We start from the raw sequence: 1,153,433 nt of genomic DNA on the forward strand, positions 1-1,153,433 counted from the left end.
AGATGGGTACAGGTAACCAGCAAGTTGGGCAAAGCTATAATCAGACAAACAGATATCAGGTAACAAGAGGTGTGCCTCCACATTGTTCAGAACACAGGGACTGGGGGTGGGGAGAGGGGTGGAAGACGTCACTTCACCGACAAAGGTCTGTATAGTCAAATTGTCTTTCCAGTGACACCAAAGAATCGATGCTTTCCAACTGTGGTGCTGGGGGAGATTCTCGAGAGTCCCTTGGACTGCAAGGAGATCAAATCAGTCAATCTTAAAGGAAATTAACCCTGAATATTCATTGGAAGGACTGATGCTGAGGCTCCAATACTTTGGCCACCTGATTTAAAGAGCTGACTCATTGCAAAAGACCCTGATGCTGGGAAAGGAGGAGAAGGGAGCGACAGAGGATGGGATGGTTGGATGGCGTCACGGACTCAATGGACATGAGTTTGAAGAAACTCCGGGAGATGGTGAAGAACAGGGAAACCTGGTGTGCTGCAGTCCATGGGGTCACAAAGAGTTGGACATGACTTAGTGACTGAACAACAATAGTGTGTGTGTGTGTGTATGTATATATATATATATATATATATATATTCTGATTGTTTCTGGTACTGGTGCTGATCTTCTAACTGCAGAGAGGTTTCGGCCTTTCTGCTCTAAGTTTAGACTTTAAAATGTATATAGATCTCTGCTTCAACCACATGAAGCTGATCAACTGCTTTCTCTTCCTATTTGCCTTAGCAAAAGTTTTAGTGGCCCAAGAGAATAATGTATGTTATGACCAATTAAGTTTTCTTTGTTTTATTCATTTGTCCTTTAAGTATTTGTTGAAAGACTACTACGTGCTGCCATATTTTTAAAAATTGAAGTGTAGTTAATTTACAGGCTTCTCTGGTGGCTCAGTGGTAGAGAATCTGCCTGTCATTCAGGAGACTCGGGTTCGATCCCTGGTTCAGGAAGATCCCCTGGAGGAGGGCATGGCTACCCACTCTAGTATTCTTGCCTGGAGAATCCTATGGACAGAGGAGCCTGGAGGGCTACAGTCCACAGGGTCACAGAGAGTCGGACTCGACCGAGCAGCAGCAGCAGCATAGTTAGTTTACAATGTTGTGTTAGTTTCAAGTGTACGGCAAAGTGACTCAGTTACACACACATATATTCTTTGTCAGATTCCTCTACCATATAGGTTATTATGAAATATTGATTATACTTTCTTGTACTATACAGTAGGTCATTGTTGTTTACTGTTTGCAATGACTTTAAGGTTTTCTCCCATCATGGGTTCTTCTTGTTTGAAACACTGGAGCACTGAGGTCTTTGGGTTCTTGAAAGAGTCCCTGCCTCTGCCCCAACTTAATAATAAAGGAGATTACAGATTTTTAAAAAGCCTCATATCTCTGGCTCTCCAGAAAGTTAAAGAATATGTGTTTTAGCTAAATCTGAGTTAAAACTTTAAGCTCTAAAATTTTCCACTGGAGCCATTTTGGAAGGAAATCATTCCAAATACTAACATATTTTTTGCTTTCTTGGGACTTAAAGAACCTACTCTATGAATATGATTATATACTAGGGGTTATTATGACTATATTGTACTAAAAAAGTTATTTCATTGAAGGAGTGGAGGGTATTGACATATATAAGAAGAGGCTCCAAAATGTATGTTTGGAGCTTTTGTCATACATAGTTTTACCCCTTTTTCCTGGTGAGTAGATATTGGAGAAGGAAACGCAACCCACTCTAGTACTCTTGTCTGGAAAATCTCATGGACGGAGGAGCCTGGTAGGCTACAGTCCATGGGGTCACTAAGAGTTGGACAAGACTGAGCGACTTCACTTTCACTTTTCACTTTCATGTGTTGGAGGAGGAAATGGCAACCCACTCCAGTACTCTTGCCTGGAGAATTCCAGGGACAGAGGAGACTGGTGGGCTGCCGTCTATGGGGTCGCACAGAGTCGGATACGACTGACTGACTTAGCAGCAGCAGCACCAGATATTCTATAGGTGCCTTTTCTTATAGCTTTGTGTTTGCCTGTCATTGTTCTCTTTTGGATTTGATGAAGGCTCAGCTTTCAGACAGGTCTTCCCAGTGGCTCAGATGGTAAAGAATTCACCTGCAACACAGGAGACTCAGGTTTGATCTCTGGGTCAGGAAGATCCCCTGGAGAAGGGAATGGCTACCCACTCCGGTATTCTTGCCTGGAGAATTACATGGACAGAGGAGTCTGGTGGGCTACTGGGGTCGCAAAGAATCAGACACGACTGTGTGACTAACACTTTCACTTTCAGCATTCAGACAACAAGGATTGCTGGAATTTTGTTGTTGTTGTTTAGTCCGTAAGTTGTGTCCAACTCTTTGTGTCCCATGGACTAAGCCTGCCAGGCTCCTCTGTGCTTGGGATTTTCCAGGCAAGAATACTGGAATGGGTTCCCATTTCCTTCTCTAGGGGGTCTTCTCTACCCAGGGATCAAACTTGTGTCTCCTGCATTGGGAGGCAGGTTCATTACCACTGAGCCACCAGGGAGGAATTATATATTAATATACGGTAAAAGTAAATACCTGCTGGGCATGACACGAGGGACTCTCCCATGAGGAAAGTGCACAGACTTGGTCATATTTGCTTTATATCTTTGACTTGGAAATCTGTTGTTCTTGGATCTCAGCTGCCTCATTCCTCATTGGAAGAAGAGAATTCCCATGCTGACAGTTCATCAGAAAGACAGGTTGGAAAGTGAAGAATGCCCTGCATCTGTGTAGCCAATGTAGGCTACATGGAGAAAGTCATTTGACCAGATTATGCCAGGTAGGTTATAGGTGTGGCCACTGCTAGGACCAAAGTTATGTTTGGCGGGGACAGAAAGCAGAAAGGAAAGGAAGGTAAATAGTTACATTTCTGACACATTGGATAATTCTGTGGTCTTGATTTTATATATGCTTCATGATATTATTGTAATTGAATATTGTAGCTCTATAGTCTCTTTTCTTTGGAAACATCATGGAAATTCCCTTACAGAGAACAGTGTCTTTGTATCCTCATCTCCCTGTTGTCCCAGAGTTGGGGGAGGGGCAGATGTTTGCTATGCAGGCCAAGTGCACAGGGAAGGTTCTAAAGTTGTTAAGTGCAAGCTGCAAGATTCTAAGATTAATTGTGCTTCACTCTCCAGTGAGATTAGTGTATTATAAATCATAGAGGCATATCCCATCAATCTGGTGCCTGGATGCGGGGAACATGATAACCCCTAACTCAGCAGAAATGTACCTTCCATCCATTACGGCATCTCTCCTGGAATGAACCATGCAGTCTTCAGATAGGGCCAGGGCAACAGACAGCATTTTAAAAACATCTTTGTGATCACTTCCTTCTTTTATAACACAGAAAGCATTTCTATGGCTCCTTGGTTTTATTCTACAATAACTTAAAAGGAGACAGATTTAAAGAAGTATTTTCTGGATACTTAGTTTTGTTCAGCCCTTGGGCATTTTCTCTGAGGTTTTAAAATAAAAATATAAAGTAATCTCTACTCTCAATGAGCCTACTATTTAGTTGGGGAGAAAAGCCATTTTAATTATAATTATGTGATATTGATGCTAATTGCTATCATTTATTTAGCACTTACTATGTGCATAGTGGGGCTTCCCTGGTGTCTCAGATGGTAAAGAATCTGCCTGCAATGCAGGAGACTCAGTTCGATCCCTGGGTGGAGAAGATCCCGTGGGGAAGGAAATGGCTACCCACTTCAGTATTTTTGCCAGGAGAATTCCATAGACAGAGAATCCTGGTGGGCTATAGTCCGTGGGATCGCAAAGAGCTGGACGTGACTGAGAGACTAAGCAACAACAGTGTGCATACCAATAGAATATACTAAGAAATGATTCATAGAACATATTTCAAAATAAATGCTGACAAGAGCAGAAAAAGGAGGAATATGGATTGACTAGATTAGTCGTGAAGGTCTGTGCTTAGAGAAGGTAGGTCTGTGCTGGGTCTTGTTCACAGGAAGGCTTTCGTGAGATGAGACAGGCTGTATTTCTCAGTGTGAGGGTGTAGATTGCAAGAGAGAAGGTTATTTGGAAGTGATGAGTAACAGAAGAGGCTTGCAGGTGGCCAGTAGAACCACAGAATTTGCAGGTGTCTCTTACTCTGCACCTCCTTGCCTTTCCAGGTTCCTTCTGTTATATGAGTCACTTCCATTCTTCTTTGGAGCACCCTAGAGGAAGAAAATGCCCATGGGAACACCTTATCAAAATAGCAGATGAAGAGCTGAAGGCACTACAGCTAGATAGACAGGTAGGCTACATGAAGATCATTTGATCAGATTATGCCAGTTAGGTTAAGTGTGTAGACACTGGTGGGGCCCAAATTAGTGTGATGATGTTTGGCAGGGAGATTAAATAAGCTTTCCTCCCTTCTGCCCTTTCCTCTTCCTCCTTCCTATCCTCCATTCTTTTTTCTTTTTAAAATATTTTTTTTGATGTGGACCATTTTTTAAGTCTTTATTGAGTCTGATACAATATTGCTTCTGTTTATGCTTTGGTTTTTTGGCCACGAGGAATGTGGGATCTTCATTCCCCAACCAGGGATCAAACCTGCATCCCCTGTATTGGATGGCAAAGTCTTAACCACTGGACCACCAGGAAAGTCCCTATCCTCCTTTCTTATTGTGAATATTTCAAGCTTATCATTCTGTCCCTGCTCATTTTAATCCCTCCTCTTCCTTCATGCTCAGCTCGGTTCTTTTAGCTACAATGTCATGGTCACACAATGCTCATTCTACTTTATTTATATACTCACTCAGCAAGTGCTTACTGAGGATTCCATAGCATTTTTCAGAAAATAGACAACTTTACCAGAAGACAAGTAAGATGTAATTACAATATATTGTGACAAATACCTTGAAATGAGAAGCTGATAGCAAGAGGACTTAATTTTATTAAGGGGAGGAGAGTGTCAGAAGAGAAATGGCATAAAATTGAGAACTAAAAGTGTGAGTGGTGTTCTAAATCCTTCCTAAAGCTGTTGAGGGGGACCCCTGTCTGATCTGGGGTGCTGCTAGACACTTAAGCTTCTTGGTTGTCCTTGGCTGCCACCACCATTACACACAGAAAATTAACACATATCAACACATATTATTCAATCAATACATATTTCTTGAGCAGTTCTGTGATTTAAACAGTGATCTGGGCTCTGTAAACCAAACAGCTATAAACAGAACAAGGAAAGCACCTGATTTCACAGAGCTTACATTCTGGTAAGGATGAGCAGACAGTGAATAAATAAGCACACATATGTAATATTCTGGATGTTATGGGGAAAAAATGAAACAGTAAGATGAGAGAATGTACGTTCTTGCATGTGTGTATGTGAGTATGTACTATTTTAAATAGGGTGGTCTGGGCTTCTCTGTTAAGGGATATTTGAGCAAGAACTGATGAACTGAAGGAGTGAGTCACATGACTATCTGGGTGGTGGGGTGTGGGGTGGGGAGGGGACAGCATTCTAGGCAGAGGGAACAACCAGGACAAAGGCTCTCTGGAGGATGTGTGCTAGGAGTGTTCAGGAAACTTTAGAAAGGCCAGGTGGCTAGAGCTCTGAGAAGACCATAGAGATGAATGATGTTGCAGAGGTCCCTGCAGGCCTGATAGAGTCTCATCCCATGCAAGATTTACATTTAAGAGGATCCTTTGGCTATAGTGTGGAGATCTGACAATAGAGGGATAAGAGTGGAAACAAGGTCAAGTAGGAACTTATTGCAAAAATCCAGGCAGGAGATGCTGGTAGCTTACAGGGTGGAAGAGGGAGAGGTGGCTGGATCCTCAAAGGTAGAATGGACAGGTTTGCTGATGATTTGGTGGCAGAATGAGAGAAGAAACAGCTTAATGATGACTCCAAGGATTTTGGCAGACTGGATTTGCCACTGACTGAGATGGGAAAGAGCATAGTAAAAACAGGTTTGGGGGAGCAAAGACATGTTAAGTTTATTATACCTGGCAATCATCCTAGTGGAGATCTTATACAGGCAGGTCATTCCACAAGTTCAAGGGAGAGTTGGGAAGTTGTCATTTAAAGCCATAAGAGAAGTTGAGATCATCAAGTGGGTGAACCCAGAGAGAGAAGAAATGAGGTCTGAGAGCTGAACCTTGCGTGGAGGACTCTATCTATGGTTTATGGGTTGGGGAGTTTAAAGGTCTAACAAGAGATGAAAAGGAAGCAGCCAATGAGATAGGAAAGTCAAGGAGTGTGTGTTACCCTAGAAGCCAAGTAAAGAAAAGGTATTTCAAAGAGGATGGAATGACCACCTCTGTCTGACACTGCTGAGAGGTCAATGGAGATGAGGTCACTGGGGACCACAGCAGGTGTGATGGAGTGGTGGGGCCTATGCCTGATAGAGTGGGCTCAAAAGAGGAATAAAGGGGAGATAGTACTAGAATCACCTCTTCCTTGGAATTTTGCTGCAAAAGTGAGGCAGAGAAATGAGGCTGTACCTGGTGGGGGAGGTGGAGCCAAGAGAGGAGTATTTCCAAGTGGGAAAAAAGCATTGTGTTTGTAGGAACGACCCAGTAGAGAGGAAAAGTGATGATTCAGGAGACAGTGACAACCTCTGGAGCAATGTCCAGCAGGTGAGAGGATGTGGGATGCAGTGACCAGGTCAGAAGGAGAAGCAGTAGCTCATTCCTGTAACAGGAGGGCAGAAGGTGGGGGCTTGGGGTGGGTGGCATATGAGTTCTCTTCTGTGGCTTCTACTTTCTTGGTGAAATGAGATGTTGGGTTCTCTCCTCTGCGTGAGGTTGGGGAGGAGATGTCAGAGGTGTGAGAAGAGAGGAAAAGGGAAAGTGGCTATCTAGGAGGGTGGGAGGGCATGAGACATTCCTGGGGGCAACAGCAAGAGTCCCTTTTAGGGAAGTGCTCATGAATTAAAAAATGGTCTAGGAAGACTGGGTCAGGACCGTGTGTAACTGGGTAAACCAGATCTTAGCTGAGAGAAGACAAGACACAAAAGGCAAAGGAGAAAAGGAAAGATATACCCATCTGAATGCAGGTTTCCAAAGAATAGCAAGGAGAGATAAGAAAGCCTTCCTCAGTGATCAGTGCAAATAAACAGAGGAAAACAATAGAAGGGGAAAGACTAGAGATCTCTTCAAGAAAATTAGAGATACCAAGGGAACATTTCATGCAAAGATGGGCACAATTAAGGACAGAAATGGTAGGGACCTAACAGAAGCAGAAGTTATTAAGAACAGGTGGCAAGAATACACAGAGGAACTATACAAAAAAGATCTTCACGATGCAGATAACCATGATGGTGTGATCACTCACCTAGAGCCAGACATCCTGGAATGTGAACTCAAGTGGGCCTTAGGAAGCATCACTATGGACAAAATTAGTGAAGGTGATGGAATTCCAGTTGAGATATTTCAAATCCTAAAAGATGCTGTAAAAGTGCTTCACTCAATATGCCAGCAAATTTGGAAAACTCAGCAGTGGCCACAGGACTGGAAAAGGTCAGTTTTCATTCCAATTCCAAAGAAAGACAATGACAAAGAATATTCAAACTACTGCACAATTGCCCTCATCTCACATGCTAGCAAAGTAATGCTCAAAATTCTCCAAGCCAGGCTTCAACAATATGTGAACCACGAACTTCCAAATGTTCAAGCTGGATTTAGAAAAGGCAGAGGAACCAGAGATCAAATTGTCAACATCCATTGGATCATAGAAAAAGCAAGAGAGTTTTAGAAAAACATCTACTTCTGCTTTACTAACTACGCCAAAGCCTTTGACTGTGTGGAACACAACAAACTGTGGAAAATTCTTCAAGACATGGGAATACCAGACCACCTTACCTGCCTCCTGAGAAATCTGTGTGCAGTTCAAGAAATAAAAAACTGGTTCCAAATAGGGAAAGGAGTATGTCAAGGCTGTATATTGTCACTGTGCTTATTTAACTTATATGCAGACTACATCATGAGAAATGTTGGGCTGGATGAAGCACAAACTGGAATCAAGATTGCTGGGAGAAATATCAATAACCTCAGATATGCAGATGACACCACCCTCATAGCAGAAAACGAAGAAGAACAAAAGAGCATCATGATGAAAGTGAAAGAGGAGAGTGAAAAACTTGTCTTAAAAGTCAACATTGAGAAAGCTAAGATCATGGTCCCATCACTTCATGGCAAATAGATGGGGAAACAATGGAAACAGTGACAGACTTTATTTTTGAGCTCCCAAATCACTGCAGATGGTGACTGCAGCCGTGAAATTAAAAGATGCTTGCTCCTTGGAAGAAAAGTTATGACCAACCTAGACAACATATTAAAAAGCAGAGATATTACTTTGCCAACAAATGTCCATCTAGTCAAGGCTATGGTTTTTCCAGTAGTCATGTATGGATGTGAGAGTTGGACTGTAAAGAAAGCTGAGCACCGAAGAATTGATGCTTTTGAATTGTAGTGTTGGAGAAGACTCTTGAGCATCCCTTAGAGTGCAAGGAGATTCACCCAGTCCATCCTAAAGGAGATCAGTCCTGAATATTCATTGGAAGGACTGATGTTGAAGCTGAAACTCCAATACTTTGGCCACCTGATGCGAAGAGCCGACTGATTTGAAAAGACCCTGATGCTGGGAAAGATTGAAGGGAGGAGGAGAAGGGGATGACAGAGGATGAGATGGTTGGATGGCATCACTGACTCAATGGACATGAGTTTTACAAGCCCTGGGAGTTGGTGATGGACAGGGAGGCCTGGCGTGCTGCAGTCCATTGGGTTGCAAATAGTCAGACACAACTGAGCAACTGAACTGAAACGCTTGCAGTGAATGTTTTTAAAGGATTCTCCAGACAGTATTGAACATCACTATCATGTCAGGAGTGCGGGGCTATATTCTCAACAAGTGTGTGTGTGTTTGTGTGTGCATTTACTTGCACTCAGTCTTGTCTGACTCTTTGCAATCCGTGACCCACCATGTACCTCTGTCCATGAGATTTTTCCAGGCAAGAATACTGGAGTGGGTTCCCATTCCCTTTTCCAGGGGATCTTCCCGACCCAGGGATCGAACCTGTGTCTCTTGTGAATCTTGCATTGGCAAGAGGAATCCTTACCACTAGCACCACCTGGGAATGCTCTCCATCTCTCAGGGTCATGGGGGTTGTAGAACTCCAGGGGGTTCCATTAATATTTATGTTTCCCTCCTGAGTCTGCTCAACTTCTATCTCTTCCACGTTAGTTCCTTCTTTGGCTCCAAGCTGCACTCACTTTCCTTTCCGTGAATTCCTAACCTATAGGGCAGAGTTGCCAGATTTAGCTAACAAAAAAACAGGATGTCATTTAAATATTACATGGGACATATTTGTACTAAAAAGTTATCATTTATCTGAAATTCAAGTTTAACTAGGCATCTTGCATTTTATCTAGCAACCCAATGAGATTGGGAAACATACAGTCAAGGCTTTCATTCAGCAAACCTTCGTGTAGAGGGAACATGCCCTCTCCTGGACACTAAAGTAGAAGCATCAGGCCTGGACCCTGGGCTCTGGCCTGGGAGCACCAAACATGTATTTAGGTCACCAGCCAAATAGGGTCTCAGAAAAACACTGCCAAAGGTTCAGCTTGAATAACTCCTCCAGAATTTAATGACCATAATATCTAAAGTAAAACTATTTTAATTTCAATATATATGAAAATTTGTGACATTTTTAGAGTACTATGTATGTGTGTGTATATATACATATATATATATATATATATTTTTTTTTTTTTTTTTTTTTTTTGGCTGTACTACACATCATGTAGGATCTTAGTTCCCCAATCAGGGATCAAACCCACATGGCCTGCATTGGAAACATGGAGTCTTAACCACTGGAGTGCCAGGGAAGTTCCTGTAATTTTTATTTTTAATGACATCTGGGAATGGAAGCATAGATATCTTTTCAATGCTTTGGATATCAAAGTCTCCATTATGATTCATCTGTCTAGGAAGAGTTTGTCATACCATCGTCGGCTTTGGCGTTGATCACAAGTGGCCGTTGCTGGGCAGAGGCAGGATGAAGATGGCGTGGCATCCCTGCTGTGCCATCTACTAGCTGTGAGGTCTTTGGGAGCCACTTGATTTCTCTGGGCCACCGTGTCCCCATCTGTACAATGACATTTAATCCTAAAGTCGACCTCAGAGGGTTGGTGAGAGGATTAAAGGGTTAAAACTTGTGACGTGCTCCGAACCATGCACTAATGCATGGTAAGTACTAGATAAGTGTTGATGAATATAATCTGAACATCATTCAAAAAGCTACGCTGTATTTGATATATGTCCTGGTACTATGGGAGCTCAGAGCAGGGAGTGCAGAGTATTTCTGAATCGTGAAATGACTATCTGCATTGGTCTTTCATTTTCCCTTAAGCCTTCTTGAAGGTGCAGATCATGCTGCCCTCAGCTTGGTGTCCATCTGTCCCCTCCTCTCAGCTGCACCTATACTGGTGTGGTAGGGACTCTGGAAATATTTGTTGGTGGGTATATTAATGCTATTGGCAGCCTCAAGAAATGTTGATGACATTCATGGGTGATGTTTCTCCAAGGTCACTGAGTTCCAAAATACTCTAAGTACCTATAATTTCAGTATTCCTGATTTATTTGTAAAGACTAAGGCAAATGTACTTAATTTATGAGACCCAAGGTGAGCTTTATAGATACCCTAGGAATGAGAGCAAATTGAGAACTCATTTACCATTCACAGCTAAGTATACATTAGTATGCCAAGTAAAAGTAAGTTCCAACTGATGGAGCATTTAATAAATGACCAATTTTTTTTATCACTTAACATACATTATCTAACTGAATTTCACAAACCTCTCTGAAAGTTAGATATTATTAACCTCACATTACATACAAGGGAGTGGAGGTGTGGAGCAGATAAGGAATTGCCTAAAGTCACCTAAATAGTAATTAGTTGACCCTGGGTTCAAGTTCTGGATTGTCAGATTTCAAAACCCATGTTCAAAATGAATAAGCATATTTCTCAACATAAAAAGCTGAAGAACAGAGAAGAGGTCTGAGACCATTCATTCATTCAAATATTTACTGAAGTGTGGAGCCTGGAGAGGTGTGAAGAACAAGGCCCTGCCCTCAAGAAGGTCACAGTTATATAGAATTGAGTATAGTGAGTATGGTGAGTGTTCTAGCAGAGGCAAGGTAACAAAAAGTGCTAGGATAACACAGAAGAGGCAGAGCTAAAGTTATCTGGGAATAGGGTGATGGCCAGCGAAGGCATCAGAGAGCAGAAGCCATTTTGCTGTACCAACTAAGAGAAAAGTGCTTATTTAGGTCTCATTCAGCATTTAATGGACCTGTGTGCCACTTTACCCACATCACATATGAAGGAAACATATTTTTGAAAGTCTGCTTGGTACAAAGTGCTATGCTAGGCACTTTTCAAGGACAGAGGTTAACTTCTTGACAAGCAATCTCCATTATACAGATAAAGATACTGAGGCTCAGAGTGGTTGAGATTTTCCTAAAGTGGGAAGTTATTACTTATTTACCAAATTCAGGTATTTATTTATTCACTTAGGGAACACTGGTTGAACACCTACAACGTGGTTGGTGCTGACTAACAATGGAGGGCCAAGGAGAGCTAGATCTCCCCCTGAGGCAGGAGATAGACGGGCTCCAGTCTAGATATTTACAACCAGCCTCTGGTTTGCACTTCAAAATAGAAGTAACAACAAAAACAAGGTCAATAGACAAACTTTGTCTCCTGGCAGCTCTTCAAGATAGCAGTCATGGCAGGAGCAGAGAGGGGCTAAACCGTCCTCTAGCAAAAGATCAAGAAGTCATGTATTTCCCATCCTTGGGGCAAGGGAGACACGGCACATGTGCAGAAAGGCTGCTTGGGGGTCAAAAAGAAGGGGCACCACTCCAAGCCTTCCCCATAGGCATCGGGGCTGGAATCCATCTTGGAAAAATTATGCACGTATGTTGTGGAGGGTCCTAGGGCAGGTTAGGTGTGGTAAAGAAATCAGACAATTGGTCAAAGGTAAGCAAAGACCCAGAAGAACTACCCTATATGAAAGATTTAACTGCCTCTTTACCATGCTCTGCCTTGTTAGGGAGGAACCCACACCCTTTGTCTCCCGTTATGCATCTCTGCCTTCATTTTAATGAAACAGTTTCTCAGTATGCTCTCCCACTTATTGTTCTGTGTCTCTAATAATAAACTTTTTAACCTACATTTGCAGTTTTTACCTCCTTGAGAAATGCATTTTTCTGTGGGGGCAAGAGCCAGGGAAAATTTTCTTCTAGCCTCTAGCCCTTGCTGGTCTCATGGCTAGGATTCCTGGTTTTCATCCAGGCTACCCAGATTAAATTCCTGGGCATGAAACTAAGATCTCACTTGAAGCCACCACTCACTGCTGCTGTCTTTTCTAGATCACTCACAGACTACCATCCTGTGGAAAGATGAACATTATCTATCAGGTGGTGCTAGTTGTCAAGTATTTGCCTGCCAATGCAAGAGACACAGAGGTGTAGTTTCGACTCCTGGGTCGGGACCATCCACTGAAGTAGAAATGGCAACCCACTCCAGTGTTCTTGCCTGGAAAATCCCATGAACAGAGGCACCTGGTGGGCTACAGTCCATGGGGTCGCAGAGTCGGAAACAACTGAACGTGCGCGCGCGCACACACATATGGAACACATACATCTTTTGAGAAGTTTCAAGTGAGAGTGACTGGAAAAACCTATGGATCTATAATTGGGATTGTCCTCTATTCTCTTCCCATGCAGGTTTGTGCCCAGGTTACAGGGCGAAGGTACCTTCAGTCAAAACCTCCAGTACAGCTCCACTGAGCATACAGGACTGCCGTGCCCCGAGTCTGTAGGGAGCTTGGCGGAGACCCAGAGGAGAGGGGAGCAACATGGTGGACTCTAAAGAGTAATGGAAGAGACCGTTCACAAGCATAAGTGAGACACCCTTGGCAGTGTACCACAGAGTGGTATAATTCTGGAGGGGAAAAAATCTGAGCTGAGAAATCCACTTTTGTGCTCTAATTCATTTTTAAAAACTTTATTGAGTTGCCATATTAAAAAAAAATTAATTAATTAGTTTATTTGTTTGACTGTACCAGGTCTTAGTTGTGTCAGAATCTTTAGCCTCAGCATACTAACTCTTAGTTATGACATGTGGGATCTAGTTCCCTGACCAGGGATTGAACCCAGGCCCCCTGTATAGAGAACTCAGAGTCTTAGCCAGTGGACCACCAGAGAAGTACCTGTGCTCTAATTCTGATACTAATTTTACTTTTTTTTTTAAACAAAGGTCAGTGTTAGGGAGAGCAGACTCTCAAGAAGGTGAAGAGCAGGGCTGCCATGTTGTTTTAGACCTTGGTACCCAGAGTGTGAAGAACCGGTCCTTGTGACCACACGCTGACTTTGGGTGGGTGTGGTGCAGAATGGGCTCTGTGCTAGGGAGAGACTGGATGGAAGCACTGGGCATCAGGAAGCCACAAAGACAAGTTCAGTATTCCCTAAGACCAATTGTTCCCCCTTATCACTTTGATCCTGGGAGAACCTGTGTACATAGTGAGGACTTCTCTGTTCATTTAAGGCTTTGGTCACAAGCAACAGAAACAGATCTTGTCTAATGTAATCGACTGGTTGAGAAATCTCAATTCATTGGAGTCAAATGAAATATTGTATTTCATTCAACTCTACCTGTGATTCTCAAAGTTTAATGTGCTTATGGATCACCTGGGGATCATGTTAAATGCAGATTTTGGTTCAGGCTAAAGGCAGAAATTCTGCTTGTCTAACAAGCCAACACTGCCAGTCTGTGGGCCACACTGGAGTAACAGGAAAATCTACTTTATGCAATGTCCCTTGCCCCCTTGTGGTTCCGTAAACAGTCTTGGTCCTACTTTAACACTTTGCAACAGTTGCAGGTTCTACTTTTTATGGAAGTCAAAGCTTATTCATCCTGTTCCTTATTTTAAAAAATTTAAAATAATGGTTTCAAGAATTTATTAGCCTCAAACTTTTGGGACAAATTCTCCTTTCTCCAGTGAAGGCTAGAATTATGGTCCTACCTTCTTAGATTGAGGAGGAGGTGTGAGGTCTGGTCCTGAAGTTACCCCTGCTCCCTGAAAGAGCATCTCATCAGGGGTCTTGGAGTCAGACAGGGAGCAGAGATGGGGAGGGGACGTCTCTCTCTTTTGGCTCCTCCATGACGGCCATGGGAAGTGTTGCAGATACCACTGTGCTTCAGGCAGCTCCAGCAATCACCAGGGCCCTGTGCTGGTTTCTCCTGACGGGGCTGTGTGGGGTTTTGGGACAGTGCTCACCATGGCTCCTCCATCTCTTGGGAACAGACCAGAGGGGCAGGGTCCCCTCTCTTTGGCTCCTGGAGGTATACCCTTTTGTCAGGCTTGACATCCTGTCATGTGGCCTTGAACCAACTATTCCTGTGGAGCCAGCCTCTATGTCTGGTGCTGGGTCCTGGCTCTGGGGCTAGTCGAGGGGAGCGGCCATCCTGGGTTCTCCCTCTTACGGATACAATGCTTGGGACCAGTGTCAGGCCACTGAGCATCCCACAGCAGGCTTCCAGGCTTTGGTGGGAAGTGGACCAAGGCTCCTCATAAGACTCTTTCCACGTCACACTCCATGCCCAGAAACCAGTTTCTCCCCGTCTGGTTCCAGGAACCACCACCATGGGAACTCATTCAACACCCCTGACTTGAGATGTGTGCTTCTCTGTGGAAGATTTTCCTCCCAGGTGAAGCGATCTCAGGGAAAAGACGGGAAGGCAGAGGTGAGTCTCAAACATCCTCACCTTGTTGGTGCTGATGGCTTCCATCTTACAAATGTCCTATCCCTTTTTGGCCCACAGCGGGCTGGATGTCTGGATGTAAATCTCTCCTTTGTTGTTGTTGTTCAGTTGCTAAGTCATGTCCAAATCTTTGCGACCCCATGGACTGTAGCCCGCAAGGCTCCTCTGTCCATGGGATTTCCCAGGCAAGAATACTGAAGTGGGTTGCCACTTCCTCCTCCAGGAGATCTTTCTGACCCAAAGTTCAAACTGGTTCTCCTGCATTGACAGGCAGTTTCTTTACCACTGGGCCACCAGGGAAGCCCGATAAATCTCTTCTTAGTCTATGCCATTGCATAGCACTGAGTAGCAATGCTCCCCCTAGTCCCTGTGGACAGAGCCCTGGTTGCTGGGCGGAGCAGCTCCACGGTGAAGACATGCTTGGCAGCCCCAGGTGTCTGAGGCTGTCAGCTCTGCTCCTGCTACAGGGTCTGGCCTCATGCTTGTTGTCATCATCCCTCACATTCACCTGGAGAGACTGAAAACCTGAGCCATTACAAAGCAGACAGATCTTCGTATTTGTGAAAGGTCCCAATTAATATTTCATGGAGAAAAGATTAATAAAACATCATGCAATTAGCTGCTTCCCTTCAGCCATCACATCTCATTAAGGGTGGCAGAGGCAGTCCCCAGGACTTCTGAGCCAGCGGCTGGCCTGGGCCCTGGCTTGCGCAGGAGCCCTGCTGGTTTAGGGGAGCCACGGCCCCAGTTCTGCCTTGTCTGGGGAAGAATCTTCTCCCGTAAGTGGTGTGATAAATGGGGTTGGCTTTCACCAGGATGGCTTTCAGCAGTCACACTTTGACCTATGTCCCAGAACTTTCCCATCACTTACTCATTTATAGTCTTCTGTGTACTTGGTGCTGGGCTAAGTACTGGGGAAGGAGCAGTGGTCGTAGCTCCACTTCTGAAGCCGCTGCCGGATGGATCCCAGCAAAGGCTCTGCTTATCCCTTGAGTCCTTTCCTGTCTGATGCTGCCCACCCCCCATTCCTCCTGCCCACTCAGCTCTCATCTTCTACCCCGTGACGACCCTGAAGAGTTCATCCCACACTTTTGTGCCTTCACTTTCTTCTGTAGGAGGCCTCCTCCCAGGCTTTCTTCTCTGGACCCCAAAGTTATACAAGGAGACCCCATCTCCGCCCCCACTTCATGAAGAATGGCACAGAAAAGGCAATGCTGGGGGCCATGAAAACTCTGTCTCAACACCTCCTTCTTACCTGGGCCAAGATCAAGCAGGTGAGCCCAGTTTCTCATCTGAAACTTTCTCTTCTCTCCTCAGTTTTTGTTTCTCTGGAGTAGAATGGTTAAGAGAGGAAAATAGGTTTGAACATGTGTCTGAAGTCCTAGGAGGGTAGCAGGTAGCCTTGGGCAGGTGACTGCATCTCTCCAAGCCTCAGGGTCATGCCTTGTGGAAGGGGAGGGCAGTTCTGACTGTATGGCGTGGGGAAAGGCTTCACGACCTACACTTTCCAGAGGGAAGCTGCGATAGTTACTTGAGATGGTTAATTTGGGTACCTGCTGGGTGGGCATCTGACCCAGAGGTGCTGGGCTGAGTGGCTGGCTCTGCTGGCCCCCAGGGGACAGGTCCATCCCTGTGAAGCAGAGCACTAGCACTTTTTTACACCTTGTTGATGCAGATATTGTTAAATGGTGACACTGTCCCTGCTTTCATCTTGGCGTCTCTGTGCGAGGTTGTGGCCTTGGTCTGGGATCAACATGTTGATGTGGTCCCAAAGCCCCAGAGACAGGAGCTGACAGCACCTTCTGACTCCCATCAGACTGCATCAGCTCGCGTCCTCCTAGAAGGCTGTGATCACAATGAAGCCCAATTAGATGTGTGGGATCGAGAGCATTGGGCCGGAATGTCACACTTGGCAGCCTGTCTGTTCGTGTGTCAGGCCACCTTCTCTGAGCCCTTTGAGGCTGGAGGCAAGAAAACTGGTCATCAGTGAAGCGTCTTCAGAGCCAAAGGGATAGAGAAGGGCATTCATTCATAGCTTTGTTTGATCTACCCATGCAGGCAGTTGGCATTGCTGTAAAATGAACAGATTAGGAAATGCAGTTATCTGGATGATTGCTTCAGCTTGCTAGCCAACTTCACCTGCTAGCCAACATCCACTTCACCTGTGGATAAGAGTGAGGAGAAGGAGGAGGAGAGGTAGATGAAGATGGGGAGGGAGAGGAAGGGAAAAGTGGGGAGAGACAGAGAGTGAAGAGAATGAACTAGGGAGGAATTTGATTTGGACTAGGTTGTGGAGAGTTTGGGCTGTGTGTCTCCACCCCAGTCCAGTGCAGCTGGAATCATCTAATAGTCTTTTTTTTTTTTTTTTTCTTTCAGTCTTTATTGAATTCGTTACAATGTTGCTTCTGTTTATGTTTTGTTCTTTTGGCCATAAGGCATGTGGAATCCTAGTTCCCTGACCAGGGATTGAACCTGCACCCCCTGCATTGGAAGGCCAAGTCTTAACCACTGGACCACCAGGGAAGTCCTTCATCTGATAGTTTTCGTCAGAGACATGATAAAAACAGACCAGTTTGTTGGGGAGGTCATCGAAGGTCACTGTAGTGAATGCTGTTGGTGTCAAGCCTTAATCTCTTTTTTTATATTGGTACCATCTCCTAGCTACTGTTTGCTGCTAATAGCTCACAGCTGTCCCCTTTTTCTAAAGTGTTGCCTTTGGCCAAAGTGAGCCACTCTACCTGAAAAATAGCATGCCCTTTCCCTTGCCCCTTAGGTCAATGCCTGACACAGGAGGCAATGAATCCAGTTTGATTTGGTGTGGGACCAGTTCTGGTATAGCTAGTGTCATTTTTGAAGAAGCTGCTAAACTGGCAGAAGCATTACAGTTAGAGAATACAAATTTGATATCCAAAATAGGTACCTAGTCTAGTGAAACATGTTGCCACCCACCCATTGATGAAAGAGATGCAACGTAATCAACTTGCAACTGGGTGACTGGCTAGTCCCCTCAGGGAATTGTGCCACACTAGGGGCTTGGGGCTGTGCTGTGCTTATTGGTAAGTTAGACCTTTGGTAGTAGCAGTAACTAAGTCAGCCTTAGTGAGGGGACGTCCATGTTGTTGAATTTGTGTAGAGCTACCATTCCTGCTAACATCCCATTTCGTACATCATCTGTAGGGCTAACATCCACAAGGCATTCCATCTTGTCCATGTTATGAGGAGTCTCCTCTGTGGTAGATATTCTTTGGTGAGTATTCACATAGTGTTATGCCCGATGTCCGAATCCCCGAGCGGGAAGAGAGAAGGCTTCCAAGACAATGCAACTCGCAAAAAAGGGAAGTTTATTACTGACTCGAGCCAGGGCCTTCTGCCCCACCCATCACAGTGGTACAGGGTCAGAAAAGCCCTGAGCCCAAGCTGTTACGCAAATTTATAAGATATGCATAAGCAATTAGTAGCTGGCTTAAGCAGATTGGTTACATGTTTGCAAAGCAATTCTATTGGTACAGACTTTCGCGGGCTTTTTCAAACCTGGGCGTTCGTGGGCTTTTCAGCTCTCCCTTTGTTTCTTACTGGGCGCATATTGATTGGCTGGCTCCAGGTTACCTGATGGGGGTAGGGAATCTTACCATTTCGGAGGAAGCTAAAACTTAGGTCCAGGCTGCCTGTCATGGTATTAACCCTGGCAGCCTCACACATAGAACATAAATACCTTTCCATCCTGTGCCCATTCATAGAAAAAGACTCATTTCCCATATCCTTCACAAAATTTAGTAAGTCTGTGGTCACTTAAAATTTTTTTTTTTCTGTACTAGATTCTTTCTGCTCTAATTCTGGCCCTCCAGTGTCACAAAAGATAGACCTTCTGATATTTTCCCCATAGATTCTTGAGGCTACATTCATTTTTCAAATCTTTTATTTTCTTTGTTGTTTAGACCAGTTAATTTCTATGATATAATTTTGCTTTCTCTTTTCTCCATAATCTCCATCAGTTTTTGAGCTCATTCAGTGACTATTAAATTTCACATATCCATATTCTTTTTAAAGCTTTGTGGCATAGTTGAAAATCAGAGAGTATGATACTTTCAGCTTTTCTCTTCTTTCTCAAAGTTGCTTTGGCTATTCAGGGTCTTTTTTGATTCCATACAAATTTTTTAGGATTATTTTTGCTACTTCTGTGAAATATGCCTTTGGTATTTTGACAGGGGTTACATTGAATCTGTAAATTGCTTTGTGTAGCATGGATATTTTACCAAGATAAATTCTTCTAACCCATGAGCATGGTATATCTTTTCACTTATTTGTGTTATTTTCAATTTCTTTTGTCATTGTCTTACAGTTTTCACAGCACAGGTCTTTCACCTCCTGATCAAATTTATTCCTAGTTATTTTATTCTTTTTGATAAAATTGTAAATGGGATTGCTTTCTTAATTTCTCATTCTGATGGATTATTATTAGTGTATAGAAATGTTACAGATTTCTGTATATTACTTTTGTATCCTGCAACTTTACTGATTTCACTTATTAGTTCTGACAGTTTTTTGGTGGAGGCTATAGGGTTTTCCATATATAGTATCATGTCATCTGCAAACAGTGATAATTTTATACAAGTGACCTTCTTCATCACTTGTATGCAGATTTTTTTTTTTTTTTTTAACATACTATGCATGTCATTTGCTACCAGAGTCTTTGGAAATATGAGATTTTTGCTTAAATCATGATGTCTGCTGAGGTGCAAATGGCAGTTGGTGCCTGCAAAGGATGTCATTAGTATTACAGTCCCTAGGTGGGTCCTGAAACTCCTAGTGTGGCGATATATAATCTTCTCTTCTTAAAAGAACAAACGGTAATAATAATTTTAGGCTCTTGTCCTTATGTAAGGAAGGCCAAAACCATTGCATCCCAGCTCGGAAAGTTTCTTGCACATCCACACTAGGGAGGGAGAACATTATTCTCATTCTCCTGTTTAAAGCTCCTTTGTTTAGCAATCCTGTTTATTTAATATTTTGACATATGTATACTTTTAATAAAAAAGAATTTATATTTGGCCTTTACCACTCAGTGAAGCAAACAAAAATGTTAAAGGGAAATGTGATCCTTTGACTCCTAAATAAACCAAAGTGTTAGTCTGTCAGTCGTGGCTGACTCCCTGCGACCCCATGGACTGTAGCCCACCAGGCTCCTCTGTCCGCAGGATTCTCCAGACCAGAGTACTGGAGTGGGTAGCCATTCCCTTCTCCAGAGGATCTTCCTGACCCAGGGATTGAACCAGGGTCTCCTGCATTGTAGGCAGATTGTTTAACATCTGAGCCACCGGGCAATGGCTACCCACTCCAGTATTCTTGCCTGGAGAATTACATGGACAGAAAAGCATGGATGGTGTGTAGGCACACCAGCTCTCTGAGAGGAAAAAGTAAAGCAAAGGGAAATTTTAGTTGGAGTTTGCCTTGAACTCACAATTTTTGCCCAGCAAAATTAATACAAAGGGTCATAACATTCAAGTCTGCCTTTTTCTGAGACAGTTTGCTTGGGCCTGTGGGGATTCAGATGTAAATTTCAGGCAACCTTTTTGTCACTGGCTTTGGTCAGTGAGGGAGAAAGGTCAGAAGTGGGGTCAAGGACTTTAGATAAGGAGACATTCTGCTAGTTAGGGAAACAGTTGGGTAGAATGCAGATTATAGCAAGGTGTTGCTTGGGTTTTGTGTTTGACAGGTCTAAAAGGCGTGTGAGACCTTGACCAGTCTGTCACCTAGGGCTTTGAAACCTTGCATTTTATCCTAATTGAAAATAATTGAAGTACCATTTAGTCCACGAAGAGGGACAGCCCCAGGGTGGATGGACTTGTCTAAGCCTTCCAAACTTTCCTTTCTTTCCCTAGGGTCCCTCCTGAGGCAACATTCTTATGGTAATCCTAACTGAGGGCTCAGGTGTAAAGAAGCACCATAATGAGTGTTTGAAGGAGGAAGTTAAGAAAAATTGCCTTTTTTCTGACCAAGTCCCTTACTAATTAGAGTCCCCAGCCAGCATGCTTCAAGTCATCTGGCACAAGGTTACCTTTGGATTAAAATGTCCCCACCTCACGCCCCCAAACAAAAGACAGAGTGCCAACGAGAGGGACAGTACTGGGAGGCTTCTTATAGTGGTCTGGGGTAGAGAGAACCAAAGACCAGTGTTTTGAGTCAAAGTCAATATCAACACCAAGACCATGGCACAGGGGGAGGATTATAAAAGATGGCTTGAGTGGACATTGAAGTATCAGGCTGGGGGTGGAAGAAATGAAAGTGTTTCTAGAACAAAGTGAGGTGGTCCTAGGTGGTTGTTGGCTGCCACTGGTGTGGGTGAAGTTTAGCTTTGTTTGTTGGAGTAGAGTTGGGGACTGGGGTAGATAGGCTTGTTGCTGCTGCTGCTGCTAAGTCACTTCAGTCATGTCCGACTCTGTGCGACCCCACCCCTGGGATTCTCCAGGCAAGAACACTGGAGTGGGTTGCCATTTCCTTCTCTAATGCATAAAAGTGAAAAGTGAAAGTGAAGTCGCTCAGTCATGTCCGACTCTTCGCGACCCCATGGACTGCAGCCCACCAGGCTCCTCCATCCATGGGATTTTCCAGGCAAGAGTACTGGAGTGGGGAGATAGGCTTGTTAGGTGGTCCTAAAGGTAGAGGACCCAGTCAGACAATATTGAGGTGGACTCTCAGGGTTTATTTCCCTCTTTCTTTGTCATGGTTGTGGCTATGGTGCGTGTGGTCAGTCACTTCAGTTGTGTTTGACTCTTTGTGACCACATGGAGTGTAGCCCATCAGACTCATCTTCCATGGGATTCTCCAGGCAAGAATACTGGAGTGGGTTATCATTCCCCCCTCTGGGGGATCTTCCACACCCAGGGATCAAACATGCCTCTCCTGCATTGTAGGCAGGTTTTTTTTTTTACTGCTGGGCCACTGGGGAAGCCCTATGGCTATAGAATCTGTTGTAAATAAACAACATTTTCAACTTGTACATTTTCCCACTTATAGCTATAAGTATTGCTTTAACATATTATTTCATAAAAATAAAATGTGCTGAATGGTTTCAAAAAAAGCATAACAACTTCAAAAGCACAAAAGAGAATTAAGAAGAAAATAAACAGGAATAAGGCCACCCAGAGATAACTGGCATTGGTATTTTGGATGCAAAGGAACAATTGTTGAACATATATTTTCAACCAGGTGAGCTGACCAGGTGAGCCATGCTGGGTAGGTATGAACCAGATCAGCCAGGTAAGCTACCATCCAGAGCAGATCTCCAGCTGGACTGTTGAATGGAGAAATCTTCAGATACATTGCCTCTCAGTAGATGTACCTTGTTAGGACTTCCCTGGTAGCTCAGCTGTTAAAGAATCTGCCTGTAATTCAGGAGACCCTGGTTCAATTCCTGGGTCAGGAAGAGCCGCTGGAGAAGGAAAAGGCTACCCGCTCCAGTATTCTGGCCTGGAGAATTCCATGGACTGTTATAGTCATGGGGTCACAAAGGGTCGGACACGACTGAGCGACTTTCACTTAGTTAGTGGTCTGACATCATTTTGTCAATATCCCTGGTGTGTTTCATCCTATGGAGCATCTGATACCATTTGGAGATGAGACCTGGGAAAGTAAAGCCCAAAATGATCCAGTTAATGAAATAGCTCAGCTTTGTGTACAAGTCTAAGGAGGGCTATTTTCAAGTCAATGTCATTACAGTCACTCAGTGGGGGAACATAATTTTCCAAGCATCTTTTGCAATGAAGACCTTATTACAATGATGTAAAGAAATATCCATGAGACGTGCACATCAGAGGATAGTGAGAACCCCAAACCATGACGTGTCCAATGAACTGTTTAATTGGAAAGGATTTTACCGGAGATGGCAGCCGCCCTCCTGACTCTCCAACTATGATGGGAAGTTATGGAGTGTCGATCATCATCAACGCTGCCCACAAAATGGCAGGATGAAATCATATAAATGCAAATTATGCTGTAATTAAAGAGGAAAGAGGCAAGAAGCAAAAACATTTAGCTGAGCATGGCCTTTGGAGTCCTCTGTTGCCTTTGAGAGTTCAGGAAGGCTCTGAGGGTTTGCTTTGAAATCATCCCCTTAAGCTGTTGACGGGGGCAGGAGGTTAATGAAGAGAGCTGGTGTGACATTTCAAACTGACAGTCACTAGGGGTGTCAGATTGATGGGACTCTGACCCCTCCCTGCAAGAAGAAGAGCAGGCTCCCTGTTATTTACTGAGTCTCCCCACCACTGTTAATCTTCCAGGGACCCAGCACTGGAGCTGATGGAAAAGGAAGAAACAAACAGTATTCTTCATATGGGGAGGCGGTGCTAAGACTGTTTTCATGGGCTATAATGACATCTATTTTTAAAAATTAATTAATTAATTTTTGGTTGTGATGGGTCTTTGTGGCTTTATGTAGGCTTTCTCTAGTTGCAGAGAGCGGGGGCTACTCTCTAGTTTCTCTCTAGTTGTGGTACGCCGGCTTCTCATTGCAGCGGCTTCTTTCTTGTGGAGCACAGCCTCTAGGTCATGGGTTTCAGTAGCTGTAGCACTCAGGCTCAGTAGTTGCGGCCTGTGGGCCCTAGAGTATGGGCTCAGCAGTTGTGGAGCACAGTCTTAGGTGCTCTGTGGCATGTGGGGTCTTCCTGGACTAGGAATCAAACCTGTGTCCCTTGCATTGACAGGCAGATTCCCACCCACTGTACCACCAGGGAAGTCCCATGACATCTGTTTTTAATTTAATTTTTTCAGTAGTTCTGACATTCAAGTCAAAAATAAAGCAAAATAAAATATAAACAAGGGAAACTTCCCTTTCCACTTTAGTCCCTGCCCGGTCCCCCATCCTCCAACCACAAGAGCCATTGTTAGTTAGATTTCTGGGTACCTTCCAGAGTGTCCTTGTACTTACATATGCAGACATTGATATATATATATATATATATATTCTAATTTCCCACCACTTTTATTTCTAATTAAAAAAAATTTATTTATTTTTGGCTACACTGGATCTTTGTTGCTGTACATGGGCTTTCTCCAGTTGTGGTGCATGGGCTTCTCATTGCAGTGGCTTCTCCTGTGGCAGAGCACAGACTCTATGGCGATTGGGCTTCAGTAGTTGGTAGCTCATGGGCCTCTTTGCCTCGCAGCATGTGGAATCTTCCTGGACCAGGGATCAAATCCATGTCACCTGCACTGGCAGGTGGGTTCTCAACCACTGTGCCACCAGGGAAGCCCTCCCTCCATTTTTATGTGGAAGGGAACATGTTATATTTTATACCTTGCTCTTTTAATTTAATATCTCATGGAGTCCTATCCATACCAGTGCATAGCAAGCATCCTTATTCTTTTCTACAGCTGCATTTTACTCCATGGATGTATCATACTTACTAATCTTCATTCATGGACATTTAGTTTATTTCCAATTTGGCTCCTACAAGCAAGTGTTTCTGTTTGAGAGGTCTGCTCGTCCCTGGATTCCGAACTCCATGGGGACTATGTCCTGGGCCTTATTCATAACACATAATATAATTTCCAATACCTAATGGATGCTCATAAATGTAAATAGTGAAATTCAGTTAAATTGAACATATATCCATACAAGGCAGTCATGTGAACACAGCTGTAGCCTGCCCACTGGGGTGATTTCAGTAGGCTTAATAAGAACCTTTCTTCCCTCTCCCACTCAACACCAAATGTTTTCAGATTTTTCTGGATCATAGCTGGAATCCCTCTATTCCTTTCATCTCTTTAGCTCCCTGTTCCCACTAGTTAAAAGGCAAAAGCTTTACCCTGGTGTCTGCCAGTCATGCACTCCTCAGTGGGGGTCTTCAGACTTCTCTTTTCCTGGCTACATCATACCTTCTGACCATTTAGGAGACAGAGGGACAGACACTGACAACTGAGTCAAGTCATAATTGGCTCTCATTCATGCTACCAGGTAGTCAGTTGCTTGATTGGTCCAGGACTTAGAACAGAGGCTCTTGGCTTAAATCTTGGCTCAGACACTTCCTAGTGTGTGGCATTAGGCAGGTCACTTAATCTCTGTGTCTCCCTTTATTTGGTGTGTAAAATAGAGATCCTTACATTTATACCAACCTCATAGGGTTGCTAATGGGATCAATGAACTAAAGTATTGAATACTTATGACAGTGCCTGGCACACAGTAAGTGCTGTGTAAGGATTTACTGTCATTGTAATTGGCCCTCAGGGAGGGCAGGAAAGTGAGTCTCTGCTGCTCTCTGGTCCTGTTCTCTGCTCCCGAGTCTCTGCCACCACTTCTGGGCAACCTCTTCGAAGCTGTGCGGGGTTGGCACCCTCCTTCCTGCTTTCCTGGTGCAGAAATTTTGGGTCATGTCCTTTGACACCAGACCAAGGAGGGCTTGCATGAACTTCACTAACATTACATGCTCCTTCCCTATGTTCCATTTGCCTTGTGTCTCCTGGGAATGAGTACACAGATTTTTGATGAATTTTGCTTAAGAGTAATAGAAAGTAGTCACAGCCTATTAATTCCATCGATTTCCAAGTTAGACGGAAATACTATGTCTTGATAGCACAGGGTTCCGTAGATAGATTTGATTGAGGTTTCCCTGTATTAGTGGTTTTTTCAGATAGGAAAGGGAGTGAGAGGTAGGGCTTGGCTTGTATTATTGCAAGGTTTCTACATTTTTACATAAAATCATACAATCTAACTTTAAGTAGACTGAAAAATTTAAGGATGTATATCATAATCCCTACAACAGCTACTAAAAATATAATTGAAAGAGACATAGTTAAAAAGCCAAAGAAGAATTCTAAAAATTATTAAATTATTTCAAAAGAAAGCAGGAAAGGAGGAGAAAAGGAACAAAAACAAGAGAACACAAACAAATCACATAAAAATGCTTGATGGCTTAGTTGCTAAGTTATGTCCAACTCTTGTGACCCCATGGACTGTAGCTCACCAGACTCCCATGGGATTTTCCCAGGGAAGAATACTGGTGTGTGTTACCATTTCCTTTCCCATGGGATCTTCCCCACCCAGGGATTGAACCTGGGTCTCCTGCATTGCAGAAAAATTCTTTACCAAATGAGCCACCAGGGAAGCCCCATATATGTTTATATTGGTAATCACTACTCAAAAATAAAATAAATGAATCATTGATACATGGAACAATATGGATGGATCTCTAAATTTGTCTAGAATAAGCATGAAAAAGAATGCATACTGTCAATATTTATTTTCTATATCTATATCTATCTATCCATCCATCTAGCTAGCTAGCTATCAAATTCCACTTATATGAAGTACTGAAGTTCTAAATTGAGTCTATGGTGGAAAAAATCAGCAACTTACTTTATTGGGAAGGGGACAGGGATTTAACTAGAAGGGCATAAGGGGATTTTCTTGGGTGATATTTATGTTACTTATCTTCAAAGAGATTTGGGTTGAATGTATACATGCATGTCAGATTCATCAAATGATACACTTAAGATTTGTGAGTTTCATTATATATAGGTTTACCTAGACAGAAAAAAGTCAATTAATATTAACTTTAATTTAAGTTCACATGCTAAAGTATTTAGGGTGAAGTTTACTGATTTCTGCAATTTATTTGCATAAAAAATAAGGTAAATGATGGATAGAAAGATGGATAGATGGTAGATTTGTAATAAAACAATTATAATTAAATGTGAGTGGTAGAATTTAGGTAGTGAATATGTAGTATGCATTTTTTCAACTTTCTTGTGTATTTGAAAGCTTTTATAATGAAAAATTGTTTTTTAAAAAGGTGAAACAAAAAAGGTAAAACCCAAGAAAATTTGTTGTCAGCACACCTACACAGCAATAAATGCTGAGAAATTTCAAGTGGAAGGGAAATGATATCAGATGAAAATGTGAATCTATAAGGAAGAAGAACTCTGAAAATGCTAAGTAGCACATACTGTTTTTCCTTTATTTTTTATGTTCCTTAAAAGCAACTGACTGTTTAAAGTAAAAATTGTGACAAGTGTATTGTGGCATTTAAAATATATGTAGGAGTGAAATATACAACAACAAGAGTACAAAGGCAGGAGGGGGTGTAAGAAGAAATACACTTTGTTTCTTTGTTGTAAAGGAGTGATGTAATATTGATTCCAGACAGAATGTGATAAGGATATGTGTTTTAATTATGAGAGCAATCATAAACATAAAGAGTCATAATTTAAAAACCAATCAATGGAATATAGAACTGAAAAATGCTTGAATAACCCCTAATGAAAGGTGAAAAAGAAGAAGAAAAAACAGTCTAGATAAGTAAACAATGAGAATTACATTAACTGTAAATGGACTAAATATGTTGTTTAAAAGGCAAAGATTCTCAGACCAAATAGAAAGCAAGACCTAAGTCTATGATGTTTAAAAGTTATACACTTGAAATACAAAGACACAAGGAGGTTAAAATAAAATGAAAGAAAATATATGACATGTAAATACTAAGCACAAGAAAGCTGGTGTGGCTATATTTCTACCCCAGTAGGAGGATTACCAGAAATAAAGTGGGTCATTTCATAGTGAGGGACTGATTTTGGTTTAAACATCTCTAATAAGGATTCTAAATTTCAATCAAAATTGGTGCCTAAATCAACTGTTTTTGTTTGCATTCTGCATTTTTATTTCTCTTCCTCTCACATCTCATCTGATTTCTTCTTCTGTAATATTATTAATTTGTTATAAAGTTCTTTTCTCATTTTTATTTCTTGAAAAACTAATTAGCAACAATGAAATAATATTTAAATATTTGCTCATAGTTTCCCCTTTGTAACAATACATCTGCCTTTTAAAAATTTTGTTCCTTTGTGATCCTGGTGCATATTCATAAACAACTTTGTAGCTGAAATTGTGACATGGATATAATTTTGCATTCTGGTCTTTCTCTTGTATCAGTGAAACACCCTGTTTATGTTGCATGTATTATGGCAAGTTTTCTCAACCTTGACACTATTGATGTTTTGCACCAGACTTATTTGTAGGGAGCTCTCCTGTGAATTGTAGGTGGCTTAGCAGCACCCCTAACCTCTAATTACTTGGTTCCAGTAGTCTCCAACCCCCTAGCCGTGACTATCAAAAATGTTTCCTGACTTTGTCATAAGTTCCTTGAGAGGTAAAATCATCCTTGGTTGAGGACCACCGATTTCTGTGAATCATTTTTATTCACTTCCTAACATTATATACATTTAGTTAAAGACTCATATGTTGCCAAACTATTTCCTGTTACTGGACATCTATATTATTTATAACATTTTACATTTTAAATTGCACTACATGCACTATGGCATGCTCATAGCCATTTCTTTCTTCTAGGCTATTCATTTTTCATAGAGTAAATTCCCAGGAGTCGGGTGTGGGAGTTCAAGGGCATTTGATCATCCTCTTTTGAGTACTTTGAGGAGAAGGGGGCTCCTCAGAGTGAGCGAAAGGTGGGGCTTTCTGTGGTTTCATGCTCTGAATTAGTCCCTTGCTAATATAAATCACCTGAATCATTCAGGACCCATCTGTGTCACAGAAAAGAGCGCTAGGTGACTTATACATTTTGGTGCTGGGTCGACAAATTAGTTATCTGGGCTATAAATTGCTGCGATGATCCATAAATCAGATCTCTATTGTATAAATCAAAGACACAGATGTATGATGGGAATTTAAGAATACTAATTTATAAAACTCATTATGATAGCTTGAACCACACTGCAAGGGAAAACTATGGCACATCCATCAGACCTCCTCACCCAAGGAGATATGAGATTCCCAGACTGGCACCGAGACAGCTAGGAAGTAAAGTCGATAGACTCTGCATGGGAAGGGGAGTTTGGGGAAATCTTAGTGGCTCCTGCAAAACAGATTTCTGATGTTTATTTTAACTTTTAAGAAACCCCTAAAGTGAAGTTTTCCTTTTTTGTAGTTTTTTCCTCCAGAGTATCTGGTTCCACTGGGTTTAGGGGTGGTTTAGAAAGAAGCCAGGGCTTCCCTGGTGGCTCAGATGGTAACGAATCTGGCTGCAATGCAGGAGAACCAGGTTCGATCTCTGGGTGAGGACAATCTCCTGGAGAAGGGAATGGTAACCCACTCCAGTATTCTTGCCTGGAGAATCCCATGGACAGAGGAGCCTGAAGGGCTATCCATGAAATTGCAGGGAGACATAAACAACTGAGAAACTAACATTTTCACTTTCAGAAAGAAGCTGAGTTTTTTCTTGTCTCTGTGCATACTGCTTCTCCAGCCTGAAATTCCCTCCAGCTCTCTCTTTTCTTCACTTATATTCATCCTCTCAGTTCTCAGTTTGAATGTCCTTTCTTCAGGGAGCCCTCTCCCACAGTCCCAAATAGATCAGGTCATCCTGTCAATGGCTTCTGTAGCTTCCACTTCCTCATCTCGAATGTCTCCATTCCCATCCATTAGTCATGCCATGATTGGGCTCGTGAATGAAAGCATAAGCTCCAGAAGAAAAATGGTAGCGTCTGCTTTGTCCTCTGCTGTATCTGTAACACCTAGTACATTTCTACAGACTACATATGCTAGTGTTTCTGCAGTAAATGAATGATAGGAGACAGGAAGGTCCTACATCTAGGGTCTGGGGGCTGTGAGTTATCATTTCTAGCAGATGCTGGGTCAATGATACATAAGGTATTAATAGTATTTTCTAAATTTTCTCAGCTGCTTTATAAGAACTTATTAAAGATTCTAACAAAAGGAGAGTTCGTGTGTAGGTAAGTTTGAATAAGTTACATATTTCATCCCCACTAGGAGACCTAAGATGCACATCACCATAGGAAAGGCTCCTCTAGTTAAAAATGTTAAATACTTTTTCACTGAGGTCAGGGTATCCAAACAGAGGGAGGTTATCTGGGTGGTGACTTTTGCCGAATCCAATCACCAGCCCCTGATCAACACAGATTTCTTAGGCATTTCATGGTCTCCCCATGCTGGACCAGCTGATGCCAGAGGCACAGGCCGTAATCCTTTCCCACTAAGATCTTTTCTTGTTGGGGATACACATACTTACCTGTAACTGAAATCCCGGCTGAAATCTCAGGGCTACAAAGCAAAAATTTATTTTTTTCTAACCACAGCCTTCAAACCTGCTCTGTTGTATTTCCCTTCCCCACTTCATGACAACAGTTCCCACAGACCCTGTGATTTAATGGTCCCTTTAACTGTAGAAATGGTTACCCTGACAGTTGAGACACATTCAGGCAGCAGCAAGTCCTCTGATCGTATCCCCACTTGAGCCTCCCTCCCATGCAAAGCCACTCCTGCCCCAGGCTCAGGTGTGGTCTGAGACAGGTCTTCTTTTATTCTCTCTTCATCTTCATCTGCAGCTTTTCTGGAGTGCGCAAGCAAAGGGGAATTAAGACAAGGGCCAAAACCTTTGTGCTTACTGGGGCCTGCCCCTGTGGTCCCCTTTCTCTCCCAGGACTGGGTGTGGATGGTCTCCAGGGACAGGCAGGGACATGCTGGCTGTCTTGCAGGTAAATGCGTGGGCTTTCCTGAAGCCCCTCAGGAGGCGGTTCCTCATTGTCCAGGTCCCTGACCTCTCATGACATTCTTGCCCACCCTCCTAGTCTCTTTCTGGTGGAGCCCAGTGCCCTGGTAGCCTGTCCCTGGGCTGGTGCTTCCCACTTCCTCCCATGGCAACGGTTAGGACCATGGGAGGGGCACCCTTGTCCCTCCAAACTCTGTGCCTCTCTCACCTCATGAGGCTGTCCTGGGCTGTTTTGCTCAGCTTCCCACCTTCAGAATTCTCCAGGTGACACTCAGGAAACTGTGGCCCCTCCCTCCCAAAGTATAGGCAATGCTTGGCCAAGCCTCCCAAGAACAGTCTCCCCATATTCTGCACTAGGGCAGCCTCAGAGTTGGAGTCCAGCTTTATGGAGGGGTGGACAGGCTCCCTTTCGGCAGCACCCTCCACCCTTCCGAGTGGTGCCCCTAAAGTCCTCCTCACCTGGCTCTGCTAGATCAGGATACCCACATCCCTCTTCAAGGCCATTTCCTCCAAGGGCCCCATCAGTGACCTTCTTTGACCTTCTGGGCTGCATATATGCACACATGAGAGGGTGCAGTGGTGGGGTCAGTCTTACAGGACCTCTAGCTTGTTTCTTAATAAGCACCTCGGGACTTTCTCCATATTAGGGGCAGTTAACACTAAAGACACTCAGCCACGGGACTGTGATTCTGAACTAAGCAGGAAAATCTCACTTATCTTTCTGTTCATGCACAGATGAATGGGCAGCATCAAATCACCCAAGACAGTGGACTTGGCTAGAGGTCTTTGCAATGCTCAAGGGATGTTCAGAGATAGACCGGGACAATAGATCTGCGAGTCTGGGGAGGTTTCCCATGGGAGTTGGGACCTAATATGTGCCTCAGAGGACTTTTTTTCCTTAAAAAAATTATATTATAAAAGTTATATATGTCTCTTATAAAAAACAACCACATAATAAAATAAAACTCCCATCCCTCCAGACTCACTTTCAGGGTAACCTCTCATAACAGTTTGCCCTATATTGCCCCCCAGATCTTTTTAAATGTATATATAAACACACATCTGAACCACAAATAAAGCACAAAGTTTTTTTTGTTTTTTTTTTTTAAAGATTATCCCATGTGTACTGGCTTGAAGGATTTTGAACAGTCTTTCACCAAATACTTGCATATGGCTGTGGGTTGGGGTGAGACTGGCTAGTCCCTGAGGGCAGGGAGACAAGGAAAGCTGACTACATGTGGAGAACGGGGCGGCTGGACATGGCTGTGCAGGTTGTTCTCTGTCTAAGAACATCTGTCCAGGTCCTGTTACCCAAGCAAGAGCCATGATTGCGTGTATCCTGTCAAGATGCCCTGGATGGAGGGATACTTTTTCATAATTACAACAAAGGCATTGACTCCCTGAGAAAGGTTCAACTCATTGGTGGAGCTAGGGAAGGGAACAGACCACCCTAATGGTGGAGCAAGGCTGGAGGGTGACCCAAGGCCATGTGCGCAGGGAGATGGGAGATCTCCATACAAAGGGAGTGTGAGCTGTGAGGTTCGGGACCACTGGGGACTCAGAGGAACACCTGGCTCCTGCCCCTGGGAGCTGACACTGGACCTGGGATGGAACTCACACCCCTGAGATAAATGTCAATGAACTGAACAAACGGGCCATGGTGTTGTGCTGAAGTGAGAGAGGCAGCTGGTATTCTAGACATCAGCTTCTTCTGTGTGGGGTGTGGGGGACGTGCTCGTCAGGTTTTCTGATGGTCAGTGTCCCTTCTCTGCTCAAAACCCTTCATTGGTCTGTCTCCCATTGCCTTCAGGGGAAAGAAAACCTAAACTTGGCAGGGCACCTAAGGATGGCCCTCTGAAATCTGACTGCCCCCCATCACTCCCTCCCCATTTCCTGACTCTTGGGTGTTCTGGGACCTTCCACTCACACGGAGACTTTCAGAGTCCCTGAGAAGCGCCTGGCCTCTGTGCTCTGCAGTTTCTCGGCCTTGTCGATGTGCTGCTCTCAGTCTGGGGGCCCATTACATGCTCCTTACACTGCCCCTCCCTCTGTCTGGCTAACTCTTGTGTGCATGTGTGCTCAGCCACTGAGTCCTGTCCAACTCTTTGCGACCCCATGGACTGTAGCCCACCAGGCTCCTCGTGCATGGGATTTCCCAGTCAAGAATATGCTGGAGTGGGTTGCCATTTCCTGCACCAGGGGATCTTCCTGACCCAGGGATAGAACCTGCATCTCCTGCAATGACAGGTGTGTTCTTTACCACTGAACCACCAAGGAAGCCCCTAGCAAATTCTTACTTAGTTCCTAACTGTGGCAATTCCTGGGGGGTTTGGGAATTTGCCCCTAGGATCCACCTTTAATCTTTCTTTTAATTTTTCTTTAAAGTCTTTATTGAATTTGTTACAATACTGCTTCTGTTTTGTGTTTTAGTCTTTTGGCTAGAGCCACCTTTATGGCAGAAAGTGAAGAGGAACTAAAAAGTCTCTTGATGAAAGTGAAAGAAGAGAGTGAAAAAGTTGGCTTAAAGCTCAACATTCAGAAAACTAAGATCATGGCATCTGGTCCCATCACTTCATGGGAAATAGATGGGGAAACAGTGGAAACAGTGGCTGACTTTATTTTTGGGGTCTCCACAATCACTGCAGATGGTGACTGCAGTCATGAAATTAAAAGACGCTTACTCCTTGGAAGGAAAGTTATGACCAACCTAGATAGCATATTAAGGGGCAGAGACATTACTTTGCCAACAAAAGCTTAGTCTAGTCAAGGCTATGGTTTTTCCAGTGGTCATGTATGGATGTGAGAGTTGGACTGTGAAGAAAGCTGAGCGCCGCAAAATTGATGCTTTTGAAGTGTGGTGTTGGAGAAGACTCTTGAGAGTCCCTTGGACTGCAAGGAGATCCAACCAGTCCATCCTAAAGGAGATCAGTCCTGGGTGCTGATTGGAAGAACTGATGTTAAAGATGAAACTCCAATACTTTGGCCACCTGATAAGAAGAGTTGACTCATTGGAAAAGACCCTGATGCTGGGAAGGATTGGGGGCAGGAAGAGAAGGGGACAACAGAGGATGAGATGGCTGGATGGCATCACTGAGTCGATGGGCATGAGTTTGAGTAAACTCCAGGAGTTGGTGATGTACAGGGAGGTCTGGCGTGCTGCGATTCATGGAGTTGCAAAGAATTGGACATGGCTGAGCAACTGAACTGAACTGAACTGAAGTGCATGTGTGATCTTAGCTCCCCAACCAAGCATTGAACACACACCCCCTGCATTGAAAGGTGAAGTCTTAACCACTGGACCTCTGAGGAAGTCCCTTTCTTTTAGTTTAAGTGGAGTTGGAAGCAGCCCTGTTGGTGACCTCCAGTCTCCTATTCTGTCATCTGTTCCTTAAACTTCATGGCAGACAGAAAGGAGAAAGGAGGTCCAGATAACCCAGTGTGGGTCTCAGAGAGGGAGGCCTGCATGAAGAGACATTGGGCCTTTGTACAAATTAAACTTTTACGTGAAGTGGCAAACCATTACATGCTCTGCTGAGGTAGAAAATGGCATTTTTCTTTAAGCTCCGTTATGTTTGAAAGTTATTTGAATAAAAGTATACTTGTACAGCCAAATCAATTCCTTGTTAGAATGAGTCTATGCTTCTGAAACATTGTCTTTGAGGACACATGTATTTAATCTCGGTGGAATGTCATTCTGTTTGCTAACGCCATTCAGCCTCAGTGTTCACTTGTAGCTAGAATGAACATGAAGGAAATCCTAATTGTGTTTTGAGAATTAAAGCCTAACAACAACCACAAAAAAGTAAAACTTTACCTCAAAAAGAAAAAGACTTCTTATATATGGTGCCTTCTGGGTACTCTGGAAAGCCTGAGATTGTTTTCAATCATCCAAGCAGGTTAGGCTATTTGTGCCGGTGTTGGCTACGAGTGATGGATGTGTCCTTCCTGGGCACAGAGGAAGGTGGGTGATGAAAAATGGTGACCTGACTGCCTGCACGGGATCCTTCCATCTGCCCCCTTGCTCCCATCTCCTGCTTTGTGAAATTCATCAAGTGAGCACTGTTCTAATGGCTGCTCCAACCAAAACAGTAAAAGCCTATCAGAGAGCTACCTATTTGTATCCAATTGTGTTAACTTCCTACTAACGTGCTTTTCTTCTGCTTTTTCTTTTCTTCTGCTCTTAACTTCCTATGATGAATGATATAAGAAACATAGATGGGTAAAACCCTCTATGGTATTTATTGTAGCTGGTTGGTGAGGATATTGTCCACTAAATCAGGGGACCTTGTTTGAAGAGCCATATGAAAAATTTAAAGCTTGAGCACAAGAAAGACATTGTTTCATCTGGAGAACTACTATGCTTTAGTTTTCATGGACAGGTTCAATTTTGTAATTGATTGTCTTGCTTTGGCTGCCAGGAAACTCAGAGCCCTATTTGCAGTCCATTTTTCCTGTTCTAGTGTATGACCCTGTGAACCTATATTTATGTATGCTGTCCCCTTGATCATTTTTCTATTTTATTTGCACTTCTTTTCTGAAAGATTTTTATTTAATGTATACCTGACAGGCTACAGTCCGTGGAGTTGCAAAATAGTTTGACATGACTTAGAAACTAACCACCAACCACAAAATATTTGTATTCATATCTCCAGCTCTAGGTACTTCTATCAAGCACACATAATGAGTAGAACCCAACAGGGTGCTAGCAGGAGATAAGTATTTATATGTATTTTTTTCCCCACCACGTTCCCATCAGACCTGATCTGTGTCTTGGACTTCCTTGTGCCTTGGATGAAATCCCTGTGAAGTTCAATAACTTTACTTGACACTCTTAGGGGAAAACATTTTTTGTTCACTTTCCATCACCAGAAGTCTCATTTTAATAGCTACAATGTTCACTCCAGAGCAGTAACCAAAATTCAGAACTTTTTTCCAGGTTAAACTTCTCCAGCTTTGAGTTCACTCCTGGATGGGAACCTTGGTGGGGAATTGTGGATTGGAGGTGCAGTCAGCATCTCTTTTGCCTTGAATTGTGCTTCTAGCCACCTCCCACCCTTTTTCCCAGCTTGCCCCTTGCTTTTCCTGAGTTGGATGGAAGATAAGGGGTAGGAAATCTCCTACCTGGCTGAGGCTGCTTTGTCCTAGGATATAAAGAGTCTTGGTCTTTGCAATATGGACCTCAGCTTCCATAATGAAATCTAGAGGGCAAGACACAACACACATCTCTGCCCCACTGTTGGTCAAAGGCATTTACTCCTGGGCCACCTCAAGCCAAATCTCTCATACACTTGTTTAGACTAAGGTGTTACACCTGTCTCTGTACCTGTTACACAATGAGAGCACAAAGTCAATTTCCCAAATGATTCTTATGATGCCCTTTTTGCATCTTGTTGACATCACTATTTGGCTGTGGACATTCAGAGAGCAACTTAGGAGGGATTATGGATAGAGGTGGGGCAAAGTAAGAACAAAATAAAGTGAGGCTCCTAGATACCAGCATTGTGCCCTGAAGTGGTACGGGAGGGAATGGTGAACTTGTGAAAGACAGGCTGCTGGACCGATGCAGTGGCTATGGGGAACCATCCATAGCCAGGTAGTGATATGTTATGGGTTGAATTGCATCCTCTCAAAAACATATGCTGAGGCACTAATCCCCAGTATTCTGAATGTGACCTTAACTGGAAACAGTGTCTTTACTGATGTAATCAAGTTAAGATGAGGTCTCTAGGATGGGTGCTAATCCAGTAAGACTGGTGTCCTTATAAGAAGAGAAGACAGAGACACAGATGTAGACTGAGAAAGGGTAATGAAGGTGAAGTTGGAGGCAGAAATTGGAGTGATGTGTCTTTAAGCCAAGGAGCACCAAGGATTGTTGACAACCATCAGAATCTAGTGGAGGAGCACTGAACTCCCTTGAGTCTCCAGGGGGAGCCAACCCTGCTGGCATCTGTTTTTTTTTTAACGACTTAAAGTACCAACAAGCTTGATTGCATTCTTTTTTTATTAATTAATTAATCTTTGTCTGTGCTGGGTCTTTACTGTTGTGTGCAGCTTTCTTTAATTGCGGTGAACCGGGGCCACTCTTCCTTGTGGTGTGCGTGTTTCTCATTGCAGTGGCTTCTCTTGCTGCAGAGCACAATCCCTAGGGCATGTGCACTTCAGCAGCTGCATCACACGGGCCTGGTAGTGGCGGCTCCTGCGCTCTAGAGCATGGGCTCAGTAATTGTGGCTCATGGGATTAGTTGTTTTCCAGACCAAGGAATGAACCTGTGTCCCCAGCATTAGCAGGCTGATTCCTACCCACTGTGCCACCAAGGAAGTCCCCTCCCATCAACATCTTGATTTTAGACATCCTTTCTCCATAACTGTGACAGATACATTAAAATTTTTTAAATTAGTTTTCATTTTTATTTTTTAAAAATTTGAAATTTATTTGTCTATTCCTTGGCTGCACTTGGTCTTTGTTGTGGTACACGAGCTTCTCTGGTTGAGAAGCACAGGCTCTAGAGTGTGTCGACTTAGCCCCGCAGCATGTGGGATCTTAGTTCCTCAACCAGGGATCAAACCTGCATCCCCTGCATTGGAGGTGAATTCTTAACCACTGGACCACCAGGGAAGTCCCCATTTTGTTGTTTTAAGCCATCCAAGTCTCTGGCAATTCGCTGTGGCAACCCAGGGAACTAACACAGAATGGGTGAAGAAATTCCATAGCTCTGTTCTCCTGCCCCCTTCTCTCATGACGGTGCTTGGCACTGGACAGACACCCCCATGCCCGGAAGCCAGAGAACAAAGGAACAGCTGGGCAGTCACCTCAAGGTCAGCCTCTGGGCATAGGGCAGGGTGGGGAGTGGAGGGAGGGTGGTTGCAAGTGGAGAATAAGCCCAACCAGCTCTGCTTCTGGCTTCCATCTTCTTCAAGGTCAGAATCAGGGGTGGCAGGGGGTCCATCCCAAAGGCACTGGAGAAACTGCTGCCTCAACCCCTCTTTTTTGCCCTTTGAACTTGGTTCTTTCATGAGCATGAAAGACTTGGAGCACAGCTGGCTCTTCAAAACTGTGTCTCAGATCAGAAGTTGGCTTTCCCAGGAGAATGAAGTTATAACCAGGCGCGGAGTGGTATGTGCATGCTGAAGAAAGTGATGATGTACATGCTAAAAGCATGGGGAACCATAAACTTGAAATGCTGGTCAAACTCATTTGTAAGCAGGCAAACGGAAGTCAATATGCACGGAGATGAATCGCTTGTCACCCTTCAGGTCAGCAGGCTCCCAGGGCTGCCTACTGCTCCTTTCAGGGCTGGCTGTGCATTCCATCAGGTGCAGAGACTCAGAACAGCACTGGCATATGGTAGGTGCTCAACGAATGTGATTTCCTCTCGCTTCCTGGCTCAGCCTTTTCCCCATCTCCCCTAACTGGCATTGTGAATAATGTGACAGTGAGCACTCAAGGCACAGTATCAGGGTAGCAATGCTGTGCAGAGTTCACCTGTACTGATGGGAACCCAGGCTGATGTCCCACTGAGCGCTCTCAGCAGTACATCCTCCAGAGGCCGAGCAAGCACGCTCATGCGAGAACTGACTGAATCCAATCACGTGGGTCTCCAGGGAAGTGGAAGGGCAGGGTGGTGGCTGAGAGTTAAGAACAACACCTGCACCTTCTGACAATTGCTTCAGAATCGTAATCCCATTGAGAGAGCCCATGAAAGTTGAATGAGTGCAGCTCTAGTGGGTGCTCTGCTCCTATGTTCTCAGATGTTTTAAGCATTTCCACCTTTCCCAGTCCAACACCCAGGAGTCAGCCCCTGCATCTTTGTTGGGGTTGCCCTTGGGCTACTGGGACCCTATATGTCTCTGTGCATGCTGGGCTGGAAGTGCCATTGAATTAACATCCTCTTGGGGTCAGCCATTAACCACTGGCTGGTGGATGTTCAGGTAGAAGTCTCCTAGCCCCCTAGAGCTCTGGCTAGGATGTGTGTGTTAGTCGTTGAGTCATGTCCGACTCTTTGTAACCCCATATACTGTAGCCCTCCGGGCTCCTCTGTCCATGGGATTTTCCAGGCAAGAATGCTGGAGCTGGTTGCCATTTCCTTCTCCAGGGAATCTTCCTGACCCAGGGATTGAAACTGTATCTCCTGCTTTGGCAGATGGATTCCTTATGATACCCTTAATAGCATGGTACCTGCTCTGTTTGGAGGAGGGCATGGAAATCCACTCTAGTATTCTTGCCTGGAGAATCCCATGGACAGAGGAGTCTGGTGGACTACAGTCCACAGGGTCACAAAGAGTTGGACATGACTGAAGCAACTTAGCATGAACCATGCATGCACCTGCTCTATTATTTTGTATCACGTGTATTTGCCATGATTCTTATTTTTATGTAAGTGGATATAAAAATAAGCATAAAAGTTCATGGGGATGCAGATGGCCAAGTGCAGGGGAGTCTAACTGGGCATAGATTTCTAAAGTCCCCATTCCTTTTCAACCAAGAAATTCCATCCTCATATACAATGTATGTAAATTCTCCATAGGATGTCTCTGGTATGGGGCTGTTCGGGAACCACCAACATGGTAAGAGATGACTAGATTTGCATTTTAAGATCAAGTGGACTGAAGGGCTGAGGTGAATTTTGGGGGCGGGGGTGTTGGGAGTAGGAGGATCAGTGAGAGGCCTCTGGAAGAGTAGGGGACTGTGGTAACATGTAATAGGGACCAGGAGACATGCAGAGAAAGAGAGGCTGATGGATTTAAGGCCTATTTTGGAATTAACATCAATGGGAAGTCCTGCTGTCATTCTTGGGAACACTGAGACCCTCAGGGATAGTCCATTCTATACTTGGCTTTTTCAAGTCTTGCTCTCTGGACTTTAAGAAACCTTCATCTCCTCTCCATTTCAGCCATCTATTCCAGTGATCACCCCACAGTCCATACCCTCATATCACATGGATCTCCTATATTTTGATTTCCCAAATTGTGGTTATACTCTGACCATCCCTCCCAATCTTTCTATCACTCTCACTAGGCTTCTCCCACAACACCTGCTCTTTTTCCATATTGAGATTTCACCCCCTTGATCATTCTAACTTCTTTCTATTTTCACCCTTAATGTAGTCACTTCCATTCTACCTTAGAGTCTATCACTCAATCTCTCTCTTGCCAAGATTTTCCCTCCCTTTCATGCTTCTCCTTCACTACCATCCAGGCAAGAGAACATGCTCTACATCAGATGGCTCACTCTGGCTGTCTACTGTCTTCAAGTGTGACTGGGCACAATTACACAATTTGGCTGGGCCACTAGAAACTCATGACTTATGACCTGAGTTAGGTGCTCAGCTTTTCATGGAAAGATTGCATTTCCCTGACAGTGCTCCCTTGTATTCCTCTGAGAAGCTTATTCATACTTTCTCCTTTCTCATCAAATCCTCTACGCAAATACCTTTCCATTCACCCTTGGGGGTTGACTTGATCTCTCACTGAGCCGAGAAAATAGTTGTTCAGAAGGGCATCCTTCCAAAACTTGCTCTATCTCCGAAACTCCTTACACCTCCACTCACTTTGTCTTCTTCCTACTGGTCTCACAGGAGAAAGCTTTCTTTTCTGGTGTAAGACCACTTGCTCCAGTTGGGTCCCAATTTTTCCTCCTTCTGCACATTCTGTTTAAATTCTGACCATCACATTTTTCTCATCTTGGAAGGGTCCTTTGATCATCCTCAGCCCCTGCTTTTCTCAGCTGGACAAGATCCCTTCCTAGTTGCCCCATTTTTAAGGTCCCCAATGCCTGTGTTGATGCTTTTGAACTGTGGTGCTGGAGAAGACTCTTGAGAGTCCCTTGGACTGCAAGGAGATCCAGTCAGTCCATCCTAAAGGAAATCAACCCTGAATATGCATTGGAAGGACTGACGCTGGAGCTGAAGTTCCAATACTTCAGTCACCTGATGTGGAGAGCCAACTCATTGGAAAAGAACCTGATGCTGGGAAAGATTGAAGGTAGAAGGAGAAGGAGATGACAGAGGATGAGGTGGTTGGATGGCATCACCAACTCAACGGGTATGAGTCTGAGCCTAGTGTGCTATAGTCCATGGGGTTGCAAAGATTCAAACTTAGTGACTGAAAAATAATAACCCCTGTGTTACAGGACTTCAGAGCTCAAGCCCTGAGGCCAATGGGGGCCAGGGTTGGATAAGAACCCCAGACCCCTGTTTCAGTCGTGGACCAGGTTGGCCCTGGCCATGTTACTACCAAGTATGTCTTAGAAAACCCAGACATCTGAGGAGAGATTGAGTTTTCTGAATTGTCATCAACATTGACCTTAAAAAAGAAGCCTGGTAAGAAGAAAAGAGGATTTATCTCTCAATTTCAACCCTGTGAACTTCAGCTGGAGAATTGTGTTTAGGGAGTTTATTCTTCATAAGCCTATTACAAAAATAATACAGCTACATAATTGCAGGGGGAAAATTTTATTCTCTTTCTGTGATGGCCTGGAGGAAAAATAGAAGCACAGAGAAAAAATTCTACTTAGGAAAAATAACCAGAACTTCCCCAAAATGCTATGTAATTTGGTCGTGAGGTGCTTTGGAAAAAAAAAAAGTCTATTTATCTTAAGCCCCTAAAGGAATATCCTCATGGAGAGATTATTTCATTGAAATTTATTTTAAGGAATTATTTAAAGAGCGTTGGTCTTTACTACCCACTAATCAGATTTCATTTGATCTTACTTTGGTTTCTTTTTAGTTATGGGTAATTATTTTAAGACTGCTGATTGCCTGCTATAAAGGATTGGATTTTTATGTTATAAAAACACTTCGAATGATCTATGGGCCTGAACACTGTGGGGGAGACTGGGAAAGTTCTGGGAGGCGAATTGCTTTAAAGTCGATTGGGTTTTGTCTGGGCTGTGACAGTTCAGAAGCATGAAAATGGAGCCGCTCTGGAGCTTTGCTTCGGAGGCAGAAAGTTCCTCAAATGTGGCAGAGGTCTTAAAGGTGGTAGCAGATTGGCCAGAATCTCTGGAGATGGGGTGTGAGTCAAGCCCACTTCTGGGGAGGCCTGAACCTACTGCTGAATGAAGAAGACACTGTACCTCTCGCAACATGGGTTTCTTGGGGCCCCAGAAAGAGCTTGGGTGGAAGGATGAGTCCCTGCACACTCCCAGTGCTTTCCTCTGGTGGGACTCTTCCTCTCATTTCCCAAAGTCCATCATCAAGTACAAGCAGACAGGCGGGCAGGGACATATATGTGGAGAACCCATGTGGTGTAGACAGTCATATGCCTACAGTCAGCATGAACTGATGGAATGGTGGAACCTTGAACAAGTGACTCAAATGCTCCAAGTCTCAGTTTTCTGACCTGCACAATGGGAGAAATAAGGCTGTTGTAAGGAATTAGTGAGATGATGCACATAAAGCATTCAGCCTGGGGCATGGGCCATAGTAGATAATACATGTCATTCTTGTGGGGCTTCCCAGGTGGTGCAGTTGATTAAGAGCCCTCCTGCCAATGCAGGAGATACAAGAGATGGGGGTTCAATCCCTGAGTTGGGAAGATCCCCTGGAATAGGAAATGGCAACCCACTCCTGCCTGAAAATATTCTTGCCTGGAAGATTCTTTGGACAGAGGAGCCTGGTAGGCTACAGTCCATGGGGTTGCAAAGTGTCAGATGTGACTGAGCACAACATTCTTGTTAGTATTTGGTAAATGGATTCATAAATGCCATCTTGGGAACCATTATGATAATTAGATAAGGTAAGTTAGGTGAAGGACTTAACACAGCGTAGGGCCCACAGCAAACACTCAGTACAGGGTAGTCATTAGTGGAAGTATCAGTAATATGTCTGAGTAGCTATTTGCCCACCTTTTCGAGCTCTCCCCCACCCTACCTCCCCTTCCCTCATGGCCCTCTAGCTGTGCTGGCCTCCTGTTCCCCCACGTGCCCAAACCCAGTCCCTCTTTACCTGCCTCCTGTATCTGCACTCAGGGCTCCTCCTCATCACTCAGGCCTCACGTCGAAAGCTGCCTCTGCAGAGAGAACCCCAGGCTCGAAAGTCTCCCCACCCCGCCCCTGCCCCACCCCTTCCACCATCTGTCCTGTGTGGGGCAGCATAAGCCAGTAGTTACTCAGTGCTCTCCAGCCGCTGTCCCAGGAGACCGTCACAACCTCCTGGAGGGACCGATGCCCTCGGGACTTTGGGTGAGACAAGCCGGAATCAGTGGGGTGAATGAACATCCCTTTGGAGTGGATTGTGCCAAGACCCACATCCCCCAGCACTTCACGGAACCAGCTCCTCAGGGATTCTGGAGTTATCTGTGTTTGATTTATAAAACTTTCCCACGAAGGATTGCTTTGGGCTAGCAGTGGATGGCTGGTGCTGGATTATCTTAATGTCTTCCTGGAGAAACTTTGTGCAGGTTATTCTTCTTGCTAATAAGTATCATATCTATTTATCTATCTGCCCAGGAATAACAATTCAACACTGCCACAGCTGTCCTTGTTGGAGAAAACCCTGTCTTTCCTGAGACGTATGTGTGTGCAATCCAGATGACTTATCACGAGTCTTCCTGGACCCTGGCTGCGTGCATTTCTGGTGTTCTGTCTGGATTAGAGACTAAATGGGGCAGCCCCTGCATGTTTGCAGTGACTCTCTGCAGGGGACTCAGAGGTCTCCATAGCTTAGGGCAATGCAATTGCCCTCTTTCTACCCACAGCATCTTGGCTCGCTATTTTCTAAGGCTTTCAGACAAAGTAGTTCTACCAGCATATGTGCATATGTTAGAAGATAGAGCATAGTGGGGAAAAACAAAACAAAATGATAAACATGGATTCCAAGGCTGAGATCAAAATTTGGATCCTGGAATTATGTGGCCTGCTAGCTGTGTGGTATTACCCACTGTGGTAGACAGAATAATTGCCCTCTGAAGAATCCATGCCCTAATCCCTGGAACCTTTGAATGTGTTACCCCGCTTCGCAGAAGACACTTTGCAGATGGGATCAAGGCAAGAATCTTGAGAAGGGGAGATTATCTTGGATTCTCTAGGTGGGCCCAGTGTCACCACAGGCATCCGTGTAAAAGGGATGTAGAGTCAGAAGAGATGTGATGATGGAGTGAAGGGTGAGAGAGAGGGGTGAAGGATAGAGGGAGAGACAGGACACAAAGAGAAAGAGAGAGAGCTACGTTAGAAGGTGTTATACTGCTGCCTTTGAAGATGGACAGGGGGCCATGAGCCAAGGAATGCAGGTGGCAGTTAGAAGCTGGAAAAAGTGAGGGAAAGAAGACCCCTAGAGCCTCTGAGGGAATATGGCCGTGCTGACACCTTGATTTTAGCCAAGTGAGGCCCATTTAGATTGTCTGACCTCCAAACCATATGACAATACAGCGTGTAGTTTAAGCCACTGTCTGTGGTACTTTGTTGCAGCAGCGATAGGAGTCTGACACCAGCCTGCTTTCCCTCTGTTAGCTTCTGTTAGCTCATTTCTAATCAGAGAAGGAAAGGCAGGCCAGGAACTGCTTTTCTGTAAGGCTGCTGGGCGGGTGAATGAAGTAGTGAGTTGGCAGAGGTCTGCTAAGTGGGGAAGAGGAAGAAGGAAGCAGGGAAACGTTCTGGGCATCAGGTACTCTGGACCAGGGAGTCCCCGACCCCCAGGTGGTTCCCCATTGCTGGCATTACCACCTGAATCACCACCCCTCTCCTTTTTAATAAATTTCAATCCACTGTGGAGCAATACTTTTATAAAATACAATAAAAATGAATCATTAGAAAAAATGAAATGAGAGATGTACATAATCCAAGCCCCAGTCTTTTAAAAAAATTTTTATTATTATTATTATTATTTTAATTTATTTTTTTCCCATTTATTTTTATTCGTTGAAGGCTAATTACTTTACAATATTGTAGTGGTTTTTGCCATACATTGACATGAATCAGCCATGGATTTACATGTGTTCCCCATCCCGATCCCCCCTCCCGCCTCCCTCTCCATCCCATCCCTCTGGGTCTTCCCAGTGCACCAGCCCTGAGCAGCCGTCTCATGCATCCAACCTGCAAGCCCCACTCTTTTATTGTTGATTCAGTAGTCATCAAATTGCTCTTAAAATTTCTCGACACGGACTCTCATATTTTGTCCTCATGTCATTCTCTGTGGGTCGGGAACAGACAGCTTGGTCCCGGGTGCCCGCCCACTCTCTGAGCCAATTGCTACCTAGAGGTGAGTGTAAGTTGCGGCCAAGGTCTGGGGTGGTCAGACTGCCTTGAAGATGAGGTGATAGCCAGGCTGAATTCTGAGGCATCCAAAGGTGTTTACCAGAAAGAAATGAGCAAAAACAGAACAGAGGAAATAGCATGCTGAAAGGCATGGAGGCAGACAGAAAAGGACAAATATTATATGATACTTGCTTACATGAGGAATCTAAAAGAAGATACAAATGAACTTATTCACAAAACAAAAATAGACCCACAGACATAGAAAACTATGGTTACCAAAGGGGAAAGGGACCACAATTTAGGAGGTTGGGATTAACAGATGCACACTACTGTATGTAAAACAGATAACCAACAAGGACCTGCTGTTTAGTGCAGGGAGCTACACACAGTATTTTGCAATAACCTATAAGGGAAAAGAATCTGAAAAAGAATATATACACACACATCTATATATTCACACATACACACACAAACACCTGAATCACTATGGTGTAAACCTGAAACTAACACAAACTTGCAAATCAACTATACTTCAATTTTAAAAAATCTTAGAAATAGAAAGGCACACAGGTAAGGAATACCTGTAAATTCAAATATGTAATTCAAATTAAATTCAAATATGAATTTACCTCCTGGGATTCACACAGGTTGAAATTTGACCTGTCCTTGAATCTCGATAAAAAGGAGACTACAGCATGGAGTTAATGAAGAGGACATGACCTCTCACCTTAAAATCTTTTAGAAGCTGCCCCCTGCCTGTGGGGTCAAGTAACGGCTCTCACTGGAGCCCTGGCGCTGCTCCTTGATCCAGCCTCACCTGCCCAGCCCCTGTGCTCCAGGCCAAGGGGAATCCCCACCCCTTCATTGAGACACATCCTTCCCTAGGACCCAGCATGCTGTTCCTCTGATGGGCATGCTCTTTTGCCTTCTCCTTGCCTGGTGAATTCTACCTGTCCTTCAGGTCTCAGCTTGAGCAATATTTCCTTGAAGACCATCTCTTCCCTCCCAGTTTTTGTCTCGGTATAGATTTCGGTTAGTACCTAAGGCAGGAGCTTCTCTGGTGGCTCAGTGGTAAAAAAAATTTGCCTGTAATACGGGAGGTGTAGGTTTGATCCCTGGGTCAGGAAGATCCCCTGGAGAAGGGCATCGTATCTCACGTCAGTATTCTTGCCAGGAAAATCCAATGGACAGAGAAGCCTGGCAGGCTACAGTCCATGGGGTTGCAAAGAGTCAGACAAACTGAAGTGACTGTGCATGCATGCACAAGGCAGGGTTTTGCCCGCTTCAGTGCTCAGTGAGTATCTAGTGGTCGAATGAATAGACATGCTGTATTTCTCTCTCCCTAGCAGGCACCACAGTTCCAAAGAAAACTTTTATGTACTTACCTGTTTAATGTTAATATTCTCACCAAACTATGACTGTATGGGGTCAGAGATCATGTCTGTTTTGCATTCCACAGTGTCTTGCACACAGTAGGTACTCAAATACACACTGAATAAATATTTGAGTGATTGACTGAGCAACTGAATGATGGGAGTCGGGTGGGCTTGATGGGGCAAACCCTGTGGGAAGAATTTGATTATCTTCCTTGAAGTTGCTTGAGAGTGGGGGCAACCATAGCTGACATTCAGAGGGCTCCCCCAACCCTCAAACCTCCTGCTGTGATCAATGGTGAGACCCAACGATCAAATGAAGGAACTTTTCAGATCGCAAGAGGAATTAGTGAGGTAAAGTTTACATTTTCTACAGAAACAAAGTCTTATCTTTTCCAGTGCAAGCAACTTCTTCATGCACAAAGACTTGAATTTATTTAGTTTTAGGAAGGTCTTGAATATTTTCTTCAGATAGAATGGCCACATTTGATAACAGCCAGCAAGCAAAGAAAACCCACAATAAAAACAACAATAACAGCAACAAAACAACCAAATGACCCAACTCTATGAGCAATTAATCAACCAGGAAACATCAGCTACTCCTGGGACACATGTAATCCAGAGGAGCTGGTTCTCGCATGTATTAAGTGCTCTATATATGTTAGCAGATGTGACTATGTGACTTTTGTTTTCTTAGATGCAGATGGCATTACGTGGTCTTCCTGACTTGGCAGAATCTGTGGCTTCCTGGAGCAGACATAACAGCTATTGAGTCCTTGGGAAGATGGGGCTGACTTGGAATTGCAATTGCTTTGTGCCTGGCTTGATGCAATGTGCCTTGATGACTATGAGGTCTGAGGAGGGCCACCTGACCACCTCCCAGGTGCCCCTCTGATGCTGTCAGTGCTGGCTCTCCAGATGGGGGTAGGTTTCCAGCCAAGGGTGCATAGTCAGAGCGTTTTCCTCTGTTGGGCAGCAAGCATGACTTCCCTGGGGTGTGAATTCCTCAGGCTCAGTGGACAGGCTTCTCTTGAGCCTTGATGATCTCTAAGGCAAGGCCAGCACTCAGCTGTGCTTGTTAAAGACTCACTGACAAGCTATTCCATAGACACCAGGTCATAACCCCAGAGAGGAAAAATGATCGGGTGGAAAGAAGCCAACAGGAGGGGAATTTGGAGAGCTGGGACCAAGTCCTAGATCTGTGATCACTCAGTTGCAGGTCTGAACTGAAAAAAGGATGAGGAGGAAGAATTCTTCCTGGCTAAATTTGAGTGAGAAGTTGTTTTCTTCCTGCCTTTGGACTTGAACTGAAACATCAACTCTTTCTAGATATTGAGCCTGATGGCTTTTTTTTTAAAAGATGGTGGATTAATAGTCTATTTTTAAAAGTTTTATTGGAATATTGTTGAGCTACAATGTTGTGATAGTTTCCAGTGTATAGCATAGTGATTCAGTTATACATATACATACATTCATTCTTTTTTAGATTCTTTTACCCTGTAGGTTATCACAGAATATTGAGTAGAGTTCCCTGTGCTATATAGTAGATCCTTGCTGGTTATCTATTTTATATCCAGTAGTGTGGCCCAGGAGAAGGCAATGACACCCCACTCCAGTACTCTTGCTTGGAAAATCCCATGGATGGAGGAGCCTGGTAGGCTGCAGTCCATGGGGTCGCGAAGAGTCGGACATGACTAAGCGACTTCACTTTCACTTTTCACTTTTATGCATTGGAGAAGGAAATGGTAACCCACTCCAGTGTTCTTGCCTGGAGAATCCCAGGGATGGGGTCGCACAGAGTCGGACACGACTGAAGTGACTTAGCAGTGTGTCCCAAGTTCCTGATTTATCCCTCCCCGTCCCAAAGCCTCATGGCTTTTGGCTTTTGGCTTTGGGACTGGAACTTCCCCATTAGCTCCTCTGGTTCTCAGCCTTTCGGACTCAGACCAGAGCTACACCACTGGCTGTCCTGGGTCTCAGCCACATATGCACACACACACACACTCTCAGCCACACACACACACACACACACACACTCTCAGACATACACACACACACTCAGCCACACACACACACACACACACACACACACACACAGAGTTGATTCTGCTTCTTTGGTGAACCTAACATAGCACAGTCATAAAGTAGAGTGATCAGCGTGGTGATGAAGGTCTGAGTGCTTCGTCACAAAGATTCTACCAAGATAGGAAACTGGGCCTTTGATCCCACTGTTGGGGAGTCCTTGTGGCACATGAACCCTCCCTAGCACCAGGGCAGACCCCAGAATGGCAGCCTGCCCTGCCCTCGCAAATTCCCAAGACCATGGCTTCCATTGGGTCCAAAGCTTTAAGGGGGTATCAGCAGATGCAGAGGATCATTCATTTAGCAAATGTACATCAAGATTCCTTTATGGGATGGGCCTCATTATGAGAATACACTCATGAATAATGCAGATGTGCAAGTCTCCTCTCTTACTGGGCCTTTGGCACAGCAGGGATGGGAGAGCAGGCAATGAAGAGCAGTAATGTTGTGTGAAGACCGTTAGGCATCATATTGGCTTCTTGAGGCAGTGACATTAGGTAAGAAGCACATTCCAATCAGAGCAGAAAAAGAAGTAAAAGGAATCCAGATAGGAAAAGAAGAAGTGAAACTCTCGCTGTTTGCAGATGACATGATCCTCTACATAGCAAACCCTAAAGACTCTTCCAGAAAATTACTAGAGCTAATCAATGAATATAGTAAAGTTGCAGGATATAAAATTAACACACAGAAATCCCTTGCATTTCTATACACTAACAATGAGAAAACAGAAAGAGAAATTAAGGAAACAATACCATTCACCATTGCAACAAAAAGAATAAAATACTTAGGAGTATATCTACCTAAAGAAACAAAAGACCTGTACATAGAAAACTATAAAACACTGATGAAAGAAATCAAAGAGGACACAAACAGATGGAGAAACATACCGTGTTCATGGATTGGAAGAATCAATATTGTCAAAATGGCTATTCTACCCAAAGCAATCTATAGATTCAATGCAATCCCTATCAAGCTACCAACGGTATTTTTCACAGAACTAGAACAAATAATGTCACAATTTGTATGGAAATACAGAAAACCACGAATAGCCAAAGTAATCTTGAGAAAGAAGAATGGAACTGGAGGAATCACCCTCCCTGACTTCAGACTCTACTACAAAGCCACAGTCATCAAGACAATATGGTACTGGCACAAAGACAGAAATATAGATCAATGGAACAGAATAGAAAGCCCAGAGATAAATCCACGAACCTATGGACACCTTATCTTTGACAAAGGAGGCAAGGATATACAATGGAAAAAAGACAACCTCTTTAACAAGTGGTGCTGGGAAAACTGGTCAACCACTTGTAAAAGAATGAAACTAGAACACTTTCTAACACCATACACAAAAATAAACTCAAAATGGATTAAAGATCTAAATGTAAGACCAGAAACTATAAAACTCCTAGAGGAGAACATAGGCAAAACACTCTCTGACATAAATCTCAGCAGGATCCTCTATGACCCACCTCCCAGAATATTGGAAATAAAAGCAAAACTAAACAAATGGGACCTAATGAAACTTAAAAGCTTTTGCACTACAAAGGAAACTATAAGTAAGGTGAAAAGACAGCCCTCAGATTGGGAGAAAATAATAGCAAATGAAGAAACAGACAAAGGATTAATCTCAAAAATATACAAGCAACTCCTGAAGCTCAATTCCAGAAAAATAAATGACCCAATCAAAAAATGGGCCAAAGAACTAAACAGACATTTCTCCAAAGAAGACATACAGATGGCTAACAAACACACGAAAAGATGCTCAACATCACTCATTATTAGAGAAATGCAAATCAAAACCACAATGAGATACCATTACACGCCAGTCAGGATGGCTGCTATCCAAAAGTCTACAAGCAATAAATGCTGGAGAGGGTGTGGAGAAAAGGGAACCCTCTTACACTGTTGGTGGGAATGCAAACTAGTACAGCCACTATGGAAAACAGTGTGGAGATTTCTTAAAAAACTGGAAATAGAACTGCCATATGACCCAGCAATACCACTTCTGGGCATACACACCGAGGAAACCAGATCTGAAAGAGACACGTGCACCCCAATGTTCATCGCAGCACTGTTTATAATAGCCAGGACATGGAAGCAGCCTAGATGCCCATCCGCAGATGAATGGATAAGGAAGCTGTGGTACATATACACCATGGAATATTACTCAGCCGTTAAAAAGAATTCATTTGAATCAGTTCTATTGAGATGGACGAAACTGGAGCCCATTATACAGAGTGAAGTAAGCCAGAAAGATAAAGAACATTACAGCATACTAACACATATATACGGAATTTAGAAAGAGGATAACAATAACCCTATATGCAAAACAGAAAAAGAAACACAGAAGTACAGAACAGACTTTTGAACTCTGTGGGAGAAGGTGAGGGTGGGATGTTTCAAAAGAACAGCATGTATATTATCTATGGTGAATCAGATCACTAGCCCAGGTGGGATGCATGAGACGAGTGCTCGGGCCTGGTGCACTGGGAGGACCCAGAGGAGTCGGGTGGAGAGGGAGGTGGGAGGGGGGATCGGGATGGGGAATACGTGTAACTCAATGGCTGATTCGTGTCAATGTATGACAAAACCCACTGAAATGTTGTGAAGTAATTGGCCTCCAACTAACAAAATAAAATTAAAAAAAAAAAAAAAAAAAAAAAAAAAAAGAAGCACATTCCAAGCAGAAGCCAAGCCAGGGTGGAGGAGGGTGCGGAAAGAGGGTGACGGGGCTGGGCCTGGGAGCATGACAGGGTGATCTTTGGTGAGGCTGGAGGGCTGGGCTGGGCCGCCAACAGATAGGACAGATAGACCATGGAAAAGACCTTAGACTTACCCAAGTGGTGAGAACATTCTCTGGAGGGTCTTGAGTAGGGAATACTGTGATCAGATTCATAATGCAACACAACATCCCTCTGTCATTGTTGTCCAGGTGAGAGCTGGGGGTGGCCTGGACTGAGGTGGGTGCAGCGAGGAGGGACAGGCTCAGTAGGTGGGGTGTATTTTGGAGGCAGTGGGGCTGTTGCTGATGAATTTGGGGGGAGGGGTACAAAAGAAGAGACAGATTCAAGAGAGAAACCTGATTTTCTAGGAAGTGGTGATCTGGCCGTCTCTGAGTTCAGCAGATGCCCTGAATGGGGTCAGTGATGGCATCCACCACAGAGAGGTCAAGGCCAGCAAGTTTTGAGCAGAGGCCATCCTGGCCAGTCCCTTCATCTCACCTGAGCACTGGGGTAATGTCCTCTGACCTCCTCCTAGTTGCCCTAACAGCCACTTCTGGAAGCAGGTTGCTAAGGTCACCTCTGCAGGTCATTAAGGAAACTCAGGGCTACTATCTACTTCTTTCGTTTCAGGCCCACCTGCCATTCAGGACAGCTCTGCCTTCTAGGGTGGAAAGGCTCCTCAGTTCCTGGGTATCTTCTGTGTGGGGCAAAGGGCATCATAAGCTTTGGGATGAGCTTGGGTGGGTGAATGCTTCCCACAGGACATGGTCTTCTCCCGGCATGCCAGACTCTCACCTGGGACCTGTTCATACCTGGAAGACCTTAGCCCTCTTCTGGGTTCTAATCCTGCTCATCCTCAAAGCTTTTTCTGCCAGCCCTTCCCACCCCAGGCCTCCAGTCTAAGTGCCCACACCCTCTACATTAAAGTGAACTGTTTCTCTACTTGAGAGTCGTCCTTTCTGAGCTGGAGAATTCCTCGAGGGCAGGGACCGTGTCTCCTTTCTATTCCCAGCTCCCATCTGGGGGGACTTTTCCCTGTTTGGAGTGAAGCCGACAGTGCACCCACCACTGGCCACAGCAGCAGTGGGCTGGGGAGGTTTTCAGCTTCCTTTTCTAGCGCTATTCAGTTTCCTTTTCACACCCAGCAGGACAAGGACAACAGACCCCAGTTCTATCTTCTGTTTCCTGATTAGGAAGACCTAGTTCTGAGTTCAGGTTGTAAATGAGATGCCACGATTGTGTTTTGAATAAAAGAGCCCAATTTGCTTGAATTTAGGCGATAAGTATGCTACTTCTTGGACCTGTTTGGCATTAGGTTCAAAGCAGACTGCATCAGACATTCTATGATACAGGCTTGGTGTTGGGCTAAAATTCAAATGTAGTCATACTAATGGGAAAAAATCTGGAGGCTTTAATCAGAGCTTGTGATTCAGCCTGACTGACAGTGTTTCCATTTTTTTTTTTTAAAACATGCCCATTTTTCATGTGGAGTGAGTAACTCCTTTTTCATTTTGCTCCTGTAATAGGAAATGTTCTAATTGTGGAGTTAAAACTCTGCAAGCAGCCCATCGGGTAGTAAAATGTAACTGTCTCGCCTGCCTGGAATGATCATCCGTGGGAAGTGTCAGTCCCCCTGGGGGTCCATCTTGAAGGAGGTTTGCCCAAATTGCCAAGCTTGGAGGTAATTTGTTCATCACTTGGGGAGACATGCACTCAACATCAATGTCTTTCCTCTCCCCCAAATGAAACCTTAGTCTGGACATCAGCTCTGGGAGCTCCACTCCATCTACTTCAAGTGAAAAAGGACTTGGTTAGAAGCATCTTGGGAGTGTTGCTGAGTCCAGCTTCAGAGATCAAGCTGGGCAGCAGGACCAGAGCTGGTCTGAGTGTGGTCCCAGCCCAGGAGTTTCTGCTCCTCGTTCATCTCCAGTTTCTTCTCTTTGACTTTCTGTCTTGCTGTCACCCAGCCTTCCTCTGTTCCCCAGTTCTCATGGTGGGGCCTGGTCACCACTTCCAGCTCCCAAATTTGCAAACTACACACCAGCCGCCAGTGCTCAATGCAGAGCTCTCTCCCTGGACCATCCACGGTAAGCAGAGGGTGGGGTGCGTTAGCATGTAGAGCTTCTTCTACAACATCCTGGATGGAGTGGGGAACGGTCAATTCCTAGATAAGTCATAGTAGAAGGTAATCCAAGGGTGTCCGTTACGTTGGTAGCAAGAGCCTAGAGTCACCCCACAAATGGATAAGAAGCTCAGGGACTCCTGCCATGTTAGGATTCAAGTTCTGACAGGGAAACCCATAAATATCTGCTTATGAAGAAAGGGTTGTGTTTCCATGTGAAGCTGTGACTAGACCTAGTGAAGTGAAGTGAAGTGAAAGTCTCTCACTCGTGTTCGATTTTTTGCAACCCCAGGGACTATGCAGTCCAGGGAATTCTCCAGGCCAGAATACTGGAGTAGGTAGCCTTTACCTTCTCCAAGGGATCTTCCTAACCCAGGGATCAAACCCAGGTCTCCTGCATTGCAGGCAGATTCTTTACCAGCTGAGCCACAAGGGAAGCCCAAGAGTACTGGAATGGGTAGCCTATCCCTTCTCCAGTGGATCTTCCCGACCCAGGAATCGAACTGGGATCTCCTGCATTGCAGGCAGATTCTTTACCAACTGAATTATCAGGGAAGCCCTAAGTCCCTGACATTTGCCACCTCATTCTGAGAGCTTGTGCCACTGATGTAGTCTTGAGGGGTCAACCCTCCCCACACACGTGGTTCCCTTTCCCTCCTCAGAGTGGCTGCTCCTTAAGTGATATCCACAACAAACCAGGAGCTCCCGGCCACCTGATGCTGTCCCTCAGAAGCATTGCTTCTGCACATGATCTCTCTGCCAGACAGCAGCCCATCTTACAGATGCAGAGCTGAGGCTCTAGGTTGGGGAACTTGTGAAGGTCACATAGACAGGACAAAGGGGGACTGGGACAAGCATTCACATGTTTCTGGTTTTAAAGCCTTTATTTCTTTTGTTTTAATTTAATTTTTATTTTATATTGGCATACAGTTGACTTCTAATGTTGTGTTAGTTTCAAGTGTCCAGCAAAGTGATTCAGTTCCTTATATTCTTTTTCAGATTCTTTTCCATTATTGAGTATTAACAAAATATTGAGTTCCCTATGCTATACAGTAGGTCCTTGTTGATTATCTGTTTTATTTATTTACGATTTATTTATGTGTTTTATTTTTGGCTGTGCTGGCTCTTCATTGCTGTGCATGGGCTTTCTCTAGTTGTGGCAAGCAGGGGCTACTCTTTGTTTCCTTGTGAAGGCTTTTCATTGTGGTGGTGTCTCTTGCTGCCCAGCACAGGCTCGAGGGCTCTGGGACTTCAGTAGTTGTGGCACTTGGGCTTAGTTGTTCTGTGGCATGTGGGATCTTCATGGACCAGGGATCAAACCCATCCACTGGCAGGTGGATTCTTAACCACTAGACCACAAGGAAGCCCAATTATCTATTTTGTTAAAGCCTTTACTTCATAACACACACAATGTTGTATACAGCATCATATCTGGAGACCAGGTTGTTAGCAAGGAGAAAACAAAAATGATGGAGAGGAAAGTGGGCTCATAATGAGACAGGATGCAGAAATGCTTGTGTGGACCAGATAGGATTTCTGGCCACTAGGACCTCAGATGGGTTTATAACCTATTCCATGCCTTGTGGATAGTCATGGTCCTCCCCCTGGATGTTGTGAATTTCCAGGTCCCCTCGTCACCCAGGTTCTTGGGCCTGTGGGTGCTTTCTCCTTGTGACCTAGCCTCGAACCAGCCTTGGAAACACATTTCTTTTCTTAGATAATGCCCTGAGCCCAAGTAAAACCTATTCACACAAAGTGAACGTGGGAATGTAATCTTTCCTTGAACACTGGGAGGTGGGTAGGAGATGGTTTCCAGCTGGCCATTCAGATAGTCTGAGTCTCTCCCACTCATATATGTATGGTGAACACACCCAGGGATATTTCCATGCCCTCCTCACCCCATAGAGTCTCCTTGCCCCTCACCATCTGCAGACCTCCCCCTCCCCTTTCCTACCTTCTCTTGAATTTCAGACAAAAACCACGTAGTTCTCCATTTTATTTCGCCTAGCAGCTCACGGATGCACTTTCTGCCTCTTTCATAGTCCTTGTGTGGAGCTGTGGCTTCTCTCTTACAAAGCCCCGCTCCCCTGTGCGCCCCTGGGGCTGCTGTCTCGGCTCTCCCAGGTCCAGCCGTGTCTGTCCACCTGGACCTGTGGCTACCCTTTTGCAGCCACTCCCACAAGTTTCTGCTGTTTAAAGTCATTTTCCTCCGACAGCGCAGCACTAGCTCAGCTGTCCTGCCTGGAACCTCCAGAAACAGCCATCCTTGAGGGGAGAGGGAAGGCATTCCTTTCCTGCAGTTGGAGCAGACAAGGAAGAAGGCGGTGGCAGGAGGAGCCTGGGGAGCCAGGAGCAGTGGGGAGAGGGGCAGAAGGAGCCTTGGGTTGGGGCAATGAGGGAAGCCGATGAAGGGCTCGGCCTGCCAGGGAGGGGGCGCCACAGTCTGTGCAGGGAGCAAAGACGACAACAAACTTGTCTTTGTCTTTTGGCCATGCACGGTGTTTAGGGGCTGGTTCTTAAATATTTCCCTGCCTCAGCCCTAAGCACAGCTCATAGAGGCAAATGGTGAACGCGTGCTGATGAAAGTAAGTGCAGGAATGGGTTTTGTCAACTGTGAAAGGGATTTAAGGTGCTAGGGAGTGGGTGGGTCCTGAAATCCCGCTCCGCTTCAAGGTGGGCTCCGGGGTTCGGCAAAGCAGTCCCCGGGGACCATAGTCCATGGACCAGTGAGGCCCACCAGCGCCTTGAGGGAGGAGTTAGCCTGCCTTAGTATTCGTGCTTCTGCCCCCATCACACACAACACGTGCCCCGGAGGGAACGCTTCCCAGTAGAGATCCTAGTCTCCGCAAGGTGGCGCCACTGTTCCGGCCAAAGCCTGCAGAGCCTGCGGGCAGGAGCACACGGCTTGCAACTTGGAGTTGACTCCAAACTCCTCCAACCTGTCGGGCTCTAATCTCAACGCAGTGATATATTCTAATCCCGTAACAAGGGGATTAACAGCACCACTGTAGCTAATTTGAACTGAGAAAATCTGTTTCAGAGAGCGAATTCCAAGACGCTTCGTTCCCTCAGCTGGAGGAGAAGGCGGGAGCAGTTTGTGCGGAGTCACGAATCTGCGTGCAGGCTGGGCTGTGCACACCTCGCGGACCCGCCGCGCTCACTGCCTCCAGCCCCGTGCGCCGTCGGGTGGGTGTCACACAGGCGGCAGGCGATAAATGGAGGGAGGGCCCCCACCCGGAGGGCCCCCACCCTAAGTTCCCAGCCCTCCTTCCCTTGGCTTCGGACGCCCCTCTGCTCTTCTTCACGTGTTCACATAGCATACTTTCTTCAAGGTCCAGTTCCCAGAGAGGCTCCTTGTGCACCTCCTACGCAGGGACTAAGACCTTCTCTGAATTCTGGAAGCTCTTCTGGCTGGATGACCGCTGACAACTAGGACAGGGACCCACCATGCTGTACCTTTTGTCTCTGGACTCTGCCTCGGGCTGGTTATTCGCCTGAGACCACACCCCTGCACTTGGAAGTTGTTTCCTGCACACAGCGAGCACGGGGTCGATATTTGTGGACCTGGAAGAGTGAAGTAAGATGTTACTTCCATAGTCAAGGATCTGGGAGATGTTCAATAGCAAAACATAAAAGGGGAGTTCTGTGGGTCATTACTCTTATTCTCAGATAGCTATAGATTATGGTTTTAGATTGTAATCTATAAACTAGCAGCGTGACTTTGTATTAATATTGTTATAAATAACATTAAGAACAGGTGCGTTTATTGAGTTCCTGATATACAGTGGTCCCTGTGCTATGCCTTTTACAAACCTACTTCATTCTAGGAGGCATTATTTCCAATTTCCACAGGAGAAAAAGTAAGGTTTAGGAAGATTAAATTACCTGCTCAAGTTTCTAAGTTGCTGCTGGCCAAGCTCTGTGGGGTTGAATGTGGAACTGGATAATTTGAGTCACTTTCACAGGGACTCATGTGCTGGGGCCATGTGTGTCTACACTTCATCAGACCTGACTCTTGAAGGGCCCTGGAGCATGGGGAGCTTTGCAGTAGGAGGACTAGACTGGTAAAGGCCACAGTGGTGCATCTTGAGGACCTTGATTGAAGTGAAACCCTCAAATTGTCCTTCAGTAAGAACCAGACAAAGCCCAGACTAGAATGTATTTGCCCAGTAAAATTTGTGCAAAGAAAGTGTATCATTGCCCATTTGGTATGATTTTATAGTCACCAGGGGGACTTCCCTGTCCCCAAATATCTCCCTTTTTGGCCTGTTATGCTGCCCCATAACACCATTAGTTCTCATTTCCTTTGAGTCTGAAATGTTGTGCAGTCTGTCAACACTTTCTGTGACAGGACTTCCCTAGTGGTCCAGTGGTTAAGAAACCACCTTCAGTGCAGGAAGGTGGGTTCAATCCCTGGTTGGGGAACTAAGATCCCACATGCCACAACTAAGACCCATTGCAGCTAAATAATTAACTAATTAAACTAATTCTTTATGATTTATCACACCTGGCAATGGATGGCTGTGAGACGTTTGGGAGGAGGGTGAGTGCCTGGAAGTGGCAGGGGGCTGGGGGCAGCTTTAGTTCCCTTCTGCTTCATGGCCAGGGATGAGGCCAACAGGAGGCAGAAGGGGACCCTGGGAGGCAGGGAGAATCCTGCCTTTGGATTTGGACCAGAGTTCTCAGTACCTTACTTTTCACCTGTTCTTGGCACCCTGATCCCCTGAGGCTGCCACTCTTGCAGCTGGAGTTCCAGACACAGTGGTTTGTTAAACAGGCAGAGCAGGTGCTGCTAGTGATTCGAGTTGGAGGAGGGAAGACAGGTCTTCAGTAGAATCTTCAATTGGCTGAAGATCCTGCAATGGAAATGCATTTTCTAGGGGAGAGATGTCTCTGGCTGAAAACTGAGTATTTCCTTGTTGGGGAAAAAAAGAGCTAAAAGGTTCTCACTGGCTGGCTGCATGAACATCAGGAAGCCCCCAGTTGACTTCTGATTCTGGAAATTCCTTCTGCAGAGGATAAAGCCTTTTATCCTACTATTAAAAGCTAAGCTCAGGCTGCATACCCTCGGCAGAGTGAATTCCTGATACTGCTTTTCCCTACAAGTCCATTGTTATGGAGGACAGACCTGAGCAACTGGGGAGCGCGGGCAGGTGGGGCCAGGCAGGCAGGTTATCAGAGATGTCCTTGCACTTGCTGGTTTCACGGTGCACTGTAGGTTGGCCTCCTTGTGTGCGTGCTCAGACAGTCGTGTCTGGTTCTTTGCAACCCCCTGTATTGTAGCCCGCCAGGCTCCTCTGTCCATGGGATTTCCCAGGCAAGAATACTTGAATGCGTTGCCATTTCCTTCTCCAGGGGAATCATCTTGACCCAAGGATGGAAGCTGCGTCTCCTACATTGGTAGGCAGATTCTTTACCGCGGAGTCACCGGGGGAGCCCATGGTCTCCTTACATAGGTCAAAAGTGTATGCATATGACTGATGAGGCTGTAGCCTTGACTATTTAGTAGTTTTCTGAGTTACTTTTATAGCATGCCTCCAAACTTGGTTGACTTTGTTGACTTCAGAAAGTCCTCAAAGAGATTCAGCCCTGAGGACTTCCCTAGTGGTTAAGACTCTGTGCTTCTACTCCAGGGGACACGGGTTTAATCCTTGGTCAGGGGACTATGATCCTGCATGCCATGCTGCACAGCCAAAACATTAGTAATTAAAAAAGAAGATATCCAGCCCTAATCCCTGAAATCTGTGAATGTCACCTTAAATGGCAAAGGGTTCTGCAGTTATGATTCTGTTTAGGATCTTAAGATGGGGAGATGATCCTGGATTATTCATGTGGCCCCTATATGTAATCACAAGTTTCCTTAGAAGGCAAAAGGAGGGGGAGACTTGGCTATAGACAAAGAGGAAAAGGCCATGTGACAGAAGCAGAGGGAAGCATGTCAGAGTGTCAGAGGGAAGGTACTGGCTTTGAAGATGGAGGGGCCACGAGCCAAGGAATGCAGCTGTAGAGGCTGGAAAAGACAAGACCAAATCCTCTCTCGAGTCTCATGGCCCTGCCAACACCTGGATTTTGGTTAGTGGAATGGTTTTGGATTTCTCACCTGCAGAGCTATAAGCAAATACATATATGTGGCTTTAAGCCACCACTTTTGTGGCATTTTGTTACAGTGTCACAGGAAACTAATACATGGGCTGAGGTGGGAATTTCATCCTTGGGGTCCTGGCCCTTCAGGGGCTTCCACTTTAGGAGGTGAGATGAAACCCCCGGGGATCTTTGGATACTAACTGTGCACCACACTGTTTCCCACGACCCTTAGCAGTGGAGTGGAGTGGGCTGAGGCTTGGGGGCAAAGAGTTTAGGCTCAGAGATGCCAGTTCAAGGCTGGTGCTGCCATCTGTCATCTGATCGACTTTGAGAGTGTTAAGTGAACTCTTGAAGCCCGGCAGCAGAAAATGGAGCTAAGAGTACAGGCTCTGTGAACATGAAATGAACTAAGTGCTGCGATGGAGTCATGGTGAGCTCAGTGCCTGGTCCGTTTATTGTAAATCCCTCATCCCTCTCTCCACAGACACACAAAGTATTGATGTTCTGAGTAACTGGGGAGGTGACTGTGAATTAGTCAAAAAAATCTGAATTCTAGACTTTCGGTTAAAAAAAAAAAAAAAGAAACCCATTATTTTACAGATGGGGAAACAGGCTCAGAAAAATTTCTGACTGTATCTCCAGCCCTACTAGTCAAGTGATAGTAAGATCTGTAAGTAAGGTATGATCAAATGTTCCTTCCTACCTTGTCAATCACCAAATCCAGCACTATTCTTTGACTTTTAGTCTCCTCCCTTCCACAGGCACAGATTGAGAAGGAAAAAAGGGTTGTTCTTAAATGAACATTGCATGGGATCTGCTGACATTGAAGTGGACTTGGATTTTTAGTGATGTAAGCTACTGTAGTATAAGAAATAATGGCATTTAAAATCAGGCCCTGACGAGGCTGAGAAAGACAAATGCTTCATTTTTCTTGACTACAGTTGAGTTCCTCTATGCATATAATATCCCTGAAGGATCTAAAAGTGTGTGAAGTGTACATGTGCACACATGATCAAGGGAGGTCCAGGTGAGAATGGGTGTGCTGCATCTGAGTGAGCTGGTGTGAGTACCACATCCTCTGTTAGCTTGGACTGGAAGCCTCAGAAAGCAAGGCAAGGTTTGCAGGTAGCTGATTTTGGCAGGTGATTCCAGGGAGCAGGAGCGGGGAACTCAGAGAAGTGAAACAGAGAAGGTGGGAAAGCCAGTCCAACAGTATGTTATCGAGCTGGTCAATACTGTGGGAAGTGGCCTCAAGGGGCCCTGGGTGGATGTGCCTGGGGCTGGTCCCTGTGGGGGGTGGGAGAGAGGATCGTTGGTGACAATGTCAATAGCCTTCACCCATCTCACCTGGTTCATGCTACCAAGGGCCTGGCTGCTTGGCCACAGGCAGGTTCACAGGCAGGGACAGGACATCTGGGGGCAGGAGATGCATAGCTGGGGAGGCAGGTGTTTACAGCTGGTGGCTGCAGTAATGGGGGTAGAAAAGGCAGACAAAACATATGTGAGACAGGGCTTAAGATGTGTGCACCACTTTCTCCTACCAGAAGGACTTTTGTGTTGGTGTTGAAACCTCACTTCTGTCTTGTTATTAAAAGCATCTTCCAAGTATTGGAGTCTGCAAGTATAGATGTGATGGGTTTTGTGCAAGCTCAGTAAACTATTTAGAATCTTTCTGTGCTAATTGACATAGCAAGGGAATGACATTGGGCAAGGATCTGGGATGCGTCATGCCCTGTGCTGGAAGAAAGGATGAGGAGATGAATACAACATGAGTTTCTGTCCTTAAGGAGGTACCACAGCTAAGGGGGTGGTGCTGGTTCCTGACAGTCGATGGGAGTGAAAATCTCAGCTCCTTAACCATTAGCTGTGGACTTGGGAAGCCCACACCACTTTTCTGAGCCTCAGTTTCCACACTGATGGAAATAATAATAATGTCTTTAGAGGTAGGATATCAAAATGAAATGATGCAATGAAGGTAAACTGCTTAGCTCAGTCCCTGGCACGTTACACAGTGGTGCTGATAAGAAGCTTGCTTGCAAGTGCGAAGATGCTGGTACAGGGTAATTCCTGTTCATGTGGCGAGTGTTGTCTACATTTGAGGGAAGCAGAATGAGGAATTAATGAAGGCTAGAGTGAAGTGAAGTGAAATTTGCTCAGTCATGTCCAACTCTTTGCGACCCCATGGACCGTAGCCCGCCAGGCTCCTCTGTCCATGGAATTCTCCAGGCAAGAATACTGGAGTGGGTTGCCATTTCCTTCTCCAGGGGACCTTTTGACCCAGGGACTGAGTCAGGCGATCTGAGCCACCAGGGAAGCCCTAATGAAGGCTATGTAAAGACAAAGATTGTTGATACAATCATACAAGAAAAGATGACATCACATGGTGATTTTCATGTAAAATTCAGTCAAAGCAATCGAGAAACCATTAGGACCAGTAGCAGGTTCAGAAGTCTGGGTGATTAGATTAGAAAACAAGAGGTTATATAAGAGAAGTTTAGAGAAAACAGACAGAATAAATGTTACTAGATGGGAGGAGATGATATTTTAAAGATGGCAGTTCTTCTCAAATTATTGTATAGACTCAATAAATCACGTTCATTGTTAGTATGAGACTTGTTGCTACTTCATGATTGGAAACAAATGTGTCATATTTACCCTATTGTGCCTTTGACCCAACAATTCTGTTTTTAGGAGTCTTGCTGCTGTTCAGTTGCTCAGTTGTGTCCGACTCTTTGCAACCTCAAGGACTGCAGCATTCCCGTCTTTCTTGTTCTTCATCAACTCCTGGAGCTTGCTCAGACTCATGTCCATCAAATTGGTGATGACATCCAACCATCTCATCCTGTGCCTTCCCCTTCTCCTCCTGCCTTCAATCTTTCCCAGCATCAGGATCTTTTCTAAGGAGTCAGTTCTTTGCATCAGGTGGCCAAAGTACTGCAGTTTCAGCCTCAGCATCAGTCCTTCCAACGAATATTCAGGACTGATCTTCTTTAGGACTGACTGGTTTAATCTCATTGCAGTCCAAAGGACTCTCAAGAGTCTTCTCTGAGAGTAAGTGTTTTCGGCCATTCATACGCCCGACCTCGGCTGTTGGTGGTCGGATTTTGTGTACTATCAGGCCAAAAGGGTGACGGCGCCGATGGGATGAAGCTCGTGAGATTTTTGATGAAATTGAGTCACGAAACTGTAACCTTTGAATTAAAGAATGGAACACAGGTCCATGGAACAATCACAGGTGTAGATGTCAGTATGAAAACACATCTTAACGCAGTGAAAATGACCCTGAAGAACAGAGAAACTGTACAGCTGGAAACACTGAGTATTCGAGGAAATAACATTCGGTATTTTATTCTGCCAGACAGCTTACCTCTGGATACACTACTCGTGGATGTGGAACCAAAGGTAAAGTCTAAGAAAAGGGAAGCTGTTGCAGGAAGAGGCCGAGGCCGAGGCCGAGGAAGAGGACGTGGCCGAGGAAGAGGATGTGGCCGAGGCCGAGGAAGAGGACGTGGCCGAGGCTGAGGTCGAGGAAGAGGGGGTCCTAGGCGATAATGTCTCTCAAGACTACTATTTCAAAGTAGTTTTGTTTATGGCAGGTGGGGAAGGAAGACTAATCCATGACAGAGGAAGACTATGAGGCCAAGGCAGAGGAATTTGAAGTCCTAAGCAATAATGTTCCTGGAGCTTACTGTTTCACAGGGGTGGATGTTCAAGTTTTTTGTACAGGCTTTGTTTGTTTGTAGCAGTTTTTAGTAAACATAAATGTAACAACAACGACAACAAAAAGCGTCTTCTCCAACACCATAGCTCAAAAGCATCAGTTCTTCATTGCTCGGCCTTCTTTATGGTCCAACTCTCACATCCATACATGGCTGCTGGATAAACTATAGCTTTGACTAGATGGACATTTGTTGGCAAAGTGATGTCTCTGCTTTTTAAAATGCTGTCTAGCTTTGTTATAGCTTCTTTTTTTAGGAGTCTAGCCTCTAGCCATACTTAAGCATGAACTCGTCCAAGTTTCATTGCAATAGTTTGTGTTAGTAGAAAATTGGAAACCATCTAACATTCTTCAATGGGGCTTCCCTAGTAGCTCAGCTGGTAAAGAATCCACCTGCAATGCAGGAGACCACAGTCCGATTCCTGGGTCAGGAAGATCCGCTGGAGAAGGGATAGGCTACCTATGCCAGTATTCTTGGGCTTCCCTTGTGGCTCAGCTGGTAAAGAATCTGCCTGCAATGTGGGAGACCTGGATTCCATCCCTGGGTTGGGAAGATCCCCTGGAGAAGGGAAAGGCTACCCACTCCAGTATTCTGGTCTGGAGAATTCCATGATTCTCTGATGTTATGGAGTGCAATGTAATGGCAAATAAAGTCAGCGTGTATCGACAGGGAAGTTTTCTAAGACACCAATTCATAGGATAATGTGTACAGTATGCTTCCAATTGTGTGTGAATGAAAATATTGGCCCAGGTCATCACTAATTTAGCCGGAAACTGGAACAAGTTTAAGAGAGATTTAATTTTTTCAAATGAAGTGATATTGTGTTTGTTAGTGTAAAAAAAAGGTGAAAAGGAGTAACATATATTTTCCTTATAGAATAGCCCCAGTACATTTTTGGTTATAGTTGTTCCAAAATTTGACCCTTAATTGACACTCCTAATTTAATGAAAATAGCCTAGTCATCAAGTAAGAGCCTAAATGAGAGTGTTCATTTCTGTTTTTCTTGACTTATGATTCAGTATTTAAAATATAGCTTTTCATCATAATCACTGAATATTGACTTTTCTATTTTCTTATACTTCTAGATTAATTTCCCTATTCATATAAAAGTCAGTGGGTAACTTATTAAAGTTTTACATTCTTTTTCATTCCTTGATCTTCCATAATTTTTTCCTTTTTACATAAATCATACATGAATACACTCTTGAGTTTTGTGTTTCACCTTGCAGCTCACTGTGTTGGTTGAATTTGTTACGTCTTAGGTAGGCCATGGAGTTTTCTGGTGGCTCAGTGGTACAGAATCTGCCTACAATGTGGGAGATCCAAGTTCAATCCCTGGGTAGGGAAGATCCCCTGGAGAAGGGAATGGCAATCCATTCCAGTATTTTTGCCTGGGAAATCCTGTGGACAGAGGAGCCTGGTGGGCTACAGTCTATGGGATCACAAAGAGTCAAACACGACTGAGCGGCTAACACTTTCACTTTCAGCAGGCCATGGTGTCTGGAAGTCTTCGCTGATGAAGCCTGCACCTAGATTTTGGGACTTGGATGCAAACTGTTCTCACAGGTTCCCTGATGGTCTCACAGGTGAGTTATGGTGGGTGCTCAGGGACTCCTTGGGCTTAGTCTCCCGTTTTATGTATTATCTGACTATCTTGGGTCTGAGCTGCAGCATGCAGGGTTTTCATTAGGTCTTGTGGGGTCTTTTGCTGCAGTGTGAGCTCAGTCACTGTGGTGCTCAGGCTTAGTTGCCCTGCAGCATGTAGGGTCTGAGTTCCCCAACCAGGGATTGAACCTGTATCCCCTGCATTGTAAGGCAGATTCTTAACCACTGGGCCACCAGGGAAGCTTCAGTCTTCCCTTTCTTTTTGCTGTCTCCTTTAGGGTCACACCCTCCTGGACGTCCTGCCGGAGAACTTGGAGTCTTGTGTACCCAGGTGGGGAACTTCGAATTTCCAGACTCTTCCAGGGAGCCCCACAAGACAAGTGAGTCCATCTCTTTTCCTAGGAGCAATAGCATTTCCCAGCTGTCATGATATTAATGTCTTCTCCAGGAATGGGGGTAGCTGAAAAAAAAGAAGGCCAAGAAAGGAAAGCAGACCTATTTCTTCTTGCCACAGCAGATGAGGATTTAAAGTGAAAAGGAGCAGGACTGTGTGGTCCAGGCAAAGATGATCAGAGCAAAGGAACACATTGGGGAGGCGTGAACTCGCCAGACACCCCTTCTCACTCCACCTCCACCTGCTTCAGCAAATGCCTGTCGGGGACCTTGTCAAAGGTTGTAGATCCTGACATCACAGAGTTTTTCTCTTTGCCACAGTCCCTTCATCTATAAAACAAGACCAATACTGGTGTATTGTGAGGATTTAATGAGTGAACATTTGTAAAGTGTTTAAAACAGGGCCTGGTGAGCCATGAGGGCCATGTAAGTATAGGTATTAATATTGTGATGAACCATCTGTGGCCTTTAATTGTTTTTCTTTACAGATGAGCTGCCTGTTTTAAAATTTTCCTTAGAATATCTTTTTTTCTGTTCAGGGAGAGAAAAGAAACTGCCAGTTTTGTACATTTAAACAACAAAGTGGTTTTATTTCAGAAACAGTCCCTATCATCCAGTCCTGGCCAAAACTTTTTTGGCATTTGCTTCTCTTTTTCCTTTCTTCTTCTTCTTTTTTTTTTTTGCCGTACCGCGAGGCTTGTGGGATCTTAGTTCCCCAACCAGGGATTGAACCTGGGCTGTGGCAGTGAAAGTGCTGAGCTCTAACCACCGGACCCCTAGAGAATTCCCATCATTTGCTTTCCAGTTGGGTTTACCTGATCTGAGAAAAAGTTGGCTGGCCTCTGGGTACATGTTCTTTTGTGTTGGTTTTTCCTGTCGTTGGAGAATCAGTGATGGCCCCATGGGAGCTGCTGGGAAAGCTCTGTATAGTTTGGAGAGAAGCTATGCCTTAGGTCCAAAGTTCCCCACAGTGTCCAGCCACGTGCCTGGGTTCTGGGTGGGGTCTGGGTAAGCAGCTTGATGAAGTGTAGCCTGCCAGCAGGGTAAGCAGATGAACAGGTCCCAGGATGGGAGCTTTGATGTGGAGCATTACCAATTGCTATAGTGTAAACAGTCCTACCATGGCCGATTTCAGCTAGCCAGCATGAGGTCCCTGAATGTGGAGCTGTGAGGAGATGTTGCTGGTCGGCAGGAATTGGCCTGCAAGCTGGTATGAGCCAGCTGGGGCTACCACCATCTGCTCAGGAAGAACATAGATGGAGCAGAAGAACACTTACTCCCATAGCAAAGGGGCTGTGGCTGGTAAGGTCGGGAATGTTCCTGTGGGGATTTCTTTCCGATCAGGGAGTATTGGCTGAACCGGAATGGATTAACATTGGCTGAGCATCTCCAGAGCACTTTCTGAGCTTAATGCTTTGCAGACATGATCTCATTTGATCTTTGTGATGACATTGCAAGCTGGCTAATGTCAACCCTATTTTCATAGGAGGAGACAGAGCCTCAGAGCTTTAAGTAACTTGCCCAAGGTGATGCAGAAGTAGAACAGGGATTTAAACAATACCAGTGAAAGCATAATGACTCCTGGGATGGAAAGCAGCAGAGAATAATGCTAATGAAGAAATTATAGGTAATTCTCTATGGGTGAATCCATCTTCACTTCACTCTATCACTCTGACATAAAAACCATGGATTTAAGACTTGAAAGGAGGCTTTATTGAGCTTAACCCCTTATCAAACAGATAACGAAATTGGACGAGAGCCACTGAAATAGAGATAGTATGAGCCCATGTGCAGCAATAGTTAGGAAGGTAGTCTGTACTCTTGGGAGACAGAGGGAAGAACTGATTTTACTTCCCCAGGCCCCTCCATCCCATTCCAGGGCAAGGGGCAAGGGCATTCTGTGCCCTAATTTGGGGAAAACAGAGTGATTCCTTGGACCAGAATTGTAAATAAGCCCACGGGAGGATGTGCATCCTTCCTTCCGTGAGGGGCCTTCCCATGGGCACTGGGGCCGTGGATTCCAGCCCAAGGAGCGGGACACTGCTCAGGATGCTGGTGGCTGCACACCCGCAGGCGACCAGCTGGCAGGGCACACGTGCCGCGGCCTCCGTTTGAGGAGGAGGGCTGCCTTTGAGAGCAGCACCGCGGGACTTCCTGGTTTGGCTGTCACTTCCGTGCAGAGGGACTGGAGAAAGTTCTGGCCCTCACCTTGTATCTCAGCTTTTGTTTATTAGGGAGGAGCTAAGCTGGCACATTTAAAACCTGCTGCTCACTCTGCACTGACTTGCCCTGTGAATCTATTGACAGCCTCTGGGTCCGATGGGGTCACCACAGGGGCGGGGTCACCATGCCTTCGGCCTGCAGGCAGGCTTTCCCATCATGTCCCGTCTCCATGGACACTGGGCTTCCTCTCTCTCTGGCCCCTGGGCAGAGTGTGGTCAGCTTTGGGTCACACCATCTTTTTTCCACTCCATAAGATCGTTCTGTGGTGGAGGCATAAAACAGATGCTTGCTTGAGGTGAATAGATTTTTTTTTCCTACCATATTGCCTTTTGGGGTGTTGCCTATATGCCTATAAAACCTGCTGTGGTGCTAACCATAGTTTATTCACTCATTCATTCTTTTTAATTTTTTCTTTTTTATAAAATTTATTTTTAATTGGAGGATAATTGCCTTACAATATTGTGTCAATTCCTGTCATACGTCAACATGAATTAGTCATAAGTATGCATATGTCCCTTCCTTCTTGAACTCCCCTTCCACCTTCCCCTCCTCGAGGTTGTCACAGAGTTCCCTGAGTCATACATCAGATTCCCACTGGCTATCTATTTCACGTATGGTAGTGTGTATGTTTCCGAGCTGCTCTATTTGTCCTGTGCCCTCCTTCCTGCTGTGTGTCCATGAGTCTGTTCTCCATGTCTACACCTCCACTGCTGCCCTGAAAATAGGTTTATCAGTACCATCTTTCTAGATTCCATATATATGTGTTAATATACAATATTTGTTTTTCTCTTTCTGACTTACTTCACTTTCTGTAATAGGCTCTAGGTTTGTCCACCTCGTTAGAACTGACTCAATTGTATTTCTTTTTATAGCCGAGTCATATTCCATTGTGTATATGTACCACAACTTCTTTATCCATTCATCTGTCTTTTTAAAAAATTTTCATTGGAGCATAGTTGATTTAAAATGTTGTGTTAGTTTCTGCTCTACAGCAAAATGAATCAGTTATATATGTACATATACCCACTCCTTTTTAGATTCTTTTCCCATATAGGTCATTACAAAGTGTTGGTAGTGGCTTAGGTGGGTGGTTCTTGTTCTAGGTCTTTTATGAGTTTGCAGATAAGACACCAGATGGGCCATATGAAGGCTCAACTAGGGCTGAAATGTCCACTCACATGGCTGTGGGCAAGGACCGTCACTTCCTCTCTGGCTGTTGGCAGGAGACCTGGGTTCCTCACCACATGGATCTTTCTTTAGGGCTGCCTGAGTGTCCTCTGACAGGGTAGCTGGCTTCTCCCAGAGCAAGAGATCCAAAAGAAAGCAAGATAAAAGCCATCTACTCTCAAGTCTCACCCTGTAATTTCCACCACATTCTTTATATTAGAAGCAACTCCTCAAATCCAGCCCACCACACAATTCCCTGATTTAGCTCCACTTGTTGAAGGGAGGAGTGCCAAATAATTTGTAGACATGTTTTAAGTTTATCACACCAAGTTTGACTGGATTCAAGGATGAAAATATGGTCTTTCTCTCTCCCTCTCAGTCTTTCTCTCCTGCTTCCATTTCACCAAAACACATGTTAGAAATTCCTTGGCTACTCTTGTTAAAGCCTTCCCCTCTGTTCCTCATTTACTCAATCTGTGCTTATAAGGCACTCACACAAGGCAATGATTAAGCCAAAGGAATGAATTTCTAATGATAGAATATCAGGCATCATAGCAGGTTGATAGAGGGGATATTTTGGAGGTGAGAAAGATAATTATGTCCTTGTCCCAAGCATAAAACTCTACATCTCATAATAATTAAAAGCGAGGGACCACTGCTTTTCATATATTTTGTTTTCATTTCATCCTCATAGCTCTTACTGGCTATGCCCTGTACCAAGCACCAAGGACTGGCTATATGAGTGTGGTCATCAATGCACAGAGTTCAACACCAGTTACAGGCTTGCAAAGCTGGGCCAGAAAACAACACCACCAACAGCAAGGATAGCAATTTTAAAAGTTCCAGGCTCTCTCTTCTAAGTATTCTACACATATTTATCTCATGTGATTCTCACTACAGTTCCGAAAGGTGAAGTACTGGTACTATTGTCATTTTGCAACTGAGAAAACAGGTTCAAAGAGGTTGTGTACTCGGTTGCGTCCAACTTTTTGCAACTTCCTGGACTATAGCCCAGCAGGCTCTTCTGTCCATGGAATTTTTCAGGCAAGAATACTGGTGTGGGTTGCCATTTCCTTCTCTGGGGGATTATCATGACCCGGGAATCGAACCTGTGTCTCTTGCACCTCTTGCATTGGCAGGCGGATTCTTTACCACTAGCACCACCTCAAAGAGGTTGAGGTTGAGTCAATTTTTTCACAGTCACATGCTAAAAAGTGATGGTTTTGAATCAAGGTAATGTGATTCCATAAGTGTGGTGTCATCTGCATATCTGAGGTTATTGATATTTCTCCCAGCAATCTTGATTCCAGCTTGTGCAGAATGTGAAGAGGAACTAAAAAGCCTCTTGATGAAAGTGAAAGAGGAGAGTGAAAAAGTTGGCTTAAAGCTCAACATTCAGAAAACTAAGATCATGGCATCTGGTCCCATCACTTCATGGGAAATAGATGGGGAGACAGTGGAAACAGTGTCATACTTTATTTTGGGGGGGCTCCAAAATCACTGCAGATGGTGATTGCAGCCATGAAATTAAAAGACGCTTACTCCTTGGAAGGAAAGTTATAACCAACCTAGATAGAATATTAAAAAGCAGAGACATTACTTTGCCAACAAAGGTCCGTCTAGTTAAGGCTATGGTTTTTCCAGTGGTCATGTATGGATGTGAGAGTTGGACTGTGAAGAAAGCTGAACACTGAAGAATTGATGCTTTTGAAGTGTGGTGTTGGAGAAGACTCTTGAGAGTCCCTTGGACTGCAAGGAGATCCAACCAGTCCACCCTAAAGGAGATCAGTCCTGGGTGTTCATTGGAAGGACTGATGCTGAAGCTGAAACTCCAATACTTTGGCCACCTGATGCTAAGAGTTGACTCATTGGAAAAGACCCTGATGCTAGGAGGAATTGGGGACAGGAGGAGAAGGGGACAACAGAGGATGAGATGGCTGGATGGCATTACCAACTCGATGGGCATGAGTCTGGGTGAACTCCGGGAGTTGGTGATGAACAGGGAGGCCTTGTGTGCTGCAATTCATGGGGTTGCAAAGAGTCGGACACGACTGCGCGGCTGAACTGAACTGAACTGAATGTGATTCCAACTGTACACTCTGCAAGCTGACTTTGGTTAACATGCTACAGTCTAAGTCAACGACATGACTCTCTGGGTGGAGACTTACTTGTATGGGTGGCATGTGGCATCTCTATGTGCTCTATGGAGCTGGCTTCCAGCTTCCTTCTTCCCCCACCCCCACTAGGGAATATTTTGATCTCTGTGAATCTCCAGGCAAGACTAGGATTTCAACTACTGTCACTCCTCTGGGAAATATCTTACAAGAAATAGCAAAAAAAAGCCTATCCAAGAAAAAAAAAAGCAGCATATCAGAACAGGAGAATGTAGCATAACAGAATGCATTTTCTCTCTGCCTGTTCATACAGGTACACTGCATTGAGAAGGGGCTCTGAAAGCACCCTTGAACTAAATTCTAGGAAAGGCCAATCCCAGTGTGGTCATTAGGAATGTGGTCCTCTGATTTTCTTCCATCTGGGGCATGACAAAGTCAAAGCTGCACATACCTGCCCCTTTGAGGTCAGGTGTGGCCATGGGGCTTTTGTTGGCTGGTGGAATGTGAGCAGAGGTGACATGTCTCACTTCTGGATGGAAGCCGTGCTCCACCCCTTTGCCTTGGGGCTGGCCAGGCTGCAGATGGTGCATTCTGTCAGCTTGGGTCTCAGAGTGGCAGAGCCCAGCCAATCTGTGATACACATGCAGTGAGAGATAGCTATACTTAGGCCGTTGATTTTGGAATTCTTGTTATAGGATCACGATGTCATGACTGATTAGTCATGACGGATGCATCAAGTCTCTCTGTCTCCCTGATGAAGGAGTTATCTTATGTCTCTAACTGAACCTGATCAAGAAGACAGGTCATGCTTAGGAGACTGAAGTAGTTGGATTTGGGATGGACCTATTGCTTACCTCAAAGTCACCCAAACCAAAGTAGATTAAAAATGGGAAATTGAGGGGCTTCCCCGGTGGCTCAGTGGTGGAGAATCTGCCTGCAAATGCAGGAGACACAGGTTCGATCCCTGGTCTGGGAAGATCCTACATGTCACGGAGCAACTAAGCCTGTGCACCACAGCTGTTGAGCCTCAGCTCTGAAGCCTGGGAGCCGCAACTACTGAAGCCTGAGTGCCCTAGAGCCTTTGCTCCAACAAGAGAAGCCGCTGTGACGAGAGGGCCAGCATTGCAACTAGAGAGTAGCCCCACTCGCCACAACTGAAGAAAGGCCTGAGCAGCAAGAAAGACCTAGCACAGCCAATAATAAATAAACAAGTAAATGATGTTTTTTTTTTTTTTAAATGGAAAATTGAACTGAGGATCATAATGGAACTTGGTAGATACATGGGAATTTAATTTTCCAGACAAAAGTTATATGAGACAGATTCTACTTTTCTGTATCTAATATTCCATTTGCTCTTTTGCAATGTGATCTTGCCCTTCCCCCAACAAGAGATGAGGTTGATTTCTCAGCTCTTGATTCCAGGCTGGACTTTGAGTACTCTAACCAAGAGAATTAATCGAGTGGAATTTGTGCTTTGCCAGTTCTGAAAGTAACTCTTAATTGACTGCATTTTGCCTGCTGTGTTCAGGTTCTGAGATACCATGTGGAGAGAGAGCCTAAGAAGTATTACTGTACCAGATAAGTGAGTGATAGAAGCATCATGGAACTGGGTTCTCCAGCCCCAGAGGCCCTGATTGATCCCACACAGGGCTAAGGTGAACCATCCAGCTGGGTCTTTCCCCAGATCCATGACCCATATAATCATGAGCAAAATAGATGGTTGTTTTTAGCCACTGTGTCTCATGGTAGTGTTAGGTAATACTAGATAACTACACATGAAAACAACAGTAACACCTGGAGGTAGCTAAAGCATGACTTATTTTATTATTTTAAAGATAAATAAACTGATGCTCAATGACACTAACTCTTTTGCTCGGGATCACAGTGCTCCTTGGTGCCACCAAAAGGGCTGAACACACGTCTGATTATCAGCCTTGCTCGGAGGTTTTTCTACAACAAAAGACATCGGGGCACATAGGATGCTTGTGGCATATACTGCAAGTGGATCTACATGAGAAGAAAATGAAGCCCAGGGAGACTGGGGGCCTAGCTCAAGGTCACCTGGGGAGTCTGGGCCACTGAACAGACAATAATCCCCATCTTTTAACTCCAGGTCCAGTTCTCTGCCCTACAGGCTTCTGATTTCTCTATTATCTGAAAGAAAAAGAGCCAAATTGCTTGAACAATTAAAATGTGTTTTGTTGCCTTTGTTTCTTGGTAATACCCTGTAAAAGCAAATGATCATTCTCAGGGGGATGTTAAATAAAAAGCTATAAAAGTATCTCATTGCCACAGGCTGAACATTTGAAGGGAGATTTGCTGAGTGTGAGCCAAGTTGTTAGAGCTAAGGGAACTGCAGCCAAGGGAGAGACGGCAGCAGTCTGTTCCCACAGCCAGAGACCCCTCTCGCAGACACCCTGCCCAGACCCACGTCTGGCTGCTGGTTTTCTCAAGATAGAAATAAAAATATAAATCTCAAGTGACATGCTTAATAGACGCTATTTAATAGTTATATATTATAACATAAATTACATAGTTTATAGATGGTTTAAAGCCCCATCATTGTCTTCCAAATTGTTCTGTCTCATCTCTTTCTCCCTCCCTAACATTACCTCTAGGAGATTCTACAGCTTGCTAGTCAATTCTTGGTTACAACAACCCTGTTTTCAGGTGTTTGAAGGTCTAGTCAAATCTAAATAAAGACCCTAATTTCACATCTCCTTCCAGGTTAGAATGAGCCAAGCTGAGGGCTCTATGATGGGAAAGGAGGGCATGGTGACCTTGTCACATTTCTTTACTGTTCATTCATATCCTTGCCACTGGTTCCTACTTCCACTGCTTTTTCCTCCAAAGGTACACCCACAGCCTCTGACTCACCCGGCAGACACTGCTTTTGAATGAGATTCCATCAGGCTGCCTCAACCCTTCTAACTTGCTTCCACTGGGGTTGTATGGGAATGTATGGAAATCTCAGTTGTCCTTGCCCCAACAAATGGTGGCAGTGCCGCCGCCAGCTGTGTCCCGTCTCTCCTTGTCCTGGCATTATAGGTAGCTTTTGCTGGGGGCCACCCTCACAATTCTCCAGGCATGAATCTCTAGGCTCATGTATCAAACCACAGAGTAAATTATCAAGGTGTCTGAAGAACACTCACCATTGTATCAGTCAGCTAGATGTACAATAAGTCTGTGTAACAACTCACCTCCAAACGGAGCAACATGTAGATTACTACCTTTATTAAGCATTTATTTTCACAGTCACAGGACTTCTGTTCAACTATTGAGGTATGAGGTAAATCAAATCCCTTATGACTATACAGTGGAAGTGAGAAATAGATTTAAGGGACTAGATCTGATAGACAGAGAGCCTGATGAACTATGGATGGAGGTTCGTGACATTGTACAGGAGACAGGGATCAAGACCATCTCCATGGAAAAGAAACACAAAAAAGCAAAATGGTTGTCTGAGGAGGGCTTACAAATAGCTGTGAAAAGAAGAGAAGTGAAAAGCAAAGGAGAAAAGGAAAGATATTTCCATTTGAATGCAGAGTTCCAAAGAACAGCCAGGAGAGGTAAGAAAGCCTTCCTCAGCGATCAATGCAAAGAAATAGAGGAAAACAACAGAATGGGAATGACTAGAGATCTCTTCAAGAAAATTAGAGATACCAAGGGAACATTTCATGCAAAGATGGGTTCGATAAAGGACAGAAATGGTATGGACCTAACAGAGGCAGAAGATATTAAGAAGAGGTGGCAAGAATACACAGAACTATACAAAAAAGATCTTCATGACCCAGATAATCACAATGGTGTGATCACTCACCTAGAGCCAGACATCCTGGAATGTGAAGTCAGGTGGGCCTTAGGAAGCATCACTATGAACAAAGCCGGTGGAGGTGATGGAATTCCAGTTGAGCTATTTCAAATCCTGAAAGATGATGCTGTGAAAGTGCTGCACTCAATATGCCAGCAAATTTGGAAAACTCAGCAGTGGCCACAGGACTGGAAAAGGTCAGTTTTCATTCCAATCCCTAAGAAAGACAATCCCAAAGAATGCTCAAACTACTGCACAATTGCACTCATCTCACATACTAGTAAAGTAACGCTCAAAATTCTCCAAGCCAGGCTTCAGCAATATGTGAACCAAGAACTTCCAGATGTTCAAACCGGTTTTAGAAAAGGCAGAGGAACTAGAGATCAAATTGCCAATATCCGCTGGATCATCGAAAAAGCAAGAGAGTCCCAGAAAAACATCTATTTCTGCTTTATTGACTATGCCAAAGCCTTTGACTGTGTGGATCACAATAAACTGTGGAAAATTCTGAAAGAGATAGGAATACCAGACCACCTGACCTGCTTCTTGAGAAACCTGTATTCAGGTCAGGATGCAACAGTTAGAACTGGACATGGACCAACAGACTGGTTCCAAATAGGAAAAGGAGTACGTCAAGGCTGTATAATGTCACCCTGCTTATTTAACTTATATGCAGACTACATCATGAGAAACGTTGGGCTGGAAGAAGCGCAAGCTGGACTCAAGATTGCCGGGAGAAATATCAACAACCTCAGATATGGAGATGACACCACCCTTATGGCAGAAAGTGAAGAGGAACTAAAAAGCCTCTTGATGAAAGTGAAAGAGGAGAGTGAAAAAGTTGGCTTAAAGCTTAACATTCTCGGGGCTGTTGCACTGGGAAGACCCAGAGGGATCGGGTGGAGAGGGAGGTGGGAGGGGGGATCGCGATGGGGAATACATGTAAATCCATGGCTGATTCATGTCAATGTATGGCAAAAACCACTACAATATTGTAAAGTAATTAGCCTCCAACTAATAAAAATAAATGGAAAGAAAAAAAAAGCTTAACATTCAGAAAACTAAGATCATGGCATCTGGTCCCATCACTTCATGGCAAATAGATGGGGAGGCAGTGGAAACAGTGTCAGACTTTAATTTTTTGGGCTCCAAAATCACTGCAGATGGTGACTGCAGCCATGAAATTAAAAGACGCTTACTCCTTGAAAGGAAAGGTATGACCAAACTAGATAACATATTAAAAAGCAGAGACATTATTTGGCCAGCAAATATCCGTCTGCTCAAGGCCATGGTTTTTCCAGTGGTCATGTATGGATGTGAGAGTTGGACTGTGAAGAAAGCCGAGCGCCAAAAAATTGATGCTTTTGAACTATGGTGTTGGAGAAGACTCTTGAGAGTCCTTTGGACTGCAAGGAGATCCAACCAGTCCATCCTAAAGGAGATCAGTCCTGGGTGTTCATTGGAAAGACTGATGCTGAAACTGAAACTCCAGTACTTTGGCCACCTCATGCGAAGTGCTGATTCATGGAAAAGACCCTGATGCTGGGAGGGATTGGGGGCAGGAGGAGAAGGGGATGACAGAGGATGAGATGACTGGATGGCATCACCGACTTGATGGATATGAGTTTGGTTAAACTCTGGGAGTTGGTGATGGACAGGGAGGCCTGGCGTGCTGTGATTCATGGGGTTACAAAGAGTCGGACACGACTGAGCGACTGAAATGAACTGAACTGAACTGAGTCAAGTTTGGCTTGTCTGTCAGCTCAGCTTCAAGTGATGGTTCTAGGTCGTCTTGGCTCCTTGCTGCTGGTTGGGCTCAGGTTTGTTTCATGTGTGTTCCTTCAAGGCCAAAACTAAAGGGGGAGCAGATTCCCTGGGAAGTTAAGCCCAAGAAATGGCAGAAGTACAAGAGAAAAAAATCAAATCATGCCTACACATTCAAGTATCTGCTAAATATGATGTCTGCTAATATCTCATTGATCAGAACAAGCCCCATGACTGAGTGAAAATCCAGAGATAAGGAGGTAGGCATACTCTGCTCACTATGGGGGGTCAAAACAAGTCACGTGCCCAAGTTCAAACTCCATGCGGTGGGAAAGAACACTCCCATGGGGATGGCTGATTGGAGGGAATATTTGCTCAATAAAAATCTAGTTTACCACAGTCGCTAAGATAGGATTTTGTTTCTGGAACTCAGCTTCTAGTTGGAGAGAAAACTGCCAGCTCTGTTTCAGTCTCTCCAGGAAGTTCTCCTCCTCCCGCCCTGAGGCTGCACACACATTCCGCTCCAGGGCAGAGGAAGGGAGGAGACCAGTTCTCCAATTCTACTTTACATTCAATGAGCTCTCTTTGATTAACTCATCTTCTAATTTATAATTTGGATGGTGTAGTGGTCACTGAATGGGTGTCTTTGTCTTTTAGCAAGACCTACATGAATGTATCTAGAGATTCTCTTTAAAATGGGTGAATACATATCATCTTTGGTTCTCAGCTTTGGAGCTTCAGCCAACCAGACGAAAAGTCCAGTTAACCAGTCTCTTTCAAAATGATTATGCTATAATTCCCCTCAGATTATCTGTTTCTCCCCTACCTCCCTTAACACCCGTCAATGGACACTTTCCGTGCCAACATTCCTTATAACGATTTTAAAGTATTTGAAAGTATGGAGATGTCATTGTTTAAATACTCAAGCTCTTAAATGGTAGGCATTTAGCTTGTCTTTATTGTTTTGTTATTTAGAACCACTTTGCAATATGTATTCCTGACATGCATCTTTACACTTATTTGTTTCCATAGAATATATTTCTAATGTGGGATTGCTGAGTTTGCAATAAATTCCAATTTTTTTTTTGTTTTTTTTTTTCATGGAGAAATTAAAACCTAACATAATATTTCCATACAACATTTCTTTACAACAATTATTGCTAGAGGCATCACTCTTTTACATTTTGGTAGACTGACTAATTCTGATGTGAAAGTAGAAAGTCCCAAAGGGAAATCTGATTTAGAGTTGAGAAGATACAGGAAAGAAAAACACTTCAGTTGCTCCTTTTCTTTTCTCTAAATTTGTTCTACATGTGCTGACCAATAGTGCCAGACTGAAAGATGTCTTACGATCAAAGGAGAGACCAGACACTGGAGTTTCTGTTTCCTTCAGCGTCTGCAGATTCTTTGCAGCAGCAGCATTTGGCATCTTCTGAGCCAGACTAACATGCTGAATGCAGGAGTGACAAGGATGACTGTTCAAATAATAAATGGCCTCTTAATGGGACAGGCAAGATATATATCATGATTGCATCCAGATTCCAAGAATTCATCATGTACACCATGGAACATAAACTCTTATATTGAATGGTAATAAAAGGTAATATCCCAGCAACTATTCTTCTGTGTTTGTTCTTTGAGTAATATTATTACATTGTAATAACTTTAAAATATTTTCAATTTATTTCTTTTCTGGTTATTAAAGAAACATATTTTCTTTTGAAAGTAGAAGAAATGCATAAAGATGCAGGAAAAGATTTATCCCCATAATCTCACCACTTACAAGTTTATAGAATAAATGTTGGTATTTTGGCCCTGAGTTATACTAATATTATTGTTGAGTCTGCAAAAATGGGGTATCACCCTCTGGTGGAAGCTTCCTGAATTGCAGGTAATGCAGATGACCAATCATTTACTAAGAGATAAACAAGGGAAGAAGCTTATCAGCTAGGAAGCAGTTCCGGAATGAAAATGATGCCCCTTTCCCTCGGCAACATAATTCTCCTAAAAGAAAAAGGGAGAATGAGAGGGTAACAGGTAGGAAGGCTAGGGGTCTCCAAATGGAGGAAATAGGCTGCAAATGTCAGACATTTTTTCTCTCTCTCTTAAGCAGCAGGAGGAAACAAACTACAAGTGTCAGATTTTTGGCTTCCCTGATAACTCAGTTGGTAAAGAATCCCCCTGCAATGCAGGAGACCCCAGTTTGATTTCTGGTTGGGAAGATCCCCTGGAGAAGTGATAGGCTATCCACCCCAGTATTCTTGGACTTCCCTTATGGCTCAGCTGGCAAAGAATCCACCCACAATGCGGTAGACCTAGGTTTGATCTCTTAATTGGGAAGATTCCCTGGAGAAGGGAAAGGCTACCCACCCCCCAGTATTCTGGCCTGGAGAATTCCATGGGCTGTATAGTCCATGGAGTCATAGAGAGTTGGACATGACTGAGCAACTTTAAATGTAAATGTTAAAAAGGAAAAGGAAGTAATAGATCTCTGTTCACCTTTCAGTTCAGTTCAGTTCAGTCACTCAGTCGTGTCCTACTCTTTGCAACCCCATGGACTGCAGCACGCCAGGCTTCCCTGTCCATCACCAGCTCCCGAAGCTTGCTCAAACTCATGTCCATTGATTTGGTGATGCCATCCAACCATCTCATCCTCTGTCATCCCCTTCTCCTCCTGCCTTCAATCTTCCCCAGCATCAGGGTCTTTTCCAATGAGTCAGTTCTTTGCATCAGGTGGCCAAAGTATTGGAGTTTCAGCTTCAGCATCAGTCCTTCCAATGAATACTCAGGACTGATTTCCTTTAGGATGGACTGGTTTGATCTCCTTGCAGTCCAAGGGACTCTCAAGAGTCTTCTCCAACACCACAGTTCAAAAGCATCAATTCTTCAGTGCTCAGCTTTCTTTATAGTCCAAATCTCACATCCATACATGACCCCTGGAAAAACCATAGTCTTGGCTAGAGAGACATTTGTTGGCAAAGTAATGTCTCTGCTTTTTGATATGCTGTCTAGGTTGGCCATAGCTTTTCTTCCAAGGAGTAAGTGTCTTTTAATTTCATGACTGCAGTCACCATCTGCAGTGATTTTAGAGTCCAAAAAAAATAAAATCTGTCACTGTTTTCATTGTTTCTCCATCTATTTGCCATGAAGTGATGAGACAGGATGCCATGATCTTAGTTTTCTGAATGTTGAGTTTTAAGCTAACTTTTTCACTCTCCTCTTTCACTTTCATCAAGAGGCTCTTTAGTTATTCACTTTCTGTCTTAAGGGTGGTGTCATCTGTGTATCTGAAGTTATTGATTTCTTCTGGCAATCCTGATTCCAGCCTGGCATTTTGCATGATGTACTCTGTGTATAAGTTAAATAAGCAGGGTGACAATACACAATCTTAACATACACTTTTCCCTATTTGGAACCAGTCCGTTGTTCCATGTCCAGTTCTAACTGTTGCTTCTTGACATGCATACAGATTTCTCAGGAAGCAGGTCAGGTGGTCTGGTATTCCCATCTCTTTAAGAATTTTCCATAGTTTTTTGTGATCTACACAGTCAACCAAGATAGCATATTAAAAAGCAGAGACATTACTTTGCCAACAAAGGTCCGTCTAGTCAAGGCTATGGTTTCTCCAGTGGTCATGTATGAGAGTTGAACTGTGAAGAAAGCTGAGCGCTGAAAAATTGATGCTTTTGCACTGTGGTGTTGGAGAAGACTCTTGAGAGTCCCTTGGACTGCAAGGAGATCCAACCAGTCCAACCTAAAGGAGATAAGCCCTGGGTGTTCATTGGAAGGACTGATGTTGAAGCTGAAACTCCAATACTTTGGCCACCTGATGTGAAGAGTTGACTCATTGGAAAAGACCCTGATGCTGGGAGGGATTGGGGGCAGGAGGAGAAGGGGACGTCAGAGGATGAGATGGCTGGATGGCATCACCGACTCGATGGACATGAGTTTGAGTGAATTCTGGGAGTTGGTGATAGACAGGGAGGCCTGGCGTGCTGTGATTCATGGGGTGGCAAAGAGTCGGACACAACTGAGCAACTGAACTGAACTGAACACAGTTAAAGGCTTCGATGTAGTCAATAAAGCAGGTGTTTTTCTGGAATGCTCTTTCTTTTTTTTATGATCCAACGGATGTCGGCAATTTGGTCTCTGGTTCCTCTGACTTTTCTAAATTTAGTTTGTATATCTGAAAGTTCTCAGTTCATGGACTGTTGAAGTTTGGCTTGGAGAATTTTGAGCATTACTTTGCTAGCATGTGAGATGAGTGCAATTTTGCATAAGTTTGAACGTTCTTTGACATTGCCTTTGTTTGGGATTGGAATAAAAACTGACCTTTTCTAGTCCTGTGGCCACTGATGAGTTTTCCAAATTTGTTGGCATATTGAGTGTAGCGCTTTAACAGCATCATCTTTTAGGATTTGAAATTGCTCAACTGGAATTCTATCAGCCCTACTAACTTTGTTCTTAGTGATGCTTCCTAAGGCCCGCTTGACTTCACATTCCAGAATGTCTGACTCTAGGTGAGTGATTATACCATCGTGGTTATCTGCGTCGTGAAGATCTTTTTTGTACAGTTCTTCTGTGTATTCTTGTCACTTCTTAAAATCTTCTGCTTCTGTTAGGTCCATACCATTTCTGTCTTCTATTGTGCCCATCTTTGCATGAAATATTCCCTTGGTATCTCTAATTTTCTTGAAGAGATCTCTAGTCTTTCGCAGTCTATTGTTTTCCTCTATCTCTTTGCATTGATCACCGAAGAAGGCTTTCTTATCTCTGCTTGCTGTTCTTCGGAACTCTGCATTCAAAAGGTATATATCTCCTTTTCTCCTTTGCCTTTAGCTTCTCTTCTTTTTTCAGCTATTTGTAAGGCCTCCTCAGACTACCATTTTGCTTCTTGGGGGATGATATGGATCATTGCCTCTTGTATGTATCATGAACCTCCATCCACAGTTCTTCAGGGACTCTGTCTATCAGATTTAATCTCTTGAATCTATTTGTCACTTCTACTGTATAATCATAAGGGATTTGATTTAGGTCAGGTCCAGTGGACCAGGTTTTGTTCACCTTTGCCCCAAGACTTTTTTCTTCAACTTTGCTTGGAAGATTCAGTAAGAGCTGGGGAGAGGGATTGGAAGAAGCACAGGTGTGGAATCAGAGGAGGAACACAAAGGTGATGGAGAGGGCTTTAGAAAAAAGCTTCATTTATTCAACTCTCTTGCCCTAAGGCATCTTTGCTTTTTATTATTATTAAAGTTCTCCCTATTTTCATTGGCTACAGTATAGTAAGTTGGAGACAGTGTAAACCTGCTCGTTTGATTGAGTAGTTCTTTGGAAGAAAATTGAATCCTAGGCTTTCCACATTTGAAAATCAGGCAAAACTATTTAATCATTCTAACTTTAGTTTCTGTGACTTTAAGAGAGCAAGATGAAAGAAAAAGAAACAAAAACAAACCAACCCCACCACAACCTTCTTGTTTGTGTATGAGAGTCTAGTTATGGGGAACTGGCTAAGTGGCTATGAGGAGAATCCATGACCAGGGGATCCTGGAAATGGGATTTATTTGCAGGGCCTAAATAAAGGGGCATGATTTTCTTCCATTTAAACCATGCTCTAAAAGATTTCTACTTTAATTAGGTTAGTGGCCACAGGAGGCCCAATACTCAGGCATTGCTAGGCAACCCTCTGTCACGGATGCTGATGCTGGGCTGGGGGCCGGCGGAAGGGCAACTGGACTGTAGCAGGGATTTCTGACCTTGTCAAGTTTGTGGTTTTCCCTAAATGTCAGGCCGTTTCTGGTACCTGCACAGGCTGTTGCTTGTGGTTTCAGAAGCTCTTTGTATCTTGCATTTGTTCATTGCCATAGCAGCTTCAAGTTCGAAAAATGCAAGCTTGCCTGTGGAACAGGCACTGCTATTTTTTCAGGCTGCACTCACTGCTTGGTGAGCATGCTGATTCCCAAGGCTCTTTGGTTGCTCTGTGGCCCAATATTGAACTTCCTGGCAGCGATGGTGATGGGCCTCCTAAAACTGCCCTGGGAAAAAAGTGCCAAGAGGTGCCCTTACCCTCATCTCAGGGCAAAATGAAGGAGCTCAGAGATAGGCAAATTCTCCTGAATGCAGAGCCTTTGAACTTGGAGCCCCAGACTCCCACAGGGCACAAAGGTGGGATTATGGGCTTCTGAACTGTATTGACATCCTGTTCCAAATTGTGTGGGTATGTGCTTTATGCAAAGGTCTGTCATTTCTCCATATTCTCAAAGTCGTTGCTATTGCTCAGTTGCTAAGTTGTGTCTAAGTCTAGGAATTGTGAAAAAATTCAGAACTGCTCTGCCTTAAAAGAGGCAGTTCTCATCCAGACATGGTTGAATGGAATGATGGCAATTGTGTGGATTATTATCGCAATTGTAGCAACACATCCCGGTTACTGGGCATCCATCACAGGTCAGCACTTCACTTGAGGTTGTGGGGACATATTCTCCTTACACTCCATGGTCTTCCTGAGAGTCATATCCAGTGTTACTCTCCCCTCTAACGGTGAACTCCTGAGGATCAGAGAATGTCATCACCCTGACAGGGTCCTGCAGACACAGAGTGGCTGAGACAGCACAGGGGCCCAGCTCTGGTGTCTCCTAGGCTGTGCCTCTCCGGGGAATCACCCAGGGAAGGTGACAGTTGTTCAGATGAGGACACCTCATCTGAATCCTGGGAATCTCTGCATATGTGTGAAGGACCTTCCCTTCCTGTCCCAGCTCTTCCTGGAGAGCTAGGAGGGCGATTATGTTTTTGGAGTTGGGATCAATCCCCTGAGACAATCTACACATCACAGGCGAGGTCCAATCAGCAGGTGGGTTCTCACCTTTAAACCCACAGAGCACTGGGCTGGTCCCAAGAGACCATTTCTCGACAGCTTAGCCCTTCAATTTTGCCCACATAAGACCTCAGCTGCTTTTAAATCGGAAAACACACACTTGAGCTCGGGGCCCTAATGTGTAACAATGGACCTCGATGGCCCTTCTTTCAGTGTCCCTTGTGGGGGACCATGCCCAAAGCCTCTGCTGAGATGAGACGAGAATGAAGAGGAAGAGCCCATCTGAACATGGTCGCGAGATCTTAGTGGGTGTCGCGGGGTCCAGGCCAGGACCTGGGCCCCTCTCCCAATGTCTCTGTTCCCCCAGAGCCACCTGGCAGACTCCACTCACCCCCCTCACCTGCCTCCTCTGAGGACCTTTCCCTACTCCCAGGGCATCTGGGACCTGCTTAGATCATGACCCGCTCAGGCTTGCACCTGAAGAGCCCCAATCTGAAACAGTAGACAATGAGGTGAAAGTTTATGTGAGTGGCAGGACCCCTACTCCAACCAGAGGGTTTAAGAGGGTAGTGTGGATCCTGATCAGACCCAGAAGCATCCCCAGGCACCCGTCTACCTCTCACTTTTCAGCTTCGTTTTCAGAATGACTGTGCATGAGACAGGGGACAGGGTGAAGGCAGGGCAGACCCCTCACCCATCACAGTCTCCAGGGCCAGGCTGCACCCTGTCTCATCCTCTCTGTGCCACTTATAAGCTGTGTCACCTTGGGCAAGTTATTGAACCTCTCTGTGGATCCTCACCAGTGAAGTGGCGATAATAATAGTGCCCGCTGTGCTAAGCCGCTTCAGTCGTGTCTGACTCTTTGTGGCCCCAGGGACTGTAATCCACCAGGCTTCTCTGTCCATGGGATTTCCCAGGAAAGAATACTGGAGTGGTTTGCCATTTCCTTCTCTAGGTCATCTTCCTGACCCAGGGATTGAACCTGCATCTCTTATGTCTCTTCTGTTTGGCAGGTGGGTTCTTTACCACTAGTGCCAGCTGGAAAGCCCTAATATTAATAATAGGGCCTACTTCACAGAATTTTGTGAAAATTTAATGATCCCATACCTGTAAAATGCTAGCTACAGTGCCTGGAAAGAGTCATAAGTGTCAACTCTTTTGGCTATAATTACTACTATTATTTATTTCCAGCTAAACAACCTCATCATCCATAGGATAAACTTGAAATTTGTTTTTCACTGACCTCTCTTCAGTTCAGTTCAGTTCAGTCACTCAGTCATGTCTGACTCTTTGCGACCCCGTGAATTGCAGCACACCAGGCCTCCCTGTCCATCACAAACTCCCGGAGTTTACTCAAACTCGTATCCATCGAGTCGGTGATGACATCCAGCCATCTCATCCTCTGTCGTCCCCTTCACCTCCTGCCCCCAATCCCTCCCAGCATCAGGGTCTTTTCCAATGAGTCAACTCTTCACATGACCTCTCTTATCTGGCCACAAATGCCCCATCTAGGCTTATCCCTTCTTGGAGAGGAAAAACACATTCCTGTCTATTTTTTCCTTCTGTGTGAGTGTTTCCCAACACCAAGTAATTCTCTATGACATCAGCTGGGTGTCCTCTGCTGCTACTGAGTCGCTTCAGTCGTGTCTGACTCTGTGTGACCCCACAGACGGAATCCCACCAGGCTCCACCGTCCCTGGGATTCTCCAGGCAAGAACACTGGAGTGGGTTGCCACTTATTCACCTCAAATCTGACCCTGTCTACCTTCAGATCCCAGCAGCGAGGGGCTCAATCCCACCAGGCTGCCTCTGCAGTTCTCAGGTGGTCACCTGCGTTTTTGGGCCACTGGCCAACGATCAGGGTTCCCACAACTCCTCCTTGGGCTTGATCATTTGCTAAAACAGCTCACAGAACTCAGGGAAGCAATCCCCTATGTTACTAGTTTAGTATAGGATAAAGGATGTCGTAAAGGATACAGATGAACAACCAGATTGAGATACAGTAGAGCGGTCTGGGAGGATCCTGAGTTTAGGTGCTTCTGTCCTTGTAGAGTTGGGGTGCATCACCCTCCAAGTACATGATGTATTCACTAGCTTGCAAGCTCCTAGAACATGTACTATTGGGATTTTTATGGGGCATCATCATGAAAGCATGTTTGCTTGTTCCATTTCCAGACCCTCTCCCCACTCTGGAGGATGGGGAGAGGTCGGGCTGAAAAATTCCCAGCTTCAAAAACATGGTTTGGTCTTTCTGGTGATCAACCCCTATTGGGAGCCACCCAGGAGCCCACCCAGAGTTGTCTCAATAGAACAAAAGATGCTCTTATCACTTAGGAAATTACCAGGATTTTAGGACCTGTGCATCAGAAACTGGGGTCAAAGGTTAAATGTCAGAATAAAAGATCCTCCCAGCACTCCTATTTACAAGAGTTTTAGACACTCTGCGTCAGGAAACGAGGGCAGAGACCAATGTATGTATTTCTTTGTTTTACTCTCATGCGCTTGATATGCTAATCTAACTTCTACCTCTTTCTCTGTGCTGTTCCCCAATCTGCTCTGCCTACCGCTTGTTTCTCTGCTCCTTTAAGTTCCTTCAGCTTTCATGCCCCTGGGGATGTTCCATGCCTTCAACCAAACCTGGTCTGGACACAGAGCCCAAAGCGGGTGGCTTGGACTTTCTCCTATTGCTTCTGGTGTGGAAACCCATGGAGGGTAGAGCTTCCTCTATCAGCTCCTCTATTTGGCGGGTACAGTTTTAATTTTTTCAGTAATTATTTAGTTTCATTTTTGGCTCTTCTGAGTCTTGGTTGCTGTGCAGGAGCTTTCCCTAGTTGTGACTAGTGGGGTCTACTCTCTAGTTCTCATTGTGATGACTTCTCTTGTTGCAGCACACGGGCTCTAGGCTCTCGGGCTTTCGCAGCTGCAGCATGCAGGCTCGGTAGCTGTGGCTCTTGGGCTCTGGAGCAGCTGCTCAGCAGTTCTGGGGCAGAGGTTTAGTTGCTCTGCAGCGTGTGGAATCCTCCTGGAGCAGGGGTCAAACCCATGTCCCTTGCATTGGCAGGCAGACTCTTCACCACTGACCACCAGGAAAGGCCTTGATCAGTTTCTATGGAGTGACTTTGTTGTCTACTTTGGGGCTTGGGAAAAAACTTGCTATTGCTGGCTTTATTAAGATGAAAGACTCCCTTTATCTTGATTTTCTTGGAAGGCAAAAAAAAAAAAAAAAAAAAAAAAATCAAAGAAATAAACCTTGAAACATCTACAGTTTTATATAGAAAGCATTATTTCTGAGCTAAATGATTTTTTTTTTTCCTGAAGGAAAATTTAGAAATTGTAGCTCCTGGTGGAATTAAAGGAATGAAAATGAAGTCATGCATAGATTCATAGCAGCTGAAGAACTCTGTTCAGGACTCTATTTTGCTAACTTCCACAATTTGCTGTAAAAAATTCAAGCTTCTGGGCCCAGTTCAGTTTTGCAGTAACCCGTGTCCCTTGGGCTTCTCCCTAAATTGCATTTTTCCCCTAGATTCAGTCAATTATTTGCCTTGGAGCATATTGGCTTTTCTGAGAGCTTCTACACAACCTGACTTCTGGTTGTTTTTCTGGCAAAGAAATCATTTGATTTAAAGCCAAAATGTCTTTGTGAATCCTTTGGAAAACAGGGTGACCGGGAAAGGTCTCCCATCATCTTTCCATCTTGTCAGACCTTCCCTTCCTCCCTGTCCCCTTCCCATTGCAGACTTGGAGTTACATTGGAGTATAATTGATTTGGGCTTCTCTGGTGTCTCAGTGGTAAAGAATCTACCTGCTAATGCAGAAGATGCATTGATTGAACCCTGAACCCAGGGTTCAATCCCTAGGTCAGGACAATCCCCTGCAGAAGAAAATGGCAACTCACTCCTGTATTCTTGTCTGGAGGATCCCAGGGCAAAGCAGCCTGGCAGGCTGCAATCCATGGGATCGCACCAGTGTTGAATACAACTTAGCGACTAAACAACAACAACAAATAGCTGATTTACGATGCTGGGTTAGTTTCAGCTGTACAGCACAGTGGTTCAGTCATATATACATTTTCAGATTCTTTTCCTTGTAAGTTACTACGAGATACTGAAGATACTTCCCTACGCCATACAGTGGATCCTTATTTATCTATTTTATATAGTGTGTATCTATTAATCCCAAACTCCTAATTATCCCCCGTCTTCTCCTTTGGCAACCACATGTCTATTCTCTGTGTCTGTAAGTCTATTTCTGTTTCATACATAAGTTCATTTGTGTCATATTTTAGATTCTACATATAAGGGTTATTATACACTTGTCTTTCTCTGTCTGCTTTACTTCACTCAGTACGATAATCTCTAGGTCTATCCATGTTTCTGCAAATGGCAATGTGTCGCTTTTTTTGTGGCACACATTCCATTGTATGTGTGTACCACATTTTCTGTATCCATTAATCTGTTGATGGACATTTAAGAACCATGCCTCTTTGATCTTCTAATCCTTCAAATCTAAGTGAAAGTGAAAAGTGAATGTGGTAGTTGCTCAGTCATGTCTGACTCTGCAACCCCATGGACTGTAGCCCACCAGGTTCCTCTGTCCGTGGGATTCTCCAGGCAAGAATATTGGAGTGGGTAGCCATTCCCTTCTCTAGAGCATCTTTCCTACCCAGGGATTGAACCCAGATCTCCTGTATTGCAGGCGGATTCTTTACCACCTGAGCGACTAAGACAAGTTCCTATTGGTTTAAGTTTTTTGGGAGAGATGATATGGTTCAAAGGCAGTGAATCTGGAGTGCATGTGTGCATATATGTTATTTGTGTGCACATAATATTCATTCATATAAGTGTATGTGTATATACGTGTATACGTGTGTGTGTGTGTGTGTGTGTGTGTGTGAGAGAGAGAGAGAGAGAGAGAGAGAGCTGAGTGTGTGTGGCTGGGTGCTGCTGATGGCTTTTACCAGGAAGACTTGTCAGCGGGCAGAAATAGGGGCACTTGTGTATAATATTGGTCCTGCCATTTTTGGTTCATATTATCTCTTTTTTCCCCTGCATATACCCCTTTATTTATTTTGGAGCAAAGCAACTGTTGAAATGATATCAACATTTCCCCACATACCCTGTTTTTCATTATCTCTCAGAGCAAAATGAGAGATAAAGATAAATAGCAAAGGGTAAATTCAGACTTTAACAACTCAAATCAATGAACATTTTCTGAGGATTTTTTGTGCTCAGATTCCATTAATTCCTGCTGCTATGCCCTTCTGCAAGCCATCTTCATGGTGGCCTCTCCTCTGGCCTGTGCCTTATCATTCCTGCCCATCCCTCGAAGGCTGACTCTGGTCCTCCTGCAGCCTGGAACCATCTTCCAGCAACTCAGCAGATCTAGTGGGTCCCACATGCTTGCTGGTCTGGGAAAGGGCCATTCCTCACAATCACTCAGAGGCTTTTAGAAAACACCAAAACCAAGGTCTCTGGGCCCTATAATCTGATCACTGGCTCTGGGGTGGACCCTGGGCATCTTTATTTTTAAAAAGCTCCATAGGTGATTCAAATGCTTACTTGGGATGGGGCCCCATAGCTCCAGAGGCCACACAACAGATTCAACACCCATGTTCTTTCCGGTGACCTGGCGGTTAGTAAGCAACCTGAAGACAGGAACTAGCTTCTTGTCTCTCTGGTCTCTCCTGCAGAGCCTATTTGAGTTGGAGACAATTGATGCCATTAGTATTCTAGCAAATCACTGAATCACATCCACTGATGGCTCAAGTCTGTGTCCCCAGTCCAGCCTATAATTTGGGTCCTAGTCTCACATAATTGTGCCAATTATTAAGCTAATGTCTCTCAGCCTCTACCACACCTTTCTGGACTTGGTCTCTGATGCTGAGGTTGTGGCTCTGCAGATAGCATATTTTTTTTTTTTTTTTTTTTTTTTTGCCAGCTTACTCCACGATGCTCTGCTACTAGAGGACACCAGAGGAAGACTGGGCTCCTGGGAGGGGGTGTAGGAAAAAGTTTCTTCCTGTCTTGCTCCCTCTTCTGGGTAGCATCATTTCCCAGGCTGTGGCAGTTCCGCTGTTACTGACAGTTTCCAGCTTTTCTCCGCACGCCTGAGAACTGGCCTCCCAGAACTCCCCCAGAGACACCAGCACCAGCCTGGTAGTGACCCTTGCTCAGAGATCTGAGTCCCAGCTCAGCAGGGCTCCTCCTCACAGCCTCTGGTTCTGGTAACCACACCTTCTTCCCTCCATTTCCCTGGCCATGGGGTGACAGTGGCACCTAGGGATGATAGTTGCCACCCCTGTGTTATCCCAGTGCCTCTTTCCTGTCCTGAGTCTTCCAACATCTGTTGACCAATTCCTGTATTCAGTTCACTCTGTTAAAAGGGCTGATGTGGTTTCTGTTTTCCAGACTTAATCAGACTGACACAACACCCAGATGCCGCTGATTCCATTCACTAATCCTTCAAGCATCCTCTTTCACCCAAGGCAGAACTCTAATGTTTCCCTGAAACTGAAACTTGTCTCTTCCCTTTCTGAATCTGTCATCCACCCAATGCTTAATCTGGAATCTTTGACACAATCCTTGGTTACTTTCGCCCGCTCACCCATATACACCATTGGTCAGAAAACTCTCTAGAGTCCACCTTGAGTCTGTCCCTTCAGCCCAGGTAACCATGCTGGTGCTAACAGTCCTCCTGTCTTTTCTCTTGGCTCCTTGCAACTCATTGTCCACACAGAACCAGAAGTAACACTATGAAAATATAAATAGGGTTGTGATATTTCCTGAGTTACAGCTTCTTTACATGCACACCCTCTGTGATGGCCTTTAAGTTCTGCCAAGGCCATTTACCACCCTTCTTTTCTCCTAATTTCGTGCAATCAAGCCTCTAGGAATGCTGTGTTCCTGTTTTTTTCCTGCCTCAGGGCCTTAGCACTGCTGCCACTCTATCTGGGATGTTTTTCTCTTCTGCTTGTCACATGGCTGGTTTCTTCCCATTCTTAAGGAGATAGCTTTAAATTCACTTCTTGGGGAACCCTTTATTAAGAAAGCATTATAGACTGGGTGTCTTATAATAACAGAAATTTACTTCTCACAGTTCTAGAGGCTGGAAGTCCAAGATTGGGGCAGCAGCATAATCAGGTTCTGGTGAGGACCCTTCTTCTGTAGGTGTGGATGGTTGCCTTCTTGTTGTGTCCTCAAGCGATAGAAAGACAGTGAGTTAGTTCTCTAGTTTCATCTTATAAAGGCACTAATCCCATTCTTGAGGGTCCCACCCTCATGACCTAATTACCTCCCAAGGCTCCACCGTCAAACACCATCACATTGGGATAGGGTTTAAACAGATGAATTTTGGAGAATGCAGCATTCAGGCCATTTCACCCTCTTTTGAATTCATACCTCCCAGCTCCATGCTCCTTTCCTCCCTAGCACTTTTCATCATTTCTAGTCATCAGCATACTTATATCTTTGTCTTCCTCACTAGACTGTAAAATATGTGTGGCAGGACCATGCCTGTTTAATTCCCCACTGTGTTCCTTGTACCCAGGTCTCATTACACATGTGTTAAATGAATGAATGAATTTAGAGTGAAAAGGAAAAAAAAAAGTAAGAAGAGGAGAAGTGCTAGAAAACTACCATTTTCTTAGCTAGCAACTATAGCAATATACTACGAAGTCTTTTCAAGTAGACATAGCTACTAATTATCTGTTCCTGTACTCAAACACTGTTCTCTAAAGAAAGACTGACAGGGATGTTGAAATATGCAGATATACAGTGAGATTATTGCTCAACATTGAAGTAATGTGAAGTGAAGTCACTCAATCATGTCCGACTCTTTGCGACCCCATGGACTGTAGCCTACCAGGATCCTCTGTCCATGGGATTTTCCAGGCAAGAATACTGGAGTGGGTTGCCATTTCCTTCTCCAGTTGCTCAACATAGTGGTGTATATTTATGAAAATCTTGGTTATGTTAGTAGTAGACACATATATGTACTACTATGCACATGCAGAATTATAAATCACTGTATTTTATGGCTGTAACTTATGAAATACGGTACATCAAATATACTTCAATTAAAAAAAAACTTCCTCTTTAGAACAGACTTGGAGACACAGTGGGGGATGGAAAGGGTGGGACTTGAGAGAGTAGCATTGAAACATACATTACTGTATGTAAAATAGATAGCTAGTGGGAAGTTGCTATAGAACACAGGGAGCTCAACCCAGTGCTCTGTGACAACCTACAAGAGTGGGTTGGGTTTGGGGGGGTGGGAGGGAAGTTCAAGAGGGCAGGGACATATGTGTACTTACGGTTGATTTACGTTGCTGTAAGGCAGAAACCAACACAACATTATAAAGCAATCATTCTCCAATTTTAAAAAGAAACAAACAAAAACTTCCTTTTTAATAGTATTTTCTACTTTGTTACATGCTTTCATGTTTATTACTCATTTGAATTTGACAACAGTCCTAAGAAGCGGGAAAAGGAACATTATTCTTATTTTATAAAAGATTAGCTGTAAAATATCTAAACGAACCACATCATCATATAGACAATAAAGCTGACATCCTGCTTTATGAGATGAGAGGGACTCAGGCGAGGTGAAAGAGGAGCTCACTCAAGGGTACACGGCAGATTAGGGGAGTGCTGGTTTTACACCAGATCCTTGCCTCCCTTTTTATACCACAGGAAGAGTCCTGAGAGGGTGCACTCTGTGTAAACCATATCCCAGGGACCCAATGATGTGCAAGGATTTCTGCACCACTAAGGAACTCCATCTTGCATTTGGGAGAACAGTTCAGTTACCAGTGAAGTGGGCTTCTCGGAGAATCCCACTGACTGTCTTGGTTGCTGAATGCAAGTTTACATGTTCTCTAGAGAGGCAAGATGGGGTGCTGAGGCATATCTGATTCTGGTCATTCTTCTCGGCTCTGAGTAGGTGTGATCATTGTAATGCAAAATTGGTATCATTCTATTTTTTTTTTCATCTAATTTCATTTTAGTTTATCAGTAGTAAAATCCCTGCTGGCATGTCATTTAATTTGCTCCCTGTGCTAATGATGATTGTGAAGCCTTTTACAGAAATGATTATATGGTAATACCAGATCTGATGGTGGATTCAAGCCATCATTTATAGTAATAGGATCATGACGAAGCTTCCTGTGGTACCGCTCCTTCTAATACTGTTGTGGGGGCAGGGCAGGAATCAGCTGAGCTTCATCTCACATTATTAGATCATCACCAGGGACTTCTCACAGGGAAAGGCCCTTTTCTGGCTCTGATGCTGAGCCTCTGGGCAAAATTATGGGTTGCAAATGCCATGGTCCTATGGGTGAAGCTAAGTTGGCTGGCCACATATGCCCATGGGACAGCTCATGAAAAGGATGGGGTTAGAGAAAGGGGAGACTACTGACCACCTGTCTGTTTCCATGCCCTCTCCCACTTCTGTGCCTAGATCCTCATGGTGCAATTTGACGTGTTGGGGGTGGGGTTCACAGGAGGGTCATTCTGTGCAGCTGTCTTCCAACACTAGTTCCTCTGTCCCTGGTACTAATGTGCAATGTGAGCTTCACTAAATCAGCCAATGGAACAGAATAAATGAGATACTGTCCCTGCCCTAGAGACTAGGGACCAATGAGTGCTTCTGAGCATCATGGACTGGAATAGATGACTCTGTGGGGGATGGGGTGGGGAAGAAGTGCTCTGTGTTTAGTGAGAACCCAGGGAAAAAAAGGAGGTATCATCCCAAATTAGACCACCTGGAGAATCAGCAAAGACTTCCTGAAGGAAGTGGTTGAGTTGGGGCCTGTAAGACTGGTGGCGTCTTCTAACCAGCAACGGGGTGGAGTTCAGGAGTGGGTCATTCCAGGCATGGATCCTTGTCAGGTAAGAAGCTCTGGAGCCTTCATGTTGTCTGACCGGCCTCAGGTTCAGCGAGGTTGGAGCTGACACACAACTCTGCCATTCTTTACTGCCTTACTTCAAAGAACTGCAGGGAGGCCTCCTACCAGGCATTCTACTGCTCCTCCTTTGCTCTGAGGACCAGAAGGAGTGAAGAGAAGAGGGAGCACTCTCATTCTTTTGGTTCTGAGGCATGCCTCAGACCATAGGGTTAAAGTTATGGGAAGGCAAGTTCAGGCTCAATAATTAGGAAGTGCCTTCTAACAATATTGGCTTTTTCATATTAAAACAGACTGAACAGGAAGGGAGTGATAGGCATATGTTCACATGTGCCGTGTGCTTAGTCATGTCTGACTCTTTGTGACCCCATAGACTGTAGCCTGCCAGGCTCCTCTGTCCATGAGATTTTCCAGGCAAGAATACTGGAGTGGGTCGCCACTTCCTATTCCAGGGAATCTTCCCTACCCAGAGATCAAACCTGTGTCTCCTACGTCTTCTGCCTCTCCATCCATCAGTGATTTGCCCAAACATTAGTTCTAGTAACTAGAACTACTTAGGCCAGGATTAGAATGCACACCCAGGGACCTGACTTCAAAGAGAGTGACTTTTTGTGTGTGTGTGAAAATATTCCCTTAAGGTTTATGTAAATGTTAGTCTCCATTTCTCATTTTATTTTTTATTTTTTTTCCGTTTATTTTTATTAGTTGGAGGCTAATTACTTTACAATAATGTAGTGGTTTTTGCCATACATTGACATGAATCAGCCATGGATACACATGTGTTCCCCATCCTGAGCCCCCCCTCCCACCTCCCTCCCCATCCCATCCCTCTGGGTCTTCCCAGTGCACCAGCCCCGAGCACTTGTCTCATGCATCCAACCTGGACTGGTGATCTGTTTCACACTTGATAATATACATGTTTCAATGCTGTTCTCTCAGATCATCCCACTCTTGCCTTCTCCCATAGAGACCAACAGAAACAGACTTTTTTTTAAAGCCAATGCTGCCTCTTACAAAACACTACAGAATTCTGAGCCTAGGGTTAGACCTGAGATAACAAAACATACTGACTTGCTGACTGTTTTGTATCTTAGTTTCAATTTAATGAGCAAAAAAACAGCAAGCCAAGACATCAGGCATTTCCTTTTATTAGCTTTTAGTAGACTCCTGCTGAAATGGTTCAGAGGTCCAGGAAATATCATCTACAACCTCACTGAAGAATGTGGTGAGAAAAATACTTTTACATATGTGTGTGTCTCTATGTGTCTACTTTGTGCTGCATCTCTGAGGTTGCTGCCTGCTCTGTAGGGGTGCTCAGAAGCGTTTCTGGAGGGCAGTCTGGATATTCTTCAGCAGGCCCCACTTAGCTCGGTTCTTTCCACGCCCATCTGGTGTTGACACCTGCAATCAGAAGCAGAGAGCCCTGGTACCAACCACAAGGGACACAGCAGCTCCCAGAGCCTGGCCTCTGCAGCGGGCCAGACACTGCACACGTTATCTGATTAGCTCCTCATGTCGACAGTCACATGGGGCAGGTGCCATCGATCCCATTTCAAAGACAAAAAAAGGAAAAACAACTGAGGCTCAGAATAACCAGGTAGATTTCCTAAAGTCTCAGAGCTAGTATGTGGTGGGTTTGGGATTTCACAGAGAAGGTCCCACTTCTTTAAGGCAGCTCATGGGACTGAGTGCTAATTATTGTGTTGGGCTTCACCAGAGAGTAGCCCCAGGGTGCTCCCCACCCAACCCCTGGAAACTGTATTGGTCACAGCTCATCATTTGTACATTTCATCAAGTGTGTTTCATTTTCTTACCAGAGTGTGAGCACCTTGATTGGGATGTGGAGGCAATGACGGTCTTTCATCTCTGTATTGCCAACATTGGATATGGTGCAAAGAAGTGTCTTAGAAAATTGAATGAAAGGTGAATAGAACTACAATTTGTACATCTGCCAACTGTTTCTCTTTTATGCTTCATACTATCCCTGACCACAGTGCATAGTCAGTGCTCCCTAGAAAAGGCAGCTTGCATTGGGTAGCAGGACTTTCCTAGAAGTCTCACCGACTCAGGTTAGATGTGGAGCTCCATGCCTTACCTTGAGGGTGATGGACTTACCCAGATCTTGCTCTGGTGGCATTTCTGTTCCTTCCTAATACACATTTACCAACAAGGCATTTAGGGAGTGAGGTCAAAATCCGGGTGTGATAGACAGCACACAGGATCAATGAGCTCAGTCTCGATGGATCAGGACTCATGGGGGAGGTGGAGTGGGGGTGCAGTTTGGATTGTGAAGAGCAATGTTTATACAAAGCACAAAGTCTGTCTATATAAGATTTTTATGTTTGTATTCAAAGGGAAAGGATAAAAAATAGACACTGTTACCATTATGCTCTCTAGTTTTGCAAAATTTATTTTTAGTTTTAGAGAAAACAGGGCTTCATGCAAGATAAAGATTATATGTATGGTGTTAGATTACCCATACCTAGATAAAAATGGAAATAATATGTGGAGATAACCCTGATAAGGGTTATATAAATGTGTAAGATACACACACAGAGCTACTGGGGGCAGTGAGAAAGAAATAACAGTGCTGTGACAGGTTGGGAACTGACTCATAAAAATAGAGGATTCAAATTCTGTCTTAAAGGACAGGATCTTCAGAGATAAAGAGTGAGTGTGACCTGTGAATGGGGCAGTGGGGACTGAGGTGTATCTGTGAACAAGAGGATCAGATGAAACAGGACGGAAGAAACAGAAGAGAACTTGAGATACCAAAGACACTGAGATGACAGCTGATAGACCCTCCCCAGCCCCAAACCTCAGATGGCTTTCCAAATCAATTCTGTCAAACTTTTGGAAAAGAGTAGTTTTAGAAAATAGAAAAAGAGCAATAGTTTCCTAGCTCATTTTATCAAGCTGGTAAAATATTGGTTCCAGAAGCAGATAAAACCACGTAAGCAAAACAATATTGGTCCGGTTCATATATGATCATAGATGCAATACTCCAAAGCAAAATACGAGCTAACTAAAGCCAAGTATATTATAAAAATAATGCATCATGATCATAGAGGGGTTTATGCCATGAATTAAAGTAGAGTTCAACATCAGAAAAAAAAATGTGATTTATTTCATTAATGCCTAGAGGAGAAAAATCACATGATTATCTGAAATGATATAAAAAATTATAAAAGCTTATTGTATAAGCTCTCAAAAATTTAAAAGTAGAAAGAACTTTCCTTAACTTAATAAAGATTATACATCACAAAGACTAAATAAAAAAACCATCAGGGTTCAATGCAAAAACATTAAGATTAGAAATAAGAATGAGAATAACACAAGGACATCAGCCCTTTCAGCTACCACTTCTACAGGACCACTCGCTCTGGCCAAAGGTACAAGGAAAGAAAAAGAAACAAGTGTTCAAGAATTATAAAGAAAGAGATAAAACTATCATTATAGCTGGTATGATCTTATGCTTGGGAAAAAAAGCAAAATCAACAGATAGACTCTCAGAATAATCTCAGAGAGATTATTGAGATTGCTGGAATCATGATTAACCTATTAACACAGCAGTTTTTTTTCCTAAGCCAGCAATACATTGTAAAATATAATTAAATAAAAATAACATTAATAATATACACTAAGTCTGTAAAATATATAATTTAACCAGAAACATGTAGTATCTCTACAAGAAGAATTTTAAAACCTTAATAAAACACACAGGAGGTGATTTGAACAAAAATCAGAAATATTACAAAAATATTAATTGTTTCAAAGTTAGAGACTCAGTGCCTCCCCAATTGAATTCTGCTTGTTTTATCTTTCCTTGTTTTTCTTTAGGAATTCAATTTACTTACTCCAAAATGGAGTTGGCCTTCAATAAATGAGACCTTTAAAAAGCATTAGTTTTCATGGTTCATGTAAAGGAACACATTTCTATGATTAACGAAACAGACCTTAAAAAAGAAAGAAGGACAATAGGGAGACATACCTTAGCAGTTCATTAAGACATAGCACAAAACTGAAATCAACAATAAAGTAATGTGGTACTGACATAAGAGCAAACAGACCAATGGAATACAACAGAGAGCTCAGAGAAATGCCTCTAAATATATGGCAATTTAATACAAGATCATATGGCATCTTTTTTGTATTCTAATGGAGAGGATATTGCTAGGTAGATGATATTGGGAAAACTGGCCCATTCAATGTCCAAAAAAAGGAGAACATACATACCTAGCACTACACACAAAGGTGAACTCTGGATGGATTAAAGTCCTAAATTTGAAAGGTGAAACTAAAGTTAATAAAAGAATATGTGGAAGATTACCTTTGTGATCTAAGCCTTCTTAAGGACTTTTTAAACAAAACTTCAAAAGGTCAAACCATGAAAAAAATAATTGGTGACACTGATCACATCAAAATGGAAGATTTCTGCTGTTTCATGAAGTACTCAATGAACAAAGTTAGTAGACAAATGTCAGAACTGAGAAGATATTAGCAGTATCTAAAATCATGATCTAGAATATATAAGGTCATACTACAAATCATCTAGAAAAAGAAAAATGCAATGGAAGAATGAGTACATGATATTTAGCAGGCTATCTGCAGAAGAAGGAATCCTGAAAACAAGCATATGAAATGAAATTTTAAATAATAAGGAGACAGCACTTTATACATATCAGGCTAGCAAAATGGTAATGGGCTAGGTGGGGTCTAGGGTATAGGGACCCTCATTCACTCCTTATGGAATGTACATGCATCCAGTCAGATCAAGTACACACACACTTTATCCCCAGCAATTTCACTCATGGTATATGTCTGATAAGGGCTGAATTGTGTCCTTTGAAAATTTTTATGCTTAAGTCCTATTCCCAGTATTTCAGAATGTGATGTGTTTAGAGACAAGACTTTCAAAGAGTTGATTAAGTTAAAATGAGGTCATTATGGAGGGTCTTAACAAACCTAGACAGTGTATTAAAAAGCAAAGACATCACTTTGCTGACAAAGGTCCATATAGTCAAAGCTATTGTTTTCCCAGTAATCATGTACAGATGTGAGAGTTGGACCATAAAGAAGGTTGAATGCCAAATAATGGATGTTTTTGAATTGTGGTGCTGGAGAAGACTCTTGAGAGTTCCTTGGACAGCAAGGAGATCAAACCAGTCAATCCTGAGGGAAATCAACTCTGAATACTCATTGGAAGTATTGATGCTGAAGCTGAAGCTCCAATACTTTGGGTACCCGATGTGAAAAGCTGACTCACTGGAAAAGACCCTGATGCTGGCAAATATTGAAGTCAGGAGGAGAAGGGGGTGGAGAGGAGAAGGGCAGAGGATAGATGGTTACATAGCATCACTGACTCAACAGATGTGAGTTTGAGCAAATTCCAGGAGATAGTGAAGGACAGGGAAGCCTGGTGTGCCGCAGTCCTTGCGGTCACAGAGAGTCAGACTTGGCTTGGTGATTGGACAACAACAAATCCAGTGTGATTGTCTTTATAAGAAGAGAAAATCTGGGCACACAGACACACCCAAGGTGCCCTTGAATGATAACAGATGTTGTGAGTCTTTTCTCACAGGGAGAAGGTGGGGACAAAGTAGATATCTGTAAACCTTGGGGAAGGGTTTCAGAAGAAACCAGACCCTCCAATACCTTGATCTTGGACTCCTGGCTTCCAGAGCAGTGAGACAATTCATTTCTGTTGTTTAAGTCAACTAGTCAGTAACTTTTATGTGACAACCCTAGTAAACTAATATGTCCCAGAGAACATCCCCATCCCACCCACGAAATATGAATAAGGCTGTTCACCGAGCATTATTGGAGGTCACCTGAGTGTCTATTCCGCTGAGTAAACAGGTAAAGCCTGGTGAACACCAGCTCATTGTAAAGGATGGGGCAGTGTTAAGAGTTAGGGACTAAATGTGCCCGACAACATGGGTGGTTCATAAAAACAGTGTTCAGAGTAAAAAGGTAAGACACAGTAGGTTATGTAACACCACGCTGTTTGTGCAAATTAATAACACATTCAAAACAATACACACCATGTAACAACACATAAAAGCAACAAGATGCACAGAAAACATACTGGAATAGATATTTAGGGAGGAATAGTCACAAAAGGAATTAAATACATAAATAAGAAAGGGCTTGAAGTCCTAAGATTTTTTGCCCAATAAAACATAGCTCTCAAGAACAAAAGCACCCCCTAATACAAAAAAATCAAACAAACTAAAAGAAAAGGGCCTTACATAGACCCATGTTGGTAATGGACCATGGATTTAGGTATCTGACTAATTCCACCTTCTATGTGTGAGGTTAAAAAATGATAGATCAGGTTTGAGTCTAAATTATACTCATTCCAGGGTTCTAACTTATTGGCAGGAAAATAGGAAGGGAACCAATAGGGTTCTATTTACATGAACCATCAAGGGGCCCTTTGGAAAATAATGAATTCTAAGGAGACAGAACATATAAACCACTTCAACTTCATTTCAGGGCATGGAGTCACTGTGAGTACGTGGGTGAGTGAGCGCGTAGCTTCAGGGTAGTTATTTCAAATGTGTACTAGTGTCGGTCACTCAAATTATCCTCTAACCCCAGCCCCTGAAGGTGTGTGTGTGACCTTTAGGCAGGGTGTCTGCAGTAGGGACAGAAGGAAAACCAGAAGGAGGCTTTTGTGAAACCGAACATGTCCAAGAAGGCCAGGTAGCCCTGCTCTGCGGCTGGACTTCCAGCCTAAGTGCAGCCTGAGCAGGAAGGGAGCAGCCCTGTGGATACGCAGCCTAGCTGGCAGGACCACTTCCTGAGCGCACATGAGGCACAGTTGAGGGGTGGGAGCCAGTATAGACTGAGAAGGAATTTGAGAGGATGGGTGGGGACAGGGATTGGTGCATTTCCTTAAGAACTGTAGGGAATGACACAGAACAGTATCAGTTTGTGATTATTCTGGGGCCTGAATATCTATCCCCAGACCTGATGTAATCTAGGACATCTGGTCTATGTCAGATGTGGTAGGCAGAATAAATTCCCCCGCAAAGATGCCCATGTCCAAATTCCAGGAGCCTGTGAACGTCATGTTACATGGCTGTGGTATGGATGCCGAGTCGCTCAGTCATGTCCGACTCTTTGTGACCCCTTGGACTATAGCCTGCCAGGCTCCTCTGTCCATGGGATTCTCCAGGCAAATACACTGGAGTGGGTTGCCATGCCCTCCTCCAGGGGATATTCCCAACCCAGGGATCTAACCCAGGTCTCCCACAATCCAAGCAGATTCTTTACCGTCTGAGCCACTAGGGAAGCCCTGTTACATGGCAAAGGGGGATTAAGGTTTTAGTCAGCTGGTTTTAAGATAGGGAGACTAAGGGCTTCCTGGTGGTCCAGTGGCTAAGACTCCACGCTGTCAATGCAGGGGCCTGGGTTCGATCCCTGGCCAGGGAACGAGATCCCACATGCTGTAACTAAAGATCCTGTGTACTGCAACAAAGACCCAGTGCAGCCAAATAAGTAAATATTAAAAAAAAAGAGAGAGAGGTAGAGGGATTATACTGAATCATCAAGTGGATCCAATGTGACCACAAGAGTCCTTCAAAGTTGAAGAGGGAGAGGCAGAAGGGAACCAGAGAGATGATGATGTGAAGACTCAGCCTAAAGTTGCTGGCGTCGAAAACAGAGGAAGAGGCCGTGAGCCGAGGAATGTGGCAGCTGCTTGAAGTCCGAAAAGGCAAGGAAATGAATTTGCCCCTGGAGCCTCTAGAGATCACATAGCCCTGCTCACACCTTAGATCTCTGATCCCCAGAATTGTGAGTTAATAGGGAAATTTGTATTGTTTAAGCTACCAATTTGTTATGGCAGCAATAAGGCACAGGGGAAAAGTTAGATTTGTCATGGAAAGACTTCCCTGGAGATTTGAAGTCAGAAGGAGACAATGGGGTGAGAACGGGGGCAGTGGTTGTTAGGTGCCCTGAGGTCTAGAGGAAGAGCAGGAGGAAGGACGGAGGTCACAGAGTACATGATTGATCCAAAACCACGTCTCCATTCCTTCTCAAACATCACTGAAGCTCTTGGATGTTAGAAACTCTCACCTGTGAACTAGGGGCCAAGAGGGATGAGCAAGGACAGCATGATGTCTCTCCTCACTGCTCAAGTCCAGTACCCTTTCCAATGTATGATTTTGCTTTGTAAAAAAAAGTCCCACTCACTGCTGTTGTTTGGATAGCATCCTTCCAGAGTGTGAGGCCAGGTCCCCGAGGCTGAGCCCACCCTGCCCAGACTTCACTGCATCTTGTTATCTGATGATGGTGCATGGAACGAAGAACTTTCCTGCCTTGGATGAGACCTAGGTTCCCACTCAACTCCAGGTTACATAAGGCCAGTCAATTTCCCTCTCTGAGCCTCAGTTTCCTCTTCTGTAAACTGGAGGCAGTAACTCCCTGCCTTCGAGTGGTTGGGATGATCACTGATAATGAATATACAGTGTTGGACACAGAGTCAGCCTGCAATGAATGAGACCTTTAAAAAGTGTTAAAGTTAATTTTCATGCTTCGTGTATTAGACTGCAAATAAAATCCCTAAAAAATAAAATCAACAAGCCGCAGACTATGAAAATCAAATATAAAAGATGTTATTTCACTTCCTTAACAAAAGGATGGGAATATTGTATTTTGGATAAGAAATGATTCTGCTGCCTCGTTACAGCATTTTAAATGAAGCCTTTCAGGAATACCTGCATAGCACTGATGCCGAAGGAAAAAATATTTCGATTTTATAGGAAAGAGCTGAAGTCATTACTTTTATGAAGCTTTATAAATGTCATTCAAACACACCATCTTATTTTCATTTGCTATTGAAGCCTTTACTTATGCAAATCATGACAAATGTTAAGGAAAGCTGAGTTTCCCCTGGAATGCTAATATAATCACAAAGGAGGAAGAATTACTTCTGTAGGAAAAATCTATATTGCAGCTCTGTGAGTCAGATAAAAATGAAGCTTCCAGAAAAACTTATTAATTAGTGCTCTACTTATTTAGAAATTGTGTTAAAAAGAAAAGAAACTGGAATGAGTTTTCTTTCCTTATAGGGAGTGCAAATGCTTGACATAAACACTTTCAGGGGGCTGTTGCTTCTCGATTGATTGTAAAATAGCACAAGACAACTTTAAGGCCTCTTACAGTATTTTGCAATTATTAATTTTATGTATCAGTTTCTTTCTTCACTCTTTTATGTAGACATTTTTTCATATATTTATTTGTTTGGTCACATTTTCACCTGTGTATTCATTCAATAACCATTAAGAATCTGCTCTATGCATAGTGCTTTGGTAAGCATTGTGGGAGAAAGAAAGATGAATTAAATGTGAATTTTGTTTTCAAGCAGTTCAGAGTGTAAGAGGGATGACAAAATATCTACCTAAGGAAGGCTGACACTCTTTGGTCTCTCCACCCACATCTTTGTCCCTTGCATCTAAAAATGACTTAAGATACATGTTAAAAAAAATGAGTAACATTACTGAGTGTCCTTCATGGCAAGACATTTCAGAGGAATTTCTAAAAAATGAGTAGGCAGATGGAATCAGATTGAAGGAAAAATCCATAGTCAAAAGGACATGCTGTCAAATGTGGCAGCAGCAGAGGGTGTTCTTTGCTCTGGAGAGAAGGGTACCAGCAAGAACTGGGCTGTGGGGCAACTGAGCGGCAGGGGACCTGGGTGGGGTCTAACGGGGAAGTGGCCAGGCGAATTTCTCATCACTCACTCTGCCTTCCCATGTGAGTGTCTGACCTCCATGGAGGGGGAGGGGATGCACAGGGGTGCTGTGCTCCAGAAACAGCGCATCAGGGTGGAGTAGAGGGCCCCTGATTCCCCGGGAGACTTGCTTCTAGTGTAAGGAGCAACAGCACAATCCTGCCCCACCCTTCCTCCCACTTCCGTTTATTAGCAGAGAGGTAGCAACCAGTCAGATTCTCTTCTGCAAACATTTAACCGGAGTCCAAGGGCATGGAGCTAGCCAGACTGTGTTGGTCACACACAGATTGCACCACAAACCTCCAAAACCATATGCAAGCTGAATTTAGGGGGGGAGAAATGATGGGCTAGCTAGTAGAGGTGGAGATTTGGACAGAAGCAGAGACGGAAGTAGGGTGTGGGTGGGAGGGAGTAGAATGAGAGATATTGATGGAGAGGCTGAGAAAAAGTGATGGCTTGCCAGTTTTCTTGTGTATCAGGTGTGTGTCCCGCCTGCAAGTGGTCTCACGAGAGTCCTCTCTCTCTGTACTATAAATTTCTGTTTTCAAAAGTCAGAAGGAATGGATTTATTCTCTTTACTTCTAAAGGATCTCTGATTAAGATATAATTTACTCTGGTTCCTAAGAGCACCATCATGGTTGTACAGTAAGATAGTTCTAGGCAGTCTTGGCATTTTTTTCCCCTTTCTCCTTTGAATATCAATAAAATTATGCCCATGAATGTATTTCCCCTGGAGATACAAGGACGAACCAGCCTTGCATCACAAAAAAAGATAGGAATAATCTTATCCCTTCCTTTTTTGGAGTCCTTCCTGGCTTGCTCACTGGCAACTACTTGACTTTCAGATACACAACAAATACATTTTTTAGTATAATTATATCCTAAATATGGCATGGGACACACTAACACTAAAAAATTTATTCATTGCATGTGTCCTGTATTTATATTGGTTAAATCTGATACACTGTCTTTGCTTGAGTCACCACTGGGGCTAATGAGTCATTTTTTTTTTTTTTTGTCCATCTTACACCAAGATTATTTGTTTTCTAGACCTTGAGCTCCTTGAAGGCAAGAATTATGTCTTATTTTCCTTGGAAACTCTACATCCTAATCTGATACCTGGCATGAATGTTTTCTGAATCAGACTGAAGTGACGATTCTCAGGCCTCATTGGCAAAGTGGGTTGAGGCCAGGGGCCCTCTCTGTGTCCTTGAGAAGCAAGTTTTCTAGGAGTAGAGGGGCCTGTCACAGGGTGAGTTCCATGATCTCACAATCATCCTGACAGCTGCATCCAGAGTGGACCAAGAACATCTGTCTGAGAAATAACGCGCACAGTACCTTGCAAATGTCACTCCATTGCCCAGGACCGTTATCATTGATGGCTCTCACTTTAAACAGATACTCAGTGTTGGGGGTCAGGTTGTGTAGCTCCAGATTCTGCTGCATTATGTCCCGAATTTGTCCACAGAGCTCTGTGCGCACATTGTTAGGAGGGGAAGTAATGAGTTCGTAGAATTCCATCTCAAAAGAGTCCACGTCTTCTGTTGGGCATGTCCAGTAAACCTAGGAAGAAATGGATGTGTTAGTGGGGTATTAGCACACGCCATGCAGTTTTCTTTTCCTTGAAGATCTGTGTTGTAGACCCCATGGGGTAAGTTTAAAATGACTTAGCCCCTCTAGCTGCCGAAGACCTTGTGCAACAGTCTTGAAAGGCTGGGTGATGAGTCCTGACGTGATGCTTACCAAGCGTTTTAAGAGCAGACAGATGCTCCTCTGGCTTCAGTTCCTATCAGTCTACGTGCAGGCGATCTTGCCCTCTGAACACCACTAACTAAAGGGGTCTACCATATACTGAACACCTGTTATGCATCAGATTCTGTGTCAGATATTGCCTGACTCATGTGGTCCTCACAACTCCCTCGGAGGGAGATTTTATTATCCCGTTTTATAGTAGGGGCTTCCCAGGTGGTGTCGTGGTAAAAAGCCTGCCTGCCAATGCAGGAGACCCAAGAGATGCGCATCCAATCCCTGGGTCAGGAAGAACCCTGGGAGTAGGAAATGGCAACCCACTCCAGTATTCTTGCCTGGAAAATTCCATGGACAGAGGAGCCTGGTGGGCTGTAGCTCATGGGGTTGCAGAGTCGGACATGACTGAGTGGCTGAGCATGTATGCAGGCATTTTACAGTGGAGGCTCAGAAAGGTTACATTTAGCAATTTCAACTAGAAGTTGAAAAGTGTATATATTTCAACCCTTCATTTATACACAAAAGAGTCGCAAAGAGGTGAAATGATTCATTCGTGTAGTGGAGAATGTATTTTCACACTCAAAGCATAAAATGTCAATTCTTGGGAAGAGAAATATTAACAGATGTTAATTAGTAGATTGTGCCTGACATATAAATATTTTATAATAACTATATTTAAATAAACATTGCATATTTTATTTACGTTTTCATAAAATTAAGTGTTATTATACTGTACGGGGAGCTCAGCCCAGTTGCTCTGTGGTGACCTAGAGGGATAGGATGGAGGGTGGGGTGGGAGGTAGGTACAAGAGGCAGGAGATGTATGTATACTTGTGGCTGATTCACGCTGCTGTGTGGCAGAAATCAACCAACATTGTAAAGCAAACATCCACCAGTTAAAAATTTAAAAATGCTGTTGTGTATAAAATAAATTTATAACTACTCTTATAAGTATACACATTTTAAAGTTTCTATGAATTTGTATGATTAATTTATAATTATTTTGTATATATTTACACTTTTAGAAGTGTAAAAAGCTTGACTTATTTATAAGTCATGTAAATGTATAAAGTTTTTGAACATTTTTTGACTATCAAAATGTACTCATTTTAAATACAAACTTGGAAAACACATAAAAAGTATAAGAAAGAAATAAAATAAATATCTCTTATAATCTCACAGTTCAGTTAATAATTCATTATTATTTCTTTCCAATTTTAGAATACAAACACAAAAATTTATATAATTTGGATTATATTGCTTTGATTCCTGCTTTTTTTCACTTTTACATTTTATATATGTCCCTATATCATTAAAAATTCAGTAAAGCACCATTTTAATAATTGCCCCATAAATGATTTAGTCCTTCTATAGTTGAACATTTAGGTTGTTTCTAATTTTATACTCTAATAATGATGCATTGAACACTTTGGGGCATGGATCTTCATCACATTTTTAATCATTTCCTCAGGAGGGATTTCTAGAAATAAAATGGAGTTTTTATAAAAAACTCTTTAAGATTTTTAAGATACATAGTGACAACTCATAAGGCTAACTTAAAGAGTACTTCCTGTGCCAAAAGGAGACAATGAATTTAAGGTTACCAAAGGAGAAATGTGTAGGGGTGGAGGTATAAATTAGGAGCTTGGGATTAACGCACACACACTACTGTATATAACATAGATAACCAATAAGGACCTACTATATAGCACAAGGAACTGTATTCGATATTCTGTAATGACCTATATGAAAAAGAATCTGACAGAGAATGAATATATGTATATTTGTAACTGAATCACTCTGCTGTAACCTGAAACTAAAAAATCATTGTAAATCAACTATACTCCAATTAAATTCAAAAAAATTAAAACAAATATCCCCAAACAAAAGAGAACTGTCAGTCAATCATCACTTGAGAGAGATGCCAACACTGATTTCAGCTTCTGGATCACTGAGCACTGTGATTCCTGTGTGAACTATATCCCATCATCCTGAAATAGGTGTATTTCACCTATTCAGGTGACAATATATAAAAAATGATATTTTTATATCAAATACCGCTCTCTGGCAGTAGGTTTAGGCCCAATTTCGAGAGTCAGTGACTTCACTGAGTTTTCCTATGTACGTTCCTTTCTTGAATTCATCAAGGGACCATTTACAGGTGGCATATGGAGACTGTTCTCCAAGTCCAAGTATAGAGCAGATATCACCAGTCGTTCCCATCCAGAGCTAGATCTTGCCAACCTCTCAAGTGGTCTGAGTTGCCTGGAGACCAGACCTAATGCAATCCCTGATACAATGTCACATATATTGCAGATTTTGCTGATCTAGTATCATTTGGAAGTGTAGGTTCATCTACTTAGTTGTGGGAACCTGTTATGTGAAGGGCAGAGATACATTTGCTTGTGTCTGACAGCCCATGGGAGGATATGTTCTGTATGTTCTACCTTGCAACATAAGGTCATTCTTGGAGTTAACTATGAATGCCAAAACATAGATTATGATGTTTCAGGAGAACAAAAAAGTAAGGCTTGGTCAGTTCTCCCTTTAATTTTCTTGTTTCTAGATCCTTTGATACTGAAGTGTGGTCTGCTAATTGGCAGCAATGGCAACATCTGGAAGTCTGTTAGAAGTGCAGAATCTCAGGCCCCACTGAGACCCACTGAAGCAGACTCTGCAAATAACAAGATTCCCAGGTGCACGTTAATGTTTGAGAACCACTAGTTTAGGCTTCAAGGATGTTAAGTGTCTTTGTGAGTGTTCTCAGATCATGAGGACAGAAGGTGGATTCTGCTACATGGAAGCAGGCCATGGGTTGACTTAGGAATTGTCCCTCTAGTGACCCCAAGAGGAGGCAAGATATGTCTCATAGAATACATTTTTTCCTCCATGGATGCTAATAGAACATTATATGAACTATTCAATTTAGATTCATCCAGCTAGATTTGAAAGGAATGTTAAAAGATGGGCTATTTGTTCAGGTTAGGCCAAGGAGGTCGAGGAAGAGTCACATCCCTTGATGCTGAATGATGGCAGTTGTAGAGGTCTGTGAGAGATACATACCCCTCCCTCACTAAAAGCGGAATCTCAGGAGATAAGAACTGGAATTCCAACAGGGATTATCCTTCTAATCTTTCCAAATCATGAAAAGTCTAGATATTTTCTTTAGAAAAAGTAGCAATTTAGAGGAATCACAGCTGATAGAACATGGAACCTGCTTTTCTAATTCCTATTTCTGTTCTCTTTCTACTGTTACAGGCTTTCCTTTGGGAAATATTACCCTCTTCAAGCAGTCTCTTCAAGTTACTTTTGTTCCCAAATTGCAGTCTCTTTCAATAGAGAAGCTGCCTTTGAAGTGGAATTGGGGCTTTCAGATGCATTTCTGGCTATGAGTTAAATATATTGTTTGGTTTAAGCCAATCTCAAGCTCTAAAGATTTCAGGAACTTATCCCTTTTGAATGGACTGACCACACAGAGTCCAGAGGAACAGATCTGAATGACCAGATCCTAGTGGTCAATGAGCTAAGTGCAAACTTTCCTGACTACCCACCTCCATGCCATAGCTTACACCCTCCCATCTTTCCTACAGGGCCCAGAGCCTTTCTTACCTTGGCAGCTCTTGGATACACCAGAGTCTGGTAGATAACAATTGGGCCTGGAGTCTGCACAGAGCTATCGTTGAATGAGTACCAGTTGTGGAAGCTATTGCTATTCTGCACGGGCTGGTTTTCTACCCCTGCGCTCCAGTAGGTGTAGAGGCCGTCTGTGGGCTTGGCAGGTGCAGCTGACTGGGCTCGCCCATAGGCCTCCAGACCTATCTTGATCTTCTCACAGGCAGGGGCATTGAAGGACAATAAGGAGGAGCTTCGCTGGTATATCTGCTGGTTGTTGAAGCTGTGGGTGCTGAAAGTGACCTTCCTGGCGATCATCATTTCTGAGTGCAGGGGGTAGGGGGATGGCAGGGAGTCCCCGGAAGAACATACCTTCTTGGGTCCTGTGGGGAAGAGCTCGTGAATGGCGCTAGAGAGCTCAACGAAGTCCAAGGGCATGCAGTTCAAGGAGTGTAGCCGGAGGTGTGGGTCGGGCCTATAAGTGCTCTGGATGCCATCCTCTATCTGGTCCACCAGGATCTTGGCTGACTGCAGGAATGCCACTTGGCCTGTCTCCTTCAGCGCCTCCTTGGAGTAGGCAATCAGGCCATCCATTTCGTTCACCTTCATGGTAGTGACATACACATACTTTTCAATCTCCTTCTGCCTGGACACCTCCAGATTCTCTATCTGCTCCATGATGGTTTTCTCTTTCTCCTGGAGAATGCTGCGCAGCTTGAGAAATCCATATCTGATCTCTTTTCGCTTTACCTCCTTGTCAGCTTTAAAGCTGTTTTTTAAAATATTGAATTCCATGAGGTCATTGTCAATTTCATAGCGGACTGCAAAACAACCAAGTTAGTTACTTCAGTTAAATTTTTCATTTCCCCAGATATCAAAGTCAATGGCAAACTGGAGCATACTAACTTGGGCTCCAAAGAAGTGGGTGGAAAGGGAGGGAAACCACTTGTTGCTGGGCTGAAAGATGCTAGCACAGGTTTATAAAGTGACTCTGGCCTCTCTCCAAACACCCTTCTCTTCCTCCTTGTCTAATATTTCCCTTGGGTATGATAGCCAGCCTTCCCTGGCATACTTCTATCTAGTAATTTTTACAGCCTTGAGTCTAAAGGTGAAAGTTCAAGGCCACCCTTGATATTAGTTTTCACTCAACTTCACCTGTCAGCAAGCTGGGCTTGAGAAGAGGTGATGTCACAAAGTGATGGATTTGCCCCATGTGAAAGCCTAAGCTTTTGCAGGGGTGGGAGAAGAAATAAATTTCTGATGACTACTTCTAAATATTGCTTCGCCTCATTCACCAAAACCCAGCCCTAGACAATAGTGGCAAATCAGCAAAGTTCCTCTTTGCTGTGGCTTCTCCTTGACATGTCCTTTTTCTCTGCTGGGGGCTTTGACTCCCTTGGGTTCAGCTGGACTCCCTGTCTTACCTACCCCACCTCCCACTTCCTTTCCAGGAAGGGTCTGCTGTTACAAGTTAGGGAAAACCAAGTTCATCCTGCAGGCTTGACATGGCATTTGGGCTTTAAGTCTACTCAACCTTTCAACAACCATTTGTGGGACACCTGTTCCACATCATCTACTTTTCTAAGCTCTAGGGATACAGATATGAGTATGAGGCCACTGATGCTCCAGGAATGCACAAACCCAATGATACCGCAGTGCAGAGAATGCCAGGGCAGGGTGAGCATGTGGCCCACCTCTGTCTGTGAAATGGCAACTTCATTGGTTTTACAGTGTTTTAGGCATTAGACAGCAAATTGAATACAGGTCAGCCTTCTGTGGCCGATTCTAGAGGTAAGGTCCTCTCCAGGAAAGGCTGACCCTGCAGTGAATTGATGGGCTATAATCCTTTCTAGATTTTACTCAGCCATGGGGGTGACCAAATCTTGGTTGGTAATGTGGTCCTGGGTCACGGTAAGTTGGATCTCTGTGGGTGGTGGCCTTTGTGACAATGATGTGCATTCACCCTAGTGTTCTGGCCAGCTGTGAAAAGAGGACGATGACTGTCTTGGTTATCACCGTGACGAGGACGTGTAGAGGCGCTGGAACGGTGCTTGTCGAGTGTGAGCCTTTCTGCCGTGTTCTCTAACGCCTTTAGGGTGAATGTCAGAAGTGTTGCTTTCTGATCTACTTTCTGAAACCCTCGTTTCCTCTGCCCACCTCCTTCCTCACACTGGCCCAGAGGGTGGATGGAGTAGCAACACAGACGGGGGCTGGATAGGGGGCTATCAGGATAGCATTGCAGTGGTGCTGAGAAATGCTCCCTGCCCTCCCCACATGAAAGCCCTGCTTGTGACTTAGGGCCCCAGAAATTCCACTTCATGATGCACTGATTCCTTTGACTCTTCAGCAGTTACTCACTGTTAAAGATATTTGAATAGGAAATTCCTTGCTTTATTAGGGATTAGTTAGGTATCTGTAGAGCAGAGTACAGAGAGACAAGATAAAAATGTCTTGATGAAGGGGAAGGGGGGGTCCCAGGAGAGGAGAAAAGAGAGGAGAGACCAGAAGTACTACCCACCCTCCCCCCCTCACCCCCACCAAATGCAACTTTGCCAGAGCTCTTCTTAGAACAAATTCAGAGCCAGGTCTCTTTCAGGCACTGTATTTAAAATTAGCTACTATTTATTAATCATTTATTATAGATCCAATCCATACATCATTGTGTGTCATACCTTGAATCATATCTGTATATTATTATGCATTGTATATAACTTCCTATGAGGAAGACATCATTTCCATTTATAGATGACACTAAGGCTGGTAGCTCAGATGGTAAAGTGTCTGCCTACAATGTGGGAGACCTGGGTTCTATCCCTGGGTCGGGAAGATCCCCTGGAGAAGGAAATGGCAACCCACTCCAGTATTCTTGCCTGGAAAATTCCATGGACTGAGGATCCTGGTAGGCTACAGTCCATGGGGTTGCAAAGAGTCGGACATGACTGAGTGACTTCACTTCTTCACTTCAAGGCTCAGAGAGGTAAAATGACTGTCCAGGGAAGTAGAAACCAGGGCCTGTCCCTAATTCTATTTGCCTAACTCCAGAGCCTTATGTTTTTAATTGCCCCAGTTGCCCTTCTCTGCCCTCTGTGAGTACCAGAATCACCTGGGAAACTTAAAAATAAAAGGAAGAAACCTATTAACTTTACCTGCTCAGTGAATCAGGCTGAGCTGAGGCTTGGGAAACCAGGTGGGACTGTCTGCAGCTAGATTTAGAATCTAATCCAGGGAACCTTCAGTGGGTCTTGTTAAAAATGCAGATTCTGATGGAGTGGGACCTGAGGCTCTGCATTTCTAACAGGATCCCAAGTGATTCCCATGCTGCTGGACTTGGACCACACTTTGAGTGGCAAGGCACTAAATTTCTGAGCTCCCTTTAAGCCAGTGGTTCTCAACATTGGTGTCACATTAGAATTACATGAGAGTTTTGAAAAATCCTCATTGCTTAGCCTATACCTCTATGGGGACAGGATACATATATCAGTTGTTAGTAAAGCTTCCCACTGGTCCCAGTAAGCAGCCAGACACTGCACAGCATCAACCCAAACTGAACCTTCTCTTCAGAGCTAGAGTTTCTCAAAGTGTGTTCTCAGATCACCTGATTTTAAATTATGTGGAGATCTGTTAACAATGCAGATTTACAGCACCTCCCTGAAAATGAATTGAGTCCTTAAGAACAAGTTTGAGCCCTGGTTAAAAAAAAATTTTTTTTTTTAAAACAAGGATGAACAGGCTCAATTCTTCCTCTATATCTGAATGGATATGCCACAAAGGTGGCCCTTTCCCAATGGCTGGGCTCATTGGAATTTGTAGCGATGTCCCGTCATTGTCTTGTTTTTCAGGTGTCCTGGACTTTGAGAAGATGATCCCAGCATGACTTTGTTAAAGACCCAGGCTTTCTATGATTGCGTGAGGCCCATAGCAGGCTACATGCAGCATCCCCCTCCCTAAACCAAGCTCTGGAGAATCCAGTCAAGCTCAGGCCATGGGTCCACCTTAAGAAAACCCTGTAGGAACAAGAGGGGCTTCCACTGACCTGGCAACACGGCTCCTGTATAATATAAGGGCTTCCCTGGTGCTGTTCCCAAACTTAATAAATGTCCACTGACAAACCATATTTCTAGGCATGGAGCAATTGAGAAATCAAGGTGTTCCTGAAATAAGATGGTGAGAGGTCCTGAGAGGCATAATTAGCAAGGTCTGTCTCTGACCCACCTCTCTGTCCAATGGAACCTTTCTGTGCAGTTCATGGGAAAGCTGCCCCCTTGTCATCTGTTCAGACATGCTTCTGTGGACACTGAAATATCTGACAGGGGAGGAGCTGGGCTGATCTGGGGCATCCTGGTCACTTGACTCTAGGCCACCTCTTAGAGGGACAGGCCGCAGGTGGTGGTGGTGTTCGCTGTTGTTTGTCAGTCTCTCTGTCTCTAGATTCTGGCCACTGTTTAGCAGAGTAGGTTGTCAAATGAATGCTGTGGAATTAACACAGGCTTTGGACTCAGAGAGACTAGGTCACCATTTACTAGGGGTCTTGTGCCAATTACTTCTTGGAATCCCAGTTGTCTTATCCATGGAGGGAATTTTAATGCTGTACTATAAGATTATTGAAAAGATTAGACAGTTCTGAAAGGCTTGGGTAAAGTAGGCCTCTGTTCAACGAAGATATTCCCACTAATAAAAGAGCCTACAAGAATCAATGAGATCCTCATGTCTACCCTGGTGGATATACACACAGAAATTACTGGACTCTTTGCTGATATCTGTAAAATATCATTGTACTGGGTTCCATCATGAGAACTTGAGTCAGTTTCCCTTATAGAAACTACAACTATGGTATATATAGTATTTACATATACCATGAGCAGGTATGCAGAGGAATAGCAAGCTGTGGACTATAACATTATTAGTTATTTCTGGGTATTTGCTACCAGTTCATTTACTTTACTGTTTGCAACCTTGGGGGGAATTTAAAATCGAGGTAACTCTCAGCATCAGTTAATTCTTTCCCCCTTCAAATTGGGAAAATACTGCAAGAAATCCATCCCTAAGGACAAAACATCTTAGACAGGCTCACAGAACTTCAGATCAAGCTCCTTCATTCTCCAAGGAGCAATATGAGGCCCAAGGTCACGAAAATTATAACCAAGAATATAGAATCTTTATACACAAACTATGTGTGAGATCTGTTTTTGTATGTTTCAGAGAGAGTAACTTGTTTAATCCTCACAAGCATCTAGTGAGGGAGTTATTACTGTTGTAACAGGGAAGAACAAATCTGACTCCATATTATATCTGTTCCTTTCGTTTTAACCTTTGTGTTTTGTTAACCTGTGCTTAGTCCTGCTGACTCTGCACATTTTGTAAAAGAATATTGCCTGTAGCCTGAAATATACATGCTAGCCTATTCTCAAGACTCCGATCTTCAAGAGTCCATTCATATAGAGATTAAAAGTTGCAGAACAGAGAATGACATTTGTCTTGTTGCAGCTTTGCAAGAACATGGTGACCTGATCTAGGTGGACAGCTGCGAGAACAAAGGATATAGACACCAAGAAGTTTGCAGCACCCAACCTTGCCCCTCCCTTACTCTGCCTTTAGAAAAGTGCTTTGCTGAAACCCTTTGGAGAATTCGGGAGTTGGGTGGGACAGGAGTCGCCTGTCTCCTTGCATGACCCTGCAATAAATCTTTCTCTGTTTCAAACTCCAACATTTCGATGGTTTGTTTGGCCTCACTGTGTGCTGGGCACATGAACTTGCATTGGGTAACACTATTATCCCCATTTTTCAGCTGAGAAATCCAGGGCACAGGGAGTTAAATGGCTGGCAGTAGTTGCCAGATGTGAATACCAGGCCACTGACTTGCAGACTGGCTCAGTGTCCCCCGGGGCTTGGACCCCTCCACCAGGTGGAGCTAAGGCTCTCTGTTAAACTGCTGCTACTGCTGCTAAGTCGCCTCAGTCGTGTCCGACTCTGTGCGACCCCATAGACGGCAGCCCACCAGGCTCCCCCATCCCTGGGATTCTCCAGGCAAGAACACTGGAGTGGGTTGCCATTTCCTTCTCCAATGATGCATGCATGCTAAGTAGCTTCAGTCTTGTCCGACTCTTCACGACCCCATGGACTGCAGCCTACCAGGCTCCTCCATCCATGGGATTTTCCAGGCAAGAGAACTGGAGTGGGGTGCCATTGCCTACTCCGAAACAGATCCTCCCAAATCACCTCCCGGATCAGTTCCTGAACTAGGAGTAGTGGAGGGAGAACAAGGGGTCAGGACCTGCTTTGAACTTGGCGATGGCGCTGAAGAGCGCGGCAGCCCTCTCTGAGCAGGCGTCGACGAGGCTGACGGTGTCGTGGCCGTTGTGGAGGGAGGTCTTACAGAAGCCGCAGAGCAGCTCGTTGTCGTTGCGGCAGTACTCTATGATGCGGCTGGACGGGTGGTGGATGCAGATCTTCTCGTCCTGGTCCTCCGTGCTGGTGTCCACGAACACGTGGTCCTGCATGGCCACGTCCGAGTGGAAAGTCTTGAGGCACTCGTTGCAGAGGTTGAGGCGGCAGGTGAGGCAGCGCTTGTAGGCGACGCGCTGGCCGCGGCAGACCTGGCAGACGATGGGCCCGCTGGAGCGGTCGAAGCGCCACTTGAGGTAGCCGTGCTGCTGCATGTAGCGCTTGGTGAGGCGGCCGCGCAGGTAGTTCTCGGGCAGCTGCATCTTGTGGCTGTAGGGCATGCAGTGCGAGCGGTCGCACACGGGGCAGACGAGGATGAAGAAGTTCTCGGTGACCTCGGCGTGCTTCTGCAGCCGCCGCAGGCACTTCTCACACAGGCTGTGGTGGCAGGGCAGCATGAAGGAGTGCAGGCGCAGGCGGCCACAGATGGGGCACGACAGGTGACTCACCAGGTTGCTGTTGGCCGTCGGCACCTTCACCTCCTCCAGCTGCGTGTCGCTGCTGCCGATGTGCAGCGCCGTCTTGGAGCTGCAGGGAGAAGAAAACGTGCGCACTCAGGACGCGGCCTCCGTTTCTCCCTCTCGGAAGGAACAGGTGCATCGCTGAGTCGCAGCGCGGTGTGATGGGGAGGAGCATGGGATGTCCGACAAACCTGGTTCTAAACCCGCCTCCACCATCCTTTAGGCGGGCTCACGCATCTAAGTTAACCTCTGCCTGCCTGTCTCCTCATTATAGAATCACTTGATGGGGCTTCTTGAGAAAATGAAAATGGAACTGAGTACCTCGATGGCCTTTGAGCAGTCCTTGGAATGCTGTACCTGATATGCAACTGCTTGTTGTTATTTCTGAGCAAGAGAAAAACAGCCCAGAGGGGCAGGCACTTTCAGCTGGGTATTGGGATTCTGTTGGCAATGGATAATATCACAGAACACCCACAGCAGACAAGGCCATTCTGGGACTGTGGTGAAGCAAAGCAGAAACAAATCACTTCCTCATGTTTGAACTCAGAAGCAAGAACATTGTCCAAACCACAAAAATCACCAAACATCCCCTGTCCTGATTAAAAGCAGTGACTGCTGCTTTCTTTCTTAACCAATAGCAGGCTCAACCCTGTTATTTCCTTCTTCTATGCAAGATTTATTAAGACACCCAATAGGAGATTTACCCCTGTGTCCTTCCCTACCATGAGCATAAATCCTGTAATAACTTAGTGATGCTTTCTTACTGAGACATCTCACACTTGCTCATGGTGTATTTCTCTCTTGTTTCAGTGGGACAGTAAATCCAAAGTCCTCCAGCTACAGGTGTGTTCTTCGTGGGTTTTACCTAGAGGGCACTGACATCATTATTATTGGTATGTGTGAGAGGGAACACAGGGGTGGGCAAAGTGTTCTTCCCAGGACACCAAGAGGTCAGTCTCCCAGCCAAGCCCAGAACTTGAGTGTTCTAATGATCAGACCACAACTGTGGCTTATGGGGGTAGAAGTCCCATTAAGGTTGCACATGATGGAATGCACTGCTTTAGAGTTGCACCATTGAGATGTGTCATCACCTCTCTCATCCTCAGTTTCCTCCTTTATAAATCAAATCTGACAATACTAATTCCTTCATGAGGATTTTAAAGTCTCCATGGGATAATCCATGATAAGTGCTTAACTGCCTGGACATAGTAAGCATTCAATAAATGTGCTCTGTAATGACTTCATTCTGCTCCTAGCTAGCCCATGTCCACAGCAGAGAAAAACAATGGTCAAGTCTGTGAGAAGTGTATGCTTCTACTGTATGTGTCTGTTGAACATTTATCTAATATCTGAAACTGATATCATATATTGTAAGAACCGTGGATGAAGTAAGTGCATACTTGTAAAATTCAAGTGCATATTCTAAGAAACTACAATCAGGGCAGAAGCAGTTTGTGAAAATAAGTGAATTAGATGGAAGTATGATAAGATACTTAATTTGTGACTATTCTTATCTCTCTTATCCTCTGTACAAGTGATGTCTGGGGGTTGAATTTGACATTGTGCCTGTGTTTTTTTGTCTTTTTTTACTTTTTCCTTCTTGCAGTCCCTATATGTCCCTGGCTTTTTCCCCATTCCCTTAGCCAGGGACCTAGGTCTCAGAGCCCAGACAATCAAGTGTGATTTCCCAAAATAAGGTGCCCAAACATAGTGAAATGGTGCCTTTTGGTGACAGTGCCTCTATGGAGACTTGGGCACCTGGGAAGCTCTCTCTTGGAGATTTGGATGCTGGTATCCAAACATGCTAGCCTCAATATTTTCAGTCTCATTCCTCCTCTGCTTTCCCAGCCTCTGATTTTTCCTGCCCAGGTCCTGAAGGGGTCACCTGGAGAAGCAGGTTAGTTTTACATATGGCAGCTGGATTGACTACTCCAGTTTGATAAGGTGGGACCCTGAGAATCAGGGTGTAATATAAAGAGAGATAGCAAGAGAATTCAGTAAGAGAGAGGGAGAGACAAGGGTGTTGGGGGAAGAGGAAAAGAGAATGCAGTGAGGAGACAGGTGTTAATGGCCCAGGGAGCTAGCAGGGAGGTGAAAATGGAAGTGGGAAAAGGAGATGAGTAAGGCAAGAGGGATGAATGAGCTCAGAGTGAGGTGGGATGAGGAAGATGCTGAGCAGGAAGCAGTGATGAAGAACAGGGTAGGCAGGGATCAGACACCAAACGAGAGGCCAGGTGGAAGGAATATCTCAACGTACCTAGCACAAGCCGCCTGACACTTGTAGCATCTCTGACCACCATCAGAAAGCCTCAGGCCTGGACTCAGGCATTCAGTGACCATCATTCCAGGCCAAAACAGTTGCCAAGCCAAGCAGCCTGGTCTTCTTGTTGAGATAATGGCCTCTGCTCCTCTGTACAATGACTGCCTGCTCTCAGATTTAGGCCTGTTCCTTTTACTTGGGTTCCCATCATATCACCTGCAAGTCTCCTGGCTTCCTTTCTTGTTCCCTCCAGGCCATTCTGCACTGTAGCATCACCTGGAGTTGGGGGAGGCTTTTCAAATCCTGATGTCCAGGTCCTACCCCAAGCCACTGAAATCAGAATGTCTGGGGGTGGGGGCCAGGTATCAGTAGTTTGTAAAGATCCCCGCGTGACTCTCATACAAAACAAAGTTTGGGAGTTCCTGGTCTAAGCATCCCTCAAAAAACCAATGTTATCCCCCTCTTGTTGGAATGGCTCCAAGATGCTCCATTGCTGGTTTGCAGGAAATGGGACAGTTGAGAGGAGAGAGGGGTGTGGAAGCTACTTTCTGCTCCTTAGACCTTTGGGACTTGCATTGGGAACCCCTGGGTTCTCTATTCATGCAAAGATCGCAAGAGGTCTATGAGTTGAGAGTAACCTTTACTAAGCATCTACTAAGTGCTGACCTGTGAGAGAGAGCATATCCTTCCCTGAATTCACTGAATCTTTGCTCACAGGATTGTTCTTCTAGCCTTGAAAGGTTTCCAGCCTGCCCCCATTTTTCTGCCTTTTCAAATGCTGTCATCCTAGAGGGCTGAGTTTTGGTCTTTCCCCTGTAAGAAGTGTGCCTCTGCCACCTCAAACAAAGTGACACAGACTGCTGTGGTCAGAGCAGGAAGAGGATGTTCAGTGCCTGACACAGTGGGTTAATGCCTAAGTGAGTAGTTGAGACTCTCAATGCAATGACGTCTGGCTAGGAACAAAGAGAAGGCTGGCAGGAATTCATGGCCATCTGGGGTATTTATTCAGGCCACAGGGCCAAAAGCAGCCCATGGAAGCTATTGCTTTTCTAAGAAGTGTTGCAGATATGAAGGGTTCAGAGGAGGAAGAGGAAGAGCAATTTATATTTTTATATCACATAACAGATTTCAAAGCGATGTTAATTCTCATACCCCCTGAATCACTGCAGGTACCATACTCTGCATTTTGAAAGACAGCATTTCAATTTAATTTTAATTTAAGCACACAAACTCTGGGTTCAAATTCTGAGCACATCTTACTAGTGGTGTGATCTTGGGTCATTCAACCTCTTAAGTGCTCAGTTTCCTCATGGGTGTGGTGGCCATGGGACAGGGATTACCTGGGGTCATGCACATGGGTCATGGCAAGTTGTTTTTGCACTAAGCATCAGGTATTATTATTTTGTAAAGGTGAGTGAGGTGGGGTTTAGGAGAGCTCAGCACTCATACGGGGTGGGGCTTGGTTTGGAACTCAGGTCTATACTGGTATAGTGGCTGTTTAGGACACCTACACTTCAGTGTTACAAAATTCTTTTTTTGAAGTGGAAGTAATTTTTATTGCTACATTTTGAAATGCAAACAAAAATATTTAAAATAATCATATCATTCAATATATATTTTTATTGTTACATTAAGTACAAAACAAATTATTTGTAGTATTTTTTAGCTCTTCTTTCCCTTTCTATTTTATTGAGATGTAGTTGACATTTAACAATGTATAAGTTTAAGATGTAGAACATAATTTGATTTACAAACATCAGGAAGTGATTATCACAGTAAATTTAGTGACCATCCATCTTCTCCAACAGATAAAAATGAAAGAAATGGAAAAAAATTTAAAAATTTTTCTTGTGCTAAGAGCTCTTAGGAGTTATTCTCCTAACAACTTTCATATGTAACTGACAGAAGCATCAATGATGTTTATCCTCTTGTATATGATACCCCTAGTACCTAACTTTTTAAAATTTTTATTTTATTTTAATTGGAGGATAGTCACTTTACAGTATTGTGATGGCCTCTGCCATACATCAACATGCATCAGCCATAGGCATAGATGTGTCCCCTCCCTCCTGAACCCCCCTTCCACTTCTCTTCCCACCCCATCCCTCCGGGTTGTCACAGAGCACTGGCTTTGGGTTCCATGCATCATACGCCAAATTCCCACTGGTGATGTATTTTACATATGGTACCTATCTGTCTTATAACTGAAAGTTTGTATCTTTTGACCTTCACATCCAATGCCACATCCCCACCTTCTGCCTCTGATAACCACACATCTACTCTTTTCCTGTATTTGTTTCTTTTTGAAGTGTAACTGACCCACAGCACTATGTTAGATCCTGTTACACAACATGGTGATTTGATATTTCTGTACATTTCCAAATGATCACCACCGATGTCTAGCTACCATCTGTCACCATACAAAGACCATGTGATATATTTGTACCATGACAAAGTGTAACTAGGGAATTCCCTGGTGGCTAGATGGTAAAGAATCCACCTGCCGATGCAGAGACATGGGTTGGATCCCTAGGTGGAAAAGACCCCCTAGAAATGGCAACCCACTCCAGTTTTCTTGCCTGGGAAATCCCAAGGACAGAGGAGCCCGGGACTACCGTGCATGGGGTTTCAAAGAGTCGGACATGACTGAGCAGCTAAAGAAAAAGAAATGTAACTAGAATTAATTGCCAGCAAGCTCTTGGCCTCCCCTTTTCGGATAAGGAGGCGGACTCGGGGCGGGAGCGCTGGCCCGCGCCGTCCCCACGGCTGGCGGGGCCCCCCGGGTTTCCGGAGTCGCGCGGCCGTGGGGCGGCGCAGCACTCACGAGGTGCGGATGCTGCGGAGGCGGCCCTTGCGGAAGGTGACGGTGGCGTTGCGGCAGCAGCGGCTCTCGTAGTAGTAGCACTGGAGGTTGCTGCTGGCGGTGCAGCAGCACTTGCAGTTGGGGTCGTTGGCCCAGGAGCAGCAGCACCAGTGGCAGTTGGGGTTCTCGGAGCAAGTGCAGTGGCAGCACTGGCAGTTGCGCTCATCTTTGTAGGGGCAGGGGAAGCAGGTGCAGTTCCGCTCCGAGGTGAAGAGGAACTTGCAGCACAGGCAGGAGCACAGCCGCGGACAACACCTCTGCCATGTACAACATGGAGAGCAAACGCACATGGCGGTATCCATGGCGTCTACATGGTGGGCGCCCGCTCCTTGGACGCTTCAAGGCCCTTTCCACCGGAATCCTGCGTTCAGTTCTCCCCTGGAGGGGTTCCCTCCTCTCCCGATGAGCCCCGTCTGCTTGGAGGTTGCAAGAGGTTGGCGGTTAGAGGCCTTCACAGGTGGCGTACCTGCTGGGAAGCCCGTGGGCTGACATTTACATAGATCAGCCCCCGGCCACCTGCTTATGTCACAGTCGCTGTCTCCCCACCATGTCTCATCACAAAGGGCAGGAGGGAGGGTGGGATGGGGGGGTAGTGGCAGGCAGGCTGATGGACACTCCCTGCTTCCAGAGGACCAGCTCCAGAAGAGTGTCAATGCAGAGAGCATCCTGGAGGTTTGGCTGTCACTTGGCACCTTTGGGGTTATGAGTTGGATTTCAGGAGCTATTTCTCTTTCCTTGGAACTTGGGCAAGTTGAGGCAGGGGTATGTCTTCATGGGCCGAAAGGCCTGGGTATGGTGCACTGGAAAAGTAGACATGATAGTCCTCTCCTTGGACTGTTTTTGCATTGCTGGAACTCTTTATTTGATGAACAAAGTGCAGTGCTTACAAATAATAGTGCCATATATAAAGGAACTTACCATTTGTAGAAAGAATTAAAGGAAAAAAAAGATGTAGGTTCTTTAAGGCACTTCTTTCTGTAGTCACCGAGTTTGTTAGTCAGTGCATAGTCACTGCTGATTTTCATGAGGCTTCAGGCATAAGTCACTCTGAATACTTCTTGGCATTTTTTTTTTTTGCAGGCTCATGGAGTTTGGCTGAGACTCAGGCTCTGTTTCCTATGTCCCTGCCCTTCTCCCCAGTCCCATCCTGCTGTATCCCTTTTATCAGGAGGCTGGAATTCTACACAAGACTCTTTGTCTCTGCTTTTATCATTAATATATGCTCAGTATCTCTAGAAATGACCTTCTATTTTAGGGGAGAATTTTGCTTTCCACTCTATGCAGCTTGCAAAGATTAAAAGAGCAGAAATTTCATGATCATACCATATATATGGTATGAACACTGTCTTAGTTTTTGTCCAAAAAGAAACAGAAGCGAGAGCCAATTTGGCTGCAGGAATTTATTGCATAATATATTATCTCTCCCTATGATTATCACCTTTATAATAAGAAAGAACATTCACTGAGTGCTAGCTGTTCCATCCACACTTTGATTTTAGGTTCCTACAGATGAAAATTTTGGATCCTCTACATCCTTATCAAAGCATGTTATTTTTTTTTTTCAAAAATTATTATTATAGCCATCATGGTGGGTTAAGAAGTGGGCTTTTGTTGTGGTTAGACTTGAAGTTTCCTTATGACTAATGATGTTGATTTGTATATCTTCTTTGGGCTTCACTGGTGGCTCAGATGGTAAAGAATCTGCTTGCAGTGTTGGAGACCCGGGTTCAATCCCAGGGTTGGGAAGATCCCCTGGGGAAGGAAATGGCAACTCACTCCAGTATTCTTGCTGGAGAATTCCATGGACAGAGGAACGTGGCAGGCTACACTCTATGGTGTTGCAAAGAATAAGACAGGACTGAGCAGCTAACACAACCCTTTGGAGAAATGTCTATTTAAATCCTTTGCCCAATTAAAAATTGAGCTATTTGTCTTTTTTATTGTTGAGTTGTAGGAGTTCTGTGAATAATATAGAGACTACACAATTACCACATACAAGATTTGTAAATATTTTTTCCATTCTGTTTTTAGGTTAAAAAATTTTTTTTTCACAGTTTCCTTTGAAGCACAAAAGTTTTAATTTTGATGAAGTCTAATTTATTTATATTTTTGTTATTATTTCTTGCCCTTTTTTGTGTCATTTAAGAAACTTTTGCCTAAGACTTACACCTACATTTTCTCCTAATACTTTATAGTTTGAACTATCACACTTAGGTCTTTGATTCATTTTGAATTAACTTTTAAATTTTATTTGAGAAGATCAATTAACCATAGATGGTTTACTACTGGACTCTATTCTGTTCCTTTGTTCTATGTGTCTATCTTTATATCAACCACACTGTTTTGACACTGTGGCTTTGTAGAAAGTTTTAAAATGGGGAAATGTGAGCTCTCCATATTTTTTTTTCCTTGTAGAACTTATTTAGGGTATTCTAAGCTTGGTATATTTCAATATAAATTTTAGGATCAGCTTTCTTATTTTTTTGCAAAAGGCTACTAGAATCTTGATAGGGATTGCATTTAATCTGTAAATCATTTGCAGAAGTATTTTCATATTAAAATTAAAATTTCCAATCCATGAACACAAGATACTTTTCCATTTATTTAGGTCTTCAAAGATTTCTGTTAACAATGTTTTTTAGTTTTCAGTGTACAAATCTGACACTTATATGGTTAAGTTTATTCCTAAGCATATTTTTTGGATACTACTATAAATAAAGTTTTTTCTTAATTTTACTTTTGGATTGTTCATTGTTAGGGTATAGAAATGTAGCAGATCTTTATATACTGGTCCTGTGTCCTGCAACTTTGATGAATTCATTATTAGCTCTAATATTTTTTAATTAAAAGTTTTTTAAACTTCATGTCATCTGTGAATAGATATACTTTTACATGATTTTTTTTGGGTATGACAACAGAAGGATAGGCAACAAAAGCAAAAATCAACATGTGGGACTATGTCAAACTAAAAAGGCTCTGCACAGCAAAGGAAACAATCAGTAGAGTGAAGAGACAATCAATGAAATGATTCGAGAAAGTGAAAAAAAAAAGAAATGGGAGAAAGTATTTTTAAACCATATATTTGATAAGGAGTAAATTTCTAAAATAAATGAAAGACTCATACAACTCAAGAGCAAAAAAAAAAAAAAAAAAAAAAAACACAACCAGAAAGAAACCCCAGGTAATCCAACTAAAAATGGGCAGAAGACTTGAATAAATATATTTTTTTTTTCCGAAGAAGACATGCAAATGGTCAACTGGTACATAAAAAGTGCTCAACATCACTAATCATTAGGAAAATGCAAGTTAAATTCACAGTGAGATATCACCTCACATCAGTTGGGGTGGCTATTGCTGAAAAGACAAGAAATAATAAGTGTTGTTGAGGATATGGAGAAAAGGGAACCCTAGTACTCTGTTGGTGGGGATGTAAAACGATATAACTACTATAGAAGCAGTATGGAGGTTTCTTAAAAAATTACAAAGAGAACTAATGTAAGAAATCCCAGAAATCCCACTTCTGGTTGGGATAACTGAAGGAAAAGAAGTCAGTATCTTGAAGAGATGTCTGTACTCCTGTATTCATTGCAGCATTATTTACAATAGTCAACATATGGAAACAGATTAAGTGTTCATCAGTAAATGAATGGAGAGAGAAAATGGGATACACATACATACTCACACGGGAATATTCAGTCATAGAAAAGGAAATCCTGCATTTGTGTGACAACATGGATGAGCCTGCAGGATGTTCTGCTGCATGAAATAAGTCAGATGGAGAAAGACAGCTATCGTATGATCTGGGGAAAAAAATCAGACTCAGAAACAGAGAGTGGAATGATGGTTTCCAGGAGTTGGGGGTAGGGATATGGGCAGATGTGGATTAGGGAGTACAACCTCCATATATAAGATGCATAAGTTCTGGAGATCTAATGTACAGCATGGTGACTATAGTTAATATTATGTACTTGAAATATGCTAAGACAGTAGATCTTAAGTATTCTTATCACACTAAAGACTATGGATATATTGATTAATGCGATTGTAGAAATCATTTTACAGCTTATATGTGTATCAAGTCATCATGTTGTATCCTTTATATACATACAATTTTGCCACCCAATCATTCCTCAATAAAGCAAGGGGAGAAACAAAATTAACATGCAAAAATCAATGACCTTCATATATACAAACAAAAACCAGAAGACATAAAAGGAAGGACTACCCATTTACGTTCACAAACAAAAGCAAAAAACAAAGAAGTAAATAGGTATAAACTTGACCAGAAAGTTAAAAATCTATATTGGGTAAGTTCTAAAAGACCCTTGAAAGAGTTAAATATGGGCCTGAACCAATGGAAATATGTACCATATTTATGGATAGCAAAACTCAACATCCTAAAGATGTTGCTCCCTAAATTAGCACATCCAATGTAATTCTAATAAGAATAGAATTTTTTTCTGAGGCTAGAGATGTTGCTAATAATGTTTACTTAAAGAACAAATAAGCAAGAATAGCCAGGAAAACTCTGAAGGAGAATAGAAAGAAAGGGGTGTACTTGTGATTCCCTAGTGGCTCAGACGGTAAAGAATCTGCCTGCAATGCAGGAGACCTGGGTTTGATCCCTGGGATCCCCTGGGGAAGCGTCCAGGGGACAGCAGTATACTTGCAGAGAGGATCCCATGGGCAGACGAGTCTGGTGGGCTACAGTCACTGGGGTTGCAAACAGTCAGACACGACTGGACAACTAACACTTTCAGTTTTCACTTGTACTAAATATTTAAAAATTTTTATGCCTCTATAATTAAACAGTATTGGTGTTGGTGAAGAAATAGACTGACCCTAAAAGAGAAATAGAAAAATCCTAATAGACAAAATTGGATATGGAAATTTAATATGTATATAAAGGTATCATCTAAGGTCAATGGAGGAAAAGATAAAGTATTTCAAGTATATGGTTAGGACGACTGGATAGTCTTCTGTAAAAAAATAAAATTGAATACATTCTTTACACCAAGATAATTGCTGGCTGGATCAAAAGTTTTACATGTGTTAAAAAATGAAATTATGCAAAAAAAAAAAAAGGAAACATGGACTAATTGCTTTGTAACTTGGGAGTGGGGTAAACCTTCCTAATTATGACAAAAATGCAAACACAATTAAGAAAAAAGATTGATAAATTTGATTACATAAATAAAAATATTTTAAAGGGTTGAAACAGAACATAAACAAAAAAGTGAAGCAACCCCCCCCCCCCCACAAAACTACCAAACCCACTCACATCAACAAAGCAGAAAGATGATGAAAAATTGAAAACAATGTGTAGCCTATGGGCAAAGATTTGATATCTTTAATATCTAAGGAGCTTCTAAAAATTTTATATGAAAAAGATCAAGTTTCCTTCAGAAAAATGAGCTAAAAATATAAAGTTGATAGAAAAAATGTTATTAGCCTTGGCATGCTCATGCTCAGTCGCTTCAGCCACATTCAATCTTTGTGAACCTATGAACTGTAGCCACCAAGTTCCTCTAGCCATAGGATTCTCCATGCAAGAATACTAGAGTGGGTTGCATGCCCTTCTCCAGAGGATCTTCCTGACTCAGGGACTGAACCCAAGTCTCCTGCATTCCAGACAGATTCTTCACTGACTGAACCACGAGAGAAACCCTTGAAAGTGAAAGTGAAAGTTGCTCAGTCGTGTCTAACTCTTTGTGACCCCATGTCCATGGAATTCTCCAGGCCAGAATATTGGAGTAGGTAGCCTTTTCCTTCTCCAGGGGATCTTCCCAACCCAGGGATTGAACCCAGGTCTCCCACATTGCAGGCAGATTCTTTACCAGCTAAGTCACAAGCGAAGCCCAAGAATACTAGAGTGGGTAGCCTATATCCCTTCTCCAGCAGATCTTCCCGACCCAGGAATCAAACTGGAGTCTCCTGCATTGCAGGCAGATTCTTTACCAACTGAGCTATCAGGGAAGCCCAGAGAAGCCCTTACTAGCCTTTAATGATAAATAAAGTTTCTTACCTTTGCTCATCATAAGTGAAATGCGAAATAAATCAACACTGAAAAATCAACATTTTCTACCCATTAGATTACCAAAATTTAAAAAAAAAAGAAAGAAAATTGAGAACATATTCTCTTGGCAAAGCTCTAGATGAACAAAAGTTCTCAAGTATATGGGAATGTTACACCAGGGAGGAGAGTTTGACATAACTCTCAAAATCTCATCTACCTGTTGACTCAGCTCTTTCAGTTCTAAGAATTTCTCCCAAGCATACACTGACAAAATTACAAACAAGATTTATTCATGGTGTTATTTATTACAGCACTATTTGTAATAGCACAAAACTGGAAACAATTCATATGTCCATCATCAGAGAACTGATAAAATAAGCTAAAACACACAATGGTGCTTAATGCTTTACATAAAAGAATGAGAAAGACCTCCGGTGACTGTTTTAAAATGATTCTAAAATATGTTACTGAGTGTAAAAAGGTGAGGCAATCTGTATACAATGTGCGGCCATTCATCTCAGAAAAGGTTTTAAGTTGTTGGTTTAACTTGACACAAGAGATAGAAAGATAAAGCAAAAATTTAGATTTATAAGGGAGTGGAAGAATAAGGTGGAGGGGAATATATCTTTAGAAACCACTTAAATATTTTGAATAACAAAATTAAGCTAAAAGAGCAATCCTAAAACAAAGCAAAATGAAAAAAAAATGAGCCTGTGACTTGAGTTGGTGGTACAATCATACCAAGAGGAATTATTTTCAGCTAGTTTAAAACACAGTAATTTGATTTTACCTAGTGGGATTGATCCCTAAGTACAGGCAAAAGAAAGCAAGGAGAAAGCTTATGTTCTTTCACTAATCATGCTGTTAATGCTAGTGTTAGTATTGTTCATCTGAAAGGGTTGTGTGTGTATTTTTCAATAAATGAGGAATTTTGTTGATGTCAATGAGTATCACAATCTAAGGCATGGGAGAAAGAACATACAGAGAGATGACTGCTGAAGTTAAGAACATTGGGTAATCCTGATATGAATTAAAAATATCAATATCAACTCATGATATATTTTACCTGAAGAAAATTTCTTAATTCTGGCCTCTGAAAAGGCCTTGAAACCATGACTCAGTTCAGTCAGTTCAGTCACTTGGTTGTGTCTGACTCTTTGAGACTCTATGGACTGCAGCACGCCAGGCTTCCCTGTCCATCACCAACTCCCGGAGCTTACTCAAACTCATGTCCATCGAGTCAGTGATGCCATTCAACCATCTCATCCTCTGTCGGACCCTTCTCCCCCACCTTCAGTCTTTCCCAGCATCAGGGTCTTCTCCAATGAGTCAGTTCTTTGCATCAGGTTGCCAAAGTATTGGAGTTTCAGCTTCAGCATCAGTCCTTCCAATGACTATTCAGGACTGATCTCCTTTAGAGCTGACTGGTTGAATTTCCTTGAAGTCCAAGGGACTCTCAAGAGTCTTCTCCAACACCACACTTCAAAAGCATCAATTCTTTGGTGCTCACCTTTTTTTATAGTCCACCTCTCACATGCATACATGATTACTGGAAAAACCATAGCTTTGACTTGATGGACATTTATTGGTAAAGTAATGTCTTTGCTTTTTAATATACTGTCTAGGTTGGTCATAGCTTTTCTTCAAAGGAGCAAGCATCTTTTAATTTCATGGCTGCAGTCACCATCGGCAGTGGTTTTGGAGCCCAAGAAAACAAAGTCTCTCACTGCTTCCATTGTTTCTCCATCTGTTTCCCATGAAGTGGTGGGACCAGATGCCATGATCTTAGTTTTCTGAATGCTGAGTTTTAAGTCAACATTTTCACTGTCCCCTCTTACTTTCATTAAGAGGCTCTTTGCCATTTTAGTTTTTTAGTTTTTCGCTTTCTGCCATTAGGGTGATGTCATCTGCATATCTGAGGGTATTGATATTTCTCCTGGCAGTCTTGATTCCAGCTTGTGCTTCATCCAGCCTGGCATTTCGCATGATATGCTCTGCATATAAATTAAATAAACAGGGTCACAGTATACAGTCTTGAGGTACTCTTTTACCAATTTGGAACCAGTCTGTTGTTCCATGTCCAGTTCTAACTGATGTTGTTATATCTGCATACAGATTTCTCAGGAAGCAGGTAAGGTGGTCTGGTATTCCCACCTCTTGAAGAATTTTCCACAGTTTGTTGTGATCCACACAGTCAAAGGCTTTGGTGTAGGCAATGAAGAAAGTAGATGTTTTTCTGAAATTCTCTTCCTTTTTCTATGATTCAATGGATATTAGCAATTTGATCTCTGGTTTCTCTGCCTTTTCTAGCTTGAACATCTGGAAGTTCTCTGTTCATGCACTGTTGAAGCCTAGGTTGGAGAATTTTGAGCATTACTTTACTAGCGTGTGAGGTGAGTCCAATTGTGTGGTATTTGAACATTCTTTGACATTGCCTTTCTTTGGGATTGGAATCAAAACTGACCTTTTCCAGTCCTGTGGCCACTGCTGAGTTTTCCAAGTTTGCTGGCATATTGAATGCAGCACTTTCACAGCATCATCTTTTAGGATTTGAAATAGCTCAACTGGAATTCCATCACCTCCACTAGCTTTGTTCATAGTGATGCTTTCTAAGGTCCACCTGACTTCACATTCAAGGATGTCTGGTTCTAGGTGAGTGATCACACCATCATGGTTATCTGGGTCATGAAGATATTTTTTGTATAGTTCTTCTATGTATTCTTGCCACTTCTTCTTAATATCTTCTGCTTCTGTTAGGTCCATACCATTTCTGTTTTTTATTGTGCCCATGTTTGCATGAAATGTTCCCTTGGTAGCTCTAATTTTCTTGAGAGTTCTAGTCTTTTCAATTCTATTGTTTTCCTCTATTTCTTTGCACTGATCACTGAGGAAGTCTTTATTGTCTCTCCTTGCTGTTCTTTGGAACTCAAATGGGTATATCTTTCCTTTTCTCCTTTGCCTTTAGCATCTCTTATTTTCTCAGCTATTTGTAAGGCCTCCTCAGACAACCATTTTGCCTTTTTGCATTTCTTTTTCTTGGAAATGGTCTTGATGATTGCTTCCTGTACAATGTCATGAACCTCCATCCATAGTTCTTCAGTTCTGTCAGATCTAGTCCCTTGAATCTGTTTGTCACTTCCACTGTATTTAGGTCATAACTGAATGGTCTAGTGGTTTTCTCTGCTTTCTTCAATTTAAGTCTGAGTTTGGCAATAAGGAGTTCATGGTCCGAGCCACAGTCAGCTCCCTGTCTTGTTTTTGCTGACTGTATAGAGCTTCTCCATCTTTGGCTGCAAAGAATAGAATCAATCTGGCGATGTTCACGTGTAGAGTCTTTCCTTATGTTGTTGGAAGAGGGTGTTTGCTATGACCTGTGCATTCTCTTGGCAAAACTCTATTAGCTTTTGCCCTGCTTCATTCTGTATTCCAAGGTCAAATTTGCCTGTTACTCCAGATATCTCTTGACTTGCTACTTTTGTATTCCAGTCCCCTATAATGAAAAGGACATCTTTTTTGGGTGTTAGTTCTAGGCGGTCTTGTAGGTCTTCATAGAACTGTTCAGCTTCAGCTTCTTCAGCATTACTGGCTGGGGCATAGACTTGAATTACCGTGATATTGAATGGTTTGCCTTGGAAATGAACAGAGATCATTCTGTTGTTTTTGAGACTGCACCAAGTACTGCATTTCAGACTCTTTTGTTGACTATGAGGGCTACTCCATTTCTTCTAAGGGATTCCTGCCCGCAGTAGTAGGTATAATGGTCATCTGAGTTAAATTCACCCATTCCTGTCTGTTTCAGTTCACTGATTCCTAAAATGTAGACTTTCACTCTTGCCATCTCTTGTTTGATCACTTCCAGTTTACCTTGATTCATGTACCTAACTTCCAGGTTAATGAACCCTCTTGTCTCCTAGATTATGATCTCTGAATTTCAGCAAAATGAACCAGGGTGTTTTGGACAAATGATGGTCCCAGGCCTAGGGCAGGAAATGCATAAAACAAATGTGGATTTGGATATACGTTTTACAAAAGTCAACAAGTCCCCTTTTGGCACTAGCTCATTTAGCCTTGCTAGAGGATACAGGGCAAGAAGAATAGCGTGCCAGGGGCAGAGGCAGGTATGACAGCTCACGTACAAAGGAATGAGACCAAATGAGTGGGTACAATGATGCTGTAATGCACTATCCAGGTATCTTTGTTAAGACTGAGATACTCACTCCTCTTGTTGGCTGCTTGCAGTCCACGCCTGAATCTTTCTCTGGGAATTGCTTTCAGTGGAGGAGAGCTGCCTTGTCCAAGATTAAGCTCCAGTTCAGGGAGCAGTCCTGCCTAAATTGACGCCACCCCAGTTACTGAGGCCTCCCTGATAGCTCAGTTGGTAAAGAATCAGCCTGCAGTGCAGGAGACCCCGGTTTGATTCCCAGGTCAGGAAGATCTGCTGGAGAAGGGATGGGCTACCCACTCAAGCATTCTCGGGCTTCCCTTGTGGCTCAGCTGGTAAAGAATTCACCTGCAATGTGGGAGACCTGGGTTCCATCCCTGGGTTGGGAAGATCCCCTGGAGAAGGGAAAGGCTACCACTCCAGTATGCTGGCCTGGAGAATCCATGGACTATATAGTCCATGGGGTCACAAAGAGTTGGACGCGACTGAATGACTTTCACTCACCAGCTACTGAGGAAGTCCAATTGGATTGGCCGAGGTTTCCAGTTTCAACTATGTTACAGTTTAACAAGTCCCGCTGCACAATCCTGTTCCCCTCACTCCCCAGGAGCCCTCTCCAGTACACCTCTAGTGCATAAATTTCCATCTCATAGTCTGTTTCTTGGGAAACCAGGCCCAGCTGATGGATATGGGAGCCATTCCAGCTGATGAGCTCCATTTTCCTTATGAATCAATATGTTTTACTTCCTCCTGCGGGAATAGTTTCCAGGGGTCCTAGCAAGAGACATGCAGTTACAAGAATACACTGCATTCAGAGAAGCTCAAACTATGAATCCCGTTTAGATATTTATAGTTAATTCACACTGCTCCCAGGCCAGGTGTAGTTTACTAATTAGAAGTCATTTTATAAGTATCCTCCAAGGCCAGGTGTAGTTTACTAATTAGAAGTCATTTTATAAGCAGTGTTGCCTGGTAACATAGACAACTTCCACCTTTATTATGTTTCCAGGGGAACAGAGCTAGGAAGTTAACTCAAGGTCATTTTTCTGGAGAGAAAGAGAGTGAGTTTGTTAACCATTCACATTTAAAGATAATCACAAAGATAACTGAAACAAAAGAAAAAACCCCAACAACCCTCACTTGGATGATACTCGGAAACTAATTTATTTTGAGGCCTGGTAAATAAAGAGAGAGAATAATTTATCTAGATTTTGTTATATGAACTGTATAAGGGGAATTTTCTCTTCACAGAAGTATCCTGACTTCTGTGAGGATCGAAGAGGGATTGAATTGTGATATCATCTATTGCAACTCCTACTGAAAAGGTGAGTCTAGACAGGGGTCCCCAACTTCTATGTTCTAACACCTGATGATCAGAGGTAGAGCTGATGTAATGATAGTAGAGATAAAGTGCACAATAAACGTAATGCCCTTGAATCATCCCCAAACCATTCCCCACTCTTCTGGTCTATGGAAAAATTGTCTTCCATGAAACTGGTCCCTGGTGTCAAAAAATTTGGGGGCTACTGATCTAGACAGTATCACCAGCGATAGCTAATAGTGCCAAAGACCACCAGACATTGTGCGCCCCCTGATGGAAGTACACAGCACTACCTATAAGGTATTGCAAGAAGTATTTAATTTGACCAACTTCCCGGTAGCTTAGACGGTAAAACGTGTGCCGACAATGCGGGAGACCAGGGTTTTATCCCTTGGTCGGGAAGATACCCTGGAGAAGGAAATGGCAACTCACTCCAGTACTCTTGCCTGGAAAATCCTATGGACTGAGGTTCCTGGTAGGCTACAGTCCATGGGGTCGCAAAATGCAGATTGTGGAAAACACAATGACCTAGTTTTTTCAACAGAGCCTTTGCAAGGGAGACACACACACACACAGATATAAAGGCGAAAATTTCTGATTTAGAAGTGACCCAAGACACAAGAGACATGTAAACCAATTGGAATTCTTGAGTCTAAGGTCCTGATTTGAACAAGCTGTAAAACTATTCATCATTCATGCTTCAAAGGAGGGATTTGAATACTGCTGGAAGATTGGATGATAGAAAAAATGATTATTACTTTTTCAGATTTGATAATGGTATTGTGGTTATGTTATTTAGGAGAGTCCTTAACTTTTACATGTAAAGACAGATACATTTATAGATTAAGTGATAAAATATCTGTTCCCCTTCCCCCAAATAATCTAGACTGTAGTGAAGTGGATAAGAGATTACATGAAAGAGATGAAAGTGAGTGGGAGATTACAGACTGGCCATGACTGGATAACTGCTGAAGCTTATCATTAGGTTTATGGGGGTGCTTTATACTATTTCCATGACTTTTATATGTTTGAAATTTTTAATTATAACAAGTGGAAGCATATACACATTTACTTTTTAATATAATCATTTCACTCTTGGAAATCTTCCATAGGTCTAAGGATTATTAATGTAGCAACACTAACAAAAAGAAAAGAAACCCTGGAAATAAAATGAATACCCAACAATGACATATGGTTGAATTAATTGTGATAGTGCATTGTCATTAAAAAGAATAATTTAGAGCCAATTCAGTTCACCTGGAGGAGTTTGGGGGAATAATGTTGAAGGAGAAAAGCAAGATGCACACAGGAGTATATAAGATCTCATTTTTTGAAAGAAAAAAAAGACATGTGCCTTTTTGTCTACTATGTGTAGTGTATATTAGAGGGTGTCCAGAGGGGTATTATCATGGTTTCCTTGGGGTTGGGGAGTGAGAAAGTATGAGCCCCGGTTGTGGGGTCAGACTGTGTTCTGGTCTAACTTTGTCACCAGTGGTGTCACTACGGAGAGTTCAGCAGTGTTCATGGAGCACTTCCTGTATGCCCGGCTGGCCTAGCAGCTGATGATACAGCAATATAGATGCTATTCCTGTGACTTCCCTGGAGGTCTAGTGGTTAAGAATCCACCATCCAGGGGAGGAAGGTGGAAGGGGGGTTCAGGATGGGGAACACATGTAAATCCATGGCTGATTCATGTCAATGTATGGCAAAAACCACTACAATATTGTAAAGTAAGTAGCCTTCAACTAATAAAAATAAATGGGAAAAAAAAAAAAAAAGAATCCACCATCCAATGCAGGGGACGCAGATTCCAACCCTGGTCAGGGAACTAAGATCCAACATGCCTTGGAGCAACTAAGCCCATGTTGAAAATAACCAAGCCTGCATGCCTCCATGAAGATCCAACTTAGCCGGAAAAAAAAGATAAAATGTTGTTCCTATCTCTGGGAAGCTGCCATGATGAGGAGGGAAGGTTGAAAATTGCAGAGCACTGTGGGCATACTGCTTAACTTTTATGAACCTTAGTTTTCTTATTTGTGAAATGGAATTATGACATATGCTTCATAGGGCAATTTTGAGGTTTAAACATGTGCAACATGAATTTAATTGCACTGTCTTGGGCCACAGTCTTCTCATTGTAAGGCCCTAGCAGTTGCTGGTAAGGCCCTCATTGCTGGTATTGTCCCCAGGGGCAGAGAGATGGACCCTCAGAGCCCATAACGTGAGGGAGGGTGTTGGTCATGGAGTCAGTCTGAGAGCTAAAACAGAAGAGTGAGGTAGAATTGTATGATGATTTCTTGAGAACATAGGAGAAAGGAGGCAAATGTGTGCATTTATCCTTCATTTGAAAGCATTCACTTAATCTGTGTGTGTGGGCTTAACCAGTGATGCAGATGGTAAAGAGTCTGCCTGCAATATGAGAGATCCAGGTTCAATCCTTCGGTTGGGAAGATCCCCTGGAGAAGGAAATGGCAACCCACTCCAGTATTTTTGCCTGGAGAATCCCATGGACAGAGAGCCTGGCATGGGGTCGCAAGTAGTCGGACACGACTAAGGGACTAACACTCAATAACTGAATGTGTGTGTGGTAGTCACTCAGTCGTGACCAACTCCTTGTGACCCTGTGGACTGTAGCTCGCCAGGCTCCTCCGTTCATTGGATTCTCCAGGCAAGAATACTGGAATGGGTTAAAATTCGCTTCTCCAGGGGATTTTCCTGACCCAGGGATTGAACCCAGGTCTCCTGCACTGCAGACAGATTGTTTACCATCTGAGCCACCAGGGAGGCCCATTCACTAATTCTTTATATTAATACTTTATACACAAGTGAACAAAGTAGATGAAGACCTGTGCCCCTTCAGAAGTGATAGTCCAAAAAGGGGAGACAGACACTAGACATTAAAAGGAATAAATGAGTAAATCTGATGATTCATTAAAGTTTCATGGGAAAGAGGAAAAGCAAAGCAGAGGAAGTGTATTAGTTAGCTAAGGTCGCTGTAACAAAGTGTTACAGACATAAACAACAGAAATGTGTTGTCTCACTGGTCCAGAGCCTGGAGGTCTGGGATCAAGACCATGCTTCCTCTGCCAAATCTAGAGAAGGATCTATTCCAGGGAACTCTCCTAGCTTCTGGTAGTTCCCTGGCTTGTGGCAGCTTAACTGCAATCCTCATCTGGCATTCTTCCTCTATGCATGTGTGTCTCAGCGTCCAAATTTTATCTTTTTCTAAGGACATCAGTCAGATTAGGGGCCACTCTACTGCAGTGTGACCTCATCTTAACTAATTACTTTGACAGTGACCTTATTTCCATATAAGGTCCCATTTGGAGTTATTGGGGGTTCAGACTTCAGCAGAAGAATTTACAGAACAGGAAGGGATGTGAACATGCCCATTATAGTGGCAGTCTGCAGTAATAAACTGGGAAACTTGGTGAGAAGGGGACATTGGAGAGAAGGTTTGAGGAAGGTAGGGAGTGGGCCATGTGGCTATCTGGGGAGCTGAAGACTATCCCAGGTAGAGAGGACAACCACTGCAAAGACACTTTGGCAGGCATGTGCTTGAGATTTTCTAGGAGCAGCAGGAAGGCACTGTGGCTGCAGCAGAGATGGAGTGAACCAGAAGAAGTCAGATGGGATCAGGCCCTAAGCATGTGGCCCTTGGACACATGTGAAGGACTTTGGCTTTTACTTGGAGCATAATGATCGGTGATTCTGGGCAGAGTGGCTATGTTGACAGACACAGTCGATGGGTGGGGAAGCAGTTAGGAAGCCATGTCTGTGATCCATGAGGGAAATGACTGAATTAGGAGAGAGGGGAGAATTGCTGGAGCAACCTCCTGAGTAGAGAAGGGGAATCGGTCCACTGCAGAAGTAGAAGGATAGGTACGGGTACTGGGCCTTGGTGAATATATTTAAATACTTTCCCCTTATTGCATATTTAAAGAATCTAGCAAAGTATGTGGTGGACAGAAGATTCTCAGTACAGGTTAGTTTTTCTTTCCTCTCCCTTCCATCCCAGAATCTGGTCTCCTGAGCACCCACCCATCATTCTCCATTCCCATCACTCAACTTGCTCTCTACTAATTCTTTAATCCTTAAAGGATGTGAGCTGGTAGTGGCTTATAGAAATGTTTTGAATGGTTGCTCAATGAATCCTAGGTTTTAGAGCAGTACCTGGGGCCGTGTGAGAGTTCAAGAACCCTAAATGGAGGCGCTCCCAGGGATTCCTGCCCATTCCTGTGCCCACTCCATCTTTCACTTTATCCAGAAAATCCAGTATCTATGGTTTCTAGGAAAGTGTTAGTTGCTCAGTTGTATCCAATTCTTTGCGACCCCATGGACTCTATCTCGCCAGGCTCCTCTGTCCATGAAATTCTCCAGGCAAAAATATTGGAATGGGTAGTCATTCTTTTCTCCAGGGTATCTTCCTGACCCGGGGATCGAAACTGGATCTCATGCATTGCAGCCATATTCTTTACATCCATCAAGGAAACCCCATGGTTTGTATTGAGGGGCACATTCAAGAATTTCATTTAAAAGCAAGAAGATTTCTGCTTCTTAAAAGTAACCCATTGCCTCAGAGCATTTCTTTTGTCTGAGCTATTTTAAAACCCTCTAATTCAAAAGAAATTAATCTCTAATGGTAGAATTTTAGATCATGGTTCTACTTGTTTTGTGGCAAACAGATTTTTTTTTCTGACTTCACACAATAATGATGATGATGACAGTGATAACTAATATTAATTCAGGGTTAAACTTGCCCTTGTTTAGGATCCTGCCAAGGAATTATAAAGAACGAAGCTATTCATAGCCAAAGCATAGATTTGTGAAGCCATTATGTTAGAGCTTGGAGAGTTCTTAACAATACTCTAACTTCAACCCTTTCATTTTATTAACAAATAACTGAGAGAAATGTTGACTTGGTCAAGTTCATCTAAGCATGACTGGGTCTAGAATTCAAGCAACCTATGTCCCAGGTCCCCAATTTTCTCATTATATCCTGCTAGAAGGCAGGTGTCCTCAGATTAGGATAAGGAGTGCCATATCACAGCTGTTAAAACAAAGGGTAGACATGAAATGAATACTGAAGACATTTGATGTGACATTTACCGTTCCTGGGAGTTCAGGTTTATAAGCTCCACCACATTTAAGAGCCTTTTAAAGTCTCTAATTGCTCATTTATCTGATGTTGCAAAAACAGTCTCCACAGATACAAACTGGCAGGTAAATAGGTTGTTGAGAATTTATTTAAAGTGATAAACTAGCATAATGCATCTTCCCTTGAGAGAATTATCAAAAGCACAGGATTATACCACCATTTGTAGTCATATTTCTTTTGGAGTCATTATTGGCTGTGGCTTCCTAATTTTCTTGGGGGAATATTTCATTTCTTACTCCACGAACGACTGCACTGTAAATAAACCTGCCAGCTCCCATGGGGACACGTGAATCAGAGCAACCTGGTGAAGGGTAAAGAAGACAATTTGGGGGTTGGTCAGATGTGGCTGTGGGTTCTACCTTTGCCTCCTAGATCTCTCTTACTTGGGGTAAGTGCTTTAGTTCTGGATACCTTAATTTTCTCTTTGGTAAAATGGGAATTATAATATCTGCCTCGTAGGATGGTTGTGGGGATTAAGGGAATGAAGGCTGTAGGGCATCTTATGCCATGGCTGGCTATAGAGGTGGTTCAGTTGCTAACTTGTGTCTGACTTTTGCAATCCCATGGACTGTAGCCCACTATGCTCCTCTGTCCATGGGATTTCCCAGGCAAGAATATTGGAGTGGGTTGCCATTCTCTTCTGCAGGGGATCTTCCCAACCCAGGGATCGAATCCAAGTCTCCTTCGTTGCAGGCAGTCTCCTACATTGCAGACACATTCTTTACTGACTGAGCCACAAGGAAAGCCATGGCTGGGTATGGCAGGTGATAAATAGTGAACCGCTCTGTTGGGAGGCAGAATAGAGATGTGACTTACAGGTCAAGTATAGCCCCTGGACCAGCAGTTCCAATTTGGGGGCTTTGGCATCAGTCTGGTTGGATTCAAGCTTCAGAGTGGTTAGTAATTAGCTATGTAGCTTTGGGTAAAATCACTTTTTTAAAGTTGATGTTTGTTCACCTATGAAATGGGAAGGATGACCAGAGGAGTACCTATTTTGTGGGTCATTTTTACATACTAATGAGATGTTGCAGAGTTTCTCACCCTGGCTGGCATTTGAGGAATCACTATTAGAATTTTCTAGAGCCTGATGTCCAGAAGCAGTAAGCCTGTGGTAAATAAAACTAATGTGACAGTTTGGGAAAAGGAAAACTATTTCCATGTTCCTGTTTCAAGTCAAAGTATTAGATGAATCTTTGGTTTCCAAACCACAGCCTACCACATTTGTCTTAGCATAAAGTCTTAATAGTGATCAGTGCACTTCTGGGGCAATTGGAGAGGAGGTAAGTTGGGGAGAGGGCTGGCAGTTGGCTCAAGCTTATAATAAGAGGCTTGTACCAGCAGAACTGGAATAGATCTCAATGGTCATCTGCTCCAGGCCCTGTTGATACGGGAACACTCCCCGAGCATCCCCAACTCATGAACCCTCAGTTTCTCCTTGTACTCCTCTGGTGTTGGGGAGCTTCTTCCTTCTGCCAAAAAAAGTCCATTTTTGTTCAATTTGTGAGGTCTCTGGTTGGGAAGCTCTTTTAAGTTAAGATGTTCAGTTCAGTTCAGTTGCTCAGTCATGTTCAACTCTTTGCAACCCCATGGACTGCAGCATGCCAGGCTTTTCTGTCCATCACCAACTCCCAGAGCTTGCTCAAACTCATGTCCATCAAGTCAGTGATGCCATCCAACCATCTCATCATCTATCATCCCCTTCTCCTCCTGCCTTCAATTTTTCCCAGTTAAGACGTAGTAAGTTATGATGTGGTAAGGCTCAAAGAAACATGGAGTCAATTTGGAACTGCTGTAGACTGACTGTGTTCCCAACAGAATTCACACATTAAAACCTAAACTCCTGTGGGATGGTATTTGGAGATAGGGTCTTGAGAGGTGCTTAGGTCATGAGCGTGGAGAGTTCACAAGTGGGATTAGTGCCCTTAAAAAGAGAACAAACCACTCCTTGCTCCTTCTGCCATGTTGAGGACACAGCAAAGACTGCTGTCCTCAACATGGCAGGAATGGGTCCTCACCAGATCCCGCATCTGTGCCTTGATCTTGGACTTCCCAGCCTCCAGAACTGTGGGAGATAAATGTTTTTATTTAAGCCACTCCGTCTATGGTATTTTTGGTTATAGAAGTGTGAATGGACTAAGACAGGGACTATGTCTCAGGGTTGGGGACCAGGTTTTCCAATGTGATGTTTCCTTCTTATGAAATCATTCCAGTGTAATTTTTATTCATTAACCAATTTGGGGGGACATTTGTACTCTCAAAAGGTGAGCCACATTTTTTATGACACATGCATATATTTAATTTGCAAGGAAAGGTTTTGAATTCCACAGGAAAATAAGTACTTTCTTGATTGAATTAAGTAAGCAAACAATTTACTTTGTATTAGCTCCAAGCTACTCTCAAAACCTCAAATTTCTCTTGTGTTAATTATATGAAAGGGAACATTAGCCTTATTATTCAGAGTCCTCACTTTATGACAGCCCTGAGTTAGCTTAACAGTAACTGGTCAATGTCATTTACTGGAACAATCTGAATCCTTGCCAGTACTGCAAATCCTGTCTTTACTGGGTAGAAAAGGTTTAGTACTTAGGTTCCAGGAATTGACACTCCTGTGGCAACCAAATTTCTCCTCAATAGATAGGATTAATCATTCCAGACAGAATTGTGATCCACTTCTTTGCCTGTTGGATCACTGGCATGCAGAGTCCAACCCAACCAGATCTCCATCTTGACTTCTAAGTCAAAGGAAGTGTTGTGTCATCTAGCAGCAAGATTTCCCTCTTGAATCTAAGACTGTTTAAGCTAGGAGAACCCAAAGGTGTAAGGATAGCAAGTAAAAGTTCTCTAAGTGGATTATCAGGTATACTAATGAGAAGGACCACTCCTATTTCACCTTGTGATTCTCAGATGCAGGTATACTACCTATGGGGGAAAACTACCATCTACTGGATGTTTACCCTCCTAAAACATCCTTTAGGAAGGTACCCCAATCTTGTAAGGTATTCTTTCCCACCTGGCTCTGTGGTGAGTCTACAGCAAGCTGTTCCATGATTCTATGAGTCCAGTTGCTTTTAGGTGATGGGGTAGATGTTAGGATGTGTTGGAATTCTGTGAGCATGAGCCAACTGTTGTACTTCTTTGGCTATGAAAATGAGTTGGTCGGAAACAATGTGATGATGATTAATGAGACAGTGAATGAGCATTAAGTTCACAGACGGCTGTGTGCTCAGTAGGGCTGATCTGGATTCAGTAGAAGGGCCTGTTTCAGTGAGGTCACATTGTTGCCTCTCTAGGATGGAAGGGCAGCATGGCAATCCCTGCACCACCGGGTGACTGGATGCCTCTGCAGGGAACGGTGCCATGTTGGGGTTTCAGCACTGATCTCTGCTGTTGGCCAGTCACTCTCACTCTCAGCAGTAGTTTAGGTGGGTTAGGATCAGTAGGGAAGGTTCATTTGGAGCTTCCATATAGCCTCCCTCCTTGTCACTATATTCAGGAGCCCATTGAGCAAGCACTGAAGTGGCTGGGGAAAGAGGTTGACAATCAACAGATTCTGTTGGGTTGGCTAAAAATTCATGTAGAGCTTTCTGTAACATCTTCCTGAAAAGCCTGAATGAATATTTTGGCCAACTCAATATTTTGTCCACTTGATTATAACAACCGCCTTTGAATGATCAATCACATAGGACAGAAACATCGAGATTTTATACCCATTTTGAGAGGGCCATCCATATACTTTCCCCACAGACCTCCTGGTCACCAATTCTTTTCTTTCCCAACACTGACCTTATAGCCAGACTTATAGTCACTGCTTCTGAATCAATGTAGGCTCTAACTTTCTGTAATGGGATTGATTCATCAGGCTTGTTTTTGCTTGAACTAGAATATTTATAGCTATGTAGATAACATTTATTCCTCAGTAGGTTGTCAAACTCTTTCATTCCAAGGAATGCTGTGATCAGTTATCCATTGTCAAAAGTCCCATGGAGTCAAAACACTGGTAGTCCCTTTATCTCTGTTTCTCCTCATAGTGATTACACCAACTTTGTTTCTGGTGATTAATTTCTACTACCTGGCCTCTCTGCCTCTTCCAGATACCATTATTTCAATTAAAAAAAAATCATTAAAATGGCAGTGGTATTCCACATTTTACATTAAATATATTCTTAAAGGAATAAGTTTGTTGACTGCATTGTAATAGAAAATTTTAATTTCATTTTCCAGTTGTTTTCTGCTGAGCCTAATTTTAGCATGTTGAATTTGTTTCCTATGAATTCACTAAACTCACTTATTAACCCTAATAAATTTCATTGTAGATTTCTTAAGATTTTCTATGCTATCATGTCATCTGTACATAAATATTTTACTTTTTCCATCTCATTTTTTCCCTTCTTATTGCACTGACTGGAACTTCCAGTACTATGCTGAACAGAGGTGGTAATAGTGGACATGCTTCCCTTGTTCCCAATCTTAGGGAGAAAATATTCCATCTTCTGGGCTTCCCTGGTGGCTCAGAGGTTAAAGTGTCTGCCTGCAATGTGGGAGACCTGGGTTCGATCCTTGGGTCAGGAAGATCCCCTGGAGAAGGAAATGGCTTGAGAGTGATGCTCACTGTAGTTTTGTTGATATTGACTGAAGTTTTAAAATTATACTACTTTTATAAGTTTCTTCTATCCCAAGTTTTAAAGTTGTTAATGGATGTTATTTTATCAAATAATTTTCTGCTTTTATTGAGACAATAAATAGTATTAAAAATCTTTTAAACTCACGAATGAGACAATCTGTCCTTCACTATAGGAACTTTTTTTGTTTTTACTATAAATTCAATGTCTCTAATAGTTATAGGGCTATTCATATTATATATTAAATTTTGTCAGTTTTTGTAGGTTGTGGTTATAAAGGAACTAATCTATATTTTCTAACTTGAATGTATTGACATAGTGTACATAAAAAATCACTGCAGATAGTGATTGCAGCCAGAAAATTAAAAGATGTTTACTCCTTGGAAGGAAAGTTATGACCAACCTAGATGGCATATTAAAAAGCAGAGACATTACTTTGTCAACAAAGGTCCATGTAGTCAAGGCTATGGTTTTTCCAGTGGTCATGTATGGATGTGAGAGTTGGACTGTGAAGAAAGCTGAGCACCGAAAAATTAATGCTTTTGAAGTGTGGTGTTGGAGAAGACTCTTGAGAGTCCCTTGGACTGCAAGGAGATCCAACCAGTCCATCCTAAAGGAGACCCATCCTGGGTATTCATTGGAAGGACTGATGGTGAAACTGAAGCTCCAATACTTTGGCCACCTGATGCGAACAATTGACTCATTGGAAAAGACCCTGATTCTGGGAGGGATTGGGGGCAGGAGGAGAAGGGGACGACAGAGGATGAGATGGCTGGATAGCATCACCAACTCGATGGACATGAGTTTAAGTAAGCTCTGGGAGTTGGTGATGGACAGGGAGGCCTGGCGTGCTGTGATTCACGGGGCTGCAAAGAGTCGGACATGACTGAATGACTGAATTGAACTGATAGTTGATTAACAATGTTTTAATAGCTTCAGATAGACAGCAAAGTAATTCAGTTTTCATGTACATGTATCCTTTCTTTTTCAACTTCTTTTCCCATTTAGACTGTTACATAATATTGAGCAGATTTCTATTTAATTTTTTATTAAATATAAACATTATATTTATATTTAATGCAGTTATTGATGTTGGATTAACTATACTATCTTCCCTGTGTTGTTTGTTGTATTTTATTTTGTTGTTGTTGTTGTTGTTCAGTCACTAGGTCATGTCTGACTCTTTGCAGCCCCACTGACTGCAGCTTGCCAGGCTCCTCTGTCCTCCACTATCTCCCTGAGTTTGCTCAAAATCAGGACCATTGAGTCAGTGATGCTATCTAATCATCTCATCCTCTGTCACCCTCTTCTCCTTTTGCCTTTCAATCTTTCCCAGCATCAGGGTCTTTTCCAATGAGTTGGCTCTTCACATCAGGTGGCCAAAGTTTTGGAACTTCAGCCTCAGCATCAGTTCTCCCAATAAATATTCAGGAATGATTTCCTTTAGGATGGACTGGTTGGATCTCCTTGCAGTCCAAGGGACTCTCAAGAGTCTCCTCCAGCACTACAATTCGAAGGCATCAAATTTTCACATTCAGCCTTCTTTACGGTCCAACTTTCATGTCTGTACGTTACTACTGGAAAAACCACAGCTTTAACTATACAGACATTTGTCAGCAAAGTGATGTCTCTGCTCTTTAATGCATATTTTCTTATTTTACTAGTCCATTTCTATTTAATTTTTTATTAAATATAAACATTATATTTATATTTAATGCAGTTATTGATGTTGGATTTAACTATACTATCTTATTGTTTTTATTTATCTCAGCTATTGTTTTTCTTTCTCTCATTCTTGTCTTTTTTGGGTTGATCAAATATTTTTTAGTATTATACTTAAGTTCCTTAGTAAGATTCTTATAACAGTTTGGTGCTTTTTCACCAAAGTCCTTTGTGCTATTCTTTTAACACATATTGTATTTACATATGTTAAAAGCCTGCAAAGCAGTGTTATAATTTTTGTTTTAAATAGTCATATGTCTTTTAGAGGAATTAAGATTTGTATAATATCTTGTATTTACACACATCCTTACTTCAGTTCTTTTCAGTATTTTTGTGTGGATTTGAATTTCTATCTGGTATCAGTTCCTTTTCATCTGAAGCACTTCATTTAGCATTTCTTGAAGTATTATTCTCATGACAACAAATGTTCTCAATCTTAGGTTATCTAAAAAAAATCTTTATTTATTTTTATTTTTTGAGGAATATTTTCCACAGGATATAGAACTATGAATTTTTTCTTTCAGCACTCTACAGATGTCACTTCTTACTACTTTGATCTTGGTTGTTTTTAAAGAGAACTGGCCATTATTCATATATTTTTTCCCTTTATCTAGTGTGCTATTTTCTGTGGCTGCTTTTGAGAATTTCCACTTATCTTTGGATTAAGCAGTTTGACCATGGCATGCCTAGCTCTGCTTTTCTTAATATTTTTTTTTTGTTTTGGTTTCTCTGAGCTTCATAAATCTACGCATGCTAAGTCGCTTCAGTCGTGTCTGACTGTGCAACCCCATGGACTGTAGCCCATCAGGCTCCTCTGTCCATGGGATTCTCCAGGCAAGAATACTGGAGTGGGTTGCCATGCGCTTCTCCAGGTGATCTTCCCGACCCAGGGATCGAACCCTTCTCTCTTATGTCTCCTGCCTTGGCAGGTGGGTTCTTTACCACTAGTGCCACCCGGGAAGGCCTCATGAATCTACAAGTTAATGTTAACAAAATTTGAAAAAATTTCAGCCATTATATTTTCAGATGTTCCTTTCTTCCCATGTTGTCCATCTCTTCTTCTAGGAGCAGTTGCTTGTTATTGTCTCATAGGAAGAGGACACTCTAACCCTTTCATTAAAAAGAAAAAAATTCTTTCTTCTCTCTGCTCTTCACTTTGGAAAACTGATACTGATCTCTTTCAAGTTCAAAGATTCTTTCTTCTGCTATTCTCAATTTTCTGTTAAGCCTATCCAGAAAATTTTTATGTCAGAGATTATACTTTTTTAGTTTTTAATTTTTTATTTGGTTCTTTTACATAGTTTCCATTTCTCTGAAGAGGAGCCTGTTCTGACCATCTATTTTTATATTTACCTTTAAGAGTTTGAAAACATAACAGCGACTTTAAAATCCTTACCTGGTAATTCCAATATCATCTCAGAGTCAGTTGATATCAATTGATTTTTTTTTCTTAGTTATGGCTCACATTTTCCTGTTTCCTCATATTGTCTGCTAGTAAGATATAATTGTAGGAACTTCCCTGGTGGTCTAGAGGTTAGGAATCTGCCTTCCAATTCAGGGAACATGGATTCAATCCCTAGTTGGGGAACTAAAATCCCACATTTTGCAGCACTACTAAGCCCATGTACCACAATGATACATTTAAATAAATAAATAAATATTTAAAAAGATTGTTTTCTGAACATTAGGATGAGACATGATTGAAACTGTAGATTTTCTCGTTTTCCTCCAAAGATTAGTGGTTTTAATTTTAGGAAGCAGTTTTCTTATTTGAACTCAAATTCCAAAGTCTATCTCTTCTATGATTGGCGATGGCTGAAATATACATTTAGTTCTTTCTGCCTTTTGACTGTTAAGTGAAGTAAAATTTGCTCCAACTCTTTGCAACCCCTTGGCCTATATAGTCCATGGAACTCTCCAGGCCAGAATACTGGAGTGGTAGCCTTTCCCTTCTCCAGGGAATCTTCCCAACCCAGGGATTAAACCCAGGTTTCCCGCATTGCAGGCAGATTCTTTACCAGCTGAGCCACAAGGGAAACCCTGCCAGACCTCCAGGTATTTTCTCCAACGTGTGGGCGATTCATGGGTCAACTGTGGATTTGAGTAGGCTTTACATGTGGATTGTAGGCTTTAATCTTTGTTGTCTTCTTACCTTTCCAGGCACCCTGGCAGCCGTGAACTCCATCCTATGAGTCAGTAAGGCCGCATGGCTGTGGATGTTTGCTAGATTTCCAGCCCCACTTTGTATGGACTGGGGAAAGCCTGAAGGTGAAAATATGCACAAGCCATTAACCAGTGCTGTCCTCTTGTAACAAGCTCCTCCAGTATCTGCCTGTTTTGATCACTTTTTAATGCTTTCAGGTAGATTAGATTTTCCTCAAGGTTGTCCAGAGTTTATAATTGATATCTGTGAGAGAGTTTGTCTGATAGTAGCTACTTTTATTACAGAAGGAAAATTCCGGCATCTTAAACTTTAAATTTAAATTTTACTATAAACTATATACTTGCACACAAATTCACCAAGTTTTTCAGTGAAGCCATGGCATTTTCTTCAAGTATGTTTCTTTTTTGAGTATGTATGTCCACAGCTTCCAATTTGGATTTCCTCAGGAGTAAAACAAGAACTTAAAGACACTTGTGAAGGACAAAGCCTTTCTTTGTGGTCTTAGGCTCAAACTAACATTTGTACTCATTTGATTTCAACAGGCACAGCTGGCTTTAGCTTCAGCTAGAAGGACTGTTGTTGCTTAGTTGCTCAGTTGTGTCTGACTCTTTGCGACTCCATGGACTGTAGCCCTCTGGGCTCCTCTGCCCATGGAATTCTCCAGGCGAGAATCCTGGAGCATGTAGCCATTCCCTTCTCCAAAGGGTCTTCCCAACTCAGGGATTGAATTTGCGTCTCCTGCATTCACAGATGGATTCCTTACCACTGAGCTACCTGGAAAGTCCTCGACTAGAAGAATGTAGGACAGTAAATACAGCAGGACAGCATCAGGTTTGCTTTTGTTCATGGTGTTCTCACACTAGTCAAAAGTCTATTTCTTAGAGTTTTGAAGGACAGTTCAGGTACTGCAAAGGAGATCAGAACTGTGGTATGAAAGTGAGACATATTTACCGGTTATGGACAGGAGAATATCTCTCATCTTATATGCTCTTCTTAAGATGTGAACCTGTGACTTCTGTTAACTAGTGGTAGAGAATTTGTTCCCTTACTTTGGACCTACTTTAGAACAATTTTGAAAAAAAAAAAAAAAGTGAGAGAATTATCTACCCCTCAAATATTTGCTAGAATTCATTAGTAAAATCACCTGGCTATAGTATTCTGGGCAGACGTGAGATCTTGACAGGGTAACTCTTTGACATATTCCTTAGTTTCTACCATGATTTTCTCCTTAATTTGGAAGTTTTGGTAATTTATATTTTCTTAAAAAATCATATTTTCCATTCATATTTTCAAAGTTACTAATTCAGTTTTGGGAAAAATATACCATTGAATTTTTCTCCACATTTGTGTTTTCTTCTTTATTCATTTCTAATTTTTATATTTTTGCACTTTCTTTCTTTCCTGATGAGGCTATGCAATAATGTATTGTGAAAGTGAAAGCCTCTCAGCTGTGTCTGACTCTTTGTGACCCCATGGACCATAGCCTGCCAAGCTCCTCTGTCCATGGAATTCTCCAGGTGAGAGTACTGGAGTGGCTAGCCATAATTGTGTTGATCTTTTTTCTCTAAAGGACCTGATCTTAAAAAATCTTTAATTCTACTCTTTGTTGATCATAAATTAATTGTTTTTCTTTGAACTTCTTTTTTCTTTCTTTTTAAACTTTTTATGTTTCATGCTAATTTAATTTATATTCATTCTTGTTTATTGTCGTAATATGTGTTTAAAGTTATGAATTTCCTTGTTGGTATAGTTTGAATGTCTTCCAGTTCTAATTTGTGATGCTATTATTTTATTTTTAAGATATTTGACAATTGTAATTTATCTATTATCTTTGACCCAGTGGTTAATTAAGAGAGACGTTTCCCCCTTAATTTTCAAGTGTTTGGCATTTCTTCGTTTCTGTTTGCTACTTATTATTGTTTTATTGTATTACATTCTTAGAATGTAGTTTGCATTATAACAACTTCTTGGAATTTATGTCTAAAAGATGGTAATTTTTATAAATGTACCATAGCTTCCTGAAAAAAACATAAATTTAATCATATAGTTCATACAGTTTATATCCTCATTTGCATCTACTTGATCTATCACAGATCTAAAGAGGTATATAAAAATCTATTAGTTTTATATTTTTGTCAGTTTCTGTTTGTATTTCCTGCAGTTTTATTTTACAAATGTTGATGCTTTGTTATTTGATTCCCAATGGTTCATGACAGTATTATCCATACTGTGGATTGCAGCCATCATCATTATGAAGTGACTGCTTCTGCCCTCACACAATGCTTTTGACCTTGAATTCAACTTTATCTAACAGCAGAGTCACAGCTCCTGCCTTGAGTCCATTTAGGCTTTAGCTCCAGGTTAAGAAGCTGGTTTGGGAACAGAAGTGGTGTGGCTGCCCACCTGTCTCCCTCTGCCCTGCCTACATTGCTTCTCTGTGTGCTGGAAGGACAACATCCCACAGAGGGCCCTGCTTTTCCCCTGGCCCATTAAACCCCAATGTCCCCGTCTCTCCTGGGTGAGGGCTCTTCAGGTCCCCTTCCCTGATCTCAAGTTTACCATGCACTGGGTATTCGCTGGTGAATAAGACACAGACCCTGGGGACATTCAGAGGGAGAAGTCACACTGCTGCTGCCGCTGCTGCCAAGTCGCTTCAGTCGTGTCCGACTCTGTGCGACCCCATAGACGGCAGCCCACCAGGCTTCCCATCCCTGGCATTCTCCAGGCAAGAACACTGGAGTGGGTTGCCATTTCCTTTTCCAATGAAAGAAAAAATGAAAGGGAAGTCGCTCAGTCGTCTGACTCTCAACGACTCCATGGACTGCAGCCTATCAGGCTCCTCCGTCCATGGGATTTTCCAGGCAAGAGTACTGGAGTGGGGTGCCATTGCCTTCTCCGGAAGTCACACTAGAGAATAGCAAGAGTTACCTCTGATGCAGCCTCTGTTCTGTGTGGGTGGGTGCTGTAGGACGCAGGGCGCCTCCCCAGTTCAGGCTTCCTGAGGAGGTGACACAGGTGACATATAGCCTACACAGAAGATAGTCAGGCAAAGGGCAAGGAATATGTGGACATTCAAGACAGAGAGGGTATAATGATCAAAGGCAAGGAGATAGGTATTTATATACTGTGTCACAAAGAAGGTAGTTGAATTTCAAAGGAATGAAATAATTAGCCCAAGGTAATCACAGTTAGTAAGTTATAGAATCAAGATTTGAATCCAGGTCTTTCTGACTTGTAAGTCTGCCCACTTTATTGTGCCACTTGCCCAAATGCCATTTCCCCCTCAACATTTCCTTATCCTCTTCATGTATTTATGTTTCTAGTTACCACACTTTCTTCTCTAGTAACAAAGCTTTCACAAAGGAGAGCAAATGATTGACAACAGTTTAAAGTCTGAGTTATTTTCTCTCCAAGGAGATCTGGATTTTAATGAGATTAAAATCAGAGGCTAAAAGAATGCAACTCTAGTGGTGGAATTCTGTTCCTTGTTTAGAGATGGGAGTCTTTCAGTGCTTGAGAAGTTTCACCTCTGGAGCTGAACTGAAGGCTGGCCTCCCTCTCATCATCTCTGTTTTTCTTTGGTTTTCTATTCCTGTTGTTCCTTCGTTCACATAAATCCCTAGCTCCTTTGTGCCAAGGACTCCTAACCCATCTCTTGTGATTGAATCCACACTGGAACCCTGGACCTCTGGGAGGAAGGTGCTGAGAGGAGGACGCAGGTTTCGGTGAGTGAGAGCCAAACTTTGCTCAGTTTACAGTTTTCTAAAGCTGTTCCTGCTTATGTACAGGTTCTTCCTTCATTATAGGTCTTGTGAAGACTCCCTTCTCTTGGAGTCCAGGGCCTTCCAGCTCTGCAAGATGTTTTGAATTGCCAGGAATACTCACCTGACCTGTGTCAGGAGGAAGCCAGCTTCTTCCTGCCATGGACCTCTGGCTCTGAATGAGTTTCTTCCATAAATTCATGCTGCCTCCTTCACCCCGCGTTTCCGCATCCCTTTGAGGTGGGAGGCATTCTAAGGTCCTGAATCTGATTGCTCCCTGCTCCAGAGGCCCATCTGCAATGGAGAAGTGCAAGTGATACCTATCAGGACTCTTGGTCCTCCCCCAGTCAACAGAGATTGATGAGATGCCAGACAAGACATTCAGGCAGTCCTTTACTGGGACTCCTGCAGCAGGAAGGAGTGAGAACAAGTAACAGATTCCTTTGCTTGCTCCCTGAGTAGGGTGTTAGTTGGTTCCTTATGTAGGGTTAGGGTAGGGGTGTGTCCAGGGGGTCAGGTTGGAGGGTGGCTTAGGTGGTTTGCCCACCCTTTGGTGGTGTTGAGTGCAGGGGACATGCACATTACCCTATTTTTGCTCCTGGCTCTTCATAAGCAGTAGTTGGGTTGTGGGGGGGGGGGGGGATTTTTGTATCTTGTCCAGAATTCACTCCAACTGCACATGTATGCAGTTATTTTTAGTCCCTTGTAGTTTCTTTGTATTTTGTTGCCCAAGGAGATATTTGTCCAGGTACAAGCACTGCAACAGAGAGTCCCAGGTCCCAGCCTGTGCTGAGAGGGAAGACTTCCCTTAGGTTTTGCTCTTCTCTCTTTGGCCTTGTCAAGAGTCTGGCCAGTGAGAGCATAGGAAGTACAGAAATGCAAACCTTTTGTTACTCAGTTTACACTTTTACCATCACTGAATATAGTTTTCAAACTTAAAATCAGTGAACATGATGGGGCACTCAGAATTTTTTGTTTGGTTTGAAGTAAAATAATACCCAGTCAAAGCCTGCTTAAACAAAAAATTTAAAAAAAAGGAAATTTTGACTCACTTAACTGAACCACCCAGATGGTTTCAGACATCTATAGATGGATTTATTTCAGAGTCTTAGATGGATTTAAAGATTCAAACAGTGTTATATCAGACTCAGTTTCTCTCCACATCTCAGCTCTGTGTTTCAGCTCTGACTTGGCAGCGAGTCTCAGGTTCCATATGGTAACATGATGGTGGCAACAAGTCGCAAACTCTTTCCTCCTTACAGTTTAAATCCAGAAATGAAGACACTCGTCTCTCTCCTAGAAGACGTGCGTGCTTGTGTATGCTAAGTTGTTTCAGTCCTGTCTGACTCTTTGCAGCCCCATCCATGAACTATAGCCCACCGGGTTCCTCTGTCTATGGGCACTTCTCCAGGCAAGAATACTGGAGTGGGTGCCATACCCTCTTCCAGGGGATCTTCCCAACTCAGGGACCAAACCTGCTTCTCTTATGTCTCCTTCATTGGCAGGCAGGTTCTTTACCTCTAGCGACACCTGGCAAGCCCTAGCAGCATCTCATTGGCTCAGGCTGGGTCATGTGACCATTCCTAAGCCAACTGCTGTGGCCAGAGGAATGCACTGTGCTGACAGACTTAGACCCAACTCCCAACTCACACATTCACTCCTGAAGCTGGGCATGGGTTGAACCTGCCAAGAGCACGTGGACTGAGTGTGGGAGGGGGTGGATCCCCAGAGAAACACAGGGATGGGGTGGGGTTACCAGTGCCATCCCAGATATACGGTAAGGAGCAAAAGTACAGATACTTACCACACCTGAACTGACCAAGAATTTTGAACTTCCAGGCTTAAAACCAGATTGAGAGAAGTAATATGATGCCAGTGAATTGTCATTTCTGGAACATATTTTTCGTTCAGTGACAAGCCTGTCACCGAGTATCAGTGATTTATGGTCACTGAACTGTTCCCTCAGTCCCTATGGTCTTTATAATTATTTGGTAATATCTCCCAGGGGAAACCAACGGAGAAAAAACTGAATCTCACCCAGTCTAGATAATGTTGGAAATTTTAAGAGAGGTTGTTTTGAAAACCTATTTATTTCATGGGCTGAGAGCTTATAAATTGCTCTCAGTGTTCTCCAGAGAAGGGCGAAGTGCCCTAAAGGCTGCCAACAAAATGTGAAGTCAGCCAGAGAAAGGTAGAGAAGCCTTTGGAAGAGGTGTTACTGTTTCCCATTAGCTTTCATTCCATCTGAGTCTGAGCAACTGACCTGAGGAAGGGAAGAGGAGAGAAGAAAGGCATGGAATGCTGAATGAGCCCTTTGCCAATAGTTTCAAAGGGAGAGATGCCACCTTCATCATTATAATTCTAAGGGAAGCACTCATGGTTCAAAGACACTGGGGTGTCTCTGCTTGCAGAACAGAACTTTACAGTGTGAAAAAGAGATCTCAGCACAAATTTCGGGTTGGGGGAACATCTTTGATGAGTAAACTCAAGCCAACCAAGTGATTTCCTCCAAAGCTCATCAGATTTCTAAGAAGGCGAGCAAAATTATTAATCATGGCACATATTTTATAGTGAACACAGAAGAGTGAATTTGTTCCATAGTGATCTGATAGTGTTGGGTACAGAGAACCAGCCTGCAGAGATCAGAAAGCGGGTTAGCAGAGGAATGGATACAGGTGAGTGGAAGCCATTTAATTCAGGAGTCTCCCTGAGAAACTTCCATTCCACTAGAGGAAGGGTCTCCCTGCTGCCAAGGGGAAGTGTTTGGGCAAATTCATTAAAGACAAAACCTGGGTAGTTCCTAGAGAATCATAGGCCCATAAGCTTTGAAGGGACTTATCTCTTGGGGCCTTGGGTGGCAAAAACACTGGGCTGAGTGGTTTTTGTTTATCAAAAGTAAATTAACATGATGTATTACTTTTTGGAAAGGTTTTATGTCAAAAGGCCAAAGGTCATTCCTATGTTCCTGAGGTCTTCTACAGGACAAGTTTAGGGACTTAGGTGGCCAAGGAAAAAATTAAAGCAGAAGATGCTAGTGGCCTTATCTGATCTAGAGGTATAAGTCCTAAAGAACTAGTCAAGTTTTATCTCTCCTTTCCCACTTCTCTCATGTCCCTACATATAAAGGTCAGGGCACCTTCTGCCTGGAAAGGGCCTCACCTAGAAAAGGCCTGGGTGGTGACCTGAGAAGGGCAGTTCTACTCTCCATGTTAGAAATTTCTTTCCAGCTATTTTTGGGGTGGCTTCTTTTGAGAATACCTTTCCTCCCCTTTGGAGAGATGTAAGACCCTAAAAGGAAGCATCTCATATGGTTTTAGTTACAACTGCGTCTTTCTCAGGTAACAGAAGTCCTCTGCATGGTTCAGCCTAGTTTACTGAGTGGAATTTGGGGCCATAGTCTCATGATTATGCATAATGTGTCTCTGTAGGAGGTCAGTCCTGGAAATATGACCCCAGGGATATATGTAGGAAGGAGGGGAAACTGAGATAGATGAATATGCAGAAATGGATCCTGAATATTTTGTACTCTAATTCAGACACATTCAGCCTCTTTCTATCATTCATAATTATCCTAAGTTGAATTTAAACCCAAGTCAGTCTGATGTCAAACTCATGTCCTTTCCCTTTGCTACTCTGGAATAAGGCCTTGAAGTACATGCAGAATTTAGAAAAGCAGAGGGATAGGGAAAGAAGATCCAGCAGAAGTCAGAGGAGTAAGAACAAGCAGAAGGATGAGAAGGCCCTGGGTGTACTAAGAGTGAAAAGTGGAAGGCTGATTGAGGAGGATTGATGTTGGGACCGGAGGCCCATGGAGCAGTGGAAATGAAAAAACATGGTGGAGAAAAGGCGACCAGGATGGGACTCTATCTTTAGGAAGCAGATGGATAGTCTGGGAGCTTTGAACAGATGGGGGATGTGATGGTAACAGAATGTCAGGGGCAGTGTGGTGGATGCCTTTACAGACAAGAAGCCTATCCACGGGGCTCCGTTTCCATTATTGCCTCAGAGAAGACTGCTGTTGACTCTTTCTGCTTCCTTGGGGACCTGTGGGCCCATGCCTGAGGAGGTGCAGCTCCCAGCCTTCCCTCAGCACTGTCAGAGGAAGCTGAGAGTCCCAGGGCTCTTGGTGAATGGTCCAGAGTCCCCACAGTCAAGTTATGGCTAGATTTAGTCAAATCTTAAGTGTGGAAGAGATCGTGGAAATAGAAGAAAGGGTTTAGAAAGAAAAAGAAAATGGCTCTTTATGAGCTAGTCTACTGCAAATGTGCAAAGACAGCTCCTGGAGGTAAGGTGGCATTCTGGATAAACAAATGGGGAAGATGGCTTCCAAGACATAAACTGCCTCCACCCCACTTCCTACTTATTTTTAGCACTTTGGAACTAGTGTGGCAAAGATGCATTTGGTTTCAAAGTAATGTGGAAAAAAAAAGACTAGCTTTAACAAATAGTGACTTGAATGACTGAGATGTCTCGAGGTAGAAAATTCCATTTTCAGGCTCAGTCTGACCAGGGTGCTGGCTCTATTTCTCCAGCATTTCTTCTGCTCTGCTGTGAATCAACTGCATTCCCAGACTGGCTTGCTTGAGTTCAGGCTGGCTGCAACAGTTGTAGGCTTCATATCCATATACTACTCCATCCAGAGCAAAAGAGCTGTTCTTTTCCAAACCATCCAAAGTCCTGAGTTGTATCTTAATTGGATCAGTTACCATGGTGAAAAGGAGGGAGTTATTCTGATAGATTTAGGACATCTGGGGCTGATATCAGAAATGAGGGTCTTCCCAGGTGACTCTAGGTGGCCTGCTAATGCAGGAGATATAAGAGACCCAGGTTGGATCCCTGGGTTGGGAAGATCCCCTGGAGGGCACAGCAACCCACTCCAATATTCTTGCTTGAAGAATCCCATGGAGAGAGGAGCCTGACAGACTATGGTCTGCTGGGTTGCAAAGAGTTGGACCCGACTGATGTGACTTAGTGCACACACATACACACACACCAGGAATGAGAGTGGTAGGTCAACCTTAGTCAGACCCTATGCCTACTAATACAATGGGATGGTGAGCGATAGATATTGTGGATGGAGGGGGCAACTAACAATGTCCTCTGCAAGGCTGGTCACTTTCTCATTAGGGCAGAGGACAAATACATCCATTCTGTGGTGAATGTGTGGAAGAGATTAAAAAAAATACCCCATGTTTATACCAATATAGATCCAGGGCCACAGGTGGAATGGGTATGCATTGCAGTGGAAATGCCATACAGTTCACAATGCCATCATTCTCTTTTGAAATTAATGAATTGCCTTATAAACATAGTGAAAGTAAAAGTGTTAGTCCCTCAGTCATGTCCAGCTCTTTGCAGCCCCGTAGACTGCAGCCCGCCAGGCTCCTCTGTCCCTGGAATTCTCCAGACAAGAATACTGGAGTGGGTAGCCATTCTGTTCTCCAGGGGATCTTTCTGACCCAAGGATCGGATCCAGGTCTCCTGCATTGCAGGCAGATTCTTTACCATCTGAGCCAGCAGAATTCATATTAAATAGTTGGTCTAGATGTGCCACTTACAGATGAGCTGTTTGCTCAACGTAAGTTATTACTTGAGTATATAATGGTATTTGCCAAGTCATTGCCAAATCACTTAAAGTGAGTAACAAAAATTTACTATGAAAATGAAGTGTCTAAATAAATAATATTTTCTTTTTTTCCCACAAAAATATACCATTTGCAGCAAAAGCAATGATACAGAATTATCTGCTCTATGACACTCCCATACCCTTGTTACAGAGATAGATAAATTGATGGATAAGGTGAATTATCTCCTTTTACCATGTTTTTCCTAAAGATCCTGACAGACATAGGCTTCTGGTTGCTTCCCTTTTGATGAGACACAGAAAAGTTGATGACAGCTGTTCACCCACTCAAGCTAAAGCACAGCGTCTCTATGTAAAATTAACTTGAAAACTAGTATGTTTTCCTGGGGGCTTCCCTCATAGCTTAGTTGGTAAAGAATCCGCCTGTGATGCAGGAGACCCCGGTTTGATTCCTGAGTTGGGAGAATCTGCTGGAGAAGGGAAACTTTACCCACTCCAGTATTCTGGCCTGGAGAATTCCATGGAATATGCAGTCCATGGGGCTGCAAAGAGTCAGACACAACTGAGTGACTTTCACTTCACTTCACTTCATGTTTTCCTTGGGCTTCCCAGGTGGTGCTAGTGGTAAAGAACCCATGTGCCAATTCAGGAGACAAAAGAGATGCAGGTTCAATCCAAGGTCGGGAAGATCCCCTGGAGGAGGGCATGGCAACCCACTCCAGTATTCTTGCCTAGAGAATCCCATGGACAGAGGAGCCTGGTGGGCTACATTCCATGGGGTCAAAAAGAGTTGAACACAACTGAAGTGACTTAGCATGCACGTACATATGTTTTCCTTGCTCTCTCTGTCTTTAAGGTGATTTGATACAGGTAGGGGAAGTCATTGCAATAGGCCCAGCAGGTGCAACAGAAGACCCACAGGTCCCTCACTTCTTCAGGGGATGAAGAAACTCAAGATGGGTCTTTTCTGTTTTAGGTGTGGAGAGGCTTCCTTTACGTGTTCAAGGAAACCAAAATGAGAGGAGTTTGCGATGGTGTTGGATTTTTAAGCTCTTTTGGAATGTGCTGTTCCATAATGTTGGGATATAATCATCAACATCAGCAAAATAGCACCTCTGAAGAGACGGGACTGAGCTGTGTGCTAGGGACAGAACAGTGCAACAAATCACCTAGATGATAGAGTTTGACAGTTTGTAGCTTTAGGTCTTGTCAAGGACATGGCTTTTTTCTTTCTCATCTGTGGAACAGCTCCATAGAGCACCTGAGATCCCAAATCTGTCCCCTACTAGTCTGTCACAGGAGCTGAAATTTCATTTAAAATAACTTTTTTTTGTCCTTGAGACCCATGTACTCAGACTTTGTTGATTATACCCTTCAGCTCAAGGCACATTATCATCCCCTGTTTGGTGCAAACTCTCTTTCATTTATTTTATCTCCATTTTCCCCTTTTATCCCACAAGCCCACTTCATTTCCCTTATTCTGTAGGAGCCCATTCTAGAATATTTTATGTCCATCCATTCAATCCACCTTCCATGTGTTTATTCAGATAAGTCTGTTCTTAAAGATCTATAATGCAGTTTCTTTTTATTTATGTGATTGGTTCTGTGCTGTAGATCTCCTTTTGTTGCTTACTTTTTCCACTCAATATGTTGTTTATACTTATCCATGTTGCTATGTTAAAATGAAATCTATTTTCTCCTCCTTTAGAGCATTCTATCATAAGCAAATTCCACAATTATTTATCCAGAGGGACAACTGGGTTGCTTTCTCCTCTTTGTTATCATAAACAATATAGTGATAAAGATTTTTGCATGTTTCTCCTTATACTTGGATTTATGTAAGAGTTTCTCCCAGATAAGCATCAAGATATGGGGTACTTCTTGTCATTCAGACCTTCAAGATTGTCCTCAAACACAACACCAGTTACTCTTCCCAGCCAGGCACTAGTAGTGGTTTAATTTGTGTCAATAATCGGATGTTTTATCACAGCAAGAACTCTTTTGTCCCACTGAGAGAGAAGCAACCAGAAGCTTGTGGCTATTGAGCTCATTGGATAAAACATGGTGCTTTCTTTCTTTTTCTTTTCTTTCTTTATTTTTTCATTTGGCTGAGAGGGTACTTCACTGCAGCATGCATGGGCTTCTCTTGTCTTGGTGAGTGGGCTTTTCTAGGTATGGAGCATGGGCTTTAGAACGTGTGTGCAAGCTCAGTAGTTGTGGTAGGTGAGATTCTCTAGTTGTAGTGTGTGGGCTTAGCTGCCCTGTGGCTTGTGGGATCTTAGTTCCCTGACCAGAAATTGAACCTGCGTGCCTGCACTGGAAAGTGGATTACCAGGAAAATCCAGTGTTTAACCACTGGACCACCAGAGCAGTCTAATGTTTTCTTATTTTAATGTGCAATTCTCTGATTACCAGTGAGGTTGATAATTTCTTCATATACTCATCAGCAATTTGTGGCTCCCTTCTTGTGGTTTTCCCACACCATTTGTCTATATTTGTTCTTAGGTTTCTTACCTTTTTATCACTGATATGGTAGCGAAAATAAGGTAGAAGGGTATGTGCAAACTACCGTGTGTTTAACCATTATCCTATTGACATGTGGTCATTTCCAGCTTGGGATACAGCAGCAAGTTGGTTTATTTAAAAAATTTCAGCGTAATTCACGTATTAGTAACAGACTAGCATGGAAAAAAATATTTCTCTTAATAGACACAGAAAAAATATTTGACAAAATTACAACACATGATGAAAACACTCAGAAAATTAGGAATAAGGGACTTCCCTGGTGTTCCAGTGGGTAAGAATCTGCCTTCCAATGCAGGGTATGTAGGTTTGATCCGTTGTTGGGGAACTAATATCCCACATGCCACAGGGCAGCTAAGCCAGCACACTGCAACTAAAGAAGCCCACATGCTACAAATAAGAGCCAGCACAGCCAAAATACAAAGAAAAAAGAAAATTAGGAATAAATGGAATTTCCTAAACCTGATAGAGCACTTACAAAAAACCCACAGTTAACATCATACTTAGTGGTGAAAGACTGAATGATTTCCCCTAAATTTGGGAAGCAAGGGAAGCATGACCCCTCTCACATCTCTTTAACATTGTACTGGAAGTCATGGCCAGTGCAATAAGGCAGGAAAGAGAAATAAGAAGCATGTAAATTGGGAAAGAAGTAAAATTGTTTTTATTCAAGGATAACATTATAGTCTCCATAGAAAATCTTAATAAAACTATTAAAAAGCTATTAAACTAAAAAAATTTATAGGCTTGCAGGACAGAATGTCAATGCACAAAAATAAATTGTATTTCTACATACTAGCTTTCCTAGTGGCTCAGACGGTAAAGAATCTACCTGTAATGCAAGAGACCTGGGTTTGATCCCTGGGTTGGGAAGATCCCCTGGAGAAGGGAATGGCAAACCCACTCCAGCATTCTTGCCTGGAAGAATTCCATAGACAGAGGAGCCTTGTAGGCAATAGTCCATAGGGTCACAAAGAGTCAGACACGACTAAGAAACTAACACTTATACTAGCAACGAACACATCAGAATTAAACTTAAAAATATTATTTAAGATAGTATTGAAAACACAAAATTATTTAGGGAAAATATAGAACACTGGGGGAAAATTTTAAAATATACACAAAATCTGTATATCTGACCATATATTTAGTATACTGGAAAATTATTGCTGGGAAAAAAATTTAGAAGACTTCCAAGACTTCTAGTTTCTGGTTCTGCATGTAAGGAGCTTAGACATAATCATTCCAGGGTTTCCCTGGTGACTCAGTAGTAAAGACTCCATCTGCCAATTCAGAAGACATGAGTTCCAGCCCTGGTCTGAGAAGACTGCCCATGCACCCCAACTGCTGAGCCTGTGCTCTAGAGCCCAGGAACTGCAACTAACTAACGCTACTGAAGCCCGCGTGCCCTAGAGCCTATGCTCCACAGGAAAAGCCACTGCAATGAGAAGCCTGCACACCACAACTAGAGAGTAGCCCCTGCTTGCTGCAACTAGATAAAAGCCCTTGAAGCAATGAAGGCCTAGCACAGCCAAAAATAAAATAAATAAATAAAATTATAAAAATAAGTCATCGCTCTGTCTTAGCAACAGGTAAAAAACTGACCAGGCTGAAAAATCAACTCTTCTTGAACCTGTGAGAGAGGAGAGGAGACAAGGGAAACTGCTGCCCCCAAGACTGAAGAGACACAGGAATGCATAGGGTCATGGCTCACTGCAGCAGAGACTCGCTAATGGAAATTGCCACGGGAACCAGTGCTTGAGAGTAGGAAAATCTGAACTGTAATTGTTTAATTGCCAGAGGCTTCCTGTGGACAAATCTGAAAGTTAAAATCTCTAAAAGGACACAGTCATAGGGTAATGTGAGATTTACCTCCAGGAGCTTAACCAGCTTCCCACAGTAAGGAGAGAAAATTCCCTTGCGGTTCCCAGAGAAGCAGGGGAAAGGAGTCATTTTGAAATCTGCAGGTCACTTTGTTCTTCCTAACAAAGCTTGCATTCATGGGAAACTAGGTAATAAGAGCTTAACCTGCTGGGGTGTTTTCAGAGCCCAACTGACTTAGGGAAAGAAAAATAAACAAATCAGGCTAGCTCTAGCCTATCCTGTCCCACCTAATGGAGGAGAAAAAAATGGAGAAACTCTTATGAAGTCCACAGACCAGGAACATTGTACAGTTGAACACTTCCCCTCCCTGACATGTTCCCACTACATCTCTAAGGGCCTATCCTGTAAATCATGTGCAGCTGTCAGGGAAAAAATCACAAAGCATACTTTTTGCATGCCTTTGCCTTTTTGGCAAAAAACACAATTTGAAGAGACAGAGCAAGCAGCAGAACCAGGCATGGTAGTGATGTTGGAATTATCAGACCAAGAATTTAAAACAAATATGATCAATAATGTAAGGGTCCTATGGATAAAGTAGACAGAATTAAAGAACAATGGGCAATGTATGCAGAGAAATGGAAATCTTTTTCTTTTGGCCACGTGGCAAGCGAGATCTTCCCTGACCAGGGATTGAACCCATGCTCCTGTATTCACTGGGAGCACAGAATCTTCACCACTGGACCACCAGGGAAGTCCAGAGAGATGGAAATCGTAAGTTAGAACCAAAAATAAATGCTAGAGATAAAACCCCCTGTAACAGAAATGAAGAATGACTTTGATGGGCTTATTAGTAGCTGGACATGATTGAGGGAAGAATCTTTGAGCTAGAGGATGTAACAATAGAAGCTTTGAGAACTGAAAGGCAAAGAGAATAAAGACTGGAAAAAAACAGAACAGAATATCCAAGGACTGTGGGACAACTACAGAAGGATGAGCATCTATGAAATGGGAATACATGAAGGAGAAAAAAGGAGGGAACCAAAGAGATATCTGAAATGATAATGACTAGACTTGCCCCAAATTAATGTCAGACACCAAACCACAGATCCAGGAAGCTCAGAGAACAAAATTATACATAGGCATATCATTTTCAAACTACAGAAAAGTAAGAGAGAATAAATAAAATCCTGAAAGAAGCCAGAGGGGGGGAAATGTTATCTATAGAGGAACAAAGACAAGAAATTACCTCTAACTTCTCAGAAACAATGGAAAAAATAAGAGTGGAGAGAAATATTTAAAGTACTGGAAGAAAAACCCATCAAACTAGAATTTTATACTCTGTGGAATTAACCTTCACAAATAAAGGAGAAATTAAGAGAAACAAAAATTCATTTCTCAGACAAATAAAAATTAAGAGAAATTGTGACCAGTAGTAGTCTTATTTGCAAGAAGTTCTTTGGAGAAAAGGAACAACAGAAGTCAGTAACTTGGGTCTACATAAAGTAAGGAAGCATACTGAAGAAGAAATACATGAAGATGAAATAAAAGCTTAAGTTTTTCTTATTCTTAACTGATTGAATATATGACAGTTATATTCGAAGTAACACCCACAATGTATTTGATTATTTGTGTATATATATGTGTATTTGCTTATGTATATATTAACTTATTTGTATATATATGCTTATGTATACTTTAAAAAGACATAAGAAATGGAATAATATACCATATCAATTTGAAGACTCGATATTAAGAGGTCAGTTCTCCAGAAATTGATCTATAGATTCAAAGCAATTCCAACTGAAATCCTAGAAGGTTCTTTATAGCTTCTTTAAGAAGCAGATTCTATGATTTTTATAGAAATGCAAGGAACTTAGAATAGCCAAAGCCACTTTTATAGAGTAGAATAACAAGGAAGAACACAGAGTACTTACTTTCCAGATTTATTACATAAAGCTACAATAATCAGCATAGCTTGGATTTGGCATAAGGATAGACATGTAACTCAATGAAATAGCATGAAAAGTCCAGAAATGGACCAATGTGTATATGGTCAATTGATTTTCAACAAAGGTGTGATGATAATTCAATGAAGGAAAGCTAGTCTTTTCAACAAATGAAGTGGAACCAATTAGATCGTCATATGGAGAAACAAATGAACCTTGATCCTACTTTCATACTATCTGTAAAAATTAAACTCTAACAGAACATATTATAATCTAAAAGCTAAAACCATATCTTTTCCAGAAGTAAATATAGGGGAAAATGTTTATGACCATGGCTGAGATAAAGATTTCCTAGATAAAACACAAAAAACAGGAACGATGAAAGAAAAAATCTGATCAGTTGGACTTCATGAAAATTAAGGATTTGCCCTTTGGCAGCCCTGTTAAGAAAAAAAAAAAAAAAATTAAGTCTTAGGCTGGGAGAAAAACTTTGTCAGCCATGTATTGGGTAAAGGACTTGCATCCAGAATATATAAAGAACTCTTAAAACTTAGTTTTGAGAGTTCAAAGAACTCATTTTTTAAAAAAAATGAACAAAAATTTGATGACCCTTTACCAAAGAAGATAAGGAAATGGCAAATAAGCATATAAAAGGGTACTTAATATCATTTGTCAGAAAATAAATTCAAATTAAAACCTCAACAAAATATCACTACACACAATTTAGCATAGCTGGATTGAAAAACTGATATTAATAATACCAACTGTTAGAGAGGATGTAGAACTGGAACACAGAAATTATGGGAGAGGAAAATGGCATAGCCACTATGGAAAATAGTTCGGCGCTTTTGTACAAAGTTAAATATATGTGTACCATAGACTCAGTCATTCCAATTCTAGATTTTTATCCTAGAGGAATTAAAGTATATTCCACATAAATATTTGTACATAAAGTTCATAGCAACTTTATTCAAAATTGACAAAAACCAAGAACAATGTAAATGTCCCTCAACAGGTGAATGGATAAATGGTGATATGTGCGTGCAATGGAATTCTACTCAGTAGGAAATAGAAACAGTCTGATGATAGATGCAATAACATAGTTGAATCTTTTAAAATATTTATTTATCAATATTTTATTTATTTGACAGTGCCAGATCTTAGTTGCAACATGTGGGATCTTCCATCTTTGTGTGGCAGGCAGAATCCTTAGTTGTGGCACGTGAACTCTTAGTTGCAGCATGTGGGGTCTAGTCCCCTGATCAAATCTGGGCCCCCTGCATTAGGAATGTGGAGTCTTAGTCTCTGGACCACCAGGGAAGGCCCTGAATCTTAAACGCACTGTGTTAAATGAAAGAAGACTCCAAAGAACACAGACCCTATTCTCCCATTTCATGACATTCTGGAAAGAGCTAAACTGTAGTGACAGGATGCAGATTGTGGTGGCCTGAAGCCAGGAACTGTGGGGGGCGCCACAGGGAACTTTTGGGGATGACGAGAATGCTTTATATCTTCACTGTGGTGGTTGTTACAAGATAGTACGCTTCTGTCGAAACTTCTTACACCGTGCACTTAGAACAGGTGACATGATCAAAGTTAGACTTTAACAAATCTGATTTTCCAAACTGCTGTAGTGTTTGCTGCGTTGTAGTGTTCCATATTGTTGGATCCAGCATCAGAATGCTGGAGGGTTTGGGATAGGGTAAGGGGGAGTATTTTGAAGAAAGGCAAGCAGTTTGGGCTGGGAAGGTGTCCACAGCTTTAGGGAAGCCTCTGACATCAGGCCCATCATTACCAAATGCAGTATGGCTTCTGTCTGAATAAACTCATCATAGTAACAACTATCAGGCCTCCCAGGTGGTGCTAGTGGTAAAAAAACCACATGCCAATGCAGGAGACACAAAAGACAGAGGTTCGATCCTTGGGTCAGGAAGATTCCCTGGAGTGGGAAATGGCAACCCACTCCAATATTCTCTCCTGGAGAATCCCATGGACAAAGGAGCCTGGTGGGCTATGGTCCATAGGGTCACAAAAAGTTGGACACGACTGAAGTGATTTAACACACATGCATGCTGTGCAAATATTATACAATTTAATCCTCATATACGTCATGTGGGATCTGTACCGTTAGCCTCATTTTTCTCGGGAAATAAATGAAGCTCCTGATAGTTATAGACCCGTCAAGTCACCTGGTCAGTGAGCTCTGACTGGAGCGAAGGATGGTTAGGAAAGCAGGACACCCTCTCTTTTTTTCTCTTAGTCTTATCCTGGCTTTGTTATTGTTATCAAGAACAGCAAACCCAAATGCCTTTAGGAGCCAGGTAGGTAGGTCATGTAGAAGAGGGGGAGGCCTGGGTGTCAGACTGCTTAAAGGGTGGAGTTGTGAGGAACATGCCCCATCTTCAGAGCCAGCATCTTGTCAGCTGCAGCCAAGTTCTGCCAAGCAGGGGTGCCAGCTCCATGTGGCCAGCTCTTGTTTTCCAGGAGAAGCACAAATCTGAATTTAAAAGTAATCTTTAAAGTGAAAGATCCCAAGTTCTAATTTATAGCTTGAAAATTAAGAACAATTTTGTGTGGACCAAGCTACACACATTGTGGATTAGATTAGGACCCAAATTTCGCAAGATCTGTCCAATATAATCTTCTTTTAATCTAAGATTAAGAACCAAAAAAAGGAATTTTTTTTTGCCATATGCTATATTAAAAAATCTGGAAGAGTATATTGAATTTTTGGATGACATGCTACTTTAAACCATCTTGGCAGTTGCATTAGTCAGAATTTTCCAGAGAAACAGAACCAACATATATGAGAGATATATATTTATTTTAAGGAATTAGTTCATGTGATTATGAAGACCCAGGGAAGAGCCAAAGTTGCAGTTCAAGTCTGACAAATTCCTGCAGAATTCCTGCTGCAGAATTCCTTCTTGTTCAGGGGAGATCAGTCTTTTGTTCCATTTAGGCCTTCAACTGATCATATGAGGCCCACCACTCTATGGAGGACACTGTGCTTCACTCTAGGTTTACTGATTTAAGTGTTAATCTCATCGAAAAAAGAAAGAAAGAGAGAAAGAAACCCTTACAGAAATATCCAGAATAATGTTTGGCCAAATATCTGGGTGCTGTGGCCCTGCCAAGTTGACACATAAAATTAACCATCCCTGTTGGTAATATGCATAATGGAGGGGCAGTTTTGACAGGTAGGGCTGGGCTTTCTTGAAGACCTGGAGCAGGGATTGATCTGGGCTGTGATCAGCAGTCTTACATTTGGGATTGTGTTCCATACCAGCTGTCTCTAGAATGTAACCAGAAACACATCTAGGACACTAGAAAATGGGGACAACAGCCTGTTACCCAGACTTGGCAGCCTTAATATAATAACTTTCAAGGAAAAGGTTGACGTCAGAAGTTTGTTGCTGCTTGGACCAACTTTGTTAATCAGTACAGACCTCAGGGCCAAAAGCCAGGAGGCTGGAGATTGAAGTCTAGCACTTGTGAGTCAGTGAGTGAAGATTTTACCTGCCTGCAGGTCTGTTGATCATACTTGGCCAATGGACAGAATACCTTGGTTTGCATATATTTTATAAGCCAAAGAATCATTTATTTGTTAATTTAGGCTTCAAATGGAAAAAACACCTGCCTGAAGAGGCGGAGTGGAAGAGCCAAATTGGGCCCAACCACTAGTGGTCAGAGTATGAGCTGTGTCCGCACGTACAGTGTACAAACTGTGCTCGGCAAGGTTGGGGCAAGGGCCTGTGCTCGAGGGCTGGAGGTCCAGCTTCCGGCTCTGGTCAGTTAAGAAACAGATCCACTCCCAAGAGGGTGTGGGTGGAGAACATGAAGCAACCACCCTGACCCTTGGCATCTCATCTCCTAAATAAGAACATTTCCTGAGCTTGTGTTGGTACATTTTTGGCTATACACTCTTTGATGGTCTTTTTACGCGTTAACAATTTTGTAACATTGCTTACAGACTATTGCTTAACAAATCAAATTGATACGCCCTTAGAGGAATTGAGTAAAGCAGTGGTCTCCAACCTTTCTGGCACCAGGGACCAGTTTCACGGAAGTTAGTTTTTCCATGGACCGGGGCGGGACGATGGTTTCACAATGATTCAAGCTTATTATGTTTATTGTGCACTTTATTTCTTTTATTATTACATCAACTCCACCTCAGATCATCAGGCATTAGATCTTGGAGGTTGGGGACTCCTGGACTAAAGCATCCTTGAAATGCTTGACACTAGGCAAAAGAGAAAAAACAATGAGAATTTAAAAATGCTTTAAAGGAGCCACACAGACTTCATTGGGCTTACTACGTGAGGTGGCGCTGGTGGTAAAGAATCCACCTGCCCATGCAGGAGACACGAGAGACACGAGTTCTATCCCTGGGTCAAGAAGATCCCCTGGAGTAGGAAATGGCAACCCACTCTAGTATTCTTGATTGGGAAATCCCATGGACAGAGGAGCCTGGTGGGCTAGTCTATGGGGTCACAAAAGAGCAGGACACGAGTTAGCGACTAAACAACAATGATTTTAGCAGTTTTCTTTTTTTTTTTTTTTTTAATATTATTTTATTAGTTGGAGGCCAATCACTTTACAACATTTCAGTGGGTTTTGTCATACATTGACATGAATCAGCCATATAGTTACATGTATTCCCCATCCCGATCCCCCCTCCCACCTAGCAGTTTCTTTTATATCTCACCTGTTATTCTGTGCTCAGATCAGACGAAAGAAACAGGGCTTCAAATTATGTACTTACAATGCTACATTGACCCAACTCTCACTCTCTTTTCTGTTTTAAATTACGGGATGTGAACACACGGTGGGTCAATGATCAAACTCACACAACTACTGAAAATAAAGTTTACTTGGCTTGAAGGATGTGGACTGGAGGGGAATGGTAGGGAGAGGACCAGCTTGTGCAACCCTTGTGCATGTGTGAGGCACAGTGAAGCTCAGAATAAGACAAACACCCCGCACAAGACACATCCTGCCTGGAAAGGACACACCTGTTAATTCAGCTTACTAACTCTTAAGGGCAGAGTTTAAGCCCAGATATACTTTCCATGTGAACCTGAGCTCCAGAGTCAACCGCCAAAGCCAGAAGTTTTATTACTGAAACCCTGAATTAGTTATGCTATGGTGGTTGTGGAGACTATCAATATTTCACATTATTTAATTTTTACTTTAATTACCTGGAATGTGACTTACTATTTGGAAATGACTCTTGAGAATACCTTGGACAGCAAGGAGATCAAACCAGTCAATCCTAAAGGAAATCAACCCTGAATATTTACTGGAAGGACTGATGCTGAAGCTGATGCCCTGATATTTTGGCCACCTGATGTGAAGAGTCAATTCATTAGAAAAGACTCTAATGCTGGGAGAGATTGAAGGCAGGAGGAGAAGGGATTGACAGAGGATGAAATAGTTGGATGGCATCAATGACTCAAATGGCAAGGATTTGGGCAAACTCTAAGAGGTAGTGAAGGACAGGGAAGCCTGGCATGCTGCAGTCCATGGGATTGCAAAGAGTCAAACATCACTGAGTGACTAAACAGCAACAAGGGGTAGGATATCAACCTTTTGACCCATAAATTCTTTTTTTCCCTGCCCAGTAGTTGTTTATGTCTACTCCACAAGGCCTGGGATGGGGATGGGGTTTTTAGGTGGAGGGCATTGGAGGGCTTTTTCTGTAACTTTCCTGTGGGATGACACTTTTAAAAAATTAATTTTATTGACGTGCAGTTGACTTGCAGTTTTGTGTTCATTTCTGGTGCACAGCAAAGTGATTCAGTTATGCATATATACATTATTTTTCATATCCTATGCTATAATGGTTTATCACAGGATATTGAATATAGTTCCCTGTGCTATATAGTAGGACTTTGTTGTTTATCGCTTCTTTGTTTTATTTTTGTCTGTGCCACGTAGCATGAAATATCTTAGTTTCCCCACCAGTGATTTGAACCTGTGCCTCCTGCAAGGGTAGCACAGAGTCCTAATCCCTGGACTGCCAGGGAATTCCCTCTCCACTCTACATATACTAGTTTGCATCTGTTAATCCCAAACTCCCAATTCATACCTCCCCTCCACCCCCATCACCAGAGGACATCTTTTGCAGATTAAGTTATAAGACAGCAAGCAAAAAACACTTTTAGTTTCCTGTGCACTTATTTGTTTATAACTGGCTTTTCTAGACTGGCTGGACCAGTTTTGGAGCAGAGGTGGGGTTATTTCAAAGACTTTCTTTCAAAGCTTTGTTTTTAGAACTCATTTTCTCCTCTTACTCTCAAAGGGGGTGGGGGGAATGGTAGCTTGGTATAGTTTATTTACTAGCAGCTTTTCCAAGGGAATTGAAGTTCGGCATTTCAAAGGCTTTGTTTTCAGGACTTTTTTTCTTTCCAGTTTTTTTCCCTTAGAGATAAAACTTAGATCTATACAGTTTACAAAAGAAGTTCTTCTATAGGGATTTGTGGGCTGGTTCTTTCAGGGTTGCCAGAAGTATTCACTGTCAAATTTCCCCCAATTCCTAGTCTGCTGGGTTCAAGCAGAAAGGGGCTTCAGCCTGTGACTTTGGGGTGGGGGGCTGTAGCTACCATCTTATTACTCCTCCTCAGAGTCTGGTGTCCAGTTTTAGAGCTGCTCAGCTACTGGCTGCTACCCAGGCCCCAACTCAGCCTCTGACAACACCTACCTTCATGTTTACGTCCATCCTGGCCTCTAGCCTGGTTTGGGATTGGCCAAGGACGACCTCAACCCCACAGCTCCTTCATGAGCTCTACAGCCCCAGCTTCTCATTTCATCAGCTGAGACTGCATCTTTGAAGTCATCTCTGTGGTAGAAGTGAAAGGCAAAGGGAGAAATAGAAAGATACACCCATCTGAATGTAGAGTTCCAGAGAATAGCAAGGAGAGATAAGAAAGCCTTCTCAAGTGAACAATGCAAAGAAATAAAGGAAAGCAATAGAATGGGAAAGACTAACAATCTCTTCAAGAAAATTAGAGATACCAAGGGAACATTTTATGTAAAGATGGGTACGGTAAAAGACAGAAATGGGAAGGATGTAACAAAAGCAGAGGAGATTAAGAAAAGGTGACAAGAATACACAGAAGAACTATATAGAAAAGGTCTTAATGATCTGGCTAACCACAATGGTGTGGTCATTCACCTAGAACCAAACATCCTGGAGTGTGAAATTAACTGGGCCTTAGGAAGTGTTACTACAAACAAAGCTAGTGGAGGTGATAGAATTCCAGTTGGGCTATTTCAAATTCTAAAAGATTATGCTGTTAAAGTGCTGCAGTCAATATGCCAGCAAATTTAGAAAACTCAGCAGTGGCCATAGGATTGGAAAAGGTCAGTTTTCATTCTAATCACAAAGAAGGGCAATGCCAAAGAGTGTTCAAACTACTGCACAATTGCACTCGTTTCACATGCTAGGAAGGTAATGCTCAAAATCTTTCGAGCTAAGCTTCAACAGTCCATGAACTGAGACTTCCAGATGTACAAGGTGGATTTAGGAAAGGCAGAGGAACCAGAGATCAAATTGCCAACATCTGCTGGATCATGGAAAAAGCAAGGAAATTCCAGAAAAACATCTACTTCTGCTTCATTGACTACGCTAAAGCCTTTGTGTGGATCACAACAAACTGAGGAAAATTCTTCAAGAGATGGGAATACCAGACCACCTTACCTGTCTCCTGAGAAACCTGTATGCAAGTCAATAAGCCACAGTTAGAAATGGACATGGAACAAAAAACTGGTTCAAAACTGGGAAAGGGGTATATCAAGGCTGCATATTGTTACTCTGCTTATTTAACTTCTATGTAGAGTACATCAGGTGAAATGCTGGGCTGGATGAAGCACAAGCTGGAATCAAGATTACCAAGAGAACTATCAACAGCCTCAGATATGTAGATGATACCACTCTAATGACCGAAAGTGAAGAGCCTCTTTTTTTTTTTTTAATTTTACTTTATTAGTTGGAGGCCAATTACTTCACAACATTTCAGTGGGTTTTGTCATACATTGACACGTATCAGCCATAGAGTTACACGTATTCCCCATCCCGATCCCCCCTCCCACCTCCCTCTCCACCCGACTCCTCTGGGTCCTCCCAGTGCACCAGGCCTGAGCACTCGTCTCATGCATCTCACCTGGGCTAGTGATCTGTTTCACCATAGATAATATACATGCTGTTCTTTTGAAACATCCCACCCTCACCTTCTCCCACAGAGTTCAAAAGTCTGTTCTGTACTTCTGTGTCTCTTTTTCTGTTTTGCATATAGGATTATCATTACCATCTTTCTAAATTCCATATATATGTGTTAGTATGCTGTAATGTTCTTTATCTTTCTGGCTTACTTCACTCTGTATAATGGGCTCCAGTTTCGTCCATCTCATTAGAACTGATTCAAATGCATTCTTTTTAACAGCTGAGTAATATTCCATGGTGTATATGTACCACAGCTTCCTTATCCACTCATCTGCTGATGGGCATCTGGGCTGCTTCCATGTCCTGGCAATTATAAACAGTGCTGCGATGAACATTGGGGTGCACGTGTCTCTTTCAGATCTGGTTTCCTCGGTGTGTATGCCCAGAAGTGGTATTGCTGGGTCATATGGCAGTTCTATTTCCAGTTTTTAAAGGAATCTCCACACTGTTTTCCATAGTGGCTGTACTAGTTTGCATTCCCACCAACAGTGTAAGAGGGTTCCCTTTTCTCCACACCCTCTCCAGCATTTATTGCTTGTAGACTTTTAGATAGCAGCCATCCTGACTGGCATGTAATGGTACCTCATTGTGGTTTTGATTTGCATTTCTCTAATAATGAGTGATGTTGAGCATCTTTTCATGTGTTTGTTAGCCATCTGTATGTCTTCTTTGGAGAAATGTCTGTTTAGTTCTTTGGCCCATTTTTTGATTGGGTCATTTATTTTTCTGGAATTGAGCTTCAGGAGTTGCTTGTATATTTTTGAGATGAATCCTTTTTCTGTTTCCTCATTTGCTATTATTTTCTCCCAATCTGAGGGCTGTCTTTTCACCTTACTTATAGTTTCCTTTGTAGTGCAGAAGCTTTTAAGTTTCATTAGGTCCCATTTGTTTAGTTTTGCTTTTATTTCCAATATTCTGGGAGGTGGGTCATAGAGGACCCTGCTGAGATTTATGTCGGAGAGTGTTTTGCCTATGTTCTCCTCTAGGAGGTTTATAGTTTCTGGTCTTACATTTAGATCTTTAATCCATTTTGAGTTTATTTTTGTGTATGGTGTTAGAAAGTGATCTAGTTTCATTCTTTTACAAGTGGTTGACCAGTTTTCCCAGCACCACTTGTTAAAGAGGTTCTCTTTTTTCCATTGTATATCCTTGCCTCCTTTGTCAAAGATAAGGTGTCCATAGGTTCGTGGATTTATCTCTGGGCTTTCTATTCTGTTCCATTGATCTATATTTCTGTCTTTGTGCCAGTACCATACTGTCTTGTTGACTGTGGCTTTGTAGTAGAGTCTGAAGTCAGGCAGGTTGATTCCTCCAGTTCCATTCTTCTTTCTCAAGATTACTTTGGCTATTCGAGGTTTTTTGTTTTTCCATACAAATTGTGAAATTATTTGTTCTAGTTCTGTGAAAAATACCGTTGGTAGCTTGATAGGGATTGCATTGAATCTATAGATTGCTTTGGGTAGAATAGCCATTTTGACAATATTGATTCTTCCAATCCATGAACACGGTATGTTTCTCCATCTGTTTGTGTCCTCTTTGATTTCTTTCATCAGTGTTTTATAGTTTTCTATATATAGGTGTTTTGTTTCTTTAGGTAGATATACTCCTAAGTATTTTATTCTTTTTGTTGCAATGGTGAATGGTATTGTTTCCTTAATTTCTCTTTCTGTTTTTTCATTGTTAGTATATAGGAATGCAAGGGATTTCTGTGTGTTAATTTTATATCCTGCAACTTTACTATATTCATTGATTAGCTCTAGTAACTTTCTGGAAGAGTCTTTAGGGTTTTCTATGTAGAGGATCATGTCATCTGCAAACAGTGAGAGTTTCACTTCTTCTTTTCCTATCTGGATTGCTTTTACTTCTTTTTCTGCTCTGATTGCTGTGGCCAAAACTTCCAAGACTATGTTGAATAGTAGTGGTGAGAGTGGGCACCCTTGTCTTGTTCCTGATTTCAGGGGAAATGCTTTCAATTTTTCACCATTAAGGGTGATGCTTGCTGTGGGTTTGTCATATATAGCTTTTATTATGTTGAGGTATGTTCCCTCTATTCCTGCTTTCTGGAGAGTTTTAATCATAAATGAGTGCTGAATTTTGTCAAAGGCTTTCTCTGCATCTATTGAGATAATCATATGGTTTTTATCTTTCAATTTTTTAATGTGGTGTATTACATTGATTGATTTGCAGATATTAAAGAATCCTTGCATTCCTGGGATAAAGCCCACTTGGTCATGGTGTATGATTTTTTTAATATGTTGTTGGATTCTGTTTGCTAGAATTTTGTTAAGGATTTTTGCATCTATGTTCATCAGTGATATTGGCCTGTAGTTTTCTTTTTTTGTGGCATCTTTGTCTGGTTTTGGAATTAGGGTGATGGTGGCCTCATTGGAAGTTTACTTTCTTCTGCAATTTTCTGGAAGAATTTGAGTAAGATAGGTGTTAGCTCGTCTCTAAATTTTTGGTATAATTCAGCTGTGAAGCCATCTGGTCCTGGGCTTTTGTTTCCTGGAAGATTTTTGATTACAGTTTCGATTTCCTTGCTTATGATGGTTCTGTTAAGATCTTCTATTTCTTCCTGGTTCAGTTTTGGAAAGTTATACTTTTCTAAGAATTTGTCCATTTCATCCAAGTTGTCCATTTTATTGGCATAGAGCTGCTGGTAGTAGTCTCTTACGATCCTTTGTATTTCAGTGTTGTCTGTTGTGATCTCACCCTTTTCATTTCTTATTTTGTTAATTTGGTTCTTCTCTCTTTGTTTCTTAATGAGTCCTGCTAGTGGTTTGTCAATTTTGTTTATTTTTTCATAAACCAGCTTTTAGCTTTGTTGATTTTTGCTATAGTCTCTTTAGTTTCTTTTGCATTTATTTCTGCCCTAATTTTTAAGATTTCTTTTCTTCTGCTAACCCTGGGGTTCTTCATTTCTTCCTTCTCTAGTTGCTTTAGGTGTAGAGTTAGGTTATTTATTTGGATTTTTTCTTGTTTCTTGATGTAAGCCTGTAATGCTATGAACCTTCCCCTCAGCACTGCTTTTACAGTGTCCCATAGGTTTTGGGTTGTTGTATTTTCATTTTCATTCATTTCTATACATATTTTGATTTCTTTTTTGATTTCTTCTATGATTTGTTGGTTATTCAGAAGCGTGTTATTTAGCCTCCATATGTTTGAATTTTTAACAATTTTTTTCCTGTAACTGAGATGTAATCTTACTGCACTGTGGTCAGAAAAGATGACTGGAATGATGTCAATTTTTCTGAATTTTCCAAGACCAGATTTATGGCCCAGGATGTGATCTATTCTGGAGAAGGTTCCGTGTGCACTTGAGAAAAAGATGAAATTGATTGTTTTGGGGTGAAATGTCCTATAGATATCAATTAGGTCTAGCTGGTCCATTGTATCATTTAAGGTTTGTGTTTCCTTGTTGATTTTCTGTTTAGTTGATCTATCCATAGTTGTGAGTGGGGTATTAAAGTCTCCCACTATTATTGTGTTACTATTAATTTCCTCTTTCATACTCATTAGCGTTTGCCGTACATATTGCGGTGCTCCTATGTTGGGTGCATATATATTTATAATTGTTATATCTTCTTCTTGGATTGACCCTTTGATCATTATGTAGTGTCCTTCTTTGTCTCTTTTCACATCCTTTATTTGAAAGTCGATTTTATCTGATATGAGTATTGCGACTCCTGCTTTCTTTTGGTCTCCATTTGCGTGAAATATTTTTTCCAGCCCTTCATTTTTAGTCTGTATGTGTCTCTGGTTTTGAGGTGGGTCTCTTGTAGACAGCATATATAGGGGTCTTGTTTTTGTATCCATTCAGCCAATCTTTGTCTTATGGTTGGGGCATTCAACCCATTTACATTTAAGGTAATTATTGATAGGTGTGGTCCCGTTGCCATTTACTTTGTTGTTTTGGGTTCACGTTTATACAACCTTTCTGCATTTCCTGTCTAGAGAAGATCCTTTAGCATTTGTTGAAGAGCTGGTTTGGTGGTGCTGAATTCTCTCAGCTTTTGCTTGTCTGTAAAGCTTTTGAATTCTCCTTCATATCTGAATGAGATCCTTGCTGGGTACAGTAATCTAGGTTGTAGATTATTCTCTTTCATTACTTTCATTATGTCCTGCCATTCCCTTCTGGCCTGGAGAGTTTCTATTGATAGATCAGCTGTTATCCTTATGGGAATCCCTTTGTGTGTTATTTGTTGTTTCTCCCTTGCTGCTTTTAGTATTTGTTCTTTGTGTTTGATCTTTGTTAATTTGATTAATATGTGTCTTGGAGTGTTTCGCCTTGGGTTTATCCTGTTTGGGACTCTATGGGTTTCTTGAACTTGGGTGGCTATTTCCTTCCCCATTTTAGGGAAGTTTTCAGCTATTATCTCCTCGAGTATTTTCTCATGGCCTTTATTTTTGTCTTCTTCTTCTGGGACTCCTATGATTCGAATGTTGGGGCATTTCACATTGTCCCAGAGGTCCCTGAGGTTGTCCTCATTTCTTTTGATCCTTTTTTCTTTTTTCCTCTCTGCTTCATTTATTTCCACCATTCTATCTTCTACCTCACTTATCCTATCTTCTGTCTCCGTTATTCTACTCTTGGTTCCCTCCAAAGTGTTTTTGATCTCATTCATTGCATTATTCACTTTTAATTGACTCTCTTTTATTTCTTCTAGGTCTTTATTAAACATTTCTTGCATCTTCTCAATCTTTGCCTCCAGGCTATTTATCTGTAACTCCATTTTGTTTTCAAGATTTTGGATCATTTTTATTATCATTATTCTAAATTCTTTTTCAGATAGATTCCCTATCTCCTCCTCTTTTGTTTGACTTGGTGGGCACTTGTCATGTTCCTTTACCTGTTGGGTATTTCTCTGCCTTTTCATCTTGTTTAGATTGCTGTGTCTGGAATGGGCTTTCTGTATTCTGGAGGTCTGTGGTTCCTTTTTATTGTGGAGTTTTTACCCGGTGGGTGGGGTTGGACGGTTGGCTTGTCAAGGTTTCCTGGTTAGGGAAGCTTGTGTCAGTGTTCTGGAGCGTGGAACTTGATTTCTTCTCTTTGAAGAGCAATGGAGTGCCCAGTAATGAGTCTTGAGATGGGTCTATGTGTTAGGTGTGACTTTAGGCAGTCTGTATGTTGACTTTCAGGGCTATGTTCCTGCGTTGCTGGGGAATTTGCGTGGTATGTCTTGCTCTAAATCTTGTTGGCTCTTGGGTGGTGGTTGGTTTCAGTGTAGGTATGGAGGCTTTTGGACGGTCTCTTATTACTTAAAGTTCCATGTAGTCAGGAGTTTTCTGGTGTTCTCAGGTTTTTGGCTTAAATCTCCTGCCTCTGGATTTCAGTTTTATTCTTCCTGTAGTCTCAGGACTTCTCCAACTATACAGCACTGATAATAAAACTTCTAGGTTAATGGTGAAAAGATTCTCCCCCGTTAGGGCCTCCCAGAGATGTTCACAGAGTTACATGAAGAAGAGGACAGGGAGGAGGGAAATAGAGATGAGCAGGAGGAGAAAAAGGTAGACTCAAGAGGAGAGAGACAGATCTACGCAGTCATCTGTTCCTAGAGTGTTCTCCGTAGCCCAGACACCCACAAAGATTCACAGAATTGGATTGGGAAGAGAAGGGGAAAGGAGGAAATAGAGGTGTGAGGTAGAAAACAGAGAGTCAAGATTGGGGGAGAATAATCAACACACTCCTGAATAAAAATGGAAACTGAATATTGGATTCTTAAATGTTCACAGTTTATATCATATACTGAAGAACAAAAATTAAAAATCTAGAGTAGAGGTTAGACTCTTTTTTTTTTTTTAATTTTTTTAATTTTTTTATTTTTCAGTGGGTTTTGTCATACATTGATGTGAATCAGCCATAGAGTTACACGAATTCCCCATCCCGGTCTCCCATCCCACCTCCCTCTCCACCCGATTCCTCTGGATCTTCCCAGCCCAACAGGCCCGAGCACTTGACTCGTGCCTCCCACCTGGGCTGGTGGTCTGTTTCACCACAGATAATATACATGCTGTTCTTTCGAAACATCCCACCCTCCCCTTCTCCCACAGAGTTCAAAAGTCTGTTCTGTACTTCTGCGTCTCTTCTTCTGCCCTGCATATAGGGCCATTGTTACCATCTTTCTAAATTCCGTATATATGTGTTAGTATACTGTAGTGTTCTTTATCTTTCTGGCTCACCTCACTCTGTATAATGGGCTCCAGTTTCATCCATCTCATTAGAACTGATTGAAATGAATTCTTTTTAACGGCTGAGTAATATTCCATGGTGTATATGTACCACAGCTTCCTTATCCATTCATCTGCTGATGGGCATCTAGGTTGCTTCCATGTCCTGGCTATTATAAACAATGCTGCGATGAACATTGGGGTGCACGTGTCTCTTTCAGATCTGGATTCCTCAGTGTGTATGCCCAGAAGTGGTATTGCTGGGTCATATGGTAGTTCTATTTCCAGTTTTTTAAGAAATCTCCACACTGTTTTCCATAGTGGCTGTACTAGTTTGCATTCCCAGCAACAGTGTAAGAGGGTTGGAAGTTTTGGCCACAGCAATCAGAGCAGAAAAAGACGTAAAAGGAATCCAGATAGGAAAAGAAGAAGTGAAACTCTCGCTGTTTGCAGATGACATGATCCTCTACATAGAAAATCCTAAAGACTCTTCCAGAAAATTACTAGAGCTAATCAATGAATATAGTAAAGTTGCAGGATATAAAATTAACACACAGAAATCCCTTGCATTCCTATATACTAACAATGAAAAAACAGAAAGAGAAATTATGGAAACAATACCATTCACCATTGCAACAAAAAGAATAAAATACTTAGGAGTATATCTACCTAAAGAAACAAAAGACCTATACACAGAAAACTATAAAACACTGATGAAAGAAATCAAAGAGGACACAAACAGATGGAGAAACATACCGTGTTCATGGATTGGAAGAATCAATATTGTCAAAATGGCTATTCTACCCAAAGCAATCTATAGATTCAATGCAATCCCTATCAAGCTACCAACGGTATTTTTCACAGAACTAGAACAAATAATTTCACAATTTGTATGGAAATACAAAAAACCTCGAATAGCCAAAGTAATCTTGAGAAAGAAGAATGGAACTGGAGGAATCAACCTGCCTGACTTCAGACTCTACGACAAAGCCACAGTCATCAAGACAGTATGGTACTGGCACAAAGACAGAAATATAGATCAATGGAACAGAATAGAAAGCCCAGAGATAAATCCACGAACCTATGGACACCTTATCTTTGACAAAGGAGGCAAGGATATACAATGGAAAATAGACTCTTAAAAATACTATATTAAAAACAAAAACAAAAACACCCCCCCAAAATTTTAGAAATATATATGAGGTTCGGTTTAAAAATAGGGCTTCTCTTCTTTTTTTTCCTTTCCTCTTTGTAAGGTTATAGTGTATTGAAAATGAATAATTAAGGAGTAGTAGAGGAGTACTAGAGGACTTTAAAAGAAATAAGAGAAAAAGAAAAATAGAAAATAGAAGAGAAGAAGGGGGGAAAAAAAAGAAAAAAAAACAAAAAAAAAAAAGAGGAAAAAAAGAGGAAAAAAAAAGTTTTTTTCCCCTAAATAAAAAAATCATAAGAATTTATGAAAATGAAAGTTAAGGAGTAATGGGGGAGTAATAGGGAATTTTAAAGGAAAATAAAAGAGAAAAAAAAATAAAAAGTAAAAAATAAAATAAAAAAAAATTTTTTTTTTCTTACTTAAAAAAAAAAAGTAAAAATATATCTAGGAATTTCTCTGGAGCTGTTGCGGTCAGTGTGGGTTCGGCTCGGTTTCAGATAGCTCCTCGTTCCAGCTTACACTTCTCGATATCTACAGGCCCCTTGCAGTGTGATCAGTGTTTCCTACAGGGATTTTAATCTGTTGCACCAGTTCCTACTGAAGCGGTTCCCTTTGTTTATTTGGCTTCTGTTTGCCGGTCTCTTCAGGGCCTCATTTCCGCCCTGACGTAGGCGGGCGGAGGTGGACTCTTATTCAGGTAGCTAGTTCCGTCGCGCTGCAGGGCGGAGCTGGAACTTCAGGGCAGGGCCGGCGCTGCTCAGGTTCCGTCTGCTCTTTATGGAGTGCACCTGGCGCTGCGCGCGGTTCCAGCCCTCGGGTGTTCCGCCAAAGGTCGGAACAGAAGGCTGCGCCTGCTCTCTGTGCCTTCCCCGTCAGAGCGGTCCAGGCAGCCAGAGGCTTGACGCTTGATGGGCGCACTCTCCCCGGGTGCGCGCGCCCACTCCCTTCCGCGGTCCCAGTCTCAGATTCCGCCAGCGCCACTCCAGTGCGTGCGCCTTCTGCCCTCCGCGTGCCCAGCCCCAGTCCCCGCCCGCGCTGGTCGGGTGCCTGCGCCCTGTGTCTCGCCGCGACCCTCCCGGCAGATGTCGACCATCCAGAATCTCGGTCTGCGAACAGCCGGCAGCGTGTTCGGGCTGGTCAATCCTCTCTCTCTCTTGCTCTCCCACAGTTCAAGCTGGGAACTCACAAAAGCTCCCTCCGATTGTTCTCGGGGCTCTCAGGCCCGGACCCTGCCCCAAGCAATGCCGCCCGCTCCTCTCCGTTCCGCCCCCACTTGCTGGTGGCGGATGCGGGCGTCTGGGGCACTTTTCCGCTGGGAGTTGCTTCTAGGCTCGTAATCTGTGGGTTTTATTTATTGTTTCTCTCCCAGTCAGGTTGCCCTCTGAGATTCAAACACTTCCCCCAGGCCCGCCAGGTCGAGGGTTCCCCGGTGTCTGGAAACGTCCCTTATTAAGACTCCATTCCCGGGACGGATCTCCATCCTTAGCTCTTTTGTCTCACTTTTTATCTTTTATATTTTGTCCTACCTCCCTTCGAAGACAATGGGCTGCTCTTCTGGGTGCCTGGTGACCTCAGCTAGCGATCAGAAGTTGTCTTGTGAAGTTTGCTCTGCGTTCAGTTATTCTTGTGATGAATTTCTAGGAGAGAAAGTGGTCTCCCCGTCCTACTCCTCCGCCATCTTGGCTCCTCCCCCCAGTGAAGAGCCTCTTGATGAGGGTAAAAGAGGAGAGTGAAAAAGCTGGCTAAAAACTCAAAAAAACTTAAAATTCAAAAAACTAAGATAATGGTGTCTAGTCCTATCACTTCATGACAAATAGAAGGGGAAAAAGTAGAAGCAGGGATAAATTTTATTTTCTTGGGCTCCCAAATCACTGCAAATGGTGATGATAGCAATTAAATTAAAAGACACCTGCTCCTTGGAAGAAAAGCCATGAAAACCTAGATGGTGTATTAAAAAGCAGAGACATCACTTTGCCAACAAAGGTCTGTGTATTCAAAGCTATGATTTTTCCAAAAGTCATGTACAGATGGGAGAGTTGTATCATAAAGGCTAAGCATTGAAGAATTCATGCTTTTGAATTGTGGGGTTGGGGAAGACTCTTGAGAGTCCTTTGAACTGCAAGGAGATCAAACCAGTCAATCCTAAAGGAAATCAACCCTGAATATTCATTAGAAGGACTGATGGCTGAAGCTGAAGCTCCAATATTTTGGCCACCTGATGTGAACAGCCAACTCATTGGAAAAGACCCTGATGCTGGGAAAGATTGAAGACAGGAGGAGAAGGGGACAATAGAGGATGAGATGGTTGCATGGCATCATCAACTCAATGGACTTGAGTTTGAGCAAACTCCAGGAGTTAGTGAAGGACAGGGAAGCCTGGTGTGCTGCTGTCCATGGGATCACAAAAAGTTGGATACCACTGAGTGACTGAACAACAATCACCACAAATTGGGTATCTGATGCTTTCTGATGAACTGACCTATAACTAGAAGCCCTAAGGCTCTATCTCCTGCAGCTACACACTGTCTCCCAGCCTTCACATTCCCTTCCCCCACTTTTAAGGGGCTATTTTTGTGTGCAGCACCTTAGCTGCTGCCTGCGGGAGGAATGGTTGTGCTCGTAGTGTGTAAATGATGACCCTCATTCAGGTGTTGGGAAAAGCAAATCAACAGTTTACTTCGCTTTGAGATTGTAGGTACAGTGTGTAGGAAGTGGCCTGTCAGGGCCCATGCAAACATGGGAGGGTTTTTTCATAACAGGAAACCTGCTATGATCTAGAGCAAAGGTTGAGGAAATATAGATCACAGGCCTAATTCAGCTTGCCACCACTTCTTGTACCTGACTGGATGACAGCCACAGGTGTTTGTTTACATATTCTGTCGCTACTTTCATGTCAAAGTCAGGGAGTTGTAACAGAGATCACAAGACACACAGATTCCAAAGTATTTACTATCTGATCTTTCCATCAAAAGTCTGCCAATCCCTGGTCTTCAGTCTGTTGAGGAGAGAAACTTGAGGCTTCCAGCAAGACCCGGAGAGATTCAGGAAGGCTTCCTGATGGCTGTTCAGCATCCTTTAAAGTATCTGTTCTGGGTGTGTGAGATATGAGTGATGCTTAGCCATGTACTAAAGTAAGCCTAAGTGCATGTGACTTTCCTGCACATGACAGCCTGAGGGAGGCTCCTAGTTGGCTTGTGCCCATTGTTCCCCTCCAAGGGATGCTATGCTCACAGGAAAGGACAGAACCAAAGATAATATTGTAATAATATTAGAAACAAAAAACGTTATGATTATTTGCATCTTTGTGAAGGTTTCAGGGTGTTATTTGCTTGGTGACACCTCATGAGACATAATGAGGCCATAAACTCTTTGACCACCCATCCCAACCCATTGGTAGGAGTTCAAACCCCCTTGGCCCCAAGGTCAAGGAGCACAGCAGAGTTGTGGGCTGCCACAGATGCTTTCCTTGTTGGGTTTCTGCCCATTCATCCCTGCCCCTGGGTAGAACAGCTGAGGCCACAGGGTGCACAAAACATGTGATTTATTTATACTGATTTTACCTGTAGGAGCATCACCAGGTGTGCTGCACCTGAGAAATTCTCAAGTACTCAGATTCAGGACATGGTTTTATCTTTACAACCCAAGATTATTCTCCATGACTGTGGTGTATTCTTCAAACAACAGTAAAGAAAATTTACTTGAAGCTTAAAAATAAGGCAAAGATGTAAGATGTCCTTTCAGTGGCTAACAGGCTCAACCAAAGAGTACTTAATTATTTATGAGAATGTTCCTGTATTTGGCTTTGCTATTTGTTATTTATTAGAGTTGAGACATTGTGAAATTACACGTTGACTTATAATTCTGTTTGATAATCACTGCTGCACACTGCCTCCCTTCAAATTGTGATTCAATTGCTCTGTAAGACAGTAACTAGTTTTATATCTGGCACAGCAATTGTCTTTTAATTTCCACCCCCCTTTTCCCCCAGCAATTTCATTTGAGCACTCTTTTTTAGAAAGCCTTTTGCTGAGAACAATACAAACCCTGCTCCCACATATTCTTGGAAGCAGCTGTACCATTTTACTGGCATGTAGTTATGATGAAAGTTATGCCCCAGCTTGTAATTTCAAGCCCCTCCTTCCTTAATGGACTCTCACATCCCATTGGCCAAAGAAAATCTCCTCAATTGCTAGGGCAAAGAAGTGGGAATGAATAGTAGCTCAATAAGTATCTAACCAATTGTCATGGTTAGTTTCAGGTGTCAACTTAATTGGGCCTTGGTGTGCTCAGAGAGCTGGTTAAACAGTATTTCTGGATGTGTCCCCTGCGGGTGTTTTTGGATGAGATTAGCAATTGAGTTGGAGGCATGAGTAAAGTAGATGTCCCTCCCCCATGTGGGTAAGCACTGTGCAATCTACTGAGGGTCTGAATGGAACAAAAAGGCAGACAAGGGAGGATACCCTCTGCCTGACTGTGGAACTCGACAGCGGTCTTTGCCCTCAGCACTCCTGGTTCTCAGACTCAACTGCAATCTACGCCATTGGCGCTCATGCTCATGGGCCTTTGAACTATACTACTGGTCTTCCTGGCTTCTCCAGCTTGCTGATGGCAGACTGTGGGACTTCTCAGCCTCCAGTATCCTATGAGCCAGTATCATCTATCTATCTATCCCAGCATTTATATCTATACCTGTATTGTATCTTTCTCTCTGTATTTCTGTAGCTCTTCATTAGTTCTGTTTCTCTGGAGAACTCTGACTCCTACATCAGCCACAGTGGATCAACTGGGGCATTTCATCAGCAGGTCTCACTGCAGTGCACTCAGTCAGATTCCTAGGGCAAATAAAAATGATCATGTATTATATAAAATATAGAAGCGTGCAAAATGACTTCTCAGCAAAAGTGCTGATTACAAATTGCACCCCTATGAATGTATATCACAGACTGTGATACAAGGCAGAGCCAGTTGGAGATAATAAGTAAATTTAACCAATTCAAATGTTGCAATGCCATAATCCTACACTGGTATCAGGTACAGATATTTGTTGTTGTTGTTTTTTTTAAAAGAATTTCACTTGTCACAACTTTGTAGGTAAATAGATAGAGCCAATGTAAGCATGCTCATAAAAGATTAACGTTACACCCATTCAAAAAACATCTAAGATGAGGCAGAAAATTTGAATTAGAGGTGAGAAACTCTACAGACTTGGGGACTAAATCTTGCCCATCTTGTGTTTTGTAAATAAAGCTTTATTGAAACCCTGTTATGCACATCCTTTACGTGTGGTGTTATGGCTGCTTTGGTGCTACCAGGGCACAGCTGAACGTTTGCAACAGAGCCACAGGGCTCACAGAATCTGAAATAGGTACTCTTTGGCCCTTTACAGGAAGCATTTGCTGACCCCTGATGTAAAATAATCCAGGTCTGATTTTTGTCTATTCTTAAACTGCCTCTGGATACACCATAAACTGCAACGTGACCTGGAAGGCAACAGGGTGAGCCTTGCTAATCCCGCAATCTCAGAGAACCAGAGCCTCCTCGGAGCTGTGGAAACAGGAGTCTGCTAGGACCTGTTGAGAGCTTCTCCTTCCCTTCTTCTTTTCAGGCATTCTAGAGAAGTTTTTCTAAAGGGAAAAATGTCTGGATGTTACCATCTCTCAAAGATTGGAAACATTTTCCTCCCTCCTACACCTTGAGCTGAAAACAAAAGATATTTCTTTGAAATGTGAAAAACTCCATTTGCAGCAGAAGAGACAGGCACATGCGGTGTCAGGCTGCTGGCTCCCTGCTGACATTGCCAGGATTAAAAATAGCCGTTCTGTTTGTCCTTCAGCTCTGCATTGAACTGGAGCCTCTGAGCCGAGTTCTCCTTAGCTTCACGCTTAATGAAGCATAATTTGTATTAATAGCAGCTATTAAATCTAGAGTGCTTAATATGAATTTACAGAGGAGGCCCTGAGTCACCGAGCACCTCAGACATGGTCCCCAGAGAGCTGAGCTAAGGCCTGGATGGTAGCAGTGATGAATCTTGGGCCTGGTGAGGTGAGGCAGCTGTGGCTGAGCAGGGGAGAAGCAGGCCTCAAACCTTCCACCAGCCTTGGGCTTTCTCAGGTCCCAGGTCCTACTCATGCTCCCTGCATCAGGTAGTGGCTGCATTCCAGAAAAGGCAGTGTTGGGTGCTGGGCAACAAGTGGACTTGATCAATTTACTTGCATTTAGATTTGGATTCTGCTGTGTCAACTTGCCCTGTTCTCTTAACATCTCTGAACCTTCGTTTTGTTTTTTTTTTTTTAAACCTGAGAAATAGGGATAATTAAATAGGAATAATATAGTATGATACAATGGGAATTTCTGTGAAGAATAACAAGGAAAGACAGAAATGAGCATTTGATGCTGGTTCTGTAACTGTTTTCTCATCCTTCTTTAAAACTATCACCATTTAAAATGTCATATGGAAGGATTTCTGTAGAAAATGATTGCAAGAAGCAAAAGAGCTCCTTTTCAGTTGTGCATTACCAAACATTTCCTTACTAGACCAGGCTTCCTGCCATTAGCACATGCTGTGTTTGTATTTCCACTATTGTAAATCCCCTACTTGAAGGTCTGTCCCTGTCCCCGTCCCCACACCCACCCTATGAACTCCTTAAAGGCAGTGGGAGAAGAAAATGGTCCTTCTCATCATGAACTCTCCACTGTCTTAGCACAGAATCCTAAGTAGGTGTGCGATTGTATGGTTGCTATCAACAATCTAACTGTGCAATTAAGAAAACAGTGTTAAGCACTGGGTCCAATTTTCCTTTATAATATTTCCAGCTGCTTGCCCTTGGGCAAATCACTTAGTCCATTTGGGCCTCAATTTCCACATCTGCAAAATGGGGCTAATAAGAATACAGCTTCATAGATTGTTGAGACGATTAACTATAAATATATGCACTTAGATTGGGCTTGTGCCCTCTAGTGGTTATTTTTACTATCGGAGAAGAAAAGACTGATGAGCCTTCAGTGAGTAGCCAGTAGAGTTTTCTGACAGTTGCATGCTCAGTGTGAATGTCCCTTTCTGCCCTGGGCCATGGAATTGGTCTCCATGGTGGAGGCCTGGCTTCAAGCAAAGCTTCTGCTCAGCACTTGGGGAGAGGGGAGAAAGCAACAGAACGCAAAACTTCAAAGAAACAATCAAGCTTGCAATCTCCCTTTGGAAAGTACTGTTTGAGGTAAGTCATGGCAACCATGCCCCAGGGCCATTTAAACATGCCCGGGAGAGAATGCCTTTAAAAATCTGTTAAAGCCCTGAAGCAGGAGCATTCATAACAGCTGTAGTCTGGGACTCAGGCAGCCAACAGGAAAACAGACTGTGAAGACCTGGCAATATGGGAACCTGAGCAACTTCACAGAACCACCCTTTCCAAAGAGCCAGCATTAGGAGAGGAGGAGACTGCTCACTGTTTTATTTGGTCAGCACGAATGCTCTTAGTTTCATGAGCAAGCTCATGAACCTATATCTTTACTCCCACATGCACCAGGGGAGTCTATTTCAGGGGATTATTCATTTCCATGATGTTGGCTTAGCCAACACAGAGGTAGGGCTCTTTGATGGACTGTGTACATGCAGACAAGTATTCCCAGGACATTTGCCCATCTGTGAAAGGCAGGAGGCATCTGCAGGTTGATGACCTGGCAGGAGCTGAGGCGGATCCCCCAGCTCCAGGTAACGTAGCCTTTGGGACAAGAAAGGACTCGGTGTTTGCAGAGGAATAAACTGTGAGGTGACTTAGGGAGTCACAGCGACAGGGCAATGAGAATCTAGTTGGCTCCCAAACTTGCTCCTTTTTCCTTTAGTGAGCAAGTGCTGAGGTGTCCACACAAGCTGAGACAGTGCAAATGAGACCGACTGGGACCTGGGACCTAAGACCCTTTACTGCAGTGCTTATACCTGGACAAATATCTCTTGGAGCAACAGAACACAAAGAAACTACAAAGAACTGCAAATAACTTTATGTATGCTGCAGCATGAGTCCCAGTAAAGACTTAACCTGAATTCCTCATCTGGCCTCTTATCAATTTCTATTGATTAAAGAGTCCAAGGACCCAGGTCAGTAACATAGAAACTTGGAAACAGCAAGTTCTCCCATCAGGGAGTGGATCCAGCATTTGCTTGGTTTTTACTGATTATGATTACAAAATTAGATAAAAATGGATATTTATTTAGAATAAGACAGACATTACATCAAATTTCATATATTTAAAAGCTGACAAAATCAGAAAAATAGCATTGAGCTTAAATCAATAATCAGACCCAGTTCTATGGTGCTTTTCACAAACATATTTTGATAGTATATACTTTGATCATCTCTTCATATGGGAACAATTTTATAATGTTATTTTCTAAGGAAGAAAGAGATGATTCAGTCATTCCTTTTGCCTAGTTTGTCAAAAATTGCTTTATATTATTGGTAGTTGAGGAAAGTTTCTTTCATCCTCATGTATCATCACAGTAATGGCATGTAAATGGGAGGATTGTAAATTAAGAGAAAACTATCTCCAGTGTAAGGATTATATATTCTATTTCTCTTGCTGTTTTTTTTCTTGTTCAGTAATGTTCTGATTCTCGTCATCTCTTTTATCTCTTCTACTGTTTTTTAATCTATACACTTTAAATATCATAACTCCTTCCTTATCTTCCTCTGGACCATCAGTGTTATAGCCTAGAGTGATATAAGAGGTTTTGACATTTTGAAGCCTGTCTTTCAGTTAATATTTTTGACTTCCCCTAGGACAGTTTCCTTCTGTCATATTTTTGTTTTAGAGTGATCAATTAATTTTGAAAATTATATAAAATTGATCTGTAATTAAGAATTACACAAAGGACATTGAAATCCACTTCTGTGATGCCAGTTACTGTTGTTCAGGCCCTCAGTCCTGCCTGACTCTTTGTGACCCCAAGAGCTGCAGCACACCGGATTCCCCTGTCCTCCACTATCTCCTGGAGTTTGTTCAAATTCATGTCCATTGAATCAGTGATGCCATTTAACCATTTTATCCTCTGCCACCCGCTTCTCCTTCTGTCTTCAATCTTTCCCAGGGTCAAGGTCTTTTCCAATGAGTTGGCTGTTCATATCACATGGCCAAAATATTGGAGCTTCAGCTTTAGCATCAGTCACTCCAATAAATATTCAGCACTGATCTCCTTTAGGATGGACTGGTTTGATCTCCTTGCAGTCCAAGGGACTCTCGAGAGTCTTCTCCAACACCACAGTTCAAAAGCATCAATTCTTCAGTGTATCATCCAACTCTCCCATCTGTACATGACTACTGGAAAAACCATAGTTTTGATTATACTGACCTTTGTCAGCAAAGTAATGTCTCTGCTTTTTAATATGTTGTCTAGGTTTGCCATAGATTTCCTTCCAAGGAGCAAGGTTCTCTTAATTTCATGGCTGCAGTCACTGTCAGCAGTGATTTCAAAACTCAAGAAAATAAAATCTGTCAATGTGTCCATTTTCCCCCCCACATATTTGCCATGAAGTGATGAGACCAGATGCCACGATCTTAGTTTTTTGAATGTTGAGTTTTAAGGCAGCTTTTTCACTCTCCTCTTTCACCCTCATCAAGAGGCTCTAAAGTTCCTCTTCTTTTGCCATTAGGGTGATATCACCTGCCTATCTGAGGCTATTGATACTTCTCCCAGCAATCTTGATTCTAACTTGTGATTCATCCAGGCTGGCATTTCACATGATGTACTCTGCATCTAAGTTAAATAAACAGGGTGACAATATACAGCCTGGACATGGTCCTTCTCCAGTTTTGAACCAGTCTACTTTTCCATGTCCAGTTCCAACTGTTACTTTTTGAATTGCATACAGGTTTCTCAGCAGACACATGAGTAGTCTGGTATTCTCATCTTTTTAAGAATTTTCCAGTTTGTTGTGATCAATACAGTCAAAGGCTTTAGCATAGTCAATAAAGCAGAAGTGGATGTTTTTCTGGAATTCCCTTGCTTTTTCCATGATCCTGCAGATGTTGACAATTTGATCTCTGGTTCCTCAGCCTTTCCTATATCCAGCTTGTACATCTGGAACTTCTTGGTTCACATACTGTTGAAGCCTAGTTTGAAGGATTTTGAGCATTATCTTCCTAGCATGTGAAATGAGTGCAGTTGTACAGTAGTTTGAATGGCAGTGTTGCAGGAAGGGGGACCCCTTCCAGGGCCCGAAACTGGGCTCTTGTCTAACACTCGGAAATGAATTGTCCGAGGAGACACATGTTGACAAAGCAAGAGATTTTATTGGGAAAGGGCACCCGGGTGGAGAGCAGGAGGGTAAGGGAACCCAGGAGAACTGCTCTGCCGCGTGGCTCGCAGTCTTGGGTTTTATGGTGATGGGATTCATTTCCGGGTGGTCTTTGGCCAATCATTCTAATTCAGAGTCTTTCCTGGTGGCGCACGCATCGCTCAACCAAGGTGGATGCTAGCAAGAGGGATTCTGGGAAGTGGACGGACAGGTAGTGTCTCCTTTCAATCTTTCCTGAACTCTTTCGGCTGGTGGTGGCTTTTTAGTTCCGTATTCCTTATCAGGATCTCCTGTCATAAAACAACTCATGCAAATGGTTACTATGGTGCCTGGCCAGGGTGGGCGGTTTCAGTCAGTGTGCTTCCCCTAACAACTCCCCCCTGAGAGACTTCACACTCAAGATGCTTCTTGGGAATTGGGGCGGAGGTCTCTTTCTTCTGTAACTTCTTCCTGCTGTGCCTGGGCGTAGGCCTGCCTAGCAGAGTAGAAGTCTCTCTCTACCTGATCTAAGTTGGGGTGTTTTATATCTGAAACCAGCTTTCACTCTTGTAATAACAGCGACTTAGTTTGAAACTGTCAGTGCCTCTCAGAGGTAAAATAGACAGGGGCCAAACAGGAGACCTAACAGGATGGTCATCACTGGTCCCCAGAAACAGGAGGCACCGCTGGGATGATTGGCGGGTGGTCAAGCAAGAGAGCTGTGTTCTAAGAATCTTATGTTTAGTCTGAAGTTACCATCTTTCACCTGGGTGGGGGCTCTAGTTCTGTAGAAGAACGCAAAAGACATTGTTATGCATATATATTTTTTGAGTTGGAACCAGGACCCGTCTCAAGGCTGTACCACCGTTTGATTGTTTCCCCTCTGTTTCTGTATTTTTTTCTTCTCTGATTGGTAGTTGTTTGAATCTACCCTTTGGAACTCAGGGAAGGTCAAGGAGGCTGAATAAAGCCTATATTTTACAGTACAGTAGATCTATACTCCAGAGTCGCCACCCCGCGGAGTCCCGTTTAGTTTTATTTAGGGAACAGGGCAACTATGACTGTGATAACTTTTTGTCAAAATGGGGCACAGGACCGCCTCAGCTTGGAGAAGAGACACTGAATTGGAAGTATTCCTGAGTTCCAAGTCCTAGATTTGAGCCTTGTATGATTAAAATCTCAATCCCTTGTTCTGCCATTTTGTTGTAACATACCCAGTTAGTAGTAGCTGGAGAAGGGATAACTGGAGTTTTAATAGACAAAGTAAATCTCTTTCTTTTAGAAGAATAGGCCTGAAATCCAGTCTGGACCTGGCACTTCAGGGAGACTTGTAGCCAGGTGGCCAGTTGCCTAGTTTTATAAAAAGTAAGGTAGAAGTTACTAGCTTCCAGCAGACACTTTTGAGAATGGTAGCATCTAAGCCTGACACGACTCAGAAAACTCAAGTGTTTAGCAATACAATGTCTAATCTGAAATTACACCCATAGTAACACCTGGTTATTTCCCAGGATGTCTGAACCATAGCTGAGTACTCTATTTTGACTTTTAATTGTAAAATTTTTCTTTAATAGCCAAAGCAGATGGCACCATTAATGATGTCAGTGTTTCTCTAGGTATGAGAAGATGCAAGAATTGGGACTCATAAAATCTCTTGAAAAGATCTAACTATCTGAAGGCCTGTTCTGCCAGTTTTTCCCAGAGCACGGAGAGCCTCATTCCTGATCTTCACCCTGAACTCCTTTCAGGGCCGTTGAAAGTCAGCAGTTGCAGTGGCCATGATATAATCACTGTAGATGTAGATGGCAAGTATCAATCTTCAGTTGGCAAAGCCCCTTTTTGCTCACAAACTTGACAATGACTTTGAGGGGGGCATTTCATGACCATTTTATCCCATGGTGCTGAGAATGTCCATTCTCAGGTTTGGCAAAGATTTTGTCGACCAGCCTCTCAATGTGCTGTTACTGGATTAGGCCATAAAACAGTATCTAAAATTCTCTGGACCACCTGTCTTACTAGCCTCTGGTCCAGGAAAACATTCCCTCTTGTTGCTTTTTCTCATATCTAGAGTTACACTGTCATCATCATCGATTTCATAAGGAACTATATATTATTTTATCAGAGGCCTCAGTCACACATTTGGCAGTGTAAGAAACAGCAATTTTGTAAAATAGGTGAAATACAAAGAACATAGCCAGCAGTATTAGTAAAGTCACGAGTAAGACTTAAGAGCTTCCATTAGATGTAGCCCAGTATATCCCAGGTCATCTGACTTAGTCTACTCTGTACGAATCTTTATCTTTCAGGGAAATTATACATTGGCACCACCATCTATAAGGCACACAGCCCAATTTTCTAGTGTTACTAGACTGGTTATCTTTAGTATGATTTAATTGTTTTTAACACAGAGACTTTAAACCTAAATTACCATAGCTTAGTGTTATCTATATAAATCTATCTCATAATTGTGGGAGACGTTTTTCTCCTTTGCTAAAACTTTTTTTGTTGCTCTGATTGAGCTTGAGGAATAGAAAAAGACTCAAATTTATGGCCAGAGTCAGAGTAGGCATTATTAATTGGCCCAGTGAGGGGATCTCGTCTGGTAGTATCACAGTGACCCGAATATGACTATAATTTTCTTTTTTTAAGTAAATTTCTTCAGGGCCAACCAGTTAGAGTCTTGTAGTAGAGAAATTTACCAAGGTAACCCAGAACTAGATACAGGTAATTGGCCACAAACCCAACAATTGGATTGATTTTTAAAACTAGCATAGTATCAGGCCTGTGATAGAAAAGCATTTGATTTATATGCAAAAGTCTAAGAAGTCAAGAAAACATTATAAATAATCATATGAATCAGGTCCAGCATCTTGGACAAGCTGTCTACCTCTGATGTTGTTGTCTTCTCATCCTGGTGTACTGTAGTTTTTCTTGTTTGAGCATCATTTTAAGGTGAGATCAGGTCAGCTGTCTTCTCTATAGATTAATCCAGTGTAGGGGCCTTTGGAAGTGGGAATTAATCTAAGAGTTAATTTTCTTCAGTTTCATTGTGCAAGAGTTAGTTAAGAGTACCTGATAAAAAGTCCTTCCATCCACGTTGGAGACAGTCCCTTAAATTATGTCTTTTTCCAGTCCTGGTTGCAGGTCATGAGGCATCCAATTTTCATCCAAAGATAGATTATTGAGGTAAGCTTCAGAAACAAACTTAGGGTGTTCTTTAAGAATTCAATTAAATTTGCATTAATATCACATAACAGCAAAGAACTGTCCAAGAAATGAGTCTTACTACATGCAGACCTCCATGAACAAACTGGGATTTAACATTTTTTTAAAATATCTTTTTTCCCAAAGTTACCCTCATTTTTATCAAATATAACCAAATTAAGGCTATTTTGTTTGCAAAATAGGTCTGTTCTCACTAATTTTGGTCTGATGATTTATATAACCATAATTGATTATAGACTTTTTATTTTGCTGAAACACCTATAGAATCTCAGACTGAACTTTTAATATAAAACAGAGCTGGGAAACTCACACCAAAGGCTTATCACAGATTTTGAATAACAAATCTAGGTGAACTCTTCTCTTTTTAAGGTCTCAAAAATTCCTTGAGATTTTTGTACCTGTTAGTGAGATAACCTTTTTAGCTCATTTGATAAACTTACTGGAAACTTAAGAGTTTCAAATTTCTGGAGGAGTCAGATAGAGAGAAAATATAATTGTTTTGTTTATAATGTAATTTTACCAAATTATTTTCATAATTAGTTTGAGAGGAATGTTTTCCTTACTCCCGGAAAACACAAGATTTAAACCTGTAATTTTTCAGATAGAAACCATAAAAATTATAAGCATATTCGCTGGTTCATTTAGTTCTTTGTTAACTTTTGTGAAGTCATTAGGTTTCTCATTAGAACACCAAGACATATCAAAATGTTAAGAACTCCATATAATTTTTAGGATATCTGTATTAGTAATTTTACCATACATTATAACATGAGCAGATTTTTTTGCTCATTTGATAATCTTTTTCATGTAATTTAACCAACCAAATAAACACAGTTTAATATCTCTCTTTGGGATGTTTCAGGGGCCCTCTGAAGCACCCCAAAGTTAGCTAGAAGTCAAAGGAACTTTAAAAGAATTTGATTTAGGAATTTTTATCGAAAAGATCAATTAAAAGCGTTTAGAACATTTGGTCAGATTTAGTCAATGTTGATGGCTGTATCATTTAACTTGTTGATATGTCACAATGGGCGTAAATACCAAGGCTCAAGGTCTAGTGAAAGTCAGCTCCGCCATCTTGGACCTAATTGGCTCTAAGCAGTTTTCTTACACCCATGTCATTCCTAACAAAATCCACTTATCTAACTAATTGTAATCCAATTTTAGAAAATCCTGATTATGCATAACTCTTTTTAGTATTTTTTCATACGTTTTTACTGAAATCACTCTTCCTGCTTTCCTTTAGCAACCAAGAGCTAACTTTTATATTAGCATTTTATAGATTGGTGAACATAAATACCAGTGATAAATTCTAAAACCCTTGCTTTCTTAAAACATTTTAGGAGGGCATCAAACATTATTCATTTATGGTCCCAAATCTCTTTAGTTTTTCTGTAAAAGGAAGTCAGTGTTTAGTAGTAAATGTTTTAAAATCTTATTTCATTTGGAAATGACCTAATTATTTAATAGACTTCTAATACTTAGTTTAGCACAACCCTTAGAAATTTAAGTTACGCCAATCTGGGGAGACTATTGTAGACAGATATTCTTAAAGAATACAAACTCATATCTCATTTACATTTTTTAGAAGTTTCTTCACTCGAGGTAATTTCCTTGTTGACAAACTTGTAACAGATATAATATTTAACTTATATTAAACCTAGGTTTAATCTTCTTCTTGATGTTAATTACTCTAAGACATGTCTATATTAGATAGGTCAACAAACAAACATTAATATCAGATATTTAATACTGAATATTTCCCAGTTCACCTGAACCTGGAATTTATTGTTTAATTTAGAATTATTTGATTTGTAAGCGCTTACCTTTTTTTTTTTTTTAAGCCAATTAAATAGAGCTCATTTACAAATTAACCTAAAAAATATTACCCAGAGACAAAAACATACCAAGACATATTTAGACAGACACACTGCAAGATCTAGCTTCATTTTCTAAGTTTGGTCATGAATTAGATATTACAATATAAAATTTAAATAACATTTTAAAAGGCTTTTTTCCTTTTTCTCTCAGTCTCAGGAGTTAAAGATGGTCTAGATAAGTGTTCCTGAGAGCCCTGGTCTCAAGGCACAGGGAAAGAAAATCAAGTTTTAACAAAATGGCGGCAGGTCTAAATGGTGGCCAGACAAAGAAAACGGCCGTCACAAATCACAACACAGAACAGAGTTAAAACACACACATATAAACCTGGCAGTCCTCATCAGACACTCCCTTAAATACAAGAATGCAGTCTCTCAGAAAACCTTCTATAGAGACACAGAACTTGAGATGTCTTCAAAGATTTCAAAAGGAGGAAAGGAAGCCAGGTTGAAAGAAGGAGGAGGAGGAGGCGGGAAAGGGGGGCAAAAGGGGTGGCCTTACAGACGTCTCCTGCCACCTGCAGACACCCAGGCGTTACGGGACTTTTCCCTGGGCTTCCAGAGAAGGGAGGACTGGAACTCGGCCCTACCAGAAACAAGACCAGAATTCGAGTTCTCTGCCAAGAGGAGGTGATCAGTCTCCAATCCACAGCTCAGGCTGAGGCCCTTCGACCAGATTCCTGCGTCCAGGACCGGGGGACTAGAAAAACGGGAAGGATAGGAAGGGCTAAGGAGAGGAAAGAGAGAGGGAAGGGGAGGGAGGTCAATAAAATCTCTTGTTCCTTACCGGTCGGGGCACTCTGGCCAGTTGTCCGCGTCAGGAGGAGACCAGGGACAAAAGGGTCCCAGTCGCGGCCGCTGGGTCTGGTCCATTGGCAGGCAAGCTGGCCCCTGAGTACCCCGAGTGGTCAGGATGTCAGTCTCAGCGAAGAAGATGTCCCTTCGTGGTCGCCATTTGTTGCAGGAAGGGGGACCCCTTCCAGGGCCCGAAACTGGGCTCTTGTCTAACACTCGGAAATGAATTGTCCGAGGAGACACATGTTGACAAAGCAAGAGATTTTATTGGGAAAGGGCACCCGGGTGGAGAGCAGGAGGGTAAGGGAACCCAGGAGAACTGCTCTGCCGCGTGGCTCGCAGTCTTGGGTTTTATGGTGATGGGATTCATTTCCGGGTGGTCTTTGGCCAATCATTCTAATTCAGAGTCTTTCCTGGTGGCGCACGCATCGCTCAACCAAGGTGGATGCTAGCAAGAGGGATTCTGGGAAGTGGACGGACAGGTAGTGTCTCCTTTCAATCTTTCCTGAACTCTTTCGGCTGGTGGTGGCTTTTTAGTTCCGTATTCCTTATCAGGATCTCCTGTCATAAAACAACTCATGCAAATGGTTACTATGGTGCCTGGCCAGGGTGGGCGGTTTCAGTCAGTGTGCTTCCCCTAACAGCAGTACTTTGTGTTTAACTGCATAATTTTGAAATAAACTTACTTTTATACTCCGTACACTGACTATGTAGGAGTTTGGCCAGACAAGTTTCTTCAGGTTGTTTTTTTGTGTCAATGCTAATTTTGTATGCAGTTTTATCTGTAGCTTCCAGACTTTTTGAAGGACAAATTGCGTCAGCTATACTAAGCTGTATCTGATGTATGGGGAGGTTTAAGACATGGTATTTCCCACATAGACATGTTCTCTGTTTGCCTTATTGCTACAGGTTTGTGCCCTGTAACACAAGAATCAAGATAAAATTTACCGTTACATTCCATAAAAAGGAATTTTAAAATGTGTGCCAAGTTGATAATTGTATATACAACATTATTAATTATAACCCTGAGAAGAGGGACATTTTTATCTGGGTGTGGATGAGCTCCAAAGCCTTTGCTTACAACTGTTTCTTCCTATGATGATAAGAGTATTACATATTTGGCTCTGGCTCCATGCATTCTTTTTTTTTTTTTTTTTTTTTTTTGGCTGTGCTGGGTCTTTATCGCAGTGTGTGGGGGCTTCTCTAGTTCCAGCCTGGGAGCTTAGTTGCCCCGTGGCATGTGGGATCTTAGTTCCCCAACCAGGGATTGAGTCCATATCCTGTGCCATTAGAAGGGACATTCTTAACCACTAGACAACCAGGGAAGTCCCTGGCTCCATGTATTTTAATTTTTCTTGTTGTGGTTCACCTGCAGATGCAGTGGAACATGTTTATACTGTCACCCCATCTCTGGAAATTTGTCCCTGACTCTGGAGGAGTTGGCACACATAGGTGAAAGCGTATCCCATAGAAGAAACTGTAGCACTTTTGTAAAATGTCCCACTCAATCCAAACTGAATCTATCCCACAGCCGCTTCAGTGCCGCCTGCGTGAAAGGAAGTGACACGGGGAAGTCAGATGGAGAAAGGTGGCAGTATGAACCCACTGTATCTTACTTATCTTATGTCAGAAATATCTTATTTTTGACAAATAGCATGACCATGAGGATACCAGAGCCTTGGGAAGGAACACTGGGCAAGTGAGGAGACCTGAGGCTAGAGCATCTTCAGCTTCATGGAGAATCCACCTCTGTCCATCCATAGAGAGGGAAGGAGGAAGAGAGAGAGGCTAGTAGACAGACATGGCAGGATAATCTGATCCTTCTGTGTCCAGGGAAAGCACACGGCAGTGGGGAATCAGAGAGGAGGGGACCTAAGTCAATGTGGGTGGCAGGGAAGGTATTCTTGGGGAGAGAGAGTCCAAGCTGGAACCTGAATGATGGCCAGCACTTAGCTAGACAAACCAGTTGAGAGAGATGTTTCAGCTGGAGGGCACAGCATGAGCAAGGGTCCAGAGGTGTGGATGTCCACAGAGTCCAGGGATGCACAAACAGCTTGTGCTGTAACTCAGAGTGTCAAGAGAGAAGGGGGCAGAAAAGAAGCTCAATAAAAAAGCAGGAGTGAAGCCACAAAGGGCCTGGAAGACCATGCTCAGGGCATTCTACCTGATCATGGGGGGATATTTTGAAAAAGGTGGATGGGATTTGCATTTAGAAAGCTCACTTAGAGCAATGTTGAATTGCATAGAAGTGGGGTAATTAAAACCAGGGCCGGTGCAGTAGTATGGATGAGAGTAGCTTTGTGTGGGAAGAAAAGGTCCAAATGTTAGGGGAAAAATAAGAAAAAAATGAGAAAAAAGACTTTGTATGTGTGAAGATTTCGAAGGATAGTGATCTAAGTGTGTAAATTGATGTGATGTTGAGAGTGGGCAGAGGAGGAGAGTAGCTTTGTTGGGGAGGTTGGATGAGTCGCTTGATATTCTTACAGGGCGTCTCTGTGAAGATGAACCAGTTGCATCTGCAGTGCTGGGGAGGCACTTGCAGTGACTCCTGGAAGTTAGTGAAGCTACAAGCAAGCGTGAACTCTTCCAAGGAGAGTCTGTGGCATGGTAAGAGTTGAGGACATAGCACCAAACCCTGAAACAGTAACAGTGAAGGCAAAGAAGTGGAGGGATATGCATTGGAGATTGTGAAGAAATGGTCAAAATGTAGGAGGAAGATCAGTCTCCAGGGAAGTTTTCTTGGATTTGGGTGTGATCCTAGGACAGGTTAGAATCAGACAGAGCTTCCAAGGAACCAGTGATGGTTGGGAAGTGTTAGTTGCTCAATTGTGTCTGACTCTTTCATGATCCCATGAACTGTAGCCTGCCAGGCTCCTCTGTCCATGGGGATTTTCCAGGCAAGAATACTGGAGTGGGTTTTCATGCCCTTTTCCAGATCTTCCCAACCCAGGGATAGAACCCAGGTCTCAGGCATTGGAAGGCAGATTCTTTAACCGTCTTAGCTACCAGGGAAGCCCACTGATGGTTGGGGAAGTCCCCCAAATGGCAAGCATGATTTCCATTTTAGAATTCCAGGTTAATTTTCCATGTTGGCATCATCTGGTTTATTGTGCCACCAATTTAAAAGAGAAAACAATTTCCATTTTATTTATGTTTTTCTTCAGGGGGACTCAAGAATTAATACAAAACAAGAGGACTCTCAATATATGAGGTAGACATCCATGCAATCAATAGAGAACATAGACACATACAAGATAATTATAGTTTTATATTGCATGCTATTTAGGTGAATACAGTTATCCACTCTTCTATTTAAATTAGCCAGAATAATGCTATATAGCTTAAAACAATGAAGGTTTATTTCCCACGCATAGTTCATATCTACCATGGTCAGTGATCTCAGCCCCACATGGTTACTCAGGATCCAGGCTGGCAGAAAGTCTACCATCTTGAAGCTACACCATATGAAACATTTGACTTCTGTAGTCGCTTTACTAGGGAAGAAGAGAAGTCCTGGCTTTGTCATGTCCTGTCTCTAACTTGCTTTGTCCCAGAAGGGGTATGAAACCCTTTAAGTCATAGTCCTCTGGCCATGTAACTGCTCATATAACTGCATGGAGCTGGGAAATGTGGAGGAGTATATGGTGACCAGTACATGTCTCTGCCATGCTCCATATTGTAAAAATCCAAAGTCCCCAAAGCCAATTTACATCATAAAATATATACAAAAACCAATAATAAAATACCTTACAATTAATATTAGAAAGTATTAGTAAAATGCTTTTATTGAAAATCTAAACAAACATAAATGGAAGTGCATCTATGTCTGGTTTCATCAGAAGCAATTTGCTTCTTTAAAACCCTAGTTATTTAGATGCTGACATGTTATCTGTAACACTACCACATTGTCATTACATTTATATATTTTCCAAGCTTCTAATCACAACTTGTTCTTTCTGGTGATTGGCCTTCATCCAGCAGCGCACCAAGAGTCACCTCATTAGAACAACAGACACTTCTATCACCCAGGGAGTACTAAGCATTTTAAAAGCCCTGTTTAGGAACCAGGGGCAAGGACTAATATATGTATTTTCTACTATTTCATACCTTGAGGAAATTTTCATGCTATTTTATATTTATCTAAAGCTCATATTACTATGGCACAGAATAATTTTGGAATGTTACCAGTTTCTATAGCATATGGAAAGGAGAAAGCAAGGGAATTATTGCTTATTATTATGCTTATTTCTTATTGAAAGGAGGAAACAAGGGAATTCCAGAAAAACATCTATTTCTGCTTCATTGACTGTGCTAAACCCTTTGGCTGCGTGGATGACAACACACTGTGGAAAATTCATCAAGAGATAGGAATACCAGACCACCTTACCTGCCTCCTGAGGAACCTGTGTGCATGTCAAGAAGTAACAGTTAGAACTGGACATGGCACAATGGACTGATTCCAAATTGGGAAAGGACTATGTCAAGGCTGTATATTGGCACCCAGCTTATTTAACTTTTATGCAGAGTACATCATGTAAAATGCCAGACTGGAAGGTCCACAAGCTGGAACCAAGATTGCTACAGGAAATATCAGCAACCTCAGATATGTAGATGATACTACTTAATGGCAGAAAGCAAGGAGAACTAAAGAGCTTCTTGATGAGGGTGAAAGAGGAGAGGGAAAAATCTGGCTTAAAACTCAACATTCAAAAAGCTAAGATCATGGCATCCAGTCCCATCACTTCATGGCAAATAGATGGGGAAAAAGTGGAAGCAGTGACAGATTTTATTTTCTTATTTCAGATTTCTTATTTCAGATTTTATTTCCCAAATCACTGCAGATGGTGACTGCAGCCATGATATTAAAAGACGTTTGCTCCTTGAAAGGAAAGCTATGACAAACTTAGACAGCATATCAAAAAGCAGAGACATCACCTTGTTGACAAAGGTCATATAACCAAAGCTATGGTTTTTTTCAGTAGTCATGTACAGATATGAGAGTTGGACCATAAAGAAGGCTGAGCACTGAAGAACTGATGCTTTTGAATTGTGGTGCCAGAGAAGACTCTTGAGAAACTCTTGGACTGCAAGGAGATCAAACCAGTCAATCCTAAAGGATAGCTCAGTACAGTTTCGTCACTCAGTTGTGTCTGACTCTTTGTGACCCCATGAACTGCAGCCCCCTGTCCATCAACAACTCCCAAAGTCTACCCAAACCCATGTCCATTGAGTTGGTGATGCCATCCAACCATCTCATCCTCTGTCATCTCCTTCTTCCCCTGCCCTCAATCTTTCCCAACATCAGGGTCTTTTCAAATGAGTCATGAGTCAGCTCTTCACATCAGGTGGCCAAAGTATTGGAGTTTCAGCTTTAATATCAGTCCTACCAATGAACACCCAGGACTGATCTCCTTTAGAATGGACTGGTTGGATCCCCTTGCAGTCCAAGGGACTCTCAAGAGTCTTCTCCAACATCAGAGTTTAGAAGCATCAATTCTTCAGTGCTCAGGTTTCTTTATAGTCCAACTCTCACATCCATTCATGACCACTGGAAAAACCATAGCCTTGAGTAGACGGAGCTTTTCCATGGTTTATTGTGATCCACACAGTCAGAAGGAAATCAGCCCTAAATATTCATTGGAAGGACTGATGCTATAGCTGAAGCTCCAATACTTTCACCACCTGATGCGAGGAGCCGACTCACTAGAAAATTACCCTGATGCTGGGAAAGATGGAGAGCAGGAGGAGAAGGGGATGACAGAGGATGAGATGGTTGGATGGCATCATTGACTCAATGGATATGAGTTTGAGCAAACTCCGGGAGACAGTAGAGGACAGGCGAGCCTGGCATGCTGCAGTCCATGGGATCATAGAGTTGGACACAACTTAATGACTGAATAACAATGACATACTTTAAAATTAGTAACTAAAATGAGCTTAATTACAATAGCATCTTATTTTTTTATTTTGAATTCATCTTGAAATTTCTGAAAGCTGTGATTTGCAGCTCTTTAAATGTACTTGCATATAAGCCATTTTTCCCCTGGTCAAAACATATTTATTTCTCAAGAATGCTGTTTTGAAAGAAGTTTTTAAAAAACAGTTTTACAAATGGGTTTTAGACATTCAATTACTGTTTTTATATTGGATATTTAAGAGATACCTTTACTTATCAAAGGGCATTCCAAGTACTTAGTGGTAAAGAATCTACATGCCAAGGTAGGAGACACAAGAGATGGAGATTTAATCTCAGTCCAGAAGATACCCTGGAGGAGGAAATGGCAACCTGCTTTGGTATTCTTGCCTGCTGCCCCTTCCAGTTCTCTCATCTCTGTTCCAGGTAGGAGGAAGAGAGAAAGGTGAAGTTGAAGGCTACCTCAGCCTTGCCTTTTAATTCAGGCAAGAACATCTTTCTCAGGGTCTTCCAGCTATATCTAATTGCCCAAACTGAGTGATGTGACCATGCTTAGCTGCAGGGATACAGGGTGGTTGTATAATTTTAACTGTTCTGTTCACAAGCACGGAAGTGAGAGTATTAACCATATAGGCAATTAGTAACATTTGCTGAACCTACCCGAGTTAAAGTAAAGCTACTTATGTAACTAAAAAATTAAGAAGTACCTATTTATTTGACCAGTGGGTAACATTCAGTGTTATTTATAATTGGCCTTCCTGTAGAGAACCATCTTGGAGCATTTCTAAACTCCAGTCTCATATCTTTCTATATCTGACATCTGGGTATTTACCCCCTTTTAAATAAAATGATCTTTGGTTATTTTTAAAATCGAGTGAGGAGGACACTTTCAGTTAACCTATGAGATAACCAGGCAGATATAAACAGATCTAAATAAGGAAATGCTAGAAACCTTAATGGGGCTTCCCAGGTGGCTCAGTGGTAATGTGGCAAAGAATCTTCCTGCCAACAAAGGAGATGCAGGAGCTGTGGGTTCCATCCCTGGGTCAGGAAGATCTCCTGGAGAAGGAAATGGCAACCCACTCCAGTATTCTTGCCTGAAAGGTCCCATGGACAGAGGAACCTGGCAGGCTACAGTTTATGGGTTTGCAAAAGAGTCAGACATGACTTAAGTGACTAAACAACAATAATAGAAGTCTCAACACAGATACAAGTGTATCGAATGATTACCAGAGTCTGAAATGTTATATTTCCCAGCTTTGTTCAATAATATGCTTTAATTTCTTTTGAACTTGCTCATGTCAAGTTCAAAGCAAGAGTTCCTCATCAGTGGTCAGCTCTGCCTCAAGTGGTCCATCTCCTGTTTCTACCATTGTCAACCATTCCTTCCAAGGATGCATGTCAATCTGCACCCGCTGGTAGAAGGGAAAGAACCTGCAGAACTGACTGTTCATAGCCAGTTTCTAACAGTGGCTGGCTTCCTGTCCATGCACATGCCACTGGTTAGAACTTCATCTTGGGACCCACTAAGAGCCCTGTCGCAAGGATGGGGCACTGTGAACTGTTTGCCAGGAAGAAGAGCAAAGGGGTTCAGAAAGACAGCTGGGCTCTGTCACATAACTGATTTGCCTGGTCAACAATTACCTTTTGGCAAACACTAGTTGAGTCTGGCAAGGTTGGTGGGGCTATATTTCTCTCCTCCACAATTTTGCTGCAGAAGAACCACAGAAACATGTTTTAAACTCAATTCTGATCAATGTACAAGAAGTCACAAAACAGTCACATGAGCTCTGCTTGTTAAAAAGGAAGTCCTCATTCTCTATCCTTAATAACTGCTATGAATACTTTGAGTGAAAGGTTCACTCCTGGGCAGACCCTCAAATATTTAAAATATTCTGATGGCAGGAGCAGCCAGCCATTAAGCTGGGGGGCTGGATGAAGTGCTCTGTAAAGTGGGTGCTCCCAGGACCAGGGAACTCTAGACCTTAGTGCTGGTCTGAAGGAAGCGGGCTGCCATGCTTGTTTTCTTACTGTTTTGGTTTTTTTTTAAAATAATTTTATTTAATTATTTAGTTATGTTTTTGGTTGTGCTGGGTCTTTGTTGCTGTGCTCGGGTTTTCTCTAGTTGAGGTGAGTGGGGGCTACTCCTCATTGCGATGGTTTCTCTTGTTTTGGAGCATGGACTTTAGACATGCGGGCTTCACTAGTTGTGGTGCATGAGCTTAGCTGCCTTACAGCATGTGGAATCTTTCTGGACCAGGGATGAAACCCATGTCCTCTGCATTGGCAGGTGGATTCTTAACCACTGGACAACCAGGGAAGTCCTTTTACTGATTTTAATACAAGGGCCATGGAGATGCAAACTCTCTCTGTAGGCAGCCATATATCCAGAACCAACCCTCATTTCATCTATTCATGTTCCTTTATTGTTATGAGTATTAGCAGCAGTAATACTAATTTGGACCTCAGGTGCAAAAGGGCTGACCCAGTGCACCCTTCAGCTCCTGTCGGACTGTCATTATTGTTCTCTGTTCAAAGTCCCGTTCCTCTCCTGTTCTCTTCTCCGTTGCATAGGTAATCCATGTAACGTTCTTTTATCTGTATGTGTTCTTGAAAGCATGTGTAGTTTTGTATGCCTTTTTAAAAATTTTATATTTACTGTATTGGGTTAGAGACCTCATTCTACTATCACTTTTTTTCTGCCCTTATCACTGTTCTTACATGATATGTTCTTACATGTTGCTATGCATGTTGGGTTGGATTTCCCAGAAAACAGACCATGAGATAGAGATTAGCCTGAAAGAAGTTTACTTGGAATGTTCTGTGCTTCAGGGTCAAGCCCTGGGAGAGTGGGGAGGAGGGAGGAGGGAAGAGAAGCAGGACTAGGCAGGGGGTGGACCTGACCTGTGACCCAGATGATGGGGACCTCAGGGGGAGCTCTGGAGCTGGGACATTCCAGCAGAGTTGCCCTGACTTAAGGCAATGGGTCCATCCTCAAGGCATCAACCAGTTATTGGACCTGGGCTGCCCTGGTAGCGTGACTGGGAGAGGGGTTGACAGCAGTTGTCAGAGAGGACTGTGGGTAAGGGTATCAGTGGCCAACAGTTCCTGGGCCTGGAGGGACTGTTCAGTTCTGAATGCTTCTGTTCTGACACAGGGCGCAGAACACACTCTACTATCTGCCATGCTACACGCTAAGTCCAGGCTGTTCTTTCTAAGTCATGCTTCATATCCCACCATGTTTACTTGCATGGCTTCAGATGGCCTGGACTCCCTGGTACCAGAAATGATGTTGCAACAAACATCCCTACTTATCAGGTGGATCCAAGATGTTTCCCTGGGGATTGTCAAATGGAGTTTGATAGTGTTGGGTGCCTATATTCCCACCCGTGGTGCACAAGGGTATTTGGGCTTCATCAACTTGAAGTTATATAACTCTCTAATTTTTGCCATTCCGATGGGTCTGTGATGTTTGAATTTGGTTTAAATTTGCATTTCTATCATTTTTAATGGGTTTGAGAATATTGTTATACACCTTTTAGCCCCCTGAATTTCCTCCTTTTTGAATTGTCTGTTCACATTCTTTGTCCATTTTCTCTTGGGTTCTTAAAAATATTTCTGATCTCTCCTTAGCTGGTAAACAAACCTCCTGTATAGATTTTAATAATGATATCTAAAGAATTTAAGCAACCCTCCCTGGAGTGTGGATTCCTGTTCAGAATATTTCAATATTAACTAACCATTTTCTCTCTCTCTCTTTCTCTCTCTCTCACACACAATGCTGTTTGTGGTGAAGTATTTTTGAAGAAATTCTCACTTTGATTATATAACAACTGTCTAGTTAATTTTAGCTGAGAATTTCTTTGGAGTGGTTGACAGTGTATGTGTGTGTGTTTAACTCTCACTGTTTTCTCTGTGCCTATTATTAATCCTTTTACATCTAAATCTACAAAACTTATAAGATTTCCAACATTTTGGGGTTAGAACTTCTCAACTTATATTCAACTGAATCTATAAAGGAGCTGAAGGAGGTAGAAAGACTGGTTTTTCTTCTCTCTCTCTTGCAGTCTCCCCTGCTCGCCTCTTTTCTGTCTCTCTCTGGTATATTGGTCAAAATAAGGCCTTGGAATCCCTGAATTCTATCATTTTGGGAATGTTTTTAAGGTACATTATTTTATCTAAAACAGAATATCCTATAGCTGAGGGACATGTTTTTCATCCCAGAAAATGTAAAGCCTTTCCAGACATGTGATGTGCGCACAAGCTGGGCCACGATCCCAAACAGATTCATCTTCAGACTCCCCTTTCACAGCTCAAATGGCAACCCACCCCAGTATTCTTGCCTGGAGAATCCCATGGACAGAGGATCCTGGTGGGCTACAGTCCATGGGCTTGCAAAGAGTTGGACAGGACACGGCTGAGCGACTAACACTTTCACTTCACTTTCATAGCTCACCGCCCACACGGGGGAGAAACACCCTCAGGGTGGTCTGCCTCAGCTTTCCCCAGGGGAAGTTTATGTCGGGGGATGAATCTATTCACACCCATCTGCTTTGGGTTAAAATTTTCACTGAATACAGACCAAATCCTCCTGCAGTCTTTCCTGCAGAAGCCTGGGTTGTCTTTAAGATGGGCTGACAGTAACTAGGAAATAATAGGAAAAATTCAGAGTAACTATTCTGAAAATTCAGAGTAACAAAGAGTCTGAAATGTTATATTTCCCAGCTTTGTTCAATAATGTGTTTTAATTTCTTTTGAACTTGCTCATGTCACACCCAGGAAAATTCAGAGTAACTATTCCAGCTAGAGCACAATATTTTAAAAATTCTTTCCCCCCTTATTTTTGGGCCAAGCCGCAGGGCATGTGGGATCTTAGTTCCCTAACCAGGAATTGAACACATGCAGTGAAAGCACAGTGTCTTTAACCACCGGACCTCCAGGGGAGTCCCTAGTGCACAGTTCTGAAACTGGTATCTTAAATTCATTTCTAAGCTGGAAGTGGCTTCTATTTACCTCATTGATACCACCTTTATTGTTGAGTCTAGATACCATATTTCCTCTTGGATGAAGGAACTTGGAAAGTCTGGCAGCACAACTGGCAGGGATGGTGGACATGCACCCAGGTTGCCCATCTCAGAAAGCGCTCATTAGAGCCTCCTGGTAGTGAGCAGTCTGCCCCACTGTCCCTCTGTCAAACTTAGCCAGAGGTACCTTCTAGTGAAAGAAGCATGCTTCTAGTTGTGTTTGGATCAAAATCTGCTAGCACCAGGCTCTCATGCTACCTTTTGGCTACTGTTGAGAAGCAGAAAGTGTGCACCAAAGGGTTTTTTTTAAATCAAAGTGTGCTCCCGCCAAGTGACAGAGTTGACATATTTTTGTCAAGTGAAAAGTTACCCCTCTTATCATTCATTAGCAGGAGGAAAATGCACAATGTAGTTTTTCAATTTTTTAAACATGTCATGTCTGAGAAGGCTCATGGCTGCCCATCATCGGCATTACAGGTAAATAGCTACATTTCTCAGAAAATAGCCTCTTTCTTGAGATCACTTCAGGCTCCCCCCCGCCCCTCACCTTACACCATATTAGTTAAGTCTGATGGGCACACGCATGAGCTCTGGACTGCAGGATTCCCCGCAAGAAGGAGTGGAGGATGTGTGCCTGTTACAAGTAGGTGGTGGCCAGCTTATTAACCGTATTATAAGCCTTGCAGGGGGTCACCCTTTATCTTGCAGTTATGGCAGTCTCTTGGTGGATTTCGAGCAAGGAAGTAGCATAATCTTAATTGACAAAATCTGAGTCCATTTGGATTAGAGTAGTCCCAAGCTTAGTCTACATACCCACTGACTCTCTATCAGTGGGCTCATCCAGGCTGAGACACGGCATTTCAGGAGGTAGAGTCACAGGAAGTTTGGAGTGAAAGTCTTAGAGGAAGAATGGAGAGAGGAAAGTGAGATAGAAATTCTTCCAGATCTGCAGCCCATATCTGAACTCCGGCCTCGGTTCATTTGTGCTGGAGAAGGCACTGCTGGATGGTGTTTCTGGAAGCTCAGTTTCTCTTGCCATCCCAATCATTCTGTTCAGGAATATCTGCTGGCTTCCACTAGCTGATGGTGACTTTCTCGTTTGCAAATAGAAACCTTGACCAATTCACTTCTCTTTTCTCCCTCTTCTCAACTTAATCCTGGGAACTTTGGCTTTCTGATGAAGGTAATCTACCCTGGCATAGATGCCTGTAGCTTCAGAGGTGCCTCTTTTGCAGTGTTCATAAGTACAATTATACTGTACTTATGAGTTATTTAATAATTGCTTCTGTCCTCCACTCGGCTGGTCATCCAGTGAAGGTGGGGAGCTGGTGTTGCTGGTATTCTGGTACCTAGCATGGTGGATGGTTCACAAGAGGCATTGTTAGGATCATGGAACAGCTTTGGGCAACTAACAGACAAATGAATGAATGAAGACTCCATGTTGTTCTCAGCATTGTCATAGATTCCAGGATTCAGAGGTCAACAGAGACTTTGAGGACACTTAGCTGGTATTACTGCTCTGGGAAAGGAGACCCATTTGCCCTTGTTTCTGAGTATGTATTTTCATATAGTTTGTTTTCCTGTTGGTTTTTAGACTTCCTCTGGTTTACATACTTTTAGCATTTCTATTATTTTTGGAACTCTAGTTGGCTAATCAGGGCTTTTCAGTTCCTATATGCTGTGTGCCTTGGGAATGGTGGTAGCCCAAGGCACTAAAAAGGAAAAGAGCATTCTTCTCTGGGCTCTGGCACCTGCCATTGACTTTCTCAAAGGCAATATTTTACTCTTCAAGGCTGGTTTTTTACTCTTCAAGGCTGGTTACTTCTTAGCTGCATGGGCAGACACTTGGTTCAGCAGCCCAAACACATTCTGAAAACCACATCTGTGTGGGAATCTGGATTCTGCCATTCACCAACTGTGTAACCTTAACAGGAGACTTCCTCTCCTAGTTCCTTCATGTATAGGATGAGGGTGGAGGTTCTTTCCACATGGGGCTGTTGGAAGGATTCAGTTAGAAAATACCAATGAAGTGCCTGATCCACAGCAATACCTTCTCTTTCCGAAAACCTCCACATCAAGGAGATAGTGGAGATACTTATTGAGAGTGTTGTTCAGGGCAGACCCCAGGGCCACTGAATGAATAGATGAGAGAATAGACAAAGGATGGACTGAATGAGTGAGGGTGTGACCCACACTATCTCTGACTAAGGGAGACTGGAGATCAGAACCATGATGTAAATACTCAGTGAATGCCTGTAGAGCTGGACATTGTGGGAGACTTGTTTTTTATTGGAGTATAATTGCTTTTTAATGTTGTACAAATTTCTGCTGTACAATGAAGTGAGTCAATCATATGTATGCATATATCCCCTTTTTGGACCTACCTTCTACCTCCCTAATACCACCCATCTAGGTCATCACAGAGCACTGAGCTGAGCTCCCTGTGACTTACAGAAGGTTCCACTAACTATCTATTTTACACACATGGTAGTGTATCTATGTCAGTTCCAATCTTCTAATTCATCCAACCCTCTTTCCCCACACCCTGTGTCCCCATGTCTATTCTCTACGTCTGAAAACAGGTTCATCTGTATTATCCTTCTAGATTCCACATATGTGCACTAATATGTGATATTTTCTCTTTCTGACTTATTTCATTCTGTTTAATAGACTCTACGTCCATCCTTATCTCTACAAATGACCCGCTTTCATTCCTTTTTATGGCTGAGTAATATTATATTGTGTATATGTCATCTTCTTTATCCATTCATCTGTAGATGGACATCTAGGTTGCTGCCATGTCCTGATTATTGTAAATAGTGCTCCAATGATATTGGGGTGCATGTGTCTTTTTGTTTTGCAGATTCTTAATGGAAATTACCTCATTTAATTATCACGAGTCTTTTAAGAAAGGTATCATTATCACCATTTTGTAAATGAGGAAATGAAAGCTCATGGAGAAGATAACATAACAGTGGTACCATGACTAGTAGGTGGTTTTATTAAGGAATCATGTAAATGGAAGGCCCTAGATATATACATGTGTGCATAGGGGTATTTGCAGGTATATATATGTGCCTATGGTGTTTAACTTCATCCCAAGAAAACGGTAGGCCCTGATTACATGCTTGTGCAATGATTAGATGACTATAAATGGTGGTGTTAATTAGAAGGGACAAGGCAGATGAAGGGAAGGGTAGAAGAGGAATAATGGTTTTGACAATGTGGCCTTGAGGAAGGGAACTCAAGGTCAATTCATGGAGCACTTCCGGGGCTGCCTTCTTATATTTTAGGGAGGAGAAAACTGGACTGAAGGTCCTGAGCAAGGTCAGAGGGGTGTGCCTGAGGATTCCAGGAGCCATGGCTGGGGGTCTTGCGTCCAGCGAGGGTCCTGGTGAGATTCATGGGCACATGAGGAAGTCTCTTCAATATGATCAGTGTATACGAGCACTCAGATCTTTTCCTTTTAAAGGTTTTTGAGTAGCTCCATAAATATGGAGTTCATAGACTATAGGCATCTGCTTTTGGACTGATTTGTTATTTCTGTTTAGTCACTAAGTTGTGTCCAGCTCTTTTACGACCCCACCAGACTCATCTGCCCATGGGATTTTCCAGGCAAGGATACTGGAGTGGGTTCCCACTTCCTTCTCCAGAGGATCTTCCTGAACCAGGGATTGAACCTGGGTCTCCTGCATTGGCAGGCAGACTCTTTACCAATGAGCCACCTGGGAGAGTTAAAAACACCAGTTTGAGCCTGAGTGACCCTGAGCTTTATCATCATGTAGCCTCAGATTATGCACTTGGCCTCTCTGTACTTTGTAAATGGAGATATAAATCTAATAAAATTTTTCTGAGGTTAAAATAAAATAATACATATAAAGTACCGCACAGTTCCAAGTACCTAGTTAGTGCTTAATAAAATACATATATTAATAATGATTCCCATGACAACATTTGTTAGAATGGAAAGCACTTCTAAGCCATAGTCCATTCGGTTTTATTTTAAGATCATTACAGGGGCTTCGCTGGTGGTCTAGTGGTTAAGAATCTGCCTTGCAATGCAGGGACATGGGTTCAATCCCTGGTCAGGGAACCAGGATCCCACATGCTGTGGGGCAACAGAGCCCGTGCTCCACAGCTAAGAACTGACACAGTCACGGAAATAAATATTTTTTTTTAAAGAAGATCATTACAAAAACACGGAGAGGCTCTGTGGAGGCCTGTCCCTTGGTTTGCTTTGCTAACATGCTCTGGTCTCAGTTGGGTGGGACTGACCCAGAATTTCAAGCTGGGTGTTATCATGGTGACCAACCAGTGGCAAGGAAGGGAGTCCCTGCAGATGCTGTGGCCACCCGTGGTACCCGGTCTTGAAGCTCAGTGAACCCTTTATCTTCTCCATTTTCCTCTGGCGGCCCAGCATCGCAGTGTGCAGGACACCAGCCAGCTCCAGCCTGTAGGTGTCACCCTTCTTCTGCAGGCCAGGCAGCACTGCTGACCTCACACCCCAACACTGGCGCCATCAGCAGCAATCCGTACATGCTTGGGTTCCACAACTTTTCTTGGCCGATTGAACCTGAGATATTGCCTTCATGTGCAAGATCAAGAGCATAGAAACTGAAGGGACTTCCCTGGTGGTCCCTTAAGACTCTGCGTCTCCAATGCAGTGGGTATGAATTTGACCCTCAATCAGGGAACGAAGATCCCACACACCACATGGCCAAGAAAAGAAAAAACAATGACCAAAAAAGAGGATTCACACTGGAAATTAAGGTGTGATACTGAGTGGGCTGTTGGAGCAGATAGGTATTGAGGGAAGTGGAGCTGGGACTCAGAGGTGTCATGCTTGGCATGAAATTAACTGCTTGGTTCTGGATGATTCCCTTAGATGAGGCACTAACAAAGGGAAGAACTATGGGTCTGGGCTCCAGGTCCTTATCTCAGGCTAAAGGCAACATTTCCCAGAGTGAATGCTGGTCAGAAGGATCTTTAGGAGGGCAAGCACTCCATAGTCCAATCAGTTTGAGAAACTCTCTTTCCTACATTTTCTTCCAGATTCCCAATGCATGTTCTGAAAATTTCTGGCCTTAGGTCATGGGCACAGGTGCTCCGGGAGTCCTCTTGATACCTGAACTGTAAATAGTGGTGTGTGAAAGTGGCCTTGAAAAAGCTCACCATTAGGATCTCTTTCTAACCCTGACTTTAGTGGTATCACGTTGGTGGCTTCAGATCAGCCAAAGAGGGAGTAGCTATGTCATGGGAGTCAGCAAATGCTACAAATTTGAACTCTTTCCCCCAGAACTGCTTGATAGACATCGTCCAGTACACCATGGCCCAGAGACCTGCTCGCCTTGGTCATGTCTTTGAGTACCCACATAGCTGACCATGAACCATAGGACCAAATAATATGAATCAAGGGTGGTGTGATGATTCTTTGTTTCTGATGAATTGTACTCACCTGATCCACACTAATATGGTCTAGAATAGAGGTCACAGAATGGTCAACTGAGTCCTGAAGTCAGCCTGCTAATCCATTTTGGCGGGGGGTGGCGGGGGGAGTCCATACAGCATTTGTTAAAACCCAGGAATTAGTGGCCAAAACTTAAAATCTGCTCTATTCCACGTGAAAACCCAGGCTTCTGACTGTCTCGAAAGAGAAAATCAGAAGCTCTGGCAATCATGAGCAATACCCTTGCACCGAGACAGAGGCTGGGGCTGAGAGTCAGTTACCACCGTGGACATGTGCATGTTTGTCTTTACACTGAAGGCCTCATCCAGGTAACCGTGCTCCCTTTGGCTACCTTTACCTGTGCAGGCACGTGAGTTTGACTTATAACAAAAAGTCAGTTCCACGCTCTGTTCCTCCCACAGTTGGCTTGAGGTGCTTTACAGTAAGGAAGGCCATGCTCCAGGGTGCAGAGGTGGGTAGGATCATCTTCCACTGGGGAAATCAAAGTGGCATTACTGATCTAATGCCCTGAAGCTCAGGGGGGAACTTTCTATCAGAGATCAGACTTCCATGATCTTGGGTATAGGAGGATGGATGGCATTCCAGGTAGTAGGACCAGCAGGAGCAAAAGTATGGAGATAGGAATGTTCACGTGTGCTTTGGGAATTCCAAGACCTAGGATTCCTGCTAGGCAATTGGGTGATATAAGGGTGAAAGCGTAGACTGGGCCAGGTCACAGAGCCCCTTGGATTGGAGGTTTAATTCAGTTTAGCTTCATAAATGCTCTCGGAGCCCTTTCTAGCCCAGGTTCTCCACTAGAGCATGAACACAGGTCTGATTGAGATTAAAACCTCTGTCCAGGACTTTTATCCATAGTGTAGTCATTTATAAGTTGGTTTTTGTTGGTGTGTGTGTTTGCCATGGACCCTCATCAGGTTTACCTAACATAAAGCCCTTTATTCAAACTTGATAAACCAGAAAAATTTCAGTTTAAAAAAAATCTATCTTGTTTGACCTAATGGACAAGGAAAGCCCTGGAGTTCCAGGGGATTTCCATATGAAGGGTAAGTTCCTAGAAGTCTCTGTAGCCTGTCTGCCTGGGAGGGCACCGCCCAGCGGAGCTTCACTCTCACGTGGACACAGAGTCAGAGGGAGGCCAGGAGCAGGCCGTTGTGGAGGCTGAGGGGTGAGGGGATGCTTTTGGAAGAGATGAGACGGGATAGGCAGGAAAGATAATGAAGGGTCCGTTTATCAGACAGCAAGACCATGGGCCCAGTTGTTTCAAGAACAAAGGAATGATGACCTCTCTAATTGGGCTCCAGAGATGCCCAAGGATAGGGGTGTGTGTGTGTGTGTGTGTGTGTGCGCTTGTGTATAGGTGTATTTGTGTGTGTGTTATCCAAGTGAAGATGGAAGGAACCCCAAACAGACAAAATCTTCTCAGGCTTCTTGCTGACTCTCTGAGACATAATACAAAAAATACAGTTCATTGTGATAAACGTGCTGTCTTCACATAGAACAGAAGAGCTCCTCTCAGGGTGTGAACAGCCTGTATTTGGGGGATCGTCATAGATGGGGAGATGTAAGCAGGGGAGGGAAAGGAAAGGGTGGCAAGGGTAGGGAGATCGCATATGACTGGAGGAGGGTAGCCCGAGGTGCTTTAAAAAAAAGGGTCTATTGGTGATGTTTGCTGTGTTGCATGCAATGCGAATCCCCTCCATGACCTCAAACCTTCCAAGAAAACTGACTTTTCCTTCCTTCTCTCTGGAAGCAAAAGGTAAGACTTAACCCCTGGGTGGGCCCAATATAAATTAGGAGGGAGAGGCAGCTGTACCCGAGACTCACATAAAAGTCCTCTGGATGTCCACTGGGTTTGGATGGGACGACAGCCCATCTTCAGGTTTCAAGAACAAGGTGGCCCTGACTGGCACCTGGGTATAAGGGAAAGTCAGCGGGAATGGAAGAGCAGGAAGCAATAGGCTGGGGAGAGAGAGAGGGGGAGAGTGCTGGGCTCAGCCCCACCTGCCCTCTTCAATGCCCCCAGCTCTCTTGGGTCTCATCTTCATCTTAATTAAGATCATACACATAGAGTTCCAGCGCTTTGTAGGTACTCAGTAAATACCTTAGTACTGCCTTTGGATTGGTCTCCAGTAACAGTGCAGCCCAATTCCGCTCTGTGGGTAACAGGGTGCCCTGACGGAGCCCAGAGAGGGGCCAGTTTGCCATGTCACCATCCCTCAAGTCGTCCCACGTCCCTCTCTCCCCCAGGCATGGATTTAGGACAGAGCCCCAGAGACTACTGACCCAATCAAAGCTGTTCTTAGCATCTCACCTCATCAGACAGTCTCGAGAACAAAAGTTCTCCGAGGTCACCTTTACTGTGAAATTTGAAAATCATATTTATTCACCAATTCACAGAAAGTGTCATAATGACCACCAACATGAATCAGTTTGTAGGCATTTACAAGCCAAGGCTGAAAATAAATATCTGTGTTGAATAGGCATTTAACAAATTACTTGGAAACAGCAAGAATCTGAATTGTTAGAAATTCAAAGTTTGTGATTCACACACGGGTAAGATCACAGTCATGGGAAGGAGCCCAACAGATTCCTATGATGGTTCTTATTTCTTCTTATATCTTTATATACATACAGCTTCTCGATGCGCCTCACTGCGTGTCAGCCTGGAGTGGATCCGACAACTCAATTAGGCAGGGGAGGGGAGCTGAGAGAGGGTGGGTGGAGGCAAAAGGGCATTTTCCTCTGTGACTGGGCAATCTTGCTCAATGAGCAAGATGACAGCATGATCTCCTGAAAGTAGATTCAGTATAAATGCATCCTTCTAATGAGATAGTCCAGAGTTTGCCTTTTATCACACTCATACACACACAATAGTATATTTAGTAAATAAGCCCATTTTCTAAATTGAAGGAATTCACTCTGAGGCAGCTAGAAGATCTCAGAAGTCTGACATGTGTCAGGTACACACTGGCCCAGCCATGGAGCTGCAGATGGCCATGGCGAGAGGCACTCTGGCCTCACTGGCAGAAACTGTCTAGACAGTGATGATGATCAAAGGTGATTCTATAGAATGATGCTGCTGGCCCTTCCTCTGTCTATAGTGTCAACACCACAGAGGTTCTGAGGAGAGAAAGCTCACAGGACCTTTCCCCCACCCACTGTGGTCAGGCAGATTGGAATAAACAGTCATCCAAGGCTTCTAAATGCTGGTGGTAGCTCTGGATAAGGGAGAAGAAATCTCTAGACCTTTCAGATCAGCTGAGCCCAGAACCTTTTCATTTAGCTCCAGAACTGAAGTTGGCAAAATTCAACAGCATTTAATTGAGTATCTAGGAAATGGCAGAGAAATTCAACAGCATTTAATTGAGTATCTAGGAAATGGCAAGAGAGCCCCTAGCCCTGTTCCTTGTAGAAATATCTTGCTGGGAGTTATGCAGATGTGGCTTTAGTGGTACTGACTCACTCACTGTAACATTCTGTCAGTGATCACTACCAGAGAGCCTGACCCAAGACCTGCAGCTGGCCGACAGGATGCTGAATCTGTGAATCCACAAAAGCTTCTCATCCAGCTGTGATGATCTACAAGGGGGATGTGGCTGACCTGCTTCTCTGCAACTCATTTAACTTGGGGTGTGTTGATTCTAGGGCTTCCCAGGTGACTGAGTGGTAAAGAATCTGCCTGCCAAGAAGGAGATGCAGGTTCCATCCCTGGGTTGGGAAGATCCCCTGGAGAAGGAAATGGCAACTCACTCCAGTGTTCCTGTCTGAGAAACCCCATGGACAGAAGAGCCCAGCAGGCTACAGTCCATGGGGTCGCAAAGAGTCATACATGACTTACTGACTAAATAGCAGCAGCAGGGTGATACTACCATCTACTAAGTGGCAACAAGTTGGACCTTCAATTTCTAAGCATTTACCAAACTCTTAGTATGTGCCAGTGTTTTGAGAGCAAGAATAACAGTAAGAAAAAGCATAACATCCAAACCAGGGCTTCTAAGGAATTTAAAATGTGAACCATTGACATCTTCATTCTACACCTCACTTATTTCTTCATTTTATATATGTGTGTGTGTATATATATATGACACATATTTAGCTGTCCTTAGCTACTTGTCTGAAAATTTATATTTAATATATTAATTTTCCAAACATATGTCCCAAATCATTCTGACTCTTACCTTACTGACATTATAACATCCATACCAATATAACATATCCACTCTACTACCTACAGATGTCTTTGAAAACAACTGATTTCTGCATGCAGTTTCTTTTCTAAACTCATCAACTGTTTTTCTTCCATCTCCTATCAAGTCTGTCTAGTAGAGACCACCAACAACCCCTTTTGGAAGCCACTGAAGCCAGGCTGGAAGCAGTCAAGTGGATTGATCCATAATAACTAGTTCATCCAGAACTGAAATCAGCTTCAAACGACTCAGAGTTTGGAAGCGATTGATTTGCTTGCCTCAGCAGTCACATGACCAGACTCACCCATACTTGGCTGAACCTTGGATACTACAGCTCTCAATCTAGAGCAATCCTCTGGCTTCCCCAAGGAGCCATGTCCCTCTTGCTGTCACTCTTACTCAGCCTCACCTGTTCCCTCTCCCAACTCTGAGTCACCTTTCCCCTCAATCTCCTCTCTTGTTTTTTGAGTAGTCAGTCCTGGGTAGCAAGTCTGGTTTCCTGATCTCCTAAATGCTTCTGCTTTATTTCCAGCATTTGAAATTAGTGAAAATGGGCATGACCTCTCCCGAATCCCACATGACAGAGCCTCCTCTGCAGCCATGTAAGGGAGTTGGGGTTGGGGGTGGGGCTCCTGATCCTTCCTTCCAGACCCACCAGGATGGATGTACTTTTGTCTCAGAGGTGGACATTCATCATTATATTCACATCTGTGACCCTGCCTCCTCCCTCAGGCACAGGCGGAGCCCCGCATCAGAGAGCTATTAACCCTTTCCCAGGGTTGATGCCTCCTCCTTTTCATTCCCTTTTCTGTAAGGGGGCTGGAGCCTGTAGCTGAGACTCATGGTTGGTTCTCTGCTTTCTGCAAATACACACAACCTGTGGGCTCATTTCTCTGAGAGTTCTTCCCATTGGGGAAAAAGAACCCTCCAATTTGTGTGTGTGTGCATATGCATGCATGTGTGTGTCCCATTTCTGTTCTGAAATGCTCAGGAAAAAAGGTCTTGGCAGCCAAGATGCATTTTTGTTTCAAGATAAAAGCAAACAGACATTAGAGCTGACATGTTTCTCTTGCCTGTGATTAATACACACCGTCTGCCTTTCAGCTCTTCTCATGTCTGTTGCCCTCTTTTCATTAGTCTGTTGGGAACTGAGCTTCATCTTGATGAATCTCCTCTGCAGTGAATCTGATAAAAGGGCCTGAAGAGCAGCACAGGCATTAACAGAGTATGACTTTCTCTCCTCCGTCAGGATGCTGCCCATGACCTTTGGGGCAAAGCCAGTCGGCTCATCAAGGCCCACCTACCCCGGTTCCTTGCCTAGGGGCTCCTGTTACTGGTTACAGCTGGGAGAGGGTCCCTCTCCAAAAAACCCCACTCTCTTCTTTCTCCACTGGGGCAGCAGGAGTGCTCCCCTTTCTCTACTGCACTTCTGTCCTCCTCCACCTGAATTTATAAAGGACCTGGACTTGTATATGGAGAGAAAAGATGGAGCCATGCTCCCTCATTGTAGCATCTTAATTTTTCAAACCCCAGATTCATGGAGGTTAAGTGATCTCTGCTATTCCATTTACTTCAGCATGTATGGAGCACACGCTGTGGCCGAGGTGCCTTGCTAGACACCCAGGGTGTTGCGACAGATACGTTTCTCTTCTCGCTTTGAGGAGGGGCCTGGGGCAGCCGAGGAGGCCCCAGCCAGGGAGCCATACTAGCCTTACACAAGCACATTTTCTAGTGTTCTAGTCACCCCGTCTGCTGCCTGGAAAATGAGGGCGGTGGTTCCTTTTCACCCAATGGAAAGTTTTCATGGAGTGGGCCCTGATTCTGGACATGTGGCACCTCAGCGTCCAGAGGTACCAGCTCCCCGCTGCTCCTCAAGATGGGAGGAACTGCTGGTATTGGGACATGATTTTCTCTGGTGTTTCTGGCTAATGTAAATGGCTGTTATGTCCTGCCCAGTGCCACACTGCGTGTGTCCCACCTGTATCTAGGACTTCAATGAACACTCCCCCTTATTCACTCACTCTACCTGATGTCATGGCTGGATCTGAGTCCTCACCCTCAGTTCACGGTGTGTCCCTGTCCTGCCTGCCAATAAGAACAAAAGCCACCTGCTCCTGGAACTACTGAAGGCCTCTCCATCCTCTTTCTGCCACCCCCATGGGAGCTTTTGTCCCACGGGAGCCTTTGTAATAAGTGACTAACCTCAGGGAAACATAAAACGTTGCCTTAAGGTCATGGGCGACAAATGTTTCATGAGAGAACTCACAAAGAGGCCAGCTTGTGAACAGAGGCTCTCCTGGATCTAAGTGACATGAAGGAATGCTTTACCTTCCCCTCTTCGGTCTGGCTGATTCTCCCCTTTCTCTCCCCCCAGCACACAACTGGCCAGCCCCATTTGCCCTTGTCAGTATATTCTAATCTATGAGAGATGAGTTAATCCCGATAGGATCTCTGTGGTCTTAGGACACTGGACATTTAATTAGAAGATCTTTTCCAAGCTGGATTGGAGAAACAGAGGTGTCCTGGGGAGAGGGGGTGGCATTTGGGAGGTATCAGCAAGGAGATGGCTGAGAGGACCAGGAATGAGTCTGATCAGGAGGGGATGGGGGTTCGTAGGAGTTAAACAGTAGATGCTGGATCTCTGAGGTCATGTATCTGGGCTCCTTCCCAGCCCGTTTCTCTCTGTGCTTCCACCCCAAGGCCCAGCACCCCATTCTCTGATTCCCAAAAATCCACACATGAAGACAGATTCAGTATCCCAGAGCTAGGTGTAAATGACTAATAGGGCACCAACTAGTTCCTTCCAAAGGTTTGTGGACCTTCACAGTTTAAACCTAATCTAGAAACTAAATCAATAAAAGGTGGACCTCAGGGATCCAGTTGATGGGGGAAAAGGGCATTGGTGGAGCCTGGCACCTTTGTAGGTCTTAGAAATTTGAGGGCCAAGACATTATTTGTAGGGAAGGCTGTACATTTGTTTTGGGGTTTTGTTTTCTACTTTCAGTAGCATCCAGAGTGAGTTACTGCCCTTCCAAGAGAAGCCATTCATTCCTCATCCGATTTAGTGGCTGCATGTGACACCGCATGGCCCTGTCTCATTACAAATGGAGCCATGCTACAATCACTCGGCTGTGTCCTTAACTGACCTGGCTCCACTCCTGCCAGGCCCTGGGCCACTCCACCAGTGTACTGCAGTTTAATTGTTTCCCCTTAAAATACAGACGTGGAGGAGGCCACTCAGCTTATAGCACCCTGGAAGGTGGCCTCCCTATGGCCGGGTGGCCTCGCTGCAGCTTCTCCTGGGCTGTCTTTCTCCAGGGTGAGTGGGGCCAGACCAGCAGGGAGTGGTTCATGCCCTAGGGGAGGAGCGGAATTGGGACTAGGACCAGGGTTCCCTGAAACCACTGACTCAGAGAGAGTGGATTAGAGCCTGGAGGGCCCAGGAGAGAGGTGGGGCAGTCTGTTTCAGCATTCTCAACAGTACACAATTTAAAAAAAAATCTTGTTAATAGTCATCGGCTCCCAATGGCAGCTTTAATCTTTCTTCTCATTCTCTGGATCAGTGGTCCTGAAACCTTAGCATGCATCAGAATCAGAGAGCTCCTTAACACACAGGTGCCAGACACCACCCCAGTTTCTGGTTCAGCGGGTCTTGGGTGGGGCCCAGGAATTTGTATTTCTCATTTGATCCCAGGTGATGCTACTGCCTTGGCCTAAGGACACCTTGAGAGCCTGGATTCCATAGCATGGGGTGTGACCTGCAGTAGGTCCTCACAACTCAGCCATTTTTCCTTCTTCAGCTCTAACTTGGGACCTCCGAACCCCAGGCTGTTCCATCTAGGCTGTAGATCTAGGCTCATGCTGGCTCCTGGACCTGGGTTGCCCTTCCTAACTTCCAATGTCTGGCTGCCTGCTGTTTCTACACATGAACTTCCTTTGGCTGGTTTCACTGAATCTCAGCCCTTGCCATGCTATTTCTGCCTTGTAGGCAGGGTGACTGGCTTCCATCTACAGGCGAGTTGAATCAGCCTGGAATGGAATTAAGAAAAGCCACTACAATATTGTAAAGTAATTAGCCTCTAACTAATATAAATAAATGAAAAAAAAAAAAAAAAAAAGAAACATGTAGGATAAGACTGCCTACATCCCTAGAAAGTTCTCCACTTGGCCTCAGCAACGTGTGGCAGGGTTCCCACCTACCTTCTGACATAATTGGAGAACTGCCAAAGCAAGCTATGCCCCTCTCCCAATCCCAACTTCTGTCCCCACCATCCAGACTGCTTGTGGACAGCCTCCAACAGGGCAGAGGAAACATCCCAGCAGCTTGGAGGATCCTCACAGGTAAGACCACCACTCATCCATCCTCCCTTCCCCATTCCTGGCACAGGGCCTGGCACGCCACAGGGGCTGAGCAAGGCTTTTCTGAATTACATTGAACAGAGCGGCAAACACAGAATCCCATCTGTTCGCTCATGGCATACAGGGGGTGTCTGATTGCTTTCTGGGGTGCTCATGAAGGTAACATCTTCTATCTCTTTTCGTCTCCCTGGAAGAGTCAAGTTTGGCTTCTAACCCACTTGTTACCAAGCCAACTCTTCTTTCTGGTTGGCGCCCCAAGGAAAACCAGAACAAGATCTATAAAGCAGGTACAGAATGAATTTATAAAGTAAAGCAAATAAGGGCAGGGAAATGAAGGTGTTGGAGTAGATTTCAAAACTTTCATTATTCATTGCCTTTGCCCACAGCTGGACAACAGAAAGTGGTTACATGAAAATTAATTGCGCCCAGGGCTTTGGCTTCTCAGCCTCGATAAGTGTCTGATGCCAATGGAGAATGCTGTAGCATCCTGAGCCTGCCAGGGTGCATCACAGGAGGCTTGGGGGGTCCCCCAAAGACCTCAGGATGGTCTTCCCTGAAAAGCATCTACATTGCACTGGTACATTTTTTTTCAAAGCTCTCTCTCTCTCTCTTTTTTTTTTTTTTAGTAAAACTGATCTGGTTAATTCAAATAAGGGGATGGTTAAGAAGAAAGTTCTCCTGTTTTTCTTTTCTTCCTTTGGCTAATGTTGACTCATACAGCCGAGAAGACTGCTAATTTTGAAGTGTGCCCGGATAGGCTTTCAACTGATTATGCTGTATTGATTTAAACAGTCACAAGTTTTTTAGATCATTTTTATAGCAATGGCATGAGCAGGGCTGAATGGAAATCAGTCTGAGATAATGAACATTCCTGCTTAGAAATCATTACGGGCTGAGTTGTTGGGGGAAGGCCCTGCACCTGGGAGTCAGCACTTAGCTCAGTGGGCTTCATGCTCAGTGGTCAGTGGGTTCCTGGATCCCAGGCTTTTGGCTCTTGACGAGTGCTTGCCTGAGCTTGAGTCAATTCAACTAGTAACAAGTTATTTTTTGGTTTTGGTTTTTGTTTTCCTTCTGGAACATGGATTTTAAAAACAGTTTAGTTAAGGACTATGCATTGTTTACTGTTCATTTTGGAGGCAATGACCCCTGAGTAGTTAATGGGAGGGCCTAAGATACCTGCTTTCTCTTGGCAAATGAAAGGCTGGAAGGCTGCTTTCCACACACACGGTTGAGGTGTGCAAATTGTGGCCCCAGGGCTGAATCTGGCCAGCTGCTAGTTTCTGTAAGGTCCATGGACTCAGAAAGTTATTTCTGTTTTTAAATACTGCAAAATAAAAGTCAAACAAGTAATAAATTTTTGTGACATCTGACAATAATATGAATTCAAATTGCCTGATTTTTTAGTGTTCATAAATAAATTTTTTTTTTTAATATAGCCATATTCATCCATTTAAGTGTATTGTCTGTAGCTGGTCCATGCTACCATGGCAGGGTAGAATACTTGCGACAGAGACGTAATGGCCTGAAAAATCCAAAATATCACCAACTTGCTCCTTCCAGGTGAAGTCTGCAACCCTGCCATATGTATAAGAACAGGGTACATTACTTCCCTTCCAGGAGTCCATCTCCCTGCAGGGTCCAGATCTGCCAGGTCACAGCCCTTACTACAAGCAGAGCTGTGTGGGCTAAGCCCTGCTTGATAGAATGACTGTATATATTTAAGACAGAGGTGGTGAAAGCAGAACCCACTGAAATCACACTTTTGGTAACTAGATGAACTGAGGCCTCGGTCAGGTTTATAGCACTTGATTAAACTTACTAGAGTGTACTTAGTATTATTTAACGCAGATGGCCAACTAGTTGATTGCTTTACTCCACTAGGACAACTCATTCTGTACTAGCCTTTTCCATCAACCTCCTCTTTCTCTTCTTCCTTGTCACCTGAGGTTTCAGCCTATGCGTTTCCAACCTCCAGAGAGCAGGATCTGGGCATCTGCTTGGCAAGACAAGCAATGGTCTGTCCTGTGGACAAACTGGTCAGCTGTTCCTCCCTGTCCAGATGGACATCTGCTGCCGCTGCCGTCTGGGTGAGAGGCCGCAGGGTATCCGGCATCTGGGAGTTTGGGTTCCTACACGCCAGCAGATGGAGACTGGAAAAAGCTGGACTGATGAATGGCATTTTCCACCTGTGGTTAGAATCCTTGGGAGATAGCAATTTATGTTACTCACCGCTTCCTGGACACTCCCTGGAGTTTCTGCTACTTTTACATAGTTGCCCCTTCTTGTTCTCATCTGTGGGGCTGAGTTCGGTGCTGGGAACACCATAAACACCCACAGACCCAGCAGTATCTCAGGTGCCTCATCCTCAGGGCTGGCAATACAGGCTGACCTCCCACAGCGGGAGCAGACAGAAAGGGCTCTGACCTGACCCCACTGTTTCTCTGCATATGAGTCCTGTCACAAGTGAATCGACTGCGCTGCCCTGGCCAAGTGCTACTTTCACCTGCTCCCTTCCCTCCAAAAGTCCCCAAACGTATAACGGTTTTTTGTGCCCCAAACAGCTCACTCGGCCGTAAATAAGTGATGTAGCCATTGGAGGAAGCAGAAGGCGTGGGGACCACCTTCCCCACCCCAACCAAACCGAAAGACCTAGCAGAAGAAAGCACTCTCCTGAACACCAGACTTAAATATTTTAAACAAAAATCCAATTCCAAAAGAATTGGCTTTAAACATATCCATACAGTATTCATTTTACTGTTATAATTTTGCAAGAATTCTGTTAGCTCCTGAAGGCCCAACTAAAGGATCTCTGTTTAACTAAGGGGATTGTAAGGAGTAAAAACTCGAGATTTTCTTCTAGTAGATGCATAGATCCAGCCTGACAGAAAAGGGTTATTGGGGAAATTCACAGAGGCGTCTATTCCCATTCAATGAATAGAAAACCACAAAGTTCTGCCAGTGCTTCTTCTAAGAAGGGAAAAATGAGAGCATGGGTTGAGTTTGTGAATGAGTCCCTCTTCTTCCTGCAACTTCTCCCTCTCCCTCTGCATTTCTCTCTTACATGATTTCTATGCCTATTTCTCCTCTGCAGATATCAAGTCTTTTAAAGGTAGGAAGAGTTTATTGTCTGCTTTCTTCCTTTCCCACAGCTGCTGGTAGAGTGCTTAGCACACAGCAGATTCCTAGCAATGCCTCTTAGTTCATGAACACAAATAAGTAGAATCAGAGTGGCAGGCCCTAGGCAAGGAGTGGATGGTGGGGAGTCCCATCTAGTTGATGCATCAGAAAAACTCTGGGCAAGATGCTGAATCTCTGAAGCTCAGTTTACTCAATATGAAAATGGGTCTAATAATAGATGTCCCCACTACCTCATAGGATTATTGGAGGCTCGAAGGAGAGAACAGATGCAAAAAACACTCTATGCGATGGAAAAAACTGCCTAAGGTGGTTTCCTCAAATCAGAAGGTTTCCTTGAATCAGAAAGACCTGCCATGGATCCTCCCTGGGTGGAGGTCAGACTAAAGGACACTGACGGTGGTCCCCCTTCATAAGTTCTGAGTTGATAACACAGCAAGTAGAGTGAATAGATTCTGACCTTTCTTTCGAACCTGAATGCCCTGTGCCTATGGACCAGCTCTATTACTGTGCCAAGCCAATAAGAGATGGTTGGGGAATGGGTGTGGGGAGAGTTCGGGGACAGACCATACATACTAAGGACAAAAAAGCCCAAGACATTTGAAACAAAGACATTCGCAGAGCCTCGTGGAAGTTCTATAACAGCTCTAGTTCTTGCCTGCTATCTTCTTGGCCACAAAAGATCACAGACCAGTTACTATAGCAACAACTCTCCTCCAAAAGTGTCCACATTAAGATGGAGATGGAAAAGATTTTCTTATTTAAAAAAAGAAGAAAGAATGAAACTAGGTTTTTGGATATATCTGCCGTCCACCTAAGGCATTGCTCCTTTTCTGAGAAGAAAAAAGAAGCTGTTATTATGGCAAACATGCTTCTAATTCCTAGCAGTTTAATCTCCAAACTCTTATTTTAGATTCGACGCAGCCCATGCTTGTTCCAATACATTCAAGAGGAATGTATCTTCTCAAGAGGCAGAACTGTGAACTAGGGGATGAGGGACCCTAAGACTAGATGGTGAGAGCCTTGTCCACTTCGGGGCCACCTTCTGGCCTGGGAGGGCCCAGGCACCCTCATCACCCAGCTGTGTCCACCATGCAGCCCAGCCTTACTTCTCCTCAGCCCTTCCTTCTGCTCCCCAGTTGTAGGTCTGTCTCAGTTGCTGCTGGGGGCAGTAGCTGTGTGGAATGCTTTCTGGCCTCCATGGTGTCCTGTGGTGGGAGCTGCCAGCAGGGCAGCCCTGCAGGTCTCAGTGGCCGCCAGCAAGGCAGATTTTCAGAGCACTTTGGCAGGAACCAGACCCTGCTGTGGCCAAGGGCCTATTCTTGGTTTTGGACTTTTCATATAAGCTTCTATGGCCTCAAGAAGAACAAAGGAAAAGGCTCTCCAAAATGAGAGAGGGGATGTGTGTGTGGGGTGAGGGGAGCCCAAGCAAACCTGTCCTGCAAACTTAATTCCACCTGGGTAAGGATGTTCCTTTGACATGCAGAGGACTTAGACCTCCGGGGTGTGGAGTCTGACTACCCTGCCTGTAGGAAGCAGCCTAGAGAGTCAGGTGAGGAGAATCTGCCAGACTGTTTGGAGAGAACATGGAGTCCGCACTCGCACAGTGGGTTGGAACTTAAGCGCCCTGGGGACGCGGAGCCCCCAAGTTGGGGAGCAACATAAAGGCTGATCTTCTCCCCTACTGGGAAGAGCAAACAGAGACAGGACCCACAGATCTGGTTAACAGAATGCTGGGTGAGCCCAGGGCCAGAGAAGTGGGTGTCACAGGAAAACGTTCACCCTGAAGTCCCCACTGAGGATGACGCTGGGCTTCTGGAAACTGCCCCAGGACTGGGACAAGAGCAGAGTCCAGGGCGTAAAACGTGGGTTCCAGAATGCTGGGAAAGGCCTGCATGGACCATCATGGAAATCAGAGGTGACATGTGATAGGCTGCGGCGTACATCGGGGCGGGGCTTACAAAACGGACAGGCGGGTGGGCGTGGCCCCGGGCACTAGTAGGGGAGGGTGGAGTCGTCCCACTCCAGCTGGGCTTTCTTGGCTCCACTCTGACCGTGTCTGCCCCTGCCCGACCCTTCCTCCTCCTCCTCGTCACTGCCCTCCGACTCGCTGCTGCTGGAGCTAAGGTCTTCCTCCACTTCTTCCTCCTCCTCCTCTTCCTCGGTCTCCTCTTCCCCACGCCCTGGGGCTCCGTGTTTCTGGATGTCAGGAGAGAGAAGGGAAACGCTCATCATGGATCAGACAGAAGCCATGTTGGCGCTTATGTCTCTCTCTCCATTAAGGAGATAATTAGGGCCCCTTGGAACTCCTTCGCTTAATGCTAAACCCTTGGGCCAGGAGATGGACTTTGGAAGGGAAGTCCTCTGGAGAAAGACCAGTTGGAGGACTAAGGAAAAGACAAGAAATGGCGAATTCCAAGACCCAAACTCAAGGTAAATTGTTGTTTTAGGTACTGCACATTTAAGTTGATCCCATCTATCATCCAGTGAACCTTTTGGGTTAAGGCTTTGTTGTTGTTGTTGTTGTTTTGTTTTAAATTTTTAGTGAGACTTCTCTGGTGGCTCAGATGGTAAAGAATCTGCCTACAATGTGGGAGACCTGGGTTTGATCCCTAGGCCAGGAAGATCCCCTGGAGAAGGGAACCCACTCTGGTATTCTTGTCTGGAGAATTCCACGGACAGAGGAGCCTGGTAGGCTACAGTCCGTGGGGTCACAAAGAGTCAGACACAACTGAGTGACGAATACTAACACACTTACATTTTTGGCAGCACCCCACAGCATGTGGGGCCTTGCTTCCTTGAGCAGGGATCAAATCTGCACCCCCTGCTTGGAAGGTGGAGTCTTAACCACTGGACCACCAGAGAAGTCCTGGGTTAAGGTGTGTTTTCTGGCATTTCTGGAACCTATCTACATGGAATTTTCCAAGTCTTTAGTGACTTGCTTCTCAATGAGAGAATGCCATTTAAGTTTGTACCCCTTTTCCAGGTAGGAAAATAATGTCTCTGGGAGCAGGTGGTCTTCTAAGTCAAGACTCAGGTGGGCTGCCCCTCAAGAATACTCCTTCCAGAAGAACATAGTTCATGGTCCTCATTTTCCCTGCCTGCCCTTCATACCTGACTTGTGTTCTAAACTCCACCCTACTCTTTTCCAATCTTATCCCCTCCCCCGAGCTTTTTGGTGATTGCAGTAAAATCTGATATCTGGATTTATGCTTTGAGTTGATGACTAGCCATAAAAAACACGCACTCATGCCTGTCTTTATCCCTTCTCTGTAGTGTTTTCTCTTCTGCCTTTACCTCCCCCTAAATCCTATCCATTCTTCAAGGTCTCTCTTAGGTTCCAAGGAGTATTCCCTGGACACTCCAGCCCCAAAGGTTTGCCCTACTCTTGCTTCACTGACTGCCAGGTTAGCCCTTGGCAAGCACACTCTGGTCAGGTAGTCAGACTGCTTCAGGCATAATGATCTTGCATCCCACACCCAAGGCTCAGTTCTTTGAGGGTGGAAATTATGGGGTTCCACAGTAATGCACTTAGTACTACACCTCAGCACATGATGGAAGCTGCCTCAGTGTGTTGGCTCTGAAACTGAAGCATGAAGCCAGGTGAGGGGGAAACTGGGGACAGGCTAGGACACTTCATTCTTCAGGGGCGCCTCGATGGCCAGTGGCTACCTTGCTTTCCTGCTCCAGCCTTTCCCTCCACCCAGCACCCATGGGCAGACCAAAGGGCACAATGGAAGTGGCTTTTGTTGGTATTCATATGCCCAGATCAGGAGCACTGGACACTCATGGGTGGACTTGGGGAGCTGATGGCCAATTGGGACAATAAGAATTTTAGAATCAGGCAGTGGTGAGTTTGAATACTGGTGCTGACATTACCAGTTATGGGAGTCTGAACACTTTACTTTGCCTCCCTGAGTTGGTCCCACATTGGTAAATGAGGATGGGAACTCCTATGTCACAGGTTGCTGGGAAGATTAAATGAGGTGATGTGTACTGAGGACCCAGTGCAGTTCTGGCATGATGGGGGCTCAATAAATGGCAGGTGTTAGCATTGTGCTTTTGTATTTACCTACTCTGAGCCTCTAAGTGAGCTTTGCAGGCAGATGGAGCATAGCCACCTAATTTATACTGGTAGCTAATCAAAAATTCAATCCTGAGTCCCTGAGTATGAGTCAGCTCTGAGTTAAAGACTATGGGGGAGGCCAAGGACAGACACCATTTGCTGCTTGGTTTAAGAAATGTCTGGTTCTGTTTGTTGACTGAGAGCAGTTCACAGGTTTTTGAGCAGTGCATGCAGTGGGTAGGAAAGTGTGGACTGTTCAAGTTGCGAGGGCTGGAGGAGCCCAGAGAAGGGAAGGATGAGTGGGATTAGGCTAGCTGGGCAGGGCTTCCAGCACAGAATGGATGGAACCCAGTGGAGGAGAGACATCCCACTTCAAGCTCCCAGTCCCTGCCTGAGGATCACCTCCATGGGGTTGACTGTGATAGTGAGCGCAGAATCATCCCAGTCCATCTCTGCTTCCTTGGCAGCCTCAGTCTCCTGGATGAAGTGCTGGTGGGCGATCCGGACCCGGTACACGCCCATGGCCACGACAAACACTAGCATGCACACGGAGATGATGATGACCACTGTGGCAATGCTCGGGACCACTGGAACAAGGAAGGAATTCGCATGACACAGTGAGCAAAGGACTAGCTTACTCTTGGGATGGAACATGATTGAAACATTCACGTGTAGCTTAAAATCTGCCTACACCTACCTCAGCTGGAGAACTCTGGGTCAGCACCTTAGTCTCTTTGGGCTTCACTTTTGTCATCTATCGATAATATAGTAGACTTAATCTTATGTTTATTGTCTGCATCTATGTCTCTATTTCTGCTTTGTAAATAAGATCATCTATACCAATTTTTTCAGATTCCACATATTTGCTTTAATATACCATATTTGTTTTTCTCTTTCTGACTTACTTCATTCTGGATGACATCTCTAGGTCCATCCACATCTCTACAAATGACCTGATTTTGCTCCTCTTTATGGCTGAGTAATACTCCATTGCATATATGTTTGCCACATTCCTCTGTTGATGGAAGTTAGATGGTTTCATGTCCTGATTATTGTAAACAGTGCTGTGATTTGATACTATGTATAAAGTAGATGACTGATGAGAACCAACTGTGTAGCACAGGGAACTGCTCAATGTTCTATGGTGATCTAAATGGGAAGGAAATCCAGAAAAAGGGGATATCTGTCTATGTCTAGGTGATTCACTTTTCTGTAGAGTAGAAACTAACACAACAGTGTAAAGCAACTATAATCCTATATATATATATAGACTTAATCGTTCCTACCCCATGAGTAGTTGTGAGAAGTAAATGAAATCATTCATGTGAATTTTCACAGAGGCACACAGTAGGTGCTTAATAAATGCACACTCTCTTTTATCTCTTGCTTTTTCCATCAAAGTGTAGGGCAGCTGTCCTGAGAGCCAGGAACTGTGGAGTTAAGTCAGGACAGAGAGAAGTGCTACCAGACAGGAAGACGATATGCTAAGTGCTGGAACAGAAGGAAGGGTAGGAGCCTTTCCAATATGTTGCACGTGTGTGTGTGAGCATATATGAGTTGTTCAGGGAAAGTGCCACGCAGTGCATAGCTTTGAATTAGGCTTAGAAAGATGCTAACCTATACTCCAGCCCTGTGTACGAACATCTTTTATCATACACTGCCTGTAACTTCTTGTGTACTTGACCAGCTCCCTCCCAAGGCTGTGAGCACCTCAGAGGAAGGCTCATAGCTTCTCCATAGCCGGGTGCCTCCTTCAGTTCTGGCTGCTGCACCCTAACTGTTGAGTCACAATGACCACCTGGTATCCTGAGGTCCCTCCCCCCAGGTGACCTACCTGAGCTGTGCTGGATGCTAGTCTGGGACTCCGGGTGGTGGACGGACTGGAGGAAGGGCGGCTGCGCGATAAGGTGGTTGACGTGCTCAGTGTCCGAGACTCTGACCTCATGGAGGACACTGACCTGGGAAGAGCAGAGAGAAGGTGCCGCTGACCGGGAGTGGCCGGTGGACCAGTGGCTCAGTTTCCTGAATAAATGCGGGAGTAAATGGGTGAGCTGGGGCTTCCCTCATCACCGCAGGTCTCACTCACCTCCAGATTGAACTCATTGCTAGTGTAGCGCCCATTGAGTTCTGAGCACTTGATCCTGAAGCGCCGGCACTCCAGGGCAGCTGGACGCCAGTTGCGGTAACGGATGTGACGCAGCACCTGCTCGTAGCGACTCATGGAGCCCACACCTGTGCCAAGAGACCACACCTGTCATAAGAAGGCAGAAGAGGAGATACTGTGGAGACAGACTGTGCCTATGGGGAGCGAGGGTCTCCCTGAATTCGGCAGGGTAAGTGCTTGGCGTGTTTAAGGGCAGACAATGTGGGAAAGCAGAGGTTCCAAGGAACCAATTAAGCTGAAGCATAGATTTTCCATGTAGACTGGCTCTCACTGGAATGTGTGACCTCAATCTGCCAAATGCTGCTGTAATACTTTCTGAGATCAAATATGATAAGAGCAGGCTTCCGCCTGGTTTCTACAGAAGACTTCCCCAGGAATGGAATGGAAGCCAGGACCAGAGGAGGCTGGAGCATCTTGTCCAAAGAGGGGCTAGAAGTCCATGCTTTGAGCTCAAGTGTTCCCTCCTGACCCCCCTCCATGGGTGTTGGAGCTCCCATTGCACTCACGACTCCCTGGATGTGAGAGGGGACCACTGGGCCCAGGATTGCGCACCGCCTTACCATAGATGGAGTAACCTGCTGTGGAGTTGGTGGCGTCCAGGTGTCGCTGGTGGAGCTCACTGTGGTTGAGCTCCAAGCACTCCTGTCTGGGGTCCAAGTCCCCTCCCAGCACTAAAATGTCACAGAAATCTAAGTTGTGAAGCATTTCTTCTAAAACTGCTGATTTGGGGGCTGTGGGAAGAGAGACAATGAAAAATACAGGCATGAGGACAGCACAGATATTGGTGCCCACACACCCCGTCCTCCTCCGTGTCTGTACCCCAAGTTCAGGCTGGGTCAGGAGGAGAGGCTATAAGTCCCCCCAGGTCACCATCTCTGCTCGGATGGATGTCCAGGCAGCCCCTGAGGCAGGGCAGCATGAATTTGTGTGAAGAGCGTGAATACTGCATTCGGCAGATGTGAATCTGAGTACTAGCACTGCTCCTGAGAACCTATCTAGTTTACCCATTGATTTCCTCATCCACAAAGAGGGCGAGAGCATTGAGAGGATGGAAAACAGTGTCTGGCCTCTATATGATTTCAGTACCTTTAAACTATGGAATTTTGCACCTTGTTTAATATGTTCTATGTCTCTGGCTTTATAGTCTATGGGAACTTGAATAGAATTTGTATCCCGCCATTATGTGAAAGTTGTATAAATCTTAATTTGTTGAGTTGGTTCGTAGTGCTTTTCAGGTCTACTATATCACCTCTACTTTTCTATTCATTCTATTAAGGTTTGATAGTTTGATATTGAAACTCCAACTAAAAATCTTCATTTATCTACTTAAAAATTAATTGTAATATATAGGGAGCTGCAGTCCATGGGGTCACAAAGAGTTGGATGCAACTGAGTGAGTGAACAACAAACAGTGGAACTATATATAACTTTGTTCTGTATTTTCCAAGTCTCCTGTAAATGTATTATCATGCTTTTATAATTTGAAAAAGAAAAAAGAAAGAAAAAAAAAAAGTAAATGGTGTCTGGCACAGAATAGATGCTCAAGAAGAACTGGTCTCCTTTGGGACCAGAGGTGAGTTCCCCTCCATGAGGCTCTCATAGCTTTCCCCACGTGGTTATGGTGTATGTCTCTGTTGTTCCCAGTAGACTCTGAGCGTCTCTGAAGCACTTTGCATGACTGATTCCTCAGTATCTGACCCAGAGACTGGCAGACACCTGTATTATGACACATTGCTCAAGTGGAGGTACACTGTTGATATAATTAAATAAGTAAATTGGTTAGTCTAGTTGGCAAGCTATTGGTCAGCCTAGCTGTCCTTGACTGATATTATGACACCCAAATTTCCCAGAGGATGTCTGAGTACTAGAATGCTGAACAGGTTGGTAGTCCTAAATTAAACTCCTACTTTAAAATAAAAGTGATTTGTGTTTGTGGAGTCTTTGCTTTATGCTAGGCACAGTGCAAAGGAAATCCTGATAGACACTAGAGGAGGTACTATTATTATCTCCATTTCCCTGAGTGGGGAATGGAACATCCATGAACTGGGCTAGATTGCCTGGGGTTACACAGACAGCTGGGGAGGAGCTGGATGGCATGACCTTCTTATTTTTTAAAGATTTTTTTGATGTGGACCATTTTTAAAGTCTTTATTGAAGTTGTTATAATATTGCCTCTGTTTTATGTGGGTTTTTTTCTTGTTGTTGTTGTTTGTTTTTTGTTTTTTTTTCTGGCTAAGAGGCATGCGGGCTTTTAGCTCCCTGACCAGAGAACAAACCTGCACCCCCTGCATTGGAAGGCAAAGTCTTTTTTTTTTTTTTTTTCATTTATTTTTATTAGTTGGAGGCTAATTACTTAACAATATTGTAGTGGTTTTTGCCATACATTGACATGAATCAGCCATGGATTTACATGTGTTCCCCATCCTGACCGCCCCTCCCGGCTCTCTCCCCACCCCATCCCTCTGGGTCTTCACAATGCACCAGCCATGAGCACTTGTCTCATGCATCCAGCCTGGGCTGGTGATCTGTTTCACCCTTGATAGTATACTTGTTTCAGTGCTATTCTCTCAGAACATCCCACCCTCGCCTTCTCCCACAGAGTCCAAAAGTCTGTTCTGTATATCTGTGTCTCTTTTTCTGTTTTGCATATAGGGTTATCGTTACCATCTTTTTAAATTTCATATATATGTGTTAGTATACTGTATTGGTCTTTATCTTTCTGGCTTACTTCACTCTGTATAATGGGCTCCAGTTTCATCCATCTCATTAGAACTGATTCAAATGAATTCTTTTTAATGGCCGAGTAATATTCCATTGTGTATATGTACCACAGCTTCCTTATCCATTCATCTGCTGATGGGCATCTAGGTTGCTTCCATGTCCTGGCAATTATAAACAGTGCTGTGATGAACATTGGGGTGCACATGTCTCTTTCCAATCTGGTTTCCTCAGTGTGTATGCCCAAGAGTGGGATTACTGGGTCATATGGCAGTTCTATTTCCAGTTTTTAAGGAATCTCCACACTGTTCTCCATAGTGGCTGTACTAGTTTGCATTCCCACCAACAGTGTAAGAAGGTTCCCTTTTCTCCACACCCTCTCCAGCACTTATTGCTTGTAGACTTTTGGATAGCAGCCATCCTGACTGGCGCGTAATGGTACCTCATTGTGGTTTTGATTTGCATTTCTCTAATAATGAGTGATGTTGAGCATCTTTTCATGTGTTTGTTAGCCATCTGTATGTCTTCTTTGGAGAAATGTCTGTTTAGTTCTTTGGCCCATTTTTTGATTGGGTCATTTATTTTTCTGGAATTGAGCTGCAGGAGTTGCTTGTATATTTTTGAGATTAATCCTTTGTCTGTTGCTTCGTTTGCTATTATCTTCTCCTATTCTGAGGGCTGTCTTTTCACCTTGCTTATAGTTTCCTTTGTTGTGCAAAAGCTTTTAAGTTTAATTAGGTTCCATTTGTTTATTTTTGCTTTTATTTCCAATATTCAGGGATGTGGCTCATAGAGGATCTTGCTGTGATTTATGTCGGAGAGTGTTTTGCCTATGTTCTCCTCTAGGAGTTTTATAGTCTCTGGTCTTACATTTAGATCTTTAATCCATTTTGTATTTATTTTTGTGTATGGTGTTAGAAAGTTCTAGTTTCATTCTTTTACAAGTGGTTGACCAGTTTTCCCAGTACCACTTGTTAAAGAGGTTGTCTTTTTTCCATTGTATATCCTTGCCTCCTTTGTCGAAGATAAGGTGTCCGTAGGTACGTGGATTTATCTCTGGGCTTTCTATTCTGTCCCATTGATCTATATTTCTGTCTTTGTGCCAGTACCATACTGTCTTGTTGACTGTGGCTTTGTAGTAGAGCCTGAAGTCAGGCAGGTTGATTCCTCCAGTTCCATTCTTCTTTCTCAAGATTGCTTTGGCTATTCAGGGTTTTTTGTATTTTCATACAAATAGTGAAATTATTTGTTCTAGTTTACTGAGGGTAGCTTGATAGGGATTGCATTGAATCTATAGATTGTTTGGGGTAGTGTAGCCATTTTCACAATACTGATTCTTCCAATCCATGAACATGGTATATTTCTCCATCTGTTTGTGTCCTCTTTGATTTCTTTCATCAGTGTTTTATAGTTTTCTATATATAGGTGTTTTGTTTCTTTAGGTAGATATACTCCTAAGTATTTTATTCTTTTTGTTGCAATGGTGAATGGTATTGTTTCCTTAATTTCTCTTTCTGTTTTCTCATTGTTAGTGTATAGGAATGCAAGGGATTTCTGTGTGTTAATTTTATATCCTGCAACATTACTGTATTCATTGATTAGCTCTAGTAATTTTCTGGTAGAATCTTTAGGTTTTTCTATGTAGAGGATCATGTCGTCTGCAAACAGCGAGAGTTTTACTTCTTTCCTATCTGGATTGCTTTTACTTCTTTTTCTGCTCTGATTGCTGTGGCCAACACTTCCACAACTATGTTGAATAGTAGTGGTGAGAGTGGGCACCCTTGTCTTGTTCCTGACTTTAAGGGAAATGCTTTCAATTTTTCACCATTGAGGATAATGTTAGCTGTGGGTTTGTCATATATAGCTTTTACTATGTTGAGGTATGTTCCTTCTATGCCTGCTTTCTGGAGAGTTTTAATCAGAAATGAGTGTTGGATTTTGTCAAAGGCTTTCTCTGCATCTATTGAGATAATCATATGGTTTTTATCTTTCAATTGTTAATGTGGTGCATTACATTGATCGATTTGCGGATATTAAAGAATCCTTGCATTCCTGGGATAAAGCCCACTTGGTCATGATGTATGATCTTTTTAATATGTTGTTGGATTCTGTTTGCTAGATTTCTGTTAAGGATTTTTGCATCTATGTTCATCAGTGATATTGGCCTGTAGTTTTCTTTTTTTGTGGCATCTTTGTCTGGTTTTGGTATTAGGGTGATGGACCTCATAGAATAAGTTTGGAAGTTTGCCTTCTTCTGCAATTTTCTGAAAGAATTTGAGTAAGATAGGTGTTAGCTCTTCTCTAAATTTTTGGTAGAATTCATCTGTGAAGCCATCTGGTCCTGGGTTTTTGTTTGCTGGAAGATGTCTGATTTGTCTGCTGGAAGAAATCTGAAAGTTTTGATTTCCTTGCTTGTGATGGCTCTGTTAAGATCTTCTATTTCTTCCTGGTTCAGTTTTGGAAAATTATACTTTTCTAAGAATTTGTCCATTTCTTCCAAGTTGTCCATTTTATTGGCATATAGCTGCTGGTAGTAGTCTCCTATGATCTTTGTATTTCAGAGTTGTCTGTTGTGATCTCTCCATTTTCATTTCTAATTTTGTTGATTTGGTTCTTCTCCCTTTGTTTCTTAATGCGTCTGGCTAATGGTTTGTTAATTTTATTTATCTTTTCAAAAAACCAGGTTTTAGCTTTGTTGATTTTTGCTATGGTGTCTTTTGTTTCTTTTGGATTTATTTCTGCCCTAATTTTTAAGATTTCTTTTCTTCTACTAACCCTGGGGTTCTTCATTTTTTCCTTCTCTAGTTGCTTTAGGTGCAGAGTTAGGTTATTTATTTGGCTTTTTTCTTGTTTCTTGAGGTAAGCCTGTATTGCTATGAACCTTCCCCTTAGTACTGCTTTTACAGTGTCCCATAGGTTTGGGGTTGTTGTGTTTTCATTTTCATTCATTTCTGTGCATATTTTGATTTCTTTTTTGATTTCTTCTATGATTTGTTGGTTATTCAGAAGTGTGTTATTTAGCCTTCATATGTTAGAATTTGGAAGGCAAAGTCTTAACCACTGGACCACCAGTTCGTGTGTGCTAAGTCGCTTCAGTCATTTCTGATTTGTGACCTTATGGACCATAGTCCTCCAGGCTCCTCCATCCATGGGATTCTCCAGGCAAAAATACTGGAGTGGGTTGCCATGCCCTCCTCCAGGGGATCTTCCTGACCCCAGGGAACCCACATCTTTCATGTCTCCTGCATTGGCTAGTTCTTTACCACCTTGGGAAGCCCTACTGGACCACCAGGGAAGTCCCCAGCCATGACTTTCTGATTTCACACTTTGTGAAAGTCTCAGCCTCTGGGCCATTGCTCTTCAAATGTTTTTGATGTTGTAGGCATTTATTAAAAAAATTTGTAAACTGAGATCATGTAAATAAGTATATTTATTCATTAAGCAGACTGTTGTATTTTGTGCATGATAAAACATTTATGAAAACAGAAATTTTAAAAGGATTCACAGAAGATGAGAGTTATTTTGAAATAATTATTTTATTTTTTTTAACTTTTAAGGAATACCCAAAATATTTTTTATTCTCACTGGATATATGTTAATAAATAGTTCCATATGCTTAATTTTAAAATGCTTGCCAGTGTCAGTGACTTTATGTATTGTTGGGAAAATCTAAAAGCACATTAATAAATACTTAACAAGGTCTATTATTAATAATGGTGCACATATATCTCTCTTTCAAATGGCATATGGTTTCTGGGGTTTCTCTGGAGCTATATCCTTCTGAGTCAGGTTGGGTCATCCTTGCTTCTAGGACCCCACGTGATTGACTGATTGCTCCCCCTAGGTAGAGGTGTGTTTACGCCACAATCTTCTCTTGTTCTCTCATGCTTGCATAATGGGCTTAATATTCCATTGGCAGTTTCCCCGATTCCCACTGCCCTAAGGGGACTGTTCTGGGCTGAGGAACTTATTGGAAAATCAGCCATGGTTAATCCTGGAGGAGCTCCTTGTCTGGTTATTAGTAAATAGATGATCACCAACCATGAGCTTGCCAATGTGTGTGAGAGGGAGTCTTAGTGGTTGGGGGGCATACAGAGTGGTTAGAGGTGTATAGTCTGGGGTCAGGCTGGGGGCTGACCCAGTGGTTGGCAGCTGCCCTCTGGAGGAGACATTGAAAGTAGACTGTTTTTTTCAGTAGTAATAGGGAATAGGACAGAGAAGGACCTTCCAGGCCAAGGACAGACCATGAGCAGATGTGTAAACTAACACAGAGGTGTTGGGGGAGAGAGGGGTGTGTGTGTCGTTGGCACTGAAACAGCACAGTAGGTGAATCCATGGGGGTAGAAGAAGGACGGTGGAGAGGGTCACTGGTGGAAGTGCCATTAGTGTGCTTGTTTACGGCACCCACAATAATCATTATTCTTACAACCATAAGAGTAAAATTTTAAAAGTGCTGATAATAGCTCTCAGGCACTTGGCTACATGTTTTGCATGCACTTCTCATAAATAGAAGGTGACACGTGGACCCATATAATTGCTTGTTGCTAGATTACCTGTATGCTGATGTCAGGCCTCGAGAATTCAGATACTCTTAGCTATGGCCTACAGCCCCTGCAATCAAAGTCTCTTCTTTTTCTGTCTGATTTCAGCCACAAATGAGGACCAGAGGGAAGGTCACATGACCGAATGCACCTTGGAATGTAACTGGAAAATGGTTCTGCCAAGCCAGTTGGCCCAACACCATCTATTTTTGTGAGCTTAGAAGGACAGACTTGCCAGGCATCCCATTCCTAGGGACCAGCATGGATTAAGGCAGTGGGTAATTAGGATTATTATAGGAGCAGCCCTTCAGGGACTCAGACCCACTGGCACTAGCACATCATTAGCAGCTGCTTTTGGAGGCAGAGATGGAGAGTTGAAAATATTGGAGGAGGAAGCAAAGATGGTTCTCAAATATATTCTCCCCGTAGCTCTGGCCCCAGAGGTTTCCTGCCTTCTTTCTTTATCTTTCCATCCTTCTTCCCCTACCAGCTGAATACACTATAGATTTCAGATCAATGCAGTGTTTCTTCCTAGCAGGTAATTCAAATTACTTTTACTGAACGGCCCTCCCAACAATGAAACCACTGGAAAGAACAATTGCAAAGTTCCCTGAGAGTTGAGAGTGATATTACTGAAGCATGTTTCTTCATGCTTCTTTAGCTTTTCTTCTGATCACCAGAATGATACATGCCTACTATAGACCATTTTGCAGCTGTAGAAAAGTGAACAGTAGAAACAAATGTGCTCTCCTGCTTCTCAGAGAATATCACTGTTATCCCTAGGTGTGTTTCCTTCTGGGCATTTTTCTATGTATTTTTTTTTTCTTGACATAGTTGTTATCAGTATGTGTGTAGATACTCTGTAATTCACTTCTTGCTTTTTTTTTTTTTTAAACTTACAGTTTGGCATAAGTGCCTCCCCTCCAGCATCATACCTCTTATGTGTTGTTGTAGTTCAGTCACTATGGTGTTTTTACTCTTTGTAACCCCATGGACTGCAGCATACCAATTCATGTTTGTCTTTCAACCATCTCCCTGAGTTTGCTCAAACTCACGTCCATTGACCCAGTGATGCCATGGCATCACCTCTTATGTGAGGGTACCACAATTTGCTGAGGCATTCGCTCCCCCTGTTATTTATCTGCATTATCTCCAGGATTTTTTGTTCTGTTCTAAATTACCCCACTATGGTGAACAATATTGTTGTCCTGAAGTGTGATTTGATAAGAAACATACTTTATGTAAGAATTTAAGGTCTACCACCCCTTGACTCAGTGTATGCACCTGTACCTGTGGTCCTCAAGTCACTGGGAGCCTCAGCTTTGGCGAAGGTGCTCACAATCTTGATGTCAGGGAAGAGGATCACTCCTCTGGTACTTTCAAACTGGGCAGCGGGTCTCCAGAAGCGGTCTGTGCCGTGGAGGGTGATCTGGGGCTCGACTGCCTGCAGCACCATCACGTAGGCGTCCATGTCGGGGATGCTGATACACACATCTTCTCCAAAGCACCTGGGGAAACAGCAGTCATTGCTGAAATCATCTATCATCCAATATGGACAAGTATACCTGCAACCACCTCTGGCCTTCAATGAGACATCCTGACTGCTTGAGAGCCTCTGACAATGTCAGCAGACATTCAAATTTAAAGTTACATTATTGGCTCAAGTGCTAAAGAATCCCTCTGCAGTGCAAGAGACATAGGAGACAGGGTTCAATCCCTGGGTCAGAAAGATCTCCTGGAGGAGGAAATGGCAACCCACTCCAGTATTCTCACCTGGGAAATAACATGTTTAATGGAGTCTGGTGGGCTACAGTGCACAGGGTCACAAAGAGTCAGATATGACTGAGCATGAACACATAGTCAAAACTACTAGCAATCTAGGAGAAATGGGAGTTTTCTATACCCAGCAACAAGTAACCATTAGACCTTTAATTATCCTTTAACAGAGTAATCAACAGCAACATTAATTAGACAACAACTGCTTGCTCTGTGCATAAGGATTTAGTAAACAAGTTGTCGTCTCGCTAGTTAGTTACAGCCATCTTACTAGGTGAGACCCCAGGGCTAGTCTCCCCTGTCTGCTGGAGCAGTATATATGTTCTGTCTCTATGAGGATATCACACACATGCATGCCTGTTCCAGATGTATCAGCAGACTGCTATTGTAACCACACTCCTTAGTCCTGATATACTGCCACAAAAATGTCTGGGAGCCAGGGTGGTGTGACAAGAGCAAAGCCTGGGAAGTGAGACAGGCAAGGGTCCACACCCGACTCTGCCACTCCTGGGCTCGGAGAATCTGGGCAGGGAGCACGACTGCTGCGAACCTCCGTCTCTTTATCTATACATTGGGACAATAATTATCTTATAGTAGTAAGGCTTGAGTGCAGGTGCCGTGTAGATAGGAAGCCACCCAAGAGCCTGCATCGTGGTTGGAGCTCAGTAAATGCTGACTGACTAACACTCTCTTCAGACCTCATCAGGCATGCGTGTCACTGGCATACTCTGTTGTTCCTTGCAACCAAGACCCAGGCTACATGGGGAACCCAAGGGTCTAGATGGATGCTCTGGGAGTGATAGTGAATTTCAGCTGGTGGCAGTCATCAACTTACATCCTTTGGCAAGGTTCCTGGGGGCAGGATAGGCTGAGCCACTCCATCTTCTTCTCCAGGGTGGGCTAGGTGTGGGCGTGGTGGTGGGCTCTTGCTCCCACTTGTTTTTTGGCCTTTGTGGCACCAGCAGCCCCTCTCCTTGCCAGTTTATGGAAGCCTGGTCCTAGAGCTGGAGACCAGCAGTCTGGTCTCTCTTCTTCACTACAGTGTAGGACTGACCTGGAGGTCAGCTACCTCCTCCCTATTGTAGCCTCCAGGGGTGGCCTTTAGTGTGGAGGTGGAGCACTTTCTCCATCACTAGAACTGTTGGATGTATTTACCATCTGTGAGCTTTGTTTTGGCATCTGTCCCAGGCCCCAGCAACCTGGTAGGCAGCAGACCCATCTTTCCCACCCTTCTTGCTGTCTTTCTGGGTCCTCCTAATGGCTCCAGGTGCCAGGTGATTCCCTTTGTGCTTCTCAGGAGTTTTTCTGGGATCCCTTTCCTAGCTGCCCTCCCACGCAGATGTTTGGCTGAGAAACATTTTGACAGACCAGAAAAGGTGTTATCTAAATGTCACAGTGATAATCTCATCTCCTTAATTTAACTCTGATCCCTGGGGACAAGAACTATGCCTTCTGTTTCTCTCGCACACTTATGGTATTTAGGAACTCTATCAAGGCTAGGTTGGTTAATTTAATTCAATTAATAAACATTTGTGAAGCATGATACTATATATAGAAAAATCCTAAAGATGCTACCAAAATCTATGAGAACTAATAAATGAATTCTGTAAGTTGCAGGATACAAAATTAATATACAGAAATCTGTTGCATTTCTATACACTAACAATGATCAGAAAAAGAAAAAGAAAACAATTTACAATTGCATCAGAAAGAATAAAATACCTAGGGATAAATCTAATTAAGAAGGTAGAATATCTGTACTCAGAAACTGCAAAACACTGATGAAAGAAATTAAAGATGTTACAAACAAATGGAAAGTTATGTATGGCATGTTCATGGATTGGAAGAATTAATATTATTAAAGTGAGCATCCAAAGCAATCTACAGATTCAATGCAATCTCTATCACAATGCCAAGGGTATTTTTTTTTTAACTAAACTGGAACAAAAAATTCTAAAATTTGTATAAAACCTTAAAAGATCTCAAAAAGCCAAAACAATCTTGACAAAGAGGAACAAAGCTGAAGTCACTGAAGTCATTCCCTGACTTCAGACTCTGCTGCCGATCTAGAGTGATCTGAACAGGTAAGGTACTGGCACAAAGAAAGACATGTAGATCAATGCAACGGAATAGAGAGCTCAGAACTGAGCTCATGCAGAGATGGTCAATTAATAAATGACAGAGGAAGCAAAAATATAAAATGAGGAAAAGACAGTTTCTTCAATAAATGATGTTGGAAAAACTGGACAGCTACATGCAAAAGAAACAAACTGGACTACTTTCTCACATCATACACAAAAATAAACTCAGAATGAGTAAGACCCAAAACATAAAACTCCTAGAAGAAACACAGGAAGTATGTTTCTTTGACTTCGGTCTCAGCAATATTATTTTGGATCTGTCTCCTCAGGTAACGGAAACAAAAGCAAAAATAAACACATGGGACAATATCCAACTAAAAAACTTTTGCACAGTGAAGGAAACTCTCAACAATATAAAAAGGCAGCCTAATGAATGGGAGAAGATATTTGCAAATGACGAATACAGCAAACGGGACTTCCCAGGTGGTACGGTGGTAAAGAATCTGCCTCCCAATGCAGGAGACGCAGGAGATGTGGGTTTGATCCCTGGGTTGGGAAGATCCTCTGGAATAGAAAATGGCAACCCACTTCAGGATTCTTGTCTGGAAAATTCCATGGACACAGGAGCCTGGTGGGTTGTAGACCATGGTGTCACAAAGAGTCAGACACAACTGAGCACACACACTATATAGTAAGGGGTTAACATCCAAAATATGCAAAGGACTCATACAACTCTACAGCAAAAACCAGATAACCCAACTGAAAGATGGGCAGAGGACATGAATAGACATTTTTTCAAAGATTTACAGATGGCCAACAGACACATGAAAAGATGTTCAGTATCACTAATCATCAGGGAAATGTGAATCAAAACCACTAGGTACCACCTCACCCCTATCATAATGGCTAATAGCAAAAATAAACAATAAGTGTTGGTGAGGAGGTAGAGTAAAGGAAGCCTCTATGCACTACTGGTGGGAATGCAAACTGCTGCTGCCACTGGGGTAAACAGTGTGGAGGGTCCTCATAAAGACTAAACATAGAATTGCTGTATAGTCCAGCAATTTCATTTCTGAGTATTTTCCTGAACAGTGCTACTTTGATAAGGTATGTGCACACTGATGTTCACTGCAGCATTATTTACATTCATTAACTATGATATGGAAGCAGTCTAACTATCCAAGGATAGATGGATAAAGAAGATGTGGATTTGTATATTTATGGTAAATACATATTTGTGTGTATATGTATATAGTATATATATTTAAAATATAATTATACAGACATATTTATTTATATAGTATATATCTAATATATATTAATGCTATAGCAATAATAAATTATATATATATATTATATATATACAATGGAATATTACTAAGTCATAGAAAGAATAAAATCTTACAGTTTGCAACAATATGAATAGAGGATGTTACGTTAAGTGACATAAGTCAGACAGAGAAAGACTGTAGGATTTCACTTAAATGTGGAATCTAAAAAACCAAACAAAACCAGATTCATAGATACAGAGAACAAACAGATGGTGGCCAGGAGGGTGGGGGTTGGGGTTGGGGTGAAATATGGGAAGGAGGTTAAGAGGTACGCACCTCCAGTTATAAAAGATCCACAGGGATGTGACATACAGCATAAGGAATATGCTCAATAGCATTGTAATAACTTTGTATAGTGACATATGATTACCAGATTTATCATGGTTATCATTTCATAATGTATGCAAATGTCAGATCACTATGCAGTACACCTGAAACTAACATAGTATTTTATATCAATTATATTTCACTTAAAAACAAAACCAAACAAAAGGAGAACACAAATCCATTGGGGTGGCCTCAAAGGGACAGTAGAGAAGCTGCCAGCAGCTGAAGACAGGTGAACCCTAGTTTGCAAGAGAATATTCCCCAGGGACTATCCCTGATGCCTTGGCTGGGCCCCAGGCTGCCCAGCGTCCACTCACTGGACTTTGGAAGAGACTTTCAGGCGCCGCACACCCGCAGTTGGGAACTGCCTGGAGTTGATGTAGGAGACCTTCTGGAGGGCATGGTTGATATTTCCGATGTCATCACCTTCCATCACCAGGACGGACTGCGAGGGGTTGAAATGATACTGGAAGACAGGGTATCACAGGAGAGAATGGTCAGTCATGTTCACAGTTCCACAGAGACCCTCCATCTCCATACAAAGGCCACTGAAGCATCTCCAGAGCTTGTGGAAGTGTGGCAGCTGTGTGCACAGTGGCTGTTTTAATCCCTCAAACAATCTATACTCTCCCCTGGTGGACTTTGGAACTCTCCACTGTAAGATACCCTGGGATTATAAACTCCTGGTAATACCACCCGGAGCCACAGGATGAATCTTTTTAGTCATCATGCTCCTGTGGTCCAGCCTTTGGTGGGCTCATGCTCAAGGCTACTATGAGTTCCTTCTCAGAAACTTTCAGCTCCTGGACTGCCCACCCCTTCAGCTGACAGCCTGGAAACCAGGGACTTCAGCTCCTTCTGCTGTCTTGACTTTGACCTTAAACTGCTCCTCCATTCACCCTGCACTCCACTTCCTCACCCCATGTCCCATCTTTTCAGCTTCCAGTCATAAAGTTCATTTTTAAGTTAACGGCCTTCTCTCTCTCTTAGATCTGATTCTTGATCTTGCCTTCTTGGTGCTAAACTTTGGCTTCCTAGGAAGCCAAATATCTAATCACTTGATATTTACACACCTGTCAGCTGCCTATCTGTCCCATTTGGGGTCCCTGGTATCGGACATTCAGTGAAGGTCAGAGGGCTCTGATGCTCCCCACTGAGTCATTTGGGTTCTCTCACCAGATAAACTCAATCCAAACTTCTATCTCTTCCATGGTATTATTCCATCCTCCAGCAGTTACTTTATTTTTGAATGAAGCATGGAGAACCGCTTTTGTACTAATCTGAGTTACTGACCTTGACACACTTCTGAGTAATAACTATTAGGAACTGCTATCAATAATATGTCAGGGACTTATCTGTGGATTCAGATTTTGTATCCAGTACTTGTGTCATAGGAAAGAGAGACATGGATATATTTTAATGTAGCTACTTGCCAACAATTATTTATATTTTTGAATAGATAACATATCCACATGGTTCAAATATATATATGGATATATGCGTGTATATATGGGTCTTCCCTGGTGGTTCAGTGATAAAGAACTTGCCTGTCAATGCAGGAGACATGGATTTGATCCCTGGGTTAGGAAGATCCCGTGGAGAAAGAAATGGCAACCCACTCCAGTATTCTTCCTGGAAAATCCCATGGACAGAGAAGCCTGAAAGACTACAGTCCATGGGATCACAAAGAGTCAGACATGACTGAACGACTAGACAACAACAACAGTGTGTGTGTGTGTGTATGTGTGTATGTGTGTGTGCGCACGCGTGCATGTGCACGTGTGTGTATGCTAAGTGAAACTGTCCATCTTATTTTTATCTCCTGTGAAACTAATTTCCCCAACCCCATCCCACAGGCGATTGCTGTTCCATTAATTTCTTAGTGACAAATTGCATTATTATTCATCATTAGTTACTTCTCCTCCTAGGGAAAGGCTTATGCAAGCCTGTCAACAGGTTTGATCATGTAACTTATGGTACCCTTCTGCAGGATATACATTTTTGTCCTGTTGCACTCAATAGTGAACATGTGACTTGCTTGGCTAACAAAAAGTGGGCCAGTGTATTATTCGGTTCACAACTTGGGTGGAAGATTTAACAGCCAGTTAATTCATGGTGCCATGTCCCTTTCCCTCTGCCATGAAACTTGCAAAGTTCCCCAATGGTCTAACAACCTGGGTCTCACAGTGAGGCGGGTATGGATAAGAGTTGCAGCTAATCTTTAGCGGACAGGAAGTGTGCACAATGAAAAAAAAGATTCTATATATTCCATTGAAATTTTAAAGTCATTTGTTACTGCAGCATAACATAGCCTATCCTGACAGTTATATTTAAGCATTTAATGAATGTGTAATCAATGAATATAGATTCCCATTTTTCTTCTTTCTTCCACCAAAGATAGCTGGTTACATGCTATACTGTATTTTGCTTTTTCACTTAGCTTGTGTCTTAGAGGTCTTTTCTTTTCTTTTTTAAAGTTGTATAATATTATTTAATATTAAATAATCTAACCAGTCTTCTAATATGAACATTTGGGTTGTTTCCAATCTTCTACTAATAATGCCACAGTGAATAATCTTTTATATATAACAATTTTAAAGTGTGTAAATATATCTGTAGAATAAATTCCTGTGAGTGAAATTGCTAGGTCAAAGGATATATGCAGTTTAAATTTTAACAATGTTGCCAAATCTCTCTTTGCTAGGGATTATATCACTATACCCTCCCTCTCATGGTGTATGAGAATGCTCTTTTCTCAACAGAAAGAATGCTCTTTTCTCAAAACCTCAACAGAAGAGCATGCTGTCAAACTAGGATTTTTGCCAATCTGACAGGTGATAAATACTATCTTGTGTAGTTTTATTTTGCAGTGCTCTTTCCAGGAAGTAGACTCAGTATATTCTGAAGGATTTAAGGGAAACATCTATTTTAGCTTTTCCCTGATATGACCTGGATGTCTTCACAAGAGCTTCTCATTCTGTGTCTGGACCCCACTAGGATGTAGATGTCTCATGAGCACTGTGGAGCCATTGCACATGGCAACCCACTCCAGTGTTCTTGCCTGGAAAATGCCATGGTCAGGGGAGCCTGGTGGGCTATAGACCACGGGCTTGCAAAGTTGGACGCGACTGAGCACACACAACGCACATGGTGGCCCCCAGCCAACAGACGCTCAGTCTCTGTCTCTTTCAAGTATCATGCTAGTGTTTCATTGTTATGTTCTCCTTAAAGCCTCCCTGCTTCCCTCACTTATGTCCCCACTGGGTTCCTATAGTGCCTATGAAATGGTTTGTTGTTGTTTAGTCGCTAAGTCATGTCTGACTCTTTTGGGACCCCATGGACTGTAGCCCAGCAGGCTCCTCTGTCCATGGGATTTCCCAGGCAAGAATACTGGAGTGCCTTGCCATTTCCTTCTCAGGGGGAGCTTCCTGACCCAAGGATTGAACCTGCGACTTCTGCATTGTCAGGAGGATTCTTTACTCCTGAGCTACTTGGGAAGCTCACATGACGATAGTATAATTATAGTGCAGTGACCATGCACTGAGGATGGGAGCTGTGACTCTTATCCCTGAATCTCAGAACCTCATCCTGAGTGCCCAGAAGCCCCTGTTAGATGAATGAGTGATGGTCTTCCAACCCATATTTTACTCAGTATTTTTCTTTTTACTCCCCAAAAGGACTTTTTTTTGGCCACTTGTCTTTTCAGTCAAGCCTTGGCGCAATTCATCATCAGTGCTTCCCAAACCCTGTTCTCCTTTCCTTCCTGGGCTTCCTGGAGGCTGTAGGTCTCAGCTGCCTCAGGCCACCTGCAGGTGGGCCAAGTTGCCGTCTGCCCAGTGGCAAGTGAGAGGAAGTGATGCAGCCACTCTGGGCTGAGGTAGTGAAGAGCCCTGCTGGACGCCCCAGCTGTTTTCTTTCTCAACTCTGGTGTTCTAGGTAGAAAGCCTACCTCATTTCCCTGACTTAGGGTGGGAGAAAAATAAACTTTTAAGCACTAAGTGATAGAGTTTTCAAGTCATTTGCCATTGCAATCGTTTGATCCATTAGAAGAATTCAGCCCTTCCTTCCCAGGCATGAGTCATGTCCCCCAAGGCTATGTGGTACTTTTGAAAGGTCATGGGCTGTGTAGACTTTGTACCCCAGGTCCAGAACAAGCTACAGAATACAGCTTGGGACTATTCACTTCCCCTTTCTGGACTTCATTTCTTCATTGAAAATAATGGGGATATTAATATCTACCTGTCTGGAGCTTAAGTGAGATAATGTATATAAAGTATCTAGCACTTAAAAAAAGGTACTCATTCTATAATAGTTTTTATTATAATTCTTAATACTATAACTATTTCTGCACTGAGGCTTTGCCTATGCTGGTGCCATTGCCTTCACTGTTCATCGTTCCCTGTGATCCAGTTTTCTCCCATCCTCAAAGCCCTGAGCAGAGTCTCTCTGAGCTGTGACATGTGGTCCCAAGCACTGTTCCCTGTGTTGGATTTGGGAACCTACGGGCATATGCACAGCCTTTGGGTGATGGCTACAGTGGGCCCCCAGCTGGCTTCTCTCTTGCTGGGGCTGACTCACTAGCTTAGAGTGCTCAGCTGCGGAGATGCCACACACTGGTGAATCATCAGTAGTTCGCAGTGCTTTACAAATCATCCATTTCTGATCTGAGCAGATTCAAGATCATTCTTCTAAACATACCACTTAAGTTTCTATGTCTTCCCCTGCCCTCATCTCTACCATCCCTGCTATGGAAGTCTTCTGGTGCTTTTGCTGTCTATCTCCTCCCCCAGCAGATTGCAAGCACCTCCAGGGCAGGATCGGCTGACTTTGTCAGCATCACCAAGGTCCAGTACACAATAAGCATGAGACAAGATGATGTCCCCTGCAGAAAAGGCTGATTTCTGAGCCTTGCATGAGGGCTGCATAGGAAAATCACGCAGTGCTTCCAGAGGGATGGACTGGCAGCAGCCCGTGGCATCAGCATCAGCAGAAGGCATTCGCACTGCAGGCTCCTTGAGAGAGGATGGGTTAGGGAATGTGTCGGATCCCTGATGAATACACAATTCTAATGAATACACAATTCTGGCTTCCAGAGCATCCCAAAGACTGCCACAGGACACAACGTGGGCGCTGGCCTGGCCATCAACACATTTTCTTACAAGATCAATAAAATCCTCCACTAGAGTAGGTTTTCTTTGTGTGCTTGTGTTGTCTTTTGTGGCATGACTGAAGGTCCGGCTCTGGTGCTACAGGACACAGAATGGTATTGGCATTACCAGAGGGGCAGGCGATGGCTTCTAGGGAATCAGCGCTCACTCAGCCTGGAAAGCTGGTCTGTAGCCAGTGGTTCCTTTTTTTGAACCAAGGAGTGATTAGACAGATGGCCTTTGCAGAACGGTCAGCTGTCCTGGAGGGTCAGGCTGGGACATCAGTGAAGTCCCTGCCCAAAGCCCTGGCCTGTTCTTGGGGAACAGACTGGCTATGGCACTCTGGGCATGTTACCCTTCCCTTGATCACCTGCCAGCTTTTCTGTGCTGGGCTGGAGGAAGATTCACCACAATAGAGGCTATTCTGTTGCAAATATCACCCAGACTGACTTTTCAAAAGAAGCTGGGGCAGCAGCAATGCCCACTGCAAGGTCAACCCATCAGGAGAAGGGAACTGATTTGTTCAGAGCCTATTTAACAGGTTTTCTAGGGGAGATTTGTATCTATACCTCATCTATATGGATATCTTTGCTATATCTGATATATAAATATATGTAAGAATATATAAAACATATGTATTATTCAATTCTTATATTGCTGCACAATGATATTAAGTCCATTTTACACATGAGGGAATTGGGGTTTAAAGGATTAAAGTACCTTGCCCAAGGTCACCCTGCTCAGAAATATCCATACTGTGCTTTGAATCTAGAAGTGTTTTGTCCCAAAGTTCTTTCCCACACTTCCACACCAGAGATGGCAAATTGGCAGGGATGAGGCTATGAAAATCAGAAGCAGATTTTCCTCAGGAATGTGGCGATTCCACTGTGTCTTGTATGGGTACATAACAGCAACCACCTTGGCCATTTACTCACTCCAGACAAGCTGGTGAAATATCCAGAAATGCACATTTTCCAGAGGAAAACAAGTGAGAAGAGGAACCTGCCTGGGTCCATGTGAGCAATCAAGATATTTCCTTAGTTCGTGGGAGGCTCTGGCTTCTTTGGACTAGCCAGAAAGGAAGGAGGAGTCTGGGAGCCAGCAGGGAAAACACTGCATGCATGCTCAGTTGCTTCAGTCATGTCTGAAACTCTTTGCGATCCCATGGACCATAGCCTGCCAGGCTCCTGTGTCCATGGGATTCTCCAGGCAAGAATACTGGAGTGGGTTGTCATGCCCTTCTCCAGAGGATCTTCCCAACCCAGGGATTGAACCTGAGTCTCCTGCTGTCTCCTGCATTGCAGGCGGATTCTTTATCCCTGGGCCACCAGGGAAGCCCAGAGAAAACACTAGTCATTATTCAAAAACAAAATGAGGGATAAGAGGGAGTACAGGTAAGAAGCAATTTTAATCATTTTCAAGAATGTCTTCTAATCTGAGCTGTGTGGAGCAAAGAGCCTAGACTTATTTTGGACAAGTCCCTGAGCCCCAATCTCCTTATATCTGAAATGGGGTCATAATATTTAATTTGTTGTGAGAAGTAGGGATAATGAACCTAAAAGAGCCCCCAGTGGGTGCACCGTAAGTCATGTGTGTTATCATTAACTTTTCATACGCAATCTAGTTCTTGCCTGCTGAGTCCCAAGGATGGAATAGGATCATTTGCAGCGGCTGGTTCTGAGCAGGTGGTATACTAAAAAATGTCAGATTAGCCTCCTCCACCCCCCACAGCTATGGGTGCCACTGAACTTAGCACCTCCTCTTTCACTAGGTAGGAACTGCTATGGTTCTTAATTTATATTTCTGAGAATGTGTGGTTTTTAAGGGCAGCACCTTTGGTTGATTTGTTCTGCAGTGCTTGGAGTCCTGACACTGTGGCCCCAGGGGATGGTACAGAGCAGAAAAGATCCACCCCAGAGGCAGGTAGCGAATCCAGAGTCAGAGAGGGGACAGATTCAGGATCTACCGCAGGACAGATTTCTGCATCACTGGCTTGACAAAACACTGAGAGAACAACGCACACAGGAGATCAGGGATCAAACCCCAGCTCTGCCCGTGAGAACACCCGTGTGAAATGTGCGTGAGGGCCTTGCCTGGGCCAGCTGCTGTGAAATTGACCAGCGGAAAGCTGGCCTTTGTATACATGTGGTCTTCTGAGTTTCCTTCGATGACAGGTCATTAGCTGTGTATCCAGAGCACCTGAGTGTGTGTTTTCATGCATGTTAAACAGTGTTCTGGAAAGCCATTCTTTACATTGTCCATGTACTCCTCCCATCATCTCCCGCTGACCCAGGTTCCAGGGTGAGCATTCTGAAGCCTACATCTGTCCAGATCATGTTCCCTTGCATGGATAGAGCCCTTCAATGACTGCTTGTTGCCAAAAAAAAAAAAAAAAAAAAGAAATATCAGACATTAGCAAGGCCCCATGATGTGGCCTCTGCCTACCTCTCTGGTCTCTTTCTAGCTTTCCTCCTGCAATCTTGGTACTTGTAACACTGACCTTCCACCTAGAGTGACCTCCCTGCCCTCTCCCCTACCAGCCCCTGCCTTTTTCCTGGTTGGTTCTTACTCATCCTTAACAATGTGCTCAGACTGAATTTGCCTGAGGAGTCGAATTCTTCCAAGGAGCCTTCCCTCACTGCCATGCCCCAGGTTCTGAAGTTCTGGAGCAGAGCTGTCTGGGTTCACATTCTGGCTCTGCTCTTTACTCACTCCGAGATCTTTGGAAACTTTCTCTTCCAGGCTTCCATTCCTCATGTGCAAAATGAGAATATTCATGCTATAATTCTTTTTATCATAGGGTTACCTGGGGCTTAAGGGAGTTAAACCAAGGGAGTTAAATTCAGGGCTTAAGGGAGCTTTTAGAACAGTGCCTGGCACCTGAGAGACCCTCAGTAAATGTTGGTGCTTATAAATTACAGGTATCTACTTGGACCACTGAGTTTCCCAAAGGCAGTATACTTGGACCATTTACTTCTGTGTCCCTCTCCTCCGCCCAGAATTGCATTCTGTGGTTGTCTGTGGAATGTTTGCTGAAGTGACTGCTACAGAAAGAGAAGCATGATGTACCCAGACCACTGGTTCCTTCAGGACCAGCCTGAATCACAGCCCCACAAGCTGTTGGCCACTAAGAACGTAAACGAGAGGCTCCTCTGTTGGAGGGGTGACTCCTTGGGTTCTGGCTGGGGACAGAAAAGCAGGGCAGCTTCATGGACAGTGCTGAGTGGGGACAGATGGGAAGCAGTGGGAAACCTCTTCCCTGGTCATCGCCTCCTTCAGAAAACTTCTCAGGGCTCTCCTGTGTTCCCAGAGGCAGAGGGAGGGCCACCCTGACTCTCAGAGAGGAGGCCAAGGGACTGCGTGCTCCCACTGGGATCCGCTATGATGCAGCACAGGCCGTGATGATGTTTACCCCCCTCTTTGCTCAGGACTCTGAGGCCTGAGGCTGGCATGTGCTTCCTGATCCAGGTGAGGCCAGAGCTGTTCCTGCCCATCGGGGCTGAGAGGCTTGATGAGGACAGCCACTCATATCCTGCTCCCTTGGGAGGAGCTTTTCTCAAAATGTAGCTGGGATTCCCTGGGATCACTTTAGTTATAGCGTGCATGGATGACAAAAATTGTAAATCTGCCAGTATTCTCTCTGATGGGAGTCATTGCCTGGAGCCCAGTCTGGGCCTCAACTTAATAATGGAGGACCCAGTGACCTCAGCATCTGCTTTCTACTCCCACCCCACACCAGGATGACCTTCTGTGCTAATTCATATTTTCCATGGTGCAAACTTTTAATTCTATTTTTTTTTTTTTTTTTTTTTGTATTTCTGAAGGTATGCTTGCATGATCCCTCAGTTCCTTTGGGCAAATAAACAACAAAGCAGCCCACCACCAAGGAAAACAGTGAAATATAACAATTCCCTTCAGGTAGACATTGAACGTGTGCCTGCTTTTGTGCATCAAACTGATTACCCTCAGGCTTCATCAGGGAATTTCAGGAGATGGCACAAAGTCTGTTGTGTAGCCATGGTCACGATTCTCCCCGCTGTGGCCACTCTGTCGCTGTGGCACCGTCTCTGTGTCACATGGCAAGGAGCAACTCGGCTTCCAGGAGTGAACTGGTGCTGGTGCCTCCCCCTCACAAAGCACCATCTGGCTGGGGGCGAGACTGGCTCCTTTCTTACCTTTATTCCTTGGCCCAGGCTTTCCAGGGAATTAATATCCAGCCCCTCCTTGCAGGCCTGCAGGCAGGAAATCACCTTCTGACTGTCCATTTTGCCAGGGCGGATGGTGAGACTGGCCAGGCTGCCATGGAAGAATTGAGCAAAGCGTGGCTTGGTGACTTCTCCTCCTAAAAGATAAAGAAGCACCGTTATCTGCCCTGTGGAGACTGGGCCGGCAGCATTGCTTCATGGTGCTATCCGGCCACGGAGCCAAGGATCCAGTGGTTGTGTCCCTTAAACCCGAGTTTTTCCTTCCAAGTGGAGAGTGCAGAGTCGTGAACACAGAATGTCAAGAGGATGTTATTGGCTGCCAAGACCTTGGCACTCCCCAGCTGCACCTATTTAGGATTCTGGAATTCTTGAATTTAAAACATTTACTTTCAGAGGCACAGAATGTTTTAAAACAGTGGTCCCCAAGCATTCTGGCACCAGGAACCAGTTTTGTGGCAGACAATTTTTCCATGGAACGGAAGAGGGGGATGGTTTCAGGATGATTCAAGCACATTTCATTTATTGTGCCCTTTATTGTTATTGCATCAACCCCACCTTGGATCATCAGGCATTAGATCCTTGGAGGCTGGGGACCCCTGTTTTACAAGACAGAAAGTGCCTACAGAGTAAAAGCAGGGGAGAGGGAATCTACCAGTGATGAAAGACATGCTGTGTGCCAGGCTGTCTGCTGGGGACTTCATCGGGGTCAGCCTGCAAAGAGGAATCATTGTTTCCAAATGACAGATAAGGAGCCCTGGGACTCAGAAAGGTGGAAGGACTTGCCTCAGGACATACAGCTAAACGCTGGAGCTGGTACTCTGGTTCTGGTCTGTGTGATGCAGAGCTGGCATCCGCTACCCTGTGTTCATTTCACTGAGAGGCTGGCATGCAGTTGACGGGTCCTAGGACCCCGAGTCCCTGGGCTCCGACTCTCACAGAGTTGATTTCATATCTGCTCAAATCCAGGTTCTTTGTCATGCAGGGGCTTGCTTGATTCTGTTCTACCTCTGTCCTTCCCCTCACCTACGTCCTTCTGCTGTCTGTGCCCGGGTCAGCTCTTCAGCTGGGGAAATTGTTCAATGTGGCTTTGTTGCAAGGGCAGCCTGAAAGCTGCCTCCTCCCATTCTCTCCCTCATTTCCCAAAGTTCATTAACATCAATGCCCCTTTAGGTCCAGTGGAAGCCTCGCCTCCTCCAGGAGCCCCTTCCCACTGACTTCATTGAGCACAAACACTGTTCCATTTGGGGGCAACCTATGTCAACAACCTGAGCTTTGATCTTGTACTTCAGTTCATTCAGAGAGGTAGCCAAACGTGCAGGAAAGATGGATCTGGGCAGAACTCCAGCTTTGCTAATTCCCATGATAGGTTCTGTAGCCTTTCTGAGCCTCCACTCACTTGTAGGGGACACTGCTGAGTTTTGCCTCCTGGTTCTCCTATGCTGCCTCAGGGGCCCCCTCATTGGTTTCTCTAGCACCTGGAGGGCAGGTTTCTGGAAGGTTCTGCCAGAGTAACACCACAGTGACTTATCTGCCCATGAGTGAGCCATGCTGTGTCAGCAAAGTCTGAACATCAGCCTGGGTGGCAGAGGATCCTCCACTGGGGGCCCTGTGTCAGTCTTACGGGAGTGGGCATCCTGATACCTGCATTCCTATAGTCTTCAGAGTTCTCTCTTAGCAGCTAATCCTTCATTATTCTAGTGGTCTGTTACAGTCAGTGAGTTTTTATATTTTCTTGTTGAAATTACTGTGTGGTTTCTCTCTTCTGATTGGGTCCAGACTGACACACCCTCTATGTTTGCACACATACTTTTGCTCTCACCCATTCTTCCCCATCCTGAGATACCACCTCCAAAGTGCTCAGGTCAGGAAGATCCCACAGGTTCTCCAAGACCCCTCAAGCTCCCAGCTCACCTTGCCTTCTCTCTGCCCTGAGCCTTGGAACACAGAGCGTTCATTTCAGTGCACCTCTAAGAACTCAGCATTGCTAGTCAATGCACATGTGTTTCATGTCTTCAAGAGCCTATAAGGGGTGGTTGTCAGTTTTGGCTGCACATTTTAATCATCTGGGGAATCTTTAAAAGAATAAACTGATTCTGGTACTGTATCCCGCCCACAGAGGTTATGACCTTTTTCTTTTTTATAGATGTATAGTTGATTTACAATGTCACGTTAGTTTCAAGTGTGCAGCACAGTGGCTCAGATATATATATATATATATATATATATATATATATATATATATATGTTCCTTTTCAAGTTCTTTTCCCTTATAGGTTATTGTAAGATATTGAGTATAGTTCCCTTTGCAATACAGTAGGTCCTTGTTCATTTTATATATAGTTGTAGATATATGTTAATCCCAACCTCCTAAATTATCCCTCCCCCGCACCTCTCTTTCCCCTTTGGTAACCACGTTTGTTTTCTATGTCTATGAGTCTCTTTCTGTTTTGTAAATAAGCTTATTTGTATCTTTTTTTAGGGTGCACATATAAACCATATTATATTTGTCTTTCTCTGACTTCCTTCACTTAGTATGATATCTCTAAGTCCATCCATGTTGCTGCAAAGTGGCATTATTTCATTCTTTTTATGGCTGAGTAATATTCCATTATGTGTGTGTGTGTGTGTGTGTGTGTGTGTGTTCAGTTCTTCAGTCATATTCAACTCTTTGTGACCTCATGACTGTAGCTCACCAGGCTTCTCTGTCTAGGGAATTTTCCATGGCAAGAATACTACAGCAGGCAGGGGATCTTCCTGACTTAGGGATCTAACCTGTGTCTCTTGTGTCTCCTGCACTGGCAGGTGGATTCAAAGTCATATATATATGTCAAGGTTCAGAACCACTGGGCTATCAGCTTCTTGAGGCTGGGCTTCTGCTTACTCCTAAGTGATCTCTCTCCTTTATGCCACCTGGTGGCTTACTCTTGCCCATCCTCACACATTGCTAGAACTTATTTAAGTCTGTCTCCTGGTTGGAAGGGAGCAGTCATGCATGATTCATGGTGATGAAGACAATACTGGGCAGGTAGCAGGGGAACTGAGGACTGTCCCAGGCACTTTGCACATGTTGTTCATTTGTCCCTCTCAGCAACATGAGCCCCTGTCCCGATGTCACTGGGCTAGAAGGGAGGTTCAAGATGGAGGTCACATAAGTGTACTTATGGCTGATTCATGTTGATGTATGGCAGAAACCAATATAACATTTTAAATCAGTTATCCTCCAATTAAAATTAAATCAGAAAAAATAGAGTGTGGCTGGGACAGAGCCCTTGTGGTCTCCCACCCAGAGCGCCTCAACTGCTCACTCACCACTCACCATCCTTTACACTCTCCTGGATGCCAGAACATCTTCCTACACACTATTTTCACTCAGCAAAACATCCATGTTTCCTTTTTGACTTAAGAATCCTAGACCTATGATACACTCTATTTATTAATGACACGACTCCAGGAAAGCAATTCAATTAGCATTGTGCAGTAGGAAGTTAGCAAAAACTAGAAATATATTTGCACTCAGAGGTGGTTGTGATGCAGGCTTAAAAAAAATAATGGATACATATACTGAAAAATCTTTCTATTTAATATCTAGGGTGTCTGCATACACCACATGGCTTCTCTGCTAACATTTAGATATACACACGCTCATGAATTATTTTAAGAAAAGAAAATAACCTGATTTCCAACACAAAGAACCTTCTCCAAATATTTGCAAACACAGATTCCTGAGGCTAGATCTGCACACATTTTTAAAGTGTTTGCTGTTTGCCTAGCATTCTGTTTCATTCAGCTGATGATAAGATAGGACTGTGTTTTCCAGGAGCTCACATTCAGTTGGGAGAATAAAGTATAGACACTGGAAAAGTAAAATAAAAATATAAGAGTACATTGCCAGTTCAGTTGATTTCCTAAGGCAGTGCATGATTAATTTCCAAACACATGATATAGAAAATACATCCAACAGATCAGAGGAGAAAAATAATAGCCATGATTTATTAAGTCCCCAGGTGATGCTATTAAGGGATTTCTTAAGTCCCCAGGGCTTCCCTGGTGGCTCAGATGGTAAAGAATCTGCCTGCAATGCAGGAGACCTGGGTTTTTGATCCCTGGGTCCAGAAGATCCCTTGGAGAAGGGAGTGGCTACCCACTTCAATATTCTTGCTGGGAGAATTCCAGGACAGAGGAGCCTGGTGGGCTAAGTCCATGGGGTCAGAGATTGAATACGACTGAGCTACTAAGACACAGGTGGTGCTAGTGGTAAAGAATCCGCCTGCCAATGCAGGAGACTCAAGAGGTGCAGTTCGATCCCTGGGTTGGGAAGATCCCCTGGAGAAGGAAATGGAAACACACTCCAGCATTCCTGCCTGGAGAATACCATGGACAGAAGAACCTGGCAGGATATGGTCCATAGGGTTGCAAAGAGTTGGGCATGGCTGAAGCAACTTAGCACACACACATTAGGTCCTTAAAACATAACGATGTTTTCCCCCAGGGTATTTTATTTAATAATGCTTAAGTGGCAGGATTGTACTTTTGAGATCATAGTCTGTCTCTTCTGATTTCTTCCATCTTACCCTCAGTTTAAACACATCTCTTCCTTGTGCTCATTGCTGCAAGAACGGTTGTGACAGGAGGGAGAGAAGATGGGGCTTGGAGCTGAGTCTCTTCCTCAATTTCATTTCAAGTCCTAAATTTAGAAGGGTGGGGAAGATGTATCTTCAACATCCGTGGACAATAGAGGGGGGAAAAGCTGCCTTTCCCCAGTCTAGGAGATGATACCCCAGGCTAGGGGGTGGCAGGGGAGGTGTAGATGGATAGGATGACAGAGATGCAGAGTGAGGGCGAACACCCTGGAAACAGTGTGTGATGTTGGGAGGGAAAGCTAACCTGGCACATCTGGATAGAGAGGACTAAGAATGGCTTTACAAGGTATGAGAAGCAGCAGAGGTATTTCTGTGTCCCGAAGTAAGACAAGGAATTACACAGAGCACTGATGACCCCGAAGGACCATTAATGACTGAGGATCAAAGAGATGGACACCGTTTCAGTAGACACCTGCGTGGAAAGATGACTGGAGGCCCCTCACACCCTAGCACATTATACATCCCCCTGAAATCAGCTGGCACCCTAAATGGCAACCCACCCCAGTAATCTTGCCTGGAGAATCCCACAGACAGAGGAGCCTGGCAATCTGCAGTCCATGGGGTTGCAAGAATAGGACACAACTGACTAAAGAAATGGGAGAATTCCGAATTTACCAAGGTTGAATCTCCCCGACTCAGATAGAAGAGGGACTGGAAGTGACACTAAGATGGATGTGGAAAAATGACTCTTTTCTTTGTGAATTCAGATTCTTACCTGCTAAACTACAACTCCTTTTACAGATGATGTTTTCACAGCTAGGTAACTTGCCTAAGGCCCTACAGGCAGAAGTTAGTGAAACTCTGATTCAGATTCAGGTTTTTCTTGCTCTCAAGCTTTTGACCTGAGTGCCATACAATACATATGGCTGGGAGGGTTCAAGCAGAATTTCTTGGAGGATCTCATAATTGGGCTGCTTCACAAAGATGAGGACAGGTTGGGATTGATACAAGGCTGAGGGAGAATGTCCAATTACACGGAGTTCTGTAGACACCGAATGATTTCAGCAGCAACTCCCAATGATTTGTGTCAAGTTTACTGGGAAATATAGTTCTCATGAAAAATAATAGTATTTGGCAAAAGTGATTTAACATAGCTTGTGTTATTCTGAGCCAGAGCTTTCATTCAGCTTTCTTTCCACTGAGAGGTGGGCCCACCAACTATACACATAGCTTTAGAATCAGTATTATTCACTTTCCTCTGAGTAAAAGACCTGTGTTGTGTGAATGGACAAAGTAGCTTCCCTTTGCAGAGTATGTGTGGGATGCTGCTGGTCTTTTTTTCCCTGCTGTCTTTCCCACAGCTATTTAGTCTGAGAAGCACATAGAAAGAAGTGGGGGCCATGTTCCCTCCTGCTTGAGTTGGATGTGGTTCTGCGCATGGCTTGTTGATGGGGATGCCCCTCAATGAACACAATTTCATGGATGGTTGGCTATCAATTTTGAGCAATGCAAATGGTGAGACCATTGGAAATCTTGCTTTCTCTCATTTCAGTGATGGAGATACCCACTGAATGCAAAGACTAAGTGAAGTGTGTAATAGACTCCCATAAACTGTGGCTTTAAAACCTGCACACAACCCCAGGGTTTAGAACTGTAATTGTAAGGACTGGTGGTCAGGGATGCTCTGCCCACAGGACTGGCCATGACACAGTCTCAGCAGGCTTTATTGATCCTTTGATGGTTATGTCTCCATCCTTCCAGCATTTTCAGTGAACATTTACTGAAATGTTGGGTTCTAAGTTCATAAGAAACATATGACTTATGGGATGACCCCAAAAGTCAGTACTCTGGGGTTAGGCACCTAGATTCACAAAGTTGGAAGGGCCCTCAAATATCAACCGGAATGGCCCGCCATTCTCCAGGAGCACAGAGGCAAGACACAGTCTTAAAAGACCCAGAGAAGGTAAGCAGCAGCAATGAGGGTCTGGAATTCTTTTCTGACTCCAGGTTCAGTCCTCCCATTAAACCAAGATGCCCAATGGGCCAGTCATTATCTTTCGCCTCAGCTTGACTTTGTCTGATCTGGGGAAGAATGCCCGGGGAGTCTAGGCAAATGGTTTGACTGCAGATTCCAGAATCTTCTGGCCTTCCTTGCTTGGCTATTAAACATCATCTGGTTCTACATGTCTCTAGAAGCAGAGGTGGGTGTAGCAGTGTAGTTAAGGCTGTGGGTGACACAGTTCTCAGTGCAAATCCAGGCTCTAGGTAACCCTTCCCAAGTTCTTATGTTCTCTGAGTCTCAGTTTCCTCATGAGCAAAATGGAGATGATAATTACATCCACAACATAGGGTTGTTAAAGTGAAGACAAGCCAGAGCTGAGCACAGTGCAGGAACTCAAAATTAGCAGTCAGTTTTGGTGCCAGCAAGAACCAAGGGAACTCTGAGATGAGATGTTGTCATGGGAGTCTTCTCTTTCTTCAGGGGCCTCTTTCTCTTTTCTTTCTCCTTGCCCAAGTGTATCTCTCAGAGAAGTTAAAATGATACTTAGAGTTAAAATGGTCTTTTTGCTCTAAGACCCTTGCTAAAATTTTCTAATTAATGTAACTTTCAGAATGAGATTCAAAGTTAAATTTGTAACTCAGTTATCCTGTGTTTCCGCACATAAATCACCGAATTTTAAAGCTGATTTCATCTGTATTGTCTTTAGACCAATATACCCTTATGTCAAATGAAATCTAGGGCCTAGAATCATCTTTACTTGATTTTTAAAATACAGGCAATGCTAAGAGACACCGTGTTAGTCACCCCTGTGTGTAATACATAAGCCATACACCTTTGTCAAAACAAACTCAAAACTGGGATATAATTCAATAACCAATAATTATTGACCTCCAGGACATGGAATAGGAGGAAATGGGAGGGAAGGGGAGTCTCTGAGAGCAGATAGTCCTTGCCTTCTGCAAATCCATGCCTTAGTGGGGGATAGAGACCTCCATTAATAACTCCAATGAGATGGTTCCCAAACAGTGCTCCAGGAACACCAATCTACAAAGAGTGAGTTCCATAGTGAAATAAGACTGAGAAACATAGGTTAGGTAATGTCAAACTGATTGGTTCCTTGGTGGGCTTCTGAGAGCTTTGAATAAACAAAGGTGCATTGTGACTCTTCAGTGTGGGCCTGTGGGGATGGCTTATATGGTTTCCCAAACTTGACCTTGGCCTTCTTGTGGAACCTGGGGGACCCAAGCTTCATGAAACCCTTGAGAAATGCCACTTGAATGTAAAGCAGACTATGCTAGCACGTGCCTCTCTCCCAGCAGCAGAGACCTCCAGGGATGCAAAATAATTTCAACACAGACTTTATTAAGAGAATTTGTATTAAATTAGACCAAGTTTATTAAGTGATGACATGCACTCCAAGTCTGCACTAATTTTAGTGTCTGGCAAAAATAATGACCTGAAAATGTACACCAGATCTCAGGACCACATGTGGCTCCAATTCCCCTCTGTCTGAGGAACAGATGCTATTGATTACTGCAACTTTCAGCATCATTTCTGCCTTTTTATTCCTTCTTTTGGCCATTTGTATTCTTTAACTCAGCTCCTCCCAAAAGCCACAAGGAAGTGGGGGTTCTGTTTCTGTTTCTTAACAGAGTCTAATTTTTATAACCATCCTCTTCTCTATCTCCTGCTGCTTTGTTTGTTAAGTAGCAGGCAGGACTCAGCCAGACTAGGAGCTAGGGTAGAAAGCCCTCCCCATCCAAGATCAGGGGTTACCATCATTAGGAAGAGGCGAAGCTGGACACTCTAGGAAGGCCAAGGTCCAGAGCACTGGAGGAGAGTTCCCAGCAGAGGCAGAGATGAGGTGGTCACTGGGGACAGAGCCACAAACAGAGAAGACAGTGATGAGCTCTGCCAAGAGCAGATAAGGCTCAGGCAGGGGGCAGGGTGGTACCTCTTAAGTGTGTGTTTACAGCTATGCTTCTTCAGACACGTTTAGCCATTTCATTAAAACTACTTTAGCTCTGATATCATACAAAATAAGTAAGTCAGAGCTTCTCTGGTTGTCATGTTGTGGGAGAGGTGCTCTGGAGTATCACCTGCTGGGGTATCTCTGTGGCTGGCGCATCAGTAGCCTTCCTAACTCACTCCCATGACAACTGAGTTATAGGTGCTGGGTGGTTGGACCCGGGGTAGAGGTCCAGACACAAAGAAGATTATATAATTTTTATCATATATGAGTAGAACTTGAATTTTTGTTGTTAGAAATGGATGAATAGGGACTCTAAGGAAAAGGACAAATTAATTAGTCTTTTAAACAATCTTCCCGCATGGCATGACCCAGAGAGAGACAAGGGACCTGGTATTTGTTTAAAGACAGCAGTTTCTCAGTCAGCGCTGACTGATTTTGCTCAGGAGGGTCTGACTCCATCCTGGAAACACTGACAGAGCACAGAGGTGATGGCTAGGTGGCACACAGTGGCCACACAGAGACAGAAGGACTCTCTTGAGATGCAAGGTCCATCCTGACTTCAGAAGCCCTTCTCTAGAATTAAGATATGCCGCCTGCTTAAGGCCATCCTGGCAATATTTCTTAAGTGTAAATGAAATCCCATTTTTTTTTGATTACTGGAAAAATACCAATGAAAATGAAGTTCCACTGATTACTCTGGCTTTCCGATTCAATCACAGGACACAGTAGGCTAATTGGGGCGGCAGAGTCCTGCCCAGCCTCTGAGCTGGAGCCTCTGAGTTCCAGCTGTGAGTTCCCGGGAGCACCCAGCAAGCAGTTGCTAGCACGTTATTTTCTATCCCCATTGTTAACACCCTGAATGGAAATTTCACAAATGGGAACTTGTTCCCTTGCCAACCTCAAAAGTACCTGAAAAACTCCCCACAATTACAGGCCCAAAGGGCCCTGCTCACACAGTGGGCTTATAATGTGTATAAAGGTGGACTTCGGAAGGCTTAGAAACATGCCGAGACAAGGGCTGTATTACAGGCCATCAATTTCACAGCACAGTGCGCTATTGAAAGACCTTTTGATGTCTCCTCCCAAGACAAGGGGGACTTCCTTTGTAACTCAGACAGTAAAGAATCTGCCTGCAATGCCAGAGACCCAGGTTCGATTCCTGAGTCGGGAAGATCCCATGGAGAAGGAAATGGCAACCCACTCCAATATTCTTGCCTGGAGAATCCAGGACAGAGGAGCCTGGCAGGCTACAGTCCATGGGGTCGCAAGAGTCGGACATGACTTAGCGACTAAACCACCACCCAAGACAAAAACATGGCTCCAGGGAGCATGTACATATTCATGAGAATCCAAGCTCCTAACAAGGCAAGATGCACCCTATGGTCTGGTCTCAACTCTATCTCATCCTCATCTCCACTCATTCCAATCCATGCACATTCCAGTGATAGGGCACCCTGGGCATGCTACGTTAAGCTGCTCTGCCGTGGCATATGCTGTTGCTACCTTTATCATCCTAGTGAATTCATACTTCTCCCATAAAGCTCAATTTTAAAGACTTTAAGGGATTTTTCTCCCATGCTGAAAATTCACCAGAGATTATCTTTTCCTTTCAGAAAAGATACCCAAATCGTCTCTGCGCTCAGAAGCCTGGATGATGAGTTCTCTCCTACAACATCAGCCCCATCTTCCAATGCTTGTCTTCTGACTGACTCTTTCCCAGGCTCAGTGACCTTCTTTCTGACCTAGAGATGGACCTGGCTGGCCAGGGCCTGTCTGTAAGGGTTAGTCCTGGGGAAGGGGAGAAGGTCAGTATGTTCAGGGAGCCGTGGGGAAGCTGGAACCACAGAGGCCAGAATGTACCAAGGTCTTGTGGAAAATCTGCCGTATAGTGTTTAGGTGCAAGGAGCAGAGAAGGAGGTAGAGGAGGCAACCAGCAGATGTTTTCAAATTTACACATTCATTCAACTGAAACATGCCAAGCACACTCCAAGTGCCTGCTACCGAGTCCTTATAATAACCTTGCAATACAGATATTACTCTAGATAAGGAAATAGGTGAGAAAGTATTAATAGGAGCTCAAGGAAGTTAGAGATTCTGCAGGTTTCCATTGCAGGCTGGGATGATGGGGATCAGATGTGGTCCCTGAGGGCCTCTAGGGAAGTCATGGTAAGGTTGCTGGTGATGCCGACATGATTAGGGCCCTTTCTTTTTAAAATTAATTAATTTATTTTAATTGGGGAATAATTTCTTTACAATATTTACAATATTTACATTTCTGACATACATCGACAGGAATCAGTCATGGGTGCACACGTGTCCCCCCATCCTGAACCCCACTCCCACCTCCTTCCCCTACCCCATCCCTCTGGGTTGTCCCAGAGCATCAGCTTTGAGTGCCCTGCTTCATGCATCAAACTTGTACTGGTCATCTGTTTTACATATGGTAATATACATGTTTCAATGCTATTCTCTCATGTCATCCCACCCTCGCCTTCTCCCACATAATCCAAAAGTCTGTATTTTACATCTGTGTCTCTTTTGCTGTGTTGCATATAGGACCGTCATTACTATCTTTCTAAATTCCACATATATGCATTAAAATGCTGTATTGAGGTTTCTCTTTCTGACTTACTTCACTCTGTATAATAGGCTCCAGTTTCATCCACCTAATTGGAATTGACTCAAATGCATTCTTAGCACTCTTTCTTATGGGAAGCATCCAATCTATGTTCCAAAATATCTACGGACTGGCCGTGGCATCTAGCTGGGGCATGAGCCACATGAGAGGGCTGTTGTTCTAACACCGTGTTCAGTGACTAACGATTCAGAGGCAACCTCTGAATTAGTGCCTTGCTATACTAACTAGTTTCATGGGTTTGCGCCAGATGACACAGTCTTCCTCTCGATATCCTGGGGAATTCTGCAATACTGAGGGAGCTCTTACCACATTCTATGAAATGTTTGAGAAGATTTTTACTGTCATGTGATGTACATCAGACTTCAAGTAGGTGACTTCTACTCAAAAATACACTCTTACTCATAAGAAAAGAATGAAATAATGCCATATGTAGCAACATGGATGGACCAAGACATTATCATACAAGGTGAAGTAAGCCAGGCAAACATCATTGATAATGCTTATATGTGGAATCTAAAAAAAAAGAGATACAAATGAACTTATGTACAAAACAAAAACATGAGAAAGTAGCATTGACATATATATACTACCATGTGTAAAACATATAACTAGTGGGAAGTTGCTGCATAACACAGGGGGCCCAGCCCGATGCTCCGTGATGACTTAGAGGGCTGGGATGAGGGTGGGTAGGAGGGAGGCTCTAGAGGGAGGAGATACACATACACATACACATAGAGCTCATTCATATTGTTGCGCTGCGGAAATCAACGCAACACTGTAAAGCAGTTGTCCTCCAATGAAAAGTTTAAAAAGTTAATGCTAAATAAATTCTTTTCATTAAATAACAAATATATTTAGAAACTTGAAAAAAGAAACCCAGATACAGACTTACAGACAGAAAACAACCATGGTTACCAAAAAAGGAAAGGGGGGAATGGATAAATTAGGAATTTGGATTAACATATACACACTACTATAAACACAATAGATAATCAAGGACCTACTATTTAGCACAGGTGACGCTTCTCAAGATTTTGCAATAACTTATAAGGGAAAAGAGTTTGAAAAGGAACATATATAACTGAGCCACTTTGCTGTATAGCTGAAACTAATACAACAATGTCAATCAACTATCCTTCAACTTAAAAAAACACACTGCCTCCCGCTGCCTCATTCCTGCTTTGTCTCCTTCCTGGGTTCTGCACCCTTAGTGCTCCCAGGGCTGCACCTCATGCCCTCTTGCATCTTCTCTTGCACGGAGCTGCCCAGAACCTACTCTTTGCCCCAACCCAGACGGGCTTATGTCTCCCCTAGAGGGAGCCAGTCCTCTGAAGTCATAATCTTGTACCACAACCCACCTTTTCCCTCCGCCTGCACAGCAAATGGTTAAGGTCTCAAATCTTAGTAACCTGCAAAGAAGGCATCAACAGGAGTTTGAGGAGTCATCTCAAAGTACTGATCTGCTTATTTGAGGAGCGTTTTACTTCCCCTCTGGTCTCTCACTGATACTTCAAAGAACCTCAGCTGTTAAGGGAGCAAAGACAAAGATGCCAACAGATCTGAGTGGGGAATAGAAAGGCTAGATGCATGCTCAGAGAGCTGGCTCTCCTACTTCCAAAGAGGTGATGAGTCTGGGTTTGAGGATTGGAGGAGAGGCAGCAGCAGAGGAAGAGAGTTCCCAGAACAGAGGATCGGGGTCTTAGACAATTCAAGTGGGGATAAAGAGAGATCCTTGGCTCCTGACCAGTGTAGAGAGCAACAGAGCCAACTGGCAATGTTTTATACCAGATTCCACTTGCAGGCTTTTCTCTACACAGCCCCAGTTTGAAACCAGATAAGGTTCCAGAACAATAAAACACATTAGCAACTCAGAGGCAATCCTGAAATTGCTCATGTTGATCTAAAGTAAAAATCTGGTCTCAAGCCAAGTGCTTTATTATTACACAAGCTTAGTGCTTGGATTCATTCTTATCTTTTTAAGTCCTGTTTTATTAGTAGGGGACAGTAAATTTTCCTGGCTGAAGCTCATACCACTTGCTATGCCTTTTTCTTTGCCTTTACCTTTGATGAACTGTACACAGATGGGCCAGGGAGAAGGGCTGGACTTAAGGGTTACCTTGCCAACAAGCGCCGACTGTCAGTTGCATGGCAATGTGAGATGGATGAATGGGCCAATCATTAGTCACCAGGTATGGTTCATACGTTGCTCCATCCATGTATAAGGTGACCACAGGAAACTCCACATTGATGACATAGTAATGCCATTCTTTGTCACAAATCTAGTGAAAAGAAAGAGAAGCAACACTTAAAATTGAATACGCAATGAAACATCCAACAGACTTTTATTCTAATTATGAAAGAGGGAGAAGAGACCTTTAGGTTAACAATGTTTATTGCAAAGGACTCAGTGAACATAATGACTGATATGCACTGAGGTTATAGAAATGCACATCAAACATGATGGAGCAAACCATGGGGTAGAGGAACACCTGGGAAACTAATCATTGGGTAAATATCTGACTATGGACAGATTATCTTGGTTACATAATTACCAACTGTCTAGATTGGCAAGTTCTTGGTGGACAGGTGGGGGTGTCAACTTAAATTTTCTCTGTATGAAATTTTTTCCTAGTTCCTCAATAGAGAAAAAGTTAAAACTGTTTTTCGAAGCTTGGGGATGGATGGAGCTATAAAAACAAAGATGCTAGGCTGGAAGTAGAAATGAAGATGAAGATAGAGAAGGGGCAGAGGAAGGGAAAGAGAAAGAACAAAACAGAAGAGGAAGAAATTAGGAGTTATGAGCAAGGACAAGGCAACAGACAAAGGAAGAAGGATTTTTCATAAGAACAGAAAACCTTCAATTCTTTTGTCTCTATATTAATGCTTGCCCAAGGAGCTATTGTAGTCTCATGCTCCTTTCAACTGAAGCAAAATAAATTCTGAGACAGATAGTCTTCTCAAGAAGATTCAGTTTCATCCTTCCTTAGAGCCCCTGGGAAGCCAAAGAAGGATGAGAGATGAGTCCTCCTGGCTGAACTTGGTACAGAGCACATTCACATTCATGTGCCCTCATAACTTCAGTACCTAAGACTTCTGGTCTTAGACCTGGGAACCAAAACCTAACCTTAATGGGTGGGTAGAGACATTTGGAGCCAGGATTAAGTCACTATTCCTGACCTCAAGGTATTCAAATCCCACTTGTTGTTCAGTTGCTAAGTCATGTCTGACTCTGAAACTCCATGGCAGACTCCTCTGTCCTTCACTATCTCCTGGAGTCTGCTCAAATTCATGTCCATTGAGTCGGGATGCTATCTAACCATCTCATCCTCTGTTGCCCCTTTATCATTCTGCCCTCAATCTTTCCCAGCATCAGGGACTTTTCCAATGAGTCAGCTCTTTGCATCAGGTGACCAAAGTATTGAAGCTTCAGTTTCAGCAGCAGTCTTTCCAGTGACTATTCAGGGTTGATTTCCCTTAGGTTTGACTGGTTTGATGTCTTTGCAGTGTGATCCAAATTAGAAACCAACATGGCATGTCTTGGAAAAGGAGCTAGGAAGAACAAAAGGTGGCAAGGCTGGGGAATGGCACCCCCTCCCGCCAATCCAAGCAAGTGCCTTAGAAGTCACATTAGACTCCATCTCTTCCCCGCTCCCTCACCCTCAGATCCTTCTGCATCCTCTTGTCTTCATCGCCCCTGTCATCTGTGGCAGCGGAGACAGATGAGTTCTGCAGGAAGGTGACCCCAAGTGAAGGCATCAAAGTCCTCCCTACACCCCACTCTGGATTAAATGTGCTGTTTCTCATGAATAGATAACACCAACAGGGATGCTAAATGATCTTTTCCCTTTCATTTTAGAGTAAGATTTTTTCCCCTTAATGTTCTTTTTTATACTGTCTTGTCTCATGTCTCAGAAAATTACTCCTTTTGAAGTCCATTAACCTGATAAAGCCTGATGAATATTTTAGGGACCCTTGGAAGGTAAGCAGGAGGGGTCCAGGCAGACATTTCCAAAATCCTGTTATACTTCACTGAGTATGCAGTTCAGTACTGCGTATATCCCACTAGAGGTCCTAACCCAATTTATACTCCCCTCCTGCTTGTTGCCTGCGATCAGACACTGGACTGGGTACACGAGTCTGGGGGTGGGTCTGGGACCCAGGTGAGGCTGACCTAGGGGTATACGTATGGCACAAAGGAAGACCAGGAGACAGGGTCTGGGGGCAACAGGAGGCTGAGGAACTAAGGAGAGTTCCGAGTGAGGAAGCTTCCAACCCAAGGAGGCCCAACGTGCCCTGGACTTGCAGTCCAGGATGCAAGTCAAGGATGGCTAGTCAGAATACCCCTGCCCCCAGGATATTCTCTGAGGCATCAGGAAAGCTCTGACCAGTCCAGGGTGGGAAGGGAGCAGGTGGAAGTGCAATAACCCTCTCCGCATCTCATCACCTTTGAAATGTAGACAAAACACAAAAGTCAATTGGGCAGCACAAGGGGGCTTCCTTGCCCCGGTCGCCTGCACCCCACTTCCAGCGGCCGTGCTCTCGGGCCTGATGGCCACATAGAATCCACGTGCCGGTTGACTCTGCAGTGCTGCATGTCTGCCGGGGCTGGGTGGGGGCTGGGTCCTCTTGCTTGCTTTCCTTCACATCACTTACAGGGTGGGTAGCAGGAACAATGCCAAGGAGGTCTGGGCTAGGAGCAGGGTGGTACTCCAGGGAGAGCTGGGGACTGGAGAAGCCATTCACGAGAGGGGAGGAAGTTAGGCTGCCAGGAGTTGGTCTAAATGGCCTAGAAAGGGCCACATGGAAAGTTCTGAGTTTGTTTCCTCTCGAAATCAGGTATTTTTTTTTTTAGCTTGGTTAATCTGGTTTTGTTTTATTATTATTTTTTTTTGTAGTGGTTTTTGCCTACATTGACATGAATCAGCCATGGATTTACATGTATTCCCCATCCTGATCCCCCCTCCCACCTCCCTCCCCACCCCATCCCTCTGGGTCTTCCCAGTGCACCAGCCCCAAGCACTTGTCTCATGCATGCAACCTGGGCTGGTAATCTGTTTCACCCTTTATAATATACATGTTTTGATGCTGTTCTCTCAAAACATCCCACCCTCGCCTTCTCCCACAGAGTCCAAAAGTCTGTTCTGTACATCTGTGTCTCTTTTTCTGTTTTGCATATAGGGTTATCGTTACCATCTTTCTAAATTCCATAGATATGTTAGTATGATGTATTGGTCTTTGTCTTTGAAATCAGGTATTTTTGAACATAGTTATTCAATATATGATGCATTTACCTACAAACCAATGTGTGAGGGAGTGTACTAGAGGCTGTGTGGAATGCAGAACTTATCAGGTATGTGCTTTGCTTTCATATTTTCAATTTGGGGCAGGGGTGGTGGTCGTGATAGTGGTGGTTAGGTATCAAATACACAAGAGACTCGAATGAAATGGGAATTGAGATTAGTCTTACACACAAGACACAACGCACTGTGAGATCCAGACTTCTGGCTGGGAGAAGGGGGCATGTAGGGTCACTGGAACTGCTAAGTGTCCATTAGGAATAGATGGTAAGGAAACCATTCCAGGCAAATGGAGCAGCAATCTTTTAATCCTTCATTCATCAATCCTATTGCCAAAAAAAGATACTAGGTTTGGGACGAATGGAGATTCACTCATTCATTCAGTCCTGCGGACATTTACTAAATGCATATCCTGCTTTGTGAAGGAAGGAAAGCACCTGTCCTCATGGAGCTTCCAGTTCAGACACAGAATTGACAAAAAGGCTTGAAACAATTGTGACTCCTGCCCACAGATTTCTGTGAGGCACTGGGATGACATGGTGGAGGGGAGTGAGTGTCTGATTGCCCTGTGAGGAGGGAAGGAGCACAGACGCAGTCCCATTGGTTTGGGAAAGGTGAGGAGTGTGAGACAAGGCTACAAGGATAGCTTGGAACTGAGGTCCTAGGACTTGGACAGCTTTTTTATTTTTCCTACAGGCAGTAGGAGGTACCAGTCTTTGAGGGCTGGAGGAAGATGGTAGTCATAGCAACCATCAATCTTGGGACATGCTTCTCAATGTCAAAGCAGCTTTTCCTCTTCCTTGTACCACTTAATCCTCCCTTGTTGTTGTTGTTTAGTTGCTAAGTCCTGCCCGACTCTTGTGACCCCATGGACTATAGTCTACCAGGCGATTTCCCAGGCAAGAATACTGGAGTGAAATGCCATTTCCTTCTCCAGGGGATCTTCTCAACCCAAAGATCAAACCTGCATCTTCGGCATGCTAACTGCCAAATCATGGTCTTGAGCAGATACTTAACTCTTATTCTTTTTAAAATACTTAGTTTTTTACTTTTAATTTTTTTTGGTTGCCTTGTATTTTCATTGCTGCATGTGGGCTTTCTCTAGCTGCAGCGAATGGAGGCCGCTCTTTAGCTGCGGTGTGCAGGCTTCTCTTGTCGTGAAGCACAGATTCTAGCGCGTGCAGACTCAGCAGTTGTGGTGCCCGGGCCTAACTGCCCCCTGGCATGTGGGATACTCCCAGACCAGGGGTCGAAGCTATGTGCCCTGCCTTTGCAGGTGGATTCTCAACCTCTGGACCACCAGGGAAGTCCCAGACGCTTATCTCTTGAGTAATGGACTCAGATTGCCCGAGTGGTCCACTCGGTGTCCCACAGGCACTTCAGACTCACCGTGTCCCAGACTGAGCCCTACAGCCCCGTGCCCCAGCCTCGCCTGCTCCTTGTCCCGTGTGCCCCGCCTCAGCAAATGCTCCCTCATCCAGTCTGTCATCCAAGCCAGTACACTGGGCACTGCTTTTGACTTCCTCCCTCTGTCCCTCTCTCCAGCTAAATTACTGCCAAATTCCGAAGATGCTCCTCTCATTTGCTCTCACCACTCCATCCTCGCTTCTCCTTAGAATTTACAGTATGTACTAGAGAGGGGAAAGGTTGAGAAAGTGTGTTTGACATTACAGTAAGATGGAAGGCATTTCAACGGGGGGAGAGGACCAAATGTAGTAGGAGAAGCATGAGAAGTGGGTGGGACAGAGTGGGGGCTGCCCTGGGGTTGAAGGCAGCCACAGAGTGCAGTGGGCGAGGCAACCAAGGAGGGGGTGGGGAGTCCTTGTAGGGTGAGCCTAGGGGTCACAGGTTGGGTATCACACTGGCTTTCGGAATTTCTGGGGAACCATGTTCTGGACTTGAGGAACGTACTTCAAGCTTCCTGATCCTTAATTCCTTCACCTGTAGAGCAAGGATAATAATAGTATGTACATCATGGGGTGGTTGTGTGAATTGAGCTAAAACAAAGCACTCAAAATACTTAGAGCATATTTTCAACCTGAACAGACATGGAAACTCCTTCCCTTTTCCAAACACATGGAGATGCTGCATAAACTGTAACAACAATAGCAACAATATAAAACAAGAATAAGAGAGAAAGGCACGGCCTATCAGCTGTGGTTTCAAAGCCCACAGGAATCAGGAATGACTCAGGTCTTCTGTGCAAAGAAAACTCGAGTTGGCATGTCTGCATAAAGTCTGGGACTGTCTGAAGTCTGGGTCTTGGGACAACTGCCAATATCCACCCAGGGATGTGGGGGGAAGCCAGCCAATCACTCTGGTAAGCATCTCTTCTGAGATGTTACCCCTCCAAACCATTCCTGAGCATACATGTTGGCTTCAAGTGTAAACAACCCACTTGACATGGAAATCCAGAACTTAGACTCTACTTTAAAAATACATCTTTGAAGTCTTTAGGCCTTTAGCAAAGACATACTCAAAACCTCTGGACAGATATGTGCTCCCAACCCAGGGCATGAGCAGGACAATTCCTGCTGGAGATGAACTGAGAGTAAAAACTGATAAAACATAGAGGGGACAATTCTTTGCATGCATGAGAAAAAGCAGACAAAACAGATGATCAAACACATTCCAGGAACCAGAGAAAATGGAGCAATTGGAAAGGAGGTAGGAGAAGGCAGGTTTGAAAAAGAACCAGAGAGAAATTTCAGAAATAAAAGACATAGTTGTTGAAATAAATCAAGAAAGCCAACAACAGAGTTAGTGAATTGGAAGAAAGATAAGATTACAGCAAAATGAAACATTTGATAAAGCAATCAAGAGAGATGATTCTGTGCATGATAGAAAGATACTTTCCAACCAGTGCTGTGTCAGATATGTGTGGCTGGAGGTGAGGCTGGTGGAAAGCAGTGGGACTGGGATCCTGAGAAGCTTGTACACCACGCTAAGGAGTGTGTTACTTTATTTAAGTAAGTGCCTTGTGTTCTAGAAAGCTACTCCTCACTGCAGCAGCCTTCTCATGTGTTAGATTCAGATGAGAGTGAATACATAAGCTTCATAAGCTCCTGCCCCACAGGACATATTTGAAGGGTAGGTCAAAATTGAACTTCGGTTGCTGAAATGGAACACTAATGAACCAAGAGGATTGAAACCAACTGCATTCTCACCGAGGACTTGCAAGGCCACCTGGCCCCAGGCCACTGTTTTGGAACATTAGAAAGATGAGGTTTTGGTTAGTGCTAAGATCAACCTCACACCAAGGCAAAGATGCCACTCTTATTTGCAAATCGATTTAAGATCTCCCCAGGAGGTCGCCTGCACTTCTGAATTGGCAGGGAAAAGTTCAGTGGTTTTTCAGCAGCAGGTGTTTATGACAGCTCAGAAAGCACCTGCTGGGTCTTCTGTCAAAAAGCAATTGCTGACTCAGGACAGTGGAGCCCAGGGGAGCAGGAAACATAAAAGTTGGCCAGTGTCAAAGAGACTACTCCCATTTGCAATTTGGTTGAGGAACATTTACGCAAATCCTCAAAACCATCCCAAAAGGTTGTCGTTGTAATTTGTGCTCAGAGAGTGTAAATCAAGAATTGCTAGCACCCAGGATTTAAATTTATCCATGGGGAGAGAGGAACACCTTTATTATGCATCAATGATAAGACTGGTGCCCTGGCCCCATGATATGATTTTTGACTGTGTGATCAGCTTACTGGATCAGCTGGTGTCACCCCAGCATGACACCCTGGGGAGATCCTTTAACTTCCAGGTCTTTCCCATGCAATGAAAAGGTGCACTTCAATTAGTCCCTCAACCAGGATAAAGGTTCTCTTGCCCAGCCTGGGGCTGACTGGCAAATTCTGCAAAGCCCCACAGAGGTAGGGTTGGCTGAGTTGATGTGAGAGTCAGAGGTTAGGGCAGAAATCTCACTCTCAGTAAAGTGAGAGTACATCAACCCTGAATATTCATCAGAAGGACTGATGCTGAAGCTGCAGCTCCAATACTTTGGCCACCTAATGCAAAGAGACAACTCATTGGAAAAGTCCCTGATGCTGGGAAAGATTGAAGGCAGAAGGAGAAGGGGACAACAGAGGATGAGATGGTTGGATGGCATCACCGACTCAATAGACATGAGTTTGAGCAAACTTCAGGAGATGGTGAAGGACAGGGAAGCCTGGCATGCTGCTGTCCATGGGGTTGCAAAGAGGCAGACATGACAGTGACTGAACAAGAATAGCAAACATCTGTTGTCTAAACTGGCAATCTGTGGTATTTTGTTATAGCAGCCTGAGCTGAGACATTTAGGAACTTGAAGCTCTACATACACATGCAGATTCTCAAGCCCTACCCTAGACCACTGAGGAGGAGTGCGCCTGGCAGTCTGTGTTTTAACAGGCCCTCCAGGTGGTTCAGAGGGGCTAAGTTTGAGAACCACTGATGCAGAGCACTTACTGTGCTACTGTGGGGAATAGAATAGTCAGTTTGCCAAATTTTCTGAAGCCCTTTATTTTATTTTCCCGTTTGTGTGTGTGTGTGCTCAGTTGTGTCCAACTCTTTGCAACCCCATGGACAGTAGCCCCCCAGGCTCCTCTGTCCAGGGGATTTCCCAGGCAAGAATACTGGAGTGGGTTGCCATTTCCTACTCCAGGGGATCTTCCTGATCCAGGGATCAAACCCACAACTTTTGTATCTATGGCATTGGCAGGTGGGTTCTTTACCACTGAGCCACCTGGGAAGCCCTTGGGGCACCTATGAATATTGCCTGGAACAAAACTCTCAGAAGACACATCCTGTGAGATTCATTCAGTTCATTCAACACAGACTGATCAAGTGCCGACTATGTCCCAGGCACTTCCCTGGAACTGGGAATGTGACAACAAACAAAAGAGGAAGATTTCCGCCGGCGACTTCCCGCTATCCACCAGATAGATGCTCCTTTCTCTGCACACCCTCCCCTCCCGCCATCCCTCCTGCCCCACCTGGAAGCTTTCCTGCCTCTGATCACACATTTGAGCACTCCCTCACACCACCCCGCCCCCAAACAAAAAGCCTCTCAAGCCCGGCTTTTCCCCTTCCTCCCTGGTTTTTGTTTCCAGGACATGTCATGGAATTCATCTGCAGGTATTCTCCTCCTGAATTCCCCGAACGGCTGACATCTGTCAGGGCCCTGGGGCTCAGATCAGAGCCTTGAAGGCATGGTCTGCCTGTTGCAGGTTGTAAGCAACTGTGTACAGAGCAAGTTTAATATTTTAACAGGCCAGGAAGCATATGTCTTCCATTTGACAATTAGGAAAGAGACTATTCCTCCTCTAGGGTACTTTCCCTGATCACAATTGACTACACAAAGAAAAGATCGCTTGGTTCCAGAAAGGAACTCTCTTGAAAGTGAGTGAACCCCATCACTTTAGGATGGGGTTGAGGCAGTTAGAGTTCTACCACATGAGTAAGACTCCCTCCCATAAAAGACTATGAGTTTCTCAAGGTACGGTCTAAGAGAAACAATGGCCACTTTCAATTACTGAATGAATGAATGATTACAGTATAAGCCAGCAACAGTGGAATTGGTTTCTCTAGAAAAAGGTGATGAGAGTCCAGATTAGGAAGCTGGAGCATGATCCTTATGAGGCCATATCTGTGTCAAAAACTTGGAATCCTGGTGACCTCACTAGGCTGGCAGCCCAAGAGGAAGGGTTGCAAAAGTTCAGCAGGCATGGAGAGTTCTGGAAGGTGGGAGCCTCATGGTGTAAAGGAAGCAGGGTGAAGGTCGTCAGATATGAGTGAGTCCTAGTAACAGTAAGACCCCGGTCTGGAAAGGACCCAGGACTGTCTTATCAGCCTCCCACCCACCCCCGCATCCTACACCCAGGCATGGTTGCCTCCTTGCAGTCTCACTGACCGGCAATGGCTTTTAGTGGGGGAAATTGCCTTTCTGATCTGGAACCTGGGGCAAGTTTCTTTAAGTGCCAGTTTCTTCATCTGTACAGTGGATAGAACATCCACGTTACAGGAAGATCTGATTATGTATCCAGTGGATATTTACTGATAGCAGTAACGGGTCAGGAATTATTCTAGGTGTTGCATATATTAAGTGAGCAAAAATAGACACAGTTCTTTCCCTGAAGGAATAGACAGAAAATGAAATGTTCACATAAATAAATATAACTTTATATCTGAAAGAAATACTAGAAGGGGATGTGCGTGTGTGTGTGCTAAATCCTTTAAGTCATGTCCGACTCTTTGCGACCCTATGGACCATAGCCCACCAGGCTCCTCTGTCTATGGGGATTCCCCAGGCAAGAATAGTGGATTGGGTTGCCATGCCCTCCTCCAGGGAATCTGCCCAATCCAGGGATTAAACCCGCATCTCTTATGTCTCCTACATTGGCAGGCAGGTTCTTTACCACTAGCGCCACCTGCAAAGTCCATTAAGGGGATGTACCAGGTGCAAAATGAGTCTATAATTGGGAGATTTATCCAGTTATGGAGGCTGGAAGTGATGGTGAAAGGAAGGAGGCAGGTGAGGGGGTCAGTAAGAAAGCTGGAGGCAGAGGAACAGCGCAGGTGGTGGCCCTGTGGCTAGAACACAAACATGAGGGCCAGCTTGTAACAGGGTGGACAGAGAACCTGGCAGAGCAGGTGCCGTGGAAGCACCAGTCTCAGCCCTTCTCCCAGCTGCACTGCTGCCAGCATATACTGGGGTGTCCTCCAAGCTCCTTGCCCCCCGATTAGCCTTCCTGTCTCCTCAGACCGGGCTCTTTGCTGCTCCCAACCTATGGGGGCGCCCATTCCCCACCAGGGGCTCACTCCTCAGCCCAACCCTAGAGAGGGGCTGAAGCAAGTTCAACACTGAGGCTCTGGAGTCTGGCCTCCACACTCAGATCCTGATTTGACTACTTCCTGACTGTCATGGCACAATGTGACAGGTGACAGGCAAGTCACATTCCCTCTTTCTGCCTCAGTTTCTTCATCTATAAAATGGAAATAATAACATTGGCAACCACCTCATGAGTACCTCATATATATGACTTGACATCAGTTCAGTTCAGTTCAGTTGCTCAGTCGTGTCCAACTCTTTGCGACCCCATGCATGCCAGGCTTCCCTGTCCATCACCAACTCCTGGAGCTTGCTCAAACTCATGTCCATTGAGTCGGGGATGCCATCCAACCATCTCATCCTCTGTCATCCCCCTCTCCTCCCACCTTTAATCTTTCCCAGCATCAGAGTCTTTTCAAATGAGTCAGTTCTTTGCATCAGGTGGCCAAAGTATTAGAGTTTCAGCTTCAGCATCAGTCCTTCCAATGAATATTCAGGACTTATTTCCTTTAGGATGGACTGGTTGGATCTCTTGGCAGCCCAAGGGACTCTCAAGAGTCTTCTCCAACACCACAGTTCAAAAGCATCAATTCTTTGGCACTCAGCTTTCTTTATAGTCCAACTCTCACATCTGTACATGACTATTGGAAAAACCATGGCTTTGACTAGATGGACCTTTGTTGGCAAAGTAATGTCTCTGCTTTTTAATATGCTGTCTAGGTTGGTCATAACTTTTCTTCCAAGGAGCAGCATGTTTTAAACTCAGCATTCAGAAAACTGAGATCATGGCATTTGGTCCTATCACTTCATGGCAAATAGATGGGGAAACAATGGAAACAGTGACAGACTTTATGTTTTTGTGCTCCAAAATCACTGCAGCCATGAAATTAAATGATCTGACATAGTGAGTGCTTAAAAAAGAGGGGGCTATTCTTGGTGCTTGCTTGGTCCTCATTACCTTCAACTACTTCCTCTGCCCTCCCCGCAGGTGGTCCAGGACATGCCCAGCTTCTCACCCCCTCAGGCTACCCAGGCTACTCTGTATCAGCCCACACCATCCCTGCCCACCCCCACCCTCTCAAGTCCCTCTCAAAATTAAAAGCACATATGTAATCCCACATTTTCTAGTAGCTCCATTAAAAATCTAAAAAGAAAAAAAAAGTGAGTCAACGTTAATACTATGCTCTATTTAATCTGATATATCCATTTAGCATTTCAACATGCAATCAATAGTAAAACTTAGTAAGACATTTTCCATTATGTTTTTCTTATGAAGTCTTTGTGTCTGTCACATTAACAGCACATCTCAGTTCAGACTAGCTGCATTTCAAGGACTCAACAGTCACATGTGGCTGGTGGCGGTCCTATTGGTGAAGACTCCAAGTCCTTGACTCCAAGATCCATGAGGGCAAGAACCATGTCTGTCTCCAGGTATGTGGTAGGTTCTTGGTAACTGCAGATCGCATGAGTGAAAGCATGGATGGAAGGATGAATAGGTGCCATATTCTGCAAAGCCCCATCTGCTCTTCCCTGAGGCCTCTTCCTCTGTTACTGGGCACACAGCCTTTCAGCCACGATGGGGACCAAGTCCTGGGTAACAAGTGCCCAATGACCTTTCCAAAAAGAAAATGAGGGGCAAACTTAAAGGACCTGGAGGCCGGGTGAGCACCATAAGGAGGGATGTGCAAAGAAGGAGAGGGGGTGATGAAGATTTATGCTGTGTCAAGGAGGATAGACCCCATCCTCGGGAGCCCTCAGCCTCCTGCCTTCAGCAAGAGAGGGAGCTGCAGAAGAGTAGGTGGGAGGGTCCCCTGGAGCCTCTGACTGGGTCAGAGAATATCAGGGACTCAGTCAAGGTGAAGGAACTTGTAGGTGGCAGGGCTGGAGCCCAGAACTCCTGCTTCCTGTCCTCAGGTGCCTTTGAATGTTATCCTGTGGCAAAGATAAAAATGAATCATAGGCTCTTTGAAGGGGACCCCAGGCTGCTCAGATGCAGCTAACTATTCAGTAATGTATGCATTTGAAGAAAATTAATTTTTCATCCTGCCACTCAGAATATTAAGACTGGCTGTCCATAAACACACAGTTTGACTCCTCTTTGCAAGTTAAAAAAAAAGAGGCGGCATCTCAGCAGATATCTTTAGGGAAACATAATTATAACTTAGTTGGCATTTATTAATATCTTGGTGTAGATGAATAAAACTCCCCTGAATAATTCAAATAATAAATTCTGCCCCCTTGGAAAATTGAGCTGATCTTGAATGGAATTGTTTAAGTGTTTCCATCTCCAAAGACATAACACATGCCAAGTCAGCCAGTGCCTCCTGTATCTCAAATCTCACTGGGATCTCCTTAGGTATTGGCTCTGCGAACCAGGTGCCACATGGCTATCCTCTCTCACCTTTAGTCACATGCCCACCTGGTATGTATCTGTCAGCTCTCCAGTAGGGTGGCTGAGACAAGGGTGCCTTCCAAACAGAGCGGCTGAACTTCTAGCACAGAGACTCTACCACATGGCCTTCCCACTCTGATTTTGCCCTGGTGGCCTCTGGAGTACCTGATTATAATTACAGACTGTCAGTGCACCTTGGCTATAAACTTCACATGGCTGCTCCAGAAAAGATGCATCCTGGCCACATGTGGATCACCTGCTCCTCCACCCGCAGAGTGATTTCTGGAGAGGGAGGGGCCGATCTGCATTTTACAGGGGCCTCCAGGGAAGGCCTGTGAACAGGTTGCCTCTGCTAGGAATTCCACAGCAAAAGAAATTGGGTGCCCTATCTGAACTGCAAGTCAGCCCATTAAGTTTGGGAGACTGTGTAGAAATCTTTAGGGAACAGCTGCAGTTTTAAAATGCATCAGTACATCCAAGATCTTAAGACTGGTCTGTTAGGGAGATTCACCACTTGGAATTTTCACTCTTGGGTTTCAGTCTCACACAAAGCTTTGGGAACAGTTTTTAAGATCCAGCAATATCTCTTCTCCCTCCCCACTTCCTCTTCCTTCTCCACTGGAACACCCAAAGAAACACAGGAACCTGCCAGCACCAACCTTCTCTTGTTTTGAAGACAAGGTGGTATGCTCTGACCAGCTCCATGCCCAGACTAGTCACTCAGCATGGACTCTGGGGCACCGATGAAGCACTGATCAGGGGCAAAGCACCTGCTCGTTTTAACCTTGGGTCTGATTGTAGATGTCAGGAAATACAAATGGGCCACTTCATTAAGAGAGAGAGGTGTGGTTCACCTCTATCCAAGCTACACTGTGTGGGGACCAGGTTGTATAGCCTTCAAACAAGACTGGGGAGGTCTAAGTGCACAATTCTGTGTTAGCCTTTGTATTAGTTTTCGAACTAGGAAACTGCTAGGAACCCTAGGTAGTAGAGTGGTAAAGAATCCACCTGCAATGCAAGAGACACAGGTTTGATTGCAGGGTTGGGAAGATCCCCTGGAGGAAGAAATGGCAACCTACTCCAGTATTCTTGCCTGGGAAATTCCTTGGACAGAGAATCCTGGTGGGCCACAATCCATGGGGTCACAAAAGAGTAGGACATGACTTAGCAACTAAACAACAACAAGGAAAGAACCACCAAAGAACCAAAGAACCACCCACTAGTAAGACCAAGAACTATTGGTCTTACAGTTCTGCAGACTAGAAGTCTGAGATCAAGATGTTAGCAGGGTTGGTCTTTTGGAGGGTTCTGAGGGAAGGTCTGCTCCATGGCTAGGGTCAGTAGCCACAGGCCTCTCCTTGGCTCACAGATGCAGTCTACCAGTCCTCCATCTTCACATGGTCATCTTCTAAGACACCAGTCACATTGGGTTAGGGGTTGCGGGTCTGCCCTACTTCAGTATGACTTCATCTTACTAATTCCATTTGTAACAACCTTTGCAAATAAAGTCACATTCTGGGGTATTAGAGATTAGGACTTTAATAGCTGTTTTGGAGGAATCCAGTTCAACCCGTAACAGCCTTGTTCTGGCCATGTTCCCAAAGTGCAGGGCTGGGACTTATTAATAGAAAGTTCTCCAAGGCTGTGCCCAGCATTCTATCCTACCATGTACCTGATAGAAACAGTAAAGTGGCCACATAGGTCACCATTGTTCTGGGGATGAGAAAAGGCTATTTGAATCCTATGTAATAATGGTAAACTGGGACATGTTATAGGTGTTCTGGAAATGTACATAAAAGAAGAATCAATAATTAAATAATTGAATCCCATTGAAAAGTCTGTACACTACATTCATTCATTAATCCAACAAATATGCATGCCGCCTGCCATGTGCTAGGCACTCTGCCTCATGTGGAAGAGGCTCAGTTCCTGCTTGGGTAGCCTGGAGCCTTGGCTCTGCCAGGCCAGGCCTCTGCGGTTCTCTCTGGTGATCTGGCAGAAGTGGGGGAGATGCTCAGACTTAAGACCGCTTCATCAAGCATTTATTATTATGCCTGAATATGAGAAAGAGAATACTCTCTCTCTCTCTCTCTCTCTCTCTCTCTCTATATATATATATATATATATATATATATATATACACACATATATATATATGTGTGTGTAAAATACTGGCCTCTGCCTATGGCTCCTGACCTAAAAATCCTTGTAAATAGCGGTGCTAGGAGAATCTTTTGTCCTAACATTTAGTCTTTGATCCCAGTTCCTGACACAGAGCTAAGACCTTTGTGATTTCCTTAATGATAAAAGCATCTGAGATTAAGCACCTCACTCTCTTGGGACTTCCTGTGTGGTAGAAATGCCATTTGTTCTAACAAGGCTACTCTTGGTGGATGAGAGTCAGCCACTAGAAAGGCGAAACCATGATTGGAAGCTTGGAACTTTTAGTCCTACCCACTATTCTAGGGAGAGGTGAGAGGGGAAAGGAGTTGCAGAAAGAGTTACTCGTGTGTCATGCCTATATGATAAAGCCTCCATAAAAATCCCAATAGTATGCAGTTCAGGGAACTTCCAGGTTGGCGAATACACCTATGTACTAGAAGGGTGAAAGCGAAACTGAAGTCACTCAGTCATGTCTGACTCTCTGCGACCCCGTGGACTGTAGCCTGCCAGGCTCCTCCATCCATGGGATTCTCCAGGCAAGAATACTGGAGTGGGATGCCATTTCCTTCTCCAGGGAATCTTCCCGACCCAGGGATCAAACCCAGGTCTCCTGCATTGCAGGCAGACACTTTAACCTCTGAGCCACCAGGGAAGCCTAACAGACCCCAATATCACAGGAACAGAAGCCCCTGAGTTTCGGACCCTTCCAGACCTCAACCTATGTGTCTCTTCATCTTACTGCTCATCTGTATCCTTTATCTATTTATTTTATTACATAAAACTTATCAACACAGGTAAATGTTCCCCTGAATTCTGTGAGCTGTTCTAGCAAATGATCAAATCCAAGGAAGGGGTCATGGGGACCTCCGACTTGTAGCCTAGCTGGACAGAAGTGGTGGGTAACCTGGGGACTTACTACTTGTGATTGGCATCTGAAGTGGGTGTGTCTCATGTGACTGAGCCCATAATCTCTGCTAATTCCAGTTAGTGACAGAAACTGAATCGAATGGTAGGACATCCAGCTGATACTGGGGAGAATTGCTTTGTATGGAAAAAAAAAAGAACACATCTAATATCAGAAGAGTTATGAGTGTGGCATAGTATGAGAGTAAAGGAAAAGTACACAGGTGAGTTTTTCTTAATACACTGAAATTCTAGGGGGAGGCGTTGAATTTATCAGGTAAGGGGAGGGTAGTGCTGAGAAGAGGGAGGGAAGACCAAGACAAGGACTCTCCCAGGTCCTCATGGCCTGCAGGCTGCCTTTCCCGTGCTGTGGCTCTTCCTTGGAGATCCCAGATGAAGGCAACTCTACCAGGATGCCCTGTATGACCTTGGTCCTCAGTGTTTGTGTCAAGGGGAAGTTCTCCTTACAAATCTGCTAATATATTAATATACTTGGGTCATGAAAAAAAATTTTCCCTCTGTCCCAAACTCTTGGATAAAACTTTTCTTTTCTTTCTTTTTTTAAGGAACTTCTTTAATAAGTTACATTTCTAACAAAATCCTGGAAGACAGACACATTAAAGTCACCCCCAACTTGGAGGCTTGGATGTGAGAGTTGGACTATAAACAAAGCTGAGCGCTGAAGAATTGATGTTTTTGAACTGTGGTGTTGGAGAAGACTCTTGAGAGTCCCTTGGACTGCAAGGAGATCAAACTAGTCAATCCTAAAGGAAATCAGTCCTGAATATTCATTGGAAGGCCTGATTCTGAGGCTGAAACTCCAATACTTTGGCCACCTGATGTGAAGAACTGACTCATTGGAAAAGCCCCTGATGCTGGAAAAGATAGAAGGTGGGAGGAGAAGGGGACGACCGAGGATGAGATGGTTGGACGGCATCACCGACTCAATGGACATAAGTTTGAGCAGGCTCCGGGAGTCGGTGATGGACAGGGAAGCCTGGCGTGCTGCAGTCCATGGGATGGCAAAGAGTCGGACAAGACTGAGTGACTAAACTGAACTGAACTTGTAGGCAGAATAATGGCCCCAGAGATGTCTATACTCTAACCCCTAAAATCTGTGACTATGTTCTCTTACTTGGCAAAGGGACTTTTCAGAAGTGATTAAGTGAAAGATTTTGAGATGAGAAATTAGCCTGATTATCCTGGCAACCTCAAGGGTCCTTGTAAGTGAAAGGGAGGCAGGAGGGTCAGAGGTTGTGTGATGAAGCAGAGGCCCATGTGACTGCTAACCTGGAAGATATAGGAAGTGCCACAAGCTGAGGAACGTGGGGGAAGCCCCCAGAAGCCAGAAAGGGAAGGGAGTCCCATTCACCCCAGGGCTTTCAGAATGAACACCACTCTTCCAACACCTTGATTTTATTGGGTTGGTCAAAAAGTCCCTTCAGGTTTTTCTGAAACATGGAAGAATCAAAAAGCTTTTTGGTCAACCCAATAGCTCTGATTTCAGACATCTGACCTCCAAACTCCAAGATTATAAATTTGTGTTGTTTGAAGCTACAAGTAGGTGGCAACCTGTATAGTAACAATAGGAAACCAACACACCCGTCTCACTAAACCCATAATCCCTGCTTCTCCAAACACACCCATTTTCTCACTGTCCTCTTTTGGTAGTCATCTCCATTTTTGCATCTCACTTCCATCAGTCACCCCTCCTTTTACTTCTCTCACCCTGGTTGGCCCACCCAGACCAGTTCCCAACTACACACCCTACACAGCTCTCTAACTCACCACCCCAGCTCCAAATCCTTCGCTAATACCAGGCACAGTTATTACTCTGATCCCTGATTGCCCTCAGTATTTTAAAGAGTGTTTCTCATTACATGTCATCTATGGTCACTTTAAACAAACAAACAAGCAAGAATTCTATGTATCTAAAGACATTTAAATGGGCTGGCCACACACCACACAACTGGGGACCTATTGAATCTCCCCAAAACCAGTTTCCTCATGAATTAAATGCTGTTTAGTAGGGGCTTATTTTCCTGAAATGCTAACAGTCTTTACATTCAGAGATGTGGAAATGGTTGTCCTTGGCTCCAGCAGTACTGAACCTGAATGATGTGCTCTTCAAAATCTCTGAAACATCTTCCCAGGGAAGGCACCCTTAGGAGAAGGGTTCCCCCCATCATCCTGTGACCTCACTCAATGTTGGTACTGCAAGTACCACCCTCTCTCATCTGCTTTGTGCTACTCCCAGGGCCAAGAATTCTGCAGGCATTGCCTTACTCAATTCTTCCAACAATTCTTGGAGGCAATACTATTATTTTTACCACTTTACAGATCCAGGTAGGCTCAGAGAGGTTAAATAACTAGCCCGAGGTTTCACAGTGAGTTTGTGTCCAGAACCTGGCTGGAAAGCCTTGCTGAGCAAAACATGAGTCATCCATCAGCGACAGCACTTGCTAGTAGCAAAGGTGTCCCCTGGGAGCTGGTCAGAAATGAGAATCTCAGATCCTGCCCCAACACTGATCAGAATCGACATTCTAACAAGATCTCCAGGTGATGGGCTTACACATGAGAATCGAGAAGCTCTGCTCTACACCAAGATGTGGTGTTCTCACTCAAGAAATATCAATTCATTGTTGGACGAGAAGTTGAAGAGGGTGTCTGTCAGGGGTCCTTGCAAATCAAGTGGACATAGGCACTGTTGGAGGCCAGAGGGCCTTGGGAGAGGAGGCGAGGCTTCCCAAAGCATTCCATTTCATCCCTAAGCACTGAGAGGCGGGGCATCCCTCAGGCTGGGCAGGGGAGGCCGCTCCTGCAGGGCTGAGGACTGTTGCAGGACTGACACCATGCCGGGTGTTGGCCCTTGTGGGGTGGCTGCAGGTAGATGGCCTGCAAAGGGTGTTAGAATGTCAGAGCGACGGCGAGTGCCCTTGAAAACACCCCTGTCCAGACTGCACCTTCAGTCCCTTAGCCTGAGGAAAAAGGGGCAGAAATTCAGGCAAGCTAGCTAGGAAGGAAAGGGAGAATAGGAGTAGGTCAGGGGAGGGGATGGATCGCTTTGGAAAGAAGATGCCTCGTTCGCCAGCAGTGTTGAGTACAGGGCCGGCTCTCTCAACAGACTTCTTCCATTAAGCGGGTCAGGGAGGTCTCCCCTCCCCACGATGCTCACCTGGAGATTAGAGGAGTCAGGCTGGTTCTCAGTTGCTATCATTACTGCCTTTTAAATCCATTCACTTAGATCTCTTTTATTTATTTATACCCACCGCATTCCTCATCAGATTTAGGATTAATTTGTATTTATAATGGATACTTAATAACCATCATTAATGGCAACAGCACTCATCATTTTCCATTAATGAACTAACACCTTATTATTTTCTTTTCTTTTTTTTTTTACCTTATTATTTTCAAAGTGCCCCTCATGTTATCCAACATTCTCCTGAGTTCCAGGGAGGAAGAATGGGTGAGTGTTCTATGTGTTCTACAAATGAGAACCATACATGCCTGCAGAAGTGCCATGATTCCATCAGAGGCAGCTTAAGGAGCTGGGGGGCTCCTGATTCCAGATGACACTGCTTCCTTGGTATTTCCTTCAACCCAGTAAACACATGAAAACTGACCCAGCAGTAACAATACAACACTAGCGCAGTGCAGGCAAAAAGAGAGCAGACTGCCCCACCCTGATTCAGGAACACTTTTCCCAGTTCCCCATCCTCTGAGCACACACCATGTTTTTGATTCATGACTGCAGGTTCCTGCTTGAATGCTTTGCTTTGGTTCCACTGTGGGATTGCCTACATCTATTAGAAAGCTTCTCTCCCTCACAGATAGGGGTGTATTTCTAATTTTCAAATATATTTCTCTATTTTAAATTCAAGTATCGTTTACAATATTGTGTTAGTTTCAGGCGTGCAACAAAGTGATTCACATGTATTTTTACATATATATTCTTTTAAAGATTCTTTTCCATTATAGCTTATTACAAGATACTGAGGGGCTTTTATTCATTGGAAAAGACCCTGATGCTGGTAAAGATTGAGGGCAGGAGGAGAAGGGGGCGACAGAGGATGACATGGTTGGATGGCATCACTGACTCAATGGACATGAGTTTGAACAAACTCCAGGAGATAATGAAGGACAGGGAAGCATGGCATGCTGCAGTTCATGGGGTCCCAAAGAGTTGGACACAACTTAGTGACTGAACAACAACAACAAAATACTGAATATAATTCCCTATGCTATATCTACTACTGTGGGCAGGAAGCCCTTAGAAGAAATGGAGTAGCCCTCATAGTCAACAAAAGAGTCTGAAATGCAGTACTTGGATGCAATCTCAAAAATGACAGAATGCTCTCTGTTCATTTCCAAGGCAAACCATTCAATATCACAGTAATCCAAGTCTATGCCCTGACCAGTAACGCTGAAGAAGCTGGGTTGAACACTTCTATGAAGACCTACAAGACCTTCGAGAACTAACACCCAAAAAAGACATCCTTTTCATTATAGGGGACTGGAATGCAAAAGTAGGAAGTCAAGAAACACCTGGAGTAAAAGGCAAACTTGGCCTTGCAGAACAGAATGAAGCAGGGCAAAGGCTAACAGAGTTCTGCCAAGAGAATGCACTGGTCATAGCAAACACCCTCTTCCAGCAACACAAGAGAAGACTCTACACATGAACATCACCAGATGGTCGACACCGAAATCAGATTGACTATATTCTTTGCAGCCAAAGGTGGAGAAGCTCTATACAGTCAGTAAAAACAAGACCGGGAGCAGACTGTGGCTTGGATCATGAACTCCTTATTGCCAAATTCAGACTGAAATTGAAGAAAGTGGGGAAAACTGCTAGGCCATTCAGGTATGACCTAAACCAAATCCCTTATGACTATACAGTGGAAATGAGAAATAGATTTAGGGGACTAGATCTGATAGACAGAGTGCCTGATGAACTATGGATGGAGGTACATGACAGTGTACAGGAGACAGGGATCAAGACAATCCCCCTGGAAAAGAAATGCAAAAAAGCAAAATGGCTGTTTGAGGAGGCCTTACAAATAGCTGTGAAAAGAAGGGAAGTGAAAAGCAAAGGAGAAAAGGAAAGATATACCCATTTGAATGCAGAGTTCCAAAGAATAGCAAGGAGAGATAAGAAAGCCTTCCTCAGAGATCAATGCAAAGAAATAGAGAACAAGAGAATGGGAAAGACCAGAGATCTCTTCAAGAAAATTTCAAGGGAACATTTCATGCAAAGATGGGCTCAATAAAAGACAGAAATGGTAGGGACCTAACAGAGGCAGAAGATATTAAGAAGAGGTGGCAAGAATACACAGAAGAACTGTACAAAAAAGATCTTCATGACCCAGATAATCATGATGGTATGATCACTCACCTAGAGCCAGACATCCTGGAATGTGAAGTCAAGTGGGCCTTAGGAAGCATCACTACAAACAAAGCCAGTGGAGGTGATGGTATTCCAGTTAAGCTATTTCAAATCCTGAAAGATGATGCTGTGAAAGTGCTGCACTCAATATGCCAGCAAATTTGGAAAACTCAGCAGTGGCCACAGGACTGGGAAAGGTCAGTTTTTATTTCAATCCCACAGAAAGGCAATGCCAAAAAAATGCTCAAACTACCACACAATTGCACTCATCTCACACACTAGTAAAGCAATGTTTAAAATTCTCCAAGCCAGGCTTTAGCAATATGTGAACCGTGAACTTCCAGATGTTCAAGCTGGTTTTAGAAAAGGCAGAGGAACCAGAGATCAAATTGCCAACATCTGCTGGATCATCGAAAAAGCAAGAGAGTTCCAGAAAAAACATCTATTTCTGCTTTATTGACTATGCCAAAGCCTTTGACTGTGTGGATCACAATAAACTGTGGACAATTCTGAAAGAGATGGGAATACCAGACTACCTGATCTGCCTCTTGAGAAACCTGTATGCAGGTCAGGAAGCAACAGTTAGAACTGGACATGAAGCAACAGACTGGTTCCAAATAGGAAAAGGAGTACATCAAGGCTATATATTGTCACCCTGTTTATTTAACTTATATGCAGAGTACATCATGAGAAACCCTGGGCTGGAGGAAGCACAAGGTGGAATCAAGATTTCTGGGAGAAATATCAATAACCTCAGACATGCAGATGACACCACCCTTATGGCAGAATGTAAAGAAGAACTAAAGAGCCTATTGATGAAAGTGAAAGAGGAGAGTGAAAAAGTTGGCTTAAAGCTTAACTTTCAGAAAACTAAGATCATGGCATATGGTCCCATCACTTCATGGCAAATAGATGGGTAAACAGTGGAAACAATGACTGACTGTATTTCTTTGGGCTCCAAAATCACTGCAGATGGTGATTGCAGCCATGAAATTAAAAGACTCTTACTCCTTGGAAGGAAAGTTATGACCAACCTAGACAGCATATTAAAAAGCAGATGTTTCTTTGTCAACAAAGGTCCATCTAGTCAAGGCTATGGTTTTTCCAGTGGTTATGTATGGGTGTGAGAGTTGGACTATAAAGAAACCTGAGTGCCAAAGAATTGATGCTTTTGAACTGTGGTGTTCGAGAAGACTCTTGAGAGTCCCTTGGACTGCAAGGAGATCCAACCAGTCCCTAAAGGAGATCAGTCCTGGGTGTTCATTGGAAGCACTGATGCTAAAGCTGAAACTCCAATACTTTAGCCTGCTGATGTGAAGAGCTGACTCATTTGAAAAGACCCTGATGCTGGGAAAGATTGAGGGCAGGAGCAGAAGGGGACAACAGAGGATGAGATGGTTGGATGGCATCACCAACTCAATGGACATGAGTTTGGGTAAACTCCAGGAGTTGGTGATGGACAGGGAGGCCTGGTGTGCTGTGGTTCATGGGGTCGCAAAGAGTTGGACATGATTGAGTGACTGAACTGAACTGAACTGAATGCTATACAGTAGAATCTTGTTGGTTATCTATTTTATATATAGCAGTATGTATATGTTAATCCCAACTAATTTACCCCTCCCTTGCTTTCTCCTTTGCTAACCATAAGTTTGTTTTCTATGTCTGTGAGTCTATTTCTGTTTCATAAATAAGCCCACTTGTATCATCAAATATGCTTTTCCTCTGTGGTCTTCCATATATGTGTATGTGCTGCTTGGTCTGCTCATTTCCCAGATGTTTTCTGTCTCCTTAAACATTGATCAGTAAGACTGGTTTGGGGACCAGCCTCTGATATATAATGAGAAATGCCTTCCTCTTACGCTAAGTGGATGAAGGAGGAGATATTTATGTTCAGAATCCTCAAGGGCGATAAGCTGACTCTGAATTCCTGAGCCCCGACTTGGGGACCTCTAACCTGGACCTAGGGCTTCCCAGGTGGCACCAGTGGCAAAGAACCTGCCTGCCAGTGCAGGAGGCCTCACAGACATGGGTTTGATCCCTGGGTTGGGAAGATCCCCTGGAGGAGGGCATGCCAACCCACTCTAGTATATTCTTTTTCAATTAATTAATTTATTTAAATGGAGGCTAATTACAATATTGTGGTGGTTTCTGCTATACAGCAGCATGAATCAGCCACGGGTGCACATGTGTCCCCCATCCTGACCCCCTTCTCTGGGTTGTCCCAGAGCACTGGCTTTGAGTGCCCTGCTTCATGCATCAACTTGCACTGGTCATCTATTTTACATATGGTAATAAATATGTTTCAGTGCTATTCTCTCAAATCATCACATCCTTGCCTTCTCCCACAGAGTCCAAAAGTCTATTCTTTACACCTGTGTCTCTTTTGCTGTCTTGCATATAGGGTTGTTGTTACTGTCTTTCTAAATTCCATATATATGCATTAATACACTCTATTGATGTTTCTCTTTCTGACTTAGTTCACTCTGTATAATAGGCTCCAGTTTCATCCATCTCATTGGAACTGACTCAAATGCATTCTTTTTCATAGCTGAGTAATATTCCATTGCATTCATGTACCAGAAGTTCCTTATCCATTTGTCTGCTGATGGGCATCTAGGTTGCTTCCATGTCCTGGCTATTGTAAACAGTGCTGCAATAAACATTGGGGTGCAAGTGTCTCTTTCAGATCTGGTTTCCTCAGTGTGTATGCCCAGCAGTGGGATTGCTGGGTCATATGGCAGTTCTATTTCCATTTTTTTAAGGAATCTTCACACTGTTCTCCATAAAGACTGTACTAGTTTGCACTCCCACCAACAGTGTAAGAGGGTTCCCTTCTCTCCACACTCTCTCCAGCATTTATTGTTTGTAGACTTTGTAATGGCAGCCCTTCTGACTGGCGTGAGATGGTACCTCATTGTGGTTTTGATTTGCATTTCTCTAATAATGAGTGATGCTGAGCATCTTTTCATGTGTTTGTTAGCCATCTATATGTCTTCTTTGGAGAAATGTCTGTTTAGCTCTTTGGCACACTTTTTGATAGTGTCATATATTTTTCTGGTATTGAGCTACATGAGCTGCTTGTATATTTTGGAGTATTCTTGCCTGGAGAATCCTGTGGACAGAGGAGCCTGGCAGGCTACGGTTCATAGGGTCACAAAGAGTCAGACACGACTGAAGCGACTGAGCATGCACACAGCACAGCCTGGACCTTCCTAGCTCCCTATGAAATGCCCTGATATCCACACCCTGCCCTCCCTTTGGTAAGAACATGTGTCTTTTTTTTTTTTTTTCCCCCATGGGGGTCTTAAATATCTGTACCCCATGCAAGGCAAGGGGTGAATCTCAGACACCCAGGCAGGCCAGTGAGAGAATCCACAAGAAATATTCAGAGACAGAGGAATTGTACCACCCACTCCACCCAGGGCATTTCTGCCAGTAACCCAGCTGCCTGGCACAAAGACCAGTCCCTCCATCTCCAAATGCCACCCTCGCATCCAGGCCTTAGGGCAGGTTGGCACCAGGCTAGGTCTTTGTTTGTGGGGCTGCAGTTCTCAGGGCCTCAACCCAGAAGAAGACAGAAAAGAATCCCAAGTGAAGGGTGTCGTCCCACGTATTTCTCTGACCATTTAGTTACAAGGGTCAGTCAAACTAATTACACTTTTGGGACACTGAAGACGTTAGGTAATTAAATTAAAGGACACTGCCTCACTGCTGAGTTCTGGAAGGTAGATGGTTTTCAGTGCAGGCGGTGGGTGGGGTGGCGAGTCACGCAGTGAAAAGGAAACCTGGAGACCAAGGCAACCAGAGAAAGAGAACCACTCGAGATGGTAAATTCTCCAAGGACTCAGTGTTGCGTTGACATTTTCAGGGAGTTAGTATATAAATTTTTTTCTAGCAAAATCCATCATCATAGAAATCTGGTTTTGCCATCAGGTTGTATGGCTGAGCCACAGATGGTAGGAGCTGAGTTCTGTGAAATTCAATGACATAAACTTGTTCCAGGGCAGGGTTGGGCATATAATAAATGATCAATAAATGGTTCTTATTAGTACACAATTATTGCTACTTATTTGAGTTAGTACAAAAACATCATCAAATGCTCAGTGTTGGGACTCCAAGGAATATTGTTCTTGTAGATTCTTGGTGTTTTCAATAACAGATGTAACCAAGGTTTAGAGGAAACACTTCAGGAAACCAAGCCTTGCACTTGGCATGAGAGTTCAAGGCTACCAAGTTGTGTAGAGAGGTGATGACAATGGCTAGTGGTTGAACCAATTTAGCCTCAAGCACCCACTTTAGCCACCTTCAAGGGTGAACGAGAAGGGCTGTTTTGAGGATATGACTCTCACTGGAGAGACGGGATTAACACACAGCAAAGATTTTGGGATTTATTTATACCTTAGCCCATCCAAAAGCAGATTTCATGTGGCTTATGAGGATAAAATCAATACAGGTTAAGAAAGCAGGTCAGAAAATAGAAAGAAGCAATGAAAGGGAAGATGTGGGAAGAACAGTTTGTCAGATCTCTGTGGGTGGTGGGGAGGGGCATGGCCACACATTGGCTCCAGCTATCTCTGCATGGTCTGCCCAGTGGTCACCATGCTGACCAGTGGTGAGCTTCCCAAGGGCACAACCCATAGCCCTGCCCCTGCTATGGGCTCCCCAGCCATCTCTGAGCCGTAAGACACAGCAGGGCTCATGCCACCCAGACATACAGAGGGGTGAACACTCCTGGGGCAAACAGGAGGAAGGTGCCTGTGGACGAATTCTTCCTTTCTCTCCTCACCTAAGACACTGTAGCTTATTATTCAAAGTTAATAACTGCTTTGGAAGAGCCATCACCTGAACTTGATAGTAAGCAGTGTCCAAGCCTGTAACATACTCTCTTCTTCATTGTTTTAATATTTTTAAATTGAAGTATAGTTGGTTTATAATGTTGTGTTAATTTCTGCTGTACAGCAAAGTGATCCAGTGTATACATATACATTCTTTTTAATACTCTTTTCCATTATGGTTTATCACAGGATATTGAATATAGTTCTCTGTGCTATATAGTATGTGTATGCATGCTAAGTTGCTTCAGTCATGTCTGACTCTTTGTGACCCCGTGGACTGTAGCCCACCAGGCCCCTCTGCCCATGGGATTCTCCAGGCAAGAATACTGGAGTGGGTTGCCATACCCTCCTCCAGGGGATCTTCCCAACCTAGGAATCGAACCCATGTCTCTTATGCTTTTTGCATTGGCAAGCAGGTTCTTTACAACTCGTGCTACCTGGGAAGCCCGTGCTATATACAAGGACCTTGTTTTTATCCATCCTATATATAAAAGCTGGATTTTTACATATAGATATATAAAAGTTTTATATAAATGTAGGGGACCCAGGCTTCTTACACTGCAAACGGATTCTTTACCATCTGAGCCACCCGGGAAGCCATATATAAAAGCTTATATCTGCTAACCCTGACCTCCCAGACCATGCCTCCCACAATCCTCTCCCCCGTGGCACTCACTAGTCTGTTTTCTGTGAGTCTGTTTCTGTTTCATTGATAGATTCATTTGTGTCGTATTTTATATTCCACATATAAGTGATATCATATGGTATTTGGCTTTCTTTTTCTGTCTTACTTAAGTTAGTACAATAATCTGTAGTTGCATGCATGTTGTGGCAAATAGCATTATTTTGTCCTTTTTATGGCTGAGTAGTATTTCACTGTATATATGTACTACATCTTCTTTATCCATTCATCTGTAGATAAGATATTCAGGTTGTTTCCACGTATAGACTAGAACATACCCTCTTTATTTATTTCCTTTATTTGTGCCTCACTCCTTTCCCCCTCACGCTCATCTCACTGAGCTTATCCTCCTTATTCTAAAGGAAAAACTCATACGTTTTCACTTTGGGTTTTGCTTTCCAGGGACTTGGGTGAAAATAGAAAGTTAAGATGAAGCTTTGTAGGGAGTATGTGTAGTTTGCCCCTAAATGTGTGCTGAAAGGGTCTACATTCTTTAGCAAAGGGGTCACCAGCTTGTTCTACAAGCTAAAGAAACCAATGCACAGAGGAAGTCTGCTGAGTCCTATTACTGTACCACACCCATGCAATGAAGAGGCAGCTTTTGTCAAAAAGAAGCAGAGCTCTTCCTTGTACTGAGTCCAGACAGAGATCTCTCTTGTGGTTCTCAAAAGAAGACACTGTGTGATGTAGACAATACTATATTCAACATCACCCTTTACAAATTTGATAATGAGTTTTGGGGACTGGTTCTTATAACACACTTCACTGTAGTCTGAAAGTTTAACATCAAGGTATACTCCAATAAGAATACATAACTGAAAAGATAGTGTAGTATAAGGTTAAGAATAGGACTTTGAAGTAGCTTAGTGTGATTTCCAGTTCCGCCACTGACCACCTCTGTGACTTTGGGCAAATTAAATCCTCCAAGTCTCAGTATTCTTAATCTGTAAGACAGGTTGTGGAAAGGACAAATAAGATAATACACAAAATGTTTTCAGTATGACACTCAGCACACAGTGAGTATTCAGGAGAAATCCCTATTGATAAAACTGTCCTGAGAGGGGCCCTGGGATGAACTCTAAGAACAATGTGGTTCTCAGATAGTCTGTCTTAATTCAAGGATTAAGTGTAGAGTATTTTGTGTTGTAGCTCCCACATTTTTTCAAAAATCACACAAACAAAAATATATTTTAAATCGTGACAAATGCTTTGAAGAAAGAGTCCTGTAGTCTAGGGACTGGAGAAGGGTTGCTGAAAAAGCCTAGGGCCTCCCTCCTCAGACTAGCATGATGGGCAAAGTGATTCAAAAATGTGGAAAAGGGCAGCCTTCACAAACAGTGGCCCCTTAGCCTCTCTAGGAGGCAGTACACTGAAAGAACACAGGTTTTTAGACAGCTCAGCTACAGAGTTGTGTGGCTTAGGACCAGCCACTTCAATGCTCTGAGCCTCAAGTCTCCTGTCTGTGAAATGGGAGTAATGGTTCTCCTGAGCAGACTGAGGTGATGACTAAAAGAAAGAATGCAGGCAAAGTGCCTACAGCAGATTACAGTATGGGAAATCTCAGTGGTGTTCAGTCCTTCATCCTCCTCCCTTCTGCTGAATTATGGCTGGTGATGTCATCCAGCTCCTGGTATGATAGGCAGCAGTTTTGCCAAGAATTTCTCTGTGACCCCCTTAGAACCTAGCTTAATGACTAGTATACAGCAGGCATGCACAGTAGGTGCTGCTCACAGCATATTTGACTGAAGAAGCAAACTTGTCATATTGCCCTTAGGTTCCATGACTGATGCTACAGTTATAAGAACAGCATGACTGAGATTCTAAACAAACCCTGTAATGCATGTAAATGATTTTCCACCATCCTAAATAATAACACAGATTTAATTAAAAACACTTTAAAGACATCCTTTCAAAGCCTCAGTCCATCCCTCTGTTCCTTTATCAGCCTCTCAATTTGCTGACTAGAGTGTGATTTTTGCTGAAACCTCTGAATGGCAAATCACATTTTCATCCCGAAGTGTCAGACATAAAGTCATGCAAGAGAATAAAATAATTAAAGGCCAAAGAGGTAAACCCAGCTAGGAGTGCAATGGGAAAACATAAGTGGGCCAATGATCTTCACAGACTTTTTTTTCTTTTGCTGATTAAACCAAAGTTCTTTACTGTAAATTAGAAGTGTTCTCCTAAAATATTAATCTATGTTGTAAGCAAAAAAAAAAAAAAAAAAGGTCCATGGTTGATTGTAACAATTCAAACCACTGATGAGTGTTCTTTGTAGAGATGAGTGAGTTTATCAAACTCTTTGGGGAATATTCCTCACATGGTTAGAGATTTCTACCTCCACTGGGAGCAGAATTAATCTACAGACTATTAACCTCTTCCCATTTATCGTTATTTTCACCCACCCACCCACTCACTTCCATCTATCCACCTCCCTACCCATCTACCCACTCATCCATCCATCCATCTATCCACCTATCTATCCATCCATGCTGCCTCTAGCATATACCTCATGAGTCCCTGCTGTGAGCCAGGCACTGCTAAAGTCCAGGGGGACACAACAGGAAAAAATACTGGAGGGGTTCCTGCTCTCATGGAGAGAGACGACATAACTGCAAAAGCAGTTACAGAATACAAACCAGGATTGTCCATACTGACATTCATGCAACCAAATTTCCTTGAGCTAAATGCAAAAGGCCAAGATTTCCTGTTTGTTGAGAAAGTGACTGTGTTTTCCCAAGAGAGTACAGCCCATCTCTGATTTAGCTCTGCATTACTAGTGCCTAGCATGAGACCTGGGACAGTACACACTCAGGAGAAGTGTTTAGTGACAAGAATCTACTCTGGGGCGACTTAAGGACCAGGATACTGTCTTACCTGCCTATGCACAAAGCAGTGCAGATAGGTTTTAATTCTACTAGCACTTCCTGAGACACGTCCATTTCCCAAATACTGTACATGTTGTTCAGTGAACATATGTATGTGCTTTTGCTGGGTAGACTACTAGGAGTGAAACTTCTGGGATTACTAGGAGAATTACTAGGAGATCCTGCCAAGCAGTTTTCCAAAGTGGTTGTACCAATTTACATTCCCATAAGCAATACACAAGAGTTCCAGGTGTTCTGCACTCCTGCCAAGTCTTAGTATTGTCTTTGGTTCTTTTCTCTCCTCTTTTTCTTAACCATTCTGGTGACTGTTTAGAGCACTTCATTGTGGACTTAGTTTGCATTTCCCTGATGTCTAATAAAGTTAAGCCCCCTTTTAAGCATGTACTGGCCATTCAGATAACCTTAGTGCAGTGCTTGCTTGGGTGCTTTGAAGCCCCAGGATTTCTGTCTGCTTGGCTCACTGTGCATTCTCAGGGACCAGAGCAACTCGTGCCACATACTAGGTGCTCGTTGTTAAGTAAACGTGCAAATTCACATACCTTTTCTACCATCATTTTCCTAATATTTTTTCTTTAAGTCAACTTGTGGTGGTGGTGGTGTGGTGGTGGTTTAGTCGCTAAGTCAAGTGCGACTCTTGTGACCCCATGGACTGTAGCCTGTCAGGCTCCTCTGTCCATGGGATTCTCCAGGCAAGAATACTGGAGTGGCTTGCCATTTCCTTCTCTAAGGGGATCTTCCCGACCCAGGGATTGGACCTGGCTCTCCTGCATTGCAGGCAGATTCTTTACCAACTGACCTATGAGGGAAGCCCCTTAAGTCAACTTACTCTTACTTAAATAACTGACTTAAAAAGTAATTTAATATAATTTCACAGCTCTGAAGTCATGGCTGTAATATAAAAGTTACACTTTTTCTCTTACACATTAAAATAAATGGGCAACAATTTTTTTAAAATCCACTCATGTATTTCTAATTTCTCTCCCTTACCGCAACTGGTGATAGACTAATATCACCCAAACTAAATGATTTGATCCCCATGAACATTTAAGTGGTTTTATGGGTTGGGTATGATTAGCTTTCCTGTTTGCATTAGTTGCTCAGTCGTGTCCGACTCTTTGCAACCCCACGGACTTTAGCCCACCAGGATCCTCTGTCCATGAAATTCTCCAGGCAAGAATACAGGAGTGGGTTGCCATTTCCTTCTCCAGGGGATCAGCCTGACCCAGGGATTGAACCCAGGTCTCCTGCACTGCAGGCAGATTCTTAACCATCTAAGCCACCAGGGAAGCCCAGCTTCCCTGTATACCAGTGGTATGGGAACCACACCAGCATTCAGGGCAAGGGTGAAGTGGGCTCAGGAAACATGTATAGGTCAGACAGTGGTGCTGCAGCCCCTACAACATCTTTAGAAAAACTGCCAAAGCGAGGTAGCCAAGTGGACAAAAGGCTGGGGGCAAAGGGGTGGGGGAGGGCAGGCAGATGGCTGAGCCACGTGAAGACATGGGAAGACAAATTAACACGACTATGCTTGTGATGTAAAATATGTTTTCCAAGATTTTAAGTGACCAATCGTGCTTTCCTCCCAGGATAAAAAGCCTGAAATCTATTAGAGACAAATGACTTACAGGGGATTGAGACTGTGCTAAAATCTTATTAAATGAACGGCCTTTAAATGTTCAGCCTCTCTCTCCCTAGAAAAGCGGCTGTTAGATGAAATGCAGAAATTGAACTCTCTCCAGTAATAAAGTGTAATGAGGAAGCCTCCTAGGCTTCTTTAATTGACCACATGTGAACCTGCCCTGACATCACAGCCAGGAAGGGTGGTCTGTGGGACGTCTGCAAGGTGTGGGGTCTGCACATGGTGACTGAGCCGATGATGGGGTCAGTGTTCAGCCTACGGCACTGCCAGGCGAGCAGACTGCCCATAGCTGAAAGGTGGTGAGCCACAGAATCCTGTCTGTTCAGAACATACTCCCAGGGGGTGGGCCACATTCTGAGGTGGTCCAGGGCAGTTCAGGCAGACTGGATAAAAGCCTTCTCTGTGGCTCAGACATAGGGTCTGGAAAGAAAGTCAGTGGAGCCCCTACTCTGGGGGCAAATGATTCTTCAGTGTTGCCCATTAACTGTTTTTTTCTGGGAATGGGTGTCTAACACACAGGCCCCAAGGGGTGTTCCAGTAGGAAGGTATCCTTCCTTCATGTTAGTTAGTTGATGTTAGTCGCTCAGTAGCGTCCGACTCATTGTGTCCCCATGGACTATAGCAGGTCAGGTTCCTCTGTCCATGAAATTCTCCAGGCAAGAATACTGGAGTGGGTTGCCATTCCCTTCCCTTTCCCACCTCAGCTGGGGTGTAAACATGCACAGAGAAGAAGTGATTGGTGTGGAGCCCAGAGGATCCACAGAGCAGGGACCTGGGCTGCCATGCTTGTCCAATGGGCTGAGCAATAGAAGGAGCAAAGACTCAAGTCTTTCATGTCTTTAGCTTCACCGAGTCACTGCTTAGCAAAGTCAGAACCTCTGCTATGGAAACAGGAGTTGAGAAGCCCCAGAGGAGCCAGTGATGCCCAGGGAAGGTGCCAGTCAGATGGATAGGGATGCAGAAAGCCTGGAGTCAGAAAGCTACAGAGGGTACAATGTACTGTATGACCAGGTTTAATCCTCCTAGTCCTATGGGGTGTTATTTTATCCTCATTTTTAGAAATTGGGAAACGGAGATACAGTGAACTTACTTTCTCAAGTTTACATATGGCAGAGCACAGATTCCAGCCCAGAAAATCAGGTTCAGAAATCTGTGCACTTCACCACTAAACCAGGCTACCATCCACTGCCAGGTACCCCAGAGGGCAAGACTTCTTGTTTCTATTAAGCCCAGAATTCTAGAATTCTCCAGAACAGATTCAAAATGGCTAAGCCAAGACTTTGATCTTTAGGATGAACAAGATCAAGTAAAAACAAGGACAAAGATAAAATAATATAATTTATTATCATCTAGCATGAATCAGGTGCTTTATATGCACACAGATAATGCTCATTAACCCATGTTTAAGATGAGGACATGGGGACTTGGAGGGATTAAGTAACATTCCTAAGTTCCCACTGCTAGAGGGTGGCCATGGTACGATGTGAACTTGAGATTTCCTGTTCAAAAATTACACTCTCACTCCTATATGATTTCTTCTGCCTTCATGAGGTTGTATATTTTCTCCAAGTCTAGTGTACACACATCTGTCCTTCTTCTGTCATGGGTGTTTGAATGGTGAAGTGTCATCTGTCACCTGGGAAGGCGGCTGAGGCCCCAGGATAACCCTGGGAAGCTTGCACGGATTCATAGGTGCCCTGTCGGCGCACATGTAACGTACCCTAATTGTGCTTGGTACTCCCATTAAAACAAAAAGCTGTGTTACTTTGTTGTTTTGCTTGGTAACAATGACTTTTTCACTTCTATCATTTGTGCTTTTCTGTTGCCAACCCCTTCAAGTCCAGGTCAGCCCACTCCCACAGACACACCAGCTGGACCTGTCAGGGAAACTGTCTCAGCCTTCCCTGGAAATGTCATTGGTTCAAAAGTGTGGGTTTGGGTTCAACTCTCAGCCCTTCTAGTCACTGACCAGTTGATCGAGGGCAAACTGTTCTATATCTTGTCTAAGCCTCAGTTAACTCCCATCTGAGTAATGGGGCAATAATGTCTGGCAGGAATTAATGAGACAGAGGAGAAGTGGTGTGAAGTTCAGGGCAGGGTCCCTGTCTATGAGCAGATCATCTGCCCACATCACCATAGTGAGACCATAGTCAAGTTCCTTATGGCCAAGACAGAGTCACCATCACGCCGTGTGCTCACAATGGACCCGTGTGTGGGTGGTATTCAGTTGTCAGGTCCTGTCCTCGCTGTTCACGACGAGCCTCAGCTGCCGCTCAGAGCTGGCTAGGTGCCCTCCCTTTCCACCTCTCCCTCTCTCCTAGCTCTGATTGTGGTAATCCAACCACCTTCTTTCCCACTCAGCTCCAACCTCCTTCAGGGCCAGGCTGGAGCGTCCCTCACTGCCAGAGCACATGGCAGAGCCTCCAGTGCACAGCAGCCCTACCCCAACACATGCTGCATCCTAAGTTACCTTTAAAAATTTTTTTAAAATTTTGGGGCCTAGCTGTGTAGCATGTGAGACCTTAGTTTCCCGAGCAGGATTGAATCCGTACCCCCTGCATTGAAAGTGCAGAGTCTTAACCACTAGGGAAGCCTCTAAGTACATTTTTACTGTAACTTGAAATAAGATGCCAAGAGCCACATAGATCAGGTGTAGAACCTACTGAACTATTTATATTATTGAGCAAACATCCTTCCAGCCACTGTTTAGGCTGAGAGAGAACTTTATCTGTTACAATCTCCCAGAAGCTCACCCTTCTGGTGATCCCTTCTGACAGGTAGATCCCACCTGTCAGAACCCCCTTCCTCCTCCCAAGAGGATGCTGTCCTGACTTTTAAAGTCTTTACTCACACAGTATCATCATTCACGTGGGGCTTCCTAGACGGTGCTAGTGGTAAAGAACCTGCCTGCCAATGCAAGAGGCCTAAGAAACTCGGGTTGGATCCCTGGATTGGGGAGATCCCTTGGAGCAGGGCATAGCAACCCACTCTAGTATTCTTGTCTGGAGAATTCCATGAACAGAAAAGCCTGGTGGGCTACAGTTTATAGGATTGCAAAGAGTTGGACACAACTGAGCAAATTAGCATGCACGGTGACACACGCATTGTCATTCAAATTTGTATCCCTAGATACTATGGTTTAGTTTTTCCCATTAAAAAACTAATTTGTTATGCTTTTAAGTTTTTTTTAATCTAAAGATTCCTCCTCCATTGCTTTTTTCCTCAGAATTTATCTGCTGAAGAACATAGATCATTTGACAAAGGAGGCAAAAATATACAATGGAGAAAAGACAATCTCTTTAACAAGTGGCGCTGGGAAAACTGGTCAACCACCTATAAAAGAATAAAACTATAACACTTTCTAACACCATACACAAAAAATAACTCAAAATGGATTAAAGATCTAAATGTAAGACAAGAAACTATAAAACTCTTAGAGGAAAACATAGGCAAAACACTCTCTGACATAAATCACAGCAAGATCCTCTATGACCCACCTCTTAGAGTAATGGAAATAAAAATAAAAATAAACAAATGGGACCTAATTAAACTTAAAAGCCTTTGCACAATGAAGGAAACTATACGCAAGGTGAAAAGGTAGCCTTCAGCATGGGAGAAAATAATAGCAAATGAAACAACTGACAAGGAATTAATCTCCAAAATATACAAGCAGCTCATGCAGCTCAATACCAGAAAAATAAACAAACCAATCAAAAAGTGGGCCAAAGAACTAAATAGACATTTCTCCAAAGAAGACATACAGATGGCTAACAAACACATGAGAAGATACTCAACACCATTCATTATCAGAGAAATGCAAATCAAAACCACTACCTCACGCTGGTCAGAATGGCTGCCATCACAAAGCCTACAAACAATAAATGCTGGAGAGGGTGTGGAGAAAAGGGAACCCTCTTACACCATTGGTGGGAGTGCAAACTAGTACAGCCACTGTGGAGAACACTGTGTAGATTCCTTTAAAAACTTGAATAAAACTGCCATATGACCCAGCAATGTATGCTGGGCATACACACCAAGGAAATCAGAATTGAAACAGACACATGTACCTCATATTCACTGCAGCACTGTTTACAATAGCTAGGATGTGGAAGCAGCCTAGGTGTCCATCAGCAGACGAATGGGTAAGGAAGTTGTGGTACATATGCACAATGGAATATTACTCAGTTATAAAAAAGAATGCATTTGAGTCAGTTCCAATGAGATTGATGAAACTGGAGCCTATTAGAGTGAAGTAAGTCAGAAAGAGAAACACCAATACAATATATTAATGCATATATATGGAATTTAGAAAGACAGTAACAACGACCCTATATGCAAGACAGCAAAAGAGACACAGGTGTAAAGAACAGACTTGGACTATGTGGGAGAAGGCAAGGGTGGCACAACTTGAGAGAATAACATCGAAACATGTATATTACCATATGTAAAATAGAAGACCAGTGCAAGTTCAATGCATGAAGCAGGGCACTCAAAGCTGGTGCTCTGGGACAACCCAGAGGGATGGGGTAGGGAGGGAGGGTGGTGGGGGGTTCAGAATGGGGGGACACATGCACCCATGGCTGATTTATGCCAATGTATGGCAAAAACCACCACAATATTGTAAAGTAAGGAGCCCCCAATTAAAATAAATAAATTTTAAAAAAAGTCAACCCCCCAAAAAACAAAAGAACACAAGACATTGACCTGTTGAGTTTCCCTGTCTGGATTTCATTAACTGCACACTCACATTCAGCTCTGTCCCAGTATTTCCTGCAAATAGGCAACCGGATCTGGATTTGTATTGTTCATTTTCTGCCCCAGGTCTGGAATTAGCTGTTTATTCAAGAAAAGCTAGCTTATTTTGACACAAATGATATGCTAAAACCATAATCTGGATAATGAGAGCAGAGGCCTATCAGAGTTGTTTTCACCAGATCAGTACCTGGCATGGAGAAGCTGCTAAAATAGCATGTGTTACATGCTTGTGTATTTAGAAGTAGGAGAGTGCTTTTTCTACATCATCATCATTTATCATCCATTTATCTATCTATCTATCTCCCTCTCTTCCCAGGTTACTCAATGGCAAAAGACCTGCCTGCCTGTGCAGAAGATATGGGTTTGATCCCTGGATTGGAAAGACCTTCCAGAGAAGGAAATGCAACCCACTCCAGTATTCTTGCCTGGGAAATCCTATGGACAGAGGAGCCTGGTGGGCTACAGTCCATGGGGTTGAAAAAGAATCAGACACAGCTTAACATGCTTGCATCTGTCTATCTAATTATTTATCCATGTGTATATATATTATGGCAGTGATGGCCCTATACCACACTTACATGTACCTGAATGTTCTGCTGCCACTCCTTCATTGACCTTCCTTTATAGTCATTATATCATTTAATCTTCACAAACAACCTCGAGGTGTTTACAGCTAACCTCATTTCACAGATGAGGAAACCGAGGCTCAGAGTGGTGAAGTGCCTCATCCAGATCACACAGCTAATAAGAGCAGAGCGCAACCACAAACTCAAGTCTGACAGACTCCAAAGCCTGCCTGCTTTCCACTGCTCCTTCATGAGCATTTACCTCTGAAATATTTTGTATGTTCATTTGAAAATTTAATCTCAATTGAAATTTGTTATAAATGAGTGACTGAATAAGCCTAACTTCATGGGGCCAAGTACAGACAGTCAAGCTTTGCACTCAGCCCATGAAAGAATCTTTCCTTCCTTATTTTATTTTTAGTTCCCAATGTGACATATTTTGGCTGGGTATGGCAGAGGGATATTTTTAGTATTCTGGAATAAACCTGAAGGTATATTTTTCACTCTTGGCTTGTGAGGCTCATTTTATTCATATGTTTACAGATACAAAAATAAGTGAATGATATCTTTAAGTCATTCATGTCTCAATTCTCATGTACACAGCAATTATGGGCTCACTTTTTATTTGAGTTCAAATAATAGTTATAAGAGTTTCTCTTTGCTTTGTGCCCACATAGCCAAAGCCTCATTGTCCCCTTTTATTTGTGATGGTAATGAAACCTTTTGAGAAAGTTGTTTGATGGAAGGGTATGTGACCCTTTTACTAGAAGCAGACCACATTACAAAGCTCTGTTTCCTGGGAAACCTAAAAAGAATGATAAGGGGTACTTGGTGTCTAACATTTCATGTAATGTCACGAAGGCAGATTTCGTATTGGGATAGGAAAGAGTTCTCTTCCCCATGAGCACATGGGAAGTTACCACCTACACATTAAAGAGAAGAAGACAATGAATCCACAGGGTCAAGCACCAGGGCGGCTCCAGCACTGTCCTGTTTTCATCTTGGACAATGAAATCAGGACAGTGTTTTTAGGAAAAATAATTTATCCCCTCTGATAAAGATGAGGGAGGGTCATAACATGTTGTACCTTTATTTAGCCTAGAAGATTATAAGGAAATTGACTGCAGAGCCTCCATGGAACTGTTCATAGAGGCTATTTTGGCTTTTGAAGACAAAATGGACACAAGGTCTGGAGGTGGGAGATGAGGACTTAAGGAAATGCCAAGTAAATATGGGATACTCCTGATGTAAACGAGGGATTATTTCTGAGACCTTTGTGAATACCTTAATTCATAAATACTGCTTATAATTTCCCCCTTTAACCTCTAATTTATGGCTAAAATCATTACTTTTGTAGCCCTCCACTTATTCTTTATTTAAACACAGAGTGATACCTATGTTTTAAAAGAGAAAGAAGGATACTTACTCCATCTCAGGTATGTTGATTATCAGATGACACACACAGTCCTCAAGGCCTCTATGGTACACAGTTTTTGTATTACTTCAATTCCAGAAAAATAAATGACCCAATCAAAAAATGGGCCAAAGAACTAAATAGACATTTCTCCAAAGAAGACATACAGATGGCTAACAAACATGAAAAGATGCTCAACATCACTCATTATCAGAGAAATGCAAATCAAAACCACCATGAGGTACCATTACACGCCAGTCAGGATGGCTGCTATCCAAAAGTCTACAAGCAATAAATGCTGGATAGGGTGTGGAGAAAAGGGAACCCTCTTACACTGATGGTGGGAATGCAAACTAGTACAGCCACTGTGGAGAACAGTGTGGAGATTTCTTAAAAAACTGGAAATAGAACTTTTAATTAATTTATTTATTTTAACTGGAGGCTAATTACTTTACAATACTGTGGTAGTTTCTACCATACATTGACATGAATCAACCATGAGTGTAAACGGAAACTAAGGTTCGTTTTAATCAGGTATGGTAAGATACACCTGTTAGAGAAGTTCTTATACTCATAGATCCCTAGAAACAGGAGACGTGGCACACCAGGAAGGGCTACACAGGGAAGCGCTGGAGTTGCTCAGGAGGCAGAGGGGGTGAGAGGAGAAATAAGCTGAATAATTCCAATGGGCTCTAGGCTATAAGTGTGGTCCCTAGTTGTCCAGTACTTGGTTCTGGAATGCTTTAGGGCAGGTGTATAGTGTCCTGGTCTGCAGAAGTCCAATCAAAGGGGGCAGGTGGGGTAGGAACTCGGCACACCTTTCATAACAGAGGAGTGCTGGCAGACAAGTCATTTACTATCTCCAGAAATAAACTAGCTCTGAGAGGGACACTTCCTTCATGGGTTCACAAAGCCCCCAAATGTCAATGCATCAAAATATAGGGGGAGAAACCCCATGACTGATACATGAAAAGGACAAGGTTGACACAACTGCTTGCAGCCATAAGAGCAGAAAATTCCACCTTTCTTTCTATTCCTACACTTCCAGGTCATTTTCTAAATCCCTTAAACTTATACCTGTTGCTTCTCTTGCTTACTTTCTGAAACCCAAACCTCAGAATTTTCTCGCTAGGCCCTCTAAAACATGACAACTCTGTTTCATGGCAAACAGACAACCATACATTCTTAAATATTGTGCCCAATTCCAATTAAAGATTGGGAGGTAAAAATCAGGCCCTCCTTCATCATTCATACCAACCCTTGAGCACTCTTTTTAAGCATTATTTAAAAATCCCAGGCTCAATTTTTTCACTCCTTTTGTGACCCATGCACATCAATTGTTCTTTCCCATTGTCACCACCATCACCCAATTTTGTCTGTTTCAAGAAATCTACAACATCCTGAGCTTTTTTTTTTTTTTTTTTTTTCTGAGCATCCCTTTAATTTCATGGTCTCTACTCTAAAGTAGGCCTTCTTTCACATGCATCATTAGCTTATCATAGTATACTTAGAGCTAACGTTAAAGTACTTTACATAAAATGTAAGAAGCGTGCAACAGTATAACTCCATTTCCCACACTCATCATTTGGTCTACTGCATTTATGTATTTTAAATCTATGTACATTTTATGCCTAGAGCACACTTGTAACTGTTGCAGTAAAAGTCATCATTTAAAGAAGTTAGGAGAGAAGTAAAGATAGTCTTTTATGTTCACTCACATATTACCATTTCCAGTTCTCTTCTTTCCTTTCTATAGATTTGTTTTTCCATCTGATACCGCTGGCTTTCTATCTTGAAGACTTTGTCATCCCATCGTCGTCTGGTTTCCATCATTTCTAGTGAAATGTCAGCTGTAATTCATATTATTGTTCTCCCACATGAAAAAACAATTTTTTTTTTCTCTTTCTCAGTGCTTTCAAAATTTTCTCTTTATTTTGGGTTTTCAACTTGTTTAGGAGAATGTGTTTAGGTGTGGTCTTCTTTGTATTTATTCAGTTTGGAGCATGCTTATCTTATTTAAATTTAAAAATGATGTTTTGTACCAAGTTTGGAAAACTTTTCAACCATTATGTTTTCAGTTAATTCTTTTATGCTCCATTCACTTATTTTTTCCTTTGGTCCTTTGAGACTTTTCTCTGTTCTCTCTTCCTTTTTTACTTCTCTCGCCCTTACCCCTCACTGACTCTAGATTTTAAAAAAATCTATCTCCTCTCTCCTTCTCTCTTCATATTGTACCACTACTTTTGATCTCTCTTCCAGTTTACTGATTCTTCTATCTCCAATCTGCCACTAAATCCTTCCTTTCATTTTAAATATCGTATTTTCCACTTTAGATTTTACATGTATGCATAGTTCCCATTTCATTGCTGATATTCCCTATCTATTCATTCATTGTGACAATACTTACTTTAAAACAATTTAAAATAGCTGCTTTAAACTTGCTTTCTGAAAATTCCAATATCTGTGTCATCTCAGGAACTGTTTCTTCTGAATGATTTTACTCTGAACCTTCAGTCAGTCAATTCAGTCACCCAGTCATGTCCGACTCTTTGTGACCTCATGGAGTGGGGCATGCCAGGCTTCCCTGTCCATCACCACTCCCAGAGTTTGCTCAGACTCATGTCCATTGAGTCAGAGATGCCATCCAACCATCTCATCCTCTGTCGTCCCCTTCTTCTTCCACTTTCAATCTTTCCCAGCATCAGGGTCTTTTTCAACTCTGAACCTTAGGTCACATTTTTTCCTGTTTCCTCACATGTCTAATAATTTGTATCTCATACTTGGGACTGTGAATTTTACATAGTAGAAACTCTGGATTCTTGTTATCTTTCTCTGAGACTGTTGATTTTTATTAAATTATTTAAAGATCACTTTGCACCTGTAGACTTTGATTTTATACTATATAAGGGTATTAGTGTTTAGGTTTATACTTAATCTTGAACAAGTCCCATAATCCTGACATGTGAACTTTACTTCTAATATATGTTTATTCTGTCATTTTATTGGAAAACTCTAAGTGTTTATTTAGCCCTTATAACTCGGAGGAATTCTAAAATTTGTCTCATTTGAAATAGACAGTAACTAAAATCTCTGATCAGTATTTTCATCTTTTGTGCTATCTCTTTTCACTGGGTTTCCAAAATCTCCTCTGTGTGTCCACAGTCCAGGGGTAAGTCAAGGATCTGAAGTAAGTTTGCCTTCAGAGTTTGAGATCTCTTCCTATATATTCCTCCTTTCTGGTGTTATGTATACTGTATGTATGCTTAGTCACTCTGTCATGTCTGACTCTTTGTGACTCTATGGACTGGAACTCCCCAGGCTCCTCTGTTGGGTTTCTCCAAGCAAGAATACTGGAGTGGGTAGCCATGCTCTTCTCCAGGGAATCTTCCAGACCCAGGGATTGAACCTGAGTCTCCTGCACAGCAGGTGGATTCTTACCATTTGAGTCACCAAAGCCTTTCTGGTGTTAACTCCCTAAATTTCCAGGAATTCTTGAATTGATGAACTTCATCTTATGACACCTCAAGCTCAAGGAACTGTGGTTTTGCTTTCTTAGTTCCTTCCTTCTTTTCATTCTTCTTCACTTTTTAAAATTCTTACTTTTAATAATTTTATTAAATAGCTTCATAGATAAAAGCTATCTTATACATCATTCAATTCACTCATTGTAATTGTGCAATTCAATAATTTTAAATAAATTTATAAAGTTGTGCAACAACCATCACAATCTAGTTTTAGAATATTTCTGTCACCTAAAAATGACTGTGCTCATTTGTAGTTTACTCCTCCTCTGACTTTGAGTCCCAAGCAACCATTGAGCTATAACATTTTCCATCTTAAAACTGTGTTTTGTGGACATTTCATGTAAATGAAGTCATGGACTATCTAGTCTTTGTTGTCTAGTTTTCATCACTTAGCAAAATGTTTTTGAAATTAATCTATGCTGTGTAAGTCAATATGTTGTTCCTTTTTATTGCTGAAAAGCATTCCATGTATGGATATACAATAGGCTATTTATTCATTCACCTGTTAAAGGACATCTTGGTTTTGTTTTGTTTTGCTTTTGGAAGCTTTTTTTCAATGTTCCTCAGATAATACTTATATAGCCCAACTGGTACTTGTAAGTCTATGGACCAGTGTTTGGGAATCATGGTGTAGAAAATCAAATTATGACATTCAGATAAGGACTCATCTTTTTAAATTTAAGAAGCATATTTTGGACACATATTTGTGTTAGATGCTGTGTTAAAGGTTAAAAAAGTGAATAAGACATGATATCCCAGCACAGTGGGAGAAATGAACCAACAAACAAAGACATGTAATGAAGTGTGAAAAATGGTGTGATAAAATTCTGGAGCCCTCATAGAGTTAAGGCTAATTCTTTATGGGAAGAGAATTACAGAAAAGTCTTATAAAGGATGTGATCCTTGAGTCTTGAAAGATGGTCTTAAAAGATGAACAAGTAATTGGTCAGTAAGATAGTGGAAATAACTTGCTTTGCCACGACAAATTCTGTTTTATTTTTAAAAACTATGCAGATAGGTGTAAACATAATATTGTCCAAACTGTCTTTACCTTGGAATTTTATGGAAACAAATTATTCCTGTGAGTGTCTGCTGAGATCAATGGATGGAGAAATATGGTGAAAACTTGGCAGATACTCCATTATGCCAAACTATATAAATAGTTCTCAATAGGATAAACACATAATGGAAAATAACCCATGTTCTTTTGTAGAATAGTATACTTGGTCCAATACCTTAGGCAAATTGCTTAATCTTTCAGAGCCTCATTTTCAGCATCTGAAAAACTGAATTAAGAAATAGCTTCAAAAGTAACTGAGCAGATTAGACTTAATGTATGCAAATCAATGTATTTAGGGATTGGCACATAACAGCCTCTCAAAAAATGCCAGTTTTCCTTCTTTCCCTTGCACATTGGCTGTTTGCCATTCTTACACATAAGGGCTACAAGAAGTTAATGCAATCACAAGGCTTATTTGTCTTTTGATTCCTATTTCTGTTGTCTCAAGAACAGTACCTTCTTCCTAGTAACCAAGGGGTGCAATAGCTGTTTCATAATGAGGCCTTGCTTCCTTCTAAATATGCACTAATTGTCAAGGTGATGGAGGAGGTTCATTATTTAAAAGCATAATTAAAGGGCACTTCCTTTAGCTAAACTAATGAGCAGAAAGTGCAGCAATATTTGCATGTTTAGACATTAAGGATGGAAACAGATGACTCATAGGAGAATGGGAGGAAGCAGGGAAGGTAGGGCAAATTAATCTCACTGCCTAGGACCTCCAGGGTTATTGCATTGCAGGATGTCTCTGGAGGAGTGATCTTCCCTGAGAAGTCAGCTTCACTGGCTTTTCTTGTTTTATTGGATGAACAGCCCTCTCACCCTTGTACCTCAGGAGAAAGCTGATCTTTACTGCAAAAGATGCTAAAACATGATTCTTGATAAGCTGATCTTGGAATCTGTTTCTCGCTGGACATCCATGCCCTGTTCTAAACACTTAGGTATCAGCAAGATATTGATTCATTCTTCTCATGCTGTGTATTCACTAAGGTTGTAAATCCCCCCCAAGTCAGTAACAGTGCATTTTACCTTCTTGGCACATGTGTGTTAAGGTCATATTCAAGGTTCTTCCATTTATTAGAGGAGGGCATGGCAATCCACTACAGTATTCTTGCCTGGAGAACTCCATGGACAGAGGAGCCTGGTGGGCTGCAGCCCATGGGGTTGCAAAGAGTTGGACATGACTGAAGTGGCTGAGCACATTTATTAGATAAGAGATGTGGAAAGCACCCTATTATGTCTCCTATTCTTCATCCTTAACCTGGGTGTTTTGCCTAAATTGCAAAAGTTTTGTTAGAATAAAAAAAGAAAGTGTCTGAAGCAAAGTAAGAATAGAAATAATGTTCAATCCAATTCTCTTTCTCACTATACAGCAATTTCGTGGTCATCAGTGCCTCTGCCTTGTGTCTCCTAAATGAGGGTGTTAGCATTAGAATGTGCCATTTTATATTAGGTTTCAATTATGCCAATTTCTTGTTTTCTTTACTGTGGACGTGAGACAGAGAGATGCTTGGGTTTGATGGCAAGGAGGAGTCTCCCTCCCCTTCCCCTGGCACCTAATCCCCAAAGCAGTCTAGAAAGATAGGAGCAAGTCACAGTCAGTGTGGTGACTGAATCAAAGCTGCTTCCACTGGGACCACCCCAAGGCCTAAGCATCTTATTACTGAAATGGTGATTTGATTTACTAAGCATTTGTAATTATGTTGACATTGTTTTCGTCTTTTTAACAGTAAAATGAGACTGATTTTAAATATGTATTACAGGATGTCTACTGAACAGAAAATGCATTTGTTGCCTTTGGGCAGAGGTACAGGCTAAGACACAAATAATGATTTCATAGGCGCAAAAGGAATTACTCAGCAGATGCTCATCTGGGGAAAAGAGGCCAGAGAGGAGACACGTCTGCCAGCAGAGGGAGAAGGTATAGGATAATTAGCATCTTTGATTTGTTTAAATTTACCAGTGGTATAGCCTTCTACTTCAAGATGGAATAAAAGAGTGGGAGAAGCCAGGTGCGATCACAGCAGAGAAGAGAATTATAACTGAGCAGGACCCTATGAGACCTTTCTGGAACAAACTTCTCCCTCCCCACCTCCCCCAAGTCCTTTGTTTGCCTCTTATCTGAAGAAAAACTTGCCTCTTAGGCGTTCCCTGAGTTCCAAAGAATAAAATTAATCAGAGACATGAGAAAATGAAGAAAGGAAGGAAAACAGTCAAGCAAGACAAAATAATAGTTTAGCCATTAAACAAAGTCAAGGACCTTTAGATCCTCCTCAAGAGCCATAGATAATATTATGAGAAATATCCTTTGAGATGTTTTGCAGGTAGTGAAACCTCTACCAGGAGGAAGAAGTTAACTGTATGTTGCCCATAAGCACATGGACCCCAGACAAGTTGACACTAGGAGCCCAGTGACATTGACTCCCAATTACCTCACCACCAACTAATCAGAAAATGTCCAAAAGCTGATCAAGCACCTCATAACCCCTTTCCATCACCTTGGCTTTGAAAACCTTTCTTTGAAAGCCATTGGGGAATCCAGGTCTCAGGCACAAGCTGCCTGGACTCCTTGCTAGGCACCCTGCAGTGGATGCTGCACTTTCTTTCACCACAACCCAGTGTCAGTAAACTGGCTTCACTGCATGCAGACAAATGGACCCAAGTTTGGTTTGTTAACAGAATTACATTCCTGAAGCTCTTAATTCACCAGAGTCTGGATTCTCCTTTAGCACAGGCTCTTCAGAAGAAAATTAAAGAAAATCTTTTGAGCAATAATGGAAATCCAAGAAAGCCTTGCAAAACCCCCTCTTTAAGCCATGACTCAGGATGTACTAATGAGCAAGGCTAAGGGGACCCTCAGCAGGTTTGTGGAGACTATGTCCCCAGTATAACAGATGGAATTACCTATTCATCATCAGCTCATACTGCAGGTTAGGCTTGCGCTCATTTCCACTCACAGTCCTGGCAGCCTTCATCTCCACCTTGCTAACCTTCCTTTCCTTCCTTTGGCTCACTTCATTTTGGTCTCTTGGTAATTTTCCCCTTTTAGTCATGGTTCTGCCTCTGAAACTCTGCAGAAGTCCCTTTCTTTCCAATAATAATAGCAGTGGCTGTTTGCTAATGGCCCACTGTAGATCAAAACTCTACCTGTGCGTGCTAGCTGGCCAAATCAGAGCAGAGAGTTCATTTGGGAGCTGATTCCAGGGAGGAAGAAAGAAGAAGTTTACAGAGAATAAGACAGGGGGCACGGACAAGGTCATGGCTGTGGCTGGTGGGGTAGAGGGTTGGCTATCACTGGGACTCCTGAGAAGAGTGAAAGAGGCCACTAAGAAATGCTCCCCATCTTCACGCCTGGCTGCTCCCATGCCCTCTGAGTGAGGGCTGCTCCCAGGGCAGTAAGGCTGCTGCTTCTGGGCTGTGGTCCCTTGGAGCCAGCAGGCTTCTCTCCCCTGGAAGCAAGCCCCGTGGCACCAAGCTGAGAGCACAGCGGGGTGAGGTGTGAACTCCAGTAGAGACCTTCCAGTGAAGGAGGTTTCTGTTCTTCAGGGGAATGACAGGTATTAGCTAGAGGATCTCATTCATGTATCAACTCTGTCATTCTTAAGATTCCAAGTGAGGCTCTGTCAAGAAAAGGAGGATTTTCTAAGTTTGTGTTAGCATTTTTCAGAACCAAGCATAAAGGACTCATGCTTCTTCCTTAAAGGCAGAGAGGTACCTTTCCCACTGATCATGGCGGGTGAGGTGACCGGCACCTTAGGCTAGAGGAAAAATATGGCTTAGGGCAGAAGGAAAGGCTCAATCTGCCCCTTGGGGATCCTAGTTCAGAGGCTTGTGAGGAAGCAGGCTTGGTGAACAGCAGGCAGTGAATGGGGGATGTTAAAGGCAGTGGCTCTTTATCCCTCCCTCCTAGGGCCATGCCTCCCAGGGGAGGGGTTCTACAGAGACCCTGGACAGAGGCCCCACACTGGGGTACAGAAGAGTCTCTGAACCTGCCTGGAAAGCTGGGCCCAGGGTCACCTCAGTAAAGTGTGGGAAGATGGGAGGTAATCTCCCAAAGGCTCATGAACAATGTATGTGTTTCCTATTGCTGCTATAAAAAAATAACCTCAGCTTTTCTGTTAAAACAACAGAGATTTATTATATTACAGCTTTGGAGGTAAAAAAAAATCTGAAGTGAGTCTGTCTGGGCTTCAATCAAGGTGCCTTCTGGAGACTATGAGACAATCTGTTTTTTTTTTTTTTTTAACCACCAGCTCATAGAAGTGGGTGCATTCCTTGGCTCATGTCACTCTGACCTCTTCTTCCTGTCACATCCTCTCCAACCCTTCTGCCTCCCTCCTGTAAGAATCCTTGTGGTTACATTGGATCCACTTGACTAACCCAAGATAATCTCCCCAGCTTAGGATCTTTAATTATGTCTATAAAGACCTTTAGCCATGAAAGGTAAAATATTCAGATTTCAGGGATTAGGAGGTGGACACCTTTGGAGCCATTATTTTGCCTACCACAGGTAGGCACGCTTTCTTCACCAAGAATAAAAGATTTCTCCTCTCCCAGGAGCTTTGGATTTCTAAGCAAGTAGAATGGATTAATGGGCAAAGGTGTTGGTCTGACAAATGTGAGTATTTGACTCAAATCCTGGCTCTGTCATGTTTTCCCAGAGGAACTTGGGCCTGTGACGTGTTCTCTCCTCTATGTGGGAGGAAAGAAGACCACTTGAGTCTAAGAGACCCTCCCCACTCACAGCGGCCCCTTCTTCCTGGGCGTGGTGAGGGGGCCCCTGGGGACACAACACGCAGCACTGGCGGCCCTGAGAAGCCCAGGCGAGGTGTTGTGTGATGGAGGTAACCAGGGCAGCAGAGATGGGCAGGACGAAAGGCTGCCAGGAAAGGAGTTTCGAGGGGGACAGAACATGGCTCAGGAAGCAGGTTGAAAGGATGGATTTCCAGGATGTTGGTACCGTCTCTAAAGAAAACAGAACGATTGGGAAAACCATGTCGGCAGTCACTTTCCAGAGAGCAGGAGATGCGGTCACTGCACAGTCCTGACCCAAGAGGACCGAGGGCGTCTGAGGACCGTTCTCTGCCAACACCAAAAAATCACAGATGCCCCCTCTCCCCAAATGTCTCTAGAAGTTCTTAGAGATGAGAAGAGGCAGGAAGAGGGACATTGAAAAAAAGTAAGGACTTATAAAGGGAACTTATGTATTACAGAAAAATAAAGAAGTAAGAATCACTGTGTTTGTGACTCTCCCCATCTCCTTATCCATTCTGAACAACCCTGCAAGTTGGCATCTTAAGGGAAGTCAACTGGGATTCTACCTAAAGGAGAGACAAAAGAGGTTCTGGACATTCTTCCTCTCCATCTGATTAGGACACATGTTTCTAAAGGGAAGCAGGTCTCACCAAAGGCCAGTGTGCTGGCGGCGGGGGGGGGGGGGGGGGGGAGCGGGGGGGGGGGCGGGGGGTGTTTAGTGGGGTATGTCACTGCATTAGAGGAAGCATGGCCAATGCACCCAAGAATCAGTCTTTAATTGTGGAATTTAGAGCACTGACAATACCCAATTATTTTGCTCATTAAGACAACTGGTCTGGACTGGATTGACCATTTTCCAATTAACTCCTTGGCACTTGGCTATAATAATGATTGAACTAACTCATTTGACTTCCAGTGTGGCTGAAAGAGCAGATGCGAGTAAACTCATTCTACATCATTCAAACACACTTTCCTCACCAAGAATTAAAGATTTCTCCTCTCCCAGGAGCTTTGGATTTCTAAGCAAGTAGAATGGACTTAATGGGCAAAGACGATGGTCTGACAAATGTGAGTATTTGACTCAAATCCTGGCTCTGTCATTTTTTTCCAGGGGAACTTGGGCCTGTAACTTATTCTTTCCTTTATGTGAGAGGAAAGAAGACTACCTGGATCTAAGGAACTCTGCCCCACTCACATCTGCTCCTTCTTCCTGGGTGTGGTGAGGGGGCCACTGGGGACACAACATCCCCCGCCTCACTTGACACTGGGAATCCAATTCTTCATGGAGGGTGGGACATGGGACTAGGACAGGAGGTGCTCAGAAAGGACAAATGGGCCTTACTGACGAAGATCAGACTTCTCCAACAGTCATGGTGTGGTTTTTCCTGTGTCCAAATGACAGTGGGTTTTTTTGTGACTGATCTTTTGTTTGTTTTTATCAGTGACCAGATTATAAAGTATACCACGGAACATCTGGTTTGATGATACATTTTTAAATGAGAATATACTCAATTTGGAAGGTTTCCTGTGGCAATCTGACTCCCCATTGTGAATGACTGGAAGTGCAGCATCAGGCTTGGATTCTTGTGTGGCCTGGATCTGTGTGGTAGGTGAGTCCGAATGAGGACCCACAGTCACCCAGCCAGGCATCTGCACTGACTTTGACTGCTTCTCCTGTCCATGACTATTAGAGTTTGGGACTCTTGCAGGAGAATAATCCTCAGGTCTTTAAAATTGAGCATAATCTAGGCAGGGCTGTGGGCTCCTAAGGCAGGATCCTTTGCGCCTTTCTTCTCTCCCCCGGTGCTTGTTGCAATTTCTAGCGCAAAGAAGGTGAGGGCAAACAGAATGGATTTCACTTCCTTGCGATTTTTCAGAGATGCATTTTTTCCCCTTGTCTGAACCTGGGGTGCCTGTCCTCTTATTGGTCCATTAAGGCTGTCACTCAAGCTGTGTCTTCCAATAAGTGAATGTGCTGTCTCCCTCCAAGCACCAGTAAGTCTAAAGGGAAGATCATTAGAATTTGTGATGCTGAGTCAACCATATCCAAATAACACAAAAACTGGGAGGGCTGTAAATTAATAAAACTTTCCCATGTGAACTGGCAACTGGCCTTCTCCTCTGCTCTTGTCTGGGTTTGCACATGACTAAGTGCAGGCTTCAGGGATTTGCATTAGCAGATCATAAGTAAAAATCCCATTAAAATGACAGTCTCCTCATTGTGGATTCATTTTCAAGAGGTACACTGGATAGTTGGGGCACTTCTTGGGGTTGGCTGGTAATGGATTTACCTGGCAGCCTATATACCCTGGCAAAGGCCTTCTGAGGTGCAGCGGGGAAGGGATGGGCTTTTTGGAAGCATGTAGCTCCTCTGTGACAACTACCACACTCCCTGGGCACACACTTGAAGAGCTATGTAGAAGCCAGCCCACCTATCATGCCCTTGTTTCCATGCCCACAAGCAGCATCTGTCACGTGCTTAGTCTCCTGGCTGCAGAGAAGGGAAGTGAATGACCTGGCCTGAGTTACACTTGCTTGAATGTGATATTTTATGAATGTCATACTAGCATTCCTCGCAGTTGTATCCCCCAAATTATGTTATTCTTTTGAATAACAAAATGCTTTGATTGTGGCCCATTCTTTGGGGATAAATTACCAACTCAATGACACGCTATAAAAAGCTTCTTGATGTTTAATTCTCACTTGCTCCTCCAAACTGGGTCCTAACACCTGTTGAAACTGTACTCAAATCCCTATGTCCATGTCTTTTGAAGTAAAACTATTTTGTTTTAGTCTCCCAGGTTACCTCTCAGTCTTAAAAGAATCCCTGAGGTGGGCCAGGAATTTGAATGCACATAATACATTGCTATCGTTGTTTAGTTGCTAAGTCCTGTCCAGCTCTTTTGCAACCCCATGGACTGTAGCCCACCAGGCTCCTCTGTTCATGAGGTTTGCCAGGCAAGAATACTGGAGTATTCTCCAGGGGTTCTTCCTGACCCAGGGACTGAACCCATCTCCTGCATTGGCAGGTGAATTCTTTACTACTGAGCCACCAGGGAAACCCACACAATACATTAGACTGGCTTCGAAGGGTTAATGATTAGGAAATGTGAAACAAAGACTAGTTGTTGAACTAACAAACTGGTAACAATTTAGACAATAAGGCATCCACAAAGCAGTGTCACCAAACTCCCAGGTCCCTGAAAAATACAGATAAAGGTCTGACACACATTCCTAAGTTGTTTTACAGGTTACAGACGCCCATCAGATGAAAGTTGCTGACTAAAAGCAGAGAGACTCCAGACAGGTTGAAACCAGATTGGTAATGCTTAAAACTTCACCTTGATGCCAATCAATTAGAACTATGCATGAGTTGATCACGTACTCTGAGGCCCGCTCCCTCACACCACCTTTAAAATACTCTTCCCTGAAAGCCATGGGGAGTTCACCGTTTTTTGAGCATGAGCTGCCCATTCTTGTTGCTTGGACCCTTAGAATAAACGCTGTACTTTCTTTCACCATAACCTGTGTCAGGTGGACGAATGGACCCAAGTCCAGGTTCAGTAACACTGTCAACGTCTTCCCCTTCCACCGTGTCCTTGTGCCCTGACACAGAGAAAGCTTACAGTCCCCTGAAGACAACCCTCCTTCCCACTCCCTCCTGGCTTGGCTACCTGGCTCTGCCTCCTCTGAGCCCTTCCATCCCTCCCAGAAGCTTTCCCAGGCCCTTATACCCAGGGATAAGTCAGGATCCTTCAGACTCGTCTCCACAGACTCCCCCTACCTGGTTCCCTGCCGTCTTCACATATCACATAGGATTGTACACTGTCTGTTTATGTGTTTGTCTGCCCTGTTGTCATGGATACTTCCAGAGAGCAGAGGCTTTATTTTAGCTGATCTCTGGTACCTAACAAAGAGCTTGGCACAAAGTTTATGCTCAGAATAAATGAGGTCTCATCAGGCAGTGGGACATTTATTATGCTTTTAGAACCCCTAAGGTGGGCCAGCAATTTGAATATACACAGCACATTAGACTGGCTTGAGCCTTTTCCACTCAAGGCCAGAAAGTTTTATAACAGTTACAGAACCACTGGGGGTAAAATCAGTGAGATCTTTGAAATAGTAAATTTATCAAGATCAAAGCTGAACCTTTGAGATCCAGAGAGTAAAAAAGGGCAAAATTTTAGAATTTTAAAATGTTCCATTAAAATGGATCAAAAGATCAATTAATCACCAGGAGGCTTTAAAAGATTTTGATTTTTCTTCTCTACTTCCCTCTCTTCCTCCCTCATTTTGTCTCTCCTTTCTTTTGATCTCAAAATCCATTCATTTTTATGCAAACATTTACTGGACACCAACTGTGTGCTCAGGGCTACAACCTGCACTGAGAATTTGGAGAGAGTAGGACACAGACCTGCCCTCCAGGATCTCAGCACAAAGTGGGAAGAAAGGCAGGACAAATAAATGGGTAACTAAGGTAGAGTAAGTATTGGGATGAATTCCGCATGGAGTCTGGAGAGAATTGGGAAGAGGCAAGCTATACAAGAGGTGACCCAGAATGGCTTCCTGAGGGAGGTACTTTATCAGATATACACAGTTTGGCATCAAATGATTTACATCCAAGAAACTTCTGATATGTTTCTGTCTACAGAAAGAAGCTAGAGAGCTAAATAGTGAACAGAGGAATCTGGGCTGGTCTGTATATACCACTGGATTGCTAGTATGAGTATGGTGGAGGTTCCCTATTCCCACCTACCTTAGCTCCTCTCAGGGTGTGGGCAACTGTTCAAGTGAGCTGGGGCTTCTGATAATCAACAGGCAGGCTTTACATTTTTTTATGTTAATTTCTTTAGTAGAAGAATGCTATAGCTAAATTGTTGTTTGTTGTTTTTGTTTAGTCACTAAGTTGTGTCTGACTCTTTTGCAACCCCATGGACTGGAGCCCACCAGGCTCCTCTGTCCATTGGATTCTCCAAGCAAGAATACTGGAATAGGTTGCCATTTCCTTCTGCAGAGGATATTCCCAACCCAGGGATTGAAATCACGTTTCCTGCATTGGCAGGTGGATTCTTTACCACTGAGCCACCAGGGAAACTCCATAAGCTGAACTGCGTCCCTGTAAATTCATATGTTGAAGCTCTAACCCCAAACATGGCTGTATTGGGAGAAAGGGTCTAACTTTCATTAGGAGTAATGAAGGTTAAATGAGGTCATAAGGGTGGGACTCTAGTCCAATAGGGTTCCTGCCTGATAAGGAGAAGGAAAGGTACCCAAGCTCTCTCCACCATGTGAGAACACAGTGAGAAGGCTGCTGTCTACAGCTAGGAAGAGGGTCCTCATGGGGGAACGGAACTGGCTAGCACCTTGATCTTGGACTTTCCAGCCTCAAGAACTGTTGAGAAATAAATCTCTGTTGTTCAGGCCAGTCAGGCTATGGTATTTGGTTATGGCAACCCAAGCTGACTAAGACAAAGAAGACAGAGCTTGAGCAAAGTGAAGATTTGACAGTTTCATAGGGTTTCATCAGGATAAACATTTTACATAATTCCAATCTCCAGATAAAAATTATTTGAAATTTAAAAATGTAAACATTTTGCATTTTAATGAGCATGCTCACCAAAGAGCACTAGAGCATACGGAAAAAGCAGGTCCTAGCCATGTTTATTGTGTGACCTTGGCCAAGTTGCTGGATCATGGTCTCCTGCCCCATATTATCCACCCAGCAGGACTTGGGGAGAGAAGAGAATGAGCTATGCACACAGAGTACCTGGCACAGAGCAGGCACACATGAATGGTAGTAAATGAGACCAGAGAAGTTTGGAAGATATTCAGTGGCTCTCAGCTCCTCCTTAAAGTCATCAGTTTGGGAACAGATTTCAGAATTCCTAGATTCACTATAGGGCTCCCCTGTGGCTCAGATGATAAGGAATCCACCTGCAGTGCAGGAGACCTGGGTTCGATCCCCAAGTCGGGAAGATCTCATGGAGAAGGGAATACTCACTCCAGTATTCTTGCCAGAATTCCTTCTGCACCTAGTTTAAATTCCAAAGCCTATGACTTTCATTTGCTTATAACAGTGCTTTTCAATCCCATCTTAGGAAATACTGAAGGGCATCTATAATGACCTCAGCCAGTATAGAAATGTTTTTATTAAAACCCTTCACAATATGGAATTTATTCTAATATACCTCAATTCATATTATGTATTTATAAAAACATCCCATAAAAATCATATGACATTTTAGAAGGTAGCCAAGAGGTTGCTGGGAAATCAGATAAGCAATGTCAAGATAGTGTAATTTCTGTAAGACCCAGAATTCCTTATTCAGAAGAACATATATTAATCCAAATGCCATATTTCCAAAACCTCAGGGTCCAGCAGGATGGGATTTATTGAGAATGGATTAGGCAGTTGCCCCAGGGCTCCCTGAAATATCTTTCCCATCAGCCTGGCATCCTTGACCTTGTCACACTGCCTGATGTCCCACCATTGAGACATTCCCTGAGATTAATGAATCTCTCTCCTAAAGAGCATATGTCAGTGCATATAGAGGAAGAGTGGTAGCAATCATTCTCATCTCGGTGGAAATGAGTTCCTTCTGGCATGCTTTCCAGTGACACACTTTGAGATCAGCCCCACTGGGTATCTGGGGCTTCAGCAGGAAAGGGAGTGGGGAGAGGTAGACACAGGTAATAAGGAAAGAGAAGGGAAAGGATTATGAAACATTCCGTCCCAAGCACACTGAGGCAGGTGGCATCCACCTGGAGGGAGAAAAGAAGTTCGAGGGCCCCAGAAGCTCTCAGAATATAGGTTAGGCAGAACGAAAGCAAACAAGAGATGCAGTAGAATGAGCATCATTTCATCTGCTTCATTAAGCAGCACCCATGCTATGACCCTCTTCTCTGCTGACCACCATGCTCCCTCTTGACAATATAAAACCATTGAACAAAAATTTACATCCCCCCCCCCCAATCTAAGCAGAGGGCAACTCTAGGTTTGCTGCACTGACACTTCTTCAGCAACACGGCCCCCCAGAGCAATGCCACCTCCACAATCTCATCACTGCACGGCCATTAGAAACAGACACTTGAAAGCATTTCATTCCAACCAGACACTTCATTTGTCATTGACAAGTACGACACAGCGGCCCTTGTGATCACAAGTCAGAAGTCAGAGGTTTTCCTGCTTCAGAAGAGAACATGCACTGCTCACAGGGTACAGTGTCACTGATGACTTCAAAGTCCTCAGGTCCCTGCTCTCAACCTGTGTCACTAAAGGCAAGGCTGCACTGTCACCCAAAGGAGAGCATCAAAGAGGAGACACAGAGCATTTATGACAAAAAGATGTGCTAACAAAGATCAGAAACTGGGCCTGGAGATCAAGAGGATCAGCTTCCAGGAGCTCCACAGGGAGCAAGCCGACAAGATGCACACTGGTAAGTCCACTGATGGGTGAAGGTCCCAGCCAGGAAGGGTGGTCCTCCCCACTTCCTACTGGTCTTTAAGGCGGCAGTTTCCATCCTGACTTCAAGATGTTGTGTGTCTCCCAGAGTTGCTGCTGCTGCTGCTGCTGCTAAGTCGCTTCAGTCGTGTCTGACTCTGTGGGACCCCATAGACAGCAGCCCACCAGGCTCCCCCGTCCCTGGGATTCTCCAGGCAAGAACACTGGAGTGGGTTGCCATTTTCTTCTCCAGTGCATGAAAGTGAAAAGTGAAAGTGAAGTCGCTCAGTCGTGTCCAACTCCTAGCGACCCCATGGACTGCAGCCTACCAGGCTCCTCCGTCCATGGTATTCTCCAGGCGGGAGTACTGGAGTGGGGTGCCATTGCCTTCTCCGCTCCCAGAGTTGATTTTCCTCCAAATCAGCAAGTGACCAGAACCGTGAGATACATACCCATTGCCATCATCCCTGGACCACATCAACCATCCCGGCAGAGGGGTGGGGAGTGGGCAGGCGCGAGGGGAGCCCATACCTGGTCCAGCTTCCAGTGGAACTCCGCGGGGCGGAAGGTGTCTGCCTGGTCAAAGTCCTTGCGCAAGAGGAAGACGAGGCGGCAGTTGTGCACGTACAGCGCGTAGTGATGCCGGTTCATCTCTGAAAAGCAGAAGGAGGGTATGAGGGGCGCCGGAATCCCCAAGTCCATCAGCCCTGGAGGCGTCTTCCCGGTTCATCACTTCGCACAATCCCAGAAAACAAAGAAATGGGCATTCTAGCCTTTTCTTTTCCAACTGATCTAATGAATAGTTCTAGAACGCACGTGTGGAGCTCTCTGAAATGGAAGAGGTATATTCCAGAAAGCCCACAAAAAAACTTCTGCCGAGAAGCCATCTGGGCCTTAAATACCCACATTTACTGCATTAGCGCCTGGATAAAATTACATATGTTCACAAGCTCTCTCTTTTTTGTACATAGACTTCTGGGAGTGCCAAGGACATTCTCTGACAATCACATCGGCCACTCTAGGTGCCTTTAACACAGCTGGATCCTCCCAGAGTTCTGGGCTCTTATTTTATCTCATCAGGCTTGACAGCAGTAACCACAGAGCACACCTTCATTTCTGTGTGAAGTTAAGGAGAGCTGCCTCTCCTCTGGCTGCTGAGATGAGGAGGCAGGTCGATTTTCCAGCTCTAGACACAGTTCCCTGAATTTCCAAAGCAATGAATAAATACCATTTTCCCCATACACAGACAACAGATGGGACTTTTTCTTGCCTACTAAAACTTCCTTTTCTGCTTAAAAAAAAAATCAACTGGGTCCCAGGCATGATATCCTGTAGTCACAATATAACAACCATTGGGAGGGGAAGAGCTGTTCTTTGACCAATACCCAGAGAACTCACACTGTACTACAAAGAATCACAGAAGTCAAGTATGATGCACATGTTCTGTATTGGGCAAATGAGCAGAAACAGCAAGAAGGGCATGGGCCCTGGGTTCAGATAGACTTGGAGTGAAGCCATACCTCTGGATGATGCTGGAAAAGTAATTTAACCTCTTAAAGGCTTGATTTCCTTAGCTGGATCATCACAGGGGTGCTGGATTATCTTAATGTGTCAGGAGAATAGGATGTTGGGATTGATTTTTGCACATCCCATACACACCTTGCTTATGGAGGTATAAGTGGGAGGAATCAACGCCAAATCCCACTTCAAGGCATGGGCTCTGAGTTGGTTTAAGCCAAAGGGGTTTGTGAGACACCCCCTGCCACAGTGTTTGGTTCAGAACCCAGGTCCACGTCCAGTATTGCAGACCATTCTCCTGGCCATGGGGCTTCTGTCAGGAAAGTGACTTGAGTCAGGCCAGTGATTCTGGAGCTGTTATAAGTAGTCTAGGAAAAAACTGTCTCCCTCTTTTAGCAGCTAGCAAGAAGAGACTCCCATCTCTTTCAAGAAGTTGCAGTATATAATGGGAGGCTTGGAGCTGCTGCAGCCATGTTTGCTAAGATGAAATTGATACATATAAGGTGGCAGATCTGAAAAATTGTAGAGAAAAGAAGCCGGGACCTTGATCACACTTTATCAAAAGCTGTCTGTCTTAGCCTTAGCCACTTTTAGTTACAAGAACCCCACATTCCCTTTATAATTTTGATTTTTAATCATTCAATATCAGTTTGCTCTGTATTTCCCATTCCTTGTAACTGAAAGCATCTTAATTGATACAATGAGGAAATGTGTATAAACCATCTGCCCAGAACAGATGTTCAATGGCTGTTGGTTATTATAAGGACTACTACACTGCCTCGTGACCATGACAACATAACAGAGTAGTGTCAGATGCTGTTTTCACGAAAGCATTACCGTTCTTCAAGATGCAACCAAAAGATGGACAGAAGGAGAATGGTCAGTTGCCAAGTGTGGCAGTATTGGTCAAGGCCAAAATTCAGGTGACTACTTGGTCTTTACATTGATGAAATACCCAAGGCCTGCTTATAGGAATTTTACTAACCAGTTCCTGTCTCCCATACTATTGCCTAACTGATTTCCTATAGTTTCTATAGATAACTGTCAGGAAGATACAGAAAGATTTCTCCCCTTTAGCTTCATTTGGTATCAGGAGAGGTTGTGGTGAAGAGGTAAAAGAAGAATGAAAGGCCAGACCTCATGGGAGGTTTACAGCATCTCTTGGCCTCCCTCCAGTGGTCCCTTCCTCCCTCGCCCTCTGTTAGCTGGATCCCTGGAGTCACCACCCCCACCAGGGGTAACTGGTTCCTCAATGACATGAGGAACATCAGTGACATGATGGTGAAGAGGTAAAAGAAGAATGAAAGGCCAGACCTCATGGGAGGTTTACAGCATCTCTTGGCCTCCCTCCAGTGGTCCCTTCCTCCCTCGCCCTCTGTTAGCTGGATCCCTGGAGTCACCACCCCCACCAGGGGTAACTGGTTCCTCAATGACATGAGGAACATCAGTGACATGATACACTCAGAATTCAGCTCCTCTTTTGCTGGCAGCCCCCCTCCTTTTCCTTGCCCACATGTCTGGCATATCTTAAAGTCTTCTGGCCACTGTCAGATATTAAAATAGTCCAGAAAGGTTCTGTCCAAATCAAATACCAGAGTGTCATTCATTAAAAGATCTTCCCCACTCAGCCTTGTCTGTGACTCGTTGGCCACCAGTGGGGAAAGGACTTTTCTTGTCCCACTGCCTCCTCCCCCAAACTCCTCCCAGCTCCAGTCTTAGTCAGGGGCAGGGAAGGCAGATAAGAAGGAGAGAAGTGGAGTCTCTTTAAAGAGGCAGTGGACTTTGTCATTTTCCCAGGGATGTCCAGTGTCCTCTGTCATGTGGGTCTACATATGGGTTTCTTCATGGGTGCATTGGCTGGTTTTTGGAGAGGCTTTGCAGGGATCACCTGTAGCCATGAAACTGGATATGGGCCTTGGTTAAAAAATGTTTTCAGCCCTTCTCCCACCACTGTCCCTTCAATCTCCACACCCTCAGTAAGAAAGGGCCTGTTACGATCTTCACACAGTAGTTGATCTGATACGTGACACAGTCCCAATCTGGACAGCAGGGACATTCACACCACTTCTAGCCAATTTTGTTGGCTCTTACCTTTCCATTTGGAGAAGAAAATGGCAACTCACTCCAGTATTCTTGCCTAGATAATCTCATGAACAGAGGAGCCTGGTGGGCTACAGTCCATGTGGTCGCAAGAATCAGATGCGACTTAGCAACAAAACCACCACCACCACCACCTCTCCATTACTTCTCTAAGCCATGCTTTTCATGATTCCTTTCATGATTTTCATGACACCTTTCCTGATCTTGGCACCTGCCCTTGGTTACTTATCCCTGCCCCCTTGCCAATCTGCTTCTCCTACTGGAGTCCCTCTTCCTGGCACTCAGCCCTATTGGCTCCAGTCTCAACCATTTCTGGATGTCCGTTTGGTTCCCAAGAATAAGAATAAAAACACTGATGTTCTGCTAAATTGTAGTAGGGCAGCCCTTCCCCCTGATGCTCCTCCATCCTCACTGCTCCCCACTCAGAGGCAGCCCCCATTAGCCTCTTGCCTTCAGATCATCTGGGCAAGAGTCAGAGCCAGGTACACCTTTCCTGTACCCTAAACTCCTAGGACACGAGTCACACTTGCCCAGAGCTCCCCTGGGCTCTGCTCCAACAGCAGGCTGGAACAGATGTAAGAGTGTTTGCAGCTCAGCCAACAGGCAGGTGGGAATGAGATTCCCACCTCCTCTCTACTTTAGACAACCTTGGTCCCTCTGAGAGGTTTTTTGGGCATCTCTGGACATGTGAGCATCCCTTCCTTGTCCAGCAGGCTGAGGGACCATCCTAGGACTCTCTACTAGGCTGGTACCTCTGCCCGCATCACTTGGTGATTTCTGGACTGGTTGGCCCCTCTGTATTGGAAAGCCCTGTATGAAAGTAGCTGGCACTGCAAGTGGCACATCATACTCAAATGAAACTCAGAGGCAGCGAGAGGGCTGATGCCAGGAAGAAAGGGTCCCACAGGAGGAGCGGGTGTGTAGGGGGAGAGGACTTTCTAAGAGAGGCCAGGAAAGGACATTGCTCACACCAGGAATGGAGAGATAGGGTCAACAAAGGTGGGGTTGGAGGGAGCACAAGTGCCCCTCACAATACCATGTGGTAGAGCCATTGCTATGGGTTCACCTAACCTTGTATCCTTGCTCTTAGAGACATAGCTTAAGTCATATCACTGCTTCTCTCGTGGTCAGATGGAACACTGAGATCAAATTCTCACCAGAAAACTGTGAGTATGTGGCTTGCTGGTCTAACTAATAAAACCCTTCTATGTTCAACCCTCTAGTCCAGCTTTCTGTTCCATGGTTGAAAATGGCAGTGACAAATGATGGAAGGATCTCGAGTCCCCGAATGTCTGGGCAAAGCTGAGCCTCACCCCGCAGCTCCATCTCGGGCTGCTGGACAGTGACAGGAGGGAAAATTAATGAAAGGTGTTAGTCACTGTGAGGTTTCTTGGTGGTTGTGCTGAGGGTGGTTTTCTTTCTTTTATAAAACTGCAATTAACCCTTGATGACTAATCAGTTCTGTTATCCAACTATTAATAAACTACTTCATCATAGGCTAGCATTGGTGAGTGTTACTTAGTGGGTAAGACAGAAACTAGTGCAATTTTCATGAAGGGCAATTTTGTAATTTATATCAACAGCCTTTCTAACATTTATTGGGTTGACCAAAAAGTTTGTTTGGTTTTTTTCCATAACATCTTATGGGAAAATCCAAATGAACTTTTTGGCCAACGCAATATATTCTTTAACTCAATAATTCAGCTTCTGGTCAGGAAATAATCAGAACTATCCATACAGGTATATACAAGAATGCTTATTATATATTGCAATAATGCCTATTATAACATTATTTCAGTTGCATTTAAAAGGAAACAATCTAAATGTCTTAACAAAAGGGAGTCAGTTAAATGAAGTATAATAAAGCCTCAGGACTGTCATGTAATTCATATTTGTAAAGAATATTTTATCACATAGAGAAATGACCTGGATACATGTAATGCTATTTAAGAGAAACATAATAGTATCACAGGTATTATAAAAATAGATTGAAAAATGTAAGAATACTCTATATGTACATAGAAATAAAAATAATGTTTCATTTCATAGTGAAATATGCCAACTGTTGTCAGAAAATACCTCCAATTATTAGAATTTTAGGTGACATATATTTTTTCTACTTTTCTGTGATTTTTAGGTTACCTGCTATAAACATGTGTTGCTTTTATAACTTGACAATTCTTTTCCTGATATATAAAAGCCCTAATCAAGCTTTAGTTGATCCTGACAAATGTTTTAATTTAGGGCAGGAGATATATATAGGTTTATTTTCAAGTCAGAGAAATGAGAAAATCTTCCCTATTTTTTTTGTGTCAGTGTTGAGCTGATTGGCCCAGTGTTATTTTATGTTGAGGCCAAAGCTGAGCAGCACCATAACTTGCTGGTTGAAGGGGCTGAAATGCCTATTGGGGGTGCTACTCTGATGAAAGTGAGGCATCATCCTCTAATGCAAAGTTTTCAGCCATGGCTGCAGGAAAGAATCCCCCAGACGCTGACTCACTGAGCCGGGGCAGGGTCCTGGCATCTAGGTATTTTTACAGGGTCACTAGGTTATTCCAGTGCATAGTAGGGTTGAGAGCTGCTGTTCCAATAGCATGGTCCTGAAATGTGAAATCAGTCCTGAATATTCATTGGAAGGACTGATGCTGAAGCTGAAACTCCAATACTTTGGCCATCTGATGTGAAGAACTGACTCATTGGAAAAGACCCTGAGGCTGGGAAAGATTGAAGGCAGGAGAAAGGGATGACAGAGAATGAGATGGTTGGATGGCATCACCAACTCATTGGACGTGAGTTTAAGTAAAGTCTGGAAGTTCGTGATGGACAGGGAGGCCGAGCGTGCTGCAGTCCATGGGGTTGCAAAGAGTTGGACATAACTGAAGGACTGAACTGAGCTGAAACCTGAGCCAGAGGAACTAGGGCCAAGATTGTTTCTTTGGCAATCAATTGTGTTATCTTAGGTTAGTTGCTCAACCTTTCATATTCCAATTTCCTTCTCTGGAAGCCTGAAGGTCTCTATCTGTCTGACATGCCTCCCAAGGGCATTTGATACATTCTAGAAAGGACTCCATGTGTGTGGCTGCTAACCCCAGCTGGGGATGCTTTGCATTTGGACTCCTGGGTTCATGATGGAAGCACCCTGCCAGGCACTGCAAAGATGGGGCCACAGGGTGGTTCCTAGGTCTTGGGCTGAGCTCTGAACCCAGTCCCAATCCCCAGTGGCACCTTAAGCAGGTCTGTGGGGCCCTTCCTAGAGAAAGATCCTAGGAAAACCAATCCTTGGCCCTGACTCTGACACCATATGCCTAGAAAAATGGGCAACTTCCTTTGTCTCAGTTTCTACATCCAAAAAACACTTTAACATGTATTGAAAAGACTAGGTGAAATACGAAATGTGGGGTTCTGATAATAATAGAGTGTGGTATAAAACCAGAAATAGTAGTGACAATGACAACCACATTGAGTAAACTGGCACTGATTTTATGTCTGGATCTGCTAAGTGATTTCATACATTATCTCATGTTTATCTCCCCCATGTTACATATGGGGAAACTGAACTGAAGCTGAGTAGCAAGACCTCAAAGGTCATGTGTTAAATAGTGGGAAAGCTTCCATGTGAACTGCGGCTGTCCAGCGGCAGAGCTGAGCATGCAGACTTCCTTCTCTCCTGTCTTCTCCTGCACCATGGGCTGCTGTTATTTATTTGAAGTATTTTAACAAGAGTAGCATTTGAAATGGAAAACTGTGGGCATCAAATTTTCATGAGATATCAGAGTATTTGTGTGTGTTTGTCTTTCTTTACACGTGGGGTGTGATGAGCAGAACATGGGGTTGGAGTTAGCCGGAGCTAAGCTTACCTTCCAGTTCTGATACCTACTGGCTGTATAATTTGGGATAAGCTACTTAACCTCTCAGGGATGTTTCCTTATCCTTAGAACAGAAAACACAATATTGCTTTTATAAAATCAATTGTAGAGATGTGGGACACTGTTTGGAACAGGAAGAGCTAACACAGATTGCACTTCCTGTGTGCCAGGTACTGTTCTAAAGCTCTATACATACATCAAGTCACTTAATTCTGATAAAAAACCTTATGAGGTAGATAATACTATTAATAAAATGCATGTTTTATAGACTGGGAAATTGAGGCCCAGAGAGGTTAAACAACTTGCTCAAGATTACACAGCCGATAAGTGGTGGAGCATTTTTAACCACCAAGCTGTGAACCCCCTTACACACACTTAGCATACTGAAAAATAGCTAAGAAGACTTAGCTATCATTATTATGCACAGCAGTGATTTTCAACTACTGTTGTAAGTTAGCAGGACCCTTTCATTGAAAATTATCTTAACGGAAATATGCCTATATATAATACAGTGAAGGTGGAGCTGCTTTGCTTGAAGTAAAGATGAAATCTCTTCCCTCAGCCCCAATCCCTGGTACAGCAGCCCTAAGTTACATCTGGGGAGGCTGAGGTTCTGAAGAACCCAGTCTGAAAACCACCAATGCCAACTTTTCAATTCTTTGGTGTCCCATTTGTGGTCTTGCCCTACCCCAAGGCTGGGAAGTCAGCAGGCAGAAAACCAGAGACCAGATTGTTTTCCCAGGTCTCCGCTCATGCTCCTGTTTTTCTCCCACACTCTTGGTGGCCGTGGCCGTGCCTGACCAGCTGGGACATAATGAGCAGCTACTAGGAAGCTGGATGCGAGGCTCACCGGTTTTATCTGAGTTGCAGAGGATGGTTTCCTTCTCGGCTCTCACACCGGGGCTGGGGCCGTGCTTCATCCACATGGTGATGGTGAACTGGTCGGTCAGGTTCTTGGGCACAACTCCGTCAGGGATCTTGGCACCCTGCCTGCCATCGAACTTGAAGATCATTTCACTGCTGTCCACCAGCAGTCCTGTGGTCCAGTTGGTGGCAGCACTGGGGGATGGCAAGAGGTCAATGATGCCAGAGGAGGCTCCTACAGGGGGTGGGGACAGAGAGAACAAAGGGTCATGCCTCCCAGGCCGGGTGTCCTCATGTTCTGTTTTCTACTCTCAGGGTTACAATGAACTAATCTGCGTACTCACCCAGAACTAAGAGCTCCGCCCTGAACTGGGTGACTTGGGAAAAGAAGGGTTAAACGCCATCCTTGCCCAAGTTGCCTATGGTAGCTTGGGGAGGCATCAGTAACTTACAGACAAAAATATTGCATGTGGGAAAACAGAGTGCAATTTACCATTATACAAGGAAAAAAGTGCTGAAGAAATTTAGAGAAATGAGATTACCCTGGGGGCTTTGATAAGCAGGCAAGGTTCCTGGAGAAGGCCAGGGCTTGATTCCAATCAATTGATTCATTCACACACTTATCCATTCATTAACCTGTCAGCCATTTATTGAGCACCGACCAGGTGCCAAGACCCCTCCCGGGTGCTGGCAAAGTAAAAGTGAATCAGCGCAGTCCCTGACCTGGAGGAGCTTGGAGGGGACCTGGAGGACCCTTGGGGACCTTGGAGGTCCCCACAAATTGATGGACACCTGGGATGCAGGGAGACCAGGGTTGTGATAGAGGACACACAACCTGATTCCAAGAGGAGTGTGAATCACTCTGCACTCATCACACTCACTCTTTTCCAATCATTTGTTTAGGCCAAATGGTACAGTGGTTGAGAACATGGGTTCTGAAGTTGGCAGAACTTAAATCTGATGCCTGGTGGTGGCCTGACTTTTGAGCCTCGTGACTGTGAGCAGAGACGTCACCTTTTGGACCCTCCACCCCCTTCTCTGCCACCTGCCCTCCCAGGTGCTGTGGGGACCGGATGAGAGACGGCATCCTGGCTTGGACAGTGTGCTTGGCACACCACGAATGGAGCTCACTCTAGTTAGCTATAACTCCATCATTTTTATTAGAGCTACTGTGATTTCTGCTACCACTACGATTCCAGGCTAAGGATAACCTGAGGCAGTGGGAGTGCCATAGGTGGATTTGTGTTTTGGAAGAATTACACCAACAGCTTTGTGGAGGGCAGGGCTGAGTGAGCCAGAGGAGCTGGCCCAGAAGGTAGGATGGCACAGCCAGGAGGGTAACTGGGCTGCTGTGGCCTTTTCACTGAAGCTCAGGTGCTGCCAGCAGTGTTCTTGGCATCCTTATGCTCTAGAGAGGAGCAGAGCTCAGCTACTCAGGGGATGAGGAAGGTTGAGGTCTTCCTAATACCAGGGAACAAGAACCAGGGAGTCCAAGGTATGCCTGGTGCAGGGGACCAGGTGTGGGGGGCTCCTTCGGCACAGTACCGACCAGGCGGTCATAAATGGATTTAATGGACAGCGGTTATGTGTATATAACCTGCCATTTGTTAGGGATCGCTGGACTTCTGAATTCTGTATATCAGACACTTATCTCACCTGGGGACTGCGTTCCACCCTTGGCCACCACAAACACCCCCTAGAATTGAAATGAGCCTTGAAAATTCCTCAGAAAGGTGCTATATTAGAAACCAATGTACTTTGAAAATGTTTCACCCAGCCAGTTTTCCCTCTAGCCTTGGAACCTATTGGTTTGCAATTGAAGGCTGGCTGCGTGAAACATTTGTATCCTTAGAGCGAGCTGCTCTGCTTAGCTGGTGAGAAGCTCACCTTGGGAGAGGCCTCTGGGGAACTACAGTGTCTGAGATGTAGAGGGTGGCGACTCCAGTCTCTTAATTCACAATCACCCTGCAGCTAGCTTATCAAGGGAAATTGTGGGCAGCGTCGACTGTGTTATTAACAAGCATGTTTCTTAGGGCTTTTTTGCCTGGTAGCATGCCTGACACACAGTAGGTGCTCCATTAATGTTTATAACTGCCTTTCCTTCTGCAGAGTACCTCCGTGAGATGCTTCTGGCCCCTACCCAGTTCCCACTGAGCTTATTCTCCCAGCCTTTAGGCCATACCCTGCATCTCTCATCAATATGTACTTGGGATTTCCCTGGTGGTCCAGAGGCTAAGACTCGGTGATCACAATGCAAGGGGACCAGGGTTGAATCCCTGGTCAGGAGACTAGATCCCACATGCCACAACTAAACTTGCGTGACACAACCAAGACCTGGCACAGCCAAGTAAATAAATATTAAAAAATAAATTTTACTTGTTCTCATCCATACTCCCAGAACCTTATGTGATATCCATTTTACTTATCTGATAAGCTAGTTCACACTAACATTGTGACGACTAGCAAAGCCTGTAGGGCTATGAACCTCCCTAGGTATTTGAAAGAAGGAAACCTACCAAGGTAGTGGTAGGTAAAGATTTGGCGGTAGTTGGGGAGTGGGACATACATGGTCTTTGGAATAAGTTCGTTTTCCTAGAATCTCCCAGAATAATGCAACCTGGCAACAACTTCTCTGTCCCATAAATGAGTTGGTTCAGACACCAGGATTTGTCCAGGATAACAGCTGGTGACTAGGGCTCACACAGAATATATATCGTTCCTGAAACTTCAGGTGGCCAGGGAGATGCAGGCTGACCATGCAGGGCTCCTGACTTCTAGTTCAAGCCAGTGCCCTCAACGCAGTCTGGCAGGGCCTGGTACAGGGATGTGTGTTTGGCCGTTGTCAAGGTCAGCTTCACCACCACACAGAGCCAGAGGCTTGCATACCAGGGAACCAGGATGACATTGACATGGCTCAAAACTCCACCTCTTGAGCTTCCTTTTTGACTGAGGACCTTGCAGTTGTTAAGGAGCCGGTGTTCCTGCAGAATTCACTAGTCATTTAGGCTAGTGAAGGAGCTGATTGCTAATTTTCCCCAAAAGCAAGTTTGGATAGACAGAGGGAGGTACAGAGCAAGGATGAGGTGGAGGGTGATGGAGAGAAAACAGAAAGAGAAGGTTAGGAGGAACAACTGGTTACATATCATTTTATGTATGTGTATTTAGGGAAATTTATTTTTCATAGTTACAGACCTTTATTATTTTTTTGACATTGATTTACAATGTTATGTTAGTTTCTGCTGTACAGCAAAATGACTCAGTTATCCATATGTATACATTATTTTTTTATATTCTTTTCTATTATGGTTTATCACAAGATATTGAATATAATTTCCTGTGCCACACAGTAGGATCTTGCTTATCCATCCTATATGTAATAGTTTATTTCTGCTAAACCCAAACTCCCACTCTATCCCTTCTCCACACCCTCTACTCCCTGGCAGGTGCAAGTCTGTTTTCTCTGTCTGTGAGTCTGTTCCTGTTTTGTAGATAAGTTTCTTTGTGTTAGATTCCACATATAAGTGACATCATATGGTATTTGTCCTTCTCTGTCTGACTTACTTTACTTAGTGTGACAATCTTTAGGTCCATCCAAGTTCCTGCAAATGGTTATCATGCTTCTATGAATATGGGGTGCATGTATCTTTTGAATTATACTCTCAACAGACATTTATTCTTATTTTCCTTGAAACATTTTATTAGACACTGAGTGGGTCCAGACTTAAGTACGTCAATGCTTTTCCTTAGTTATTCATCTAAGTGGTGGATATTATTATGATTCCAGTTTACAGTAAGAAATCCAAGGCTCAGCAAGCCCAGGATCACAGCCAGTGAGTGAGTGGACCCATCATCAGAACTTGCAAGCCCCAAAGCTCACACTCCCCACTGCACCACCTCGATCAACCTGGAGGAAGATCTTATCATCTCCTGCACATTAAAAAAAAATGGAAGTATAGTGATTTATAATATTGTGTTAGTTTCAGGTGTATAGCAAAGTGATTTGGTTACACATATATATGTATGTATCTATACACTTTTTTTGATTCTTCTCCATTTTAGTTTATTACAAGATAGTGAATATAGCTCCCTTTGCTATACTGTAAAACACTGCTGTTATCTATTTTATATATGGTAGTGTACATCTGTTAATTCCATTTTCTCCAATTATCTGCTCCCAACCTCCTGTACATTTACAAACATGGAAACCGAGGCCCAGAAAGGGGAAATGTCTTGACCAGGATCACACAGCCACAGAGCTAGTTAGAGGCAGGCCCAGCTCTCGGACACCTGGTGATATTCTTTCTACCATATAGTGCAGTGTCCTGCCAAGCTCAGCCCAGAGCCCAAGACCAGGTTGCTGTCCACAGAGAGGCATGCGCCCTGGAAAGGCCATTGATGTCTTCCTTGATGAGGGAAATAGCATGTCACTCTGCCCAGCCCACAGATGTTGCCTCCAGGAAAGCATGACACTGTGTTTCACTAGACGGTACAGACTTCCACAGGTTTAACTGATTGTATTTCATTTTCTAGGGGCTTCCCAGATGGTTCAGTGGTAAGGAATCCACCTGCCAATGCAAGAGGCCCAGGTTCGATCCCTGGGTCAGGAAGATCCCCTGGAGGAGGATATGGTAACCCATTCCAGTATCCTTGCCTGGAGACTCCACGGACAGAGTCTAGTGGGCGATAGTCCGTGGGATTGCAGAGTCAGACATGACTTAGTGACTGAGCAACAATTTCATTTTCTGGTGCATTTACATAAAATTAGAGAGATTTCCTTTTTCCTAAAGTTCTCTCTCCTCTCCCCAACATATCCCATGGAAAGCAGTAGGTAAACAGGATGCATAACTTGCAAAGAGAGTGCGGCATTGTCTGCATGCCAGGGTGTATTTAAGATGCAAAGGTCCATGGGACCCACTGGGCTGCTGAGAGCTCATACTGGTCTGGTGCACAGAAACTGGCCTGAGTGTAAGGGGCTTGCAACCAGAAATGAAGTCTGCTTTGAGGTCTCTGAGCCCTACCAAGGTGGAGAAGCCTTGCTGAGCCAGCAAGTAGATAAAGACAGGGGTGAGTTAGGCAGATTTCAGGACACACAGTGGAGTGAGAACCCACGTGGAGCCTGGGGGCAGGGGTCACCATCTGGTCTTTTCTTTTTTAATGTTTACTTATTTATTTGGCTGCACTGGGTCTTAGTTGTGGCACATGGGGTCTTAAGTTGTGGCATGTGGGATCTAGTTTCCTGACCAGGAATCAAAGCCAGACCCCTGCATTGGGAGCAGGGAGTCTTAGCCACTGGATCACCAGGGAAGTCCCTGGACCTCTTAACTGTAGGTTTTGTGTGCTGTTCTGGATGGCCTTGGTGAAGGCAGAGTGCCCTCAGCATTTCACTGTGGGCCTGTGGCCATGGTGAGAGACATGGAGCCTCAGTCATGACTCCTTATGGTCCACAGTGGGATGCAGAAAGGGATAGGGAGAAGGGGAGGATCTCAGGGGAGAGGAACCATTGTAATCAAGGACACAGGCCTCATTTTGTAGCATCTTCCAAGATTAGCAATATCAACTCCATATTATTCCATTACATGCTTATATAATGTCTTAGTTATGCCAGGCACTGTGGTGGGAATACAGCAGTGAACCATACAGCAATGGGCCCTACCTCTAGAGACCCAATGGAAAGTCTTTTAGTTTTGGTGGGTGGAACAGTTCATTGGTAGAGAGTCTTGACAAAGGTCCTACTTGAACTACATGAAGTGCATGATGGTAGAAGGAATACTTCTGTTCTTAACCTGCTTCAGTGACCCACTGATCACAGTTGGCTGTGTGACTTGCTCTGACGAAGAAAATGTGAATGCAAACAATGTGTGTCAGTTTAGGGCAGAAACTTTATGAGCCAGTCCAAGCTTCACCACATGTATTTTTTCCATCTGCCATGATATCAACAATATTCTAGATAGAGATTATTCTGTTAGCCTGGATCCTGGTGGGAAACCAACATGGAACAGAGCCACAGTCAATCCAAGAAGGACATGTGGTAGGAATGGAAATTAACTTTTGTTATTTTAAGCCGATAGACTTTGGAATCATTTGTTACTGCAGCCTAACTTGCCTTGTCCTGACTGATAATGCGTAAGTGACTGACATGAGTGGCTACCATAACCACTTTTCTATCTGCATGCCTTCAGGATGGAGGTGGAGGACTTCTTGATGTCCTTTCCAAAGCTCACAGCCTGTTTATCCTACCATCAGATTATCCTTCCATCTCTGCAATCCTAGACAACAGGGCTTCTTCAAAGGCCTTGGAATCTCCTGGTGAAGCAAGCTGAGCTTTGGATGAAGATGGTCAGCCAGACTATTGGGGCAGGGCCGTGGATCCCCAGGGGCTGATCAGCCCAGGCAAGGCTGCTGCAGGCAAAAACCTTCTCCCCAGAATAGAAGGGCATGCTATATGGTAGCTACTTCATTGCCTTTAAAGAAATCATAACCAAAGAGAAGCCCATTGCTTACTGTCATTACCCATTGCTCAGTGTGTGCAACCCTTGCTCATGTATGAATAGTGATTTAATTGGATTCCCAACATGTGTGCATCAATTTTGCTTATAATAAAAGACCCAATTCAGCTCTGAGAATGGAAAAACTGGTTATGACTGGGGAACTGGTGCTGTCCTCCTTGGAAGCTCTGGCTCTTTAGAAGAATCTTGGAGGAATTGACAATGGTTTCTCATAGTTGAGCTATCCTGAGGGTATAAAACCTTGAATTGTGATTCTTAATGAGGACAAGCTCTGTTAAGCTGCCCAGTGTAGTATAAAGCCATGGACTAAATTTTTTACATGACTGTCTTCACCTTAAACTGTTAAGTGGTCTTATTAACTTCTAGATAACCTCATGAATGAAAGCATTTGGACACTGAACAAATATTTGCTGAATTAAAAATAAGCAAATGAGGACTTCCCTGGTGGTCCAGTAGTTAAGAATCTGCCTGCCAATGTAGGGGACATGGGTTTGATCCCAGGTCTGGGAAGATCACACTGCTGTGAGTCAGCTAAGCCCGTGTGCTACAACCACTGAAGCCCACATACTCTAGAGCCTGTGCTCTGCAACAACAGAAGCCACCATAAATGAGAAGCCCATGAACTGCAACTAAACAGTAGCCCCCACTTGTCACAACTATAGAAAGCCTATGCAGCAAAAAAGATACAGTGCAGTCAAAATAAGTAAATAAATTAAATAAGCAAGAAAGCTGAACTTGAGTTTTAAAAAAAATGAATGAATGAATGAATGAACAGATTCTCTTTGCAAATCTCCTGTGCTCACAAGTGTATAAACTCTGAGAACAGCTCATGCCTGATGATCTGAGCTGGTCTGATGGATCCATTTCTTGATTTAATAGCAGGCTCTCACACTGCAGCCTTTCCTTCAACAGGACCTGTCTTTGGAGCTCTTGACTCCACACACAGAGCAGCTGACCCCGGGTGTCATACGGGCGGTGCTGGACAGATGCCAGGAGCCTGTGGTTTCAGGAAGGAGCAGTCCTGGCCTCAGGGCTCCGAGAGACATGTGTATCACAAACTGCTTTGCTGCTTACTGTAATATGCAGTGACTCAGGGGCATGGAAGCAGGCCTTTTCTTAGGCTTGGGTTCATGTCAAATTGAATTTGGTCAGGAAGCCTCACTGGGGCCTCATCGTACATTTCATTCTCAAGGCAGTTTTGTGGCACTTCATCTTGGGAAAACCTGGGACTGAGATGGCAGAGTCCTTCATCTTGAATTTCTGACTCCAGAGGAAGTGATTAGCGGCTTGTCCAACTTCCCCATGAGGCCTGGCTTCACATACAGGAAGGTCAGTGGGGGACCGTGTTAGGCTAAATTTGTTCCTGCAAGTGGAAAGGGACACAGGTGCAGGACCTTGCATCACTTTTTCCAAAGTCTCAGTGCGCAAACCTCAGGCAGCAATATGGCTGATGTCTGGTGCTCCCTTGGAAACAAAGAGGCTTTTTTCTGGTGCTATTGCACCGGCCAGGTACTTCCTGACAGTGGCTCTGTCCAGCTGTTGTTTGATGGCTCCTTATTCAGGGATGCCATCACTGCTCCTTGTGAACGATACTGCAGGAAGAGGAAGCAGGTGGGCACTGATCCGACCTCTCTCAGAGGGGAAGGCAGCCTTGCCTGGGCTACTGCACAAGGACAGTGTCATAGAAGCAATGCCAGAATTCAAAAGCACCCAGGAGCCCTCCTGCACTGCTTCTGGTAGCAGAGATGACGGGTAAATATTGACCTAAGCAAAGGGTTTGGAAGGGTAAAGGAGAGAGAGGTTCTAGCAAGAAAAAAAGTGAGCAAAGGCATAGGGATGGGAATGAGCTGGGGATGGGGAAAAATGGGGTACTGTGGCCCAGAAGAGGCCACATACTGGGAAGAAATGGGCTATAATGATGGACCAATGTGATGGTGGCAGGTCCTCGGGAGCTCGGGAGGGTGGGGAGTCATTCTAGAGCCGGGCACCCATACCTGGCTGTTCCACAGGTATTTGTCATCACTGTCCCCTAAATCCACCCTTGCCTGGAATTTCTAGTTCTGGTTGGTGGCACTCTCATCCAGCTAGATGCTCACATTAGAATCTTCTAAGATTCCCTGTTTTTCACTGGTTGACAGCTAATCGTGGTTCACTCTTACTGATTTTGCCTCCTAAATCTGTCTTAGGTTCATCCCTACCGCCACTCCCCCAGTTCAGAAATCATTATCTCTTGCTTAGACTATGGCCGTAACATCCTAATTGGTTTCCCTGTTACCATTCAAAGTCAGTGAAGATATGTAGAATGAAAAATGCATGAACACTGGGGCTTAAAGTGTCGTGGTGGCCCTCTGGCTGGGAAACCCTGCCAGCAGCTTGTCGACGAGCTAGGGAAAACACAGAGAAGCTTGTCTTTAGAACCTAAGAAGTCCCGCATGAGTCAGGAATCACAGCCCAGGCTCCGCTTTAGAAGAGATCTGGCCTGCCTTTCCCTCATGGTCTGGAGAGAGTGTGGGGCCCAAGGAAGCAGACCTAACACAGATGGGCATGAGTCTCACTCATTTGCTTCTGCCTTTTCTCCTCTGTAGATTCAAGAGGCAGACTCCTGATCTGGAGGCAGGAATAGGCCCGCCCTGTCAGGCTCACTTGGGGTTCCCAGAAGTGTGCACCAGGAAGTGAAAGTGAGGACTATACAGTCCATGGAATTCTCCAGGCCAGAATACTGGAGTGGGTAGTCTTTCCTTTCTCCAGGGCATCTTCCCAACCCAGGGATCAAACCCAGGTCTCCCACATGGCAGGCAGATTCTTTGCCAGCTGAGCTTAACAAAGGGTCACTCTCAGTACCAGATAAGCTTGCATCTCAGGGTAAAGTGCTTTCCTGACTGAATTAACCTGCCTTCCTGCCAGGTGAGGCTGGCAGCCCAGAGGAGTGAGCTATATTAACAACCAGATGCAATTGTGCTCTAAAGTTTCTTCTCTTGAAAAATCCTCTCCTTCTCTCCATCTCCTGTTCTCCCCCCAGCAACATTCAGAATCAAATCACCCGTGTGTGCCCTTGGGCTCATCTGATCTTTAACAAGTTGACTCCATCATCTCCTAACCTGGAGGAGTTGAGGAAATGACTGTAACCTGCGGTGGCGTGGGGTTGAGCTGACTTATAATTCAGGTGCACAGGGAACGGGATGGGATATCCATTCAAAATGAGGTGTTGGCGGAGACAGCTTCTCTGTGTGTGGAGTAAAGAGCACCGGAGGCAGCTTTCTCAGTGCTGCGGGCTGCTGATGGGCATTTTTACAAGAGCTGTTTGGAATACTTAGGTTGTGCTGTTTTCCCCAATCTCCTGCATCATTCTAGAAAAACCTGCCTTCCCATGGGCCCTCCTTCCAGCCTGGCAACATGATAAATGGGGCACTGTGCTACCCAAGCAGGGCATACTGCACATCAGTTCTCAAATTGTCACTTGGTCCTTGGGCAAGAGCTACTTGCATGAAGGTGTGAGTGTGTGCCTGTGTATGTACCTGTGTGTTCACTGTGTGCATGTGTGTACCTGTGAGTGCACGTGTGCGCCTGCTTGTTGTGCATGTGTGCACCTCTGTGCGTGCATGTGTGTGTGCCTGTGCCTACTTTGTGTGCCTGTGTGCATCTGTGTGTGAATGTGTGTGTGCCTGTATGTGCATACATGTGTATTTGCATCTTGTGTGTGTGTGCACAGAAGTGTGTGTGCATGTGTCTGTGTCTCAGTGGTGAGGGAGAAAAACTGCTCCAAAGACAGTAGTGGAGAGGTCCCCAGGAGGGGCTGCAGGCTGTGTTCAGGAAGCCACATCTTCCTTGGGAGATGGAGTTACCCCCAAGTACGGGCCCCGTCTTAAGACTAAGCTCTTTCTGGAGTTGCCCACAGTCCGGCTGGAGAGGCTGTGTGAGGGCCTGAATAGTCTTGGAGAGAACAAGAAAGAAATGAAATATACATGGTGGGGAGGAAAGAGGCCCATCAACACATCCATGATCTGGTTTACCAAGCAGGTGGGACCACTTCCACCACACTGTGTCTTATTCTGCAGTTGACTTGAGAGATTTACATTCCAGCTCTAGAGGTCTGGCCCAGCATCACAGATCCAGAGTCAAAGAGCCCCTCCCTCCCATAGACCTACTTTCAAAGTCTGGCTCTGTCACTCCCTGTGTGACCTTAAAAATAATTTCTCCTCTCTGGGCTTCTAATTGTCCATGTTTAAAACTGGATGAATAAGACCCTCCTCAGTGTGAATTAGGGTAGGGCATGTGAAGCTCACTGGAGAAGGGAATGGAAACCCACTCCAGATTTCTTACCTGGAGAATCCCGTGGATAAAGGAGCCTGGTGGGCTATAGTCCATAGGGTCGCAAAGAGTCGGACACGACTGAGCAACTAACACACACACATGCGAGGTGCACACAGCAGGTGCTCAATAAAGCTAAGCTTCATCGGGTAGAACCTGCATCAGCCTGGCTCCCAGTTCCAGCCTGCTTCTTTCTTGGGGCACCATCTCTCAGCCCACTGACAGCCAGCCCTCTGTCCCCCACACTTGGATCCTTCACGTTCCCCATCTCTCCTCCCAGCCCAGCTCTTCTCCAACATGGGCACCCAGGCCTGGCTTCACCAGCATGTGACCTGAACAGTCACACAGGGCCCCCAGCTTGGTTTCATGCTTTGCTGTCTCTGCCTTAAAAGTATTCATAATTTTGGAACAAAGGTCCAGCACTTTCATTTGCAGTAAGCCCTCGTGTTCCATAGCTGGTCCTGGAGGAGGAGACCCACCTCTCCCTAAGAGGCAGGCACCACCCTTCACATTGGCCCCTGGGAAGGCACCTTTCTGAAATCAACACAGTATAGGGGAGCCGTGTTCCTTCAGGTCCCATGCTAGGTGCTCTTCCACACCTGGGGCTTGTGTCTAAATGTGTGTGCCTGTGTGTGTTCACAGGAACATAACATCCCTATGTTACTGATGAAGAGTAGAGGCTTTGTCTCAGCACTTGCCCACAGCCTTAGAGTCAGTACATGGTGGGGTCTGACCAGGTATGGTTGGTGCTGAAAGCTATGCCTTCCAACCCTTTAACCCAGGGGTCCCCAACCTTTGGGATCTAATGCCTGATGATCTGGGGTGGAGCTGATGTAATAATAACAGAAATAAAGTACACAGTAAATGTAACACGCTTGAATCATCCTGAAACCACCCCCCACCTCCAGTCTGTGCAAAAATTGTCTTCCACAAATCTAAAAAGGCATGATACACATGAAGTTACTAACAAAACAGAAAGAGGTTCACAGTCTTAGAGAACAGACTTATGGTTGCTTGGGGGAAAGAAAGGGGAAAAGGGATAGTTAGAGAGTTTGGGATGGATATGTACACACTGCTATATTTAAAATGGATCACCAACAAGGACCCACTGGATAGCACAGGGAACTCTGCTCCATGTTATGAGGCAGCCAGGATGGGAGGGGAGATTGGAGGAGAAGGGACATGTGTACATGTATGGCTGCGTCCCTTTGCCGTCCACCAGAAACTGTCACATTGTTTGTTAATCAGCTGTGCGTGTGTGCCTCTGTACTCCGTTGCTTCAGTCGTGTCTGAGTCTTTGCAACCCTGTGGACCATAGCCCCCCAGGCTTCCATCCGTGGGATTCTCCAGGCAAGAATACTGGAGTGACTTGCCATGCCCTCCTCCAGGGGATCTTTCTGACCCAAGGACCAAACCCCCATCTCTTAGCTATCCTGCATTGGCAGGTGGGTTCTTTACCACTAACACCACCTGGGAAGCCTGTTAACTGGCTATACTCCAAGACAAAATTGGAGAAGGCAATGGCAATCCACTCCAGTACTCTTGCCTGGAAAATCCCATGGATGGAGGGAACCTGGTAGGCTGCAGTCCATGGGGTCGCTAAGAGTCCATGGGGTCACTGCAGTCCATGGGGTCGCTAAGACATGACTGAGCGACTTCACTCTCACTTTCACTTTCCTGCTTTGAAGAAGGAAATGGCAACCGACTCCAGTGTTCTTGCCTGGAGAGTCCCAGGAACGGGGGAGCCTGGTAGGCTGCTGTCTATGGGGTTACATAGAGTCAGACACGACTGAAGCGACTTAGCAGCAGCAATACGAAATAAAAACTTAAAAAAAATTGTCTTCCATGAAACTGGTCCCTGGTGCCAAAAGGTTGGGCATTGCTGATTTAACCATAATAAGTAAACTTAATATTCATCCAGGGGTTACATGTACCAGTGCAGTGGGGAGGGGCTGATTCCTTCATAATATAGTAAGATACACTTTGTATATATTGTTTAAAACAATGAATTAAAAATAACCCGAACAGGGAAGCCTACCACATAATTTCTGAAGGGACTTCTCAGAGTAGGTCTCCCGGTCACAGCCCTTCCCAATGTAGTTGGTCTGCAGCTCCGTGGTGATCTGGATGGAGGACACGGCCCCGTCGCACGTCTCCAGGTGGATGCTGGGGAACAAGGGCACGCTCCCTGAGCCAGGCTGGTACTCAATCCTCTTGGTCCAGTCTGAGTAAACAAGGAAAGAGTGACCATCAGTCAGGTGCAGACAGTTCTGCTGTAACATGTGCTTTGAAAATGTGCATTTGTTCCAACACAATTGATACCTTTGGAGTAGGAAATGGCAACCCACTTCAGTCTTCTTGCCTGGAGAATCCCATGGACAAAGGATAGGCCTAGCAGGCTTCAGTCCTTGGGTTCGCAAGAGTCGGATATGACTTAGTGACTAAACCACCACAATTGATACATTAGGAAATGATTCAAGGATAACAGGGATTTCACATTTGTTTATGCAAGATTTTGTCCCCAAGAAATACTAGATGAAATCAGAAATCCATGCCTAGCTGAGCTAAGCCACGTAGGAAGGCACAAAACAGGCCCATGTACAGACCTCAAAACATCTACCAGCTACTCCACTCGCCATGTGTGCTGAGCCACATCTGCCTGCAACGCAGTTACAGCTTTCTGTGTCATTCAGAAAACCCTCTGCACAATAGTGCATCAGCTTCAACCCTTCCTATATCCACCACCACGAGCAAACCTCAGGTCTCTTCAAGGTAAGGTACTGCATTTACTGTAGTCCTTATAGATTTCTTAACCATTTAACCTGTGTAAAACTGTGCTGGCATTTTTTGTTGGTTTGTTTGTTTTCTGTCTCTTTTCTTCAAATAAGATTGGCTTTTAATTTATTTTATTATTATTTTTCACTATGCTGGGTCTTTGCTCCTGTGCATGGGCTTTCTCTAGTTGTGGTGAAGGGGTGGTGTCTACGCTCTAGTTGCCATATGCAGGCATCTCACCGCAGTGGCTTCTCTTGTTGCAGAGCACAGGCTCTAGGACTCTGGCTCAGTGGTTGTGGTGCTGGCTTATTGCCGTGGGGGCATGTGGGATCTTCTAGGACCAGGGGTCAAACCTGTGCCCCTGCCTTGGCAGGTGAGCGCCCAACCACTGGACCACCAGGGAAGCCCCTTTGTCTCTTTTCATGCATCACTGATGATGTGTTTGACTGTTGAGTCCCTCGTCCCATTTTTCCCAGCAAGGTGATTTTCAGTAATGCATACACCTTGCCACAAGCAAACAAACAAAATAAGAGACCAAGGTAATCCAGGATCCCATGAGGGTCTGGGGTTAGGCACAATGATTCATTCCCTTTCAGGACTGTGACTTAAGTAGGGCTGATGGTCTTATTCCTGCATTTTAGTGGAAAAATAACTTGGAGACATCAAAGTGTCGGAGAGGAACAAAATCACAGTCAAAATGACACCACACAAAAAAGAGTTATCAACAAAAATAAACACTGAGAGTGAGTATACACGAGAACTGATTGAAACAACAGTAGTGGAGAGTCAGAGCCGAGGCAAGGCCATGCTCATGGCGACTGGCAACAGCACTTGCTGACAGTGATGCCTGCCTGAGAAGTCTATGTAGGCCTGAGCCAGACTTGTGGGTAGAGGTCCAATCATCAAGGAACATGAGTTGTGGATACCATTATATATGACTCTCAAAGGTTTGTCACATGGCTAGATGGTATCTCTTTTTTTAGAAAGTTTTTTATGTGAACTGTTTTTTAAAGGTCTTTGTTGAATTTGTTACAATATTGCTTCTATGTTTTGGTTTTTTGTCTGGAGGCATGTGGGATTTCAGCTCCTGGATCAGGGATTGAACCTGTACCCCATGCATTGGAAGGCAAAGTCTTAACCACTGAACAACCAGGGAAGTCCCTGGATGGTGTCCTTATGCCAAGGTAAAAATGAAAGTCTATGGACTGCCTGCCTCACCCTTGGGAAACTCAGAAAGTCTTGCATTTAGGATCATTCATCAGCCACCAAGGGGTTCCCTGGTGACGCCCACTGGCCACCGGCTGCCATCTTGAGGAAACCAGCAGAATGAAAGGGCTGGGCTTAGGGACAGATGGCTTTGTTCACTGAGCAAGTATGTGTTTGAGCTTCTTATGTACCCAGCTCTGCTTGGAGCAACACAGATACGGCAGTGAAGGAGTCAGAAAGGGTTCCTGCCTTGTGGAGCTGAGAGAGAGGCAAGCAATGAATACGCCACGCTGTCCTATTGCAGAGGGTAAGTGCTATGAAAGGAAAAGTGGTGACAGAGAGGAACTTCTTTAGCTGGAGAGAGTTCCTGTCTGAGCTGACGCCTGAATGTCAAGGATGAAAGCCCACGGGGAGCCTCAGAGAAGCTTGTTTGAAGTAGAGGCAGCAACGATCTTGGCTTGACTCCATCAGGTCAGGAAGTTCTTGGGCAGGCTAGTGAAGGTCTCCAAGCCTCAGGCATCTTATCAGTGAAGTGGGGACCATAGTGTGGGGGTGAGGACTAGGTGCGACCATGTGGGCCTGGCATGCAGTAGGGCTCCAATCCTCGCTATTGCTTCCCCAGAGAGGAAAGGAGATGCTCATGCTCCCTGCACATTCCACATAACCCGGCAATCTGGGTTTAGCTCTGAACCCCCAAGTTAATCAACCACCCTTTAATGTATGCTTTGGAGTCATGAACAAAGATTTAACACCATGTTGTGAGGTATATCACCAGGAAACTTGCTATGGGATGATTTTTGTTTGTTTGTTTCTAAATGAACCTTTATTGGAATATACTTGCTTTACAATGCTTCCACTGTACAGCAAAGTGAATCAGCCATACATATACATATATTCACTCCCTCTTGGATTTCTTTCCCATTGAAAGGATGTTTAGATGACAGTGACTATAGGTAAAAGAGAATATACCCAATTGTATGTCTTTCTTCAGAGCCCCGAGGAGCTGTGTCTGGAATGGCCCATCACCTCCTGGAGGATAAGACTATGGAGTTGCTATAGTCCATGTGGCCCCAGGTCAATCTAAAGGACAAATCACTGGCAGACAGGAGGGCTTTTTGCCTGATATATCTGAAAATCACAGTGCTGTAAGCAGCAGTCCACACATGACCAGGCTCGTCTCAATCTAGGTTCAAAATTGTGCATACCATTGTGCATTCAGTCATGCAATTTCTTCTGCATGGAGCTCCCTTCCTATTCCTTTCTGTCTGTTACCTCTACCACATAACTTTCAAGATATCTCCAGTCTGGATAGAAACCCTCCTCTGTACCCTCACAGCATTCTTAATAGTAGAGTCCAAGCTGATGGTAAGTCTGAATCCCCATTATGCTGCACAATGCCCAGCACATGGCAGATACTCACTAGACAGTGGTAGGAAGCGTGTAGGATATCACTGGACTGATCCATTTGTGTGCCTTCCCCTTCTTGTAACTAGGAACTCTTCAAAGGAGGAATTGTGAGTTTTTGATCCCTCCACACCAAGTTCCAAGCCCAGGAAATATTTTCCAGGTGGATCTGGGGAGCCCCAGAGACCTAAACTTGACTTCAGCCTTGGCAGCCTTTCTTGAACCACAGGCAGAACCCAGAGCCTATTTGTAACTTCTCTGGTACTTCTCCTGTCTGCCCCTACTCTCATCGTACAGAAACAACCACTCCAACAGAAGCCATCACATGTTTGCTTCTCTTTGTTCTCAGTAAGGCAATTGGTCCAGAAATGATAATGGAAGACTCTCTTCCCAGTAAAAAGACATAGTATCAAGGAGGAGGCTGCTCTCCTTCCCTTTCTCACTCCTGTCTCTCTGCATCATCCTTCTCTTTAGAGATGCAATTTAAAAAGATCAGAGACAAGGTTCTGTGCAGGATGCCTGTGATATGGTCCGACATCACCAATTCTTGAGTCTCTCCTGCTAGTGGGTGAGAGATTCCTCACAACATCTGCTTCTAGAAGCCTCTTCTGTTAGAGAAGCCCAAGACATCCCTGGTATTGGTGTTCTGTGGGAGCTGTGGGCATCTCTTTCTCATCCAGATATGTTAGTGGTTCTCTCTGATGAGAAATTCCAGTTCAAGTCATTTTAGAAGGTGTGTAAGTACCGGACCAAATAAATAACAAGGCTTTATATTGTCACCCTGCTTATGTAACTTATATGCAGAGTACATCAGGTGAAATGCCAGGCTGGATGAAGCACAAATTGGAATCAAGATTGCTGGGAGAAATATCAATAACCTCAGATATGCAGATGACACCACCCTTATGGCAGAAAGCAAAGAAGAACTAAAGAGTCTCTTGATGAAAGTGAAATAGTAAGAGTGAAAAAGTTGGCTTAAAGTTCAACATTCAGAAAACTAAGACCATGGCATCCGGTCCCATTACTTCATGGCAAATAGATGGGGAAACCATGGAAATAGTGACAGACTTTATTTTCTTGGGCTCCAAAATCATTGCAGTTGATGACTGCAGCCATGAAATTAAAAGATGCTTGCTCCTTGGAAGAAAAGGTATGACAAACCTAGACAGCATATTAAAAAGCAGAGATATTACTTTGCCAACAAAGGTTCATCTAGTCAAAGCTATGGTTTTTACAGTAGTACCGTGTGGATGTGAGAGTTGGACCATAAAGAAAGCTGCCGAAGAATTGATGCTTTTGAACTATGGTGTTGGAGAAAACTCTTGAGAGTCTCTTGGACAGTAAGGAGATCAAATCAGTCAATCTTAAAGGAAATCAGCCCTGAATATTCATTGGAAGGACTGATGCTGAATCTGAAACTCCAGCACTTTGGCCATCTGATGCAAAGAACTGACTCATTGGAAAAGACCCTGGTGCTGAGAAAGACCGAAGGCAGGAGAAGGGGATGACAGAGGATGAGATGTTTGGATGGCATCACTGACTCGATGGACAGGAGTTTGAACAAGCTTTTGGGAGTTAGTGAAGGGAAGCCTGGAGTGCTGCAATCCATGGGGTCACAAAAAGTTGGACACAACTGAGTGACTGAACTGAACTGAACAGCGGAGACAGAGTCCTACCAAAGTTTTCAGTCCTTTTTCTGCCTTTGGTTAAGGGGGCAAGGCCCTCTCCAAGGAGAAATCAGGCAGAAAAGAACTTGAAGAACATCACACCTGCCAGTAGCTTTTGTGATCTCATGAGGCTTGTTTTTGAGGGTTTATGGAGAGCAGGCAAACCGTAAACATATCATAAAAGAAATCAATGAAGCTTTCTGAGTGTAGCATCCTTGAGATAGTGGGAAGCTCACACAAACATCTTTCATTTTCCAAGAAAGGGTGGGGGTTTAAGAGAGCAAAAGGCAAGTCATCAAACTCAGTGTTTGCCACATGAAATATCTATTCATTTTCATTTTCTGGAGGGTAGATGGCAGGATGACTAAAAGTATGACCTCTAAATTCAGGGTGTCTGGATTCAGATTCCAGCCTTCTCACTTCCTGTGTGGACTCTAAGTAAACCACAGTGGACTCAAGTGGGTAAGTAAACTTACCCACCTTGAGCCTGAATAAAAGTAGCACCTACCACCCAGGATCTGGGGAGATTAAATGCTGAATCATTTCAGCCTCAAACACAATGGACACATTCATCAGATATAGTATTAATGCTGTTAATTGATCATGTATTCAATAACATTTACTGCAGGAAATAAGAGGACATGCAATTATTAGCATCTACAAGATGATAAGTGCTTTGACATCTGTTCTTTCATTTAATCCTCCCAGCGACCCAGTGAGTAGGTGTTACTATCTTAATAGTGCATATGGCAAAACTGTGGCTGAGAGCTGGTGTGACTTGCTCAAAGCTATATAGTTCTTTTACAATAACTCCTCTATGATTCTGAGGTTTTGCTGGGACTGAGAATGGCAATTTTTATGGATTTAGCTTTGAATATTCAATTTACACTGATAAATTTTTTTTAAAATGATAATTTATGATGATGGTAAAGGATCAAGGAATATTGTCAGTTTCATCAATGCTTGACCTTGGGGGCAGTTGTAGGGGTCGAGGGACTGCTTTGATACCGAAGACTTGAAGAAATCTGGGCTTGAATCTCATCTCACCCAAATTCGGGTGATGTGATCTTTGCGAAGCAGTTATCTTTGGGCCTCTGTGGCCTCACCTGTAGATCTGAGATACTCATACCTCCTCATGGGCTTGATGTATGCATTGAAGGCTAAGGGCCCAACAGAGTGACCTTCCCTCTGACACCTCATGATAGAAACATCCCACTTTGGTTCACAAGCCTCCTAAACTTCTCTGAACTATCCCACTTGGAAACTAAATCTTTTCAGAAAGAAAATCATGAAATGGTTCATGAAAGATCTAGAGGCCAGTTAATGAACTGTTGTTCATTATTTTTCTTAAATAAAGAGAAGAGAAGTGGACCACCTATTGTTTTAATGCTCAGGCTCAATGACATCATAAGCATTCCTGGAAAGGTTACCCTGGAATGCCTTCAGGAATTAAATTCCCTCTCAGGGGATTAAAGATTTAGAAATGTGATGAATGTATTATAACTCATGCTGAATTTGGGGAACATATATTTTCTCATTAGGAAAAGATTAACTACTTAGAACTCTCTTATTAGATGCCTGGAGGTGAAAAAAAGCTAAGCTGAGACTTCTGGAAAGCATAGGCTTTATGGACTCTTATAATTCAAGACACTTGGTCCATTGTTCCAACTCTACACTCAGAAGTGACACAGAAGGATAGAAGGGAAAGATACAGGTGTGTCTGATGCTTCTTTTTCCTTAACTGTGCATGTTCAAGGGCCTCCAGCTCTTCCTGGTCTCAGCTCCTAGCAGAGGAAGAAGCATCAGGTTGTCCAGGAAATTGCTCCATTCATACAAAATAAATGGCTGGATGTGGGGATGCTGGGGAAGGGGAGAGATAGGGAAGGGATTGTCCTGATTAGGGACTGTTCAGTCAGCTGATATCCTAGCCAGTCTCTGTGGGTGTCAACCACCTGGCATCTTTCAAGTCTTTCTTCCAGGAATGGGTGACTTTGATTTGGCACCCAGGGACTTCTTTTCCTACTGGGAGAAGTTCAGGAGGTATACACGCTTAACAGTAACATGCTTAACATCTTTATCTTCACTGGCATCCGGTGCACCTGAGCTGGGGGTGAGTGAAGAGGTAGAGATAGGCTGGAGAGGTAAGTGGATGATAAATGCTGGCTAAGAGGTTTGGGTTTCATCCTAGGACCAGTGAAGAGCTATAAATGGGTGTTTAGTGAGGGTATGAAGAATCCAGACTGTGCTTTGGAAATGTCACTTAGCAGCTAGATTAGGTCTGGTGTTCAGAACACTAAAATATCTCCGATCGCCACCTCAAGATCAAGCCACACAGAGGGTCACCGCTGACAGGGTCACACAATAGGGAAATTAACTTCAGTTCAATTCAGCCAAATTCAAGAGTGTTAATTCTGCAGTTGGACAGACTCAGGTCTGAATCATGACTCTGCCACACCTGGCTGTGTGGCCCTGGGTAAATCACTGAACCTCTCTGAGCTTCATTTTCACATCCGAAGAATGGTGATTACATAAATCTACCTCGAAGAGTTGATTTGGGAATTGGAGAAAAGGTATGCAAAGCACAGGGCTTCCCTGGTGGCTCAGGGGTAAAGAATTTGCTAGCCCGGCAAGAGATGCAGATTCTATCCCTGGGTCAGGAAGATCATCTGGAGGAGGCATGGCAATCCACTCCAGTATTCTTGCCTGGGAAATCCCATGGACAGAGGAGCCTGGCAGGCTGTAGTCCATGGAGTTGCAGAGTCTGACGACTTCATAACAAAACAACAATAACAACAAATGCAAAGCACCAGGAACAGAGAGCTACTGCTACTACTCCTATCATCAGTCTTGATCATTCTTATCATTATTCTGATGCTATGCATTGACTGAGCACCTACTATGGGCCAGGCAGAGCCCCAGGCATGAGAGACAGAAAAGTGTAACTCATGAGCCCTAACTTGCAGGCACTGACAGCAGGTAAGGGCAGTGACAGACACACAGCCAGCTTTAAGGCAGACAGAGGGACAAAAAGCAGACCCCAGAGACCAAGAAGAGGTAAGTTTTACCAACTAGCGTGAACAAAGGAGGTTTCCTGGAAGAAGTGACCTGGACTTTGTTTTAGCATAGGTTGTATTATTACTTAAGTGTGATAAGGCCAACAGATCAGGATATAATTGCCATTGAAAAGAGAGTTTGTTATACTCACAAGTCCCAAATTGGGGGGGGGGGGTCCCCCACCACTGGGGATGCATGGAGAATCACCAATAGTTAGGAGATAGAGGGAGAGGAGAAAACCATAGGCAAGAGCCTGTGTTATGGTTTGCATGGAAGGAAGAGGTCAGGCAAGGTAAGCAGCCTTAGAATCACCTAGTTTGTATAATTTCAGTGACCTCTGGGGCATGGAGCTGTCCCTAGTTGTCTGGTATCTGGCTCTGGGGTGATTAGTGCAGGTAAATGTTGGCTGGAGTGTGAGACCCTGATAAAAAAGGTGGGTGGGATGTAGGTTCTGGGTTGGTTGATCAGTGCCTGAAAAGCAAAAGGGTAAGTTGTTCGTTCTCTCGAGGAATGAGCTGATTGAGGGGACAGTCCCTCCAGGCTCAGCCAGGCCCCAGTTGTCAAAGCATCAGGGTGCAGGCAGGAGAAGGCATGGTTAACCCAGCACTGCAGGATGCGGGGCACACAGTGGGCAGAGAGAACTCAAGGGTGTCACCACCACGGCCTTGGGGCTGTACAACAAGCAGTGCTTAGACGGAAAATGGTCTGAAAGGTGTGCCCCACTCAGCCGCCTGGCGGGACTCAGCAAGTGTAGACAAGTGTAAGGCCAGGAGTGGGCATCTAGGAGGCCCGGTGTGAGATGGGCCAGAAAGCAACTTTGGGGCCAGATTACAAGGCACTTGAGTGTTGGGCCAGGAAGCGAGCTTTTTGGTAAAAGAGTGACAAGAGTCAGCTTCTGAGACTCTCCTCATGTCTCCTCTCCCCCCCACCCCCGGGCTCCTGGAGTGAAGTCCTCAGAATCCCAGCCTGACTTTGGTTAGAACCATGGTGATGCTTAGACAACCGAGTATAGACATGAGAGAGGAGGAGTCAGATGCCTGTCTCCTCTGCCTGCCAGCTACTGCACCTTGTGCAAGACACTCCTTGTCTGTAAAATGGGGAGAATTTACAACTATACCTCATGGAACTGGTGTGGAGATTAGGCTAGATCATACATGTGGTAAAGCCGGGACTTGTGCCAGGCCTACGGGACTCCAAAACTCAACCTCCAAAAGGATTCCTGGCTTTTTTGAGTTCATTTTCTTTTAACATTTTCTCTACTGCTGTTGTGGGTCTATAAGCACGAGATGGGACACTTAGCTGGAAGGAGTCAGAGGCTGGGCATCCAGTCCTGGCTCCAAGGCCAGCTTCCTGTACAGAAATACTCCATGCTTGGTGTAATGCTCTGCTGTCACTGTCTTGAAAATCATTTTGACCCCAATAGCTGCCTTTCTAGCTGAATAACCATAATGTTTCTGAGCCTCAGTTTCTTCATCTGTAGAATGGGAATATTAATTAACTATCCCAAAGAGAGGAGCCCAGGCTTTTGGGTCAGACTCAGGTGTAAGTCCTAGGTCTACCTATTGGTACCATGTACTGGGGGGCTAGTCAGTTCTTTTCTCACCTAAGTTTACTCATGCAAACACTGGTGATATTATCACCTATTTCAGAGCTGTTGAAAGGGTTTATATCAAATGATAAATGCAAACTACTTAGCTTGGGCCCAATACATAAGACATACATCTCTTTTTAAGCATTAAATTATGTGATTTTCCCTTCCCCAATTAAAAACAATTACACGCAGGCACACTTTCAAAAGAAAGAAAACACAAACTCTCTGAATGCAATTACAAATATAAGGAATCCTCTTCCTTCCTTCATTACTGATCCCTTTCCATTTACTATACTTATCTTCACAAGAGCATTTTATTACCTTGTAATTCTTACTAAAAAGAGAGATCTTAATTAACTACAAAAAAGAAGGAGGGAGAGAAAAAGATACCCACGGTTTCGATCAGGGGGTACACATCACAAGCAAGGAAATTGAAACTGTAATCAGAAATCTTCGAGCAAACAAAAACCCAGGACCAGATGGCTTCACAGCTGAATTCTACCAAAAATTTAGAGAAGAGCTAACACCTATCTTACTCAAACTCTTCCAGAAAATTGCAGAAGAAGGCAAACTTCCAAAATGATTCAATGAGGCCACCATCACCATAATTCCAAAACCAGACAAAGATGCCACAAAAAAAGAAAACTACAGGCCAATGTCACTGATGAACACAGATGCAAAAATCCTTAACAAAATTCTAGCAAACAGAATCCAACAACATATTAAAAAAATCATACACCATGACCAAGTGGTGTATGCAATCCCACAAATGCAAGGATTCTTTAATATCTGCAAATCAATCAATGTAATACACCACATTAACAAATTGAAAGACAAAAACCATATGATTATCTCAATAGATGCAGAGAAAGCCTTTGACAAAATTCAACACTCATTAATGATTAAAACTCTCCAGAAAGCAGGCATAGAAGGAACATACCTCAACATAGTAAAAGCTATATATGACAAACCCACAGCAAGCATCACCCTCAATGGTGAAAAATTGAAAGCATTCACCCTGAAATCAGGAACAAGACAAGGGTGCCCACTCTCACCACTACTATTCAACATAGTTTTGGAAGTTTTGGCCACAGCAATCAGAGCAGAAAAAGAAGTAAAAGGAACCCAGATAGGAAAAGAAGAAGTGAAACTCTCACTGTTTGCAGATGACATGATCCTCTACATAGAAAACCCTAAAGACTCTTCCAGAAAATTACTAGAGTTAATCAATGAATATAGTAAAGTTGCAGGATATAAAATTAACACACAGAAATCTCTTGCATTCCTATATACTAACAACGAAAAAACAGAAAGAGAAATTAAGGAAACAATATCATTCACCATTGCAACAAAAAGAATAAAATAATTAGGAGTATATCTACCTAAAAAAACAAAAGACCTATACATAGAAAACTATAAAATACTGATAAAAGAAATCAAAGAGGACACAAACAGATGGAGAAATATACCGTGTTCATGGATTGGAAGAATCAATATTGTCTAAATGGCTATTCTACCCAAAGCAATCTATAGATTCAATGCAATCCCTATCAAGCTACCAACAATATTTTTCACAGAACTAGAATAAATAACTTCACAATTTGTATGGAAATACAAAAAAACCTCGAATAGCCAAAGTAATCTTGAGAAAGAAGAATGGAACTGGAGGAATCAACTTGCCTGACTTCAGACTCTACTACAAAGCCACAGTCATCAAGACAATATGGTACTGGCACAAAGACAGAAATATAGATCAATGGAACAGAATAGAAAGCCCAGAGATAAATCCACGAACCTATGGACACCTTATCTTCGACAAAAGAGGCAAGGATATACAGTGGAAAAAAGACAACCTCTTTAACAAGTGGTGCTGGGAAAACTGGTCAGCCACTTGTAAAAGAATGAAACTAGAACACTTTCTAACACCATACACAAAAATAAACTCAAAATGGATTAAAGATCTAAATGTAAGACCAGAAACTATAAAACTCCTAGAGGAGAACATAGGCAAAATACTCTCTGACATAAATCACAGCAGGATCCTCTATGACCCACCTCCCAGAATATTGGAAATAAAAGCAAAAATAAACAAATGGGACCTAATGAAACGTAAAAGCTTTTGCACAACAAAGGAAACTATAAACAAGGTGAAAAGACAGTCCTCAGATTGGGAGAAAATAATAGCAAATGAAGAAACAGACAAAGGATTAATCTCAAAAATATACAAGCAACTCCTGAAGCTCAATTCCAGGAAAATAAATGACCCAATCAAAAAATAGGCCAAAGATCTAAACAGACTTTTCTCCAAAGAAGACATACAGATGACTAACAAACACATGAAAAGATGCTCAACATCACTCATTATCAGAGAAATGCAAATCAAAACCACAATGAGGTACCATTACACACCAGTCAGGATGGCCACTATTCAAAAGTCTACAAGCAATAAATGCTGGAGAGGGTGTGGAGAAAAGGGAACCCTCTTACACTGTTGGTAGGAATGCAAACTAGTACAGCCGCTATGGAAAACAGTGTGGAGATTTCTTCAAAAACTGGAAATAGAACTGCCATGTGACCCAGCAATCCCACTTCTGGGCATACACACTGAGGAAACCAGATCTGAAAGAGACACGTGCACCCCAATGTTCATCGCAGCACTGTTTATAATTGCCAGGACATGGAAGCAACCTAGATGCCCATCAGCAGATGAATGGATAAGGAAGCTGTGGTACATATACACCATGGAATATTACTCAGCTGTTAAAAAGAATTCATTTGAATCAGTTCTAATGAGATGGATGAAACTGGAGCCCATTATACAGAGTGAAGTAAGCCAGAAAGATAAAGAACATTACAGCATACTAACACATATATATGGAATTTAGAAAGATGGTAATGATAACCCTATATGCAAAACAGAAAAAGAGACACAGAAGTACAGAACAGACTTTTGAACTTTGTGGGAGAAGGCGAGGGTGGGGTGTTTCGAAAGAACAGCATGTATAGTATCTATAGTGAAACAGATCACCAGCCCAGGTGGGATGCATGAGACAAGTACTCGGGCCTGGTGCACTGGGAAGACCCAGAGGAATCGGGTGGATAGGGAGGTGGGAGGGGGGATCGAGATGGGGAATACATGTAACTCCATGGCTGATTCATGTCAATGTATGACAAAACCCACTGAAATATTGTGAAATAATTAGCCTCCAACTAAAAAAAAAAATGCTAAAAAAAAAAATAATAAATAAAATAGATCAGGGGGTACAACTCAGAGCGACCCTTTGCCTGGTGCTCAGTCCCTCCCACCCCTGGGGCTGGTCCTTCTCTTTCTCCAGGCCCCAAATCACATGTGACTTGGTAAAGGAGGTTGTCTGGGTCTCATCTTGGTGATGACCCCTACCTCCACCCAACTCCTGCCTGGTCTTCCCAAGTGAGAATTATTGACTCATGTATCATCTATTCATGTACTGGAGCATAACCTGTACATCACTCTGCAGGGCTTGGCACATAACTGGTGCTCAATAAATATCTAAGAAATGAGTGAATGATTAGACATATGAAAATCAAAACACACACACTGACACACACGCTCACACACACATACATTCTAATTTGACTGCCTAATGCAGGGAAGCTAGACTGCCAGACATTAAAATGGGAAGGGTCCTAGATGTAGCTGCTGTGTGTGTGTGTGTGCATGCGCATGTGTGCATGCGTTTGTGTGTACACACATACATACACTTCAGCCTGAGTGTCTGTGGACGAGTGTGTATGATGATGAAACTGCACTTACATGCGACTCCAATTTTGGAAACTCTCATGTATTTGAAAACTTTTTGGTCCCCCAAGATGTCTCAATAAATGTCGAATGAGACAACCAGCAATTTGTCCTCAAATTTTGTCCGGCCTGTGAAGTTCTCTTTAATTTCCTGATAACAGAAGGGGTTTAATTTCACCCCAAATCACCACCTTGATTACCAACTTCACAGTCTGAGAAAACCCTCACATCGTCACATGGGCAATTTCAAAGTCAGGCATGTGGGTGAACACTTTCAGGTCTTATTCTGGAAGCATCTGAGCAAATGCAGATAGTTTCCTGCCCAATGGCTTTTTGACAAAGTCTGGGGCTTCTATCATACCCTTTTCCCTGACCTGTTATTGTCAACCAAGAGAACGTACCATGTAATGTAAGGATCATGTAAAGATGGCTTATGATCAGATTAAATTGAAAAGATTTGCATGTTGCATGTGCATGCTCATTTGTATCCAACTCTTTGCAATCCCATGGACTGTAGCCCACCAGGTTCCCCTGTCCAGGGGATTTCTCAGGCAAGAACACTGGAGTGGGTTGCCATTTCCTACTCCAGGGGATCTTCCTGACCCAGGAATCAAACCCACATCTCTAGGGTCTCCTGCTTTGCCAGGCAGATTCTTTACCACTGAGTCATTTGGGAATTCCAAGCCTAAACCATTTCTGATTTTGTGGAGGGCAAAGGAAACAACAGATTCTGGGAGAATGCTACTCACTGTGGTCTATAGATGGGAGTGACCTTGGAGTTGCTTATTATAGGTCTTCCAAAGAAATCCAGGGTAACATTTAAAAAAATTTTTATAGCAATTTGACAGGGTGATTTTGTTTATTGAATTTAATAATACTTTAAAAATTGACTTGTATTTTGAATGTTTTTGCTATTTATTTCATTTTTTCTAGAAATTTGTCTCTTACTGTTCATGATGATTGGGGAAAAAAACCAATCCTTCACCATAGGTGATTTGAGAAGTACAATAGCGAAGAACAAACCTGACTGTCTATTAGATCTGTTTCTTTTATTATTTTTTGACTACAAGAATGTTGCTTATACTGTGAAATATACACGATAACCTACTCTCAATGCTCTAACCTTTAAGAGTATTAAAGTTTTCCACTTATATAGAGATAAGAAGTTGCAGAACAGAGAATAACAATTTGTCTTATTGGAGGTCTGTAGAAGCATCATGACCTGACCTACATGGATAGCTGGAAGAACAAAGGATTCCAACACCAAGATGTTTGCAACAACCAACCACATCCCCCTCTCCTTTTAGTATAACAACAGTCTGAATTCTAACTCTGATAAAATAGTTGTTTGGGACACCAGTCGACCATCTTCTTGGTCTGCTGAATTTCTGATAAAGTTGCTATTCCTTGCCCCAGCAACTTGTCCCTTGATTTATTGACCTGTCGGGTAGTAAGCAGCATGAGCTTAGATTCAATCCAGAAGCATTACTCTAGATAATATCCTATCTATTTTCTAAAACTTACATCCAAAGACTTCAAATCTAGAAGGCAATACTTCAGAGGACTGTAACATTTTACTCTATACATCTACAGGGCTACTAATGCCCTTCTGCTTCTGAATTTTAGATGACTCCTGAGATCAAACTGTTTCCACTCCAGGTTTTTTTTTTTTTAATTCTTTTTTAAAAATCAATTTAGTTATCTTAATTGGAGGCTAATTATTTTACAATATTGTGTGATTTTTGCCATTCATTGATGTGAATCAGCCAAGGGTATACATGTGCCCCCCATCCTGAACCCCCTACCCACTTCCCTCCCCATCCCATCTCTCTGGGTTGTCCCAGTGCACCGGCTTTGAGTGCTCTGTTTCACCCATCAAACTTAGACTGGTCATCTATTTCACAAACGGTAATATAGATGTTTCAGTGCTATTCTCTCAAATCATCCCACCCTCACTTTCTCCCACAGAGTCCAGAAGTCTGTTCTTTACATCTGCGTCTCTTTTGCTGTCTTGCATATAGGGTCATCGTTACCATCTTTCTAAACTCCATATATATGCATTAATATACTGTATTGATGTTTTTCTTTCTGACTTATTTCACTCTGTATAATAGGCTCCAGTTTCATCCACCTCATTAGAATGGACTCAAATGTGTTCTTTTTAATAGCTGAGTAATATTTCATTATGTACATGTACCACAACTTTCTTATCTATTCATCTGCCAATGGACATCTAGATTGCTTCCATGTCCTAGTCCACTCCAGTTTTATAGCCATCATTTCTTCTCACCTGGACCAATCACTGCAACAACTTCCTACTTTACCTCTCTTTTTGGCCTTCTAACCTACAATGGTTAACATTGCCTAACCACAATATATCCAATTACTCTTCCAGAAATCTTCCATGATTGCTCCAACCTAGACTGTGCTCTCTCCTCCTCAATTCACATGCCTTGCAATTTACTTCATCTACATGGAGCTCACACTGTGCTCCCCAAATTCTTGTCTATACACAGATTCAGGGTCAGGGTTGGCTTCAGGAGAATCACCTGTAAAAGTACTCAAGATACCCTTTTGGGTCTCACCTTCGGAGATCACAGTAGAAGGTTTTGAGGAGGAAGCCCTAGAATCTGTCATTTTAACCAACCCCCCTTCCCAAAGTGATCTGGATGCAGAGATAGACTTGGAAATGACCAGCCCAAACAATTTGCTGTTTAGTCGCTAAGTTGTGTCCAACTCTTTGCAACCCCATGGACTGCAGCCCATCAGGCTTCCCTGTCCATCACCATCTTCCAGTGAAGGCCTTGCTCACACTCATGTCCACTGAGTCAGTGATGCCATCCAACCACCTCATCCTCTGACGTTCCCTTCTCCTCCTGCCTTCAATCTTTCCCAGCATCAGGGTCTTTTCCACTGAGTCAGCTCTTCGCATCAGGTGGCCAAAGTATTAGAGCTTCAGCCAAAACAATATTGGGCGTTAAACTCCCACTCCATCTCTCACATATTCATGACTGCCAATAGTCAGGGAGGGGCCTGAGCAGGGATTTCTGCTCCCTATGCAGGATGCCCACAGGGAGATCTCTTTGCTGCCTGAAAGCTGACCCAGCAGAGTAGGACTTCATACCGAATGAGCTTAGAACAAGTATTCTTTTCTTTCTTCACATTGTGTGGGTTCCGATTCCAGAAGAACTGCAGATGCAAGATCAGGGCTCTCAGTGGAGAGAGAGCCACTTCCAGTTGTGAGGTCATGTGATTGATAAAACACTTTTTCATATATTGAGATATAGGGAAGTCACTTTGGTTTACACGTGAGGTAACTTGAAGTTTATGCTAATTAAAATAGCCTGTTTGTGGCCTATCAAACACACAGTATATATCTGCTTTAATTATGAAGGAAAAGGGCACACTGGCCAGAAGCAGACAATGTCCATGTTAAAAATAAGGATTAAGTGCCCCTCTACCTGGTACACCAATGCTGGTACTCTTGATGATAAGACTTCCTTCCCAGGTGCCGAAGCCATACTGACTCGCTGTGTATGTGCTGGTCTGGTTTTTTTTTTTTTTTTTTTTTTTAAACCTTAAAGAAATGTAACCATGACTTGTTTAATATTCTTTGTTTTGACAAGACACAAAACTGTGATGAAAACTCTGCTTCTCTGGAGCAGTTTCTCAGAGTAATCTAGGAAGCTGGCTTCTGGTTTAGACTTCAGTTTGATTCAAATAAAACTCTTTTCTATTCTTATTATTGATTGTTTATTGACCATTTTCATTAACACCCTCCCTGGTGATTTTGGGGTTGGCCATGTGACTGGTTGTGAACAGGAGACTAAGCTGTTTATTTACTTGTGTGATTGTTTTCCACCTGAAACTCTCACCCCTCACCTCCATCTCCATCTACCAATCATGAGTTCCATAAGAGGGGGTCTGTCTCTTTTGCTTAGATTTGAAATCTCCAGTGGTTGGTGTGGTTCCTGGAACATGGCTGGTTCTCACTAAATATCTGGGGAATGAATGATATGGCTGCTTCGTGGAAGGTATCTGCTCACGTTCTGGGTTCTGGGAATTCTCCAGGCCCTACACTCTGGTCAGACTTTCTTCTTGCTGTCTTTATTTTTGGATTCCCCTGCTCCCTCCAGCCTCTCTGAATTGAGGATGTTGCTGCTGTTCTGCTGGACTGGGTTTAGGGTTCACTCTGTGCACTGCTTCTACAGATCTGCCCACAGCCCTTGGGCAAGGTCTGTTCCACTTCCATGCCTGACACAGGCCCCCCTGGCACTGCACCCCAATCTGGTCAGCCCCTGGCTGTTTGCATGCTAGAAGGGAATCCATTCACTGGTTCTCTGATGCCCTTGGGGGCACTTTAGTTTTCCAACAAGCCTCTGAGCTTGCTGATGTGAGCACCACTTCTTAAAAGCTTGGGTTCTCCCCCTTTCACCTTGACTCCACACTCTCTGGGATTGTCAGTGCTGTCATCGAAGTGAACCGTGTGGTTTTCAAAAACCAGGGGCCCACACCAAATTTAACTACCCTTACTCCCCACCCTTTTCATTCCTAGAGATTCTCAGCTTTCATGCAGAAACATGTCCAGTAGAACTGATGCTGGAAAGGTACAGAAACCAGGCAATTTAAGAGCAGCCATTCTGGAAGACAAGTCTCCCAAGGGGACAATAATTAACTCAACCAACCAGGGCACTTTCTCTAGGATTTATAGAAACTCTTCTCTCTTATGTCCGATAAACATGAGCATTTTCCAGGCAATTTTCTTATCTTGGGATGAATGCATTATTGGTACAAGATGGAGTAGCTATTCTTCTAGAATCTTTATTTTTATAGCCTTGAAAAGCATTTACAATGCAAGCATATGGTTTTTCAAGCACACACTTTCAGTCTTTTTGTAAAGATGGCTTATGTAAACTTTTCAGACTCCGTCACTTAAATCTCTTTAATCGATAGATCAGTGGCACATGGTTGCAGAATTTATTTTTTTAAACAAAAGGACCACAATTCCAGGTGATATTAGAGGACTGCAGTGTTTTTCATTTCACTGAGTGACTTTCTAAAATTGGAACCAAATTATCATCTCTTTGGAAAATATGGCACAAAGCTGCAGAGTCCATCAAATACACTGGAAACCAGAGTCCAAGTGCCCAGGAGTGGGGAGAGGTGTCCCTCACATGGACGGGCAGTGGGAGTCATCACAGATGATTAAACTGATGCTTGGAAAAACATATCCTGGGCCTCAAAATGACCATATGCTTTGGCCCAGGTGATAATACTCCTGAGAAAGTAATCCAAAATGCAGACAAAGATTTTTGCATAGATATTCACTGATACACAGAAAAGCAGAACTGAGCTAAAGCTGGACAATCACGTTGCCCCATTTGACTGCAAGAACCCCATCAGGCACACTTGACCTTCTTTGAAAGAATGTCATGCAGCTGATGAGAGGGTGGTATGGTTTCCTGAAGTGGGATAATACATATGGCACTAAGTTAAGTAGGAAACACACAAAGTTCAAATGACTATGTATGAAGGGAGAAATGAATACTGTAATATTGATAATACTGCATTCATTAGACCATGGGAAACTTTTATTGCAATTATTATCTTTAAAAATTTATTTTCAAGGGCTTCCCAGGTGGTGTTAATGGTAAGGAATCTGCCTGCCAATGTAAGAGAACCAAGTCCATTCCCTGGTCCAGGAAGATCCCACATGCCATGGAGCAATTAAGCCCATGTGCCACAGCTCCAGAGGCTGTGAGCTGCAACTACTGAAGCTGGCGCACCCTAGAGCCTGCACTCCACAAATGAAGCCACCATAAAGAGAAGACTGTACACTGCAACAAAAAGGAGCCTCCACTCCCTGCAACTAGAGAAAAAGTCTGCTCAGCAAACAAGACTCAGCACAGCCATAAATAAATAAATAAAACGTAAATATATGTATTAAAAATTTTCTTTTCAAATGAGCAGGAAACGCTTTATAATTTAAAATATATTTATATCAAAAAGTTGCAGTGATCCAATTGCTACTTATCATACAGAACTTTTAAATGCTGCTTGAAAACCATCCCTCCCTTGGCCACTTGGGCAGACAGACAACTTGCCACTTCCCTTTGCCACAGAGCTCCTGTTGGCAGGTCTGAGGGCTGCCCACACACTAGGCATGGGGTGCTTTGTCTTGCATTCAGTCATGAAGGGTGTTACAAATCCATGGGGGGCTGAGAGCCTGAAGAGCAAAAGCCTTGGAGGTTGGCAGGGAGTGACATGCTGTCACTGTTTGCTTCTGGGCCTGGAGCCTGGAAGAAGGTGGGCGAGTCGGTCCACGTGTGGCTGCCATTCGCCAGACCTCAGTGGGTAGATGGGCTCTGCTGTGCTCCTTGCCAACGGGTGTTACCAAGTACCACTGGCTGCTGTCACCCAGGGATGCAGAGTCTTGGGTCAGAGACAGACCCAGCACTGAGAGAGAGAGGGGGGCTTCTGGTGTCCCACAAATGACTCCTCACTGAAACAAGGCTGAACAACCCATGTGTCTTAGACAGGCTGAAAATGGGGTCACATTGCACTCTAGATACTAATTTCCATCAACTAGGTTATCAGAAATTCGTCATCCTCAGAGTGTACTAGTTTCTAGAGCCCCAGACAGATACCCCACATTGGCCCACAATCTGAGAGGGGAGCTCCAAGACCCCCAGACCCCTTGAGCTTCCACATTGCTCCACATGAGCTTCCACATGGGCACATGGGCCCATGCCTTACCCTGCCCTCCCGACCAGGGCGACCAGCCTCCTGACTGAGGACCCCAACTGTGGATGCTCTGAAGGCCCCTAGACCTTGGCGGCTAACTCAGTTCCATGGGAAGGGAGGGGGAAGGGAAACTCCTCCCACCTACTGAGGCCCACTGTGCTCCTTTGGGGTCCAGTGAAGTCTGTTTAGTACACCCACAGCCCAACAGAATCTCCCTGGAAAGTTCTGTCTACTTCATTCACTGTGCACTTTGGAAATCTGAACTTATCTGTCATGAAAACAAACAGGAAAATACACAGTGCTTCATCCACTTGTGCTGAGTTTTCTCAGCACTCTTATCTGCAACTCAAACTCTTGTCTCCGCTCATTCACAGAGCGAGAAATGTTGAGTTGGACTCAGACGAGAACCCATGGCTGGTAGGTGCAGTACTTGAGGACCAGCGTCTGCTGGAGCACTCCTCCCTGCCTCTTCCCATCACAGAGTCCATCCCTCCCCGCTCGGGGCACCTGGCAAATTGGACTGGCCCCTCAATACAGCTTCAGTGCCACTTCATCCCTTTCCAAAGGCTTAGGCACCCCTGCTCTGACTTCCCTGGCATTATTCTGCCCCCATTAGAGATGAGGATGAGAGTGGCAAGGAGAGGTGAGTGGCTGGCTGTGGTCACATTCATCATGAGAACCAAGTGTCTGGTTGATGTTCAGATGACAAATATCGGGGGGGGGGGGGCAGTCCCTGCTCTGACTTCCCTGGATTGGAATCATATATTCAGGATCTGGTCACCTGCTTGCTCTCATCCCTCTTCCAGCTCCCGGCCCCAGGGTGCCCTGCCCACCTGGCTCAGGGTGGGCCCTGGGGGAAGTTCCCTGTGTTGAATGGGAAGCATTGAGCTACTAGGGAAGCCTTGAATGGAAGCACTGAAAGCATCTCTTTTGTGCTGGGACCTCGGCCACCCCTCTGCGTGGTTAGAGCAGAGTTAGTGCTCTAGGCCACTGTCCTGGCATCTCCAGGGTCATTACACACTTCACTCTGTGAGTCCAGGGTAGGCTCCTAGCTCTCCAGTCTGCTGCTCAGTCCACCAAGAGCCACATGATGAAGTTGCAGAGAGGGGTTGCTGGCATTATTCTGCCCCCATTAGAGATGAGGATGAGAGTGGCAAGGAGAGGTGAGTGGCTGACTGTGGTCACATTCATCATGAGAACCAAGTGTCTGGTTGATGTTCAGATGACAAATACCAGCGTCTAGGCTGATGATGCTTTCCAGTAATGCAGAGCAATAAGGAAACCACCACTAAGTAAACTCTTGACTGGGCCTTTTATATGTACTATCAGTCTGCCTGGCATCGACTGAGAAAGGGAGCAGGCCCTCCAAGAGGAGGAGGGCCATTTCACCGATGGTATGACTGAGGCTGAGATGTGAAATGACCTGCCTGAGAGCACATCCCAGCAAATGGCACCGACTCGCTGGCCTGACTCCTAAGCCCACTTTAGAGGCCTCTGTTTCTTCATCTCCTTCGTGGATCACATGGAGATGCTCCTGCAAGCTGGGCACAGTTCTGCCTTGGGACCACCCTCTCAGACAAGTGCTATTCTTAGTCTCTTCTTGCAGACACCATATCCAAGGGCTCAAAGAGGTAAGTGACCTGCCCAATGTCCCTGAGCCAAGATGTGATGGAACCCAGATTTGAACCCAGATCTTTCTGGCTTTGGAGCAGCCCTCCCAAGCCCCGTCCTCTGTTGACTCCCTTCAGGGTGAAATTCAAGTTGCCTGCAAATATTTAAAAGAACTGTTCATGGAAGAAGGAGTTGGCTGACTACATGTGGCTTTGGGGCAGACCCAGGTCCATGGAGAGATGGGGTGGTGGGCTGGGGCACTGAGTCAGGAGACCTATACAAGCCCTGATTCCAACTCTCAGCATCTGGATGTCCTTGGGCAAGTCCCCCCTTCTCAGGGTCCAAGGGGTCATCCAAGAAGGCCTAGAGATGCCCTGCTCTCCTGAACAAAGGCAGGCATCAACTGTAGGCTTGTGTGGCAGGATTGGCACCCTCCCCACCATTACCTGGCAAGCCACTGTCCTCTCTCATGGTTCCCTACTGTCCAACAACATGTTTTCTTATAACATGAGGAAAGGCTTCTAACTATGGGACTGTCCCCCAGACAGCTTTCCTCCAATGGTCTCCCAAGGAGTCCAGTGTCCTCCTTTGCTCTGAGACCCTGCAGCTGAATGAGCAGGGGTCCTGTGTCTGCAGGCAGACAGGACTGGGTTTGCAGGCTAATCCTGGGTATTACTAGCTGGCTGGCAAGAGTCTTAACCTCCAAGTCCTCATCTGCAAAATGGGAATAACACAGCTTTCAGGGTGTGATGCAGAGTGGGTGGGTACATGAGTACCTGCCTCAGCCACATACAGGGCATGGCACACAAGAAGTACTCGGTCAGTGGTGACTATTATTGTGGCTGAGCGCTGCTTGCGGTGAGTGCAGTCCACTCACCCCTCCCCCTGAGGATTGAGGTTATGGACCCAGAAACCCTGGGGCTCATTCCCCCCCAGGCTCTCATGGAGCCTGGGGAGCCGGGTTTTCGGGTGAGCACATTTATCCAGCAGGTCTTTAAGTGAATTAAAAAGTCATGGAGGGACTTCCCTGGTGGTCTAGTGGTTAAGACTCTGCACTTCCTCTGCAGTGGGCTAGCATTCAATCCTGGTGCCACATGCAGGCTTCACAGCGCGGCCAAATAAAGAAGTCACTGAGTAGGTAAATCAGCATCCTGTTCGGAGCCATCTGTTGCACCTTAAGGACCGACTGTGCCAGCGGTGTCCCAACAGGTCATTAGTCACAGAGCAGGAGAGCCCCAGGAAGCCTCTCTGGGGGCACAGAGGTGCACCTGGCAGGTCTGAGCTGACTCAACAGCCACAGTCCTGGGGTCACACACACTGGAGTTAGTGGAATTCTAATTATTGGGGTTGGGGGCAAAATGTTCCATTGTGATCTTAAGTATTGAAATAAAGTGAACTAAAAAGAGCTGCTGTTCATTAAGCCCCGTCACATGTGGTTCTGAGCATGGTAATGGGCCCATAACCTTTCATCTCACGCTTACAAGAAGGCCTTGTTGTGCCCTTTACACTTGGGGGAAGCCCAGTCAGGCAGGAGTAACTTTCTCAAGGTTGAAGACTGGGTTGGAGCTGAAGTGGGACTGAGACCTTGTTTCTCGGCCCCCTAGACTGTGCTCTTCCCACCCCACCTCACTGTCTCCCATTGGTCCCAGTCTTAGCCTCCAAAATCAAGGACATGGTGCTTAAGCCACACAGCCTTACCCAACTCTATGGATTTCAGTGTGTGTATGTGTCTGTACCCATTTGTATGATAGTATCTATTTTATCAATTTTGGTCACAACATTATTTGCCTGATGATTTAAATTTTGCAAAACACTTCCATACATAGAGCCTCTTGTGGTCTTCCTAAATCATACAGAAGAGCCCTTGAGCCAAGGGTCATGATTTCTTAAATTTATAGTTGAGGAAACCCAAGCTAGCCAGGGGAGGGGCTTCAGCAAAGCCTGCAGATCATGATGGAGCTAAGTGTTGAGGAAATCCTTTCCACCCCCATCTAACTGTCTGCACTGTTTTTGTACCTGACTTCTGCATCCCTGTGCCCCCATCACCTTCCCCTCTGCGGGGATATGGGGTGGGAGGTGGTAGAGAATCCTGATAAAGAGGAGAGTCAGGAGGACAGGAGGACAATGAAGGGAGGGCACAGGGGATGAAGGAGCTGAGCCCCCGGGATGAACCTCAATTAAAGCCAAGTTCTGTCCTGTTGAGCGGAAGGGTAGATGGTGGATAATCTTCAGGCTTACGTCTCTGACAGGAGAAGGTATCATCCTACTCTGGTGTGAGAAGCTGAGCTTGGGGCCAGCATCTTTTGGTTTGAAGCTTAACACCCAGGTCTTAGGCTCACATTGGGTTTCTCTGGCCCATGAGATCACCAGAGGCAACCTGAGGCTCAGACAAATGGTATCTATTTGTGGGCTTATTCTCAAATGAACTGTAATCTCAAGGGAACAGGGCATTGAATGAGGCTCAATTAAGGAAATGTGAAAAGGGTCAGGCATGGAGAAGGGAGGAAAAGAACACTGGGCACCATTTAGACGCAACCTATATATTACTTCATTGAACTCTAGCTGCTCCTTCAAGGTAAGTCTCATCACCATTTTGTAGATAAGGTGATAAAGAGATTACATATATTCCCGAAGGACATATGTGTCTCTTGAACAGCTTTCTCAGATGCCCTTTGTATAGAGCTGACCCATTGGAAATTCCCAACCTCCTTGTTCTATTCTCCTCCTTGCTCCTGACACCTTAGTCCCTTTGGGATAGACTGACATGAATGTGAATTCCATCTCTGTGATCTATCAGATCTATCAGCTGTGAGGTTCTGGGCAAGTCACTCAATCTCTTTTGCCCCAAGTTTTCCTCATCTGTTAAATGGGCTAGAATTGCTTCTCTGTCTTCTGTGTGGTGAATCTTGCTTTGGACTTTTGTATCAATACTTCTTTGCCTCTGTCTAAATGTGTTCATTTGTTGCTCTATTTTTTTCTAGGCTGCCCTAGATACTCTGATAAACTACTACTCATTAAGGTGTCAATGGACAATCATAGCTTCATGCAAGTGTCAGCAAACATTTTATGGAAAGGGCCAGATAATAAATATTTTGGCTTTGAGGGTCATCTGGTCCCCATGAAACTCCTCAGCTCTGCTGTTGTAATGCAAAAGCTGCCTTGAGATAATACGTAAATGAATGAGCGTACTGTATGCCAAAAATTTTATTTATGGGCAGTACAGTTTGAATTTCATGGAATTTCCATGTGCCACAAAATATTATTCATCTTTTGATTTTTTCAACCATTTAAGATGTGCTACCATTTTGTAGCTCACCGTTTCACAAAATCAGGTCAATTAGATTTGGTGAATCCTGGCTTAATAGTGACATTTGGCATTTGCAATTTAAGTGGAGATTATCCTGTTAAAGAAGAAAACCACAGGGTCTGAATGGCATCACTAGGCTAAGGCCCCATGTTATCAAACCTAGGTTTAATACTTGACCTAACTGCAGTTCCAAACTTGTCAAGAAATGCAATCTTAATAGGGCAGTCTGGAATTTTATTCTCAGCACTAACAGGGTACTCTGTCATGTGAGATCTCTCCATCCCCCAAAGGAAGAAGCAACCTTCCTGGTAGACTCTTGCCCTTTCCCCCCAAGAAAGTGGGCTGGTCTGAAACTATAATCTCGTTCTTTCTTTCTTTTTTCCTGCTAATAGCCTCCTTGCTCTACCCTCCTTCTATTAAAAACCTTCCATTTTGTACAACTTCTTGGAGCATCTGTCTAGGTACTAGATGAGATGCTGTTTGTTTCATGAATTATTGAATATAGCCAATTAGATTTTCACATTTACTTGGTGGCATTCTGTTTTTTAACAGATTTGATGGCAGTAGCGGGACTGAAGCAAACTTTCAATGGCATCTGGGGACAGCAGGAAACACAGGCGTGGTGTCCCGTGAACACTTTTAAGTTCACTGTCTTTGTCACCGTTTCGGAGGGCCACTGGTAAGTTCCTCTTAGATTGAGCTCCTTTCACTTTGCTCTCAAGCTCCCAGTATAGTCAGCTTGAGCTGGTAAATGGTTCTGCCTGGAGCCAATAGAGCTGGCAGATGACTCTGCCTGGAGCCAAGCCCTTGGCCTTTCAGACTGCAATTTTCAGATTTTTGAGTGGAAAACCCCAGCCCTTGATTCTGTTCCCAGATTCCACATTGGGAGCTGATGAAGGTTTAGTGTGCAATTCCACATTTGCTTGGAATTCTTCTCCAAATTCCATGTTGGGAACCGTTGGTGTCAGTTGCAGTTATCCATTTTGTTTGGAATCAATCCTCAATGCCTCAGTCCTTGGGGTCTGCTGGTTCAATCCTTTCCCCAAGCCTCCAGGGGAATTGCTGATGTTGCATACAGGGCCTTCTTGTAGCCAGGGTGCAGAATCATCTCTTGGTTACTGCCTATATGTTAGTATGAACATGTTTGTCTTGTCTTGTATTGATTGTGTAGATAAAGGCTAATTGCTAATGAGATCCTTTATATCCAAAACTTAAGTGTGTCACCCTCTGGCATACCTTCTTATTTTATATCTGAGAACTGTGATTCCAGAAGCTGTAGACATTTTCAAAAATGGCAAAATCTTGCTAAGCTTATTTTGTGTCCTGAGAGCTGGGCTCAGTAGCCATCCAGTTGGGGGTTCCAAAATATGACCAAACAGAAATGTGGGTTATGCTCCATTTGTAACTAGAGATAGCTGGATAGAAATGTGGGCTAAACTCCATTTGTAGCCAGGGACCTACCATATTGCTGTCAACTCTCAGAGGAGTTAAAATGGCCATTATGAGGGATAGATAGATCATTTTAAAACCCTACATAAAAGCTAGGGTTCCCAAATCATACAAACAGAATGGGATATCTATTTTGATAGGAATGCAGAAGTCTTCAAAAATTTTTGAAATTCCAAAATAGCTTCATTGAAAGACTTATTGCAAAACCGGTGAAAAAAATTAAAGACACAAATGGTACCTAAAACAAAAGCTACATCCCAATTCTTCAAGAAATTGGAAACAACTCTCTATATGTTGCAAATCACTGCAGGACCCTTTTTTTTTTTTTGTCTTGTCAACCCCCAACCCTCACCTATTCCTCTCAAAATGCTTTAAAAAGTTAGGACATTGGACACAGAATTGTCCTGCACTTAATCTATGCCTTTGTGATGTAAATTTCCTACCGCTGTCTTCCTTAGGACCAAAGAGTCATTCTTTGAAATGCAAACTTAACAGAGAGTTTCTCACCAGAAGAAATAGAAGAGACAAAAAAGGAGGGAGACAGAAACAGAACACATATTTGGAAACTGGCTATAAGCTCTCTGCACCTATATATTTGTGTGTCTATATATTATATGCATGTTGTAGATTATGATATGTTTCCCCACCTTTGGGGGGGTATCACCAAAATTAATCTGTAAAAGAGCTCCATTTAGTTGATTTGAAGGCAAGTGCTTGTATGAATTGGTCATTCTGAAGTTCTCAGAAATATAACAGAAACTCAAACATTTTTCAAGTTCACATGATTTGGGATAATCTTCAGCAAATAAAAGCTATTTTAAGTTGGTTGGTTTAATTTAAACAGATTTGTCTTTAGAGTTATCAACAGTGAATATAACACAGATAACTTATTCTGCCCAGGTTTACTAGTCAAATTCATGTTTCTTGGCCACAAAATTTGTCAGCAAAAATTAAAATAACTCAGGACAATGGCTGATTTTGTCACGAAGTTTTTGGTGGGTGCTTTAGACATAATTGATGGCAGCAAATGAGTTGAAGTGAAAGTGAAAGTCGCTTAGTCCTGTCTGACTCTTTGCAACACCATAGACTATACAGTCCATGGCATTCTGCAGACCAGAATACTGGAGAATCCCCTTTCCCTTCTCCAGGGAACGTCCTGATCCAGTAATTAAACCCAGGTCTTCTGCATTGCAGGCAAATTCTTTACCAGCTGAGCCACCAGGGAAGCCCAGCAAATAAGTTATATAGGTGTAAATAGGATAAGAATTTATACATCAATTTTTTAGCAACAGTTATATCTTATTGTATATGTACTTAAGAATAGCCTCCAAAGTCATTCTGGTATCTTGAAACTTTTGAATTTTCTTAAGTTAAATGATAGAAATTTGTAAAATATCTAGGTCATTTAAAATAAGACAGTCATGAAACATTAATTACTGAAATGTTTGTCTACTTTTGGCTTCTGATTGCAGAGAAACTCAAGATAAATTGGTTCTATTAGTAAACATGTTCTGTATCACACTGAAAGACTGTACTTTGAAGAAAGACATGTTTCTAGAAATTAAGAAATATATTTGTAAATTTGCCAATCTAAAATAAAATGCTTATCTGACATGTGGTTTACAACTACTTACTTCTTTAGTTTTCACTAAAAAGTAAAGTTTCTAAGGGTTAAGAATTCTAATCAATATATGTAAAGTTATTGTAATAATAAGGGACACAATTTTGTATGCAAGGAAAGTAGGATGTGTTTCTTGGTTAAGAAAAGATATGAGGCATGGAAATGCATACCTGTTAAGTGAAGTGAAAGTAATTTTGCCTAAACTAGAACTTATGGTTATGAAAGACAAACTAAAAAAGTTGAAAAGAAAGAGAAAACGCAGGAATTTTACCTTTTATAATCAATCAAGCTGGCTAAAATTGAATTGATATTATATGGATTTTAAAATATACTTTAATATTTACTTAAAACTAAAACTTGGTTTTCTTTCATCTGATAAAATGACAAAGGAGATTCTCTTTCCACATGCACTAAAAACTTCATTGACCCCTGGATTGAGCAGATAAAGGCAGAGATTGAATCCATCTCCTGGTTAGGAGTAAATACAAATGAGATATAAAATAAATTTCTCCTTAACTCTTGGAGACATTGCAGATTCTGTTGTAAAAGCACTAGCTGCCCAACAAAGATCCTTAGACTCTCCGGTCAAGATCGTTCTTGATAATAGAATAGGCTTTTATCCTATTTTATTCAAATAGCTGAGCAAGTTGTCTGTGCTATACCTGGATTGACACTTTAGGGAAGTTGAAACTCAGTTACATAAAATTACCAAACAAACCACTTGGCTTAAAAGGGTGACTGCTTTAGTGGAGTCTTTCTTTGATTGGTTTGGGTCTTGGGGACCCTGGCTCTAAAGTCCACTCCAAATATTGTGAATTGTCCCGCTTATTATAATCACAGTAATACCTGAGTGTGTTTTATTTTCCTGAAAGTCTTAAATGCATGTTTGCAGTTGCTAACCACCAAGCAAATGATCTCCATAAGACTAGAGCATCAGAAAAAGGAAAATGAGGAGACTGATCAACTTAAGGATTATGAACCCAGAACCACGGCCTGTGAATGTCACAGGGATTAAGCAAAGACATCATGAGCTATGGATACCACACCCAGGCTCAGCAAGGCTGTGAGAACTGCAGAGCAACAGGTGAGAGCGGTGTTTATGCCTGAACTTCTGATCGCTCAGACTGAGCATTTGACCAAAAAGGGGGAAATATTCAAGGGAAAATCACAGGCTCAAAAGGGCATTGCTTGTGCTAAAGCCCTGATGCCAAACCTAGATTTAATACCTGACCTGATGGAAGTTTTGACCTTCTCCAGGCATGTAATCCTTTCTTTCTCTCTTTCTCCCTTTTTCTTCATTCCTTCTTTCCTTTCTTCCTCCCTCCCTCTCTCCCTCCCTCTTTCTTTCTTTCTTCTGAAGTATAGTTGATTTACAATATTATATTAGTTTCAGGTGCACAACATATATACAGGGATATAATTTTATTGGCCAAACTGGAATTTTCTGATCAGCACCAGTGATTTGCCAGAGGGACCCTTTTCATCCCCCAAAGGAAGAAGGGATAATCTGAATAATAGACCCTTGCCTTTCCCCCCAGAGAAGGTGACCTGACCTGGAACAATTCTTTCTTTTCATGTGCTCATTACTTCCTTGCACCTCCCTCCTTCTATAAAAATTCTCCATTTTGTACAACCTCTGAGAACAGTAGTTGGGACGCCTGCCTGACTCATCAATTTTTGATTAAAACAACTAGACCTTCATATTTACTACACTGAGTTTTGCTTTTTGACAATCTTTAAGAACAAAAAGTTGGTACCCCATAGTGGAATGTTGGACCGCCTGGCAGGACAATGAAGGGGGGAACAGAGGTCAAGGAGCTGTCCTTTCCTCTGTCTTTCTGGAAATGCCCTCTTGTATATCAGCCTGCAACAAGGCTGACATCGCCAAAAATCCTCCAGTGGACACATCTCCAACTTCTGAACCCCATCTGTTTCTGTTTCTCTAAGCAAATCTGGGTACCTTTGTGAGCTTATCACTTTATGATTCAAAATCAATGCCTCTCAACTAGTAAAATCTAAGTCAGCTCTTTGCTATACTTGATCAATAACTGATCTGACTTTTGCAAGGCAGAGGGTGAAGCCAGCTGACCCCTGAGACCTGGGTATTTTTCTACATGGCAGGGTGGCAGGGAAGTGGACAACTGCAGAGGGAACAGACTATATACTTGACAAGGCTTAGCAGGCATCTTTTCTACTCTAGACATGCCTGACTGCCAGCCTTGTCCCTTTGCCTACGGAGTCTCATGGGATTTGCCTGAAAATCAAACCTCCTTTGCTGCTCAGTACTTTGAATTGGTTTTGGAATAAATACAGGACTTTAGATATTTTTCTAGAAGTGTTCCACTTAGTATGCTCTGGAATAATCGTCTTTTCAGGTGGTCTCCCTGCCCCAGTTTCTGCATCCCAGCCACCATCTACGTGGTCAGCCAAGCAGTGCTCCTGCTTCAGTACCCCCTTCATCATGTCTGGTGGAGCCTCTAGGCTTCCCATTGCCCTTGGGGTAACATAGGAGGTCCCCCTCTGGATCTGGTCCCCATTGGCCTGTCCAGTCTTCTCCCCCATGCTCATGCCATATCATGCTCTCCCCCACCTTCCTATCACCAGATCCCTAGTCTAGGACACTCTTCTTCTCTGTGCTAAAACTATTATCCTTCAAGATCTACCCCAGGTACATCTCCTCCATGGCCTCTGCAAAGTTAAGTCTCTCTCCTTCATATCCCCAATGCTCCCTCCAGCAGAACTTGTGTCCCTCTTATTGCCTTCTATACTATGAATCCTAATAGGTCTCTTTCCTCTATATCCCCAGCCTTCAGCACACCATGGGCCTTCAATAAAGGGGGACTGAATTCTTTCCAGAATATCTCCTACTGTGTCATGTGTGTGTCAATTTCAGTTGTCTCACGATGCAAATGACTAAGGGAAAATGAATCTTATCCAGCAACTTTCAGGCTGCTGTCTCTTCAACATAAAAATCTTAGACACCCTCTAGGTGTTTAGTAATATTTTCTGCCTGACCATCTGACTCCAAGCAAAAGCCATGGATATCCAGGTCTACCCCAGACTTACTGAGTCAGAATCTGGATTGTGCCGCCCCCCCCAGGTGCTCATGCGCACACTCAGACGTGAGAAGCACTTCTCTAAAAGACATCCATCTCCTTCCTAATGAAGGCCTGATTTGTGGAATGGTAGAAACACCTTGACAGTTTGACGCACCTGGAGAATTAGTCAATCCCAAAAGAACAGAGAAGAGACGGCCATTACGTGGTTGCATCTCCTTTTCTTTCTGTATTAGATAGGACACCTTACTGTGAAGGTAAAAGGAGCTGGAATTGGCCTGAGGGAGAAGCTCTAGGAAACGCCAGCGCTGGGTGAACTGATACTGGGCGAGGTGTAATTGGCTTCCGTGGGATGGTGCTCGGGGATGAAGCAGGCAAATTCTGCAGGGGCTGGAGTCAGAAAGCTGATTTGATGTGGGAACTTCAGACACAGAATGGCTGGATGTCTGGTTAGCAACATGCCTGGGAAGAAACGGTGAAGGCCTAGAAGGGAAGCATATAGCGGTTCTCTTCAGAGGGGAGCTGTTTTGCATAAAGTGAAAAAGTGAAAATGTTAATTCATTTAGTTGTGTCTGACTCTTCGCAACCCCATGGACTGTAACCCGCCAGGCTCCTCTGTCCATGGGATTCTCCAGGCAAGAATACTGGAGTGGGTTGCCATTCCCTTCTCCAGGGGATCTTTCCAACCCAGGGATCAAACTTGAGTCTCCTGCATGGCAGGCAGATAGATTCTTTACTGTCTGAGCCATCAGGAAAGCCACCATTTTGCATAAAGGGGACAGTAACAGACTGATCTTTGGGTCTCAGCTGGCAGGAGCAAGTAATAAATACAAAATCTGACTTGCAACAGTAAAAAGGAAAATGTCCTAAGTAAGTGCTGTGTGGACGATACGTTCAGCTTGAAATGTAGAGAGACATGGTCAAGGGATTATAAAGAACAATAAAGGGAGGGATAGAGAAGGGATGTGGGGCTTCACTGGTGGTCTAGTGGTTAAGAATCCGCCTGCCAGTCTAGGGGACATGGGTTTGATCTCCGGTCCAGGAAGATCCCACATGCGGTGGAGCAACTGAGGCTGAAAGCCGCAACAACTGAAGTCTACATCCCTAGAGTCTGTGCTCCGCAACAAGAGAAGCCACCGCAATGAGAAGTCCAAGCATTGCAATGAACAGTAGCCCCCACTCTCCGCAACTAGAGAAAACCTCTGCACAGCAACGAAGACCCAGCATGAGCAGAAATAAATAAATCTTTAACAATAAAAAGGAAGAGATGATAGTCCGTCACATAATATAAAAGTTAAACAAACAAAACCCTCAACCAGCAACTGAACTGCAAATGCTCCTCCAGCACACAGTCTGTGGCTCCTATAAGGGGAGGTCAGCAGCACCTTCTCAATGTCCATTGCTGCTACTGCCCCCATCACCCTGAGAGCCTCTGAGTGCATGGCATCCTCTGTGGTGCTCTGACCCATGGAAAGATGCAGATTCTCCCTGAAGTCCTCAGGTGTGGGCATGTACAACTGCTTGGCAGAAGGGAAAGAGACCCTAAGCAGACTGCAAGTCCAGAAGCCTGGCATGAAAGGTACAAGCTCGTATTCAGTGCATGTGAGGCAGGCACACTGTTTTCGTGGTTCCTATTAGAATCATTCATTTTCATCTCCATGAATAAGAGCTGCTATCAGGCCCCTGTGAGTTCTCTGAGCTCAGGACAAAGCACAGAGATTTAGTTTTCCCTTCCACTTGCACTAGTCTAAGTGATGCTTTGAGGAACCTCTTCTTCCCTGGGTAGCTGAGAAATGGGAGTAACGCAAGCTCAGGCAAATCTCCACCTATCCCTGCAGAGCAAGCTGACCCCTAACACCTTTTCAGAATTACAATCTCAGAATACAGCACAGAAGACAAAACGTATAAGAGCAAGAGACATGCCCCTAGTATCCTGGGGTCATTTCTGGATGCCAAGCCTTCCTCCCTTGCTGTCAGCTGAGCCTCTGATAAGTCTTGCTCTGCCACTGGTGAGTGATGGTGGTAAGCAAGTTTACGTTTAGGTGATGGCTGGAAAATTCAGTGAGTGTCTGTGGGAAGTCCCACTGACAGAACCCATATCATTTCTGGGAAGACAAGATTCACCCACAGAAGAAAGTCAGAGAATAGAATACTGGAGCCCAAGCAGATGATGCCTCAGCCAAAGTCTAAAAGGTAGGTGGCAGCAAAGCCAGGGGGTGGGAGCTGGGTAAGGCCAGCATCACCTTAGGAAAGCTGCAGCCCTACTTTCCCAGAAGGGGTTATGGTGACAGATAAATGGTCCAGTGGCCTAGGGCATCACTGGGGTCTGGGAGCAAGGGAGGGCTCTAACTGTGAGCAGGTCCCTGGCTTCCCCAGGACAGCTCCTGGGGAGAAGCTATGTACAGCATGGCTTCAAGGGCTGATTGGGAGAGAGTGGTCCAGGGGAGACAGAGGGCTCTGAGCGTGATGGATTGCTTTCACTATGCAGCAGTCCCCTCCTGCCTGGAGGGAAATGACTTAGAACAGGTACAAGAATTTGAACTGCCAAACTGTGTTTGCGTGGTGGCTCTTGCTGCTTGCCAGAAGCCAGCCCAGGGAGGAGCCTGTTCTTCTGGGCAGTTACGCCTGGCACATATCTGCAGATCCCTCACTCAGAACTGGGTCCCAGGGGCTTGGGGATCATCGCAGCTCCTCAACCTGCATCCAAAATCTTGACTGTCAACCCTCCCCTCCCCCTGACATCTCCAAACTCACTCCCCACTTCTCCCTAGTCCCTACCCACTCCACAAACCAGACTGGCTTCCTGAAACTGCTCACTGTGCCCTGAATAGCCTCCTACAGTGTAGCCTTCACCCCTACACCTGCTTCAGGAAGAGCCAACCCTCTCCCCTAGGAACCGAAGGCCTCCCCCAGTGAGGGACAGCCTGCTTCATCTGCGATTAGTAAAACAAAACAAAACCAACCTAGTAAAACATGGCTCACTCCAGTTTGCTCTACAAAGCTGGGAGAAGGGGCTGGACAGGAGGCATATATCTGGGACTAATGGCCATGCTCTTCCCTGGAGAAAGGAGCACTTCAAATTTCCTGGCAGCCCTAGCCAGTAGAAGAGAGAACTGGCCCCAAGTTGGGGGCAGAGTTTGCCCCCGTGGAGGAGTAAAGTGGGCCGGTATGGTGGAAGGAGGGAAGATTCTGCTCTCAGTCTGGGAGCTGGGATAGGAATTCCAGGAAAGTATTTTGATTTTGACCGCTGCCACACATATCAGAGACCCAGGAGCATCTGTCTGTGATCTGTTAGCCTGCTGGGGTGATGGCTGGGGAGAGAGACCTAAAGCTGTCTACAGTGAGTAAGCTTGAGGGAAGAGGGGAGTGATGCAGAATCAGCATCAGTCACCCAAAGCTGGCAGACTCAGGAAGGGAGCCATCATCAAGGCATTGGTCCTAATGTAATACCTGTTTACACCACTTTGCCTGGCATGGTGAACTGATACGGGGAGGTGCTGCTTCCTTCTTATTTCTGTTCCACACAAAGTTACATGTTCCATCATTCATTCATCCACTCAACACTTGCCAATCACCTGCCTTGTGCCTGGCCCTGTGCTGGGCGCTGCAGACACGCCAACAAATGGACGGCATCCTTGCCTCCTTGGCCTTGTTGTCAAGAGCGGAAAATAGCCTTGTGCGCCAATGTAGGGCCCCACGCGTTTTTCATACACAGAACAAAACATTGTCAACATGTTTTACTTTGCATACATTGAACACTGAAATAAGTACAAACTCTGTTTGGAAATTACATTTAAATTTAAGTACAAAAATGTGATTCCAAATCTGTAGGTATCTCATTTATCAAAGACAAAACAGATTGGGATCATTCTCTAGACATGGCTTTGGGTTTTGCTTAAAGTCCCATTGGGAATGTGGTCCAGGCTTAGAAAGCTTTTATATTCTCTCTAGGCTTTCTTTTCAAAAGCAAGACTTTCACTGGGGCCAGTTGTTACATGTCAAAATAAAACAAGGCAAGTTCTTTACTCAAATAGCTTTCCATTCACTCATTCATTCATTCAAGGCCTATTTCCTGAGCACTTACCATTGGGGCCAGACATGTGTTAAGCCTGAGAAATTCTACTGTGAACAGGAGAGACAGAATCCTGTCCTCAGGACCCTAAGGGACGAGTGAATTACACTCAACCAGAGCTCAGGCCTCCTGAGGCTGTGGACACACAGGTTCCCATTCTGGTTTGTACTCTTCTTCCTGCCTCTGACTTGATCGTAAATAGATGGACACTGAGATGACCCACCGTGCACTTCACATCTCATGTATCTCACCTGTGTCTCCTCTCACCCAGCATTTCATCTTTTTTACTTTGTTCAAAGGAGCTACCCTTGTGGCTCAGTGGCAAAGAATCTGCCTGCCAATGCAGGAGATGTGGGGGTTCAGATCTGGGTCAGGAAGGCCCCCTGGAGAAGGAAATGGCAACCCAATCCAGTGTTCTTACCTGGCAAACCCTACAAACAGCAGAGCCTGGTGGGCTACAGTCTATGGGGTCACAAAAGAGTTGGACATGACTGAGTGACTAAAAAACAACAAACTTTTTTCAAGAGCTAATGATTCTGGCTCTCTCCAAGGGTGGATTTAATTACCCCTCCCATCTTTCTAGCTTCAAGATTAAGGGAGATAAAGTTGTGCAGGGGACAATCTGAGGGCAGAGATTCAGGTGGTCCTCAGGTGTTCTTGCTTTGAACCATGAGGTCCTGCCAGTCTGGACTGCTGAACTGGATTAGTACTGAATGCCTGACTAAAAGGCAGCCATTCAAAATCTGACCAGTGGTCTGGCATCAGCCTGTCTGATAGGGACATGAATGAAAAACACAGCTAATCACATCCTTTCTGTGTTGTTCAGTCACCAAGTCATGTCCGACTCTTTGCGACCCCATGGACTGCAGCACACCAGACTTCCCTGTTCTTCACCATTTCCCAGAGCTTGTTCAAACTCATGTCTATTGAGTCAGTGATACCATCCAACCATTTCATCCTCTGTCATCCCCTTCTCCTCTTGCCCTCAATCTTTCCCAGCATCAGGGTCTTTTCCAGTGAGTCAGCTCTTTGCATCAGGTGGCCAAAGTATTGGAGCTTCGGGTTTCAGCATCAGTCTTTCCAACAAATATTCATGGTTGCTTTCCTTTAGGATTGACTGGTTTGATCTGCTTGAAGTCCAAGGGACTTTCAAGAGTCTTCTCTAGCACCACAGTTCAAAAGCATCAATTCTTCAGCACTCAGCCTTCTTTATGGTCCAGCTCTCACATCCATACATGATTACTGGAAAAACCATAGCTTTGATTATACAAATCTTTTTTGGCAAACTGATGTCACTGCTTTATAATGTGTTGTCTAAGTTTGTCATAGCTTTTCTACCAAGAAGCAAGTATCTTTTAATTTCATGGCTGCAGACACCATCCTTAGTGATTTTGTAGCCCAAGAAAATAAAATCTGCCACTGTTTCCATTTTTCCCCATCTATTTGCCGTGAAGTGATGGGACTAGTGCATTCTCTTGGCAAAACTCTGTTAACTTTTGACCTGCTTTGTTTTATACTCCAAGGCCAAGTTTGTCTGTTACTCCAGGTTATCTCTTGACTTCCTACTTTTGCATTCCAGCCCTCTATAATGAAAAGGACATCTTTTTTGGGTGTTAGTTCCAGAAAGTCTTATAGGTCTTCATAGAACCATTCAACTTCAGCTTCTTCAGTATTACTGGTTGGGGCATAGACTTGGATTACTGTGATATTGAATGGTTTGTCTTGAAATGAACAGAGATCATTCTGTCATTTTTGAGATTGCATCCAAGTACTGCACTTCGGACTCTTTTGTTCGCTATGAAGGTTACTCCATTTGTTTTAAGGGATTCTTGCCAATAGTAGTAGATAAAATGGTCATCTAGTTAAATTCACCCATTCCAGTCCATTTTAGTTCACTGATTCCTAAAGTGTTGATGTTCATTCTCCATCTCCTGTTGACCACTTCCAATTCATGCACCTAACACTCCAGGTTCCTATGCAGTACTGCTCTTTACAGCATTGGACATTACTTTCATCACCAGTCACATCCACAACTGGGTGTTGTTTTTGCTTTGGCTCTGTCTTTATTCTTTCTGGAGCTATTTCTCCACTGATCTCACATAGCATATTGGGCACCTACCAACCTGGGGAGTTCATCTTTCAGTATCCTATCTTTTGTGGATAGAATAGTGACTATGGCTCAGATCATGAACTCCTTATTGCAAAATTCAGACTTAAATTGAACAAAGTAGGGAAAATAACTAGACCTTTCATGTATGACCTAAATCAAATCCCTTACGATTATAGAGTGGAAGTGACAAACAGATTCAAGGGATTAGATCTGATAGACTGTGTGCCTGAAGAACTATGGACGGAAGTTCGTGACATTGTACAGGAGGCAGTGATCAAGACCATCCCCAAGAAAAAGAAATGAGAAAAGGCAAAATGGTTGTGTGAGGAGGCCTTACAAATAGCTGAGAAAGAAGAGAAGCTAAATGCAAAGGAGGAAAGGAAAGATATATCTATTTGAATGCAGAGTTTCAAAGAATAGCAAGGAGAGATAAGAAAGCCTTCCTCAGTGATCAGTGCAAAGAAATAGAGGAAAATAATAGAATGGGAAAGACTAGAGATCTCTTCAAGAAAATCAGAGATACCAAGGGAACATTTCATGCAAAGATGGGCACAATAAAGGACAGAAATGTTACAGATCTAACAGAAGTAGAAAATATTAGGAAAGGAGGCAAGAATACACAGAACTATACAAAAAAAGATCTTCTTGACCCAGGTAACCACAATGGTGTGATCATTCACCTAGAGCCAGACATACTGGAATGTGAAATCAAGCGGACCTTAGGAAGCATCACTATGAACAAAACTAGTGGAGGTGATGGAATTCCAATTGAGCTATTTCAAATCCTAAAAGATGATGCTGTTAAAGTGCTGCACTCAATATGCCAGCAAATATGGAAAACTCAGCCATGGCCACAGGACTGGAAAAGGTCAGTTTCATTCTGATCCCAAAGAAAGGCAATGCCAAAGACTGTACAAACTACTGCACAATTGCACTCATCTCACACACTAGCAAAGTAATGCTCAAAATTCTCCAAGCCAGGTTTCCATAGTACGTGAACTGTGAACTTCCTGATGTTCAGGCTGGATTTCGAAAAGGCAGAGGAACCAGAAATCAAATTGCCAACATCCACTGTAATATCAAAAAAGCAAGAGAAATGCAAAACATCTACTTCTACTTTATTGACTATGCCAAAGCCTTTGACTGTGTGCATCACAACAAACTATGGAAAATTCTGAAAGAGATGGGAATACCAGACCACCTCATCTGCCTCCTGAGAAATCTGTATGCAGATCAAGAAGCAACAGTTAGAACTGGACATGGAAAAACAGACTGGTTCCAAATTGGGAAAGGAGTATGTCAAGGCTGTATAATGTCACCCTGCTTATTTATCTTATATGCAGAATATATCATGTGAAATGCCAGGATGGATGAAGCACAAGCTGGAGTCAAGATTGCTGGGAGAAATATCAATAACTTTAGACATGCACGTGACCTCACCCATATGGCAGAAAGCAAAGAACTAAAGAGCCTCTTTTTTTTTCCCCCTTCTAAAGATCCTCTTGATGAAAGCGAAAGAGAAGAGTGAAAAAGTTGGCTTAAAACTCAACATTCAGAAAACTAAGATCATGGCATGTGGTCCCATCACTTCATGGCGAGTAGATGGGGAAATAATGGAAACAGTGAGATAGTTTATATTCTTGGGCTCCAAAATCACTGCAGATGGTGATTGCCGCCATGAAATTAAAAGACGCTTGCTCCTTGGAAGAAAAGCTATGACCAACCTAGATAGCATATTAAAATGCAGAGCTATTACTTTACTGACAAAAGGCCGTGTAGTCAAAGCTGTGGTTTTTCCAGTAGTCATATATGGATGTGAGAGTTGGACTATGAAGAAAGCTGGGCACAGAAGAAATGATGCTTTTGAACTGTGGTGTTGGAGAGGACTCTTGAAAGTTCCTTGAACTGCAAGGAGATCCAACCAGTCCATTCTGAAGGAAATCAGTACTGAATATTCATTGGAACGACTGATACTGAAGCTGAAACTCCAAAACTCTGGCCACCTGATGCGAAGAACTGACTCATTGGAAAAGACCCTGATGCTGAGAAAGATTGAAGGTGGGAGGAGAAGGGGCCGACAGAGGACGAGATGGTTGTATGGCATCACCGACTGAATGGACATGAGTTTGAGCAAGCTCTGGGAGATGGTGATAGACTGGGAAGCCAGGCATGCTGCAGTCCATGGGGTTGCAAAGAGTCAGACATGACTCAGCAACTGAACTAACTGATGGGACCAGGAAGCTGAACAATGAAAGATACAGGGAGACATACATAGAGAAGAAGGTAGAATGTAACAGGAGCTTTAAAGACATATGAAGGGAAGGTAACAGACAAAGGCCACGAGGCAGAGAAGTCCATGGAATATTATGAGCTATCAGTAAGCAGAAGCTGCAGCAGCAGCAGCAACCAAATGGCAGCACAGAGATGACTCTAGCATCCCTGCCCAGCCAGCAGGACTACTGACGTGGCCACTAGAACTCTTGTTACTCCATAAACTCTTCAGTCCTCTGTGAGCTCCTTCTCTGCACTGGCCTTCCCATCCTTATTTCTCCTTAGTTCATTGCTGTATCTCCATCACCTAAGAGTAAGCTGAACCTTCTATCTTTGCATCCTAAAAGAGCTAAACAAAAATGCACATCCATCTAAGGCCATTGTGTCTCCATTGCCAGAGCCAATAGTTTAGAAAGCTGCTAATGCAGAGGCTGTATTCTGTGTCTCCAACCTCTGCCTGTATGCCCTCCGTGCAAACCCAAGGAACATGCAACCTTCCCCGGGTGCTGAGCGATGATCAAAACTTGAAACGCACTAGCAGCGTGTAGGCTTTACGGCACTTTCTCCTGAGCACTGTGGGATAATTACTATTGATTGGAAGATGTCATAAGACTTGAAAAAGGGCACCCTGGACAAACTGGGCACATGAGTTAGATGAGTTGCCTTGGACGTTCTGAGCTGTACAATGGGGGTAATATATCACCCGGGAGTTGTGAGAACAAATAGGCTACCCCATTTCTCACAGCAGAGTGCCTGTGCTTTACAAACTCCTCTATGATACATTGCGGTGATCAGAAGGCAGGTGCAGCTCCTCTGAGACACACGGCCAAGCTGCCTTCAGCCGACAAGACTGACAAGAGCAGGCCCACCTTGCCAGCCAGGCTTGCAAACTGGCTTCACGTCCACCTGCACCAGGGTGTCCTGCGCTGCGGGCTTCTGTCCACAGTCGTAGGCGGTTACTAGGATCTCATACTGGTGCTGCTTGTCATAGCTCAGCTTCTCCGTGTTTCTGACGTTGCCTGAGGACACAGGGACAATAATTTCAGATCGAGTGAATCAAGTTGCAGTTCTTCAAAATCCCTTCTGCCCTCCTCCAGCCTTCACCAGAATAAAATGTCCCCATTTCCTATCTCTTTATAAAAGCTAGGGCACATAGGGAGTGTGGCTTCCACACGTGGTCTGCTTGAGCCTTAGTGGCAGAGTCCTAGGAATTGCTGGCTGGAGCCACTCCAGCTGTGGGACAGAACCGGCAGGGAATTCTGTGCATCTGGAGTCCAACTGGTTGTATTAAGTATGGGGTTGTCAGAATACCACCCTAAACTGTGACTATGTCCCTGATATAGGGTGTCGTGTGCTCACGTTACATGAAATCTCTGGGGAAAATATGGAATTCAGAAACTTCTCAACATGAATTTTTTTTTTAACATCTGGGCTCTTCGCCAGGAACATGCGCTGCCTCTTCTCACATTATTTTGCTACCAAAGAGGAAGTAAAATCAATAAGAGAAAACGTGTGACCTCTCTTCTGAAAGCTACACAGAATAATAGATTCCTTGCCCTGGTGGCAAAGACATTTTTCTTCTCCAAGAGAGATCAGATATTGTTTCTGAGTCATTTGTGTGTTTTTGTTCCTGTGGGTTTGATATAACGGTTCAGAAATATTTGAAAATTAATGAGCAAACTTTTATTTGACTATTTTTGCTGAAATATAATTTTGGTTTCAAAAATGAATCAAGGCCTGATGTACATTTAATTCTTTTAACTTTTTGATTCCCAGAGATGAAAGTCTTCCTTTGAGAAGAATAATTTCATTCTGGCTTTTCTTTTCCAATGAAAATTAGAGTTGACAGCAAATTAGAACTCAAATGATATCATCATCCTTTGCTAGAAGCAAAGATGGAAATTAAAAAACAAATCAACAAACAAATACACAAACATGGAATCACTGACTCAGGTATACAATTTCTATGCACGTTTGCTGAATTTTTTGAAAAAAATATGAAAGTATAGCTGATTTGCAATGTTGTGTTAATTTCTGCTGTACAGCGAAGTGACTCAGTTATCCATACATATTCATTTTCAGGTTCTTTTCCATTATGGTTTATCATAGGATATTGAATATAGTTCCCAGTGCTATACATTAGGATCATGTTGTTTATCCATCCTATATGTACTAGTTTGTATCTGCTCATCCCAAACTCCCAGTCCTTCCCTCTCCCACACCGCTTTCCCTCGGCAACTACTAGTCTGTTCTCTATGACTGTGTGACTTAGGTATTAATTTGTTTCAGTCTCAGCTTGGGGCCCCGCGCATGTGTGAAAGGGCTCAGTGTGGGTTTAGTAATGTTTTCTTTGGCTTCTGTTAACAAACTAGTTCATAGTTATAGCCATCACAAGGGGGTACTTCTGCCAGGTGGAAGCACTGTAATAGGACCAAGAGAATATGCTTCAGTAACATCAAATTGAATTTTGAACAAAAAGTTTTAGCTTTCTCTTTCTTTAAAGTTAAATGGCTCTCAAAAGATACACCTCATAGAAGAGGAAGGCTCAGGGTTTACAGGCCGTGTGACATTCAGCAGACCAACACTATTGATTGTGGGAGAAAAATAAACACATGAGCCTGCAGTCTTTGGCTCAATTTACCACAGCTCCACCTGAGTAAGAAGTCTTAATGAAACTGTCTGAGAAACTAATTTGCTTTCTCCACCACCACCAGCTTCACACAAGGGAGAATGGGTTTCAGAGGATAGGATTTGAAGCATTAGGTAAACATGAGAGTATAATATTGTTGCCGATGGTTGTGGGGGAAGGGTTGTATTTAGCTAAGTCACACTTGAAAAAATTTTTTTGAAAGATCACAAAAAACCATTCTTTTGCTTTTGTGACAATTGTTATTATTCTCCCAACTTGTTAATGATTTCTCCTAGTGGTATCTTCTCAGGAGACCTGAGTCCACAGTTACCCCAGGTGAGTACTGATCTCTGTGCGTATTTCTCTGTTCCAAATGAACCTGGGAAGCTAACTCTCAAAGAACTATCAGTATCTACCCTGTGTCATAGTGAAAGTATTTTTTGAAAACTCAGCTGGGGCAGCGGATGCAATGAGACAAGTGCACTGACCTACACTTTCCTTCTGCCGGAATTTAAATTGGAGCAGCCGTTTTAGAAAGCTACACAGGTTGGTCACTTGGCAACTACTCATACCTTTTGGCCAAGCAATTCCACATCTAAAAACCGACTCCAGGAAAATGATACAAATTGCAAACCAACAAACATGTTCATCTAAGCATTATTTATTATTAAAACATTGAAAAGGAGTAAAGAAACTGGATGCCCAGTGGTCAGGAGACGAGCTAAGCCTGAATCTCTGCTTAGATGGACTGCTGTTCACTGTAAAGTATTAATTATGAACTGTTTTATGGATGGAAAAAATCCATACAATCGAATGAAAAGTGAAAAAGGGAAAGTGTGGTCTTACTTTTGTTTCAAAACTTCATGGAAAAAGTGCTGCCAAAATGTCAGTAGTAGTTCTCTTTGATGGGATTACAAAAGTGACTTCATACTTTTCTATGCTGCCCAGTTTCCCACCAGGGGAGTGCAGATCCTCTTCTATTCAGGTGGAAGAGAAATATGTTCACATACTTGGAGATAAGTAGACTCGGGTTCACACCTCACTGTTAGGTGGCCAAGGGCCCTGACTCTCCAGGGCAGCCTGCAGAGGGCTCAGCGGAGGCTGTGTGCAACCAGCCACCGCTTGGAAGGAACGAAAGCCTGCTAAGTGGAGGCGGGTGTCCTGTGAGCCCTGCAGCTCCCTGTGAGGTCATCCCCACCCCTGGCTGAGTGCTTGCTCTGTGCTGACAGTCTGAGGAATGCCTCGTGAGATCCGCCCTTTTACACAGGCACAGTATGCATTTATTGATTACTTCGGCTGCGCTGGGTCTTCACTGTGGTGCTCGGGCTTTCTCTACTTGCGGCTGATGTGGGCTTCTCTAGTTGTGCTGTGCAGGATTAGCTGTCCCACAAGATGTGGGATCTTAGTTCCCTGACCAGGGATTGAACCCGTGTCTCTGGCACTAGAAGGCTGATTCTTAATAGTTAGACCACCAGGGAAGTCCCTCGGGCACAGTATTTAATTCCCATTTTACAATGAGGATCTGACGTCAAGTTTAAGTAATTTATCAAGGATCTACTTCTTCCCCTCTCTCTCACAGTGGTGGGCAGAGGATTAAGATGAAACTTTGTATTTTTGAACTTAAATACCATTGTCATACATTCCTGTCAAATATCACTGAGGACAGTGATAATATCACTGGTGAAAAACCTTTGGGATCAACACTCAGGGGACCTGGCTCCAGTCCCCACTCTGCCAGCTCTTCACTCTTTAGGAATAAGTTTCTCCATCGGTTCAATGGAAGTGAGGATCTAGGACCTACCAATCTGAGAGAGACTAGTCAAGTGCTAGAAGTATAGGGGGGCCGGAAGCCATCTGAAATGGATCCAAAATATCCCAAGAGTTGGCAATGCCACCGAATTAGTTACCTACTCATAATTTCAGCTTGAAAATCCATGGGGAGTGAGTGACCTTCATGTCCTAGTCACCCAGGCAAGTATCTGATAATCACGGTGTCATGAACGGAACACTCTCTATGCCAGGTCCACTGCTAACATCATCCACAGGCACTGCCTCTCCTCGAGGCCTCACTGCTACTGCCATGATATTTTAGGGGAGGAATTCAAGGGAAGGGAGGCCGAGGACCCCTGGTTGGAAGAGTTTGATTCTTGTGTTCAGACAGGTCAAACCACTTCCACGTAATGTCATCTATCCTCCCTGATGCCCTGCTCCCCTCTTTCCCCCACAAGCAAAGAGTCTGGCAGGTGGGAGGGCCTAGGAGCCATCTCCCTAAAGTCCTGGGGCCAGAATGAGTAGACCCCAACTCAGCAGTACTTTTTCTAATGTGCATGCGAGGAACTTATTCAAGGATCTGCGAAGGTCGCTGGGAGAAGTGATGGATAAGGCCCAACAGGAAAACTCATTAGAATGGGAGCTGCTTCTGTGTCTGCCCTGAAGGTCCTGCCTTCATTACTGGAGAACTGCTTCTGTAAACCTTGCCTTCAAGGGCCCACAATCCCTGGGAGTGCCCGCTCTCCTCTACATCTCAGGTTGTAAACCGACGTTGGAGGCAGAGGCCTGGCGAAGGACCATTACTCACTTTTAATGAGACAGTCAGGGAAATAAATTGGCATATGTTAGTGAAATGGCTCATCAAGGTGAGTAATTATCTTCATGGCTGGGGCAGTTTACCCTCTGATAAAGGAATTAGCATCTCCTCTCTCCCGGGGCTGTGGCTCTCCAGAACTAAGGCTGGAGGCCAAGGGCAGCTTGACCACTCGTTCTGGATGCCCTCCCCTCATCCAGTCCAGCTCTACAGCAAGAACTTGTCACTCCCCCAGTTCCGGAGCTCTGAGTCATAGACTGCACAGCTGATCATAGGAGACCAGAAAAATACAAAGCGTTATTCCATATTTATATAGTGGGGTGTGAGTGCCTGTGTGTGTGTAGTGGGAACAGGTCAGCCATGTCACAGGGCCTTGTAGGAAAAGCTATCCAGAGCAGTTCTGGCAGGCTCTACAAATGAAATCACCTGCTTCTTAATCCTGAGCCAAACTTTAATCACAGTACAATATTTTCTCCTTTACTTTATCATGCACTGATTTTGTGTCCCACAGAATTAATCTCTAGTGAGTGATGCCCAGGTATGTGACTGACACTGGCCATGTGTTTCAGCATCTTTTAAGGAAACATCTCTTCTATCATGTTATCTGCTTTATGAATATTGGTTTCATCTTTCGAGACAGATGATAAACTCCTGGAGGCCAAGGATGAAGGGATCTGTAACAGTTCCCAGGATGCAGAGCACTCTGTTACAGGGTTTCTCCCTGGTCTCAACATCAGGAACCCTGGGAAGCACCGAAGATTTGCAAGCAGGTGACTGATGCTGTTTCCCTCTAGGCACTGGCTAACAGGAGGCTCAGGGCTAAGTCACTGCCTACCCCTGGGTCTGGTTCAGGACACACTTTGTGCACCACCCTCATCCCTGATGCTGCCTTTCTAGTTTTTTTTTTTTTTTTTTTATTTTGCTAGATGGTAAGCTCCATGCGGGCAGGTTCACTTGCTTTGACTTCCCCCCTCTCTCTATTCCCAGTTTCCAGACTGTGCCTGGCACTTAATAAACATTGACAGAGTGGATGAACCTTAGGTTATACAAAGTTTACATCTTTGAGCAGTTAAATCCTGTTTGAAATAAAATGAGGATAATATACATATAACCACACACTCATGCTGATAATGAAACAATGTACTTGGCAAATAATTATCATTTGATTAATATCGAGTTATTGAGAGTTGAAGTGGGCCAAGCTGCCTGGGCCTCTGCCTATGGCGTTTATCCTGGAATGAGTTTTTAAAATAATGCTGGTGGGGAAATATCCAAATGGCTTTCTAAGTTTAGTTTGAGACTGGGGTGTAGTGGGAGGGGCCTTTCAATCCTCGTTCCCACTTGGGTGGAAATTCTAAAAAAACATTGGCAAGAATGGATAAAGGTGATGTGGCACACATATACGATGGAATATTACTCAACCACAAAAGTGGTGGAACGGTGCTGTTTGCAGAGACGTGGAGGGACCTAGAGACTGATACAGAGTGAAGTTAAGTCAGAAAGAGAAAAACAAATACTGCATATTAATTCATATATGTGGAACCTAGAAAAATGGCACAGATGAACTGTTTGCAAAGTAGAAATAGAGGCACAAATGCAGAGAACAAATGTATGGATACCAAGAGGAGAAGGGAGGGTTGGATGAACTGGGAGATTGGGATTGACATATATACACTACTATGTATAAAACAGATAACTAATGAGAGCCTACTGTATAGCACAGGGAACTCTACTCAATGCTCTGACCTAAACGGGAGGGAAATCCAAAAAAGAGGGGATATATATACATGTCCAGAGGATCCAATTTGCTGTACAGCAGAAACAAACACATTGTAAAGCAACTATAATAAAAATTAAAAAACAAAACAAAACCCCCCAAAAAATGGCAAGAGCTTCAAAGATTGCTATAGATCAGAAAATCTGCAGCTTAGAAGGTGTTTCCAAAATCTCCACCTGTTCTTTTAGTGTCTCTTTGGGAGCAGACTGTTTTGGTGCAGAAGTGATGTTATAGCTTGTTATCTAGGAAACTAAGATGTGGCTGCATTGATGGTATGGCTCACGCTTGAATGACAACAGGAAAATTCTACCAGAAAACCAACCTGTCTTCAGCATCCAGATATACGGCATTGTAAGTTCTATAGACTATTCACTAAAGAGATTTACAAAGTGTCTTGGGGTGTTTTGGAGAAGGGAATGGGAACCCACTCCAGTATTCTTGCCTGGAGAATTCCAGGGATAGAGGAGCCTGGTAGGCTACAGTCCACTGGATTGTAAAGAGTCGACCACAACTGAGCTTTAGACCTGGCTGGGCTGCTAACTATGTGAAGTCATCCCTTCTAGTGCAGGGAGTGTACCCAAGTTCTGGGTACAGAGCCTAGATCAGGGGTGGCAGGGAGGCATCACCTGGTCAAGTACATTCAGAGCCTAAACTTGGCCTTCAGAGGGGTGGGGGTGGAGCTGTTCCCTGCTCCCATCCACTGGGGTCCTCTAAGGACACTCACCATTCCTGTCGATGGCAAAAGGCACATCAGTCGTGACAATTTCATAGTTGCAAATCTGGCTATACTGGGGGGAGCAGTCTTCATCGATGGCCTCCACTTGCAGGATGCTGTCATAGATCTTGCCCTCCGTCACAATAGCCTTGTAGGCCGGCTCTTTGAAGGTGGGAGCAAACTCATTGATGTCCTTCACCTGGATATGGACCACAGCCCTAGGACAACACACAGGAAGGAAGAGATGCCAGTAATGAAAGAATTGCACCAGACTCTTGCACTTCCCATGGGCACTGATTCAGGTCCCAGGGCCAAGAGAGTGGAGAAATCATATGACAATTGGGGTGGCTGTTGTCTGAGGGCTCTGTTTCCTCCTCCACTGAGATGCCTTTGCCTGTCCTGCCCCAATCCTTTGAGATGAATTCACCCCAGAGAGATAGCCCCCACCCAGCTTCTTTGACCTTCTTGTCACCCAGCTTTAGGCAACACATTTCCACTAGAATTCAGTGGTCTCCAAGCTTTTTGGCACCAGGGACCAATTTCGTGGAAGATAGTTTTTCCATGGACCGCGGGTGGGGAAGGGGTGGTTTCAGGATGATGCAATCACATTACATTTATTGTGCACTTTATTTCTATTATTATTCTGTTAGTTCCACCTCAGATCACTAGGCATTAGATCCTGGAGGTTAGGAATCCCTGCATCTCTCTAACTTATTTGTCCATTCACACTCCACTCAGCAAGAACTGAGCCACTCTTTAGCTCAGTTCAGTTCAGTTCAGTCACTCAGTTGTGTCCGACTCTTTGTGACCCCATGGACTGTAGCACGCCTGGCTTCCCTGTCCATCACCAACTCCTGTACCTTGCTCAAATTCATGGCCATCAAGTTGGTGACGCCATCCAACTATCTCATCCCCTATTGTACCCTTCTCCTCCTGCCTTCAATCTTTCCCAGCATCAGGGTCTTTTCCAATGAGTCAATTCTTCACATCTGGTGGCCAAAGTATTGAGCCACTCTTGTGAAAAAGTGAGGTTGCTCAGTCGTGTCCAACTCTTTGTGACACCATGGACAGTAGCCCACCAGGCTCCTTCATCCATGGAATTTTCTAAGCAAGAGTACTGGAGTCGGTTGGCATTTCCTTCTCCAGGGGATCTTCCCAACCCAGGGATCAAACCTGGGTCTCCCGCATTGCAGGCAGATGCTTTAATCTCTGAGTCACCAGGGAATCCAATTTGAGAGAGTTATAACCCCAAATGAGGCTTTCTTGGTGGCTCAGATGGTAAAGAATCTGCCTGCAATGCAAGAGGCCAGGGTTCGATTCCTGGGTCAGGAAGGTATCCTGGAGAATGAAATAGCAACCCACTCCAGTATTCTTGCCTGGAGAATTTCAGTTCAGTTGTCCGTGGGGTTGCAGAGTTGGACACAACTGAGCGACTACCACTTCCACACTCTATAACCCCAAAATGAAAGGTGTTGTGACAGACAGAAGTATATGGCCCAGCAGAAATCCAGGGAAAAGTCCCAGCCAGTTCTGCAGGGATAGGTTGGATCACGGAAAGCTTCCTAGAGGAAGCGACAACTAATTTCAGTTTTGATAGTAAAATCGGAGTGTCTGCATGTGAAGCAGAGGGATAGAGTATTCCAGGGTATAAAGTGACGCATGCTGATGCCTGCAGGGGTCTGTGGACCTAGCCAGCGGTCTGGCAGACTGGAGCTTCAAGGAGTGACACGCATGTGTATCGAAACAGACAGGCAGGCAGGAGAGTGAGGCAGGGAGCTCCATCAGGTCTCTCACTTGTGAGACTTCTTCCAGGCAGTCTCCCGGGGCCCTGTGCCACAGTCATAGGCCTGGATGATGAACGTGTACTCCTTCTGCAGCTCACAGTCGATGGGGCTCTTGGCACGGAGCCGGCCTTCTCCGGACGTCTTGTTGAGCACCACGGCCTCAAAGGGCAACTCCTGGCCATGTATCTTGAATGCACAGATTTCTCCTGCAGGAAGACAGAAGGAGAGAGCAAGCATCTTAAGAACCGCCAGATTGCACACAGAACTTCGACTGGACCAGACTTACACTCCCAAAAGCCCTAGGCCATTTCCCTCCACACAGATAATTTTCAAGCCGGAAGCAGCCTTTAGGGAGCCAGCTGAACTTGTTCCTTTCTGGGATGATAACAACCGAATATCCCCCATCCAGTGTAGTTGGCAGAAAAAGCATGGGGGTGGGGAGGGTGGTCATCACGCAGGGGAGCTGGCTGCTCATCCCAGTTTGCCAGTTTTCCTGGCAGGTTTTTCGCCTGCCCTCTGCCCAGTATGAGATTAAGAAATTTGACCACAGTCAAAAGACAAATGACTGCAGAGGAAAGGAGAAAAAGGCCAAAGCTTTCACTGTCTTTTGCTCTGTGACAACATCCTCGATTCTTGAAAGTGTGCTCCGTGAAGCAGTGACCTGGGCATCCCTGGGGAGCTTGTTAGGGTTACAGACTCCTAGGATCTGGATCCTGGACCTCCTGAGTCAGGAACTGTATCTTTTTAATGTTTTTTTTAGTATGTCCATTATATCTTTTTTTTTTTGAAGTATAGTTGATTTATAATATTGTGTTAATTTCTGCTGTACAGCCAAGTGACTTAGTTATACATATGTATATATGTATATACATTCTTTTTTATGTTCTTTTGCATTACAGTTTATCACAGGATATTGAATATAGTTCCCTGTGCTACAGTAGGACCTTGTTTTTTATCTATCCTATAAACAATAGTTTGCATCTGCTAACTTAATTAGGGTCCCCAGGTGACCTGTTTGCTCAGTAAATGTGAGCAGCACTGCTCTGCTCTGTCCTTCACTCCTGGTTTAAGCACCCCACGATGCTGCAGCCCCCTTCCTGTCTCACACCCACTACTTCTCTGTGGGGACTGGGGAAGACACCACTCCGAGTTTGCCATAGTCTCTCCAAACAGTGGAGCTGAGTCTATGTGAGTTTCAGAATCCCCGTGGAACCTGAGAAACCACCTTCTTAAAGAACTGACCATGTTGTAAAATGAATGCATTTCTCTCCTCCAGCTGGGTTTATGTGTATTATACCTTTTTCTCTGCATTAAAATGATAAAGCAATAAAAATATCTTCTTTACCTTAATTGGTGAATATTAATTTCTTGAACCCTGACTGTGAGCCCTGTAGTAAGTGTTCTGGAAAGTACTAAAGGTTTGAGACACATTCTCTCCCTGGGTGAGGAAGCTTACAGAGTTGTTGGGGAGACAATGTGTAGATGTCCAGAAGGACCATTCATAGTGTAAAGAGCTTGGTGAGCATCATGTGACATGGGTATCAAGGGGTCCAGGCTTCTGGTGAATAAAATATAGGCTTGAGCCCAAGGGCCTGAGTCATGTTGCAGGTTTGCTACTTACTAGCTGATTTAGTCAAATTATGTTGACTTGCTGGGTTTAAACTGTGTCATCAGGAAAAGCACCCAGGAGATGATGTCGCAGGGAGAGCATCTAACTGGCATGCCCCAACCCTGGTCTGACATTGTCCCAGCTGCACTGCTGGGACCAGGGTGAGGTGCCTACTGTATATACTTTAATGCGGTCCTCACATTCAGAGTGACCAGGCACCTGCCCAGCTGCTCCAAAGAATGGACACCACGAGAAGAAGGGATAACATGACTGCATGTCTGCTCTGCCCAGGCATCCAACTTTGTACCTCCACCCAGGTGATCTGGTTTAATCATCCCAGCAAACCTGCAAGGCAGACATTTTATACCAATTTGTACAAATTAGCAACAAAAAGGATCAGAGAAGTTATTGCTTGCACAATGTCACAGAGTGAAAGTTGGTATGAACCCCAGGTATGGCTGAATCCTAACTCCACACACTTTCTGCTGCACTGCAGTATCCCCAAGCAGCCTTCTCAGAGGACCACTGCAGGAATTGCTTCCGGTGACATTCCAAAATCCTGTTCAAGCCTCACTCAGGAGAGAAAGCCCCCATTTTACATAGAGGAAGCAAGCCCTGATCTCTTACTAACAATGTTTTCTGAGATGGTCAATCAATACCAATTTTACCTTTAGGCTTTTGTTTTTTATTATTTCATCGATCCTCAATTTCATTATGAACACTCCATTTTCACCACATTCCCTCCTGGCCATTTCTCAAATGTAGTCATGGAATAATGAACAAGACAGACAGCTTGTGGGCCAGGCTCTAACAAGAAGGCTGCTTCCCATTATGTCACTGCACTGCCTCTTGGACAAGACTAGGTCTACAGCCTTGAAGGTGAGAGAAGGGGTTTCATCCCACCCTCATTTCATTTCTGCTCTGAACTGGCTGGGCTTGAAGAGATGGACTTCTGACATGCCTGCCTTGAGATTCTATCTCAAGATCAACGCCAGTTACCGGAATACTAGCAGTAAATGTGCCCAGATTAGTTCTAGGGTATTCTCTGAAGTTCCCAACTACTGCCACAATTCTAAGACTCACTGGATCCTTTCTCTTTGAAGAGTCCAATTAAACTGAACGTAAATGAGGGCAATTCTCTGTTGGAGACACTTGATCTCATCTAGAGTAGTCCTCAAGGCTCAGAAATCCTGAACCAGAAGAAAGGAGAGGAAGGAGGAAAAGGCAAAGGAGGAGGGGGAGATGCAGACACAAGAGGAAGCTGAGAAAAGTAAACCTCATGGCCACACGTTATCACGGAACTAAATGCAGTTCAATTCAACTCAATAGAACCAGTAATTTTTGAGAACAGAGTAAGTGCAAGGCACTGTGCTGGACCTGGAGACACAAAGAAAACAGCTTGGATACCTTAAGGCAGTGATCCCCAGGGCCTTTGGTACCAGGAACTGATTTCATGGAAGATGATTTTTCCACAGATTGGGGATGTGGGGGGATGGTTTCAGGATGATTCAAGTCATTGCATTTATCGTGCACCCCATTTCTAATCCAATGTCACCACTGATCTGACAAGAGGCACTGGTCTGTGGCCCAGAGGGTGGGGATCCCTCCCTTAAGGCATAAAGTTACCCAATCCTCAAGTCCTCATTACCTCCTAAAAGAGACAGTGAAATTCACAAGGGCTATGCCATGCTCACTTAGTCTGCACCAGCTCAGACTGAGATGGGACTTAGCCTCCTTTGAACAAAAATTAGAATTCACCCTAGTGAAATACATCGCCCTCGTTGATCCCACCTCTTCATCTGACTTTTGTGTTCTGGCTGCAAAAATGTTCATTCATTTATTCATCCATCATCCATTTCATAAATATTTATTAGGAACTATGTTCTCTGCTTTATTGACTATGCCAAAGCCTTCGACTGTGTGGATCACAATAAACTGTGGAAAATTCTGAAGGAGATGGGAATACCAGACCACCTGACCTGCCTCTTGAGAAACCCGTATGCAGGTCAGGAAGCAATAGTTAGAACTGGACATGGAACAACAGACTGGTTCCAAATAGGAAAAGGAGTACGTCAAGGCTGTATATTGTCACCCTGCTTATTTAACTTATATGCAGAGTACATCATGAGAAACGCTGGGCTGGAAGAAGCACAAGCTGGAATCAAGATTGCCGGGAGAAATATCAATAGCCTCAGACATGCAGATGACACCACCTTATGGCAGAAAGTGAAGAGGAACTAAAAAGCCTCTTGATGAAAGTGAAAGAGGAGAGTGAAAAAGTTGGCTTAAAGTTAGCTTAAAGCTAACTTAAAGCTAACTTCAGAAAACTAAGATCATGGCATCTGGTCCCATCACCTCATGGGAAATAGATGGGAAGACAGTGGAAACAGTGTCAGGCTATTTTTTGGGTCTCCAAAATCACCACAGATGGTGATTGCAGCCATGAAGTTAAAAGACACTTACTCCTTGGAAGGAAAGTTATGACCAACCTAGATAGCATATTAAAAAGCATATTAAACTTAGATAGCATAATAAAGAGACATTACTTTGCTAACAAAGGTCCGTCTGATCAAGGCTATGGTTTTTCCAGTAGTCATGTATGGATGTGAGAGTTGGACTATGAAGAAAGCTGAGCGCCGAAAAATTGATGCTTTTGAACTGTGGTGTTGGAGAAAACTCTTGAGAGTCCCTTGGATTGCAAGGAGGTCCGACCAGTCCATCCTGAAGGAGATCAGTCCTGGGTGTTCATTGGAAGGACTGATGCTGAAGCTGAAACTCCAATAATTTGGCCATCTCATGCGAAGAGTTGACCCGTTGGAAAAGACCCTGATGCTGGGAGGGATTGGGGGCAGGAGGAGAAGGGAACGACAGAGGATGAGATGGTTGGATGGCATCATCGACTCGATGGGCATGAGTATGAATAAACTCCGGGAGTTTGTGATGGACAGGGAGGCCTGGCATGCTGCGATTCATGGGGTCGCAAAGAGTGGGACATGATTGAGCGACTGAACTGAACTGAACTGATGCTCCCAGCACTGATGAAAATAGTGATGATCAAACTCCAGGCCTGATCTATAAGCTGATAGCAGTCCAGCACAGGAGGAAGTTAAGGAATTGGATAATCACCTGCTGTCAGGAAGGATGGTGATGGTGATATGTGTGTTGAAGGAGGTGCTAAGAGTCCTGACCTGGGCAGACTGGGCAGGGAGGTCTGAGCTAGATGTGATGGATGAGCTGAAATCACAGGAAGAGAAAAAGGGAGACACCCAGGCCACAGGAGAATGAACTGAGTTTCAAGCGGGGGTAACACATGGGAGCCCTTCAGCAGGAAGGGACAAGGGGTTGCAGAGACCCGTGTGGCAGGAGCAGAGGCAATGGGGCAGGGTCAGCTTCATGAATTTGCAACCAGAGAGGCACTCAGGGGCCATGTGCTCAAGAGGGCCCTGAGCATGGTTGAAATCTCCACTGTTGCCACACTGAAATTCTTAATAATGCTATCTTTGAACTTGGGTTTTGTAAATGAAATCTGGTGGGACAATGGAGTCTTTCTTGAGTAACGGAGGTGCTCCCTATTCATTGCTCCCCCTTCGTATCTAGTGGTCAGGATATGCCACGAGCAGAGCATTCTTAGTGGACCCATGATGTGGAGAAGGAGATTCAGGAATCTCAGCGAGAGCAAGGTGAGCATGTGACATCTACAACTGAGTAATCCACTAGGCAGGGAGCTGATAACCCCATGAGGCTACCCTTTCTATTTAAACCAAAATTGAACATAGAACAAAGGCAAGTGACCAAAGAACCTTGTAATATCCTCTCTTACTATGTTCTTCCCTGTAGTAGCCAATCACTTAGGCTGAAAAGGATGACAGAGAGGTAAAGATAAAACCATTCATTATTCCTTTTCTTTTTACACCATCCTTACTACCAGCAAGTTAAAGGTACAGAACGTTACAATATATGCATACGAATATATGTACAATATATGCATACGAAGAAGTGAAATGAAAACAGTTGAGTATTGCTTATGTAGCATTTATACTGCTCTGGTGAAGAATAAAATATGTATGCATACCTGAGCTAGGACATGCAAATTCTGTAGTTTTCAGAGATTACTGCATAGCAGTTAACTGCTCTTCTATTTGCATTTGAAACTGCCATTGCATAGATAGTATAAAGATAAATGGTAGAAATTATGCTAATAAATGAAATTTTTAATTTTTCTTTACTTAGAATCACATCAAATAGAAAATTAAAAACACAGCAAGTTGAAAGAGACACTGAAAGACAGGAATGTGCTGGGACAGAGTCCTGAGGAAGAAGGATATTTAAAATTGCAGTTCCCAATATCTGTGAGTGACACATTGGGCTGTCTTGATCTTTTGTGAGGCCTGTCACCAGAATTTGTTATCACTAATAAAGCACAGTAGTAGGAGGGTGATATACTTAAAAGATCAGACCTAATGGCTTCCATATAAAAAATATCACTTTTAAAATCTTGCTTTCCAATCTGCTTTCCTGGGTGGGGCAGTTGGTGTGTGACCTGTGTGTGGGAATTCAACGCACAGATGCACAAGCACTTGTGATCAGCAATGGACTCTGTGGTGAAATGAGGCCAGCATGGGGCATTAGCTGTGGCCCAACGTGGTTGAACTCTGCTTCACCGAGAGTCCCTGGAGGGGTCAGACCAGTAGAGGACCCCCTGCAATGTCTGAGCAAGGGAGGTTGTCATGTGGCTCCAGCCCCTCATCACCTGCCTCTTTCTCACAAATACCTTTTCCTCTGCACTAACACACCATATGACACATCAGCAGAAATTGCGGTAGTTTTCTCTTGAAAAAAAAAAACTCTCTCTTAATTCCTCCTATAAGATTCTGGGGAAAATGGATGAATGAAGAAATAGATGAAATTGATGAATGAATGAATTAATGAAACTGATTTTTAGAATATATTTTCTCCATACCCTTGAATACCCTTGACCAACAGATTGGGTTGATTTTCTTTTTCAGGTGCAAAGACTGAGCCTCAGAGAGATTAAGTGGTTGACCCAAGGTCTCTTTGATAGTAAGGAGTGGATCAAGAACTGAGATCTAGACCCTTTGAATGTAAATGCTGTGTCCTCTGTCCTTTCATGTTGCTTACCACTCTGTGGGTATGATGTTCTAAGAGAGGGGTTTTCAAAGTGTGATTTGTACACCCCTTGGGTCCCTAGCGGAAAAGGCAATGGCACCCCACTCCAGTATTCTTGCCTGGAAAATCCCATGGACGGAGAAGCCTGGTGGGCTGCAGTCCATGGGGTCGCTAAGAGTCGGACACGCCTGAGCGACTTCACTTTCACTTTTCTCATTCACGCATTGGAGAAGGAAATGGCAACCCACTCCAGTGTTCTTGCCTGGAGAATCCCAGGGACGGGGGAGCCTGGTGGGCTGACGTCTGTGGGGTTGCACAGAGTCGGACACGACTGAAGTGACTTAGCTTAGCTGGGTCCCTAAGGGCCTTTCTGCAAGGTCCTCAAAGTCAAAACCTAAGATGTTATGGGACTTTTTCCCTGTTGATGTTTGCACTGATGGTACAAAAGCAATGGTGAATAACGTGCTGATGCCTTAGTAGCGCCTGACTGCGTTCTAGGTGACAGGTAGTCAAGTGTAAAAATAAAGGAAGAAGTCCAATTTCACTTAAGAATGTCTTTAATGATGCAGCAAATATTGCCAATTTTCATAAATCTCAATCCTTGAGTACATATATTTTAATATTCTTCATAACAAAATGGAAAGTGCTCATGAAGCATCTTTGTAGAGCAAAGTATGGTAGGAAAAGCATTCCTGTGATTAAAGTTGAGTGGGAGTTAAACTAGGATGTTTTCATAGGAGATGCTACTTTTACTTGAAAGAATGACTGACAGACAAACTATGTTTATTCAAATGAGTGTGTGGCAGACTTTCTTTTAAAGTAAGTCTGTCACTTCAAGGAAAAGAACTCATCATAGTGGTTAACCAATGATAAATTTGAGACTTCAATTTTGGAAAATCTCTGTCTGCCACAGACAGTGTGACAATTTACCAATGCTTTAATACTTTTCTGATGAAATGAGTAGTGGTATTAAGGAGTGTAAATGTTGATAGGGTATAATGAAATATGTCAGCTTTTGAAAGGTCTACTTAACCTGAAATCAATATCTCCTAAATGACCAATGCATATTGTTATGCAGAATGTATGAGTAAAAGATTCATTCAAAGTGTGAAATGGAACAACGGATTTTAATACAGCAGTATATAATAAGTTCATCGATGTGATTTCAGATTCTTGATGGCAGCTAAACTTTAAGAAACTATTACTGTGACTTCCCTGGTGGTCCAGTGGTTGAGAGTCTGCCTGTCAATGTAAGGGGGTATGGGTTCCATCCCTCGTCTGGGGCGATCTCACACGCCTCAGAGCAACTAAGCCCATGTACCACAACTACTGCACCCACACTCTGAAGACTTCGGGCCACAACAGGAGAAGATACCACAATGAGAAGCTCACACACCACAACTAGAGAAAGCCTACTTACAGCAATGAAGACCCAGCAGAGCCAAAACAAATAAATAATTTAAAAAAGAAGCTATTACTTACAGTGTTCTGGTGCAGTATCAGAGAAGAACAGCTACAATTATCTGAAAAGATTAAAATACTCCTTCCTTTTCCAACTATATACCTGAGTGAGGCCCTATTTTTTTCTCCACATACTTTAACCTACACAGCATATCACAACAGATTGAAGGGAGAGAAATTATGAGGATCGAGCTGTCCTCTATTGAAGCAGACATTGAAGAGACTGCAAAAATGTGCACAGTACAACTCTTCACACTAATTTTGTTTTGGAAAATTTATTTTTTGGGTCAAATCAGTTATATATGTTAACCTGTAATGAGTTTATTATTGTGATTTTTTAAAAAATAAGTTAATAAATTAGCATTTGGAAGCTTCTCAATTTTTGTTTTGAATACAGTAAATATCAGTAGATATAACCCAAAGTGTCATTAGCAATGTTTAAGAGTATAATGTGGTCATGAAACCAAAAAGTCAATCATTTACCAACCACAGTGACCAGCCAGATCATGATTCCATATTCTATTCCTGGTACTTGCAACATGATCCACCACCTGTCAGAAAACTCCTGATCTCAGAGCAACTCAGCTTTCTTTGCATTGCACAGCAGGGGCATTTGTAATAAGAAGAACCAGGCAGAGCTTGATATCAACAAGGTGCTGGGGGTGGGGCTTCATTTCTACATCTTCACTGAAGCATGGATGGTTAACATCTGGCTCTGGAGCCAGACAGGCTGGACTCGAATCCTCCATTATCTACATGTGTGACCTTGGGCGAGTCACTTATCTCTCTGTGACTGTTTTCTCATCTATGAACTGGCATGATATTAGTAACAGTTATTCATAGCATTCTTGGTTGTTGGAAGGATTAAATGAGTTAATACATGCAAAACACTTAACAGTGCTTGCCATGAAGTAAGTACTATATATATATATATGTTAGTGCTTGCCATTGTTATTATATTGAAGAAAAGCCACACACTTCTGGCAAACTCCCTGTTCATGTTTCAGAATGGAGAGGCCAAATGTGGAGTTCATTTCACCATCAGAAATATTTTCAATGTGTGTCACATGTGTCATTAAAAACAGTCTGGGGGCTTCTCTCATGGTCTAGGGGTTAAGAATCCACCTACCAGTGCAGGGGACACGGGTTTGATCCTTGGTCCGGGAATATTCCGTGTGCCATGGAGCAACTAAGCCTATGGGCTACAACTACTGGAGCCTGAATGCACCAGTGCCTGTGCTCCACGACAAGAGAAGCCACCACAATGAGAAGCCTGCACACCACAACTGGAGAGTAGCCTCTGCTTGCTGTAATTAGAGAAAGCCCCATGTGCAGTAATGAAGACCCAGCACAGCCAAAAGCAAATAAAAGTTAAAAAAAAAAAGAGCATTTGCCTAACAAGCAAACAGTCTGGCAGCTCCTTAAAGTACTTTACACTTATCAGTCACAGCTTAACAACTTTCCTGGTTATTGTTGGCCAATGATTGCATCCTGTGAATCTGCAAAATCTCGTCCAGGGCAAGTCCTGCCTCATGGGGAGAGATTCTGTGGGGGTGGGTTTGTGTGTCTGTCTGATTTTGCTCATCACAGTGACAGGAGGTTGCTAATGGCCTTTACCAGGCAGGAGTCAAGGGTGCTAAGGGCTTTCCTGGCCCTTCGTTTGGTAAAGAACCTGCCTGCCAGTGCAGGAGACACAAGAGACACAAGTTTGATCCCTGGATTGGGAAGATCTCCTGCAGAAGGAAATGGCAACTAGCTCTAGTATTCTTGCCTGGGAAATCTCATGAATGGTGGAGCCTCGCAGGCTACAGTACATGGGGTCCCAAAGAGTCGGACATGACTGAGTGACTGAGCATGTACGCATGTAAAGGTGCTAAACGGCCTGTCCTGAGCGGGCCAGTCTTATAGCACTGAGAACAGTCTCGCCCGGAATGGCCATAGCATCTCCTTGAGAAACATTGCACCCCAAGCAGATAGAATTGTTGGAACAAACATCAGGCCAGGTCCATGACCCCAGGTTTGAGGAAAATGGGAGATCTTGCCAAGGTTTCTGCTTCAGATTGGTGAGGTCCCTGCCGTTGGCGGATGGCACCATCGGCTCTGAGCTGCGTGCTCTGTTCTCCCAGAACACACGCTCGGCAGGCAGGGAATACTGACCACACCGCCTGAGGGCTGGGCAGCAGGGTTTCCTAACGTGTACTCCACACCTCTATGAGGAGCCGCCTGTAGTCACTAAAGGTGTAATAAAAAAGACAGGACAAGTGCTAGTCACACCAAGCGGTAATCATGTGCAGAACATCAAATTAAGGCTGAACTTACACTTTAAAAAAAAGGTTGATTTTAAGCCCTCCCACTTCAAACAAAAACGTGAAATTTCCAAAAGTGAAAAGTTGAAGGGAAAGGTTCAAAGGAGTGTCCTTGAACTTGGCTGCCCCCTCATGTATCTAGGTGGCAGGAAAATCTCAGATCAACCTACACAGGCCTTGCTCTGAGCCCCAGCTCTGCTCTTCTCAGCTTTATGACCGTGAGTGTATCCCAAGTTCCTCTTCACAACTGAGGATATAGCCATGTCTAATCCTGAACGTTCAGTGAGGCTGCACTGACACCCTAAATGTGAAAGAACTTTGGAAGGCATAAGACTCTATCTACTTTTTATTATTACAGTTATAATAAATCCTGCCTGAAGACCTGCAGCCGCTACAAGCATATTGGCAACTTACTTTGTTTCTATTAGAAACCAAAGGTGGCGGTGGGGGAATGTCACCATTTACAGTTATCTACTCAGTATTGAGCAAAAATAAAATATACTCTCTTATTTCAAAAGTCATTTTCATTTTCCTAAAGCTTTGTGCTAAATCAAAATCCCCCTCCTTTTGGAAGATTAACACAGCGGTTATGTTGTTGCTGAAACACCAATGAAGTTAATGCATTTTCTCCTTCTTCAACAACATTGTTGAAAGAATAAATGGTGTAGCAACCAATGTATATACTGAGATTTGGAGTGATCTCCAGGGTTCAATGAGTTACAACTGGGTCACAAAGAGCTTGGAGAGATGTCAGGCAACCATTTGTCTGGTTGGAGCCCATGGTCTGGAGGTGAAGGACTCCCAAGTACAAAAGCATGCTGTAGTTATCATTCACTCATCAAATCTTCCCCAGGTATAAAAAAATAAAGTAAGAAGAAAATGAATAATAATAGTTTGTAAAATTTACTCTAGCTTACATTTATTGGGTATTTATAGTGAGCCAGACATTAATTTAGGGCTACACCTTCCCTAATGGCCCAGTTGGTAAAGCATCCACCTGCAATTCAGGAGACCCTGGTTTGATTCCTGGGTCAGGAAGATCTGCTGGAGAAAGGATAGGCTACCCACTCCAGTATCCTTGGGCTTCCCTGGTGGCTCAGCTGGTAATGAATCTGCTTGCAATGAGGGAGACCTGGGTTGGGCAGATCCCCTGGAGAAGGGAAAGGCTACCCACTCCAGTATTCTGGCCTGGAGTATTCCATGCACTGTATAGTCCATGGGGTCGTAAAGAGTCAGACACAACTGAGCGACTTTTACTTCACTTGAAAACAAGTAGCCCGCTTCTCTCTGTGCTGACCAGCCTGGCCACGGATGGGAGGTTTAGATGAACCAGAGATCAGCTCTGTCGTTGAGAACAGGAGAAGGAGGCAGGCATACAAAGAGATGAGTGCGACAGTAGCCGTTGAGGCTACAGTAGGTGTCTGCTCTGGGTGTTAGGACATAAAGGATGATGGATCAGTCAATCTCTCTCCTAAATACTTCCAGAATTAGTTGTGGTTATCATGTGGCCACCACCATAACTGCAAGAAGGAAAACTTTTCAGCCTCTCTTGAGACAAGACCCTGTTCTGTGGATACAGCCATGTCTTTCTCTTTGCAAAGGTTTTGGAGCTGCTTTTCACAACAGAAGGATCAGTGTCTAAGAAAAGGTAAACCTAGATTCAAACCCTGACTCTTCACTTGTCTTCTCTAAAATTTATATAAAGTTAATCTTTCCTATACCTTCATCTCTCCATTTGTGAAATGGGAATACAGCAATCTCCCTCCAATGGCCACCATATTATAATTAGAATAGTACTTTTTTCTTTCTGAAGCTGAGAATTTACGATGGCATCAACTGGGTTAAGTGATTTGTGAAAAGCTATAGAATGAATGGATTCTCATCGCAGCTGAATGAGGGAGGCAACAGAAAGCAATGGCAGGCCATATCAGATGGTCTCCTTCCTAGTTCTACTGTGTGATCTTACCAATGTTAGTAATGCCCAGTCCTTCTGCTGACCTCACTGGTTAATCCTGAGGTGTCTACAATTCAGATCAGGTGTGGACAGATGGCAGGAGGAGGGAATGAGCAAGAAAACCTCATTGACCAGGGCAGTGACTGTTTATAGTGGCTGGATATTTAATATTTGACAAGAGAGTGTTTAATTTTTGAGTGTATCAAAAATTACTGGCCTAAATGCAATTATAGGATGGGGATAAGTACCTTTCCCACTGCCAGTGGGAATGAGGACTGTAAAATAAGGGTAGAGAAACTTATTTAAAAATGAAGAATCTTGTTTGCACATAGCTTTTGGATACAGATGAAGACCTACAAAACCTTCTAGAATTAACACCAAAAAAAGATGTCCTTTTCATTATAGGAGACTGGAACGCAAAAGAAGGAATTCAAGAGATACCTAGAGTAACAGGCAAATTTGGCCTTGGAGTACAAAATGAAGCAGGGCAAAGGCTAACAGAGTTTTTCCAAGAGAATGCACTGGTCATGGCAAATACCCACTTCCAACAACACAAGAGATGATGCTACACATAGACATCATCAGATGGTCAATACTGAAATCAGATTGATTATATTCTTTGCAATCGAATATGGAGACGCTCTATACAGTCAGCAAAAACAAGACCAGGAGCTGACTGTGGCTTAGATCATGAACTCCTTATTGCAAAATTCAGACTTAAATTGAACAAAGTAGGGGAAACCACTAGACCATTCAGGTATGACCTAAATCAAATCCCTTATGATTATAGAGTGGAAGTGACAAATAGATTCAAGGGATTAGATCTGAAAGACAGAGTGCCTGAAGAACTATGAACGGAAGTTTGTAACATTTTATAGGAAGTGGTGATCAAAACCATCCCCAAAAGAAATGCAAAAAGGCAAAACGGTTGTATGAGGAGGCCTTACAAATAGCTGAGAAAAGCAGAGCAGTTGAAGGCAAAGGAGAAAAGGAAAGATATATCCATCTGAATGCAGACTTCCAAAAAATAGCAAGGAGAGATAAGAAAGCCTTCCTCAGTGATCAGTGCAAGGAAATAGAGGAAAACAATAGAATGGGAAAGACTAGAGATCTCTTCAAGAAAATAGAGATACCAAGGGAACATTTCATGCAAAGATGGGCTTAATAAAGGACAGAAATGGTATGGATCCAACAGAAGTAGAAGATGCTAAGGAAAGCTGACAAAAATCCACATAACTATACAAAAAAGATTTTCACAACCAAGACAACCATGATGGTGTGATCACTCATCTAGAGCCAGACATCCTGGAATGTGAAGTCAAGTGGGCCTTAGGAAGCATCACTATGAACAAAGCCAGTGGAGGTGATGGAATTCCAGTTGAGCTATTTCAAATCCTAAAAGATGATGCTGTTAAAGTGCTGCACTCAATATGCTAGCAAATTTGGAAAACTCAGCAGTGGCCACAGGACTGGAAAAGGTCCATTTTCATTCCAATCTCAAAGAAAGGCAATGCCAAAGAATGTTCAAACTACCACACAAATTTCTCTCATCTAGCATACTAGCAAAGTAATGCTCAAAATTCTCTAAGCTAGGCTTCAACAGTACATGAACCAAGAACTTCTAGATCTAGGTTTAGAAAAAGCAGAGGAACCAGAGATCAAATTGTCAACATCGTTGGATCATAGAAAAAGCAAGAGAATTCCAGAAAAAAAAATCTACTTCTGCTTTATTGACTATGCCAAAGCCTTTGACTGTGTGATTCACAACAAACTGTGAAAAATTCTTCAAGAGATGGGAATACCAGACCACCTGACCTGCCTCCTGAGAAATCTGTATGCAGGTCAAGAAGCAACAGTTACAACTAGATGTGGAATAACAGATTGGTTCCAAATTGGGAAAAGAGTACATCAAGTCTGTATATTGTCACCTTGCTTATTAACTTCTATGCAGAGTACATCATGCAAAATGCTCCGATGAAGCACAAGTTGGAATCAAGATTGCTGGGATATATATCAATAAACTCAGGTATGTGGATGACACCACCCTGATGGCAGAAAGCAAAGGGTAACTAAGGAACCTCTTGATGAAAGTGAAAGAGGAGAGTGAAAAAGCTGGCTTAAAACTCAACATTCAAAAAACTAAGATCATGGCATCCAGTCCCATCACTTTATGGCAAATAGGTGGGGAAACAATGGAAACAGTGAGAGACTTTATATTCTTGGGCTCCAAAATCACTCCAAATGGTGACTGCAGCCATGAAATAAAGACTCTTGCTTTTTGGAAGAAAAGTTATCACAAACCTAGACAGCATATTGCAAAACTGAGACATTAATTTGCTGACAAAGGTCCATCTAGTCAAAGCTATGATTTTTCCAGTAGTCATGTATGGATGTGAGAGTTGGACCATAAAGAAAGCTGAGTGCCAAAGAATTGACACTTTTGAAATGTGGGGTTATAGAAGATTCTTGAGAGTCCCTTGGACTGCAAGGAGATCAAACCCGTCCATCCTGAAGGAAATCAACTCAATATTCATTGGAAGGACTGACGCTGAAGCTGAAACTCCAATACTTTGGTCACCTGATGTGAAGAGCTGACTCATTGGAAAATACTCTGATGCTGGAAAAGACTGAAGGTAGAGGAGAAAGAGATGACAGGATGAGATGATTGAATGGCATCACTGACTCAATGGACATAAGTTTTAGCAGGCTCTGGGAGTTAGTGATGGACAGAGAAGCCTGGCGTGCTATAGTCCATGGGGTCACAAAGAGTTGGACATGACTGAGTGACTGAACTGAACTGACAGGTGAGTCAGACGCACTTCACAATCATCACCTTGAGCCTTATCTCAAGGTGATGCTAACTCCTTTTCCCTTAGAGAAAATAAAATGGATGTTAAAGCATCCCAGAAAGTGAATAAGTCACATACAAATATAATGGCCTTTCACTACTGTCCAATTATCTCCATCAACAAAATTTTTGTAAGCACCTACTTGCTGTCAGAAGTGAATCTTACTAGGTGCCGAGGTCTCCAGAACCCCAAGACTCTGTCCTTACTCTCCTGGGGCTCACAATGGAGTTTTAGAAATAGAAGCTGTATATTAGAACAAATAATTAAAGATGTTTGAGGCTAATAAGTGCTAATGAGTTCTCAAGATATAAGGGCTGAATATTGCAGCCTCTTCAATTAATCAGAAGAAGACCTAATATTCAAATAGAATTGGTAGAATCATGCTGACAGCTAAAATCTTTGGAATCTTTCTGTCCCCCTTTTCCTCAGTGTCCAGACAGAGGGCTCAGACATGGCCTCAAGATTGAACCCGTCAGAGGTTCAAGCTCAGTTTTTATTTTCCCTGCCTCCTTTATTCTGAGTTTTTTTCATCTGCAGTGTCTTTTGGAACTTGGATAGACACAGGATGAAAGTTTCTCTTCAAAGAATGACTTCTTGAACACTTTATATTTTTCACTGTGGAAAAAGACCTTTTTAATGAAAAATAGAATGTAAAATTTCTCAATAATTTTCTATTTGCTAACATATCAAAATGATTATATTAGATAGTTTGGGTTACATAACATATATTAGTAAAACCAATTTCACCCATTTCTTTTTACTGCTTTAGTGAGGCTACTAAAAAACATAAATGATGTATCTGTTTGAATTATGCCTCTGTTGGACAATGCTGCTCTACATTATTAATAATATACATCATTAAAGGCTAATTTTCCTATGAAAATAAATGTAAAATAGAGAGATTCACTCTGTAGAACTGTTCTGCTTTAACACTGATTTTTATTTCTTAGCATGATTCCTAACATTTAGGAGAATGCTCCCTCTTAAAAAACAGCCCATTTGGCCTTCTTCAGATGATAAATTCAAATTTACCTCAAGTTCCCAAAGTGTTCATTGTCAGGCTTTGAATTAACATTGCATCTTAATGATTGCTTGGATGGCATTGTTATAGGACAAAAAATATTTGAAATTTTAATGACAGTAAAAATTTAAATAATAGCACAGTGGTCACTTTTATAAATTCACATGTATGTACTGATAAATGGTTTTAATACTAATTACCAGCTATGGTAGAAGTCTTTTGACAATAAAGTTCTAGTTTACAATTCATTTACTCTCTAGAATTCAAAATGTATAGCTCTTTATAAAGAAAATTTTATTTTTATAAAACAAATTTAATATTACACTAGTCATATTAATACTAAATAATACTTTTATAAAATAATAAATATATATTGCAAAAGTCATACTATGTCAATATTCTTATTGTACTTTTCCTAGTTAGAATCATTCAGATTCACACAAATTCAATGCACTGTGCTCCTTTCCCTGTGAGTAAAAGGATAGAACACTTGATATTGTCAAAGGGACCCAAAGTGAGATGAGAAGACTCCGAACACAGACTCTCTCACAGGAACATCCATAATCCTTGGAAAATACTACCCCTCCTCCCCAACCCCCCCAAAAACCTAACAGTCTGGAGAGTGATTCAAAACAGGTAGATACTGGAGGGGAGTAGAAATTAGAGGAAGCTACACACACTGTGTGGATTTTTTTTTTTTTCTGTTTTAAAATAATTTTTAAAAAATCGGTGTAAAATATATATAACATAAAATCTAACCTTAACCACTCTTCAGTGTGTATTTCTGCATTACTAAGTGCATTCATGAGTTTTCTGTTTTGATCCTGTGACTTGAGAGCAACTGTGGCCCTGGTGGAGCGGGCAGGGGCTGAAACACTAATAGGAAGTCTGGTCAAGTACACAGACCTGCTGGAGCAGGAGGGAGAATCCTAGAGAGGAGCAAGCCAGGGAAGGGGAAGCCCAAATTCTATGCTTAAACTCTACCAGTTGACCCCAGAATGATGTATGGTGGGGACAGACTGAAAGCCATCTGCAATGAGATCTGAACTGCTGCCCACAGCAGGCAAAAGAGAGTTCACAGTTTGGGTGGACCTAAGTAAACTGTCTATTAAACAAAATATCATCAGTTTTTTGAAGGGATATCACAATCTAGAGTCTTCTTGAAATAACATTCAAAATGTCTAGGATGCAATCCAAAATTACTTGACACATGAACAGACAGGAAGATGTGATCCTTTCTCAGAAACAGGGGCCAACCTCTAGATGACTCAGATATTTGTATTTTCAAACAAGTACATTAAGTTCTTATAAGACATGTAAAGCTATAAAAGAAAACATGCTTGTAATGAATGAAAAGACAAATATAGAAAAAAATTAAAAAAACAAATTCTATAACTAGAAGAGATAATATTTGAAATAAAATATTCATTGGATGGATTTCATGGCAGAATGCAGATGATAAAAGGACAGGTCAGTGAGTACATGACAGATTAATATAAAAGTAGCCAATCTGAAGGAAAGAGAGAACAAAGTTTGGAAGGAAATGAATGGTGCTTTAGTGACCTGTGGGAAATCTGAAGTAGAAAAAGAAAAATATATTGGAGAAAAATACAACCTCAGGGATATACGGATTGATATAAAAAAGACTAACATAACAAGTAATTGGGGTCTCAGAAAAGAGAGGAGAGGGAGAAGGAGGCAAAAATAATACTCAAAAAAAAATGGCTGAAAAACTTTTCACATTTGTTGAATGGAATATATTTACATGTTAAAGAGGCCAATAAATCCCAAGAGGACTAAATATAAGTGAAATGACACCTGTGCACATCAAAGCCAAAGATAAAGAGAAAACAGTCACAGATTAATGACATTATATACAAGGAAACAATAATTAGAATGTTTGTGGGCTGATCATAAACCACGGAAACTAGAAGACAGAAGAACAACATCTTTAAAAAACTAGAGAAAAAGGATCTATCAGTCTCTAATTTTATAGCAAACAAAAATATCGTTCAAGAAAGAAGGTGAAATAAAAACATGTTAATTCTTCTCCACTAGACTGGACCTACTAGAAATATTGAAGGAATTATTTTCCAGCAAAAGAGAAATGATACTAGGGAAACACGGGTCTAAAGGGATAAACGATGATCAACAGGAATTTTAAGTATCTAAAAGACAATTCTTTCTTCTTAATTAGCTTCAGTTCAGTTCAGCCACTCAGCCATGTCCGACTCTTTGCGACCCTATGGACTGCAGCACGCCAGGCCTCCCTGTCCATCACCAACTACTGGAGTTTACTCAAACTCATACCCATTGAGTTGGTGATGCCATCCAACCATCTCATCCTCTGTCATCCCCTTCTCCTCCTGCCTTCAATCTTTCCCAGCATCAGGTTCTTTTCAAATGAGTCAGTTCTTCACATCAGGTGGCCAAAGTATTGGAGTTTCAACTTCAGCATCAGTCCTTCCAATGAATATTCAGGAATGATTTCCTTCAAGATGGACTGGTTGGATCTCCTTGCATTCCACAGGACTCTCAAGGGTCTTCTCCAACATCACAGTTCAAAAACATCAATTCTTTGGCAGTCAGCTTTCTTTATAGTTCAACTCTCACATCCATACGAGACTACTGGAAAAATCATAGATTTGACTAGATGGACCTTTGTTGGCAAAGTAATGCATCTGCTTTTTAATATTCTGTCTAGGTTGGTCATAACTTTTCATCCAAGGAGCAAGTGCTTTTTAATTTAATGGCTGCAATCACCATCTGCAGTGATTTTGGAGCCCAAGAATATAAAGTCTCTCATTGTTTCCATTGTTTCCCCATCTATTTGCCATAAAGTGATGAGAGCAGATGCCGTGATCTTAGTTTTCTGAATGTTGAGTTTTAAGCCAACTTTTTCACTCTCCTCTTTCACTTTCATCAAGTGGCTTTTTAGTTCTTCTTCACTTTCGGCCATAAGTATGATGTCATCTGCATATCTGAGGTTATTGATATTTCTCCCAGCAATCTTGATTCCAGCTTGTGCTTCATCCAGCCCAGCATTTCTCATGATGTACTCTGCATATAAATTAAATAAGCAGGGTGACAATATACAGCCTTGACGTACTCCTTTCCCTACTTGGAACCAGTCTGTTGTTCCATGTCCAGTTCTAACTGTTGCTTCTTGACCTGCAAACAGATTTCTCAGGAGGCAGGTAAGGTGGTCTGGTGCTCCCATCTCTTTAAGAATTTTCCAGTTTGTTGTAGTCCACACAGTCAAAGGCTTTGCCATAGTCAATAAAGGAGAAGTAGATGTTTTTCTCGAACTCTCTTGCTTTTTTGATGATCCAGGGGATGTTGGCAATTTGATCTCTGGTTTCTCTGCCTTTTCTAAATCCATCTTGAACATTTGGAAGTTCACTGTTCACATACTGATGAATTAGCTTAAAGTATGTATTTTAAACTATTGTTTAAAGTAAAACTATAACATCATTTCTAGGGTTTATAAGGATGGCAGGAAAGGCCTTGTGAATGAACCAGTTGGTTGCAGGCTTTCTGCAATTTGCACAAAGTTAGAAAATATAGTTGTAGGAAGACTGTGAAAATTTAGAGAGATATATATGTAAAGAGAAAGTAGTCACTAAAAGAAAGAATAAAGACATTGCAGAAAAGTCAATAGATAAATGAAATTATAAGAATATTAAAATAATCCCAAAGAAGACAGGAAAGGAGCAATAGAGAAACAAACATTAGAGGCTAAACAGAAGAAAAGTAATAAAATGGTATACTTGACTCTAATCATATCAATAATTATGTTAACTATTCCAGCAAAAAGAGGTTATCGGAATGGATAAGAATGTAAGACCCAACAATAGGCATGCTATCTGTAAGAGATGCGCTCCAAATATAAAAACATATATAGGTCAAAAGAGATGAATGAGAAAGAATCCAACACAAATAGCAAGTATAGGAAGGCTGGAGCAGCTAAATAAATAGCAGATGAAACTGATGGCAAACAGAGATTAGTGCTAAAGAAGGACACTTTGTAATTGTAAAGGGAAGAGACAATGCTAATAAAACATATGCACCAAATTATTATCCTCAAAACACATGAAGCAGAAACGGACAGAATTAAAGGGAGAAACAGACAATTTCACAGCAACGTAGGAGAGTTTTAGTAATTGACAGAACAACAAAACAAATATGATGAATAAAGTCATAGGTAATCTAAATAACACTACCAACCACTTTGTCCCAGCTGATATTTACAAAACTGCACCCAACTGCAGAATACATATTCAGTTCAACCTCACAAGTTATGCTGACAAAGGGCATACTCTGGGCCATAAAATGACCCAATCAAACAAAAAGGTTGAAATCCTAGAGTCTGTTCTCTGATCACAATGGCACTAAATTGGAAACCACTGACATTTAACAGTAAGAGATCTAGAGAAACTCCACATATGTGGAAATCAAACAATACACAATTAAGCAGTACATGAATCAAAGAAGAAATTGAAAGGGATATTTGTAAATAATTTAAACTGAAGATAATATAAAAGCAATATATCAGAATGTGTGGGTATGCAGATAAATCTGTTCTCATACAGAAATATGGCTTCAAGTGTATATATAATAAAAGAAAAAGATCTGATATCAAGAAGCCAGGAAAAGAAGAGTAAGGTAATCCACTGTAAGTGTATTTTAAAAACCCTATTATTACCACATTTAACCAAATGCTAAGTAATTTGTAATTTTTATAAAAATGTCTTCCCACAAAGAAAACTCCAGGCTTGAATTGTTTCATTAATAAGTTCTATCATATATCCAAAGAAGAAATAACACCAATTATACACAGCTTGTTTTTAGAAAATAAAGGAGGAGGGAACACTGTCTCTTTTTAAGAGATTGATGCTATTCCAATACCAAAACCTGAAACAGACAGACATTAACAGACATTATAAGTAAGGGAGATGACAGACCTCTGTCATGAACACAGGCACAAAAATCCTTAACAATATCCTAGCAAATTTCATCCAATTCTAAAAAAGGATTATGACTAAGTAGAACTTCTAGAAATGCAAGACTCAGTCAATGTAATTCACCCAAACTTAGTAACAGGATAAAAGAGAAAAACCATATGGACATTTTTCGATAGACAAAACAATTTGCCAAAATTCAGCACACATGGGAAATATAGTCTCCCAGTAAATTAGAAATAGAAGAAACTTTTTCAAACTGATAAAGGGCATCTATGATAAATCATGCTAATGATGAAATAACAAATCCTTTCTTCCTGAAATCAGGAACAAAGTGGGAGGTCTACTCCTGCTACTCAGCCGTTCTTGGGTGATTCTTTTGTGCCAGGTACAGTGCCAGTGACTTTAGAGCCGCTCTTTGTGCCAGCAGAAATGAGAAGACTGGCGCACAGAGAGGTTAAGAAACTTCCCCAACATCACATAAGCCAACATTTACATTCAGATACTTCAGAGTTCACCTCTGATCCCACTGTCTTCTCACTAGTATAGTAATAATTATTACTATAGAACCTAGAGGTGGGGAAAAGACTCTGTATCTGGCTCCTTTCGCTTCCCCTCCCCCCAACGGGACCAGAGGCAGAAATGACTGCTGACACTTGTCCACCGGGGACAAAGCTGACACAGGCTGAAAGGTACATGGTTCTTAGGAGATGATAGTGAGAGCTGTTGCCTGATTTACACCTCTCCATCAAAGACGCCATGCTCTCCATCAAAGCAATATTCACATTACAGTGGTATTTTGCTATTCAAAGTGAGTCTAATTTGCTCATTTTCATTATTTAGAGGTAGTTAATTAAAAACTCAGCTGATATTTATTTTGCTTCCTTCACATCACCAGTGATTTCTTGCTGCTGTGCGTTCGCAGCATTACAGGTTTATGACTTGACACAGCTGATTGTGGGTTTCTTATGGTTTTGTCTCCCATTATTTTAATTTCTAGCAAGACATTAAACTGCTGTAAGAATTCAGCCATGGTTGGTGAAGCATGAGGAACAACCATGGTGCTGATCTTAATGAAAGAGCAGGCCCTACTGGGTTTTACAGTAGGGAATGGACACTTCATCCTTTCTGCAAGGAAAAGGGAGGCTTTGGGGCTAGTAAAGGATTGACTGCAAGATTATACTGGCCAGAAACTGACAAACTTAATCCTAATCCCATCCAGCCATTTCACTATCACCTAATGATAGAGAAGGAATTGCTATGCCAAAAAGTGGGCTGTGTTAACTGTGATGTTTCTAACAAAGCTAATGTATTATTTCTTAAGAGTCATGCTAATTTTGCAATTCACTCTGTAAAATATCTGATATCTTTAAGACTTCTCTGGTGGTCAAGTGGTTAAGACTCCATGCTCCCAATGCAGGGGGCCTGGGTTTGATCCCTGGTCAGGGAACTAGATCCCGCATGGCACTAACTCAAGATGCCACACAGTCAAAGATATTTATTTTTAGTCAAAGATATTTCTTTATTGATTATTTCCCTGAATCAGACCTTAATTGTGGTACTCAATCAAAATCTTTGTTATGGCATGCATGATGCAACTAAACAGATTCTGCATGCACAACACAGATATTCTATGCCACAACTAAGACCTGGCACAGTCAAATACTAAATAAATAAATACCTTTGACTATGAAATTAATGTTGTTTATCCTTGCCTCTTTGAGTAGAATTAACATTCTGAGAAAATGTGTCATGCTTATCTGTCAACTCCAGACTTGCTTGGCAAGGGCCACTTCAAGTAGAGAGAGGCTCTGCTCGAAAATTGCTGGTTGAAGGTTAGTACATCAGAAAGCCAAATGGCAACTAACGCATAAGCTTTTTAATCTGGAAATCAAGAAGCAAAAATACCCCAACAAGCAGGCTTCTGCAGACTATCTGCAAACAGAAACCTGTGGAAACAGAAAGGCTTGCAAGCTGCCCATTTGAGAGTTAGCAGCTGATATTACCATCAGCAGCCTTTATTCCTAAGCAAAAGGGCCATCCAAGTTGCTCTTGGTCAACTAACAGAGAACTCTCCCTTATAAGTATCTCCTGGGAGAACTCCTACACAAGCTTCAAAACCCAGTTATCTCCTTTGAGGAGCCTGCTCTGACTTCTCAAGCTGGGATGGGCATCACCTCCTTGGTGCCCCTACTCCATGCCCCATGCTTCCCAGGCTCCCTGCACATTCTGCATTATGAATTGCTTCCACACATTTTTTCCCCCCTTTGGAGCTTCTGGAAGTAAGAATCTATACTTATCTTTCTGATTTTACTGCCTAGCTTAAGACCTGGCTTAATATAGGTGTTTAGGGAATATCTATTGGATGTCAAAGTCTTGATCAACTCACAGGAAAAATGGGATGACGGTTAAGAATCATTTGCAATCAGGATGACTTGGCTTCAAGTACCAGCTCCAACATTCCTACTCTGTGAACATGGCCAAAATGCATGGACTTTTCTAAACCTCAGTCTTCTCATCCATACAATGGGAATAATAACAGAACCTAGTATATTGGGCTTTGTAAACTATAAATCAACAAAGCAAAGTGCAGGAAGCACTTTACAGGATGCTAGCATGGAAAAAGTATACAGTACGTGTTGGCAATTGCTCACATCAGTGGTGGCACCTTTGTACTAAAGCTGGGAAAATAATTTTCTTTGGATTTTGTCCTCCTCGGAGAGAAAGAGCCTCAGAAGTCACCATCTGGTGTCAGAAAGATCCCAGCAAGGTCATCACTAGGACCCTACCTCCAGGTTTCTCTTTACCAGTTACCAAGCCCCTTTCTCTTTTACCTGGTCATTTCAAAGTCTGTTTAGCTCCTACCTCAGATCCCAGTTTGTGTCTGGGGCTCTGTCCTGTAAGACATCTCTGGTGGACTGTCATTCCAGGTGCCAGGGCTCCTCTAACGCCTGATGCTATCAATAATCTTAGCCATGGCTTGCTTCTTCTGAGCTGGATACACCGTTGCATTCTTCCCAAATTAAGTTCTGGTCAATGGGCACACTACCAGTAGAACTATCACCTTACCAGCAACCCCACTGTCAGTAGGTATTCACCCCACTTGATGGATGAGTCAACTGAGGCACAGAGCAACTGCATGACCTGCTCAAGTCACTGTGGGATCTGGTCCCATGTGTTTCCTCGCTCTGGTACTCAGTCTCCACATCAAGCTTTATCCTTGTACAGCAAGGCCTCTGAAACTGACAAACTACTGCAGGTGTACAAGATCTCACATTTTCACTTCTTGACAAGTTCTGCTCATAATCCATATCTGGTACTGAAGTTCCCAAGTGTTCAGGTGGGGAACCCCAAAGGGGCATAGGCATATTTTAAATGTTTAATTCAAGTTAAGGCAAGTGTCAGAAAAATCCATATTTCCAGCTGCAGAAGAAAGAGAAATGGCAGCCCAATCAATATTACAGAAGTATATGGACTCTTTTTACTGTTCTATCAATTCTGGGAGCTAATAAGTCAGCCTCCCGGGGGACAGCTTCACAGTTTAAAACCAAAGTTCAGAGGCCGCTGCCTGTCAGGCATGACTCTAGCTTTCATTCTTATCAAGGTGGCTGGGAGATGAAGGACCTCCTTACACAAGGACCTGATGACCCCCTGGACACTGCTCATCAAGACCAGGGCTGCCTGGCTGATAACAAGCGCCTCCGATGTGGTTGGCTAATTCTTCATTTCCTTGTCATCAACAGTGCTGGAAAAGCCCCCCCAGAAGGCAGGCAGATTAAAATGTTAAATCAAACTCAGAAGAGAAATTTGAAAATCAATTTGAGGTTCCTGAGGAAAAGGCCAGGGAAGATAATTAAAGCTTGTAACTCCCAGCTTCAGCTGCTTCATTTTATAATTCTGGGGCAAAATAAAACCATCACCCCCCAAGGAATCAGAGGGAGTAGGGATGCAATGGAAGGTCTGAGCATGCTCTGCAGGCTGGCAGCCACCATAGCCAAGATATTCCAAGTTCACGGACAGGACGTGAACTCCAGTAAACCAGCCTTTCAGCGAACTGACTCGAAACATCTCTCTCATTTTCTTTTCATGTACTGTTTTTTTCTTCTTTTTCCTGGCAACAGAAAGCCAATGCAAATGTGAAAGGTTGGCTGCTTCCAAGTTTACAGTAAATAACTTGAGAGAGTTGTAGATTGCCCAGGCCCTGGGTGTCAGGAGCTAATGCATTCTAAATGTAACCCATTTCCAGCAGAGCCAAACTCTGCTTTGACATTTTCCTTTGCCTCACACAGATATTTGTATTATCAGTGCTTTGCTCTGGCTCTAATTTGCCGATTGTGATTCACACAGACCAGCAATGCTAATAGGACGCTTCATTTCTCCCATGGGCCAATGCAAGATAAATTACAGCTTCATGATCCATCTCATTGTACAGTAAATACCCCTTTGCTTCCTCATACTTTCCATGCAAAACATATGTGGATATAGTTCACTTTTTTAAACTACAGAGAAATGGAAAGAGAAATGGAATTCCTCCTTCTCTAGGTAGGAGTTATTTATAGAAGACCCAGGAGAATTTAATTCCCTTGCTGCCAGCAGCAAAGGTCACATAATTATACTATCTCCAATAAGATCCAAAATTCTGCACACCCAAGTAAAATAAAATTGACAGAAGGAGTCATTTCTACAGCTACTCAGAATTACCTTTGTTTTTATTGATTAGGAAGTCTGCATTGCACATTTCTGCACAAAATTATCAGCCCTAGTTTTTCATCCTCCTCCTGCTTGGTGAATGGCATTTGGCTTAGAAACTCCAGGATAAGCTTAGGGTACAACTACTTACATCTTTTGTAACTTGTTACTCTCCTAGCCAATCACACTCATGCATGGGATATTAGGAATAATTAACAAGCACCTGTTACATTCCAGACACTGCAGAAAAGGCAAAAGAAATAGAATACCAGCTGACATCTTCTTAGGAAGAGGAGCTGTATGCACATAGCAGTGTGAAGTTTTAGACCAAAGAATGATTCAGGCTTTTCTTGTAATGTTTCTCATCCTCAGTTTTTGAAGGATCACCTTCGTGATTTTGTCTATAATCCACAAAGACTTTTTTTTTACATTTTTATTTCATAATTTCAATAAGATTTGCTCATTTTTACTTAAATTTATTTATAAGGAGAACACACTGGTGGCTCAGCGAAAAACAAATCTGCCTGCCAAAGAGGGAGATGAGGGTTCAATCCCTGGGTTGGGAGGATCTCCTGGAAAAGAAAATGGCAACCCACTCCAGTATGCTTACCTGGAAGATTCCGTGGACAGAGGAGCCTGGTAGGCTATATAGTCCACAGGGTTGCAAAGAATTGGACATGACCTAGTGACTCAATTTATTTATAAAGAATATTTTTAACTATTATTACAGTTTGATAAGCAACACAATAATTCACAAAAACAAGGTGCTGTTTAGGTATGATTTCCAGTCTGACAGTGTTACTGCATTGTGAGTAAAAAGACACATGCCCACCCATTTAATATAGCATCTGAGAAGTACAACAGAGACAAGCTAGTCAACAGTAAGGATGGGGAAGGCTTCCTGGGGAAGGGGACATCTAAGTTGGGCTAGAAGTATGATTAGGAGTTCACCAGGAAGACAAGAAAAACTCCCATATTCCCTTGAGGTTTTCCTTGTGTCTCTGGCACCAGCCAAGATGTCTTGGTGTTAATTTACCTGTCATCCTTTCTGGAATAATGCAGAGAAATAAATTACTGACTATCCATCATAGACATCAAAATTGATTTGCACCAGCACCTTTCAAACTGCGTAAGCAGTTACTGTGACATGATCTGATCATTTTTCATGAAACAACTAAAAAATGTCTGTTTTCACACTCAGCATCTCTCATGTGTTTTGATTGTTATGATTTAAAGACCACATTATAGGCTATTCCCACTTTCCCCAGGTTCTGATCCTCTGTTAGGATCAGAACCTCAGTCTCTCTAGCTTGCCACAAACATCCCAGTTTTCAAAGTGCATGAAGTGTAATGATGCCTGGAGACCTGGTTGTGGTGACCTCCCTCCTGGAGCTGAAGAATCCATTTCCTGGTTGTCTGATTGTCATACAGGGGAAAACCCCAAAGCCTTTTAGTTGGAGCCCCTCCATTTCTCCTCCTGAGGGCATAGAATCATCTCATTTCTCACAGAGCCTACGTGAAGCATGCTTGAAGTTTATGCAAAGAATAACAGCCTCTGCTGCTTCCTGTTTTTGATATTACTTTTCTGTGGCAGGAGGTTTTTAGCAGGGTTATCCCAGTAAATCGGGCCCCAAAAGGAATGAAGTAGAGCACAGTCCATAGATACTGACGAAGATGGTGCTGGTTTTAGGGGTGCTTGTTAACATCCACGAAAACAAGCAGACTTCCTTGGCAAATCACATTGACTGGATCACTCAGTTGAAAGTAGAGACTGTGAGTTACTAATTTTCCCCGGATGATCAGCATCCCTTGGCCTTATGGGGCCACATGTTATCTAGAGGAAATACTGTTTCCATCTGTTAGAGACCCACAAAACAGCCCCCAGCACCCACTGTGAGCATAGCCTGAGTTAGGTGGCAGTAACCCCTGGATAATAAACTGGCAGGACCTTGTGACCTCGAATCTGGTCTAATGGTAAAACTAAATCTCCTTGAAACCAAGTTCCTCTGCCAAATTTATGATTAACCTCTCTATTTAAAATGTTATTCCCTCTCTCCTTGTCCCCAACCTGTTTCCCCCAGGAATGAAGAGTATCAAAGAAAAGGGGTGACTGAAACCTAGCAGGACCCTCTGGAGGCTTCCCTGGGCCAGATCTCCACTCACCCCCACCACCGTGCCCCCCCACCTCTTGCCTGTTGGAAAACTTTAGTTTTCCAGGCCTCTCCTGAGTCTCAAAAGACTGGCTAAAGGCTATGAATAACAGTATGGAGGCCCCTTAAAAAACTAAAAATAGAACTACCATGTGACCCAGAAATCCCACTACAGGACATATACCCTGAGAAAACTATAATTCAAAAGAACACATGTACCCCAAGTTTCATAGCAGCGCTATTTACAGTAGCCAGGACGTGGAAGCAACCTAGATATCCATGACAGATGAATGGATAAAGAAGATATGGTACATATATATAATGGAATATTACTCAGGCATAAAAAGGGATGGATTTGAGTCAATTGTAGTGATGTGGATGAACCTAGAGCTTGTCATATAGAGTGAAGTCAGAAAGCAAAAAACAAATATCATATATTAATGCATATATATGGAATCCAGAAAAATGCTACAGATGAACCCATTTGCAGGGTAGTAATAGAGATGCAGATGTTGAGAATGGATGTATGGACATGAGACAGGGGAATGGGGGTGGAATGAACTGGAAGATTGGAATTGACCTGTATACACTACCAAGTGTAAAATAGATGGCTAGTGGGAACCTGCTGCATAGCTCAGGGAGCTCAGCTTTGTGCTCTGTGGTGACCTAGAAGGGTGGAATTGGGGTAGGGTGGCAGGGAGGTCTAAGAGGGATGTATATATGTAGCTGATTCATTCTGTTGTACAGCAGAAACCAACACAGCATTGTAAAGCGGCTATACTCTATTGTTTTTTAAGAGTTTGTCATTGTAAGCATGTGAACATGCAGTAACAAAAAATAGCAGTTGGGCCAGAAGAATGGGCAACAATTTAAACCTCAGATCAGCCATGCTGCAGACTCCCAGAATCTTTACTTCCTCCTTGAGGGACATAGATAACAGTCTCGGATATGCATTCCTGAGTTGTTTTTTTACAGAAGTCAGACTCCCACCAGATGGAAACTGCTGACCACAAGCACATAGACCTCAGACCAGTTAGAACCAGAAGGTTGATGATGTTGACTCCCAAAATAACACCTGGTTACCTCACCATGCACGAATCGGAGAGCTGGGCACCAGCTAATCACACAGCCCAAGATCCCACCTCCATTTTCTTCCTTTTGTTTTTAAAAAACTCACACCCCAGCCAGCCAGTAAGATGGACCTGAGACAAACTGAAGTTCCTTATCCCCTCAGCTGGTGCCTTCTCATTCAGTAAACTTCTTTCTCCTTTGGTTTGTTTGGTCTTACTGTGTGTCAGGCATATGAACTTGGAACAATGGAAAACAATGGAAAAGACAGGCATCAAATGAGTACAAGACTGATGATGTGGTTACACATTGGGTTTAATGCTAGGATGGGAACAAACAAGAAAATAACTGCACGTAGGGAGGATGCTAGGTGAGTAAAAAAACGAGAAGAAATTTGTCAGTTGTATTGGGAGACAGGGAAGAAGGGTGGAGGGTAGATGTATAGGGCACTTGGGGTAGAAGAAATAGCAGTGCAAAGGCCCTGAGGTAGGAGTGTACTGCTGCTGCTGCTAAGTCACTTCAGTCGTGTCCCACTCTGTGCGACCCCATAGACGGCAGTCCACCAGGCCCCGCCATCGCTGGGATTCTCCAGGCAAGAACACTGGACTGGGCTGCCATTTCCTTCTCCAATGCATGAAAGGGAAAAGTGAAAGTGAAGTCGCTCAGTCGTGTCCGACTCCTAGCGACCCCATGGACTGCAGCCTACCAGGATTCTCCATTCATAGGATTTTTCAGGCAAGAGTACTGAGCAGTGTGCTAGCCTCTTGTTAAGGAAGAGAAAGGGAGTCTGAATACAGTGAGGATGTGATCAGTAGCACAAGAAGAGTCAGAGAGGTGAGTATAGACATGTTTTCTAATTCAAGGCTTTCTGGTTTGACCCCAAATTTATTCTTTAAAGGCCTCTTGTTTTCTGTTATTCAGTAGGCCTTGTGGCAAAGGTGGCCTCAGTGATGTTGTTTTAAAATGGCAAGGTCCAGTTGCTCAATTCAACAAACTCTGATACATTACCAGCCTTGGGTTGGCACTGTGCTCTTGCTGGGGACACCTAGCCAGACAATCTGGGAGGCTCCTGATGGCCTGTCACTCTCAGACTCTCCACATTGTGGAATCAAAACTACAGTGTCAGCTCTGAGTGGAGGAACTGTGTGGTCAATAAGTGTAACTTGATAACAATGAGAAATCCCACCTAGGATGAGCCACGCTTCATGCTGTGCGCTTTACACACAGAATTTCATTTAGATCTTGCAATGACCTTGGTGTTAGACTTTACACACACACACACACACACACACACATATATACATACATATGTGTATATATATATATATATATAATTCTCTTGGATTAAGCCACTCAGCTCATGGTATTTTGCTATAGCAGTCCTTAGAAACTGATACAAAAATCAAACCAGGAGGCTGACACTCTCTGCTTTCTGAGCTGCAAAGCCCACAAACACACTTTTGCTTGGCTGCCCTTCAGGTCCAGTTGGTCCTGTGTGGGGTACCTGGGGAAGCAGAGGGAGAGAACGTCCCTGAAGGACATGCAGTCCAGCCATGACTGTCATGTATGTATCGTGTTCAGTGTCACAAGCCCCATGTGAGCAGATGGGAATCCAGCACACAGTGTGCTCAGAGTGTTAAATAGATGAAGAGTCAGCCACAGGGGTGGCTGAAGAGGTCCAGGCAGGGGAGCCGAACCAGGGGGTGTCTTGAGGGGGCTGGGCAGGAGGCTAGGGTCACCATAAAAAGCCCTCCAGAGTCGGTTGAAGGTGCTTAACTAGGTATTGTGCCTCTGACTAGATTTCTTTCAAGAGGAAATGAAAATAATCCTTGTCCGTGTTTCCAAAATTTGGAGGAACTGCTGACTTAAAAAAAAATAAATTGTCAAGAACGTCCATAAAAGGACTGTACATAAAACCATTATTACTTCAATGCTACGTGCTGCCTCTCAAGGTGGTCAGTCTGATAGGCATTCTGGTTTACAGCTGGCTAGACAAGAAGAGATAGAGGGATGATGCAGAATGGGGGTGAGGGGCACTTTTGGGGTGAGGTTGTGATGTTTCAGTGGAATCATTTACTTATTTATTTTTAAAGATTTTTTTTTAATGTGGACCATTTTTAAAGTCTTTACCAAATTTGTTATAGTAGCGTTTCTGTTTTATGTTTTGGCTGCGAGGAAAGTGGGATCTTAGGTTCCCAACCAAGGATGGATCCCTTACCCCCTGCATTGGAAGGCAAAGTCTTAACCACTGGACAGCCAAGAAAGTCCCTCTGTGGAATCATTTATAAGGAAAAAAGCATCCAGGCTCTCTCCCTTCCTTGTCCATCATGGGCAGGGAACCTGCCTGCTACAGCCTAGAAAGTGCAGTCTTGAGTACTATTTGCCACCATCCTGTCGGCTCACGCATGTGGGGGTGGGGCGAGAGACAGAAGTTGAAAACTTAGCCAAGCTGAACTACCCAGTCAGAGTGTCTCTTCCTGGTGTTTGCACTTGATTGACAGTGATTGAGTCAGTTCTACGGTAATAGGTTCTGGACTATGAGTCAAGCAGACTTGAGCTGGGGGCTGGGGTTGGGCCTTTGGGAAAGCAGATCTGAACTATTTGAAGAGGACACATGAAAGAGAGGAGCAGAGAGGGAGGAACAAGGGAGCCCAGAATGAGAGACAGGCAGAGAAGATAGCTGTTGATGATAATTTTCCATTTCTAATAAGGCTTGAATATCCTTACTGCACTTTGTTCTTTGGTATGAGCCTGTATCCTTTCAATAAGCCTTCTTTGTACTGGAGACAGCATGAGTGGCTTGCTGTTTCTGACTACTCAAGGTGTCCTTTCTGAGACGCTGGACGAACCCTCACATCTGGTTCTTCCAAGACTTTTCTCAAACTTACCATTTGGTAATTAAAGAGCATGCAAGACATAAAGTAACAGTGGGCTATCAACAAAAGAGATGAATCCAGGCAAAAGCCATTTTAAAACAGCATGAAAGGCAAATAACAAGGCTAAAATAAAAACGAACAACATAAAGCTCAAAATAAAAGTTGAATATGATGAGAGAACTGGTAGATAAAATATAAGCCAGGGATAAAAGTATAAGCAAGATAAAAGAAAGTCATTAAATCCTACATCAGTTGAGAACAATTAAAATATAAGAAACTGAAGAGCAAAGTGAAGAAGAAGAATATAATCTACAAACTATAAAACTAGGATAATCAGGCAATAAAACAAAATGGATAGGAAGATAGAGCTCATTTGTCTTCAGTGCATATGCCAAAGTCTTGAGTCTCTAAGAACAAAGACCATCAGGGCCTCTCTAGCCACATTAGTCACTGCTGGGCCACAGGTTCCCAAGACTGTTCCCCCATGGCAACCAGCTCCCAAGCAAATTTCTCTGACTAGAGTGTCCCAAGATCAGACAGCAGGCCTCTGTCTTCCCCTTTTCCCTTTCTTTCCTCTTTCCCTCAATTTATGCCTCCTCCCCAGGCTGGCAACACAGTGAAACCTGCCAGTCCATCCTAAAGGAGATCAGTCCTGGGTGTTCATTGGAGGGACTGATGTTGAAGCTGAAACTCCAATACTTTGGCCACCTGATGTGGAGAGCTGACTCATTTGAAAAGACCCTGATGCTGGGAGGGATTGGGGCAGGAGGAGAAGGGGATGACAGAGGATGAGATGGTTGGATGGCATCACTGACACAATGGACATGGGTTTGGGTGGACTCCAGGAGTTGGTGATGGACAGGGAGGCCTGGTGTGCTGCAGTCCATGGGATCGCAAAGAGTCGGACACAACTGAGCGACTGAACTGAACTGAACTGAAACCTGCACCAGGGCAGCTGCTCTCCATTGGTCCCTCAACTGCATTGTGAGCAGCAAGGACTAGAGCTCATTCATTCAGTTCACTAGATAGTCCAGATGTCAAGATTCAGAACTGCCAGAGATAGGGGAAAGGCAACTGTTGGTGGTCATGTCAACTGGTGTAGCCGCTGTGGAAAACAATATGGTGATTTACCAAAAACTTAAAATAGAAATTCCATATGAACTAGCAACTTCACTTCTATTTTTCTGAAGAAAACAAAAACCCTCATTTGAAAACAGAAACACTCATTTCTGTTTTCTGTTGAAAAACAGAAACACTGTATTCTTTGTAATATTATTTGCAATATCCAAGATATGGAAGCAACCTAAGTGTCCATCAATAGATGAATGGATGAAGGCACATGCGTGTGTGGGTGTGGAATATATGCTGAAATATATAACAGATATATAATTATTATAAATTCATTGTAATGAATATATAATGGAATACTCCTCAGCCATAAAAAAGAATGAGATATTGCCATTTGTGACAACATGGATGAACCTGGAAGGAGAAATAAGTCAAAGAATGACAAGTACCATATGAGGTCACTTGTATGTGGAATCTAAGAAACAAAACAAATGAACAAACATAACAAAGCAGAAACAGACTCATAGACAAGGAAATAAACAGGAGGTTGCCAGAAGGGAAGGAGGCAGGAAGATGAGTGAAAAAAGTGAGGGAGATTAAAAGATACACATTTACAGTCACAAAATAAATGAGTCACAGAGAAATGTGCAGTGTGGGGAATACAGTGTGGGGATAACAGATGGTAATCAAACTTATTGTGGGTATAGATCATTTTGTGATGTATAGAAATATTGAATCATTATGTTGTGTACCTGGAACTAACATAGTGGTGTCGGTCAATTATACTTCAATTAAAAGAAAAAAAAAGATTCAGAATGGTCATCCTGCTCCTAGATGGGCAAAGGGAACTGGAAGGCTAAAGGCCTTATCTGAAATTCTGTAAAAGACACAGAAGCTTTAGGTTGGGCTGGGGTGGCCAGAGGAAACCATCAGAGCAACAGAGTTGTCTGGGAGCAGCTGGCCTTCTCCCAACTCTCTCCAGAGTACTGGCCAACCTCAGTCAGGTGATACCAATATACATTCTGACGCAATCAAGAAGTTACCAGGAAAAAAAAAAAAAGAAGTTACCAGGGAGCTGACAGCAAAGCTGGTAGGAAATAGGCATCTGACTATGAGAATTATTTGCTCCATTTATTTAAGAGTTATATGATTGTTTTCCATTTATTTTTTTTATCAATTTGAAAAGCCATATTAGAAATTTGTTTATGTTGGTTATATTTTCAAATTTATTGTCATAGTCATTTTTAATACATTGGATTATCATGTATTTAGGTTGGGCTGTCTCCTCTTTTCTTCTTGCTATAGGTTATGTCTTCTTTTTAACCTGTTCATCATTAGCAGAGGTTTATCCATTTAATCAGTGTTTTCAAAGAACCAGCAAATGCAAAGAATAGAAATCAAGGAAACAGCAAAGAAGCTTACAATAGAGAGGCTTATTTGGCAGCAGGGGTGGGGAAGGATCTATAAAACACAGTTAACAACACGGAGAGGAAGGTGAATGCTATATGAGTGTTTAGTAATGGGTCCTATCAGAGTTCACTCTAAAGACAGACCAGGCAGGATGTGGAACATCAGGCGGGCTGTGGAAAAGGATAGCATGTGCACAGTCTGAGAGGAGGAGGAAGAGGAGGGGTGGGGGAGGATGAAGAGGAAGAGGAGGAGGGAGAGAAGGGGAAGGCATAGAACAGACAAGTTGACTGACATGGTTCCTCTGCTAGGATTTAAGGCACGGAATTACACAGCAAATAAAGGCCAGGTCACAAAGGGCTGCTATGTGAGAGCCAGTGGGCAGGTGCTGTGGCACATCCTACAGTTAGTGGGCCTTGAAGGAGTCTGATGGATGAAGGATGCTGCCCTGAAGGACCTCTCTGCAGAGGAGCAGAGGGACAAGCAGCTGGACAGGGAGGCTGCCAGTGGCACTGAAGGCCCAGGGCCCAGGGATGGGGGTCCAGCTGCAGGAAGCCTGCAGAGAAGATGAAGAGACGGGTCTAGAAGGAAAATAGCTGGGGCCACGTGAGATGTCCAGTCCAGAGGGAGAGCTCCAGAGAGTGGCCCATTTAGCACCGCAGTGCTGACAGGTGCCTCAGCCTCTTCGTTTTGACCCCTTTCCGTTGGGCAGATTGGGGAGTGAGGCTCCACTTCACTCTTCAAAGACGTGATCACGCCCCTACCTTTCCCACCATCAGAGCCCACTCATGACAGTGTGTGTAGGTCAGAGCAACTGCTCCTATTGCCCTAAATAGGCAACAGTTGGCTCCTTCCTGAGCCAGCAGTCCTGACTGCCAGCACTCCACACATTCAGAGAGCTCTTCCCACTAAAGATGGTTGCACACCCTGGATGCACAGCCCCACGCCCAAAAGAGAAAAAGCTGGAGAGATTCCCTCTGAGCTGTTGGTCTCTGAGTCTCCTCTCAATAGACAGCACGTAAGGGTGCAGAATGGACCTTATGTGGGAGCGCAGTGAAGCAGAAAGCTGGTCACTTTCCATTTGGAAGTGTAGCTGCTCAGATTGGGCATGTTTCAATGCCGGTGGGCACTCACAGAGCAGTGGTGGGGGAAGAGGTCGTATTTCCCTCTGACTGAGCTGAGCTTCTCCCAAGGATAAAAAACAAACAGTCCTCAATGTTTCAGTGACATTCTCTCTCTTATTATCAATATTAAAGTAGTCTTATGATCATGTTTGCTAGAATATAGTCTGCCATTTTTAAATGGATATTACACACACTTATAGTTTCCTCTATGCTATGAGCTATGTTTGGAAATTGTTGGGTTAAAACAGGTTCTTCACTCCAAGGCTTCTCAAAGACTTTAATATGCTAATTTGTACTGGGAATTTCCAAGAGAAATGGTGTTTCCTTGGAACTATGAATATCTTTTTGTAGAGCATCTCCTGCAGCTAGCACTTCACAGGGTACCTTTAGGGAAGATTAGATTTCATCCTGGAAACTATGAAAGTATTATGGCCAGGGGCACAGGCATGCATGTTTAAGTGTGGGCTTCCAAGAGCAACAGCAGTAAACTGAGCTCCTATTCCTCCCTCCCCAAGCTGGATTTCCCAGGCTGGGTATACCTCCATCTGCTGCACACCTTTCTCCAGATTCATCCTCTGCCCTTGCTCCACCCAGATCCCCCAGTTACAGACCCCCTTGCCACGCAGCTGTTACTGGCTTGGTCTCTCTGGCCTCCACCCAAGGCCCATCGTGAAGCATCAATGTATTACAAGCACTCCAGGAAGGGTGAGGTAGACATCGTTGGGTGTCCCTCTGGGGTGAGGGTTGATGAGGACAGCCTGCCTGCTTCGTGGCAGCACTACTGTTTAATGTGAAGCTCCTTGACCACAGATTTGCTGAGCATATGCTACTCAGCCATTGTACCCTAACTGGTTTGATGCAGAAATCCTGAAATTGATGAAAATGTGTGGTCCTACCTGAGTCCTATACTTTTCCTGAGATGTAGTTGTCAGTTGTTCAGTTGCTAAGTTTAGTCTGACTCTTTGTGACTCCAGGAACTGCAGCACGCCAGGCTCCCCTGTCCTTCACTATCTCTCAGAGTTTGCTCAAATTCATGTCCACTGAGTCAGTGATGCCATTCAACCATCTCATCCTCTGCCATCCCCTTCTCCTTTTGCCTTCAATCTTGCCCAGCATCAGTGTCTTTTCCAATGAGCTGGCTCATCACATCAGATGGTCAAAGTATTGGAGCTTCACCTTCAGCATCAGTCCTTCCAATGAATATTCAGGGTTGCTTTCCTTTAGGAATAACTGGTTTGATCTCCTTGATGTCCAAGCAACTGTCAAGAGTCTTCTCCAACACCGCAGTTCAAAAACATCAGTTCTTTGGTGCTCAACCTTCATTATGGTCCCATTACTCAGCTGATGTGCAGTTACTCAGCTGAAAGTAAAGATACAAGTTCTTTCTCAGGCTTTTTATTTATTTATTTATTTAATATTATAGTGGTTTTTGCCATACATTGACATTCTTTAGGATGGATTATATTGGATGATGGGCATTTAGGCTCTAGTCCAAACTGAGACTGGACTCAATATACCTGGACATAGGTGGCATGGAAGGCAGGCATCAGGATGATTTACAGGAAAGTTCCAGGGTGACCACATGTTGTCCCCGATGAAAGCAAGGGTTGAAGAGTATATTCATTGGGCCAAGTTGCTCCACAAACTGGGTGGCTTCAACAACAAAAATTCATTGCCTCACAGATCTGGAAGCTGGAAGTCTGAGAGTAAGGTGTTGGCAGAGCTGTTTTTTTCTGAGGGCTGTGAGGGAGAATCTATCCATGCTTCGCTCTCAGCTTTCTGTGAATGCTGGCTTCACCCCAATCTCCACTTTCACTTCTGGGTGTCCATGTCCAAATTCCCCGTTTTTATCAGGACAGCAGTCACATTGGACTAGGGGCCTACCTACCCCAGGATGACCTCATCGTACCTAATCATATTGGCAAATATCCTCCTCCCACATAAGGTCACAGTCTGAGGTACTGGGGCATAGAACTTCAGTGAAAGAATTTTGAAGGGACACTATTCAACCTACATCAGGGAGGAATGTGGGATGACCCAGGAAGTTCATATGAGACCTGGAAACTGCGGGACTTCGCATGGTCTGAAGCCTGCATCGTGCCAGTGTCTTGAACAGCCTAAATGTTGTGTTGCTCAAACTTATGTCCATCGAATCGGTGATGCCATCCAACCATCTCATCCTCTTGCCACCTTCTCCTTCTACCCTCAATGTTTCCCAGCATCAGGGTCTTTTCCAATGAGTTGGCTCTTCACATCAGATGGTATATTGACAGCATGTTATTTGTTACTGATATGGAGGCTCCACTGGCACCAAAGATTGGTGTGGTCTGTGAAACTAGCTTGTGCAGAGAATGTCTAGCCTATATCTGGTCCTTAGTCTATGACAGCTCCTTGTCAGCCACCCCCTAACTCCCTATGTTCCAGCATGTTCTCTCCTTTATCCTCTTGTCAATTTTGTTTTTTTGCCACCATTTTCCAGGGCCATGTCTTCCAGGCCCAGCCACTCCTGACTTCAAAGATCAACCTACATGCTTCCTATGGCTGAAGCTCTCTGCTTCCCAAAGCCCTGGCAGACCCCTGGCTCCAGAGGTCCCTGCCAGGACTTGTAGAGGGCACGTCATACTTGGCCCCCTTTGTCTTTTAGCAGCCTCGGTGCCAGGGGAATTGCTGTGTGAAACATGTCACTTCTGAGAAGTGAGAAAATTCCTGCAAAAGGTGTTGTTTTCACTTATCAGGTGTTTAAATTTTTATGAGACACACAGACTTGTGGAAATTGCAGACTTTCAGATGGGTGTTTGGTATCTAGAGTCACCATGGTTTCCCAGCCAAGTCACTGGAGGTGGTGTGGGGTGTGTGTTTGCTTGGGGAGGGGTGGTACTAGGATGTTTCTTCTCATGGAAAAAACATAGTGTGCTCATGGGTCCAGCATGGTCCCTGTGGAGCTGGGTATCAGAAGTCAGCTTATCTCTAAAACATGTATTTATTCTTCTGTAAATCTGAAGGATTCTCTTTTTTCAACTACATGTCCTTCCCATGTAAGCTTGACTGCAGACTGCCCAGGGCGAGAACATGCTGAGCAAACACAGTTCTCTCAAGCTAGTGTAGTCATATCGGGGGCTCCTCCTTCCTCCTTAAACCTGATATGACAACCATATTCTAGAACCACAAAATCAGAGCCAAGCTGGATCATAAGCTTTCCATGATAATGCCTTATTTCCCTCCCTTTCTTTCTTCCTTCCATAAGTATAAACTGAGTATCTACCATATGCCAGGCACTGTGCTAGGAGAAGTCTATAACACCAAGCCATCTTGGGTCTTTGGTGTGGTGGGGCAGACAAAACCACTAAGCTTTCAACCCAGGACTGTGTTTCAGTCCCATGCTTACTGACCTTAAGAAGACAGACTTCCTTGGGAACAGTGATTCTGCACCATGATTGCCCGTAAGAATCATACTTTTTATCAATACATATGTAGGTCCCAGGCCTCCCCTGAGAGCAGCTGAGTCTGACTGGGCATTCTAATACAGAGCCAGGGTGGAGAAGCCTGCCCTGGACCACCCCAGGGCTTCTTTAGAAAATCCAAACACATGTCTTGTCCCCTGTTAGTTCAGTCACCCCCCTGGTTAGTTCTCATGATTGATGGGGTGTTTCTAGACAAGACATGGAAATCAGCCCTTCCTGGAGTAGGGGACTCTCAGACTGAAGACATGTTCTCACAATCCTATGGCAGTAGTCCTTAATCACTCCCAGGATAAGTATGTAGTTTCAGCTTTTAACATAACGTATATGTCTGTAACAAAAGGTGATCCCAAGAAACAACTTACATGGGGCCCTACTTGCAGCTCCATGTGGTGCTTCCCAAGGCGAGGCCTGTATGTCCATCTCCAGCCTTGATCCTCAACCATCTGTAATTAGGGATTTCAATTCCTGGTGGTAGTAATACAAGGCTGGGTAACAGAAGTGAGTGGGGCAGGCTGAGTTAAGGATGACAAGTGGGAGGTTGGCCATAGGAGTGCTGATGCCAGGTCCAAAGTGGTTGGACTGTATTTAGCTCCCATTGGTTCTGGTCAAGCAAAAACCGAGATGTCAACTGCAGATGTACAGCTGCTTTGCAGATTTTTATAAAACATCTCCTGATTTTCCAATATTAAAAGCCAATCCTTTTTTTAAAAAAATTAAAAACAAACAAGCAGGGGCTTCCTTGGTGGTCAGGTGGTTAAGAATCCATCTGCCAACATTGGAGATGTGGGTTCGACCCTTGGTCTGAGAGGATCCAACATGCCTCAGAGCAACAAATCCCATGTGCCATAACAACCAAGCCTGCGCCATAGAGCCTGTGCTCTGTGACAAGAGAAGCCACTGTAATGAGAAGCCTTCATGCAGCAGCGAAGACCCAGTGCAGCCAAAATTAATTAATTAATTGGTTTTTTAAAACAAACAAGTGAAAAACACACTGAGCAATGCAAGTCAGACATGTCAACTGATCTGATTCAAGTTCTGGACCAAAAGGATGGGAAGTACACTGGCCAGGCAGGACTCTAACTATGTACAGATCTTCCGTGATGGATCATTGCTGGTGATTTCTGCTGGATCCTAGGGTTAATTACTTGACGTTAGAGGCAGGATAGCCCCGTAACTGGCATTCCTCTGCTGCCTGATGCGAAATGCAAGTATGAAGTTCATAAAGATCCATGATGTGAAAATCTCTCTCACTGACTCGGTATTGACTTACAATGGTTACTGATGAATTTTACACAAGACAGTTAAATAGGAAGCTGTAACAATGGAAGTGCCTAGAATCCAATTGATGAATTTGCTAATTACTGTTTCTCATCTCAGTGATGGGTCTTAAGTGTTGCTGGGTAACACTGGAGCCACAATCTAGCCAGAAATTCATTTGTTTCCTGAAAAACTACTACTGAACCTCTGCTTAAGGTGGGGGGCGGGTAGGGGGTACTATGACTCAGATGGGATGGCAAGATCAACACTGTCCTAGAGGAGAAGAGACAACTGTCAACCAAAATGCCTCAGTCGTGCTGTGAGAGTGGCAGGCTAACTCTGGAAATCTATACAATAAACTACATTCTTTTATGGATCAAGAGGTTGAGTATGTGGCTAACATTTCTTTTTTTAAATTAATTTATTTTAATTGGAGGATAACTGCTTTACAATATTGTGATAGTTTTTGCTATCAACACGAATTGGCCACAGGTGTACATGTGCCCACCCCCCATCCTGAACCCCACTCCTAGCTCGCTCTCCACCCTATCCCTCTGGGTTGTCCCCAGGGTACCGGCTTTGGGTGCCCTGCTTCATTCATTGAACTCACATTGGTTATCTGTTTTACAAATAGTAACATACATGTTTCAATGCTATTCTCTCAAATCATCCCACTCTTGCCTTCTCTACTGAGTCCAAAAGTTTGTTCTTTATGTCTGTGTCTCCTTTGCTGCCCTGCAGGTAGGATAGTCAGTACTGTCTTTCTAAATTCCATGTATATGTGGTAATATGTGGTATTTGTCTTTCTCACTTACTTCACTCCATATAACAGGCTCCAGGTTCATCCACCTCATTAGAACTGACTCAAATACATTCCTTTTCATAGCTGAGCAATATTCTATTGTGTATATGTACCACAACTACCTTATCCATTCATCTGCCTATAGACATCTAGTTTGCTTCCATGTCCTAGCTATTGTAAGTAGTGCTGCAATGAACATTGGGATACATGTGTCTCTTTTGATTCTGGCTTCCTCAGGGTATTCTCAGCAGTGAGATTACTAGGTCATATGGCAGTTCAATTCCCAGTTTTTTAAGGAATCACTGGAAGTAAATGTTGGATATTCTAGATTGATCCTCCATGCCATAGAGATTTAATGGACAAAACCAGATCTGGTGGGAGAAATCTGCAGCACCTCAGTTCTAAAGAATATATGAATCTTAATTTGTTTTTTAAGGAACTGTAAGTACAGAAAATTTAATCTTTTAAATATCTTAAATGTATTTAAGAGTATCCAAGTGTTTAATAAAGGTCATGTTGTACTTCATTTAAAAAAAAAAAAAAAGGAGTCACCCAACTTTCTTTCTGCTTTCCAGATTGTTCTTTTCACTTAATGCTTCCATAGAACACTGTAAGATAATCAATGAATGCTAAAGCTATAAAAAATAATTCTTTTTAAAAATTGGGGTATAGTTGCTTTCCAACAATGTGTTAGTACAACAAAGTGAATCAGCTATTTGTATACATATATCCCCTTCCTCTTGAACCTCCTCCCAGCCCTCTAGGTCATCACAGAGCACGGAGCTGAGTTTCCTGTTCTATATAGTAGGTTCCCATTAGCTATCCACTTTACATATAGTAGTGTATATAGATCAATTCCATTCTCCCCATTCACCCCAACCCCCATTCCCCTCTCCCTGTCCACACGTCCATTCTCTATGTCTGTGACTCTATTCCTGCCCTGAAGCTGTACCATTTTTCTGAATTTCACATATATGCCATAATATACAGTATTTGATTTTCTCTTTCTGACTTACATCACTCTGCAAGAGTCTCTAGGTCCACTAACATCTCTACAAATGACCCAATATCATTCCTTTTCATGCTGAGTAATATTCCATTATATATATGTACCACATCTTAAATTTTCCCAGTGAATGAATAGCAGGTGGTGGGCAATGTGGAGAAAGATGGCAATTCCTCTGCTCTCTGATTGTAGGTGAGACAGAGGCAGAAGAAGGGTGGAGGTGAAATTTAGTGACGTGAGTCCATGCTGTGTGCTGAAACAGTTTTTTTACAACTAACATGGGTCATCTTCAGAGCCTTCAAGCATAGGTAGAGATAAGCACAAGTTGAGAATTAAAGGCCACTTGGAACCAGCAGGAAAGATGAGATCCTGGCCCTGACCCATTGAGGGATGGGGCTTGATTCAGGCCAAAAATTGGATCTCCCAATAGGGTCTGGAGAGCTCCAGGTCCCATCCTTCCTTCTGGCGACACTGTCTCCTCCAGCCAGGCCGGCTTGTGTCTTTCTACTGGGTTATTCCCACATATGAGCCTCTCCTCATGGAACCACAGAGGCCCTGCCTCTTTCTCTGCACATCCCCCAAAGTCATCTACCTCCAAGGCCAGTTTTAGTCCCGTGGAGCCTTCTCCTTCAGGAGCCCTTCCTGTCTACTTCAGTTCCCTGGTGGAAGCTCCCGTACACATGTATTTACCGAGTGTCTACCACATCGAAGGTACTTTATCTATAAATTAGCCTCTTTCACGCTCACCTGCTTTGGCCGCCTGCTGTGAAGAACTGACTCATTTGAAAAGACCCTGATGCCAGAAAATATTGAAGGCAGGAGGAGAAGTAGACGGCAGAGGATGAGATCGTTGGATGGCATCACTGACTCAATGGACATGAGTGAGTAAACTATGGGAGTTGGTGATGGACAGGGAGGCCTGGCGTGCTGTGGTTCATGGGGTCACAAAGAGTCGGACACAGCTGAGCGGCTGAACTGAACTCACTCTCACCACCAGCCAGAACAGAAGGTTCACAGAAGAGAACATGGGGGGTCAGAGAAGTTCAGCACAAGGGATGGGACCACCCAGGTGCTAAGTGGTATGTATGGAGTTTGACCTTGTACTTTTTTCCCTTTTGGGAGAGAAATCACTCATTTTCTATATGGTGCTTGTTTCAGCCTTTCCTTCAGGAAAAACTATACCATGTAAAAAAAAAAAAAAACTCAATTATTTTTTAAAGAATTTTTAAGGTGCTCTCTTTCATTTAAAACTTCTTTGGGACCTCCCTGGTGGTCCAGTGGTTAAGAGTTTGCCTGCTAAAGCAAGGGACGCTGGTTTGATCCCTGATCCAGGAAGATTTCCGGCTTCCCCAGTGACTCAGTGGTAAAGAATCCGCCTGCAGGATTCTTTATGACCCAGAGTAATGGAAATAAAAGCAAAAACAAATGGGGCCTAATGAAATTTAAAAGCTTTTGCACAACGAAGGAAATTATAAGCAAAGTGGAAAGACAGCCTTCAGAATGGGAGAAAATAATAGCAAACGAAGCAACTGATAAAGAATTAGTATCAAAAATATATAAGCAGCTCACGCAGCTCAATACCAGAAAAACAAATGACCCAATCAAAAAGTGGGCCAAAGAACTAAACAGACATTTCTCCAAAGAAGACATATAGATGGCTAACAAACACATGAAAAGATGCTCAACATCACTCATTATCAGAGAAATACAAATCAAAATCACTATGAGGTACCATTACATGCAAGTCAGGATGGCTGCTATCCAAAAGTCTACAAGCAATAAATGCTGGAGAGGGTGGTGAGAAAAGGGAACCCTCTTACACTGTTGGTGGGAATGCAAACTAGTACAGCCACTATGGAGAACAGTGTGGAGATTCCTTAAAAAACTGGAAATAGAACTGCCATATGACCCTGAAATCCCACTGCTGGGCACATACACTGAGGAAACCAGAATTGAAAGAGACACGTGCACCCCAATGTTCATCGCAGCACTGTTTATAGTAGTAAGGACATGGAAGCAACCTAGATGTCCATTGGCACACAAATGGATAAGGAACTTGTGGTACATAAACACAATGGAATATTACTCAGCTATGAAAAAGAATGCATTTGAATCAGTTCTAATGAGGTGGATGAAATTGGAGACTATTATACAGAGTGAAGTAAGTCAGAAAGAGAAACACCAATACAGTATATTAACACATACATATGGAATTTAGAAAGATGATAATGATGACTCTATATGTGAGACAGCAAAAGAGACACAGATATAAAGAACAGACTTTTGGACTCTGTGGGAGAAGGCGAGGGTGGGATGATTTGAGAGAATAGCATTGAAAGATGTATATTACCATATGTGAAATAGATCACCAGTCCAAGTTCGATGCATCAAACAGGGTACAAAAAGTCGGTGCACTGGAACAGCCCAGAGGGATGGGATGGGAAGGGAGGTAAGAGGGGGGTTCAGGATGGGGGACACATGTACACCCATAGCTGATTCATCTCAGTGTATGGCAAAAACCACTACAATGTTGTAAATTAATTAGCCTCCAATTAAAATAAATTAATTAATTAAAAAAAAAAGAATCCACCTGCAATGCAAAAGATGCAAGAGCTGTGGGTTCAATCTGTCGGTTGGGAGGATCCTCTGGAGAAGGGAGGAAGGCATGGATACCTACTCCAGTATTCCTGCCTGAAGAATTCCATGGACAGAGGACACTGGCGGGCTTCAGTCCATAGGGTTGCCAAGAGTTGGACACGACTGGAGCAACTGAGCACAGACACACATCAGGAAGATTCCACGTGTCATGGGGCAGCTAAGCCCATGTTCCACAGCTACTGAGCTGGCACACCCTAGAGCCTATAGTCTGCAACAAGAGAAGCCACTGCAGTGAAGAATAGCCCCTGCTTGCCACAACTAGAGAAAATCTGTGTGCAGCAATAAAGACTCAGCACAGCCAAAAATAAATAAATTAGAAAAACTTCTTTTATTTTTAATATCTTGATAAATGGAGTTACCATCTAACAAGTGTTTTGATCCAGAAATTCAGAAAGTTTCCTAGATTTTCCCCTTTCATGTATCCCTCACACTTTACATGTAATTAATCCCTGTACTCCCACCTCCTCCTTATCTCATCAAAGTGCCTTTGTCTCATCTTATAGTTTACCTGGACTACTGCAATAGCCTCCTAACTGTCTCCCCTCCAGTCCAACCTTTATAAGGTCACCAGAAAGTTCTTTCTATAAAGCTAAGCTGATCATGCTACCCCAGTGTTGAAAATCCTTTAGCGGTTAGCATTATCTTCAAATATACTCCAACTTCCTTAGCTTTAGCACCTCAAAGTTTAATAACTGTATGAACTTTTCTTTATACAGTTAGCTTCTCTGTATGGGGCACCTGCTTTCTTCTTTCACCACCCACAAGCCTCCCATGCAGAGGGCTTTGCAGGGCCCAAAGCCAGCTTTTGTCTTTTCACATAGGGTAGGTTTCTCTTTACCTCCCTCTTCATCTCATCTCTACCTAATAGCCACAGTCTCAGGAGGAAAGAGGAAAAGTGGGCAAAGGGACTATTGCCCAGGGAGATGACGTTCAGATGGAGAGAAACCACAGCGACTGGAGCAGAAGCCAGGGACACAGACAGTGCCGGGGCCTGGGTCAGGGTGAGGAAGTGGTCTCAGAGGTCTGAAACCAGAGGCCGTGATGATCAGGCCACCTGACAGAACCTCTGGTCCTTGATCAAGCGCATATCCGCCAGCAGTGGCCAAGCAGGGAGGGTGCCTGGGCAATGAATAACCTGGTATCTCTTTTTCTTCCCCTGAGCTCCTGCATGGCCCCAGTGACTGAACCAGCTGGAAACCGGAGGGCACAGCACAGAGCAAGGCAGGAGAGGAGGACTCTGGAGAGCAAGAGCCCCTGTACCTAGGCCTCCAGTCATCCATTACACCTTCCAGGCAACCTGGCCTAGGAGGCCCTCTTGACCACCCCATCCTCCATCCTCAGCTAACTCAGGGGTCCCTCCTCTGTGCTCTCAGGGCTCCATGACTGGCTTAGCCTGGGGGCTCAGAGAAGCCACACTGAGCACATGAATGAATCTAAGTATTTACATTCCACTGGTGGCCCTTCTCACCTCTAACTTGGGTAATGAGCTTCACATATTTACAATTTTCCATGTCAAATAGGTGTCCAAAGCCCTCCACGGTTTAGATTTCAGGTTCTGGAGATTTTTAGATTCTGGAGAGTCTTAGAACTTACTTAATTCCCTCCTTCACCCTAGTGATGCCACAAGTAACCATGACAACTGCCTCCTGAGCCCAGACAGGAGTAATGAGAGTTTGGAGCACTGGTTTTCTCCAGTTCCCATCCTCAGGACTTACAGGCTTACCAAGTTCATCAAACACCCTAGGAGGTAGGGATACCATTCCAGTTTGACAAATGAAGCAGAGGTTCCCCACCATACCCAGTGCTACACATTTACTAAGTGGTAGAGCCAGGACTGGGGTGAGCACTTTTGGAGCTTCGTGCATTAAAAATGCTCTGCAGGCGCAATCTTCCCAATTCAAAATATAAGTGAAACATTGACACAAAACCAATGTAGATGATGGAGTTTTAGAATTCTAAAGTTCTGGATACACATCTCTAGAGCTGGACTGCTCTCCCTTTTGTGTGTTCCCCTCTTTTGCTGGTACCTGAAACACCCCTTGGTATCCCTCCTGGCCCTGAATGAGAGGGCCGGAATCTGGGTGGTGGGCTCAGCATACAAGTTCTTAAACACCAGGCCCACTGCCAGGCCATGCTGGTAAACACTCTATTGAGTGTAGAGTGACCTAGAATTCTTCTTTCTGGCTGCATGTGGTCATACCAGTCATGTGAGTTTGGCTCTCCCTGCCCTCCTGCACATGCTGTCCAGCCCCAACCCAGTACTGCCTCTGCTCTGGGTTGGTCAGTGTGAGTACCAGGGTCATTCCTAGCAATCAGGTCATGGCATCTTCCACTGTTCCCAGGTGCCAGCTGGTCCCAGAGGCTGGAAGGGAAAAACTCAAATACGGTAGTCCTCACATATCCATGGTTTCAGTTACCTGCTGTCAACCATGGCTTGAAAATGCTAGATGGAAAAAAATCCAGAAATAAACAATTGAAACGTTTAAAATTGTGCACCATTTTGAGTAGCATGATAATATCTCATACATCCCACTCTGTCTGGGATCTCCATTGACATTTTCTGTTCCAGACACCCAACCTTGGACATCATCATGACTCGATTATTAAGGATCACCCTAAGCAGATAACCCTCTTTCTATGTAACATCAGAATGTCAATAGCAGCCTAATACACCATCACGGCACTTACATCATTCACCTCTCTTCCTCTCATCATGTGGGCATTATATCATATCACATTATCACAAGAAGAGGGAGAGTACACTACAGTAAGATATTTTGAGGAGATTCCCTGGCAGTCCAGCAGTTAGGAACCCTACTTTCACTGTTTAGAATGTGGGTTTGAATCCTAGTCTAAGAACTGGAATCCTACAAACTGTGTGGGGTGGCCCCCCCAAGAAGAAGATATTTTTAGAGGGACCACATATATAGCTTTTATTAGAGTCAGTTCAGTTCAGTTCAGTTGCTCAGTTGTGTCTGACGCTTTGTGACCCAATGAACTGCAGCACACCAGGCTTCTTGGTCCATCACCAACTCGTGGGGCTTACTCAAACTCATGTCCATTGAGTCAGTGATGCCATCTAACCATCTCATCCTCTGTCGTCCCTTACTCCTTCCGCCTTTAATCTTCCACAGCATCAGGGTCTTTCCCAATGAGTTAGTTTTTGGCATCAGGTAGCAAGAGTATTGGGGAGAAGGAAATGGCAACCCACTCCAGTGTTCTTGCCTGGAGAATCCCAGGGATGGGGGAGCCTGGTGGGCTGCCGTCTATGGGGTTGCACAGAGTCAGACACGACTGAAGCGACTTAGCAGAGGCAGCAGCAAGAGAATTGGAGCTTCAGCTTCAGCATCAGTCCTTCCAATGATTATTCAGGACTTATTTCCTTTAGGATTGGCTGACTGGACTTCCTTGCAGTCCAAGGGACTCTCAAGAGTCTTCTCCAACACCACAGTTCAAAAGTGTCAATTCCTCAGCACTCAGCTTTCTTTATAGTCCAACTCTCACATCCATACTTGACTACTGGAAAAACCATAGCTTTGACTAGACAGACCTTTGTTGGCAAAGTAATGTATATGCTTTTTGATATGCTTTCTAGGTTTGTCATACCTTTTCTCCCAAGGAGCAAGCATCTTTTAATTTCATGGCTGTGGTCATCATCTACAGTGATTTTGGAGCCCAAGGAAATAACGTCTCTCACTGTTTCCACTGATTCCATATCTATTTGCCATGAAGTGACGGGACTGGATGTCATCATCTTAGTTTTCTGAATGTTGAGCTTTAAGCCAACATTTTCACTCTCCTCTTTCACTTTCATCAAGAGGCTCTTTAGTTCTTCTTCACTTTCTGCCATAAGGGTGGTGTCATATGCATATCTGAGGTTATTGATACTTTTCCCAGAACTCTTGATTCCAGCTAGTGCTTCATTCAACCTGGCATTTCGCATGATGTACTCTATATAAGTTAAATAAGCAGGGTGACAACATACAGCCTGGATGTACTCCTTTCCCGATTTGGAACCAGTCTGTTGTTCCATGTCCAGTTCTAACTGTTGCTTCTTGACCTGCATACAGATTTCTCAGGAGGCAGGTGAGGTGGTCTGGTATTCCCATCTCTTATAGAATTTTACATAGTTTGTTGTGATCCACATAGTCAAAGGCTTTGGTGTAGTCAATAAAGTAGAAGTAGATGTTTCTCTGGAATTCTCTAGCTTTTTCGATGATCCAATGGACGTTGGCAATTTGATCTTTGGTTCCTCTGCCTTTTCTAAATCCAGCTTGAACATCTGGAAGTTCACGGTTCACATCCTGTTGAAGCCTGGATTGGAGAATTTTGAGCATTGTCTTTCTAGTGTGTGAGATAAGTGCAATTGTGCAGTAGTTTGAATATTCTTTCTTTTGCATTGCCTTTCTTTGGGATTGGAGTGAAAACTGAACTTTTCCAGTCCTGTGGCCACTGCTGAGTTTTCCAAATTTGCTAGCATATTGAGTGCAGCACTTTCACAGTATCACCTTTTAGGATTTGAAATAGCTCAACTGGAATTCCATCACCTCCACCAGATTTATTCATTGTGATGCTTCCTAAGGCCCACTTGACTTTGAATTCCAGGATGTCTGGCTCTAGGTGAGTGATCACACCATCGCGGTTATCTGGGTCATGAAGATCTTTTTTGTATGGTTCTTCTGTGGATTCTTGTCACCTCTTCTTAATATCTTCTCCTTCTGTTAGTTCCATACTGTTTCTGTCCTTAATTGTGCCCATCTTTGCATGAAATGTTCCCTTGGTATCTCTAATTTTCTTGAAGAGATCTCTAGTCTTTCCCATTCTGTTATTTTCCTCAATTTCTTTTCTTTGATCACTGAGGAAGGCTGTCTTATCTCTCCTTGCTATTCTTTGGAACTCTGCATTCAAATGGATATATCTTTCCTTTTCTCCTTTGCCTTTAGCTTCTCTTCTATCCTCAGCTATTTGTAAGGCCTCCTCAGACAGCCATTTTGCTTTTTTGCATTTCTTTTTCTTGGGGATGATTTTGATCACCACCTCCTGTACAATGTTATGAACCTCTATCTATAGTTCTTCAGGCACTCTGCATATCAGATCTAATCCCTTGAATCTATTTGCCACTTCCACTGTATCATCATAAGGGATTAGATTTAGGTCATACCTAAATGGTCTAGCAGTTTCTCCTACTTTCTTCAATTTAAGTCTGAATGATCTGAGCCACAGTCAGCTCCTGGTCTTGTTTTTGCTGACTGTATAGAGTTACTCCATCTTTGGCTGCAAAGAATATAATCAATCTGATTTTGGTATTAACTATCTGGTGATGTCCATGTGTACGGTCTTCTCTTATGTTGTTGGAAGAGAGTGTTGGCTCTAACCAGTACTTGTTCTTAGCAAAATTCTGTTAGCCTTTGACCTGCTTTGTTTTGTTCTCCAAGACCAAATTTGCCTGTTACTCCAGGTATATCTTGACTTCCTACTTTTGCATTCCAGCCGTCTATAATGAAAAGGACATCTTTTTTGGGTGTTACTTCCAGAAGGTCTTATAGGTCTTCATAGAACCGTTCAACTTCAGCTTCTTCAGCATTACTAGTTGGGTCATAGACTTGGATTACTGTGATATTGATTGGTTTGCCTTGGAAATGAACAGAGGTCATTCTGTCAATTTTGAGATTGCATCTAAATACTGCATTTTAGACTCTTTTGTTGACCATGATGGCTACTCCATTTCTTCTAAGGCAATCTTGCCCACAGTAGTAGATATGATGGTCATCTGAGTTAAATTAACCCATTCCAGTCCATTTTAGTTCATTGATTCCTAAAATGTCAATGTTCACTCTTGCCATCTCCTGTTTGACCACTTCCAATTTGCCTTGATTCATGGACCCAGCATTCCAGGTTCCTATGCAATATTGCTCTTTACAGCATTGGACTTAACTTCCATCACCAGTCACATCCACAAGTTGGTGTTGTTTTTGCTTTGGCTCCATCTCTTCATTCTTTCTGGAATTATTTCTCCACTTATCTCCAGTAGTATGTTGGGTACCTACCGACCTGGGGAGTTCATCTTTCAGTGTCCTGTCTTTTTGCCTTTTCATGCTGTTCATGGGGTTCTCAAGGCAAGAATACTGAAGTGATTTCCCATCCCCTTCTCCAGTGGACCACATTTTGTCAGAACTCTCCACCATGTCCTGTCCAACTTGGGTGGCCCTACACAGCATGGCTCATAGTTTCATTGAGTTATACAAGGCTGTGGTCCATGTGATCAGTTTGGTTAGTTTTCTGTGATTGTGGTTTTCATTCTGTCTGCCCTAATTGCTCTATTTTATTATTAGTTATTGTTTTAATCTCTTACTATGCCAACTCATAAGTCAAATTTTACATATTCTGCATTCCAATCCTTTATTATATATATGATTTGCCATTTTCCCCCCAAGTCTATGGCTTATCTTTTCTTATTCCTTGTAGTGTCTCATGAAGCACAAAACTTTTAAAATTTTGATAAAGTCCAATTTATCGATATTTTTATGGGTCATACCTTTGGTGTCATATCTCGGAATTCCTTGTCTAATTTAAGATCATGAGATTTATAGTGAGTTTTGAAGTCATAACGTCTAACTCTCCCAACTTTGTTTGTCCTTTTCAAAGTTGTTCTGGCTATTCTGAGTCCTTTGATCAGCTTGTCAGTTTCTGCAAAAATAAGCCTGCTGAGATTTTGATAGGGATTGCATTGAATATATAGATTCATTTGTGGGAACTGCCACTCTAGTAGGGCTTCCCAGGTGGTGCTAGTGGTAAAGAACACGCCTACTAATGGAGGAGATGTAAGAGATGTGGGTTTGACCCCTGGGTTGAGAAGATCCCCAGGAGGAAGGTGTGGAAACTCCAGGATTGTCTGGAGAATCCCATGGATAGAGCAGCCTGTTGGGCTGCAGTCCAGTGTCACAGAGTCAGACATGACTGAAGCGACTTAGCGCACACACACACACACACACACACCATGTAATAATAGTCAATCTCCCACTTCATCAACGTGGAATATATCTCCCTTTATTTTGATATTTTTTTTTTCTCATCAATTTAAAAAATAATTTTCAGTGTGCAAGTCTTACACTTCTTTTGTTAAATTTGCTCCTAGATATTTTATCAATTTTGATGCTATTTTGAATGGAATCATTTTCTTATTTTCACTTTTGTAGTGTTCATCATTGGTATATAAAAATACAATTGATTTTTAATATTGATATTGTATCTGTGACTTGCTAAACTCATTCATTAGTTCTAGTAGAATTTTATTGATTTTGTAGGATTTTCTATATCCAGGTTCATGCTGTTTGTGAATAAGGACAATTTTTACTTCTTCCTTTCCAATCTGAATGTCTTTAATATCTTTTATATTATTGTTGTCTTATATCACTGATTTAGAAGCATCAGTTCAATGCTGAATATTAATAGAGGTGTTGAGAGTAGACATTCTTACCTTGTTTACATTTTGTGGGAAAAGCTTTCAGTCTTTCATCATAAAATATAATAATAGTTGTAATGTTTTGTAAATTCTCTTTATTAAGTTAGAGAAGTTTCTCTATTTTTAGTTTGAGTGGATGTTGAATTTTTTTCACTTGCTTTTTTTTGTATCTATTAAGATGATCATGTGGCCTTTGTCCTTGCCATTTTTTCCTGTTCTAGTAAGATGGTGTAGTATATTAATTGCATTGGTTTTTGGACACTAACTCAGCCTTTGATTCCCAGGATAAATTCCACTTAGTCATGATGCATAATCTTTTTTATGTGTTGCTGGATTTGATTTGTTATATTTTGAGAGTGTTTGCATCTATGTTTCAGGAACCCATTCCAGCATTCTTGCCTGGAGAATTTCATGGACATAGGAGCCTGGTGGGTTGCAAAGAGTCAGACAGGACTGAGTGACTAACACTTATGTTCATGAGAGATATTGGTATGTGGTTTTCTTATGCCTTTGGCCCCATAAAATAAGGTGAGAAGTGCTTCCTCCTCCTTTAGTTCCTGAAGCGTTTGTGAAGGTCTGGTGTTATCTTCTTTAAATATGTCATGGGATTCACCAGTGAAATCAACTTGACCTGGGCTTTCTTTGTGGGAAGATATTTCATTACTAACTCAATATATTTGCTTGCTAGAGGTTTATTAATATCTTATATTTCTTTTTGAATCCGTTTTAATTATTTGTGTCTTTTTAGAGATTTTTCCATCACCGCAGTTATCTAACTTATTGATATAAACTTGTTCATGATAGTTCCCCAGCCTTTTGTTTGCCTTTGGTCAATTTCTAGAGTCCAGAAATGGTTGTTATTTATAATTTTTTTAGTTTTATCGTCTTTAAAATTTTTTATTATCAGTTTTACTTTTTAAATTAAAACGTTTTATTATTATTTTTTGTTATACTCCGCTTTGAGGAGAGTGAGAGTATCTGCCAAGGTCCTCACTCCACCATTCCAGAAGTCACAGCCTCCTTTTCTGGCTCTGATACTGTATCCTCATTTCTCAGTGAAGGACGTAGTGTGGATGACTAGTCAGACGTTTGGGTTTCTGTTCAAACGACAACTCCTCTGAGAGGCATTTCTTGGTCAATCTCCTCTCAAAAGCTTCCTCACTTCTCTTCTTTCCAAGTACTTATGATCACATCAGTCAGTTGTAATGTATCATAGCACTGATCACTAGTGGAATTTACTCAATTTAGTCTGTCAGTTTTTCACTTATTTTGTTTAAAGTTTTTATTTTATATTGGAGTATAGCCTATTAACTTTGAATATTCATGGAAAGGACTGGTGCTGAAGCTGAAGCTCCAATCATTTGGCCACCTGATGCGAAGAGCCAACTCATTGGAAAAGACTGATGCTGGGAAAGATTGAGATCAAGAAGAAAAGGGGACAACAGAGGATGAGATGGTTGGATGGCATCACTGACTAAATGGATGTGAGTTTGAGCAAGCTCCAGGAGATAGTGGAGGACAGGGAAGCCCATTGTGCTGTAGTCCATGGGGTCGCAAAAGACTCGGACCCAACTTAGCAACTGAACAACAATAGCCTATTAACAAGTTGTGACAGCTTCAGGTAGACAGTAAAGGGACTCAGCCATACATATACAGGTATCTATTCCAGCTTTTCACTTGTTTGTGTGTTTCTTGCTCCATGCCTCCCTTAAGCCTCTCTGCCAGAATATTAGTGCCATGAAGGCAGAGGCTGCTTTCAACTCTATCTACAGCTGCCTGGCACTTTGAGGAACCAGACAAATATTTTCTGAAGAATGACGGAATGGAGGAAAAAAGAAAGGAAGGGTATAGGAGGAGTGAGGCCTTAAAGTCCAGATCAGTGGTTTTCCCTCCCTCTGTTACTCCTTTCTAAACTATAAATGTGTTCCCAGGAGCACAATGAGGGAAAACTAATATACATGGAGCTTTACTGCCCAAGGGTGGTAGTAGACATTTACTGCACATTTCTAAGCCTCCCTTGCCATTAGGTTGGGGCCAAGTGACTGGTAGAATTTAACCGGAAGTAAGCCTATTATGTCTTGACTGTCCTAATTCAGCAAGATAGATATTTATAGAGATGAGGCTGATGAGGGTCAGAGGTTAATAAGCAAGATAACCAATCTCACCCAACTGATAAAAGGTGAAGCTAACCTTCTTTTTAAGCCTGATTCAGAAGATTTGTGATCTTTTTGTGTTTTCATTATTCCTGGCAATCTACATGGGAGTAATTATGCCATTAAATTATTATAAACAATTAACACCATAAATGGTTTATTGCGAGTTAGGCAGAGAATCAAAAACCCCATTTCTTTTTCCTTTGCCTTCCTTAATGTGAGTACACATAATGTTTAGCATCAGTGCATCCCTGGCTAACTATCAAAATGATTTTTATGCTGACTTAATTAAAATTTAGGACAGAAGAGCTAGTTGAGTGTGGAAATGATTTCATTATATGATGTTCAAGGTTTAAATTTAAACCCCGTGTTTGAGCACTTCAGATGCTTTTGTTCATCCACTTAATCTCTCACTCACTCGCCCACCAAATGTTTTTTCTGGTTTGATTTCCTCTGCTGGGGGATGCAGAGATGAGGACATTCAGCCCCTGCCCTGAAGAGCTGAGTCCAGAGGGAGAACAGGGCAACAGGCTGTTTTACCCACAAACACCAGCAAATAGACCACCATCTCCTGCTTTGCACTAATTCCCAGAGCAGTATTCGTGGCAGATGTTTTTGAGGTGGGGGGTGGTAGGGTGATTGCAGACTTGAAGATGATACATTTGATTGACAGGATTTCTGCTGCTAGGTGTAGATGCCTGGATGTCAGAGGGTTTGGTTTCTGGCCTGCCTGGCAGGACTTATATTTTCTTTTTTTTTTTTGGCCTCCTGGTGACTGCCTCCTGTATACCTGTGGAGGGGTCCCACTGCTCCCAAATTCACTGCATCAGTACCTCAAAAACCAGGGGCTGAACCAAGCCAATCTTTCCCTCCCCAGGTGCAAAACATCTGTGGCATTTAAAAACCGCTCATGTTGTTATCCCACCTCCAGACTAATAGGATCAAAATGTGAGAGTTGGAGGGTTGGAGTGATGGGATAGGAGGTGGTGGTAGAGGAATGGTTCTTTTGAAAAAGCTCCCAAGAGCTGCCAGGGTTGGGAACTAGAATAATATTAATCTAAAATAATCTTCTGTGTCCCTTCCAGCTCCGTGCAGAGGTTCAACTACGCAAGACATGATCCAAGAAAGGGTCACAGTCTCGAATCATTTCCATGGCCAAAAGGCATTCTTAATGCCTTACTTTTGATATTGGCTTATGCTTTTCTGACTGCTTTTGTATTCATTAAGGGAATAATCTTTAAATACTAATATTACAGCAAGATAGGCTATTTTCACCATTTTATAGGTGACAATTTTTAATAAATGAAAAATCCTCCTCAAAAGGACAGTCGAGAGTCTCTCTCAAGGTCACCAACTATTCAGCCACAAACTGGGACCAGAGTCCAGCCAGGCTGTGGACTTGCAGCCCAGAGCCCCTTCCAGGAGCTCTCACTGCTCCCTAAAGCCAGGAAACTTCTGGGAAGTTTTTCCAAGGGGAGGTGGTATGGGGCTGGCCATGTCTCCTTGACACTGTAAGAGACCAAGGACCCAGGCTTCACAGAATACTCAGCAGAGGAGACCCACTGATGGGCCACCTCCTGACACACAGCATGGGGAGCCCTAGCCTGCCCTTGGTCTGCTGGAGGATCAAAGACATCTTAGCGCCATGTGGGTGTGGTGAGAGCAGGCTCCCTCAGCATCAGCCTGGCTCATGCTGTAACAGGAAGAGACATTCATTCGAGGGTACTTCATACTTCACCCCTCGCTATTGGCTAATGGACTGTCAGAATTCATAAGAAAGCCTGCATTTCTGCCATGCAATCCAGAAACGTATCATACTTTCCTCGGTACTAAGTTGACAAGACTAGTTGGCTCAGCACTGGATTTAACGGCTCAGATGGAGAATCTGAGCCCCTGGAGCACCCTGGTGATTCTTAGCTGGACTGGAAATGATGGCACCTAGATGTCCCTGAACCACAGTCCTCTGTGCCCTGAATAAGACAGTCTGAGTCCCAAATATCCCCTCCCCAGAATCTCATTCTAAAGGCACGTGAAGAAAGGACAGGATGAGGTGGAACATCGAGCCTTAGGTGAGCTCTGACCCCTGCAAGCAGCACTCCCCCTGCCTCTTCTCTGCCCAGGCTCTCTGTCTGCGCCTGCCTCCCTCACATGAAGGCAACATCCTGGGAGAACTAGGCAAATGCTAATTAACAACACTAATAAAAATCTCTGTGCTACAGGGCCACATACTCAAGGCTCCCAGCCCAGCCTGAGGCCTGGAAGGCTTCCTGGAGGAGGTGGCCAAGCAGCAGGAGGAACACACATCTGGTGCTCCATGACCACTGGTGGGGATGTGTGAAAGTGAAAGTCGATCAGTTGTGTCCAACTCTTTGCGACCCCATGGACTGTAGCCCACTAGGCTCCCCTGTTCCTGGGATTCCCCAGACAAGAATACTGGAGTGGCTTGCCATTTCCTTCTCCAGGGGATCTTCCTGACCCAGGGATAGAACCCTGGTCTCCTACACTGCAGGCAGATTCTTTACCATTTGAGGTGGGGGTTTGGAGGGGTATTTTCTCATTTTAGCTTCACAACAATCCTCTGTGACTGATGTTAATATGCCCATTTTACAGATCAACAAAGAGAGGCCTAAAGAATCAAAACAAAACAAGCATGTGGAAAGAGATGAATTCCCTGAGTCAAACTACTTATTCAGGAGAGTGAAGGTTCATATTTAAGTCTAGAGAAAGAAAATAAGAGGTGCCATTTTGAAATAAGAAATGCCATTCTAAGATGGGTAGTTCTTATGTCCACACACAATTGGCTAGCAAAGCCCCTTCCTTCTGTAAAACACGTCAGACCTACATGTTAGCTTAGGTGTTCTTCTGATAACACAGTGAGAGGTGTGCGGCCTCTCCTCACTAACTCACTCTGGACCTCACCAGGATTGGTAGGGAGCAGGTGTATACAACCTCAGACACCTCAGAGTGTGCCGCAGGCTTGAGCATGTGACAGGGTTTGAAGAGATGCCCACGCTGAAGAGCATCTACCTGTGAGCAGTACACCTGTGCAACGGGCAGCCCCCAACATGAGGTGCAGCCTCGCAAAGGTAAATGTGAAGATGGCCAGCAAGACACGCAAGGGGAAGTGGATGAGAAAGCAAAGTCTCTCTTCAAGATTCTCTTGCAGAAGAAAGTTAAAAGGGGTAACTTTATGTACTTGATTCCTACCAACCACAGGCCACTCCAGATTCACCCTGTCCATGTTAAAACACAACACACTTGGAGCTACAATGCAGGCTGGAACTGCTTGCTTTGAAAGTGGACCCTCACAGAATCTCAGGAGATGCCCAAGGGGGTGGGGCACAGTGGGGGAGTCAGGGAGGATGCAAAGCAGGCAGAAATCCTCTTTCCCCAACAGCGCCATCCAAAGTGCTGGAACACTGGGCGGGGTGGGCTGATGTGGGGCAATCACACTCAGAATGATGTGAAGATGAAGTTTACATGTTGTCACAAAGATGACATTGTGGTGGGTACCGTTGATTACAAAGGCTGTAAAGTTTCTGTACAATTAAAGGGCATAAAGTATCTTTAATCACACATGATAAGTAATCTTACAATGCTAGGTACACAAACACTCCCGGATGGAAATCCAGCATCCACCTGTGGCTCAAAGTTCTGCCTTGATCCATGGAACCAGGGTGACATCATGGTCTGGAGACTGGATGCAGTCAGGTATGAGCATCCATTGCCATTTAAAAAAAATTTTTTTTTCCATTTATTTTTATTAGTTGGAGGCTAATTACTTTACAATATTGTAGTGGTTTTTGCCATACATTGACACGAATCAGCCATGGATTTACAGGATGGGGAACATATGTAAATCCATTGCCATTTTCAGGATGGTTTTTCCTAACCATCCTGAGGTTTTTCAGCCTCACCCTCTCCACCTCCCGTCTCTCCTAAATAATAAGGCTATGTGCCCAGCTACTCTTCAAATACAAGGAGCCATTTCAAAACAAGCCAGCACACTCCTGAGTGGTCAAGTGTGATGGATGAATAGGAGGCTGGTGGCCCAGGCTGACCATTTTCCAGTGGGCTCATCCTTCAGAACTGCCTTAGGTCCACTGTTGAGGTTCAGAGTCTGCAGTCTGATGTGGACTCAGCACTGGAGTTGTTCCTCTGCCCTGGATCACTAGGCAGCCTGTTGGCTTGAACCCAGGCAAAGATGGACAGCACTGTGTGGCATTTGTATCATTAGTCTAACAGTGGGGGCTTCCCAGGTAGCACTAGTTGTAAGGAAACCACCTGCCAATGCAGGAGACACAGGAGATGACAGTTCAATCCCTGGGTCAGGAAAATCCCCTGGAGGAGGGCACGGTAACTCACTCCAGTATTCTTGCCTGGAGAATCCCATGGACAGAGGAGCCTGGCGGCTAAAAGTCGCAGAGTCTGACATGATTTAGCACACACACGTGCACATTAATATTTAGACATTTCAAAGAAATACATAATTGGTCTAGGGCAAATACTTTATCATCATTATTTGTTAATATTTCATTGTAGGCATCTGAGTTAGCGTTAGAGCTGCAAACAGAGGGCAGATATTACTAGCAACCTCAATGAGACCGAGGGGGTGAGGTTGCCAGGAGGTTGGGTGGGGAGACATGAACTCTTCTGCTTTGAAGGAGATAACTGGTCCCCATTAGCAAACAAACAAACAAACTAATAATAGGTAGTTTTAAAGAGTGGCTTTGAGTAAGTGCAGGACACTGTTGACAGGGCCAGGAGCAAAAAGGGCTGCTATCTTTCTTAGAGAATCTCTTAGGGCTTCAATAAATGGGTTGGAATCATTCTTAATTAGCACATCCATTGTCTGAATGCAAATGCGGCTGCTAACCCAGCCCTGTTGCTCAAAGTACACTCACTGTGCTTGTTTATAAAGTTATTGTCCCCAGAGCGCTGTTGCTTATGAATTGCTAAAAAGGGTGGGGAGGGGGTGTAAGAAGATTTTTCACAGGAATTCCAGGAAAGGGGTATTGAAGGGAGAGACTGAGTTGGTTTTAGGGCAAAGCCTCAAAATACCAAAGACCTTAAATGGCATGGTAGGGAGCAATAGGATTTTCCACTCCTCCTTCATGAGCCCAGCACCTATCCTTTCCAACAAATGATTCAACTGTAGCCCTAGGACATCCCTTTAGCTTTGATTAATAAAGAATATCAGTGATGATTTCATAACCAAAACCTATCATTTGTTGAGTATTAGGACATGGATTGTTTCTTTTAACTGTTACAGCAACCTCTGGTGGGCCCAATATTATCCTTATTTTTGAAGCAGGAAAACTGAGGTTTAGTAAGATTCACTCAAACTTCACAGGTTAGAACCAGGTCTGGCTCTCTTCCTTGCCCAGGTGTATTACTCAGGTACACTTATAGCTACAGGTAAAATGATGGCTGATTTTTTCCCTTAATAATTCAGCTTTATTTTTAATATGGGCTTCCCTGGTTGCTCAGAGGTAAAGAATCTGCCTGCCAATGCAGAAGACTGGGGTTTGATCCCTGAGTTGGGAAGATGCCCTGGAGAAGGAAATCGCAACCCACTCCAGTATTCTTGCCTGGGAAATCCCATGGACAGATGAGCCTGCTGGTCTACAGTCCATGGGGTTGCAAAGAGTTGGATATGACTTAGCGACTAAAACAACAACAGTCCCTAATACACCCTATCAATGCACCAGGAATTTTAACTTGGTCAATACAATGTGTGAGCTCATGCCCTATGCCTTTGCATTTGTTATTTCTTTTACTTGAAACCTGTTAAGGAAAAAACACCAAAAACATCAGTTTTCTGATTGAAAGGAAGTTCATTGATGATTATGCGATCTTTTCAGGTCATCATGGATCAGATTCCGTGGCTTGTGGGCCAGATCTAGATAGCTACTTGATTTTACAAACAAAATTTTATTGAAACCCATCCATGCCCATTTATTTAACTACTGTCTAGTTAAAGTATTTATTTAACTATTGTGCTGTGAGAGCAGAACTGAGTAGTTACAATAGTTACCAAGTCTAGAATATTTACTTTCTGGGCCTTTATAAATATAGTTTGCTAACCTTTGCTCTAGGAGGACTTGGCTGTGTTTTTCTTACTGCTTACTATTGATTTGGACAGAGTATTTTGTATTCTACAAAGGATAAAGGTTAACATATAGAAAACATTTGTTTTCTGATAAGGAAGAGATGCTGGTAGAAAAGAAACTGAAAAATTATGTTATAGTTTCACTGCCCTGCAGGAATTACCTGGCTTTGCATCTAATTTATCTATCTCTTTTCACCATTCCTTTTTATGTCACAAGTTATATAAAATCCCAGTTTTCATTTTTCTTTTGTACTGATTTTCTCACCTTGCCGGTTCCCTCATTGAAAAGTTAAAACTCTGATACATTCTCGCTCTCTTTCCACCCCTCATATTGAGAAATGTTTTTTGACAAGCTTGTCTAGCCTCTTCTAATCATACTTCCATACTTATCTATGTTGCTCTGCTCTCTGGGCAGTTTTCCCTTATCCTGGTTACTGGCCCCTCTCTCTGCCCCTGGAGCATCCTGCCACTAATTCTTCCACCAGCACTAATTTAGGGGTAAAACAAGGGATACTGGGTCAATAAATACTAATCTGTGGGATCTGAGAAAATAAACTGCTCAGGTGTTGGCAGGAGAAGGTGGGTGGGGATTAGTTTAAGGGTTCAGGGTTTGTCAAACACCTAATCAGCCTTATGATAACTTTACTCAATGATTTTCTCCGTCTTGAACAGCTAATCACTCACTCTTTAGAACTACCGAGAGCCCCAGGCTTCAATAACCTGGAGTCTAAGGCAGAAAGTCATGGATTACTTAGATGAAGGAAGAAACCAAAATAAGTGCCTCATTCTGTGTATACTACTTGCAGAAGGCTAACATGAACTTAAAAGCATCTTGTGAAAACATCTGGGATGAGAGAACCCAAGAAGTTGCTAGCAAGCACGCAGTAAATAAGTAAACGAAACAGAATCACACAGAGCACCCACTGTTAGGACTTTGAGATGGCACTATGTCACTTATACACTCATTACTTAATGTGCCCTTCAGTGTTTTACTTTTGGAAACCTATAACACAAGAGGGGCTCTCACAAGTTATTCCATCCCTACCCTGTATCCTATTTTCTGCATGAGATCTGGTCCCTCACCACTGTACTTTCAGAAACCCAAAACTTTGTGTTGAAGGTGGAAATCTGTAGCTAGCTATGCAGGATCTTAGTTCCCCAACCAAGGGTCAACACCCCCTACAGTGGAAGTGTGATGTCTTAACCACTGGATGGTCAGGGAAGTTTCTGCAAATTCATTTTACATGAGTGACACTTCTCTAGCTGCTATTACCCTCTGAGATTAATGTGAGTGTTCTTGGCATCATTTAAGAAAGATTTGCTTTTCTTGGATGTGCTTCTTTCAGCTTTCCAAAGTTATTATCTTTTTTCTTAAGCTGCCGCCAAGTCAAGAGGGAGGACCTCACCTGCCGTTGCAGCCAGCTCATTTCCCCTGGGGATGGCAGGGTGCCTGTGTGCAGTGAGGTTCATTAGCCCTCAGCCACTGCCTGACTCTTGGCTCTCCTTCCTATACTTCTGGCAAAGTTTCAAAAACTGTCATCGAAATGAACCCCTCAGTTTCATGAGAGATGTCAGGGAAGCGAGAGGTGGGGAGAGTCAGAGAAGCTTTGGAGAGAGATACTGGGAGGCAGAATGCTTGTCCTCTGTTTGCAAGCCAGCCAGCAGTGCAGAGTGATAGACAGGGATATATGTGGCTACTCATTCCCCCTGAACCTCTGTATCTTCAGAGTCTTGTTAGAGAGAGAAACACAGCCATGGAAGGAAAGCTAGCAAGAGTTCATGGGTGCCCTTCCTGTAATAAGGGTCTTTCATTCCATATAGAAATTTCAAATTTTATTTTCCAAGAGAAAGAAAAACACTGAAACTCAAGCTGAGATGTAAATGACTAACAGCACATCCTTTCTTGAGAGCAGACTGGTGCTGAAGCCTGGCTGCTAGGAAAAGTACCCTGGCTGACAGGGACCCAGACACAGAAAAGTGAGAATGCAAGGCCAGTAAGACAGACTTCACTGATTGACCCTAAGTGGGGGCATGGATATAAAGGCGGTCAGAGAAAGAAAATGCCCTTATAACTTGAAATGGATTTAAATTTAATTTTAAAATTAAAAAAAAAAAAAAAAAAACACAACTTGGTTTGGGGCATCAGGGTTCATTTCATTCAGAAGTTCAGCCTGTCTAGGCCTGTGGGATAAGACTGAATGAATTAGTTTCTATCTGAGAGTTTGAAGCCAAAGAATTACAGCCACATCTCATCTTGGTTACAACAATTTTAAGAGGAACTTTTCCAGGGGCCAAAGCTTGAGAACTTGACTACGACTGGTTAGGTTTGCAAGCCTAAGATCCAATAGCCAATACCTGTGCCATGACTCTCTCTTCCTACCCAATGACATGCGTGCTCAGTTGGTCAGTCATGGCCAAATCTTTGTAACCCCATGGACTGTAGCGCACAGGCTTCTCTGTCCATAGGATTTCCCAAGCAAGAATACTAGAGTGGATTATTATTTCCTTCTCCAGGGGATCTTCCCGGCTCAGGGATCGAACCTGTCTCCTGCATTGGCAGGTAGATTCCTTACCACTGAGACACCTGGGAAGCCCTCTGAGTGGTACAGAGCAGTCCAAACTTGGTTAAAGCAGTGAGTGTCCCTCAAGTCTAAATGTACTCTAGAGTCCTACATGTATGTGAAAGATTAAAAAAAAAAAGCAACAATTAACCCAGTGATTGTAAAGATGAAGAAGGAGAATTTTAACTACTTCAATTCTATCTTCCATGAGACATCTTGTTGAACAATTTTTTATTTGTGTTTAACATTTAAAACAGTGAAACAGTACGAAGTGAGAATTGTAGTAGGTGCAAATTTTCCTTATAAGTAAAAATTTTCACCCAAGTGACAGTCAATCCCAATTCATCACAGTATCCTCGGTACTGAGTCAATATTAAGCATCCGATTCTTCTCAACCCACCTCTTTATGCTGCCAGAATTAGTTGATGGGACTTGGCTCTAGGGTCAAAATCTAATATTTTTTTCTCCATCAAGTGCAATGAAGAGATTCTACATATAAACTCTCCAAAGGTTCCATCTCTATGCTATTTTTCCCTGAAGAAGCAATTCAGGAGAGAGCACCTTAGTAGATATGCAGTAGGTCTATGAGCATTTGATAAAAATTCATATGAAAACAAGCACACACCATTGACCCCTTTAATAATGATTGCTGAGAGGCAGACTGAAGGAAGCATTACCTGGAGATCATAAAAGTATATTTGCTATGACTGCTAACTCTCTCTTGGTTTGAGAGAAGAAATGATTCATGGAGATCTTATCTACACAGAACAGCAATAAAGAAGTGCTGTAGTCTGTGTTTCAGTGATTAATCAGATGTTTGCTTCACCAAACAACAGAGGAACCATGATGAGGTAGTAAGTTCATCACAAGTGACTCACCTTTGTTAACTCTCTGATTTAGGATGGCAGGAAAATGACAGCTCACCAATACGGTAGACTCTGTAGTACCATCCTGTCAATATCTATTGAACAAAGTCACAGTGGACTCAAGATTAAGCAAAACCTGCCTGGGATCTCCAACTCACTCAGATTTCACATCATTGGAATGATTCAATCTCTCCTGTTCAACAAGGAAAAGTTCAATAGCAAAATATTTTTGTGTGTTTATTTCAGGTTTTTTTTTTTTTTTTTTTTTTTTGGGTCTATTAGGAGACTTCAAATAACACATTTTACTCAATGGTACTTTGTGAGAAAAGCATCAAGAAAATGACTCTGCTCAAAATGTGTGTATCATTCTCAGAAGAAAACAGAATCAGGGCCCCTTGAAAGAAAATAAAGCAAAACTTTGGTAAAGCTGTGAAATCTCTCTCAGGAGAGAAAAGTTATAAAAAAAAAATGTTAGAAAAGATATTCTTTCAGTGTTTACTGTTTATATACTAGAAGAAAATAAAAATATGATAACCTAGGGACTAGTACAGGGAAGTCTGATATTAGCTGAGGCAGGTTAAGTGGATTGGTAGATAGAGATAGCTTGGTAGATAGATAGATAATTTTAACCATTATTTCAGATTCCAGATCATATAATGAGGGTCGCATGCATTTTGTTCTCTATCCATTACCCATAATCCTCACAGCCACAATGAAGGTTGTCATTATCTCACTTTTTGCTGGTGAGTACTGTAAGATGCTATAGGATAAAGTCAGTGGCTAAGAGTTATTACTTCTGTAATGAAAGTGAAAGGCTGACTATACAAACATATTCAAAGAGTTTTCAACCCAAATTTTAGATAAATAGGAATTGAAAATGGCTCAGTTCAGAGTTTCTGCATATTGGACTTTTGTTCCTAAATGTACTTAATGCTCATATTTCAATCCGACACGTTTTTTGAATAACTTCTCTGTACAATGCCCTTGGACTAGCAGGGGATGCTGCCCAGAAGATCTGAATGGGCAGAACTGGGAAGGTGGGCAGGTAAAGCACAGCCCAGGGCTGTGGATACAGACTGAGTCGGATGGGAGCAATGAGCAGAGTGGGTCACTGAAAATGAGATGAAGGTGCCAGACAGGCCCTGTACCTCTATCCCCTATGTTCTTAGAATAGCTCCCTGAGGTCCGTTCCTAAATAAGAATACCCAAAAGAACTTGTTTGGGCCATTATATGCAGGGTAGCTGCTTGGACTTGGCTACAAGAAATTATAAACTTGAATCAACAATGCAATATCTGTCTGATGAATTTCATGGCAATTCAACTGGCATGGAGAAAAACACCTTTGAGACGATGAGACTCATCTGAACATTTGCAAGCCTAGGGGTGTGAAAAATGACACAAGAAGAGGTAGCAGGGTTTGGAGCTCTGCCATTCCCTCTGATCACTCATATTCTGTGTATTGATCTGGAGAGGCTTTTGAATGTCTCCACTCACTTCTTTGGATGAAGACCCAGCCTGGGAAGCCATGCATTGTTTCAGAAAGCTGAGATGATGGGTTATTACATCTAAGAGCACCATATTGGACCGGCAAATGCAGATAATCGAGTTACCTTCAAATTGATCATTCACAGTGAAAGACTTTGGATTTCTTTAAATGAAGAACAGCTGTGACTTTAAAGCACCACCTGGGAAACATAGAAATTCCTATTTCCAACCTCATTCTGAAGAAGTTGAAGAGGGTTGAAAGCCCGTAAGTCTGTCCCCTTCACCCTCCTTACTGCCTCTGGAAAATTCCAAACAGAGATGAGCGGTGGCCACATATGTTACTGCCTTTAACCACATGCACAGCCTTCTGCTCCACATTCCCAGTCCCACAACCTTTACCAACAAAAAAAAATCAACACAGGAACATCAATGGCAAATCGATGACAGATCCTGCATAAAACAGCCTATATCTATCCAATGCCTCTTGGCCTCAAATTCTCCAAGCCTACTCCTTGGGGAGCAAACTAGCAGTTAATCAGACCCACTCCCTATCTAAGGATAGGAGGAACAAAATTCAAAACGGGCAAGTGAGGATCTGATGCCCTCCAGAACAGAACCTAAGCCACACAATCTACACAGATTTCCCAGTCTCCACATGCCTCCAAAGCAGATGGCATTTCTTGGACACAGTTAGATGTGCCCAGACAGCTTGGATAGTTCACTCCAAATGGCCCTCCCCCTTGGAAATGTTGAAACCCCAGTTCTATCTTGCTTCTTCCCGAGAGCTGACAGTGTAGAAAGATCACAACACTTCACCCAATGCCACAGACACAGTGTGCCTTTGCTTTTTAAGTCCTTTGAGCCTCGGCTTCCCTGGTGCCTCAGTGGTAAAGGATCAGTCTGCCAATGCAGAAGACATGGGTTCAATCCCTGGTCCAGGAAGATCCCACATGCCATGGAGCAACGGAGCCCATGTCCACAACTATTGAGCCTGTGCTCTAGAGCCCAGGAGCTGCAACTACTGAGCCCACGTGCCACAACTACTGAAGCCCATGTGCCCTAGAGTCCATGCTCCTCAACAAGAGAAGCCACTGCAATGAGAAGCCTGAGTACCACAATGAAAAGTAGCCCTGACCCTCTACAACTAGAAGAAAAGCCCTTGCATCAGTGAAGACCCAACACAGTCAAAAATAAATAAATAAATACAAATAAATAAATAAATAAAATTTAAGAACAAACAAAAAACAGGACCAACTTCTGAGTCTCTGCTATATGCTGGGGAAAGAATGGTGACTCAGATGTGGTTTAACACACATGAATGGGATGGTGGGGGTGATACAGACCAATAGATACATCCACTTGGTTCAGGACATACAGAATATTATGGGAACCTGGAGAAGAGACCAGAAACCCAAGTGTGTTATCAGGGAAGGTGTCCTAGAGGAGGCGGCTCTGGCCTGTAATCTCAAAAGATGAGTCAGGGGATTGGATATTTCGACCCCCAATGGAAGAGTATTCAGGTCCAGGGGATGGCATACTAAGGTCCAGAGGACAGAAACAGCATGGCTCTTATAGAAGAAGTACTGGGTGTGCTAGATTAGATTACTGCTTAACAAATATTCAAGCACTTTCCCCCTACTTCCTGGGGGGAGTCTACTGATATGCAACTTGACTTTTGACTGAGAATATGACTTGTTTTGGTCAGTGGCAAGTTAGTAGACAGGCTTCCCAGGTGGCACTAGTGGTAAAGAACCCGCCTGCCAATGTAGGAGACATAAAGATTCAATCCCTGGGTCAGGAAGATCCCCTGGAGGAGGGTATGGCAATTCACTCCAGTATTCTTGCCTAGATGATTCCATGGACAGAGGACCCTGGTAGGCTACTACTGTCTGCAGGGTCACAGAGCTGGAAACGAGTGAGGCGACTTAACACACATATGCACAAGTTAGTAGACATGATATGAGCAGAGGCGTAAAATACACTTGCAGAGTGAGATTTGCTTTCTGTGCTCTTGCCTTTGTCATGAGAACACGTCTTAGCTAGCTTCAGGTCCAGCCATGAGATACGTGTAAAGCAAACTTGAACCCAATCTTAACTGAACTCAGCTTAAATCAGTCAAACTCCAGATAATGGTAAATGCTTACTTTTGTATGCCAACAAGAAGTGAGGTGGCTTGTTATGCAGGATTACTAAAAATATAGCAGACTGATAAACCAGGAAAGGCAAAGAATGGGAATAGAGGAGGCTGGAGAGGGAAGAATAGGCTAATCATAACCAACTATAAAAAAATGTAGCAGATAAACAAAGCTAAAAGGGCCCTAAGACTTGATGTCTGCCTTCTTTTGGATAGCCACCTATGTCTGCTACTTAGAATGAGTCTAAGCACACAGCTGTCAGTAAAGGACAGTTGAATGATCAAACCAGGGAGTCTTCAGCCAGGAACAAACAATGAGTTGCAAGTACATCAGCAATGCCAGACTATTTGTAGCATCAGCTCAAAACTACCATAGGCAAAAATTTAGCTATGGCCACCTGGCAACTCAGATGGTAAAGAATCCACCTGCAATGCAGGAGACCTGGGTTCAATTCCTGGGTCATGTAGATCCCCTGGAGAAGGGAATGGCTACCCACTCTAGTTTTCTGGCCTGAAGAATTCCATGGGCAGAGGAGCCTGGTGAGCTACAGTCCATGGGTCTCAAAGGGTCGAACATGACTAAGTGACTAAGCACAGTACAGCTTAGAAACTCTTTCAAGTTATATTATTTCAGAATAATTATGTGTATTACTCAGTGCAACTAGGATTTGCATGAGGATTAAATGAAAGTAAAACTTTATATTCTGTTTCTCTTTTGTCTAGATATTCCGGGCTTAAGGAAAATATCACAAGCCTCTGATATAAACAATACTAAATATAACAAAATGCCTGGTCACCAAGGTCAGAAACAGTTATTCAGTAAACACTAAAAACCCAGTGTGTGCACTGCGCATTGGTGGACTCTGGAAGACACAAGTTCACTCTTTAGAACAGTCTCCTAAATGCAAAGATTTGTGTGAAATCTTATTTCAAGTACACCAGTCTCATAATTCTTTATTGAGCTAACCTCGATATCAAGTAACCAATGCTGTGGCTTTTGCTTTAAAATGAGCTTTTTCAAGGTAAAATGGAGTTAGCTATTCTTAAGACCTCTAGAATTGAGGATCAAAAGGTTCTCAGAAACACTGGAGATACTGAAAGGGAATAAACCAAACAAAACCCCAGTATTATCCTTTCTAGCTGATCTGGAGGGTAATTTCAACTCAATCCCTTTGGTTATGGGGGAGCCTCTATGATGACATAAAAGAGAGGAGAAAGCCTGAGAGAAGAGAGTCAGGGCCCATGGAATGGGGTGAGGGAAATACCCTCTTTTAGGAAGATAAAGTCAGGGAGGGATCTTGGGGAGATAGCTATAATAATATACCCCGCCCATATGCTCTTCACACAATGTGACTTTGACACACCTGCCATCTGGGAATGCTTCTGATCACAGTGGAAGCTGCAGCATGTGAGTTCCAAAGCCCGGTCGTAAAAGGCAAGACAGTTTCCCCTGCTCCTCTTTGGATAGTCACTTTTGGAACCCCAAGACACCATGTAAGCATCTGAGTGCTCTGAGGCCGCCAGGTTGTAAGGAAACCCAGATCACATGGAGAGGTCACAAGTACATATACTGGCTACAGTCCCAGCTTAGTTCCAGCTGACAGCCAGCATCAACTAACAGTCATGTGAGTGAAGACAGCCTTGGATGATTCTAGGTCCCAGGTGTCAAGCCCCTCATAGCCTTCAAATCTTCCTGCTGAGGGACCCAGACATCAAGAGCAGGGACAAAAAGTCCCCTCCTAAAGACCACAGCATCCAGAAATGGTTACTATTTTATTGCACTAAGGTTAGGGTGCTTTGTTACATGGCAGTAGATAACTGGAACAGGAACCATGATGGGGACTACCTTCCTGGTTTCAAACCCTTGTACTTTCTGCAATTAGTGGTTAGCAAGTCATTTGCCCTATACAGGCAGGAAGTACCTGCATCTCCTAGTCCTCAAGCAGAAACACAAGCATAACCAAGAGGTGTAAATGCATTCCACTCTACAGGACCTAGACAGATACCCAGCCCTTTACAATAGTGGTTCTTAGTGAGGGAGATTTCCCCTCAGGGGACACTTGGCCATGTCTGAAGACAGTTTTGTTTGCCACGACTTGGGAGAATGGTGGGTGTCCTCTTGTGGGTGGCAACCAAGGATGCTGCTACATCCTAAATGCACAGGGCAGTCCTTTACCATGAAGAATTATTCTGTCCACAGTGTCAGCAGTGCCAAGGTTGAGAACCTCTATGTGAGAAGACAGCAGCCACCCAGAGCTGTGAAATTTGCTGAGAATTTTCCATATTCCCAAAGAAATGCTACCTGGTCCAGGAAGACAGGCCAGGACAGGGTATGACTGAAGACTCTTCTCTTTTAGGTGTTAAGTAAACAAAGTTCAGTCCACTGGTCATCCATCCATCCTTGGGAACCCAGACTCAACAGTGTCCTTTCTAAACCTTGACTTCTGTATCAGGCTCCTTTTAAAGCGGAGAAATTAGCCACCTGCTCTCAGACTCACTCTGGAGAACTGTTGACTTCACAAAACAAACAAACGAAAAACAAGAATAGTAAATTTCAGGACAACATGGCTGCTGCAGGTGGCCAGGAAACTGGTACCATAGGCAAAGCTGTCTCATTTTCATGCATCACTCTCTTTGCTTCTTTGACAAAAAGCCAGGGATGAGAGGAGGGAGGAAACTGCTACAATTTACTCATTTATCCCACTAAAAATTGAACACAATATGCCTGGCCTGGAGCAGGGAATGTGTGTTCTGAAAGGACAGAGTTGAGAAGCAGGTTGTCTGCCAAGCTGCAGGGATGTTTTCAGGTGGCTGGATAAGAACTTCTCCTTCAGCAAGATTTACGCCCTGTTTACCTTGGGCAGCAATGAGAAAGTACAGCTGAAAGGCCCCTTTAATTTTACAGTGAGGGCAAGGTTCCTGGTTGATTTATGGGGCTGCTCACATGGCATCATCAGAAGTTACATTGCAGGATACACTCTCCATGAGGTGACCAGCCAGGGTCAAGGTCAGGGTCATACTCAGGAGGAACCGAGACTGTGACCAGACCACTCCCTGCAGGGTGTTCTGGAGGAGCCATGAGCAATAGTGTGAAAATTAAGCCATAACAATATATAGAGAAAGGATGAAATTTGGATGAGGTTTGTCATTTTTTTCTAAACACAAACATATGTTTTCTCCCTGATTATCAAAGTAATTACTGATACATTCATTGAAAGAAAAAACTTCAGAGTATATAGAACAGTAAACAAAAGAGTATAGTATAGAAAGTAGGGGTACAACTGCATTTATGGTGGAGAAACCTGACAAACACAACCTCAGTCGGGTGATCAAGGTCAACATCAACAGTGGTGAGTCAGGTTGACAATGTGCCCATGATACAATGTGATGAAAATGGCTCTGGACCACTGAGATTTTCCCTCCACAAAACCCATAGCCTCAGTCTAATCATGAGGAAAACGTGATACAAAGACCCATCAAGGGGCATTCTTCAATATATCTGATCAGGCTACCTCGAAACTGTCAAGGTCACCAAAAACAAGGACAGTTTGAGACATTGTCTCAGTCAAGAGGAGCCCGAGGAGACAGGATGATTGAATGTAATGTGATGAGCTGGATGGGATCCTGGAGCAAAAAAGAACATTCAGTAAAAAAGTAAGAAAATTGGAATAAAGTATGGACTTTGGTTAATAAGAATGTATTAGTACTGATTCATTAATTGTAACAAATGTACTATCTTAATGTGAGATGTTGACAGTGAGGCAAACTGAGAGTGGGGTTTATGGGAATTCTCTGTACTATGATGTAAAAATTTTCTGTAAATCTAAAACTACTCTAAAAAATTAAGTTTATTAAAAAGCAAAAAGGAAATGAGAATCCTCTACAATTGCACCCACCAGGCTACTGTGAATACCATGCTGTACAACCTTCTCTTTGCATATACAATCATTCTATTTGTGTACCTAGTTTTATTATTTTCTTTTTACATTTTTTAAAATAAAAATTAGGAATATTCTATAAGTTTTTAACTGTTTTAATTCACTCATTTCCAAATCTATTCAGCATAGATTATTACAATGTTTCACATACAGGGGAAGGTGAAATGTGTGTATTATGCAGAAGTAAATTAGAGCTCCTGAAAGTCAGGTGTACTTTACAAGGTAGTCTGGACTATGATGAAAAGCATGCTTTAGGAAGACATCTGCTAGGCAAGTACTAGTTTCAACAAGATCTTAAAGGGACACGTTCAAGCCATAACCAGGGGAGTGAGACTTGAATCCTGATGCTGTTTTACACACTACTCACTTCATAACAGCTATGACAAACCTAGATAGTGTATTAAAAAGCAAAGACATCACTTTATGGACAAAGGTCCATATAGTCAAAGCTATGGTCTTTCCAGTAGTCATATATGTATGTGAGAGTTGGACCATAAAGAAGGCAGAACACTGAAGAATTGATGCTTTCTAACCATGGCACTGGAAGAGTCCCTTGGACAGCAAGGAGATCAAACCAGTCAATCCTAAAGGAAATCAATTCTGAATATTCATTGGAAGGACAGATGCTGAAGCTGAAACTCCAATACTTTGGCCACCTGATGTGAAGAACTGACTCACTGGAAAAGACCCTGATGCTGGGAAAGATTGGGCAGGAGGAGAAGAGGGTGACGGAGGATGAGATGGTTGGATGGTATCACTGATTCAATGGACATAAACTTGGGCAAACTCCAAGAGATGATAAGGGACAGGGAGGCCTGGCATGCTGCAGTCCACGGGGTCACGACAAAAATCGGACACGACTTGGCAATTGAACAACAACAGCAACACTTCATAACCACCATCTCTTTTAATAGTACAGAAATCCTTCAAGGTTGGACCTATTTATCCTTATTTTCAGGAAAGGAAACTGGGGGACATATGTACCTTGCCCAGACAATTAGTAAGTGATGGAGCCAGTGTCTGAACCAAGCCCAACCTCCAAAACTTCGATTCTTTCTCCTGCATAATGCAGTACTGTTGCTTAGACCAGGGCTAATGTCCAGAGGGGAGGAAACCACGGCCAGATAGGTGTATAATCAACCTCAGTGGAGCTGCTAGAATAACATTTGTTAAGTAACATATGCCCCAAGTACTTGTCTTGCATAATTTGAATATCTGAGTGGTCTAGGGCTTCTATTCTATGTAAGGACATTTGCAGTTCAGCTGATGATGAAAACTTCTCAGCCACATTTCAAGGACCCCAAGGCTCTGTGGAAGCACGATGCCAGGCTGAGTGCAAAGATTTGCAGGCTCCAGTCCCAGGGATCTCATTTGGTAGGTCTAGTTTGTGACCTGGGAACTGGCATCTTTTTAAAGTTCCCCAGGTGATGCTCATGCACAGCGAGCTTTGGAAACCATTGAGCTAGATGGTCCCTTCTAGCTTTAAGATTCTAAAAGCTATTAATTAGCAAACTAAATGCCTGTAATTACTCTTTACAGACCTCACTGTAATTCCAAAGGGTCTCTTCTGGTCTTTTTAATACATTTTCCCTGAATAATGAGGTGGTAGGGGGTTCGAAGAGAGAGAGAAGGAGAAAGTGAGAGACAGAAGCATAGTTGACCAGCACAGAACATTGATACTAGGGCCAAGGCTCTTCCTCAGATTTCAAAAATAAAAAATCTTGAGATGCTTCGATCTAGCTCCTAATGGCACAGACAAGGCACTAATATTCTGAGGGCCACATTCAAACGTGGACTGTTCTCCTCAAACCCACAAGCCACTGTCTGGGAAGCAGATGGCACGGTGCTGCTAGTCATGGCAACTGACACAGGGAAGCTTTGCCAAGAGAAGCCACTGCATAGTGTGACATATCCCCATTCCCTCCTAACAGAGCAGAGCATGCTGGTCTGTGTCAGGAGGCCAGAACCCTCATCTCTGCCCCCACCTCGTTAGCTAAGAGCCCATATGCCCCACTATCTGTTTGGGAAAAGCAGAAAAGCACCGTGCACATCAGATTAACAGAGCAGCTGACCAGGTTGAGGATGGGGAGGAAGGGGCATCTGTGCACTAAGAACCTTTAGGCCTGGAGGAAGGATGGCCCACCCTTCCCCCATCTGTTCTACTAGGTGTGTGTCCTCCCGAGTCTCGGATATCAAAAGCCCCTCTGGAGCTAGTGTCAGGTCTGTGCAGTAAAGAACACTAGTATTTGCACAATTATTGCACATCCTTCTAGAGCCCCAAAAGTTAAGAACTCTTGAGTTGAGAGTCAGACAACGCTGCACATTCCAAGGGTGCTCTTACCTGGAAAGCTGCCTCTGAGTGCTCGCCACCTAGAGGCTCGGAGTGGAACTGGACCTGTTCCGCGCATGGCCATGTTCCATTCTGGCTGCCACCCTTGTGAAGTGATGTTATTAAATACTTCTGCTTTATAAATGAGATATAGAGGGCTTAAAATACTTGCTCCATTGGAAGAGATGGAACTTAAACCCAGAAACAAGCAGGAATGGCTCCCGGAGGGCCTGTGGCAGTGTTGTGAGTGCAGGTTTTATTCTAGGAGCTACAGGGTCACAGACAGATCTGTGGCCTCAGGTTTGCTTGCAAATAGATTCCTTGGACTGCTGTGTGGAGAAGGGTGGAGTGGTGGTGTATAGAGGCCCATTACCATGTGCCTGAGAGGAGAGAGACAGCAGTCAGAGAAGAGGGAGGAAAACGATAGATGTTACCCTTGCTACTCCAAGGTCTGTGGATGAAAGACCTTTTCTAACAAAGTCATTTCCATGGAAACAGGAGGACACTGTTAATCCACGTATAAACTGTAGACTCTGTAGCAGGATCACTACAGGTACTCTTAAAATTCAGATTCCTGAGCTCCATCTCATATTTGCTAAATCAGAATCTCTGGGTCAGGGGGTAGTGTAGGGGGGAGGGAGGTGATTAAAGTCTGCATTATCAAGAATTCAGGATTAAAAGTCTGGATCCTGAAGATCCTGCAGTCAGAGTGCCTGAGTTTTCATCCCAATGCTGTCACATTAGTGAGCCAGGAAAGTTACTTGCTGTCTGTAAAACAGGCCTCATGCTAGTATCCACCTCCTAAGGAAGTGAAAAGTGTTAAATCAGTTAACATATATAAATCCCTTGAACCAGTTCTAGGCCAAGAGTAAGAGCTCAATTAGTGTTCAGCTACCTCTGAAAAGAAAAATGCAGATATAATGTCAGCTGGTGGAGGCTCAGGTTCCATTCCCTCTAAGCACAGATGCTTTCTTCATGGGCTAGTTCAGAGCTCAAGATCTCAGAGTGAAGAGGGTTATATTCTGTATCTCAGATGAGGCTGTCCCACACCCTGAGTGTCTCTCCATCATCTTGGCAGCCTATGCATCCATAGCTCCCGTGCAGATTCAGACACAAGGGCAGCATCTCGGCTGTTAATGGGTTGATTGTGTCCCCCTCAAAGACGTTGAAGTCCTAACCTCTGGCACCTGTGAATGTGACTTTATTTGGAAATAGAGTTTTTGTAGATGATCAAACTAAAATGACAGCATTAAGGTGGGCCCTAATCCAACATGTTTGCATGCAAAGTTGCTTAGGTTGTGTCTGACTTTGTGACCCTATGGATCATAGCCCACCAGGCTCCTCTGTTCATGGAATTCTTCAGGCAAGAATACTGGAGTAGGTGCCCATGCCTTCATCCAAGGGATCTTCCCAACCCTGGGATCAAATCCATGTCTCTAATATTTTCCACACTGGCAGGCAGGTTCTTTAACACTAGAGCCACCTCTGAAGCCCAATCCAACATGACAACATCCTTAATAAAACAGGAAATTTGGACACTGATGAGACATGTACAGAGGGAAGATAATGTGAAGACCCAGGGAGAACATCATCTATAATCCAAGGAAACCACCAAAAACCATGGAGAAGACTTAGATCTTCCCACACAGCTCCATCTCATATTTGAGGAATATTTGAGGAACCAACAACCACTTGATATCAGGCTTCCAGTTTCTAGAACTGGGAGACAATAAATTTCTGTCGTTTATGCCATTTGGTTTGTGTTTGTTACTGTAGCCCTTGGACATTAATACATCTGTCAGTACAGAAAGGGCAGTAACTGGGCCCTGGAGCAGACAGAGATGAATGGCAGCTCTCCAGAAGGAAGCCCTATATTCCTAAATTTGGACCGAGGATCTGGCCAGCTGAGCCCCAATGGGCAGCAGCACTTTGGAGACTGTAACACGGCTGCTGATTGGAAAAAGGCAGCTGCTCCATACTTTTCGCAACTGTTCATCCAGGGGGTGGAGGAGGGTGATATTGCCAGGACCACCAGTCCCTTCCTTGTTTGTAAAGCTGTGCAATCTGGTTCATGATAATGGGGTGTACTCATGTGCTCCAAAATCAATGCAGACGGTGACTGCAGCCATTAAATTAAAAGAAGCTTGCTCCTTGGAAGAATAGCTATTGCAAACCTAGACCATGTATTAAAAAGCAGAGATGTCACTTTGCTAAAAAAGGTCTGTATATTCAAAGCTATGGTTTTTCCAGTAGTCATGTATGGATGTGAGAGTTGGACCATAAAGAAGGCTGAGCACCAAAGAACTGATGCTTTCAAATTGTGGTGCTGGAGAAGACTCTTGAGAGTCCCTTGGACAGCACAGAGATCAAACAAGTCAATCCTGAAGGAAATTAATCCTAGATATTCATTGGAAGAACTGATGCTAAAACTGAAGCTCCAATACTTTGTCCACCTGATGCGAAGAGTTGACTCATTGGAAAACATGGAAGATTGAGGGCAAGAGGAGAAGGGGACGACAGAGGATGAGATGTTTGGATGGCATCACTGACTCAATGGACATGAATTTGAGTAAACTCAGGGAGATAGTGAAGAACAGAGAAGCCTGGAGTGCTGCAGTTCATGGGGTCGCAATGAGTCAGACATGACTTAGTGACTGAACAATAACAAAGGCCCCATCAGCCCATCATTCAGTGAAAGCTGCCAATCAAAGCCTCTGGCAGCTGATTGTCTGCAGCACAATTCACAAAAAACAGCAGCAAATGGCTCCATAAAGAAAACACAAAAGACGTCCCCCTCCTCAGTACTTCAGCTTTTAATACATTGAGAGCAGGTGGTTTTCAGCGAAATCTTGGCATGCCTACACTGGCTCTGACAGGCCCATGAAAGCTGGGGGGACTGTGCAATTGGCAGAGGGTCAGTTCCTAGCCCTACCTTGTTAGGTGGGGACTCTGTGCCTATGAGTCCCGAGCAGTGGGAGAGCTCTGCCATTCCATGGACTTGTCCACACTTCAGGGGATGCCCAGGAGGGGCCAGTCCACAGGCAGAGCCTGGAAACTAGGAAGAAGGGAGGCCAAGCCCCCTAGAATGATCCCTCTAGAATAACCCTTCATGACTCATTTCCAGCTGCAGGCTACCTCCCATCTACTTCTTCCTCTCATACACCAGGCTCCAGAAAAACTGAGCAAGGGATTATTCTTGAATTCAAATCCAATCTCCACCACATATCTGCTTTGCAAGCTTACAAAGATAGAAACTGAGCCTCAGTTTCTATCTCCGTAAAATGGGGAAACAAATGTCTATTCTTCTTAGTTATTTATAAGGATTATGTGAGGTAAAATGTTCAAAGGGCCTTCACGATTCCCAATGCACAGTTAGCACATGGGAGAAGCTATTATTTGTCATCAGTAACTCTTGCATTGGTTAATTCAACAGTATTTAACCTACAGATAACTCCGCTGATTGACAACAGAATCATCAGAATCAAAAACGCAGTCATTGACTCATTGAATCTTACTCCCCTATTGCTTCCAAAGGCCCAACTGTGACTCTGGAAAGGATGAAAGAGCAGTTTTTTGCTAACTAGTGTCTACTTTAGCTTAGACTCTGGTGTGGCCTGGAGCCTCAGTTCTGAGCAGTGTTAAGGTCAGAGAAGAGGAGGCCATTCTGAGCCTCTTCCTTGCTCTTCACATATACACAGACACACATACACAAACACATACACAGATACGCAGAGACACACATAGAGACACACACAGAGAGACACACATATACATCATATACACACAAACACACATGCAAATCACACACACACAGACACACAGGCACACACACGTATACAGACACACATACAAATCACACACAGACACAAATCACACACAGAATCATAGTCAAGTCTATTGCAAGTTCATTTTCTCCCTCTTCCTGGAAGAACTGACTTCCAGAAGCTCATGGCCCCCCAATTATAGGTGTTTGATTGAATTAATGTCAGCATGGTGGGAATCAACAGTCATTTGAAAATAACTTTTGACATAATAGTATTCTCCCTTCTGTCTTTATTACACACAATGATAATCCATCAGAAATGCAGTCTCAAAGATTTCTGATCTGATTTATCCTGTCTTTGACTCTCTTTGAGACTCTGGCTGTCTCAGTCAGGGTAACCAGACAGAGTTTCTTTGTTTTTTTAAAGGAAGCTTTTAAAATTATTTTATTATTATTATTTGGCCATGCCACATGGCATGTGGGATCTTATATCCCTGACCAGCGATCGAACCCCTGTCTTTTGCACTGGACCACCAGGGTAGTCCCCAGGCTTCTGTGTTCGCGCACAGTGGACCCATGCCTGCAGAAGGAGAGAGGGCCTCAGAACAGGAGAGTGCATGGAGTCCTTTGATTCATGTCAGAAGAAAAAGCCACTTCAAGTCTCAATGGGTCTTTCTTTGCCTTCCTCATCTTCTGAGCAAGGACACGCTGCTCTGAGTTCCCTGGATGACTTCTCCCCACCTGCTACCTGTGGTAATTGATCCTTTCTAAGAACTGGAAGGTTGTGAAGTTTATTCCATCTTCCACTACCACCAACCTCAGAGTCACTGGTCTTTCACAGATGAGTCTGCCATGTGCTTCGCTCCATCTCCAGTCACAGCCACCAAATGGGTCACCAGGGCCAAAGGTTCTAGGTGGCCAGAGGCAGGCTGCCTACCCCACACTTGGGTTTTAATCAAAACTAGGATGCAAGTTACTACCCACAGGGCAAGGCACTCAACAATAGCTCCATACAGAAGGTCTGGGAAGATTCCACTAGCCTCTGGGCAACTAAACCTGTGTGCCACAGCTACTGAGCCCACATACCCTAGAACCCATGCTCTGCAACAAGAGAAGTCACAGTGAGAAGTTCACAAACCCCAACTAGAGAAAGGCTGTGTACAGCAATGAAGACCCAGCACAGCCAGAATAAATAAACAAAGGAATGAAAAAGAAGCTCCTGCAGTCACTCCTCTACTAGCCTTTAATTTCCTCCTGGACATAAGCAACTCCCCTGGAGACCCAGGCCCTGTGCCCACCTGCCCACAAGGTAGCACCAAGTAGTGACAATGATGGCACGTCCCTGAAGCTCTGGGGTAAAGGAAAGGTTGACTTCCAGGGTCAACCGGCAGACTGCTGGCTTGGCTTTACACCTGCATGCTGGTCCATCCCTACACTTTCCCTACACTTCTGCCTATTGTTGACATTCAGCCCAAACTCAAGGCTCATCTCCCTTGCCACCTGCCGGCTCCCCGTTCTCTTCTGCAAGTGCCTCACCCATCCTGTAAGACTCCTCTTAACTTCTATCTCCTCTGTGAACCTCTCTGGATTCCTCTGGATGATTTAGTGATTCTTCTCTTGGTTTCCCTGCCCTTCATTCTGTCACTGATCAGAACATATTGCACATGCTTTGAGTGGGTCTCCCCACGTGACTGGGAGGTGGTCTAAGGTAGGCCTTGGCCTTCCATTCATGCCTAGACTGCCTAGTCCAGGGCCTGGCACAGTGCAGGGCTTCAGCACATGTTGGGATGCACTCAGTGAATGAACATAGGGTAGTAAAATGCATGAGTAACACAGAGCAGAAACTTGCAGGTGGGCAGTGACAAATGAGGCCACCAGCCTGTTTCTGCATTTTAATATTTTAGAGCTGCTATACTTCTCCCATTGATTCAGGACATCCATGAGAATGAGTCATTTCTCAGTGGCTGGGGTGGATGATGGGTTTTGCTCATTATACAAAGTCTTTCTGTAATGGGGGATAAGCAATGACTTCAGATACTCTTTGTTCCTCCTTGGGGGTAGCACTTGGCTGTTTTTCCCAAGGGACCTCTGTGTGCAATGTCTCAATCAGGGCACCCTCCAGAGATAAAAGCACCTTCACTTTGCAGATGAGGAAACTGAGATCCAAGAAGTTAAGCAGTGAACTCAAGGGCATATGGTGACTTAAGATAAAGTTGAAATGAGGCTTCTACCTCTGCCTTCTTCTGTTACACTGTCCACAACTCCAGTCTGCCCATCCTTGATCAAAGTGACATATCCAGACCTAGAATTCATGTGTGATTTTCATGTCATCTGCTCATAACAGTCTCAACAACAGGTTGAATGTGGAGCTGTAGGTACTTCTGGGGCCAGTATTTCTGCCCTAACAACTGTGTAGTGAACTCAGCAACAGTATCTCTGATTATAAACTCAGGCTTTCTTTGTCTTCCCTGCAGTAATATTCAGAATAAAATTCCAAATTAACACAACAGAAAAAAAAAATATGGCATGTCTCCTTTCTACTCAATACTGTTAATTGCTTCAATGAAACAGAATGAGTGAGGAGGAAATACCTAGTGTGATGGGATCCTAAGTGGGAGCAGAGAATTCTACTGGGTTGAGAAAGCAAGGGATTGGAGAGTGGAAAAGAGAAAATCAGGGATGATATGAGTAAGACTGTAGTCAAACCATGGGGCAAGCATCCTGGTGAATGCTCACATGCTATGCTAAATAAAACATTTGAGCTCTAGTTTCAGGACAGTGTATAGCCATGGAATCATAATGTCATATAATGTTGGAGCTGGGAGGACTCTCAGAAACTATCTGATCCACTCATCCATTCTACAGGTGGACATGCTGAGGCCCAGGCAAGAAATGTGACTTGCCAACAGTCACATGGCAAATTACTAGCAAAAATAATGCACAATCAGAGTGCTGATTCAGGATATCCTCACTGGTGGTGACACAGTAGATTAACCTGTAGAGAGATGAATGAGTAGGATGATGCTGACATATCTTGGCAGAGAGCTTGTATATTTACAAAGGGAGGGTGAGGGCCTTCCCTGGTTGTCCAGTGGTCCACTTCCACTAAAGGGAGCATGGGTTCAATCCTTTGTTGGGGAACTAAGAACCTGCACGCCGCTTGGTAAGTTCAAAAAATAAATAAAAAGAAAAAAGAAAAGGAGGCTGAGAGAAGAGGAAAGAGATCCCTAAAGGAGGGGTGGGTGGAGAGGGAGGAGCCAACATCTAATAAACTTCAACACGGGTCACCGTCAGAACCAGGCTCTGGGCCAGGCACTCTGTTTTGTCCTTCTCATTGTCCGAACAGCCCAAGAAGGCAAGGGCCATGAACTCTCTTGAGAAGGAAACCTGAGGTTCAGAGAAGACTAATGACTTGCCTGAGCTTGAATCTGGCTTTGAATAAAGGCCAGTGAGACACAATGACCTCATGTTTTTTTCTGCTCATATGAGCCTCCCTACATTTTACAAGGTCATGTCAAGATCTTGAGCAAACAAATAGGAATAGGTCCCCCTCCTCCCAGCCCACTGCTAACCCTCTGCCTGCCTCTCTTCTTGCTCTGTGTCATGCCTGTGTCCAGGAGGGAAAGGAGTCTCTTCCTATAGACTCTCACAGCAGAAAAGACAATGGAATTCACCTAGGAGGAGTGTAGACCAGAAAATCCACTCTGTGAAAGGGACAGGGATCAACAGTGATAATCAGCCTCCGATCCTCATGACTCAGCATCTTCCAAGTTGAGAAGACTAAGTCCACATCCACGACATTTCTCATCCACTCATTATGGCCAAGTGTTCATCCCAGTCCAGTGAACTCCAACTCTACATGCTCACCATATAGGAACACAGGTAGATTTGGGGGGAAAAAATCAACTGAAGCTTTACTATGTGTAAAATAGAAGCAAGTGTGAAGCCCTTGCTGAGCACCTGGGGTGTCTCCCTATACTGCACAGGGTTGATTACTATGAGCACCTTACTGGGTTTATCCTGTTGGGCAGGACCTTGCTTATCACCTGCACCTACCACCACCCACCATCCCAGTCCAGCCTCATCTCTCTGTTTTCTCTATCTCCAGTTTATACTCCAACAAAGGCCTTTGTGGACTTTTCTTTTCTCCTTGTACTTGAACTTGCTATTCTCTCTGGGAATGTTCTCCACATCTCCCACCCTCCACCTCTGCCTCATGTGAGGACAGCTATCTGTCACTGCTCTGCCCCAGACTAGGAAAGGGACCCTCATGCTCACAGAGCCCCTGTGCACTTGTCACTGCACTGTCAACTGTTCTGTTTCTGTCTGTCTGTCTGTCTTTCCCCAGAACAGGGGTTAGATTGGTTCATGTATGCAGACCCAGAGTCAAGTATTTATTAAAAAACACTGAATACATTCTTGAAGAATAAACATATGAACAAATGGATGAATTCTAATAAGCACTGTAGTGACCCAAGTGAGCCTGGAAGCTTATAGAACAAGTGGAGACTTGAAGACAAACACTGCAGAACATGGGAGTGCCTTTTGGGAGAAGAGTGAGGGAGAAAGGCAGTATTAGCCGAGGGTAGATGCAGAAATAAAATGTCATATGGAACATGGGAGAAAGACTGCCTTGGTTACAGTGTTAGGTATGTGGATGGAAGTAGTCAGACACAGGGCAGAATCTTGTGTGAAATGGAAAAAGGTACCTTTTTGGTGTAGATGACAACCTGAAGCCACAAGATCTAGAGAACGAGTGATCAGTATCCTGTTAAGAAACAGGAAACTTTCATTCTGCTGGATGCAGCCCGGAACTTGAGGGTGTGGCCTGGTGAGCAGGACAAGTGCTCACGGGGCTCTGTGAGCAGAAGGTGGGACGGTTGATGCTCACAGAACAAGGGCTCTGTGCGCACAAGGGTCCCTTTCCCAGTCTAGGGCAGAGCAGAACAAGTGCCAACTTCCAAACTCCTGTGGTTTTTTAAATTTTTTTCCATTTACTTTTTTTTAGTTGGAGGCTAATTACTTTACAATATTGTAGTGAATTTTGCCATACATTGACATGAATCAGCCATGGATTTACATGTATTCCCCATCCCGATCACCCCTCCTGCCTCCCTCCTCACCCCATCCCTCTGGGTCTTCCCAGTGCACCAGCCCTGAGCACTTGTCTCATGCATCTAACCTGGGCTGGTGATCTGTTTCACCCTTGATAATATACATGTTTCAATGCTGTTCTCTCAAAACATCCCACCCTCGCCTTCTCCCACAGAGTCCAAAAGTCTGTTCTGTACATCTGTGTCTCTTTTTCTGTTTTGCATATAGGGTTATCATTACCATCTTTCTAAATTCCATATATATGCATTAGTATACTGTAATGGTCTTTATCTTTCTGGCTTACTTCACTCTGTATAATGGGATCCAGTTTCATCCATCTCATTAGAACTGATTCAAATGTCTATTTAGTTCTTTGGCCCATTTTTTGATGAATTCTTTTTAATGGCTGAGTAATATTCCATGGTGTATATGTACCACAGTTTTCTTATCTATTCGTCTGCTGATGGGCATCTAGGTTGCTTCCATGTCCTGGCTATTATGAACAGTGTTGCGATGAACATTGGGGTGCACGTGTCTCTTTCAGATCTGTTTCCTCGGTGTGTATGCCCAGTAGTGAGATTGCTGGGTCATATGGCAGTTCTATTTCCAGTTTTTTAAGAAATCTCCACACTGTTCTCCATAGTGGCTGTACTAGTTTGCATTCCCACCAAGAATGTAAGAGGGTTCCCTTTTCTCCACACTTTCTCCAACATTTATTACTTGTAGACTTTTGGATAGCAGCCATCCTGACTGGTGTGTAATGGTACCTCATTGTGGTTTTGATTTGCATTTCTCTGATAATGAGTGATGTTGAGCATCTTTTCATGTGTTTGTTAGCCATCTGTATGTCCTCTTTGGAGAAATGTCTGTCTAGTTCTTTGGCCCATTTTTTGATTGGGTCATTTATTTTTCTGGAATTGAGCTTCAGGAGTTGCTTGTATGTTTTTGAGATTAATCCTTTGTCTGTTGCTTCATTTGCTATTATTTTCTCACATTCTGAAGGCTATCTTTTAAACTTGCTTATAGTTTCCTTTGTTATGCAAAAGCTTTTAAGTTTCATTAGGTCCCATTTGTTTATTTTTGCTTTTATTTCAAATATTCTGGGAGGTGGGTCATAGAGGATCCTGCTGTGATTTATGTCAGAGAGTATTTTGCCTATGTTCTCCTCTAGGAGTTTTATAGTTTCTGGTCTTACATTTAGATCTCTAATCCATTTTGAGTTTATTTTTGTGTATGGTGTTAGAAAGTGTTCTAGTTTCATGCTTTTGCAAGTGGTTGACCAGTTTTCCCAGCACCATTTGTTAAAGAGGTTGTCTTTTTTCCATTGTGTATCCTTGCCTCCTTTGTCGAAGATAAGGTGTCCATAGGTACGTGAACTTATCTCTGGGCTTTCTATTTTGTTCCATTGATCTATATTTCTGTCTTTGTGCCAGTACCATACTGTCTTGATGACTGTGGCTTTGTAGTAGAGCCTGAAGTCAGGCAGATTGATTCCTCCAGTTCCATTCTTCTTTCTCAGGATTGCTTTGGCTATTTGAGGTGTTTTGTATTTCCATACAAATTGTGAAATTATTTGTTCTAGTTCTGTGAAGAATACCGTTGGTAGCTTGATAGGGATTGCATTGAATCTATAGATTGCTTTGGGTAGCATAGTCATTTTGACAATATTGATTCTTCCAATCCATGAACACGGTATGTTTCTCCATCTGTTTGTGTTCTCTTTGATTTCTTTCATCAGTGTTTTATAGTTTTCTATGTGTCGGTCTTTTGTTTCTTTAGGTAGATATACTCCTAAGTATTTTATTCTTTTTGTTGTTGCAATGGTGAATGGTATTGTTTCCTTAATTTCTCTTTCTATTTTCTCATTGTTAGTGTATAGGAATGCAAGGGATTTGTGTGTATTAATTTTATATCCTGAAACTTTACTATATTCATTGATTAGCTCTAGTAATTTTCTGGTAGAGTCTTTAGGGTTTTCTATGTAGAGGATCATGTTATCTGCAAACAGTGAGAGTTTCACTTCTTCTTTTCCTATCTGGATTCCTTTTATTTCTTCTTCTGCTCTGATTGCTGTGGCCAAAACTTCCAAAGCTATGTTGAATAGTAGTGGTGAGAGTGGGCACCCTTGTCTTGTTCCTGATTTTAGGGGAAATGCTCTCAATTTTTTGCCATTGAGGGTAATGCTTGCTGTGGGTTTGTCATATATAACTTTTATTATGTTGAGGTATGTTCCTTCTATGCCTGCTTTCTGGAGAGTTTTAATCATAAATGGATGTTGAATTTTGTCAAAGGCTTTTTCTGCATATATTGAGATAATCATATGGTTTTTATCTTTCAATTTGTTCATGTGGTGTATTACATTGATTGATTTGCAGATATTAAAGAACCCTTGCATTCCTGGGATAAAGCCCACTTGGTCATGATGTATGATTTTTTTAATATGTTTTTGGATTCTGTTTGCTAAAATTCTGTTAAGGATTTTTGCATCTATGTTCATCAGCAAACTCCTGTGTTAAGTGCTCTTGTGCAGTACACAACCTGCACAATTGTGGCCTGACCAGTCTGGGGAAGATGTATAGAGAACAAGATGCACAACTGAAGCCCAGTTATTTTCATAGACTCTGACTTTTAGAGATATTTGTGTGTGTGTGTTTTTTGTCAGCTCCTAAGCCTCAAAGTTCACTTTTTCCATAAATCCTCCTCATATTGTGTCCTGAAGGGTCCCCAGAAAGCAGAATCTGAACAAGGGCTTGGACCAGGTAATTTACTTGGGAGGTGTCCCAGGAAGTTGGAGTGATGGGGCAAGGAAAACAAGACAAGGAATCTTGGGAAGGGTCAGAACTGGACAAGTTACTGCTGTGGGAAAATGAGGCTCAATTCTTTGGGGACCCTTTGAGAATCATGTAGAATGCACATAGAGATTGTCCCTCTGAAGGAGGAGCAGCTGAGATGTTAATCAACCATCCCACCCTCTGCTCCATTAGTGGGGAGCTGTTACTGGGAACAGGAACTGTCCCACATTTCTGGGCTGTGTCTGAGCATGAGGTGGGTGCTCCAGTGGATGTAGGGATTCTGACAGTGTGCACTAACCTGTCCATTGTGGTTGCAATGAGACCAGGTGGGTTGAGGGGGCAGGATTTGGGGGTACAAAGTGCATATGACTCAGCCTATCCTTAGGTCTCATCAGACACTGGGAATCTTCTTTTTAGTTAAAGAGGTCAGGAAGAGGAACAGCCCCTTTGACTTTCTCCCAGAAGCCAAAAATGTTGGGTGCAGACCTGGCTCTTTATCAGTCATTCCCTGCAGCACAAAGCATCATGGGACCCTAAGAAAGGCAGCTTCTAGCTGTGAACAGTAAAGGTGTAGGAACTCACCAGTATTTGGGAGCCAGGCGGGGTACTCAGGGCCATTCCTGCCTGAACAGGGAAAGGAAAATGCTCCAGCTTGGCTCTGGCCTTTGGGTAACATCGAATTACTTACATTTAATATTTTATGGTAGGTGTAATGATATAAACTTCATTCTTCAGCATCCATTAGAAATGAAGGAACATTTATATTTTATTGGCATCCAGCCATAGATTTCCCCATGCTGGCTTTTCTGGGACCATGCCATGAATACAGGAAGCAGATGAGAAACCATCGATCAGAGCTTGGATTTTAACCCCATAAATATGACCCAGAGTGCTTATGCCTATGAAATCAAAGGAAGAGGCTGATTTTTTATGAGGTTGGGCTCAATTTCTTTTTTTAATTCAAGGTGTGTCACATATATTTATAAGCCCCAATCACAATCCTTTCAGGGAAGATTGGTATATTGCTCTGTGAATACAGAGTACCTAGCATAGGAAACTGACATGGGAAGAAGAACCCAAGTAATGTGCTGGGCAGCAGAACCTGCGACCAGTCCATTTCTGCCATATCAAGCAGAAAGTCACAAAGTCAGAAGATATAGAAGACACCTCACACTCCTTAGGGTAGCAACTTAAAAAAAAAAAAACTTAACCCAGAAAATAACAAGTGCTTTGAGGAGGTGAAGAAATTGGAACTCTCAAGTACTATTTTGTGGTAATATAAAATGGTACAGTTGCTAGTGGAAACAATATTGTGGGTCCTCAAAAAACTAAGAATAGAATTACCATATGATCCAGCAATTATTTTTGGGTATATGCCAAAAACTACTGAAAGTTGGAAATCAAAGAGATAATTATGCATTAATATCCACTGTAGCATTATTCATAGGTAGCCAAAAGATGAAAGTAACCCAAATGTTTACCAGTGGATGAATGGATAAACAAAATGTGATGCACACACACAGTGGAATATTATGCAGCCTTAAATGAGAAGAAAATTTTGACATGTGATACAATGTGGACTAACCTTAGGAACACTAAGTAAAATAAGCTCGTCAGAAAAGAACAAATATTATATTATTACACTTACATGTGGTATCTAGAGTATTTAAAATCCTAGGTTCAAGAAAGTAGAATGGTAGTTACTCAGGCCTGGTAGAAGTAGGGAATGAGGAGTAATTGATTAATGGCAACAGAGTTTCAATTTTTCAAGATTTAGAGTTTTGGAGATGGATGGTGTGATGGCTGTAAACAATGAGAATGTTAATGCCACTGTGCTGTGCACTTAAAATGTTTAAGATGGTAAATATTATGTTACATATGTTTGACCATAGTTAAAATTTTTAAGAAGATAGATATAGGCAGGGAGGTCAACACAACCAAGAAGGGGGATGCAGACAGAGCTCACCTCCCTGTATTAATACATCTAAAATACATATACAAGTGGAGCAATTCTTGTGGAAAACAAACTTGAGACTGTCACAAAGTCTCCTCTACAACTAAGACTTTAGAGAAAGATCTATAAGGAGCTGGGTATTAAGGGAGAAGTGATCAGGTCAGGACCCGGGGCTCCTAGCAGGGGACACAGAGGGGAAGGAGGATATCACAGACTTGGAGGTCCTCCTTGGAGAGTGAGTTCAAACCATATATTTGGCACCCAGGCTCTGGGTCTGACACTGGGAAGATACATCCCTTTGCTGGTTTGAAAACCAGTGGGTCTTACTGGACAGCTGTAAGAAGCCACGACTCTGCTAATGAAGAATATGCATACACACCAGCTTATTCCCGGAAGTAAGGTAGAGGAAGTAGATTAAAAATGGCTTGGGGTTCTGGTCAGTCTGAAACGTCACCAGCATGCACCCCAGACAGCACTAAATTCCTGCTCCAGTCCCTATTGCTTTGGTTCAGTGCCACACTAATGGAGAAGACTGCTACTGCCAAGGAGAGTATGCACTCGGGGGGTCAGAGCTGGCTTGGACCTGGCCCTGCATCTGAATGGTGTGAGGGCAGCTGTTTCTGGCAAGTACACAGAGAACTGGGAATAGCCTGGGGCCCTGGTTGGCTTGCTAGGACCATGCCAGCCAACACTTCAGCATGCACTAGGTGCCCACTCCAGCTCCTCTTGCTCTGGCATTGATCTCCACTAGAGTGGAGGTGCCATTGCTGGCAGTGGTGGGAGAGTACAGTTAGAGGGAACGGAACCACCTTGGATCTGACCCTCAGGGCTTCTGCTCCAGCACTTTGGATGCTGCCACTGCCCCCAGTAGAGTAGTGACAGTCACTGGGCATAGAAGCCTTGGCTCACACCTCGTACTGGCTCTAGCCCTTCCATCTCCAGCCCTACTTTCTACCTAGGTGGTAGCTGCCAGCACACTCAGAGGGAAGATGTAACACATGTTCACTTCAGAACGAGCTCTCCTAGCAAAGGCACTGGGCACATATATACTGCATATTGATAATCCCACATAAGGATACACCTTCAAGACCAAGATAAGTAACTGTTTCACCTAAATTTATAAAGACAGAGAATGTCATACAAAATGAGAAGAGTTTGTTTCAAATGAAAGAAAAAGAAAAAACAACAAATGAAACAAAGATAAATAATTTAACAGGTAAAGAATTCAAACATTAGTAATAAGAATGCTAACTGAATTTGGGGAAAGAATAAATGAACACAGCAAAAATTTTAACAAGGAACTAGAAAATATAAAAAGAATCAGTCAGAAATGAAGAATACAATAACTGAAATGAAAATATACTACAAGGAATCATCAGCAGAGTGATTGATAAAATAGGATGCATAAGAGGTATGCAAGATAGAATAATGGAAATCATCCACTCAGAACAGCAAAAAGAAAAACAGATTATAAAAGAAAGAACAATTTAAGGAACCTCTGGGATAACATCAAGCATACTAATATTTTCATTGTAGGGTTCCTGGAGAGAGAACAGAGAAAAAGGAGTAGAAAATGTATTTGATGAAATTATGGCTGGAAAATTCCTGAACCTGAAGAAAAAACAGATTTCCACATTCAGAACGCAGAAATTCTCAAACAACTTCAATCCAAGAAACTCACACCAAGACATATCATAAATAAAATGGCAAATTCAAAGAAGAAGAGAGAATTGTAAAGTAGCAAGAGAAAAACAGAGTCATACACAAAGGACCCCCATAAGGCTATCAACTGATTCTTCTGGAGAAACTGCCCACCAGAAGGGAGTGGAATATATATTTAAAGTGCTGAAGGGGAAAAGCTACAACTTAGGACACTCTGTACAGCAAGGTTAGCATTCAAAATTGAAGGAGACAAAAAGAACTTCTCAGATAAGGAAAAACTGAAAGTGCATTTCAATATTAACTGACCTTTAAAAAAGTGTTGAAGGGTCTTCTCTAAGTGGAAAAGAAAAAGCTACAACAAGAAGTAAAAATCTATACAAATTTGCCACTAGTAAAGTCAAATATATAGGAAAGGCTATGGATTAACCACTTAAATAGGCAAGTGTAAAGATTAAAAACAAAAAATATAAAATGAATTATAGACTACAACAAACAGTTAAGGGACAGATAAAATGTAAAACATGACATCAAAAACATAAAAGTTGGACAAGAGGAATAAAAAATGTGTATCTTATGTATATCTTCTAGAATGTGTTTGAACTTAAATGACTACTGGTTTAAAACAAGTAGATACAGTTATAGCTCAACTTTTAGGCCTATGGACTTCTCCAGGCAAGAATACTGGAGTGGGTTGCCATTTCCATCTTCAGGGTATCTTCCCAACCCAGGGAGTGAACCCAGGTCTCCCACATTGCAGCTAAATTCTTTCCTATCTGAGCCACCAGGGAAGCCCACATATGAACTGCCCCCTCCCCCATAGAAGCCACAAATCATAAACACACAATATAAACATAAGCCAAAGAGAAACAAACAAAAGCATATCATTAAAGAAAATCATCAAATCACAAAACTTAAAGAAGAAAAGAACAGAGAAGAACTAGAAAAACACCCAAAAAATAAGCAACAAAAGCAATAACTACATACCTATCAATAATCACTTTAAATGTCAATGGACTAAATGCTTCAACCAAAAAACATAGGGTGGCTGATTGAATTAAAAAACCAACACCAATGTATATGCTGCCTACAACAGACTCAGTTTATATCTAAAAAGGCATACAAGCTGAAAATAAAAGGACAGAAAAAGATACTTCATGCAAACAGAAATGAAAAGTAAACTGATGTAGCAATACTCGTATCAGATAAAGTAGACTTTAAAACTGTCTATACTGAAATATAAAGAAGGGTATTATATAATGATAAAGGGATCAATACAAGAAGAGGATGTAACACTCATTAAAATATATGCACCCAATATAGGAGCACCTAAATATATAAAGCAAATATTCATAGACATAAATGGAGAAATTGAACATAACACAATAATAGTAGGGAACTTTTAATACATCAATGGACAAATGATCCTTACAGAAATTAAGGAAACAGTGGCCTTAAATGACATTTTAGACCAGGTGGACTTATAGATAATCCTTAGATATCTATAGGACATTCCATCCTAGAAAAGAAGAACGCACATTCTTTTCAAGTGTACATGGAATGTTCTCCAGGATAGATCAGATGCTAGGCCACAAAGTAAGTCTCAACATATTTAGAAGGACAAAAATCATGTTAACCATTTTTTTTTTTTCTGACTTCAACATTATGAAACTAGAAATAAATTACAGGAAGAAAAATTGGAAAAACACTGAAGACTACACAGCATGCTACTAAAAAAAAAGGCTAGTGAATAAATTAAGGAGGAATCAAAAAATATATTGAAACAGGTGAAATTAAAAACACAACTTTCCAAGGTCTATGGGACACAATAAAAGCAGTTTTAAGAGCAAAGTTTATAGTGATACAAGTCTACCTTTTCTTATTTGAGATAAGAAAATCTCAAATAACAACCTTACCTACCATCTAAAGGATTTAGAAAAAGAAGAACAAATAAAGCCCCAAATCATGAGCAAAAGGAAGTAATAAATATCAGAGAGGAAGTAAATAATAGATCACAAAATAGTAGAAAAGTTCAATAAAATTAAGATCTTTCAAGGTATCCCATGTTCATAGATTGGAAGAATTAATATTGTTAAAATGCCCACGCTGCTCAAAGCAATCTATATATTTAATGCAATCTCTATCAAAATACTCATGACATATAGTCCTAAAATTTGCATGAAAACACAAGAGATCTGAATAGCAGTCTTGAAAAAAAAAGAACAAAGCTGGAGTTACCATGCTCCCTGACTTCAGACTACACTACAAAGCTATAGTCATCAGACTAGTATGGCGCTGAAACAAAAACAGGCACATAGATCAATAGAACAGAATAGAGAACCCAGAAATAAACCCACATACACATGGTCAAATAAAGTATGACAAAAGAGGCAAGTATATACAATGGAGAATAGATAGTCTCTTCAAAAAGTGGTGCTGGGAAAACTGGACAGTTACATGTAAAAGAATTAAATTAGAATATTTTCTCACACCATATACAAAAATAAGCCAAAAACTGGATTTAAGGCCTAAATGTAAGACTGGAAATTATAAACTTGTAGAAGAAAATACAGGCAGAACACTCTTTCACATAAGTTGTAGCAATATTTTTTTAGGTCAGTCTCTTCAGACAAAGGAAACAAAAGCAAAAATAAACAAATGGGACCTAACTGAACCTAAAAGCTTTCGCACAGTAAAGAAAACCATTGATAAAATGAAAATACAGCCTACAGCATAGGAGAAAATATTTGCAAATGATATGTCCTGTGAATCCAAAATATGTAAACAGCTCATACAAATAAATATAAAAAGAAACCCAAACAACTCAACTGAAAAATAAGCAGAATACCTGAATAGATATTTTTCCAAATAAGACATAGATTGTTAATAGGCACATGAAAAGATGCTCAACATTACTAATAACCAGAGGAATTAAAATTAAAAACATTATGAGATATCATCTCACACCTGCCAGAATGGCTATTCTCAAAAAGACCACAAATAACAAATGTTCGCAAGGATACAGAGAAATGGAATACTAGTACACTATCAGTGAGAATATAAACTGGTGCAGCATTATGGAAAATGATATGAAGTTTCCTCTAAAAGCAAAAATAGGATTATTACTTTGCTGACAAAAGTCCATATAGTCAAAGCTGTGCTTTTTCCAATAGTCATGTATGGATGTGAAAGCTGGATCATAAAGAAGGCTGAACACTGAAGAATGGATGCTTTTGAGCCACGATGTTGGAGAAGACTCTTGAGTCCGTTGGACTGCAAGGAGGTCAAATCAGTCAATCCTAATGGAAATCAATCCTGAATAGTCATTAGAAGGACTGATGCTGAAGCTGAAGCTCCAATACTTTAGCCACCTGATACAAAGAGCTGACTCATTAGAAAAGACCCTGATGCTGGGAAAGATTGAAGGCAGGAGGAGAAGGGGATGAAAGAGGGTGAGATGGTTGGATGGCATCACTGACTCAGTGGACATGAGTTTGATCAAGCTCTGGGAGATGGTGAAGGACAGGGAAGCCTGGCATGCTGCGGCCCATGGGGTTGCAAAGAGTTGGACATGACTCTGCAACTGAACAACAACAACACGATCTCGCAATTCTATTCCTGGACATGTATCTGATGAAAACAAAAACAGTGACTCATAAAGATATATGAACCCCAATACTCATAGCTTATCTAGCTTATTTAAATAAAGCTAAAATGTGGAAGCAAGCTAAGTGTTCATAAATAGATGAATGGATCCCAAGGTTATGGTATATATAGATATCAGACAGAGAAGACAAGTGCTGTATAACATCACTTGTAGGTGAAATCTAAAAAACAAAACAAATGAATAAATATAACAAAACAGATACAGACTCATAGATATAGGGAACAAACCAGTGTTACAAGTGGGGAGGGAGTGGGGGGAAAAGGAAAGACAGGGATACAGGATTAAGAAGTACCAATGATTACTATGTATAAAATAAATAAAATATAAGGATTTATTATACAGCACAGAGCCAATATTTTATAATAATTTTAAGTGGGGTATAATCTACAAAAACATTCAATCACTATGTTGTATTCCTGAAGCTGATATAATATTATAAATCAATTTTACTTTAACAAAAACATAAATAAATAGAAGATATAGATGACAGGAGGCCTTATAGATGATCTTCAACCCACTGATAATATAATTGTGAGAAAGGCCCAAAAAGCAATGGTAACTTGACTAAAATCACACATCAAGTGGATGGGAGACATAAGACTAGAACAGAGCTCCTGACTCTCAGTCCAGTGTTCTTTTGATAATCCCACACTAACTCATTTCATTATAAAACACTGTGCAAAATGTCAGTAAGAAGTTTATGGAACACTTAATGCAAGCAAGGCACTGTTCTGAGATCTTTACATATACTAATTTATTGAATGCTCATAATGACCCTGTAAGGAAAGAACTATTGATACTATTATTTCAATTTTACACATGAGAAAACTGAGGCAGGGAGATGTTAGATAACTTGTGCCAAGCCACCCAGTGACAGAGCCAGAGGCTGAACCTAGAGAATTCAACTCCAGAGTCCACTGTCTTAACCAAACCACTGTTCTATTTTCTAAACAGAATTCCTAGCATCCCATGTTTCAGGGGAGTCTTCCCAAATACAAACAATATAATGAACAGTACTGTGAGGAAATGTCTTAGCTCTCTTCTGTCCATTGTGTAAATACTGAGCTCCCTAGGGCTTTCTTCTAGTGTAGGCAAAATGAAAAATAGAGGAGTTGAGAACTGTGGAGAAACAGCCAAAGATATGATGTCCCCCAAATCCCAGATGTTTTACAACCCAGTGAGAAACTCACTGAAAGAAGAGCCTGTGTGGACTGGGAAGCTCAGTGAAACTTCTCTTTGGAGGGTCAATCTGCCCTGGGTTTTGAAGAATGAACAGGATTTGGTTTAAAGGTATGGCCCATGTCCTGAATATGGGATGTGCAGTCCCACCTGGGAACTGTACAGAAGATCAAAATACAGATGTCATTTATTTACTTCCCAGGATGCTAGGAAAAGTCTTCCTGCACTCATTTGGTTGGAAACAGGGTCCACCTCCTGGAACTTTCTAGTTTAGGGCTAAAAACTATAGAAGATGCCTAGTTTCTTTGTGAAGAATCTAAACCAGTCACAAGGCCAGTGTAGGTGGTAAGAAGGCACAATGAATACCCAGAACAATTGATAAACCATCCTTCAGAAACCCGTGATTCCCGTGGACTTGTGGGATCATCTCAGAGTACTGAGACTGAAGTATAACTGGCCTGAGGTTCAAGAACTCCAGGTCTCCCACCCTCACAGTTTCACTAAACAAATGGGCCTGTGACTAAATATGTCTGAAAACTATAGCAGGAAGTTAACATGCTACACTGAATTCTCAGATCCCATTGTATTCTGCGGATTGGCAAGTAAACCATCATTTATTGTGTGCATGGTACTAATTTCTATTAATCCCCACAGAAACACAAGAGGGTAGGATTTACAGTTATATCCACTTTATATATTAGAAATCTGAAGTGAATGAAGGTAGGGTGACTTGCCAAAGATGGCACAGCTGTTTGTCAGTGGAGTCAGTACACGAACAGAAATCAGCTAGACTTGGAAACCCATATTCTCTTGAGTACACCAAGCATAGTGTACAGAGTTTTCACAGATTCCATCTTCTAAAACTGGGGAGAAGTATGAGGGAGGTTTGGCTACAGAAGACCTACACCCCAATTTGAGACCAGCAATGCATGGATCCTACATGAGTTCAAAGAGGCTTTCAGTTCTTCTGCATGAAGGCATTTCATAAGTTGCACCTGTTGCCCCAGCTACAGGAGCAGGTTGTGAATGTCTGAGGTTACCATGCCTGTTATTGTCCCTCTGGAGGGCAGAATGATGGCTATGTTGAGAACAGCAAAAAGAGCCTTTGTTACCACAGTGAACGATAGAGCCTCAGCTTTTGATTGAATACCAGTAAGCCTGACTTCAATTCTAATGATTCTCAGTTTTTCCCATAAGAATGAGTCCTGGCTCATTCAGGAATGAGACAAGATAAACTCATCCTCTTTACTGTGTGCTTTCTGGCATTGCTTTAATGATACTGACTCATTTGCCAAGAGCTATATACACTGTCTCTTTAATGAGGTATTATTTTTTCTATGCAATAGATAATCTTATTTGACTGTATTTTTAGTTATTCTTCAGGGCAAACACTCTGTATTAATAGCAATGACAGATAAAAGGTCACATACAAAATATTTCACATCCAAAAAGTCGACCTTTCCCTCTTTAAATTGATGTCTAAAGCAAATGTGGTTGTGGAGAGCACTTCAGGAAAATGTCACAACAAATTGCACAGGTCAAAGAGAGAGTTTTGTCTGAAGGTGCAGAGGCAAAAAGAAAGCTACTGTCTTTCTAAGGAGGACCAAAGCTTTGGTTCCTTTGGTGCCTCATAACTGGTGTAAAGTCACAGCATTCAGTACCACGGCCAGCAGCATGGCAAGACTTGTCTGGATAAAACTGGCAACTGGTCAGAGTCCAGTGGTAGCTTTTGGAGAATTCTGTCTCCCAGGTTCTCGAGTTCTTGCCAAAATCTGCTATGTATTAACATGAAAACTTCTAAGTTCCTTAACTAATTAGAGCTTATTTTATTCTGAAGATGAAGAAAAGCTGGGATGATGCAATGATATATGGGAAATGCTCAACATACAAAGTTCGCTGTTCCTCAGTTTCATGGAAGATTTAGGTAATTCACAGCAACAATCAATGAGAACACGATATTTGGATGCGTCGGGCACAAGACATGCAATGTTGTGATGACCTTGCCTTTTGGGGCCTATGTCCTGCTCTTGTTTTGCCTCTCCAACTTCATACCTAGATGATTTCCTTACTGATTACTGTTGTTACTGATGGTCAGCTCCTAATCTATGAGCTGCTCTGATAGTCACATAAAGCTTTACATCCCAGAAGGAGATCATTGTTTGAGGAATATTAAGAAATGAGTGATTATTCAAGGGTCAAGAGTAAAGCGATAATGGTGGTACTTCAGGTATGATGCCAAGCAGCAGGGGAGAGTTTGGATGTGAAACGTGCAGGGTGAAATTCTGACACACACAGAGTTTGTTACAAGGCATTAAATGGGTACTTCTTTATGTGGCTAACATTTCATTGTGGGGTAGGACTGTAAGGAGTAAAAGTACACATTTGGCTTCTTAAAAACTGATTCAGTAATAAGTTATAGATGAGGTATTTGGAGAAGGGAGGGGGTCTTTCATGAGCAACTCATCCATTGTGAAGTGAACTGCACTGTCCATTTAGACATCAAACTGGTTCTCCAGAAACCTCATCTCATGCTTTCTGATCCATCTCATCAAACTTCTTGTCTTGGAGGCAGCCTCAGTTCTTTAATCTCTTTATAATCGAAATAAATGTCTTAATAAAGATGCATGTCAATCCTCTTTAATTTGTCACAGATAATAACTATGGTTTCCCAACTTTTCAGCATTCTCATGACATGTTTGAAGTCTCAGAAGTGTCTTCTAACCTGCATTTCTCTGGTCACTGTCACCACAATATCACTTCTAGTTTATATAACCTGTTCTCAGGGCAAAGAGGTCCTCTCCCTCATCTCTCACTTGTTTCAATAAATCTGTTAAAAATGCATGAGATGCAGAGACTTTCCCACGTAGTCTGAGTTTCCTTTTCCCATTGATTTTGACAGAATAGAGAGACGTAAATATATATGCAGAACCATGTTAAGAAGGCATTCTCTGTGGTCAGGCTAAGCACCATTATTTTTTAAAATTATTTTTCTCCCTGTTAAAAGAGTAAAGACATGAATTATAGAAATTTTGAACATTGTAGGGAAAAAAGAAAACCAGTCCATCAGGCTCCCATATGCTATAAAAATCACTGCCAATATTTTGGTCTGATTTCTTCTAGTGGAGTTTGTTTTTTCCTATACATACATTTATTTTACAACTATGTTTGTTTCCTTAGTGGAAACAATGTTGTGTATAGGCATTTTTATTTACTCACTATACACTATAGGGGCTTCCCTGGTGGCTCAGACGGTAAAGTGTCTGCCTACAATGTGGGATACCTGGGTTCAGTTCCTGGGTCGGGAAGATCCTCTAGAGAAGGAAATGGCAACCCACTCCAGTAATCTTGCCTGGACAATCACATGGACAGAGGAGCATGGTAGGCTACAGTCCATGGGGTCACAAAGAGTTGGACACGATTGAGCGACTTCACTTTCTCTTTTATACATTACAGAGAATTTTTATATGCTATCTAAAATCATTTTTAATACTTAAGAATTAGAGGGGTGCATTATTGATTATCAAACAATTCCTCTAATGTTAAACAATTAACTTGTTTCCTTTTCTTTCTTGCTTTTAGAAATTATACCATAGTTGACAGCTTTCTACATAAAGAATAACTACTGTAAGCATGATAGTTTTTAAATAATGGAATGTTTCCTTAATTGTTTTTAATTAGAAGAAACACTTTAGCACAGTCCTTTTCTAAGTAGTAAGAGAGAGATTTGAAGTCTATGAGATCATGTCTTGAGCCTTGAGCCTTAGGGCACAGGGTCTTATCTGGTTGTTCCTTAGAGATCCACCTATTTTCCTTATTGGTAGATTTCTTAGTCTATTGATATCAGGAGGACATCCACTTCTGGGTATGGCCTGTGAACACTGTTGTGTGGGCATGTGATTCTGGGAACTGTTGCAGGCATCTTTGAAGAAAAGCAAGGGACCAGCCTTAGGAAGCCAACACTGGAATTTAGATATTTGGTGATGTCATTGAATTGATACTCAATTCATCCTCGTTATGTCCTGACCCCAGACTTCTTATTACATGAGAAATACATTTTTCTCCTTCTAGTTTTTTTCCAGTTGAGTTGGGTCTGTTTATTATTTGCTGAAAGTATCCTAATAGAGTAAAATCCACATGTCATAATAATGACTACCATTTATAAACCTATTTTACAGACTTTATCTTTTTTGTTTTTAAAATGTATGATGTAGTTTTAAAGTTATTCTTTTGAAAAAAATATTTATTTTTATTTATTCACTTATTTGTCTGTACCAGGTCTTAGTTGCAGCATGCAAACTTTGAGTTGCAGCATGTGGGATCTAGTTCTCCAAAGAGGGATTGAACCTGGGCCACCTGCATTGGGAGAACGGAGTCTCAGTCATTGGACCACCAGGGAAGTCCTAAAAAGCTATTCTTGCCAAATACAATCACATCCATGAAGAGTTTAAGCTTTGGAAAAAAGCTTCCTGCTAACTTTGTTTCTACCAGTCAATCTTTGTTGTCAGAAGATCATCATCCAGCAGCCATGATCGTCCTGCATTGCTGGACCCTTGAGTGGGTTTTACTGCATTCACATGTTTTTATACAAAAGGAATTCATTTATTCTCCAGGTTCTTATTTTAGGCTCCATGAAGAACATTCTTGTATGTATCTTCTGGAACAAATATTGAATGAATGCAGCACAGTGTACTCAGACTAACACTTCAGTCTGCTCACTGTGTACATCAAAATGTGCTGGGCGTGACTCCTGCTGTGCCTGAGAAAGAGTCACTCCTTATTCCTTGTCCTTCCTCTTTCTCATCTTTTGGGCTTCTTCCTTAGGTATGAGTCTTTAGCGGTCTACCTTTGAGCGTATAACTGCCACTTTATACTCTCCACTTCTGGTTTCATTCTACAGACTATCTTTAATTGGACAGTGATTCTCTTCATTGAACAGATAAAGGGACTGATTAGAAGAGAAGCCAAGCAACTTGCCCCAAATCACGGATCTGGGATTTGAATGCATATTTGTTGGAGTCTTGCTGATGGGGAGATCAGAGAGAGAACAGTGTCAAGAATATTGTTCACGAGGGTGAAGAGGAAGCAGACAGCTTTCTTAGCATCTGTGTCCTTTGTTGAAATGTGCATGTGTGAAACTCACTGCTTTCGGAAATCTTTTGACAACTACTAGTCTATTATCAGAGAAGGCAATGACATCCCACTCCAGTACTCTTGCCTGGAAAATCCCATGGACAGAGGAGCCTGGTAGGCTGCACTCCATGGGGTCGCTAAGAGTGAGACATGACTGAGCGACTTCCCTTTCACTTTTCACTTTCACGCATTGGAGAACGAAATGGCAACCCACTCCAGTGTTCTTGCCTGGAGAATCCCAGGGATGGGGGAGCCTGGTGGGCTGCCATCTATGGGGTCGCACAGAGTCGGACACGACTGAAGTGACTTAGCAGTAGCAGTCTATTACAGTCTCCCCCAAACATCTTGTGGGAGAGGAGACAGGTCGACAATAGAGGTTTAAGTGCTCCTATCCCCAGGCACAGTGCTAACTGGCATCAGAACTGGAAACTAAGTTCCCTGACCAGTGGTCCAGACTTTCCTCCACTAGAGCCCACTGCTGGGGAAGTCTGCTCAAGAGGAGATTCCCATCCTCCTTCCTGGTTTTCTCTCTTTAGTCCTACCATTCAATATTCTTATTTTTTCAAGCACAGCATCTACCCTGTGGCAATGTTAACAAATATAATACATCAGATTAAGAATTACAAATATTTATGGCTGCAATAACTTCCCACCCCAAAAGGGGCAGGGATCAGATTATTAGAGAAAATCAACCCGGCATGAAGTGTGCTTTTGATTTCTCCCTTCGATTTTTTTTGAGGGGGTTGTTTTTATTATAAAAGAAAAAAAAAAAAGTAACTCCTCAGGAATCTTAACAAAGGAAGGGAATAATTTCACACTCAGAGAACAGACACCAAGATACAAAATTACAACTGTTTGGACTCCAGACTTGTCCCATCTCCTCCAGAGTAGAGATGGGGAGGAGACAGCTGAAACAAACAAGCAGTTCTGTAAAACAAAGACTTAGAAACCCTACGAATATGATTAAAATCTAAAATTCTGTTTTGCTTTAAAAAAAAAAAAACTTTTTCTTTTTTTTAATATTATCAAAAGGTCTGCTTTAGTGACATACTAGCCCCACTGGAAAATAACCCCAATACCCCCTTGTCAGTAACATGCACAAGTTGACCAGCCAACTCATATTTCCAAGCCCTTGTGTGTACAAGTACATGTGTGTCTTTTAAACCTGGGGCTCAGATGATGGCTACTGCTATCATGGGCTTTCACCTGTTAGCCAACCAACATCAACCTCCCCAGAAGTGCAAGCAGGGCAGAGAGAAGCCCTGAGGTGGTAGCGAGGGAATAACAGCCCCAAACAGCTAACTTTTCCAGCATAGCTTCCCCCATCCCCATGCCCACTCAAAAGGAGATCCTTATCTCTAATCAGACTACTTGTCTCAAAGTTGGGTTCCCTGTAACCACAATGGCTTTTTTTCCCTAAAGAGAAAACACACATTTATCTGCACACCCTTATATATAATTTTTTTGTTTTTACATTTAAATAGAAAAACACTACTCTGTTTTGTGTTGTAAATGGAGGACCACACAATGAGAACTTTTTCTTTTAAGGTAGGGTTATCCATCCATTTATGCGGAGCCTGTCAGGGTGTTGAGCCCCAGGCAAGGGAAGCACCACACCAGATCTAGGGCATTTTCCTACCTGACTTCCCACCCTTCCTTCCCCCCTAATTCTCACTTTTGATAGAAAGTTGGTTACAACCTTGTAAGTAATAGAACTTCGCACCAAGAAGGGAAATCCTAACCTAACCACAGAATCCAGCACCCCTGTCCCTCACTCAGTAACCACTCAGAAAAAGTCCTCCCCATCTCTTCACAATAACTGGGCTCTCTGTCCAGAGAGCTATGCCTATTGGACAAACACACCTGATTAAATGGAAGCAGTGGTTATGTTTCCCCGCCCCCTCCCAACTAATGCACTAGAAAGCTTCAGTGATAGGAAAAAGAAAAGGGTAGGGGTAAGTAGGTGGTTGTGCAGTGATTAAGAACTTGACCCCTTCAATCCTGACCAAAGAAAGCAAGAGATATTAACTGGGTGTGAGGAATTAAAAAACAAAACAAAAAAGAACCTTGATATTCCACCCTTTGAGTTATAGCTATTATGACATTGAGAGGGGTGACAGTGGGAGTAAGATGTAGAATTAAGAGGGGTTTGAGGGCTGCTTCGATTTTATTTCACGTAATGTACATGGTTTTCTGAGAGTGAGAAACTTTGGCTCTGGGTAACAGGACTTTGCATGACAGGGATACTAGGTTGCAAATAAGGGATTTACTTTTGATTCACTGATTCCATTGGAACTTTGTAACCCAGATATCCTTTAGCGGTTTTCCACCTGGTTCTTAGAGATTCCAAGAGTGATGACAGCATCCTGGTGGGTATGTGAGTATGAGACACACCTCACCTTCTCTCTCACTCATTCTGAGTCTTTCAAAATCAGCATCTGGACAAATCTTTTTGTTGACTTACTTTTAATAAATTTTTTTTTTTTAAGGTTCAACGAGAAATAACAAATGGGTTCCCTTTAAAAGACAAGACTTGGTTTACTGCCACCTGCTCTAGAAAATTCCCCTGACTCCCTCCACCCTCAGGCTGGCTTGGGGCTTCTCCTCTACATTTCTACAATCCCTGGAGATGATATTGGCATTTATCACTCTGCATCTTACTGATTGCTTTCTTGTTCATGTCCTCCACTAGACTCAAGTTCTTTAATCAGAAACCATATTATGCTTGTATCTGTATTGCCAACCCTTAGCATGGAGCTTGCCATGAGGATAAGTGCTCAGCATGTTCTTCATTTCATCGTTCCTAAGTGGTACACAGAACATGACTTAGTGTGTGTTCACATCTCAGTATTCGGCTGAGAATTTGTAGCTAGGCTATTTCAGCCTGATGGAAACCAGCAGTGTAAAACACAGACCAAAGGAAGTCCCACCTCTACCCAGCATTTTGTCTCTTTCTCTTCAATAACAAAGTCCCTGTTCTGGGAACCTATTTATGACTAAGACACCATCCTGTGAATTATTCCTGTCCTAGCGCTTCCTTTCTCCTGGGTGCTGAGCCTGGAGAGACAGATGCACAGAAGGTGATGGAAGGTGCTGGCCAGGGCCCTCAGGTCTGCTCTAGAGTTAGATGCTAGTTGACCCCCTCTGCTCCAGGTGCTGATCCTGTGCTGGACAAGCCTGCAGCCCCTGCATAGTCCCTAGATTCCCCCAGAAGCTGGGAGCAGTAATGGCCCTATGAAAGCCAGTTTGAATTGGATACTGAAGTAGCAGAGTGGGAAAAATATGTATTTCCCAGAACTCTCTCCAGGGAGAAGAACCTGATTACCTCTGGGGGTGGTATGGGGCTGAGGGAGCACCAGTATCTCCCAACCACCTTCTTGGTGGGAAGTGCTGATTATCTGAAGACTCTCGTTATCTGAAGGCTCTGGTTATCCGAGGCCTCGATTTCTCAGGGGGATGTGCCCCCCTCCCACAGCCTCTCTTTATTAAGAGGGCAGCATTTTAAGGACTGTTGGTTTGAAGGGATGCTAAGTTATTAGCTTCTATGGTCCCCAGAGGTCCTGAGTGGAGTCCACACCTGAGGGTGTAGGAAGCCAGCACAGAGGAGGTGGCACAGGCTGGATGGCACAGGCCACTGATGGGAGCTGCCTAGGTCCAGAGAGAAGGAAGGGGAGGCTAGTTTGGGGCTGAGGTGCACGTGCTCACCAACTGGCTGGGCCAGACCCCTCCACCCGGCTTCTCAGGTAATTATGTAGGAGGTTGACCTCACTGGGTAAAATGTGTCAAAGGTATTGGCAGAGAGGAGGCAGGATGTGGATGCTTGAGCATGAGTCTGGGCTGACCTAGGGTCCAAGGCTATGGAGGGTCCCAGGATATGTCCTTTCTAGACTCATCTTGAAGACCCCAAGGCCCCCATTCCAGGAATAAGCTGTGCTCTGCCCAAGGTATACCATACAGTCAGGGAAGCCAGCCTTTCCCATAAACACTCACCACAACCTCTCACCATCAGTCATCTAGACACCCTTGCCCTTTACCTGTTGCAACCAAGCCCATTGATTTCAGCTTCACAGCCCCTAGAAGATAAGGAGACAACCTGCAATTTCCCAGCATCCTTTGAATGGGGCTATTTGGTGAAGCCTTGCTCTTGGCATTCAGTAGATATGATTTCTCCATTGCCCCTGCTAACCTCCCATCAAACAAAAAAGCAAATGTAAGCAACTCAGTTTCTTAGTGACTGCATTTGCCTTCTGTTTCTGCCTTCTCACATGTCTGGCATCTATTCTTGCATTTCTGGAGTGACTTGAGGCTACAATTGCATCCCCCTCAAATGGCCTTTGCCTAGTTGACCTGGTTCAGAGCTCCAGCTAATAATGAGATGCTCCTGAATCTGGTATAATCTAGAAGATACATAAAGTGAGTCCTCTCAAATAAAAATGAAGTATGGGTATCACTTATATGGAAGTAGGGTCTGGTGGGCACCCAGCTCTCTTAGGACCACTGCCAGCCTGACTTTACATGGTTAGGCCTGAGGTGTCTACTCACTGCCAACAGTGTACTGTGATGCCTGCATCTAAAATCATCAAGTTAAGACCATGTCATTTATCACTCCATCGTTTTCCAGCAACCTTATCAAACCCTCTTTCCTTTGAAAGAAGGCAACAGGGCTGTCACTCTCAGTTTTGAACCCATGGCTGGGACTCCCTTTTCTGTGTTTCCTCTTATCTGGTTTCCCTACCCCCTACCTGCAAACTATAAATGGGAGTGAGTTCTGGCAAGGTCCCCCAATCTGTGATGCACTCCCAGTGAGAGGCTGTCCTGTTAAGCCTACTCCTCCACCTGTCCTCAGGATCTCCTGGCTGGCTGGCACTATGCAGAGCCCCTGCAGGGAACCCAGTGACAGGGGCTGTCAGAGCAGCTGGGCTGAGGGAAGATGCAACGCATGGCTGCCTGTCGTCAGACCCTGGACGTACATCACACCCTGAGATGACACTTCACGTGAGAAGGCATCTCACGGCAGGGCAAGGACGCCTGTTAGGACACTAGAACACAGCATTCAGAGACTGTTGGGAATGCACTTGCAATAAAGTATAAAAGCCATAAAGCAGCCGCTAAGTGTTCGCAGTGAAAATGGCCTTTTCTCTGAGGGGAAGTGGCTCAGATGCCACTTCTCCAAAGCATCAGCATAGTGCTGTGCCTGGGGCGTGTTTCAAAAGAGCAACGCGATTATTACCTGAAGAGGAGACAGAAATTCCTAGAAGGGTTTGCGCCTGTGCTTATTATTAAAGTGATCTACAATCACGCTAAGGTGCAAGCTCAGAACTTTTCACGTGTCATCCCTGTGACAAACCTCGGTCACAGTACTTGTGCTGGACACTGTTGTTGGCTGCCTTCCCAGTATCCATGTCCCCATCCCACTTCCTAATTAGATCACAATCTGATGTACAGCCAGCCCAGCCCCAGCCCCACAGAGGCAGCCTAGTGACTGAAATAAATCAGAGCACGGCATTTCTCTGGCCATTGTAGCTCGAGTAGGAGGGGACTCAAGATCATGGCCCTAAGGATAAAGACACTTGTGGCACGGTTGGGGACCTGATTCTCTCTCTCACTCTCCCCCGGCATGAGGAGAGAGTAGTACACAGACCCAGGTGCCACCAGGGGCCACCCTGGGGTCTCAGCAAACTGCCCTTAGCCTAGTAGCCTTGCTAAGGACAGCAGAGCAGAGGGACAGGTTCACATCTTCCACTTTATTTTTTCTTCCATTTCCTCTTCATCTAGGTGCAGAGTAGACACTCAATCTGTTTTTATTAAATGACATGACTCAGCTCTCCAAGCAGGAACAGTGGCTCTGAGGAGGGGCCTCAGGTCCTTGGACTCTTTTTTGCCTCACAATAATTCTCTGGTACTCCAGGACGTGAAGACAGTCATGCTAGCATGAAGAAAATAATCAGCTTTCAGCAGTAGCAAAGTTTTTTTTACAATTAATCACTTTCAGGTCACAGCCTGAGACCTGAGGGGTCGTTGTTAATCTCCTAGGAAGGAGCATCCCAGAGGGGCTCTTCAGTAAGTGCTCTGCCCTCTGGGTACCGTGAGTCAGCTTCTGCAGGAACCTAGCATTCTGACCCCATCCTTTGTTGGGAAACGGGATTCCTGATGCACCTGCTTTGTCTTTGCCGAACCTGACCCTGCCCTCTGCTCTGTCACCCTTGGGGTTCATCTCACCACTTAGCTTCCCAAGCACCCTCCTTACCCCGTTTTTCTGTCAAATGGCATTGGCTGGTCATTGGGCCAAATGTCTGTCTCTGCCCAAGGCACCTGAGGTTTGCCAGGATAGCACTAATCCTGTGAGATTTCCTGAGTGATGACATAGCATAGGTGCTAAGAGCATGGCCTCCACAGCCAGTGCACAAAGCTCCGTCACTCACACGGTGAGTGACTTTGAAGAGATCACTTCATTTTCCTCATCTAACATAGGAGCTGCACCAGTCCTTGCCCCATGTTGCTAATATTCATTGCCCCACAGTCACAGAGGAATGAGCTGCACAGCCCTGGAGGGTGTGTGCACAGTCTGCACATCAAGGTGGCCCTGAATTGCATGTAGCAAGCAATGAATCCATATTTCATGTTAGGGATTATTATTGTTATTATTATTACTTTTACTGACTAAATTCCCTGGGATCCTCCCAGCCATCTATGCCATCCTAGCTGGCCCCTAGCTCTTATGTCCTTACAGAAGGGGACCAAGTGGGTTAGACTCCCTCACTACTATGTTTGGCATGGGTATTACTATAGCTGGGGTGGGGGGCGGTTATAGTTTCTAGGAGCCTTGATAACAAGAAGTACAATACTGTGAGGCTTCCTAGGAAACTAACAAGTCTGCCATAAAATGTGAGGGAGTATCTAGCTGCATCTTTAATATGAATTTTGGTATTTCTCACTTCTCTAACAACTGGACATTGAGTCAGGTAACCTTAACAAGTTCTTATTTATTCATTCAATAGAAGTGTAGTTGATTCATAATATGTGTTAGTTTCAGGTATATAGCAAGGTGATACAGCTATATGTGTGTGCATATAAATGTATATATAAGAATATACAGAGGAAGTGAGAAATAGATTTAAGTGACTAGATCTGATAGACAGAGTGCCTGATGAACTATGGACGGAGGTTCACGACATTGTACAGGAGGCAGGGATCAAGACCATCCTCAAGAAAAAGAAATGCAAAAAAGCAAAATGACTGAGGAGGCCTTACAAGTAGCTGTGAAAAGAAGAGAAGCAAAAAGCAAAGGAGAAAAGGAAAGATATTCCCATTTGAATGCAGAGTTCCAAAGAATAGCAAGGAGAGATAAGAAAGGCTTCCTCAGTGATCAATGCAAAGAAATAGAGGAAAACAATAGAATGGGAAAGACTAGAGATCTCTTCAAGAAAATTAGAGATACCAAGGGAACATTTCATGCAAAGATGGGCTTAATAAAGGACAGAAATGGTAGGGACCTAACAGAAGCTGAAGATATTAAGAAGAGGTGGCAAGAATACACAGAAAAATTATACAAAAAAAGATCTTCATTACCCAGATAACCATGATGGTGTGATCACTCACCTAGAGTCAGACATCCTAGAATGTGAAGTCAAGTGGGTCTCAGGAAGCATCACCATGAACAAAGCTAGTGGAAGTGAAGGAATTCCAGTTGAGCTATTTCAAATCCTAAAAGATGATGCTGTGAAAGTCCTGCACTCAATACGTCAGCAAATTTGGAAAACTCAGCAGTGGCCACAGGACTGGAAAAGGTCAGTTTTCACTCCAATCCCAAAGAAAGGCAATGCCAAAGAATGCTCAAACTACTGCACAATTGCACTCATCTCACATGCTAGTAAAGTAATGCTCAAAATTCTCCAAGCCAGGCTTCAGCAATACATGAACCATGAACTTCCAGATGTTCAAGGTGGTTTTAGAAAAGGCAGAGGCCTAACTGGTCCATTGTATCATTTAAAATTTGTGTTTCCTTGCTAATTTTCTGTTTAGTTGATCTATCCTTAGGTGTGAGTGGGGTATTAAAGTCTCCCAATGTTACTGTGTCACTGTTAATTTCCCCTTTCATATTTGTTAGCATTTGCCTTACATATTGCGGTGCTCCTATGCTGGGTGCATATATATTTATAATTGTTATATCTTCTTCTTGGAATATTCTTTGATATGTAGTATCCTTCTTTGTCTCTTTTCACGACTTTTATTTCAAAGTTTATTTTATCTGATATGAGTATTGCTACTCCTGCTTTCTTTTGGTCTCTATTTGCATGAAATATCTTTTTTCAGCCCTTCACTTTCAGTCTGTATGTGTCCCTAGATTTGAGGTGGGTCTCTTGTAGACAGCATATATAGGGGTCTTGTTTTTGTATCCATTCAGCTAGTCTTTATCTTTTGGTTGGGGCATTCAACCCATTTACATTTAAGGTAACCACTGATAAGTGTGATCCCATTGCCATTTACTTTGTTGTTTTGGGTTCAAGTTTATAAACCTTTTCTGTGTTTCCTGTCTAGAGAAGATTCTTTTGTGTTTGTTGGAGAGCTGGTATGGTGGTGCTGAATTCTCTGAGCTTTTGCTTGTCTGTAAAGCTTTTGATTTCTCCTTCATATTTGAATGAGATCCTTGCTGGGTACAGTAATCTGGGGTGTAGGTTTTTCTCTTTCATCACTTTAAGTACGTCCTGCCATTCCCTTCTGGCTTGAAGAGTTTCTATTGAAAGATCATCTTTTATCCTTATGGGGATCCCCTTGGGGGTTAATTGTTGTTTTTTCCTTGCTGCTTTTAATATTTGTTCTTTGTGTTTGATCTTTGTTAATTTGATTAATATGTGTCGGGGTGTTTAGCCTTTGGGTTTATCCTGTTTGGGACTCTCTGGGTTTCTTGGACTTGGATGGCTATTTCCTTCCCATTTTAGGGAAGTTTTCAACTATTATCTCCTCAAGTACTTTCTCATGGCCTTTCTTTTTGTCTTCTTCTTCTTGGACTCCTATGATTCAAATGTTGGAGTGTTTTATATTGTCCCAGAGGTCTCTGAGGTTTTTCTCATTTACAGTAGCCAGGACATGGAAGCAACCTAGATGTTCATCAGCAGACGAATGGATAAGAAAGCTGTAGTACATATACAATGGAATATTATTCAGTTATTAAAAAGAACACATTTGAGTCAGTTCTAATGAGGTGGATGAAACTGGAGCCTATTATACAGAGTGAAGTAAGTCAGAAAGAAAGACACCAATACAGTATATTAATGCATATATATGTAATTTAGAAAGATGGCAACAATGACCCTTTATGCGAGACAGCAAAAGAGACACAGAGGTAAAGAACAGACTGTTGGACTCTGCGGGAGAAGGCGAGGGTGGGATGATTCGAAAGAATAGCATTGAAACATGTATATTAACATATGTGAAATATATCACCAGTCTAAGTTCAATACATGAGGCAGGGTGCTCAGGGTTGGTGCACTGGTATGACCCTGAGAGATGAAATAGGGAGGGAGCTGGGAGGGAGGGTCAGGATGCGGAACACATGTACACCCATGGCTGATTCATGTGAATGAATCACAAAACCACCACAATAATGTAAAGTAATTAGCCTCCAAATAAAATAAAAAGGAAAAAAATTTAAGAAAAATAAATCAATAACAGGAAAAAAAAAAAAAAAAAAAGAAAAGGCAGAGTATCCAGCGATCAAATTGCCAACATTCGCTGGATCATCAAAAAAGCAAGAGAGTTCCAGAAAACCATCTATTCCTGCTTTACTGACCATGCCAAAGCTTTTGACTGTGTGGATCACAATAAACTGTGGACAATTCTTCAAGAGATGGGAATACCAGATCACCTGACCTGCCTCTTGAGAAACCTACATGCAGGTCAGGAAGCAACAGTTAGAACTGGACATGGAACAACAGACTGGTTCCAAATAGGAAGAGGAGTATTTCAAGGCTGTACATTGTCACCCTGCTTATTTAACTTATATGCAGAGCACATCATGAGAAACGCTGGGCTGGAGGAAGCACAAGGTGGAATCAAGATTTCTGGGAGAAATATCAATAACCTCAGATATGCAGATGACACCATCCTTATGGCAGAAAGTGAAGAGGAACTAAAAAGCCTCTTGACGAAAGTGAAAGAGGAAAGTGAAAACGGTGGCTTAAAGCTCAACATTCAGAAAACCAAGATCATGACATCTGGTCCTGTCACTTCATGGCAAATAGATGGAGAAACAGTGGAAACAGTGGTTGATTTTATTTTTCTGGGCTCCAAGATCACTGCAGATGGTGATTGCAGCCAAGAAATTAAAAGATGCTTACTCCTTGGAAGGAAAGTTTTGGCCAAATTAGATAGCATATTAAAAAACAGAGACATTACTTTGTCAACAAAGGTCCAACTAGTCAAGGCTATGGTCTTTCCAGTAGTCATGTATAGATGTGAGAGTTGGACTATAAATAAAGCTGAGCACAGAGTTGATGCTTTTGAACTGTGGTGTTGGAGGAGACTCTTGAGAGTCCCTTGGACTGCAAGGAGATCAAACCAGTCCATCCTAAAGGAGATCAGCCCTGGGTGTTCATTGGAAGGACTGATGTTGAAGCTGAAACTCCAATACTTTGGCTACCGGATGCGAAGTGCTAACTCATTTGAAAAGACCTTGATGCTGGGAAAGATTGAGGGCAGAAGGAGAAGGGGACGACAGAGGGTGAGATGTTTGGATGGCATCACAGACTCAATGGGCATGAGTTTGGGTAAATTCTAGGAGTTGATGATGGACAGGGAGGCCTGGTGTGCTGCGGTTCATGGGGTCACAGTCAGACACAACTGAGCAACGGAACTAATGGAAGAATATATGTATTCTTTTTCATATTCCTTTCCACTATGGTTTATGATATGACATTGACCATTTCTCTGAGCTACATAGTAGGGCCATGTTGTTTATCTGTTTTATATATAGTGGTTTGTATCTGCTAATCCCAAACTCCTAATTTATTCCACCCTCACTCCCTTTCCTCTTTGGTAACCATGAGTTTGTTCTCTATGTCTGCAAGTCTGTTTCTGTTTTGTAAATAAGTTCTTTCTTAACAAGCCTTTTGACTATTGAGAGACTTAGTTAGTTCCCAAGGCGTCAGCTGCAACTGTCTAAGGTGAGCCTCCTTGTGTCCTTGAAAGAAAATCAAAGCAGAGAGTTTCCATATTTTGATGTGAGGAAAAGAAAATCTCTGAAGACGTGGTGACTCCTGACACAGGGAGGCACTTGTAAGTCTGATACTTGAATTGGGGGCCTGAGGTCACTGGGCTGCAGGGCAGGCCTGGATGCAAATGTGACAGCAGAGGTTTCTGGCCTCTGATGCTTCACCTCTTAGTTTTGGTTGCATCATTGTTGTTTAGTTGCTCAGTCGTATCTAACTCTCTTGAGACTCCATAGATGGTAGCCCACCAGGGTCCTCTGTCAATGGGATTTCCCGGGCAAGAATACTGGAGTGTATTGCCATTTTCTCCTCCAGGGGATCTCCCTGACCCATTGATCAAACCTGTGTCTCCTGCACTGGCAGGTGGATTCTTTACCACCAAACCACCTGGGAAGCTCAGTTGCATCAGAAAGCCATAAAACTGCTGCTTCCAAACACTGAAATGGCTCATTAGATGTGCCCTCCTAGAAGATTCCTTACTACCTACACTTTCCAAGGATGATGTAAAAAGCAACAATCCTGTTGGTAAATGAGCCATCTGGTCCACTCACCACTTCTTAGATATAATTCATGGAGATTGTTTTCTTTCTTTCTTTGTTTATTTTTTAAAGGCTCAGCTTCATTACAAAGACGCATTCTTCCCAGAGGACCCACTAATCAGGGAAATCATTGAAACTCTCAAATGGACATGCCTCTAATAATTCACTTTATTGTGACTCTGACTAGCATTAAGAACTTATTTTCTTGATTTCCTCAAGTTATCCCTAAAGTGAGACAATTTTCCCATCATCATGCTGACAGCCTACTCTGCGTTTTTCCATGGAAGTCTTTATTTGCATTCACAGTGAGTTTAAAACTTGGAGTAGTTTGATGAGATTAATATGAGGTGTCTCTTCAAAAGTTGAGTGGTATAACAATTTCACGATGCCTCCACTAACTATGTGAAATGAAATATTAACTTCATAAACACAGTGACGGATTAGAATATCACTTGCCTCCAAGGCAACTATGGCTTCCGATCACATGTCACCACCACCCCAGGGAAATGTGTGAGCCCCTGTCAATCACTCCCCAGCTGGCATTCAGGGAATGCCTGCTTTTATCCCACACAGCTCTGGGAGACCTGAGATATATATAGTCCATGGCATCATGGAGCTGACATACCAGTGGAACTAACCAATGATTAAAATGGCATGTGATCGAGAGGCAAAATGGGTGACACAGACACCAGGTGATGTTGAGAAGAGAAGACAGTGTGGGTTGAAGAACTAGATCCACAGAAAAGACATTTAAAAAATTGTAAAAGTACAGGAACTATTTAACAAATGCTACTTGCACCAACACCATGCTTGGCATCTGACATATGCTGCTGAATTCAGACTTGATCACAATTCTATGAGTCTGAAGCTCATTCAAGCTCAAACAGCTATCATCGTTGCAACTGGCAGGGCTGTGGTTCTCCTTTAAGATCTAAGATCTGGGGTCATGAATCCGGCCAGGTGAGATACCATTCTCTGTGCTGTCCTCCAGAAAGGGCTTCTCTCCTTGACACTACTGCTCACACGGAATTGTAATCATATGTTAATTTGTCTGCCCCCAGACCAGGCTGTGAAGCTCATAGCTGGCTTTCATTTATTAATACTATCACACTGGTGACAACTCAACAGAGCCTGACACATAGCTGGAACAAAGCAAATGCCCATGAAATGAGTAAGTGAGTAAAAAATTCCTCCAGGGCTGGGGTAGTTACACGCTCCTTTGCAAGCCCATCCTACCTCTTTCTCCCTCTGCCGAGCTTCCCTCCTACACCTCACTGAGACAGAAGTCATCATGGAGGTAGTGATCAAACATTCTCCACTTTTTTTCCTCTCTGCCTTCTACCCCAGACTCTGTTCCATGCTGAGTTCATTGCACAGACTTGGGAAACTGACTTGGGCTGTGACCTTGATGAAAGATGTCAGCTCTGACTTGAGACTTTTGCTCAGACAGATGTGGTCCCTGAGTCCCTCAAAAGCCAAGTTGCAAGGAGGATGCTTCATTTTCAGGAAATAACCACTCTCTAGAGTACCCCCCAGGACACTGGAGCCTTTTAATTTCCCTTTATTAATTGAAAACCAGTTTAATAACTAAAAGACTTGAGCAAAGGAACAATGGACGGTCTCACATTTGGCACATGGGGAAGGCAAAAAAGCCCCAGTAGTGAGGGATAACAGCATCTACATGAACAAATAAACATTTTCATAATTTGCCTACTAATTAAAATAGCAAATACAATCAAATCCAATTAACGTAGATTAGTCTATGGGGCTTTAAATCAGAGGAGCCTGGTTGATGACTCTGGAGTCATTAATTAGGTCTGACGTGACTTCTTCCAAGAAAACCCTGTTGGCATACACCTTTCCCAATAATGGGGTTCATGATCAGCTGAGAAATCACAGGTGTAATTCAGAACTGGACTCTGGCAGGGGCCTGTTTCAAGGCTGTCATTTGCTTCATTCAGGAAAGGCTTACCATGTTTCTGAACTTGGTTGGTGTACCTGGTGGTTCCTGGGGTTCAAGGATCAGGGATGTGAGTAAAGGCTGGTCCCCTGGGTCTTCATCCCTTCCCTTATCAGCAGTGCTCCCTGCTCTCCACATCCTGCCCTCACCAGGAAGCATCCATAAATTCTGGGTCACTGTAGTAGTAGTTCCTTGGCTGAGGCTAGAAAGTAATGGAATGCTCTCATCTGACTGAGATAAAGAGAAGCTTGGTTCAAGCTCAGTTTCCCTGAAGGATATTTCTTGGTGCTGGCTTTGTGCTAGAGAGTGTCCATGAGTGAGCAGAGGGCTTGCCCTAAGGAACACAGATATATTTCCTTTGGGAAGACAGACATTTTACAGAGATATTAATAGTTATTCCAATGCCCCCAGGGGCCAGGCCTGGCACAAAACCAGAAAGTGGGCCTCACGTAAGAAAAACAGGGAGGGAGGAGCTAAGATGGTGGAAGAATAGGATGGGAGACCGCTTTCTCCCCCACAAATTCATCAAAAGAACATTTGAACGCTGAGCAAACTCCACGAAACAGCTTCTGATCACTAGCAGAGGACATCAGGCACCCAGAAAAGCAGCCCATTGTCTTTGAAAGGAGGTAGGACAAAATAGAAAAGGTAAAAAGAGAGACAAAAGATTTAGGGATGGAGATCCATCCTGGGAAGGGAGTCTTAATAGAGGAAGTTTCCAAACACCAGGAAACCCTCTCACCGGCTGGACTGGGGGAAGTTTTCGAATCTCGGAGGGCAACCTAACCGGGAGGAAAAATAAATAAAGCCCACAGATTACAAACCTAAAAGCAACTCCCAGCAGAAAAGTACCCCAGATTCCCACATCCTCCACCAGCAAGTGGGGGATGAACAGAGAGGAGCGGGAAGCATTGCTTAGGGTAAGAACCGACCTGAATGCCCTGAGGGCAATCTGAGGGAACTAACGTGAGATAGCAACTTAAACTGTGGGATAGCAAGAGAGAGAGAAAGTTAACCTGAGAAAAGCTCTAACCTAAGGCACAGCCAGCCCGTTAGCAGAACAAAGGACAGAGAAGAGCTGGCTGGCTGTGGGCTGGCCCAACCCCTGCCAGGGCAGGAGGCATGGGGGAGGCAGGCACCAGGCCGGAAAGGGGCACACTCGGCCCCAGAGAGGGCATCCTCTACCAAACTGCAAACAGGCTTACAGTTTCTAATCAAAGACTTCCTGAGATTCTGAATGGTTGACATCCGCCGGGAGTGTCGCAGCCAGAGATCAGCTCCCCAGAAGAGACAGAAGGCGCACTGGACCGGCGCTCGCAGAAACTGAGGCTGGGACAGGGAGGGGAGAAGTTGCGCCGCACCTGAAGAGAGTACGCTAGTCAAGCTCCTGTTTCGCTGAGCTGCTCTGACGCGGGAAGGCACAAAATGCAGGCCCAACCAAATCTGCGCCTTTGTGGAGTATCCTACGCCCAGATTACTGTACCGAGCAAGGATCTCATTCAGATAATGAAGAAGAATTCAAAAGCTTTACAGACAAGCAAAAGCTGAGAGAATTCAGCACCATCAAACTAGATCTTCAACAAATGCTAAAGGATCTTCTCTAGACAGGAAACACAGAAAGGTTGTGTGAATGCGAACCCAAAACAACAAAGTAAATGGTAATGGGACCGTACTTATCAATAATTACCTTAAATGTAAATGGGCTGAATGCCCCAACCAAAAGACAAAGACTGGCTGAATGGATACAAAAGCAAGACCCCTATATATGCTGTCCACAAGAGACCCACCTCAAAACAAGGGACACATACAGACTGAAAGTGAAGGGCTGGAAAAAAATATTTCACGCAAACAGAGACCAAAAGAAAGCCGGTGTCACAGTACTCATATCAGATAAAATAGACTTTAAAATAAAAGCTGTGAAAAGAGACAAAGAAGGACACTATATAATTATCAAAGGATCAATCCAAGAAGAAGATATAACAATTATAAATACATATGCACTCAACATAGAAGCACCGCAATATGTAACGCAAATGCTAACAAGCATGAAAGGGGAAATTAACAATAACACAATAATAGTGGGAGAATTTAATACCCCACTTACACCTATGGATAGATCAACTAAACAGAAAATTAACAAGGAAACACAAACTTTAAATGACACAATGGACCAGTTAGAACTAATTGATATCTATAGGACATTTCACCCCCAAAACAATCAACTTCACCTTTTTCTCAAGTGCACATGGAACCTTCTCCAGAATAGATCACATCCTGGGCCATAAATCTAGCCTTGGTAGATTCAAAAAGATTGAAATCATTACAGTCATCTTTTCTAACCACAATGCAGTAAGATTAGATCTCAACTACAGGGAAAAAAACTATTAAAAATCCCAACATATGGAGACTAAATAACACGCTTCTGAATAACCAACAAATCATAGATGAAATCAAAAAAGAAATAAAAATATGCATAGAAACGAATGAAAATGAAAACACAACAACCCCAAACCTATGGGACATTGTAAAAGCAGTACTAAGGGGAAGATTCATAGCAATAGAGGCCTACCTCAAGAAACAAGAAAAAAATCAAATAAATAATCTAACTCTACAGCTAAAGCAACTAGAGAAGGAATAAATGAAGAACCCCAGGGTTAGTAGAAGGAAAGAAATCTTAAAAATTAGGGCAGAAATAAATGCAAAAGAAACAAAAGACACCCCACAAAAATCACCAAAGCTAAAAGCTGGTTTTTTGAAAAGATAAATAAAATTGACAAACCATTAGCCAGACTCATCAAGAAAGAAAGGGAGAAGAACCAAATCAACAAAACTAGAAATGAAAATGGGGAGATCACAACAGACAACTCTGAAATACAAAGGATCATAAAAGACTACTACCAGCAGCTCTATGCCAATAAAATGGACAACTTGGATGAAATGGACAAATTCTTAGGAAAGTATAATTTTCCAAAACTGAACCAGGAAGAAATAGAAGGTCTTAAGAGACCTATCACAAGCAAGGAAATCGAAACTGTAATCAGAAATCTTCTAGCAAACAAAAGCTCAGGACCAGATGGCTTCACAGCTGAATTCTACCAAAAATTTAGAGAAGAGCTAGCACACATCTTACTTAAACTCTTCCAGAAAATTGCAGAAGGTAAACTTCCAAAATCATTCTATGAGGCCACCATCACCCTAATACCAAAACCAGACAAAGAGGCCACACACACACACACACACACACACACACACACACACACAAACAACAGGCCAATATCACTGATGAACATACATGCAAAAATCCTTAACAAAATTTTAGCAAAGGAATCCAACATCATATTAAAAAGATCAGACATCATGACTAAGTGGGCTTTAAGCCAGGAATGCAAGGATTCTTTAATATCTGCAAATCAATCAATGTAATACACCACATTATCAAATTGAAAGATAGAAACCATATGATTATCTCAATAGATGCAGAAAAAGCCTTTGACAAAATTCAACATCCATTTATGATAAAAAAAAAAAAAAAACTCTCCAGAAAGCAGGAATAGAAGGAACATACCTCAACATAATAAAAGCTATATGTGACAAACCCACAGCAAACATTATCCTCAACGGTGAAAAATTGAAAGCATTTCCCCTGAAGTCAGGAACAAGACAAGGGTGCCCACTCTCACCACTACTATTCAACGTAGCTTTGGAAGTTTTGGCCACAGCAATCAGAGCAGAAGAAGAAATAAAAGGAATCCAGATAGGAAAAGAAGAAGTAAAACTCTCACTGTTTGCAGATGACATGACCCTCTACATAGAGAAGCCTGAAGACTCTACCAGAAAATTACTAGAGCTAATCAATGAATATAGTAAAGTTTCAGGATATAAAATGAACACACAGAAATCCCTTGCATTCCTATACACTAACAATGAGAAAATAGAAAGAGAAATTAAGGAAACAATACCATTCACCATTGCAACAACAAAAAGAATAAAATACTTAGGAGTATATCTACCTAAAGAAACAAAAGACCGACACATAGAAAACTATAAAACACTGATGAAAGAAATCAAAGAGAACACAAACAGATGGAGAAATATACCGTGTTCATGGATTGGAAGAATCAATATTGTCAAAATGACTATGCTACCCAAAGCAATCTATAGATTCAATGCAATCCCTATCAAGCTACCAACGGTATTCTTCACAGAACTAGAACAAATAATTTCACAATTTGTATGGAAATACAAAACACCTCAAATAGCCAAAGCAATCTTGAGAAAGAAGAATGGAACTGGAGGAATCAACCTGCCTGACTTTAGGCTCTACTACAAAGCCACAGTCATCAAGACAGTATGGTACTGGCACAAAGACAGAAATATAGATCAATGGAACAGAACAGAAAACCCAGAGAGAAATCCACGAACCTATGGACACCTTATCTTCAACAAAGGAGGCAAGGATACACAATGGAAAAAAGACAACCTCTTTAACAAGTGGTGCTGGGAAAACTGGTCAACCACTTGTAAAAGGTCAACCACTTCTAACACTATACACAAAAATAAACTGAAAATGGATTAAAGATCTAAATGTAAGACCAAAAACTATAAAACTCCTAGAGGAGAACATAGGCAAAACACTCTCCGACATAAATCACAGCAAGATCCTCTATGACCCACCTCCCAGAATATTGGAAATAAAAGCAAAAATAAACAATGGGACCTAATGAAAATTAAAAGCTTTTGCATAACAAAGGAAACTATAAGCAAGGTGAAAAGACGGCCTTCAGAATGTGAGAAAATAATAGCAAATGAAGCAAAAGACAAAGGATTAATCTCAAAAACATACAAGCAACTCCTGAAGCTCAATTCCAGAAAAATAAATAATCCAATCAAAAAAATGGGCCAAAGAACTAAACAGACATTTCTCCAAAGAAGACATGCAGATGGCTAACAAACACATGAAAAGATGCTCAACATCACTCATTATCAGAGAAATGCAAATCAAAACCACAATGAGGTACCATTACACATCAGTCAGGATGGCTGCTCTCCAAAAGTCTACAAGCAATAAATGCTGGAGAAAGTGTGGAGAAAAGGAAACCCTCTTACACTGTTGGTGGGAATGCAAACTAGTACAGCCGCTATGGAGAACAGTGTGGAGATTTCTTAAAAAACTGGAAATAGAACTGCCATATGACCCAGCAATCCCACTTCTCGGCTTACACTCCAAGGAAACCAGATCAGAAAGACACATGTGCACCCCAATGTTCATCGCAGCACTGTTTATAATATCCAGGACATGGAAGCAACCTAGATGCCCATCAGCAGACGAATGGATAAGGAACCTATGGTACATATACACAATGGAATATTACTCAGCCATTAAAAAATACATTTGAATCAGTTCTAATGAGATGGATGAAACTGGAGCCCATTATGCTGAGTGAAGTAAGCCAGAAAGATACAATACAGTATACCAATACAGTATACTAATGCATATCTATGGAATTTAGAAAGATGGTAACGATAACCCTATATGCAAAACAGAAAAAGAGACACAGATGTACAGGACCGAGTTTTGGACTCTGGGAGAAGGCGAGGGTGGGATGTTTTGAGAGAACAGCCTTGAAACATGTATATTATCAAGGGTGAAACAGATCACCAGCCCAGGTTGGATTCATGAGACAAGTGCTCACGGCTGGTACACTGGGATGACCCAGAGGGATGGGAATGGAGGTGGGAGGGGGGATCAGGATGCAGAAGACGTGTAAATCCATGGCTGATTCATGTCAATGTATGGCAAAAACCACTACAATATTGTAAAGTAATTAGCCTCCAACTAATAAAAATAAATGAAAAAAAAAAAAAAACCCTACTATATAGCTTAGGGAACTCTAGACCTTTATAGAAAAGAATATAAGAAGAGTGGATATGTGTATAACTGATTCCCTTTGCTGCACAGCAGAAACTAACACAGCATTGTAAATCAACTATACTCTGATAAAAATTAATTTAACTAAATAAAAGTTAAAATACAAAAAAAAAAAAAAAAAAGAAATAAAAAGCAAAACAGGGAGAGGTGGCACTAAATTGGAGACTGTAAGCTCCTTCCTAAGGATGTGACCATTACGAACTCACCATGATGGTTTCTGTCAGGGATCCATGCCCCAGTTCCTAGAAATTCTAGGTTTACCCAAAGGTTAGAAATCCAGACTTTTATAGAAAAAGCCCCAATTTTGTTGTTGCTCATTTAGTTTTCCTAAACTGTCTTATTAAAAAAAGCAACAACACAGGAACACAGAAACATGGATAGTCCTCTGTGATATCCAGGGGAACAGCCACATGGGTTAGGCTTAACAACAGACAATTCTCATCCAAATTAAGGAGGTAAGGACAGGTAGGAGGCACAAGAAAAGAACATTACAGCATACTAACACATATATACGGAATTTAGAAAGATGGTAACGATAACCCTATATGCAAAAAAGAAAAAGAGACACAGAAGTACAGAAGAGACTTTTGAACTCTGTGGGAGAAGGTGAGGGTGGGATGTTTCAAAAGAACAGCATGTATATTATCTATGTTGTAACAGATCACCAGCCCAGGTGGGATGCATGAGACAAGTGCTCGGGCCTGGTGCACTGGGAAGACCCAGAGGAATCGGGTGGAGAGGGAGGTGGGAGGGGGGATCGGGATGGGGAATATGTGTAATTCTATGGCTGATTCATGTCAATGTATGACAAAACCCACTGAAATGTTGTGAAGTGATTAGCCTCCAACTAATTAAAAAAAAATTAATTAATTAATTAATTTAAAAAAAAAAAAAAGAAAGAATATGTGCAAAGTCATGGTTCCAAGGAATAACCTGACCTCTTCTCCATCCCTGGAGTCTTGCAGGTGAACAGCCATCACATGAGGAATGCCAGGGCAGCAGCTAAGGGAACCTCCATGTCAGGAAGTCTAGGGTTTTTCATGTATCATGAATAATTTAGGGGCTTTGAATTAACATCATAAGATTTCCTTCTTACCCAAATTCCTCCTAAAAGCTTGGCCTTGAGGATAGCCATCTAATTTAAAGGGAAGATGGAAGCAAGGAAAAAGAAAATCTCACTTCATGATGTGGTTGTAGGGATCCCATGAGACCAGACTCGGGAAATGTCCAGAGCCTGTCACTTGCAGATGTAATGTGTGCCCTACAGGTCATGGTGTGGCCCAAAACATTCCCTCCCCTTGAACCAGGTTGTCTGTACTGCATACTCTAGTTCCTTGGTCCTGTGGTCACCCAAGGACTGGGATTGAGGTAGATCAAAGGAGGCAACCTCGGAAGGCAGGGCCTGTTTCTATTCCCACTTTGAGCTGCCCTTGACATTCCCAAACTGGCAGAGGTAACTTCCCAAAGGGCTGAGAACCTTACTGAGGAAGCTGCTGGTGTATTTGCTGGGACCTGGAGATGGGGACATTGTGCTTTGTATCACAAAGCCCTTATGAGGTCTAGACTCTTTACCAATGACACACTTCACATTGTGAGTATAGAGAGAGCCCCTGAGTAGCTGGTACTGATGCACCTGAAAATTGTGAAAGCTACCCTGTCAATCTCTGGGTTGTCCCACTCCTGGAATCATTATGCCCCTTTGCTACGACTTTATAACCCATTTGTGCTTCTTCTAAAGCGCTGACCACAGCTGCTGCCTCCTCCAGGCATTCTCCACTCGTCTCTGCTCTCAGCCTCTCAGCAGTAATTTGTCATATAATTCAAAATGACACTCTGCTCCACTGGACTGCCATCTCTTCTATGGAGTTTTCAGGAGGACCCTCCCCTGACAGAGAATATGTATCCTCCCCTTAGGGTATGGAGTCTACACTGGAATGAGGAAAGCACCGTGGACCTTAGAGTTAGAAAGCCCTGCATTCAGTAACCCTGGCTGACCTCTCTGAGCCCTAGTCTCAGTTCAGTTCATTTCAGTCGCTCAGGCGTGTCCGACTCTTTGCGACCCCACGAATCGCAGCATGCCAGGCCTCCCTGTCCTAGTCTACTTAGTTGTAAAAAGAACTAGTAGTCCTTCATTTTCAGGGTGATTATGAAGATCAAGCAATGAGACATGCACAACACACAGCACAACACACAGGGATTCAATGAAGAGCCGTAAAATGACATGTTACACTTGTTTTTCTGTCTCTTCTGCTAAAGAACCAGTTCCCAGATGGTGATGGTATCTGATTCATCCATCTTTATAACCCCAGCACCTAGCACCACAATTGGTACATTGTTTCATTCATTCAATGTAATTGCCTGAACTTCCCCCTCCCTCCACCCCCACTCCCACCAGAGGCCTTGCATTACTTCTTTCCAATGTTTATGTTAAAAAAATTAACACATAAACCAATAACACCAAATAGAAATTGCCCAGGATTAGGGTGGAGACCTTTGGAGACAAGCTAACAAAGAATCCAATTGCTGAAAATGTCACCCTTTAAGAGGTTTTGCTATCAATTTTAAAAACAAATGCAAATTCCCAGCTCTATTTCTCTCACATACTTGTCAGGCTCTAAAACCAAGGCAAACCAAACAGTGTTTCTCTGAAACAACACCCCCCTCCCCCATCCGTTTTCCCCTTGACCTCAATCAATTACAATTTCATTGCGGTTTTAGAGGTGACTTCACTGCTGACTGCAACTTGCTGGTTTGTCCTGACTCTTGACAGGCCCATCAGAGAGGAGGTGGGACCCAAAGGTGGTCAGTTTCCATATACCTTGTTATTTTAAAAGAGGGCTTGCAGTTCCCAAGGCAAAGTGATGGCCTCAAACCAGCTCACAGTTCAAACCCAGAAAGCACTGAAGACTGAAGGGGATAACATGGCTGTCAAAACAGTGTGCCTGTTTCCCCCAGGGAGAAAGACTTTAAAGACAAATAAAGAGAAGGAAAGTCAAACTCCTCACATGCGACCATGAAAGAGCAGGTCAGGGGCCCAGTGCTGGGGTGAATCGCTGAGTGAGGGCTCCTCAGGCAGCCTGTTGGAGGAAGGTCACCGTACACAGAACACGTGGCCCCGCTGGAAGCAGGAAATCCTTTATTTCTGGGTAACTGGGATCCCAATTTGTAAAGTAATGCCCACCTAGCGATCTGAAACCAATTACTTGTTAGCAAAACTAGCACAGAGCAAACAGCGACCAGGAGGAGAGCTCAGATTCATGTCCTAATGAAACTCTTGGCCCTCTCATTAAAAATAAATGTCTACCTTGCTTCTCAGCATTTGGAGACGACAGGCACAGACTGCAGGGGAGAAAGGAAAGCCCTGTGGGTCCAGATAAACCACAGAAAGCAGAACCAGGCTTAATTGGATTACTGCTAATTAGGTGCCACTAATGAGAACGGAGAACATTGGATGTGCGTGTAGAAAAATAACTGGAATAATCTTCAGTATTAGAGATGCAACTTTAGATAAGGCTTTTCACTCCTGGATGGTTTGTTAGTACAAGCTTGCTCCTCCATCTTCCTGTCCACAGAGCCCAGCGTCTGGGTCCTGTGCCTGGGTAGAAATCCTGGCCCACTCTCACTAGCTGTGGGACTTGGGCAAGTCACCGAAATCTGTCCCTATCTCTCTCCTCATCCGCTGAACACAAATGATTCAAATAGCACTTACTTTATAGGGCTCGAGTGGGGATTATATATGTTATTATATTTAAAGCCCTTAGGATAGTATCTAGAACATAGAATGTATTCATGCACTTTAGATGCTGTCATCTATTTACTCAAACAATTTTGTTAGGTATTTTCAAGGTCCCTAGTTCTGGGATAAGCAAGTCTGGTCACACCAACCCTAATTCAACAGCTTCCCACTAATCTTTTTTTTTTTTTTTTTAATTGAAGTATAGTGGATTTCACAAGTGGAGCAGTTGGTAAAGAATCTGCCTGCCAGTGCAGGAGATGCAAGAGATGTGGGTTTGATCCCTGGGTGGGGAAGATTCCCTGGAGTAGGGAATGGCAATACTCCAGTATTCTTGTCTGGAAAATTCCATGGACAGAGGAGCCTGGTGGAGGTTACAGTCCATGGGGTCACAAAGAGTCAGACACAACTGAGCACATACTGGCTGGCTGGCTATGGAGCACCTTTCTACCTATAGTGGATTTACAACATTGTGTTAGTTTCAGATGTACAGTAATTCTACACAAATATATGAATATACATGTTTATATTCATATGTACATTTTTTGATTCTTTTTCATTATATGTTATCATAAGATATTGAATATAGTTCTCTGTGCTATGCAGTAGGTTCTTGCTATCTATTTTATATATAGTAGTGTGTATATGTTAATCCCAAACTCTAATTTATCCCTCTGCCTCACCTTTCCCCTTTGATAACTGTAAGTTTGGGCTTCCCTGGTAGCTCAAATGGTAAAGAATCCACCTGCAATGTGGGAGACTTGGGTTCTATCCCTGGGTTGGGAAGATCCCCTGAAGGGGAACATGGCAATGCACTCCAGTATGCTTGTCTGGAGAATCCCCATGGACAGAGGAGCCTGCCAGGCTACAGTCCATGGGGACAAAAGAGTCGGACACAACTGAGCGAGTAAGCACAGCACAGCTATGTTTGTCTTCTATGTCTGTGAATCTGTTTCTGTTTCGTAAATAAGTTCATTTGTATTGTTTTAGATTCCATATATGTGATATCATTTGATTTTTGTCTTTGACTTATTTCATTCTTTTCTATGGCTGAATATATATGCATCTTCTTTATCCATTCATCTGTTGATAGATACTTAGGACATTTCCATGTCTTGGCTATTCTGAATAGCACTGCTATGAACATTGGGGCGCAGGCATCTTTTCGAATTAGAGTTTTCATCTTTTCCAGATATGTGCCCAGGAGTGGGATTGCTGGGTCATATGGTAAAATGAAGACTCTATTGACCTGCGACCACATCTTGCTCACCTGTTCCTTCCTGTCTGTGCTCTGGCAGGACTGGCCTCCCTCCAAGCTCTGATCAGCCATGCTCCCTGCTCCCAAGAGCCGTTGCTCAGACTCTTCCCTCAGCCTGGGATGCTTCAGGAAGGCAGAGTCTCTATCTGTTTTTGTTTCTTCCTGAATCCATAGCAACTAACATAGAGGCTGGTTTGTACCAGGTGCTCAACTAACAGTCATTAAACTAATGGATAAATGAATTAAAGACTAAAAAACAATACATAAGACAGTGCTAAGACATGATAGTACCAGCTCACAATTATTTAGTGCTTGCTCTGTGAAAGACAATGTTCTAAATGCTTTTCTTATATAATCTCATACCCAATGCAGCTTGAATAGCAGGTAATCAAATAGTTGGAGAATAAAGTACTGGAATAGCACTGAGTAGGAGAGGAGATCCCAGGCTAAGCCAATAAGGGAATGAACTTTGTCAACAAAGGTCCATCTAGTCAAGGCTATGATTTTTCCAGTGGTCATGTATGGATGTGAGAGTTGGATTCTAAAGAAAGCTGAGCACCAAAGAATTGATGCTTTTGAACTTTGGTGTTGGAGAAGATGCTTGAGAGTCCCTTGGACTGCAAGGAGATCCAACCAGTCCATCCTAAAGGAGATCAGTCCTGGGTGTTCATTGGAAGGACTGATGTTGAAGCTGAAACTCCAATACTTTGGCCACCTGATGCAAAGAACTGACTCATTTGAAAAGACCCTGATGCTGGGAAAGATTGAGAGCAGGAAGAGAAGGGGATGACAGAGGATGAGATGTTCGGATGGCATAACCGACTCAATGGACATGGGTTTGGGTGAACTCCGGGAGTTGGTGATGGACAGGGAGGCCTGGCAGCTCATGGGGTCACAAAGAGTCAGACACGACTGAGTGACTGAACTGAACTGAGCTGGAAAAAGTCCACTGGAATCAGTGAGTTCACCCCACAGTTAGGCAGGGCAGAAAGCATGGCAGCAGCCCAGAAATGGCCCCTCAATTGTGTCTGCAGACACTGAGGATGATCTCACAGAGGGGACCAAATCCCGAAAAGAGTGCTTAAAGGACAAGTAGGGGCGCTTGCTTCTACAGGAAGTAGGTGGGGTCTTTCCAGAAAGAAGAACAGCAGCCACAGTAGCATGAAGGCTCACCAGAGCCTGGGAAACTAACCAGTGTATGAAACAAGACAGTGTTAGTTTGACGGAGGCGTGGAAAGGGGCTAGGGAGTTGGGGGCCAGTCAGATTTACCCAGGCCTACAGGCCAACCTCAGCATTCACAGAAGTCTTTAAGAGTCAACAACCAAACAAAAACACATCTCTGGCTGCAGGACTGAATTTAAATGGGATGGGACCAGGCAGGGGAGAGGTGAAGAGTGGGGAGACTTCTTTAGTAGCTCAGGGGACAGATGTTCAAACCTGAGCTTCTGCAACTGTAGCAGTAAGGGGAGGAAGGCCAAGTTGGAAGGAGATGAAGGTGGAGCAGGAGGAGGAGGAAGAGAGAGCATGGAGGTTTAGAGCCCCAAGTCTAGACATTCCCTGGAGGGGATAATGGCATGTCAGGGCTGAGGGGCCCAGCAAAATACCATGCCACAAACAGCAACACTCAGAGGCATCAGTCCTACTCCAACAACCTGGCTTGTGTCCTGGGAGAACTGGGCATGTGTGTTTGCATGTACATGGTGGGAGGGGCAAGGGGGCAGAACCCAGGCCTAAAGAAGTGGGAGGACAGTGCCAAGTGCCAGGGCATGGTGCAGACATTCAAGGGACAGGGAAGAAGCAGAGGGGCTGAGGAAAGACTTAGTCCCCAGGGGATAATTTCTGGCTGGGCCTGTGGGGAGGTTCTTGTGACTGCCAGCTCTTATAGCTGTGACTTGAAATGCTTGACTCAATGCCCTGATCACAGAGGGATCCTACTATGCCCAACAGGTCTGTTGGCATGTCCAGGTCCTGCATCCTCTGGCCTGTCTACCTTAACACCGGCCATGTCCTGCTCAGAAGAGCAGCCCTCCAGAATGTTGTGACATCTATGGTAAGACCAGTACCCAGAGCTCCCTCTCATCCTACTCCATCCCTGAGCCATTTGGGCCACTTGCCTCCTCACCCTCCTTAGACATCCAGTACCCAAGGTCTTTCCCACCTTCTCCTGTCTCAGCACCAGAGGTAATCCACCAGTGCACACCACAGTCCTGCTCAGGGCCTGCCAGGCCTGAGTAACCTGAGGTCGCTTCTCACTAGCCTCACCTGGCATCACTGCCCATGGGAGCAGCAGGTGGCCCAGACATCTTCCCAGTACCCCTGTGTCCTAAGTATCTCATTGCCTCTGATCCTTCACAGGTATGTTCATGGCTACCTTGCCGCCACCTCCTATTCAACCTTCAGTCTGGGCCTAAGCAGGCCGCCCTCAGATAAGCCTTCCCTTGGAGCCCCACTTAGGCACCCCCCATACCCTCTACTTCTGCTTTGCCTTGCTTGTCAAGATGACAACTCAAATAACCAGTTCCCTAATCATGTATTTAGTCTGACTCTCTCGCCTGACTCTAAGTTCTGTGAGGGCAGGGGCCAGGCTGATCTATCTACCACTCTATCCAGAGTGCTCGAAATAGAGCCAAATACATAGCATGTGCTCAATTAATATTTACTGAATATACATGAATGAATACCGAATGCAACCATGGCTCAAAGATCACAGAGCTAGTGAAAGTTAAATCAGGATGCAAATCGCCTATTCTGCATAGGCTTCAGGCCAATTCAGTTAAGAACTAATTTTTAGCAGAGAATTCGCTTTTACATCTATGTTAGGGTGGTGCTTAGGGAAGCAGAGAGATGGAGGAGGGAAAGAAGGCATATGACATGCATATTGATTTTCTGAGAATCCTGGATGGCTTAGCACAAAACTGGAGTGAGGGTTATGCTTCTGAAATGTTAAACACTGTTTAATAATTTGGCGCCATACGATGAGAGGTTTCTGTCAACATGGAACACGTGGCACTCTGGCTGACTGAGAAATGAGCAGGGTGGTTTTGAAAAATTCACCAGTTCCCTTGGGAAAGGCCGACTAATCTGATTTTAGCACCTCGCACAATGATTTGGATTGCATACATTCACTGCAAAAATGTGCTTGCCAAAATTAACTAGGTAGGCTCTCCCAGAGGAGATGCAGGCTCCTCCATCAGGACCACATTCATCTGTCAGGATGCGGCGTGCATTCCAGGAGGGCCTGCAAAGGACTGATAACCGTAGGGTCATATATGACGAGCCTCCTATGAGCCAGTCCGGTGTGTCCTCACCCATGTTGACCAGCTGTCTCTGCGTGGGCAATTCTTACACCTTTGCTGTAGTGAGTGACTTGCCTGGGTCCTGACACCTACCCGAGCAGAGCAGGCCTGGGCACCTGAGGTCCTCTGGCCCTGAAGCCTGTGCTCATCCACCAGTTCTATCCTGTTGGCTCCTGGGTTGGTATTGGTACCATCAGTGTTCCAGAACTGAGGGTTCTGTAGCCTTCCAGTGATGCCAGGAGGCTCAAGTTGGCAGGCTCAAAGTTTAGCTAAGTGTGGGAGGGGAGGTTTATTATGGGCTGTGGTGGGGGGGGGGGTCCTTTGGCCCACTCCTCACCTTCAAGAAGAGCCCGGTTTGCATGGTTATACCTGTGGACCATGTTAAAGGGACACCCCAAGAGACTTAATAAGAAGCAGTCACTACATAACTCTGATTGTTCAATGTGATCTTTGACAGTGGGCTTCCCAGGTGTCACTAGTGGTAAAGAACCCGCCTCCAACGCAGGAGACTTAAGAGATGAGGGTTCAAGCCCTGGGTTGGGAAAATCCCCTGGAGAAGGAAATGGCAACCCACTCCAGTTTTTTTGCCTGGAATATTCGATAGACAGAGGAGTTTGGTGGATCACAGACCATGGGGTTGCAAAGAGTCAGACACAACTGAAGTGACTTAGCACATAGCACTGTGCCAGACAGCATAGTATCGTGGTGTTTCTAACAGGTTTGTCACTGCTCTATTTTTCAATATACCAGAAGCTTCACAAAGTAGAACTGGCTGAGACACCTTTGCTCCCATGAGTGACAGAGGAAAGCATAACATTCCCAAACTAGGGTCTGGCCATCTAGAGAAGTAGGTTTCAATAAGACAGGGAATACTGGGAAGGATGAAGGAGCAAGATACAACAAACCCATTAAAAAAAAAAATTCAGTGAACAGACATTTAATGGGCACTCACTCTGCTTTGCCCTGAATCAGGCATGGTTCCATGGACGTGACTAAGCAGAGGTGAGCACTTACTGTATAACCTCACACTTCTATGCCGAGTCCTGAGGGGACTGTTTAGAGATGATCAGCCTCGCCCTGCACAGCATGGAGAAGTGAGGCATGGATATGGGGTTGTCAGAGGCACCGTCTATATGCCCCGCTGAAGGGATCAGGGAAACACAGGAGCCAGGAGTCCCCAGAAAGAAGCGCAACGAGGGTGAGAGGGAAGATGTAATGGATCCTGTGGGGAGGTTCACACTGGCCCGTTGGAGAGGACTGGGGGGGTGTCCCACAGGCGAGGGCCTCTGAGTACTCAGTGTTGCTCATGTAGAAACACCATCAATGAGAAAATAAATTCTTAAAAAAAGAAAAACAAAAATGGATCCCAAAGCACCAGAAATCTGGTGGGGATGAAACTGCCTTGAATAGGCAGAAAACCACTTCTGCAACAGAGACATCAATTTGCTGGAAAAGCCACTTTCTGTGGGTGCTGAGACCAGAGGTCAAGCGGCAATAGGGCTGTGGGTCTGGAGTGGGTGAAGAAACCAGGGGTAACCCATCAATCTAGGTGAGGCACATGGGGGTGGGAGACAAAAATGTGTGGGGCATGCATTGCTCTCATAACATTCATTTTTCTCTCATTCTCAAGTCCTGCAAATCAGACTGTATTTTGCTTTCGCTTGACAGAGGTGGGGACAGAGACTCAGGAGTTTCAGCAATTTGCCCAGGACCACAAAGAAGTGGAGCCAGGATGAGCATTCAATGTAGCCACGAGTCCACGGTACTAAAGCACAAACATGCTGCCATCCTCTTAGAGGGATGATGCTGTGGGGAAGAATATATTTTCTAATCGGAGAGGTCATGGTGGGTGTTTGTAACAAAGGGAAACAATTAGAATAGGAGAGATTCTCCATGGCAGGTGGGTCATTGATTCAGAGTATTGATGAGCACCGGCTGGGTGCACAGAACTGTCCTGGGCACTTTGCGTGGATCCCAAACACGCTGGGATGCCTGTGAAATCAAGTCAGTGCACAGACAGCGTGCTGTGAGTCTATTTGGCAAGGGCAGTCTGGCAGAGACTGGGTGAAAGATGAATAGGCTCTGGATTTGCGTAGAAAGGAGGAGAACTTTCTGTGGTGGGGAGGGGCACAGCATGAGCCACCGGTGGGGGCAGGGACGACTACTGTCTACACCACCCGCTCTAGCCAGAGCTGAGAGATGGATGCTTCAAAGCACCATTCCCTGCCTGATTGTAAAAGTAACATATGCTCACTGCAAACATCCTTGGAAAGACAGAAAAGTATAAAGGAATAACTAAAAAGTCATCCGTCAGTCTATGGTGTCTATCCTGGCAGGCTTTGTTCTGTGCATTAAAAAAAAAACAAAAGAAAAAACTAATCCATGATCAGACTATACAGACATTTCCCTGGCTTGCTTTTTTTTTTTTTTTTAAATATTGGAAGCATTTTGTTCTGCTAAAGTATTTTTCAAGAATCTGGCAGCCATGGCTGCACAGGCTTGGCTGAAGGCCTGCCGAGTTCTTTGGCCCTGAGGTCGTGTCGCCCTGCACTGGCTTTCTGGAATGGTGAGGCTGGTTCACCAAGGCCTTCTTGGCCTCCTCTGGGCACTGCTTGAAGGCCCATTCATCTCTTCCCGTGCCCTGACGATACTGTGCTCCCCTTCACCCTTTCCTCCCACTGCATCTGGTCAAGCTTGGGGTGACGTAAAGCAGGGGTCCCCAACCTCTGGAATCTAATGTCCAGTTATCTGAGGTGGTGCTGATGTAAAGGTAATAGAAATAAAGGGCAGAGTAAATGTAATAACACCTGAATCATGGGGAAGCCCACCCTCTACCCCCTGGTCCGTGGAAAAATTTTCTCTCATGAAACCTGTCACTGGTGCCAAAAAGGTTGGGGACCGCTGATGTATTGGAAATAAGAGGAACAGTCTACTTCCTCTTTGGAAGCAAGGGCCCCAAAATGCCTTCACCCCACCATACTTGCAAACACAGCTACTAAAGGATTTTATTTTAATTTTTTTGATATTAAAAAAATTTTGATTGGAGCCTAGTTGATTTACCATGTTGTGTTGGTTTTAGTTGTATATTTTCTAGAGACAACACAGTTTAAAGAAACCTGTGTCCAAAACAGACACAGACTTAGAGAACGAACCTAGCGTTGCCGGCGGGGAAGGATGGGGAGAAGGGGAGTCTGGGATGGACATACATGTTCACACACACTGCTGCATTTAAAATGGATAACCAACAAGGACTTACTGTACAGCACAGGGAACTCTGCTCACAGTTATGTGGCAGCCTGGATGGGAGGGAGTTTGGGGGAGAATGGATACTTGTATATGTATGGCTGGCTCCCTTTGCTGTCCACCTGAAACTATCACAACATTGTTAATTGACTACACTCCAATATAAAATAAAAAGTTTAAAAAATGAACCTGTTTCAGGTTTCTGGAAGTAATGAGACGTGATTTCTAATTCAACTCCTGTTGGAAATGAGCGTAACAAGCTATTACTATACAAATGAAGCTCCTTCTGACTCTGGTTTTTGTGGTGACAGCTTGGATCTGTCTATAGGGTCCTCAGCATAGAGCAGAGGCTGCCCCTTGATCAGTGATGGAAACGGGGAGGGAGGGAACATTGCATACTGTGTGTGTGTGTGTGTGTGTGTGTGTGTGTGTGTGTGTGTGTGTGTGTGTGAGCTCATCTGAATTTACCTTGCAGGGAGAAGCAGACTATCACACATCACCTACTACCTACAGACATGTGGGGCACCAGGCACTTGATAGAGATAATTTTTCCTTGGATTTATAACAATAGGCATGAAAAGAACACTGCCAGCTCTTCTTACCTGAGGAAACAGGGAGGTTAGCCTCTTGCCCACATACATAGAGGACATACCTACCAAGTGGTGGGGTTGGGATGAGGATTTGTGTCTGCCTGGATGCAAAGTTGGCTTTCTGCCCACACCACTCCCTACCCCTGCGCTGGCTCAAGGAGATTAGAGGCATCCTCTGTCTCCTTCACCATGGCCACATAGAACCAGTGGTAGCAGCCAGACTTTCAACTGCAGCTCAAGTCAGAGCCCCACTGTCAGCAAAGGACTCCATTTGGAACTGAACTCAGCATTTTGGAAGATTATTAGGGATGAAGAAAGAAGCATGAAGGGCTTTGAGGTTGGCCACAGTTATCAGAAAATTCAAAAAAAATGAAGTTTTATGCAGTTATAGTCGGGAAACATTTAATCTTCTCACTGTCAATTTCCAAGCTAACCACCTAGCTTGCATATATCCTTTTCTGAATTTTACATATATTGGCCATTTAATCCACACAATTCCCCTAATGAGGAGCATTTTTGATCATTTCAAACATAAAAGGAAACTCAGAGAAAGAAGTAACTCATTTAAAATCAAAGAGAAAGAGTAGCATGCACTGCTGTGGACGTTATTTTCCCCGAGATTGCGGATTCTCAGCACCAGGGCCACAGGCCCTGCCCTGTGACAGTGACCTAATGTAAGGTCAGAGTGGGGGTCTTGATGGTGGCTGGTCTCCTCACACATCCAGCCAGAGAGGGCTGACACTTCCTAGCATGCAAATCAGTGTTCCCTCCTTTAGAACATCTAAGATATGTTCTAAATATGGCCCAGGACCATCGTAAGATAGTTACAGGTTATGATGACCCAGGGCCAGGCTAGGACACTGGATGGTCCCTTCAAGCTCAAGTTTGCCCTGATGGCTTTTGCAGAGATCCCTAGACACCTACCTTGTCTGCACCAATTGACGTTCAACCAGATTCACTTTAAAATTTGGCAGTCCAGTGGTTAGGATTCTGTGCTTCCATTGCAGGGGCCCAGGTTCTAGTCCTAGCCGGGGAACTAGGATCCTGCAAGCTGTGTGGCACAGCCAAAATAAAAAAATAAGTGTGTGCTTATTCTTAGAAAAAAAAATTTTTAAACCCACAAATTTATGCCATTATAAAAAACAGTTGGAAGGAAGCGTGTTTTGTAAACTGCAGTAAGCTCTATGCTTAGAGGATGTTATTATACTTACACATAGGAAAAATCCTGGAAGGATCATTTATAGAGATTATCCCTCTTTTTATAAATGGAAAATTGTCCAAAGGAGCTAAATGACTTGTCAAAGATGGCGAGGTTGGGCAACGGGATAGCTTAGACCAGAGCCTGACCTTTCTTTTGGATTCAGGTCAGTGAAATACTAATTGAGCACCTACTGTGTACCCAGCATCCTCCTAGGCACACAGGAGAAGAAGATGTCTGTCCCTGAAGGAGGGGGAGCACAGGTAATCTCTTCTGGTTCCCCAAGCCTAGTGGTAGGCTGGGCACCAAATATGCACTCAAGAGCTAGTGGTAATGCAGGAGATGTAAGAGACGAGGGTTCAGTCCCTGGGTTGGGAAGATCCCCTGGAGGAGGGCATGGCAACCAATTCCAGTACTCTTGCCTGGAGAATGCCATGGACAGAAGAGCCCGGTAGGCTATAGTCCGTTGGATTGCAGAGAGTTGAATACAACTGAAGCGACTTAGCACGCCACACACATGCACTCAAGAAATACTGCCATATGAATGGCTGAACTCATACAAGCTCACTCTTTTTAAAAAATATTTATTTATTTTTATTTATTTATTTGTCTGTACCTGGACCTAGCTGCAGTGTGTGGGATCTAATTCCCTGACCAGGGATTGAATCAGGGCCTCTGCACTGGGAGCACAGAGTCTTAGCCACTGGACCACCAGGGAAGTCCTATACATGATCACACTCTTGTTTCCTCTTATGAACACTTAGAGCATAAACTGCCTACCTGAGGCCTGAATTCATCCAAGAACGTCCCAGGCTTTCCTGTCCTCATGTTCCCTGTGTTCATCAGTATCCTCAACAAGATCACATACCGTTTGACAATAGAGACTTTCCTCTTGCTTCAGCCTCCCCTGCTGTGTGCATCACAGGCCTGGACAAAGCGTGGGGACTCAGCAGTGGCCAAGGAATCACAATCCTACATCACTTCTGAGACTGACAGCTTCATTAAAGCAGGCATACCCTTGGCCCATGCCAGAATGCTGGCATCCTCACTTGGTATCTTAGCCCTCCTCGTTCCACACTGGGCTCAAACCATCCTCCCTTAAACCACCATTCCCACCCCACCCCACCACCCAGCCTCCCAGAGAGGAACCCTCCCTTGTCTGCTGTATACAGCTGCCTCACCCCCCATCTGGACTGTGGGGCACTCTTTCTATATCTATGATCACCTCAACACCTAGATCTACAACCACCCCAACACCTAGATCAGGGTTTTTCACATGGCAGGTACTCCAGAAGTTTGTGTTAAACACAGAAAACATTTTAGCCACACGTGTTTGGCTTGTTTTCAGTGAAAGTTTGTTGGCCTTTGAGGGTAAATGCTTTGAAGACCATATTTTTCAAAGAGCTCCTATGTGAAGCCAGAATTAATAAGCATCTAAATTACAAACCTCACCATGTAGAACAAATTGGATTTCTTTTCATTAATAGCAAGGAAGCAGAAAACAAGCCCAATCCCAAGGGAGCCAAATGAATACAGTTATTCACCATTTTCACTGGCGTTCTTTTTTCCATCTCTAAACACATCTTTATTCAATTATGTAGCTTATAAATATGGCCCCCGTATGTCAACACAATTAACAAGTGGTCTCCAATGTCAGGGGCCTTCTGACAGCTCACCCAGTCTTGCAATAACAGAGTCATGGCCGTAAGTATGAGAGTCTTTTTCTCTTTTTGCTTTCAGAGAGGAAAAAAAACTACAAAAGCTAGCAAAAACCAACCAAGCCTTAAATGATCACAATGTTCCAAATATTAAGATGTGGGCCTACTGGCTTTTTAATCAAATAAATGCTAATGCTGTTCTCTATAATAGCATAGAAACTCTGTTGCTGATGGAAAACAAAGGCCAGTCCATGCATGGTGTATTTTCACATATTCCTTCTTAAAAATGTATTTGCTTTTAAAACAGGCCTCTTTTGCAGGAATCTGAGTACACTGAGAGCAAAGGCTCTATGCCAAAACAACCACTGCAAGAGTTGGAGGAAATTGCACCTCTGTGTTGGGATTGTGTCTATACATTCCCCATTTGTCCTGTTGGGCAGAGGGGAGGGGATATCCTCCAGGAAAAGGAGTAGGTCCCCTGCTTGCAGAACAGAAGTCCAACACCTAGCAAGTTAGCCAGTCCTGCATTCTTGACTTTCTTGTCTCCAAAAGAGAAATTCTGCAAGTGCAATCCAGGGGCCCTGGGTTTGCCTGTGGCCCCTTGGAGGAAGAACCTGTTAATTCAAAACTGTTTTAATAATTTCATGAAGATCTTTTTGTCTTTTTTACTTCATAACTCATGAATATATAGTGAAGTTTTACAAAAGCTACACAAGATATAATATTACAACAGATCAAATGGAAAAGCAGCAATGAGAATTCTGCTGTCTTCTACTAAGCTAGATCCTAAAAAGATTCACCATCAGGTAAATCAAAATCAATGCCACTCTTCTCACTGGATTCACTTTGTTTGGGATCATATAGTTAGTCTTCAGAAAAGATGTTATTTATGTTCACATATAATGGGTTGATTATCGATGAATGAATAAGTGTGCTCAGTTGCCCAGTCATGTCCAACTCTTTGGGACCCCAAGGGCTCCTCTGTCCGTGGGATTCTCCAGGCAAGGATATTGGGGTGGGTTGCCAATTCCTCCTTCAAGGGATCTTATCGAGCCAGAGATCAAACCCATGTCTCCTGCGTCTCCTGCATTGTAGGCAGATATCATTGAGCCACTGGGAATGAATAAATAAGTATAACTAAAATAGGTCAATTTTCATTCTAATAATGTAAGTGCTAATAGATAGAACCTACATAAATAATTTTTAAAGAATGTAAAGAGGTCCAGAGAGCAAAGAGCATGAGGGGTCCTGTCCAAGGATCCCCCTCAGCACTGCCTTCAGCAGTACGTGACCCGAGAACTTCCAGATGTTCAAGCCAGATTTAGAAAAGGCAGAGGAACCAGAGATCAAATTGCCAACATCTGTTGGATCATCGAAAAAGTAAGAGAGTTTCAGAAAAACATCTACTTCTGCTTTACTGACTATGCCAAAGTCATTGACTGTGTGGATCACAACAAACTGTGGAAAATTCTTCAAGAGATGGGACTAACAGACCACCTTAACTGCCTCCTGAGAAATTTGTATGCAGATCAAGAAGCAACAGCTAGAACTGGACATGGAACAAAGGACTGGTTCCAAATTGGGAAAGCAGGATGTCAAGGCTATATATTGTCATCTTGTTTATTTAACTTATATGCAGAGTACATCATGTGAAATGTTGGGCTGGATGAAGCACAAGGTGGAATCAAGAGTTCTGGGAAAAGTATCAATAACCTCAGATATGCAGATGACACCACCGTTATGGCAGAAAGGGAAGAAGAACTAAAGGGCCTCTTGATGAAAGTGAAAGAGAAGAGTGAAAAAGCTGGCTTAAAGCTCAACATTCAAAAAACTAAGATCATGGCATCCAGTCCCATCACTTCATGGCAAATAGATGGGGGAAACAATGGAAACAGTGAGAGACTTTATTTTCCTGGGCTCCAAAATCACTGCAGATAGTGACTGCAGTCATGAAATTAAAAGATGCTTGCTCCTTGGAAGAAAATCTATGACCAATCTAGACAGCTTATTAAAAAGCAGAGACATTACTTTGCTGACACGGGTTCATCTAGTCAAAGCTATGGTTTTTCCAGTAGTCATGTATGGATATTAGAGTTGGACCATAAAGAAAGCTGAGTGCTGAAGAATTGATGCTTTTGAACTGTGGTTTTGGAGAAGACTCTTGAGAGTCCCTTGGACTGCAAGGAGATCCAACCAGTCAACCCTAAAGGAGATCCGTCCTGAACAGTCATTGGAAGGACTGATGCTGAAGCTGAAACTCCGATACTTTGGCCACTTAGTACAAAGAACTGACTCATTGGGAAAGACCCTGATGCTGAGAAATATTGAAGTTGGGAGAAGGGGGATGACAGAGGGTGAGATAGTTGGATGGCATCACCAACTCAATGGACATGAGTTTGAGCAAGCTCCAGGAGTTGGTGATGGACAGGGAGGCCTTGCGTGCTACAGTCCATGGGGTCACAAAGAGTTAGACACGACTGAGTGACTGAACTGAACTGAACTGATGGCTCAGATGGCAAAGAATCTGCCTGACATGCTGGAGACCCAGGTTTGATTCCTGGGTTGGGAAGATTCCCTGGAGAAGGGAATGTCTACCCCCTCCAGTATTCTTGCCTGGAGTATTCCATGAACAGAGGAGCCTGGTGGGCTAGAGTCCAAAACTATATAAAAAATATACTCTGATTAGCCTAGTTTTCATGCCTATGCTTCTACTCCATTCCTAACCAACTCCTTTAGGTAATTATTTTCATTAATTGCTAGTTTACCATTCCCATGTTTCTTTTTAAAAAATAAATGAGTGTATTAGTGGTGTAAAAAAATAAAATAAAATGCCACAGATATTGCATAATGTAGCCAAAAAGAGTCAGATCTTTATATCACTTTTCAAACCAAAATAAATTTCAGATAGATCAAAGGTTTATATGGAAATAACACAAGTACCTAAATATTAGACAAAAATGAGGGCAAATCCTTTTATAATTTTTCACAAGTCTTTCTGTAAAGGAACAACTATGCTAAACAAAGTTAAAAGATAAATTTAAAAGCTAGGGGAAATATTTAAACATATGTGATTGATAAAACACTACAACCCCTAATATACAAACTGATTCCAAATTCATAAAGAAAAGTTCAATATCCTTCTCCTTAAATGGACAAAGAAAACAAATAGACAATTTAGAGTAGAACTATAAACAGTCAATAAACATGTGTACATCTTTGCTTATGACAAAATAAATATAAACAAGGTATATTTTTTCTTAGAAAACTGGCAAAATCATACATATAAAGCCATGTATTGATATAAAGTTTCAGAGAGAAATGAGGGAAGAAGAGAGAAAATGAAAGCTCATTGATGATAGGGTTTGATACACTCACACATCATGGGTGGGGATGAAAATTGGTCCCTAGACTCATGTCCCTCCTTCCTCATCAGGTAAAAATGAAAATGACAATAGCTACCTGCAAGTTCTGTTACTAGTTGAAATACACAGTACTGAAAGTAGTCTATAATTTTATAAAGCATACACACACCTTACCATGTGCAGTTCTGTCAGCAACGCTGTGAGTGATATATCTGTTATCCTCACCTTCATTTGGCAGGTGATGAAATTGAACCTGAGCAAGGTTAAGTAACTTGCTTAATGTCACTTGACTAATAAAGGTTGGGAAATGAATTTACATTGTACACCCAAGTCTTTGGACTCTGCCTCCTGTATGATTCTCTTTTCTGTGTAGCACTTGTTCTAATAGGCACTCAGGAATGCTGGGGTAAGTTGAGACAGATGCTGTAGCAGGTGGGCAGGGTTGTTAATCAGTTCATTCTTCAACAAAGACATGTGAAGGAGTTAGTGCATAGCTAGCGTGATGTAAGATGCTCGGGACACAGTTGTGTTCAAGGCAGATAATGTTCTTCATGTAGTGTGTGGGGCTCTATTTTAGTAGGGCAGATAGAAAAGAAATGAACATCAATGCTGCTGCTGCTAAGTCGCTTCAGTTGTGTCTGACTCTGTGCGACCCCAGCAGCCCACCAGGGTCCCCTGTCCCTGGGATTCTCCAGGCAAGAACACTGGAGTGGGTGAACATCAATGGCATGGCTAACTAGGTATGTCACCTAGAAGCCTTAACTGAGGAAGAGATATTTGGGCTAAAATGCACATAACAGGAAGGAAGCAGCTGAGAGTTGATGGACAGAGCAACAGCATCCCAGGGAGGGAGCAGCAAGGGCAAAGACCCCACTGTTGGAGGAACAGAGGTAGGCCACAGGGCCTGAGTGTCCTGGGTAAGGGCAAAATCAGCAGGAGAAGAGCACAGGAGGCAGGACTCTGGCAGTCCCTGGGGGTTTTGCAGGTCATGGGAGAAGGGATGGTTTTTATCTTCAGGGTACTGGGAAGTCTTTGAGTTGAACTAAACAAGAGAGAAACATGATCTGGAATTTGCTTTAAGAAGACCCCCCAGGTTTGAAAGAAGAATGTACTGAGGGGGGACAAGCGCTGGAGCAGAGAGACCAGTGGGGAGGTTCATGGGGTCCTCCTGGTGGAGTCGATGTAGCCATGTATGTGGATGGGCATGGAGGACTCAGCCATGGCTGTGAGTCTGAGTGGTTGGAGCTTGTGTTTGAGATGGAGAGGATGGAGGGATGACCATCTAAGGTGGGGGGCCGGCAGAGCTCTGCCTTTGACAGGGGATTCAAGGTGACTGGGACACAGAGGAGCAGAGACCAGTGAGCAGGGGAGTATGTGGGCCTAGAGTTCATGAGAGGTCTGACAGGTCATGAGAGGGTGGACAGGTCAAAACAGTATGTCAAAGACTCAAATATTTGTCTACCTAGTGGAAGAAGGCAGCAAAGCAATGGAGCAGGAGCTTATAGCAAAACCATGGAGTCCCAAACTCCAAGGGAGGAGTATTTCCAACAGGAGAGGGCAGTAGGCATTGTGGAATGATGTGGGGTCCAACAGGGAGCAGACAGGGGAGTGGTCACCTGATTGAACTTCATCTCATCTGCTGGTGACCTTGACAAAAGCAACTTCAGCTGCACATTAGGAGGGGAGGACAGATCAGAGGAGAGTGAAGACTAATAAAATGAAGAGGTCAAGAAATTAGTACAGGCAACTTGTTGGAGATTAATAACTGTTAACAGTGAAAGCTAATCCCAGGCTGGGCCCTTTCTATATACTTCATGTGGATTTGCTGATTTAATGTTTTAGCGACCCTATGGGATGATTATGATTGCCTCTTTTCACAGATGAGGAAACTGGGGTGCAGAGAAATGAGCAGTGCTTTCCTGGGGAGGGTAGCAGAGATCTTTGGATGCAGCTGAAGGTGAATAAAAAAGAGTGATTTAATTTTTTCCTTTAATAGCAGATTCTTGAGCCTGTTTGTATGCTGATGGGAGTGGTACCCTACTGAGGGGTATGAAAAAGGGTATCATTGCAGGTCAGGTATGGATTGACCCCAAGAGGAGGAAGGACTTGCTTCCATTGAAGGGTAGGAAAATGTGGAAGCTGTCTTCCACTGGCTTCTATTTCACAATAAGGTATGGAGTGGGGGTCATCAGCTAGAGGAGTAGAAGCTAATGGTGGTTTGATGACAGAGGAGGAAGTGTGAATCAGACTCCTTATGACTACACACTGCATTATCCATACCATGCTCTCAAGTGGAAGGGGAGCCAGGAAGCCAGGACCCTGCCAGGATCTCAATCAGGGAAGAACTTTCCCTGTGTTATCTGTCCATTGCACCCTGGTTGGTTGCATTAGGGTCTGTTTTCCCCAATGGACCACGAACTTCTCAAAAGACATGGAGATGCCCCTTTCTTCCCTTCTCTTTCTCTTCATTTGCAACAATCTCTCCACCTGTCCCTCAACCTCACCTGGAAGACCACCCCTCTGAGAGGACTGAACTGGGTCTTCTGGGTCTACACCAAAGAACACTCTCCGGAGAGACACCTTGCAGGCTCCTCCTCCCAGTGATAGGAAGCTCCCTGAGGGAAGGACTCTGTTCTCTTAGCCGCCTCTAAAGCTCACTCTATGACCAGCTCCCCCCACCCCAATCCCCACCCAGAACTGACTGCAGTGTCTGACTCATGGGAATGGCTCTGTAAATGACTGTAAGATAAACTCAACCCCACTCCAAACCAGGCTCAAAAAAATTCAAAAAATGGGAAATTGTAGACAATTCCAGAATCCCTCATTATCTTAAACATGCAAAAAGATAATGAAAGTCTTTTCTGATGCCTATTAGCAAAATTAGAGCACTAAAGGGACTTTTGATCTTTATTTCTCCACCTTTTACATAAAGTCTGGTTTTAAAAGCCTTAAAAATGTCTGTTCAGCATCTAGTAGTCTGGTCAAAGAGGCTTCAGAGACTATTTTACATGCCTCTCAAGCCCTGTTTCAACCTGAAAACACAATTTTGCCTGACTCAATATGAAAATTTGTCATCATTTAGCATATATGAGATCCTGATAAAATCCTATATTTTAGGTCCCTAAATCTTGTCTGATGTGTAAGAAACATATATTGAGACTATTGACAGGGTTATATTTTCAGTTCAAGAGCAAGTTGGCAGGGCTGTGATTTTAGAAGGGCAACAATTGCTAAATTCTGTCCTTATATGGGTATATGTTTTGGTGCATGCATGTGCTCATTTCTTCATTCGTTCATTCAACAAATGTCAATTAAGTTACTTATGATGTGCCAGTCATTGAAGAGAGGGTAAAGGTTTACTCAAGTGTTTGACCTTGACTCTGAAGACCATGACGAAAGGGTCTGAAATAGGACAGAGCCCTGGTTGGCCACAGCTGGGACTGAGCTATAGAATTAGATTATGGCCCCCGTAGGTGCCATTCCTTCAGCTTAAGTTTTTGGTTCAGATATTAACTATTAATAGGTACCTGAAAAAAGATCTCAGTTTCTAAAAGTACAAGTCAAGATATGCCAATGAACTTTTTGAAATTGGATTCTATAGCAGATTCTCTGGGTTTGAACCCCAGCACCTCTGTTTCCTAGCTGTATGACCCTCGACAAGTAACTGAATTGTTCTGTGCCTCAGTTCACCTGTCAATATATCTGTGCTGCTGTTTAGTCGCTCAGTCGTGTCCAACTCTTTGCAACCCCATGGACTGTAGCCCGCCAGGCTCCTCTGTCCATGGGAATTCTCCAGCAAGAATACTGGAGTGGGTTGCCATTTGCTTCTCCAGGGGATATTCTTGACCCAGGGATTGAATCCGTGTCTCCTGCTTGGTAGACGGATTCTTTACCACTGAGCCACCTGGGAAGCCCCATATACACATTACTATATATAAAGTAATAATACTACAACTCATCTCATAGAATTCTGAAGATCAGAGGACTGGATACAGGTCAAGTCCTTGGGACCTACCTGGCCCACGGTAAACACTTATACTGACCTGACTATCTTGTGGCTACTTTTTCTTGGGTCCTGTGGATACAAAGGAAGTAACTATGGTCTTTCTCAAGGAGCAACCAGTGGAGATTCCAGAGGACTTCAGCACAGTGCACTCAGGGTAGTAATGCAGTAGCAGCAGCATTGACCCAAGTGAGAAAGAACAGGGTGGGGGAGAAGTGTCTGGGGAGGCTGTCAGGGTTGGGGGAGGAGGGTATGAAGGATGGATGAAAAGAATCCAGCTCATTCAGGGGGCTGTGGAGAACGCTTCTACCTGCACAGAAGAGATTGGGGTTTCCTCACTAACAGATTAATTCATTAGTGTCCAAGTCTGGTTCACACTCATTTTCATGTAAATCCCTCAGAAGGTGCTAATGGGACCGTTCACGGCATCAATGATGGCATTGTGAGCACTAATTAGTCAGTGGTGTTGGTGTAAGCATGGGCTGCTAACTGGAGTACAGTGAGAAAGAAAATCGAAACAATCGATCAGCATTTCCTCAATCCAATACACAAACCTCAGAAATTATGTCCTGGACTGAGGAGGCTGAATGCGGGGAAAAAAACTCAGGGAAACAAGGGGTCCCAATCAGCTGCATTTTTTTTCTTAGGCACCACTGAAGACTCTTCCCTAAGCATCCAGGAAATGGTGTTCAGTGACTGCAACAGAATTTTTCTCCAAAGAGCTGGGTCTCTGAGGATCCCAGGGAGTTGGTGTGATCATCACTTCTTAGTGTGATCATCACTTCGTGTGATCATCACTTCAAGCATCTTGGGTAAGAGCAGAAGGACCAGGAGAATGAGTTGACTATGCACTGATCTAGATGTATGTCCCCAAGTAGATAACTTTTCCTCCATCTCTCACTTCTCTTCTCTCTCCCTCCTTCCTTCTTCCTTCTGCATTTCTTTCTATTCCCCTTTCTCACTTTCCTCAACATTTCACTTCTATTTTTATATGATACATGTTCATGATTAATCATTCAAAGATTACAGTGGGGTTATATCTGAAATGTAAGTGGCCCACACCCATCTCTGACTCTCTTTGTTTCTGTTATGCTGATTGCTTTTCACATGAAGGCTATGCCTTGTCTCTTTAGAAGAGGAAATGATTAGCAATCAGTGGTTGGGTTAAAAGTTTGAGCTAAAATCACTGTGATAATCATTATGTAAGATTCCCCCACACCCAAACCAAACCCATTCTGAAACATGAGACACAGTGTCCTCAGAGGTTTTGGAAGTGCTGTTTGATTCATCAGTTCATCCCTTTCCTCCTGAGCATTGGGGAAGCTTTCAGATGGAGAATCTAGTTTGAGAGGCACAGATACAGTACATGGCATAGTGATCTGGAGATCAGATAGATCTGTGTTGGAATCCTGGCTCCGCCCATTACTCACAAGCTGTGTGACCCTGAGTAAGTCACTGAACATCTCTGAGCCTCAGTTCAGAATTTGTGAAATGAGAATTTAATACCTACATCCCTGGGTTGCTTGAGAGAATTGCAAGAATTGACATATATAAAGTATTCCATTTTACATAAGAAAATATACTATGTTTTCTCCACTTACACTGTTGTGGTGGATAACCTCTTTTTTAAAAACAACTCAGTGAAACATAATTGAAGTGCAAGAAACTACACACATTTAAAGTGTATGTGTATACACTGTGAAACCATCATTGCAATCAAGATAAGAAGCATTTCCACATTCAGCTCTCCACATTTCTTCATGTCCCTTTGTAATTAATCCAGCCCTTTGCTCCCATCTGATCTGCTTCCTGTCTTCAGAGATTAGTTTTCATTTTCTAGAATTTTGTATAAATGATATAAATGGGATCTTACAGGATGCCTTCCTCTTTTTTTTATGGCCTAGCTTCTTTGACTCAGTATCTCAATGATTTTGAGATCCATCCATGTTGTTGGGTCTATGAATGACTCACTGCTTTGGAGACTTCCATGTGGTCCAGTGGTTAAGAATCCTCCTTGCATACAAAGGATGCAGGTTCAATCCCTGGTTGGGGAGCTAAGATCCCACATGCTGGGAAGCAACTAAGCTCACAGTCTGCCACTACTGAGCCCAAGTGCTCTGGAGCCCACATACTACAACTGCTAAGCCTGAGATAGAACTAGAAAGTCCATGTGCCACAGTGAAAGATCTGCATGACACAGTGAAGATTCCAAGTGCTACAACTGAGACCTGGCATGGCCAAATAAATCAATAAATATTAAAAATTAATTCACTGCTTTGTACTGCTGAGTAATGTTTCATTAACTGTACTATTTAGCTACTAAGACCACCTTAAAAAATCACACAACATCCTGGAAAAATCAGGAAGTCAGAAAGATCTTATTGTCCTTCATTCTCAGAAAACTTTGCTTACTATTATATTCCAGTTGAATACATGATGTAACAGCCCACTTCTCAGCTGGGCTGTTAAGGCCCTTCATTATCTGCTCCCTGGATTGGGCCAATCTCTCTCCCCTCTGCTGACCAGTCTGATCCCCCACTCCAGCCAGGCTGGGGCCCTCCCTGTCACCCATGCTTTCAAGGGTCTCTCCAGTGTCTGTGCCCTGATGATACTGTTTCACAGCCAAGGGCAGCCTCTTACCACTTGCCTCTAAAAAGCCTACCTTTCCCGATGCTCCAGGGCCTGCCTCACCTCCTCCTGGCCCCTGCTGCTTCCCTGGCTAACACTCAGTCCCTCTTCTGGCTGAACACGTACAGAGGAGCAGGCTTCTCCTTCTTCCAGAAAACAGCCTCCCATTGGCAGCTCCCTGTCACTCTGAGCTGAGTCTGGGAGTCTGGGAGAGAGGTAAGATGGTCCCTGCCCTCGTGGTGTTCACAGCCTCCGGCTGGGCAGGGAGGCAGACAAACACTCCATCAAGCCCAAGGGTAGAGAGAATATAGAATAAGAGGGAGAGGCTGTGAATACATCTGTCTGTGATTGGGAACTGGGAATGGGTGTCTTCATACCATTCTTTCCTTGCCAATTGGTCAGGGACATTCTAGAGCAAGGAGCAAGCTTTGCTGATCCTCTTCACCCCTTCCGAGATGACAGTTAACATTTAATTGATTTGGAAGGAGAAATGGTCCAGAGAGTCTCGCCTCGAAAACATCACACCTAAGAAGGAAATAAACCTGCCATCAGGTGGGAATCAAAGGCTCTGTGCAGAGCTCCCCACTCTGGTTCATTCCACAGGATCCCAGCCTTACCCAGGAGAATCAGGACCTAGACAGTGGGGCTCATTTCTTTGTCAGGGCTACACTTCTGGATGCTGCTCAAAGGCTGGGGATCAGACCAAGTCTCTTGTTCTAGAGGCTCCCCGAACCCTCTGCCATTGGAAAAGCAGCATATCTTAAAGCCCAATGCTACAATTTCCCAGGCATCACACACCAGAGCTGCCCTGAGAGGCAAGCAGGACTGGGTTTAAACTTCTCATTTGGCAAAGTCACTGAAGAACAGGTGGCCAAGTGTCAAGACGCCTCCAATGAGGGTGATCACCCTGTCTGGCTTCTCTAGGACTGTCCTGATTTGAACACTAAAAGTCTCATGTTCACTGTGCCAGGCAAACTGGGTGCCTGGTCACCTCAGTTCCAACTCTGGTTCACCTTTGACTTGAGCCCAGGGATCTGGTAATGTGGTCCAGCAGACGGGTATCAGAAGCCCCCAGGCTGGCCACCAGCAATCTGTTTTAACAAGCCTTCCTGGAGCTCCTGGTGCTGTGCTGATTTGAAAACTACTGCTATAGGCACTGGGTTTCCTTTGTGGCTCAGATGGTAAAGAATCTGCCTACAATGCAGGAGACCCAAGTTTGATCCCTGGGCCAGGAAGATCCCCTGGAGAAGGGAATGGCAACCCACTTCAGTGTTCTTGCCTGGAGAATTCCACGGACGGAGGAGCCTGGCAGTCTACAGTCCATGGGTCTGTTGTAAATAGCCTCAAGCAGCTCCTGCCTCAGCTACACCAGCCAGAGCCCCTCCTTTGCACCTCCAGCTCCTCTGATGGAGCAGTAGCGCTGGGCGGGGGGCAGGGGGGGGGCTCCTTTAGGAATCTCCTGCACCCATGTAGACTGACGGACCCTCTGGGATGTAATCCCGCTGAGGTGACAGGAGCCAGAGCCACTGAGGAAACGACGCCTTCTCCCACCCTCTGGACTGGCAACTTGAAAGCACACGTTGTTGTTTAGTCGCTGACTTCTGTCCGACTCTTTGTGACCCCATGGACTATAGCCCAACCAGGCTCCTCTGTCCATGGGATTTCCCAGGTGAGAATACTGGAGTGCGTTGTCATTTCCTTCTCCAGGGGATCTTCCCCACCCAGGGATCAAATTTTCGTTTCCTGTGTTGGCAGGCAGATTCTTCACCACTGAGCCAACATGTAATCAATAATAAAAATTAAATAAAAAGAAATAAATGTAAAAAAATCAGTTTATCAACCTCATGGGCCATATTTCAGGTGCTCACCAGTCACATGTGGCTAGTGGATGCAATACTGGACAATATGAGAACATACTCAATATCACAGGAATTATCCCTAGGCCCCAGTTTGCACACAGTGGTGACCATCTGGAGGGTGTTCCTTCGTATGGACTTTTCTTTCCTTCCCTCTTGCACTCCACTCAGCCCCCATCTTGTCACCTAGAATCAGCAAACCTTTGTCTCACTCGGCTTTCTCCAGGAAGAGAGGGAGGTGGGGGTGACTGGTCAGGATTGGCAGCTTTGAGGACAGAGCTCGTTCTGCCTTCACCCTCTGCTGGTCCCAAGTTCTGTCCATCCCTCTGTCCTGGATGTCAGGCTGAGGCAGCTGAGCTTGGACAGTTTCTGCCACCAGCCCAGAAAACACAGGCTTTTGACAGAGGTGTCTGTCTCTACACTGAGAAATGTGACCTGAAGCTTACTAGAGAACAAAGCCTCCGGCATGAACTGTTTCAGGCAGAGGTTTGCACTGGCTTTGAGAGAACTTGTGCTGCTGGAGCCTGTCTTTGCACAGAAAGTGGACACCTGAGGCAGGTGCAGCCAAGGCAAAGTGACTCCTGAGGTAAGAAATCCACAGTTGGTAACGCATACCCCTGATTTGATAACTTGATCCCCCCAGTCCCCTGCAGTGTATAAATAATGTGATTTTCCTAGGGAAAAAAATCACTCATATTTTCTTTAGGACTCCATTAATATTATATAGGAGGAATAGGCCTACAATTTCTGTTATCTTAAAAGACTGGCTAAGGGTAATTGTGTCTTGAGATCTTTTCAATTCAGTTCAACTTGACAAGCATTTACTGAATAATTATGGTGGGCCCAGTATGGTGCTTTTTAGCCCAACAATAAATTAAAAGCCCAATCTATTCTTTCACTTAAAAAAAATCTAATAGCATTTAAATTTTAAAATACATGTAACTCATTTTGACAAAAGCCTACCCAGTTTTCATCTGTCATTACTGCATCTTTGGTAAAACCTTGATTTCAATAATAAATATCTCACGGCTTTCTCTTTTAAAGCAAAAAAAGATATGTTCTTTTGGATGACAATTTTATTTGATCAATAATTGCATCAACTCCTGCCAAAAGCACATACGAGCTGCCCAAGGTGAAATTTACCAGCTTCCAATTTTTAATTAGCCTGTATCTCCTTTTCAGTTGGAGCTTCTCACAGAGAATTAGAGCAAAGTAACTCACTGAAGAAAGGCAAGTCATGCAGAAAATGCCAATATCAATTTACTAAATAAGTCATAACTTAATGCAACCCATCCAGCTCCCAGCTCTAAGGTTTAAAAAAGGGAGTAATCAAAGAAACTGATTGGGCAGGGAACATTATCAATTAATGAGAGAAGTTAAAAGGGAAAAAGAATGTACTACATAAATTGGAAAGACAAATTTCAACTGAGGCTTGCTATTTTCTGTCGGTGGAGAAATGACTTCTCTGTTCGGACTCATCCAATTTTTCCTATGACTGAGTAACCCAGAGCAAGGCAGAGACCCTGCTGTGGGTGCTAGAGGTGGGGGGTGCCCTAGAGCTAGGCAGAGGAAGCCCAGGTACAAGTCTGGTTCTGCCGTCTGTGAGCTCCTGCCCATCTCCTACCCCCTCTTGAAGTCCCTATTTCTCCTCCAAAAAGTGAGGGTAATGCAATCTGCCCACTAACGCCACAGGCTCACTGAAGAGACCAGACAAGATCTGAGGCAGAAAGTGAAGCATGAATCTCCTGTAAGGAAAAGTGGACTCTATATGTGGGTGTGGGTGCATGCACACATGTGTGTATATATGGCATACATGTGTGAGTGTACATGTGTACCAGTATCTGCATAAACATGTGTATAATCTAAAAATGTACATAGACCTTGGCTCTTGGAAAGAGGAGGATGCATGGAAATGATAAACACCAACTTTCTGCTGACTAAATCTGAAAGATTTGGTCAGAGAGAGGCACGGAGGGTTTCACCTGAATTGGTGATGTTTTATTTCTTAAGCCGGTTAGTAGGAAAACAGAGTTTAGCTGTGTTAGTCTTTAGAATCTTCTGTATTTTGAAATCTATCTATCTAAATCTATCTTTCTACTCTGTATCCATATCTATTTCCTTATCCATCTTTTTATCATCTATCATCTGTCTATCTAAAGAACAAAGGGATAAGTATCTACTTAATAGGAATGTCAGAGGTCTGACACTATTACTTCGGGACTGTATCTCACCCGCAGCTGAGAGTCACTTTACATCATTTCTCTGGGAGAGGACAGCTCGGTTTTAGGGGGGAAGCCATTTTGAGGAGTGATCATCACTTCCCCTCTGGAAACAGCAGCTCAGAGTCTTGCAATGGAACCCATCCTCGGCTTGGTGAAGATGGGCTGCAAATGATAAAAGATTAGATGCCTGACACTTTAAAGCAATGTACACACTGTACAAACAGCACAGTGAAAGAAGTGTCACTCAGTTCAAGCGCTCAGTCATATCTGACTCTGCAACACTATGGACTGCAACATGCCAGGCTTCCCTGTTCATCACCAACTCCTGGAGCTTGCTCAAACTCATGTCCATTGAGTCGCTGATGCCATCCAACCATCTCATCCTATCATCCCCTTCTCCTCCCACCCTCAATTTTTCCCAGCATAAGGGTATTTTCCAACAAGTCAGTTCTTTGCATCAGGTGGCCAAAGTACTGGACCTTCAGTTTCAGTATCAGTCCTACCCAGGACTGATCTCCTTTAGGAGGGACTGGCTTGATCTCCTTGCTATCCAAGGGAGTCTCAAGAGTCTTCTCCAACACCACAGTTCAAAAGCATCAATTCTTTGGCGTTCAGCTTTCTTTATGGTTCAATTCTCATATCTATACATGGCTACTAGAAAAACCATAGCTTTGACTATACAGACCTTTGTCGGTAAAGTAATGTCTCTGCTTTTTAATATGCTATCTAGGTTTGTCACAGCTTTTCTTTCAAGGAGCAAGCGTCTTTTAATTTCATGATTGCAGTCATCATCTGCAGTGATTTTGGGGCCCAAGAAAATAAAGTAAACCCCTTTTAACACAGACCTAGTTGCAATTTTCAGTTCCTCCGCACACCAGCTCTGGGAACTTCAGCAAATCATCCCACCACTCTATAAGTTGCTTTCCTTGGTATACACAGAATAATACCCCTCCAAGCATATGGAGATCACACATGGGGAAGGAAATGGGTGAGAAGGAATTTGGAAAAAAAGAAAACAAAAGGTCGCAGGCAAGGTTCTTTGGTCCATGTTCTTGCTGTTCTTTAGTTGCTAAGTCATGTCTAACTTTGTGACCCCATGGACTATAGCCCACCAGGCTCCTATGTCCCTGGTATTTCCCAGGCTCACAAGAATACTGGAGTGGGTAGCCATTCCCTTCTTCATCATTGGTCCATAGAGTGCTTTTAAAAAACTGAATTAGTGGCTAATATTTTAAACTTGGGAGATTTCCCAAGAAGCCCTGATGTCCAGCTTCTTGGAGAATCAGAAGTTCTTCGTCACCTAGCCCTCCTCCTCATCACATAGAAGTCTGCAGTCCTGTGGGTACCACCTGCTTTCTGGCCCACCTAGACCCTGTGGGCCCACTGCAGCCATTGTGTTACCTGTCTGCACTCAGGGGTGCCTCACCAGCCCACTCAGGGATGAGGCCCTGAGTGATGCTTGGGGGAATACGTATGAGGGATCTAACTTAGCATTGCATCTCCATCATCCCTTGTCAACTAGGACATAGTTTCTGGCTGGTGTGCGTACTGCCTAAATAATGCCACTGTTGAGCTTTATTTCTCTGAGATTGACATGGCCAGTTGCTCGCCTCCTGCAAGAAGCATCCCTGTCCTCACACCCATGTCCTCCTTGGACCAGTTAGCCAATCTGATACAGCAGTGTGTGCCTGGGGGGCTGGTGGTTGACAGGGGTGGGCAGTTCCCCTAAGGTTGGGCTTTCATTTGGTTTCATGTCCTCTTTTCTGTTTGTGCTGCCCAGGCTTGTCTCTGGCTGTCTCTTTTGAGTTTCTTTTCTAACCTTGATCAGAGGGCTCCCTCTAAAATTCTCCACTCCTTACTCCCAACCTCAAAACTTGTGCTTCTAATCAGTTGTGGGTTGAGGAATCAGACTGTTAAGATTTTAAAATCAAAGATCTTTTTTCCATAAAAGCTCGGTGAGTGAACTGTGAATGGGAGTATTTCTCAGAGCAAACTAAGCAGGTAACAGGAAGAATCTCCGCATGTTTCTGGAATTAGAGATATGGACAGAAAAGAGTGGTGATCACAGAACCCCAAACATGCTCCACCTGCAGTGAGCAGCTACCAAGATACATTTTCTCAGCACCAGTTGCCCTGAGGCTGATGTGATCAAGGTGAGCTTCATGTTTGTTCTATTTTTTCATTTCTGAAAGGTCGTCAAAGTCCCACTCACTGAGGGCGGGAACACTCTCCTTTCTGCTATCTTTCACTGTACCTGACACTCAATCGGCACCAAATCAATATTTGCTAAAATGAAAAGAATTTATTACCAGTATGTGCTAGTATTGGAGGCACCCAGGGTGCCCAGGTGGCTCAGTGGTAAAGAAGTTGCCTACCAATGCAGGAGAAGTGGGCTCAATCCTTGGGCTGGGAAGATCCCCTGGAGAAGGAAATGGTAACACACTCCAGTATTCTTGCCTGGAAAATCCCATGGACAGTGGAGCCTGACAGTCCATGGGGTCACAAAGAATCAGAACAACTTAGCGACTAAACAGTAACAACATTCCAGGCACCCACATGCATTTAAGAATTTACTCAAAAACATTTACAGAATTCCTACTCTATACAACATACTCTTTGAAAGAGATTTTTAATATTTCATGATGCTGCCCCAGCCCTTGTGAGGCTATATCCACTGTACATGAACTTACATTCACAATTTGACCTTGAGCCTTAGGGAAACTCTAAACCCGGGCCACTGTGCTCTCCACGGCACCCAGGACAGATGCTGCCTAGTCAAGTATGTCAATCATGACATTCTTTCTTACTGAGCTCAGATTCCGCCTCAAAATCCTTCTCCATACATTCCCCAGAGGACTCCACCAATTAAGCTTAACTGACTTTTGAATGCATAAAAGTTATTTGCCATCACAAATCAAGTTCAATGTACCAAAGCTCTCATTTTTATGAAGACCGGGTCCAACCTTGGACATGCTCAGTCACTAGTAACCATTCTCAAAGTCCCTTGATGTAACCCAGGCTCTCCTGGCTCCTGGGGGCACCTCAGCTATGATCTCCAGGTATGTCATATCTACGTAAAGCCACCTTCTCCCCCCTGTCCAACCCCAACCAGCGCACATTGCCTCATGGTGCACTGGAAGATGCCCTAGTTCTATACCCAGAACAACTGAACAGAAAAGCAAGTCTCTTCTGAGCTGTATCAGAAGCCATTCAAGGAGAGTTTCTCCATAACACACAGCAACACATTCTGAACATTCTCCATCTCAGCTCCTCACAGACGCAGCAGGCACTTCCTAGTTACTTTCTTCACCCTCCTAACTCCCCAGTTCTCTCAGTTGCCTATCTCTGGCTGTTCCCTTTTCTTATAACTTCCGGGTATCACCTGTTCATTCCACCAGTCAATTTATGCTTATGTCTTTGCAAATAAATCCAGTCCCTCACTTTTCCTGCTTACCTATTATTGTGATTCTGTACACAAAAAGCCCAGGACCTGATGAAATGATAATATTTATTTCTTTTTGCATATATATGATTATGTAAGATTGAGGAATCTCAGAATGTCACCTACTTTGGACATACCTTCTTCCTTGCTAAAACGTACCTTTATTTAAGAGAAGACATGAATATTTTAGTTTGAGGCCCACACAATTTCCTGAGCTCCCTTCTCTGGCCTGACCCTGTGCTGGGACTGCAGGCACAGAGATGAATAGAGCAGGACCGTGGCTCTGGGAGCAAACAGACTGCACGGGGGCTGACACGAATGTGGAGTAAGGCTGGCGCTGGGTTCACTGTCAGGTCATGGCCTTCATTGCTCTAGAAAGGCCTGCTCACCTCTGGAACAGCACAAGAAAGCTTGATGGGTGTGGATCCCCCAGGGCAGTGTGAGGAAGGAGAACTGATCATCACCTCAGAGTGGGATGGTCTGTCTATTTCCCCCTCCTTTGGCCATTTGGCACCAACATTAACTGACCACATGCTGTGTACCAGGCATCCGCCAGGCGCTGGGGACACAGGGACAAATAAGGCAGTCTTCTGGCTGTGAGAGGCTCATGTCCACTTAAAGTAAGCAGACGGTCACCTGCCTTCCCAAACTCACCCAGCTGGGCCTGAGTGAAGACATAGCTGCTTTGCAACAGTGAACAGAAAGGAGGGCTCCTTCAGAGGTAGTGATCTGATTGGCAGAGCAAATCAGAGGTTTCCGGAGGCCACAGCCGTCTGCCCATATTCATCATGATCATGATCGTTCCATCCTCCTGTTTATCTCCCTGCCCAGCTCCTGGGAGGATACACTGAACAGACTCTTCTCAAAGAAGGGCCTGTGGCAGCTTCAGCCCACAGGCTGGTCACCCAGCAGTGACCTGGCCACTGTCCCCATACCCTGAGCTCCAGTGCTGTGCCTGCAGCAGCTGGTGGGAGCTCTGTCTGCAGCCCTGGGCTTGTCCCTGTCTTCCACAATCGGGGGTCTCCCAGCAGGATCAAACAGGGGAGCCCTGCAGGGGATGAGCTCAGGGCACACTAAATGCAATCAAGATGAGCCTCAAAGACATACGGAGGGAAAGAAGCCAGACACGAGTCCCTGCTGCGTGATTCTGCTTCTATAAAGGCTGCAACAGGCAAAGCTGATCAGTGGTGATAAAATCACAAGCATGGTTACCCTGGGGGTGGGAGGCAAGAGGGGGCTTTTTGGGGTACTGGAAGGGTTCCATATCTTTATTTGTACAGTGGCTACATGCTGGCATAGACATGGAAAACATAATCCTTCTGTACCTGCAAGATTAGTGAACTTTATGTAAATTATACCTCCATTGGAAAAAAAAACAAAACACCTTTGGAGGCATTGTCAAAGAGGTCATTGTAAACATGCACAGATAAGTTCCCTGGAGCCAGCAGGCTGCTCCTGGCACTGCACTGGGTTCCAGTATGGCAGGAAGAGGCCTAGGGCTGATGTTCACAAAGTTCACGGATTGACTGGGAGACAGTCATGGGCCACGCAGAGAGGAGACAGCTGCAGGCCAGGCCCGGAAGGTGAGCAGCCACGGGTCTGGGTGCAGTGGAGGCAGGCTTCCTGGATGGGAAGCGGCTGAGAGAAGCCACTGGGGGCTGTGGTGTTTGCATGAAGGCAAGGAGGGTAGGGACTCAGGGTAACATCTATGAGTACCTGGGGCCGCTCCCACTCATCTCACCTCATTATTCAGGGTAAGACCCTCCAGGGATCTCAAGGATGAGTTATTATAATCCAATTTAGAGCCACCCATCTTGAATACCAAGTAGATCAGAAGCTTGGGGAAGGGCCATCTCAGATCACCCAGATCACACCCTCCGCCTTATTTCAGCCTCTGCCTTATTTCAGCAGGCCGCAGACTGGTCAGGGGGCCGGGTTTCCAGCGGGGCAGGCCTCAGACCTGATATTTTACCAGCACCTGCAGAGAAAGGCTCAGCTGCTTAAGATGCAGGATTCATTCTTTCTTTACAAGCATCGTTGTCACGGCCAGCAAAGAATTATTCCTTGTCTACATGTATTGTTTATTTCCTCTTTCAATAAAGCCTCATGGAACACGGATATTCCTTCATTTCCATTTTTATTAATTGCCATGTCTTTGAGGTGAATAATAAGGCTGGGCAATCAATAGTAATGATGGAACCACTGAACACAAACAATATCTCCTCTACCATCTCTCCCCCAGCATCTATCTGCTTTATTAAGTGGCAAAGTATATTAGTTAAAAAAAAAAAAGTGTGCTGGTAAGGGAAACAAATCTACAAATAATTATTTAAAAAAATTAATTGGTGGTATAATTCAATTATGCAGCAGGCAATGCAGAAAAGTTCTCTTAATTACAACAGAATTAAATAGAACATTCTTCAGCCTTAACCTTGTTATTTTTCAAGGTGAGTTATTACTAACTCAATTCTAGTATGGTGTTCAGTAGCCTCTCTTTGTAGCAGCTGTCTGCAGAGCTATTTAGAAGGGATGCATCTCAGGCTAGATGCAGCTGGAGATGGCTGGAGGATAACTAGATGACTGGAAACCACAGGTGAAAGGCAAGGTGAGTAGGCTCTGAGGTTGGACACCTCATGCCACCGGAACAAAGTCAGTGACCTCAGGGGAAGCAACTTAACACCTCAGACCTGCAAGTTACCTCATTGGTCCTACCTTCCAGAGTTCCACACCTAAGATCACAGGTACTGGTAACTGACTTTACTGATGCTTCCACTCACATCCTCCTGGCCCACATCTGAATTCACTGTAGCCTCATGGACTGTTCAGCATACGCAGATGGCTTCTTACCGCAACAGCCTGCATCCCCCAGCTTCTCTGCCTGAGGGATTTCGCCAGTGTCACAATATTGATAGTTTGCTCAATTGCTTATATGGGGCAGCCCAGAAGTGCCAATCCTCAAAGGCAATGCTCAGTGAGGGACTTGTGTCAATAAATGCTTCTATCTCTGCATTCTTCAGTGCATATTCCCATGATATCAGTGGCCATCCTGGTCTGCAAGGAGCTGAGGAGATTCTCGGGATGTGAGACTTTCAGTGCTAACACTGGGTCAGTCTGGCAGACTTGGATGGTTGGTCATTCCCATTATATTGGGTTGGCCAAAAAGTTTGTTCAGAGACGTTATGGGAAAACCCGAATAAATTTTTTGGCCAAATCAATATCTATGAGGGTCGCCAGGGGGATTAGAACCTGCCACAGGAACCTGTGTGCTATGCTCTACTCACTGGCTTTCTTCCCTCTGTCCTAGGTCCCCCACTCCTCTACTTGAGCTTCCTGGGGTCACCTCCCCCCCCCAATAAACCACCTCCATCCTTGTCTCAGGGGAAGCCCAGACTGAGGTAGCACTCAGCAACGAGGTGGGTCTCTTCCCACTCCTGGTCTTTGCTCCGCTGCAGACCCTGCTCAGACCTAGGCTGAGTGTGGGCTGGTGAGGTGAGCAGGACCATGAAGGGAAGGCTGCCTACTAGAAGTCAAGGGGAGTCCCAGAGCCTTCGCATCGGGCAGGCTGAGAGGACTCACAGTACACGGCATCCTCAGGGACCTGTGAGTGGTTAAGGTGCTGCCAGCTGGCTCGTCCTCCAGACACTAGGACCAGCTTAGACCTTCTCCACTCTTCCCACACCCATGGTGGGGGCTACCTGGGCGAGGAAGAGAAAGGTGCATTCTTTGCTTTCCAGGTGGAATAAGAAAGGCAGGTCTCTGGATTGTATCCAGGTTCTCTACCCAACCCACATGAGAGCCTAGACAGCTGAGCTTCTTTTCTCTTCAGCCTCTAGACCCCCCAGTGCTGGCAGCCGCCTCAGCTTCTTCGCTCATGAGACCCCTGCTCACATCCTGCCATGGCCTCTCTAACCCCTACCCTTCAAGACTAAGGGTCAGCCCATATCATCCAGGAAGTTCCCCTCAAATGATCACAATCCACCTTGACCATCATTTTCCTACAAACCTGTACCACTTGGGTACTCAGAGTCTTGTGGGCTACTCCGCTGCGCCCCCTGCTGGAAGTGAGTGCCAAGGGGATAGAATCTGAGCCCAGAGGTGTGAACTGTACAGGACACACAGGGGGAGCCCAGAACCTGCTGGGAAGTGATGTGCCATCACGGACACGAGTCAGATGCCACCTAAGGGGGCTCCTGAGAAGCAGACCCTGAGACAGAGGTTCTTGTGTAAGTGGTTCATTAAGAAATCCTCCCAAGGGAGACCTACAAGGAAGTGGGCTGGCTGGCAGGGAAAGGAGGAAATCAGGTGAGGATGTGATTTCAGGCAGAGTCCCACGGAGGGTGACTTCACTTGGATCCAGCAGGGGTCTCTGGAGTATATGACACAGCTCAGAATTGTCCTGACCTGAGGCAAGGGGCTGGACTTTCATACTTCTCTAGACAGTCAGGGTACAGGGTGCCCTAGGGGGAGATGCACAGACTTCCAGGCACCTCCGTCTCTCTCTATCAACAGGTAATGCACTTGCAGGAGCCCAAAGGCAGTCAACCCAAGAAGAGACTCGGCTGCAGGCCACCGAGAGACAGAGCCAAGGAAGGTACCTGCTGCCTGCTCTGGCTACCTGGGCACACCAGCCTCCAGCTCTGCAAAAGTCGCTGCCTCACAGAGGCAAGCATCTGAAACTTCCCCAGTTTCCAGCCTAAATTCTGACTCACCTCCCCTAGCTCGTCTTACGCTCCGTTTTGCTATCCACACCTGTCCTTTGCCCCCTGATCCCCAACAACTTTGCCTCGCTCCCCAGATCTGATGAGACCACTATCTCACAGGCCCAAATCTCTGACTTGCCTCCTTAAAGAGGGCCACACTCACCCTCTGAATAAGTTACTTCCAGTAGCCCTGGGAACCATCCACACTGCATCCCATCCCAGGACCTGGGGCAGACATGCCTGACAGACCTGCCCTGTCTCAACTCTCCCAACATCCTGGCCATTCAGGATTCAGAGCCTGTGAACACAATCCTCTGCCTTTCTCTCCTATTACTGTATGAAGATGTGGCCCATGCTTGGTAATTTTACAGAATAAGTCCTAATAAGGCAAATTTACATGAATGGTTACTATTGAAATTGGCTGAATGGACAGAGCTGGGATAGCATCAGGCAGACCTCGGGAGATTGTCTCAGCCTCTCTGATGAGCCGCAGGTTCTGAGTCTAAGTTGCCCTCGGTCAGAGTTTTCATTGCTTAGGAGAAGCAGTACCAAGGCCCCCTATTCCCTGACATTCCTTATCTAGGAAGAGAGTCCATGTTAACCTGCATGGCCTCTCCTTGGTGCATGTGTGGTTCGTTCCCCTATGGGAGGGGCCCAAAGCCCCCCAAGCCCCGTGTATTCAGCTCAGTGTCAACGAGCAAGTGCCAACAGGATCGAAGTCTCTGAGGGGAAGTGTGCAGACTTCTGCTGGCTATGCCCCAGAAGTGGGCGGGGCTGCACTGTAACTTTGCTTAACACCTGTCCCCTGAGCATGCCGCATGGCCATGGCATTGTGAGTTCAACTGTCAGACATCCTTTGAGTCTTCGTGAGCTGCTCCAGCTCTGCCTCCCTTTTGGAATTAATGCAGACCCACCCCTACCCCCCATCCAAGTCACAGATGTTGCAAGGAGAGAGAGACGTGACTACATATCTACAAAACATCTTCCTAATGGAAAAGGATACAAAAAGAATGCATTTATGCATAACTGAATCACTGCTGCACAGTAGACATTAACATAACGCTGTAAATCAGCTATAAATTAATAAAATAAATTAAAAAGTAAAACACCTTCCTACAACTAAATTATTAGTATTTCAACATTTGTTCAGAGCCAGTGCTCCGACTCCACCACCAGGAGTCAGTAGAGCAGGTGAGTTATCCAGAGGGATTGCTTCCGGGGTTTAGTGAGGAGGGCCCAGCCTGGCGGTATGGGAAACCAAGAGTGAGCATCTGTTAGGAACTGACTTTATACCAGGCCCGGGGCTCTGAAACGGCAGTTGTTTTACATTCTCCCCACAGCCGGCACAGAGTTTTCCTCTGCACCTTGATATTGTTAGCCTTACAATTCTTATAAATTTATAAAAATATTATCCTTTTTCTATGTGATATGGGAAATATGGACTTCCCAGGTGGTGCTAGCAGTAAAGAACTAGAGTGCCAATGCAGGAGACATAAGAGACGTGGGTTTGATTCCTGGGTCGGGAAGATCCCCTGGAGAAGAAAATGGCGACTCACTCCAGTATTCTTACCTAGAGAATCCCATGGACAGAGGAGCCTGGCGGGCTATAGTCTATAGGTCTGCAAAGAGTTAGACATGACTGAAGCGACTTAGCACAGGAAAAATATGAACTTAGGATTCATCCTGAGGCTACCTATACCTGTGAGGCTTCAGCTGCCTTAGCTATAACATTGTTGTGAAGGTTACATGAAGGAACATAAGTTGCGGCACCATGGATGATCAAGATGTTTAAGAAAGAGAGAGAAGTGAGTATATTCTCCAACCAGAAGGAATTCAAAGATCAGAAGTCTGATTTCAGTGGTGTAGTCATTTTACAGGAAGTTTGCCCTCAAAATGTGAGCTCATTCCTTCATCTCGAGTGCTTTCTATCTTTGCCTGAATATGCCAATCAAGACAGGGGAGCGAGAAAGGCAAAGGGGACATGGGATGGGGGTCTGAACCCCAAAATAACAGGGTCCATGTGTGTAAGAGCTTTTCCGTGAAGGTTTTCAAATGAACCAAGACAGAAAGGAACATTGCCAATCACAACCGTCCTTAAACATCCTATGATTTTCCCTTCTGGCGATCAATACAATGAAATGCAAAATATAGAATATTACATTTTAAATAGTCATGCCAATTACACTAACCGTATTGAATGGCTCTCGTGTTCTGGACACAGTGCACACCCTTTCAGGATCTTATTTCTTTTCACACACCCTGTGAGGTCTTAATTGCTGACCTTTTACATGTCCTACGAATATTGATTAAATCGTCACGCTCTCATAAGGGAGGGGAAGAAACTGAAGCCAGCAACATGAAATAACTTTCCCGATGTTCTGAAAGAACAGCATGTATACTATCTATGGTGAAATGGACCACCAGCCCAGGTGGGATGCATGAGTCAGGTGCTCTTGCCTGGTGCACTGGGAGGACCCTGAGGAGTTGGGTGGGGAGGGAGGTGGGAGGGGGGATCGGGATGGGGAATACGTGTAACTATATGGCTGATTCATGTCAATGTATGACAAAACCCACTGAAATGTTGTAAAGTGATTGGCCTCCAACTAATAAAATAATATTTAAAAAAAAAAAAAAAAAGAAAAAGAAAAAAAAAAACCTCTTAAGTTTTACTATCCTACATCACTCCACAGGCTTTTATGGATCTAGGTGTAAGCAAAACCAAAGCAGCGTAGCTGCATTAAACACTGTGCTATTATCATGATGAGCAGGAAAGGAGATCGCAGAATGCAGAGTTGGTTTCTGTGCGTACTTTGATTCTAGGAGCTAAGGGTTCACTGCTTTGAGTAAACATGTCTTGCCTCAGCTGGGAACCCACACACATTTGTGAGTCTGTGTTACATCAACACATTTAGTTCCAATGTCATGAGATTTTCTTTTGAGACGAGTCAGACCTAGTGAGCAGCTTCACACACTATAAAACTGGCAGCTCCTTCGATGAAATCAATGGACTGTCTGGAAGGGAGGTGAGCAGACCGAAGCACCCCAACCATCCTGCCGCTTGCCCTTCCCTGCTTGGACTTAGCTGGCACTGGGGCTTGTGCTTTTTTGGGTATCAGGGCCCTGATGAGTGGAGGTGACCTCCAAGAGATTCGGGGGTAAATGATTACAGAATGCAAAGGCGCTCTAAATCCATACGATTGGCGGCAATGATGCACCGAGCCATCGGCTGTTTGGTGAGCCAGGACAAAGTGATTATGCTGCTCCCTGGGAAGAAAATCACCCAGAGATGCTGGGAAAGAATTATCTGGCATGAGGACATTGGGGAGTAATTTCTCTTAAATTATGACTTTGTTGCAAGGGTGCTAAATTTTCTCTGTGCTAGGATGAGAGGTCAAAGGCAGATGTCTTACTGGGTCTGTTGGAGATGAGTAATGTTGGGGAAGGAGCTGTAAACCCTCCCTTGGGAGCACTCTGACCTGCAGGTTCTAGAATTCTGCTAGCAGCAGGCAGGTAATGAATGTGCTTTTCTTTCCATTTTTTAAAAAAAAATATTCATTTATTTAGCTGCTCTAGGTTGCAGCACTTGGGTTTTCTTTTTTTTTTTCTTTTTAGTTGCAGCATGTGGGATTTAGTTTCCTGACCAGGGATAGAACCTGGACCCCTTACATTGGGAGCGGGGAATCTTATCCACTGGACCACATGAATGTGCTTTTCAAGTAAAATGAAGATCCAACCATTGTGTAGGCTATAATAGAATCATCTGGAGATGCTGGGTCCCTGTGGCACTTGCCACCTTCTGGAGCAGGATTTCCAATCACAGATCCACAGACACTAAAGGTGGACCAGGTGGACTCCTGCACCCCAGTACCTCGGCCCCTTCTGCACGCACACAGCCTGGCCTCACAGCAGAGGATCCTGTTCTTTATATTCCAGAGTGTGCATTGCTTGGGTGGGGGCCACAGGGGTTGACATGAAACTGATAGTGGGTCATACACGCTCTTCCGTTCTCTGGTTTTGAATTCCATCCTCACAACCAGATCATGGACACATCCCAAGCAAGGATCCTGTCTCATTTTGTCACAAGGGCAGCTGACACAGAAAGTGGCTGCCAGTCATCTTCCCTTCAGCCTCCTCCCTTCTGTGGACACCCCCTGGTAGAGGGGAGCCGGGTACCTTTGGGCGTGAGTCCAGCTCTGGCACAAACTCTTACCTGACCTTCTTGAGTCTCCATCTTACCTGTGTCAGAAGGTCCCAAGTACTATGAATAAAGGATCCAGGCAATGAATGAACAGTGCCTTGTCGAGAACATGTGGTTAGCCCTCTCAGTAAGTGGGAGCAAGAAATCCTCACTCTCTAGGGCATGCAAGCAGTTTTGGTATTCACTGTTTTCCAGTTTCCTTGGCATGTTCATCAGTGAAGATGGGCTTAATAACACACACCTTATATATTGGCTTTGAGTTTAAATGTGCCCCTGTCTGTAAAGATCAGGGTCCAGTAATGAGCACTTGCTCAAGAAACCATTCAGCACTTCCTCCCCTTTGTGTTTCATCTTTCCATCTTCACCACTTTGAACTCATCAAATCCTCACAAAACCTGTCTGACACATGTATAATTACTATTATCATTACTATTACCATTTTACAAATGAGGAAACAGAGAGGATAAATAATTTTCCTGGGATCACATAGCTGGGATTTGAACTCAGGAGTAAGTGCCTCTCTTAATACTACCCCAAGTTCCTATGGGGCCAGAAGCAGGTCTCAGTTTCCTACAACACCTGGTTTGATTCCCTATCAGTAAGAAAACTGCGCTATGTGCAGTGTTGAACTCAATAATAATGAAAGCTTTTCCTTCCAGAAGGGTCCACTGTTTAATTACCTCCATGTCTGTGAACACACTGCAGGCTTGGGCCACTCCGCCCCACAAGAGTGTCCATCGTTAGATTCCCGTTAATTAGTACAGAGTTTAATCTTCTTTGATTACAAACATTGATTATTGCTGATCTTTCAGCATCCCTGCCAGCGGGTATGTATCTGAGTTCCAAAACACTCTGGCACCATCATGCCAGGAGAAAGGTGAAATAAAACATTAAGCTGGGTTTATGGTCAATTTAATTAATGCAAATGCGCAGCTTGGTTCATTTGTCCCAATAATGCTTTCCAATCTCGCTATTGGAAACCAAGCCTTCCTGACTGTTTATTTTCTACGTCCTCTTAAAAAAATCCTTTCTGTAAAAACTAAGGAAGCGAGGGACTGAAGGACATTGTTAAGTTGTATGCAGCTCTATGACTCCATAGAAAACCTGCCTCTTGACTGAAACTCTGAAAACAAAGATATGGGTCTCTCAGCAAGCAGACAGTAAGCCTGTGAATTTGCAGAACTGATGGTGGGAGGTAGGTGTGAGTGTGAGGGAGAGACAGAGGTAGGGGCAGGGAAAGAGAGAGGAGAGAAACAAGAAGAGGTAGTGAATGTAAGGTTTATCCACCAGCAGATTTAGTAAAGATTCCCCTGGTCCATTAATCAATAGGCAGATATCAACAGATTAATAATATTTAACATTTGTGTAGAGCCTTCCAGGGCCCAGAGCACCAGCATATACACTAATATACACACAGTAATCAAGGTAGGTGCATATTATGGTTTCCATTCTGTGCTCACAGACAATGAGACTTTGAGAGCTCAAGTGTGCTGCTTGGAGTTACACCACATCAAGCCAAGACATAGTCAGTGTGCTTCTAGCCCACTGCCGCCGGGACACTGTGTCCAGTTGCACAGGTTGCACACTGCGCAGAGTGCCTGAATGCTCCCGTGGTCCACAGGCTCCGTCAACACTATGGCTGCGTACAGATTCAGTCAGAACCCTGGGGCTCTTCCTAATTTTCACAATGAAGTGTCTGCTTGCCAAGCCCCATGCCTGTGGCTGATGTCTGTCCAGAAGAGGTGCCATTCTCCAGTGTGCCCTGAAGTGCCTCATGGAGCAGCCAGTCCAGCCTGCCCACCTTCTGGCCCATCAGATCCATCCTAGCACCCGTAACACTAACATGTGCCTGAACATGCACTCCCTGAACTCCCAAATGGGGAGAACTGACCTCTGTTCATCTCTGTAACCCCAATGCCCTTGGGTTTTCTAAACCCCATGGATGAAAGGTTGGTTAAAGGGCTGAGGAATAAATGCATAAAAGCATAACCAGCGCCCATTTCACTGTACATTCTTGGCCCAGCCCTCTGCTGGGCGAGACCCCCTTCTCTGAAGACCCAGAGACCTCGGTCCCTCCCAGTTGGGTCTCAGGTCATTGTGCTCTTATCAGACAGTAAGTTACTTTAGAGGGCTTCCCTGGAAGGCATCCATGGGGCATGCCAGTCAACCTTTACACCACCAAGTTCAAAGCTTGACATCACATATCACTTCCCTCTCCTTCCCTCTACCTCCAATTCATGCCCCGTTTTTATGTTGTATGTTTCTCAAGGACAAATGATATGCGTATGCGAAGGAGCTAATGGATGTCAGTTTGGTGTAATTTCACTTCACAGAATCAATTAGAGTCCAAGAAAAACTACACCTTCCAGGAATCCTGTCTTCTGTGCTGTTTTCCAAAGCCTTTATCCACACCATACTGTTCCTATGCTGGGGCTTCTGAGCCAAACCAGAATTCCCATGTCTCCAAAGCTCAGTGCAGTGTGAAGCTGAGGTATCAAAAAGATGGCAGCAACTTCCCTCAGACCAAGCAAGCTAGCAATCACTGAAGCTTTCCCTTGTATTTTCACAGGCTTACGTGTCTGCTAGCCTGGGGCGTGGCAGACCACCTAGACTTCTATCAGAAGGAGGCAGCACAGTGATTTCAAGCAGCTTGAACCTGGAGAATGCAGGTACGTTCCTATAGATCAAAGGATGCATCCACACACTCTCAGCTTCTTTAGGTGATTGTCTTTGCTTGACTCTTTCTGCTTCAGCCAGCATCACCTTTTCTCCCTGACCTACAGTGCTTCCTCAATACCCATAGGCTTTCATCTTGTTCTGAAACACAGACATGTGCAGCAGACCTGGGGATTGCAACCTATGGACAGAGATGCTTAGGCCAGGGCAGAGGCATTCTATAACATCAGAAAATACTTACACAGAGGAGCAACGTGGAGCTGGGTGTGCTCCAAGTCTCATTTATCTATATTTGCTCCTTAGGCTATATTCTCATCCTCCTTGCTAACAAAGGACCAGAGACTTCTGGAGACTGACAGATGCTCAGAAGAGCCTTGGAATCTTGAAAGGGGGATCCCAGTGTTGTAACAGACAAAAAGATACACAATCTCCTCCCTACTCAACTTGATGCCCTGAGAGGTAACTGGTCAATTTTCCATCCTCCTAGGATTTCCCATTATGGTTGGTTTCAAATGTTGCAGCTCTAATCCAGGGATGCAAAACATGGGTGTCTGTTGTCCCAGTGACTTAGCAGCAGCAGCAGCAGCAGCAGCAGCAGCAGCAGCGTGTAAACAGGATACCAATGGATACATCTTCAAATTGTCCTCTAGGAGCTGTGAATAGGCATTGTTCTTTAGGCATGCATGTGTGGGCGAAGGCAATCATTTCTTACACTTGAAGTGGAAGAAAGTTGAAAGATACTCTCTTTGTTTTATAAGAACATCAAAACTACTTTATATAAATGCACTTAATACTTTCTCAAGTTTTCTGTGGTTATTTTGGGTCTCACTTTCGGGGTGTGATTCCTAGTGCTTTTCCTTCACATGTCTTATCGGTTCCATTCACTTACAAGATTAAAAGTTGAGGAGCATCTACTCAGGGAACTATATCTTCTCTGTGTTTCCTCTGGAAACTGGGAAAATGAAAGGACAAAGGGTTTGTGGAGTCAGCAAGCCAACACTGAGTGCAGAGAGAGGGACCAGACAGTTGGGTGATGGATTAAGCCACCCTCAGAAGTTCAGTGCCCCTGTTTCTGGCCTTAGGCTTTTGAAGGGTGTCAGGTGCAGTACTGGAAGATTTGTTAGGAACACCCATGAGTCAAGGGTATCTGTTGTAGATGGCTGAGCAGAGGCAATTGCAGTATTGGTATCTGCACCAGCTATGCCCACCTAGCCAGGGGCCTGAAATCCCTAGAGCCTAGCTTTCCTGATGCAGGAGAGCTTTCTGAATTTACCACTGAGGCTCATAGGAGGGAAAACAGGCCTGCACAGATGCCTCTATCTGCCTAATTTTCCTGGGCCTCTAGCCCTGATGATCTCTTTGATGGGTAACAATCTTGCTGACTTACTTCCCTCTTCAGGAGCTCTGCGTGGGAGTGGGAACTAGCCCTTAACGGAAGAAAACGCAAAGTGTTGATGGCTTTCTTTTTCTTCCAGATAAAACCAGCTTTCATTTCCTATCTGCAGTGGGAGAATCACTCTTAAAAGTCAATGTAGATGGAAAGTGCATTCAAACGGCACTTAATCACACTCAGTGGAGACGGGTTAGCCAGAGTGATTGCCTTTTTCTTTTGATGAAAGCTTGTTTTCTTGGAGGCTGGCCTCAAGGCACCTCCGACAGCATAGCTTAGTTTGACCTCATGGAGGCTGTGCAGTGCACTGTCTCTGAGCCCTCCCTGCTCTGTTGAGAAGCTGTGAGTTCACACTTTCTCTTACTACTATCTGAGACTCTGGAGGTAAGACTGGCCGAGGCTTCCCTCAGCCCCTGGGAGCAGCCCCCAATAGGCAGCACCTTTGCCTGGAACTGTCTTTGTTTCCACATCCATCCCCTAACCAGCATTTGAAGACCTGGTGTCTGCAGCCCCACTGTTTGGACCCAATTCCTGGCGCTGTCATGTACTGTGTAAATTCAGGCAAGTTCCATCCATTCTCTACAAATGACCCAACTTAATTCCTTTTTATGGCTGAGTAGTATTAAATTGGGCTTCCCCTGGTGGCTCAGTGGTAAATAATCCTCCTGCCAGTGCTGGAGATGTAAGTTGGATCCCTGGGTTAGAAAGATCCCTTGGAGAAGGCAATCCACTCTAGTATTCTTGCCCGGACAACTCTATGGACAGAGGAGCCTGGTGGGCTTCAGGCCAGGAGGTTGCAAAGAGCCAGACTTGACTTAGTGACTAGACAGCAAACAGCAAGTGTTACACTGTATGTTTGCACCACATCCTCTTTATTCATTCCTCTGCTGATGGACATTCAGGTTGTTTCCACATCCTGGTCATTGTAAGTATTGCTGCAATGAACAATGGGGTACATGTGTCTTTTTGAATTATGCTTTTCTCTGGATATATGCCCAGCAGTGGGATTTCTGGGTCATATGCTAGCTCTATCTTTAGTTTTTTAAGGAAGCTCCATACTAGAGACTATCATACAGAGTGTAGTAAGTCAGAAACAGAAAAACAAATATTGTATATTAATGTATACATGTGGAATCTAGAAAGATGGTATAAATGATCTTATTTGCAAAGCAGAAATAGAGACAGAGACATAAAGAACAAGATGGATATCAAGGGAGAAGAGGGGAATAGGATGAATTGGGAGATTGGGATAGACATATAAACACAATTGATACTATATATAAAATAGATGACTAATGAGAAGCTACTGTATAGCATAGGAAACTCTACTCAATGATCAGGGTGATCCAGATGGGAAGGAAATCCAGAAAAAAAAAAGGATATATGTATACATATAGCTGATTCACTTTGCTGTACAACAGAAACCACACAACATTATAAAGCAACTATGAAAAGTGAAAAGTTTTTTAATTGTATCCGACTCTTTCTGACCCCCTGGTCTGTGGCCCGCCAGGTTCCTCTGTCTATGAGATTTCCCAGGCAAGAATACTGGAGTGGGTTGTAATTCTTTTCTCCAGGGGATCTTTCTGACCCAGGGATCAAATCCAGGTCTCCTACATTGTATGCAGTTTCTTTACTATCTGTAATCCAATAAAATTAATTAAAAAATACTTAGGCAAGTTATCTGACCTCAGATACCCACTCTAAAAAGTGACAGCAGTGTTAAATAATAGTATCTCCTCATACAGTTATGGTGGAGAAGATTAAATGGACTACAATGGTGATGGATTACTTGGCAGGTCAGCACACACCCCCAGTTCTTTGATCAGTGTTGGGATGGAGAGGTAGGGACCAAAGATAGTCAGTGCCTCAGGAGCAGGGCTCTAAGTCACCTCTGTCATCTCAGCATCGAGTCTGACACAGAGAGGGCTTGCCACAAATGCATGTGGAAGCTGGCCCACTCACTTGGATCTCCCCCGCTGGCTTAGTTCCCAGTTAATAGCCATTGTTCAAGGAGAACTGCCAGTTTCTTAGGGGCCTAGAAATCTTCTCCCTCTGTCCGAGGCTCCTGGGGCACTTCCCTCACAGGCTAGAGATGATAGATCTCTTGCTGGCAGGTCAGGGGAAGGCAGTGCAAGGGGATCACCCTCAAGGGGAATCATCACCAACCATAGTTGATTCTTGTCATCTGCAGTATAGTTATAGCCCATGAAGCCACCAAAAATGCTGAAGCAGTGAATACTGAATCATTGCCCTAGGGGAGAAATACAGGATTAGGTTCCTGAGATCCTCTGATCATAACATTTTCAACTGATAAACATGTAAACTTATTTTAGACCTGTTTCTGTTTAAAGACACCGTATTTAATATACATCATTGATTCATTAACATTGAACTTATGACCAGCAGCCCTAGAACTCACGCCTGAACGAAGCTCATCTAACCCAAGTGTCTTCTCCATAAAGCACATCACTGACACTTCGTGCTGAGGGACACTAGAATGCGTTTCAACACCACAGAAGAGGCCGTTTTAGTTTTTTTGACCATGCTGCACCGCATGTGGGATCTTGGTTCCCCCACCAGGGATTGAACCCATGCCCCCTGCAGTAGAAGCACAGAATCTTAACCGCTGGACTACCAGGGAAGTCCCAGAGGCCATTTTAAATAGCAAAATTACCAAGAAAAAAAGCACAAAAAATGCAATAATACTCAGCACTAAATTGACCATGGAAAGGACATTTGTTAACAAGATGAACTGAAACACAAAGACAAAGCATCATGCTGTTCTGCCTCAGTTGGAAACTGGTACACTGGGCAACTCAAGTTTTTGCCACTTTGCACATACCCACAAATGACTTTAAAGGCATTGTGACTATTGCTTATTGGGATTACAAATAATTTTTAGCAAGTAGGTGAACTTGCAAATATGGAATCCATGAAAGATGAATACGGAGTATATATGAGCATGAAATATGGAAGGAAAATACTCAGTGTGGCATTTGTAATGAATGCCTGTAAACTGTAGCTTTGAATGTTCTTAGACTATCAAGTTCAGCTTTAAAGTTTCCTTCAGGTAAGTTTCTCCTTCTTGGAAACATCAATGAATAGTTAATCTAAATGTCTCAATATCCGAATGAGGGATGGAAAGGTGTGTCTTTCTTCCTCTCCAAGGCTAGCCTCAACACTCACAGGCTGAATCTGATCACCATTTGCCTTCATCCCAGCCATCAGCCCCTCTTAATGACACACTACATTTTTCATAGTCTGCAACATCATTTACAAATACATACACATACAAACACATTTTTCATACTTTGCTGGATCATTTTCATCTGCAAATAAACATGCACAGAAACACAGTATATATAAATACAATTATCCTGCAAAGTTTTTACTCTAATCTCTCATTTCAAAACCATGCCTCAGAGAGGTTAAGACACTTACCGAGGTCACACAGCTTATCAGGCAGAACAGAGCAACTCTAAAATCTGTAATTTTTATAGCATTATCCTAATTAGCTTGGGTATATGGTTGATTTTGAGACAACTTCCAATACCAGTGATAACTAGCAGAGCAAGCTCTGAAGACATTCCATTGGCTAAGGTAAGCTATAAAGATACATGGAGCTATTACACAATTACCAAATGGACTGACCCAAATGTGTGTCAATAGTATGATATAGACATCACATGTGTGAGGTTATCCATTTACTGCCAAAGACATGTCCACGGCGGCTTACATCTCCCTACACAGACAGTCATGACATTATATACATATCATGATTTTCATCAGTGAGAAAGCTGGTATTGTGGACCACTCCAGTACCCTTGCCTGGAAAGTCCCATGCACAGAGAAGCCTGGTAGGCTACAGTCCATGAGGTCGCAAAGAGTTGGACACGACTGAGCGACTTCACTTTCTTTCTTTCTTTTGAAAAGAAAGATAGTTATACAGAACACCCTTCTTTTTCATTAGTTTTTAAAAATTGTATCTATACTTTAATTGAAATATAGCTGATTTACAATGTTGTGTCAATCTCTGCTGTACAGCAAAGTGATTCAGTTATGCACGTATAGACATTCTTCTTAAAATATTCTTTCCATCATGGCCTATCACAGGATATTGAATATAGTTCCCTGTGCTATATAGTAGGACCTTATGTAAACTATGATATATTGGATGGATAAACAACAGAAGACCCTTCTTAAGCACTCTTTGTCATCAGACAGCTTCCGGTAATCACATGGCAAATGTCAGAAGAATGGAAATTTCCAATATTTTGTTAAAACCCAAAGAGGTCTTGCACCCCATAGAAAACTCAAAGATCAAAGATATTAAGATGGAAGTTTCCACAAAAGACATTAAAGGAAGAAAAAAAAAGATGAATAGGGAGGAAGTAATGGAAATTAGTAAGTAGAAAAATTCATCCTGACTTCAGGTTTGAAAAGAATACATATCTCAGCAGCAAATGGGAAATGACAAACTTCCCACCAGAAACATGACTTTTCATTCTCACTGTGTGCATTTACAGCTTTTCCAAGGATTTGACTAAAGAGAGCCAGAAGAAGAAAAAAGGAAAAGACAAATGAATTGGAAATGACCTCATCTATTAATATTATCTATGGCCACATGGAAGAAATCATGCTTTCCCAAAGCTGAGCCATGGATTAGCTGTCAAATAAAAACCTTATGTATAAATACTTGACCTAAGCACAAAGCACTGAAATAATAATTTCAGCTACAAACATCAGTGAGGAAGTCACTACCAGGTGAAATTAGCAAGTGGATAGATAAAGGTCTCCACACTGGGCTTTCTTTTCCTAATCTCAAGGTTTGTTTAAATAACTTTACCAAAGCCAGCCTAACACAAAGGCATAACACAATGAAAAGTTACAAACAGAGCATGTGTTTAAAAAGGAAATTAAAAATGTGATTAAGCTTTGGGGAAAATGCTCAATCAATAATGAAAGAAAAACAAATTAAAGATGAGATCATTTTGTGACCAACATAGGAAAAATATATATAATAATAGTCAGTGCTGGCAGAATCTGTGAAAGGGAGAACACCTGGATACTGTTAGTGGAAAAATAAAATGACAAACCTGAAAAGAATAGATGTGGAGAGTCTTGGAAATGTTTATAACCTTTGACCTAGCCATGTGTCTATGGGGACTTCATCTTAAGGAAAGAATCTGAAATAGAGAGTGATATTTTGGCACGAGAGTGATGACTGCAATACTTTTAAAAATATTTATGTTTCTATCTGCAAAGGTTTGGGAACAACCTACATGGGCAGGAGCAGGAGAACTGTTAATTAAACTGTGACACATCTATATGTCAGAACAGTTTGCAGCAACTTAAAAAAACATTTTCAAGACATTTTTAATGCCATGGGAATATTTAATATACAGAAAAATAATTGTACATAGAATGTGATCTTATAACAAACACACACATATGCACTGCTATACACAGAGCACTGAAAAAGGCTAGAATACCAACAATGCTTGCTGTCCCTTGCCAATGGGACTACGAGTTATTTTAATTTTATTCTTTATAAACAAGTGAGAAATAACAAAGTTAAAATACAAGAAGTTACTATCATGACACTTATGATCTACCATATATCCTTCTCATCTTTTCTCCAAGTAAACAAGACCTTCCTCATTACACAGGCAGACTGTGTTACTGTTGATTATGTCTTGACCACCAGATCATGGTTTTCTACTTATCACTTAACACTTTCCCTTATTAAATCATTTTAATCTCTTAAGTGATCCCCAGAGACTTTCCCACTTGCAAGTGTGCATGGAGGGCTATTTATGTAGCACACACTCAGTTCTTATGGGGCCTTTCCTTAATCTGATGAATGTTTGTTTTCAAAGTTTGAAACTGATCCTCCACATGCTTCTTCAACAGTTCCAGTGAACACAGAATTCAGTTTCATGAATACATTCATTTTTTAAGCATCCACTATATGCCTTTCTACATTACATATATTGCTCTCAAAAGCCCCCTGTGCATCAAGCTTGTCACCCCAGCCACACCTGGCAGTGTGATGTCCAACTTCCAGTATGTAGCATGGAGTTAGAAATCTGGTGTGGCCTTGCTTGGAAAGACACCCACTTCTCACATCAGAACGCAAATTAAAAACAAACAAGCAGCGCATTACAAATGTCATGGAAATAGTGCTGATGATATTTTAGTTATTGATATTTCTTTGGTTTTCTGTTGAACTGAATCAAATGGAAATTCCAAATGAGTAGAAAAAGTAATAATGAAAATAATGACAAGTCAATAACTTCTAAAACAAATGCAATAGAGGAAAAAAAACTCTAAAGCATTGAGAGGAAATAAAATTCCAATTAAATAGAGAAATATCATTTTTATTAATGATTAAAACATTTTAATGAGTTCATTTCCATCCAGAGGAAGTGATTAAGTGTAATAAAGTTAGAACAATAGTATAATTTGGGGGAAGTAGAGATTTTGATTCTCAGTCCACAAGAAAAGGAATTTATTCGAAGAGAAATAAGAACTTTTATTGGGTGGAAAAACATGAGAGGGGATATGGGAAAAAAACAATATACTAAAGCATTCTTAAAAGTCATTACTGGAAAATATCTCATCAAAGTGAATATTGATATAGTCTCAAGAAAAAAATTCCATTTTAATTTGGAAACTGACTAGTTGATAAAGTTGCCATTTTAATTAAGTTGGAAAATTACAATTTGAAAGAAGAAGAAAATATAATTATTGTTACATTGGCTACTTTCTAACATTCAGAAAAAAATCTATTTATAAATACAAAAAGAAAAAAGAAAAATTTAACCTGAGGACAATGAAGTTGAAAAGATAAGTACTGAAGAACCTGGAGAAACACGCCTTTCCTAGGATGTCAGGTCCAGCACATGCTCTTCTAGGATGTCAAGCAGGGAAGACAGAGAATGGAATTACCAACCTGAAACTTATTCTGAAGAATGCCAGTGCAAATGACCACTACTCAGAGTGATGGCACACTCTCATTTCATGTCACTCAGTCTGTACAAGTAACCCAGTGAGACTGATGTGATGATATTTATCCCGTAGAGCTTGGAAAGGTGCAGTATCAGATTTCCATTTACATATTGCAACAGGTTGCAACCATTCAAATACACATTTTCCTCTAGGAATTAGTTTGCTCATGATTTTAAAATATAGCATTCTTTTTTTTTTAAACTGAAGTTCAGTTGATTTACAATGTTGTGCTAATTACTGCTGTACAGCAAAGTGATTTAGTTACACATAGATAATTATATTTTTCATATTCAGGTTTACCACAGGATATTGAATATAGTTCCCTGTGCCATACACTAGGACCTCGTTGTTTATCCATTCTATATATAAAAGCTTACATCTGCTGACCCCAAGCTCCCACTCCATCTCTCCCCTAACCCCCTCCCTCTTAGCAGCCACTAGTCTGTTCTCTATGTCCAAAAACAAAGTATTCTTAAGGTTGCTTTTTGGAGAAGTGTGGCTCAAAATGAACCTTAATGTTCGCCTGCATCAAAAGAGAAGTAAGCATACATTTTGAGATAAGAGTCCCAACACCCAGCAGAGGACTGTGGCAAGGAGGCTTTTGTGGACATTTTGGCGGAAAGGTCTCTCTTATCTTTAACTGTTATACCCACGGTTAACTTTGACCTAGAAAAAGCTTTATCATTGCATATAACCTCATGTCAGCAAAATGTGGGCAAAGGGAATATTTGGGTTGGCAGAGATCTGACTTGAACACTCAGTTTTTCAGACTTTAACGATCTTAAGTTTCCAAATGTCCAAGTGTCCTGAGTTATTTGGAGTTGATAATTTCTGTTCTTGAAGTTTGTGCTGGAGTTGAGGGAACAGGAGTCAGAACTTTGGTTATGTGTACAGTTTCCAAAAACCAAGAGGCATGTGGCCAGTGAGCACTGAACATCTCTATGCCTCAGTTTCCTCGTGATAAGCTGAAGATAACGGTCTCCGCTCTGCTTCATTCACAAGGATGACATGAGGACCACATGGACCATATCTGAAGGATTTTCTTAAACTCAAAAAAAAAAAAACCCCAAAAAACTCTAGGTTCTTAAGCTACTTTAAATCTTTTACAATTTTATGAATTACCTGATCTGATTCTCATAAAAATATACAAAGGCACACATACAAAAATTGTACCCACAATTATTTCAGACAGTTCATGGAATTCCTGAAGCCACAGTGAGTCCTAGATTGAGAAACTCTCTTATAAATTAGTTATGGAAAACTCATAAAATTCCTCCCCATGGGGCCCAAGACCTCCTCACCCCTATATGCAATAATTTTTCCTTCTTGCAGGAAGTCAAGAAGATTATTTCCATCTCTTGCATAAGGTTTGCAAAAATCTGCATCTCTTCTTAGATCTGTCACGAATTTGCAATGAGTGTGAGAACATAGAAAGTCTGCAAATATCTTGTAAACAACCCTTCCTTATCTATTTTATGATTTTTAGAGAAGACTGGAGAGAGATGTGCCCAAATGAAGTAAAGGACCCACAATTTCTGCCCCAAGGATAGCCCCAAAGGAGGCAGAATGCGGCTCCCTGACAGCAGTGAAGAGTTACCCGACTGCCTCCAACAAAGGCCTGCTCGTAGCTCGGAGGAGAACCGATAGCCCCTGCCTCCTGTGATCAATCATGGGGATTCCAATTCCAGGAGTCATTCAATTAGACTCCCACATCTGTCAGGTGGTGATGGCAGTGGTCATGTCTGGAGGATTCGAGAAAAAAAGCAAAGACTGAAACTCTTGGTGGGACCCTGTCTCCTGGGATCCTGAACATCCTATCTCCTTGCAATGAAAAGAATTCAACTAAGGTCTGTCCCTGAGAAGGGAGCCATCCCTGATTCTGGCAGATCTGGAAACAGCCCTTTTGCTTCCTGTTCCTCCTGTGCTCTTTCTCAGAGCACCCACCTTGCCCTGGGAGGAAAGGCAGGAATGCCAACCTGTCAGACTCCCCTGCTCATCCTCTCCCTCCCAGGACTGCGCTATTTTGAAATTTTTAAGTGAGTTATAAAAGAGCAATTACATAAATTTGATTATGTAATGTCATAAACAAATTAGTGATGCCAATCACTGTCATTAATTAAAGGCATCAACTCCTTGGGTGCCACGTGCATGGTGCCCTCGAGCTCAGAGCAGATGAAGATAGCTTTCCTGGGTATGGAGACAGCTCCAGCAAGTCTCCATGGAGGTAACTCCCATGTGGCACGCTCCCAGCCAGTGAAGGGCCTGGCAGTGACCTTGGCAGAGCTCTAGTGCTAACTTTGATTAGCCCCCTTCTTAACACTTACATCTTGCCCATGCCCAAGAGTCGCTGATTCTGTCTTTGCAACTGTAACTCTGTGATCTTGAAACGGCCTTTTGCTCTCCACCCATCCCTCTGCCTTGACCTATGGCAGGGTTTCCCCTGTCCCCTGCCTGATGTACCTGGACTACACCAGGAGTCAGGAGGATCCTGATGATCAGACTCATACACATGAAAACAGTCTTAGGCGGGAACACATATTTGGTGGACAATGAGGTAGTTCAGCAGAGACGTCACTTTGCCAACAAAGGTCTGTCTAGTCAAGGCTATGGTTTTTCCAGTAGCCACGTATGGATGTGAGAGTTGGGCCATAAAGAAGTCTGAGTGCTGAAGAATCGATGATTTTGAACTGTGGTGTTGAAGAAGACTCTTGAGACTCCCTTGGACTGCAAGGAGATCAAACCAGTCCATCCTAAAGGAGATCAGTCCTGAATATTCATTGGAAGGACTGTTGCTGAAGCTGAAGTTCCAATACTTTGGCTACCTAAGGCAAAGAACCAAATCACTGGAGAAAGACCCTGATGCTGGGAAAGATTGAAGGCAGGAAAAGAAGGAGATGACAGAGGATGAGACGGTTGGATGGCATCACCAATTCAATGGACATGAGTTTGAGCAAGCTCTGGGAAATAGTGAAAGACAGGGAAGCCTGGCGTGCTGCAGGGCATGGGGACAGAAAGAGTTGGACACGACTGAGTGACTGAACAACAACAAGAAGAGAGTTTAGTTCGGGTAGGGGAGATACAGGGATCGATGCTAGCATGCCGGCTGGATCTCCCTGGCCCTCTTGAGACACACAGGTCGGCAGATCCAGCTATCAGTGGCTTTCATAAAATGGCCTAGACTGAGCCTGACCCTCCCTCAACTGCCCACGTATCTCTCCAAGTCTCTGAGCCTAAGCTGCTACTTCCCTGAACAACATAATCAGCTCTACAGGGTGCATCTATACACCACACTTTCCTAAATGCCTGCACCTGACAGAGTTGTGCTCCTCCTTCCCACGATTCTTTGCAGACATGAATCTCCAGCTTTCACATGATCCTGATGACCCAGAGAGCTTGTTCAAATGCAGAATTGGTGGGGACTGAGGTCCCACACTGGAGGCCCATGCTGGTGGTCTGTGGACCATGCTTCAAGCAGTGAGGGTCTCTGAGTGCTACCATGGGACCTCTGACAAGGGTAGACATGTGAGCTCACACCTGTACACAGGATTGGATTTCAAACCTTGGGCTTTTATCTAGAATCTGCTCCTTCTTTTCTCCTCACTGTCCACTGAACCTGACTCTTAATCTCATCTCTGCTCGACCCTCATCTGTCCCTGCTCCTCTCAATTCTGTTTCCAAGGTCTTCTCTACAAAGAAAACCCATGTCTCATTGTGTCACTCCCTTGCTCAACATTCTTCAGTGCCTCTCCACAGTGTTAGGTGTGAATTGCTTCACGTGGCATCTGTGACTAGTTGGAACCTAGCCCTGTCTTCCCACTGCTGTCTTCATATCTTGAGCAGATGCCAAAGCAAGCACAGTGCAGTCCCAGGTGTGTTATGGCTGTCTGCCTCTAGGCTTTGAGTGTGGTACCCTGCACTGAAACCACCTCCTTCCCACCTCCCCCTTCTCCACCTGAGCAACTCTCACTCCTTCTCCCAGGCACGGTATAGATGCCACTGCCTCCAGTACTATGCTCATGCCTTTGTGCTATTGGTTTACTTCTTTGTTTTCCTCACTTGACAAAGCTTTGTGAAGGTGGGAGCTGGAAACTCTTCATTGTGTATACAGTGTACTGTTGACAGCACAGATCAGGGGCTTGGCTCAGGGAAGGTGCTCAGTAACTCTTGAGGGAGGAATGGAGGAGGGAGGAAGGAGAGGGATAGAGGGGAAGGGAGGAGGGATGGAGGGGGAGAGAAGAAAGGAGGGAGGGAAAGGGGGAGGGGGTGGGAGATGGGGAGGGAGTCAGCAGCTGCTCTTGGTGACCTTCCTCTTCCCTTGCCACCCTAGTCAAGGAACCAGGTGTCCAGCACCAAGCTAGTGTAAAGATGTCTCCAAATTTCATGAAACAGTTTTAGCTTTACCTGACAACATTTTGAAGAAAGCAAATTAGCTCTTCAGACTCATAGTCACAAAAGATTCATTTAATAACTCAGCAAACTAAAAATGTATAGAAATAGATGCTGAATAAATAACATAGGCCAGAGCAAATTTTAATGGAAGAAGGTACTTATGATGATTCTTGCTCAAAAAATTTTATAAATGTCCAACTCCATGGCCTTGCCCAAAGGAGAGGCCAAATTTTAGTACTGAGAACAATGAAGTTGCCTTTTGGTAATGTCACTCTTTCCTTCCTTCTTTCCCTTCCCTCTCTTCCTGCCTGCCTTCTTTCCCTCCCACCTTCCCTTCCTTCCTTCCTTCCTTCCTTCCACAGACAGTGCCTAAATGCCCAGCAGGCAGGACTCAGAGAAAGCCAGCCAGGAAGGATATGGTACTGGCACCCATAGAGTGGACCGAGCACCCAGGCATCCCCACACGTGTGCAGCCCGCAGGAGTCATAGTCAACATATGCTTGGCAAAATGTCACAGCATGAACACACCTGCCACACGAAGACCCAAGCCCGTGGGAGAAAAGGCTCTTCTCAGAATTCTTAAGAAATCTTGTATAATTCCATATCGCCAGCTCTGGATTTATTAAAGGTCACCAAAAAGCAATATTCTTTTCCACTGAAAAACCAGCCTTTGAATTAAGGTCTGCCTAAAACCACATTTCACATTAATGAAGATTATATTATGAAAATGGATTTTAATTTTAGTGTTTTACTCACAAGTTTGGGGAAAAGAGTGATTAATTAAAGAGACAGCTTTCCTTTCTTTTCTTCCCCTGGGTGGGTTTTCATAACCATTCGGCCTAATTATCCCTGGCCGGGGGCTCATCCCATTGCAGCTGAGCACAGCCTGGCTCTACCCACCCCTCCCCAGTGCAGAGAAAAGTCTGGCCACAATCCCAGGGGCTGAGTCCCTTACAGGGACAGCGGCTCCCATGCCACTCCAGGGAAGCCTGAAACAAATGATATTACATCAAATGATTATGTAAATTTGACTTCTAAAATGTAATTAAAATAGATTTTTCTCATTTTTTTCCTCTATGAAAAGTTCATGGAGCCCAAACCCCAGCTGCCCAGAAAGGCGCAGCCAAGTAGTTGTGACTGAGTTGAAACCTTCTGACATGGAAATCTCTAGTATATTCTCCAATGATGGACTCCCCTTCCACTGTCAGTTTGCCATATTCTTTGGAGGGCCCTGGAGGAGTGTGGGCTCCTGGAAAGATGAAGCAGATCCAGCTCTTTCAGTGTTCCAAGATCCTGGTATAGCGCAGGCACCAGTGAACTGCGCTGAGCGAATACGGGATGGTCAGACAGGCTTCCCTGGTGGTTCAGACAGTAGAGGATTCGCCTGCAATGCGGGAGACCTGGTTCGATACCTGGGTTGAGAAGATTCCCGGGAAGAGGGCATGGTAACCCCCTCCAGTATTCTTGCCTGGAGAATCCCCATGGACAGAGGAACCTGGTGGGCTACAGCCCAGGGGGTCACAAAGAGTTGGACACGACTGAGCGACTAAGCACACAGCACAGACAGGCTTGCTGCCGGCCCTGAGTGTTTGCTTCTTGAGTAATGTCTGTCTTCCCAGTATGTTGTCAGTCTTATTTTAATATATCCCACCATAGCACAGATTAGTTCCAAGTTTCCAATAAAAAATGAAGCAGGCTCTTTGTGTAAACCAACTGAGTTGATCTCTGAAACTGGATTACTGTTTGCTTAATCCAGAACATCTTACAAAATCATGTCAATCAAGAGATTCAAACTTTTATGTCCACTTTATGAACACCCATGTGACTGCCCAGGCTATCAGGTTTGCATATCCAATAAGCCACCAAGTATCTATAAGATGCCACTTTACAGGAGCAATGGATGCTACTCTATCCTTATAATGATGGATCTGGCAGATGTGTCCAGGTGAAACAGTGGGGTCAGACACAGGGTCAGTGGCCCCAAAAGAGTGCTGTTGGCTGCACAAGCTTAAAAGTACAAACAGTGATGATAAACTTAAGGGTTTGGAGGTAGATTCTCTGGTCATTAAGAACATTCAGGTGACCGAAGTTACCGTTATCTATAAAACCCATTAGCCCTAAATGAGCTCTGCCACCACATTGAGATGTTCTTTATTAAAGAAGAAGATTGTCCCTAAACCTCAAGAGAAGGCTGCATGGAAGAAAAAATGCCTTGGGACTTTCCTAGCAGTCCAGTGGTTAAGACTCAGCTTCCAACGCAGGAAGTGCAAATTCTGTCTCTGGTTGGGGAACTAAGATCCCACATGCAGTATGACAAAGCCAAAAAAAAATAAAAGTAATAAGAAAAAGACACCCTAAAAGAGGGCTTCCCTCATGGTTCAGTGGTAAAGAATTCACCTGCCAATGCAGAAGACGAGAGTTCAATCCCTGGGTTGGGAAGATCCCCTGGAGAAGGAAATGGAAACCCACTCTAGTATTCTTGCCTGGACAGAGGAGCCTGTCCAGCTAAAGTCCATGGGGTCACAAAAGAGTCAGACACAACTTAGCAAATAAACAACAACAACAACCCCAAAAGAATGTGCAGAAAGAAAAACTTATGGCTCAGGAATAAATTCAGCATAAAATAAAAGCAAATAAAAGTTTGTTTTTTTTTTTTAAATAAGCAGGCACCTTTTGAAAGGAGCTCTTGCTATTTCTTAAGTTGACCTGATTTTCAGCTAGCATCTGAGGTCACACTGCTATTGTTCTGGGCTTTCCCTGCCAGCCACAGGCCATAAGCCAGGAGGCGTGGCTGGGTTGGTACTGATGCTGCTGCCAGCCTGTTGCCCTGCTGAGCGAGGCTCTCTGGTGACTGTCCTAAACTTAGGCCTTTTCAGGCTCCTCCCTGACACCTCTAACCTCCTGTACTCCCAAGTTATCTTAGCTGGAACTCATGAGTTACAGTAGTTTCCAAGAATGGTAAGTGATAAGCATACCTAGCATTTAGCATGTCAGAGAGGGAAGGAAATAGCCTTTCATGCCAGAGCACTTGGGGCACAAAGTAACTGTCCCTTTAGAAACCCATGGAAACCCACTCCAGTATTCTTGCCTGGAGGATCCCATGGACAGAGAAGCCTAGCAGGCTACAGTCCATGGGGTCATAAGAGTCAGTCAGGGCTTAGCAACTAAACCACCAAACCTTAATTTTCTCATCTGTAAAATGGAGATAATAATGTCCTAAGGTTTGGAAGACACTGGAAAAAATCTGCAAAGTACCAGTACTGTACCTGGGACACTATAGGTTCCCAATATGGAAGTCATGTGCTATTATCTCCCACCCAGGTCATGTCAGCTCGTTAGACGAGAACACACAGCCCTTGACTCCCTTGACCATTCCCTCCTGAGAATCCCAGCCCCCAAAGCAATACGGTGCCCAATAAGTCCTCTGCTCAACCCTTGGCCTTGTCAGACTTCTCAGACTAAAGGCTGGGCACGTCAACTAAACTTTCTTATGTGAGCTGCAGGGCAATTGCTCTGGTTGGAACATTTGTCTGTGTCAATTTATCTTCACTGGAGCTCAGATTTTCAGCTGGACTTGTCTGAACAAAGAAATAACTTAGGAGGCAGGATAGTCTCTCTCTCTTGAGGTTCTGTCCATGGAAGTGACATCTTAACAGAAGGAGGGCTGGACTTGCACAAGCTGGCTGGTATCTCAGCCCCTCTGTGGCTCCCCGAGTTGTAGGGACATGCTTAGGAGAGCGGAGGAGGGCGACTGTGGCTGGGAATGAGGAATCAAAGACTTCATGGGTAAATCCTCAGGACCTCTCTTTCTTTCCATATTTACTGTGCGGTCCATGGTTAATTTCTCTTTTTTGGCCCTTTGCCCTATGGTTAGTGGGATCTTAGTTTCACCCATTTCCCTTAACTACTGGATTACCAGCGAATTCCCTGTGGTAGTTAATTTCATGTGTCATCTTGATAGGCTATGGGGTACCCAGATTAATTATTTCTGGGTGTTTATGTGAGCATATTTCCAGAGGAGATGGTTATTTGAATTGGTGGAGGACTCAGCAGAGTAGATTGCCTTCCCCAAGCTGGGTGGGTCTCAAGCTACACTTTAGGAGACCTGTTTAGGCTGAAAGGCAGAGGAAGGATGAATTCATCCTTTTTCTCCTGCATTGCTGATTAAGCTGGGACATTTCTTCTCATCCTCTTCAACTCTTGGACTGGGGTTTATACCACCAGCTCCTCTGGTTCTCGGGCCTTCAGACTTGAACTGAATTAATCCTCCAGGCTTTCTGAGTCTTCAGCTTGAAGACAGCAAATCATGAGACTTCTCAGCCTCCATGACTGCATGAATCAATGCATACACACACACACACAGAGGTTCTGTTTCTCTGGGCAACCCTGATGAATACAGACATTGAACTGAAAAAAAAGCATGAATACCTAAAGAGTCAGTATTAAGCTGTCTCCTAGAAATCATCTGATCCACATCTCTCATTTCAAAATTGGCTTAATAGAGGCCCAGGAAGGGAAAGTGACCTGTCCAGGGTCATACAGTTACTTGGTGGGAGTGGGAAACTGAAGTTGAAACTTGCCCTCCAAATCTGTGCAGTGTAGCTCCTCTCTCTCCTGTGTGTAGACAATGATCATAAATTAATCTTCAAATGCATTATGGAAGCCCTCAGTTGAAGAGGTTTTCTATGGACTCCTTTTATTCATGGGCAGATCCTGCAGTAGCGTGCCCAGGTGGGATTGCTGTTACCAGATGGGAGCTGCACTGATACCCGTGTGTCCCAGGTGCCTCAGCCCTTCCTTTCCATCCCGGCATTTCAGCTGTCCCTCTTCGGACTGCTGATGGAGGTCTTCCCAGGTACTATTGCTGGAAGTTCTCAGAGTGAGCCTAACACGTGCTGGAGAGCAAGGCCACTTAAATGCAACATTTCAGGAAGCTTCTAAGTCTCCTCCATCTCTGCCCAAACTTGCACCCTCTCCTCCTCCTCTGGGCTTGGGTCCACTGCTGCTCTGCAGACCCAGCCATTGCTGCCTGCAGGATTCAGGACAAGGTGCCTTGTTCTTGACTGGTGGCCCTACCCCTCAGAGCCCCAGGCAGTATAGTTTGTGTCTATTAAAAAAAATTTGGCTGTGTGGGGTCTTAGTTGCAGCATGTGGGATCTTTCATGGCAGGGCAGGGACTCTCTAGTTGTAGTGCCTGGGCTCTGGAGCACACCGTCTCAGTAGTTGAGATGCTTGGACTTGGTTGCCCTCAGGCATGTGGGATCTTAGTTCCCTGACCAGGAATCAAACCCGCATCCCCTACACTGCAAGGCAGATTCTTAACCACTAGGCCATGAAGGAAGTCCCCACTTGTGTCTTCACTTCAAAATGGCCCCTTTGGTTATACCCAAGTTGTCTGTGTGTGTCAAATCAGATGCTTCGGTCTGCCCAGGGAATGGACATCGCTGCTTCTCATCTCCTCTCAGACACCCACAGACAGGTCTCTGAGGATCGTCTCTCACATGACCATCAACTTGTGCCTTAGATGCCTGGAAAGCAGAGGGTCTGAAACGTGCTGATGTCCGGAGCCCCTACTGCTCATACATCCTGTTTGATTAGAAACGTGTCCTGGCAGTACTGGCAACATGATAGAATCACCTCAGGGGACTTCGAAGGAATCCTGAGGCCTGGCCCAAGCTGGGCTTAATTCAAAGAGTCTCTGTGGGTGTGGCCTAGGAGTCAGTGTGTTTGCCAAGCTCTGAATGCAGGGACGGTGAGTCCTGTGAGGCCTAGCTGGGCCCCGGTGTGGGGCTACCATGTCTCACTGCCCATGTGCCCCATGGCCCTCCACACACTCAAATGCCTGCATTTTCCACTTAAATGATACCCATTCAAAAACAAAACAAAACAGCAAGCATGCCAGAAACCATTAAGTGGGAAGAACAGCAGCAAAGGACATAAATCACATCATTTTGTTTTACTCTTGAGACCCAGGTGTTCTGTGCTCTCGTGCTTGTTTTTTAAATGAAAAAAATCTGTCTAATATATATGTTTGACACTGAGTTTTTAGGTTTAGGAGAAAGGTAGCTTAACACAAGTGTAGTTTTGAGCACTACAAGGATACCAGGGCTTTCCAAAGGTCACCTCTTATCTGTAGAGTGACAAGTAGGGGCATGAGCCTTCTAGTTTGCCTGGAACTAGATAATTTCCCAGTACGCAGGACTTTCTGTGCTAAAACTGGGATGTTCAGTTCAGCCGCACAGTCGTGTCCAACTCTTTCTGACCCCATGGACCACAGCATGCCAGGCCTCCCTGTCCATCACCAGCTCCTGGAGCTTACTCAAACTCATGTCCATTGAGTCAGTGATGCCATCCAACCATCTCATCCTCTGTCGTCCCCTTCTCCTCCTGCCTTCAATCTTTCCCAGCATCAGAGTCTTTTCCCATGAGTCAGTTCTTTGCATCAGGTGGCCAAAGTATTGGAGTTTCAGCTTCAGCATCAGTTCTTCCAATGAATATTCAGGACTGATTTCCTTTAGGATGGACTGTTGGATCTCCTTGTAGTCCAAAGGACTCTACAGAGTCTTCTCTAGCACCTCAGTTCAAAAGCATCAATTCTTCAGTGCTCAGTTTTCTTTATAGTCCAACTCTCACATCCATACATGACTACTGGAAAAACCACAGCTTTGACTAGATGGACTTTGTTGGCAAAGTAACATCTCTGTTTTTTAATATGCTGTCTAGGTTGGTCATAAATTTTCTCCCAAGGAGTAAGCAGGAAACTTACTTACAAGTAAGTAAGTAAACTTACTTACAACTAAGTAAGGAGAAACTGGGAAAGTCTGAAGAAAATCAGTTAAGTTGGTCACCTTATTAAGAGTGAAGTCCTAACTGCTGAGTGGCTGGGTTCTCAACATGGCCACAAAGGAGACATGTGGTTAAAAATAGGCCCCTGTGGGGCAGATATCAAGCCTCCCAGGTGGTTTAGTGGGTAAAAAATCACCTGCAGTGCAGGAGACGTAAGAGACATGTGGGCTCAATCCCTGGGTTAGGATGATCCCGTGCAGAAAGGCACAGCAACCCACTCCAGTATTCTTGTCTGGAGAATTTCATAGACAAAGGAGACTGGTGGGCTACACTCCATGGAGTCACAAAGAGTCAGACAATGCTAAAGTGACTGAGCATGCACAGAGCAGATATTACTGACAGCCAAGTCATGACCCAAGGTCAGTGTCAAGGGCCTTTCATGATCATCAACTCACTTTTCTGAAAACCAACCAAAAATCTCAAGGGCGTTCATTCCTGGTTAGAAGGGGAATCTTCAAAAGCCTGTCACGGTGGATGAGTTCCCCACTCTACATTTTCTGGTATTTTATAAGTACAGTCCCAAGGTATTTGGTGCCAAGAATTTTTTTTTTTCCCCAGTGTCAGACAGCTTGCTTAATTCCCTGACCAGGGATTGAACTCAAGCCCTGGCAGTGAAAGCACTGAATCCTAACCACCACTAGAGAACTCTCAGGTGCCAAAAGTGTTCATAATGCTTTCATTCATTATTCACAGTCCCTTAGTAACTGGAAATGGCACCATTATTCCCATTTTAATAATAACCCTAGGATCCCATGTCTATCTGAATTCACAGCCTATGCCCTGCTTACTACGTTTACTGCCTCTCAGAAACAAATGAGTGTCCCCCAGGACATAAGCAATCCTCCTAGACGACTGCTAAGGAGCCCAAAACCCCCTCCTGGAATTCCCTAAATTCACCATCCTCCCTGTCCAGAGATGCCCCTGTCACTCTCTGCCCCATGGACTGTAGCCCACCAGTCTCCTCTGTCCATGGGATTCTCCTGGCAGGAGTGGGTTTCCATGCCCTCCTTCAGGGGATCTTCCTGTCCCAGGGCCTGAACCCACATCTCTTATGTCTCCTGCATTGGCAGGTGGGTTCTTTACCACTAGCACCACCTGGGATGCTCAATAATATGTATAATACAATATAATATCTATGGGGAAAAAAGTGAAAGTGTGAAAGCTCAGTCATGTCTGACTTGTGACCCCATGGACTATAGACCACCAGCCTCCTCTGTCCATGGAACTCTCCAGGCAAGAATACTGGAGTGAGTAGCCATTCCCTTCTCCAAAGGATCTTCCTGTCTCAGGGATCAAACCCAGGTCTCCTGCATTGCAGGTGTATTCTTTACTATACTATAATATAGGGTTTCCCAGGTGGTGCTAGTGGTAAAGAATCCACCTGCCAATGCAGGAGATGTGGGTACCATAATAATAATAATATCATCATTATCATAAGAATACCACCAACACCAGTGTTAAGTGCATTTACTATGTGCTAGGCATTTTGCAATGCATTTTACAACATGTTTCATGAAATCCTTATATGGGGACGTGGGTATCATGGCCAGTGTTGATTTGAGGAGACCCAGGCTTAGAAAGATGAAGTAAATCATCAAGGTGTGCACAGCTACCTAATCAAAACCACACCGTTCTGATTATTCCTTCTGGCTCAGAAAGGCTGTGTTGGGGAAAGGCATCTGGAATGATGCTTTGAACTCATGGCAGTGAAAGTTCCCCCATTAGCAACTGGCCACTCAGAACCACTATTATTTAGCAGGGATATCCTCTGATTGAAGGGGCAGGAGGTGAATTCAATTAACATTTCATGCAAAGTCAAAATTCATGACTCTCCTGGGGAAAATAATAGAACATCACCTTAATCATAATTAAAAATGATACTCAACTTCCATCTGATAGGCATCTAAATCTATTTTAGTGTTATTAGTGTGGAAACAGATTCTCCATCAGTGTTGTTCCTGGCTCATAAATAAACTAAAGTAAAAGCAAAATAAATTTTAAGTTGGAAGTATCAACGTAAATGCATTTTTACAAGTTGTCTTATTTACAGTCACAGATTCACAGCTTATTGATTGTAAGCTGAAAAAAAAAAAAAGATACACATATCTGTACTGCATAATAAGAAGATTTTAAGCAAATAAGTATGTTGTGGATATACATCCCTCAGTTAGACACCATCAGCCACGCACTAGAGCAGGGCCCACACTCTATAGCAGTCACCCTCAGTCCCAGAAGAATAGCAATTGAGCGGGAGTTCAAATGGTGAGGCCATTGTTCAAAGCCACCACGGATCCCTGCAGTCAGGGAGTGTAGTACCTTTCAGAATCAGGGTGAAACCATGTCCCTGCAGAGCTGCACTGCCTCTAGAGAAGCAAGGACGTACACACTGTGACTGAGGATGATCTCAACTCCAGTACCTGTCAATCATTAGATTTTCCTTTTTGGAAGCCCTGGACCAGCATGGACCCCCTCCCTGCATCACCCACCCCTCTTCTTGTCAACGTGGTAATATCACTGTTAGCCTTCCAAAACCCACTTTAGTCATCATGAAGGTAAAGGGTTAATATTCCTTTTCCTTTGCAATCTCTAAGCCTCATACATCCATCATCTGTCCCATTTATCCACAGTTGGGTGATTTCTTTATTTAAATGGCTGTCTCTCCTTCAAGGCTTTGCACTTCTCAGGGACATGGCTGAGTTTCCTTCATGTTTATATTCACCATGCCTAGCACAGTGCCTGGCACAGAAGCAGTGACCTGCACATGTGCACTGCACTGGATTAGAACCACATTGATGGAATATGTTTTACCCTGGAATTTACATCTATTTGACTTTCTCAAAGGCATATTTTTATCAAGTTACTTATTCATTCAATAGACACTCCCTAAATTGGTATAAACAAGCTTATTTATAAAGCAGAAACAGAGACAGACATATAGAACAAACATATGGATACCATGGGAGAAAGGGAGAAATGGGATGAATTGGGAGATTGGGATTGACATATATACACTACTGATATGCATATAAAATAGATAACTAATGAGAACACAGGGAACTCTACTCAGTGCTTTGTGGTTACCTAAATGGGAAGGAAATTCAAAAAAGAGGGGACATATGTATATATATAGCTGATTCACTTTACTGTACAGCAGAAAATAACACAACATTGTTAAGCAACTATACTCTGATAAAAAAATTTTAAAAGAAGAAAAGAAAGACCAACAATCCCTAGATACCTACTGTGCACTCTGTCTTGAGGACTAAAAGCCAAGTACACAACACTTTGCCACTCCTGTAACGTGTGCTTGTCAAGTTAGGAGACAAATGACATGCATAGTAGGCCAAATAGATCCGTGCTTCCCAAAGTAGGTTTCAAGAACCCAAGACGCTCTGAGGAAGATGGTCCATGGTGAGGTCAGTGTGGAGACGCTCCCACCCCTGCTTCCTGGGAGCACAGCTCAGCAGTCCCGCGGCATGACACACCATCATGTTTTTGAACCTGATGCTTCAGAATTTATTGGGCTACAGAACTTTTAAAAATATAATATAAAATGAGCATTCTTTTTTTTTTTGAGCATTCTTTTTTTTAAATTTTTTTTCCATTCGTTTTTATTAGTTGGAGGCTAATTACTTTACAATATTGTAGTGGGTTTTGCCATACATTGACATGAATCAGCCATAGATTTACATGTATTGCCCATCCTGATTCCCCCTCCCACCTCCTCTCTACCCGATCCCTCTGAGTCCTCCCAGTGCACCAGCCCCAAGCACTTGTCTCATGCATCCAACCTGGGCTGGTGATCTCTTTCACCCTTGATAATATACATGTTTCGATGCTGTTCTCTCGAAACATCCCACCCTCGCCTTCTCCTACAGAGTCCAAAAGTCTGTTCTGTACATCTGTGTCCTTATATGCAAAATAAAATGAACACTCTATAGGAGCAAGTGTTACAGAGAACCAATTACAACTTACATCAAACTAGAACTGTAAGACTAATGAAACATAAACACAAATTAAAAAAATATAAAACCTCCTTCCCTCTCCCAGAGTCTACAGTGCAGTTTCTCAGCACTCCCTGTAAAGGTGGAGACTCCAGACCATGGAATCTGTGGGGACTCTGCATGTATACAATAGAGATTACCTGTGTGTCTCAGCCACACACAACCCATATGGGGCACTTTCACTCTGGACTGACATGGGAAACAAGTAGGTATCCGTAGAGCATGCACTTATTTTCAATCATTCACATGTATGTACACGTGCCACAGGTCCTCTCTCTTCTCCACCCCATGTTCACCAAAACCTTTCTCCACTCTTCAATCACAGACACATGAGGACATCATGACCCAGGATGCCTTGGGACACTGACACCATTCATGACCCACTAGTGGGAAGCACAGCACTAGCTGATCATTTACACATCAAGGGCTTTCCTCCTAAAGTCTGGGTCAAAATATTGTGCCTCTGGTAGTGAGTAATCCCCCCCTGGGGAAGCGAAGGCTAAAGCACACTGTTTCTATCTATTCCCAGTGGGCTTTGTCACATAGACCTCATGTGTTGCTGGCTCTGTGCTACACTCTAGTGTGATGGGGAACAAATCAAGAAGATCTCTGCCCTGAGGGAGTATTTGGAAAACAGAATTTATGCAATAAGCAAACGTGCTTTTGAAGATCAAGGAAGGAAAAAGTGCAGTGGGCTGCACTGGCTTGTCAAGGGTTCTAGCAGAATCAGAGCTTAACAATGAGTCAGGAAGAAAAGAAAGAAGTGGGTGTTGATAAAATCAAGCACACATAAAAAGTACAGATAACCCTGGCAGTGATTGTGTGCTCCCAAATGTGAGTCCAGAAAGAGGGCTACCTGGGTCAGCCCAGGTCTTTCATCTGGGATGAACGTGGCAGCACTACAGCGGTCCTCTGGGAGAGAATCGTTTGGAAAAGGAGGGTTTTTCCTCCACAGGCTGTTGGGTAGTAAGGACTCCGACAGGCCCCATTGCCCCTGTGAATGCCAGACATGGCAGCCTGGGGAATGAGAGTCATGTCCTCTCATAAAGCTCAGGGTCCCGTGAGCATGCACTGCTTGTAAGTTTCCCTGTGGGAAGGTGATGGCTGAGTGTCAAAATCCCTCAAGGTCCATAAAAACCCTTAGTGTCCAGCCAAGTGGGAAGACACTGTGGTGGGGGTGGTGTTCCTACATCATGTAGGGAACAGTTAACTTCTTTGCTCTCCTGGAGGTCAGAGCACAGAGAATGGACATTTGGAATAAGGCACACCAGACCCAAACTGTAAAGTCAACTTGAATAAAAAACACTCTCAGAAGTTGGCCCATGATAGCCCCATGACCATCTTTACCAATACTGTATTTCAAACGTTCTTAATGTTTCTGCTCATATGTCTCATAGACAGGTTTTGAAAATATTAAAGATGCATTTAAAAATGACAACTTTTTTTCAAGGAAACTTTCACTGCCTCCAGGAATAGGTCAGGTTCCCCTATTTTTATGTATTCATAATATACTGTACAATTTTCCTCCTCTGTATCATGTAAGAGAGCAGTATCTTGGGGGTGGGGCTGAGAATGGCATGTGGAATCTTAGTTCCCTGACCAGGGATCAAACCCATGCCCCCTGAAGTGGAAGCCCAGAGTAGTAACCACTAGACTGTCAGGGAATTCCCAAGGGAACAGTATTAAATAGCACGTGTGCTTGTTGAATGCCTTCTTACTTACAACAGGATTCCATCTGTCTTATTCACTAATCTATCCCCAGATCCTAGCACAGTAGGATCTTATCACAATAAGCACCCAAACAAAATTTGTTAAATGAATGAATGAAGACATAGTCTAATCACTTGTGCCAGAAGAATCAGGGCAAGATGCCTAGGAACAGTTACAAGACACTAATAGCAGGATGAGAATTAAGTGCAGGATTAACATCTTTCTCAGTTGACTCTTTTTTGTAAAAAAAAAAAAAAAAAGAGAGAGAGAGAGAGAGATGGGACTGGGGGATTCAAGACCTCTTGGATCAAGAGCCCTGTTCCTCAGAGCCACATCACTTTTATTAGTGTCTTGGCAAGCAGAAAGTATCTGTTGTGCTACAATGAATTCAGCCTCCTGTGTCTCCTGTCACGTCTGCCATTTTATTGATTACTTTATTATTTTTTAATATATTTATTTTAGTTGGTGGCTAATTACTTTAAAATATTGTAGTGGTTTTGCCATACATTGACATGAAACCACCACGGGTGTACATGTGTTCCCCATCCTGAACCCCCCTCCCACCTCCCTCCCCATCCCATCCCTCTGGGTCATCCCAGTGAACCAGCCCCTAGCACCCTGTCTCATGGATCAAATCTGGACTGATGATCCATTTCACATATGATAATATACGTGTTTCAGTGCCATTCTCCCAGATCATCCCACCCTCACCCTCTCCCACAGAGTCCAAAAATCTGTTCTATACATCTGTGTCTCTTCTGCTGTCTCGCATATAGGGTTATCATTACCATCTTTCTAAATTCCATATATATGCATAAGTATACTGTATTGGTATTTTTCTTTCTGGCTTACTTCACTTTGTATAATAGGCTCCAGTTTCATCCAACTCATTAGAACTGATTCAAATGCATTCTTTTTAATGGCTGACTGATATTCCATTGTGTATATGTACCACAGCTTCCTTATCCATTCGTCTGCTGATGGGCATCTAGGTTGCTTCTATGTCTTGGCTACTATAAACAATGCTGCGATGAACATTGGGGTACACGTGTCTCTTTCAGATCTGGTTTCCTCGGTGTGTATGCCCAGAAGTGGGATTGCTGGGTCATATGGCAGTTCTAGTTCCAGTTTTTTAAGAAATCTCCACACTGTTCTCCATAGTGGCTGTGCTAGTTTGCATCCCCACCAACAGTGTAAGAGAGTTTGCTTTCTCCACACCCTCTCCAGCATTTATTGCTTGTAGACTTCTGGATAGCAGCCATTCTGACTGGCGTGAAATGGTACCTCATTGTGGTTTTAATTTGCATTTCTCTGATAATGAGTGATGTTGAGCATCTTTTCATGTGTTTGTTAGCCATCTGTATGTCTTTTTTGGAGAAATGTCTGTTTAGTTCTTTGGCCCATTTTTTTGATTGGGTCATTTATTTTTCTGGAATTGAGCTGCAGGTGCTGCTTGTATATTTTTGAGATTAATTCTTTGTCAGTTGCCTCATTTGCTACTTTTTTCTCCCATTCTGAAGGCTGTCTTTTCACCTTGCTTATAGTTTCCTTTGTTGTGCAAAAACTTTTAAGTTTCATTAGGTTCCATTTGTTTACTTTTGCTTTTATTGCAATACTCTGGGAGGTGGCTCAGAGAGGACCCTGTTGTGGTTTATGTCGGAGAGTGTTCTGCCTATGTTTTCCTCTAGGAGTTTTATAGTTTCTGGTTTACGTTTAGATCTTTAATCCATTTTGAGTTTATGCTTGTGTATGGTGTTAGAAAGTGTTCTAGTTTCATTCTTTTACAAGTGGTTGACCAGTTTTCCCAGCACCACTTGTTAAAGAGATTGTCTTTTCTCCATTGTATATTCTTGTCTCCTTTGTCGAACATAAGGTGTCCATAGGTGCATGGATTTACCTCTGGGCTTTCTATTTTGTTTCATTGATCTATATTTCTGTCTTTGTGCCAGTACCACACTGTCTTGATGACTGTGGTTTTGTAGTAGAGCCTGAAGTCAGGCAGGTTGATTCCTCCAGTTCCATTCTTCTTTCTCAAGATTACTTTGGCTATTCGAGGTTTTTTGTATTTCCATACAAATTGTGAAATTATTTGTTCTAGTTCTGTGAAAAATACCATTGGTAGCTTGATAGGGATTACATTGAATCTGTAGATTTCTTTGGGTAGTATATTCATTTTCACTACATTGATTCTTCCAATACATGAACATGGTATATTTCTCCTATTTGTGTCCTCTTTGATTTCTTTCATCAGAGTTTTATATTTTTCTATATATAGGTCTTTTGTTTCTTAGGTAGATATATTCCTATGTATTTAATTTTTCATTGCAATGGTGAATGAAATTGTTTCCTTAATTTCTCTTTAATTTCTATCTATTTGTGTCCTCTTTAATTTCTTTCATCAGTGTTTTATAGTTTCTATATATAGGTCTTTTGGTTCATTAGGTAGATATATTCTTATGTATTTAATTTTTTCATTGCAATGGTGAATGAAATTGTTTCCTTAACTTCTCTGTTTTCTCATTTTTAGTGAATAGGAATGCAAGGGATTTGTGTGTGTTAATTTTATATCCTGAAACTTTACTATATTCACTGATTAGCTCTAGTAATTTTCTGGTGGAGTCTTCAGGCTTCTCTAGGTTTCTCATTCATTTCTATGCATATTTTTATTTCTTTTTTGATTTCTTCTATGATTTGTTGGTTATTCAGAAGTGTGTTGTTTAGCCTCCATATGTTGGGATTTTTAATAGTTTTTTTCCTGTAGTTGAGATCTAATCTTACTGCATTGTGGTCAGGAAAGATGACTGGAATAATTTCAATTTTTTTGAATCTACCAAGGCTAGATTTATGGCCCAGGATGTGATCTGTTCTGGAGAAGGTTCTGTGTGCACTTGAGAAAAAGGTGAAATTGATTGTTTTGGGGGTGAAATGTCCTATAGATATCAATTAGGTCTAACTGGTCCATTGTGTCATTTAAAGTTTGTGTTTCCTTTTAATTTTCTGTTTAGTTGATCTATCCATAGGTGTGAGAGGGGTATTAAAGTCTCCCACTATTATTGTGTTATTGTTAATTTCCCCTTTCATACTTGTTAGCATCTGCGTTACATATTGCGGCACTCCTATGTTGGGTGCATATGTATTTATAATTGTTATATCTTCTTCTTGGATTGTTCCTTTGATCATTATGTAGTGTCCTTCTTTGTCTCTCTTCATTGCTTTTAATTCACAGTCTATTTTATCTGATATGAGTATTGTTACTCCTGCTTTCTTTTGGTCTCTATTTGCATGGAATATTTTTTTCCAGTCCTTCACTTTCAGTCTGTATGTGTCCCTTGCTTTGAGGTGGGTCTCTTGTAGACAGCATATATAGGGGACTTGTTTTTGTATCCATTCAGCCAGTCTTTGTCTTTTGGTTGGGGCATTTAACCCATTTACACTTAAGGTAATTATTGATAAGTATGATCCTGTTGCCATTCACTTTGTTGTTTTGGGTTTGACTTTATACACCCTTTCTGTGTTTCCTGTCTAGAGAAGATTCTTTAGTTGGAGAGCTGGTTTGGTGGTGCTGAATTCTCTGAACTTTTGCTTATCTGTAAAGCTTTTGATTTCTCCTTCATATTTGAATGAGATCCTTGCTGGGTACTGTAATCTGGGTTGTAGGTTCTTCTCTTTCTTTACTTTAAGTATGTCCTGCCATTCCCTTTTGGCCTGAAGAGTTTCTATTGAAAGATCAGCTGTTATCCTTATGGAAATTCCCTCTTTTCCTTGCTGCTTTTAATATTTGTTCTTTGTGTTTGATCTTTGTTAATTTGATTAATATGTGTCTTGGGGTGTTTTGCCTTGGGTTTATCCTGTCTGGGACTCGCTGGGTTTCTTGGACTTGGGTGATTATTTCCTTCCCCATTTTAGGGAAGTTTTCAACTATTATCTCCTTAAATATTTTCTCATGGTCTTTCTTTTTGTCTTCTTCTTCTGGGATTCCTATGATTCAAATGTTCGGGCATTTAACATTGTCCCAGAGGTCTCTGAGGTTGTCCTCATTTCTTTTAATTCTTTTTTCTTTTTTCCTCTCTGTTCATTTATTTCTACCATTCTATCTTCTACCTCACTTATCCTATCTTCTGCCTCTCTTATTCTATGATTGGTTCCCTCCAGAGTATTTTTGATCTCATTTATTGCATGATTCATTATATATTGACTCTTTTTATTTCTTTTAGGTCTTTGTTTAACCTTTCTTGCATTTTCTCGATCCTTGTCTCCCGGCTATTTATCTGTAATTTTGTTTTCAAGATTTTGGATCATTTTCACTATCATTATTTGGAATTCTTTATCAGGTAGATTCCCTATCTCTTCCTCTCTTGTTTGGTTTGGTGGGCATTTATCCTGTTCCTTTACCTGCTGAGTATTTCTCTGCCTTTTCATCTTGTTTATATTGCTATGTTTGGGGTGGCCTTTTCGTATTCTGGCAGTTTGTGGTTCCTCTTTATTGTGGAGCTTCCTCACTGTGGGTAGAGTTGGACGGGTGCCTTGTCAAGGGTTCCTGGTTAGGGAAGCTTGTGTCAGTGTTCTGGTGGGGAGAGCTGGCTTTCTTCTCTCTAGAGTGCAATGAAGTGTCCAGTAGTGAGTTTTGAGATGTCAATGGATTTGGTGTGACTTTGGGCAGCCTGTATATTGAAGCTCAGGGCTATGTTCCTGTGTTACTGGAGAATTTGTGTGGTATATCTTGCTCTGGAACTTGTTGGTTCTTGGGTGGTGCTTGGTTTCAGTGTAGGTTGGACTTCCCTGGAGGCTCAGATGGTAAAGCATCTGCCTACAAATCGGGAGACCCAGGTTCAATCCCTGGGTTGGGAAGATCTCCTGGAGAAGGAAATGGCAACCCACTCCAGTACTCGTGCCTGGAAAATCCCATGGACGGAGAAGCCTGGTAGGCTACAGTCCATGGGGTTGCAAAGAGTCAGACACGACTGAGTGACTTCACTGACTCATGGAGGCTTTTGATGAGCTCTGATTGATTAATGTTCCCTGGAGTCAGGAGTTCTCTGTTGTTCTCAGGCTTTGGACTTAAGCCTCCTGCCTCTGGTTTTCAGTCTTATTCTTACAGTAGCCTCAAGACTTCTTCATCTATACAGTACCAATGAGAAAACATCTATGTAAATGATGAAAAGTTTCTCCACAGTGAGGGACACTTGGAGAGGTTCACAGAGTTAAATGGAGAAGAGAAGAAGGAGAAGGGAGATAGAGGTGACTAGGAAGAGAAGAGCGGGAATCAAAAGGGGAGAGAGCAAGCTAGCCAGTAATCACTTCCCTGTGTGCTCTCCACAGTCTGGATCACTCAGAGATGTTCACAGAGTTACACAGAGAAGAGATGAGGGAGGAAGGAGACAGAGGTGGCCAGGAGGAGCAAAGGGGGAATCAAAAGGAGAGAGACAGATCCAGCCAGTAATCAGTTACCTAAGTGTTCTCCTGGAACACAGCCTGGAACACACAAAGAGATTCACAGAGTTGGGTAGAGAAAAGAAGGGGGAAGGGAGGAGATAGAGGTGACCTGGTAGAGAAAAAGGAGAGTCAAAAGAGGGAAAGAGCAATCAAGCCAGTAATCTCACTCCAAAGTAAAAATGGGTACTGAAAATTGGGTTCTTAAAGGTACAAAATTGATAACAAATGCCAAAAAGCAAAGATTAAAAATCTAGAGTAGGGGTTAAATTCTCAAAAATACAATATTAAAAAAACAAAGTCACAAAAATTATAAAATATATATATGAAGTTTGTCTTAAAAATAGGGTCTTTTTTTATTGCAAGGTAATAGTAGGTTATAAAAATGAAAATTAAAGGAATAATAAAGGACTTAAAATTAAAATTTGTTTTTTAATTTAAAAAATGATAATAGTAAAAATAAATCTAGGAATTTGTCTGGAGTTGTTGCAGACAGTGTGGGGTCAGTTCATTTTCAGATAGTTCCTTGAGCCAGCTTATACTTCTTAAGATCTATAGACCCCTTCCTATGTAGTGGGTGCTAACTACAGGGTCTTAATCTGTTGCACCTGTCACTTCCAAAGCGGTTCCCTCTGTTTATTTTAGCTTCTTCTGTTTGCTGGTCTCTTCAGTGTCTAATTTCCACCCTGACACAGGGGGGCGGAGGTGATCACTTATTTAGGCTCTCTTGTTCAGTGGGGAGGGAGGAGCATTGCAAACAAGTATCACTGGCGTGTGTGGGGAGCGCTCGCAGTGTCTCAGCCACACTGGGTTTGCCCCCGCTCACGGCGTGTGTGCTTTCCTAGTCTACACTGCTCAGGCCCTAGGTTGCTCTGCCGGGAACTGTCTGAGGCCGGCCCTGGGTTGCATGCACTTCAGGTTCTTGGGTACTCCACAAAGGTGCAGACTGGATTGGGCCTGCGTTTTGTGCCCTTCCCAGGTCTGAGCTGCTCAGGTGACCAGGTGCTTGGTCAGCACAGTCACCCCCAGGTGTGGGGTACGTCTTATCGTCTCCCCAATCCCAGCTGCTAGGTTTTCTGGTTGTACAATGGGCGCGCCTTCTCAGGTGTGCCGTGTCTCTCTCCTGGGGAGCTGACCTCTGGCTGCGACCCTCCCAGCAGATGTCAACCATCCAGAATCCCAAGAAGTCTTGGTTAGCAATGAAGCCTACTTGCAGTTTGGTAGACGATGCCTCTCTGGGGCCATGACTGCCCCCTTCCAGCTCTGGCTGCCCCCACCTGTCTCCGGCAGGGTATAGGCCGGTCCACAGCCGGCTAGCTCTCCTCAATCCTTTGTTCTGTGAGTGGGCCCGGCAGTGTCTTAGGTTAGGGCTTTTCATGGGATAGTTCTCTCTCTCTCTCTCTTTTTTTCTCTCTCTCTCTCTGGCTATCTCACAGTCTGGGTTGCTATCTCAGGCTAGTTCCCTCAGATTGCCCCCGGGGCATTCAGGCCTGGTCCTTACCCTAAGCAATGCAGCCCTTGCCTCCCTGTCCAGCCCCCACTTGCTAGTGGCGGATGCCAGTGTTTGGGCTGGGAGTTGCTGTTAGGCACGTAATCTGTGGGTTTTAATTACTTATTTATTTATTTATGTTCCCTCCTGGTTATGTTGCCCTCTGAGATTCCAAGACTTGCCACAGACCCACCAGTGAGATTGTTTCCTGGTGTTTGGAAACTTCTCTCTTTTTAAAGACTCCCTTCCCGGGACAGATCTCTGTCCCTACCTCTTTTGTCTCTCTTTTTATCTTTTATATTTTGTCCTACCTCCTTTCAAAGACAATGGGCTGCGTTTCTGGGTGCCTGATGTCCTCTGCCAGGATTCAGAAGTGGTTTAGTGGAATTTTTTCAGCGTTCAAATGTTCTTTCAATGAATCTGTGGGGGAGAAAGTGGTCTCCCCATCCTATTCCTCTGCCATCTTAGGACCACCCCCCTCAGTTGACTCTTAGATGTTTATTCCAACCTACAGATTTGAACAAGTGACCTGGAGCACAGGCCAGGGTCGGCAGATTCATGGAACACTGACTCCATTCTCCTCTTCCTCCTCTATGACAAATACGAAAATTTAAGTCCTTACAGAACATTTACTTGCTGAATATGGACATGGCCTGAGAATATTTTACAACAGAGTACTTCTAGAAGTCACTGCCAATTGGTTGCAGATGCCAGTAAACATAAAACCTACTTACTATCCTGAGTATAGGTGACAGGAACGGGCAGGCACAACTAGACACAATGGATATAAATTACAGTCATGAGATGGCACTCTTAACATTGCTTTTTTAAATCTACCTTGTTAAAACTAATGAGAAATAGAACACAAGAATAATAACTTACAAATCATAATTTCTACACCTGATTTCATGCATTATCATTTTTCTTGTTTTGTCACATTGTCAACAGTTACAACTCCCCATCTTCTGGAATACTGGTACATTACATCTGAAGACTGGGGACACATACCGCTTCCTCTACTCTGAGGCTCTGAGACGATGGTCAGCATGTCATCTATCAGGAGGCGGGTTCTCTGTTGGAGAGGGTGAGTATAGAGTAAGGGAACCTTAGCGCTACAAAAGAACTTTGCCCTCCTGTCTATTCCAGCTTCAAAACAGCCCTTATGCCCTGTTCAGTCCTATTGCTTCAATTTCTTGAAGCTGGCTCTCTAGCTCTCTATTCTGTTGCTTTTCTAGAAGTGAAGTTAAGGATTATCTACCATCAGCATTCTTCTCCTCTTGGTCTACAGGACATGTATAAGCGAGATTCATGTGCGTGTCATTTTACATTTCTATCAATGTTATCTTATCTGCATTCTCATCAAACCTGTCAAGTTGGTAATGATAGCACCATTATTTTCAGATGAGGAAATGAGTTTCAAGGAGGATATGTAACTTAGCTAAGGTCTCAGCTGGTAACAGTATAGCTCACTGGGGTTTAAATCTTGTCTTTTTGTTTCTAAACTTCATTATTTCCCCAAAACGTCAAGTATCCACTCATGTTTATTTTCTCTGTTTATGATAACTTTCTCTGTAAGTACTACCATAAAAACAGCAAGGTATCCAGATGTAATTAAGACAGAACTATGCCTGAATCTGGGGCCAGGGCTTGGAGAAATGCCAAGGCCAGAGGTAAGTGCACAGATGGAATGTTCTGCCCAGAAAAGAAATAAAGGTGACCCATTCTCTGGTGTGAGATCCTAGAAAACAGGAAATCTTTTGTTTCTTTTAGAAATGTGTGTATAGAAATACACACATATAGAAATAATACACAGATAGAAATATCTGTGTGTATTATACATACATATGTATATACAGAAATATATATGAACATATATAGCATTTCATGTTTTCTAGGATGCATAGTTTTTATATTTTATCATCATTGAAATCTCGATGAATTTTAAAGTAGGTGAATCAATGGCATCTCACAATTTCTGGCCAGGCTGTAGTCAAGTTGTAGTTTTCATTGCCAGCATATACATATCAAAATTTGCAAAATGGCTTGTAGCACTTGGAGAAAGTGCTGGATATAATAATGAGGTACTTATCGAAATGCTGAATGAGCAATGCTCTAATGGCACGAGGGATAATATTGTACAGAAAAACTGGATTGGACAACTGTAAATGACATGTCATTAGAAAACTCAGCCTCTACATATGAAGAAGATTTGAAGGCTCCTCAATCATTTAATTTTACCTATATTATCATTTTGAAGTATGCATAGGAGGGATAACAGTCTATTGTTTGTTTTAATAAGTCTTTCAATAAGTATGAAATAAAATTTTTTCTAATCATTAGGAGAATATGCCATAGTTTAGCTAGCAATGTTTTTCCTTTCTTAGTAGTACAAATAATGGTGCATCTCATATCTGATGGCACCTTAACATTGATAAACAGAGCTAACATAAATATTATGTGTGTATTCATATGTGGGTGTGTCTATTCTCCAACTTTTTACAATATCTGAAAACCACTGAAGAAAAACTGAGTAAGCAGGTTTGGGCTAAATCAAAACTGTGAAGTTATCTCATTTTCCTTTTCACGCCACCAACCACCCTACCCTATCCTTACAGTCAGTATTTGAAGAGACTGCAGCAAAAACTACAATTATTAAGGCATTTCTGCAATCTAAATGTGACAAAGATTGCTGGGATCAATGATGAAAGGTGGAGTACTTTTGAGAAATGCACAGCTTTTTTTTTCCACTTTGATTTCACCCCCTCCTCCAAATGAATGTCTTCAATTCAGCTAGGGAATCTTATTTCCCTTTTAGATTCACATCCATTGTACTTTACACCATGAATGCTGAATTAAAACTCTGGAATTTAAGTCCTTGCCTTAGTCATTCTATTATTTCAATGCATCACAAATTTCTTTGTAGCTGAATCCAAGGCTCTGAGGCATTCTTGAAATAGTCCTTTTAAAGCTGACATTTTTTAATCACCCCTAACTCAAATTAAAATGGTTTTGACATGGTGTTCTGAGAAGGCACAGTGCTTAACAGCAAACACTTCTCATGTATTAAGCAAGATTAGTCAGCCTGATTCTAAAAAATGTCATAATGAGTACGCTGCAATAGATGTTTTAAAACTTGGGCCAAATTTGCTTCTATTTTTTTTCCTTTTAATGTCTTGGAATATGAAGGGAAAGTTCCACTTCTAAAATGAAAAGAAATCTCTTATTACCAATTACAAAACACGATGCAAGAAAAGTGGATGGAGTTCAGACTTATTATTTCTTTTCCCTAGTAGAAGTACAATACATCAAAAATAGTTGCTTCTGGACAGTATAGATTTTTTTTTCTACTCTGTGCAGAAAATATTCTGAAAATAGAACACAGAGAACTTTACCTAGCTGAAAACCATGCATTATTCAGCATAGACAGTGAACCATAATCTCTTTACTGTTTGGTTAAATGGTTTGTGCTCTGAAAACAGGAATTTTCCAGATAGCAGTGAAAAGTCAGATTATATTTCTCTTCAATACAAGAATCTGTCACAAATGGAAGCTCTGGCAATCTATCCTGTGGCCCCAAAGGGTCAAGAGAAATGTCTTCTGTCCACAGAACTGAAACAGGATGCAAATACAGCATTGGGGTTGATGCCTGAAGAAGCACCACGCTTAGTAGCTCTGAGCACATGGATGAAAAGAATAGGCCGGTTTCTTTGAATACTGGATCATTTATGTGAAAACACATGCTTATTTCCTTCTTCTGTAATAGGGAAATACAAATTATAATTGGTAAGAATTTTGACTTGATTTACAGAAATACTTTTGAGACAGGAGTGCTTCAGATTTAAGAACATGACTTCAAATCTCTGTCTACTCCAGTTGTTAACCATGCAAGCTTGGGCAAATTACTCAGACTCTTCGTGCCTCAGATTCACCATCCATAAAACAAGGATAAAAATAGTATCTAATAGAAATTCCACTTCCCACCATGATGGAATAATAAGAACTTATAGCCTTAAAAAATTAGAACACTGGGAAAAGATATAAAATGCAGTGGTTTTCAGGTATTGTACAACAGACAACACTGCATAGTGATTTCTGAGGGAAGAGAAGCATGCGAAAACTACCAAGGCTGGGGGGTGGGGAACTACTATAAAAAAAAGCAGACAATAATCCCTGGAGCTCAGTGCTAGGAATAGCTTGTGTTCCCACCACCCAGTGAGGGAAAACCTTGTAACGCAAGAGGCATGGAGTAATGCCTCGGTAATGAGAACAAATTATCCCTAGACGAACAGCTGATCTGGTCCCACCTAATGAGGCTGAAAAGCTAGGCTTGAAAAGCTAAAAGTGATTCCAAGAAACTTAACTGCATTCCAGAATGAAGTCTGAATATATTTAAAGGTATCAAAAACATGCCACAGCTCAACACCATAAAATTCACAATGTCCAGTATCCAATAAAAATTTACCAGGCATGCAAAGAAGCAGAAAAATATATATGGAGAATAATCTGTTGACAGAAACAGATTACTAATAGAAACAGAAAATTAATAGTCAAGAACATTAAAACAAATATTATAAATATATTTCAGATGTTTAACAAGTAAAGAGAAGAAAGCATGGGAAGATAAGAAAAGAGATGGAAAATTAGGTAGATGGTAGATAGATAGGTAAGTAGATAGATAGATATTACTCTTCACTGCTATCTCCTCTTCATATCTGTGGCTTTCCTCTAAAAACTCCTTTTCTCAGAATTTTCCCAAGTATTTTATTCTTCTCCATTCCCTTCCTTCCAGCAAGTAAAGTGCCTTCACCTTCTTTAATCACCTAGCTCCAAGCAAGGTTTAAACCTTAGATGAAGACAAACCTCCCATTCACTCATAGATTGGGAATGCAATAGTCTACACACTTAGGAGGAGGCTTAGGAACCCCAAGGATGTTCTGAATCTTCCCCTTGGGGCCTCTACCTCTCCCACCTCTGGAACCTGCTGGCACAGACTAGGTAGGCAGCAAAGACTCCTCACCAGAGTGCAGCAGAAAGGTAAGAGTAGCCCTCTGCAGTCACAGCAGATCAGAAGATTAACTAAAGCCACACAAACCAACAGGTGGGTCCGGAGACCTGCATGGCACTGGACACATCCCAGGTCCTGATTTACTGTTTCTACTGTGTTCACTGAGCATGCATTTAAATGTCTCTCCAAACAGAATGATCCATTTCTGCTCCCAGAAGCACTGAGACTCTTCTTTACCACCACCCTTCTTCTTGAGGGTGAGGGTGGGGTTACATGCTAACCCAGAAAGTCTTTATGGAAAGGAAAGCGTGGAAAGAACAGATGGGGGACTGTCAGGACCCCCAACCAGCCCCCTGAGGCCATTCACTGGGAGCAGCACTGCTATCTGGGGCAACTCACACAGTCCATGTGCCCAGCTGTGTGCAGAGAGTCATGTGCTAAAAGCATACCATGTACAAGAAACATAAATTAGAGTTAATCCTAACAACAATCTTAAAAGATAAATATTCTTCCTATTTCATAGTTGAGCCTCAGGGATGTTAAATGAGTCATACAGCTAAATAAAGGCTGAGGAGACAATTCTCACAGACAGAGCAATTGTTTGTCCTGGGGCTGTATGAGCTCTGAGAAAGAGAACAACACTCTGGATGGGGACCACAGTCCTGGATGGCTTCCTGTAGGAAGCGGCATGGCAGCTGGTCTTTGAGAAGCAGGCTGAGAGGTGGGATGAGAGAATGTGAACTTAGGGGAACAGTATGATAAAGCAAAAGAGCAAGAAGGATCAGGGCAGGGAAAAGGCCCACTGCTGGGGACAGAGGCTGAATGACATCAGAATGGCTAACAGATGGATGGGCCAGTTTTGATCTTCTCACATGAGCACTGAGATATGTAGTCAATTTCATGCAAACAAGAAAGCTTTAGGAAATCTGGCTGTTCCTAGAGAGCTAAGCTATTTCTTTTGAGGAGGGAAATCCAATATTCAGGAGATCTTGGAATTTTTTGCTACAGTCCTAGAACACAACTGAAGAAAATCATGACAGTTGACATTTATTAAGCATTTTAAGCCAAAAAAAAAAAAAAAAAAAAAAAACCCTCCTGTAACAGTTTCCCATGTCCCATCTACTCTCCACTGTAACCTTGGCAATTGATGTTACTTTCATTAAACACACTTCACAGAGAAGGAATACAAGGGCCAGGGGGTTAAGTGCCTTATTTGCTCCAGTTTACACAGTTGGATAGTGAGCCAGCTGTAGGCACAGGCAGAGACCACGCGCCACCTCCTCACAACTCTAAGCGTGGGCCACCGAGCAGGGACAGGGGCCTCAGCTGGGAGCAGTGATACTTGGATTTGGAGATCTTTTCCTTAATGAATATGAAAGTACTTAGACAAACAAAAAGCTTTATCACAGGGAAAGTATTAGGAATGCCTCTCAGTCATGGAAATTTGATTTAAGACCATGACCCTTTCTTGGGTTATGCCCTGCATATTTGAATCTCAGCACAGAGCTAAATGGGCCCAGATGCTCTCGAGCAAAACTCTAAAGCAAACCTTTTTTGTGTGTGTGTGTAAAGGTCCAGGGAGTAAATGTTCTGAACTTTGCAGGCCATATGGTCTCTGTACTCAACTCTGCCACAATGGCATTAAAGCAGTCATAAACAGCACATGAATGAACAAGGGTGGCTGAGTTGCAATAAAACTTTATTTATAAAAACAGGTGGTGAGTTGAATTTGGCCCTCAGGCTACAGCTTGTCCTTCCTATTCTAGAGCACCAAATATTACCCTCTGAAAGAGGGAATGTGGAAGGGAGGGGAAGGTAAGAATGGATGCTTCAAGCTAATGGACTTTCTACTAGCCACCTGAATGCAGAACATTTCGATGATGGACAAAAAAATCTTTGGATTCTGGGTGTCTGGGATGAATATCACAGTTATTAAAAGGGTAAAGAAGAGTTTCAGGCTATTTATGGTGGGAGACTTTTTGCCCCTTCATATCCAACTCTTTGTTAGATGAGCTCTATAGAGGGAAATATCAACTAACATCTGTCAGTTCTTTTTATTCATTTATCTTTACTGAATGACTACCGTATACCATGTAGTATAAATACACATGGACTTCCCTGGTGATTCAGTGGTAAAGAATCTGCCTGCAATGCAGGAGACCTGGGTTCGATCCCTGAGTTGGGGAGATTCCCTGGAGGAGGCCAGGGCAATCCACTCCAGTACTCTTGCCTGGAGATATCCATAGACAGATGAGGCTGGCAGGCTTCAGTCCATAGGGTTGCACAGAGTCAGACATTAGTGAAGTGACTAAGCAGCATCAGCAATATAAATAAACACAGGATAAATTATGCAGTATTCCTGTTCTCAGAGAGCTCATAAGCCAGTGGGGAGGAAGATGTAAAGAGGCAGCCTACCTATATGCATGCTAGCACAGAGATACCATGGGGCATGGTGTGAGCTTGGAGGAAGGCACCTTACACACACCAGGAGAAGGGGGTCAGAGCAACTTTCTGGAAGATAAGCCTCTACTGATAGTTGAAGTCTTAGATAATGTAGAATCAACAAAGTAAAGGAAGAGGGGCAAAGTGAACAATGTTCAAAGGTTAGAGACAGGAGGCTAAAGCTATCTGATTGCCAAACCAAAGAATTAGTCTGAAAAGCAAATGGTGGGTAATGGGTGAGGGAGAATCTGGAGCCAGATTATCAAAGACCTTTGCAACCTCTGAAGGAAGTGGGCTCAATTCTTAGGGCAATGGGTTTCACTGAAGCCCTTTAAATCAGAAAGAAATGATGCATGGATTTTTAAGAATCTAAAGAAATTTTACTAAGGTTTCACTAAGGAAAATGGATAGACTGGAGATGCGGAAGGCGGGGTGCAATACAAAGGAGAGGTCAATCAGGAAGCTCTGGCAGTGACAGTGGTCAGCGAGAGGAGGTAGTGCTAGAAGGAAGAATTATAGAAGGAGATCGGATGGAGCTTGGGGGATACTGAAACGAGAGTGGTGAGAGACAGTAAAGACACTAAGTTTCCAGCTGAGTAACAGGGTGAGTGTTTGTGTCATTTATAGCAACATTCAGGTTTAGTGGAGGCAAAGCGAGGTTAGACTCTGAGTGTCTGTGAAGATGTTTAGTAGGTAGGTATATGAGACTGGAAGTTACGGAGAGATCTGGGCAGAGGGTAAGAATTTGGAACATCCTCCTGTAGGAAATGTGATCAAAGGGATGGCAGAGAGGAGACCACACACAGGGAGTGCATACAGTGAGCATAGAGGGCTTAGGAAGACTAAGGGGAGAGATGGTTAGAGTAGGGAGACCATGAGGGAGAAGGGAAGGGCACCCATGATGAGGGAAGGAGGACCAAGAGAGACTAGCATAAAATAACTGTCAAGAATGGCACTTGGATTATCTTCTGTAATACTTCCAACAGCTGTATGGCTAGACCTGATTATTCTTATTTTACAGATATGAGAACTGGGAATCAAAGAGGGAAAGTAACTTGACTAGGTTTGTAGTGCCAGTAAGGTTTGGAGGTGGGATTGAAACAGTCTATGTATTTCTGTCCCACAAGCTACATCACAGCTTTCAATAATAAAATGAATGATATTTATTTGTAAATATGTACTTGGCTCTAGACACTGTTATAAACACTTAACAATATATTCACTCATTCAACTCCCACAGTAATCCAATGATACACAGTACCAATAATCCAGTACCATAATTTCCTTATTTTTCAAATGAGAAAACCCTGGCACAAGTTTGTTTAAGACCACACAACTAAAAAAAGACAGATCTTGGATTTGAACATAGGAAGTCTGACTTTCAAATCTAGTACCTAACCACTGCATGATAGAACTTGAATTAATCCAAAACCTTTCATTCAGCAAAAGCTAATGGGGTGGCTTAGATGGTAAAGAATCTGTTTGCAATGTGGGAGACCTGGGTTTGATCCCTGGGTTGGGAAGATCCCCTGGAGGAGAGCATGGCAATCCACTCCAGTATTCTTGCCTGGAGAATCCCCATGGACAGAGGAGCCTGGTGGGCTACAGTCCAAGAGGTCACAAAGAGTCAGACACGATTGAGTGACTAAGCACAATGGAGTGACAATAATTCGAGGCATCATGCCCATATTAGCAATTCAAAAATGTGCTAAAATGTTAAAATTCCTGCTTATATAGATCTTACAACCCAGTATCTCCTAGAATTGATTCTCAATCATATTTAGAGAAGATAAACAATGAAGAGACAATAGAGTTGAGTGACAGAATGTGGACAAAACTTGAACTCGGGACTGTTGAGAGAAACGCAGGCTTTTATTGAATACCTCAGGGTGCGGTACTTTTCTAGACTTGAGAGGAGCTATACTGGGTAAACTAGTTTAAGAGCACCATCACTTAAGGATATTTCAGACTTGCCTTGACCTGAATTTTTCTCTCCTTGTGTTTTCCAGTTGATGTGATGGTTTGTGATAGTTAATTCACTGTTCATGAGACAATCTACACTTTTTAGAAAGTCATAAAGTTTTTTTAAATATCCTTTTTATGATGGGAATAGATGTAGATGTTTAGAATTTAGAAAGATGGGCTTTATGGAATCATGGAACCCATCCAGGGGTGAAGGGGATTGGGAGGATATTAACAACTCTGGAGCCAGGAAGAGGAAGAGTGTCTACTTCAGGTGGGAAGGACTCTTAGGTGATATCACCAGGGACAGTGAGGGCCTCCCCCAAAAGAAGTTAAGATCCTTGTTTCTTGTTAATAATGGTCTCCTCTGTCTCTGGATAATAGTTCTTTCCCCTAATGCTCACCATGGGATTCCACTGTTATGGAGATGACAAAGGTCTGAATTAGGAAGGATCTACAATATATATTTCATTGTAGAGAAAGAGTATTTGAGTTATAAAAAATTAGAAAATGATTCCTCTAGTAAAAGCCAAGTTTCAGCGATGTCTTTGCCTTTAGGAACTGCCAGGCTGTCCTGCTAATGAAGTCTCTTGGGAATCCGTAAGGCTCTATGTTCTCATATAAATAGGAGAGACCCCAGGGAGACCACAATACCCTAAGTGTGGTTTGGGAGGGGTTCCCTCCACAAATGACCAAAGGTGGTTTCTGAAATAGCTGTATTTACTACTTGAGATATACTTGAAGGACTGAGCTAACTATTTATTCAGGGTATTACAGGTAAGTCTAAAGTACCCATGGGTTTGATCTCTTTCTTTGCACTTAGGCTTGCTATGTATCAGACCACACAATATTACTGTGTGCAACTTTCTCAGCAAATACATTTGCCTCATATCAGTGCTGTCAGGATGTATTGCTCCATACATCAGAAATCAATGTCAAAAATACCCCTGCCCCTGCTCAGTGAGGCCTGATATTTCATCAGTGCCCTGTCCGTCCATCCATCCATCTCATTGCTCCAGGAAACACTGGATGAGAATTTAATTTATTGAGCTTTACTATGGGGCAAGGAGATGAATCAGACACTTCCTCCAAGCTGCTCAGAGACTATTAGAGAAGATAGAAAAGCAATAATTTCAATCCAGTGCAATAGATTCTATAATAGCTGTGAATCAAAAACAAACCTAGGAAGCATATTAAAAAGCAGTGATATTACTTTGCCAACAAAGGTCCATCTAGTCAAAGCTATGGTTTTTCCAGTAGTCATGTATGGATGTGAGAGTTGGACTATAAAGAAAGCTGAACACCGAAGAATTGATGCTTTTGAACTGTGGTATTGGAGAAGACTCTTGAGAGTCCCTTGGACTGCAAGGAGATCCAACCAGTCCATCCTAAAGGAAATCAGTCCTGAATATTCATTGGAAGGACTGCTGCTGAAGCTCCAATACTTTGATCACCTGATGTGAAGAACCAACTCATTAGAAAAGACTCTGATGCTTGGAAAGATTGAAGGCAGGAGGAGAAAGGGACAACAGAGAACAAGATAGTTGGATGGCATCACCAACTCAGTGGAAATGAGTTTGGGAAGGCTCTAAGAGATGGTGAAGGGAAGCCTGACATGGTGTAATCCATGGGGTTGCAAAGAGTTGGGTACAACTGAGCAACTGAACAAAAACAACATCAAAAACAAAAAAATAGGTTGAGCTCCCACCTCACATCCTATTCAGAGTGACAATCATGGGAGAGGGAACAAGTGTGACAGAACTCATCAGCAGAAGTTTCTGTCTACGTACACATAATGCAAAAAGAAACTCTTCCTTGTTAGAGCTTTACCTCTTACAGAGCAAGATCTTAGTTTGCTTTTTAAGAGAAGATATTGATAAGCAGTTAGCTGGAAAGCTGGGTCTAGAGGAGCCCTGGAAGAATTTCTGGAGAAGGGAAAAGTACGTATAGTATTTTAAGGCTTTCAGAGTGAGCATGGCTGTTTCCCCACTTCCTCCTTCACTTCCTTGTTTACTTACTTCCTTAAACACCTGGATGATTTTTAGTTCTCTTGAATAACCACATAAATAGCATCAGTATGTTTTTTGTTTTGTCAAAGGAAAACAACTTAGGATGCTAGGGAAAAAGGCTGTGGAATGGGAACCCTCAGAGCCTCCTTCTCCCATGGAGACACTGACCCAGCAACAATACATGAATGAATCCCCTTTGTGAGAAAACCAGAAATCAGTTAAAAGGATACAGTATCCCAAGTGAGTGCAAAACCATCTGTTATGACTATAAAATGTTTTATGTATGACCCATGGTAACCACAAAGAATAATACCTATAGATGACAAACAAAAGAAAATGAGAAAGGAATCAAAGCATGTCTGCACAAAAAGTCAACAGAATACAGCGGAAGATAGCAAGAACGGAATGGGGGGCAAAATTGCTATAAGAGACAGAAAACAATGAACAAAATGTCAAAGTAAGTACTTCGCTATCAGTAATTACTTCAAATATAGTTTAAAGTTCTGATCAAAAGACATAGACTGACTGAATGGATTAAACAAAACAAGATCCAACGATATGCTGTCTACAAGAGATTTAGGATTTAAGAGATATAGGATTAAGGACCCATATAATGAAAATGAGGGCTTCCCTGGTGGTTCAGAATCTACCTGCAATGTGAGAGGCCCAGGTTCAATCCCTGGATTGGGAAGATGCCATGGAAAAGGGAATGGCTACCCACTCCAATATTCTTGCCTGGAGAATTCCATGAACAGAGGAGCCTGGCGGGCTACAGTTCATGGGGTCACAAAGAGTCAGACACGACTGAGTGACTAATACTTTCACTTTTCATAATGAAAATAAAAGGAGGTAAAAGACATTTGACATAAATGTCAAACAAAAGAGAGCAGGGATGACCATACTTACATCAGACAAAACAGACTTTAAGTCAAAACTGTCACAAGAGATAGAGAAGGCCACTATATAATGATAAAAGGACAATTCATCAAGAAGATATAACAATTATAAATATATATGAACCCAACATCAGAGCACCCAAGTATATGAAATAAACCGTGACAGAATTGAAGGAAGAAGTAGATAGTAATCAATAATAGTAGGAGACTTCAACACCCCACTTTTGATAACAGATGGAACATCCAGACAGAAGATTAATAAAAAAACAGAAGACTTGAACAACAGGCCAAGTAGACTTAACAGACACATAAAGAATATTCCCCCCAACAGAAGCAGAATACATGTTCTTCTCAAGTGTACATAGGACATTTTCTAGGGTATATCATTGCTTTAGATCACAAAAAAAGTCTTAATAAATTTAATAAGGTTGAAATATTTTCTGACCACAATGAAATAAAACTAGAACTCAAAGGCAGAAGATTAAAAAATTCACAAATATGTGGAAATTAAACAACACATACTTGAACAACCAATGGGTCAGAAAAAAATCAAAAGGGAAATTAGAAAATATCCTGAGACAAATGAAAAGAAAAATGCAACATATGAAAACTAAGGAGATGCAGCAGAAGCAGTATTAATAGAGAAGGTTAGTGATAAACATCTATGTTAAAAAAGAAGAAAATCTCAACTAAACAACATAAATTTACACTTCAAGAAGTTGTAAAGAGGAGAATAAGCCCAAAGTTAGGAGAAAGAAAGAAATGATAGAGATTAGTATAGAGATAAATGAAATAGAATATAGAAAGGCAATAGGAAAAAATCAACAAAACTGAGAGTTGGATTTTTTAAAATATCAACAAAATTGACAAATCTTTAGCTAGACTGACTAAGAAGAAAAGACTCAAATAAATAAAATTGGAAAGAGGAGACATCCAACTGATGCCACAGAAATAAAAGAGAATTACAAACGACTGCTATGAGTAATTATACAACAACAAAAAAATGGATAGCCTATTAAAAATGGACAGATTCATAGAAACATACAATTAACTAAGATTACATTATGAAGAACTAGAAAATATGAACATACCTATGAGTAGTAAGGAGACTGAGTCAGTAATCGAAATCCTGCAACAAAGAAAAGCCCAGGATGGCTTCCCTCAAGAATTCTCCCAAATTTACACCAGTTGTTCTCAAATTTTTCCAAAAAATTGATAAAGAGGAAACACTAATATTTTTAGGCCATCATTATCTTGACACTGAAGCCAGAAAGAGAAACTACAAGAAAAGAAAACTACAGGCTGGTATCTCTGATGAATACAGATGCAAAAATCGTCAACAATATACTAGCAAATTGAGTTCAATAATATATTAAAAGTATCACACACCAAGACCAAGAGGGATTTATCCTTGGGATGCAGGGATGCTTCAATATATGAAAATATCAGTTGATGTGATGCACCACTTAAACAGAATGAAGAATAAAATATCACATGATCATCTCGATAGATGTAGGAATTTTTTTTTAATTGAACACTTCTTCATGATAAAACACAGAACAAACTAGGAATAGAAGGAAATTGCCTCAACATAATAAAGAAATAGGAAAAGACCACAACTGACATCATAATCAAAGGCAAAAAAAAAGCAATCTGAAAGCTTCCTTTCTAAGATCAGGAACAAGAAAACGATGTCCACTCTCATCATTTCTATTCAACAGTCTTAGAAGTTCTACCCAGGGCAAATAGGCAAGAAAAACAAACAGATGGATATAAATCATATAAAAAGAAATAAAACTGTCCCAGTTTGCAGACAACATGGTCTTATATGTAGAAAAGCCTAATTATTCCATGAAAAAATTGTTAGAATAACCAAATTTAGTAAAGTTGCAGATTAAAGAACCAACATACAAAAATCATACATGTTTCCATACACTAACAACAAACAACCTGTAAAGGAAATTAGAAAAACAATCCCATTTACAATAGCACCAAAATAATAAAATGCTTAGGAATTAACTGAGGAGGTGAAAGACTAGTACATGAAAAACTGAAAACACTGATGAGAGAAATTAAAGAAGATACAAATGAATGAGAAGATGTCCTATGTTCATTAATTGGAAGACTTAATATTAAAATGTCCTAACTATCCAAAGCAATCTATAGACTCAATGCAATCTCTGTTAAAATTTCAATGTTACTTTCTGTAGAAGTAGAAAAAAAATCCAAAAATTTATATGGAACCACAAAAATACCCCAAATAGCCAAAATAATCTTGAGAAAGAAGAAAAAAGCTAGAGGCCTCAAATTTTCTGACTTCAAAACATTATAAATCTACAGCAATCAAAATAGAATTGTACTGACATATATATATATATTACATATATGTATATATAGTATATATATGTATATATATTTACATACACACATAGCAGTGAAACAAAATAGAGAGCCCAGAACTAATCTATGCACATACAATAAAAAAATCTTTGACAAGGGTGCCAACACTACACAACAGGGAAAGAAGAATCTCTTGAGCAAATGGTGCTGGGAAAACTGAATATCTACATGCACAAAAATAAAATTAAACCTTTATCTTACACTATAAATAAGAAGCAACTCAAAATGAATTGGACTTAAGCATAAGATCTGAAACTTTAAAAATCCTAGAAAAACATGTAGGGCAATAGCTTTACAAGATCGGTCTTCACAGTGATTTCTCAGATACAACACCAAAAGCATAGGCAACAAAAGAAAAATCAGACAAGTGAGACTACTGCAAACTAAAAACATGTACAGAAAAGGAGACAACTGGCAGAGGAAAAGGTAACCTATGGGATGGGAGAAAGTATCTGCAAATAATATGTTATATATTATAATATCTGCTAAGGGGTTAATATCCAAAAAATATAAGGAACTCTGACAACTTAGCAGCAAAAATTAAAATAACTTGATTAAGAAATAGGCAAAGGATATTTCTGCAAAGAAGACAAATTGTCAATAAGTATATGAAAAGATGCTCAACATCATTAATCATAAGGGAAATGCAAATCAAAATCATGACAATTATCATTTTACACCTGTTAGGATAGCCACTATCAGAAAAACCAAAACAAACAGACAAACAATAAACAAAATATTAAGTGTCAGCAAGGATATAGAGAAATGGGAACACTTGTGTACTGTTGATGAGAACGTAAAATGGTTCAGCTGTTATGGAAAACAGTGTGGAGGCTCCTCAAAACATTTAAAATAGAACTACTATATGATTTAGCCATTCCACTTCTGGATATTTATTCAAAGAATTGAAATCAGGATCTCCAAGAGATATTTGCACTCTTACATTCACTGCCTCACTATTCACAATGGCTAAGAGGTGGAAGCAACCTACTATCCTTTTCCACTCCCTTCTTAATCTTGCCAACCACTAAACTCTTTTCCATTTCAATAATTTTGCAACTCAAAAATATTATAAAATAGGACTTCCCTGGGGGTCCACTGGTTAAGACTCTGAGCTCCCATTGTAGGGGCCCAGGTTTGATCCCTGGTCAGGGAACTAGATCCCACATGTCACAACTAAGAATTCACATGCCACAACTAAAGATCCTGCATGTTTCAACTAAGACCCATCACAGCTAAAATAAATAAATATTCAACAAAAATGTTACAAAATGGAATCATGCAGTGTAGCCTCTTGGGACTGGCTTTTTCACTTAGCATCATGCTCTGGAGACTCAGGTAAATATCAACAGTTCAATCCCAATGTGCTTTCAAATGCTTTTTCATACCTGGGGAAATGAGCTTGTGTCAATGTCAGTTAGTGGAATCCCTTGTGATGTTAAAGAAGGAAACATATGCTCTAGAGTCTTTCCTTTTTTCAAACACCTTCTGGAGGTTTTGACACTTTGTGGTATTGGTCACAAATGTTTTGAGAAGTTTCCAATATGATTTCTGTGCGTGTGAACTTGAAAAGGGAATAAAAATGTCAGTGGCCATATTCATCTTGCATAAAATATTTGAACTTTACGCTGCACTAAAACAATAAATTCTCTCTGTAATAAGACATGGGCAATTAAACAAGCAAGAGAAACAATTCATGTAGTTTGAGTTGAACAGAAGCAGTGCAATTGAACTAATGTAATCACACCCTAGGAACTCAAGGAGGGGGGTGCATGCCCAGGAGAGGTGACTGGTTTATGCTTCTTTATATAATGTATAAGGGAAGTGTAATTTAATTTGGAAACAGCAATCTTTAGAAATCAATTAGGAATTTATTCCAAAGAGGGCAAACATCAGTCAAAGATTTATAGACTCCTCTACAAGAGGAGGGTAGTTTAGCATTTAGAGTTCAAGTCTTGCCTTATATATCTCCACAGGACTGACTTTGTCAGGGAAGGATATGGTGAGGCCACAAGGAGAGGTATCCTTCTTTGCAAGTAGCCCCTTGCTTGGGCTTCTTGGTGGAAGAACAAACTCTATTATTTCTCATTATATGTTACAGTTGCTTTTTCAGTCATCTCTAGCCAGTATTTTCCTTTTTGTCTTTCTCAAGACATAGAACACAGGCAGTCAGTCTAATAGGAATTAGCAAACTAAGGTTTTGTGGTCATGTGAGTTTAGGGAATACTGGTTTAATCAAAGTTAAGCAGGCATCTTTATCACAGGACCACTCAGATCCTTTGATAAGAGGCTGTGCATGGGAGATCTACAGATTATTTTAAGGTTATACAGTTATAATGACTGATTATACCATTATAATCAGGATTTTTTTTGCCAGACCTCATTTTCTTGTGACGCTTTACCCAGACAAAAGCACTCTGAGTCCCCATCTGAGGAAAGCTGACTTCCTTGATTCCTGCCTGGGGGCTTCCCATTGTTCCCTGCCGTATCTCCACGCCCTACAAAGTCAGTGCTCACTGAATGCCGGTTGAATGACTAAACATAGTAACTATTATTGCTTGAGGTCTAGGAATGGTGAATATTTTCAGGTATTATCTCATTTAACCCTCAAAACAATACAGAGACCTAGGCCTCATCGCTACTTCCTTCCATAGATGAGAACACTGAGAGTTACCATGGTTCAATAATTTTCCCAAATTCGCCCAGATAGGAAGGGGCAGGTTGATGCTTGATTTCAGATTATATGATTTTTCAAGCCCATACTGCTAACTGGTTCTGTATACTTCTTCTAGGAAGGAACAGATACATAGATAAATGAACCCAGAGCCCATGTAGGGATCACTCACAGTAAGGGAACCAGCCCAAGGGGCCCCACCTAATCACCCCACTCCTCCGAGCTAATGGACCCTTGGACATGACCTTACAGAATGCTCAGGGATAACATACATTTCCAGAACCTTCCTGGCCGCAGAGGCTGGTGGGTCTCTTTCAAAGAGTCCACACCGAACATGGTGGTATTTGTAATAAAACAGCCATAGCAACAGGTGTGACAAGGTGGGGGTATAGCGGGGGGAATGAAAGCCTTAAGCAATCACTAAGGCTTCCAATCAGGAATTGGTGGTGGTTTAGTTGCTAAGCTGTATCCGACTCTTGAGACCCCATGGACTGTAGCCTGGCAGACTCCAGGCAAGAGTTCTAGAGTGGGTTGCCATTTCCTTCTCCATGCGATCTTCCCGACCCAGGAATCAAACCCAGGTCTCCTGCATTGCAGGCAGACTCTTTACCAACTGAGCTATGAGGGAAGCCTCTCAGGAATTAGGAGCATTTATTTTAGCACAGTAGAAGGAGGTCCAGAAGAGAGGGCATCTCAACCTCTCAATGTTCCCAGTGGGTCTACATGATGATTCTACCTGCACTGTGGTAAACAGGAAATAACACACCTGCCCAGGAAAGGGGATGTCAATAAGGTAAAATGCCCAGTGCAGAGAGACCTTCTGAGGATCCCTCTTTAGAAAGAGGAAATTTCTCAGAAAGTGATGAGTTAGTGCCCCAACACTCAAGGGTCTCTTGAGTTTTTGTCCAAAGACTGGCAAAAGACTCCAGAGGCCAGCTCTGGTGCTGGGAGCTCATCTTTGCTTCTTCCTATTGATGATTTCTCCATGCATCTAGTGTCAGATCCACATAGAAGTCACCTCTGACCCAGAGTGAAGAGGACATTTCTTGGTCAACATGACTGCAACTCAGCAGAGGACAGTGGTTAAGAAGATAGATTTTCAAGCCAGATTGCCTGGGCTTGATTCTTAACCCTTCCACTTTCTAAGTGGGTCTGCTTTGAGCAAGTTATTTTTATCTCTCTGGGCCTTAGTGTTCCAATCTATATCACTGGGATAAAAATGACAGCACCTCTAATGATTATGGCAAGGATTAAAAGAAACAAGAGATGCAAGATATTTACATGTGGAGGCTCATCTTCTGCATAACTCTAAGTCTTAATGGCCCTCTGGTTTTCACATCAGCCTTGATATGTTTAGGGTGGAGAGGCAGTTTCTTGGTGCTGGATCAACTCCAGAGCACTGATAAATTCTGGTTTGGGGTGCTACAGTGCTGGGGTTCCAGTTCTGGCTGCCTTGTGAGTCTTGTGGACCCTGGATCCTGGGTCTCAACACAGGTGCCAGCCAACCTTCAGCACAGTTCCTCATCAACCCCCAAAGAATGCAGTGCATGCTAAGTCACTTCAGTTGTGTCCGACTCTACGACCACATGGACTGCAGCCCACGAGGCTCCTCTGTCCATGAGATTTCCTAGGCAAGAATACTGGAGTGGGTTGCCATGGCCTCCTCCAGGTAATTTTCCCGAGCCAGGGATTGAACCTGGGTCTCTTATGTCTCCTGCATTTGCAGGCAGATTCTTTACCACTAGCGCCACCTGTGAAGAGTTCCCAAGGTTTGCTGGCATCAGAATGAGACCCTCAGGGGTTACAAATCTAGCCTATCCTCCTGCCTCCCAACATTCCAGGTCTCAAGCATTTGCCCCACATTCTGATGAGATGTTTAGTTCTTAGCTGCAGGCATAATCTGAGGAGTGTCTAGAGTAAAAATTGAGAGTTAAAGTCATAGGCAAAGACTTGAGGACAGCAATCAGGAGTTTAAATTTGTTATCCTTCTGAGTATCCTTCATGTTTCAAGACAGAAGAGCCCTCAAATATTTTTAAGTCATTGTTTCAATAATATAAAACATTTTCTCAGCAACTGGTAAAGGCCTAACATTGTTGAGATACAAAGAATAGGTCTGACTCTTGATGTCTGCTTTGATTGGTAGTACATTTGAAGTCAGACCCAGTATGGGACTGGGTTCATGTGTGTCCAGAGCCTGGCTAACTCCTTACCTGTCCCCTATGCTCCACCTGCTCTCAGTCTGGTTTCCGTACAGTCCCAAACCCATAGTCCCACAGAGCCAGCACCTCAGTTTACTTTCTGCCCTTCCTGGCCCCAGAGGTCAAATCTATTAATGCAGATTGTGCGGATCCAAGGACACCATATAGGTGAATGTGCTGGGCAGGCAGTCCTGGGCACACAGAGGAATCTGTAAATATCATCCTCCTATTTTTCCCTGGATGGAAATTGCCTTGTCTTTATTACAGATCAGCACAAAATGATATTTGATCTTGCTCTGTTCTTTTTCTCCTATGAGTTCATGCATTGGCTTTTGCTTTTGGATTTTCAATTAGATGGAAAACATTATGGAAGCAGACACCAATTCTGCTCATGTATCTCTGTGATGTATTTCTATTGAAGACATTTCTACTGAATTGAATGGAAATGACTCTTGGCAAGTTTGTCTCTGAATGCACCCAGAATCTTCTTCATGAGTGATGGAGTTAATAGTCATAGACACAGTGGGGAGGGGCACTTGCTATGCCATCCAGGCAAGGATGCTTGGTTCTAAAGCTAAAGACATCTAGACCAATTTAAGGCTAAAATTGGAAGCTGTCTGTTGACTAACCATGGGGCTCAAGTAAGAAGAGGTTAAATTCTACATGTGGTCCTGCTAATGTTCACAATTCTATTCTCCCGGGGAACCTGTACTCTCTGCTCCCTCCAGTATGACAGACTGGCGACCAACTACATCGTGACACATACAGCATGATGAGCATAGATGACACTTGGAAGGTGAACCAGCTCCACCAGAGGGCGCTGTGGGCAGACTAGCCTGTGGGTCTCTGAGGACTCCTGCAACAGGTGACACAGCAGTCGGTGCCCCTTCAGATGCTTAAAGCTGAACGGATGCATTTGATTGCTTTCATCTGGATGTTACCTTCTTGATGGCAGGGAAACCACGAGAGGCAGGATAGCATAGCATCTGGAAACAAACTACCTGACTCTGACACTTACAGATTAGATGTTAACAACATACCTGAGTCCTCATGTCTTCCATCCCCAAACCTATAAAATAAGATCAATAAAAGTGCCCACTGCCCGAGGTTGATGCGGAATGAGTAAATATGGCCAAAGCTCTCAGAACAGCATGGAGCACAAAACCTGCAACTCAATAAAAAATGTACAGAAGATTAAAATAGACATTTCTCTCAAGGAGACATATACATAGCCAAAAGCACATGAGACAATGCTCAGTATCACTAATTATTAGAGAAATGCAAATTAAAATTACAATGAGGTGTCATCTCACACCAATCAGAATAGCCATCATCAAAAATATCTACAAACGAGAAATGCTGGAGAGGATGTGGAGAAAAGGGAACCCTCCTACACTGTTGGTGGGAATGTAAATTGGTACAACCACTATGGAGAACAGCATGGAGTTTCCTTAAAAACTAAAAATAGAGCTACCAAATGGTCTCACAATCCCACTCTTGGACATATATCCAGAGAAAACCATAATTCAAAAAGATACATGCCCCCCAGTATTCACCGCAGCACTGTTTACAATAGCTCGGACATGGAAGCAACCTATGTAGGTCTATCAACAGATAAATGGATAAAGAAGATGCGTATATATACACAATAGAATAGTATGCAGCCAGAAAAGAGAATGAAATAAAGTCTTTTGCAGCAACATGCATGGACCTAGAGATTATCAAAAAGTGAAGTAAGTCAGACAGAAAGACAAATACCACATGATTATCACTTATATGTGAATCTAAAAATATGATACAAATGAACTTATTTACAAAACAGAAACAGATTCATAGACTTAGAAAACAAACTTACAATTACCAAAAGGAAAATGCTTTTGGCATTTGGCAGGGGGCAAGTAGAGAGGGATAAATCAGGAGCTTGGGATGAACATACACACAACATTATAAGATAGATAAGCAACAAGGACCTACTGTATAGCACAGGGACTCCATTAATATCCTGTAATAATCTTGTGAAAAAGAATGGACATATGTATATGAATAGCTGAATCACTTTGCTGTATACTTGAAACTAACACAACATTGCAAATCAACTGTACTCCAATATAAAGTAAAAGTTTAAATTAAAAAATAAATACAAATAAAATTTCTAGGAATGAAAAACAAAACAATGCCACAGGTTAGCAGAAAGCAATGCCATATTTCAGAGACATTCCTGCCTATCTGACATAGAACATTCCCAGGGAGGTGCCAAGGTCCACCAGGAAGCTTTTATAAAGCCAGGTTTCCAGGTATTTTCTTTTTGTTTAATTTTTAACTGGAGGGTAATAACAATACTGTGATGGTTTTCTGCCATGCATCAACATGAATCAGCCATAGGTATACGTATGTCCCCCCTTCCTGAGCCTGCCTCCCCCCTCCCTCCCCACCCCACCCTCTAGGTGGCCACAGGGCACTGGCTTTGGGCTCCCTGCGTCATACAGAAAATTCCCACAGGCTATCTACTCTACATATGGTAATATGTATGTTTCACTGCTGCTCTCACAAATCATCCCACCTTCTTTCTCCCAACTGTGTCCAAAAGTCTGTTCTCTACATCTGCATCTCCATTGCTGTAGATAGGTTCATCGGTACCATCTTTCTCAATTCCATACATATGCATTAATATACAATATTTGTCTTTCTCCTTCTGACTTACACTTCACTAAGTTCATCCACCTCATTAGAACCAATTCAAATGCATTCCTTTTTAAAGCTGAGTAATATTCCACTGTGTATATGTGCCACAACTACTTTATCCATTCATCTGTCCACGGACATCCAGGTTGCTTTCATGTCCTAGCTGTTGTAAATAGTGCTGCAGTGAATATTGGGGTACATGTGTTTTTTTCAATTATGGTTTCCTCAGGGTATATGCCCAGTAGTGGGATTACTGGGTCATATGGTAGTTTTATTCCCAGTTTTTTAAGGAATCTCCATAGAAGCTGTTATCAATTTGCATTCCCACTGACAGTCAAGCAGGTACTTTCTTGATGAGTCATTTTACCAAGCAGATGTGCAGGATCCCAGCTGCCCTGACGACAGAGCTGAATCCACTGGCCAGTCTGGAAGGACTGGATACTGCCTCTCCATCAAGGCACCATGGACTCCTTTTCACTGTATTTACCAGCAGCCAGGACACCATGAGAAGACTTGCTCTGAGTGAAAAGTGAGCAGCATCCATAAAACATTAAATAAAATGCACCAAGAAAAAGAACTCTAGAAACAAGATCGTTCCTAGATAAAAAGCCACCCTGTTTTCTTCAGGAGCTCAGAATTCTCAGAATGAAGAAACTGTGATTTGAAAGGTTACCTTCGGGAAACCTGGAGCTTTTAAGCCCTGAGCTTTAATTAAAGCTCACTCATGCGCAACTCATGTGTGAGCCCAGAGGTCCCCTGAGCACTCTTCTGGAAGGCAGACCAGATAAGGGCTTTCATGAGATGAGAAACTCCCGAGTCCTTGGCACGCATGTGAGACCTGTGTGCCCCTGTTCCTATTTGCACTCTTTAGGAAAGGCTGTACTCTCCATTCCTCAGGGGTGAATGCACCCAGTCATCCAAGTGTCCATCATTCCTGCAACTTGTGTATGATGGTTGCTGCGGTGCTACCCAAATGGACCACAGTGTGGCTGGAGTTGATGCATTGTGGTATTTTTTTAAACTCTCAATTATTAAAATAAAATAAAAAATAGGTTCAGGCACCATCTACGAAAATCTTGTGTGTGAACCAAATGCTGCCAGTTGGGGTTTCCTGCTCCACCCAGGTTGGTCCCCATCTGTCACCACTCTGCCATCGCTGCTCCTATTGTTCACAGGGATGGTTCAGATGATTGCAACATTTAATCCTGCTGCATATGACCGTGCTGGTGAAGCCTGTTACTATATCCTCATCCCCCAAGGGACTCCACATGCTCTGTTTTTAGGAGCAAATGCAAGTCATCATTTCCCGCAACAGATTCACCCCAAATACTGTCTTTGTTCCAGGTGTCATGGGGCTTGGGCTATTTGGTAAAACTGCCACACACCTTGAAAGATTTCTGGGGAGAAAGCTCCTGTGGGCTAAATTTGGCCTGAAGACATGCTTGCTTGACCTGCTCGGTATTTCAAAAAATGTGAACTACTTGCTGATATTTAAAATACAGGAAGTTTATATGTATTAACTCAGATTCCTCTCAAAAATCAGGGAAGCTAGCAATCTGGGCCAACAAGGCAACAAATGTTGGGTCCACTTTCCCTGAGAGCTGACTGTCCTCAGCTCACCACGATTGCAGGGCCCCTCTGTCTTATACATTGCTGCCTCACTTGAATTCACATCCTATTTGGTCCTGGGATAGGTCTTTCCAACCCCAGAAGTAAGGACTAACTAATGAGCAAATGGACTTCCCTGGTGGTCCAGTGATTAAGAATACGCCTATCAATGTAGGGTATGTGGTTCGATCACTGTATAGGGAAATGGGATTTCACATGCCATGGAGCAACTAAACCTGAGTGCCTCAACTAGAGAGTCTGTGGGCTTCAACGAAAGATTCCGCATGGCACAGTGAAAATCCTGTGTGCTACAACTAAGACCCAAAGCAGCCAAGTAAGTAAATAAGTATTTTTAAAAAGTTAAAACAATAAATAAGTGAACAAATGTTTATGAATGCCTGGATGGCATCGAGAGCACCTCCCCCAGATCCCTAACAGCTTTGCAATCTAGGGGATGTGTGAGGTTGCATCTTTGCTTACACAGCATGGATGAATGCAGGCAGAGCATTAGCAACTTTAATGACTCCGAAGAGTTTTGTTCCCAAATACTGGAGAGTGTTAGTCACTCAGTCCCATTTGACTCTTTGTGACCCAATTGACTGTAGCCTGCCAGGCTCCTCTGCCCATGGAATTCTCAGGCAAGAATACTGGAGTGGGTAACCATTCCCTTCTCCAGGAGCTCTTCCAGACCCAGGGGTTGAACCTGGGTCCCCTGCATTGCAGATGGATCCTTTACCATCTGAGCCTGGGGAGCCCTGGTGGCTCAGATGGTACTGCCCTCCCTCAGCTAACAGTGGTGGTCATTTTTCTGACAAGATCTGGGAAATTTCTGCTGATGAGAGCTTAGTTATGCAGACATTCCATTTTTACAAAATAATAACTGATATGTTTCTTATCAACATTTATTTAGTTTTGTTTTCATTTCCTGAGTTCCAGCTCCTTGATGAGCTCTTGAAAAATGACCACAGGTCCTATAAATGGCCATTTCTCTGCTTGGGGCAGACAGAAAATGGATCAATTCTTCTATGCTGAGTCATTAATTAAGACTTCGAGAAGGGCCTGGTTCATTCCAGGGCCACGTGAGTTGCTAATAACGCTTTGGAGCTAAAGCAAAACATGATTTGGTTTTTTCCTTCCTTTCTGCTTTAGAGACATTTAAAATTTAAAACATAATTTCCAATCTTCCTCTGTCCTTGACATTTTTTAAATAAGTTTCATTTTCTAGCCCAACAAGAGCATTCTTGCTTTCTAAGGCAAATATGGATTTTTTTTTTTTTTTCCATTTGCTTTAGAAGCATCTGACTGGGAGAAAACCAAAGGTGAGGGGAGGTGATTAGAAGAAATGTGCTACATTTAAGTCCTAGGACCAAAACCCTCTCTCAAGATGGCAACCATTTCTATTCCTTTCAAATCTTGAAAAGGTACAGAAAATATTGTAGAGCAAGAGTTATTTTGCTTTTTGCACTTTACTATTTTTAAATTTTTGTCAGGCACAAAGTAATTAACAAAACTGTATTTTAACAGTGACTAACGATGATCAGTTTTTCCTGGATCTCAGCAAACCATGGGGGAGGTGACACTGTAGGCTGAATGGGAATGAGTTCTAATAGGAAAAGTCAATTCTCTGGGCAAATTATAACTGCTCCATGGACAGCTGTCCTGGGACAAAGTGGCTTAGTTTGGCTTGTCAAAGTATTTTTGATCAGAGAAAACATCCCCAACCTTGGTCCCAAATTGCTTTTAGAAGAGCAAAATAACAATCTGTGCTTTAAAAATAACCTTTTCTCTAAGGATATAGAAACCAAACTGGTGCATAATAGATCCTCAGCTCCAACCAGAGCCAACTCCTGGGTAATTATGAAGTCAGCCAACTCCAACTTGACATTCTCTCCTTTCTCTGTTACCTGGCAGTCAAGAAACTGACCCCTGGAGTCACATTGTTGTTTAGTTGCTAAGTCATGTCTGACTCTTTGCAATGAACTGTAGTCCTCCAGGCTCGTTGTCCATGAGATTTCCCAGGCAAGAATACTGGAGCGGGTTGCCATTTCCTTCACCAGGAGATCATCCCAGTTGGGATTCAAATCCTATTTACTAGCAATATAACATTGGGAAAGTTACTTGCTTGCAAGTTACTTCTCTGGACCATAGGTCCTCATCTGTAAAATGTAATAGTAGTACCTCCCATATGGGTTTTTGAAGGATTAAGTAAATTAGTGCCTGTAAAGCCTCTATACTAGAGCCTGGCACATGGTAAAGTCTTGAATGTGTCAAATTACTTACACTCCACTGTCAGATGGTTTCCCAGGTTTTCTTATCTGGTCTTGGATTCACTGCCAGGGCATATTCCTCCCACTGCACTCCCAATACCGTCAAAATCTAATACCTGCATGCAAGTTTGAAGTTGACAAAATGCTCTTACACTCTAAACCTCATGTGCTCCTTACATCAACCCTAGGTATCATCCCCACTCTGCCTGAGTGTTATGAACAACTTAACATCACTTTCTCTCCTCTGAGTTTTGTCCTGCATCACAGGCCTAGAGTTCTGAGAAGTAGATTTCCTTGAATCTTAACCACCAGGTAACAGATCTCTGCCTTTGTAAAAGCAGAGAGGCTTAAGTTGGAGAATTTGAAGGTAGAGGAAGAGCAGAACCTTGTTGCTCCTGAAGCCATGGGAGGTGGGCAGACATATGGGCTTTCCAGCAGAGATGGAGGGACTGATGCCAGGAGCATTGGACATCCTCCTGCAAATCACCTCTGCTGGTGTTGCAATCCCTGAGTTCCAAAATGCTAGTGGTGGCTTTCCCTTTCTTTCACCCCACAGCTCCTCTAAAGGCCTTATATCTTCTCATCCCTGCTGTGAAATCCCTTCCTGTTGGAAACACTAGAAGTATTTGCCATTTTCCCGACCAAACCCAGACTGATACACCTACTTTATATTGGATGATACACATCGTTATATATCAAGGACTGTTTTAAGCTTTTCGTACAAAGTACTTATTAAATCTACCAATAATGTAGTTTGAAAAGCAGCACTGTTACCTTGATATTTCAAATTTAAAAAGTGGGGCACAGAGAGGTTAGGTTACTTGTGCATGATTATCACTAGATTCTCCTGACTCTCTTAATTGATGGCATGCTTGTTCTATGCCTGGCATTGTGCTAAATGCCAACATGAACAATGAGTCTCAGGTTTCCTGAGGTAAGAGCCAAGTAAGGATCCCCATCCCTCCCCAAATCTACACCCAGGGTTTCTTTCTTTCAAACCTCTGATACCTCTTGCATAGAGACAACCTTTCTGGGGATGTGTATGTGTGCGTGCTCAGTCATGTCCTGCTCTGCAGCCCCATGTCCTATAGCCTGCCAGGATCCTCTGTCCATGGAATTTTCCAGGCAAGCATACCAGAGTGGGTAATCGTTTCCTTCTCCAGGGATCTTCCCGACCCAGGGATCAAACCCAAGCCTCTTTCATCTCCTGCACTGGTAAGCAGATTCTTTACCACTAGCACCAGCTGGGAAACCTATCATGGAGATAAAGACAGTCAAACTGTTACGGTTAAAGGGTGGTCTGGCTAAGAACTAGTTGTCCTCCTCCTGTTCTGTGAGCTCCTTGTATTTTACAGAGGAAACTGTTTTATCCCAAAGAACAAGCCTGTAGCGGTGGGACTCGAGGGCCAGGGAAGAGTTTGTGATTGGCACAGAAAGAAGTTGTGGGAAACAGGGAAAGAGAAAGGGAATGAAGAGAACGGGAGGTGAATGGTGTAAGAGGAGTGAAGGAAACAGTAAAGGAAAAGGATGAGGCCAGAGGAGGAAGAGGGAGGGAGAAGGAAGGCAAAGTCAGGGGCAGCCTTTCTGATCACCAAAGCTAACAGTGGCACAGAAGAGCGAGGGTGGAAAGAGAATCTTCCTACCTAAGAATCCCTCTTATTTCTACCAGGGGATCCAGGTCCCTGTCATTGCAAAGACTAAGTGCACTTACTAAAATATTCATCCCTCTGCCCTAGATTTACATCATAATGCACAATCCATAAGCGTCCGTTATTTTGGTTGCTTGATAAAAATTTGATACATTTGGATTAACACACATAAAATAAATAGTCTAATTTTATTATGCTGTATAAAGACTTCCAAAATATATGGTGTCTGTGATTTTCCAAAGTGTAAGAAAACAGATAAGGCTTCAGACAGTCAAAGAAAGATTGCTTTCATTAAATTATGCAGTTATTGAATTTCTCTCCTATGCTATACCCTGGCTGGTCTCAAAGCTGTCTGCCACATGAGCAATAACTTGGGGTGGGAATTTTCCCTCGATCTCTGGATGGGACCCTTGAAAATAACATTTAAATAATTGGGGAATTCTTTACTGAAGACCTGCAAGCAGTGAGGATGTGTCAGAAAGAGGTCAGACAAGCTGATAAGTGCTGTGCCCAGGCTATTTTGAAAAGATGAAAGCTCTGACTCTAGCCCTGGGATATCTTGAAGTTAAAGAATGTTGACCACCTACTCTGTGCTGGGCACTTTGAAAGTCCTTTCAAAGTAGGTGGGCATGTTCATCTCTCTCTTTTTTAAAAAATAAATAATAGATAAGAAAGCTGGGGCTTGGATAACATTATCTAAGATAGGCTTAGAAAGGCTATCTTGGGATGTCTTGTAGTCACTGTTCTTTATTTTAGATTGGAACTACAAACCAAACTGCCAGGTCAACTGAACTTTCTGGATCACCAAATCTTGAATAGATTGTCTCAAGGATGGGAATTAAATTTGGACCCTCAACCTTCTCTCTGAGAACTCACGGAGGGTGTATGAGTTCCTTCTGCTCTCATATTATTCCAGTAAATCCTCTTCTGCTTCAGTCAGCAGAGTCTGTTTCTGTTGCTTGCAACCAAAGTGATCTGGGTGATGGAGAACAGAGCTGGATTTGAGATCCTTGATCTTCATGAAGCCAATACTAACACTCTGCAAAAGAAATGAGACTCCTCCTCCTGCTAATTCCACCAGGAGCTCTGCTTTCACATCACAAGGTCAGACCTTAGACTAGGTGAATGAGGGTAGACTAGATGTTCTCCTGGACCAAACAGAGAGGAGATGACACTCGGCACCAAGAGTTACTACCCAGGACAGTGCTCCTGCCCAGTATTCTGGGCATCTCTGGGCAGCAGGGGGCAGGTGCTCCTCATTTTACTCTGATAAGAATCAACAGGCATCACTACTACCTTGAAACTGACTCCCTCCATGGCTCATGCCAAGTAAAATGATCTGTGGGAGAGATTATGCTTTCTGTCCCCTTTGCTCATTGGCATTTTCTAAGGGCAATCAGCATCCTCTTGTCCCCCCCGCCCCCCCCCCCCAGGCCTGCATTCCAGGGGAACAGGTCTCACCCAAGGTCCTCAGGTACCCATTCCCAAGACCAATCTGCTCATCTTGCCTCATTCTTTGGGGTCTGAAGCTATGCAGATACCAGGTGATATAACACAAATCTAAACGTGAGATGAGGGGAGAGGATAGTCCCAAAGAGCCTAGAGCTGGTTTGGCTTTATCTAGCATGCTGCATCCCCTTCTAAGAGTGGCACTTTGAGAGAGGATTTTCCAAACTGTCTGCATTCAGAAGGCTGCCTGATGTTTGCAGAGTCTAGAAATCAATGGGCAGAGGATTTGGCAAAAGTATAGGAAGAATTGTTAGTGGGAGACACACTAGTTCCCATCACACATTCAGAGGGTAAGTAGGCGATGGAGAGGAGATACACAGTGGTTGAGGTTCCAGAGGACAGAACTGAGAAAGAAGGGTGGGAATTACAAGGGGAAGATCTTTGTTTACTGCAGAACAAATGTCCTAGTTAGGGTTGTCTTCTCTAGTACCGAGCATTCTGTTTCTTACAGTATCTGAGCAACAGCAGGAGATGTCTGGCCAATGATGCTACTGGAGGGACTCCAGGTTCTAGAGAAGATCTGATCATACGATCCCTGATGTCCCTCTCTCTTAAAGATCCCAGGATTACACCATACTTAGATGTTGATGGACAATAGGGGAGTAACTAAATAAACTTTTCTATCCATGTTGGGATATCCTGATAGCCTCTAAAATGAATGAATCAGAACTAAGGGTGCTAAAGCCAAATTTACAACATACTATACATCTCCAAAAGCAAGTTGCAAAGAGATGTTTCCATTTAATACTGTACATTTTGGGAGGTATGTGGGTGTATGAATACAAACCTGCAAACACACATACACAGGTCAGGAAAAAAAAATATGAAAAATAGTTGAGGAGTCTGGGACTGGAAATGGTATATAAGAGGAGTTTAGCCTCATTTACAATGTTTCTCTTCTTACTTCATTTTTTTAAAAAGGAGAATATATTAATGCACTATTTCTGGTATTAAAAATGAAAGGAAAATTGCTGATGGCTATGAGGTTTAAAAAAAAAAAAATGAAAGGGAAAGATTTTTCATGCTGATGACTATGAAACTATTTCCTCCAGTTAGGGAATTTGAAGTTTAGCCTTGGTTGACGCTGGTTGGTTGACTGGGTGGTTCATTCATTAATCAGTAGCCATTGAGTAACCCTGCGCACTGGCAGTGTGGGGAGACAGAGCATGGTGGAAAGACAGCCGGGGTTCTACCCTCAAGGAGCTTATAGGAGAGGAACCAGGGACTGCAAGAGAGACTGTGGAGAGCACGAAGTCCAGGCAGAAGGCATCAGAACTGGCTTCCCAAAGACTGAGAGCTGAGGTGTGGGGCGGGGGATCAGAGAGTGGTGGATGAGGATCCTGGGCGTAAGCAATATTATGTGGCAAGGTCTGGAGTGAACAGAAGGGCAGTCTATTTGCAGGTGTGAAATAAGTTTGCTAGGCTGCTGGGAGGTAAGGGGAACAGAGGGAGATGAAGCTAAAGATACAGAGAATGCAGATACTAGAGGACTTATGGGTCATGTTAAAGAGTTTAGACTTCAGCGGAAGTCAGCAGGGATTCATTGAAGAATTATAAGCAGATAAGAGGTGGAACTTCCAGCTAGTTAAAGGCGGTTTCCGGGCTGGGTGGTCCTCAGAACACAACACATAGGCTTCCTACTTATATTCATCACAGTCTGGATTTCAAAGAGGTACAACCAAATCAACCTGTAATTATCTGTATGCAGATTAATTGCTTTGCTTTGTACATTACCAGTGGCAAGTGAAAAATGCTAACCTGTAACTCATGTTCCATTCTTGCACAGGACACCGATGGCTGCTTTTCTGTCATTAGTTACCAATTCCCCTAGGCCTGCAAACTCATTTTAATGCTGGATGGAGCTAAACCATATGCAGAAAGAGAATATCTGCTGAAAATGATTAAAATAATGCATAAGAAAGCTAAGCATAACTGACTGATTATTCAGAGCAATGCCCACAGCACACACCCATCACGTTCCTGAGGAGTCCAATGTCCATGGTTGATTCTGCTCAGCCATGCAGAAAGCTGGGGACAGGGAAGGGGTTTCATCATTGGTGTCACTGCGCTTGAGTCCTGGCTGCTCACTAGATCCTTAACCCCTGGGCATCAGTCTTTTCATCTGATAGCTAATAAGGGTGATACAGGGGAAATCTATGCAAATTTAGACTTTAGACTATGTCAAAAGTCAACAGGTATGCTGAGAACTGAAAATTAAGCACATTCAAAATTACTTGAAAAATAAAACAACAAAACCTTACATCCTCTTTGAATTATGAACATCAGGCACTTGGAAACCTAAAAGATCCCATATTTTTTCTTTTTCTTTTCCCATATTTTCCTGATTACTGGAGGTGAAGATCCAGTTTGAAAGGCTGAGAGGGAGAGCTGGTGAACGGGGTGAGGGGCAGGGGATGTAGAGGTGAGATAAAGGCTGGTTCTCTCTCACAATTCACGTCTGCTTTCATTCAAGTAAATTAAATGTGTATGATGACTCAGCTCCACTGTACCACTGTAGGTATTACAACAAAAGCTTTTTGTTGTGAGGATTAAATGGATATATATGAATTACCTAGCATATCTTATGTGGTTTGGGACCTCTCCTTTTCTCTACCGGTCATAGATAATTGAGAACAGATATCTCATCCCTGCAAAACAATCACTCTAGAATGGATCTTAAATAAAAGAGCTGGAAGTTTCTTTAAAATAATCTAAACTGAATTGGTGAATTTATAGAGGAGGAAACTGAGGCCAGGGAGAGGACTGATGTACCAGCGTCACACTGCTGGTGAGTGACAGGCCTGAGATGAGGCCCAGACTTGCTGACAGTCAGATTCTGGGTCCACCAGGCAGAGCTTGCACAGGAGCCTGGCTCTGTCTGATCAGAGCCAACCTCTTTCAACTCTTCTTACAAGTTATTCTCATATTGACATAGACAGCAGAGGCTCTGGTTACTGTTGATGAAGACCTTGGGAGTGGGGGAGGGGGAGGGCATTATGAATTTGGAGACTTGAAGCTTCCTAGGAAACTGTGGTAGTCTTAGCTTCATAGATATCTTAAGTAATTTTTTTCTCATGAAACCCTCCCTTTTCCACCATTTTTACCCCAACTGTTATATCAATAAATAGGTTTATTCTGCAGATTTCTATAAACACCTGTCTCCATTGAGCCCACTGCATAGACAGGGCCCATACCAAGATTTACTCAAGAAGAAACATCCGGGAAAGTGATGCTTTCCCTGAGGAATGTGGCAAAGACAGGTCAGGACACGGATGGCTTCACTGCGATGAATTATCCAGAAGAGAAGCAGCTTGATGTCTTCTTGATCCTCTACGACCTCAGCTCAGGCTACTGCACAATTTCCCTGAGGATTACAAGAGCAAAACTGAACATTTCTCTCAGACTTCAGGAGTCTATCCTCCAGGCGAGAAAGCCTCTTTCCTGCTGGGCATGTGTCATGCCAGTTGACTGGCTCCTTGATGCCAAACACCTGCCTGAGGGTGAGTAATATTTCCAGATGTTTCTTAGCATCCAGCTGCCAGCATCCTCCAGCTACTGCTGCTTCCATCAATGTGAACATCATGGCTCTCTTTCAAGTCACATCCTCACAAACACCCCCATCATTCACAGGATTTGGGGATTGGTGGATTTAGGGAGCATGAGGTAAGGGTTTTAGAGTCAGACAAATAGAAGGTCAAATCCTGTTTCTCCACTGACACAACCAGCAAGTTCCTTTGTCCCAGGTCTTCTTTTGTGAAACAGAGACATGGTAGCAACCTCCCAGAGTCATTACAAAGATGCAGTGGTGATCCATGTAAGGCTCCTAATAAAAGAGGATGAGGGACTTCCCTGGTAGTCCAGTGGTTAAGATTCCACCTTGCAATATGCAGGTTCGATCCCTGGTCAGGGAACTAAGATCTCACATGCTGTGGGACAACTAAGCCCAAGTGCCACAACTAGAGAAGAAAAGTTCATGTGCTATAATAAAGACCCAGAACAGCCAAAATAAATATTAGGAAGAGAGGGTGACATGGTAGGTATGCAGTGAAGGATGGATTTTCTCACAGGAGACAGAGAAGATTCTGCCTTGTTCACCACTGTATCCCCAGCACTTAGCACATGGCAGAAGCTTAATAAATATGAAAAAGGGAGGAAATGAATGAGTACCTGAATGGCCTTTGATTTGCAACCCTGTAGGTACCTAGAATCCCATGGTCAGAGGAGCCTGGTAGGCTGCAGTCCATGGGGTCGCTAAGAGTCGGACATGACTGAGTGATTTCACTTTCACGCATTGGAGAAGGAAATGGCAACCCACTCCAGTGTTCTTGCCTGGAGAATCCCAGGGACGGCAGAGCCTGGTGGGCTGCCATCTATGGGGTCGCACAGAGTCAGACGTGACTGAAGCGACTCAGCAGCAGCAGCAGCAGCAGCAGTGGGTACTTAGAAAACCCTTGAAATCTATGTGAGAACTCCATTCATTAAGGCTCCAACTTACACTTACAAACTTAGAACCACTTCAAAGTTTAACCACTGAAAAGTCCTCTTCCTCTACCAGTTGAACTAAGAGTCCACTGCCCCTCATCCTGCTGGCCTCTTTCTGCCACTGCTCCTTTCCAGCTTCTGGCCCCCAGGGGACAGGGGTGTGTGGGGCCTGTCACCTTCTCAGCCACTGAATACCAGGGTGCTCTGCTAGTTCAGCCTGGGGAGCTTCAGGTTCAGACAGCAACACAGATGTTGCTGTACTTCAGGAAACTACCTTCTGGAAGGGTCCCTGATTAGCAGCAGCTGGTGCAGTCTCCCTCAGTACCCCAATGGAGGTATGTATGAAGACACAGCAAGGACCACTCCTCATAAAAGCACCCAAATCTGGCCCTGGCAGTTAACCTCCTGCCAGAATTGAGAGGAAAGTCCTCTTGCTCACCAATAAAATGAACATGAAAAAAGACCCATTAATGGCCACCAAAGCATTGTGGATGAAAGGAAGTGACCTGCTAACCCAAGAGTCCACTCAGCCTCCCACGTAATTCCCATCCAGAAATGCAAAATCAGTCCCTACCCAAAGACTGAGCCATCTTTGTTTTATTAAATAGTTCCTGGTTTGATAAGCAGAATGTTCCCAAGCAACACCCTCAACTCTCCACCCCCACTCCTGCTGACAGCCACCAAGAGACACACATCATGGTTTTTAATCAATAGATAGTTGAAGTCCCAGAGTTTCAAAAATCTGAGAGCAAGAAACGGGTGTGTGTAGATGAAATCGCAGTGTTACATTTTTCTAAATAAATGGTTCTCCTAGGAAGGTGCTGTGATGGTCACAAAGATATGAAGAAACTTGGGAGCAGTTCACACTGGGGAATTGTCATTTTTTATCCATTGCATCCTTTCAGAGTTAAAATAACCAGAAAGTGGTGGTGGGTATTGGTAATAATAGGTAAGATTAATTGAACCCTTTCTGTATGCCAGGCATGGTTACAACCTCTTTATGAGTATTGATTCATTTTATTCTCCTAATCACCTGCTGAGAAGCAGAGAAGTTACACAGCTCACTTGAAGTCACAAGGTCTTTAGTTGCAGAACTGGGTTAAAAAATAACAAATAATGTGAAAACCCAGCAGAGTTCATTAAAACAAGATGAGCAAAATATAAAAGAATTGCAACAGAACCCCAAAATGCAGGATCACAGTGAAAATTTGTATTCATAGCACAGAAAAGCAAAATGAACACTGGAAAACTGTCAGTGATGAAAAAATAAATAAAACAGGAAGATGTCTAAGAAGGCAGGTAAATGCCAAAGCAACATACGACAATATCAGAACACACAACATGCAGAAGCATTACCTGTATTTGGGAGAAACAGAATCAGTAAACAAACATATAGTAAATTCTTCCTGGCTAAGATAAAAAAAAAAGCTGAAACAAACAAACAAAAAGATTCATCATAGTTGTAAGGTTAAAAGATCTTATTTTAATCCATAATCAGTAAAAAGAAATTTTTCTGTATACAGCCAGCTAAATTTACTAAATCGGGGATTAACAAAATCATTATTAATAAATAATTAATAAAATTATTTTTTAGACAATTAGTAAAATACTTCTACCCATAAGAAATTTTTAAAAATATTATTTATATATTTATTTGGCTGTATTGGGTCTTATTTGTGACATGGGGATCTTGTAAAGCAAGGGCTTCTCTCTAGTTTCTATGTGCAGATTCAGTAGTTGTGGCACATGGGCTTAGCTGCCTTGCAGCATGTGGGATCTTAGTTCCCTGACCAGTGATGAAACCCACATCCCCTGCATTATAAGGCAGATTCTTAACCACTGGACCACCAGGAAAGTCCCCATTTCATAAAGAATTAAGTTAGAACCTCATCAATCCTGCTGCTGAGTCGCTTCAGTCGTGTCTTAACTCTGTGTGACCCCATAGATGGCAGCCCACCAGGCTCTCCCATCCCTAGGATTTTCCAGGCAAAAGTAGTGGAGTGGGGTGCCATTGTCTTCTCCATCATCAATCCTATATCAAAACAAATTTCAAATACAGGTATCTCTGCTTTTCAAAAGTATACTTTATGCCACTTTGCTTTTTTAAAAGACCTACATTAGTACCTGATTTGTTAACTGAAAGAAATTCAAAGAGGGTTTTCACTTTTGCAACAACAATAAAAAAAAGAGTGAAAAGTGATAATAGTGTCTAGGTTTTGTTTTGCAGGGAGCCTTTATGCATTTGGACCAGAATGACACCACCAAGCTCTTTCCCAGGAAACTAGACTTGGTGCCTCAACATCAAGGCACCATAACTTTGAGCTATGTCAGTGAGCATCTGTGATTTATCTTGATTTATTTTGCACATCTATTAGCAAGATATGTCCTAAGAATTGCTCTTTGCATTATGCCATTTTGGCTTATGAAAGGCTTCAAAGAAATGCTCTACCTTTGGATAGTGGGGGAAACCTGTAGTTTAAAGAGTTAATTTAAAAATGAGCCATGTATAACCTTGGGGGGAAAATGTATTAGTGTTGTTTGGATATTTGGATGAAGAACCTTTTTTTTTTTTCTTTTTGCTTAGAGCAAAAAGTAATGAGAAAAAAAATCACAAAAGCAAACATCAATGGATTTGACTAACACAGTTTAAAATGTATATCCAAAACAAACTAATCAAGATTTAAAAGCACAAAAGAGTAATATTTCTTACAAAAAATTATAGCAGTGGATTATGGTTAAAAAGAGGAAATTAAAGCTAGATATTTTGCATTTTAATAGGGAAGCAATAATCACTTCATTTACAAATATATATGAATATAAAACTTATAAGACAAAAAAACATATATACCCATAAACATTTTGTAAATGTTCAAATTCCTCAGTAATCAACAAAATGCAAAACAAAACTGCAGTTTTGCTTATTAAAGGGGCAAAACAGAAGAGAGAGTAGTTTGTTTCTTAACTGTTGGTAAGCCAGTTCCTTTCTGGAAGCCAATTCTGCACTGGGTACCAAGAAAACGAACAGTGTACACATTTGACCCACAAATTCAACTCCTAGAAATGTATCCCATGCACCAATAAAACAAGTGCATCAGGACTTCCCTGATGGTCCAATGGCCAAGACTCTAAGGTCCCAATGCAGGGGGCCTGGGTTTGATCCTTGGTCAGGGAACTAGAGCCCACATGTTGCAATTAAGAATTCACACGCTGCAACTAAAGATCCCTCATGCCACAACTAAGATCGAAGGTCCTGAGTACCACAACTTAGACCCAGTGCAACCAAATAAATAAATATTTAAACAAAACCAAGTGCATCAGGACTTCCCTGGTGGTCCAATGGCTAAGATTCCATGCTCCCAATGCAGGAGGCCTGGGTTTGACTCCTGATCAAGGAACTAGATCCCTAAAAGTTCGCATGCTGCAGCTTAAGATCCCACATACCACAACGAAGATCAAAGATCCTGAGTGCCAAAACTAAGACCCGGCACAACCAAACAAATAAATATTTAAACAAAAAAGCAAGTGCATTAAGGGGTATCCAGGAGGCTTTTTTCAATCCCAGGATGCTTGATCTACTCTGTTCTAGATTATTTTTAAAGACCCAGAGGAATCGGGTGGAGAGGGAGGTGGGAAGGGGGACCGGGATGGGGAATACGTGTAACTCTATGACTGATTCATATCAATGTATGACAAAACCCACTGAAAAAAAAAAAAAAAAACAAACTACCATCAGCCTCAGTCCTCACAGGTGTTTTGACCTTCTGAATTTACAGATCATGTTCCCAATGTCATCTTCTTTAATTTTTGAAACAACTCACCGAGGAAGGCATTATCATTATCCCCACTTAAAGACAAAAAGGAGAGGCCAATGTAGTCTGAATTCAAGGTCACAGAAAGTTTTCTCTGCTGACTGAAATCATGCCACCAAGACATGAAAATATAATGACAGAATGGGAAGCATGGGGACCTAGACCTAATCCTTTCTCTTACAAATTAACAACTGGCATTTAGAGAGGGGAAGGTTCTTACTGAGGTTCACATGGTGATTCCGGAACACTAACTCTGAAAAACACAAACATTCCAGGAGAGGAGGACCTGCTCTCAAACCCTTTTCTTTACTGTTTGCTACATTATTAGTTAAAACACAGACATCTGAGAAGTTGGAAATAGGACATGGAGAAAAAGGAGGTTAAGGAAGGTCTGAGAAAAGGTCTGGGAATCTCCCAACCTTCCATCTCCACCCAGGAGGGCTCTGGTCAATCAGTGATCCTGGGGATGGATAAAGAAGGAGGAACAGAAGAAAGAGAGAACCAATCTCAGCTGCTCATGGCATGGCTCAGGCCAGGGCAGGCTTTGACATCTCCCAGAACTAGGAATTCCTGGTTCAGGCAACTGTGTTGTGGACCCATATCTGCCATTTCAGGCCAACTAGTGCCTGCTGAGCCCTGAGATTTGCCTGGAAGGACCCCAGACAGCGCTCCACCAGCATTCCAAAGAGAAAAACCCATCAGACCCTCCCTAACCAGAGACGCTAACAGAGCAAGTAGGGATGTCTCTCAGGCAAGTCTGTGGGGAGGTTCCCTGGGAGATTTTAAATCTGATCTCAGCCTCTCTCCTGGGCTGCTCGGAATCCACTTGGTAGTACATTTATGGGATCCTTCATTATTTAAAAGAAAAAGCCCTGAAGAATTGGTTTGGGGAGCTAATTTGGGTCTGGAAGATGAGTCAGGTTTGGCTTTTACTGTCAGGTGTCCTCCTCTTTGATAAGAGCAGATGGGTATTAATGGAGCCAGATCCTGCCTGGAGTGCTTCAAGCTCATTTCCTGACGGCTGGGGCCGCAATTCCTCCAGCAGTTCCTTTAGGGATACTTTGTTGAAATCCCTGCCCTGCCACTCAGCCTTAGCCTGCCCCTTAGCCTCTGCTCCCAAGCTGGGGAAGGGTGGCCCCATCCACCAGAGCATGCCCTTCCCTCCAGACATCCACTCCTGCCGAGCCCAGGTTTCCACCTGGAGGTGTCCTGTGGGTTCCCTCCCTGCTTCCCTCAACTCCCCGACTCCACTATGGATAACCCACGCTGCCCCATCCTTCCTACCTCTGTGAACAGACTAATTTGGACTTGTTTACAGCTGTGAATCCCAGTAGCAGTATTTCCAGACAGTGATTTGTTACTAACAAAAGCAAATGTTCTTTAGTTTGCAAATGATTTCCTTTCTAGTTTTCTTTAAGTAGGAGCAGATTCAAAGTTGTATCGATTATAAAATCTCTTACTCCTGTGCATTCGGTGCAGTTTTCTCCAGGACAGAAGATACAGCTCCCAGCCCCCAGGGGCACAGCACACACTCCCTCCACCCCCTTGGGCTGACCAGTGAGCACTGCTGGTCTGGAGCTTTGTGAGGCCTGGCTGTTTGCATTGATCAGGGAGTAAGAGCTCCTTAGGGCAGGGACCTTGCCGCAAAGTCCTTTGTGTTCCAGCCCCAGACTCGGTGCCTGCCTGCAGTGGGTGCTGTCGTCATGGAGTTGCAGAGGCAGTTCTTTGACTGATGAGCTCCTGTACTGACCAAGCCCTGTGTCTGAGCATGCATAGAACACAGCTTTGTGCAGTCAAGTCTGAATAGCAAGGACGCCCAATCTTCAGCCTCCCCCCGCCCTCCCCCCCACTTCTGTGGACTTCCTCACCTTACCTGCTTTCCAACCTCAGTTTAATATGGCTCTGATTACCCTCACCGTTGTGACCCAGGAGGTTCCTGCAATCACCTTTCTCTGAATCTCTGCTTTTCAGCTTCCGTAGTGCCTCGGACAATATAGAATCCGTCTGTGATGCAGGAGACCTGGGTTTGATCCCTGGGTTGGGAAGATCCCCTGGAGGAAGGCGTGGCAACCCATTCTAGTATTCTTGCCCGGAAAATTCTCATGGACAGAGGATCCTGGGGGACCACAGTCCATGGGGTCAAAGATAGCCAGAGAAGACTGAGTGAGTGAGCGCAAGCCCAAAGGCACACAAGCACACACTGCTTCACGGCTTGGCTCACCTGACCACTCAGCGTGTGCTCAGGGCTCCCTGAGTACAGCCTGCCTTCTCGGCCTACACTCAGCACGCCTCGCGGTGGGCGTAATGTCTTCTGCATTCACATATGTTCTGCCTTCCAGCATCAAGGACTCAGTGTGAGCTCCATAAGCATTTGAACTGAGTTTAACCACACATGGGAATAATGAAAAAGAAATTTAAAAAACATAATATTTGGGTGTCAGCGGGACTTGAGTTCAGAGCCCAGCACATACCTTTAGATGCTATGTGATCCTGGGCACTTTACAGTCTCTCTTTCACTTTTCTTAACCTTTTTTTTAAGAGCCCAAATTTATTTTATTTATTTATTTGGTTGTGCCAGGTCTTAGTTGCAGCATGTGAGCTTTTCGTTGCAGTGCATGGGTTCAGTAGCTGTGGCATGAAGGCTAAGTTGCCCCGCGGCATGCAGGATCTTCGTTCCTTGACAGGGATCAAACCCATGTCCCCTGCATTGGAAGGTGGATTCTTTACCACTAGACTACCAGGGAAGTTCCCACTTTTCTCAGCTTTTAAGATGCACATGATAATGTTTACCCTGTCATGGGCAGGACAGAAGTCACATCTCATAGAAAATCTCAGCCCTTTTCTCACACACCTCCTGACTCCCCCACCCCCACCATATTTTGAGCCCCCAAGAATCATTAGCAGGTCAATACTGTCTTGATCAATGCACTGTCATTAGGTATTATCAGTCCCTTCCAATGCCTCATAGAGCCAGAACTGGGGACAAGCAGGACTGACCCGTCAGGAACACTACTACAGCGTGGGTCTCTGTGGGGCAGTCACCAGGGTAATAATACCCCAGGTATTATTATAACCTGGATATAACTGCAATAACCTCATGGTGGCTCATGTGGCCTCTCAGATGAGGAGGAGACCCATCAGCAAGTCTAGTTTCCCCCAGGAAAGGGCATTTGGACATACCTCGAGTGACAGGCACTATTATTCAGAAGTAACAGATCTGCAAGTTTCAGATCCTTTGCCACATTCCCAGGTTCTGCCCAGGTGCCATGTTAAGCACAACCGACCAGAAAGGAATGTGTCTTTTTCCAAGTTAACACAAAACCACATGTATGTGCAAATAATTCTATGAACTTATTAATTAAGAAGTTATGATGCACCAGGCACTCTTTTCTATGTATTCACTCACTAATAAACCCCTCCAATCTGGGGCATAGGTATTGTGATGACCTTCACATATGAATTAGGAGAGGAAGGCTCAGAGAGGTTCAGTAACCTGGGCAAGGCTGGAGAGAAAGAACAGGATGATAACCCATTAGTTCATCTTCTCTGGACCATCATGTAGATGCCCTACTTCTAGATTCCTGCCTCTTGCCAGAAGTTATTTCAGATATTATAATCTCCATACTTCAGAAGGGGAAATTGAAGATATGAAAAGTTAAGTGACTTACTCAAGATCAGACAGGCAGAAAGTGATGAAGTGGGAATTTAAAGTCAAGCCTTTCTAACATGTCACACTGCATCCCGAAGGACACTTTCTTTGGGGAAATGAAGAGCAAGGGGAGATCCATGGAGATTAATCGCAAAAGGAAGTATCCTCTATTCTCATAGGGTGGTCCTGGCTGCCTCCTACTAACCAAGACCCTTCTCTCATGCCTTCTTTCCCTCCACCAGCTTCTACCAGTTAGGCTCTGCCCAGGTTACTGAACCTCTCTGAGCCTTCCTCTCCTAATTCATATGTGAAGGTCATCACAATACCTATGCCCCAGATTGGAGGGGTTTATTAGTGAGTGAATACATAGAAAAGAGTGCCTGGTGCATCATAACTTCTTAATTAATAAGTTCATAGAATTATTTGCACATACATGTGGTTTTGTGTTAACTTGGAAAAAGACACATTCCTTTCTGGTCGGTTGTGCTTAACATGGCACCTGGGCAGAACCTGGGAATGTGGCAAAGGATCTGAAACTTGCAGATCTGTTACTTCTGAATAATAGTGCCTGTCACTCGAGGTATGTCCAAATGCCCTTTCCTGGGGGAAACTAGACTTGCTGATGGGTCTCCTCCTCATCTGAGAGCTTATTTCCTTCCCACGTTAAGTTTAGGCTCCATGTTAAGTAAAATCTTTTTAGTGTTTCCCTCTTCCTCCTCCTCTTCCTCCTTCTCCCTCTTCTCCTCTTCCTCCTTCTCCCTCCACACCCCCCTTCCTCCTTCTCCTCCTCTGTCTTTGAGCATAATGCTGTTCATTACCATCCCTGGAACCTCTCCAAGATAAGCACTGCCAGGAGAAGCCATTGTCTTGTCAGAAAAGTCCATTAAGGCTGTCAAGTTCCCTAACAAATCAATCAGGCACCACGAGGCCTTTCAAAACGATATCATTTGCTATTCAGGCGGAAACAAATAACTCTCCCAGGTGAGCGGCAGAGGCACGGGCCATGGGCCAAACTGCACCACCGTCTCGGCAAAGAGCTGACATTCCCACCAACAAATGGCACACGGTGTGCTGATTTCTCCCATATTAAAACAGTCCTTTTCTCGACCTCTCTTTCTCCAACAGAGAGCAGGTCTGGATTCACGGTCATCAATTTCTTTCCTTTTCTTTTCTATTGGACCAACTCCAATCAGACTGTCCTTCACTCTCCCCTGAGACTACCTTTCTCAAGGTCATCAAAGACCTCTACGTTGCTTCATGAGAGGACCGTTTCTCAGTCCTCACTCATCTTCCTTGACCGTGTGATCAGCCTCTATCTTTGTCAGAGATACTGAATGCTGTAACAACCAATTCCTAAATCTCCGTGGCTAAAAATCATAAAGGGTCATTTCTCACCAGTGATACATCCCAAAGGGTGTGGCTCGTATGTGCACAGGGCTGGGGGTGCTGTTCCACAGTCATTAGGGGCCTAGATCCCCCCATCCACAGTCTCTGCTCTCCTCTGAGGCCATGGTCCTCTGCTGCTCTAAGGGAGCAAAAGACATTAGTGGCCAGGCCTGGAAGTAGCACACATCACTTCCAGCCACATTTCATTATCCAGAACTCAGTCACATGGATGCATCTAATTTCAGGGGAGTGTGGGAAATATAATCCAATGCTATGCCCAGAAACAAAAGGAGATGGCTTGGGAGCAGCTCCCCCATCTCATCCATGCTCCTCCACACTTTCTTCACTTTATCTCCAGATACTTTATTCTCTTGGTTTTTTCCTAATGCACTGGCCATTTTTTCTCAGTCTCCTGTGCTTATTCCATTTCTTCTCTTGCACATCTTAATAGCCCATGGCTTAAAAGACTAATAGTATACCAACAATTCTTATTTCCCCAGTCAGACCTTTCTCCCAAACCCCAAATTTGGGTATCCAATTGCTTACTTCACATCTCCACTTAGTGGCTAGAAGACATAGCAATGGAATATTCTAAAGCAAATGCCCAGTATTGCTTCCCGAATCCACTCCACCCACAGTCTTTCCCAGCTCAGGCAATGGCACCTCTATCCTTCCAGTTTGGACCTGACGACTTGGTGCCATCTTAGATTCCTTTATTTCTTTCACTTGTCATACAACACATCAGGAAATCCTGCTAGCTCTACATTCAAAGCATACCCACCCTGCAAAAATAAATCCCACTATTTCTTACCTCCTGTTAGAAGCCACCAGCATTCCCAGCTGGATTATTGCAGTGGCCTCCTGCCTGGCCTTCCAGATACTACCCATGTCCTCCTACAATCTGTTCTTAATGCAGCAGCCAAAGAAATCTTACCAGAAGGTATATCAGTTCATTCTACTCCTCTGCTCCAAAGTCTGAAATGGCTCCCACTTCACTCAAAAAAGAAAAAAAGTCAAAGTTCTCACCATGGTCTACAAGCCATGCTTGATCTTCCTCACCCTCATCATCTTTCTGACCTCCATCCTTTCCTTAAAGAGTCAGGCAGGCTCTCATCTCCAGGGCTCTATGCTAACAATTCCCTCTGCCTGAAAAACACGCCACCCCGTGACACAGGGCGTATCCCCTCCTTCCTTCAATATCACTCTCACAGTGAGGCCACCTGACAGTCCAATCTCCATCTCCCTGCTCTGCTTTCTCGGGAATCTTTCCCTTTTCATTTTTCTATCCAACCTACTGTATAATTTGGGCTTCCCTGTTGGCTCAGACAGTAAAGAATCTGCTTGCAATACAGGAGATGTGAGTTCGATCCCTGGGTTGGGAAGATCCCCTGGAAAAGGGGATGTCAATCCATCCCTGTATTCTTGCCTGGGAAATCCCATGGACAGAGGAGCCTGGCGGGCTTCAGTCCACGGGGTGGTAAAAGAGTCAGACGTGACTTAGCGACTAAACAACAACACTATATAATTTACAAATTTGTTTTCTGTCTTTTTCTCACCTCTGCTACAATGTGAGCTTTACATGGGGTACAGGACTCTTTGTGGTTCACTAATATGAATCTTAAGTTTCTAGAACAGAGCCGACCACGTAGTAGGTGCTCAATGAACAGTTTTTTGCATAAACAATTAGTTTTGCAACAACAAAATGTATAGAGTATTCACAGCAACTCTTGTAGTGGCTAAGATTTTGACTTCCCATGCCTCTTTTCCAGTCCTGTCACTCAAAAACCTTCCTGGCTCCCCACTGAGTACAAACTTTCTGGCTGGTGGTGAATGTGCTCCACATCTTTGTTCTGTTGTTCTTTCTTGGCTGTGGCTCCCACTTCCACTGTATGCAAAGCCTGTGCGCCAGGCAAAGATAAAGACCACATCTTTCTCCCCCTGTGTCTCTGCTCCTGGCTTCCAGTCTCCTTTTGAATGAGCCTCTGAGACTCAGTTGTCTTTCAATGTCCATTTCAAGAATTACCTTCCATGATGAAGCTGAACTGAGGCCATATCATTCTTTAAAGGCCACAGTGGTGTTGAGGGCATCTCTCATGTCAGCTTTCTCTCTGAGTAGATGTTTAGAGGGAAGGGCTTTTGTTATGCTCACCTCAAGGAACAAGGACAGGACTTTAAACTCATTTATTTACCTTTGATTTAACAAACATTTTTGCTCTGTGCAGGTATGGGGGATCTAGAAGCAAGCAGGTCACCCTCCCCAACTTCAGGATGGTCCCTATTGGGAGCGGAGAAAGCTGGATGAATAAGCAGTTCCAAGGTCATATTGCCAAGGTCCTATAGAGGGAAGTATCAGGTGATGGAGCAATGGGAAGGTGGCGGAGGGGCTGGGAGGGCTTAGCAGAGGAGATGATGCCTCAGTTATGGCCTGAAGACAGTATACGTGCTGAAAAGAAGAGCCAGGTGGTAGAGGAGTGGGCATTCTAGACTAGAGACCAGAGAGGGACTCAATAATATATGTTTGGAATTTCCTTCTTGGTCCAATGGCTCAGACTCCATGCTCGCAATGCAGGGGACCCAGGTTCAATTCTCAATCAAGGATCTAGATCCCACGTGCCACAACTAAAAGATCTTACACTCTACAACTAAGACCCAGTGCAGCCAAATAAATACATAAATAAAAATATTTAAAATAATACTAGTATTTGTTCAATTCAGTTCAATCTTTGAAAAATTCTCTGTCTTTGATGCATTTTCAAATGTTTGAACATATTCATACAATGCCTTAATGAGATTGAAGAATAACTCAGATGCCTTAGAACCAGACACACTTTTCTTAAAAGCAAATAACAGGATCTTGCATTTCAAAATAGCCTCTTTAATGCTTCCAGATGCTTTCACATTCACAATACATTTTGGTTTTTATTTTTCACTATTATTTGTAGATATTAAGAACACTCCCATTTCACAGATTTAGAAATAAACTTGGAAATGTATGGCATGCTAACATTGACGAGCTAATTGCTCTAAATAAGGGTCCACTCTCTTCCCCTCCTAAGACTCTCTGCTATGTTTGGGGGTTATTATCTGGAGTCTAAGGATGGAGTGGTTTAGGGGTTTCATGAGTCCCTGAAAACTTATGTGAAATTCTCTCAGCATTTTTCAGGGTACTAAATTCTCTATCATTCATTAGATTTCACAGGGACTGTGATTTTAAAATATGTACAGACTTCTGCACCATACTACAACCAAGTTCTATTTAGAAAGAACATGGACATCTTGGCTTTCATGATGACCTTGTCCAAGGACAAACCCAGGACTGGTTTGTACAGCTCAGACCTAGAATGAAGCTCCAGGTGAAGAAGCACTAGGCTACATGTAGAATATAGACTCCTCGGAACTGAACTGCCTTTGTGCCTACACTACAGGTCTCCTAGGAAGTACCCAGAATGAACCACTCACTGCTCCAATCCTAACATGCATAATGCCCTTCAGCCAGAATTTGAACTCTATTTGTGCACCGTGTTTGGGGTCAGTGCCACTAAATTTAAAAGACCTTTGCAATTTCTAACACTCATTGTCTGAGCTGGATGAAATGTCTTTTAAGTCTATACAAGTGATTGCTGAAGGTGAACTCTGCTGCATCCACCTAATGGCCAGGTACATGTGCTTTGTTCATTCATCCCGGCAGGTCTCTGGAGAACAACTTTGGAGACCATCAGATTCACCTGCAGTTCTTGTCAGCCATCTGTCTGTCCAGAGCTCATCCAGGCCCACTGACCACATCTCTGGGAAGGCCAGCTTCAGGCAAGTGTGGGGACTCTGGGATGGAAGGAGGTTGGGAGAAAAGATGTCAGTGTGTCCCCATTATCCCTGGTGACAATAACCACCTGGGGCCTGAGTGGCTTCAAGTTTGAAAAGCACCCAGCTGATCAGAAGCACTGATCTATTTGGTGGTTTTTAAATCTGACTCTGCATCAAGTTTCCTGGAAGGTCTCAAGACAATTCTGATCCTCAGGTCTGCTTCAGGTCAACTAAGTTGAACTCTTTAGGGATGAAACCCATGAAATATGAGTTTTATATCTGTAGTTGATTCTAATGTTCGAGTAAGGGAATGGATGATTAGATGAAGAGTTACTCTGATGAAGTAAACCTGGCCAGCCACAAAGACCACACAACTTTTATGTAGTAGATGGATTCTCCACCTCTGGCCTTGTTGGCCTTGTGGGAATTGAGAGAAAGGAAGGGAGTTAGCATCCAGATGAAAGATGAGCAGAAGATAAATCATTGCACGCGGCTTTTGATTAGCCCTTGGAGACCCAGACGGATTGATTAGGTCTGGGAACCAGAACCAGACCTACCTGGAAGCTGACAGTCAGACAATAATCTAAAGCCCCTGTGTCTCCATTTACTCATCTGGGGGATGAGTATTAACTTCAGCCTAATGAGATTATTAAGAACAAGGAACAGGCACCCTAGTAAATTAAGCCAGCTTGCTTTCTATAGCCTGCAGGCTAAGAATGGCTCTTAGATCTTTAAATAGTTACACTTTAAATGGTTATACTAAGTACTTCACTAATAGGTTTGATGTTGCTTGTTGATCTGCAATGCCTAAAATATTTACTACTGGGCTCTGTAAGAAAGTTTGCTGACCTCTGGTTTAGATGGTTAAATGAAATAATCAATGTGAAAGGCCTGGCATATATTACATTACTTACAAGAACTTTTAGGAGCTGAGAACATCTCCTGGCTGGCAGCCAGCAAGAAAGTAGGAACATCAGTCCTACAGCCACAAGAAGCTGAATTCTGCCAACAACCAGGGAGCCTGGAGGAAGACCCTAGCTCTGGGTGAGAATACAGCCAAACACCTTGGTCTCTGCTGGGTGAGACCATGATCAGAGGATCCAGCCATACCATGTCCAGAGTCCTGACTCTAGGAAACTGAGATTATAAGTAGACATTGTTTTAAGGCACTCATTTGTCATCCTTTGTTAAGTAGCAGGTGAAAACTCAGATACGCGTCTAGACACCAAAACTCTGACTTTTCTCACCAGATAAAGGCACTCTGACTTCCCCCTCACTCTCTAGAAGTCTCCCACCTACTTTTCTCTGTCTTATCTTTCAGGTTCCCTGTCACCTGTGGAGCCACACTTGACTATCCCTCACCCTCAGGTAGGCTGCCACCCTCGGTCTACAGGCTCTTGGGCATGCCACTCAGATGTGCATGACTTCATCCATTCCTCAGGCATTCCCTGGGCCAGGTGCAGGGGATACTGACACAAGCTAGCCAAGAATCTTCCCTCAAGGAGTTGTTAGTTCAGGTAGAGCAAGGTGTGGTAAAGCCACATACATGGATCAGGAGTGAGAACTGTGCTGGGTCTATTATCATGTTCAGCAATGTTCACTGAAGTCTCTATATGCCTGTCAATCCACTCACCCATGATGATGCAAAAGTAATTCAGCCTGCAAAAAACTCACCCCGTCTCGTGACTCTGGCCCAACCCCACAGCCTCGATGGCTACAGCAGTGCCACTTACCTCCAACCCAGCTCTACCATGCCTCCCTATCAAGACATGACCAGGTCCTTGAAGGCAGTAACAGAGTCATGCCTACACCTCCATCCTAACCTATGACTCAGAGAGAGTTTAGAATTTAATTTACCAATTCTCAAATGCCCTCTTCTCTAAAATTTAAACAAATCCCTACCTGTCTTTCTTTCACTGACCTTCACAAAAGCATTAGCAATGAATCTTTAAAACACTGGAGGTTTGCTCTCCACAATTATAAAACACTGAAGTTAAATCCTCATAAAATAAATACAAGTTGAAGTGGTTGAAAGGTTTAATCCTTTGCCAAATGTGTGGGTTAATCTGTGCATATGTAGGTGTATATGCATATAGCATGCTGGCAAAGCAGTACTTTTTTGGCCTTGGAGTAATTTTTTCCTCTGACCTCCACTGGTCAGCTGGGCCAGTCCAGGAGAGCAGAACCATGGTAGGGTTCATGCAGTCTGTTCATGTTAAGGGCTCAGCCATTCTTGTGGTTGCCACAGTGTGTGTGTGTCCATAATACAGAGAGTTGTTGGTAGCATGAATACCTTAGTTCCACTGTTAGCTGCTTTGTCCCCAAAGGCACCAACATACCATGAAACACGAAGCTGGGCCAGCCATGGTGACACAATCACTGGTTGGCATAGAATGGGCAACTTAATTATGGTAAGAAGTCAAAATTTAACAGGATCATCAACGAAGACCCAGATATAATGAGATGAAGACAGTTTTTTCTACTGCAGAATGCATAAAGTGTCCACACTATATAGTGTATTGAGGCCATCAAAAACTCTCCTTACTTTTGCTTAAAGCCTCAGCCCATTTGACAGGCATTTTTAAGATGACTTCAAGAACCACAAATAAAATTCTAAAGTTTTTCAGGATCTGTAATGTGTGAAAGCTGGAAATATCTTAGAGGTAATTCGGTCTAACAATCTATTCCTTTGATTTACACACAAGGAAACTGAGGCTCAAAGAGAGGAAGTAACTTTTCCAAAGTTAAATTCTGAGTTAGATGCAGAATAGAAACTAACACTGAAGCTTCCTGCCTTCCAGACCAGAATTTCTCGATCTCAACACTATGACCTCATGCTTTGGGTCAGATAATTCTTTGGTGTGAGGAGCTTTCATGTTTACTGTAGGATGTTTAGCAGCATCCTTGGTCTCTCCACTAGATGCCATAGAAACCCTCCATCCCATTAAGAAAACCAAAAAATGTCTCTAAATGTTGCTGAGTGTCTGCTGGGGGGGCAAAAATTGCCCCAGTTAAGAACCAATGACCTGAACAAATGATCCAGCTTATGTAAATTCTGACTCTAAGATGTACCTGGCTATGTGACCTCAACAAGTCACATAATCTTTCTTAGACTGAGTTTCCTCATCTTTAGAGTAAAAATAGTGCCAGATTTACAAGTTCACATGACTGGAAAATGCAAATGAAATTATGTTTGTCAGTAAAGTGCCAAGCACGTAGTAGGCAGGCAATTGCTATGATTTTTGTGAGACCTGACTGTATGACACCAGTCTATTGCCAGCAAGCTTTCTCCTCTCTGCAGTTTGCTGTAAATACCAATGAACAATCATTCCCTAGTGGAGACAGCTGCCTTGGCAGCAGTGAGCTGAGGCTGGGGACTCTTCACATTTGGAGAAAGGGAGAGTGCTTGCAAGTCAGGTGGGGTTGTATTTTGCTGTGCAGGAAGACAAACTATGTGCTCTTTGTTTGTTTTCATCATGTCTTTAAGCTTCCTTATCTCCAGCTGCAGGATTCTGCAAAATAAAATTCAATTAGTATTTATCATCCTTTTCCTAGCCGAGTAAGTCAACTTCTTTTATGGCTGAAACTCATAAAAAATGTGAAATTGCCAAAGAGCTCTAAAGATTTCAAGGTTTTGAGATGGAAAGGCCCAAGTGTAAGAGGAGAGAAGTAATTTTTTTTTATAAGAAAATAACCACGCTGTCATTGGGATCACAGATAATGTTCAGACATGAATGTAAACAGAAAGTTCAACGCTGAGGTTTTTAAACTTCGGCTTCACCACAAAATCTGCATGTGCAGAAATATAATACTGTACAATACATGTGAGTGGGACAGCTTGTACTGTTCAGGCTGCCTTTCTGTTTCCACCCCACCATGGTTGTTTATGCTGTTTGGGATTTCAGGGGACTTGAAGACACATAAGCATCTTAAGAGGCAAGACTAATCTTGCATCCACCCTAATGACCAAAAAAGGCCAAAACAGTTTGTAATGGTGCCTTCTTGGATTCAGCCCTCTCTCCTTTCTACCCTGGAAATGGCAAGTGGTACTCACTCCATTCCAGCCCCTGGTTTGACCAGACAAGTGCATGCTGAGACAGCTGTTCTTAATTTTCACTTCCACCTCTAGCCCCTCCCTATCCATGCAGTGGTAACTCATGCCCTTCATCCAGATGTCAGCCCTCCTGTTTCCTTGACTTTCATTAGTGTGACTTTGGATATTTTTTCTCCAAACCACCATGAAGTTTGGGAAAGCTCTGCTATCTCTGACTATGGCCAGTTTCCAGGTCAGGGCACCCTGATAGCTAGGAGACACTTGTTCCATCTCTTTTCACTGTCACTGGAGCCAGTGGGGCTGCCCCCAAGTATTTCTCTTAAACAACAAGAAAGATGACTTGGATTCCTGAGGAAATTCACTAGGATTAACTATTAGAAAGATGGTTCGCCTAAGAGGCTGCCCACAGAGTCACATCTCTTTTTGAAAATCTTTTCTCCATCATGATGTCCACTACAGGAGGGTGTGTTTTGTTTGCTCATGTAAGCTCCATGGTGAGAAGCCCTTGACTGGCTCATTCACCACTGTAATTCGCGTTCAATAGACACTCAAAATTTTCTTATGAATGAATCAAGGAACAAATGTGGAATAGGGCAAACATCCCTTTTTGGCAGTGCACAGGCCTCCAAGTATACCAAACTCACAGTCCGTCATCCCTCATTGCCTGGGTAGCTTAAAATTAGAGGTCACAAGCTGGTGGTCTTGGGAAAAAATTTAGCTAGCAGTGATGTTTCATCTGTAGATTGTATGTCCACACAGTGCTCTATAGACAAAACTGAATTATTTACTTTTTAAAAAACGTTTTGGAAATTTCACACAAAATTCTGTATTTCTGGCTTCTTTTGGAAAATGACAAGACTTGGTAGACTTGAGGTTACATTTGTAGATGAAAAATATTACTCAACTTTTTCCTGTTTTTCCCACTAAGCATAAAGATTCTAGAATATATATATATAAATATATATACATGTATGCATATATGTGTATATATATAAAACATAGGAAGATTCTGAAAGTTGGAGAGAAGAAGACAAACCAGTCAGTTAGGGAGCTCAGAAGCAGAGAAACAGCATGATAATGAGTTCCCTAGGTTTTCATTTCACCTCATATATCCCAAAACTGGAGCTGAAGAAGGCTGCAATTCAGAAATGCCAACAGACACGGGGGGGGGGGGGACACCTCTGAACGAAAGTTTACTTTCTCTAGCCAAAGGACCAGAAAAAAGAGCTGCCTAGCAAAGTAGATTGCCTTTGAACAATTACCCCTCTACTCAGATAAATGCTACATAAAAAACTGTGACCTCACCTCTATCTATGCCAAATAAGGCTCAGTAGGGATCTTAGACCTCCACTCTCATGAGGTTATACTGGGGTACCCAACATCCTGGCTGAAACATTGTCAGAGAAGATCAAGTAGGGAGCTGGGACTTCCATCTTCAACAGCCAGTAATGAGGACTTTCCTATAGTGTCAGTGAAGACCATGTGGGGAGCCTGCGTGTCTACCCTCACCTGGCAGTAATGAGAAGCCCTCCCAGCTCCCCACTATCAGAATAAACTTAGGAAAAAGTGAGGTCTCATTGCCCCACTGTAATGAGGCCAGCTCCATTGCAGTATCACTGGAGACGATGTGGCAAGCTGGAATTCCCACCCCAACTTGGCAGTAATGAGACAGCCGCCTCAGGTATCGGTGAAAGGCAAGACTCTCTAGACTCTTACCTCCAGGTGGCACCAAGGATATAGTGCCCACCCTCCTCCCTTGCTCACTATCAGAAAAACCAATGAAAACAAGTGGTATATATAATACCTAGAGTCTCAGAGAACAATTTAAGAAGTTTAAGGTTTCAACAGGAAAAAACTAAGAAAATCACAAACTGAAGGAAAAACAGAACATCAATAGATAGTACTGCTGAGAAAAAAGACCTATGAGATTTATCTGACAAAGGTTTCAGAGCAGGCATGATGGAAATGCTTGAAAGGTCAATTATAGACATGAATGAATCAAAATAAAGTAGAAAGCCTAAGCAAGGAATTAGAAAACCTCAGTTAAAAAAAAAACACAAAAAACCAGTAGATATAAAGAAGGACCAAATGGAAATTTTAGAATGGAAAAACCCAGTGAATTACAAAGTTCACTGGATGGGCTTATCAGAAGAATGGAGGAAGAAATCAATGCACTGGAAGAGAGAAAAACAGAAATGCCTAACCTGAGCAACAGAGGGAAAACGCACTTAAAAGAGACAGAGAGAGAAAGAGCTTCGGGGGCCTGTGGGGCCCTACAATGGAAGATCTAACATTCCTGTCACTGGAGTTCTGGAAAAAGAGAGCAGTGGCTAAAAAACATTCAAAAAAATAATGGCTTGGAATTTCCCTGGCACTCCAGTGGTTAAGACTCCATGATTCCACTGCAGGGGGCAGGGATTTGATCCCCGGTTGGGGAACTAAGATCCTGCATGCCACACAGTATGGCCCCCAAAAAGCTGGGGGCTGAAAACTCCCCTTTCTTTTTTTTCCCATTTTATTTTTATTAGTTGGAGGCTAATTACTTTACAATAATGTAGTGGTTTTTGCCATACATTGACATGAATCAGCCATGGATTTACATGTGTTCCCCATCCCAATCCCCCCTCCCGCCTCCCTCCCCATCCCATCCCTCTGCGTCTTCCAGTCCTGAGCACTTGTCTCATGCATCCAACCTGGGCTGGTGATCTGTTTCACCCTTGATAGTATACTTGTTTCAATGCTGTTCTCTCAGAACATCCCACCCTCGCCTTCTCCCACAGAGTCTAAAAGTCTGTTCTGTACATCTGTGTCTCTTTTTCTGTTTTGCATTAAGGGTTATCGTTAGTACAGCCACTATGGAAAACTCCCCTTTCATACAAGAGACACAAACCTATAGATTCAAGAAGTTCAGTGAATGTCAAACAAGATAAAGTCAAAGAAGTCCAATCCAAGGTGATATAACTAAAATATGTTATATTTTATACAAGACAGAAAAAAATATCTGAAAATATAAGACAGAAAAAATATGGAAAGCAGCCAGTACAACACTTTACCTATAAGGGAAAAGAAGTTAGAATGACTGAGGAATTTTAACCAGAAACCAAACAAGTCAGAAGGAAGAAGCACAATGTTATTCAAGTGCTGAAAGAAAGTAATTGTCAACCTGGAATTTGATAGTCAATGAAAACACGTTTCAGGAATGCAGGGAAAATAAAGATACTCTAAGAGAAAGAAAACTAAGAGAATTGGTCATCAGAACACCTATTCTGGAAAACTGGCTAAGTTTTTGTAAAGAAGAAAGAAAGAAAGAAAGAAAAAAGAACGTGATAAACAAAAATCCAGGTAAATATAATAGACTTTCCTGAATTTTCTAAATTATATTGAAGAGTTAAGCAAAAATCATAACATTATCTGATATAATTCTAAAGCATGTAATATACTTAAGACAATTATAAACATGGGAGAGTAAAGAGACATAAGTGGAGATAAGGTTTCTGTATGACATTTGAACCGATAAAATAATGACATCAGTAGACGTATGATAAATTATGTATATCTATATTAGCCAGAGCAACCGACAACAGCAACAAAAAAACTATACCAAAAGATACACTCAAAATACTATAAATATATCAAAATGAAATTGGAAACATATACAAGTAAGTAACTGGAAGGAGACAAAGAAAACAGAAATACAAAAAGAACACACAGGAAACAGCAAATAAAATGGCAGACTCAAAACCTAAAATATCAATAATTACACTAAATGTAAATGGCGTGAATACATCAATTAAAAGACAGAGACTGGGAGAGTAAATTAAACAGATTGGACCAATAAATGCCCAAACTTCTCTTGTCTATGAGAAATTTACTTTAAATATAATGAAAAAGGCAGATTGAAAGTAAAACGGTAGAAAAAGATGAAGCATGCAAACATTCATCAAAGCAAAGCAGAGTGGCAATATTAATATCAGATAGAGTAAACTTAAGAGGGAAAGAAATGCTAGAGGCAGAGAGTAACACTGTATAATGATTAAAGGGACAACCCAGCATGAAGACATAGCAATTCAAAACATGTATGCAATAGACAACAGAGACGCAAAATGTATCAAACAAAAAGTGACAAAACTGAAAGGAAAAATAGAGAAGCTGAAACTCTCTATAGTCCTATCTCAACAACTGATAGAACTGGACAGAAAATCAGTTAGGATATAGAAAAAAATCAGCAACACTATCAACCAATAGGATCCAACTGACATTTTTAGAACACTTCACCCAACAAGAGCAAAATATATGTTCTTTTCAATTGCCCAGAGAACACATACAGAGATATATCCTGAGCCATAAAACTCGCCTTAAGTTTTTTTAAATTAAAATCATATAAAGTATGCTCTCTGATCAAAAAAGAACCAAAGAGAAAATCAACAACAAAAAGATAACAGAAAAATCTCCAAACATTTGGAAACTTAGCAACACACTTCTAAATAACTTATGGCTCAAAGAGGAGGTCTCAATGTAAATAATACTAATACATCAAACTAAATAAAAATACATCAAAACTTGCAAGGCATAGGTAAAGCAGTGCTGGGAGGAAAACAGATAATGTGTATGTTAGATAACAGAAACAATCTAAAATCAATGAAGAACACTCTCGCCTCAAAAGCCAGCTAAAGAATAGAAAAATAAACCCAAACAAGCAGATGAAGGAAATATTAAGACAGGAACAAAGTCAGTGAAATAAAAATAGAAAAACTATAAAGAAAAATCAGTGAAATAAGGAGTTGGTTCTTCAAAAGAATCAAGAACGATAAACTTCTAGCAAGTCTGAAAAAGAAATAAAGAGTGAAGACATAAATTTTCAATACCAAGAATGAATTAGTATGTATAATTACAGTGTCACATACATATTAATAGATAAGAAAAGGCAAAAGATTCAGTTTGAAGACAAATATGAGTATGAATTAGATAATAGGATACTAAAAACAATATGCCACACACATACATCTGCCAACTTATATAAAATAAACCAATACCTTGAAAAACATCATCTATAACTAGTCACAGAATATAAAATAGATTATCTGAATAGCCTTACAACTATTTAGGAAACAATTTATAATTGTAAAACTCTCTAAAAAGCATTTTCACTGGAGAACTCTACCAAATATTTACAAAAGAATTAACACCAATGCTACACAATCTCCTCCAGAAAACAGAAGGGAGAAAATATTTCCCAATTCATTTTATGAAACTAACATTACCCTGATATAAAACCAGATAATGGCAATACAAATAAAGAAGATGACAGACTTATATCCCTCATGAATATGAATGAAAAAAATCCTTAATAAAATATTAGCAAGTACAATACAGCAGCACATAAGTAGAATTATACACTATAAGTAAACTGGGTTTACTTTACAGATGCAAAGCAGATTCATATATGAAAATCAATCAACATCATCACCATATTAACACACTGAAGAAGAAAAAGGACACATTTATAACAATCCATATTAGAAAAAAAATTGACAAAAATCAAAACCCATTTATGATTAAAAAAAAAAACCACTCAGAAACTTTGGAATAAAAATCTGCCTCAACTTGATAAGGAGAATCTACAAAAACCCTATACGTTATATTATACTTATTGGTAAAAGAGTGAATGCGTTCCCCTAAGATCTGGAACAAGGCAAGAAAATCTCTCATCTCTAGTCAGTGCAGTAAGGTAATGAAAGGAAACAGGCCTGTTCTTTTTCTTTTTTAATTCATCATTTTATTTTTTTATTTGCTTATTTTTTAATTTATTTTTATTAGTTGGAGGCTAATTACTTCACAACATTGCAGTGGGTTTTGTCATACATTGACATGAATCAGCCATGGAGTTACATGCATTCCCCATCCCGATCCCCCCTCCCACCTCCCTCTCCACCCGATTCCTCTGGGTCTTCCCAGTGCACCAGGCCCGAGCACTTGTCTCATGCATCCCACCTGGGCTGGTGATCTGTTTCACTACAGATAACATACATGCTGTTCTCTCGAAATATCCCACCCTCGCCTTCTCCCACAGAGTCCAAAAGTCTGTTCTGTACTTCTGTGTCTTTTTTTCTGTTTTGCATATAGGGTTATCATTACCATTTTTCTAAATTCCATATATATGTGTTAATATGCTGTAAAGTTCTTTATCTTTCTGGCTTACTTCACTCTGTATGATGGGCTCCAGTTTCATCCATCTCATTAGAACTGATTCAAATGAATTCTTTTTAACGGCTGAGTAATATTCCATGGTGTATATGTACCACAGCTTCCTTATCCATTCATCTGCTGATGGGCATCTAGGTTGCTTCCATGTCCTGGCTATTATAAACAGTGCTGCGATGAACATTGGGGTGCACGTGTCTCTTTCAGATCTGGTATCCTCAGTGTGTAGGCCCAGAAGTGGGATTGCTGGGTCATATGGCAGTTCTATTTCCAGTTTTTTAAGAAATCTCCACACTGTTCTCCATAGCGGCTGTACTAGTTTGCATTCCCACCAACATTGTAAGAGGGTTCCCTTTTCTCCACACCCTCTCCAGCATTTATTGCTTGTAGACTTTTGGATAGCAGCCATCCTGACTGGCGTGTAATGGTACCTCATTGTGGTTTTGATTTGCATTTCTCTGATAATGAGTGATGTTGAGCATCTTTTCATGTGTTTGTTAGCCATCTGTATGTGTTCTTTGGAGAAATGTCTGTTTAGTTCTTTGGCCCGTTTTTTGATTGGGTCATTTATTTTTCTGGAATTGAGCTTCAGGAGTTGCTTGTAGATTTTTGAGATTAATCCTTTCTCTGTTGCTTCATTTGCTATTATTTTCTCCCAATCTGAGGGCTGTCTTTTCACCTTACTTATAGTTTCCTTTGTTGTGCAAAAGCTTTTAATTTTCATTAGGTCCCATTTGTTTATTTTTGCTTTTATTTCCAATATTCTGGGAGGTGGGTTATAGAGGATCCTGCTGTGATTTATGTCAGAGAGTGTTTTGCCTATGTTATCCTCTAGGAGTTTTATAGTTTCTGGTCTTACATTTAGATCTTTAATCCATTTTGAGTTTATTTTTGTGTATGGTGTTAGAAAGTGTTCTAGTTTCATTCTTTTACAAGTGGTTGACCAGTTTTCCCAGCACCACTTCTTAAAGAGGTTGTCTTTTTTCCATTGTATATCCTTGCCTCCTTTGTCGAAGATAAGATGTCCATAGGTTGGTGGATTTATCTCTGGGCCTTCTATTCTGTTCCATTGATCTATATTTCTGTCTTTGTGCCAGTACCATACTGTCTTGATGACTGTGGCTTTGTAGTAGAGTCTGAAGTCAGGCAGGTTGATTCCTCCAGTTCCATTCTTCTTTCTCAAGATTACTTTGGCTATTCGAGGTTTTTTGTATTTCCATACAAATTGTGAAATTATTTGTTCTAGTTCTGTGAAAAATACTGTTGGTAGCTTGATAGGGATTGCATTGAATCTATAGATTGCTTTGGGTAGAATAGCCATTTTGACAATATTGATTCTTCCAATCCATGAGCACGGTATGTTTCTCCATCTGTTTGTGTCCTCTTTGATTTCTTTTATCAGTGTTTTATAGTTTTCTATGTATAGGTCTTTTGTTTCTTTAGGTAGATATACTCCTAAGTATTTATTCTTTTTGTTGCAATGGTGAATGGTATTGTTTCCTTAATTTCTCTTTCTGTTTTCTCATTGTTGGTGTATAGGAATGCAAGGGATTTCTGTGTGTTAATTTATATCCTGCAAGTTTACTATATTCATTGATTAGCTCTAGTAATTTTCTGGTAGAGTCTTTAGGGTTTTCTATGTAGAGGATCATGTCATCTGCGAACAGCAAGAGTTTCACTTCTTCTTTTCCTATCTGGATTCCTTTTACTTCTTTTTCTGCTCTGATTGCTGTGGCCAAAACTTCCAAAACTGTGTTGAATAGTAGTGGTGAGAGTGGGCACCCTTGTCTTGTTCCTGATTTCAGGGGAAATGCTATCAATGTTTCACCATTGAGGGTAATGCTTGCTGTGGGTTTGTCATATATAGCTTTTATTATGTTGAGGTATGTTCCTTCTTTTCCTGCTTTCTGGAGAGTTTTAATCATAAATGAGTGTTGAATTTTGTCAAAGGCTTTCTCTGCATCTATTGAGATAACCATATGGTTTTTATCTTTCAATTTGTTAATGTGGTGTATTACATTGATTGATTTGCGGATATTAAAGAATCCTTGTGTTCCTGTGATAAAGCCCACTTGGTCATGGTGTATGATTTTTTTAATATGTTGTTGGATTCTGTTTGTTAGAATATTGTTAAGGATTTTTGCATCTCTGTTCATCAGTGATACTGGTCTGTAGTTTTCTTTTTTTGTGGCATCTTTGTCTGGTTTTGGAATTAGGGTGATGGTGGCCTCATAGAATGAGTTTGGAAGTTTACCTTCTTGTGCAATTTTCTGGAAGAGTTTGAGTAAGATAGGTGTTAGCGCTTCTCTAAATTTTTGGTAGAATTCAGCTGTGAAGCCACCTGGTCCTGGGCTTTTGTTTGCTGGAAGATTTCTGATTACAGTTTCGATTTCCTTGCTTGTTGTGGCTCTGTTAAGATCTTCTATTTCTTCCTGGTTCGGTTTTGGAAAGTTATACTTTTCTAAGAATTTGTCCATTCCTTCCAAGTTGTCCATTTTATTGGCATGGAACTGCTGATAGTAGTCTCTTATGATCCTTTGTATTTCAGTGTTGTCTGTTGTGATCTCTCCATTTTCATTTCTAATTTTGTTAATTTGGTTCTTCTCTCTTTGTTTCTTAATGAGTCTTGCTAATGGTTTGTCAATTTTGTTTATTTTTTCAAAAAACCAGCTTTTAGCTTTGTCGATTTTTGCTATGGTCTCTTTAGTTTCTTTTGCATTTATTTCTGCCCTAATATTTAAGATTTCTTTCCTTCTACTAACCCTGGGATTCTTTATTTCTTCCTTCTCTAATTGCTTTAGGTGTAGAGTTAGGTTATTTATTTGGCTTTTTTCTTGTTTCTTGATGTAAGCCTGTAATGCTATGAACCTTCCCCTTAGCACTGCTTTTACAGTGTCCCATAGGTTTTGTGTTGTTGTGTTTTCATTTTCATTCATTTCTATGCATATTTTGATTTATTTTTGATTTCTTCTATGATCTGTTCTTAATTAAAGATTACATGTTTGTCTATGTAGGAGTTCATCAAGGTTGTCGGACACAAAGCATAAAAACAAACACGAAAGCAACTGCATTTCTATACAATAGCAATGAATATATAAACAACAAAATGAAATACTACCATTTATAGCCACTGTAAAAATGAAATATTTGGATATAAATCTAAACAAACATGTACAAGATTTGTATGCTGAAAACTATACAACACTGCTGAAGGAAATCAAAGAAAAGTTAGACAAATGGAGATATATACCAAATTCATGGATTGGAAGACTCAACTTAGTAAAGGTGTCAATTTTCCCCAAATTGATATGCAGGTTTAACTCAATTCCTGTCAAGTATCAGCAGAATTTTTTGTAGATGCAGACAAAATTATTCTAACGTTTATATGGACAGTGAAGGAGGCTCAAAATGGAGGGGATACACACACACACACACACTCCAATATTTTGGCCACCTGATGCAAAGAAGTAACTCATTGGAAAAGACCCTGATGCTGGGAAAGATTGGAGGTGGGAGGAGAAGGGGATGTCAGAGAATGAGATGGTTGGATGGCATCACCGACTCAATGGCCATGAGTCTGAATAAACTCCAGGAGTTGATGATGGACAGGGAAGCCTGGTGTGCTGCAGTCCATGGAGTCTCAAAAAGTCGGACATGACTGAGTGACTGAACTGAACTGATATATACACAAAATGCAAATCAAACATAAATATATATATTTTTATGTCATAAATATATAATTATGACTGATTCACATTGTTGTGCAACAGAAACCAACACAACACTGTAAAACAATTTTCCTCTGATTAAAAAATAAAGTTTGCATGGAAAGCTAGAGGAACTGAAATTAATAAAAATAAACAGGGAATCTATCCAATTTTAAGACTTACTATATATTTACAATACTCAAGACTGCATAATTGTTATGGAACAACATACAAATTAATGAAATAGAAGAGAAAACCCAGAAACAGATACACACAACTATGCCCACCTGATTTTTGACAAATGTGCAAGAAGAATTCAATGGAGGAAAAAAACACTTTCCAACAAATGAAGTAGAAGCATTTGTACATCTGTGCCAGGTGTGGGGAGTGGTGGCAGGAATATCAACATAACTGTTTCATTTTACACAAAAATTAACTCATAATGGATTATGCATTTAAATATAAAATGTAAAGCTATAAAACTTTTAGGAAAATACATCAGAGAATATCTTTAGAATCTAGAGCTATGCAAATAGTTCTTAACCTGGACACCCAAAACAAAATTCCTAGAATGAAAATTGGACTTCAAGAAAATTTAAAGCTTTTGCTCGGAGAAAGACCTTGCTAAGAATATGAAAAGGCAAACTACATAATGAGAAAAAATATTTACAAACCAGATCTGACAAAAGATTTGTTTTTCAAATATGTAAAGAATTTTCAAAGCTCAATGTTAAAAAAAAAAAAGCTCAATAGTACAAACAAAAAAAAAATCCAGTTAGAAAATGGACTAAAAGATATGAAGAGACAATTCATGGAGGACATACACACATACACACCACAAATAAGGATGTGAAAAGATGTTTAACATCAATAGCCATTAGAGAAATGCAAATTAAAACCACAATGAAGTAACAACGCATCAGTCAGTTCAGTTCAGTTCAGTCGCTCAGTCATGTCCGACTCCTTGCGACCCCATGAACTGCAGCACGCCAGGCCTCCCTGTCCATCACCAACTCCCGGAGTTTACTCAAACTCATGCCCATCGAGTCGGTGATGCCATCCAGCCATCTCATCCTCTGTCGTCCCCTTCTCCTCCTGCCCCCAGCCCCTCCCAGCACCAGGCTCTTTTCCAGTGAGTCAACCCTTCGCATGAGGTGGCCAAAGTATTGGAGTTTCAGCTTCAGCATCAGTCCTTCCAATGAACACTCAGGACTGATCTCGTTTAGGATGGACTGCATAGTCTATCTGAATAACTATAATAACATAACATTTGATAATATCCAGTGTCAATGAAGATACAGAGAAACTGGATCACTCATACATTGCTGGTGGGAAAATAAAAAGTCCAGCCACTTTGGAAGATGCTTTGGCCATTTCTTAAGAAACTAAACATGTGACTACCATGCCAACTAGCAATTGCACTCCCTGACATTTATCCCAGGGAAGTGATGATTCGTGTTAACACAAAAGTTTGTATACAAATGTTTATAGCAGCTTTATATTTATAATAGTTCAAAACTGGAAACAACCCAGATGTCCTTCAGTGGGTGAACAGTTAAACAAACATTGAGTATGACCCAAACTGGTACATTTATCTCATTGAATTCCACCTTGTAATGAAAAGGAAGGATAGATTATTGATACAGGCAACAACCTAGATGGACTTCCAGAGAATAATGTTGAGTGAAAAAAGCATCAACTCTAAAAGGTTGCCTACTCTGTGATTCAATATATAAAAAACATACTCAAAATAACAAAATTGAAATGGGAACAGAATCATGTTACCAGGAGTTAAGGAGAGACTGGGTGGAGGAAAGTCAGTGTGGTTATAGGTGGACAACATGAAAGATCCTTGTGATGAACAAAATGTTTTGTATCTTGATTACCCATGCCAATCCCTTGGTTGTGATATTGTGTTATCATTCCATGAAGTTATCACTGTGGGAAACTGGGTGGTGTACACAGGTTCTTCCTGTGTACAACTTCCTACAACTGCATGTAAAACTACTTTTACCTCAAAATAAAGTATTTAATTTAAACAATAAACTTAAAATAAATTAGCTAGGCCTTAGTAGCAGCTACATCTTTTAGGCAAGGTAACACTCCACTGACACAAGGATATCTTTGGATCACCAGAGTTCCCTCTAGTCCAGATTCACCTGAGCCAGGGCTCTTCCTTCACTGGTTCCATGGGTGTGGGTGTAGTGATCTGGGCAAAACATAAGGTGGGGTGACTTTTCTCCAAAGTAAACCAGAGGGCCCCCAGGAGTCAGCTTTAGCCTCTTCAGTGGCAAAATGATGATACTATAACCCTACTCCCTTGCTGCTTAGCAGTAGGTTGCAAGCCACTCGGTCCTTTCAACTCAAATCAACAAAAATTTCCCAAGAACCTTTAAGTTAGATTATGTGCCAGAACATAGGTATAAACAAGCCTGCTCTGGTATAGTTAAGTAGTTCATTCGTGTCTGACTCTTTGCAACCCCATGGACTGCAGTACACCAGGCTTCCCTGTCCATCACCAACTCCTGGGAAACTACTCAAACTCATGTCCATTGAGTCAGTGATGCCATCCAACTATCTCATCCTCTGTTGTCCCCTTCTCCTCCTGCCTTCAATCTTTCCCAGCATCAAGGTCTTTTCCAATGAGTCAGTTCTTCACATCAGGTGGCCAAAGTATTGGAGTTTCAGCTTCAGCATCAGTCCTTCCAATGAATATTCAGGACTGATCTCCTTTAGAATCGACAGGTTGGATCTCCTTGCAGTCCAAAGGACTCTCAAGAGTCTTCTCCAACACCACAGTTCAAAAGCATCAATTCTTTGGCACTCAGCTTTCTTTATAGTCCAACTCTCACATCCATACATGATGACTGGAAAAATCATAGCTTTGACTGGATGGACCTTTGTCAGCAAAGTAATGTCTCTGCTTTTTAATATTTTGTCTAGGTTGGTCATAACTTTTCTTCCAAGGAGCAAGCGTCTTTTAATTTCATGGCTGCAGTCACCATCTGCAGTGATTTTGGAGCCCCCCCAAAATAAAATCTGTCACTGTTTCCACTGTTCCCCCATCTATTTGCCATGAAGTGATGGGACCAGATGCCATGATCTTAGTTTTCTGAATGTTGAGTTTTAAGCCAACTTTTTCACTCTCCTCTATCACTTTCATCAAGAGGCTCTTTAATTCTTCTTCCCTTTCTGCCATAAGGGTGGTGTCATCTGCATATCTGAGGTTATTGATTTTTTTTCCCAGCAATCTTCACCCCAGCTTGTGCTTCATCCAGTCCAGCATTTCTCATGATGTACTGTGCATATAAGCTAAATAAGCAGGGTGACAATATACAGCCTTGACATTCTCCTTTCCTGATTTGAAGCCAGTCTGTTGTTCCATGTTCAGTTCGAACTTTTGCTTCTTGACTTCCATACAGATTTCTCAGGAGGCAGATGAGGTGGTCTGGTATTCCCATCTCTTTAAGAATTTTCCACAGTTGCTGTGATACACACAGTCAAAGGCTTTGGTGTAGTCAATAAAGCAGAAGTAGATGTTTTTCTGGAACTCTTTGCTTTTTTTATGATCCTACACATGGTGGCAATTTGATCTCTGGTTCATCTGCCTTTTCTAAACCCAGCTTGAACATCTGGAAGTTCACAGTTCACGTACTGTTGAAGCCTTGCTTGGAGAATTTTGAGCATTACTTTACTAGTGTGTGAGATGAGTGCAATTATGCAGCAGTTTGAACATTCTTTGGCATTGCCTTTCTTTGGGACTGGAACGAAAACTGACCTTTTCCAGTCCTGTGGCCACTGCTGAGTTTTCCAAATTTGTTGACATATTGAGAGCAGCACTTTCACAGCATCATCCTTTAGGATTTGAAATAGCTCAACTGGAATTTCATCACCTCCATTGGCTTTGTCGATAGTGATGCTTCCTAAGGCCCACTTGACTTATTCCAGGATGTCTGGCTCTAGGTGAGTGATCACACCATTGTGGTTATCTGGGTCATTAAGATCTTTTTTGTATAGTTCTTCTGTGTATTCTTGCCACCTCTTCTTAAAATCTTCTGCTCCTGTCCACAATAAAGGACAGAAATGGCATGGACCTAACAGAAGCTCTGGTATAAGGAGCAGTCAATGAAAAATATTACACTGAAAGCACAGCAGGGCCCAACATGAACCCAGGAGATAATGTGTCCAAAGCAATAAGAGAGGATGTTAGATCAATTTAAGCATGTGATGTAATATGACTCTGCCATTCATTCATTCCACAGACTTTCACTGAACACTACTCAGTGTCAGGTGCTAAGGACACAGAACGGATTGAGACACAGCTGCTCAAGACCAAAGAGACTCATTAATACAATCACAGCCCAGTGTGGCATGTACCATGGCAGAGGAGAGAACTACATGAGCCTGGGACCATGAAGATACCACTCAGAATACAAGAGTCTATTTCTCATGATGTAGGAACCCTGGCAGAGGAGTGATCCTGATACGGGCATTCAGAATTATAAGGCCCCTCTAACCATTCCCCTGCTCTCTGCCTGCACACAATGGGCTGCATTTGGCCCAGGACCCTCTTTGTAAATTAAGTTCAGACATTTAAAGTCATGTCTGATGGATTAGATGTGGACATGAGAAGGGGGGTGAGTGGAGACACCCAGTGGAAACCAGACAGCAGGCAGGAATATCGGAGCTTGTGAGAGAAGCAAAAATCACTATACATGAGACAGAACTCAGATGGCAGAGGGCAGAATCAGTGGCAGATTGGAGTGGAAGGTTATGTGCCACAGCACATCTCTGGCCTGCACATGAACCCTCCATCTCTGAGAAGGGAAGATTTTGTAGTAAAACAGAAAGAGATGTCAACACTAGGAGTCCAAACAATGTTTCTGTGGGAACCCTGAGCACAAGTCGACCAGAAGAGGAGAAATCCTACTTCTTCCTGGGCTGAGAGAGAGGTGATGAGGTGAGGTGATGAAGCCCTATTACATGAGGCCATCAACAATATAGTGGACCCCCTAAGGACAGTGCTAGAGTAACAGGCATCCATAGGTGGGGGGTGATGGAGCACCCACTGGTAGAAGTCAAGGTAGAATACACCAAAAATGGTATGACCAGCCCAGGGCAGATACCATAGGAACAGGGAACAGCACTAAGAAGGGTGGCCCAAAGATGGCCCAGACAGAGACATGGCAGAGGGGCAGGCAGCAGTGACTGTTGCATTTGGCTTCTTAAGGACTCTAGGAGAGACATGAAAAAAAGGGAAAAGGCCAAGGGGTGTTCCTGGACACTGAACTTGGGTCCAAAGAGTGTCATGTTTTTACCCTGGCAACCTTCAGCAAAATGAGCCAGGAGGCAGCTTTGCAAATATGCCCACACTCTTCAAATAGGGTTTTTTTAAACTCTTCCCTGACCTTGAAATTTTCCTATTAGTATCATTAATGAGCAAAAAGAACCCCTGCCACACTGAGATTCTTCTTTCTATTAAAAAAACAACAACAACAGTATTTGTATTTTAATAAAGTCAACAGCCACCCAAGCTGACCATTGCCAGGGATGTCATTTACCATGGCGCTCAGCTGGAACTTAGATAAATAATGATAATTTTTTAAGTTTGTAGATCATATTGAACTTGACTTAATAGGCCCTCTCTCCAAACCTCTGAAAGGATGACTCATAAAAAACTAATTAGTTTATACAGACTGTCAAGGTTCATGGAGGACAGCTGGCCTTTGATGCCTCATCTGTGATTACAGGCAGCTACAAGATCATAAAATCGAGCTCTGAACTCATGCCAAGGTATTCCATGATCTTGTGCTGGACACTGTGCCAACGCAAAAGAGCTGAACTATAAATGCCTGCTTGTGCTCCTGTTCTTTGATTTGGAATCTCAAAACAAGCTAAGACATTTAGGATTTGCATTCATGGGCCCCTGATTCCTGTTAAAGTTAAACCACTGACCTTACAAATCCATGTTCATAATTAATAATTGTGATGGGGCTCAATTCCAGGCCTATTCAATACAGCCACTGTCGTAAGCTACAGAAATAGCTTCTAGAGAAGGGATTAGAAACAGTATTAACTTGTCTAAGCTTGGCTATTAAATGGCCCAATTACAGACAGTTGGAGCTAGTTTTCAATCATCATTGATTTCACCGTGATGATCACTGGTTACAGCTTTTTTAAGAGGATTTCTTCAGTGTTTTCAAATTCCCAGTTCATTCCTCTCTATGCTGTTCCTTTATCTGTCTTGGGTTCTTTTCTTTCCTGTAGCTCAAACAATGCCCCATGCCCTCAACATAGAAAACCACATTGACAGGTGGTTTTTATTTGGCCTCTGGTTTTCAAAGACAGAGACGTACTCAGTTATATCAGGGCAGAGAGTGGAAATCCAAGACCACTCGGGAACTGAAGCCACAGTTCCCATCAGGGACCACTTAGACTCCATTCCCTCTGGTCACATCTGTGTCTCTCTGGGACAGCTGCCTCCTCTCAGTCTGCTGACCAAGCTCTTATACTGTGATTTGCATGTGTCACAGAAGGTTTACCTGCAACCCCCACTCTCTAGCATGGCACCTCAGCATGCAAACAGAAGCCAACTGGCCCACGTGGCCTTTTCTACCCAGGTAGCAGGTCACAGGATGGAACTAGCTGATTCATTGGCCAACTACAGTCAAGTGTCCACCCCATGTCCAGTCACAGTCAGGCAAGGGGGCTGGGTCATGTGGCCTGGAATCTAGCCACCAGGGGCAGTGAGTGTGAAAGTACCATAAACTTGTGATATCATGCTTGTCAATAAGGCCATAGACTGGGAGTCCATTATGCTCAGATGTCTCTGGCCTTGAAACTTGGTGGATGCCTGTGTCTTCTGAATTATTTCTCCAGCAGGAAAAAAAGGCTTTGTTCTTATTTTGTGTGTCTCCTGATTTATTATATAAGGAGACCCTAACTTTGGAGTTAGGTTTGGCCCATTGTCTTTGTTTGAGCTAGACAGAGTCAGGGACACTTACATGGAGATAAATGAAGCTAAGAGTGTCCCCAGGGACTGAGGCCAGGACCTTGACCTCAGGGACATTGTGGCCACTTCTACTGAGTCCACTAGTCATGGGATAGAGCAGAACTAAATGACAGTGAAAGAAAACAGTGGTTCGCAGGGAGCAGTAGAGAGCAGTGAACTGAGGAGCCCTCCTAAGAAAAGAATCACCCTCAGAATGGGGGAACCTGACACTATTTCTCTGGCAGGAATATCAAGATTGCTACAGGTAAGGCAAGTGATGGCTGTGTGCCTCCATTTCTGCCCCTTTTGATGAGAAGTTTACTGAGGCTTGCCTTTCCCTGGAGGCTTTGTGAGGGAAGAGATCTTTCTAGTTCACAAGTCTCTGGATCAAGAAGAGCTACACCCAGACTCGATGAGGATCACAAAATCTTGGGCTTCAAGCCAGATGCCTGACTGGATTCCACTTCTGGGAGTTCCAGGATGCAGTGAGCATATTTTGCATGAAGAAGGGATGTGGATAATTGTAGCCTAAGGGTAGGGAGAGGATGACTGCACTGGTGACCCTAAGTTGTCACCTCTCCAGGCCCTACGGTAGTCTGCTCCTACTCTGGGCTTAACCACGTGACTTGTTTAGCTAGTGGGACAGTAACAAACTGTCAAAAGTTTCTGCAATCAGCACAGGAATATATATGCTCTGGCCAGCCTGCTGACATGCTAAGCCAGTGTGCTGGAAGATTACATGGCAGAGAATGGTGTCATCCCAGCCAAGGCCATCCTAGTGCAGCCAGCCTTCAGTCTACCCACCAGCTGTCCATGGATACCCGAGTGAGCCCAGCTGGGATCAGCTGAGTTTGACTCAGATGAGCAGAGCTGCCCAATCAATAAGTAGACCCATGAGAAAGAGTTAATGGCTCTTGTTCGATGCTCCTAAATTTTGTAGTGGCTGTTGGAGAGCAATACTTAAATGATACATCAGCTTCACCATTTGGAATTACAACTTCACCTTTATTACTGTGTCTGAGCAAATCATACAATCTGATTTAACTTCAGTCTCTCCTTCTATTAAATAGGGATAAGGAGAATGCTTATTTCAGAAAATTGCTGTAAAAAGTAAATAACGCAGTGTGTGTAGAATACCTACTACAGTGCCTGATATGTAGTGTGGGCTCAGTAAGTGTTAGTTAAGGGACTTCCCTGGTGGTCCAGTGGTTAAGAATCTGCCTGCCAATGCAGGGTACATGGGTTCGATACCCGACTGGGGAACTAAGGTCCCACATGCCACAGGGCAACTAAGCCCACAACCTGCCACTACTGCTGAGCCTGCATGCCTCAACTTTAGAGCAGTCTTCACACTGCAATGAAAGATCCCTCATGCTGCAACTAAGACCCGATGCAGTCCCCTACCCACTCAAAATACCCAAAACCTCCCCATAAAATAAATAAATAAATGTTACTTAACGTTCAGTGCTGTGTGCAAGCTGCTTCCTATACGAGGATGTGTGATCAAGGGGACAATTTAGGGTTAAAATCCACCTATTTCTCTACTTGTCAAGTCATGTGCTCTAGTGTGGGACAGTATCTCTCTGAAAGAAGGGGCACCTGTTTCTAACTGGCATAGTTACCACATGGCTGGCAACAACTCTGCTATTATTACGGACTTCATTATTCACTTTTCATTTTGTTTTAGTATATTATCATTCATTCAGAATCCAGGAGACTTGAGATTCTCACATCCAAGGGCTTCTCTCAAGATCTTTCCTAGGGCCAGCATGCAAGTTTTCCAGCCCGGGACTCTACCTCCCTCCTATTAGGGTGACTAACTCACTCCAGTTTCAGGGCCTTCTCAGTTTTGGCACCAAAAGTCCCACAATCTAGGAAACTGGCAGTCCCAGGCAAGCCAACATCATTTTTCTCCCTGAATGTCCCTTGCTCTTCAGTCCTATTGATGGAGAACACCCCACAGTATCCACTGGTTCCCCCTTAAGTGTTAGTTTTACCTGGAACATGACCTCGCCAGTTTTCTCATCTAGAAGGTCAGGGTCACTGGCGGATTGTTTCCTACCACCAGTCAGACCATGAAGTCCAGTCCCTGTTGTCATCCCCTTCTTCCTCCTTGACTGACCACCCCTTGATCCTGTGCTCCTTCCCCTGTATTCCAGCTCGAGTTCCTCCTCTAGCCATCCTTGACCCTCCAACACCAGGAGAGCTTGTGTGACCACACCATGGGGGTCTCCAGCTGCTGCCCAAGAACCTAGTCCAACCAGGCTCCTGTAGAGAGGCCTGGGATACCAGGATTAAGCATAGAGTGTGATAGAGGAGAACTGATCAGTAGAATCTTTAAGATGAGATGAGCCATCTGAAACTTACCAAGGTTGAGCAGATCTATAACCTATAATATGAAAGAAGTTAAAATCAACAACCACAAAAGGCCACATGGCAGGGGACATACAGACAGCTTCAGTTTTGGGTGGACAAAGAAAGAGAATAATTAACAAGAAAAAAGTGGAAGGCTTTGTCACAACTGAGAGAAACAATTCAGGGCAAAGACCCCCAAAGTCATGGGTAATAGAGATCCAGGGAAGCTCCTTAGTCTCCCTTGGGCAGAGTGGCTTCACCGTACAAAGTATGGCAGTAGGAGTGCTGTGTTCTCTCTGCTCACTGAGGCGAGGGCTTCGTGCCCCAGTTTCCTGGCACGAAGGATGATATGATGGCCCCTGTCCACCCCTGTGGAGCTAAGATCTGCCTCCTGAAGTGCTCAGCCCTCAGCCAACAGAAGGGAGAGAGAAAATGCGTGAAAGGAGAAAACTGGAATGAACGCAGTGCCTGTGAAGGGATGACCAAGAAAGGACCCCCATTATGCCCCCAATTCCACATCAATCACTGTCAAGGCTGGCAGCTACCAAGTGGGTAGAACAGAGAACCAAGGAGCAGGGATAAACAACACTTTAATTCCAGAGTGATGGATGCACCAGGTCTTTCTTTCGCCCAGCTGCCTGGCAAACCCCTCTAGCAGCAGCAGAATCAGGAGCATAGATGCAGTCTGATAAGCCTTTCTGCTTCTGGGGACTACACATGAACCTTTTCATAGTCACCCCTGACGCCATCTCCTCCGTGATCACAAGCATCAACTTGACCAGATCTTCTGGTTTATTGACTGGTTGTTGCACCCTCACTTTTTTTCAGCTTTCAAAGAACTCCTGTATTGCTCTCAAATCACAGCTAACCTACAGCTGGAAACTTCCAGATCACAGTCACTATAGTGAGGGGGGACTTCACCATAGGGATGAAGGCCTGAGGACTATGGAGGTGGGACCAAGGACTCTGCCACAGGCTGCAGAGAGGTATGGGACTCCTGTCTAGCCCTTACTTCCCTGTCTACGTCTAATCTGAACCCGGCCATCTGCTTGGATATTGGGCAATCACAGATTATATCAGCAAAAACATTTGACAAAACAAGCTCAAATCTGTCACTGAAAAGAGAACACATCTGTTTTTTTCTGTTTATGAACTAAACCATAAACATAAAATCCTGACTCCTATGTTTATATAAAAAAGGTGCTTTAAACAAACTTGCCCACGGCAGTGTTATTTTTTTAATGGAAAAATCATGTAAACAACTCAAATATACAAAACATAGTAGAAAGGTGAAGTAAACCATGATATGGTCATATGATATATAATTATGCCTACAAGTTAGTATTTTTGAATACGTTTCAATCTGCTTGGAAAATGTTCTGTGAAAAGAAAAAAACACAAAGACTGAACCATACATACTCCAGATGAATAAGAACTATGTGTCTAGACATGAATAAAGATAGTCTGGCAGGGTTTTAGAAGTATGAGTATATTGTTTTATTATTTTTTATTCTTTTTCTTTTGTTCTTTATTTTTATTCTATTCACATGTATTGGGTTGGCCAAAAAGTCTGTTCAGGTTATTCCTGTAGCCTGTCAGGCTTCTCTGTCCATGGGATTCTCCAGACAAGAATTCTAGAGTGGGTAGCCATTCTCTTCTCTAGGGGATCTTCCCAACCCAGGGATTGAACCTGGGTCTCCCACATCGCAGGTAGATTCTTTACCATCTGAGTCACCAGGGAAGCCCAATGCCATCTCCTTCTCCAGGGGATCTTCCCAACCCAGGGATCAAACCCAGGTCTCCTGCATTGCAGGCAGGTTCCTTACTAGCTGAGCCACCAGGGAAGCCCAGGAATACTGGAGTGGGTAGCCTATCCCTTCTCCAGTGAATCTTCCCGACCCAGGAATCAACCTAGGGTCTCCTGCATTTCAGGCAGATTCTCTACCAGCTGAGCTGCCAGGGAAGCCTAAGATGTTCAGTACTTGAATGCATAGATGCTGGTCCATATTTTTCTGTTTCCTGTTTATGCTAGATTCCAACTCTGTGATGTCCAAGACAACAGCCCACATTGTAGATTCCAGAGCTAAGTCTGAACCCAATTCTCTGCCTGGCCTGCTCTGCACTGAACTCTGGTTGAGGCCAAGTGCTGCTCAGAGAACAGGATGGGAGACCAGCCTCTGGTCCTCAGGAATAACCCTGTACACCAACTAACTTGGAACGCAAAGGCACATCCACAGTGAGGCTGACATAGATGGCCCCTCTACTGCTGGGACAAGAGCTCAGAGAGCTGTGGGGTGGGACAGATTGAAGATGGCTGTGTCCAGTGCAGGCTGTCCTGAAGTTGCTGGATGGGGCAGTGATGCCCAGATGCGGCTGTTCCACAGTATCCCTTGTGGTACTCAGGCAAAGTCTTCTTTCACAGTTTTTGCTGCTGCCATAAACTACCTAAATACTTATCTACTTATACTTTTTCTTTAAATTGGGGTTTTAAAACTTGAGTAAATGTATTTAGAAAGAAAAGTAAAAAGCCAGCAATATGTGCCTCAAATAAAGCATAATCTAAATAAAATACAACAAAATGTTATTAAAATTCTAGCACAACATGGTCGCCCATGGAGTGCTATGGGATGGAGCTTGCTCTGTCTTTGTCAAAAAAGACAGATTAGCAAGTATTTGAGAGTGCTAAAGACATTTTGATCCTCCAAACTGCACCTCTCTCCTTGATAGATTCAGAAAGATTTGAAAAAGAACTTAAATGGGAATGACTTAACATGGAATTCAACTTTCTTTAACAGTATGTCCAGGTACCATGGGAATCTTGTACTGCCAGTGAGATATGCCTTGCACACTGGAAAATTGGCAGAGGGGAAAGGAGGCAGGACTTGGAGTCTGAGGGTCTGGAATTGAGTGACAGGGCTTAGCTTGGCAACCTAGAACAGTTACTTAATTTTTCCAAGTCTCAAGGTCCTTATTTGCAAAACAAAATCATAATAGCTGACCCACTTGTTCCACAAGGTTGGTGAAAGGCTTGGATGTAATTCTGTGCATGGAGCACCTTGTGCACACACACCTGTGTGTGTGTGTGTGTGTGTGCGCGTGCGTGCATGTGTGTGTGTGTGTGCACATGTATGCATTTATAACAAAAGAGCACACAGTTCGCAACTAATAGGTTATCCCACAGGGATAAATGATAGGTAGAACATAAGGATATTACTTTTCAACTAAAATTTCTAGAGTTCCACACAACTTATAAATGATTTTCCACAGCATTAGTTTACTGGTTTCCACTTAAGCAGACAATCCAGGCAGCATAGCTTGATGGTATAAGTGGGTGACTACATCAAGCCTTCCAAAAATCCCTGAACTTGCTTTTCTTCTTTCCTTAATATCAGCACCACAGATTACATCACTTCATTATAATCAAGCTAAAATGCATAAACCACAGCTTACTGATGACTGTGAGAATTACTGTTACTCTTGACTGCTCTCATTACTACCATTGCCGGGATTATCAGGACCATGACACACTGGGCATCCCCTGGCTGCTAGTGCTCTTGGCACTTGGTATTAGTATCTTATTTAACCCACATATTAGCCCAGGAGTAGGTATTATGTTCATTGTCATTCAGTCACTAAGTCATATCTGATTCTTGTAACCCAATGAGCTGTAGCCCGCCAGGCTCCTCTGTCCATGGGATTTCCCAGGCCAGAATAATGGAGGGGGTTGCCATTTCCCTCTCCAGGGGATCTTCCCAACCCAGCAATCGAACCTGCATCTCCTGCATTGGCAGGCAGATTCTTTACCACCGAGCCACCTGGGAGGCCCCAGGTGCTGTGTTTACCCCTATTTTATTATATATAAATAAGTTACCCCTCAGAGGAGTTCAGTTCCTTATCTGAGACCATACACCTTGTCAATGGCAGAGCCGAACTGTGAATCCATGTGTCTGATCAGAGCCTGGGACTGTTCACAAGTAGGATTCCTTTATCATCATAAGATACCACGGCTGTACAGACCCCTGAGGAGGGTCTATGCCATCAGGCAGCTGTGGAGTCCAAAGCATGAACAAGGGCCCTGGGTGGGTCCAAAGACAAGGAGGGAGATACATTGGTAGATGCTGAGCAGAACAAGGAGGACCCAGAGAGATAACCATGCAGGAAAATGTGCCTCCTGCTATAACCAGCTAATCAAACCAAGCCAAATCATATCCCAGGCAATTTTCTGGGCAGCCTTCAGAGAGTCACCCAGGCTGAGAAGCCAGCCAATTATGCCTGATCATTCTCTGCAGCCCTATCCTCACAAAAGACAAGTCCAGACTGGCCCAATGTAGACAAATGAGCAGTTCTATTATCTCTGAAAGGCAATCTAAATCCTTTCAAATTTAAAAGTCTCCACAGTTTCCTAACAGGCCTCAGTGGGGCTCATGCAGAATTTAATAAGTTCACGGTGCGCCCAGCTTGCTTTCATTATCATTTTTTTTGCCATGCAGTGGACAGAATTTTCATTATGACTCAAGGATTCTTCTGTATCTGATTCTCTAAGATCGTGTCTGCTGAGTTTAGACATCAGGTTGAGAACGGAGTCAGGTCTAATGGACTGGACTGAGGTCTGAGAGAGCTTTCATTGACTGAGAGAGAGTGTCTCTGCTAATCAGCTGGGGCAGGGATCAAACAGAAATATCACAGGGAAAGGAAACTCACAGCAAGGATAAGAGCCTCGCATTCCACTCCCAGCCCCACGGCTGGCCTACTCTAGGACACTAAGCAATTTTCTCGGGCTCCCTGTGAGTTAGTGATCTCCTCTATGAAAGGAAGAGAAGCACAGTGAAAAGGAAACTCAGATCAACAAAAGTTTTACTATATCTTGAATCATTGCAACATTCTTTAAATTTAACCAATACAACAATCCTGGGAAGCTTATGTATTTATTCGACGAATGAAAAGGGTGAGACTACTGGGACTGCCCTGGTGGCCCATTGCTAAGACTTCATGCTCCCAATGCAGGGGGCCTGGGTTCGAACCTTGGTAAGGACACTAGATCACACATACCACAACAAAAGATCCTATGTGCTGCAACTAAGGCCCGGAGCACCCAAATACATAAACAATTTAAAAAAAAAAAAGACTGAGACTATGTAATTGGTGATTGCATCTTATTGCCATGAAATAAGATTCCGCACCATTAGAATGAGCCATATAGGGTCAGGGAATGAGAGATTTGTGTGAATGTGATTGAAAGTGCATTCAACTTTTCTGGAAAGCAATCTAATGTGTTTCAGAACTTTAAAATATTTGACCAATTAATTCTAATCCTGAAATCCATCCAAATGATAGAATCAGAAATTTAGACACATGTTGTAATAAGAAAGACCAGAAATAGACAAATTGTCCATCATCTCATACCGGTTAGAATGACCATCATCAAGAAGACAAGAGTTAATGAGTGTTGGTGAGGATGTGGAGAAAAAGAAACCCTAAAGTACACTTGATGCAAATGTAAATTGGTGTAGCCATCACAGAAAACAGTATGGAGGTTCCTCAAAAAAGTAAAAACCCGAACTACCATATGATGTAGCAATCTCACTTATCATTATATATCCTAAGGAAATTAAATCAGAGTCTTGAAGAGGTATCTATACGCCCAGGTTCATTGCAGCATTATTCACAATAGTCAAGATATAGAAATCTGTCAGTCAATGGATGAATGAATAAAGAAATATATACAGACATTATTCAGCCATGAAGGAAAGAAGGAAATCCTTCCATTTGTGACAATATGGATGGACCTTGAGGGCAGTAACGGTCAGTGAAATAAGTCAGACAGAATGACAATTTCTGAGATATCACTTATATGTGGAATATAAAAAAGTTGAACTCAAAAAAAAAAAAAAAAGTTGAACTCATAGAAACTGAGCAGAATAGTGGTTAGAAGGGGTTGGGAGTGAGGAAATAGGGAGATGTCAGTCAAAGCGTACAAACTTCCAGTTATAAACCTGGGGAATCTAATGGATCACAGCATGGTGATTAAAGTTAACAATACTGTATTATATAATTGAAAATTGCTAAGACAGTAGACCTTAAATATTCTCACCACAAAAATAAGTGGTAATTATGTGAGGTGATGGAGATGTTAGTTAACACTATGTGGGGGTAATCATTTTGCAACATGTAACTGTGTCAAGGCAACATGTTGTATGCCTTAAACTTACACATTATATGTTAATTATATCTCAATAAAGTTGGAAAAAATAAAATAATAGTAAACTGTAGAATATTCATTGAGTCAGAAATCATGCAGCCATTTAATGAGTTACAGAAGAGTACTTAATAAAATGGCATATATTCCTTAGTTTATCAGGAAAAATAAGTTATTATATTGAATATGAAGTGTGATCAAAATTTTTAGATTAAAACAAAGTAGAACTACGACTGGAAGGAAATATGCTATAATGTTACAGAGGCTTTCTCTGGGAGTAAGAAATGTTCACATATTCTATAATAAACATGATTGTCGTAATCAGGAGATACACAATAAAAGCTATTTTATATCCCTGGATTTTGTGTTTACCCACAAAATGCTATCATGATTTTTATTTAAATGAATGATACCTTACATAGCAAATTTTTATTAAAAAACTTTTTAAAAGGGGGGACATCTCAAGAAAAACCAAACAAAGCAAAAGTGACATGGTTGGATCCATCCCCCCATGAGCTTATAGCTCATCTCACTGGCTAAGTGCAAATAAAGACCACTGGGATGAGGGTGGAAAACCTGACACACAATACCAGAGCAGTTGATAAGGGGCACCAAAAGCTGCAGATGACTTCGGGAAGTGATGGAGCTGCTAGATATGAATTTTTCAATTTTATGAGAATGATAGGAATCTGAAATAAATCTTCAGTATTTTCTTTTTAAGATAAATGTTTTGAAATAAATGCCTGCAGCGTGGATGGATGGTTAGTGTCTATGTCCTGTCTTAGAGCCGATCATAAATAATGCTGAGAAAAATAGCTTTGACCATTCTAAAAAGCACCTTTATTTTTTACTCTTAAGAGCTTATATTTTTGATGCGTTAAGCTGGATTTTTTAAAAAATTCAGCTGTAAATATCAAGAGGAGTGTAGAGATTGTCTTCAGAGAGACTACTCGGGGCTTCACTTAGAAGCTAATCTTACTTTCAAGAAGTGTCAGAAAACCTGTGCTCACATTTAATGGTTAGAATTCAACTCCAAGTTTAGAGTATTTGATGGATTTAGAATTGAAGAAAATCCTTTGGTCAGTCTTCAAGTGAAATGATTAATTGTCCTTTAGGTCAACAACCAAGGAAGGTAAATCATTATAAATCCAAACTTCCCAATACCAGATTTGCTTAAAAAATTTTCTTCCCACTTTGGTCTTTACATTATAGAGTCTACAACTTTACTGTAGAACAGCTTGGTCAACAAGCTCAGTTTCCTAGTTCACTACTGGATGAGAACAGCGTTACACTGATGCAGACACAATGAATACTCAGACACATCCTTCATCTTTTTAAGTGTTAGCCTCACTACACTACAGTGACTTAACAGCATCCATAAACTTCTCATTTAATATGTCATTAATTTTCTCTCTTGTGTCTTAAACAGGGTTCACACTTGAATGGAAAGATGAATAAAGGACCTGTACATACTCTGTCTAACCAGGGAAGCCATGACTCAGTACTTCAGATACTTCACATCTGGCTCATCAAGATAAACCAGAATCCTGCAGTTTTATGCAAAATATCTCAACTTCTAAATGTTGTCTCTATTTCATTTTTTAAAGCACACATCACATGCCAGTTCAAATATTTCCATAATGCAATTTTGCTAGTGTTTGTTTCGAGGGTTGGTGAGAATTGCTGATTAACCCCAATATAGTTTAGTTATGTCCAAGAAGGGGATGAGTTGGAATATTCCCGGGACTGACAAAGAAGGTCTGGGGAAGACATTTCATCTTTTTGTGGAAAAGACAGCATGGGATTTACACTGCCAAGTGGCGTTTAGTTGAGTTGGGACCTCTAAGGATGGCTGGAAAATATATGGAAATGTCCCAACTCTAAACACCATGGAAGTCAAAGTTAGGTACTCATTGTGGCTATCATTCTGCATAAAATAAAGATGAAGCCTTCTTCTGAGAGTCTCCCTCATGCTCTGCAAGAATGCTTACGGGTTTATCTTCACATATAGCTGAATTTCCCTATTTTATTCACCCCTCATTCCTTACTTTATAAAATGTTCTGTAACGGAAAAAAAAGGCCTTCACAAAGCTTATCTCTTAGAAGTGTGAAAAAGCCATTTTTTTCTGCCCAAGTAGCTCATAAAGTAACAGACACACTGTCAGAAAAAATAGACTTCATCATGGTGAAAACCTTAGCTTGGCACCCATCTATCATAAAGCAATCTTCCAGAAATCTTGAAAACCTTCATTAAATTTCCTGTCTTCCTCCTGACAGTTATAAAATGTTAACAATATCACTCATGATGTAGGCATCTTCAGAAATTCTTTGTCCAACCCCACCTCCCCTTGTCATCACCCACCCCCTTTTCTTTGCCAAAATCTATGGAAACATGAGATATAGCCATCTTCTTCACACACCCTTCTAGGGATTTGGCCCTTGCAGGAGGTTAGAGGAGGAAGCAGTGGTCATCTTGATGACACTGACTAGGCTCTTTAGCTACAAGCTACAAGGACAAAATGGCCCTGCCTCCAGATTCCTTCTCCAAATGGGACACCCATTTTGAAGTTCAAGGACATGATCCTTAACAAATAACTCCTGATACTTTTTTCTTTTCTTTTTCTCTTGTCAATCCACCAAGTTACAAGTCTTTATCTGCCCATGATCGTGAGTAGTGGGGACAGTGGGTCACACATCTTCTCATGTGTATGAGTCATCTTTCTAGAGGAAAAATTCCCCTATGGACCTTGCTGGCCCAACTTTTCCAACTCCAGGGACCACTTCAGCAATATATCATACACCATCCCTCAGAAGAAGAAGATATAAGGGTCCTTCATTGGAGGCAACACCAAGAAGAAAAACCAGAAGGAGGTACAGAATTTACACCAGGAATCAGAAGAAATGCCCAGTTTTGAAAGCACAAACTCATCTGTGAAAGGCACAGGTGGTGACAACAGCAAAAAAGTCTTTGTGGAGGTTTCTCAACACACCTCTCAAGTGAGTGGGGCCCGACCATGCTAAGCCATCATCTCACCTGCAAAAGGAACTGGTGCATCTTTATCCAGGGCGACCAATGGTGGGTCCAAAATGACTGTGTCGTTGTTCTCTGTTATGACTCCGTGATAGGAAGTCTCAATCCATGGCTTGTGCTTGTTCACTGGAAAACAGTGGAAACAATAAAACAAAGACTGACTTTTAATATCATCATTTGAATAACTAATCCATAATAATATTATGAATTTGGTAAAATCCCATTATTTCTATTTCTAGATGCCTAGCATGTATGTTTATGTGTCAGTCAGTCAGTCATGTTCAACTCTTTGCGACTATCCAACCCATGGACTACAGCCCGCCAGGCTCCTCTGTCCATGGAATTCTCCAGGCAAGAATACTGGAGTGGGTTACCATTTTCTTCCCAGGGGATCTTTCCAACCCAGGGATTGAACCTGGATCTCCCGCATTGCAGGCAGATTCTTTACCATCTGAGTCACCAGGGAAGCATGCAGATGCCTAGTATAGATATTTTAAATAATTGATCCAAAGCTTTATATCTCAAATGCCACTATCTATTCATAAATGTTTCAGAGTTAAAGATTGTTATCAATCAACAAAATAGTAGATTACAACTGCATACTGGGATTTTTTACCTCAACCTTATCTGATCTATCACTAGAAATTATACTGAACTTTATATACATATATATGGATAAGTACCAAAATATGTGTGAAGATATAGCATGTATTTGAATATTTTCTGATCAATGAAAGATTGAGTCTATCCAAATTGTCTAAATCACCTAGCATTTGAAGTTGTTCTTCAATAATTTGACCAGCTGAATGATACACTATATAGTATACAATTAATACAGTTAAAATATGTTTAGTAGTTGAGGTATATCCTCCCAAAACATTGTATTCTTAACCTCCAGTACCTTGGAATGTGACCTTATTTGAAGATAGAGTCTTTATATAGAGGTAATAAAGTAAAATGAGGTTATTAGGGTGGGACCTAATCCAAAATGACTGGTGTCGTTATGAAAGGGGGAAATTTGCACACAGAGAGGGACAGACATAGACACAGGGAGATCACCGTGTGAAGACTGAAGCTGTGCTTCCACACCTGAGGAACTACCGAAAGCCACCAGGGAGACTTTCAGAGCAGGCATGGTCCTGCTGACAATCTGATTTCAGACTTTTGGGCTAGCACTGTGAGACAATAAACCCCTGAAACCTATTTCTGAAGATTGAATCAAACCCAGGGAAGAGAGCCCCTCTGCCTAGAGCAGGTCTTAATGTGGCAGCGGGCTCATCCATGCTCACACATTGGCATTCAAACCAGTGCTTCATTATGGACTCTGGAAGAATTACAGCCACTCTGGGCTGTCCCCATGCTCCTCTGCTCTTTTATTAGCCATCAACACAAATGAAATGTAAATAATTTGCAACTGTTAGGAAAAATAATTAATCTTTTTTTTCCTTTAATTAAACCCAGGGGCCTATTCATTAGAAATGTGTACAAAAGATATGCCTGGAGCTCACCCAATGCTTCAGATTCATGTGCCACTGGGCTCAGTGGCAGACAACAGAATCTAGAGTCAGAGTTGCTGGGTTTCAGCCCTGGCTCAGTCACTTGAGGGCTGATCCCCTGCAAGTCCATTGGCCACTCAGTATCTCAACTCCCTTGGTTGTAAAATAAGGATGATGACACCACCCATAGGGTTGTCATGTCATTCAGGTGTCCTGGGCTGGATACTTAGCCCCTGACTTTTCATCACTCAGATTCACCCCTGCGCTTTGTGCAGTGACAGTGTCTATAGGAAAGGTGCTTTATAGACCCTAATGTTGAGAAGTTGACACTTCTTCCTCATTAGTTAGGCTTTTCCTCTTTATCACTACTACTAGTTGAGTACCTACCACACATTAGGCATTTAAGATACATTCTTTAGTCTTCCCACAACCCCTCTAGATACCCCTTCACATCATCATACAGGTGAGCAACAGTCTCAGAGGGGCTTAAATTTCCATTTTTAGAAAATAAGAAGGTTCATTGTCCTAAAATTTCTTCATTCCTCTCCTACTTTCTAACTTCCTTCAGACCTATCTCAATTTTTGTTTTGTCAACGTCAATAAACATTTGCATCTTGATGAGTAACCCAAATGAAATCTTTGCTTTGTGTATAGATCAAATCCTCAGGGTTGCAAATCAGTACATACAACTGACATTATTTTGATTATGAGGATAAAGTCCATGGCTAATCCAAGTATTGGGCAAGGATTACTTCTCCTTCTTAGAGGTCCAACTGTCAATTCAAGAACATCATTCCTTGTATCCAGACCAGTTGGATTCTTGATTCATTTATTCCATCAAATGGCTGAGTTGTCCTCCATTTTAACTAGCATCATATTTGGAACCAGCCTCCTTTGTATATTTTTGGTGTTCTGAACTTAATGATTTTCTTTTTTTATTTTTGTCAAGTAATGAAACAGAGGAATTCTTCCCCACATCCTGACAATACTAGAGATTTTAATCTTTCCATATATTCCTTATCCCTCATTTGTAAAATAGAGACACTTACTTCATTGGAATAGTGTGAAAAACTGCACGATTATTTAGTCAAAGCTAGTACCCCTGGTACAACGAGACATTTAAATACTCTTAAGTCCCTCTAGCTCATCTCATGCTCTGAGTGGTTGAGATGTACCTAACACTTCAGAGGTATTTAGCTCAGCTTCATTCATTCAACAAATATCTATGGAGTACTTAAAATGCGCAAAAAGAGTCTAAACATTGGCAGTAAAATGGGGAAAAAATGTCGCTGAAAAGAGCATTTGACAAAATTCAACATTCGTTTATAACTAAAGCCACTAGCAAATAAGGAGTAGAAAGAAACTTACTCAGCTAAAAAATTTTTATAAAAACCTATAGCTAAAAGCTAACATTGTAATGATTAAAGAGTGAGTGTTTACCCACTCAGTTTGGAAATGAAAAAGTAAAATTGTTTTTATTCTCAGAGAACATGCTCATCAGTGAAGCAAATTCTATGGAATCTACAAAAGTGCCACTAGAACTAGTATATGAGTTTATGAAAGTCACAGGATAGAAAGTTGATTTATAAAAATCAATTGTATTTCTATGTGTTAGAAATAAACAGTTGGAAGTTTAAATTTAAAAATATGAATAGTATAGCATCAAAAACCACAAACATTTAGAAATAACTTTCACAAAATATATGCAAGATCTGTATATTGAAAACACTAAGATATTGCTGAGAGAATTTAATGAAGACCTGGAGAGGTCTTAGTGGTAAGATAGGCAATGTTCACAATTTAGTAAACTTGATATAGTTAAGATGTAAACTTTGTCCTACTTGATCTGTAAGTGTCAATGCAACACAAGTCAAAATAATAGTAGAATTTTTAAAATGGATAAGCAGTTAATCCTAAAATTTTCATGAAAAAGACCTAATATAGTCAAAACAATTTTGAAAAGAAGAGCAATGTTAGAGGACTTAAACTACTTGATTTTAAAACTTCTTATAAAGCTACTCTAATCAAGACAGTGTGATACTAACATAAAGATAAGAATAGCATTGAAACAAGTATGCTATCAAGGGTGAAACAGATCACCAACCCAGGTTGGATACATGAGACAAGTGCTCAGGGCTGGTGCACTGGGAAGACCCAAAGGGATGGGATGGGGAGGGAGGCGGGAGGGGAGATCGGGATGGGGAACACATGTAAATCCATGGCTGATTCATGTCAATGTATGGCAAAAACCACTACAATACTGTAAAGTAAATAGCCTCCAACTAATAAAAATAAATGAAAAAAAAAAATAGACATATAGGGCAAAAGAAAGACTGAAGAGTATAGAAACAGACATACATACATAGGGTCAATTAACTTCTGACAAAGGTTCCAAGATAATTCAATGGGGGAGAAGATAATCCTTTCATTAAATGCTGCTTTGGATATCCATAAGTCAAAAAAAAAAAAAAACCACCCTTCAATCCTATATACTACACATCATACACAAAAACTGTCTCTAAATAGATCATAGTCTTAAATGTAGGAGCTATAATTACAAAACCTTTAAAAAAAAAAGTATAGGAAAAAATCCTGAGTATCCTTAGGTTAGGCGAAGATTTATTAGAAGGGACAAAAGCAAGTATGAATTATAAAAGATAAAGTTGATTCATTCAACTTTATAAAAGAAGTAGGAGAAAACATTAAATAGGCATATCTCATAAAGGGCTTGTATCCAAATTTTAAAAAGTACTCATACAAAACAAAGACAAATAATCTGTTTTCCAAAGGGCAAAAATGTGAATACACTTATCACCAGAGCAAATATATAAACAGCAAATAAGAATGAGACGAGATAGTCAGCATTAATAGCTGTCTGAGATATGTAAGCTAAAGCCACTGTGGGATATCACCATGTAACTGCTAGAATGGTTAAAATGAGACTGACAATACCAAGTTGTGATGAAGATGTAAAGCAATTGAATCTCACCCATTGCTGGTAAGAATGTAAAATAATAAAATCACTTCGAAAACAGTTTAGCAATTTCTTATAAAATGGCTCAGCAACTCCATTCCTAGCATTTACCCAAGAGAAATGAAAACATAAATTACATAAAAACCCTTGCAGGTAAACGTTCATAGACTTTTTGTTCAGAATAGTGCCAAAGTGGAAACTAAAGTGGCCATCAACTAGCAAATGGATAAACAAATTGCAATATATCCATAAAATGGACACCTACTCAGCAATGAAAAGAAATCAACAACTGATCCAGATGACAAAATAGGTGAATCTCCAAAGTATTTCACTGGTGAAATGAAAGAAGTCAGACACAAAAGACTACATGCTGTGTGATGCCATTCATATGACATTCTAGAAAATGCCAATTGGGACAGATAACAGATCAGTAATTGCTAGAGTCCGCTTGCCAAGGAGTACAAGGAACTTTCTGGGATGATGGAACTATTCTGTATCTCAATTGTGGTGATGGTTACACCTCTGTGTGCCTTGTTGAAACTTACCAATATGCATATTTAAAAAGAGTGAAGTGTATTGTGTGTAAATTATACTTCAATAAATATGGGACAACAACAAAGTCCTTATCCTCAAGGGACTCTCAGAGTAGAAAAGGATCCGTGATACCAGGATAGTAAGAGATAGGTAAGAAGAGGAAAAGAAGAGTGCTTTGGAAAAAGAGAGGAGAAGCACTCATCTAACCATGGTAATCCAGAATTAACTCCTGGAGAAAGCAGATTCGAAGTCAAAAGCAGGGGGAATTAAGCAGCGATACAGGATATGGAGGGTCTCAAGCAAAGGAATATTGCAGGGGCAAGGACTCAATGGTAATGCACCTGCTACACCACGGGGGGTGGGTGGAGGGAGGAATAGGAATAGTTACATTTGGCTGCAGACTACAGTTTGAGGGGCAAGGCCAGCCAAGAGGCAGGACTGATGGATATCATCTACATCAACTAGGGATTACTGTCTTGCACACAATCATCCAGGAACTGCCTCCAAACTCTGTCTTCAAGCTACACTGGAGAACCATCTCTTCTCCAGAAAGAAGTAATAGATACTGACACTGGTGTCTTGCCCATAATTTCCTATTTAATCTCTTCCCTTCCCTGACAAATGCTTTGCCTTTGTATTTCAACAGACCGAGGCCAGTCAGCACATGCTTTGCTCCATTTGGTTGTAATTTCAGAACTGACTTCTCATCAGTTCTTCATAAGACAATGTCCCTGTTGGCTGTACAACTCCTCTCGAGGTTGAACTCTGTCCTTTCCACAACATTTCAGCCTCTGGAAAATGCCTGCATCTTTGCAACTATACAGAGGAAACACCAGTGTGATATTTCTGCTCCATTTACACAGAAATTAGGTCTTGCACCCCCCTCCCCCCTGCCATGCACCCTTAACTAGAGCACAGATGCACCCTGAGAATACTCCTTGGCTCTTGTCTCTCTGCTTCCATCTCTGAAACACTGCATTTAACACTCAATCCAAGCTCCAGTGCCAAGTGGTTGATGATTCATTCTTTGAATCTTCCTACTTATACCCTACAGTTGACCCTCTGGCCATTGCCAGGCTCCTTGAACCTCAGAACTACAATACTTCCTCCTGGGTAAAAGTGAATTGTGAGTAAAAACACACCATACTGCTTGCAAAATGCTCCAGTGAGGTTAACTACATCCTAGTAAACAGGTCACTCTAATTACAGACTGTTCTTTTCCTTCTTCTGTCCAATTTCCCCTCTGACTTCATCCCCTGGTAGAGCTGCCTAGACCAGGGAATTTGTGAGTAGAGTAGGCTGCGCCAATTAATTGGATCTTTAAACTTTCATTTAAGAGGCTGAGAAACTATAATGTGTTTGGTAATGGGCACTTAAGGTGAAAGTTCATAAGGAGTTGGGGCTGGTGTTCATGTAGTGATCACCCAACCCAACATTTAGAAGGAGCTGGAAAGCTATTAAAATCCAAGAAAGCTAATCAGCCAGGAGACAGAGAATCTGGTAGCCAACATACAGAGAGAAGAGAAGTACCCTAAGAGGCTGCAGGGGATACACAGGCTGCTCCCCACGCCTGTTCTCCAGTCCAGGACCCGCTCATCACACCTTCACTAACTTGCCAGCCTGCTTCAGGGTGTCCGGGGCTGACAAGTGAAGCCTTTCAGTAATTCTTCCCCCAACCATCATTTTTGAAAATTTGTACTAGTTTGAGTGGGTGTCTGTTCTTACAATAAAATGCTTCCTAACTACCATAAATGTCATAGCATTTCAAAAAGTATTTTTATTCCTTGCTTGGGAGTGAGGGTGGGATAGGATCTCTGTCTCAGTGGAAGTAAGCCGCCTAAGGGCAAATCTGGTCCTGTGCTTCCCTGCCTCGGGTCCATCAGCAGTTCTCCTGCTCTCCAACCACAAGATCATGGAAGCCACCCAAAGACTCTGGCTCCCTCCATGACCCATGGCTTTGCCCTTATGGTATTGACTACCCCTCTCCTCACACTCCTTTCTCCTGGCTCCTGTCTGTTCATCCTCCCAGATGTAACACCAGCCCCACCTCCTCCAGTGGTCCTCCTCTGAACCCCTCATCCTTCTGTACTGCCTGCTCTCACATTATAGGATTGCTGCATTGCCATCAGCTGGTTCCTTGCCTCTCCTTCCCCCAATTCATGGAGAGGGAGCATCCTAGTCACAATGATGTCCACAGGTCCTGGCACAATGCCCAGCACCTTGACAAATGAAGTCAGCATTCCTTTGCTTTCCCCACACCTCCAACGCCTAAAGCAATTAGCAGCACTTTAATTCCAATGAGCAAGTATTCTGACATCACCCAAATAGAAAGAGGGCGTGTCTCTCAAAACAGGGTGGAATTTGCCATCACTTAATTAGTGGCAATATATATCTCTTGCTAGAGGTACCAATTAGAGAGTTTTAAATGCAAATCCCATGTGTGTGACACACATGGAAAGATTCACAAAAGATGAATCTTAAGTTACACTGCTTTAATTGGGTTGAAAAAGTGAGGAAGAGATGGTTGAGTCATTATTCCTTGTCTACTTGATGGCTGCAATCAGTGAGTGGACCAGTGCTTCCCTTCCCTTCCCCTCTCCTTTTGATAGGGACAGAGTAAAGGGACAAAGCAGATCATTTAATAGTTAATCTCATTAGAAGATCTAAGTAGAGAGAAAAAAAAGTATGGAAAACCCCTGTAAGTTAATGATTATTCAAGAAAGCAGGTTTGCTTAACCACAAAACCAAGCAGGCTTGCTTAGCAACAAAACTCTGCAATAGAAGCAAGAGACATGCCCCAAAGAGTAAAACAATAGTGGCATGAGACCCACATCCTGCCCAATAAGCTAAGTTAATGACCCCTAGGTTATGCTCTCTGCACACATTAAAAACCAATAATTTATGGAAAAGTGACATTTAAAAGTCAAAGACCCTCATTGTACTGAGACCTGAAATAATTTTCCACAGTGCCATGACAGTCCTGGCTTGATCATGGACCAGGAACAAAACAACTCCTTTACCCAACCTGGGAGAGGAGCTGATGGTGGAAGCATGACATCTACTCAAGAATGAGGAAGAAGGTGGTTTCTTCCCTCTCCCCACTCTTCTTTGATCATAAAACTATAGCCCACTAAGTTCTCAGGGCATGGCACCCCCTCGCTCACCTACCTATAAGCCTCACAAGCATCCTATTCTAATAAATCACTTCTTATCCATCATCTTGCCTCTCACTGAACTCTTTCTGTGCTGAGACATAAAGGACTGGAGCTCCTCATAGTCTCCCTACTCCTGAAAATGCCACCTCATGGTTTCACTTTCCTTCTGTCCATCTTTCCATACATGTATCCACCATTCCTATTTTTCCTTTCTTTCCATCTGTCATTTGCTATCCATAAATACTCAATTGTTTAGAGTGTGGGTTATCTCAAAGTCATGAACTAAATTGCCCCAGCCTGAGGACGACCCATATACCACTATTCCAGTGCATACTGGCATGTGGATCAGGAGAAAGGCTAGCCAGCTCTGTGTGTGTACAGGAGAATTGTAGAATCTCACAAAAGTGAGATTTTTCAGTTGTCTCTAAAGAAGCCATCCAAATAAAGCCAATTTCCCAAAGGTTGCCCTAAGACAGACATCGAGATTGGGTTCTGGGCTTAATGCCATGGTCCTGACACTATGTAACTAACAGGTTATCTTAGTCCATTCTTTCAATCGTCCTAGACCTCTGCTTGCCCTCCTTTATAAAATGGAGGTAATACCAATCTCACAGGGTTATTGGGAATATTGACTAAAAACTTATTCACAACTTAAAAGTTCAGAATTATGTTTTATTCTGTAGGAATTTTTAGGACATCAAGCCCAGGAGGCAGCATCTCAAGTAACCCTGAAAGGGATTACCCTCGTGGTCCAGTAGTTACAACTCTGCACTTCCAATGTAAGGGATAAGGGTTCACCTCCTAGTTGGGGAAACTAAGATTCTCACATGCTATGTGGTGTAGTAAAAAAAAAAATAAAAATACTATCCAGTCAAGTCACCCTGAGAGAATTGTTCTCAGGAGGCAAGGGGGAAAGCCAGGAAACATAGGAGTTTTGCAACAAAGGGCAGGTAGTCAGAGCATCAGAAGATTACTCTCAATTAAAGATGATTAATTAAACCATGTATCTCAAGTGAAGAAATTTAGCGCTCTTCTATGTATAGAAGAATGCAAGAGTCTAGACTCACTGACATCATTCCTTTGATATGCACCTCAGCTCTCTGGGCCAGTGTCCTGTGCTTTCTCCTCCTGAGTTTCCCCAGAGAGCACCTTAGGGAGGTGGCTGCAGTCTGATAGCTGCTAGATGGCAGGTGCTCTTTCCTTCCTGAGCTTCCTTAGGGCTTGCTGGCTCAAGTTGGAGGGCTGCAATTGCTGATGACTCTGACATCTTTGTTTACTGATACGGCAGGCAATATTCCACTTACCAGGAGGAAGATAAAACAAGGTGCCAGATCAGAGCTGACTCAGTGGAGATGAGCATCTTAAATGTCCCCAGCAGAGGCCCTTCTGATTCTGAATCTCAACACCCACAGCCTGTCAAGACCCACATGGGACCCAGCATGCCCCCAGACAGGCAATGCCCTAAACACCCAATAAGTCTAGCAGTGGGCTGGGAAGATACTAGATTAAGTCTCAGAAGAAGATTGGGAGCCCAATCAAGAAAAAAAATCTTTTAGAATAGGAATGTGGCAGGAGGAAGATGCCCCCCAACCCAGGGGTAAGTGGGGTAAATTCGTTCCCTATGGACAGAAACTCCAAAATGTCAATAGCAGGACAATTGAAGGAGAAGGCTGGGCCCTGCTCAGATAAGAGATAAGAGATCACAAATTTCTAATTCTCAAAGTCAAGGAAACCCTCCCAACTAGAAAGTTCCTTGGAGGTGAAAAGGGCAATGATGCCAAGCCTACCAACCCATAGCCCTCTTTGGTGGAATCCATCTTGGCTGAGAGGTGCTCTGGTATACATGGGAGGATCCTGAGATATACCATATATGGACTCAGAACCAGGAAAATAAAAATGATTAATCCGAGAAAACCCAGAAGAAATGCTGCATATAAGCGAATTAAATTACCACAAGGGTGAGACTTTGAGTCCACCATGTGTCTATGCACTTTTTCCCTCCAAATAAACATTTTGCTTGTTTCCCTGTTTTCCATCTTCATGAGAATTCTTTTCTACAAAACTGAAGGGTCAAGGCCTTTTCACTGACCACTGGTCTAATGGCTAAGATTTGGTGCCCTCATCACCCCAACCTGACCTCAGTCTCTAGCTGAGAACCAAAACCCTGCTTCAAGCCACTGCAGGCTGAGGCCACCCAAGATCAAGAAGATGGGGGGAAGAGACTGTGAAGGTTTAATGTTCCATCAATTGCTAGAGCCAACTCGCTTTTCCACACAAAATGTGTTACCTACTGAACAACATTATTGGACTGAAGTGTGCACTAAATTGTTATATCTATAATTCCCCAAGATTGTTATTACTTCAATATCTCATCCTTCACTGCATTTTAAGCATCTCTAACCCCTAAAACTAGCCTGTAACTTACTTTGGAATTGATGCTACTAAATATAACTGTCTACAACTCTTTCTGTAATTGCCATTGTTCAACCATAATCACCATGTAACCAATCAGGAATGGCCATTCTGGAGGGCCTCCTATGTGCCAGACTTTATAGCTGTGATCTCATTAAATCCTTCCAACTGCCCCTGTTAGGGTTGCAAGGACGCCATTTCAGAGATGATGTTATGGAGGCTCAGGAAGCTTCAGGAGATCATACAAGGCCATGGTCTCTAATGGAAGAACTGAGGTTCCCATTCCCTGGGTCATTGCTCTTCCAACCAGAGGTCAATGCAGCAGCACATATTTGTTTCCATTCCAACCCTGGGGGTTGAGTCTTGGATCAAGTGCTCTGAGTGGACACAGAGTCCTCCAGAATAGCCAGAGTTCTCCAGAGACAAAGAACCAGTGGGAGACAGAGATCTAGAGAGAGATAAAGAGGTAGAGATATACACATACATACACAGATATATACACATGTGCATCTATATATACATATATATATGCACATGTATGTATGTATATGAAAGTGAAGTGAAAGTTGCTCAGTCACGTCTGACTCTTTGTGACCCAATGGATTATACAGTTTATGGAATTCTCCAGGCCAGAATACTGGAGTGGGTAGCCTTTCCCTTCTCCAGGGGATCTTTCCAACACAGAGATCAAACCCAGGTCTCCCGCATTGTGGGCAGATTCTTTACCAGCTGAGCCACAAGGGAAGCCTATGTATGTATATATACACATATAAAGGGATTGGCTCACAAAATTGTGCGAACTGGAAAGTCTGAAATCCATGAGGCAGGCCTGCAGACTGGAAGCTCAATCAGGAGTTAATGCTAACGTCTTGAGGCAGTCTTGGGCTTCCCTGGTGGCTCAGACGGTAAAGAATCTGCCTGCAGTGTAGCAGACCTGGGTTCAATCCCTGGATTGGGAAGATCCTCTGGAGAAAGAAATAGGTACCCACTCTAGTATTCTTGCCTGGAGAATTCCATGGACAGAGGAGCCTGGTGAGCTACAGTCCATGGGTCCCAAAGAATCAGACATGATTGAGCAACTAACACACACACACACACACACACACACACACACACACACACACACACACACACACACATGAGGCAGAATGCTCTTAAAGCCTTTCATCTGATTGGATGAGGCCACCCACATTATTGAGGATCATCTCCTCTACTTAAAATCAACTGCCTGTAGACATTAACCGCATCTCCAAACAGCCTTCACATCAACACCTAGATGAGTGTTTCATTGAATAACTAGGTATTATCACCCAGCCAAATGGAAACATCATACTCACTGAAGAATCTTTTAAAATGTTATATGCAAAATGAGTGAGAAGATTGGATGCAGCAGTGCAAATTCCTTTTAACCTCAGATAGAAACACCAAATTCTTGTTTTTCTATTGGAAAACTAATAAATAAAACCTTTGTGGTTTTTGCTATCAACTTCTTTCTAGAGGGTAGCAAATGTGCGATACATTTTTATTGCAAATTCCATTTCATGCCTTTGATCCCAAGATGTTAAGAACAATGAATGGCAATTATCTGGTTTACAGTATATTCACTACAAAATGTTCACCTGGTTCTCAGTGCTTCTGAAAGAAAGCACTGGCAGGTCAATTTCACTTCTTATTTATGTGGATGGTTGTCTGCATTTCTCCAGCTCTGGCTCCTTCTCAGGAAGTTGTGGAATACCAGAAGTAGAGGGTAGGCAAGAAAGCCTCCTTTCCACCACCACCAAACACACAGTCACCATAAACTCACAAGCCAAATGCCCTAGGTCACTCTCATGATCAGCCCTGAGTATCAAGGTACCTGAGAAGGTGGTCTATTTGCATTCAAATTTAATTATCTGCTCAGCTCAGGCACCACTGACTCAGGGAAGCATTTTTGACTCCCTGTTCCTCTCCAACCTGAAAAACACTGCCAAACTGAATTAGCTCTCTCCTTGTCCTCCCATAGCCTCCTGACTATTCCGAGCACATCAACGACTAGACCAGGCTGTAAATACCATTTTGTGTCTTTCCACTACTTGTGGAAAGATGCCTGTATCTCTAACCCTAGTATATCAGTTCTTGAAGTATAGCCCAGGAACCCTGAGGGGTCCCTGAGACTCTTTTTGAGATTCACAAGGTCAAACCTATTTTCATGCAGTACTAAGATACTATTTGCTGTCTTTTCTTTCACTCTCTCTGCAGTTTTCCAGAGGCTATATAAGAGGTACCATAACAGATTAAATCCAGAAACAGGTATGAGAATTTATTTAGCTGTCTTCTAATAAGCCAGACATTTGCAAAAATGTAAAACAATAGTACACTCCTCATTATTTAAAAATTTTGGATAATGTCATTCTTTTTTAATAAAAAATATGCCATTTTCATCAATATGTGATAGGTTTTTAAATTATTTTAACTAAGTTAATAAAGATATATATGTTAGATTTTATTATCTCTAATTACTAATGAAATAAATAGTAATAGGTGTGATCCACAAAAATGAAAGCTCAGGGGATGTTAATGATATTTAAGAATGCTACATTGGAGACTTCCCTGGGTGGTCCAGTGGTTAAGAATCTGTTTTCCAATGCAGGGGACACTGGTTTGATCCCTGGTGGAGGAACCAAGATCCCACATGCCACAGGGCAACTAAATCAGCACACCCAACTAGAGAAAGCCCATATGCTGCAGGCAAGACTCAGTGCAGTCTTAAGTTTAAAAATAAATAAATAAATAAAAATAATGTCTCTGTTCTGAGACCAAAGAGTTGACTGTGAGACTTGGTAGTGGACCTTAAACATAGAACCTACTACTCACATAAGAATAAAAGGTGTGAGCAGAGGAACAGAGGGGAGAGGGAACAAAGAGACAGAGTTGAGGGAAGGAAGAAAGAATACCTAAACTTGTCAAGGACAGATTCACATAATCAATTCTTAATTCAACTTAGTTGGGGGAAAGCCCATTAACATGGTGACAAGATCAATCTTTTCTCTGGTTCTGAAAGACAAGCAACAGGTTGACTCAGCAGTTTGCACACCAATTGTTGCAATGCAATGAAGGTAACAAAGCCTCTGATTTTTCTGGAAAAAAGAAACAGGAGCATCCTCTCTTGCTGCATGAACTTGAACACATGCTGTCAAGAGAATAACTGTCTGAAATTACAATCCTTACATCGCTTGCAACATGGCTGGAGAAACTGCCATAAAAAGAAACAAACTTCATAAATCATTCCTACAAAAGGCATCAAAGGTTAAACACATCATGATGAATTTCTGAAATAAATCTGGACTCTGAATTTTCAGAGAGTTGGAGAGGCAATCATTGTACCTCAATAGAGAAATCATGATCTCAGCAATTTTACAGGGTAACTCCACTACTAAGGTATCAATTTCTCCTGGAGGTAAGTAGAACAGGTCTTTGGCAACTGGAAGAGTCTGTCAATGTTTAAGACCCTTCTCAAAAGAAATGTAAGGGATTTCTGATCTGACAATTTCCAAGTACCCTGAGGACCTGGTATGTGGCAGGTACCCAACAAATGTAATTGAAAGATCAATGAATGAGTACGCTCTTAGTGTCGATTATCTGCACAAAGACCCAGGTAGCACTCTACATGGAATCACTATTCCTTCACAATTATAAATTTTCTTAATCAAGCTTTCTAGTTTGAATATATTTACTTCTGAATATGAATAATTTACTTCTTTGATGAACAATGCACAAAAATAGGGGAAAACAACAGAAGGGGAAAGACTAGAGATCTCTTCAGGAAAACTGGAAATATCAAGGGAACATTTCACCAAAAGATGGGCACAATAAAGGACAGAAATGGTAGAAACCTAGCAGATGTAGACAAGATCAAGAAGAGATAGAGAGAATACACAGAAGAACTGTACAGAAAAGATCTTAATGAAGCAGATAACCATGATGGTGTGGTCAGTTACCCAGAGCCAGACATTCTGGAGTGTGAAGTCAAGTGGGCCTTAAGAAACACTGCTGTCAATAAAGCTAGTGGATTCAATGGAATTCCAGTAGAGCTATTCGAAACTCTAAAAGCTGATGCTATTAAAGTGTTGCATTCAATATGTCAGCAAATCTAGAAGACCCAGCAGTGACCACAGGATAGGCAAAGGTCAATCCTCATCCGAAGAATGTTCAAACCAAACATTCAAAACTCAAAACAATTGCACTATTCTCTCATACTAGTAAGGTCATGCTTACACTTTTGCATGCTAGGCTTCAGTATTACCTGAACCAAGAACTTCCACACGTCCAAGCTGGGTTTAGAAAAGGCAGAGGAACCAGAAATCAAATTGCCAACATTTGCTGAATCATAGAGGAAGCAAGAGAATTCCAGAAAACCATCTACCTGTTTCATCAACTACGCTAAAGCCTTTGACTGTGTGGATCGTAACAAACTCTGGAAATCTCTTAAAGAGATAGGAATATCAGACCATCTTACTTGTCTCCTGAGACACCTGTAGGTGGGTCAAGAAGCAACAGTTAGAATCCTGTATGGAACAACTGATTGGTTTAGGATTGAGAAAGGAGTATGACAGGGCTGTCTGCTGCCACCTAGTTTGTTTAACCTGTATGCTGAGCACATCATGAGACATGCCGGGCTGTGTCTGTTACAAGATGGATCAAGATAGGTGGGAGAAATATCAACAACTTCAGATATGCAGATGATACCACCCTAATGGCAGAAAGTGAAGAAGAACTTCTTGATGACAGGGTGAAGAAGGAGAGTGAAAAAGCCAGGTTAAAACTATTAAAAAAGCTAAGATCATGGCATCCAGCCCCATTACTTCATGGCAAATAGAAGGGGCAAAGGTGGGATCAGTGACAGATTTCCTCTTCCTAGGCTCTAAAATCACTGCACACAGTGACTGCAGCCATGAAATCAGAAGATGACTGATTCATGGCAGGAAAGCTATGAAAAACCTAGACAATGTGTTGAAAAACAGAGACATCATTCTGCCGACAAAGGTCTATATAGTCAAGGCTATGATCTTCCCAATGGTCCTATATGGTTATGACAGCTGGACCATAAAGAAGGCAGGGCACCAAAGAATTGATGCCTTCAAACTGTGGTGCTGCAGAAGACTCCTGAGAGTCCTCTGGACAGCAAGGAGATCAAACCAGTCAATTTGAAAAGACATCAACTCTGAATACACATTGGAAAGACTGATGCTAAAGCTGAAGTTCCAGTATTTTGATTACCTGATGTGAACAGCTAACTCCCTGGAAAAGTCCCTGATGCTTGGAAATATTGAGGGCAGAAGGAGAAGAGGGTATCAGAGGATGAGATGGCTGGATGGCATCACTGATGCAATGAACATGAACTTGGGCAAATTTCGGGAGATGGTGAGGGATAGGGAGATATGGCGTGCTGCAGTCCATGGGGTCACAAAGAGTTGAACTTGACTTGGCAACTGAACAACAACTTGTGAGTAACTTTGGTTGATCAAGAGAATGTTGGTTTCACATACACTGACATTACCTCTGGGAACAAATAAACAAGGAAGAAATAAATAAAAACAAAGAAGATTGATGGACAGGTAGATAAAGGAAATTGGCAGAAGATAAACAACAGCCTAGAACAGTTCAGTATGGAAAAAGAATTCAATGGAATTGAGAAAGGAAGGTCCCAGGAGGAACTCTGACTTATAAAATCTAATTGTCACAGAACATTTGGTGGGGAACAAGAAACACATATTATCTGTAACAAAGCACATAAATGTATGAGCAATGAACTGATTTAGGGTTGGGAAAGTCTACAAGATTCTTATGGGTACAGAATGATAAATGGAATTAATTGTGCAGAGTTCATCATACTGAATTTAACATGGGTATCATGCTATTGATAGTGTATTATTTGCAGTGCTGCATATTAGTGAAAATGGAGAGATTTATTTTTAAAAGTTACATATTAATTCCCAATATCATTTTATCATATTGTTTTTTAAAAATGAGGATTGAATTTCTCAACAGTGATGCTTCCTCCCATTGTACATTTCCAAGAACTCAACCTACTTCACAAAGGGCATGGGAAAGACCTCCCCTGCTGCCCTGTTGGCATATGACCCTTGTCTTTTCTGAAGTCAGTAAGGTGTGCTGGTTCAGGTCCTCCAAGACACAGATACCAAGACCCAAGATGGGACTCAGTGTGTAAGTCAATGTATGGCAAAAACCACTACAATATAAAAAAAAGAAGAAGAAGAAAAAAACAATTTTATAAGGGAACATGTAGATTTGACCTTAGTGCAAATGTATTCCCAGTGCAGGAGAAAGGAAAGAAAAGGTTGGATGAAAGTGTCTCATACCCCTAAGTATTTAATTCCTTTTGTTGCAATGGTGAATGGTATTGTTTCCTTAATTTCTCTTTCTGTTTTCTCATTGTTAGTGTATAGGAATGCAAGGGATTTCTCTGTGTTAATTTTATATCTTGAAACTTTACTATATTCATTAATTAGCTCTAGTAATTTTCTGGTAGAGTCTTTAGGGTTTCCTATGTAGAGGATCATATCATCTGCAAACAGTGAGAGTTTCACTTCTTCTTTTCTTATCTGGATTCCTTTTATTTCTTTTTCTGCTCTGATTGCTGTGGCCAAAACTTTCAAAACTATGTTGAATAGTAGTGGGGAGAGTGGGCACTCTTGTCTTGTTCCTGATTTTAGGGGAAATGTTTTCAATTTTTCACCATTGAAGATGTTTGCTGTGGGTTTGTCATATATAGTTTTTATTATGTTGAGGTATGTTCCTTCTATTCCAGCTTTCTGGAGAGTTTTTATCATAAATGGATGCTGAATTTTGTCAAAGACTTTTTCTGCATCTATTGAGATAATCATATGGTTTTTATCTTTCAATTTGTTAATGTGGTGTATTACATTGATTGATTTGCAGATATTAAGGAATCCTTGTATTCCTGGGATAAAGTCAAGTGGGATAAAGCCCACCTGGTCATGATGTATGATCTTTTTAATATGTTGTTGGATTGTTTGCTAGAATTTTGTTAAGGATTTTTGCATCTATGTTCATCAGTGCTATTGGCCTGCAGTTTTCTTTTCTTGTGGCATCTTTGTCATGGATTGGAAGAATCAATATTGTGAAAATGAGTATACTACCCAAAGCAATCTATAGATTCAATGCAATTCCTATCAAGCTATCAACAGTATTCTTCACAGAACTAGAACAAATAATTTCACAATTTGTATGGAAAAACAAAAAACCTTGAATAGCCAAAGTAATCTTGAGAAAGAAGAATGGAACTGGAGGAATCAACCTGCCTGACTTCAGGCTCTACTACAAAGCCATAGTCATTAAGACAGTATGGTACTGGCACAAAGACAGAAATATAGATCAATGGAACAGAATAGAAAGCCCAGAGATAAATCCACGTACCTATGGACACCTTATCTTCGACAAAGGAGGCAAGAATACACAATGGAAAAAAACCTCTTTAACAAATGGTGTTGGGAAACCTGGTCAACCCTTGTAAAAGAAGAACCTAGAACACCTTCTAACACCATACACAAAAATAAACTCAAAATGGACTAGAGATCTAAATGTAAGACCAGAAACTATAAAACTCCTAGAGGAGAACATAGGCAAAATACTCTCTGACATAAATCACAGCAGGATCCTCTATGATCCACCTCCCAGAATATTGGAAATAAAAACAAAAATAAACAAATGGGACCTAATGAAACTTAAAAGCTTTTGCACAACAAAGGAAACTATAAGTAAGGTGAAAAGACAGCCCTCAGATTGGGAGAAAATAATAGAAAATGAATAAATAGACAAAGGATTAATCTCAAAAATATACAAGCAACTCCTGCAGCTCAATTCCAGAAAAACAAACCACCCAATCAAAAAATGGGCCAAAGATCTAAACAGACATTTCTCCAAAGAAGACATACAGATGGCTAAAAAACACATGAAAAGATGCTCAACATCACTCATTATCAGAGAAATGCAAATCAAAGCCACAATGAGGTACCATTACACGTCAGTCAGAATGACTACTATCCAAAAGTCTACAAGCAATAAATGCTGGAAAGGGTGTGGAGAAAAGGGAACCCTCTTACACTGTTGGTGGGAATGCAAACTAGTACAGCCACTATGGAGAACAGTGTGGAGATTCCTTAAAAAACTGGAAATAGAACTGCCATATGACCCAGCAATCCCACTCCTGGGCATACACACCAAGGAAACCAGATCTGAAAGAGACACGTGCATCCCAATGTTCATTGCAGCACTGTTTATAATATCCAGGACATGGAAGCAACCTAGATGCCCATCAGCAGATGAATAGACAAGGAAGCTGTGGTACATATACACCATGGAATATTACTCAGCCATTAAAAAGAATTCATTTGAATCGGTTCTAATGAGATGGATGAAACTGGAACCCATTATGCAGAGTGTAGTAAGCCAGAAAGATAAAGACCAATACAGTATACTAACGCATAATTATGGAATTTAAAAAGATAGTAACGGTAACCCTATATGCAAAACAGAAAAAGAGACACAGATGTACAGAACAGACTTTTAGACTCTGTGGGGAAGGCGAGGGTGGGATGTTCTGAGAGAATAGCATCGAAACAAGTATACTATCAAGGGTGAAACAGATCACCAGCCCAGGTTGGATGCATGAGACAAGTGCTCAGGGCTGATGCACTGGGAGGACCCAGAGGGATGGGATGGAGAGGGAGGCAGGAGGGGGGATCAGGAAGGGGAACACACATAAATCCGTGGCTGATTCATGTCAACGTATGGCAAAAATCACTACAATATTGTAAATTAATTAGCCTCCAACTAATAAAAATAAATGGAAAAAAAATAAAAACCAAAAACAACAACAAAAAAAAGAAAGCGTCTCATACTGTCCTGCAGTCTATGTGGGACTATACAAAGCCAAAGCCTTTGGGCTTCCTCCTCAAGCCAAAGTGGGCATGTCTCCCAGGACACTTAGTGCCCTCCAGTTTCCCCACACTCCATAGGAACAACTGATGGAAGATATGGCCAGATATTCAATTCCTAGTCCCTGGTTTTGTGAGAAAGGAAGGGCAAGGATGTTCAGCTTCTGAATCTGCTCATGTCTTAAAGATGAGCCCCTTACCAGGTATAATTGACCATTCCCATTCAGATGTCCAGTAAGCCCTTCCTTATGGCTGCCTCTTGAAAACAGGAAACAACTTTTAATTTCTTCCCCAGACATGCTCCTCACCAAAAGAGTACCATCTCAGAAAACGGCACCATTATAGATGCTCAAGCTAAAACCCCAAGAGGTGCCTTGATTCCTGTCTTTTTTCTTCCATTTATTAGTTGGAGGCTAATTACTTTACAATATTGTAGTGGTTTTTGCCATACATTGACATGAATCAGCCATGGATTTACATGTATTCCTGTCTTTTCCTAACCAACAGTCCTTTCATATACACATAGAATCCATCAGCAGGTTCTGCCATTTCTACACCAACATATTAGAATGTGGATGGAGCCTCTCTTCCTTCTACCTGCCATGATCCTATCCCCAGCCAATACCATCCTTTGCCTGAGCCTCTGCAAGAACTCTCAACTTTAACTTTGTGTTTTCACTCTTCTCCCCTATAAACCATTTTCCACTAAAGCAGGCCATGGCTATTTCTGCTGAGATCCTCTCAAAGCAGCCCATCACGCTTGGAATAAAGTTCCAGTTTTCTCCCATGATCTATTAGGGCCAGCCCTAACTCATCTCCCATAACCTTTTCTCCCCCTCGATGCCCCACCCACAGTCGTTTCCTTTTTATTACTTAAATTTACCAAACTGAGTCCTACCTGCGGTACTGCTCTTCCCACTGTGTGGAACACCTTGCCCCAACAGCATGACTAGCTCCTTCCCATCACCTCAAAGAGCTCCTTCCTGGTGACTTCATCCCAACTATCCCTCCCTGCCCCACAACCCATCCTTTAGTCTTTCCATCACAGAAACCACATCCGGCACCACCTTCTGCAAGACTCTGTGACTGTCTGCCCTCTCCAGAAAGGGCGCCCTATCTCATTTGCCCTCCACTGTTTCTTCTGAGCTGAGACAGTGTCTGGCCCAGGATCGGCTCTGATAAATACATGCTCAGTCAGTGAATAAACGGGAACCATCAGGACTGTCAGTGACGTCAAGGAAGTCTCCTTCTTCTTTCATTAATTTTTTAATTGGAGGAAAATAGCTCTACAACGCCATGCTGGGTTTCTGCTGTACAATAGTTGTAAAGATATATTTCTATACATACCCTCCCTGTTGGGCCTTCCTCCCCTTCCCCCACCCCACCCTTCTAGGTCATTGCAGAGCACCAAGGTGAGCTCTCTGCTACACAGCACAGTTTTCCACTAGCTATCTATTTTACATGTGGTAGTATGTACATGTCAATGCTACTCTCTCAGTTTGTTCCACCCTCTCCTTCTATTAATGCAGAAATATGGAATCTAGAAAAATGGCACCAATGAACCTGTTTGCAGGGAAGGAATGGAGACACAGATGTAGAGAACAGACTTTTAGACACAGTGAGGGAAGCTTCTGACATGAGGCCCCTCCTGTCAAGCCCGTTCCTGGCTCAGCTCAGCTCCCTCCAGAAGCCCCATCCCCACACTGGTGTTCTCTCCCCCTCCCTGGCTGACATCCCAGCACTCTGCCTGCCCTCCCCACTGCCCCACCCCCACCATCACCTGGCACCACTGGTGGGTGATGCTAAGACTTTCTTCATCTTCAGGCTCTCATTTTCATCCAGAGAGAATCTGAGAACTCCAAAGGCCTTTTAACCTCCAGAGGATATGGCTCTCAGAGGAGGAATTCAGGGGCGAGGTGATGATTTTGAGAATGACTTCTCTGATTCACCTGTGCTTTGACTTCTTTTTTTGTTTTTTATTTATACTTATTTATTCATTTGGTTATGCTGCACAGCTTGCAGGATTTTAGTTCCTGGACCAGGGATTAAACCTGTGCTCCCTGCAGTGGAACTGAGGACCGTTGCACCACCAGGAAGACCCTTGATTTCCTCTTTAAGCCCTAATTCCAAACACACACAGGTACGCCTAGCCCTCACAGCTCTTTCGACAGCACCCACAGCCTGAGCTGGCAGAGACCAGCAAACAGGGCTCACCCCAGCACTGGAGGGGGCAGGCCTGCTCCGCACGGCTGCTAAGTAGACTGCTGAAGCCCCAGGCCACTCTGGCCATTTTCCCTCCACAGGGAGGTGACTCCAGGCCTGAAGAGTGACAAACAAAGGCAGACCATCCCCATGATTTTGTGTAATTTATGTTTATAAGGGCCTGGCAGCCCCTTGTCTTCCCTGTGTCAATGGGCACACCTTCCTCTACCCCTACAGCTTTATAAAGCAGCTTCTGTCTACACAAGCTGAGGGACAGGATCCAGAAACAAAGCTGAGAGGGGCCATGGAGGTAACAAGGTGTCAGGACCTGCCCCCTCCCACAGCAGCGGAGGCTAAGACCTCGTCTCTTCCTCTGCAGGAGTTTAACAAGCCCCATACCATGCACTGGCATGCAGTTCTGAAATCCTCATAAACCAAGCTCTTGGACATGCCACACACACCAAGCAGGCACCTAAGCTCCACAGCTTTCATAGCCCCAGTCACAGGTGGATCCAGATTCCTTTGGGAACATCTGAGCTAGAGTCAGTACCAATGGGGACACTCCTTGGCTCCAGGAACTGTCCCCTGGGATTGTACCTACCAGGCTCTCTTTCAATACCTGCTGGATTCATGAAGCATTTATGAATCTACATTGGCTACGGAGATTGCCTCTGACTCCACTGAGCATGGAGTGGGAGAAAATGGGATCTCCTATAGCACAAGGAAAGAGAACTAGCTATGAAAGAGTAGCTTTATGATATGGGGGCTGCTTCATCCTGGGGGCTGAAAGAGACAGTCAAGTCATCTCCCTGAAAATAACTTTCAAAATGGTTTCCAGCCACACATGGGGGCTGAACTAATGGAATGTGAACACTGATTGCCCATGTACATGGCAGAAGCAATAAGTAACAGTTTCATTCAACAAATATCTACTTAAAGAGTAACTATTGTATGTGGGAGGAATGATGCTAGGTAGTGGAGGGACAAAACTAAGGAAGTACACTGTTAATTAAATTGGGATCAGTGCCAAGAAGGACAAATACAGGATCCCAAGAGGATACATCTCAAGGGAAGTGAACTATTTTAAGCTGTTGGAGGGACCACTCTTCAACAGAGACAGGTGAGCTGAGATCTGACATTTAAGAGAGACAGAACATTCTAAGGAGAGAGAATCACACAGGGAAAACCTGAGAGAAACACAGCTGGTCAATGTGAGAAAGAATTACAAAGAGACAATCAAGTGTGCTTAGGATGATAATGGAGGCTTCTTCTTGGAGAAGTTCCCAATGACATAAGAAAATGAGAACAGGTTTCAGAACTAACTATGTGATTGGGAGACTCAGATGTAATTTTGTAGAAACTTCAGCAGAAGGGGAGCTCAATAATGACCTTCAGGAGATGGAGACTGGAGCTCAGCTGGGTCTTGTATGATGAGCTGGGTAGGCAGAGTGGTGATGGAAGGTCAAAACCCTGCATACCTACCTCCATGGCTCCCTTCTTGTTCATCTGTTAATTCTTTTTCCATACATATTATATATAATGTCCTGCACAGAAGTGACTCCTGTGCATCTGCTTTCCACCCCCACTACCTAGGCCAAACCCTGGTCCCTTAAGCATTCTCCCTACTGCAGGCAGGTTGGTCCACGCCATCCCCTGCTCCCCTCCTTCTAGTAGCTCCTATAAATAAAGGGGCTCCCTTCCTTCTAGTAGCTCACCCTGTAAATAAAGATTACACTACTTAGCCTGGCCCAGGGCTTCTCATTCTATAATCTCCATATGCCTCTGACTTCTTCTCTCTCTCCAGCCCTGACTGTAGCCCAGAGCTTCTCTCCCATCAATTTCCGAGTCTCTGGGGAATCCATCACTCTTGCCTCATGCCCTTGTTTTGTGGACCAAAGGTATCCTCAAACCCTACATTCCCACATCACACCCATTCATGTATCTCTTTCACACACTCTCCTAAAGCTATTTATATCCGTAAATGACTTTCCCAAAAAAAGATCACTATTCCTTCGAATCTTCTGAAGCGAAGCAGCTAAATGTTGTCCAAACATTTATTGAGCACCTCTGTGTTTCCAAGCCCATGTCAGCCACCAAGAAAGGCATGGAGGCAGTCATGGGCCTTGCACTGATCACAATCTAATGTCAAATGACATCACCACCAGCAAGGAAGCCCTTTCTAAGAAGTTGCAGGTGCTGCCATGTAAAACTAGATCCATGTTGTATGTCTGACTCTGCTGTTGCCATTCGTGGGCTGTTGTCATCTATGTTTCCATGAGTTGAGCACCTAGGCTATGTGCCAGGAATGGTACCAGGCTGTGGTGGGAAGGGTTTCCTGGGAAGTAGACTCTAAGACATAGTTTACTGTGCAGCATATTTTGTTAGCAGTGTCCTTGGGGTCACAGATGTGGAAGAGAAGGAAGAGAAGTAGGAAGGGCAGAGGGGAAAGTGATGCAGGCTCAGTGACCCCCTTCAGTGATCCTGTAGAGCTTTAATGGCCCCTTCTGCATTGTCCTGGGTTGAGCTGAAATAGACAGGACTTCACACTCTTGCATCCCTCAGTCACTGGATGGGGGCCATTCCCAGGAAGGAACGTGATTCTTTTAGCTAAGGCAGGGCCTGAAGGGGCTGACAGCTGGAAGCTGTTTCTGCCAATAGTTCTCCCAGCAGTTGGGGCAACCGGTACTTTACTGAAGAGGAGTCTGGGTGACACAACATGGGGTTCACTACGTAGCTGCTTTCCATATCTCACTTTGGAAACTCATAACGACAACCTGAGAGGTAGATATTATCTACATTTTACAGACAAGAAATTGAGACATGGAGAGAGTATCCCACAACCAAAGTTCTACAGTTGGATTTGAACTCAGTTCTGATTTTACAGCTTATGCTTATTCACTGCCATGTTCATTCCCACCAAGCAAGTGCCCCTCCCTAATCAGAGCCTGGGCTTACAATAGACCAGGAGGACCTCCTCTTTACTGAGATAACCATGTGGATGAAGGTGAAAGCAGCATGTTCAGATAAGCCCAAGCACAAGTGGGCTGGATATGTCTACTCACCTGTACCTGTTACTAGGATGGGGTCTCATCTAAGCCACAGTCAGAACCCCAGGGGATGGTACCAAGTCTAGGACTCATTGCTGTTCAGTCACTCAGTTGTGTCCAACTCTTTGTGACCCCATGGACTGCAGCACTCTAGGCTTCCCTGTCCTTTGCCATCTCCTGGAGCTTGCTCAAACACATGTGCATTGACTCAGTGATGTCATCCAACCATCTCATCCTCTATCGTCCCCTTCTCCTCCTGCCTTCAGTCTTTCCCAGCATCAGGGTCTTTTCTAATGAGTCAACTCTTCGCATCAGGTGGCCAAAGTATTGGCACTTTGGCTTCAGCATCAGTCCTTCCAATGAATATTCAGGACTGATTTCCTTGAGGATTGACTGGTTGGATCTCCTTACAGTCCAAGGGACTCTCAAGAGTCTTCTCCAACACCAAAGTTTGAAGGTATCAATTCTTCAATGCTCAGCCTTCTTTATGGTCCAACTCTCATATCCATACATGACTACTGGAAAAATCATAGCTTTGACTATACAGACCTTTGTTGGCAAAGGGATGTCTCTGCTTTTTCATATGCTATCTAGGTTTGTCACAGCTTTTCTTCCAAGGAACAAGAGTCTTTTAATTTCATGGCTGCAGTCACTATCTGCAGTGATTTTGGAGTCCCAAGAAAAATTCCCCATCTATTTGCCATGAAGTGATGGGACCAGATGCCATGATCTTCATTTTTTGAATGCTGAGTTTTAAGCCAGCTTTTTCACTCCTCTTTCTCCTTCATCAAGAGGCTCTTTAATTCCTCTTCACCTACTACCATAAGGGTGCTGTCATCTGCATATCTGAGGTTACTGATATTTCTCCCTGCAATCTTGATTCTGGCTTGTACTTCATCCAGTCTGGCGTTTCACATGATGTACTCTGCATATAAGTTAAATAAGCAGGGTGACAATATACAGCCTTGATGTACTCCTTTGCCAGTTTGGAAGCAGTCCATTGTTCCATGTCTGGTTTTATTGCTTTTTGACCTGCAAACAGGAGGCAGGTAAGGTGGTCTTATATTCCCATCTTTTGAAGAATTTTCCACAGTTTGCTATAATCCACACAGTCAAAGGCTTTATAGTCAATGAAACAGAAATAGATGTTTTTTTCTGGAATTCTCTTGCTTTTTGTATGCTGTTAGAAACTTGATCTCTGGGCTGCCTTTTCTAAATCCAGCTTGAACATCTAGTTCTCAGTTCACGTACTGTTGAAGCCTTGCTTGGAGAATTTTCAGCATTATTTTGCTAGTGTGTGAAATGCAAGCAATTACATGGTAGTTTTAAGATTTTTTTTGACATTGCCTTTCTTTGGGATTGGAATGAAAACTGACCTTTTCCAGTCCTGTGTCCACTGCTGAGTTTTCCAAATTTGCTGGTATATTGAGTGCAGCACTTTCACAGCATCATCTTTTAGGATTTGAAATAGCTCAGCTGGAATTCTATCACCTCCACTAGCTTTGTTCGTAGTGATGCTTTCTAAGGCCCACTTGACTTCATAGTACAGGATGTCTGGTTCTTGGTGAGTGATCACAGCACTCTGTTTATCTGGGTCATTAAGATATCTTTCATATAGTTCTGTGTATTCTTGCCACCTCTTCTTGATATCTTCTGTTTCTGTTAGGATCATACTGTTTCTGTCCTTTATTGAGCCCATGTTTGCATGAAATGTTCCCTTAGTATCTCTAATTTCTTGAAGAGATCTATAGTCTTTCCCATTCTATTGTTTTCCTCTAACTCTTTGCATTGATCAGTTAGGAATGCTTTCTTACCTCTCCTTGCTATTCTTTGGAACTCTGCATTCAGACAAGTATATCTTTCCTTTTCTCCTTCACCTTTCCTTTCTCTTCTTATCTCAGCTATTCTTAAGGCCTCCTCAGACAACCATTTTGCCTTTTTGCATTTCTTTTTCTTGGGGATGGTTTTGATCACCACTTCCTGTACAATATTACGAACTTTCATCCATAGTTCTTCAGGCACTCTATCAGATCTAATCCCTTGAATCTATTTGTCACTTCCACTGTATAATTGTAAGGGATTTGATTTAGGTCATACTTGAATGGCCTAGTGGTTTTCCCTACTTTTCTTCAATTTAGGTCTGAATTTTGCAATAAGGAGTTCATGATCTGAGCCATAGTGAGCTCCGGGTCTTGTTTTTGCTGATTGTATAGAGCTTCTCCACCTTCAGCTGCAAAAAATATAAACAATCTGATTTTGGTATTGACCATCTGGTGATGTCCATATGCAGAGTCATCTCTTGTATTTTTGGAAGACAGTGTTTTCTATGACCAGTGCATTCTCTTGGCAAAACTGTTAGCCTTTGCCCTACTTCATTTTGTACTCCAAGGCTAAACTTGCCTGTTACTCCAGGTATCTCTTGACTTCCTACTTTTGCATTCCAACTCCCTACGATGAAAAGAATATCTTGGTTTTTGGTGTTAGTTCTAGAAGGTCAAGTAGGTCTTCATAGAACTGTTCAACTTTAGCTTCTCCGGCATAAGTGGTTGGGGCATAGACTTAGATTACTGTGATATTGAACCTCCTAGGACTCATGGATGAGGTTATCTAACTTAAATAAAAATACAGGAAGTCCAGTTAAATTTGAACTTCAAATAGACAGCAAATGATTAACTTAGTATCATCATGCCAGGCAGTCTTTGGGACACACTTCTGCTAAAAAATCATCTGTTACTTATCTGACACTAAATTAACTGGGTGTCTAGTATTGTATCTGTTAAGCTTTGTCATGGGTGAAGTAGAAGGCATGCCTTCTTATCTGCAAGATAATTTCAGTAATACGAAAGCTTCCTCAGACCAAGCTCTCTCCCAGTCTGCAATCCATTTTCCTGCATCCAAAGTGTTTCATTGCACACTTACAGTGAATATACCCTGGAAGAGGGGACCCCTGAACTACACTTATTCACTCTCAAGATATTACCAAGAGCAGATTTTGGGGACTACACACAGAAAATACAGATGGGGAGGAGGAATACCTGGAGTATACATTCCTAAGGGGTGAAGGGCTCAGGATGAAAAAAAAGGCTGATGGGGTGTGGGACAGCCTGATGAGAAATGGGAAGCCTCCATTTTTCTCAGTCAGACTGCCTGAGAAGGGGGGTCTTTGTCTTCTAGAATTGCTCAGTGGGTTTCTGAGCTCTTCTCTCTCTACTTGGAGAAGACTCTATTCCCACCCCCACAATAAACTCCTGCCCACTAGCAATCAGCTGTACCCATGACCTGTTTATGGACCACCAAGGGTTCAGTGGCCGAGTGCCACTGTGTCCGAAATAGACCCAAGTATTGCAAACCTCCCAGCTTTCCGCTCAGTCTCTCCTCATCCAGTCATTGGCCTACATTCTAATATTTCTTAGCAACTCTGTGATAAGTAAACAGTGTGTAGATCATCCAAAAGGCATCAGAAGTGACCTGAACATCTTTTTTTTCTCCCAGTTTTCCAGATAAGTCATTCCCTTTCTTATCCACAAATTCATAAAAACACATAAGTGAAAGCAACAGCTTAAACAGTTTTCTTTCAGGAGTTTTGGCACTAAATACATGAAATGAATTCCCTCAGCCCTTGGACAAGAAGCCATTAGATATGGACTATTACTTGCATTATCATTACATTACAGGGTCATTATGAAAAATAAAAGTTCTAATCAGCATGAACATTTATAAAGTGCCGTGGTGAGGAATATGCCAGGCTGGGCTGTCTCAAGTATCCAGAGGAACCAAAGTGAGTAATGACTGAACAAAAGGAGGCTTGAACACAAAGAATCACTTTAACAAATCCCATTCAAAGTCGTTAGCAATTAAAGGCTTTAGGCAAAAGGAGACATCAACCCCCAACTCTCCAGCTAAGTGAGAGTTCTCTGAGCGCTCCTCACTGGCCTGTGACAATACTCACTGCCTTTACCTTCCTACTCAGCCTCCAGCTGGTGGAACAGACCCTACTGTTCCAGGCAGCCTGGTAATTCTCAGAGGACCGAAGTGGGTGGTAAGGAGCCACTGCTCATGCAGTGGACACAAGCAGCCCATGGACCCTCCACCCATCTTTAATCCTGTCCTTTATCACTCATATGTTTGTTTCTGCTGTGATCCCCTTTGTGAGTTCTAGGTGACTCTAGCATGAGCTACATACATTCACTGTCCCCTAACACAGGATGATTTTTAAAAATATTTACTTGTGCGAGGGTGGGATGTTTCGAGAGAACAGCATGTATATTATCTATAGTGAAACAGATCACCAGCCCAGGTGGGATGCATGAGACAAGTGCTCGGGCCTGGTGCACTGGGAAGACCCAGAGGAATCCAGTGGAGAGGGAGGTGGGAGGGGGAATCGGGATGGGGAATACGTGTAACTCCATGGCTGATTCATGTCAATGTATGACAAAACCCACTGCAATGTTGTGAAGTAATTAGCCTCCAACTAATAAAAATAAATTAAAAATAAAAATATTTACTTGTATCTATTTATTTATTTAGTTGTACCAGGTCTTAGTTGTGGCACACAGGATTGTTAATTGCAGCATTCAAACTCATAGCTGTGGCACATGGGATCTAGTTCCCTGACCAGGGACTGAATCTATGTCCCGTGCATTGGGAGTGGAGAGTCTTAGTCACTGGCCCACCAGGGAAGTCGACAGAAGATGATTGTAAAGTGAGCACATTACCCCCTGTCATCTTGCTGGGGACTCTGTCACATTCATGGGAAGTGTGGGTCAACCCCATGGGCAGACACCAGGGGTCAGTTACTCGGGAGTGGCCAGAAATAGACTGAATGAGTGAGAAAGGGGTAAACCATGCAAGCAGTCAGGCCAACAGTCCAGCGGAGAAGCTGAACCATTCCTGGATGCTAGGGCTCACTGAAGGGGGGCCTGGGGACAGGAGGGTCGTTTTGGAAGGCAGTACCTCAGGATGCCTTCCACCCTTCTCAGGGACACACTTGCTGACTTCCCAAGGTGAGCAGCCCCCACCCCAGGGCACTCACTGGGTCCTGCACAGACTCCTATCTGAGTTACCTGGAAACAGTTTAGCTGAACTTCCTTGTTCCCATCTATTAGACCCTGGCCTCTGCTAGGGTGGGGGAGTATCAGACACTCTCACTCTTCCATCCATTCACTCATTCAATCATTAATTCCCTCAGCAGACTGACAATCAACAAGTTCCTTTCACAGTGCCAGGTGTTTGTCTCTGCACCTCCAGCACTGGAAACAGAGTTTGGCACATAGTAGGTTCAAGGGAAATGCTGATGAATAAATGCACAGGTGCCTGAGGACTTGTTCTGCATCCCCAGGTGATCCTATTGCCGAAGGGATGGAGAAAATGGCCGAAAAGGATGTCACTGTGGCTAAAGCCTCAGATTGAAGACTGACATAAACAGCCCACCTGACCAGCAGTGTCTCCCTCGCTGTTCTTCCCAGCACACAGAAACTCTTTTACTCTTAGCACCATCACTCTTTTGGATTTATAACTTTTCTTCTGTGTGTTGCCAGTAAAATGTTTACCAGATTACTGCTGCCACTTTGTAGGTGCAACACAATTTCTTTTGAATTTTCGTTTCCCCCAGTTGAACTTCCTCTGAATCACCCACCTGCTTTATTTAGCAAAACCTCAAGGAGCTTTTGAGGAGAAATGCTGGCCCATTTGTCTTCACGGCACTGCCTGCTGCGAAACCCTTACATTTCACTTTCCCGGAGCTGCGACTCACTCTCTCTCTTTGAGTGATCTCACCCTTCGGCTTTTCAGCACCATCCTGGCAATGCTCTGCTGAGTTTTTGATATTTCTATAATACCCCTTTCCTAATAAAACCAACCTGCGTCACACACTGCATTTAATTACAGTTAAATTCCTCTTCCCTTATTGTGTGTTCAGCAACTTTTGGTCATCCCAGTTATTTTAAGTTATCAACTAAAGAAAGAAAGTGAAAGAAAGTGAAGTCGCTCAGTTGTGTCCGACTCTTCACGACCCCATGGACTGTAGCCCACCAGGCTCCTCCTCCATGGAATTTTCCAGGCAAGAGTACTGGAGTGGGTTGCCATTTCCTTCTGCAGGGGATCTTCCCTACATGATGGCCTGCCATTTCAAAACACTTTCCCACAAGAAGTCTGCTTTATTTCTGGGAACTGATTAGAGGGACTCAGATGTGTGGGGAAGATCCCCTGGAGAAGGAAATGGCAACCTACTCCAGTACTCTTGCCTGGAAAATTCCATGGATGGAGGAGCCTGGTGGGCTACAGTCCATGGGGTCGTGAAGAGTCGGACACGACTGAGCATCTTCACTTTCTTTCACTTTCTTTCTTTAGTTGATAACTTACAAATCTCCAGTTTTGTTTATTTTCTTTTCTGTAATGGAGTCTGTGCCCCATGGTATATAGTTTTATACTTTTCAACAGGCTTTCTGAGCCAGCAGGGGCCACAGGGAATTATCCTCACCAGGGAGTGACACTTGGGCTCTGGGGGGTTCCTGGGGAAAGGACTTCCCGGAATCTGTCCTGTGGCTCCAAGCATTTTGGCACCATATGTCCAAGTCCCTCTAACCAGTTCCCAGAAACACAGCAGGCTTCTTGTGGGAATATTTTGAAATGGCAGGCCATTGTGAAGGCTGTACCATCTCACTCATGGGCAGTGGTTTTCATCAGATAGAATGTTCTGTAATGCCATCTGTCCCACATGGGTGAGATGTGTCAGAAAGATCATCCTGCCAGCTCCAGAAATGATATTCTTTGAACCCAAGAAACCCTCCTGTGCTTGGAAGAGGCACTGGAATCTTGCCTGGAACTTGTTTAACTGCAGAAGACTGAACAGAGCATGCAGATGAAGTTGGAAATGTGTTAGAATTTGCCACTGGGGCTCTTGGATAGGGGGCTGGGGCAGCCCTGGGCAGGCTGTTTGATCACAGCCTCAGATAGTGGAAAGGAAAGCTGTATTTCCCATCACACACTAGCATCTGCTCAGACCGTTCAGAGAGATTTCTTCTAAGTAGTCCCTTGAGAGCCTATGTACTTATTCCAGAGATTCAGCCTTGCTGGACCATTTGGAGAGCTTCTTTCTGAGAACTGCCTTGAGAAGCTATGATCCTTCCCGCAAATGTTTTACACAGCCTGTATGTGCTGTGCAGAGCATCTGGCCCATGCCATTCATTTCTCCTAGAAACCCCACACCATTAGCAATCATTTTCTCCCTTCTATGGATCAAGAGGTATTAGGCTCAGAAATGCTGTCTTTCCCTGTGCCCCCTGCCCCACTCTTATGGGCCAGGAAGGAAGGTGAAATTGAAACAAGGGAGAAGGGGGCAGGGCACAAGCTGTAAAAGAAAAACATAGCCCTTGAGGATATGACATAAGCTGGTTAGAATCAGCTAGGTCCAAGATGGCGTAAGATTCAAGTTCCACTAGACCTTGAGCCTCATTATGCACTCATTGTAATACATTAGCATATGCTAAATGACACATCCATCAGTGCCATTTCAGTTCCAAGGCTGACCATAAAAAGTCAAATGTGAGCAGAGGCCCAACTCCTGGAAATTTTTGCCCCTTCCCAGAAATAGTTGGAATATTCTTCCCATTCATTAGCCTATGAATTACCCAGCCCATAAAAACTAACCACGCCATATTTTGGAGCCTCTCACCTTCTGAGAAGGCCCACACTCTGCCTATGGATGTGTTTCTCTCAGAGCTGCTTTCACCTCTGAGATGACCTCACTCCGTACAGCCACTCTCACCTTTGAAACTGACTACATTCTGTCTGTGGAATGTGTATCTCTCTAACTAATTCGTTTCTCACTGAGTTCTTTCTGCCATAAGACATAAAAACCTGAGTCTCATTAAGTCCTGAGACCAGGTGTGTGATCTTAATTAGAAGACAGTAGATTAAAGTCCCAAGCTGAGTTGTACAGCTTCAAAATCAAGGCTGTCTAATGTCAGAGCCTAAACTCTTCCAATTTACCCATGCTTCTAAAGGTCTAGAGTTTTGAATAAACATTTACTGAGCTGACATCACGTGTTGGATGCTCCACTGAAGGCTGGATTAAGAGGTTTAGTAAAGATCTGCTCTCTGATCTAAAAGAAAGCACAGTGTAAGGAACAACGCCATAATGCAACTCTTCTGAGATGACAAAGCTGCCAAGGAGTAAACATGGAGCAGCAAGGGTACAAGGGCAGAAAATATTTTTCTTGGGGGAAAACTGGAGTTGTGAACCTCATTCATGGGACAAATGAATTGAAATGACTCTTCAAAGATGACAAGGAGTTATCAAGTCCCCACAGAACAGAAAGCTATTTCAGGCCAAGAAAGAAAAGGTCACAAGTAAAGAACCAGAGAAGGTGAATGTACAGCCTATTGGGTGAATAAAAATGGTTTAGCATGATGCAAGCTAGCATGGGAGTGGGGATGTAAAAGAGGAGCCCAGTGCATCTTCTTTATCCCTTATGATGCACCCTTTAAAAGGAAGGCAATCTTACTAGTTGTGACACCATGAATGAACCTAGAGGACATTATGCTAAGTGAAATAAGCCAGCTACAGAAGGACAAATACTGCATGATTATTACTTACACGAAGTGTCTAAATTAGTCAAACACATGGAAAGAGAAAATAGAATGGTGGTTGCCAGGGGCTGCAGAGAGTAGGGAGGGGCATTTGTTTCTCAACGGGTATAAAGTTTCTATTATGCAAGATGACTAATCTCTAGAACTAGAGTTTATCTGTGCAACATAGTACCAATAGTTAACAGTACAGTATTGTGCATTTTAAAACATGCTTATATGATAGATATTGATTTAAAGGTTCTTAAAAAAAAAACCCACAAAAGAACATAAGGAAGTTTTTGGAGATGATAGATATATTCAGTACCTTGGCTGTGATGCTGGTATCATGGATGTGTGCATATTTCCAAACCAATAAAGCTTTAAAAAAGATATGCTCCAATAAAGTTAAAAAAGAAAGAAAGAGCCCAGCATCACTATCTTCAAGAACAAATAACACTGAGTTAATCTGGTGAATCTGAACTGTACTACTTTGGGATTTTTGGTTTTATGGACTCTGAAAATAATCTTAAAAAAAAAAAAAGAAAGAAAAGACATTTAAGTACGTTCAATGTAATCAGAATAAGTGAACCATCTCCTAAGGGGAAGACTTTTAACATCAACCTTCATTTGGGGGGCCTGCTCACATTAACAGGGGTCATATTTCTCTCCAACTCTCATAATTTTTACCTGTTGTTAGAAAGACCTGGGAAAATGTCGATTCTCCTGCAACTCAGCTAGCAGCCCTGTTGACAAGCATCCAAGCCCCTAATCTCCAATCAGATTGAGTTCTTTGCCTTTCACGAGAATGAGAAGGCTCTTGCTAGCAAGACTCTCTCCCAAGTCTCAGCCTCAAAAGAATGGTCTTGAAGGCTTCTGTTAATTTTATCTGGCTAGAGCACTGGGGAGCACGTCCAGCTCAAAAAGACATCTATTAAGTTGTCAGTCATGATATCATTTGCCTTCACAGTGTTTAGTATCTACCAAGCAGAAGCTGACAGGCAGCACAAAGGCACTCTGGGAGGGAGACAGCAGGCATGCTAATGAGCACAGCACTCTCCACGTGCCTTCACGGGTTAGGAGAGCTGAAATCGTAACAAATCTTTCTGCTCACTTCCCTCAAAGATCTCAGGTAAAGAAGCGATTGAAAGTTTGCTATCAGAGCATCCTAAATTCCTACACAAATCATTAAGTTTTCTGACCAGAGCCTGTCCTGCCTCATGGGGTGATGGGCTCAGCCAGCATGTAGAAACATCTTCTCCTAAGCAACAGAATGGGGTAAAATTCAGAGAGAGTGAGCTATGGGCCTCTAGAAGATGCTCTTCATCCAGGGCCCAGGAAGGCTTAACAAGGCTGATTCTAGTTTTAAACAGATGTACTTTGTTGTTGTTGCTCAGTCGTGTCTGATTCTTTGTGACCCCATGGACTGCAGCACGCCAGGCTTCCCTGTCCTTCATTATCTCCCAGAGTTTGTTCAAACTCATGTCCACTGGGTAGATGATGTCATCCAACCATCTCATCCGCTGCCATCCACTTCTCTCCTCCTACCCTCAATCTTCCCCAGCATCAGGGTCTTTTCCAATGAGTTGGTGCTTAGCATCAAGTGGCCAAAGAACTGGAGCTTCGACATCAGTCCTTCCAGTGAATATTCAGGATTGATTTCCTTTAGAATTGACTGGTTTGATCTCCTTGCTGCCCAAGGGACTCTCAAGAGTCTTCTCCAGAACCACAACTAAGAACCATTATAGTGAAAGAGGAGGGGAGGGAATTCCATGAAAGAATTGGGTCTACCCGGCAAAAATATCTGAATTCCTATCTACGAAGATTATAATCAGTCTAATGATGACAATCATTATAACAGCTGCTGCTGTTTTCGGTTTGTAACTTATACTCCAGGCACTTGTTAGAGCCTATACACATTATCTTAATTCATAGTGGCCTAACAGTCCTGTTGTGATGAGGGAATTATTATCTTTATCAGACTGATGAGAAAATGGGACTCTGGGTGCACATTTGTCATAACATTAGCAAAAAGTGAGAGCTTCCCTGGTGGCTCAGATGGTAAAGAATCTGCCTGAAATGCAGAAGACCCAGGTAGGATCCCTGGATCAGGAAGATGCCTTGGAGAAGAGAATGACTAGTCACTCCAGTATTCTTGCCTGGAGAATTCCATGGAAGGAGGAGCCTGGCGGGTTATAGTCCATAGGGTCGCAAATAATTGGACATGACTGAGCGACTAACACTAGCAAAAAGTGGAAGTTCATTCAAGTCCAGGTTGATCGGCTGCTCCTTTCATTTGTAGAGTTTAAAGTTGCCTGCAAGATTCCAGTTCCCTTTCAAAGGCATCATCACCTTTGGCTCCCCATGAAGTGAGTGGGGTAGGTGTTATTCCCATATTACAATTGGGGAAACTGAGGCCCAAAGAGATAAGGTACTTATTACCTGAGATCACAACACGCGAAACCAGAATGCTACTCCCTGCCACTCAGGACTTCTCTCCAGGTCACACAAGGGCCTGGCAGCATTAGAATGGTCATTAGAATGGTCTCCAGGAATATCTGGAGACAAAGACAGGATGATGGCAATTCTTAGCACATGAAAGGAGTTTGAAAATAAGAAGAAAAATTATCGCAGAAATCCAAGTGTATCACTTGGTCACTCTCAACACTTTCTGTAATTCATGGAGATGGAACCTAGGGGTCTCTGGCATCTGGTGTGGGTTTAGCTGGGGGCTAGGCTCAGGACAACTCCTTGGCTTCTGTCATGGTCATCCAGCTCCCTCAAACCCCTGGGGCAGACACTTCAGGCTGAGGGGGCCCCCAGACTGGGCGGCCTGGATAGTAGTGTGGTCCTCAAGCGCCTCAGCCTAGGCTGGGGGTCCTCTGCAAGCAGCCTTCATGCTCTTAGGTGTCCCTTGTTCTCAACAACTACTTCCACTGTCCTGATGACATCATCAACGAAACCATGAACTCTGTTCTCAGAGTCCACACACAGGAAATAACAGGAGCCAAACTGGGATTTTGCAATTACACACCTGAATGCCAAGATTTACTTAAGGATGTGGACTCTTGAACCTATCCACCTCCTTAGACAAGTCACAAATGATTCTATTCATCAGGCAAATGAGGCAAACGAGTCTGAGAAGAAGGAAGTGAGGTGTCCAGAACCTCAAGGCCATCAAGTGGACTTTAGAACACAAGCCCCGTCTTGTTCTGCCCCACCATGAACCAACTCTTCTGCCTTTTGGTTTCTCCATTAATTAAGGGAGGCAAGGTTGGAAACTCTTCAGGACAAGAACTTCCTTCTTGGAGGAAGCTTCTGTTGGAGCAACAGAACTCACACCGAGTCAAGAGAAGGCCCTTTGTGTCAGTAAAGCCGGATGGAGTATAGAGACCACTCTTCATCCTCAGGGGATGTGGGTGAGGCCCCATTACTTGTGCACAGAATATATGCTACGTGAGGGGCACTGCCAAGTGTGAGCAGGGCTAGCGCTGGGTTTCCAGGCAGCAGAAGTGGCTAGGAGCTGACCAGCCCCACTTCTGGGACTGTGCATGCACTCTAGGCTAGCGACCACCTTCGCGGGCTCATGGGGAATTCTGTTAGTGGCTGTTCCCTGTACTGGCCAGGCTAGTGGTTCTCCCACATGTTATCACTGCCAATATTCTCCTAAGACAAGCCACTTCCCAGAAATTCAACCATAGTGACTTCTGGAAGACACAGCATCAGTCACACTTCCTCTAAAGCAGCCCCTGTGACGACCTTGTCCCTGTCACTCCTCCTGTGACTTCTCCAGGGGAGCTCCAGCATGGACCCTGACACTGTCCAGTTCTTCTGATGGCAAACAATCCACCTGGTCAAAACACAGGCAAGGAGCACCAGGCCTGGAGGGACCCCAGCATCAGGACTCCACCCAGCAGGCAGGAGGCAGGACCAGGGACACGGTTTAGGGACCAGGTATTAAACTGGAGCAGAGACCCCAGGTACTCTCAGGGTCACCTTGTGATGAAAGCCACAGTGAAGCAGGTGCAGAACCTAGAACCTCATGTCCTTTAGGATCCACTTCCCTTCCTCCTCCTCCAAGAGCCCTTCCTGACCCCTGTAGTCCACAGCCCTCCCCAACCCTGGAGCTATTCTGCGGAAAGGAGCCTTGAGGCATTGGGTCCCTGGTTGTCTCCTATTGCTATTGCTTTGCTGCATAGCTGGAGTGGCTCTCTGAGTTTCTTTTCTTGATGCAGACTACAGAAAGATTTGAAGTTAGTCAGGGAGGGGTCTTTTGTCACTTCCATGTTGCCTAGAACATGTTGAGATCACTGCAGGAAGTGAATGACAGCCTGGAGGAGGCCTAGTGGTAGGTAGAGAGAGGCAGATTCAGGAGTTAGGCAGCCCTGCGTCAAGCCTGATCCTTCCACTTGAAAGGTGTGCCTCTCAACAAGTTGCTTGGCTCTCCAAGCTTTCTGAAATGGAGGTGGTTGTGCCTATCTATTAACAGAGTTGGGAGAGATTGGATATGAATAACAAAAGAACCGAGCCTGCCTAAACCAGGGGTTTTCCGAGCGTGGTCCCTAGACCAGGAGCATCACCTGGGAACTTGTTAGAAATGCAGATTCTTGACTCTACTTTAAATCCACTGAATCAAAAACTCTAAGATGGTGCCTAGCATTTGTTAACAAGACCTATGGGTGATTTCGATATACCTGAAGGTTTAATAACTTTTGTAGATACTCAGTAAATAGTTTGTCCTCAGCCAGACCTTCTGTACTGACTTTCAGATACAGAATTGAAGGAAGGAAGTGGCCAATGGCCAGACCAGTCATGATATAATGGTGATGATTTGGGACAAGTCACTGGGTACAGGACGAGAGTCTGGTTCTAATGACTTGAACATGAGTCAAGAATACATCCAACTCAATCTAATCCAGCAAGATTTTTGAGTGGTTGCTATTACACAGAGTGATGAACTCGCCTTAAAGCAAGTATTCCATACACGTGGACAGAGTTAGAGCCAGTTAAATGTGGGCTGCCACTTACATTTCTTTAGATCTGCTTCCCCTCAAAGCAAAGGCTTTCATCCCTCACTACACCTTAGCATCACCTGGGGAGTTTTGAAAACTCCGGATGCCCAGGCTACACCCCAGACCACTCACATCAGCATCTCTGAGAGAAGGTGAGACCCAGGCCTGAGTAGTTTTTAAAGCTCCCAAGGCGACTGCATTGTGCAGTACAGGGCTACAAACTACTGAACCAGATAGGTCAGTATGCAACGCAGGCAAGCTGAAGGTAGGTAGGAAGCAGAGGCCAGCCTCTTGTCTTCTTCTTCCCCATCCCTCCATTCTCTTGGTCCCTACCCTTAGGTCATAGACTCAGCCATTCTCACTGTAGAGGCAGAAAGCTGGCTCATCAGTTGGAAGAAGTCATTTGGACTTCAGAAAAACCTGGAGAAAGGAAGGGCAAGTGTTATTTCAGTGTTGTGGATAAAAATAACAACAACAGGTTCAGAGCTAGGGTTTCCCCCCCCACCCCCGCCCCTGAGGAGGGCTACAGGAGAGTTCTACATAATTTTTGGAGGTCTTGTGAGATAAACAAGACCAACAACACAACAAAAATAACAACAACAACACTGCCCTTGTGAGATTCTGAGATGTGTTCAGTACGTCGCCTGAGTTGTGGGGGGGTCAGAACTGAGCTGAGACTCGACCCCTGGCCGTGGTTCTCTATATCCCCAGACTCTGCTCTATCCTGACATGCTCTCCTCCTTTCATCTAGAAAGCAGCCATATACTGAGCACCTACCATGTGGCAGGCACTTGACTCATCCCTAATCCAGACAACTATGATTCATATTCTATAAAGAGAAAACCCAAGTGCAGAAGAAAAGCAATTAACTTGCCCAATCTCATACTGACAGTAAAAGAGGGAGCTGAGATTGGACCTGGATCTTCTGTGTCCTTAGTGCTCTTTCTGTGTCTGGGTGAGAGGACTTGAGAAAATTCCAACAAAGCCTCTCAAAATGGACTTTGATTTGGAGCCATCACAAAAAAGTTACTCAGAACGAGAAAGAGGCCCATCTATTTTTCTAATTTTGCACATTCTTCTACCATTTCTACAAGTCCTGGGTGAACCAGGAGCAGAGAATGACCTCATATGGCCATACTGACCAGGGTGAGAGCACAGGATGGACCAGGGATTGACGGGTTCAAAGAGAAAGCCATCCATATGTGCCCAGGGGCTGCCAGGCTCCAGGAGTGGGTGTTGACACATTTTCCAGGGCCTCCCAAAATGAACTTGTCATTCAGAGTTGAAATTCAGACTGAGGTTCTCGAGTCTACCTGGCTTCACTCAGCCTTGATCTCAGCACATCACCAGCCACGCTGCCTCAGGGCACCTGGACAATGCACCTACATCAGGTGAGTCTGACCCAGGAAGGATGCTCATCCTTGTACACTGGTCCAGTTGCTGCATGGAGCCCCCATTTGCTGGACAAGGACCAGATAGGTGGTCTAACCAAGCAAAGGGCCCATGTATGGGAAGCAGCACTGTGGAGGCAGTAAAGCTGGTTTCCTCTTCTGTCCTGTTCCTTGTCACAAAGCACTCTGTCCTACCTTTAAGCACAGAGTCTCAGAAGAAATCTGCTCTCTGCATTTTGGGTATTTGCAATATTCACAAGCTAAACACTATTGTATTATGTTAGACTTTGGTCCCAGTGGAGAGATGCCAGGTCTCAGGAAATTAGCCAAAGGTAAGTAATTTAAGGGAAGGAGAGCTGCCAGCTAGTGGACCCTTTACTGCTGGGTCCGGCACTTGCTGCACGTCTACTGGAATTTGTGTTTCCAAGTGCATATGTCCTGTGTGTCCTTTCCTTACGACTTCTGTTAAGCAAGAAAATTAACAAACAAATGGCAATAGTAAAGTTTCAATACTTTGGCCACCGGATGCAAAGAGCTGACCTGATGCCACATTCTGATGCTGGGAAAGACTGAGGGCAAGAGGAAAAGAGGGTGACAGAGGATGAGATGGTTGGATGGCATCACCAACTCAATGGACATGAGTCTGAGCAAACTTGGGGAGATAGGAGATAGTTAAGGACAGGGAAGCCTGGCGTGCTGCAGTCCACAGGGTCACAAAGTGTCGGATGCAACTGAGTAACTGAACAACAACAAGAGGAGACAAAATGATTTGGAACCATACAGAACTGAATTTGAATTCCAGCCCTGACACACCCGAGCCCACCTCATCAGTCCTTTCTCAACTGTTTGTCTGCAGGGCAGGGGACAGACAAGCAGATTATTCTGTTCTACTGAAGTTGTCTGCCTTGTGGTGTTGGGTGAGAACTCAGTGAAGAAAGACCAAGGCAGTGCTTTGTAAACTGCAAAGCTTTATGTAAATATTGGCATAGTTGTAATAACGGCTACTATTATTACATCTCTTTGTGATTTGCAGGTACATTATGCCACACACATTCAGATCACATCAGTACTGCCCCTAACACACTACAGTTCCTGGGCTAGGGGACAGTATTTGCCATCAAGAGCTTATAGTCTAGGAGAAAGAGGTTCCCTGGCCAGATGACACAGGGTAGTGGGCACTAAAAATGTTAGAAGGGAGAACAGGGAGGGAATTCAGGTTCTGGTAGAGGGATACCTGCTTTAGACTGTGGTCTAAGAAGGCTTCATGGGGGCGGTGACCTTTGAGTTTCGCCCAAGAGGATGTATAGGTGTGACACAGCTTAGGAGGCTGGGGATGATGGGAACTTTTCAGGCAACCAGATAGCACTTATATGAAATAGAAAAAAGACCAAGTATACTACAGTAATTTGATATCTGCAAAGCACCCCAGCCCTCATCTAAGTGATTTCATATCACTAGGCTCGTGAGCCCTGTTGAGGCTAGGACAGAAGGAAGATGAATTTCCTCTTGCCTCTGGTAAGACAGCTAGCTCTCATCCTCCGATATGTAGATGACACCACTCTTATGGCAGAAAGCAAAGAGGAACTAAAGAGCCTCTTGATGAAGGTGCAAGAGGAGAGTGAAAAAGTTGGCTTAAAATTCAGCATTGAAAAAACAAAGATCATGGCATCTGGTCCCATCACTTCATGGCAAATAGATGGGGAAAAAGTGGTAACAGTGACAGACATTTATTTTCTTGGGCTCCAAAATCACTGCAGACTGTGACTACAGCCATGCAATTCAAAGATGTTTGCTCCTTGGAAGAAAAGCTATGGCAAACCTAGACAGTGTATTAAAAAGCAGAGATATCACTTTGCCGACAAAGGTCCATATAGTCAAGCTATCGTTTTTCCAGTAGTCATGTACGGAAATGAGAGTTGGACCATAAAGAAAGCTGAGCACCAAAGAATTGATGCTTTCAAACTGTGGTGCTGGAGAAGACTCTTGAGAGTCCCTTGGACAGCAAGGATATCAAGCCAGTCAATCCTAAAGGAAATCAACCCTGAATATTCATCGGAAGGACTGATACTAAAGTTGAAACTCCAATACTTTGGCCACCTGGTGTGAACAGCCAACTCTTTGGAAAAGATCCTGATACTGGGAAAAACTGAGGGCAGGAGGAGAAAGGGACAACAGAGGATGAGGTGGTTGAATGGTATCACAGACTCAATGGACATGAGCTTGAGCAAATTCCGGGAAAAGGTGAAGGACAGGGAAGCCTGGCGTGCTGCAGTTCATGGAGTTGGAAAGAATCAGACATACTGTAGTGACCGAACAACAACAACAAACTCATCAATGATTTCTTCAGAATAAATCAATGCACCCACTGTACCTAGCCCAAATCCTGGCACATTGTTGGCTCTAAGTAAGTATTTATTGAATAAATTGCATCTTCAGCCTTCAATATAAGATAGAAGTAGCAGGCTATAGTTATGATAAAAAGAAAAGTAACTACGGAGTATCAAACAGTTCTATATTTTTATAGCCATATCATTTAGAAACTGAATTCTGCTATCTTTGCAGTGACCTGTCATATTTTCTGCTATTCAGTCTCCACAGTTTGTATCTCACATTAAACCCAGCTACCCTGGCTCCATCCACCCACAACTCCCCCCTCTCCAAGTGCAGAGTAAGAAGAGTAGTTGTTTGTCAGCCAGGACCATGCTCATGGGGTTCCCTAAGTTTTTCCATCCAATTCTTCCAAAAACTTTGCAGGGCAGTTGAGAGGTTTAGAGTCACCTTGTCTTCTAGACAGACAAGCTAAAGCTCTGAGAGGCCAAGTGATTTTTCCCAAAGTCACACAGCTTTCACCCCTAAAACCTGTGTCTTTTGCCACATCAGTGGTCAAGTTCCCACCTGGGCTAAAGTTAGGAGGTGTGGCCAAGGGACCAAATAATGATAATGACAGTAGCAACAAAAATAACTAGTATATTTCAAATCTCACACCTCTCATCGACAAAGCAAGGTATTAACTGTCATCTTACTTAATCCATACAATCCCCTCAAGATAAATACCACTGTCCCCATGTTACACACGTGGATCTTCACATTCAGAAAGGCTAAGTAACTTTCTCTAAAGTACAACTATTAAGTTGTGATACTAATTCTGCGGAATTCCAAAGCCTGTCTGCTTCCCACAATATCACTTTCGGGCCAACTACAAGCACAGCAAGACTCGAGGGGGAGATTTGCCTATTTTCAACAGGAGTCCAAGATTCTATTGGGGTTTGATGATGAATAGTGATATATATTTTTAATTCCTAAAGCACTGTTATCCATCAAAATCATTTCAGGGAAGCTCAGCTTATAGACATAATCAGCCTCACTCTATTTGATAAGCTTTGAAGGAACTGTTCATTAAGAATGACAGTGACCCTCACTCTGCCTCTCTGGATCTAAAACCTTTGAATCTTCTTAAGTTCAAGGTAAATAAATGGCTTACCCATATTAATGCTCCAAGATAGAGACATAAATCTCCTGCATGCATGCCTGCATTCACCAGTGCTCTCAAGGTGAAGAGCAGAAATACAATTTGGTTTGTGGTTATGTGATTTTAGAGATTAGGATTTAAACCAAGTTCCTAAAATGGAGGGATTCTGGATAGAAGGAGGCTCATACAACACAGGTCATTTCTTTGATAAACTGACTTAAGCTAAAAAAAAAAAAGGAAAGAAAAAGAAGAAGAAAGGAAGGAATAAGAAGAAAAACACTGAGACACATACACCACCAGATGAACAAGTCCATTTGTCAAAAAGCTAAATCTTCCTGCTCCAAGTGTGATCTTGGTTTCTCTGCTATGGCTCTGCTCTCAGGGTAGGGTAAGACAATGCCATGGGCTACCCATACAATCCTGTGATATCTATTTTCATCCCCCCGCCAAGATGCTTTTCTTTGATGTTCCTAGAACTTTAGATGCTCATGAATTTCACCTATGCTTAGAGAATGGGAGACTAGCAACACACCAGAAGGACACATCATATCAACCTCATTCTCCATTCAGCTCTAAACCCCACCTCTGAGTATGGCCACAAGGACAACACAGGAAAACTGTTGTGAAAACTCTCCAGGTTTCCCAACTATGTGACCCCAAAGAGGGGAGGAGTGTGATTAAGGACATCAGAAAGGTTTCAGAATAAATAAGTTCAGGAAACTCCGAATGAAACAAAATTAAACAGGTATCTTTACTACAGGTCTCAGTCTTTTATATGCAAATAGGCATTGTATAACTCCAAGGAAGTATATCCCTGATATATCTTTTTAAAAGCATCACGTTAGACTGTTGTTATTATGAGGACTACTCTCACACCCTCATGAAAATGCTATCTAAATCACTCTAGAACTCATTCTTGTTTGCAAAGGGATCACACCTGGCACCAGAAATTCCACATGTTCACCATTATAAAATGTTCTTAAATGTACCTTCCAACCTTCTTTTTTTGCAACCTAGCTTGGGAAACTCTTCACAAGCCATTATCTAGGGTTTGCTGCAGGTATTTATGTATTTTGGAGCTTTGACAAGTATGTTTCCTGATGGATGAGTGGAATGACAGTGCATGCATCTTGGTCACTGATAGCTCCTCCCACCTTCCCATCTTGGCCCCAGTTCAGATGGGCACTGATGACCTCATCACACAGTGTTGTCTGGAGCCCTTTGTGCTACATTGGGAGAAATCCATAAAGATGAAGTTCACAAGGGTCAAGCTATCTTCTCCTAAGCTGATTGCCCAAGTGATAACTCCCGCTGCCCAAGAGGTCTGATTAGAGACCTAAGCTTTCTCAGTTTTAGCACAGTCCAGGTTTCTATGAAAATATTATTTTAAGGAGTATGTCTTGAGTCAGCTTTCCAGACCTTTTGGAGTGTCTTATGAGCCTTGTTGGTGCATGGTTGCTTTTCCCAAGAAGTCGGCTGTCTAGGGTAGGAGCTGAACTGTCCTGACTGGAGAAGAGCAATCCAGTCTGATGTTGGCCAGGGAGCAGAGATCCATCCAAACAGGAGACTGAGACAGACAGGCTGTGACAGCTCTGGGGCTCTAGGGGAAAGACATCTACTTCCAGAAGGAAAACACCTTCCAAGTATGTGAAGCAAGAGGGAAAAATAAGGTGTCTTCTGTGCTCACCACTGTGTGCTTAATTGAGGAAACTGAGATTCAGAGGCAGTGAAGCTATATGATGGACATGGGGCTCCAGGCCAGGTGAGAGCTTTAATTTCAAGTCAGCTGCTCTTTCCACTCTAACTGCAACCAGTTACCCAAGGGACACGGGGAGGAGGACAACCCATCAAAGCTCCGACCACCTGAGGTCCAAATTGCAGCAATAAATGTCCAATTGCCTCCATGGTGGGCTGCGGCTCTTCTAGTAAGAACAGATACTATTCCCACATTTCCAGGGAGAATAGCCCAGGTTTTCTATGCTGTGCTGAATGCCATGCATGGAGTTCTTGGCTTCCAACCTCCCAAGCTTTCTTCAGTACTGTGTAATCTGACTGATCTCCTAGTAGCATCTGTGCATGTTCTTGAACCTGGCAATGAACTCCTGGTTACCCCACCTTTGCCCCTCTCCAGGAGTCAACCTTCAGACTTGGGAGTCACCTGGGTCTTTCCAAACATAATCTTGGCCATGCTTCTAACCAGTTATTGATTTGCCAAGTGTCAGCTGACCCCAGGTCTCTCTAGAAATACCTTGGCTATAAACACAGTAGACGAGGCATGGACCAAGACTTTGTCTATGATTCCACTGAAGAATAAGACTTCTGCATGGTCTCCAGGTCAACAACTTGCTCAATTAAGCCAACAATTTTAAGAAGTTACCCCCAAATCTCCATTTTAAAATCCTTTAAAATGATGACAAAAATCTATCATTTTCCAAAGACACTGAATATACTTTTCACTACAGTTATCTTCAAAATGAAACTTCCCTGGGAAGGACTAGGGGCTGTAACTATCCCCACAGGGACACAGATGCAATTACAATGAGCTAATCATTTTCTAGCTGTTGAGTTGAGTTGCTCTTATAAGAACTGCCTGAGATGTCCATTGATATCAATCATGTATTTCAACTTGAAGAAATACAAAAATGTTTTAAAAGAGCTCACTTCACTGGAGCACCTATTTGGCGCTGTACCTTCACATGTCATCTCTTTCAATCCTCAAGGCAGCCTAAGGTGCTCAATGTCCAGCCAGGAAACTGAACTTCAGACACACTAAACAACTTCCCACACCGAGAGAGAGAGAGAACCGAGACCAGAAGTTGGGTCTACCAAAGCCCAGGGTCCAGGCATTTTTCCTTTCCATGCCTCCTCTCCTCTGCACAGCATGAGAGAATTACTTTCTTTTCTTTTCCTGTGTACGGATATGAAGTTGGTTTACAGAGTACTTTTATTTATTTATTTATTTGGCTGTTTCAGGTCTGAACTGTGGTATATGCGATCTTCATTGCAGCATGTAGAAACTCATTGTGACCCTCAGGCTCTCTAGCTATGGCACATGGGCTACAGAGTATGTGGGTTCAGTAGCTGCAGTGAGCAGGCTTAGCTGTTCCATGGCATGTGTGACTTTAGTTCCCCAGGATTGAAACCACCTCCCTTGCATTACAAGGTGGATTCTTAACCACTGGACCAGTGAAGTCCCTAAAAAGTACTTTTAGATTTGTGCATTCTTTTCTTTCCCCCATTTATTTTTATTAGTTGGAGGCTAATTACTTTACAATATTGTAATGGTTTTTGTCATACATTGACATGAATCAGCCATGGATTTACATGTGCTCCCCATCCCAATCCCCCCCCCCACCCCCCGCCTCCCTCTCCATCCCATCCCTCTGGGTCTTCCCAGTGTACCAGCCCTGAGCACTTGTCTCATGCATCCAACCTGGGCTGGTGATCTGTTTCACCCTTGATAGTATACTTGTTTCAATGCTATTCTCTCAGAACATCCCACCCTCATCTTCTCCCACAGAGTCCAAAAGCCTGTTCTGTACATCTGTGTCTCTTTTTCTGTTTTGCATATAGGGTTACCGTTACCATCTTCTTAAATTCCATAATTATGCGTTAGTATACTGTATTGGTGTTTATCTTTCTGGCTTACTTCACGCTGTATGATGGGCTCCAGTTTCATCCATCTCATTAGAACTGATTCAAATGTATTCTCTTTAATGGCTGAGTAATATTCCATAGTGTATATGTACCACAGCCTCCTTATCCATTCATCTGCTGATGGGCATCTAGGCTGCTTCCATGTCCTGGCTATTATAAACAGTGCTGCGATGAACATTGGGGTGCAAGTGTCTTTCAGATCTGGTTTCCTCAGTGTGTATGCCCAAGTGTGGGATTGCTGGGTCGTATGACAGTTCTATTTCCAGCTTTTTAAGGAATTTCCACACTGTGGATTTGTGCATTCTAAGTGAGGTTACCTGTATTAGCTTGAAAAACTAAGAAGGAAGAGGTATATGGGTATATTTATAATGCACCTTTAAACGCAGAAGAAAAAAGAATTCTTTAAGTGCTACCAGTAAAAATCATAGAAGTCAAAGGAAGGCATTTCCCCTTAAAGTGAAGTGTCTTTTACACTCTCCTCCTGTTAAACTTCAACCAACATGATAAGTTATAGGAGCCTGCCATGCAGAATAGCAATATGTATCAAAATTGCAGCTCTCCCTGTGAGCTATCTATCAGAAAACTTAATGTAATTGCCAGACTGAATCTTAATTCATCTCTGAGAGAAGCTTATTACTTTGGGGGTGTTGTATCACCTGTTTTTAAATCACACACAAGTATAACCTCAATGATCTATTAGTCTTCAATGTTTTAAACATCACTACCTATGTCTACATTAATTCCCCATCTGCAGTCTGTTCAGAAGACACTGGTCCACTGAAGAGCAATTTTAGGGCCTTCTATGCTTTGTTCTTACCTTTGTCTTTTCCCTTCCAGTCCATCTTCCTCTACACAAATGTCAGAGTGAGCTTACTAGAAGGCAAAATCGCTGGGCCATGCCCTGTACAAAACCCTTGCTATTCCCCATCATCAACAGGATACAAGACCTCTCACCATCCAGCCATCACCTACACCTCTCCCCGTCATCTCATACCTCTGCCATTTCCAGACAGAAGCAGAATTAAAGACAACACTGGAACATGAGGCTAGTTAACATCAGGCTAAAAATTGTCAAAAAGAGCCAAGACAACCTGTCGCCTCTAAGAGGCTGTGACAACTCTGGGTGTGAACCACATACTTCACAAGTGCCCTTAGAATACAGGAAGAAAAGACAAAAAGATAAAAGTCAAGATGGAGAAAATGATAAATATAGACAACTACAATCATCAAAGACACACGTAACTTGCATTCCAAAAGAAAACACCAGTACAGTACACAGGATAGAGGCAAGAAATAGATACAACTAGATATAAAAAAAGAAAACATTTGCTGAGCCAAAAAAATGGCCTAAGAGGATCATTGCATTAAAAAAAAAAAAATCCTTGAATAAACTCAGTCTTAGTAACCTGCAAAATTTGGATTTGAAAGGACAAAATATGGTCTAATAAGTACCTGAGCAAAAAAAAATTATGATATGCTGCCAAAGAAATAGAGTCAGGCATCCTTAGACCTCAGCTTTGGCTCACTAACTTCCAGTCCCAGATCTATCAAGTTGTGAGGGACAAAGTGGTTGTGACCCAACAAAGGAACAGAAGCCAAGCTTTCCTTCTCGGAAGAAGGAAGTGGAGAGATCAGCTTTAGTCCATAAAGGCTCAGAAAGCCTGCCCCTGATGTGCATTTCCTGGAGGATGCAGTATCAAAGTATGTCTATGGGAATGAACTCGTCCAATCAAATCAACAGGACTAAAATTAAGAGCCTAGACAGGGTATAAAAGGACTGTCCATGCTGAAAACAGTTAATCACAGGATTCAAACATTGCTTTGAATTGGGCCACAAAATTGCAAGTGCCAAAACTTCTTGAAAATAAAGATACAAAATAGAAAATCAGCATCTAGAAAAGCATCTCCCCCTCCAGCTTCCTGCTGGCTGGATCAGGACCCCTCCTCCCTGTCCCCCTGCTTCCCTTCAACATTACACTCACCTCCTCACCATGTGTGTTTCACGCTTGTCCCTTTATCATTAGAAAGTGAGCCCCTATGAGCAGGCACTATTTTGTGTCTCCCACCCCTGCCCCACGAAGTGGCATATAGATTGCAATTGCAAATGCTTATTGAAGGAATGAATAAGGAAAAACATGATGTTCCTTTATTATACCCCCAGGCAACCTTCTGTAAAGGAATCTTTGATTTCTGGCAGGGCTTCAGGGAGGGTTTCATGGCATGTGTATCTAATACACTGAACATCAGCGGAATTTCCCTCAGCATCTCCCTAAAAATTGCAGGGAGGGGGGGGGAACTCCTTACACAGCAAGTCTGTTATTGCCACTCCCAGGAGGCAAAGATGGCAACTGAGGCTCACCAGGGTTGTTTGAGCCTCATACATTCCCAGGTGTACATTGTGAAGGGAGCATGAAAGCTGACTGCATCTCTCTGACTGTGAAATCTTCACTCTGCCTCTCTTTTCTTGCCCTGGTCCTTGCCTGGAAAGCCATGTGAGAGATGATCACATTACGACACCAGGGCTTTTATCTCCTGGATGTCAGCAGGCCACACTCAGCATCCATCCCAAAGGGCGCCTGGCTCAGGCTGCTCAGTATGCTGCAGAACTTGTGTTCACTGCACATTAGGCAGCCGAGTTTACCAGAACACACTATCCCCTTGACGAATGGGGTCCGTGTTGCATTTACATGAGAGTGGGCTTCCCAGACGTGATAAGGGGCTGGGTGATGCATCGCTTGCTGTGCCAGTGTGCGCGAGTCAGAAGTGATGAATGGGGCTCATGGACAAACAGTGCTGAGCTTCAACACACCAGGCTCAGCGGATGTGGTACCTGTTTAGGGGTTCCAGAACACCAACCCGCTCAAGACCCAGTCATTCATATTCCCTTCCTCTTGTCAACAATTGACTGAGCACTTTGTCTGAGCCAGTGCTGGCCAGATGCTGCAGATAGAGAAGGAAGGTATGGTCCTTCCCTACCATCCAGTAACAAGAGCATCAATTACTGAGCATTTATTGTTTACCAGACCCTGTGTGGGCTTCGTCTCCTTGAATCTTCATCACTTCCCTATGAGTTAGGTATAATCCTTGCTTAAAAAGTGGAAAAACTAGGATTCCCTGGTGACTCAGTAGTAAAGAATCCGCATGCCAATGCAGGAGACACAGGTTGGATCCCTGGTCCAGGAAGATCCCACATGCTGGGGAGCAACTAAGCCCATGTACCACAACTATTAATCCTGTGCTCTAGAGTCCAGGTAGCCACAACTACTGAAGCCCGTGTCTGACTCCTTTGTGACCCCATGGACTGAGGCCCACCAGGCTCCTCTGTCCATGGGGTTTCCCAGGCAAGAATATTGGAATGGGTTGCCTTCCTTCTTCAGGGGATCTTCCCAACTCAGGGACTGAATCTGCATCTCCTGCATTGGCAGGCAGATTCTGTACCACCAGGCCACCTGGGAAGCCCTTTAAAGTCATAGGAATCAATTCAATTTGACAAACACTGAACACTCAAATTGGATCAGCTCTGTGCTGCTGTCAGGGGAAAATGACATGGCTACTCTGTTTCTAGGATCACAGTATTTAGATATAAGATTCACATTCCATAAAATATGATGACTTCATGTTCTCAAACCTTCTGACTGTGGAGACACTATCTATTAATACTTCTCCTGCTGAGAATTTAATTATGCACAGTGTCTGCATTTCTGATGATCTTATGTGTTAATCTCACATGATCCACTCAGTAATCTCATATGATCCACTCAGTAATCTCACATGATCCACTCAGCCTGTACTCTTCCCAACAAGGTCCCTGTGGACATCTTCAGCTTCCCCTCCAGATGAACCTTTCTTTCTCTGCCCAGCTCTGTGCTCTGTGAGACAATAGATCATATCAGGATGGGGAACACATGTACACCCGGGGCTGATTCATATTAATGTTTGGCAAAACCACTATAATATTGTAAAATAACTAGCCTGCAATTAAAATGAATAAATTTATACAAATAATAATAAAAAAAATAGATCATATCAGTGAGCTTCCCCGCCTGCCCCCTTGTGGTTGGGTTCAGCCACAGGGGTTGCTGCAGGGATAGAGGAAGGGAGGGAAGAGGTTGGGATATTTACTGTCCTAGCAATCACTACACAGGTCCCTGAAATGTGGCCAAGTCCCTCCACTAAAAGGAAGGTCACAGCTTTTAGGAGACCCTCCCTGCTGAACTTTATCTTCAGGGTCAGCAGTAAGTCCCTCTCCTTCAAGTCTGAAGGTGGTCACATACCCCACCATGTCTAGACCAGGGTACCACACTATCTCTTTTTGTTCACACCCTCCTGCCCACACGCTTGTAAATAATCCCTTTGTTAGCCTTTCTTCGAATTACCTAATTTGAATGTGCCATCTGTTTCCTGTCAGGATGCTGTCCGGTGCCATCTTTGAAGGCAGAAACTATGTTTAATGCATTGTTTCATTACCTACACTATCAACCGCAGAGCAGTCAGGCCCACAGTTGGTGTGACTTGCCCGACTGGACATCTCCTGGCACTTGCCTAAGAGTTGGACTTGTGGCAAATCTACTTAAATTGATTTTCTTTTTTTTGTTTTTTTTCCAAATGAAATTCTATTTTAATTGGGAGAACTCAATGTCTCCTAATCTATTTTGGGGACACGGATCTTTTTTAAATATCTGATGAAAGCTATAGACCTTCAACCTAGCAAAACATACAAATGCATGTTTTTGCAAATGTTTGCATAAATTTTCAGACAGTTCATAAAGCATAGACTAAGAACCCCTGCAATCGATCCATTATTTATTAAACAAAGATTCTATTATAATGTATTTGCTTCTTCATTCTAAGACATAATCAGTTTTAAATGTTTTATGATGATTATTTACTATTATTACTATTACTATAAATGGAAATGGTGCTTGGATCTACAAGTCAGTGTGGTATTCCCAGGATCTGATATGAAACAAAAAATTTCTAGACTCACAAATGACCAAAAAGAAAAATAACAACAGGAACACTTAGCCCTTACTCTGTGCCAGGGACTCTCCCAACTGCTTTACGAATATTAATTCATTTCATGCTCAGGATAACCCAACAGTCTCCTTCTCTTATCTCTCCCTAGTCTCCTCAAGCCCTTGATATTAGTCTGGCTCTTTTCATTCATAAGTGTCAGGGAAATCCCCTCTTGACTAGGGAATTAGACTCAGGAGGGATCTGAGAGCCATGATTCCTGACAGTCTGTTCATCCTACTTCATTCCTCTGACATTTTGTTCAGTCATTTGCATTATAGTCATCTGTTTGTGCACTGCCCTTGCCGTCACACCAGTGGTTTTCAAAATCTTTCCCACAGTCATGGACCTTACTCAGAATATAGACTGCGGCATGTTAATGATGATTCAACCTACCATGTTTTGAGACCTTCCTTTGTTCAGGACTAGTCCTATCCTTAGAGTTTTATAGACATTACAACTTAGTTAGTCCTCATGACAAGTCTATCATTAGGAATATCACTATTCCCACGTTACAGATGAGGAAGCAGAGGCTTAGACAGGTTAAGCAATCTGGAGTAGGTCAAATGACTAGTAACTACAGAACCTGGGATCTGAACCCTAGTAGGTTTCCTTAGATTATTACTGCCTTCCACAGTTGAAATAATACTGTGGGGGCACTCCCATATATCCCAGCCCTCTGCCCCTAACATCACCCTGATTTCCTCCACTCAAGAATGCATCCTGGTATGCAAGTGAAGAAGAATGGCACTATCATAACTCTGAACCTGCTCTGAATTTTTTTAAATTCAACAATTCGCTAATTGTACTATTTTAACCACTTCCAGGAACACAGCACTTGCACTGCCTGGCAAATGCCAGCCTACTTGTGTATCTGTACACAACGTCAGGGATCCACTATATTGGGCAGGATCCAGATATGACCATTTCTGTGTCCCCAGCACAGCTGAGGCTCTCATTAAAATGAATGCATTCCAGGTGGCGCTAGTGGTAAAGAACCTGCTTGCCAATGCAGGAGACATAAAAGACATGAATTTGATCCCTGGGTTGGGAAGATCCCCTGGAAGAGGGCATGTCAACCCACTCCAGTAATTTTGCCTGGAAAATCCCATGGACTGAGGAGTCTGGTGGGCTACATTCCATGGGGTTGCAAAGAGTCAGACACAACTTAGTCACCGAACAACAAAAACAAACATGCATGAATGGATGAATGAAGTTAAAAATCAGATCCTCAATTTTCAGAAGTCAGGTAATATGAAAAAAAATTGCAAAAGGATTAGAAGTAAGTGATGAAGAGACCACACTAGCCCATTGCTTCCCTTATTCCACCCAGAGTCCCTTCCTGATCCTCAAACACATTGGCCAGTCCCTGTAGAACTCAGATGATATCAAAAGTAAACTTACTTCAATCCTCAGTTTTGATAGTTTTGGATAGCTTTGGATAGTTCCTTCACCTTCTTATTCTAAGGGAAACCCAGAAGGCCTTAGGGTCTTTCTACAGGACTTTCTAGTGGTAGAGGCTAATTTTTCACAGCTCGTAGTCTGGAAGATGGAAGCTGCTTTTTGGTTCCTCATCTCCACTTTCAAACTCTGTCACAGACTTCCTCATTCAAAACTGCCAGCTCTTTTGAAGCACATCATCACACTGCTGCCATCAGCCAAGGCCCCAGTCATCCCGTGCTTGTCACTCACCAATGACTTCATACCTGCTTCCCTGTCTTTATGTGGGTGGACCTGAACATCCATGGGAATGCTCTGTCCATGACAATGGCCTCTGAGTTCCTTGACCTCCTTGACTCAATCTTTTGCCTCCTCACACCTCGGGCACGCAACCCTAAAGTCATACATCATCATCAATCACTGAATTAACTACAAAATTTCTATTTATCATCCATTTCTGACCATCACCTCCCACCCCACCTACTCAGTTACTCTGGCATAAATGCACCAACAATTATTTGACGCCCCACAGGGACCTACATTGACCCCACTGACTCTGACACTTTGTTCCTGTCAACCACATGCCCACATTCTCATCTCCATCTTTATTCTGTTTAGGACCCACTGGAGAGCACCATAATCCCTCCCTCAGAAACCTGCCAAACTGCCTTGGCTCTATTTCCTTCTTCCTTACCTGCCCTACTCCAACCCTCAGTTCAATTCGGTTGCTCAGTCATGTCCGACTCTGCGAACCCATGGGCTACAATGCACCAGGATTCCCTGTCCATCACAAACTCCCGGGGTTTACTCAAACTCATGCCCACTGAGTCAGTGATGCCATCCAACCATCTCATCCTCTGTCGACCCCTTCTCCTCCTGCCTTCAATCTTTCCCAGCATCAAGGTCTTTTCCAATGAGTCAGTTCTTTGTATCAGGTGGCCAAAGTATTGGAGTTTCTGCTTCAGCATCGTCCTTCCAATGAATATTCAGGACTGATTTCCTTTAGGATGGACTGGTTGGATCTCCTTTCTGTCCAAGGGACTCTCAAGAGTCTTCTCCAACATCACAGTTCAAAAGCATCAATTCTTCGGTGCTCAGCTTTCTTTATAATCCAACTCTCACATCCATACATGATGACTGGAAAAGCCATAGCTTTGACTAGACAGACCATTGTCGGCAAAGCAATGTCTCTGCTTTTTAATATGCTGTCTAGGGTGGTCATAGCTTTTCTTCCAAGGAGCAAGCATCTTTTAATTTCAAGGCTGCCATCACCATCTGCAGTGATTCTGGATCTATTTGCCATGAAGTGATGGGACTGGATTCCATGATCTTAGTTTTCTGAATGCTGAGTTTTAAGCCAACTTTTTCACTCTCCTCTTTCACTTTCATCAAGAGGCTCTTTAGTTCTTCTTCACTTTCTGCCATAAGGGTGGTGTCATCTGCATATCTGAGGTTATTGATATTTCTCCTGGCAATCTTGATTCCAGCTTGTGCTTCATCCAGTCCAGCATTTCTCATGACGTACTCTGCATATAAGTTAAATAAGCCGGGTGACAAAATATAGCCTCGATGTACTCCTTTCCTGATTTGGAACCAGTCTGTTGTTCCATGTCCAGGTCTAACTGTTGCTTCTTGACCTGCATACAGATTTCCCAGGAGACAGGTCAGGTGGTCTGGTATTCTCATCTCTTTAAGAATTTTCCATAGTTTATTGTGATCCACACAGTCAAAGACTTTGGCATAGTCAATAAAGCAGAAGTATATGTTTCTCTGTAACTCTCTAGCTTTTTTGATGATCCAAAGGAGGTTGGCAATTTGACCTCTGGTTCCTCTGCCTCTTCTAAATCCAGCTTGGACATCTGGAAGTTCACAGTTCATGTACTATTGAAGCCTTGCTTGGAGAATTTTCAGCATTACTTTGCTAGTATGTGAGATGAGTGAATTGTGTGATACTTTGAACACTCTTTGGCATTGCCTTTCTTTCAGAAAGGAATGAAAACTGACCTTTTCCAGTCCTGTGGCCACTGCTGAGTTTTACAAATTTGCTGGCATGCTGAGTGCAGCACTTTAACAGCATCACCCTTTAGGATCTGAAATAGCTCAACTGGAATTCCATCACCTCCACTGGCTTTGTTCGTAGTGATGCTTCCTAAGGCCCACTTGACTTTGCATTCTAGAATGTCTGGCTATAGGTGAGTGATCACACCATCATGATTATCTGTGTCATTAAGATCTTTTTTGTATAGTTCTGTGTATTCTTGCCATCTCTTCTTAATATCTTCTGCTTCTGTTAGGTCCATACCATTTCTGTCCTTTATTGTGCCCATTTTTCAATGAAATATTCCCTTGGTATCACTTATTTTCTTGAAGAGATCTCTAGTCTTTCCCATTCTATTGTTCTCCTCTATTTCTTTGCATTGATCACTGAGGAAGGCTTTCTTATATTCCTTGCTATTCTTTGGAAGTCTGCATTCAAATGAGTATATCTTTCCTTTTCTCCATTTCCTTTTATTTCTCTTCTTTTCTCAGCTATTTGTAAGGCCTCCTCAGATAATCATTTTGCCTTTTTGCATTCCTTTTTCTTGGAGATGGTTTTGATTACTGCCTCCTGTACAATATCATGAGCCTCTGTCCATGGTTCTTCAGGCACTCTGCCTATCAGATCTAATCCCTTAAATCTATTTGTCACTTCCACTGTATAACTGTAAGGGATTGGATTTAGGTCATACTTGAATGGTCTAGTGGTTTTCCCTACTTTTTTCAATTTAAGTCTGAATTTGGCAATAAGGAGCTCATGATCCAAGCCACAGTCAGATCCTGGTCTTGTTTTTGCTGACTGTATGGAGCTTCTCCATCTTTGGCTGCAAAGAATAAAATCAATCTGATTTTGGTATTGTCCATCTGGTGATGTCCATGTGTAGAGTCTTCTCTTGTGTTGCTGAAAGAGGGTGTTTGCTATGAACAGTGCATTCTCTTGGCAAAACTCTGTTAGCCTTTGCTCTGCTTCATTCCATGCTCCAAGGCCAAATTTGCCTGTTGCTCCAGGTATTTCTTGACTTCCTACTTTTGCATTCCAGTCCCCTATAATGAGAAGGACATTTTTTGGGGGTGTTAGTTCTAGAAGGTCTTATAGGTCTTCATAAAACCATTCAACTTCAGCTTCCTCAGTATTAGTGGTTGGGGCATAGGCTTGGATTACTGTGATATTGAATGGTTTGCCTTGGAAATGAACAGAGATCATTCTGTTGTTTTTGAGATTGCATCCAAGTACTGCATTTCGGGCTCTTTTTTTTTGACTATGATGGCTACCCCATTTTTTCTATGGGATTCTTGCCCACAGTAGTAGATATAATGGTCATCTGAGTTAAACTCACCCATTCCAGTCCATCTTAGTTAGCTGATTCCTAAAATGTTGATGCTCACTCTTGCCACTTCCTGTTTGACCACTTCCAATTTGCCTTGATTCATGGACCTAACATTCCAGGTTCATATGCAATATTGCTCTTTACAGCATCGGACTTCACCTCCATCACCAATCACATCCACAACTGGGTGTTGTTTTTGCTTTGGCTCCATCTCTTCATTCTTTCTGGAGTTACTTCTCCACTGATCTCCAGTAGCATATTGGGCACCTATCGACCTGGGGAGTTCATCTTTCAGTGTCCTATCTTTTTGCTTTTCATACTGTTCATGGGGTTCTCAAGCCAATCCTAGTTTAACCCAAATATCCCCTTCTGAGATCCTGCACCCACTTAGAAGTGTTTAGAGAAGAACAAGTAAACAGCTCTAGCTTAGACTATGAGTCCAAATTTCTAGTAGGTATTCAGCACCAGGGACTACAGCCTTTCCACAGTAAATTCACTGTCTAGTTCCTCTTCTGATTATTTCACACCTTCCTCTCTCTACTTAAAAACTTCAACACACTCCCCCTGCTCCTAACTGTCAGCTGTTAAGTCTGCCTCATACTTCATGAAGAAAACAGATGAAATCAAGGAACTACCTCACATTCCCACTCCTAAACTGTAGCTCCCTGGCATCTGTTCTCACATCCTCTGCTCTCCTTCGTACCACAGTAGAAACCTCCCTGTTCCTAAGATTAAGTTCTCTCTGTAGACCTTAGACATATCCCTCTTGTCCACTCAAGGTCTTTGCTCCTCCAAGTGTCCTCTTTCTCCCAAATAGCCAACTTTGTTCTCACCACGCCTTGACAGTGACTGTCTGAAACAATTCCACTCCCCACTTCAGACACTGCCTCATTTCCATGTGTCTGTTCATGAAAACTTTCTCAAAAAAGTTGACAATGCTCATACTTCTCACATCTTCCCCCTCATCTGACCTCAAACCCACTCCAGTTGGGCTGTCTCCACTGCTCTACTGAGGCCACTGCCCCATGGTCACGAGTTGCCTCTGTCCTGCTAAACTGAATAGTTCTTGAGCCTCACCTTATTCAGTGTCAGAAAAGATCACACTGAGTCATGGTCTCCTGTAGGTCAACACATGCTCTTGGGATTCCTCCTACTTGATGCCTGCTGCTCCCTCCTCCTTGGGTGAGTCCCCTCTCCTGGATTCAGTGTTGTCCTTGGCCCTCTTCCCTATATGCACCCACTTCCTGCATGTTCTCACCCTGCAGGAAACTTTACCTCCTATGTGTTGGTGATGCTAACATTTCATCCCCAGGCCTGAACTTCAGACTTGAGTATTTAACTCCCAACTCTGCCAACGGCTGCACTTGGATGTATCAATGTCATCTCAACACGTTCAGGATCAGATGGCCTGAGTGATGGCTTGATGGCCTCTATCAAATCTGCTCCTTTCCCAGTCTTCTCTATGCCAGCTACTGGCAACACTATCCACTCAGTTGTTCACGCCAAACACCACTGGGGTGCATGCATGCATGCTCAGTTGTTTGGTTGTATCTGACTCTTGGTGACTCCATGGACTATGGTCTGCCAGGTTCTTCTGTTCAAGGGATTTCCCAGGTGAAACTATGGGAGTGGGTTGCCATTTCCTCCTCCAGGGGATCTTCCTGATCCCAGTGCATGAGATACAGGAAACACTGGGGAGTCGTACTTTACTTCTCTTTTCAGGCTTCCTGCATATCTCATTCATCAGTAAGCCCTGTGGCTCTACCCTCAAAAATTTCCATAAATTCATTCATTTCTTATCATCTCTTATTGCTTTTACCGTACTGCAAGTCACTTGCATGGGGCTTCCCAGATGGTTCAGTGGTAAAGAATCTGCCTGCAATGCAGGAGACACGGGTTTAATCCCCAGGTCAGGAAGATCCCCTGGAGTAGGAAATGGCAATCCATTCCAGTATTCTTGCCTCACAAACACCACAGCAGAGGAACCTGGTGGGCTACAATTCAGGGGGTCACAAAGAGTCGGACATGACTCAGCAACTAAACAACAACTAGCATCCCCTTGCCTGGGCTATTGCAGTAGAGAGAATCTTATCTCCCTGCATTCATCACTGTCCACTACATTTCAACACCCCTGTAGGAGTCTGCTTAGAACCCTGCTAGCTTCATATAGTAACATTAAAGATCAGCTGTTATGAGGCACTCCCTGATTTGATCCTGGCTTCCCTTTGTCTCATTGTCCACCCAACCCCAAATATGAGTAGGCTTATTTTTCAATACACTGAACAGTTTTTACCCAGGGTCTTTTAAAATGTGCTGTTCCTTCTTCCTGGGATGCTATTCCCTCTATATTTTCATTGTATCTTAGCATTCAGATTTCAGCTCAAATGCCATCTCCTTAGAGAAGCCATCCCTGACCACTCACCCTTGGTGTCATTCATCTTATTTATTTTCTATATAGCACTTAACAAACACTTACAATGCACTTACTATGCTCTAGGTACTGCTTTAAGAGTGTTACAAACAGCAACACATTTAAACTTCCCACTAACCATATGCTATTTGTTATATTATTATCCCCCTTCTAAGATGAAGAAAATGAAGCACAAAGAAACTAAGTTACTTGCTCAAGGTCTTATATCTGGCACATGTCATGGTCAGGATTACCACCGAGGTGAAGGCACTGGAGTGTATGACTTCCAGAGACCTTACCTGGTGGGGGATAACTCTGAAGAGATGTTATTAGCGTAAGAGTGAAGTGGTCTGATGTGCCCTGGGCTAGGAGCAGAAAGAGCTCTAAGATCTACTGGATAACCTTTCTCTCGAAGGGTCTTCATCAGTAAAATGAGGACTTTGGACTTGATGACTTCATTGGCCTTCCAACCATAACCACGATGGTTTGGCAGCCTTGACATAATGGACAGATGTTCTGGGATCTTACCAACTAGTGCTCTAGCACTACTAATACCACCATCACTATGACTACTAATACAACTTATAATATCATGAGGATGATGATGGTACCTGGAACGTTGTATTGAATGTCTCCTGCTGTGGTCCTGTGCTTCATAGGTTCATCTCGTCCCCACAAGTGCCCTTGATGGTTACCCTCATTTTACAGAAAAGACAGTTTGAGACTCAGGTGAACAAAACCACCCAAAACCATACAACTAAGAACTGGTCAAGAAGGATTTTGAAAGAAGGGACACCCAAGCCCTCTCTTCCCCTACCTCCTTCCTCTAGCAGTTCCTACTTTTCTATTTATATTTACTTCTTAGCACTTATCACCCTCCTACATACTTATGTTTTTTCATTGTCTCTCTCTCCCCACTACAATGTGACCTCACAGGGCAGAGGTCCTTGTTTACTTTGCCCACTGACATATCCCATGCGTCCTACTACAGTGCCTGGCAAGAAGAAGGTGCTCAGCGATGCACCGCCTGAGTGACTTCCACACAGGCTCCACTGGGGCTGTGTCCCCCACCTCTGAGGCTCATGAACTGACTGGCTCACCAACCTCTATGACAAGGATGGGCAAACTACCTCCCAGTGGTCATACCCAGTCTGCGGCCTGGTTTTTCACAGCCTATATGCTAAGAATAGTATCTGCATTTTCAATGAATTGTAAAAGAACAAGAGAAAGAGGAAGAGGATGATGAAGTAAAATAGAAGAATAAAAAGCAGCAGTAGTAGCAACAGCAACCAACCACAAGAAATATCCAATTACTATGTTATGTAACAGGAACTAACATACTGCCAGAGGTCAATTATTCCTCAAAGACAAACAAACTCATAAGAAAAAGAGATCAGATTTGTGGTTACCAGAGCCAGGGGGTGAGGGGACATGGAATAGGATAAAGATAGAAAGTAGAAACTTTCTGCTTTAAGATAAAAATAAGTACCATGATGTACAACATGATAAATATAATTAACTCTGTTGTATGTTGCATATGAAAGCTGTTAAGAGAATAAGTCCTAAGAGTTCTTATCACAAGGAACTTTTTTTCTATTTCTTAAATTTTGTATCTATATAAAATAATGGATGTTCAGTAAACTTACTGCAGTAATCATTTAAAAATAATATGTGACAGAACTAAGGGTCACGAAGCCTAAAACATCTGGCTCTTTACAGAAAAAGTGTGTGGACCCTGTACTAGGAGACCAAACATGAGTGGTGTATGCGCCTTTCTCTCTGGGACCCTCCGCAGAGCATGCTGTGCCAATGGCTTTACACACTTCAGACAGACCCCAAGTAACACACACTCTCCTTGAACCATTAATTCATGTTTTCAGCCCATTGGGGAGCTAATGTGGTATAGGGCGGAGTGCTCAAGAGGGCTCTTCATGGGAATTTCCAAGGAAGCCCTTTCTTGGGAGTAAAAGCATTCTTTATCATATAATATCATAGTTATGAATCAATCAGGAGTCCAGTTTCTGTTATGGACCCAACGGTTCTGCCCCTCACAATCATCCAGTGCGTTTTGCTACTTTTGAAGTGAAGAGGAGCTATGCAGACTTGCCTCCTCATAAATGCCAGCCCTGCACAGCTAATAGATTCATCCTGTTAAGGATGCATTGACAAGCTGATGCAGTGGGTAGAGGCATTCTCTGGCCACAAAACCTGCGCTGAAGGTGAGTGCACACCCATGGACATCGGCATTGTAATCACATCTAAGCATTTTGAGGGGTGTGAAGAAGTGTCCTCTGCAAGACAGCAAGAGAGAGAGCCACTGGGAGGTGCCTCATGCTCGGCTTTAATACTGCTTCTGAATGAATCAAAACTACAATTAACAACCCCCTATTATGGTTGTGTTCTCAGTTAGATAGCATCACTGACTTAATGGACATGAACTTGAGCAAACTCTGGGAGATGGTGGAGGACAGTAGAGTCTGGCGTGAGCAGTCCATGGGATCGCTGAGTCAGACACAACTCAGTGACTGAACAACTACATTATGGTTGTTATTGTGTTATTACAGCTGTGCTTACTCTCTCTAAAGTCGGTGTTAACTTCGAACAGCAGACTTGTGTATTTCCCACCAGTTCGTTTTCTCAGGAGGGCAGGCGAGATGAGCCACAAGATTACTGTGCCGGCCCACTCGGGCTGGCAGCATCGACCTTGCCCTGAATGCCCAGGGTTCACTCTTCCAGGGCTGATTTGAAGGGTTGGGCCTTCCCCTGCTGGGGACAGTCCTCCTACCAAGGAATTCTCCAACCCTGAAGGGGAAGAGTACTTCCCCTGAGAATGTGTGGAAGTGCAGAGAAGAAGCCCTGAAGGCATCCTATGTACCAGCAAATCGAGACTATGGGACCGTCCTTCCACTCAGCACCACGTGGTGTCTGAAAGCTCCAAAGGCAACACTCTGAGACGCAGGATGCCTGCTGCCTACGCATTCCAGCAACTGACTGTACTTACGTGGTTTATATAAACCCAACATTTACTATGTGCTGTCTGGTTTGCACCCACTGCTTCACTGAACTGTGCCCTGTCTGGACACCTCACCCGTCTCTCTGGGGTGACAGGAGGGACCCAGTTTTCTCGCACCTCCCACTCCTCGATGTCTAGAACTAGACATGCCCTGTCCACCTCCACACCACACCCCCAAAGCCTTCTTATCCCCACCTGTAACACAGAGCTAGCAGTGCCTCTGCCAGGGAAATGATGAAGATGTCATGAAGCTTTGCTAATAAGTTCATCTGTACCACATATATGCACTAATATATGATATTTGCTTTTCTCTTCTGGACTTACTTCATCATGTGTGACAGACACAGACATACAGAACAAATGTATGGATACCAGGGGGGAAGGGGAGGTAGGATGAAGTGGGAGATTGGGATCAACACATATACACTATTATGTATAAAGCAGATAACTAATGAAAACCTACTGCATAGCATAGGGAACTCTACTCAATGCACTCTGATAACCTAAATGGGAAGGAAGTCTGAAAAAGGAGGAGACAGATGTATACGTATAGCTGATTCACTTTGCTGTACAGCAGAAACACACCCTATAAAGCAAAGACACCTCAATTTACAAAAAAGAAAAAAAGATGTCATGAAGCAAAACCAAGCCTGAGCCTGCCCATGACAGCTCCCACCACTGCTCGCTCCCCTGGAAAGGGGCTCACTGAAGAGGTGGCTATCTGCTTAGAGTAGGGAGAGGCAGCAGAGACCAGTTTTCATAAACTACACTTATCATCACCCCTTCTCCTTTTAGTGAAAAATTTATTATCAACCACATAGATCCAATGGTTTTAGCTTCTCAAAGAGTTTTGATAATCATGGATTTACAGGATGAACAGAGCAGCTCTGGGACAGGAGAGGAAGGTGGAGACATACCCACTTTACAAATGGGAAAATCACGGAGGTGAAAGGACCTGCCCCAAATCACAAAGAGAGCTTGAGGCACACAATGGTGCTTATTACTAAGGACTAACTGACCTAGGTCGACTCGATCCTGGGGTTCTGCCGAGTGTGGGCCAGGGAATCCTAGCACGAGTTTTCTGCTCCTGATCCAGGAGGAAGTAGTACAGAGAGACAGGCAGTGGGAAGGGAAGGAATGTGAGCATGAGCTGTGAAAACTCTGAGCTGCGACACCCCCACCCCACTTCCTGAGCCAACATCTGACTTCTTCTGGCCCCACAACTAGTGGAGAGCTAGGTGCTCTCTCTCCTTTCCTTGTGCTCTCTTTGACTCCCTGCTGTCTTCTCTGCTGTGGCCACCTGTAGCTCTGCTGTGGGTCTGGTTCTCTACCTTCAGCCCCAGCACTCCCACCCAGTGTCTGGGAATGCAAGGGGACCCCCGGAGGAGCTCAGCAAACGAAGTGCTGATAACAGCTGCACCACTGCCACTTCTCTACCCCAGATACGATCCCCATTTCTGTCTTAGGAGAGAACATATTGTCCATCTTCTAAAGATAAGGAACCTGAGCCTTGAAGAGGTTAAGTAACTTGCCAGTGTCTGAATTCTAGCCTGGGGGTATCTGAAATTGAACCATGTGCATCCTCATGCAAAATTCCCAACAGACCTCATTTTGAGACCCACCACCCCTCAGTCCTTTTACCTGGTCTGAGTTCCTGGACAAGATCCAGATTACTCCACTGAATTAAGTTCATTTTGCCTCTTTGTCGACTCTGAGAGAAAACCTACAGTGTCCTCCCCAGGGCTCAGCATTGCCAGGTGCTCCAGAGCATTTAGTTTTGGAATAACATCAGAAGGTCCCAGCAGTGGTGAGATCAAATGATGACTCAAGGGTCTTCTCTGGAATTGGGAAGTTCTTCCAAGTTTTTCCATCATGCCCCTTGCCCAGGTGGCCCATTCTTTTATTTATTTATTGTCTTTCAGTTCCAACATGTGACTGTATTAGTTACCTTGGGTTGCCATAACAAAACTTGGTGGCTTAAACAACAGAAATCTCACAGTTCTGGATGCTAGAAGTCCTAGGATCAAGGTGCTAGCAGTTTTGGTTTCTTCTCCTTGGCTTCTTCTCCTTCTCCAAGGCTTATCTCCTTGACTTACAAATGGACATCTTTTTGCTGTATCCCCTCATGTTTGTCCCTCTGTCTATATCCCAATCTCCTCTTTTTAGAAGAACACCATTAACACTGGATTACTGACCACCCATATGACCTCAGTCTACCTTTATACCAATTTAAAGGCCCAAACTCTTAATGCAGTCAAAGCATGCAAAGTTGGTGCTACTGGGGGTCAGGACTTCAGCACATGAATTTTGGTGGAAACAACTCAGCCCATGGGATTCCTTGGTGGCTCAGCAGTAAAGAACCTGCCTGCAACGTAGGAGAAGCAGGTTCAATCCCTGGGTCAGGAAGATCCCTGAAGAAAGAAACGGCAACCCACTCCAGTATTCTTGCCTGGGGAATTCCATGGACAGAGGAGCCTGATGGGCTACAATTCATGGAGTCACAAAAAGTCAGACACGACTTACAGACTAAACCACCACCAATTCAGTCCATAACATGGCCTAAAAAGGAGACAATTAGCAGCAGAACATCTCAACAATGTTTCCTAGAGGCAAAGGGACCAAATGCAAGGAATATGGAACCCAGTTAGGAGAACAAAGGCCCAGGCCTGACTCTGCCCCAGCTCTCTTTGTGATTTTGGGCAAGAAGCCTCACCTCCCTGATTTTTCCTTTTGTAACAGGGGTATGTCCCACCTTCTTTTCCTGTGCCAGAGCTGCTCTGCTCATCCTATGAATCTACGTCTATGAAAGTTCTTTGAGGAATTTGAAGCATGGACCTATGGCGTTGATAATAAGATTCCCATCAAAAGGAGAAGGGGCAGTGATAAGTGTGGTTTACAGAATGTGGGTCTCTGCAGCCTCTCCCTACGTTAACCAGAGTCCCACTTCTTCAATGAGCCCCTTTCCAGGGGAACTAGGAGTCAAGGGTGCTATCATGGGCAGGCTCTGGGTCAAGGGACTTGCCTGTTTTGCCTCATGACATCTTCATTACTTCCCTGGCAGAGGCACTGCTAGCTCTGTGTTACAGGAGGGGAAAATCAGGCTTCAGGGGCTGTAGGTGGGGTGAGCATGCAGAACCCCCACTGTCTGATTCTAGAGCCTATGCCCCAGTTCCTGTGCTGGACTGAGCCCTGGTTATTGGCACCATGTAAGACACATATCCACGTTCAAGGACTCCCAGGCTGCAAAGGCCCCCGTGATGTAACACCCAGTACAGAGGAAAAGAAGAGGACTGAGCAAGGGTCACTTACATCGTGTGATGGCAGAGGAGCACCCGGTTAGGGAGCAGGGACCCCTGAGCAGGGCTTTGAGGGCTGAGAAGGAAGCAGACTGAGGAAGGCATTTCAGACACAGGAACAGCATAATGTATACTCAGGACCATCCTAGCAGCACCATTCCCCGGCCTGCATGGGACTCCAGAGTGGGAGGAAGGGAGGGGAGTCAGGGGCATAGGAGTGACGCCAGAAGGGCCAAAAGCAAACAGCACCCAGGTTCCAAAAGGGGCAAAATGATAGATGCTGGAAAACCTGATGAAACCACTCTGTGCATCTGGCAGGCATGAGTGAGGTCTTAGCAAAGGGCTTAACCACAGCTAAGAGTTACCTGAGCACAAACACACTCACCCCAACTCTCTTCTGAGAGCCCAGAAGGAGGGCTGGAAAGAGTCAGTGTTTCCCATATCTGTGGCTGGTGCTCCAGGAACAAATTTAAGTGGTAAGGGGTCCAGATGATGAACGATGCCCAGTCACAGAGGGCTGGGACCAGAGCAAGGCAAGGTGAGGGAGCCAAGGGGTAAAATTTAAGGAGGTGCTCCCTCCCTGCATTGGTGTAAGTGTAAGTGTACGGCCATCCCTGGGACCAAGTGCCTCCTTAATTATGTGCCCAGGAACTGCACTGATCTCACCCTATGCTTGACCCAGCTGGAAGGGAGAAAATTGGTCTTTTTTCACTTCAGAATCAAGTCTGTCTGACGGCCACATGTCTGAAAACCTGTCTGCCCTCTCTTTGGCTTTGAGCAGTCCTAATGCTTTCAACCTCTTGCACAGCAGTGTCTGGCTAGAATTTAATACTATTGCTTTGATTTCACCATATTTACTTTCACAGATTTATAGCGAGTGGTATTAATTTTCCACTCATGGCCAAAACAGAAAGCTCCTTTTTAAAATAACTTTGAATAAAAAAAGGCTTCCCTGGTGGCTCAGTGGTAAACAATCCGCCTGCAATGCAGGAGACACATGTATGAGACTCATGTTCGATCCCTGGGTTGGGAAGATCCCCTGGAGAGGGAAATGGCAATCAGTTCCAGTATCCTTGCTTGGAAAAAAAATAATAAATTTGAATAAAAAAAAGTAAGTGCCTCTGAAGAAAAATAGCAGGTTGGCCAAAAACTTTGTTCAGGTTTTTCTTACAATGATATGGAAAAACCTGAACAAAGTTTCTGGTCAAGCCAGTATTAAGTTAATAATAGATCAGTGGATCTACAGATAAGTCTCAGGAGGTGGGGACTTTGGGGCTGAGGCTGGCAAACAATAGGATTTCCCACTCAGTTGTTCTTCCAATGGAACAGGTTGGTCTTCCAGGGGCAAGGAGAGTTCACGTCTCTGGCATTAGGCACCCACACATCAGACACTCTGTCCACTGAACTAAAAGGCATGACTGCCCATGACAGGGGAATGCAGGCTTCCCGTCCAGTAATGACACTGGGTTTATATATCCCACAGAACAATGCAGGAAGCTAGCTGCTTCTAGACCTTGTCAGTGTAACCAACAAAATCAGTCTTAGTCACTTTAGTAAGTTCCTCCATGCAGATTTCTGATCAAATCTGCAAAGCTAGTTTATCTTTCCTGAAGAGTGAGCATCTCTGACAAGTGACCGTTCATTGAGAACAATGCAATGGGAGCAACTTCTTGGTAAAGATGTCTTTATTGTTTCAACCCATCTCTTGGGGAATGACAGCCTGGGGACCAAAGAGGGTATGACTCCAGTGTCTCCCCTTGAAAAGAATCCCAAACACAAAAATCTTTTGTCCCAGGCTGTCCTACCAAGGTGCAGAGATCAGAAGGGGACAAGTTGGTTTGAGGAGCAAAATCTAATCAGAAGCAGGGACTTTTTCTGCTTGCTCTTTGTGGATGACCTTCTATTCATACTTTCCTCCTCCATCTCTGCACCAGTGGAGTGAAGAATGAACTCTCTTTCTAGCCTGGTGAGCAGAGGAAGGGCTGGGGGTCCAGAAAATATGTGATATCCCCAAAGAAGCAAGGGATGAAACTGCCCAGCAGTCATGACTTTATACCTTTGAAAATTGTAAACACACACAGAAAAAAGTCATGCATGTTTTAGGGAAATGTCCTGCACCCCACTATAGAATCCAGGAACTGGGAAGACAAAAACAGAATTGCAGAAAGAAAATAAATAGGCATAAGGATCTACTGTATAGCACAGGAAACACTACTCAATATTCTGTAATAACCTATATAAGAAAAGAATCTAAGAAGAGTGTCTATATATATAACTGATTCATTCTGCCATACACTTGAAACTAAAACAACATTCAATATATACTTCAATATAAAATAATTTTTAAAAAAGAAAAGAAATAGGCTTAGGGGCTGAAGAATGGAGTGCTGTTCCCAGATCCACCTTTCACTTGCTCACAGTATGTGATTTCGAATGAGCCTTGCAACTCTAGGAGCCTCAGTTGCCTCAACTGTAAAATGGGCTGGTGCTTCCTCCCTTCTGGGAACAACTGATATCATCCTCAGAAGGCCTACTGGAAATGAAGATGTGTTGGCCAAACCAGTTAACACTTTCCTTATTATAAAGAAGGAAAACAAATAGTATGCAGGCCAAGGGGTGGGTCTGGAAAAGTCAAGGTGTAAGTTCCATCAGGGTAGGTGAGAGGAAGCTGCAGCTGTTTTCACCGAGAAGGTTCCAGGGATGGCTCCTGGAAAAGCAGGCATCCGGCATTGGGGAAAATTAAACAAGTTAATATTAGATGAAGGAACTGTGGGCAGACGGTGATGGTCTTTGTGCTGCCAGGATGGTGAACAATAGCAACCCATTTGTTATTCATTCACTATTTTGATTCATTCAACAAATACTTGAATGGTACACCTACTGTGTATCAGGCACCAGGAATAGAAATGATAGACATATGATATCCTACCTCCAAGATCCTTATAATCTGGTAGTCCTATGGAGGGATGTATTCACTTGACTGCAGAAGCTCTGACATGGAAATCAGATGGATCTTATTGTAAGAGTTATTACCCCTTTGTCTAAGACCATCTCTTTATTATCCCAACACAACATGTACTGAGTAGGTTGGGCTGGGGGATGCAGCTTTAGAGACTAGCCTCATTCAAGTCTGTTCCCCAGAGCTTACAGGATGGACACAAACAGAAGAGAGAGAAGGCAGCGTGCTATGTGATGAGGGTCATGACAGATTCAGCATGCAGTGGGAGCACTGTAAGTTAGACCTTTAAGAGTGCACCATCCTTACAACGTAGTAGTGTTCATGCTTAGTCATGTCTGACTCTGTGATCCCATGGACTGCAGCCTGCCAGGCTCCTCTGTCCATGGGATTTCCCAAGCAAGAACACTAAAGTAGGTTGCCATTTCCTCCTCCAGGGGATCTTCCAGATCCAGGGATCGAAGCCATATCTCCTGCATCGGCAGGCCGATACTTTACCACTGAGCCACCTCAAAGCACCATGGAGCAGACCTAACCCAGCACACAGGTGAGGAGAAGTCTAGGAGGGGGTTTCTTTACCAAAGAACCAATGGATGCCAAGTTCTAAAGCCGTTCAGTAGAGCTGGGGACGGGGCAGGAGAAGTGACGAGTACAGCCACTGAGACAGGGACTCCCAAGGCAAGGAAAACTGACATGAGATCTGCCAGAGAGGGTATATGTGGAGCCTCGTGGGCAGGGGCAAGGAATCTGGGCTTTATCCTGAAGGCCAGCAAGGAGAACTGGATGGACTGTAACTAGAGGCAGCTGTAAGTGACTATAGGCCATCACGGGGCCCAAGAGCAGGGCCCCAGAACATCCCCCATTCGCTGGCCTGACCTTCCACAGCTATCCCATGCAGCTGGTACCTTCCCAGAGTTGTAAATAACTTCCCACATTTTATGTCATGATTCATATACGATAAACACACAATTTCTTCATTCACTTTATTTTAAAAATTAAACTCTTGGCTCAATCTGAGTCCTGCAATAGCACCAATGAGCAGCATGATTTTGCACAATCTCTCCATCCAATCACTCTTTGCCTTACTGTTCTTAACTGAGAGAGAGGCACGGTCATGCCCAGCTTAACTTGGAGGGCTATTATAAAGGGAAATGAAGTGTTTTTCAGGAAACTTTCAGGAATCTGCTTGCAATGCAGGAGACCTGGGTTTGATTCCTGGGTCAGGAAGATCCGCTGGAAAAGGAAATGGCTACCCACTCTAGTATTCTTGCCTGGAGAATTCCATGGACAGAGGAGCCTGGCAGGCTACAATGTATGGGGTCGCAAGAGTCGGACACAACTTAGCGACTAAAGCACCATCACCAGGAAACCTTGACAAATTTGACCCCAGGTTAGTGGAAGTGTATGACTGAAACTCTAACCCCTACAGGTCCAGTCCCACCTGTGTGAACGGCGTAGCACTGTGGGTTGGAATCAGGGTACCAGAATGGCATGGCCCTGAGACAGGAACTCGGGTGAATGCAGTGGGAGCAGCCCTGGCCATGCCGACCGGGCTGCACCAAGCCTGCAGGCTCTCTGTGGCTAGGCCCCCAGGTTCACAGGGTCTCCACAGACCTCTGAGGAGCACAGTCAGGGTGCTGTGGATGTTCTGAATTTGATATCAGCTGGCACACAGGCGTGTTAGGAAAACAGCCCTCCAGAAAACAAAAACAAAACTCCCCATCTGCAGTGTTGACCTATTTTCACAGTATAAAAACCCCAAACGTGGCCAGTTTCAAGCCACCAGTGGTTTAAATTCAGACTGCTTAACAACTGGATTCCTCACACTGGCACAGCCAGCTTCAGCAGGACTCTGAGGTAAACATCAGAAGGATGGAGCTGGCATCTCACGGCCTCTCCAGAAAATTACCACCAACAGATTATGAGCCATTTTCTGTGATAAGCATTTGTACTTCACTTTGGTTAAGTGAAAATCAGCCTCAAAGGGATATTTTTAACTTTTTGTTTTATATTGGAGTATAGCCATTAGCAATGTTGTGATAGTTTCAGGTGGACAGCAAAGTGACTCAGCCATTCGTATACAAAAATCCATTCTTGGGGAGGGAACTAAGATGGTGAAGGAATAGGATGGGGAGACCACTTTCTCCCCCACAATTTCATAGAAAGATCATTTGAACACTGAGCAAACTTCACAAAATAACTTCTGATAGCTAGCAGAGGACATCAGACACCCAGAAAAGCAGCCCATTGTCTTCAAAAGGAGGTAGGACAAAATATAAAAGATAAAAAGAGAGACAATAGAGTTAGGAATGGAGATCCATCCCGGGAAGGGAGTCTTAATAGAGGAAATTGCCAAACACCAGGAAACACTCTCACTGGCAGGTCTGAGGAAAGTTTTCAAATCTCAGAGGGCAACCTAACTGGGAGAGAAAATAAATAAAACCCACAGATCACATGCCTAAAAACAACTCCCAGCAGAAAAGTACCCCAACGCTCGCATCCGCCACCAGCAAGAGGGGCCTAAGTGGGGAGAAGCGGGCGGCATTGCTTAGGGTAAGGACCGGGCCTGAACGCCCTGAGGGCAATCGGAGGGAGCTAATGTGAGATGGCAACTTAAACTGTGGGATAGCAAGAGAGAGAAAATTAACCTGGGAAAACCCCTAAACTTAGGCAATGCCTGCCCATTCTCAGAACGAAGGACTGAGAGAATACCAGAGAAGAGCTGGCTGGCTGCAGACCCGTCCATCCCCTGCCTGAGGCAGGAGGCAGGGTGGAGGGGAAAGGGGCAAACTTGGCCCCAGAGACGGCACCCCCCCACCACACTGCAAACAGGCTTCCAGCTTCTAACCAAAGACTTCCTGAGATTCTGGATGGTTGACATCCACCGGGAGGGTCACAGCCAGAAATCAGCTTCCCAGAAGAGACACAAGGTGCACCCGACCGGCGCGCGGAAACTGAGGCTGGGACCGTGGAGGGGATAAGGCACGCTGCACCCAGGAAGAGCGCGCTTGTCAAACTCCTGGCTGCCTGAGCTGCTCCGACAGGGGAAGGCACAAACGCAGACCCAGCCGAGGCTGCGCTTTTGTGGAGAACCCGAAAACCTGAATCTGAGCGGCTTAGGCCTGGGAGGTGCACGCAACTCAGGGCCCGCTCCCTGTAGAGCAGCCTGGAGCCTGAGCAGTGTGGACGGGGAAGGCACACACGCCGCGAGCGGGGGCAAACCCAGTGTGGCCGGAACACTGCGAGTGCGCCCCGCACAGGCCAGTGACATTTGCCTGCAGCGCCCCTCCCTCCCCGCAGCACGACTGAACAGCGGACCTAAACGAGAGACCACCTCCGCCCGCGTGTGTCAGGGCGGAAATTGGACACTGAAGAGACCTGCAAACAGAAGCCAAATAAACAAAGGGAACCGCTTCAGAAGTGACCGGTGCAACGGATTAAAATCCCCGGAGTTAACACCAACTACACCAAAAGGGGCCTATAGATATCAAGAAGTGTAAGCTGGAACAAGGAGCTATCTGAAACTGAACCGAACCCACACTGCCTGCAACAGCTCCAGAGAAATTCCTAGATATATTTTTACTATTATTTTTTTAATTAAATTTTTTTCTTTTTCTTTTTTCTTTTTTGAACTCTTCTATTACTCCTCTATTACCCATTAATTTTCATTTTTATAAGTCACTATAACCTGGCAAAAAAAAAAGGACCCTATTTTTAAAGCAAACTTCATATATATTTCTTAAATTTTTTGTTTTTGTGGTTTTTTGGTATTTTATTTTTAAGAGTCTAACCTTTACTCTAGATTTTTGATCTTTATTTTTCAGTATTTGATATCAATTTTGCACGTTTAAGAATCCAACCTTCAGTACCCATTTTTACTCAGGAGTGTGATTACTGGTTTGATCACTCTCCCATTTTTGACTCTCCTTTTTCTCTCTCAGATCACCTCTATTTCCTCCCTATCCCCTCTCTTTTAAATCCAATTCTGTGAATCTCTGTGGGTGTCTGAGCTGCAGAGAACACTTAGGGAACAGAGTACAACCTAGATCTGCCTCTCCTCTCTTGAATCCCCCTTTTTATCCTCCTGCTCACCTCTATCTCCTTCCTCCCTTTCCTCTTCTTCATGTAACTCTGTGAACCTCTCAGGGTGTCCCTCACTGTGGAGAATCCTTTCACCAATAACCTAGAAGTTTTATTATCAGTGCTTTATGGATGGAGAAGTCTTGAGGCTACTGGAAGAATAAGACTGAAATCCAGAGGCAGGAGACTTAAGCCCAAAACCTGAGAACACCAGAGAACTCCTGACTACAGGGAACATTAAGTAACAAGAGACCATCCAAAAGCCTCCACACCTACACTGACACCAACCATCACCCAAGAGCCTATAAGTTCCAGAGCAAGACATACCACGCAAATTCTCCAGCAATGCAGGAACATAGCCCTGAGCGTCAATATACAGGCTGCCCAAAGTCACACCAAACCCATAGACCCCTCTCAAAACTCACTACTGGACACTCGATTGAACTCCAGAGAGAAGAAATCCAGCTCCACCCACAGAACACCGACACAAGCTTCTCTAACCAGCAAATCTCGACAAGCCAAACATCCAGCCCCACCCACTGGGAGAAACCTCTGCAATAAAAAGGAACCACAGACTACCAGAATACAGAAAGGCCATCCCAAACACAGCAATCTAAATAAGATGAAAAGGCAGAGAAATGCCCAGCAGGTAAAGAAACATGAAAAATGCCCACCAAGCCAAACAAAAGAGGAGGAGATAAGGAATCTACCTGAAAAAGAATTTAGAATAATGATAATAAAAATGATCCAAAATCTTGAAAACAAAATAGAGTTACAGATAAATAACTTGGAGACAAGGATTGGGAAGACACAAGAAATGTTTAACAAGGACCTAGAAGAAATAAAAGAGTCAATTAAAAAAGAATAATGCAATAAATGAGATAAGAAAACACTCTGGAGGGAACCAACAGTAGAATAACGGAGGCAGAAGATAGGATAGGTAAGGTAGAAGATAAAATGGTGGGAAAAAATGAAGCAGAGAGGAAAAAAGAAAAAAAGAATCAAAAGAAATGAGGACAACTTCAGGGACCTCTGGGACAATGTGAAATGCCCCAACATTCAACTCATAGGAGCCCCAGAAGAAGAAGACAAAAAGAAAGGCCATGAGAAGATACTCGAGGAGATAATAGCTGAAAACTTCCCCAAAATGGGGAAAGAAATAGTAACACAAGCCCAAGAAACCCAGAGAGTCCCAAACAGGATAAAACCAAGGTGAAACATCCCAAGACACATATTAGTCAAATTAACAAAGATCAAACACAAAGAACAAATATTAAAAGCAGCAAGGGAGAAAAAACAAATAACACACAAGGGGATTCCCATAAGGATAACAGCTGATCTTTCAATAGAAACTCTTCAGGCCAGAAGGAAATGGCAGGACATACTTCAAGTAATGAAAGAGAATAACCTACAACCCAGATTACTGTACCCAGCAAGGATCTCATTCAGATATGAAGTAGAATTCAAAAGCTTCACAGACAAGCAAAAGTTGAGAGAATTCAGTACCACCAAACCAGCTCTTCAACAAATGCTAAAGGATCTTCTCTAGACAGGAAATACAGAAAGGTTATATGAACATAAACCCAAAACAACACACCAAATGGCAACGGGACCATTCTTATCAATAATTACCTTAAATGTAAATGGGTTGAACCCCCCAACCAAAAGACAAAGACTGGCTGAATGGATACAAAAGCAAGACCCCAATATATGCTGTCTACAAGAGACCCACCTCAAAGCAATGGACCCATACAGATTGAAAGTGAAGGGCTGGAAAAAAATATTTCATGCAAATGAAGACCAAAAGAAAGCAGGAGTCGCAATACTCATATCAGATAAAATAGACTTCAAAATAAAAGCTGTGAAAAGAGAAAAAGAAGGACACTACATAATGATCAAAGGATCAATCCAAGAAGAAGATATAATAATTATAAATATATATGCACCCAACATAGGAGCACACCAATATGTAAGGCAAATGCTAACAAGAATGAAGTGGGAAATTAACAATAACACAATAATAGTAGGAGACTTTAATAACCCACTCACACCTATGGACATATCAACTAAACAAAAAATTAACAAGGAAACACAAACTTTAAATGACACAATGGTCCAGCTAGAACTAATTGATATCTATAGGACATTTCACCCCAAAACAATCAATTTCACCTTTTTCTCAAGTGCACATGGAACATTCTCCAGAAAAGATCACATCCTAGGCCATAAATCTAGCCTTGCTAGATTCAAAAAAACTGAAATTATTCCAGTCATCTTTTCTGACCACAATGCAGTAAGATTAGATCTCAATTACAGGAGAAAAACTATTAAAAATTCCAATATATGCAGGCTAAATAACACACTTCTGAATAACCAACAAATCATAGAAGAAATCAAAATATGCATAGAAATGAATGACAATGGAAACACAACAACCCAAAACCTATGGGACACTGTAAAAGCAGTGCTAAGGGGAAGGTTCATAGCAATACAGGATTACTGCAAGAAACAAGAAAAAAGTCAAATAAATAACCTAACTCTGCACCTAAAGCAACTAGAGAAGGAAGAAATGAAGAACCCCAGGGTTAGTAGAAGGAAAGAAATCTTAAAAATTAGGGCAGAAATAAATGCAAAAGAAACAAAAGAGACCATAGCAAAAATCAACAAAGATAAAAGTTGGTTTTTTTGAAAAGGTAAATAAAATTGACAAACCATTAGCCAGACTCATCAAGAAATAAAGGGAGAAGAACCAAATCAACAAAATTAGAAATGAAAATGGAGAGATCACAACAGACAACGCTGAAATACAAAGGATCATAAGAGACTACTACTAGCAGCTCTATGCCAATAAAATGGACAACTTGGAAGAAATGGACAAATTCTTAGAAAAGTATAACTCTCCAAAACTGAACCAGGAAGAAATAGAAGATCTTAACAGACCCATCACAAGCACAGAAATCAAAACTGTAATCAGAAATCTTCCAGCACACAAAAGCCCAGGACCAGATGACTTCACAACTGAAATCTACCAAAAATTTAGAGAAGAGCTAACACCTATCTTAATCAAACTCTTCCAGAAAATTGCAAAAGAAGGTAAACTTCCAAACTCATTCTATAGGTCACCATCACCCTAATACCAAAACCAGACAAGGATGCCAAAAAAAGAGAAAACCACAGGCCAATATCACTGATGAACATAGACACAAAAATCCTTAACAAAATTCTAGCAAACAGAATCCAACAACATATTAAAAAGATCATACATCATGACCAAGTGGGCTTTATCCCAGGAATGCAGGGATTCTTTAATATCCGCAAATCAATCAATGTAATGTACCACATTAAGAAATTGAAAGATAAAAACCATATGATTATCTCAGTAGATACAGAAAAAGCCTTTGACAAAATTCAGCATCCATTGATGATAAAAACTCTCCAGAAAGCAGGCATAGAAGGAACATACCTCAACATAATAAAAGCTATATATGATAAACTCACAGCAAACATTATCCTCAATGGTGAAAAACTGAAAGCATTTCCCTTAAAGTCAGGAACAAGACAAGGGTGCCTACATAGTTTTGGAAGTTTTGGCCACAGCAATCAGAGCAGAAGAAGAAATAAAAGGAATCCAGACACGAAAAGAAGAAGCAAAACCTTCACTGTTTGCAGACAACATGATCTTCTACATAGAAAACCCTAAAGACTCTACCAGAAAATTATTAGAGCTAATCAATGAATACAGTAATGTTGCAGGATATAAAATTAACACACAGAAATCCCTTGCATTCCTATACACTAACAACGAGAAAACAGAAAGAGAAATTAAGGAAACAATACCATTCACCATTGCAACAAAAAGAATAAAATACTTAGAAGTATATCTACCTAAAGAAATGAAAGATCTATATATAGAAAATTATAAAACACTGATGAAAGAAATCAAAGAGGACACAAATACATGGAGAAATATACCGTGTTCATGGATTGGAAGAATAAGTATTGTCAAAATGACTATGCTACCCAAAGCAATCTATAGATTCAATGCAATCCCTAACAAGTTACCAATGGTATTTTTCACAGAACTAGAACAAATAATTTCACAATTTGTATGACAAAACAAAAAACCCTGAATAGCCAAAGCAATCTTGAGAAAGAAGAATGGAACTGGAGGAATCAACCTGCCTGACTTCAGGCTCTACTACAAAGCCACAGTCATCAAGACAGTATAGTACTGCCACAAAGACAGAAATATAGATCAATGGAACAGAATAGAAAGCCCAGAGATATATCCATGTACCAAGGACACCCTATCTTCGACAAAGGAGGCAAGGATATACAATGGAGGAAAGACAACCTCTTTAACAAGTGGTGCTGGGAAAACTGGTCAGCCACTTGTGAAAGAATGAAACTAGAACACTTTCTAACACCATACACAAAAATAAACTCAAAATGGATTAAAGATCTAAATGTAAGACCAGAAACTATAAAACTCCTAGAGGAGAACATAGGCAAAACACTCTCCGACATGAATCACAGCAGGATCCTCTATGATCCACCTCCCAGAATATTGGAAATAAAAGCAAAAATAAACAAATGGGACCTGATGAAACTTAAAAGCTTTTGCACAACAAAGGAAATTATAAGCAAGGTGAAAAGACAGCCTTCAGAATGGGAGAAAATAATAGCAAATGAAGAAACAGACAAAGGATTAATCTCAAAAATATACAAGCGACTCCTGAAGCTCAATTCCAGAAAAATAAATGACCCAGTCAAAAAATGGGCCAAAGATCTAAACAGACATTTCTCCAAAGAAGACATACATATGGCTAAAAAATACATGAAAAGATGCTCAACATCACTCACTATCAGAGAAATGCAAATCAAAACCACAATGAGGTACCATTATACATCAGTCAGGATGGCTGCTATCCAAAAGTCTATAAGCAATAAATGCTGGAGAGGGTGTGGAGAAAAGGGAACCCTCTTACACTGTTGGTGGGAATGCAAACTAGTACAGCCAGTATGGAGAAGAGAGTGGAGATTCCTTTAAAAATTGGAACTAGAACTGCCATATGACCCAGCAATCCCACTCCTGGGCATACACACCAAGGAAACCAGATCTGAAAGAGACACATGCACCCCAATGTTCACTGCAGCACTGTTTATAATAGCCAGGACATGGAAGCAACCTAGATGCCCATCAGCAGACAAATGGATAAGGACGCTGTGGTACATATACACAATGGAATATTACTCAGACATTAAAAAGAATTCATTTGAATCAGTTCTAATGAGATGGATGAAACTGGAGCCCATTATACAGAGTGAAGTAAGCCAGAAAGATAAAGACCAATACAGTATACTAACGCATAATTATGGAATTTTAAAAGATGGTAATGGTAACCCTATATGCAAAACAGAAAAAGAGACATAGATGTACAGAACAGACTTTTGGACTCTGTGGGAGAAGGCGAGGGTGGGATGTTCTGAGAGAATAGCACTGAAACAAGTATAGTATCAAGGGTGAAACAGATCGCCAGCCCAGGTTAGATGCATGAGACAATTCTTAGGGCTGGTGCACCGGGAAGTTCCAGGGGGGTGGGATGGGGAGGGAGGTGGGAGAGGGGATCGGGATGGGGGACACATGTAAATCTGTGGCTGAGTCATGTCAATGTATGGCAAAAACACTACAATATTGTAAATTAATTAGCCTCCAACTAATAAAAATAAATTTAAAAAAAATCCATTCTCCCCCAGACTCCCCTCCCATGCAGGCTGCCACAAAACATTGAGTAGTGTTCCTTGTCTATACAGTAGGTTCAAAGGGATTTTTTTTTTATGGTCTGTTTTTCTCATGTTCTGGCTCCAAAAGCATGTTTGCAAAGAGAAACTTTCTACCATGATCTTACCATAGCATCAATAAGTAGGTTCTGCCCAGAGCCCTAAAGAGCAAACAGCTGCCTTTCTCTCTGCTTGCTCAGTCAGACATGCAATCTTAGCCCAAGTTCCTCTTGCCTTTGCTTAGAACCCAGCACTTGCCCAGGTCTATATGCATCCATGAGAAGCTCTACGTAACAGAGGGATGAAAGACTCTTTCCCGATTACTGAGTTCACAAAGGAAGTTATGGCACTGTACATAGTATACAGTATGTGGCTGTCTGCATCTCCACCACATTCTCCTTGAAATTTCTCCATGAAGATGTGTCCTTGTGATTTATAAGACTCCTTATTATTGCAGGTTTCAAAGATGTATATATTACACCAAGAAATTCAGGTGAAAAGCAATTATTTGGAGCTTAGTGAAAAACATGCTTTTCATATTTGCTCCTCTTCCCTGTTACTTCACTTCATTGGTGATTTCAAAAGCAAAATAAGCTTCAAAAATACAAGTATTCCTGAAATCTCTTAGAAGATAAGCCATTAGAATAAGCTTTCTCTTTTCTCTGCCACTCCTCTCAGAACAGAGGTGAATATCCCATCAAAATGGTGCTTTATCTTCTTCTTAGGCAGGAAAGGAAAGCAAATTCTGTCCTCAAGAAAAACAATGGATTCAACAAATGAAGAATTCCTCCCATTTCTTTTACTGGAGTTTTGAGCTGAGCCAGGCCAGTGATGCTCGGCATCTTTATTCCTAGCTTTGCACACACTTTTGTATAGTAAGGGTTAACCCACACAAGCCTTAGAGAGGATGTGGAGAAAAGGGAATCCCTGTATGCTGCTGGTAGGAATGTTAATTGGCAAAGCCACTGTGGAGGCTAAACATAATGGAGGTTCCTCGAAACACTAGAAGTAGAACTACCATATGACCCAGAAATACCACTCTTAGGTATATATCTGAAAAAAAAACAAAAACAAAAACACTAATTCAAAAAGCTACATGCACCCCAATGTACACAGCTGCACCATTTACAATAGCCAAGACATGGACGCAACCTTACCACCCACTGACAGATGAACGGATAAAGAAGATGTGGTACATACATACGATGGAATACATACTCAGCCACAAGAAAGAATGAAAGTTTCTCATTTGCAGCAAATTAGATGACTTGGAGGGCACCATGCTAAGTGAAATAAGTCAGGCAAAGAAAGACAAATACTGCATGATACCACTTATATGTGGAATCTAAAAAGTACAGCAAACTAGTGAATATAACAAAAAAGAGGCCAGCTAACAGATATAGAGAACAAACGTGTGGTTACCAATGAGAAGACAGAGGAGGGCGGGGCAACATACAGGTAGGGGAGCTAGAGGTAAAAACTAGCGGGTATAAAATAAGCTGTAAGCATTTTTGTACAATCCAGGGAATATAGCCAATATTCTATAATAACTATAAATGGAGTATAACCTCTAAAAACTATGCATCACTATTTAAACCTGTAAGTCATATAATATTATACAGCATCTATGCTGCTGCTGCTGCTGCTGCTAAGTCGCTTCAGTGTGTCCAACTCTGCAACCCCATGGACAGCAGCCCACCAGGCTTCTCTGTCCACAGGATTCTCGAGGCAAGAATACTGGAGTGGGTTGCCATTTCCTTCTCCAATACAGCAACTATATTTCAATTTAAAAAGACACTTACAAAAAAAAAAAAGGCACAGGCCTGGGAGTCAGACTTTGGGTTTGAAGCCAAATTTTGCAGCTCATGAGGTATATGGCCATGCGTAACTCACTTGTACTCTCTAAACCTTCAGTTTGTTTCCTCATCCGTATGGGAACATTCCAGAGATGTTCTATGCATGCATGCATGCATGCTAAGTTGCTTCAGTCATGTCCCACTCTATGCGACCCCATAGACAGCAACCCACCAGACTCCTCTGTCCCTGGGATTCTCCAGGCAAGAATACTGGAGTGGGTTGCCATTTTCTTCTCCAATGCATGCATGCATGCTAAGTAGCTTCAGTCTTGTCCGACTCTGTGTGACCCTATGGACAGCAGCCCACCAGGCTCCTCTGTCCATAGGATTCTCTATGCAAGAATACTGGAGAGGGTTGTCATTTCCTTCTTCAAGGGATGTTCTAAGGATTAAGCAAATAAGAGACTGCATATAAAGCCTTTAGTACAGTGGCTGCTGGTACAGAGTGAGAACTCCATAAACTATGATGCTGCTTCTGGGTAGCTGCTCCAATACATGTACCTTGTCTTTAAACCTTATTTTGACTACTTGAAGGGGTGGGCCATTTTTCTCATCTCATAGATCCAGGAACACATGAGTCTCGCAGACTGGTGTGCTGTTGAATCAGGAGGTGGGGGAAAGAGAAAGAAAGCTGAGCCTAAGTAAGAAGGAAGCCCTCAGGGAGGGAAGGGGGTGTCTTCCCTGTAGAGGTGGTGGCACTTTCCATGCTGAGATATCCTGGTTCAGACCTAAACAGGGACTCCTTTCCTCCACCACATGGCTTCAGACTTGTCTCAAAGCAACCTCTGCTTAAGGGACCTCCCCAAGTCCCTGGTGACCCAAGTTCTCACTGGAGAGATCATCTCTCGGACTTCGCTAACAAAGATGGAGCCACTCTGAGCCCACATCCATGAGCTCATCCCCGTGGGTTGGGGGATCTTTCAGGAGGAGATGAACAATGAAACACAGTCTCCAATGGGGAGGGCCGAGCAAGAAGAACGGACACATGGGACAGGACAGGGTCTGTGTCTGTGGGGTCAGGGATAATATTAAGCATAAAAAGAGAGATGTCATCTCTGGGCACAAGACTACTTCAGACTATCCAGCAGAATCACTGTCCCTCCGTGGAGCTCAGAAAGAAAGCCCATGAGATGGGAAGTGTCACAGGCTGAGCCTTGAAGATGCAACTTAATCCCTCGAGGAGAACAGGGTTGAGGATCCCAGGACTTTCTCAGGGTATAGTCTGTAATTCTATCCTGGTCTAGGAGTTAGCAGGGGAGCAAGGTGAGAAGCCATCACCTGGCCTTCCAGAGGGTCACTGTCCGGCTGGGAAGCCATCGTTAACAGAGGCTGAGGGGCATCAGAGAGAACTCAGGACTGAGAGTAAGTCAAGTCCTTCCTGCCTGCATGATTGGGATCAGTGGACCTTGAGGAATGCTGGTTTTCCTATATTTATGATAGAAACCATCATCATCATATTATCATCATCCCAGTGGTTGCAGCAATACATTTACCTTTCAAGGGAATAATTTTAGAACATTCATAGTTAGCTTTTTAATTTTTCTTTAATAAGAACAAATAAAAGTATTTGGAGGAATAGCAAAATGAAAAGTCCTGACCTTAGAATTAAAGTTCTCTTCTCTCTACTGAACTGTAGAAATTAAGTTCTTAATTCAGTAACATGGTGCCCCATTGTGTCTAATGTTTATATTTCCCTCTTTGCTTATTGCCAAGATATTACTGTGCAAATATGTTCTGAGGTTACTCTTGCAAAATGGCCCATTCCCTGATCTTCTGCACTTCCTGTATGAGTGGTCAGAAGTGGGCCACTCTTTAGAGGAGGCTAATCATCCTAACATCCACTTGGAACTCAAGAAGTTCATCCTAATTAAAAAGCCCAAGGAAGCACAGACTCATCTAAGTACCATGCTTTTCAAAATAAAAGAATTGAGAAATTCAAGGTAAAACCTGAATATTAAGGTGGAAAAAAACATTTTCAAAAACATTAGTTCAGTTCAGTTGCTCAGTTGTGTTCAACTCTTTGCGACCCCATGAACCACAGCACGCCAGGCCTCCCTGTCCATCACCACCTCCCAGGGTTTATCCAAACTCACATCCATTGAGTCGGTGATGCCATCCAACCATCTCATCCTCTGTCATCCCCTTCTCCTCTTGCCTTCAGTCTTTCCCAGCATCAGGGTCTTTTCAAATGAGTCAGCTCTTCGCATCAGGTGGCCAAAGTATTGGAGTTTCAGCTTCAACATCAGTTCTTGCAATGAACACCCAGGACTGATTTCCTTTAGAGTGGACTGGTTGGATCTCCTTGCAGTCCAAGGGACTCTCAAGAGTAACTCTATGGCTGATTCATATCAATGTATGACAAAACAATGTATGAAATGTTGTGAAGTAATTAGCCTCCAACTAATAAAAAAATTAAAAAAAAAAGAGTCTTCTCCAACACCACAGTTCAAAAGCATCAATTCTTTGGCACTGAGCTTTCTTTATAGTCCAACTCTCACATCCATCCATGACTACTGGAAAAACCATAGCCTTGACTAGATGGACCTTGGTTGACAAAGTAATGTCTCTGCTTTTTAATATGCTGTCTAGGTTGGTTATAACTTTCATTCCAAGGAGTAAGCATCTTAATTTCATGGCTGCAATCACCATCTGCAGTGATTTTGGAGCCCCCCAAAATAGAGTCATTATTAAGGTGGAATTATTTTGAAATTTACAGATTTGAAGATGAGTGGTGAGCATGACTTAAAATCTCCAGCTCCTTACAATAAAGAAATATTTTAGAAAACCTGGACATAAAATTGGCATACATAAGTCTGAGAATCACAGTTCTGGGAAGCTGATGGGGGTTAGCAAAACAAAGGAGTTCAGAGATTATTGTGATCAAATGGCCAAACTGGGAGGAAACCTGGAAAGCTTTAACAAATTCCTTTCAGTTATTACAGAGGAAAAGGAGCCCCAGAGAAAAGCATGGCTTCCCTAGGTCCTGTGGATGTTGACTGCAAAGTCAGAACCAAGCATGGCCTCATGAGTAGGTCACATGAAACCCCCTTATGCCTCTCATCCTGGGGACAACTCTATGAGCTGGGGATCATTATATCATGATCCCATTTTAAAGGTGGGGAAAGTGTGCCTCAGAGGGGTCCAGTAACTTACTCAAGCTGGGCAGCTGTGAAGTGGTAAAGCTCAAATTTGAACACAAAAGATGAGGACAGGTGGAATTCCAAAAGTAGAATCCCAGGTGTTGTGGTTCATGGCTAAGGGCATTGGTTCTGGGCACAGGACACAATTCTGGGCTCTCTCTGCCATGGAAAGAAAGCTCTTTCAGATCAAATCTGCCCTTTCCTGCAGGAGTCCCAGCAGGCTTTGAAGAGGTTTCCTGGAATTGACTCACTGGAAGAAGTGCATGTCAGGGATGATATGGGTCCTGGGGGACCTCTCTCTCAAGCAGAAATGGGCCTGGTCATCTATCACTCAGAGAACTTGTCCATCTGCAAGGTGTGTTGCTCAAGGTGGGATCACGTCAAGAAAAAGAATAGGTGGAGGCTCTAGAGATCAAATCTGACATGAGAAGGCAGCCTCAAATGTCTGCCATACACATGAAAAGGCAGGAACTCCTGCTGGTTCTCCCCAAGGAAGTGACCGTGCTCTGCAGGGGCTCTGGAGGTGACCCCAGGCCTGCCACCTTGACCCCCACAGACTGAGTGGGGCGGGGGTGCTGGGAGTTACATGGGAGGAGATGGGACTCAGGATCCACCATCTCTTACATGACAGAACAGGATCTGTGTTCAAAGGGGACCCTATGTGCTTCAAGGCAATGAGTGGACCCAGAGCAGCCCTCTCTCAGGGGTGGTACAAATGTCAAAGAATGAGGGAAAGCAGGTCTTGTCCCCAGACACAGAGGTCAGTCCCAGGAGTATACGAGGCCTGCTACATCTTCCAGTCTTGGGCTAGCAGGAAACCAGGGTACCAGGGGTCTGGTCAAACAGCATCAACACACTGCCATTCCTGGGGAAGGCACCCATTTCATGGAAGAAGCCTGGCACAGAATAGATGTTCAGCAAATGTCTGTCTGATGAGAGACTCTATGAAATCAGCCTGGTGTTGATGCCAGGGATCAAACCTTTCACTGTGCTCTGAGGACAGGAGAGCATGAATCTCAGTGGCTTGGGAGAAACGTAACACATTCTCTCCTGTACTAGGGAACTGCAGGCCTGGATGAGGAGGAAAGGCAGTTACCATCCATGACCACCTATTACAAAAAGTACTAAAATGTGTATCATGTGTGGGACCCTCAAATGTTTGGGTTGAGACAGTTTCCAGCTGACTTAGGATACAATGCCTTCATTCCAGAAACTCTTTTCATACTTGGGGCATGAACTTTGACAAAAACCTGACTTTCCACCAGGGTGTGTCATGAGTACGGTTATTAACAGGTGCCTGAATGCACTTCATCAAGAACTTTAGTAAAATAGCTAAGTCAGAGAGATTAGAGTATTTAAAGATGATGCATCTTAAGAGGATAAATTTAAAGAAATAAGTCTCTGAATAAAAGCGTTACTTATCTCACTAATTCTTAACTGCTCCTAGTCACTGCTTAACTTAAACCTGGAACTATCTTGGGCCTTGGATAGAGCAACTCTTTCTAAGTCTCCCAAGTCCTTGCCCTGGAAAGATTCCTTCCATGTTACCAACCAAAATTCAGGTTTTGCCTTTTGTTTTCTGTTTGAGCAACAGCTTCTTTTTTTTGTCCCAGCTTTGGGCTTTTCCTGAATTATGAACAATTCTCTTGGGGATCAATCAATGTGTATTTGGTATGAGCAGAATTATTATACATTGTGTACTTGATGTGGCTGTAAGATCAGCCCAAAGGACCCTGCTCTACTGTGAAGCCAGCAGGCTTAGGGTGGGAAGCAAGAAAAGCAGGGGGCTCCTCTCTGCCAGACATCTCTTAGTTGGCAACAGTGAAAGAACCCTAGGTCTTCTCTCACATTTGTGTTAGGAACAGAAGAGAAATGTCTATAGCTGGGAGCTCTCCATTGGAGAACAATGACCCTGCAAGTGTGGGTAGTACACTGCAGAGAGTTTCTCTCTTTCTCCCATGCCCCTAGCTTGCGGTTCTGTAAAGAAAAGGATAGGAGGGAGGGACTATCTCTGGAAGAAGCCAGGTTATCCTTTGAAGGGGGCCATTTGACCCTTATCTCAGTTGGAGTCAGCAGGGTGACAGATATCCTTACCAACCACACGAGAGTGAATTGCACAAGTTGGCAATATCCTGATTAAAGTCATACACTTCCTTCCATTCTGGCTAAAATGACCAGTCTTTACTGTGAACAAGTATCTCCTTGTTCCCTGATAAGAACAAGGTGAAGATAAAGTTCTAATCGGCTTCCACGGTTCCAGCCACCATCTCCATCCGTCATGCTCCAGCTCCCTGGAGATCAGAATACTGTTTGTACCACAGTTTTTCAGGGACTGGCAGGTATTCTGTTCTCTATGGCTGCAAGGTCTTGGTACTGTGCAGTCTTTTTGCTTGTCTTTATCTTCCCTCCCCAACTAGTTAAAAAACTCTTGGAGAGTCCAACTAGGACTGAATACAGAGTAGGTGCTCTATAATGGCCTGCCCCATTGACTGTGATTCTCAAAGACTTCGGCAAAGCCGTGGAAAACGAGAGGAGAGAATATCTCCACCACCCCTTCCAGAATATGACACTGTATTTTATTTTTGACAATCTAGACATGGATGAGTATACTTCCTGATTCAGACTTCATTTGATGTCTTGTAACTAAGATTCTGAGATCACAGCTAAGATGCTTTCTTCAAAAGGAGGTGAATGCATAAGTCACTTATCCACGCAGCTGATGGACAGATAAATGTATAATGTCTAAATGATGCCACAAAGAGCCTGTGATGATGGAGCTAGAGGTACTGTAGCAGGAGGGGGAGGCTGAGGGAAAACTGTGAACAGAGACTTCCTGTTTCCCCTGAGAGCTCACTGTGGAGGATGTTGCTGCCTCCCCTCTACTCACAGTAAGCCAGCTGTGCATCATTTACTCAGTTCTGCAGCAGGTGTGCGAAGGCAGCGTGAAGGCAATGCAGAAATTAGCAACCCCTGGCTTGGCTAAAGGGACAGCCAGCGTCTTGTCAAAAGGAGATCTCTCCAGCATTCCATCCAGCTGTGCAGACCCCAAAATGAGCTACAACTAATGTCTGGACTCTGTGAGCACGGTCAGGTCCAGGAGAGGTCTGCCTTCAAAGGACTGTGAAATCATAATGTCAGCTGCCACCTTTAACAGAGCATCTATTCTCTTTCAGGCAATGAGTTACGTGATTTTCATACTTTATTTCAAATATTCACAACAAAGATAGTAACATCTCTATCTGATAGGTGAGGAACCTGAGAGTCAAAAGAACTGAGTAAACTGTTGATCACACAGTATGTTTCAGACCTTAGATACAGAACCCCAACTTGACTCCACTGCTCTTTTCAATGACTGGTCATTCTGTAACCATTGCGCCTACTAATTATTCATTTATTGCATGTACCTCAGTTCTGAATCCTATCTTTAGAGTTCTCTTTCCAGGTTCTCCACCTCCAGCTGGGTGGAGCTGAGGTTTCTATTTCCCAGCTTCTAACACCAGTATCATTAAGAACATGAAATCACAAAGGAGCCATCTGAGTCATGGGAAGACACTGGCTTCCAGTGGAGATTTTGTTGTCTTTATGAGGAAATTACCTCTCGCTTACAGGAAATCTTGCTAGGCAATGCACAGTATGATTATTAAAGCTTCTGCTTATAATTAGAGGCAAGATTCTCTGCAATATGTCTCTCAATCTGCACCTTGCCCTACTTTCCAAGGTCCTGAAGTAGGCTACCTGGTCACCTCAGAGACCTCTACATAACATGTGTGGCCTGGCCTGAAATGACCAACAAAAGAGCAGTGCCCATGGAAGCTTTGGGTTGGCTGAAAGGACACCTGAGGGGAAAAGTCCAACACTTTCAGCCTTTAGACAGATCCCTGCAAGATCTGATTGCCAAAGAAATTAGGGGCAAGAGCAGCATGCTGCTGCCTCAGGAACATCTCCTCACAGGGCGTCCCCGAGCCCTGCCCATAGAACCCCCCAGTCTCCTCATTCTGCCTGTAGCTCCTGTGTTCACCCTACCCCTTAACCTGAGACAGTCATTTTACTCAAGGTTGGCAAACAGATTTCAACTACTCTGCCAGCTCTAATTGAACCTGCAGCATCACACTGTGAGGAATTCATGACAGAAATGCTTTAGACAGCTAAAAATGTGCCTCTCTCACCCTCCCTTGCAGACAGGGATGGCCGTGGGCCCAGTTCTTGCTATTGAAATGGAAGCAGCAATCTGGCGAGTGTAGTGGATTGAATACGTCCTCAAAGATATGGCCACGTCTAGGACACTGTGACAGAGAAGGCAATGGCACCCCACTCCAGTACTCTTGCCTGGAAAATCCCATGGATGAAGGAGCCTGGTAGGCTGCTGTCCATGGGGTCGCAAAGAGTCAGACAGGAATGAGGGACTTCACTTTCACTTTTCACTTTCATGCACTTGAGAAGGAAATGGCAACCCACTCCAGTGTTCTTGCCTGGAGAATCCCAGGGACGGCGGAGCCTGGTCGGCTGTCATCTATGGGGTTGTACAGAGTCGGACATGACTGAAGCGACTTAGCAGCAGCAGCAGCAGGACCCTGTGAGGAATCCCTGGTGGCTCAGATGGTAAAGAATCTGTCTGCAATGCAGGAAACCCGAGTTCAATCCTTGGGTCAGGAAGATCCCTTGGAGAAGGGAATGTCAACCCACTCCAGTATTCTCATCTAGAGAATTCCAGGGACAGAGGAGACTGGCGGGCTACAGTTATGTGGTCACAGAGTCAGACACGACTGAGCAACTAACACTGTCACACTTTCAGGACCCTGTGACTGTGACCTTATTTGGAAAAGGGGTCTTTGCCATGTAATTGAGTTAAGGATCTAGACATAAGACAATCCTGAATTATCCAAATTGACCATAAACCTAATGACAAGTGTCCTTAAGGACACACCGAGGAGAGGCATACAGAGAAGAAAAGGCCAGGTGGAGATGGAGTCAGAGATGAGAGTGATGCAGCCACAAACCAAGGACTGCCTGGAGCGACCAGAAGCAAGAAAGGATTGTTCCCTGGAGCCTTGAAGGACCCCAGATCTACAGACACTTTGATTATAGACTTCTAGCCTCCAGGGCATGAGAGAAGAAATCTCTGTTGTTTTAAGCCATCAAGTTCACGGTAATTTGTTACTGCAGTCCTGGAAAACAAATTTAGTGGGATTTGCAGGTTGGTTTTTTTGCTGTTGTTCAGTTGCTAAGTCATGTCCATTTCTTTGCAACCCCATGGACTGTAGCCCACCAGGCTCCTCTGTCCATGGAATCTTCCAGGCAAGAATACTGGAGTGAGTTGTCATTTCGTCCTCTAAGGGATTTTCCTGACCCAGGGATTGAACCTGTGTCTCCTGCAGTGGCAGGTGGATTCTTTACCACTGAGCCACCAGGCAAGCCTGGGACTTTCAGGAGAGCTCCTTAAAAACTAGCACAGATCATTCAAATCTGTCAAGGGAAGAAAGTCGCTATTGGATGAGACTGACTGAGCCATGCATGGACCAGCAACTCTTGTGTCTTCTCTGGGCTCTGGCATCTGGTTCACCTCTCACTCAGCTAATTGTCCTAACATTGGACTCTTGTTGCCTCAAGTGTCTACATACGATATCACCTCTTAAGTATCACTTGAATCTGGTTTAATCCTAGGTTTGTGATCTGCCCCAGCAAGTGTTTGCTCTTTTCTTTTTGACACGGCAGTCCAGGGAATTTCATCTCTCCCTGTGCTACTGAGTGGGTTTTCCTAAAGCTTCTGTATAAAATTAAAAATAATAATAAATCATAATACTTTTAGGAGCACAGAGTTTATAGCTAAGTAATTTAGGACCATGGAATAAGTTCTTTGGAAGCCAGATAGGAAAAAATCAAGGGACTTCATGTCTACTATGAAACAGTGAACTACATCCAAAGAGGATTATATGTTTTTTAGTATTTTGTAATTTTCTCCAAAGCCAGAGGAATGAATAGAATCTCCAGGAGAAAAAAAATTTATTGCCCTCAAAATAGTAAGTATGCAGTGTCAATACACTTCCAAACAAACATATTTTGATTAAATCATTAATGTCACATAATAGCTCTTTCTCTCTCTCCCTATGTCCTGCTGAAGGATTTAACATCAAGCAATTCAACAGTGACAGCTGGCGAGAAATCAGCTTTGAGATTTCTCATTAAAAGTAATGCTGTGTTAGTAGCCAAATACTCGGAAATGTGAAATGTTAAAATTTAATGGTGCGGAAAAGGCTTATTCTAACTTTGCAGATTGTACCATATTTTCGGAAGTTGGTAGAAAATACCAGTTTGGATTATGGAAGGCCAAGTGTGGTTGTAAAAACAACAGGGGTTTGCAGAACTCCGTGCCCACCAAGCTGTAAACCCGACTGTGGTTTGCTTTGCGGAGTTCTTAAAGCTTCCTATCGGCTCTCTCCTGCACAGAATCAAGCTCCCACTGGCCTCTACTTCTTCTCCCTATGCTCTTCACCATCACTGGCCTTCAAGCTGAAAAGGCAAATTTATTCAGTTTATATTCTCTTCCCAATGGTGTTTTCAGAAATAGTCCTCCCAATATCTTCTATCATTGCATTGTGCAAAGCATTTGGGAAATTCATTTCTCTAAGAGGAATAGCAGGAAATAAAGTTTCACTGTATTTTACATGAAGAATAAAAATACTAGAACTCCCATCCAATGTAATCAAAGATGCCCATTTGCATTTGGGGGACGTAATTACATTCTTTATTTCCTGATCTTAAATCACCTCCTGGAAACCTCCAACACCTGTGACAATGAAAATGTACAACCACACAAAGTAGTCAGTGAATCCCATCTGTGGAATTTAAACACAGTGCCTTCCAGCCCTGTAATTGCACTGGAATTGAGGCTAGATGGGACTAGGGGGTCTGTGTGGGCCCTCTGGCCCACCCCACCTACTTCTTTTCAAGAATTTGAAACTGTATGTGCAACTATGTATCATTTTGAATAATCTGTGTGGTTTTACCTACATATTTCACATTAGCATGTGGTATCTCAATTTGACTGTAAGCTGCTCAAGAGCACATAGTAAAGGCTGAAGAATATTAGCTGCTATGATCATTATTATGACACTGGTAATTCCAAGAGAAATGGCAGTCCCCTAAGTAAATCTGAGCAAAGAAGCCCCTAAGCAGAAAAGCAAAGAGTTCAGATAAGACAGTGGGTATATCTGTCAGTTTAAAGACGGAGAAAGAAAAAAGGACTACTGGGTTTGGAAACAAGAAGTCACTCAAATCTTAGAAAAGTCATTTAAACCTAAAGTTTGGAGTGACTTTCATTCACTGTAACTGCAACCACCCAAACCTTCTGAGACTTGTCATCTTTATGTGTAAAAGGAAGGTGATAATAAAGTTGTTATTATATGTAATAATGTATATGCAATACTCTATTTAATAGTATAGTTGTTATTTATATTAGAAAAATATACATAGAGTCCCTGGCACATTACAGATACTCAAAAAATATCCCTTCATTTGAGATGACAAAATTATAATATACCCAATATTGGGGCTGGAACAAATCTGAGACCTCAGCTGATCCAAACTTCCCTCTAATAAATGAAGAAAGCATGGCTCAGAAAAAGAAGAACTGCCCAAGTTTAACCAGGAACTGGACTGCTCAGGGTTAATGGCAGAGCAAGGGCTAGAACCTCTGTGTCCTGCACCCACACCCTGGCTCTGTTTACCCTGCCCATTACCCTTCTCACTTCATGCCTCTTCCAACAAGTCCAGGAGAATTAGAACTGTCCCTTCTTTTGTTTTTCCCCACAGCACAGCAGACCATTCCAGGCTAAGAGACCACAGATCCCTTGTGAGATGAAACAAGACCAACTCCGAGCCAAGGGCCTGAGTCCTCTGCTCAGAGTCCAACATGGGCCATATCTATCTCTGGGCATTTTCAAAGAGGCTTTGACAGATCACCATCAGCACTGAGGCACACATCAGCTAGTGATCCTAACTGATATGGTCCTGGGTCAAGACTTAGAAGATTTCCCACAACCTATCACCCCCAGAAGAAGCCACGGGATAGGAGCCAGTCATTCATCAGAAGAGCAGAATACCAGGAAGGTATATCTGCCTAAGACCCTCTCCCAGCACCCTACCACCAATATCACAGTCTACCAGCAGAGCTTCATCCCTTTGCTTATGCCATTTATCCTCCTGCACATCAAAAAGCTTTCAGGAGATGCAAAACATCTATTTCTGCCTTATTGACTATGCCAAAGTCTTCAACTGTGTGGATCACAATAAACTGTGGAAAATTCTGAAAGAGATGGGAATACCAGACTACCTGACCTGCCTCTTGAGAAACCTGTATGCAGGTCAGGAAGTAACAGTTAGAACTGGACATGGAACAACACACTGGTTCCAAATAGGAAAAGGACTATGTCAAGGCTGTATAATGTCACCCTGCTTATTCAACTTACATGCAGAGTACATCATGAGAAATGTTGGGCTGGAAGAAGCACAAGCTGGAATCAAGATTGCCAGGAGAAATATCAATAACGTCAGATATGCAGATATGCCCTTATGGCAGAAAGTGAAGAGGAACTAAAAAGTCTTTTGGTGAAAGTGAAAGAGGAGAGTGAAAAAGTTGGCTTAAAGCTCAACATTCAGAAAACTAAGATCATGGCATCTGGTCACATCACCTCATGGGAAAAAGATGGGGAAACAGTGGAAACAGTGTCAGACTTTATTTTTTTGGGCTCCTAAATCACGGCAGATGGCAATTGCAGCCATGAGGTTAAAAAATGCTTACTCCTTGGAAGGAAAGTTATGACCAACCTAGATAGCATATTAAAAAGCAGAGACATTACTTTAACAAAGGTTCATCTAGTCAAGGCTATGGTTTTTCCAGTAGTCATATAAGGATGTGAGAGTTGGACTGGGAAAAAAGCTGAACGCCAAAGAATTGATAGTTTTGAACTGTGGTATTGGAAAAGACTCTTGAGAGTCCCTTGGGCTGCAAGGAGATCCAACCAGTCCATCCTAAAGGAGATCAGTCCTGGGTGTTCATTGGAAGGACTGATGTTGAAGCTGAAACTCCAATACTTTGGCCAACTCATGCGAAGAGTTGACTCATTGGAAAAGACCCTGATGCTGGGAGGGATTGGGGGCAGGAGGAGAAGGGGACGACAGAGGATGAGATGGCTGGATGGCATCACCGACTTCATGGACATTAGTTTGGGTAAGCTCCAGGAATTGGTGATGGACAGGCAGGCCTGGCGTGCTGTGATTCATGGGGTAGCAAAGAGTCAGACACGACTGAGCAACTGAAATGAACTGAACTGAACTGAACTGAATGTCCTGTAGGGCTTCCCAGGTGGCTCAGTGGGTAAAGAATCTGCCTGCAATGCAAGAGACACAGGTCTGATCCCTGGGTCAGAAAGATCCCCTGGAGGAGGGCATGTCAACCCACTCCAATATTCTTGCCTGGAAAATCCCATGGACAAAGGAGCCTGGTAGGCTACAGTCCATAGCGTTGCAAAGAGTCGGACACGACTGAAGCAACTGAGTATGAACGTGTGCACACACAATGTCCTGTAAGCCATTAATGTCAACTGGGATATCAGAAACCTTCCACCAAGAAACCTGAGAAACTTCTAAGTAAAACAACATGTTCATTAGATAGCACCAGCTTTAAAGGGGCAGAAGGGGCAGCAGAATCAATTATGCCCTGAGCTATTTGGGGAGCCAGAGATGGTAGTAAACCACTGGACAGCAGAGAGAAAATGAGATTTCAGAAGCAGGAATGCAGGAGGAAATATGATGTGCTCTGAGAACTCTAAAACTCCACTTTGGAGTCATTTGGTAAAATCAAATGGCTTTCTCTTGGAATCTATTCTCTGGGAAAGGCGCTTTTGTTTTTTCAAGAAGCTGACTAAATTGTCATCCAGCGTCCTTAAATTTCCTCATCTACCCATTGTGCTTTTACCTCCTAGGAGAGCAGCTTGACACAACTGCACAAGCGTTAGAAACTAGAGCCATCGCAGACAAATCAACAGCAACCCACTCACCGACAGTGTGGGTGCCAGCTTGTAGCTCAATTATTTCCAAGTCCTAAAGCTAATTCACAGGGTTTCGAGTGGCTGTCGCTGCCCTTGGAAAACACACAGCACTAAAGAGACACAGGTTCGTTACCAAACACTGACATGGTCCCAGCCGCCAGGTGTTCTTTTCCACTCGTCCTTTCTCCCCTATTTCTGCAGAAATTTGAGGATAGCATGACCAGTACCTCACAACACCAGACATCTCTGTCTTCTTTCTGAGAATGGGAGGTGTTTGTAGTTGAAGAGGAAAACTATTAATAATCATGCCAAGGCTTGATGCTAATTATTGTGTAAGGCAGAAAATGCATGTCACTTTGCTCTCCATCAGCTGACACTTTCAGTTCAGTTCAGTCGCTCAGTCGTGTCTGACTCTTTGTGACTCCATGAACCGCAGCACGCCAGGCCTCCCTGTTCATCACCAACTCCCAGAGTTCACCCAAACCCATGTCCATTGAGTCAGTAATGCCATCCAACCATCTCATCCTCTGTCGTCCCCTTCTCCTCCTGCCTTCAATCTTTCCCAGCATCAGAGTCTTTTACAATGAGTCAGCTCTTCGAATCAGGTGGCCAAAGTATTGGAGTTTCAGCTTCAGCATCAGTCCTTCCAATGAACACCCAGGACTGATCTCCTTTAGGATGGACTGGTTGGATCTCCTTGCAATCCAAAGGGACTCTCAAGAGTCTTCTCCAACACCACAGTTCAAAAGCATCAATTCTTTGGTGCTCAGCTTTCTTTACAGTCCAATATCTTTATAGTCTCACATCCATACATGACTACTGGAAAAAATCATAGCCTTGACTAGATGGACCTTTGTTGACAAAGTAATGTCTATGCTTTTCAATATGCTGTCTAGGTTGGTCATAAAAGGCAGAAAATGCATGTCACTTGCTCTCCATCAGCTGACACTTTCAGGAGTAAAACAGTTGTTAACAGCCCCCTGGTTCTGTCCATTCTCCAGTGACACTGGGCTTCCCCATCTACATACACTGTCCCTGCTAGAAGGAGATTGTTATTGTTGCTTAGTCACTCAGTTGTGTCCAATTCTTTACCCCATGGACTTCAGCACACCAGGCTTTGCTGACCTTCACCTTGAGTTTGCTCAAACTCGCCTACTGAGTCAGTGATGCCACCCAACCATCTCATCCTCTGTCTCCTCCTGCCCTCAACTGTAAGGTCTAAAGAATGTTTCATGTTTGACTTAATGATATCAGGGAGCACAATCAAGCACCCTGCAGCACCAAATTAAGAAGCAGGACCACATGACAAGACATTTCAGAGACCATCCTCCCTGGGTGGTGGTCATTCACGGAGAACCTTCAGAACAAAAGGCAATGTTGCAAATTCCATGTATTCCATTAATTCCACCATGACTGCTCCAAATCCCAAATACTCTTAATATGCAAGCAGCTTTGATGTGGTGTTGGGAGAAGGGATGGAGAAACTGAGCTCATACAATTTCACAAAATCTTTGTGCAAGGCTCCTATAGGGTTGAGGACACCACCTGCCTCCCATAATGTGGTGACCTCATGCCGTCAATAAAATCTGCTTTAGTTTTGAGAATCCATCTTGGTCTTAACTGAAGGAACTTCCAGACCTCAAAAGGGCACTGAAAGTCACACCAGTCCTGGCAATGACTCTGAAGTCCTGGCTGCAGTCAAATCATTGATGTATTAGAACATCATTCACGCAAAGTTAGTTTGCTACACATGAAACCTGCCACAAGGAAAATACAGTGTGCTCACAAGATCTCAGAACATGGCCAATTTCCATACTCAAAGGGAGCATCTGGACATCACAACTCGGGGACACAGACCTTATAGTGGGGAGGTTTTTCTGACTTTTTCCAATGTTTGTTGTCGTTGCTGCTGCAGACTGAAGGATATAGTATTGATACTGCACAGCACTCTAGTCCCTTAATTTCAGCACTTAAGATGTTGCTTTTTTAAATTAGAGTTTTGAGCACCGAACAGTTCATTTGCTAATGTGTTTTCCCCTTCTTCCCTGCAGAGGCTCCTGCACCATTTGAAATAAAAACTCATTTCCTTGAATACATGGAATTGATGCTAATTAAAATGTCTGGGAGAGTTAAAGGAATCAGCCAGCCCCAGGAAAATAGGTCAATTTTATTTTTCAAAGGGCATGGAGAGGAATTAAAATACCCTTAATTCAAGTCATAGACTTCATAGAGTCTGGAGCTCCTCTTGAAAAGTAAGAGAAAGACCACGGACTCTGAAATCAGATAGATGCGGGTTTGATGCTTGACTCTGGGTCGGCCTGATTCTGTGACCTTGGACAAGGTCCTCCATCCTCTACCCCACTGGATTGGGAAGAGGTTTTAGGAGTGACTGTCAAGTTCATGCAGCAGATGCTTCTGCTTCTCCTCTGTCCTGGTGTTGGGGGTTGAGAGCTGGTGTCTCTCTTATAAGAATAATAATATTAGCAATGGAAAATGCAGTCCAAGCTGAGGTAATTATTTGAATTTCTCCTGTGGAGCAGATGGGCTGGCTTCAGAATGAACTACACACTCTGTAATGGGTCCCCCCGGGCACTGTCCCCAACACTTAAGCTCCACCCAGATTCCCTTCTCAGGTTCTTGCTGTATCTGGATACTCTCTGTACTTCTATTTGCTCCTTGTTCTTATTATTGACTTATCAACTCACTTTACTGAGTTATCCTTGTCTTAAGATATTATTACTTGTATCTGAGAAATAATTGACTTGACATGTTCATTGCATGTATTTTAATATTTGATGAAATCAACACAGAACTATAAATCAGCCACATTCAGCCTGCACTATTCCAAATCCTTTTGCACACTGCTTGTTGGGAAATACTACTTCTCAAGGGGAGAGTGAGAATGGCAGATTATCATGATTTCTTCCCAGCCCATCCCTAAAATGACAAGATCTGTGCCCCTCCCCTGGCCTCCGTGGATGCTGAGTCAGAGCCCACCCTGCACCCTGGACCCTCAGTTATTGGCCTTGGGAGACAATGAGACTCAACACCTAAGGATTTGCGATGTGCACAATCCAGAGAATCAGTGGGGACTTCACTGGACTCTGTTGTTTGAGGATAAGAGGGAAGGAGGTGGGAAGAGAGCCTGGGGGTCAGTGGCAGAGAGGTTAAAAGAGGAGGCTGAAAGGAGGGAGGCAGAGAGGACACCTTCAGGCCAAAGAGGGTGTGAACTGGAGCTGGGTCCTCCGGCTGGCTGGCCTGGCACTGTTACTTATTACTTCTACTGTCACTCATTTGACTTTAAGTACACTCTGGCTTTTACCTAGACTTAAGTAATAATATAATCAGTCTGATTTCGGTGTTGACCATCTGGTGATGCCCATGTGTAGAGTCTTCTCTTGTGTTGTTGGAAGAGGGTGTTTGCTATGACCAGTGCGTTCTCTTGGCAAAACTCTATTAACCTTTGTCCTGCTTCATTCTGTTCTCCAAGGCCAAATTTGCCTGTTACTCCAGGTATTTCTTGATTTCCTACTTTTGCATTCCAGTCCCCGATAATGAAAAGGACATCTTTTTTGGGTGTTAGTTCTAAAAGGTCTTGTAGATCTTCATAGAACTATTCAATTTCAGCTTCGTCAGTGTTACTGGTCAGGGCATAGACTTGGATTACCATGATATTGAATAGTTTGCCTTGGAAATGAACAGAGAACATTCTGTCGTTTTTGAGATGGCATCCAACTACTGTATTTTGGACTCTTTTGTTGACTATGATGGCTATTTCATTTCTTCTAAGGGATTCCTGCCCACAGTAGTAAATATAATGGTCATTTGAGTTAAATTCACCCACTCCAGTCCATCTTAGATCGTGGATTCCTAGAATGTTGACATTCACTCTTGCCATCTCCTGTTTGACCACTTCCAATTTGCCTTGATTCAGGGACTTAACATTCCAGGTTCCTATACAATATTGCTCTTTACAGCATCAGACCTTGCTTCTATCACCAGTCACATCCACAACTGGGTATTGTTCTTGCTTTGGCTCCATCCCTTCATCCTTTCTGGAGTTATTTCTCCACTGATCTCCAGTAGCATATTGGGCACCTACAGACCTGGGGAGTTCACTGCTCAGTGTCCGATCTTTTTGCCTTTTCATACTGTTCATGGGGTTCTCAAGGCAAGAATAGTGAAGTGGTTTGCCATTCTCTTCTCCAGTGGACCACATTCTGCCAGACCTCTCCACCATGACCCGTCTGTCTTGGAACAACAGACTGGTTCCAAATAGGAAAAGTACATCAAGGCTGTATATTGTCACCCTGCTTATTTAACTTATACACAGAGTACATCATGAGAAACGCTGGGTTGAAAGAAGCACAAGCTGGAATCAAGATTGCCGGGAGAAATATCAATAACCTCAGATATGCAGATGACACCACCCTTATGGCATAAAGTGAAGAAGAACTAAAGAGCCTCTTGATGAAAGTGAAAGAGGAGAGTGAAAAAGTTGGCTTAAAACTCAGCATTCAGAAAACTAAGATCATGGCATCAGGTCCCATCACTTCATGGGAAAGTGGGATAGGGAAACAGTGGAAAAAGTGTCAGACTTTATTTTTTTGGGCTCCTAAATCACTGCAGATGGTGATTGCAGCCATGAAATTAAAAGACGCTTACTCCTTGGAAGGAAAGTTATGACCAACCTAGACAGCATATTAAAAAGCAGAGACATTACTTTAACAAAGGTTCATCTAGTCAAGGCTATGGTTTTTTCAGTTAGTCATGGATGGATGTGAGAGTTGGACTATAAAGAAAGCTGAGCACAAAGAATTAATACTTTTGAACTGTGGTGTTGAAGACTCTTGAGAGTCCCTTGGACTGCAAGGAGATCCAACCATTCCATCCTAAAGGAAATCGGTCCTGCTGTTCATTGAAAGGACTGATGTTGAAGCTGAAACTCCAATATTTTGGTCACCTGATGCAAAGAGCTGACTCATTTGAAAAGACCCTGATGTTGGGAAAGATTGAAGGCAGGAGGAGAAGGGGACGACAGAGCATGAGAGGGTTGTATGGCATCACTGACTCAGTGGACATGAGTTTGAGTAAACTCTAGGAGTTGGTGATGGACAGGGAGGACTGGCGTGCTGCAGTTCATGGGGTTGCAAAGAGTTGGACACGACTCAGCGACTGAACTGAATTGAAGTAATAATAGTATCTGTGAAACAACAGTTCAGCGAGCAACCACAGGGAAGCAATGCTCCTGCACCCCTTCACTGAGGAGACCTGGCTAGGCTATGGTTGAGGGAGTCAGGCAGCAGAATGGACATATAGCCTGTGACATGTATCCATTCTCCTTCCCTCTCTCTCTCTCTTTCTCTCTGGTTCTGAAGCTCCCATCTGAACACCTTGGGTAACAAAGGGTTAAATCCTCCCAGTGGCCCAGATGGTATAGACACACCATGGGGAGGACAGATGGATCTGGTGGCCTTCAGAAGGGCAGAGTGGTGTCCAGTCATCCCTCATTCCTGTTCCTTGGCCCCCTCCAGCCTGCTCAGAAAGGAGCATCCACCCACCAGGCAGTGCCCAACTCACCCTTCCCAGGTAATGGTCAGAGACCCACTGTGGAGCTGCATGGGGGCGAGGGGGTTGGTGGAGGCTCTCTCAGGATTATCTTCTCTCTGGTGCACAGTCCCCTCTCTGTACCCCAGGGACAGTAAACACACAGTGAGCTCACAGCGAGCAGAGCTTTCACTGTAGGTACAATCCCCTTGTGTAGTAATTAATTTGTTTGATGTCATAAAGACTGGAAGAGACATAGGTCATCTGACTCTCAGCCCACTGCTCTCTGCAAAGTGACTTCATCTCTGCTTCTGTCATCCAGCCGGGCCAGCCTAGAGCACTGCAGTGCCTGTACGCACTGGCCCCAGGTGAGACAACCTGGTGGGTGGTTGTAGGGGGAGCCCACTCTGCCTTCCAGCTCTGAGATCTTAGGTAAGATCCTCAGCCTCCTGAAGGCATGATTCCCCATGAGAAAAACAATGACACTTCCCGTTAAGATTCCTGCCAGGAAGAAAGGAGTAATGTGTGTAAATACCAATTACATGCTAAGTGAACGCCAGTTTCTTGTCATGAACTACTGCCCTGGGCATCAGTGTCATCCTTACTCTCTCATCAAGGTGCATGCTTTTCTCGTGGGATTACCCAGCTTGTCTAAATGTATGTTCCCAGGGGGATGGGTTCTGGGAAGATTCCTCAGTGAACCAGACAGCAAAACTACACCTCAGCTCTAAACATTGCTAAATAGGGCCAGGAGGGTTGAGAGGCACACTGTGCTCTCAGGAGCCTCAAAGTCTCACCCATGACAGAATGTGAATCACTCCTCCCGCAGGGTGATCAGGGGTCAGGAAGGAAGCGCAGGGCATGCTGTCTTTAAATGTTCCATGGGTGAAAGCGAGGCAGTGCCAGCCTGGAACGACTGCATCACTATGTATTTACCCAACATTTACTGAGCACCTACTATGTGCTCGGCACTGACTGCGAACTGGGAGTAGACAAAACAAATGGAAATCACAGGACTGTGTGATGAGGCATAAAGGGAAGGCGAACAGCTCTTGTTGCCACTCATAACAGAACTGGAAAGTGCAACAGAACTTTTAAGCACATAATCAACAGAATCTCTCATGGAATATTTTTCCTTTTGTGTTTGTTTCCGAGGCTTTGTGCTTGGCTCAGAGGGACCACAGAAGACCCGGAGTCATGATGGACCATGTGTGTTCTTGAAACAAAACTTTTAAGCACATAATCAACAGAACCTCTCATGGGATAGTTTTATTTTTGTGTTTGTTTCTGAGGCTTTGTGCTTGGCTCAGAGGAACCACAGAATACCTGGAGTCCTGGAGGGACCATGTATGTTACATTTCAACAATAAAAAGTGAGGAAAATGTTTCCATTCACAGAGTGATTTAGGAAAGTAATTTCATAGGGAAGTGCAGCAAGTCACCAGAAACAGTTTCAAAATGTCTTCAAACTGTAAACAGATTTTGGAAATGAAACGCTCTGTTTTTTTCTCTGATTGTCACATACTTCCCCAGCAGGCCAGGGTGTTTACCAGGAATGCCTTCCCTCAAGGACAGCTGGGGACTGACACAGACAGCAGGTGAAACAGGGGGAAACCTGTCCACTGCTCCAGCTCCTGGGAAGCCAGCCTCCTGAGAGTGCGTCAGGGAGATTTCCTTTTTTATTTTTTTATTTTTGAAGTATAGTTTATTTACAATATTGTGTCAGTTTTCCATATACAGCAAAGTGACAGTATTCTTGCTTGGAGAATCCCCATAGACAGAGGAGCCTGGCAGGCTGCAGTCCGTGGGTCACAAAGAGTCGGACACTACTGAGCGACTACACACAGCACAACACAATATACACATATATCTTTTCTCATATTCTTTTCCATTATGCTTATTAAAAGATACTGAATAGAGTATACTCCTCTGTGCTATACAGCAGGGCTTTATTTTATACATAGCAGTTTGTATCTTCTAATCCCAAACTCCTGATTTGTCCCTCCCCTATTCCCTTGTCCCTTTTGAGAAGTGTAAGCTTGTTTTCTACGTCTGTGAGTCTTTGTCGGTTTATAAATAAGTCCATTTGTGTCATATTTCAGATTCCACATATGAGCAAAATTAGATGATATTTGTCTTTGTCTGACTTACTTCACATAGTATAATAATCCCTAGGTCCATCCATGTTGCTGCAAATGACATTATTACATTCTTTTTATGACTGAGTAATATTCCGTTGCATAAGTATACCACATCTTTTAGATTTTCTTTTGTCTCTAGATTCTACACCATTTTTTCAAACTGAAGACCTTCTGTTGAAGTCTCATCATGAAGGTGTCTTCTTCAATCAATCCAGCCTGGTGGTACCCTGGGTATGTCTGGCCCCTGCCAGCCACTGTGTATACAGTCTATTTAATGGCCAGTGTTTATGGAGCACTAACTATCTGTTCATTATTAAAGAGATGGGAATACCAGACCACCTTATCTGTCTCCTGAGAAACCTGCATGCAGGTCAAGAAGCAACACCTAGAACCAAACATGAAACAACAGACTGGTTCCAAATTGGGAAAGGAGTACGTCAAGGCTGTATACTGTCACCCTGCTTATTTAACTTATATGCAGAGTACATCATGAGAAATGCTGGGCTGGATGAAGCACAAGCTGCAATCTAGATTGCCAGGGGAAATATCAATAACCTCAGATATGCATATGATACCACCCTAATAGCAGAAAGTGAAGAAGACCTAAAGAGCCTCTTGATAAATGTGAAAGAGGAGAGTGAAAAAGCTGGCTTAAAACTCAACACTCAAAAAACTAAGATCATGGCATCCAGTCCCATTACTTCATGACAAATAGATGGGGAAGAAATGGCAACAGTGGCAGATTTTATTTTATTTTCTTGGGCTCTAAAATCACTCTGGATGGTGACTGCAGCCATGAAATTAAAAGACACTTGCTCCTCAGAAGATAAACTATGACAACTTAGACAGCATATTAAAAAGCAGAGACATCACTTTGCCAACAAAGGTCTGTCTAGTCAAAGCTATGGTTTTTCCATTAGTCATGTACAGATGTGAGAGCTGGACCATAGAGAAGGCTGAGTGCTGAAGAATTGATGCTTTCAAACTGTGGTGCTGGAGAAGACTCTTGAGAGTCTCTTAGACAACAAGAAGATCAAATCAGTCAATTTTAAAGGATATCAACCTTGAATATTCATTGGAAGGAATAATGCTGAAGCTGAAGTTCCAATACCTTGGCCACCAGATGCAAAGAGCTGACTCACTGCAAAAGACCCTGATGCTGGGAAAGACTGAGGGCAAGAGGAAAAAGGGGTAAGAGAGGATGAGAAGGTTGGATGACATTACCAACTCAATGGACATGCTGCTGCTGCTGCTAAGTCACTTCAGTCATGTCCGACTCCGTGCAACCCCAGAGATGGCAGCCCACCAGGCTCCTCCGTCCCCGGGATTCTCCAGGCAAGAACACTGGAGTGGGTTGCCATTCCCTTCTCCAATGCATGAAAGTGAAAAGTGAGAGTGAAGTCACTTAGTCGTGTCTGACTCTTAGTGACCCCAAGGAGTGAAGCCTACCAGGCTCCTCCGTCCATGGGATTTTCCAGGCAAGAGTACTGGAGTGGGTTGCCATTTCCTTCTCCCAATGGACATGAGTTTGAGCAAACTCCGAGAAAGAGTGAAGGACAGGGAAGCCTGGCATGCACAGTCCATAGGGTTGCAAAGACACGACTTAGTGACTGAACAACAACTATCTGCTGGGCACTAGGCTGTTCCTAAGGTTCATCCACAGCAATCCTCACAATTGCCACAATGGGTCACTGTCATCAGCCCACCTTTAAAATCAAGAAACAATGACTGGCTCTTAGTGAAAAACGCCCACGGCACCAGAGCTGATGACAAACCCACTACAACCCACCAGGAAGAGTCCAGCATCGTGGAGATTCCTCCACCAGCTTGCTCAGCCTCCACCCTTCAGTGTTCCCAATTAGTTCACACTCCCAACCTGGCACACGAGAGCCTCCAACTTCCTACTACAAAGCTCAGTTCCACAACCCCTGAACCTCTGCTCGCCCACCTCTTTTCCTGCCTTTCTTACCCATATTATGTCTAGCCTGCCACAGAGTCCAAATTGCTCTCCTCAGAATCCTCCCCTCTCCCTAGGCTAATTTGCCCCTTGCCTTGCCCTTCAAGGGTCATATTCATCCAGGGGTCCTTTAAGAAGACCTCTCTGCTGATCGTGCCTTCTCCTCCCAAGAGAATTCACTGTGCCCTGCTTATGGCCTGTGTTTGTGCTATGTCTCCAATAGGGGTCAAGTTCCCAGAGCAAAGGTATCAGGACGTAACCTCATCCTTCCCTCGTATCTCCTGACACTACACTAGATACCAGGAAGCATATGACCTGCATTTTCTCATTCTTTGATAACATCTCTGTCTTTTCTCATTTATCCTGGATGGAGTAGGTTGACTGATATAAAGAAGATGAAAAGGAAGACTGCCAGAACTGAGTAACCTTCTTCACTGCTCTCTCAATGTCTTAGGTGTTTTGAGCATGCTTCACGAATATGTCCCATTCTCCACTGGGCACAGCAGAGGGCTGGCCTGGGACAGAGTCTTCCTGGAGATGCCAGGGTTGGGGCCTAGACTCAAAGGCCTGCACTTAGGGGAACCACCTAAATGTTTAATCAGGGCACTCAGAGACCACACATTAAAGTTAAAGTCACTCAGTCGTGTCCAACTCTTTGCGACCCCATGGACTATACAGTCCATGGAATTCTCCAGGCCAGAATACTGGAGTAGGTAGCCATTCCCTTCTCCAGGGGATCTTCCCAACCCAGGGATCAAACCCAGGTCTCCTGCATTGCAGGTGGATTCTTTACCAACTGAGCTATCAGGGAAGCCCTGGGACCATGTAGTCCAAAGTCAAATCTGAACCTTGACCCAGAAAGGAAGCCAGAGGTAAACCCCAAATGAGCAGAAGGACTATGCTTTATTTCTGAAGGGTGCACAAGGTCACATGTAGGAAAACAAGCCCCAAGTAAAACTCCCAAGAAGTCTGAGCAAGTGGAACAGAAAGTAAGGGGGTGAGAGGGGAGCACTGAGTTCAGGCTGAGTGGCACATGAGTAGCCTCTAAGCTGACAGGCCTCAGGAAGCTTGGACACAGACTAGAAAGGCTGAGAAAATAGGAGAGTGGGCAAGCGTCCATGAATTCCCGATTGTGGGTCTTGCATCAGATAACCTATTGCAAGTTGTGAGGGCCTCTCCAGCAGTCCAGGGGGAGCCCCAGGGATGAGGCATGACATCACCACATCCATTGTGGCAGACCACGTCACCCTGGTAATGAAGTTCTCCCCGGCACCTCAGAGACATTGGGTGAAAGATTTGGTGTTGGGAGAGTGATAAGAAGGGGCCAAGTGACAGCTGCCCTGGAGAGCTGGCTTCTTTTGTTTTTCTGCAGTTTTAATTCTGGGAAGGTCAGTTCAAATTACCTTGAATGTCAAAGTAGACTTGGTGGACATAAATGGGAAATGGGATGGGGGTGTGGGCTCAGCCGTGTTCTAGATTAAAAAATATAAGACTTTGAGAAAAGTATCTCCACCAACAAGTTATGTCATGTCCAGGTATCACATAAAAGTGAACCTTGATCTATGTGCTTTATACAAGAAAAAAGGAGACTCTAGATTATAAACTGTGTCTTAAACTCATTGTCTGGCCATTATCAGAACAAATCCCATTCTCAGATAATGGACATCTGTTAAATCTTCTGCTGCTAATAGAAAATGTTGCCTGTGGGACCAAGACATTTATGGTCGCACCATCTCTTCTGTGATAAAAGTGTTCTGAATCTTATTTTAACCAAGAGATTCTATTTGCATCTGATTTTCTTAGGAGAAAAAGAATAATGGGCCCCCAAAACCCAATGTGTCTGAGATGTCAGAGCGTAACAAAGGGCTGATGAGAAAACAAGCTCTCTTGCCTTCAGCCTTTCATCCAACCCATGGAGATCAATAGCTCCAAACTCCTTAAAATCTAGACTCCTTAACCTGGACTCTGAGACTTACAGGGGTATGGTCTGAGTCTTGTCCCATGGTCCTGCCACTCTTTAAATTTACACTCTAACCACACCAGCATTCTGAAGTTTCCAAATATTTCACACATCACCATACCTCCCTGCCTTGCCACCTACAAAGAACTTAATCTTACCTGGTTAACTCAAAACTCACCTCTTCTGAGATACCTTCAGTGACTTTCTTCCCCCATTTCTGGTTGGGTTAGGTGTTTCCTTGGGAAACTTACATAAATTAATGGTGGTCTCCATATAAGCCCCACCTTACTGTGCAGGTATGTTTACCTATTTTCTTTTCTTAACTTTGAACATGCATTCTTCAAACAGCAATTCTATCTTCTTCACCTCTTTATCCACAACACAACTACCAACTCAGAGATGCCTGGATGGATGAAGTCTTGGATGGGTAGAAGGGTGAACTCATCCTGAGAGACAGATTCTGGGAGGTAGAGAAATGGACCCTTCCGATGTAGGACACTAAGAGACAGCTATAAAGGCAGGGGATAATAGAAATTTTCCTGTCCATGGGATTTTCCCCACAAGAATACTAGAGTAGGTTGCCAGGCCCTCCTCCAGAGGATATTCTGACCCAGGGATCGAACCCACATCTCCTGTGTCTCCTGCATTGCAGGAGGAATCTTTACCACTGAGCTACCAGGGAAGCCCATAAATTGAACTAGGATATAAAAAATATAAATTCATTTAAAAGCAAGGCCACAATTCATACTTTTAATCTATAATTGGCTTGCTTGATAACTTGACCATCCATCTACCTGGACTCTGTCTTAATCTCAATGACCTGTCCCTTGACCTACTGAAGAAACTTAATCTAAATCAAGGTTTTCTTTCTACCCTCTTCCCTTAAACTCAACAAAGGGAAAATGAGCATACCACAACTCCTATCTGGTTGGTCTTCAATGACACTGGCTCCTGATCCAGAACTTCACCCCCAGCTTCCAAATCCTGTTTCAGATATCAGCTGGCATCCTCTTCCTTCCACTTCAAAAATCTCTACCAAACAAAAGGTCTTCAATTCACCTTTCACATGAGCCACTGATCTGAGTTTGAATTCAGGTTTTGGCATTTGCCAGCTGAGCAATCTCAGGAAAGACATTGAAGTTCCCTAAGCTGTAGATATATTTAAAAATCTCCAAGCCATTTAAGTGTTCTCATTTGTAATATGGAGATGATCACAGTGTCAACTTGAAAAGACTGTTGTGAGGAGTAAATGAGACAACAAAAGAGAAGCTCTTAAAATTGTTTGTGATACACAGTGACACTGCATATGTCACCAGGATCTGTCAAAGACAGCTGTGCAATAACAGAATGAAAGCAATGCCTAAAGATCAAGTAATGGTAAGAGTCTTAATTTTTAAGAAATGAGAAAGCATGAATCCAGAAATACATCATGAGGTACACAGTAATGTCCAAGAAGATTGTAGAAAATATCTTATAGAGATTTATAAGCACTGAAAAACACAAAACAGAAATCCTAAGGACCCCACATGGACTTTTGATGATAAATACATCAGGCTAACCTTAATTTTTTATTGGATGGATGGTCGGGGATATGCATTAATAATTACAATAATAGCAAATATTTATTTTGCACTTACTCTGATTCTAAGTACTTGACACATTTTTTTCCACTTATTTTTATTAGCTGGAGGCTAATAACTTTACAATATTGTAGTGGTTTTTGTCATACATTGACATGAATCAGCCATGGAGTTACATGTGTTCTCCATCCTGATCCCCCCTCCCACCTCCCTCTCTACCTGATCCCTCTGGGTCTTCCCAGTGCACCAGGCCTGAGCACTTGTCTCATGCATCCAACCTGGGCTGGTGATCTGTTTCACCCTTGATAATATACATGTTTCGATGCTGTTCTCTCGAAACATCCCACCCTCGCCTTTTTATTCAATCGATGGGAAAGCCCTATGAGGTAGGTACTGTCGTCAGTATCTTCAATTTACAGATGAAGATACTGAAGCACAGAGGTTTAAGTGATTTGATTAAGATCATACAATTGTAGGAAGTATCCGAGCTAGGATGTGAGTGAAAGAAGTGTAGCTCCAGAACCTATGTACCATGCATTGCACTAAATTCGGCACACATGCTGGGCTTCCAGGATAGCTCAGCAGTAAAGAATCCTCCTGCAGTGCAGGAGATGCAAGAGACACAAAAGACGTGGGTTTGATCCCAGGGTCGGGAAGATCCCCTGGAGGAGGGCGTGGCAACCCACTCCAGTATTCTTGCCTGGAGAATCCCATGAACAGAGGAGCCTGGTGGGCTACAGTCCATAGGATGGCACAGAGTGAAGCAACTGGGCGTGAGCATGGGCACACATATCACTACTTGGCTACCACACACCCACAGCAGACATGGCTAATCAATCCCAGCATTCCTTGTCACTGAACAGAGATACAGCCTCAACAGTCTTCACCAAACAGCAGTTCAGAGGAACCACACCTACCCTGTGGGCCTGGTCATACCAGAGGAAATCCTTTTGCCATTCCTGCCATTGGTATAACATGTCCAAATGTTGACAGGGTCATCAGCAAAGTCTATTATAATATTTTTAAGAATAAGGTGGGGGAGGGGGAAGCCCCAAACTAGATTTGCAGTTGCATGAACATATTTAAAAACTTAATACATCTCACTGAGGGCTCAATGCTCATCTGAGGGGATCTCTAGGAGTTACTCCAAATGACCTGTACTGTAGCTGGTTCTATCCAACATGATTGATCGTGGACTTGTGCAAGCACAGGATCTGGAAGATACACAACTGAGTCACAAAGGAGATCAAAGTCCAAAATCTCCCCCAAGGCTACAAATTCTAGGGTACCTGCAGGGGCCAAGTTTTCAGTCTCTAGACCAACTTCTATTAAGCCTATAGCCACTCAAGCTTGTATGAGATCCTGGGTGCAGCAAAGAAGGGAGGAAGCACAAAAGGAAGCAGTCAAGATGCTGGGAGGCAGGTATATCACAGTGACACCTGAGTTTCTCATCAGATGGACCCCAGCACCCAGCCACAGACCACTGGTCATATCAACTCTCTGGGGAGAGTAGCTGACCCCAGAGGATTTGGACTCTCATAAAAGATGCCCACAGCCCACTGACTTCCTCCCCATGCCAGGCCCGGGTGGTCCCAGGAGGTAGCACTGTGAGTAATGTCTCTATTGTTGAGTACAGCTCATATCACGGCCCTATCTGCACTGATGTAAGGAAGAAAGTAAGTGGATTGAATGCTGGTCAGAAGGACTGTGCCTGGGAGACAGAAATACTTTCCAGTTGCTGGCAGGAAAAGACTTTTTGTGCTGAGTAGAACAAAATGCTTTGATCCAACATTTTTCTTTCAGTGCAAAAATGTAACAGCAATGACACCCATATGTTTGTTGATTTCTTTTCTATAAGGCAGGAAATGAGGTGTCCACAGAGACCCTGGATGAAGAATGCATAACATTTGCCAACAGAATCAGCCTTCAATTAACTGTACTGGTGGAGAGAGGCTATAAGAATCCAAAATATCTGACAATCCTAGAAAGATTCTGTTTCTCTTTGAAAATGGTGGGGGGCATGCAGGTAAATGGTGGGAGATTCAGCCATACACGCTGGTAACAAACTCATGGATTACACAAAGTGTGTATAGGCACACTTACACTCACATCTACACACTTATACTCACTCACACATACACATTGATTGAGTCCTACCTAATTCCAACAGCAACAGGGCTTCATTAGGAGGGCACTGCATTCCCTGTCATTGGGAAGTGGTAGCAGGGCTGGAAAACACATTGCAGATGTTGGAGGGGGATTCAAAGGTCTGATGGGAGGACTGCCTTTAGGCTTCCCTCAAGCCCCTAAAAACTCTGTTTCTGGAACTTGTTCAAGTTGAGCAACAGATTGTGTCCTACATCAGTGTGCCCTGCACTGTGTAGTACATCAGAGAACCTTCAAATATGGTCTCCTTGAACCTGAGAATTGAGTAAAATAGCCTTAAAAACAGCAGCATATTCTGTTACAGTTGTCTGCAGGCTCGGTTTCTGACAGATGTTGGCAGACTCTCAGCTACTGTGGGAAAGAAGATTTTGTCAGGCAGCTGGAATACATATGAATGCATATTCACCAATACGCACCCCTGCTCCTTACCTTAGCAAAAGCTCACAGATACTAAAGGACTTGCCAGAGTTCACAAGAATGGTTAAGGGCTTCGCTGAGCAGGAACCTTATCTTCCCATTCCCTGCCCAACACTGCAGCTACTTCCTTGGGCTGGTAAGAAAGAAGGACGTGCTTATTCACTTAACACACATACCTCTCTGTCTTTTGGTCACCAACACAAGGCCGGGGTGCTGCAAGCATGTGTAGGAGCCTCGTGGAAGGCAGATGGGAGATGTACGTGTGCCCAGTTTGCCACAAGAAAAGCAGAGAGCACAGAGAAATGCTGACTCATTGGGATTTAGCCTCCCATTCCTCTGGGGTCATACACAACATCAGGAAACATCTACACTTCCATACCAAGAGAACTTATTACCTCCCTTTGGTAAGAGCTTTCTAAATGTAATGAAGAACGACTTCCACTGACCTCTAGCTTGTGTGACACATCAAAAATCTAAGTATCAAGTTCACCTTTGATGAGTACTGAATGGAGGCAGAGAATCAAGGGAAGAAAGAAAGAAGGGAAAGAAGGAAGTGGGAGGGAGGGAAGGAAGGAAGAGAAAGAAAGAAAGACAGAAAGAAAGAGAAAGGGAGGAAGGGAGAAAGAAAGAAATCCTCAACAAAGATCACAGAGCTTAGGACACATGAATGCTGATATTCTTCCTCCTGTTCATCACCCATGGCTGCGTCCTGCACACAGAGGCTGATTAGCCAGAGTTATCACTAGAATTGGGTAGCACCTCTGTACTGAGCAAGCACTCCTTAGGATAGGTGTGCTCAAAACCCTACACTGAAGGCACAGACTCATCACATACCACTCAACACAAGAACCAGGTTTCTGCCCTTGGAATTACAGACGCTCAGGACCAAAGAGTCCAAAAGTGATGAAAGACTGGAGGACACGGTTTGGTTGGAGGGGAAAAGAAAGGCAGATATCTAGATGTCGCTGAATGACCATGGTTGCTGTTTGGAAGGAATTAATTTTATTCTTTCAATCATTCATTCAACCAACCATCCATTCATTCATCCATCCATCCATCCATCCCTCTATCCATTTTTTCTGTCATTTATTTGATACAAATTAATCAAATAGCAACATAGTGGCTTTATCACTGTGCCAGGTCCTAGGCATAGAGTGGTAAACAAAATAGATCACATTCAACACCTAGCTTATCATCTTGAAAAGGAGACATAAAATAGTCAAAACATCACACAAGCAGATCAGTAAAAACTATGATAAATACTATGACAGAAGAGTTCAAGAAGTCACAAGTGCTTATAAAAATGACCCTGATACAGTATTCAGTGATCAAAAGGATTCTATGGGACATAACATTTCAGCTGAAATGTAAGGGAGTTTATTAGTCCAAGGAAGAAGAAATAGCATGTGCAAAGGGTGGAAACGAAGATGCTGTCCATGGCTACATTGATTTAGAAAGTTTGTACATTTTCTGCATGATCCCCTGATGGAAAGCCCCGTGCTTGTTACTGAGACAAACATGGGGGATGCACAAAAGATACAGCCTGGATATAAGTTCACCATAGTCAGGAACCATGTTCAATTCCCCCATATACCTCCAGCATCTAACCATAGCCTCTGGCAAGAGTCAGGCCCCAGAATGAGTCTATTACTTACTTACTCATTACTTATGGTAGGAAACTACAGTAGATCATGAGAAGGTTCATGGATAAGTTGAAACAATTGGAAGTAGTACAGAAAAGCAACAAGAGCATCCCAGAAAGGGGATGTAGCAAGACTAGAAAGCAGTCACACACACAGGGTATGATAGGGACCAGAAAGCCACTTCTTTCTTTGGAGTGGTTGTGTAGAAACATTAGAACCGTAGTGAGCAGTTTGGAGAAGTAAACAGAAGTCAAATTCTGGAGGATCTTAAAATCCAGAGTGAACCTAATTCACTCTGATCCCCAAAATGAGGCAGAATGGAGACATAAATTTCAAGGATGCATTTCTCAGACTCTGCTTGCCACCTGCATAGCAAAGCCACGGAAGCATGGTCCACTCTGAAACTTCTCAATAGAAAAAGCCCAGTGCAAAAAGCAATGTGCATTCCCATTATTTCCCTTTCCAGCCCTCCAGATAGAGCACACAGCTCTCTGAAGTCAAGGTGTAGGAGGAAAGGAGGGGAAGGAAAAAAAAAAAAACAGCCACAGGAGAGGAGCCTAGAGCCCTCAAATAAAGTCAGAAGAAAGATCACAGGAAAGAATTAACATTTCGGTATTACTCCCCAAGCCTTGGGCCCAGAACAATGCTCAGAAATCCTCTCCTTGGACACCCACCTGCTGGGGGTCTGGACTGTAGTTGCCCCTCACCAGTTGCTCCAGCTAAGGTGTTTGGTCATTGCAGCACTCCTAAGAGGCATGTTACCACCAACAGCTGGGAAGAAATATCCTGCCTGACACTAAATCCAACAGAAGGGCTTACACTTAACTAAATGAATCAGCAAATAGGTAGCTTTATCTCCATTTTATATGAAAATAATAACAAGTAAGCTAACTCCAGAGGGGTTTAGCAACTTGCTGAAGGCCAAACAGCTATTAAGTTGCAGAGCTTGATAATTTACCTCCAAGTTGCTTTGATCTCTAGAGCAGAATACAGGCTAAACCTAGTAGATGAAAATGAACAAAGTTCTCTCTCTCACTGGACAGTCTTGAAGACTTCATCTCTGAAGTGTTCAGAAGTGCTGCTCCGTGCTTGGTGATGACCTCGATGCGGCAGGGTGGGAGGGGTGGGAGGGCTGGCGGGGAGATTCAGGAAGGAGGGGATATATGTACACTTACGCTGATTCGTGTTATACAGCAGAAACCAACACAACATTGTAAAGCAATTATCCTCCAACTAAAAATTAAAAAAAGAAGAAGAAGAAGAAGAAGTGTTGCTAAAGGAGATAGAAGTGGCTGGGGCAGCTTGGAAATGAGAAGGAGAAAGAAAGAAGTGACTGGGAAGACAGGGGTCAGGGTGGGGTCAGGGGAAGGGAGCTAAGGAGTTTGTCTGGATAACCTACCAGTGCCTGAGGCTGCGCCCCAAAGCCAGTAACTTCCTTTCCCCATTCCCTACTAAATAAAATCAATGTCTCTGCCTCCTGTCACAGTTTGCATTTTCAATCTGATTCACAGGGAAAGCATTGGCAGGTAATCTTTATCCATTTCAAGGGTTTAACTTTTCATGCAGAATACTAATAGCAAACTTGAGGAAGGAGGAACATCAACCTCGGCGCCAAGAAATTAATCTTTCAAAACAAAAGAACACATGAAATGGCCCCATGCTTTCAATACTTTGGTATTCTCTTTTCTTTGTCTTTCATTTTTAGCAGTATCTTGACAGCTGTGAAGGATTTGCCCTAAGAGGAGGAAACAAACTGAACTGGAAATTGTTGCTATAGGACAAAACTCCCACACTCGGTGTCTTTTTTCACAGAGAACCATCACTTTCTCACACAGCTTCACCTCTTGTCCTAGGCTGTCATCAACAGAAGCATCTTCTTTTCTCTTGGAGATCCACACTCCACAGAGAAATAGTATGTTTAAGGCATCTTTAGAATCGCTGTGTATGTTGTGGAGTTGAGGACAGGGGAGGTAAGTCAGCCTCCATCTCCACTTCAGTAACTCTCTTCCACACACAGCCTCCTCACAATGCCAGAAACCAACCTGTGCTTTGGTAAACTTAACCACATAATATGTATCTTTAGCCCTATTGTAGAGATGAGGGGAAAGAGGCTAAGAGAATTAGGGGTCCCATAGCTGATAAGTGACAGAAGTAAACTGAAACTTCCCCCATTACTAGCAGGATCTTGTGGAGCCCTCCAAGGTATGAAAGTCTTTCCTTATCTCTTGTTTCTTGTTTGTAGGAAAAAGGCTTCAGACTCCTACCCCTTCCTGGAATTCCAAAGAGCAGATTCAAACAGCTCCTCATTAGGGAGGTGAGGGAATGCAGAAACAAAGGAAAAGAAATCAGGAAGCAAAAGTGCAGCAATAAAGTAGAGTCCTAATTCCTCCACAAGGGATATATGTAACAATTTATTTTTGAATTCTTCTGCCAATCAGAAAAGTCACACACTTTGCAGTCTGCTTCCTCCCCTAAATTCTCCCTATAAACACTCTTCCCTGAAAACCATCAAGGAGTTTGTACCTTTTGCACACGAGCCACTCATACTCCTTGCTTTGCCCTTGCAATAAACTATTCTCTGCTCCAAACTTTCATGTTTCTGCTTATTTGACTTGACTGCATTGGGGCACAAAATCTCAAGTTCAACAGCGACTGCACTTATCCTTGTCACACAGCTTGTAATCATCTCATTCTTATGGCAAACCTTGAGTTGCCTCATCCAGGTGGGTTCACAGAGCTCCAGCCCCTGGGAGAGCATTGATTTGAAGGTGTCTGGGGCAGTACCATCATCAGTGAGGGATGAGCAAACATAGCCAAGTGTTCGAGCTGCAGGTGGGGTTGTGAAAAGTCGATGAAGGGGGTAACACTGTGAATGGAAACAATCAGAGGAAATCTGGGTTTAGAGAAGTGGAGGATCCTGGGAGACCTCAGGAGTCAGTCTGGGAGAGCTTTAGTCTAATGAGAAAAACCCATGGACCAGGGAAAGAAGGTGGAATTGGGAAAAGTGTGAGCCCAAACAGCACCCTGAACAGATGAGACTCAGACTCACTGCGGCTCAAAGGAAAAGGCTGAGACCCGGACATGTGAGGATTATCTTCTAACATCATTCAAACGTTTCTTAGGCACCCATGATGTGCCAGCCACCCACAGGAAGGTCCTGGAGGTTCAGAGGGGAAGAGTACCCATTTTTTTTTAATTCTGAAATTCACTCTAGAGATAAAGTCTAGTGAAGAAGTGAGCACAGTACAGTGAGTTAAGTGGGGTTGTTGCAGGAAAGAAAGGAAGGGTGTGAGAGGAGAGGATGGGCACCACCCGGGTCTCAGGCGAGCCCCCAGAATGGCCATCAAGTGTGAGTTCTTGACTTCACGCAGGAAAGAATTCAAGAGTGAGCCACAGTAAAGTGAAAGAAGGTTTATTCTGGGAGATACACACACACAGACTGTGGGCCATCTCAGAGGCAAGAGGAATCGGGGTACAGGGTTGTCATATTTTTATGGGGGTGGTAATTTCAAAGGCAAATGAGGGGGAGGACTATTCCAACTGTTTTGAAGAAGGAGAGAGGATTTCTAGTAATTGAGCCACTGCCCACTTTTTAGCCTTTTATGGTCAGCCTCAGAACTGTCACGGTGCCTATGGGTGTGTCATTTAGCTTGCTAATGTATTTCAGAGAGCATGTACTGAGGTTCAAGGTCTAGTGGAAGCCAACCACCCACCATCTTGGCCTTAGGTGGTTTAACCAGTTTATATAATATCCTTAATGGCTGTCATTCTTTTAAAGCTGTGCCCTGTGGGGTGATGGCAGAGACCCAACTACTGTCAGAGCATAAGGAAGGGCACCCACTGGGCCTGAGAGGGGAAGAAGTTTCAATAAGATTTTCCTGGTGCCAATATCGTCTCCCTTCCATAAGGCAGCAGGAGGATCATGTGGAGTGTGAACCCTGGCCTCACTCCAGCATGCAACTTGAGTCTATGTCAAATATTTTATTTTCAATTTCCTCATCTGTAAGATGTGGAGAAATACCTCCTATCACTGAATTGTGATAATAATGTATGTGAATACATCTGCCACAAAGTAGGTATATATTAACTCCTCCCTACCAAATAATCAAGAATAATCAAGTGTATATGCCTTGGTCCAAAAGGGTAAACATGAAAACCAATGTATTCTTCCTCAGACTTTTTTCCTAGCTTGTTTAAAAATAACTTTTTGAACTTCATTTTGGAAAAAAAAAAAACATCTATTTATAGACTCATTCCTCCTTTTCATCCACCCAGGTAATGTTTTCTATACTGCCCATGACAGCTGAGCCTTCCATTTCTTTTTTTGTTTGTTTGTTTATTTTTATTAGTTGGAGGCTAATTACTTTACAATATTGTAGTGGTTTTTGCCATATATTGACATGAATCAGCCATGGATTTACATGTGTCCCCCATCCAGATCCCCCCTCCCGCCTCCCTCCCCATCCCATCCCTCTGGGTCTTCCCAGTGCACCAGCCCTGAGCACTTGTCTCATGCATCCAACCTGGGCTGGTGATCTGTTTCACCCTTGATAGTATACTTGTTTCAGTGCTATTCTCTCAGAACATCCCACCATTGCCTTCTCTCACAGAGTCCAAAAGTCTGTTCTGTACATCTGTGTCTCTTTTTCTGTTTTCAATATAGGGTTATCGTTACCATCTTTTTAAATTTCATATATATGCGTTAGTATACTGTATTGGTCTTTATCTGTCTGGCTTAATTCACTCTGTATAATGAGCTCCAGTTTCATCCATCTCTGATTCAAACGAATTCTTTTTAACGGCTGAGTAATATTCCATTGTGTATATGTACCATAGCGTCCTTATCCATTCGTCTGCTGATGGGCATCTAGGTTGCTTCCATGTCCTGGCTATTATAAACAGTGCTGCGATGAACATTGGGGTACACGTGTCTCTTTCAGATCTGATTTCCTTGATGTGTATGCCCAGGAGTGGGATTGCTGTGTCATATGGCAGTTCTAGTTCCAGTTTTTTAAGGAATCTCCACACTGTTCTCCATAGTGGCTATACTAGTTTGCATTCCCACCAACAGTGTAGGAGAGTTCCCTTTTCTCCACACCCTCTCCAGCATTTATTGCTTGTAGACTTTTGGATAGCAGCCATCCTGACTGGCGTGTAATGGTACCTCATTGTGGTTTTGATTTGCATTTCTCTGATAATGAGTGATGTTGAGCATCTTTTCCTGTGTTTTTTTAGCCATCTGTATGTCTTCTTTGGAGAAATGTCTGTTTAGATCTTTGGCCCATTTTTTGATTGGGTCATTTATTTTTCTGGAGTTGAACTGCAGGAGTCGCTTGCATATTTTTGAGATTAATCCTTTGTCTGTTTCTTCATTTGCTATTATTTTCTCCCATTCTGAAGGCTGTCTTTTCACCTTGCTTATAGTTTCCTTTGTTGTGCAAAAGTTTTTAAGTTTAATTAGGTCTCATTTATTTATTTTTGCTTTTATTTCCAATATTCTGGGAGGTGTGTCATAGAGGATCTTGCTGTGATTTATGTCAGAGAGTGTTTTGCCTATGTTCTCCTCTAGGAGTTTTATAGTTTCTGGTCTTACATTTAGATCTCTAATCCATTTTGAGTTTATGTTTGTGTATGGTGTTAGAAAGTGTTCTAGTTTCATTCTTTTACAAGTGGTTGACCAGTTTTCCCAGCACCACTTGTTAAAGAGGTTGTCTTTTTTCCATTGTATATTCTTGCCTCCTTTGTGGAAAATAAGGTGTCCATAGGTTCGTGGATTTATCTCCGGGCTTTCTATTTTGTTCCATTGATCTATATTTCTGTCTTTGTGCCAGTATCATACTGTCCGATGACTGTGTGAGCCTTCCATTTCTGTGTGAGTATTTCCAAGGCTTTTTATTATCTTTTGGATGAGGTTTTTATATCTTTTAGAGACTTGAGCTTGCTCCTTCAAATTGAGACTAAAATGATTACTGTTAATCAAGAGACTAAAAAATCAAATACGCCACACATTTCCTTCTTGGCCTGTGGCTGAGACCATTGAACTGTGTGACTATAACTAAATAAAAATACCAAGATGGTGATGGCATTAGCAAACCAGAGCTACAGTTTATTTACTGAGTGTAGCTGTTTCCTACCAGGATCTGAGACACCTTTACAAATACACATGATGCTATTTGAGCTTCATAACCATCCTGGCTAGGGAGATATACTTATCCCTTTTTACAGATGAGGTAACTGGCCAATAGTCATGCAGCTAATAACAGGCAGAACCAGGATTCCAAAACAGGTCCAACGTCAAAGATCACTCTCTTCCCCCCAGCATCCCCAGAGCTCCTCCATCCACACAAACATTCATTCCTCAGTTCTCCTTTTCAAAGACTATGAAAACTGCAGACTTTTTCAACTCAACATAGCTGCTATGTCTACCAGGAAGTTGAATTTCTTTCCCCCAATTCTCATTTTCTCCAACCAAGTTATAAATTGAAAGGAAAATGTATCAAGTTCATAACCAGTTCAATAAAAACCACCCCAGAAATAAACGACTGCATTTATTATCATGACCCTGCTAATACTATTGATTTCCCCCACTGCACCATTTCCCTTTTCTTTGCTCTCTTTACAGACCACTAGCAGGAGGAAAACTCACCATTAACCTCACAGACAGCACTAATCCATCACTATGCTGTCACCCCCACCCTCTTTTGTGATTGAGCATAATAATTCTAGGCTGCGGCACAACTTTTCACCTATCAGTCATCAAAGCCCCCTGTTGGAGACAATATACTCATTGCATGGAGCTCCCCCGGCTACTGTCGGCTTGCAATCCTGGACTGAAAAGTCACCTTTAATTTTCTAATACAACTAGCAGTATATTGTATCACACTCAGCTCCACATTGGCAAAAAATGGGTCAGCTCTGCCTCAACCATCTCCCCCAGGCCTTAGTGACACACACCGTGCATTGGACAGCTTCAGGTTCAAATTGCCAATTCTGTAATCGTAAGCAGTCCACCATCAGAAGCTAGTTTAGTGTCTCTGCACTTACCACCTCATTAAGAAAATACGTCAAGCACAGATGCAAAGTCTATCATTGGAGAGCTGCTCTGAGCATTTCCTAACATTTATCTGAAGGAGGACAGGGCATGTGGAGGGGAGACAGGTTCCTTTTTTGACTTCTGTCCTTCCTCTCCTCCCTTGCTACCCCAATTAAGCTTCTCAGTTGACCTTTTGCAGGGGAATTTCTTTACCAATGCCAGTGACTTCTCATATTTGATTCATTTCCCTCTAGTTTCAACTACTTCCCCTGAGATGGAGCCACAGGCTTTCATATCACAATCTGGACTAGATTCTAGGAGACGCCACACATAAATTGTCAATGAGTTAAATTCCAGCAGAGGAGTGATTCAGCCATACCAAACACTAGCAGTGACAGCAGGCGGACATTTGATGTTAGATGAAAGGGCATGGGAAGAAAGGGCTGCAAGGGCACTGGGTAGAGGAGGTTCTAGGGTTGAGTATTTTCAAGTCTTAGGGTTTGAGCAGTTTTTTCCTCACCTCCCAATGAAGGGAATGCTGACAAAACCCCTCCCACTGCAGGCCTGATGTGGTTTTACAGGAAGGCTACACCAGCTGTTCAGAGCAGGCCTTCTGCTCAGGGCATTAGCAGGGCCTGCTTCCACTGAGAAGAGGTAGCTTCCCCTATCTCTTACATTTGAAAACTTCTGCATAGTACCAACAGACATAAAAATAGCTAGTGCATAGAAACACTGGTAGAACTCTTAGGCGCTTTAAGGAAGGAACATTTACCAGGTGCTCACAGAAAGATGGAGAACTTGATGATATGTATGAGAGCTCTCTGTGAGGAAACCAGTCAGCTAGCCTGGGATGGCCTGGAACAGATCAGAGGAGAGGATATCTTGGCAAAGAATGAAGGAAGAGTCAGCAGTTAGCAGATAACTACTAGGACAGAACAGACCCAGAACACAACTAGGACCAGGAATCTAGCTCTAGCCATGTCTGTCTAAGAGAACTTTGAGCTGACAATGTAGATTCTCCTATTTCATTGAGAGAATTTTCCCTTTCCTAGTCATCTTTGAGTTAGTTGTCCTTAAAGTTCAGAGATGAGAAATGCAATTCAAGTGCCAGTCCTGGGGAGCCACAGTAGAGAAGAGGTGTAACCAGCAGCTTCAAAGCACAGTGTCTGGCTGGGAGGGCAGAGCATCGCCCTGTAAATCAGCCTTGGGCAAGGCAACATTTGGCATATCATGAACCCATGGATGCAAAAATTGTGGCCTCCATTTTCACTGCATCCTTACCCTTCAAGGTGTCCTCAGTTTGGCCAGGGAGGCTACGAGCTGTAAAAATATAGAAAACAATTCACAATGCACAAACAAAATGTCAAATAAATCATGCAGGCATCCACTGCTGTTGAGTTCACAGGAAGCACAGCGGGGTCAGGGAAGACTTCAGAGAAAAGTTGGGCCTGAAAAGGCACAGCAACCATGGGTGGCGAGCAGGCAGTCATGGACCACACAGCTCAGGTCTACGCTCCAGAATAACAGGGATGTTAATCTGCTTCACTCACTGAGGTTTCCCTAGGGCCTAGAAGAGCACCCAGAAGACAGTCGGTACTCAATAAATATTTATTAAGTGAATGAATGAAATAATATTTACTGAGTTCCCACTAGGTACTAGGGTTTGGAGTTGTAAGAATTAATACAAATCTTTCACTCCAGGGGCTTTTAGTCCAGCGGAAGAGACAAAAGAGTAAGCAAATGATTCTCATTTAGAGGGTTAGGTGCTATCATGAAGCTGTGCTCAGGACACACAACCTCCAGTCCTGGGAATATTCACCTAGTTTGTCTTGTCCTGTATTGGGAATAAAAGACACAGAGAGTCCTCATGTTTAAACTATTGATACCGAGCAGAACGCTGTGGGGTTCCTGGGCACAAAAGCCTTTTTGTACCTCCCTATTTCTTGATTATAGGAAAAAGACTTCATTCAGCCTTGACAACCTTCCTTGAGTTCCAAAGGGCAGGCTGAAACAGTTGCTAATTAGGGAAGAGATGGGATGTGAAGACAAGGGAGGAACAGTCAAAAGAAACAATAGTGAAGCCTTGGGGTAGGTCCTGGTTCCACCCCAAGGGATACACAACAATATCTTTGAGAAGTTGGGCTTCCCAGGTGGCGTTAGTGGTAAAGAGCCCTCCTGCCAAGGCAGGAGACATAAGACACATGGGTTCAATCCCCAGGTCAGAAAGATCCCCTGGAGGAGGGCATGGCAACCCACTCCAGTATTATTGCCTGGAAAAGGACAGGCAATAATAAAAGGACAGAGGAGCCTGATAGGCTACAGTCCATAGCGTCTCAAAGAGTCCAACAAGACAAGCAACTTGGCATGCATCCAGATACTAAAACCCCCACCAGGTGGGAGAAGTTAACCGTATGCTGCCCACAAGCACTCAGAACCGCTTGAAACCAGAAGGCTGATGATGCTGATTCTCACTTACCTCACCACCAATCAATCAGAAGAATGTCCACAAGCTGATCATGCCCTGTTTGAACTATTACTATGAAAGTCTTTACCACACCCTCCAGGTTGGGACACACAGTTTTGAAGGCATTAGCCTGCTGTGGTCTCCTTTGCCTGGCAAAACAATAAAGCTAAACTTTTCTACTTCACCCAAAACTCTGTCTCCGAGATTCAATTTGGTGTTGGGGTACAGAGGCTGGATTTGTCTCCACTATGGAAGTGAGAACATAACGGGTTCAGTTCTAGTGCAATGCTCTCAGGCAGCACAGATCAAAAGCATTAGAAAGGAAGGCCTACCTAGCATTGGGCCCAACAGTCCTCGGAATTTATCCCAGGGTTACAAAGATTAAAGGTGTGCATATCAAATTAACTCAGAGGTTGTTAACTGCGGCACTGTATACAGCAAAATGAAAAGAAAGAAAAGGAGCCCAAACAACAATATTGGTTAAACAAATTGTGGTACCGTCAGACAATGAAATGCAATGCGACCATTAATCACTATACCAGAATACTCACTGACACAGAAATATGTCTCCTGTATATACTCACTTGAAAATGTAAGATTCAAAGAAAATGCATATAGTAAGATCTGCTTTTATTTTTTATTATGTTGAGGTATGTCACCATTGAGGGTAATGCTATATGACAAGCCCACAGCAAGCATTACCCTCAATGGTGAAAAACTGAAAGCATTTCCCCTAAAACCAGGAACAAGACAAGGGTGCCCACTCTCACCATTTATCATTAAAACATCTATTTTTACAAGGTTATCTTTGATAAATATTTGAAAAAACATACTCAAGAAAGTTAGTGATTATAAATGATGAGATTATAACAGGGTTATCCAGAGTGAATATGCATTTTTTTGTATAAGGGAAATATGTTATTTTTACTAAAAAATGAACAGTCCTTCCCATCCCACACATACTCACCACAAACTAAACTGGCCCTCTAGCTCATGTCAAGTGAGTGAAGATTCCATGGCATTCAGGGCCATCTTCCCCAGGGACAGCCCTGTGGCTGGGATCAACTGCCCCAAGCCTGCCCCAGCTGCTGGCCAATTTGTGAATACAGCATTGAACGCCATCATTTACAAGTTTTTAAAGAACTGACAACAGGCAGGTTAGATCCCTAACACTCAGAATATCTGGACCAGATCCTCTTTGCATTTCTCCTTAAAGAACTTACCCTCTCACTACTTTGAGCTAAAATGACCTCATTATAGAACAGGAAGCTCTAGAAACTCCAGAGTTTGTTTATTATTTATTGATGATCTCTGGAAAGGACATGTGAAGAAGCAAATTCTCTCTCCAGCTGCCTTGGATAATTTGACAGCAAAGAGACTACCTACAGGAGGGAAGAGAAAAAACAGGCCAGGGGACAATACAATGAAAGCCTGTGTGCCAAATAATGACCAGAGTCCTCCTTTTTCTCCTTAATATTTACTAAGGATGAACCACCCTGATGCACTTGCGTTATGATGGAATCATAAAGGAGCTGCTTGCCAGCAGGCCTGCTCATCAGGTGGGGTGTGGGAGGCAGGCACTGACATCCATCGGCTGCTCAAATGACATGTCACTCACATCCTGAGGCAGGCCCTTCCCTCCAAGCTAGTTTTGCATTTTTATAACTCGATTTTTGCTACTCTGATGGCAGGAGCCTGACTGGGTGGCTGAAATAAGGAGAGCTGGTGACCAGAACATGAGTTTGTCAAAAGTCACCCAGGCAATCTGAAGGGAGAACTTTATTATTTTTTTTTTTCATTTATTTTTATTAGTTGGAGGTTAATTACTTTACAATATTGTAGTGGTTTTTGCCATACATTGACATGAATCAGCCATGGATTTACATGTATTCCCCATCCCGATCCCCCCTTCCACCTCCCTCCCCAACCCATCCCTCTGGGTCTTCCCAGTGCACCAGCCCCGAGCACTTTTCTCATGCATCCAGCCTGGGCTGGTGATCTGTTTCACCTGAAGTGAGAACTTTAATTAGTGACAATGAGTGCAAGGCAGGACATAAAATAAGTGCAGGGCAGAAGAAGCTGGTGCCTACCCGAGGGATGATGACATGGACCCCAATCCCTCTACCAACGCCAAAGCCCTTATTTGTTCACATTCCCTGTGACTGGGAACTGGAGATGAGATGGTGGCAGAGGTAAACTTCGGAAGCAGGAAGAACTGGGTTTCAGTGGACTGCTTTTCTCTCTCTGCCCTCACACGTAATAACTGTGTGACATCAAGGGGTCTTCATCTGTGAAATGGAGACAATGACACTCCCTGAGCAGAATGCAGGTAGGAGCTGAGAGGAGGAGTAAGCTCCTGCCCCAGGGTCAGGAGTGATAAATAGGAGGGTGCTTCTGTTTGGATATAAGAGTATTAGCCTTTAAGCAGAAATCAATCATCAACAGATAAACTGGAAAAATCACCCACTTATTTGGAAGTTAAGACATACACTTCTAAATAACCTGAGTCAAAAAAGAAAACATGATACAAAGAGAAAATATTCCGAATTCAAGACATAAAAAGTACACATCAACCCATGCAGCATTCAGCAGAAGGAATATTTAGATGAAAATACACAGCCCTAAGTGAAGAAAGGACAAACATTAATATGCTAAAATACTCTTCTTCTTAAAACAGGTACAAGAGGAGTAAACTGAACCCAAAGAAAGTAGAAGAAAAAAAAAAAAGATGAAAGTCACAGCTTATAAAATAATCAGCATAACATAGAGAGGATCAAGAAAAGGTGAATAAAATTGATCAACTTCTTTCTGGTGTTGCTGATAAAAATGAGGAGGAAATAACCGGCATCAGGATACTAGTGAAGGCATTTTGCTGAGTGTGACTGCTGCGCCCAGAGTTGGCCTCTGCCTCAGGATGGTGACCGTGCAGGGGAGAAATAAGACATGTTCCATGAAAATGTACCAGGATGAGATTTTGGGCAAGTGAGGGCTCCAGGCAGGAGGTTCAGGGCAGAGAGAACCTCTGACTGGGAAGCCAGAGAAGGGACTTCAACAGGGGTGAGAGCAGAATCCCTACTACTTCCTGCAATAAGACTACATCTCATATGGGCCACGAGTGCAGATTTGAGAGTCAGCTGGAACTGAATCTTCATCTGCAACTAACTAGTTGTGACCTTGTACAAATCACTTAACTGCTCTGGGCCTCTATTTCTTCATCTGTAAAATGGGAGTAATAAGAGGACCTCTCTTAGAAGGCTGTTGTGAGTCTTGGAAGTTGGTGCAAAGAACATGCTCAGTTTCACTAAGTATTACTATGGTTATTATTACTGTATTTACACCTCTATGAACAGAGCTTAATGTACCAATTTGGGCAGGGAGGCAGAACTGCATTTCTGTGGACAAACCCAGACAACCAGGGACCACTTACTCCCCATGCCCTGAGCAGTTACCTACGAAGCACCTCTAACGTGCCAGTAACAGTTACCATTTCCACCAGGTGGTCCAGGAGCTTCCCAGAAGGGAAGAACATCTTCAGTCACCGCCCAGGCCGAGGCACACTCCCAACTGGGCCTCCTGTGCAACACCCTCATGAGGAGGGGGTAGGTAGGCCAGGTGACAAAATCTCTCTCAGATGCTAAAGGGCCAAAGAATCAAGACAAAAAATGGGTGATAATAGCCCTGAGCAGAAGTGGGCGATTCTTTGAAATTACACATTTTATCTAAGGAAAATCAAAGGTCATGGGGCAGATGAATAAAGAAAAACAACAACAACAACAACAGCAAATTTCAGCTTTGACCTCAGTTTTTATGCCGAGAACTTTGGGGCTGGTGTTTTCCTGTGCCAAAAATAGAGGAAGATAACCTGCCTGACCAGCCACCGCCAGAAGCATGACCAGCACTGGGGCCTCGTGCCTGTACCTTCAGAGAGCCTCCAGAGAGCGGGGCCAGGCAGGGGTGGACTAAGCTCACAGCTTTTCAGGCGAGTTCTGCAAGACCCAAGGACCATAAATCCCAGAAATGGAAAACAGGAGTAAGAAATAAAACCCTTGGCTTCTAGCGAACAGCCAGCTACTTGCTTCGGGCCGTAAATAACCACAGTTAAACCAAGCACCACTTGCACTTCTCAGCAGGGAAGTGCATGAAACCATCTGATGTAAAGATTTTAAATGCTTAACTGCTCTCTGCCAACATCTACTTGACCATCCAGAGATGCCTGGTCCAGATCTTTGAAGTGAGGCTGGCATCTCTCTCCCTCCATGGCCCTGACCACTGCCTCAAGGGACTCTGACTGGTGGGCTGCTGGGTAGCATCATAGGTGAGGGGGATGGGTCAATTGGGGACTGGCAGAAGGAAGTGGGTAGCCCTCAGCTGTGAGTCTAGGTGCCCCAATGCCAGCTCTGGCACTCATCATTCTGCAAGCCCCAAGTCAGTTGGCTGGTGAGTCAGCGGCTGAGCCCAGATCCAAGCCTGTATTGTCCCTGCTCCAAAGCTCAGACACAGTTTCAACATGCACTAACAGGCTCCCAGGAGAGGCATCCCAGATGGTAACCGTGACTACGACTTAGGAGCTGGGACTCCTATTTCTCCTCTTCCCACCTTCTCCAGCAACTTCTCTGTAACTCTAAGACTTTACCACCTTACAGTGAGCCTGATGGATAGGAGCTCAGACTTTGGCAATAATGCATTTTCATTATGATGGAACCTCCGAAGTCAAGGAGTCAAAGCCATGTTTGGGATCATCTGGATGGCCATCTTTTAACCAAAAAGTGCCCAAGGATGCAGCCCCGTTTTTTGAGTTGCAGGGTCATTGCAAATGAAGGTCAAATGACACCATAGCAGTTTGTAGAAATAAGGATGTCAAAGTAACTCAAAAAGAGAAAAATGGTGGGGAAATTGAGTCCTTTTGCATGTAGAACACACAAAACTGCGATTCACATGGGCCACAGAAGTCTGCGTGTGTGCAAGTGTGCACAGCCCTGCCTCCCACTCATTAGCAGTGAGCATGGCAGTAAATACCCCAGGAAGAATGTTTATGGTCTCAGTTCCAGTGATAATTAGATTTATTACTATTTAACACACATTTCAATAAGCCAGGATGCTAACCTTATCTTCAAATAAACTGGATAGCTTCACAAGATTATCACTGACAGCTCATTAAAACTGGCATTTGAAGGTTTTGATTAATCATGGATCTAAATAGCTTGAACTCACAAGCAAAACCAAAATGTATTTATATAATTTAAAAGCCTATTTATGTAAACAGGCCTTCCTTTTATTAGTATTATTGAACTGAAAGTATAAATTTTATATATAAAACTGAATGTGTATGTATACAACCCATTGTTAATACACTCAACATTCAGTTTTAGGAGAATATGGACAAATTATAAAATTAATAAAACTCATAAACAATTTTAATTTATATGATAATAAGAACTATAAATGTATGAGGTTTATACTTAGTTCAATAGTTCCACATTTTAGAGAAACGTCATAATTAAGGTCTGTGTAGTCAAAGTTGGGGCTTCCCTGGTAGCTCAGCAGTTAAGAATCTGCCTGCAATGCAGGAGACTCAGGTTTGATCACTGGGTCAAGAAGATGCCCTGGAGGAGGGCATGGCAACCATGCTAGTACTCTTGATAGAGAATCCCATAGACAGAGGAGCCTGGCAGGCTGCAATCCATTGAGTCACATGGAGTCTGACATGACTGAAACAACTAAAGTAGCAGCAGCAGCATTCAAAGCTATGGTTTTTCCCAGTCATGTACGGATGTGAGAGTTGGACCATAAAGAAAGCTGAGCACCACCGGAGCACTGATGTTGTCAAATTGTGGTGCTGAAGACTTGACAGTCCCTTGGTCTGCAAGAAAATCAAACCAGTCAATCCTAAAGGAGATCAACCCTTACTATTCATCAGAAGGACTTGCTGAAACTGAAGCTCTAATACTTTGGCCACCTGATTAGAAGAGCCAACTCCTTGGAAAAGACCATGATGCTGGGAAAGACTGAAAGCAAAAGGAGAAGGGATGGCACAGGATGAGATGGTTGGATGGCATCACCCACTCAATGGACATGAATTTGAGAAAACTCCAGGAGATAGTGGAGGACAGAGCAGCCTGGCAGGCTACAGTCCATGGGGTCACAAAGTGTCGGACAAGACTTAGCAACTGAACAACAACATAATAAAAATAATTAAATTCAATAGAACAAGTTTCTGAGGATTTATTTTTACCTTAAACAGAATGGATGCATTACTCAGTTTGAGAAACACTGACACAATGAAACCTTAATGATGGATATTTAGGTCGCTTCCTGTTTTGTTTTGTTTTTTTCTGATATAAACAATGTGCAATGAATCTCCTTTTCCAAGTAGCTTTGTGTGTTTGATGATATCTGTAGTATAAACTTACAAATGTGGCAACACAGGTCAAAGTGTAGATGAATTTACAATGCTCATAACAGTAGTCAAATTACCCTAGAGTGAGATTGCAATTGCTCTTTCCAAACTCTGTATGCAAATATGTTTCCAGACACCCTTGACACTTTTTATATCTTTGCCAAGCTGCTAAACTGACAGGTAAATTAAGATATATCAGAGATGTTGTACTTTACACAACTTCAATCAGGAGAAGAATGAGCATTTTTCCATCTGTTTATTTGAATTTTTTCATTTCTTCATTGTCTATGTAGGAACTGCCTGCTGATGCTCTTTGTTGATTAGATTGTTTTATCATCTTCTCATTGATTTTTTGGCACTCTTTGCTTACAACCTCTGTCAGTCATAGTGAGGATATTTTGCCTTGTTTTTCAAGTGCTTTTTGTCTTTGCCCTAGTAAATTTACAGGGAAGGCTTCAAAAAAAAATTTAAGTAAAATATATCAACTTACTTTCTTTTGTACTACTGTTTCCTTTTAGCTTTAAATGATTCCACTGATTATTATTAAATGTTGCATTCATCTACAATTTCTTTCATATAAGGCAAAAATAAATTATTGAGATTTTTTCTGTTTTCTAGATATCAAATAGTTTATTGAATAGTTCATCTTTTCCTGATGATTTTAAATGTCATCTTATCTTACACTCGATGTAGGTGCTACCAATATCTGAACCTATTTCTGCACTCTTTCATAACATTGAACAATTTTCTACTTATGTATCAATACCAAACTGATTTAAGTAGTGTGTATTTATCAAGCACTCTGAAATTTGGTAAGGCTGGTCTCATATACATCTTTTCTCATGTTTAAATAGATATTTTTATGTGTTTAATTTACTGGATCAGAAGTTTGCAAACTTTTTCTTAAACAGTAAATATTTTAGGCATTTTGTGGGCTGTACAGTCTTTGTATAGTAACTACTCAACTCTGCCTTTGTAGCTGGAAAGCAGTCACAGGTCATAAGGAAATAAGTTTTGAGTGAGGCTGTGTTCCAATAAAACTTTATTTACAAAAACAGCAGTGGGCTGGATTTCAGTGAGCCCTGGTTTGCTATCCTCTGTTCTAAATAAACTCTTGTATCATTGTTGATACATTTCCCACCTAAGCAACCAAAACAATTTTAGACTATTGGCTGGGATTGCTTAGAATTTAATGATTAACAGTGGAAGAATATACATTTTTAAACGCTGACTCTTATCATCAAAGAACATTTTTTTCCTTTCGTTTATTTGCAGCATCATTTTTGTCCTCATAAGACCATGAAGTTTTTCTCCTAGATACTTCACATTTCCTTAACAGCTCCATCAGGGATTAGACACACCATCAGAACTGGTCATCATCAGAAATTGGTCATTCCATCAGGATAACTTAGAAAGGTCATGTTCTAGCTAAAGTCTGCCCAGAAAGCAACGTTATCACAAGGTAGCATTCAATTAAACAAATATGCACTGTTCCTCAGTGGAAAGAGAAATGAAGCATACTGCTCCCAAATGCATTTAAAATCCAAGTACTCAGGGAATCTGAAAGTCCATCTGGAAGCAAAGAAGAACAGAGACGTAAACTCGACGTGAACAGTCCATATGGAACCTGAGAGCAGTCTACCACATACCAGCCACAGTGCCAAGAAGCTCCCGGTATCAGTTTATCTGGGCTTAACTCTGAAAGGCTTCCTTGAGTCTATTTGTAGATGAAGATCCCAAGACCCAGAGAGGTTAAGTGAATTGTCCAGATTCCCGGTACTTATAGCGAAAAGAGAAAGTTGCTTGGTTGTGTCTGACTCTTTGCAACCCCATGGACTATACAGTTCATGGAATTCTCCAGGTCAGAACACTGGAGTGGGGAGCCGTTCCCTTCTCCAGGGATCTTCCCAACCCAGGGATCGAACCTAGGTCTCCTGCATTGCAGATGGATTCTTTACCAGCTGAGCCATAGAGGAAGCCCTTATAAGAGGTAGTCAAAAACAAAGGCGACCCCAGGCACTTTCATCCAAACTTCAGGACCACTGTCCACTTGGCTGAAATGGATCCATAAAAACAGTGCATATGCCCAGGACAAACCCTGCCTCCTGCATAACTAAACAAGGCTGGGCCTGCTCTGAACCAGGCTCTCTGCCTCACTTTAAATCATCTTCCAAGGAGTATCTGGTTGTACATGTCCGCCACACCCTGGGCTTGGGAGTCTGAAAGAGATAGAGCTGTACCCACAGTGCCCAGAGCCTGGAATAGAACCAAAGTTTCATACAAATAGTGTCCATATTGCACAGACACAGCCTCTTCTGAGAGGGCAGAGCATTCATGTCAGAGAGAAGATAACAAACATCACTAATTTTCATCCTTTTTAGTGCAGCGGTGGGATGAGGTGAAGAGACTCATTATTTCAAGAATTCCATTTCCTGAAGCCAATGAAGCAAAGATACCAACATCAAAACAATGGAAGCAGCCCCATTTCTCCCAGGGAAATGTCCTTCCTCAAATGGTTACCCACAGGGGAGACCTTGTGAAAAGGGGGGATGACAGCACCTGAGATCCAGGCATTTAAATATCAGGCACACTCAAATTTACATCCATCCTTTGTAGTTCTCTGTGATCATTGGGATATCATTTAACTTTCTGAGACTCCATCTTTTCCTCTCTCAAATAAATGTGATGCCTACTTTCCTGGACTTTCTGGAGTTTCAGATAAAATCATTTATGTAACATGCTTGCCACAAAGAGGTTCTCGATGTGGCAATTTCTTCCTCCAGACTGAAGCAGCATCAGCTATGCAGGACTGCAGAGACCCCAAGGACATTATCTATCTGAAATTATGGGAAGCAGATGAAGGTTGAGCATCACTCCATCAACAGAGCCAGACAACTGAGCAAGAATTTGATTAGGAGTTTGGGATTAACATATACACACTACTATATAAAAACAGATAACCAACAAGGATATACTATATAGCAAAGGAGACTATACCCAATATTTTGTAATAATCTATAAGGGAAAAGAACCTGAAAAAAATATACACATGTATAACTGAATCACTTTGCTATACACCTGAAACTACTTCAATAAAAATAAATTAGAAAAAAAAATTGATAGCTACAGGGATGACAGCAGTCACTTCTAAAAACAAAAACCAAAAGAAATAAAGAACCCATGGCCATTCAGCCCCAACCATGTGATGGTCCTGCACTAGGAGCTTTACTCAATAATCTTCAGAACCATCCTCCAAGCTGGCGACCAAGTCCCCAGTTTAGAGAGGAGGAGGCCAAGACCCAGTAAGCTTGTGGAGCATCACCGCGCCTTCTCTGAGCTGGTAAGACACCTTCCCATTATCCTACGCTACCCTGTTTAACCCCTCATGGAGTCACACAGGCTGGGGGTACGGGGAGAATCACGGGTCAAACCTCTCCTCCCTCAAGATTGATGCAATCCACTCCAGACATCTCTTGCTCTGATTAAAATAAACAGAGGATAAATTACCAAGCTCCTTTATGTGGACATGTGAGTAATAGGAGTGCTGCTAACAACTGGTCCAGGGTGGTTGTAACAGAAAGAGAAAGAATAGCCATGCACAGCCTACCTCCTTGCCATCCTTTTCTGACTCCTACGCATCTGTGAGTGCCTGTGGGTGAAGGACAATGAATGCAATGAACTGATGCATCAGAAGAGGATATGGAGGTCACAGTGGTCACAGATTAACATAAACCAACAACCTACTGCTTTGGTTTAATGTACCAGAAGCCTAAGTAGAGGGTTGTTTCCCGCAGGTAGCAAGAGTCTGGAGAGTTCGTCTTGACAATCTTCAGCCTCTCCTGTTTTTGTTTCTTCCGTTCTGATGGAAACTTTCCTGCACAAAAGTTTTGGTGTGTTCAGCCCTATTGACTTTCCTGTCTAGCCTTTCTTCCCAGAAAGTATCTTCTAAATCAGTCACACTTCTATGTTAATATACATCTGCTCATCTTCTTTCAAAAGATCATATCCTCCCTTAGCCTTTTCTCTCATTATGGAACAAAAGTTTGGTGCCTGCAAACAATACTTCAGGCATCAGAGACAGATTAGAGAGACAGCCCTGGAAACACATTAGGACAGAGGCTGTGTAGCCTCCTTGCAGAAGCAGAAAGTGGGAGACTGCTTCTCCAGCTCCCATCTGTTCATGCAGACAAACAGGCTGCTCTGAGACTCCTGACAGGTGCCGTGAAGAACAGGGTGGAGCATTTTAGAATAGATTCTTTCTGGGCATGTGCCTATCTGAAAAATCGTTGGATGATGGAGAAGAAAAGTCAAGGATATTAAAATCAAAATGTAAGTCTCATCCTCGGTACTTTCTATCTCAAAGAGTACTGGCAATTTATTTCATTCTTTCATTGACCCACTCTGTTGAGTGGGGATAAGAATATTTGCATATCAGTTGGTGATGGCGAGTGTTATGTAGAACAGTGAGTGTAACATGGGTGGCAAATCATGGGAACTTAAAAAACATTAAGTTAACCTATGAGGGTTAACTTTCTTTCTCCACCATGGCTGGGCAGATCATTTAAGATTAATTCTTCCATGGGACAGTAAAAGTAGTCAATTAAGATCTAACATTCCCCACAGCATTTTGTCACTCATGGGTCTGGTGACCCTTACTCCCAAGGCTGTATTTGCCAACATCATGCTTTATATGAATGAAGCAAAGCATGATGATGCATTTAATGGTCTCTGGGAACTGAACCTTTAAAATCCCCACATCTTCTGACCTTCTGGTTCCAGATAGACTATAAGGAGAGTTTGGGAGGCCACTTAAGTTTAGATGGTGACTCAGAAAAAGATTTGCTTCCCGCAGCATCCCCCTCTGCCCGCAGCCCTCTTGGCATGGCCTCTCAGGACAAAATACTCAAGTCCATGGGAAGCACTTGAAAGTCTTGAAGTTATCAACACAATGGCTTTTTAGGAATCAATTTCTTGACTGTTATGACAGTAGGCCTTTCCCTCAAATTACTGTTAAAACTGCATCAGCACAAGCACTCAATCTTTGCAAAACCTTTCCCATCGATAGCCACAAAACTCAGGGGTGAGGAGGTGGTGAGGGCTCTCTCTCATGATGACCATGAAGATAAGGGTAGGACCCAGATGGCCAGATCTGAGCTTCAAAAGTAGCACACTTTGGATGGGTCTCTATCTAGATCCAATATGTTCCAGACCCTGACTCACCTGCCCTCACCTCCCACATACCTGCCTTTGGCCTTGACCACCTGACTTCATTCTGATCTCTGTACCCCTGACCATGTCCTGCTCCCTGTCTTGCCCATCCATGCACCTGCTCCAGTAAAACCCTGACTCAGTCTGTTTTGACCCTTCTCTGAAAACTTCTGTATTTATCTTAATAATTCATTAAACATCATTTTAAATTGCTTCCATGGCTATTAGCCAATTTAACTTTTTGAGTCAAATCTGATCATATACATTTTCTCAGAATGCCAAATATTTCAGAATCTTCCCAATAATTTAGCTTAGAGCTGCAAGTTTTATGACCTTCTAATTTAATCTATTCTATAACCATGGTTATATTCCATTTGTCATCTTAAATCTTCTGTATTTGCACTTGCTCTCTTATTTTATTGATTATATCTAAGAAGAGCACGTCTGTTTTATTGGTTTCTTCAAAGAATCAGCTTCTAGATTCACTTATAAATTCTAAGGTTTTCCAATGTTTCTGATACATTAAGTGAAAGTTGCTCCGTTGTGTCCAACTCTCTGCGACCCCATGAACTACACACACAGTCCATGGGATTCTCCAGGCCAGAACACTGGAGTGGGTAGCCTTTCCCTTCTCCAGGGGATCTTCCCAACCCAGGGATTGACCCACGTCTCCTGCATTGCAGGCAAATTCTTTACCAGCTGAGCGACAAGGGAAGCCCAAGAATACTGGAGTGGGTAGCCTATCCCTTCTCCAGCAGATCTTCCCAGCCCAGAAATTGAACTGGGGTCTCCTGCATTGCAGGCAGATTCTCACTTGGTAAACTGTGCTCTCAGGGAACCCCTGGCCCAATTCTATAATCATGGTTATACTCCATTTCTCTTCTTAAATCTTCTGTATTTGTGCTTTCTCTCTTATTTTCTTGATTATATCTAAGAAGAACATGTCTGTATTATTGGTTTCTTCAAAGAATCAGCTTTTAGAATCACTTATAAATTCTAATGTTTTTCAATTTTTCTAATACATTAATTTCTACTATATTTGTGGTTTATTGCTCTCTAATTTCCTGAGATTTCTCCTTTTAAACTTGTACTGAATGCTTTATCTATTTTCATTCTTTCTCATTTATTATTAAGCATTTAAGGCTATAGATTTGCTTTGAAGGATAGCTTTGGTCATATTCCATAAGTTTTGGTATACAGTGTTGCTCTTTTAATAGCTTATAATTGTGATTTTGATTTTCATTTCTACCCAAAAGTTGTTTAAGAAAGTTTCAGGTATTTTTTCTTTCCATGTGGTTAGGTTTCATTTTGCTTTGATATTCCTGGTTAATCCTGCAACATAGTACATATTTTACAACATATCTTTGTACCACAAAGATATAGTACATTTACAACGAAATATTACTCAGCCATAAAAAGAGTGAGAGATTCCCATTTACAGCTCCATCAGCAAGGAAGACATTTTATTTCACTTTTCAGAGAGGAATAACCGAAAGTATGGTGAGGTTAAGCAACCAGCCTGAAACTTCTGAGATAATAAACAATAAAATCAGAAATGATATCTAAAATGTTTTGCATAAGAAAGGTAATTCCCAAAATCTTTATTCAGCAACAGGGAATGTGTACAGTCATCAGTGGACTTTTCTAGGGCTGGGAAGGGATGCGAAGAGTTTCCAACAGCTAGAGATAAGGCCTTTACTAACAGGGCCCTTGGAAGTCCTCCCTTAGCGATATCAGGAGGACACCTCTCAGAGTGCTGTGTACTTTGTTCATGCTCCATCACTGCTCAGGGTGCAAGGTGGTGAATGATGGTGCTCCATCTTCCAGACCAGATCCAGAGCAGCAGTAGCAAAGGCCCTGGGGAGTCTCAGTACACACATGTTCCAGACGCAAGACTTCCAGCACCCAGAGCCCACGGCTAGACTTGTCCACACGGGGCCAGTGTCTGTATCACTGCAGGTGTACTTCTGCCTAATTGTGTTTGTCATTCAATCCTATGGAGTAGTTCTCAGCCCCCTGCACTGATAAAGAAACCGAGGTTCAGAGAGGGAACATATCCAGGGCAGGGTTGATGGTGAAGGATCTCACTTCTTCAAAGGGTGACCAGACAGGGCAGGAGAACATGGTGGTGGTTGAGATAATCCTATTGTAGAGCAGGTTTCTGGTAGAAGTTCAGTCAGGGTTTTGAACCTCTGTTTATGTGTTTATCTTTTATATGATTTATTTATAACACTCCTCTCTTAAGACGAGGGAGGACTTTACCCAGCTCTAACCATAGGTTTAGGGTGACACCCAGTATGTGGCAGGTGCTCAGTTAACATGGGGTTGGGAGGGTTCCATCAGTCCTTTTCTCCCCTAGCTTGGGACTCAAGCTGGAAGGACATGGCCTACCTTTGGCAGAGTCTAACACCAGTAAAGTGCTACGACTGGAAGAGACCAGAGAAACCATGAAGTCCAGGGGTCACTACTGGCATTTGTGGGTACAATTCAGGGGATGCCTAAAATTTGAATAGGAAATATTTACATCTTTATCCTCACTAATCTCACAGCAGTTCAGGATTTTCTTCATTGTGCATGTAGGCAGCAGACCCCAGCAGTCCTAGCTGTGGACTAATAGAAATGACTTTGTGACTAATAGAAATCACAGGTGCTTGTGTGTCCCATCACAGTTATCACAGACATCTCAGAATATCATTTACATCCATTGCTACTTGAGAACTAGGACAGGTATACTCACAACTAGATTTTGTCGCTTAATGTGTTAATAAATAAGCATATATATTACACCATCACAATTTACAAATCCTTGATAGCTATTTCAATATTAGTTCCCTTTATAATCCAATATATTTTACTTTGCTAATTAAAAACCATGACTCTGAGAAAGGGTTTATATGTTTCATCAGACTCCTCAAGAGGTCTAGGATACAAAAATATGTTTAAAAACTCTGGCGGTATAATTATTAGAGAAATGTAAATCAAAAACACAATGAGGTATGACCTCACACTGGTCAGAATGGCTATGATCAAGAAGTCTACAAGTAATAAATGTTGGAGAGGGTGTGGAGGGAAGGGAACCCCCCTGCACTGTTAGTAGACATGTAAGTTTGGAGAAAGAAATGACAACCCACTCCAGCATTCTTGTTTAGAGAGTCCTGTGCACAGAGGAGCCTGGTGGGCTGCCATCTATGGGGTCGTGCAGTTGGACAGGACTGAAGTGACTTGGCAGCAGCAGCAGGCATGCATGTTGGTGCAGCCACTATGGAGAACAGTATGGAGGTTCTTAAAAAACTAAAAATAGAGTTACCATATGATCCAGAAATTCAACTCCTGAGCATATGCCCCAAAAAGATGAAAATTCTAATTCAAAAAGGCACATGCACCCCAATGTTCAAAGCAGCATTATTCACAATAGTCAAGACATGGAAGCAACCTAAGGGTCCACTGACAAATGAATGCATAAAGATATAGTACATATACAATGGAATATTACTCAGCCATAAAAAGAATGAGAGATTCCCATTTACAGCTGCATACCTGAAACTACCACAATATTGTAAATCAACTAAAGTTCAATTCAAAAATAAAAAAGAAAACCTTATAGATGAGGTTATAGACAAGGAAACAGGCCCAGAGAGAAGTGATCCACCCAAGGTCACGGCAGAGTTGGGACCAAACACCATCTTCCGATCCTACTAGCACAGGATGACTTTACAATGAGGGGAACCTGGGGGCGAGGGTGGTAAGCACAGAGCTTAGTCCCACGACGACTTGTGACAGCTGTGGGAGGAAAGGTGAGGCTGAGCCAAGGCAGGGCAGGGAAGAGGGAAGACTGCACAGTCTGCAGTCCTACCTGTTCAGCCAGGGAGGCCCTCAAAGCAGCAATTACAAGTATTTATTATTTGTTTTCCTGATGTCTGCTCACATGGAACCAAGCGATAGATTAAATGATCCTTCAGTGGCCACATGAGAAGATGGTGGGGCTTGATATATCTTTGCAATTAAAACCCACATCACGTGCATGTGTTCTTTATAATTGTATTTGAGCAGCTTAGGGAGAGAATTTAATCCCTCAGTATAACACCTGGCAGGGGGTGAGGGGCATGCTTGTCTATAGTGTAGGAAGTTTTCCGCTTGGAGAATGCTCCTTTTCCCGGCTACCTGAGACTTGCTGAGGTTGGTAACTTAGAATCAGATAGAAGGTGCTTCTCAAAGAAGAGTGTTCACCTGTTTAGAGGGGACTAGGTCATTGCACCCAGCAATTTGCAAACTGGGTGCCTGGGACTCCTGATACACACCCACCATTCTCATGGCTTTTCCCAAATGCCGTACTCATCTCTTGATGAGCCATCACTTGGAATTCCTTCTCTACACTTCATCACTACCATTATTAATAATAACTTTTATTATTGTTGTTGCTGTTGTTATAATTGCATGCATGATAAGTCACTTCAGTTGTGTCCAACTCTGTGTGACCCTATGGACTATAGCCTGACAGGCTCCTCTGTCCATCGGATTCTCCAGGCAAATACTGGAGTGGGTTACTATTTCCTTCTCCAGGGGATCTTTCTGACCCAGGGATCAAAACTACATCTCTTAACATCTCCTGCATTTGCAGGTGGGCTCTTTGCCACTTGTTATAATTATGGGGTAGCAACTCCTACAGCTTGAGGATCGCTAATAGGCAAGAACTCTCAATCTGTAAGGGAAGCTGCTGCATACACAATCATTTATAAATACTGTGTGATAAATCAATACTGTGTGTGATAGATAAATACTGTGATTATAAATCAATGTCGGGACCAGTGAGCACAGGCTTCTGGGCACTTTGGTGAGTCTTGAAGAAGCATCATGGGTGCCAACGGAGTTTCAGGCAGAGAACAAGCAAAACAATGGGGCAAGACACAGCATGGTCCATTCAGTTCTTGACAGGACTTCCCATCTGCCTGGTGCAGAATACAGCTATGTCAAATCCCAGTAGGCTACAACAGTCTCGATGGGATTTCTTGGAAAGGCGGGCTTTATTCAGGTCTTAGAGGAAGGGTGGTGAGAGTACTCTTGGAGGGGGGTCCAGCCCAGAAGAGTGGTGCAGGGGACTTCCCACCTCCTGCTCTAGAAGAACACCTGCCCCAGATCTGGAGAGAAGCTGGATTGGGGTGAGGGCAGCCAGGTTCCTGTGCGCTGTCCACAGCCTTGGAATTCCACACCTCCTGAGCCCCCCAGGGAGATCTGGAGAGATCCACTACTTATAAATTCATGAACATCCAAAAGGGAGTGTGCAAACTGATTCTCTGCAGTGATTTTCTCGCTTCCATGTTACAGAGCACGGGTGCTGAGTGGGTTTGTGAACCTGTGTCAGCAACTGACTGATGCTCCAGATGAAGGAACCTGTCCATTCACATACATTTATCTGCCTGCCTTTTAATTCTTCTCCTTTGAAGGTTTAACTGTTGTATTGCTTACAAAATAGAATTTCATCCAGAAATGCTCACTTTGAGAAAATGATCAGCCTTACTATTTTCATGGGAATTGAGAAGGCTGGAATCTTGGGGAAAAGCTTGGGATTCCCTCAGGGAAGGCTTCTTGGCCCCCAGGCAGAGTAAGGGGGTGTCTCCTCCTGTTCCCCTCTGCTCAGAGCTTCCTTTTGCCAAAGCACTAGTCTAGTGTCAGTGTCCAGTCCTGGTCTGTTTCCTCCTCTGTCCTCCAGGCTGGAAATTCACTGAAGGCAGGGATCAAGGTTCATCTTTTCCAGGCTACCTTGGCACAGATTTGGCCCTAAGATGCTCAGAACATGTTGAATGAGTGACAGGAATGGCACACCATGAAACTCAGACCCAGAACTCAGCATGTATGCCTGTGACACCCAAATGTTTCCCTGTGTTGCTCACCACTGTGGTTAACAGTTTCCTGGGGCAACAACACATCTCATCACCCACAGAGGGCAGCCTACTTGTGGTGGGCTCAGACTCTAAAGGGCTCACTCTATCAGCCAGATGGGGAGAACTTCCTCTGGACCAGGCATCCTTGAGGCCCATTACATTAGCTATCTCTTCTGGCCCTGCCATTGTGAGGCTCAGTCACTTAAACAGCCAGAGCCAGGAGCCCTGAGATCCAGGGTTTCCCCATGTCTGGGAAAGCCCAGGCTGCCCTTGCTGAGTTCACTTCTAAAAGGACTTTGGGGATCTTATCAAGGTAAGTCCTCAACAATTTAGCAGGTAAGCAGCCGAGCAGCCCTGGTTACAGTCCTAAAAAGCCTTCCTCTCCTGACCCAGGTTCCTCCATCCTCACACCCCACCTCCCCAGGAACATCATACCTGACCTCACTGCCATGTTTCTTCTTCTCCTACGGCTGGAGGACCAGCCTTTCAGCTTTCACAACAGCAAGTATATTACTCCCTCAAAGCCAGGCTATCTGCACAAATAAGGCATAATAATAGAAGAAAGAAGTATAACAACCCTTTACTGAGCTCTTCCTATATGCCAAGAACCTTGCCGAGTTATTTATAAACATGTTATTTAGTTCTCCTAACAGCCGTGAAGGAGTCTCATTATCCTCATTTTATGGATGAGGAGACCGAGGCTCAGAGAGATGAAGCAGTTTGTCAAAAGCCACAGAGCTGCTAAGGCAGGGCTGAGGCGCGATGCCAGCTCCTCTTGAGTTCTGCCTGTGACAATGTTATTCTTAACCCCATTATTCTGTGAAACATTTAGATCCTGAATAAGCTCTTTCTGCATTACTATCAGTCCCTAATTTTTGTTGTTTACTATTGGTACTCTCTTCAGACATTTTGTTTTTTTTTTCGTAAACTAAATGCTTCTGTTGCAACTTGGGAAATCACAGATTGAGGATCCAAAAAGCAGCATGTGATGGGAAGACCCAGGGCTAAGGAGCAGCCCACCCAGCTGCCTCCAAGCCAGTTCCTTCACTGCCTAGACCTCAGCCTCTCTGGGGATGAGCAAAATGGGGATGACCATATCTATCCCATCATGCTCAGAGGAGGCCAGTGGGAGGACTGGACACAACGGTAAGTGTGCAAGGGCTCAACACACAGTCCTGAGGAGGAGGCTGGGGTGAGGTCACATGGTCCCCCAGGACCCTCTCGTGTGGCTTTCACTTACCCCCTGCTCAGAATAACACTTACCTCCAGCGAGAGAAGGCCTTTGTCCCAGCTCCTGGCACATCACCATGAGTCATCTATTCAGCACTGAACACACTTTTTGGACACACATCTGTGTCCCAGGCATGGTTTCAGGCCCTAGGGAGACAGCAGTGCATGAACACTGAAGCCCTGCCCACACGGAGCTGCTGGCATCCAGAGGGTGAGAGCCCAGGCTCCCTGGGCACTCATCATGGCTGGTCCAGGCACCTGGTGCTTCTCTGTCCACTTGATGCTGGCCTGCACAACTCTGACGGAGAAGCCAGTATCACAGCTAAGGGAACCAAGGTACGGAAGGTTAGGTAAGCTGCCCCAAGTTGCAGGGGTGGAAAGCAGCAGAACTTAGCTGGAACTTGGCAGTCTGGCCCCAGAGCTCACACACCACCATCACTCCTTGCTTCTGCAGGTCCACCTGCTTTTCCTCTGACACCAAAGCCGTTCACCTTGTCCTCCACAGCTTGTCCAGTCTTCTCCAGCTCTACTTTCGGGTAGCCTCCTCTCCCTGACCCAGGCCCTTGTTTGTCCTTCTAGCAGCACAGCAACCTCCCTCTGGCCTCTCTGCTTCTTCCAGCCTCTGCCCAGCTCCCGCTTCTCTCACCTCTACCCCATCCTGTCTCTTACCCCAGCTGAGTCCCAAAAAGTCCAGGTGTGGAACCATGGCCTCAAGGCCAACCAAGGTCTGCTGAAACATGCATTTCTTTTTCTTTTCTTCCTTCTTTTTTTTTCTTTCTTTTTGATATGGGCCATTTTTAAAGTCTTTATTGAATTTGTTATAATATTGCTTCTGTTTTATGTTTTGGTTTTTTGGCCTTGAGGCATGTGTGATCTTAGCTCCCCCACCAGAAATCTAATCTGCACCCCCTGCATTGGAAGGCAAAGTTTTAATCACTGGACCACCAGGGAAGTCCCTAACATGCATTTCTGCATTTTTCTTCCTGCTCCCCAAGTGTTCAGTTCACAAAATCTGTCCTCCAGGTCAGAGAGCCTAAATTTTAGGGGAATTGCTGGCCTTCTTGTGAAGATAACCACAAGTTACAGCATTCTTCCCCAGGAGAATAAACATGTGTGAATGTTTCTTGAAATTTGCACCTGTCTTCTGCACAGTCACAATGCCACCATGAAGACCTTGGTGATAGACACTCGAATCTTAATACTGTTTCTCTATTCCTTAAACGTGTCTTTCCATCTCTCTCTCAACATCTTCTCCCACCTGAGATGCTTCCTCCACCTCTCTTCCATCTAATGAAATCCTCATGACCCATCAAAACCCAGCCCCATTGTCACCAGGCTAGGCTAGTGAGCTTCCTTGATGCTTTCACCACCAGCTGCCCTCATGGGATTTCAGTGATCCCTGCCTGGAATGTGGGACCATACCTCATTTCCACCTACTTAAATGGACCCCTCTAGGGCAAGGAGGCTGGCTTAGCTGCCTCACAATCTTTCACCTCATGCAGCACAGAGTTCTTGTAAACAGCAAGTATACAGTGTCCATTTTTTGAAAAACTGAAAACTGAAAGCAGCCATCCTTATTTTCAAATAGAAGATTCTAGAATGCTAATGAAATGGATGTTTCATTATCTGTGTCCCACTAATAAGGCTCTGCGGACAGTGGGTTTCTGGAAAATTTCACCAGACATAAGCCTAGGAAAATGATCTCTTGCCTTTGCCATTTTTTAGAAATATAAACATTTCATACCCACTTGTTACTGCAGTTCTTGAATTCCTATTTAAATCTCCATGTCTCTAGTAATGGTAACCTAGTTTATAGGAATATATGGCTTCTAAAGAAGGTCAGATCCTGATTAATTAGTTATGATCCATATTTTGTATCTGATAATTAGCTTACAGCTGCAGTGAAAATTGGGCCCTACATTTTCAGAAGGTGGAATGTTTTAAGAAAGCAAGATATTCTTTGTGCATTCTGATCTCTGCTTTGTTAAAAGGCTGTTAAAGAGAAAACTATAACATAGGGGGAAAATGAATACATTTGCTCTCAAGATGCAATTAAAACAGAATGCAAATATGACTAATGAGACAATTAACTTTTCTAGAAATATTACGCAAGAGTATCAACTCCTGGGATGTAACATTTCTATGCTAAAAAATTCAGTTTGATGGCATTAGTGACCAAAGGGATCTGGGAAGAAAAGGCATTGCTACTGTCAGGGAAGGCTGAGGAGGGCATGAAAAGTGCCCATTTCTTTCTAACTTGATCTGCTCAGCTATGGAACAGATGCTACTGCAAATGCTCCCATGTGGCTCCTACATGTGGGCTGCTTCCAGCAATTCTTTTCAACATGGCACCACGAGAATGTCATTAATTCAGGAGTCAGGAGCCCTTAGCTCAAATCTCAGCACCACCAGCTACAGTTAAGTGACATTGGATGGTCCATATTATGGCTGTGGGCCTCAATTTCTTCCTCTGTGAAATGGAGACACCTGTCTCATGAGCTATGAGGCTCCATGAGCCAATGCATATAAAGTGCATGGTATGGAGATGAGCAGGCTGGTGTGTCCTAGAGAAACTGCTATTGAAGCTGCAGAGTTGGGGGGCAGGGCATGGAAACCCCTTGTTCCAGAAAGAGGCTCTGTCATGAGGGTGGATTCTAGGGAGGAGGATTCAAGAGTCAGGATCTTGGGCCTTACCCTGTGTTTCCAGTTCCAGCCAAGTGATCTTGAGCTGTGATGTCATGCTTTCAACATCCATAAAACAGCAGCATGTCCCTAAGTGATATCCAAGGCACTGTCCTTAGAACCCAGCCCTGTTCAAGGCTACAAAATAGTTCACATTTTTTTTACAAGTAGTTCATTACTAACTAGCGTGAATTTCTCCAAATATGACCCATTCGCCACATGTCTAGGTTTCGGCCCACAGCTTAGTTGCCTGTAATTACACTGCAATTAAATAGTCCTACTTGTAGCTCTTAAGGGCCTCCATTTGGAAAACTCAGCACTGGCCACAGGACCGGAAAAGGTCAGTTTTCATCCCAATCCCAAAGAAAGGCAATGCCAAATAATGTTCAAACTACCGCACAATTGCACTCATCTCACATGCTACTAAAGTGATGCTTAAAATTCTCCAAGCCAGGCTTCAGCGTACATGAACCATGAAATTCCAAATGTTCAAGCTGGTTTTAGACAAGGTAGAGGAATCAGAGATCAAACTGCCAACATCTGCTGGATCATTGAAAAAGCAAGAGAGTTCTAGAAAAACATCTATTTCTGCTTTATGGACTATGCCAAAGCCTTTGACTGTGTGGATCACAATAAACTGTGGAAAATTCTGAAAGAGATGGGAACACCAGACCACCTGACCTGCCTCTTGAGAAACCTGTATGCAGGTCAGGAAGCAACAGTTAGAGCTGGACATGGAACAACAGACTGATTCCAAGTAGGAAAAGGAGTACGTCAAGGCTGTATATTGTCACCCTGCTTATCTAACTTGTATACAGAGTACATTATGAGAAACACTGGGCTGGAAGAAGCACAAGCTGGAATCAAGATTGCCGGGAAAAATATCAATAACCTCAGATATGCAGATGACACTACCCTTATGGCAGAAAGTGAAGAAGAACTAAAGAGCCTCTTGATGAAAGTAAAGAGTGAAAAAGTTGGCTTAAAGCTCAACATTCAGAAAACTAAGATCATGGTATCCGGTCCCATCACTTCATGGCAAATAGATGGGGAAACAGTGGAAACAATGGCTGACTTAATTTTTCTGGGCTCCAAAATCACAGCAGATGGTGACTGCAGCCATGAAACTAAAGGATGCTTACTCCTTGGAAGAAAAGTTATGACCAATCTCGACAGCATATTAAAAAGCAGAGACATTACTCTGCCACCAAAGGTCCGTCTAGTCAAGGCTATGGCTTTTCCAGTGGTTATGTATGGATGTGAGAGTTGGACTATAAAGAAAGCTGAGCACCTAAAAATTGTTGCTTTTGAACTGTGGTGTTGGAGAAGACTCTTGAGAGTCCCTTGGACTGCAAGGAGATCCAACCAGTCCATCCTAAAGGAGATCAGTCCTGGGTGTTCATTGATAGGACTGATGTTGAAGCTGAAACTCCAATACTTTGGCCATGTGATGTGAAGAGCTGACTCATTTGAAAAGACCCTGATGCTGGGAAAGATTGAGAGCAGGAGGAGGAGGGGACAACAAAGGATGAGATGGCTGGATGGCATCACTGACTCAATGGACAGGGCTTTGGGTGGACTCCGGGAGTTGGTGATGGACAGGGAGGCCTGGCGTGCTGTGGTTCATGGGATCACAAAGAGTCAGACATGACTGAGCGACTGAACTGAACTGAAGGACCTCCAAGTCCTGCAAACTTTCCCCATTTAGGAGCAGCATTCTATCTTTTCAACCCATGTATGTGGGCATTGATATAACCCACTTGTTCCATGAATCAGGTTGTATGGAGTGCAGCTGCCCCCAGGAAGACTGCAATGCAGGAGGGTGGGGGCTGACAGAGACAGACAAGGTCAACCCCATGGGGTATGGTCTATAAGAGAATGCATAGGGGTTCTACAGTCAGAGAGGGTCTTGGCAGGGTTAGGAAAGGCTTCCTGGAGGAGGTGATACTCTAACTGAGCCTTGGCCATCCAAAAGGATATGCATCCACCCAGCAGTCTACAACTAATTATTGAGCACCTACTGTCTACAAAGCATTTTTCTCGATGCCAGAACTCTAACACTGAACATTACCATGTCACTCCCTACCTCAAAAATGCACAATGCTGGGTGTACATCCAGAGAAAACTCTAATTTGAAAAGATATGTGCAACCCTACGTTCATTGCAGCACTATTCACAATAGCCAAGACATGGAAGAAACCTAAATGTCCATCAACAGATGAATGGATAAAGATGTGGCATCAGTTGTCCATCAACAGATGAATGGATAAAGATGTAGCATCAGTTGAGTTCAGTTCAGTCGCTCAGTTGTGTCCAACTCTTTGCAACCCCATGGACTGAAGCAAGCCTGGCCTCCCTATCCATCATCAACTCCTGGAGTTTACTCAAACTCATGTCCGTTGAGTTGGTGATGCCAACCAACCATCTCATCCTCTGTTGTCCCCTTCTCTTCCTGCCTTCAATCTTTCCCAGAATCAGGGTCTTTTCAAATGAGTCAGCTCTTCACATCACATGGCCAAAGTATTGGAGTTTCAGCTTCAACATCAGTCCTATCAATGAACACCCAGGACTGATCTCCTTTAGGATGGACTGGTTGGATCTCCTTGCAGTCCAAGGGACTCTCAAGAGTCTTCTCCAACACCACAGTTCAAAAGCAACAATTCTTAGGTGCTCAGCTTTCTTTATAGTCCAACTCTCACATCCATACATAACCACTGGAAAAGCCATAGCCTTGACTAGACGGACCTTTGGTGGCAGAGTAATGTCTCTGCTTTTTAATATGCTGTCGAGATTGGTCATAACTTTCCTTCCAAGGAGTAAGCGTCTTTTAATTTCATGGCTGCAGTCACCATCTGCTGTGATTTTGGAGCCCAGAAAAATTAAGTCAGCCATTGTTTCCACTGTTTCCCCATCTATTTGCCATGAAGTGATGGGACCGGATACCATGATCTTAGTTTTCTGAATGTTGAGCTTTAAGCCAACTTTTTCACTCTCCTCTTTTACTTTCATCAAGAGGCTCTTTAGTTCTTCTTCACTTTCTGCCATAAGGGTGGTGTCATCTGCATATCTGAGGTTATTGATATTTTTCCCGGCAATCTTGATTCCAGCTTGTGCTTCTTCCAGCCCAGTGTTTCTCATAATGTACTCTGTATACAAGTTAGATAAGCAGGGTGACAATATACAGCCTTGATGTACTCCTACCCCTATTTGGAACCAGTCCATTATTCCATGTCCAGTTCTAACTGTTGCTTCCTGACCTACATACAGATTTCTCAAGAGGCAGGTCAGATGGTCTGGTATTCCCATCTCTTTCAGAATTTTCCACAGTTTATTGTGATCCACACAGTCAAAGGCTTTGGCATAGTCCATAAAGCAGAAATAGATGTTTTTCTAGAACTCTCTTGCTTTTTCAATGATCCAGCAGATGTTGGCAATTTGATCTCTGATTCCTCTGCCTTGTCTAAATCCAGCTTGAACATCTGGAAGTTCATAGTTCACATATTGTTGAGGCTTGACTTGGAGAATTTTGAGCATTACTTTGCTAGCGTGTAAGATGAGTGCAATTGTGCGGTAGTTTGAACATTATTTGGCATTGCCTTTCTTTGGGATTGGGATGAAAACTGACCTTTTCCGGTCCTGTGGCTACTGCTGAGTTTTCCAAATTTGCTGACATGTTGAGTGCAGCACTTTCACAGCATTATCTTTCAGGATTTGAAATAGCTCAACTAGAATTTCATCACCTCCACTAGCCTTGTTCATAGTGAGGCTTTCTAAGGCCCACTTGACTTCACATTCCAGGATGTCCGGCTCTAGGTGAATGATCACACCATTATGATTATTTGAGTCATGAAGATCTTTTTTGTACAGTTCTTCTGTGTATTCTTGCCACCTCTCTTAATATCTTCTGCTTCTGTTAGGTCCATACCATTTCTTTCCTTTATTGAGCCCATCTTTGCATGAAATGTTCCCTTGGTATCTCTAATTTTCTTGAAGAGATCTCTAGTCTTTCCCATTCTATTATTTTCCTCTATTTCTTTGCACTGATCATTGAGGAAGGCTTTCTTATCTCTCCTTGCTATTCTTTGGAACTCTGCATTCAAATGAGTATATCTTTCCTTTTCTCTTTTGCTTTTGACTTCATTTCTAGCTATTTCTATGTCCTCCTCAGACAGCCATTTTGCTTTTTGGCATTTCTTTTTCTTGGGGATTGTCTTCCTCCCTGTCTCCTGTACAATGTCACGAACCTCCATCCATGGTTTATCAGGCACTCTGTCTGTCAAATCTAGTCCCTTAAATCTATTTCTCACTCCCATTGTATAATCATTAGGGATTTTATTCAGGTCATACCTGAATGGTCTAGTGGTTTTCCATACTTTCTTCAACTTAAGTCTGAATTTGGCAATAAGAAGTTCATGATCTGAGTCACAGTCAGCTCCCAACAGATGAATTGATAAAGATGTGGCATATATATATATATATATATATATATATATATATACAATAAAATATTACTCAGCTATAAAAAAGAATGAAAAATGCCATTTGTAGCAACACGAATGGACCAAGAAATCATTATACTAAATGAAGTAAGTCAGCCAGAGAAAGATAAATACCAAGTGATATCATTTATATGTAGAATCTAAAATATGACACAGATGAACTTATTTATGAAACAGATGACAGACAGACATAGAAAACAAACTTATGGTTACAAAAAGGAAAAGGGGGCATTGTTGTTTAGTCGCTAAGTCATGTTCGACTTTTCTGCAACCCCATGCACTGGAGCCCGCCAAGGTCCTCTGTCCATGGGATTTCCCAGGCAAAAATACTGGAGTGGGTTGCCATTTCTGTCTGCCATTTATGTTTTCTTATCTAAGGTATCAAAAGGATAAAGGTGTCATTTACTGAGCATCTACTATGTGTCAGGTACTATACTGGATGCTTTTGTTTTATCATTCATTTTAACCTTCCCCCTTATAAGCCTGCAGGCAAGCATTTTTATTTCCTCATTGCAAATACAGAAACCAAGGCTTAGAGGGTAGGTTAACCTGCCCAGGGTCTCACCACTAGGAAGAAGCAATACAAAATTTAAACACAGCTCTGTGTTTCTGATATCTAACCTCCTCTTCCTCCACCAAACCTTTCCTCATGAACACATATCTTTTTCTACTTCCAAAGGCCTGCTTAAATACTGCAACCTGAAAAGACACTTAGAATTTGTTTGCTGTGTGATGGTGTCTCAAAATCAGGTGAAAATCCAGGGCCTCCTCAAGGGACAGGAAGGCCCTCTGAGCCAGGGTTTAAGCAAACAAGATAAGAAGAATAAGAAAATGGTTTCTGGACACTGCCATCCATCTCTGTGAAGCCTGAGATAGCAGGCATCAGGTGATGAAGTAGAATGAAATCTGAGAGAAAAAAAAGATGAAAATGGAGGTTTACACATCACTGCACTGCCTTCCTATCTAGTGGGAAAATCCAACATTAATAAAACAGAAAACCTTCAACAAAATCAAAGCCAATTTTTCTGTCAAGTTCAGAAACAACAGTCCATAAACCTACAGGCATTTCCCAGGTGTGTTCCAGAAATAGACAGGTTTCTGAGAAGTTGAGTGGAAATCAAATTTGGGGTGAACTTAGTCCCTGCTACTCAAGAATTCTGTGAATCAAGCTCTGCCAATAAATTTGCCCATTATGAACATGTGTGTGCACACACACAGACACACACACACACACACACACACACACACACAGAGTGTTCAGGGTCTCCTACAGACAGACTCATGTGGGTGTGCACACTCAATCACTAAGTCATGTCCAACTACTTGAAACCCCATGGACTATAACCACCAGTCTTCTCTGTCCATGGGACTTTCCAGGCAAGAATGCTGGAGTGGGTTGCCATTTCCTACTCCAGGGGATCTTCCCGACCCAGGTCTTGCATCTCCCTCATCTCCTGCATTGGCAGGCGGATTCTTTACCACTAGGGCCACCTGGGGACATCCACTCTTTCAGATTCTTTTCCTATATAGGTCATTACAGAGTAAGACTAGCGTTCCCTGTGCTATAGAGCAGGTAGGTCCTTATTAGTTAACCTTTTACATACAGTAAAGTGTAAATGTCAATCCCAATATCCCAATTTATCCCTCCTCACCCCTTACTCTCTGGTAACCATAAATTTATTTTATACATAAAGGCCCCAGTGAAGGAAACCTTTGCTGACTATATGGGTCCCCAGGGATCTCTCCCTCCCATGAGCACTATGGTACTGTTGGTTACCACCAGCCCCGCTGTGGTCACTCACCACCCTGTCCCGTGTTCTGGGAATTTCCAGCCAGACAGAGAACCAACTGTGGCCATCCACTGTGATCAGTCTCAAGCCTCCTTCTGAGTAGATAGTTAGAACACCTGTGTCTGCAAAGAAGGCATTCAATCACCCAAGAAGGGTTTCCATGATGGAGAAGTTCCTCACGTTCATTAACTGACTATGTCCAAGCACTTGAAAGCAATCATCTCTATTCTACCACATCCGTCTGAGACAAATATTATTGAATCCATTTCACAGATGAAGAAACTGAGGCTCACGCAGGTGAGCTAGTTGTTTGCCCAACGCTGTGAGGCTTCTGAGGGACAGGAATTGAGGCAGAACCATAAGGAGTATGGGGAAGAGAGATGGGCCGTGATGAATGGGACAGACGGAGGCAGAGGGTCAGACAGGAGGGAGAACTACCCCCTGTGGAATCCCTGTTATGAGCAGCTCTCAGACGGCCCCTTCCCTTTGGGCTCCCTGCCACATTAGAGGCATCTAGTGTTCTTGGCACTGGCCTCACACTTGTGCGTATCATACCCAGAGAAAGCCAGTGAGAGAGTAACCACGGCCCCGACCTCTGCCCCTGCCCAGCTGAGCAGCCCGTTTATCCTCGATACAATCCAGTAACTCTAGAGAATCAGAATCAGAACTAGATTGCTTTCCTCTAATAAAATTTACAGTGTATACAAATTCGATTACATCATTGTGTGCACCAATGGTGGCTGAGGGGCCAAGGTCACTTACACACATCCATCACCGGGGTGCAGAGAGTCAGGGGCGTGAAATTCTCTCCTACCCAGGGCACAGAGGATCACAGCGGCACAGAGCGGCTGCTGACTGGGAGGGTCAGCCTCTGGGGCAGGGCCTGCTTTGCTCAATGCCCATCTTCCCTGCACCCAGGAGTGGCAGGGAGCCCGTGTGGATGTCCTGGGAGACCTGCCTGCTATCCCCACCCATAGGAGGGGTCAGTGCTCACTCCTGCAGGCCCATGGTTGGCTATGCTTTCCTCGTGGCAGCTATGTCTGTCCCTACCACACAGCCTGGGATGGGGGACAGAAATGAGGTGCTGTACCCACACCCAGGGCATGCTATTTTATCTTCCCCATATCCTGCAGCAGAAGCGGAGCTGTCAGAAAAAGAAAGTGAACTCACAGAGATTAGGTAACATGTCTCGGACCACACAGCCTATGAATTGACAAGCTGTGCTTGGAACCCAGGTTTGCTAGGCTCCAAGCCCATGTCAAGGATCTTCCAAGCAGGAGAAGGGAAAGGCGACACTTTCAAAGAGGAGTTCAGGAAGGCCAATGCTTCCCTTAGGGGATGTTTCCAAGTCCACTTCATGGTGGCAGGGGACACAACTGGCTAGAAATAAATATTTTAAACAAGTGCTTCCCTTCCCACTCTCCCTCACACCAGGATTCTTATGATCTGGTAAGTCTAGTAAACACAGACTTCAAAGACTAAATCTAGAATGGGATGGGGAGCAGGTTTGGCTCCTGTGATAATCTGACACCAGAAATACTTGAAGAAAATATTGGCCCACTGCATAGGCTCAACCAGCCAGGGCTGAAGAGGGACAGACAGACTTCAGTTCTCTGTCCACCAAGCGTCGTTTGACCTCAGGCAAATCCTTTAAACTCTCAGAACCTCAGTTTCAACTAAGGTAGTGTTCTGCCGTGTGGTCCCCAGACAAGCAGCATCAGCTCTGCCTGGAACTTTAGAGCAATTCTCAGTCTCCACCTCAGATCTACTGAACCAGCACCTCTGGTTTGGGGCCCCTCAATCCAGGTTTGCAAGCCCTGCAGGGGTTTCTAATGCAGCTCAAGAGTATCCCTGCTTGAAGACCGTGATCCTCATGCTGGGTACACACTAGAGTCACCTGGAGAGTGTCTACAACAGTCCCAGAACCCAAGTCACTCTCCAGCCAATGGCATCACCATCTCAGATGTAAACGAGGTCAGACCTGGGCCTCAATACTCGTGAAGCTTTTAGGTTATTCCAGGCATACTCTTCTCTGGAAATGATCACGGTCCTTGCAGGAAGCGGGTGCCACATCTAAGAGTACAGATGGAGAAATACAAGTGTGAACGAAGCCCTCCAATGGCCTCTGCAGCCCAGAGACAGCTCATTGCTCCTCCCTCTTCCCCTGCCTGTTGGTCAGGGCCCAGCAACTGTGCAGGTGGGGTACGGATGAATGATGAGAGCGCTTTTAGGAAGAGTCCCAGCGGCCATGCCAAGGATGGATCAGGCACTGACCAAAGGGAGGAAAGGTTTTCAACTTTGACTGTAATGGGGCTTCATAAAAGCCTGTAGTGTTGACCTCCCAGGTGGCACATTGGTAAAGAATCCACCTGCCAATGCCAGAGACACAAGAGACGCGTATTTGATCATTGGGTCAGGAATATCTCCTGGGGTAGGAAATGGCAACCTACTCCAGTACTCTTGCCTGGAAAATTCCATAGACAGAGGAGCCTGGCTGGCTGCAGGTCACGGGGTTGCAAAGAGTCGGACGTGACTGGGCACACATGCACATAAACGTCTGTGATATTTTATCTAGGTCCAATTGTTTTCCACTCATCAGAAAAAGTCCTGAAGGTCTGCAAACTTGTGCAAACTGCAGAGGCCCTAAGATTGATGGCTTTTCTTGACAGCCTCTCTCTGGAGCAATTTGCCATTTAAAGCCCAGTTCTACCGAGGACCTTGAAACTGTTCACACTGTCAGCTGGGCCTGGACTTTGAATGAGGATTAGATGCTGTGTTTCCTGCCTCCCTTGGCCTTGGGTCCTAGCCAGGGAGTGCCAAAGCCTGTGTGAAATCCAAGGCAATCCTAAAGGCCTCTCTGTGTGGATTTTTCTTGTGGTTGGTCCAGTGCTGTTTCTTTCTTTGATGTTACTGAACCTCTGCATCCCCATTCACCGTGACTGATCTTCAATCCCCCCAACAATAGTAGGGATAAGGATGATAAGGAAGCAGCCACCCACTGCCAGACTCTCATCTGAACAGAAGTACAGGAGCTGGTGACTCCCCTCTCCTGCCCACAGACCCATTCCCTACCTCTCCTTCATGTCTGGGAGGCTGATGTCTATGGTTTGATTCATCCAAGCCCCCGGTGCCCTTTGTCTGGTTGGGTTTAACCAGAGGGAGGCGACAGGAGAATTCAGAAACAGCAGCAGGAGTGCGCGGCAGGGGTGTTCACTTCTCTATCCCTTTGTTGGTCCCAGTGTGGTCCCTGCTCCTTTGCAGAGGGACTCAGCTGCTAGGGGATGGTCTGTCTCAACAGTCACAGCTCTGGGCAGGGCTGCTAACCGCTAACCGCTGCTGCTAACCGCTCTCCCCCGGCCCCTCCAGCTGGGGCGCTATGGCTGCCAAGTTGCTAGGCCTGGGTGCTTCACTCTTCCTCAATAGTGACACCCCTTTAACACTGCTCACACTGGGGAACCACACGGAACTGCTGTGCCTGTAGGTCAGAAATGGCCAAATCACTGGCGATCCCATATGGTTCATGCAGGAAAGTCTTTTCCTTAAACTCTTTTCAGTTAATCCCTCAAGTGGGTCTCCGTGTCCTACTCAACCCACACGGCAAGTCTGGGAGATACTATCGCCTCCACGCACAGGCTGAGAACAGAGACGCAAAGGCCTTCACTGAGTCGCCCCAGGTCATCTGGTGTAAGGCTGAGAAAGCCACACGGTCGGGACGTCACTGTGGGTGGGTCACAGCGCGAGCTGTGCACACAGGTGATCCCATTTAATCCTCAAAACTCTGAGGTGGAGACTGGCATCCTCCCCCTTTGACCAATGGGGACATGGAGGCCTGCGTAAGTTAAGAGCAGGTAACTTCTGGTCAAACTCAGCCAGAAGTCAGAGGGAAGGGCATTTGGAGGAACCACCTCCAGAGGTCCGTCCCCCAGGGCTCAGGATGGGACACAGTGGAGACGGGCCTGAAGGGACAGGAAGGGGCTAACAAGCTCCTGTGCTCTGAGTTCAGATAGAAGGAGAAACCTTGTGGGCCCAGCTCTGGGCGGTCACCTTACCACAGACCCTTAATCACAGCCCAGCTATAACCTTCAAGCCTGTGCTGCTCCTGTTGTTCCCTCCTTTGCACTGCACTACCTTCCACTCTCTTCTTTCTGCCTGTTCTCTCCCATCAGAGGCCCCTGACATATTTAGTACAAGACTCAGTCAGTAATACAGCTTTAGCAGGTGACTGGCCCACAGGTGAGAGTGTCTGAACCTGGAGAATGCCAAGCAGGTTTTGCTCACCATCCCAGGGTCACTACTATCACCACTGTCTTGAGACTTTGAGTTGGGGCACAGCCTACCTGCCTTCCCAAGACCTTTTTTTTTTTAACCTCGCTGTGCAGCATGTGGAATCTCTGTTACCCATTCAGGCATTGAAGCCGTGTCCCCTGCATTGGGAACATGGAGCCTAAACCACTGGACTGCCAGGGAAGTCCCCCCATGACCCTTTCAAGTTCACATGTAGCCCCTGGGGTCCCACTGGGCTCCTCCCAAGCCGATGTAATTGACAGGAAGCTTTGGAGTCATGGAGACCACAGCCCAGGGTTCTCTTAGCTCTGTGTGTGCCCTGGGCCCCTCACCTGGCCCCCTACACACAGCATCCGCCCCCTCAGGGAGGTAAGGCACCACCCCCCCCTTAGAGAGACTGAAACAATGAAATAAGATAGCAAAGGTAAAACATGTAGTTTTACCTATGAGCATTTGAGAAAGGGCTGGTTTTGGTCTCTCCTTCTGGAAATAATCACTGTATTCTGGAGATTATAATTGATGGTTTAAAAAGAAAGGCTAAAACTGTTTATCACACATTGATTTTATGCACCTGGGATTAGAAAACTTGCCTTAAAAGATAGTTTTCTTGGTTTTACTGTGAAGCTTCAGGATTTCCTTGGCAACGGCCTTCAGGAAGACAAAGAAGTCAGTCAAAGGCCACCCAGAGAGGGGTGAGTTGAAGGTGATTTGTTCCTCTTCAAAGCTGGCCCTCTGCAGGGCCTGCTGGTCACTATGTCCTCCATAGAGATGCTTTCTGTGCCTCGGTCAGAATTAACTCCCTGCTATCCATGTTGCCAGGTCCCTTTGATTGTTTCTCTGGCTCAAACTTGAGTTCCAGCCAGTACCACCTGTCTGGGCTTCCCCAAGAGATGGAGCAGTGCTGGCCAGAGAGGTGCAGCTGGTCAGACTAGGAGGGAACAGAGACATGAATCAGGTGGGGCCAGAGACCAGATGAGAATCTGGGAGAGCCGGAGTGGTGGGCGGGAGCTGAGTCCGGTCATTGTCCCCAGGCCACTGGAGGGCGCTGGTCCCAGGAGGGGACGCTAAGTTTGCCGGCACCCCCACCAACCTGCACTGAGGCCTTAAACACAGGACCACCCCCCAAGGAGGGGCTCACATGGCTCCACCAACGGGACAGGAGCCCAGAAGAGCAGAGCGAAGGATCCAGAGCCCAGTGTCCCCCTCCCCAAGTCCACAGCCAGCTCCCCTACTCCCTAGCGGTGTGACCGAGGCAATCTATTTAACCCCTGTCTTTTCCCTTATTTGTACAATGAGGAGGATCATGAGAGTATCTGTCTGTTAGGGTGTCATGAGAAATAAGCTAATATATGAGAAGCACATGCGACAGTGCTTGCTCCTGTTTAAGTGCGACTTCGGGTTGGCTCCCATTCCTGTTAGCAGGACACCAGCCGAATCTCAGGGCCATTCTGTGTGGAGCTTGAGGAAGCCTTCAAGCTCACCACAGATCACCCGTGGGTTGTGGGCATGACACCTGAAATTCCACTGCAGACCACTCATTCTTGGATGTATTCATTCATTTGATGATTTAACTCTGACTAAGCCGTATTTCCCAAAGCAATTTCCATGAACCACCATGGCATACAAGCTGACAGCAGGGGTTATCCTGGAGAATGTTATTTTAATTTTAAAGGCTATGTATATTTTTAATTTCCTTATATCAATATTTAAGGCAAGCCCTATCAGCTTTCATTTAAATAAATAATGCTAATATTTCAGACAAATGCATGTCCTTTTAGATCATGATTCTTAGCTTTATTCCCTCCCCGCCCCTGTGCAGTCACCATAGGAACAATATTCTTCTGGTCAATTTTTTATACTTTATACTTCAATTTTAATAGCCATGCTTTTCTCTATTTCCTTGTAACTTTATTTAAGGCAAGCAATAATCATTTTCCATTTATAGAGGTGACACAGTTTCCTTCTTAAATTAATTTCTATAAGAAATGAACTTGTTAACAGAAAATATTATGTAAATGAAAAGTACAGGTGGAATACTATATGGCAGTTAGAAAGAAGGAACTATGAATCTATGTATCAACATAGAGAGTTAGGCTAAAATGAAAAGAATGTTATAGACTCAATATACACTTTGTGACATCATTTAAAAAACACTTAAAATATACCCTAAGATGACTACTGATATTTTTCATGACTACATGTATATAACTGAACAGACACACAAACTAACAGGATGATGTTTCCCACGGAAAGGGAAAGAGAGGGAGGAGTATGGCCAAGACTGATGGTCAAAGGGGATATAAATTAACTCAAAGTTTTAAATCCTTTTTTTTTAATCAGGAGAGACAAAGTGACTTGAAGGAAATATGAGATGATGCAGCAATCTGGATGGAAGCAACACAGACATTTACCAAATATTCTTGCATTTTCCTTTATTTTATAAATTTCTCAATATAAATAACATAGATAGGCAGACGTGAAAAAAACCACTCAGACGGGACAGCTGGCGGGGGCAACACCAAGGGCGGCTGGTTGCTAAGTATGCAGAAATGACAGAGGAGTCCTAGCTGTTACAGCGTCCTCCTCGAGTGGCTAATGCAGAAAGCAAACTGTCCCAGAACTGTGTCAGAGATGAGCCAGGAAAGGCTTCCTGGAGGAGGGGACAGCAGAGCTATCATTAAGAATTGCAGCTGGGACCCATGGACTGGTGAACGGTTAAATAAAAGGTGATATATATATACACAAGGGAACGTTACTTGGCAATAAAAGGAATGAAGTCCTGAGACATCCCACAACACAGATGAACCTGAATGATGTTGTGCTAAATAAAAGACACAGACACAAAAGGCCATAGATGGTATAACTCAATTTTTATGAAATGGCCAAAATAGGCAAATCCACAATGAAAGAAAATGGGTTAGCGTTTGCAGGGGTCAGGGGAGGTGGGGGCTGGGGAAGTAGCAGGGGGGCTGCTAATGAGTATGAGGTTCTTTTTCGTTTCAAATGTATAATGAAGAAAATGAACTTAACTGTGTATTGACTGCTAATATGCATGGGGTTTTGTTGATGAAAATGTTCTAAAATTGATTGTGGTGATGACTGTACAACCCAGTGAGTATAATAAAAATCACTTATTTGCACTTTTTAAATGGGTGAATTCTATGACTTGTGAATTCTATTTCAATAAGGCTTTTATGTTAAAATAGAACAAAGACTCAGGACTAGGGTGTGATGGAGCAGGAGGGATCATGACCAAACAGTTCAGTCTGTCTCCCTTCTTTAGCAAAGGTTTCTCTGTCCGGCTCTGCATAATCTAGGCTGGGAATGCTAAGACACAACAGATACCCAGACAGACAGGACCCCTGCCACTGAGCTGGTGCTTGCCTGGTGAATAGAGAGAAGGTCCACAATGACACAGAGATGCTTTAAAAACCTTGTGGGAGATGGTCAGACCCAGAAGGTGGAAGAAACATTGTTCAGGCAGAGGGAACAATGTGTACAAAAGTGTGGAAGCAAGAGAGACTGAGGCTTTGCAAGGATTTTAGGCAAAATGTAAGCACTGAAAGGAGCTGGCTGTAAAGAGACAGGCCAGGGGCAGAAGATCCGGGTACTCGCACGTGATGAAACCTCAGACAAGACCTGGCTTCCCATCTTTCCTCCTGCACCACCTACCCTTCCCCACAAAGTATAAAAGGAAAGCTGGATTTCCTCCCGGACTGTCCTCTACAAAGATCATATCTAAAATGGAACTGAGTTCTTGTAGGCTCCAGACCTCCTGGAGAGACCAGAACCTTCCTGGAATCTTCTTTTTTCTATAAAATGAACTCTCTATATATGAGTTCATTCTCATATATAGAGAGTTCATTTTCCAGAGAGTTCATTTCCCAGGTGTCTCAGTGGGTAAAGAATCCTCCTGCAATGCAGGAAACACAGGAGATGCAGATTCGATCCCTGAGTCCGGAAGATCCCTGGAGAAGGAAATGGCAACCCACTGCAGTGTTCTTGCCTGGAGAATCCCATGGACAAAGGACCCTGGTGGGTGTATAGGGTCACAATGAATCAGACATGACTGAAGTGACTGAGCATATAATATATGGACCAGACAGTCCTTCATGCAAAGCAGATGGCCTTCTCAGCCACAGCTAGCTCCATGTGGCCTAGTGACCCTCACAGACAGTACTTACACAGCCTTGGGAAGAGACTCTAAATAAACTTGCTGTGAGTTCGTTAATTAAAGTCACGACCACATCTTGTCTATCTCAGGATGACAAAAATGAGCTCTTATGTCACCCCACTGCTCTACAGATGTAACGTGATGAATGGCAGGGCTGATATATCACATGGAGAGCTCATGGAAGTACAAAGGAAGGTATCTCCAATCTTTATTACATTGCCTCTTCTCCACACGGGCTGCCTGACTTGGAGGGTGCTCAGTTCTTTCATTTATCACTGCTGTTGGCAACAGGAGTTAGATGACAAAGCCCCATTTTCTTCCCTCATCCCCCTATCATGCCAGACATGACTGATTCATGGCTAGGCCTGCCTAACAGCCAGATCCTGCATGCTCCACCTTGTAATCGTGAAAAATACTCTCTCTCCCTCATCGGGACTGTCACCCGCACTGCATTATCAACAGCCTCCAAGGTAAGACTTGATTCTTTTCCTTTCGCCACCAGGTTCAAACTAAATGAGAAGTAAAAGCATGTTTCTAAAGAAGGGGTCCATTTTCTTTAATCTCTTCAAACTGCTTGACCACTTGAACTTTCTTTCCGCCAATGGGAAACGACATCAGCGCTGAATAAAACATCTAGAGCATCCACATAAGGTCAGACTGGGTTGCTTGGGTAGGAATACTAACATGGGCAAACGTACATTAGTCACTGGCCTTCCTCTTCCCACCTTCCAGGCACAGAGACAGCATATGAAAATAACACCAGGGGTGGAAATCTGCACCTTGCAACAGTTCTGATGGATGAGCTGGCTCTATTTAACATATTCAGTGTATGGTCTGGCACCTTGAAAGGGTTCAGGCTGTTCTTTTCTTTGCACACTGGCACTCAAGGATGTAGACTACAACTTCTATTGTGTTTCTATGACAAATGGTGCAAAGAAGTTAGATTGAGGACTACAGCCTGCCTCGGGCCAGGACTGCCTCAGCTGTGCTCAGGAGAGCAAAGCATAAGAAAGATACCAAATGGAATGAAGTGAGGAAGGCACAGCTATGGAAGATAGTTCATGTGCAAGGCACAGGAGAAACCGACCAGGCGAGTGCAAGATCCGGCAGCTTCAGCAGCTCAGAAAGCAATGGTATGAAGTGTGACCTCACCCACAATGCCTGGCTTACAGGAGACAGACAATGAATTTTATTGGACAAAGGAATATTGATTGAATACTGGAGCTTTGATTTCTTAAAACAGCTTAAAATAAAAGAAGGAAAGTTCTAATTTATCTAACTCCAAATAATTTAGGCATAGTTTGATATTTTTGACATTTAGAAGTTTTTAGTGTTATCTTTTAATCTAGTTGGTATTATTTATCTGTTCCTACTTATTTAATAAATTAAATACTTTATAACATACATATGCATTTACTTTCTATATATGTCCAAACACAGGTAATATATATCTACACACATAAAACAGAATTTTCCTCCCCCTTAGAATCCCAGTTCTCAAGTTGTTTTCAACCCCACAAATTACCTGGTGGCAGGAGAGAGATATAGGGCATGTTGTGGAGAAAGAAATCAATAGATAGGCCCTAAAACTGAATTAGCTATAGGAATGCCATGCATGGTTATAAACTAAAACACTAATTTATTTACAAATAGAGCCACATGCTTTTTTTTTTTTTTACTATTGTTAGTACAATAGTAAATAACACAAGTATTCATGTGCAAAAGATGGACATACAAACTAGAAATATACATGCTATTAGGAATGAAGATCTGAACTAAAAACCTTCCAGTGGTGGAAGCAGGAAAGGAAAGTTAGTTGGCAAAATGTATTCAAGAGCCTTAAAAGGCCTCTACCTCTTAACCGAGAAATTCCACATTCTAAGAGCTCATCTTGTGTGTGTGCTAAGTCGCTTCAGTCGTGTCTGACTCTTTGCGACCCCACAGACTGTACCATACCAGGGCTAATGGTAAAGAACCTGCCTGCCAATGCAGGAGACAGAACAGAAGAGATGTGGGTTTGACGCCGAGAAGGGGAAGATACCCTGGAGAAGGAAATGGCAACCCACTCCAGTATACTTGTCTGGATAATCCCATGGAAAAAAGAGTTCATATTAAGGACATAATCAGAGATACACAATAGTACTTCCCTGGTGATCCAGTGATTAAGAATTCACCTGCCAATGCAAGGGACACGGATTCAATACCTGGTCTGGAAAGATTCCATATGCCAAAGAGCAACTAAGCCCGCGTGCGACAACTACTGAGCCATCACACCCAGGGCTCACAGTCCACAACAAGAGAAGCCGCCACAGTGAGAAGCCCATGCACTACAACTAGAAAGTAGCCCCTATTCTCTGCAACTAGAGAAAGGCCATAAGAAGCGATCAAGAATCAACAGTCATAAATAAACAAATTATTCTTTAAAAAAAGAAAGAAATGCACAAGAAAGATTTATATTCAAACATATTCACCAAGCCATATTTATAAAGAGAAAAAATGGAACCAAAATATTCAGGAAAAGGAAATGGATCAAATAAATTATGGTGGATGCAAGGGACAGATTTGCAGCCATTACACAAGGATGGAAGGAAAGAGGAAGGAAGGGAGGGAGGGAGGGAGGGAGGAAGTTCAAAATCAACACTAGTCCATAAACCCTTAAGAGAAGAAGAGCAGTTAGTAGGAACTGGCCTCACCAGGTATCTGGGGATAAGTGGCTCAGACTGTCAGAATCAATGAAGTTAAGTAAAGACAAATTCACTGGAACAGATCAGTTTGCTCTCATAATGTGTTTCCTCTAAAAATAGGTTAAGCCATGTGAAATTGCCAATATTGGATCACTTTAACCAATAACATGACAATCTCATAGAGCTTAACTAAGTACATTTCCTCAAGCTCTAGCTAATGAAAAGATGAGAGACAGTGAAAAACCCAAGAGCAATGGCATCCCTATACCTAAAAAACATTTTCCAATAAAGACTCTTTAGAGAAATGTCTAATTCTAGGTCTGGGACAGGAGATGAACAAGAGGAGCCACGTGCAGCCTATGTATATTGCCAGGGCAAAAAAGCAAGGATGTCATCAAAATCTATGGAATTGTGTCTCAGGGAACCCAGGCACCAGCCTAAAGCTATCTTTTCAATGGCAGTGGGTCTGATTTTCATTTACATAGTTCCTCTGGGAGAGACAAACCAGTGCTGAAAGCCAGCCCAGGTGCCGACTTGCTGAGACTCCCGCTCATGGAGCCTCCTCAGATAGGAGCTGGCACTGAAGACTGCCTCAGCCACCCCTTCTCCTGCTTGCCGGGTGGGCAAGGACATTAAGAAGAGGCCTTTTGGCTGTGAAGACACCTTCTTGGCAGGGAAGGCAGCGCCAACCTCAAAGTGCTATGCAGAAAATCCAGATGCCTGTATCTTCTCTGCAAAACGAAAAGGAATCCTGGGGGAGTATCAGTTCCCTAAGGAAACGGAGTCTGACTGAAGGTGTGACCTGGAGGCAACTGCTCACCTGATGTGGTCAAGTCCAGGCAGGTGGCTTTTGGTTTTCTCAGTTAATACGACTTTCTGTCTGGCAGAGCCTCTATCTGGCTCCTTATCTCAGTCATGGTGAGACTTTCTCCCCAGCAGAGAATACATGTACCTGGATTTCATCTTTCTGGCTGTTCTGCTGCTGCCTAAAATCTCTGTGTTGCCATGGGAGGAGGAGGAAGTGAGCCTGGAGTGAGGGAGGCCTGGAATTGGAACATCATGGATATAAGAGGTAAGGGGTTGGAAGGTGCTTGACTTACAGATGAAAAACTCCCTGTTCTAGAAATGTCTCCAGGGAAGCTGGGAGACTAGGAGAGGGAAGGGAGGGTGATGCACTGACCATAGATGGGACAATTTGAGTATTAATAATAATGCTAACTGAAACATTATTATCTGAATTATTACTGAAAACACATCAAATGTGCCTCAATCATGTGTTCATAGAACATAAAACACACATTAGCTACCTTCAAGCAAGGAAGATTAAGGAACCAGCTCCTTATTTTAAACCTGCCAAACAGTTACTAAAGGGAAACATATCTTAATAAAAGTATTTTGGCTAATATGTGCAGAAGGAAAGATAAAACTGGAATATCACTGTGCCACAGGCCCCACTGAAATAATTACTTAGGCAATAATTATTAATGACTACCAACACCACAAAATTAAGGACAATCAGACATCACATACCATCTGATGGATATTTGCTATGCCACACGAGGGTATCTTGCCAAAACTTCAAGCCAGAATCTAGCAAAGTTCTAGAGCCAACTAGCAATTTACAAGAAATAAAGAGGAGAAAGGAACATGTTATAAGGATACCACAGGGACATAATTCCAGACTGTGGGAAACTCTACAGAAAAAAATTAACATATAAACTGCAAGGAAAAAGAGCGGGGGGCACACATGTACGCAGGGGAACTTTTAAATTAAAAGACACTTTTGAGACATATCAGCCAAATGCAACGTATGGACTTTATTTGAACCTTATTCAAACAAAATGAACTGTAAAAATCTTTTATAAGTCAACTGGGGAAATTTGAACAGTAAATGAATGTTTCATGGTAATAAGGAATTACTATTAATTTTTAAGTGAGATAATGACACTGTGGGTATGCATTTAATAAGACAAGCCTTTATCTTTTAGAGATCCAGGTTCACATCTTGATGAAAGAAAGGGTATGATGGTTAAGAACTCCTTAAAAATACCTCCATGGTAGATGAATCAAAAGTGTTGAACCTGAGAAACAGGTAGGTGAAGGTTAATAACAGTGGTATGTTTCTAGTCGTATCTGTTTGAAGATTTCCAACCTCAAAAAGTTTTTTAAAAGTGTGAATAATAATTAAGATTGGTAAAAATGTGTCCCTAAAATATTCATTTTCAGAAAAAAGATGTTACAAAATTGTATGTACTGTATAATCCCAAATTGGTATATACATATATATGTATAACACAAGAGAAAAGGCTAAAATTATATACTCCAAAATGCAAACTGAAATTATCTTAGGGTGCAAGGATTATGCAAGACTTTATTTTCTTTATACATTTCTGTATTTTGTACTTCTTTATAGTTATCATATACATTTTAATCCAAAAATATTATTTCTTTTTACCTCTCACAGTATACACGATGTTTGGGAATTAGATTAAATATACTCTCATTTATAAATAAATATGATCTAAAATGTAGGTCAAAATTAATGACGACATACTAAATGCTGGAAACATTCTGATGAGTGACAGAATGTCTTACATTTTATCTGATCCTCAACCTCCTGTAAAAACGGATCTAGTGTCCTTGCTGACATGATTAGAATAACGGAGGTGAGGGACTTCCCTGGCGGTGCAGTAGTTAAGACTTAACCTTCCAGTGCAGAGGTGCCGGTTTAATCCCTGGTCAGGGAGCTAGGATTACACATGCCTCGTGGCCAAAGGTCCAGAATATAAAATAGAAATAATATTGTAGCAAATTCAAAAAAATCTTAAAAAAAAAGAAAAAGGATAATGGAGGTGGACAGAGCATTTGATGTGATATTGCGATTTGGACATTAATACTATGTCTACTTCATGCACAATAGGGAAAAGAAAGTAGAATATTAAAGCAAAAATCCAAATATTTCCAAATGTCTTAGCTGTGCCCAGATTTGGACTTTTTTTAATATCAATTTTTACTGGAGTACAGTTGACTTGCGATGTTGTGTTAGTTTCTCCCACACAGCAAAGTGGATCAGTTATACATATACATACATCTACTCTTTTTCAGATTATTTTCCCATATAGGTCATTACACAGTATTGAGTAGAGTTTCCTGTGCTTTACAGTAGGTTGGAATTTTTACCTACATAACTATTTTTTTATATGTATCCCAGGGTATCATTAATTCCCACTTACTTCAAACAGATTTATCAATAAGGAAAGGCAGCAATGTATAATGCCATCTGAAACTTCAAGGCAAACACTTGACAAAGCCATGGGATTCTTCTAGACTTGAGTCAAGCTGTCTGAGAGTAGATTCTAATTAAAGGCAGTGTAAATCACTCTATGGATTTGGGGCTGGACTGGGAAGGTTTTAGATATAAGCATACCTCAGAGATACTGCAGGTTCAGCTTCAGACCACTGCAATAAAGCAAATATCTCAATAAAGGGAATCATACAAATATTTTGGTTTCTCAGTGCATATAAAAGTTATATTTACACTATTCTGAAGTCTATTAAGTATGTCTAAAAAAATCCATATACCTTGATTAAAAATATTTTATTGCTAAAAATTCTACCCATCATCTGAGCATTCAGCAAGTTACAATAGCAACATCCAAGATCAGTGATCACAGATCACTATACAAGTATAATAACAATGAAAAAGTTTTAAATATTTTGAGAATTACCAAAAGGCAACACAGAGATATGATGTGAGCAGATGCTGTTGGAAAAATGGCGCCCTTAGACTTGCTCAACAAAGAACTGTCAGAAACCTTTCAATTTGTAAAAGAGAGAGAGAAAAAAAAGAAATATCTATCTGTAAAGTGCAATAAAGCAAAATGTAATAAAAAGAGCTATGCCTGTAATGGAATGGAAACCATTCTGAAAAGTGAAACGAAACATGCACGCTTGCCAGGACTTCAGAAGGTAAATGTTCAGTCACTCATTCAGTAGATACTATCCAGCATATAGTTGGTGGTGAGTTCCAGGCCAGGCCCTAGGAAGCAAAACAGGCAACGCTGTCCCCAGCCTTGCGGAGCTCACCGTTGACTGGGAGAGAGATTTCGATCAAAGAAAACACAAAGGTATAATTACAAGTAGTGATAAATGCACCAAGCCAAAGACCAAGCTACTTTGTGAGCCTAGGATGGGGGCCTGGTCCAACACTGTGGCTCAGGGCAGGGGCCGTCTAGCTGAGATGTGAAAGATGTAAAAGCATGTGGCGCCCACACACTTGGAGAGGTGAGTTGGGGAGAAGATGTACAAAGCAGAAAGGAGCTGTCTTAAGGTGGTACTTCCCAGGAATGAAGAGGAGACAGATAGGACTGGACCCCAGGCAGGGAGCTCAGGAGGAGGTTGAGGAGGCAGGCAGAGGGTGGTGGATCCTCTCACTTAACCCACAGAACAGCCCTGGGAGGCAGGTTCTATCATTATCCAAGATGGAGCAATTTCCCACAGCTAGTAAGATTCAGAGCTGGGACTCAAACCCCAAATCCAAAGTCTGCCCTCTTGCCCATGGTCTGTCTCCTCTGTGTTCACAGCGCTCCTGTGTTGGGAATGACTGGCAGGGGTGGAGGGCGGGGGGAAGGAAGTTCTTCTAGGAGGCTCTCACCCGTATACTTCACAAAAAGCTTATGGCATCATGGAAGAAAGACATTCCAACTAATGGGCCATCCTACGTACTTAGTGATTCCCTTGACAAACTGCCACTGGAATCTATAAGCCCTCTTCCTGTCTTTTTTTTTTTTTTTTCCTCTTCTAGTCTTGAGATAGATCAGAATTGCAAAGGAGGGAGAGATTCAGTAAAAGTTCCTTAGCTGACATAGGCCATAGGACTAGCATCTAAGATGGCCAGAATTGAAAATTCCTCAAGGAAATTTTTTTTCATAAAAAAATTCCAACATGTATGATTAGGCAGAAAATGATATCTTTCATGTGTCAGTAATTCCTAAACCAGGTAAGAATTGTTGTTCAGTCACTAAGTCATGTCTGACTCTGCCCAGCTCCATGGTCTGCAACACGTCAGGCTTCCCTGTCCTTCACCGTCTCCCAAAGTTTGCTCAAACTCATGTCCATTGATTTGGTGATGCCATCCAACCATCTCACTCTCTGTTGCTCCCTTCTCCTCCTGCCCTCAATCTTTCCCAGCATCAGAGTCTTTTCCAATGAGTAGGCTCCTAGCATCAGGTGGCCAAAGTTTGGGAGCTCCAGCTTCAGCATCAATTCTTCCAATGAATATTCAGGGTTGATTTCCTTTAGGACTGACTGACTTGATCTCTTTACTGTCCAAGGGACTCTCAAGAGTCTTCTTCAGTACCACAGTTTGAAAGCATAAGTTCTTCAGTGCTCAGGCTTCTTTATGGTCCAAATCTCACATCTGCACATGACTACTGAAAAAACCATAGCTTTGACTATATGAACTTTTGTTGACAAAGAGACATCTCTGCTTTATAATGCGCTACCTAGATTTGTCCTAGCTTTTCTTCCAAGGAGAAAGCATCCTTTAATTTCATGTATGTCTCTACCCCTAGAATAAACGAATTACTGAATGAAGAGATTGCAGGGGGCGGGGTGGGGGGGAGTTGATTAATATCAATGGATATCAAACTCTAAAAACATTCCCTTGCCCTTCCTCCATACTCCTCACTCTCTTGGACCTCCAGAGGCTAGAATTGCAGCTGAAGAAAATGTTTTGATGAAGGAGAGAAAGGCAGGGCAGGCTTCCCTAAGCCTGAAAGGCCCCTGGAGTCAGCATTTGCAGACATACTGTCCACATGGGATGTCTTATGGCAGGACGGGATCATTCCCAAGGAAACAGCACAGGGAACTTCTGTAGGGAGGACCAAACTTTGGTCTCAACTTGGCATTTAAGACTCCTGTGGTCTCTGAGATTTTTACTTCCTCCTTCTCTGACAGGATGGTGACATCCCAATACTAGGTTAATGACTAAAATATGAGAATTCCCATTAGATGTTCCCCCATAGCACCTCCCTCTCCCCCACTGCTAGAGACAACCTCTACAAAAATCATTTGCTCCTTTCCAAATGGCAGAGACTTGGATTTAAGCATTCAGTCAGTTGCCTCAGGCTGTCACCAAAAAAATTACTTATTAATTTATATGTGCTGCAAAGCCATCTCTAAAACAAATAGAGAGTTGACTTGAAATTGTCAGCATTAACCCCCATGTTCTGCCTTTGTGCTTTCTGTCAGCATCTCAAAATGTTATAATACAGAGCAATACACATTTGATCACATTTACAAAATGCAAATTTACTCAATATTAATTGAATACATTCACTGAAGTCTTGAAAGTTTGCACTTTCAAGTTGTTAAAGGGCAATGAGAGACATTTTCTTCCGTTTATTATGATACAACTAATTATTTCAACCTCCTCCTGCCTAAAAAAAATAGTGACTCAGTAGATTAGTAGGCTTCAACCTTTTGAGCTTCAGCCCTTTAAGAATATGAAGAGTGCTATGAACCCTCTCCCCGGTAAAACTCAGCATTTCACCTAGTATACACATGCACACACACAAAAGGGGAATTTTGCGCAGACATAAAAAATAATTTCAGATATTTCCTGGCTCATCTAAGATCCCAAGAGCCCTGAGGAATAATCTTTCTCTTTTTTTTTTTTTTTTCAGTCTACTCAACTGTTTATTAAACTGATGGCTGCCCGTTTCATCAATGGTACTGGAGCAAGCAAAGGAGGTGTGCAGAATGATAAGCAGTATTTGTGTTTATTTTCTGCTCTCACACTAAATTATCAGATGTTTTGCATGCACTATAAGAATATGCTCATGGCCTCTGGAGAAGACAGACAAATGCATCACTGAAATGGGGGGTGGGGGTGGGGAATATCATGCCTGGCATCCCAGGAAAGTTACAGCAGAAAAGCAGGGCTCTTTTCTGAAGCCCAAGGTGGGTGTTGAATAAAGCTGCTCTGGCTATCACTGTGAGCAACTGCTTTGAGAGCACAGCTAGAGGCTGCTGCCTGGTCCCTGATGCAGTTAGGCTGACCCCGCCACCATGCTAGGCCCCTTTGGTCTACAAAGGAGGTCTGTGCAGCCTCAGTGTTCGCTTCATCTGTGTCCCAGAGCATATTATAATTTCTATATGCTATCTGCCATGCGCCAGGCCTATTTCTTTTTTAATATTGAAATAGCTCTCTAGAGTAGGGGTTATGATTCCAGTCGTACAAATAAAGAAACCAAGGCTCAGGGAGGTGAAGGGACTCATGCTGGCTTACTGGCTGGTAAGTGTTGCAGCCAGATTCTACTGGACCAAGGGCCAGGCTGTCTCTCCCATCTTAACAGCACTTTTCACTTTGCTCACACACACACCAACTCATTCTCAAAAACTAACCCAGAGGAGTATTTCATTACCTTTGATTTGGTAAATGGGGAACATGAGGGGCAAGGAGACCAAACCACTGGCCCAACGTCATACATATGTAGATGGGCTGGAGGCCAGGTCTCCTGGGTCTTGGACCACTGCAGACCCTGTATGACACCTGTTTGTCAGGTATGCCTGACACACCTGTGTGTGTCAGACAGGTGTGCCTACACTTCTGCCACCTGCACCCCCTATGAACTACCCAGAAATGGTACTTACTGGCCCTGGAACCTAAGCTTGGTGGGAGCAAAGACAGAGCAAGAGAACAAGAATAAATCTGACACAGACTCATAAAAAGGCTACATGGGAAATATATGTTTCACAAATTAATTTTTCCCCTGAGTATATTTATGGGCCCATTCGCCCCAGCAAGCCTGTTCATTTTGCATAGACATAATTTTCAGGACAAGCCCCACGCAGTATTTCCAGGGGCAGCACTCTCCTTTTGTCTGGGGTGGGGAAGAATGAGGTCAAAGGATCCCTCCCACCTACTTGCGCTTGCTCTGGGCTCAGGGCAGCATGCCACATTGTCCCCTCAGCTACAGAGTGCCAGGACAGTCGAGCAGTCTGCAGCTCCTGGAATCTAACCTCTGCATTTTACAGGGGGTCGTGAGACCCAGAAAGAGGAGGAACTCATCCAAGGTCCCCAGTCAATTGTGCAGTGGCTGCGGGCACAGAGGGTAAAAGCAGACTGCCTGGGTTGAAAGCCAGCTTTGCCTCTCTAACTAAGTTTAGACAGATCATTCAGGCTGAGCAGAGAATTACTCGAAGACATAGGGGGATCTTCCCCGGGGCAATCTCAAATTATGCAAGCTGCCAGCCACCTGATTTCTTCCCAAGGTCAGCTCTGGATGACACCACTCCACTTTGTAGTCGCAGTGAAGACCCAGCTCTAACGAATAGCTTCTTGAGCCTGTGCCCTCTCCATTACACCAAGTTCCAACCTATGAATGCCATCCTTGTTGTCGTGAGCTGCCTGGAGTTAGGAAACTACAAATATCCCTTGATCTTCGAACTCACACACTTAGATATTTCTCCCATTTACTTAGATGCTTCTCTCAAATATAGATGCACACTTAATTATCTGAACTGATTTGGTTCCTAAAAAAAAGTTAGACAGAAAACTATCAAGACATCGGATAGCAAAGGATATCTGTCCTAACTCTGAATTTTTATCCAAATGATTCATCTCCTCACTTAGGACAGCAAGAGTTGATGTAGTAGGGACTCCTCCCCAGGACCCTTCCAGGTGGCCGCCAGGACTTGGATAGCCCACACCTCCACTGCCCCAGGGAAATGGTGGTATACCCCACCCCAATCCATTGAGAACTGTATGTTGCTCATGAGCAAGTAGCCAAAAGGGACATAACAAGGTTCTGCCCATCTTCCTAGTCCAAGACTGTCTTCCCTCCAGATGCCACATATAAAATTCAGTTTGATTTGTAGCAAAATGAAACTGAAGCAAAGCATGACCTGCCCGCCCCCACCCCTGCACCAGTTTCCTAAGAATATCAGTCTTTTACCTGGATTTATTTGAGGTCTTTAAAAAACACCAGGCGTAGCTGTTGAGGTCTTTGGCAGAAGGGTGTCCTAACCTTTTGACATGGGGCTGTCAAGTTGTTCCAAGATGAATAAAAGCTAGAAGAGGCAGTGTCAAGCTGACATCTCCACAGCAGAAGGGCTGACATGAAAAAGGAAGGAAATGGAAGGAAATGCTCCCACCATTCGTCCGGGGCTGCTCATCCTGAGCCTAATTTATGCTGCAGAGCCCTTAACCCTGTTTCTCTGACTGCAATCTCATGTCCCACCAAGGGGACGTAGGAGGAAGATGCCATTTATCTGCCATTCAGGGTCCTTAGAGAAAACGCTGTTGGCATGCAGTTTTAATGAACAATTCCAAAAGTGCATTCAGGAGTGTAGATTTCAGTTACATCATCTCCAGTGAGGGGACAAGACTATTTTTCTTATAAAAAGACTGAAGAGGGGTAGGAAGGAACACGGAGTGTCAGACACCCGTCTGGCCCTGTGTCCTCCCAACCTGGGGCCGTTTCCTCAACAGAAGAATGCAGGGGGTGCGTCTCCACCGCCCCTTCAGCCTCATGTTCTCCCGCCTCATGAGTCTTCCACCTGCCTGCTGAGAGGAGATCTCCTGGATCCATTAGAAGACAGGGAAAACAGAGGCTGCAAGTGTGGCCCACACTTCCCACTTCTGTCTACTTCTGTTCCCCAATGATGCAGCTCAGCATACACCCAGCTTTCAAGAGTCAGTATTGGTGAGAAATGCAAATCAAAACTACAGTGAGATTATCACCTCACACCAGTTAGAATGGCCATTACCTAAAAATCTATGAACAATAAATGCTGGAGAGGGTATGGAGAAAAGGGAACTCCCCCGATACTGTTGGTGGTAATGCAAATGGGTACGCCACTATGGAAATCAGTATGGATGGTCCTTAAAAAACTAAAGATAGAGTTACCATGCCAGCAATCTCACTCCTAGGCATATATCTGGAGAAAACCATAAATCGAAAAGATACTATTTAAAATAGCCAGAAAAAAAAAAATAGCCAGGACAAAGAAGCAACCTAAATATCCACCAACAGAGGAATGGATAAAGAATAGACACACCATGGAATATTACTCAGCCTTAAAAAAGAATGAATTAATGCCACTTGCAGTAACATGGATGGATCTAGAGATTGTCATACTGGGTGAAGGAAGTCAGACAGAGAAAGACAAATATTATGCTATATCATCTATATGTGAAATCTAAAAAATTGGTACAAATGAGCCAAAACAGATATTGAGTCACAGATATAGAAAAAACTTATGGTAAAGGGGGGAGGGATAAGTTGGGAGACTTAGAGTGACATATACACACTACATATAAACTAATAGATAACTAATAAGGACCTACTGTATAGCATACTGAACACTGTTCTGTGCTCCGTAATGATTTATATGGGAATGCAATCTAGAAGAGAGTGGGTATTTACATACATATGGGTGATTCACTTTGCTGTATAACAGAAAGGAACACAACGTTGTAAATTAAGTCTACTCCAATAAAAAGTTAATTTAAAAAATTTTAAAAGAGAGAGAGTATGAGGGAAAAAGAAGCATGGGGACTCTGTGAGCAGTCATTGTGGGGCATATACGGTACCTCTAACCAGAGGCCTGGCATTGGGGAAGTGACCTAACTCTCCAGTCCCATCTCTGTAATATTATCTGCCTCCCTAGTGGATGAAGTGACATGGGCTATGGCATGCAGCCAGTATGTGCCTGGTGCTCAGCCAGCCCTCCGGACAGGAAAGGGTGACTTCAGCCCAGCTCTGTCGCTGCACCCCACTCTGCTATTTTGGCCGGCACACAGCTCCTGACAATTCTTAGTGGTGCCAGATGCAGTGATGGACAGTGTGTTTTATCACTGAACAAAAAACAGAAAACGCAGGGCCAAGGTGAAGTGCTTAGAGAAACAGTTGAGGCTGTGACCTCTCGGAAATAGCTTTGGCGTCTCTGAACTCGGCCTTCGGGAACACTATCTGCTGCATTGTGGCAACTTTGAAATTAATTGAGGTCTCCAACCTGAGTCTTTGGAGAACTCAGTATTAGGCTAACCAGGTGATACAGAGGGAGCAGCAGATGGGGAGCAGAAATAAGGGGGAATCCTTGAAGAATCAAATGGTAATGATCCCAACAGAAGAGACAATAATAACACAAACACCAAAGCTCTGGGGGAAATTTAATTTCAAAATTTACAATATTTAGACAGCAGCATATAGCACGTCTCATCTGTATCTGTGCATTTCTTACATACAGGTATTATCCAAGCCTAAATTCCCTACCGAGTTCTTAATTCATTGAGTTAGATAGTTTGGGGAAGACTATTCTAAAGGCCTGATGATACTTTTATGAGGATGACTTCAAATTTCAAACAATAAAATTAAAAGTCAACATGTGGGGCGCAGACCTTGCATGTGTGGGCCTGACATCCTCATGGGTGTTCTCTTTCCCACCCCCCCCCCCCCCCCCCCCGGCATCCTTTACAGACCTACATTCAACTGCGAATGTTAAGAACACTTACATACCATATGGACACCAGACTTTGAATCACAAAACTCATTATTTCTGCCATACTTAAAATGTAAAAATGCAGGGGAAAAACAACAAAGGAGAGAATTCATTTATCTTCAAAAATTAACATTTCCTTTCTATATTTACTACAGCCCACCTCCATTCTCACTCCAGACAGATGGAGAGAAACCTCTAGAAAAGCCTGAGAGAATGTACTGGAGTCTCAGAATGGGAATGTTCCAGATCCTGGAAGTTTGGGGAGGAGGCAGAGAAAAGAGGAGATGGAAACAACTTTAAGATGAAACAGCATGAATATGGAAGTGATCCACTGAACTCATTGCACAGTTTCAGAAGGAAGACCTCAGCTTGGTGTCCTGAATAGTCTACTGCCCCATAACTGTTATGTTAGTTAGTGGGGCTTTTTAAAATGCAACATGGGAGCCCCACCACTCACTCCACAGGGCCCATGCTCAACTTCGACGCAGCTTCTAAAATGGCTAATTCTGTGTGTCAGCTTGACTGGACTTCAGGGTGCCCAGAAAGCCTTCAAACGTTATTTCTGAGTGTGTCTGGGAGGGTGTTTTCAGATGGAATTAGCATTAAATCAGTGCACTGAGAAGTCATTTGCCCATCAGCGCAAGTGGGCTTCCCAGGTGGTACTAGTGTTAAAGAACCCAGCTACCAAGTACAGGCAGACCTAAGAGAATGGGTTTCATCCTCCTTGGGAGGATTTGTTGGACGGCAACCCACTCCAATATTCTTGCCTGGAGAATCCCATGGACAGAAGAGCCTGGTGGGTTATATAGTCCATAGGATGGCAAAGAGTCAGACACAACTGAACTGACTTAGCACACACACAAATGGGCATGAATCACTCCACTGAGGGCCTGGATAGAACAACATAGGAAAAAAAAGAAAGAAAAAAATATAGACTTTATTTAAAAAAAAAAAAAAAGAAGAAGCAGAGGAAGGAGGGAGGTGTCCCCTCCCACCTGGTTGCTAGAGCTGGGACATGGAACTTTTGCAATCTGAGCTCCTGGTTCTCAGGCTTCAGATTCAGACTCAACTATACCCCCGGCTTTCCTGGGTCCTCTGCATGCAAACAGTGTAGACTGTGGGACTTTTCAGTCTCCATTTTCGCATGAGCCAATTCCTCAAAACAAATCGTTTCATGTGTGGGGTGTGTGTGTAAACACATCCTATCAGTTCTGTTTCTTTGGAGAACCCTGACTAACACAGCATCTGAGATAGAAAACCCAGTTTGAAACATTCTCATTTCCTTAAACTCTACCCCTCAGCTAAACCCCCACATCCCATCTGCTTTCTGCAAAGAGGCAGATCCAGGAGCAGCCCTCTCTACCTGTGGAGATTCTAGGGTTGTGGGAACAAACTGCCAGACACTGGGTGGGTTAGAAACTCATTCTCTCACAGTTTTAAGGCTAGAAGCCCCAGATCAAGGTGTTGGCTGGGACTTCTGAAGGCAGAAGACCCTAGGGAAGGGCCCCTCCTTGCCTCTTCCAGCTTCTGGGGGCTCCCTATTTCCTCAGCTTGGGCTGCCTGCTCTGCATCTCTACATCCTTTCCTAAGATGCCAGTGGGTGGATTTAGGCCCCAATGTAACACAGCAGAACCTCACCTTAATGAATTATACCTGCAAAGATCCCATTTCCAATTAAAGCCATTTAGGGGGACTTCCTTGGTGGCTCAGACAGTAAAGAATCCACCTACAATGCAGGAGACCTGGGTTCGATCCCTGGGTCAGGAAGATCCCCTGGAGAAGGGAATGGAAACCCACTCCAGTATTCTTGCCTGGAGAATCCCATGGACAGGGGAGCCTGGCGGGCTATGGTCCATGGGGTCACAAAGAACCAAACATGACTGAGCAACTACACTTTCACTTTCTTTTCCGGGGTTCTGGGTGAACGTTAGGCAACCCACTGCTACATCTAAGGCAAAGCTGTGTCTCGGGCTCCTCCACTCGGCCTGCAGGCTCAGGTGGGCTCTGCTGAAGCCCCTAGGCTGAAAGCTGCAGGAGAAGGACCGACATTTGTTTTTCCAGGTTCTCCTGAAACATGCAACTGAACAGGAAGCCTCATCATGGTTCCGAATCTAACCTGTGATGCCTGGGCCTCCATCCAGCAAGGGGAGGTTATCCCTGTGGGTGCTTGTGAGCTGGGGCTCCCAAGGTCACTGTCATAGGTCTGACTCAGTAATCTGGGCTCTCGGACAGGAGGCAGGGAGGTGCCCCAAACAGGGCGGTGTGGAGTAGGGAACGAGATGGGGGCCTCCCCACCTCTCTGTGGGTCCCTGGTACCCATCTGTAAAACAATGAGCCAGTGCTGGGTCTCAGACACTCCTGGAGGGAACAGTGAGCGAGTGAAGGAAGGGGAACCATAGGGCAGAGGTCCCACGCAACCTCCGAGTGTCACCTTGCAGTGGGGCGCTGGCTCAGGGCCCCAGGGGGCGGGAGCTTCAATTCCAGCCACCCTCCTCCTGTCTCAGGGACCAATCCAACAAGAAGCAAGTGGCAGTTCCACTCCTCAAAGCTGGTAACGCTCTGTGACACGGAGACGAAGCAGAGGAAAGATGGCCCTTTATGGGAAGGCAAATTTTTTTGTCTGTTTAGTTCTTTTTCTGCTTTCTGAGCCTTGGGACACATTTTGCACATACACACCCCACACAGGACATAAAGGGCGCGGTGATGTATTTGCAAGTACTTCCATATACTATTTATTTTACCTACTGAAATATCATTTCTGTCTGGGAAAGACATTGGGTATGGTTGGCTTTTATGCTCTCGGCACTTTCCCCCCTAACAAAACCCTTCCCTATAAATCTGTGGTCCACAGCCTGACTTCGGAAAACACTTTAATAGTTTCCAACTCCAATATTTTCCATAGTGATATATCCTCATGTCAAGAATACTGAAATGCCGAGGCTTGAATTCATCCAAGAGGGCTCATCAACACCCTGCCAGTGGGGTGAGGGACTCAATTTCATCCCGCCCCTCACCAGGGAGATGCAGGGGGTGAGGGGAGATGCTGGAGAGGAGGAGGTCCACAGACACTGCCCATCACTCCCGTCTAGGAAGCAGATGGGCTGCCTGGAGGAGGGAGGGAGAGGGATGCCCTTCACTATTTTTAAAAAATATTTATTTCGGGTGCACTGGGTCTTCGTTGCTGCATAAGGGCTTTCTCTAGTTACAGAGAGAAGGGGCTACTCTAACTGTGGTGCGCAGGCTTCTCATTTTGATGACTTCTCTTATTGTGGAGCACAGGCTCTATGGCACACGGGCTGAGTAGCTGTGGCTTGTGGACTCTAGGGCGCGTGGGTTTCGATAGCTGTGACTGAGGAGCTCAGTTCTTCCTGAACCAGGGACTGGACCCATGTCTCCTGCACTGATATCCACTGTACCACCATGGAAGGCCGCCCTTCACTATGATCAACAACCACCACCACCACTGTCCTTGATCCCAGAAACTCCCCAGAGGTACCGCCTCTGTTCCCCTGAGCACCCAGCTCTGAGCCATACATCCTTTCCCTCTTGCATGACCATCCCACAATCAACTCCATCTTTAAGCAAACCCATCCTCAGGAAGGACACCCAGCAAGATGGATATTACTGAAGATCTCAGAGAGGCCTGCATCATGTGTCACACTGAACGCATCTTTTACATCTTCCTCACACAGCTCTCGTCGCCCTCTCCTCCTCCTCTTGCTGTGCTCATGAAGAATGATTTAACCCCTCCCCGTCATCACCCACCGACATCCATTGGGAGGCAGTGGGAGGTCAGAAATAACCATCTGTAACATCAAGGATAACAAAATCCTGCACAGATGTGCTATTTGTTTGTTTCCATCTCCAATGGGGAAGCTGAGGCTCAGATGGAATGAGCACCTTGCCGCAGTCACATGGCTGGAGAGGGTGCAGAGGAGGAGCCAAACCCCGACCTCTACCTTACAAAGTAAACACTTGGAAAAAAGTGAATCCTCTCTCTGCACACACCCCCCCATTTTTATGGGTGTACTTTAAGACCTCATGCTGGAGGGACAGAGCTTTAGTTTGGGTCAGCATCCCCATGAATACAATTTTGCTGATCAAAATTCTTATGTACACCACATAGTAAATGGAAACAAAACTAAATGACTTGAGGAACAACACTGTGGTCAGTTTCAAAGTTCCTGTTTACTAACAAATAATACGCAGCTAAAGGGGAAGAATTTGAGAAACAGCAAGGTTCCTGACCGGGTAGATCCTAGGTCCTTAATTTCTCATCTGCCAAACGCAAGCAGTCGAGTAGGTTTCTTCCAGCATTAAAATTCTTAGCCTAATTCAAATAATTTTGTAAGTGATCACCAGAGTATATTCTAAAGGGCCAAATCCCTAGCCTCGGGTATATTCATTTAACAGAAATAGCAACCATTATTTATTGAGCAGCAAATATTGGTCAGATGCTTTACATGTAGCATCTTGAGACAGAAAAAAATACTGCAAGATAAGGGTTATCATACCCATTTTATAGATGACAAAACTGAGTCCCAGAAAGCCCAAGTAACTGGTTTGAGGCCACAGAGCTGAGATTTGGATCTGTGCATCTCTACATGCAATGTTTGTGTCTCCTTCACCCGCAGCACCACTGTGAGATTTACAATGAATAGCCCTGTAGTGACAAGAAGCCATCACACAGACCCAGCTATGTGAGGTGTGGGTACCCTCTAGCCCAGCCTGCTCTCTATACCACAGAGCATCTGCTAATGACCAGCCCTCCACTGGAGCCAGGCTGAAGATGCCAGAGAGCTGCAGAAAAGTTGTTCAACCCATTGGTGATCTCCAGGAAAAGAAAACCTTGTTGCATGGGGAAAAGGACACATGGCTGAGGTGGGCCCGGCCCGCAGCTCTGTCCACATCTCCCGGGGCAGACTCCCAGGCGGCCCACACGTGTGAGGGACTGACACAGAGGAGGACAAAGGGCGGGACCCTGGGCAGCAGGCCCGTAGCACGGTGGGATGCTCACATGTGAAACAGCATGGACGCCATCTCCAGACTCAGCCTTTACACATCTGATTAGTAAACAGCCAGAAAGTAGCTGGAGTTTAATGAACACTAATGCTGTATCAGGATGTGTCCTGAGAGCTTTGCATGGACTCCCTCACTGAATCATCTTCATCATAGTAGGTATCCTTACTTATCCCCATTTTACAGATGAGGAAACTGAGTCCCAGACTGGCTGTAGTCTACAATGAATGGAGCCAGGGTTTGAACTCAGGTAGTTTGGCTTCAGAGGCTGAGTGCTTAACCTCTGCTGATGGCCTCCAACCCCCATCAACCCCCAGAGGACCCTCCCTGTCCCTGTGAGTCAGGGAGGAGGGTAGCACCAAAGCCCCGAGCAGGGCCCAGAACCCTAGGTCTGGGGCCAGGTGGAGGCCACACCCAGGCTCAGCAATTCCAGTCTGAGCTCTCTTCACTTGGGACCAGACTCCTGCCAAGCAGCAGCAGTGCCTAAGAGGAGCGGGGCGGGTTGAGACACACAGCGTCCCTGGAGAACCACCTGGTAAACAAGGAGTCAGCGCTTCCCTGGGACCCCTGCCCCCAGGAGCACCTCCCGGGGCAGCAGATGCAGTTCAAGCCACTGAAAGCTGTACCAGCAGGCTCCTTTGCCCCGTGAAGCCAGGGCAGTGCCCCCCACAAAGTCGCACGTGGGCCCGGGACCTGTTGAGGGCTTGAGGTGGATGGAGAGGCCAATGCTCCAGAGTATCAGGGACCCAGAGCAGCTCCACCCTCAGAGGACCATCCAGTTTGCTCTCCACATTACAAAAGGCGACACAGGCTCAGAGAAAGCAAGGGCTGGTCCAGGGCCAAACAGCAATTTTTCTTTCAGACTCAAGAAAACAACACCAAGTTTCCTGTGTTAGAGAGATTTCCATCTGATCTTCAGTGCAGTTGCATTTCAGGAACAGAACCAGTCCCACGCCAAGAAGGAAAGACCAGAGGCAGCCCAGTTCTCAGGTCAGGGGTGTGATCCCTGTTGAGCCTTGCTCTGGATCCTCACCCATCATTACAGATGATCATGCACCACCTTCCCTTAGCATCTCGTCAGGCTACCTCTTCAGAAGCTCAGTGCCTGGGTCCCAGCTCCGCCCACGGCCTGACTGGGTACACTGCACCCTGGCTCTGGTTTTGTGCTTCTCCCCAGAAGTGTGTTGGATGGCCCTTTAAAAATGGTTTTAACGATCAATGGCTCCACACTGTAATCTGAACTGATCTATTTTTGTTTAAAGTTTTATTTATTACTTTTGGCAGCACTAGGTCTTTGTAGCTGTGCACAGGCTTTCTCTAGTTGCAGCGAGCAGGGCCTACTCTTCATTGCAGTTCGTGGACTTCTCACTGCAGTGGCTTCTCTCATTGCACAGCACAGGCCCTAGGCGCCTGGGCTTCAGTAATTGTGGTGCACGGGCTTCACTACTCTGAGGTATGAGGGATCGTCCCCGAACCAGGGATTGAACCTGTGTCCCCTGCATTGACAGGCGGATTCCTAACCACTGGGCCAGGGTTGAACTTGAATGTATTAACAAGGGAGAACTCCATTCTGGACGTGAAAGGGGGTCTTCTTGCCTTAAATCCCTAAGAAATGCACCCCTTATGGGTAGAATAGCAGGTACAGTGGCATGTGGGTGAGAGAAAGTATTTGGACCCATGAGGAGAGGGGACTTCATGGGGCTCCCTCAAACCATCCCAGAAAAGTCCCAGGGATGCCCTTCGTGTTCCTGGAATACAGAAACTACCCCCAAAACAGAGACACACTCGTGTACACACAGCCCACACAGCCTCTAATAAAACATCGGGCATATACTTCTGATGGGGAATTTTCTAACAGAATAGGGCTTGCAGGTGTCCCAGAACTAAGTGCAGAAAGAAAGAAGCCTGGCTCCTGGCAAGGCTGCAGGTACACTGCATCACTGAGTCACCTGTGTGGACCTGGCTCTCCTGACTCGCTTTCAGCCCATCATCACCGCAGCCACCATCAGAATCCACTTCTCAGGGCTCTGTGCTGGAGTTCAGTTCTTCTGGAAAATTTCAATCCCTTCAGCCCCTATGAACATTAATGAGCACAGGGGCAGTAACTCAGAGTACTTAACAGTATGCAACAACATCAAAGTACTTAAGAGGCAGGGGACTGTGTAGCTACAAAGGATGCTTTCCCTGTAGAGACAGACCCAGTGAAACCATGGCTCCAAGAAGGATTGAGGGCATCAGATGGGAGAAGCTGGGAGCCCCACGTCATAAAAGTTATTATCTCACAGGAGAGTAGTTTTTTCCTCCGTATCTAAATACGAGGTGGAAATGAGTGCTGGGTGGAGAAGGGAGCACGCAAGCGTTTAAGTCATTTATAGTTTACATTTTTATGGCACAGCAGAGATCGGCATCCGTTTTCCATCTGCAATTAGAAGACGGAGCAGGCTGCCAAGTCTCCGTGTAAATTGTGCCTATTAAAAGAGTCGACGCCACGCGATGATTGATCAACATCGAGGATTTATTCACTGAGCTAACAGCGGTTTTTACTTTTGCCATTACCCAGGGTGATACATAACAATTTAGATAATGCACCCAGACAGAAACATTTATAACCCCGGTGTCAGAGTCCTGCCTCAGAGGCTGGCCAGCCTGAGGGAGGAGGGACGCGGCTCCCAGTCACAGCAGAAAGCCTGCTGGCCTTGGACCTGACATCTGGGAGGGACGCAGCCCACAGGGCAACCAAGGGGGAAGACTCGGGCCAGACCTGCTGCCTCCCAGCTCCCATCACAGCACTCAGAGCCTGTCTACAGGCACGGGGCCCTCACTCTCCTGATGTGTCAGTGGAACAAAACAGCTGTCAAAGGGGGCAGAGAGAGCGGGTCTGTGAAGCTAAAATGAGCTCCTGATGGCTGGTTTACAGAGACTCAGGTATTCATAGCTGCATGTGTGTACACGAATGAGGGGTCTACCTGAGTACACATGTGTGCATCCACGGAAAACCCTTCCCCTACTCCTTCCCGCACAAGCAAGACACTGCCTCCCTCCAGGGTAGGGTTGTCTCAGAGTCTTTTTCCATTTGTTTTACTTGGCTGGCATCCGATGGTGTTTAATGCCTTTGCTGAGTTCTGGCGACAGGTATTGAATTTCCCCCTCAGCATTAACTGGCTCTTTGTGTTTGGCCCTTGGGAGAACTAGACTGAGCGAGGCGGGCACAGCACTCAGACAGGTGTCCCATGCAAATGATGCTCTGGGAGCAACATAGACAAGCTCTACATCCTCTGCAGGGTTTCAGCCCCCCCAAGCTGTGACATCTCCCAAACCCGTGCTCCCTGGGCATGTCCCTCAGGATAAAAGAGCACAATTTGACATGCCCCTCAGAAAACCCATCACCTTCCTCCACCTACTACCCCAGCCCAATCCTCCTTCTTCTGTACCATCAGGTAGTGGCATCCCCAAGATACCCAGGAACCAGATCCACCCTGACTTTCTCTTCATTGCCCATGCAATAGGGGGATGAACTAACCCCTATTAGTTCCTCTGGATAACTATCTCCCCACTCCAGACCCCCTCTCCATTCCCACATCTGCTAAATTCGTCATTTCCTACCTGGATAAACACACTGGTCCCCCAGCCCCTAGTCCCCCCACCCACTGCCTAACCTGCTGAGCATCCTTCTAATATATAAACCCAGTCATGATCTTCTTTTGTTTTAAACTCTTTAGTGACTTGCAGTAAAAACAAGATGAAGCTCAAACTGCTTTGCCTGGGAATACGTATTTAAGAAACGTCTTATTTTTTTCAAAGACCCAGCCCAAGCCATCTATATTAGTCAGATTTCTCCAGAATAAACAAGGGGTGTGTGTGTGTGTGTACAGATAGGGACTTCCCTCATGCCTCAGACGGTAAAGAATCTGCCTGCAATGTAAGAGACCTGGGCTTGATTCCTGGGTTGGGAAGATCCCCTGGAAAAGGGAATGGCTCTCCACTCCAGTATTCCTGTTTGGAGAATCCCATGGACAGACAAGCCTGTCAGGCTACAGTCTATGGGGTCACAAAGAGTCAGACACAACTGAGCAACTAACACACACACACACACACACACACACAGAGATAGATATAGATAGACACAGAATTGGTTCACGGGATTATGGAGGCTGACAAGTCCAAAATCTGGGGGTGAGATAGCAGGCTGAAGTCCCAGGAAAGAGCCAGTTCAGGTTTGAAGGCCGTTTGTGCAGAATTCCTTCTTGCTCAGGGGAGGTTGGTCTTTTGTTCTAGGTAGGCCTTCAACTGATTGGATGAGGCCCAACACACTAAGGAGAGCAATCTACTTTACTCAAAGTCCACCAACTTATACGTTAACCTCACTGAAAAACACCCTCAGAGAAACATCCAGATTAATGTTGGATCTGAAATCTGGGCATTGTGGCTCTACCAAGTTGAAATATAAAATTAACTGTCACATAGTCTCTCTTCTATATCGATGGGTTGAGGCTCAGGAAGCAAGCAGGACTGACCTTTCTCCTGCATGACCAGGGCAGAGTCCTCTGAGTGGCTCTCCACGGAGGAAACCACACTGTCAAAGATGGAGAGATCCCCCCTAGGATCATCACATTGGACCCCTCATGAAGCAATAGGAAGAGAGGAGCCAGAGAGGCTCCAGGTTTCACAGACATGTAACAATTCATTAACTGGGAAGCTGCGGCACCCTGTACATCAGTGCAATAAGCACCTAAAACATGCATAACATAAAAGAACCTGAAAGCTGAGGGCCCCACGTGGTGTGGTACTTATCACTGAGTGCTCATCACTGAGCATTACCTGCCAAGTGCCAGGCTGTGTGCGGTACGTGTGGCAGGGTGTGTGCACAGTGGGGATGAGGCTTCCCTTAAGGCAGGGCTCAGGGCGGCCATCCGGTGGGAAGGGGCTGGTACAGGCAGCAGAACCTGCCCTCACGCTGTGTCTCCATCACCCACACACACTTTCTACTCAGGTGTCTCCTTACCCGGAGGGATGGACAGCTGACCAAAGAATGTTAAGACAAGAATGCGCCCCAGTGGCACCTTCCCAACTTGGAAGGGTCACTGCTGACACAAAAACCGGGGAAGAACTCCAGACACAGGTGGAAATAGCCACTTACAGTCACGCAGGTGGAAACTGAGGAGCTCAGCCTTGGCCCTTAGCTGACCTCAGACTCTGCTCTTTCTTCTTCCTGTTCCCCCCCCACATTCTTGCCCAGAAAGCCACCAGAGCATACTGATTCTTAGGGACCCACAGCTCCCCAAGGCATCCTTCACTCTGCCCACAGAGCAGGCTGCAGCCCTAGAATAGGGCACTCCTTTAACTGACTCCAATCAAATGCCTCCCAGCTTCGTACAAGTTTATTATCACAGTCAACCCCTCCTAGGAGAGGTACCTTCTTCAGCAAAGTCTGCTATAAATACCACTGTTCCCACAATTACCACAAAACACACACCCTCAGACTGAGGGCTTGGGGAGGGAAGTATCATGTCACAGCTGCAAGTGGGTTTTTATCTGGAGATTAGACACCTACGAATGGATGCATCACACCAGATTAGAGCATCTTCCAAACATACATCTGATGTGACCACAACTGATTGTTCGGCAGCTACAATGGAATATCAGGAAATGTTTTTCTTTAAAAATGTGGGGAAAGGAGTATCCTGAGATTGTAATTTATAATCACAGATCAACCTGAAAGGACAAACCACTCTATTCCTTCCTTTCTTAGGGAAGAAAACAAACACAAAAACAAATATAAATATTGTGTATATATATTATATACACACTGTGCGTGTGTGTGTGTGTGTGTGTGTGTGTATGATATGTATATTATGTGTGTGCTCAGTTGCTTAGCCGTATCTAACTCTTTGTGACCCCATGGACTACAGCCCACCAGGCTCCTCTGTCCATGGCATTTCCCAGGCAAGAATACTGGAGTGAGTTGCCGCTTCCTTCTCCAGCGTATCTTCCCAACCCAGGGATCAAAGTCACTTCTCTTGCATTGGCAGGCAAATTCTTTACCACTGAGTCACCATATATTTTACATATATACACTAAGTTTTTTGCTCAGTTGTGTCTGACTCTTTACAACCCCATGGACTATAGCCTGCTAAGGTTCTCTGTTCATAGGATTCTCCAGGCAAGAATACTGGATTGGGTTACCATTTCCTCCTCCAGGGGATCTTTCTGATCCAGGCATTGAACCTGCGTTGCCTGAGTCTCCTGCATTGCAGGCAGATTCTTTACTGCTTGAGCCATCTGGGAAGCAAATATACATATACTGGTTGGTCTGCAAATGCACCAAGATAAGTCTCTCCCCCTACAGTTGGGCTTACTTGAGAAAAGCAATCTCTGGAATGGGTCTCATGTTTATAATTAGGATGAGACAATAAAAGTACTCCCAGGCCCTGGAACAGACTCCCTTGGAGGGACACTTGTCCGCATCACTTGCAAGTAGAAGGAAAGGCCCAACTCAGTCCTGTGGCCAGCCTTGCTTGTGCGACGGGTGCTAGCAGTGAAGAACATCACATTCCAGGTGTCCTCCCCACTTGGTTGCCTCTGGAACACTGTCATCCTCTTCCTTCCCGGTAAGGCATCAGTTGACATTTAACTCCAGGGGCTGATGGGACTCTACTCCCCACTCCTGACCCCGTGCCTTGAGTCTCTATGGGCTTCTGGCGCTTGCACAGCCCTCCACGTGTGCCTGAGAGCTGGGGGACGTCTCTGGATCCTGAAGCTGTTGGAAGACTCAAGCCCTCATTCCCCTCCAAGCCTCTGTCCATGTCACTCCATGTCCAGGGAGCCCTCCCCACTGCTGGCCCTGGATAACAGCCCACATCCCCCAGACCCCACACAGCCTCAGCATACCTTCCCAGACACCCTTCCTCCTAGACTGATGTGGTACCCTGCTCTGCACCTCCTGGCAGGGGTCAGACAGTGAACTGAAAGGGGAAGTCTACTCCCAGGCTCAAGAGGATAGGTAACCGGAAGGTTGAAACAGCCACTGAGAGCATCTTCTGCCTGGAGTCCTCCCTCCTGATCATAACAGCAAGGCCGGCAGGTCAGCTCAGAGGTCTCTGGGCTTAGCTTCCAGCCTTGCTCCGTGAGCCATTTACTAATAGGCAAGTCACACACATCATGACCAGAACGTCTCATCTTTTCAACTAAACAGATTCCTCCCAGCATGTTCCCTGCTGGGTTGATAGAAATGTCATCCTTCCACTGCTTCACCCCCAAACCTTGGAGTCCTCCTCATCTCTTTCTTCTCTCACAGACCTCAGCAGACCCGTCAAGAAATCCTGTGACTTTACCTGCACTATATACCCAGAATCTGGCTTTTCTTTCTCACAACCTGCACTACTATGACCCTGTCCAGACACCATCATCTTTTTCCAACCAACATCCTCTTGCTGGGTCCTCTGGCTTTCCCACCTTAGTTTACTGTCACCAGACAGCGGGAGAAGGTGGTAATTCTTCATTCTAATTCCATGTGTTTTGTGACACTGTTTGTACTGGACTATCTTTTCAAGAATGGTTATAGAAACAGACTTCAGAGGAGAGAGATAGTACCTCCTCCCTAGACAGAGGGCAGATTGTCTTCTTAACAAGATAATAAAGATGCTGTCTCACTCCAGGACAAACATGGGGCCGCTTTGCCCAACAACCCCTCATAAGACTATGGGTTCCTAAACGTGGGATTCCTCAGCTGTGACGCAGACCTACTGTGTGCACGGCATCCACCGAATGGCCCCGGTATAACTCAGGGAAGCAGGTGTGAACAAGAGGCAGGAGCCATGCTGCCTGCTATCCTGTGAGTAATAAAACCCTTTATCTCTGATCGGGAAGCTTGTGTCTGCCAACATCTATGAGACGGTGGCAGGTCAATCTGTTAGCTTGGAAGTGGACCCTTCATGATTTTTGACACACAGCCGCCCAAGTGCTCATCTGTTATCTAAGTCAGGTCATGTCATTCCTCTCCTCAAACTCCTGCAATGACTTTCATCTCGCTCAGAGGGAAATGCAAAGTCCCTACACAATGACTGCTGAACAGCCCTGCAGAAGCCCACCCTCCATCCCCATCAGACCTCTGACTTCACTTCCTCTCTTCCTCCATCCTTCACTCTCCTCTAGTCCCAGCAGCCTCCTCACTGTCCCTCAGACACACGCCAGGCACATGTCCTACTGTGGCCTTTATACAGCCCGATGCTCTTCTCCCACACCCACGTAGCTCCCTCCCTCCCTCACCTGCTTCATGTCTTTGCTCAATGTCAACTTCTCACTGAGACCATCCTGAACCCCTATTTAAAACCACATCCTCCCTGCCATTGCAGACCTCCAGGGCTACCTCCCTAAGCCCTGGATCCCCAGTGGACCACCCACATCCCACCTGCACAGGTCCCTCCCCTTCTTGGGTCAATTTACAAGTCTCACCGCCACCCCTGCCCCCACCCCCCGCAACACTGCCCTGGTCACAGCCCCATCCTGATAACATCTGGATGATTCAGGAGGGCACCCAAGGTTCTCTCAGCTGTGGGGGAGGGAAAGGCCACCAGGGACATAACAGCAGAGAGAAGGAAGCAGCTCCTCACTCAGCAAAATGGCAGAGCACTGGCTGGCCCTGGACGCTGGTGGGGGGAGCAAGGGGTGACGGGCACTGGCTGGTATAAACATCTTCATCACAGGAGCATCAAGGAATACTTGAGGAGGGAGATGAGGCCCTGGGCTGAGCTCTAGCCGGGCATTTGGAAGGAGGCTGTAATGATTCAGGCACACGTGGACCCTGCCCCGACCCCCCAGCATAGGTTGGGGACGTCTGGGAGACTCAGCTTATTTTTCCAACTGGTCCATTTTCTACAGCATCTCATACTCTTTTCCAGTTTACGATTTTGAGTTTGGTGATGATGACAGGCCTTCTCTGCTTTTTATGTTTCTGATTATTTTTAGTGTTTTGCAATTAAATTTTCTTAAATTAAAACTTTAGACCCAAGCATCAGATTGTCTGTCATGTGCCACAGTGTGTTCACATAGGCAGTTTATATATATTTGGGTTGCAAAAGCCTCAGGAAAAGAAGACATTTCAATAGTTGGCACCCAAAGCCTTTATTTCCACATCACCCATCCATTTCCATGCACTTCTTTCTATTCCCACACTCAGTGACACCCTCCAGATCCTTGTGAGCCCAAACACAGAGCTGAGCGAAACATCTAGGTCTCTCATTCAAAGCCATCAGGGCTCAGCTGCCTTTTTCCACAATCTCAGCACCTCCCATGGGCTGGGTCCATGGACAGCACAGCCTGCAGACTCTAGCCTCAGTCACAAGGCCCAGAGCCTCTTCAACTGTTTTCCCTCACCCGGAATTAGATTCATCAACTCCAAGGAGGCTGCCTGAAGTGACATGGCTTGCCTCCTGACTCAGCGCCCGCCACACTCCCAAGTGATGCTCTCCTGACACGGCTCCCCTCCCACAGCCGTGCCTGAACCATCCATCCACTTGACTCCTGCTAACTCCCGATAACCCCGGCTTGTCGCCCTCCTACCACCTGGATCAGGACAGCAATCTTTCTGTGTTCACCAACGGTTGTGCAATTGTGACGGCCACCTCCAAGACTCTATGCCCAGCCCCACCTCTAGGCTGCATTTCCAGGGCCAGCTTTGCTTCTGTAGAGATGCACTTTGGAATTTCAGGCTCATCAGTTTCCATCTAAAGTGCCTCTTGCCTCCTAACCTCCTTCATTGGATTAATTCAGCCTGCAGCCACTCAGTCTTCTGGGGTAAGCGTGTGGGATCAAGGGCACTGGCTGTTGCTCACCCCACACTTTTTCCAACCCTTCTGACTCAACTGTCTCATCACAGAGGCAGCAAAAGCTAGTGACTTGCCTTTCTTGCAGCTGGAGATTGTCAAGAGACACAGTTCCAACCAATGAGTTAGATGTCTGCTTGGGTGTCCAAAAAAGTTTTTACTTTCCTGAAAATATGGACCAAAGTTCCTCCTTTCAGCTTCCCCTTCCCTCTATGTCCCCCCAACCCTGATGAGTATCTGGAGCCGAGGCAGCAGCCTTGAGGCCCCAGGGACAGCAAGTACATGATCAACAGTTGAAGGGAGAAAGAGAACACCAGGGACTTCAGTGGCATGGCTGAGTGGTGCCTCAAGCTCTGGACAGGCTGCCTCAGATAGCTTGTCCTGAAAGAGAAAAAGATGTGTGCAGTGTGTTTTATGATGCATCCTTTTGTTGTTCAGTTGCTCAGTCGTGTCCAACTCTTTGTGACACCATGGACTGCAGCACACCAGGCTTCTCTGTCTATCACCACCTCCCAGAGCTTGCTCAAACTCATGTCCATCGAGTCAGTTATGCTATTCAACCATCTTGTCCTCTGTTGTCCCCTTCTCCTCCTGCGTTCAATCTTTCCCAGCATCAGAGTCTTTTCTAATGAGTCAAATCTTTGCATCAGGTGGCCAAAGTATTGCAGCTTCAGCATCAGTCCTTCCAATGAATATTCAGGACTGATTTCCTTTAGGATAGACTGGTTTGATCTCCGTGCTGTCCAAGGGACTCTCAAGAATCTTCTCCAATACCACAGTGCAAAAGCATCAACTCTTTGGAGCTCAGCCTTCTTTATGGTTTTATTGACGCATTTAGTTTGCTCTTACCGCTTCTCCCGCCGACTCCACCCTCTTGCCCTCAGCAGACCTTCTCATTCAGTTGTTCTCTCCCTTGTTTCTCTCTCTTCCTCCCTCCTATCTCTCATCATTGCTTCTGTAAGTACTTGCTCTCTGAGAACCCACTCTGGAGAGGCTCCATACTATGAGAACGCAGGAGGCTGTGGCATCCTTAGTGCAGACGTTACACAGAGGCAATGTGATGGGCTAGGTGCCCGAGCACATCTTTGCTGGGCTGAGCGTCATCACATCTCCCATCGTGGTTCCATCTGCCTTGCTCAACAGCTTCCTGCACACCCCCAGCCAAGGCAGCATCTCAGGTTTCCTCCGCTGATGGATAGCAATGCCCCTCAGCTCCCCCAGAGGCGTTTCTGGCCTCACTCTCTTGACCAGGATGGTTCAACATCCCAGATCTGGGGTCCTCTCCCTCTTAGCCCCCTCTCAGGCCACCCCCACTGCCCTGGCCACCTGAGCCCTTAGATCCCACTTCCCCAGACACTCACCCCTCCTGGACGGGTTCTGTGAAACCCTGGTGTGAGGGTGGCGGGGGCCAGAGAAAGGGGTCCAGGGGTTCAGGGGTCTAGGAAGGACCAGGGTTACATTCTGGCACACCATCTGCAGCCAAACAGTCCTGTGAGAGTCATCAGAAGGACCAAGCCAAGGAGCTCATGAGTGATAGGCAAACATACAGTCTATGCTAAGCCTGGAGCCAGGTGGCATCCACATTTAATCTCATTTAAAAGTGCACCACTGGGATGGCTTTACAGAGGATGGATTCCAAGGTTCGGAGAGATTCAGCAGTGGGTCTGAAGTCACATACCAAGTAATGGGCAGGTCCATTGTCTGAGGAAAAGTGAAATGGATTTGGAGGAACAGGTGGTCTGCAGGTCAAGGCTGCAGGTAGGCACATCTGGGAGTGGAGGATGGCCCTTTCCTCGTGCTCTATCACCGGTTCCTCAGCTCTGCTGGGACTCTTTCTAACACCAGACACCCACTAAAATGCCAGCAGAGTAGCTGTAACAGACCTAACTCTAATACAACCATCCCACCATCAGGGGACAACTGATCCCTGGAAATGTTGCACTCTAACCTGCTGCCCTATTAGCAGTGCCGGGGCTCCAGCCCAGAGAGGGTCCCTGACTCTGTCTAAGAGGGTCTGGGAAGCCCTGGGCCAGAGCTCAGGCTCTAACTGTGGGGAGACGGGGAAGGGACTGGGTTCTCTGAGCGCAGACCCCTCCTCCAGGGGATACCTCTGGGACACACAGGCCACCCAGCTGCACCTCTGGGGCAAAGCCAAAGAGATGTCCAAATCTACAATGTTTTTAGAGCCCCTTCCTTTTTCAAAATGTTTTATAAACACTGAAGTGCTTTCATATCCACTATTTCATCAGGTCTTCACGACAATCAAACCAGCACTATTTTGCTAATGTTCTGCATGAACAGTGTCAACAATAGCCGCAAAGCAAGGTCCCGAGGGGTCGGACATGCTGAGGACCACATGACATCTTAAGAGTGCAGTGGAGTGGACAGAGATAATGGGCAACTTTATCACCCTGACTTTCCCTCCATTTCCCAGTGGGACCCCAAGCTCACAGGATCTTACCTCCTTGGGCCCAATAGACAGTTCAGGGAAGGGCTTGGGGCCCTAGTCAGGCCACTCAGAATCCTCCACCCATGTTTGATGAACTTCTCAGGAAAGAGCAAAAAAGCAACTGAGAGTCACCGCCCTCCCCAGAACACCTGCCAGAGAATGAGGCCAGGTTACAGGCCTGGAAATGGGAAGATGAGTATGTGGGAACCATCATGGAGCCCAAAAATCCAGCCATACTTGAAGCCCATCCCACCACTAGAATTTTCATGCATGTGAACCAATATCTGCTTATCTTAGAAAAAGTCTTTACATCAACACAAAGAAGAAGAGCAAGGCCTCCTAACTGGGGGCAGGGCACAGAAATCTCCCAAAAGACGGAAGTGAAAATCAAAGAAAAACATAAGGCAAACACAGACAAGTACTTTCACTCATCCAACAAATACTTGAATCCAACCAAGAGCCATACTAATTGGTTAGAAAGACAGCCTGACAACAGGATCCCTGTCTTCAGGGATCTTAAAAAGACAAGAGAAGTACAGACACTCTGGAAGGGCTGGGGGTGGTTGCAATAATAACACAGAACTAACCTAATGGGGAGTCAGCAAAGATTTTCTGAGAATGTCACATTTAAATTGAAACTGAAGGATGATCAAATGCAAACCTCAGGAAGCTGAGTCTGGGCAGGTACAACGGCACAAATGAAACTGCATTGCTGAGATAGCAACTTCACTACCAGGGACTCAAGCACACTGGCCCATTTGTGTGTGGGGAGGTGGGGGGGAGCAGAGCAGGTTCTACACCTTCTTTTATAATTGGATGTCAATACAAATATGAAAATCTTTCCAAAGTAATCAGATAAGCATGCCAAGAAATACTGATATGAATCTTTGTGACAGCAATGTTTACAACGATAGAAACTTACAATACTGAAATTTTAAAATAACACAATATATTGATATGCACATAGACTTGAACAATATTTTAAAAGATGATGTGAACACATATTTATTGACTTCAGATGTACATGCTTAGGAGAAATAAGTGGGCCTCAAAAAATATATAGAGGATGATTTCATGTGTATTGAGTACAAAATAGGAATTCAATAAATATTTACTGAGCGAATGGCAAATAAATACCTTTGAACAGATAAACACCAAATAAGATGTTTGCAGGCATTATTTCTGGGTGATGGGATTATTGATGATTTTAAATTGTTTTTTAGATCTGTTTATCTAAACTATCTAACTTTTTTTGTACTGTGCACATGAATTACCTACACTATAAAAAGGAATAAAAAGAAATATTTCCAAAGCAAGCAATGACTCAACAAGGTCAGTTTTAAGATCGAGACGGTAATTAGGAAACAGAACCTTAAGACAGAACAGAAAATAGTGTGGCTGGATAAGCATAAAAAGATAAGAACATATTCCTCCTCTAAACATTGGAGAGAAATGAACCTTCTTCAGTGTCACAGCTAGAATTTGTTTAGCAGAAGTCGATGACATATTTCATATTTGTTCAGCTATCTGTAACACAGCACATTAGTTAAATATTGGTAAAGGAAAATATTTACATTGATGCAAAAATGAAGCCAACAGGCTTGTATTTGTACAATGCCAACAAAGTCATTAAAAAAAAGTTTATGTATGCCAACAATTAAATATTTGGGCAAATCTGCAAACAAATGTCATTTGAATCAATTTCTGGGGTGACTGATTGCATTGTCCATGTTTCTCCCAGATGTTTCAGCAGAACACAGAATATGGCCTTAGACAACCAAGCCAGTGGCTGGGCAGAATCACAGTCAGCTAGCTACACTGTCACGATCACTAATAGCATAGCTAGGCAATTAACCCTATCCACTCTGATTCTTTTGCAGCCAAACTGTAATCCACTGCTTGTTCATATCATTGGGAAAATTCTGTTAACTTTGAAACTCTGGGGGTCCTGATGGAGGCAAAGCACTGGCTCTGATCCTGGCAGATTTGAATAAAGCCGACAGCAAGCGCTATGGATAGCCTGCCAAATTCGGCCCAGAACCCTGTGCTATGCTTAGTCGCTCAGTCATATTTGACTCTTTGAGACCTCGTGGACTGCAGCCCACCAGGCTCCTCTGTCCATGGGGATTCTCCAGGCAAGAATACTGAAGTGGGTAGCCATGCCCTTCTCCAGGGGATCTTCCCAACCCAGGGATCAAACCCAGGTCTCCTGCACGGCAGGTGGATTCTTTACTGTCTGAGCCATCAGGGAAGCCCCTGAGTCCTGGGGACCCCTATAAGTTATAAGAACAGCTATCTGTATATTACATGGCCTTCCAGGTCCCACAAACTTCTTGGGGTGCCTCACCCACCAGGCTGCACCTCCTCACTCAGAAAAGCATGGAAGGAGCTCACAGGAGGCTGAAAATGTCATGAGATGCACACTGCAGGAGCGGGAAGTGAGCTGAGCCTTGGAACACCAGCTGAAGGGAAAAGGATGCCAGGGACATGGTAAATCGGCCACTGCCAAGGCAAGGTTGTAGCTCTTGGGACAGCGGGATGGCTCATAACTGCTCCCTTAAAGAAGCATGGGACACTCATGGGGCAAACACAGGACCTGGGAAAGAAGAAGGGCCATCACCCTACAGAATCATGCCTCCAACACTACCTGCCCTGTGCCAGAAGCAGCTATTTACATGTGGTCATTCCCCACTGAAACATGAGCTCCTAAAGGTCAGATAGTGTCCTACGAGGCTTGGCATCCATGAGGCTGACATAGTCTCTGATCAAGAGTCTTCACTCAGTAACTACCAGCAGGTAAATGAATAGATGAATGCTTACAACAAAGCTTGCATCTCCCCCAATGCTAGGCTCTAAGCACACAGCATATGCTATGAAACTCATGGATGGTCAGGCAGGTAAGGTTCTGTGTGTGATTCCTAGTGTGCAGGGGATAAAAGAAGATCTAGGAGATTGGTAGGATAATTTAGGGAAGCATGAGGAAATTAACCAAAAGCTGGATTAACAGGAAATTCCTTAATCTGTCCAGACGGCATACAGAACTAGCCAGCATCCTTCCTCCACTACTGGGCAAGGTCACTGATTCTTGTGTTGAAGCAAAAGGAAGTGGTTACCGGTTCACTGAGAGTTACCACAGTCTATAGCCTCCCATATGCATACACAGGTACAAACACAAGGACACATTTGGCTCTGCAAGGTTCTCACACCATGGGGGGTACTTGGGAACCTAGGCTAGGCTGAGCCTCCTGCTGCCCCTAGATCTGCTCACTCTGGAGCCCACCTGCTAATGGTGGAATCCCCAGCACTAACTCAACTGATCTCTTTCTCTGCTTTTTCAAAATTGCTGGAAGCATGAATAAATGAAGGGATTAAATTCATATATGATGGAACTCCATACTCCTCTACTTGGATTACCATAAACTCAAAAAGAAGATGGGATGGGGTGAGATTGGGATGGGATGGATGGGATAGGATGGGAGAGGGAAAAGGCTACTCCCTGAGAGGGCCAGCAGCCCTCTGGGTACCACTCATGCTGTGCTAACAACACCATCTGCCAGAACACCTACCTCTCCTACTATCTTGTGTCTTGTTTCCACCCCAACCCCTGGCCAGGGCTTACACTTTGAACTATTCAGTCCCAGCTCAGGCCTGCGTCCTCCTGGACACAACTACGCTTTTCTGAACGCTATTTCTTCAGCAAGCCCAATGGCTTGGGGGAACCATCCTGCAAGATGAATAATCCCTCCACTTCATTCTATTTCACTTTTCGATTCCCTAGTGGATGATGGAGGAAGAGAGGCTTCATGGTGGGCCAAACAGGAAAAAAAGGGCAGGAACAGGCATAGATATATAGATATTTAATTACATACCAGTGCCATGCCCAGCTGTACTGGAGTCAAAAGAAAAAATCAGTAATATCAATCTTATACCTATTTAAACATTTGACATCTTAAATCCTGGATTTCAGCATTAATTTTGATTTTCTAAGGTTTAGTGTGTGTGTGTCCATACGTTTTACCCCTCAGATGGGTCCTTTATTCATCTCACCCTAGTCCTTATGATATTGCTACTATTTATTACCATTCCTAATCAGACACTGTGCTTAAAAATTAAACACAAGCCTCACAATACTCCTATCAGTGCTTATCATCCTCACAATACTCTTATCACTCCCGAGTGACAAGTGGGGAAACTGGGGTGCAAGATGTTCACAGAACAGAAAGTGTCACACACCTGGGAAGAGGTAGTGAAAGATATAAATTCAACAGGCAATCAAGGGAATCGTGCTTGATTAGAAAACATCAGCCTACTGTGTATCTTATTCAGAGAAGAAATAGCATGCAGCAAACATGGTAAGGTGTGCTACAGCCAGCCAGAGAGATTTAAATGGATCCCATGGTGCCAGCAGTCTTCCCAGATGGCTCAATGGTAAAGAATTCTCCAGCCAAGCAGGAGATGTGGGTTAGATCTCTGGGTCAGGAAGATCCCCTGGAGAGGGAAATGGCAACCCACTATAGATTCTTGCCTGGGAAATCCCATGGACAGAGGAACCTGGCAGGCTACAGTCCATGGGGTTGCAAAGAATTAGACCCAACTTAGCGACTAAGCAGCAGCAGCATGATGTCTGCTAAGGCTCCAGAGACTTGAAGAAAACTTATTCCATGCACATTTGCATAGGAATGAAGGAAAGTCTTCCTAGCTGATCCACATACTGAAGAAAGCCTGGTAGGTTTTTAAGAAACCAGGCTTTGAATTTTTCATAAGATTATTTTAGATTTATGGGACAAAGATTACTATAAAATCTGGGGCCAAGAGTCTTTCTCTTGCAATTTAAATTTTTCAGAAAGAAGAAAACAAAATATCTCACAAGAAAAATGTCTGATTTGATTTAAAGCCATCAGTCAGTCTTCTTTATCTGCTCACAAATACCACATTCTCATTAAGACCCAGGGATCCATGGAAACCCCACTGAGAAACCGTGAAAGCTCCACAGGGATTGCACTGGGAGCCACTTTTCCGAGAATGTGTCTGTTATATTGAATATCAATATATCAACTCTGGCTCCTGAACCATCATTTTGCTAATGTTAGTAGCAGTAGCTTGAATGAACTTAGATAGTGTTAACTCCAGGCTAAATCAAATATACAATATTGCTCCAACGAAGCTGTCAACAACAGAGGCTGTGAGTGATCACTATTTTGGTATGTGTCAGTTGGCACACCTCCAACTCTGTTTATCATGTCATTTCTTTTACTACAGCTGTTCGCCAGCCACCTTGCCAGTTGCTGATGACATTGGTCAAAGTCCAACACTCAGGGAAGACACACCTGCCAGATCAAGATCTACGTCTTCTCCCATTTCAAACTATATTCAATTTTCCCTCCTCAGATTTTCTCCAGCACTTATTAGCACCACACCATTTAGCACATAATTAAATACAGCCCCATACACCCTGAGAAAACCATAATTCAAAAAGACACATGTACCCCAATGTTCACTTCCCTGGTTGCTCAGTGGTTAAGAATCCACCTGCCAAGCAGGAGACACAGTTTCAATCCCTGGATCAGGAAGCTCCCCTGGAGAAGGATATGGCAACCCATTTCAGTATTCTTGCCTGGGAAATCCCATGGACAGAAGAGCCTGGCAGGCTACAGTTCACAGAGTCGCAAAAGAGCTGGACATGACTTAGAGACTAAACAACAACCCCAGTGTTCACTGTAGCACTGTTTACAATAGCTAGGACATGGAAGCAACCTAAATGTCCAAGAACAGCTGAATGAATAAAGAAGATATAGTACTAACATACAATGTAATATTACTCAGCCATAAAAAAGACCAAGCTCCTCCAGGGGATCTTCCCGACTCAGGGATAGAACCCACAACCCTTGCATTGGCAGGCAGATTCCTTGCTACTGAGCCACTAAGAAGCCCCCATATACACGACCCTGTGTAAAAGGGATGGCTGGTGGAAAGCTGCTGCATAGCACGGGGAGCTCAGCTCAGTGCTTCCTGATGACCTAGAGGGGTGGGATGGGGGCGGGTCGGGAGAGAGAATCAGAGGGAGGGGATACACGTGTACATATATCCGATACATGGTGCTGTGCATCAGAAACTAACACAACATTGAAAGCCCTTATACTCCAATAATAACATTTTTTAAAAATCTATACAAGTAATAAATAAGTAAATAAAGCCCCATCTTTTTAAGAACTAAGGAACTTGTGTCTCCTCAGGTACAGCAGCATTTTGAATTTTAGAATTTCAGCATCTTGTTTTACTTCCACAGCACACAGTGTGGGATAAGCATGTATTAGGCTGTCAGTTCAAAGGTTTACTGGGGTGAAAAAGAGACACAAAAAAGGGCAGATGGGGGGGCTCCGTGCATGAATCCTGTTGGGCAAAGGGTAAAAGGCGGTCAGGAGCCTGGCAGGACTATGTGGGGACCCAGAGAATATGTAGCCAGAGGCTGGACTAACACAAAAGACAGGGAGAGAAGCTAGAGAACAAATAGGAAACACAGTGAACAGGGGAACCAATAATCACAACACACGCTGGGAGCATCTGGAGTGAGGAGGGGGACAAAAACCAGCCCAAGCACGTAGTTTAAGACCAAGAACCCGCCTGACATGAGGGTATCGGTGGTCACAGTGATAACCATGGGATAATGGGGCACGGTCCTCCTCAGGATGATTCTACCCAGAGCTACCGCCATCCCCAGGCCAATGTCTGTAGGGTTTAGCTCCTCTCCTCTTGGGCTCTTGGGGCCACCTTTCCCGGTTGTGGTAATACCCAGGGCTGGCTACTGGTTACCATTCTCTTCCACAGCCTTCTCCAATGCCGTTAGGAGGTGGGGGCTACCCGATGTAATGATACTCATTTATGAATCACAAACTTTGGTTCCAGTTCACCAACAGAAGGGGCATGTTAGATGGCCATGCTGTGGAGACTGAAAAACACTGCCTGCTCCAGGATGGAAAAGAGCTTTGGATTTTGATACTTTGTTCAGCACCCAAAAAGAAACTATGGAGTCCCCACAAATAAATCGAATGGGTCTTTCATGAATTGACCAAAGGTCAGCTTCCTGGTGGCCCAGACAGTAAAGAATCTGCCTTCAATGCAAGAAACCCGGGTTCAATTCCTGGGTTGGGAAGATCCCCTGGCAAAGGGAAGAGCCACCCACTTCAGTATTCTTGCCTGGAGAATTCCATACACAGAAGAGTCTGGCAGGCTACAGTTCATGGGGTTGCAAAGAGTCAGACATGACTGAGTGACTAACACTTTCACTTCTTTTCACTTCATAACCAAATTATTACAAGAAGCCCATCTCATTGTGTTTTACTTGTATTAGCTGGAAAGGCTACAAACCAGTTCTTCCTGACTAAAAAAATTTCTTTTTTTTTTCAGTTTGGACATCTTCCTGAAGTGCTCATTCCCAGATGAAGAGCTTTATCATGCTAGTGAATTACTGGAAGGGCACGAAGGCAAGAAACTTGGTCCCTGAGAGGGCCCCAACCTTAGAGAAAGTCTCCAGAGAAAGACCTCCCAAATAATTCTGAAGTTTCACCCTTCCTGCTGCCTCTATGAGTGGCTCTTAACACTGATCGCTAGATGGGGTTTCCCTGTTGGGATCCAGATGGCCAGAGGTGAATTTCTACTGACTTCTCCCACATCCCACCCCATCGGGGTCTGCCCTCCCCTGGAGGGCTCTCCAGATGGCACTCGTCATAAATGGAAATCAAGGTCAGATCAGTCATCTGCTTACATTAAGAAAGCCACCTTCCAACTGATTGACTATCTCTTTCTTTGTCTTTAATTATGTGAATAAACAAAAAGACTGCATATTAATGAAGGTACTTGTTTAATTATTTGGCGTAAGAGAAACTGTAGCTTCATCTTTACCATGAGGGAAACTGCCTGACTGTGGAAACATCAAAGAGGCACTGAACACTGATTGATGCATTATATATGAATGTATATGTTTTATTAGATTGAAGTCATCATTTTCTCACCTTATCTACCTAACAAAGAAAGGGAAGTCCTCTCTGGTAGAAAGTAATTTTAGAGCTTCTATAGTTTTCTACATTCAATGACCAGAATACAATAAAAAATTACAAGACATATGAAGAGGCAAAAAAAAACTGACCAACAATCAAGGGAAGAAAGATTACAGAAATAGACCCATGTACTATCCCAATATTGAGTTAGCAGATAAGGACTTTAAAAATAATCGTGACTAACATGTTGAAAATAGAAGAAAAGATGAACAAAATGAATGAAAAAAATGAAGAACTGCAACCAAAATTAGAATGTGTAATAAAAAAAGTTAAAGGTATTGTAGAACCGAAATATGCAATGTATCAAGAATTCATCAGGTGTATTTAACAGCAAACTGGACACAGCAGAAGACAAGATGAGTAGGCAGTCACACTAAAGTGCAGGGAGAAAAAATAATCACAGGAAAAATATATGGGAAACATCGAACAGGTCTAGCACACACGTAATTAAAGTTGAACTATGCTTTGACCTTCAAGAGAACTGGGTTGAACCTCACCTTCCTCTGAGGTTACTTACTGGGTCACTTACTAGATGAGTGAATGGTATGCTTAATAATTAACTTAACACCTTTGAGCTTCAGTTTGTGTGTGTGCAAAACAGGAACTAATAAGCCAACACTGTATGCTTTTTAAGATTTCTTTTTGATGTGGACCATTTTTAAAGTCTTCACTGAACTTGCTACAATAATGCTTCTAGTTTATGTTTTGATTTTTGGCCACAAGACATGTGGGATCTTAGTTCCCCAATCAGGGATCAAACCCATGCCTCCTGCATTGGAAGGCAAAATCTCAACCACCTGAATGCCTGCGAAATCCCTGTATGCTTTTTTAAGTGAGTCAAGACGATAGTTTGAAGTATTCATCTGTGTGCTTCTCCCAGCCATCTCTGCCCTAGAATCAAGAAACATGCCAACAACTGCAGAAGCCTGGTATAAAGGTCCTAATATTGAACTCAGGCTCACAAGACCTCGGTCAGCATGGAAGATAGAAAGAGAGGGATGAGGACTCATGAAGTAGTTTTTCCTATCTTCCAGGCATGATGAGAGAGCACAGGATGGGAAAGTGAAGAAAGAGATAATGTTGATCAGGGAAGAGCAAGATGAGAAGCCTAGGCTGCTCCACCAGAGCAAGTGTCATCCCTTCCTAGGATCCAGAGATCACACGAAAACAGCTCAGCTCTCAGAGATGCTTTGCGCTGCCAATATCCAGTGATGACAGCTGAAACAGGACCATCTATAGACTCCAGAAGGAAAAAAACTCATCTGGACCCTGACGCTCTGTTAAGCCTCTTATCTGATCCTCTCCATTTGGTCAACCCCTGTTTTACGATTTGAGACACAGACAAAATGAGACAACAATTCCAATAGCTGGCAACATTATTCACAATTGTATTAATTACTGATGATTATGACGTACTACATACTATTTAATTTATAGCTAGCAATAAATGAATGCATACTATGTGCCAGGCACTGTCTTAACATTTCATATGTTTACTAATTTCATTAATTCATTATATTTATTCATCACAACAGCCTTCTAAGTTATACCATATGATCTCACCTGTGGTGGTTTAGTCACTCAGTCATGTTCGACTCTTTGAGACCCCACGGATCATAGTCCATCAGGCTCCTCTGTCCACGAGATTTCCCAGGCAAGAGTACTAGCCTGGGTTCCCATTTCCTTCTCCTGGGGATCTTCCTGACCCAGGGATCAAACCTGGGTCTTCTGCATTGCAGATTCTTTACCAACTGAGGCACCAGGGAAGCCCCTTCTAAGGTAAGTACTCACTAAATCGCTTTCTCAAGGTCACCCAAGCTAATGAGGTGTCAAAACTTCAATACTACCCAAGGGATGGGTACTATCTGATGAGTGCCACTGTATATTAGCAACTTTCTCTACTTGGGCTGATTGAATCCAAACAGCAACATCTGGGGTTCAGGCCCTTATCTGCAATGCAGTTCTGTTGTTAACCATCGCTGCCCCTGCAGCACTGCAGTGAAGCTTTAAGGAGATGATTACATAACGTGCCCATCACAGTGATCAACACATTGTCAACTCGCATTAGATGTGCTGTCTGTTACCTCTCATTTGTGTGACAACAGAGAGCTCAGAGAAAAGGGAAGATATGAAATTTTTAAAGTTCCACCCATAGAATTCTCATGGTAACTTGAAAATGAAAGTTGCAAACATCTACTTTTCTGGTTGCATTTTTTCCTCTATTTAACAAAAGTGAAATAAATAACAAACGTGTCTGTCTCTGATTTGGTTAAGGGTTGGCAGCGAGAGCATCAGAGCTCAGATATATCAGACACACTATCTTAGCTCATCCCATCCTGGCTGGCACATCTGAGGTCCATTTCAGGTGCCCAGAACAGCTGCTTTTCTCTGAGCAAGCTGATAACCACAGAGTCCCCAGTCAAGACTCAGCTTCCTCCTTATAGAGCTGCACAGTTCGGGCAACAGCCCTGGGGCCTGAGGTGGGCCGGTACAGGGTGCAGATCTATTCCCCATGCCCAGGTTCCCCAGGAGTCAGGATAAGAAGATGTCAGGGCTCCTCAGGCCATCACCATGGAGACTGCCCCAGGTGGCTGATGCCTGGAGACAGCTCCTCTCCAAAGGGCAGGCACAGAGGCATGTCTGGCTCAGGCAGGGCAGGCTATGGGGACAGGCAAATGTAATGGGGCCACTGGAGGCTTCAGAACACAAAAACCACAAGGTCCAGGGGGAAGAGGAAAGCTGAATCTGAAGCTCCTGCCCTTCCCATCAGAGGCAATTTCATTTGAAACTTAGCCTCAAGGTTTCCAGAAACCTATTTAGATCTGGTTTCACCTCTGTATGTGACTAGAATATAAATCAGAACATCAGTTGAGGAAAGAGGGCTTCCAGCTTCTGAGACCCCTCTGGACCAGGGCAGAGCAGATGGCAGGACCCTACTGGGAAGGGCCCCTGCAGTTCCCAAAGCTGAGGGAGGAAGGCCAATGTCCTGAAAGTGAAAGTGTTAGTTGCTCAGTCTTGTCTGACTCTTGCAACCCTATGGACTGCAGCCCGCCAGGCTCCTCTGTCCATGGAATTCTCCAGGCAAGAACACTGGATTGGGTAGCCGTTCCCTTCTCTAGGGGATCTTCCCCACCCAGGCGTCAAACCCAGGCCTCCTGAATTGCAGGCAGATTCTTTACCATTTGAGCCACTAGTCTGACCATAATTCAGGGGAGGGAAGCACTCTTTATTGATCTCCCATCTTTGCCAAGTGCCAAACACTGAACTGCACACCTAACAGAACTTTCCCAGAGCCCTGTGTTATGAACTCTACTACCCCAGTTTCCATAAAGAAAATTGATGCTAGGAGACATGAGGTCCCTGACCCAGGTCTTTTAGCTGGTAGGTGCAAAGATGCAAAGCCAGGTTCACATGATTCCTAAGCTCAGGGAGCCTCATTTCCTGGCAGCATACTCTTCCCATTACTGAGATATTGCCCTGGGCCAGACAGCGCACCAGGCACTCTACAGACATGGTTTCATCTTAATTTTTCACAATCTATCTCCCCGGGAAGAGGAATGAAAACTTTAAACCAGATGACCATAAATTTTTTTTTTTTTTCAATATAAGACCATAAAAACCTCTAACTGGCAAGAAGGAAAAAGGGATCACTGTGGTCTAAACATGTGCCCTGTACTTCCAGGATCCTGAGAAAACTATTATCTCCAGGCTTTTCCTTCTTTGAGATGAATACCACATTCATGGAAAGGACATTTTCATCATTAGGGAGATGTCAGTATTCTCCAAAATGGCCTATAAATTTGATGCAAATCCATTCAAAAACAATAGCAACCTTTTTAAGGTATTTGACAAATTGACTCTAAATGTATATTAAGGAGAAATAGACAAGGCACAGCCCCCACCGCACTTGCCAAAGGATACAATGAAGGAAGGTACCACATAGAAAGACTACAGAGATTAAATATAGAGGTGTGATCACCAAAACAGAAGGGCATTAATAAAGGACTAGAAAAATGACCAATAAACCAGAACAGAGGGCCCAGGAAGAGATCTTCACATACGTGGAACTTTAATACTTTAATGTATAAAAGAGACAGCATGAACATATAGGGGAAAGGAGGGTACAATTCAGTCAACAGAGTCGGGAAATGTAGTTCTCTATTTGTAAAAATTAAAACTGCATCTCTAACTCATCATTCACAAGATGAACACTGTGTGTGTGTGTTTAGCTATCCATCTTTCTGTTTGGGGAATAGAAATGATTTCTTAAACAAGATTAAGAAAGTTCTAGCAATAAAAGAAAAATTGATATATATGACTACATCAAAATGAAAAACTTTTGTTCATCAAAAGACAACTCAAAGAAACAAAAAGGACAAATTACGACCCAGAGAAGGTATCAGTGGAATAGACAATCAACAAAGGGCTAGTGTCATTATGAAAAGGATCTACAAAAAATTAAAAAAATACAAACAACCCAATAGGAGAATGAGCACAAACATTACCAGGCATTTTCACAGAAGCAAAAACACTTAGAGCTAATAACATATGAAGAAATGCTAGGGCTTAGCAGCAATCAAGAAATTGGAAATCAAGGTCACAAGATTTCATTTTACATTTGTTCAATGGAAAAATAAGAAAGTAGTCAATATTCAGTGTTCAAGAAAATGCAGTGTAATGTGGCTATTTTACACACTGTCAGTTGGGTTATAAAATGATACAAGTATTTTGAAAAGCAATCTGGAATAATCTTATAAATTTGGATAGTCACCCACCCAAAGGCCATCAACAGCAAAAAGGATAAATAAAGTATGCATATGTCACACTGAAATATAGATACACACAGTAACATATAAAAGTTGGCCACAAAAAAAAGTCCCAGAAGACAATATCCAGTAAGATGCTTTTTATAAAGTTCAATACAAATAAAGCCAAACAGTTTGGAGTTTATGCATCATGTGTGATTTTAAAAACTTAAAAAAAAATAAACAGGGAAGTAATAAACTCAACCTTCAGAATCATGGTCACCTCTCCAGGGTAATGGAGGCATACAGCTGAGGTAGGGGAGGAGCACGTGGGCAGGTGTAAGTTATTGGTAATATACAATTCTTGGTTAGAGTTGTGAGTTCAGAGTGTTTATTATATTTTTAATAAATAAAAGAGGGTGACTGATAACAGTGTGTCATGAAAAGAACTACAATTAATCCAGTTCCGTATATCTAAGGTCCAGCTGTAAAAACCTGGGTTACAGGTGCAATGGAATATTGATGACTGCCAGACACTGCCATCTATAAAAAGTGCCAATCTACCACCCACACTGCTGCAGATTAGAAAACTGTAGGCAGAGATTTTCCATCCCCCTTTATACCTTAACACAGATAGCACGTATGGCTACTTTTCCTTGTTATACCCATGACAGACATCAATGATCTGCTAAGACTTCAAGCTCCTTCTTCACACAGCTCTTCCCATAGTCACCTGGGATGAAGCATGTGAAAAAGTGGCCAAATTCTATATAAAGAAGCCCAATCAGGATGTCAGAACCACAGACAATTCAGAGAAGAAAAATTCAAGGGATCACATGCAAGAGCGAAAAGTCAGCTGATATAGCAAGATGCAAATTCCATAAAACTGCACTGTGGCTCCCTGGTTGACAAAGCCCTGGGCACAAGCCCCTCCCTGCTTGGTTCCCAAGAGAAAGGGAAAATCAGAATAAACAATAGCATATTTAACTTGACACGTGGGAAATATGCTATTCTGTGAGGTGTGGAGGTTGGAAATGACAACCAATTTCCCAAAGAAATATCTCTGTTCATGGGTGACTGGGTAATTTGGGGTCCCAGAGGTTTTGATGCCCATTTGCTCAATATCCATGAACTCAGGATTAACTGCGTACTAGCATCACTTACCCCTCTTCTTCCCTGTAGGTCAGAAGAGGAAGCAAAAGTTATGGAAAGAAATGTAATCCCTCTATCCCATCCCTGAATGCTCACTGCAAGCAGGACCTCAGCCTGGATAGATGGAGCATCAGCCTTCAAGTCTCCAAACGCCCCCCAAAATCTCCTCAAAGTCAGAGGCACAGCTAAGAACAGCCACCCCACAAATGTCAGAGAGACAAAGGTCAGGACACCAGTAATGAATGGTGTTCTTTTGGTTCCAAGCCAAAGTCTTGAGCCTGAGACCACAGTCATTTAGGAAGGATATCAGGATCCCAAAGAAGGAAAGAAGAGGAAGAAATCGTATGGAAGGGACCATCTATCTCTCTCTTGTAAACTCCCCAGTGGCAAAGAAAACATCTCATAACTCTTATAACACCTTCACTTACTAGTAGAGTATGGGACAGAGTATATTCTCACTAAATGCTATTGACTGCCTAATCAACTTCTCTAATCCCAAAGTCTCAAGCAGGCAATAAAAAATATGCAGAAAGTATGCACCTGGTGTCAATATCATAATTAAGCATTGGCTTAATAGAAGCAGAGGCTGGGGGAAGGGTGCTTAGCAAGGGGCAGACAAGGAGAATCAGTCTTCTCAAGAGCACTGCACATTCTGGAAGGTTTGCTTACAGTCCAGGGCAGAATAATATAAAAGTGTTAAGACTTCATAAAACATCATCCCCGTGTAGGAATAATAAAGACAGAATACCAGATGTGTGGCTCAGAGTAATATAGTAAACATGAGATCAGAAATTAAGAGATCTAAAGTAAGACATCATGTTTCAATTTCCTCAGCTGTCAAATGGTATAGTATCTACCAAGGTGGTGTAAGGATCAGGTAGTGCAGATGTGAAAGTATGATGAAAAGTATGGAACATTACAGAAACACAAGGAGAGGTTACTGGCAGTTTCTAAGCCAAATCAAAGATGAAAAAGAAAGTGAAAGTGTTTAGTTGCTTGGTCATGTCTGACTCTTTGCGATCCGGTGTACTATAGCCTGCCAGGCTCCTCTGTCCATGGGATTCTCCAGGCAAGAATACTAGCGTGGGTTGCCTTCCTTTCCAGGGTATCTTCCTGATCCAGGAAACAAACCCAGATCTCCTGTATTGCAGGTGGATTCTTTACCATCGCAGCCACCAGGGAAGTCCTTTAGGTGGGACTGGGTAAAAACAAGCTGAAACTTCTGGGAGGCAGATAAACTTCTTTACAGGAAGACACAGAGTCCAATCCCAAGACTTGGATGGTTTCAGGAATAGCACATAAGTTCTCAGTCTGCCCAAACACCTGTGAGTGAGTTTTGCTCTTCATCTGGACCCTGGCAGGTACAAAAGTCAGATGGGCCAGCATCCCTGGGGAATAAGCCAGGCTAAGCTGGCATTCCACTGGGAAACCTTCCTGAAATCCCAGGGAATATCTCACCACAGATGTCCTCGGTTGCCCAGGAAGCCCCAGCAAGCAGCCTCTGGGGACAAGTCCTCCTTCTACAGATTCCCAGCACCAGCCACAAGTCTCTATCTGCAGCAGCCTGCATTTATCATTCACTTGTCACACACTTTTGTTAATTTCTCCCAACTCCACCAGGCCAGTATTTTTAGCCTCATTTAACAGATGAGGAAACTAAGATACAAACTGGTTCAAAACCACATAATTTGTTTGTTGCAAAGTCAGGATTTAAACCAAGATATGCTTGTCCATAAAGACCACAATTGTGTCCACTGTTTGGGGAATTTGTGTTAATAAATCAATCAGTGTGAATAAATTAACACTCAGGAAAGTACAGGCACAGTAAATGAGTTTCTTTTTTTTTGGTGGGGTGGGAGAGGTGGGGACATATTTGGTCAAAAGGCCCTTCAGTAGAGGGCGTGTTGGGGGTTAAAGTGAGGTTTTGGTGCCCAACTGCTCATTATGCACAGACTCAGGATTAGCTGGGTACTAGCATCACTTACCCCTCTTTATTCTTTTCAAGTCAGGAGAGGAAGCAGCAGTAATGGGAAGCACAGGGTCCCCCAGTGCAGAGGTCTGTGCTACAGGCTGAGCTGGGATGTAAGGCAGAGGCCACATGGCTCTAGAGTCACTTGGATCAGAATCTTGGAACAAGTATGTTCCAGAACCTCTGCAGGTAGAAACAAAAAGAGGAAGGGAGACCTCCAGGCCCAGAAGAAGGATTTGACTTAAATTATCCATGAGGTATTCTTGGAAAAGAAGGAGAGACTAGACTAGATCTCTCCTAGGAGAAAAAGATAGAAAGAAGGCCTGCACCACAGCCTTTCACCAGTTTTACTGCCAAACCATGCCCAACCACACAGACATCAGGAACTGTTCCCCAATTAAGATCTCAGGCACAGGCCATCAGCCTTCCTCCCTGACAGAGGACTTGAAGATGGGCCTGGGAAGAGAAGCGATACTGTAAGAAGAGAAGATGCAAGAGCAGAGACCTTAAAGGGTACATGAGTACCCTGAGCTCATGTAGAGCAACAAGCAACAGTAGAAGTGGGAGAGGAGAAACAATGACTCTTCTGCACTACACGTGGACTGAAGCCCTGATAGGTACTAGTGTGCGCTGAGATTCTCCTCTCAAGTGGAGCTCATATTGTTAGGGGCCACCACAGTGGACAGAATCTTGAGGAGTTAAGAAAAAAGTAGAGAAGAGAGATGGAGGAAGCCATGTCCCAATAACATTTCCTGAGCACCTGGATACTGCCATGCCTGAAGTCTACCTTAGGCTTTTCATTGTGTGAAATTACAAATCTTTTGTCTGTTTGTTTGAACCAGTTTGAGTTAGTCTTTTTTTTTTTTTTTTTTTTCATTATTTGCTCCTGAAACAATTCTGCCTCACATTAACATCATCACTTCCCCAGAGACCTAACAGCATGGCACATAGTGGACATTCTATAAATTAAGTTAAATCGAACAACTCTGTGGCAGTCTATTTAAACACTGGCCTCCTAAAGTACAGCTTAACATCTTCCTATGCCCTCTTGCTTACTCCATGGAAGAAAAGTTATGACCAACCTAGATAGCATATTAAAAAGCAGAGACATTACTTTGCCAACAAAGGTCCGTCTAGTCAAGGCTATGGTTTTTCCAGTAGTCATGTATGAATGTGAGAGTTGGACTGTGAAGAAAGCTGAGCACCGAAGAATTGATGCTTTTGAACTGTGGTGTTGGAGAGGACTCTTGAGAGTCCCTTGGACTGCAAGGAGATCCAACCAGTCCATCCTAAAGGAGATCAGTCCTGGGTGTTCCTTGAAAGGTCTGATGCTGAAGCTGAAACTCCAATACTTTGGCCACCTCATGCGAAGAGTTGACTCACTGGAAAAGACCCTGATGCTGGGAGGGATTGGGGGCAGGAGGAGAAGGGGATGACAGAGGATGAGATGGCTGGATGGCATCACCTACTCGATGGACATGAGATTGAGTAAACTCCGGGAGTTGGTGATGGACAGGGAGGCCTGGCGTGCTGCGATTCATGGGGTCACAAAGAGTCGGACATGGCTGAGTGACTGAACTGAACTAATGCCCTCTTGGGAAAAAGAAATTCCCTGTTTTATTTTGATTTCTAATCTCATTGCAACATCATTGATTCCTCAGGAACTGCTATGGGGAGAAGCTTATTGTCTTCTAACTTTTGGAAGAGCACTTCTAATTAAGGCAATATTAAACAGTAATAACTGTCTTATAATTTTATGGCAATGCCTATGGTCACATAAATAAGCATTTTATATCCAATTAGCATTTTATATTTATTCAATCCTAAAACAATCTAGCATTTTTATTAATCAAATAAAATAGCATTTAATAGATATGGTTGTTTTAGCTTCTGAAATTAGTTGCATATAAAATAGCAGTACATCCAATTATGCAATATATTGCCCCAAAAGAACAATATGTGCTTGCCAGGATTTCCATCAACATGACAGCCATATTTACCTAAACAAGCTAAAACCAACATTTTACAGAATACCATCATTTGCATAACACTCTCATGATTTCTACTATAGCCATGTGCCACCTGTAGTAGCATTTACTTAAAATATTTCTTTAAATAGAGCCACATTGTTCATTTAAATAATTTTATTTTAAAAGGGAACTTTATATCATGAGTTTGATATGCTAGCTATGCTTTAAGACAATATTAAAATAAAGACACAGCTATTAACATAAAACCAGTTTATCGCTACATTCATTTAAAGCCGTTCTGTATGCCAACAATAGTCATCATGGCATGTCTGGGGGAAATGTGAGTTAAACCATTCCAGTGAGAACTCCAAGGGAATTCTGTCTGGCACCTTCCTCAGCTCACCTGTTTCACGCAGCAGCTACCTGTTTGCCTCTAACTCATCCAGGTAGGGCCTTCAGCTTGGACCTCCCGGTAGTGAGCACTCTTCTCTATGAAGCATTTCATTATTTATTGATAAGACCAGGAACTTGGTAGTAAAAGGTTAGGCTCATCTTTTACATGGCGGGTAACTTCTTTGATTTAGCAGGACAATTGCAAAGGGTATAATTCTGAAGGTGTCAGACAATTTAAATCAGGCACATTTCCAGACCTACGGATAAATACAAAGTAAGGGGGATGAATCCTAGAAGCACATAAATCTGCAAACACTCTTGCATATTTTATTTTGAAGCAGCTTTTTATTTTCTCAGCATGGTTATAATATTCCGTGGAGTGGTCACCCTTCTGTTACCATGCAACATATTAAGGCAGTAGCCTGGCCTTCTCCTGGTATTTTATCAGGCCCAAACCTATGGATATTTAAATGCAACTTTCAGGACAAACAATGCTTCTTAATGAACACATCAGTGATATTTATACTCCCACAGGGTATTTTAAAAAAGGATTCCAATAATAATAACAGTGAATGTTAAAGTAACAGCACAAGGGTTACCAAAAATGCCTTGCAGCCTGCAACCAACAAAAGGATCCCCAGGATGTGGACATTTCTGCTTACTGGTTTAAGGGTGAACGCAGTTTATAGTTCAGCCATCTGGCTTGGAAATCAAGCAATTTGTAAGGAAAAAAAAATATGGAAAGACAAAAGGATTTCCAAATGTGTACATAAATGACACTCTAAAAACTCTTTCTTTATATCTGCTTTATGTATCTTTATATCTCTTTCATTATATCTCCTTATTGCCCTGCACATGGATTATACTGGCAGGAACCTTTCAGAAAGGAGAAAAATGGGAAAAACCATGGACTGCAGGGTGGGTGGGAAAAGCTTTGTGGTGGTACTCTGCAGTGAAAAGTTGGTCCAGTACAACTTTATCTGTGCCCTATTTTATTTTACCTTCAAAAGAAAACCACTATGAAAACCCAAGGAACTCCATAGTATCCTCCACAAGTGGTTGACATTTGACTACTTGTTTGAATTCCATATGGAAAGTCACTGACAGTGTGCGTTATTTCAGGAGTTGACTTGGTTTTAGTTTTCATTTTTGATTCTGAGTCATTGCATCCTCTACCAGCTATTATCCCATCACTATGAAGTGGGGAGGAAATGTGGTGTTGCCATTTGTAAGCTTTTTAAAATTATTTTTTAATTATTAAAGGTCTGACTTTCTTCTCATAAAAACGGGGGGGGGGGGGGAAGGAGAGAGAGAAAGACACTGTCACTTGCTGGCCCCTCAAATGTAGTAAGGCTCCATGCAGAACTGGTGAATACATGATTCCAACTAATCCTCACTTCCCTTTTAGAGCCAAGAAACCAGAAGGCTCAGGAGGTTCAGGGACGTGCTCACCTGCAGAGGTCCTAAGAACTCTGGTTCCTGGAGAAAGCAGCCTTAACTTCATGCAGGAGAAATGAGAGCAGACAGAGCAGAGGGAGATTCAGAGCATGGAGGGTGAGAGAGCTCAGTAACAGGCCATGTGGAGGGAAGGAGCACAAGGACTGGGCAGAGGCATTCTGCAAGTGGGGAGCAGAAAGCCACACATGGCTGCAGTCGCCATCTGCAGTGATTTTGGAGTCCAAGAAAATAAAGTCTATCACTGTTTCCATTGTTTCCCCATCTATTTGCCATGAAGTGATAGGACCGGATGCTATGATCTTAGTTTTCTGAATGCTGAGTTTTAAGCCAGCTTTTTCCCTCTCACCAAGAGACTCTTCAGTTCCTCTTTGCTCTCTGCCATAAGGGTGGTGTCATCTGCATATCTGAGATTATTGATACTTCTCCCAGCAATCTTGATTCCAGCTTGGGCTTCATTTAGCCTGGCATTTCTCATGATGTACTCTGCATATAAGTTAGAAAATCAGGGTGACAATATACAGCCTTGATGTACTCCTTTCCCAATTTTGAACAAGTCCATCATTCCGTGTCTGGTTCTAACTGTTGCTTCTTCACCTGCATACAGATTTCTCAGGAGGCAGGTAACGTGGTCTGGTATTCCCATATCTTTAAGAATTTTCCACACTTTGTTGTGATCCACACAGTCAAAGGCTTTGGCATAGTCAATAAAGCAGAAGTATATGTTTATGCATGACCTTTATTCATATGAAAATCTCCAAATCCAGGCAAGTTCCCACCAAAGAGCAGCAGACTTCCATTTGCACAGGCATAATATTTAGTATCCAGGATTCAAGCCCCACCATGCTCTCTGATGACGCTTGAAACTTTCTACGTTTGGACATCCTTTCCATGCCCAGGCCCCTATTACAGGATCACCTTGCCAAAACCCACAAACAGGCCAGGTTAGCTGCTCCTCCCCCAGGCTTCCACAGTTTGGTGGAACTGTGAAATCCTTGTGGAAAGGACTACATCTTATTCATCCTTGTATCTCATGACCTAGCAGACTAATCAACATATAGCAGATGCTTAATAAACTTTTGGGAGGAAAGTTTTGTTTTATTTATCTTTATTTTTTAATATTTTCTTTCTTATTGAAGTATAGTTGATTTACAATATTTCAGGTGTACAGCAATATGATTCAGTTTTTTATATATATATCAGTTATATATATATATATCAGTTATATATATATATCAGTTTATATATATATATAAAACTGAATTTCAAATTCTTCACATTACTGGTTATTATAAGATTAAATATAGTTCTCTGTGCTATACAGAGGTCCCATTACCTTACATACAGTAGTGTGTATCTTTGCTTAATAAACTTTTGAGAAGTGAAAACTGACGATGTACTGAAGCCCCACAAATCCTATGGGATATGGACTCTGGGTAAAGTCACAATATTTGGAGGTTCCTTTCATTATGTTGGGACTTTGCTCTCAATACTATAATATACTTTAAAATTCCACCCAGCTGAAGACTGCCCATCTTTTTGAAGATTAGCATGATTTGTTTTTCTTTTTTTCCCCTCTTGTTTCTTTGTTACTTGTTTTTAATGAAAGTGAAAGTCGCTCAGTCAAGTCCAGCTCTTTGCAACTCCATGGACTATACAGTCCATGGAATTCTCCAGGCCAGAATACTGGTGTGGGTAGCCATTCCCTTCTCCAGGTGATTTTCCCAACCCAGGGATCAAACCAGGTCTCCCGCACTACAGGCGGATTCTTTACCAGCTGAGCCACCAGGGAAGCCCATTTTTAACAAAAGGCAGAATCTAATTGGGACAAATAAGATGAAGGGAATGCTTCTCACACCAGCTGGTGGCTCTAAGTCAGTGCATCCTTGAGAGGAAAACGGAGCAGGGTGGCAAGGACAGGAGCTACAGCAGTTCCATCCTCCTCAGCAAACGTCCCTAGGCCCCCAAACAGCATTCCTAATCAGATGTCTTTAGAAAACTGCCAGTTCTACAATATTAATACAGCTAGAAAAGCTGGGAGCTGGCTAGCATCACCCTCCCAGTGCTAAGATGAAATCTAACCCAACCTAGAGAAAAGGGACTCAAGGCCCCACTCTTATGGCAGAAAGTGAAGAACTACTAAAGAGCCTCTTGGTGAAAGTGAAAGATGAGAGTGAAAACGTTGGCTAAAAACTCAGCATTCAGAAAACTAAGATCATGGCATCTGGTCTCATCACTTCATGGCAAATTGATGGGGAAACAATGGAAACAGTGAGACTTTATTTTTTAGGGCTCCAAAATCACTGCAAATGGTGACTGCAGCCATGATATTAAAAGATGCCTGCTCCTTGGACGAAAAGCTATGACCAACCTAGACAGCATATTAAAAAGCAGAGACATTATTTTGCCAGCAAAAGTCCATCTAGTCAAAGCTATTGTTTTTCCAGTAGTGATGTATGAATGTAAGAGTTGGACTATAAAGAAAGCTGAGTGCTGAAGAATTGATGCTTTTGAGCTGTGGTGTTGGAGAAGACTCTTGAGAGTCCCTTGGACTGCAAGGAGATCCAACCTGTCAATCCTAAAGGAGATCAGTCCTTAATATTCATTGGAAGGACTGATGCTGAAGCTGAAACTTCAATACTTTGACCACCTGATGGGAAGAACTGACTCATTGGGAAAGACCCTGATGCTGGGAAAGATTGAAGGCAAAGGAGAAGGGGACGACAGGATGAGAAGGTTGAATGGAATCACTGACTGAATGGACATGAATTTGAGCAAGCTCTGTTAGTTGGTGATGGACTGGGAAGCCTGGCGTGCTGCAGTCCATGGGGTTGCAAAGAGTTGGACATGACTGAGTGACTGGACTGAACTGATTCAGTTAAAAACTAGAGTATATTAAAGATTACTAGTGCAGTACAAGTCCAGGAATAATTGCAGCTGCCACACAGGCAGGACAGGTTTCCAAGGACAAAATCAAAATCTTTAATTAATTCCAGTTTCTGCAGCTCAAACGCCGAACTCAGAGGGGTTTGGTGATTTTCTTGCTGCCCTCAAAGTGTGCAATTTGTTTTTCTGTGTGTGCCTGGCACCTCAACAAGCCTCACCAGGAGGATCAAGGGTGCTGGAGGCAGGATACCTGCTAACCTTCTACCACTCGAGGTGGATAAATTCCACCACCAGCAGCAACATCTCCATCTTATTTGCTGGTTTGCAGAAAAATTGTATTAAAGAAGTGCTTTTCCTTTTCTGTCTTAGCTATCTATAAAATATAAGTTCCAATCCAATGACAAAATAACACGCAGCCCTTGTAAAGAGACCCTGGATGGTGAGAAAGGTGGAACTACACAGGAGCTGAGCTAAAATATGGGAATAATGAACTTTATTGACTGCTTTTAGTGGTTTCACTGTCCTTATCATCCAGTGTTTGCTGTTACTAGATAATGCCATAATTAACATTTTAAACATAAGTTTAGCCCATGTCTCATATTCATTCCTTAGGGTAAATTTCTATGGCTTCATTACTGAGTGAGGGGTAGCAACATTTTAAGAACCAGTTAATCCATATTGCCAAAACGCCCGTCACCAGCAGTTTCTAAGGGCCTGGCACAAGGCACAGCAATTGCTTAAAGTCTTTGCAAATGTTACAAGCAGAAAAGAAAAGGCAGCCATACTTTCAGAAAAGTATAGCTTATATAGTATATAAAAAATACTTGACTCTCCAAAAGATAGAGGCACTGGCATCACTAAAGGTGACTTCTCTTCTTAGGACTGCTATGCCAAGGGGGCTCTTTTCAACAACTTCAAGCTAGATAATAGGCATGTATGATCTATCATTAAGTCAAGGAGGGTACATAAGTACAGTCACTGAGGATATCTCTTTTTCTGGGCAGATACCCATCTCTCAAAGCAACTCTGTTTCTCTGGCATCTCTGCCACCTTTCAAATATGGTCCAGTAACACCAGCCCATAGCCAGTCCCTGAGTGTGCAACAGATGCTGCTGACAAACCCAGCTCTCTGGTGCTCCATATTCTGATGCCAGAGTTGTGTTAAGCACTCCTTACACCCAGACAAGAATGCCTCAACACTGACCTGCTGCTAAGGGCAGAGCTGAGCGCAATCAAGCGGCACAGAAATGCACAACTTCATAAAGAAACACAGGGAGAGGGAGTCCTGCCCAGAGCAACAAAGTAAGTTTGTTAGGCTCTAAATAGTCTGGGCTAAAGGGAAGGGAGAACAGTCTCCAATACTAGACTTGACAGAAAGCACCATGTGCTCCACCAACAGGGCAGCAGGATGAACAGAACATCCCCATAGTCTGCGAGACCCAGGGTCAAGTGAAGGGGAGCAGGGGGCCTGAGGCTGTCTACAGGAGTGTGACAACCCAAGCTTAGATGCCCAGCTCTGCCACTTACAATGGGCAAGAGCTGAACCTCTCTGGGCTCAAAGAGGTGGGTGAAAACTAATTAGCACAACATAATGCCCAGGAACATGTAACTATCTAATTAAGACATGTAATAAAGGGTAGTTGTTATTTTTAATAATTACAGTAATGATTCATAACAGAAACCTTTATGCACATGTAATAACTTACTGTAAATTTTTCAATACGTTCTGGAATTTACTCTATAAAAATTCAGTCACCTCCTAGAAACCCAGGCAAAGCATGCAAATGTCAGTGTTTCCTCAATAATACCAGAGAGGAACACATCTACCTCCCAGGGTGAGGATGACATGAAAGGAGAGAGAGAGATGTTGAGGAGCTGGAAGGGCTGAAGGGCTACATGACACCTGGGTGATTCATTCATGCTACTACACTTGGACGATCAGGCTTGAGGTGGCACTGTCCATGGGCTAGCCACTAGCCATATGTGGCTCTCTTAATTTAAATTAATTAAAATTAGATAAATATAAAAGTTCAGTTCCTCAGATGCACTAGTCACATTTCAAGGGAACATGTTACTGGGAGCTGTCATACTAAGTGACGCAGATGTATAACATTTACTTCATCACAGGAAGTCCTACCGGGTGACACAAGCTTGACCTCAGGGCAATTAGGCCCCAAATACAGACATCTAAATGAACCTCAGCGCAACCAAGACTCTACTACCTTTTTTCCTTAACTTTATCCCTAAGTTGGCTTAGGTAAAGAGTTCACCTACTAATGCAGGAGACGTAGGTTCGATCCCTGGGTCAGGAAGATCCCCTGGAGAAGGAAACAGCAACCCACTCCAGTATTCCTGCCTGGAGAATTCCATGGACAGAGGAGCCTGACTGCCTGCAGTCCATGGGGTTGCAAAGAGCTGGACACAGCTTAGCAACTGAACAACAACAACAATATCCCTAAGTCACCATATTCAAATAAGCTACTTTTAGTGACAGCTATAGACCTCTTCTAGAAGCTGATGAAAGCAGTGGATTCTCCCTCCAGGAAGGAAAAAATGCACAGGAGAACACAAACACAATCACATAAGCACACACACAATTTTGCAAACAACGTCAAGAGTTTCAGGAGGTACACACCCATGGACTCCTGATTAGAAACATCAATCTAGAGAACAACACAGAAGGCCTGTTTATCTAACAATTGACTGATGTAAGGCTGGGAGGAATACCTAAGAAAGTGTTCGTCACTCAGTCGTATCCGACTCTTTGCCACCCCATGGACTGTAGCCCAGTAGGCTCCTCTGTCCATGGAATTCTCTAGGCAAGAATACTGGAATGGGCAGCCATTCTCTTCTCCGGGGGATCTTCCTAATCCAGGAATCAAAGCCAGGTCTTCTGCATTGCAGACAGATTCTTTACCATCTGGGAAGGTTTCTACAAGAAATAAAGCTCAAAAAGCTCTATTTCTGTTCCATACCACTTTATTTGGGATGTTCCCTCCTTTGTCCTTATTTAGACAGAAATGGTCAGTTCCTCATGCTAAGCTCAGTCTTCCCCACTCTGCCCTTGTGAGCCTCATTTATCTCAGCTGAGTCTGGCCTTCAGGCACAGTACAGTAGGCAGCCACTGGGGAGTATTAAGCAGTAATGTGAGATGATCTCACTCTTCTTTAAAAAATTTAAGATACCCACACATGACCAGTGGCTAGCACATTGGACAGTGCAACCTCAAGCCTGGTCGTCCAAATGTAGCAGAAGATAAATGAATCATCTGGGTGTCATGTAGCACTTCAGCCCTTCCAACCCCTCAACATCTCTCCTCTCATGTCATCCTCATCCTGGGAGGTAGATCAGACATGTGTCCCTCTCTGGTATTATTGAGGAAACACACTCACATTTGTGTGATTTGCCTGGGTTTCTATTGTGGGACTACTCTGGCGGTCCAGTGATTAAGATTCCACACTTCCACTTCAGGAGGCATGGGGGGGTCCGATCCCTGGTCAGGGAACTAAGATCCCACGTGCCACTGAGCACAGCCAAAAAAAAAAAAAAAACAAACAAAAACCTGTTGAGTGGACAATTACCTATGGATAAGGGTTGTCAGGAGTTTCTCTGGTGGCTCATTGGTAAAGAATCCACCTGTCAATGCAGGAGACACAGTTCAATCCCTCGCCTCGGAAGACCCCGTGGAGAAGGAAATAGCAACCCAACCCAGTATTCTTGCCTGGGAAATCCTATAGACAGAGGAGCCTGTCAGGCTACAGTCCATGGGATTGCAAAGAGTCAGACATGATGTAGTGACTGAACAACAATGAACTGTTGAGGGGGTGTGGAAATCAGAAGCAGGAGACCAGATAACAGGTGATGCAGGTAAAAGTGGCAGAATACAGTGATTTGCACTTGGTTGTGGCAGTGGAGGTGATGAGAAGTGGGCACACCTGGAACACATGTTAGAGGCAAAGCTGATGGCATTATTGCTGGTTTGGAATGTTTTTTGACTGGAGCAAGAATATGGTGCAAATACGAAAAGGAAAATGCTTGAGACTGAGGATGGAAAATAGGTGAACATGAGCTCTGTTCACCTTTGAGATATTCAACTGGGACCCAAGTGGAAATATCAAGCAGAGAATTAGAGATCGAAGGCTGGAGTTAGAAGTGCAGCTTTTGGAAACTTTCATGTAATGTATATTGATGTATTTTCACAGGAATGGATGGGATGAGGTGGTACAGGGAGGGCTGAGAGCACCATGGAGACACCCTAAGGAAACGCCATGTGAAATGGTCAGAGGAGTTGGAAAGGGGAAAGTTTACTGCATGGAGGAGTGTGGGAGGAAAGAGGAATGCAAAGTCTGGGGCCCCAGTAGGCAGCATTTCAGGGAGGAAGAGGTGGTCACCTATATTTAAACACTGCTGTGAGGTCCAGCAATACAAAAAAGGAACAGGGCCCACTGGGGTGAGCTGGTGGTAGATGCATGCTGTCACTTCAGTCACGTTTGACTCTTTGTGACCCTATGGACTGTGGCCTGACACGCTCCTTTTCCCATGGGATTCTCCAAGCAAAAATACTGGAGTGGGTTGCCATGTCCTTCTCCAGGGAATCTTCCTGACCCAGGGATCGAATGTGTATCTCCTGCAACTCCTGCATTGCAGACTGATTCTTTACCTCTGAGCCACCGGGGAAGCCCAGCATCGATGGTACATGACTACAGAACTGAAATTGGAATGGCTGAAGGGGAAATGCGAGCAGAGTGACCAGACACATCTCTTTGTGTCTCTTCTGGTAGATGACACTCTACTGTCTTGGAACAGCATCTTTGATGCTACTCCTCATTTGTGAGACACTCTGACCATCTGTAGCCTCCATAACCACAGACTGTCCTGGAGAACAGTCCCAGGGTAAGAATCTGTGCTATTGGGTAAGATCACAGGGCATCAGTCTCCTCGGTTGCCACGCACTGGATACCTGCCAACCTCTGTCCCCACTACTTCCTCAAACACATTTCCCCACCAGGTCCCTCCTGCCCTCTGCTCAATCCCATGACGAGGATTTCTGACCATGCCATTGTCATCAATAACCATCACTTGGCTCATTAAAGAGATGGATTAATTTATGGAGTGACTCCAGTGAGTTTTACTTTTGGCTCTGAGAGAGAACCCAGAGAGGAAAAAAAGAAATGTAATGAAGGGAGCCCATTTGGGAAGGCTGAATCAAATTACGAATAATTAAGAAATAATAGTGCTTTATATATTCATTTTCAGAAGCACTAGACTGCTGGATCTGAATTTCACATTATTACAAATATGCAAAGTTAATAACATGCTATTGATTGGGAAAGCTCCCATTTAAAACGTGGAGCACCTTACACGAAACAAAACACTATACACAGTATCTTCTAACTAATCTGGGAGTTGACTGTAAAATACATTAAAAATTATATACTAAATCATTACCATTTAATACTATAATGCAGCAAAAGAAAAGTGGCATTTTGACTCTGCAAGAAATTTAAGTCACACAGGCATTTGACGATTTAGCAAAAATGAACTCTACATGTAAAATTCTGTATTTTTAGAAATCCAAAGGAAAATAGTCTTAGTAATATGCAATAATTTCTCCTGTCCCTCAAGTTCATAATATAATCACATGTGGATTTTTCTGGCTGTAGGGTTAAAATAGGGGATTATTTCAAGGCCTTGGAATGAATATGTGAACCATCCAAGTTATGATACTGAATTAAGGGAAAAGCTCATTTCTCTCTTAGGAGTGCTTTAAGGCATATTTCTCCAGATGAGACCCACAGCTTAAAACTTCTTTCCTAATTAAGATTTTAATGTGGTTAGATTATATTAAATCAGATGAAAACCTCCCTTCCCATCTTTTTTTTTTTTTTTCAGACCTTTTTGTAAACAGATTTCCACATGAGTGGCTGCTTATGAAAGGTGAGTAACACACACATAATCAAATTTCACTGATCAAAACAGATCACTCCATAACCCACCCCAAGTCCTTTCAGTAACATCAGAGGGAAAAACAGGAGATGAGAGGCAGACTTTACATTAGAAAGAGCTCAACTCTGAGGTTTTTATTGGCTGCTTTTGTTTCTTAAGTTTGCATAATGCTCTAGTGTATTGTTTACTGGGGAACCAGTGAAATACATATTTTTCTTTAACCAAAATCTGGTGTCTGCCTAATAACATTAATCAATTTATGTCAATAGTATCTGGTTATGTCTAGTTCCTATTAATTTTTATCGAGTCCTTAATGATTTTTTCCTCCTGTGCCTTTGTTGTAGGCACATTTCTTCTTCATAGGATGCAGCAAAATCTACTTTTAATCTTTAGCGGTGATGTAATTACATTACAATACATTAAATGCAATGATTCAATTACATTACATTGCTACTAAAGTCGCAGGAGAACTTTAGTAGCAACGCAGTGAATTATAGATGGATGACTACTCACAAACAGGTTACATTTAAGATCCCATCACTCAATGGTGGGGCAGGGTTGGCAGTCTTTGCCCTGGTGCACAGCTATTTCTCAGATCTATGAAAGCTTGTTAGGTTGCAGATATCAAGTAAAAAAGTCCTTCCAAGCATTATTAAAAGATCTCCTGGCATTTCTAACTCTCAACAATATTCTTTCAGCAGAAATAAGACCCCACATAAGTATTTAAATACCAAGGATAGTACATTCACTTAGTGAGTGAAGTGAAGTCGCTCAGTCAAGTCCGACTCTTTGCTACCCCATGGACTATAGCCTACCAGGCTCCTCCATCCATGGGATTTTCCAGGCAGGAATACTGGAGCGGGTTGCCATTTCCTTCTCCAGGGGATCTTCCCAACCCAGAGATCAAACCCAGGTCTCCCGCATTACAGGCAGACGCTGTACCATCTGAGCCACCAGAGAAGTACTTAGGAACCTGTGAAAGCTTTTAAATTTAAAACAAAAAATTAAAATGTTTTAATATTACTATGATACACTGTCATTCACAAGTATAAACATATTAAAAACCAAGACCAAAAGACTTCTCTGAAGTGTAACTGGAGAATATGAGAAGTTCATTAGGCCACTCATAATCTAAAAATAAAGTAATCAGAGTTTTTGTAGTAGGTCTTTTGCCTCCTTAGATAGGTTTAGTTCTAGTTATTTAATTCTTTTTGGTGCAATGATACATGGGATTATTTCCTTAATTTCCCTTTATGATCTTTAATTGTTAGGGTAGAAACACAACAGATTTCTGTGTATTAATTTTGTATCCTGCAACTTTATCAAATTCATTGATCAGTGTTAGTAGTTTTCTGCTGGCATCTTTAGGATTTACTATGTATAGCTTCATGTCATCTATAAATAGTGACAGTTGTACTTCTTCTTTTCCAGTGTGGATTCCTTTTTTTTTCTTCTCTAATTGATGTGGCTAGGACTTCCAAAACCATGCTGAATAGAAGTGGCAAGAGAGGACATTCTTGCCTTGTTCCTGATCTTAGAAGGAGTGCTTTCAGCTTTTCACTGTTGAGTATAATGTTGGCTGGAGTTTTGTCATATATGGCAATAATAACAACAAATATTTTGAGGTATGTTCTCTTTATGCTCACTTTCTGGAGGTTTTTTTATCATAAATGGATGTTGCGTTTTATCAAAAGCTTTTTCTGCATTATTGAGATGATTATATGGCTTTTATTCTTCTGTTAAAGTGGTATATCACACTGATTGATTTGCAGATATTGAAAAATCCTTGCATCCCAGGGATAAACCCCACTTGATCATGGTGTATGATCCTTTTAATGTATTGTTGGATTCAGTTTGCTAGTATTCTGCTGAAGATTTCCGTGTCAATGTTCATCGGAGATATTGGCCTGTAATTTTCTTTTTTGTGTGGTATCTTTGTCTGCTTATGGTATCAGGGTGATAGTGATCTCATAGAATGAGTTTGGAAGTGTTCCTTCTTCTGCAATTTTTTTGAATAGTTTTGGAAGGATAGGTGTTAACTCTTATCTGAATGTTTGACAGAATTCAGCTGTGAAGCCATCTGGTCCTGGACTTCTGTTTGTAAAATAGAACTACCATATGATCCTACAATCCAATTCCTGGGCATACATACTGAGAACACCATAATTCAAAAAGATACATGCACTTCAATATTAATAACAGCAGCACTGTTTACAATAGGCAAGACATGGAAAGAACCTAAGTGTCCACTGACAGATGAATGAACAAGATGTGGTGAATATACACAATGAACTATTTACTCATTCATAAAAAAAGAATGAAATAATGCCACTTGCGGCAACATGGATGGACCTTGAGATTATCATACTGAGTGTAGTAAGACAGAAAGACAGATATCATATGACATCACTTAGATGTGGAATCTAGAAAAAGGATACAAATGAACTTATTTACAGAACAGAAATAGACACACAGACACAAAAACAAATTCAGGGTTGCCAAAGGGGAAGGGGAGAGGGATAAGTTAGGAGTTTGGGATGAACAGATATACACTACTATGTATAAATTCAATAGCAAGGGCCTACAGCATAGCATAGCAAACTATACTCAACTTCTTGTACTGACCTATAATGGAAGAGAATGTAAAAAAAGAATATGCACGTATATACGTGTGTGTGTATATATGCATATGTATATATGTATATATATGGGCTTCCCTGGTGGCACAGATGTTAAAAGAACTCTGTCTGCAATGTATGTAGGAGACCCGGGTTCAATCCCTGGGTTGAAAAAACTCCCTGTATATATAACTGAATTACTTTACTGTACACCTAAAAGTACCACAACACTACAAATCAAGGACATTTCAACAAAAATTAAAATAAATAAATAAAAATTAAAACAATAATACCCCCTCCCCCCCAAAAAAAGGAACTCAACCAGAAACAAACACACAAAGAGACAAGAAATTAGCCATATATTTTAATTTGCTGATGAACACTTAAAATTTGGTTAGGAAAAGCTGCCCACAGTATACTCAACTTCTCCTAAATAGAAAACAAGTTATTACTGGCTAAATTAGCAAGCTCCTCATCACTCAGGGCCTATTCTTCTTTGTTCTACCAATAGCAGGAAAGGAATACACAAATCATGACAAGTCTCCTACAGGCCATGTTTGAATACTGAGGACAGATATTAACCAGCAAGAGAGGGAGGGGCCAGGGTGCGGCAGCCTTGGAGACAGAATTGCCGTCTCCACCTGTGAGCCCCAGCCTAAGTAACTGTTAGTCGCTCAGTCATGTCTGACTCTTTGTGATCCCATGGACTGTAGCCCACCAGGCTCCTCTGTCCATGGAATTCTCCAGGCAAGAATACTAGAGTAGGTTACCATTTCTTTCTCCAGAGGATCTTTCCAACCCAGGTTTCCTGTATTGCAGGCAGATTCTTTACCGTCTGAGCCACCAGGGAAGCCCTCCCTTAGAAACTTACTTTTTCATCTGCTTACCTTGCAGCATGAGCCCAGGCAAGACATGGGCTCTCCAGGCCATGAAAATGTCCAAAGTCAACATGGATGACTGGGAAGAGCAAAGATTCTCTCTGAAAAGGCAACCATCTTCCTTCACAAAGCAGCCAAACATCTCCATGCAACAAACTGAAGTTGATTTAGCAAATGCAGGGACACAATTTGGATTCTTTTGTTCTTTTAATTTAGTCTGCCTAATCTCTCTCACCATTTATTTCTAATTATATGTAGCCAGAAAACTGAGTTGAGGAATGGTCAGTGACTATTAATTAACGTCTAGTATTCCATTTGTTGAAGAAGAAACTCCAATTAATGGGAACTTAACATAGCCACCCTGAAGCATAGGCAATGATAAAAGTTATGGGGGAGGACTATACTTTAAAAGGACATTAAACCCACATAGATGTATGCCCTTTACCGTGGGTCATTTTAGCCCCTATAAGGAGGCTAATTCCATCCACACCTCTATTTCCTAGAACAGAACTATGAATACATCAGATGCTCAAAAATATTCATTAAATATCACTACATTTTCACAAAGAGATCAATCTGGGAGTGGGGGCTGTATCACCCATGCACACAGCCAAATTGTCTCAGAAAGTCAGTTGAGAATATGACATTTTCCAAAAAGCTTGAAAGAAAAGAGATGATGTCACAGAGAAACAGCAGTAAGACTCCAATATGTGCAGGTGACCCATAGACAGAGATCACTTTGATCTGCCCATTCAAATAAACACATAAAGGTTTCTCAATGGCAGGATATTCTTAGCTCTATTTTCTGCCCCACCCTCCATAATACCACATACTGTTCATTCCAGAAATCCAGGTGAGAGTTACACAAGGAAACTAAGAAGGCTACTCTACATCCACAGCTGCTGCTGGAAGTTAGCAAGGGTCACTCCCCGTGGTCACTGGGTGTTAATGAATCATTTGCATGGCACAAGTCCAATTCCTTTATATCCTATAGTCCCTGGAAGTGCTCTTCTCACAATGGGTGCACAATTTACTCACTGGGATAGTCAACAAATACCTACCAAGTGCCTAGTGTGTGTTGGCACTGTCGCTGTATCAGGGGATTGAGATGACAGATGCTCTCATGGAGATTATTGTCAAAGAGGAAGATAAATATATTTGTAATATAGTGTAAAAATGGAAACCGTTCTTAAGAAATATAAAGCAGAAAGGAAGAGACCATGATGTGGGGGAGAAGTATTGTCATTTTACATATGATAGTCATGGAAAGCCTGTCCGATGAACTTCCATGGAAGCTGAGATCTATTTGAAAAAAAGCACATGATTATCTAGGGGATGATTCTAGCAGAGAACTGCAAGTGCAAAGGGCCTGAGGCAGGAGCAAGCTTATAGTGGTCAGGAGCCTTAAGAAGGGCAGGGTGAAAAAAGAAAAAGAAGGGCAGGGTGGTTGAAGAACAGTGAGCTAGGAACAGAATGACAGGCAATGAAGTCGACAAGTGGGCAGGTCACACAGAACCTTGCTAATCATTGTGAGGACTTTAGGTTCTGCTCTAGGCACCCCTGGAAGGCATCTGAGTTTTAAGACTTCCTTTTGCAGACTGTAGGTCCCAGGTGGGAGCAGGGAAATGTCAATAGACTACTACAGTAACCCAGGAAAAGGATGATGATGTCCTGGACCAAGGGGTGACTGGTGGGGTAGAGAACTGGATGGGTCATGGATGCATTTTCAAAGCAGAACTCACAGAATTTCCTGATGGATGGAATGTGGAGTGAGAGGAACAGACAAGAGTCAAAGAATATGACTAAAGGATGGCTTAGACAAGTGGGTAAATGGAAATGCCATTTGATGACTTGATGATGACAACGACAATGATGGTGATGTAGTATTAAAATGAAGAGTTCATCTCAGTTCTCCAAAGTTAAAAATTAGTGCTCACAGAATTGAGCAAGAAACCCACATTGAGCTTTCTGTAGGAAGCTGGTCTTCAGCTACTTGCTCGATGAAAAGAACTGAACCAGTTATCTTGAGTTCCATGAACAAGGAAACGTAAATGACAGACGACAATAGCACTGCCCGTATTTGCCCTGCACACCCTCGGAGAACAAGTGACAAATCTTCAGGGCTCGGCTGGGCTGGGCAGTGGGCAGTGGTTATTGCTAACAAGGCCCTCACAGAGGAGGCAGGGAGACCCGGCAGGCATCACGGCCTGGTCGGGAGCCCTGGTCATTTATCATGGATCAGAGGCCACTGCTAAACAGGCTTCAGAAGCCAGGGGACCAAGCTGCAAAGCTTGCTACCTCCTAAGTGGGTGTTCACATCCTGGGGCGTGAACAGGTGGGATTCCACTAGGTGTTGTGTATCCATTTTTAAATATTTTCTTTTTTAAAATGTGTGATTACCTTTTATCAAAGTCCAAAATACACGGAGTTAAGAATCAAATTGTCCTACAAGGCTTTTACAAAACAGCAGTCACCCCTAATCTTTCCTCAGCCCCACTGCCCACTTCCCAGAAGCAACTGCTTCTTTCATTATTTACCTCCATACCTCCAAACAAACGTGTTTAGGTTGCTACCTCATTTTTCACCTCTAGGCAACATCTTTGCACCTTGGAAAAAGAGAATTTAGCTCTTGTTCTCTCTCCACACTATACACCTAAATATTGACACACACACACACACACACACATGCATAAACACAACACATACATACATGTGCGCACACACACATAAACATCATCCCCAATCTTCCCAACAGAGCTGGCTATGTTACACTCTGTTTAGCCCAAAGTTGTTGTTGGTCAGTCACCAAGTCATGTCTGACTCTGCAACCCCATGGACTGCAGCACACCAGGTTTCCCTGTCCTTCACCATCTCCCAGAGCTTGCTCAAACTCAGGTCCATTAAGTCGGTGATGCCATCCAACCATCTCATCCTCTGCTGCCCTCTATTCAGTGTTTACATGATTACGATTGTGCAAATCTCATTCCCAGCTAAATCATACAGACACCTCGCTTTTCTTTTTCTGTACAACATTTTGTATTTTCCAAACATATTAACTATTTGATTTCTGCCTTTCTTGTTTTCTACCCACTTTCAGTAAGTTATTAAGCAGAATCTAAACCTGTAATCTTTAAGTTCATAAGTTCACTCTCTCTCTGACTCTCTGTGGCTCCTGCACTCAGTGAGTTTTTAGTGAGAAAGGAGACAGTGGCCCCAGAGCAACATTTCGAAAACAAATTCATAAGTAGCTCCTGAGAAACAGCTTTCCCCAGTCGTGTGGCAAAGACCCAGCTGAGTACCTGGCAACAGTAGGTATTGCATTTCACTGGACTCAAGTTTTCAGAACAACTGAATAGATGAGCTCAGAGGGTCCCTTGCTATTTTCTGCTTTCCTGCTCTGTTGAGAAAAGGGTCCCTTTCAGTACCCCTTCAACTTGGCACCAGTCCCTCCTTTGGTGTTTGAACTCAACACAGAGCTGATGCTATGTGTGGGGGTCTTCCTTAGAACCAGCCCCTCCCACTGTCAAAAGAACTATCAGTGCCCCCGCCCCTTGGGTCACCACATGTCATGGAAACAGGTCAGCCAGGGAAACACTGGGGGCACACTGAGCAAAGAGCATGGGAATATAACCTCCAATCCAAAGCTTTATTTTTCTCAGCAGGTAAGAATAAAAAATAATATGATTGACCTCTTCCCTGGCCAGTACACGGAAGCAACTGAAGGTCTGTTCTCTGCTGGGTGGTGGCTTTCCTGCTGCTTGATCAGGTGCATGGCTCCCAGTCTCCAGGCCAAACAGACCTGGTGGTGGCTTTCCCAGGCTGCCTGGTCAGGTGCATGGCTCCCAGTCTCCAGGCCAAACAGACCTGGTAAAAAGTCAACACAAGGGAAGGATGGTCCCCAAAAGGCTACAGAGCCTATGAATTAGAAGGATGCCCTTAGAGTTTGGTAATCCTGATACCAGAACATTAATCTAGCAGGTGCCTTGGAGAGTCACAGGTGAGGGGAAAAGGCACAGGTATAAAAATCCACACCAGTTGACATTGTGTATGACTAACAGCATCATTTTGCTCAAGACCACTGTGGGATTCTGAAAGGAACTAGAGAACAGAGGGCAGATGCTGAGTCTCAGGTCTTATGGTGGTTGGGGCACCAGTATTGTCAGCAATGGGGTTCTGCCCACTGGGAGCTGGTTTCCTCAGTGGCCCCTGCTTTCTTCGGGTCCTGTCCCATCCCCATCCAGATCTCCTGTGGGCTTGCCCACGGGGCCCTGAAGCACTGCCCAGCCCTTTGTTTTCAGGAAATGTGGTGTGAATAAGCGATCAGGTAAGGATGCAGGAAGAAGGGAGAAAACAGTAGGAAACACACCAACTCCCATTCTCACCTACAGATCACAGTGTTAGTGCTGCCAGTCAGGCCCCGGAGGGTGGAAGGATTTGTCCTTTCTCTCCCACTGATTCCTATTTGCAAGCACCTGCTGGTCCTTTCTAGGCCCCAGGCCCAGGAGGCAAGAGGCTGGAGCAGGAAGAAGAGGCAGATGGAGGGGGCGGGCACTTCATTACTGGAGGTCTCCAAAGAAGCAGACTGCATATTTGCATTCTAGGAAGTATGTCTGCTGGGGAGGGTTTTAAGCCTCTAACTGCCAAGGCATATGCAGGCGCTTCAACAGACATATAGCTACAGACGCGCACCCCCAGAGTCATCAACCCAAAGCATATTTAGCTCCCTTTATACTACAAATAGGGGCTTCCCAGGTGGCACAGTGGTAAAAAACTCACCTGAAAATGCAAGAGATGCAGGTTCAATCCCCCGGTCAGGAAGATGCCCTGGAGAAGGAAATGGCAACCTGCTGCAGTATTCTTGCCTGAAAAGTCCCATGTACAGAGGAGCCTGGCATGCTACAGTCCATGGGGTTATAGTCAGACACGATTTAGCATGACTGCATGTACCCATACTACAGGTGTGGAAAAAGAGGCCTGGCGAGGTGAGGTGACCTGTTCACAGCAGGCTGCATGCTGGACAGGACCTGAGACCGTATCTCTTTCTCCCGCCCCAGCCATCTGCCTGCTGGGTGAATCCATCACAGGCCTGCTGGTGGGCACACTGGGATGGGGTAGGTGGAAAAGGCAGGGACTTTAGGCTCAGACAGACTCCACTGGAATCCTGGCCCTGTCACCACTGGCTGAGTGGTCTTGGACAAGTTGTTTATGCCCCCCAAGCCTCCATACGCTGAGGACCTCCTCAGGGCATTGTTTCCCTCCTCCCTGCACTGTTTCAAGGATTCTGTGGGATTCCTGGCCCAGCGCCCCAAACACAGCACCTGTTCCTTTAAGTGGTGGCTGTTAGTAACTCTCACCTTAATATTCAGATTTGTGGCAAATTTAGATGGTGTGGTCCGTCCTGGCTGAGCCTTCATCTCTGGGTGGTTCCAGAGAGGGAGGCAGTTAAGGGCACTGTCAGTGGAAAGGCTCTTGACTAAAGAGGAGCAGAACACACTCTCACTGCAGTTTCCAGGGGGGCTGTCAGCTCTGTCTGCTCTGCAGAAATGCTTGACGACAGTATGGGGAAAGTTATAAAACATCCATAATGTACGCGGAGCGGTCAGGGTCATTTATTCCATGTATTGTCATGTATTCCTCAGCCTTTTGATGTGAACTCATTCCATGGCTCCATGGAAAAGTCAGTTTAACGCTACCCCAAGTCTCAGTCTCTGCATCCTAACCGCCGCCTCCTAACTGAGTCATGAGGATTACATGGTGCCAGATGTCCAAAGCCCTCAGCAAGTGCCTGGCACCCTATGAGAGCTTGATGAAGACTGCTGGCTGTACCTGTTGCAAAGACTGTAGCAACGATTCAGCTGGCTTCCCAGGGACCAGGGAGGAGGGTCCACACATGTGATACAAAGCCTTCTGACTCACTGAGGATGCACTCACTATGGAAGAGTGATGGGGGAATGGTCCATTCATCCATCCACTCACTGGACGAGCACTCACGGAGCCCCATGCTCTGTGTCTGGCCTGGATGCTGGAACCCACGGATGACCAAGACCCAGTACCTGGTCTGCATGACCTTACATTTTGAGAAGTCTGAAGCTTTTCACTCCTATCACTGCACCTAAGGGTCAGATGTCACAGGTCCTTTCTTAGAATCAAGATCTCCTGAGTGTTACTTTGGAAAGTCTCCATCAGTCACTTAGTTCTGATTCAGTTGAATGACCTCTACACAGGGTGTCATTTCATACTTGCAATTAATACTGAGAATAATAGTATCACTCTTTGGCTCATGAACACTTAACGAGCACCCACTCTGTGCTCTCCAGGGCCAGGGGGCCCACCACAGCTGTGGTTTCTGCCCTGAGGGAGTTCACAGTCAAGCACAGCCTTCCCGTCTCCCCACCCCAGTGCATGGCTCCCTCTGAGTCTCTCTCTCCACCCGCTCCCTGTTGCCAAGTGCAGCCTTCCTCAGCCCCACCCCCAACTCCTGCACTTCCTACACTGGAGGCTCTGTCTGTCCCCCACCCTCATTAGGGCTCCTAAAAGCTCTGGTTCCAGGCCCAGGGGTCAAGTGATCACTTCCAGCCTGTTTCTAGGCAGCTGAGAGGCTTTTCAGGAGACACTTGCTCACTTAGAGTCTCAGCTTCCTCCTCTGAAGACTCAGGAGCCTGGGGATTAAATGAGACACAGCATGAACCGGGCCCATGCTCAGAGGAGGCAAAGCCCCACCTTCTCCTTAGAACCCTGCACTCTTGGGCCTACTGAACCCCTGTGCCCAGCACACCCTCTAAGCCCTCCTCCTCAGTTCGCTGCTCTAAGATAAATATCTGGAGTCTCTGTACCAGGGCAGCCCGCATGCAACCTGCCCCTCCCTCCCCCGCCAGGCCTGGTCTCCCAGAATAAATTATAGCAGGAGAAGTTGGGCTCATGAGCAACTGATTTTATATATCATTTGGAAAGAGAAGAATATTATTGTACTTTGTTTTCTTATGACTATTATCCCCATAAGAGCTCATTTCTACCTCTTAAAAGGGGTTCACTTGGACTGATAAATAGGCTAAAAGCCTTTCTGCCCAATTTCAATTTATTCAGTGCAACACATGCTGTAAAACATTTAGCAAGAGCATAAATGCTGTCACTGCAGGATGCTGCTGTTCTTCCCCCAGAAACCTCCTCTCTACCTCGGGGGGCTCTGTGGAGATCACCCAGTGACCTGCGGGGAAGCAGGAAACAGCCAGGGTGTGTCACCTCTCCCCACCCCGAGCAGGACAGCTGACAATGTCTCTGGGACCTTGTTCAGTGGGGGCAGGAGGGCAGAGGGAGAGTCCTGTGGCTGAAAGTATCTAGGTTTCATCCAGAGGACCAGAAATTTGAGTCCTTGATCTGTGACTCCCCTTCCCAAACCAGTTCTCATAAGATGGACAGCATCATCTTCAGCATCATGCTTTGATGAAAGCATCATCAAATTGCTTTCTCTCGGGTATTTCCAGTAGTCATGGATGGATGTGAGAGTTGGACCATAAAGAAGGCTGAGTGACGAAGAATTGATGCTTTCAAACTGTGGTGTTGGAGAAGACTCCTGAAAGTCCCTTGGACTGCAAGGAGATCAAACCAGTCAATCCTAAAGGAAATCAACCCTGAATATTCATTGGATGGACTGATGCTGAAGCTCCAATACTTTGTCCACCTGATGCAAAGAGCCTACTCATTGAAAAAGACCCTGATGCTGGTAAAGATTGAGGGTAGGAGGAGAAGGGAGTGATAGAGGATGAGATGGTTGGATGGCATCACCAACTCAACGGACATGAGTTTGAGCAAATTCCAGGAGATAGTGAAGGACGAGGGGAAGCTTGGTATACTATAGCCCATGGGGTCGCAAAGAGTCAGACACTGAGAGAGACTGAGCAAATGAACAACAACAAAACAAGCACCTTGGTTTGGGTAGAACCACAAAACCAGCCACTTGTGACAGGAGCAACAAAAACTTAGTCTTGGACAATCCAGCCGCTTTCTGCCCAGTCCCAGCACCTGATCACACATATTCCAAGCTGAGCTCTTCCTCCCAACATAACCACAGGCTCCATCCTTTCCCAGAAACCTGCCAGTGAGTAATATCAGCTTCCTGGAAATGTAACTTTCCCAGCCAAGCAGGTTTGGCAACTCCAAGTTCCTGGTCTCCCCCTGCCCACAGCTCAATTTCAGGTGTCACAGGCTATCTGATAACCCTTTACTCCTGAGGACAAGTCCTTCACCTCGTTGCCCCCAATACCATGTCTTTAGGTAGGACAGACGTCCCCTCCTGAAATCATCGCCTAAGAGGAGGCCACCAGTTCTCCGAGTCTGAAGTGGACACCTGGCAGAGGTGTGGGCGTGGCTCCAGGCAAACCACACCCCAACTCAGGGCTGCAGCCTCAGAATCAAGGGGCCCTGCCTTCAAGGCCCTGCCCCTGGCATCCCTCAGGAAAGTCTCCAATGCCCAGCTCACAGCAAGCACTGAATAAGTGTAGATTCCCTTTCCCACCAATCTGATCAAGAACCCAACTATCCAACATCTCACTCATAGACAAAATTCTGCAGGAATCCTTTCCTTCTTCAAGGTAGAAGAAAGGAACTGTTGATTTCTAACAATAAAGACAGATATGCTAGGAATGTTTCCTAGCAAAAAATACCAGATGGCCAGTTCTGGATTTTTATTTATTCATTCATTTATCCAGTCATTCATTTAACAACCACTGCTGGGAGCTAACTGAGGGCTGAAGCAGGAGAAAGCAGTGGTTCTATGATCCTCACACTGTCCTTGATGGAGGCAGTTGGGGGCACCTCCAGCATCACCTCCAAGTTCCCCATCAGGCACCCCCTGCACCATGGAATTTGTCACAGGATAATGAATACTACTAACCACAATTTACTGAGAGATGGCAAGGTGGGGGGGGGCGGCACCTTCTGCTAAGGGCTTGCATTGATAATCTTATGAAATCTTCATAAACCCTGCAGTAACTGGGATTGACTTCGTTTTCCTGAGGAGAAAGCTGGGCTCTGAGAAGGAGCTGGGTGGCACTGTCAGCAACTGACAGAGCTGGCCATGCAGCCCACTGGGATCCATTGGGATCCATGGTTGCACTCTTTCCTCTCACTAGACTTAGAACTTACGGGGAAACTCAAATCCTCAGAAAGATGCTCATAATCACGTGACTCCAAATAAATGAGGACCTTCCAACCCGCCACCTGCATCCCTCAGGGCACATCAGGCCCTTTCCTCTAGAAAGCCCCTGCAGACGCAGGTCTCCGACCCTCTTCAGCCCCCAAGGTCAGCGATTAGGAGACGGTCAGAGGCTGCACAGATGGTGATGGTAACACTAGAGCCTCACTGGCTGAGGTCATACGCAGGCATGAAGCAGAGCTGGGGCTGGGATGTGTGTCTCCTGTTCTCCTGGTCCACTGCCTAGGGACGGAGGAGGCTCAGTTCTGTCCATTCTGCTAACGGTGGGCCAGGTCTGCACTCTGCAGTCACGGGTGGGCTCAGAACCCAGAGCACCTGCCCGCCTGTGAAGGCACGGCTGTGTCCTTGGGTGAGCCCAGCTCACCAGGACAGAGACCTCTTACTCCTTCACTGGGTATAACCCCTCCCCTTCCTTCAAGCCTGGCTGAGGCCACACCTCCTCCAGGCAGCCTGTGCTGCTCTTCATCCCCAGGAGACAGTCATCCCTCCACAGCCAGCAACTGTAGCTCATTCCTCTGAGTGTCTCCAGGCCCCAGCCCAGGGCCTGGCACAGAGGAGCACTCGATAAATGACTGTTGAATAAATTTTGTTGAACACACCAGAAATGATACAATGGCCTCAGGCTCAAATAGATATTTCATTATCTGGTGAGGAATTAAAAGATGCCAACTCATCTTTAAAATAATTGACTGCTCTTTTACGAGGCCTCTCATCTCATTCCTCTCCAGCCCTGCAGAGTACTGAGGCTCCTCAGTACCCCTCCTAATCAGGGGTGTATTTATTCTATAAGCATTTCATTTAATGACAGCCCAAATCTTCAGCGGTCATTCCTTTTCTCTGGTTTCAGGAAGGACTACTAATAGCTATTCAGCCCTGAGAAGAGCATATGCATGCCAGAAAGAACGCCTGATCATTCTAAACCATAATCTTCCTCTTGATTGATGTCCTCAAGGCAAAAATTTACCATTAAAGGCAGCATTGACTGCCCAAGGTTTTTACAGAGACCACTGGCCCTCCATAATGTTGTTTGATGCATCTGACACAGGGCAAGGGGCAGGGCTTCAATGGATCTTGTCATTGTTCTTTTAGCTTTTCCGGAAAGCTTCTTCCCATCATTATGTTTAAGAACTATTTCTAAAATGAGCATCCTCTCTCAGCCACTGGCCCATCACCACTTGGTAAAGAGAGAGGCCACAATTCCCCTCAGAAACCACAGCATCAGCACCTGTAAACTCCTGCCTGCGCAGTAGGATTGCAAGATTTCAGCTCTTGCTTAAAGACTGCAGCTTTTGGGGGGAGGGGACTGTGCAAATCCTGCAGGTGCCGCCAACAGGGGCCAAGTGCAGCTATGTTCAGGATGAGCCTCACTAGGCAGTTCACAGGCCACTTGCAACAAGTGCTCTCACCAAAATGGTCACCAGAGGTTACTGACACATCACACTGCTGTCTCAAAGCACCCTGTCCTCACGTTTCATACTTTAGAACTGGGCTTTGAGCACCCGCCTTGTTCAGGCCAGGGTGTGAGGTGCTGTAGAGGCTACAGCACTGAGTCATTGTTGTTATGACCTCCATGTACCGGCAGCATAAAGAGAGCACCTCACACCAGATGCTTTACACATGAGGTTGCCTGCAACGCCAGGAACTCTGCGCAAGAGGCGTTTTATCCCAGAGGAAGTTCTAACCTATCTGCTTGTGTGTGTGTCTGTCTGTCTGTCTGTCTGTCTGTGTCTGTCTGTCTGTATGTATGTATGTGTTAGTCACTCAGTCATGTCTGACTCTTTGTGATCTCACAGACTGTAGCCCACCAGGCTCCTCTGTCCATGGAATTCTCTAGGCAAGAATATTCTAGGCAAGAATCCTTCTCCAGGGGATTTTCCCAACCCAGGGGTTGAACCCTGGTCTCCTGTGTAGCAGGCAGATTCTTTACCATCTGACCCACCAGGGAAGCCCCAGTCTAACTGCTCAGGCAGAGTTAATCAGTGGCTCTCAACCTGTGCTGCTCATCAGAATTGTCTGAGGGCCTTTTAGGATCCTGATGCCCTGGCCACACTCCAGTCCAACCTACAGGACAATCTCAGAGTGGGATGTAGACCTCTTTATATGGAAGCCCTGCAGGTGACTCCAGTAAAGACCTAATGACGGCCTGAAATTCCCATGGCTATAGAGGGACCTAGTGACTTGCTCTAACTCAAAGGCTGGCATCCCATGCTTTAGGTAATCTATACCAAGGTTCTTGCCTTCAAGTTGCTCTATAAGGGGAACAACGCCAGTCTACAGTGTTGCAAGAGAGGGTCAATCAATTCTACAATGTGGGTACAAAGAGATCAAGGGAGGAGAGATCCTTGAATCTGGGGCAAGTAGATGATAGTTTGTTTGGGAAAGTCTTGTTTGCCTCTATGCCCAGAGGCACAGATCCATAGAGTGGACTCACATATGACACAGGAGAGCAAAGCAGGCAGGACCCAAGTGAGGACAATCGCTCAGGCAGGCTGGAGCTGAGAGGCCTAACAGAGAGAAGGCAGAGGCAGGGCAGAAAGACAGGTGGGGGCAGGAAGATATCATTATATCGTTGGCAACAGGAAGCCCCTGAAGATTCTCCAGTGGTGATGAAGATGCTCTTGCAAAAGACATCTGGCTGTAGCACAGGGGAGGCCCTCAAGGTCTACCATAAAATAAGAAAATGACCAAGAGATCGGGTGGGTTGGGATGTAGTTCAACTAGGAGGAAGATGCAGCTGTCCCAAGAATTAATAACTGAGCCAGGCTAGGACAATGAGACTAGAAGGAGTAAGAGCTATCTGATGGCAGAATAGACAGGACTTGGCAGTGACTGACAACTCGGGAGGCCTTGTATTTGGTAGTGGTCCTGACATTTACTTCCCTGGTGGCTCAGACTATAAAGCGTCTGCCTACAATGTGGAGACCCAGGTTCAATCCCTGGGTCGGGAAGATCCTCTGGAGAAGGAAGTGGCAACCCACTCCAGTACTCTTGCCTAGAAAAATCCAATGGACAGAGGAGCCTGGTAGGCTATAGTTCATGGGGTCGCAAAGAGTCGGACACGACTGAGCAACTAAACCAAAAACTGACATTTACTAGTTAAGTGACTTTGGGCAAGTCATTTAACTTTCATGGCTTGGTATCCAGCTCTGATGAATGGGAATATACAAACCCTCCCTGCCGATCTCACAGGCAGGTTGTGAGAGTCTCACGTAAGAAAATACATAAGAACGTGTTCGAAGGAGTAAAAAGAGCATTATATACAAAGCTCTATACAATTTCATGATGACTTTAATACACTGCATGTTCTTACTTTTCCAAGCTCTTAAACTTAAAGGCTATGCTACCATATGAGAAAAAAAATGTTAATAATGATCTTTTTTATAGCTCAAAGTTATGAACAAATAAAAAGAGTTTATGTCTTTTGCTGCTGCTAGAGAACAGACTTAGCAACATGAATTTGAATTAAAATGTCAATAATTTTTCATTGGAGTTTCTTAAAATATATTTAATTTCTTTTTATACTTTTCCCTGACTTTATACAGCCATATATTCCACATATTGAGTTTCTGGACTACTCCAAGGTCCAAAATAACCAGAACACAAAGTCATAAAAAAGTTACTTTCTGTCTTCCATTTCAGAAGAGAAAAGAAATAAGTTAACGGAGCTTTCAGAAGACTGTGGTCATGAGGATCATGTTTATGCCAACGGTCCTCAATGGATTATTTTTCTTGAAACTTTGGTAACATCCTAAAGGGACTGCAGAAGAGAACAAGTTTGAAGATTAACCCTCTATTATCCCCAGAATTTCACTAACTAATATTCCATAGTCCCAAGGAACCCAGTTCTTACAAATGTGGATTTCTAGTTACTTTGTGGCCTCCAGTTAATTCTTTGGTCCCCAAGGCCTCCAACGTGAGTGCTAAATTCTTCAAAGACTTCATATGTTCAAGAAGGCATACAATGCCACCCAAGTGGAGAGACCCATGTAGGTTTCTCAACCTATTTTAAACCAAATAACCAATCATTAAGTACTTTGATTATACCAAATATTTAATAACATTTGCTGCTATACAGATATATGTGTGTGTATATATCTTTATGTATATACTTATATACACAGATATATGTATATATATGTGATACCTATATAGATATAGACATCATTATTTTATTTTCACAACAAACTAGGCTTATTGTTGCCCACTTTACAGAAGAAGAGATTATACAACTTGCCTAGGGTAACACAGTATGGCTTTTATGTTACAAAACATTTCAGCACACCCAACACCCTGTGTTCATGTCCCCATTTCTAGAGAACTGGAATGTGAGACCCTGGGCCCTAAGGGATGTGAATCATCTCATGTGATTCTCTTCACTTTCACAGAACCAGCAGGCCCACTTGACAAACGGACCGTCTGACAAATTGGTGGTGACTGCATGCATGTTCTCACGTGTTAATAATTAGTCCGATGTGTAAAAACATGGAGTGATTTAATCATCTTTAAACAGTTCTTTGCTACAACTTCAAAATATCCAAAACACAATTGGAGTATAATATTCCTGGCAAACTGGGAGTTCTCTTTTTTAGGCAAAGAATAAACTGGCAGCCACTTTTAATAACAAAACAGCTTTTCCTAAAGCAGGAGGGAAGAGGGAAAGGCATCCACAGTTTTGGGGACAAAATTATACAAAGGAAATACAATTAGGCTCCCAGAGAATATATGAGGTTTTGTCCTAAAGCCACCTTGAGTCTCATAGGCCAAATTCCCTTGGCTTGTTCCTGAAAGACACATGTGGGTGACAGCCACGACCATTCTCTGATGGTCCTTCCTTCGACGCCTAGGTGTTGTGATGCAGATGGAAGATGACAGTGGCCACTGCTGACAACTGATCTAACCTCAATACCTAAGAGCTCAGGTAGAGGCATAACCAACTGAAAAATTATTCATATCCTAATGGGTGTGATTTCATAGCTTCAAAAGACACAGCTGTCTTGCAGGTTGCTGTTGGACCAGTCACAGAAGAAGGGATAGGAATGGCAGGAGGCTTCCCACTCACAAGATCCCTCAAAAGTAGTTCTTGTTCTTCTATTCCAGACATCTATCCCCTTCATCCAACACCCCTGGGTAATCCAGCCAGTCCCTGACTCCCGCCATGATCAGGGGCAAGTGTTCAGGAGCACTGGCCAGAAACAAGCCCTGCTAAGGCCATTACCAGAGATGGTGGCAATTATCAGGCTGAAGCTTAAAGAGCTGCAGGCTTCCTCCACCCTCAATGTACTTACAACACATCCATGCCCCTGCACATTCTCCTCTCCTGATTTATATTCTGGATTCCCGGTGCGGACAGTTTGGGAACCTGACTTGGGGGCAGACTCCCTATCTCACTATAACTAGTAACCTCTCTCAGTCCTTTGCCTCTGGCAGGCCCCAAGCACATAGACACCCAAAAGTCAAACCACATGCCTGACTCTGGGCATCTTCCCTTCACTCATTCAGTCCATCAACAAACACATATACCTTTGAGGATTGTAGTCACTGATTCAAGGATCCTGTGCTCTAGTAAGATCTAGACAAACTAATTAATAAACTATGAGAGTGCAGTGTGGTCCATGCTCCAAGGAACTGTAGGGTTCTGTGCCAGCTCAGAGAGAAGGCCCCATCACAAGCTGCAGCACCCTGGGAGGTTCTTTCCAGAAGGAGTGAGGCCTTGCCTGGTAAATCTGAATAGATGAATAGGAATTAGCAGGCTATGTGAGTGGGGAGGGGACAAATGGCCATCCCAGACAGAGGAAACAGCATCAGCAGAGCAGGAAGTAATAGCAGTCATGGTGTATGTGTGGGAATGACACTCACCGGGTCCACTGTTGGGTTGGGGCTACTTCATGAAGGACCAGAGATGCAGTTAAGGAGCTTTGACTCACCCTCAATATGATTAGAGCAGCTGAAGGGATGCAAATAAAGAACAGCACACTGGAATCTGGGTTTGAGGACAAAGTTTACCGCTGCAGAGAAGGTGAAGGGGGTTAGAGACTGAGGGGGTAACAGTGCTATGGCCTGAGTAGGAGGCTGCCACAGTCTCCCCCCAGGCACAGCAGGGCTAAGACTGGAATTTGATATCATCCCTACCGAGAGCCAAGACCGACTCAGACGGCAACGCTGGCCCCCCAGAGCCCATGTCTCCCTCTGTCTATTGGTCACAGAAAGTCAGATCCCAGGGCACCCTTTCCACTACCTGGTCCATGCTCCTGGTCTGAGCTCCCCCAGCACCTCCTGTCCTCCAGGAGCCAGTGCAGATAAAGTGCCAGCACCTTCCAGAGGAAATAAACAGAATGCCAGCTCAGTGGGTCAGCCATCATACCACCGTCCAACAGGTTGTCAGGGCAAGCTGATTATGAAAGAGAACGGCAGTGAGAGCCAGACATGGGATTTACAGAGGCAGCAAGAGAGGGGCACATTGCAGAATACTGTAGGAGCATCCTGGGACTTCAGCAGGACATGGGGGCAAGGGGGCGTGGGGTCGGCATGTGGAAAGAGCAGGAGGCTATGGGACGACTCTACCTTCCCTGTCAGAGGGCAGGCAGGTCCCTGGGTGGAAGAAAGCTGGAATCTGGTGCCTTACCTAGTTCTCAAGATGGCTGGGCCAGCCCTGAGAAAGGCATGTGTTTGCCTTCCCTGTCTTGATACCATAAACCAGAACAGGCCACCCTGCCTCCAATCTGGATGAAGCACTGCCCTGTATCCACCCACCTCCCTCCTCAGCACTCAGCAAAGCAGAGGCCCCAAGACCATGAGCAGAAGCCCCAGCCCCAGGTGTGATGGGAGCAACTCCCACCCCCTCTGAGAGGAGAAGCAGATCAGCCTGGCTTCTGCTCAGAGCTGCAAAGGACCCAGGGCTTGCACACAAGTCCAGATGTCCCTCCTTTCAAGGTCACAGACAAGCTTGAGAGAGGCATTGCCCCAGATACAAAGGGCAGAGAGGTGGGTTCAGACAGTGCCATTGTCAGAGGCTCAATCGTTGCCTCACCTGCAGAACCAAACTTGAGCAAATGATACAACCTTTCATTCATTCATTTCATTCAATCTTTTAAACAGCTATTGAACCAAATTGCAGAAGAATATTTTCTTTACTAAATGATACTGTGTAAACTTGCCAGACACCTAGAGAAGGTGGCAGTAAAAGCAGAAGCATGCAAAATAAAATCACTGAAGAAAGTCTCAAAGTAAAAAACATCCACCATGGCGGTGTCGTCTGAAGCCTGCCATCAAGATGAATGGAGGTGCCCAGGAGAAGCAGCAGATGGCGTTTGTCCACTGGTGATTCAGAGCAGGTCGCTCCCGGGAGAAGAGAAGGGAGGCAGCCGCCACGGGCCCGATACGTGTGAAGTGGAGTCAACCCTCCTGGAAACAGCAGTTTCTAACATTTGTTAAAATGCCCTTCTCATTTGTTTAAAGAAAAGGAAGAAAAAGAGAAGACAAAGCATCCCAGGAAAGGTTTGGGGCCACACAGCCCATAGGACAGGGGAGAGAACAAGGAGTCTGCCCTTCAAGGCATGAGCCTCTGTCTCAATCCCTCTCAGACGGCATCCTGGCCAGGAAGTGCAGACCACCCCTCCTCACCCCACTATCCCCCTGGAGCCCCTTCTGGGCGGTTCTGCCCTCGAGCCTGCTTCAAGGCAGCAGCCCCTTCTCCTGGAATGCCTCCTCCAACTCTTGCTTTGAGCCCAAGCTCAGATATCACCTCTGCCCAAGCGTCCTCTGGCTCTATGGGTTGGTTAGAACATGAGCTCACACTACGGCCCACACCACCCTTTCTCGTTCTGTAATCATGCACTTTCTTAGATGAAACACGCTCTTTCTCTGCCATGGAGATCAACTGCCCTGACCCCCGACCTGGTCCAGATTAGATTCTATGAGGATCTTCCTCCCCTTAGACCAGGAGGCACTTGAGAGCACTTCCTGCAGGCAGCCCTGAGACAAAGGACACTGTTAGCATCCACCCGGCACCAGGGTGAGCTGGGGGAAAACAGTGATGCTGTGGCTGTGGTTCCCAAACCACGTGCCAAGACACCCTGGGGAGCCACCACAACCTCCCAGAGATGCCCCCGGATGTTTTAGATTTTTCTAGACATGTGACATCTGCCAGGTGCACGCAAACAACCAGCTTGAGGCATTTCAGTTTCAACATTAGATGGCTGCCGTCCTTTCATGATGCCATCATTGTGAACTATGAATTTCAGGATTATTATGATAAAAGGCAGAAACTGTGTAAAAATCAGTGTGGAACAAGACATGAGAATGGCAGGGTCCAGTGTGATTCTATGGCCTGAGACATCGTGTGGCACCTTGCAGGCACTAAATTGTTATTACATTTGGGGGACAAATCAATTTATTAAGCAGAACTGGTTGGTGTTCTTTTGGGCAGGGGGTGCTATGGGAAAAAAGATGTGAGCTGAGAAAGTTCGGGAACCTCTGCCCTGGTGATGTCATCTGAGCTGCATACAAGACTATTCACTCCCATGGCCACTGAGCTGCTACCATGCGCAAACATTGTGTTCAGCCATGGTACATATACACCATGGAATATTACTCAGCCGTTAAAAAGAATTCATTTGAATCAGTTCTAATGAGATGGATGAAACTGGAGCCCATTATACAGAGTGGAGTAAGCCAGAAAGATAAAGAACATTACAGCATACTAACACATATATACGGAATTTAGAAAGATGGTAATGGGACGGGCTTCTTAAGGGTGAGTCTGCTCCAGCTCCCAGCCCAAGACACTGTCCAGGAAGAGCTCCCTGACAAACTCTGCCAAGAGACTCATGCACCACAGACAGTGTCCTTCCCACAGGCCAGAATGCAAAGCAGAAAGCAAAGGTCTTCTGGATCTGACTGTAGTTCCCAAAGAAACAAACCCTAAAACAACAGTAGATGGAACTCAACAGGAGTCCCTATCAGATGCATCAGAACTTCTCTCTAGGATCTTCTCTCTCCAGGATCAACATGGTGAGTGGCTCAGAGAAAGATGAGGACAGACGAGCAAGGAGACAATCTCTGTCCATCTTCCTGGCTCATAAGTAAACCCAAAGATGCTGGGGTGCAGGCCCCCAAGACAGGCCATGCGAGAGTTGGCTGCCACAGTGGGCAAAGGGGACAGTCTCAGGCCACACCTCACTACATTCTGTGCTCCTGGGAGGAAGGGCATAAGAGGACTTCAGGCCCTTCTGGCCACAGCCAGCAGAGGACAGGGGTTCACATCTGCAGGACCAGTGGACAAACGGCAAGTGTCTCATACCACTTAAAAGGCAAAAACAATCTCATCCTTTCTCTCACTGTTTCAAGGCCCATTCCAGCCCCTCAAGGCTGTGTGCACTGTCAACTCACTTACATTAGTTGAGACCTTGGGCTGGTTTCCCCTAATCTCCAAGTCTTGGTGGCTCACCAGAAAAATGAATATAACTCTAGCCCATATGTTTGTATAAGCTTTCAATGTGATGGCGCATGCAATTCCCCACCTCTACTAACGCTTTCTGAAGCACACAATCTAATATTTCATATTTTATCTTGTATTGCATTCTGTGTACCATATGCTCCAGAAACCTTCTCTGATTGCCCCAAATAAGTAGACTTGATCATTCTGTCCTCTGATCACTGATGACACTTAGTATTCCCCTTATGTAAATTCATGTATTCATTTGTTCAACAATTCTTTATTGACTGTCTTGTCTCTCCCAGCCAAGAACAGCAAGCAGCAAAGACCAGACTGGCTCCATGGAACTCCCAGTCACTCCTGCAATACGGTTTCTCTCATAGTCCCTCACCTACCACTTCTACTCTCCCCTTAGTACTAGGATAGGCAGTGAGTGCAGAAGAGGGAAAGGAAGTGATGTGATTGGAAGAGGACTATGTCATTTCTGCACAAAGTATTGTAAAGAGAGAAAAAGTTGAATCTAAGCAGAACATGCCAATCAAAGGCAGGAAGGATGCGAGTCTACTCTTCCGAGGAAAAGGGGAGGGGGCTGGGGTATAATAAGCAGAGACAGGGCTACAGACCCAGTGTGAGAAGCAGGGGTTTAGAAACCACTTTGTGCACACAGGATCCCCCTTGCTCACTCTCTGCTGAACACCTAAAAGAGTGACAAGAAGGAGGTCTCTGTCTCCCTCCTCATTTCCATTCCTCCTCGACCTCAACTCTGATCAGGGAACAAGCGCAGTGTTCAATGAGACAGTTAAAACAGTGACAGATTTTATTTTCTTGGGCTCCAAGATCACTACAGACAGTGATTGCAGCCATGACAGTAAAAGATGCTTGCTCCTTGGAAGAAAAGCTATGACAAACCTAGAAGCCACATTAAAAAGCAGAGACATCACTTTGCTGACAAAGATCCATCTAATCGAAGCTATGTTTTTTCCAGTAGTCATGTATGGATGTGACAGTTGGACCATAAAGAAGGCTGAGTGCCAAGAAATTGATGTTTTCAAATTGTGATACTGGAGAAGACTCTTGAGAGTCCCTTGGACAGCAAGATCAAACCAGTCAATTCTAAAGGAAATGAAACCTGAATATTCATTGGAAGGGCTAATGCTGAAGCTGAAGCTCCAATAATTTGGCCACCTGAAGCAAAGAACCAACTCACTGGTAAAGATCCTGATGCTGGGGAAGATTGAAGGCAGGAGGAGAAGGCGAGAACAAAGGATGAGATGATTGGATGGCATCACTACTCAAAGGACATGAGTTTGAGCAAACTCCCAGGAAGTGGTGAAGGACAGGGTATCCTGGGAGCTACAGTCCATGGAGTCACAAAGATTTGGACATGACTTAGTGACTGGACAACAACAAATAATAATTATAATCATATAAGTATTATCATTATCATCATTATAGTGCACCAACATTTTGCCCTAAGAGATAATTACTACTAATGAAAGACACCAATTAGTTAAACATATAACTGCCATACAACTCATCTATTCCATTTCCAGGTATTTGTCCAACAGAAGGAAAAACATATGTTCACTAATAGCTGATATATGAATGTTCACAGCAGCTTTATTTGGAAACAACCCAGATGTCCATCAGTTGAATGGATAAACTGATGTTGGTCTATCCATACAATGGAATACTATTCAGCAATAAAAAGTAATGAACTACTAATACATGCTACAATAGAAGAATCTCAAAATTATTATGCCAAGTAAAAACAGCCAGACAAAAAGAAGAGTAGATTTTGCATAACTCCATTTATATAAAATAAAAAATGCTAACTAACCTAGAATGATAGGAAGCAGAATAGTGGTTGTCTGTGGGGTGGGAGGGCTTCCCAGGTGGTGCTAGTGGTAAAGACCTGCCTGCCAATTCAGGAGACATTAAAAGATATGGGTTCAATTCCTGGATTGGGAAGATTCCCTGAAGGAGGGCATGGCTACCCACTCCAGTATTCTTGCCTGGAGAATTCCATGGACATAGGAGCCTGGCGAGCTACAGTCCATAGCACTGCAGAGTCAGACATGACTGAAGCGACTTAGCATGCATGCACACACATGGGGTGGGAGCAAGGTGAGGAAGGGCAGAGGAGAATTTTGCAGGGGCAAAAAATTTTGAAAGTGATAGATCTGTTCATTGTCTTGGTTGTGGGGATGGTTTCACGGGTACCTACTTATGTCAAAACTGATCAAACTGTACACTTGAAGTATGTGCAGTTTTTATACCTGTTAAGAAAATGATAATAGAAGCTAGGGAAATAAAGTGATATAAATAGGAAGATAAACCATGAGCCCCTCTTGGAAAGCCGCTTGACTAAATGTATCAGGGACCTTAATATGTCCTTATCCTTGGGTACCTCTTCTAGAATTGTACCTTAAGGACACAAAAAGAGATACAAAATTTTCACTACAGAATTATTTTAAATGAAAAAAAAAATAGAAACCACTAATATATCTGACAAAATGACTGCTCAAATAAATTATGGTATACTCACATGTTGAAACACTATGTAGCCATTAAAGGCAATGTTTAGGAGGCATTTTTAATAACCTAGGAAAATACTTATGTGATAATATTAAGTTAAAAATGTAAGATATAAATGGTATATACGATATGAATTAAACTATGCAAAAATATGCACAGAAAAATCTCAAAAATACCTTGAGGATTATCTCTGAGTGACGGGAAATATGGTAATTTTTAAACTTTGAATGTAAAATTGTAAATGTTGTTACTATTTTTTATGCTTTAGAAGAATGTATTTTTTAATTATAAAAGAAAATCACATTCAAGGAAACATCTAGTCTCTCCTATTCCTTGAAAAAGCAAGTTCTGCTATAAGGATAAGAACCAGATTGCATTTCTCTAATCCTCCCATCTGTGAAAATGTAGATGTGTCTTTAAGGCAAACTGCCATTCTGTAACTTGAATCCATGTTCCTTCCTTTTAGGAAACCTAGAGAACCAACCGAAGAACACCATATGTTGTCACCTACTTGCATTTTCTATTTTGTTAGCGCTCCACGTCTATCCACATTTTGAGTGTAAGCCATGTGAAGGCAAAGGTGGGGTCTTTCCCTTTGTTTATACCTCCCCATCTCTCCAACCCACTGGACCATAACATCCAAGAATGAGGGAGAGAGCAGGGACACACACACACACACAGCATGATGACATACATGAATAAGAAGGTCATATCATGTTCTTATGCAGTCAGCTTTTCAGAGTCATCTAATTTAATCAAATCACCAACAAAACAAGAGCCCTATGGCATTGCAAAGAGTCAGACACAACTGAGCAACAACAAAAACAAGAGGTGGGTGGCAAGGTTGGGGGGATTTGGGTTCCATTTTTAAAGAGAAAGATGAGACCTGAGCACTAACTACCCTTGGCTGAGACCAATTCTGGAAGCCTCTCCCTGACATCTCTAAATGACAGTAGACAGAAGACCGGGACTCCACAGTCACTCATGAGTCTGTGAGGGTCAACCAGGTCCTGCTCTCCCCTGTAATGCCACTGTCCGGCCCAGAGAGATATTCAGCAAATTCGTGTTATTTCTAGAAGAAAGGGTTAGCCATTGGGCAAAGGGATAGCTATGTATTTGAACCTGTTTTCTCTAATGTAATACGGTGGGTTGGCCAACCCAATACATCCAAAAGAATGTTCAGGTTTTTAAGACTTTTTTAATAATTTCCCAAAGATGCGACCCTCTAAACTGTCACTTATTTCATAAGCATCTTTGCAGGTGCCCAAAATGATTGACACGCTGAGAGCTGCCCCTTAAACAAACCTGAGAGCCCCAGACACAAAGCTGGCTTCTTCCATAGTCACTGTCACATACAGCCCAAGCAAGTATTCTAAAATGACTAAACACCCAACACAGGTTAAATGATGGATAGTAAGCAAAAGGAAGGCAAAATGTCAAGAGAGTCAGCAGGTGTATCCTGGCTCCTTGGGGGCTCAAGGTCAATGTTAAGGCTGGGAGGAGACCTAAGGGTGGAGAGATTGCCATGTCCTCCAGAATCAAGGCCAAGCAGACTCTGCCTCTGATATTTTTCTAAGCCATGGCAAACTCTCAAAGCTTTTTAGTTGGGGGTTGATACGCTCCAATCTGGTGAAGGATGCCTGCAAGGGGGAAGACACATCAACAGAGGCTTGACGAGGCTGACAGAGAAGATGGGGATAAGAGGGTAGATGCAGAGCTGGCTCAAAATAGCTCACAAAAACTGACTATGCACATCCCTTCCCAAGTTCACATTTAGTGATGTCACAGTGGTAGCCTACAATTACAGCCATGATGGGAATATCAGCAAATGCTACAAATCAGAGAAGTTACCTACCCGTGTCAAAGATTGCTAGTTAAACAATTATACACACCACCAGAGTTTGGAAACCAGCTGGACTGAGGAGGTAAAGTGAAGAGAAGGGTCCACAATGACCCCCTGATGATTCCAGTACAGATCTCAGGATGAATGAGGCTATATCCCTTGAGATAGTGAACACAGGAAGATGAGCAAGCATGGGGTCAAGGGTGAAGAAGATGAGTGCAGCCAAGAACACTTCAATTTTGAAGGATGTGAAGACAACCCAAAGCATGTGGCTGAAAGAAGAGTGGAATTCTGTGTCTGTAGCTTGGGAGACAGTTCCATGCTTTGGAGAGAGTGTATCTTAATCCACAGGTGTGGGCAGGTAAAGGGCAGAGGGATGACCCTGGACTTTGCAGAACCTGACAATACAGGACTTGCAGAAGAGATGACTGGGCAAAGGAGACTGAGGAAATTCACAAGGCAAAGAGAAGGAGGAGTGGATGTCCTAAGTCATGGGAAAAGGGGAGATTCAACAAAGGGGGATGCTATGCTGCCAGATACTGTTAGATCTCAAAGTATCTTCTGAGATTGGCATCAGAGCGGCCACTGGTGACCTGAACTTGACCAGATTCAAGAGAATGTGGGGATCTGGGGAAGAGTAATCATGGCTCCTCAATGTTTAATCATGTGATGTTGCATCTTTGTGTCAGTCAGGGTCTAACCAGGAAAACAATGACTGATACTTCAAAAAGAGGAAATTTAATGCAGAGAATCAGTTACCCAAGTGACAGAGAACAAAGAACCTAAATAGCAACTGGCAAGACAGGAAGACACTACCACCCAGGTCTGGAAGGGGCAAACAGAGACGGCAAGGTCACCAGAGCCCAGGGTCTGGACCCACATGACAGAACCCGGAATCCTGGTGGGGCCATCGGCAGGGACAGGAGCCGCGTGGCAGCAGGGAGACTGCCCAGGGCAATAAGCAGAGGGAGGAACTCTCTGGCTTCTCCCTTCTCCACATTCTCCAGTCTTCCACTAAGGTCTCCCATGGGTTGTCCCGAGCAGAAGCAATTGGCAAGGCCACTGGGGATCATGGTGCCCTCCCTACAGAGCCCAGCAACAAGAAGGCAAGGACAGATCTGACAGCAAACAGGCAAAGGAATGTTACAGTCACTTGCTACATTCCATCATATCTACAACATCATCCACCAGAAGACCCATCTTGATTTCAGAGATGTTAATATTGGAAAGAACAACTGTCAGCTTGGAATTGATGAGACATGGTATACCTGTGGAGACACGGCATGAGGTCACATTGCTCCATGGAGTATCTATTTTCCTAGATGTGTTGGGTTTGTGTGACATGATTGCCTAATCCTGACTCTACAGGGACACATACTGATCCCTTAGGAAGAGAACAGAGTTGCCAAGTGTGCATCTCTGCAGGTTCTTAGTGGATCTCCCTTTCCTAAAGCTCATTTCCCCAGCCCACCAAATAAATTATGACCTAAGTGTGTGTGTACAGTTTATATATTTTTATTATATATTTTCATATATTTATGTATACATAAACATGTATACATTTATTTTATATATATATATTATATGTCATGTCTTCAAGTTCATCATGATCACTTGGGCAGAATTCATGTGCATTATTTTATCTAGGTGGGGTGTTTATTTTAACGAGGTGGGGTGATTGTCCCACCTCATTCTACAGTGGATTTCAGTCTTTTGTACAGAAATGCATACTGTGCCAAAGAGGAAAAGTAATGACTGAGCCAGAAGAAGAGACAACAGGGACAGCAGAAAGAGAAAGCTAGGACAGTGTGAGCACACATCACTTGCTTCCACACCTTCTAGACAAGTGCTGGAGTAGAGGCAAATACCCCATACGGCCAATAAGCCCTCCCAAGAGTGGACCAGCAACATTCTCGGTCCTCACTGACAGTCCCCATCCCACAGCCTCCCAGGAGACATCACTATGCAGCAAGGGTTCCAGAGGCTACGATCCTGTCCAGAGGCAAAGCTGCATCCAGACTCCAAAGCAGACAGGATCAGGTATTTGCTCTGACCAGCCTTCTGAGTGACACTTGGCCCCAGATGCTCCTTGTGAAGGAGGGCAAGCAGCCTGGGCACTCCGGCCAAGCCCTATTTCCATATGGCCCTGGCTGCATCTGCAGTGTAGATCAATATCAATCAAGGGGTTCCCCATTGGCAGGTGGGCAGCAGCTCCCTCCCAGGCAGTGACTCAGCAGGAGAAAATAATCAGAAAAACAAGGAAAGTCCATAACTCTGAAGAATCTGACACATGGGCTCCCATGGGGCTCCTGAGACCCTGAGTGCCTGAGGATGTTTCCTGTGCTAGCCTAGTCCCTCTGGCCCAGGGCAGTGAGGCTCACCATTAGAAACGGGGTCCCTGTACTCTCCAGACCTTCAGATAGCAGCCATAGCAGAGAGCCTGGTCTCAGCTTGTGTCTGACACAACACACACAGTCTGCTGACTTTGGGTCTTTCCTTGACATCGTTTGCCCTCTCCAGAACTCTCAGAGGCCCCCACACCAAAGCATCTCATTGAATCAACAAGCCACTCATTCCTTTGTCCATTTACCCACCCAGTCAACAGTTTGTCGGTTACCAGGTCCTGGGGAACAGGGATATATTAAGAGTTGAGCAATGCTCCTTTATAGGCCTCACTATCTGGTAGGTAAATCCAGATTTTCAAATTAAAAAACAAAACAAAACAAACAAACAGCAAGTCTCTATTTGAGTACAGATTCGAGTCAGGATGGGCTTCCCTGCTCAGATGGTAAAGAATCTGCCTGCAATGCAGGAAATCTGGGTTCGATCCTTGGATGGGGGAGATCCCCTGGAAAAGGGAATGGCTATCCACTCCAGTATTCTTGCCTGGAGAAATCCATGGACAGAGGAGCCTGGGGGCTACAGTCCATTGGCTCGCAAAGAGCCAGACAAGACTGAGCCACTAACACTTCTCATTCCTAGAACCAGGACATGACTGTGGGAGAAAGGCAAAGTGTTACAGAAAAGTCCCCAATGAGGAGACTTGATCTCTCTCCTCTGTGCAAGTCTGGGATGGAGGCTGTGCATGAGGAGGTGAGAGCATCCTGTGCCCTTCAGGGGAGGAAGGAGCGTTGTCTGGAGGGGCAAACACCTGGTTCCATCCCTGACAAAGTACCAGGCCCTGGCAAGAGATGAGGGTGGAAAGCTCGGCAACCCCAAGGCAGAGAAGGCTTCCTGCTCGGAGCACTGCACTCATCACCTCCCCCCATCACCTCCACCAGCCTGACTCTCCAGTCTATTTCAATGTCTGTGTTGCCGTTCTCCCCAGAATCATCACTGACTATTTTAATCTCTCAGCTTGTTGGTTTCCCCCATCAAAACTTAGATCTTCTTATGTCTCTCCAATCAACAATATTCACCCAAGACTTTTTTTTTAATATTTATTTATTCATTTGCCTGCACCAGGTCTTTGTTGCGGCACAAGGGAGCTTTTAGTTGCAGTATGTGGGATCTAGTTCCCTGACCAGGGATCGAACCTGGGCCCCCTGCACTGGGAGCGTGGAGTCCTAGACACTAGACCACAAGGGAAGTCCCTCACCCAAGACTTCTTTACTCCAAACAGCCTGCTGAACCAGGAAGAGGAGCTGATGTTTTGGGGTCAGGGCTAAAACTGACCCAGCCTTGGTGAAGTGAAGTTTATAAAGAGTACTATTCCAGTCCGAGAAGTTCCTAAGGCAAAAGGACACTTACCAGCAAAAATAAATTAAGTGATTTTTTTTTTTTTAATTAAGATCTTGAGCTTTTCAGGGAATCTTATTATTGGTGATTGACAATCAGCATTGTGCTCAGGTTTTTGTCATGTAAATTCCACATTTATCCAGCAGCTTTAACCTGTCAGAGCCATTCATGAATTCTTTGGAGGGTTTCCTTTCTATTTGCTTCCTGGTTATTGCTTTTAACCTGAAAACAGGGGGGAGAAAAGAGAGTGCATTCCAAATGGGACATCCCTTTAGTAGACCTTCTATGTTTCAATTTCAAAATCAATACTTCAACAATAAATGAGAAGAAAATTTCCTTTGAAGGCTAGACCATGAACAACATTGCCTTCACTGCGCTCAGTCCACCGGTACCCAGGCAGGGGGGCTCCTGGAAGTCATGGCTGCCTGTCTGCCTGGCCCTGGTGCAATTTTCTGGGGGACTCCAAGTGCACAGGAGGGGGATGTAAGAGGAGAAGACATGCTTTTGCCTTCAGTGAGTAGAGAATGGAGTCAGGGAAAAGGACGAATGCACAATAAACAGAGAACAAAACATGGAGAATGTCATCAAGTGGGAGGCTGCCACCTGAGTGATACTAAGAGCCTAGACGCAGAAGTCACAGATCCAGCTTAAGTCCTGAACACCATAGTTTAGGGACTTATTGAGAGTTTTCAGAAACTCTGCTTCTTCAACTGTAAAGTGGGGGAGTTATCAGATCTACCTCACAGAGTCCCTGGAGGAAGAGCTGACCCGAGTTGATGGGTGTAACTATGCTCTAGGTCTGGCTACCCCATCACCTCCTTCCCTCTAGCCTTTGGGTAGCATCTCTTTCGGGGCCCCATCTTTCCTCCAGAGATCCCACTGTGCATGCTGTCCGCCTTATAGTGTGTGGGCTCAGGACCTGATGCCTGGGAAATGAGTGGCCTCCATCCTCTCTCTCTGGGCATGACCGAGTAGAGACGACTGCAGCTAAAGCCAGGGTCAAGGACACAGAGAGGTGTAAATGCAACTCACCATCTAGTGAGAGAACCCCTGAGGTGAGCAGGGGCTATTTCCAGATGACATAGGAAAGGGATGCAGCTGGTCCACAGGAGGCCGTGCAGCTCCTGTTCTGTGTACCAGTGAGAAGTGTGCCTATCCTTCCTGCAGGGAGCATGCTGAACCACGTGCAGCCTCTGGTCAGTAGGTCCAGCTAGATCCAGTCCAGAGTCATCCCAGCCTAGGCACCAGGCTCAGGAGTGAAGAAACCTCCAGGTGATCCCAACCAAGACCTGGTCATTCAAAGTCACGGGCATCACACAGCATTGACAAGTTAACCCCCCACCCCCACCCCCACCCCCACATATAAATTCCTAAGCCATAGGCTCCATGAGAATAAATTGGAACTCACATATATACACTACTATATATAAAACAATAACTAACAAGGACCTACTGTATAGCACAGGGAACGATATCCAATATTCTTATTCTTAACAACCTATATGGGAAATGAATCTGAAAGAGACGGATATATGTATATGTATAACATTCACTTTGCTCTACACCTGAAACTAACACAGCTTTGTAAGTCAACTATACTCCCAAAACAATTTTTTTAAAAAATGGTTTCTGCTTTATATAGATTAGTTAGGAGTAGTTTGCTAGGTGGACTTTCCTGGTGGCTCAGAAGGTAAAGAATCTGCCTGCAACGCAGGAGACTTGGGTTCAATCCCTGGGTTGGAAAGAGACCCTGGAGGAGGGTGAGGCAACCCACTCCAGTATTCTTGCCTGGAGAATCCCCACGGACAGAGGAGCCTGGCGGGCTACAGTCCACGGGGTTGCAAAGAGCTGGACACAACTGAGCGACTCAGCACAGCACACAGTTCGCTAGGTAGCAATAGATAATCAGAACACCAGCCTCTTCTACACCAAGTTTTTTGTGTTCTTGGCTTACATTATTTTTCCGACGGTGTCTCAAGGTAGGATTTAATATAGACATTGTAAAGATGAGAAATCTGACCCTCAGAGAAGTTTCCAAGATCCCACTGTTTCTAAGTAACATAATCAGGACCAATACACCAAATCAAGATTTACACACCATTCACACGCCATGAATCAGCCAATCACCCAGAATTAAGACAACTTTTAAAATAAATCAGGTATTGTCTTCGGTACCTGAAATGGCCTATTTACATAAATTTATATGCTGAGAACACTCACCCTGAAATAAAGTCATTTGGCTGTCAAAAAAAAAAAAAAAAAAAAAAAACCACCAAATTGCATACCTTTGAGCCGAGCCATGTAACTGAAGCTAAGCGGATGGACCAACTCCTGTCAACCCGCTCAGCCGACTGGCTCACTGCACCAAGTCTCTCGGAGAAAGGGCAGAATTTGTATCCACCGGGTTTTTCTCTGCCTTCCTGAAATGACAGAATGACCATAGTCATCCAGACACACAGGCAAGCCAGGGTGGGTGGAGAAGAGGGATTTTCAGCTCTGCCGGCTGCCCCACATCAGTGAAGGAAGCAGAGTAACTCTGCAGACAGTGGTAACTGCTTTGCAAATTCACTCACAGGTGCTCTGGGAGAATGCTGAAAATAGACTCTTGAGAAATCTGGCTGCGATCAGAGGCACCAGATGTTGCCCCAGACGCCGGGATGATGTGTGCTGCGAGCATCAGCCTAATTTAACTCATTCCCCCCAGGATGGGGGCAGGGAGAATCTACCTTAGTCCAGATCTTAAGGAGCTGGGGCAACCTTGCCCTCAAGGGACCTTCAGAGTCCCAGGCCTCTGCTCCCCAAGAAAGAGCCGCCCACCCCAACCAGGTCCAGGGTCGCTGGGCTGCAGAGCCCAGCACACAGCCTCACTGCAGGGAAACCTCCTCACCCCGGCTTCGATCGAAGACCAGGTGAAGTGCAGCATGGAAATGCCCCAAGTTCAGTGAGGAGAAACACCAGTCAGGGATAAAACAGGCCTCCAAAGGCCCCAGGAGACCTCACAGCTACCGAGTGAGTCTCACTAAATGTGCAAAGGAATCCCAGCATTCAGATCCTGTCAGATTTATTACAGAGAACAGTCCACAGAGAGCACACAAGTGCTCCCTATAAAATGCCTTCTCTTGTTCGCTCCTTCTATCTGTTTGGGTTCCCTCGGGAGCAGACCCCTCCTGAGACAAGGATTTGAGTGCAGGTGGTTTATCTGGAGACTTCTCAGGGGGTGCTAGTGGTAAAGAACCCACCTGCCAATTCAGGAGACATAAGAAACTTGGGTTCGATCCCTGGGTTGGGGAGATCCCCTGGAGGAGGGCATGGCAATCCCCCCAGTATTCCCGACTGGAGAATCTCATGGACAGAGGAGCTTGGTGGGCTACAGTCCATGGGGTCACAAAGAGTGGGACTGGACTGAAGCGACTGAGCATGCACGCGCAGTTTATCCGGAAATGATCTCAAAAAGGCCAGTGGAGGAGAGGAACAGTGGCTCAGGAAGAAAGGGTGGAAGCTGGACAAGTGGAACCCAGATCTCACAGGGAGCCCGAGAGACCATGTGAGAGGCTGTGATGTTCTCCCATCTGAGGGACTAGGGAGTGGGGTTACTGATGGAGGACCATTCCTGGGGGTGTTAATTCCTTGAGTCTTCTGACCCGGCCCACACAAGGGCAGAGGAGGGTCTTCTGGCCAGTGAGAGCACACAGGCATAGGGCCATCAGTGCTGAAAGTTGGGCCTGAATCCATGAAAGTGGGGAGCAGAGGAATGTGGGCAGGGCACCCTCACTGGCCACACATACCTTGTGGCCACTGACTAGCCTCTACCCCACCTGCATGTTACTGAGTCTGTTGCCAGTGTACACGAAGCGGGCAGGGTTGAGATCTGCTGTGTGGTCTAGCCTGGAGTTCACATCCCCTCTGGGCAGGAGGTCCCTAATTCTAAGTCACTGGCAGCAGGCCCCACTGAACCTGACAGCTATTCTATTCCTCTAGCCCAGCTGGGTGGTGGGGACAGGGTGAAAGAGCCAGCCTTTCCCCATCCTGGGCTGACTATGGGTAGAATACAGGGCCATCACAGACCTGGTTTTGTGACCACCCTCTGACAGAAGGAGGTCTGCTCCTGAGCCTCCTGGCAAAACAAAGAAACAACAACAAAAACAACACAGAGTAGATAGGCATGAGGGATCTTACTGGGGTCACAGGAATGTTTCAAAACTGATTGATGACGACTGCTGCACCACTTGGCCAATTTATTTAAGCAATCATTGAAATATACACTCAAAATAGGTGATTTATGTGATACATAAAATTTGCCTTCACTAAAAAAGAAAGCAAAGTGGGGAGGGGGGTTCTCCCCTGACGTCTTAGTGGTAAAGAACCAGTCTGCTTTGCTTGCCAATGCAGGAAATGTGGGTTTGATCCTTGGGTGGGGAAGGTCCCCTGGAGAAGAAAATGCAACCCACTTCAGTATTCTTGCCCGGAAAATTCCATGAACAGAGGAGCCTGGTAGGCTATAGTCTATGGGGTCACAAAGAGTCAGACATGACTTAGCAACTAAACAACAACAAAGTTACAAAAATATTTTATTTTTTAAAAATTTAAAAACTTAAAGGCAAAACCCCACAATACTCCACAAAACCATTACATCCTAGAACTACCTGAGTACAACCCCTGACCTGAATTGCTGCCTACAAGTGATATATCAGATTCTTCATAAAATCCATTTAGAGCATTGCTTTCCTTCAAGAGTGAGCTAATGCTGAAATGAGAAACAAATGGAGAGAGGGTCTGAATTATCCCGAAATGCCCGAGATACCAGAACACCATGCCCTAGGCATCTCTTTTACTCCCCAAATTTTGTTAGAAATACTTTTGTCTGGTTGTCAGAGCAATTTCATACAACCTCAGGCTCTTCCTACCATTTTACTTTTTCCAAGTTCAACCATTTCAGGTGACTTGGGATGTAAATTCTCCATGAAGTTAAAAAAGACTCCACTTTCTAAAAGAAACTCCAAGGAGCCATTGTGGAGAGAAAAAAATCAAAGAGCCTTGGAGAAGGAACCATTTTAGTAAGTTAAGTTGGAAGAGTGAGAGTGAGAACTCTCCCTTCCCAGCCAAGTCAGTGTGGGGAGCTTGAAGGGAAAAGCCTTTTACATGCAAGGCCCATAGTCCATTATAATTGAAAATATGGTGACGCATAAGAGATGATGTTGATTTTAGAATCAGAATGTCAACCAGGTCTTCTCATTTCAGAAAGATATACAGCCCTTAGTGCCCTGAAGTTACCGTTGGGCTGAAATTTTTATAAACTCAACTCCAAGTCAAATATTATAGAACTACCAAATGTCACTGAACTACTTATTATGGGGATATACCATTTCCCATTAAATCAAAATATTAAAATGCACTTTCATCTCAAAGTTACTGAAACTCTCTGGCAATTCAGCTTCTCTCTCAGGAGCACCTTCAAGCTTATGTGAAGGAAGGCAGAAAAAATAAACAGACACCTTGGGATTAAAAACAAAATAAAAACCCTCTTCCCTCTAAATTATCAATGAGAACACTAAGGAAGAATTTTCCACCCAAGAGGACAGCGTTTTATCTCTGAAATATCAGCACTGACCATAATAAATACTCTAGGTAGTTTGTTAGCATTTAATCCATCTGGACATGAACATGAAACGCTGTTATTTTTGCCCCTAACAGTACTGTCAAGCGCCTCCCTCCCACTGGATAGCAAATGCCTTAAAGACACTCCAGCCCAGTTCTATAGCTTTTCATTCAATTAATAAGATTTAATCCAATGCAGTTTGAAACTCCGATCTCCTATCTGATCCACAGACCTTCTACTCCCCCTGAAAAGGCAAGGCATTCCAGTCTCCTGAAGAAGCGGCCCAGTGTGGTCTGCTCTCCTGTCCTCCTCCTCTTCCCTACTCTTCTGCTTATGAGAAAGAGAAGCAGGAGAAGAAAAAGAAGAAGACATGTCTCCATACTTAAAGCAAAATATGTTCTCCCAAATAGCTGGTATTCAGTGCTATGGATGCAAGAAGGAGCCCATGACTAAGCTTTCTCACTGATGGGAAAGTTAAATTACATTAATTATCCCAGAAAGATGTACATTCTGGAAATGGCCCCCAGAATCATCAGCCTCAGAGGTCCAAGGCCCTGAACCATCTCATATGCAACCTGTGTCACCCCCAACATGTTATCTGCTCCCGGCCTATCTCCATCTTAGGCAAAGTAGCAGTCCTCTCTTCCACTGGTCTATCCCCTTAAACGATGCTCCTGCACACAGTTGATGCAGTCTTCCAACATGTCCCCTGGAAAGACCTTACGCTTCAGAAAGTCTTCCTGTGAAATGGGACAACCTCTTTCAGTTGTCCATCAGTTGGTGACATTTTCCCCTATGTCCCAAAAGGTCCCCAGAAAGGCTACAGTTCCAGAAGTTGTCTATGCTTGAAGGTAATTTCACCTGCAGGCATATATGGAATCCAGCTTAGAAGCAGAAACTTACAAGTGTGTGTGTGTGTGTGTGTGTGTGTGTGTGTGTGTGTGTGTTGGGGGGTGGGGTGTATCTTCCAGGCACCTCTTGGCCTGAACATCCCCCAGCATGCCATCTAGAGCTCCACTGTTCTCTTCTTTATACTAATGGCACAAGAATGAGTCAGCTAAATATTCTGTGTGTAGCTTTAATAAACTCTAAGTTTCTCAGGAATATAACCATCCAATGAATTAAGACCAGAGTATACTGTCTTATTCAGAACTTCACCAGAAGAATGCCACCATTTCTTAACAGTGCATTCCCCCAACACTGATCATGGTATCTGTGCCGATACAGATATCATGACTTGCCCATACAACACACCTGGATCCATCTGCATTTGTAGCTGTGGAATTCACAGCAAGCATCTAATTCACTATCTCTTCTAGTATAAGCTGGGTGCAAGCATCATATGTTATTTTATAATACATTATTTTCCTTTTGGTTTCTTTATATTTCAGTTAAGGCATTACACTGATTTGTTAAATTAAGTATACAAGCAAGCAATGATATCAACAGATTTCATTTCAGGATAATGACAGGAGAACTACAAAATGTGTTGTAAAAAGGAGCCATTGGTTCTGAAGCAATGCAAACCAGTGGTCTAGATTCATGTTCCTTTCTGCTTATTTCCCTGTTATGCACCCTGACCCTTTAGTCGAACTCAACTGAGTCCACGCTCCAGTCTTACCAGCTCGAGGGTAATGTTGTTTTCCCTTGAGCCAGAGTCAGGGGAAGGGGGCAGCTCTGGCCTGTCCAGGTCCCTGCCCCAGCAGCATAATTGACAAAAAAACTTGGGGCTTGCCAGGTGGAACAGTTGGTAAGGAATCCTCCCACCAATGCAGGAGACACAGGTTGGATTCTTGGGTCAGGAAGATCCCCTGGAGAAGGAAATGGCAACATACTCCAGTATTCTTGCCTAGGGAATCTTACAGTCAGAGGAGCCTAGCAGGCTACAGTTGATGGGTAGGGGCGGGGAAGTGGGGGTCACAGAGTCAGACCCGACTGAGAGACAGAGCACACAATGAGAAAGGGTGTGTCAGGGTCCGAGGCAGGGCTATTAGCCTCCTGCCCCCCACCCCCACCCCCCAGCACAGTCCACATCAACAGAGAGCACCTCAGGAGCTTCCCCTCCCAACACCAGCCTCAGAAGCACTGAATTTGGGTGTTTCCCTGTGCGGAGTACCAAAGCCTTAACACTCAGAGCTGAATGAGCATATCCTTAGATCCAGAAGTAAATGTTTTGACTCTGACAGATTCCCACTTGCTCATTTTTGGTGAACTATGTGCATAGCCTGGGAATCTCAGCCCAGCCAGAAGTCAGCATCTCTCCTGTTCACCCACTTCCCTGTTGCGGGCAGAACTCCATGGGCCTTATCACATGGAGCTATCTCACTCTCATTGATGACAAAGCTTTTCCAACTAAAAACTCATCCTTGCCTCTCAATACATATGCATCTGATATCATCAACTGTAAATCACTTTCAATGATCTGTTTTGGAAAAGGAGGCATGCTTTAAACATGCTTTCTACAATCTAGGGCTTAAGAGAAGACTGACAGAAGTAAGGAGGATCCACTGAGAGACACAAGAGAGTGTACTGGGCAGAGCATCAGACCTGCAGTAGCTGATGGTTGGATATCCCCAGTGGCTGAGTGATAAGACTCTGTCTGCACTGCAGGAGCTGCAGGAGACTCGGGTTTGATCCCCGGGTGAAGAAGATCCCCTGGAGGAGGGTATGGCATCCCACTCCAGTATTCTTGCCTGGAGAATGCCATGGACAGAGGAGCCCAGCGGACTGCCATCCATAGGGTCCCAAAGAGTCGGGACACAACTGAAGTAACTTAGCATGCACACACACAGTTGATGGTTACAACTTAATTCTCAGCAATGCAAGGACAGACAATGTTCTCCCAGATAGGTTGTATTCAGTGCTACAGATTAAAGAGTGAGTCTCATAACTAAGCCTTTTCATTGATGGGAAAGTTAATTTAATTATCCCATAAGGATATACACTCTGGAAATGGCCCCCCAGAATGATCAGCCTCAGAGGTTCAAGGCCCTGAGCCATCTAGCTTCCCAATCCCAGACCTGTCTCATCCCCAACATGTCATCTGCCCCAGCCTGACTCCAGGTCCCCATTCCTGAATGCACCAGTTCACATGGGCACTGGGGGCCCAGGGATGAAGAAGAAAGATGAGTCAAGGGAAACTCCACCCCAGCCCTATCCCCACAAAGCAACAAGCTGGGTTCCAGGGAACTCCAGCCATCACCCACCCACCCACCTGTGCTAGACCCTAAACCTCTGCAGACACAGGATGAGGACGCCACAGACCCTGACTTCGAGGATCAGACAGTTTAGGAGTAAGCAGGTGGGCAAGCTGCTAAGTGACACAGTGAAAGTACATGTGGGAGCTATGCTATGGAGGCGGGGGTGGGGAGTGGTAAAAATACCCTCTGGGAGAGCCCAGGGATGCATCCTAGAGGAGGCACCAGGCTGCCAGGCAAGGCAGAAGCAGACAGAGCAGGGCGTGTGCACTGGCACAGAAGCACAAGACGGCCCAGGAGGCAGGGAACTGAGTTCCTTCCTCGGGTCGGGCTGAAGCACGAGGAGAAAATGTGAGAGAAGATTACTCATCTGCTCACTTAGGCACTGTGCCAGGAGCTGGGCCCTGTGCACATAAGCACACCTTCTAGCCCAGGAACAGGTGGGCACCCACTAAAGAAAGGCCTTCTGTGATAAGCCAAGGGAAGTAGGGCTTCCCAGGTGGCACTAGTGGTAAAGAATCTGTCTGCCAATGCAGGAGACACAAGAGATACAAACTCAGTCCCCGGGTAGGAAAGATCACCTGGAGGAAAAAATGGCTACCCCCTCCAGCATTCTTGCCTGGAGGAGCCTGGCGGGCTACAGTCCATGGGGCCACACAGAGTCAGATATGACTGAACATCTGAGAGCACACAAGGAGTAGACATTATCCTGAAAGTGATGAAGTGACACAGAGGAATTCTGCCCGGGGGTGATGGACTGGGTGTGACAAGGGCTGAATTGGATTAAAGAAGAATCAGTCCACGAGCTGGAGGGATAGAGAAGTACAGTCAGGCCAGGAGCCTCCCCACCACGCCCCAGCCTCACCCTCCATCCTGAGATGGCTGCAGTAGAAAGGGTCAGGGTACAGATGGTGCCTGTCACAAGAAGCAAGGACCAGAGGGAAAAACAGTCCAGGGCACTGAAGAACACACGGAGAACAACAGACAGAGAAGGAGCAGGGTGCTACAGACTGCTGAGTCAGGCGTGCTGGCTGCTGCTCAGGAGATACCCTGTCCTGCCTTTAAGCAGATGCAATCAAGACAGAGAACTAGGTTGAGTCCTTGCGGCTAATGCAGAGGAGACACTGGGCTGGATGGCCATATTCAGGCAGTGCTTCTGTGGTTGAATCTGAGCACCCCTGTCTGCAAACCTGAGGCTCTTGCATTGCAATGGACATTGACTCCCTCCCTTGCCTCTTGGGGTACCTACTTAAGTGTTCAGGTGGTTGGCTGGGGATTGGCAGGGCTTGAATTTCCCAGATATCAAGGTTGCCTTAGTTCTGGGAAGAAAGGATGTTCAAGTGCACGTCTTCACCCACAGCCATGGAAACCACACACACTAAGCACCATGGTGTCTCCATGCCAGGACCTAAGAGTGAAAAGCCATCAAGACCCAGTAGAGCTGGCAGTCAGTATGGGCAGGAGCCCAGCTTTTTAAGGATCCATAGCCGCTACTGCCAACTTTTGGATGACATCAGTTCAGTTCAGTTCAGTTGCTCAGTCATGTCCAACTCTTCGCAACCCCATGAACCACAGCACACAGGCCTCCCTGCCCATCACCAACTCCCGGAGTTTACTCAAACTCATGTCCGTCGTGTCGGTGATGCCATCCAGCCATCTCACCCTCTGTCGTCCCTTTCTCCTCCTGCCCCAATCCCTCCCAGCATCAGGGTCTTTCCCAATGAGTCAACTCTTCGCATGAGGTGGCCAAAGTATTGGATTTCAGCTTCAGCATCAGTCTTTCCAGTGAGCACCCAGGACTGATCTCCTTTAGGATGGACTGCTAAGGTGGGTCAAACAGACTCATTCCCGGAGGGTTTCCACAATTTAAGCACGGGAGCTAAATCGCTCTAATACTGTTTGAGCGCCATGACAGAGACCCATCTGTCTCACACGTCCCCCACAGCCTCCAGATAGCCTGTCATGCTACCCGAAATGCCACCAGTGTGCAAAGGCTTAACCCTAGGGGTGGAGCTGTGTTCCCTCTTTCTAAAAGCACACATCACCAAGCGAGATCATGCATCATGTCCCATTACCTTAGCTTACAGGAAAGTCAGAGTGTTTCCTCTCCCACAAGATGATGTAAGTAGAGCATTAAGGCATCAGGTCTAGGATACTTGAGACAGGGGCAATGGCAGCTCCAAATTCTCCTATCAGGGACCATTTGGTTGGGAGTATGAACGGTGACTTGTTTTGAAGCTGTGACTGCGTAGTGAGCCCTCTGTCTTTAGTAAGATTAGATGGTTCTGATCCACAGAAGTAGCCAAGTCTTCTAAAGATACTTCTATTAACATTTCCCATTGGACTGAGAAAACAGATTGTAAGATTAGGAGGAAGATGATTCTCATTTAATATTGGTGGTATTTTAAGGAGTGGCTTCCAGGGAGCAGCCAAAAGCAGTCCTTGGTCCTCCAAGGTTTTGAAGACAGAGATCCCAGTGGAAACCGGGGAGCAGGAAGAGATAGCTCAGGATGGAAAACGGTGGATGAGAAGAGTGCTGAAGGTGACCCAACAATTTCATCAGCCCTCCCCTTCTCCCTCATGGGCTCTGAGACAAGAGGTGGGATGCATCTGAAAGCAAAACTCCAGGAAAACATCTTCAAGCAAAGATTCTTAACTAATGTCTGACTTGAGTTGCTCCACAAAACAGGGCTGGAATTTAAGTACTGGCAGATGGGTAGAGAGGAGGCAGGGGGCTCTTCAAGAAGAAAATATTTTATTCATGATCTCTAGTCAAAAGAGGAATAAGCCACTAAAAAGACTTAAATATCATTTAAAAATTAATACACAAGAAACAGCCATCTTGATAATTCTGATGATGGTGCAGTAAAGCCAAAATCATTGGTTTGCTTTTGGGGAAAAAAAATAGCCAGTAAAAAGAAAGTGAACTCTAGGTCTTGAATGTAAAATTCTTTTTAGCTCTATAAATCTCTGATTAGCCTCCTTCCCTGTTCCAAGTGACAACACATGCTCCCACAAACAAACAAAAATACACAAGAAAGGAAGAAATGAAGATGACGGAAGGAAGAAAGGAAAGTAGGAAGGAATGAAAGAAGGAAACTTAATACAATAAACTGCAAACTCAGTATCTTCTCTCACTGCCTAGCATTTCTGTGAGTTTCCTGAGTGATGGCTTGTCTTTTAGCTCTTGGCTGAGAATCCTGATTCTTAATCCCTCCATATAGGGTATGGAGGAGAGAATTTTGAGCATTTTGCAGCAGATAAGTGTGCCAAGAAGTGCTGGCAGAGCACTATGAACTGAGATTCTAGGACTGGGTGGGTGCTGTCCTTGCATGAGGACCAGAGTATGTGAACTCCAGAAATAGGGAGAAGCAGTCGCACACTCCAACACTGTTCTCCCACATTCTATGCGATGTCTAACCATTAGTGATACATTCCTTGGGATTAACATTATCCTTGGTAGGTCTGGAACCACTAGCTCCAGGTCAGGCTGTTGTTATCTGAAACACACTGCCTTTCAAAGGGTTGTGGAACAGAGTGAAAATCTGTCCCTAGGAGAGCACTTGCGGGTTGGAGAACTCAGAAGCAAAAAGAGTTGGAAAAAACAAACATTCAGAACCACAAACCACCAAACACATCCAAACACACAGTCAATCAAGTTAAGGAAATGCATACAGGGTCTCCTCCCCGATTCCTTTTCTTCTTCTTCTTCTTTTTTTGACATGGACCATTTTTAAAGTCTTTGTTGAATTTGTTACACTTGCTTCTGTTTTATGTTTCCGTTTTTTGGCTGCAAGGCATGTAGGATCTTAGCTCCCCAGCCAGGGATCAAACTGAACCCCTGCATTGGAAGGTGAAGTCTTCACCACTAGACCACCAGGGAAGCCCCTCCCCTGATTCTTCATAAGTGTTTATACTACAAGCCCTGCTCCCTCTCCCCTCTGTGCAATCTCCATGGTCCCATGAGAGAGGGACAGAGCAGGTGACAAGCTGCTACAGAGACCCCGGTCCTCACTCAGCAAACTTTCCTTGAAAAGCAGGCTTTTAATTGGATGGCGAGGGACTCCTCTTCTCTCACACTCTCACTCTCCACCCCAGCAGGTAAAAGGACAGCGATCTTGGCCCCCAACCTGACAGGTCTGAGTAGAGATCCCAGATGAAAGAGTCTGGGTCCATTCCCATCCACTTGACCCTCCTCTCTTCTCCTGATAGCCTCCCAAGGTTTTATTCACCAGCCTGTCCTCAGCAATCAGAGGGTCAAAGACAGAATGAAAAGGAGGAGCTACAGGGGCCCAGGGCAAGATGACCCTCGACGCCCCAATGGGGCACCAACTTCCCATTACCCACACCCACTTGAGGCTGCCCTGTCCACACCCAAAGCCAGGGTGCTGGGGTGCCTTCTGTGAAATAGGCAGAAGCTTCCTCAGAGCATCTAGCCTGAGCATCAGGTAGAAGCACCTCTGGCTTCAGGTGTGGATTGACATGCTAAGTGTTTCCTGGCAGCCCGAGAGAGCCTAAATACCTAGCCGTGTTCGCAAGCTACAGAAGTCTAGTGCAAACTGTACTGATGCAGGGGAAATTGCCAATAATGCACTTTATGGCCAGAACTTCAATATTTTTGAAGGGTTTCATTTCTCCTCCTTTCCAACTTTGATATACATACTTACTTAACAAGGGTCTGGGGAGGGTTAATTGAATTAATATATGTAAAGTGCTCAGGGTTTGAAGAGAATATGCAATATAAATGGAAGTGTCACTAAAAAGGTTAATCTAATTTACATCTAACACTTTCAGTTCATGGTGTTAATGAACTATATCCTTTTAGAGAGTGATTAATTTATAGAAATGTGATTATTTTTCCTAATGCTCTATATGGGTCAGCTTCTTCTCTTACTGTATCTAACTTTACAGGAGAATTTAGCATTTTATAAATTAAAATAATAAATCATATACCCCATAATGGTTATATTTCATTAATTACAAGGAGACATGCATTAGATTAACATTTATCTGTTTTAATTAATTTGCTGCAATGCAGTTACCCATGCAAATGGGAAAACGACACATCAAGCTGACATCATATTAACAGTTTTGACTGGTTCTACCCTGAAAATTTATGGGCCTGCAACTGCTGCATAACCACGGTGACCACCCGCTGTGCGCCATATGCAGACTAAACATGAAAAAATTTAGCCTTAATGCTAAATTCAGACTTCTGAAAATATCATTAGTTGAACTGATAAGATAGTATAAAGGCAGAAAGATGTAGGGCTTTGTTTGAGGGGAGTTTGAGCCCTGAAGTCTCTCAGACAGTTTCTTAAATCTGATCACTTTATTTGCTTAGACCCTTTATCCTTCCAAAGGGCATTCAGAGCCCTTAGCAAGTGGATACGCAGAACTTTCTTGAGTAGAGGAAGGAGATGCCAGCGTGTCCTTCTGGCACAGAAAGAAACAGATATCAGAGGGCTGAGTGCTGTGTCCTGAGCCTCACACTGACCAGTGAATCCAAGTCAGGAGACTGGGAGAAGATGCCTTTCCTACCTTCTCCACAACGATTTCCTTGTCACACTTACTTGGAAGACTGCAGATTTGTTTAACTCTATAATACAGCAGACAGCATGGAAATGCAAAGGGGCAGAAGTCACCAAAAATGATGTGTTGTGGGCCTTTTTTTTTTTTTAAACAGCAAAACTTAAGTTAAATTTCAGCCAATTAAGCATTTTTAGAAGCAATGAGAGTAGCATTCACAGGCTTTCTCAGTGAGAATTCCAGTAGCATCTGCCACACCTGATTCTCTCAAACATCTTGGTGTGGTTAGAGTTCTGATTCATCTGTAGAACAGAGTGTTTTCAATACCATGTGTAAAACAGCTAGTGGGAAGCCACTCTATCTATAGTACAGGGAGCTCAGCTCAGTGCTCTATGAAGACCTAGAGGGCTGGGATGAACATATTTTTGATGTTCATTTACCAATGTGTAAAATGGGTACTTGTGAAAAAGACAACTGGTGTGTGTAAAATCCAGCCATGACCGCAGAAGGCAGGGTGGCTTTAGGAGCAGGCAGGTTACCTGCTATTCCATCTACGCCATCTCTCCCACCCTTGCCACACTCACCTCCTCATTCCCCCGAGGCCAGGCTTCAAGTATACCTAATACACTTGCAAATGTCTGTGGTAGCTTTCTTTGACCCTGCTGTTTATAAAAATAAATAAATAAAGGAGTCAGAGGAGGGCCATGATTAACTGAAATGAACGACTGCTGGGAGGCCTTCCTGGCCCAAGAGACCCGGCCAGTGGACCACGCAGTGCAGACAGCTGCCTTCTCTGCTTGAGGCCAAGTGTGATGGGGGTGGGTGGGGAAGATGGAGGAAGGCCTCCAGCTGCCCGGGTGAGGAGAGAGAGGCTATGCTCACTCCTGATGGGGAAGTCAATCAGAGAGTAAGACTTCCAGAAAAACCAATTCTTTCAGCAATTTTCTAGTGAAACGCAAATGCTCTCGGATTGGGAGGAGATGCCTTCCAGAGCAGCAGAGCCTCTCTGGCTCCACTCAGAGCTTTCCTCAGACTGAAGACACATCACGCTGCTAGGTATGCTCATGTGACACGGGAAGTCCACGTCTGCCACACTGTTCTGGGTTCACATCTCAGTCCCATGACCACTAAGTTGTGGGACCTTGGGCAAGTTACTTCCCTTCTCTGAGTCTCAGTTTTCTCCTCTGTAAATACAGGATAGTAATTCGAACTACATCATCGGTAGATCAATGCAATTGGGGTTAAGATCAAACCAACTGTCACATGCAAAGTGCTTAAAATAGTGCCTGGCACAGGGTATGCATTCAATAAACACTCATTCCTTTATTAGCTCTGTAATCTCTGTGCAGAAATATATTTTTCCATGGCTGGGCTCCCTCTTCACTCCTGCCTGTGTACCAACATGAGCATTCTTACTTTGTAGCTACATGTCCTACCCCCAACCCCATCTTCTTACTAAATGCCTACTTACCCATTAAGACTTCTTTCAGGTACTCCATAAATCTTTCCTAGTTTCTCCTATCCTTGCCAATTTCTGTCTTTCCTGAAAGACTTTTTCAAGGTCTTTCATACACGGTCTGACCTCTCCCCAGAAGCTATAGAGTTCTTCAATAGTTTGTGTCATATGTGATGTTTGCCCTAGACAGGGTGTGAGCTGTCTGACATCTGAAACTTGCTTTATCTTTCTGTTCCCCTCGCAGAATAACAGGAGACTGAGAAATATTTAGCTATTGGCTGATATGGCTAAAAATGGGGCCCAATGCATACTTGGGTTGGCCTCACTCTCCCAGGCATTCTCCTCTGATCACTGCCCTCTTTTGCCTTCTGCCTATTGCTTCTTGACAGAATGGTATGGATGAATGTCGGTGTTCTCCCAAAATTCACCTGTTGAAACCCTACCCCTCAATGTGATGGTATTAGAAGAGAGGGTCTTTGGGAGACCCTCTCCTTAAAACCCAAATCCTAGCATACTAGGATTAGAAGAGGTCTTGAGGGTGGAGCCCTCATGAATGGGATTAGTGCCCTTATAAGAGTCATGAGAAAACCTGCTTCCTCTCTCTGCATTCCACACATCAGACACAATGAGAAGTTGGCAGTATGCAACCCAGAAGAGAACTCTCACCAGAACCCAATCATGCCAGTAGCCTGAACTTGGACTTACTTCCTTCAGAACCATGGAAATCAATTTCTGTTGTTTATAAGCCACCCAATCTATTGCATTTTTTTTTTTACAGGAGCTCCAGCTGACTAAGATAGCAAACTTCTGTCCTATTCAGCGCCTATGTCTTCAGTTCAGCATGCTTCCCCCAGCTCAGTCTTCTCATGATCCATCCACAAACCCACCATTCCAATTTCCACAGGTTCCAATTAGTGGTGGGCTAAATAATAAATTATAAAATAATAATCTGTCTCAAGCTGCCATTTGGTTATCACAGCTTCAGTTACCCCTTTCCACATAAACATGCACCATCACAGAAGTGGTCAATGTCTTAAACAAACAAACAAAAAGAATGCTTCTCTGTTACCTGGGACAGCAAGGCTAGGCAGAAAATATTCACTGGTCAGGGGACTTCTCTTAACAACCCAAATCACACCAGAGGCCAGAATCCCATACCTTCAGCACCAGCACTGAGAGACGTTTATTTAGATAACATACGTTGCTGAGTCCTTCCTCAGAGCTCACCCTGCATTAAGTGCCAGGGCTTTAGAGATTAATGAGATGAGATATGGGTCCCAGCCTCAAAGGCATTCGTAGAGTAGTATTTTCACAAGTCAAATGTCGCTGTGTAGGTGTATTTATATATCACAATGTCCGCATATACAGAGAGAACAAAGTTTGAATGGAGAGAAGGTATGAACAAAACTACTGAACTGCCAAGAGGCCAGTCAGAAATGGAGAATCTCAGATGTTAGAACCCAGTGTTTAAATGGTCAGAAATTATAGTCACCACATATTTAATGCTGTTTACATGTCATGAACTGCACTAAGTGATTTCTAAACACTATCCTGCCAACTACCTGGCAAGGCAGATCTTTGTATCCCCATTTATAATTATAAAGAAACTGAGGTTCTTGGGATTAACTGATTTGCCCAAGATTATCTAACTGGGAAGGGGTAGGGCCAGGATTAGAACCCAGGTTTCTCTGGTTACTAAGCCCAAATTTTCCTTCCTACAGGACAGGAGAAAAATGAAAATATCCAAAATGTCTGTGAAACAATACCACTGTAACTTCAAACAGGTGGATTCACTAAGCCAATCACTGCTGATTGCTCTGGAGAAGGCAATGGCAACCCATGCCAGTACTCTTGTCTGGAAAATCCCATGGACAGAGGAGCCTGGTAGGCTGCTGTCCATGGGGTCGCGAAGAGTCTGACATGGCTGAGCAACTTCACTTTCACTTTTCACTTTCATGCATTGGAGAAGGAAATGGCAACCCACTCCAGTGTTCTTGCCTGGAGAATCCCAGGGACGGGGGAGCCTGGTGGGCTGCCGTCTCTGGGGTTGCACAGAGCCAGACATGACTGAAGCAACTTAGCAGCAGCAGCAGCTGATTGTTCAGCTGACATTCCAGAGGCCAGGCAGAAGGATAATCTTGGAGATGCAGGGAGAATCAGGATGAGATTCCAGCTCACAGGGCTTACAGGGTGGTGATGGGCCAGACAAGGAGCACAGATACCCCAGAGGGAGAGCCGCAGCCTGGGGGACCAGACTGGGGGACCAGTCAGGGGAGGCTCCCAGGGGAGACCGTGTCCAGCCCTGGCTGTGTCTCAAGTCACAGAAGGAATCAGGATGTGGAAGGTGACCTTATAGGCCAAAGACATAGCCCAAAGGGTCCAGGGCAGGAATGAGCACATCCTGGCCCAAAAACCGTAAGTACTCTGGGATGAGTGCAGGTCAGCATGTGCCCTCGGATGCACTGCTGGGGACGTTTTATCACTGTGCTTCAGTTGTTGGGGAAACTACTGTCACATTGCTAGAAGTCACATGCTACTTTCCCAGAGATGATACAGGACAATTCACCATAAAAATCCCACACCACTTTCCCCCAAAGGAGGTCCTGCATTTGCACTTTGGAATAAACAGGGATGGTTTCTGAATCTGTGAGAGGGACGATGAGGCTGCTGCTCGAAGCAGGTTTCCAGGGATAAGAACAAAGCCCACTCCCTTCACCTCTTGACAAAGCCCCTTGAGACAACAGCCCTGGACTCTCCTGCTGTAGGCAGGACCATAGGGCTCCTGGGGATCTCAGAGATATAGTCAGCTTCTCCATGGCTGCTAGATCTGCCTTTAAACCCAACAGGGAGAACACATGATGAACGGTCAGGGGGCACTGGGCACGGCGAGCCTTCTCATTCTCACCCCAGTGTCACAACCTTCACTGGTGGCCCTGGCAAGTCATTTGCACTCTTTCAGACTTAGTTTCTTCTCCAGAAAGTGGGCTACCAACATCAGCCCTGCATGACTTGTAAATATGAAAGACAGTCCAGGTAAAGAGATTAGCAAAGTGCCTGTTACACTAAGGAGAGGTTCCACAAACTGCAATTACTACAATTATACCACTCCTGCTATAATTCCACTCTGTTCTCTCCCCTCCTTATTACCAAATGCTGGACTTACAAGCCCCTTCCTACCCCCATCTCCCTTGTCTACGTCCCCATCATACGGTACTACACTTGGTACAAACTTAGCCTGCTGTGTCATTCTCTTAAGGTTTTCACATAAAAATCTTGTCTCTTCAACCAGATCAAAGCTCTCAAAGCAAGGCAGTCATAAGATGGGAATGGGGGTGGTCTTCTTATATTTTCTAAGAACCCTCCAAAGAACTGAACCAGGCTCTGGAAACGTAGACAGACACAACATCAGTTATTACTGATGGTCTATAATCAAGTATGGGTTTCCCTCGAAGCTCAGCTTGTAAAGAATTGGCCTGTAATGCAGGAGACCCTGGTTCAATTCCTGACTTGGGAAGATTACCTGGACAAGGGATAGGCTACCCTCTCCAGAATTCTTGGGCTTCCCTGGTGGCTCAGATGGTAAAAAATCTGCCTGAAATGCAGGAGACCCCTGGGTTAGGAAGATCCCCTGGAGGAGGGCATGGCAACACACTCCAGTATTCTTGGAGAATGAAAAATAGCCTTCTATTTTTTTGAGAATCCCCATGGACAGAGGAGCCTGGTGGGCTGCAGTCCATGGGGTCACAGTCAGACAACTGAGCAACTAAGCAAAGCACATACTCAAAGTATTGTTCTGAACAACCAATGCCTGGATGTTGAGAACTGAAAAGGGTTTGTGTACCAGGTCCATGAAACCTGAGACCACTGATATATCACCAAGTTGGACACAAATCTTAAGATGTTTATTGTATTGTCTTTTTTCCCTGCATAAGACATGCCTTTCTCTGCCCCAGAGGCTCCTAGGGTCCACAATACCCTCTCAGCTTTGCATAGGACCTGGTTCTTTCAAGGTGTCCGGGAAGTGTTTGCCTATTTTTGAATAGCTAAGATACAGAAGAGTAAAAGGAAGGGGTTATAATAGCTCCCTGGCCACTGTATTATTTCTGAAGTCGGGAATATGTTTGCATTGAAATTGCAGAGATCCTGCAAAAACGGTTCTCAGGGCTTAGCTGCTCGATTTCCTACAGGCAAGAAGCAAGAAACACAAAGGCAGAACCAGCTGTGCGCCTCAAACACATCATCATACAGGAGCCCAAGCCAGCAAGATGTGCTTCCAGACAGTTGTCCAGAGGGTGTATTCAAGTCTGCCAGGAAGCCTGACACCCCACTCCCAATCTTCCTCTACACATGAATTCAGAACTGTATGGGAAAAGAAGGGTATTTTTCATTCAATCTTCTTTGCATGTCTTCCTGACTTTTCTCTTCTTTAGTAATATGGGAATAACAACAACATGAATGTTAGAAACTGTAAAGTCAGTGGCAGGATGCATCGTATACAAAGCATAACCTTCAGTGTCTCATTCTTCAGAGATGATTTGAAATTTGGAAACGTAAAATGCATGTGCATTGTAAGAAGGAAAGTCAGTCCTGTATTTCCCAACCGAAGTGTCATAGTAAATGTCTCTGTTTTGATCAAGTATTACACATTTGTCTTAAAAAAAAAAAAAAAAAAAATGCAGCTAACAACGCCCTTTGCAGCCCCCCAGTGGTAGGAAAAAGAAGGAAGACGGGTGATTCAGAGAGCAACTCATACTCAGCAGACCAATCAACTTTTTACTCCAGAAAGACAAATGGCTTGTTTTCAGCACGAAATGAGTATGTTCTATGTGGGGAAGATGAAAAGTGTTGGTTAAAATGCACATAATTATTCATATGAGCGTGAATCATTGAGAGTCTGGATTTTTTTTTTCTTTTCAATCTTTCTCTTTTATCTGTACCGTGTTCCATTCTAACCTGGGAACCCTGCGATGCATTAGCACACCAGGTCTTCTTCTCAAACAAGTTTTCCCTTTTTTCTTCACTTGCTGTGAGCCCCCCTGTTTGGAGACATCTGCTCATACATACACCATTTGCTCTGCTACAAAGTGACAAAAAAAAAAATTAAATAGATATCACCCGCCTGTTCAACAAAGTTTTTATATTGGGGAAGGAGAGCAAAAGTTTTGGAACTTCATTAATTCCGTTTTCACAAAAACAACAGTCTCTCGGGTGATAAGCGACTTCTTCACGCATTCCTTTACCTTCGCCACATGTTTGAGACATTTTCATCATCAGTTTTCAGCTGTCTTCCGCCAAAAGAAACTACTTCTCAAAGATGGCGGTGGGGGGATGGGATGAAAAGAAATAGGGTGACTGCTTATAAAATCATGTCACCAAAAACCATGTTACCACAAAACTAACAGAAACTCTACTATCCTTCTCAACAGTATCACTCGCAAGTTGCGGGAGAGGCATTTCCGAGGTTCTCAGGAGGCGAACTGTCTGCCTCGTACTCTCCCCACCCTCCAAGGGTAATTAAAACAGAAAACATTCCCTCTTGAGCCAAGTGGAAGCTACAGTGCAAAGCCAGCTAGCAAATCAGATTGCCTCTAATAGGGCGTCTCTATCTACTGGAGCAAACTCCTCCTTCCTCTGACGACGGTCAATGACCACGGTCATCCCCGAGCTGGTTAACGGGCAAATTTGACCACTACGATTAAACCAAGCGCACGCCCTCCTAGGTAAAGCGCAGAGAATCAACAAGTTAGCACAAAGCTGGGCGCCCCAGCCCAGAATTGCCTCTCAGGCGCCCACCGCCACCCACCCCTCGCTCTGCTCCTCCCTTGCCTCTCCCACCACCGTCCGGCAAGCACGTGACCTTCCGTTTGCAGTTCACCCTCGGGTCGCCCCCACCCCAGCGCTCCTCCCCGCACACCAAGGCAGCAAATTCCGCGGTTCGCCAGCCTACAGCCTCCCGACCGCGCCAGGCGTTCGCCCGGATCTTGCTTCCTCCGAGGCGCGAGGAGCCTAGAGGTCAAAACTCCAAGCGAACCAGAGTAGCGGGGAGGGAGGTCACCAGGTTCTGCGCTCCGGTGCCGAAGCACAGTCGCAGAGGCTGTGGGAAACATCACATCCCGCACTTCTGGACTCGGCGGCCCACCCCGAGGGCGCGAGTTCCCAGGGGAGCCAGAGCCGCCCCGAGGGAACCTGAGGCCAGCCAAGGGGAGCCTTCTCTGGAGCCCACAAGTTTCCACCCCATCCCCGAGCCGGGAGACGAGCCCTGCTCTCTCCTTAGAGGCGCCGCCGCTGATTCCTCCCTCTGGGCTGGAGCAGACAACTGCCTCTCCGCGCCTCAACAGCGCCCTGCTCGAGCCGTCCCCCGGCCGGAGCCCGCGACTCAGCCACTACGCCCCCACCCCGGGGCAGACAGCCCCCAAACTTATCCCGACTCCCCAGACCTCGCCTTCCCCGGGGTCCCTAGGCCCCGCCCAGGGGCTGGGTCGGCGTCCGCAGGTGAAATCTGTCTAGTCCACGGCTCAGGGCGCTCACTTCGGGCAACCTGGGCGCACGAACGCCGGGAAGCTGCGGCAAGGAAGGGTGTGCAAATCCAGCGTGAGCTCGGGTCCCCGCTGCTTACACTCTCAAGCCCGCCCTGCTTTCCTCCTCGAAAACGAAGAAAGTTCCCCAGCACCCACCTTTAGCCGCGAGGAGGCGGCGCCGCCCGCTGTCCCCGCCGCCGCTGCCGCTCCCCACGCCCAGCGCCAGCAGGAGCGGCACCCAGCACAGCCTCCCGGTCAGCATCCTCGCCGCCGCCGCCTCTGAGCTGCCGCCGCCGCCTATGGCCCGCACCGGCTCTCCCCTCCCGGTGCGCGCCGGGCCGCGGGCCGCCTCGCCCTGCCGCTGGGTGCGCTTCGGGAGCCGCCGCGCTCGGTCTCCGGTGTCCGCCGCCGCGCCGCTCGCTCGCTCGCTCGCCAGCAGCAGCCGCGCTCACTGGCACGGACCCTGAGCGGCTCCGTCGCTCACCCCGGGACGGCCCGTGACGTCACGGACGGGGGGAGGCGGCTCCTGCATATTCATGAGGCGCGGACACCGGCGGCTGCCTTGAGCTCGCGGCTCCGCGCCCCCGGCCCCCAACTTTCCCCGCCGTCCTCGGGCTCTCAGGGCGCTCCTGCTCCAGTTTTCCTGCTCCAGGCAGGACTGGGCTCCCAGAGGGCCGGGTGAGCGGCTGCGAGGAGCCCTCTGGCCCCGCACCCTTCTCGCTCAGGCTTGCAAATAACTGCCTCGAGGGATGACTGGCTTCCTTAGAAGTGGTCCCCGGGAGCCTGAGCGTCGCCCGCGGGGACTCAGGGCGCCGGGTCCCGCCACGCCCTTGGAGCTGACATCCGCGCCGAGACACCCGGGGGCGTTGCTGCGAGTCCTGCCCTTGGCCCGGACTCTGGACGTTCTATGCCGCCTGGTCTGGGGAGGGCGCCCGGCCCACGCTAGAGTCGGAGAGCGCGCGTGCTGCGAGCGCTGGTCGGAGTTGCCGAGCCGTGTGCATCACCGCGGACCGGAAGGGCAGTGGCCGGAGTCCGCACCATCTTGGAGAGGCAGGGACAGCCAAGGCTCCCGGAGGCTGATGGACCAGATCACAGAAGGCAGACTTGGGGCGCTGGGCCTCCCGAGGCTACAGTGGGACAGAAACTTCGCTGCAGCATGGTGCCCAGGCAAAAAGTTGCCACCTTTCTGTTTCACTCCACGTATCTTAAGACCAGGCCACCTGACGTCATGCCTTGTAACACCTCGGGAGTAATTGTCAGTTCCCAGAGTGCAAGGGCCATGCACTCCTGACGACCTTCCCCATCCCCAAGCCACAGAGGTTTCAAAGAGGTACTCCATAAACGCTAATTAATGGCTCACAATAGATCATTGACCGTATTCACATACATGTATGCAGTGCCAATATCACACCCAGGTCAGGGTTCAAATAAGGACGCAGAGAAATCCAGAGAGAACCAAAAGTTATTTATTCATGGATTCATCCCTTTTACTGAGCACCTAGACAGGTAATGTCACCCTGCCACTGGACACTAAATTAGACATTAGACCATCCAAAGACCCAGCAGAGTTGTCCATCCTCTCTTTAAAGTCTTTGTTCCTGTGTGAGAAGCCAAAGAAGGCTGTAAAAGGCAATTACAATGCTTTGTGTTAGGCACATTCTTTATGTTGCTAGATATGAGCCTATACAAATCAATTAACAAAATGTATATGCCGCAACAGTGTCTAAACAGCATCCTATAATTAATAACTGTAGTTTGGGGTACTCAACAAAGCCATAAAATCCATTAACAGCCCTCGAGCTGCTCAGTCACTCTGCGCCCGGCTTGGCAGCTTACCCAGAGCTACTGCCATTGTGCAGGTGGACTCCTCTGCATTTCCAGGCACTGAGAGGTGCTTGGGGTACAGCCATGAATCACATCGGCTGCAGGGAGCCTCAGCCCAGGAGGGCTGCTTCACCTGCCCCTCTCCTTTAACTTGCCCAACCCGCGTCTGTGCTGTTACTCTCCTTTCACAGGGGAGTAAATGGAGCAAACTTCCTTGTTCAAGGTCAAAGGGCTAAAAAATGCCCCAGGCCCACACCAGGCCCTTGCGCTTTCCAGACTTGGTGTCAGGATCCAGAAAGGATGGTGTGGAGAAGGAAACGTTGACCCAGGCAAAATCAGGGAGGCCAGCAAATAGAGGAAGAATATAGATGTATCTCATTTTCTTCCATTTATGCTACACCCAGGGCTACCCAGTTTGGCTCAGTGGTAAAGAATCCGCCTGCCAGTGCAGGAGACGCCAGTTCTATCCCTGGGTGGAGAAAGATCTCCTGGAGAAGGGAATGGCAAACGACTTCAGTATTCTTACCTGGGAAATCTCATGTTCAGAGGAGCCTGGCGGGCTACAGTCCATGGGGTTACAAAAGAGTTGGACACAACTTAGCGACTAAACAACAACTCCATGCTCCATCCAATTACATATCTGCCTCCCCTTCATTTTCTAATAAATAAACCTACTTTACTGACTTACCTGCTCTGTCTTTTGATGTCGTTCTATTGAGTTTTTTAAGACCAGTTGGCTAGTTCCCAAAATTTTACATGGACTTTCAAATCATACCAAATAATGAGAAAAAGGGAACATACAGCTGATGGGGAAGCATCCCCAGCCCCACGCAGCAGATCACCAGAAAGAACACAGCAGGGAAAGACACCAGGAGGCAGGCCAGTTGCTAACAACATTGCTAACTTCTATTTCCTCCTCTATGAATAGGGGTGATGACTTAACGCCTGTTGTAAAAAGTCAAGTGCGCTAATGGCCCCTGTTTGTTTATACCCCCCTGAATTCATTCCCTTTGGATGTATTCTCTACATGATTAGCTTTGGCCAGTAGGACAGCAACCATGCATGTTTTCTCTTCCTCTTCCAAGTCAACCAAGAGGTGACCTGATGGAGGCTGAGAGACCACACAGAGTGGAGCTGAGCTATCCATCCAGCCAAGGTCATCCTAGACTAGTCAGCAACTGACCCACAAGCTGAACACAGACACATGAGCAAGTCCAGCCAAGACAGGCCTGTCCTGACCCACATCAGAGCTGCCCAACTGACTTATGAAAAGTAATCAATGGTTGCATTCAGCCACTACATTTTGGGGTGGCTGATTAAGGAACATCTCCCTTGTGGCTCAGCTGGTAAAGAATATACCTGCAATGTGGGAGACCTGGATTCAATCCCTGGGTTGGGAAGATCCCTCGGAGAAAGGAAAGGCTACCCACTCCAGTTTTCTGGCCTGGAGAATTCCATGGACTGTATAGTCCATGGGTCGCAAAGAGTAGGACACAACTGAGTGACTTTCACTTTCACTTTCACACCTACTTCACAAGTAGGTCATTACAAGAAGTAAATGAGAAAATATATGTAGAACTCTTAGTGTGTTGACGATGTGTTGGCACATAGTCAATGTTCAATAATTATAAAAATGTCTCCATTTCATCCTTGCTTCCCAAGTCTCTGAAATGCCAGTCATAAACCTGAGTTATATCTTTTGCAAGAAAGGCACCAACAACCTGGCATGGAGGGGATGAAGGTGAGTAAGTTCAGCCTTGGCAATTCCCAGGCCACAAGAGCCTTGAGCCCACATCATCTGTATGGAGCACCGCTATGTCCTCTGCCTGTGCTGGGCCATTGTAGATACAAAAAGTAGGTAGTATAACCAACAGATAATATGTTCCGGTTCACTCCGTGCCAGGCTTTGCAATGGGGGTTTTGCATCTCATACTTAATTTAATCCTTTCACCAACAGGTGTTATTTTCCTACTTTGTTCTGACCAGGTTACCATCTAAGAAAGTTTGAGTAACTTATCTACATTAACTTAATTGTGCAGGATATGAATTAATATCTGTCTAATAGAAATTCTTTCTCTCACACATTATGGTTTTGAGAGAAGCATGTAGGATAAGTAAGCAACAAAAAGTAATTTCACAGACTCACAAACATAGAGAATAGACTTGTGTTCCCAAGGGGGAGGGAAGGCTTGGGAGTTTAGGGTTAGTAAATGCAAAATATTATATGTAGAATGGATAAACAACAAGGTCCTACTCTATAGCACAGAGAACTATATTCAATATCCTGTGATAAACCATAATGGAAAAGATTATGATAAACCATATATGAAGAAATATATATATCTGAATCACTTTGCTGTACAGCAGAAATTAACACATTGTAAATCAACTATACATCAATAAAATTAATTTTTTAAAAAAGTAGTTTCAAATCAGAAGAGGTAGCTTCGGGAATTCAGCTTTTAAAAAGATGTTTATCCACCATCATTTCTGAATATTAAATAATTATTTAAAAAACCAATTGAAACCAAAGTAGTGATACAAATCTCTGAATTTGTTGAGGCTGCCCCCTTTACTCTTGACTAGCTATTGCGGTGTGCTCTTTTACAGATCTTACTCAAAAATGGTGAGCAGATAATGTAAGGCTTTGGTCACTTGAAGTTCCAAGCCCAGGGCCCCACCTAGCAAAGCAGTAATGAATCTCAGTCAATTTATTTGGGTCAATAGTTTTTTTTTTTTTTTTTTTAAATATTATTTTATTAGTTGGAGGCCAATCACTTTACAACATTTCAGTGGGTTTTGTCATACATTGACATGAATCAGCCATACAGTTACACGTATTCCCCATCCCGATCCCCCCTCCCACCTCCCTCTCCACCCGACTCCTCAGGGTCCTCCCAGTGCACCAGGCCCGAGCACCTGACTCATGCATCCCACCTGGGCTGGTGGTCCGTTTCACCATAGATAATATACATGCTGTTCTTTCAAAACATCCCACCCTCACGTTCTCCCCCAGAGTTCAAAAGTCTGTTCTTTACTTCTGTGTCACTTTTTCTGTTTGGAAATAAATGAAGCAGAGAGGAAAAAAGAAAAAAGGATCAAAAGAAATGAGGACAACCTCAGGGACCTCTGGGACAATGTGAAACGCCCCAACATTCGAATCATAGGAGTCCCAGAAGAAGAAGACAAAAAGAAAGGCCATGAGAAAATACTCGAGGAGATAATAGCTGAAAACTTCCCTAAAATGGGGAAGGAAATAGCCACCCAAGTCCAAGAAACCCAGAGAGTCCCAAACAGGATAAACCCAAGGCGAAACACCCCAAGACACATATTAATCAAATTAACAAAGATCAAACACAAAGAACAAATACTAAAAGCAGCAAGGGAGAAACAACAAATAACACACAAAGGGATTCCTATAAGGATAACAGCTGATCTATCAATAGAAACCCTCCAGGCCAGAAGGGAATGGCAGGACATACTGAAAGTAATGAAAGAGAATAATCTACAACCTAGATTACTGTACCCAGCAAGGATCTCATTCAGATATGAAGGAGAATTCAAAAGCTTTACAGACAAGCAAAAGCTGAGAGAATTCAGCACCACCAAACCAGCTCTTCAACAAATGCTAAAGGATCTTCTCTAGACAGGAAATGCAGAAAGGTTGTATAAACGTGAACCCAAAACAACAAAGTAAATGACAACGGGACCACACCTATCAATAATTACCTTAAATGTAAATGGGTTGAATGCCCCAACCAAAAGACAAAGATTGGCTGAATGGATACAAAAACAAGACCCCTATATATGCTGTCTACAAGAGACCCACCTCAAAACAAGGGACACATACAGACTGAAAGTGAAGGGCTGGAAAAAAATATTTCACGCAAACGGAGACCAAAAGAAAGCAGGAGTCGCAATACTCATATCAGATAAAATAGACTTCCAAATAAAGGATGTGAAAAGAGACAAAGAAGGACACTACATAATGATCAAAGGATCAATCCAAGAAGAAGATATAACAATTATAAATATATATGCACCCAACATAGGAGCACCGCAATATGTACGGCAAACACTAACGAGTATGAAAGAGGAAATTAATAGTAACACAATAATAGTGGGAGACTTTAATACCCCACTCACAACCATGGATAGATCAACTAAACAGAAAATCAACAAGGAAACACAAACCTTAAATGATACAATGGACCAGCTAGACCTAATTGATATCTATAGGACATTTCACCCCAAAACAATCAACTTCACCTTTTTCTCAAGTGCACACGGAACCTTCTCCAGAATAGATCACATCCTGGGCCATAAATCTGGTCTTGGAAAATTCAAAAAAATTGACATCATTCCAGTCATCTTTTCTGACCACAGTGCAGTAAGATTAGATCTCAATTACAGGAAAAAAATTGTTAAAAATTCCAACATATGGAGGCTAAATAACATGCTTCTGAATAACCAACAAATCATAGAAGAAATCAAAAAAGAAATCAAAGTATGTATAGAAATAAATGAAAATGAAAACACAACAACCCAAAACCTATGGGACACTGTAAAAGCAGTGCTAAGGGGAAGGTTCATAGCATTACAGGCACACATCAAGAAACAAGAAAAAAGCCAAATAAATAACCTAACTCTACACCTAAAGCAATTAGAGAAGGAAGAAATGAAGAACCCCAGGGTTAGCAGAAGGAAAGAAATCTTAAAAATTAGGGCAGAAATAAATGCGAAAGAAACTAAAGAGACCATAGCAAAAATCAACAAAGCTAAAAGCTGGTTTTTTGAAAAAATAAACAAAATTGACAAACCATTAGCAAGACTCATTAAGAAACAAAGAGAGAAGAACCAAATTAACAAAATAAGAAATGAAAAGGGTGAGATCACAACAGACAACACTGAAATCCAAAGGATCATAAGAGACTACTACCAGCAGCTCTATGCCAATAAAATGGACAACTTGGATGAAATGGACAAATTCTTAGAAAAGTATAACTTTCCAAAACTGAACCAGGAAGAAATAGAAGATCTTAACAGAGTCATCACAAGCAAGGAAATCGAAACTGTAATCAGAAATCTTCCAGCAAACAAAAGCCCAGGACCAGATGGCTTCACAGCTGAATTCTACCAAAAATTTAGAGAAGAGCTAACACCTATCTTACTCAAACTCTTCCAGAAAATTGCAGAAGAAGGTAAACTTCCAAACTCATTCTATGAGGCCACCATCACCCTAATTCCAAAACCAGACAAAGATGCCACAAAAAAAGAAAACTACAGGCCAATATCACTGATGAACATAGATGCAAAAATCCTTAACAAAATTCTAGCAAACAGAATCCAACAACATATTAAAAAAATCATACACCATGACCAAGTGGGCTTTATCCCAGGAATGCAAGGATTCTTTAATATCCGCAAATCAATCAACGTAATACACCACATTAACAAATTGAAAGATAAAAACCATATGATTATCTCAATAGATGCAGAGAAAGCCTTTGACAAAATTCAACACTCATTTATGATTAAAACTCTCCAGAAAGCAGGAATAGAAGGAACATACCTCAACATAATAAAAGCTATATATGACAAACCCACAGCAAGCATCACCCTCAATGGTGAAAAATTGAAAGCATTTCCTCTGAAATCAGGAACAAGACAAGGGTGCCCACTCTCACCACTACTATTCAACACAGTGTTGGAAGTTTTGGCCACAGCAATCAGAGCAGAAAAAGAAGTAAAAGGAATCCAGATAGGAAAAGAAGAAGTGAAACTCTCGCTGTTTGCAGATGACATGATCCTCTACATAGAAAACCCTAAAGACTCTTCCAGAAAATTACTAGAGCTAATCAATGAATATAGTAAGGGTCAATAGTTTTTAATAAATAAATAACTCTACTGTTTCAGAAAATAGAATCTAACAGGAACAGGCCTGACATAAACACAGCCATTCCCTCTCATTTTCACCGGGGTCATTAATGCTTTGCCCAATTAAGTACCAAAACACAGCCCCTGAATAATTTAAACTGGATGATTGAGGAAAATAAATTATACCAGCTTATGGAAACTTATTTTTAAAAAGAAAATTAAACTGCGGCTTTCTACATGACCTAAATTGAATTTAACTAAAAATACTTACCTTTAAAAGAAAGGTCAAAAACCTGATTCTTAAAGAACTGGAGTCATTTATTGCTCCCCTCTCCCATCTTGGCAGGCAAGGCTGAGTCTTCATGACCCACAATCAACTGGACAGGTTACCGAATTTTCAACATCTCTCAGATGCTTTAGTGCTCCTGCAGACGCTGCCTCTGCCAAAGGAGCTTTTTAAAGTTTACGCATTTATCTTCAAGAGAAAGCGAGACAAGCTTGTTCACAACCAAATCCAGTTCATGTTCGACATTGTTTAGACATGAATGTTCTATGCTTGGCGAGGCAGAGTGCCTGACTGAAAACAAAGATGTCATTGATTATACCAAGGAATTGTTCCAGCACACTGTCTTATACTTTCCTTGGACCTTTATACCCTGCGGTGTTAAAAAAAAAAAAAAAAAAAGCCAGAAAATTCAGTGATTTCTCCCATTGACAGATGGATCTATCTTTTCTCTCCTTGAACCTGAACAGGCTTGCAACTGCTTCCTCAGATAGAATTTGGCAGAAGTGATGCTCTGTGACTTCCCAGACTAGATCATAAGGGCAGTGAAGCTTCTGCCTTGTTCACTGGGATGCTCACTTTTGGACCCTAGTGTCTCCATCGGCAAAGTCCCATGACCTGAGGCTGCCAGCCATGTTGTGAAGGTACCAGGCCACGTGAGGAGGCCACGTGTAAGTGCACTGACAGCTCCAGCTGAGTCCAACATTTGCATCATCCCAGAATCTCCAGGTAATTCCACTTCCTAGGTGCTGAGTCACCTTCAGCTGTTTGAGTCTTTCCACCTAAAGCCTGGGGCATCATGAAACAGTGTCAAGTCATTCCCACTATACCCTGTCTATATTCTTGACTCACAGAAATCAATAGTGTATGGAACAAAGTTGTTGTGAAACAGCATGTAAAACATTACCCAGATTACACTGGTTTTGCCTCCTTAAATAGGTTGCTGATTAATCAAATCTTGACTTATTTATAGAGACAGAACTGTGAAGGTGCAAGACAGAAACCCCTGTCTCCAGAATGAGTCCAGAACCAAGAATCTTCAGTCTGCAGGACTCAAAGAATAGAAATGTTGCCACCAAAGCTCTTTATGAAGCAGGAAGTCCTTCAATAAGGAAAATCCAGGTACCAACCAGCAAGTAGCTTGTAGGGACTAATTCAAGATGAGCCAAACAGCATCCAAGTTTGAAATTCCCTTAACTCCTTAAATTTCACCCTTGAACCCCACATCAGGACAGATATGAGAGCCTTGTCTTCTGTCTCTTTGCTGGTTGATCTCTCAGTAAAAGTTCTTTTCTAAAAAACTGATGCCATATTCTATGTCTATCAGGCAGTGCATCTTTGCTTGGTAACAGTTTATGCCACTAAGTTTTGGGGTGGTTTGTAATGCATCAAGAGTAACTAAAACATATGTATTCTAACTTGGTCCCTACAACAAAGACTGGGAAAAGGAAAATGTGGTGAGGTAAGTCCTGTGAGTAGTGTGTAATTAGTCCTATTCTGTAGCTCAAATGTTGAGATTTGTAGGAGCCAAGAAAAGGAAACAATGGGGCTTAATGGAAAAAGAAAGATTTCTACAATTGCACAAGCCTGGATTTCAAACCCAGTTCTACTATTATCTACCTAAATATGACTCAAGAGAACTGCTTATTCTGTTTGAGCCTAGTTTCCTCATCTACAGATGGAGGTGCAATATGTAACTTAATGTAACAAGACTATTTTTAGGGTTAAATGAATTGTAAAGAGGTGAATCCTTTCCCTGCCAAATGGTAGAGATGCAGTAATGAAACCATCCCTAGTGAGAGTGGGTACTCACCCAGAACCACTCCTGCTTTTGGTGGGCTTTTTTCTGACGCTTCAGTATTTGGTGTTATCTATGCAAGAAAAATGTGAACATATATGGCTGCCCATGAACATCAGTGCCAGACCCACCAGACCCACTGTCACAGGAAGCACCAGTTCACATGCCCTGCCAGACCAGTTCAGGTGTACTATATCTAAATCTACCTGCTCTGTCAGCCTCATGCTAGAAAACTCAAAACATTCTTACTGGTGGGGATGTTGGTAAAGAGTAAGAGAGTATGCTGATGAGTGTGTGGTGAAAGTATTGTTTTCATTTTATACAGAAGGTAATGGAAGCCCAGAGAGGTTATGCTGTTGGCTTAAAGTCACACAGCCTGGGGTAGATTCTAGTTTTCTTGATTCCTGATCCAGTTTCATGTAGACCATGTCCAGTTACATGGGAGTTAATAAGTATACAAACCTCAGTGCTTAAAATTCCTGGAGCCAACCAGACCAGGAGCCAGGAAGTGCCTTCCATACCAACACCCCGGTGGAGAGGTACTAGTAAGAGAGAAGTGAAAGGGTAAGCACTTCTTTATTTTCCTGGTTCAGAGAAAGAGGCTACCCATACCTGCTCTTTCTCATTCACAGCCATCCAAGCTTGCCAGACTGCTCCAAGGAAGTCATTTCACCCAAGTAATTTTAAAGTTTTATGTCTTTCATATTTCTCAATATTTAAGAAATTCTTTTCCAGGTTGGCATGGTAATGTGTAGTGAATCATGTGTCCAAAGGGGACAGGATATATTATAGCACCTTCACATGATGCTCTACAGCATCTGGGAATGTAAAAAAGCAGTGTCATGTGGTGGCACATGATAAATGGTATATATTTGCCAGCAGAGGAATTGAAGGACATTAAAAACCCGATGCTTTTCCTAAATGGCAAAGCGTGGTTCCCTTCCTGCTTTCATCCATGAGCAACTGAATGTTGGAAGCTGACTTTATTGTAAAAAATATCAAGCTGTTTATGGGATTTAGAGTTTGGAGATGAATACTCTTAAATCAGACTACTAAAATCCAAAGTAAATTCATTTTGCTAAAATTGGTCTAAAGGTTGATTTAATACTGCAGCTACCTAGAGCAGGGGAGGGAGAGAGGGAGGAAGAGAGGGCAGGAAAACGAGAAAGAGCTTTACAAAGAGCAAATGTGCAAACAATGATTAAGGATTTTGAAGATTTATGTAACATGATTCATATACACGAATATGAAACTGTACTTTACAGAGATTAGGGCTTCCTTTAAACTCTTTATAGAAACTGATCAGATGCCTGTATCTTCAAAGTGCTTAAAACATGCCTGTAATTAATAGATTCTTTAAATAGCTGAGCTGTTGTTGAAGAATAAATATGAAACAAAGATGCTTTCAGGCACCCAATGCTAGGTCATCAGCTGCCTCTCACAGAAGGAAACTCTAAGACAGAAGAAGGATGAGTGTACAATAAAAAACATGTGGATATATCTAAATAAGATCTAAGCAATGAAACAAAAAAAAAGTTAAAATAATGAGTAATTTGCGTGACCTAAAAACAAAATAGCAGCAAAATACTAGGCAAAAATAACATGCAAACCAGAATAGAAAGTTCAGAATTAAAATGTTTTTTCTCACAAGTATGCTTGTTAAATCCTTAAAGAGGTGGGAATATCAGACCATCATACCTGTCTCCTGAGAAATGTGTATGCAGGTCAAGAAGCAATAGTTAGAACTGGACATGGAGCAACAGACTGGTTCAAAATTGGGAAAAGAGCATGTCTAGGCTGTATATTGTCACCCTGCTTATTTAACTTATATGCAGAGTACATCATTCAATGTCAGCTAGATGAATCACAAACTTGAATCAAGATTATCAACAGTCTCAGATATGCAGATCAGTTCAGTTCAGTCGCTCAGTTGTATGTGACTCTTTGCAACCCCATGGACTGCAGCATGCCAGGCCTCCCTGTCCATCACCAACTCCCAGAGACCACCCAAACCCATGTCCATTGAGTCAGTGATGCCATCCAACCATCTCATCCTCTGTCATCCCCTTCTCCTCCTGACCTCAATCTTTCCCAGCATCAGGGTCTTTTCCAGTGAGTCAGCTCTTCGAATCAGGTGGCCAAAGTACTGGAATTTCAGCTTCAACATCAGTCCTTCCAATGAACACCCAGGACTGATCTCCTTTAACAGAGACTGGTTATATCTCCTTGCAGTCCAAGGGACTCCCAAGAGTCTTCTCCAACACCACAGTTCAAAAGAATCAATTCTTCGGCGCTCAGCTTTCTTTACAGTCCAACTCTCACATCCATACATGAGCACTGGAAAAACCATAGCCTTGACTAGACGAACCTTTTTTGGCAAAGTAATGGCTCTGCTTTTTAATATGCTGTCTAGGTTGGTCCCAATTTTCCTTCCAAGGAGTAAGCATCTTTTAATTTCATGGCTGCAATCACCATCTGCAGTGATTTTGGAGCCCCACAAAATAAAGTCAGCCACTGTTTCCACTGTTTCCCCATGTATCTGCCATGAAGTGATGGGACCAGATGCCATGATCTTAGTTTTCTGAATGTTAAGCTTTAAGCTAACTTTTTCACTCTCCCCTTTCACTTTCATCAAGAGGCTGTTTAATTCTTGTTTACTTTCTGCCATAAGGGTGGTGTCATCTGCATATCTGAGGTTATTTATATTTCTCCTGGCAATCTTGATTCTAGCTTGTGCTTCTTCCAGCCCAGTATTGCTCATGATGTACTCTGCATATACAGCCTTGACATACTCCTTTTCCAGTGGTTGGGACTTCACTTGCCAGTGTGGAGGGTGGAGTTCAGGTTTGATCCCTGGTCATGGGGTGGAGTGGGGGATGGAATCCCACATGCCTTGCAGCGAAAAACCAAAAACCAAAACATAGAGCAGAAGCTGTATTGGAACAAATTCAATGAAGACTTTGAAAATGGTCCACATCAAAAAAAAAAAAAAAAAAAACCCTTAAAAAAAAAGATCAACACATATGTAAAAAACAATATATTCTTTGAAGTCAGTGGGGGAAAGGAGAGATGATGAGTCAATCAGTGGCAATGAAGGATCTTCAGATGGAACAAAGGCTTCATCTGAAAAATGCAAAATTATAAATTTTAAAAGAGTTTAGGAGAGTATTTTTACAGCTTAAAAGTAGGCAAGAATTTCCTAAGCACAAAACAAAAAGCACAAATCATGAAGAAAGGTTTTGATGTATTCAATACTTTGAAATTAGGAACCTTTGTTCATTAAAAGACACCCTAAGTAAAATGAAATGTGAAACTATGAGGTGAAAATTGATATTTGCAATCCTTATTACTAACAAAATATTGGTATCAGAATATATGAAGGATTTCTACAAATCAATAAGAATAAACTAAGCAATTAAGAAATGAGGGGAAATTTATAAACTGGCAATTTATAGAAAAATAAATCTGAAAGGCAAATTAACACACTAAAGATGCTCAATACCACAGGTCATCAGGGAAACAGAAATTAAAAATGATAAAAAGATACTGCTGTGATCTGAATGTTTTCCTCCCCCCCAAATTAGTATTGAAACCTAACCTCAAAGATGATGGTTTTAGGATTTGGGATCTTTGGGAGGTGGTTAGGTTATTATTAAGTGATTAGACTCCACCCTCATAAGTGCAACTGATGCCCTTAGAGAAGAGATCCCACAGACACCCCTGGCTCTTTGGGCCGTTGAGGATACAGAGAGGAGATGGCACCACAGCAGAAGGCCCTCACCCAACCATGCTGGCACCCTGATCTTGGACTTCTGGCTTCCAGAACTGGGAGAAATAAATTTCTGTTGTTTACACACTATCCAGATGTGGTGTTTTGTTATAGCAGCCTGAGCGGATGAAAACAGATACTATTTCACACCTACCAACTTTGAAAAGTTGTTAAAGTCCAATAAAACCATACAGTGGTGAGATTGAAGAGCACTGGCAATATTTATACACTGATAGTGGGAGTGTAATTGCACATTAGAACGCACTGGGCAGAACCTACTAAAACTAAATCCTCAAACATACTCGGATCCAGGTTAGTTTTAGAGGGCTACTGTAGCAAAGTACCACAAGCCGGCTGCCTTAAACAAATGTATTCCATCACTCTTCTGGAGGCTAGAATCTGAAATCAAGGTGTCAGTTATGTTCTCTCTAATGCCTTTGGGGGAAGGTCCTCCACTTGCCTCTTTCAGTTTCTGATAGCCCTGTTCCTTGACTATGTTCCATCACTGTAATCTTTGCCTCTGTCGTCACGTGGGCTTCCTGTGTCTCTGTGTCTTCACATGGCTGTTTACTCACAAGGACACCAGTCATAGTGGATTAGGAGCCTACCCGACTCTAGTACGACTTCATTCTAACTAAACAAATTGTGTCTGCAAGGACACTAGTTCCAAATAAGTTCAGATTCTGGGTACTGAGAGTAAGGGAGACTTTTTGGGGGGAATACAATTCTACCCATAACATCTAGCCATCACTGTTAGTTATATATATGTTAGTTATATATTTTAAAAATACACAATGCACATGAAAACATGTATATATATATTCATTGCAGTATTTTTCAAGATTATGAAAACAGAAAACTAGAAATATCCTTCAACAGAAAATGTGTTCAATTTTGATATATTCATTCAATAGAATTTTAATTAGCAGCTAAATTATATTAAGTAGAAATAACAAATGGGAAAACCAAATATATCATGGCAAGAATAAAATACAAATTGTTAGGTTTCCATTTTCAACAATATGATAGATTAGATAAAAAATAATAGGCAAATCAGAAAAGTTTTAAATATACTACTCAGCTGACACAAAAATAAGGATTTTGCAAAATAAAAAAATTCAGTGAAACGTGAAACCCTGGGAAGTACATGAGCCGCAAATCTGGCTCTGCGCTGGTGATTTTGCCAGCCTTGTAGACCTTTAATGTCTGCCTGTCCTGTGATGTTCAGAACCTAAAGTCCATATTCCACTTTGAGAGGCTAATCTTTACTATGAGGCTGAGGAATAAACCTCACAGAAAGGGAGAACAAGGACACCTATCTGACTAAACTTCGGCCCAGGGTAAGTGGAAAAAACCTCTCCTGAGCATCCATAGATATAACTCATGTATTTGTGTTCTTAAAAAAGGTTTTCTGTTTAATGTTTGACTTGTTTTCAAAACTCCTCTGTCCATGGGATTTCCTAGATAAGAATACTGGAGTGGGTTGCCATTTCTTTCTCCAGGGAATCTTCTTGACCCAGGAATTAAACCTCATCTCTTGCATTGCAGGCAGTCTCCTGCATCACAGATTTTTTACCTCTGAGCCAGCAGGGAAGCCCCAGTATCACCTATAACTGATAGAAAAAATATACCGAAGAATAAAATTTTGTGTAGCCCTCGAAAAATTACCACAGGTAATGTCTGGAATAAAATAAACAGCACAGGATAAAAAAACTACATATACATATGTGATTACAAACCAGCACATAGGTAGGAAAAGCAAATACACAGAAATCAAATACTGAAATTTAGAAACATAAAAATCTAAATACATTTAATATACCTAAAGAAATGTTCTTAAAAGCTTGAGAAGTACAGAGAGGAAAACATTAATGAATAATCTTTCTTTTAGAAAGAACAAAGTACACCTTTAGAAATAAAAATGTGTGATTATTGAGATATAAAACAAAATGAACAAATTAAACAACAAATTATATGTATCTGAAGAGAGAAGTTTGGAACTTCAAAATAGATGCAAATAATTACTCAAAATTCAGGCCAGAGAGATTATGAGTAAAAAACAAAAAAGAAAGGTCAAAGGGCATGAGAGATAGATGCAGAGTTCCAGAAGAAGCCAAGAGAGAAAAAAGGAAGAGATAATATAAAAATAAATAGTTTCTGAAAACATTCCAGAATTGTTGGGAGTCGTCAAGTCTTTAGTTCAGAAATTCTAATAAATTTTAAAAAGGATAAGTACTTAAAAAAAAAAAATCTATACCAAAATACATCAAAGTGAAGCCTGAGAACACTATACACAAGGAGAGATTACCTATGTATAAACAGCAATTTGATGCTGACCTTTCTGTGCCTATAGTGGGAGCCGGGACACACAATGCTGAAAGAAGAGTACTGTCAAAATTGTTATTCAAAAATAAAAATAAAACAATGCCTTTTTTAGACAAAAATTAATTTATCCCCAAAATTATTCTCATGAACATAAAGTTGCAAAGGAACAGGGAAATAATCCAAAATTAAAACTCTGAGTTATAAGAAGAAATGGTGTGGTAGGCAGAATAATGCCCCCAAGGATGACCACATCCTAATCCTTGGAATCTGTAAATATATTACCTTATATGGCAAAGGAGAATTAAGGTAGTAGATGGAATTAAGGTTGCCAATCAGCTGATCTTAAAATAGGGAGATTACCCTGGAATATCTGAGGGGGCCCACTGTAATCACAATCATCCTTAAATGTGGAAGAGGAAGACAGAAGAGGAGATCAGAGAAATGAGAGCCTGGTAAAGACTTGGCCTAACATACTAACATTGAGAGTAAAGGAAGAGAGCCACTAGTCAAGGAGTGAGGGCACCTTTTAGAAGCCGGGAAGGACTAGAAAATGGGATTCTCCTTAGAGCTTCTAGACGGGAATGCAGGTCTGCCAAAATCTTGATGTGGGTCCAGTTGAAACCCATTTTGTAGTTCTGAACTACAGATCTGTAACATAATGAATTTGTCTTGTTCTAAGCTACTAAGTTTGTGGAGTTTGTTACATCAGCAACAGGAAGCTAAGACAAGTGGGGAAGAAAGGTATTGATAAATACTAGTTTAAATATAAACCAAAATTCACATGGTAAAGTAACAAGGGCAATGCTAAATTTGAAGGAAATAGGATAGGACTAAAATACTGGACAATAATAGTTTATGTATTGCTCAGGATCCCATTAGGAGATAGAATCCTCTCTGATTTGAATGCAGAACATTTAATAAAAGGAATTATTAACAAGGAACTAGAGTAATATGGAATTGGCTCATGAACATGAAAGAGAACTACAAAGAATATAGGAATTTCATATACAGGAAATAACCTCTATCCCTTGGGTAAGTTAAAGTATGGAAAGAAATGTCACCTATATCTTCCCCTGGACTGAGATCCAAACATCACTGGGAAGAGCAACACTTGGCTCCCTGGGCAGCAGAGAAGTCTGTGCAGCACTGGTGGGACATACAAGGATCCATCCTCCGCGGTGACAGCAGAGGCCACAATCATGTAAACATCAAGCCTCAGAATTGGTGAGGTGCAGGAGGAAGCTGATGGCAGAGGAACATGTTTCAAATAAAGGAAGAAGACAAAACCTCAGAAAAATAAGTAAATGAAGTGGAGATAAGCAGTTTACCCAATAAAGAGCTCAAGGTACTAATCAAAAAATGTTCAGTGAACTCAGAAAAAGAACAGATGAACACAGTGAGGATAGCCTGCCAGGCTCCTCTATGCGTGGAATTCTCCAGGCAAGAATACTGGAGTGGGCTGCCATTTCCTTCTCCAAGAAAATATAAAGAAGACCCAAACAAAGCTGAATAATAAAATAACTGAAACAAAAACTACACTAGAAGGAATCAATGATAGAATAAATGAACCAGAGGAACAGAGCAGTGAGCTGGAAGACAAAGTAGCAGAGATCACCCAAACTGATCAGAAAAAATAAAAAAGAAGGACAGTTTAAGAGACCCCTGGCACAACATCAAGTATACTAACATTCATATTATAGGGTATCCTAGAAAGGAAGGAGTGGGGGCAGAGAAAACTTATTTGAGAAATAATAGCTTAAAAAAAAAAAAACAAACAAAAAAAACCCTAACTTGGGGAAAGAAAGAGTCATCCAGGTCCAGGAAATGCAGAAAATTCCAAACAGGATGACTCCAAAAGAGAGCCACAAGAAGACACACAATAAATAAAGGCAAAAATTAAAGATAAAGAAAGAATCTTAAAAGCAAGGGAAAAGCAATTATTTTCATAAAAGAGAACTCCCATAAGGCTACCAGCTGACTTTTCAGCAGACACTTTTCAGACCAGGAGTGATACAATATAGTCAAAGTGATGAGAAACAAAAATTCACAATTGAGGATACACTACCCAGTAAGGCTATCATACAGATTTGAAGGAGAGATCGCAATTTTATACACAAGAGAAAGTTAATGGTCTAGCACCACTAAATCAACTTTACAAAAAATGTTAAAGGGTCTTCTCTAAGCAAAAAAAAGAAAACCAAACTAAAAATATAAAAATTACCCCCCCAAAAAATCTCAATTGTTAAGTCAAACACATAGTAAAGGTAGTTGATCAATCAATTATAAAGCTAGGAGGAAGGTTAAGAGACAAAAGTGATGAATCTTTTGTCCATAAGCTGATATTTCAGTTCACTTGCTCAGTCATGTCCAACCCTTTGGAACCCCATGGAATGCAGCACACCAGGCCTCTCTGTCCATCACCAACTCCCAGAGATTACTCAAACTCATGTCCACAGAGTTGGTGATGCCATCCAACAATCTCATCCTCTGCCGTCCCCTTCTCCTCCTGCCCTCAATCTTTCCCAGCATCAGGGTTTTTTCAAATGAGTTAGCTCTTCACATCAGGTGGCCAAAGTATTGGACTTTCAGCTTCAACATCAGTCCTTCCAGTGAATATTCAGGACTGATTTCCTTTAGGATAAACTGGTTGAATCTCCTTGCAGTTCAAGGGACTCTCAAGAGTCTTCTCCAACACCACAGTTCAAAAGCATCAAATCGTCAGTGCTCAGCTTGCTTTATAGTCCGACTCTCACATCCATACATGACCACTGGAAAAAACATAGCTTTGACTAGACGGACCTTGGTTGGCAAAGCAATGTCCCTGCTTTTTAATATGCCATCAGGTTGGTCATAACTTTTCTTCCAAGGAGTAAGCATCTTTTAATTTCATGGCTGCAGTCACCATCTGCAGTGATTTTGGAGCCCAAGAAAATAAAGTCAGCCACTCTTTGCCATCTACTTGCCATGAAGTGATGGGACCAGATGCCATGATCTTTGTTTTCTGAATGTTGAGCTTTAAGCCAATGTTTTCACTCTCCTGTTTCACTTTCAAGAGGCTCTTTAGTTCCTCTTCACTTTCTGCCATTAAGGTGGTGTCATCTGCATATCTGAGGTTATTGATATTTCTCCCAGCGATCTTGATTCCAGCTTGTGCTGCATCCAGCCCAGCGTTTCTCATGATGTACTCTGCATGTAAGTTAAATAAGCATGGTGACAATATACAGCCTTGACGTACCTCGTTTCCTACTTGGAACCAGTCTGTTGCTCCATGTCCAGTTCTAACTGTTGCTTCCTGACCTACATACAGATTTCTCAAGAGGCAGGTCAGGTGGTCTGGTATCCCCATGTCATGCAGAATTTTCCACTGTTTATTGTGAGCCACACAGTCAAAGGCTTTGGCATAGTCAATAAAGCAGAAATAGATGTTTTTCAGTAACTCTCTTGCTTTTCTGATGATCCAATGGATGGTGGCAATTTGATCTCTGGTTCCTTTGCCTTTTCTAAATTCAGCTTGAAAATCTGGAAGTTCACGGTTTGTGTATTGCTAAAGCCTTGGCATTACTTTGCTAGCATGTGAGATGAGTGCAATTGTGCAATAGTTGGGCATTCTTTGGCATTGCCTTTCCTTGGGATTGAAATGAAAACTGACCTTTTCCAGTCCTGTGGCCACTGCTGAGTTTTCCAAATTTGCCGGCATATTGAGTGCAGCACTTTCACAGCATCATCTTTTAGGATATGAAATAGCTCAACTGGAATTCCATCACCTCCACTAGCTTTGTTTGTAGTGATGCTTCCTAAGGCCCACTTGACTTCTCATTCCAGGATGTCTGGCTGTAGGTGAGTGAGCACAGCATCATTTTCTGGGTCATGAAGATCTTTTTTGTACAGGTCTTCTCTGTATTCTTGCCACCTCTTCTTCATATCTTCTGCTTCTGTTATGTCCGTACCATTTCTGTCCTTTACTGAACCCATCTTTGCATGAAACATTCCCTTGGTATCTCTAATTTTCTTGAAGAGATCTCTAGTGTTTCCCATTCTTTTATTTTCCTCTATTTCTTTGCACTGAGCACTGAGGAAGGCTTTCTTATCTCTCCTTGCTAGTATTTGGAACTCTGCATTCAAATGGGTGTATCTTTCCTTTTCTCCTTAAGAACTTAAGAGAGCATCAACTTAAAATAATCATACACATAGAGACATAGATGTTGTTAAATATGAACCTCATGATAACCAAAACCCAAAAAGCTGTAAGAGATATATGTACAAAAAGTCAAGAAAGGAATCCAAACATAACACTAAAGATAATCCTCAAATCTCAAAGAAAGAGAGGAAAAGAAGATAGGAGTAAAAATCTAAAAATATAACCAATGAACAGTGAACAAAATGACAGTAAGTTTATACTTATCAATAATTGTTTTAAATATTAAAAAACTAAATGTTCCAATCAAAAGACAGGGTGACTGAATAGAAGGAAACAAAGCCCATATATATGCTGCCTACAGTAGAATCATTTCAGACCTATAAACCTCACAAGTTGAAAGTGAGGGATAGATTAAACTGAAACAAAATAAACATTCCATGCAAATGGAAACAAAAAGAAAGTGGGGATAGTAATACTTATATAAGATAAAATAGACTTTAGATTTTTTTTAATTTTTATATCTCTTTTTTAAGATTTCATGTATAAATGACATCATATAATATTTGTCTCTTATTTATTTTTTATCTTTTTCATTTTTTTAAAGCTTTTGGCCATGCTGTGTGGCTTGTGGAATTTTAGTTCCACAACAAGGGAAAGCACCAAGTCCTATACTCCCAGAGAATTACCCAAAATAGACTTTAAAATAAAGACTGGACAAAGAAGGACATTGCATAGTGATAAGGAGAACAATACAACAAGAGTTAACAATTTTAAACATATATGGAACCATTTAGGAGCACTTAAATACATAAAGTACATGTTAACAAAGATAAAGGGAGAAATTGACAGTAACGTAATATCAGTAGGCATTTTTAACACCTCATATACATGAGTGGAGGGCCTTCTCAGGTGTCTCCGTGATAAAGAATCCATCTGCCAATGCAGGAGACCCAGAAGACTTGGTTTTGATCCCTGGGTCAGAAAGATTCCTCTGGAGTAGGACATGGCAAGCCACCCCAGTTTTCTTGCCTGAAAAATCCCATGGATAGAGGTGGGCTACAGTCCACGGGGTCTCAAAGAGTCGGACATGGCAGTGCATAGCACAGCAGCATGCAGCAATGGACAGATCAACCAAACAGAGGATTAATAAGGAATCACTGGCCCAGAATAGCAGGTTAGATCAGACTCTCTCTCTATATATATATATATGGAACCTTGCCATTTGTGACAATAAGGATGGATCTAGAAGATGCCAAGCTCAGTGAAATAAGTCATACAGAGAAAGACAACTACCACATGATCTCACTTATATGTGGAATCTACGAAAACAAACAGAGAACAAATGTGTGGTTCACAGAAGGGAAGGGGGTAAAGGTAGTGGGTGAAACAGTTAAAGGGCATTAAGAGTTACAAACTTATACAATAGATAAGACAGGGATGTAATAAATGGTATTGTCAATAATATTTAACTATGTGGACAGGTACTAGACTTATTGTATGCAGATACCAAATCACTATGAAATATACCTGAAACTAACATATTTAACTATATTTCAATTTTCAAAAAGAAAAATAAAAATTATTGAAATAGGAAAAAACTCTGTCCTGATTAATCCAGGAAACAAAGAAAGAAAAATACACATGAACAATATTTAAAATGAAAATGAGGGCAAAACCACATGTGCTATAGACATTAAAAAATACAATAAGATGGTATTATGAATTATTTATGCTGATACATAGTTTTATTGAGTTAGACTCAAGGCTGTGGTCCATGTGATCAGATTGGTTAGTTTTCTGTGATTGTGGTTTTCATTTTATCTGCCCTCTGATGGAGAATAATAAGAGGTTTATAGAAGCTTCTGGATGGGAGAGACTGACTGAGGGGGAAATGAGTGAAGCAAGTAAGTTAAGTCGCTCATTCGTGTCTGACTCTTTGCGACCCCATGGACTATGGCCAATCAGACTCCTCCATCCATGGGATTTTCCAGGCAAGAATACTGGAGTGGGTTGCCATTTGTTTCTCCAGGAGATCCTCCCCCCCAGGGATTGAACCTGGGTCTCCCACATTGTAGACAGACGCTTTACCATCTGAGCCATCAGGGAAGTCTGACTAAAGGGGAAACTGGGTCTTGTTCTGATGGGTGGGGCCATGCTCAATAACTCCTTAATCCAATTTTCTGTTGATGGGTGGAGCTGTGTTCCATCCCTGCTATTTACCTGGGGCCATACTATGGTGGAGATAATAAAGATAATGGGGACCTCCTTCAAAAGTCCCATGCACCCACTGCTACACTCAGTGCCCCAACCCTGCAGCAGACCACCGCTGACCCACGCCTCTGCCAGAGACTCCTGGACACTCCCGGGCAAGTCTGGGTCAGTCTCTTGTGGGATCCCTGCTCCTTTCTCCTGGGCCCTGGTGTGCACAAGGTTCTGTTTGTACCCTCCAAGAGTCTGTTTCCCCAGTGCTGTGTAAGTTCTGGCAGCTCTATGGTGGGGTTAACGGTGACCTCCTCCAAGAGGGCTTATGCCGTACCCAAGTCTACTGCACCTAGCTATACCCAAGAGCCTCTGCAGCGGTCCACTGCTGACCCATACCTCCACAGGAGACACTCAAGCACAGTTCTGTCTCAGTCTCTAAGACATGCAAAGTGGGCACAATAAAGGACAGAAATGGTATGGACATAACAGAAGCAGAAGATATGAAGAAGAGGTGGCAAGAATACAGAGAAGACCTGTACAAAAAAGATCTTCATGACCCAGAAAATGATGCTGTGCTCACTCACCTACAGCCAGACATCCTGGAATGAGAAGTCAAGTGGGCCTTAGGAAGCATCACTACAAACAAAGCTAGTGGAGGTGATGGAATTCCAGTTGAGCTATTTCATATCCTAAAAGATAATGCTGTGAAAGTGCTGCACTCAATATGCTGGCAAATTTGGAAAACTCAGCAGTGGCCACAGGACTGGAAAAGGTCAGTTTTCATTTCAATCCCAAGGAAAGGCAATGCCAAAGAATGCTCAAGCTATTGCACAATTGCACTCATCTCACACGCTAGCAAAGTAATGCTCAAAATACCCAAGCCAGGCTTCAGCAATACACAAACCATGAACTTCCAGATGTTCAAGCAAATTTAGAAAAGGCCAAGGAACCAGAGATCAAATTGCCACCATCCATTGGATCGTCAGAAAAGCAAGAGAGTTACTGAAAAACATCTATTTCTGCTTTATTGACTATGCCAAAGCCTTTGACTGTGTGGATCACAATAAACTGTGGAAAATTCTGAAAGACATGGGGATACCAGACCACCTGACCTGCCTCTTGAGAAATCTGTGTGCAGGTCAGGAAGCAACAGTTAGAACTGGACATGGAGCAACAGACTGGTTCCAAGTAGAAAACGAGGTACGTCAAGGCTGTATATTGCCACCATGCTTATTTAACTTACATGCAGAGTACATCATGAGAAACGCTGGGCTGGATGCAGCACAAGCTGGAATCAGGATCGCTGGGAGAAATATCAACAACCTCAGATATGCAGATGACACCACCCTTATGGCAGAAAGTGAAGAGGAACTAAAGAGCCTCTTGATGAAAGTGAAACAGGAGAGTGAAAATGTTGGCTTAAAGCTCAGCATTCAGAAAACTAAGATCATGGCATCTGGTCCCATCACTTCATGGCAAGTAGATGGGGAAAGAGTGGCTGACTTTATTTTCTTGGGCTCCAAAATCACTGCAGATGGTGGCTGCAGCCATGAAATTAAAAGATGCTTACTCCTTGGAAGAAAAGTTATGACCAACCTGACGGCATATTAAAAAGCAAGGACATTGCTTTGCCAACAAAGGTCCGTCAAGTCAAAGCTATGTTTTTTCCAGTGGTCATGTATATGGATGTGAGAGTCAGACTATATAAAGCAAGCTGAGCACTGACAAATTGATGCTTTTGAACTGTGGTGTTGGAGAAGACTCTTGAGAGTCCCTTGAACTGCAAGGAGATCCAAAAGGAAATCAGTCCTGAATATTCACTGGAAGGACTGATGTTAAAGCTGAAACTCCAGTACTTTGGCCACCATATGTGAAGAATTGACTCATTTGAAAAAACCCTGATGCTGGGAAAGATTGAAGTTCGGAAGAGAAGGGGATGACAGAGGACGAGATGGTTGGATGGCATCTCGAACTCAATGGACATGAGTTTGAGTAAACTCCGGGAGTTGGTGATGGACAGAGAGGCCTGGTGTGCTGCAGTCCATGGGGTCACAAAGAGTTGAACATGACTGAGCAATCAAACTGAACTGAAGGAAACTGATGCTGATACATTTTGAAACTTTGTTGAATAAATACATTCTTAAAAAATTGAGAGTTGTCTTCAAAATGTCAATGTTATGATAGACATATTTTTTAACAGGTTTGGGAATTATTCTTGTGTATAGGTGACTAAAAGAAATGAAGGAGAAATGAAAAGTGTAACGTGATATTTTCTTGGAATATAGGTCAATAAACATCTTTTTTTACGTCTACAAATGACACAATGGAACTTTAGGGGAAATATGAATATAGATTGCATGTCAGTTAAGAGAGTAATATCAATTGCAAATTACCTAAGAATGGTAATAAGAAAACACTTACTCGGTGAAATACTTAAGAGTGAAATATAGTTATAATAAACTAATCTTAAATGGCACAGAAAAATATATGATTATGTATGTATATAGTGTTATGTGTCTGTGTGTGAAGGAGAGATGGTGACAGTGAGACAGAAAAAGGAAGCAGGAAAGCACAAATAAGTCAAAATGTTAACAGTGAATCTAGGTGAAATATTAATATATGAATTCTCATTGAGGTATTGTAGACTCTTTCAAAAGTTTGAAAGGCTTCATAATAATTTAAATACACATTAACAATATAAATATTATCTACTTTATCAATACAATAAAAACACAAGAATATTGACTCAAACAATATAGGAAGTGATCCAGTAATTTAAATCTCTCATAAAAACACTAGGCTAACATTTTTATAAACATTTAAGAAACCCATAATTCTTATCTTAAATAAAATTTCCTAAATTTTAAAAAAGGCAAGAATGGCTCCAAGTTTCTTTGTGAGGTTACATCATCTTGATAACCAAAGCTGACAGTACAGAAGAAAAGAAAATTATAAGATAAACCCCTTCATGAACATAGACGCAAATAGTTTCCTTCCCCAGAAAAGAGAATTATCATGCTGACCTAACAGAGTGTTAAAAATTGGGACTTATTTCAGAAGCACAAGGTTCATTTAATTTTAGAAAATAGAGTAATGTAATTCACACATTAACATATTTAAAGAAATAAATGTATGCTAACCTAGATAGCATATTAAAAAGCAGAGACATTACTTTGCCAACAAAGGTCCATCTAGTCAAGGCTATGGTTTTTCCAGTGGTCATGTATAGATGTGAGAGTTGGACTGTGAAGAATGCTGAGTGCCGAAAAATTGATGCTTTTGAACTGTGGTGTTGGAGAAGACTTTTGAGAGTCTCTTGGACTGCAAGGAGAACCAATCAGTCCATCCTAAAGGATGTTCATTGGAAGGATTGATGCTGAAGCTGAAACTCCAGTACTTTGGCCACCTCATGCGAAGAGTTGACTCATTGGAAAAGACCCTGATTCTGGGTGGGATTGGGGGCAGGAGGAGAGGGGGACAACAGAGGATGAGATGGCTGGATGGCATCATGGACTCGATGGACATGAGTTTGAGTAAACCCCGGGGATTGGTGATGGAGAGGGAGGCCTGGCGTGCTGTGATTCATGGGGTCGCAAAGAGTCGGACACGACTGAGCGAGTGAACTGAACTGAACTGAACTGAATTTAAAAGATGCAGAAAGGTGTTTTTAAGATTCAATATATATTCATGATTTTAAAAAAGTCTCAGAAAACTATGAATAGATGGAAACCTCCTCATCTTTTAATATGAATATATATATATATATCTGTGTAAATATCCCTATATGTATATTATATATAAATCTATATGTTGTAATATATATATTAGTCATGTTAAAAGTCATATTTAATTGTTAAACTTTGAAAGCTTTTTCTTCTGTGACTGGGAATGAGGCAAGGATGCTACTCTTATCTCTTTTGTCCAGTTTTGCATTGAAGGATTTAGTGAGCATGATTTAAAAAGAAAGAAGAAAAAGAAGGTAAAAAGATTGAGGGTAAAAAGAAACAAACTCTATTTGCAGATTATAAGACTGTGAATGCGGAAAGTCAAAGACTCTATAGAAAAATCATTAGAATCACTAAGAGCCTCTAGCAAGGTTATGGGATATAAAAATAGTATGCACAAATCATTTGCCTTGCTATATAGCAGCCACAAATAATCATTTTAAAATAGAATCATCAAAAAAACCAAAAAATAATTACAGTAAAAGACCTCTACAGATAATATGATAAAACATTATCAAGAAACATTAAACAGACCTAAATAAATGTCTGGAGATAGCAAGTTATGAGATCAAAGTATTTTTTTTTATTTTAAAAATGTTTCTCTCCAAAAGAACATACCAATTCAATGTAATTCCCATAAGAACTCAGAAATGCTGATAATATATCAATATATAATATATATATATATCTCACATTTTCTTTATCCATTTATCCATTAATGAACTCTTACATTTTTTCAAATAATGCTACAATGAACATGCATGTGTGTGTGCTCAGTTGTATCTGACTGTGACTTCATAGACTGTAGCCTGCCAGACTTCCCTGTCCATGGAATTTTCCAGTCAAGAATACTGGAGCAGATTGCCATTTCCTATTCCAGGGGGTCTTCCCAACTCAGGGATTGAACCCTTGTCTCCTGTGTCTCCTCCATTGGCAGGAAGATTCTTTACCACTGGGCCACCTGCTAAGCCCTGCTACAATAAATGTGGGGGTTTAAATATCTTTTCAAAATATTGCTTTCAAGTACTTCAATATATACCCAGGAATGGAATTCCTAGATTATATGGTGACTCAAGTCTGAATTTTTTAAAGATATGGTATGTACTATATACAAAGAAATATTACTCAGCTTTGACAAAAAAGGAAATCCTGACATTAGCAACAAGATGAACCATAAGGGCATTATGTAAGTGAGTTAGGTCAGACAGAGAAAGACAAATGTCATATGTGGGGTTGAAAAAAAAGCCAGGCTCATAAAGACCAAGTGGAATGGTGATTGCCAGGGACAAGGAAGTGGGGATACTGGGAAGATGTGGTTTAAGGCTACAGACTTGCAACTAGTAGATGAATAAGTTCTGTAATCTAATGTACAGTGTACCAATTACAGTTGACAATACTGTGATATAAACTTCAAAGTTGCTAAAAGACTAGATTTTAATTGTTCTCAATACAAGAAGGAAATGATAAGTATGTGATGCCAGAGAGGTATTAGCTAGCATTATTATGGTAATCAGATTACAATATATAAATGTATCAAACCAACATGTTGTACACCTTAAACTTCCACAGCGCTACATGTCAATTATATCTAAGTTTAAAAATCCAAAAAGAATTACTTATCTCTTGATTTTATGGAGATTTACAAGCTAATCTAAAATATATTCATAAGAATGGCCAAAAATGCCCAAGACAAATGCATAACTTGTTGATAGATCTTGCCTTATCTTGTATCACAATGTATTGCAAAGCCATAGTAATTAAGATAGAGACAGTCTGCTGCTGCTGCTGCTACTGCTAAGTCGCTTCAGTTGTGTCCGACTCCATAGACGGCAGCCCACCGGACTCCGCCGTCCCTGGGATTCTCCAGGCAAGAACACTGGAGTGGGATACCATTTCCTTCTCCAGTGCATGAAAGTGAAAAGTGAAAGTGAAGTCGCTCAGTCGTGTCCGGCTCTTTGTGACCCTATGGACTGTAGCCTACCAGGCTCCTCCGTCCATGGGATTTTCCAGGCAAGAGTACTGGAGTGGGGTGCCGTTGCCTTCTCTGAGAGACAGTCTAGCGGAGTAGAACTGCGTATGAAGAGAAACATACCCATGCAAATAGGCTTGCCAGGTGGTGCTAGTGATAAAGAACCTGCCTAGAGAGACAAGAGAGATGTGGGTTTGATCCCTGGCTCAGGAAGACTACTTGGAGGAGGGCTTGACAACCTACTCTAGTATTCTTCCTGGAGAATCCCATGGACAGTGGAGCCTAGTTGGTTACAGTCCAAAGGGTCACAAAGAGTTGGACAGGACTGAAGTGACTTAGCTAGCATGCACGAACACACCCTTGTAAATATGGGTAAAACAATTTTGGATACCAATGAGGACATAATGACTTTCCATAAACTGTAATGGGACACACCATCTCCAAGTACATTAAAAAAAAAAAAAAAAACTACATGAAAGGCAAAATTATGTTTAAAAGATAATATGGGAGACTAGCTTCATGACCTTGAGTTACAGGAGATTTTTTTCTTAAACAATACATAGGAAGCACTAACCACAAAGGAAATGATTAATAAGTGTGATTATATTAAATTAAAAGCATGTATTCATCTAGTACCATAAAGAGAGTGAAAATAGGAGCCTTAGCTGTAAGAAGACATTTGTGGTATTTCTTAGTGACTAAGGTCTAAAATCCCAAATATATGTAGATCCTTATTTATTATGAAAATTACAAATGCAGATTGTCCAAGATTAAAAGCCTGATAGTACCTAACATTGGAGAAGGCAATGGCACCCCACTCTAGTACTCTTGCCTGGAAAATCCCATGGACGGAGGAGCCTGGTAGGCTACAGTCCATGGGGTCGCTAAGAGTCGGACACAACTGGGCAACTTCACTTTCACTTTTCATTTTCATGCATTGGAGAAGGAAACAGCAACCCACTCCAGTGTTCTTGCCTGGAGAATCCCAGGGATGGGGGAGTCTGGTGGGCTGCCGTCTCTGGGGTCGCACAGAATTGGACACGACTGAAGCGACTTAGCTTCAGCAGCAGCAGCAGTACCTAACATTGATGACAATGTGGAGCAATGGGAACTATCTTATCCTATTGGTGGAGGTAGAAAGTGTCACAATTCTTTGACAAAGCATTAGATATAAAATTTAAGATATATATCCCGTGACCTAGGAGAACCACTCCCAGACATTTAGCCTAGAGAAACTCTTGTACACATAGAACCCAAGAGTGTGTTTATTATCATTCTGTGATAGTTCCAAACTGGAAATAGTCCAAACATCAATCCACAGTAGAAAGGATAAATACATTGTGACATCTTCATTAAGTGGAATATAGTAAGACAATGAAAATGAACAAACCACTGCTATACTTTTGAAAAACATGGATAAATCCCCAAAACATCATGCCAAGCAAGAAAAGTCAGACACACAGGACTGACTATATGCAGCATTATTCAGTTCATATAAAACTTCAAACCTAGGCAAAAAGGAAAATTATATGTCTTAAGAATGGATTCATAGATGACAAAACTACAATGCAAAGCACAGAAGTGATTGTGATAAAAACCAGGGTTTGTTTTCCTTTGGAGCTAGAAGCCCCCTGAAGCCAGGAGCCAAGTCGTTTCATCTTTATCCCCAGCATCTAACACAGGCCAGACACACAGGTGGCACTCAAGACATTGTTCTTTTCCTTAGATACTGTGGGTGGTATGTACAATTTGAATTATTAAAGTGTAATTGTGAAACATCTTTGTGGTCTAAACTTGTCTTTTTCCCAGGCCACAGGTCCCAGACAGGACATCACAGAACTATCCCTGCTGGTCCCGCCTCCCTTGGCAGTGTTTATCAAGAGCTCTTTCAATTTGTTGTTTTTCAGTCACTAAGTTGTGTCTAACTCTTTGAGACCCCGTGGACTGCAGCATGCCAGGCTCCTCTGTCCCCCAAAAATTAAAAATAAAATTTAAATGACTCATGCTCTTCCCCACAAGGCTCTCACGTCATCACAAAAGAGTGTAAGACATAAAAGCATTGCTAATGATTAAATACATACATGACACATCCCGTGTGAGAATGTTTGGCTTTCACCAGGAGCCTTCCATCCTTTATCCAGATCTTAGCACCGCTGTTTACCACACTACTTGCTGCTTACCACTGGATTGGCAAAAAAAAAAAAGTTTGGGTTTTTCCATATCAGTTTTCTACAAACACAAACGAACTTTTTGGCCGGACCACTTGGAGGAGGGCATGACAAGTGCTGATTTCACCTACTCTACCTCCCCCGCCCCACCCCACTGCTGGGTGTTTGCAGGAGAGGCTGGGAATGTGTGTTGGATTTTGATAATATGAGGGTCAGGGACCAGGAAACCTGAGGAGAGTGAAGGGCGTTCCTCTTGGAAACAGATGCTCTTCTGACAAGATACTATATCTTGGAAGAAGAACCAGGGACTGAAGAGGGGCAGTGTCCATAGAAGAGCCTGAAGAGGAGGGATTTGCATGTGCTGACTGGGGTGGGAGGTGGAGATGGCCTCTGGCTGTGGAAGGTTGTTCAGGAGGCATCTCGTGGGACACCTGGTTGGACTGCACTGCCAGTTACTGCGTGCTTATTTCCCTAGTCTTACTCAGGAGCTTGTAGAGGAGTCTTGGTTAAATATTCCTGCCTGTTACCAGGCACTGCCCACAGGGAAATAAGTGAAAAGCTGCAAGTCCTTAAAATTTAGACAGGGAGTGGCACCACCTGAGACCACCGTGCTGATGGCAGCAGTGACTTGCCAGGAGTGCCCAGGGAGAAGCTGAGCGTCGGAAGACAGGAATCAAGGCTGCCAAACCCTGCCTTCCCTCCTCAGCTATGACCACATGACAGATACTTCCCCCCCCCACCCTCAGTTAGTTTTATGAAGGGAGTCAGCAGGTTTTGCTTTGTCAGAGCAGCTGGCTTTGGGCCAGTGCAGGGTGGCAGAGGGACTCTCTGTTTCTCACCAGCAGTCTCCATCTCCCCAGGAAGCAGGAGGACCAGGAGGACGTTGGAGTAAGTGGCACAGTGGTGATCATAAAGCAGGGCACATGGGACTTGCAAAAATCTGCCTTCCAAATATATCTCAAAGGGTATTTGAGACAACTGTTGGTGGCTCCCCAGGACACGGGTGTGGAGTGCTATCTAAAAAGCTCACTGCTCTCTGAGGCCTAATTTGTCACACTCAGGTCAGGGACAAGTATGGGCATGTTCTTGATTTAGTTTCTGTTTTGTCACTTTCCGAGGGAGAAATTTCCCAAGTCCAGCAGATCTCCACCACCGCACCCCCCACCGTTGTGTGTTCACAGCTGTGTGCTGTGTTCCTGTCACCAGTGCACGGAAGAGAGACTTCCAGCATAGACAGGACTCCTGGGTGAGCTGAGAGCAAGCTGAGTCCTGGATGAGGTTTTAGAGGCAAAAACAAGCAACTCAGGTAGGAAAGCAGGGGCAGGACCATTTGCAACCAAGGCTGACTCAGAAGAGAATTTCCTTCCAGAATCCATGATTCCAGACTTCAGGGGCTAATGTCCTGGAATCGGGATCAACATGTGATCAAGGCTATGAAAAGGGACACCATCTTTGCCTGCCAGTTTTCACTAAATTGTGGGGAAAATGATGATTAACTAGAGCCCATGACAGACAGTTTCTTAAAATACCAAGGAGAGCAGCCACATACCATTTGGAGGTGTACTGCTACTGTGGCCCCAGGAGCAACAAAGGCATCTCACATGTAGCTCCCATCTACAGAGCCAAGGTTTCCTCCTGCCAGTTGTGTTTTCAATCCAAGAAAGGATTGAGAGACACTGAGATTCCAGTTCTGGATTATCCCTGCAAGTGCTGCCTCTCCAAATACATCTCATCCAGCTACAAAGCGGGGTCTTAGGAAAACAAATGGTCTTGTAAACCTGAAAATAGCCAAAGCAGCACATTATTTTTGAATCATATCATTGCAGTTCTGCTGAAACTCTTAGTTTATTTCCACCTGGGATTTTTGCGCAGGATGAGATTGGTGGGGAGTAGGTGGAAGCCTCTCCAGGCACTGTTGAGATGAGAGAAGAATAGAATGGAGTGGGTGCTGAGAAAATCCACGAGGCAACTTGACTTAATTCATACCAAGACCTTTCCCTCCAGATGACCTCCACTCCTGTGGAGTAGAGATGACCCCAGCTGATGAGAAACTCTAAATCTCACACCTGTCCAAAGACTAAGGAGAAAAATATGCTTCCATAGATGGCAAAGGCACTGGAGAGAGGCACAGAATTTTTACTTTTAATAAAAATAAAACTGGATACAGTGTTGAGGGAAATTAAAATGGGCTTCTGAAAAGAGATACATTTGTGGTTCTGAGCAATGAAACATAGTCCTCTGGGTTTCATAGACTGGGGCACATATCCTATAAAAACTGATAACTCAAAAGAAAAAAAGAGAGAGAGAGAGATGGGAATTCTGGACAAGCTGTGCTCCTGTCGCCTGGACAGAGATCTCCAAATTAAATTGCTTACATGCTAGTCGTGCTTGACAAGTGTCTGATTTGGCCATTTCCACCCAAGTCCTTGGTTGTAAGCATAGGACTTTGGAATCCACACTGTGCCTCTGTCCTCAGACCATGATGTGCTTTGCTGGCCATCAGAGCCTTTCATTTGCCAAGTGCCTCTTGGCCTGGTCCAGTAGAGTACTCTTTGCCAAGCTGTAGGCTCTCTGCCCTCCCATCTGTAAAGTCCTGCCTCCCTTTGAGTCCAGTACTCTACCCAAGCCACTTGGCAGCTTGGAAATAAATGGAAGTCCACAAATCTGCAGTGTGAGCAGCTGGCCTCTTTCTCCACCTGCAGACAAGGTCATGGCTAATGCCGTTCACTCCAGAGAAATCTAAAGAGGACATATATTGGGAATCTTTCCTCTTCTTGGAAATTATTCTTCTTATTGCTTTTTTAAAAAATTACAATCAAAGGGACTGAATTACAAGTGTCTGTAAGATGACCATCAATTAGATCTTGAACAGAGAATCATATTTCAGATATTACAGTCTTAAACTTATATCCACAAAACCCCCCTAAGAATTGTGTACTCCCAGAGAAGTTAATCCCTTTATCCCTGAAATACTCACCACGAACACAGACACAGACACACACACACACACACACACACACAATTTTTTTTCAGGATGCCCAAACCTTTACAAAAACAGATTTGATTCTCTGATGTGGAAATAAACATGAGTCAATCCTGCTTCTTAACAGACTGCCACGTGTGAAAATGGCTTCAATGGGAACAATAAAGGTATTATGATGACTTTTTTCTTGCATTAATCTTCTGGGTCCCATGGGGAGTTTACCCTCCCTGGACTCTAGGAGGCAGAGGCAGTGGACATCTCCCACAAAACCCCCCTTTTGGGAATGGCTGGAACATCCCCCAGCAGGCTAGACAGTAAATCACTGGTCTCTGCTTGCAGGATGGTTTTCAATTGAATTCACCAAGTATTTATCGAGCACCTTGCTGCATCCCAGGCCTGAGCTAAGCTAAGCAATGAGCAGGATGAAAGACAGAGAGGTACCTCCACCTCCCTCGCCTTGGGGTAGGGTGGATTGATGGCTCAAGCTGGAGAGCAGGGGTGAGCCAGGCTGTAGGGAGAAGCTCCCTGACCTCAGCAAGGTCAGGCTTTGGGAGGTGTCAGATTTTAGGGTTTGTTTCCACACTATTCACCCCGAGTCCCCAGCAAGTTACATCTGAGGCAGCTTGGAAGGAAAAGGTAATTCAACACTCCCATCCCCAGACCAGAGGCAGAGGGAAGAGGAGAGGTAAGACATGGCTGGCTATGGTCTGAAGAGCAGTCAGACTTGTAGCCCAGGAGTAAGGCAGAGAGTGGATTAAAAATTCACTCAGTTCCCCAGCTGTTGAAGGCCAACCAGGAAAATCCCCTGAATCCATTGGATCCCCCAAATTTCATTTCCAGAGGGCAATTGCTCCGCAGTGACTGTGGCCCTAGGGATCTCAGCTCTCTTCAGTGTGGTATTGGATGATTTCAGTTATGATAAAGAACACAAGCTCCAGGGTAAGTCTTCTTGGGATTAAATCCTGGCTCTGACACTTGTAAACCTCTATTTTTCCACCTATAAAGAAGGATACGAGTAATAACACCTCCCTGATAAGGATAATATGAAGCCCCAAAAGACCATCCAAGTCAAGTAAGCATAGGACCAGGCACCAGGATTCAGTAATGTTGCCTACTGTTTCATTTATTTCTTCAGAAAATATATAAGTGCTTGACTCCAGTCAAGCCTGACTGGTCTCAGGCTCCATGTTCTTTGGACCACACAGAAACAAATGCAACAGAATCCTGTCCTGGGGGAATGTATGAAGAGAAGAGTGAAGCCAATTACACTGCCATTGTAGAGTGCTATAAGAAAGGAAGCCAGGAGGCTGTTGGAAACTGAAGGTCCCCTGGCCCAGTCAGGTTTCTTGGAGGGTTCAATTCCTAGTTTGCCTTAAAAGGAGAATAGAACTCACTTGGTGTAGAGAAATAAGAGGAATCAGAAGGGCACCTCAGAAAGGCATTATTGACAAGCTCCCAACAGACAAGAGCCTATAGAGGCTGAATAACTAGGAATCTCTGGCAGTAACTCAGTCCATGGGAAACAAATGCTGGGACTGAGGGCAATGGAGTCCAGAAATATTGAGGAAGTAAAATTGGCAGAACTCCAAGGTTGGTGGGATGTAGACCATGGAGAGAAAAATCCAGACCGGGCTTCTAGTGTGGGAAGATGAGTGGAGGGTGGTGCCAGTGTCAGAAACAGAGCAAGCAAGAGAAGCACAGGAGGGTAAGGGGCTTGGGTCTGGAGCAAGCTGAATTGGGCCAGAGGTGGGGCAGTCAGGATGCAGGGCAAGGTGACTATGATGATGGGGGCTGAAGTGGGTGACTGGGCAGACAGAGTGCCCAAACAGGAAGGGCTGCAGTCTGCTTCTGCTGGAATTCTGAAGGCATCACTCACCCTCTGCCATCCAGCACTGGCTCCAGCCATGATGCTGGATGTGGCTGCTGGGCACCCTGCACATGCCTGCTGAAGAAATGTGAAGGCATCATGACTTTTCCATTACTTGCAGATGGTCCATGAAGACACCAGTCCTCTTGCCTCCTGCCCCTGCCCTCAAATACATCTTCTCTACCCCTGCAGACTGACCTGTTTACAAGACTACATAAACAAGTTTACTTCCTTGCTTAATCATCTTCAATGGTTCCCCAGTGCCTTCACAATTCAAGCAAATCTCTACAGAATGGAGATTCCATACCTTTTTGTTCAAATAGTGTCTACATGGTTTTCAAACAACTCAGCAGAAAAAGGAACAAGTGTAATCAGCTACCTGGATACTTTAGAACAGGTAGAGATGGTTTCAGAATCCTTCAGTATCTTCAGCCCCTTTTATCACATTGAGTAATATTCCAACCCCCAATACTGCCAGACACCTGTGTGTTCTAGAATTTCAGTAAAGGGAAGGCTCTTAGATGCCAGAGGACTCCCTGCCTCATGCAAGATTATGTTGTGGCCCCTGCCACCACTCTTTATCCCTTTCTCCCTCTTCACACCCACTGTCATACCCCAGGAAAATGCAGTCCGCTGCACATCTCTGATGCCATCCCTTCTCATATCAGATATCCACATATGCCTTTACTTTTTTTTCTCTAACCCTAATGCTCTTTTCATCAACTCCCCTCCCACTTTTTTTTTTTTTTTTTTTGCCAGACTATTTAAGACATCTTGAAATTCACCTCCTTCAGATTCTTCCAGAAATCTCTGACACTTCAGGTCAATTAGGTATCTTGCTTCTCTACTCCTACACCTGGGCTTCCTTCCCTCCACCAATCACATCCCACACTGTTGTCCTTATTGTCTCCTCCTCTAGATGGTGAGTTCCTAAAGGCCAGAGGCTGCATCCTGTCCCTCTTTGTGTCATACTGCTTAGCACAGAAACCCAGCATGGAGTAGTGTTGACCCAGTAAGGTGTAGTAGTTAAAATAAATGCACCATCTAAAGTTGAGAATTATATTTTATTTTGTTTGGTGGACTTTTTGAGCACTCAAGCCCAGGAGGCAGTCTCTCAAATAACTCTGAGTAACTGCTTCCAAGAGGAAAGTGAGGAGCCAGGATACACAAGAGTTTTGCACAAAAACCACATAGTTGCAAAATCAAAACTTATCATTAATTAAAGAAACCAGACACCCCAAGTTAAGAAATTAAGTGCTTTTCTCGGCATGGGAAAATGCAAGAGTCTAGGCTCAATGAAACCATTCTTTTGATAGGCACCTTCACATCCTGTTTTTGTCCATCCTGAATCCCCTCAGTAGGCACAGGTCGTGTCTGCAGTGACTGCTAGCTTGATGGCTACAACAACCTTTGTTTCCTGATACAGCACGCAGCAGTTTTTGTCCACAGAGGCATCCAGATTAGATAAACTAATTTCTCTAAAAACTCATGACTGAGTGTGTTTCCCTGGCATGAGGTTCATCTAAATGCCAGACAACTGCTCAACAGTTGTAACAGTCAGCAAGGCCGGCAGCCGCATCCATTGCTGAGCATGAGGCCTTGTTAACACACCAAGGGGGTTGTTGCTGTAGGAAGTACTATTTGCTAAAGGGTGGCAGAAACAGGATTATGAAGTGGAGCAAGTGGCCTTTTGGGAGTGGCACCATTTAACTGTTTTATCTTTTCTTCTCCATTATTCTGAGAAACTGGGGTGGAAAATGAATATTAGGCATTCTCCAAAGAAAATACGTTCATAACTTTCCATTTAGACAGTGTCTGCATGGTTTCTAAAGTAGATGGAAAACTGGAAAGAAAGTCCCTTGCTCCTATCTTAGACTGAGTGTGTGTGGTCTCAGAATTACCCAGCATCTTCAGCCTTTTCATTCTGGTGGGTGACACCCTGGCCCCACACAGCCCAATACTCCAGGGAGTCCTTCCTGGCCTTTTAGAATTACTAAAGAATCTTCGAGACCACAGAATCCTATAGTCTCACTACAAATATAAAAAGAACTAATGCTCAGGCACACTTTAAAATACATGTGTACTCCATCTGATTAGAATAGGAAATGGCAACCCACTCCAGTATTCTTGCCAGAGGAGCCTGGAGGGCTGCAGTCCACGAGGTTGCAAAGAGTCAGACACAACTGAGCACACTCCATCCAATTAAGAGCACACCTAAAATATCAATAAACTTGACAGTATTTCAAGGTCAAGGGATTAAAGATGTATTCCTTTAAGGGTTTTGAGTATGAGGTCCCTCCCTCCAGGAGCTCAAAATCTGGTGAGGAAACAGATAATTGAAACAGGAAATCATAAGCAAAGTACAGGAAATAGTGTAAGCACTAGCAAGAGTGGGCAGTCAACTCAGAACAGGAAAATCATCCTAGCCTCTTACAGTTGGAAATATCTGAACTGAACCCTCATGTATGTGTAGCCAGGTAAAGAGGTAGGGTGAGTGGGCTGCACGGTGTCCTGGAAAAAAAGGTACTGCATATATTACAAAAACCTTGAGATAAGAAATCATGGCAAGTTCTGAAGATTACAAATGGTTCAGAAAAACTGAACCTTGGATTCAGAGATTAGGTAAGGAGGGATGAGCCAGGAAGCTTGAAAAGGTAGCCTAGGCCAAACTGAAGTGACTTGTATTATATTGGTAAGGCACAGTGACGCTGAGCAATTCAGACCTTTTTTCTAAAGTCAGTGGGGAGAAATTGAAGAGGATTGATATGAGCAGAGAAGCATTTTAAATCACTTCAGTCTGGCTGCAGGGGAAGAAAGGACTTGAGAACCAATAGGAAACCACAGCCAGACAAAAGAGGAGCTGAGAAGGAGCAGGAGGAATGGAGGAAAGGGTGCATTGAGAAACATATAAAAAGCAGACTTGAGAGTTCTGGGTTATTAATTGATGTGAGAGGTTAGGAATAGGAAGGAATCAAGGGTGATATCAAGTTCTGAGCTGAGTGACTGGTTGATGTCAATTCTATGAATGACAAGCACCCAAGAGGAGACACCAGGATGGGATCAGGACTTACTTAAGAACTATCATTTATTGAGCACTTACTCTATGCCTGGATTAAGAGCAAAGCTTTTCATGTTATTACCTAATGTAATCCTTGAAAAGTAGTGAAAGTGTTGGTCACTCAGTTGTGTCCAACTCTTTGTGACCCTATGGACTATAGCCTGCCAGGCTCCTCTGTCCATGGAATTCTTCAGGCAAGGATACTGGAGTGGGTAGCCATTCCTTTCTCAAGGGGATCTTCCCAACCCAGGGACTGAACTCAGATCTCCTACACTGCAGGTAGATTCTATACCATCTGAGCCATTACTGCAAATATTATCAAGTAGGTGATATTTTCTGCCTACTTTACAAATAAGATACTGTGGCACAGAGATACTGAATGTTTTTTTCCAATATCTCACAACTCCTAAGTGACTAAGCCAATATTCAGACATAGGATTGGGTGGAAATCAACAGTTCTGTTCAGTTTTTAATGCTAATTAGACACACAAATGGAGCTATCAGATAGATAGCCAGAGCCCAGATTTAAGGAGAGACCATCCCAGTATCCTGGATGTCAAGAGGAGAAAGGGCATCAAGAAAGAGGGAGTGATTGACACCGCAAATGCTACTAAGAGATGAATGCCTAGACAGAGACTGGATCTTAGATTTGGGAACATGGATGTCATGGATCTCAGCAAGAGTGGAATTAGGAAAAGTGGTGAAGACAAAAGCTCTTTGAAGTGGGCTCAAAAATAAAAATGGGAGGTAGGGTCACGGAGATAGTAACTATACACTTTTTCAAAGAGCTTAGCTACTAAAGGGGTCAACTGGGCAGAAGAGAGGAGGTTTTGTTGTTAAAACAGCACATGCTTCCATGTTATTAAGAATGAGTCAATAGGGAAGGGAACTTTGATATTTTAAGAGAGAGAGACTGGAAAAGTCTAGGAGAAAAACTCAGATTCAAGTGGAATGGTTGGCTTCAGACAGGAGCATAAGGGATGCTTCCATTGTCCTAAGTGGAATGGCTGAGTCTTTAGAGGCAAAGGTTGGTGGATGTTCTGATGGAAATTTGGAGCTGTCTTCTCATTTTTTCTGTTATATCAGTGAAAGAAGAAGCAAAATTACAGACTGAAAGTAAGAAGATGCCAGAAGTTTGAGAACAGAGGAAAGGTATGAAACATTGTCTACATCTGGGGACCTACTTGAGATCTGCGATGATGAATTCAAAATGAGACCTGATGTTTTCCTCCAGCTGTGTTTAGCTTCTAAGATGCAACTGTAGAATGAGTAGAAAGTTGACTTTAACCAACAGGAATCAGATTCTTTTCAGGGAAGTGCAATGAGAGGAATGAGAAGCAAGGGTGTATTCAAGAATAAATAATGATGAAATTTAAATTTGAAAATAAGGGAAACAGGGGTGACGGGTAGTGAAAATGTGTCTGGGCTCCATGTTAGGATCCCAGGGAGTCAAGGAATTGCTGGAGTGAAGTCAGAAAAGGAAACGGATGGGAAAGTTGGCAGGGGTCAGAGTTTGCTAAGCTTTAGGCTAAGGCTTTGAGGTTACAGTCACTACTCACAAGGTCTTCAGTGTGTACATGGGAATGGATGATGAGGTGGAGTGGAGGACAGTCTCAGTGGGGATGAGGCAGGTAAGCAATTGAGAGTTCACGAAATTGGATGTCTCATTGCACGAAAGTCAAAGTCACCAAAAATGATGACAAGTGCAGAAGATAAATGTTGTGAGCCAGATGGATGACTCATATCTGAAGAAGAGTAAAAGGACAGTATATAATTGCAATGAATCAGATGATAGGCAAAGCAAACCGGAAGAAGGAAGAAAGGATCATTAGGATACCTCAATCAGGAGCGAGGAGGACATCTAAGTCAAATTTAGGCTCTGACAGCGAAAAGATAGCCTCAACTTGAGAAGGCTTCTGAGGAAGCCAGGTCCTTGGGGAAAAGTCAGCTATTGGCACAAGAAAGGAGGTGAAGGGACCATTCAGAGACAAGGTCTTTCCAGGAGGCTCAAGGCATAGGTAGAGGGGATTAGCCAGTAGGGATTGGGCCACCCAGAGCTGTGTGGATGAGGAAAGAGACCCAGTGCCTGGGGTCCACAGTGATGAGATTAATCCTGATTGTCCTTTTGGATTGCTGTGTCACAAGTCCTCTTTGAGGTGTACTCAATTTGAGGTGCCTGCAGGGCATCCAGGACCCATTGATGTCCAGTGGGTGGTGGCAGCTGCAGGTCTGAGACAGAAAAGAGGGCACCAAGCTAGAGATGGAGTATTTCTGAAGAGTGTGCAGCTGGCAGGTGACTGTTGAAGCCACAAAAATGTGTCAGACCATCCCCAGGTGTGGACGCTGTGAGAAGAGAAGAGGACCCAGCCCAAGGTTCCTGGGAACACCAACATTAAGAGGTGGAAGAGATTGGGAATGTCACTCAGGAGACAGAAGGGGCATACAGAGGAGATGGAGGAAAACTCAAAAGCTATGGGGCCATAGAAATGTCGCCTGTTGGAAATGCTGCAGAGAGGTCAGCTGAGGTAAGGAAGGAAAACTTTCCATTGCATTTAGCTACAGTCACTGGTGCCCTTGGAGAGAACCGTTGCAGTGGCTCCATAAAGGAACACACTGGGCTGGAGATTCCCCACCCCACCCCCACCCCTTACAGCAGCACCTTAAAAAATCTTCTTGACTTCTGAACCTTCATTTTTTAACCTAGAAATAGGGGCACTGATCCTAATCATACAGGCTTGTGATTAAGTAAAATCAGGTAAAAGTGTGTTTGGCAAAGAGCAAGTATGGAATAAATAGTAGTTATGGTAAACAGGACAAAGAGTAGGTGTGCAATAAACAGTAATTATGGTAAACACTGTAAGAATTTATTGCTGCTGCTTGGCTATAAAGGATCTGAGAAATAAGATTGGAGCCAGAATGTATGTTTCATAAATTTTTCTTTGTTTCTTTAACATGGAATAGATTCAGTGAATCTATTCACTGAAGCATGTTTAGAGATGGAAAATATAGCTGTAAAAAATGAAGAAAACTGTCCCAAGTTGAAATGAACCCATGACCTTGGCTGTATCAGCTCCATAGTGAGGAACAGAGCTGATTAGAAAATTTTCAGATATGTTTGGAAAAGCCACCAGGGTTCCCAGAAAGTGTAGTTGTTCGGAAACCTTGGGAAATGCCATCCATAGCTTCAATAGACCTTATCACTCCAGCTAGAATATGCTTTCTAGAATGGAATGTTGCTGATTATACAGCCTGGCTATAATTTTCTGATTTGTGCAACAACATCTCTTTGGGAGGAAGACAGATTGTCATGTATTGAATTCCTAATCAGATGCCTAATTTTGCCCACAGTACTGCAAATCTTGATGTGTTACCTGAAAATAAACCTTTGGTTTCTAAAAAGTGAATATTATAGAGCTTTCTATGACCCAGAGAGACTTGTGAAGCAGGCATAAGCCATGTGGCATGGATTTTTGCCAGCTGCATTCAGGTGCTGAATAGAGAAAACAGCAAATGCTCATCCTGCCCAACTGTCACCCTGGGTCCAGTGACCCCTCACCTTCAACAACTTCAATTGCTGAAAGTCTGAATTAGCACCAGGAATAAATGAGGAGACGATGCTACTCTTTAGCAAATAAAGTACAGAAGAGTTAGTAATTCACATCAGAGTCACCAGGGTATTTTTGATCTCTAAAGGGTCTGGAGGACAACCATCCAAACTTCAGTCACTTCTCTAGGCCTGGGTGGGGGAGAGGAAAGGTGAAATCAGAAGACTACAAAAGCAACTTGTAGGTTTTCAGGAAACCAACTCGACCAGAATTTTCAAAGTTAACTCAGTTTATCTCCTCCAGGAAGTCCTCCCTGATAGGCTTAGGAGGTCAGCTCTGTGTCCCCATGGTCCCCTGCTTAAACTCTCAAAGCTCTTATTTATTGAAAGTTCCAGAATGTCTTTACAAAAATGGATGAATGTGCTTCAATCTGGTGAGCAAAGGCCACTTGGAGCTGTAGTTCCCTATTCTTTTACAGAAGATTGAGGAAAGACCAATTGTCCGTGTCAACAATTGTGGGGGGAGGGGCCGCTGGAAAATTAAGAAAAACCTCTAACTGGCACATGCCTGCATATTCCAAGTTCTCAGGAAGAGTTTGTCGAAATTATGTAATTGATGGAATGTTTTGTTTGTGGCCTGAATCACCTCTTGTCCTTCAATTCTTTGAACCCATATCCCAGCGCTTATATTTCCCTCCCTGCTGCGGTCTTTTGTCTGCTGCTTTGAGAAGCTCTGGAGGGAGACAGAGCAGTTTGAATTAATATCAATCAGAAAAGGCCTTAAAAAGAGATACTAAGGTTCTAGACTGGTCTCCAATAAAAAGTTAAGAGTTTTTAGTATAAAATTGAGGGAAAAACATTGTAAGTAGTAAGAGGCCTGAGCACAGTGGAGAACAGAAGGACTCGGGAGAGCTCTGATGTGACTGCAGCACGAGGCAGGACAGAGTGTGTAGGTGAACCAGGACCATCTTCTGAGGGGTCTGGAGTGCAGCTCCAGGACTGAATATAACTTAGTGGGCAATGAGAGCCGAGGAAGGTTCTGAAGGGGAAAAGTGAAAGTACTAGTCATTCAGTTGTATCTGACTCTTTGCAACCCCAAGGACTGCAGCCCACCAGGCTCCTCCCTCTGTCCATGGGATTATCCAGGCAAGAATACTGGAGTGGGTTGCCATTCCCTTCTCCAGGGCCTCTTCCTGACCTATGGATCGAACGCAGTTCTCCTGCATTGCAGGCAGATTCTTTACCATCTGAGCCACCAGGAAAGCCCTCTGAAGCAGAGGTTTCTGACAAAAACTGTTACTTACAAGACAAGATTGCCCAAATTTGCATTAAAAGGATAACTTTCTTTTAGGAATAGTCACTATTTCTTGAAATTGAGGCATGTGGCCCTCTTTTGTAGGTAGTACACACAAGGTCATTTATTTGACAAATTTGTAATTGAATCCCTACTGCACACATCACACTGAAGCAGGCACCATGAGGGTGCAAAGATGTGCAGAAGCAGATTCTCGCCCTCCGGAAGCTTAACACTCAGAGGAAAGATGACGCGACTATAGTAACACAGATATCTGTGTGATCAAAAGTAGCAGAAACCTACCCAAGTCAGCTACAACTGGTAACAGACGTAAGCTGTGGAAGTGTTCTTGATAAAGATACAGAGGTGATTCAAGAACCCAGGAAAGGGCAGAGCAGCTGAGCCTCCCCGAGGGCCGACAGGAGAGACTAGGGACAGCTCACCCTGCCCCACCGCCCCCTCATTCTTCACCTGTGGCCTCCACATTCCAGTGCAGATGGCTGCCCCACATTACTGGCATCCAGTCACTCCTCAAAACACTTGAAGTCAATGCCTTTTGGACCCAGGGTAGGAGTTCCAGGACACAGAACCCAGTTGGCCTGATTCGGGTCAGCTGTCCAGCCTGGTCCAGTCAGCTGTGGCATGGAGACGGGTCACGTGGTGTAACCATGACCCCTCCCCTGTGGCAGTGGGTGGCACTCTGTCCAAACAGGAGGCCATTGTGGGGTAGACAGACACCCCCTAACACACCTCCCTTGCCAATGTGATCTCAGGACTCGTCTGGGGTTCAAAGGAGGGTAAATCACTCCCAGCTGAGCAGTGCTTGGAACCTTCCTGCCCTCATGGATCAAGGACCTGCAGGAGGGGAAGAGTCCATTGGCAAGATAGACTCGGGAGGAGGGAGCTCACACCACATCCAATGGATGCAGCTTTATCGCTTCATGAAGGACTGAATATTGTTCTGTTCACATGAAGTCTGCAAATAGAGTCAAATTAAAAGAGGTGGAAAACAGAAAATGACTTCATCATTGACAGTCTCAACACCAGCCTCTTTGCATCTTTGCCCAGGAGGAAGGATAAATGTCTCAAGGAGAGAGTCAGTCTGGGACACTTTGTGGCACAAGATGACCAGCCATGGTGGGATCCTCAGAGATGACCATGCAGGCACCCGAACTGGCAGCAGAGAGGGCCCCACAGGGGCAGCTGGGGCTCCAAGGCCTCTGTGGGATGGGAGGGTTGGCACTGGCAGACTCTGCTCTGCCCAGGGGTGGTCCCAGCACAGAGATGGGGAAGCTGAGTGTCAAGCACCATCTCCACAGTGTGTAATTCTAAAAGATGCAACATGTTCTTTCAGACCTGAAGGCACCATAGCGAATGTTCAGGGCTGGGACCTAGCAGTGACCACAGACATTGTCCAGCGCAAACACAGGAACTAGCTGGGCCTAGAGGTGGGTCTTCCAGACTCCTCATGGAGTGCTGCTTCCACTGTGCTCACTGCCTCCATGACTCAGACTTGCTGGAGCTGACCTTCTGTAGTGTCACAGGTACTTGGCGTTGGCCAGGACCAACTTCAACAATCACTCAATCCTCATTCACTGTCACACTTTCCACCTTAGGGCTTCTTCCTTCATTAGTTTTCTTTTCTCCCCTCCTTCACTTATTCATCCATCAAATACTTCTATGTGTCAGGCACTGTGTAAGGACCATATGATTGAGATAGGCAGTCCCTCTCCTCATGGACTTCTTAGATGATGAGAGCAGAAAGAAACACACACACACACACAGAATAAACAGACCAGTAAAAGTAAAGATGCTTCCCTGGTGTCTCAGATGGTAAAGAATCTGCCGGCAATGCAGAAGACCTGGGTTCAATCCCTGGGTTGGGAAGATCCCCTGGAGGAGGGCATGGCAATCCACTCCAGTATTCTTGCTTGGAGAATCCCCGTGGACAGAGGAGGCTGGGGGGTTACAGTCCATGGTGTCACAAAGAGTCAGACATGACTGAGCAACTAAACACAGCACAGCACAGGTTAAGATAAGTCTCATGAAGGAAAATATCAAGCTGTAAAAGAAAGGGGCTAGGGGCTAATTTAGATGATCTTGCATAGATGGAAAATCATCTCGACAATCTCTCTAAGGCGAGGACACTTAAGACCTAAATGATAAGAAGTTGGCCCTGGTAAGTGTCATTTCAGGCAACACTTGGCATGTGCAAAGGCCCTGAGGTCAATGTGAGATTGGTGGGTTGAAGTGGAAGTCCAGTGACTGAGCGAGGGCCATGTGAGATGAGAACAAAAATGGGCAGGGACAGGTCGTGGAGGCCCGAAACCATGGTAGGTGCTGAATTTTGTGCAACATGAAATGGGAAGCTTTTTAAGGGTTTTAAGCAGATATATGTTACCAGGCAATTTAAATATTAAGAAGAAACTCCCAGCAGCTGTGTGAAGAGTGGATGAGAGAGAGAGCAGAGTGAATGCAGGAAGATCAATTAGGAGGCTTCCATGGTGTCTCTAGGTGAGAGAAATGGTGCTAGATCAGGAGGACTGTGGAGATGAAGAAATGTGGACAGATTAGAGATACGATGACAAGATAGTGCTGTGTGCTGGTCGGCTGTAGAGGCTGAGGGGCTCCTAGGTTTCTGGGAAGGCAGGAAGGCACTGTGTTCTGGAGGGAATAATTAAGAGTTCCAATTTGGAAGGGTTAAGTTTGTCACGTCCTTGAACTTTCTAGGTACAATCAGGTTTGTGCAAAACTGGAGTGCGGAGGAGACCTCTGGGCTGAATTGTACATTTCATTGCAGGGAGAAGCCTCTAAAGTGAGCTTCCATAAAGTGGCTTTGTTAAAAGGATTCAGAGGACTCTCACCAAACCTGAGGGCACAGATTGCAGACAGGCCTCCCAGGGAGCTGCAGTCAGCAGACCCTGAGGACAGAGGCCAGGAACCTGCGGTGTCTCTGCCTCTGGGACTTGATGGATGCCTATGGACTCGCTAAGTCTGGCTCTCCGGTCTGTCTTTATGTCCCTCTTTCTCGATGTCTGCTGTGTGTGTCTCTGCGTTTTTCTCCAAATCCCCATTTGCCTCTGTATGTCTGTCCCTCTGAATGTGCATCTATGGGAGTCTGTGGGAGTGGGTTTGGGCTTCTCCTTGGGTCTTTGGTCTCCAGGATTAGTTCTCTCCTTTCTTCTCTTCATCTGTTCAAGAGTATTTGTGTGCTTCTGTCCCTGTCCTGTCTGTCTCTGCTGGTCTGTCTCTCCACCAGTACTGTCTCTTAAACTGCTTCCTTTGACATATCTTTTCCCTTCTCTCTCTGTTCTGTGTGAAGGTGACTTTGGTCTCTCCCTCCATACAATGTTTATACCATTTTCTGATTTGCCTGCCCTAACTGAGACTGACCACCAACTCTGAATTCCAATTCCAAATTCCTGGGAAATAGGATCTGATTGGCCCAGCTTGGCTCAAGTGTTAATTTCTTGTTCAAACTATCCATGGACAGGAAAGCTTGAAGCCGGGGCAAGGAAGTGTCAGGTAATATAAAATGACTGTGTGCTACTGATGAAGAAAGCACAAAGGTCTTGGGCAATGGAAAAGAAAAAGAGGACAAAAGACTTTGAAAAAAAGATAAAAAGATCACTATTCAGAAATATTATAAACATCTAACTAGAAACACTAGCAGGATTGAACAGTATAGGGAAGCTTGGCAAAATGCTGGATTAAAGGCAATCCAGTAATTAAACTCTAAAAGTCAGTATCATTTCTTTACATGTTTCTTTATAACAGTGATAACCAATTAGCAAATGTGATTTTTAAAAAATATAAGGCATCTGTGAAAAAAATGTACAGTTAATAATTAGTTTTGATGGTGAAACATTGAATGCATTTCTGAAGATTGGTAATAGTTCAAAGATTTTTCCTCTCACTAATTTTGTACAACGTTTTACTGCAAATCCTTATACACAAAAAATAATTTAAGAGAATTTAGACCTACATGTAAAAGCTAGAAACATAAATTTTCTTGAATAAGATAAAACATACAGTAATATCTTTGTGACCATGAGAAGTAAAGATTTTAAAATTGAAACTCAAAAGGAACCAACCATAAAAGGAAAAAAGATAAATCAGGCTTCCACAAAATTAATATTGCTTTTTTTTTTTTGGCTCATTAAAAGTAACCGTTAAGGAAATGAAAAGGCAAGATACAAACTGGAAAAAATATTCATAATACATTTATGTGACAAAAGGCTCAAATCCAACAGATTGAAGTGGGGAAGATGTGCTGAGAATTTCTACAAGTCAACAATGAAAAGATAATTCAAGAAGAAAAGTGGGCAAAGGATATGAAGTCACTTCATGAAAAATTAGGCAATAAGCACATACAAGGGTGCTCAGCATCATTAGTCACCAAGGAAATGCAAATTAAAAATCACACCGAGACACATTTTGTATCCACTAGTATAGCTGCTGTCTAAAACTGATAAAAACAAATATCAGTGAGGGTGTGGAGCAGTTGGAACTCTCAGACATTATTGGTGGAATGTAAAATGCTACCTTAATTTTAAAGGATAGTTTGGCACTGTCTTGTAAAGTTAGACATAAGCCTATGCTAAGACCCAGCAATTCTTCTCCTGGTATCTATCAAAAAGAAATGAAAACCTATGTCTACAAAAAGATTTCAACGTTAATGTTTATAAAAACTTTTACATAATATATAAAAATAGAGACAATCCAGATGTTTATCAAGAGACAAATGAAAGACAAATCAACTCAGCAAAAAGGAATGAAATGCTAACATTTACATCAATGAGTAAAAAACACTAGCTATAAAAGAATGCAGACTAACTCCATTTACACAAAGTTGTAAATCACATAAAACTATTGGTAATAGTACAAAACAGAAAACAATCATGGTTGGGGTGGAATTAACAAAAGAGCTCAGGGAAACTTTTTGGGGCACTAAAAAATACTCTACATATTAAAGTTGTCTTAACTAATTCTGGAGTTTTATTCTTCCATATAAATTATTGAGATATAATGCTACATAGAAAGATCCCAAGTATTCAGTTAAATGTTAAATTTTGAAAGCTATATGTAAATATTGATGTATATTAGTTACAGCTCAATAAATCTTATGGAAGAACAAAAACCTATAGTTAAATAGGATAATCTTAATAAAGAAGTATAACAAGGAAAATGTGCTTTATCAGAAAATAAAATATACTATAAAAACACAGTAATAAAAACAGCCTGGCATTGTTCTACAAATAGATTATGGATCAATAGAACAGAATAAAGAGCCAAGATAGACCACTATCTAACCTTTTGCATAACAAAATAACACTATAAATGAAAGCAAATATTAGTTTAATAACAGTGTTAAAAAATGAAATATAAGAAAATTAAAGCTGGATTCCTGTTTAAATGTCACTTTATTTCACATAGATAAAAGATCTAAGCATATAGAAAGAACATTGTTATGACATAGAAGTAGGATAGCAATTCCTAAATAATGCTTCAAAAATACAAACCATGCAGCAAAATTAGCTGGATTTGATCATGTCAATATTACGTATTTTTCAATTCAGTGAAAGACATTTTGGAAAGTTATTAGATGACAGAATGAAAGTACATATTTGTGGCATTTAATATCAAAAAGGAATTAATTATTTATAGTACACAAGAAGCTCCTATAAATCAAAAGGAACATAGAGAGCAATCCCATATTAAAAATGTTCAAAGATACAGTTTAGCAATTTATAGGAAAGAAAACTCAAAATACTCAAACTCATTATTTATTAGGGAAATACTGATTAACAAAGAACTATCTCTTTATACTTAGTGACTGGTAAAATTGAAAAACTGGATAATGCTAAGTACTGGAAGGGACTGGGGTATGGAAATTTCTGTGTACTGCTGGTGGGAGGGGTGCGGCCATTCTGGAAAAGTCTAGTAATATTAATTTAAATTAGATATTGAGATACCTATGACCCAGCTACCCTGTTTCTTCAGTATGTATCTCAAGAAATTTTCACACAATCCAAGATGCACAAGTATGAGGATGCTGAGTTGTTGCCAAGGGGTTGGAAGAGTGGTTAGGTATATCATAGTGAATGCACATCCTGACACATGTACCAGTCAGCTGTTAGTAACAATGGATCAAATGTGTACATGGCAACAAGGATGGATCTGGAAAACACAGAACTCAGTAAAATAAGGAGAATTGAAATATATGAAACACTATCATTTAGGTAAATTTAAAATACAGGCGCACAAAATGATAGTATGCCATTTGCAAAAGGTATTACATTAAATGGGCTTCCCTTGTGGCTCAACTGGTAAAGAATCCGCCTGCAATGTGGGAGGCCTGGGTTCAGTCCCTGGGTTGGGAAGATCCCCTGGAGAAGGGAAAGGCTACCCACTCCAGTATTCTGGCCTGGAGAATTCCATGGACTCAAGAGTCCATGGGGTCGCAAAGAGTCGGACACAACTGAGCGACTTTCACTTTCACTTTGCATTAAACAATTTAGAATAAATGAGTGGTTGAAAGGAAAGAAGAATGGAGAATAAAGAAGAAAATGAGACAACAGAGACCTTGTAAGGACCATGTTGATTTTGACTCACAGATAAAGAAGACCAGCTCAAGCCTCTACACCTACAACTTAAAGCCAGCTGTAAGAATTCCCTCTTGGGGAAAGGACAATTATCTGGAAGGGAAAGTGGGGCTATAGAGTCAACAGATTACCAAGAGCCCACCAAGAATCAAATGATTACAAAGGAAGTGTTTTCATCTTCAATTTTTTAGAAGAAAGAATTGAAGTTCAAGGAAGTTAAACAACTTGTAAGAAGCTGTGCCTGATTTCAGATTCAATATCAAAATAAGTCATCACTTGACTGTTACTGCCTTGACCAAGCCGACAGGGTTAATCACCAGGACTGCTGCCCCAGCCTCCTCACCATTCTCCCTGCTCCCACCCATGCCCTATGTTCTACTCAACACAGCAGCTGGAGAATCATTGTAAATCCCTGCAAATGTAAGTCAGATCATGTAAACTTCCCAGCTCAGAATGCTGCCAGGCTGTCCCAGTCCCACATCATTCAGAATGACATCTGAAATGCCTGTGTCCTACAAGGCCCTGGATGGCCTGGCCCCTGTCTAGCTTTCCAGGCTCATCTCTGATCACTCTCCATCTGACTCTTTCAGCTATCACATTGTCCTTCTTGCTGTTTTTTAAACACTCCCAGGACAGTCCAGCCTCAGGACTTGGCACTAGCCTAATCTTTTCCTTCATTCTCACATCATATTATCAATCCCTTCACTCTGGTCTCTGCTCAAATATTACCTGCTAAGAAAGACCTTCTCCGACTACCTTATCAGTCATGTACCATCTTCTATTCTTCATTTTTAATGCCTTACTCGCCTTTGCTTCTACCATTTATCCCTACCTGACAGCACATTATCTATATTTTTGTTGGTTGGTTTGTATTTATCTCCCACATTAGGATGAGGGCAAAATATTACTCTGAATCATGTGGTTTGTACAATCCCTGGCCCAAGGAAAACCCAGATCCAGTGTGTGTGGATGGATGTTTAGATGTCTGAGCCTAAACCCATGTTCTTTCCACTGTACCACTCACAGTTCCCCAACAGGGTTTGGGGAAGGGAGTATGATAAAAATAGGGACAACAACAAAGGTCTAGGGGCAGGTGTGTGGGTCAGAGAGAGGAAAACCCAGAACCTGATGCGGCTGAACAAAGTGCACATAGGAGGAAGAACCAGCAGGCATTTAGATTTTAGGATTTTAGCCTCTCTGATCTTTGTTTCCAAAAAAAATGAAAACCAAACTGACCAATCAGTTCCCCCAGCCTTAGATCAATGCCTGAACTTGATCTAACGCCTGAACAATGCCTGAACTATGAACCTCAAGGGAGAAAGACTTCACCAGTGCCATACAAAATTCCTTTCACATTAAGACCATCACAATAAGAAATCTGGCCATGTTACAGGTACTAATGTCTCTTGCTACAATTTAATCCCATTTCTTTCAAGAAATGTATTGTGTAATTGAGAAATAAATAAAGAGGTAAATTGTTATGGAAATCTAACATCATTTATACAATCAAAGAGGAGATTTTCCCCCTGGATTGTAATTATGTCTCTTGTTAATCCCAGCTAGCTCTCAGAACCTAGCTCTTGGGACTTAGCCTGGCAATCAGCTTCCATAAAGATGTCACTTAGTGTGTGTCTTTCTTAAGCGACACTATTGATAGAACCATTAAGAGGAGAGATTCCTTAGTGGGAGGAGAGAAAACTCTTCTCAAACAATTCATTGACTTTCTGCTAAAAGCACATTCACTGTTCATTTTTACCCACACACAATGATGTTCTTAGGAGCCCTGGAAGAACTCTAGTCTAGCTACAAAATCCGTCTGGTCTGCAAAAGAAGACCAGACTAGTCTCCCTCCAGTATCACTTGAAATGCCATCCTATGGATTCACTCCTTTTGAATGAAGCATTGCCCCGTTCAGGTTCTGCATCTAAAATCTCAACAACTGAAAATGAGAGAGACAAGTCCTTAATGTTTCAGTGTAATGTGCATGTGTTGCTTCTGCTGCATCCTTCAGCCATCCTTCTTTTCATAGCTGCACCCATCTCATATATCCATCTCAGTTTTCTTGCAGCAACCATCACCAGTTGTATCAGTTATTTTTTGCTGTAATAATGCTGCATAACAAACAATCACAAACCTAGTGTTTATAGAAATAAGCATCCATTGCTCATATGTCTGCAATAACTGTAATTTTATCTTGCATGGGCTTGCTCACACTTCTGGGGACCACCTAGCTGCTTGCTATTCCAGGGAATTTGGAGTGATTTGACTCTGTTCCATGTGTCTCTCATATGCCTGGATATAGCCTTCTGTTGATGACAGAGATACAAGAGAGCATGCTAAACATCCAAGGTCTGCTGAAGCCTTGGCTCAGAAATGGTACAATCTTACTAGCTATTGAATAAATGCAAACTTAAACAAAGACAAGGTACCTTTTGCACTTATCAAACTGGAAAGATGAAAAAATGTTGAGGCACAGGATTAGTGAAATGGAACTGAATTGTCCCATTCTTGGTAGAGAAAGAATCAGTTGGTAAATCTCCTCTATGGTGACTTGTCCCTTTGATATAGACACAACACTTCTCAGGGTTTATTCTAAGCAAACAGAGAAATGTACCAAGATGGGTGTACAAGTGCATTTAGTACAATAGGTAAGAATTGGGACAAATTAAATGTCTAACATTGGGAGATGGATGAAATATAGTACTTAGATGAAATGAAGTATCATATATTATATATGGCATTATATAGGATAAGTATCAAATGTTGACTGCTCCTACTTTTGTTAAGAAACCACACACATATGTAGATATATAGTCATTGAAAAAAATGTTTAAAGAATCCAAAACATTCATTGCATATATCTATCTCTGGGTAGAGAATTATAAGATATTTTATTTCTTTTTGCTTGTCTGTGTTATCTCATTTTTCCACAGTAGGCCTGTATTAGGCATTTAATTTAAATCTTTAAAATTGTTACAGGGAAGAACTGACTCCATGCTGGGTCTGTTTATTTTACTTTAACTTTTGCTTCCCATTGCTTTTGTCCTCTAAAAGCATACTGTCCATACATAATGGCCTGCCTCAGGAAACCCCCATCCTTCTGCCTGCATGTTAAACCAAAATGCCTTTGTTTAGGACCCTGTCTGCCTGTGGATGACTACAGAAAGGAAGAAATTAACACATCCCCTCCCCAAGGCTTGCTATTCCAGGAGATATTTGTAAGATTAATGGCCTTTGTACTTTACCTCCTCACAGCTTTTCCTCTCTGTTCTATGAAGGAACTTGGTATCCAGACCCCAGTAAGATGGTTATTTTGAGACATTAGTCTGCCGTCTTCTTCATCAGTGGGCTTTATGTAAAGTCATATTCCTTGCCTCAACATCTTGCCTCTCAGTTAATTGACCTGTCATGTGACTAGCAGAGTGAGCTTGAATCAGTAACAAAATGTGTAGGGTTGTCCATTTTATTGAAAATCTCTCTAGCTTGCAACTTTTTCAGGGGAGTTTTGCCCAAAGTAGACTCCAAGTTTCCCTGTCCCCTTGACCTGGCCCTGCTCATCAAGGCTGGCATCATAACTATAACCTTCTCCAGTTTCTTTACTGCAGTGGGTTTATAGCCCTATAACTGTCTAATTAGGGTTTTGCAGGTAGCTCAGTCATAAAGAATCCTACCTGTCAATGCAGGAGACTTGGGTTCAATCCGTGGGTCAGGAAGATCCCTTGGAAAAGGAAATGGTAACCTGCTCCAGTATTCCTGGCTGGGAAAGCCCATGGACAGAGGAGCCTGGTGGGCTACATTTCATGGGGTCACAAAGAGTCAGGCACAACTTAGCGACTAAACAATAAAAACCATCTAATTCAGGAGAAGAAACTGCAGTGCCAGTGGCTCCTGGCTCCCTAGCACCACGTGGAGTGGGCAGCCTGGTGGCAAGGCTCCCCCCAGGCTATGGTTCCTTTCCCAGCTGCAGGAAACTAACCTGCTCCTTTCTGCAGGAAGCAGAGTACCCCAGGTGTGGAGTGCCTTTCAAGCCCCAGAGTTGCTGCTGAGTACTCTTGGGAACGGGAGCCCTGTGCAGAAAGCACTGAGGAGCTCATTACTCAAATATGCCTGGTGGCAAACCATTTGCAAAGCAAGCAAGCTGTTTGTAGAGTGAATAATCACTCTAGCATTTGAGATTCACTCACAAGGAATGTTAACAGCACATTGTAAACATTATTCATGTTAATGTTGTTTTTTTCAATCCTTCATTTTCAGATGAAACATTTCTTTCATCTGTCCCAGATCCAAAGCTTATATATATTGGAGAAAATGTACCTGGTTAGCAAATAATGTTTCCCAATTTGTATTCCAATGTCTGTATTGGCTTTGATTTGGCCTTAAAGACTTGGCTGACCTTCCAAGACAGTGGAGTGACAGATTTTTTCAGAAACAAAACTAGGATGAGCTGAGAGCAAAGATCAAATTTAAGGCTTATATAATCATCACTGAGATGTCCCTGGAGGTGACTGAACCTCTTTCTTCCCTCTCCTTCTATTTCCATGTGATTTAATCCATTGATCTACTATTAGGAAAATACCATAGACACAAACCATAGAAATAAATGCACATTTATTTCTCATTTGTTCTCCAGGCTGGAAAGTCCAAAGTCCAATATCCAAGATCAAGGCAAGGAAGGAGAGAGGAATCTCTGGGTCTACATTATAAGGGCATTAATTACTTTCATGAAGGCTCTATCCTCATGACTTAATCACCTCCCCAAAACCCCACATCTGTATATGATTATATTGGGAATTAGGTTTCAGTATACAAATTTGGAGGGACACAAACATTTAGTCTAAAGCATTGCACCTCTGTGCAAGGGCCCTAAAGCCTCTAAGTTTTGTTTTCTTGATCCATCAGTCTGTGACAGCTCTGTATTAATGCTTCCCACTAGGACTTGGGACCATCCATTTCTCCTTGTAATCCTGCCTATTGTTAGGCCTTGTTATTAGAAGCGTGAGGTCATAATTATTATATCTTGATGAATTACACCATTTGTCATGCAGCATCTTAATGCTTTCACCTTAAAATCTATTTTGTCTGATAGAACATCTTTTTTTGGCGCTAGCATTTGCATGATGTGCTATTTCCATCCTTTATTTTTAAACTTTCTATATTCATTTTATTTATGACTCTTAGAAGCAGTAGATAAGTGGATTTTAAAACATGGTTTTGATTTTTAGTCAACATGATAGTAGATAGTCCTTGCATTTTAATAGGTTAGCTGAATAAGTTTACATCTGAATTTCTAATTTTTAAATTGTTTTCCATGGTTTTTTGGTCAATTTTTTCTCTTTCCAAACTTCTCTTTTCCCATTGATTTGATTATGTTTTACTTCTCTTAATCCCCCCTTTTATCCCTTAATGGTTACAATATCTGTTTTTATTATTTTAATGATTGCTTAAAAAATTTAATATGGATCTTTAATCCAACCAGTCCATCCTAAAGGAGATCAGTCCTGGGTATTCATTGGAAAGACTGATGTTGAAGCTGAAACTCCAATACTTTGGTCACCTCATGTGAAGAGCTGACTCATTTGAAAAGACCCTGAGGCTGGGAAAGATTGAGGGCAGGAGGGGAAGGGGACGACAGAGGATGAGATGATTGGATGGCATCACCAACTCAATGGACATGGGTTTGAGTGGACTCTGGGAGTTGGTGATGGACAGGGAGGCCTGGCATGCTGCGGTTCATGGGGTCACAAAGAGTCAGACACGATTGAGCAAGTGAACTGACCTAAATTTTATATATTTCTAACACTGTCTAAGGGCTTCCCTCGTAATTCAGTTGGTAAAGAATCTGCCTGCAATACAGGAGACCTGGGTTTGATCCTGGGTTGGGAAGATCCCCTGCAGAAGGAAATGGCAACCCACTCCAGTATTTTTGCCTGGAGAATCCCATGAACTGAGGAGGCTGGCAGGCTACAGTCCTTGGGATCTCAAGAGCTGGACACAACTTAGTGACTAAACCACCAACACCAACAACACAGTCTAAAGTTTGGGGATATTATACCCTACTCCTTCCTCTAAACCACGTAAAATCATCTTCATTGGTGATGCTGCTTAGAATTTCAGCTCTACCTCTGTTGAGAAGGTAGGAGAGAAGAACAGGTAGGAGGTAGAGGGTAAGCCCCTTACACTAGGAATATTAATAATGCTCACTCACATTTCTTTATTTGACACAATTAAAATTGCTATATCTTTTGATTTTTTAGAATATATGTTTATTGTGAAATATTTTCAAAACTGTACAGAAAAGTATAAGGGCAAAATAAAAGTTACCCAAAATCCCTCTACCATGTAATGACTAGATTTTGATAACCAACGACTCATATATCTTTATATACATATGCACATTTTCATATATAACATTTTCATAAATGGATTTATATATTCACATTTAAAATCAAATGACTAGTTGCATTGAATTCTTTGAGTTTTGCTTGCCTCTCTCTTAACCTAATACATGCAACTTAAATAACCAATATATTAACAGCTTACCTAAATATCCTATCTGAGCTTTTTCCAGGTTCATTTAATTAGAGATTAATAAGATGAAGGGAAGAAAGGGAGGGAGGGAAGAAGAGAGGGAGAAAGAGAAGATGGGCAAGCAGACAAATATATAAAATTTCAGTCACTGTGTATTTTACAAAACTAGGGTTATATTACTTACACTTCTCTGAAGTTTGCTTCTCCCACCTTATAATTCATCATGTAAATCCTCTGCAGTCAGCCCCAATAGACTTAACTCATTCTTTGTAGGCTTTTATTATGGAAATTTTCATACATACACAAAAGAAGTGAGAAAAATATAATGAACTCTCATATTTCCATCACCCAGCTTCCACAATTATCAATATTTACATTTCACCAATCTTCTCTCATTAATCCTTTCTGTTGTAGGTAGAAAGATGCCCCCAAAGATGTTCACATTCTATTCTCTAGGACTATGTTACCTTCCAAGGCAAAAGGGATTTTGAGGGTGTGACTAAGTTAAGTACACTGAAATGAGGAGATTTTCCTGAATAATATAGATGTGCCAAACCTAATCATGTGAATCCTTAAAATCAGAGAAGCTTACTTGACTGAAGTTAAAAAGAGATGTAACTAGGAAAGAATGACCAGAGAAACGCAACTTTGCTGGCTTTAATACAGAGGCAGAGGGATTCACTGGTAGTCCAATGGTTAAGAATTCCCCTTCCAATGCAGGGGGAGTGGATTTGATCCCTGGTTGGGGAGACAAGATCCCTTGGGGATCTTATGCCTCAGGCCAAAAAAACCAAAACATAGAACAAGCAATATTGTAACAAATTCAGTAAAGACTTTGTGTTAATTTGTATGGCAACAACAAAAACCTGATACACCTCTACCTCCTTCCTCTCTCCCTCCTTCGCTCTTTCCTTCCATTCTTCCTTTCTTTTTAGTGAGGGCTGCAATATTTTTTCTTTTTAGTAAATTCCAAATATCATCACATTTGCCTACAAATACTTTACCATATATTTTTAGCAGATGAGGATTTTAAAAAATAATCATAATACTTAATTCATCTTACAAAATAAACATTTGTTGAATATCATCCAATTTGTATTCAGATTTTCCTTTTTGATTTTTAAAAAAGGATTTTTTAAACTTTGTTTGTTTAATCAGGTTCTAAAGAAGGTCCTTGAATTACATTTCACTGATATTTCTCTCAAGTCACTTTTAATTCATAACAGTTTCCCCTTCTTCCCTTTTAAAGGGCCAGTTTTTGAGTAAAGAACCGACATGCATCACTCCAACTGACATTTCATTGGTTAAAGCAAGTCATGTGACCAAGATCTATGTTAATGGGGTGGAGCTGTATAATGCTCTTAGTCGGAAGGGGAGCAAATAATGGAGAATAATACAGTCAGTCACTGTCACTTTCTGATGTGACAAAGAGACAGCAACCTTGGTGGGTCAGCTCTCTGTTGGTGTCCTGCGAGTCGTCCCTGAAAACTCAACGCACACCCACTCCTCCAGGCTCCCAAGCATTGTGTGCCTACCTCATCCCCCACATCAACCCACTTTATCTTCAAATTAGCTGTAATTGAACTCTACAGACACAGTACGGATGCATCACAACTTATTCATTCCACATTGATAATTAATCATTTTGTTTCCAGGTTTTTTATAAAAAGAATTTGCTACTAAATATAAAGCTGTAACAAAATCCTTTAAAATACATACTTGAATGCTGTATCTTTATTCCTATGGGATATCTTTTTTGGTGTGGAATTACAGAGCCATTTTAATTATAATGGATCATTTTAATTATAATAGTTTTTCACATTTCTTTATAAAAAAGCTAAAACAATGATTCCAACTTTCTTCTTAAGTCTTTACCAGTGGTATGTAATCTAACTCTTTAGTATTTTGCCATATGATAGATCACAAAGGTTATTTGTTAGGTCCTTTATTTTGCATGTCCCTGAACCCTCTTGAAGCTAGGCATTTTTCTTTTTTTTTAAACAGATTTATTAAGGTGTAGATAACATATCAGGCTTCCCTGGTAGTTCAGTTGGTAAAGAATCTGCCTGCGATGCAGGAGATCCCTGCATTTGATTCCTGGGTCAGGAAGATCCACTGGAAAAGGGATAGGCTACCCACTCCAGTGTTCTTGGGTTTCCCTGGTGGTTCAGCTGGTAAAGAATCCACCTGCAATGTGGGAAACCTCGCTTCGATCCCTGGATTGGGAAGATCCCTGGGAGAAGGAAAAGGTTACCCACTCCAGTATTCTGGCCTGGAGAATGCCATGGACTGTCACAAAGAGTCGGACACAACTGAGTGACTTTCACTTTCAGATAGCATGCCATAAGATTCACCTACTACAATTGTACAATTGAATTAATTTTAGTAAATTTGTAGATTTGTACAACCAATGTGCATGTTGAGTGGCTCTGTCATGTCAGACCCTTTGCGACCCTATGGACTATAACCCACCAGGCTCCTCTGTCCATGGAATTATCCTGGCAAGAATACTGGAGTGGTTTGCCATTTCCTCCCCCAGGGGACCTTCCCAACCCAGGCGCTGAACCTGAGTTTCCTGCAGCTCCTGCATTGGCAGGCAGATTCTTTACCACTGAACCTCCTGGAAAAGTCCCATTGTAAATAATGCTGGTATGAAACCCTGGGTACAAGTCTTTGTGTGGATATACATTTGTGTTTCTCTTGGTCAGATATCTGAGTGGAACTGCAGACATGATAAATTTATGTTTAACTTTTTAAAAAGTGCCAAACTTTTCCAAAAATGGCTATACACATCCATTCTTCCTCCAGAGATGTATGAGGCTCTTTCTCTCCACAACTGTTGATTAGAGATATTCTGGTGGATAGGCAATAATATCCCATTGTGGGGTTTTTTTTTTCCATTTTTTTAAATTGAAGGATAATTGCTTTACAGAATTTTGTTTTCTTCTGTCAAACATCAACATGAATCCTCCGTAGACATACATATATCCCCTCCCTTTTGAACCTCCCTCCCATCTTCCTCCCCATTCCATGCCTCTAGGTTGATACAGAGCCCCTGTTTGAGTCTCTTGAGCCATACAGCAAATTCCCATTGGCTATCTATTTTACATATAGTAATGTAAGTTTCCATGTTACTCTTTCCATACATCTCACCCTCTCTCCTCTCCCCATGTCCTTAAGTCTATTCTGTGTGTCTGTTTCTCCATTGCTGCCCTGTAAATAAATTCCTCAGTTCCATTTTTCTAGATTCCATATATATATATACATTAGAATACAATATTTCTCTCTCTTTCTGACTTACTTCACCCTGTACAATAGGTTCTAGGTTCATCCACCTCATCAGAACTGACTCAAATGTGTTCCTTTTTATGGCTGAGTAATATTCCATTGTGTATATGTACCACAGCTTCTTTATCCATTCATCTGTTGATGGACATCTAAGTTGCTTCCATGTTCTAGCTATTATAAATAGTGCTGCAGTGAACAATGGGATGCACGTGTATTTTTCAATTTTGGTTTCCTGCAGGTATATGCCTAGGAGTGTGATTGCTGGGTCATATGGTGGTTTTATTCCTAATTTTTTAAGGAACCTCCATACCATCTTTCATAGTGGCTCTATCAATTTACATTCCCACCAACAGTGCAAGAGCATTCCCTTTTCTCAACACTCTCTCCAGCATTTATTGTTTGTAGACTTTTTGATGATAGTCTTTCAGACCAGTGTGAGGTGATATCTCATTGTAGTTTTGATTTGCATTTCTCTAATAATGAGTGATGTTGAGCATCTTTTCATGTGTTTGTTAGCTATCTGTATGTCTTCTTTGGAGAAATGTCTGTTTAGGTCTTTTTCCCACTTTTTGATTGGGCTGTTTGTTTTTCTGGCATTGAGTTGTATGAGCTGCTTGTATACTCTGGAAATTAATCCTTTGTCGGTTGTTTGGTATTATTTTCTCCTATTCTGAGAGTTGTCTTTTCACCTTGCTTATAGTTTCCTTTGCTGTACAAAAGCTTTTAAGTTTAATCAGGTCCCATTGTGATTTTAAATTCTGCTTCACTAATGATTAATGATGTTGAGTACATTTTCCTGTGCTCATTAGCCATTTGTATATTTCTTTTGTTAAAATGTATACTTAAAACCTTTTTACCTGTTTCTAAGTTGGCTTGCTTATCTTCTCATTATTGAGTTATAAGACTTCTTTATATATTTTAACATAAATTATTTACATATATATGATTTACAAATATTTCTCCCAGCTGTGATTAAGCTGTTGGTGTTGGCACCCCATCTCATCCTGGTAGAACCACCTAGGTAACCAAATTAAGACAGAAGGAAATAATGAGGAATAAGAACAGTCCCAGACAAGACTCCTTCATACCTGAAGGTCAGTTGGTTTTGCATGAATAAACACTTCTCAATATACTCTTTATCTCTGGTCAATTTTAATAAGTCTCAAATGATCATTTGGGCCACATATTTTAGTTGTGTTTTGAAAGGATTCACCAATCTTTTCACTGTATGCTGAAAGTTGCTAGGCAACCCTTGTTATGTATATCACGATTTGGAGTTGGGTTCCTTCCTCAACAGCCCCAGAAAGTGCCAAGGCTGTGTTCTATTTTCTGGAACTGGGATTGGGCCCTGCACCCATCCCTGGACCACTCACAATGGCCAGGGAAATGTAGTGCTGTGATTGGTCACACTTGAGCACCCCACTCACTCCCAGAATCTGGGAGGGAATGAATTCCCACAGCACCTAGCGTGAGAGTGGAAAAAATAGATCATCCAGAAGTGAGTTGGGGTAATTTTTCCTATAGGCTCTCTTCACAGTTGTGATTCCCCAGGGTGAAGCTGTTACATCATAGGCCAAGGACCAACACCTACAATGTCTACCAGCCTCATAGAGACCCTCCTTGACCATTCACCTTGCTGAGTTCTAAATGATCCAGACATTCAGATGTGTGTGTGTGTGTGTGTGTGTGTGTGTGTGTGTGTGTGTTAGTCATTCAGTCTTGTCCAACTTTGCAACCCGATGGATTGTAAGCCTGCTAGGCTCCTCTGTCCATGGAATTCTCTAGGCAAGAATCCTGAAGTGGGTAGCCATTCCCTTCTCCATGGGATCTTCCCAACCCAGAGATCAATCCCAAATTACCTGCATTGCAGGCAGATTCTTTACCATCTGAGCCAGCAGGAAAGCCCCCAAGATAGACAGAGCCTTGCACAGTTCAGGCACAGCATTCTGGTTTAGAATGTGAGCAGATTTCAGTGCCCTCTAAGAGCTCCTCCTGCCCTAAACCTAAGAACCTACAGTTCTAAATTCCTTTTTTGTTTTACATTGTATTTTTTCTCAAATTTCCTCTTAGCTTCTTGTGCCTTCTTCTCAACAATGTTCTGTTTAAACATCCCGTCCCTCCCATCCTAAAAACTCTGGCTTTTGTCTGACATTCTCTGCTGCTCTCTTTCTCACTCTCTCTCTTTCATTATCAACGTCTGTTTATTGAACACTCACAACAGTCACGCAGTGTGCACAGCAACAGTGGTGTAAAAACAAAGATGTGTTAGTTACAATCCTTTGCCTCAAGTTTACAATGTCTTTGCCAGAGAGAACCTGCCCTTTGTGGCGAAGCTTAACCCAAAAGTATAACATGTAAGTGTGACATGAAGGATGCTGACAGGGCAGTCTTTGCATTCTTTTTGGAAGATTACCAGAAACCTTCCATAACTACAAGAAGGCATCTAAGCTCCAGGATACCTTCCTCTTTCCAGGACTTGAAATAACACACTTTATTTCTTTACACTTTTGAAAAATGCCAGTAACTCAAGAATAACTAGGATGCTGGACACCAGGCATTTGTAATAAAAGACAAATTCATTCCAAAAGGTAGGTTGCTTCTTAAGACAGAAAGTATCACTTTATTTTTTTCTTTTTCTTTCTTTCTTTTTTTTTTTTTGTGTGTGTTATAGCATGTTAAGATTTTGCTTTATTCATTGTTGAATGTTTTCTTGTGTAGATGTAGGACATTGTTTTTTCTTTTTCTTTTTAGTAGTTTTTGCCATACATTGACATAAATCAGCTGTGGATTTAGACAGAAAGCATCACTTTAAATGAAGATGGCAGTTTTGATGTGGTGGGGGAAGGATTCTGGAGCAAGGATACATTCTGGGGAGGTGGGCTTGCATGGGGCTGCCCAAGGGCATCCTGTGCCTGTGATGCAAGATAAGGTAGGTACAGAGGAAGAAAGAGGACCCATAGAAGGAGGGAACCTCCAAGTGTTGATTCTATATACTTCACTTCTGTGCCAAGGACCACTCAGAATCCCATCCATCTATTATCCCTTGTTTAATTTTCTTCCTCCTTTCTGTTCTTTTCCCACTTAATTGCCAGTTGGTGGGCAGTAGTTTCTATGTGATTTAGAGCTCAGTGATCTAGACAGAGCATTTTGACTTTTGTTGATGTTTAAAAATTATGCAGTCCCTGTGATCACTGGTTGCCAATGTCACAGGCTGGTGAGTAACTATAAAGAAAAGCCAAATCTTCCATTCCATTGTGGGTTCCTTGCCATCACAGTGAATTATCACAAGGGCAAGACAAGTGCAGAAACGCCTTTTGGGGGAGGGGGAAATGGATAGGATTATTCTTGCTATGGAAATTTTGAAAAACTGAAAAAATAGACCCTGGAAAGGGGTGGGGGAAATCACACAATAAGAAGAGAGAGAAGAAAAAAAAAAAAAACTATCTCACCTTAGAGTGTGAAATTAGTTTACCTTTGTTAAGACTCCAATCCCATGAAAATTATAAATATAGCATCCTGATTATTTAAGAGAAAAACGCTAATTTTCAAGTTTGTGCTATTTCTAGCGATTCCAATCTGCTGTGCAGGAAGTGTGAGAGTGCTGATAATTAAGGAACACTATGTTAGGCGATGATAACACACCGCCTCTGGATCCCAGCTCACGGTGCCTTATAATGTGACAAAGTCAGATTTGATACTGCTAAAATGTCAGGGCTACATGTTAGCAATTCTCTTATTTCAATACAATTCAGGGACGCCTAACTTCCCACTGCAATTCTTGTGTCAGTGTTTCTTGTCATAGATTATGTGAAATCAAGATAATTACTACAAGGAAATATCAAAAAGCCACAAGCTGAAATCATTAACAAATCACTTCTTCCACCCCACCCCCACCCCCCGCCAACACACACACCCCTGCTTCTTGTCACTGACCTCCATGAATTGCACAGTTAGTAGTCAGGAGAATGAGAGGAGATGATGGATCTCCTCGTGGCCTTCGAGACTGTGAAACATCACAGAATGAGCTTGTGATGGTCTTCGCCCTGTCACCCATCCCTTGATGCTGTTAATGACCCACTAGCTGTCACCCAAGTGGGCCATTTTTCCAGATTCTTCTTTGCCTCATGCCAATCTCACCAAATCCTAAAAAGTTTATGTATACTTGTCCAATACCAGGTTCTCCCTCAGATTTCCCCCATCTTTGAAGTCACCTTCTGTGTCCCGGTCTGAGCTCCCATCTGGCTGCCTGAGTGAGGTATCCCAAAAGGCAAATCTAACCACACCTTGCTGGAAAAACCTGCAGTGGTCCCTTTGCCTTCTAGGTTGGGGTTCTAGTTCTTTGGCATGTGTATATGATGCTTGGTGATCTGCTCTATCCATTCCTCTGAACAGATGCCCCCTCCTCCTTTGCTATCTGCACCTTGTACTTCCTGCCCAAGCCAGAAATACCAAACTTTGGTATGGTATGCATGGTGGAGGGTTCATTGTACCCCCTGCTGCTCTGGTTGCATGTTTTTGTTCCTGTCAGTATCACCCACCACCTTCACCTAAACAGCTACACTCGTCCTTTAAGACTGTGCAGAAGGCATTTTCTCCAGAAAGTCTTCCCTGAGCTCACAGAGAGGAATCAGTGTGCTTTCTCAGTTTTCCAACCTTCTATCTGTTCCATCATTTGTTGACCTTTCCTTCAGCCATGAGAGCTGAGAGGTCCCTCATGACAAGAGCTAGGGCTCATTCATCTTTCTACTCCCAGCACAGAGCAGCAGCCCAGGCATGTTGGAGGCATCCTGTGCATCTTTTGAATTTTGAATCCGATTGTCAGTTTGATTAAGTTATTAGTAAATGTTGTACAAATTCAGATTCTATGGGGGTGGGGACCACTTCCTTCGACCCCTGCAATTCCTGTATTAAAGTGGTTGAATTGAAGCATTCATTCAAATAGGTCATTAAATTATGAAATCATAGGCCGTGTATTTATTCATCTGCAATATTATATTGTTTTATGTTCTAGAACTTACATAAAAGTGTCATTCTCCATGTTTTGAGATATACCTTGCTTTTTCACTCAATGCATTTTTAAATTAATTAATGTTGATACATTTAAGATCTAGTTCATTCATTTTCATTTCTGTGATATATTGCATTGTATGACTATTCCATGGCATACGTGTTCATGATTGTTATACTTTCTTGCTAGAATATTTGACCTATATGGGGGTTTTCTTTTTATTTCTAATAACACTGTTTCCATTTAATTAGATTTTCTCTTATATTGGAAATACCACATAGCTTGCTTTCTTTCTATTTGCATTTTTAGGTATAGCTTCCCCTTTTTATTTGTAGACATTCACTGTGATTTTATATTTGGGACGCTTTAATGAAAAACAAATAGCTTGATTATTAATATTTGTAATCAATCCATTGCTTTTTCTTTTGATAGGCAAAACTCATGAATGATGAGATTTAGAATGAATGGATCTAATTTATTTAGATTTAGTTATTACCAGGTAATTTTCCTTTCTTGACTTTCTTGCTATCTATTAAATTAATACATTTTTCTTTATTTTTTCCTTTCTCCTCTTAACTGGTTTATATACTATAGACTTTTAAAATTCTGTTTGTTTTTACTTTTAATTTTTTAATAAAAAATTATTGAGATACAATTCATATATAGTTCACCCATTCAAAATGTACAATTCAATGGTTTATAATGTATCCATGGAGTTGTCCAGTCATCACCTTAATATCTCAATATGCTTTAGAATATTTCATCACCCTGCAAAGAAACCTCATACCCATTAGCAGCCACTCTCCATTTTCCCCAGAACCCTCCCTCCCAGCCCCAAGCCACCCCAATCTATTTTCTGTCTCTATGGATTTGCCTGTCCTGGACATTTCTTATAAATGGAATCATACAATATGTGGTCTTTTGTGACTGGCTTCTTTTACTTAGTGTAATGTTCTTGTGGTTCATTGATGCTATAGCATGTTAACACTTCATCTCTTTTTAGTGCCAGATAATATTTCATTGTATAAACATGCCACATTTTATTATTTGATCAGTGATGTACTTTTGAGTTGTTTCCATTTTGGCATCATTATGAATAATGCTACTATAAACAGGTACAAGTTATTGGATGGAGAAATGCTTTTATTACTGGGGTATTTCTAGGAGAGGAATTTCTAGATCATGTGGTAATTCTATATTTACCCTGTTGAGGAACTTTGGACTATTTCCCAAAGTGGTACTTTGCATTCCCACTAGCAGTGTATGAGGGCTCCAATTTCGTCACATTCTCACAGTATTTGTTGTCTGATTTTTTAATCCTAGCCATGCTCGTGGATGTGAAGTGGTATCTCGTTGTGGTTTTGAGTTCCATTTCCCTAATGGCTAAGGCTGGCAAGCGTCTTTTTAAGTGCTTTTGCTCATTTGTATATCTTCTTTGGACAAATGTCTGTTTAGATCCTTTGCCCATTTTAAATTGGGTTATTTGTCCTTATGGGGTTTCCCTGGTGACTCAGTGTAAAGAATCCTGGAAATGCAGGAGATGTGGGTTTAATCCCTGCATTAAAGTCAGGGGTTAAAGGAAGATTCCCTGGAGAAGGAAATGGCAACTCCTCCAGTATTCTTGCCGGGGAAATCCCATAGGTAGAGGCGCCTGGTAGACTACACTCCACGGGGTCACAAAAGAGTTGAACACAATTGCACAACAATGATAACAATTTGTCCTTATATCATTGAGTTGTAGGAGTTCTTTATAAACTCAAGATACAAGTCCCTTATCAGATACATAATTGGAAAAAATATCATCTTTTCATTCTCTTAGTAGTGTCCTTTGCAGAACAAAGAATTTTAAGTTTATTGATTTCTAGTTTATCAATGTTTTAGTTTTGTTGCTTAAGCTTTTGGTGTCATAAAAGATACTACACTTGATCTTAGCCAAAAGGCCAAGAAGCGATTGTCATAAATATTTCCTAATCCAAGGACATAAAGATTTATACCTATGTTTTACTCTTTTAATTTTTAAGATGCATACTTCATTATGCCACCAATTCCTTCATTCTTTCTTCTGAAAATTTAACTCAGTTTACAGTTTCTCCATGTCTCCTGATTTTTTATTTTAATCTTCTTATGCCATATTCTAAATTAATTTGTCTACTCTCTTCTAATTTTTTCCAATCTAAAGTTGAGTCCATCAATATTTTAATATTCCACTTGTTTATTTTTCCAGGGTTTCATATAGGGTTTTTTTTTTTTTCATATCCACTGGCCCTGTTTCATTTTGCCTATTTAATTCCACAAATATCTTTTAATTCATGGAGGTCATTTCTTTATCTCTTTGAGGATCCTAAATATGCCTTTTTAAAATTAATTTTCCCATGGTCAAATTTATTTCACCTGGAGTAAATTCAGCTCACAATTGTCCACCTTTCTCTTATTTTCTCTTAGGTTTAGGAATTTTCATTTACAATCTCACCTTGAGTGAGAAGGTTTATTTTTCTCAACCTCTGTCTCTGAGCTCAAAACTCATAATAATTGTTCACAGTCCCTCTCCAGCGGTGATATTTTGGATATTTCCAGTCAGGCAGCAAATGTCAGCATGACTGGGACCAACCTGGGCCTGCATCCCTGGGCCTCATTGGCAGCACAAGACAGCTTTTCATCAGTCATTACTCCAAGCAGCAGGACTTTATATATCAAATTTCTTTCTAAATGACTAGAAAACCCAGGCTCAGAGATATACTCACAATATTTGTTATCTGTGAACAATCAGAGACATTGTGACGCTAACTCAGCTAAGAAATTACGATACTGGGATTTAAACCTAGTTCTCTGACTCCAAAGCCCAGTATGCTTTGTTGACTCTGAAGGCGGGTGGCAGCAAGTCATCCTCACACAGCCCCGAGGGTCCCAATCAGAGAAACACTCATGGACTGAGGGAACAGAGGCCTGCCCCTGAAGCTGTTTCACATAAGTATTCCTTCCTTTGAATGAATTGCCTGCAAATTGGTTCCCTTCCTTGAGCAGGTAAACCATGCCCAGAAGGAGACCAGAGTGAGTGGGTGAATGACTAAAACTGAAACTCAAATTGAGAGTTGAACCCATGGTCTTTCAATTGAGATCACACACCTGGTTTCAGGACTTAATGAAACCCCGGTTCTGAATGTCTCATCATAGAAACAATTCAGTGAGAGATAAAGTGATAGGTAAGAAGTGAATTTACTTAGAGAGAAACACACTCCACAGAGTGTGGACCATCGTCACAGGATATGGGGTTGTCAGTTTTTATAGGGATGGGTAATTTCATATGCTAATGAGTGGGAGGAGTATTCCAGCCACTTGGGGAAGTTCAGTTCAGTCACTCAGACATGCCTGACTCTTTGCAACCCCATGGACTGTAGCACTCCAGGTTTCCTTGTCCATCACCAACTCCCAGAGCTTGCTCAAATTCATGTCCATTGAGTTGGTGATGCCATTCAACCATCTCATCCTCTGTTGTCCCCCTCTCCTCTTGCCTTCAATTTTTCCCAGCATCTGGGTCTTTTCCAGTGAGTCAGTCCTTCACATCAGATGACAAAAGTATTGGAGCTTCAGCTTCAGCGTCAGCCCTTTCAATGATATTCAGGACTGATCTCCTTTAGGATTGACTAGTTGAATCTCCTTGCAGTTCAAGGGACTCTCAAGAGTCTTCTCCAACACCACAGTTCAAAAGAATCAATTCTTCGGGGCTCAGTTTTCTTTATAGTCCAACTCTCACATCCATACATGACCACTGAAAAACCATAGCCTTGACTAGACAGACCTTTGTTGGCAAAGTAATGTCTCTTTTTTTAATATGCTGTCTAAGTTGGCCATAGCTTTTCTTCCAAGGAGCAAGTGTCTTAATTTCATGGCTGCAGTCACCATCTGCAGTGATTTTGGAGTCCAAGAAAATAAAGTCTATCACTGTTTCCATTGTTTCCCCATCTATTGGCCATGAAGTGATAGGACCAGATGCCATGATCTTAGTTTTCTGAATGTTGAGTTTTAAGCCAACTTTTTCACTCTCCTCTTTCACTTTCATCAAGAGGCTCTTTAGTTCTTCACTTTCTGCCCTAAGTGTGGTGCCATCTGTGTATCTGAGGGTATTGATATTTCACCCAGGAATCTTGATTCCAGCTTGTGCTTCATTCAGTCCAGCATTTCCCATGATCTACTCTGCATATAATTTAAAGAAGCAGGGTGACAATATACAGACTTTGACGTACTCCTTTCCTGATTTGAACCAACCTGTTGTTCCATGTCTGGTTCTAACTGTTGCTTCTTGACCTGCATACAGATTTCTCAGGAGGCAGGTAAGGTGGTTTGGTATTCCCATCTCCTTCAGAATTTTCCACAATTTCTTGTGATCCACATAGTTAAAGGTTTTGGCACAGTTCATAAAGCAGAAGTAGATGTTTTTCTGGAACTCTTTTGCTTTTTTGATGATCCAAAAAAGAGTTTTGGGGAAAGGGGTGGAGATTTCCAGGAATTGGGCCACTGCCCACTTTTTAACCTTTATTGACTTGGAACTGTCATGGCATCTGTGGGTGTATCATTTAGCTTGCTGATGTGCTGCAATGAGCAATGCAAGAGACCTGGGTTAGATCCCTGGGTTGGGAAGATCCCCTGGAGAAGGGAATGGCAATCTACTCCAGTATTCTTGCCTGGAGAATTCCATGGACAGAGGAGCTTGGCAGGCTATAGTTCATAGTGTTGCTAAAAGTCAGACATGACTGAGCAACTAACGCTTTCACTAACACTTTTACTGAGGCTCAAGGTCTACTGGAAGTCCATCTTGGATCTATTTGGTTCTAATCAGTTTATGTCATGTCCTAGGGCTATGCCATTCTTTTAAATGTTGTACTCTGCTCCCTTCCCTTCTGTTTCAACACAAGTTCCAGTCCCAACTCTGCCACTTACTTTTAGGGTAACTTAGATTATGTTACATCTCTGACTCTATGCCCTAGGTTATAAAGTGGGGACAGTAACACTTATCTTCATAGGTCATAAGAAGGATTCTGCAAGCAGACTCACAAAACAATACTATCATAATGGTTCACCTTTCCCTTTCTTATGGACATAGTCAGTTTTACATAGTGGCCTGAGTATTGCTGGGAGCATGCTTCTTCTCCTCCTATGTCTAGAATCTGGGGGAAAAAAAAACACCACATACTAGGAAAATCTAAGGCACAGTACAGTAGACTATAACACACTCCCTGCTATGAGATACATTTCGCTACTGATCAAGAACATGAGATGGGTAGGAGCGGGCAGTGAAACAAAGCAGGATCCTGTAGGACTCCTGGGCATGGGAGCCTCTCTATGTCTCCCATTTTTTCTTTTTTTTTTTTTTTCCATTTATTTTTATTAGTTGGAGGCTAATTACTTTACAATATTGTAGTGGTTTTTGCCATACATTGACATGAATCAGCCATGGATTTACATGTGTTCCCCATCCTGAACCCCCCTCCCACCTCCCTCCCCATCCCACCCCTCTGGGTCATCCCAGTGCACCAGCCCCGAGCACTTGTGGAGCCCATTATACAGAGTGAAGTAAGCCAGAAAGATAAACACCAATACAGTATACTAACGCATATATATGGAATTTAGAAAGATGGTAATAACCCTATATGCAAGACAGAAAAAGAGTCACAGATGAACAGAACAGACTTTTGGACTCTATGGGAGAAGGCGAGGGTGGGGTGATCTGAGAGAACAGCATCGAAATATGTCTCCCATTTCTTGTTAGTAGGAAAAACGTTTCAGCCCCCATGACCTTTCCTGAGTTCCAAAGGGCAGATGCTTGTAACAGCTGCCAATCAGGGAAGGGAGAGGATGAAGAGACAGTTGGAGGAGCAGCCAAGAAACACTAGTGTAGCCTTGAGGTAGGGTCATGGTTCACCTAAAGGGATACACACAATATCTTTAAGCTCTTTATAGAATTAAAATCCCCAAACAAATGGAAGACGTTTGCATTTTTCCTTCCAGAGAAGACCATCTGAGACCAGATTAAGGAAAACAGAGAAACTCATCAAGAGACTACCCCAAAACTAGAAAGACATTAAAGGCATGCAGGCCCTGCACATATGTTAATCTTATCAGCAATCCCACCCTTGAACCATTGCTATAAAACTCCTCACCAAATCTTTCCAGGTTGGGACATACAGTATTTGAGGCAGGAGTCCTCTGTGTTCACCTTTGGCCTGGTAAAGCAATAAAGCTCTTCTTTTCTACTTCACCCAAAACTCTGTCTCTGAGATTTGATTCAGCAGTGATGCACAGAGGCTGAGTTTTTGGCCTCTGTAGCATAGGAAGGCAAGACCCATAAAGGCCCCCATTCTAGTTCTCAAGAGAGAACACTTTCCCTTGATAACCTGGAATAGAACAGAGCCTCTGGGGGGTAATAATTCTGGGTGACAACTCCATAGGCTCATATAGACTATGAAGCAAGTCTCCAGAGGATGCTTTGTTTCAAAGAAAATAGGAGTAAATCAGAGACTTGGGATTTTCCCTGAATAATGCATCTGAGCTTCAATTTTGAGCAGGCTTGAACACCATAACCTTATTAAAATAAGATTTATGCCTTGGGTGAGACAAATATTTCTTATATATGACACCAAAAGCACTGTCTATAAGAGAAAAAATTAATAAATTGGACTTCATCAAGATAAAAACTTCTGCTGACATTGTTCAGTTCAGTCGCTCAGTCGTGTCTGACTCTTTGTGACCCCATGAACTGCAGCACACCAGGCCTCCCTGTCCATCATCAACTCCTGGAGTCCACCCAAACCCATGTCCATTGAGCTGGTGATGCCATCCAACCACCTCATCCTCTGTCGGCCCCTTCTCCTCCTGCCCTCAATCTTTCCCAGAATCAGGGTCTTTTCCAATGAGGCAGTTCTTCGCATCAGGTGGTCAAAGTACTGGAGTTTCAGCTTCAACATCAGTCCTTCCAATGAACACCCAGGACTGATCTCCTTTAGGATGGACTGACTGGATCTCCTTGCAGTCCAAGGGACTCTTGAGAGTCTTCTCCAACACCACAGTTCAAAAGCATCAATTCTTTGGCACTCAGCTTTCTTCATAGTCCAACTCTCACATCCATCCATGACTACTGGAAAAACCATAGCCTTGACTAGATGGACCTTTGTTGGCAAAGTAATGTCTCTACTTTTTAATATGCTGTCTAGGTTGATCATAACTTTCCTTCCAAGGAGTAAGCGTCTTTTAATTTCATGGCTGCAATCATTATCCACAGTGATTTTGGAGCCCAGAAAAATAAAGTCAGCCACTGTTTCCACTGTTTCCCCATCTATTTGCCATGAAGTGATGGAACCAGATGCCATGATCTTAGTTTTCTGAATGTTGAGCTTTAAGCCAATTTTTTCACTCTCCTCTTTCACTTTCATCAAGAGGCTCTTTAGTTTTTCTTCACTTTCTGCCATAAGCGTGGTGTCATTTGCATATCTAAGGTTATTGATATTTCACCCAGCAATCTTGATTCCAGCTTGTGCTTCCTTCAGCCCAGCGTTTCTCATAATGTACTCTGCATAAAAGTTAAATAAGTAGAGTGACAATATACAGCCTTGATGTACTCCTTTTCCTATTGGAATCAGTTTGTTGTTCCATGTCCAGTTCCAACTGTTGCTTCTTGACCTGCATACAGATTTCTCAAGAGGCAGGTCAGGTGGTCTGGTATTCCCATCTCTTTCAGAATTTTCCACAGTTTATTGTGATCCAGACAGTCAAAGACTTTGTTAACAGAATGAAAAGATGCAAATCATATGTCTGATAAAGGACATGTATCTACAATATATAAAATAAGAAAATAAACAATACAATGTTTTAAAGGGACAAAAGTTTTAACAGGCACTTCACCATAAAAGATATATGGATGGCTAAGAAGCACATGAAAGGAACTCAACAGCATTTGTCACTGAGGAAATGCATATCAAACACACAAATACTACCACAATGCTGTTAAAATGACTAAAATGAAATATATACACTATGGCAAGCATTGGTAAGGAACTAGAAGTTTCATACACTGCTGATGGGAATGTTAATAGAAGAATCATTTTGGAAGACACTTTGGCAAGAAGTAAAACTTAACTTACCATGTAATCCAGTCATTGGACTCCTAAGGATTTACCCAAAAGAGAAGAAAATATGTGCTCTTACATGTGCTCCTAGCTTTACAAATAAACCTACTATGTGCTTCATAGTAACTTGATTTGTAGTAGTCTCAAAGTGGAAGTGACCTAAATGCCCTTTAACAGATGCTCTTGTTATCAGGTGAACAGATAACAAACTGTGGTGTATCCATACAGTGGAATCCTACTTAGCCATAAAACAGAATGAACCTTTGATACATACAATGTGCAAGACTCTCAGAATAGTTTTGCTCAGTGAAAGAAGCCACGCAGATAAAAAGAGTACGTATTGTATGACTCTATTTATATAAAATTCTAGTAAATGAACATGTAATAACAGAATGTAGACTAGTGGTTGCCTGGAGCTGGTGGGCAGGAGGATGAAGAATGAAGCTTTTGTGGTTTATTGTGGTGATGCTTTCATGGGTGTGTACATATGGCAAGGCTTACCAAAGTTTACACTTTAGATATATGCAGATTATTGTACATCAACTACATCTCAATCTACATCTCCATAAAGCCATTAAGAGAAGGGAAAAGGAGGAGAAGGAGCCCTGAGTTCTGTGATTCTTAGCTGTTGACAGGTCCCTCCAAGACACTAGCAAAAGTTCCAAAATATGGGAATATCTTTCAAATTTGGAAATTTGTACTGGAAACTCAAGATCACATAAGGTCTTTCAGGGTCTTTACAAGTTTAAAGAATTTTTGAAACTTAATGCTTAAAGGTGTTTTTTTATACTGGGAAGCTGTTATCCCAGGTTTTGGAGTTTTTGGTGGAACTATCATTCAAGGCCCCCCTTCCATTTTTTCCAGGTTCCAGTCAGTTTCCTAGTCACCTTTCTACTTGTATAGAAAGTGTGGGGTCTCAGCTTCCTGGTGGTTGGCATTGCAGACACAGCTGCTCCTACTCCAGCCTGATCCCTTCACATTCCTAACCCCGAGATCTTGTATCTGCCTGCCATTCTTGACCTGCTCCTGCATCCTAAGCACTTGGCTTTTCATCTCTACTCTATCCTCTGTCCTCTGACCCACTCATCCTGGTTGCCCATGCAAATCCTTGGCCCTAGTTGTGGTTATATAAAATTCAAACACTGGCCAGACACATCTGGTGCCTCTGTGGAGGGGTCAAGGGCAGAACTGTGGGGAGGTTTTTCAGATTCTCTTTGGTTGGATTGTCCTCTGACCTGCAGATAGTATCACAGGTTCCTTCAGCTAAGTTTACACAAGTGGTTCAGAGCATCTCTGTGGAAACACTCCTGACCCCCACACCAGGTTGGGTTGGGGTCCCCTTTTCTTCTCAAAGATCTCATGTTTCCCTTTGTCATTTCATTTACTTGCTTTTCTTTTTATTTTCTTGCCTTTCCCCAATCCACATCGCTTTTCCAATATGACAGACTCTGGAGAAAAGGAGTTCATCTCTTAAACATCTCTGTATTCTCAGTACACAACGTAGATCCAGGCACATAGAAGACAATCAGCTAAACAGCTAATTTAGCTTAGAGCAGTGATACCAGCAGGGCCTAAGCTGATAGGTCCTGGAGACCATCTGTTTGTTTCAGCTTGCAATACAAATGTGGTTCCTTGACTTTAGATTTTTATCAGTGTGGTTTGGAAGGAAGCAATGACTCTGTTCTTTGATAAACTTTAAAGAATGTCTAAGCCTTAAAGACGTATGAACACTAAAGAAGAATCAATTTATTCTTCCCAGATGAACTCTAACCTGTTTTCCAAATATATTACATTTCCTACCCAGCAACCAGAAAGCTGTGTTCGTTACATTCCTTGAAAAGAGAGATGGCTGAGATTCACATCCCGAGTCCCTGGCCAATCTTCTACCCACACGGTACGTGATAGGTCTCCATGCAGAATAGCAGAATGATCACTCCAGGAAAGTTTGCTTCTGAAAAATGCTGCTTCCCATCTACTTTCCTGCTTGGGGAGTAGGCTAGAGAGTGAGAATCATGTGGGATCCCTCCTTCCTCTCTGGTTTGAGGTCTCTGCAGAAGCCCAACCAAGTGTTCTAGTCCTAACCTAGAACCCTCCAGTTCCTGTTTGGACACTGTCCACTGAGCAGGAGGCATTTTCAGACTTGTCAGACTGCAGTGCTCCTAAGAGGTAGATAATGCATGGTGTCCATCTTTCCTCCCCTTCATTTCTTGCCCTAATCCCTTTGTCCCATCCCACTCCCCAGGTGAGAAGGTGATGGTCCCTGAGGGCCCTTGTGCTCATTGGGTTTTGCTCAGACCTGAGCTCATCGGCCCCAGGAATGAAGCTGGGGGCAGGGGTGAGGCCAACAGAGGGAGGGTGATCACAGTTACACATAAAGCAGGGTGACGGAGGAGATGTGAGGAATGGCAGCTTGAGTCCTGATTTCTGATGTCCTCTCTCACCACATTCCCTGCAGGAACTCAAAAAGGAAGCAAAAATGACACATAGGTGGGCATGGTCCTGATGCCAACTCCTAAAGAGGAGCCAACACACGTCTAAGTTTTCAGGTTCCCAGGAACTGGATGGTGGTCAACTTCTGCTCTGTGGGACCTGCTTCAATCACCTGGAAAAGGTAGGATCCAGTGACAAGGGAAGTGGAGCCCTTTCTGGCCAAATCTGGGTGAGGACATCTGACCACCCAGCAGGACGCGCTAGCCCAAGACACCAGCCGTGAGCCACCAAAGGCACAGAGGGAAAGGCCACTGCCTTCAGCACTGAGAAAACCAGTCCTTCATGTTCTCTGCCTTGCTCTTCCATCCTCCACTGATGCAAGACTATCAGCCTGACCTGCTCCTGTCCTGGAGGGAGCCACGCCCACAGGCAAGGATACGGAATGAATGAGTCCAAGAGAAAAGCACGAAGAGGGGCCAAGCAAAGAGCCAGACTTCTTCCCAAGGATGGGCTTTAGTAAAAGAAAAAAGAAAAATTAAAGAGAAGTTCATAGAAATTGCAGAAAGCTATACGACTAGAAAACCAAAAAGGAATTTGGGTATGTTTTTTAAAACATCTGAATTGAAAAGTACAGTTGCAGAGCTAAAAAATATTGTAAACAAGTACATGCCAATAAAAATCAATTTTATAAAGTGTAGAAAATTCTAAAAAAATAAGCTGAAGGAAAATTAGGAGAACTCACAAGGTCACAGTCATATGATGCCAGCAACATTTTAATTTTTGTGTTGTATTTCTATATATTTATAGTAAAGATATCAAATTTTAAAAACGGACTAAAAAGTAGAACTGATTCAACTGAAAACTAAATTAGTAATCCAAAACATCAAGTAGAAGAATGATTTCACTACACAAAAGCAGAAAATACAAAGGAAAAAAGAGTGAAAAGAATAAGAGATGTGAAACATAGATCCAGGAGACTCAAGATGCAAAATGCATAGTTTCAGAAAGAGATAAATGAACAGACCTAAGAGAAGCAAAAAGGTTAAAAAAAGGAAAAACTCTGAGTTGAAAATGATACAAATTTTTAAAGATACACTTGAAAAAATTTCCGAACTTTGAAAATAAAGAGATTGGCTTACAGGTTTCCAAACATGGCAAGAAGTTTCATTTCAAAGGCAAGAGAATCAGAGCACAACAGATTTCTCATCTGCAACTTTAGACACTAGAAGACAATGCTAAAATGTTTGTTTAGTTTTTCAAGGAAAGCATTGTGATTCAAGAATCTTACACTGTTCAATAAAGTATCCCTTAGTGACTCAGATGGTAAGAAATCCACCTGCAATGCGGAAGACCTGGGTTTGATCCCTGGGTCGGGAAGATCCTCTGGAGAAAGGTATGGCTACCCACTCCAGTGTTCTTGCCTAGAGAATCCCATGGACAGAGGAACCTGGAAGGCTACAGCACATTGGGGTGCAGAGAGTCAGACATGACTGAGTGACTGAGCACAGATACATTCATGTGGGAAGAGAAAGAATTTTTTCAGCTTAAGAAGACTCATAATGGATGCCATCCAAGTATATTTCTAAGTAAATTACTTGAGGGAATGTTCTAATTTTTTTTAATTAGAACAAAAAACTCTCAGAATGAAATATTCAAAGAGTAGGAGTTAGTAAAAAAAAAAAAAAAAGTTAAGCCTTCATTTTGTTCCAGCATAAAGTGGCAAGCAAGACAGGGCCCTGTCCTCCAGAAGCTGCTAATCAGATGCTCAGTGTTGTGAAGATTTGATGGGGGTGATCTGGGGGAGAAGGAACTGATATGCTGGTACTGCTCTGGCAGAACTGGGGATGGCATCTGGGTTAACTGAACCCAGGTCTCCCACATTGCAAACAGATTCTTTACCAGCTGAGCCACCAGGGAAGCCCAAGAATATTGGAATGGGTAGCCTATCCCTTCTGCAGTAGATCTTCCCGACCCAGGAATAGAATCCTGCATGGCAGGTGGATTCTTTATCAGCTGAGCTACCAGGGAAACCCCTTCTGAGGAGGAGACAACCTTGCATACTTATAGAAGAAGAACATTCTGAGCAGAGAAAAAAAAAAAGCAGTCTTTGTGATGAAAATAATCATGGTATGTTCTGCTCATTCAGACAGAATGGGTGACTGGGCATGGGGAACATGGGCAGAACAGAGGAAGAGAAAGTCAGGGAGACAGTGGAGCAGAGACCATCACCAAGTCACTGAAATCTAGTTTGTTCTTATTCCAGGACATATTAGATCAGTCCTCCAGCCTCCTGGGAAAGTGTGTGTGATCATGAGAGTTCCAGCAAGTGCAATGTCAACAGAAGTGACACTCAATTCTGCCCCATAAATGCCACACATATGCACTCCCCCTGCTTTCTCCCCCTCTTCCAGCTAGTTAGAATGAAACTGACCCCCAGGCTGACTTTCAAAGAGACATACAAGTTGAAGATGACGGCAGTCTGTATCTCTGAAGTTTACCCGTCAGTGCTGGTATATGAGCAAGAAACAAACATCTTCACAGTTTTGTAACCGAAAGTGGGGTCTGGCTGCTCGCCACTCAAAAGCCAATAAAAAGGCAAGGTTGGTGTAAAGGAAAGTTTGTTTTATTTTGAATGCTGGCAACCAGTGGGGAGGGCAGACACCTGTTCAAAGGCTGACACCTCCCACTGACAATCAATGGGCAAGAGCTTTTACAGGCTGAGAAAGGGGGTTATAAGCAGAAACAGTACCAAGACATCTTGAAACTGGTCATTGGTGGTGTGACCAGTGTCTTTTTTTTTTTTTTTTTTTTTTTTGGTGGCACTGTGTTTTCATTGCTGAACATGGACGTTCTCTAGTCTCAGTGAGCTGGGGATTGCTCTCTAGTTGTGGTACAGGGGATCCTCACTTTGGTGGCTTCTCTTGTTGCAGAGAACAGGCTCTAGGTGCTTGGGCTTCAGTAGTTGTAGCACATGGGCTTAGTTTCTCTGAGACATGTGGAATCTTACCAGACTAGGGATAGAACCCATGTCCCCTGCCTTGGAAGTGGGTCCTTATCCACTAGACTACCAGGGAAACTCCTGACCAGTGTCATCTTGATTGTTATAAGTGCAGTTAGTCTTCAGTTCCAGGGTCAGTTTGTTACCATTTCCTTGAGGTCAATTCTTGGAATTGTAGCAGCTTATGTCATGGCTATAGTCTGATCATGATGTAATTAACTTCTTAAACCTGGTAGAGTTATCAGTATCTATGATAGAGCTCACAGGATACTACCCATAGCTCAGAATATTGCCTATAGCTCTTGAGAAGGAACTAAAAGGTCCTTGACTATGTTTAACTGCTATTTGGTCTCCTTTGACTGTTTTGTTTCTGCACGTTTTCACTTCTTTCATTAAACTTATTCTTTGGGTAAACTTTTTCCACAGACAAAAAACAAGCAGAGGACGTGTGGGACAAGGACCATAGGATCCTGCTTTGTTTCAGTTTGAGCCATTGTTGAGAACTGGGATCAATCTGTTTCAGCAGTTAGCACACTCTGACCACCACAGGCAGGCAGGATCTTATGGGATCATAGCCCAGAGCTGAATTTTCTCACCAAATATAACCAGAAAGGCCAGAGGTATCATGGGAATGGGAGGGGGAAGGAAGTATCATGATCAAACTTATAAGTTCTAAGGCCAGGGATCAATCAAGAGACCATTGCCATGGTCTTGGAGAGAGATTGCTGTGTCTTGGAGCAGAGATTTAGAAATTGAGAGGCCATAATGTGATTCCATTAGGAGAAATTTTGGAGGTAAAGTTGATATTTTGAATGCAGGATATGTGAGAGGAATAAAGGATGATTCATGAGTCTGAGGTATTTCACTTGGATGAGAAGAGTTACAGTCAAAAGCAAATTTGAGGAATGGAAAATTCAGATTTCTGTTTGTTTCTGTTAAATCTGAGATGTCTACTAGATATCCAAGGGAGATATTTAGATATATGTATCTGGCATCTCACACAGTAATTGGGAACCCTTAGTGTCTGACGTCTGTGACTGGGACCTCTTAGGGGAGAGTGTTGGTAGAAATGAGTCTGGCATTTCGGGTTCTGTTGGCTAGGAGGAGCCAGCAATGAGGACTGAGGTGTGCCAAGAGGGTAGGAGGAGAGCCTACGAAGTGTGGATTCCCAGGGACTTGATGAGGTTTTCCCAGCACTGCCCGACTGCACTGATGTAAGTGAGGGTTAAGCACACACAGTAAGTCCCGTACATATGAACCTTCAGGTTGCGAACTTTTCAGATGCGAATGTGTGTTCTTATATCTAATCACATCAGGCATGAATGAAATTGAAGCTTGCCCTGCATCTCCTATTGCTGATGATCCTTCGTCTATACCATCTTCCGCCTCCTCTCCTTCCTCCGGTCAGTAACTCCTTGCCTGCTCACTCAGTACCAGTTCCTGTGTGCCAGCTGTTGTACCGTACTTTTCAAGGTACTGTAAGATTTAAAATGTTTTCTTTATTTTTGTCTGTTCTTTATGTATCATTTGTGTGAAAAGTATTATAAGCCTCTTAGAGTACAGTACTATACAGCCAATTGTGTTAGTTGGGTACCTAGGCTAACTTTGTTGGACTTACAAACAGTTTGGACGTATGAATGTGCTCTCAGAATGAAACTCATTCATTGTGTAGGGAACTTGCTATAGTCGGTTTTAAGCAATTTAGGATTTTTCCAGTCAACTACCTAAGCAGAATGCATGAATTTCCTAGGGCTGCCATAATAATATGGTGGCTTAAAGCACTAGAAATTTACTTTCTCTCAATTCCATAGGGTAGAGACCTCAAGTCAAGGGGTTGGCAGGGTTGCATGCTTCTGGAAGCTCTGAAGGAGAGGCATAGAGCCTCTCTCCTAGTTTCTGGTGGCTGCCAGAAATCCTTGGCAATTCTTGGTTTTCTTTGGTTTGTAGACACAGCACTCTCTCTGATTTCTGCCTCCCTCTTCTAACTCTGTGTGGTTCCTTTTCTCTTATAAACAGTGTTTGTCATTGGATTTAGAACCTGCCCTAAGCCAGGATCTTTAATTACATCAGCCAGGATTCCTTTTTTCCCAAACAAGGTCACATTTGAAGATTCTAGGTAGGTGTGCCTTTGAGAGGGCCATTATTCAACTCACTACCAGGAGTGAGAGGCAAACTGGTTAAAAGGATGTGTAAGGGGGCTATAGAACTGAATCATGGAATCCAAGCTGGATGGGGAGGGAAAGAAGGATAGGAGATGGTCATGGAGAATAGAGACTGCTGAGATCAGAAAGGGGAGTGGTTAAACAGAAGAACCAGACAAAGAAGATGAGGTGGGGTGAAAGGAGGTTTGACATCACCATGGCAGACGGAGTTCAATTACTGATTATGACAGTCTGGAGAATGGGCACCTGAGAGGGTGACAGTGATGACATCTGAGAATACTCCATTGGAAGAGAGGAGGGTGTGAGGTCCTGAGAATGTAGTCTGGGTCACCAGTGCGGATGATGAAGCCCTCAGAACGATGATGAGAGTGGAGAAGGGAGATCAGTGAGCCAGGTACCAGAAGCATCAATGAGCAAGCGATAGGCAAGGGGCAAGGGCAGCAGCCAAGAGGATTGAGTAAGTGATAGTGATGGCTAAGTCAGAATAGAAGAATGTAAGTGATTGAAAGATACAGGATATTCTATCAAAATAAAAACTAAAAGCTGGGAATCAAATTCCAAACGATTCCAACAAAACCCACTTGGTGAGGGAGGAACAGAGACAATGGTGAAGTAAACACATACTAACAGCTTCATTTTGATGTGGAATATGTGGCTGGAATTGAGTTGAATGAACCTATACTAAAGAGTATTCTCTTAAAAAATGGGGACAGTTAGCATATTGATAGAGAAGTACAGATTTGAATATACATCTTATGTATATATGTACGTATACATGTGGGATTCCCTGGTGGCTCAGATGGTAAAGAATCTGCCTTCAATGCAAGAGACCTGGGTTTGATCTCTGGGTCAGGAAGATTCTCTGGAGAAAGGAACGACAACCTGCTCCAGTATTCTTGCCTGGAGAATTACATGAACAGAAGAGCCTGGCAGGCCACAGTCCATGGGGTTGCAAAGAATCGGACACAACTGAAGAACTAACACACACACACAGACACACACACACACACACACACATATACACATATACTCATTAAAAGAGAGACACATGTAGAAAGGCATCCAAATCACCAGAAATCAAAATATTAAATAAAAATAAAAACTTTCTCAATGAATTAAAAATTGGTTAGGGAACAACAGAACAAATAATATATAGTAGCACAAAAAGCACACAATAAGATAAAATAAGGCCAAACATGTCTTTTTCCAATTATGGACACTGTATTTAATGTCCCTATTAAAACATCATTAGGCAGTCATTTACAACAATCATTTTGGTGATTATTTCATGGATGTATACTGTGCACTTTAAATATGTATAGTCTATTATATATCAATTATACTTCAATAAAGCTGTTTTTTGAAAGAAACAATGAAGACTCTAAGACGTAATGAAAAATAAAATTCTAATTTTATGTTTTATGCATATACCTAAAAAAGACAGAGAAAGGTTGAAAAGAGGAGTGGTGAGTGCAAACAAATAGAAAGGAAGCATGGCAATATTTACATCACACAAAGTGGATTTTAAGGTTAAAGTTACTGTAAAACAATATAAGTATATTTTAATGATAAAAGGTAATATCCACAAAATATTCTACAGACACAGAAAGCTTTCATGCACTAATAACAAAATTTTAAAATATGCAAAGCACTGGGTCTTCTCTCATGATGCAATGGCTAAGACTCCACACTTCCAATGTAGGGGGCCCAGGTTCGATCTCTGGTCAGGAAACTAGATCCCACATGTGACAACTAAGAGTTTGCATGCTGCAATGAAGATCACATGTGTGTTGCAAATAAGAGCTGGCACAGCCAAATATAAATATTAATATATATGTATATAAATGCATATTACATATATGTATATAAAGTATATACATATATATGTGTACTAACTCCTGGAGATACAACAGATAGGGCAAATCTACAATCATATTAAGAAACTTCAACTCAGTTCAGTTCATTTCAGTCGCTCAGTCATGTCCGACTCTTTGCAACCTCAATGAACTGCAGCACACCAAGCCTCCCTGTCCATCACCAACTCCCAGAGTCCACCCAAACCCATGTCCCTTGAGCTGGGGATGCCATCCAACCATCTCATCCTCTGTCGTCCCCTTCTCCTCCTGCCCTCAATCTTTCCCAGAATCAGGGTCTTTTCCAATGAGGCAGCTCTTCACATCAGATGACCAAAGTATTGGAGTTTCAGCTTCAGCATCAGTCCTTCCAATGAACACCCAGGACTGATCTCTTTTAGGAGGGACAGGTTGGATCTCCTTGCAGTCCAGGGGACTCTCGAGAGTCTCCTCCAACACCACAGTTCAAAAGCACAATTCTTTGGCACTCAGCTTTCTTCATAGTCCAACTCTCACATCCATACATGACCACTGGAAAAACCATAGCCTTGACTAGATGGACCTTTGTTGGCAAAGTAATGTCTCTGCTTTTTAATATGCTGCCTAGGTTGGTCATAACTTTCCTTCCAAGGAGTAAGCGTCTTTTAATTTCATGGCTTCAATCACCATTCACAGTGATTTTGGAGCCCAGAAAAATAAAGTCAGCCACTGTTTCCCCATCTATTTGCCATGAAGTGATGGAACCAGATGCCATGATCTTAGTTTTCTGAATGTTGAGCTTTAAGCCAACTTTTTCACTCTCCTCTTTCACTTTCATCAAGAGGCTCTTTAGTTTTTCTTCACTTTCTGCCATAAGGGTGGTGTCATCTGCATATCTGAGGTTATTGATATTTCTCCAGCTTGTGCTTCCTCCAGCCCAGCATTTCTCATGATGTACTCTGCATATAAGTTAAATAAGCAGGAGCACATACACAGCCTTGACGTACTCCTTTTCCTATTTGGAACCAGTTTGTTGTTCCATGTCCAGTTCTACTGTTGATTCCTGACCTGCATATAGATTTCTCAAGAGGCAGGTCAGGTGGTCTGGTTGTATACTGTCACCCTGCTTATTTAACTTATATTCAGAGTACATTATGAGAAATGCCAGGTTGGATGAAGCACAATCTGGAATCAAGATTTCCGGGTAAAATATCAATAAACTCAGATATGCAGATAACACCACCCTTATGGCAGAAAGTGAAGAGGAACTAACGATCCTCTTGATGAAAGTGAAAGAGAGTGAAAAAGCTGGCTTAAAGCTCAACATTCAGAAAACGAAGATCATGGCATCCAGTCCCATCACTTCACAGCAAACAGATGGGGGGAAAATGGAAACAGTGACAGACTTTATTTTCTTGGGTTCCAAAATCACTTCAGATGGTGACTGCAACCATGAAATTAAAAGATGATTGCCCCTTGGAGGAAAACTATGACTAACCTAGACAGCATACTTAAAGGAAGAGACATTACTTTGCCGACAAATGTCCATCTAGTCAAAGCTATGGTTTTCCATAGTAGTCATGTATGGACGTGAGAGTTGAACCATTAAGAAAGTTGAGCTCTGAAGAATTAATGCTTTTGAACTGTGATGTTGAAGAAGACTCTTGAGAGTCCCTTGAACTGCAAGGAGATCCAACCAGTCTATCCTAAAGGAAATCAGTCCTGAATGTGCATTAGAAGACTGATGCTGAAGCTGAAACTCCAATACTTTGGCCACCTGATTCGAAGGGCTAACTCATTGGAAAAGACCCTGATGCTGGGAAAGACTGAATGTAGAAGGGGATGACAGAGGATGAAATGGTTGGATGGCATCACCGACTTGATGGACATGAGTTTGAGCAAGCTCCAGGAGTTGGTAATGGACAGGGAAACCTGATGTGCTGCAGTCCATGGTGTTGCAAAGAGTCGGACATGACTGAGCGACTGAACTGAACTGAACAAATCTTAATATACTTATCTCAGAAGTTATAAAATCTAATAGATAAATATGAAATAAATCTATAGAGGACTTGAATAACAATTAACACATGACTCAATACACACAGACATGGAGCTTAATCCTCAACAAATAGAAAATGTAGATTCTTTTCAAATACCTTAGAACTTTGTATATTAGCACCCAAGGTAAACATCAATTGCTTACAAAATAAATAGAAATCATAAAATAAAACTAGCAAATGTCAAGAAAAACCTAGCCCATAAAATGTAAACAAATAAAACTCCACCTGGAAATTTTGAAGTTTCTTTTCTAAATCATCTTGAATTAAAGAAGAAATAGAAACTTGGATTTTATTTAGAAATAAGTGAGAAAATTACGTGCTAAAACCTTGTGGGAATAAGCCAAATAGTGATATTTAGTAGAAAATGTGTAACCCTACTGTTATGTTAAGAAAGAAGGATATGTTTAAATAATGAACTAAAACCTAATTCAAGAAAATAAAAAGAATTCAGAATAAAACCAAATGAGATAGAAGGAAATAATAAAATTTAAAAAGTAATTATCAAAATAGAAAAAAAAAAAAAAAAGAAAGAAGAAAGAAAACCCTATGGTCAAAAATAGTAAGATAAAAAGTTTGTTCTTAGGAAAAACTTTCAGCCAATGGAGAGGTTGTGCCTTTGGCAAGAAAAAAGGCAGTAGACCCACCAGAAATGACCAAAAAAGATAAAATTGCAAACAATAAGAAGGCTTAAGAATTTTAAATCAATGCACTGTAATTACTTAACCAAGCCAAAGGTGGATGATTTCGTAAGAAAATATAAGTTACCAAAACTGACTCAAAAAGTAGAAATCCTAAACAGTCTAGAAAAAGTTAGGTTGCCAAAGATACATCTGTAAAAAATGCTTATATACAGAAGTAGAAATATAATGTTGAACACATAAATCTTATGTAAGGTTATAGACCAGATGTTAACTCAATAAAAACAAAAGCTAACACTGAATATTTCCTGTACCTTACCAAAAAAAAAAAGAGAGAAAAATGCTTGGCGCATTGATAATTCATAGTGCAATAAAAGTTGTGTATTCTTCCTTGCTCTGCCTCTTACTGACCATGTCACATTAGTATGGTGGCCAGATTTAGCAAATAAAACTACAGTACACCGAAATATGAATTTCTGATAAACAATATATGTGTTCTGTATCAGGATTCCCATTCATAAGTTGGAGCTTTTTCCACTTCAGAGTCAGCGACCTGTGAGCTTGTTGAGATAACTTGACTCTTCCAGTCTCTCTCATGTCAAATAGGCATTTAACGGATTAAAGATCTAAATGAAAGGCCAGAAACTATAAAACTCCTAGAGGAAAACATAGGCAAAACACTCTCCGACATAAATCACAGCAGGATCCTCTATGACCCACCTCCCAGAATATTGGAAATAAAAGCAAAAATAAACAAATGGGACCTAATGAAACTTAAAAGCTTTTGCACAACAAAGGAAACTATAAGCAAGGTGAAAAGACAGCCCTCAGAATGGAAGAAAATAATAGCAAACAAAGCAACAAAGGATTAATCTCAAAAATATACAAGCAACTCCTGCAGCTCAATTCCAGAAAAATAAATGACCCAATCAAAAAGTGGGCCAAAGAACTAAACAGACATTTCTCCAAAGAAGACATGCAGATGGCTAACAAACACATGAAAAGATGCTCAACACCACTCATTATCAGAGAAATGCAAATCAAAACCACAATGAGGTACCACTACACGCCAGTCAGGATGGCTGCTATCCAAAAGTCTACAAGCAATAAATGCTGAAGAGGATGTGGAGAAAAGGGAACCCTCTTACCCTGTTGGTGGGAATGCAAACTAGTACAGCCACTATGGAGAACAGTGTGGAGATTCCTTAAAAAACTGGAACTAGAACTGCCATATGACCCAGCAATCCCACTTCTGGGCATACAGACTGAGGAAACCAGATCTGAAAGAGACACGTGCACCCCAATGTTCATCGCAGCACTGTTTATAATAGCCAGGACATGGAAGCAACCTAGATGCCCATCAGCAGACGAATGGATAAGGAAGCTGTGGTACATATACACCACGGAATATTACTCAGCCATTAAAAAGAATTCATTTGAATCAGTTCTAATGAGATGGATGAAACTGGAGCCCATTATCCATAGAGAAGTAAGCCAGAAAATAAAGACCAATACAGTATACTAGTGCATATATATGGAATTTAGAAAGATGGTAACGATAACCCTATATGCAAAACAGAAAAAGAGACACAGATGTACAGAACAGAATTTTGGACTCTGGGAGAAGGCGAGGGTGGGATGATCTGAGAGAATAGCTTTGAAACATGTATACTATCAAGGGTGAAACAGATCACCACCCCAGGTTGGATGCATGAGACAAGTGTTCAGGGCTGGTGCACTGGGAAGACCCAGAGGGGTGGGGTGGGGAGGGAGGCGGGAGGGGGGATCAGGATGGGGAACACATGTAAATCCATGGCTGATTCATATCAATGTATGGCAAAAACCACTACAATATTGTAAAGTAATTAGCTTCCAACTAATAAATGGAAAAAAAGAATAAATATATGTAAGGATCTATCACACCTCAGAGACCATTTGCTTTTTCTTCCACTGAAAGCACTGCGGTGGGAGTCAACCTTGGATGCTTTTGCCCGCATGGGTTTTTCCCTGGAGTAAATTTTTGTGTGTGCTCTTTCCTGATGAGAAATAGTAACTGAGACAGCAAAAGTTTGCCTAGTCTCTGCTTCTGTCTACTGTGGTTGTTCCATTTCCCTTGGTGGCCTGGTCTTCAAAACCAGACAAAGAACACCGCCTGGGGCTCCACATCATACCCCCTCCCCTAGGGGACCCCTTGCCCTTTGAACCCACCTTAGTGCCTCCCCACCTTTCTCCTTCAGCTTTCCAGGTGCCCGCCCATGGCCTCCCCTCTCCCCCTAGTAACATCCTACCCTGAGGCATTTCTGCAAGGGCAGGAAGGGTCTGCTTCGCTTTGTCTCAGTTTCTGGGCTGCAGAGTCCTTTGGGACCAGCTCTGAGGAAGAAGTGTTCCCGCATCCTTAGCCCCATCTGCTTCCCGCATGCTGGCCCCTGCTTCTGCTGTCCGCAGCAGATGGTATCACGTCCCAGCACTCCACACCTTCCTCTGGTGTCTTTTATTTACACTTTACACTGGCTGTTAAACAATGAGGCCACTGCATTAAGTATTGTGAGAAGAAAGGCTTTATTTCTATAGCAGATGAGTTCCTATTATGTGCCAGACACTAGGCTAAGCCTCTGACTACATATTTTTCTCATTTAATTCTTGAATAATGTCACAAAAGAGGTGTCAGTGTCTCCATTCTACAAATTCAAAAGCACAGATTCAGAGAATTTGTGTCTAGTCCAAGGTTACCCACAAGTCAGTGGCCGAACTGGAATTTAAATTCAAGTCTCTATTCCATCTTTTCCACGACCCCACACTGATTGCCAGCTGTGGAAAATTTGCTTCAGTAGGGGTGTGTGTGTGTGTGTGTGTGTGTGTGTGTGTGTGTGTGTGTGTGTGTGTGTGTGTGTGTGTGTGTGTGTGTGTGTGTTAAGGTTTTTAAAATGCACCTAGATCTCAGTCAGCTCTGGTTTTTCTGGCCTCCTGTTCTCCTTCCTGCTCTTGTTTATGGGCCTGTGGCTTTGCATTTCTGTCTATTCAGTCTCCATGGTCAGCTAGCTCAGAAATCAGACCGCGAGCTAAGGGAAAGAGAAGTGACTGCTGCCTCTTGCTGCCATGGTGAAGCCCGAATCCCCAGGCAGTGTCTTGCCTGAAAGCACAGACCCTTGCTGAGTGGAGAGCGGCCAGCCTGGGATGCACCTGTTAGCTGCCAGGTCATGTCCACGTGTTGGCCAGACCTGGAGCTTGTCTTCTCTTTTGTTTCTCTCCCTTCTTCCCTCTCCATCCTTTCTAGTAGCTTCTAGGGCTGCCATAACAAAGTGCCATGGACTAATTGGCTTAAACAATGGGAATTAATTTTTTTTTTCACAATTCCAGGGGCTGAAAGTCCAAGATCAAGGTCAAGTGGAGTTGTTTCTTCTGAGGCTTCACTCCTTGGCTTGTAGACATTTGTGATTCTTGTGACACTCCATGTGTCTCTCCTAATCTCTTCTTATAAGATCATTAAACCAGAAACTTCCCTGGTGGTCCAGTGACTAAGACTCCATGATCCCAAGGCAGGGGGCCCAGGTTTGATCCCTGGTCAGAGAACTAGATCTCACATGCTGCCACTAAGAACCTTCATGCTACAACGAAGATCGAAGAGCCTGCATTTTGTAACTAAGACCTGGCACAGCCAAATATCTATATCTATATCTATCTATCTATCTATGTAAAGAAAGATCATTAACCAGCCACATTGGGTAAGATCCATCTCAGTGACCTCATTTAATCTACTCGCTTCTTTTAAAGACCATATCTCCTAATATAGTCATATTCTGGGGTGCTGGGAGTTAGGACTTCAACAGAAGAATTTTAAAGAACAAACAACAACTCATTACATACACACTCTCTTTCAGACACATACACAAACACACACCTGTTAATACTTGAGACTGAGGCTGGACCTGTCTCACTGGAGATTCCTGAGTCCCAAGTTTTCTCAGGAAGAGAAAACAGTGCCTTAGTTACTGTCTCCTTATTACTAAGAAGGAGGAGTAATGGGTGCTGGCCAAGGGTTAGTGGTGGGAAAGATTTCCATGAGTGCAGAGTACTTGCAAAGGATGCTGGAGATTTCAGGGAGGGACTCTTGGGACATGTGCATTTCTGACTTGTGAGTGTGAAAAGAATGGAAAAAAAACCCAACAGGATAGGAGAATTGGATCCATGGTTTAGCATTTTCAAGAGCTGGAATCCATGGCCACTTTCACAGAGTTTTCAAATCCTGAACAAGGATAATTTTTCAAATTTCTATTTTCATTTGAATGATCATCTAGGCAATTAGCATAAATACATCCTGAAATATCAAGATGACCACCCAGATGCCAGGGTTGCCATTTCAATGCCTACGTTTGTGTTCATTTCTATCATTGTGTTAGTGCCAAAGAACACTATTCTAACTGCTCAGAGCCCAAAAGAAAAGAACATATTTGAGTCTATGCATAAATATAATGTTTATGCAAAGTGAAGGCCAAGTAATAGCACAGCTCATGGTATAAATTTGAGTTTAAGTTATTTAGTTGCTAGAACAGAGAAAAGAGGAGAATTGAATCATCCCACAGCACAATTAAAATCTGACATTCAGAGGTAATCATATACCTTAATCCACTCACTCATAATATTAATAATAACTCATAATAATATCTTAACTAATTAATGTTGCTAGTTTTGTTTGCAATCACTTTTTAAAACTGGTTAAATTTGTTAGCCAGGTTTTAAGTAGGTTTAAATTTCTTAACTGGTTTTGATTTTTATTTGTCTGGCCTATTACTATAAGAATTGGAATCTAGCTTTATATTGATACACATATAAGAAATATATTAAATTTAAGTCCAGACTCATACTTCTAGTCGAGACAGATTGTATCAGACTAATTCTCTGGCTAAAAAAAAAATGTAAGAGGAAGATAAAAATCCAAAAATAGCTGTTTGATGGCATCAAAGAATAAACAAAGTATCCAGTACTTGAGGGAAATGCCTTGTGGTGAGTCCTACATTCAACAGTTTTTCTCCTTGAGTCATCTATCAATTCCTAGCTGGGACTATAGAGTCAGCGTTTCAAAGTCAGGGACCTAAAGCATCTGGTAGCTTCACTGGGCTGGATGGATACAAACTGGAGCTGAATTTGCCACAAAGAAACCACAAAAAATCCGGGACTTGCAACCTAAGATCCTGGAGAAAAAACCACAAAGAGATAAAGCTGACATTAAATCTGAATTTCTCCTTGAATCATTTTACAACTGCCAAGCTGTATGTTGGATAAGACACAGAGAAACCGAGTGGAAAGAAGTTGCCAAGACAGTAAAAATCTAAACATGGAGCGTTGGAGCCTCATGGTGCTTGCAAGACAAAAATTAAGGTTTGGGGCCTGTAATAAATGAGGCCCTAGTAAACACTCAGGACTTCAGCTGAGACCCCAGAAAAGCTGTCTCGCAATTAAGGACAAACAGAAGCAGAAAATCCTGCATTGAATCAAAGTGATCTTGCCATATCCTATCTATTTGCAGGAAGATTTAGTCTCTTTCTATTTCCAATCTGGCGAGAGCAGGTTGGGGTCACATGGAGCTGCTCCCCCACAACCTGCTGAGCTCACATGTGGGAGGGTGGGGCCCCATGGCTTCTCCTGCTACCTCCAGTCTACCAAGGTCCACACCAACCCTGAGGAGTTTAACCCTGGCTTTATGCCACATTTGATACCCAAGGCAGAGTGGGTGGCCCCTCTGGAGGTAGCTGATACTCTGCATCTTGTCGAGGTGCCCAGAGAGCCAATCAGCAGTGTGAGTATGATGAGAAATTTCAGAGGAAGATACACTACAAACTACAAATATGTTCTAGGGAACTCTGCCACGTCCAGAGCCTGGACGTCTCTTCCCCATCAGCAGTGGGATTCCCAGCATACTTGCTGAGTGATGAGGAGACTGAGATTCAACTATACCAGGGACAAAACTTTTGTTCTATGACCATATGTATCTTTGTTTATATGTATCATGTTTTCTGGTTATATCATGTACACCCCAACCCTTGGGCCCATAAAACCTCAAACAACATTTTCTTGAGCTCAGTATGGATATATACATACATATATATATATATATACATAAATATATATATATATATATATATATCCATTCTCATTAAAGTTTCCAAAAAAAAGGAAGAAGAAGATGGTGATAATGACAATAACATATTCTTCTTTGGAGGCAGAAAACATCATCTCAAGTTTCTAAAACTTTTTAAACACAATGTCCAGAATTAGATAAGGAAAATTACCAATTATGCTAGGAAACAAGATCAAATCAGTGAAATCCAAGAGAAAAATAGTTCATATCAATAGCCCCACAGGTGCTCCGGATATTGAAGTCATCAGATATATGCTTTAAAATAACTATATCATGTTCAAGAATGTAAAAAAGTTATAGACCATTTACCAGAGAATTGCAGATAAAAAAAAAAAAATCAAATAGGAATCCCAAGTCATCAACCTCTGTAAGCTATTGTTTAGCATAGAAACTCAGGTCTTGTTTTTTATTCCTTCACTTTCTCCAGCCTATGAGTATGCTTCTGCTTCACTATGCTAATGTCAACTTCCCTAATTAAGGGCAACCTCAGGCCTCACCTACATCCACACTCCATTCCACAGAATGAGCTTTCTCTACTGTAAATCTGATCACTCTTCTTCATAAACTCATTTGGTGGCTCTGCTCTTCAGAATAAGCTTCAAGCCCTTTCTTGTGGGCTACTTGGCTCTGGCTTTTCTCTTGAGAAATGGAATATTTTCTGCCTTATTGGTAAACAAGGATGCCACCGTCATCAGCAATCGCTGCCCTCCGATGTGAGCCAATGAGCCCTAAGGCAGCCAAGGAAGGAAAAGAATACCTGCCATCTCGCAGCCATCGGACTGCATCCACTCCCTATGGTGAGCCTCAAGGACGCTCAGGATGTGAAAGCACTGGCCCCAGATGGGTGAGGTGTATATCAAAGGAATGATATCAGTGAGTCCAGACTCTTGCATCTTCCCATATGTAGAAAAGCACTAAATTCTTTAACTTGGGAGATCTGGTTTTCTTTAATTAACAATAATATTTTGACATTAAGGCTACTGCCCTTTGTTGCAAAACCTCTATATAACCTAGCTCAACCCCTCACCTCCTTGAAGAGGCTTTCTTGGGGCTACTTGAGATGCTGCCTCATGGGCTTAAGTCCTAAAAATTTCCACAGAATAAAGCATGCCTCTCAACTTTTGGGTTGTGAATATTTTTTAAGTCTATACTCTCTAGTATGCATCTTGCTTCTTCAACATCCCAAATCCCAGCAAACACTTGTCCTTCAACTACAGTAAGTTAATTTCAGTCATCAAATGCACTGTGCTTTCTCCACCTCCTGAAAAGTGCATATACTGTTTCCTTTCTGTGACATGTTTTCTTTCTCTTCACTTAGCAAATTCTACCCACCTTTCAAAAACCTTGTCTTCCAAGAGGCTCTCTCTGAGTCCTCAGGACCTCTTTAACCCTCACTTCTAACATAACATGTCCTTTTTCAGAGCATTTATCATGCTAAAAAGTAATTAAATATCTACATATACATCTCCCCCATAAAATTCTTTGATGGCAGGAACCATGGCCTCTGAAAGTTTGCACAACAGCTCACATATAATAGGATAGCACTTGTCCTGGGAGATGGCATTGCACCAGAGTCCTGATAACAAAGATTCAGCATATTTTAAAAAAAGATGCAGCCCACCAATGAGCCCACCTAGGACCCAAATAATGACCTTGGGACTGTAGCTGTTTGCCTCCACCCACAAGGGTCCGTGGGGTGAGATCAGCCTCCATGGAGAGCTGATAATTACAACCAAGCCCAGAGCCTCTGGGGCCCACACCCCTTCATGCCAACCCAAGGACAGCTAAATGCCAATGTTCCATTTCCAAACCCCATGAAGGTCGTGAGTGTAAGGAACACAATCCCCAAGGGCCTGTCTTCAAACTGCAGGCAAAGAGTAAAGCTAGCTGTTCTCCGGCTGTGACTGCTTTCCAAATGGCCTATAAACGTCTATGTTCTTCCCCAAAGTGATCTTTTCTCTTAAAACCTAAGTGCCTAATCAGTTTTGTCCTACCCACAAACTGGAGTAAGAATGTGTGTTTAGAAAAGTTTATTTGGAGTGATTATACAAACATAAGGACCAGCTAATACTCTTCTGTGATTGTCACATAGACTGGAATAGATGAGGCTGTTCCCATCAATAGCAAGCAAATCTAAGATGCTCTTCAAGCCCCAACTTTTTTTTTTTAACGTGGACTATTTTTAAAGCCTTTATTGAATTTGTTACAATGTTAATTCTGTTTTGTGTCTTAGGTTTGTGGCCCTGCAGCTTATAGGATCTTAGCTCCCAGACCAGGAATTAAACCTGCATCCCCCCTGCACTAGAAGGGGGTCTTAACCTCTGGACCACCAGGGAAATGGTGGCCCTAGCTCTTAAAGCCCCAATACATTGATCCCTAACAGCATGAGTATCTTCTCAGGTGGCAGTTTAAAGACAGCTGAAACTAATAATGCCGGTAAATAACCACTACTCAAATTTTATACAGCTTAGCTTTTCATCTTCACAATGAGCCTCCAGATTGAGACTTATTATCTCCATTTTGGAGGAAAGGAAAATGGAGCTGAGAGGCTCAGTAAGTTGTCTAAGATCACACAGTGACATGTAGCTAGGATTCAAACTCATGAATCTGAAAGATGCACTAAACTGAGGATTATTTTCTCTGATGTGGAAGCAACTGTTCTGGGCACAAGTCACTCCTGGTCCTCTGGGGTGCTCTGGACTCTGCTTGCAAATCACGTGCCTGGGAAGAGGCAAACACGATTTTGAATTCTACGCTTATAAACCTAAACTAAAAACAGTGGTATTATCAGAATAGGTCAAGGGTCGAAGCTATTTTAACTCCAGGACACTGTCTGCTAAACAGGAATCTGTTTCTCTCCCTTTTAGGTCTCTCTTTCCAAGAGCATCTCTGCTGCCTGGATGACTCCCTCGCGTAAGGAGTACCAGGGCTCCCCCAAGACCAGTAAACCAAATGTTTATGTGTCTCAAATCTCCTTCCAAGGAGCTCAGGCACCCCTGGTCCTCTGATTACACTTGATGGCACAAGATAAAGTAAAAAAGAAAGCTTCATAATGATGATGCACTGCTTCCTGCCGCAACCATAAGGAAGGAAAAGCTCACTGCTGCCTCATTCACAAGACAGGCAGCAACAGCCCAAGTTCATTTCAAGGTAGAGACATTATTAACTCATGACCCAGCCTAGGACCCAGGCAGCTGTGAAATCTTTCAGTTAGAAAACAAAACAGAGGAAAGAAAGAAAGAAAGGAAAAAAATAAAAATCTTCTAGGACATATTGCTGATAAAATGTTTGCAGTCAGTTTAACAAATTTTATAGTAATGATGCTTTAAAAATGTGTTTCTCATGAATGACTTTGTGATACTGAACGCAAATAAAGAAATAATGAGACTTGGAATTGCAAACAGATTACCTTTTCCCTGGAGTTGATGGTATACATACATTCCTCCCCACCAGCCCCCAGCCAAACCCATACACATGGATTTGCCACTTGATTCCTGGCAGATCCTATAAATTGCATTTTAGTCACCTTGTCAAGTGACATGCTGACAGCTGGATGGTTCTGTATGGCTGTAGGTGCCACAGCAACAGATCAGACTTTTCCCATCTCACTTATATTAAAAAATAACCAAAACATCCTAGAGGTTTAGGAGTTGGCCACATGAGCACCACGGAAATGAGAGAAACTGAGGAAAGTGACACAACTCTTAGGCTGACCTCACAATGTTTGACTTGAAATAAATGTGAAACAGAGAAAGGCCAGTCTTGTGTGGAAGCAGCAGAGATGTGATTTTAACCCAGAGGAATAGAATGCAACTTGTAAGCATGATGAGGCTGGATGCTGAAGTGAGAACTAGAGCACACCTGAACCAGTCTTTCAGGCAGTACCCTGCAAACCCTAGGGAGAACCTTAGTCTGCAAGGCTTTGTGTCCCCATAGACTCTGGACACATGGAAAGGGAAAAGCTCAGTTTCATGATCTATGGTAACTTGCATTCAATATCCCCAGGCAAGCACTGTAACACAGCCCACTCAGGTCTTAGCTTCTGGCTGGTGGGGTGGGGGGGCGGCGTTTAGAAAGTAAAAAGGTGGCGTTAGAGTGAGCAAAGAACTCTCATCAGGGAGCAGAGAACACAGACGCTGACATGAAGGGAGAGTCACGGCCTTAGGTGGAGTCACCAACAGGCCTCCGATTGCTCAGACCTGTCCCCATGCTAGCACCGAATGTCCTGGTCTCAGGAAACCTCTCAGTCCCTGGCAAGCCCTGGCAGCAGGGCACCATGCATAGAGAGAAGCAAAAGCCGCAGCCTTAGCAGTGATTCCCAAACGAAACCCAAGACGAATCTTGCAAAGCTCAAGGGAGGGTTGCAAAGCCTCTTTAGAGGCTGTGCTCATGATGGATGCAGAAGGCTGGCTGAAAGAAAACCCAACAACTTGGCACTGAATGTCTGGAGGGAAAAAGTGCGGGCGGCTCTGGAGCCCAGGGACACATAGTTATCAACAGGACCTCTGGAGAAGGACCAGTCCAGGCTGGACTCTGGGTTCTCCAAAAATTCCTTTCAAGGCTTAGAAATGGTGATCAGAGATCACCACGTTTCTCTCATAGTTTATGTATATGACAAGAGTACTTCTTTCTCCCCTCTGTGTGTGGGCCATGCTCCATCGTGTTCAATACACTTTTCTGTCCATCTCACAAAGCCCTTAATTAAAAAACCCTTCTGAGATCATGTCACATGTGAGCAGGCTTGATCTGACCATTGGATTAACATTCTGGTTCAAATTCTGCTTTAATCTTCCCTGGTCTGTCCCCACATCTGCATCACCCTTATGGAACTGTCCCTGTTATGCAAATAGGATTTCACAGCCCAGACAGTGATAGGGTTCAGGCAGAGACCAGAGTGATTTCTCTCATGGATCCAAGTGAGGGTTTACACATCGTTCATTCCTGACAGAGGCCATGATATAAAATTATCTTTAAAAAAGGCTTTGAACACCATGAGACTCTATGCTGGTATTATATAAAGGACTGCTGCTGTTTAGTCGCTAAGTCATGTCTGACTCTTTGCAACCCCATGGACTGTAGCCCACCAGGCTTCTCTGTCCATAGGATTTCCCAGGCAAGAATACTGGAGTCGGTTGCCATTTCCTTCTCCAGGGGATCTTCAGACCCAGGGATTGAAACTGTATCTCCTGCATTGACAGGTGGATTCTTTACCACTGAGTCACCTGGGAAGCATTATATAAGGGACAATTATTATTAGCTAGCATTATCATTCAGAGAAGGCAATGGCATCCCACTCCAGTACTCTTGCCTGGAAAATCCCATGGACGGAGGAGCCTGGTAGGCTGTAGTCCCTGGAGTCACAAAGAGTCGGACATGACTGAGCGACTTCACTTTCACTTTTCACTTTTATGCATTGGAGAAGGAAATGTCAACCCACTCCAGTGTTCTTGCCTGGAGAATCCCAGGGATGGGATTGCACAGAGTCGGACATGACTGAAGTGACTTAGCAGTAGCATTACCATTAGATATTAGAGTGAAGTTTGATACATTATTCCTCTCACACCTCCTGCCCTTTCTGGAAGACAGAACTTCACAAGAAATGCTAGCTAGGAAGGGACTTGCTGAGGTTATACTATTGGGTTAGAGAGGAGCCCACTCACCCCAAATGCACAAAAGCCCCCTGAACAGACTGGGTTGGAGAGGCTGCTTTCTTCACTGCCCTTCTGGACTTGAAGAGCACAAGCCCCAAGAAGTTGAACAGAGAGAGCAGTAAGAGCCAGGGACAGACCTCAGCTAGGGACTCCTTCCCAAGTAGAGACTTTCAAATGCAAGTGCCCTAGCGCCTGGAGGTTGGGCAGCGCAAGAACAGGAAAGGGTATGCAGGGCAGCTGTGTACGGTTGTGCAGGTTGTGCACTGCACAAAAGTGCTCCCTGCCAGGGCAGGTGGGAACTGAAGTCTAAGCCCAGTCCTGCTCACCCAGCATCCTATGGAAGTGGAAAGGGCATGTTTGTTGTTTGTCTTTGCGACCTGTTATCTATTCATCAACCTCTGTTTCTGTTGGTCCCTGCCTGCCCAGATGGGGCATCATTTTCAAATTCACACAGAGGCACTTTGAGCTAGTCTCTTTCTGTAAGCATTAGTCTGCAGTTTCTGAACACTCCCACTTTGCTTTCTGGTCAATGCATGTCCTTCTGAATGCTAGCAGCTCCACTGTCCTTGATGCAACAGAGTTAGCAGATGGCAGAAGCAAGCCTCTTCTTTGTGGAAACAGGAGGCAGGCGGGGTCAGGGTTTTGCCCTAACTCCACCCCGAGTTTGCCCGCTTATCTGAATAGGCTAAACAATCAAGTCTACAGTCAGCTCAGAGACACCTGTCCTTGCAGGGAGGGAGGCCAGCAGAGGCGCAGGACCTTCACAACTTCCGGACACGCCATGCATCACTCACCAAGGGCTACGGAATGGGCAGTCAGCTGTTACCCCCAGAAGCTTCCAAAATGGTCAGAACAGGGTATTAAATAAAATCACTCCGAGGCCCCACTGCAGACAAGGCCAAAAATTCACCCCAGTTATATTTCCCATCTCAAATTTCAAGCCATGCTGTCAGATATAGCTCAGTAGAGGAAGCTCAACCACAAACACCACATGATAGCATAAAAATACCCCAAGGAGCAATTTAAAAACACCCTGAACCCGAGCTCTGTGGAGCCCTCTCCTTTATTAAATTCTAGCAGAGAAACTGGAGTTCAAAATTGTAGTTCTTATCCTTTTGCAAATTAAAATCCCAGTAAATCAACACCTTTCCTCCCAGATTTGAATTCCTGGAGTCTTGGTCAGTGGAGTTCCCCCAGCTGGAGTCTGAGTGTCTCGCTCCCTCCCCCAGAGCAGCTGCTCTTCGCCTAGTGTATCCAGAATGGGTGTGTCCTCCCACCCCTCAACAAGGAGATGGGATTTATCCAATCCCCAAATTACTCATGTGTCCCACTTTTCAAAGAGTTTGAAAGTCAATAGGGCACACAAGAATAAACCAGCCCCAGCCATACACCCACCAAATTTAGCCAAGCCATGTGATGTTCTCAGAACCCATGTTTCTGCTGCAGGCCAGACATCTGGGGGAAAGAAGTTAGAGCAAACAAATGGAGACATAGAAAGAAAAGAATACATTCTGCATCTCAGACTCATTAGAATTGCCAGGAAGACTGGCATGTGCAATGCCCCTGCCTCCAGGTCTTCTTTGAGGTGCCATCACCTCTGCATCTAGCCCATATTTACAAAACCTCCAAAAGCAACTCCTGTATTACCTGGAGAATTCTATAGACAGAGGAGCCTGGCAGGCTACCGACCATGCAGTCACAAATAGTTGGACACAGCTGAAGTAACTGAGCATGCACACACACAGTCCCGTTGGCCCTTTGAGCCTTCTGTTCCTGGCAGCCCTGGGGCTGCTACAGGCGATCAGTCCTGCCTGCCCCTTCCTTCTTGTGAGCAGGAACTTGCTGAAGCCAGATGTGTGTAGCTATGCTTTCCTGACACCCCCACTCCTCTATGGGACTGTCACCTGTACCTGAGTGTTTCCTGTCCTTCCCTGTATTCCCTGCTGCTTCTGCCCCCTTGCAGGCCTTGTAAAGCCTGTCTATTGCGGCCTTTTCCTTCTCCCTAGTTTCTAACTCAGCTGTAGAAATGCCAAGAACTGAAGCTGCTGTTAGGACACCTGGAGAAGATCATCTATCTCTTCCCGCCACAGTTTCCTCTCCAAATCTTTGCCTCTCCTCATTTTCTGAGGTTTTCTTCCCACTGTCTCCTTTCCTGCAGTGGGATAGCCCTGTGGAATCTCATCTCCTTCTGGACTTCCCTGACTTTTCAGGCTGAGTTTTACAATGTATGCCCTGCCTCTTCAGTTTACCCTTTTCCTTCTCCACCATGGGTAGGATTAATGTTGCTTCTGGGTCCTGGTGCTTTGCTTTATTTCCCTATTTTTTTGTTTTCAGGGCCAGATGTTTGTGGTCATGGCCTTCTCCTGAGTTGTCATGAATGGCCCCACAGAGCAGGGGAAAGTCAGAGTCAGAGGCAAAAGTACCCCTTACCCAAACATATCCTGCCTATCTTTGTCACTTCCTCTCTGGAAAGTTCAAGTCCACCAGGATGCAACTTCTCAACAGTCACTCATCCAACAAATATCCACAGAAGACCTACTGTGTGCCAGGAACCACCCTGGGTGCTAGGGCATGGTGGTGAGCAGGCCTTACCAAGGCTCTTACTCAGGACATCAGTCCAATATCTAATGTGGACCTCACTCAGCCGTGAGTCTCCTACACTCGGCTTCCCTTCCAACCATAACTCCACACGCTATCTGACCCATTTCTTCAAAAACCTGTGCCAGGCCCACTTTCTTGTGAAAGGTATCTCATCTTGAAATTTGCCTTAAGAAGCTGGAATCATTCTTCTGGGGTCATTCTCATCTTTCTTCTCAAATCTATGTAAGCTTTCTTTAATCCATTCTGGTCTTCAGGCAGGAATTCCCCAACTGCTTTTAGAACAAATTCTTTCTAGCTAAAGCTTCCAATTCCTTTCTTAGGCATGAGGTTTGTAATAATTCCATTTAGTTTGTTGGCATCTCAGTCCACAAAAATGAAACGTCATCTGGAGAGGACAATCTGAATCCTTGTATATCTGAATCCTTATGCTTCTACAATCTTTATACCTACAATTCAGGGACTATGTGAGGATCGACTCAGACAATATATATCAGAAGTTTACATGTGTGTTAGTCACTAAGTCATGTCTGACTCTGTGCAACCCCATGGACAGTAGCCAACCAGGCTCCTATGTCACACTTTGAATCCTTAATTCTCTTTATCTATTTACAGATAAAAATCAACTATTTCTTGGAATTCCTTGGCATTCCTGGTTAGGACTCCCTGCTCTCACTGCCGAGGGCTCAGGATCAATACCTGATCAGGGAACTAAGATCCCACAAAACTTGTGGTGTGACCAAATAAATAAATAATCTTCTATTTCTCAAAACTCCATATTTCCAAAATCTTAACTGCTAGATCCTGGACCAAGTGCTGGATATGTAAAGATTAACTGCACCTAAGAAAGTAAGGAACACACATATCCATGCTGCTGTTTAATCGTTAAGTCGTGTCCAACTCTTTGCGACCCCATAGACTATAGACACCAGGCTCTTCTGTTCATGGGATTTCCCAGGCAAGAATACTGGAGTGGGTTGCCATTTCCTTCTCCAGGGTAATCTTCCCAACTCTTAGATTGAAACTGCATCTCCTGCATTGGCAGGCAGATTCTTTACCACCTGAGCCACACATGTCCATTAGGGAAATAGAAATAACTCTCCATATTTCAAGAGGGAGAGATTTATTGCTCTAAGAGATTCAATATTTATAAAACTGATGAGAGATCTAGGGAAGTAATGATAATGGAAAATTGATGCTGGTTTTCAGAAAGTGAGGAAGAGAAAAATGGCCCAAAGCCACCATCTGCTCATGCATGGGTCTGCCATTCCTGGAAGTAAATAATGACTTGTCCTCTTCTTTTAACTTCCAAATCCCATGCACCAGCCTTTTATTTGAAGAATTTAAACTAGAACTCTGCTGGCAAAGAAACCTGGATAATGTAGTTTCCAGACTTCTAGCCTCTATGATACAAGGACAAGCTTTGAAAGCCAGGGGAGGTGTTGAGCATCAGTTGACATTTGGTAGCACAGCACACTAGCTCCAACTAGAAGGGTCAAGAAAAGTCTCTTGCAGGGTGACATCAACTAAGCCTTGAAATATGAAAAGGTGGGTCCACCAGAGGGAGTGATGTGAGTAAAAACAGAATGGCAGAGTCTCCTAAGGAATGTTAAGTTAATGAATCCAATTAAATAAAGTGTGTGTGTTAGTTGCTAAATCATGTCCAACTCTTTGTGACCCCATGGACAGTAGCCTGCTAGGCTCCTGTGTCCATGTAATTCTCCAGACAAGAATACTAGAATGGGTTGCCATTTCCTTCTCCAGGGGATCTTCCCAATCTAGGGATGGAACCCAGGTCTCCCACATTGCAGGGGAATTCTTTACCATCTGAACCACCAGGGAAGCCCTAAACAGGAGACCAATGAGAAGGCTTTGCCAAGTGCCAGATGATGGTGGATTGGAGCAGTGGCCATGGGGAGGAGGACCAGGGGCTGGTGTGGGAGGGGTAGGACTGAGTGATTCATGGACTGTGGGCATAAGAGAGAAGGAAGAGTCAGCCAGGCTTCCAATTTGGGTGATTAGAGGATGCTGAGACCTTTCACTGAAATGGGAGCTTGTGAGAAGGGTAATGTTTAGGAGGTGAGGGAGATGGGGATTGCTGAGTTCGGTTCTACTCAAGCTGAGTTTGAAGTGCCTGGGTGATGGAAATGATGTTAACACCAATACAGTGTGAGCTGACATCCTAACCAGAGGCCAGGCCATCTGCTCTGTGCCAGGAGCGCATGGCAATACCTGTCTTGGAGGAGCTCTGAATTCAGTCCAACCCGAGGAGACTCAACAATGGAAATCCTTGGGGAATATTCAAACTTCACTTGAGGCAAATGTTTTCTGTTCTACAATGTCTGCAAGCAAAACTATCCTAGAGACACTCAAAAGCACATTGGAAATGAGTGCTCATTTTCCTTCCTCTGGGCCCCAACCACGTTGGGTTAGAAATCATAGGAGGGAAGGAGAATGCTCTTCTGCCATTTGGTCTTGATTAAACCCCCAGCCTCTCTGAGTTCTAGTTTATCTATCAAACAAAATGATTGGACTTAAAACATTTTTAAGTAGGCACAGGTACAAAGAGCTTCCCTGATGGCTCAGTGGTAAAGAATCTGCCCGCAACGCAGGAAACCAGGGCTCAATCCCTGTGTTGGGAAGATCCCCTGTAGAAGGGAATGACAACCCTCTCCAGTATCCTTGCCTGGGAAATTCCATGGACAGAAGAACCTGGAGGGCCACAGTCCATGGGTCTCAAAAGTCAGACATGACTGAAGCGACTAAACCACCTCCACCAAGACAAAGCCGGAGCCCTGGACAGCCAGTCCACTCTGTGACTGGTTGAGGGCTCACTGGGGCCGAATTACAAGTAAGATTCTACTGAAGCACTGGCATGGCCTAGAGACACCCTTTATCCCCATTTCCCTAGGTTTTAGCTCTGAATTTCCCATGCCCTGGGAATCCCTCCATCCCAGATAACCTGGGACATTTGGTCAACTCATGTGGGGATCATGTGCATCTCATTGAGATGAGGTTCCCCAGGAAGACTGGGATAGAGGTCTCAAGACATCCTGGGGCAATTTTAGCCACTTCCCTCAGACCTACTATGTCTGGCAACCAGGAAAGTGAAAAGTCACCTAAACACAATATGTGTCAAGTTCACTTTACCAGGGAAAACTTGCCTGACTGTCTTACTGTTGTGCAGCACAACTCCCAATCCCCAACTCTTGAGCTCCTTTCCCCTGCTTTCATTTTAAAATTTATTCCACAGCATTTTCCAGCTTCTGTCATACTAGGCTATGTATATAATTATTGTGTTTATTGTCTATCTCACCTGTTAGAATGTAAACTCCTTGAGGGCAGGAATCTTTTGTGATACTTGATTCTCTATGTGTCACATTTGTCTGGAACATTGTAAGCCCTCAGTCTACATATGTGGAATGACTGGATGAGTTAAATGTGCTCTCAATCTATAGGATTTTAGACAGAACATGAACCAATCTTGACTTTTTTTTAAGTCAAATGAGACTAAGGAGACATTTGCATTATTTCATATTCAAAGCCGACTGTTGACACATTTAATCTTGCTAAACTCTCCAAGTGTGGCGGCTTTCTCCTGCCAGCAGGTTACATAATCTTCCAGGCACTCATTTGAAGCAGCAAACTAACCCTCGCGCTTGGCAGCTGTGGAGTGGTAATTGCGAGGGGGTGTCTCTGAAGGGCTGGAGAAGGCAGGCCATCTGCCGCCGCGTCGGAGACAGCCAGGGGCGAGGATACCTGGCCTCCTGCAGTGCCTCATCTGCCAATTAGCTCTCCCCAGGCTGGCTGAATGCTGGCTGCAGGCTTGGCTGGCCAGAACCACGGAACAGAAAGGCCCCAGCACAGGGACCATCAACTCACCTGTGCCGGAGCCCGCATGGGACTGGCTGGATGTCAGCATCTCCTGGGGAAGCCAGCAGGAGGCTCTTTCCATTTTCCCACCCACAAGCCTGAGGAGAGGAAGGACTGAGATGTCCAGAGAGCAGCTGCTCAGGCTAGCCTGACTCTCTGACCACCCCGCACTGAGCCCCTTTCCCGACCTCCTGCCAACAGAATTAGTCACTCCTTAATCTGAGCAACTTCAATAACAATAAAAATAACAATAACCGTAGTAGCAGTGACTGTCAGCACTAGTCACCATGCTGAGCCTTACACATGGTGCTATCCTTCCCTCCCTTCCTGTCCCTGTCTTTACTTAGTGACAGGGTGTCTCCCCACCGGCTCCCACTCCTCCGGGTCTCAGCTCCCAGGAGACAGGATCTGTCTCTTTGATTCTCCTCCATGGGCTAAGCCCTACCAGTACTTGACACATAGTAGATGTGCAGAAAGCATTTCCTGAATTAAATAATAATATAGGTAAAGAGCTGGCACGATGGTAGCTGAACTCAAATTGATCTAATTAGGTTAACTAGGAGGAGAAGGGGGTGGCAGAGAATGAGAAGGTTGGATGGCATCACTGGCTCAATGGACATGACTTTGAGCAAACTCAGGGAGACAGTGATGGACAGAAAAGACTGGCGTGCTGCAGTCCATGGGGTTGCAAAGAGTCGAACACCACAGAACAACAACAATTAGGTTAATTAGAAGTATCGGGAAACTTTGATGGGCTTGAATCCATATCTACCGAATCAATCTGCATTTTCTTAGTGTCCTGAGGTTTTACAAATCTGTGAGAAGGGCCCAGACTCCCCAGGAGCAGGGATGCCAATGGCCACAGAAGACTCAACCTCCTGAGGGTCCTCAGTGCCCTGTGATGCCCAAGGCCATGTGCACAGTGGGGGTCAGGGGTCCAATGACTAACCCCAGAAGCTGCCAATTGGGTTGTAGATGTATGAAAATGTAAGTACCACTGAAAAAATGTCCAAGAAGGACCAGACCTGTGTGGGAGCCCAACTCAGGGCAGTAGGGACCTAATCAGTGAAGATGGGTGTTCACGGTACTACATCAATGGTGGTTCTCCTTTCCCCATGTTTCCTTATCACATGCCTTGTCCACAGGGACACAGATCATCCAACTTAGAACCCAAGGTTGTGACAAGACAGAACATGGGGACATAAGAGGTGACACCTAACAGACAGTTCTGTAAACCATTCAGTCCTTCTCCTTCAGACACAATGAATGCCAGAGAATCCTTCTCTTCTCTTGCTACTGAAAATGGCATCCAGCCTGGCCCAAACCAGAACCACAAGACGTCTGTATCCCAAGACGCTGGAAAACACCAGAAGCAGCCCGGCAGGGAGGAATCATCTCACCCATGCTTGGCCAGAGGTCCCTGGCTGCTCCTCTCTGTGGCAGCCAAGGTCTGGTTTCCCAGAGGAATCAGAACAGCGGAATGCCTATGACACCTGCTGCTCTCCTCTTGAGAGGCCATCTGCTTACTCTGTAAGACTTGCTCCTCCAAACATGGCTGGAGATGGACACCACCACCCAGACAATAATGACTGGGGTAATAGTCATATTCACGTCACACCTACCCTGCCCCAGGCACTGTTCTAAGCACTTTACACACAGCAACTAATCTAAACCTCATAACAACCCCTGAGGTATGTATGCATTACCATACCCATTTTATAGATGAGGAAACTGAAGTACAGAGAGGCTAAATATCCACAAAGTCATCCAAGGACCCTAGGAAGTTACTCAACACAAAATACCTCTTCCACTAGTAGCCACTTTTACGATTAGTATATTCCTTTTCAGAACAAAGAGGAGAGCTCTTTTGCAATGTTCTCAAAAGAAAAAAGCCTAGAGTAACCACTACATTGATAAGAGAAGTGGTTAATACTTTAGGTTCATAAATTGACTTCCTTTCCTATCTTGCATCAGCTGTGTGACCCTGGGCAAGTTGCTGAAGTTCTCTGAGCCTCAATTTTTTCTTTATGCAAAATGAAGGCAGATTTGAGTTGCCTCAAGGATAAAATGAGACAGTCCCTATATAATGCTTAGAATACCTGAGCATTCAGCAAATGTTGGCCCCTGTCATTATTATGAATACTGGTGTTACATTACTGAGAATCTGTTTTTCTGTTCTTTTTCTCAGTGTCTCTAGCAGAGAGCGAAATCTTGCCAGGGTGGGAGGGAGACAGTTTTCAGGAGAGGGGAGCAGGCAGAAATCATCTCACCATCTTGGTTTGTGCCCCCAGGAGTCCTGGTATGAAAAGGGGAATGAGAGAGCGGATCCCACGAGGACACAGCAGAGGCACCAGAGGGAGCAGGAGCCCACGGAACGTGGTGGGATGGTCCAGACAGAAAAGTGTGGCCAGACGCAGAGGTGTGCAGTCGTGTCTGGGCTTTTGAAGCAGCAGAGGTACGTTCAACAGTTCTAGTGCTGCCAGCTTTTTGCTCCCAGACAAGCTGCAGAGGCAGACAGAATCACCCCACTTCAGCAGCACCAGGGGTCTGAAACGGCAGTCCTAGGCAGAGAACTCTCTTCTGTTCCCACGTCCAGGGCTCAGGAGGATGTTCTTCCAAGAGATGGTTGGGCCATGAGGCCAGAGAGGAGGCGGAGTTGGCCAGATGGCACTGCCTCTTCTGCCACCCGCTGGTTCTTATATAATATAAGGTCCCCCCCCCACCCCGCCGGCACATTTCCTCCCAGGATTATGAGCCTGGAAAGGCGAGTGTGCCAACGAGCCACCCTGTTTACAATAGTTGCCTTCATTTTCCAGAGAAGAAACCTCAGACTCAAAGAAGTTAAGACCTTGCCCAGTGCCACACCTGGATCTGAGGCCTTTGTTTGTCTCTGACACACTTCTGTCCCCTCTCATATGGCACATCACCCCGCTTCAGGAGATGTTTACTTCCGGGGGGCTTGCTTTTCTCAGGTACATAGAATTAAGTAAACAATAGTGCTCCCCTTTTGCCTAGGGATGCCATGAGTTTGAGCTAAATTTAGAGAACCCTATCTCTTATTTTAATTTCCTGATGCAAGTTTCTCCTTTCCTTCTTTGATGTATTTGCAGCAAGCTCTTCTTAAAATCTTTGTCTTAACTGCCCTAATGCATGGGTAAGCTGTTCAGATCCCTATTGGGAATAGGTATAGGATAAATAACAAATTTTAAATGTTTACATTTAAACATAGTGTCTACACGACCCTCTGATATAGAAAACATGTCTGGGAAATGAGATGTTCTGAGGATTAGGAGATTCTGATGGATGGAGATGGGCAAATCCTACTCACAAGTGGAGTGGGAGGCTGGCAGCTCCCCTGGTGTGATGTAAGGGGTGTGTAGAGGCTGCGTGTGTAGGAGATAATACTTTCCCACTCCTGGCTGACACCCGATACACCAGAGTGGGAATTTCATCCTCCAGCTAACCATTTTTAAATCCCTCAGGAAATATGGAAGGCGACAAGAAGGGTCCCCTGCGAGCTGGTTTCAGGTGTGGCCGTCTTGGTGCTCCTCTGTTAATCAGGTCATCTTTTGGGGCAAGGTCATGGTTTACAGGGGATGAGGCTGCCCTGAATGGAACACCGAGGCAGCCTGCCTGCACCGTGTAATCTGCCAGTGTCACGCCTAAAAACACACTTGTCTCACGAGTGCCGCAGGGTTAATTCTGTCCTCTTGACCGTCCCCCTCACCTCTCCCCCACCTCCAGCCTGCTCTCACCCTCCTGGTTTCTGACCTCCTGGCTGGCTTATGCTGCCATTGTTGCCACCATCAAGTTGGTGACACTTGCTCTTCCCACCCCCAGTTTCCTGATTCTGGGCTCCTCTTTTCCATGCCTGCAGCTTTCCTGTTCCCCAAAAGCCCCATGCCTGCCCTCAATGTTCCCCAGAATGCCCTGCCCTTCCCTAAACTGCTTCCTAGAGGTGTGGACTAGAGGAGTGGGAAGACATAGTGGCTGGGTGGGGAGGGGTGGCTTGTAAGGTGACATTGATCATCTCTGGGACTACTGGCCTGCCACTACTTCTCTTGGAGCCCCAGCAGTACAAAAATCAAGCTGGATTTAGCATCTCTATCGCCCTCCCAGTTTAAACATTCTCTGATTTTCTAAAGTTACCATAGTCAGGGCTGTGGTCCAGCTTGAAACACCTTAATGGTGCTCATCTTACCTCCCCAGACTGCACAGGTATGCATCCCAGCCCTGCTTCTGAATTTTCATGTGACTATACACAGAAGGGGGCTTCCAGGATCATCGAAACCCAAGTCCAGATCCCTGTGACTAATTCCTCCACCAGATGAAGAGCTAGTTAGACTGAGGTTCTGGAACCACTAGTGCATTAGGCTCCCACGAATGCACTTGCAGGACAGTTGGGAGCCCCATTCCCCAACTGGTACCTCATAGGAAGGAAAGGTGGGACAAGTGGCCAGTCTGAGGAGGAGGGGAGGAAGGGGCTTCTTCTGGTCCTGTGGCGCTAAGCCATCATTCCACTGTCATCTCCAGGGCAGACTCTGCTCTACACCTTCACCCAGCATATGCATATCCTTCATTTGTTTTTGTTCAGTCGCTCAGTCATGTCTTTGCTCTTTGCGACCCCATGGACTGCAACACGCCAGGCTTCCTGTCCTTCAGGACTCCCAGAGCTTGCTCAAACTCATGTCCATCAAGTTAGTGATGCCATCCAGCCATCTCATCCTCTGTCGTCCCCTTCTCCTGACTTCCATCTTTTAAAACATCCTTCATGGACTCAGCCAGTGTCTGGCCTCAAGAGGTAAATTTTAACACAGTTGTTTCCCCTCTGCTCCCACCAAGAGGGAGACATGGAGCAAGTTTCTTCAGGCTACTTGGCAAGGGCTGGCTATGTGGAGAGGAAGACGGCTTTTCTTTCTGGGTCACAGTCAGCCCTCTAGGTGTCCAGCTCCTCTCTCCTTTCTGGCCTGTGGGAAGCAGAGTGCTGACTGCAGGTGGGGACTTAGCAAAGCCTCGGGGCCGGGGATAGCATCACTCCTGCTAGTGCGCCAGCACTGACCTGCTGACTGACTCTGAAGGGCGATGTCTCTGGCCACATCTGGGAGGATAACCAGCACGGCTCCTCGGCTGGGGCAGCATCCTCTGTTCATTCAGAAAAGGCCTCACAGCTTCCCTGGGTTCACTGATGGCCCTGCTCAGATCAGGCTCAGGGTTCTTCTGGTTGGCTTGGGGGCAACTTCACAGAATCTGCCCTTCAGAGCCTTTGTCTATTTTTAGGGTCTGTGAGTGATTAATGTGTGTGTGTGTGTGTGTGTGTGTGTGTGTGTTGGACTGAGTAGGAAGGGGAATGAAACTTCACAGAACCACAAAGCTTGCTTTTTTGTGGGAGCCTGAATTTTCAATTCCAGGGCCGAGAATTTGACACCTCTATTCCGTTGTTCTTTGAGATCCCCCTTCCCCAGAGCAATGAGATACCAGCTTGATTTCCTGAATTAGGGAGAAAACCTCAAGATATAAGGAAGTCATGTTAGATGAAGCTAGTTGAAACAAAAAGTTATTTTAACACATGATCCAATCTGAAGTTAATATAAATAACTCTACATTACAAGGCATGACTAATTATTACAGAAACATTTATTGAGCATATACTATATAGTTTATGCCAAGTAATATGCTAAGGTCCTGAGGGAATGGGGAGAAATAGCATAAAGATAAATAAGACAATCTTTATTCTTAGACAATCTACTAAAGGCAATAAAATATATAGACATTACAATAATTCAAGATAGGATATAAAGGCAATGAGATAAACTACAGAGTGTTTGGTGAGGTTATTAGGCATAAAAAGAAGAACAGCTTAAATACAGTAGGGAAGACAATCTGATTCTTTACTTAGAAAACTCGGTTATTGCACTGAAGAGCCATAAAAACCAAGTGAGTGTAGGAAGGTGATTGGATACAAGACCATACAATAGCCAGAAGCTTTCTCGACACTAGTAATAGCCAATTACCAAATGTCATGGAAGGAAATACCTTATTTACATCCACAACCAAAACTGTAATACATCCAGGAATAAATCTAACAGGAAATGTGCAAGACTTGCTTGAATATAGTCATAAAACTTTATCAAAGGACATGAAAAAGAATTGAGTAAATGGAGAGATATCCCAAGTTGTTACATAGAAAAGTTTGCTACCGCAAGGATGAAAATTCTTCTCAAATTAATTTGCTATTCAATGTAGTCTGATCAAAAATGCAAATAGATTTCTTTTTGGAATTTGATGAGTAGATTTCAAGTTTACCCTAGAAAAGAAAATATGCAAGAACTGCTTCCCACCCCCCCCCCCAAAAAATAGGTTAAGAAAAAGAGAGAGGAAGAAGAAAAAAGAGGAGAGGGGAACTTCTTCGTCATATATTATAATAGCCTCTAAAGCTAAAGTAATTAAAGCAGCATGATATTCATGCAGGGTTAGATATGTAGTTTATATTGGGGAGGGAAAAAAATCCCAGAAACACATCCAATGAGTATTTAACATGTGACAAAGTAGTCATTTCACTAGGAGAAAGAATGAAATACTCCAGTGAAGTCCTTTTTCCCTTGAGAAAGACATTGTGCAGAGTGGGGAGGCTCCTAGCTTGGGAATCTGATACCTGGATTTGAATCCTTGCTCTACCAGTTAAAGTTGTATCACACTCAACATGTTTCTTCAACTCTCTGAGCTTTCTTTGAGAAAAATAGATAAGTCAATTCCTATCCACCCACATCACAGGATTGTGATGACAAATGAAACAATGTGTGTACATAAACAGAGCTTCTGTGTTGTAATTCTCAGGATTCTAGAAATGAAGGCCCCAGGACCAAACAAAATCAAACGAAAATAAAAATGCTTCATTCATCTAAAGCCTGAAAGGCCGCCATTAGAGTATCTTCCTTTATTTCATGGTCTTGGTCTGTGTTACAGTGTAGATTCCCTGAGAGGCAGTTTAAAGAAACTATTGGCAATCATAGACATCTAGAGAAAAAGAATGCTCATGTAGTAGGCTTAAATGAGAAAGACAAACATGAAATAGCCAGCAAAGGACAAACCCAGGGGCAAAGAAATCTTCAATGACTTAAGACTGTCTTGACCACCTTCCAAGGACTACAGCAAGTCAACTCTTCAGCCATCATGAAGAATAGTGGTCATTGGCTTGTTTCCCCCATATCCATTCCCGTTACTTTGCCTTCTCTGCGTGGCACATCCAGGATTACTTTTCCCAGGCCCTCCTGCCAGCCTATTCCCAGGTAGGTTCAGATAATGGGAGGCATGAGTGGAAGACTGGAGGGTGGCAAGAATGTCTCACCTCTGGTGGCATCTCAGCAAGGGTTAGCAACCTTGACAGTTTTTTCCTATTATCCCAGCTCCAGAGACATGGACTCTTCCCTTATTGTCTCATTTCTCACTGTACAAGACCTCACTGACAGCAGTGTCCTGGTGTTGCTAAACCCTGGGATTCCTCACTGTCCCATTGTTTGGCTCCTCAGCTCTTCTATTATTTGCATGGCCAATTCCCTGTGTTAAATTACTGTGCTCGATAAGATTCCAAGTGATTTCTGTTTCTCCTGTCTTGGAGAAAATACTAGATACTTACACTAACATTAATTCCAACAGTAATCTCAAAGTTATTGAGTATCTATACATGCCAAGTGTTGTGTCTTGAGATTGTTTTATTCATTCCTCACATCAACCCCATGAGATAGGCTCCTTTTTACCCTGGTATTACAGATTATACAAACAGACCTATATTCAAAATTGAAGTCTTTTCTTCCTCAGGAAATACTTACCTGTGAATGGCTAGCTAATTCTGAAAGAGTAGAGATCTGAGTCAACCCACAAATCCCTGTAGCTCATAACACTGTCTTTCATGTTTCAGGAGGCTCTGTGGTGGCACGTGCCTCCTTCCAAGCCCTCGTCCTAAACTGCAGGCCCCCTGGAGCCTCTGGGTGAGACTGCAGACACCGTCTGACTACTTCATCAGCTGAAGTGGGCACTGACTCTGGCCAGCGATATTTTCATCTATTTCCTCTCTGCGTAGGAAAGCATGGCCATGACAAGCAGATGGTCATCTGTCCCCGTCTAACAAACGTCTGTGTGGTGGCTTTGAGGGAGAGGACTCATGCTGACACCTCAGCCATTTCCAACTGTGGAATCTTTTATCAACAGCTCTGAACCTTTGCAGAAGGTTAGGCTGGTTGGGCCTTTTACTTCCTGAATCTTGTCTTTTATCATTTTTGCAGAGAAAATAGGAGGTATTATTCAGACTGCACACACACACAAAAAAACCCTGTAAATGGCTCTTCTTGTCCTAATGCTTCTAAAAAACACCATTTTCCCTATCACTCCCCTTCCCATCTCACCCCACCCCCTGCCATCACCACACCTATTATTTAATTATCTTCCCAAGGTACAACATTGAAAACCCATGGCGGCTGACTTCTGGGAGACCTTCTCTCTGCCTCAGCTCTCTTCTTCCAATTCAAGGAAGGCACTTATAATTTTCCCCTGTGCTCCTAGACACATCTCTTCTCTTTATCACATCTGGAGGTCAAGGGTTCTTGGACTCAACATGCAAAATTCATCATACTCTTTTCCTAATACATATGCTTATCCCCTTCTAGAGAACTCCATGCCTAATCTGCTCAGTGGAAGCACTTAATTCACTCCAATTGATTAAACATTAAAAAGATAGATAGATGATTGATGAGAGAGAGAGAGAGAGTTTCTGAGGATCACTTTCCTTGGAGAATTTGTTTCAGAAAATATAAAAAATCAACAGAACAACAGCAGGGTGAGTCTGTTATTTTTTGTTTGTTTGTTTTGAATTTATTTTGTTTTGTCTTCTGAGGGAAGAAGGTCCCCAACATGTTCTACAATTTGGTTTAATAATAAGAGGCTAAGCACCCAAAGGGCTTCCCTGGTGGCTCAGATGGTAAAGAATCTGCCTACAATGCGGGAGACCTGGGTTCAGTCCCTGGGTTGGGAAGATCCTCTAGAAGACAGCATGGCAACCCAATCCAGTAGTCTTGCCTGGAGAATCCCCATGAACAGAGGAGCCTGGAAAGCTACAGTCCATGGGGTCACAAAGAGTTGGACATGACTAAGTGACTAAGCACAGCACAGCCAGCAACCAAAAGTTTATCTTCTGTTCAGAACAGGCATCTCCTTTTTTCCATACCCTTGGGGCCAAATGGAAAATAAGTGTGGCTCTATGTCATTCAGCTTCTTATAAACTAGAAGTCACTCATGTCTGTTTATAAGAGGATCCAGTTGAAGAACAGACTCAACTGTTATGACTTGTCCCTTCTTGAGTTCTGTTCCCTTTTAGATGCAATTAAGCAGAGCAAATTGAACAGTGTAAGCAATTACTCTAAACTAATGTAAATTCTTATCATATCAAGGGATCTATTTTGTAATGGAGGACAGTTGCTAGTGAAAAATCAGAAATGTAAGGCCATCTCTTCACCATCACTTAATCAATCCATCTTGAAATTTAAGTGTGAGCTCAACTGCCTGCTGGGTCCTGGGAGCAGGCGCAAAGTGACTGACCCAGCTCTTGTACTCTCTGAATTTACCGTAAGTTTGGGGAGACACAGTTAGTAAGGGTCACATCTTGATCTCCAAATCTGCTTCCTTTAAAGTAGTCAGGAGGGCAGTTGGGCTGTGCTCAGGAGGAACCTGAAAGCTCCTAGTAACTGTGGCAAAGCACCCAAGTTTGCCCGCGGATAATGAGGTGCTTTGGCACTGGGGCAGAGTTAATGAGGGATTCTTAGTATAGCCTGACTCCTGAGTGTGGTTCCTGTCATAGAGATAACTCATTTGAAAGCCTGGGAGGAGAGGGATGAAAAAAGACAAGGTATAAATTAAAGGAGTAATACCATGTTCAGGCTTCACTGGTGGCTCAGTGGTAAAGAATCTGTCTGCCAACACAGAAGATGTGGGTTCTATCCCTGGGTCAGAAAGATCCCCTGGAGGAGGGCAAGACAACCCACTCCAGTATTCTTGTCTGGCAAATCCCATGGACAGAGAAGCCTGGTGAACTACAGTCCATGGGGTCACAAAGAGTCAGACACGACTTAGTGACTAAACAACAACAAATGCCGTGTTCATTAGGATTCTTTGGTTGTAAGTAACAGAAACTCACTGAGGCTGGATTAAACAGAAAATGAAAATTTGTCTGAAAGGCATGGGTCAGCTCTCAACAGTCAAGGGTCAGAAGCAACTGGAAACCAGAAAAGTCTATAACCAGAAATGGAAAACTAGCAGGAGTCCAAGAGCAGTGTTTCTGCATCTGTCTTCTCTGCTTCTCTCAGCTCACAGGGGACGTTTCTCAGAAAACTGTCATTTAGCTACAGGAGGGTAACCTTGAAGTTGGAGAAGCCGACAATGAATGAGAGCAGAAGACAATTCTACAGAAACACTGAGTCAGAGCCCCGATGAGCTTCTCCTGCCAGTGGATATTTTTACTTACATGACCCAGGAAATCCTCTTTTTTTTTATGATCCAGTTTATGTCGGCTTTCTCATTAATTGCAGTGCCCAAAGAGCACTGTCCCCAAGGAAATTTTATTATTTCCTTACATCTGGATGGCACCTAAAGTTGAAGAACTTCTGCAGCTCTTATCTCATGTCCTCCCAACAAGCATGTAGAAGCAGCTTGGCAACTTTGCCTTTACTCTGTCTTGTGTTCAGGAGGAAAGATGATTGAGTTGATTGGGTTTTTTTATTATTGTGGTGAAATGTGCATAACATTAAATGTACCATTTTGAAGTGGCACTGAGTACATTTACATTGTTGCACAACCATCACTGCCAAATATCCCCAGAACTCTTTCACCTTTCCCAACTGAAACTGTACTCATTAAACTAAAACTCCCCATTTGCCTCTCCCCTCAGTCCCTGGCGACTATTGCTCCACTTTCTATCTCTATGAATTTGACTCCTCTAAGCACTGGATATAACTGGAATCATACAACATATGTCCTTTTGTGACTGACCACTTCCCCTCAACATTATGTCTTCAGTGGTCACCTATACTGTATCACATGTCAGAATTTCCTTCCTTTTAAAGAATGCCTAACATTCCACTGGGCTTCCCCGGTGGCTCGCATGGCAGAGAATCTGTCTGCAATGCAGAAGACCCAGGTTCAGTCCCTGGATCAGAAAGATCCCCTGGATAAGGAAATGGCTATCCACTCCAGTATTCTTGCCGGGAGAATTCCATGGACAGAGGAGACTGGCAGGTTATAGTTCACAGGGTCACAAACAGTTGTGTATGACTGAGCAACAAACACTTTCACTTTTAACATTCCACTGTTTATCTGTGCATTTGTTGAAAGACAATTGTTTCCACCTTTTGGTTATTGTGAAAATGCTGCTATGAACATGGACGTACAAATATCAGTTTAAGTCCCTGTTTTCAAGTCCCTTGTGTATATATCCAGAAGTGGATATGCTGGGTCATATAGTAATTCTACATCAAATTTTGGGGGGAACTGATATAATATGCTCCACAGTAGCTCACCATTCTACATTCCCACCTGCAGTGCACAAGTATTCCAACTTCTCCACATCCTTGATAACATGTATTTTGTTTTGCTTTGTTTGTTTTATAATAGCCACCCTAATGAGTATGAACTGTGAGCTTCTTTTTCATCATTAGTAGCCCACCCATTGGCCAGGCACATGCACCTAGGAGATGTCATACCTTAGATATCAGTTGATGGTGCTATGGGTGCACAAAGCTAGGACACCTAACTGAGCATGGATCAAACAAACTGGAGCTGCTCAATCAACAATTGTTAAAAGAGTGAGTGGATAAGCAGCTTACTTGAATGAATCCCCAACTAAAAAACCCCAGGATACTCTACTGCAGGGCTGGGAAAGTAGAATGGGTGGTAGGCAGAAGGTATAATGTAGGCACCAAAGTGAGGGATGAGGGTAAGAATGGGGGGGTGAGGCCAAGCTCCTCAAAAAACTTTCTAAGGGCATCTGGTCCAGGCACTGTCTGAAATGCTTGCCCCAGTGGTGTGCCTTTATCTATGTCTAGCACCCTCCTTTTGATATTTTCAAGCCCCTGTCTTCTAGAGTAGTACATTATAATCAGAACATCAGTGAGAGCCATCCTTTACACCAGCCCTAAGTGTTGTGTATGTGTTCAGTTGCTCAGTCTTGTCCAACCCTCTGAAACCCCATGGACTAGAGACCACCAGGCTCCTCTGTCCATGAAATTTTTCACGCAAGAATATTTGACTGGATTGTTACTTCTTCCTCCAGGAGATCTTCCCAACCCAGAGATTGAACCCACATGTCCTGCATTAGTAGGCAGATTATTTACCATCTGAGCCATCTGGGAAGTTGTTTATGTATTGTTGTGAATACGTCCCTTTTTCAATCCGTATCCTCTCAAGCATTAGCTGGAGAAAGGTTCTCTAGGGGACTGAATCTCAGCAAACTTTCCAGGAAGAAGTTACAAAGAATTGTCCTCAGGACATGAGACCAGGGTTGATCAAATCCACACTGTTTCCACTGGGAAGAGCCTGGGGGGTTAAATACAGAGAAGTTTCATGTAGCACAAGGAGCTCTTCAAAGCAGCTGGAAGTTTTGCCTACCAGACCCTTAAAACTAATCAGATATTTCTCTAAAGCTTGTCCAAACCACTTTGGTCTGGACACAAGGTTGGAAATCTCCTGGAGAAGCAGTCTGTTTCTAAAGCTTGCTTTTTCTCTTTCTAGGGAAGATAAATATAGTAAACAAACAGCAATGCAACCTTGATGAAGTGATTTTCTCCCCAGTAACCAGGCTGGAAGGAGGTTGGCACGTTGTTTCCCTGTTTTCTGATCTCTGTTCTGGAAACCCTGGATGCTGTTTCCCTGACATTTCACTCCTCCCACCCGTTTCTTCCCTGAGTCACTGACGAACCTTCCTCTTTCCCTCTTCTCCTGCCCCACCTGCACACTCCGATCTACAACCCAGGCAGCAGGAGTTAGTGGGCGGACGTGGGGTGGGGTGGGGTGGTGGTCTCCTAGGAACATGTGGACAACCCAGTCCCTCCTAGGTGAGGGAAGAAAGGGCAAAGTGAACATGAACCAAAGTCAAGGTATCCAAAATATCCAGTGAGCTCCTGTTCTCAAAATATACTGTTCTGGCCTAGGTGGTTTCGCTGGAAAACTCTACCAAAGGATTTAGGAAGAAATAATACCAATTACACAAATTCTTAAAGAAAATAGAAATTTCAGCAATAAAAAGGAACAAACTACTGATACATGTAACAACATGGATGTATCTGAAAAGCATTATGGTAAGTTTAAAAGCCAGGCACAAAATGCTTCATAGTGTATGATCCAATTTATTCAACATTCTGAAAAAGACAAAATTATAGGGAGAGGTAGAAGATCTGTGGTTTCCAGAGGCTGGAGGTTGGAGGAGAAGATGGATGCAAAGAGGCACACAGAACCTTTTGGGATCATGGGGTTACTCAATATATTGATTGTAGTGTGGCTGTGACTGTATACATTTGTCAAAATTGAGGTGTGCACTTAAAACAGGTGGATTTCACTGTATTAAATTATAACTGCAACATACTGACCTAAACATTCTAACTTTCAAAGCACTAATTTCAATTTATTTAAAACTAGCTTTAAAAAACACACGTGTGTATATTATTAATATATATGTATGTATTTGTATATATACATGTATATGTACATATGTATGTTCACATATACACATTCTTTTTCTTCTCATGCTGCCATGTTACCATAGCATCCTCAATGTTGGGAATAAGAACAGCTTCTCCCCTGGGCTCCCTGCCTCTAGTTGCCCTTGCTCTCACCCATTTCTTTTATCTCAGGCAAATGGATCTTCCTTAAGTTCAATTTTGTGCATAGACACAGCAATAACTCAACCAAGGTCAGAGTTAAGTCCTGCCCTCAGGAAACTCACAGCTTGGCAGGCCTCAAGGGGATCTATGCTACTGATAGGCAGTAGGTTTGTGAATTATATTGTCCTTCTCAAATAGTAGGGATACTTTGAGGATTCAACTGAGAAAATGCATGTGGAGAGCTAAGCACCCAAGAAGACCCCAACAGATATGAAAATCACTGGTATTTTTATCAATATTTTCATTCTTTACTTCCTATCATAAGTCTCCTTTTGATTTTCCTATTACTAGGTACCATTTCTGGAAATAAACTAGCCCTGTCCCAGTCTTCTCCCCACCTGCAGAGTTGAGCAAGGGATGAGTGGGAATCTTACACTGTATGTATAGTGAAGCATGAGAACTCTCAAGTGATAATCAGTTAATTCTTCTGACATGGATTCTGGTATCATCTTCACTGTGTCCAGGTCCAGGGAATACCATTACTAGTCTTACATGTTTCAATTATGAACAAATATTCTTTGAGCACCTAAGATATACCAAACATTCTTCCATGTACTGAGGATACAGCAGTGAACAAAACTCCCTGTTTCAAGGGTTCTGCTTTTTCATTCTAATCCAAAGCGATCTAATGCAAAAGAGGGATTTCACTGGGATAGGAGCATATGGCCAGAGTTTCAGACACTTCCTCCACTTCAACAACAGCAGGGGATTTGAATCTATTTTATATCCTGGGAACTAACTTAAGATTTTCAACCAATTATTCTGCATCTAAAAACAAAAACATTAAACCAGTAAACCATATCTCAGAGTCTGTGCCTCCCAACTTGAAGCAAGCTTCATGAGCTTGTGGGTTCATATTGGAGGTATGGAGGCAGTATATGATGGGGAGAGGCCCCTTGGAGCCCCAGACTCAACCAGGGTCTTGTTTCTGCCTTTCAGCCATGCTGATGTGTGCAGGAATGATGCGGTGAGGTCAGGAGGGATTGATTTAATTTTTTTCCAGAGGGTGCCTGTGACTTTAGAAGAGAAACAAGGACCCAACTTACCCAAGGTGCTAAGCCATGATATGATTTTCTGAATCCTTCCTCACCACTTTGGAGAGAAAAACAGTTTCAGTACCAGGGAGAGTGCCAGAATGTTTCAAATCTGGACTGTTCTTCAAGTGGAGACTCAGCAAGAGAATCCAACTTCATGCCCCCCACCCATGTGAAAGCTGTGCCTACATCTTTCCAGTTGATGAAAATCCGAATTCTACATCTAGGCTTCTTTGGGTCCCCATCTTACTAGAAAATCAGACTCTGCCACACTTAATCATTTCCCATCTAATTTGAACAATCTCCTTTGATTCAGAGGTATAATTAGCCTTAATAAAAACATGCTAAATATAAAGGTACACCACTCACCTCCAGGACATGACAAATGAAGAGAGAGCTGAAGGACCCTAATATTTTCTGTGTTCTCTACTAAATGCTAATAAAGCAGCCAATAAACCACATTTAGAGATACTGGAGTTTTGCTAGTAAAGGGGGAGTTCTGCAAAAGGAATCACACCATAGGTCAGGGTGAAAGTTTGCCCCCACTGTGTAAGAAGGAGAAACTATGAAACAGTGTGATGGACCCCTAGATCTGACCTCCAACATTCCTCAATGGCCATACCCTTGGCTGGTCACTTTAATTTCCCAACCACAGTTTTGTTTTGTATTTTTTCTTAAGTAAAAGGAACATAGTATCTCCCTTCCTTCAAGATCATTAGGAGGATGAAATGAGAAAACGGCTGTGAAATCATCCAGGACAGGGCTAGGTGCATAGTAGGCACCAGAATTATTACATTATATCCTCCACACTTGGAAGGCATTGTTTCTCTGCAGAGTAGATTGATATGGTTTCTAAGTGACTTATTAATGACTGTTCAGGAAGCATAAGCATCTCCTTCCATCTGCTGACTTTCTGCAAAGGCAGACAGACAGGTTTGTGCCAGGTTCTCAGCCCCATCTTATCTAAACTGACCCTTGGCACCAGCAACCCCACATGCTCCAGTGAAGTCAGAAACAGGTCAGTAAGTTTTGCATAGGGGTCCAAGATGGCTCTTCCAAATCACCAGTTTCTCAATTACAAAGGAAATGAGCCTGAAAAATGTCTATAGCTTAATCATTAAAGGTGCTTTAGCTGAGAACCAAAATCCATAGTTTTCTTCCCTTAACTAGAAAGTCATGACTAAGCATTTACTATACTGAGTATTGTACTACACTGAACTACACTGAGTATTAGTTCATTCTGGATTGAAAGTGAAAGGAAGTGCAAGTGAAAGTCACTCAGTCGTTGTCCAACTGTTTGCGAACCCATGGACTCTACAGTCCATGGAATTCTTCAGGCTAGAACACTGGAGTGGCTTGTATTAATCGCCCTCTCTGTGCCAAGCACAGCTCCTACTGGCCTTGGGTCTTTGTCTGGTGGGATACTCCTTGTTCTTAGAGACTCGTCTCAGGTATCACCTCCTCCTCCAGGGAGCCTTCACTGCCTCAAGGTGACCTGGGGCCGCTCTCTGTGTCCCCCTTGTCTCTTTCACCCAACCAAGCTCCCTAAGAACAGGATCTGAGCCTGACATTTTTGTGGCTCCAGTGCCTGGCACAAAGCCTGAGATGGAATTCAGCTGCAAGCAGTCTGTTGAACATTGAATGAACATGCCTGAGATCTCCTAGTTTAAAAATATCTAAAGCCTATTCCACAGAATCCTGGTTCCAGGGGTTATTACTAGCTATGACATGCAAAAAGATTTCTGTGGTCACTTAATTTCGAGAAAAGGCAACATGAAAGAAGTTTCCTTGTTACGGAATTCTGAGAACCATATGACATGTTTATGTGCCCTGTGAATTTCTGAGGACAAACCAACATCAAGGACTCCCAAATTTGTTTAAACTTGGGACACCGAGTCGGGGGTGGTGGGAGAGGAGGAGGTTGAGAAAGAAGAGGGAGAACCTCAGATGACCAGGGTTCTCTGGAACACACTTCAGAAATCACTGTCCTAGACTGACTTGTATCTCAAAAATTTAATAACCTGAAAGAGGAAATGAAACATGCTTTCCCCAGGAGAGATGGCATTTGGGGAGCTTGAAGAGATGGGCCAAGCGTGCCAACCGTCCCTCCTCTATTGGAATGAGGAAACACAGGTCACTGTCACAGGAGCCCATAACCAGGGAGCTGTGTTTCTTCTGCTTACAAATCTGGGGTTTCATCTACACTAGCTTCCCTGGAAATGCAAATTGAGAGCAGCTGGCAAGTCTCCATCAACAGCTGGACAACCCAGTTCCCCTACAGTCTCCTTATCAGGAAAATACTTCTGAAGGCATTTAAGCCTTCTAAGAAACCTCCTTATCAGAAAAATGCATTGTTGTTCAGAGGGGATGTTTGGGAAGGAAAACTCAGGTGTAGAAGCGTGGTTGTGGTGTCTCTGCTGTCATTCCTGCTATCTTGTCCATCTTCTCCACTGTGCTCTGCACATTCCCCTGTGGCCTCTTGTCACTTATGGGCCAAATGCATTTGTATCCTCCAGGCAAAGCTCCAGGCAAAGCTGCTGATGGGCTCAGCTCACAACCAACCACATTGCTAGGCCAGCCCTTCATTTCTGATCACCTCTGGGCTCTTGGCACTTTGTAAACAGATTTCTCCTGGATCAAGAGCCGAAAGCCAGTCTAGTCAACAGCACACCCCTCCCCTCCCTCTGCAGGAGGTGCAACACAACATTGCTTCTTCCACCAGAGGTAGGGCAGAGCCCCACTGGCTGGAGAAGGACTCTGGCCACACAGATGCCATGATGGGCATGTCCAGGACAAATCCCCTCTGACAGCATTGCCAGCTGCACCAATGGGGGAGATGCAGGCAGAACCACTTCAGGAGTCTTTCACAGCAACACAGAATGAAGCTACACATGACAGCCCTCTGAAGACATCTGTGCTTGCTTACACTTGCAGAGTAGGGCTTAAGTGCATAGACTTTGAAATGGACCTTCTGGGTGCAGCTGCATCCTTGAGCAAGTTACTTTACCTCTCTGGGGGTTTGTCTTCTCATTTGCAAAATAGGGATAACAATGAACCTGATTCCATTGATAAACCACATGCCAAACAGAATAGTGCCAGACACTTAGTGACCTAAATACTATCACTACTCTCCTTGGAGGCAAATCTCCTGAGTGGAAAACTCTGGGATGTTCCCCACACCCAGAACTCAGCCTAAAGGGGAGAAGGGTTAAGTATTTGGAAACCACTTGGTTGCTTAAAGCCAAATCCAGAAGGCAAATGTTAGTCTGCAGGCACTGAGCCCTCATTTGATGAGGTCTGTGGGTGCAGCAGGGTCAGAGGGCTTCTCTCTGGAAAGGGGAGTGATCCAGAACATTTAAGAAAAGAAGCCCATTATACAGAGTGAAGTAAGCCAGAAAGATAAAGAACATTACAGTATACTAACACATATATACGGAATTTAGATAGATGGTAGCGATAACCCTATATGCAAAACAGAAAAAGAGACACAGAAGTACAGAAGAGACTTTTGAACTCTGGGGGAGAACGTGAGGGTGGGATGTTTTGAAAGAACAGCATGTATATTATCTATGGTGAAACAGACCACCAGCCCAGGTGGGATGCATGAGTCAAGTGCTCGGGCCTGGTACACTGGGAGGACCCTGAGGAGTCGGGTGGAGAGGGAGGTGGGAGGGGGGATCGGGATGGGGAATACGTGTAACTATATGGCTGATTCGTGTCAATGTATGACAAAACCCACTGAAATGTTGTGAAGTGATTGGCCTCCAACTAATAAAATAATATTAAAAAAAAAAAAAAAAGAAAAGAAAAGAAGAGCAAGTGTCACTCTCCACCAGGGACTTGGCTTATCTCAGGCAGCAATATGTAACTGAAACATATTGTAATCATTGTGCCCGGTTGGCTCTACCTCCAAATATATCTCAGACTACTTCTATCCTTCTCCACCGCCCCACCCATGTCCTTCCTCTATCGTATCTTATCTGTGCTGTGGTCACCATGTCCTCTTCATTCACTTGTTTCCTCCACAGTCAGCATTGGGGGGGCCCTTGAGACACATTCATCAGATCAAGTATCTACTGCTGAAATCCCGCCTTGACCTCCAAGGGCGGGGTACCAGGCCCCTGCCCCCAGGTCAGTCGTTTTCTCTCCTGCTCTCTCCCCAGGCTCCTGCTGTGCAGCCCTTTGCTCCATCATCAGGTTCCTCGGCCTCGTGTGGTCCTGTACACAAGCTCCTCTGCCCAGAAGTCTCTCCCTCCACAGCACGTGGGTCTCCCCAGACCTTCTCTGACCACTCCCCTCAGTCTGAATCAAACCCCCATTACACTCCTCTCTCCTGCCTCTGCCTTTCATTCTTGGCCTTTATCATGAGTTATCTTGCATTTATTAATGTAATTAGCTGTCTGTTGTGCACACCTCCCAGTACACTCCAAGCTCCTAAAACCATAGAGCGTGTCTTTCCTATTTCCCATTGTGTCTTCTGTGCTGACCTCAGCTCTTTAAATACTAATTGAATGAATAAAACCAAATATGATCTCCAAGATCTGAGGCAGCCATCAGAAGAACCCACTCGGGCTCCAAGCGCTGAAGCAAGGACCACCCCAAAACTCCCCAGAGAGGGTGGAGCTGGTTTGAGGGAAAATCTAATTTTATAGGAGTCATCCAGTGGTTTGTCACATAACGTGGCCCAGGAGGTCTTTGTGGAGATGACATACTGGTAGTCTGAGGATCCAGTGAAATCACAAACATAATTTTCCTGCCTGCAGTGTCAGCAACTAATTTGTTTTTCACTTTAATACCTACCTAGACTTTTAGATGAAAATCTGAAAGATCCAGCAACACCAAGACCACATTCCCACATGGCATAGCCCACTGGACCTATACTACCTACCCTCCCCAGGTAAGTCTGAGCTTCCTACCCTCTTCACCGTGCCTCATTCATTGTTTTTGGATTCATGGGTTTTTCTTGTAGCTCTTCTATATTCTTACGTCTTATATCTATATCATGAAATTTTAACTGTGAGATACATGTTGATAGACACAAGCAACATTTTACTGTATACAAATTATTTTTTAAATTAAAAGGTATATATATATATAGCATGTATTCAAATATGCAATACAGTAGTATTTTTTTTGTTTTTAGAGACCACATATAAGTGAGGTTGTAAGTTATTTACTGTTCTCTGACTGACATTTCACTTAGCATGATGCCTTGGAGGTCCATCCACGTTGTCAAAAATGACAAAATTTCATTCTTTTCTAAGGCTGAAAAACAATGTGCCTATATTGCAACTTCTTTATCCATTCTTCCATTGATGGACACCTAATTTTTTTCTGTAGCTTGGCTATTACAAATGATGCCGTGATGAATATGTAGATGCACATATCTTTCCCAGTTAGTAATTTTATTTTCTTCATATAAATACCTAGAAGTGGAATTGTTGGATCATGTGGTAGTTCTACTCTTAATTGTTTTGAGGAAGCTCTATGCCATTTTCCATAGTGACTTTGACACTTTACATTAGACTAACAGTACATAAGGGTTCCATTTCCCCACATCCGCTCCAATGCTTGTAATTTTTTCTTTTTGTTAGTAGTTAAATGTGAGGTGGTATCTTGCTGTGGGTTTTATTTACACCTCCCTGGTGATTAGTGATGCTGAGCATCTTTCTACGTACTTGTTGCCCATCTGTGTGTCATATGCAGAAAAATGTCAATTCAGGTCCTCTGCCCATTTTTAAATCAGATTGCTTCTTTTTCTTTTTAAACTATTGAGTTGCATAAGTTATTTATATATTTTGGATATTAACCCCTTATCAGGTATATGGTTTGCAAATATTTTCTCCAGTTCCACAGGTTGCCTTTTCATTTTGCTGATGGTGTCCTTGGCTATGCAGGAGCTTTTGATTTTGTTGTAGTACCACTTGCTTATTTTTGCCTTTGTTGTTTTTGCTTTTGGTATTCAAATCCAAAAAATCATCACTAAGACTGATGTTGAAGAGCTTTACTGCCTGTGTTTTCTTCTAGGAGTTTTAGGCTTTCAGGTCTTAGAGTCAAGTCTTTAATCTTAAATATTTCTAGTTAGTTTTTGTGTATGGTATAGAAGAAAGTGCAAGTGAAAGTAAAGTTGCTCAGTTGAGTCCAGCTCTTTGCCTACCAGGCTCCTCCATCCATGGGGTTTTCCAGCAAGAGTACTGGAAGGGGTTGCCCTTTCCTTCTCCAGGGGATCTTCCTGACCCAGGGATCAAAGCCGAGTGTCCCGCACTGCAGACAGATGCTTTACCAGCGGAGCCACCAGGAAAGTTACAAGGTATAGGATGCTGGTCATTCTTTGGCATGTAGCTGTTCAGTTTTCCCAGAGCAATTAATTGTTCTTCCCCTAGTATATATATTTGATTCCTTTGTCATAAATTAATTGACCTTACACATGTGGGTTTATTTCTGGGCTCTGTTCTATTCCATGGATCTATATGTCTGTTTTTACGCCAATCCATACTGTTTTAATTACTTTATCTTCATAATATCATTTGAAATCAAAGAGCTTAATGTGTCAAGTTTTGTTCTTTTTTCTCAAGATTGCTTTGGCTATTTGGGGGTCTTTTACAGTTCCGTACAAATTTTAGGGTTTTTTTCTATTTCTGTGAAAAATGCCATTGGTATTTAGATTGAGATTGCATTGAAGTTGTAGATTGCTTTGAGGTATGTGGTCATTTTGACAATATTATTCAGTTTTTTGTGACTTCTTCATTTCTTTCATGAGTATCTTATAGTTTTTAGTGTGTAAGTTTTTGCCTCCTTAGTTAAGTTTATTCCTAGATCTTTTATTTGTTCAATGCAATTGTTTTTTTTTTTTTTTATAGTTAGATATGTGTAACTTTATTAGTAATTTATTCAAGATAATATCTCCACATTTTTAGTTTTAGTCTTTCTTTCCCCTGATAAACAAGCTGGTAATAACTCGTAAATAATTTAGAGCAATGTCTGTAAGTTTTTTTTTTTTTTTTTTTTTTTAAATATTATTTTATTAGTTGGAGGCCAATCACTTTACAACATTTCAGTGGGTTTTATCATACATTGACATGAATCAGCCATATAGTTACACGTATTCCCCATCCCGATCCCCCCTCCCACCTCCCTCCCCACCCGACTCCTCAGGGTCCTCCCAGTGCACCAGGCCCGAGCACCTGATTCATGCATCCCACCTGGGCTGGTGGTCTGTTTCACCATAGATAGTATACATGCTGTTCTTTCAAAACATCCCACCCTCACGTTCTCCCCCAGAGTTCAAAAGTCTGTTCTGTACTTCTGTGTCTCTTTTTCTGTTTAGCATATAGGGTTATCGCCACCATCTATCTAAATTCCATATATATGTGTTAGTATACTGTAATGTTCTTTATCTTTCTGGCTTACTTCACTCTGTATAATGGGCTCCAGTTTCATCCATCTCATTAGAACTGATTCAAATGAATTCTTTTTAACGGCTGAGTAATATTCCATGGTGTATATGTACCACAGCTTCCTTATCCATTCATCTGTTGATGGGCATCTGGGTTGCTTCCATGTCCTGGCTATTATAAACAGTGCTGCGATGAACATTGTTCAATGCAATTGTAAATGGCTTTACTTTTTTATTTTCTCTTTCCATTAGTTCATTATTAGTGTATAGAAGGAAACACAACAGGTTTCTGTGTATTGATTTTTTTATCCTACTTTACCAAATCCTGTTATTAGTTCTAATAGGTTTTTCTGTTTGTTTGTTTGGCTCTGTGTGTGTGTGTGTGTGTGTGTGTGTACATGGTCTTTCTTCACTCCTCTTTTCTTTTTCCGCTGATACCATGGGCAAAACCCAGAAAGCCGTTGCCTCATACCTCAGCTTTTTGTTGAGCAGATTTAAAACCATGGTTTCACTCACTCACATCCTAGCTCCATTATTTATCACAGTGTGACCTGGGCCACAATACTGAAACTCTCAGACTCTAGTTCATTATTTGTAAAAATTGCCTAATGAAAAGCTAGGACAATTTGTTGAACCTCTCTGTACCTCAGTTCCCTTATATATAATAGTACCTCTTTTATAGTTTCACTCTGAGAATTCAATATTCTAATACACATAAAATTCTTCAGAGAGTGTCTGAACAAGCATAAGCTCTCAGTACTCCTGCAAGGATTTTAAATTAGATGATACACATGAAAGAGCTCAGGACAGTGCTGAATACATTGTAGGTGTACAACAAAGGCTGTTTCTTCTCTATTTCTCTCTGTATATCCCTCCCTGCTTTCCAGTGAATACTAGAATAGGGTGTAGACTCTGAGCAAGCAAAGTCCAAACCATTAATAACCAAAGCCACTTTAATTAAGTTTCAATTAGAAGTTCTACATTCTACGGCCAGGGTTTGACAGTTTTTATATATTCAATGCAGAAAGCTTTCTTTGGCCTCAAAATATCTTCTAGGAAAAACCATTGAATACCCCCAGAAGCCTCTTAAAATCCATACCCTCAAAGCAGACCCTTCTGCTACCCCACCCTGGGACCCCAGTCTCAGTTAACGGCACTTCCATCTACCTAGACAACCAGACAGAGGGGGAAAAAATCTTGATCTCACCCATCCTTCCCATTATACGTTCAGTTAGTCCCCAAATCTTGCCATGTTTTAGATATGACACACATGTCCACCCATAGTCCCCAGGGAGAGTTCCTTCAGCTCTAACAGTTGCTTTCTGGCTCTTCTCCCTGTCTCTGAACTTGTTCTCTCTACACGGCCACTAGAACGACCTTCCCAATTCCCACATGAGCTCCTGCTGACCATCCCTACCACCTACAGAATACAGTCCAAACTCCCACTGACTATGCAGTCAATATCCCCCTTGCTCTGGCCTGTGCTTCTCCACCCATGTGCATGATACCTTTTGTCCCTAAAGCAAACAGCTTCTGGTTCCTCACCTACTCCATGCTGATCTCAGCTCCATGGCTTTCCTCATGCTAGCCCTCTAACCTGAAATGCCCGTCATGGCAGCCTACCGCAAAGAGTCCCACTCCCTGACAATTACGCCCTCATGTAATTCCTCCCATATTGAACAATGCTGATTGTATAACCAACAGGATATAACAAAAATGACAGTAGGGAGATTTTGAAGCTAGGTCATAAGAGACATTGCAGATTCTGACTCACTCATGCTCGGTGAAGCCACATTATGAGGACTCTCAAGCCACAGAAACCTCCTGCCAACAGCCATGTGAAGGACCCATCTTGGAAGCAGATCCTCCAGCCTCAGACAAAGCCTTTCTGAAGACTGCAACCTCATGAGAATCCACAAGCCAGAACAATCCAACTAAGTTGCTCTTAAATTCCTGACCCACAGAAATTGTATAAGATCACAAATGTTCACTGTTGTTTCACTCAACTAAGTTGTAGGGTAATATGTTGCATAACCAGAGATATCTAGTATATACTTTCTCCTCTTCTCTGCCTGCCTGATTCTTATGCATCCTTCGAGACACTGGTCGACCATGAGCTCCTGAAGGAAGCTATTCCTGGCTGTCCTTTATTGAGTAGGCATCCTCACTTGCCCTTGCAGCACACCTGCCAAAATGCAGTTTTCTCTTTTTCTTCCCCACCAGACTTTGGATGCTTCAGAGCAGTATCTAGACCTTGCCTTTATTCCTTTTCATTTTTCAACATGCCATCGGTCATTCATTTACTTAGGTGAATGAATGAGTGGAGGAGGTCAGATTAATAAAAAACTCAGGAGTGGAATGAAAGTTTGTTATTCTATGCCCTGTAGTCTTTCTCCTACCATCAGTGATTCTCTTCTTTTTCAGCAATGAGGTACTTTTGGAAAATTCTGCTTCTATCATCGTAGGGATTGCATTTGATCTCCATCATTCAGACTCTGTTTGACCCAATGAGAATCTCCTCCTTAGCACAGCCCCACCTGTGGTCCAGCCCTTTCCTAGGACATTTGCTAAATTCTTCCTTCTCTCTTCCTTTCATCTCTTTTCTTTACCATCCATGGATGGGTCAGTGTGGGAAGACATTTTTACAGAAACACTCCACCCCTCTGCTTGACTGAAATGACCCTTAGCTCACCTTCTTCTGGCTCTGTGGCTTAAAGATGCAGATGAGAAGATGGCCAGATGCAGGACAGAGCCCATCATCAGGTATGGAGCCCAAGTGTCCCACACAGGCATCCAGAAACAGCAGAGCCCAATGTGGGCTGCTCTTTGGGTCCTGGAGCCCCAGCAGAACTTGGGTGCTATTAGACTCTTCCTTGGCTGGTGGAGGCAGCTTACACAGCATCAGTTAAGAAGACTTGTTAATCATAATGCTCACAGGGAGGTTGTTCAAAGTTGGTGTCCATGCATCTGGAGGATGGATCTGAAAGCAAATCACTTCTGTTTGCTCCTCACAGTGGCTTCCTCTCTGCACCCCCATGGCTTGGGTCTCCACAGTAGCATCCTTGCTGACCTTGGCCATTGCTCTCACACCCCACCCCTTCCTCAGCATGCAGAGAAGTGTTGTTTCTAACCCTCTAATGGTTTAGGATTGAAGCCCAAATTCTTGATCATGAGGATAGATTCACTATAGTCTCGCTGGACTAATTGCTTCACCCACATCTCCTGTTACCCATTTCTAATCACCCCTTAACACTTACCTCTGCCCAGTCCCCTGATAAGCCTCAAGCCTGTATCTCCAACCTCCTTCCTTCCTCAAGCATCAGAGCCTATGCTTTTCCATGTTGTACTTTTGTCTATTACTTTTGTAACAGATTACCACCAAGATGCTTGCTCCTTGGGAGGAAAGCTATGACAAACCCAACAGTGTATTAAAAAGTGGAGACATCACTTTGCCAACAAAGGTGCATATAGTCAAAGCTATAGTTTTTCTGGTAGTCATATACAGATGTGAGAGCTGGACCAGAAAGAAAGCTGAGCACTGAAGAATTGATACTTTTGAATTGTGGTGCTATAGAAGGCTCTTGAGAGTCTCTTGGAGAGCAAGGAGATCAAACAAATCAATCCTAAAAGAAATCAACCCTGAAAACTCATTGCAAGGACTGATGCTGAAGCTCCAAAACTTTGGCCACCTGATGCAAAGAACTGACTCATTGGGAAAGACCCTGATGCTGAGAAAGATAGAAGGAAGGAGGAGAAAGAGAAGACAGGGGGTGAAATGGTTGGATGGCATCACCGAATCAATGGACATGAATTTGAGCAAACTCTGGGAGTTGGATGGACGGGGAGGCCTGGCGTGCTGCAGTCCATGGGGTTGCAAAGAGTCAGACACGACTGAACTGAACTGAGCGGCTGAGCTAAACTGAACTGAATCTCTTTATATCAAAATCTTTCAGTTAATCACATCTGCAAAATTCCTTTGCAGATACTAACTAAAATACTTCCAACTTCCAGGCATTACATGTCCACATCAGCTGTTCTTCTGATTGCCATACAGCCCCACTTCAAATTCTTCTATTCTCAAAAGATATTCATCTCAATTATTTTGGGGCAGAAAAATTACTTATTGTAATTCAAGGTCACTTTTCTTCTAGAGCCCTGCTTTTCAGGCATCTCATGGGTATGCTCAAGTGCTAACCCCTTAGAGACAGCTGTTCTTTCTACTCATACAGCTTGAAGGGCTCATGCAATCCATCAACAACTCAGCACTCATTTTCCATTGGTACCTTTACCCAACATTTACTGAGTTCTTTGAGTGGGACCCTGTGACAACCCTGGGATACAGAGATTAACAAGAAAGAGGGACCCTGCCCTTGAGCGGCTTACGGTCTTCTCATTTTCCCTGTGTCTTGTTCAAAGCTTTTTCCTGAGACCAGTTCCTGCCTGGTGTATGGCACACGCTTGGCAAAAAGTCTGTTGAGTTGAGTGATCTGAGATGTCACTCAGCATCATCATCCTCCCATAATTTCTCTCTGCCACTCTCTTCCTCTCTCATCATCATTCATGGTTCATGGTGACAAATGCCTCTCACTAGACTGGAGCCCAGCTGAGGGCAGGAAACCTGGGGTGGGTGTGTTCACTCTACTCAGAGCCAGGTTTCTGATGGCTGGAGATCCCTCTCCCATGTGATGCTCCACAGCAAAACACCCGGCCATTGTGTTATGTGATTCAGATCCATAAATACTTGTGGCATACAGCATGTGCCTGCCTGATCCTGCAGACTTACAGGGACTCTGTGTGCACTAAAGGAATGTGCTTCTGCAGCTAAAGTCGCATGAAATATTTATGCCTGAGAAACTTGCATTTTCTCCCACAGAGAAAGAAGTCAGGAGCAAACTCTAGAATGGCCGTATCCTAAACGACAACAAAAGTGGTATGAACGATATGCACAGCCATATTTTGTCAACGAAGAGGTTCAGAGAACCGTTCATTTGTTCAACAAGTGAAAGAGGACCTCCTGCATACCAGACACTGTTGCAGATACTGGAGGATTGGCGGTGAACAAGGTAGTCAAAATCTCTGTACTTCCAGAGCTTGCTTTCTGGTAATAACTGATATTTATTGGATGTAAACTATGTGCCAGGCACTGTTCTAAGTGTTTTACCTGTGTTAATTCCTCCTGTTGATCTAGGGACTGTTACTGTTAGTCCTGCTAACAAAGAAGGAAACTGAACAGAGAACAGTCAATTAACCTGCCTGAGATCATAAAGCATCAGAGTGGACAAGTTGGGACTTGGTCCCAGGCAACCCTGTGCTATGAACCCTACATTTAACTACTTCCTGGCTCTTTCTTCTCATGTTAGAAGTGGAGAATTTAGGAAAAAGTTTATCTTCTAAAGAATGCAGAGAGAGAGAAAGATTCTTTGGTCCCTGGGATTTGGGATTTAGGACAAAAGAAGCTGAAAATAAGTAAGAAGAAGAGAAGGTATTAGGCTCCTTATGGGTCTCCAGGAAGCCTGACATGCCATCATTAAAGTTTATGTTACTCTGGACAAAACATCATCATGGTCTACATTAAGTAGCCTTAGTATGAATGGACCTAATGTCCTCTGAGCTTTCAGAGGCCAAGAAGGCAGCACTTTGTATAATATATCTTATTTAATCTTTACATCAACCTTTAAGGTCAATATAACACAATTCACCAAAGGAGAAAATCAGATTAGGCTATTGGATGAGTGCGGTTTCAAACTGAGGCCTGTGGAAAGCCCTGTCTAATGCACTTTCCAAGACCTACCCCTCCCTTTTTTGGTCTCCACCATCAATATTTGAACTGCAACCACGAAATTAAAAGACGCTTGCTCCTTGGAAGAATAGCTATGACAAACCCAGACAGCATATTAAAAAGCAGAGACATCCCTTGGCCAACAAAGACCCATATAATCAAAGCTTCCCTTGTAGCTCAGCTGGTAAAGAATCTGCCTGTAGTGCCAGAGACCCGGGTTCGATCCCTGGGTTGGGAAGATCCCCTGGAGAAGGAAATGGCAACCCACTCCAGTATCCTTGCCTGGAAAATCTCAGGGACAGAGGAGCCTGGTGGGCTACAGTCCATGGGGTCGCAAAGAGTCGGGCACAACTGAGTGACTCACACACACAACACACATGGTTTTTCCAGTAGTCACAAATGGATGTGAGAGTTGGACCATAAGGTAAGCTAAGCACTGAAGAATTGATGTTTTCGAACTGTGGTGCTGGAGTAGACTCTTGAGAGCCCCTTAGACAGCAAGGAGATCAAATCAGTCAATCCTGAAGGAAATCAACCCTGAATATTCACTGGAAGAACTGATGCTAAAGCTGAAGGGTCAATACTCTGGCTACCTGATACAAAGAGCTGACTCATTAGAAAAGACCGTGAGGCTAGGGAAGATTGAAGATAGGAGGAGAAGGGGATGACAGAGGATGAGATGGTTGGATAGCATCACCGACTCAATGGACATGAGCTTGAGCAAACTCTGGGAAATCATGAAGGGCAGGGAAGCCTGGCGTGTTGCAGTCCATGGGGTTGCAAAAAGTCGGAAACAATTTAGCAACTGAACAACAATCGATATTATTTCAAACATTCGATTCTTTTACCCAGAAAATCTACTTCTAAAAAATCTGTTCTTAGCAAACAGTCAGATAAGAATAAGAATGTTTATTGCAGTCTTGTTTACAATAGCAAATTTTAAAAGTGAGGAGAGGAAATAACACAAATATCAAATAAAAAACTAAATAAATGATGGGACTCATTTAATAAAATCTATGCAATAGTTTTATTAAGGATATATTTAAACATGGATATTTATTCCAGAGATATTAGGTAAATATAAGCAAGTTTTGAAATAAGTACAGAGGCTTTTATGCATATGTCTCTATGAAGTGGAACCATTGAAACTGCCATTTTGTAAACCAAAAATGATTAACTATCGACAATTTCACACAGTTCAACCTAATAGGGAAAAAAAATCTGATGGTTATTTACCAAAATGCTCATTGTGGGTCTCTTTTTGGTGCTTTCAAATGGATTTTTCATTGTTTGTGCTCTTTCATAGTTACATTTCATCCACAGTGTGCATGCATTGCTCTTGATCACAAAAACATATTAAAATAAATGCAAATAATCAGAAACATTAAAAGACTATTCAGCACTTATTTTGAAGGAGTATGCTAAGTCTCTCAGATGTTATGATCTAAGAATAGATTTTTTTTTTTTAATGATTCAGTTCCAGTGGTTAAATTGAGAACTCATGATAAGAAAGTTGAACAAGTGGTGAAATTGATTTGTCAAATGACTTTTTTTTTTTTTTCCTATTGACAACATTTGAGCTCTGGGTTATCAATCAAATTATGAGCAAGCTTTAAGGTAGTGAAATCACTGGGCCATCTTAAAACTTCATGAGATGGATCTGGCATCAGATTAAAAGCTAAACCCTTGCCTGTGAAGAATATATAACTGATTGACCTAACTGCAAACCAGTTAATCTGGTGCACCATAAGGATCTGGGAGTTCAAGGTTGGGAGGATGAGTCAATGCATGTCCTCAGCAGAAATGATTACAATAGCTGGTAGTCAGAGTTTTGTTTATATTTCCCTTGGAAAAGTCAGATATTTTTTAGCTTAAGTGAGACTTCAAATTTTGAGCCACGGGAAAACACAGGCACAACCAGAATCTTTGCTAGGAAAGGCAAGACAGTATACATTATACAATATACAGTGAACAGTAGTAATAATGATTCTAATACAAGGGAGGCAAATGATTCCCCTTGACAAGGGGATACCAAGGAAGCCCCAATAAACAGTTTTGCTTATTATATGTACTTCAATGGTCTTTAGCCAGGACACTGAAGCAATTGTTCATTTTTGAGTCTTCATCTCCAAGCTCCATTCCATTCTGGAGATTCCATGCTCCAAAGAAGTGAGACAGGTCCTCCAGAACTCTGCTCTCCTGCTTGATTAGAATGACTAGATTTGGCTGTTGGTTTCCCTTTGGTGATTTTGTAAAAAAAATATTTAGATCATTTCTTCTTTTGTTAAAGGCGAGCTCCTCAAAGAAAGAAAACATTGTTGACACAATTCTGTGCATGCTGCATAATCACACACATTCATAGACAAAATAAGAATTCAAGGACTTCCCTGGTGGTCCAGTAGTTAAGAATCTACCTGCCAATATGAAGGACACAGGTTTGATCCTTGGTCCAGGAATATCCCACATGCCAGGATATCCATGCACCACACAACTGAACCCTCACACCCTAGAGCCCCTGCTCTACAACAAGAGAAGCCACCATAATGACAAGCCTGTGCACCGAAACTAGAGAGCAGCCCTTGATTACTGCAACTAGAGAAAGTCCACACAGCAACTAAGACCCAGAGAAGCCAAAAATAAATAAATAAATATTTTAAAGAGCCAAAGATAGAATTCAGAAAACATTAAGCTAATGTACTTCTCACCCTTTCCTTCATAAACCATGTTTCTCAGCCTCCAGTCAGTCACTGTTGTGGAAGAAAGAGAGGGAACAGAATATGGCATAGGGGAAATTCCCTTTTTTTTTCATTTATTTTTATTAGTTGGAGGCTAATTACTTTACAATATTGTAGTGGTTTTTGCCATACACTGACATGAATCAGCCATGGATTTACATGTGTTCCCCATCCTGATCCCCCTCCCTCTCCATCCCATTCCTCTGGGTCTTCCCAGTGCACCAGCCCTGAGCACTTGTCTCATGCATCCAACCTGGGCTGGTGATCTGTTTCACCCTTGATAGTATACTTGTTTCAATGCTATTATCTCAGAAAATTCCCTTTAAAATAGGAACTGTAGCCAGGACATGGAAGCAACCTAGATGCCCATCAGCAGATGAATGGATAAGGAAGCCGCGGTACATATAAACTATGGAATATTACTCAGCAATTAAAAAGAATTCATTTGAATCAGTTCTAATGAGATGGATGAAACTGGAGCCCATTATATAGAGTGAAGTAAGCCAGAAAGATAAAGATCAATACAGTATACTAACACATATATATGGAATTTTAAAAAGATGGTAATGATAATCCTATACGCAAAACAGAAAAAGAGACACAGATATACAGAACAGACTTTGGGACTCTGTGGGAGAAGGCGAGGGTGGGATGTTCAGAGAGAACAGCATTGAAACAAGTGTACTATCAAAGGTGAAACAGATCACCAGCCCAGGTTGGATGCATGAGACAAGTGTTCAGGGCTGGTGCACTGGGAAGACCCAGAGGGATGGGATGGAGAGGGAGGCAGGAGGGGGAATCTGGATGGAGAACACATGTAAATCCATGGCTGATTCATGCCCATGTAAGGCAAAAACCACTACAATATTGTAAAGTAATTAGCCTCCAACTAATAAAAATAAATGGGAAAAAAAAATAAGAAGAACTGGAAGCAGAAATCCCACCCTTAGTGAATAAAAGAAAGGGAAAGTGAAACAAGCAGAAGGAGCTGTGAGCGGCTTGTTCTGAAATTCCCCTCCAGGTGGGGGAGGACAATACGTAAGTAAGGGAAAACTAAGGTAGAGGGGCCTTTGTCCTGCTCCCTGTTCAGGTCTCAGGAGGCCCCACAGCAAATCTGGGAAGCCCATGATAGAGTCCAAGTAGCAGCTCAGAATGACCACACAAAGGGATCCTGAATTAGCATTCCCAACCCTGCTCAGGGGCTGTGTGCAGAGAAGAGACCCAGCATTGCAACAGAGGGAGTCAGCCTTTATTTTCTGGGCCACTCAGGAGTTGCTCATTGCCTGTCAACTTCTCCCAGCTAACCTTGGTTCTCAAGCCATGCCATCTTCCCTGTGGTTCTACTCACTTCTCCTCAGGCTTAAGCTTCTCCCAGAATACCAAACGGACATCTATTATCCCCCTAACTTTACTGGTTATATCTACCTCATTCTGGGGATGTCCTCCCAGACAGCCACTGCTGGCAGGAGCCAGAGGACCCATAGCTCAGATTGGCTCCCCTCTGTCACCATCCCAGGAGCCCCCTGGCCTGAGATGCAGCGTCACCTCCTGGGGAGTCTTTAATTCACCTCAGGTAGTTGGCTCCTATAGCAATCACCCTGCAGGGAAAAAAAAAACCCATCCCATTCCTACACATGCATGTCCTTTCAATTGAGCCAGAATCAAAACCAAGCAACCACCATACTGGGGCATGGGTCAATACCCAAACCATCTGGCTTCAGGACATCGGATCATGACTCTGTTCAGAAGTTTGATGAGTTCTGTGACACTGACCTCCACGTCATCTCCAGCTAGCTGCGCGGAGAGCCTCTGGAACTGCAGGACCACCTCACTCTCATTGGCCTCGACGTTGGCGGAGCTCTAGGTTGTACCACGCAGCCGCCTCGCTACCGGCCCCAGGCTCGGGATGCTCAAGGCGGTTCCGCCACTGCAGCCACCGCAGCCAGCTTAACCACCACTGCTGCAGAAAGTGATATGCTGCTGCTGCTAAGTCGCCTCAGTCGTGTCCGACTCTGTGCGACCTCATAGACGGCAGCCCACCAGACTCCTCTGTCCCTGGGATTCTCCAGGCAAGAACACTGGAGTGGGTTGCCATTTCCTTCTCCAAAGCATATATGCATGCATGCTAAGTCACTTCAGTCGTGCCCGACTCTGTGTGACCTTATGGACAGCAGCCCTCCAGGTTCCTCTGTCCACGGGATTCTCCAGGCAAGAATACTGGAGTGGGTTGCCATCTCCTCCTAGGAAGTGATATGGTTCCCCAAATATTTATGACTTGTGGAATGTAATACAGCTGCTCTGCTTGAGCCCCAAAAGATTCAAGCCATGTTGTTTGCAGAGCCTGTGACCAGGATTGAAGGCTGCTCTGTCAAGCACAGGGACGGGAGCAGAACTTACACAGTCTTCCAGCCACTGACACCTCTGAAGATTCATGGCCATTTTGTGTATGCATTTCATCCATCCTTTCTGCAGGCATCAGGTGAGCACTCTCGTCTGCCAGACCTGTGCTGCCTCGTGGTGAGTCGGAGAGGATGCTGATCCCTTCTGTAGCTAACCATCTGTAGTGGGCAGAATGGTGGACCCCCAGAAAGACACGTATGTGCTGTGATCCCTGAAACCTGTTACTATTACCTTATATGGGAAATGTGTGAATAATTAAGGATCTCAAGAAGGGCACTCCTGGATTAGCTAGGTGGACCTTAATTTCTATCATATGCATTCTTATAAGAGGGATACACAGAGGAAACGATGCAGAGGAGGAAGCCTTGTGACCATGGAGGCATACAGTTGGAGTGGTGTGGCACAAGGCAGGGAACATCTAGAGCCACCAGAAGTTAGGAGGGCAGGGAAGGGTTCTTCCCTAGAGCCCTCAGAGGAGGCATGGGCTTGATTTCAGAACTGTAAGGAGATATGTTTTTGTAGCTGTAAGCCACCTGGTTTGTAGTAGTTTATTTCAGCCATCCCAGGAAATTAACAGAACATGTAATAAATCAAATGTCCCATTGGCTTTTCTAGGGGCAAGTGAGGGACAGGGTCCTTTCTCAAGCCTCTTTCCCTGAGGAAGGACCCAGGGGGGCAGATGCAGGAGGTTTTAAGGCCTGCCCTGGTGGGTCAGGTTAATCTTCTTCAATATGAAAGACTCTAGAGAAGGAATCCTCTCCTAGGCCTTGCTTTCTAAGCAGGGACTCATGGTTTTCTCCAAAATGCAGCTATTAAGAGAACAGTCTCAATCTTGGACACCATTGATACTGTCTCCCCAAAGAATCACCAGTCTGTGAGTTTTCTTATCTTAGAACGTCTGGTGGAGGAAGTGAGTACCCACCTGTGTGGATACACGGTCATGTAACATGACACTAGATGAGCCTCACACAAGACTGCCTGTCTCTGGGCGGGCAGTGGTTGCAGCCAGCCACAGCCGGGAAAAAAAGAACAGAAAACTGCAGGCCCAGACTTCATGACCTCTGAACAGGTGCTGTCCTTGCCCTAGGATCCATTTGAAGATTGTGTTTGTCTAATTTAATTTAGACTTTGCTGTGGATAGATATTTCAGTCAACAAATGAGAGATCTCCACTGATGGGGTAAAAGACTTCAATATTGTTCATAATATTCAGGAAGTGAGATGTCACCCCTCAAGGGGCAGGGCTACCATACTGCCTGTGGCTTTTAGCCACTCTTTTCTTCTCCCAACTTTGTATTCTGAGCGAATGGAATTCCCTGAGGTTGTGCAAGGTGAAGGTCTTGTTTTGGACAGCCAGGGCAGATCACTAAACTGATGAAAAATCACAGAATGGTTACGCTGGGCAAGACATGACATAGGGAAGGGCGAAAGGGCATAAGAGGGACAAAAAGCCCTGGGAATGGCTTCTGGTCATCAAAGACACGAAAGATTTCTGGGAAGAGGGGGACCTCAGTTGGACATGAAAACTGAACTGTTTGAGAGGAGGTTCATCATCTGGTTCCTCACTAGCTTCTGCCTTGAGTTACTTGTGACAGTCCACAGTTTTTAAACAATGAAATTCCTACTGCTGCTGACCCAGAAGCATGCTACATAACATTACCTGTGTGGAAAGCAGCTTAGTCACAAATCAATGTGTATACTTGGAAAGACCTGCACTGGGGATTTTTTATTTGAAAGTGTGTGTTGGGAACTTACGTCTGCCTTCTTGGACTACAGTGTGTTATTAGACAGGCCACGTGTCCTCCAGCTGGCAGCCCCTGGGCCTCTCCTTGTACATTTTTCCAGCTGTTGTAGAGCAGTCTGCATTCTACCTTGAGGTGCCCCCCAGGGCCCCCGAGGCTTTCACGGAGGCCACGTGATCTGTATTTTACAGCAGTTCATCCTAGAACTGTAAGTTTGGTGAAGAATCAAACCTACCACTTTTATGTTTTAAATAACAGATAAGCACATGAAAACTTTGTTTCATTTATACAAATTCTGTCTGAGCATCAGGAGCCTTCCATGGAATTGGAGAATTTTCACCAAGGAAATTGGAGGGTGTTTACCAAGGCCACCAAAGACAACATGGTCAGCTCCAAGAGCTAGATCTGCTCTCCCAAGGACCTACCTTCAAAGTCAGGGAAGGAAAGGGTAGAAAGAGGAGAATGAACTTCCAGGTCACAGCCAAGAGTATGAGGAGGCAGAAAGGCTCAGGTATGAGAAATAGGTTGCGGCAAACTGTTCAGAACTAAAGCTATGAATGCTGAGAATGTGACTCGATGCCAGATGGCTCAACAAAAATACCTGAAATGCCTAATAAAAAAATGTGCCAGTTTCAAAATATATGTATACCTGATTTAGGATGTTTATTGACAGTTAGCATTACCTATTTTTACTTTGTGTAGCATCAGATGGCTTTTAACCATTCTTTGTTTTTCATTCTACTTAGAAAACATTAATCTAAAGAAAATAAAACAAGTTGCATTAGGAAGACCCAGATAACCTTAACTTATAATCAAATTATATTTTTACCACACAATTGTATCATATGTACCACTCTCCCTCTCTAATAGTCTGACTAAACTATTTGAAATAAGGTGAAGAGTGAGGGTTTGAGATGGTGGCATAAGATCTTCAATTCATCTCCTCCCATGGGTAAAACAAACCCACAGTTGCATGTGGAATAAATCCTTTTGAAAAGGACCTGAAAAGCTGCATGAAAAGAGTTTCCACAACAAAGAGTAAAAGGATAGCATTAAGATGGGTGGAAGAAACATAGACACAGACTCACCAAGGGAAAAACTACACCCCAGTCATGAGTGAGTGAAGTCACTCAGTCGTGTCCGACTCTTTGTGACCACGTGGACAGTAGCCCATCAGGCTCCTCCATCCATGGGATTCTCCAGGCAAGAATACTGGAGTGGGTTGCCATTTCCTTTTCCAGGGGATCTTCCCGACCCAGGGATCGAATCCAGGTCTCCCTCATTTCAGGCAGATGCTTTAACCTCTGAGCCACCAGGGAAGCCCCAAGATCCAGAGGAAAAGAGCAGTGACCTGGCAGGAGACTGAATCAAAATTACTTGCTAATATTGGAGGGTCTCTTCTGGAAGGCATGGTTAGCAGGGGATTGGTGCAGAAATGGCGGCACTGGCAGCAGCAGTCTGGGAAGCTCCCCCTTGGAGTAAACTCTCTTGGAAATCACCATTAACCCTACCATAGAGCCTTTAGACCTCAGGGCTGGGTTGCCTCAGGCCAAACAACTACCAGGCAGAGAGTGCAATCTCACCCATCAGCAGGTAATTGGATTAAAGCTTTTTTGAGCAAGGCTCTACTCAACAGAGCAAAACCCAATTTTTCCCATTGCCAGTCCCTCCCAGCAGGAAGCTTACACAGGCCTCTTAGCCTCCTCCATCAGAGGGCAGACAGACGAAGCAAGAAGAACCACAGTCCCACAGGGCTAAAACAAAAACCACATTACAGAAAGTTACTCAAGATGAAAAAGCAGAAAATTATGTCGCAGATGAAATGACAAAATAAAACCCCAGAAAAACAACCAAATGAAGTTGACACAGGCAAATTTCCAGAAAAAGAGTTCAGAATAATGATAGTGAAGATGATCCAGGATCTTGGGCAAACAATGGAGAAGATGCAAGAAGTGTTTACCAAAGACCTAGAAGAACCAAAGACCAAACAAACAGAGATGAATAATACACTAGAAGGAACTAATGCAGAATAACTGAGGCAGCAGAATGGATAAATGATCTGGAGGACAGAATGGTGGACATCACTGCCACAGAACAGAAAGTAGAAAAAAGAATGAAAAGAAATTAAAACAGCCTACGAGACCTCTGGGACAACATTAAATGCATGAACATTCACCTTATAGGGGTCCCCAGGAGGATAAGAGAGAGAAAAAGAACCTGAGAAAACATTTCAAGAGATAATAGCTGAAAACTTCCCTAACATGGAAAAGGAAATAGCCGACCACATGGAAAAGGAAATAGTCAACCAAGTCCAGGAAGCACAGAGAGTCCTAGGTAGGATAAACCCAAAGAGGAACACGTTGAGACACATAGGAATCAAACTGACAAAAATTAAAGACAAGGATAAACTATTAAAGACCACAAGAGAAAAATAACAAATAACATAAAAGGGAACTCCCATCAGAATATCAACAATTCCTCAACAGAAGCTCTACAAGCCAGAAGAGAATGGCACAATATCTTTAAAGTGATGAAAAAGAAGAACCTAAACCAAGAATACTCTACCCAACAAAACTCTCATTCAGATTTGATGGAGAAATCAAATTTTTCCAGACAAGCAAAAGTTAAGAGAATTCAGCACCACTAAGCCAGCTTTACAACAAATGCTAAAGGAACTTCTCTAGGCAGGAAACACAAGAGAAGGAAAAGATCTACAGAAAATAAGTCCCAAACAATTAAGAAAATGGCAATATGGTCAAATGCACCACCAAAAGACATAGACTGGCGGGTGGAAGAAAACATGTGCATGTACGCACTTCCACTCACCACATCATTCTGTTTGACCGCTAGATTGTATGTAACTATTTCCCATTATGGCTTGAAATTGTGATTATCTTTTATTTTTTGACTGGCTATTGACTGGGAAAACTGATAAATATCTTTTACTATTGTGATTCTGTAACTATTACTCACTTAATACTATTGTATCATGACTGTTCAACAGGAAAAGAACACAACTCTGTATCACCAAAACTACAATTTAATAGAAAAACACAGGTGCATATCAGAATTATCTTGGAATTTTTTGAAAAATACAAATGCCCTGGTATTGCTTTTTTTTTTTTTTTCCCCTCCAGAGCTCCAGATATGTTTTTAATGAGCATGCATGCTAAGTTGTTTCAGCCGTGTCCAACTCTGTGTGACCCTATGGACTGTAGCCCCCCAGGCTCCTCTGTCCATGGGATTCTCCAGGCAAGAATACTGGAGTGGGTTGCCATGCCCTCCTCCAGGTGATCTTCCTGACTCAGGGATCGAACCAGTGTCGCTTATATCTCCTGCACTAGCAGACAGGTTCTTTAGAAGAGCTTCCCCGGTGGCTCAGTGGTAATGAACAGTCGTGTTTAAAAACAACTGGACTATATCATGATCTTTTACTTTCACTTTTTATATTTCATATTGAGTGCTCCCATTTCATTTATGTTTTCCAATTTTTCCATCTCTGCTTTTTTTTTTAATGTTCTTTCTCAAGCCATTATCAAGGTTAGTAGAATAGCTTTTGTATACATATATATGTAAATAATACGTATAATTATATATTTTAGAAATCTTATGAATTTTTGCCTAACTGAAATATTTATGACACCTTGATTCCACTTATTTGACTTAGTATGAATAGAATGCTAGATTTCTAATTTAAAAATAGATATGCAGCAAAGGATTACTGTATAGCACAGGGAACTATAATCAATATCTTTTAATAACCTATAATGGAAAATAATTTCAAAAATAATACATGTGTATATGTATATCTGAATCACCTTGCTGTGTACCCGAAACACTAAGTCAACTATACTTTAATAAAATGTACATATTAAGAAAAAAGAATAAAATGTGGAGAGGAATAAAAAGAAAGTTTTGGAACATCTTGAAACTGAAGTTGCTGTCAACCTAAAACAGACTGCTATTTACGTAGGATGTTAGATGTGAACTTCAGGGTAATCACAAGGAAAAAATACTTAGACTAAGTACACAAAGAAAATGAGAAGGAAATCTAAACATGTGCTCAGTCATTCAGGCATATGACTCTGTGACTCCTGCACAAGGAGGCTGCAAGACTCCTCTGTCCTTGGGTTTCTCCAGGCAAGAATAATGGAGTGAATTGCCATTTCCTTCTCCAGTGGATCTTCCTGACCCAGGGATCAAATGGGTGTCTCCTGTGTTTTTGCATTGGCAGGCAGATTCTTTCACCACTTAGCCAACATAGTACTAAAGAAAACCAGCAAAACATGAAAGAAAAGAGAAAAAAGAAAGGAACAAAGAAGAGTCAGAAAACAACAAAATGGTAGTAATTATATACCTATCAATAACTACTTTAAATGTAAGTGGGCTAAATTCACTAATCAAAAGACACAGAATATCTGAATGGATTTAACAAATAATAAGACCTAACTACATGCTGCCTACAAGAGACTCACTTCAGAAGTAAAAACACAAATAGACTGAAAGGTATAGAAAAAGATATTCCATAAATATGAAAATGAAAAGAAAACTGGAGTGCCTATTCTCATATCAGACAAAATAGAGTTTAAAACAAAGACTGCAATAAAGGACAAAGAAGGGCAGTACCTGATTAAGGGATCAATCCAGGAAGAAGATGTAACAATTATAAACGTATATGCACCCAACATAAGAGCACCAAGTTTTATAAAGTAAATATTATTGTACTTAAAATTGAAAGCAATACAATATTAGTGGACTTTAATACACCACTTACATCAAATAAACTCACTTGAGATTCCATTCAAAAAGCAGCAGAATACACATTCTTCTCAAGTGCATATGGAACATTCTCCTAGATAGATTACATATTAGGTCACAAAGAACATCTCAATAAATTCAAGAAGTTTAAAATCATGTTAAGAATCTTCTCTGAACACAATGGTATAAAATAAGAAATCAATCCCAAAAGGGAAATACCATAAAAACATGGATATTAAAAAACATGTTACTGAATAAGCAATGAGTAATCAAAGAAATCAATGACAAAATGAAAAAATACCTAGAAACAAATGAGTACAGAATATGACATACCAAAATCTACTGGGTGCAGCAAAAGCATTTCTGAGAGGGAAGTTCATAGCAATACAGTCCTACATCAAGAAACAAGAAAAATTACAAATAAACAATCTAACTTTACATATAAATGAGCAAATGAATCCCCAAATTAGCCGAGGGAAGGAGATAAAAAGAATAGAACTGAAACAGATGAAATAGAGACTAAATCAATAAAAAGATCAATGAAACTAAAACTTGGTTCCTTGAAAGAATAAATGACATTGACAAGCCCTCAGTAGAGTAACCAAGAAAAAAAGAGAGGAGACAAATAAAATCTTTAATAAAAGAGGAGAAATTACAGCTAATGCTATAGAAATACAAAGTATCATAAGAGTCTACTACAAACATGCCAATAAGTTGGACAACCTAGAAGAAATAGATTAAAATTTCAGAAATATGCTATCTTCCAAAAATGAATAAAGACAAAAAATCTGAATAGACCAAATACTAATAAGGAAATTGAAGCAGTAATTAAAAAATCTCCCAACTAACAAAACTCCAGGACGAAATGGTTTCACTGGTGAATTCTACAAAACAGTCAAGAAAGTTTTAATTTCAGTCCTTCTCAAACTCTTTCAAAAATTAAAGAGAAGGGAAACCTTCTAAGAGTGTTTTATAAAGCCAGCAGTGATACCTAAACAAGACAAGGACACCATACACAAGAAAGAAAACTAGGAGCCAACATCTCTGATGAACATGGATGCAAGAATCCTCAAGGAAATATTAGCAAACAAAATTCAACAATATATAAGAAGCATAACACACCATGATTAAGTGAGATTTAGTCCAGGGATGCAAAGATGGTCAATATTCACAAATCAATCAATGTGATATACTACATTAACTAAGGAAGGATAAAGATCATATGATCATCTCAATAGATGCAGCAAAAAGCATTTGACAAAATTCAACATACATTCGTGATTTAAAAATTCTCATCAAACTTGGTATAGAGGGAACATATCTCAATATAACAAAGCCCTTTATGACAAACCCACAAGTAACATCATATTCAATAATGAATAAACCTTTTCTCTAAAATCAGGAACAAAGCAATGATGCTCACTCCTGCCACTTCTCTAACACAGTACTGGAAGTCCTAGCCACAGAAATAGACAAGCAAAAGAAATAAAAGCATCCAAATTGGAAGGGAAGAAGTAAAACAGTCACTGTTTGCAGATGACATGTATGATATATAGAAAACCCTAAAGACTCAAGCAAAAAAAACTATTAGTAATAAATTAATTCAGTAAAGTTGCAGGATACAAAATTATTATGTAGGAATCTGTTGCTTTTCTATACATTAACAATGAACTATCAGAAAGAAAAAAGAAGAAAACAATCTTATTTATAATCACATCAAAAGAGTAAAATAAGAATTAACCAGGGAGTTAAAAGACCTATATTCTGAAAACTCTAAAACTTTGATGGAGGAAATAAGAGAGACTACAAAGAAATAGAAAGTTATCCTTTCGTGGATTGGAAGAATTAATGTTGTCAAAATGTCTGTACTATCCAAAGCAATCTATGGATTTTATGCAATTCCTATCAAAATACTCATGATGTTGTTCACAGAACTAGAACAAGTAATTCTAAACTTTGTATGGAACCATGAAAGACCATGAATAGCCAGATCAATCTGAAGAAAACAGAACAAAGCTGGAGTTATAACATTCCCTGACTTCATAAGATAATACAAATCTGTAGTAATCAGAAGAGTGTGGTACTGACACAAAACATAGATCCATATAGCAAAACTACAGACCCCAGAAATAAACCCACATACTTAGGGCCAATTAATCTATGACAAAAGGGACAAAAATATACAATGGCGAAAAGATAGGCTCTTCAATATGTGGTGCTCAGAAAATTGGACAGATACATGTAAGATAATTAAATTAGAACATTTTCTCATACAGTACACAAAAATAAACTTGAAATGGATTAAAGACCTAAATGTAAGACCAGAAATCATAAAACTAGAAGAAAATATAAGTAGAACACTTTGATATAAATTGTAGCAATTTTTTTTTTTTTTTTTGGATCTCTCTTCAGGCAAGGGAAACAAAAGCAAAAATAAACTAATGAGACATAATTATACTTAAAAGCCTTTGCACAGCATAGGAAAGCATCAACAAATTGCAAAGACAACCTACTTAATGGGAGAAAAAATGTTTGCAAATGATATATCTGATCATGGGTTAACCCAAAATATACAAACAGTTCATAGAATTTGTATTAAAAAACCCAACTTAAAAATGAGCAAAATTCAGAATTAGAGAACAGAGTTGTGGACACACCAGGGGAAGGAGAGGGTGGGATGAATTGAGAGAGTAGCACTGAAACATATACACTACCATATGTAAAGTCAGATAGCCAGTGGGGATTTTCTGTGTGATGCAGGGAGTTCAATTCCGGTGCTCTGAGGCAAACTAGAGGGGTGGGCTGGGGTGGGAGGTGGGAAGGAGGTTCAAGTGGGAGGGGACATACATATACCTCTATCTGATTCATGTTGATGTATGGCAGAAACCAATGCAATATTGTAAAGCAATTATCCTCCAATTAAAAATAAAAGAAAAAAATGAGCAGAAAACCTGAGTTGACATTTCTCCCAAGAAGCCATACAGATGGCCAACAGGAACATGAAAAATGCTCTACATAACTAATCTTCAGGGAAACGTGAATCAAAATTACAATGAGATATCACCTCACACCTGTCAGAACAGGTATTGTTAAAAGGACAACGCTCAACAAATGTTGGCAACGATGAGGAGAAAAGGGAACGCATGTACACTGTTGGTGGAGATGTAAATTGGTGCAGTCATTATGGAAAACAGTGTGGAGTTTCTCAAAAAATTAAAGCTAGAACTACCATATGATCCAGCTAATCCATTCCTGGATATATATCCTAAGAAAACAAAAACACTAATTTGAAAAGGTACATTCACCCCAATGTTCACAGCAACACTATTTACAACCACTAAGACATGGAAGCAACCTAAGTGTCCATCAACAGATGAATGGATTTTATATATATATATATACACACACAAAATGAAATATTACTCAACCACAGAAACAAATGAAATTTAGCCTCTTGTAGCAACATGGATAGACTTGGGGGAAATTATGCTTAATGGAGTAAGTCAGATGAAGACAAATACTGTATGTTTTCATTTACAGGTGAAATCTAAAAATAAAACAAATGAATATAACAAAAAAAAAAAGAATGAAATTCTGCCATTTGTGATGACTTGGATGGACCTTGAGGGTATTATGCTAAGTGAAATAGATCAGACAGAGAAAGATTAAGTACCATATGATTTCACTCATACGTGGATCTGAAAGAAGAAGGAGTGGGAGGAGAGAAAACAAAATAAAACAAAGACAAAAAACCAGCTGATAGAGAACAGATCAGTTGTCACCAGAGTAAAAGGGGAGTCAGGCAAGACGAGTAGTAAGGGCCAACTGACTGGAGACGGATGGTAACTAGACTTGTGGTGGTGATTACACTGTAGTGTATAGACATTAAACTAATGCTATATACCTGATAGAGAAATAAATTTTAAATAAGTAAGGCACAGATATTAGGGCAATTCATCAAAAAATGCATATCTATTTTTAAAATTTTTTTAAAAGCTTATTTTTTGTTACCAAAAGCCTCTCTTTGAGGAATGTGAAACCCATTGATAAACACTTCATGCCAGTACGTTATGTTCTTCGATGCACGGATTATTGCCTAACAATTTCCCACACAATGCAATTAGAAACAGAACACAATCTTTTTACACAATTCTCCGCAGAGAGAACATACTCAAGTATCTACATTATCAAGCCTTTAAAATGTGAGATGGCATCAGGTGGAGTCATCTCGGCCCCTCTGAGATGCAGTGGGAGGACAGGGTGAGAGACGTGGGCAGTGGACCAGGAGACAAGGCAGTGGCCGAAACTCCCAGCGACCTGCCTGTCTCCTCTGTGTAGGTGATGCCATGAGGACAGGGGTGCAGTAAGTGGAGGGGAGAACCATTGCAGAGGCTGATGACAAAGACCAGAGAGATGGGAAAACCAAGAGAAGGGCTAACATTCACGGGATGCTGAGGATGCTTCTGCATCACTCATAATTATTTACACTGGCATCGCTCCTTGAGCACTTGATATGCCCCAGGGGCTGACTCCAGACTGTCCACACTCCAGTTTGCTTGATCCCTGCTGTGTCTCCTGTTGCCCTTGTTGTCTAGCCTCGAAGTTGTGTCCATCTCTTTGCAACCCCATTGGCTGTAGCCCGCCAGTCTTCTCTGTTCATGAGATTTCCCAGGCAAGAATACTGGAGTGGGTTGCCATTTCCTTTTCCATATATCTCCTGAGATAGGTTGTATTGTCTTCGAGGACAAGACAAAGTTAAGAAATTTTTCAAATTCACGGTGTTTGTCAGGATGACATCTGATAGGAGCTATTCTCAAACCAGCTTGTATTGGCTCACATGTCAGATGACCTGGGGTTTGGGCCGTGCCCCACCACAGGGTCAGGCTGCGGTGTTTCATCTCGTGCTCCTCCTGGAGCCCCACAGCAGAGTTGGAGACCCATCGTGGATGTAGGTAGGCAGGGATCAGACAGCCAGTCTCAGGAAGGTCTGTAGGGGCTACACCTGGGATCAGGAAAGGAGGAGCAGAGGACTTGAGACAGACCTGGGACCCAGGAGCCCTTGCTGCAGTGCTGCAAAGTTTGCACCTGGACACGCCTCTCCTCGAACCACAAAATAACAGACTACATGGGACTAAAAATAACTGTGCGCATGTGCTGCTGCTACTGCTAAGTCACTCCAGTCGTGTCCGACTCTGTGCGACCACATAGACGTCAGCCCACCAGGCTCCCCCATCCCTGGGATTCTCCAGGCAAGAACACTGGAGTGGGTTGCCATTTCCTTCTCCGATGCATGAAAGTGAAGTAGCTCAGTCGTGTCCGACTCTTAGCGACCCCATGGACCACAGCCTACCAGGCTCCTCCATCCATGGGATTTTCCAGACAAGAGAACTGGAGTGGGGTGCTATTGCCTTCTCCGGTGTGCATGTACAGTTGGGGCCAATTTTGGACCAGATGATACAAAAAGATAAAAAAACAAAACAAAGCCCTAACTACCATTTCTGAACAGCTGGAGGCAAAAACAGGGTGCCTGGAGCAAAAGAAGGGTTCTGTTCATGACCCCTACACTTAACACCACAAAAGGGTGAGCGAACTATCTAAGCCACCCCTCTGGTCCAACCCCTGGGCACAACCCCACCCTCACCCCATATAAGAAAGGAACTTGCCCCCACCTTGGGGGAATGGGCAAGAGAACATGCTACTTGTTTTCACTCCTTCTGGCCACAGGAGTAGGGGCCCAATAAAGCCTGGCCTGAATTTCTTGTCTGGTTTCTAGTCAATTTCTCTTGATTGGGGAAGGTCAAGGTCCCTAGTCAGTATCACAACCAGGAGTGTTGGGGGATCTAGGTCAGACCATCAGACTCTAAATATCTTCCTGCTGGGGGGACTGGTGCTTTTCAGGAACCTTCTGATGAGGTGGGTGGATAGCATCTTCTTGGCTAGTGCTTCTGCCTTGGAGCAAAGACCGTTAGCCATAAAAATCTTCTTGGAAGCTCCAGTGTTTGAGTCACCCCTAAACCCCCGCCAGACTCCTGAGTTCAGCTCTGTATCAGAAAGAAATAGCCATGACTAGAATCCCGGCTTGGGTCCTCCCCCAGCTCCCCACCACTTTCCAAGGTCACTGAGGTCTAGGCCAAGGGGCGACGTCCAATGACACCATCCCTCTAGCTCAGCCCCAAGCCCTGCACAGGCAGCCTTGTGGAGCAGGGCGAATCCTTTTGCCAAGGATAGAGGCTCGTCAGGACTTCCCTGGTGGCTCAGAGGTAAAGAATCTGCCTGTAATGCAGGAGACCCAGGTTCGATCCCTGGATCAGAAAGATCCCCTGGAAGGAGGCATGGCAACCCACTCCAGTATTCTTGCCTAGAGAATCCCATGGACAGAGGAGCCTGGCGGGCTAGAGTCCATAAGGTCGCAAAGAGTTGGAAACAACCAGTGAACTAAACAGCAGCAGCAGAGACCAGTCTAAACTGATCTGACACAAGCAGCCCCAGCAGCTTCAGAGCCCCATTCCCCAGGCCCATGGCCCAGTACTGACCTGCAGGGTCTTCTTGCTCCCCAACTAGTCAGAGTTGCTGGCCTAAACCAGGTACTACAGAGTCCCCTGCATAATGACCTCTGAGTTGGCTCCTGCCTGGCTTTTCACAGGGAGGCAGAGAGGTGCATACTCCCACACAGAGGGGACTCTGGGCTCCTCTGACCCCATTAGCCAAACCAAAGAAGAGTGTCCAGCATAGGTAGTTTCCAAAAGAGTACTTACTGCAGCTGAGAGAAGGCCCGAGAGAGGTTTCAAGCACACCAGAGCCTAAAAACCTGCGTCCACCACCACAAAGCTCCATCCCTGGTACCTGAGTCCTTACCACCATCCTCTGGGTGGAGTGAGAGAGTGAGGGGGCCTCACGAGCCTTGGCCTCTGGGGCTTGTCTGACCCTCCTGACTGTGCCGTTTTGCCGGTATCCTGCTGTGATCTAAAGGGATGGAGCCCCCTGTATCAGTCAGCTCCAGTTGCCATAACAAAACACCACATATTGGATGTTTCCAGAACAGAAATTACTGTTCTCACAGCTCTGGAGCCTGGAAGCCCAAGACCAAGGTGCTTTAAGTCTGGATTTCTCCTGTGGCCTCTCTCTTTGACTGGTAGGTGACCATCTTCTCTGTGTCTTCACAGGATCTCTCATCTGTCTGCACACACCCCGGTGTCTTTTCCTCCTCTTCTTAAGACACCAGGGCTGTGGGACTAGAGCCCACCTTTATGAACTCACTTAACCTTAATTGCTTATTCAAAGGTCAAATCTCCAAATACAGTGACACTTGAGGTTAGGGCTTCAGCATGAGTTTTGAGGGAACATAATCCAGTGCTTATCAGTTACGTCTTTCCTGACTTCTATCTCTCCCCATTCCCATCCTGCCCTGCCCTTGGATTCCAGCTGGGAGGTAATACAGGATTCAGGTCTCTGAAGACAAGACACACACACACACACACTCCCCACACTCAGTCACGTGTGTAAGAGAAATAGCAGCCAGATCATGTCTGAGTCTCCTCCCTCTTGGGCATTTCCGTTGAGAGCCTGGAGGCTTCCCAAAGCCAGGTTTTTGTTTCTCTCTCCTACTAATTAAGATGAGAGGCATAAGGGTGCTTTCTCAAGTATAATGACTGTTCTTAGTTAGCATCATCCAGCAAACAACTTCTTAAACTGAGGACCAGAAACCACAGAATTCTCTGGATATTTACAGTCACATCTATAGCAACACAGCTGCCACTGAGTCTGTGATTCCCAAGCTCCCACTGAGACAGGAGGCAGGTGATAAGGGTCTCCCAGTACTGAGACTTCCAAAGGAAAATAACAACTGTCAGTCTCTGGGCTGACGAGACCACAGCCATTCTCCCAGACTCTCTGTGTGCATTCCAGGGGTGGTTGATCCTCCAGACCCTGCCAGCTAGGAGAGGCAAGAGGGAGGCATCTGATCTGGGTTCAGAGCCCACACTCACCTCCTTCCAGTGAAGCCCTGCCTCTGCTCCATCCCTGTCCTGAAAAAAAGCAAAATGCTTCCTTGTAGGAGAAATCAGAGATGGTGCACATGAAACACAGCGTCAGGCTTTCTTCTGAGCAGAGAGGCTCCAGATCGAGAAGAAAAGCTGAGCTCAAAAATTAGACTGTGTGCCTGCCTGGAAACACTTGCCTCATTTCTGCGTTTCTGGATATCTGATGGGAGAGACAGGGTGAGGTCTCGTGGCCTCTCTGTTGTTGGAGAGGGGAGCCAGTATCACCTCCTCTAGGTTGCTCTGAACTGTCTCCTCCCTCCTCTGTGGCGTGGAGCAAAAGCATTTTCTCCAGTGATCAAGAAAACTCCAGAATACCTTGGCTGTAGCCACAGCTCTGAATGGAAGGACCGTCGATAGGTGCTCTGAGAACTCGACAGGTAGTATTTCAGCCTCCCGCTGAACAGAGTCGCCTCTTGCTCTGTGGGCTCCAGGGAGGCTGTGGAGATGATAGCTCACATCCCAGAAGAAGCACCTCAGTGCCAGGCTGGTCTGGCACCAACAGTCCCAACAGCACAGACCAGTGTGCCTGCCCTCCAGACAGCACCCACTCCCTGCAGTCATTCTCTGCTCAGAGTGCTTCTGTCGCTTCTCTGATGTGGCTTCTCCTCTCAAGGTCAGAGGAGGTGTGATGCCTACTCAGTCTACCCCAGGCACCAAGTTTTTCTCCACTGAAGCTCTCACCATCCAGGATGAAGAACTGTTCTTCCTTCATCCCCCTCCTGATAGCACTCAGACACCCTTTCACACCCTCTCCCCAGGCCTCGTCCTGCTGATCCTACCTTTTTTTCTCTCCCTCTCTGCCTCACACTATCCTTCATGATCTGTCTGAGTCTACTGCTGACTGGCATATCTTGCCAGACTCCTTCCCCAACTTCCCCCAGAGCTTTGCCCTCTGGCTACAGTGAGCCATTTTCAATTTCCTAAAGGAACGATTTTTCTCTCCCCTCCAGGATTTCACCCTCTGTACCCCCTCTACCCCATAAATCTCCCACTGTATCATCTTCTTTGACTAATTTCTTTGTCATTCAGAACTCCACTTAGATACCACCTCCTCCAGGGAGCCTTCTGGGATTTCTCCAGGCAGATGAGGCTGCTCCCTTTGGGGTTCCCATGCCACTTGTGCTATCTCTGCCAGAGACAGAGATGTCATCACGCAGTGCCAGCATCTCCTGAGTTCTGATCACATGGTACCAGCTTCATCTGTTCCATCTGGCCTGTGAATTCCTCGAAGGCAGGGTCTGTGTCCCCAGAGTGCAGCTAGGGCCTGGCTCAGAGCAAACAGTGACAAATGTGGGCTGGCAGTGAACACAACAAATGAATCACCTGCCACTCGCCTGCACCGCCAGCTGTCACATATCCATTTTGCCTGTACATCCACTCCATCAGATTTAAGACCGTGCTCTACTATTTCTGACCAGGGCCTGAGGCTATAACCCCTGCTTGCCTGAGTCTGTTTCAAAGATACAAATATCACTGGGCTCCAAAGCCTGTTGGACATGGGGAATATTCAGGAAGGGGCTGAATAAACAACGATCTCCTTCCCCATTCCCCCACCAGACATCCATTTGTTTATTTTGCCTGGAATGTCTCCTCCTCTTTTCCAGCTGCCTAATGCCTATCATCCTCCAAGACTCAAGTAAATTATCACCTGTGCCAGGAAGTCTTTTTTTTTTTTTAAACTTTCATTTTGTATTGGAATATAGCCGATTAAAAATGCTGTGACAGTTTCAGACGAACAGTGAAGGGACTCAGCCATACATATACATGTATCCATGCTCCCCCAAACTCTCCTCCCATACAAGCTGCCGCATAACACTGAGCAGAGTCCCATGCACTATACAGCAGCTGCTTGTTGGTTACCCGTTTTAAATAAAGCAGTGTGTACATGTCCATCCCCACCTCCCGCCTCTGGCAAACATAAGTTGTTCTCTAAGTCTGTGAGTCTGTTCCTGTTTTGCGAGTTCATTTGTATAATTTCTTTTTGGTTCCATATATAAGGGGTGTCACATGTTATTTCTTCCTGTCTGTGTCAGGAAGTCTTTCTTGGTCCTCAGGTTGGACTGGACACCCCACCACTGTGCTCAGCCACCATGCTCCCCTGTATGAGCATGAAACACCCTGTGTTTCATTTCCCACTTACCCTTTGTCTCCCCAACTAGACGTGAGCTGCTCCGGGACCAGACAAAGAGTATGTGTAACCCAGAGTGCAGGTCAGAGCAGTCTGGGCTCACCACAGAGGGACCCCATTGAAGGAACTGGAGCCGTGGGGTAGCAAAATGAAAGAGAAATAGATCTCCATTCTTTCTGCTTTTAACAGCTCACTTTAATGACTAAAAGGAAGATTCACTTGATGAACTAAGGTCCTGAAGATGCTTAAAAGATAAATATTTTTGAAACAGAGAAGCTACCTTTTCTACCCTGGATTTGGAAAAAATCAAAGCCTTACTTTCAAGTCATTTTAAAAGATTTATGAGACCTGCTCCTTGCTGTGTCTCTGGGTAGATGTTCCCTACAGATGCATTAATAAATAGTAAAGAAACCTCGCAGTGGCCGTGCTAAGTATATGCCACCAGAATTATCTCATGGTGACCCTTGCCAGGGGTGCGGGCTGATTCCTGGGGTCATGACCCACAGAATCAAAGCTTTTGGACAGGCCTTTATGAACAGTGTCTTGTTATAAATAAACCCTGAACTTGGAGTCATGGGAAGGCTGGATGTGGGCCTTTGGTGTGCTTGCTACCCTATGTGTCACCACCCAAATGGATATAAATGTCAGGAACCCAACTCAAATTGCCTGAAGTATGACAAGGACTTTATGGGCTCACAAAACTGCAAAATCTAGCGGTAGGTCTGCCTGCAGACCTGCCCAGACTCAGAGCTCAACCCAGGCCTGCAGGCCCCAGGCTCTCTGTCTCACTGCAAAGCCTTCCTCCAAGCTGCTGTTCACTCAGATGCTCTACACAGTGCACCCTGAGAATCCCAGGCTTTCACCCTACCAGTTCAACAGTCCTAGAAGATAGAGAAAAGTTCTTGCTGAACCACGAAAAGACGCCGGGATTCTTGGCCTCCGGAGAAGAATTCAATCCGGGGCCAGAGATGAGGTTTGATCGCTCAGAGCTTTTGTGCAATAGAGTTTTATTAAAGTATAGAAGGGCTAGAGAAAGCTTCTGACATAGACATCAGAAGGGGGCAGAAAGAGTGCCCCCTTGCTAGTGTTAGCAATGGAGTTATATACTCTCCAATTAGTTATTACAATGAATCAAAAGAATGCCTGGAGGTTGTAAAGACCTCACTAGACCTACTCCCATAATTCACACCTTAAGATAACAGGAGTAGCCAGAAGGCTTTTCCAGAGACTGTCCTCAAACAGGATACATTATTGTTATATAAGGGATGTAGAGGGAAAAAAAGTTTGTCCTTTGTTCCTCTTTGAGAATTCCAGACCCCTCGCTTCTTGGGGACCCCTGGACTTCTTATCAACCAGGAAATGACTCTCTCATTCCCCCCTTTTCTTTTAGGAGAATTATGTTGCCAAGGGAAAGGGGCGTCCTTTTCATTCCATAACTACTCCCTGCTGTTGAGGGGCATGGTCCCTAAATTGTTGAGGCAACATATTCTCCTAACCCTCATCCTGAGGGTCTCTGATCCAGGGGCCCCAAGTAATAGTTGGAGGAGGCTGTGGCACTCATAGGAGCTTGGACAACCATTTGTAACTTAAAAGCCTTCATGCGACTAGAAACAAATCCAATTGCAGAGTTACAGATTCAGGGAGTAAACAGCAAAAACAGAACAATCAGAATTATTGTCATTAAGATAATTTTCCACCATGGGGAACTAGTTAACGTCTCCCAAAGTGAGGCAACTGGGGCTTCAGGAGCACCCATAACCTCAATCACCTTGTTCATGTGTTTAGTAAAATGAGTAACATTTGTGCTCATATCAGGTATATACATACAGCATTGGGTATGAATAATGGCACAAGTTCCTCCTTGTGCAGCTGTCAGAATATCTAAAGCCAACTCGTTTTGTAAGACCAACTTTCTAATCTGTGCTTGTTCGGCATTAAGTGCCGAAAGACTTGTAAGACTTTTTGAGAATCTTGTAATGCCTGTTGAGTAAAATGTCGTAGCATCCACTCGTAGCATAACACCTGTAGTTCCCAGAGAGGGAACAAATACTGCAGCCAAATAATCATACCAGTGAAATACAGACCTTGCCCACCAAGTTTTAAGGTGGTAAATTAGCAGGCTTTTTTTGGAAGCTCTGAAAATATAAAGCCGTGAGTAAAAGCTAGACCTAGGGTGCATCTCTCTATCCAACCAGGGGGTAGCCATGCCCATAGGCAAGAGCCACATATCCAATAGGTCCTTGCTCCAAAGCAAGCCAGTATGACTGAGATATCCAGTCCCAATCATTGCCTGGCCAGGCAAAGGGAGGACCTGAATTGGGGTTGGAAAACTCGGGAATGATTACTTTGCATATTTCCTGAGGCAAAAATCCCTAGTGTTTCCAATCATTATAATTAAGTTGTTAACTTCTGGGGATGGCTCTATTTGTTCCCCGCATATAGGGGCAGTAGATGTTAGATGTCCTTTCTCAGGAGTTAACCATATAACCCCATCCCATATTTGATAAACGCCAGGTAAAAAACCATTAAATCTAGACCCATTTACCTTTTGTGTAGCGAAATAGTCATTAAACTGAGACAATGTATAATCAAAATTAAAAGTCACGTTATGTCCATAGTTAAATTACAAAGTGTTGCACCAGTCCATCTTAAAGTTGTTAGATGTCATCAGTTTAATGAAATATTTCTCAGCCATAAAAAGAACAAAATAATGCTATTTGCAGCAACATGGATGAATCTAGAGATTGTCATACTAAATGAAGTAAGTCAGAGAAAGACAAATGTCACATGAAATCACTTATATGTGGAATCTAAAAAAAGAAAAAATGGTACAAATGAACAGAAGTAGAATCGTAGTTGTAGAAAACAAGCTTATGGTTACCAAGGGGGAAGAAAGGGGATAAATTGGAGATTCAGATTGACATGTACACACTACTCTACATAAAATAGATAACTAATAAGAACTGTATAACACGGGGATCTCTACTCAGTACTCTGCAATGACCTATGCAGGAACAGAATATAAACAAGAGTGGATATACATGTATGTATAACTGACCTGCTTTGCTGTACAGCAGAAACCAACACAACACCGTAAATCAACTAAACTCCAATAAAAGCTAATTTAAAAAAAAATAAAATAAAATCTTTATAACCTCCTTAGCCTGTTCACTACGACAGGGAAAAACCTCAATCCATCCAGTAAAAGTATCCACCCAAACTTGTAAGCAAGAATATCCATTAGCTTTTGGTATATGAGTAAAATCAATTTCCCAGTCCTCTCCAGGATACTTTCCACTTCAACGTAATCCAGATTTTGCTAGCTTTCCAGTCTTTGGGTTATTTTTCTGACAAACCCCACACCTTTTGATAATATTCTTTAAAGTTTTCATTACATTTTTGCCTTTAAACAAATGAGAAGTCATCTGGTAAGTACTCTCTGAACCCAAATGAAAACTCTGGTGTAAACCCTTAAAAATTTTCCATTAAGCATTTTCAGGAATTATTAATCGTCCATCCTCGAACTGTAACCATCCTTTATCAGTAATCTTTGCTCCTCTTTTCTCATATCTTTCTAATTCTTCCTCAGTATATTGTGGTTTTTTTCCTTGTCCACAGGACCTGTCCAGATCAAAGGCGTCTGTAGTGAAGGGGGTTCATAAAGTGCCGCTTTTCTGGCTTGACAGTCAGCCAGCTGATTACCTTTTGACTACTCCCATCACTGTTGTGTCCTTTGCAGTGCATAACAGCTACTTCTTTAGGACAATATATAGCAGTTAAAAGTCTCTCTCTCTCTCTCTGAAATGTTTAATAGGTTCCCCTGTTGCTGTTTGAAACTGTCTTTCTTTCCATACTGCAGCATGAGCATGTAAAGTCAAATAAGCATACTTAGAATCCGTGTAAATATTTACCCGCTGCCCTTTGCTTAACTCTAGAGCTCGGGTCAGAGCCACAAGCTCCGCTAACTGGGCGCTGGTTCCCTGGGGGAGAGATTTTGCTTCTAAAACCTGTTCAGCCGTCACCACAGCATAACCTGCTTTACGCTTTCCATCCCGAACAAAAGAACTGCCATCTGTAAATATTTCCATGTCAGGATTGTCTAATGGGGCATCCATTAGATCTTCCCAAGCTGCATAGTTTAAAGTTAGAAATTGGGAACAAGAAATCGTGATCAGGTGTTTCATTTTCCTTCCCAGGAAGGAAAGTGGCAGGATCTAAATTTCCACAAACTTTAAGCTTAGTTACTGGTCCTTCTAACAACAATGACTGATATTTAAGAAGCCTACTGTCTGTCATCCAAATATTAACCTTAGAATTTAAGATTCCACTCACATCATGAGAAGTCAGTACAGTAAGGTTTTGTCCATTAATTATTTTTAAAGCTTCAGGTGTTAATAAAGCTGTTGCCCAATTACTCTTAGACAGTGGGGCCACCCACGTGAAATTATGTCTAATTCTCTGCTTAGTTAAGCCATGGGTTGCAGGTGAGGCCCTCGGGGTTGTGTCAAAACTCCCAAGGCCATACGCTTTCTTTCAGAGACAAACAAATTAAATTCTGACCCTGTGGGCAAGCTCAAAGCGGGAGCTTGCAGGAGAGCAGCCTGAAGAACCTTAAAAGCCTTTTGAGTATCTGGAGACCACACCAATTTGTCGGTTTGGGCCTGCTGAGTCTCAGCTACAAGTTTATATAAAGGCCGGGCAAGTTCCCCATAACCCGGAATCCAAATGTGACAGTAGCCTGTGATTCCCAAAAATCCTCTCAACTGCCTTAAAGTCATAGGTAGGGGATGATTTAGTATAGGTTTAATTCTCTGGGCCTATGGCCCTAGTCCCTTCTGATATGATTAGGCCCAGATATCTAACAGATTGTTGACAAAGCTGAACCTTTTCTCTTGATGCCTTGTAACCACAGACTGCCAGAAATTTTAAGAAATCTTCTGAGGCTCGTGAACAAGCTTCCTCTGTCTCAGCAGAAAGCAAAATATCATCTACATATTGTAACACCACCGCTTCAGAGCTATTAAAGTTTTGTAGATCCCATGACAAACTTTGTCCAAATAAGTGAGGACTGTCACGAAATCCCTGGGGCAAAACTGTCCAGGTTAACTGAGAAGCTGGCTGCGTAGGTTCCTCAAAGGCAAATAGAAATTGACTTTCCTCCGCCAAAGGCACTGAATAGAAGGCATCTTTTAAATCAATTACTGAGAAATATTTGGCTCCTTCAGGAATTTCAGACAATAGAGTATAAGGATTAGGCACCATGGGGTGTAAAGGAACTACAGCCTCATCTATTATTCGTCAATCTTGAACTAGTCTCCATTTACCATTTGATTTCTTTATACCCAAAATAGGAGTGTGGTATGGACTGTTACAGGGAATTAATAGTCCCTGCTCCTTTAAATTTTCGATGATGGGTTTTAACCCTTCCTTAACCTCAGATTTCAGTGAATACTGCTTCTTATGTGGAAATAAGTGTGGGTCTTTGAGCTTGACAACTACAGGAATAGCATTTTGTGCTCAACCCACAGATTTCCCATCAGCCCATACTCTAAGATTGACATTTTGTTCAATTAAAGGGAGAGAAAGGGAGGGCTCCATGTTCGTGAAAACAGAGGCATGGACCTTGCTCAGTATCAGTTCAGTTAACTCAGCTGTGTCCGACTCCTTGCAACCCCATGAATAGCAGCACGCCAGGCCTTCCTGTCCATCACCAACTCCCGGAGTTTACTCAAACTCATGCCCATCGAGTCGGTGATGCCATCCAGCCATCTCATCCTCTGTCACATCCCCTTCTCCTCCTGCCCCCAATCCCTCCCAGCATTGCTCAGTATATCCCTCCCCAAAAGGGGTGAGGGAAACTCTGGCACAATGAGAAACTCACATGAAAATAGCACAGAGTTAAGTCACAACTTACAGAAGAACTGATATAATACATTTTGGCTCATCCAGACAGTCTCATTATGGAAGTGGATCGGGAAGAAAGTGGGCCAGGGTCTTCAGTAAGCACAGAGTAAGTTGTCCCAGTGTCTAAAAGGAAATCGATGGATTGGTCCCCCCAGTTATTAATACCTGGGGTTCTTCAGGTGTAATTGGGGCGGGAGCTTGTGTGGGGACCCCAGGGCACCTTCAGTCCTGATTGTCTTAAGAGTCCAACCTACACCTCTGGGGGCAGTCTCTCTTCCGGTGAGGTCCTTTGCAGACTGGACATGGAGCTGGGGGCGGCTTAGATGCCTGAGGGCAATCCCGCTTGAGGTGCCCCTCCTTTCTACAGTAATAGCAAGCCCACCCCTTTTCACCTGAGTCCCTCTGGGCATTTTTCTCAGGTTGTTTAAGAATGGTTCTTACAGGCATTGTGAGGGCTTCCACCTGTTTGTCTTTTTCTGCCTTTCTTTTCCTCATATTCCCTACCATAATAGACTGTCTGAGCCAGTTGTAACAAATTATCTAAAGACTGATTTGGTCCATACACCCGTTTTAATAGCTTACAGTGGATATCTGGAGCCAAGTGAGTGAGAAATCTATCTTTTAAGATCACTTTCCCCTCTTCACTTTTGGGATCAATCTCAGTGAATCTGCGAAGGGCTTCTCTGAGTCTATCTAGGAATTTACCAGGAGCTTCCTTCTCCTCCTGTTCCAAGTCTGCCAGTTTGCCATACTTTAAAGGCTTAGCACCGTGTCTGCCTGAGTCCTTCAAGAAAACATCTGACAGCTGTGCCCCTTTTTCTGTTTTGCATTTCGGGTTATCGTTACCATCTTTCTAAATTCTATATATGCCGGAGCCTGCCGGCAAACGAACTGGTCGAGAACGCAATTACCAGAGTACCTAGGAAAAATAAGACTCAGAAAGAGAAAGATGGGGTTGAGAGGGACGGAGTCCGCTTGCATCTGACTCCGCCGACTTTATTGAAGAATACCACGCCTATATATACGCTAACAGGAGTTACTAAGAATAGATCGAGGGTTTGCATACGTGCAGAGCTACAGATGTTTTAAATTCCCACACTCAAGGTCAGTAAAGCATTAATTACCCTAGCGCCCAACATGATTAAGATCAATAGAACATTAGATAGAAAACAGGCTTCATCAATAGACATCATCTAGATGGAAAACAGGTTTCGAGCATGATGAGTTTATCAGCACCAGAAAAATAGGCAAAAGGTCACCGGGGTGTTTTTTTCCCTGAAAGAGATAAATGCCAGTCTATACTTTAACAAGAAGGGGTGGCAGGACAAAGAGAGACCACCTTTTGTTCTCTCTTAGGGCCATAAGGGGCCTGTACGTTCAGGCCGGCTCCCTGCACATATATATGCGTTAGTATACTGTATTGGTCTTTATCTTTCTGGAAAGGGAGGTGGGAGGGGGGATCGGGATGGGGAATACTTGTAAATCCATAGCTGATTCATGTCAATGTATGACTAAAACCACTACAATATTGTAAAGTAATTAGCCTCCAACTAATAAAAATAAATGAAAAAAAATCTGACAAAATGACTCTGATCCCATCCTTCCTTTAGCTCTGTTGTAGTCCCAGTCTGGTTCTATAGTTGGGACTGCCCGATTCCCAGTGGGGAGGGCGGTTATCTCATCCTCCCTCTCCCATACTGATTCATTACCAAGACATTCATCTCCATAATCAACCTCTTTTCCCAAAACTCAACTTTTTGAGTTGGGAGTCAGCGTTTGTCCCTGCCGGCAAACGAACTGGTCGAGAACGCAATTACCAGAGTACTTAGGAAAAATAAGACTCAGAAAGAGAAAGATGGGGCTGAGAGGGACGGAGTCCGCTTGCATCTGACTCCGCCGACTTTATTGAAAAATACCACGCCTATATATACGCTAACAGGAGTTACTAAGAATAGATCGAGGGTTTGCATACGTGCAGAGCTACAGATGTTTTAAATTCCCACACTCAAGATCAGTAAAGCATTAATTACCCTAGCGCCCAACATGATTAAGATCAATAGAACATTAGATAGAAAACAGGCTTCATCAATAGAACATCATCTAGATGGAAAACAGGTTTCGAGCATGAGTTTATCAGCACCAGAAAAACAGGCAAAAGGTCACCGGGGTGTTTTTTTTCCCTGAAGGAGATAAATGCCAGTCTATACTTTAACAAGAAGGGGTGGCAGGACAAAGAGAGACCACCTTTTGTTCTCTCTTAGGGCCGTAAGGGGCCTGTACGTTCAGGCCGGCTCCCTGCATGTCCCAAGATAAACATAACATCCTTCCAAGTAAGGTCATAAAGCAGAGTAACACCTTTAAAAGCTCTAATATATTTTTCTGGGTCCTCTAAATAGTCTCCCAGATCCTCCTTGGTTCTTTGTATTTCTTGATAAGAAAAAGGCTTACTAACTCTCATAGACTGATTATTTCTCCTGGTGGGTGCTTCATGAAGAGGCAACAGCTTGTGTGGCTGTCCCTCAATCTCTGACTGCTCTGTGTGTATGACCCCAGGGATGGATTGGAGAAACCTGCTTCACTTTATCTCTTTGTCTCCTGTCCTCCATCTCATCTCTTACTTTGATGGTCTGAGTTTCTATTGAAACCAGAGTAGTCTGAGATCATACTGAGACAGGAGTTGTTTGGACCTCTACTTGGGCAGTTTGAATCTCAGTTTGGGTTTTTACTAAGACCAAGGCAACCCTTCTTGGAGGGTTCTCTGACTTCCAGTTTGCCCAGTTTGGAGCCCCGGGTACGGGGGCAAAGTAGGAGGACAGGAGGGAGTTCAAGGTGTCCCACCCAAATCTATACCCTTTGGACATAAGTCTGGCATATTTTGCATAGAGAAGAAGGGCAACACATATGCTACTTCTACCCATTTTCCTTGTTTTCTACAGAACCGATCTAATTATAAAACAGTATTATACTTAAGGGACCCTCCAACTGGCCGCCGTTCGCCATCCTCTAGTGGGTACCGCAGCCATGCAGTATCACATAGGAAGACCAGGTGTGTCTTCTTTAAGCCCTGGGGATCAAATCTATCCCAGTTTTTCAGGATACAATTCAAAGGAGTGAGGCTGGAATTGTTAGCTTCCATCTGTAAGAGAAAAAAAAAGCGACCATCACCATCTTTCTACCATGGGAGTCCCTCCTTGCTCTAGATGGGGGTGTAGACAGACTTTACACCAAAGCTTTTCTTTCCTAGTCGGACTTAGTCTGTCCCTTACCAACGCAGGCACCGTACTCGTCCCTCCCGGTTCTACCACTGAGATGGGGTGGGGGATGCACCAGGGGTAGACCTGATGGCATCCCTGACTGAGCTCCTCACCATTAAAACCTTGCTTGCCTCTGATGCCACCCAGGGTGCAATCAGAGTAACCTTCCGGAATGCCTCCCAAACTAAGACCACTGGGGGAAACATTCGTCACCTGAGTGCCTGTGCACGACCCTGAGTATATTCCTGACCACAATAAGACCGATACTAACATAAAACTGAAATGTTCCTCCCAAGCGTCACCACACCAGTATAAGAGCCTCCTCTGGTCCACTAAGAGCCAGCGCTACCAAAGGAAAAAACCCCATTGCAATTCCAATCTGAGTAACGTTTAACCTCAGAGAAGCTCTTGTAGCTAGAGCTCCATCTAACTTCTGAACTTTCAATTCCTAGGGAGGTTAGGCGCTTCCTGACTACCAATCCAAGTTTGGGACCTAAGTCATAGTACACAGTAACAGCATAGATCACAAGGCCCCTGAAAGTCTATGATCCGACAGATTAGGTTAGTACTTCTAATTCCCAAGGAGTTATGAAATGGTCAAAGAGACCAAAAAGTCTGACCGAGAAAGGAGAGTTTGGTCCACACACTTTTCCCATTTCTGGTCGGTCCCCAAAGGAGACATTGGGTGCCTCTTGGCATTGGCAGGTCAGTATAAACCCCCAGCAGGTTTCTGCCATAAGCCGTATGAAGTCACCATGGAACCGCAGAGCAGGACTCCTCAATTGCTTCGCACAGGGCGTGTCACTCATTCACACAAGCACACCGTAGAGTTAGTAAAGTACTGCAGAAAACGTGTTCTCCAGGAGAACAAAGAACTAGAGCGCCAACCATCCTTACCTCGTCCTGAAGAATCCCAGATGAACCCCCAAGATGAAAGGTTGTTGCTGAACTATAAAAAGATGCTGGGATTCTTGGTCTCTGGAGAAGAATTCAATCCGGGGCCAGAGACAAGGCTTGATCGCTCAGAGCTTTTGTGCAATAGAGTTTTATTGAAGTATAAAAGGGTGTCAGAAAGCTTCTGACATAGACATCAGAAGGGGGCAGAAAGAGTACCCCCCTGCTAGTGTTAGCAATGGAGTTATATACTCTCCAATTAGTTATTACAATGAATCAAAAGAATGTCTGGAGGTTGTAAAGACCTCACTAGACCTACTCCCATAATTTACACTTTAAGATAACAGAAATTAGCCAGAAGGTTTTTTCCAGAGGCTGTCCTCAAACAGGATACATTATTGTTATATAATCCTAAGGAATGTGGGGGGGGGGGGGGGATAAGTTTGTCCGTTCTTCCTTCTTGAGAATTCCAGACCCCTCTCTCTTTGGGGACCTCTGGACTTTTTATCAATCTGCCTAGGAATTGACTCTCTCATAGGGATTGAACCTGCATCTCTTATGTCTCCTGCATTAGCAGGCAGATTCTTTACCACTAGTGCCACCTGGGAATTTAAAGGTAAGTAGTCAAGTTTATTTTAAAATCATCTTTGTCACTAGCCATAATAACACATTTGTGGAACACCATTGCCAGATTGTTTAATGCTACCTGTGAAGTTGGTATCATCATGCCCACTTACAGATGAGGAAAATTGAGGCTGAGATTCAGTGACTTGGTCAAGGAACCTCAGCTGGGAGACTGAGGTAAGACTCAAAGCCAAGTCTGTCTGCACTGAAGTTCCTGTTCTTGACACTGAGTCATCACTCTTTCTTTGTAAGCTTTTCACTCCAAATTCTGGTTCCTGGTACCAGCCTCTGCTGCTGCTTTTCCTCAGGAAACCCGCAAAGAACCCAGACTGCATGTTCTCATTAAGTGCTGCTCAAATGATAACCACTTTTGGAAGATCCTGAAGGGCTGCAGAGTCCCCCCAGCTTGGGACACTGCTGACAGGTGGAGCATGTTACCTGTTTTGTATTCACTGCACTGGAGGTGACAGTCTCAATGAACCCAGAGGAGTGCACTCCCAAATGCTGTCAGCTCCAAACTGTATCCCCATGATTCAGAGATGTGAGCAAGCAAAGCAGCCTGACCAGGGGCAGCTGACCCAGGGTGGCTTCCGAAGAGTCGCACCAGATAAACAATCCACTTCTGATAATCAGAGGGCGAGGGCTGAGAGATAATGAGCAGATGCCCACAGGCTCCTCCTGTTACCAGGCAGCTGGGCCTAATGAAAAACCCACGTGCCTGGAATCCGGCGGTGGGTTGTCATCCTGACTGCTAATGCCAGGAGTGACCTTGAGCAAGGCCGTACCCACAGGTCTTAAGCTCCCCAGCTGTCTAGTGGGAAGAGTAAGCCCACCTGATCTACCTCTAGCAGCAGCGCTGGGCATTTCACAGAGAGCCTCTCTCAATGTTCTGCTCTGTCAGGAAGCATCTTCCAATTACTCCAGGCTAATGTTCTTTCCCTTCCCTGGAATGCTGCTGCTGCTACTGCAAAGTCACATTAGTCGTGTCCGACTCTGTGCGACCCCACAGAGACCAGCCTACCAGGCTCCCGTCCCTAGGATTCTCCAGGCAAGAATACTGGAGTGGGTTGCCATTTCCTTCTCCAGTGCATGAAAGTGAAAATGAAAGTGAAGTCGCTCAATTGTGTCCGACTCTTAGCGACCCCATGGACTGTAGCCTACCAGGCTCCCCCATCCATGGAATTTTCCAGGCAAGAGTACTGGAGTGGGGTGCCATTGCCTTCTCTCCCTGGAATGCTAAAGTGGCTCAAACAAACTGATTAAAAATATGGTATATGATCATTGTAGAAAATCTGGAAAATGCATACTAGAAAAAAAACCTTAAAATTACTCATCATCCCACCATGAATACACATATATTTGTAACATTATAACATCATGCATATATATAAGTGGTAAAGATATTTCTCTATAAACACTTATGCATTTTTCATTTAATGCTGTATCAAAAGAATTTTATCACTAAAAAACACCTCTGTAAGTATCATTTTACATTCTGTAAAATACTCTATTGTATGAGGGGCTCAATCTACTACCCACCTTGTTGAACATTTAGATGGCTTCCATTGTTTCAGTATTATAAACTATATTGCACGAATATCTCTGTTCATAAAGCTTTTTCTTCTCCACTTCTGATCATTCCCTTAGACAGATTTCAAGAAATGACACCATCTGGTCAAAAGGTAGCAGCATTCTGGAGGCTCATGTGGCATACAGAAATGTCACAGCAATGTTCGTACCCATCGGCAGAGTGGGACATGGCCAAGCTTCCACAGTCTTTCCATCATTTGATTTTTTTTCCCTTTAAAAAGTCTTTCTGTTCTGATCATATAAACAAGGAATTGCTGCTTCATTCAGATGTTTAGAATTACTTGTTAGGTGTTCTTGTCTTTTTCTGAATGGGATTAATTCTGCTCTGCAGATTTGTTTATTTTCTACTGCATTAATCTGTAGCCTGCATCTGACCTCCTAAGAGACAAGGTCTCAGTCCACAGTGGTGAATTGAACTGAAATTCCTTCTCCAGACCTTGTTCGAATGTTTCAGTATGTTCCCGTCACTTTCCTACCTTGGTCCCACTCTCTCTGGCTTCTGAGAGAGTGACTTCTCGTCTTACTGACTCAGGATCTTAAGAGGTCTCCTGGAGAGCAGCACACATCAGGGTCTGGCAGCCACGATGGAATGCTGCAGTGGCTTATGGGTCTTCCTCTCCCACTAGACTGTAAGCTCCTTGAGGGACTCTGTATCCTTGGCCCAAAGTAGGAACTCCAACCCTAAACTTCAGTCAGAAGTACCACTCAGATGTGTATGTTCCTCCCCATTCCTAGTCACTCCTGCCAGTGTGTGAGCGGGGGAGATGGTTAAGAATGGCTGCACATGTGTGTGGCTCAGGCCATACTCTGGGGTCTCTGGTGGAGCTGACTGCCTTCCAGATGCCCATGCTTCTCCATACCTGAAGTATGAGACAATCTGACACAGGCAGGCTTCTTCCCTGTGGATGATACTGACTTTGGCCCAGTACAGGAGAGATGAGAAGAAACAAGGCCCCAAATGATTTCTGATGCAAAATGATTTCTCTCTGCCATCCAACCTCACCATCTGTAATGCTGATGCTTATGCCCCTCCCTAAACTCTGGAGACCCCAGATTCTGCAACACCCACAAAAGTGATTTAATACCAGTAAAGACTACACCAATGGTCTTTCCACCCTTTTCTAGAATGAGATGAGAGGCTGCTGGAAATAAAAAATAATTTCCCAAATCCATGAAGCTGACTTTTTCTCTTAGACCGTTGTTTCCCAAATCTGTTTCTAGATTCTATGGCTATAGTTGGGGTACACACATAAAATATATTCTCTGACCAGTTTCCATTAGAGATACATGGTAGAACAAAGTAAATAGGACTGTCACCCCTTGGACTCCTCATAGCCATTAATATACTAGTATACGTCAAAGCTGTATATTGTCACTGTGCTTATTTAACTTATATGCAGAGTACATTATGAGAAACGCTAGGCTGAATGAAGAACAAGCTGGAATCAAGATTGTCAGGAGAAATATCAATAACCTCAGATATGCAGATGACACCACCCTTATGGCAGAAAGTGAAGAGGAACTAAAAAACCTCTCAATGAAAGTGAAAGAGGAGAGTGAAAAAGTTGGCTTAAAACTAAACATTCAACAAAACTAAGATCATGGCATCTGGTCCCATCACTTCAGGGCAAAAAGACAGAGAAACAGTGGAACCAGTGGCAGACTTTACTTTTTTGGGCTCCAAAATTACTGCAGATGGTGACTGCAGCCATGGAATTAAAAGACGTTTACTCCTTGGAAGAAAAGTTATGACCAACCTAGGCAGCATATTAAAAAGCAGAGACATTACTTTGCCAACAAAAGTCTGTCTAGTCATGGCTATGGTTTTTCCAGTGGTCATGTATGGATGTGAGAGTTGGACTATAAAGAAAGCTGAGCACTGATGAATTGATGCTTTTGAAGTGTGGTGTTGGAGAAGACTCTTGAGAGTCCCTTGGACTGCAAGGAGATCTAACCAGTCCATCCAAAAGGAAATCAGTCCTGAATATTCATTGGAAGGACAGATGTTGAAGCTGAAACTCCAATACTTTGGCTACCTGATATGAAGAGCTGACTCATTTGAAAAGACCCTGATGCTGGGAAAGATTGAAGGTGGGAGGAGAAGGGGATGACAGAGGATAAGGTGGTCAGATGGCATCACTGACTCAATGGACATGAGTTTGAGTAAACTCTGGGAATTGGTGATGGACAGGGAGGCCTGGCATGCTGCAGTCCATGGGTTCTCCAAGAGTCTGACATGACTGAGGACTGTCTGAACTGAACTGAACTGATACATTGTATCTCTTTAAGAAGAGGTTAATTTAACGACTGTGTTTCTCAAACATCTTGGACCTCTAAACCCTCTGTCTGGGGGCATCTTACAGAACTAAAGTTCCATAGAACATGCCTTGGAAAACCTGTGTTATGTAACCTTCAGGATTCCTCTGTCAGGTGTTTATGATATTTCCCAGGAGAAGGGACTTTTTGTCAGAAGGGAAGTTCTGACTCATTCACTCCCTGAACCAATTCCAGTTCCAACCAGTGCCAGCTTAGGATCTGGTACTAGTCTGCCTAGATGCTATAGGGAAGAGGTAGGCAAATTTTTTCTGTAAAGAGCTAGACTGTCAATGTTTAGGTTTTATAGCCATATGGTATCTGTTACAACTACTCTGCTCTGCTGGCATAGTAGGAAAGCAGCCATAGATGATTTGTACACAAATGGGCACAGTCATGTTCTAATAAAACTTTATTTAAAAACCAGGTGGTGGCATTAAAGAAACTCATGGAGATTTTTCATGGCATTTGAAATTGTGAAGAATAAAATGGTGGAAACTGGTCCAAACTTTTGGAAAGGAGTATAAAAACCCTTCAAGGCCTTGAGGAGATACTTTCCTGGTATTGTGCATTACATGATAATAGGAAAATGCAAACATTGATCAAAATATTCTTAATACATAATTTTACAAAAAAATAAAGCACTAATTCTTAATGGGAAAAAGAAAAACAGGTGGTGGGCCATGTTTGGCCCATGGACCACAATTTTCTGACCCTTGGTGTAAGGGAACTCAGACCAGGGAAAGCGGCCTCTGGATATTGAGAGTAAAGAAGAAAGTTGGAAAAGACAATGTCATGACAGCTTTCCAAAGGATAACCCACTCCCCAGTGAGGAAGCTTCCCCCACGGCCAGCCATAGTTTAACTGATGGGGAAACACTGTATGCCCTTCCAGCTAGGACAGCACAGCTAGTACTCCAGCACCCGATGCTACCACTGTGGGATCAGAGGAAGCTTCTGAAACTCAGAAGCTCTAAGGGAAACCATGTGAGGCCTGTGTGAAGTCCCCAGCATTCCTGAAGAGGTATATTTATGTAGGTGAACTCAGAGTCAGTGGCCTTGTCTGAACCAGGATGCTTAATTGGAGAGCAGCTGCTCAGCCCTTGGGGCAAGAGAGCAGGGCTGAGTGTCTGCCTGCATTCCACCGGGCTGTTCCCCTCCTGGGCTGGCTATGGAGGAATGCACAGGGAATCCGATCACTCTCGGCAATGCCAACCCCCAGGCAGTGGGCCACGTGGGCTCAACAGGCTTCAGAGACCCAAAGCAGGCCCCATTCTCTGTAAACTGGATCCTCATCCTCCAACCCACCATGGAAGGAACTTCATAGCCTCATCATTCAGGATCAAGGGCTTTGTGAGCAGCATGTGGGGCTGGACAGGGAGGAGTATGGCTGCAGACAAAACCAGCCTAGAGAGTTTGACCCAGAAACACAGCAGTGACTGACTACCAAGAACCTACTAACATCAGGGGTCTTATTTACAGCAGCACAGATCCTTATCTGCAGGGTCCATATTACCCCATTTTACAGTAGAAAACGGAGGCTCACCATTATATAGAGTGAAGTAAGCCAGAAAGATAAACACCAATACAGTATACTAACGCATATATATGGAATTTAAATAGATGGTAACGATAACCTTATATGCAAAACAGAAAAAGGGACACAGATGTATGGAACAGACTTTTGGACTCTGTGGGAGAAGGCAAGGGTGGGATGTTCTGAGAGAATAGCATTGAAACAAGTATACTATCAAGGGTGAAACAGATCACCAGCTCAGGTTGGATGCATGAGACAAGTGCTCAGGGCTGGTGCACTGGGAAGACCCAGAGGGATGGGGTGGGGAGGGAGGTTGGAGGGGGGATCGGGATGTGGAACACATGTAAATCCATGGCTGATTCAAGTCAATGTATGGCAAAAACCACTACAATACTGTAAAGTAATTAGCCTCCAACTAATAAAAATAAATGAAAAAAAAAAAAGAAAATGAAAACAGAGGCTCAGGAAATATCTGTTAGTTGTCCAAGTTACCAGAGTTAGGGAGAGGGGTGGACTAGGATCTGACCCCAGACCGTGAGACCCCGTTGGTTACCCCAAGGTGCCAATCTTCCTGGCCCTCTTCAGCTTCTAAACCTGACTGCTTCTTGGTTGGGTTGGGGGTGTTCCCCATCTCTACTCATTTGTACCTACACCATCTAAGCCATGCCTGCCCTTCGAAAGGCTGGTAGTGATGGTCAGATTTATAGTATATGAGGTCTCCCAAAGATCTGTGATTGCCGTTTACAGACCTCATAAGGACCAATATAAGAAATGAGTGGAAAACAAAAGCTCTGAGCATCATCAGGGTAACCCTTACCAAGCCCTTACCACATTTCATCTACCCAATGACCCACTGAGTTAGGTACTGTCATCATTCCCATTCTTACAGATAAGGACCGGGGCTCACTCAAGAAGGTTAAGTAGTTGAGCCTGTTCACATAGCAAACACAATCTCCTTGAGGGTCCCATGCCCTAGCCACTATGCCATGCTCCAAACCCACTTCTCTTCCAATGTGTAACTTCAATCCAGGCAATCCAGTTTCAGGTCCTGCAGACAGGGGGACCCAAAGGACCCAGCTCCCCCAGAAATCAGTCCCATACTTCTGCCCCAAAACTGGACACCCATCACTTCTTTAGGGGACCCCCACCTGAGCCCACTCATCAGCAGCTTGTCTCCATTGAGAAGCAGAGCTCATCATGACAGCATACCCCAGATTTGCCTGGAAAATCTAGATTCAAAATATCCTGCTCCATTTTTACCATGAGTCCTAATTTACAACTCAGAAAATTCACAAAAGTGACCATATTAGGGAAAATAAGTTTGGTGACCCAAGAATTTGGGAGTGAGATCTATCTACACAGAGGAAGATACCTGGGAGGTTCACGTTGGAAAATGCAGAAATATTGAACTTCCTGGATCACCTCCAGAATGAAAAGAAACCACAAGTCATCTAAAAAACCATGCTGCTGAAAGATTTATACATGGGTTGATAAGACCTTTTTTTATTAAATCTCCCAAAGATCCTGACCCAGAACTAGCAACACAGAAGGTTGACTGAATAGATCATTTTTTCCCTGATGGATTACATTAAGTCAAATTAGAATAAAATGCAAACATCATTGTTTGGGATTATGCTCCCTAGAAGCAGAACCCTGAGATGGGGTCTTTACTGGGCTATATTCTCAGGGGGAGAGGAGTGAGTGAGGTACAGAGGGCAGGGGAAGAGCCCAGCAAGTGGTGGGATCAGCTGGAGTCTGGCTTCAGCCTGAGCCCATGGAGCACACTGGAGCACAGATTGTTTCAGAGAGCCAGTACCTCCTTGAGCCAAGGGGGTAGGCTTTTTGTATGCTGCTGCTAAGTCGCTTCAATCGTGTCCAACTCTGTGTGACCCCATAGACACAGCCCACCAGGCTCCCCTGTCCCGGGGATTCTCCAGGCAAGAACAGGCAAGGAGTGGGGGCACCATTGCCTTCTCCAGGCCTTTTGTATAATCACCCTCTAGACCAGAGTCTGTCAGTCTTTGGTAGACAGTCCTGGTGGGACCTCCTGGACAGTGTGGTTCCCTTTAAGCTGAGGACAATTCCCTGGAGAACAGTAGTTATGACCCATGGGCAGCCAACACTCACAGCACTGGGAGGGGACAAGTTAGGGTGAGTACCTGCCTGGTGAAGGGGAGCTTGTCAGGGCACCAACAGCGTCCATCATGATTGTCCAAATTACAGATTGAGTTTGAAGGCCAGAACCAACTGGGTGCCAAGCACTTCAAAATTAACAGCGATCGGAGAAAACAATCAAATTGTAGAGGCCTGTCTATATACTCTTCAACAGACTTATATTAAAGGCCATTTGGGTAGGAAGCCTCCTAGGGAATGTAGGGCAACCAGACAACTTGCCCTTGAGGAACTTATAATTTATATAAGGAGTGAAGTGGTTATGTGAGAAATTGATCTACCAATAGTATTTTAGAATAAAAACATAACAATCATTATGTAAGTACTTTATACTTGCCAATGGGCCTGAATAGGAAAGAAGAAGCAAAACCAAAAAACTTCCTGAGCAGAAAGAAAGGGAAGAAGAATGTGTTCGGGCCAAGTCTGGGAACAATTCATGGTGAATTCTCTGTAGGCCTGAGCTGGAAGAGATCTTCAAGACCATCCAGCCAAGGATATAATTATCAGACCTGATCCTCTCTATCAACCATGGCTGCACCACCAAGCAACCATGGGACTACTTTCAATAGATCCCAGAAGTGTACTGCTCCAAATCACAGCCGACCAATTAAAAGAAAGCACAGCCAATTGACAAAAATGGCACAGATTTGATAACAGCCATAACAATAGAGGAGACCGCCTGGCAAATTCCATGATGGAGGCCTCATCCGGGGGGCTAACAGGATGGCCCAGACTAGAGCCCAAGGCCCTGTCTCCACATCCTGGTCTTTCCCTGGCCCCAGGCAGAGGCACTCCCTACTGTGTGTCGTGTGCTGGGAGCCCCAGGTCCCCCAGCATCATTTCCTTTCCTGCTGCGCTGGAATTCTTCCTTTACAGAAATCTAGACCCTGAGCTGTCCCATCCTAGTTCTCAGGAACCAAAAAGGACCCTTCCTCAAAGGTGACCACCCCCATCCCAGGACCACCCCAAGTGATGGCTGTGGTCCCACAAAGGAAGTGGTCCCTCCTTTCTGAGAGGATAAAGGTATGGCATATGAAAGGAGACATGGCTCCATCTGGCTCTAAAATATAGGATTGCAATCAGCCCAGGAGGTGGGAGGTTGTACCCATCCCTGCTGCGGTGAGTGTAGACTGCTAATGGCTCAGGACAACCGTCTCTCTCTTGAGATCTCTTCAAGAAGATGAGAGATACCACGGGAACATTTCATGCAAAGATGATGGGCACAACAAAGGACAGAAATGGTATGGACCTAAAAGAAGCAGAAGATATTAAGAAGAGGTGGCAACAATACACAGAACTGTACAAAAAAGATCTTCAGGACCCAGACAACCACGATGGTGTGATCACTCACTTAGAGTCAGACATCCTTGAATGCAAAGTCAAGTGGGCCTTAGGAAGCATCACTACAAACAAAGTTAGTACAGGTAATGGAATTCCAGTTGAGCTATTTCAAATCCTAAGAGTTGATGCTATTAAAGTGTGCACTCAATATGCCAGCAAATTTGGAAAACTCAGTAGTGGCCACAGGACTGGAAAAGGTCAGTTTTCATTTCAATCCCAAAGAAAGGCAATGCCAAAGAATGTTTAAACTACCACACAATTGCACTCATCTCACAGGCTAGCAAAGTAATGTTAAAAATTCTCCAAGCCAGGCTTCAACAGGACATGAACCGTGAACTTCCAATGTTCAAGCTGGCTTTAGAAAAGGCAGAGGAACAAGATATCAAATTGTCAACATCCATTGGATCATCAAAAAAGCAAGAGAGTTCCAGAAAAACATCTACTTCTGCATTATGGACGATGCCAAAGACTTTGACTGTGTGGATCACAACAAATTGCAGAAAATTATTAAAGAGATGGGAGTACCCAACCACCTGACCAGCCTCCTGAGAAATCTTTATGCAAGTCAAGAAGCAACAGTGAGAACCAGACATGGAACAACAGACTGGTTCCAAATCTGGAAAAGAGTACATCAAGGCTGTGTATCGTCACCTTGTTTCTTCAACTTATATGCAGAGTACATCATGCAAAATGCTGAGCTTGATGAAGCACAAGCTAGAATCAAGATTTCCAGGAGAAATATCGATAACCTCAGATACCCAGATGACACCACATTTATGGCAGAAAGCAAAGAACTAAAGAGCCTGTTGATGAAAGTGAAAGAGAGTGAAAAGTTTGGCTTAAAACTCAACATTCAACAAAACTAAGATCATGGCATCAGGTCCCATTGCATCATGGCAAATAGATGGGGAAACAGTGACAGACTTTATTTTGTTGGGCTCCAAAATCACTGGAGATGGCAACTGCAACCACGAAATTAAAAGACACTTGCTCCTTGGAAGAAAAGTTATGACCAACCTAGGCAGCATATTAAAAAGCAGAGACATTACTTTGCCAACAAAAGTCTGTCTAGTCAAGGCTATGGTTTTTCCAGTAGTCATGTATGGATATGAGAGCTGGACTATAAAGAAAACTGAGCACTGAAGTATTGATGCTTTTGAACCCCGGTGCTGGAGAAGACTCTTGAGAGTCCCTTGGACTGCAAGGAGATCCAACCAGTCCATCCTAAAGGAAATCAGTCCTGAGTATTCATTGGAAAGACTGATGTTGAAGCTGAAACTCCAATACTTTGGCCACCTGATGTGAAGAACTGAGTCAATGGAAAAGACCCTGATGCTAGGAAAGACTGAAGGCAGGAGAAGGGGATGACAGAGGATAAGATGGTTGGATGGCATCACAGACTCAATAGACATGAGTTTGAGCAAGCTCCGGGAGTTGGTGATGAAGAGGGAAGCCTGGTGTGCTGCATTTCATGGGGTTGCAAAGAGTCAGACATGACTGAGCAACTGAACTAAACTGAACCCTCTCTCCAGAGAACTGCTGTTGACTGGGTCCCGGAGGCTACAATCCCACCCTCTCCTGAGAGGTGGGTGCAGCACTGTCACATGGATGGAGCCTAAAAGGAATTAGGTCTCTTAATTAGGTTAACTTGAAACCTCACATTTATTTAATCCATAATTCTAAAATTTGAGAGTACAGAAGAATCACCCAGGCGCCAGTAATTTTACAAATTGACTTGCCTCCTATACCAGGAGACTGAGGGATCTTAGTGAGAGCAAACGTCTAGCCTAGCACAGGAATACCTCCACAGTAGAAGTGATGAAGACCCAACTCCTAACCCATGGCCTTACGGACTATTCCGGGTGTGGTCCCCACCTCTGACAGCGTCCTTCCCAACTCTTTCCTCCACTGTCTGCGCTCCAGCCACAGAACAGAAATGAACCACACTTCGTCCCACCTTAGAGCCTTCACAGAAGCTGCAGGAAAACTCAGACCCCACTGTTGACCCAGTTAATTCCTACTCCATATCTCATTTAAAAAATCCCTTCCTTAGAGCCTTCCCTAATTCCAGACTTGACTCCACCCCAAAAACCTGCATTGCATGATGATCACCTACTGCCCGCCTCCCCCCTCATGTTCTTTTGTGGTTTAATACAAAGTTCAGAATTACTTGTTCTAGTTCTGAGAAAAATGTCATGAGTATTTTGATAGGAATTGCATTAAATCTGTTTGGATGAATTGCTTTGGATAGTGTGGACATTTTAATAATATAAATTCTTTCAATCTGTAAGCACAGGATACATTTCTTTGTATTCTCTTCAATTTCCTTCATCGAGGTAGAGAAAATGTATATTATGCTACCAACTACCTGTAAAGGAGGATTTATAAATTCACAAAACAGTCTGCTTTTGTTCACTGTTTTAGCCTGGTGCCCAGCACAAGGCAGGCGTGCTTGCTTGTGTGCTCTGTCGCTCAGTCATGTCCAGCTCTTTGAGACCCCATGGACTGTGGCCCGCCAGCCTCCTCTGTCCATGATATTTCCCAGGCAAGAATACTGGAGTGGTTTGCCATTTCGTTCTGGGGATCTTCCTGACCGAGGGATCGAACCCACGTCTCCATCATTGGCAGGCAGTTTCTTTATCACTGAGCCACCTGGGAGGCTCAATAACAATTGTCTGGCCAATGACCTTGCCATCTTATTACTGTCCTTGCATGGCTGAAGCATTCTTCCTCCCCGTATGTGTGCTGTGTGCCAGGATTGGGTCAAGTTCTGGGCACAGCAGAACAAATGGGTCATCTAGTGCACACGATTGAGCTAATTGGGGGTGTTTAGCTTGTGGGCACTAAGGCCTATGGACATGACCTCTTTGGATATTCAAAGGTTGAAATAAGCTAACCTCCGAGCCTCACTCAGGGATGGGCATGCTTTCATTTTAAAGCACGGTTATATATCCAGATTGCCATGATGTACCCACCTCTCCTTGGTCATAACATAAGTGGTTTGAGCTAAGCAGTGCTTTCTCTGGGAAGACAATGAATGGGAGAGAACCCGCCACTTCAGTAAAATGCCCTTTCTCTCTTTCTCTCTCTCTGTTGGATTTGGACAGTTAGTTTAACACCTGTGTCCCAGCCAACACTCAGTGCTAAGAGTTTTTCCCAAGCTACTTCTTCCTTCACAGCAGTTCATTCTCATGTTAAACTGCCCTCGACCTCCACCACCCACAAGGTATGTATGGTATCCCATGGTGTGGCCTAGCCATATCACCTTACTGTTGGGAGGCCTCTAAACCACCGTCCTTCCTCATGTCACCCTGTGGCTTTGGACCACCTGATCTAAATAAGCTCAGTTCTCCTAGAGTCAGAAATGAAGCATCAGAGAGAAGTCTGATATGGAGAAACAAAGGAAGCAGTGCTCTCTCCCCAGGGAGGGATGGTGTTGGGCAGCTGGGAAGAGGAGACTTGGCAGGCCAAGGGGAACTCTGATGGACATAGGTGTGTGAGCACCTCCCACCTTTCAGGACCAGTCCCAGGCAAAGCTGACTGCTGAGGCTGCTGAAGGAATGTGAGAGCAGGCAGGGAGTCGGGCATCCAACTGGCCTTAGATGCCTCGGCCAAGGCTGGCCTTCTAGGAAGGCAGGGGAGGTCGGATGGAGTGCCTTGAAGCACCTTCTTTTCAACCACCTGTCTCTCTGGCTTGCCTCAGAGCCCAAACTGCCTTTACATGCCCCTCTGGGTGAGGGTTCCCTGGGTCCTGATTCAAACATCAAAGCACCATGGAGCCCACCCTGGAGAGTCATCATTTATTCTGTAAACCGGAATGTGCCCTAGTAACATCTAGGGAGATTTTTAAAGTCCAGAACCCAGACAACACCAGGTCAATGACATCAGCATTCCTGGATAAGAACTCAAGCATGAGCGTTTTAACTCCCTAGGTGTTTTCAATGCGTGCTCAGGTGAAACCTCACTACCCACTTTGGTGGGGACGAGCTTCTCAGGTAAGACCAGCCTGAGAGCAAGAGGATATATGGCACAGAGATGTGGAGGAACAGGACAGGTATTGGGTGCTATATTTATCATCCCCACACCAGACACATGGGAGAGGTGTTATCACTCCCATGTCCACAGTGAGAGGTCCAGAGCTGGGGAAGTGAAAGGGTAGGGCAGTGGCAGCCCAGAGCCTTCATTCTTCTCAGGGTTCTGCCCTGCCACTGAGAAGGGAGGACAGGAACCAGCAAGTCACTGGGGACACCTGGGGACACTGCAGCTGTCCTCCTGTCAGGGTATCTCCAGGACAGGTGCGCTCCCAAGGGAACCTGGTCTGAATGGGTGTGGCACTTCCACAACCCAGTGAACCAGCAGAGCAGCGGTGTTGTTTTATTTATTTATTTATTTATTTATTTTGCCTTGGAAAAGTCATGATTTGCCCGGAATCTCCACTCTGTGTGCCCATGCATTTATCTTGGGCAACTCTGACCACAAAGATCATATTTTTTTAATTTATTATTTATTTTTTTTTATTTTGCTGCACTGAGCCTGTGTTGTGACACACGGGGTCTTCATTGCAGTGTGCAGGCTTACTCTAGTTGTGGCTGGGACTCTCTAGTTATGTCATGCTGGCTTAGTTGCTCCCTGGCAAGTGGGATCTTGGTTCTCTGACCAAGAATCAAACCTGCACACCCTGCATTAGAAGGTAGATTCTTAACCATTGGACTGTCAGGGAAGTCCCAAGACCAGCTTTTAAACAGAGTAGGTGGCCTCCCAAATTTCATAAAAATCTGACAGGCACAAGAAAGATAGCTAAATGTCTCCTGCACCTACCTTCCCCACAGCCTGAAGCCTCACCACTAGGGCACCCAATCTTCCTAATTAAATCCCTGGTTCCCAAGCTTTCTGAACATTAAAAGCACTTGGCTGCAGTCATGAAATTAAAAGATGCTTGCTCTTTGGAAGAAAAGCTATGACAAACCTAGACAGCATATTAAAAAGAAGACATATCACTTTGCAGACAAAGATCCATATGGTCAAAGCTATGGTTTTTCTAGAAGTCTTGTAAAAATGTGAGTTGGACCACAAAGAAAGCAGAGCACCAAAGAATTGATGCTTTCAAACTGTGGCTCTGGAGAAGACTCTTGAGAGTTCCTTGGACAGCAAGGAGATCAAACCAGTCAATCCTAAAGGAAATCAACCCTGAATATTCATTGGAAGACTGATGCTGAAGCCAAAGCTCCAATACTTTGGCCATCTGATGCTAAGAGCAGACTCACTGGAAAACATTCTGAAGCTGGGAAAGGTTGAGGGCAAGAGTAGAAGGGGGCAACAGAAGATGAGATGGTTAGATGGCATCACAGACTCAATGGACATGAGTTTGAGCAAACTCTGGGAGATGATGGGGGACAGGAAATCCTGGCACGCTGCAGTCTATGGGGTCACAAAAAGTCAGACACAACTGAGAGACTGAACAACAACAAGAAGTATCAGGGAACTTTTAAAAATTCCAAATCTTCAGGTCACCCCCTGTATCAATTAAATCAGAATATCTGGAGATGGGAGGCGTCAGAAATTTTTAAAGGTCCCTACAATATTACAACATGTGGCAAAGTTGTGCCTGCCATTGGGTCAGGCAGTGCTCTTGGTGAGCACCTCACAAAATGCCAAGGACAGGGGACCCATCACTGCCTACCTGCCCGCCCCCCACCACCACTCCCACTCCCTCCCAGGTCCCAACATGATCCAGGTGCTCAGATTTCTTCCCTCCTGCCCAAGAAGGCTGCTCACAGCACAGTTTTCTCCCTCATCAAGGAGCCGAGACCAGCTCTGAAAAAAATGCTCCCTGGGCTGACTCCCTGGCTGTCTCTTTCTCCTCTTATCTGCAGCTTGGTTTTCAAACTGGATCAAGCATCAGAATCCCCTAGAGGGCTTATTAAAACCAGGTCCCTGGGCCCCACCCTCTAGAGTTTCTAGTTCAGTGTGTCTTGGGCTGGGGCCTGAGGATTTGCATATATAAACACTCCCAGAAGATACTGATGTTGCTGGTCATTGAAGGGTCATACATGGAGAATGATTGGTCAGAGGAAAAGAAACAAAATGGCTTCTCAAAAAAGTTAACAGAACAGTAGTTGGCAGAGGCTTGACATAGGAGACCCCCCAGGGGTGCTCAGAAAAAATGCAAAATGATTCTTTTCTTTTATTAATTCTTTTATTAATTTTTATTGGAATATACTTGCTTTGCAATATTGTGTTAGATTCTGCTATAAAATGAATCTGTTGTACATAAACATATATCCACTATTTTCTAGATTTCCTTCTCATGTAGGTCACCACAGACCATTGAGTAGACTTTCCAGAGTTATACAGGAGATTCTCGTTAGTTACCTATTTTATACATGCATGCATATGTGAGGTTGCTTCAGTCATGTCTGACTCTATGCAACCCTATGGACTATAGCCTGCCAGGCTCCTCTGTCCATGGGATTCTAAAGTCCTGGAGTGGATTGCCATTCCTTCCAGGGAATCTTCCTGACCCAGGGATCAAACCCATGACTCTTGTCTACTGCACTGGTAGGCTGATTCTTTACCATTAGCGCCACCTGGAAAGTCCATTTTATACATAGTAGTGTATATATCAGAGAAGGCAATGGCAACCTACTCCAGTACACTTGCCTGGAGAATCCCATGGACAGAGGAGCCTGGTAGGCTACAGTCCATGGGGTCTCTAAGAGTGGGACATGATCGAGCAACTTCACTTTCACTTTTCACTTTCATGCATTGGAGAAGGAAATGGCAACCCACTCCAGTATTCTTGCTTGGAGAATCCCAGGGACAGAGGAGCCTGTCGGGCTGCTGTCTATGGGGTCTCACAGAGTCAGACACGACTGACGTGACTTAGCAGCAGCAGCAGCAGTGTATATATGTCAATCTCAATCTTCCAATTCCTCCCATACCCACCTTAAGTAAACATAGGTTTGTTCTCTGCTTTTGTGATGCTGTTTCTGCTTTGCAAATAAGTTTATCTGTGCTATTTTCCTAGATTCCACGTGTAAGCAATGTTATACAAAACAATACTTGTTTCTCTCTTTCTGACTTACTTCACTCTGTATGACAATCTACCAGCTCATCAGTGTCTCTGCAAATGGCATGTCATTCCTTTTTATGACTGAGTAGGATCATCAAAAAAGCAACAGTGTTCCAGAAGAACATCTACTTCAGCTTTATTGACTACACCAAAGCCCTTGACTGTGTGGATCACAACAAACTGTGGAAAATTCTTAAAGAGATGGGAATACCAGACCACCTGACCTGCCTCTTGAGAAATCTGTATGCAAGTCAAGAACCAGACATGGAACAACAGACTGGTTCCAAATCCGGAAAGGAGTACATCAAGGCTGTATATTGTCACCCTTTTCTTCAACTTATATGCAGAGTATATCATGCAAAATGCTGAGCTTGGTGAAGCACAAACTGGAATAAAGATTGCCAGGAGAAATATCAATAACCTCAGATATGCAGATGATACCACCCTTATGGCAAAAGGTGAAGAACTAAAGAGCCTCTTGATGAAAGTCAAAGAGGAGAGTGAAAAAGTTGGCCTAAAACTCAACATTCAGAAAACTAAGATCATGGCATCTGGTCCTTATGGCAAATAGATGAGGAAACAATGAAAACAGTGACAGACTTTATTTTGGGGGGGCTCCAAAATCATTGCAGATGGTGACTGCAGCCATGAAATTAGAAGATGCTTGCTCCTTGGAAGAAAAGCTATGACTAACCCAGACAGCATATTAAAAGGCAGAGACATTACTTTGCCAACCAAAGCCCATCTAGTCAAAGCTATGATTTTTCCAGTGGTCATGTATGGATGTGAGAGTTGGACTATAAAGAAAGCTTAGCACTGAAGAATCGATGCTTTTGAACTGTGGTGCTGGAGAAGACACTTGAGAGTCCCTTGGACTGCGAGGAGATCCAACCAGTTCATTCTAAAGGATATCAGTCCTGAATATTCATCAGAAGGACTGATGCTGAAGCTGAAACTTCAATACTTTGGCCACCTGATGCAAAGAACTGACTCATTGGAAAAGGCCCTGATGCTGAGAAAGATTGAAGGCAGGAGGAGAAGGCGACGACAGGGGATCAGATGGTTGGATGGCACCACTAACTCTATGGACATGAGTTTGAGCAAGTTCCAGGAGTTGGTGATGGACAGGGAATCCTGGCATGCTGCAGTCCATAGGGCTGCAAAGAGTCGGACATGAATGAGCGACTGAACTGAACTGAATATTCCATTGTATATACATGCCACATCTTCTCTATTCATACCTCTATTGATGGAAATTTAGTTTACTTCCATGCCTTGGCTATTGTAAGTAGTGCTTCTATGAAAACTGGGGTGCATGCATCCTTTCAAATTATGGTTTTGTCCAGATATATGCCCAGGAGTTGGATTGCTGGGTCATATGGTAGCTCTATTTTTAGTTTTCTGAAGAAGAAATTGATCCTTATTGATTAGAAACCTCATCTCTTCAGCTCCTTCAAAGCTCATGAGAAGGAGAGAATGAAAGAGGGGCTGAGTGAGACATGGCTGGTCAGGGAAGGTCTGATTTGGCCATAGTTCAGGGCTCCCTGTGTTGTAACACAGAAAGGTATCCTTGCAGGGTGTGGGGGGGTCTGAATTTTAGATCCTTTTTGTCCAGATGAAAGTGTCCGTGCAACTGGTCTTCTAGGGAGAGAACCTGCATGAAGCAGGCAGCTCTTTAATTTCTTCTCTGAAGGCAGAGTCTCCCTTGTACTCTCAGTTTCATTTTCTGTCACTCAGAGAGGCAGCAATTAAATAGTGCTCAGAAAAATTACATTCCCAGCAATTTCAGAGCATGCCTGGATCACGAAGCATGCACATAATTGCTACTTCATAAAAGTTTGATAAATGAGATGCAAAATATACAGCTACTCCCTCTGAACAGGGTAAGGGGCCTTATTCCAGGGGTATTTTAGATAATGAAAACCACAGTTAATGAGTTCGATTATGGGATTCATTAATGGTAGTGAACGTTAAGAACCTAAAAACAAGCCTCTCATCCTGGGGTCATTGAGCAAGCCACATCAGTTCAAAGCCTGACTGGCCATGGTTTCAAAGGAACTGGCTTCTGAACTCTGTTCTGGACCTCTGACCTTTCTGGATGACCTTGGGTAAGTCCCAGACACTTTTTCTTCTTCACTTTCTCTAGCAGGAGAGCAGAGAATCACATTCCCCTATTGATTCTCAGATACTAGTTCTGGGCATAGGTGGTGGTGGTGGTGGTTGTTTAGTTGCTAAGTCATGTCCGACTCTTGCAATCCATGGACCGTAGCCTGCCAGACTCCTCTGTCCATGGGATTCTCCAGGCAAGAATACTGGAGTGGGTTGCCATTTCCTTCTCCAAGGGATCTTCCCAACCCAGGAATTGAACCTGGGTCTCCTGTACTCCAGGCAGATGATTTACCAACTGAGCTATGAGGGAAACCCTCTGGTCCTAGAGTTTGCTGCAAAACTGGTCCCTTGGGTTGGAGCCATAGAGGGCCTGCTGCCCAGTGGACTGTTCAGGATCAAGTTGGTGGCAATAATTGACTTTCTATCCAGTTGTCTGGTTTCTCAACATAACAGAGAGAAGAGCAGTGGGGAAATAGAAGCATTTCTATCTCAAATAACCATTTCAAACTCCATAATGATGAAGAATGGTGAGTGCATGTGTGTATTTGAGCCTAGCTGAGAGTGTGTGGATGTGCATATGAATGTGTGTCTCATGAGTGTTTATGGTGAGTGTGCATGAGTATGTGAGAGTATGAATGTGTGTGTGTGTGTGTGTGTGTGTGTGTGTGTGTGTGTACCAGTTTTGAGGTGTCCTGACTTTTACCCTCTATTAGTGGGCGTGCCTCCTGCTGGTCTTTATCTCCTTAGACTATCTTCACAGTAGCTCCAAGAGGCAGTTCAATAATGCAAGCTGAAAGACATGGAAACAACCTAAATATCCATTGGCAGATGAATAGATAAGACAAGATGTGGAACATATATACAATGGAATAGTACTCAACCATAATAAAGAATGAAATGAACCTATAGATTATCATACAAAGGGAAGTAAATCAAAGAGAAAAATACCGTATGGTATCTGTTACATGCATGCATGCTAAGTCGCTTCAGTTGTGTCCAACTCTTTGTGACCCTATGGACTGTAGCCCACCAGATTCCTGTGTTCATGGAATTTCCCAGACAAGAATACTGGAGTTGGTTCCCAGGCCCTCCTCCAGGGGATCTTCTAGACCCTAGATCGAACCTGCATCTCTTATATCTTCTGCATTGGCCGGTGGACTCTTTATCACTAGTGCCACCTGGGAAGCCCATGATACATGGTACCATATGCTATATCAACACCATATGATAACTTTTATATGTGGAATCTAAAGTATGAAATAAATGAACTTATTTATGAAACCCAGACAGACTAATAAACATAAAAACCAAAATATGGTTACCAAAGAGGAAAGAAGTAGGGAAAGGATTAATTAGGAGTTTGGGATTAGCAGATGTAAATTATTACATATAGAATTGATAAACAACAAGGTCCTACTATATAGTTCAGTTCAGTTCAATTCAGTCACTCAGTTGTGTCCAACTCTTTGCTACCCTATGAACTGCCAGGCCTCCTTGTCCATCACCAACTCCCAGAGCCTACCCAAACTCATGTCCATTGAGTCAGTGATGACATCCAACCATCTCATCCTCTGTCATCCACTTCTCCTCCTGCCCCCAATCCCTCCCAGCATCAGGGTCTTTTCCAATGAGTCAGTTCTTCACATCAGGTGGCCAAAGTATCAAGTTTCAGCTTCAACATCAGTCCTTGCAATGAACACCCTGGACTGATCTCCTTTAGGATGGACTGGTTGGATCTCCTTGCAGTCCAAGGGACTCTCAAGAGTCTTCTCCAACATCACAGTTCAAAAGCATCGATTCTTCAGTGCTCAGCTTTCTTTATAGTCCAACTCTCACATCCATACATGACTACTGGAAGTGCAGGGAACTATATTCAATATCCTCTGATAAAGCATAATGGAAAAGAATATGAAAAATAATATATGTATAACTAAATCACTTTGCTGTACAGTATAAATTAACACTATAAATTAAATATACTTCAGTTAAAAAAAAAAAAAAAAAAAACAGGCTGAGGTGTGTGTGTGCAGCAATTTGTAATAGCCTTTCAAAGCAAATCGTTTGAGGCAGAAGACCACAGCATTATAAAAGCAATACTATGTCCAGTCTGTTCATATGTTGTGATTCTGCAGAGGCCAAGACAAGCTGTGGCCCAAAACTGAAGACCCTGTCATGTGGAGAAAACAGAAAAATTTTATGCTTACAAAAGGGCCAATTATTTCCAGGCCACAAACAGCTACATTATTAATGCTTAGCCAATAAAACTTTTCATTTAAAAAAATGCCCAAGTATTTTATCAAGACCTGAATATACTGGGCCTGAGTCCATTCAAGATTTAACTATGAGATGTGAACAGATGCTTTCAGTAGGATGAACTGAGGCTGAAGACATCCTAACATCCAAACAACTGTTTGCAGACCCTAGCAGTCTTCACCACCCCCAGGGTTTCAATAGGCCCGTCAGTTCAGCTCAGTCACTCAGTCATGTCTGACTCTTTGTGACTCCATAGACTGCAGCACCCCAGTCTTCCCTGTCCATCACCAACTTCTGCAGCTTGCTCAAACTCATGTCCATAGAGATGGTGATGCTATCCAACCAGCTCATTCTGTCATCCCCTTCTCCTCCTCTTTTTGAATGAAAACAAGCCCTTATCAAAGGAGAAATCACCATCTGAGACTGAGAATGGACAGTATGTATTCATGTATGAATATTCCATGAAGGTGAGGAATGATGTCCATGGGCTGAGAGGATGAAGCGAAACCTCCTCAGTTCCAACTTCCAACTTGGTGTCTGGATGTAGCAGATGCACAAAAGCTTTTATAAATTCAGTGAACACATGATTAGATGAATCAGTAAATCGAATACTGTTAAGGAAGAAAAACAATGACTCCCATCCTGGTTTATGGAATACTTGTATTAAAATTAGTCTTGCCACATGATGTTTTTATCCTTAAGCCTGCATGATCCCAGAAATGATAGGTTTTTCCAGAAGAAATTTTAATAACAAAATAATGATTTTTCAAGTATCAATGCCTTTGCTGCCAAAGGGATCAAATGCTATGAATAAGTTTGATGTGAATGTAGTGCTTTCTATTGCACAGCAACTCCTTGTTGTAAAGATATCTAAAACATTTTGATACAATTCAACTACTTTTTGTTGAGCAACAAGTGTGCTGGGGGCTCAGCAGCCATAATACCCAGCAGAAAGACAAGATCCATTCCTTACTGTAGAGCTCCATGGATCTTTACTCAGAACCTATTAACATACAACCTTTGTAACCTGGGAGATCTGCACTCCAAGGCACAGGTTCATCACTTTAAGGTAGAAGGTAGATTGCTAGAGACAGGCAGAGTGAGACTGACAAGAAACAGTATCATACATTAAAAGGAAGAAGAATTGAATCAATGGAGAAATCTCTAAGATGTATTAGTGCAAAAGGCAAGGTAGAGAAAACGTGTAGTATGCTACCAATATCTACAAAAAGAGGGTTTATAAATACACAAAACAGATTTACTTATATTAAGAGCTAGCTATCCTTAAATATACCTTGATTTAGAGATTTAATTTAGAAATCATGTAAATATTTTACTTAAGTATGAAATAAAATTGAGTTTTAGAAAAGCAATCCCTTAAAATCAAAATGAAATAAGTGAATCTAACTCTGTACTCAGTTATTAGCATAACCACACACAGAAGGATTATTCCCTGTGATTTTAAAACACAGCAATTTGACTCTACATCCATCCCTATTGAAATATATCTTAAGGACAAAAAGAACTGCAAAAGATTTGTATTGCTCTTCTCAGACTGTTGTGCATGTCATGTGCAGTAGAGCATATGAGTCATGATCTGGTGACTTTGAGAAATAGAATTTGCAATATGACAGGGCAAAACATATACATATAAGATCAATGAGGTTCAAAACTCACTACTGGACACATCATAGCACTTCAGAGAGAAGAGATCCAGCTCCACCCACCAGAACACCGACACAAGCTTCCCTAACCAGGGAACCTTGACAAGCCACTCGTTCAACCCCACCCACAGGGAGGAACCTCCACAGTAAAGAGGAACCACAAACCTCCAGCATACAGAAAGGCCACCCCAAGCACAGCAATATAAACAAGATGAAAAGGCAGAGAAATATTCATCAGGTAAAGGAACATGATAAATGCCCACCAAACCAAACAAAAGAAGCGGAGGTAAGGAGTCTACTTGGAAAAGAATTCAGAATAATGATAGTAAAAATGATCCAAAATCTTGAAAACAAAATGGAGTTACAGATAAAAAACCTGGAGACAAGGATTGAGAAGATGCAAGGAATGCTTAACAAGGACCTAGGGAAAAAAAAGAGTCAATCAATAATGAATAATGCAATAACTGAGATCAAAAACACTATGGAGAGAACCAACAGTAGAATAACTGAGGCAGAAGATAGGATAAGTGAGGTAGAAGATAGAATGGTGGAAATAAATGAAGCAGAGAGGGGAAAAAGAATTAAAAGAAATGAGAACAACCTCAGGGACCTCTGGGACAATGTGAAACACCCCAACATTCAAAACATGGGAGTCCCAGAAGAAGAAGGCAAAAAGAAAGGTCATGAGAAAATAGTTGAGGAGACAATAGTTGAAAACTTCCCTAAAATTGGGAAGGAAACAGCCACCCAAGTCCAAGAAACCCAGAGAGTCCAAAAACAGGATAAATCCAACGCAAAACACCACAAGACACATATTAATCAAATTAACAAAGATCAAACACAAAGAACAAATATTACAAGTAGCAAGGGAAAAACAACAAATAACACACAAGGGGATTCCCATAAGGATAACAGCTGATCTTTCAATAGAAACTCTTCAGGCCAGAAGGGAATGTCAGGGCATACTTAGAGTGGTGAAAGAGAAAAACCTACAACCCAGATTACTGTAACCAGCAAGGGTCTCATTAAAATATGAAGAAGAAATCAAAAGTTTTACAGACAAGCAAAAGCTGAGAGAATTCAGCACCACCAAACCAGCTCTCCAACAAATGCTAAAGGATCTTCTGTAGACAGGAAACACAGAAAAGGTGTATAAACCCAAACCCAAAACAGCAAAGTAAATGACAACAGCATCATACTTATCAATACTTATCTTAAATGTAAATGGGTTGAATGCCTCAACCAAAAGACAAAGACTGGCTGAATGGATACAAAAACAAGACCCCTATATATGCCGTCTACAAGAGACCCACCTCAAAACAAGGGACAAAGATATTTGGAAAAAGATATTTCACACAGATGGAGACCAAAAGAAAGCAGGAGTAGCAATACTCATATCAGATAAAATAAACTTCGAAATAAAGGCCATGAAAAGAGACAAAGAAATGCACTACATAATGATCAAAGGATCAATCCAAGAAGATATAACAATTATATATGTACCCAACATAGGACCACCACAATATGTAAGGCAAATGCTAACAAGATTGAAAGGGGAAATTAACAGTAACTCAATAATAGTGGGAGACTTTAGTACCCCACTCACACCTACAGATAGATCAACTAAACAGAAAATTAGCAAGGAAACACAAACTTATAATGATACAATGGACCAGTTAGACCTAATTGATATCTATAGGACATTTCACCCCAAAACAATGAATTTCAACTTTTTCTCAAGTGCACACAGAACCTTTTTCAGGATAGATCACATCCTGGGCCAAAAATCTATCCTTGGTAAATTCAAAAAAACTGAAATCATTCCAAGCATCTTTTCTGATCACAATGCAGTTAGATTAGATGTCAACTACAGGGAAAAAACTATTAAAAATAAAAACATATGGAGGTTAAACAACACGCTTCTGAATAACCAACAAATCACAGAAAATATTTTTTTAAAGAAATTAAAATATGCATAGAATTTAATGAAAATGAAAGCACAACAAACCAAAACTTATGGAATGCAGTAAAAGCAGTGATAAGGGAAAGGTTCATAGCAATACAAGCTTACCTCAAGAAACAGAAAAATCAAATAAATAACCTAACTCTATACCTAAAGCAACTAGAAAAAGAAGAAATGAAGAACCTCAGGGTTAGGAGAAGGAAACACATTATAAAAGTTAAGGCAGAAATAAATGAAAAAGAAACAAACGAGACCATAGCAAAAAAAAAAAATAAATAAACAAAGCTAAAAGCTGGTTCTTTGAGAAGATAAATCAAATAGACAAACCATTAGCCAGACTCATCAGGAAAAAAAGGGAGAAGAACCAAATCAACAAAATTAGAAATGAAAATGGAAAAATCACAACAGCACAGAAATAAAAGGATCATAAGAGACTACTATTGGCAGCTCTATGCCAATAAAACGGACAACTTGGAAGAAATAGACAAATTCTTAGAAAATTATAACTTTCCAAAACTGAACCAGGAAGAAATGGAAAATCTTTACACACCCATCATAGGCACAGAAATCAAAACCGTAATCAGAAATATTCCAACAAACAAAAGCCCAGGACCAGACGGCTTCACAGCTGAATTCTACTGAAAATTTAGAGAGGAGCTAACACCTATCCTACTCAAACTCTTCCAGAAAATTGCAGAGGAAGGGAAACTTCCAAACTCATTCTATGAGGCCACCATCACCCTAACACCAAAACCAGAAAAAGATGCCACAGAAAAAGGAAACTACAGGCCAATATCACAGATGAACATAGATACAAAAATCCATAACAAACTTTTAGCAAACAGAATCCAACAACATATTAAAAAGATCATACATCATGACCAAGTGGGCTTTATTCCAGGGATGCAAGGATTCTTCAATATCCACATATTGACATAATACACCACACTAACAAATCAAAAGGTAAAAACTGTATGATTATCTCAATGGATGCAGAGAAAGCCCTTGACAAAATTCAGCATCCATTTATGATTTAAAAAAAAAAAAAAAACCCTCCAGAAAGCAGGAAAAGGAGGAACATACTTCAACATAACAAAAGCTACATATGACAAACCCACAGCAAACATTATCCTCAATGGTGAAAAATTGAAAGTCAGGAACAAGACAAGGGTGCCCACTCTCACCACTACTATTCAACATAGTTTTGGAAGTTTTGGCCACAGCAATCAGAGCAGAAAAAGAAATAAGAGGAATCCAGATTGGAAAAGAAGAAGTGAAACTCTCTTTGCAGATGACATGATCCTCTACAAAGAAAGCTTGAATTTTCCACCAGAAAATTACTAGAGTTAATCAATGAAAATAGTAAAGTTCCAGGGTACAAAATCAATACACAGAAATCCCTCGCATTCCTATACACTAACAATGAGAAAACAGAAAGAGAAATCAAGGTAACAATTCCATTCGTCATTGCAATGAAAAGAATAAAATGCTTAGGAATATATTTACCTAAAGAAACAAAAGACCTATATATAGAAAACTATAAAATACTGATGAAAGAACTCAAAGATGACACAAGTAGATGGAGAAATATACCATGTTCATGGATCAGAAGAATCAATATAGTGAAAATGAGTATACTATCCAAAGCAATCTATACATTCAATGCAACCTCAATCAAGTTACCAAAGGTATTTTTCAGAGAACTAGAACAAATAATTTCACAATTTGTATGAAAATACAAAAAACCTCGAATAGCCAAAGCAATATTGAGAAAAAAGAATGGAACTCGAGGAATCAACCTTCCTGACTTCAGGCTCTACTACAAAGCCACTGTCATCAAGACAGTATGGTCCTGGCACAAAGACAGAAATATAGATCAATGGAACAGAATAGAAAGCCCAGAGATAAATCCACTTACCTATGGACACCTCATCTTTGACAGATATACAATGGAGAAAAGACAACCTCTTTAATAAGTGGTGCTGGGAAAACTGGTCAACCACTTGTAAAAGAATGAAACTAGAACACTTTCTAACACCATACACAAAAATAAACTCAAAATGGGTTAAAGGTCTAAATGTAATACCAGAAACGATAAAACTCCTAGAGGAAAACATAGGCAAAACACTCTCCAACATAAATCAAAGCAGGATCCTCTATGACCCACCTCCCAGAGTAATGAAAATAAAAGCAACAATAAACAAATGGGACCTAATTAAACTTAAAAGGTTTTGCACAACAAAGGAAACTCTAAGTAAGATGAAAAGACAACCTTCAGAACGGGAGGAAATAATAGCAAATGAAGCAACTGACAAAAAATTTATCTGAAAAATATACAAGCAGCTCAATTCCAGAAAAATAAATAACCCAATCAAAAAATGGGCCAAAGAACGAAACAGACATTTCTCCAAAGAAGACATACAGATGGCTAACAAACACATGAAAAGATGCTCAACATCACTCAATATCAGAAAAATGCAAATCAAAACCACAATGAAGTACCATCTCACACTGGTCAGAATGGCTGCTATCAAAAAATCTACAAGCAATAAATGCTGGAGAGGGTGTGGAGAAAAGGGAACCCTCTTATAGTGTTGGTGGGAATGCAAGCTAATACAGCCACTATGTAGAATAGTGTGGAGATTCCTTTAAAAACTGGAACTATAACTGCCATCAGTTCAGTTCAGTTCAGTTCAGTTGCTCAGTTGTGTCTGACTCTTTGCGACCCCATGAGTTGCTGCACGCCAGGCCTCCCTGTCCATCACCAACTCCTGAAGTTTACTCAAACTCATGTCCATCAAGTCAGTGATGCCATCCAACCATCTCATCCTCTTTCGTTTCCTTCTCCTCCTGCCCCCAATCCCTCCCAGCATCAGGGTCTTTTCCAATGAGTCAACTCTTCGCATGAGGTGGCCAAAGTATTGGAGTTTCAATATGACCCAGCAATCCCACTGCTGGGCATCCACACCGAGGAAGCCAGAATTGAAAGAGACACATGTACTCCAAAATTTATTGAAGCACTGTTTACAATAGACAGGACATGGAAGCAATCTAGATGTCCATTGGCAGACGAATGGATAAGAAAGCTGTGGTACATGTACATAATGAAATATTACTCAGCTATTAAAAAGAATGCATTTGAATCAGTGCTAATGAGGTGGATGAAACCAGAGCCTATTGTACAGAGTGAGGTAAGTCAGAAAGAAAAACACAAATACAGTATATTAGCGCATATATACAGAATTTAGAAAGATGGTAACAATGACCCTATATGCAAGACAGCAAGAGAGACAACAAATGTAAAGAACAGACTTTTAGACTCTGTGGGAGAAGGCAAGGGTGGGATGATTTGAGAAAATAGCATTGAAACATGTATATTATCATATGTGAAATAGATCACCAGTCCAGGTTCGATGCATGAGACAGAGTGCTCAGGGTTGGTGCACTGGGATGACCCTGAAGGATGGGATGGGGAGGGAGGTGGGAGGAGGGTTCAGGATGGGGAACACATGTGCGCCCATGGCTGATTCATGTCAACGTATGGCAAAAACCACTACAGTATTGTAAAGTAATTAGCCTCCAATTAAAATAAATTAATTAATTTAAAAGATTAATGAGGTTAAGTAGTTCTATAGTCCTAAGACTGAATTGGTAGCTGCAGTATTAACTTCTAGTATATCTTAAATATATATACACACATATGCAATTTTTTCTATATGAATTCTTTACCATCTGAGCCACCAGGGAAGTTCAAGAATCCTTGGAGAAAATGTCTGGGGCAGAGATTTTATAAGATAAGTCTACGACATCTTTAGGGAAACTATGTAAGTTTCGAAGGGTCAGGTCAAAAGAACTCAGGAGCAAACTCAAAAAGGCTCTAGCTGGCCAAAGGGAGGCAATTTGAGCTTCAATAATGATAGTAACTGGAACAGATTTCATCATCAGATACATTTCAATCCACAAGTTCATAAAAATAAAAAATAAACTAGTCATCACTGGAAAATACAAATGAAAAACTAATATCTTAAAAACTGGTGAAGAGAGGGGGAAACAATAAAGCATTAATTTGCTTTTCTTAAACGAACTATCCCTCGGGTTACTGTAGAGTTGACAAAGAAAACCATCTATTTATAGACATTTCCAGCTAATAAACAAAGATGGCATCATCGAATTGGTGTATCAACATTTTGGCACTATCAGTGAGTTAATAGTGTAAGCAGTGAGCATCACTGTCCCAGAAAGATGGTCAGGCACTGCGTACTTCCTGATAAAACACAGCACTACCTGTGAAGTGGTCTTATAAGCTGAACTTGAATATATCAAGCCTCTAGATCTAACTTCCAATTTATAAGAAATACAGGCAACAGAGGACCTGGACCACACAAATACAATCAGCAAAATTCACAGTGTGATAAACTTTTCAAGACAAAAGATCCAGACCAGACTTTCTCACAAATAAATCACAAGAGAAAAAAATTTATAAGGAAATCTGTAGATTAAAAGAGACTTAAAAATTTATGTCAGCTTATCACTTACTTCAATCTTGATGCAAACAAAGTATTAAAGATATATATGAAGCACTCAGGGAAATTTGAACACAGATTGGTCATTTGATGAAGTCAAGGAATTATTGCTAATTTTTTGATGTGATAATGGTACTGTGTCTATTTTTTTTATTCCTTATCTTACAGAGGTATAACCTGAAATATTTAGCAAGGAAATGATACAATAGCTGGAGTTCACTCTAAAATAACCTGGAGCAGGTTGGGAAGGAAGTGGGCAGAGAGGATTAAGAAAAAAAGACGAGCTCTGAATTGATAACTATTGAAGCTGGGTGTTGGATAAATGGGAGCTCATTATACTATGTCCTCTACTTCTGTGTATGTTTGAGATTTTCCATAATGAAAAATACAAGAAAAAAAGCAACTGACAGCCTCACAGTGAAAAGAAACAAAAAGATAAATAAAGCAACAAAAAAGAAATAAGCAGTCTAAGAAGGCAGAAGCATGGAATAGACTGTAAAGAGCCTTCTCAATAAAAGAAGGAACCAGAAAACCCACATAAGTTCCACCCACCTGAAAATTTTCATTCAGGGAGGACTTTACCCTAACAATGGCCGTAAACGGAGCTTCACCAAATTTTTTAATTGATTTATTTATTTTAATTAGAGGCTAATTACTTTACAATATTGTGGTGGTTTTTGCCATACATTGACATGAATCAGCCACGTGTACATGTGTCCCCCATCCTGAACCCCCCTCCACCTTCCTCTCCATCCCATCATTTTTATTATAAAAATGCCACATATATATGTGTGGCATATACATATATACATAGCATATATGTGTGTGGGTGTATATATATATAATGATATGTCCCTGATGATGTCATTTTTTCCTCTTATTTCACAGACGAGAATGCTGAGTCTCAGCTATGTACATGACATCCATGGCTGCTCAGTTGGTCAGGGCTGGAGCTGGTACCACAGACTGGAGTTCACCTTCCCTGCAAGAGCTTGATTTTTGCCCTCTCCACATTGTTTCCTCTCTGGGAAGGACACCAGTGTCCCATGATGGACCCAACAAGTCTCTCCCTTGGATATGTGACACTCTGCTCCCCAAAACAGCATATCCTGCCTGAAATAAGCAGACCTCCCACAATCCACTGACTCTCACATTCCCAGGGAACCCCTTTTTCATTCAGTGTGCCATCACAGTCCAATTTCACCTAATCACATTATTAATGTTGAAAGATATTTTCATTAGCATTTGAGGCTTCATTGAGCTCATTAGACAGAAATACTCACTTGCAGGTGGCAGCTGTCAGCTCCTAAGGAGGGTGGCTGCAGTTCAACACACTTAACGCAGTGCCATGGGGCCTCATTTCTGCAGTGGCAGGTGTGAGATGCCACGTGCTCTAAGTCCCCTTCTCTCTGTGGGAAGAAAGGCTTCCTTTGGTTTAGTGGACATTGGAGCTGGAGAATTTGCAGTAAAGGCAGCTAAACTGATTCAGTTCCTTGATGCAAAGTGAAAAGCAAAGCCATCCACTGAGAAGGTTGGTGATGCTGTATCACCCTACATGCCCAGAAACACACAGAGGTCCATCCCATCAGATCAGGAGGTAGGGGGCTTATGTGGCCCTCTGAGCCAGTCCCTTCATCTTCTAGACTTCAACGCTTCCATCTCAAAGTTACGGGTGGCAATCCCCACCAAACCTAACCCTGTGGGAACAGAAAACCATGCAGGTGACCTGGGATCGCTGATGTCACCACCAGCACGGATATTTTGGATCAGCCAACTCTCAGAGAAGGGACTCCAGTAATGTCAGCCTGCAAGTGACAGCTGCCTACTGGGCATGCGCTTCCCACAGTTCATCCTCACAGAGACCCTGTACAGAAGGCAGCGCTGTGATCCCCATTACAAATGACCACACTGAGACACAGAAGGGAAATAAATTTTTCAGTCACCCCACGAGAGGGTGGCAGAGCTAGGATTAGACCCCAAGTCTTGTTGATGTCAAAGCTATGCCCTTAACTTCCTGCTACTCTGACTTTGTCCCCTTGAATCCTAGAACAAGGGTAACATGTGCTAAATGCCCAATCAACACTTTAAATGAATAAATGAAAGAATGAATGATTAGTAACCCCCAGAGAGAATGATGTTCATGCTGGTGGGGAGAAGACTGTTCAGCCCAGTGCACTGAAATTGTGTCTTGGGTACTGCTGTGTTGGAGATGCCCATGGTTTTGTAAATAGCATTTTTCTGCCTATAACGGCAATAATACATGTTTGCAGTAGAAAATTAGGGAAGTGCAGAGAAGTGTAAAGAAGAAAATAAAGCTCATCCATAATCCACCCCTGGAAAGGTAAGTACTATTGACATTTGGGCGTATTTCACTCCAGGAAAAGAGAGAATCTTAAATAGTGCAAGACTGGGGCAGCCCTTGTGGTCTCCACTATTTACCAATAACACTCAAGTCAAGGGGTTCAGTAGAATTCCAATGACCCCCTTCCCTGACAGCAATAATGATAATAAGCATTTCTATAGCACTTACCATGTTGCAGATATTACTGTAAACATTTCTCATATTAACTCATTTAACAGCAGGAGAAAGACCCATTTTATAGGGTAAATTTCAAGATTTTATAGCATCATAAAATTCAGCCAATAACATTAAACACCTCTCTTTCCTTCCCCTGCCACTCACAAGGGAAAAAAAAAATCTTTTCCAGGTAATAAATGAGCAATGACTTCTTAAGCATCTGCTTTTAACAAAAAAGCACTGGGCAACGCTCCTGATAAAAAGGGTCTCTTGTCCCTGCAGGCTCTCACTTGGTCATAAAGGAAATGGCACGAGCCCACTGAGCAGTAACCATCACTTTAGACTGGAAGCATCAGCAGTATCTGGGAACTTGTTAGAAATGGAAATTCTTAAGCCCCATCTCAGACATATTAAATCAGAAACATTGAGTTGGGACCCAGCTGGCTATAATTCAACATGCCCTCTGAGTAATGTGACACATGCAAAGTTTGGGAACCTACACTTTAAATATCCTAGTCCAACGATTAAAGGGTTGATGCCAAGCACACCTGATGTCCAACTGAAGGGGGAAAACCACTGTGGGGCTGAAGCAAGTAGGGCAGCCTTCCCAGAGGAGGTGATTCTTACCTAGAGCTCAAAGTTGTTCCCTTTGGAAGGAGGAGAAGCAGTGTGGCGGAGGTGAGGGAGCATTGGTTGGGCTTTTGGACTCAGACAAGAGATGGATGCCTCACCTTGCTGCATCTGGAGCAGCACAGCCAGACATAAGGGAAGTGTTCATTCCCTCACCTTCAGATTTCAGCCCTGTCATCACCAGTCAATAGCTGTCAATGGTGATTACTGTGAAGAGGCAGAGAAATGCCGACTGGGCAAAAGGGAGTGAGAGGTGTTGGCAGTGAGCAGTCCAGAGAAGGCGGGGAGGTGAGTCCTGGAGCACGGGCAGGCCTTCATTGATCGTCCTGTCCCCGGGGTCACTCCCCATGCCCTCGGTTACCACCAGCCCCCAGGACCCCAGAGTCCCCAGATATGGCACCCAAGGACTACAGCCCAAGAGGCCAGCTATCCATCAGCCCACGGCAGTATATCCACAGAGGATCTGTCAGATGGACAGGCATGGACTGGGGTGGGGCATGAGATGCACTTACAAAACAGGTCCACATTGGTGTTGCTGGTTTCCCTCAGATCCATTACTTCCTCTTCCTTGATTCTGCTCTGTGGGACAGAGGGGCTAACCCCTTAGGCTGCAATTCCCAGGCTCTGAGATCTGCTCACTTCCAGGTGGCTCAGCTCATGAGCAAGGCAGGAGGAAGAGAGAAGCCTGGTGTTTATCCCCCGCTCTCTCTGTTGCAGGAGAATGGCCAGCCATAGTCTCCATGGTCTCAGCACCCGTGCAGCCCCATCATGGGTTGGCAAGCTTCTTCTGTGTGTCCCCACCTCACCAGTGCCTGCAGTCAATGGTATAACCATATCCAATTTGCCCCACCAAACTGCATGGTGTGAGCTCTCATTCTCCCTTGGACCATCTGACCCAGTGCCCACACGCCCTGACCACCTCTGAAGTCATCCTCCTATGTTCAGAGCCCTCCTGGGGCTCTCAGTTCTACAAAGGCCCAGACTCCTTGGCAGGCCCCAGACCTCCTCCTCCCATCTGCTCCAGCTTTGTCTCATACACTCCTCGGGCCAAAGAGAAAACCTTGCCAGTCTGAGCCACATCTTGTGCCCTAGCCCTAGTCCTTCCAGGTGTCTTATCCCAACCACTTCACCTTAACTGTACTGATTTATCAGAACCTTCTCCTTCCTTCCATGTGAATGCCCCCTAGATCAGGAAGCACACCCCGCTCCCCGCCCTGCTTATACACCCTCTCCTCTGATCTTGAGGTCTCTTCTGCCCCTTCCTTGATCTATCTCACCTACAACATTTGAACATCTATGAGGGATTCGCTCAGTCCTGGTGCCCAGCTCTGTAAGGACAGGACCAATATATTCCAAGTCTTTTTCCCACAGTACCTGGCATAGAACCTTCCAAGGAATAGAGCCCTAATTGATAGCCTACAGCCTTGACAGCTCTCCCATCCAGTGGTCTTTCTAAAATGATCATTTTAGCTGCCTGGACCTCCTGTGAGCTCTGCAACAGCCCTCCTGCAACAGGGGAGAGTCTGCACTTCTCTGTGTGCCCTACACACCCACTTCGATATGACAAGGGCTGTGGTGGGTGCCCCAGACCAACTACTGACTGGGCAGTTTTACTCTGTCCTGAACTGGTCCCCACCTCCCCCCCCCCCCCCGTCTCCCATTCCTGCTCAGTACTGGACACTTAACAGGAAAACAGTCAGACCCCCACCCCCACCCTACCCAGCCTGACAGCTCAGCAATAGGCTCATGCGCTGAAGATTAGAGCATGGGGAGTGAAAAATGAAGACTTGGTGGAGCAATTCAGGCATTCTAGAAGCATCCGTGCTTTGGAAAAATTGCCTGCAGCTTAACACTCTAGAATTCTGATCCCTTGCTCCATCTCCCCACGGGCAGCTCGGCCCTGAGGGCTGAGGTCCCAGAGCACAGAATAGAAGCTTGAAGGTGTCTGTGAACTAAGGGATGATGGAAATAAAAAGGCGTGGGAGATTCATCTCCCAGGAAGTCAGAAGTATCTCTTCAGCAGAAACCTCAATTTAGATCACCAAATAGTTAGGGAGTGGCTACCATATACCAGGAACTAGAAGAACCAAGATGGTGGGATTTTAAGAACACTGTCTCTTCAGCTATGCATCATCTGGTCTTTGCATAGTGACTGTGCCTGCAAAGGCTAGGAGAATCAAAGGGGAAAGGCAGGAAAAGAGGAAGGAGGAGGCAGAGTTCCTGTGTGTGCCAGGATCTGGGATCCAGAGATGGACAGGGAAGTTCCCTGGCCCTGCAAGACCTGAAGCATCCTGACTGCTCAGACAGGACAGTCCTTGAGATGGTCTCTTTCCCAACTTGTTGCTTGGCTCTTGAGAACAGGCCCTCCTGTTGATTGAGAAGTCAATCCGAGAAGTCAAGCAGAGCTATGAGTGCCCCTCGGCATCAGGAGGCCACCTAAGAGAGACCCAAGGAAATATAAAAGCAGCCAAGTGTGAGGACTTGACAGCCAGGGCTCTTGTACCCCCAGGTGGGAGGGAAGGTACTCACACAGCAGATACAGTGACATCCCAGGTGGCTTCCTGGAGGAGAAAGACATGGAGCAGAGACTGGAAGCATAGGGTGGGTTTATCTGAATGGAGAGGAAGGAACAGGAGCATGTGAGCAAATGGACAGGGCAGAATACACACAAGAGCAACAACATGGGGTGCAGAGTGAGAAGTTAGGCAACGAATACACCAAGCGGAGCTTCCTTAAATGAAAATCCCTCAGTCGTGTCCGACTCTGTGCAACCCCATGGACAGGAGCCTGCCACATTCCTCTGTCCATGGAATTCTCCAGGCAAAGAATACTGGAGACGGTAGTTGTTCCCTTCTCCACAGGATTTCCTGACCTAGGGATTGAACCCAGGACTCTGGCATTGCAGACGAATTCTTTACTCTCTGAGTCACCAGGAAAGCCCAAGAAGACTGGAGAGAGTAGCCTATCCCTTCTCCAGGGGATCTTCCTGACCCAGGAATCAAACTGGGATCTCCTTTATTGCAGGCAGATTCTTAACCAGTTGAGTTACCAGGGAGCTCCCTTATAGAAAAGCATTAGTGTGTGTATGTGTATGTATATAATAGATGCTTAAGCAACAGGGACCTACTGTGTAGCACAGGGAACTACAATATTTTGAAATAACCTATAATGGAAAAGAATCTGAAAAAGAATATACCGAATCACTATGCTATACAACTGAAATTAACATAACATTGCAAATCAACTATACTTCCTTCAATGAAATTAAAAATAATACTAAAATATAAAATTTTAAAAATAAAAATTTTAAAAAGTGTTAGTAAGTGCCTATACAGTCGTTAGCACAAACTGACAGTGCTACCCTTAGCTGTTTTTCACCTGTTCTCACATGCACGGCTTCCTTCAATTATTCCAACGATCCTCTTAGCCACCTCTTATCAATGGCTTCTCATATTCTCCACTCAGTCATTTCACACCCTTCCCTTATCTTTTAAGTTCCTATCATCTCCTCATGCCCCTTGCTTTTAGCACATGATCTGTGTCCTGCCTCACACAGAAATGGAGACCTTCTAGGAAGTTTCCTCTGTAGCCTCTCAAGCTAAGTTAGACATTCACTGCTGGCTACCTGAAGTCCCAGCATGAATGCGTTTATGGGCTGCCTTTCCTGTTAGCAGGCTTCCCTGGTGGCTCAGTTAGTAAAGAATCTGCCTGCAATGCAGGAGACCTGGGTATGATCCCTGGGTCAGGAAGCTCCCCGGGAGAAGGAAATGGCAACCCAATCTAGTATTCTTGCCTGGGAAATCCCATGGACAGAGGAGCCTGATGGACTATGGTCCATGGGGTCGCATAAGAGTTGGACATGACTGAGTGACTAAACCACCATAAGTGAGATCATAAGGTATTTGTCTTTCTCTGACTTATTTCACCTAACATGATGCCCTCAAGACTCATTTATGTAGTTGTAAATAGCTACATTTTCCTGCTAGATTGGACATTCCTTGAGGGCCTGTCTTATCTCTTCCCAGTCGCCTGGGTTCAGCATGTAATCTAGACCAGAATAACTGCCTAGGACATGTTTGCTAAGAGGATAAGTGACTCAGACTTACTTGTCAGGTGGGCATTATTTTCTCCATTTAGTTAAGGGAAATCGGGTCAGAGAAATTGATAGAACTGTCTAAGGCTCCCCTTCCAGTGAAAGGCAGAACAAACCCCTAAACCCACCACTCCTGATCCCAGTGTTAACACTCTTCAGACCCTAAGATTGTCAAGAGAGGAGCCAGCAAATGCCCCCCAGGATGGGTTAACCTTCCTACCTGGCCAAGAGGCTGCCCTGTACACCACCGCCCAAGGCAGCACAGGCAGGAGAGATGGGGGCCTTTGGCGGCAGTCTCTGTAGAGTTGATGCGTCTGCTCATTTCTGATCCGTATGTGGGATTTCCTGCCAGTCATCTGCAGACGGCGCTGGATGAGAGGCCGGCTTCTGGAGGAGCCGCGTGGGTGGAGCGTGGCCAACATATGGCTCCTATGCCTTCCTGTTTATGCATGTTGATGTTTCCCCATGCTATGTGCTGAGCCGTATCTCCTGTTTGTTTTGAAGTTAGTGTAATTAGTGAACTGGGCTTGACTTCTCTCTCTGTGCCAGCTCTTGGCTCACTTCTCACTGAATGGTTCTATTAGAGGCTTTTCCGGGGATGCGTTATCAATGCTGTGATAGCATTCGCCCTTCCAGGGATGTGCTGACCCGCTGCCACATACTACCCAGAGAGGGGGGATGGCAAGTCCACAGCAGCAGAGAGGACAAGATGCCAAACTTTCCCTCACTTCAACCCCTCTCTACAACCACAGTTGGTAGGACATAGGGTATCCTAAAGTATGTTTTTAGGGGCAGTGCTTCATGTGACTCTGCCACCACTTTGTTCAAAACCTCTCAGAGAGCCCCCTTGTTCTACACGGAACTTCAGAAGCACCCTTCATGCAGATCCATTGCATTCCAGCCCTGTACACTTACTTCCACACTCAGCTCTCCCCTGATCCTAAGTACCGCTCACCTATGCTCTCTTTGTTTCCCACACCTGGAACGCCTTTCCTGCTCTGCCCCATATGGGATCGTATGTGATTCTGCAGATGGTAACTGTTTTGTTACTGCCAAGTATGGTTTATCATAACCATTCTTCAGATGAAGAAACTGAGGTATAGAAAAGTTGAGTAACTTGTCCATGGTCACTCAGCTAGCAAGAGGCAGGGCTAGGATTTTGCCCTGATATCTCTTTCACCATAAACTCTATGATTTTAAAAGTTTCATGCCTCCATACCAGACTCTCATCTCTCAGGAGTCAGTTCCTGCTTCCTCTCCTCTCTGAGGTCTCTTCTGAATCCTGTTTTACCCTGCCAGAGCTTCTCTGTCTCCCTCCCCACCATTTCTCTAGGCAGACTTCAAGCTGAGCACCTGAAATGCTGCACAGCCCCGGGTCTCTGTTGCCCCACTGGACCAGGAGCTCCACAGGCAGGGAAGGGCTTACAGCCTGCCAGTGGCCCTGGTGCTTCTAAGATGCATGGACACACCTGTAGGTGATCACTACACTGTTTTAATTTTTATTTTTTAGGCTTAACTTTTTATTTTTAATTTTTAGACAATTTTTACAGTCATTACAACATGTTGGCTATGTTCCTTGTGTTGTACAACACATCCTTGAGCCTATTTAATGCCAATAGTTTGGACCTCCCCCCGCCACTACCTTGTTTTAAAATGAGCTAATGAATGGGTGGCAAAACCTCTAAGTACAAATGGCAGCAAGAGCTAATTGCATCCTGCATTTAGGAGGGTCCCACACTTGGGGCTTAATGCTGTGTTGCTGCCTTGAAATTCATAATAATCAATTTTTGAACCTGCATTTTAAGTGAAGCACGTGGGTACATGGAACAATGGAGCCTAGACTCAAGGCCAACCCTCAGCTTATCCATGGCCCCCACTCCTGCCACCTCCCTGCTTCCCTGGGACAGGCTCTTGGCTGCCTGCTCCTTTCCTCCTGGTGTCCTGGGCTGTGTCTGGCCTCCCCTTCCCACCCCTGCCCTGCTCAGCATGGTGACCAGCTTGCATTGCTTGGAGGAGTCCCGGGCTGTGCTGTCATCCTCTGCCCCCCAGATGGGCTTGGGTGCAGCCACAGGGGGATCAGAAGAGTGGGGCAAAGGGAAGGTGTTCTGACTCGGGGCTGGCAGCATCGCAGCATATCCAGTGGGGACCACCAAGAGTTCATCTGTCCCTTCACTGTGGGGGACAATCCATGTCTCTGAGTGGAGGTAGACGAAGCACAGGGAGTTGGACATACAGGTGAAGGAGCGGCATGAGGGCTGGGACAGAGGACAGTTCAGGATCTCCTCCCATGAGGGGCAGAGCTTGTGCAGATCAGCAAGGATGAGCAAGACAGGGCATTCTACCCTATTTTCTTTCTTTCTTTCTTTTTTCATTTATTTTTATTAGTTGGAGGCTAATTACATTACAATATTGTAGTGGTTTTTGCCATACATTGACATGACTCAGCCATGGATTTACATGTGTTCCCCATCCTGATCCCCCCTCCCACCTCCCTCCTCATCACATCCCTCTGGATCTTCCCAGTGCACCAGCCCTGAACACTTGTCTCATGCATCCAACCTGGGCTGACACTCTGTTTCACACTTGATAGTATACATGTTTCAATGCTATTCTCTCAAAACATCCCACCCTCGCCTTCTCCCACAGAGTCCAAAAGTCTGTTCTGTACATCTGTGTCTCTTTTTCTGTTTTGCATATAGGGTTATCGTTACCATCTTTTTAAATTCCATATATATGCGTTAGTATACTGCATTGGTCCTTATCTTTCTGGCTTACTTCTCTCTGTATAATGGACTCCAGTTTCATCCATCTCATTAGAACTGATTCAAATGAATTCTTTTTAATGGCTGAGTAATATTCCAATGTGTATATGTACCATAACTTTCTTATCCATTTGTCTGCTGATGGGTATCTAGGTTGCTTCCATGTCCTGGCTATTATAAACAGTGCTGCAATGAACATTGGGGTGCATGTGTCTCTTTCAGATCTGGCTTCCTCAGTCTGTATGCCCAGGAGTGGGATTGCTGGGTCATATGGCAGTTCTAGTTCCAGTTTTTTAAGGAATCTCCACACTGTTCTCCATAGTGGCTGTACTAGTTTGCATTTCCACCAACACTGTAAGAGGGTTCCCTTTTCTCCACACCCTCTCCAGCATTTATTGCTTGTAGACTTTTGGATAGCAGCCATCCCGACTGGCGTGTAATGGTACCTCACTGTGGTTTTCATTTGCATTTCTCTGATAATGAGTGATGTCGAGCATCTTTTCATGTGCTTGTTAGCCATCTGTATGTCTTCTTTGGAGAAAAGTCTGTTTAGTTTTTTGGCCCATTTTTTTAATTGGGTCATTTATTTTTCTGGAATTGAGCTGCAGGAGTTGCTTGTATATTTTTGAGATTAATCCTCTGTCTGTTGCTTTCTTTGCTATTATTTTCTTCCATTCTGAGGGCTGTCTTTTCACCTTGCTTGGAGTTTCCTTTGTTGTGCAAAAGCTTTTAAGTTTAATCAGGTCCCATTTGTTTATTTTTGCTTTTATTTCCAATATTCTGGGAGGTGGACCATAGAGGATCTTGCTGTGATTTATGTCGGAGAGTATTTTGCCTATGTTTTCCTCTAGGAGTTTTATAGTTTCTGGTCTTACATTTAGATCTCTAATCCATTTTGAGTTTATTTTTTTGAGACAACCTCTTTAACAAGTGGTGCTGGGAAAACTGGTCAACCGCTTGTAAAAAAATGAAACTAGAAGACTTTCTAACACCATATCCTATTTTCTATAAATGTCACTCCACAAGCATCATTATTTTAAAAAGTGTCTGAAGCCTGGGAAGGGTGCACATGGTGGCCACGTGTCAATCACATGGCTACACCTGTCTGCAAGGGAGGGCAGGAGACACAAGCCAACTACTTGCCCAGGGCAGCCATCGGTCAACCTCTGCCAAGTGAGCAGGGCTGCAGTGCAAGAACACTGTCCAAGAGGAAGTGGGTACCCTTTGGAATAAACAGTCTGGAAAATCCAAATGCCTGTCAGGTATTTTTTTTTTTTCATTTATTTTTATTAGTTGGAGGCTAATTACATTACAATATTGTAGTGGTTTTTGCCATACATTGACATGACTCAGCCATGGATTTACATGTGTTCCCCATCCTGATCCCCCCTCCCACCTCCCTCCTCATCACATCCCTCTGGATCTTCCCAGTGCACCAGCCCTGAACACTTGTCTCATGCATCCAACCTGGGCTGACACTCTGTTTCACACTTAATAATATACATGTTTCAATGCTATTCTCTCAGATCATCCCACCCTCACCTTCTCCCACAGAGTCCAAAAGTCTGTTCTGTACATCTGTGTCTCTTTTTCTGTTTTGCATATAGGGTTATCGTTACCATCTTTTTAAATTCCATATATATGCATTAGTATACTGTATTGGTCTTTATTTTTCTGGCTTACTTCACTCTGTATAATGGACTCCAGTTTCATCCATCTCATTAGAACTGATTCAAATGAATTCTTTTTAATGGCTGAGTAATATTCCAATGTGTATATGTACCATAACTTTCTTATCCATTTGTCTGCTGATGGGCATCTAGGTTGCTTCCATGTCCTGGCTATTATAAACAGTGCTGCGATGAACATTGGGGTGCACGTGTCTCTTTCAGATCTGGTTTCCTCAGTCTGTATGCCCAGGAGTGGGATTGCTGGGTCATATGGCAGTTCTAGTTCCAGTTTTTTAAGGAATCTCCACACTGTTCTCCATAGTGGCTGTAAGAGTTTGCATTCCCACCAACAGTGTAAGAGGGTTCCCTTTTCTCCACACCCTCTCCAGCATTTATTGCTTGTAGACTTTTGGATAGCAGCCATTCTGACTGACATGAGATGGTACCTCATTGTGGTTTTCATTTGCATTTCTCTGATAATGAGTGATGTTGAGCATCTTTTCATGTGTTTGTTAGCCATCTGTATGTCTTCTTTGGAGAAAAGTCTGTTTAGTTTTTTGGCCCATTTTTTTAATTGGGTCATTTATTTTTCTGGAATTGAGCTGCAGGAGTTGCTTGTATATTTTTGAGATTAATCCTCTGTCTGTTGCTTTCTTTGCTATTATTTTCTCCCATTCTGAGGGCTGTCTTTTCACTTTGCTTATAGTTTCCTTTGTTGTGCAAAAGCTTTTAAGTTTAATCAGGTCCCATTTGTTTATTTTTGCTTTTATTTCCAATATTCTGGGAGGTGGACCATAGAGGATCTTGCTGTGATTTATGTCAGAGAGTGTTTTGCTTATATTCTCATCTAGGAGTTTCATAGTTTCTGGTCTTACATTTAGATCTTTAATCCATTTTGAGTTTATTTTTGTATATGGTGTTAGAAAGTGTACTATTTTCATTCTTTTACAAGTGGTTGACCAGTTTTCCCAGCACCACTTGTTAAAGAGGTTCTCTTTTCTCCACTGTATATTCTTGCTTCCTTTGTTGAAGATAAGGTGTCCATAGGTACATGGATTTATCTCTGGGCTTTCTATTCTGTTCCATTGATCTATATTTCTGTCTTTGTGCCAGTACCATACTGTCTTGATGACTGTGGCTTTGTAGTAGAGCCTGAAGTCAGGTAGGTTGATTCCTCCGGTTCCATTCTTCTTTCTCAAGATTGCTTTGACTATTCGAGGTTTTTTGTATTTCCATACAAATTATGAAATTATTTGTTCTAGTTCTCTGAAAAATACTGTTGGTAGCTTGATAGGGATTGTATTGAATCTATAGATTGTTTTGGGTAGTATACTCATTTTCACTGTATTGATTCTTCCAATCCATGAACTCGGTATATTTCTCCATCTGTTTGTGTCCTCATTGATTTCTTTCATCAGTGTTTTATAGTTTTCTATATATAGGTCTTTTGTTTCTTTATGTAGATGTACTCCTAAGTATTTTATTCTTTTTGTTACAATGGTGAATGGTATCGTTTCCTTAATTTCTCCTTCTGTTTTCTCATTGTTAGTGTATAGGAATGCAAGGGATTTCTGTGTGTTAATTTTACATCCTGAAACTTTACTCTATTCATTGATTAGCTCTAGTAATTTTCTGGTAGAGTCTTTAGGGTTTTCTATATAGAGGCTCATGTCGTCTGCAAACAGTGAGAGTTTTACTTCTTCTTTTCCTATCTGGATTCCTTTCATTTCTTTTTCTGCTCTGATTGCTGTGGCCAACACTTCCAAAACTATGTTCAATAGTAGTGGTGAGAGTGGGCACCCTTGTCTTGTTCCTGACTTTAGGAGAAACGCTTTCAAAATTTCACCATTGAGGATAATGTTTGCTGTGGGTTTGTCATATATAGCTTTTATTATGCTGAGGTATGTTCCTTCTATTCCTGCTTTCTGGAGAGTTTTTATCATAAATGGATGTTGAATTTTGTCAAAGACTTTTTCTGCATCTATTGAGATAATCATATGGTTTTTATCTTTCAATTTGTTAATGATGTGATGAGAAAGCCATGTGTCACTCTGCAGAGAAAAGGTTTTATATCTTGAGGCCATTTACACTTACAGGTTTTGTCACCCCTTAATTAGCTCATTTTAAAACAATGTTGTCTCTAGGGAAGGACCCAACAGTCTGTGTTCCAGTGAACCCTCCAGGTGATGGCAGACCTCTAGCCAGCAATGCGTGTAGACCACAAACTCTCACAGTGACTCCAGAGGCACAAATCCTTCAACAGAGGCAGGGAGCCCCAGCTCTACTACTCATCTAGCTATGTGACCTTGGGCAACTCAGTTAACCTCTCTATGCCTCCATTCCCATGTGTAAGATGACAAGTCTCCCACCTCATAGGGTTGCCCTGATGATGAAACGACTTGAGACAAAAGTACTAGCACACAGTAATTGCTCTGTATGTGTTCATTAATCAAAATAAATAAAATAATGATGGGAGTTAATATTGATCAAACATGTACTATGTATCTGGCACTGGGCTCTACCTTTGGTGATAATTTCTTTTGATTCTTATCCAGGTTGTTACTTTTCTTCTCATCCTATTTTGCAATGAGGGAAGCTTAGGGAGTGAGACCCCAAGGCCACCAGAAACTAGGTCCACTGCTTCCTGGCCCCATGGTACTGAGGTTCACTTTGGTCCTCTCTAGAGAGGAGATGGGGGGCTTCCCTGATAGCTCAGTTGGTAAAGAATCCACCTGCAATACAGGAGACTCTAGTTCCATTCCTGGGTTGGGAAGATTCCCTGGAGAAGGGAAATGTTACCTACTCCAGTATTCTGGCCTGGAGAATTCCATGGACTGTATAGTCCATGGGGTTCCAAAGAGTCAGACATGACTGAGCAAGGAGGGGAGATGGAAACATTTGCCTAATTTGATTGTGATAAGAACTAAATTAAGTTCTGAAATGAACCTGGTACATACTAGGCCCTTATCACACCCAGCTGTATAGCAGTAACATGTGTTCTGTGACCTTCTGTGGGTCCTGTTCACCCCCAGCTGTGACGTTATTTGCAGGATGAGGTTCCTCTATCAATTCTCTCTGGCTCTTAATTGCCACATCTCTCTCAAAGCCCCACTAGGAAGAGAGAAACAGACTCCCATCATTCCCCAACTTTGCCCTGTAAAGCAGCTGGGGATGGAGTCTGGATTTCCCCATTTCTTTACCATTTCTTGGCTGTTTTTCTCTTTGAAGAAGGTATATAAATATTCAGAGAACACTGACATTTAGATGCCCTACAATTTAAGGATCTATTTAAAATTAAGCATGCCGAATAAAAGTCCTTTATGAGGTGTTCTAAACCCCTATAAAATACCATCGCCGACATCTCTGCAAGCGGGTTATTTGCAGCTTCATAAACAGGGCAAGTAGTGGGTGTCTCAGCTGCACTTGGCTCTACTCTGGTTCCTTCTCATAAATGTGGATCGGGCCCTTGGAATGCTGTGTTTATGAGCCTGGCAGAAGCCACCAAGCCCAGCCTAGTGTTGAGGATCCATTCAAGAATTATGTCCTGGGACACCGGTAATCTCCAAGCGGAGGGGAAAAGCAAACTGAGACAGGGTTTAGGAAAAGCAGCACATCAATCTCAAGGTCTGAAATGTCCTTCCACCTTTATATCCATTTATCTGCTTGTCTGCTAGTGAGAGCCAGACAGTCTGGAAACTTCCCTGCATTCCTCCTGCTGGGGCCTCCAGTGGATGTGAGGGGCTGAGGCACCCCATCCTAAGACCTACAAAGGGGCCTTTGGGGCTGTGTCCAATGACATCTTTTGCCATGCTTTCTCAAATAAAGTAAAGTTATAGTTCAAAGGAAGACTTACACACACACAAACCCACACACACTGTACCAATGTTCTTTCTTGGTTTTTATATTGTAACAATACTACAATGACATAAAATGTAACTTTTGGGAGAAATTAAATGAAGAGGATGCAGGACTTCTCTGTACTGTCTTTGCAACTTCCTGTCAATCTATACAGGAAGTCCCCCACCCTTTTGAACTTTCAAAGACGTGAAACTCAGGCATAAATGAAATTGTTTCTTGCCCCTATTGCTGATGATACTTCAGCTCTACCATCTCCCACTTCTCTCCCTCATCCAGTCAGCAACTCTTCTTGCCTTTTCATTTGATACCAACCCCTGTAGGCCAGCTGTTATACTGTACTACTGTACTTTTCAAGGTATTGTACTGTAAGATTAAAAATGTTTTCTTTATTTTGTGTGTTTGTTGGATTTTTATGTATTACTTGTGCAAAAAGTATTATAAACCTATTACAGTACTATATAGCCAATTGCTAGTTGGGTTCCTAGGCTAACTTTGTTGGACTTATGAACAAATTGGACTTACGAACATGCTGTTGCAACAGAACTCATTCGTATGTAAGGGACTTAGTGTAATTATTTTTACTTTAAACAAATTCAAAAGGAGACACTAGGTTTTGAAGAGTGCATTCTAGGCTGCTTGGTAAATGGCACATGATGAGAGGGGGCTCTCCCCACTTTCCCCAGGGAAGGGTTTCTTGAATGGATTTTGGTGATTTAGATTTTTCATAAACTGATCTTTTTAATTCAAGCTCCAGGAAGGGAATTTGATTCACTAGACATTTGCCAAAATGTCTACTAAGTATCCTACTCTGTGCTAGACTATTGAGTTTGAAATTTATCAATTATAATTATAATAAACACCAATAAAGCATTATAGAGAGTCCTATGTTTTATGCTATACTAAGACCTATAAATCTTCACACGGGCTAGTCCCTTAGTCAGCACATAAAATTTTCATTGATTGGTTGGTTGATTCAGTGCTGCTTTTACTATATAAGTCTCAATTAATTTCAGTTCAATAAATGATTCCACAAATGCCTATTGAGCACCTATTATGTAGAGTCTGGGGCTCAACAAATACAAATTAAATCAATTGTATGCTCAGTGCAGAGGGATTCAAGTTTGTGATGCTAATTCTGGCCAAACTTTACTAATCTTAATAATGGCAGTCACAGGGCACTCTGCCTATTGTTCATAGCAACCACAGTGAGGTAAGTAGTATCATTTTCATCATCATCATCCCCATCTCATAAACAGGGAAGTGAAATGGCTCACCCAAGTTCACACAACTAGTGAATAATAGAATTGGGATTCAAACCCATAGAATGGTTGAAGAGTCTAAGTTTCTGACCATGATGCCTCTTTCTAAGACACAGAAAATCTGTATAAAGGGCTAGGCAAGAACAACTCACTCTGTGTTGAAAGATGAGAGATTTCCCAGAGTAGGTGACACCAGAGCTGAGTTCTGACGAGTATGAGCTTGATCAGCAGAGCTGGAGGTCAGAAAAAGTGAGTCACCTGATTGACTGAGCAGTCACACCTGGTGTCCTCCTTAGCTCTGTATAGCAAGCCCTGCTTCCCTTATCATTGCCTGGTGGTGCCTGTATTTCAAAGCCCTAGGAATTTGGGCCCTATGAGACCATGTATGTCTATCATTCATGCAGCCTGGCCCTTGCTCTGTGAGCTCTCAAGGAGAAGTCTCTCTCACCATCTGAAAGTGCTGGTTTGTCACTACAGCTAACTTAGTCATCTGTCCTACTTCCCTGGGTGGCAATGACTTTTTGGTACCCAAACATGACAAAGATAAATTTAAGGGTGAAGATGAGAAATCTTTTTTACTGTGGGAAAAAAAAATGACCTAACTTGAAATCTACCTTTTAAATCAAATTTTAAGTGTACAACACAGTACAGGCATACTGTACAGCAGATCTTTAGAGTTTTTTCATTTTAAATGACTGAAATTCCAGTAAGAATTTTAAGATGGAGACTTGAATCCCAAGCAGTGGGTTGGGTACTGTCCAAGGTCCTAAAATACTAATACCAGAGCTGCAGTTTCTCCATGAGTCAACAGAAAATGCTGGAACAGAAAGAGAACCTTAGCCACTATTTTATTCAACTATCTTATCAGTGTCAAAAATGAGATAGAAATCAAAGAGATAAAGGTAGAAAGTGAAAGATTTTCCTCAAGTCAAATAAGTTAGAAAAAAAACACACAAGACCATTTTGGAAATTTCAGTGTTCAAAAGGTAGGTAATTTTTCCAAAGAGGACACGATGGCCCCAGTCAAATGAGCACTGGATGGGGTCCACTGCACTCTAGTCCAGATCTCAGTTCTGTTTTTCAGTTAGTAATGCCTTCCATTCCAAGCTAACAATGATCAAAAATAAAAATGAGATACTGCATGAGAAGGCACTTTGATATCACAAAAGCGTAAACACATAAGAAATTGTTATTGCTAGTAGAGTAATAAATAGTGCAGCGAGCATTGCTGTGTTAGACAGATTTATTCCTACCAAATAAAATCTCTTAAGTTTCTGATTCTCTCGCAAATGTGTAAAGTAAAGCTCTAAGTGCTCTTTTTATGGAATCAGCCAAGCCTGTTAATAAAAAAAGGCCAGCTCCCATTGGAACAACACTCATCCCTGATGCATCCCAAGTGATAAGGCAGGACATTTGACAATGACCTAATGACAGAACAGGAAATTCACCTTCTCTGGGACAGATAATGAGGTGTCAGAACATGCAGAGAGGTTGCAGTCCTGACCCTGTTAATCTGAACAACACGACCCAGAAGTGATGCTGGGTGGAAGGTTATGTTTTCCAGTCCCAAGCTAAAAGCACACTCAACTTTATCACATCCAAGAGAGTCAAAACATGTACAATTACTCCACAAACACTGTGGAGTTCCTGCATTCTGTGGTCTCTACCATCCAGTAACTCACTGGAAAGGATGTCAAGATTGTGATTATGAAGTATCTTGAGCTTTCATCTGAGGACTTTAAATATCATCCCTAAAATTTGCCTGACAAATTTAAATAGAAGAACAGAAAAATCAGTTTTTAGAAAGATAGTGCGACTCCCATGGAGACCAAAAAAGCAACTGAAGGCAAGTATCTCAGCAAGAGAGAATCAATTCTAACCTAAGAGGCAAAAGCGATGGAGAAGAAGGTGCCAGTTCCAGAAGTAGTTTAATAAAAGACTCTTGTCTGATAGGCTTAGGGAAGAGAAGGGAATTCTCAAATATTATCTAGATTCCTAGACTGGCACTTTGAGCTGGCATTTGGTGCCATTTATCAAGCTACTGAATACAGAAGGAGAAGGAGCAGGCTTGGGCGGGGGGTGGGATGGTGAAGATGATGAAGTCTATTGGCATATGGTAAGTCTGGAGGCCCTGGGAGCAGGAGCAGTCCTTGGTGGAGATAGGTCTCTAATGCAGGCAGAGTTCTTGGCTGGACTGAGAGTAGTTAGCAAGTGAATGGTAGTTTAAGAAGTGTGGGAGCTTGGCCAGGCAGGAGGTAGACATTGAATACACCACAGATCCAATACCAGAACCTCAGGGGAGCCAGGCCACATTGAAGCAGAGGGGGTCTCATGGGAGACCAAGAAGGATCAACCAGAAAAGTGGGAGGAAACCCAGGACACAGTGATGTCAAATGATGTCCTGCAGAGCCCGAATCCCCAGAGGTAAGGTTCCAGTCAGATTTGCCCAGAATGAGAAAGGCCAGCTCTTCAAGTTCTAAAATTCCCAAATAAATAAATAGTAGAATGTTTCATATCAGCTTTTTCTGAAAAGTCTGTTCAGGAACCACAGAATCAGAAAACGTGACTCCTGCCCTCAAAGTACCTCAATCTAGGATATGGACCCTGAGAGCTGTGAGGAGTCAGAGAAGGTTCAGGGAATATGGCAGTACTTAGGAAGTTTTTGCAGAGAGGGGACTTGACACTAGAAAAGTGGGAAAGTGTTGGAATGTAGACTGGCGGACCATGAAATATAAACAAAGACTAGAATGGAAGGAACAAGATCCCTGTGGGGTGCACCTTGCCTGAATGCACTGGGCTTTTACCCATACCCTGCCTTGCAGTTAAATTAAATGATTCAATTCCTCTAAAACGCCAAGTTCTGTTTGCCTCCAGGCCTTTGAATGTGCTGTGTCCACTATCTGGGCTGCTTTACACCCTTTCTTGCCTTACACCACTTCTACAGTGCACATGCTGCCCCAGGCTGATCAACAGTCTGTGAACTCCTTAAGGACTGAAACTATATCTAATCTATATATCTCTAGATTAGACTTAATGCTATTAAATCCACACTATCACATTTGTTAACTGAATCAATGAATGCTAAGAAGCAGCATGAAGTTGGCTGGAAGAGGCAGGGAAGATGATCTGAGAAACAATGTGGTTTTTAACTGATTAACCAGGTGCTTGAGTTTTCAAATTTACTTTATATTATTCCAATGTGAGACCAACTGACAGATCAATAGATTTTATAGTGGCAGTGTGAGGCCTGAATTAGATTTCAGGAGAAGCAAACATCATCTCTAGGTTTAGAAGTTTTTTTGCTTTTTGTTTTAGCCTATCAATATTTTAACCACAAAAGTCACTTTAATCCAAAGTAGGCTGGGTAATCACTTCTGAAACATTCTAGCAACACATCTCTGTGAGCCTAGCTTTACGAAAAGATAAATCTTTCTCTTCTTGACTTTTTAATATTGAGAGAGTTCCGTGGTTTGGGAAAATTGTGGTTGACCAGTTGCCACTTCCTACTGAGCCCACCCAGCTACCCAACCCTATTCCAACGGTGTTGATTGGAAATGACTTCCTGGAGGCTCCAGGCTCAGCACCACTTCTCCTTACCTCCTAGCTGGAATCACTTCTCTTCCCCTCACCCCCTCATCCCTCCTCACCATGATGAAAAATGCAAGCTCTGAAGCCAGACTACTTAGATTCAAAACCTCTTGCCACCCTTTCTAGATAAAGAATTATTGAGAAAACACTTAACTTTCCTGAGACTCAATTTTCTCACTTATAAAGTAGAGATTTTAATTCACCTACTTCATAAGGGCAGTTGTTCTTAGCTGGAAGCAATTTTGCCTCCAGGAGACATTTGAGAGTGTCTGGAGACATTTTTTGATGGTCATGATGGGTGGTAAGTGCCATTGGCATCTAGAAGATAGAAGCCAGGGATGCTCCTAAACCTCCTACAGGACATCCCAAGGGACAGCTTCCACCACAAAGAATTATCCAGCCCAAACTGTCAACAGCACAGAGATTGAGAAACTCTATTCACAGGGTTATTATAAAGCATTTGATACTTACCACCTCCTCCCCAAATTCACCTTCAAAATCCCATCATTTCCTTTGGCCTCTAGCTCCATATTCAAAATCTTTCCTTCATCTGTTCTTACCCCCATCACTGCCACAAATATTCTGATGAAAGCCCACATCTCTTTACACCTGAGACTTTCATCTAATCCCTAATTTACCTTCCTTGGTTCCCCACTTTGGAGCAAACTCTGGGCTGCTCACCACCGAGGCTTGGTATTTTCCTCTCTGTGTCTTATACACCAATTGCAATGCCTGAGACATGGTGGGTGCCAAGTGAATGTTTGCAGGACCAGCTTGAGATCCATGCCTTGCTGAACAGCCAGATCATTGGTTCCAGTACATTGCCAGGCACTAATCTCCAAAATGCTGCTTAGAGATAAACTTTTAGCCATCTCACCCAAAGTCCCAATCTTGTAACTTCATTTCCTATCACCCTACATGAACTTTTCTTTCCAAGCACACTGTCATGTTCACTGTCTACAAAGCACATCTCTAGTCTTGTCTCTTATTGTACATTTGCTCAATCAGTGTTTCCTGTTTTGGTTCCTCCTTCTTTCTTTTCATATAATCAAATTATTTCCATCCTTCAAACCCAAACCCAAACTCACCTCCTCCCAAAAGTTTTCCTTGTGACCCCAATCCATCAGCCACTCTCTCTTTCACTTTCTCTACACATGGTCACCTTGAGCATGATGCTTCTCTTTCTGAGACTCACTTTCCAAATCTTTGAAGCAAGCATTGATGAAGTGTTTTATCCATCTTCAAATCCACAAAATTTCTCCAACCAACTATTAAACCTATAAAGAAATAAAGCAAAGTTTGAGAAATAACTCTGCAGTCTATATCTGTAGATGTTGTTATTTGAGTATATCTCCTAGCTTGTTCGTGAGAGTTATTGTTGTTATTCAGTTGCTAAGTCATGTCCAACTTTTTGCAACCCAATGGACCACAGCACTTCCTTGTCCTTTACCATCTCTTGGAATTTGCTCAAACTCATGTCCATTGAGTCGGTGATGTCATCCAACCATTTCATCCTCTATCTCCTCCTGCCACAAGTCTTTCCCAGCTTTAGGGTCTTTTCCAATCAGTCAGCTCTTTGCATCACGTGGCCAAAGTATTGGAGCTTCAACTTCAGTATGTCCTTCCAATGAATATTCAGGACTGATATCCTTTAGGATTGACTGGTTTGAATCCTTGCTGTCCAAAAGACTCTCAGGAGTCTTCTCCAGCACCACAGTTAGAAAGAATCAATTCCTTGGCACTCTGCTTTCCTTATGGTCCAACCCTCACATCCATACATGACTATTGGAAAAATCTTGGCTTTGACCAGACAGACCTTTGTTGGCAAAGTTATGTCTCTGCTTTTTAATATGCTGCCTAGGTTTGTTGTAGCTATTTTTCCAAGAAGCAATCATCTTCTAATTTCATGCCTGCAATCATCAGCCTTTTTCTTGGAGCCCAAGAAAACAAAGTCTGTCACTGTTTCCATTGTTTCCCCATCTATTTGCCATGAAGTGATGGGATCGGATACTATGATCTTCGTTTTTGGTTTTTGGATTTTTTAATATGGTTTTAGTGACAATTTATTTATTATATGTAAATTACTTAGAACATTGTTGCCATGTATACTCAGCCAGCTTTTTCACTCTCCTCTTTCACCTTCATCAAGAGGCTCTTTAGTTCCTCTTCACTTTCTGCCATTAGAGTGGTATCATCTGCATATCTCAGGTGGTTGACATTTCCCCTGGAAATCTTGATTCCACTTGTGAGTTGCCCAGCCCAGCATTTTGTATGATGTACTCACAATATGTCAAATAAGCAGGGTGACAATATACAGCCTTAACATACTCCTTTCTCAATTTGGAACCAGCCCATTGTTCCATGTCTGGTTCTAACTGTTGCTTCTTGACCTGCATACAGGTTTCTCAGGAGGCAGGTAAGGTGGTCTGGTATGCCCATCTCTTTAAGAATTTTTCACAGTTTATCGTCATCCACACAGTCAAAGACTTTAGCATAGTTGATGAAGCAGAAGTAGATGTTTTTCTGGAATTCTATGCTTTTTCTATGATCCAAGAGATGTTGGCAATTTGATCTCTGCTTCCTCTGCCTTTTCTAAATCCAACTTGTACATCTGAAAGGTCTCAGTTCATGTACTGTTGAAACCTAACTTGATGGATTTTGAGCATTACCTTGCTAACATGTGAAATTAATACAATTGCGTAGTTGTTTGAACATTCTTTGGCATTGCTCGTCTTTGGGATTGGAATGAAAATTAACCCTTTCCAGTCCTGTGGCCACCTGATGCAAGAACTGACTCATTGGAAAAGATGCTGATGCTGGCAAAGATTGAAGGCAGAAAGAGAAGGAGACGACAGAGAATGAGATGGTTGGATGGCATCACTGACCCAATGGACATGAGTTTGAGCATTCTCTGGGAGTTGGTGATGGACAGGGAAGCCTGGCGTGCTGCAGTCTATGGGGTTACAAAGAGTCGGACACGACTGAGTGATTGAACCGAGTCCTGTGTCCACTGCTGAGTTTTCTAAATTTGCTTTATAATGGCATCATATTTTAAGATTTGAAGTAGCTCTGCAGGAATTCTATACCTCCACTAGCTTTGTTAGTGGTAATGTTTCCTATAGCCCACTGACTTCACACTCCAGGATGTCTAGCCATCATGGTTACAAAGATCACACCATCGTAGTTATGTTGGTCATTAAGACCTTTTTTTTACAGTTCTTCTGTACATTCTTGCCACCACTTCTTAATCTCTTCTGCTTCTGTTAGCTCCTTACCATTTCTGTCCTTTATTGTGCCCATTTTTGCATGAAATAGTCCCTTAAGTGAAAGTGACTCAGTCGTGTCTGACTCTTTTGTGACCCCATGGACTGCAGCATTGAATTCTCCAGGCCAAAATACTGAAGTGGGTAGCCTTTTCCTTCTCCAGGAGATCTTTTCAACCGAGGAATCAAACCCAGGTCTCCCACATTGCAGGCGAGTTCTTTACCAGTTGAGCCACAAGGGAAGCCCAAGAACACTGAAGTAGGTAGCCTATCATTTCTTCAGAGGATCTTCCCAACCTAGGAATCAAACTGGGTCTCCTGCATTGCAGGCATATTCTTCACCAACTGAGCTATCAGGGAAGCCCACAGATACAGTTCCTTGGTGTCTCTAATTTTCTTAAAGAAAATTAATAATAAATAAATAAAATTTAGTCTTTCCCATTCTACTGGTTCCCTCTATTTCCCATTTTACTGATTTCCTCTATTTCTTTGCGTTATTCACTTAAAAAGACTTTCATATCTCTCCTTGCTATTCTTTGGAACTCTGAATTCTATTGGGTAAATCTTTCTTGAGTACTTCTTGATTTAAATTGTCCAATCAGTCCACTTAAGGTAAGAAGGAGAGATCATTTCATTTATTTGAGGAAGGGTGGATCAGGAAAAACCAAATAGTTATCAAAATTCCAGTGCCTTGTTTCCCTATGGTCCTCAACCCCAGGTTCTTAGAGTGGAAGGTTGACCATATGTTTCCATAAGCTTCACCCTCAGAAGATTTAGCTTCCATTAATAAATGTAACTGGGAGCAATGAAGCATGTGGATCTCATTTTAATAAGTCAGCACATGTAAATGAAGACTGTGGTTAGCAGAAACATTTTTTCCTGGAAAACGAGACATCTCTTCATGCTGTAGCATGTTTGGGGGAGGCGCTCAGGATGGAGGATGAGAACTGCTGAGCCTACGTGTAGACAGCCATCTGCAGACAAGGCTTGAGGAGCCCTAAGAAGCCACCATCCCCCTTGAATCTCTGCTGTCCATCTGAAACAGCATCTGAAATCCCACTAGCAGGGGCTCAATTCAAGCCTACACACATCTGGCTCCTCCTTCAGGGTTGACTCCTAATTCTGTCTTCGAAACTAACCCTGTCTCTCCTCTGGGACAATTTAAGAAGGTTGAGTGGAGAGTACAAAAATTTCCAGAAACTTTTGCATTCTTTGAAGAATCTGATAAAGTCGTCTCTTTTACATGGTAATAATGCAATAATTGGGCTTCCCCAGTGGCTCAATGGCAAAAACAAAAAAATCTGCCTGCAATGCAGGAGACATAAGAGAATACAAGTGTGATCCCTGGGTTGGGAAGATCCCCTGGAAGAGAGCATGGAAACTCACTCTAGTATCCTTACCTGGAGAACCCCCATGGACAGAGAAGCCTGGCAGGCTGCAGTCCGTATGGTTGCGGAGTCTGATACAACTGAAGTGACTGAGCACAATTAAGTAATTAATTTATAGTCACACACTCACTGAGAAACCCCAGCCTCAAACTGTCACAGCTGAAATGTACTGGAGGCAGGTGAAAAAGAGTTTCCTGTCCCTGGGTCTTCTTCTCCAATCTGAGAGGCAATCCCATAAGGGAAAATCCATCAGAATGAAGCAAATGAAGCCTTGGGGTTGGGGTCCTGGCAGCTGCCAAAACAGTCCCTCCAATGTCTGACCAAGACGAGTGGTTCTTTCATTCACACATTCAACAAACATGGTGTGCCAAGCCTGCGGATCATGTCAGTGACTATTTCAATTCTCTGAGATCTGATGTACCCTAAATCCTCTGGGGTTGTTGGAGGGCAGAGGCACACATCCTCCACCCCATAATCTCACTTCTAGATATTTATCATACAGATACACTTACACACGTGCAAGATGTGTAAGATGGTACACAGGCAGCCACATTTGCAGCAACATTGTGGTAGCAAATAATTAGAAACAACCTATATGTCCATCAAAAGAGAAATGGTTAAATGGATTATAGTACTGCAAGAAGGAGGTCATGATGACTACCTAAAACAAGAGCAATCCAGCATGTTATGTTAAATTGAGAAAGCATGACAGTGTGTGGAGAAAAATACTATTCTAAGTAACTGCCTGTATTTGCAAATGCATAACCCCTGGAAGGACACACAGGAGCTGGTACTGGTGGCCAAATCTAGCAGAAAAACAGTGGAACAGGAGCCAGAAGGATGGCTTACTCTTTTTCGTGTGTTTCCTATTTGTCTCTTTTGAATGTGAACCAAATGCACATTTGCAAAGAATAAATAGCTTTACAGAAGGAAAGAAAAGCAAGGGTTTTGTATGAGAGTGTGAATGCAAGCCCTTCCACCAACTAGCTATTTACTTGGGGTAGGTACCTGGGGTAGGCTGTCTAACCTTGCTGAGCTTTAGTTTGCTGAGTTTCTAGTCAGGGACAATATTATCATTCACATCACATTATCAGAAAGACTAAAGGATATAATGAAGAGTAGTGGTCCATGTCAGAAGCTCAGTATTGTCACCCACAGCCACCAGCATTCTGGTTACCCTCATCACAGCAAGAGAAGAATAGCAAAAGTCTGCCAAAAGGCTGTTGAGTGCCTGCGTCAGAAGATGGTGTTTCTCTCTCCTTGGTCATCGGGTGATCTCTAACCCTGACCAAGGCTGATCCTGACCTTGAACTCACTGTACTCCTAAATCCTGTTCAGATAATTCCCTAGTCATGACCCTAGTCATGACCAGGACAGATGTTGGCCTAAGTGGAGCCTGCAGGAGAATCAGAAAAACAGTGGAGAGTCAGGCTAGGGGTATGGCTGTGACAGTTTTGGTTTAAAGTCTCTTCAGTAAAACTGCCCTCACTGCTGGCAGGAGTGTGAATTGGTCCAACACTTTACAAAACTGTTAGTATTGACTAAAGTTAAACACAAACCTACCCTATAAGTAGCAATCCCACTTCTCTATATATACCCAACAGAAATGAGTACATACACCCACACAAAGACTTGCACAAGAATGTACATTCATAGAACTTTATTTATAAAAGTCAAAAAATGATAAGCACAGAAACATCCGTCATTAGAAGAATGGATAAACAAATTGTGGTATATTCATGCAATGGAATACCACTCAGCGTTAACAAAGAATAAATTATTGTGTTGAATTAAATACTGAATAAATTGTTGATACCCAAAGTAACATGGACAAATCACACTGAGGTCATATTGGGTTAAAAAAAATCCAAACACAGAAGTAAACATACTGCATGTATTCAACAGCTGGCAAAGCATATCAATAGTAATAGAAGTCAAAATAGTCCTTATTGTAGGAAGGTAGGTATTGAGTGGAAAGGGACACTAAGGAAACCTTGAGTGTTAGAAATCTTCAGTATCTTGACTGGATGGTGTCACATGGGCATCCACATAAGTAAAACACCATCAAACTGTGCCCACAAGATCTGTGCATTCAATATATTTTATGATGTGTATAGTATACTTCAACTAAAAAGGAAAAAATGTAATAATAAAACACACCTCTCCCATAAAGTTTTTCGAGCTTGTCCCTGCACTGATCCACCCTCGCTGGCCAGAAAGTTCATACTGTTATCTAAGTTGTCGTTGCTCCTATGTGGGGCTGGACCTCCCCATCCTGGCTCTGTTCAAATTGGTCCTGGAAAACGGCCTCCTTTCAGAGATGCCACCATGTCCCCTGGTGCCTGGTCGTGCAACCAGCTCCCTCCAGTGTGGAGACAACAGCTCCCACTCCCCACCCTTCCACACACCAGCTTAGGCGGGACTCGCCAGCGTGGAGCAAGGGAGGCAGGATGCTCTCCTCAAGGCTGCCCTGTATCCTCCTGGGAAGCCACCCCAAAGTGGAGCGGTACTTCTGAGCAGCTGAGGAGCAAAAATCCACCTGCAACTTCTCAGAGGGGTCCTTTGCTATTTATTTGGTGTCAAAACCAGAGAGGAGCAGCTGGAATCAGAATTGCTAATGTTCCAGACTGAGGTCTTCAGAGGGTGCTGGCTTCCACTCTAAGCTCCCCCTGCTGGTTCATTGGAAAATGTATCTGCCTGGCCACGATCTACGTTCCGACTAAACTGGCCGCAGCCAGAGTACCCCATGCTGGAAAGCTTTCATGTGTCCTCCTCCTTTCTCTTCTCTTCCCTGGAGTACCCAGGGTGAAATCACGGATCTCCTGATCAGTCTTAGGGCAGGAAAGCCCGGTGGACAAGGGAAGTGGAAGGGTGGTCTTGAGACAGATGATCATTTGGGCATCATCCCTGCCCCCAACACAGACACAGACACAGACACAGACACACACACACACAGACACACAGACACACACACACACACACACAGACACACAGACACACACACACACACACACACACACACACACACATTTCTGATAACTCTGGCTCCTCAGGGAGAGACAAAGAATTTCACTTACAGAATAGTTTTCCCCAAGAGTTATGGAAAACCACCCAAATCACACTGTCTTCCAAGTCCTAATATACCCAGAGTTGCAGGTGGCCTTGGAGGCCAGGGTTACAAGTTGCTTAAAATAAATGCATCTATTTCTATCTCTGGGCCCCTCTCCAGGGAACCTTGTCCCTCAGGAATTCTCAGGACTGTTTTTAACTGGAGAAAGCTAGGAGATTTGTGAGCTATTCCCAGCTGAACATAGGCCTCTGCTTTTGTTCCAGCCTAGGGCTTCAGAATTCCCTCCGGTGTCATTAAAACCACTTGAGTTGTAATTATAGTTCTTTGGCCCACTGACCCCTGGGAGTGGGGGGCACCGAGGCGAGAAACAGAATGCACTCTTTTTAGACTCTTCAGCTCTTTTCCAGTAATAACTATTTAAAGCCCTGTCAAGCTAACCAATTGCTGCCATCTTGTCAGAAAGATGTCTTTTTTCATCTTTCCAATTGCAAGACAAGATTGGATGTAGGTAAAACTTAGCTTTAAAGTCCTTAATAGCTGTTTGAAATGATGAAGATTATAGGAGCATCAGTACACCATGCACAGCCTGCCTCTGCTCTGGTTTCTGTCTGGGTCAGCTTTTCCAGCACCTTCGGTATTGGAGAATATATTTGTTCAGATCCACAGAACCTGGTAGAACAAAGTATGAGCATCATAATAGCCTGGACTCTGAGGCAATAAATTTGAAAACATCTAGTTGATTGTTTAAAATACCACCCAAGTAATAATTGCCATCATTTGTCCAAAGCAACTGGCTTCCTGTTGTATGCACTTGGGCCACATGATGGCTGAGAGTCACGTGGGTACCACATTTCCAGGGCTTCCCTGGACCACGTGTGGTTCCCTTCCTGACTCCACCCCAAGCCACTGCTTTCCTCTCCACTAGAGGAAGCCTCTCAACCTGCTGGGGAGTAAGCATGATGCTGTCATGAGGATAGCAAGAAATCTGCTCTCATCTCCTCAAAAAGTGATTCATGTCACAAATCATGATTTTTAGGGACAGACCGAGTTGAATCTTGGGCAGCCAGGAAGCCACCAGCCAAGTGGGTCCAGAGTCCCCTTCACACACATCTCCACCTGGTCTGTCTTTCAGCTCGGTTAGTACCGCTCAGCCCTGGCACATTCAACATGCTGGTGGTGGCAGGGAAAAGAGCATGCAGGTGCAACATTCCAGGTAGAAGGTGTGGCTCCAGGGCAGGTCAGGAACAGGCAAGAGGAGGCAGAGGAGGACCTTTGGGCAGAAGAGCCAATCAAGGAAGGAACCACTGTCTGGGAGGAGGGCATGCCAAGAAGGGGACTGAGCAGGAGAGTGGACAGTGACACCAGGTTGTCAATAGTTGCTGTGCCCAGGAGATTGAAGGTTTGAGTGACCCAAGAAATTTGGGAAATGTTTGATCAAAGTTAAATGGGTTTCTTTTCAGCGAGACTTTTGAGGAGACCCTTTAATCTGTAAATGATGAAAATTATGAAATCCAACTTTCCATCCACATCAGATCTATAGGAAGATTGATAGTGACCCTTTATGATCCTCTGGCTTCCCCTTATAGAGGGTATTAGTTTGCTTGGGCTGCTGTAACCAAATACCACAGGCTGGTTGTCTTAACAGGAATTTATTGCCTCGCAGTTCTGGAAATTAGAAAACTGAGATCAGTATATCAGTCAGGCTGGTTTCTTCCGAGGTCTCTCTCCTTGGCTTGTCGATAGCAACTTTTCTCTTGGTCTTTATATGGTCTTCCCCTGTGTGTCTGTGTCCTAATCACCTCTTCTTGTGAGGACACCAAACATACTGGATTAGGTCCCGATCTAATGGACTCATTTCATTTTAATCATGTCTTTAAAGACCGTATCGCCAAACAGCCATATTTTGTGGCATTGGGGGTTAGGGCTTCACATTGCCTAATGAATTCACACTGCCCATATGAATTTGGGGCAGGGGATGTTTCAGTCTGTAATGCAGACCTTCTCTTCCCAGCTTCTCCCACAATATTGCAAAGTCTATTTCATAAACCTTGTCTTGTCATAAACCCTTTATTCTGTGACATGCACAGTGGCTCCACTTCCCCAAGTTCTAACACAGAAATTGGCAGTAGAAGTGGAATGATCCTGTGAAAGAAAATGAAAACAAGAGACATTGGTTTGGGACTGGATGGCAGTAGCTAAAGTAGTGAGATCAGTGCATGCTCAGTCTCTCAGCAGTGTCTGACTATTTGCAACTCTATGGACTGTAGCCTGCACCAGGCTCCTGTCTATGGGAGTTCCCAGGCAAGAATACTGGAGTAGGTTTCCATTTCCTTCTCCAGGAGATCTTCCCAACCCAGGAATCAAACCCACATCTCCTGTGTCTCCTGCATTAGCAGGCAGATTCTTTACCATTGAGAAGTGGGATCAGGGAGTGCCTCAAACTGCAGTCTGTCTCCAGCCTGAAGCAGGCGGTTCTGGCTATGGGTGGGCTGGAGTCCTTCAGGTTCAGGAAATACCCTGGACCAAAACTTCCCCTGCCAGCCCACTCATGACTCACTGTGTCAATGGCTGAACCCAGAATCTGAAGAGGCAGCCCATATCAAGGATGTCCAGCCTGGTCCTGCCACCAAGCAGAGCACCAGACAAGAGGCCCCAACCCCAAGGAGACAGCCATCTCCTCCAGATGACCAGACACACATGGAAAGCAATTAGAGAATCACCAGCAAGAATTATGTCTGTGTGTATGCCACAGACAAGCACATTCTTCCTTTTCCCTATGTTATGCTCCAGTCAAACCAAACCACTTACAGCTTCCTGAAATGTCAGGCTATTTCATGCCTCAGGGCCTTTGTTCTAATGCTCTCTCCTAGCCAGAAGCCCTGCCAGGGTAGCTGCCCAGCAAACATCCATTCATCTTTCAAGCATCACCTTTCCTATGAAGCTTTTTCTCTTGCCCCCCACCCCAGGGTGGCTGTCATCTATTAAGCACTTGCCACGTGCCAGTAAATGTGCATGGTAGTTCATTTCATCTTCTTGATAGTCCTATGAAATAGGTGTTCTTGGCCCCTTGTTGACAGGTGATAAAACTAAGGTTCAGAGAGATTAAGTGATTTGCCAAGTGCACCTAGCTTATAGGAGGTGCAGCTGGGCTTCAAACTCAGACTGTTGTGATCTAAGTCTGGCTCTGTACATACTCGTATATGCAGTATAGACTGCTCCTCTGAACCAGGTTTGACCCAGAGACTGAGGCCATGCTGGGATGCATATCAGCATCCCACTGTGTGTTACAACAATCTGGGGGTCAGCAATCACATCTGAGAGCAGGCCTTTCTAACCATTGCACCTATTAGCACCCAGATAGACACAAGATTTTGTGTCCATGGCCAGGACACAAAAAAGCTCGTCAGCATCAGGAGGGGCACTCTCCACAAACAGCTCCCGCTATGTATTTATGGGAACTGTACAGATGATCAAGGTGGTACCATAGACAACGGGAGAAGCAAAGATTGCTTAGTCAGTGGTGTCAGAAAACTGGTTTTCAGGAGGAGAGAAAGAAAGTCACATCATCATACCAAAAGATTCTAGATAGAATAAACACCTAAGCATGGAAAACAAAGCTATAAACTTCACAGAAGAAAATATAGATGGATTATCATTGCTGTTTAGTCCCTAAGTTGTGTCCAACTCTTTGCAACCCCATGGACTGCAGTACACTTATCTCCTCTGTCCTTCACTGTCTCCCAGAGTTTGCTCAAACTCATGTCCATTGAGTCATTAATGCCATCCAACCAGCTCATCTTCTGCTGCCCCCTTTTCCTCCTGCCCTCAATCTTTCCCAGCATCAATTTTCCAATGAGTTGGCTCCTCTTATTAGATGGCCAAACTCTTGGAGCTTCAGCATTAGTCCTTTAAGAAAATA

General features: G+C 43.3%; 2 protein-coding genes and 2 pseudogenes across 2 annotated transcripts; 1 reads left to right on the plus strand and 3 right to left on the minus strand.

The window, feature by feature from the left end:
• The first annotated feature begins 61,959 nt into the window (after positions 1 to 61,959).
• Positions 61,960 to 62,420, plus strand: LOC136173562 (small nuclear ribonucleoprotein Sm D1 pseudogene; annotated as a pseudogene).
• A 31,300-nt stretch (positions 62,421 to 93,720) lies between these two features.
• Positions 93,721 to 119,833, minus strand: TRIM42 (tripartite motif containing 42). Its single transcript, XM_065943562.1, has 5 exons — positions 119,493 to 119,833; positions 113,778 to 114,475; positions 107,504 to 108,327; positions 103,487 to 103,711; positions 93,721 to 93,807 (listed from the first exon to the last, which is right to left on the minus strand). Exons 1-5 carry the CDS (start codon positions 119,831 to 119,833, stop codon positions 93,721 to 93,723), a joined length of 2,175 nt encoding a protein of 724 aa, XP_065799634.1.
• Positions 119,834 to 217,160: 97,327 nt separating this feature from the next.
• On the minus strand, positions 217,161 to 930,148 carry CLSTN2 (calsyntenin 2). The gene is made up of 17 exons (XM_065942478.1): positions 929,683 to 930,148; positions 660,607 to 660,729; positions 386,546 to 386,741; positions 384,761 to 384,969; positions 377,916 to 378,065; positions 337,369 to 337,554; positions 324,503 to 324,751; positions 316,700 to 316,821; positions 261,783 to 261,945; positions 248,445 to 248,611; positions 239,440 to 239,588; positions 234,898 to 235,115; positions 226,909 to 227,079; positions 226,271 to 226,416; positions 226,019 to 226,142; positions 224,587 to 224,771; positions 217,161 to 222,317 (listed from the first exon to the last, which is right to left on the minus strand). Exons 1-17 carry the CDS (start codon positions 929,786 to 929,788, stop codon positions 222,114 to 222,116), a joined length of 2,868 nt encoding a protein of 955 aa, XP_065798550.1. The 5' UTR covers positions 929,789 to 930,148; the 3' UTR covers positions 217,161 to 222,113.
• A 65,449-nt stretch (positions 930,149 to 995,597) lies between these two features.
• On the minus strand, positions 995,598 to 995,731 carry LOC136173801 (U2 spliceosomal RNA; annotated as a pseudogene).
• Positions 995,732 to 1,153,433: the final 157,702 nt, after the last annotated feature.

Source organism: Muntiacus reevesi, chromosome 8 (genome assembly GCF_963930625.1).
Source record: "Muntiacus reevesi chromosome 8, mMunRee1.1, whole genome shotgun sequence".
In the NCBI taxonomy this organism is placed as follows: domain Eukaryota; kingdom Metazoa; phylum Chordata; class Mammalia; order Artiodactyla; family Cervidae; genus Muntiacus; species Muntiacus reevesi.

Coding starts and splice junctions, on each gene's coding strand:
- CLSTN2 (XM_065942478.1), bottom strand. CDS start 929,788: ATGCTGACCGGGAGGCTGTGCTGGGTGCCGCTCCTGCTGGCGCTGGGC. Junction 384,970..386,545: donor GCCTGGAAGAAGTCTCACAA/GTGAGAGACCTG, acceptor GTGTTGTCCTAG/GGCTGTGGTCCATATCCAGG. Junction 337,555..377,915: donor TTGCAAGCCTGGCTGGCAAG/GTGGGCCTGCTC, acceptor TTGTTTACTCAG/ACTGGACCAAGAGGATTGAG.
- TRIM42 (XM_065943562.1), bottom strand. CDS start 119,833: ATGGATACCGCCATGTGCGTTTGCTCTCCATGTTGTACATGGCAGAGG. Junction 114,476..119,492: donor CTCCGCAGCATCCGCACCTC/GTGAGTGCTGCG, acceptor TTCTCCCTGCAG/CTCCAAGACGGCGCTGCACA. Junction 103,712..107,503: donor TGTATCCAAGAGCTGCCAAG/GTAAGAAAGGCT, acceptor ATTTCTTCCTAG/GTTTACTGGACATGCCCAAC.